The sequence below is a fragment of the Schistocerca cancellata genome, chromosome 9 (genome assembly GCF_023864275.1).
Source record: "Schistocerca cancellata isolate TAMUIC-IGC-003103 chromosome 9, iqSchCanc2.1, whole genome shotgun sequence".
Lineage (NCBI taxonomy): Eukaryota > Metazoa > Arthropoda > Insecta > Orthoptera > Acrididae > Schistocerca > Schistocerca cancellata.
Window position 1 is genome coordinate 4,328,215 of NC_064634.1, and position 1,153,433 is coordinate 5,481,647.

General features: G+C 44.1%; 2 protein-coding genes, 2 non-coding genes and 1 pseudogene across 7 annotated transcripts; 2 read left to right on the top strand and 3 right to left on the bottom strand.

Annotated features, from left to right (window-relative positions):
- Positions 1-253,524: 253,524 nt before the first annotated feature.
- Positions 253,525-253,642, bottom strand: LOC126102425 (5S ribosomal RNA; annotated as a pseudogene).
- A 22,199-nt stretch (positions 253,643-275,841) lies between these two features.
- On the bottom strand, positions 275,842-797,250 carry LOC126101629 (myrosinase 1-like). 4 transcript variants are annotated; one of them, XM_049912315.1, is made up of 12 exons: positions 797,105-797,250; positions 522,706-522,889; positions 502,807-502,940; positions 413,685-413,819; positions 370,006-370,128; positions 361,955-362,138; positions 339,962-340,056; positions 334,539-334,686; positions 311,667-311,815; positions 295,220-295,354; positions 282,928-283,034; positions 275,842-276,190 (listed from the first exon to the last, which is right to left on the bottom strand). In XM_049912315.1, exons 2-12 carry the CDS (start codon positions 522,869-522,871, stop codon positions 276,028-276,030), a joined length of 1,539 nt encoding a protein of 512 aa, XP_049768272.1. In that variant the 5' UTR covers positions 522,872-522,889; positions 797,105-797,250; the 3' UTR covers positions 275,842-276,027. The 4 variants fall into 4 exon arrangements, with proteins under 4 accessions (XP_049768272.1, XP_049768270.1, XP_049768269.1 ...); XM_049912313.1 differs by having other exon boundaries at positions 522,706-523,001; XM_049912312.1 differs by having other exon boundaries at positions 522,706-523,014.
- Trnat-ugu (transfer RNA threonine (anticodon UGU)) lies at positions 497,893-497,967 on the top strand. Its single transcript has one exon. It is a non-coding gene; the product is annotated as a tRNA-Thr (tRNA).
- Positions 797,251-935,083: 137,833 nt separating the features above from the next.
- On the bottom strand, positions 935,084-1,060,425 carry LOC126100684 (WSCD family member AAEL009094-like). Its single transcript, XM_049911301.1, has 6 exons — positions 1,060,415-1,060,425; positions 1,054,981-1,055,215; positions 1,031,015-1,031,206; positions 1,022,393-1,022,591; positions 994,934-995,185; positions 935,084-935,499 (listed from the first exon to the last, which is right to left on the bottom strand). Exons 1-6 carry the CDS (start codon positions 1,060,423-1,060,425, stop codon positions 935,084-935,086), a joined length of 1,305 nt encoding a protein of 434 aa, XP_049767258.1.
- Positions 1,015,915-1,015,988, top strand: Trnaa-ugc (transfer RNA alanine (anticodon UGC)). Its single transcript has one exon. It is a non-coding gene; the product is annotated as a tRNA-Ala (tRNA).
- Positions 1,060,426-1,153,433: the final 93,008 nt, after the last annotated feature.

The following is a 1,153,433-nucleotide window of genomic DNA, read 5'->3' on the forward strand; positions in this document are numbered from 1 at the left end:
GGTGCCATTGGTTACACGTCTCGGTCACCTCTTCTTCGCATTGACGGTACTTTGAATAGTACACGTTACATTTCAGATGTGTCACGACCCGTGGCTGTACCCTTCATTCGATCCCTGCGAAACCCTACATTTGAGCAGGGTAATGTACGTCCGCATGCTGCAGATCCTGTACGGACCTTTCTGGATACAGAAAACGTTCGACTGCTGGCCTGGCCAGCACATTCTCCAGATCTCTCACCAATTGAAAACGTCTGGTCAATGGTGGCCGAGCAAACTGGCTCTTCACAATACGCCAGTCACTACTCTTGATGAACTGTGGTATTGTGTTGAAACTGCATGGGCAGCTGTACCTGTACACGCCATCCAAGCTCTGTTTGACTCAATGCCCAGGCGTATCAAGGCCGTTATTACTGCCAGAGATGGTTGTTCTGGGTACTGATTTCTCCGGATCTATGCACCCAAATTGCGTGAAAATCTAATCACATGTCAGTTCTAGTATAATATATTTGTCCACTGAATACCCGTCTATCATCTGCTTTTTTTCTTGGTGTAGCAATTTTAATGGCCAGTAGTGTACTTCCTCAATCGATAATCCAGAGTCATGAGCTACTTCACCCGGCATTGTTGTATTTGTCCTCCTCCTGCCTCGTGGGCCAATGTTAATGTCTATATAACTGCCTTTTTTAGGGGCCTAAGTAACAGCACTCTCTATAATTGTACTTCGTTCCATCATTAAAAATTCATTCAGGGTTTTTAACTTGGCGAGTCCTTAATCCAAAGACATTTTTGGAAACTGTAGATACTACTCGGCCACCAGCGGCCTTGCCGCAGAGGTAACACTTGCTCCCTTCAGGTCACTGACGTAAAGCGCTGTCTGCACTCGCATCATGGATGACCGTCCGGGTCTGCCGATTGATTTTGGCAAGCAGCGTGTACTGACCCATTGTGAGCCAAATTTAGAAGCTGTTCCGGTCACGAAACCTAACAGTCGGTAGAGCGGAGTGCTGATCAGATGTCGCTTCATATCCGCATCCAGTGACACCTGTCGGCGGAGGATGAGACGGCGGTCGGTCGGTAGCTTTGCGCCTTCCGAGGCCTGTGCGGACGGAGGAGGGGAGGGGGAGGTACCGCTGGACTACTCAGTCTATTTGCGTCAGTATCGTGTGCTAAAATTTGCTGTAGGTCAAGAAGGTGAAATCACATAGTTGGAAGGAGTAGCTTGCTGCAGATTTAGCATCAAGGTGTTGCATATCTTTCAAACTCCTTAGTTATATCCACGTTTTCTTTTATGGATAATTGGATTGTAATGAGCACTCCAGACAATCGTTTCAATTTTGTTCCTGTTTGTTCTGCAAGTAATTCCCATCTATATGCAGAAGACGAGAAGAATGGATATAACCTCTCTACAGTTCCAAAACGGATGACGCTAGCGGGGGCACATGACAATCGATTAACTCTACCAAGCTTTATCGAATGATTTGTTCAGGAACTGAGAGGTGTTTCTCGACTGAATTTTCGAATTTTTCGTTGTCCTCCACGCACACCTGACACTGGCGCGTCTTTGCCATTACCTTGAGCCCTACAAAAAGCAATTTCCGGCCAATCTTTTTCCAGCTGCTGTTGAATATCTTTCCACTCATCCTCTGCACCCTTTACCCACATACGAAAAACCCAAGAAAAATTCTAGAACTTCCACAGTGTTATCTTCTATACTGACGTAAGTGGAATTACAGTACACATGCGTAAGGTGTAGGTATCAAATAACGTTTTGTGTAGGGTAACTGCCTCTAGCTGTAAATTAATTATGTACGGCTACATCTAAATATATACTCCGCAAGCCACCGTATAGTGTACGACAGAGGATATCTTGTATCACTGCTAGTCACTTCCTTTACTGTTCCACTTGTAAACAGAACGAGGGAAAAATGGCATCTATATACCTTCTTATGAGCCCTGGTTTCTCTCATCTTGGTGGCCCGTACGCGAAATGTACTTTGACGGCAGTAGAATCGTTCCCCAGGCAGCTTCAAAGAATTATCATTATACAGACTTTAAGTTTCGTCTAACGGTTTTGAAAAATTCTGAACACACACATTGACGAAAGTTTCTGGCAGGCTGAACTCGGTGCAGGAGCGAGGCTCGAACTCGGGACCTTTGCCTTTCGCGGGCAAGTGCTCTACCGCCTTTTTTTGTTGATCTCATTTTTGTTCTATATTGTTTGCTGAATTTGTTCTTGGCGGAAGTCCGATGCCACCCGTTCAGGTTGTTTGTTCATCCGTTCACTCAGTTTTTTTATGACATACGATAGCTAAACCCTTTGACCGAACACGCTACCGTGCCGGCAGAGTGAGCTACCCCAACGTCCTCAAGGTTTTACTACCGCCAGCATCTCATCTCCTACCTACCAAACTTCACAGATTCGCAGGAGAGCTTCTGTGAAGTTTGGAAGGTAGGAAATGATGTACTGGCTGCAGTAAAACTGTTTGGAGGAATGGTGAGTCGTACTTAGGTATCTCAGTCGGTAGAGCACAAAGACAATGGTCCCGAGGTCAAGTCTCGGTCACGCAGACTGTATTAATCTGCCCAGAAATTTCGTATCAGCTCACACCCAGCTGCAGACTGAAAACTTCGTTTTGGACACACATTCACAATTGCCATGACGTGATAACGGGGCCTCTTAACTCCGAACTGAAACGGTCTGGAACTGGGGTCCTCCAAATGGAGGCCTCCTCCTCCCCCCCCCCCCCCCCCGAATCACTCATCAAATATTCCGCCACTGGCAATACGTGGGAAGGCAGTAATGTGCTGTATTCCTAGATCCCGGTATCGCGTTAAACTATTCTCGCACGCCCCCCCCCCCCCACACACACACAGATAGAGAGAGAGAGAGAGAGGGGGGGGGGCTTTCCCGCTGTGACGTCAGCTACCGGGCAGCGCTTTCTCCGTTGCCCGCGGCGAGAGCTGCAAGAGAAACACACACAGCGGCACTCGGCTCCTGTTACTACAGTTACTCCTGTTACTCCTCAAGGACACAAGTAGTCATCTCTACTTTTTCCTCGCATACGGGAAGACAACGATTCAAACCCTCCTCCGGCCATCCAGATTCATGTTTTCCGTGATTTCCCTAAATCATTCCAGGCAAATACCGGGATGTTCCTTTGAAAAGGCACGACTGACTTGCTTCCCCAACCCTGGCAAAATCAGAGCTTCTGCTTCGTCTCTAATGACCTTGATGTCGATGGGACGTTTAACAGAATCCTCCTCCTCCTTTTAAAAAAATTCAAATGGCTCTGAGCACTATGGGACTTAACATCTGAGGTCATCAGTCCCTTAGAACTACTTACACCTAGCTAACCTAAGGGCATCACACACATCCATGCCCGAGGCAGGATTCGAACCTGCGATCGTAGCGGTCGCGCGGTTCCAGACTGAAGCGCCTAGAACCGCTCTTCCACACCGGCCGGCCCTTCTTTTAAGTCATGAAACATTTTCTGAAACCATTTCCTTTGAAATGGAGCCTTACGAGATACGTTGTGCACGCTCTGGCTAACAGGAAACAACCTGTAATTCACATTTGTTTGTGTATCGTAAGAGTAAATGCGTGCTTACCATCAAACACTACTTTATACGACTGCAAGCGTTTGCAGTTTATCATCAGTTTCGACTTCTGACAATGAGACACGAACTTTCCATTAGAAAATTGTGCGAAAACCTCAGCTAATAATGGACAGATAAACGTATCTTAGGAGTAATATAACAGAACCACCAAAACAATTGAATGGACCATGGAACAGACCTAATTATGGTGGTCATCATGATCAGCCATTTATCTTCCGTTGAAGGATCTGGTCCTTTTCCAAACTTCTCAAATAGGATCCTTAGGTTTTGCTTTCCTCATTTGATCTGGTTGTTTGTTTTATGTCCTCAGTCCATCTTTCCTCACCTGATTCGTATCAGGAGGAATGCAACGTAAAAATTCGTTAGCCCGTATCTCATCGTTTAGTGTCACTATACGCTCAGCCCACATTCATTTCACATTCGTAACAACCACTATCGTGTCCTCAGCACCTGTCGTTTTTCTCCGCCATTTCTTAGTGTTTTGTTCCTTCTTGTTAGGGCCAACATACGTCTTTCCACTGCTCTTCGGTCAACACTCGTTGTTAACCTGTTTGCGTATACAACGTCCATGTTTGACTCGCATGAGCCAGTACTGGTGGTACAGATTCGTTGTAGACACGCTGGCTGCCGTGTGACAGATGGCGGTCACAGCAGACGGCCCTATTCTGAACACACTCCTGTGTAATTGCTGCCTACTTGACATCGGCTCTGCTCTCGCGAATTCATTTCATCGCGTCCGCTTTGGCTTCACTCCTCTTGTCAAGGAATTCGGGTTGTTGTTGTTGTTGGTGTTGTTGTTGTCTTCAGTCCTGAGACTGGTTTGATGCAGCTCTCCATGCTACTCTATCCTGTGCAAGCTTCTTCATCTCCCAGTACCTACTGCAACCTACATCCTTCTGAATCTGCTTAGTGTATTGATCTCTTGGTCTCCCTCTACGATTTTTACCCTCCACGCTGCCCTCCAATGCTAAATTTGTGATCCCTCGATGCCTCAGAACATGTCCTGCCAACCGATCCCTTCTTTTAGTCAAGTTGTGCCACAAACTTCTCTTCTCCCCAATCCTGTTCAATACCTCCTCATTAGTTACGTGATCTACCCACCTTATCTTCAGCATTCTTCTGTAGCACCACATTTCGAAAGCTTCTATTCTCTTCTTGTCCAAACTAGTTATCGTCCATGTCTCACTTCCATACATGGCTACACTCCATACAAATACTTTCAGAAACGACTTCCTGACACCTAAATCTATATTTGATGTTAACAAATTTCTCTTCTTGAAAAACGCTTTCCTTGCCATTGCCAGTCTACATTTTATATCCTCTCTACTTCGACCATCATCAGTTATTTTGCTCCCCAAATAGCAAAACTCCTTTACTACTTTAAGTGTCTCATTTCCTAATCTAATACCCTCAACATCACCCGACTTAATTTGACTACATTCCATTATCCTCGTTTTGCTTTTGTTGATGTTCATCTTATATCCTCCTTTCAAAACACTGTCCATTCCGTTCAACTGCTCTTCCAAGTCCTTTGCTGTCTCTGACAGAATTACAATGTCATCGGCGAACCTCAAAGTTTTTACTACTTCTCCATGAATTTTAATACCTACTCCGAATTTTTCTTTTGTTTCCTTTACTGCTTGCTCAATATACAGATTGAATAACATCGGGGAGAGGCTACAACCCTGTCTCACTCCTTTCCGAACCACTGCTTCCCTTTCATGCCCCTCGACTCTTATAACTGCATCTGGTTTCTGTACAAATTGTAAATAGCCTTTCGCTCCCTGTATTTTACCCCTGCCAGCTTCAGAATTTGAAATAGAGTATTCCAGTCAACATTGTCAAAAGCTTTCTCTAAGTCTACAAATGCTAGAAATGTAGGTTTGCCTTTTCTTAATCTTTCTTCCAAGATAAGTCGTAAGGTCAGTATTGCCTCATGTGTTCCAACATTTCTACGGAATCCAAACTGATCTTCCCCGATGTCGGCTTCTACCAGTTTTTCCATTCGTCTGTAAAGAACTCGCGTTAGTATTTTGCAGCTGTGACTTATTAAACTGATAGTTCGGTAACTTTCACATCTGTCAACACCTGCTTTCTTTGGGATTGGAATTATTATATTCTTCTTAAAGTCTGAGGGTATTTCGCCTGTCTCATACATCGTTCTCACCAGATGGTAGAGTTTTGTCATGACTGGCTCTCCTGAGGCCATCAGTAGTTCTAATGGAATGTTGTCTACTCCCGGGGCCTTGTTTTGACTCAGGTCTTTCAGTGCTCTGTCAAACTCTTCACGCAGTATCTTATCTCCCATTTCATCTTCATCTACATCCTCTTCCATTTCCATAATATTGTCCTCAAGTACATCGCCCTTGTATAAACCCTCTATATACGCCTTCCACCTTTCTGCTTTCCCTTCTTTGCTTAGAACTGGGTTGCCATCTGAGCTCTTGATATTCATACAAGTGGTTCTCTTCTCTCCCAAGGTCTCTTTAATTTTCCTGTAGGCAGTATCTATCTTACTCCTAGTGAGACAAGGCTCTACATCCTTACATTTGTCCTCTAGCCATCCCTGCTTAGCCATTTTGCACTTCCTGTCGATTTCATTTTTGAGACGTTTGTATTCCTTTTTGCCTGCTTCATTTACTGCATTTTTATATTTTCTCCTTTCATCAATTAAATTCAATATTTCTTCTGTTACCCAAGGATTTCTATTAGCCCGCGTCTTTTTACCTACTTGATCGTCTGCTGCCTTCACCACTTCATCCCTCAGAGCTACCCATTCTTCTTCTACTGTATTTCTTTCCCCCATTCCTGCTCTCCCTGAAACTCTCTACAACCTCTAGTTCTTTCAGTTTATCCAGGTCCCATCTCCTTAAATTCCCACCTTTCTGCAGTTTCTTCAGTTTCAATCTGCAGTTCATAACCAATAGATTGTGGTCAGAATCTACACCTGCCCCAGGAAATGTCTTACAATTTAAAACCTGGTCCCTAAATCTCTGTCTTATCATTATATAATCTATCTGAAACCTGTCAGTATCTCCAGGCTTCTTCCATGTATACAGCCTCCTTTCATGATTCTTGAACCAAGTGTTAGCTATGATTAAGTTATGCTCTGTGCAAAATTCTACAAGGCGGCTTCCTCTTTCATTCCTTCCTCCCAATCCATATTCACCTACTATGTTTCCTTCTCTCCCTTTTCCTACTGACGAATTCCAGTCACCCATCACTATTAAATTTTCGTCTCCCTTCACTACCTGAATAATTTCTTTTATCTCGTCATACATTTCATCTATTTCTTCATCATCTGCAGAGCTAGTTGGCATATAAACTTGTACTACTGTAGTAGGCATGGGCTTTGTGTCTATCTTGGCCACAATAATGCGTTCACTATGCTGTTTGTAGTAGCTAACCCGCACTCCTATTTTTTTATTCATTATTAAACCTACTCCTATTTGATTTTGTATTTATAACCCTGTAATCACCTGACCAAAAGTCTTGTTCCTCCTGCCACCGAACTTCACTAATTCCCACTATATCTAACTTTAACCTATCCATCTCCCTTTTTAAATTTTCTAACCTACCTGCCCGATTAAGTGATCTAACATTCCACGCTCCGATCCGTAGAACGCCAGTTTTCTTTCTCCTGATAACGACGTCCTCTTGAGTAGTCCCCGCCCGGAGATCCGAATGGGGGACTATTTTACCTCCGGAATATTTTACCCAAGAGGACGCCATCATCATTTAATCATACAGCAGAGCTGCATGTCCTCGGGAAAAATTACGGCTGTAGTTTCCCCTTGCTTTCAGCCGTTCGCAGTACCAGCACAGCAAGGCCGTTTTGGTTAATGTTACAAGGCCAGATCAGTCAATCATCCAGACTGTTGCCCCTACAACTACTGAAAAGGCTGCTGCCCCTCTTCAGGAACCACATGTTTGTCTGGCCTCTCAACAGATACCCCTCCGTTGTGGTTGCACCTACGGTACGGCCATCTGTATCGCTGAGGCACGCAAGCCTCCCCACCAACGGCAAGGTCCATGGTTCATGGGGGGGGGGGGGGTACTACTCGATATAAGGCCCCTCTGTTACGCAAAACAACTATACAGTGAGGTGAGGAAAGTCGTCGGACACCACCTAGTATCGTGTCGGACCTCCTTTTGCCCGGTGCAGTGCAACAACTCCACGTGGCGTGGACTCAACAAGTCTTTGGACGTCCCCTGCAGAAATACTGAACCGTGCTGCCTCTATAGTCACCCATAATTGCGAAATAGTTGCCTGTGATTATGTCCCATAGATGTTCGATGGCATTCAAGTCGGGCGATCTCTGTGGCTAAATCATTGGCACGAACTGTCCGGAATGTGCTTCAAACCAATCGGGTACTACTGCGGCCCAGTAACATGTTTGGGAACACGAAGCCCATTAATGACTGCAAATCGTCTCCAAGTAACCAAACATAAGCATTTCGATTCAGTGATCTGTTCATTCGACCAGAAGACCCAGTTCATTCCATGTAAACACAGCCCACAGCATTATGGAGCTTGCACTTGGGTCCATAGCTTCATGGAGTCTACACCACACTCACAAGGGAACCTCCCCATCGCACCCCACTCAGATTTAGTTATAAGTTGGCACGGTGGATAGGCCTTGAAAAACTGAATCCAGATCGATCGAGAAATCAGGAAGAGGTTGTGTGGAACTATGAAAAAATAAGCAAAATATACAAACTGAGTAGACAATGCGCAACATAGCCAACATCAAGGACAATGTGAGCTCTAGAGCGCCGTGGTCCCGTGGTTAGCGTGAGCGGCTGCGGAACGCGAGGTCCTTGGTTCGAGTCGTCCATCGACTGAAAAGTTTAATTTTTTTTATTTTCAGACAATTATTATCTGCCCGTCCGTCCGATGCGAGGTAACTGCGCCGTAGTATGGGGACACCACACCTAAACAAACATCGAAACAGACGACGTCAGTCGACTACAGCTCACGGAAGAGAGAGTATTGCTGCTAACGAGGCTCCCTGGCTGGCAGTTGACTGTTCACTACTTTGGACGAGAGTGCGTTAAATACGTGAGATGTATTCCGTGGACAATATGAATCCAGCAAATACAGCTCGCGACTTCAATAACAATCGCACGGTTTTGCGGTGCGGTCGCAAAACACAGGACCTAAACTTATTACAGCGAATAGAGACGTCAGTGTACGAACGGACAGATCATAACTTTGCGAAAATAAAGAAAGTAAAATTTTCACTCGAGGGAAGACTTGAAGCAAGGACCTCTAGTTCCACAGCGGCTCACGCTAACCACGGCGCTCCTACGCTTACATTGTCTTTCATGTTGCCTATCTGGCACATGGACTACTCAGTTTGTATATTTTGCTTACTTTTTTCATAGTTCCACACAACTTCTTCCTGTTTTCTCTATTGATCTGTGTTCAGTTTTTCAAGGACTATCCACTGTGCCAACTTATAACTAAATCTGAGGGGGGTGCGATGGGGAGGTTCCCTTGTCAGACCCTACCATCACGTCTCACCAATTGAAATCGCGACTCATCTGAACCGGCCAAATTTTTTCGGTCGTCTAGAGTCCAAACAATATGGTAATTATGAAATGCAACTCCGGTGGAACTATGTAACTGATTAAGAATGTTAGCATAATTTTAGTCTTCTAACAACATTTAATTTTTTTTAAACCAGACAAATTTTGCTAAACAACTAACAGGTTGGCAAAACACAGTTTAACTAGGTGGTCAGTGAGTCAAGTACTCGGGCCCTAAAATGTGGATAATGCAAGCTGATATTGATCTGACGCTGAGCAAACTTTCACTGACCAAATCTACTGCAGTTTCTCTACATAGGTGCAGCTGTGAGCAAGTGGCGAATGAGATCTGTACGCTCTGCCAATGCCAGAGTGGTAGTGCGTTACCCTGTCTACTTTGTGCAGCGACGTGACTTGCAGCTGGCGAGATGTGTGCAGCAGAGGTGAGACGTGGAGGCGGCACCTGTGAATCAAATCGTTCCAGACTGTAGCGCCTAGAACCGCACGGCCACACCGGCCGGTACCTGTGAATCGATCGCGGCCGTGAAACAAATGCAAAAATCTCATGGTCTACCGATCAGGCATCGCAATTTACTCCCTACCAGAGCTCTGAAATTACGGTAGATTTCAGTGTGTGACACATCTGTTCTGGCCATACCGAGGACCACTTTGGCTCAGTTATACGACAGAGTGGAGGAGGATACCTAATGTCAAGTCTGGTACACCAAAAACGAATAAGTGTGCCCTCGGCAAACGAGTAGTTTGAGATGTTTGAAGTCACACTGTCGGTCCAGTAAGAACTTCACCACAGGCTCCCCAGTCTAAACTGCTCAGAAGTGAAGTCATACTCAGGACAGGTCCCAAGTATCAACCACACGTGCGAAAGCTTCGACGAGAAGTGCTTACCAGACCAAAGTCCCACACTCGAGTGCTACACACCTCTCCAGAAAAAAAAACCGTTTCCCTGCAAAGTGCATGAATGACACCACCTTCACACCGTCCTCAGCCAATCACAGAGCTCTAGAGGCGCTAAATCTCCCCTCCCACACGCCAGCACGAATTCATGTCGAACCAGGATGTGGATGGATATGGCGTTATGGGCGCTCAACAGTGTAGTCTTTAGCGCCCGTGTCGAACCAGGGCAAGAGTTATGCGACCTGCGTCTCTGAGAAAAAAAAAAGAAAAAAAGAAACCCCCAATTACTCGCTTTTTTAAGTTTTTGCAGAGGGGGAAGGAATGATTTTTTTCTGGAGACATGTCTCTTCCCATGGCAACAAGCAAAGAGATACAGTCTCAAAGATCTATATCTAAATCACCTGTGTCTTGGAGCTTGTTAGTCCTAGCTATGAGGTGTAATAAAGATTGTATCTCTAAACGTTTTTCAGACAACTGAGGCGGCTGATGGAATTGGTTCATTGGCCTATTTGCACTATTGACAAACACGAGATTAGGTGAATTTTTGTTGTGTGTGGCCCTGCACACAATGCCCGGTTTATGACTCCACTGTGTAGACATGTTCCTTCAGTCAATCACCCCATTCCAGGCTTCGGCTGTTGCCAATGCAGGTATCATGGCATTGTTCTGCTGGATACCTGTCTCGATGAGGGGCTGCCCTGTATGTCCTGTACGGCTGTGAGCCTGACTAGCAAGACTTACTAAGGGATGGGCTCGCCGCCAGTTGCTTTCAACTCCCAACAAGCTGTTTCTATGCACTAAGAATCATGGAAATACTTCATGTTTTTAGTGCCCTACCAGGCTCCATCAACGTCTGCTTAGGCCATTCACTTTCTAGAGTCTCGTTCAAGGTTCACCAGGTTGTAATGAAATCTTAAATAATTTTCCGTATGAGAAAAATAGGTGAGAGTAACTTGTCCTCTCTCAACGAACCCAGGAGAGGCGCTATACGCAATGTCGTGCTGCCAGCAAAGGCACTCGCGTCTGTCGCCTGCTGCCCTAGCCCATTACCTCCACATTTCGTCACACTGTCCCAACAGATACATTGGTCGTATGTCCCACATTAATTTCAGATATTTCACAGAGTGTTGCTTCTCTGTTAGCACTGCCAACTCTACGAGGTGCATTCAAGTTCTAAGGCCACCGATTTTTTTTCTAATTAACTACTCACCCAAAATCGATGAAACTGGCGTTACTTCTCGACGTAATCGCCCTACAGACGTATACATTTTTCACAACGCTGACGCCATGATTCCATGGCAACGGCGAAGGCTTCTTTAGGAGTCTGTTTTGACCACTGGAAAATCGCTGAGGCAATAGCAGCACGGCTGGTGAATGTGCGGCCACGGAGAGTGTCTTTCATTGTCGGAAAAAGCCAAAAGTCACTAGGAGCCAGGTCAGGTGAGTAGGGAGCATGAGGAATCACTTCAAAGTTGTTATCACGAAGAAACTGTTGCGTAACGTTAGCTCGATGTGCGGGTGCGTTGTCTCGGTGAAACAGCACACGCGCAGCCCTTCCCGGACGTTTTTGTTGCAGTGCAGGAAGGAATTTGTTCTTCAAAACATTTTCGTAGGATGCACCTGTTACCGTAGTGCCCTTTGGAAAGCAATGGGTAAGGAGTACGCCCTCGCTGTCCCAGAACATGGACACCATCATTTTTTCAGCACTGGCAGCTACCCGAAATTTTTTTGGTGGCGGTGAATCTGTGTGCTTCCATTGAGCTGACTGGCGCTTTGTTTCTGGATCGAAAAATGGCATCCACGTCTCATCCATTGTCACAACCGACGAAAAGAAAGTCCCATTCGTGCTGTCGTTGCGCGTCAACATTGCTCGGCAACATGCCACAGGGGCAGGCGTGTTGTCGTCCGTCAGCATTCGTGGCACCCACCTGGATGACACTTTCCGCATTTTCAGGTCGTCATGCAGGATTGTGTGCACAGAACCCACAGAAATGCCAACTCTGGAGGCGATCTGTTCAACAGTCATTCGGCGATCCCCCAAAACAATTCTCTCCACTTTCTCGATCACGTCGTCAGACCGGCTTGTGCGAGCTCGAGGTTGTTTCGGTTTGTTGTCACACGGTGTTCTGCCTTCATTAAACTGTCGCACCCACGAACGCACTTTCGACACACCCATAACTCCATCACCACATGTCTCCTCCAACTGTCGATGAATTTCAATTGGTTTCACACCACGCAAATTCAGAAAACGAATGGTTGCACGCTGTTCAAGTAAGGAAAACGTCGCCATTTTAAGTATTTAAAACAGTTCTCATCTCGCCACTGGCGGTAAAATTCCATCTGCCGTACGGTGCTGCCATCTCTGGGACGTATTGGCAATGAACACGGCCTCATTTTAAAACAATGCGCGTGTTTCTATCTCTTTCCAGTCCGGAGAAAAAAAAATTGGAGGCCTTAGAACTTGAATGCACCTCGTACGGAAACGCTGCTGGTCTCGGTCGTTAACTGAACGCCGTCGGCCACTGCATTGTCCGTGGTGAGAGTTAATGCCAGAAGTCTGGTACTCTCGACACACTCTTGACACTGTGGATTTCGGTGTATTGAATTCCCTAACGATTTGTCCCATGCGTCTAGCTCCAACTACCATTCGGCATTCGAAGTCTGTTAATTCTCGTCGAGCGGCCATAATCACGCCGGAAAACTATTCACGTGAATCACCGGAGCACAAATGATAGCTCCACCAATGTTCTGCCCTTTCATACTTTGTGTACGCGGCAAGGAAGGAAGGAAGGAAGGAAGGAAGGTTGGGCTTGACGTCCCATCGACATTGAGGACATTACGACAGAGCACAAGATCTGATTGTGTCAACGATTGGGAAGGAAACATCCCGGCATTTGCCTAGAGCGATTTAGGGAAATCAAGGTAAACCTGAATCTGGATGGCCGGACGCGGGTTTAAACCGTGGTCCTCCCGAATGCGAGTCCAGTGTGGTAACCACTGCGCCAGCTCGCACGGGTTGTGAGCTTGATACAACTGCCATCTGTGCAGGTGCGTTTCGCTGTCCCACGACTTTCGTCACGTCACTGTAAATCCGAAACGTAAGACAGCGTCATCGAGAGATCGTCAGTGGGTATTCTTTAGTGAAATGTAGAAAAATTAGGATTTGAATGAAGAGTACCGCGGACGAGGGCGCAAAGGTATGGAAATATGTTTCGATTTATGTGAGAAAACGGTTGTTTGCAGAGGAGACGGATCTTACAGCCGTTAATTTTACCTGTATCTGTAAGCACGGCCTTTGCCCCTGAGCACCAGAGCCAAATTATGAGTAACGCAATTATTTGTTTGTGTGAGTTCATTCTTTTAATGTGACAATAGTATCCTAAACGGCGTTTTCTGATCTGATCTCAGTATGGATATCTGCGTATTGTTTCACTTCCTATTTGCGCGCCTGTGTCGCTGTTTGCCTACAAGTTTCGGGCCTAGATTTTTTTCTTACGATTTTGCGTTCCTTTTTCGCACTGGTTTCAACGTCTGTTTTTCTGTTCGAAACTAGTGATTCCGAAGCATACAGATATTCTGGTTTGATGACTGTATTGTAATGTCTTAGTTTTGTGTGCTTACAAATACCTTTCTTGTTGTAGGTGTTTAGGATAAGTCGGTATGAAGTTCCCATCTTTTGCCGCCTAATTCCGTTTCATTTTGTTTCGATTCCATTTCAGTCAACGGTTTCATCGATATGTTTAAACTGTGTAACTTCTTTGGTTTTGTCATACACTCCTGGAAATTGAAATAAGAACACCGTGAATTCATTGTCCCAGGAAGGGGAAACGTTATTGACACATTCCTGGGGTCAGATACATCACATGATCACACTGACAGAACCACAGGCACATAGACACAGGCAACAGAGCATGCACAATGTCGGCACTAGTACAGTGTATATCCACCTTTCGCAGCAATGCAGGCTGCTATTCTCCCATGGAGACGATCGTAGAGATGCTTGATGTAGTCCTGTGGAACGGCTTGCCATGCCATTTCCACCTGGCGCCTCAGTTGGACCAGCGTTCGTGCTGGACGTGCAGACCGCGTGAGACGACGCTTCATCCAGTCCCAAACATGCTCAATGGGGGACAGATCCGGAGATCTTGCTGGCCAGGGTAGTTGACTTACACCTTCTAGAGCACGTTGGGTGGCACGGGATACATGCGGACGTGCATTGTCCTGTTGGAACAGCAAGTTCCCTTGCCGGTCTAGGAATGGTAGAACGATGGGTTCGATGACGGTTTGGATGTACCGTGCACTATTCAGTGTCCCCTGGACGATCACCAGTGGTGTACGGCCAGTGTAGGAGATCGCTCCCCACACCATGATGCCGGGTGTTGGCCCTGTGTGCCTCGGTCGTATGCAGTCCTGATTGTGGCGCTCACCTGCACGGCGCCAAACACGCATACGACCATCATTGGCACCGAGGCAGAAGCGACTCTCATCGCTGAAGACGACACGTCTCCATTCGTCCCTCCATTCACGCCTGTCGCGACACCACTGGAGGCGGGCTGCACGATGTTGGGGCGTGAGCGGAAGACGGCCTAACGGTGTGCGGGACCGTAGCCCAGCTTCATGGAGACGGTTGCGAATGGTCCTCGCCGATACCCCAGGAGCAACAGTGTCCCTAATTTGCTGGGAAGTGGCGGTGCGGTCCCCTACGGCACTGCGTAGGATCCTACGGTCTTGGCGGGCATCCGTGCGTCGCTGCGGTCCGGTCCCAGGTCGACGGGCACGTGCACCTTCCGCCGACCACTGGCGACAACATCGATGTACTGTGGAGACCTCACGCCCCACGTGTTGAGCAATTCGGCGGTACGTCCACCCGGCCTCCCGCATGCCCACTATACGCCCTCGCTCAAAGTCCGTCAACTGCACATACGGTTCACGTCCACGCTGTCGCGGCATGCTACCAGTGTTAAAGACTGCGATGGAGCTCCGTATGCCACGGCAAACTGGCTGACACTGACGGCGGCGGTGCACAAATGCTGCGCAGCTAGCGCCATTCGACGGCCAACACCGCGGTTCCTGGTGTGTCCGCTGTGCCGTGCGTGTGATCATTGTTTGTACAGCCCTCTCGCAGCGTCCGGAGCAAGTATGGTGGGTCTGACACACCGGTGTCAATGTGTTGTTTTTTCCATTTCCAGGAGTGTATTTCGCCTCCATGAATTTTGCTGTTTCGTTGTTATAGGTTACGTATTCTGTCTTTTCAAAAGGTATCCGACGGCCGATTTTCTCTGGAGTTTCTTTCAAGAGTTCCGTCTCATTTTGGAAAATATTATTATTACTAGTGAAGCCAGCAATGCTCCGCAACTGTTATCTATGTTCTGGACTTATATCTAAGTTCTTATCTCCTTTTCCGCTTTCCCTTTGTCCATCTCCTCCTCCTCCTCCTCCTCCTCCCCCCTTGTGTCTCCTCCTTACCCCTCCCAACGTCCATTTCGTTCCCCCCCCCCCCATCTCTGTCCATGACTCTTTCCACACTATCTCTGATTTTCAGACTTATTTATTGTTCCTGGAAACAAAACATTGCTTTGGAATTGAAGTCTCTTATAATGAGTGGCTAAATCGGTTGGGATCATTGGTATACGGGGTATCAGAACAAGACATGTTCAGCTGCTGGTTCCATGAGGATACTAGCTAAAATGAGAGTATTAGTACGGGGATAGGCAGAATTTGGAACTTTTCGGACCACTGGAGATTCTGTAGCAGTAGTGTCATTATAAGCCGGTAAGCAATAAATGCAAATTGTCTTTTTAACGAAGTGTGAGGAAGAAAATAAAACTGCACATTGTTGCGTATACAATTTTTGTTTAAAATTATATGCAGGGTGACTCAAAAGTCAGGTCTCGTAGGACAAAGTCGTATTCGGGGGTATGAGAGGAACGCTCATTGGAAACATAAAAGTCTAGTAGATATGGGCTCTGAGAGGCACTACTTCATCTTCGATACTGTGAAACAAATGTCTTCCACTGCAACCTCTTTCCGTTCCATATCTAGCGAAGTGGTGGTACGGACCAAAACAAGAGGAAAAAAAAATGGTTCAAATGGCTCTGAGCGCTATGGGACTTAACATCTGAGATCATCAGTCCCCTAGAACTTAGAACTACTTAAACCTAACTAACCTAAGGACATCACACACATCCATGCCCGAGGCAGGATTCGAACCTGCGACCGAAGCGGTCGCGCAGTACCAGACTGAAGTGCCTAGAACCGCTCGGCCACACCGGGCGGCCCAAGAGAAAAAAAGTCCAGTAAACATGGGTTCTAAATTGCGCAGCTTAAAAGGTATAAATACGACTACTGTAGTGAACAAGTGCTCGTAATTCTTTAGGTATGGCTTTCAGCGCACCTGTTTACTGGACATTTTTCCTTCGAAGATGGTTCCCGTCATATCCCCGGAAACGACTTCGTCCTATGCCGCATGACTATTCATCCACCAACTTACAGTTTGTCGTATGGGACATGAGTGCTGAGTGACTCTCTATAAGGAGAAAAATAATCTATGCGTGAAAAAAATTGTCTATTTAAATCGCCTGCTGTCGTAGTTAAAACACTGAGAGGAAGGAAACTAGACCACACATTTTTCACAGCATGGGATAGCGCAGGATTTTCTTTTTTGCGATCTCTTTTAACAAAAGACCTGTACATTGTCATACAGCCAGTGTCGTGTCTAAATGTTTCTTAGAGTGTCGTGTAAAAATCTGAAGTAAATCGGCCAAGAACTTTTCGAGGTTTTTCCTAACAACGTCAAAGAATGTCTTGTCCTGTCTTTACATAGTATTATAGATATTAAAACTTTCATGATTTATAGTTGTACATAGCAGCTGTTGCACAGGGTGACAGTTATTGAGCTATATGAAAGACACGTAAATTAGTTACGAACTACGACGTGCACACACTTTATTCAACATGTAAACGTCACTACAGATATTCGGACTGCACATCTACATCTACATTCAAGTGCCTGGCAGGGGGTTCATCGAACCACCTTCACAAGTATCTACTATTCCAATCTCGTATAGCGCGCGGAAAGAACAAACACCTATATCATTCCGTACGAGCTCTGAGAAAGCTGGTGATTGGAATTTCGTGAGAAGATTCCGTCGCAACGAAAAACGCATTTCTTTTAATGCTTTCCAGCCCAGATCATGTATCATTTCTATGACACTCTCTCATAATTCGCGATAATACAAAACGTGCTGCCCTTCTTTGAACTTTTTGGATGTACTCCGTCAGTCCTATCTGGTAAGGATCCCACACCGCGCAGCAGTATTCTAAAAGAGGGACAAACGTAGTGTAGGTAGTCTCCTTAGTAGGTCTGTTACATTTTCTAAGTGTCCTGCCAATAAAACGCAGTCTTTGGTTAGCCTTCCCCACAACACTTTATATGCGTTCCTTGCAATTTAAGTTGTCGTAATTGTAATTCCTAGGTATTTAGTTGAATTTACGGCCTTTAGATTAGACTGATTGATCGTGTAACCGAAGTTCAACGAGTTCCTTTCAGCACTGATGTGGATGACCTCACACTTTCCGTTATTTAGCGTCAACTTTCACTTCTCGCACCATTCAGATGTCTTTTCTAAATCGTTTGCAGTTTATTTTGATCTTCTGATGACTTTATTAGTCGATAAAGGACAGCGTCGTCTGGGAACAACCGAAGGCAGCTGCTCAGATTGTCTCCCAAATCGTTTGTATAGACAAGAAAGAGCGAAGGGCGTATAACACTACCTTGGGGAACGACAGAAATCACTTCTGTTTTACTCGATGACTTTCCGTCGGTTACTACGAATTGTGACTTCTCAGACAGGAAATCAGGAATCCAGTCACATAACTGAGACGATATTCCATAAGCACGCAATTTCACTACAGGCCGCTTGCGTGGTGCAATGTAAAAAGCGTTCCGGAAATCCAGAAATACGGAATCGATCTGAAATCCCTTGTCAATAACTCTCAACACTTCATGTGAATAAAGACCTAGTTGTGTTTCAGAGGAACGATGTTTTCTAAACCCATGTTGACTGTGTGTCAATAGACCGTTTTCTTCGAGGTGATTCATAATGTTCGAAAACATTGTTCTAAAATGCTGCTCCATATCGACGTTAACGATGTGGGCCAGTAATTTAGTGGATTACTCCTACTACCTTTCTTGAATATTGGTGTGACTCGTGCAAATTTCCAGTCTTTGGGTACGGATCTTTCGTCGAACGAACGGTTGTATATGACTGTTAGGTATGGAGCTAATGCATCAGCATACTGCGAAAGGAAGCTAATTGGTATACAGTCTGGACCAGAAGACTTGCTTTTATTAAGTAATTTAGGTTGTTTTACTACTACAAGGATATTTACTTCTACGTTACTCATGTTGGCAGCTGTTCTCGATTGGAATTCTGGAATATTTACTTCGTCTTCTTTTGTGGAGGCATTTCGGAAGGCTGTGTTTAGTAACTCTGCTTTGTCAGCACTGTCTTCGATAGCATCTCCATTGCTATCGCGCAGAGAAGGCATTGATTGTTTCTTGCCGCTAACATTCTTCACATACGACCAGAATCTCTTTGGATTTTCTGCCAGGTTTCGAGACAGTTTCGTTGTGGAAACTGTTACAGGCATCTCGCATTGAAGTCCGCGCTAAATTTCGAGCTTCTGTAAAAGGTCGCCATCTTGGGGATTTTGCGTGTGTTTAAATTTGGCGTGTTTGTTTCGTTGTTTCCGCAAGTGTATCACGGAGGACCAGCTCCGTCGGTTGTTAATGTATTTGGTATAAATGTCTCAATTGCTGCCGATACTATTCTAAACATTCTGCGTGGTTTCTGTTTGTTCTATATCGTGTCTCCCTACCACTTTCTCGCAACGACGCTCTGAGCGTGTTTTTTTAGGGAATTGACTAGTTTGAACCTGCGACCTGTTGCTGGTAAGGAGACGCCAGACCACACATGACATGTAGAATTCAGAAGAGTTCAGTGAGACTAGCGATGATATAACCAAATACTTAATGATTTCAGCGTCAGCTCCACTGCACTCCCTGTAAAAGAATCTTAATACTAACTAAATTTAGTGGAAGGGGTTCAAGGCTTTCCTATCTTTAGTTAGCTGGTAAAATAACGTCGAAAAAGCAATTAAGTTTACCATTGGAAATTTTATTCTACTCACAAAATATCGTTTATAAATTGCACTATTGATAAAAGGAAATGTTTTAATACAGGATGATAAAAACCAACTGCGTTCAACAAAAATGTGAACGAATATTCCCTGAATGGGTTTCCAAGTTCTACAATGGATCGAAGGATGACCTATGCCATGTCACATCTATAATCTAGGTTTAAATTAAGTTTCACAAAAGAGAAAACTATCAAAATGGTCTACAGTGACCCTTAATTATCTTTAATTACTTATCTAACTTGTCGTAAATTACAGTGGCTGATGTGGCTTCTCAGTAACTATATAACAGAAAAATCATCGCGTTTCAGATTTTTACTTCAAGTGGCGAATGTGAACACCATGAGCTTTAATTGACGATCGACACTAGTATTACGCAAAAAGGGGTTGTAACAGATGAGACTTCTGCAGTTCTGAGTGAAGCCTTAAGCGCTCAAAAATGCGGCATCGCGTGCGTTCATTACATTGTCGGTGTTCGTCAGGGGGCGGTGGACAGCACTGCTCCATCCAGCTCGCCCTCTCGGAAGCAACTCTCACCTCGCTGTCTCTGAAGCAACTCCCTCTTAACTTCTCCTTATTACAATTTACCGAAGTTGGTTTAAAAAAACTATCTGGCTGTGTTTTCATCTGACCAATCAGGGTCTGAATGTTAACCTTAAGCTCTGCCTACAAAAATTCTGTCTGTCCAATGAGAAACGTTATACTTATCGTGGTGGGGCAATGTTTTTAAAGTTTGCAACGTAACAGAGACGCGAAAAAGTCTCACCCTAAAACTTGCAGCTGGTGTGGTCCTTTTAGCGTTATCGTAAGATCTATACTGTTGTTCTGGAGGGCTCTATCTTTTAACATGGGCTGGGGGGTGGTCGTGACGTAACAGAGACGCGAAAAAGGTCTCACGCTAAAACTTGCGGCTGGTGTGGTCCTTTTAGCGTTATCGTAAGATCTATACTGTTGTTCTGGAGGGCTCTATCTTTTAACATGGGCTGGGGGGTGGTCGTGACGTAACAGAGACGCGAAAAAGGTCTCACGCTAAAACTTGCGGCTGGTGTGGTCCTTTTAGCGTTATCGTAAGATCTATACTGTTCTTCTGGAGGGCTCTATCTTTTAACATGGGCTGGGGGGGTGTTCCTAACGTAACAGAGACGCGAAAAAGTCTCACGCTAAAAACTTGCGGATGGTGTGGTCGTAGCGGTTAGGTGACGACTTGGGTGTCCGTCCGTCCCTTATCGTAGGGCCTTCCAGCTTAACACGGTTCCGCTCTCGGCTTCTGTTCTAGTTTCTCCCCTCGGAACTGCGTCTGTCTCACGGTGGGAAGGTATGACATGCATTTAGGCATTCTTGTGTTAGTCTGTGGTATTTCATTTGCTCACTCGTTACTCGTATTACTTTGTTTAATTTAATGTCACGATTTATTCGGAGCTATGTGACATACTACTGGATTTGCTTATCATGTCAGAATTTTCATGGAAGGAGTTGGATTTGCCTGACACCTTACACTATTTCTTTGAATTTAAGCCACATGTGGTCTACACTTATATTATTAATTTTGAATGAGTGGCGATTGTCTCTTATGAAGGCGTCAAGTGAATTTTTATCTGCTTTTCTGAATAGGTATATTTTTCGATTATTTTTCGAGGATTTGGAGATTACAATATTCAACCTTGCTACGACAGCCCTGTGTTCACTAATCACTGAATCAGTTTTGGTGCTTGTTATTAACTCAGGATTATTTGTTGCTAAGAGGTCAAGTGTGTTTTGACAACCGCTTACTATTCACGTGGGCTCGTGAAGTAACTGCTCGAAATAATTTTCAGAGAATGCGTTTAGTACAATTTCGGATGATATTTTATGCGTACCTGCGCAATTAAACATGTATTTTCGCCAACGTATCGGGGGTAGATTAGTCACCACCAACCATTATCGTATGAGTCGGGTACGTGTTTGAAATCAAAGTCAAGTTTTCTTTGAACCTTTTAGCAAATGTGTCATCTGAAACGTCCCTTTAGCAAAATTTGTGAATTACTGTGCTGATAAACCCCTTACGTTATTTCATTTTCAAATAGCTGAGCAGAACTGAAGGTACTCAGACATTTCTCTCTTTACTTATTCAACAACACTGAACTGACACACAATATTTTTAGCGCAACGCAATCCGACTTTCAATAATCCCTACGAAAGAATGGCCCTGACTAACAATAACCTGTACCTTTCATGAATCACTTACCTCACAAAAATCTTCGTTACTCGAACTACTGCAATACAGCGAGCGCCAATACTGCCAGCTAAATAAAAGATTCTAACTACTGAAGTCACTAAGTACTGATAGGCATAGTTAGCAAATGAAAGATTTTGATCAAGAGCAAACAATGTATTTACCTTAATAGTGTTCAAAAGTCATAATACATGTATCAGTTCATGACATCCAGTCTTACAAATTTACTGTCTCTGCTGGACACACGTACAGATCATCCGCTCTCAAAACTCCGCCATCTCTCTCCCCACATCCAGCACTGCTGGCGGCTCACCTGCAACTGCGCAACGCTACGCGCTGTTAACACTACAATAGCGAATATTCCAACAATTCTCACCAGCCACAGACTGCACACAGCACAGCCAGTGATTTTCATACAGAGCGCTATGTGGCGTTACCAACATAAGAACCTGAACACAGCCTACACAACACTTTACAACCCGCCAGGGCAGCCGAGAGCGCTGACGCGTTGCTTCCTGGACAATGGCAGGTGCGCCAGCCCCGGATCGAATCCGCCCGGAGGATTAACGACGAGGGCCGGTGTGCCGGCCAGCCTGGATGTGGTTTTTAGGCGGTTTTCCACATCCCGCTAGGTGAATACCGGGCTAGTCCTCATGTACCGCCTCAGTTAGACGCGTCGCACACATTTGAAACACGTCCGCACTATTTCATGCTTTACACTAGACGCAGACAGTTGGGTTCAAAATGGTTCAAATGGCTGTGAGCACTATGGGACTTAACATCTGAGGTCATCAGTCCCCCAGAACTTAGAACTACTTAAACCTAACATCACACACATCCATGCCTGAGGCAGGATTCGAACCTGTGACCGTAGCAGTCTCGCGGTTGTGGACTGTAGCGCCTAGCACCATACATCCACCGCGGCCGGTCAGACCGTTGGGGTACACTGATTCTGTCCTGTGGGGTACGGGGTGGCGGCAGGAAAGGCATCCGACCATCCCTCACAGTAACACTGCCAAATCCATTGTAACCACGCCGACTCTACGATTGCTGCGGGACTATGGCGTAAGCGAAAGAAAGAAAGATAGAAAGAATGAATCATGTTACACTTTACGGGGGTCAACAGCGCAAGGAACTCCAACTCAAAGGAAGCTTTGATCCGCTTCTGCGTCCCAAGGAGTTAAGTTTTTAACTATATATGACGGTAGTATCTGTTCCCGAAAGAACAGTTACCGTGGATGACCATGCAGCTTTGCTAGAAATGAAATGATAATTAAATGGACACCCTAGCTGCAAACAGGCGTTGATGTACTTCATTGGGGACATGTTGAAAATGTGTGCCCCGACCGGTACTCGAACCCGGGGTCTCCTGCTTACACGGCAGACGCTCTATCCATCTGAGCCACCGCGGGCACAATGAAGTACATCAACGCCTGTTTGCAGCTAGGGTGTCCATTTAATTATCATTTCGTTAAGTCTTTACGTCGACTCACGCTGCTGATTGCTGTGCACCTTTGTCCAAATGAGCAGTGGGAGTGTCTTGCCACGGTCTGTGGTGGAGAGCAGTGGTACTGTTAGCAGCAGCAGTAGTAGCGGACACTTGCGGAGACGCGTGGAGCGTCGCCAGCCCGCCGGCGGCCAGAATAAGAAGCGCCAGGGTCCAGGGAGCGGCCGCGGCGCGCCTTGACCGTGACTCGCCACTGTGCCGGGCGCCACGTGCTGCCCGGTTCTGCTCTGGATGGCGGCGCGACCAGCCGGCTATCTGTGACGTGGGCCGGCGGGCGATAAGGGCCAAGTTCAGAGGCGGGCGGGCGGGCAGCCGGCGCCGCTCTGGCCTCGGCCGACCCATCCAGCCAGCCAAGTCAAGTCAATCTACTGTCTGAATGGAGGCGCGCCTGAGGGACCGGCCACACACCACACAGTGGCAGGCGGGCGGGCGGCCGCCTCCCAGCCACGCCACGCGGCGTGCGCCGCCTGTCCGGGCCTTTGGACTCCAGCGGCCGGATCCACACTGCGTGGACTCAAAGGACTGGAGAGGAGAGGGAAAGGCCAAGGCGAGCCCACGCGCTCGCCGGCCTTCGTCTGGCCGTAAATGTCTGCTGTGGGCCGCAGACCACGCGATGACGCGCGGACGGCGGCTGAGGCCGAGCCGTCTACTGCGTTCTTAGTTACGTGTGTGTGTGTGTGTGTGTGTGTGTGTGTGTGTGGTTTGAGGTTTTCGGGCGCTAAACAGCGTGGTCATCAGCGCCCAAACGCGTAGAAACAGTAACACATGCGGTGAAGGGACGAAGACGGACAGCGAACAAGGAGAACGGCTAAAAGACACAGACCTGACGCAGTTCCAAATCCTCACATACAGAGGCAAAACAAGAGGAGAAGAAACGCACTAAAAAAGGAAAGGAAACACAAGGAAAAGAGAACAGAAATCGAAGTGAAACAAGTAGGTAATCGTGACTGGCGGACCTCTTACCTAAAACCTGGGTGAGCCAGTCACCCAGCACCACATTAAATTCCTCTCCCTAAAATCCGAGGCAACAAATTGGACAGGACACAAAACCTTAAGACCTTAACCACAGTCGTTGCGTCGTCTTGCAAAATAGAGGGCAAATCCGGTGGCAAGGAAACCACCGCCCTCTCGTCAGAGAATAAAAGACAGTCAAGTGAAATGTGGCGGACAGTAATCTGGACGCCACAAGCACTGCAGATTGGGGGATCCTCCCGCCGGAGTAAAAAAAAACCGTGCGTTAAGCGACTGTGCCCGATGCGGAGGCGAGTGAGGAGAACCTCATCCCGCCTGCACGACTGGTAGGACGTACGCCATGGCCGCGGGGTGGCCTTGACCAGACCCAGCTTATTCTCACTGACTGCCCGCCACTCCTCTTCCCGTTGACGCATAACACGAAAACGCAAAAGGCAAGTTACAGCATGGAGGGGGATGGCACATTTAACAACGTGAGGGAGGGAACATGCATCTTTGGCAGCCACATCTGCCAGGTCGTTTACCCTAATACCCACGTGCCCCGGCACCCAGCAGAAAGAAACCTCCTTCCCCTGCCGTTGCAGGTGGAGTAGGGCATCGTGGATGTTCTGGACGACCGTATCCGCTGGGTACAAGTGTTGCACGGTCTGTAGGGCACTCAGGGAGTCAAAAAAATGGTTCAAATGGTTCTGAACACTATGGGACTCAACTTCTGAGGTCATTAGTCCCCTAGAACTTAGAAATAGTTAAACCTAACAAACCTAAGGACATCACACACATCCATGCCTGAGGCAGGATTCGAACCTGCGACCGTAGCGGTCTCGCGGTTCCAGACTGCAGCACCTAGAACCGCACGGCCACTTCGGCCGGCACTCAGGGAGTCAGAACAGATAAGAAACTTAAGACTGGGAACACATCTCATCTGCTCCAAGGCCCGAAAGATCGCAAACAAACAATTAGGCATCAAAGATGGTAAACGCCGCAGGAAGCCGTAACTTGACGACTCGACCAGGGAAAACAACAGCACAACCAACAGAGTCCCCCTGTTTAGAGCCATCCGTAAATACTGGTACATGGTCGGGATGCTGGTTTAAAATATCGTAAAATAAGGAGGTAAAAACAAACGCAGGAGTGCAGCTCCTCCGGAACTCTGACAAGTCTAAAAGGACGCTGGGCCTCTGGAACAACCAGGGAGGCAGGCGGGTAAAACGCTGGACTTGGGCTACCACACGCTCCACACCAAGGGACTCAAGCAAATGCTTGGCACGAATCCCAAATGGTCTCGTTGCCCTGGGACGACTGGAAAAGAGACGTTCCATAGGCGGTCTTTCAACGGTAGGGTACGCAGGGGAGGTAGGACAGGCAAGGAATTGACACACCCGTCGCACCATGAGGAGTTTCAGCCGGGTGGTGAGTGACGGTTTCCCTGCCTCAGTTCCGAAACCGAGGGGTTGCCACTGCTTGTTTCAGACGGTCGACGTCGTGGATATCAGCGCCCGTACAGCTATTACATGCGATGAATGTACCGCACCGTTAGAACTGAAGTGATTCTGATTTGATTATCACAGCGCAAGGAAGAGCCTTCGAGGAAGTAGAGGTAAAGTTGGAGAATACCCTAGAAGCTACGTTAACGTTCTACGATGACAACTCACTCAAACCAAAACAAATGAAACGAAGGTTTGCGCTTTTCAGATGCACACACGCCCAGCAAACATATAGCTGCACGTTAACTGGAATGGGTCTACCCTTGAGTACACAGACCAGCAGGATACCTCTGAGTGGTGCTTGACAGCTCCCTCAGAGACAAACACCAATGCAAGGAAGCCCGAAATAAGGTTGCTGCAAGGAACAAAACCCTCAAAACCCTGGCAGTAAGTGGGACGGCAAACCTACTGTGATCAGGACCACAGCTTTAGCACTTTGCTTTTCCACAGCTGAGTACGCGTACCGTGTCTGCTTGGTTGGTTGAATGATTACGGAGGGGGGGGGGAGGGGGTACCAAACAGCGAGGTCATCAGTTCCATTGGCTTAGGGATGGATGCAGAACGAAGTCGGCCGTGCCCTTTCAGAGGAACCATCCCGGCACTTGCCTGAAGCGATTCGGGAAATCTCGGAAATCAGTCTTGAGTATTAATAACCGCTTCAGCTGTAATTACTATTCTATTATTGCATCACTACCGGTTTAGTGGCACTAAAAGCCGCTTCTTCAGGTGGCCATATGACTGAGACATTGAGTGGAAAAGCTCGAAACCTTTTTACCCAACATTCGTTGTCCGTCAAAACAAAACACCAGTAAAAGACGGTATGTCGTAGAATTAAAACAGCCAGATTCCAATATGGTGAACGGGTCCGCTTCTTTTAGTGGCACGAAACCGTTAGTAATCCAATGATAAAGGATAGAAGAGAGCTGAAGCGATTATTAATGCCCAAGACGAATACTCGTAACTGTGGTTGTCCCGCCTACAAGAGTGTCTGCAAATCACGGAAAACCTTTATCAGGATGGCTGGACGCGGGTTTGAACCATTGTCCTCCCAAATGGGAGTCCAGTGTGCTAACAACTGCGGCACATCGCTCGGTACCCTGTCTGGGCTAGATCGGCGCATGCATAGGAGGTAGACGTAAGCCTTTACGGAACCTGTAGGCTAGTCACAGGATGAACTGCACTCTACTCTAAAAGCTCTACCAAGCTGCAGGTTTCAGCAGTCCGAAGTCTCGTAGAGTAGCTCATGAAGAGTTCGGAAATACATGTGATGAGCTCCATCCTCTATATGGCAGCCATTATGGATCAAAAAAACTAAAATAAAGACATGGACTCCTCTATTACACTTTGAATGAACCCAATGTCGACTACCTTACTTTAGAACATCCACCAACTGCTGTTGATGTAAACTACAAGTCATGCACAATGCTAAAACGTATCAGAACTGGTGCAGCCCTTGCCAAAACCAGTCTGGTAAAACGAAGCCTATTAGAACCTGCTGGCAATAAGTGAGACTGTGGAGAAATACTGAACGTGGAACATCTTCTAACATGCCGAAATTGTCCTGCACCGCCAGACGACCTCTAGCTAAGCAAGCCTGAAGCTTTTAGGCCCAAAAATTGATAGCTCTGGACACGAAAAAGAAAGAAAGTATTGAAGACTTGAAATTAAAAAAATACTCTAAGTGCCAAAATCATAAATTTCAGGAAAATGTGTTTTAAGCACACTACTATATTCATGCGTTTCTCTTAAGAGTTAAGCATAGTATGGATCTAATTTTCAAAGAAAACAGCAAACTTTATACTGCAGTGGTATAGAAAAGCTAGTGAAAGTGGAAATAATATGAAAAGCTTTAAGTACCATGCTTTGGTTGAACGACGGCGTACACTTTCGCTTCGATGGTTTCGTCAATAACCAAAACTGGAGCATTTCGGGAACTGAGAATCCGCATTTCGCTATGGAGAAGTCTCTTCAGCCTTAACGGCTGACTGTGGTGTGCAATGCCCAGTTAACGGAATACTCTGCGCCATATTCCTTGGTGATTACCGAACGGTACGTGAAGGTTTCATCCCCAGCCGGCCGTGTGGCCGAGCGGTTCCAGGCGCTTCAGTCTGGAACCGCGCCACCGCTACGGTCACAGATTCGAATCCTGCCTCGGGCATGGATGTGTGTAATGTCCTTAGGTTAGTTAGGTTTTAGTTGTTCTAAGTTCTAGGGGACTGATGACCTCAGATGTTAAGTCCCATATATTTCATCCCCATTATCCAAAGTGACCCTGTATTCGACAACATGTGGTTTGAAACTTCCTGGCAAATTAAAACTGTGTGCCCGACCGAGACTCGAACTCGGGACCTTCGCCTTTCGCGGGCAAGTGCTCTACCATCTGAGCTACCGAAGCACGACTCACGCCCGGTACTCACAGCTTTACTTCTGCCAGTATCTCGTCTCCTACCTTCCAAACTTTACAGAAGCTCTCCTGCGAAGTTTGGAAGGTAGGAGACGAGATACTGGCAGAAGTAAAGCTGTGAGTGCCGGGCGTGAGTCGTGCTTCGGTAGCTCACCGGGCGTGAGTCGTGCTTCGGTAGCTGAGATGGTAGAGCACTTGCCCGCGAAAGGCAAAGGTCCCAAGTTCGTGTCTCGGTCGGGCACACAGTTTTATTCTGCCAGGAAGTTTCATATCAGCGCACACTCCACTGCAGAGTGAAAATCTCATTCTGGAAACATGTGGTTTATTCAAGACGGAGCTCGACCCCATCGAAGCAGGAGTGTGTTTGATGTTCTGGAGGAGCACTTTAGGGACCGTTTTGTGGCTCTGGGTATCCTGAGGCAACTGGCGAGATCCATTATTGGCCGCCATATTCTCCGGATCTGGACACACGCGACTCCTTTTTGTGGAGCTATATTAAAGACAACGTATGCAGCAATAACCCCAAAACCTCTTCTGATCTGAAAACAGCCATTCAGGAGACCATCCACGGCATCAATGTTCCGACACTTCAGCGCGAATTTCGCTATTCGTCTGCTCCGCATCATCATCATCAATGGTGACAGGAGTATCGAACATGTCATAACCTGAAGTGCGTGCACCTCGTAGTTTGTAACTAATTTACATTTCTTCATACAGTTCAATAATTGTCACTGGTAAGTTAACAGCAGTGGCTGTTACACCGCTGGAAGAAGCATTGCACTTTCTATATGTTACTCTGTGGTGTTGATACAAGAGCACTCATCTCTCGGTTCGATCCTCTTTCAAGAGAATACATCCACAGAACGAGTCAAGTATACCGTGACGTCTGCACATTATCGGGACCTCCTTGTACAGCATATGATTCGTGCTTTGAAAGAGCGGAGCTATGTGGAAACCAGTATCCTCAAGCAAGATGGGGGAAGACTCATGCAAGACAGGGCAAGACATGCAAGACCATGCAAGACAGGGCAAGACCATGCAAGACAGGGCAAGACCATGCAAGACAGGGCAAGACCATGCAAGACAGGGCAAGACCATGCAAGACAGGGCAAGACCATGCAAGACAGGGCAAGACATGCAAGACAGGGCAAGACATGCAAGACAGGGCAAGACATGCAAGACAGGGCAAGACATGCAAGACAGGGCAAGACATGCAAGACAGGGCAAGACAGGGCAAGACAGGGCAAGACAGGGCAAGACAGGGCAAGACAGGGCAAGACAGGGCAAGACATGCAAGACAGGGCAAGACTCACGTCGCTCGCCCAGTGGAAGATGTGCTTAATGCAACCTTCCAAGAACGTGATGCAGTCGATAACACCAACAACTGCTGCTGGCCTGCACCACAATGTACTGTACTGCATGTATGCTGATATATGAGTATGGGGGGAGGGTCCCTCTCGAAGGTACGGTCCGCTTAACTGTGCTAGAGGACCGGGGATCGACTGCTGACGAATGGCCGTTCAGCCTGCACTTCAGGTCACCCTCGTTCCTACTTTCACCTCCACTTTTCTTTGTTCAGCTGTAGTTCCTTTCGTTCATTGCATTCGCCTATTCTTGTTCAGTTACAAGCCGTTCTCTGAATCTCTACTTCTAGCTCTTTGTACAATCCATTCACTGTTCACGACAGGTAATTGACAATAAATCCATATATAGCGGACCCAGCAATACTTCGTAGCTGCTAAATACGTACGGGAATTGGATCTACATCCTTAACTACTCGACCCCCCTCCCCTCCTCTCTGACCATTTTTTCCTCTCCCTTCTTTTCGTCAATCTCCTCTTCCCCCATCTCTCCGTCCATCTCCTCTGCCATCTCTATGTCCATTTACTCCTCCCCCATTTAACCCCCATCTGACGTCGAGCGTTGCTTACTGTTACTGCACACATAACCTTCACTCGGACTTCAACTCGCTTAAAACGAATGGGTAAATCGATGGGATCATTGGAACACGAGGTTTGATGGGAGACCTCTGCAGATGCTGGATCTGTGAGTGTAGTAGGATACTTTTAATCTGTGAATGCGTAGGATTACAAAGTTTTGAACTATTCAGGTTCTGTAGTACAATTGTAATCAGCACTCCGTAAGTCACAAACACAGGTTTCCTGCTTACTTGCTACTCGCTCTTCAGAAGAGATCTGCACCACTCGTACGCTTACGGTATTATGGACAGCCCTGCAGGATTCATGGTGTCAGTTCCCTCCAGCACTACTTCAGACATTAGTCGAGTCCATGGCACGTCGTGTTGCGGCACTTCTGCGTGCTCACGTGGTCCCTACACGATATTAGGCAGGTGTACCACTTTCTTTGGCTCTTCAGTGTTTATTGCATTTATATAGTCCATGTCTATCTAAATGCTCGTTATAGTACCGCGTAAAAATCTGAAATAGGTTGATCAAGAACTTTCTCGGTTTTTCGTAACCATGTTTTCTGTTTACACAGCCTAAAAAAATGGTTCAAATGGCTCTGAGCACTATGGGACTTAACTTCTGAGGTCATCGGTCCCCTAGAGGACATCACACACATCCATGGCCGAGGCAGGATTCGAACCTGCCTATAACCGCTCGGCCACTCCGGCCGGCTACACAGCCTACATCCGTCCTAATGTGAACGTTTCTAAAATATTAGTCCCTATTAGAGCATAGTGAAAAAGCGTAATTCAGTGAAGAATTTTTCAAGATTTATGGTAACAATATGTCTGGATTATATGATAACTATTAATATATTACATATATTAAAAGCAATGTTTGGCAATGTTATCATATTTCATCCGTAACACAGATCTTTTTACAATGATATGCAATTACTGTACGGGAAGTTGGCGATTTAACAGTAGGATGGATGAATAAGAAAGAGAAAAATTAATAGAAACTATACATGCTTCAAGTTTTCGTGCTCTTTCTTTTCTATTCTCCTTCCTTCTTATTCTGTGTGAGTCTTTAGTTCAGTAGCAACCTCCATTGTTTCGCAGTATCATTTTGTTTCATAAATAAGTATGTAGCGAAGGACGTTTTAAATCATTACACACTGTGGTGCATAATGAATGATTAACTGTGGAAATGTGTCCTAGTTTGGAATAAATGTAACGGTAATTAGCTAAAGCGTAACAATTCCAACACAAAGATGTCTGAAGTTTTCTGCAGTCCACTTAGCTGATCAGATGGAGAGTTTCACAAAAAAGGAATAAATTTAAAAAAAAATGGTGTTATCAGTCACGTTTCAGAGGTTTAAACCCTCATGATCAGGTGGATTTACGTATTTACGTGTACACAAATATGGCATCTGAAAACTATTAGGTATTTATTTTTACACAATATGGCAGTAAATGTGTGATCTATTACGACAATGAAAGGAACCTATGATCATTGGAGACAGTGCCGTAACTTCCTTAAAAAAAACACGTCATACTAACAAACGTAAACCCACTTGATGCTGGAGGATTATACATTTGAAACGAGTCGTGGAGAAAACAGTGGTTGGTAAGAGTAAACTTGTCTCACTTGATTTTTGGAAATTTGTCGTAAGTTCCTATGGGACCAATCTGCTGAGGTCATCGGTCCCTAGGCTTACACACTACCCAATCTAACTTAAACTAACCTGCGATAAGGACAACACATACACCCATGCCCGAGGGAGCACTCGAACCTCCGACGGGGGGAGTCTGCGCGAACCGTGACAAGGCGCCTGAGACTGTGCGGCTACCCCGCGCGACTTTCATTTGATGTCAATAACAGTCACGGTGAAGCCTAACCTACACCATTCGCATTTAAAATGGTAACCAATTCCATAGTGAGTTTCTCAAGGTTTAGATACAGGTTCGTGAGTGATTGACTGACTGACATTCGCATCTGTACTGTGAGAATCGGCACAGAGTGTGTGGTGGATGTCGGTTCCTGCACAGAGTCCAGTGCAAAGTGAACAAACAGCAGACTGGCTCACGCCAGGGAGCTCCGCGCCCCGGCGTTGTATTGGTGGCGGCCTACAGCCAGCGGAGGAGCAGCCCTGTACTGTGCTGTAGTGTAGTGTAGTGGGCACCCCACTTGTTCGAGAGGTCCGCTGCGCTGATCAGAGGCAGGGTGGACGCTTTCACTGGCTCACTCACGACGGAACGGCGGCAGCAGCAGCAGCAGCAGCAGCAGCAGATGCCAGCGAAAGCCGGGGAAACCCGCGGCTGCTGGCAGGGACACTCCGCGGCCACACGCTGGTGAGCTGAGGTGAGGTGAGGTGAGGGCAGACGTCTTGCTTTTCCAAAGAGACTGACTCCGGCGTTCAGCGTCCCGTCGAGACGAGGTCATTACATCCGGGGCACAAGTCGGAACTGATGCACTATGTGACGCGGCTGCTTCAAGATTTGACGGTACTATATCCAAAGAATCCCCCCATGAACCATGGACCTTGCCGTTGGTGGGGAGGCTTGCGTGCCTCAGCGACACAGATGGCCGTACCGTAGGTGCAACCACAACGGAGGGGTATCTGTTGAGAGGCCAGACAAACATGTGGTTCCTTAAGAGGGGCAGCAGCCTTTTCAGTAGTTGCAAGGGCAACAGTCTGGATGATTGACTGATCTGGCCTTGCTGTGCTGGTACTGCGAACGGCTGAAAGCAAGGGGAAACTACGGCCGTAATTTTTCCCGAGGACATGCAGCTCTGCTGTATGATTAAATGATGATGGCGTCCTCTTGGGTAAAATATTCCGGAGGTAAAATAGTCCCCCATTCGGATCTCCGGGCGGGGACTACTCAGGAGAACGTCGTTATCAGGAAAAAGAAAACTGGCGTTCTACGGATCGGAGCGTGGAATGTCAGATCCCTTAATCGGGCAGGTAGGTTAGAAAATTTAAAAAGGGAAATGGATAGGTTAAAGTTAGATATAGTGGGAATTAGTGAAGTTCGGTGGCAGGAGGAACAAGACTTTTGGTCAGGTGATTACAGGGTTATAAATACAAAATCAAATAGGGGTAATGCAGGAGTAGGTTTAATAATGAATAAAAAAATAGGAGTGCGGGTTAGCTACTGCAAACAGCATAGTGAACGCATTATTGTGGCCAAGATAGACACAAAGCCCATGCCTACTACAGTAGTACAAGTTTATATGCCAACTAGCTCTGCAGATGATGAAGAAATAGATGAAATGTATGACGAGATAAAAGAAATTATTCAGGTAGTGAAGGGAGACGAAAATTTAATAGTCATGGGTGACTGGAATTCGTCAGTAGGAAAAGGGAGAGAAGGAAACATAGTAGGTGAATATGGATTGGGGGGAAGGAATGAAAGAGGAAGCCGCCTTGTAGAATTTTGCACAGAGCATAACTTAATCATAGCCAACACTTGGTTCAAGAATCATAAAATAAGGCTGTATACCTGGAGGAATCCTGGAGATACTAAAAGGTATCAGATAGATTATATAATGGTAAGACAGAGATTTAGGAACCAGGTTTTAAATTGTAAGACATTTCCTGGGACAGATGTGGATTCTGACCACAATCTATTGGTTATGAACTGCAGATTGAAACTGAAGAAACTGCAAAAAGGTGGGAATTTAAGGAGATGGGACCTGGATAAACTGAAAGAACCAGAGGTTGTAGAGAGTTTCAGGGAGAGCATAAGGGAACAATTGACAGGAATGGGGGGAAGAAATACAGTAGAAGAAGAATGGGTAGCTCTGAGGGATGAAGTAGTGAAGGCAGCAGAGGATCAAGTAGGTAAAAAGACGAGGGCTAATAGAAACCCTTGGGTAACAGAAGAAATATTGAATTTAATTGATGAAAGGAGAAAATATAAAAATGCAGTAAGTGAAGCAGGCAAAAAGGAATACAAACGTCTCAAAAATGATATCGACAGGAAGTGCAAAATGGCTAAGCAGGGATGGCTAGAGGACAAATGTAAGGATGTAGAGGCTTGTCTCACTAGGGGTAAGATAGATACTGCCTACAGGAAAATTAAAGAGACCTTTGGAGAGAAGAGAACCACTTGTATGAATATCAAGAGCTCAGATGGCAACCCAGTTCTAAGCAAAGAAGGGAAGGCAGAAAGGTGGAAGGAGTATATAGAGGGTTTGTACAAGGGCGATGTACTTGAGGACAATATTATGGAAATGGAAGAGGATGTAGATGAAGACGAAATGGGAGATAAGATACTGCGTGAAGAGTTTGACAGAGCACTGAAAGACCTGAGTCGAAACAAGGTCCCGGGAGTAGACAACATTCCATTTGAACTACTGATGGCCTCGGGAGAGCCACTCATGACAAAACTCTACCATCTGGTGAGCACGATGTATGAGACAGGCGAAATACCATCAGACTTCAAGAAGAATATAATAATTCCAATCCCAAAGAAAGCAGGTGTTGACAGATGTGAAAATTACCGAACTATCAGTTTAATAAGTCACAGCTGCAAAATACTAACGCGAATTCTTTACAGACGAATGGAAAAACTGGTAGAAGCCGACCTCGGGGAAGATCAGTTTGGATTCCGTAGAAATGTTGGAACACGTGAGGCAATACTGACCTTACGGCTTATCTTAGAAGAAAGATTAAGAAAAGGCAAACCTACGTTTCTAGCATTTGTAGACTTAGAGAAAGCTTTTGACAATGTTAACTGGAATACTCTCTATCAAATTCTGAAGGTGGCAGGGGTAAAATACAGGGAGCGAAAGGCTATTTACAGTTTGTACAGAAACCAGATGGCAGTTATAAAAGTCGAGGGGCGTGAAAGGAAAGCAGTGGTTGGGAAAGGAGTAAGACAGGGTTGTAGCCTCTCCCCGATGTTATTCAATCTGTATATTGAGCAAGCAGTAAAGGAAACAAAAGAAAAATTCGGAGTAGGTATTAAAATTCATGGAGAAGAAGTAAAAACTTTGAGGTTCGCCGATGACATTGTAATTCTGTCAGAGACAGCAAAGGACTTGGAAGAGCAGTTGAACGGAATGGACAGTGTCTTGAAAGGAGGATATAAGATGAACATCAACAAAAGCAAAACGAGGATAATGGAATGTAGTCAAATTAAGTCGGGTGATGCTGAGGTAATTAGATTAGGAAATGAGACACTTAAAGTAGTAAAGGAGTTTTGCTATTTAGGGAGTAAAATAACCGATGATGGTCGAAGTAGAGAGGATATAAAATGTAGACTGGCAATGGCAAGGAAAGCGTTTCTCAAGAAGAGGAATTTGTTAACATCGAGTATAGATTTAAGTGTCAGGAAGTCATTTCTGAAAGTATTTGTATGGAGTGTAGCCATGTATGGAAGTGAAACATGGACGATAACTAGTTTGGACAAGAAGAGAAAAGAAGCTTTCGAAATGTGGTGCTACAGAAGAATGCTGAAGATAAGGTGGGTAGATCACGTAACTAATGAGGAGGTATTGAATAGGGTTGGGGAGAAGAGAAGTTTGTGGCACAAGTTGACTAGAAGAAGGGATCGGTTGGTAGGACATGTTTTGAGGCATCAAGGGATCACAAATTTAGCGTTGGAGGGCAGTGTGGAGGGTAAAAATCGTAGAGGGAGACCAAGAGATGAATACACTAAGCAGATTCAGAAGGGTGTAGGTTGCAGTAGATACTGGGAGATGAAGAAGCTTGCACAGGATAGAGTAGCATGGAGAGCTGCATCAAACCAGTCTCAGGACTGAAGACCACAACAAACAACAACAATATCCAAAGAAAAGTATCTGCGCTAGTGGTAATCTGTCAGACCCTCTCACTTTTAGTGTTCACGTGGATGACTGTCCACTACACGTAACTTGTCCCCCATTCGTTGCGACGCGGTTCATCGTTGTTCTGGCGGCGCGACAAGCGATTTCGGAATTGTCGCTGTCAAATAAATCATGAATATTGAACCTTCAACACTGACGAAGTACCCAACTTCCGTGGCAAGAATTTTAATTACGTCGACAAAATTACTCCAAACTGACGACTTGAAATAGAAAAAGGCTCAATGTGCCACAATAAGGAATTTTGAGGTCTCTGTGTGAAATGGGATCTACATGCCAACCCCAATAACGTGGGAAAAGGCTCAGACTGCTATGAATAAAAATGCAGTACCAAATGCAAGCAACACACGGTACGCGGTTTAACAGCCACTGCTGTTAACATATGAGAGGCTCTACGTTCCAAGCGCTTGCTACTCATATGTCGGATAAATTGCTGGGGGGCAGATGTTTGTAACATTTTCACTGAACAGAAACGACAAATTAAAGGGGAAGGTACTGTGGCAATAATGAGGAAACAGCTGAAACGAAAGTGATAAATGTATCCATCCAATAGCTCGTCGACCACAGCAGTTAACCGTCGTTACTGATGACTACCCTACGACATAACTGGGCAGAATGTCTATTCTCGAGTTGCCAAATCCATTGTTTCAGATGGTGTGAAGGATATAAAACAGCAACCAAAACGAAGAAAACCATTTCTCCAGCATCATGAATATATCTGACTTACTATATGTCGAGAAACCTGTATATTCTAATATAAACACAGCAAATCCAAACATGTCTAAAGTACAGGGGCTATGTTTGGGCAAACATAAGCCTCATGTAGTTAAGACCACGAGAAAGTTAAATGCAATTTAGGTCTTCAGAAGGTACCCCAGCCGGCCGCGGTGGCCGTGCGGTTCTAGGCGATGCAGTCCGGAACCGCGGGACTGCTGCGGTCGCAGGTTCGAATCCTGCCTCGGGCATGGATGTGTGTGATGTCCTTAGGTTAGTTAGGTTTAAGTAGTTCTAAGTTCTAGGGGACTGATGACCTAAGATGTTGAGTCCCATAGCGCTCAGAGCCATTTGAAGGTACCCCTATTTCCAGAAAAAGGTATACGATTATAGGACGTCAAGAAAATGCAACCACCTGCCCTGGATGCCACGTCTGTGAACAAAATAAGAAATATTTGATTGAAATGATGCAGTATCTGAAGAATAATTTTATTTAATAAAATTGCAGCCAAATAGCCATATACAGTTACTTTGCTTAACATTTTACATTTACATTTTACATTTTTGCATATTCATTTATCGATTTCACTCTTTTACTGCACAGTTCTATGTGATATCGTTCACAGGCTTCGTTACACAGTTCACATACACATGTTGCGGTTGGGTCGTGATAAGTTTTGTTTTTGCAGAATCGATAATGAAAGCCGTGAGTAGAAAGTCTAGTTACAACATGTCGCTGTTCGAAGTTTGGTGCTGTCCATGAGCGGTTCGTCATTGCTTCGGTGCCATAAAACTCCGGCCATATTTTTTCTCGTTTGTCCTCCATGATCTTCAGTTGCTTTCCGGAAGCCCTGGTGTGTGGCATCATATATCGAAGTTTGATTTCAATTAGGAATGTCTCTCTCGCTAGCAGTTACACTAGTCTAGATCTTGTTGTCTTTGAGAGACCTAGTGCTCTTTTTAGATAGATCGATTTTACCTTTTCTAGAGTTTCTAGATTTTTTTCTGTCAGGTGGTCCCGTATAACCTCCATCCCATAGGCCAGGATTGGCAAGATTTTTGTGTTGAATAATTTCATGGCCATTTCTAGACTGAGTAGGCGGATGTTTTTGATGTCCTGTATTGCTATTATTGCTTGGGCTGCACGTTCTGTTGTATGTTTTGTGAAGCATTTGGCTGTTGGTTGCAATGTCACTCCTAGGTATTTAAAGTCTGATGAGATTTTTATTTTTTGTCCTCTGATTCTGATTTCCGCCTTCTTGTGTGTTTTGCCTCCTTTTCTGAAAATTACCATTTCTGTCTTTGTTATGTTTATGTGTAGTTTGTGTTCACTGCACCATCTGTCTATTTTCTCAATGATTCTCTGCAGCTTCTGTATATCTGTTGAACCTACGGCTATGTCGTCAGCGTATGCATATACATACACATCTTCTTCATTTTCTCCAATTCGGAGTACTTCTTCAGTGGCAAGAATGTACAGCAAAGGGCTCATTGGGTCACCCTGTAAGACTCCGTTCGATTGCAGAATGGGGTTCGAAAAAGAGAGGTTGTCTGATATTGTAATTAAATTGTATTCGAGGATTGATTTGATTATTCTTGCCCGTACGCTATCTTCTCCCATTGTGTTTTCCAGTTTTCGGACTATGAGCTCTCTTTCCAGCAGGTCAAAGGCTTTGGTAAAGTCTATGAACACTGTGTAGAACATTTGTTTCTTTTGTAGAGCATCATCGATGTTGTTTAGAAGAAGCCTGACTGCCGTAAGTGTTGATCTTCCAGATATAAAACCCATTTGTCGTTCTGGTAGATGACTGTCCACAGAGGCTTGGATTTTTTGTGTTATTATCTTTGAAAACATCTTAAATTGAGTATTTTCCAGGGCTATGCCACTGTACTTGTTTGGGTCCATTGGGTCTCCTCTACCTTTGTAGAGAACTTTTATTGTCGAGTGTCTCCATTGTGCCGGAATTCTTCCAAGTTCCAGGCATTTGTTAAACAGTTTGGTGCATATGTGTTGGAGGGCCTCTTTTGCATCTTTTATATGTTCATTGTATATATTATCAGGTCCTGCTGCTTTCTTGTTCTTCAGCGTTTTTATTACTTCTTTCACATCATCTTCATTTAGGGGTTCCCATGTATTGTCTTTTTCCTTAGTTTGCTGTTGTTTCTCTTTCTTTGGTGGTGTTTTGAGTCCTCGCTTGTTCAGTATCTTACTGAAGTGGTCTTACCATTCCTTCAGGTCTATATTTGGTGTATGAGCCATTTTTCTTGGTCTTGCTGCTATGTACGGGTCTTTCTCTGCTTCATCCGCTTCTCTTTTTGCCTCACTTTCTATGTATTCTTTTTTCTTCTCTTCTATTAGTTTTTTGTAGATATCTGAAGAATAATGACGACATACCGTTTTACAAAGGCACACTGAACTTTTACCGCATTTTTGTCCACTGTTTAACTACTGCACTAACAGCTTTTCGTTACATTTTCACTTTCAGTAAGTTTTCCACACTGTTACAATACAATATTTGTAACCTCCTTTGAAAACTAGATCCATACTATGTTAAACTTTCAACTGAAATGAATTAATAGTGTAATTATTATTAATTAAGTAGCATTTTCAAAAATAATTTTCCTGAAATTGATAATTTTGGCACTTGGAGCATGTAAGTCTTCAGTTAGAAGGACACTATCGGTTCACGGACACCATCAGGACGTCCCTTTCTAGAGGACGCAGACCTAATTGCGTAAAAGAATTTACATCTGCGACAGTCGTGCTCCTGGAACAGTACTATACTGTTTTTGAAAGAGACCCCTTCGCAACAAAAACTCTTGGAGAAGCAAAATTCGTTATTTCCTTCACATAAGAAGCAAAAAGGAAAAAAATCGGGCAAGCAAATGGGTGAAATCGACATGGATCCAAGCAGCCGCAAGACTTCGAGATTCCTTAGTCGCCTAGCCAGATCACCACGCACGGCAGTGTCAAATCAGGTCAAACTGCACATCACCTACTCGAAAATGGAAGGCCCGCAGATAAACGCAACAAAATAAGAAAAACAGCAGAACAGAGCGAGACCTCACCCGAGAGACAAACCAAACTTCTGAACCGTTTACTATGACAAAAATCGTTAAGGCAGTCAGTAAGCGCAAAAGTCGCAAGGCAGCCGGCATGGACGACACTTCAGTACCACTGAAACCTCCCCTTGGAAAAATTAATGAATTAAACCTCTTACGTTATTTGTTTTTCAAATAGCTGAGCAGAACTGAACGTACTCAGACATTTCTCTCTTTACTTATTCTGATCAACACTAAACTGACACACAATATTTTTAGCGGAACGCAATCTGACTTTCAATAATCCCTACAAAAGAATGGCCCTGACTAACAATAACCTATACCTTTCATGAATCACTTACCTCACAAAAATCTTCGTTACTCGAACTACTACAATACAGCGAGCGCCAGTACTGCCAGCTAAATAAAAGATTCTAACTATTGAAGGCACTAACTACTGATAGGCATAGTTAGCAAATGAAAGATTTTGATAGAGAACAAACAATGTATTTACCTTAATAGTGTTCAAAAGTCATAATATATATAGCAGTTCATGACATCCATTCTTACCAATGTACTGTTTCTGATGGACACACGTCCAGATCATCCGCTCTCAAAAATCCGCCATCTCACTTCCCCACATCCACCACTGCTGGCGGCTCACCTCCAACTGCGCAACGCTACGCGCTGTTAACAGCCAACTGCCCAACACTACAATAGCGAATATTCCAACAATGCCCACCAGCCACAGACTGCACACAGCACAGCCAGTGATTTTCAGAGCGCTACGTGGCGTTACTTATATAAAAACCTAAACAACCTACTTACACATGGGGGTGCGCAGCCAAGTACAGTGTGGACTACAGCTCTGCCACTTTGCTACTCAGCTGCTCAATATGCATGGCATGTGGGGTGTAAGTCGAGTCCTGCCAAACAAGTGTACATATCACTCAGAGACTAATGAAGCATCATTACATCCTGTCTGAGACAACACAGCTATACTGCCTAGCAAATTTCCTTCAGACAGGAAAGCATGTGTCCACAAATCAACACTGACTTAGAAAAACATCACTCGTACGGAACTCAGCTTGCCCTTTTGTCTCCTTATACGTGCTGAACCATGGGTGAAGAGCAACAGGCAGATTCCATATTGACAAACTGCCTATTGGCTTCTGTCTCGGGTTCTTCGGCCGACGTTCATCTAATGATTTTTTTGACGTTTCGCCAGCACGAGTGGCTGGCATTGTCAAAGTTTTACCCTCGATTGCCGGTGGTGAACTGGAGCCGAGCTCGCAGCCGCAGACTATATGTACCTGGCGCGCCAACGTCCGAGGGCTTCTCCGCGGTCATTTCCGGTGCGGTTCTCCTCTTGCTACCTGCGACGGTCGTTCGCTGCAGTACGGGAAGCCAGGATCCGTTTACCTTAAGGCTTTCCCCTTTCTTGTTGAAACTGTTCGCGTGTTTTTGTATTTCTACAGCTTCTCTGAACAAGCGCGTGTGATAGTGCTTCTCTACAGCCAGAACTTCCGTGTTGGCGAATTTTATTACGTGGTCGGTCTCATTCAGTGCGTGCTCTGCCACGGCCGATTTCTCCACCTGCCCCAACCTGCAATGTTGCTTATGCTCTTTGATCCTGGTGTTAATTGATCGTTTAATCATTCCGACAAACTTTTCCGCATGTGCATGGTATACGGTATATTCCCGACACTGCAAGTGGGTCTCTTTTCTCCTTCGCCGATCTAAGACACACTTTGATCTTCCTTGTCGGTTTGAAAATCGTCTTTACGCCATGTTTGCGCAATGTACGGCCGATTCTGTCCGTCACTCTGGGAATGTATGGCAGAAAGGCCGTACCCGACATTTCTTTTTCTGGTTCCTTACTTCGCCGAGTGTTTGGCTCTGTTACACTTCTAGTGTAACTTGTGGAGTACCCATTGCTCCTCAGAACAGTTTCCAGGTGCTGCATTTCTCGTTTGAGGTGTTGCGGCTCACATATTCGTCCTGCTCTCGTTACGAGCGTACTGATCATGCCTCTTTTCTGGCTCGGGTGGTGGTTTGACAGTTTGTGCAGGTATCGGTCCGTGTGTGTCGGTTTTCGATACACGCTGCGTCCCAGGTTTTCGCCGTCCCTTGTGACCAGCACATCTAGAAATGGCAGTTTCTTGTCCTTTTCTACTTCCATGGTGAATGTTATGTTGGCATGGAGGCTGTTCAAGTGTCTTAGGAAGTCACCGAGCTGTTCTTCACCATGGCTCCACACCACGAAAGTGTCATCGACGTACCTATACCACACCTTAGGTTTGCAAGTCGCCGAGTCCAGTGCCTATGCTTCGAATTGTTGCATGAAGAAGTTGGTCACCACTGGACTAAGAGGACTACTCATGGCGACGCCTTCCAGCTGTTCATAGAAATCGCCATTCCAAGTGAAATAGCTCGTGGTGAGACATACATTGAAGAGCTTTCTGATGTCTTGCGGGAAAATGGAACCGATGTGCTCCAGAGCGTCACTGAGTGGCACTTTCGTAAATAACGAAACAACATCAAAGCTGACCAGGATGTCGTTTGGTGCAAGTTTCAGTTTCTTCAGCTTCTCAGCGAAATGTCCTGAGTCCTTAATGTATGTGTCGGTCTTCCCCACGTGTGGCTGGAGCAGAGAGGCCAAGTGTTTCGCCAGTTTCCGGAAAGCTTTGGACACAGTGCCCCACTGTAGACTGTTAACGCAGGACCGAACGTAGGGAATGGGGTCCAGATATGTCATTTGCTGAAAGACGTTTTAGCTAGTAGAAGCCAGTACGTTGGCGTCGACGGCGAGTGTTCACTGTCAGGGGCGCCACAGGGATGTGTGATAGGAGTGTTCTTGTTCTCTGTGTAACCTATGACTGCTTGCTGATGACGCTGTAGCGTAGGGGAAGGTGCCGTCGTTGACTGGCGGTAGCGGCATAAGAGATGATTTGGATAGAATTTCCTTTCGGTGTGATGAATGGCAGCTCCCTCCAAATGTAGAAAAATGTAAGTTAATGCAGATGAGTACATAAGACGATATTGTACTGCTCGAATACCGTATGAGATATTTAATCTCTTAGTCAGCTATCGACTATTGAAGCAAAGTTGATCAGGACCACAACAACAGACCCTTTGACCCTAACCTTAACTCATTAGGTGTCGTGCGGGGTAGCCGCCCGGTCTTAGGCGTCCTGTTACGGTCCGTGCGGCTCCCGCCGTCGGAGGTTCGGGTCCTCCCTCGGTCGTGTGTGTGTGTGTGTGTGTGTGTGTTCCTTAGCGTAAGTTAGTTTGAGTTAGATTATGTAGTGTGTAGGCTTAGGGACCGATGACCTCAGCAGTTTGGTCCCATAAGACCTTACCACAAACTTCCTAAATTTTTTTCATATTACGTAAATTCTATTTTTTATATGTTAAGAAACGTTTCTAACAACACAACAACAATGGCGATGTATTGCTGATTCCATAGACACCACACAAATCTTCTGAAACCGTGCTTTAGAATTCTTGTAATAAGACAATATTTCGAATGTTGGAACCGGCTATGTTTATCGCCTCATTATTTGCTGCCATGAATTGGGGACCTCTAACGACTAAAGATCATAATAGGATAATATCTTCCACTGATATCTATTTATTTACCTGAATCCAAAATTATGTCAAGTATCAACGAGAGAATTAATGATGCAATACTGAAATGCGGTTAAGCGACTGTTTTCAAAAGTAACCTTCCTTCAACTGATACTACAGGACAAACACACACAACTGTAGCACAAATTCATCAGGGTGTCTTAATATTAATAAAATATTAATCATAATATTAAACCTTCCATAACTTCGGAAGCATTACAGTCTCTCAGAATCTAAGACTAGTTTAGGAATCAGCAGAAATTTTCGTTTAAGATGAGATGTTTTACACATCATTTTACAGTTTCTTCAAATTTCGTAAAAACTTCGTTTATTTTATTTTGCCAAGATGGTAGAACGAGTTGTGGGAAGAATAATTGACTCAAATATTGTTGCTACAACATTAATAGACATTACGATTAATTTAATATATAAAGGAAACAACTATTATAAATTAAAACAGCACTAGCCGTCAGACAGGATAATTCTACAACGAAGAAAATACTTCGGTTTTGTGACCTCACATCCCCTCAACTTGGGGGGGGGGGGGGGGGAAGAGGAGCCATGACAATATCCACATGACGTTCAACAGTTCATGTTACACACTTCTGCAGGTTGCAGAGGGGACGTAATAGATCACGTTTTACGCAGGAACCCATGTCCGGAAACTTCCTCCAACGGACGTTACAGAGAGTCAACGTTTCTTCACGGGGTGCTCCACTGAAGAGAAGCATTGACGTCGGTCGGTGAGGCCTGCCACGAAGTCGGCGTTCCAAAACACCCCAAAGGTGTTCTGTAGGATTCATGTCAGGTCTCTGTGCAGGCCAGTCCACTACAGGGATGTTATTGTCGTCTAACCACTCTGCCACAGGCCGTGCATTATGAACGGGTGATCGATCGTGTTGAAAGATGGAATCGCCATCCCCGAATTGCTCTTCAACAGTGGGAAGCAAGAAGGTACTTGAAACATCAATGTAGGCCTGTGCTGTAACAGTGCCAGGCAAAACAACATCGGTGCAAGCCCCCTCCACGAAAAACACGACCACACCATAACATCACCGCTTCTGAATTTTACTGTAGGGACTACACAGGCTGGCAGATGACGTCCGCCGGGCATTTGCCATACCCACACCCTGCCATCGGATCGCTACATTGTGTACCGTGATTCGTCACTCGAGAAACGTTTTTCCGCTGTTAAAACTGCAATATTTACGCTCCTTACATCAAGCGAAGCGTCGTTTGGCATTTACTGGCGTGATGTGTGGCTTATGAGCAGCCGCTCGACCGTGGAATCCAAGTTTTCTCACCTCCCGCCTAACTGTCATAGTTGTTGCAGTGGATCCTGATGTAGTTTAGAATTCTTGTGTGATGGTCTGCAAAGATGTCTGCCTATTACACATTAAGACCCTCTTCAGCCGTCGGCTGTCTCTGCCAGTCAACAGACGAGGTCGGCCTGTACGCTTTTGTGTTGTACGCGTCCCTTCACGTTTCCACTTCACTGTCACTTCGGAAACAGTGGACCTAGGGATGTTTCGGAATGTGGAAATCTCGCGCACAGATGTATGACGCAAGTGACACCCAATCAGCTGACCACGTTCGAAGTCCGTTTTTGAGTTCTGCGGAGCGCCCTATTCTGCTCTCTCAAGATGTCTGATGACCACTGTGGTCGCTGCTACCGAGTACCTGGCAGTAGGTGGCAGCACAATGCAGCTAATACGAAAAACGTATGTCTATGGGGGTTTCCGAATACTTTTGATCACATAGTGTATGTATACAGGGTGACTGCGTGAGACGTTACAAACTTTCTAGGATCACGGAGAGGAATAAACGTGCCAATCTGAGGTAACGTGCCCTGTACCGGAAGCAAACTAGTCGAAATATAAAAGCGAAAACAGTCCTGATACCTCTCACAGTGGAATACATGTACTGGTACTGTTCTTGGTGAGATTGTAGGGTGGGAAACTCTCAGAGGCGATAGTGCGGATCAAATCAAGGAAAAAAGTTCGATAAAAATGGCCTCTATAATGCATACCTTAAGGACTACGAGCACTTCTTCATCTTATTTACTGTGAAAAACTTTCTCGTTTCCGGTACAGGACCCGTTACCTCAAAATGATACATTTATGCTTTTCCATCATCCATGAAAGTTTGTATCACCACGGAATCACACAGTATACACATACATTTACAGGCGCCAGCGCCTACTACTCAAACGATGTTTCCGGAAACGGGTTTCTATGTAAAACTCGATCCACCAAGTCCCCTCTACAATCTCTTAGAAGTGTGTAACATGCGTTGTGAAACGCCCTGTATATTTTTACGAGACGCCACAGTCACGGCGACTGACAATACCCTGTTTTCTGTGAAAGAATTCTAGCCAGTTAAATTAATTCAACATTAAATGTCGATCAAATCAAAAACTTGATTTGTGATGTCGTAGAAGGTGGCTCAGAGTTTGTCTATTAGCCTTGACACAGTCATGTAGATTAGCTATCTGGGCGTAACTTTGCAAAGCCATAAGAAAAGGAACGAACACGTAATGTCGGCAGTAGGAAAGGCGAATGGTCGACGTCGGTTTATCAGGAAAATTCTAGGAAAGCGTAGCCTATCCATAAAACAGACAGCGTATAGAACATTTATTTATTTATTTATTGCCAAATTATAGACCTGTTACCTGATGTTTAAAACAGGTCGTGCATCTTACAATTTTCGTTTTTCATCTTTTTACAGTTTTCTTTCCTTTTGTTTTATCTACAACATTTACAAAGGACGATACTTTTCAAAATAACAATAATTTGAGGTTGAAATATAAATAATATTTTGTTGTTTTTAAAGAAGAATATAAAAAGAAAATAGGATAGATGAGAGATTTCTTAGTACCATCACCGAGTTTGACTGACGGTGGATACCTCGGAATGGTTTCTTCGAGCCGTTGGCCGCGAGTCACACACACACACACACACACACACACACACACACACATACACACACAAATGGTTATTAGTAGAGAAATAATCTTGCTTATCCTAGTTATTACTAATCCTATGTATTAACTACTTTAGGTGCCCATCCATGTACAGCATTTGGTGACTTTTCTTGGCTATATTGCCAGCACTTTTGCTTATTTACTGTCACATCTCAGCTTCCTCCTCCTGTTCCTCCTCATTGTCACTATTTTCGTTGTCACTGTGGGTATCGCTGTCCATCCTCTGGAGATTTCTGTTACGCTGCACATAGGCATGTCTGTGATGTCGTGTCCGCATATACTCTTCATGTGTTGTTTTTGAAATACTGTTTGTCAATGCGTTTAATTGTGTCCATTGTTCTTCGTCTGTTATTGCTGTGTATATATCTATGTCTGTATCTGTGTAATCTAAGTGTAGTGTATGTCTCTTGTTCGCGTATTGCCCGCAGAAAAGGACAGTGTGTTCTGGGGAACCTTCTTCCCCGCATGTGCATGTAGGTGTCTGCCTCAGACTCACGCGGTTTAAGTGCGTGGGATAAGGTCCGTGTCCGGTTAAGAAATGTACCATACCGCGGCTGGGATCGATATGTCTCATTCTCAACCGCTCCCTTATGTCAGGGAGGAAGTCGTGCAGTCTACGTCCCTTATCACTTACATCCCACTCACCTTGCCATGTATCCAAACGGCAACTTTTAAGGTGACGTATCGTCTCTATGGGCACACCGATTATTGTGTGTACCTTATCTAGTCTCCCCACCTTTAACCAGTACCTTGCAACTCTGTATTTGATCGTGATATCTATGGGGCATATTCCGAGCACCACACACAGTGCATCCGCTGAGGTGGTACCGAAGGCTCCAGATAGCCTAAGTAGGACACTTCTCTGCCCTCTGCCGCGTATAGAACACCGGTACGACGCATTCTTGAGTGCTGATCCAGTGCTTGGGATGCCCACTAGGTCGTATTAAAGAAAGATGTCGAAACAGTTCAGAGGCTGGCTGACAGGTTTGTTACCGGTTGATACGATCAAGAAGCGAGTATAGCGCGGGTACTCAGTGAGCTATCCCTGCAGTGAAGGCGACATTCTGTTTGAGAAACGCTATTGAGAATATGTAGAGAAACGGCATTTGCGACTGACTTCGTGACGGTTCTACTGCCGCTAACGTACAGTGCGCGTAAGGACCACGAAGATAAGATGACGTACGTAAGGGTTCATACGGAGGCAGACAGACTGTCGTTTCCAGAATGAGATTTTCACTCTGCAGCGGAGTGTGCGCTGATGTGAAACTTCCTGGCAGATTAAAACTGTGTGCCGGACCGAGACTCGAACTCGGGACCTTTGCCTTTCGCGGGCAGGTGCTCTAGCAACTGAGCTACCCAAGCACGACTCACGCCCCGTCCTCACAGCTTCACTTCTGCCAGTACCCGAGTTCGAGTCTCGGTCCGGCACACAGTTTTAATCTGCCAGGAAGTTTCAGACTGTCGTTTTTCCCTCGCTCTTTTTGCGAGTGAAACAGCAAAAGGGAACGACTAGTAGTGGTACTAAATACCCTCCGCCATGCACTTACTCTGGCTTGCGGAGTATGCATGTACTAGTCCGTACAGATAGCTTCTGCGGCAGCGACCATCTGAGCTACCTACGCCGTGCGAAAAAAAAAATGGTTCAAATGGTTCTGAGCACTATGGGACTTAACATCTATGGTCATCAGTCTCCTAGAACTTAGAACTAGTTAAACCTAACTAACGTAAGGACATCACACACATCCATGCCCGAGGCAGGATTCGAACCTGCGACCGTAGTGGTCACGCGGTTCCAGACTGAAGCGCCTAGAACCGCACGGCCACACCGGCCGGCCTTACGCCGTGCGAATACTACCGCTAGTCACGTGAACGCGTTACTCGTGCAACGCCAGGTAGATAAGTGAATCACCGGCTCATCTAATTACTGAGCTGTCAGAGGGGCGGGGCGGCAGAGGCTTATCTGCTACTACGCTACTGCGCATCAGGCTGACACACTGCATTAAGGGCAGCGTGCGAAGTCGTCAACTCGGACCGAACCAATACCGAAGTCTACGAATAACGGTCAGGGGAAGCGAAAAATGGATGCAACTTCGTAGGACGATGATCAGGAAAAAAGAAAAAGAACGTTTGTTTAAAAATATAATATACACTACTGGCCATTAAAATTGCTACACCAAGAAGAAATGCAGATGATAAACGGGTATTCATTGCACAAATATATTATACTGCAACTAACATGTCTTTACGTTTTCACGCAATTTGGGTACATAGATCCTGAGAAATCAGTACCCAGAACAACCACCTCAGGCCGTAATAACGGCCTAGATACGACTGGGCATTGAGTCAAACGGAGCCTGGATGGCGTGTACAGGTACAGCTGCCCATGTAGCTTCAACACAATACCACAGTTCACCAAAAGTAGTGACTGGCGTATTGTGGCGAGCCAGTTGCTCGGCCACCATTGACCACACGTTTTCAATTGGTGAGAGATCTGGAGAATGTGCTGGCCAGGGCAGCAGTCGAACATTTTCTGTATCCAGAAAGGCCCGTACAGGACCTGCAACATGCGGTCGTGCATTATCCTGCTGAAATGTAGGGTTTCGCAGGGTCGATTGAAGGGTAGTGCCACGGGTCGTAACACATCTGAAATATAACATCCACTGTTCAAAGTGCCGTCAGTGCGAACAAGAGGTGACCGAGAAGTGTAACCAACGGCACCCCATACCATCACGCAGGGTGATACGTCAGTATGGCGATGACGAATACAAGCTTCCAATGTGCGTTCACCGCGATGTCGCCAGACACGGATGCGACCATCATGATGCTGTACACAGAACCTGGATTCATCTGAAAAAATTCGTGCACCCAGGTTCGTCGTTGAGTACACCATCGCAGGCGCTCCTGTCTATGATGCAGCGTCAAGGGAAACCGCAGCCATGGTCTCCAAGCTGATAGTCCATGCTGCTGCAAAAGTCGTCGAATTGTTCGTGCAGATGGTGGTTGTCTTGCAAACGTCCCCATCTGTTGACTCAGGGATCGAGACGTGGCTGCACGATCCGTTACAGCCATGCGGATAAGTTGTCTGTCATCTCGACTGCTTGTGATACGAGGCCGTTGGGATCCAGCACGGCGTTCCGTATTACCCTCCTGAACCCACCGATTCCATATTCTGCTAACAGTCATTGGATCTCGACCAACGCGAGCAGCAATGTCGCGATACGATAAACCGGAATCGCGATAGGCTACAATCCGACCTTTATCAAAGTCGGAAACGTGATGGTACGCATTTCTCCTCCTCACACGAGGCATGACAATAACGTTTCACCAGGCAACGCCGGCCAGCTGCTGTTTTTGTATGAGAAATCGGTCGGAAACTTTGCTCCTGTCAGCACGTTGTAGGTGTCGCCACCGGCGCCAACCTTGTGTGAATGCCCTGAAAAGCTAATCATTTGCATATCACAGCATCTTCTTACCGTCGGTTAAATTTCGGGTCTGTAGGACGTCATCATCGTCGTGGTGTAGCAATTTTAATGGCCAGTAGTGTAAATGATGCAGAAGCCGACAACAATAATGATAATTTTAGAAAAGTCGTTCCTATCTTTGCCAGTGAGGAACGAACGCATAAAAAGACTGCTAGTTAAAAGTTAGCTTTTGTTGTGGAGAAAGGATAAAAAGTGGGCTCACCACTGAAGTAGCAGGAGAAGCAGACTGTTACAGAGGTCAGCGAGAGTCGCGAAGAGTATAACAGCCGGCAGCGAAATGCTGATTACACCGGTTACAAAACTGTTACGGATCGTGCAGTGATACGTTATTCTGAAGATCAACCGCGATAGTACGTCCCGCGGATGGAAACTTAATCCCTGTCAGAGCGCCGGAAACAGCCGGCGTCAAGTACTGTGTGTCTCGCCTCAGAACAGGTGTCAGGAGGCTGCGAGACACCGATAACAGAGAATGTGGGCGGCGTATTCAGCAGCAGCTGGCCACGTGGTCGTTTGCCGGAGCCGTGGCTCAGGTTGTCAAAATTCTGATACCTACTGTGTCCCACAGCGAAGCTCGCGTGATGTTCAGCGATTTTTCAGCTGACGAGCGGTGGCTGATTAGGAAGCCTTGCATCATCCGTCTATTGGCCAAATATGGAGCATTCAGTCGTACTATCAGACAATACTGTAGCCTATCAATGCTACGTGAGGTACTAAACGTGTGCAGACCTATTCGCGTTATTGCTTGATTGCTTCTCATGTTGTCTACGATGAAATTACTAACTTAAAATGAAATGTCCACACGACCGATTTACACCCTTCCTGTTTCGTAAATTACTACCTTATACTATTTTGTTTTATTCGTGAGATTATAATTTAGAAAGAAAAAAAAGGATGAATGTGTTACGGGTACTGTTCTACAGTTACGGCTGTTAGAACATTAAATAACAGCAAACAACAAAACCACAGCCGAGTGAATATATTAAAAAACAGGGCGTATCAGTTAGGCTAGCTTAGTGGAGCTCCGAAGATCGTCCTGAATGGGTGGCTTTCGGATGTACGTTCATCCCATTAGCTTTGAGAGCATTCAATGATAACATACTGCATTACTTCCCTAGAATTTTGCGAGTGCATTTTCATTTGCAAGCTGTCATGTAAATCTCACACAAATGTCTATAGCTTATAGAAACTCTCAGCACAGTAGCAGAATGTGCGGAGATATTAAGAATGTAATAATCGCAGTCCCATAGAAGGCAGGTGCTGACAGAATCAACAGTTTAGTAAGTCCTTTTCAGAAGATTGGAAAAACTGGTAGAAGCCGACCCCGTGGGGAAATCAGTCGGGATTCCAGAGATATGTGCACTACAGACCCTAAGACTTATTTCAGGAGATATGTTGAACAAACGAAATTTACGTTTGTAGCGTTTGTACTTTAAGAGAAGGCTGTTGACAGTGTTGACCGGAATACATTCTTAGAAATTCTGAAGATAGCATGGATAAAATACAGGGAGCGTAAGGTTATCTACAGTTTGTACAGAAAGTATGCTGCAGCTACAAGAATAGAACAAAATGAAAGGGAACCAAAAGTTATGAAGGGAGTGACTCACGATTGTAGCCTATCACTAATGTTATTCAATCTGCGCATTAAGCAAGCTGTGAAGGAAACCAAGGAGAGAAGTGGAAAGGGAATAAAAGTTTAGGGAGGAAAAATAAAAATTCTAGGGTTCGGCGATGACACTGCAATTCTGTCAGAGACGGCAAAGGACTTGGAAGAGCAATTCAATGGAATGAATAGTGTCACGAAAATACGTTGTAAGGTAAACATCAATAGAAGTAAAATAAGAGTGATCAAATTTAGATAAACAAAATTAGGCGATTCTGAGACAGTTAGATTAGGAAACGAGACACTAAAAATATGGCCGAAGCAGAGAAGGTATGAAATGCAGAATAGTAACAGCAAGTAAAGTATTTCCGAAAAAGAGGAATTTGCTAAAATCTAGTATAAATTTCAATGTTAGGAAATCTTTTCTAGAGGTATTTATCTGGAGTGTACCTTGCGCGGAAGTGAAACGTGGACGATGAATAGTTCAGACAGCAAGACAATAGAAGCTTTTGAAATGTGGTGCTACAGAAGAATGCTGAAGATTAGATAGGTAGATGCAGTGACTAATGAGGAGGTACTGAAGGATGGAAACGAATTATCGCACAACTTGACTAAAAGAAGGGATCGGTTGATAGGGCACATCCTAAGGTAGGGAGGAGCCACCCATTTGGTAATGGAGGAGGTGTGTGTCTGTGTGTGTGTGTGTGTGTGTGTGTGTGTGTGTGTGTGTGTGTGTGTGTGTGTGCGCAAGGAGGGGGGGGGGGACCGGGGGAATTATATATGAAGACTAAGGTATGGATACAGCAAGCAGGTTGAGTCGATGTAGGCTGCAGTAGTTACACGTAAATCCAGAGACTTGCACAGGATGAAATGGTGTGAAAAGCTGTATCAAACCAGTCTTCAGACTGAAGATCATTACAAGTAAATATTATTTTATTTTATTTTATTTTTTATTTTTTTTTTATTTTTTTTTTTTTTTTGCAGTTACTAGAGATCAGAGAGATGGTTTCTTTGTGTAATGGGGACTGGCAAATGAGAGAAAATTGTGGCGGGTCACATTAAACCAGTCACGAGGCTAAGCGTCGAAAGAAAACTGCCTCCCTTTAAATCACGAACGTTGCCGAACGCAGTCCATCGTAAGCAGTCATAACCTCAAGAAGGTGGAATACAGTGAAATGTTGGCATGTAATTTTGATTTTGTCTGAAACATGTGGCAACAATTAGGGAGAGGGTAAACTGATACAGAAGGTGGATCAGAGTGGATGCCACTCACAAAACGATTTGGAGGCAGTGGACAAAGGGGTGGGGATCCGTGCGACTTTTGCAAAGGTGATGACGCGACGTATGAGGCTCTTGCAGGTGGTAGTCGAGAGTTCCAGTCCCCATGTTTCGCTGCTTAGTATTTTTCGGTTGCTGTGGGTTTCCATTCAGATGGGTAATGCATAGGGACTAAACTTTTTTTTTTTTTGACAGAATATTAGTCCAAGATACTTAGATGGATGGTCGTACATTGTCAGGTAAAAGTATCCAGGGGGAAAGATGGCGTAGATTTTCGTATAACTTTTGCCTGGATTTTCTCAAGCTTCGTGGAGAAGAACCACTGGTTACAGTAGGGTTCGGATATTATTGAGGTGGAATTGAGGGAACAGCTGGGTCTAATGAAACGTGGGTTGGACAGGAAGAAGAGTAGGGCCGTCAGCGTGTAACGCCGGAAATGCATATCCTCCTATTTCCATCTGCTGCACTATAAATTTTTTTCCTTATTTTGTTACCTGAAGATACGACATTTCTGTGTCTTTATATATTGTAATTGTTTTACTGTTTGTATATATATATATATATATATATATATATATATATATATATATATATATATATATATATATATATATGCATTTATGTTGGTTTGTTTTGTGAATATTATTTGTATTTATACGCTGGGTCTGCCCGAGGGAAAACTATGCTATCGAACGAATACATCGATAGGTCGTGTGGAGAACCAAAGTGTGTAGGATCTTTGGTAGTGTTAACTCTGCCGCGTGGAGCGCGGGCTGAGCAGGGGGAGTCTGGCTGGAGTAGCGAGTGTAGCAGGTGTGTTGTGTGAAGCTCCCGCGAGTTGCCGCGCTTTCGGGGTTTGGCAGCATGTAATTGCGCTCTACTTGCCATGATAGTTTCTGACACGGTGTCGCGGACGGGAAGCATTACCTGGCGCACATCAAGAGCCCGTTTCGCCTGATGGCCGTGTCGAGAAGAAGGCGCGCCAACATCCAGCTTCTGCTACAGCCACGGCCGACAATGAGTGACTGTCACCACCTCCTCGATCGACGACTGCAAACCTTCAATCAACCAACAAGGAAGACTGGAAGCACGTAAAGTTTTAGAACTGTATGGCAGACCTCAGCTTTTAAAATTGTAGCATCACAAAATTACAGCAATTTAGCATGAACCTTTGTTGCTCATTGTCCCAATTGCATTACCAAGCAGGGTCCCTTCCTTTTCCGACATGAACCCGAGTGTCGCTGAAATTCAAACGCCAGCATTAAAGTATTATCATTCGATTTCACTGCTTTAATTTCAAAGTTCAGTTAAGGTATTCATAGCTGGCTATAATATTTAGATTACACAAGCACAAATTAAGAGTGCGAGTTTTGTTACCGTATTTTAGCTTACCTGTGACTGCAGCTCAGCTTGGTACATACTAAATTTTACTATTGTTAATTATTCAGAATCATTTAATTCAAGTTCAAAGTTAAATCTCTTATTTCTAAATTGCATAGATTCAAGTAGCTTTTGAAATGATTGTTGAGGTAGCCCAAGACTAACCGTGATTTACTGAATTTCGATGTGCTTCAGAAAGAAAGCTCACTATTAACTTCACTAACTAAATTAACTTTCGATTTTCCGGTTTTATTAATTCTTTTGCTAAATTAAGTAGCGAAATTTATTACTTCTGACAAACTTTCAGTTTTCACACTACACGTGTCAACCTTCAGTTGCTACGCTTCTAGTGCTAATTATATGTGTAATAACCTTTCTTTTTCAGTTACTATAGTAATTGTCCTTAGGACTGGCGACCATAATTTCCCCCAAATCTCAAATATCTAATTACCGCTAGTTAATTGTTAACGTAACGGCCGCACATTTACTTTCTTTATTATCTGTACCCCTTTTCAAAATTAATTTCCACCAGTTTCATTTGCATTTTTCCTTTCATTTAGATGTAACCCTTTCCTCCCTCTTTACCGACAAATTAACTTCGGTGACGATTGATTTTTCCGAAATTTCCATTAGGTACACGCGGTTTAATTTTTCACTGTCATTAAGGTCGATAAGGGAGGGGGAGGTTACAAGCGTACTGAGGTAGGGACACAAGAGGGAGTGAGTCAGGAGTCTCGGTTCTGCACAGAAGATAAGCGTTAGGACAGATTCATCAGGTACACTAGCAGTCCAATGGAAAATACGGGGGTGGGTGTTGTTCATTGTAACATGGGATCAACGGTTAGCTAGAATGGACGTAGTTAGGCTGATGCAATTGACTGGAAGCGGTACTAGTAGAGTTTGGAGAAGTAGCCATGCATCTTACTTAGTTTTAGGCTTTGTCAGTGTCTAGAGACAAGAGGAAGGGAAGTCGGTGTAGGAGATGGACTAGGCGTACGTGTCGATGATCAGCTGAAACGTAGAGACGGAAGCCGCGCAGTGATGCAGAGAGGGAGGGACGGAATTTGTGGATGCGTTTGGCGAGGGTGGGTTCAAGGACACTGATGAAAACTAACTTGAGGCTGACGTGTCGGTACGGAGAGGTTTCGCTGGGAGGCTTTGCTGCGAGACCTGTGTTATTTAGGCTTGCTACGGTCTCGGAATTACGAGGGACTTTCTTTAGGCTCATCGTAAATGAACTCATGACCGGGGGCGATGTTCTTGAGGACAATATTATGGAAATGGAAGAGGAGGTAGATGAAGATGAAATGGGAGATATGATACTGCGTGAAGAGTTTGACAGAGCACTGAAAGACCTAACTCGAAACAAGGCCCCGGGAGTAGACAACATTCCATTAGAACTACTGACGGCCTTGGGAGAGCCAGTCCTGACAAACTCTACCATCTGGTGAGCAAGATGTATGAGACGAGCGAAATACCCTCAGACTTCAAGAAGAATATAATAAATCCAAGCCCAATGAAAGCAGGTGCTGACAGATGTGAAAATTACCGAACTATCAGTTTAATAAGTCACAGCTGCAAAATACTAACGCGAATTATTTACAGACGAATGGAAAAACTGGTAGAAGCCGACCTCGGGGAAGAACAGTTTGGATTCCGTAAAAATGTTGGAACACGTGAGGCAATACTGACCTTACGACTCATCTTAGAAGAAAGATTAAGGAAAGGCAAACCTACGTTTCTAGCATTTGTAGACTTAGAGAAAACTTTTGACAATGTTGACTGGAATACTCTCTTTCAAATTCTAAAGCTGGCAAGGGTAAAATACAGGGAGCGAAAGGCTATTTACAATTTGTACAGAAAGCAGATGGCAGAAGAGTCGAGGAGTATGAAAGGCAATGGAGTGAGATAGGGTTGTAGCCCATCACCGATGTCATTCAATCTGTATATTGAGCAAGCAGTAAAGGAAACGAAAGAAAAGTTCGGAGTTGGTATTAGAATCCATGGAGAAGAAATAAAAACTTTGAGGTTCGCCGATGACATTGTAATTCTGTCAGAGACAACAAAGGACTTGGAAGAGCAGTTGAACGGGATGGACAGTCTCTTGAAAGGAGGGTATAAAATGAACATCAACAAAAGCAAAACGAGGATAATGGAATGTAGTCGAATTAAGTCTGGTGATGCTGCGGGAATTAGATCAGGAAATGAGACACTTAAAGTAGTAAAGGAGTTTTGCTATTTGGGGAGCAAAATAACTGATGATGGTCGAACTAGAGAGGATATAAAATGTAGACTGGCAACGGGAAGGAAAGCGTTTCTGAGGAAGTCATTTCTGGAAGTATTTGTATGGAATGTAGCCATGTATGAAAGAGAAAAGTGGACGATAAATAGTTTAGACAAGAAGAGAATTGAAGCTTTCGAAGTGTAGTGCTACAGAAGAATGCTGAAGATTAGGCGGGTAGATCACATAACTAATGAGGAGGTATTGAATAGAATTGGGGAGAAGAGGAGTTTGTTGCACAACTTTACTAGAAGAAGGGATCGGTTGCTTGGACATGTTGTGAGGCATCAAGGGATCACCAATTTAGTATTGGAGGGCAGCGTGGAGGGTAAAAATCGTAGAGGGAGACCAAGAGATGAATACACTAAGCAGATTCAGAAGGATGTAGGCTGCAGTAGGTACTGGGAGATGAAGAGGCTTGCACAGGACAGAGTAGCATGGAGAGCTGCATCAAACCAGTCTCAGGACTGAAGACCACAACAACAACAACAACATGACCAGGGGACGCATTGTTTTTCTTTGCAATGCCGGCTTTTACGTCGTCTGCTGTGACTAGTGTATTTACATATGTTCGTGGTGTGGCATTTCACTCCTGCAAACTAGGATTAGATGTGTGTACACGCTCACGTACGTATGGGGCCATGGCGTGGCGAAAGTTTTGGATTATTAGGAATGGTGAAAGTGTCTTTGGTGTAGGATAGGAAAAGGTTGGTTCGGATTAGGTTGTCAGGGAGGACGTTTCTACCACAGAGGCGCGAGGAGTGTTGAACGAAGCAGCAGCGAGGGCAGCAGCTGCTCGAGTTTATGCAAAGTGTCATCAGTCACGTCGTCTTTTAGGAATTCATGAAAAATGCGTCCACTGACATTTGCGCCCAACCAGAAATCTCTAAAATCTACTCCCAATACCTGCTGCCATTGTGTCACGGCAGTCGTAACTACTCTGAACTACTTACTCCGATAGATTGTTCAAATGGCTCTGAGCACTATGGGACTTAACATCTGCGGTCATCAGTCCCCTAGACTTAGAGCGACTTAAACCTAACTAACCTAAGGACATCACACACATCCATGCCCGAGGCAGGATTCGAACCTGCGACCGTAGCGGTCGTGCGGTTCCGGACTGAGCGCCTAGAACCGCGAGACCAGCTCCGATAGACCTCCTCTGTCACAGTAGCTGACTTTATTGAATAACTGATGAATTAGACAGCCGTGCTTGACTCATAGTGGACGTAAGGTAATTCTTAATTAATTTGACTTTTGGAAAAAAGAGTTCTCTTACGCAAAGCTATCGAAAAACCCAAAGTTAAGAAAAATCTTAGCGCCAAAATAAAGTTGGAAATGGATTCGGAAACAATTGTCAACTGATTTTTGTGTAATCGAAGGGAAGTTTCGTTCCTGAAGATTTAATCTAATGACTAGGATCTGAAACAACATCTGATATACGTTCCAGCATTGTATTCTGCCTGTTTACATATCTGTGTTTTTGAATACCCATGCTTATACCAGTTTCCTTGGCGCTTCAGTGTATATCGTTGTACAATCACATTAATCTTTTAAAAATAGAAACTTTCTAGTCTTATGCGGAAGTTAAAATTGATCTGAAGTTTCTGTCATACAGAAGGGATGGTGGTGTGGAATCCGAGGGAGCTTTCTGAAATACTTTTTATTTGAAGAGCTCGTCGGGGGAGAAGACACCGACTGGGGCAGATTGGGCGAGTCTGTACGGGCAACAGCACCTTCACCCAGGGTTTGCTGCAGCACAGAATCAGGAGGTAGGGATATCCTCTGGATCTCAGAACGTAACAGAGTGGCCATTAATGATCGATATCGTGTTTCGTAAGCGAGTATCAAAGAATGCTTTCTGTACTGACAGAGGCTAGCTGAACAGGTATTACAGACAGGGGCAATGGCGCAAAACTCGACCGATAATTCGCAGCGAACTCGAGCGGGGCGAGCGCATGAGTCACGGCGCACGTGGCCTCCACGTGGGCCGGCCGCCTCACTGCGCTGCGACACGTGAAACCCTGTGACGCAGGTCCCCGTGGCGGGCGAATCATTCGCCAAACTGACGCTTCCCGCGAAACCGCTCCCGCGTAGTAATATTGCCGACGTAGACTGCACGCTCATCTGCCACTGCCACAGTCATCACCTCCGGTGTGTTAACGCGTGACGTGTCGGGCCGTCTGCACACGGAGCGACTGGAGAGCAACGCAACGCGCCGGCAATCTGAGTCAGTGACTGAGTGCCGACTCACTGGCAACGCAGGTCCGCACGCGGTGCAACTCCGAGATGAGAGGGAGAGGGGAGAGAGAGAGAGAGAGAGAGAGAGAGAGAGAGAGAGAGAGAGAGAGAGAGAGACAGAGCAACTGTCTAGGAGGAGGAGTGAGGGAAGCGGGACTGTTTGTTGCACCAGTGCGCCTTTTTGTTACGCTCGGCGTACAGAGTATTCTGTTGTTATCGCATGCGAATAAGTAAACGAGCGATATTAGGGTTTTATCCGCTCAGCTAAAGAAACAAAGTGTAGGCGGTTTGTAGCAGCCAAGGAGCTGCAATAGAGCGAATCTAAGCTTATTGCTTTTAATAGAATGATTTGCATGTGAGCACCGCTGGGTTTACACTTATCGGAGTTTAGTGATTTCTCTGTTGCTTGCCCACCATTCCCACTGTTCGACTGCACACAATAATGTAGTTTTACAGAATGAGGCGGCCGGCTCTAGTCACACAAAAGAATACTCACAGTACGATTTACTTTCTCTTGTCATTGGCGTATCCAATTTTCTTCAAAGGAATAGAAATACAGTGTACCAAATACGCGTCATTTAAACTCCTTTTCACCCTTAACAACACGATTTCTCAGACAAATCTATCTACCACTAGCTGAGGACGTAAAGTCGTTTAAAATGGGATATTTTCTAGTTCCCGTGCAAATCTAATGTTCAAAACCTGCTCGTCCATTTTCAAAATAGAGTACCACAGTGCTGCGCTGAAGGAGAAGACGTATCTCGGTTCGCTTCACAACGCGGATGCAGACTAACATTTATTTATTTATTTGGCGTACAGCACGCTACGTGAAACACAGTCAAGAATACATAAGAAAGACATAAATAAAAGTAGTCCGTTAAAAACTGGTGCTGACCTCTAATACCCAGTATCTTTATCCGATCAAGGCTTGATGCTGTGGCCACGAAAAGTCTTTTGAACATGTGCCAGCTCAGTATAGAAGGCAGACCAACACGTTCTGCGAACGAAGTGCTGCCGAGTCGTGCTACAGTCGCGCCACCTGCAAAGCCCAGTTCCGCTGCACGGGAATGATTCGCAAGCGACCAGTTGTCACCTCGCGTCGCCCACGATGTTGATTTGAGTTGTGCTGTTTGAGACTTTCCCGACCTGGTAGCTGCTTCGTCGGTTCACGGGCGTCCCGTCGGACAACGTTGTGGAAGCTGCCCAGTATTCCAACGAGACAGCTGCTCGTCATGTTCAGTCAGCACCTCAAGATGACGAGCAGCTGCCTCGTTGGAATACTGGGCAGCTTCCACAACGTTATCCGACGGGACGCCCGTGAACCGACGAAGTCGGTTTGAGTTGCCCGTGTGCGGCCTAAGATCTGATCAAAGCGCACTTGTTGACCGATAACACTACTGGATAGTTCCCAGCAACCGCATGTGCACTGCAGTACTCTAAGACATGCTTATGAAAGTGTTACAGAGGCTTCCATTCACAAGTTCGACACGAGCAGTTCTCACACGTTACTGGGGACTTTCTAAAGATCTGCGTGCTCGCATTCAGTCGAGGATACTATGTTCCGCATTTCCGCTTAATGTATTCTTAGGGTTATGATGTGGATTTATGAAGTACCACATAGCATGTAGAATTCCGTAAGCAATGAAGAATATATTGATACACAGGTCAACGATGGAAAAACGTTTTTGCTGAAAATACCTTATTCCTATTTTTTTTAGGGCGGGAAATCCAAATATGGTACTTAAAAAACTATCACCCACCATTTCTTCACACTTCACAGTAAAATTTATTAAATTAAGCGATTTTTTTTAAAGAATTTAACATCTTTTATATAATAAAAATAATTTAAAAAGGAGGTGTAATGAATGTAGATGACGTTGGTAGCACTGCTGAAAAACATTTGCTGGCAAAAAAGGTCGATTCCATTTTTGTGTTAACAGATGGTGTTTTGTTTACTGTCAACCTAACCTCACTTTCCCGTTTCCTGTACATGTCCTCAGTACAATGTCTAATCGTGGTTGTAAAAACTCTGCTGACAGTTTCTGTTATATTTGTAGTGAATTTGTGATCAAAAACACCACAGAAACATTACAGACTTTGTGAAAAAGGTTTATCTATCATACTTTGCATCTAAACTTGGTGATCAAGATAAATCTTGGGCGACACATAATGTATGTTACGTGTGAGAAAATGGTCCAAAAAAGGAGATTGGATTGAATTGTTTGAGGGAAGAGACCAAACAGCGAGGTCATCGGTCTCATCGGATTACGGAAGGACGGGGAAGGAAGTCGGCCGTGCCCTTTCAAAGGAACCATCCCGGCATTTACCTGGAGCGATTTAGGGAAATCACAGAAAACCTAAATCTGGATGGCCGGACGCCGGGATTGAACCGTCGTCCTCCCGAATGCGAGTCCAGTGTGCTAACCACAGCGCAACCTCGCTCGCACTAAAAAAAAAAAAAAATGGAGAAAAAATCCTTTAGATAGCTGTTGCTATGATATGGAGGGAGTCAAGAAATCATTATGATGATTGCTACTTTTGTTGTGTTGATATTACTGGTCATAATTCGAAAAACAAAAAGGTAATAAGCCACCCAAACCTTCCGTCCGCCATCTGACATCATGGTGTAGATTTTCGGTTCCTGAATCACCAGATGATTTAGATTCTGTTCCAACAGAAGTATTTTATGATGTACAGTGTGATTTAGATGAACCAGATGATGATGAATTCCATTGTAATACAGAAAGTCTAGAGTCCATATTGTTTACTCAGACCGACCTTAACGATTTGGTTCCGGATTTGAGTTTAACAAATGAAAAATCTGAATTGATTGGCTCTAGATAAAAAGAAAAGAATTTATTGGCAGTTGGAACCAGTATATACATGTATAGAAAGAGAGCAGCACGTTTCCAAGTTTTTTCAACAAGAAGGTGATTTAATGTACTGCTCAGACATTCTCGGTCTGATGAATGAGTTTGGTATTGAATACAAAAAGGAAGACTGGAGGCTGTTTATTGATTCACCCAAAACCTGTTGGACATTCTGTACATGTGAAAGAAAGCTATGAAAACCTAGAAATAGTTCTAGATAAAATTGGCTATTCTGCTCATGATTGAATGATATATGCCGATCTGAAAGTAACAGACATGCTCCTTGGTCAGGAAGGTGGTTTTACCAAATTTCCATGTTGCTTGTGTGAATGGGACAGTAGGGCTAGGGATCAACACTGGTGCAGAAAGAACTGGCCTGTGAGGGGGTCTTTAAAACCTGGCGAGAAGAACATTCTACGCAAGAACCTTGTAGATCCAACAGACGAACTCCTACCACCTCTACGTATAAAGTTAGACCTAACGAAACAGTTTGTAAAGGCCTTGCCTAAGGATGAACCATGTTTTAAGTATCTCTGCCAAAAGTTTCACACCTTTCAGAAGCTAAACTAAAAGAAGGCGTCTTTGTCGTACCTGGCATTAAAAAATTGATGTTTGATGTTAATTTTGAATCCAAAATGACCTTAAATGAGAAAGAAGCAAGTGTCTCATTCAAGCAAGTCGTTACAAAGTTCTTAGGACATGAAAAAGACCCAGAATATGTTTCTGTTATAGCTACAATGTTGAAGTTTAAAACTTTAGGATGTTTAATGAGCCTGAAAGTTCACTTTTTGAACAGTCACCTTGACTACTTCCCGGACAATATGGGAGATATTTTCACCGGGACATTAAATTGATGGAAAAACGCTACCAAGGCCGCTGAAAATACCAACATGATGGGGGACTACTGTTGGTCACTTCCCCGAGAAGTTCAGCAAGCGACTCATCGTAGAAAAAGCTACACAAGAAGTTTCAATGAAAAAAGAGAAAGAAAATACAAACCTATTCCAGCTGACAAGTGAAACCTCTATTAACACATATCATTGTTTTAAGTAGCTTACTGTAAATACAAACCATGCTTATGTTGTAACAAAGCGTTTCATTAATTTCCCCGTTTACCGTATAGCATAGGATTTTCATACTATATAATAAAAAGCATATTGCTCGAAAACTATGGGTGATACAAAAAAAACTAAAGCTAGATTTGGATTCAGCTCATAAAAATCTATAAAGATCAGCTATCAAAGCAAAAAAAAAGGTTTGAAAAAAATTTTTTTTCGTTGGCCTGTGTTATCGACCGGTGACCGACTTCAACTTTTAGAAAGTTTCTTGCGTACTTTGTTAGAAACTGGATTTGGCTAAAAGTTGAGTAACGCCTGCAATAAACCCACGGCCACCGAAATTAGACAGTAGCATAAAGATACACATACGTGATTATAATCTACATGATAGTAGATGTATTTCTTAGGCGTATTGTTACTTCATACACATGTATTAATTTGATATTTTGTCAGCGTTGAAGCACATGTCTCCTCTCCTCAGTGAAGTATTTCGGAACAATTTCGCTATCGACAGTTCTCTCTGTTTCCCCAGAGAAGCAATGCTGATGATGTTCTATACTCTGTCAGTATAGTGAAGAGCGAGCAAACGGGTTCCCACTCTCTCTCCCTACCCAACTACTTCAGAAGCAGCAACTATAGGCTGTTCCACAATGTTATAACTGTTCATTCTGTAGCACGCCTCTTGAAATGAGTGGCAACACAATATTCCGGCACACCTGCCAATGTATGTTTTCCACAAAATTTTTTCACAATACGCAGAAGACAGGAAATTAGTAGCTAATACAATTAACACAAGAACGCACACGGAGGGAATCGACACAAATCAAAACATGCGTCACTACCCCACTAGAAGGGAAACTGATTGATGGTGTTCCAATACAGAAATTGTAGAGTTCTGCCGTAAAAGACCACTTCCCCCTCCAGAAGCGCTCTCGCTGTTCAGTTTATCCGCACAGTATACGCCAGGTGACCCACTAACACGATGTCGGACCTCCTATCCCCCGGCACAGTTCAGAAACACGACGTGGCGTGGACTCCACAAGTCTTTGGAAGTCCTCTGCAGAAATACTGGGGCCTGCTGTCTCTACAGCCGTCCATAACTGCGGAAGTGTGTAACTAACCTGTTTCTACGGGTTATTACGTTATTATTGGGAATGTAAATACTTATTGCTTGGGAAGTTAACGTGAGAAGATTACGGTCGCCACCGACTCTAACCATACAACTAATCGAAGATTTGGTCGAGTCGGAAAATAAATTAATTTGGTCACAGACCAAAAACTCACAAAAATACAAACGTTGTGATGTCGCTCATAGCGGATACAATGTAATTAATAGTATTGCCCGCGCACTGTTCACGACAATCAAACATTTAAAATAAAGTAGAAAATGCATGAATACTGCATAAGATCAGCTCCCAGAACACACCTGAAAATAAGACTTAATCTAAAGCACTTGTTTTAAAATAAAAAAGGAAACTGATCACTGGACCTGTGCGTAAGGAAACGCGTTGGATGTGCTAACGGGAAAGCTGTGAGGTGAGTGGCTTAGGTGCAAAAACTTTACCTCGGAACACAAGAGAAAATTGTGGATAAAATCATTTATTCCTAAGACATTAAGGAAAAGCATCGATACATTCACCGTTATAATCTTCTACTAAAATCACTGGTGTGAATCATTCATACCACTGCTGTTGCCTGATCGCAATAACTCGTAAAGCGGTACACGTTTCGCAGTACACCCGCGTGCCCACGTTATTTGTGGAGACGCACTTCGTAGGTATTGTGTCCAAGTTGCAACAATATCACATCACACAATCATGAGCGGTTAAATTTCTTTAAAACAAGCATGAGATCGGACAGTTAGTGATGACGGTAGCCCAACAAACTGTAATGTTCAACCACGTGGTCGGCTCCCCACGGACGAAAGATACATAAAGCAAGGAAAATGTATGAGAAGGCAAAGCTATTAATATTTAGAAAAATGAAAGCTTATACAGGCACAGCTGAAGGCAAACAGAGATTCATACAGGAGTGAGTGCTCACTTCTTATCGCGACCTTTGTGTGGCGCTCTTCCGGTGGATCCAAGTCTGCTATAGAAATTTACTAAGTGAAACATCTGACAAAGTTTTGCATTCCTTGCTGCGACAAGACAAAGCAATCTTTCAGATTTGAAAAGCGAGACCAAAAGCTAACAGCTCTCCCATCGCCAAGTAACAACGCGCCACGCGGTCAGTCTAACTCAGCCTTCTTCGACTGGAGCACAGCTGTGCACGCTTCCCGTACCGGCGGCAGACTGCCTCTCTCTTTCATCTCCAGCCTCTTCCACGCTCCGCGTGGCCCGGAAAACCCAAAGATGCCATTTCCGCCACCAACCTAACGCAGGTGGATTTCTCACAAGTAGCGATAACCTCTTTGCCGACTTGACCACTACGAGAGTTGGCTATTCTGTACCAGTGCTGCTGAATCTGTAAGACTATGGCAGACTTTCTGCAGCAGACTACGCCACCGTCTAGCAACGTGACACACAACCACATTCATTCAATCACACCACTATGATAATTATAGGAAAAGAGAAACAAGGAAGGAAAGAGAAACAAGGAAGTGAAAATGGGCTACCGGACTAATGAAAGCTGGCTACAGCACTGTTTCAAGCGTCCCATAAATATTCGAGGGCATTCGTGTCGGGCGATCTGTGTGGCCAGCATGTTCTTCAAATCCATAGCGAACAATTATGGCCCATTGAAATGCCTCACTGTCACACACAAAAATGACATTGTTGCTTCGGAACATGAAGTCGATGAATGACTACAAATTGTCTCCAAATAAACTAACATAGCCACTTCCAGTTATTGATCGGTTGAATGGGACAATAGGGGACAGTTCGTTCGATGTGAAGACAGCGCACACCATTATGGAGCCCCCATCGGCTTGCACAGAAGATTGTTGACAACTTAGGTCCATGTCTTAGTGGGGTCTGCGCCACGCTCGGACCCTACTTTCAGGTTTTACCAAAGTAGGGACTCATCTGACCAGGGGACGGTTTTCCAGGCGTCTAGGGTCTTTCGATATGGTCGCGAGCCCAGGAAATTCTATGCAGGCGATGTCGTGCTGTCAGCAAACGCACTCGCGTCTGTCGCCTGCTGCCGTAGACCACAAACTCCAAATTGCGCCGCACTGTCCTAACGGATACTTTTGTTCTTCGTCCCATATTGATTTCTGTGGTTATTTCATGCCCTGTTGCTTGTCTGTTAGCACTGACAACTATACGCAAATGCCGCTGCTCCCGGTCATGAAGAAGGCTGTCGGCCACTGAATTGTCCGTGGTGGGAGGTTACGCTAGAAAGCTGGTATTCTCAGCAGACTCTTGACACTATAGATCTCTGAATATTGAATTCCCTAACGATTTCCGAAATGTAAGGTCCCATGCGTATAGCTCCAACTACCATTTCGAATTCAAAGTCTGTCAATTCCCGTCGTGCAGCTTTAATCACACCGGAAGCCTTTTGACATGAATCAGCTGACTGCAAATGACGGCAGCGCCGCTGTACTGTCCTCTTACACCTTGTGTACACGGTACTACCGCCATCTGTATATGTGCATATCGTTATCCTATGACTTTTGCGTCCTCGGCGTACTGAAATAAGAAGCAAGAAGAACTCACGGTGGAAGGTACGCAGCGAATTAGTGTAAGCGTTTTTGGTACTGACGAATGTTACGGATAAGTCCTGTCATTTGTGGTGTGAGGTGTTTTTCGCTAAATTAAATGTTAAGTCGTGTATGTTTCATCCAGCCGACTGAGAAAAGTGTCCGACGTGTTGTCTGTGGTGAAAGTGCTGCGCAGCAGATGGTCCACTTATCTGTATACTAAACAAGCAGGTGTTCCATTAAACAGTGGTCAGAATGAACCTACAGACGTGTAAGGCAGTTCGTACGTCAGTCGGGTAACGTGCCAGTTACATGACGGGATAAGTCATCACGTTGTGAGTTGCTGAGGGGTGATCTTAGACTCAGGTAAAAGGACACGTTCAGAGTGGAAACTAGAATTAACTGCTTACGCAGCACTGGATGGCCATCTTACCAGTTTTTTCTTGTAACGTAGCACCTTTCCAGGTGAGTACGCCAGCGAATACAGCCGCAGTAGCCGTTTGTGCCACTGGTGCTTCAGCAGTGCGGACGCAGATCTGGAATGCGAAGAAAACATCCTTGAGTAACGCTCCTAGGAAGTCCCAGTCCATGAAATAACCACGACACATAAACTTGTCTCAGTGACAGAGAGAGAGAGAGAGAGAGAGAGAGAGAGAGAGACAGACATTACTTCTGCACTGTACAGCAAGAAAACATGTAAACATAACCAGGTTGAATAGTTGGATTAACAGAAGAAATAGGTATGGTCCCACGAAGAGCGGCACGTTTCGTCACTGTGTCACGGGATCGATAAGCGTGCGTGAGAGACTTTCGGAGGTGCTCCACATATCGTAGTGCCAGGTGCTACAAGAGGGGCCAGTATCAAGGAGATTTCTCTGTTTAAATTCTGAGGGCACACGTTCCTAGAAGAGCCTGGAAATTTATCACGTTTTCCAAAAGGCTCGTAAAACAACCACGACAAGAAAATCAGAAAAATTACTGGGGATGGCCGAATGTCGTTCTCCCAACCGCACGAACACCGCCAGTGGGCGCTTTGAGCGTGGGATAAACGCTACCTGGAATCATGAGTCACAGTATACAAGGTGCACCATAATTAATGGTGTTAACGCGTACAGTTCAAAGTACACGAGAAAAGCCTCGTTATTGGTCGGAATCCATATAACTAGTGTATGCACTTGTGTTGTTCTGTATTGTCTGCTAGCCCACGTATTGTACAAGTTTCTGAGTGGGAACTTTTCAATATACGATATCTCGTAAGCGAGAATCCTGCAACGAACAGCACTGACATTGTATTTCACCCTACTTTTAGTTTATTACTGTGAAAAAGCACTTTTCCATTTAAAAAGTTGTATATATGCACAAAAATACACTTTCCAAGACTTAAAACAATTTGTTGATTGGCTAACAACACGGTAACAATACGAGCCCTTGACTAGCCCCTGACTATCAGTCCATTCTGTGGAAACCGTACATCAACACTTTCAGTTTCCGCAGTATCTGCGGTGCAAGTTTTAAGTGATCGACCCTGTATACGCGCAGCAGACAGGGTCATTTCATTGTCTCGCACAGATGGAGCTTGTGAGGCAGAGCGCGTGTTTCTGCACTGCTTGTGTGGGCAGTGTCTTTTTTTTTCCTTTCTCACGAAACTGTCGCCCTCGAGTACTTCATGCATCGCAGCCAATGCATGAATCGTTTCAGTACGGTACCGAGGACGTGCTTCCTGCGCACGTTTTCAGGTGGAGTTTTGTACTGCCTCGAGCACCCGTAGGTTCGTGTGCTTCCCCGTGCAGCAGCAGTATTTGCAACACCGTAGTTTCATGTAGGCTTATCCGAGGAAGAGAACATATAGGTTTCAGAAGGAGTTAAGATTCTCCAGTCTTCCGACCTGAAGAGTGTTTTGGTATCATATCAGTGTGTTGTGAAACATTCGCCAAGGTGTGCGGCTGTAGGGGACGATTCGACAGGTTCGTCCCGCTCCATCGCTTCTTGTGAGCCTCCGAGCACCACCTTCTGGGAGACTACGACACTCCTGTGTTTTTGAGGCGTTGCACGAGCGCCGCCATTTCCTCGCCCACCCTGCGAGATCGCCGATTGCCCGGTGCAGTGGCCTGCCCATCAAGTCGGCGTTCGTGCTGCGCGTCAACACAGCGGCGTGTCCGCACTCGAGACGAGCTGCACCCGTCCGGTCTGATGTCGCAGGTCCGCAGTGCTGAGCACAACAGCGGGCCGAGCACACAGCCCTGCGGGACACCTGCCTGAGTGAGCGAGGCGACGGCGCCAGCAGGCGGCCACGCCTCGCAGTTCAACGGGGAGTCGGTGCGCCTTGCAGCCGGCACTGTACGCGTCCCGCTCTCTGGCAGAGAGCGTCGCTAATGCAGCCGCCTCCTTGCGCCACCTCGAGGTACGGCCATCGACCCCAGGCCGCTGTACCTCCCAGACAGTGTCGGTATCGTCTGCGTCGCGCCTAAGATACGAGAGTAGTAGTTGGTTGGTTGGTTGTTTCGGGGAAGGAGACCAGACAGCGAGGTCATCGGTCTCATTGGATTAGGGAAGGACGGGGAAGGAAGTCGGCCGTGCCCTTTGAAGGGAACCATCCCGGCATTTGCGTGTAGCGATTTACGGAAATCACGGAAAACCTAAATCAGGATGGCCGGACGCGGGATTGAACCATCGTCCTCCCGAATGCGAAGAGTATTAGTGCTATATACACAACTGCCTCACAGAGTTTCCTACCTTATCCGTAAGATCGTTGATACAAATAGTGAGCAGTAATGATCATGTTACTCTCTGCTGACTTTCATAATTTCGCTCTACTAGGAACAACGTTATCTATAAAATAACTAGCTCACCTGGCGAACTCAGTTCCGACTTAAAGCCAATAAATAATCAGATTTTTAGATGTTAAGTTCAATTTTTATTACGAAATACAAATAAAAATTTTAGTTTTTTAATGATTATTTTTTATGTTTTTTGTGCATAGCTTCCACTCTTCAATTAAGTACCTTGTGATACACGACATTTTGTGTTTTATTATCACGCGCAAGAACAAACAACGCAAATGGTCTTCCGACCCGTGAACATGCCGCATATAACTGACCACGTGAAAAACATGGATATTCCAGATTTAAACCACAAACTTTCAAGGATTGGCCTGTCATTTGTTCATGGTCTTGGCGAATGCAAGACGGATAGGAAACTGAAGTCTTAAATTCAAACGGCATATCGGTTTGGGTGTAAGTAGGCTGTTTATGTTTTTTATTGGCAACGTTACATAGCACTCTGTATGAAAATCACTGGCTGTGCTGTGTGCAGTATGTCGCTAGTTTGCATTGTTGCCTGCCATTGTTGTCATGAACTGCTGCTATAGCTGGATGTGAACAGCAGATAGCGTTGGGCAGTTGGAGGTGAGCCGCCAGCAGTGGTGGACGTGGGGAGAGAGATGGCGGAGTTTTGATAATCTGTAAGACTGAATGTCAATTATGAATATTAAGGTAAATACATTGTTTGTTCTCTATTAATATCTTTCATTTGCTAACTATCCCTATCAGTAGTTAGTACCTTCAGTAGTTTGAATCTTTTATTTAGCTGGCAGTAGTGGCGCTCGCTGTTTTGCAGTAGCTTGAGTAGCGAAGATTTTTGTGAGGTAAGTGATTTGTAAAAGGTATAGGTTAAAGTTAGTCAGGGCCATTGTTTTGTAGGGGTTATTGAAAGTCAGATTGCGTTGCGCTAAATAATATTGTGTGCCAGGTTAAGCATAGTCTTGTATAAATTGTTCTAAGGGGACGTTTCACATCTAAAATTGTTCAAAGGGGACGTTTCATGGGTCATCGCGCTCCTCGGAATGAGAACTTCCTCACCTTCGAATTTTCCTTTGAGTACAGTCGCGTAAATAACATTGTCCATCGATTTACTTACCACCAACCGCGTACCGTTGCACAGTTTTGGTCGGTTTATGTTTCGAAGCATGATTACTACGGAGCCAACTTTTAGGCGTAAATTGTGCGATGGTAAGCCAGACACATCCAAGGAGTTTAAAAATTCAGTTGGATAGTTGGTGGCTTCATCTTTATTTGTTATACAGTCAATACATTTCAATGAATGCATTTTACCAATGATCTCATTCTGAAGTCATCTACATCTTTATTCTTAGCCGCTTAAATTTCTCGCTCACTCAACCATTCATTACTTTTGTAGTTAGGAATGATGTTTGGGAATACTTTGTTGATAATTTCTTCTTTCGATGAGACAAAATTACAAAAATTATGAGGAAATGAAATCAATCCACTCGATTCTTGCCGGCCACGTTGGTCGTGCGGTTCTAGGTGCTCCAGTCCGGAGCCGCGCTGCTGCTACGGTCGCAAGTTCGAATCCTGCCTCGGGCATGGATGTGTGTGATGTCCTTAGGTTAGTCAGGTTTAAGTAGTTCTAAGTTTAGGGGACTGATGACCTTAGCTGTTAAGTCCCATAGTGCTTAGAGCCATTTGAACCACTCGATTCTTCTACAGGTACTCCACCATTACCGATAGTCAGCAATTGCTCAGAGAAATCTTCAGCAGATGTATCACTAAGCAATGTTTGTTGTCAGCTGAAGTTTCTTCACATTGCGCCATAGATCCGATGATTTGAGGCAAGCATTTATTTCGTCTGCAGCCGTTGATCTTGGAAGTATTGGCAGTGTTTGGCGGAAATCGCCAGACAGTAAAATCATTGCTCCTCCTAAACATCTCGAGTCATTGCGTAGATCATTCAATGTTCGGTAAAGTGCGTCTAATGCACGTTTATGCGCCATTGTGCATTCGTCCCAGATGATGATCTCGGATGCTGATAAAACGTTGGCCATTGCTGAGTTTTTTTGTAATATTACATGTTGGTTCTTCAATAGCTTGAAGATTTAACGGTAATTTTAATGCTGAATCAGCCGCACGGCATCCTTCTAACAATGTGGCTGCTATTCCAGAAGAAGCAACTGCAACCGCAACGTTGGACCTCGCACTAACAGTGGCTAAAACTACTGACACGAGGAATGTCTTGCCAGTTGCACCAGGGGCATCCAGGAAATATAAACCACCATTTCCATCATCTGTTGCCTTCATTAATGTATCATAAACTTCCTTTTGTTGGGGGTTCAACAGGGGTACATTCGTTTGAACTATCTATCTATCTACCTATATCCGAATCCCGCTCCAGCTACTGCCGGGTCTGGGTGCTGATGAGTCCTCTCTATTTGGCTCGGTCCTCCCACCACTTTTCTTTCTCCACTTGCTTTCAGGTCACACCTCTCCTTTCTACAGATATTCTCACTCCCATTTTCCACCGTGTTCTTGGACGCCCTCTAGGTCTTTTCCCATCCATCTTTAGCTCTTCCATAATTTTGGGGAGTCTCTGCCCATGCATCCTCTTAACATGCCCATAACATCTTAATCTCTTTCTTTCAATTTCTTCTCTCGTACTTTCTTGTTTAAGGTCCTTTCTAATCTCTACATTCCTTACTCTGTCCATTCTTGTTTTTCCCTTAACTGCTCTCAGAAATTTCATTTCGCCTGCTTGCAGTCTGCTCCAGTCCCTTTCTGTCATTGTCCATGTTTCTCCACCATAGGTAACAATAGGAATGTAATAATTCTTATACATAAGGAGTCTTGCTCTTTCTGAAACTTCATTATTCCAAATCCAAAGGCTAAGGGAGACAACCCCAACAGAAAATCCTTCCTTGCGTTAGGCCCAGCAAGCCAGTAGGGAAGTCTTCATGTATTGCTTTCAAAACACAGACGAGCCTCGGAACGAACCACTCGTTTGAGCTACTAAATCTAATTCCCGACGATCATATTCACATTCCCGTTCCAATTCTCGGCTAAATGCGTCATTCATTTCACGGTTTGGCGCTGGCATTCCTAACCTGACTAATAAACTTCCGCACATGAGGTAACGTAGGTCTTCGATCAAGAGTAAAGCCCGATTATGTTGAGAGGCACCCACATTCCTTGCTCATACTGTGGCATCAAGCAGTCAGGCCTGCAAAATGAGTGGTCTGCCAAGCGAGAGGATTCATTCTTATTTATCAAGTAACATGAGCTCTAGTACTCACATTTAAGTTACAAATTACCCTCCTGTATGAATATTACGCAACGGAACCGCACATCTGACTATCAGTAGTTTACAGAACTCTGTGGTATTGCCAGTGCGTAGTGAACAGTCATTTTCTTTCTTATTTAACGGCTTTGATCAACACGTGGCCATCGCACTGAATATGAATGGCGCACACATTATAAATTCTGGATATGATGACAACATACAATTCGAAGGAAAAGGCCACCAATCTTTTTATTTTCACTATCTTATTTATTCCGATAAATTCTATAACCTAAACACACAAATTCCATAACCTACAACAATAACACATTAGAAATTCCGCCGAGTGGGCATGGCTTTACATTGGTGATTCTCTATCTTATGGTCTCATAATTATTTAATGCTACAGTGCACTTTCTGGATAGGATGGTGGATCTTTTGATATATCTCACACTTCGACTCTCACAACCATCATCACGAAACTTTCCTCCAGACCGAGCGGTACAAAAGGAACATGCATAACCCACTACCTCTGAAACTACCTTGCTACTCTCCCATGCAAACCACACATACTTAAATTACATGACATACACCACACTGCAACATGGAATACAACATAAGGAATAGTCACAACATTATAATCACATCGCTTTCAGCTTTCCCACTGCAACTAGTATTCATCCCAGTTTCACACGACACTGCCCCACTTCGTAACTTTTCTTTCCTACTACGAACTCTGGACGATATATGCACGTCTTCCTGTGCAATGCAAGCCAAGTGGCGTTGCTGGATAGGCGGCTGACTCACCTTGCTTCTCTCTCAGAGTATTATAGTTTGAATCAAGCGTCACACGGAAACACAACACGCAAAGTAATATTAAGAACATATTCATCACACACGCGAGTCCTCAACTGATACCATGGACGAGTACTTCTCTTTATCCTTTGTCTCATACACAGATTGAGACTCACACAGTACTCACCACGTGGAAGTACTCGTCTCTAATTTCAAGTCCTGCACACGCCATTTCTTAAATATTTCCAACTTATAGTACACACGCTAGTAATTCAGCGTAACTTAAGCACTCGGAAGTATTTCAACTTATTGCTACACGTGGTTTCATTGTGACCGTTGGTCACTTCCGAAGATTACTACGATCCCCTTAATATTACCTGCCTGACATTTAATTCTCCCCACACAAGTTCCTGAAATAGAGAAATTACTGTTCTAAACTACTCTTAAGTATTTCACATGCATACCATGTCTCCACTCTTTTGTCCTTACGGAGCACACCTAAGACAGGTCTTACCAACACTAGATCCAGCGGCAGAGTGCTGAAACATGGCCGTTCTTCAGCTCCTCTCGCACCTCTGCCGAAGTGGGGGAAGACCATGCTACCGTATTGGTCAACCACATTTCAGGCGCTCTAAGCTCAGGTAAATTTCATCTCTTTGGTCCCACCAAAGGTGGCCAAAGGATCGTCTCAAAGATGATCATATATTCACATTCACTATCTGCGGTTAGCAGACGACCATACATTCATTCATTTCACAGATCTCACCAAACTGGATGTAGGGATTTATTTTGTGGGAGTGCACATGTGATCAATTAAATAAATAAATTGTCATTCTTTCCCACACTGGTATCCGGCTTCGCTGTATTAATTGAAATTGAGTTATTATTAGAAAAAATATGTTGTTCTGACAAGAATAATGAAGTATGTTGTACCTATTTTCAATGTCGGGCGGTACTGTACCCTTTCAATGTATCTCCTCATTCATTTCAAGATCGTGATTTCTGGAACTGACACGAATTTGATGTAAAATATTTGTTATACCACGTTTTGTAGTGACGTTTAGCTGACATTTGCGTTTTGTTATTCCATGCCAGATGCGTTTTTGTTATACCACGTTTTATAGCGGTCGAACGGGATAAAAAGTATCCTATGTCTGTCTCCTGGTTCCAAGCTACCTCTCCACCAATTTTCAGCCAAATCGGTCCAGCCGTTCTTGAGTTGTAAATAGTGTAACTAACACGACTTTCTTTTATATATAGATATGTATAGATTTCCACTGCTTACGTAGCTTTTTACTAACATTCATCGAACGAGGTGGCGCAGTGATTACTACGCTGGACTCCCATTCGGAAGGAAGACGGTTCAAACCCGCGTCCGGCCATTCTGATTCAGGTTCTCTGTGTTTTACCTAAACCGCTTCAGGCAAATACCGGAATCGTTCCTTTGAAAGGCCACGGCCGATTTACTTCCCCAGCCTCTCTAATCCGATGGGACCGTTGACCTCACCATTTGGTCCCCCAAATCGATCAACCAACCAACTACTATTCAATTAGCACGGCGCCTTTCGGCAGCGTGGTTCCATCATCAGACGCATTCCAGTTACATGTACATTACATTAACGACAAGTGTGATTAGGTTCATTTGTTGTTTATGGCAGTGAAGTTACGAATCGAAATATAATTCCCTTCATGTACTTCCATGTATGTGTATATTAAGCGATTTGCATGTTTAGATCATTTCATCAGTGCGCGAAACTTAGTTATCTGGTACAGACAGTACAGTGACAAACACATCACAACTTAACACTTTCATATACATACGTTTTCATCATCGAAAGAGTCTTAACAACTAAGATAAACTAGTTTCAATTGCTACGATAGTAATATATTTTGAAAATGAAACTGTTTCTGTCTAGATGCATTTATCTCATGACACAAAGTAGATAATGGGATTACTTTATAAAGAAATTTTTTTTGTTAACGGGAATATTTTCAGTAAATAATCATTAACCATTCGAAAAGTTTTTGAAAAATCAATAATGTTTCTTTCTAGCTCATCATTCAGTAACATGTTACCATGTACTGTGCACTAATTAAAATTTCTTTTTCTTCATATAAGTCCATTTGGTGTCCCTTGTCTAGTACACGTAACGAAAATTATTTCATAAACTTACAATACAGGAGCATTTCTCGAAACATTCCATATCATATGGATAAATTTAAGTTGAACAACGTTATTTTCTGAGAAGCCCTGTACCCAATCACAAAGCTAGTGGGAAAGCCCCTAAGCACGTATTTTGTTCGCTCATGGAAAGTGCAGAACCGTATCGAATGCTTCTGAAAGTCGTTCTGACCGCGTGGGGTAGGTGCGTGGTCTGGGCGCCTTGCCACGGTTCGCGCGGCTACCCCCCGTCGGAGATTCGAGTCCTCTGTCGGCCATGGGAGTGTGTGTGTGTCCTTGGCGTTGTTGTTGTTGTTGTCTTCAGTCCTGAGACTGGTTTGATGCAGCTCTCCATGCTACTCTATCCTGTGCAAGCTTCTTCATCTCCCAGTACCTACTGCAACCTACATCCTTCTGAATCTGCTTAGTGTATTCATCTCTTGGTCTCCCCCTACGATTTTTACCCTCCACACTGCCTTCCAATAATAAATTGGTGATCCCTTGATGCCTCAAAACATGTCCTACCAACCGATGCATTCTTCAAGTCAAGTTGTGCCACAAACTTCTCTTCTCCAAAATCCTATTCAATACCTCCTCACTAGTTACGTGATCTACCCACCTTATCTTCAGCATTCTTCTGTAGCACCACATTTCGAAAGCTTCTATTCTCTTCTTGTCCAAACTAGTTATCGTCCATGTTTCACTTCCATAGATGGCTACACTCCATACAAATACTTTCAGAAACGACTTCCTGACACTTAAATCTATACTCGATGTTAACAAATTTCTCTTCTTCAGAAACGCTTTCCTTGCCATTGCCAGTCTACATTTTATGTCCTCTCTACTTCGACCATCATCAGTTATTTTGCTCCCCAAATAGCAGAACTCCTTTACTACTTTAAGTGTCTCATTTCCTAATCTAATACCCTCAGCATCACCCGACTTAATTCGACTACATTCCATTATCCTCGTTTTGCTTTTGTTGATGTTCATCTTATATCCTCCCTTCAAGACACCATCCATTCCGTTCAACTGCTCTTCCAAGTCCTTTGCTGTCTCTGACAGAATTACAATGTCATCGGCGAACCTCAAAGTTTTTATTTCTTCTCCATGGATTTTAATACCTACTCCAAATTTTTCTTTTGTTTCCTTTACTGCTTTCTCGATATACAGATTGAATAACATTGGGGAGAGGTTGCAACCCTGTCTCACTCCCTTCCCAACCGCTGCTTCCCTCTCATGCCCCTCGACTCTTATAACTGCCATCTGGTTTCTGTACAAATTGTAAATAGCCTTTCGCTCCCTGTATTTTACCCCTGCCACCTTTAGAATTTGAAATAGAGTATTCCAGTCATCATTGTCAAAAGCTTCCTCTAAGTCTACAAATGCTAGAAACGTAGGTTTGCCTTTCCTTAATCTTTCTTCTAAGATAAGTCGTAAGGTCAGTATTGCCTCACGTGTTCCAGTATTTCTATGGAATCCAAACTGATCTTCCCCGAGATCGGCTTCTACCAGTTTTTCCATTCGTCCTTGGCGTAAGTTAGCTTAAGTTAGATTATGTAGTGAGTAAGCTTAGGGACCAACGACCTCCGCAGTTTGGTCCCTTAGGAACTTACCAGAAATTTCCAATTTTCCATAAGTTTACAACAGAATGAGGCCAGGAACACAGACATGCAACTGAGTGCGACGACCCTTCTTGATAACGGGAACGACCTGTGCCTTTTTCCCAACGGCTTCGAGCCCTTCGCTCTTCCACGAATCTGTAATCGACTGTTGTTGGACAGCCCACCATCAAATTCCTTCCAAATCCCTGTCCCCAATGAATTGCGGTGACCACTAATCTTTTGTTTCAGCTGCAAGCAGTAGATACACTTGAACTGCCTGCGGAATATTACAGTGTCTGTGCGTGATGTTGCACGTTTATACAAGTCTGATCAGCGTGTTCACTACCCCTTATGCAGACAACGTCCCTCAGAATCTGCAGATTCTTAATTCCGGTTTTACTGTCGCAACTGACAGATTAACTACGAACAAAAGGAATCACGTATCTCCGCGACTGCTGTGCAGCTGAAGATAATATCCAGAGTAAAATATGAAGCAAAATGGTTCAAATGGCTCTGAGCACTATGCGACTCAACTGCTGAGGTCATCAGTCGCCTAGAACTTAAAATTAATTAAACCTAACTAACGTAAGGACATCACACACGTCCATGCCCGAGGCAGGATTCGAACCTGCGACCGTAGCGGTCGCTCGGTTCCAGACTGTAGCGCCTTTAACCACACGGCCACTCCGGCCGGCTATAAAGCAAAGGGTGAAGAAACTACACGAAGAACTTTATTACTTATCACTAAGATTAGTGATAAAAGGTATCAGATAGATTATATAATGGTAAGACAGAGATTTAGGAACCAGGTTTTAAATTGTAAGACATTTCCAGGGGCAGATGTGGACTCTGACCACAATTTATTGGTTATGACCTGTAGATTAAAACAAGAAACTGCAAAAAGGTGGGAATTTAAGGAGATGGGACCTGGATAAACTGAAAGAACCAGAGGTTGTAGAGAGTTTCAGAGAGAGCATAAGGGAACAATTGACAGGAATGGGGGAAAGAAATACAGTAGAAGAAGAATGGGTAGCTTTGAGGGATGAAGTAGTGAAGGCAGCAGACGATCAAGTAAGTAAAAAGAAGAGGGCTAGTAGAAATCCTTGGGTAACAGAAGAAATATTGAATTTAATTGATGAAAGGAGAAAATATAAAAATGCAGTAAGTGAAGCAGGCAAAAAGGAATACAAACGTCTCAAAAATGAGATCGACAGGAAGTGCAAAATGGCTAAGCAGGCATGGCTAGAGGACAAATGTAAGGATGTGGAGGCTTATCTCACTAGGGGTTAGATAGATACTGTCTACAGGAAAATTAAAGAGACCTTTGGAGATAAGAGAACCACTTGCATGAATATCAAGAGCTCAGATGGAAACCCAGTGCTAAGCAGAGAAGGGAAAGCAGAAAGGTGGAAGGAGTATATAGAGGGTCTATACAAGGGCGATGTACTTGAGGACACTATTATGGAAATGGAAGAGAATGTAGATGAAGATGAAATGGGAGATACGATACTGCGTGAAGAGTTTGACAGAGCACTGAAAGACCTGAGTCGAAACAAGGCCCCCGGAGTAGACAACATTCCATTGGAACTACTGACGGCCTTGGGAGAGCTAGTCCTGACAAAACTCTACCATCTGGTGAGCAAGATGTATGAAACAGGCGAAATACCCTCAGACTTCAAGAAGAATATAATAATTCCAATCCCAAAGAAAGCAGGTGTGGACAGATGTGAAAATTACCGAACAATCAGTTTAATAAGCCACAGCTGCAAAATACTAACACGAATTCTTTACAGACGAATGGAAAAACTAGTAGAAGCCGACCTCGGGGAAGATCAGTTTGGATTCCGTAGAGTCGTTGGAACACGTGAGGCAATACCGGCTGTACGACTTATCTTAGAAGAAAGATTAAGGAAAGGCAAACCTACGTTCCTAGCATTTGTAGACTTAGAGAAATCTTTTGACAATGTTGACTGGAATACTCTCTTTCAAATTCTAAAGGTGGCAGGGGTAAAATACAGGGAGCGAAAGGCTATTTACAATTTGTATAGAAACCAGATGGCAGTTATAAGAGTCGAGGGGCATGAAAGAGAAGCAGTGGTTGGGAAGGGAGTAAGACAGGGTTGTAGCCTCTCCCCGATGCTATTCAATCTGTATATTGAGCAAGCAGTGAAGGAAACAAAAGAAAAATTCGGAGTAGGTATTAAAATCCATGGAGAAGAAATAAAAACTTTGAGGTTCGCCGATGACATTGTAATTCTGTCAGAGACAGCAAAGGACTTGGAAGAGCAGTTGAACCGAATGGATAGTGTCTTGAAGGGAGGATATAAGATGAAGCTCAACAAAAGCAAAACGAAAATAATGGAATGTAGTCAAGCAAGATGTATGAAACAGGCGAAATACCCTCAGACTTCAAGAAGAATATAATAATTCCAATCCCAAAGAAAGCAGGTGTGGACAGATGTGAAAATTACCGAACAATCAGTTTAATAAGCCACAGCTGCAAAATACTAACAGGAATTCTTTACAGACGAATGGAAAATCTAGTAGAAGCCGACCTCGGGGAAGATCAGTTTGGATTCCGTAGAGTCGTTGGAACACGGGTGATGTTGAGGGTATTAGATTAGGAAATGAGACACTTAAAGTAGTAAAGGAGTTTTGCTATTTGGGGAGCAAAATAACTGATGATGGTCGAAGTAGAGAGGATATAAAATGTAGACTGGCAATGGCAAGGAAAGCGTTTCTGAAGAAGAGAAATTTGTTAACGTCGAGTATAGATTTAAGTGTCAGGAAGTCATTTCTGAAAGTATTTGTATGGAGTGTAGCCATGTAGGGAAGTGAAACATGGACGGTAAATAGTTTGGACAAGAAGAGAATAGAAGCTTTCGAAATGTGGTGCTACAGAAGAATGCTGAAGATTAGATGAGTAGATCACATAACTAATGAGAAAGTATTGAATAGGATTGGGGAGTAGAGAAGTTTGTGGCACAACTTGACCAGAAGAAGGGATCGGTTGGTAGGACATGTTCTGAGGCATCAAGGGATCACCAATTTAGTATTGGAGGGCAGCGTGGAGGGTAAAAATCGTAGGGGGAGACCAAGAGATGAATACACTAAGCAGATTCAGAAAGATGTAGGTTGCAGTAGGTACTGGGAGATGAAGAAGCTTGCACAGGATAGACTAGCATGGAGAGCTGCATCAAACCAGTCTCAGGACTGAAGACCACAACAACAACAACAACAAGATTAGTTCTAATTTCTGTCACCTATCATCCCGTAAATGAATTTATAAGCTCGTTACACTTTGTAATAGGGATTTTTAATAATAGTTTGAATAACACAGTGTTCAGTGTCTTTATTTACGTCTTAACAAAGTGTACAGATAATGTTGTGTATTTCTATAAGCTCACGTCCTACGTGTAAGTAATTACCGTTTAAGTTTGTCTCGTATTTCTGAATTTCTTACCTAGTTGAGTAGGCCATTGCTCGAAGCCATTTCAACTAAGATTAATAAATAAGATTAGATTAAGTTCCTTCGCATAGTATGTACAGAACGGTACAGGTGTGTGATCAGCCCCAGATGCCTTCCCGTCTCTTGGGCCGTTCTGGTAAGCTGACTATTCCGCGCCCGCTTACCTCAGTATTTGCCAGGACAGCGTTCACGCGATGGTCGACATTCGCGACTGTATTCATTGTTACCTGCCGCTGTTGAACAACTGACAACCCGTCTGGCCAGGGAACACGTGGACGGCAGGAGTGTGTGTGAGACAAGCGGTAAGTGTCGCTACTTCTCTGACGGCTGTGACGTTCTGGAGGGACAGGGTCACCGGTAACCACCGGCGAACTCTCTCAGCGACGTGAGCAGGCTAACCTCGCCTGTCAGCGGAGGGGAACACCCACTTCCTGTGCCTGAAAGCCGGACTCTGCGTCTTATGAGAAACTCCGCGTCTCTCTACTACGACAGATGACAGCCAGAAGCACAGAAATCATTCACGACCGGGAGTCGCTTACATCAGATGAGGCGGACAGATCGAGGTAAAGGAGTCTGGAAATCAGCGCTGAAATTTTCAACTCCGGCTTTTGACGTATACAGGCGGCACGAAAGCGACGTTATTATTGCAGTCCAAAGTCTAAGCTACAAACAAGAAAGAAGAAAAAAAAAAACGTGCTGAGGTCGTGGAACATTCCACCTCGTCGACTACGGAAATGAAATGCAGCAACGAATGCCTAGGAGAACCAGTATTGTACGCCAATCAAGCGGGTTAGTAATCAAGTTTTTACCGTCATATGGAAAAAGTAAAGTTACGTAATTTTTTTGTTTGTTGTGCAGGTACACGCCTGTAGTGAAACTGTGACGCCGTAGCACCGCGGCACGCCGCCAGGGCAGCCAGAACAGAACGACGCCGACCACTGTGGTACCGTGCAGTACCGTGCGATGGTTCGCTTTCTCCTTCTGAAGGGGAACAACGCCACCACAGTAAACCGCTCCTGAGATGTTGCTGGGCCTGTTTGAGTACGATTCACCGTCCTGTAGCCCAGTGGCCACGAGGCGCAGACGTTTCCAGTGCTCCCAAACGAGTCTGCATGACGGAGGACGAAGCGGAAGGCCACCTCTCGATAAGAACTGGCAAACACAAGGGAAGGGGTGGCGTTGGTGGTTGAATACTGACCTGTTACATCCAAGCGTTAATCGACAAAACGAAAACTAGTGCTGGATGGGGTTCAGGGCTACAATATTGAGTGTGACCTGGCAAAAACAGCATCGGCAACGAACCATACAAATGTTGGCTTGGTTCCTGCTTCCATGCGGTATGATCGGCCCCAACTGAACAGCTCAATCAGGAGGATCAATATGGAGCTAGATCAGCTGCTTCGGGCGGCTACTTTGTCGGGCATAGGTTTGGTTCTTGTTGATGGTATTGGTAGGTGGGACTTCACAAGACATGGCCTGCATCTCAGTAGGAAAGGGTAGGGTAAACTGGCTGGGATGATAGCAAAATCTGTAAGAGGGGGGGGTGGACACTGAAACTCATGGGAGTACTTTTTTAGGCTAGGATCAGTGTCCAGTCACCCTACATCGATTGAGATTAAGCTTAATGAGAAGTTCAGACAGGCAGGTACTAGAGATGTGAAAATATCACAAGATTCTCATAACAGTACAGTGAAAAATAATGTTAGAATGTCACAAGATGCACATAAAAGCACAGTGAAAAATAATGTTAACCTGTTGCATCAGAATGTCAGGGGATTAACAAACAAAGTAGATGAGCTTCTTGTTTGTTTAGAAGATTTAGAAACTGAGTGTGGAATAGATGTACTATGTCTGTCTGAACATCATATAGTGACAGGTATGGAAATGGTAAATGTAAGTGGATATAAGCTTTCAGCACATGTAAGTAGAGACACTATGGAAAGAGGAAGAATTTGCCGTTTATGTTTAAATCTGTCATAGTGTGAAAAATTTGGAAACTAAAAAATTTTGCGTAGAGCAACATATAGAAGCATGTGCATGTCAGCTTAAACTAAATAATGGCACTTTTATAATTGTAGCCACGTACAGGTCCCCATTGGGAAATTTTCAACTATTTTTGAAAAACTTCAATTCTTTGTTATGCTGTCTGTTAGACAGAGGGAAGGGAATTATTGTTTGTGGAGATTTCAATGTAGATTTTCTGAAAGAGTCCGATAGAAAGCTTTATCTTGAAGCATTACTTGGTTCTTTCAATTTGACATCAATGATTATTTTCCTACTCAGGTGGTACAGGAAAGCAGCACACTGATAGATAATGTTTTTATAGATCATGATGCATTTAACCAAATAAAACCTTTTCCTGTTAAGAATGGTCTGTCTGATCATGATGCACAGCTAGTTACAGTATTGATGTAGCTCCACACAGTAATGCGAAACAGTCGTCCAAAATAGTGCATTCAACAATTTAACAATTCCAAATTTTAGGGAAACCTTGCAACAGTTAGACTGGGATGAGGTGCACGGGAAACATGACGCTAATTTAAAATTTAACCTATTTCATGATACCTTTGTGAGTATATTTGAAAACAGTTTCCCTAAGAAAACAGTGAAATATAATTATGAGACACCATGTAAAAAGTCATGACTTACTAAAGCGATAAAAATATCTCTTAAACAGAAAAGGGCGATGTATCTTATAGCTAGGAGGAGTAATGATCCCCAAACAGTGAAACATTATAAAAACTACTGCACTGTATTAAGAGAAGTTGTTAAAAAGTCCAGAAGCATGTCCATTATGTCAGATTAGCACATCTGGTAATAAAATTAAAACAATTTGGAATATTGTTAAAAGGGAAACAGGGCAACTGAGAGCACAGGAAGACTGTATTTCTATCAAATTACAATGAAAAATTTGTTAACAACAAATCAGAAGTAGAAAACATTTTTAATAATCACTTTTCAAGTGTTGTAGAGAAAATAGAAGGCAGAAAACGGAAGGCAGTATATGGAAGAGACAGTACCTATGCAATTTGATAAAATTGAAATTCAACCCCCACCTCTGTCTGAAATTAGGAAAATAATAAATTCACTCAAAAGTATAAGCTCACATGGAATTGATGCCATTTCCAACAGAGTACTAAAAGTTTGTTCCCAACAAATAAGTAGGATTCTCAGCTACATATATAGTAGCTCACTAAAACAGGGCATTTTTGCATATAGACTGAAATATGCTATTGTTAAACCATTGCATAAAAAAGGGGATAGGTCTGATGCTAACAACTACCATCCAACCTCACTTCTGACAGCTCTATCCAAAATTCTTGAAAAAGTAATGTATTCAAGAGTAGCATCACATATTTGTAAAAATGAAGTACTAACAAAATATCAATTTGATTTTCAGAAAGGCTTTTCAACAGAAAATGCTACTGATCAAATATTAAATGCATTGAATAACCGACCATCACCCATTGGGATATTTTGTGATCTCTCAAATGCTTTTGATTGTGTGAATCATGAAATTCTTCTAGATAAGCTTAAGTATCATGGGATGGATGAATGCAGAAGGTTGAAATGAATACTACAGATAGTCTGAAAAAACCAGCAGAGTCCTCTAACTGGGGAGGTAAAAAGAATGGCATCCCACAGGGTTCAGTCTTTGGTCCCTTATTGTTCTTAACGTATATTAACGACTTGCCACTCTATATTCACGAAGACGCAAAGGTAGTTATTTTTGCTGATGTTACAAGTATAGTAATCGCACCCAACAAGCAAGAATCAGCTGAGGTAATTGCAAATAATATCTTTCAGAAAATTGTTAAGTAGTTCTCTGCGAAAGGACTCACTAAATTTCGAGAAAACACAGTTTATACAATTCTGTACAGTAAATGGCATAACATCATTGATAAACATAGACTATGAACAGAAGTCTGTTGCTAAGGTAGAATACTCAAAATTTCTGGGTGTGTGCATTGACGAGAAATTGAATTGGAAGAAACACATTGATGATCTGCTGAAACCGTTAGGTTCAGCTTCTTATGCTATTAGAGTTATTGCAAATTTTGGTGATAAACATATCACTAAATTATCCTACTATGCCTGTTTTCATTCACTGCTTTCATATGGCATCATATTTTGGGGCAATTCGTCATTAAGAGAGAAAGTATTCATTGCACAAAAACGTTTAATCAGAATAATAACTGAAGCCCACACAATATCACCTTGCAGACATTTATTTAAGGAACTCGGGATATTCACAGTACCTTCGCAATACATATATTCACTTATGAAATTTGTCATTAATAACCCATCCCAATACAAAAATAACAGCGATGTCCATAGCTACAACACTAGAAGAAAGGATGATCTTCACTTTTCTGGATCAAATCTCACTTTGGCACAGAAAAGGGTGAATTATGCTGCCACAAGGATCTTTGGTGATTTGCCAAATAGTATTAAAAGTCTGACAGATAGCCAACCAACATTTGAAAGCAATTTAAAAGAATTCCTTCTAGTCAATAGATTTCTTCTTAGAAGTGAAGTAGTAACTGTAAAAAAATTAAATTTAATTATTTTGTGCAAAGAAAACTTATATTAATGTGACACATTCCACATCATTATGAAAGGTCGTTTTCATGATCTATGGAACAAGGATTAATGTATGTATGTATTTATGTACGACATTGTGAACTAGACAAAGGTGACTATCCGCTGCGTTCCGCAATTGGTCACACTCAAACCTTACTGTTCCGTCTTTAAATACACATCCTAACCAAAAGTATTCCTGCCGAGTATCTAACAAGTTCAAAATAGCTTCTAGTGGTGTAGAGGTGCCATCAGAGCTGTATCTAAAGATTATTCTACCCTTTTATTCAAATGAACTGAGATTATAAAAATTGCGACATAGCGACATGAACTTATACAGATGGCGACACTATCGCGTACATGAGGTATAAAAGAGCAGTGGATTGGCGGAGCTATCATTTGTATTCAGGTGATTTGTATGTCTTTTAATGCACATGCAACCCACACACGAAAATGAGACATCAAATCATGCAGCTCAGCAACAGAAGAAATGATCCAAATCAACAGACATCAATCCAAGCGATCTAGATTGAAGCAATCCAGAGAGAGGGACTTTCTTTACGTTGGTACAAGTGAAGAGATAATGGCTGTACGACAGGTATTAACAGACTCTGAACGCAAAATGGTAGTAGGAGCTAGACGCATGGCACATTTCATTTCGGGAATCGTTAGGGAATTCAATATTCCGAGATCAAAATTGTCAAAAGCATGTCAAGAATACATAATTTGAGGCGTTACGTCTCACTATAAACAACGCTGCGGCCGGCGGCCTTCAGTTAACGGCCGAAAGCAGCGGCATTTGGGTGCAGCTGTCAGTGCTAACAGACAAGCAACAGTGCGTGAAATAACCGCAGAAATAAATGTGGGACCAACGACGGACGTATCCGTTGGGGCAGTGCGGCGAAATGTGGAGTCAATAGGCAGACAGACGAGCGACGAAAGCGCCTCTGCTAAAAGCACGACATCGCCTGCAGCGCCTTTTCTGGGCTCCTGACCATATCGGCTGGATCCTACACGACTGGAAGACCGTGGCCTGTCAGATGAGTACCGACTGGAGTTAGTAAGAGCTGGTGGTAGGATTCGAGTGTGGCGCACGCCCCACGAAGCCATGGTCCCAAGTTGTCAGCAAGGCACTGTGCAAGCTGATGGTGGCTCCACAGACTAATGGTGTCAGCTGTGTTCATGTGGCAAGGACTGGGTGCTCTGGTCCAACTGAACCGATCATTGACTTGAAACGGTTATGTTCGGCTACTTGGAGACCAAACAACGATGGAATTTTAAGGGTTAACATTGCGCCATGTCACCACACCTCAGTTGTTCGCAGTTGGTCTGAAGAGCTTTCTGGGCAATTCGAGATATTTATTTGGCCACCTATATCGCTCCACACGAATGCTGTCGAACACTTATGAGATATAATCGAGAGGTTAGTTCTTGCAGAAAATCCTGAACCGGGAACACTTTGGCAATGATGGACTGCTATAGAGGTAGCATAGCTCAGTATTTCTGTGGAGGTCTTTCGGTGACTTTTTGAGTCTGTGCCACGTCGACTTTCTGTGCCACGTCGACTTACTGCACTACGCCGGGCGAAAAGAGGTCGAACATGATACTAGGACGTATTCCATGATACGCAATGAAAAAAAAAATAATAATTTACTGTCAATTTGTCATCTGTGAAATGTAGCCATATATGAACTTTGTAAGCATTATCGTTTTTAAAAAGCAAAGTAGTTACTGTCAATCAGTTAATTATAAATAATGTGTACGAATGTAAGGAAGGTCACTCTCTCTAGACTGCTTGGATTTAGATCGCTTGGACTGATGTGTCTTCATTTGGATCATTTCTTCTGTTGCTGACCTGCATAATCTTGTGGGACGTGGGACTGGCCAGTGATGCGTGCTTTGTTTACTCTACGGAAGTGCAGCGAACGTTAGATTTAAGTTTTTACTCTTTGACAGGTACTTCAGTTTTCTTTTCCGAATCGAAAAAATTAAGTATTTTTTGAAAAGCTGTATGTGAGTTTAAATTGGTGCCTACAATTTAATGGCTTCTTTTCTTGTGTCGATAGAATGTGCATTAAAAGTGTAAAAAATATTTGTTGCATCACGTCTATGTCCGCCTCTGTAACGCAGCGGTAGCTTTACCGCATACCACACAAGGCGGCTCGGGTTCGATTCCCGGGAGGGGACTGGGTGTTGTGTGTCCATCATTGACACGAAAGTCGCCGAAGTGGCGTCAACTAGAAAGACTTGCGATACGGCGGCCGAACCCCGAAGACGATATCCCGGCCAATACATCATCACGACTATGTGATTTAGAGAGCCTTTTCGTTTCAAATCAGGATGAAAGTTAACTTTGTGTAATAAAACTGAAACAGTTAAAAGTGGAAGATATTCGTTGGTTAAACTCCGTTTTGTATGTAATTGCTATTTGATTGTTACATTCAACAGATCCTGCATGCATTTATTTTTCACGAAGTCAGTTCACAATTGTGAGTACAATTCTTTAGGAAGATATCTTCCAGTCTTTTGACGGTCACGGAAAATACTAAATCACTTGTTTCCAACCTAACTGTGAGCCGGGATATTTTTCAGTTTTGAAGTAAATCAAAGTTAAAAGTATTATCGTAATTCTTGACTTTTTACGAAAGCAGTTGGGAATTAAATGATGGATATTATTTCGCGCCAGTTTTCTTATAAAGTTGCCGCAAAATCAGAGTTTCTATAAATAATTTTACTTGATAATTGATGCTTCTAATTGTCATATTCTGAGTATAAAGTCAATTTCACGAAAGTACAGTGGGAATGTCGTACGGGCTAAATGGAATATTAAATTTCTGCATGCAACCTCCGACCTAGTGATCATCAATTGTCGCGCAACGGAAACAAATTCTAGAGCTTACGTGGTGATAAGCTATTTGTTTTGACGTCACAAATTCTCTTAATTTCTAAGACATCAACAGAACCAAGACAACATCACTAACAATGAATGATTACAAAATCGTTACACAACAGGGCATTGTCTTCCTAACACAATAACGCTGTAAAGACATCGGGAATACAGTAATGTGGGGAGGAGAATACGGAAATAGTTGCGTATGAGGAGGGTAAATTATTATTCTCTCTCACATTTCTTGCAGATACAGCTATGAAACGTGTTTCTCTGCTAGCTACGGGCTACTATTCCAAGCACTTGCAGCTCAGTGAGGGAAATTACGACCTACCGCGGAACGGACTACCGTTTATACTTTGGTTCCATCGAAAGCGTTGCAGTAGGCTTTCGGAGCATACACTGTATTCAAACATTATGAATCACCTCGAAGGTAACGATCTATTGATACGTAATCAGCATGGTTTCAGAAAACATCGTTCTTGTGCAACGCAGCTAGCTCTTTATTCGCACGAAGTAATGGCCGCTATCGACAGGGGATCTCAAGTTGATTCCGTATTTCTAGATTTCCGGAAAGCTTTTGACACCGTTCCTCACAAGCGACTTCTAATGAAGCTACGGGCCTGTGGGGTATCGTCTCAGTTGTGCGACTAGATTCGTGATTTCCTGTCAGGAAGGTCGCAGTTCGTAGTAATAGACGGCAAATCATCGAGTGTTTCCCAGGGAAGCGTCCTGGGACCTCTGCTGTTCCTGATCTATATACATGACCTAGATGACAATCTGAGCAGTTCTCTTAGGTTGTTCGCAGATGATGCTGTAATTTACCGTCTAGTAAGGTCATCCGAAGACCAGTATCAGTTGCAAAGCGATTTAGAAAAGATTGCTGTATGGTGTGGCAGGTGGCAGTTGACGCTAAATAACGAAAAGTGTGAGGTGATCCACACGAGTTCCAGAATAAATCCGTTGGAATTCGATTACTCGATAAATAGTACAATTCTCGAGGCTGTCAATTCAACTAAGTACCTGGGTGTTAAAGTTACGAACAACTTCAGTTGGAAAGACCACATAGATAATATTGTGGGGAAGGCGAGCCAAAGGTTGCGTTTCATTGGTAGGACACTTAGAAGATGCAACAAGTCCACTAAAGAGACAGCTTACACTACACTCGTTCGTCCTCTGTTACAATATTGCTGCGCCATGTGGGATCCTTACCAGGTGCGATTGACGGAGGACATCGAAAGGGTGCAAAAAAGGGCAGCTCATTTTGTATTATCACGTAATAGGGGAGAGAGTGTGGCAGATATGATACGCGAGTTGGGATGTAAGTCATTAAAGCAAAGACGTTTTTCGTCGCGGCGAGATCTAATTACGAAATTTCAGTCACCGACTTTCTCTTCCGAATGCGAAAATATTTTGTTGAGCCCAACCTACATAGGTAGGAATGATCATCAAAATAAAATAAGAGAAATCAGAGCTCGAACAGAAAGGTTTAGGTGTTCGTTTCTCCCGCGCGCTGCTCGGGAGTGGAATGGTAGAGAGATAGTATGATTGTGGTTCGATGAACCCTCTGCCAAGCGCTTAAATGTGAATTTCAGAGTAATCATGTAGATGTAGATGAGTGAACTGTGCCAAACGTCAACCTGACTTGACTGAACCAAATCAGCATAAACGGAAACGACGCGAAAGCGTCCTATCGTGGCCTACAGTAGACCTGGTCTTCTCGGGGACAACGGGAGACGTTCGGCGGACTTCGACACCGGACGCCGCCCTTGCGTTCATCACGTCCCGACGTTCGCCAGGACTGCTCACTGATTCGGAAGACCTCACGGAAATGAGGTCGTGCCTCTGTCCTTAGGAGCGGGAGAAAGCTGCGGGCGTTACATCTGAAAGTGACCAGTCACGCCCTCTCCTTACTGTCCTCGAAGTGAGACTACGTCTTAACTCTGCCGTCTGCCTCCGCTAGTCTCTCGTGAGAGATACTTTCGCATCCAAAGCGAGAGGGTAAAAGCTCGCCAGATTTTAAAAGCTCCACTCATCCCAAACGTCACATTTCTGTCTCGCCTTTGGCCGCCTCCACCGGTTCCAAGACGGCTCTGTGGCAGCCAGAGCTGGGCAGCTGACTGGTACAGTTGAAAAAATCCAGTCAGGGGCCACCGGTTTTTCTGTGACTTTTGCATCCTGCACTTCTGTCATATCCAAAACTGGCTCTCTCTATCGTGTGACAGGGAGAAGTTGAACATGCTTTAAATTTTTTCATTATTAATCCTGACGGGTTCGTGCATGGATAAACGCTAGGCAGAGAGCCATACTTACTCTTATTAAAATAATTCAGTAATTTCTTTATTAAATAATGTTTGTTACTGCATTACTCTTGTTTGGTGCGCTTGACATTGGCTTTGTGTGTAAGGTGCGTTTTCTGATTCTTTTACTCGACAGTGGATCTCTCTTCAAATGGTAAATCGTTTTATCGGACTTCGAAAACATTTAAACCGAAGAAATGTCTCGTACTGGACTATTTATGTGTATTTAATGAACAAGGAACCTTTCGCCATGTCAGGACGCAGTAAGTACGATGACTTAACATAAAAAGAAACAAATATTAAGTAATATCACTATATTCAATTATCACACGTAAACAACAAATTTACAGCGACACATAAATTAAATCAGGTTCTGTACGCAACAATATGCGAGTGAGCCTCTACAAAATATAAATGATAATGGCTGTGTGCCGTATAAATTTGCCGTAATCGCAGAAAAGCGTCCATCTTGCCTCGCTTCTAAAACAAAAAAGAGGTGCCGTCCGCTTCACAAAAACAACTGAGGGACGTAATTCAACATTTGTTTCTGCGGTTGTATCCTACAGTCGATACGACCATTCATGGTACTCAATTTTTAACTGATACTTTATTTATTACGTTTCAGACATTTTGTACATAAAATTCGCTCTTCCCGTAGATGTACCTTTACCGTGCCAAAGATTCTTTCGTTTGCTGCTCAGAATGACTTCTTTGCCACGTACGAAGCAACATTCTCTTACATCCCTGGGTAGTTTCCGGTAACGTCTGAGAAACGAAACAAGCTTTCTCGCCTACACTATACAGGGTGAAAAGTATTTAAACCGACAAACTCTGGGAGGTTGTTGGGAACATAAAAACAAATATTTTTCTCTAATGCCATTTTTTCCTACGACGATTATGTAAACCGGTGGAGGCCGTATTACGCTCTTCAGTTGTTAGAGGCCGTATTACGATCTTCAATTGTTAGAGGGCGTATTAATCTCTTCAATTGTAGGCAACTGCTGTCCACCAGTATAGCAGTGCATTGTCTCTGTTTACCACTGGAGCGATACACTTGGAGTGAGTACACTGATACGGCTGGTGCGTACTACGTAGCGCACCACAACGGACGAGCTGCACAGCGGGTTTATCAACAACAATATCCTAATCGCCTATCCCGCAACATACGACCTTTGCTGCTGTGTACCAACGTCTGCGTCAGACCGGGTCATTCAGCAGTTTACCTGGACAGGGACGTCGTCTGACGGTAAGAATGCTGCAATTTGAGAAAGCTGTCTTGCAGCATGTGGAGCGGGATCCTTCAATCGGCACTCGTGCAATTCCATGTAACATGCGACGAATCAGACGAATGTAAGAACAGTCCTTCGACAGCAATTGTTACGTCCATTTATCTTACAGCGTGTCCACAACCTGGAACCAGTTGATTATCCACCCAGAGCACAGTTTTCGCAGTGGTACGTGGGAAAATGTGAAATGCATCCTACATTTTCATCCTCTGTGTTGTTTACCACTGAAGCAACGTTCGGGCGTGATGAAGTCTTCAACATGCACAGTTCGCATGTTTGGAGTGAGGATAACCCACATGCTACAGTTACTAGCGTTAATCATGTGCGGTCTTCGTTAATGTGTGCTTTGGTGTTGTTGGAGACTGTTTAATTGGGCCGTCATCTGCTACCTAGGCCATTAAATGGCAGGCACTATTACAATTTTCTCGCCAGAATTGCTGGAAGATGTCCCGCTCCCTACAAGGCAATGCATGTGGCTCCAACATGACGGGGCGCCGGCACATTTCAGTCGTCATGTGCGTCGATTCCTGGACCGACGGTTCCCAGAAACGTGGATTGGCAGAGGTGGTCTTGTGCCATGGCCTGCTCGATCCCCAGATATGTCCCCTCTGTAGTTTTTTCTGTGAGGAGAAATGCGCGACCTTGTTTACGCAACTCCTCTTGCATCAGATGATGATCTGGTTTCCCGGATAGTAGCAGCAACAGCAGGAACAACTCAGGATAGTCCTGGGCTTGTTGCCCGTCTCAGACAGCACATGATCCGACTGTGTAACCTTTGTTTACGTGTCAATGGAGGAATTTTTGAAAATCTACTGTAACTGAAATTGGGTTGTGTTAATGTGTTGTCTCTTGGTCATAAAAAAATAGGGAAGTTTTTTTTTGTTTAATTAATATGCCACCAGAGAAATCTTCCTCTACCGGTTTAAATACTTCTCATAGGAAAAAATGACATTAGGGAAAAATATTTGTTTTGATGTCCCCTACAACCTCCCAGAGTTTGTCGGTTTAAATACTTTTCACCCTGTATATCTTTCCTTTCTGATTCACGATGATTAATTTCCGACGAGCCACACAATCACCCACCCGCGGTTGCACAAGTAATAACGAATGCAGTAACTTAAATAACATTAAATACTTAATGTGTCTCATCTTCCTTCCAACAGGCTTTAGAGCAGTCTCGCCAATGGAAAATTAGCACGGCGTAAATTATTCGGCGCCCCCAACATGACGCACAGATGACACATTTCGTCAATCTATGCGCTCCAATTACATCAGTGTTACGAGCGCTTATGTTCGACGTCAGCGTGCAATAACCACTCAGACAGCATGTGGCAGGACTAGCAGTGGAGGGTACAGAAAGCGTATAGGGGTGAACGTGGAAGACAGTGCAGCCGTAGTCTTACTGTGGCGAGATTTACCTGACGTCGAAAAGGGCATCCGTTTTCGGAACAAGGGTGGAAGCATTTTCGAAACGGCCAAGTTTGTAAACAGTTGGCGTGCCGCCGTGGTTAAAGCGTACCGTGCGTGGCAAAATGGCGCTACCCGAAACCGGCGCCGGGCCATAGGTGACAGCAGTGAACGACTCCGCTCGAGAATAGTCGTCCAACTGTTGACCAGCTGAAACTTCCTGGCAGATTAAAACTGTGTGCCGGACCGAGACTCGAACTCGGGACCTTTGCCTTTTGCGGGCAAGTGGTCTACCAACTGAGCTACCAAAGCACGACTCACGCCCCGTACTCACAGCTGTACTTCTGCCAGTACCTCGTCTCCTACCTTCCAAACTTTACAGAAGCTCTCCTGCGAACCTTGCAGAACTAGCACTCCTGAAAGAAAGGATACTGCGGAGACATGGCTTAGCCACAGCCTGGGGGATGTTTCCAGAATGAGATTTTCACTCTGCAGCGAGGTGGTAGAGCACTTGCCCGCGAAAGGCAAAGGTCCCGAGTTCGAGTCTCAGTACGGCACACAGTTTTAATCTGCCAGGAAGTTTCATATCAGCGCACACTCCGCTACAGAGTGAAAATCTCATTCTGTTGAGCAGCTGAGTACAGAGATGCGCCAAGGTGCTCCTCAACGAGTGTTCATCGAACGCCTTGCTTACGCACCCACGCTCACTGCTGCCCATCGGCGAAGAAGGCTGGAGTCTGCTCACCAATGGCGCAACCAGACGTCCGCTGAGAGGCGACAAGTGGGCTTTTCAGATGAACCACACTTTACGCTCCGTAAGACAGATGGAAACGTCTGAAAGCGAACACCTTGCGACAAGTGTCGGAAGGATAAAAGCCGAAGGGCATTGTCTCTCTGCGTTTGAAGGGCGCCGGGATGAGCTTACCTCACTCTGCTGACCGCATTAAGCTCAATAGAGAATCTCTAGCACCGCCTTACTCGGGCCGTTCGAGCCATGTATGCTCAACCGAGAAACCTGACACAGCTGGGCACGGCACATCCCTGTCGACACCTTCCAGAGAGTTCCTGCGCGTCTCACAGCGGCCCATGCTGGAAACCGTGATTACTCAGGCGTTTGACAGGCGGTCACCTTAACGTGACTGGACCGTGTACATCAAAGGCACCAAGTCACCTTTCAGTACCCATTCAGGAAACCTGCTGAACCGGGCCGGCAGCGGAAATGTTTCAGCTGAGTTAGGCCAGACCAAATAACGTCCCTAACCGCCACATCACTAGGACACCGAGACAAGAGAGCACAGCAGGCAGGCGAAACATGTGCATCACCAACCAACCATAGTCGAGAAAGGTGGTGATGAGTGTTTTGTGCGACCTCACGCCGTGCCGTTAACAAATTACCCTAGTACGTTGTCCTCGATGGTGAGTGTTCATCGGAGATGAGGGTATCATCTGGAGTGCCCCAGGGAAGTGTGGTAGGTCCGCTGTTGTTTTCTATCTACATAAATGATCTTTTGGATAGGGTGGATAGCAATGTGCGGCTGTTTGCTGATGATGCTGTGGTGTACGGGAAGGTGTCGTCGTTGAGTGACTGTAGGAGGACACAAGATGACTTGGACAGGATTTGTGATTGGTGTAAAGAATGGCAGCTAACTCTAAATATAGATAAATGTAAATTAATGCAGATGAATAGGAAAAAGAATCGCGTAATGTTTAAATACTCCATTAGTAGTGTAGCGCTTGACACAGTCACGTCGATTAAATATTTGGGCGTAACATTGCAGAGCGATATGAAGTGGGACAAGCATGTAATGGCTGTTGTGGGGAAGGCGGATAGTCGTCTTCGGTTCATTGGTAGAATTTTGGGAAGAAGTGGTTCATCTGTAAAGGAGACCGCTTATAAAACACTAATACGACCTATTCTTGAGTACTGCTCGAGCGTTTGTGATCCCTATCAGGTCGCATTGAGGGAGGAGATAGAAGCAATTCAGAGGCGGGCTGCTAGATTTGTTACTGGTGGGTTGGATCATCACGTGAGTGTTACGGAAATGCTTCAGGAACTCGGGTGGGAGTCTCTGGAGGAAAGGAGGTCTTCTTTTCGTGAATCGCTACTGAGGAAATTTAGAGAACCAGCATTTGAGGCTGACTGCAGTACAATTTTACTGCCACCAACTTACATTTCGCGGAAAGACCACAAAGATAAGAGATTAGGGCTCGTACAGAGGCATATAGGCAGTCATTTTTCCCTCGTTCTGTTTGAGAGTGGAAGAGGGAGAGAAGATGCTAGTTGTGGTATGAGGTACCCTCCGCCACGCACCGTATGGTGGATTGCGGAGTATGTATGTAGATGTAGATGTAGTAAGGAACAAACCCTCGAAGAAGCGTACTACCGATGTCTCCTGATGTGGCTCAAATTCACCATGAAGACAAAAGGTAGCAGCAACTTGTCCAGAACGGTGTTTCCACTCCACAACGTCCTAGTTCCTTCCACATGGGACACAGTTCGACATGCTGCATCTTTGGGCTGCCTATTTCGCCTCTCCATCCATATCGTCCTGGCCGTGGTACCAACTGTCTCCTTCCTCTTTGCTCGGACGAAGAAACCGTTGCAGTGGCAGGCATTTACCGAATGACAAGGTGGTCGTTTTCGAGATGGATCGCTTCCTTAACAGCCAACGTGCAGGCTTCTATGCGCAACCTCGCCACTGAATCATCCATCGTCGAGAAAAATGTGTTGCACCGAAGGCTGAAGATGTAAAGAGGATTTATCACAATGGCTAAAGCCGCGTATTATCGAATATACCAAATTACCACAGAATATCTACATCTATTCTCTACAAACCAGTGTAAAGTGCATGGTAGTGGATGCGCCCCATTCTACCAGTTATTAGGGCTTATTTCCCTTTCATTCACCTATGGAGCGCGGGAAGAAATATTATTTGAATGCCTTCTGCGTGCTGCAGTTCATCTAATTTGTCATCGAGATCTCTACGGGAGCGATACCCAGGAGGTTGTAGAATGCTCATAGAGAAATCATGTGAAACCGGTTCTTGGAACTTTGTAAGTAGACTGGTTTAGTCTGTCTTCACCAGCGTCCCAGCTCACTTCTTTCAACAACTCTGTGACACACTTCTACGGGTCAAATAGATCTGTGACCATTCGTGCTGCCCTTCTCTGTATACATTCAGAATCCTCTGCTGGCTCTATTTGGTGCGGGTCCCACACGCTTGAGAAATATTCTGGTACGGTCGCACGAGTGATTTCTAAACAGTCTTCTTCGTTTCTTGATTGCATTTCTCCAGAATCTAAGTCTAAAAATGGTTCAAATGGCTCTGAGCACTATGGGACTTAACATCTATGGTCATCAGTCCCCTAGAACTTAGAACTACTTAAACCTAACTAACCTAAGGACAGCACACAACACCCAGAATCGAAGTCTACCACCTGCTTTATCCACGACTGAACTCATGTGATCGTTGTATTTGAAGGGCTTACTTCAATAGTGGTACAAGTCCATTTTCGTTCATATTGAGATACAGAGTCCTGAAGTTAAATGAGCGCTGAAAAATCTGCAGTTGAGATACCAGAAACATTCAAGCATATGGCTTCTTGCTAGAATGAACCTTTCTTTCTGTTTGTTTGGCTCATTAATTTCAAAAGCATTATAGACAGAAAAGTGGGGGTAATGGACTTGTACCACTATTGAAATAAGCCCTTCATTTCATATCCCAGGTATTTTTATGAGTTTAGCGATGACTCACGTACATTATAGATATAGGATACTACGTTCTTTTTTTTCGTTTTGTGAAGAGCACAATTTACATTTATTATTGTTTAAATCGAGTTGCCAGTCTTTGTACCATTTGAAATATTATCAAGATCTCACTGGATATTTATGCAGCTTCTCTCAGGCAGTAATTCATTATACAAAACTGCATGATCTTCGAAAAGTCTCATGCTACTATCAGTATTGTTTGCGAGATCATTAATACACAACATGAACAGCAAGGGTGCCAACGCACTTCGTTGGTGCATACCCGTAGTTACTTCTACACCTGACTGTGAATCTCCATCCGAGATAACATGCTACGTCCTTTCTACCAAAAAGTTCTCAATCCAGTCACAAATTTCACTTGATAGCACATACGATCGAACGTTTGGTAATGGGCATAAATGTGGCATTAAGCCGAATTCCTTTCGGAAATCCGAGAAATACTGCATCTATCTCACCGCCTTAATCCATAGCTTTCAGCATGACGTGTGAGAAAAGTGTGAGTTGGTTTCACATGAACGGATGTTTCCGAAATCCATGCTGAACGGCATCGATGAGGTTATTCTGTTCGAGATATGTCATTATATTTGATCTCAGAATATGTTCGAAGATTCCACAACAAATCAGTGTCAAGTAGACGGACGATAGTTTTGTGGATCATTTCTGTTATACTTTTTGTAGATCGGTGTGACCTGTGCTTTCTTCCACCTTCTGGACACGATTTTGTTCGAAAGAGCTACGATAGAGTGTAGGTGGCGTAGTGGCTAACTCAGCGGCAAACTAAGTATAGAATCTCATAGGGTTTCCATAGGTCACTGGAGCTTTGTTCAGTTTCAATGATTTCAGATGTTTCTCACCGCTTATGACACTAATACCTATTACACTTATCTTTTGAGTGGTACGAGAATTAAATTACGGCAATTGCCCTGGGTTTTTCCTTGTAAATTAACATTTGAAAACCGATTTCAGCATTTCTGCTTTTGCTTTGCTACCCTCAATTTCAGTTCCTCTCTCATTTGTGACTAGTCACTAACTTTGGTGTAATTAACAGCGTTTACATACGACCAGAATTTCTTTAGCTTTTGTGAAAGATCTTTCGACAATATTCTGCTACAATAGTCACTGAAGGCTTCCTGCATTGCTCTCTGGACAACCAAATGCGCTTCATTCAGCACGTAGCACCTCCTTACCTGTAGGCCTACGCTTTGTCTTGTACCTATTACGCAGTAGTATCTGCGCCTTTAGCAGTTGTGTTACAGTGGCAGTATACGTCGGACGGTCCCTCCCATCATGAACTGTTCTATCCAGTGCATGGTCAACTACTCTTTTGAACGTGACCCACAGTTCCTCTACATTCTCCTGTTCTAAAATGAAAGTTTCAAGTTCCTCATTGAGATACGACACTACCGTTTCTGTGTCTAGTTTTCGAACGTATAAATCCTTCTGCTTGTTTTCTTGCCCTTTGTACTTTGGTATCCACTTTTGATGTAAATGCTTCATCATCATTGATACCAGATTCAATGCGGACGTCCTCAAAGAGGTCAAGCCTATTTGTTGCCATTCGATGTAATATATTTCCATCATGAGTGCGACTACAGACTGTGTGTTCTAGAGAGTTTGTAGAAAAGGCATTTAATAATGTTTCACACGATGTCTTGTCATGCCCACCACTAACAAAACTGTAATTACCGCAACTAATTGCTGGATTACTTAAGTCTCCTCCGATGATTACAGTATGACTGGGGTACTTTTACATGCGCTTAAGGGTATTAACAAGGTTATAATAGATCTTATACCTAGAGATAGCTGTGTGATTTCTCCTGAGATCATCAAATATGGCTGCTACTCCTTTAAATTTTGTAGGTGAATTAAAACTACCAATCTTTAAACATGGGAACAGAAAAGATTGTAACAACTACAGAGTTATCTCTAATCAGTGTTGTGGGTAAAATCTTCTCAGGTATTGTTGAAAGGAAAGTGCGAGTATTAGTTGAGGACCAATTGGATGAAAATCAGTGTGGGTTTAGGCCTCTTAGAGGTTGTCAGGACCAGATCTTTAGCTTACGGCAAATAATGGAGAAGTGTTATGAGTGGAACAGGGAATTGTATCTATGCTTTATAGATCTAGAAAAGACATATGACCGGGTTCCTAGGAGGAAGTTGTTGTCTGTTCTACAAGATTATGGAATAGGAGGCAAACTTTTGCAAGCAATTAAAGATCTTTACATGGATAGTCAGGCAGCAGTTAGAGTTGACGGTAAATTGAGTTCATGGTTCAGAGTAGTTTCAGGGGTAAGACAAGGCTGCAACCTGTCTCCACTGTTGTTCATATTATTTATGGATCATATGTTGAAAACAATAGACTGGTTGGGTGAGATTAAGATATGTGAACACAAAATAAGCAGTCTTGCATATGCGGATGACTTAGTTGTGATGGCAGATTCGATTGAAAGTTTGCAAAGTAATATTTCAGAGCTAGATCAGAAATGTAAGGACTATGGTATGAAGATTAGCATCTCCAAAACGAAAGTAATGTAAGTGGGAAAGAAATATAAACGGATTGAGTGCCAAATAGGAGGAACGAAGTTAGAACAGGTGGACGGTTTCAAGTACTTAGGATGCATATTCTCACAGGATGGCAACATAGTGAAAGAACTGGAAGCGAGGTGTAGCAAAGCTAATGCAGTGAGCGCTCAGCTACGATCTACTCTCTTCTGCAAGAAGGAAGTCAGTACCAAGACTAAGTTATCTGTGCACCGTTCAATCTTTCGACCAACTTTGTTGTATGGGAGCGAAAGCTGGGTGGATTGAAGTTACCTTATCAACAAGGTTGAGGTTACGGATATGAAAGTAGCTAGGATGATTGCAGGTACTAGTAGACGGGAACAATGGCAGGAGGGTGTCCACAGTGAGGAAATCAAAGAAAAACTGGGAATGAACTCTATAGATGTAGCAGTCAGGGCGAACAGGCTTAGATGGTGGGGTCATGTTGCACGCATGGGAGAAGCAAGGTTACCCAAGAGACTCATGGATTCAGCAGTAGAGGGTAGGAGGAGTCGGGGCAGACCAAGGAGAAGGTACCTGGATTCGGTTAAGAATGATTTTGAAGTAAGAGGTTTAACATCAGAAGAGGCACCAATGTTAGCACTGAATAGGGGATCATGGAGGAACTGTATAAGGGGGGCTATGCTCCAGACTGAACGCTGAAAGGCATAATCAGTCTTAAATGATGATGATGATGATGATTAAAATTACTAAATAGAATTATTTCTTGATCTTCCTTTAGATTTTTGGTATTACTCTTTTATCCTTTTTAGAGGTGTTTATACTTTGTGTATGTCTTCCTATCCCCAGCATGGTTATTATGCTGGTGTATGTACTACTTCTCTTGCTTATCGACCTGAATATCATACTCAGGCAAACTGATATTTTCTATTACATCAGAAGGTGAGTGTGGTAGTGGATAGACTGCTCCTATTACAATTTTAAGCCTACCCTTCTTACTGAGTCTTGCCCAAACGCTCTGACGTGTTTCAGTTTCAATCTCGGTGAAATTGAGTTTCTTTACTACTGCTCCCATTAGCCTGTCCTTTCGGTATACCATCAAATTTTCTCTAAAACATCTCACTACTGTCTAGTTAAGGTTTTAACCAGCTTTCTGCGCCCAGTATCTTGTGAGCTTCGCTCGTCTGTAGAAGCGCTTCAAACCCTGGAGCTTTGTTGCAAATGTTTCGGAAGTTAACCACTAGGATTTTAATCTGCGTGGGTTATTTCTTTGGTACTTCCGGGTCCCCTAAAGTTATCGTTATATGAACTGGATGGCGAACTCCCTGATTGGAAAAAAAAAGAGTGTGCACCACACAGACCTGTGGAGCTGTCTTTGATGTGTAGAGGACACTTTATCTGTTTAGGGGGAACTTACAGTTCTCAACCCTATGGCACAAGTCTAGGAAGTGACGGCCTACCTTGTCACAGAGCCTTCGCAGTCTCTGGTTCTGGCAGCCCTCTCCACTCAGAAGCAAAGAGGCCGTGACCCATTCTGGGGACGACGCTGCAGATGGTGAGCTTCGTTATCAGCAAGGCTGGTATTCTCGAGCGTGTCTGCTAGTCACTGGAATGGTCCAAGTATGACCTCTCAGTCCAGACGACAGGCATCGTTTGTTCCTGCATGTGCCACTATCTGCAGCTGGCTGTACGCCGTTCCCCTGACCACTGCCAGAATAGCCTCTTCAGCATGCTAAGTGAGCTCCCCAGGCCTACATACCTAGTGGATCTGGTGTTTCTTCCTGTCCCTTGCTGCCATTTCCCTAAGGAGGTACCATTATTCGCTGTACGTCTGAACTGCCGACGAGTAACAGATTTGCGTTCGCCGCCTCTTCATACAGAACACAGCACATTTCCTAACAGGCGAAGCTAGTTTCAGTTTCGGTTTCAGTGTAAGACTACACTTCGCACCAGTTGATTATGGGGACTGGTGCGACACCAAGAGTTCTCTCCACTCCCCGTGTCCCCTGCAGAGGGTGCCCAGACCTACCACCGAAACGCCACTCGCAGTCAAGTGGACGGGTACTGGTGGGCCATGCATTTCCTGCGGAGGAGAGGACAGGGTAATAGGTTAGGTAACTTTGGTATCTAGATATCTCTCGGTAGCCTTTCACAGTACTCAGGGCGACTTCCATCTGATTTCGAATAGCAACATATTGATTCAAACACAGTGGGACATTTTGCTCGGTACAGTATTTTACAGAAAAGTAAAGAAATAACTATACATTAGGCTTTCTGTTTCTCTTTTGTTCCATGAGTCATGCGCCACGAGTTATCACCAGCACTCTTTCAGATTTAAGATATTTAAGCTCGGTACAAGTTTCACTATTTCTCTGAAAAGTTTTTCAGGTTTAGGTCACTAATCAATTCGACAATAGCGTTAATTTATGATAAAAGCGAAAAGCATATTCATCTTTTAAAAGAGAAAACTAAAATGATATAATTGTTACTTATTTACAGTAACTGTAAATCACAAACGCCGATGTACTACGAAAGAGGTTCTGCCAAACACTCTTAACCTACGAAAGTCTTTGCAAACGTCAAAAAATTCACAAAAATATACCATTGTTTCACGTAAATGTAAAGTGAAATCAAGGAACTATTGGTTTCGAAGCAGTATATTGTGGCTCAAAGTTGCTCGAAGTAACGATGTAAGTCTATAAATGACGATATTAAACTGCACAATATATCACGCCTTGTGATATTCCCCTGCTTTATTTCTTCGTTGATAGTCCTCGGAGCCGACGTACTGAATAATAAACTAGTGAAAAATGGCGGAGGGGGGTGGGGGGGGGGGGAGGAGGAGTTCAACACCGATTACTGTAAATGATGTAGTCGACAGTTGCACAGTTTCGTTCCACAGTTCTTTACTTTTACTGTTCACATCCCCATAATATTAACAATTTTATGGCCTTTTGATAAGCCTCATTAATACGTTTGCACGCAAACGTCAGCATACTGCTACAATAGTTTACCGTTGAACTTCTATGAGCAGTAAAACACTAACCACACAGTTGTACAGAATAATACGATACGTGTGACACTATTGAACATACACTGCCATAAACATGGCCTATTTGCACTCTTAAGTTGATACATCGTGGTTACTTGAAACGGTACATAATTCCCCTCTGAAAATCGGCCGTGGACTGACTGTCTCATGACCAAAAATCCATCCTTTATATATATATATATATATATATATATATATATATATATATATCCTCACAATAATAAGTATTGAACCTATAGATTGTTCGATATTTAAAATATCGAAATTACAATTAAAACATAACTCATTCAATTAACTGAATCTACCGCCGAAGAACTCGTTCTTTGTAACAGTTTCTTTTACCACAAAGGTTAGGCCGAATTATTTGTTTAAATAATACTTTTGACAAACCTGGTAATTAATTTTGAATTAATAGAGGGCTGGCTTTGCTAATATGTTTCCAAATGGAGTCAAATAAAAACTTTAAGAATCCTACTAGTTCTTCTTCCAAATCCTAGTAGTTCTTCTTCCAAACGTTTATAATTAGTGCACAATTTGTATCTGTTTATAAATCAACAATAGAATCTAAGTCCCGAAACAATTACTGACTTCACCATATAACAAAAGTATTAACTAGGAGTGGTCAAAATGAATTAGGAAATTAATTACATGCACAAAACTAAGCACAATATTAGACCCGGTGCTAATTCTTTAAGACTGAGGGCCAACGTTTCTCTTTTATGGAAATGCAGATTATACTCACGTATGTTAATGGTAATTAGTCGAATATGAAAAAAATGAAGGAGGGAGATGGTAAAACAAGAGAGGAAGTAAAGAGATCCCAGCTTGCTTCGTCACAGCTTCTGAAAACCGTAAGTTATGTTTGCAATTGACAATGTAGAGGGTGTCTGGGGAGCAGGGAATTCCCGCGCCGGGGTTCCCGGGTTCGATTCCCGGCGGGGTCAGGGATTTTCTCTGCCTCGTGATGACTGGGTGTTGTGTGATGTCCTTAGGTTAGTTAGGTTTAAGTAGTTCTAAGTTCTAGGGGACTGATGACCATAGATGTTAAGTCCCATAGTGCTCAGAACCATTTGAACCATTTTTGAGCAGGGAATATAATTAAAGTGCTACAGGACAAACAAAATTTATCGAATATGTACCGATTCTTTTTTTACGAACACATTGAGGAACTTCTGCCATTCATGTACGAAAAATTATATCCTCCATACGACCACCCAAGGCCGCGCACCAACGAGCAACGCGTTCACAGAAGTTCTCGATGACGCGTTCTCAAACATCTGGTGGGATGCCGTTAATGAACCTTTTAATTTCATCCTTTAATTGGTGTATTGTTTGTGGTTTCTTCACGTACACATTGATATCATAAATCCCCACAAATACGAGGTGCATTCAAGTTCTAAGGCCTCCGATTTTTTTTCTAATTAACTACTCACCCGAAATCGATGAAACTGGCGTTACTCCTCGACGTAATCGCCCTGCAGACGTACACATTTTTCACAACGCTGACGCCATGATTCCATGGCAGCGGCGAAGGCTTCTTTAGGAGTCTGTTTTGACCACTGGAAAATCGCTGAGGCAATAGCAGCACGGCTGGTGAATGTGCGGCCACGGACAGTGTCTTTCATTGTTGGAAAAAGCCAAAAGTCACTGGGAGCCAGGTCAGGTGAGTAGGGAGCATGAGGAATCACTTCAAACTTGTTATCACGAAGAAACTGTTGCGTAACGTTAGCTCGATGTGCGGGTGCGTTGTCTTGGTGAAACAGCACACGCGCAGCCCTTCCCGGACGTTTTTGTTGCAGTGCAGGAAGGAATTTGTTCTTCAAAACATTTTCGTAGGATGCACCTGTTGCTGTAGTGCCCTTTGGAACGCAATGGGTAAGGATTACGCCCTCGCTGTCCCAGAGCATGGACACCATTTTTTCAGCACTGGCGGTTATCCGAAATTTTTTTGGTGGCGGTGAATCTGTGTGCTTCCATTGAGCTGACTGGCGCTTTCTTTCTGGATTGCAAAATGGCATCCACGTCTCTTCCATTGTCACAACCGACGAAAAGAAAGCCCCATTCTTGCTGTCGATGCGCGTCAACATTGCTTGGCAACATGCCACACAGGCAGCCGTGTGGTCGTCCGTCAGCATTCGTGGCACCCACCTGGATGACACTTTTCGCATTTTCAGGTCGTCATGCAGGATTGTGTGCACAGAACACACAGAAATGCCAACTCTGGAGGCGATCTGTTCAACAGTCATTCGGCGATCCCCAAAACAATTCTCTCCACTTTCTCGATCATGTCGTCAGACCAGCTTGTGCCAGCCCGAGGTTTTTTCGGTTTGTTGTCACACAATGTTCTGCCTTCATTAAACTGTCGCACCCACGAACGCACTTTCGACACATCCGTAACTCCATCACCACATGTCTCCAACTGTCGATGAATTTCAATTGGTTTCACAGCAGACAAATTCAGAAAACGAATGATTGCACGCTGTTCAAGTAAGGAAAACGTCGCCATTTTAAGTATTTAAAACAGTTCTCATTCTCGCCGCTGGCAGTAAGATACCATCTGATGTACGGTGCTGCCATCTCTGGGGCGTATTGACAATGAACGCGGCCTCATTTCGAAACAATGCGCATGTTTCTATCTCTTTCCAGTCCGGAGAAAAAAAAAATCGGCGGCCTTAGAACTTGAATGCACCTCGTAAAAGTCACAAGTCGTATGATCGCATGATCTGGCTGGCCATTCCTGGTTGCCACACAGAGAGGTAATTCTTGGAGGTATGTACTGTCGATGCAACCAATTGAAGACAGTTAGTTTGTCATATTGTATGGGAACAAACAAACTGCCTTCAATTGGCTGCATGGACGGTACATACCTCCAAGAACTTAAAGCAACTAAGGGAAAGACGGAAAACAGAAAAAATGACGAGAGTGAGATTTTTTTGAGGAAACTTTTCATTCAGCAGAACAATCGTTTCATGGGATGTGTTACATGTGGCACCATGTTGTTGAATCCAAAAATCGTCAACCAGAAAGCATGTTTCGGTTACGGTCCCCGTTCACAGTGACGACAGCTTCCTCAACATGTTCAAAAAAGTACAGGCCGATCACTCCTCGTGCCCAGAACCCACTGAAACGTAACAGCCCATTAAGACCCCACTTAAAACGAACATTTTCCAGTCTAATTCAGGATCGCACATGTAAATAAAATATGTAACTCGTCTAGAAAAAAATATGACTGATAAAATAACTGTTTAATCTCTTTCACTTCAAAGTGTAGAAGCTCTGCAAGTGAAGGGAACAATTCCCATGAAGGGAGCCTGTAGTAATTCACAAAAATGTAAATGTGTTATTGTAATATCTTATTTGAGAATTTATTCTCGTATAAAATAACAGACATCTACTAATATCGTAGTGTACTAGCTGTTCTGGAGTAAATATACAATCAGGTATGTATTTTCAATTTTTTTGTATCAATTTTAATTGTTAATTAATCAAATATTCATTTTAAACAATGCCGAGGATTGTTCGAAATGGTTAAGTAAGTATAGTTAGTTGCAGCCATGTTGGCAGTTTGGGTCAGTACTTTGAGTGCATTTAGACAGAAAGCATGTAGCTTGTTGACCTTAATTTATTTCATTATTGTAAGTATGTTACAACTTGTTTCAGATTTATCAAGATTCTTTTAATTTGAGATTATAATAAATGTTCAGTGGAAACAAAAAACAGGATTAATTATTTAAAAAATAACTTTATAGTTTTTTTTCAGTAACTGTCTCTAGGACTTCTACTGCGACAGTTTGACAGAAACGATGAGCAAAACAACCCCTAAGAAACTTCCTGGCAGATTAAAACTGTGTGCCCGACCGAGACTCGAACTCAGGACCTTTGCCTTTCGCGGGCAAGTGCTCTACCATCTGAGCTACCGAAGCACGACTCACGCCCGGTCTCACAGCTTTACATCTGCCAATATCTCGTCTCCTACCTTCCAAACTTTACAGAAGCTCTCCTGCGAACCTTGCAGAACTAGCGCTCCTGAAAGAAAGGATATTTGTGAGGACGGGGCGGAAGTCGTGCTTGGGTAGCTCAGTCGGTAGAGCACTTGCCCGCGAAAGGCGAAGGTCGCGAGTTCGAGTCTCGGTCGGGCACACAGTTTTAATCTGCCAGGAAGTTTCATATCAGCGCACACTCCGCTGCAGAGTGAAAATCTCATTCTGGAACCCCTAAGAATGTTATACCACACCACACAGTCGTGCGTTGTGGATGCATCTCGTCTTCAACTGTGGGTTTTCGTTACTTCAAATTCTGCAGATCTGCTTACTGAAGTGCCCACAGAGGTGGAAGTGCGCCTCATCTCGGAAAATCATTCTTTTTGTGAAGTTCTCGTTCTCTTCTTGTCGAGCCAAGACCTACTGAGAAAATCGATGTCTCTTTCCATGATCTGCAGGCTTCGACTCTTACGTAAGCTGAATCTTGTACGCATGCATTTTCAGATCTTTTGAAAGGATTTCATGCAGTGAACTTGGTGACAAATTCAACTGTTGAGCTCCTCGGCGAACCGATTTCCAGGCGCTGACAGTCACACCGTCGCACACGACAGCAATGTTGCCAACAGAGCGCGGTAGTCCTGTTTCCTTAACGTTTGAAACGGATGCCGTGCTCTCAAACTTCCGGATCAACTTCCGAACTGATCATTTGGTTGGAATAGCATTACATCCGAGTGTCACACGCAATTCACAAACGGTTGCCATGGGAGTTTCACTGCTTTTGTAATAACTTTTTATCACTTGGATATGTTGTTCAGTTGTCATCTACCGCATAACGAAAAACTACAAATAACAATGCTCACCACACAAAAGCTATCAGGCTACTAATGGGAAGGTTCACAGGTAACAAACACGAACAAATAACGGCTGTCAATTGTCATGTCACAAAATGGCGCAGAATTCAAATTCATCCTTACTTCCCGGACACACGTCATCACTATACAACATATCAAGACACAAATGCTACACTCTTGCTAATAAATTAAGGATAATTGAAGAATGTGGTGCCACACAACGTGGCACTACACAAAACTGACGCTAATAGCATAGGCACATAGGGAACACACACGACACAGATCTGTAAGTCCACGGTATTGGTGATAAGTTGAGAAAACTGTCCCGAAACACATGTGCTACAAAACGCCACTGTTTCCTGTGGATGCACCCCGACATCAATATGGGATATGGTCACCATGCACACGTACACAGGCCGCACAACGGGTTGGCGTGCTCTTGATCAGGTGGTCGAGCAGCTGCTGGGGTACAGCCTCCCATTCTTGCACTAGTGACAGTCGGAGTTCCGGAAGTGTCGTGGGGGTCTGAAGATGTGCAGCGATACGTCGACTGAGAGCATCCCAGACGTGCTCGACGGGGTTTAGGTCTGGAGAACAGGTACTGTTCTGTTTAAAGGTACTCCTCCACAATGGCAGCTCGGTGGGGCCGTCCGTTATCATCCATCAGGAGAAAGGTGGGACCCGCTGCACCCCTGAAAAGGCGAACATACTGGTGCAAATTGACGTCCCGATACACCTGACCTGTTACACTTCCTCTGTCAAAGACACGCAGGGGGGTAGGTGCACCAATCATAATCCCACCCCACACCATCAAACAACGACCTCCACACAGGTTCCTTTTTAAGGACATTAAGGGGTCGATATCTGATTCCTAGTTCACGCCAGACGAAAACCCGGCGAGACTCACTGTTCAGACTATACCTGGACTCGACTGTGAACATATCATGGGACCATTGTTCCAATGACCATGTACTGTGTTCTTGACACCAGGCTTTACGGGCTCTCCTGTGACCAGGGGTCAGTGGAATGCACCTTGCAGGTCTCTGGGCAAATAAACCATGTCTGTTCAGTCGTCTGTAGACTTTGCAGTTAGCAATAAAAGTCATTGAAAAACATGGAAGGGAAAATGTCAGAAAAATCGTAGGACGAGAATGTCAAAACGGAATTTAGATGAAAAAGAAATCACAGGAGATGTATCAACTTAAAGGAACAAAACCAGAGATACTGTCACGAAATTGCGATCATAGAACAGGAGGTTGTGAAGCAAAATTCTAAACTTAATCTTATCGATGCAACCCCACAACTGGCTAACAGAAGTTAATGAAGACCGAAAAAAATTGCCGTTTTTGAAGATACGATTCAAGATAGGTCGATACTCAGAAGCCTAATTTACAAACAGAAATTTACTGAGAATCGTACCACACAAAATTCACGGTTGGCATCAGAACGCAAAAAGAAATCAGAAACAAACTAAGAGATACGAGGAGGAAAAAAAGTGCTAAATAAGTTCAAACGCGCTACCAGTATGGGCACAACTAATAAAAAAAAATAATAATGAACCTCCAGATGTGACCAAGTAAGGGAGTGAGGGAGTGACGGATAGGGGACTGACCGGCAAGAAACAGCAAAATATAGGCTAGGAAGATAAACACAGGAAGAGGGTAACTGTGTGTGTATGTAGTTTGTTGTTGGGATCGTCAGTCTTGAGACTGGTTAGATGCAGTTCTCCACGCTACTCTATCCTGTGCAAGCTTCTTCATCTCCCAGTACCTACTGCAGCCTACATCCTTCTGAATCTGCTTAGTGTATTCATCTCTTGGATCCCTCAACGATTTTTACCATCCACGCTGCCCTCCAGTACTAAATTGGTGATCCCTTGATGCCTCAGAACATGTCCTACCAAACCGATCCCTTCTTCTAGTCAAGTTGTGCCACAAACTTCTCTTCTCCCCAATTCTATTCAGTACCTCCTCATTAGTTATGTGATCTACCCATCAAATCTTCAGCATTCTTCTGTAGCACCACATTTCGAAAGCTTCTATTCTCTCCTTGTCCAAACTATTTATCGTCCATGTTTCACTTCCATACATGGCTACACTCCATACAAATACTTTCAGAAACGACTTCCTGACACTTAAATCTATACCCGATGTTAAATTTCTCTTCTTCAGAAACGCTTTCCTTGTAATTGCCAGTCTACAGTCTATATCCTCTCTGCTTCCACCACCATCAGTAATTTGGTCCCCGAATAGCAAAACTCCTTTACTACTTTAAGTGTCTAATTTCCTAATCTAATTCCCTCAGCATCACCAGACTTAATTCGACTACATTCCATTATCCTCGTTTTGCTTTTGTTGATGTTCATCTTATACCCTCCTTTCAAGACACTAACTATTCCGTTCAACTGCTCTTCCAAGTCCTTTGCTGTCTCTGACAGAATTACAATGATATCGGCGAACCTCAAAGTTTTTATTTCTTCTCCGTGGAATTTAATAGCTACTCCTAACTTTTCTTTTGTTTCCTTTACTGCTTGCTCAATATACAGATTAAATAACATCGTGGCGAGGCTACACTCCTGTGTCACTCCCTTCCCAACCACTGCTTCCCTTTCATGTCCCTCGACTCTTATAACTGCCATCTGCTTTCTGTACAAATTGTAAATAGCCTTTCTCTCCCTGTATTTTATCCCTGCCACCTTTAGAATTTGAAATAGAGTATTCCAGTCATCATTGTCAAAAGCTTCCTCTAAGTCTACAAATGCTAGAAACGTAGGTTTGCCTCTCCTTAATCTTTCTTCTAAGATAAGTCGTAGGGTCAGTATTGCCTCACGTGTTCCAACATTTCTACGGAATCCAAACTGATCTTCCACGAGGTCGGCTTCTACCAGTTTTTCCATTCGTCTGTAAGGAATTCGCATTAGTATTTTGCAACTGTGACTTATTAAACTGATAGTTCGGTAATTTTCACATCTGTCAACACCTGCTTTCTTTGGAATTGGAATGATTATATTCTTCTTGAAGTCTGAGGGAGCTTCACTTGTCTCATACATCTTGCTCACCAGATAGTAGAGTTTTGTCAGGACTGGCCCTCCCAAGGCTGTCAGTAGTTCTAATGGAATGTTGTCTACTCCTGGGGCCTAGTTTCTATTTAGGTCTTTCAGTGTTCTGTCAAACTCTTCACGCAGTATCATATCTCCCATTTCATCTTCATCTTCTTCCATTTCCATAATATTGTCCTCAAGAAGATCGCCCTTGTATATACCCTCTATATACTCCTTCCACCTTCCTGGTTTCCCTTCTTTGCTGAGCTCTTGATATTCATACAAGTGGTTCTCTTTTCTCCAAAGGTCTCTTTAATTTTCCTGTAGGCAGTATCTATCTTACCCCTCGTGAGATGTATGTAGAACAAGCAAAAAGCGAAACCAAACTAGGCGAAGGAATCTGATCGACAAGACTTGGAACATAAGAAAGACGAGGAGCATGGCGTCTCTGTCTGATTAGAACAACAAACACGCTGCGGTAATCGGGAAGTCTACAGGAAGGCGCAACCGGCCACCTGCAAACTTCCCGCCGCCGCAGTTTCACAGAAGTGATGACGCGTTCTGTTTACACGCTGCGTCAACTTGGACCGCAGCTACCCGCGGGTTGTGTGAATGAAGGGAGAAAGGAATGCCTCGCAGTCGGCGGTTCTCTGCTGTGGAGTGCGCTCGGCGGCCACTAGAAGGCTTATTTGTACACTGGTGTCCAAAATTAAAGCAACAAACTGCTATTCCCCAGTCCTGCGTCTGAGTCATACTGTCAGCAGATGTCCGTACGATCGTGTTTTGCACGAAAGACGGCATTCCGGTCAACGCACAACCACGCCAACAATGACGTCATGGCACCTACCAAATGGGGATAGTTTTGGCCAGGTAGTCTGCATGCACAATCACAGACGGTGCAGTGTGGCACAGAGAAGATGTTCTGCTGTGGATGACTGTAGGAAGAATGGACCAGGAGACGCAAACTGATGTGACCCGATGGCTTAGTGTGACCCATTCTGTCGTTTCTCGGATGTGACGACAGCTTAGAGAGACCGAAACTGCATCCCGGAGGCCAGTACAAGGCCGTCCACGTGTCAAATCAAAAAAAGTGGCCCATTATTTGCCTGTAAGGACACGCCAGTACCGCCTTACTACTGCACTGCAATTGGCATCTGACCTGGTAGCATCCACTGGACGTGTTGTATCGAGGCAAACTGTGTAGGGAATGCTTCCACAGAGTGGCCTTTACTGTCGGGGACCTGCTGTGTGTGTGTGTGCGCCTCTGATGCGTCTTCACAGAAGGTAACGTGCACAGCAGAGTCGTCAGCATCCCACCTGGGCGGTCGGACAGTGGGGCGCTGTTCTTTGGGCTGGAGAGCGATTCTCGGCGGACTCACATCTGGAGGGAACACTATTTCCAGACCCAAACATTGTGGAAAGAGACCGAGATCGAGGAGGATCGCTAATGATATGGGCAGGGATTATGTTTCATCACTCTAACATCTCTTCATGAAATTGCGCGGGTAAATCGGAATGATTTAACTGCTGTCAAGTATCGTAACGAAGTCTTGGGTCCTCATGTACGGCTGTTGCGAGATGCTGTGGGCAAGAGCTTCGTACTGATTGTAAGCAGGCTGTTTAGGTTTTCTTATTGGTAACGCCACGTAGCGCTGTGTATCAAAATCACTGGCTGTGCTGTGTGCAGTCTGTGGCTAGTTTGCATTGTTGTCTGCCATTGTAGTGTTGGACACCTGGACGTGAACAGCGCGTAGCGTTGCGCAGTTGGAAGTGAGCCGCCAGCAGTGGTGGATGTGGGGAAGTGAGATGGCGCATTTTTGAGAGCGGATGATCTGGACGTGTGTCCATCAGAAACAGTACATTTGTAAGAATGAGTGTCATGAACTGCTATATATATTATCATTTTTGAACACTATTAGGGTAAATACATTGTTTGTTCTCTATCAAAATCTTTCATTTGCTAACTATGCCTATCAGTAGTTAGTGCATTCAGTAGTTTGAATCTTTTATTTAGCTGGCAGTAGTGGCGCTCGCTGTATTGCAGCAGTTCGAGTGACGAAGATTTTTGTGAGGTAAGTGATTTGTGAAACGTATAGGTTAATGTTAGTCAGGGCTGTTCTTTTGTAGGGATTACTGAAAGGCAGATTGCGTTGCGCCAAAAATATTGTGTGTCATTTTAGTGTTGATCAGAATAGGTAAAGAGTGAAATGTCTGAGTATGGTCAGTTCTGCTCAGCTGTTTGAAAATGAAATAACGTAGGGGCTTACCAGCACAGTAATTCAATAATTTTTCTAAGCGGACGTTTCATGATGGACGATAATGCTCGACCGAATAGAGCACAGGTGGTTGATGTTTTCTTGGAAATGGAAGGTACTGCACGCATGGTATGGCCTGCCTGTTCTACCGTTTTGAATCCCATAGAGCACGCCTGGGATGCACCAGGGAACGGGTTGCATCACGCCAGCATCCACCAACTAGTCTCCAAGACATGCGAGCATCTCCGCAGGAACAATGGGCGTTATTGCCTCAACATGACACTTATGACCTTATTCACAGCATGCTCCGTCGCTGTCAGCACTTTATTGCTGCCAGAGGTGGTCAGACCCCATAGTGAGCACACTGACCAGTTGTCGGAATGTTTGCGGAAATCTGTTGTGTTGGGAAAAAAAAAAAAAAAAGAAAAGAACGAACATTTTCGACTACTGTTATGCACGTTGCAGTTGTGTACGTTATGTATTCTTTACATTGTTTCTAATTTGCTATCACTTATTTATACTGATCTGTGACGAAACAAACGCAACCTTGCAAAATTTCAGTTCGTTGCTTTAATTTCGAACATCAGTGTATTTTCACGTCCCAAAGGTCCGCCAGTTCACCAATGATACAAACGCCAAAATCGTAAGTGGACAACTGTCAACTGAAAACGTATACTCGCGATTTTAGCCCGATAAAAATTGATGCATAACTATCTGCATCCCACACAGGCGGTCGTGTCAATCACAATGAACAACGAGAGGAAACCCCACACCCGCAGAAGACGTGACTGGACATCAGTTTCTGGCCAACCACTGTCCCGCCTCCCTCCAAATACCCCAACGGCAACACGAGCAACGAGCAACTAACAAAGATTCCTACGTTACTTTAGTTTAAGACCCTTCATGTTTAAGTACCAATTTTCTCTACGTATAATCGCCTGAATATCAGCAGAACATGCTTGTAAGTCATTGACCCGCCAGGTTAGTCCAGAGCGCTAACGCACTGCTTCCTGGCCTCGGGTAGGCGCGCCGACCCCGGTTCGAATCCGCCCGGCAGACTAACGACGAGGACCGGTGTGGCGGCCAGCCTGGATGTGGTTTTTAGGCGGTTTTCCACATCCCACTAGGTGAATACCGTGCTGGTCCCCTCGCCCCGCTTCAGTTACACAACTCCCAAACATTTGAAACATGTTTGCACTATTTCATGGATTACACTACACGCTGACAGCTGCTGTACACTGATTCCATCCTGGGGGGTATGGGCTGGCGGCAGGAAGGGCATCCAGGCACCCCTTACCATTAACCATACCACACCCGATCATAACCATGCTGACCCTGTGAAAAATGTGGGATAAGGCGCAAGCGAAAGAAGAAGATGAAGATGCTCGTAGGGCATTGCAACATCTTAAATTAGACATAAAACAAATGAAAGTGACCGATAGCAGAAAATAAAAATAAGTAATTACTCCACGAATTCTTTACAGACGAATGGAAAAACTAGTAGAAACCGACCTCGGGGAAGATCAGTTTGGATTCCGTAGAAATACTGAAACACGTGAGGCAATACTGACCTTACGACTTATCTTAGAAGAAAGATTAAGGAAAGGCAAACCTACGTTACTAGCATTTGTAGACTTAGAGAAACCTTTTGACAATGTTGACTGGAATACTCTCTTTCAAATTCTAAAGGTGGCAGGGGTAAAATACAGGGAGCGAAAGGATATTTACAATTTGTACAGAAACCATATGGTAATTATAAGAGTCGAGGGACACGTAAGGGAAGCAGTGGTTGGGAAGGGAGTAAGACAGGGTTGTAGCCTCTCCCCGATGTTATTCAATCTGTATATTGAGCAAGCAGTAAAGGAAACAAAAGAAAAATTCGGAGTAGGTATTAAAATCCATGGAGAAGAAATAAAAACTTTGAGGTTCGCCGATGACATTGTAATTCTGTCAGACAGAGCAAAGGACTTGGAAGAGCAGTTGAACGGAATGGAAACTGTCTTGAAAGGAGGGTATAAGATGAACAACAAAAGCAAAACGAGGATAATGGAATGTAGTCGAATTAAGTCGGGTGATGCTGAGGGAATTAGATTAGGAAATGAGACACTTAAAGTAGTAAAGGAGTTTTCCTATTCGGGGAGCAAAATAACTGATGATGGTCGAAGTAGAGAGGATATAAAATGTAGACTGGCAATGGCAAGGAAAGCGTTACTGAAGAAGAGAAATTTGTTAACATCGAGTATAGATTTAAGTGTCAGGAAGTCGTTTCTGAAAGTATTTGTATGGAGTGTAGCCATGTATGGAAGTGAAACATGGAGAATAAATAGTTTGGACAAGAAGAGAATAGAAGCTTTCGAAATGTGGTGCTACAGAAGAATGCTGAAGATTAGATGGGTAGATCACATAACTAATGAGGTAGTATTGAATAGGATTGGGGAGAAGAGAAGTTTGTGGCACAACGTGACCAGAAGAAGGGATCGGTTGGTAGGACATGTTCTGAGGCATCAAGGGATCACCAATTTAGTATTGGAGGGCAGCGTGGAGGGTAAAAATCGTAGAGGGAGACCAAGAGATGAGTACACTAAGCAGATTCAGAAGGATGTAGGCTGCAGTAGGTACTGGGAGATGAATAGGCTTGCACAGGATAGAGTAGCATGGAGAGCTACATCAAACCAGTCTCAGGACTGAAGACCACAACAACAACAACAACAACAACAACAACAACAACAATTACTCCACATAGTCACGGTTCCCAAACATAGCCCGTGAGCCCATAAGTAAAAATAGAGCATCCATGTCAGAGACACGGCTCCAGATGTGCTGGACGTTCTGTTCAAATGTCACACTATTGGGACACCTGTGGCTGCGCTGTCAGCACATATTTCGTATCACCCTGAACTGGCATCGGGCTGAAGACCAGTTTCAACAGTCGTGGTCATAATTTCGAGGTGTGAGAACCTACATCGTTTCGGTTATCTCATCTCACAGATACGTACATGTAACGCTATACTAGTAAGATGAGCATCCATATTAAACTGTGTAATTTAACAATCAAACAGGACAAGTTATTTCGAACATAATAACGTACTCTACGCTATCAAGACAGAGACCGAAACCGAACATTTATTTTGTTTTCTCTCGGGCATGCGGTGTGGTAGATGGTTTGAGGTGACGTTGTACTAATAGTACTGAACCGGAATGCTGCTATATCGTATGTCATTTTATTGCAATAAAACAACATCAATTATTGCAGCATTGTGGCTCAACAAGATACCGAAAACATTGTCAATGCTAAAAATCAACTCACACTTTTCTCACATGACGTTCAGAAAGCCATGGCTCGGCTAGACGTATTTTCTGACTTTCGAAAAGCATTTGATTCAGTGCCAAATCCAAGCTTGTTAGCGATACGGGGTATGAAGCGAAATCTGTGACTGAAGTCAGGATTTCTTGGTAGGGAGGTCGTAGCGTTTTATCTTGGATAGAGTGTCCTCGTCAAATGTAGATGTGAACTTCTGGTGTACCCCAGGAAAATGTTTTGGTAGAGCACTTGCCCGCGAAAGGCAAAGGTCCCGAGTTCGAGTCTCAGTGGGGCACACAGTTTTAATCTGCCAGGAAGTTTCATATCAGCGCACACTCCGCTTCAGAGTGAAAATCTCATTCTGGAAACCTTCCCCAGGCTGTGGCTAAGCCATGTCTCCGCAGTATCCTTTCTTTCAGGAGTGCTAGTTCTGCTAGGTTCGCAGGAGAGCTTCTGTAAGGTTTGGAAGGTAGGAGACGAGATACTGGCATAAGTAAAGCTGCGAGGACCCGGCGTGAGTCGTGCTTCGGTAGCTCAGTTGGTAGAGCACTTGCCCGCGAAAGGCAAAGGTCCCGAGTTCGAGTCTCAGTCGGGCACACAGTTTTAATCTGCCAGGAAGTTTCTTACTGTTCATGTTGTATAGTAACGACTTGCCAGGCAATATGAACAGAAGCTTCACACTTTTCGGAAGTGATGCGGCTACCTATAACGAAATACTCCCTGATATAAGCTGCATGAATATTCAGTCAGATGTCGATAAGATTTCGAAGTGGTGTAAAGATTGGTAACTTTCTTTACATGTAAAACTGTGCACCACACAAAACACAGGAAAGTACTATTCTATGAGTACAATATCAGTGAGTCACAACTGGAAGCAGTCAACCCATACCTGTATGGAACAATTTGTAGGAGTGTCAAATGGAATGCTCAGTCGAAGGCAATGCGGGTCGTCGACTTCAGTTCAGTGGCAGGATATGCATGGGGGCTTAATTATAAAAAAGAATGCAAATACTTTTAATTTTTAGTAGCTGACAGTCCGGTTACGCTGTCTCGTAAACGGTTGGCCCTGACTAGTTTTAGTACGCAATCTGACTGCTTAGAGTAACAACAAAGAATGAACTGAAACTTCTGTTAACATAATTAATTAATTAAGTCCCCAGCAACTATAAAACCTACGAAACCAAAACACAAGTATAACTGTTCTGTGTGTGGACGTGTGACTCAACGTACACATCTGGCACGGTTCTTCTTCAATAACACAAGAAATTTTAAATCCCATTTATACTGAAGTAATTAAAAGAAAATAGAAATACTATAATTACGCAAGAAAACCAGAATTACACTCTAACCCAAGAACACAAGCCAGATGCTTTGTTGACTGAACCTGTAATGGTTCAAAAATGGCTCTGAGCACTATGGGACTCAACTGCTGAGGTCATTAGTCCCCTAGAACTTAGAACTAGTTAAACCTAACTAACCTAAGGACGTCACAAACATCCATGCCCGAGGCAGGATTCGAACCTGCGACCGCAGCGGTCTTGCGGTTCCAGACTGCAGCGCTTTTAACCGCACGGCCACTTCGGCCGGCGAACCTGTAATGACGCAGTATTCAAGACACTGAAATAATGGAAAAAAAACGAGTTTTGTTACCTTCATATATATTGACGAAATGCACTCTAATCATTACAATATCTCCATTAGAACAACATCTGCTGTCTCTCCCATCAAACAACTGCATAAAACATGGAACAGGCACTCACTACTACCACATCTCAACAACTCTCCACTCCGACTTTACGACAACCACTCTCCACTACATCTGAACAAGAACTGCCCACTACAACGTCTCGGCCATAACTGCCCACCACGACTTCTCAAGAATCACTGCCAGTGGAGGCGGCGGAACAAAACTCTCTGGCGCGATCTCTGGCGCTGTGGCTCAGTGTGGCCACCTTTCAGATACTAGGAACATATAATCATTCTGCTACTTAGAAACCACACATGCGTCCAGTCTTAGAATACTGGTGAAGTGTGTGGTCCAATACCAAATGGGACTACCGGGGCTTACTGAACACATATCGGGAAGGGCAGGTCTGTTTGACTCAAGGGAGACACACGGTAGTGCCGAAAAAACCTCAGTTGAGTGACGCTTAGAGAAAGACGACTGTTGTCCCGCGAAAGTGTGCTCACAAAGATTCAAGGACCAGTATTAAGTGGAGAACGCAGACACACTCTTCGGCTCTGTGTGTCGCTCTCGAAAGACATAAAACGAAGATGAGACCAGACTACTTGCAGCGGGCACCCAGACAATTAGGCAGCCGTTCTTCCTGCCGTATACACGCGGTTGTAACGTGAAGAAAGTCCAGTTAACTGCCGGGTATCCATCGCCATGCACTTCACACGAATTTGTAAACCGTGTATGTAGATGTGCAAAAACTAACGATTCTTTTACAAACTGACGGAAGTCACATTGGAAGTTCTGAACTGTTTGCACGATGTGGGGCATTTATCGTTATTCTCACATTCTGATCTTGGCTGCTGTCCCTTCTTCCTTATCCGTATGACATTGTGAGTACACAGTCTCTCCTTACTATGATGTCCGGCCGCTGTGGCCGAGCGGCTCCAGGCGCTACAGTCTGAAACCGCGCGACCGCTACGGTCGCAGGTTCGAATCCTGCCTCGGGCATGGATGTGCGTGATGTCCTTAGGTTAGTGAGGTTTAAGTAGTTCTAAGTTCCAGGGGACTGATGACCTCAACTGTTAAGTCCCATAGTGCTCAGAGCCATTTGATTTTTTTTTTACTATGAGGCTGTCAAACGCACGCACTTGAGAATGAGGTCACCACGTGACGTATTTTCTCATGCGTTTATTTTATCGAGTCGAGTGTTGAATGCTTGACCCGAAATATGTTCAATGGGAGAAAAAATTTCTGTACCTCTTTTTCTCATATTGGAGGAATGCATTGCACATCACTACTCTTATATTTTACTTTAGTGAGACACAGTTGTCCTCTGTAGGTGATGCGGTTTCCCATTACAATACACTGTACCCATGGTACAGTCCTAGCTGAAGGGGTCTGCGTTATGTTTTTCTTGTTGTTTGTGTTGGGCCGAACAGCAGTATGCTCATTAGACATAAATAAAATCTCAACTAAATAAACTCATATGGGAAAATATTATACCCAAAGCACAAAGTACAGAAATGTTAAAAGCAGTAATTTGCAGTAGAGAACATTGCACACAGATAAGTGCACAAATAATTGTATATTCTAGTGATGTCTCAGATCAACTCTAATACTGTTTGATGTCCAACGTAAATCTTTCTGCCCAACACTTTTGATAAAATCTCAGCAGATAAATTACACATTCTTGATGTCCACACAAACAGACAGCAAGTCCACGACGAAACTGCATTACGCACGCATGAGTAAAGTGGTGTCACTGTTCCGAAATGTGAGCTGCTGATGTGTCGGCTGTACACCACAGTCACCACAACGTGGTGAGTCCTCTGGTCGGGGTAGGAATCCAAGTGTAGTGACCATCCAGGACACAGCAAGGAGCACTTCGTTTCACCGTATTAGCTGAGCGGATCAACACCACAGGCACCAGCGGAGTAGTGCGCGCTGATCAAGATGGAGTCAGGAAGAAGTCCAAGTAAGAGTAGAAGTTAAAAACTTGTACTTTCCTTTCGACAGCAAACTCATTTCCTTACCGAGGAGAGCGGAAAGTGACAGTTGGAATTGATATTAAAGAAAAGTTCTTTTTTACCTACGATACTTAGTTATTTTTTATTTATTTTACATTTCAAATTAAAGGCACAAAAAAATTTCGGAAAATACAGAAGAAAATATAAATATCATTAATTTCTCCATGCTGAACGAACTGTCATCAACACTTGCGTTTCCTCTACACATCATTTTAGAAACAAAGTCGTCTTTTTATTTCGTGAGCCACAGTCATTAGCGGCGAACCCTTCAGTGCCCACACAGTAGCACAACTGTGTTTTGTCTTCTACACTCACTCATTAAGCCGTTTCTACTCGTGTCGTCACAGCTCCCTCCACATATTTCTTTTCGGAAGTAGTTATTATTACCTTCGTGCTTCAGAATTTTCGACAACGTCCCATCACGGTGTCCCGAAACTTTTCGCTACATTCTTTCTTCTTTCTTTCTTTCTACTCCAGAGTCCGCGGCCTCAGTTATCCGCTTCTTTTCTGCGAAAGTCAAACAGCCGTGCTTTTTGGAAGTCATTGTTACAGCTAATTGATTTGTATGTTCTGTAGTAAGTGACCCATCGCTGAGAAATCGAAAAAAGTGTTTCGCAGAACCGACTGGAAAACAGTTACTTGAAGAACTGCTCTAACAATTCGAATTACCAATTACTGCGTCGTCACTGATTAGATATTACTGGTTGTTTGCGAGGTTGTGTGTCATGACAATCGTTTCAAATTATCGTGTGTAAGAAAAAGAAACGAAATTTCTCCGATTTAACGAGGTTCTTTTCAAGGTAACTTCATAATGAGTTCGACATATTGACAGATTCCATTTATCGACGTTCGAGAAAACAATAATCGCTAGTAATACCACCCATGAGCAGGGCGATGTACACATTTGTCTTCATGTGCGTATCTGATCTTACATTCTAAACTAAGTACCGCATGAAACGATGTGCCGGACCAGTATTCGGAAAAGGTCATTAAGCTACAGAGGAAATACCAAGGACTATAACATGGCAGCTTGTGAGAAACCACAAGTACTTAGTTCCCAGTAGGAAGATGGCTGAGGCTTAACAGGACTCGTTATTGGTACCCATTCCTTTTTGTCCACGGGATACTACTGAGAAGTACTTTTGCGACATTTCCTGTTGTTATTATCGTCAGTACAGAGACTGGTTTGATGCAGCTCTCCATGCTGCTCTATCCTGTGCAAGCTTCTCCAAGTACCTACTGCAACCTACATCCTTCTGAATCTGCTTTGTGTATTCATCTCTTGGTCTCCCTCTACGATTTTTACCCTCCACGCTGACCTCCAGTAGTAAGTTGGTGATCCCTTGATTTCCTGTCACACCATAATATTCTTTCTTACTAAACAGTATTTCCTACGTTACGCAGCCAAACGCCTTTGACAGATCACAGAATATCTCAGTAGCCCATTACACAGGGAAAAAGTGCAGCAACTAGATCCCGGATACGTGGACGGGAATCTGAATCGTGTTCTCCGAAATACGACCGTCGTGCCTCTAGGTTCAGCAGTGATTGCAAAAGTGTTACTGGAGAAACTCGTGTGCCGATAACAAATTTCAGCTACATGGTTGTAATGGCATCATTTTTAATGCAGACTTGCTTGTAAGGATGCCACTCGTTTCAGAATGTGAATACTGATAACGGGAAGCACACATCTGAAGAATAACTAATACTGATTCAAAATGCAACACAAATCTAACATCAAAAGTCATCTTACTCCACACAAACAGGAAGGTCACAGACACTGGAAAAGACCTTTTATATAAAAGCATTTCTTCATTTTTTTATGAAGATATGTTCTGTCTTTGCAGCTAGGTGAGAGGGAGTTTGTTTTTTGCCATTAGTGTTGCGCTTCTTTTATTTATGAAGCATCTTCAGTGGCATGTAATACATGTCTGTCCGCACGTCTATAATAAATGAATTATGTAGTTGCTACAAGTATGTATGTTTTACTACGTTATTCTGTTGTTTTTCATATTAGAGGAAAAAAGTTGTTTCTAACCTGAAAAACAACAATTTGCTTCAAACTTGAAAAACAAGAGAATAAACTGAGGAAACGTAATGTATAATGCATTTGTTGTACACAAGGTGATTCAGGTGCCCCTACTTACGGGTTTTATGCAACCCGCAATGCCTTTAGAAATACGTGTGAGATTTTCATACTCTCTCGCTCGCTACACGCAAACTGTCAGTCCTACATTTCAAACCATCAGGACGTTTTTGTAGCATTCTTAATGGAGTTGAATTTTGTACTAGGATAGGGTTTTGCTAGATGCTGTAAAATTATTCAAGAAAACGTGCAAAACTGATCTTGGAACGCACTTTTCTTTAATATCTGAAAATCCATGGTCGCCTGCGAAAACGTAGTCCAGAAGAAAATTTAAGTACATTAAATTTGCGTCGAAAGGTCATGTTCAGTTTTTCAGTAGCAAGCGAGAAAATATGAAAATGTCGCCTGTGGTTTTTGAAGATGCTGCAGGTTGCATAAGATCTACAGGCTGAATCACCATATATATAAAAACAAAGATATATTACGGGCCGTCACTGAACACGTTCCATAAACAAAAGACAGCGAAATGCGTACCACAAAAAACAATGTGCCTTTTATTTAGCTGCAAAGACGAAACATACACATCTCCATGAATTTTGAAGAAACTAAGGAACGGCGGAAAACCGGAAAAGATGACGATACTTCATTTCATTTAAGGTAGTGGCGAAGGAAATAAATAATTCTGCGGTTAAACGGTTAAATATTTTCCAGGTGACACAAAGTACGTTGGAATCACCTATACAGTCTTTCCCAACTTTCCCCCTCGTAAATACGGCACGAGTAGAGAAACAAAGGGAACTGCGTTCGACTTTCTTCTCTGAGCACATAAACACAAACTTGGTGCGTTGCCCAACAGCGCAGAGACGAAAACAATGTCGGAACATATGTCAGCCCTATCGCCCACTTTACGCAACTTCTGTCGCAAGCGCGATGCAGCAAAGCACAGTATATAACCTTCGAAAGTAAAATTATAACCACGTATATTCAGGGGACAACTGTGAATCGACGGTTTTATCACACGCCAGCGAAAAACTTTAACTAGCTTTGACTTGCCGGGCGGATGCAACGGCATAACGTGAACGGAAGGCATCGTTTTGCGCGTCGGTGACGTGCTCTCTAGAAACCGTAAAACATTTAACGTTTCACACAAGAGCGTCCGTCTACAGCAGCACAAGCTCTGACGACAATGGAGCCGTCACCAGAAGAGCTCTTTCCCGGAGGAGGCGCCAGCTTACACGTCATCTCACACAACGTCAACGCACGCCACTCGACACCGCGTTGCACACTGCTTTCACAGTCCTGTGCAAGATTACTGGCGCCAGCTGCGGCCGGTGGTGGGGGGGAGGCGGGCTGCCAGCTGCCACCAGACAGCACGCGGAGCCATCTAGCGAGCTGCGTCAGAAACATCGACGCGGAGGCCGACAAGAATGCGACTGCGAGCGCGACGGGAAGTCTGCAAACTGCAGGCTCGTTTCCTTAGGATTCCGCGAGAGCGAAACGTCAGGTTTCAGGCAGCGCGCGGCCCGCAGCGGACTGTAAACTCGGACGAAGAGAGTTTAATGTCCCGTCGACGTCGAGGTCATGAGTGACGGGTCACGAGATAGGACTGTTTCAAGGATGGGTAAGGAAGTCGGCCGTCTCTTTTTCGACGGAACCTTCCCGTGAATTGTCCGGAGCAATGTAGGGAAATCACCGAAAACGTAAATCTGTGTGGCCGAAATGTTAGTAATCTCGAATACATGCCGGCCGCGGTGGCCGAGCGGTTCTAGGCGCTTCAGTCCGGAACCGCGTGATTGCTACGGTCGCAGGGTCGAATCCTGCCTCGGGCATGGATGTGTGTGACGTCCTTAGGTTAGCTAGGTTTAAGTAGTTCTAAGTTCTAGGGGACTGGTGACCTCAGACGTCAAGTCCCATAGTGCTCAGAGCCATTTGAACCGAGCCAACCTGAATACATGTCCAGTGTGTAATGTAACCACTGCCCTAGACCGTTCGCTCTGCCTATAAACCGGCGAGGAGCGGATAGGACTGGGGCTGTTACCAGCCATGTGTACTGCGTAATTTCTTGGCACATCATTTTGCTTTCAGACAACGTTTGTTTGTTTATATTGCTTGCAGGTACTCATCAAGCTGATGACTTTTGCAAACATCAAACACAGGACAAAAGAAAAGTTTCACTGTAATAAATACGAGGTTTGGTACTTTAATAGTGGCAACTATTTATTTACAGCTCGTACAAAATAGATACGCGTTTCCAAGTTTTACTGACCTTCGAATTATAACCCGTTGCCAGCGATGTGGAAGTCGCAGGATACTCTTAGCAGTGCTAGTTGTGTTGACAGTTCGAGCGGCGCGGTCTATAGCCTGACGAATTTGTAGCAATTGTGAAGCGAATGTCGTTAAGTGTTTCCCTCAATTTAGAAATCGAGTTGAACTCAAGAGGGCTTAAGTTAGGAGAGTACAGTAGGTGGTATAGCACTTAGCAGCCCCATCAGTCAGACAAATCAGTAACAAGCTTGCACTGTACGTGCTTGAGCATTGTCCTGCAAAATGATGGTCAGGTCCTGCAGAAAGTGTCATCCCTTCTGTCTCTAAGCTGGTCGTAGGTTGTGTTCCAAAAATGGACAGCGTAGAGACAGAAGTGATGACACTTTCTGCAGGACCTGACCATCATTTTGCAGGACAATGCTCAAGCACGTACAGTGCAAGCTGTTACTGATTTGTTTGACTGATGGGGCTGCTAAGTGCTATACCACCTACTGCACACGGCTGACTTAAGCCCTCGTGAGTTCAACTCGATTTCTAAACTGAAGGAAACACTTCACGGCATTCGCTTCAGAACTGCTACGAATTCGTCGGGCAATAGACCGCGCCGCTCAAACTGTCAACACAACTTGCACTGCTAAGAGTATCCTGCGACTTCCACATCGCTGGCAACGGGTTATACACAATGCTGATGACTACTTTGAAGGTCAGTAAAATAAAAGGAGCACTCAAATCAAAGCGAGAGAGGCGAAAAAGAAGTAAGTAAACTGTTTATTTTAAAAGCAATCGTCATAGCTGTTAATACGTTTATCCCACTGGGAGACACTACGGTCATTGTCTTCATGGCAAAATGTTTGCGGATGTCAACGGAAGCATGATTGTACCCAGGTCAGCACCTCTTTGTCCGAAACAAATCTGAGGCCACTAATTTCTTTCTTCAGGGCTCCAAAAGTATGGAAATCGCATGGGGGAGAGTTCGTGACTTTGATGAGGATGTGTAAGGGATTCCCAGAGAAACTTCTGCAGCGTAGACGAAACAACAGGCACGCCAGCTCCGGGAAAGTCACGATGACCTTTTCTCTTTGACTGCAGAGGACCGCTGCTCGTTGACCTTCTGGAACACGGTGCCACAGTTAACGTCCAGGGGCGCGTGGGCACTGTGCCAAAATGGAAGGGTGGCATCAAGTCCAAACGCCCTACAACGTTCACAGACGGCATCGTTCTGTTGCCGGATACTGCCCGCCCACATGTTGCCAGCGTTGTTTTGACTACACTGCAGAAGCTTCACTGGAACCCCTCACGCGTCTCCCGCACAGCCCCGATCTCTTTCAATGGAAATTCCACATTTTTGGAGCCCTGAAGAAAGACATTCGTGAACGTCAAGTAGCTTCGGACGAAGAGATGCACGCCTGGATAGAATCATGACTCCGTAGGCAAGAGGAAATATATTTCCATCAACCCACTGTCTCCCTTGCATCCCAGGGCGATAAATGTACACTACTGGCCATTAAAATTGCTATACCAAGAAGATATGCAGATGATAAACGGTTATTCATGACATGTGATTACATTTTCAGACAACTCGGGTGCATAGATCCTGAGAAATCAGTACCCAGAACAACCACCTCTGGCCATAATAACGGCCTTGATACGCCTGGGTATTGAGTCAAACAGAGCTTGGATGGCGTGTACAGGTACAGCTGCCCATGCAGCTTCAACACGATACCACAGTTCATAAAGAGTAGTGGCTGGCGTATTGTGACGAGCCAGTTGCTCGGCCACCATCGACCAGACGTTTGCAGTTGGTGAGAGATCTGGAGAATGTGCTGGCCGGGGCAGCAGTTGAACATTTTCTGTATACAGAAAGGTCCGTACAGGATCTGCAGCATGCGGTCGCAGATTATCCTGCAGAAATGTAGGGTCTCGCAGAGATCGAATGAGGGGTAGAGCCACGGGTCGTAACACATCTGAAATGTAACATCCACTGTTCAAAGTACCGTCAGTGCGAACAAGAGGTGACCGAGACGTGTAACCGATGGCACCCCGTACCATCACGCCGGGTGATACGCCAGTATGGCGATGACGAATACATGCTCCCAATGTGCGTTCACTGCGATGTCGCCAAATACGGATGCGACCATCATAATTCTGTAAACAGAACCTGGATTCATCCGAAAAAATGACGTTTTTCCATTCGTGCACCCAGGTTCGTCGTTGAGTACACAATCGCAGGCGCTCCAGTCTGTTATGCAGAGTCAAGGGTTACCGCAGCCATGGTCTCCGAGCTGATAGTACATGCTGTTGCAAACGTCGTCGAACTGTTCGTGCAGATGGTTGTTGTCTTGCAAACATCCACATCTGTTGACTCAGGGATCGAGACGTGGCTGCGCGATCCGTTACAGCCATGCGGGTATGTTGCCTGTCATCTCGACTGCTAGTGATACGAGGCCGTTGGGATCCAGCACGGCGTTCCGTATTACCCTCCTGAACCCACCGCTTCCATATTCTGCTAACAGTCATTGGATCTCGACCAACGCGAGCAGCAATGTCGCGATACGATAAACCGCAATCGCGATAGGTTGCAATCCGACCTTTATGAAAGTCGGAAACGTGATTGTACGCATTTCTCCTCCTTACACGAGTCATCACAACAACGTTTCACCAGGCAACGCCGGTCAACTGCTGTTTGTGTATGAGAAATCGGTTGGAAACTTTCCTCGTGTCAGCATGTCGTAGGTGTGTCCACCGGCGCCAACCCTGTGTGAATGCTCTAAAATGGTAATCATTTGCATATCAGAGCATCTTCTTCCTGTCGGTTAAATTTCGCGTCTGTAGCACGTCATCTTCGTGGTGTAGCCATTTTAATGGCCAGTAGTGTATTAACAGTTATGGCGATTACCTTCGAAATAATAAACGGTTTACTTACTTTTTGTAGATCTGTTTAGTTTTGATTTGACTGGCCTATGCATACAGGGCGGTCGAAAACAGTCTGAAAATTTTTGTAACGCTGTTGAAGGGTAGGTTGTGCTGACAAACAGTTGTTAAGAAAAAAAATTCGGTACGTTGCACTGTGTCCGAGTTAATTAACATTGAAGTTAGCCAATCAGACCGTTGCGCGCTCTCAAATTCAGAAACTCCGCCTGAGACGGCGACGCCGAACGTGTTCCGCGTCTGGTTTGCTGAAACCGAACAAGAGAGCGATAGAAAAACTGCAGCAAGGATCGAACCCGAGCCAAGGGCTGAGCAGTCTCGTGCGCTGTCGTCTACACTGTGAGAACAGCTGACACTAATTGTATCTGGCGGGCCGCTACAATTTGCCCGCATAACGTCCTGATTGGCTAGCTTTAGTACTGATTAATTCGGGAAAGGTGCAACGTACCGATTTTCTGTCAACAATTATTTCTCAGCACAATCTGCCCTGCAACACCGGTAGAAGTTTTCACGCTTCTTCCGATCATCCTGTAGACAGGGTGACTCAGCTGCCCCTGCCGGTAAGTTTCATGCAACCAGTAACGCCTTCACCCCGTATATTTCAGCACCAGTTTGTTTATAGCTTAGAGGTTTTAACCACTATCTGTATAGCTGTATAAATATGTTGAGGTCAGTCAAACATTTGGGTTTGTGAATTTATAATTATATCTTTGAAGTCTAAAATATTCAGTACATCATTACATATCATTTCTTGCTCTACAACCATGTCAGATTGAAACCAATTTTGTGCTTTGCGCTTTTCGTAAATATGCAAAATGTTTAATGCTATACAGTTATGGAAGTAGTACTCTTTGCAGAAGTTCTCTCTGACGCTATGTGGACTGTCTATTCGGTGTTAAACTGTCCGAATGCCAGTTCACAACAAAATATAAAATAAATATTACGTCGAACACCAGTAGTGTGCATTTCAGATTTTTGTATAAAAATAAGTTGCAAATATTACTCTCTTATAGGCCTCAAAAGAGAAAGTTATTGGATGACGCAGCCGGCCGCTGTGGCCGAGCGGTTCTAGGCGCTTCAGTCCCGAACCACGCTGCTGCTGCTGCTGCTGCTGTCACAGGTTCGAATCCTGCCTCGGGCATGGATGTGTGTGATGTCCTCACGTTAGTTAGGTTTAAGTAGTTCTAAGCTCTAGGGGACTGATGACCTCAGACGTTAAGTTCCACAGTGTTTAGAGCCATTTGTACCCCTTTTTTATTGCATGATGCGATGGTTTTCCCTTTCTCCCACACAAGAATACGAGTATTCGCCACTGTTGTTCTGCGCGCACGGAGTGGTCTGGGTGCTTGCTTTAAAACACGCCTTCAGCGCCGATGTTTTCGGTCGGACTGACTCAAGGAAACGCGAGAAAACAATGATTCGCTACGGTCAGGCAGAGATCTGAATCCAGCTGACTCAGCCAGCTGGTTTTTCCGTCGTTGCTGCTCCGTGGAGAAGGTGGCGATCTCACGACCTTGGTCGCTGCCACTCCACGGGCTATTACGCCCACCCATTCTCCGTCACAAGAAACAGAGGAGGAGGTTCAGGAAAGGAAACACTTCACTGGATTCCTGTTTAAAATGCTGCGTGCTTCCATGTATCCCTAGGAGTAGCGATTCAGAGACACAGACCTCATAATGCACTCCAAAGAAGCGTTTCGTACTGGCTTCAATTAGCTGAAGCTGCTCGAAATATTCTGACTCTTGTTTTCGGTCCAGTGCAGGCATTGGATATCTAAGAGAACGCGACACTTATCTCAGGCGAGGGTAATCACCTCGACACAATAGAATTTTGAATCATTTGTTCTATAAAGAAAACTGCGTCATGACTATTGTTGGCAGATACGCAAAAATCGTTGTTAATCTATTCGTGTTTACACTGAGAACACAACAAATGGTTCAAATGGCTCTGAGCACTATGGGACTTGACTTCTGAGCTCATCAGTCTCCTAGAACTTAGAACCACTTAAACCTAACTAACCTAAGGACATCACACACATGCATGCCCGAGGCAGGATTCGAACCTGCGACCGTAGCGGTCGCGTGGTTCCAGACTGAAGCACCTAGAACCGCTAGGCCACTCAGCCGGCCAGGTAGCGGTAACGCCATCTACATTCTGTATATAGAACGTTATGGGTATAAGTGCAGATACTTTTATTGGTGACTGAGGACAGTGTACTGAACACTGTATCACTGTTTACTTCATTTGCAGAGTGTAAGTAGGCTATTTAGGTTTTTCTGTTGGTAACGCTACGTAGCACTCTACATGAAAATCACTAACTGTGCTGTGTGCAGTCTGTGGCTGGTTGGCATTGTTGAAATATTCGCTATTGTCGTGTTAGGCAGTTGGATGTGAACAGCGCGTAGCGTTGCGCAGTTGGAGGTGAGCCGCCAGCAGTGGTGGATGTGGGGGGAGAGGTGGCAGAATTTTAAGAGTGGACGATCTGGACGTGCGTCCGGCAGAAAGAGTGAGTTTGTAATACTGGATATCATGAACTGATTTTATATATATATATATATATATATATATATATATATATATATATATATATATATATAAAAAATGACTTTTGAACACTATTAAGGTAAATACATTGTTTGTTCTCTATTGCAGTAGTTCGAGTAACGAAGATTTTTTTGAGGTAAGTGATTCATGAAAGGTATAGGTTATTGTTAGTCAGGGCCATTATTTTGTAGGAATTATTGAAAGTCAGACTGCGTTGCGTTAAAAATATTGTGTGTCAATTTGGTGGTGATCTTCTTTCTTAAAAAAAGGGAGCACAAATAGACATTTCCCTTCACAGGAATTGCATACATAATTTTCTTTTCAAGTACTTGGTAATTTTTTTGTAGAATAAGTTGTTGTGGTGCACCACTTAAATGACAGACATTAAGATGTGAATAGACATTTCCCTTATCTGCATTGTTGTCTTTAGTGTACTATTTTTTCTGCTTGTGGGTTTGTCATGTTTAGATATAAGTTATTGCATTTGCTGCTGCTGTTTGCCAGGCATAGTGCTACTGAATTTCACTTTGTGTTACTCTGTCAAGTCAGTTTTACTACTGATTTATTTTACTTGTTTGCTGCACATTGCCTTATATTAGTTGTAATGTTGCATTTGCTCTGATAATTTAGATGTACTGCTGCTTGTTTTGCCAATTTCCATTTTTTTGTCATTGCTGTTTGTGTTAATTGTTTTGTGCTGCTGCCTTGCCTCATCCCTTAGTTTATGGATCTGAGCTCAGTAGATTTACGTTCGCTTAGGAAGGGGTAGACTATGTAAGAGAATGAGTTGCGATGAATTGCGACAAATGCATTGAGAAGTTACATGAAAAAAATTTGTAAAAAAAGGGTACTGTATAATGAACAATAATTATTTTGAAAGAGGATATGAATAGAATACAGAAAGCATATATAGATAGGACTTTTTGGGAATAATGATGAACGAAGGGAGATCTCCAAGAAGTAAAGAAAGTTTTGTTTACAAATGAAATACTATAAATACTGCAGTAAAACAAACCCTGTCCATTCCTTTTGTGTTATTCCGCTATGTGTTTGTGTACCCTTGTGTATTTGTGTTCTTCCTGTCTTTATGTGTTTATCTGATAAGAGTTATGTCGTAGAATTTTTCTAATGATATGTTATTTACTTTGTAAAGATGTTTAGACATTATTTATTTTGTTTTGTTTTAATGCTCATGTGTGAAGTTGATGTTTCGAAAGTTATTCTGATCTTTTATTTATTTACTTATGTCGTAATTCCTGTAACATTGATGTACATGTTTATTGCTATTCTTTTGTAAATCCTGTATTACTACAAATGTTATCTGTATTATTGTGTTTTTAATGATGTTTTCTGTATCTTTGTAATTGTATTCTCATTTTATAAAATTGTAATTGGCACCAGTTCATCAAATTAAGTAACTTGTAAACATTTCAGTGCACACATTTCTGTTGATCATAGTATATTCACAAAATGTGCGAAGTTGGAACTGTTAGTGTTTGCATGTGTGTTAATAATTCAGCAAGGGACTGGTTAACAGCATTGCTGGTTCTAAGGACAATTTCAAAAACTTTGTGAGTGCAGAAGTGGTGGTTTATGGACTTGCTATATTATCCACAAGACTCTTCCGTGGTGATTGTGCACCTGCACAGTCGCAATGGATGGCTGCTAGCCATCTCTACAAGGACTACAGTGGGTCTACACCTTTGATGGCCCACCAATACCATTATTTCTACAAGGACTACAGTGGGTTTACGCCTTTGATGGCCCACCAATACCATTATTTCTACAAGGACTACAGTGGGTCTACACCTTTGATGGCGCACCGATACCATTATTTCTACTAGGACTGCAGTGGGTCTGCACCTCTGGTGACCCACCAATACCATAATCTCCACCAGGACTACAGTGGGTCTACTCTGTGATGACCTACCTACCAATATTCTTCAAAACTTCGACTGACTCTGCTGTGGATTTGCTCTGTTGTGGCCCATTACCTGTCTGCATGTCAAGAGTCAGCACTGTCTTCCCGTTGGAAGGACAACACTACTTCTTCAAGACTGCATGGAAATCCACTAATTCCATGTGCATTTTCTTTTTCTGACCAGATTTTGTGCAATGCAATTACTACTGTGATGAATGATAAGGACCGTCTTTATGAGGACAATTTTTGCTTTTGACCAACAGTGTATCAATAAGTGTGTGCATTTGATATGTTTGTTATTGTAATTATGAAAAATTTTATCAAATCATTATTGGCCACTGCCCAAAACAATTTGTAAAATTTTTTGTGGGGTCATGGGGGCTGTGTAAGTAGGCTGTTTAGGTTTTTATGTTGGTAACGCCACGTAGCGCTCTATATGAAAATCACTGACTGTGCTGTGTGCAGTCAGTGACTGGTTTGCATTGTTGGAATATTCGCTATTGTAGTGTTGGGCAGTTGGATGTGAACAGCACGTAGCGTTGCGCAGTTGGAGGTGAGCCGCCAGCAGTGGTGGATGTGGGGAGAGAGATGGCGGAGTTTTGAGAGCGGACGATCTGGACGTGTGTCTGGCAGAAAGAGTGAGTTTGTAATACTGGATATCGTGAACTGACGTATATATTATGACTTTTGAACATTATTAAGGTAAATTCGTTGTTTGTTCTCGATAAAAGTCTTTCATTTGGTAACTCTGCCTATCAGTAGTTTGAATCTTTTATTTAGCTGGCAGTAGTGGCGCTCCCTATATTGCAGCAGTTCGAGTAACGAAGATTTTTGTGAGGTAAGTGATTCATGAAAGGTATAGGCTATTGTTAGTCAGGGCCATTCTTTTGTAGGGATTATTGAAAGTCCGATTGCCTTGCGCTAAGAATATTGAGTGTCAGTTTAGTGTTGATCAGAATAAGTAAAGAGAGAAATGTCTGAGTACGTTCAGTTCTGCTCAGCTGTTTGAAAATCAAATAACCTAGAGGTTTATCAGCACAGTAATTCATTAATTTTTCTAAGGGGATGTTTCGAGAGTAATCATTATAGCTATAACGAGTCATATGTTTTTAGGTTAGGTAGTAGCTCCAAGTACATATGGCAAGAACAAGCTATTACTGTTTATTTTACCGTGGGTATCAGGTCTGGCACTGAAGCGTGGATGCCAATCTTTTAGCCTACACTGACAGGCGTAGTCCACTAAGTGGTGCTGTTATCACTGTTTAGAAAACATCAGGTCGTAAAAACTGTGACATGTTTGTGGGAAGGCTGTTCCACGCAGAGAATAAACAAGCATCACACGGATGCCTGAACACGTTAAGGTACCATGTATAAAAATATCTGCAGTTACTCCTGTTACTCTCTGTACAAGGAAAGATTGCGCAGCCGGTATCTTACTCAGAAATCGCGTATGAATGTTAGTTGTTTCTATATTTACATCTCTAGTCTGCAGACCACAGTGAAGTACACGGCAGAGGATATGTCCTCTCATGCCAGCCGTTATGGATTTTTCCCCGTTTCATTCAGCTACGGAGTGCAGGAAGAAGACGGTGTTGCTGTTCGTGTAAGAATGACGCACACTGTCAGCACCCGTTTGGATCCATCATTGGCTGCAATGGTTGCCCATCAAGACTGTTGTTTATTCTTGTGTGATATTGTTGTTCACCTTGACTGGGATCCCATCACACGAATGTAGAATCTACGGGATCAGTTAGGCCATAAGAACGCCGTGCGGCTGGCGTCCAAGACGACATACATTTTGTTCCTTCGGACGTCCTAATCCCACAGTTCAGTATAGCTGTGTCTAACTATTAACCATGATAATCACATGATTGGCAGTGCGCCACTGGTTTACGAACAATTATAGAGGCGTATGATATTGTAACACGCGTTCTGTGCGCTGCTTATTCTTTGATGTTAACCATTGCGAAGTACCCACGGATGGAAGTGAGTTTTTGGTTTTATATCTACTCAGTACAGACGAGTTGTGAAGGAAGCTGTTAACAAGTGAGGAAACGTATTTTGTCACGACATTTTAATACAAATGGTTCAAATGGCTCTGAGCACTATGGGACTTATCATCTGAGGTCATCAGGCCCCTAGAACTTAGTACTACTTAAACCTAACTAACCTAAGGACATCACACACATCCATGCCCGAGGCAGGATTCGAACCTGCGACCGTAGCGACAGCGCGGTTCCGGACTGAAGCGTCTAGATCCGCTCGGCCACAACGGCCGGCATTTTAATACAGTGGACCTGAATCGTCAAGAGAAAGTAGTTAAATAGCTGAGAGATCGCTGTTGGTACTCGAAGCAAATTATATCGACTACTTATTAATCTGTCATCAAGGTTTAATTTACGACGGTACGGGCTTAATAGTAACGTTGGACGCTACGGAGGAACCTGCGAGAGCTTCCAGCTTAACTATTCGAGTTCGCATTGCACACTGCAGAGTGCTTCTGGCCGCCGACTAACCTTTGTTCACAGGAGCTGCTGCCTCACCTGGACTTTCTGTATGGACTTGCTTACTAAATCAAACACTAACTCCGAAAATCTAACATCTAATCCCATTAATAATAACAGTAACAAAAGTATAATAAGAGGTATATAATACAATGTCGTGTGACGAGGGCCTCCCGTCGGGTAGACCATTCGCCTGGTGCAAGTGTTTCGATTTGACGCCACTTCGGCGGCTTGCGCTTCGATGGGGGTGAAGTGATGATGATTAGGACAACACAACACCCAGTCCCTGAGCGGAGGAAATCTCCGACCCAGCCGGGAATCGAACCCGGGCCCTTAGGATTCACATTCCGTCGCGCTGACCACTCAGCTACTGGGGGCGGACATAAAAGGTAGGAGACGAGGTACTGGCAGAAGTAAAGCTGTGAGTAACGGGCGTGAGTCTTACTTCGTTCGGTAGCTCAGATGGTAAAGCACTTGCCCGCGAAAGGCAAAGGTCCCGAGCTCGAGTCTCGGTCGGGCACACTGTTTTAATCTGCCAGGAAGTTTCATAATAAAAGGTAATTCACCGCGTCTCGTCTCACGGGTTACGAATCGGTCTTATTGGCAGCAAAAGAAGTAGCCACAGGGGCAGTACGGTGACGCCTGCAGCGTCAAGGGATGCGACCACGACACCCGCTGTTGCGGATTCCCTTAGAGAGAGGTGCATCGTGAATGTCTTCTGAGACGAATCCCATCACGATTGATGTATTCAGGCATAATTAACTTTGTCAGACTGCGTTCACAACCGCAACAGGGGGCCAGCGTCTCATGTTATCATATCGGTCACCATTTTACACGCAACACGACCATCACTTGTTCGCATAGCTGGTAATTTGGAGAGGAGGAGTTACATTAATGACATATTTGGAGAAAAGGAGTTACATTATTGACATATTAAGTCCGGTGGCAATGCCCTACGATTGATGCATCTGTGACATCTTCCAACAAGGTAACGCAAGACCGCAGGTTGCCCATATTTCATGTTCAAGAAATCGTTCACGCAGGAGAATCGTACAAACGTACCATCATTTTGGACGACATACTAATAAGCATTCCTGGCGTAGCAAAACAGCTCAAAGAAATTAAAACAAATAAGTCAGCAGGTCCCTCGCCGCCTACACCTCTAGCACATGTCGTTCCCACACCATCGGTGTTGCCGGAGATGCCTAGTCGAGGCAAGGACCGACAGCCACAGGTTGCAGTGTGAAGAGAAGTGTGGTCCTCTTCGCTGCCAGAAGAAAAAATGGGAAATTCTTCACAGAAATCGAAGTCCCACAAGGATGAGAAGAAAGAAACAAACTATTTTCTGAGGCTCCCATGCCCATGCACAGTGACGACTGGTAACACAATTAGATGCACTACGACCTGGTAAGCACTACCCATATTTTCCACTCACCACCTTCCCAGACGTGACTCCTACGCTCCTTCAATGGAACTACAATCGCCATCTGATCAAACGCCGTCATTTAATGGCTACTTACTCCGTAACTGGCACAGAACTCGAGGAAACACGGTTTATGGCCTCTCTGCCTGAAAAACTACAAACCCCACTGAACGAGTCGCGATAGTGTCGAGAGAGCGTCCGGTGGCTTCTGTACCTCAATACGCTCTGATACTTCCGGTGAGCTGGTGGTGATGATGTTTGGTTGGTGGGGCGTTCAACTGTGCGGTCATCAGTGCCCACTCAAAGTTCCGATTTTTAGACCAGGGGTCTCCAAACTTTTTGGTCTGCGGGCCACATTGACTCCTCCACGAAGCCATAAGGGCCAAGATGTACCTAGTGGGATTAAAGCACCCTAGCACTCCACGATCACCGTAATGTAAGGCTAAAGGAAAGAGGAAATCGCAAAAATGTAAGGTTGTGGGAATAGCTAGCACTGAAACGAGCTACGATTTTTATTTAATTACATTATTTTGATTGGTGGACGTACCTGACCGAAATTCTAGCGAATTTCACCGACAAAGTATGTCACTGCACATTTTTCACGAAAGCGTCCTGCAAAGTAAACGAAATCCTAAAATCATTGTTAGCAACACTATTATTGAAAGACGTAACAGAGGTAGAGTGTGTCAAAGCATTGTTATTTCAAGCGGCGCAACAATAAGTTTAGTTATGTAGTCTTGTAGCCAGTAGCAGAGCCAGAGCATATATTTGATATTTCTCTTGCGTGATTGTGTCCGACAATGTCGCGGTGTATTGGTCGCGATAGGCCTCGAAACTCAGTTGTTGGCAGTATAGGTACCACCTCAAATATTTGGCGGGCCGGATACCGGGGATGTCCGGCCAGCTAACGCGGGCCGGTTTCGGCCCGCGGGCCGTAGTTTGGAGACCCCTGTTTTAGACAGTCCATTTTCTTTTTACAATGCAATATAGTCACTCTCACAAATGATGATGAAATGATGAGGATAACACAAACACCCAGTCCCAGGGCAGAGAAACTCCCCAACCCGGCCGGGAATCGAACCTGGGATCCCGTGATTCAGAGGCAGCAACGCTAGCCACTAGACCATGAGCTGCAGACTGAGCAGGTGGCCGTTAGTGTCCGCCTGTCAGGTCGGGTGACAATATGTAATGTTTATCTACCCGCAGACGGACCTTTCCAATATCACAAGCTGTCAGAGTTAGTGGAACAGCTACCTCCTCCCTTCCCCTTATTGGGTGACATTAATGCCCATAATCCTCTGTGGGGCGTTGATACAATGTACCGCAGACGTCCAATACTAGAACCTTTCGCAATTGGAAGTCTGCCTAATCAACACTGCAGCTGCAACACGTTTCAGTGCGGCTCACGAAACATACTCAGCTACTAGTCTCACAGTTTGTAGCCCGAGTATCACACCCATGATTCAGTGGCGCGTCCACGGCGATCTTTGTGACAGCGACCATTTTTCTATGGTTCCCTCCTTCTCCACTCACAGGCATCTGGAACATGCTCCACGTTGGGCGCTCCGGCAAGCTGACTGGCAGGCTCCCTCCTCTACAGCCACTTTTGCAGCCAGTAGTGCGACGGATATCGACAAAGTGGTACAGGATACTATTGTTCACGCTGTAGCAGCAACTAAAGCCTACTCCTCCAGCTCATCCCGCTCTGGTGGTCTGAGGATATAGCCGCAGCTATCATGGAACGCTGCAGGACGCTTCAACGGCCCAAGCGCCATCCCTGTATGGATAATTTAATAGCATTCAAGAAACTCCGGGCGATAGCGAAGTTTCTAATAAAGAAGAGGAAGCAGGAGTTCTGGGAGCAATATGTGTCATCTATGCAATCCCACGCCCCATCGTCACAAGTATAAACTGAACTGCGCCGTATTTGCGGGCATCCTCGTCAATGGTAATACCCGTGCTGATCCCGTGGTATTTGCCGAATGTTTTGGGCCACAGTTCGCTGAAGCGTCCGCTGTCATCCTCATGTCCTGAGCCAGAAACACCTTACTGAGCGCTGCCTGCTGTCCATCCATGGACGCGGTGTAGGGAAGCAGCCTACTCACGCTGTAGTAAATTCACATCAGTTTCCATTGTGTGCCAGCCAGTCTGCTGTAACTAGCTCTGACGTCATAAATGTTGCGCAATACCTTAAAAATCAAGTAAATGACCTAAAACTTTTCTAGCATGTCAGGAATAATACTAAATTAATGTGTGTTAAATATCAGTTCGATAACTTCAGCCATTTTCGAAATTTGGACGTTTTTCTGAAAAAAATCATTGGCGCAACAGAAAAGAGCTAGAGACTTCAAAATTTATATTTAGATTCATCTTTCATAATGATTTAATAAAAACAGTACTTTGGATTTCACAGATTAAGACTTTAGTGGAAATTCATGATTTTCTGGTTTTCGTCTCAAAACTGAAGGAAGCAAGCTAGATTAAGTAGGCTAATAAATAAGGCTAGGATGTTTAGATTTAAATAGGTTGGAGGTCCGCTATGACTATGAAGATGTGAAAAGTTTCTTTTGAATACCTATAAAATTATAGCGATAGCGGATCTCAAAAGGGCTAGTTCAGAGCTCATCTGCTGCGTGCAGTGTAATTTAATTAATTCTCTCGCCCAAAATATTTAACTTAGCCACGTCAAAATTTTATTATCAATACTTATCTGCATGCTGAATGCACGTTTAAATTAAGAGCTTCATCGGCCATCAGCAAAAGAAGCTATAAATTATTATGTAACTTGAAGTGGTGCGTTACTAGCCCAGCGGCTAGTCGGGAGAGCCGATTTGATCAGGCGTTCCCTTAGCCGTCCGCACCGCGGCTATATATATAAGAACGCTGCGCGAGGAAGGAAGGCCCCAGTTCTCTCCAGACGCTGAATAGCACGTCAGCTGTGTCGGGAGTCGCGTCGCTTCGGTAGCACTGCTACAAACAGCCTCGGGTGCCGTATTAAGTTACTAGATATACGCAGAACCATGAAATCATTTCAAGTGAAGGATTAATTCTGGGATGATTTTCATTATCTAGCTTCAGTTTGCGTATTGTCGTATTTTCACGTGCCGTCGCCGGACAGACATTCTACCAATTATTTAGCGTGGCGTTTGATGAAATATTCTCATCAAATTATGGCGAGCATTCTTTTTAACATTTAATTCGGACATTTATAGTTGCATCAGCGCATTAGACTCTGAACTGCTCTGTTAGTTAGGTTGTAGGGATACTTGTGTTTTTTATCAGTGAATTTCAGAATATACTCAACTATTTTGGAAAATCGTTTTTGATTAGAAATCCCGGACAATCTCCTAATTCCTCAGAGCTATAAGCTGCAGCTATAATGGTATTCCCAGATGAAGTGGGCACTAGGATCTCTAATTACCGGCTTCATGTTTGGTTAAATCACTTTCTGGGAGCTAAAAAAGTAAATAGAGAGCCAGTGTTGAGAAGGGCGAAAGACAGCATTAACAACATTCTAAAAGCCTGAAACTGATTCAACATTCAAACATATGTATTGCAAGCAACTATACAGCAATTATTGTAATTGTCACGAGTTAACCGCCGCCCCACATATGGTGCATCGGCCGGGAAATGCAGTGTTTTTCCAATATTTATACAGCAAAGTTAATTTTACAACTAACTCGCCGCCCCACATATGGTGCATCAGCCGGGAAATCAACTAAGTGAAAGTGATTTTTAACTATTCGGATTCGCGAGTGGAATGCGACACGCAGCTGAGTAATAGAACAGTGAAAGTGTTACGTGGTCATGTGGACAACGCAGTTGGATTAACAACGCATCTGGATTGACGGAGCTGGCACTGAGTCTAGCGGTGCTGCCGGCATCGCGAGAAGCCAGTTTCGCCGCACCGCAGTCGTCCGCCGCAGCAGCCGGAGCCACGCCTGCAGTTGCGGGCCACGCAAACACACAACAGCCGTCGGAGTGCCGTCTGCAGTTCAACACGCCGCGTCGCATCAGTAATCCTGGTACGCCGCGCCGGCAACGCCATACGTCGTGCAGAAGGAACTAAGTTAAGTGAAAAGCTGTTAAAAATTTTACTAACCTGCACTAAAAGACTGTCTGCGATGGAACCGCCAAAAGAAACTGAGGTTAAACTTAAATCAGAACCTATGTCTGTTGAAGGAACTGTAAATCCAGACAACGGTTCAAGTGTAAATATGCACGAAAGTAGTAATGTTAAAGTGAAATATGAAGTATTGTCTCCTGACAGTAGTGTGCGAAGGGGCAATGATTCAATAATAGAGACCCCTGTAGTAAAGCAGAAAGTAGAAATTGTAAATTTATTGGATGATAGTTTCTCTGATGAATTAAAAATGAAACAGTCATCAGAGATGGTAGAGTTTAAGAAGGAGAAGTTAGATATGACTCATCAATCAGAAGTTTCATTTAGTTTTGATGATTCTGGTGTTGGAGCTAGTTTTTCGTCACCAGAGTGTGATAAAAAGCCAGCTAGTGAGCAACCCAAAGATACTGGGGCTATTGATTTAAATGTTATATTACAAGCAATAGCTGCCGGTAATGCAAAAATAGCTGCCAGTAATGCTGAATTAAAATCTGATATAATTGAGGTAAATAACAGGATTGTGGCCAGTCAAACTAATTTTAATAAACGGTTTGAGGCAATGGATAATAAATTAGAATCCAATAAAGCTGAATTAGAAAATTCTTTCAAGGCTAGTTGCAATAAGTTGAAAAACGATCTGGACAGTTTGAACTATAAAATTGATTACAACCATGAGGATATTAAGAAAAAGGTTGCTCAACAGTTTTCTGAAATGTATAAAACAGTTAAATCCGAAGTTGTTGAGGTTCGCAAAGACTTCCAAATGGAAGATGCGAAGCTGGAGCACAATTTAACAGAAAAGATCGAGGCGGAATCTGAACTGTGCTCAGATAGATTTAAAGATGTTAATATTAAAGTAAACATATGTCAAGCAGACGTAGATGCAATTAAAACTGATACTACTCATATTGTACAAAGAGTAGATAATGTTGAATTGAGAGTAGAAAATATCAGTACTAACATTGCTAACATTGAGAGTAAAGTAGCTTCAGTAACTTCTGGTAATGGTAATATACAACAAGTTGTAGCTGCAAACGCCGCTTTTATCGGGTGTCGGCAGTTCTTGCGATTCGATCCAGATAAAAATATCCACCCGCTAGATTTCTGGAACGATTTTGAAGATGTGATTCCACCAACTTGGTCTGAACGAGAGAAAATCTCACTTATTAGAAGTCATTTAGCAGGTGACGCCATGCGTTGGTCAGCTGTTGTTATGTTGAAGTGTAAAACATTAGCGGAGTTTAAAACAGCTTTCATTAATGAGTATTGGTCTAGCAATAAGCAAAATGAAGTGTTAAGAGAATTTTGGAGTGGAAAACGCTTCAATGCAGGCAAGGAATCAATTAAAGAGTTTGCTAGGTCATGGATTTCACGTTTGTCACATTTGGCGGAAAAGCTAAAGCCAGAAATGATTATACTAGGTCTTGAAGCCAAACTGCCATGGTATTGGCAAACTAGAATTATATCTGCCCCTAGAGACAATCTGGATCGTTTCATTGAGTATCTGGAACGTGTAGGACGTGTTGCTGCCAATGAGGAGCAAGCACGTAATAACAGAAATGCTAATAATAATAGTAGTAATTTTAGGAACGAGCAAAATGGCAATGTAAACATCAGAACAGTAGGTATTCGCCATCCTAAGAGAGGTAGGAATGGGGGAAATAATTATCAGAACCAACAATGGCTTCCAAGGGATAATAATTTTGTTCCAAACAGAAATATGCATGTAAACAACAGTACGGAAAGTAATGCTGTGCCAGTCAACTATAATGAAACTAAAGGAAACAGCAGTAGGCCGAGGCCGGAAAACTAGTTCCCGTCTATGAGGACACTGGCGCTCACCAGGCGGTTACTTTTCCTAAGCCAGTAGTTAAGGGAATTGGTAAGACAGATCAGAATACTCAGACTGAACACGTGGATGAAGAGTCGGTAGCATCTAAGGATACAACAGAAATATTAGATCACTCACAGTATTTGATAGATACCGTGTTAGAGACGCTTTCTAAGTGGGAAGAGAAAGAGAAGGCGCAGCAGTGTAACGATAGGGCGGAGCTACAAAATACTGAATTGACAGGTGAAGAAGCAGAAGAAATTCATGCTTATATTTACGATGAGGATGATGTGCTCTTATCTAAAGTGCCTGTGCAGGATGTTGATAATGTACTAATAGATTTAGGACGGGAGATAAGTGAGAATGTAGAGGGTAGGCTGTTGAGGATCGATGAACCCAGTAGCTGTGACCAGTTGTCACTTGAGAAGGAAACCGACGATAATAGTAAAAGTGGTTTAGCTGTAACTAGTGTTATGCCCGGTCTGGAGACGCAGAATCGCTCAGACTACAGTAATTTGGGTTATGTTCAGCAAACTAAATGTAATGAAGTCGTGCGGTGTTTCGATTTAAAATTAATAGACCGACTGGAAAAGGCAGCTGAAAATGTAATTCAGGAAACCCCTACACACTGTGACCTAAATGTAATGAAGACAGATGTCAATCACTTTAGTTGGAGACAAATCCAAAAGGAACTACTAGATGAATTTGAGGAACCACCTGTACAACCTAGAATAAGCCACCCTATAATAATAGTGAATATGTTGGGTATCAATGTACGTTGTCTCTTAGACAGTGGAAGTGAGGTGAGTGCTATATCTCAGTCCTTCTTTGATGCATTACCTGGTAAAGACAAGCTTACAGTAATGAGGGTATCAGGACTAAGAATAATTGGTGCTACTGGCAAGGTGTCAAAAACGGTAAAGCAAGAAGCTTTACTACCCTTTAACATTAATGGTAATTTAATTGATCATCCATGTTTAATTGTAAACAATCTCAGTATTGAGGTTTTAATTGGCATAGATTTCTTGTCAAAATATCAGTGTGTTGTTGACTTTGAAAGAAGCCAGTTAAAAATGGTCTTACCAATAACCGGAGTAATTATAGTACCTTTTAGTGATAAACATGTAGTAACTGATCATGAAACTTGGGAGCTGCCTATACGAGTTCTGAAAAATAGGAGTTATTGGGACGAAGGTGTTAATCTTAGTAACAATAAGCTGAACACAGAAGAAGAAGAAGCAATTATTTTAGACAAAATAGAAGCTAAATTGCAGGAAATCGATAAAATTTCCGCCAATCAGAAGGAAGAACTGAGACAGGTTCTAAAAAGGCATCATAAGGTATTTTCGGATCGACCTGGCATAGTCAAAGGTTATGAATGTCAATTAAAGGTGAAACCCGGCCAAGTGTTTTTCAGGAAGCCATACCAAATACATGTAGCTAGGAAGGAGGCGGTTCGACAGGAGATACAGAGAATGCTGGAGTGGGGTGTGATTGAGAAAGCGGTCAGTGAGTACAATAATCCTCTTGTTGTTGTACCAAAAAGAGACGGGAGTGTCAGATTGCTCTTGGACGCTCGTTGGTTGAATGAAATAGTGGTTAGGGAAAGTGATAGACCGCAGAACATGGACGAGTTATTGCAAAAATTCCGGGGAGTAAAATTCTTAACTTCTATGGACATCACGTGTGGATATTGGAATTTGCCACTGGCGGAAAGTTCGAGGAAGTACACAGCTTTCTTGTACGAAGGAGTTTGTTACCAATACCGTGTGGTACCTTTCGGACTTAATATCTCTGTTTGTGCCTTCGTACGTGTGATGTGCCATGTTTTAGGACCAGCTTTAAGTAATAAAATAACAGTCTACGTAGATGATCTGTTAATAGCAACTCTTACCTGGGAAGAACATATAGCTTTATTAGAGGAAGTGTTAGAGGCTATTGAGAGAGGTGGCATGAAACTAAAGATTGAACAGACAGAGTGCGTTAAAGAGGAAATAGGTTTCTTGGGATATAGGATAAGTGGAAAAGGTATTCTGCCTGACCCAGGCAAGCTAGCAGTCATTGAAAAATTTGAGGCTCCCAGAAACAAGAAGCAGTTGAGATCAATGTTCGGTCTGTTCGGCTTCTATAGGCGTTTTGTTAGTGATCAGGCTTTTAATGCTCCCTGTCTTCACCTCCTGCTGAAAAAGAATACCCCTTGGGTTTGGACAGCAGAATGTCAACAGGCGTTTGAGGTGCTTAAACAATCTTTAATTAATAGTCCAATTTTACATCATCCTGATTTTGAAAAACCATTCTGTATGTCTGTTGATGCTAGTGGCTATGGTATAGCTGTGGAAATATTCCAGGTAGAAATAGAGAACGAACAAGAAGTGCACAAGACTATAGCTTTCGCAAGTCGATCTTTACAGGCAGCAGAGAGAAATTATGGCATCTCAGAACTAGAAGCATTGGCAATTGTATTTGGGGTACAGAAGTTTGAGCAGTAATTATTAGGGCACAAGATAATTGTTTACAGTGACCATAAGGCGTTGACCTTTTTAAAGACCTGTAAATTGAGGAATTCTCGTTTGGTAAGATGGTCATTGTATCTCCAGCAGTTTGACCTTGAGGTTAGATATATTCAAGGGAAAGACAATCTGGTAGCTGATGGGTTATCTAGAAGTGCGGAGCTCTGTGATGACGCGGGAATTACAGCAACAGACCTAAATGAAGTTCGAATGTTTGCATTGCACGAAGTAAAGGAAGAAAGTGCATTAAAGAGAGTGATTAAGAACTTGAGACGCGAGCAGAATGCAGATGACCAACTGAAATTAGTAAAGAGCTATTTAGGAAATGCGAACTATCCTAAGGTTTCGCAATACTATTGTTTGCATAAAGGTATTCTGTTTAGGAGGAAAAAGATAGGTGTTTCTGAGTGGAAGCTGTGCTTTCCCTCACAACATGTAGACTTACTAATCGACTATGTACACCTGAGGTATGGGCACTACGGTGCAAAGAAGTGCATTGCAAAATTAAAAGAGAAGGTTGTGTTTGACAACATGTACCGCCGTGTGGCCAAGCGTCTAGCATCTTGTGTAGTGTGCCAGAAAGTCCGTGTTGCTAACACCAGAATACAAGGGGATATGCATTCAGTAGAGCCAACTGAAACCCTAGAATTACTGGCTTGTGATTTGTTTGGCCCTCTTCCTGTTTCGAGAGGTGGTTGTACCCATGTTTTTGTTGTTGTGGATGGATTCAGTAAATATGTTAAGCTATACCCAATTAATAGAGCAAATGCAAAAACATTGGTTGAAAAATTGGAAAAAGATTTCTTCGTGAACGTTGGCGTTCCGAAGAATTTGCTGTCAGACAATGGGCCTCAATTTACTTCTGATAGATTTAAGGAATGTCTAGATAAGGCCGGCGTGAAACATCTGAAAATATCTGCGTATTTCCCTCAAGGAAATATGAGTGAACGTATTATGAGGGAATTGAATAGGCTTTGCAGAACTTATTGTGCTCGAAAACACTCAAGTTGGGCAGAGCACATTAAGTATTTTGAGAATGTAATTAACAACTTAAGACATGATGCAACTGGTTTTGCACCTTGCGAATTGATGTTTGGCCAAGAACCGCACAATGTGATTGCAGGTATGGTAGAATTCCCTATTCTAACGCAAATATCCACAGACGAGAAGAAACTAAAGGCTAGGGCTAATATGAGAAAAAGAGCGTTGGAAAGGAAGAAGCGTCATGACGCAAAAGCTGTACCTACTAGCTTTGAAATAGGTCAATTAGTCCTTGTTAAAACCAAAGAAAAATCAAAGAAAGTAAATGCAGAAACAAAGAAATTCATGTTCGTATACCAAGCACCTTTCAGGATCATAGGAAAACCACATGCGAATGCATATAGGCTAGAGTACCCTAAAAGTAAGAAGCTATTAGGTCTCAGGAATGTGATCGACCTAAAGAGATTCATAGTAAGCCAATGAATGCTGTAGGGAGGAGGTTGTTCTGTAACCTCTACACAGTGTGGCAGCTGTGTAGTCCCAGCTGTGTGAGATCTTCTTTCCCTTTCAGGTCTCACTCATTCTTCCTCTTTCCTGTCCTCAAAAATTTCGACCTCTTCTTTCATACATTAAATTTTCCGGCATGGTTATCAATACAGCATTAAACTAATGAATGCTGTAGGGAGGAGGTTGTTCTGTAACCTCTACACAGTGTGGCAGCTGTGCAGTCCCAGCTGTGTGAGATCTTTTTTCCTTTTCAGGTCTCACTCATTCTTCATCTTTCCTATCCACAAAAATTTCGACCTTTTCTTTTCAAATACTAAAATTTTCCGTCATGACTATCAAGTCAGCATTCAGCCAATGAATGCTGTAGGGAGGAGGTTGTTCTGTAACCTCTACACAGTGTGGCAGCTGTGCAGTCCCAGCTGTGTGAGATCTTTTTTCCATTTCAGGTCTCACTCATTCTTTATCTTTCCTATCCACAAAAATTTCGACCTCTTCTTTCCAGACATGAAATTTTTCTGTCATGGCTATCAAGCCATGAGTTATGTAACCATTCTATCTACCGATTAGTGAAGAAAAATACCTAATGTGACAAACCTAATAGTGACAAACAATAGAGAAGTATGACGTAATTAAGATACAAATGTATTTGAGTAACAATTATGTATAGTACCCTGGTAATATAGTAAGTACAAAGTGTTGTTTTATTGGAAATGGTCCACCAACAGTAATTTAAAAAAAATATATGAATTCATATACAAGCAGGATCTGAAGTGGTAGTGAAACCTAGTGTATGCATTAGAGCTAACTAAGAAATAGTAAAAGAGATTGCTTAGTGTTAGGAAAAATATGCAGATAAGTTGTAAGATTAAACTCACCTGATGTAGCAAGGAAAGGCAGTGTAATAGAATTAGGCAGTGTTTGTGGTTGAGACGTGAAGGACACGTCCCTGAAGTATTTATAAGGTTGGAGCTGGCCATTATTTTAGTGTAGTGTGTGACAGGATACACCTACACGTATTGAGGTTAAGAGTTGGAGGCGTGAATGCGACCATAGGTACCCTTATGTTAGATGAGACAGAGCAGCTCATGGTGTCCTATAGGTTTAAGGAATTTAGCATTACGCTCGTCCATAATTACTTGATGCACTTTAGTGGTAGGTCTGAGAGAGACTACCTGAGGTTTCAGCGTCCGATCGAGTGGAAATGGATTGCCACGTGAGCAATCTAATCAGCTGCAATACACTATGAGTATGAAATAAATGTGCTATCCTATGCTTTAAATATTAATAGAGTGAGTGTTAAATAAATACATACACTAGCAAAATAAATAAGTAATATAATGGCAGACGTGAAACATTAATTTTAGCTCAGCATAAATACACTTCAAAGTAAGTAAGTACCTAATTGCAGATGTGGAACTAAAACAACAGCAGAGGACCAATAAGTGGATTTTGTAGTCAACTAAACATAGTGTGTTTTGAACACTCACAACTGTACTATTACCAAAAGTTACTCACATGTACAAAGAAGCTGAGAAAACAACCACTAATCATACTCATACTATCTCTAAGAATAAGGTAATTGAAGATGAGTCAGTTAAGTGCTTAAAATACAAATGTGTCAGGAATGTACCGAGCATTGGTTCAGTGTTCCGGCCCAGAAATAATAAATTGATGTTAAATAGGATTCATGATTGTATGCCTTGAGCATAGATTTTCTCTAGTACGTGACTAACGGCGTTTTGAACCATTTGTTTACCGATTTTATGACATTTAAGTAACCGCAGAGTAAAATTGAAAAAGTTCTGTTAACTTTGTTGCAGCAAAATATTGAAGGATAAAATGTATATATACCCATTTCATTGTGACTCACCCTTAGATATTAAGTGAACAGAGTCTGAGGCACTCTTTTTGTTTCTTCTACAGGACAAACCAGATAATGGCAGCCTGGTAGCTGCGTGAAAGCGTGGAGTGACTTGGACACAACTCACAGTGACCCCTCCCCTTTCCCCCATGTAATTTAGAGAGAACGTGAAGGACGCACACCATAGCAACTTCCCCTCCTTTACCCTTGTGAATGGAAGTGTAGGACGCCAGCCAAAGCGGCTACAACCACGTGTAAAAAAAAAATAAATAAAAATAAAAAAATTATTTGTGAACTTTTCTTTCAGGTTTAGAAAAGACTGCTAATAGATAACCATCTGTTTATGTATCATGTTATTTTCTTTGAATTTGTGTTTGTAAAAATGTATTTAATGTATTTAATGGATCTAAGATTTTCATAATTTTTGAATTTGTATGTGTTTGTTTGTCTAAGGCAATATGTATGCCAAAATATTTCATTGACTTTGCGTAAAATTTTGAGTAATGACATTGTTCAAAAGGCGGTGAACATGCCCACAACTTAAATAATTAATGTAGGTAATCAGTTTTCTTTAATGTTTCTACATGTTTATATCTCAATATTGATTTTTTTGTAGGAAGTTAAACTGTACTCTTGCTTCCCTTTTTGTAATTAATTTTTTTTTCGTTCATTAACATTCATAAACAAAAAAAATTTAAGTAGAGGGTGATGTAGGGAAGCAGCCTATTCACGCTGTAGTAAATTCACATCAGTTTCCATTGTGTGCCAGCCAGTCTGCTGTAACTAGCTCTGACGTCATAAATGTTGCGCAATACCTTAAAAATCAAGCAAATGACCTAAAACTTTTCTAGCATGTCAGGAATAATACTAAATTAATGTGTGTTAAATATCAGTTCGATAACTTCAGCCATTTTCGCAATTTGGACGTTTTTCTGAAAAAATCATTGGCGCAACAGAAAAGAGCTAGAGACTTCAAAATTTATATTTAGATTCATCTTTCATAATGATTTAATAAAAACAGTACTTTGGATTTCACAGATTAAGACTTTAGTGGAAATTCATGATTTTCTGGTTTTCGTCTCAAAACTGAAGGAAGCAAGCTAGATTAAGTAGGCTAATAAATAAGGCTAGGATGTTTAGATTTAAATAGGTTGGAGGTCCGCTATGACTATGAAGATGTGAAAAGTTTCTTTTGAATACCTATAAAATTATAGCGATAGCGGATCTCAAAAGGGCTAGTTCAGAGCTCATCTGCTGCGTGCAGTGTAATTTAATTAATTCTCTCGCCCAAAATATTTAACTTAGCCACGTCAAAATTTTATTATCAATACTTATCTGCGTGCTGAATGCACGTTTAAATTAAGAGCTTCACCGGCCATCAGCAAAAGAAGCTATAAATTATTATGTAACTTGAAGTGGTGCGTTACTAGCCCAGCGGCTAGTAGGGAGAGCCGATGTGATCAGGCGTTCCCTTAGCCGTCCGCACCGCGGCTATATATATAAGAACGCTGCGCGAGGAAGAAAGGCCCCAGTTCTCTCCAGACGCTGAATAGCACGACATCTGTGTCGGGAGTCGCGTCGCTTCGGTAGCACTGCTACAAACAGCCTCGGGTGCCGTATTAAGTTACTAGATATACGCGGAACCATGAAATCATTTCAAGTGAAGGATTAATTCTGGGATGATTTTCATTATCTAGCTTCAGTTTGCGTATTGTCGTATTTTCACGTGCCGTCGCGGGGCAGACATTCTACCAATTATTTAGTGTGGCGTTTGATGAAATATTTTCATCAAATTATGGCGAGCATTCTTTTTAACATTTAATTCGGACATTTATAGTTGCATCAGCGCATTAGACTCTGAACTGCTCTGTTAGTTAGGTTGTAGGGATACTTGTGTTTTTTATCAGTGAATTTCAGAATATACTCAACTATTTTGGAAAATCGTTTTTGATTAGAAATCCCGGACAATCTCCTATTTCCTCAGAGCTATAAGCTGCAGCTATAATGGTATTCTCAGATGAAGTGGGCACTAGGATCTCTAATTACCGGCTTCATGTTTGGTTAAATCACTTTCTGGGAGCTAAAAAAGTAAATAGAGAGCCAGTGTTGAGAAGGGCGAAAGACAGCATTAACAACATTCTAAAAGCCTGAAACTGATTCAACATTCAAACATATGTATTGCAAGCAACTATACAGCAATTATTTTAATTGTCACGAGTTAACCGCCGCCCCACATATGGTGCATCGGCCGGGAAATGCAGTGTTTTTCCAACATTTATACAGCAAAGTTAATTTTACAACTAACTCGCCGCCCCACAGCGGCTGTGCCGTAACTGTACAAGGCCTCTTTTAGTGAATGTGAGCTTCGCAGCGCTTTGGCCGAGTGTCGAGATACGGCCCTTGGACCCCGACAAAATTCACAACCAAGTGCTCAAACATCTCCGTGCCGACAGAATGAAATATATCCTAAGCTTTTTTAATCGTATTTGGCGGAAAGGAGAATTTCCCTCTCAATGGCGAGAAGGCGATATTATTCCCGTCCTGAAACTGGGAAACAATCTAGATATTTTAACTGACTACCGCCCCATCTCTCTGACGAATGGTCCGTGTAAACTATTCGAACGTGTGGTCAACTGCCGTCTTTGTTGGCGCCTAGAAGCTGGAGGGCATATATCACGATTACAGAGAGGCTTTTGGGCTTTCCAGTCCACCGCAGATCATCTGGTTCGTGTGGAATCTGCAGTACGCAGTGCTTTATCACGTCGCCAACATATGACTTCTGCGTTCTTTAACCTACCGAAAGCAGACGATACCATCTGGCGACATCCACCTTTTTGCGTAATACTAGTGTCGATCGTCAATTAAAGCTCATGGTGTTCACATTTGCCACTTGAAGTAAAAATCTGAAACGCGATGATTTTTCTGTTATATAGTTATTGAGAAGCCACATAAGCCACTGTAATTTACGACAAGTTAGATAAGTAATTAAAGATAATTGAGGGTCACCGTAGACCATTTTGATAGTTTTCTCTCTTGTGAAACTTAATTTAAACCTAGATTATAGATGTGATATGTCATAGGTCATCCTTCGATCCATTGTAGAACTTGGAAACCCACTCAGGGAATATTCGCTCACATTTTTGTTGAACGCAGTTGGTTTTTACCATCCTGTATTAAAACATTTCCTTTTATCAATAGTGCAATTTATAAACAATGTTTTGTGAGTAGAATAAAATTTCCAGTGGTAAACTTAACTGCTTTTTTCACGTTATTTTACCAGCTAACTAAAAATAGGAAAGCCTTGAACCCCTTCCAGTAAATTTAGTTAGTATTAAGATTCTTTTACAGGGAGTGCAGTGGAGCTGACGCTGAAATCATTAAGTATTTGGTTATATCATCGCTAGTCTCACTGAACTCTTCTGAATTCTACATGTCATGTGTGGTCTGGCGTCTCCTTACCAGCAGCAGGTCCCAGGTTCAAACTAGTCAATTCCCTAAAAAACACGCTCAGAGCGTCGTTGTGCGAAAGTGGTAGGGAGACACGATATAGAACAAACAGACACCACGCAGAATGTTAGAGCACTAAACAGTAGAACAAATATTCTATTACCTAATGATTCATGCTGTCATCGTTCAATGTGTTTTGTGTGGAGGACTGATGATCTGATGCTTAAGTGAAAATACTGATCGCCGGCCGGAGTGGCTGAGCGGTTAAAGGCGCTACAGTCTGGAACCGCGCGACCGCTACGGCCGCAGGTTCGAATCCTGCCTCGGGCGTGGATGTGTGTGATGTCCTTAGGTTAGTTAGGTTTAAGTAGTTCTAAGTTCTAGGGGATTTATGACCACAGTAGTTGAGTCCCATAGTGCTCAGAGCCATTTGAACCATTTGAATTTTTGAAAATACTGATAATTTAAATTTACTATATCTTTAAAACAAAGAAAGTTACAGGATTGGTATTTACAACATTTCTCATTTTAATGGTGCGCTTCTATATGAAATGTCTATCGCTAATATCGACCAAAGCGTTCAGATTTTAGTATTCACGTCATTGTTACAAAGTTTGTTAGTTTCACTTTAACAGTAAATCCTGCACTATTATATATATGATCAATATTCAAGTTTTATTGGGATCACCATGAAGCTTTATGAAGGATGGTAGATTAAAATAACTGTGGCTTAATTCCCTGCATTCCTACAGAATTGAATGGTTTCCATAAATGTTTCCCTTTTTAGCCGATCTTAGTTCCGTTATATTTAACACTGCTACGTCTCCTCGGCCACAAAAGCCTTCTACGGTGTTTCGTTATGACGTAGGTTGTCGTCTGTCTCACTCGCACACTACAGGGCTTAGGCCTCAATAGACAATAGACGCCTGTGAGTTTCCCCATCTAGTGGTGAATCTGCGCCCTTTGTGCCACACGGTCCTGAACGACAGGGTTCGTTTCACAGTTCCTGAAGGCTGAATCTTTCGGCCATATATTTAAATGAGAGCGCAATGCTCGTTAACCCACAAACGGAACCATCAGTTCAACGTAAACTATACAGCGGGCTGCTCTAGAGATCAGGCTGTCAAAAATGCTTCAAATGGCTCTGAGCACTATGCGACTTAACTACTGTGGTCATTAGTCCCCTAGAACTTAGAACTACTTAAACCTAACTAACCTAAGGACATCACACACATCCATGCCCGAGGCAGGATTAGAACCTGCGACCGTAGCGGTCGCGCGGTTCCAGACTGTAGCGCCTAGAACCGCTCGGCCACTCCGGCCGGCGATCAGGCTGTCGCCACATGTAAATTTCGACAACGATGACACCTTAGGAAATATACACTCCTGGAAATTGAAATAAGAACACCGTGAATTCATTGTCCCAGGAAGGGGAAACTTTATTGACACATTCCTGGGGTCAGATACATCACATGATCACACTGACAGAACCACAGGCACATAGACACAGGCAACAGAGCATGCACAATGTTGGCACTAGTACAGTGTATATCCACCTTTCGCAGCAATGCAGGCTGCTATTCTCCCATGGAGACGATCGTAGAGATGCTGGATGTAGTCCTGTGGAACGGCTTGCCATGCCATTTCCACCTGGCGCCTCAGTTGGACCAGCGTTCGTGCTGGACGTGCAGACCGCGTGAGACGACGCTTCATCCAGTCCCAAACATGCTCAATGGGGGACAGATACGGAGATCTTGCTGGCCAGGGTAGTTGACTTACACCTTCTAGAGCACGTTGGGTGGCACGGGATACATGCGGACGTGCATTGTCCTGTTGGAACAGCAAGTTCCCTTGCCGGTCTAGGAATGGTAGAACGATGGGTTCGATGACGGTTTGGATGTACAGTGCACTATTCAGTGTCCCCTCGACGATCACCAGTGGTGTACGGCCAGTGTAGGAGATCGCTCCCCACACCATGATGCCGGGTGTTGGCCCTGTGTGCCTCGGTCGTATGCAGTCCTGATTGTGGCGCTCACCTGCACGGCGCCAAACACGCATACGACCATCATTGGCACCAAGGCAGAAGCGACTCTCATCGCTGAAGACGACACGTCTCCATTCGTCCCTCCATTCACGCCTATCGCGACACCACTGGAGGCGGGCTGCACGATGTTGGGGCGTGAGCGGAAGACGGCCTAACGGTGAGCGGGACCGTAGCCCAGCTTCATGGAGACGGTTGCGAATGGTCCTCGCCGATACCCCAGGAGCAACAGTGTCCCTAATTTGCTGGGAAGTGGCGGTGCGGTCCCCTACGGCACTGCGTACGATCCTACGGTCTTGGCGTGCATCCGTGCGTCGCTGCGGTCCGGTCCCAGGTCGACGGGCACGTGCACCTTCCGTCGACCACTGGCGACAACATCGATGTACTGTGGAGACCTCACGCCCCACGTGTTGAGCAATTCGGCGGTACGTCTACCCGGCCTCCCGCATGCCCACTATACGCCCTCGCTCAAAGTCTGTCAACTGCACATACGGTTCACGTCCACGCTGTCGCGGCATGCTACCAGTGTTAAAGACTGCGATGGAGCTCCGTATGCCACGGCAAACTGGCTGACACTGACGGCGGCGGTGCACAAATGCTGCGCAGCTAGCGCCATTCGACGGCCAACACCGCGGTTCCTGGTGTGTCCGCTGTGCCGTGCGTGTGATCATTGCTTGTACAGCCCTCTCGCAGTGTCCGGAGCAAGTATGGTGGGTCTGACACACCGGTGTCAATGTGTTCTTTTTTCCATTTCCAGGAGTGTATGTTGCAAGTGTCGTTTTCCAGGTGTTTCTCTCCTCGTACAAATCTGACAGCTTCAAATATGAAACATGATCACGAACAACGGTATACCTGCCACACGACAACACTCTATGCTCATGTTCTACCCATGACTCTGTAGAAACGTGGTTCCACGAGCTTAATCGCAGCTAAAGCCATATTTCACGAACATCTTGTGTCCTAGTCGCGCGTGTTATCCGAGTTATTCAAGCCATCTACGTAAAAAGGAACCTAATCACGATCCGTACTGCCTTTAAGAGGTGCAAACTTACAAGCCTGCCTGACTCTTCGCTTGACCTGCAGGCGTAGGACGGTAGCGAGGCTGATTCTTGTAGGCTCTCTCTAGTCGTGCCTGTTATTTCGTTTTTAAGTTCTCCTTTGTAGGTTCTGAGTGTCTAGTCACAAATAAAAATGTTGTGACTGCGTCTACCAGAAAATGATACGTAAAAAAAGAAATTGTCAGTACTTCTTTCATCTTTATCATTAAGTCAGATAAGGGAACTGGACTCTTCTACTTGCTGGGTAAGTTGAGGAGTTCGGGCAGGGGAGATGGAGGGGACCTTTCCTCGACCTTTTCTGGACGCAGATTTCACTGGGCGCAGCTTACACGACAGCACATTGACCGTCAGGTACGGACGACGCAGTCGCCTTACAACATGCCCCACACACCCCGCAGCGAGCATTGTTCCTCCAAAGTCGCGTACTCTGGGAGGCGCCTCCGCAGCAGGGGCGTGACGTGTCCCACGTGACGCGCACGTGCTCCACTGCCCCTGCACCCAGAGGCAGCAGCCCGCAGGCGGCTGGGCGCCGCGTGGCACGAGCGTCTTCAGCTGTTCGCTAGCTGCACGCCTCCCTCCCCCCATCCGTCCATCCTACTAATGAAATTTGATAGAAGACATATGAAAGTACATATAACACGACCTGTGTAGTGATTTAGGAAAAAATTTGCACTACCGAGCTCACTGAAAACACAAGTGCAGGCTAGTTGAAAGCACTGAGCATGTCGTCGACGCTGGTCCACTGCACGCTGGCAGACAAGCAAAGTCATCTCCCCCGAGGTCGGCTTCCACGAGCTTTTCAATTCTGCTGTAAACAATTCATGTCAGCATTTTCTAACCGTGACTTACCAGACTGATAATTTGGTAAATTGAGACCTATCAGCAACTTCCTCCTTTGAAATATAAATTATTACATTCGCCTTGATTTTAAAGTGTACAATGTTAATTAACCAGGAACAACATAAGGCAGTCATTAAGGGAGTGACAATTCAGTGATTTGCTGTTCCAGCTGGTCGCAGTTCTCTAGAGACGTTCCGTGCACTTACTTGTACTTGCAGCTGAGTTCGGCAAGTCGATTCCAACAGCCCCCTTGCTCCTCTGTGATCGTTCCTAGCTAGGCTTAGAGGGAGAAAGTTCCCAAAGAAGACGAATCTATGCTGGTAGCAGTGACAGGCAGTTATGATTTCTTAACTGAACCGTAAATCCATTTTGTGTAAGGTGTTTACTATTCTTCAGAAAGTACTAATATGGAAGCATGAACTGCTGCTATAAGCTTGTGACATGTAAAAGTGCACTGCCGGAGAGTTACTCGGGCAGTTCTTCCGAGTGGTGGTGGCAGACAAGCTTTGTGTAGACGGCAGTCACTCTTATCCTCGACACTAACAACTGTCTCATACTCACCTGGGTAGACGTGCGTGTTAAAGCGCCGTGGCCGGGACGGGGAGGTGCGCCGGCTCCGTGTCGAATCCGCCTGGCAGATTAACAACGACGATAGGTCTGCCTAGCCAGCCAGGATGTGGATTTTAGGCGGTTTCCCCACAGTCGACAACACCGAATACTGGGCTCGTACCCAAGTCTGGCCTCAGTTACACGATTCCCAAACATTTAGAAAACTTTCGCCCACTTTCAAGTGAATAACACTGCACGCGGACACTTGGGGTGCATATAAGAGCACTATTAGGAAAATAAGGTCCGATCCTTCGTGTAATGGGAACCACAGTGAAAATCCGATGAAAATTTGCACAGATTCGTTGTGCAGTGTCTCTAGGATGCCCATCAATGGCGTAACGTCGCTCTGTTCAGTTCTGAGTGCACAGTGAAGACATCGGATGCCTACAACAGTAGTGTCTCCCACCAAGTACGGGTGCCCGCCGCTAGGTTTCGCCTGATTTCACGCAACCCCGCATAACGTACCTGCATGCATTTACTTATTCATGACAATTCTCGGCCGTCCACTGCAGGGGCGATGAGGGGACACCTGCAGCGTTTTCAATGGGAAGTATTTGATAATCCGTGATATGGCCTGGAATTGGCTTCCCCTGATCTGCATCTGTGCTCACATGAACCGCTCCCTCTGAAGACAACATTTTGGCCCAGACAACGAGCTGCATATCGGCGTAAAAAATTGGCAGAAACCACAGGCGACTGCATTCTATGACGAGGGTATTAGAAAGTTGATACAACGCCACGACCAATATATCAGTCGGAGTGGCGACTATGAAGAGAAGTAGCTGAAAGGTTGAAAGTTTACCGTCTTACCTCCTTGCCTAGGGACGTCAGATGAAAGTTGATGTCGTCGAGCCCTGAATCAAAAATTGCGCAACGGATAACTGGGGAGGGGAGCTTGAGAGCGCTACCTAGAGAGCGTGCCCTTTCTGTACGATACTAGGCGAGGGGCTGGAGGGCTCACACGCTGATGTGTGGGTCCCTGCATTCTATATCTTCTATTTTAAATAAATTCCTTTAACTTGACTTCTTTATGATTTTTAAGGTATGTTAAAGATTGATGACAGTTAATATTTTTTTGTGGTATTCAAAAAATTTAAAAACCTCTCTCACACCGGCCTGATTTAGCTTCACTGATCAGATTAGTAAAAACATACGTATGTTAAGGGAATTTTCATTCACAAAGCAGGCTTATCATATTTACACAGTTCAATACTGTTCTATCCTGATTAAATTGAGCTTAACTTAAATTCCATAAGGCAGTGAAGCAATTTCGAAGTCTCGGTGCGACGAAAATTGACAGTCGGTCTCCTCAAAACATTTGTAATAATTATTAACTTTCGGTGATCACACGGGGAAGACCGGAGATGTGGTGGTAAGACCGTGTTAGCCTATTTTTTTGAAGTAATGAACTGGATATCTTGAGCATACAAAACGGCAGGTTCGTCCAGTGTAAATCAGACGTTCCCCACTGATCCCGTGCAACACAGCGTAGTAAGCAGACACTGTCAATAATAATCAGTTAAATAATACGCGAACACACTTACTTTAGTTTAGTTCATGTATTAAATTCCTTCTCATACAGAATCTCATCAAGATGGCGACTAGCTCAACAATACATACATATACATCCTCCTCCTTTCACGGCTAATCGGCAAGCATTGCCTCATTCTTTTCATAAGAGAAAACAGATAGCAGAGAAGCTATTCCATGGAGTAAATGGACGCTCCAAGGAATAATAGGGCTTGAAACTACTTTGCATTGATAATCACCGTATATTAAAGTTTAGGAATCGGTTAGATAAGAAGAGATATTTCGAGATATGTACTGAGTTATATAATTTATAAAATTTCTGAAAGTATCGCGGAGAGACCGCTGCAAGACACATTACAAGTTGATTACCTATTTATTTTACACATCATCACTCGAATTTACAGCGATTGCAGCAATTGTTTCAGTTTACGGGTATTACAATTTTACAACTTATAGCTCGGGTATACTATATACTAATCTGCACGCACATTTCTACGGGTAAGACGGAATTGCGTTGGCCAAATGTATACCACCAAAGCGTCCCAATATTTTACATAGGACATCCACTACGTGAGGAGGATAACAGGCAAACTGGGGACCAGATGCATTAACACAGGGGGTCAAATTTCCTAAGTTAACGAGATCATTCATTTCCTTACACAATCCGAAGCTGGAAATAAAAGAATTAGCACAAATATTCAAATACCTCTCTTCCATGCGTGAACATTGAGACAGACGCACTGAGGGCACGTCTGCTCACTTACCCGTCTTCTGTAACCCTCCAAGAATATGGCGGGCACCCGGAGGTCTTCCTGGGCCCCGGTGGAGGGGGTGGTCGAACCACTTGGTCGTGACCAAACTCTCCACCCCAAATCTTGTGACACTGGAAAGTCTTTGACTTTTACCTGCCTGTGCTGTCTCTCTGATCCCCTATCCAGGAGTAAGTTTGGCACTACTACACTACAGAACCACTTCCCAGCAAAGATTTGGCCACGCTTTACGGAAAGGTGTGAGGAGGATTAGGAAAGTTGATGTGCAGATTCACATTCACGTACAAGAAATGCGTAATACACGACACATATAAATACGTATTATGAAGCCTGACACATTTCTCTCCACCCGTCCACATGGGTTCTGTTGCACCCCCGGCCGGCCGCGTCGTGCAATAAAATTGGCTGCGGAGCCGCCTCTGTTTCTATTTCCCGGTGCGAGCGAGCAGCGATACCTGCTGCTTTTAGAGCGGAAACTACTGTACCGTTTCAAGGTGTAGCAAACTATTGTAAATGAAACATTTTTGATTTTCACTGTGGCTTCCATTTCGTGACCGATCGGACTTTACATTCCGAATAGGCCTCTTATACCGCCTCGGCGGTGTGGGTGGTGGTGGCGGTGGCGGTGGCGGTCAGGGGACAAGTGACAATGTGGAGGGGATACCGGCCACCCTTTACACTAACTTTGCCACTCCGTTGACAACCATGCCGACCCTGCCCCGAAGTGGGACAAGAAGAACATTAACACCCATTTCACTATTGTAGCCCCAAGTGTTACGAGCTGAAATAACCGTGAGTTTTTGTCGATGTCTCAGCGAAGACAGTTTGGCGCGTCGGTTTCTGCAAGAAGCGGAGCAGTGTAACAAAAGCACTGTACAGCAGTAACGGAACAGCGGTACAGCACTACCGGCTGTTGTCCTCGGCTGCTGTAGCAGGCCGCTGTCTTTGGACATCTGCTGGCTTTTCACAAAGACTCCTTCTGTTGGACCCCTCTACATCCCTCTGAGAACCTTTCTGACTGGTGGCTCTTCACACTGCTGTTGTCCCTCAATACCTTTATCTCTCGTGTGGTCCATGTTCCTCCCAAAATTTAGTTTAATACTCCTTTAATAACGTGAATTATTATAGTATTATTTATTTATAATGACCAGTACTGTACAGGTTTAATACTTGGCAGAAGACACTATTGTTCTAGGCATCTTTATGTGCTCACTGTGCGCCCAGATAGGTTCATAGTTTCTGTTGGTCTCCTAGAGTTTCCACCAGTGTCAGGTTTCTAATCGGTTTGACTGAAGCTCATCCCGCTATTTCTCTGTGTGTTGCGCGAAAGACTGGAACACGTCCATCTTGCTATCCTTTAGCGGTGTTGCACAATATTATTCAAGAAGAAATTTCGAGGATTTTAACACATCCATCATAGCAAAACAGTTAGGATCGTTCCAGACTCGGTATTTTATAAAAAGAGTGTTTCTAAGTACATTTCTCAAGACAAAGCTGTACTTATTTCACAACTGTTTAAGAAACATGGTAACACCTCTTGGCAACTTCCCCAACAATATATTCATGCAGTGACTGGTTTTTTTATTTCCAAGTGAGTGCGTAACAGTAACCTGTGTCGTAGCTCTTGAGAATCTGAATGTTACGTCACAGCATCACTGCAAGTAGTCGTTCAGCCGTACAGGAAAGATCCAACCTAAGCAGCACGCTCGCTTCAGAGCTAGCGCGTTCAGCCTGCGACGTATGAAACCCGCTCTACACCACTCTTGTTTGGCTTGCATAAACTGCAGCGTCAATATATCTGAAACACCTTCGGGCTGTCATCAAATCGACGCCAAAGTACTTCTTCTGTCTGTCTGACGGGGAAGGAATCGAGCTCGCTTTGTTTTTTCCTACGGCTGGGGGAGGGGACCTCCCCCTCCTCTCGCTGGGGACGCCAATGTTGAGCTCCGTCTCACGCGTGCTGGTGGCAGCGAATAGAACACAGCACGTCACTGTTAGCGGAAACAAGCACCTTCAAACACCCCGAAAAAGGAGCACTATAGGAACATCACTTTTCATCACATACATGGTGACCTCGTCGATAACATCGAAGTTCCATGAGGCTTTTCGCGGATGGTAGTGCTGCATACAGAAAAGTCGCAACGCTGGAAAGTTCTAGCGAAATGCAGAAAGAGCTGCAGAGCAGAATGACCAAGTTAACGCAGGGCCGGCCAGAAATTCTGCACGCGTGCGGTGCTCCTGCACATGTGCAACTTCCGGGTCACAGCGTGCACGCCGCAGCCGCCACCGATCATGTAGTGCATGTTTCTACGCACAGATGTCGCTCCTCTGTTACACAAAGTGCGTTATCGACACCTCGTATGTGTATCACAACCTGGGCTGTATCTGTAAGATCTGCTGCTTCATCGAGCGCAACAGAGAAAGCAACGAAGTATTTAGCCTTATTTATTAGCTGCCTGTGCAGATCGCCGGCTATAGCACTGATACGTCTTGTCACTGTTTGTTTGGATAGACTGATTTCTTGAAACCTGCTAACGTTCGTGGGGCACACAAGTTCTGCAGCATCAATCAGACACCGTTTCACAAGCTCCCCTTCGGAAAAGGGTCTCCCAGATTGTGCAATTCTTAATGCGATTTTAAAACTTGCTCTCAGTGAAGATTTAGTGTGGTTGTCATTCTGGAAAATTTAAAACAGTAAATTGTACAGCGTACAGTAAAATAGACATAAATGTAACACAAGAAACTAAGAGTTCAAGATGTATCAGTTACTTCGACGTACAGTAAAATCGAGTTGTGTCCCATCCATTTTCTTAAGGACATTTAATTTTGCTTGCCGTTCTTCACTCTTGAATTCACTACACTCGTCTTTGTGATATGTATTGTAGTGTCTTTCAATTGAAAACTTACGCTAGCCGCCTATTATTCGGCGGCATAGCAAACACTGAGTTTTCACCAACGGCTACAAAAGAGAATTGCAGTTACCAGTCATTTTTAAACGACTGAGAACACAGATGTCCCGTCCTTTGCTTTTTCACAGTACCTGCCATTTCTCAGTACTTCTCTGTTAAGGTTACGGTTACCAGGGGTAAACGAGACTGAGTATGTTGCGCTCTTGCTTGTACCACATAGACAGGGAAGTGGAGCCGCCGCCGTTCATTTAGGACACATGTCTTACAACAGGTGTCGCTGTCGCACGCGTGCGCACATGTGCAGCACTTCCGCACGTCTGCACACTGTGCAGCGTTTGGCCGGCCCTAAGTTAACGTATTTTGCGCAATTAGGTATAAATACCCGCCATTGAATGATTCGACTGCAGCGTAATCACTGGAAGTAGCCACGTGCATTAAATATATGGGAGTATGCGTATTGTCAGATTTGAAGTGAAATGACCACATTAAACTAATCACAGGAAAGGTAGGTCCCAGGCTGATGTTCATTGGAAGAATTTTCAGGAACTGTAGTCCACCCATGAAGGAGCCAGCTTACAGAACCCTCGTTCGACCAAAACTGTTTCTCTACTGGCGTTCATACGTCTTTTCCGTTTATGTAAAAACATCGGTCAAGTGCGAGTGTTGGACCACACCAGCAAGGTAAGCCCCAAGTTAATCTGGAAAAAATCTAAATATAGATAGTCGACAGACCTAAATTCATTAAGTATACTTAAAGGTTTTTGATCATTTGCATAGTTAATGTATTCAATAACAGTGTGGGCCACGAAGTAACAACCCGAGCAATGATAGGAAATGACGAGATGTTACTGTCGGTACACACTGTAGTAGGTTAAGGAAGAGATGATTACATCTGTAGGTGATTTGAGGGTGCACTGGACGAGAACTTTACCACGCAGACGTGCCAGCAGCAACAACGGACACTACCCAGCTGGGCATAGGGTCGAACTGAGCTTGGATGATAGCTGATACGGGTACGGCATTCCGTGTTACTTCAGTTCTGTGCCAGAGTTCATCAACAGCAGTGGGCGGCAAGGTGTGGAGTGGAAATCTGTCGGGAACCAAGGACCGGATGTTATCCAGGGGTGAGAGATGAGCAGAACCTACTGGTCAGGCCAACAATGTAGCATTCTTTGTATCGAGACGAAACTAGACAGCACGGCGTGTCGGTCGCGAAGGTGAGGCAGTTGCACTGGACTTGGCGCGATGGAAATACGAGGTGAGTCAGGAGGAAAGCTACACGCTCTGAGGAGTGATAGTATCGGTGTTTCTGAACAAAAAACTGCAATGAACACATGCCATCTCCTTAGCAGTATCCGACAAACAGCTGTTTGAATCTATGGGCGTCAGTCGCATTTCCTCCTCCATCATCACTCACGTACGAATGCAAGCAAAGCGACATTAGGCTACGTACTGTTGTATTTACAAACGTTAAACGCGCTCTTCACTTGCGCATGGTGGAGCGAGGAGTCCTCTTAGTCTGCACGTTGTTTACCTCACATCTCAGGACAACAACAGTTGCACCAGCCTACAACTGTGATGTTACCTGTACAGTCGAAGCAGTACGGGGCAGAGCAGCGAAAATACCACAGGGCAACTGCTCGCGAATACGAAAGACGATTTCCTAAATGCAGAGTGCCGGATACCGAGGTATTTGGCAGGACGTTAGACTCAATGAGCGCGGTACGCTTCCCAGCGTGCATGTTGTGCCTGGACGTTCCGTCCAACGAGATCTTAGTGAAGGCGAGAACATTCTTGAAATGCTATAACGCAGCTCAACAACCACCTATAGAAGAATTGCTGCACAGCTTGGTGTTCCACAAACACGAATGATGCGCACAGTACATTAGCAGAATCTGTATCCGTATCATCGGCACAGTGTGGAACATCTGCATGTATGAGATGATGCCAAGCGACAGTAAGTCTGCCAATGTATCATTGCCAATGAATGCTGTATTCCACGTATTCTGTTCAACACGTGTCGGCAGATGAAACTCTGCACACTACTGCCGAAACAAATTTTCAGCCATATTTCTCAGTGAACGTGTCATGCGGCATTAATGATGACCATCTCATCGGTCCAGCTCTTTTCGATAACCGTCTCAATGGAAAATAGTATCTCGATTTCCTTCAAAATGTCTTACCACAATATTTGGAGGATATTCCTTCCGCAACACGACGTCGTATGTACTTCCAGCACGGCGGAGCTCCTGCAACTTTCTGTACGGTCAGTGACACAGTACAGCAGGCCGGCCGAAGTGGCCGAGCGGTTCTACGCGCTACAATCTGGAACCGAGCGACCGCTACGGTCACAGGTTCGAATCCTGCCTCGGGCATGGATGTGTGTGATGTCCTTAGGTTAGTTAGATTTAAGTAGTTCTAAGTTCTAGGGGACTCACGACCACACAAGTTCCATAGTGCTGAGAGTCATTTGAACCATTTGAACGGTACAGCACTGAAACGTACTCTTGCCGTTTGACTGGTCGCCCTGGAGTCATTTCTTGGCCACCGAGTTCGACCAATCTTATTCTATCAGATTGCTGTTTGTGGGATTCACGTAAGAGTGAAAGCTACAGGCACAGAGCGGACACAAAGGACACGAAGTTCTCACTCTAAGTGCTGATGTTAAGGACCGTATGGATGAGATCGTATTACAGCAGATGTCTACAATAGCTTCAAAAACCGTTTGAGTTTACAGTGCACATTCTGAACATCTTTCGTGACGGAATGTACACAATTAAATAAAACACTGGATCAACTTCATTTGTTCTGTTCCCCACTGTTTTCCTTAGTTTCCTTGGAAACCTTTTAGAATATGAGACAATGTGACGGGAAAAAATCGCAACACCAAGAAGGAAAAAATTGTTCAAATGGCTCTCAGCGCTATGGGACTTAACTGCTGTGGTCGTGAGTCCCCTAGAACTTAGAACTACTTAAACCTAACTAACCTAAGGACATCACTTACATCCATGCCCGAAGCAGGATTCGAACCTGGGACCATAGCGGTCGCGCGGTGCCACACTGTAGCGCCTACAACCGCTCGGCCACTTCGGCCGGCCACCAAGAAGAAGTTGTGCGACAAAAGAAAGTTAGTAGGGGTAGGCGTGTTTCTTCATCTCGAAGTTCATGCCTATTCAAATTTCGCGTCAGTCGCGTAAGAGTGACGCTGATAGCTTCGCTTCAAATACACACTGTAACGGGCGTGAGCGTTAGTCACCTTTGACACTGTACGTGGTGAGTTAATGTTAGTCAAGAATGCCTCTAAGGCGACAAAGACCGCATTACCAACACGTCACTGAGTTTGAACGGGATCGTGTAATAGGGCTACAAGATGCTGGACGTTACTTCTGCGATACTGCAGAAACACTTGGCAGGACTGTAGCCACTGTACGTGACTGCTGGCAGAGATGGTCACTAGAGCCTACGGTCGCAAGAAGACCAGACTCCGGACGGCCACGTGGCACTACCGATAGTGAAGGCTATCGTGTTTCACGTACGGATTTGGCGCATCGCACAGCACCTGCAGCAGCAATCTGAGCAGTTGTTGGCACCACAGTGACACAACGAAATGTTACAAATCGGATACTTCAAACATAACTCCGAGGCAGACTTCCTGTAGAGTGCATTCCCCTGACCCCAAACCACCGCCATTTGTGACTTTAGAGGTGCCAAGTGAGAGCTCATTGCAGGGCAGGGTGGAAGGCTGTAGTCTTTTCTGATGAAAGCCGGTTCTGCCTCTGTGCCAGTGATGGCCGTGTGTCGGTTATGAGGAGGCAAGTAGACGGCCTGTAACTAACCCGTCTGTGTGCCAGACACGCTGCACCTTCACCTGCAGCTACGGTGAGGGCTGACATTTGGTATGACAGTGGGAACACCTTCGTGGTCATCTCACGCACACTGACTGCAAATCTGTACGTCAGTTTTTATAGACCACCAGTATCAGCAACAAACGTCGCAGAACGTTTCAGGGAAAGTCTCGAGTACATTGGAAATAAATATCCAAACTATCCATTAGTTATAGGTGAAGACTTTAATCTGGCATCCATTGACTGGGAAAATTTCACGATTATCAGAAGAGGCAGAAGCAAAGACTCGTGTGAAGTTATTTCAGGAGCGCACTCAACATACAACTTTGAGCAATTGGTTGGAAAACCAACTCGAGATGGGAACATATTAGATATCTTGGCGACAAACAGACCTGATCTTTTAGAGGAAGTTAATCTAGAAGAAGGTATTGTTGTTGTTGTTGTTGTTGTCTTCAGTCCTGAGACTGGTTTGATGCAGCTCTCCATGCTACTCTATCCTGTGCAAGCTTCATCATCTCCCAGTACCTACTGCAGCCTACATCCTTCTGAATCTGCTTAGTGTATTCATCTCTTGGTCTCCCTCTTCGAATTTTTCGCTCCACGCTGCCCTCCAATGCTAAATTTGTGATCCCTTGATACCTCAGAACATTTCCTACCAACCGATCCCTTCTTCTAGTCAAGTTGTGCCACAAGCTCCTCTACTCCCCAAATCTATTCAATACCTCCTCATTAGTTATGTGATCTACCCATCTAATCTTCAGCATTCTTCTGTAGCACCAAATTTCGAAAGCTTCTATTGTCTTCTTGTCTAAACTATTTATCGTCCACGTTTCACTTCCATTCATGGCTACACTCCATACAAATACTTTCAGAAACGACTTCCTGATATTTAAATCTATACTCGATGTTAACAAATTTTTCTTCTTCGGAAACGCTTTCCTTGCCATTGCCAGTCTACATTTTATATCCTCTTTACTACTTTAAGTGTCTCATTTCCTAATCTAATTCGCTCAGCATCACCCGACTTAATTCGACTACATTCCAATGTCCTCGTTTTGCTTTTGTTGATGTTCATCTTATACCCTCCTTTCAAGACACTGTCCATTCCGTTCAACTGCTCTTCCAAGTCCTTTGCTATCTGACAGAATTACAATGTCATCGGCGAATCTCAAAGTTTTTATTTCTTCTCCAAGGATTTTAATACCTACTCCGAATTTTTCTTTTGTTTCCTTTACTGCTTGCTCAATATACAGATTGAATAACATCGGGGATAGGCTACAACTCTGTCTCACTCCCTTCCCAACCACTGCTTCTCTTTCATGTCGCCGGCCGGAGTGGCCGAGTGGTTAAAGGCGCTACAGTCTGGAACCGCACGACCGCTACGGTCGCAGGTTCGAATCCTGCCTCGGGCATGGATGTGTGTGATGTCCTTAGGTTAGTTAGGTTTAAGTAGTTCTAAGTTCTAGGGGACTTATGGCCACAGCAGTTTAGTCCCATAGTGCTCAGAGCCATTTGAACCATTTGAACCTTTCATGTCCCTCGACTCTTATAACTGCCATCTGCTTTCTGTACAAATTGTAAATAGCCTTTCGCTCCGTGTATTTTACCCCTGCCACCTTCAGAATTTGAAAGAGAGTATTCCACTCAACATTGTCAAAAGCTTTCTCTAAGTCTACAAATGCTAGAGACATAGGTTTGCCTTTCCTTAATCTTTCTTCTAAGATAAGTAGGTATTAGCGACTATAATGTCGCTGTGGCTTCTTTGTCAGTGGAAGTTGCAAAAAAACCAAAGAAACAGCGTAGAGGTTTCTTGTTTGGGAAAGCAAATAAAAGTGTCATTAATGAATATCTTCATAATCAGCTCCAAGCATTCACCGCAGGACACGAAGATACTGAGCATATTTGGTGGGAATTTAAAGGTACTGCCCACCACGTGCTAGAGGAGTATTTGCCTAGCAAAAATATAGGGGAGAGGAAGGATCCACCTTGGTACAACGAATATATAAGGAAGTTGCTGAGAAAGCAGAGAATTTTGCACAGTCGTTTTAAGCGTACTCACTGCCCCGTTGACAAACAGAAATTATGCGAAATGATAGGACAATGAGAAACTCTTTTAATGAATTTGAAAGCGATATTTTATCTGCAGATTCTAAAAATAATCCCAAAAATTTAGGTCGTACGTAACATTTTCGTCGTACGTAAAATCTATGAACGCTACAAATAATTCAAAACCTTCTCTTGCTGACAGTACGGGTAATGTAACGGATGATGGTAAACAAAAGGCCGACATTCTAAACCTAGCTTTCAAAAACTCGTTTACGATAGAGGACTGCAGCACCGTTCCCCCTTTCCATTATAGAACAAACACAAGGATTGCTGACATAGTGGTTAGTGTATCTGGGATTGTAAAACAGTTAAGATCCTTAGACGCCACGAAGACATCTGGCCCAGACGGCATCCCCGTAAGATTATATGTTGACTATGCTACAAATATAGTTCCATTCTTAGCCATCATCTATTAGAGATCATTGGAACAGCGGAAAGTTCCACGGGACTGGAAGAAGGCCCAGGTCATGGCAATCTATAAAAAGTGTAGAAAAGCGGATGCACATAATTACCGGCCAATTTCACTGACATCGATTTGTTGTAGAATCATGGAACATATTTTGTGTTCAGACATAATGACCTTTCTAGACTTTGAGAAGCTCATCTGCAGAAACCAGCACGGTTTTACGAAGCAGCGGTCATGCGAGACACAACTGGCCCTCTTTGTGCATGATATACAACAGGCTCTAGATACCGGCTCCCAGGTTGATGCCATATTTCTCGACTTTCGAAAGGCGTTCGACTAAGTTGCTCCAAATATTGTGCGCTTACGGTCTATCCGATGACATATGCGGTTGGATAGAAAGTTTCTAACAGACAGAGAGCAGTATGTCGTCCTGAATGGGATGACTTCAACAGAACAAGCGTAACTTCAGGTGTGCCCCAGGGCAGCGTAACAGGTCCGCTGCTTTTTACGATTTACATAAATGATCTGATTGATGGTATTGACAGCGGCATTAAACTGCCGATGATGCTGTAGTCTACAGGAAAGTAGCACCACACGAAAGTTGTGAACAAATCAATCAGGATTTGCAGAAAATATATGCGTGGTGTAATGACTGGCAGTTATCTCTCAATATTAGTAAGTGTAACCTACTGCGTATAACACGGCGAAAATCCCCATTGATGTACGAGTAAAAAATAAATGCCCAGTCTTTGGAAGCGGTAACATCCATCAAGCATATGGGTGTGACTACTCGAAATGATCTCAAATGGAATGATCAGATTACACAAGTAACGGGCAAGGCAAACTCTACATTGCGGTTTATTGGTAGAATCCTGAAGCGATGCAGTCCTTCAACAAAGGAAATTGCTTACAATACGTTAGTTAGTCCAGTCTTATTTTTCGTCTGTATGGGACCATTACCAGTTGGGTCTGATTCAAGACATTGAGAATGTCCAAAGAAGAGCGGCAAGATTGGTGACTGGTACATTTAGCCATCGCGAGAGCGTTACAAATCTCATTGAAAGTTTGAAGTGGAACACACTTGCAGATAGACGACGCCCCAAACGGAATGGGCTGCTGACTAAATTCTGAAATCCGATCTTCGCCGAGGATGTAGAGCATATATTATTACCACCAACTTTCAAATCGCGCAATGATCACCATTAAAAGATTCAAAGATAAGAGAAATTAGAGCTCGTACTGAGGAATTCGGACAGTCGTTTTTTCCTCGCGCGATCCGCGAGTGGAACGGGGGGGTGGGGGTGGGGGGGGGGGGAATGTGACTTTGGTGCGAATTGTGCCCTCCGCCACAACACAGCTCCGTGGTTAGCGGAGTATATATGTATATATGTAGATGTAGTCTGGTGATTCAACCTGTTGTGCTGCCATCCAAGAACACCAATTGCAGGGGGTGTTTTTCCAACAGGATAACGCTCACTCCATGTACCGTTATCGTAACTCAACAAACTCTACAGACTGTCGACATGTTGCCTTGGCCTGCTCGATCAACTGTTTCCAATGGAGCACGTATGTGACATGATCGGCCGACAACTCCAGCGTCATCCACGACCAGTATTATTCATCCCTGTCTTGACCGACCAGGTGCAACACGCATCGAACTCCATCCCACAAACTGACGTATGACAGCTGTACAACATAATGCAAGCACGTTTCCATGCTTTCATGTAACATTCTCGCACTTACAGCAGTTTTTAACGTACCAGCATGTAACCTCCCCCTCACTTATCGACCTTAATGACAGTGAAAAATGAAACCGCGTGTACCTAATGGGAATTTTGGAAAATCAATCGTCACCGAAGTTAATTTGTCGGTAAAGAGGGAGGAAAGCGTTACATCTAAATGAAAGGAAAAATGCTAATGAAACTGGTGGAAATTAACTTTGAAAAGGGGTAAAGTTAATAAAGAAAGTAAATGTGCGGCCGTTACGTTAACAGTTAACTAGCGGTAATTAGATATTTGAGATTTGGGGGAAATTACGGTCGCCAGTCCTAAGGACAATTACTATAGTAACTGAAAAAGAAAGATTATTACACATATAATTAGCACTAGAAGCGTGGCAACTGAAGGTTGACAAGTGTAGTGTGAAAACTGAAAGTTTGTCAGAAGTAATAAATTTCGCTACACTCTGACTTAATTTAGCAAAAGAATTAATAAAACCGGAAAATCGAAAGTTAATTTAGTGACTGAAGTTAATAGTGAGCTTTCTTTCTGAAGCACATCGAAATTCAGTAAAATACGGTTAGTCTTGGACTACCTCAACAATCATTTCAAAAGCTACTTGAATCTACGCAATTTAGAAATAAGAGATTTAACTTTGAACTTGAATTAAATGATTCTGAACAATTAACAATAGTAAAATTTAGTACGTACCAAGCTGAGCTGCTGTCACAGGTAAGCTAAAATACGGTAACAAAACTCGCACTCTTAATTTGTGCTTGTGTAATCTGAATATTGTAGCCAGCTATGAATACTTTAACTGAACTTTGAAATTAAAGTAGTGAAGTGGAATGATGCTGGCGTTTGAATTTCAACGACACTCGGGTTCATTCCGGAAAAGGAAGGGACCCTGCTTGGTAATGCAATTGGGACAATGAGCAACAAACGTTCATGCTAAGTTGCTGTAATTTTGTGATGCAACAATTTTAAAAGTTTGAAAAGCTGAGGTCTGCCATACAGTTCTAAAACTTTACGTGCTTCCAGTCTTCCTTGTTGGTTGATTGAAGGTTTGAAGCCGTCGATCGAGGAGGTGGCGACAGTCACTCATTGTCGGCCGTCGCTGTTGCAGAAGCTGGATGTTGGCGCGCCTTCTTCTCGACACGGTCACCAGACGAACGGGCTCTTGATGTGCGCCAGCTAATGCTTCCCGTCCGCGACACCATGTCAGAAACTATCATCGCAAGTCGAGCGCAATTACATGCCGCCAAACCCCGAAAGCGCGGCAACTCGCGGGAGCGTCACACCACACACCTGCTCCACTCGCTACTCCAGCCAGACTCTCTCTGCCCGCGCTCCACGCGGCAGAGTTAACCCTACCAAAGATCCTACACACTTTGATTCTTCACACGAGCTATCGATGTAATCGTTCGATAGCAGTTTTCCCTAGACAAGACCCAGCATAAAAATACAAATAATATTTACGAAACAAACCAATTATACATCGACATAAATGCATAAACATATATATACAAATAGTAAAACAATTACAATATGTAAAGACACAGAAATGTCATATATTCAGGCAACAAAAATAAGGAAAACAAATTTATAGTACAATAGATCGAAATAGGAGGATATGCATTTCCGGCGTTACAAGCATTCCACAATTGCAATGGATTATCTCACACTTACATTAAACTTATCTTTCAATGTCAATGACTTAAAATGTTTTGCCTGCACAGATGTATTCCCGGAAGTCCATTTCTGTAATAATACTATCAGCCCTGTAACTACACTCCTGGAAATTGAAATAAGAACACCGTGAATTCATTGTCCCAGGAAGGGGAAACTTTATTGACACATTCCTGGGGTCAGATACATCACATGATCACACTGACAGAACCACAGGCACATAGACACAGGCAACAGAGCATGCACAATGTCGGCACTAGTACAGTGTATATCCACCTTTCGCAGCAATGCAGGCTGCTATTCTCCCATGGAGACGATCGTAGAGATGCTGGATGTAGTCCTGTGGAACGGCTTGCCATGCCATTTCCACCTGGCGCCTCAGTTGGACCAGCGTTCGTGCTGGACGTGCAGACCGCGTGAGACGACGCTTCATCCAGTCCCAAACATGCTCAATCGGGGACAGATCCGGAGATCTTGCTGGATAGGGCAGTTGACTTAGACCTTCTAGAGCACGTTGGGTGGCACGGGATACATGCGGACGTGCATTGTCCTGTTGGAACAGCAAGTTCCCTTGCCGGTCTAGGAATGGTAGAACGATGGGTTCGATGACGGTTTGGATGTACCGTGCACTATTCAGTGTCCCCTCGACGATCACCAGTGGTGTACGGCCAGTGTAGGAGATCGCTCCCCACACCATGATGCCGGGTGTTGGCCCTGTGTGCCTCGGTCGTATGCAGTCCTGATTGTGGCGCTCACCTGCACGGCGCCAAACACGCATACGACCATCATTGGCACTAAGGCAGAAGCGACTCTCATCGCTGAAGACGACACGTCTCCATTCGTCCCTCCATTCACGCCTGTCGCGACACCACTGGAGGCGGGCTGCACGATGTTGGGGCGTGAGCGGAAGACGGCCTAACGGTGTGCGGGACCGTAGCCCAGCTTCATGGAGACGGTTGCGAATGGTCCTCGCCGATACCCCAGGAGCAACAGTGTCCCTAATTTGCTGGGAAGCGGCGGTGCGGTCCCCTACGGCACTGCGTAGGATCCTACGGTCTTGGCGTGCATCCGTGCGTCGCTGCGGTCCGGTCCCAGGTCGACGGGCACGTGCACCTTCCGCCGACCACTGGCGACAACATCGATGTACTGTGGAGACCTCACGCCCCACGTGTTGAGCAATTCGGCGGTACGTCCACCCGGCCTCCCGCATGCCCACTATACGCCCTCGCTCAAAGTCCGTCAACTGCACATACGGTTCACGTCCACGCTGTCGCGGCATGCTACCAGTGTTAAAGACTGCGGTGGAGCTCCGTATGCCACGGCAAACTGGCTGACACTGACGGCGGCAGTGCACAAATGCTGCGCAGCTAGCGCCATTCGACGGCCAACACCGCGGTTCCTGGTGTGTCCGCTGTGCCGTGCGTGTGATCATTGCTTGTACAGCCCTCTCGCAGTGTCCGGAGCAAGTGTGGTGGGTCTGACACACCGGTGTCAATGTGTTCTTTTTTCCATTTCCAGGAGTGTATGTACGTCTCCTCTTGACTCACTCTGTATAATACCTGCTGTCCACATTGGCGGCTGCGCTAACCACCGATGATCGTGTTATGTGCGCAGTGACACACAATCGCGACAGGTGCTGGATCCCAATGACGACAATGAATGCTCCACACCCAGATACGTCGGTCGTGACCGTGTACACAGAAGCAGGGCACGCTTGGTAAGACGACGCGATGCCACTCTTGTGACCGTCGTTGTCGTCGGCGGCGGCGCCACTGTGGGCTCCCACCATCCCTCTGCTGCCACGTCAAGCGGGGCCGCAACAATGGTCGCCTTGGAGACAGTCCGTGAGGCTCCACACCTAGTCAGACTGTCCTTGCGACAGTGCCGCGAACAAGCCCATTTCGAGGCTCAAGGTACGCGACGTCTCTGCACGGCTGAGTAAAAAATATGTCTATCCTCTCGGGCGCTAGTAGCGTGGCGCTGTTGAGAACCTTCAGGGCGTTCAATGCTACCCTCCGCGTCCCATCGATTCCAAGTCGCGAGATCCCCACCAGTGCCAGCAGCAGCACCGCAGAACGATGGACCACAGCCACGGTAGGACACGGTGGTCAGCCGCTGTCGTGCTGGCAGACTTTTCTCATCCAGACAGGGGGCGTAGTTCTACCTTCTCACATATAAACTACGTTCTAAAGAGATTTCTGAGTGCTACACCGCCTGCATAACCTTTCCTTGTCTAAATAATGCAGATGGCTCTACTCCCAGTGCTTAATTTGTGGCGGTACGCGCCAGTGCTCCGTATCAGTACTTCCGACAAAGAAAAATTAGGACCGCGGAGTATCAGATATGAAACTTCACCTTGTAAGACGTCATGGTCTCCTTCATTGCTTAGATATTCCGCCCTCACAATCATATTCCGCACATCAAGACGCTTCATTCAAACCCAAACTCGATAAGATAAAGTCAATGTTGTATGAATTCATGTAAACGATATGCAATTAACAAGTAAGCGCACCGTGGTTGAAATACTCGAGGCTGGCATACACACACACATTCCAGACACAACGGTCACAGAAGCCTTTAGTTCGCGAGAGAAACTGCACAACGGGACGCCGGTCCCTTCACAGGACGATCCAGCCTATGTCGGCCGGTGACTGCCTGTGTAGCGGACAGCGTGGGCCCGAGTGAAAAGGGGAACGACCCTCTGTTCAGCTTAAAAGCAAATTCCGCTACATTGTGTGGGAGCGGCCAGCCTACGCATTCTTTACACATAGCACGCAGTTTCAGAGATTTTCACAGGGAGACAGCAAACGCCAAACGCCAATGCTACAGGTTTCCGGATTGGTCGCCTTAAACGAAACGTCATTCTCCCGTTTTAGAAGAGCAATGCTGATTGGCAGACGATATTTCTGACGCCTTGAGCTGAAGGAGTAATGGAAGAGACCGAAAGATATACCCCTTCACTCTGGCGTGGAGAGGCGCCGTCCCGTTGTCGCTCTTGGAGCGAGGAACAAGTCTCTCCTCAGTACTTCACTGGGAGAGCACCTCTGTTGAGAGCAAATCGAAGTGCGACTCTGTACTGAGTCCTTGCGATTAAGCGTTGTTCACTGTGTTGGCCGACACACTTATTGTGTGGTGTGAACGGACAGAGTTATAGTTAAACGCCTGCGAGCGAATTTTTCAGTGGCATTGCGGTGGACTGTTTATCTGACCGATCTACCACGCCAATAGTTAGACTACGGGTGAATAGGAATCCTTGATTTCATCAAGGCGTAGGGAGAGTGATTGGCGAAGGTCAATCCAGATAGAACGAGAGTTATCTTACTTGTCAGCAGCGAGCGGCGCAGACAGCAGTCATCGCAGCTTACGGTATTGTGTGCTACAGCTATTGCGAGCCCCATATTTCCTCCACAACAGTACACTTCACTGAATTTCACACACGACAGCCTCGACCGTACCTGGCAACATTCTAAAGGATAATTATTCAAGTTGAGTAGGCACGCCTCTCAGCCATTCTGCCAAGTCAACAACCATCTTAAGCTTTGTATAGAAATTTCATTAGTGAATCTTATCCTTGAGAGGTAACTTCACATTCTGAAAAGAACCAGGATATAACTTGTTCAATTCATAACTAAACGTGCCATTGTGATTTCTCAGAATTTTTGCAAAATAAATAATAACTTTCGTTAGTTTCATGTTTTTCTTACACTAACTAGCACTACTCCAGTACCCAAGTATCCCACTAGTTACGTAAGAAATTTTGTGAATTTTTATATCATTTTCTTACACCGGACGACTCCAGAAGATATTTATTGCTGAAAGTTTTTCAGGCATTTCTCTTTAGAACGTTAGGAGCGTCTGTCTGACTTCTGTAGTAGTGGGGGGAGGGGGGGGGTGGAAATTGCATCTTGCAGGAGCCACTGGGTAAAGGGTACATCTCAGATTAATCCGTTGCGCAGTATTACAGAATAACAGATCAATCATACACCTCAGAACCTTCTATTATTGAGGATGTCAAACGAGGTGATAAACATTGGCCAGACTTTTGGACTTCTGAACAAATGAACGAGCTTATATATATATAGTTCGCTTATTGTACACAACCGAAAATTTGGCTGTGAGGTTGTTTGCTGAACAGTTGAACCTCTGGGCGTTGAAAAAAACTGCTTGCTATGAAAATGTGTAAGTAATGGACTGGATGTGATATCACTAGTTTTGGGGAAACTCGAACCCGGCAACAAACAGCCTTGAGAAAATAGATGTTTCACTACAAAGACAGTGCCGCACCGGAGCAGTTATAAAGTTTTAACCGAGTCCCAAAAACAAACAGTACAAAACATTTGTTTGAAAACAATATCAAAAGAGAAAGAAGCTACAGCGAGAATCTTTCGCACTGCCTGTAAAGTTGCAAAAGAAAACCAATCTTTCAACACGTCTGAATCAGAAATCTATATTCAAGAGCTCAGTACAGCATTTGTCGAAACCATTAACCGTATCAGCACAGAAATGAGAAAACATAACAATAATTTTGCAATCTTCATAGACGAATCAGCAACTTTAAGCAAAGAAATAACTCATTTCGCACAGTACAGTTTGCCTTACGAACCTCAGTGTCGAACCCTCTCTAAGTTTATCAAGACAATTACAGCATCATCTGCTGAATGTGGGTGAGGGCTTTTCCAAATGAATCTGTTCACTACTGACGCTAGAGCCTCTCTGTTAACACAAACTATTTCTGCACTACTTTTTCTGACGGTGAATGGGCGACAAGTAACTGGTATTGATTCTTCAAAGTACAGCACGTGCAGTCTCGGCTGATTCGTGGAAGGCAGTCCGCTATGTAAACCGATAGCAAGGAAAGAGAGATGAGGGACGCTGAACCAAAACCTTTAAAGCCTTGGACAATTTTATTGGCTGGCTCTGAGCACTATGGGACTCAACAGCTTAGGTCATAAGTCCCCTAGAACTTAGAACTACTTAAACCTAACTAACCTAAGGACTACTCACACACACCCATGCCCGAGGCAGGATTCGAACCTGCGACCGTAGCAGTCCCGCGGTTCCGGACTGCAGCGCCAGAACCGCTAGACCACCGCGGCCGGCGACAATTTTATTACCTGTATCTAAAAAACATTTATGTTTTCTTCCCTTTCTTAATATCTTATAGTTCAAATTTAGGTGTGCTCACCTTACTGTAACTCCTTGTTGTAACTAATCGTAAATTCAAAAATTATATTTAACTTAATTAATAAATCATGTTATGAAAGGTAGATGGTGCACATGGAAGTTATTTTTACGAGTACGAATTTTGATTCCACATTTTTAAAAAACGCTGTAAAAGCGTTAATAAACGTTTCAAAAACACCGTCCGGGAGTTCACAATACCGGAATCTCCTTTTTAACAAATCAAGACCAGTTCACTGCCATACAGTCGTACTTCGTGTAGTTGCGCTGCCATTTGCCGTCTCGGGCGTGTAGCAAACGCCATGCCCATTTCACGTCTAATGTAACCCGCTTTCATGGTATTGCAATCTTATTGCGCAACTGGGTTCATTTCCAGTGTTGTGGTACAGTTTATAGGCGTTTCGATAATTTAAGTAAATGTGCTTTGCTAACTGAAAAGAGTCAATTTACATAAAAAGCAAACTCGTTAAAAAAAAAAGAAAACAGTTCGCTTTGATCTTTGGAGGAGACCTGTCTTGAAATCTAAACTGTAGAAATCACCGTCTCTGTCACATTTTACTTCATTTGAACAGTTCAACGGTTTCTGCTTCACAGCCACCATCAAATCTGTAAGAGGAAAACAGAAACAGAGGTATTCCAGACTTAACCTATTATATACTAACGGGGTTACTTTAATGTAAAGTGAGGCGGCCTTCCCTAATACAGAAGACATGGACAGGGCCAAACACTGAAGACTGGGTTCTGTGCCTGATGTGGAACTGATTTTCGAGAATGAGTACGACGCGGGAAACAGTAAGTGCGACACGACCTATTTTTCATAGCTAACTCATATCAAAAGTATTAAAAGCTGCGATTCTTGAAATTTTCCCGGTCTAAAGATCATTTCATGAAGTTTCGGGATTGCAGGCGGGACAAGTCGACTTCTTGTCACGGTATTTCGGCTGACAGTCATTCAGCCATCTTCAGGTGAGTGCTTGCAGTGCAAAACACTCACTTGATGATCGGAAAATGCTAACGCTTGTATCAACAGAATTCTTAATTGTCCACTATTCTTTGCTTTCATACTAAACACACATAATGAGCAAAATAGTTTACTTTCAGAGCAGGTGTGACACTCCCTTGTCCGCAGCTCGTGGTCGTGCGGTAGCGTTCTCGCTTCCCGCGCCCGGGTTCCCGGGTTCGATTCCCGGCGGGGTCAGGGATTTTCTCTGCCTCGTGATGACTGGGTGTTGTGTGATGTCCTTAGGTTAGTTAGGTTTAAGTAGTTCTAAGTTATAGGGGACTGATGACCATAGATGTTAAGTCCCATAGTGCTCAGACGCATTTTTTGACACTCCCTCAAATGTTGCCAGCAGTGGCTTGTAGAGAAGGCTGACTTGTATGTACATCATTCGCAGTAGTCGGTATTTGCTCACTAAACATTCCATTAGCGGTCCCTTACTGATTGCCACCGTATCTGTGGACACAGCTATGAGCACTGAATTTCAAGAACTCAGAAAATGTCTCGAGGTTTGGGATGACATCCGCAGAATTCTTTGTCAGCTGGCGTAAGCAGCCGCACCGCTGCCGCGGCAGAGCCTGGACGTATAGTGGTCATACGTATGTTTTTGGATTAGGTCCGCCTTTAGCAAAACACAATTTTGTTTTTTTTTAACCCTAGCATGTTTCACTGCAGTTGCAGAATCTTCAGTGCGCTTTTATTTTATGGCTGTTAGGCCCTAAAGATAAAGAATGTTCTTTACTGTTTGCATACATGTAAATATTGGTTTTTAAATCGTAATTACAGATATTTGAAAAAACACATAAAATTATGAATTCATACTTTTTTACCACATGGTATGGTTTTTCTCGGGTGTTATGTTTCTACAGTGACTTGTTTCATAGTTTGGTCGTCTGCTACCACTTACACCTTTAAGTAGACAAATTATTTAAGCCAAAATTACGATTTGAAAATTGTTATGGCTATGCCTGAAATTAATTAATTCTCTCTCTCTCTCTCTCTCTCTCTCTCTCTCTCTCTCTCAGTGTGTGTGTGTGTGTGTGTGTGTGTGTGTTTATTTACATTATGTTTCACTCTGAAATATTCAATGATATCATGAATACAGTCAAACAAAACACAGAAAGACAAATAAAATCAAAATGGAATAAATACAAAAACTAAACACTCTTTTAAAACAAAATAAAGTTTTTACACATAAAACTACAAAGCAAGCAAACCAAACATTCCACAAACGTCTGCTCGACCTTACTGATATACAACTGACCAAGAAATAAATTATCTAGAAAAAGGCCCAAAACACAATCTCAACACACACATTACACGCAAGACAGTGGAGAATCTTATCACAAAGTCAGTACATCATAAAACAACAAGAAAGAAACAGTAACCCAAACTCCAATGCAGGTCTAACAAGAGAATTAGTCGCAGAAGAAGTAAGATGCATAATAAAGAAAAACAAAAACAACATATTGACAGGAACAAAAACTGAAGAAGAAGAAAACCTCCAGAAAAATAAAGGACAAACTCAAAGACAATGAGGCACTCATTACGAGATCAGATAAGGGCAGCGCCATGATAATAAAACAGGACGACTACAAACAAAAAAACCTTCAAATTTCTGGAGGACTACAAAAGGTAACCAATGACCAATGACACACTAACACTCCTAAAAATAGCTCACACATATTCACAAATCAGAAAGCGAAGTGGCTGAAACTTAAGAACCCCCAAGCACTCACACTGAACAGCCTACTACAGCTCCACAAGGAGAGCATTCCGACATGCCTCGCTGTCAATTTCAGAAGTGCACCCACATACCACTTAGCCAGAGAAATGCACACATCCTTACAGAAACATTCCATATAACAAATAACATAAGCATACGTAACACTGAAAAGCTGATACAACAAATCAAAGACATCAACATACCCACAACAGCCACACTCACATCATTGGACATCACATCCATGTACACCAAAATCTCCACCACAGAAACCATCAACATCATCGAACAACAATTAGAAGAACAAGCCAAAATTCCCAAACCCCACATAAAAGAAACATCTAGCATTCTAAAACTAATCACAAAGCAAGACTATTACTTATTTGAAAATCAATTCTACTCACAAGAAGACGGGCTTCCAATGGGGTCAGCAGTCAGTGGACTCCTAGCCAACATTTTTCTCAGTCACTTTGAAAATAAAATATTTGAAACAATAGTAAGACCCAAACAATCCCGGATAATATATTGGTATCGTTATATAGATGATATCATACGCTTTCTAGGTGAAACACTAGGTCACATACAACAACTCCACAGTGACCCAAAAATAAAATACACTATAGAAACAGACAAAAGGTTAAACTTCCTTGACCTCACAATATACAGACACATCAACCAACAACAATTCTCCATATTCAGAAAAGTAACCACCACCAGTACAGCCATTCACAAACATTCCAATCAAATGATCATCCAGATTAGATTAGATTAGAACTAGCCAGCTTCTAATATATGCTACACAGACTGAGCAAACCCCCACTCACTGAAAACAACTACAAGAATGAATTATAGAAAATCAAACAAATAGCTGAAGAGAATGGATATGGCACAAAGACTATAGATAAACTGAACCACAAAATTAAAACAGAATTAAAAAGGACACCCAACACAAAAACGAAACTTCCTCATCAACTTACAAACACACAGAACACACATATGAGCACACATGCACGAGAAACACCCCACAATGACAAACAAGTGGTTCACTCTCACCCACAACAACGAATCAGTTCACAGACCAGGCAACATATTCAAAAAAACAAGGGGTAAAAATAGCCTACAGGACAGACAACTCAACACAGAGAAAACTAAGGTCAAGCAACACAAGCGCCAACAAACACAACACATCTGGTATTTACACACAAAGATGTCAGGACTGAAAATCAGTTTATATAGGGCAGACAAGAAACATAATCCAACAGACATCAATACTGATTTGAAAATTATCAAATGCAGCAACAGCCCCTCACAAAAACTAATAATTGAAGAAAATTATCAGATACAAAAAGCCATAGTGGGAGGAAAACAAGTGATAAATGAATACACAGCTCTCTGCAATGGAAATCTGTTCTCTGTCCTCAAAGAATTATTAGACAAGACCAACCTATATAGCTGCCCCCCCCCCCCCCTCCCCAACGAAATGGACAGACACCTCTGGAAGATTTAGAACAGTCTCCAGGAACACCTTCAACTGTTCCACAGACAGCCGTTTTGTTTTTACACCTTCAACTGTTCCACTGTCTGCCATGTTTGTTTTTACAGCTGGTAAACAGTGAAACGGTGACATTGACAGCTCAATATATAGTGTTTGACAGTCATGAAGATGAGGAAAAGGAAAACGTAAGTTAAACATAATGTAAATAGACACACATAGCTATAACAATTTTCAAATCGTTATTTTGGCTTAAGTAACTTGTCTACTTTAAGGTGTAAGTGGCTGCAGATGACAAACTGTGAAACAAAAGTCACTTTAGAAACATAATACACCAGGAAAACCATACCATGTGGTAAAAATGTATGAATTCATAATTTCATGTGTTTTTTAGTTATCTGTAATTACGATTTAAAAACCAATATTTACATGTATACAAACAGTAAAGAACATTCATTATCTTTAACAGCCATAAAATAAAAGCCCACTGAATATGCTGCAACTGCAGTGAAACGTAATTGGGCTACAAAAAAAACAAAATTGTGTTTTGCTAAAGGCGGACCCTATCCAGAAACATATTTATTGTTAAAGCAAACACGGAAGAAAAGAGCTTCAACCCCAAGATGACTGCAGTTGTCGTAGTGTATGGGGTTGGCATGAGGTGTTCCACATAGTTGTCAGCAGACACGTACCAGTGAGGTGAGGACCAGAACTGTACGAGCACCGCTGTGTTTGAGGCGCAGTATTTTCGATCCACGGGTTGCCGTTATCATGTGCGCTAATGACGTCACGTGCCTCAAATCTCACTGCGGTGACAAGGTGAACCGGGCGATTTATGACCGCCTGCGAGAAAGCAGCCGTTTCCGTCCAACATCTGTGTAGGTCAACGCCTTTTCAAGCTCTCGACTGCACCGATCTAAGAAATTCGTGATGCGGAACAGGAAACCAAGTTAATGTACCACACCTTTTGGTTCAAAAGTAGTAGCGTAAGAAACTTGGTAGAGCTGTCGGCGGACTTTTTTCTCATCTTCCTCCATGCCCTCCATCTCTTTGTTCAGAAGCCTCGTATACTAACAAGGCAATGGTCCAATCCAACATGTCGAAACGTACCCTGAAATTTTTCGGAGAGGGAGAATGCACGGAAAGAAATTCACTGTCAAACTTTTAGCTGTTAAGGCGCACTGCAAGTACTTTTCAAAAAAAAAATTGAAGTTACTCCTTTCCGCTGCACTGTTAGCCGCTTACAATGGCGGACTGTGCAGCCCTTACTGCCTATCGTGCGAATCGGAGGGTAAGCAGACGTATCCGCAACAAGAGAACGCATCGCTGTGTAGCGCAAATTAGAAAGTGCACGCACGCGAATTTTAAGCACTTAAGCCGTACCAAAAATGCCGCAAATCATTTTTCTTTGAATAGCTTACAGTTTATGTCAGCAGATAAACTACTCCAGGTTTAACTGTTACACAAGTGATCATCAGACGAAAGAAAATCAAGGCAGCGTATGCATCACAGACCACTTCCGTCAATATCGATATCAATTTGTTGACTTGAAATATTTTATAACAAATCGTGTACCACAGTTCCTAGGATAATTTTTCAATAATGCACACTGAAGCACCAATGAAACTGATATAGGCATGCGTATTCAAATATCGAGATATGTAAACAGGCAGAACACGGCGCTGCGGTCGGCAACGCCTATATAAGACAACAAGTGTCTGGCGCAGTTCTAAGGTCGGCTACTGCTGCTACAACGGCAGGTTATCAAGATGTAAGGGAGTTTGAACGTGGTGTTATAGCCGGCGCATGAGCGTTGGGACATAGCATCTCCGAGGTAGCGATGAAGTGTGCGTTTTCCCGTACGATCATCTCACGACTGTACCGTGAATATGAAAGATCCTGCAAGAACGGGACCAACGACGGCTGAACAGAATCGTTGAACGTGACAGATGTGCAACCCTTCCGCAAATTGCTGCAGATTTCAATGCTGGGCCATCAACAAGTGCGAGCGTGCGAACCATTCAACGAAACATCGTCGATATGGGATTTCTGAGCCAAAGGCCCACTCGTGTACAGTTGATGACTGCACGACACAAAGTTTTACGTCTCTCATTCCAGCAGACTTGGGCAACTAAAGCTGGACAATGTGACACTCCACATGTCCAGAATTGCTACATAGCGGCTCCAGGAACACTCTTCTGAGTGTAAACACTTCCGCTGGCCACCAAAGTCCCCAGACATGAACATTATTGAGCGTATCTTGTCTGCCTTGCAACGTGCTGTTCAGAAGAGATCACCATCCCTTCGTACTCTTACTTATTTACGGACAGCCCTGCAGGATTCATGGTGTCAGTTCCCTCCAGCACTACTTCAGGCATTAGTCGAGTCCATGCGACGTCGTGTTGCGGCACTTCTGCACCCTACACGATATAGAGGCAGGTGTACCAGTTTCTTTGGCTTTTCAGCGTACGTTTACTGACAAACACTTTCTTGTTTGTACCCGGTAGTCGTCACAGAAATTCGAAGTGTCTATTGGGTGATGAACGCGAACATTTTCCTGACATCAAGCACACTTGATAATAGAAAATTATGCATTCAGGCACTTCACAGTAATTATTTGTTTTATTTAGACAGAATAGGGATGGAGGAAGAAATGGCATTGTCCGTTTTTCTCCATATAGTGCTGCGTACCAGGGATACGCAATCACGGTAAAACGTTGTGATGCAAACTGAGAAAGCACAAATGTCTGAAGTTTAACGGTACTGTTCCGCTGATAAACCTGAAATGACAAAGAGCTATCAGAAGTTATATTGTCAGACAATTCTCTGAAAAACGGTACACACTGGCGAAAAATGTCTTTATCGAGAGGCTGAAACATTATGTCGGTTCCCAGGGTGAAATATAAATTATATTAACAGCCTTTTCGTCGTCGTCCTAAATATGGAGGTGATATTATGACCAGGTCAAGAGTCCAACAAAAGCAAAGAATTATTTTCTGCAACTGGTAAAAAAACTCCAGCATCTAGCCACTTCGTTGTGTATTTTTATATAAGCTAACACGCGTTTCGGACTTTCACCTGTCTTCAACTAGCGTAATACATATTTAAGTTTTCAACAGTTACAACATCGACAGCAAACTGGATGCTGCAGATTTCCAGAATGAGTTCCTCAGGAACACATTTAAATTTAAATAGTGATACTCAGTACTGAATAGTTATGAACTAATTAAGTGCAGAAACGACATTCGGTTTCCTGAAAAGGCTGAGTTGGCATCATTCGATATCACTGAACTCTGCACAACGATACCTGTCAACACAACAACAGAAATAATTAAAAATAACTTGCCCAAGCACAAAAACGTTTCCTTACCAGAAATTCGAGTTGACTGATTTGTTGCCATAAGTGCTGTCAAATAACTACTTCTCCTCTAATAACAAAATGTACCAGCAGGAAAATTGCCTAGCTATGGGCAGCTGCCTCGCCTGTTTACGTGCTGCTATTTTCCATCAATAAATTAAATAAATTGTAAATTCTTTTGGCCGAGCGGTTCTAGGCGCTTAAGTCTGTAACCGCGCGACCGCTACGGTCGCAAGTTCGAATCCTGCCTCGGGCATGGATGTGTGGTGTCCTTAGGTTAGTTAGGTTTAAGTAGTTCTAAGTTCTAGGGGACTGATGACCTCAGATGTTAAGACCCATAGTGCTCAGAGCCATTTTGTAAATTCTTTGAAGAAAATACCCAGATAGTGAACAAATTAATAAATTATAAAAGATATGTTGATTTACTGATCTTATTGCATGGTACAACAGAGGACTTCGCAAAAGGAATGAGTAAAATACATCAGAATGTCATCTTCACTGCTGAACACCAAACAGTCAAAGGTTTAAAATCCCTGGATCTCTTCACAAGTAGCTCCACCAACAGACACAAATTTTAAGTGTACAGGAAACCAACGTACATAGATGCCGCAATCATTAAAACCTCATGCCACCGAGAGCAACACGAAGTGTCTTCATCCAGAGCAATGTTAACAGAACGCGCAAAATCCCATTAGGATCAGGTGACTAAACAACTGCTTACAAAAAGGGCTACAATCAAAAACTAATAGATGAGCTAAATAGTATAATAAATACCCACGTAACCAATCACAAAGACAAACCAATACCAAATAACCCTACACCACATAACAGAAAAATATGTGAGCATGCCACTTTTAGCAAAACTATCACACAAAGTAGTAAACGTTTTCTGCAGAACGAATGTCAGAATCAGTTTTCACACAAACAATAAAACGAAGGACAAAGCCATCCATAGTGTTAAAAATAATAGCAAGCCATACACTCGATCAGGAATATACGAAGTTAATAAATGATGTTCAATGACATACATTGGCCAAACAGGAAGAAATTACAGGATACGATTCAGGAAACACAGGGCTGCCTTTGTTATATATAAACAACTTAAGCAAAACAGGCATAGCTCACAACTTACACATACTCCATCTGGCCAACAATGGAAAAAGAATAAACATGCTTGAAGAAATCGAAATTTATTCTCATAAATGTGCATCCTCAAATGACATCCTAATTGACCAAACAGAGCTATGAGACAAAATTTTTGTAAATTTCCTTAATTTGCCCATACAACTATACATCAAGGACAGCGATGAAAAAACATAACGCAATGTGAGCCCATCCAGTGCATAAAATATTTCTAAATAGTGTTAAACTGTGAGAGAAGAAAAAAGAAAAAACACAATATTTCTTATATACCAGACATTCCAGAAACCAAGCTTGGTTTGTGAAGAACTGCGGCACAACTGATGCGATTCATGCTGCAAGACTCTTAGTCGAGGAACATCATGAGAAAGCGAAGGCGCTGCATCTAGCATTCCTGGATCTTGAAAAGGCCTTTGATCGGGTGCCACACAGTCTCATCTGCGTAGCACTTTGACAGCACGATGTGCCAGAGGAACTTATTAACTGGGTGCAGTTACTTTATGCACAGCCAAGAAGTTATGTCCGTACAACCTCAGGACTATCCAAGGACTTCCCCATCACAGTCGGCACCCATCAAGGTTCTGCATGATCACCACGTCTGTTCATTCTCGTAACGGACACCGTGACAGCTGACCTGCACTGGCCATTACCATGGACCCTACTTTATGCTGACGACGTGATGCTGGCAGCAGAAAACAAGCTTGGTCTGCGGAGCCTAATTCTTGAATGGAGTGACCGGTTGGGGCAACACGGTTTGCGCCTTCATTCGAAGAAAACCGAGTATGACATCAGGCGGACATGAAACGGAAGACATCACGATTAATGGTGAAGATCTGAATGGTGTGAGTTAAGTTTAAGTACTGTGACGGTACAAACCCCCGTTACTAGATGAATAGGCCTAGTATGCAAGCATTGCTTTGTAGAGAGCGAATGCGCAACACGGTACGCCATTCGCGGAAGCGCGTGGCGCGCCCGCGCGAGATTTGCAACGGTCGGTGGATGGTTTCCGGCGGCCACGTGGCCCGCAGCTTGGGGCATTGTATGGTTTTTCGCGCGTTACGCCAAAACTATGTAACTTACGGTGGAGATCGATGTGGCAGTGGATTGTAGTCAGCAACATGGACCTTCTGAAAGATCGATCTTTATTTCAAGTCATGAGACGCAAAAGTTTTAGTAACCTCAAAATCGGTTAATATCACGAATACTGAAAGATTAATAAAAATAGTAAATAACAACTTACAGGGATGAGCCAGCACTCATTAAAATCCTTTATGTCATAGCGGATGGAGTGTCATAGTCATATGTTAAGATTCATAAATAATTAAGCCCATAAAAAGAAATAAACAAAGCTTGAGGGCAAATTGTTTATAAAATTCAAAAAACTCAATAGAAAATTCATGACGTAAAGAACGGCAATATATAATACTTTGGGTGGCATCACCCGTATTTTAAAATAGTTAAGTTATACTATACACTTAACTTGCAGTAGTTTTCATTGTTTGCAAATTATTATTAACACTTGTCGCCCATAATTTAATTAATTATTATAGATATGAAGATTTTGAGCAGCGCAATGTGTAGATCGTTATAGATTATGTATAAAAACGGTGCTATAAGCAGTTCTGTTTTAAAACTTTGCAGTACAGATGTAAACAAACAAATTTGCGCTATGTGGCGAAATTTTGCAGAAACCGAAACTTCAATTATGGGCGATAAAGTAATCCTAGAAATTAATGTAACATAGCAAATAAGATGTACTTTTTACCGCTGTTCCGATGGTGTACTTATTTCTGTCGAGGGATGTATGTATCAAAATTGTAACCTTAACTGGTGAGATTGGTACTTGCATAACAATGGGGACTAGACGTCCGAGCCTGTATAAGCGAGCGGCCATCTTGGCCGGGGGTCAATCGTTGGTCAGTCGTTTTGGAGCGTGGGTGGCGAGCGAACTCCACTTGAGGGTGGCCCATGTGGTCGTTTGAGTAAGAATTTCTCGCGCCGATTTATTCCCATATTTCGACAAGGAGTACTGTTTAATAGTGCAAGTGTGGTTCAAATGGCTCTGAGCACTATGGGACTTAACATCTATGGTCATCAGTCCCCTAGAACTTAGAACTACTTAAACCTAACTAACCTAAGGACATCACACAACACCCAGTCATTACGAGGCAGAGAAAATCCCTGACCCCGCCGGAAATCGAACCCGGGAACCCGGGCGTGGGAAGCGAGAACGCTACCGCACGACCACGAGCTACGGACGTGCAAGTGTGCAAGCATATATTTCGTGAACTGGAAGTGCTACGATTATTTGTGTGAGTACGAATTACGAGTTATACATTGGCGTAAGTGAACATGTCGTGATCTGTGATTTCGCGTCAAAACTGTTAGAACAAAGAGGACAGCGGGACATATGGTTCTGTTCGAATTGACTGAACAATTTTCGTTTATAGCAGCCTACATTACTGCTATTGGGGACTCGGAGTCAAATTATTGTTAAAGTAAAACTGTAAACCGTCTCACCAGTGATAATTTCGTTGTGTGAAAGAAAAGGACAACGCCAATAAATAGTGATTGAACTGTGTCGTGAAAAAACTGATTTTGCTATAATAATCGCCTGATTTTTGTTCCCTAGCATAAACTGTACTCATGTCTGAGTGAGTAATTAATTCAAAAACTATAACTAATGCGCGGGTGTGGAAATGTGTACTAATGCACCAAGTGTGAAAATCATCCCCTGAGACTTCCGTGAGAGCCAAAAATCTGCAATAACATTTTTTACCAACATTTTTATATGCACATTCGTGCGAACTCTGCTTCAACCGCACTTCTTGATTTACCTCCCCGTCGCAGTACCTCGGTTCCACGATCACCGTCGACGGCCGACTCACCAAAGACATCAACACCAGTATTCAGGCAGCCTGGATGAAGTGGCGAACAACAACCGGAGTCACTTGCGAACGCAGGATGAAAGATAATTTAAAATCAAAAATCTGTCGCACTGTCATCCGACCAGTCGCCTTGTATGGTAGTGCGTGCTGAGCGACTACAGTTCAGACCGAACGCCGCCTAAGTGCAATGGAAACGAAGATGGTAAGGTGGACAGCAGGCGTCACTAAGTTAGATCACGTTTCTAAAGTGTAATGGTACTTGAATTACGTAAGCATTATGGTACCTCACCTGAACCTCTCGATACCAGTAATATTCTACTGTATTTCTGTTAACTACTTAACATATTTCTGAGACAACATTCAGATTTGATTTCACTTTTGATACATCGATATGTTTATATTGCAATGATATTATTCTTATGTGTATTCTTTCTTTTGCCACTATGATCCTTGACGTACTTGTAACTCTGATTTTTGGGCGCGTAAGCGATTGTTTGTTAGTTGTTAACTTGTTAGACAGTCGGACCCTGAGAAAGTCAAGTCGTGGACGTCATGTTGGAAAGACGAATATCGTCGTCAGCTTATAAAGTGTGAACTTCAACAGTGACTGTGAGGAAGATGTTTTCAAGTATGTTTCGTATTGTGAAGTGATGTTTGTGTGTCACGTGATATTGCAATTAAAAGGAAGTGTAACTTAAATTCGGAGTGCTGATTCTTTTTTTACATCACCATTGTCTAGTAAAAGTGTAATCTTCAACAATGGTTTGTGAAGCGCATCTACAAAACTTTTGAATATAGCAGAATAAAACCTAGGCCTCTTTGCATCCGAGCTTGGAATCATAACCAGCTAGATTTTCAAAGATTGAGCCATGATTTTACGACGAGACCAACGTGGGAAACACAAAAAGATGAGTGCCTAGTTTTTTTATTATCACATGAAATGACTTTGTTAACTGTGCTCTAATGACACCTGCCACATAATATGACTGTTGTTGCCCGAAAATGCAGTATTTAGCAGCGTGAGCAACACCACAATCATTACATTTTGACCTCTGTTGTGGTAGGGTTGTTAGAAAAGACAGCATTAGGAAACAGTTTGGTGTTGCACCGATCCAAGACAAAATGCGTGAGAGTCGTCTTCGATGGTTTGGGCATGTTTTACGGGCCGGTGATGACTCGATTGCCAAGGCGGGTTACACACTTCAAGTCGTCGGCAGTAGACCCAAAGGACGACCTAAGCAACATTGGGCTGATACAATTCATAGAGACCTCAAATGCGTGAAGATCCACCCAGTTGCAGCCCGTGATGGAGCGAAATGGAGACAACGGACCAATGTAGCGAACCCCGCAGGCACGCGGGACAAACGCTGAAGGAAAAAGAAGAAGAGGTTGGTTGGTTGGTTGTTTTGGGGAAGGAGACCAGACAGCGAGGTCATCGGTCTCATCGGATTAGGGAAGGAAGTCGGCCGTGCCCTTTGAAAGGAACCATCCCGGCATTTGCCTGGAGCGATTTAGGGAAATCACGGAAAACCTAAATCAGGATGGCCGGACGCTGGATTGAACCGTCGTCCTCCCGAATGCGAGTCCACTGTCTAACCACTGCGCCACCTCGCTCGGTATGAAGAAGAGGTACCATATTGTTTTTATTTTTTATAATATAAGGTGTTTCAAAATAAATATAGGGGTTTTAAGATTTTGTAGCACATATTACATTCACCTTACAATTATAAATAATGCGCCAAATGAAAGAGAAACAGCCGCACAAGTGGCCGAGCGGTTGTAGGCGCTACAGTCTTGAACCGCGCTGCTGCTACGGTCGCATGTTCGAATCCTGCCTCGGGCATGGATGTGCGTGATGTCCTTACGTTCGTTAGGTTTAAGTAGTTCTAAGTTATAGGGGACTGATGACCTCAGGAGTTAAGTCCCATAGTGCTCAGAGACATTTGAACCATTTTTGAAAGTGAAACACGAACAGATTTTCTTACAATTATTCAGTGTGGACACCGATCACACATCGAGTCGATAGGAGAGTTGTTCCGAAACCGTAATCAATGTGTCAGGAGTAGCTGTTGCAATAACACTGTTTCTAAAGTTGGACAGATCAGCTAGTATCATAGGCACATACACAGGACCGCGTCAGATCGTGCGTGAGCGTGGAGGTCTCGCACAAAATGTTGCGTCAACCGGCCACTAGCGCCCAATCCACTGGTCGGATACAACACCGTACTGGGGCGGCGCACCATCTTGCTCCCAAATAAAGATGTGTTGTGCAGCTTCTTCCCACTGAGTCATGGGCCATAGCTGTACCGCATCAAGATAAGAAACATTAGTTACAGTTGATTCGCCGTTAAAGGAAGGCCCATAAACTTTCCGCGGTGATATTTCTCGGGCTAAGCGTGAAAGACAGGCACTTGTTCAAGACGTTTTTCAGTCACTCTTTGTCATTCCATTGTCTTCCCATTGCGTACACGTAAACAAAACTGAGTTGCTCTTTCATTTGGTGTATTAATTTCAACTGTAATTTAAACGTAATGCATGCTACAACGCCTTAAAACCGGTGTGTTTACTTTGAAACACCCTGTGTTATATTAAACCGTCAATAATGCACTTAATAAGCACACAGAATATTCAGCACATTCTTGTTAAATAATTTCAGTTCTATTTAGTCATACAGAAACTGTAAGCAAAATGCAACCATTGCAGAACTTATAAGTAAGATGTAATCTTTGACAAGAGGTGTATTTTCAGATGTAAACAAATGTCAGTCGGCAACATGGCCGATACTGGGCTGTTTTGTTCAAAACGTAAGTAAAAAAGTGTGTGTGCCACATCCACGTGGACGAAAATCGAAATAACACAACTAGAGTAGAAAGTAAGTACACCTAAAAAGCAGTACATAGTAAACACACGACTCTCGAATGTAGTAGCTAAACATAGTATTTACTTTAAATAGGGCAGTTGCAGCATTCCATTTGCCGTCGATGTTGCAAATGTGTACTGCCTGAAGACTCAAATATGCATTACGGTAATTGCAGATGGGTGAAAGATCGAAAGGCGTATTAGGTTAAACAAAAATACGTGACAGTATGGCTGGTTGCTGTACTTTTTAAAAATATAATCTATAACCACGGAGCTCAACAGCCACTAAAATGGATAAATCATGGAAGAAGACGTTTCGGATATAATACTGAAACTTATTCTGTCCTATTTTTCCAGATTTTTCAGTGTCGATTACAAGATTTTTTCTAACTAAACAGTCGTTCTTTTAAATTTTTTTTATCGTAATTTGCTTCATAGGTTTCTGAAGAAAGAGAGAAAGATGCGGAAAGAGTACCCACTAATACTTATCAGTGGCATTATTGTAAACGAAGGTGTCACAGCATTCTTCGATTACAAAGCGATTCTGTCTTTTTCGCTAGAAATGATAAATTGTGGATTCCACGCAGTTCTTACAAGAAACCTTACTGATTGGCTTTATACACAGCATTTTAGGGGATAACAAGGAGCATCACCTTACGCCAGCTACGAATTTCTCTACAGTATTGCCAATTAATGGCATCTCGTGTACACGTTTACTTCCTTATCCGTAAAATTCCCTGAATCTATTTAACTAGGTTGAAGAAGCCTGGATGGCTGTAATGTTCATCTCACTTGCAATGCAGGAGGCCCAGTCTCGCAAACCTGTCTAAGTAATGGTGCACTGACTGACGTGCGGTTCTAAATCTTTAGAAAAGTGGTGTATACTTCATTGTTCCATTTATACAATTCATAATCATGTTTTATGAAACGAGACTGGCTTTGCACAGTGTTTAATTATAAGCGTTCCCTCCGTCCTCCGTTTAATAAAAATATTTACAGCCACTTTTTATCACTGAAAGTTATTACTCTCCACGTACTGCATTTCTGATCTGGACTTTATGGTAATTACCATAACAATTACTGTTCGAACCACATTTCAATGAATGGTCAGACTTCTGTCCTGTTTCTGTAAATGTTTCCACAATTTCTAACGAAATTACCGCATCATTACCGAATGAATGTCCCAGAATTTAACACATAAATAACATATGTAGGTCTTCAGGACATGTATGTTGTTCCGATTGTGCACAACATTCTACATATTTCATCTTTGTAAGGTTGAAAACATTAACTGGATTCGACATTACTGTGAAACACTGAAACCCGCACAAAGATAGATGCTTTTAGCAAACATATACAAAGAAAACACAAAGAGAATTAACTGAGTTTTATCTCCATTATTAACACTTAGTGATATCTTAATGGCAACTACTAATTGTTATGGATATTAAATGCGTTGAAAATTGGAGTTAGTAATAACTGAACAATTGCGTCACAGAAAATACGGACGGAAACTGAAATTCACTTTACCAGTTACGATCACAGTGTGCCGTGTTATCTGTTAACCGATGCGCCATCTGCCAAGCATGTGCGGCCGCCGTGCTTCGCATGTGCTGACTCCTACAGCTACGTTAGGGTGAGTACGTTTCTCCAGGCGTTTGGCGAGCTACGAATTTAGCATTATTCAACATTTTTAAAATAACATTTGGAATGCGCCTTACCAGCAAAAATTTGAGCATAGTGTTTTTTCCAGAAAGAGATTTTCACAAGATGTGAAAACTATAGGACGCTCAGCCTAGTTACGCACGCCTCTAAAATACTAGCCTCAATTATCCTAAAACGCATAGAACAAAAAGTCGGAGCTACACTCACCGAAGACCAGTTTGGATTCCGGAAAGACAGAGGAACCAGGGAAGCAATATTTCCTCTAAAACTAATAATAGAGAAACGACTAGATAAGAACCTGACAACATACATAGCTTCCGTAGATGTAGAGAAAGCCGTTGATATTGTTAAATGGGATAAGATGTTTGAGGTACTCCAAAAAGTAGAAATAGACTATAAAGATAGAAAAATGATATGGAACCTGTACAAAATCGGGACAGCAGTTATCCGTGGACGGACAAAACAGGAAGAGGTGCAGATACGGAAAGGTGTCCGACAAGGTTGCGCACTATCCCCTGTTATCTTTAACCTATACATTGAAGAGGGGCTGAAAAAAGTATGGGAAAATTCACAGAAAGGAGTAGTTATTCATGGCCAACGAATAGATAAGATACGCCGATGATATAGCTGTCCTGGCTGAAAGAAGATCTTGTAATCCTACTGAATAGAATAGATAAAGTTATGGGGGAAGAATATAATATGAGAATTAATAAAGGAAAAACAAAAGTAATGGCATGCGACAAAATAGATCAAGTGAAAGTCCAAGTTCGTGTAGGCAATGAAATGCTTGAACAAGTTGATAAACTTACTTATCTGGGCAGTAATATTACCAGGTATGGAAGGAGCAAGGCAGAAGTGAGAAGTAGAATTGCTCAAGCAAAGGCTGCTTTGAGCAAGAAGGAAAACATCTTAACATCTGAGAGCATCAGCCTTGAAATCAGGAAAAGATTTTTGAAATCATGTGTGTTGAGTGTGGCATGCTATGGACGTGAAACATGGACTCTCGGGACAGAGGAAGACCAGAAGCTAAAGTCTTTTGAAATGTGGTGCTATAGACGCATGCTCAAAATAAAATGTATCGACGAGGTCACAAACGAAGTGGTTCTGGAAAGAGCAGATGAGAAGAGAAGCTTCTGGAGTATCATTGTTAAAAGAAGAGTGCAACTTACAGGCCATCTATTAAGACATAAAGCACTCCTGAACACAATCATAGAGGGATATGTCGAGGGAAAAAGACCAAGAGGAACACCACGACTGAGGTACATGGATCAAATCGTGAAAGATGTGGGATGTAACACCTATAAAGAAATGAAGAGAAAAGCTGAAAGACGCACAGAATGGAGACAAGCTGCCATTGTAGCTGTTGCAAACCAATCCTTGGATTGACCACTACAGAAGAAGATTTTCACTCTGCAGCGGTGTGTGCGCTGATACGAAACTTCCTGGCAGATTAAAACTGTGTACCGGACGGAGACTCGAACTCGGATTTTATAGTGTTTTTTCACTGTACTCTTCATGTATAAAAAATTTCAGTGCGGGATTCGACGTGGATTTGGATCCTTCTCTTGTGTGTAATATACCGTATAGACATACATCCGCATAAGTATGTATAAGCAGGGCAATATTCACTGCTAACCGATCAGTCGTTGCATTGGTATTAGAATTTTTACGGCGTAAAAGCCAAGCGCCGGCAAGCCAGTCGGGAACGATGGAGAAGAGACGGCTGGGAGAAGACGTCAGGCGATCGCACGCTGACCGGACGTCCCTCCAAGACGACAACGCCACAGCAGCGGCCCCTGTGTGAAGAGGGCGTAAGCGCCGCGACCGACTCGTGACGGCCCACTTGAACAGCAACTTCTTGATTAGGCGCTCGTACAGCAGCGTCAGCGCAAGTCATCACACTTGTTTATACTGATGAAAAATGATCATTTTATATGTCGCCCTTAGCTTGCGACACATCTTTGCAATTGCAAAAGTGAAGTATTGTAATTTTTTTTGTAATAAAACCCGTTAATACGACTGGTTTGATTGATTGTCTAGCGATCCGAGTATGCCAGTCTGCCTGGACAATACAAAAATAACCGTCACGCACAATGGACCACAGGGAGATTTGACATTTTGTGACATTTAAAATTGCTCTTGAGAATGCCTATAAAGCTGAAATCATTCTTTCATGAAGTAAGTAAATACTAATTTACAGTGTAATGGCGGAAGTTTATTTCAGAAAGGTTGCGTATGTAGCGGGAACGTTACGTGCCCGCGGTTATACGAGGCGTGTTTTTTAAGTAAGTACCGTTTTGAAATTTAAAAAAGACGTACTAAGATATCTCAATTTTATTTTTACATGAAAGGCTGTACCTTAATCTACTTTTCTACACAATTACCGTCAATATTGAGGCACTTGTCATAACGTTGTACCCGTTTTTGAATACCCTCCTCCTAGAAGTCTGCCGCCTGACTTGTTAACCACTGCGTCACCACTGTTTTGACTTCGTCATCGTCTTGAACACACTGACCGCCCAGGTGTTTCTTCAAGTGCAGGAACAGATGGTAGTCACTGGGCGCAAGATCGGGGCTGTACGGAGGATGATCTAGAGTTTCCCATCGAAAAGATGTGATGAGATCTTTGGTCTGATTCGCCACATGCGGACGGGCATTGTCTTGCAGCAAAACGATGCCCTTGCTCAACTTCCATGGACTGTTGCTTTGATTCTGGTGTGACGTAGGCCACCCATGTTCCACCGCCCGTAACAATTTGGCTTAAGAAATCATCACCGTCGTTGTGGTACCGCTCAAGGAAAGTCAATGCACTGTCTAAACGTTTGGTTTTGTGCACATCCGTCAACATTTTCGGTACAGAACGTCCGCAAATTTTCGGCAATGCAAGTGCTCGGTCACACTGAAACGTCCCCTTAGAACAATTATACACGACTGTGCTGATAAACCTCTTACACTATTTGCTTTTCAAACAGCTGAGCAAAACTGAACGTACTCAAACATTCACTAAAGTGGCACACAATATTTTTAGCGCAACGCAATCTGACTATCAAAGATCCCTGCAAAAGAATGGCCCTGAGTAACATTAAACTACACCTTTCAGAAATCACTTACCTCACAAAAATCTTCATTACTCGAACTACTGCAATACAGCGAGCACCACTACTGCCAGATAAATAAAAGATTCAAACTACGGAAGGCACTAACTACTGATAGGGATAGTTAGCAAATGAAAGATATTAATAGAGAACAAACAATGTATGTACCTTAATAGTCATAATATATATAGCAGTTCACGACAAATTACAAAACTCCGCCATCTCTCTCCCCACATCCACCACTGCTGGCGGCTCACCTCCAACTGCGCAACGCTACGCGCTGTTCACATCCAGCTGCCGCTGCCCAACACTACAATGGCAGACAACAATGCAAACTAGCCACAGACTGCACACAGCACAGCCAGTGATTTTCGTACAGAGCGCTACGTAACGTTGCCAATAAGAAAACATAAACAGCCTACTTACAACACGAGAAACATTAGGAAAGTCATCCCGCAAGGAGGAAATCGTAAAGCGTCTGTTTTCTCTCACCTTATTGTCCACTTCCCGCACCAAACTTTCATTAACGACTGAAGGACGCCCACTCCGTTGTTCATCATGCACATGTGTGCGGCCATCTTTAAATGCCCTCAGCAGCTTTCTTACCATTCCATCACTGATAATGTTTTCTCCGTAAACTGCACGGATCTCAAGATGAATATCGAACGCTTTTAGGCCTTTAGCACTAAGAAATCTTATAACAGCCCGTACTTCACAGTCGGCGGGACTCACGATTATCGGAAGCATCTTAAACGCTCAGTACACAACGTAACCAAGGAAGAATCAGGCTGTAATGGCGTCAGTGCGTAGATTAAGGTACAAGCATTCCTGTAAAAATAAAATTATTGAGATATCTTAGCAAGTCTTTTTTTAAATTTCAAAACGCTACTTACTTAAAAAACACGCCTCGTACTTGAGAACTCGTGTAGTCGCTCTCCTTTCTTCTTTATTGTTTACCGCCCCGTCGCAATACGCAGCTCATTTCTGATCTGTAATCCCCTGAGGCACGGTAGGTTGCCGTGTTCGACTCGTTTCCAGCAGTAGCGTTATTCTTGCATACCGCTAGCGGGAAACTCAGTAGTATTTGGAAACATAAAAGTCGGGTGATGCTGAGGGAATTAGATTAGGAAATGAGACACTTAAAGTAGTAAAGGAGTTTTGCTATTTAGGGAGTAAAATAACCGATGATGGTCGAAGTAGAGAGGATATAAAATGTAGACTGGCAATGGCAAGGAAAGCGTTTCTCAAGAAGAGAAATTTGTTAACATCGAATATAGATTTAGGTGTCAGGAAGTCGTTTCTGAAAGTATTTGTATGGAGTGTAGCCATGTATGGAAGTGAGATATGGACGATAACTAGTTTGGACAAGAAGAGAATAGAAGCTTTCGAAATGTGGTGCTACAGAAGAATGCTGAAGATAAGGTGGGTAGATCACGTAACTAATGAGGAGGTATTGAATAGGATTGGGGAGAAGAGAAGTTTGTGGCACAACTTGACTAGAAGAAGGGATCGGTTGGTAGGACATGTTCTGAGGCATCGAGGGATCACAAATTTAGCATTGGAGGGCAGCGTGGAGGGTAAAAATCGTAGAGGGAGACCAAGAGATCAATACACTAAGCAGATTCAGAAGGATGTAGGTTGCAGTAGGTACTGGGAGATGAAGAAGCTTGCACAGGATAGAGTAGCAATGAGAGCTGCATCAAACCAGTCTCAGGACTGAAGACCACAACAACAAGAGACAATGAAAGCTTCAGTCGTGCCTGGGGGCACAGCTTAACAGCTAAGGCGACAGTTGGCGATAAGGAGGAAACCCAACTCCCGGCTCGAGGCTGTCTGTCCGCACTGACTACGAACATTGTCTCGTAACTTTATTTGACGGTCACTGCTACCTTGGCTTCTTCACTCTGCACAGTGTGCAGCCATTGCTGCAAATTTGCTGGTGGCCTCCACTCACCTTCCATTACGGCGGCTAAGGAGGGGAAGAAATCCAGTGTGCACTCCGTGTGCATTCCGGGTGGAGTCATTCCTGATGTGGAAAGCGTCCTTCCGGATGCCATGAGCTGCAGGTGGTGGCACATGTCGGTACTAATGACGTCTGTCGCTTTGGATCTGAGGAAATTCATTCTGGATTCCAGCGGCTATCTGATTTGGTGAAGGTGCCGGTCTTGCTTACGAGATGAAGGCAGAGCTCACCATCTCCAGCATCGTTGACAGAACCGACTGCGGACCTTTGGTGCAGAGCCGGGTGGAGGGTCTGAATCAGAGGCTCAGACGGTTTTGCGACCGTGTTGGCTGCAGATTCCTTGATTTGCGCCATAGGGTGGTGAGGTTTCGGGTTCCGCTGAATAGGTTAGGAGTTCGCTACACTCAGCTGGTGGCTACACGGGTAGCGGAGGCTGTGTAGCGTGGACTGGGCGGTTTTTTAGGTTAGAAGGCCTCGGGAAAGTACGGGGTGGGCTGCAATCTCAAAGGGTGCATGGAAAATACAGGACGTGCTTGGATCAAGGAACACTCGGAATTGTAGTTGTAAATTGTTGTAATTGTGCTGGGAAAGTCCCTGATCTTCAAGCGCTAATAGAAAGCACAGAAGCTGAAATCGTTATAGGTACAGAAAGCTGGCTAAAGCCTGAAATAAGTTCTGCAGAAATTTTTACAAAGTGTCAGACGGTGTTCAGGAAAGATAGATTAGGCAGAATTGGTGGTGGAGTGTTTGTGTCTGTCAGTAGTGGTTTATCTTGTAGTGAAGTCGAAGTAGATACTCTGTGCGAATTGGTATGAGTGGAGGTTATACTTAACAGCCGAACTAAGTTAATAATTAGATCCTTCTACCGACCCCCAGACTCCGATGATATAGTTGCTGAACAGTTCAGAGTAAATTTGAGTCTCGTAACAAATAAATACCCCACTCATACGGTTATACTTGGTGGGGACTTCAACCTTCCCTCGATATGTTGGCAAAATTACTTGTTCAAAACCGGTGGTAGGCAGAAAACATCTTCCGAGATTGTCCTAAATGCTTTCTCCGATAATTATTTCGAGCAGTTAGTCCACGAACCCACGCGAATAGTAAATGGTTGCAAAAACACACTTGACCTCTTAGCCACAAACAATCCAGAGCTAATAGAGAGCATCATGACTGATACAGGGATTAGTGATCACAAGGTCGTTATAACTAGGCTCAATACCGTTTCTTCCAAATCCACCAGAAACAAACGCAAAATAATTTTATTTAAAAAAGCGGATAAAGTGTCACTAGAAGCCTTCCTAAGAGACAATCTCCATTCCTTCCGAACTGACTATGCAAATGTAGACGAGATGTGGCTCAAATTCAAAGATATAGTAGCAACAGCAATTGAGAGATTCATACCTCGTAAACTGGTAAGAGATGGAACTGATCCCCCATGGTACACAAAACAGGTCCGAACGCTGTTGCAGAGGCAACGGAAAAAGCATGCGAAGTTCGGAAGAACGCGAAATCCCGAAGATTGGCTAAAATTTACAGACGCGCGAAATTTGGCACGGACTTCAATGCCAGATGCCTTTAATAGGTTCCACAACGAAACATTGTCTCGAAATTTGGTAGAAAATCCGAAGAAATTCTGATCGTATTTAAAGTACACAAGCGGCAAGACGCAGACAATACCTTCGCTGCGCAGTGCCGATGGTACTGTTACCGACGACTGTGCCGCTAAAGCGGAGTTATTGAACGCAGTTTTCCGAAATTCCTACACCAGGGAAGACGAATGGAATATTCCAGAATTTGAAACACGAACAGCTTCTAGCGTGAGTTTCTTAGAAGTAGATACCTTAGGGGTTGCGAAGCAACTCAAATCGCTTGATACGGGCAAGTCTTCAGGTCCAGATTGTATACCGATTAGGTTCCTTTCAGATTGCGCTGATACAATAGCTCCCTACTTAGCAATCATATACAACCACTCGCTCACTGATAGATCTCTACCTGCAGATTGGAAAATTGCGCAGGTCGCACCAGTGTTTAAGAAGGGTAGTAGGAGTAATCCATCGAACTACAGACCTATATCATTGACGTCGGTTTGCAGTAGGATTTTGGAGCATATACTGTATTCAAACATTATGAATCACCTCGAAGGGAACGATTGATACGTAATCAGCATGGCTTCAGAAAACATCGTTCTTGTGCAACGCAGCTAGCTCTTTATTCGCACGAAGCAATGGCCGCTATCGACAGGGGATCTCAAGTTGATTCCGTATTTCTAGATTTCCGGAAAGCTTTTGACACCGTTCCTCACAAGCGACTTCTGATTAAGCTGCGGGCCTATGGGGTATCGTCTCAGTTGTGCGACTGGATTCGTGATTTCCTGTCAGGAAGGTCGCAGTTCGTAGTAACAGACGTCAAATCATCGAGTAAAACTGGAGTGATATCAGGTGTTCCCCAGGGAAGCGTCCTGGAACCTCTGGTGTTCCTGATCTATATAAATGACCTGGGTGACAATCTGAGCAGTTCTCTTAGGTTGTTCGCAGATGATGCTGTAATTTACCGTCTAGTAAGGTCATCCGAAGACCAGTATCAGTTGCAAAGCGATTTAGAAAAGATTGCTGCATGGTGTGGCAGGTGGCAGTTGACGCTAAATAACGAAAAGTGTGAGGTGATCCACACGATTTCCAAAAGAAATCCGTTGGAATTCGATTACTCGATAAATAGTACAATTGTCAAGGCTGTCAATTCAACTAAGTACCTGGGTGTTAAAATTACGAACAACTTCAGTTGGAAAGACCACATAGATAATATTGTGGGGAAGGCGAGCCAAAGGTTGCGTTTCATTGGCAGGACACTTAGAAGATGCAACAAGTCCACTAAAGAGACAGATTACACTACACTCGTTCGTCCACTGTTAGAATATTGCTGCGCGGTGTGGGATCCTTACCAGGTGGGATTGACGGAGGACATCGAAAGGGTGCAAAAAAAGGGCAGCTCGTTTTGTATTATCACGTAATAGGGGAGAGAGTGTGACCGATATGATACGGAAGTTGGGATGGAAGTCATTACAGCAAAGACATTTTTCGTCGCGGTGAGATCTATTTACGAAATTTCAGTCACCAACTTTCTCTTCCGAATGCGAAAATATTTTGTTGAGCCCAACCTACATAGGTAGGAATGATCATCAAAATAAAATAAGAGAAATCAGAGCTCGAACAGAAAGGTTTAGGTGTTCGTGGAATGGTAGGGAGATAGTATGATTGTGGTTCGATGAACCCTCTGCCAATCACTTAAATGTGAATTGGAGAGTAATCATGTAGATGTAAACATAGTACCTGGCTCATTTCTAGTCTCTTGAAATGCAAGGATATGTTTCCTTCATCAGCCTTCCACTTCTCGCCTGAATACACGAATCGCGTTACACAGCTGTGAATGGTACACCATTCCACGCAGACACGCCAGGCTGTCCGCTTCAATACACCAACAAACGTCCCCCAGCCCACTGTAAGGCGGTGAGTCCACACAGCCGACCGACGCATACACCTTACTGCGCTGCCAAGGTTCCCGTAAGGGGTCGAGAGTCGCTCCAGCACCCCGCACGAGTTGTACGTCGTCTGCATCGCCCCAAAGCGATCAGTGTGCTCTTTGAAAACTGTGAGAAATGTTTTATCCGACGAGCTTATTATCTCATTGTAAATAAAATCCTGAAATACCTTTCTACATTAAGTCTAATAATTCTTACACAGTTAATAAAAATCTCGAATATGCATTTTGGTTGTCGTAATTATTTTACTGGAAACCAAACCTTCCCCCAACACCAAGACATAAACAGTGATGCACACGCATAATTCATTCTTACTACTACGTATTTAATTATGTATCCCTTGAAAAATTTAGAGCTAAACAATTACAGTAAACGTGACAAATAACGCGCGTCAGGTTCATATATTCGAGTCTTTCACTGACGCACGCAGTCAGTAGGACTCTGGTGCCAGTGTCGTGTTTCCTGATTTCAATAATAAAACGCGGATACCTCGTGTACTTTACTGTGTGGACATAGTCTTCGTCCTCCTCTGGAAGTAGTTTCTGCTACCTAATACAAATTCGGAAATTTGTGGTAAGCACTATGGCAGCAAACTGCTGAGGTCATCGGTCCCTAGGCTTACACACTACTTAATCTAACTTAGACTAACTTACACTAAGGACAACACACACACACACACACACACACACACACACACACACACACACACACACAGAGAGAGAGAGAGAGAGAGAGAGAGAGAGAGAGAGAGGACTCTAACCTCAGACAGGGGGAATCGCGCGAACCGTGGCATGGTGCCTAAGACCTAATACAGCCATTCAGCAGATAAACCAAGACTGGTATCTTGGGAGGGAGTAGTGCAGCTTCCAGGCGACGAAATTCGCAGCACTGAGCGGAGGCGAGACTATATGGACTGGTTTCAGACAGGCACTGTCAGGTTAATAAATACGGAGTAACACAAAAAATTAATGTTTAATATTTATGAAATAGCTTTTTGCGCTACACCTCTTGCGTGGTCTTCAGCATATAGAACGGAAATTCGACTCAAAGTCCCTCCGGATAGTGTGTCCGCAGCTCTCTGGCTAAGAACTGAAAACTGTGGGCTTCGTAAAGCTGGAACGCGGACAGCCTCGTTCGTATGTGGATAATAGTCTCTCTGTCTATCTGTTGTTTGCGGAGGACCCTGTATACTCTGAGTATGTAAGCAGCGTTTCTGATCGCCCGTTTCCATGACAGTGTAACTGAAATAAGTATCTAAATTTGCTCCGAGTGTCATCCAAACATTTATCGAAAGAAGTTTATACGCACGAAGATTATTAAAGTTCAGTGTAGCAGACCAGTATATTAGAGCGACAAGGTTTATTAGACTTTGGTTAGGGATACCTAAATGGGGGGTCTTTTGATTGAGTGTTTCTCCAATCACTGGCATTCAAGGTTCATCTAAACTGGCAGCGCTAACAATTACGACTGATGTAGCTGTACTTCCTGGGATGGCAGCTGCCACAAGGGTGCAAGATTGATGCTGTCCGAGGAGGTAACGGGTACGACAACCAGACCCCAGGTGACACACCTCTATTGTGGGCGAAACAATCATCCAGTGGCACATGACATCATGAACCTGCCACCTGTCACGTGTTGGTAAAAGGTGTCTGTGGCGCTGCGTGAAGTAAAACAGCGGACAAGGCTTTACGACGGAGGAAGAGAGAAAAACAAAACGTGTGCACAGTTGCAAATCTTGTAAAAAGTGACGTACTAGCAATGAGAGAGGAGTGAAACACTCAAAGGTAAGAGTCATCCGAATGCAAACGCACAGGTTACGCCAAAGTTGTCACCTGCCGCTAGTGACCAAGCTATGGCACCAAATACATCAGAGTACCAGAAGATTTAACACACTTCAGACAGCCAAGGATGCTGCAGTAAACAAGTACATCGCATTAACCTGGTGGCATCCTCATTATACGACTGCCGTGAATAAGCGGCTGCCAGCCACATCTTCTCTGGTATCCGCAACAGATAGGATACTACAAGTCATCTGTCGTATGGTCAACATGGCTTATCCTCTGCCCACTTCTGTAACCCTGTTGCTATACCTGAAAGGGTTCAGTGTATATCTTGTGCTTTATTCCTCTCATTCAAGTGCACGTCAAGTTTTAAAATGTTGTACAGTGTGAACCAGAATTTCACCTCTGATCTTCCAAAGGTGGTAGTATGCACTAAAACAAGGAAAAGAGTGTCCAGTAAACACTGACTCAAAAATGCATTCGTTAAGAGCTATGACCACTTGTTCAGTAGAAGAGCTGTGTTTCACAGTAGCGAAGTTTAATAATGTCTCTTACCTCTTAAGATATGCATTTTAGAGCCAATAATTACTGTTCATTTTTTTCTTGCTTTGGTCCAAGTTACCCCCTTCGAAAGTTTGTTGAAGCTCTGGTTCACTCTGTAGGGGAGTATGTATATATGTATGTACGTACTCGTACGTATGCAAGCATGTTGCTGATTCTATGAAATTTCAAACTGCAAATAAAAAATTCATTGTTTTTATGGTGACAGCGCATTCTTACCGTTTGTGACCAGTGATATTAATGTACTTCTGTATAATACGTGAGTAAACGATTTGTTTAAAATTTATGTTGTGTAATACGTAAATATTTCTCTTTGTAGAAGTCAAATATTCATGCAGTTTGTCATCTTTGAAACTTGTACTGCTGTCATTGAAATACATGCGTATTGAGCCTGTGGAACCTATTTCATTATGATGTCATACAAAAAATTTAAAAACCGAATGTACGGTGTAAGTTTTAATAAAAACCTACATGTATTCATTTGTAATTCTCTATATACGAGGCGACTTCGAAAACTAAGTTAGGCCTACACATTATTACGACAGGCCGAGCAGCTTTTATTGAACGGGGCACACCAAAGTGACACAGACGGATGATACATGACCCTGTTTTTGGACAGTCACAAAGTCTCCGAAACAACAGTTGTAACAGACGACGAGTAACTCGGTTCCTCGACGATGAAAATCCGTTCCTCAGTGACGAAGGCATTCGAGAACCGCGGTGTCTTCGTCGTCCTCATTGTTGGCACAGGGATCGACGCCAGGTGCAGGCAGCGCTTAGCGCAGGGCCAACGAGAAAGCGGCCCTGCGGGACCCTATTGGTGTTGTTGCCATACAGCAATGGCTTACCGAATCCCCCCCTCCCGCTCTCTCTGCCTTTTTTACTTTTATATTTTGAAGGTAGATACGAACGGGGGACTAGCCCGGAATCTTCGGCACTAGAGAAATCATCACGACACTCTTTCAATTACAGGCCACGTGTCCTGTAGATACACATTACGTGTCTCTAATGCAGCGGTTTCCACCACCTTCTGCATCCTCATGCCTTTGATCATTGCTGATTCTTCCGCCTTTTAGGGCCAGTTTGCCACCCCAAGAGCAAGAGAGTGCTCTGAAACTGGCCTCAACTCCGCCCTTTTTGACATGGCCGTTGGCAGAACAAGAATGACTTCTTATGCTGGAAGTCATTGGCCACCATTCCTGGTGTTTTTCATTCAAAATTTAAGCTGTAGCGAGCTTCTAACCAGGGATCGAAGACGTCTCCATTACTAGTCGAATACGCTACTCTTTTTTTTTCCCTTCCTCTCGACCGTAATTGGGCTCGATATTTGATCGAGGCAGACGTCACATGACACTTGTTCAAGTTTATCGTGGAATTACGTCACCCAAAGACTTATTTTAGGGAGGAGCCAGCCCTCTGACCGAACACGCCCAGCTACCCGCCCCCCCCCCCCCTCTCTCTCTCGTACGCACACACACACACACACACACACACACACACACACACTTTCTGTGAGAGACCTAGTATTTCACAACAGTTCCGAAAATTGCAATTAAAAATGCACTAAAATTGCCACTGACTAGTGTTTCTAGCGTGTTGACATCGCAATGAAGGTGTTTTCAGAAGAAACGAAGCCCCGACGGTAAAGCTGTAACTTCCAAACATTCGTTAGCCTAGTAAGAACAAAATTAACAACGCAGGAAACGGTTTTTACTGTTACGTTCTGCTTTCCAATGGCTCCGACGGAACCTTTCAGGTCTGTGAAAACGCATGACCTTCCTGTCCAATGCCTTGAGTCTAGGACGGCCGCTTCAGAGGGTCGTAACCGCTCACCGGAAAATATAACACTGTGAATGTGTTAGAAAGTCAAAACCGTTCTTGCCGTGTACCTTTCTTCTTTCGTCAGTATTTCAGCAGTGTTGACGTCATTCGAGAGCAGTAGGCCACTTATCAAAATGGAGTTTGGTCCCTCTGCTTTTTCTCCCACAAATAACACTACAAACACTTCACACCCACTCTTCAAAACCACGTACACTGAAACCGTTCCAGTTAACGAGTAAGCCGGCCGGTGTTGTATAGCGGTTCCAGGCGCTTCAGTCTGAAACCGCGCGATCGCCACGGTCGCAGGTTCGAATCCTGCCTCGGGCATGGATGTGTGTGATGTCCTTAGGTTACTTAGGTTTAAGTAGTTTGAAACCTTCCCATCTCCTCTATATCTCTTTTGTTACGCAATCTTCTCTTCTACAATAACCTATGAAAACTTCCCTTAGGATTTCTATCTCTTGCTTAATAATAAGAAATGAAATCTTCCCTTTGAAAGTAATCCTCTTTCTCAATAGTAATAATAATAATAATAAGTGCAATCTTCGCATACAAATTGAAATGCTGCTTATTAAAAGCGATTTCCTGATTATTTCGACGAAACATAGAATGTGTCGTCGTCGTGGCTCTCAGTCGTTACCTGCAATAACCCAAAACTGTTCCTTACCTTTGTTACTGTTACTGGATGGCCATCTGACTGCTACATCGAACTGCGACATAAATATACTTACTCTAGTTTACTATACTCTATTAGCTGCTGGTTGGCTGTCATAAGTGGCTGTATTTATTACCAAAGCTGACATTCTTTAATAGGAAAGCTGACGTTATTGTTTAATTAATTTGACTAAAGTTACGTAATTCATAGTTAACCTTTTTCTTGACAACAATAAAATTTTGCAAAGTTTTACGTTGATTTTTTTGGGATGGAGTATAATCAGTAATGCAATATTGCAAGCAAAAATTAATTTTATTCTGAAAACGATTCTTCAAATATTTACTGTTGGTAATGAAATGATTTTAGAAACATTCAAATGGGACTTACTTTTTACAATAATCTTACAACTAGCATTGGGCAAACATACCTTCAGTAGTCTTGAGTTCCTCAAAAAAAATAATTCAATAATATTAGTTCCTCTTACGATAATAGTTAGCTGATGTCTCTGTACATCCGTTTATAGTGTGTTGTAAATCATAGCTGGTGGCTGGCAGGCACACTGCTCCTCTCAACCTCTCGCTTCCGACCTGCTACGGTCTTGTTTCACATCTCGCTTACTACTGACTTCCTACGGACGCTAAAGTGCGGTGTCTCCCGCCAACAACGCTTTCTGGTGCAGACAATCCCTGCTACCAGTACAAAATGTACCAATGCGCGATCGTTCCCGCTCTTTTCTTAAAATGTATCCGTATGCGGTCTCTCCCTCCCTTTTTGAAATTATATCAATCTGTGGTCTCTCCCGCCAACAATACTTTGGTGCACACATTCCCTGCTACCAAATATTAATTATTCCTACTTAATCCTATTATTAAAATATAAACACCTTTCATAAATTGTGATTTGACAATAGACAATAGAAATATACACGTCTTACAAGTTCTAAGTTCTAGGGAACTGATCACCTCAGATGTTAAGTCCCATAGTGCTCAGAGCCATTTGAACCATCTAGTTACGGAGTAACACTTCAGCCGTCGTACTAGTAAGGAAGGAGAAAGGTTCGTCTCAATAGAATGGTATTTTAGCTTCTGCCACAATCAGAGTGTTGTGTTATCGGATGAGTGGTTTCGACCCTCTCAGATGGGCCATCTTCAGATCAAGGGACAGCACACGAGGGCCCCACGCTGTCCTTGACTTAAAACATTCCACAACAACCATGTCTGTCCTTAGCAAACACTCATCCGACGGCCAAATCACCACCATCGGCGTCACACGCCCACAGTCATTCATTCAGACATTGCGGACACATTCGAGATTGAACCCTGGACGTTGGCGCAAACTCTACTGATCAGAAAACTGACCTCACTACCTCTCCTTCCACTACCGACCAGCTTCTGGCTACGGAAACGCCTTCCACCTGCAGGATTCCGACCGGCTGCCTGCGACCCCAGCACCAGCGCAGCACAGCGTCCTCCAGCAGACTCGGCTAGGAGGACACCAGAGGAACACGGACAGCCTAGCGACGAGCGCCCTCCAGCTGCGGCCCACATCCCGCAGCCCTGCCGCCTTGGCGTGTGCCTCCTGGGACACACAGTGGGAGGCGGGGCTTACGTAACGCCGCTCCATTCACCCATAAAGCCGTCACGCCGCGAACAATGGCGCACAGCCACAGCCAGCCACACGGCTCTCTCAGGCTCCTGAGGCCGTTCCACTGGCCGGCAGGCGCCGGATCCGTTCGCCACTGAACAGTCTTCCACCGCTCCACAGCTACTGTACTGTCCGAGACGGAACCTGTGGTTACTGACGCCGCGCGCCGATTTACAGGACGTAAAGGAAAACAGATTTGTTTACGCAGAAGACACAATTCACATGTTAAGCGCTGGTGGACCGCTGAGTCCAAGTAGTGTAAATTTTACCTCTTGTCCCTTTTCTCTCTTCATAATAAAAAAAATAGGAGTGCGGGTAAGCTACTACAAAGAGCATAGTGAACGTATTATTGTGGCCAAGATAGACACGAAGCCCACGCCTACTACAGTAGTACAAGTTTATATGCCAACTAGCTCTGCAGAGAATGAAGAAATTGATTAAATTTATGATGAGATAAAAGAAATAATTCAGGTAGTGAAGGGAGACGAAAATTTAATAGTCATGGGTGACTGTAATTCGAGACTGGGAAACATAGTAGGTGAATATGGATTGGGGGTAAGAAATGAAAAATGAAGCCGTTTGGTAGAATTTTCCAAAGAGCATAAATTAATCATAGCTAACACTTGGTTCAAGAACCATGAAAGAAGGTTGTATACACGGAAGAACCCTGGAGATACTAAAAGGTATCAGTTAAATTATATAACGGTAAGATGGAGATTTAGGAACCAGGTTTTAAGTTGTAAGGCATTTCCAGGGGCAGATGTGGACTCTGACCACAATCTATTGGTTATGAAGTATAAATTAAAACTGAAGAAACTGAAAAAGGTGGGAATTTAAGGAGATGGGACCTTGATAAACTCACTAAACCAGAGGTTGTAGAGACTTACCGAACTATCACTTTAATAAGTCACAGCTGCAAAATACTAACACGAATTCTTTACAGACGAATGGAAAAACTGGTAGAAGTCGACCTCGGGGAAGATCAGTTTGATTCCGTAGAAATGTTGGAACACGCGAGCCAATACTGACCTTACGCTTTATCTTAGAAGAAACATTAAGCAAAGGCAAACTAACGTTTCTAGCATTTGTACACTTAGATAAAGCTTTTGACAATGTTGACTGGAATACTCTCTTTCAAATTCTAAAGGTGGCAGGGGTAAAATACAGGAAGCGAAAGGCTATTTACAATTTGTACAGAAACCAGATGGCAGTTATAAGAGTCGAGGGGCACGAAAGGGAAGCAGTGATTGGGAAGGGAGTGAGACAGGGTTGTAGTCTCTCCCCGATGTTATTCAATCTGTATATTGAGCAAGCAGTAAAGGAAACAAAAGAAAAGTTCGGAGTAGGTATTAAAATCCAGGGGGAAGAAATAAAAACGTTGAGGTTCGCCAGTGACATTGTAATTCTGTCAGAGACAGCAAAGGACCTGGAAGAGCAGTTGAACGGAACGGACAGTGTCTTGAAAGGAGGATATAAGATGAACATCAACAAAAGCAAAACGAGGATAATGGAATGTACTCGAATTAAGCCGGGTGATGCTGAGGGAATTAGATTAGGAAATGAGATGCTTAAAGTAGTAAATGAGTTTTGCTGTTTGTGGAGCAAAATAACTGATGATGGTCGAAGTAGAGAGGATATAAAATGTAGACTAGCAATGGCAAGGAAAGCGTTTCTGAAGAAGAATAATTTGTTAACATCGAGTATTGATTTAAGTGTCAGGAAGTCATTTCTGAAAGTATTTGTATGGAGTGTAGCTATGTATGGAAGTGAAACATGGATGATAAATAGTTTGGACAAGAAAATAGAAGCTTTAGAAATGTGGTGCTACAGAAGAATGCTGAAGATTAGATGGGTAGATCACATAACTAATGAGGAGGTATTGAATAGAATAGGGGAGAAGAGGAGTTTGTGGCACAACTTGACAAGAAGAAGGAACCCGTTGGTAGGGCAAGTTCTGAGGCATCAAGGGATCACGAATTTAGCATTGGAGGGCAGCGTGGAGGGTAAAAATCGTATAGGGAGACCAAGAGATGAATACATTAAGCAGATTCAGAAGGATGTAGGTTACAGTAAGTACTGGGAGATGAAGAATCTTGCACAGGATAGAGTAGCATGGAGAGCTGCGTCAAACCAGTCTCAGGACTGAAAATCACACCAACAACAACAATTTCAAACACACATTGAGGAGAGCTCGAACTCCATCGACAACATTTCGCAGGTTCTTCAGCAGTATCTCACAGTGTTTTCGCATGAGGGAGCCTTGGTCCCCGATGGATCGTTACAGAGTAAATGCTTCTCGTTGGGTTTCTTGACCCCCACTTATATCTTTGGAAATTGGAAATTTGTGATAAGTTCCTATGGGACCAAACTACTGAGGTCATCGGTCCCTAGGCTTACATAATACTTAATCTTACTTAAACTAACTTAACGCGAAGGACAACACACACACACACACACACACACACACACACACACACACCCATGCCCGAGGGAGGACTCGAACCTCCGACGGTGCTTATATCTTTGTATCTTTAACTGCACTGAAAACATCTGCACATTGTAGCTACTAATAATGAATATGCCGTTCCAAAATCAGAAGACGAGGAGGTATACTGGGGAAGGGCCTGGAGGCAAGGGAAGATTCCAGCTGAATTCTGTAGATCAAAGGTAAACAAAGGTTTTGAAATCAGATAGCGGATAGTAACACGTACCCGGGAGCACATGCAGATTCAGATCGCAATTCATTAATGATGAAGAGCAGACTGAAGCTCAAGACAATCGCTCGGAAGAAACAGTGTGGAAAGGAGTGCCGTACTAAACTACTGACCAATGATGAAAAGTGTCTGAAGTCCCTAAGGCTGTACATACTGCGATTATGAACAGTGCACTACGCAGGTCAGTTGAAAATGAACGGACATCTCTTTCAACGGTAATCACCAAAGCTGGATATGCAAATAGAGGAACAAGGAAGTAACTGAAGAAATCTTTGGTCACAGAAGAAATACTTCAATTCATTGACGAACGACTGAAGAACAAAAACGCTCACGAAGAGACAGGAATGCAGCAAGATAAATCACTTAGGAATGAAATAAATATGAACTGCAGGGAACACGAATCGAAAAAGTTGCAAGAAAAATGTGAAGAAACCGAAAAAGAAATGGCAGTCGCATGGACAGCTTCAGAATATAGAACTAGAAAAAATAACATAAAAATCGGTCAAATTAAAATCAAATTTGTGAACATTAACAGTGCAATGGGAATTCTACTGTTAAATGCAAAGAATAGAGTGAATATGTGGAGAGAGTATCCTGAAGGCCTCTACAAGGGGGTGGACTTTGATGACGTGATGGAAGAAGAAATAAGAATCGATATAGAAGCTGTAGGTTGTAGAATATTGGAGTCAAGAGTTTAGTAGAGCTTTGGAAGACTGGTGAACAAATAAGGCGGAAGGCATAGATAACATTCTTTTGGGATTTCTGAAATCATTGATGTGTGTGGCAACCAAACAACTATTCAAGTTGGTGTGTGGAATCTATGGGTCTGCAGGCATATCATCAGATGTTCGGTAAAACATCATACACACAATTATGAAGACAACAAGGGCAGGTAAGTATGAAAATTATCGTGCAATCAGCTTAACACTACATGAATCAAAATTGCTGACAGGAATAATATTCAGAAAAATGGTGCATGGGGGCGTAATTAAAATAAAATACTGCAGATATTTTTTTTAGTAGCTGTAAGTCCGATTACGCTGTTTCGTAAACGGCTGGCCCTGACTAGTATTAGTACGCAATCTGACTGCATAGAACAACAACAAAGAATGAAATGAAAATTTTCATTAACACAATTAATTAATTAAGTCCCCAGCAACTATAAAACCAACGCCACAACAAGCACAAGTGTAGCTGTTCTGTATGTGGTAGTATCACTCAACGCACATCTGGCACGGTTCTTCTTCAACAAGACAAGAATTTTTAAATATTGACGTGATAAAAGAAAATTAGAAATACTATAATTGTGCAAGAAAACCAAAATTACACTCTAATACAAGAACACAAGCCAGATGCTTTGTTGACTGAACCTGTAATGATGCATTATTTGAGACACACAAATAATAAAAGAACATAGCGTTTTATTACCTTCATATATATTGACGAAATGCACTCTGATCATTACAATATCTCCATTAGAATAACATCTGCTATCTCTCCCATCAAATAACTGCATAAAACATGGAACAACACTCTCCACTATCACATCTCACTCCGACTTCACGACAAGCAGTGTCCACCACAACTTCTCGGCAAGAACTGCCTGCCGCTACGTCTCAATAATCACTGCCAGTGGAGGCGGCGGAACAATACTCTTTGGCGCGATCTCTGGCGCTGTGGCTCAGTGTAGCCGCCTTTCAATGGAAAAGAAAGTAAGGCTATGTTACATGACAATCAATTTGGCTTTAGGAAAGTGCATGGCATCAGAGAGAGAATTCTTACGCTGCGCTTGGTAATGGTAGCAAGACTTAAGAAAAATCAAGACATCCTCATTTTTATGTTTAAGCTTGTGTCTGTGTTTGCTTTAAGAATACATACGTTTTTGTGTGGGGTCCGCCTTTAGCAAGCAAAATTGTGTTTTGCTCAAGGCGGACCCCACACAAAAACAAGACATCTTCATTACCTCATTTGATTGGTGCACCCAGAAAAAGTGATTTACGGTGTAAAAGGATTCAAGGCGTCTCAAATTCCGAGGAAAATAGGGATAAGCTGCAGGGAAAGACGGGTAAACTGCAGTATACACAAAATTTAAGAGGGAACGGTAAGAGTGGAATACCAACCACAAAGTGCTTGGATTAAAACGGATGTAAGACAGGGACGCAGTTTTCGCTCCTACTGTTCAAGCTATACATCGAATAAGCAATGACAGGAATACAAGAAAGATTGAAGGTCGGAATTAAAAATCAGTGTGACAGGATGTCAGTGATAAGACTAGTTGAAAACATTGCTATCATCAGTGAAAGTGAAGAACAATTACAGGCATGTTGAATGGAATGATGACTCTAATGTGTACCATATATGGAATGAGGGCAAACCGAAGAAGAAGACGATAGTAACGAGATGTGGCAGAAATGAGATTAGCGTTAAATTTAACATCAAAGTAGAAGTTCACGAAGTAGATGAAATGAAAGAATTATTTTCTCTTGGAAGCAAAATGACGCGACGGTTGAAGTGAAGAGCACAGAAAAAGCAGAGTAGGACAGGCAAGGGGGCATTTCTGACCAAAAGATGTCTACTACTATCAAACATCGGCGTTAATTTGAGGGAGAAATTTCTGAGAATGTACATTTGGAATACAGAGTTGTAAGGATGTGAAACATGGGCTGTGGGAAAACCAGGAAAAAGAGATTCGAAGTGTTTGAGACGTGAAGTTGCAGGAGGTTGGTGGGTATTTGGTGGAGTTACAAGGCATGAGGAGGTTCTTCGTCGAATCGACGAAGACAGGAACATTTATAAAACATTGACAAGAAGAAGGGACAGTATGATTTGACACAGAGTGAGCTGTGTAGGGTGAAAATTCTATGGGAAGACAGAAATCGGAATACATTCAACAATAGCTGAGGCTGTAGGACCCAAGTGCTACTGTGAAATGAAGAGATTGGCACAAGAGAGGATGAACTCGTAGCAGTCCTCATCCAACCCTGATGAAAAAAAAATTGTTGAGTGAAACTGACAGCAATAGCAGTCCTCGATCGCAAAAAAAAGGAGTCTTGACCTACGTTTCAGCACTGCTACGAGTGACTTCAGAAATAAAACCTTCAAATTGGCACGACAAGTATTAAACTAAAAATCAAGCGATAAAGCTTTAGTCACAAAATTTGTACACCAGAAAACATAAAAGACTAGCCACTATGGGCTATTCACATGCGTCGAGCTACAGTAGCATCAGAATCCTGGCTCCTAGTGCTGTTAATTTTACTTGTAAACGGTCGCTGACCATGCAGCCATGTTGAAAAATTTAAAAATTGTAAAGTCCTAACTTTTGAGAAGTCATGAAGCCAATTACGAATCCGTTCAGATACTCGGTAAGCTCGTATTCTCTTCACTAACCGGGGGCCTTCCCGCAGTCACGGTGGGCGGCTGCTGCACCAGGCAGGTCTTCCCTGCCCTCACAACGCTGCTCGGCGCAGACCATTCTAAGGCACAGCGTACAATGTCTTGAAAGTAATCCATTTGCGTTCCACATCTTCATCACTAGAGCTGGATACTTGATCTTGACTATTCAAATAATCTGCGACTTGTTTCGTATTGCTATCCAAAAATACTTTCCTACCTTTCTTATCGCTCCTTGTTATCACCTGTAGTCATCAATGCTAAAACTGTCTTACGATCACCGTCTACCGCTATAAACCCCCGTGCTGTTTGTAACATATAGCGTTTGTGATTCGGACTACCTAACATTGTCTCCACAGTGGAATTCTCAGCCTACAAATGACTAAAACGACTCTGTCATTGTCCACCTACACCCAGCGATTTCCATAAAACAAGGTACTGTGTTGTGGTTTTACTTTACCTCAGTGTAGCAAATCAAACCAGTTATTCCTGTCGGGATGCTACCAGAATGCATCATAAATAGGTTACCGTAAACTATTTACTGTTGAAGAAAATGCAGAGTGCATAAAATTATAAATATGAAGCACAGAATGTCGGCTTGTATCCATAATGTAATTTCGAGACAGGTATATCACGTTTGACTTCGTTTAGATCACGCCCCCTTTTATTAGACGGACTGGCTGATACTGGTTAGCGGTAAGGAACGGAACATCTACACACTGGCTGGTACTTTCAGAAAAGTCTCAGTGTAGAAGCAAATGGAACTCAGTACATTTACTGTGAGTGTTTCCCTGTCAGCCGAACCAGAGTGCGCCTATCACATATAGAAATACGGGCAGCAGCTGCAGTGCGCCAATGATCTGCTCGTAGGGGTTCTGGCCGCTGTGCAGATGGCGTACGTGGCGTATCTGTAATTCTCTGCCTACATAGTGGAAACAATAAACCTTCTGTAAACACCTAAGGCTGGAATTACCTCGGTACAAGACAGAACACGAGTCAAGATTTCTGTTTGCTCATTAGCTAGGAACAGAAACTCGACTGAAGTTTTCCTCTGCAAAGAAGAATTTCAATGTGTGTCAGACTCCGCAGAGAGCTAAAGATAGTCACCACAGTAAACAGAATAGCAGCTCTGTCTACTTCGCGTGCTCCTTGTGTCCCAAGCAACTCTTCTCAAAATCTAAGCGCCAGATTCTGCGCTGTGGATCTCGCCAGCGAAGTCTCTAGCTCGATACCCAGAGGGAAGTGTCTCCGATCAATCCCGACAGGGAACTTTCTCCACTCCATACTCCCGCTCCCTCCTGGACATGCGGGCGCCTACGGTTGCACTCGGGCGGTAAATCCCAACAGCCAGTACAAAAACATTACCTCCCACTGTACGGGTCATAAATCTGCCAGACAATTGCCTCAAGCTCATATTCATTTTAGATGATTTTCTGGAACTTTCCAATATCCCTCCTACGTCCTTAGCACTCTGCCAGTCAAATACGGATCTCTCCTTTTCAGCGGCAAACATCGCCAGGAACATCCAGTGAGGCGATCCCTCGGAGCTCAGTTCGCGACCATCGTTTGTGACCCAGCGCATTCCTTCGGACTGAAAGATCTTTTCGCTTTGTTCTGACCCCTACACTCTTCGCCTGGTACGTTATCCTGAATTATTTTCTGTTCCTCCAGAATGCCATCTCCCACCCACATTGGCCGTGCTACAGGTGTTCTGGAGCCTCCAGCATTGTAAACCGCCGCCCCGTCGTTCTGCTCTCTCTCAGGGCAGTAAATGTCCGCCCCTGCAGAACACGACAACTCTCTTGCCAGCTCCTCTTTGGCCCGTAGCGGCTTCTGAGGGCAGACGTCGCTCTTCCTCTCAGTGATCAGCTCTATTTGACTCCCAGACATGCTGTTCAACAGAAACTGCTAATGTGTGGAGCTAGCCAGGATGAGCCAATGAAACGATTCATAATCCGATTCTGCACTGTAAACAGTGGTCTAATACAAATGTAAATCAAAAGTAATTCGCACGATATTAAATGCATGGTGGCTAAACCTGGCAGCCTTGCACCGCCTCTACGTTAACTATTTCAAGAAGTTTTTTTCCGTTACTTGGGGGTAGCTCTGAGGCGCTGGCTTTAGGAGCTGGTCCTCTAACTAACTGGTCGAAGTATTTTTCAGGTTACAATAATTCACATGGTACCTGGTACCTGATTTAATCGCATGATTCTCCCATTCTAACAAAGATACTGGCGTCTTCCCTATTACAATAGCATGAAGTTACTCACAATATTATCTAATTTTTTGTCTGAAAAGCCCTGCCGCTACATCTGCTGAGGCAGGGAGTCTAAAAAAAACGACGAGATTACCGTGTTTGACCAAACTTTGACGCCGGGCCCCTGTGGCCGAGCGGTTCTAGCCGCTTCAGTCCGGAACCGCGCTGCTGCTACGGTCGCAAGTTCGAATCCTGCTTCGGCCATGGATGTGTGCGATGTCCTTAGGTTAGTTAGGTTTAAGTAGTTCTAAGTCTAGGGGACTGATGACCTCAGATGGTAAGTCTCATAGTGCTTAGAGACATTTGAACCAAACTTTGACGTTTGTGCTTACACAGATTTTTTCACCTTCATAACTTGCTAGCATCCCACCAGATATTATCGAAACATCGGAGTCCAGACTGACCTTGCAAGATATTTTCAAATTCAAATTCAGAATTTCGTTGCTAGTCACTTAAGGTACCAACAAGTTTTCTGTAGCAGTTAGTCAAGACCTTGAACTTGGCTCCACATCAGAAAGCCGAAGTCAGTTGTGGGTACAATGCTGCAAGTAGTGAGGCGTGCTTCCACATCAGGTGTGACGTTATGAGTCTTGACCATGTAAGTAGGCTGTTTAGGTTTTTATGTTGGTAACGCCACGTTGCGCTCTATATGAAAATCACTGGCTGTGCTGTGTGAAGGCTGCGGTTCGTTTGCATTGTTGGAGTATATGCTATTGTAGTGTTGGGCAGTTGGCTGTTAACAGCGTGTAGCGTTGCGCAGTTGGAGGTGAGCCGCCAGCAGTGGTGGATGTGGGGAGAGAGATGGCGGAGTTTTGAGAGCGGATGATCTGGACGTGTGTCCATCAGAGACAGTAAATTTGTAACACTGGATGTCATGAACTGCTATATATATTATGACTTTTGAACACTATTAAGGTAAATACATTGTTTGTTCTCTATCAAAATCTTTCATTTGCTAACTATGCCTATCAGTAGTTTGTGCCTTCAGTAGTTTGAATCTTTTATTTAGCTGGCAGTAGTGGCGCTCGCTGTATTACAGTAGTTCGAGTAACCAAGATTTTTGTGAGGTAAGTGATTTGTGAAAGGTATCGGTTAATGTTAGTCAGGGCCATTCTTTTGTAGGGATTATTGAAAGTCAAATTGCGTTGCGCTAAAAATATTGTGTGTCAGTTTAGTGTTGATCAGAATAGGTAAAGAGCGAAATGTCTGAGTACGTTCAGTTTTGCTCAGCTGTTTGAAAATCAAATAGCGTAAGAGTTTTATCAGCACAGTAATTCGTAAATTTTTCTAAGGGGACGTTTCAACCATTTCAGAGAAAGGAACTGAGGACGGGCTCAGAACTCAGGCAGTGCGTCTCGTTCCAGCCAGCATGAACTACGATTTGCAACCGCCTGTACCCACGGCGTTCAGCAGCCACTGGCAGCGTGTCACCCACGTCTAGGTCGAGACCACCTGGCAAACATACCGAGTGCACGCTGGACTCCTTTCCTAACCTGCGCATTATTTTCCTGGGGGGCTCCTTTACCCACCTAGCGTTGCAGTTACTAGTGACTAGCATACTCGCCCGCTACACTTCTCTGGACTGCGCAGGAAAATTGGCCGCTGGCCCAAAAGGCGAGGCATCCCGTGCTGGCTCTGATACGCTACCAACGCTGAGCAACGTCTCTGTCCTGTTGCCAAGATGTAAGGCTGGATCCCACGATCACCTTCCAGTCAAAAATACGCAGCCCACCTTCGAGTCAGGGCTAAGCGATCTGAGGTTGCGCAGCGGAAGACGCAGTGGCATCGGGGTTCCCAGGGAGTTCCTGCCGCAGCAGAGGCGTCGCGGCTCTTTTGGCACCTTGCCTCAGCCTCGCACCAGCTGAAGCCAGCAGCCTGAAGGGCGTCAGCTGTGGCCAACGCAGCGTCTACATGTTTCCACGCAGTGGCCAATCCCTCTTGCATCAGCATACGGCAAGCATAGTTCCTCTTAATCTTCTACTACGGAGAACTATTAAAACATCACGAAAAAATGCACTAAGTAAAGTAATTCTTCATTAGTTGGTGATATATTTACCTGTAAAATATCTTCTAGGTACTTCTTTACGGTAGCTTCGTTATCTAATTATTAAGCCCATTACCAGACCACGAATCAGCATCTGAGGATGGTAGACTTAGAGATGGAACAGCTCAGTCTTCAACTTGCGTTTCGAAGGAATATTTAACAGTTCACTTTTCAAATCACTTTCATTATCCGAATTAGTAAAATGTATCTAGCAGACACGAGGATTCTCAGTGAAAATGAACCTGTACTTTTACAAGCATTTACTACAATAAACCGTTACTTTTCGCTTAAAAACTCACTCTAAGCAATCCATAAATCGCCAGTTACAAATAAAAGTTCACACTGCCGTAAGCAGCCTCGTTATCCCTCGTAAACGCGATTACAGCACCATGTGTCACGGCAGTTGCGGGCTACTGAGCTCTGGCTGGGTTCACTCTGACGTCAGCGGTGCGGCTTGCTACTGCGCATACATCTCGTGACCCCACAGGGTATTCTGGTATCTGTGGTTACACCACTGTGTTTCCTATTTGTAACAGATATGAAGATGGCAGTAGCTGAAACCGGTAATTGTGAATTGTAAAATTTATGTGATCAAGATCGACCTTTACAAATTAAGTGCCATAACATGATGGAGGACTCATTTAGAGACAATATGTCTCCAGTTGATAAAGCAGCCGTGACTGTGCCGAAATTGGAACACCAAACCATGTCCTATGGGAATGTCTCCTAATTGAAGACATAACAAAGACTGGTAGACAGGCTTGAATAGGTAAATCTTTTTATGACATGATTAGAGCAATTTTAAATCTTGTGGCTGATGCCATCTCGAGGGAATCAAGACTAATTACAGCCAACAGACACCACAACAGAGACGAGTGAGATTTCTATACGGTCCTATTGAAGGTCGACGAAGCACGATAGCTGTACCATCACATGGCCCTCTAACGGGATGAGTGAAGGCAGGTGGTTACGAGCGTACCCAAGAAAAGATAGAGAAACCACTGAAGTGTAGTTGATAAGCTCCGATCTGTCGTCATGCTGTCTGGAGGCAGCAGAATATCGGTGAACCCGACGGGGTGGCCGATCTGGGCAGGGTACTTAGAAATTAGATACATTTCGATTGTACTAAATTGTATGTGTGTCCATCACATATTATAATAAACACAAATGTGATCATTTGTAGTCACAGTAGAAATATCGAAATTCTAGTATTAGTAGCAGCAATATATTCTTCAGTTGCGTGGCATTAGCTGATAAATCTTGGTGACAGTAATAGTATTAGCAACTTTTCTGTGATTGAAATAGTTACGTTGTTTGTTATTGTAGAAGTAGCATACGTTGCCGTAACAGTAGTAATAGCCGTAAGTATAATGATAACTGCAAATTAGTCAAGATAATATGAAATAACGAAACCCTATGACTCTCTTCCTGTCTCAGTAAAGGTAGAATCGACTGAGAGCGTACAGAGGTGCCATAGGAAAACGAGTGATAGTCATCTAAATGTTAGAGTGATAGTAGTAGAAAAATATAAAGAGAAGGAAAAGTAGTATATAGACAAAGTGAACTAAATTCATGTTCAAAACAAAAAAGAAATAAAAATAAGTAGGCCTAGATTATCATGAAAACCCACCGACAAGTAGTTCTGTTTGTAACAATCCATTGTTGTAATCAAGAAGGTGGACTATGAGAAATAGATAAAACGAACAATTACAGCCGGCCGCAGTGTCCGAGCGGTTCTAGGCGCTACTGTGTGGAACCGCGCGACCGCTACGGTCGCAAGTTCGAATCCTGCCTCGGGCATGGATGTGTGTGATGTCCTTAGGTTAGGTAGGTTTAAGTAGTTTTAAGTTCTAGGGGCCTGATGACCTCCCATAGTGCTCAGAGCCATTTTTTGAACAATTAAAAAAAAAAGAAAACTAGTAAGTGGCAACGCGTCGTCTTTCCAGTCAAATCTCACTACTGTGTACAGCATTGCGATAGATGTATTCGTACGTGTAGACTTCGAGAACGAACATTGCTATTTTGTCGAAAACTGACTATCTGAGCCCTTGGCTGTGTAAAAAAATACAGTTTGATTCTTACAGACAAGACGACAGCAAACAGCCACTTTTTACAATGCTATTCAATTATTTAAATAGCGCCGTTACCGGTTTCCAACCGAAAGGTTCGTCTTCAGACGGCTAGTTCACGTTGCGATACATTTTACGTCAGCTTTCACTTTTTGTTTCCCAAATGATGAAAGCTAATGTAAAATGTATCTAACGTGAACTAGCAGCAACGGCGCTATTTAAATAAATGAACAGCATTGTAAAAAGTGGCTTGGTTGCTGTCGCCTTCTCTGTAAGAGTCAGCCTGCACAACGAACATCGCCAGACTGTATTCGCTGCACCCGTCACCTACCTTGAGGACGAGAACCAACATGTGGTACCCAAGACCACCACCCGAGGTTCGCGCAGCTAGTACTTTGGACAGACGCCGCTACATTTGTGAAGTATTAACGCCGGTGACTGCGCCCTGTCACCGCGGTCTCCGTGATGTACTCTTCCAACCAGATAACGCAGCACCGCACGGTGCCCGTGGTGACGCGAACTACCCTAGTAGAGAGTTTGATCGACTCTCGGCGTGCCCAGCGCGCTGTCCGTGTCTGTCACGCGACGACAACTGCTGGCCGTGGGTTCCCGGGAGCACCCAGCTGAAGCACCCTCACCTGTCACCCAGACTCATTTCAACTACATACCCAGCCAGGCTGGAATTCTTGTAGCTGGCAAAGCTGTTGGGTCTGTGTAATTCGTTTCAAATCTTCTATGCTCTCAAATCACCAACAGCCACAGGGTTATCCGTAAGTACGTCTACGGTTTCACAAGACGAGGGTGCTGAATCTACAAAATAGACACGTTAGTGCGCTCAGCATCTATCTAAATTTTCGCTCGATATTACAGGTGATCATTATGGGAACTGGTTCCTAACGTGGAAAACGTCAGTATGTGTGTGCGATTAATTCAAGTCGATGACAAAATTTCATGGGAAGGCGAAACAGCATCTGTTCATTGGGCTGTTTATTTGGGAACATCAATTAATTCCAAGTGACAATGTGGAGCGTATGTTTTGTCTACATGTTCTGACAAACTTGCCCCTGCTGAAACTACTCCAAGGAGCGTATTACGATTCGAAACTCCTATGGACAGTTTATCCACAAATGTGTCATTTTCTGTATGCCTTGTTTTTGCATAGTCATCTTCCGAAACCCCAGAGGTCCACTCACATTGATGTTGTTCGTTTTGTTTTGCTTTAGGGCGCAAAAAGCAACTGGCGTCATACGCGCCGAGTGAAAACTATAGAACATGAAGACAGAGAGGAGTTAAAAAAGGACTATACATCAGTCCCAAGTGACATTAGAGAAGACAGCTAAAAACAGGGACGTAGAGAAAGGGCTAAAAAAGATACCATACAGAAACGGAGGTCCAAAACTAAAAATTAAATGGCCTTCGCCATATTGCTTTGGCAGATAAAAAGTAAAACGCGGTCGACAGCCCGCGTATCATTTGCTAAAACGGCCTATGACTCTGACGGCAAACCCAAGCGGGAACGTAAACAGTTAAAAACGGACATTTCCTCAGGGAGTTCAAATGGTTCAAATGTCTCTGAGCACTATGGGACTTAACAGATATGGTCATCAGTCCCCTAGAACTTAGAACTACCTAGACCTAACTAACCTAAGGACATCACACAACACCCAGTCATCACGAGGCAGAGAAAATCCCTGACCCCGCCGGGAATCAAACCCGGGAACCCGGGCGCGGGAAGCGAGAACGCTACCGTACGACCACGAGCTGCGGACCCTCAGAAAGTGGCGGACAGTTAAAACTTGGGCACAGTGTGTAGGGGAGCGCCGCTTATCAAATGACGACGGCTAAAAAGGCAGTTCCCAATACGCACGGAGAGGCTTAACAAGCCAGAGCTTAGTCCCGTGAAGGGAGGACCATTGGCGATGCCAAAGGGACACCGCCTCCTGACAGACGGCAACACAGTTTATCATAGGAGGGTGTGTAGGAACTAGCGGGCCGAGGTACGAGGACTGCAGCCTTGGCAGCAGCGTCAGCGGCCTCGTTTCCCGTCGGACCACCGTGACCAGAAACCCACATAGGCCTAAACATCACAGTGGCTCGCCGGCTGGTGTGGCCGAGCGGCTCTAGGCGCTTCAGTCTGGGACCGCGCGACCGCTACGGTCGCAGGTTCGAATCCTGCATGGATGTGTGTTATGTCCTTAGGTTAGTTAGTTTTAGGTAGTTCTAAGTTCTAGAGGACTGGTGACCTCAGATGTTAAGTCCCATAGTGCTCAGAGCCATTTGAACCATTTCACAGTGGCTCCACCAAGACTGAGACAGTGACACTTTTCCTGGACCCGCTGCAGTAAGGGATGGGCGGTGTACTGCGCACATAGACTTTGAAGGGCCCTGAGTGAGTCTGAGCAGATGACGCAACTGAAAAGTCTGTGTCGCCGGACGTACTCCGTGGCCTGATACAGGGCGAACAGCTCGGCTGTAAATACTGGGCAGTGTGCCGCAAGCCGATATCGAAAGACACGGGCGGCAATGACGAAGGTACATCCGACGACACAGCAGTGTACACAAAGGTACTATCGCGAAGTTCCATGCGAAGATCGTGAAACTGCAGGCGATACAGCGACACTGGCGTAGTGTCCTTAAGAAGAGAATGAAGGCCAAGGTTAACATGGGTCGCTTCACTAAGCCAAGGTGGTGGACGATTCACACCCAGCGGGAAAATTGCAGGTAGTGCGAAGTTAAGCCGCCATAGCATGTGCCGAAAGCGGGCTAAAGGAGGCAACAGAGAAGAGGGATGCGCCCCATACTGGCGATCAAAGGAGCCACCAGAGAAGGGGGCATAGGATGGGTGGACACGCACGGCAGACAGACGGCCTGCATACCTGCTGAGGAGGAAGTCACGGCGGTAGGACAGTGGTAGTTCAGCAGCTTCACCATACAGACTCTCAGCCGGGCTGGTGTAAAAGGCACCAGTGGCAAAACGGATGCCACGATGGTGGATAGTGTTGAGACGGCGTAAGACGGATGGACGTGCAGACGCATAAACAAAACACCCATAGTCGAGTTTCGAACGGACAAGGGACCAGTACAAACGGAGAAGAGTGGTTCGATCGACACCCGAAGAAGTACCATTGAGGACACGTAGGATATTGAGGAACCGCATAAAACGGGCTGCCAGGTAAGACACATGGGAGGACCACGAGACTTCCCTATCGAGCATGAGGCCCAGGAATTTTGTAGTTTCAACGAACGGAAGGGCAACAAGGCCAAGACATAAAGATAATGGGGGAAACCGTTTATGCCGCCAGAAATTCATAAAGACTGTTTTGTCAGTGGAAAAGCGAAAGCCATTGTCGATGCTCCATGAGTTAAGACGATCAAGACATCGCTGAAGTCGCCGCTCAGTGAGACAGGTGCGTGGAGAAATGCAATTGATGGCAAAATCGTCAACAAAAAGGGAGCCGGAGGTGCCCGGTGGGAGACAGGACATTATGGGGTTAATGGCGACAGCAAAGAGGAACGACGCTCAGGACGGAACCCTGGGGCACACCGCTTTCCTGGATAAAGGTGTCCGACAAGGCAGAACCCACACGCACCTTGGAAACTCTGTCTTTTAAAAATACCTGGAGGAAACAAGGCAGGCGCTCACAGAAGCCCCACATGTAAAGAGCATGGAGGATACCAGTTCTCCAGAAGGTGTCGTAGGCCTTCTCCAGATCGAAACTGCTAGTCTCAGATTTCCGCAGAAAACCATTCATAACATGGCTGGACAAAGTAACGAGATGGTCAACTGCAGAACGCCGCGCTCGAAATCCACACTGTGCATTCGTTAGTATACTGCGCGACTCGAACCCCCATACCAGTGGGGCATGAATCACACGTTCCATCATCATGCAAACGCAGCTGGTGAGAGAGATGGGGCAATAGCTATAAGGAAGGATTGTGTCCTTACCGGGCTTAGGTATGGGTATGACGGTGGCTTCTCGCCAAACTCGGGAAATGTGCCCTCTGCCCAGATGCGGTTCTATGTGCTAAGCACGAGGAGCTTGCCCTCAAGGGAAAGGTTCTGCAACGTCTGAATGTGGACAGCGTCTGGCCCTGGGGTGGAGCATCAGGATGAACTGAGGGCATGATGTCGCTCCCTCATAGTAAAGGCGGCACTGTAGCACTCACGATGCTGACAAGAGAACGGTATCGCCCGATCCTCCTCTGCTCGTTGCCGGTGGAGGAAGGGCTCTTTGTGGGACCGAAGAGCTCGAAACTTCCGCAAAATGGCGGCCCAAGGTGTTGGAGATAGCAATAGGGTCCGCGATAACATCCTCTGCTACTGCCAGGCCTGAAACTGGCGAATGGATCTTGGTCCCAGAGAGCCGTCGGAAGTTGGCCCACATGACAGAGGAAGGTGTGGAACTGTTAAAAGAACTGGTGAATGAAATCCAGCTAGCTTTCTTGCTATCCCAAAGAACGTGACGACACCTTGTACGCATCTGTTTATAATGAATGCAATTTGCCATCGTAGGACGACGCTTAAAAACGCGGAGAGCGCGTCTCCGTGCGCGAATTGCGTCGCGGCACGCCTCAGTCCACCTAGACACTGGGACACGGCGTGGTAAAGAGGAAGTGCGAGGAATGGAACGTTCCGCAGCAGTAAGGGTAACGTTTCTGAGATATTCCACCTGAACATCACAACTGAGGAAATCCTGTTCTTGAAGGTCGCCACGCAGGAGTAAAGCTGCCAGTCAGCCTTAGGAAGCTGCCATTTGGGAGGGCGCGCAGGTGGGTAGGAGTCAGCAAACGGATAGCACACGGGAAATGGTCGCTCGAGTAGGCGTCAGAAAGATCGGACCACTCACGACGGGCAAGCTGGGCAGTGCAGAAGGATAGGTCCAAATGGGACTAGGTGTGCAAGGAGAGAAAGGAATGTGGGTGCTCCAGTGTTAAGGCAGAAGACGTTGAGTTGATTACGAAGATCAGCCAAGAGGGCACCTCTCTGACAGGTTCAGGGAGAACCCCAAAGGGGATGATGCGCATTAAAGTCACCGAGTAGTAGAAATGGGGGACGTAGCTGCTCAACAAGCTGAAGGAAGTCTGGCCTGATGACATCGAATGACGGAGGGACGAAAATGGTACAGAGAGAAATAGTCAGGTGGGGAAGGAAGAGGTGAACTTGGTTCAAATAGTTCGAATGGCTCTGAGCACTATGGGACTTAACATCTGTGGTCATCAGTCCACCAGAACTTAGAACTACTTAAACCTAACTAACCTAAGGACATCACACACATCCATGTCCGAGGCAGGATTCGAACCTGCGACTGTAGCGGTCACGCGGTTCCAGACTGAAGCGCCTAGAACCGCACGGCCACACCGGCCGGCGACAAGGTGAACTGCAACGGCTTTAAGATGGGTAGTCACGGAGATGAGTTGACTATGAATGTCATGATACTCCCATGAGATGGGATACCAACCTCAGAGGGAAGGTCAAAACGAATCGGGAAGAAATGTGAAAGCTCAAAGCAGTCGTGAGGGCGCAATTTCGTTTCCTGGGGACAGAGTACAAGGGCACGCTGTGACGCTAAAAGCAGCTGTAAATACTCTTTCCGGGACCGAAGGCCGAGAACGTTCCATTGGAGGAGAGTCATGATGAGGAAGAGGTGTAGGGGTGACACCGCACTGGCTGCCGAGAGACAGCTGGTGAAGAGGCGCTACTACAGGGCACAGAGACAGGAGGATCCTGCTCCATGGGGTCCACAGAAGCATCAGCTTGCTTGTGCTGTCTGTCCGTCGTGTCCAGCACTGAAAAACGGTTGGCGGTGCGCACTGCCGACACCGAGGTCGGCCGGCTAAGGTATCACATGGCGACACTGTCCAAGAGGATCTTCAAGTCGGCGAAGGAGAAGACCATTTCCCTTTGGTGGACTTCTTCGAGCCTTTCTGGTTAGAGGCAGACTAGGGTGTTGGTTGGTTGGAGGGATGTAGAAAGTCTTCACAGGAGTACTCCTCCTTTCTGGCCTACCGGTTGTGTAGCTGGTGGCTTCACCCCTTGAGGCGAGAGTTTGATGGTGTGTTGTACAACTGCACAGGGGGACGGTGATGCAACCTTGACACTTGGCGATTTCACAACTTGAGCTGAATTGGAGGTCCATGTCAGCATGGCCATGTCCTTCATGGAGCGAGGGATAACAAGAACAGAACTATAGGCGCCACACAGGAGAACGCAGGATTTACTACTAGCCAATAACTTGCGGGCGACTGGTTAAGGCACTTTCTCCGAACCTGGATCTCTTGGACAGCCCGCTCATCAAGATACATGGGACAATCCCGAGAGGAGGCAGCATGGCCGCCATTGCAGTTGATACAATGGGGGGAAGAAGGCAGACAATCACCCTAGTGTGCATCCCTCCAACAGGTTAGAAATTTGGCCGAGTGTCGACAAGACGTTCCACTTTGACAAACGATGATGCTGGTAGCAGCACATTGGGTTCGGAATGTAAGGCTGCACTGTAATAATTTCATAGCCTGCTTTGGTCTTGGATGGAAGTACCACGCTATCAAAGGCGAGAAACAGTGTGCATGTGGGCACTAATGAGGAATCTTCCTTTTTCATTACCCAGTGGACGGTAATGACACCCTGATCAGAGAGGTAAGATTGCATTTCGGTCTCTGTTAGGCTGTGGAGCACCTTAGTGTAAATAACACCACAGGAAGAATTCAAAGTTCTATGCGCCTCAACACCAATAGGGTAGCCATGGAGAAGTGAAGTGGCAAGCAGTTGTTGTGCTTTAGAATCAGATGTAGTCTCCAAAAGCAAAGTGCCATTTCGTGAACGAGAGCAGGATTTCACAGGGCTGGCAATTGTATCAACACCTTTCTGAATAATAAACGGATTTACCATGGCGAAGGGCTGATCAGTACATGGACACCACGGGGAAACGTGGTGCAGTGGTAAGGGTCATTGAAACGTTAGCCTCCTTACGTTTAAGTTTCGTAGACATTGAGTGGGAAGATGATTGACTCATTGCGAGGAATTCCCCCATGACTGCCAGCGTATCCGATGGCGCGCTCCTAATTCGGGCCCCCTTCACAACGAGGGCCACCCACCTTAGTTAATTGTTTACACCTCACGTCACACCTGCTGAACACCTGATGGAGGGACCAATCGGCAATTTGGGAAGGTTGCAGCTCAGGCAATCAGCCCTCCCTGCGCCTGGCCTTTACCAGGGGTATGTGTGAACCTTACCTGTCGACCCGGGGTGGGAATTAGGCGTTACCCAGTCACCTGTTACGCATCAGACACATGGGCCGGGCTTCAGCAGCGCACAGGGAGGAAGAAGAAAAAGGAACGTCAAACGCCGAGGCGGAAGAACAAGAGGAGAAGGGAAACAAAGAAAAGAAAAGGGAGCGAAAAACAATGGTGACACTGTTTTTACGTCATCGACAGACGATTGAGAACATTCCCAGTAACAACCCAGACATGTTCCCCAAGGGAGGGGAAAAAGAATAGCAAGAGGATAGACATGCAGCACGGAAGGGGAAAAAATGCTGCAAAGGCTGGGGCCCTGTGGTAGCCAATCACGAACGCACCAAAGAGTGGCGAGCCCCCTGGGAGGTCACATTGATGTGATCACCACCTTAATGTTGGATGTCAAGACAGGTGGCAAGTGACAGCACTACCAGTGGACAATACGTAAAGGATGTCCAGGGAATGCGGAAAATTGTGCTCTCGTTGTTGGAATGCAGAAACGGAGTGATTTATCTGATGTCCGAAACGACATGATGATAGGCTTTTGGACCAAAGCTGGAAGCATTTAGGAAACATAACTTTACAACCTGCACCACGGAAGTAACAAGGAGCCCTTAGTGGCTCGCCATCAGTTTTTTTTATCTTAAATTTCTTTGTGACTAATGCCCTTTTGGCATATTTATTATATTATAAATGACATGTAATTACTGCCAGTCTTTCACAATACCGTACTTATAATTTGTATCATTCGTTTTTAGTTATAATTCTGTGACCATGTTATAGACCATTCTTTGGTTTAAATTCTGAGGAACACACTCCTAGCAGTGTCGAAACCCGGTTAATTCGTTAAAAATTAGTTACCGAGGGCTGTTTCCTTTTAATTGTAAGCATGCCGCTGTGGTTATAGCACACCGTGCATGGCAAAATGACGCTATCCAAAACTGGCGCCGTGGCAGGTGTGGTCGCAGAGGACATGGATGAGCGATGCCTGCTGGGATGTGGTCTTGCGAACAGACGTAGAACTGTTGACAACTGAGCGCCCAAATGAACCAAGGAGCTACCAACAGTCTACCCTCAACGACCGTTCAGCAAATGCAAATCTCCGCAACAGGCACCAGTTTTATGCACCCATGTTGCCTGCTGTTCATCCTCAATGAAGGCTGGAATTTACACACCAGTACAGCCACTGAGTGGCGAGAGGTTACCTTTTCCGATCAATCAAATCTGACAGATGGCCATTGCTGTTTACGGACCTGCGACAATCGACGGAAGTGCCCAGGCCGGAGGAGGGAGCATTATGGTCTCGGGAATGTTTTTGTGGCCTTTCCTCTCGTCATCCTGGAAGGCACGAAGGCTCCACACAAATATGCATCTAGCTTTGGGGACCGTGTCCACGCCTACACGCTGTTTATATTGCCTACGCACGATGGCATCTACCGGCAGGACAATGCAAAGTGTCCACAGATCCCGCCGTACGCGGGTGGTTCAATGGGCGCCAGGAATGAGTTTGTCGTTCTCCCCTGGCGGTCAAATTCCCCGAATTTAAATCCAATCGAGAATCTGTGTGGAACTATCTGGATTGTGTTGACCGCGCCGTGGATCCTCAATGGAGAATCTGCTCGCAGCTGGTCAGGGCACTGGATCCTGCGTGGCTCCAGGTCCCCGTCTCTACCTTCCAGAAGCTCACTTCTTGCACGCGTCGCAGCGAGCGGCGCAGCAAAGCTGGTTATGCGTAGACCTTTGACAGGTGTTCGCACTAATGTGACTGAACAGTGGAGGTCTTCGTGATGACAGGAGTGTTCTTCAGAGGGCTGTACACTGACGTTGCTGGTTTGAAGAGCACTCAAGGAGCGTCTGTCACCTCGTCTGGGTCGCTAAATCGACTGATGTCAATCCCCCCCCCCCCCCCCACAAAATATCTGAGACTCTGTGGAAAGGCGCGTGAAACTTTGCAGTCAACATACTCGCAATCTGGTAGCTCTACGAAACCGTCAGGAAGCAGCTTCAGCTGGGTGTGGCACACATGAAGAAGCTTGCGGGTTCTCTCTCTAACAATACTACCACTTGCAAAGTAGGTTAGAAATCATATTAATAATGTTGCTCACGCAGCATATGTTCGCTTTATCGGGCAACAACAAAGTTATTGGCTGTGGATGGTATCGTCACTGTAAAAAAGTCGTCAATTTTGGCACTTACCTTGAATGGATTCCCACGTAGATTTCGTCGAAGTTGTTATGGCTCATCTTGTTGATTCTAGGGTGATTCCACTTTGACTGCTAGAAGGTCCAGATCTGTGTTTTAGCAATATTTGAAGACCTAACAAATGCGTTTTTCAGGAAATTCTTAGTGATCAAACAATCCCAGATCAGAACAATTGTATGGTAGAAATAATTTTTCACTTGGTGTTCACGATCCACATTTTCATTAAACTTCTTGTAAATTCACATATACTTCTTAATTGTCACATCATCAAGAAAACAGTTTTGTATCAATCTCCATATATTTAATTTCCACTTTAACCAAACACAAGACTTGACTGTTCTTTTACAAAGCGAAATAACAACTTAACTTCTGCAAAGTGAAACAAAGACTGCTCTGTGCGCATTCGCGCCAAAACAGTTACAAGTAAGTCAATGATTATGACAGTCTCACAGAAATGAACACACACAAGAACCATATGTATGTAATATATCGATACATCGGACTACCTATACATTAATAAAACCAAATGTGAATATTGGCGCAAAAATATGTCTGTTACTTCGCAGAGAAGTAGTACGATATTACTGGTATCGAGAACTGGGGTTGGAGGGCCGTAATGGTCACGTAAATAGATAACAATTACATCTCTGTCAGCGAAATGAGACCTTTATAAAGGCTGTAGGCGGTATTAGACGCCATTAGCTTGGTGTGTCCTGTGGGTGACTAATTTCTCGTCGGTTGTGTTTGGATGACTCTAAAGGATTCTAATGCGGCTAATTTGCATCAGGTAGTCTGGGGAATCGCCACTGTTGTAAGGTGTCACCTTTTTATTATTTACATCTAATATATGGAACCCACTGAATTTACAATTTATGATACTAAATTTGACGGAAATTATTTTCACATTTAGCAGACTATGGGCTAAGAAATTTACAGATGTCCTGGATTGAGGGTATCGCTGATAAACGGTACATTCTACATATTTTAAGGTGCGGTCTTAAACATTGAAACAATTATTCTAGTTACTCATTTTTCTTTTGATGAATAATGCTTGTAAAGTGAAAATTTATCTCTATTAAGGTCTAGACAAGCAGACGCGTGACCAGACCAATCTCCATTGATATTTACTTCCAAGAAATAAGGTCCCATGCTAAGTTCCGCACTCTCGTGAAAGCTGAAACCCTAGTGTTTCAGCTTTGGTTAACTCACATTCGGAAGGAGCGGTGTAATCCTGTGTGGACATCCGCATTTAGTTTTTCCGTAGCTCTGTTGAGACGATAAAAGCTGAAGCCTTGGCTGGTTCTTTCTAAAAAGACACGGCCTGCTGTTGCGTGCTCCGCCTCGAATGAACTCGACGCGCACGGGAATTTAAGCTGGAATCTCCATTTTGCGCTCAGACGGACTGAAAATGATGATGAACTCCAGTCATGTGAGAATACGGGCGGTTGACTCTCGAGGTAAGCAAATATCCAACCAATCTGGTCGCCCTTCACGAGGCTGTAGTACGTACGTAGTAGTAAGAAACGCTTCTCTAGTTGATACGCCTGCTAAACCCGCTGCGCAGAACAGGTAATAGGACTGTGGAAAGGGCCGAGTTTGAGGTCAGTTTCTGCTTCTAATTGTCGTTTATTGCAATTTAATAACCTTTGCAACCAAAACGGCACATAGCCGAGTCTTTACCGAATGCAACTCTCACGGCTGAAAGCCTCCAACAAGGAATCTTAACAAGATAAAAATCCAATTAAGATAGCAATAAAATAATTCGAAAAACAACATACGCAAAGTGCAATATAAATGGCTGAGGGCCACAATTAAATTCCAAAATTTTACAATATATTACCATAGACCTTTAAAGGCAGAAGGCCAACAAAAAAATCTTAAAACATCAAAAATTCAATTCAAAAAGTGGTTCAAATGGCTCTGAGCACTATGGGACTCAACTTCTGAGGTCATAAGTCCCCTAGAACTTAGAACTAGTTAAACCTAACTAACCTAAGGACATCACACACGTCCATGCCCGAGGCAGGATTCGAGCCTGCGACCGTAGCGGTCGCGCGGTTCCAGACTGTAGCGCCTACAACCACTCGGCAACCCTGGCCGGCAAAAATTCAATTAAGATATCAATAAAATAATTTAAAACCCAAAAGGCAACATATGCAAGGTGCAACACAACTGGCTGAGGGCCACAATTAAATTTCGGAATTTAGAAATATATTACCATAATCCTTGAAGGCAGAAGGCGGCAGTGTTCAAGCTTGAAAGATAATTTAAAAATTAATTTGCAAATTTTTAACAAAACAAACAACCATAAACCTAAAATTTAAAGTAGCTGACAACAGGTGAGTGAACACCGGTGGCACTCAGAAGGACTCCAGGGAGGTCGGTCTGCCCTCGTTCACACAGGTGAGACAGGTGGTGAGCCCAACTACACTTTATCTGTCGGAACCCAACCAGGGGACAGCCACGGACCGACCGACACAAAGACTTGCTTCCCATCAATCAGTACATGAGAACTCAAACCGGCAATGTTAGAAACGTGATAACCCACAATAGAGTACGTATTAGCTGTCAAAATTACACACCATGTTGGATAGCGACAACAGATGAGGAAACGACACTGCCTGAAATTACGTTAGTGGCCAGTGCAGGTAACCGGAACACTAACGACCCGTCGGCAGAAAATTCCGCTGGTACAGTTGAATTTGAAACACGGTAATAGTTAACTTCGCTCAAAAGAACACTATTTGAATTTACATCAGTGCCCATGGCAGGTAACCAGAACGCTAACGACCACAAGACACAAAGTTCCACTGCTGCACTCAAATCGTAGTCAACCAAAATAGTTAATTGCACCGCACGGCGGCTAAATCTCAGCATTAGAACCACTCTGTGTTGCTCACCGGAAAAGCTCCCCAACAGCAAATCACCGATGCGAACCACCACAACCTGAATAGACGTGGCTTGGGTAGTTGAAGCCACTACTCAACTGGGTGGGTGAACCACGAAGCTCGTAGGGACCGGACAGCTCCACACACGCTCCGACACTGCGCAGGGGCTGCCAGCGGACCCAGCCGACTGCACCGCGCGGAGACAACTTCCCCCGTTCGCAACAACCGACCGACTCACTCCAGACCCCCTTGCCGGAAACTATATGCGCCAAACCAAAGATGGCACACGGCGCAAATATCCATACACATCACTGGTGTATGTATCCGCGACAAGGGCGGTAAACCAAACACAGACGGACAGCGATGTTCACGAAAACGCAAAGTTGGGAGAGAGCACGGCTCGCTAGTAATGTGCGTTTCTCAGTCGTTTCCGAGAAATCAAGATTCAAAGTTTTATTAGCCACCTGAATATAAAACCAGAGCGCCAGAAGACGAGTAGAGGTGCTAGCGCAACAGCCAGCTAAAGCGACAGACTAGAACTCTGCCCGTACCCCGTCCCACTCTAGTCTTTCTTTTCCCTAATCTTCCTCTAAACACTCGTACGATGGTTTTTCAATAGCGGCTCAAAGTCCTGGTAACGGATCCATTTCAAGACGCGCAGTAAACTATGTTTCCAGTGCCCGTAGCGAAACAGTTCCCTGAGCTTTTATGAACTGCTGACTGACAGCATGATCAGTTCTGGACTCGAGAAGAGGTGGTCTGGATGACAGCAAGTAGGAAGGCAGACGAAAGCTCCAGGCTGCACGAGTAGCGGCTGGCACGGACGGCTGCTTTCTACTGATCCACCAAAAGCGACACCAAGGCGCAAGGCGTTCGATACAGTTCCCCACAGTCGTTTAATGAACAAAGTAAGAGCATATGGACTATCATACCAAGTGTGTGATTGGATTGAAGAGTTCCCAAATAACAGAACGCAGCACGTCATTCTCAATGGACAGATGTGTTGTGGCGTATCAAGACAGCCACGCCACTCGGAAGTAGCCGAAATGCACGCGTTACGCTCACGCAGATGGGCGTGAGGTCTGAAACAGGATACGTAATGAATGCTATAAAGAAAAGTACGTAGCTGCTGTAATACTTAACTTTAATCCATCATTTGTATACAGCATTCTGGATGATACAAGTGAGACTCTCAGATATGGTTAATGGCTCCTCGTTAGGTCGTAGCCATGGACTTAGCTGAAGGCTATTCTAACTATCTCTCGGCAAATGAGAGAAAGGCTTCGTCAGTGTAGTCGCTAGCAACGTCGTCGTACAACTGGGGCGAGTGCTAGTCCGTCTCTCTAGACGTGCCGTGTGGTGGCCCTCGGTCTGCAATTACTGACAGTGGCGACACGCGGGTCCGACATGTACTAATGGACCGCGGCCGATTTAAAGCTACCACCTAGCAAGGGTGGTGTCTGGCGGTGACACCACAAGAAGTCTTCCGAAGTAAGAGTGATTTCAGGTGTGCCGCAGGGGAGTGTGGTAACACCGTTCCTATTCACAAATGACCTTGTGGATGACATCGGAAGTTCACTCAGGCTTTTTGCGGATGATACTGTGGTACATCGAGAGGTAACAATGGAAAATTGTACTGAAATACAGGAGGATCTGCAGCGAAATGACGCACGGTGCAGGGAATGGCAACTGAATCTCAATTTAGACAAGTGTAATGTGCTGCGAATACATAGAAAGAAAGATCCCCTATCATTTAGCTACAATATAGCGGGTCAGCAACTGGAAGCAGTTAATTCCATAAATTATCTGGGAGTACGCATTAGGTGTGATTTAAAATGGAATGATCATATAAAGTTGATCGTCGGTAAAGCATATGCCAGACAGATTCATTGGAAGAATCCTAAGGAAATGCAATCCGAAAACAATGGAAGTAGGTTACAGTACGCTTGTTCACCCACTGCTTGAATACTGCTCAGCAGTGTGGGATCCGTACCAGATAGGGTTGATAGAAGGGAGAGAGAGAAGATCCAACGGAGCGCAGCGCGCTTCGTTACAGGATCATTTAATAATCGCGAAAGCGTTACGGAGATGATAGATAAACTCCAGTGGAAGACTCTGCAGGAGAGACGCTCATTAGCTCGGTACGGGCTTTTGTTGAAGTTTCGAGAACATACCTTCACCGAAGAGTCAAGCAGTATATTGCTCCCTCCTACGTATATCTCGCTAAGAGACCATGAGGATAAAATCGGAGAGATTAGAACCCACACAGAGGCATACCGACAATCGTCCTTTCCACGAACAATACGAGACTGGAATAGAAGGGAGAACCGATAGAGGTACTCAAGGTACCCTCCGCCACACACCGTCAGGTGGCTTGCGGAGTATGGACGTAGATGTAGAATACGGTGTGGTTTATTCGAAGCAGGTGCAGCTTGGTATGAGTTCACTGCGATACGCGCATGAACGAATCGATAAATAAATGTTCATTTGGTCACGACTTCTTTTGGTACTTCGATTATAGCTCGACTTGAGTGCCGCACTACGGTTATCTTCATTATTATTATTTTTATTCCTTCTAGAAGAAAGATGATTTGTTTTTGGGAAAAGAAACGAAACTGGGAGTCAGCGGCATGAGACAGAATTTTATGCTGGTGCCTCGGCCTGTTGTGATAACGCCCTGGCGCTTTGGTATGGCATTCAGTAGGCTGGGAGAACTTTGAACCTCGAATTCCCGGAAACAGTGCATAATAGTAGCGCAGCACTCGCAGGATGTAACGACGTACGACAGCCGTGCGGAAGGTGAGCAGAATCGTTACGTGTGCGCTTCCAACAAACACCGCCGTACGCTGACAGACTGAACACCGCCGTACGCTGACAGACTGACTGACTGACTGACTGACTGTCCTTGCCCTCAGTGAGGAATGTCACGCAGAAGCCAGAGGTAGGGCCCTCGGGGGTCTGCAGTTTGCCACTCAGCTTCACTTCCCGGATGTAATTTCCTCGAGATCCCGGCGGACTTGTCAGCGCGCTTTCGTAACGTAGCGAATTTGCGGAAGTCTTTTTTTTTTTTTCGTTCAAATTGGAGGCTAGCATGCAAAGGATGCAGGAAGGGTGCGTCTGACGCGGTACTCTGAGTCTACAAGCTTCTTGTCGAAACTCTGGCTCTAAAGCATTAACCTTGTGGTTTCACTGAAGGGCTTCTAGCAAACGAAACACACTACGCATTCTTAACGGAGAGAAGTGTTCAGAAGTAGAAATGACTTCAGTTGTAGCCCCAGGGAGAGTTCTAGGACCACTACTTTTCGCAACAGTGCGTATCTCCTCAGAGTCATCAGCCGCATTTCCTGTGGGAATTTGGCAGATATTTGCAGTTTAGTTCCTGCAGCGTTTAGCTGGAGTCAGCCCAATAAAGTCCGGCTCCTCATGTCTTTTGTGCGACGCCCACTGTCGGCGGAAACCGTCGGTTTGTTTCCCCATTACAAACAAAATTACTTTTAAAGAGGAATTTTACGTGCCTATTCGACAGAGCAGTCCCAAATTAGTCTAGTGCGATCATTGTTTGATCGTCATGTATTAGCAGGGACAGTGAAAAACACAAAGAATAACCAGTACTCCAGGGTGACAGTACCGCCGGCCGGCCGCTGTGACCGAGCGGTTCTAGGCGCTTCAGTCTGGAACCGCGCGACCGCTACCGTCGCAGGTTCGAATCCTGCCTCGGTCATAGATGTGTGTGATGTCCTTAGTTAGGTTTAAGTAGTTCCAAGTTCTACGGGACTGATGACCTCAGACGTTAAGTCCCATAGTGCTCAGAGCCATTTGAACCATTTCAACAGTACCGCCCTAGCCCTCGCTGACTGCTACGGCTATGGAGCAGCGCTGCTCACTCGCCGGTGGAGTACCCGTTATTCTTTTTTGTGCTTCACTGTCCCTGCTAATACATGTCGATAAAGCTATGGTCACACTACACTAATTTGGGACCGCTTAATGGAATAGAGACATAAAATTCCACTTTCCTAGACAGTTCGTAAAGTAAGTTCCGATCAGTCCGCGAAAAATTTGCAACAACCTGCAAACCTTGCAGCTACTCCTCTGCATAGTCGCCGCTCCGTCTTAGACATTCGTCTTATCGTTGTACCAGTGTTCCACTTGTAATGGTTCTTTATTTACGTGACCATTCCGGCATTCCAACCCCAGTTCTGGTTCAAAATGGCTCTGAGCACTATGGGACTCAACTGCTGTGGTCGTAAGTCCCCTAGAACTTAGAACTACTTAAACCTAATTAACCTAAGGACATCACACACATCCATGCCCGACGCAGGACTCGAACCTGCGACCGTAGCGGTCGTGCGGTTCCAGACTGTAGCGCCTTTAACCGCTCGGCCACTCCGGCCGGCCCCCAGTTCTGGATACCAATAATATCGTACTACTTTTCTGCGAAGTAACAGACATATTTTCGTGATAATATTGACATTTGGTTTTATTAATGTATAGGTACTCCGATGTATCGATATATTACAGTGATATGGTTCTTGTGTGTATTCATTTCTGTGACACTGTAATAATCTTTGACTTACTTGTAACCGTTTTGGCGCGAATGCGCACAGAGCAGTCTTTGTTTCACTTTGCAGAAGTTAAGTTCTTACTTCTGCTTTGTAAAAGAACTGTGAAGTCTTGTGTTTGGTTAAACTGGAAATTAAATATATGAAGATTGATGCAAAACTGTTTTCTTGGTGATGTGACAATTAAGAAGAAGTATATGTGAATTTACAAGAAGTTTAATAAAAATGTGGATCGTGAACACCAAGTCAAAAATTATTTCTACCATACCAATGTTCTGATCTGAGATTGTTTGATCATTAAGAATTTCCTGAAAAACGCATTTGTTAGGTCTTCAAATATTTCTAAAATACAGATCTGGACCTTCTAGCAGTCAAAGTTGAATCACCCTGGAATCAACAAGATGAGCCCTAACAACTTCGACGAAATCTACGTGGCAATCCACTCAAGGTAAGTGCCAAAATTGACGACTTTTTTTACAGTGACTTCAATATTTCCATTCTGACGATACCATCCACAGTCAATAACTTTGTTGTTGCCCGATAAAGCGAACATATGCTGCGTGAGCAACATTATTAACCTAATTTCTAAGCTACTTTGCAAGTGGTGCTGATGTTAGACACTACTCTTGCCATAGCAGGCAGCCGCCGGTGCTTCCAGACATTTCTCTACGCTGATCTGCAGTTCCTCGTCCGTACCAAAATGTTGTCTTCGTAGCCAGCGGTTCATGGGAGCAGAGGTGAACATCAATGGGAGCCAAGTCCGGGCCGTACAGTGTCGTCGTAACTGCCGCCTGCTTCACGTCTGCTGTGCAGCGAGCTACCTTAATTTAAGTATTAACTGTATTTTTCTTACTTGTCACTTCTTCTTCCGTGTGTATTTGCTTTTAGGAAGCTTTAATTTTCGAGTGCTCTTAATAGTGTTCCATAGATTTCGTGTTTGTTTTGAATACAGTCAGAGAGAGTCCCTGTAGTCAACCATAGTGCCAGTAGTGCTAGAGTTTGTTTTCAATACAGTCCAGAGACAGGTAGTGCTATTTTCATTGTTTTCTACAAGAAGGGGCTAGCAACCACAGTTTAGTGAATAAGCAGCCGCCTTTAGTGAATTAGCAGTGTAGTTAAAGGTTGATTAACTCCCTTCAGTAAATTGTTTCCTTAGGATGGATAGGATGTGTGACTGCTGTGTACGGACGCAGGAGGAGCTGGCCACTGTTCGCGAACAGCTGAGCGTGTTGATGGCCGCGGTCAGCCGTCTTCAGGCTGCTGCCTCGGAGTGTAGCGGCAGTGGGGAGTCTGGTGCGTCGCAAGGTACACCCCAGGTGTTACATGCTTCACCCACTGTCCCTGCTGTCGAGACATCTTCGCGGGTACCGGGCGCGGTTGGGCCACCCTCTCCCCAAGGGGAGTGGCGGGTTCAGCGGCGTTCGCGGCGCACGAGGCGGAAGGTCAATGTGGAGGCTGGCCGTGTGGCATCGCCCGCTCTGCCTGTGAGGGGACATGTGGCTGCTCCTTCAGCAAGGTCCGAGCAGGCACACGGGGGGAGGGGTTTATTAGTTATTGGGAGCTCCAACGTTAGGCGGGTGATGGAGCCCCTTAGGGAAATAGCGAGAAGGTCGGGGAAGAAGGCCAGTGTTCACTCTGTCTGCTTGCCGGGGGGTCTCATCCGAGATGTGGAGGAGGCCCTACCGGCGGCGATAGAGAGCACTGGGTGCACCCGACTGCAAATTGTTGCTCATGTCGGCACCAATGACTCCTGCCGTCTGGGTTCAGAGGTCATCCTCAGTTCGTACAGGCGGTTGGCGGAATTGGTGAAGGCGGAAAGCCTCGCTCGCGGGGTGGAATCAGAGCTAACTATTTGTAGTATCGTTCCCAGAACCGATCGCGGTCCTCTGGTTTGGAGCCGAGTGGAAGGCTTAAACCAGAGGCTCAGACGATTCTGCGGAGATCTGGGGTGCAAATTTCTCGACCTCCGCTATCGGGTGGAGAAATGTAGGGTCCCCCTGAATAGGTCAGGCGTGCACTACACGCCGGAAGCGGCTACAAGGGTAGCGAAGTACGTGTGGAGTGCACATGGGGGTTTTTTAGGTTAGAGAATCCCCTCCCTAGGCCCGACAAGACGCCTCCTGAGACGCGGCAAGATAGGAGTAGGCAAAATGCAACAGGGAATAACAATATTAATGTGCTAATAGTAAACTGCAGGAGCGTCTATAGGAAGGTCCCAGAACTGCTCTCATTAATAAACGATCACAACGCCCATATAGTACTAGGGACAGAAAGTTGGCTGAAACCAGACGTAAACAGTAACGAAATCCTAAACTCAGATTGGAATGTATACCGCAGAGACAGGCTGAACAGTGAAGGGGGAGGCGTGTTTATAGCGGTAAGAAGTGCAATAGTATCGAAGGACATTGACGGAGATCCGAAATGTGAAATGATTTGGGTGAAGGTCGCGGTTAAAGCAGGCTCAGACATGGTAATTGGATGTCTCTATAGGCCCCCTGGCTCAGCAGCTGTTGTGGCTGAGCACCTGAAGGATAATTTGGAAAATATTTCGAGTAGATTTCCCCACCATGTTATAGTTCTGGGTGGAGATTTTAATTTGCCGGATATAGACTGGGAGACTCAGACGTTCATAACGGGTGGCAGGGACAAAGAATCCAGTGAAATTTTTTTAAGTGCTTTATCTGAAAACTACCTTGAGCAGTTAAACAGAGAACCGACTCGTGGCGATAACATATTAGACCTTCTGGTGACAAACAGACCCGAACTATTTGAAAAAGTTAACGCAGAACAGGGAATCAGTGATCATAAAGCGGTTACGGCATCGATGATTTCAGCCGTAAATAGGAATATTAAAAAATGTAGGAAGATTTTTCTGTTTAGAAAAAGTGATAAAAAGCAGATTTCAGAGTACCTGTTGGCTCAACACAAAAGTTTTGTCTCAAGTACTGATAGTGTTGAGGATCAGTGGACAAAGTTCAAAACCATCGTACAATATGCGTTAGATGAGTATGTGCCAAGCAAGATCGTAAGAGATGGAAAAGAGCCACCGTGGTTCAACAACCGAGTTAGAAAACTGCTGCGGAAGCAAAGGGAACTTCACAGCAAACATAAACATAGCCAAAGCCTTGCAGACAAACAAAAATTACGCGAAGCGAAATGTAGTGTGAAGAGAGCTATGCGAGAGGCGTTCAAGGAATTCGAAAGTAAAGTTCTATGTACTGACTTGGCAGAAAATCCTAAGAAATTTTGGTCTTATGTCAAAGCGGTAGGTGGATCAAAGCAAAATGTCCAGACACTCTGTGACCAAAATGGTACTGAAACAGAGGATGACAGACTAAAGGCCGAGATACTAAATGTCTTTTTCCAAAGTTGTTTCACAGAGGAAGATTGCACTGTAGTTCCTTCTCTAGATTGTCGCACAGATGACAAAATGGTAGATATCGAAATAGACGACAGAGGGATAGAGAAACAATTAAAATCGCTCAAAAGAGGAAAGGCCTCTGGACCTGATGGGATACCAGTTCAATTTTACACAGAGTACACGAAGGAACTTGCCCCCCTTCTTGCAGCGGTGTACCGTAGGTCTCTAGAAGAGCGTAGCGTTCCAAAGGATTGGAAAAGGGCACAGGTCATCCCCGTTTTCAAGAAGGGACGTCGAACAGATGTGCAGAACTATAGACCTATATCTCTAACGTCGATCAGTTGTAGAATTTTGGAACACGTATTGTGTTAGAGTATAATGACTTTTCTGGAGACTAGAAATCTACTCTGTAGGAATCAGCATGGGTTTTGAAAAATATGGTCATGTGAAACCCAGTTCGCGCTATTCGTCCACGAGACTCAGAGGGCCATAGACACGGGTTCACAGGTAGATGCCGTGTTTCTTGACTTCCGCAAGGCGTTCGATACAGTTCCCCACAGTCGTTTATTGAAAAAAGTAAGAGCATATGGGCTATCAGACCAATTGTGTGATTGGATTGAGGAGTTCCTAGATAACAGGACGCAGCATGTTATTCTCAATGGAGAGAAGTCTTCCGAAGTAAGAGTAATTTCAGGTGTGCCGCAGGGGAGTGTCATAGGACCGTTGCTGTTCACAATATACATAAATGACCTGGTGGATGACATCGGAAGTTCACTGAGGCTTTTTGCAGATGATGCTGTGGTGTATCGAGAGGTTGTAACAATGGAAAATTGTACTGAAATGCAGGAGGATCTGCAGCGAATTGACGCATGGTGCAGGGAATGGCAACTGAATCTCAATGTAGACAAGTGTAATGTGCTGCGGATACACAGAAAGATAGATCCTTTATCATTTAGCTACAAAATAGCAGGTCAGCAACTGGAAGCAGTTAATACCATAAATTATCTGGGAGTACGCATTAGGAGTGATTTAAAATGGAATGATCATATAATGTTGATTGTCGGTAAAACAGATGCCAGACAGATTCATTGGAAGAATACTAAGGAAATGCAATCCGAAAACAAAGGAAGTAGGTTACAGTACGCTTGTTCGCCCACTGCTTGAATACTGCTCAGCAGTGTGGGATCCGTACCAGATAGGGTTGATACAAGACATAGAGAAGATCCAACGGAGAGCAGCGCGCTTCGTTACAGGATCATTTAGTAATCGCGAAAGCGTTACGGAGATGATAGATAAACTCCAGTGGAAGACTCTGCAGGAGAGACGCTCAGTAGCTCGGTACGGGCTTTTGTCAAAGTTTCGAGAACATACCTTCACCGAAGAGTCAAGCAGTATATTGCTCCCTCCTACGTATATCTCGCGAAGAGACCATGAGGATAAAATCAGAGAGATTAGAGCCCACACAGAGGCATACCGACAATCCTTCTTTCCACGAACAATACGAGACTGGAATAGAAGGGAGAACCGATAGAGGTACTGAAGGTACCCTCCGCCACACACCGTCAGGTGGCTTGCGGAGTATGGATGTAGATGTAGATGTAGATGGATCATAAAACACCTCCCATCGAAACCGCTGTAAGGGCGTCTTCACTACCCCAGCAGTGGGCGGCCTAGAATTGGCACGAAGAAGGAAATGCTTGACATGGAACTTCCTGACAGATTAGAACAGTGTGCCGGACCGTGACTCGAACTCCGAACCTTTCCCTTTCGCGGACAAGTGCTCTACCGACTGCGCTACCCAAGCACGACACACGACTCGTCCTCACAGCTTTACTTCCGCCAGTACCTCGTCTCCTACCTCCCAAAACTTTCACAGAACCTCTCGTGGGAAACTTGCAGAAACAGCACTCCTGGAAGAAAGGATGCTGCGGAGACATGGCTTAGCCACAGCCTGGGGGATGTTTCTTGGCTTGGCCAGCATCTGCATTTGTGTTCGAGCATGCACTCCTCGCAGTGTTTCCAGTTTTTCTCCAATCCCTGTACTTGTCAACAAAAAATCTAGTGATGCTGCCGCTGAACAGATGACAATTCTGTGGCCTAGTTTTTGTCGAGATTACTCTTAGAGGGACTCGTGAGCTCTCCTACGCGTTGTATTCCTACATTTGTGGTGTCATGGATTATGCGTGAAAAACTAGTGACTTCAGCTGGTACGGTACCAATCAGCTTTTATCAACAACTGAAATCTTTCCCTAGTTAAAAATCATTAAAAACGAGGTGACATCTTCAGTGAGCTAAGAGGTCTTGCCACATGTGAAAGACGCTAACCAGTCAGCCACCACAGCTACGTTTATCCGGGTTTAATTGGAATCACACACTAATACGCAATACTATGGAGGCTTGGAAGAATGTAATAGGTATACCTCGAGACATACTTAAGTACTACTAAACAAGTAATGGCAGTTTTGTGAAACCATAGGGGGCAGAAGATCCTGCGAATTTATGTCACCTGACTGCATTTTGCAGTCTCTTGGAGCACATGGAACATTTCTGTATCCGCAGTTGAAATCGCATTTCAGTGTTGGCAAGGTCTTAATGACACAAACGAGACTAAACACGTTGCAACAGTTACTTCGAGAAGAACTTGCGAGACGCGAACCCAAATGTAACAACTGCGTTTAAGAGTATCTTTGACCGTGCCAGTGTCTGTAGCCCCTGTAGAACGTGGAATGTGTGTTTGGATATAGAAGTACTATTGTCCAGCATCGACTTTTGTTAACAGCAGAAATTATATATATATATATATATATATATATATATATATATATATATATATATATACACTCCTGGAAATGGAAAAAAGAACACATTGACACCGGTGTGTCAGACCCACCATACTTGCTCCGGACAGTGCGAGAGGGCTGTACAAGCAATGATCACACGCACGGCACAGCGGACACACCAGGAACCGCGGTGTTGGCCGTCGAATGGCGCTAGCTGCGCAGCATTTGTGCACCGCCGCCGTCAGTGTCAGCCAGTTTGCCGTGGCATACGGAGCTCCATCGCAGTCTTTAACACTGGTAGCATGCCGCGACAGCGTGGACGTGAACCGTATGTGCAGTTGACGGACTTTGAGCGAGGGCGTATAGTGGGCATGCGGGAGGCCGGGTGGACGTACCGCCGAATTGCTCAACACGTGGGGCGTGAGGTCTCCACAGTACATCGATGTTGTCGCCAGTGGTCGGCGGAAGGTGCACGTGCCCGTCGACCTGGGACCGGACCGCAGCGACGCACGGATGCACGCCAAGACCGTAGGATCCTACGCAGTGCCGTAGGGGACCGCACCGCCACTTCCCAGCAAATTAGGGACACTGTTGCTCCTGGGGTATCGGCAAGGACCATTCGCAACCGTCTCCATGAAGCTGGGCTACGGTCCCGCACACCGTTAGGCCGTCTTCCGCTCACGCCCCAACATCGTGCAGCCCGCCTCCAGTGGTGTCGCGACAGGCGTGAATGGAGGGAGGAATGGAGACGTGTCGTCTTCAGCGATGAGAGTCGCTTCTGCCTTGGTGCCAATGATGGTCGTATGCGTGTTTGGCGCCGTGCAGGTGAGCGCCACAATCAGGACTGCATACGACCGAGGCACACAGGGCCAACACCCGGCATTATGGTGTGGGGAGCGATCTCCTACACTGGCCGTACACCACTGGTGATCGTCGAGGGGACACTGAATAGTGCACGGTACATCCAAACCGTCATCGAACCCATCGTTCTACCATTCCTAGACCGGCAAGGGAACTTGCTGTTCCAACAGGACAATGCACGTCCGCATGTATCCCGTGCCACCCAACGTGCTCTAGAAGGTGTAAGTCAACTACCCTGGCCAGCAAGATCTCCGGATCTGTCCCCCATTGAGCATGTTTGGGACTGGATGAAGCGTCGTCTCACGCGGTCTGCACGTCCAGCACGAACGCTGGTCCAACTGAGGCGCCAGGTGGAAATGGCATGGCAAGCCGTTCCACAGGACTACATCCAGCATCTCTACGATCGTCTCCATGGGAGAATAGCAGCCTGCATTGCTGCGAAAGGTGGATATACACTGTACTAGTGCCGACATTGTGCATGCTCTGTTGCCTGTGTCTATGTGCCTGTGGTTCTGTCAGTGTGATCATGTGATGTATCTGACCCCAGGAATGTGTCAATAAAGTTTCCCCTTCCTGGGACAATGAATTCACGGTGTTCTTATTTCAATTTCCAGGAGTATATATATATATATATATATATATATATATATATGCAGAGGTAGTTGCTGTTAACAAAAATCTGTGCTGAATAATTGTCTTCGACCGAAACTGGCTACATAATAAAGAATAAATTTTACAGCAGCTTGAGGTGTTACGTTACGTCATGTCTACAATTTATCAAAACTGTGAGCAATCCACGACCAGCATTCAATTAACATTAGATGAAAGGGGGAACCCTCGTGAAACGTGTGTGTGTGTGTGTGTGTGTGTGTGTGTGTTGTGTGTTTTTCTCCTACAGCTCGAGAAAGGAATTTCATTCCGAAAGATGGCAAAGCAAAGCTCTGTACCTTTTGTTTGCGTACCTGTTGACGGCGCAGCGCTTATGCGTTTCGGTGAGTAGCCTCTTTATTCCTAAATAATTCTCGCACACAATCTTAAGAATTATGAAATAAATATATGACGACTACCCAGTTTGTCCTCCAGTATGCAATTACAGCTCAGATAACTGCCAGTTATTAGCATGGATGTAAAAAAAAAGGAGGGAGTGATATTACGTGAAAAACTTGAAGCCGATGTCCGCCATCTTAACTAGCCCAAAATAATTAGGTTCACCGCGCCGACACTTCACCGTGACGTCACTCTGACGTGCCCGTGCCCTGTTTCGACCGTGTTAAGTGCTATGATTATATGGAGACGTTGTTGTTTCATTAAAACTGTCAGATTGCGTTGTTTACGGGTGTACTAACTTATCCGATCGTAACCTGAAGTTTAAAGGAATCACATTTCATTCGTAAGTGGAGCAATTCAAGCAATATTTTGTTTTGTATACATGAATTACTGTTCTTGTATTTACTTTTATTGTAGTGGGTTTATTTCTGTCATTTGAGTTTAGATTCGCATTACTTTACTCAGCGTCCGTTCTTTCTCTCCTTCCCTGTGTTTTTCATTGCCTTCCAAATCACAAACGTTCCGACATCCGAGCCACACTTGTCAACGGTCCCGTCCCGCACAACAAACGGCTACGTAACCGCGCTCATTGTTGGGACAGCACCTGATGCCCTGAATTCCTTCCCCTTTAGAAAAGATTCTGGCTGGAACAGCCGGAGACAGCGGTCATGTGTGCGTTGAGTTTCGTGTGTATGATTGTATGAAAGTGTGTGTGTGCTGTGCTTCCTTTCCGAAGAAGGCTTTGGATGAAAATTTATGTGATCACTTTTCGTCTGCCTGCCTTGTGCTCGTCGTGTGAGTGGCGATCTATGCGTTTCACACTATAGTCATTTTCCTCTTTAAGTTTGTTGTAAATAACCCATTGCACTTCAGTAGGAACAATGATGTAAATAATTATAATAACAGTAGAAAAAAATGACATTCACTATGCCACATTAAGGTTGTCTGTAGCACAGACGTGTTCACAATGCGGCAACGAAAATGTTTGATCACTTACTCGTTGGTATAAAATGCCTGACATATAGCAAAGTAAAAATTGAAATTAACTGAAAACGTCTCTCTTTGATAATCTTCCGCAGAATAGGAGTTACCTGTTAGTGTAATGTGTAGATGGTGATGGGAGGAATTACTGACCAACATCTGTCTAATTAAAAAACTTAAAAAAACAAATGATCAGCATGCAGGCATATTTACAAAAAGAAATATTTATGTCAATATATAATGATTTGTTCTATATTATTACGATTTATCTTGGAAATGATACGTGGAAGATTGGTATCTCACAAAGCATGGTACAGACATATACTTTGAAAACTTCAAAATAAAATTCAAAAGTAAAATCAAGCAGATGATCAAAGTAGATGCACGTTCCAATTGTGCTATGTTTGGTTATTCCTGAAAAACTGACAGAGTTACTGGCGAGAAATATTCTGGAAAAAGAAGCAAACAGGCTATTGTTGGAAAGGTAGGCCTACATGTTACACAGGTTAGGCTATCACTACTAAAAAGTTACTCACATACATGTTAAAGCAAAGTGTCAATTTTAAAGGTTCTTAAGCGTTTGAGATCATTCCCTTAGTCACATTTATAGCATTACACAATGCTGGAAGTCATTGGAACGATTATATCTTTTTTTAGCTTGTAAGTTGCTATTACGGCCACGCACTGAATGACGCATCATAGGTTAAGATTTCAAAGTGAGACGATGGGTAAACTATAGTGAGAGTGAAACACTTTTATTAGTGCTATTCTGCATGGAGGTATACCTCTATGCAGTTCTGTTTCCTTGACATTTCTATAATCATTCACTTTGTTGACATGCACAAGATACGATAGCATGCCTTGTTTCATTCCTTATTGCACACGTTTATGGTCTAGCAAAGAACGCGTAGTTAAGTTTTTTGCAAACATGAACACTAAAAATGTTTTGCATTCGAGTAGAAAGCTAAAATGTAACGAACAAGGAACAGTACCGATACCAATATGCAAACAAGCATTGATTTCCGAGTTCAAGTTTCATTTGCTATCGATACAAAGACAGTAAAAGTGGAATTAAATGGATTACGAAAGCATGCTTTTCACATCACTTCCTTCTGTTTCTGATTATCCGAAATATAGCAGCAAAAAAGATGTTACGTTAACGAGGACAAATGTATCTTATTACTAGAGCAAATACACATCCAAGAACAGAAAAACGTTGGAAAATGCCTTCCTGACACTGTGTTATCCGTGTAAGCTCTATGAGTTTTCGTATTTAGAACGGTTTTTGCGTGCACACGACAGAAATAATGAACAAGGAGCAATCGTAAACGGTAGTCTGCTTCTGTTTTGGGCTACCTAAAGTGGCGGCAGGCGTCTCCCACTGTGGCAACGTGTAGCCAAAGTCTGTAGGGCCACCTACCTTCTATTATTACCTGCCTTGTCATCATCCGCTAAAAATCATTGACATCGTAAAATGCAGGTTACTATAACAATTGTTATCGCAGAACACCCGTTTGGCCCATGTTCTTCGCAGCAACAATTCCATACGCCTTGACTTATGCACTGTCGTCAGCAACAACAAAAAATGGTTCAAATGGCTCTGAGCACTATGGGACTTAACTGCTATGGTCATCAGTCCCCTAGAACTTTGAACTACTTAAACCTAACTAACCTAAGGACATCACACACATCCATGCCCGAGGCAGGATTCGAACCTGCGACCGTCGCGGTCGCGCGGTTCCAGAGTGTAGCGCCTAGAACCGCTCGGCCACCCCGGCCGGCCAGCAACAACACAACGGCACAACACAGAGGATAGCATGATCACCGCAAAAGAATTCAGGTACGTCATCGGTTGCGTCATCGAGTAAGAATATCTATGGACTGAGCATAGCGTTCCGATCACGACGCCGACATCAAACTATAACTGTCTTAACTGCAGTATAACACGGTTTGTTTACATTTTGTGGTAACAGCGATATTTTAATACTACGACCTGTCTTGTTTTTATACAGTTATTTATTAGTTATAGTGGTTTACCTGTCACGAATTACTATCCAGTAATTGGCTATGGTTATAATCGCTATGCATCGCATATGCATCGTTATGCAAGGTATCAGATAGATTATATAATGGTAAGACAGATTTAGGAACCAGGTTTTAAACTGCAAGACATTTCCAAGGGCAGATGTGGACTGACCACAATCTATTGGTTATGAACTGTAGATTAGAACTGAAGAAACTGCAAAAAGGTGGGAATTTAAAGAGAATGGACCTGGATAAACTGAAAGAACCAGAGGTTGTACAGAGTTTTAGGGAGAGCATAAGGGAATAATTGACAGGAATGGGGGAACGAAATACAGTAGAAGAATGGGTAACATTGAGGGATGAAATAGTGAAGCCAGCAGAGGATCAAGTACGTAAAAAGATGAGAGCTAGTAGAAACCCTTGGGTAACAGAAGAAATAGTGAATTTAATTGATGAAAGGAGAAAATATAAAAATGCAGTAAATGAAGCAGGCAAAAAGGAATACAAACAACTCAAAAATGATATCGACAGGAAGTGCAAAATGGTTAAGCAGGGATGGCTAGAGGACAAATGTAAGGATGTAGAGGCTTATCTCACTAGGGGTAAGATAGATACTGCGTACAGGAAAATTAATGAGACCTTTGGAGGAAGCAGAACCACTTGCATGAATATCAAGAGCTCAGATGGAAACCCAGTTCTAAGCAAAGAAGGGAAAGCAGAAAGGTGGAAGGAGTATATAGAGGGTCTATACAAGGGCGATGTACTTGAGGACGATATTATGGAAATGGGAGAGGATGTAGATGAAGATGAAATGGGAGATACGATACTGCGTGAAGAGTTTGACAGAGCACTGAAAGACCTGAGTCGAAACAAGGCCCCCGGAGTGGACAACATTCCATTAGAACTACTGACAGCCTTGGGAGAGCCAGTCCTGACAAAACTCTACAATCTGGTGAACAAGATGTATGAGACAGGCGAAATACCCTCAGACTTCAAGAAGAATATAATAATTCCAATCCCAAAGAAAGCAGGTGTTGACAGATGTGAAAATTACCAAACTATCAGTTCAATAAGTCACAGCTGCAAAATACTAACGCGAATTCTTTACAGACGAATGGAAAAACTGATAGAGGCCGACCTCGGGGAAAATCAGTTTGGATTCCGTAGAAATGTTGGAACACGTGAGGCAATACTAACCCTAAGACTTATCTTAGAAAATAGATTAAGGGAAGGCAAACTTACGTTTCTAGCATTTGTAGACTTAGAGGAAGCTTTCGACAATGTTGACTGGAATACTCTCTTTCAAATTCTACAGGTGGCAGGGGTAAAATACAGTGAGCTAAAAGCTATTTACAATTTGTACAGAAACCACATGGCAGTTATAAGAGTCGAGGGACATGAAAGGGAGGCAGTGGTTCGGAAGGGAGTGAGACAGGGGTGTAGCCTATCACCGATGTTATTCAATCTGTGTATTGAGCAAGCAATAAAGGAAACAAAACAAAAGTTCGGAGTAGGTATTAAAGTCCATGGAGAAGAAATGAAAACGTTGAGGTTCGCCGATGACATTGTAGTTCTGTCAGAGACAGCGAAGGACTTTGAAGAGCAGTTGAACGGAATGGACAGTGTCTTGAAAGGAGGGTGTAAGATGAACAACAAAAGCAAAACGAGGATAATGGAATGTAGTCGAATTAAGTCCAGTGATGCTGAGGGAATTAGATTAGGAAATGAGACACTTAAAGTAGTAAAGGAGTTTTGCTATTTGGGGAGCATAATAACTGATGATGGTCGAAGTAGAGAGGATATAAAATGTAGACTGGCAATGGCAAGAAAGCGTTTCTGAAGAGAAATTTGTTAACATCGAGTATTGATTTAGGTGTCAGGAATTCGTTTCTGAAAGTATTTGTATGGAGTGTAGCCATGTATGGAAGTGAAACGTGGACGATAAATTATTTGGACAAAAAGAGAATAGAAGCTTTCGAAATGTGGTGCTACAGAAGAATGCTAAAGATTAGATGGGTACATCACATAACTAATGAGGAGGTATTGAATAGAATTGGAGAGAAGAGAAATTTGTGGCACAACTTGACTAGGAGAAGGGATCGGTTGGTAGGACATTTTCTGAGGCATCAGGGGATCACCAGTGTAGTATTGGAGGGCAGCGTGGAGGGTAAAAATCGTAGAGGGAGACCAAGACATGAATACACAAAGCAGATTCAGAAGGATGTACGTTGCAGTAGGTACTGGGAGATGAAGAAGCTTGCACAGGATAGAGTAGCATGGAGAGCTGCATCAAACCTGTCTCAGGACTGAAGACCACAACAACAACAACAACAAAATGAGAACAACGTATATTTAATTGTATGATGGCAATGAACTTAAATATTTTAAGTGGAACAATAAAATTATTGAAGCAATGATAAATCCCGGCGTGAAATGGCGAAATAGTTAAATTTTCAATTTCATGAATTGCTTCATTCAAATGATTCTTCGTCTCTTTGAGCTAAAGTTTATAATATGCGTGACAAATTTGGGTCAGGTAACATGGTCTGGTTAATTGGGTGATGTGTCATCTCTGTTATCAGCCCCCTCTTTACACTATGACTATAAATTACGAACTAAAAAAAGACAGGAGAGAGGGCTGTTACACACTTCCTACAGCGTCGTGTCTCGCTTCCTGTAATTTGAAGTCCTGCAAGCAAGTTCTGTCGACTTCTCTGTCAGTACTTCAGTATTCTTGGTGTGGGTTTGGATGTTTTGGAAGACATGGAGATGCGAAGGGTTTAAGACGAAGCTGTCTCACTTCAATAGCGTTTAAATGGTGGAGAAATATTTCGACCTCAGTCTTTTCATGGTATCCCGGAAACTTCATAAATGTTGTAGACAGTTTAGGAATGTTCTCGAATGTCCTAGAAATTCGGCGAATATGCTTAAATGTTCTGTAATGGGAAATATGATGTTTTAGACGGATATCAAATGCTCTTGACATAAAAATACTCAATATTACGTTTCAGAAGTTTCAGTGTGTGGGAATGTGTGCAGAAAGTTCGCCTCGATTACATGAATCTCAAAAAACCAAACAAGGATTAAGTTAGTTTCGAATAACAGAACATGGTAGCACGATGAAACGAAACAGAAGAACGTTATGTCGCAGAAGCTTCGATCACAGAGTTCTTAAAGCGTCCCTTGACGGTCAGTGATACTGCAGTTATTGAAGTTTTCACTAGACTGCTCAACAACACTTCACAATAATATTGTGGTTCGGAATGTTGAACTATAACGACGCTCCTGTCGTGATAATTACTCTTACTTCGTTGCAACTGGAAAATAAAGGTGGGTGAAAAATTCGTTCGGAGAGAATTGAGATCGAACAAACAAAAGGTTTGTAACCTCCCCCTCACTTATCGACCTTAATGACAGTGAAAAATTAAACCGCATACACTTAATGGAAATTTGGGAAAAAGCAGTCGTCACCGAAGTTAATTTGTCGGTAAAGAGGGAGGAAAGGGTTACATCTAAATGAAAGGAAAAATGCAAATGAAATTGGTGGAAATTAATTTTGAAGAAAGGGTAAAATTAATAAAGAAAGTAAATGTGCGGTCGTTACGTTAACAATTAATTGGCGTTAATTGATATTCGAGATTTGGTGAAAATTACGGTCGCCAGTCCTATGGACAACTACTCTAATAACTGAAAATGAAAGAGTAATGCACATATAATTAGCATTAAAAGCGTGGCAACTGAAGGTTGACACGTGTTGTGTGAAAACTGAATGTTTGTCAGAAGTAATAAATTTCGCTACACTCTGACTTAATTTAGCAAAAGAATTACTAAAACCGGAAAATTGAAAGTTAATTTAGTGACTGAAACTAATAGTGAGCTTTGTTCCTGAAGCACTACGAAATTCAGTAAAGTAAGGTTAGTCTTGGGCTACCTCAACAATCATTTCAAAAGCTACTTGAATCTACGCAATTTAGAAATAAGAGATTTAACTTTGAACTTGAATTAAATGATTCTGAACAATTAACAATAGTAAAATTTAGTACATACCAAGCTGGGCTGCAGTGACAGGTAAGCTAAAATATGGTAACAAAACTCGCACTCTTAATTTCTGCTTGCGTAATCTAAATATTGTAGCCAGCTGTAAATACTTTAACTGAACTTTGAAATTAAAGCAGTGAAATGGAATGATATTACTCAAATGCTGGCGTCTGAATTTCAATGACACTCGAGTTCATTCCGGAAAAGGAAGGGGCTCTGCTTGGTAATGCAATTGGGACAACGAGCAACAAGGGTTCATGCTAAGTTGCTGTATTTTTGTGATGAAACAGTTTGAAAAGCTGAGGTCTGCCATACAGTTCTAAAACTTTACGTCCTTTGAGTCTTCCTTGCTGGTTGATTGAAGGTTTGAAGTCGTCGGTCGAGGACAGTCACTGATTGTCGGCCGTCGCTGTTGCAGAAGCTGGATGTTGGCGCGCCTTCTTCTCGACACGGTCACCAGGCGAAACGGGCTCTTGATGTGCGCCAGCTAATGCTTCCCGTCCGTGACACAATGTCAGAAACTATCATCGCAAGTCGAGCGCAATTACATGCTGCCCAACCCCGAGATCGCGGCAACTCGCGGGAGCGTCACACAACACACCTGCTCTACCGCAATACTCCAGCCAGACTCCCTTCTGCCCGCGCTCCATGCGGCAGAGTTAACACTACCAAAGATCCTAAACACTTTGTTTCTCCACAAGACCTATCGATGTAATCGTTCGATAGCATAGTTCTCCCCAGGCCAGACCCAGTGTAAAAATACAAATAATATTTACAAAACAAACCAATTATACATCGATATATATATATATATATATATATATATATATATATATATATATATAGACACACACACAATATATATATCGATGTATAATTGGTTTGTTTTGTAAATATTATTTGTATTTATTGTAAATATTATTTGTATTTTTATATATAAGACACAGAAATGTCATATCCTCAGGCAACAAAATAAGGAAAAAAATTTATAGTACAATAGATGGAAATAGGAGGATATGCATTTCCGGCGTTACAGGTTATCATAATTTTTACATGTTGATGGTCGAATATTAGATATATTACTGGAAATGCTTGTCCACATACATAGGCACTCCATCCCCCCCTTTCATTTGGAGTGCAAAGCTTTTTCGGTGATTCTGTTAAACCCCTAGTCTAGCCAAATACACTAGACGCCTGATTACTGTCAAACTATACTAAGGCTTTAGCAATCGCTGCGTAACTTACGTTCGGATAAAAGTTACGTGGGGGGGGGGGGTTTATATTCTGATATACACGTACATAAATATCCATATAAACTTTTATTCTTAACTTTGCAGTAAATAAATCTGGCCGGCGGGCGTGGACGAGCGGTTCTAGGCTCTACAGTCTGGAATCACGCGACCGCTACGCTCGCAGGTTCGAATCCTGCCTCGGGCATGGATGTGTGTGATGTCCTTAGGTTAGTTAGGTTTAAGTAGTTCTAATTTCTAGGGCACTGATGACCTCAGAAGTTAAGTCCCATAGTGCTCAGAGCCATTCGAACCAAATAATCCTGGAGCACTGAAGGGGAGAAAATGTTACATTGCTATTACACCTACGTAAATTTTACTACCCCAAATTTTTATTCAAAGGAAATCATAAATTATTTTATTCATGGCTGTATAACTTTGCCATAAATTATGGTTTATGCAATAGTTAATTACAATTATTAGAGCCCCCAAATGTATGTTACGTACAAAATGTCCTGTTTTATACACTATGACTGTTTTACTGCTCAAAATGTTACATCACAATTTGTGTTACGCTCTAGTTACTAATTGTTATAGCTCGAAGAGTATTTTACACACAAAATGAGCAGTTAGTCTTCTGTTTTAGACGCTATTATTACAGCTTAAGCACGATCGGGCTCGGTCTTCCCCAGTCACCTCGGGATTCTTCTTCCGATTCCTGGTTTTCCTCGTTTGCTTTTTCAAAGTCTGCGCCTGCAGTACTGTCGAGAATATTCTCCATTATCCGTATCTTTCTATCAGCTTCTTGAAGCAAGCCACCGAATATGTTACCGAGACAATCAGACTCAATATCATCCCTATTGCGTTAACTTCAGCGCAAAAGGCGAGATTATCACTTAAGAGGGCTAATGTGAAATAAGCCGACACTTTTCTAACTGTGACTGCTTGATATGTCAATTGACACGCCACACTAAAACTGTAAGCGATAAAACAAATGTGTCGACTGTGAGAAAACAGGCGCGCCGTTGCACAACATTCGTAATATTTACGACAAGAGCGCCAGTGTCATCAACCCGCTAAAGTCAGGCAGTAAATAATTTAGCCATTGTTAACAATGTTTGCCAAGAGGATACTCAAGGGGACGTGTCGCAGATGTTTCCAGATTGGCAGGGACCCCAAAGAGATACCAACTACAATAGCAAAATTAAGAATTTTCTGTTTTCTCACAGTCGACATATTTGTTTTATCGCTTACAGTTTTAGTGTGGCGTCTTAGGATTAAAATTTTTTAAATTATCTCCCTTCGTGGCTGTATGGTGCCGTTCCCGTTATCTTCTGAGCAAAAAATCGTACCGTTCATTCTTAACATTTGTTTCTGTACTCATCTTGTTTTGAACTCATTTTCAACACAACAACGACAGCGAACAACGGTCAGCTAACACACAGATGTCCAACGACTGTAGCACGCGAGAGACAGGCAAGGCTATTGTCAATGCTGCCCAGAGACAACACAACATTTCCGGCCAGCGCAATATATTTCAAGAGTTTTTGATGCTCCCAATATAATTGTGCAACCTCTCAGTCTCACTCCAACTCGTTCAGTATTATCGTGCATCACGAAATATTGCGCAATATTACGGACCGCTTAGTGGTCATTTAGGGCAAGCATTGGCTCAACTACATAGGTCTTCAACAACAAAATGAGTCAGTTTCGCCCAGTGAAGACAGGAAGAAATGGGACAAAAGGACACTATGTTCTGGAAATTTGGTATCTGGGAGCACATAAGAAGTAAAGATCGATTACAGTAATAATTAGTTTAAATGAAGACGCCTGTGAGAATCACGGAAACGTGTCATCTGTAGTTATTTTCAGTGTTCAAGGCCTAAACTTAAGACAGTATTTGCGCTATTTCGGGTGAAAGCACAGAGAGAAACGGGGCAACACGGTAAAACGAAACAGAAAAAGAACGAGGAAGATGACTTGCTTCAAAACTAAACTCCTCCCGAACAGGTCGTGAAAGCCCAACGGTACCGACAGGCCGCCGCGTCGTCCTCAGCCCATAGGCGTCACTGAACGCGGATGTGGAGGGGCGTGTGGTCAGCACACCGCTCTCCCGGCCGCATGTCAGTTTCCGAGACCGGAGCCGCTACTTATCAATCGAGTAGCTCCTCAGTTTGCCTCACAAGGGCTGAGTGCAGCCCGCTTGCCAACAGCGCTCGGCAGACCGGTTGGTCACCCATCCAAGTACTAGCCCAGCCCGACAGCGCTTAACTTCGGCGATCTGACGGGAACCAGTGTTACAACAGCGGCAAGACCGTCGGCAGCTTCAAAACTGGGGTGTTATTAATGTACGAGAATGTGTCCAAATGACATGGGCCTACATGTCGAGATTATTCGTATGGTGTTTGGTGACAGCCATCATATACGTACATCTTGTGATTTTGTTCACATGCGACATTTCAAAAATTGAAATATACGAGGGCGGTTCAGAAAGTAACCTCCGATCGGTCACAGTGCGGGTTGTGGGGGGAGTAGCGACGCCATCTGTGCGTTCACGCACTCAACAGGTCAGTCGGCATCAAGCCGTGGTCGAGTGAACGTCGTACCTGCGCTAGTTTAGTTTTTGTGGCAGTTTGAAATGTGTGCTGCAATAGAAAACCCCGCCAAATGTGAAGTGCGTGCTGTCATAAGGTTTTTTACAGCCAAAGGATATTCTGCAGCAGCTATTCATCGTGAGCTTTGTGCCGTGTACGGACCAAGAGTTATGAGTGAAGGAGTTGTCCGTGAATGGGTACGTTTATTTAAAAGTGGACGAGAAAACGTTCATGATGAAGAGAGGAGTGGTAGACCATCATTGGTGACTGACGAACTCGTTCAGACAGTTGATGCCAAAGTTCGTGAAAATCGACGTTTCTCAATGTCGGAGTTGTCTACTGGTTTTCCACAGATTTCTAAGACTCTCTTGTACGAGATAGTGACAGCAAGATTGGGTTACCGTAAGTTCTGTGCACGATGGGTGCCCAAAATTCTTACCGACCACCACAAAACTCAAAGAATGGCCTCTGCATTAGACTTTCTGCCACGTTATGAGGACGAAGGAGAACCATTGTTAAACAGAATCGTGACCGGTGACGAAACCTGGATTAAGTACGTGAACCCTGAGACAAAAGAACAATCAAAGATGTGGGCACATTCAAATTCGCCTACCAAACCAAGAAAAGCCTCGCAAGATTTTTCTGCCAGAAAACTGATGGCAACGGTGTTTTGGGATGCCAAAGGGGTGTTGTTGGTTGAATTCATGGAACGTGGTACGACCATTAATCAAGACGTGTACTGTGAAACAATAAAAAAGTTACGACGGGCTATACAGAACAAACGCCGTGGTATGCTGACTTCCGGTATCGTTTTTTTGCACGATAACGCCCGTCCTCACTCTGCTCGCAGAACAACGGCCCTTCTTGAGTCCTTCAAGTGGGACGTTATCAACCATCCACCTTACAGCCCAGACCTGGCGCCAAGTGATTATCACCTCTTCATGCATTTGAAGAAATGGCTCGGGTCACAGCGGTTTGATGACGACGAAGAGCTCAAAGATGCGGTCACAGGCTGGCTCCAGGCACAAGCGGGTGATTTTTATGCAGAAGGAATTTCAAAGCTTGTGAAGAGATACGATAAGTGCCTCAATCGCTATGGAGACTATGTAGAAAAATAGTGCAAAGATGTAGTTGTAAGATGTATATATTAAAATATTTTTATTTAACTTGGTGTATTTTTTTAAATCAACCGGAGGTTACTTTCTGAACGGCCCTCGTAGAAACATGTTTGACCTTACATTTTTTAATCTTGAGAAAGAACGGTGTCATCGAAATTATGGTAAATTATGTTGTACGTTACACAGTGTGGAAGAAAACATCCCGGGAATGAGGTGATATAAAACAGAGTAAAAATTTCCAGGTAACTGCAGCACCCTTGTGGAGCTGCGGTGAGCTCGGGGACGTTTGTCTCGTAAGCAAACTTGTGTGAGTGCGTCTATATTAGCTGTGCGCTTTTGTCCGCCTAAGTTGCTGCTGTATCCGTTAGAGGGAAAATTCATTTGCGCTCTCTTGTACATTAGCAAAAATTTAAAACGTGTTTTTAGACTTCATTACGCATTAATAACGCTGCACCTCACTCACAGTGTGACAAGTCCTCTATCCTACTGCTCTGCTCCTTCTAAAGTGCAGTTTATTACCTTAACAAATTAATGGCGTTACCGCAGCATTAGCATAGCTGATTTGTTAGTCAAGAGTTTACACAGTAAATACAAAATATTCGTGTCTAACGTAACAAGCTTTGGAGAGGAATTTGAAGTTTGCCTAGCTGTTCAGTTCGAGTCATTATCTTCAGCTGATTTAATTAGCAACAGCGGGTCGGACGGATGCAGGATGCTGTGGCGCAAGAAGAACGAAGAATTTTAAACACACAACGGTTAAACCGACTGTGGTGTCACCGCCAGACACCACACTTGCTAGGTGGTAGCTTTAAATCGGCCGCAGTCCATTAGTACATGTCGGACCCGCGTGTCGCCACTGTCAGTAATTGCAGACCGAGCGCCACCACACGGCAGACGGACTAGCACTCGCCCCAGTTGTACGACGACTTCGCTAGCGACTACACTGACGAAGCCTTTCTCTCAATTGCCGAGAGACAGTTAGAATAGCCTTCAGCTAAGTCCATGGCTACGACCTAGCAAGGCGCCATTAGCCTTACAGTGCTTGTATTTAAAGACTGTCAATTGTATCGTCAAGAGCGATGTACCACAATGATGGAATCAAGTTAAGTATTCGAGGAGCTACGTACTTTTCTTTATAGCATTCATTAAGTACCCTGTTTCAGACCTCACGCCAGCCGGCGTGTGTGTACTCGTGCCTTTCGGATACCCGTCACTGTGGACTGGCTGTCTTGTCAGTCCACAACACCGACTGTAAGGAATGGAGACGGCAATGTTCTTGTCTGAGTCTGTATATCTATATTTGAACCGCGTGAGTTAGTATTCACCAACAGTATTACGGACAAATATGTTCATATGAACGAATAAGAAACAACTTGAGCAACAGTTCTGAAAAAATGGGGATATCAAACACGTTCACGTTTTAGCAGGACAATGACCGGAAACATAAGGCTCTCATTGTGGAACATTTTTTACAATAGCCCAAAGTCTTATAACCACGACCTCCTTCACCAGACCTCGACCCTACAGAACTAGAGCGACGTATTAGGAAAACACCGACATCTTCCACAGAAACTTTGAAGTGTCAAAAAATGGTTCAAGTGGCTCTGAGCACTATGGGACTTAACTTCTGAGGTCATCAGTCCCCTAGAACTTAGAACTACTTAAACCTAACTAACCTAAGGAAATCACACACATCCATGCCCGAGGCAGGATTCGAACCTGCGACCGTAGCGGTCGCGCGGTTCCAGACTGTAGCGCCTAGAACCGCTCGGCCACAACGTCCGGCTTTAAAGTTCCGTTTGAAAGAAGAATGGGACGGCCTATGAACTGACTATTTAAAAATAAATCGTTGACAGTATGCCACGGAGTTTGAAAAAAGAAGTGATACAACAGAAGGACTACACGACAAGATATTGAAACATATTTTCACAAAAATTTGTCTTTAAATAGTTCTCAAAAGTGTCTGAATATTAAAGTAAGGTGAAAACAGGACCGAGTTTTATTTAAGTTGTACTACCAGGAAGTTTTGTGAGCTATGTTAATAGAGTTTACGCTATTATTTACAGAACATATAACTTCATATATGCTACTTGGTTACGTTTGTTTTTGTTACAAAGTAAAAATCTCAGTGTCCGAATATTAACCTAACTCGCTTGCGCCTAACCCTCGGCAGTTTGTCCTGTAAGAAAACTTGTTGGGTGTGTTTATAGCAGCTGTGCGGTTTTGTCCGCTTAAGCTGGTGCAGTACTTTTTTGGATAGCAATTTATTTTTGCTCTCCGTAAGTCAGCAATTTGTAACATGAGTTCCTCAGATTTCATTACGTGTAAATAGCACTAGACCACACAGAAGTACTTGCCGGCTATTTTCTCCCGCACGGCTGCTTCTGCAGCACAGCTTAAGGTTACCTTAACAACTTCCGGTAGTTTTAGCATAGCTAATTTAATAGTAAAAGTTGACTCAGTAAACCTGACAATGTCACGTCTAATGTAATCAGCCATGGAGAGGAACTTAAAGTTCGCCAGCAAGAGAGAGAGAGGACCTACCTGGGCCCAGGTCTGCTGGAATGGCGAACCTCCTCCGGTGGTTGCTGCGCCTGCCGATCTTCGCGCGTCGCGGACGATGCATGGACGCCTGTGTACTGAGCGCAGAGCTACGCCCGACCTCTAATAAAAGCCCTCAGCGAGACGTGTTTATCTGCACGGCGCGACGCGCGCGCACTATTCCATCGCGGCGGACTTCAAAGTTGTAGGTTGCAAACTCACAACCCGAGCGCGCTGCGCTTCAGCGGTCTGCTTTCGAGTGTTCAGCAGAGCTCTTGGTTCCATTTCATATACACTCCTGGAAATTGAAATAAGAACACCGTGAATTCATTGTCCCAGGAAGGGGAAACTTTATTGACACGTTCCTGGGGTCAGATACATCACATGATCACACTGACAGAACCACAAGCACATACACACAGGCAACAAAGCATGCACAATGTCGGCACTAGTACAGTGTATATCCACCTTTCGCAGCAATGCAGGCTGCTATTCTCCCATGGAGACGATCGTAGAGATGCTGGATGTAGTCCTGTGGAACGGCTTGCCATGCCATTTCCACCTGGCGCCTCAGTTGGACCAGCGTTCGTGCTGGACGTGCAGACCGCGTGAGACGACGCTTCATCCAGTCCCAAACATGCTCAATGGGGGACAGATCCGGAGATCTTGCTGGCCAGGGTAGTTGACTTACACCTTCTAGAGCACGTTGGGTGGCACGGGATACATGCGGACGTGCAGTGTCCTGTTGGAACAGCAAGTTCCCTTGCCGGTCTAGGAATGGTAGAACGATGGGTTCGATGACGGTTTGGATGTACCGTGCACTATTCAGTGTCCCCTCGACGATCACCAGTGGTGTACGGCCAGTGTAGGAGATCGCCCCCCACACCATGATGCCGGGTGTTGGCCCTGTGTGCCTCGGTCGTATGCAGTCCTGATTGTGGCGCTCACCTGCACGGCGCCAAACACGCATACGACCATCATTGGCACCAAGGCAGAAGCGACTCTCATCGCTGAAGACGACACGTCTCCATTCGTCCCTCCATTCACGCCTGTCGCGACACCACTGGAGGCGGGCTGCACGATGTTGGGGCGTGAGCGGAAGACGGCCTAACGGTGTGCGGGACCGTAGCCCAGCTTCACGGAGACGGTTGCGAATGGTCCTCGCCGATACCCCAGGAGCAACAGTGTCCCTAATTTGCTGGGAAGTGGCGGTGCGGTCCCCTACGGCACTGCGTAGGATCCTACGGTCTTGGCGTGCATCCGTGCGTCGCTGCGGTCCGGTCCCAGGTCGACGGGCACGTGCACCTTCCGCCGACCACTGGCGACAACATCGATGTACTGTGGAGACCTCACGCCCCACGTGTTGAGCAATTCGGCTGTACGTCCACCCGGCCTCCCGCATGCCCACTATACGCCCTCGCTCAAAGTCCGTCAACTGCACATACGGTTCACGTCCACGCTGTCGCGGCATGCTACCAGTGTTAAAGACTGCGATGGAGCTCCGTATGCCACGGCAAACTGGCTGACACTGACGGCGGCGGTGCACAAATGCTGCGCAGCTAGCGCCATTCGACGGCCAACACCGCGGTTCCTGGTGTGTCCGCTGTGCCGTGCGTGTGATCATTGCTTGTACAGCCCTCTCGCAGTGTCCGGAGCAAGTATGGTGGGTCTGACACACCGGTGTCAATGTGTTCTTTTTTCCATTTCCAGGAGTGTATAATATTTCACGATCTTCAGGTGTCGCCAGCTGTGTTGTTAGCATGGAGGTAAGAATAGAGGGAGACGCCGTGACGTCACAGCTGCGAAGCCATGTGAAGCCGAGCGTAGCCATCTCAATCCGACCAAAACATTGCTGCTGTAAGCTTGTGTGCATAGGCTTGTCGCTCGCTTTTGGAAGGATTTTGCGCTATTATGGTGACTTGTGTGGTGTTCGGATGTACGAATCGTTCTGATTGTGATGCGAAATCGAAGGGAACAACATTTCATGTGTAAGTTGTCTCGTTAAGTGTGATTTTACAACTTCATTGTGGATGAACGTGTGCTACATCGGTACTTGTACTACAGCGTGTTTTTCTCCTGTATTATTTTAGATTTCCTAAAAATGAAAGTCGGAAAGCTCTGTGGGAGAATGCCGTGAGGAGGAAGAATTGGCGTGCGTCTAAATGGAGCACTATATGTTCTCAGCATTTCCGAGAAGAGGACATAGACCGAACTTCCCTGTCAAAAGTAAGGCTCCGAGAAAATGCTGTACCATCGGTTTTCCCTACACACCCAAAATATTTGCAAAAGGTATGTTAATTCAAAGAATTAAATTCTTAGTTTTCAAGTTCACGTTTCAGTATAATACGTACGTATCGTCGATAATCGAAGTGTTGAGTAACTCACTTTGTCTTCATCATGTACCAAATTAAAAACTAACACTACATTAACTGGCGTAAAGTATAGGCCTAAACAGGACACTGTGTAGATTTGCCATTCTATGTACCGTATTTCACTAAATATTGGTGGTAATGAACAGTGTTTGCCAGTAGTGTAACGTAACTGAAATGTCCCAGTACGTATTACAAGCAAGATGTATTTATGGGGCTTTGGAGGGAGGGTATAGCTAATTTAGTTTTTAGTTTCTATTATTTAGTTTCTGATACACGTTTATTACTGAATTAACAAAATTGTATCGTTTACATTGAAGACTAGCTATTCGTAATATTACATTAAAAACTATTTTTAATCAGAAGAAACGCGGAATTTCGCCTTTACGAGATATTATTTTAAACAAAAACTTCGAAACAACCAATCTGATGACGTTGCATGCGTACATGGTGCAATTAGCAACTGTAATACACGCAGCGCTATAGCACACTGGCAATGTTTTGGTCAGAGTGTCATGGCAGCGAGCCACGGCCCCATGGCTTCAAAACGTAGTACGGCTGGGATACGTAGCGCCATCTCCCCTTATTCTTAACTCCATGGATGTTAGTGTGCATTCACTGCCTGGATTGTGATGAGCTTTTCCTGTCGCGCCGCCTTTTACATTCGAGTTCGACTCTCGACTCGCACTGCGACCTCTGATGCTCATTTGTTTCTCGGATCCCGTAATGTTATGTCGCGAAATGCATATTGTCTCAGCGTTTTACAGATCTGTTGGATGAGGTAGCCGTCGATGTCTTGATAAATTCAGTGCTAGTTCCCAACCCTTGCTAAAACCTAAACCCTCGCCTCGGTTTATAAAGTTTGGTTATCGTTATTTAGATAAACTACGTAACTACGCTGTCCCTGAAACATGTCGCCTAGCACGGCGATAGTGGTGTCGCCGTATTTCATTTCTTAATTACAGTCGAGACAGTGTTCAGCGACAGCTAATTAGCTTGCTTCGCTCTGTAGAAACACGTTGCTTTGAGCTAGGCGAGCCCTAAAGCGTTTGCTTCAAAGTCGTTGCGGCACTCCATTTATTACGATTTCGCCGGGCACCTCATCAACCAGAACTCAAAAACGCTGAGAGAAAGTGCGTTTCGTCGCACAACAGTGCGTATGAAAGACAAATGACCATCGAAGGGCGTAAGCGGCTGCCAGAAGACGAACTCTAACAGCAGCGCGATGCCAACAGACTGTGGTTCACAATCCTGGCAATTACGAGGGCAGTTCAATAAGTAATGCAACACATTTTTTTTCTGAAACAGGGGTTGTTTTATTCAGCATTGAAATACACCAGGTTATTCCCCAACCTATTAGCTACACAACACTATTTTTCAACGTAATCTCCATTCAATGCTACGGCCTTACGCCACCTTGAAATGAGGGCCTGTATGCCTGCACGGTACCATACCACTGGTCGATGTCGGAGCCAACGTCGTACTGCATCAATAACTTCTTCATCATCCGCGTAGTGCCTCCCACGGATTGTGTCCTTCATTGGGCCAAACATATGGAAATCCGACGGTGCGAGATCGGGGCTGTAGGGTGCATGAGGAAGAACAGTCCACTGAAGTTTTGTGAGCTCCTCTCGGGTGCGAAGACTTGTGTGAGGTCTTGCGTTGTCATGAAGAAGGAAAAGTTCGTTCAGATTTTTGTGCCTACGAACACACTGAAGTCGTTTCTTCAATTTCCGAAGAGTAGCACAATACACTTCAGAGTTGATCGTTTGACCATGGGGAAGGACATCGAACAGAATAACCCCTTCAGCATCCCAGAAGACTGTAACCATGAATTTACCGGCTGAGGGTATGGCTTTAAACTTTTTCTTGGTAGGGGAGTGAGTGTGGTGCCACTCCATTGATTGCCGTTTTGTTTCAGGTTCGAAGTGATGAACCCATGTTTCATCGCCTATAACAATCTTTGACAAGAAATTGTCACCCTCAGCCACATGACGAGCAAGCAATTCCACACAGATGGTTCTCCTTTGCTCTTTATGGTGTTCGGTTAGACAATGAGGGACCCAGCGGGAACAAACCTTTGAATATCCCAACTGGTGAATAATTGTGACAGCACTACCAACAGAGATGTCAAGTTGAACACTGAGTTGTTTGGTGATGATCCGTCGATCATCTCGAACGAGTGTGTTCGCACGCTCCGCCATTGCAGGAGTCACAGCTGTGCACGGCCGGCCCGCACGCGGGAGATCAGACAGTCTTGCTTGACCTTGCGGCGATGATGACACACGCTTTGCCCAACGACTCACCGTGCTTTTGTCCACTGCCAGATCACCGTAGACATTCTGCAAGCGCCTATGAATATCGGAGATGCCCTGGTTTTCCGCCAAAAGAAACTCGATCACTGCCCATTGTTTGCAACGCACATCCGTTACAGACGCCATTTTAACAGCTTCGCACAGCGCTGCCACCTGTCGGAAGTCAATGAAACTATACGAGACGAAGCGGGAATGTTTGAAAATATTCCACAAGAAATTTCCGGTTTTTTCAACCAAAATTGGCCGAGAAAAAAAATGTGTTGCATTACTTATTGAACTGCCCTCGTACAACACAGCACGCAGCACCTCAAGAAGGCAATTGCTGTCGGTAGTCGAAATATCGCGCACGGAATGAAACAAACAGCCCGGCCGAACACCGGAAAGCGTACCATTAATAAATTACACCGAAAATAAAAAACCTGAGAGATCACATGCTGCACTTTAGTAGTTGACTTCATTCCTGACGCCTTCAGTCTTCGATACAATTCTACTCAATTCTCTGCTCTTCTCATACCTCAAAGATCGTTTGTTTTAGGTCGAATACCTCTTGTTCGTCAAAATAAAAAGTAATAAAAGTTGATTTTGGTGTAACAGAACAGATATTTTCGGGTACTAAGTAAAACTGCTTGACATTTTCCGTCTCTTTGAATATAGCTCTCTATACGTACACTAAGTTGATCAGATGCTTCAAGTTTTTGTATTTGGTTTCCCTTTTAGAAACTATCTTCAGAGATGCCAACATTTATTGGAAGTCAGCACCACCTACAGTGATGTAATACATTTTGTATAGGATACCTTCCAGGAAATAATCTCATACATCCTGATCTGAGAGCACTGCGTAATATATTTTTCGGCGCTTTCTTCGAAAAGCATTAAGTATTACAGTCGATATACCTCAATACAGGCGGTAACAGTAGCTAGGAGTTGGATTCTGCTATAAATAGCGGCACGACACCCGCAATACTTCACAGTCTAGTTGGAGTACGCGTTAACAACACAGTCCGCAGCAAGCGAAGAAGGCGAGACGGTTTTTGGTCGTCGAAATACCGTTCAGAAAAACTGAATCAATAGCTCGGTTTAACAATAGCTGCGAGCACAGCATTATTCAATAACGACTCATTCCAAAGGTTCGCATCCTCGTTGGTATTCTGTCCACAGGGTAGTTCAGACGTTTAAACCTTCATGACGTCATCCATTGCTCACTACCAAGGTTTTGTTTCCAAACGTACTCATTCCGACTCCCGTCAGCAGAATACTGCAGGCCGTTCCATTCGATTGGTTTCTGCATTCTGGAGAAAGGTCTTCACGAGCTGAGTACAATAACCTCGTGCGTTATTTTCTTGAAATACGAACCGTCGTCGAAATGTTGACCGTAGGGCTGCACTTTAGGTTTTAAAAACCCTGTTCCGATATTTAACAGTCTTCAGATTACCTTCGAAACAGATGCGGGGCGTCCTACTTCCGTGAATACTGTGATACCCGGCGCCAGACAAATTATGCACGCCTCGGTGAAGAAAACCGCCCCTTTGCAACGTTTGCCCAGGGTGCAAATGGCTCTGAGCACAATGGGACTCAACTTCTGAGGTCATCAGTCCCCTAGAACTTAGAACTACTTAAACCTAACTAACCTAAGGACATCATACACATTCATGCCCGAGGCAGGATTCGAACCTGCGACCGTAGCGGTCGTGCTGTTCCAGACTCAAGCACCTAGAACCGCTGGGCCACCAGCGGCCGGCGTCGTAGGAGTAATCTCTGTCTATGAAAATTGGTATTTGAGTTCTCGGTTAGAAATAAAAGAAAATACGTGTTTCAGTATTTTTGGAACTGTTTTATGAAAATATGTCATTGTGAAACCATTTTTAAAGCTAAATCTACGGAAATTGGTACATAGTTTCCCGGTTAGATATGAAAAAAATTCGTGTTTCACTGTTTTGGGATATTCAACCCTTAAGGAGGTGAAATAGGTCCATACTGATTCACAGACTTATCATCGCCCAGCCAAAATCGCTAAGGATAGAAATTTGAAACTTGCAGAGGGTTTGAGTCTTATACTGTGGGCATCATTTGAGAAGGAATTGTTCCAAGTTCCGTTCCTGAGGGGATAAAAGGCCTTTTGAAAACAACTCTCTATCAAGACAGCTTTGGAGCTATAATTACGAAAATAAAAAAAATACGTGTTTCAGCATTTTTGGAAATTCAAGGGGGTAAAATAGTGAGTGGAAGTTTTTTTAATTTAAATCATTATTAAGGAACTAATAAAGCATTCTTAAGTAAAGCTACATCAGTGAAAATTAGTGTTTGACTTTTGGTTGCGAATAAAAAGAATACTTTATGCGTTTTTGGGAATTCAACCCCCTAAGGGAGTGAGAATTCCAGTTTCAAGCTTTTATTTTGCAATTGAATTGTAGAACTGCAGCAGAAAAAGAAAAGTTTCATCATCCAGTATACTATTCATCCCAGAAAAGAATATGATGCCATCCTTTATTGTTTATCACACTAGTAAGTGCTGCTCTCAGGTCTGTATAGTGAAGAATAATGGTTTGTACAGCGCGTGAATGAAAATTCCACCTTGTTTCACAATAGCATGTTCACTTCTGTTACTGAAACGGCTAAAAAATGCACGAAACCCTTATAGATTTGCTACAAAAATTTTTACTAGAGTAATTTTCTTTTACAAGCATACAGGAGGACTATATTCAACTGTTGCGCGTAGCAATGGATAAAGAGAGCATGGAAATATGCTTGTTTCACAACACAATGGACACTATAATTTTTCCCTGCCATTGCACAGCAGCCGTCGTATGTTTACGATACTAATTTATTTTTGTCAATATTCCAACTGCTTAGCACTTGCAACAAAACTGTGTCTATGCCGTGTGCACTCCGGTTTTTGGATACGTCATAAAACCCTGCGAATCCCTCTTGTATTTCCCCTGATTCGTTATTTTCAAAGCGAAAAATTACACTCATTTCTAGTTGAGACATCCGTTCCTTCGTCGGCTTGTACTGATATAAAAGACAATGTCTAACTTAACTTGCAATTTGTTCTTTAACAACATCCACAATAAAGCTATTAATTCATTCCGTGCTTCAGAGGAAGTGCCTTTCAATGCTCCATCGCGTGCCAAACGATCTTTTATGTGTGGTTGTTCTTCTGCTAAGAAATCCAAAAATTCGAAATAATCTCCCTTATTTACTGATAACTCAGATTCGTCATCATCTACAAGAGCTAACTCTTGCCGTGCTAAAAAGCAGATAATCGAAATAAGCCTCTTCATTATACTTCTGTTTCGATCAACCTTCTCGTAATGTTAAAAAGCTTCCAGGCCTGTTGCTTCTGAAAGAGCATACTCAGCTCTTACTGTACCTAGCTGATAGTATTTAACAGCTGCTGTAGTGTGGAAATGTAACATTCATGGTTTTAACGTTCGAAAGGGAATTTTGAAGACTCTCTTCGCCTACTCCCCCCGGATAGAACACAGTAACAACAAAAAAGTTTATTCCTCACAAAGCTGCCACTTTATCATGTTTTTTAATTGTACCATTGTGTTTGGAAACGTCCTATAAATTTTCGTAAGATTTTTAATAGACAGACTTGGCGTCAGCTTTCTTTCAACAGGATTTTATGTTCAAAGAAAGGCGTGAGAAGAATGCAAGATTTACAATTAAAAAATTCATTGGATCTTGTGATGGAATAAACGCATCCATGACAGTTTGAGGTGGTCAGCAATACCATGCATTAAAATTCCTTTCGAGAACATAATGACAAGACAAATTGACGATAACGCCTCACACGTGACAGCGTTCACTGAAATATATTTCATTAATCAGTTACTTACAACCACTACCTACTACATTTAACTACAAAATTTTTGTTCCAGGTTTTACCACGAGCACATCTAGACCTATACTCTGTTCATCAACATAAGGATAATTCTTCTGACCGAGCGATGCGTGATGCGAAAGCGCACTACAAGGATTTCGCCATACTGTTGAATTCAGAAGCCAATGAAGGTATTAATTAGTCAGTCGTCAGGTAATCTCTTAGCTCCTTCCTCATCCGAATCCCAGAAATACGTTTGAGTTCTGGGATTGTCACTTGGTACGTTGATAACGAGTTGATCAACAACAGAATCCACGAAGCCACCCACGCATTTTCTCCTCTTCTTTTGTGACGTGCCCTTCTGTATCCCGCCAGCGCTCGGCAGTCACATGTGGAAAAGCTGCGTGCGTTAGTTTCAGTAGGTCTGGCTGTTTAACAATCATGTCATTTCTCGGTTCAAATCCCTTAACTTGGTTCCAGATCAGTTCTGTTGGGTTCACATTGTAATGGTACAGTGGCAAATGTAAAAATACAGCATTTGTAGTGCTCGATGCTCCGAAAATGATTGTTTTCCATGTTTCTACGACACTTATCTACATCTTTGGTATAAAACAATGGACACAGTCCAGATAAAGAGTATTTGGTTTTTCATTTTTGCCTTGAACGATTAAATTGTTATGTTTTCTTTATTTAAGCAACCTTTACTAACAGTCTTTCATAAAATATCGAAAATTAAGAATTTATGTTTGAAATGAAAACAGGAGTTTCGCGTGCAATATGTATCGACAGGAAGTGCAAAATTGCTAAGCAGGGATGGCTAGAGCACAAATGTAAGAATGTAGAGGCTTATCTCACTAGGGGTAAGATAGATACTGCCTACAGGAAAATTAAAGAGGCCTTTGGTGATAAGAGAACCACTTGTATGAACATCAAGAGCTCAGTTGGAAACCCAGTTCTAAGCAAAGAAGGGAAAGCAGAAAGGTGGAAGGAGTATATAGAGGGTGTATACAAGGGCGATGTACTTGAGGACAATATTATGGAAATGGAAGAGGATGTAGATGAAGATGAAATGGGAGATTCGATACTGCGTGAAGAGTTTGACAGAGCATTGAAAGACCTGAGTTCCATTGGAACTACTGACGGCCTTAGGAGAGCCAGTCCTGACAAAGCTCTACGATCTGGTGAGCAAGATGTATGAAACAGGCGAAATACCCTCAGACTTCAAGAAGAATATAATAATTCCAATCCTAAAGAAAGCAGATGTTGACAGATGTGAAAATTACCGAACAATCAGTTTAATGAGCCACAGCTGCAAAATACTAACACGAATTCTTTACAGACGAATGGAAAAACTAGTAGAAGCCGACCTCGGGGAAGATCAGTTTGGATTCCGTAGAAATACTGGAACACGTGAGGCAATACTGACCTTACGACTTACCTTAGAAGAAAGATTAAGGAAAGGCAAATGTACGTTTCTAGCATTTGTAGCCTTAGAGAAAGCTTTTGACAATGTTGACTGGAATACTCTCTTTCAAATTCTGAAGGTGGCAGGGGTAAAATACAGTGAGCTAAAAGCTATTTACAATTTGTACAGAAAGCAGATGGCAGTTATAAGAGTCGAGGGGTATGAAAGGGAAGCTGTGGTTGGGAAGGGAGTGAGACAGAGGTGTAGCCTCGCCACGATGAAATTTGATCTGTATATTGAGCAAGCAGTAAAGGAAACAAAAGAAAAGTCAGGAGTAGCTATTAAATTCCATGGAGAAGAAATAAAAACTTTGAGGTTCGCCGATGACATTGTAATTCTGTCAGAGACAGCAAAGGACTTGGAAGAGCAGTTGAACGGAATAGATAGTGTCTTGAAAGGAGGGTATAAGATGAACATCAAAAAAAGCAAAGCGAGGATAATGGAATGTACTCGAATTAAGTTGGGTGATGCTGAGGAATTAGATTAGGAAATGAGACACTTAAAGCAGTAAAGGAGTTTTGCTATTTGGGGAGCAAAATAACTGATGATGGTCGAAGTAGACAGGATATAAAATGTAGACTGGCAATGGCAAGGAAAGCGTTTCTGAAGAGAAATTTGTTAACATCGAGTATTGATTTAGGTGTCAGGAAGTCGTTTCTGATAGTATTTGTATGGAGTGTAGCCATGTATGGAAGTGAAACATGGACGATAAATAGTTTGGACAAGAAGAGAATAGAAGCTTTCGAAATGTGGTGCTACAGAAGAATGCTGAAGATTAGATGGGTAGATCACATAACTAATGAGGAAGTATTGAATAGGATTGGGGAGAAGAGGAGCTTGTGGCACAACTTGACCAGAAGAAGGGATCGGTTGGTAGGACATGTTCTGAGGCATCAAGGGATCACCAATTTAGTATTGGAGGGCAGCGTGGTGGGTAAAAATCATAGAGGGAGACCAAGAGATGAATACATTAAACAGATTCAGAAGGATGTAGGTTGCAATAGGTACTGGGAGATGAACAAGCTTGCACAGGATAGAGTAGCATGGAGAGCTGCATCAAACCAGTCTCAGGACTGAAGACCACAACAACAACAACATGTAATTAGAAACAAGAAGACGTGCGTTATTCGTAAAAAAGTGATGATGAATTTTACAATTACGAGATGTAGGTATTCGAAATTGAACAAGGAAAAAAAAGTAACTCAGGCGAGACTTGACACATAGAACCATGAACTTGGTAATTTGCTATGCTACCGATAACGCTATACAAACATTGTCAGTTCATGTGTTAATTGTATCTAACAGAGTCCTTGGAAACCTTCAAAGCCAATTATTTCTGTAAATTTATGAAAAACATTAAGAACTACCTATTTCTCAGCACTTTTTAGCCGTGTTTCATTACGGAGCAGAAAGCAGCCTCAGCCATATTCATACTGCACATTAACAGCGCGACAATCAGAGCACAACACCGCAGAGGATGTGACTGTACACTATTTTTTAAATAAGAACTATGTAGCTAAAGCGTGATTAAGAAATACGTCGATGGTTGTTAATACAGTACTGGCCATTAAAATTGCTACACCAAGAAGAAACGCAGATGATAAACGGGTATTCATTGGACAAATATATTATACTAGAACTGACATGTCATTACATTTTCACGCAATTTGGGTACATAGATGCTGAGAAATCTGTACCCAGAACAACCACCTCTGGCCGTAATAACGGCCTTGATACGCCTGGGCATTGTGTCAAACAGAGCTTGGATGGCGTGTACAGGTACAGCTGACCATGCAGCTTCAACACGATACCACAGTTCATCAAGAGTAGTGACTGGCGAATTGTGACGAGCCAGTTGCTCGGCCACCATTCACCAGACGTTGGTGAGAGATCTGGAGAATGTGCTGGCCAGGGCAGCAGTCAAACATTTTCTGTATCCAGAAAGGCCCGTACAGGATCTGCAACATGCAGTCGTGCATTATCCTGCTGAAATGTAGGTTTTCGCAGGGATCGAATGAAGGGTAGAGCCACAGGTCGTAACACAACTGAAATATAACATCCACTGTTCAAAGTGCCGTCAATGCGAACGAGAGGTGAGCGAGACGTGTAACCAATGGCCCCCCATACCATCACGCCAGGTGCTACGCCAATATGGTGGTGATGAATATACGCTTCCAATGTGCGTTCACCGCGATGTCGCCAAACACGGATGCGACCATCGTTATGCTGTAAACAGCACCTGGATTCATCCGAAAAAATCACGTTTTGCCGTTCGTGCACCCAGGTCCGTCGTTGAGTACACCATCGCAGGCGCTCCTGTCTGTGATGCAGTGTCAAGGGTAACTGCAGCCATGGTCTCCGAGCTGATAGTCCGTGCTGCTGCAAGCATCGTCGAACTGTTCGTGAAGATGGTTGTTGTCTTGCAAACGTCCCCATCTGTTGGCTCAGGGATCGAGACGTGGCTGCACGATCAGTTACAGCCATGCGGATAAGATGCCTGTCATTTTGACTGCTAGTGATACAAGGCCGTTGGGATCCAGCACGGCGTTCCGTATTACCCTTCTGAACCCAATGGTTCCACATTCTGCTAACAGTCATTGGATCTTGACCAAAGCGAGCAGCAATGTCGCAATATGATAAACCGCAATCGTGATAGGTTTCAATCAAAGTCAGAAACGTGATGGTACGCATTTCTCCTCCTTACACGAGGCAACGGCAGTCAACTGCTGTTTGTGTATGAGAAATCGGTTGGAAACTCTCCTTATGTCAGCACGTCGTAGGTGTCGCCCCAGGTGCCAACCTTGTGTGAATGCTCTGAAAAACTAATAATTTGCATATCACAGCATCTTCTTCCTGTCGGTTAAATTTCGTGTTTGTAGCACATCATCTTCGTGGTGTAGCAATTTTAATGGCCAGTAGTATACATTTGAATATCTTACAGTTTCATGTAACGTAACTTAGTAATAATATATCTCATACATAAGTAGGACTTCTTCTAGGAGCGTAACAACACCAGTGCACGTGTGCTACAGCTTCTGCAGAATCATCGTATTTGTGTTTGTTTAAACCAGGTAAAATGAAATGATCGTATGGGGATATCCCCCTCGGGGTTCAGCCGCTGTATTGCAAATCTTTTTAGTTGATGCCACTACTGTTTTCAAGAGCTCAAGAGTAGTTATTGACATTTGAATTCGTGAGTTATATATAACTCACATGGCTCAGTCATATTGGACTTTTCTTCTTTTTATTATTTATTTATTATCTAGTTTGACTTATTACCTACACAGTAGACTGAAAATCACATACCGTTTTATTTACATTCTTCAACTGTAATTGCAACAACAATGAAACTGAAAAATTTGGTTCATTCCACTTAGTTTCTCTAACACCTGTATGCACTGTGCTTTATGAAAAAACACTCTATGGAAAAATATGAGTCACAATTGTTACATTTTCATGCAGTTTGTTTGCATTTCTTGACAGCTTGCTCTCGTCTAAATTCATTCTTCAGATTTTCGTAGCACACTGCACACCTACATCTGGCTGCTCCCATGTTCACAAGTGCACAATCTGCAGGTTCAAAATGGTTCAAATGGCTCCGAGTACTATGGGACTTAACATCTGAGGTCATCAGTCCCCTAGAGCTTAGAACTACTTAAACCTAACTAACCTAAGGACATCACACACATCCATGCCCGAGGCAGGATTCGAACCTGTGACCGTAGCAGTCGCGCGGTTCCAGACTGAAGCGCCTAGAACTGCTCGACCACACCAACCGGCGATCTTCAGGTAAGGCGGTAGCTTTGGTGAGAGATGTCTCAGACTCATCAGCATCTTCTGTATGAAGTAGTTTCAGAGTCACTTCCTCTTTGAATTCTGTGATTGAGATCTTCATCTTGTTGATGTATTGGTAAATCACACGAGCATTTACCAGTGCAGACCCTGTCAACAATTCGATTGCAAGCTTCCTGTGCCATTTCACACCCCGCTTTAGACAATGCAAGTACAGCTTCATTTGGTCAGAAAGATCTATAAAAGACTTTGACTGAGTATAGTCAATTATCATTGCTGGTTTTTTTCTTTATGCTCTTCCTGGTTTGAACTTCTGCTTCTTATTCTTCTCAATGAACAGTACTCAGCATCAGAACATCCCTCTTATCTTTCCATTTCAGTACCACTACACCTGTGGTACTTTCCTTTGCTTTGTGTTCCCCCTTCTTCAGTTTTGCCTGAACAACATCTTGAGGATTCAGTTTTCTGTTTGATCTTATAGCACCATCTAAATGTGTTGATTGTTCAAGAAGCTGGTGTGCTACATGAACACTTGTGTAAAAATTGTCTGTTTATAAGATTCTGCCCTCATTTAGTAATACAATCGTAAGACTCCTAACAACAGAAGTGGCAAGAGGAACACCAGGATTCGCATTCTTCCCACAGTTAAACTTTCATATTCCAGGTGTAGCCACTCTTTAGACAAAGTGTGAACAATTTAATTCTGAATTTATGGCACTTACTCTTTATATACTGAATGAAACTTAATCTTCCTCGAAATGGCACAAGTGTTTCGTCAATGCATGCTTCTTTCTCCAGCACAACTGCACTTTGAAATCTCTGCAGTAGTTTATCAAAAAGAGGTTGAATTTTGAATAAGTGGTTTCCCGGTGGGCACTGGTTGTTATCGGAAATATGCCACATATGTAAAAGCAGTTCAAAACGATTGCGTGACATAACATTTTTTACATTATTGTGATAGAGCATATTTCTTGACCAATAATTTGGAATCCTCAGTTTTACATTTAGTGACATCCACAACAAAAATCCTAAAAATTGTTCAATTTCAGCTTTGCTGACATCAGTCCACTTTTCCAGTCGTGAATTAACAGTTACTGAATGACTTTCTAAGACTTGTTTTACGTACAAATTAGTTTGTTGAGTCACATATTCTAAAATTTCACCAGTTACAGATTTGAAGAAATCGTATGGTGTCTTGCCTTTTGAGAGTTAGTGCAACAGAAGCATTTACACCAGAACTGGAATGAATAAATGTAAAGTTTTTCATATTTTTACCTGTAATGGCTCCCAGACAATCTCGAATATTAGAATTTGTTCTAAGTGTGTCATCTTCATCTTCAGAACTTATTGATGTTACACTTACTGCAATTGAACCTGAATCAACTGTAGTAGTTATGGCACTAACACGGTTAGAGGTGCTTTGTTGCCTGGTTTTTTACAGCTGTGAAGTCTTGTTCTTTGACTAACTCTTCTTCCTACCATCACTGATGTGATTCCATCATCAAAACTTCCGGATTCACTTCCGGTCTCCTCTAGTAAAAATGTGTCTGAGCTATCACCAAATAAAGACACAGAATCTTCATCACTTATGTCCATAACGTCATCTAAAAGCTGCCTTTGTTCATCTTCATACCTTCTATGAGACATTATGTTCTGCCACAATATCACTTTGTTACAAAGCAAACAACAGTGGATAAAGACTGTAGCAACTGTGCAGGAAAGCAACAATTGAACTGTACACAAATAATGCTGTGGAATGAAAAATTGACAGGAGTAAAAACCCAAAATTATTAGTGACATAGCAAATGACACACCTTGTACCTTCACTCTGGGGCCATGTGAATCATATGTAAATCACACAAAAACAATTAAAAAAAGCTACTGAAATGCTATATTTTCACTTTATTTGCACTTAACAAGTTTACTCAGGGCAAACTAAATCAGGATATTGAAAAAAAGTAAATGGCCCCAAGGGGTCAATGTCTTAAAACCAAGGACTAGCAGTTGGAGCACCACTGGCAAATTGTCTGGCCAATATTTTTATGTCTACATTTGAATACTACGTTGTGACATATTTCCAATGTATGTCAATAAAATCATATTGTGGAGTAAATATGTGGATGATATTCTAGTTTTATATGAAGGGACAAAAGATGATTGTCGTTGTTTTGCAGATGAGTTCAGTGGTTTATGTCACAAAATCTGTTTCACTGTGCAACATAGTTAGGGCAGATCACTTACTTACTCGGATCTTTTGATCACAATTCTAACATGGAATTCAGTGAATATAGAAAAGTAACTGCTACCAATCTTATTCACAACACCTCTAATGAGCCCTTAACATACAACATGGCTCGTTTGTGTCATTGCTTTATAGAATGTGTAATATTCCCTGTTTAACACAGCCTCAGAAAGAAAATATGAATTTATTCAGTACATGGCATAGGCTACAGCAATAGCTATGATGCAAATTTTGTGAATAATATTAACAAATGCATTTAAAAAAAGTTAAAGCCAACCATCTTTTGTGGCTATCGGTGAAATGATATAACTGTGGTGAATGTGGACCATGAGACTGGGGAGGAAGTTATGATATGTAGATTTCAATACTTTGGTAGAGAAGATCGGCTCCGACATTCAAGCCCACTATATAGGCTGACTGTTGCAGAGAAGACAATAGCAACCAGCCACTTTTTTACACTACTGTTTATTTATTTAAATACAGGTGTTACCAGTTTCTGACTAAAAGGTTCATCTTCAGACTGCTAGTTCACATTAAGATACTTTTTACATTAGCCTTCACTTTTTGTTTTCCAAACTGACGAAATTCCCTTGTGCTGGTAGTGTCCTACAACCAAAACAAGAAGTGAGACAATGTATTTTTAACTGTGTTGTGCCTCACAAAGATTTTAAATGATGTAAGCAAATTATTCTAGTGGAATTGGTTTGGTTACTTACCTTTCCGCTAGAATAATTTGTAATTTGTTGTGACCTGAAGGAGTAGACAGTTTTTGTGACAACTAGTGCTTGGTGCACTATAGATCACAATTTAACTATCCCAAGCATTAATGAATGTTACTCAATGAAGTGTCTAAAAGCTTATTTCATTTCTCTTATTTTCTCTCATCCTAACTCCTTTGGTTTTTTCATTTTCCTTACAACTGTGTCAGGTGCCACTATTCCTAGTCAGAGAGTACCACTGCAGTAGTCCAGCAAAGACTTTATTAACTGGTTTTTGGCTCCCAAGTTAAAGTCTGAGGATGGCCTTGTAAGCCAAAGATCAGTTAATAAAATAAATTAGAGCTATACAGTGATCACAATTTTGTGCTCTTCATGCTCACCTCACCAATGGGTCTCAGTTGCACTTTTTCTCTTCAAGTTCCTTACTCCCAAAGAATGAATTTTACATCTCTAAACTTATGGGTTCTATGTTGGATGTACCCAGCATGATGGTATAATAGGTACCACACTAGACTCAAGTTCAAAAGACAAAGGATTCAACTACCTATCCAGCGACCCAGATCTAGGTTCTTTCTGGTTTCCATGTCTTCGTTAAGATAACTAGGGGATTGCTTCCTTTCAAACGAATGCAGCCAATTATTGCCCCTCAGCCTTATCCTATCTGTGCTTTCATTCTTTTCTATTTACTGTGTCCAGTTAAAGATTTTCCTAACCATCTTTTTTACTTCACTGAAAGTCTGTCTGCTGTTAAGAGATGTTGTCAAGCAAAATAGTTTCGATGAATGCTGTAACAGCCTTTGATACGAGACATACTTATGGTTAAAACTACTTAAAATGCAGTTAATGGAGTCTGCTTCTGCTGCAAGTAGGTACCTGAACTTCTCTTATTAAAAAACTTCAAAATATTTTATGGGAATGTACCATGTGTAAAATGAATAAAGTTGAATTTAAAATAAATATACATATAATGTACTTCAGAGTAAAAGGGTACTGGAATAGTTACGAAGACACATGTAATATTACATACATCAATACAAAAATATGCTTGTAATTTAGAAAATTTGAGCATTTCACATGTTGTTTTGCCTGTTTGTAAGCTCCATAACATTATATATACTGGACTATTAAATAGATCTGTCTATTGGACTATTAAATAGTATGAACAAAAACAAATCATACAGCTGCTGGGTGTCTTTTTAATAGTGGCACATGAAGACCAGCAGGCCTCACTTGTTTTGATGTGAGTCACTTACAGCTAAGCACAAAATAAATATTTACAAAGTACGATTCAGATTCTTTCAGAACCATTAACAGCAAAATCTCTTGATTTATATTCTATGTCACATACGAACTCACTTTTCAAGTGATTTAGTTGTGCCATTCCTATTATATTTATACTTACTATAAGCATAACAAATGCATTACATCAAAATATTTTCTGTTTTTTTTTTTTTTTTTTTTTTTTTTTTTTTTTTTACAGTGATAAATTTTATCAATGGCAAACATGATCCAGTTGCTCTGTGACTTTGTGACTTCCTTAATCCAGTTGCTCTGTGACTTCCTTAATCCTAGAATTCTTCCCTAGTATGGTACAATATTAAGTCACAATAGATTTTTTATATTGAAGCAATCCATACTATACTGATGAGCAAGGAACTTGTTCTGTATCACTTTACAATTATTGTGCTGTTATACTAATATTAATGCTGTACATTGTTCCATGTGATCACGTAACAAGTACTACTCTTGGCTCAGGCATTTCTCCTTGTAATAAATTGGGTACAAGTGCTCGATGTTTGATGATTTTGCGTAAGGCTTGAGCAGAGTCTTTTGGAATCCTTGCACGATTGGGATCTGTGAAGTTGACTTGGTAAATTCCAAATTTTTCCCTGAAACATACACACAAACATATGTAGTAACTTTTAAAGTAACACAAAATTCTTTACTATCACAATATGTGTACTGTGAGTAAAAAACATCTTGGTGGTATGTTTTTGAATAAAGAACCATGACTTGTTATTTCGTTCAATTTTTGTAATAGCATGTCCACATTACTGAAAAAGCTTACTATCTTAACGTAATCTGTAACTACTGTATTGAGCACACTATTTTATAAATCTTTGTGGAAGTCTTGTTTAAATATTAGATATGTTTCAAACACAAATATCTATTTTCTGTGAGTTAACTCACAATGGCCAATTGAAATTTTTCATATGCTGTCATCTACAACTTGCTGAGTACTATCACCTCATGAAGAAAGGATAAGGTGAAGTCTAATCATCTTTCCAATTACTTATGCACAGATCTATTCAGGGTGTCCTTCCTAAATGTTACCAGGTGCATGTTCTCTTTTGTTTTGGCAGATGTTGGCAATTTCTTTTTCGCATCTTGTAGCTAGAGTCAGCCCAAACAAATCCTGCTCATTCCATTTTTCATATACATGCAGCATCAGCAAAAACCTTTACAAACAAAATTATTTTTGAAGAGAGATTTTATGTGCCCATCTGACAGAGCAGTCCCAAATTAGTCCATTGCCATATTCATTTTATTGAAGAGAGAGAGAGAGAGAGAGAAAGAGAGAGAGAGAGAGAGAGAGAGAGAGAGAGAGAGAGAGAGAGAGAGAAATTTGTTTGATATTTACATCCACGTGACCACTCTGCAATTCATAATTGTGTACTTGGCAGAGGGAGAGTTCACAGAAGCATTTTCATACCATTTCTCGATCATTCCACTCTTGAATAGCATGTAAATTTTACCGTGTGAACTCTGATTCCTCTTATTTTATTACAATGATCATTTCTCTCTATGTAGGTAGGAGTCAACAAAATATATTCATATTTGGAAGAGAAAGTTAGTGTATGAAATTTCAAAAATGAAAAATAGTTTTGTTTTAGTAATTGCTGGCCCCGCTCACTAATCTTATCTGTGACACTCTCTCCCTTATTTGTGAATGCTCTGTAACTGAGATCATTGGTGCAACCTCACCATCCATGCAGTCATCATCAACGAATGGCAGCTCACAAATCACCCATTGTGTCAACAAAGACAAATACAACCAACAGATATTTTGAGACTCTCTGACACCAGCATTGAAATTGCAGCAACTAACCCAGTGCTACCTCAACATCAAACAAGAAACACTTTGCTTACAAGAAGGGTGGCACATATACAATGTGTGGTGACTATTGGGATCTCAACACCTGCACTAACCCGGACAGTTATCAAATTCCAAATACTCAGGATTTCACTCATAATTTAGCAGGCGCCTCCATGTGCAGTGTTCCAGAAACACTTATTTGCAGATCCCCAAAAACCATGAGGATACACTAGAGATGGCTATTCCCGTCCCTTTTGGACTTTATGAATTTCTTTCCATGCCATGCAGACTACAAAAATAGTGCAGACTCAACAAATGTTCATAAATAATGTTCTTTTCCAGTTTCACTTTTGCTATGTCTTCTTAGAGGATATTTTAGCCTCCTCTACTTCTCAACATGAACATGGTGAACATCTCAAACTGGTCATCAATGCCTTACATACACCTGGCATCACAGGCAATGATGAAAAATGTCAATTTTGAAAGTCAGTAGTTACTTTCCATGGGAATTCAGTTACCAGTGGTGGTATATGGCCTACAATACAATGAACTGAGCTCATTAGTCATCTACCCTGGTCACGTAACTTTCAAGAATGACACCAACTCCTTGGCACGATAAATTTTTATTGCAAACATCTACTTCACACAGCTGCCATTCAGGCACCACTAATGAATATGTTAGCAGTCAAACACATTACAGGCAAAAGTGACATTGAGTGGGCTCCACATGTGCAACAGACATTTGGACAATTAAAGAGTGCCTTCCTCAGGCTAAGGTGCTGGCACACCCACTACCCAATGCAAATCTGTTAATGCAGTTGATTCCACAACTGAAGTGGTTCTCCAACACTTAGTAGATGTAACACAACAACCACTAGCTTTATTTCCAAAAGGTTAACTGACTTCCAGCACAAGCAACCAACTTCTGACAGGGCATTGCTGGTGGTGTATGAAGCAGTATGGCACTTTACAGGAGACTGAAGGGCAGACCTTTGACCATCTACACAGTCCATTGGCCTTTAGCAGATTCCATTCACAATACAGCAAAAGACTGTTGCCCACCACATTTTTGTCAATTAATTTATAGTCCACAGTTCACAGCAGGTGTCGGACATCTTCATGGCACTGATTAGCTTTCTAGGATCAATGTGCTCTCAGTAATTACTGGCTATGATAAATTAGCAGAAGCACAACTACAGGACACACAATTATGTGAAATCTTACACAACACCACTGTTGGTTTGTAAGTAGAATGCCAGCCTGTTCATTTCTCCTCAAGAGAGGTGCTTTGTGATGCTTAACGGAATCATCTTTCACTACTGGTATCTCTTGGCATGTGGAGACTCATCTTCAGTAAACTACACAGGCTATCTCATCCAGAGAACCATCCAACAGTGAAACTTGTCACAGACTGCTCTGTGTGCCAAAATGACAAAAAAAGATTGTAAAACTTGGATGTAATCACGTGCTGGCTGCCAATAGTCTAAAATAGGATGGAATGCACAACAACAACATGGCTGTTAGTCCGTTCCTAAGGGCTGCTTTCAGCACATCCATCTAGGCCTCATCAGATCTAACCCCAACTCAGGTGGTTTTTGTCATATCCTTTCTGCAGCTGATAGGGTAACTCAGTGAGTTGAGGCTATACCTATATCTCACATCATGTCAGAAACCATGCCAAAAGCATTTGTCAGTTTATGGATGTCCAGTTTTAGTCATCCTGCCTCAACTGCTACTGATCAAAGCACACAATTTGAATCACCACTTTTTACTGAATTCAGTCATCCGTGCAGTGTTCAATACTTCTGAACCACAGCTTACCATCCTGAATGTAATGGACTAGTAGAGCACTGGCACCTTACGCTACAAAAAGGCATCATGTGTCATGGAGAGGGGTGTTCAGGAGCCCTGCCATGGGCATTTTAGGCATGTGTTCAGCATATAATGAAGACCTCTGTGCATTTCTAGCAAAAATACTTTCCAGGGAACCACTTACTCTACCAGTGGACCACACATGGGTCACATAACATCTCCATCCACCAAGCCCTAAAGGACTGCAACTACATAATGCTGACAGGTGGTACTGTCTGCCTGACATTGCAACCACTGTACTCAGGTCTGCACAGAGTGATTCAATGGGACAGTGACATGTGTGACATCTTATTGAAGTGGAAATTGATGACTGTTACCGTCAATAGACTGAAACCTGAGTGGATCCTTAAGGAAACCTCCAACACGACAGTAAGTAACGTCGACCACATGGACGACATCACTCACATCGATCAGCATGACAGTTTAGTTATAGTACAAATAGACATGCAGCATTTTGAACCTAAAGAGGTCTCCATTAGACTCATCAATGACCTTTTCAGTTTGGAATGACAGCAAGTTGAATGATGGAGCTACAAAGGGACACCTCTGGAAATATAGTCTGGCCATTACAGGCTTCCACAGGATGTCAACTCAGACACAATATCTTCTTTGTTGTTGGCAGATAGAACCCTCATAGTCACAGCTGCTAAGAAAAAAACTACAGCCTCAGAACTTGCAAACAGACCAGGTTACACCACTAGCCACAGTTTCACTGCCCTCACAGCAGTGTCATCCACAACCCCCCCCCCCCCCCCACTTCACTCCTCACCTCAGGCTCCAGACCACTTGACACAGGAGCCCAGGTGAATGTCCACCACAGCATAACACGGCCCCTCCAATCTGCGTCGATGGCACGAAGCATATTTTGAGCAGCCAACTGCCTGGATGACAGCATATGCTGGCATGACCATTTAACAATTAATGTAATTCATATGTCCATGCAGTAGTTTTTGATTGATCACACTCCAACCTCAGTGGTCCTGTGCCCAATGTAATCATAACTGATGATACTGTTGGGTCAGCATTGGAATATGCAGATTCTGTTAATTGCAGAGCCACATGATTAATAATGTGACCTCAATGGTGTGCACCCACACATGCAATGCTGAGACAAAATATACCTGTAGATAAAGGGAAAAGGCTTTATAAATAAGTAGCAAAAAATTATACAGCCAACTCGTAGAAGAAGAGCATTCCTTAGATCACCTCACATTGCGGTACCAGCCCAATCGAGTGCTGCAATCACACTGACCTTACACCGCGCAATGTCCAGCTTTCCATGCCCAAGTGGGAGGCCTCTAGCAGCATACTGTCTCACTTTCATTGATTGTCACCAAGCTGTTAATATGTTACATTACTTTATTGAACTTGTCACAAAGTTTTGCTGTGTAATGAATGTTAAGAATTACCAGGCACATTGTCTCTGGTATTTTAGCAGAGGTTTGAAATTTTATTTATTAACTGTGATGATCACATCACTTCAAATAAATAGACTTATCACCTGCTTCAAGTGATGGCTAGTGCCAATGGAAAATGGTGTTTTTTCCTCAGTCCAAACCAAATGTTTTTGAATTAAATAATTTGTACTCATTCATTGTAACAATAATAAAGTAATCCAGTGTGACACTCAGTTTACTGACATATCTCAACACAGAGAATAATGAGCACTCTAGTAGTGACTGGGTAGTGTTGCAGTTGACAGTAGCAGACACACAGAGCAGCCAGGTCCGTGAAAAAGGTGAGAAGGGCAAGCCAATCCAGAAAGGCATGGTGGATGAACATTTACAGATATGATGAGTGCCATTTCAGTAGATTAATTTGGGGCCATTCTACTGAATGAGAACATAAAATTGCTGTTTTAAAAACCTTTTGTTTGTAACGAGAAACAAACCTACATTTTTCATTAAACATTTGATGAGCAGTATTTATTCAGGATCACTACTTCCATATTTCAGAAACAAATGTCTGTTAAATCAACAGAGAAAATGCCTCAGATAGCTCTTATGAGAGATACCCAGAATCTAATGTGATGTTTCGGTAATTCTATATACATCATAGTGTGGTGTTTATTTTTTTCAGTATTTATGTCTACACCTAAACATATGTGCCACGTCAACATATTAATCCATATCACTTTTGTCATCATATCATCTCTCATAATACACAGTATCACTGTTGACTTGCACTTATGAGGGGCGAGGGGGGTGGGGGGGGGGGGGGGACAAAAATATAGGAAAATCCAAAACAATACACATTACCATGCCTAATACAGTGTAGGAAAACCTTTGGCATTCAAAACAGCTTCTTTTAATCTCAGAATGGATAAATACATGTCCTGTAAGATTTTCAACAAAATCTTATATTATTATTCCTGCAAAATAGTGGCACATTCAGGTAACAACAATGGTGGTTGATAGAGATCACACTCGTCTCTCTCCAAAGACGGCCACAAAGCTTCCATAAGATTGAGATCTAGTGTCTGTGGTGGGCAGTGGAGATGTGACATTCCATCCTCAAAACTAGTCCTGAATGATGTGAGCTGTGTGAACAGTGGCCCTGTCATCTTGGAACTCAGCATTCCCATTGGGGAACAAACACTGTACCATGAGATGGACCTGACCAGCCAGGACAGTCATATAATGCAACCTCGCAGACTGATCACAGCATCCATAGAATACCACAGTATGGCTGCCCAAATCATCACCAAACTCCTGCATGTTTCACTATTGGGACATAAGCTTAGCAAGAAGTTTGGAAGCAGTGTGAAACAAGACTCGCCTGATCAAATTACATTCTTCCATTGTTAAATAGTATAGATTTTATGGCTTTCACAGCACAATTTCTTTTTATGGGCATTTACATCACTAATAAATGCCTTTGGAATTCCAGGCCAGCCTAGAACTTGCTGCTTATGTAGCTCCTTTCATGTTATTCTCATGATGATAGAGTTCGTGAATGCGACATTCAGTCCAGGCAGTGACTTTTGCAGCTATCGTATTGTTATTTTTCATGACAATCCTCTTCAGTGACTATCCATCATGAACATTAGAATCAACACACACCTTTGTCCATGTTGTGATTTAGTGGATGAGGTTTTTCTTCTTTCCCTGTATGTTGCATAGGTATTTGGTACAGTGCCTCTTGAAACACCACATACATCAGCTACCTTGTTTGCAGAAGAACTCGTCATACAAGTGCTAACAATTTGCCCATGTTAAACTTCACTTAACACTGCTTTGACCACATATGGCACTTGCAACATGTTGAGGATGTTGCAAAGGTGCCATTCATGGCCAAATACAACAGGGCAGCCTGCAGGCTTGGCCAGCAACTGCATTTATGTTCAAGCATCCATTTATTGAGGTCTTTCCATATTTTTGTTCAGCCCCTGTATATCATACTTTACCTCTTCCACTGGAAATGATTTATAGACCAATAAAATACAATCAAAAGAAAAAATTGTGATAAAAAGTATGAAACAATCATGTAGATCCTTCAAGCATTTCCAATCATGCAACAGGGTACAAAAGATTTATTTTTTGTAGCAATTATACTTTCAGCATTTTGACAGAAGCAAAACAGTTGCATAAAAAAACTTTTATTTTTATTCCCTTAAAATCTGTCAGTAAGAATGTTTATGTTAATTTTTATACTCACGTATATCCTCTTGCCCATTCAAAATTGTCTACCAGACTCCATGCTGTATATCCAAACACATTGCACTTATCTATATAAATAGCCTTCAGCAGTTCTTGTAAGTAGCTCTGGAAAATTGTAAGAGTAGCATTGGAATCAAAATGCATATCATATGTTCCATATGAAAATCCACAGACATTTTAGTAGTTTATTTCTTTAATTATTTCATGTGTGATTCACTGATCAACAAAGTGACTGAATCACTAGGATACAAGAGTGTCAAGGTTTTCTTTACAAAAATTAAAATTCCAATACTGCTAATGGGAATGTATTGATGTTTATTTGTTTATCCGAGTCCAAAATAACACTAAAACACAGTACAATCTAAAATTATAGTATAATATTAATGACACAGAATTTCACATTTTCTTAGTTTAATGTTCAGCAGGCAGAATGGCACACCATGAACAGCAACTGCTAGATAAACTTACACATAAGGCAACATACTAGCATAAGTAAAGAAGTTAAGTATGTGTGCAGACTGAAGTGATAAATGAAAATTTGGACCAAGGCCATCCAGTACAAATTTTCATTCATTGATTCAGTCTGCATGTATACATCATAGATGTTTCAGACTTGAAAAGGTCTCTCGAACCATAAAGCTTCATTTGATTAAAGAAGTTAAGCAATGAACACATGAAATTGTCAGAGATCCAGTAAAATAGATACACAAAGAAATTATATTAGTATGTCACAACCATTTTACTACAATTTCTAGCTTCAAGTGACAGTACCAGTGTCATGTATATATCTGATCCATAGACCCTGCATCAATGTGAGAGCTGCAGCAATTGATGGACTTTCAGCAGGCACACTGGGGGAAAGGGGAGGGAGACAAAAAAAAACTCGCATTCAGCTGTGCGCATGTTTCATGATGAATTTGCATTTTTTTTTCTTTTTCTAAATTTACTTTATCTCATGAGATACTTGCTTTGCTCATACTATATTTTGTATTACTTTCAATATTTTCTATTAAAGCCTCCAAGGAACTGACTTTTCCAATAACTTCACAATACACAAAATCCCTAATGCAATTTCTTTTAAGTAATGAATCATAATTCAGAAAAAATAATCACATCCATAATTCCATAACAGATTAGAAAGGACCATTACTTTGAACTGAAACTAACTCCATAATGGACGAACGATGCTGAAACAAAAATTCTCTTTATTCCTGCAGTGAAATAAAAATGCCTAGTAAATAGCAGATTTAACGCAAAAATTAACTTAATATGATCCTTTTTGACAGCCCTTTCCATTCTGTTGACAAGAATGTGTTTAGAAATTCATACATTGCAGACTTGTGTTAAAAAAGGGAGGGTTAGGGTTAAGTGTCCAACTACTGATAAGATCCACAGAGGTGGAGTACAATGCTGGAACAGAAAGAAAACTGATCATGTCCTTTTCCACTGGAGCTGTTTTAACTCTGCTTCTTCAACAAAACAGATTTTATTGAGAAGAATCTATTTACAAATAAATCACAAAAAGCAACATCTATGAATATACAAAACAAAAGACTTCTAGAGGGGGGTATCTCATGCTCAATACAGTACCCTGATCATGTGTTAAATAACTCACATGTCAGTGCTGGGAACACTGTTTGTACAAAACAGTTCGATATGATCCACACTCTCAGTTCACCAATATGCCATCAGTTTGTTCGCAGAAAACACAATGGCCAGTGAATGGATAGCAAAGACAGCCCTGCATTAGGCAGATAGGCAAGTCTATGCTCTAGTCAAACATTGTTAGCAGGTAACAACAATGTCCAAATTACAGTCCAAGAGAAAACCATGTGGCATTTGGGTCATTGTTAACAGATGCACTGAACAGATTGCTGTAAACATTGGTGAGATCGTGGCAGTCCGCGTTAGCCCTTGAATCTGGCACAGATGTTTTGTCACATGGCTTGGCACTGGCAGATTTACCCCACTGCACCTCACAGGATGTTTGCATAATTACATCAAGTGATCCACCGATTTGTCTAGTAAGATCACAGAAGGAGCCATCTTAGAATTTGCCTCCAGCAGTTTAGGGAAACAATGGAAAATCTATATCTGAATGGTTGGACAGGGATATGATCCTAGATCTCCAAAGTTGACACAGTCATTAATTTGTAAAACAAAATAAGAATACATGTAAGCAACGGTCCTAAACACGGATTTGGTCAAGCCATTAAATTTTCTTGAACATTTTAATTTGTTCTATCAGTTAATTTTGGCTGGCACTTTTATGAAACCTATACTGTCTTCTTTAATGAAAACATCACTGCTGTTGAGGGTCAACTACAAACCTCAGTACATGTTAGTTTGAATATAAAAATATCAAAAATTGTGAAAAGAATAGATTGCTACTCACCACACAGATTTCAAGATGAGTTGCTGACAGTTATAATGAAAAGACTGCTACACACTGAGCTTTCAGTCAAAGCCTTCCTTAGAAAAGAAAGTAAAACACACAGATTCAGAAAAGCAGGCACCTTACACACACCAGACCACTATCTATGGCCATCTGACCAGACTGCCGGTTGGCTGGAGATAGTGGTTCTGTGTGTGTAAGGTGCCTGCTTGTGTCAATCTGTGTGTTTTCCTTTCTTTTCTAAAGAAGGCTTTGACTGAAAGCTAAATGTGTAGCAGTCTTTTCATTATAACTGTCAGCAAGTCATCGTGTCATCTGTATGGTGAGTAGCAATCTATCCTTTTCACAATTTTTGATATTCCAAACTGGACTTTCCATTGTTTGAATATAAAAATATTTGCACTTTGACAGTTTCAAGCCACTGAATGAATGCAATTCTGTACTATACTCAGGTTTCTGTGCTCAGAATGGATGTCTTCTTTTATTCTGGTATCATGACTGTGATACACATTATTAGTTTTAAAAAGGGACTTGTTCCATTATGAAACAAGTCAGGGATAATATGTACTGTGCAGTGGGTGCAAGGATTTCAAGTTCTGTACAAAGATATCTGCATATGGCTCAACAGTGGACTCCACAAATTATTCTTATGGCTTTTTTCTGTCCATGAAGCACTTTTCTAGTTAGTGGCTAACTTCCCCAAAGCATGATTCCATGTGTCACAATAGCATGAAAATAATCATAATAAATCGATTTAATAGTTGCTATATTCCTATAAGAGCAAAAAATGCATAAAGCATAAGTTGTAGAACACAGATCCAGGATGTGGTTTGACCAATTTAGTTTTCTATCAGAATGTAGGCCCAGTTATTTTTGAAAGGGCCAGCCCTAGTTATCTGCTGGTCACCTACTTCTTTCCTACTGCTTAATCTTTAGAGTTTATGTGAAGCTGAATAAACATTTATTGATGGTATTTGATTCATGTACTGCATTGTATTGTATTGCTTTATTGATCTTCTTTATCATTTTTGTATGTACATACTGCCTGACATGGACATAAGGTCATAGTAAAAGGCATAATTCTCAGGCTAACATTTCATCTTCCATTACTGGAGACTTCATCAAGGGGTTTAACGACTCAGAAAACTGTTATAAGTTGTATAAGTTTGTAAGGCTGAACGGTTTATATACACTCCTGGAAATGGAAAAAAGAACACATTGACACCGGTGTGTCAGACCCACCATACTTGCTCCGGACACTGCGAGAGGGCTGTACAAGCAATGATCACACGCACGGCACAGCGGACACACCAGGAACCGCGGTGTTGGCCGTCAAATGGCGCTAGCTGCGCAGCATTTGTGTACCGCCGCCGTCAGTGTCAGCCAGTTTGCCGTGGCATACGGAGCTCCATCACAGTCTTTAACACTGGTAGCATGCCGCGACAGCGTGGACGTGAACCGTATGTGCAGTTGACGGACTTTGAGCGAGGGCGTATAGTGGGAATGCGGGAGGCCGGGTGGACGTACCGCCGGACCGCAGCGACGCACGGATGCACGCCAAGACCGTAGGATCCTACGCAGTGCCGTAGGGGACCGCACCGCCACTTCCCAGAAAATTAGGGACACTGTTGCTCCTGGGGTATTGGCGAGGACCATTCGCAACCGTCTCCATGAAGCTGGGCTACGGTCCCGCACACCGTTAGGCCGTCTTCCGCTCACGCCCCAACATCGTGCAGCCCGCCTCCAGTGGTGTCGCGACAGGCGTGAATGGAGGGACGAATGGAGACGTGTCGTCTTCAGCGATGAGAGTCGCTTCTGCCTCGGTGCCAATGATGGTCGTATGCGTGTTTGGCGCCGTGCAGGTGAGCGCCACAATCAGGACTGCATACGACCGAGGCACACAGGGCCAAGACCCGGCATCATGGTGTGGGGAGCGATCTCCTACACTGGCTGTACACCACTGGTGATCGTCGAGGGGACACTGAATAGTGCACGGTACATCCAAACCGTCATCGAATCCATCGTTCTACCATTCCTAGACTGGCAAGGGAACTTGCTGTTCCAACAGGACAATGCACGTCCGCATGTATCCCGTGCCACCCAACGTGCTCTAGAAGGTGTAAGTCAACTACCCTTGCCAGCAAGATCTCTGGATCTGTCCCCCATTGAGCAATGTTTGGGACTGGATGAAGCATCGTCTCACGCGGTCTGCATGTCCAGCACGAACGCTGGTCCAACTGAGGCGACAGGTGGAAATGGCATGGCAAGCCATTCCACAGGACTACATCCAGCATCTCTACGATCGTCTCCATGGGAGAATAGCAGCCTGCATTGCTGCGAAAGGTGGATATACACTGTACTAGTGCCGACATTGTGCATGCACTGTTGCCTGTGTCTATGTGCCTGTGGTTCTGTCAGTGTGATCATGTGATGTATCTGACCCCAGGAATGTGTCAATAAAGTTTCCCCTTCCTAGGACAATGAATTCACGGTGTTCTTATTTCAATTTCCAGGAGTGTACATGCACATGATGGTCACCTCACAACATTATCAGACCACTGTCTAAGATCAGGGAGTCGCACCATTATATGCTGTTGGGCTTGTAGTGGGGAAGAGCTGATGCTGTTTATTTTATTTAGTACTAATGACCACAATTTGTTAATTTCAATTCTTCTTTTTTTTGTTCAAATCATTTTTTTTCTGAATGTCTATGGCCTCTCTGTGTACCATAGTGTAGTAATAATTACAGCTTGCTAAAACCAGTGTCAGAGAAGAAACGATTTTGATGTTTTCCCAGTCCTAGTAGATGGTCTGCTACCGCTAATTCTATGTGTCTTCCTCAGGAAACAACTGCTCTTGTTTTTCTTGAGGTATGTACAAAGGAGAATTTTATATACTTCTGCTGTACTAAGTGGCAGGGGTAGGTCCTTTTCAGTGTTCAGACATCATGAACAAACTGACAGTATGACCATGTGTAGTCGTAGAGAAATTTTTTGTACAAAAATTTGAAGAAGCAGCCCTTCAGACAATGAAGATGAAGCTCTCTTGTTCGTTTTGGTATGAGAATGATACTTTTGTTATATGTGCAGCCAATTGGACAACCTTTGGAACCTTAGGGCATATAGTCTACATAAAGCACAGTCACTGATATACACTTTCACAAAAATTCCAATCACCATCCTAAGCAGAAAAGAGGAGTGATCAAAACGTTAGTGAACTGTGCTGGAAGAATCTGTGAACCACAGTAGTTGGAGGACAAGCTTGTTCATTTAAGAACAACCTTCAGAAGAAACATTTGTTGTGACAAAAAAATGAATAGGATGTATTGCCCTAAATGGGCTAGAGTTTGAAATGAAAATGAACCAAATAAAGAGAAAGTTCTCCTTCTACTCCTAAAAACAATCACACAGTGCAACAGCAAAAATATTCTAAAAGCATCTACATCTATACTCTGCTAACCATCCTAGGTGCATAGCAGACATTATGTCCCATTGTACAAGTTATTAGGGTTTCTTCCCGTTCCATTCACATATGAAGCACGGGAAGAATGATTGTTTGAATGCCTCTGCATGCGAAGTTAATATTTTGATCTTATCCTCATGATCCATATGTGAGTTCCAGCGTCAGCATTTAAAGTTGGTTCTTGAACATTATTAACAGAAGTTTTTTGGATACTTTACGTCTATCTTGAAGAGTCTTTCAATTTGTTTCCTTCAGTACCTCTGCAATACACTCCCACAGATCAAGCAAACATGTGACCATTCATGTTCTCTGTATACATTCAGTATCCCCTGTTAATCCTATTTGGTAGAGATACCACTCAAAAGCAATGTTGTAGAACTGGTCACATGATTTGTAGACTGACTGCACTCCTCCAGTATTGTACCAGTAAATTGAAGTCTACCACCTGCTTTTTCCACAGCTGAGCCTATGTAGTCATGCCATTTCACACAGGTATTTGTATGAGATGGATGATTACAACAGTGACATATTGATATTATAGTTTTAGGATACTATATTTATTTTTATTGTTTTCATTTTTGAAGTGCACAATTTTCCATTTCTGAACATTTGAAGCAAGTTGCCAATCTTTGCGCCACTTTGAAATCTTATCAAGATCTGATTGAATATTTATCCAGCTTTTTTCAGACAGTACATCATCATGGATAACTGCATCATCCGCAAAAAACCTGGCAGTTTTACTATTAATATTGTCTGCAAGGTCATTGATACACAACATAAACAGCAAGGGTCCCAGCAATGACAAACGAAAATGTGTACCAGGCTGGGATTCAAACCGGGATCTCCTGCTTACAAGGAAGGTGCAGTAATTAATGTACCATCCAGGATGCAGTGTTATCACAACTGTGTGGACTATCTTGGCAGCCATCACAGCCTATCCACATTCCCATCAAGCACCACTTATCCACAGTCCCTGACCATTATACTCCTGTTCGTTGCTTAGAGATCCCCACTGGACGTCGGACATATTTGTGCTGCTGATTCTGCTTAATGTCCCATTGCAGCTCATAGCAGTGATCCCCCTTCAGTTCACATATAGTGTTTCACAGCTGCTGTATTTGCACGGTGTATGTTCTTTCGAAGGAGCAGACACTGTGCATTAAATAATTGATAAGACTGGCTGGGAAATGGATCCACTTTCTTCAGTGTGAATGGTTACCGCAACTGCCTAATAAGAAGGGGATCTGGGATTCAAATTCCAATCCAGTATGCATTTTCGTTCATTGCCACTGATTCTGCTTAATTTCCTGCTGCAGCTGAGCAGTTGATAGCAGTGATCCCCCTTCTATTTACATATCAAAATTTAAACACTATACTCTTCCTCCAGCCCAGGAAAACTGAGCATATGATTAGTTCTTTAGTGTTAGGTGTGATCTAGGGAGGAGCTAATTTGACTTATCAAAGCACCATATGTTCACTGCTGGTTTTCTTAGAAGACCTCAATAAACCATGATTTTTGGGTACAAAAAGTACCAGTTGTAGGGACAGCAACTTCCGTAATGGAAAACTGTAAATAGTTTTACAATATATTCTTAACATTATGTCCTCAAGGAAGCCTGAAATTTTTTTGATATCATTACTCATTATCAACATCAGAAGTCCAAAGTTAATGTACTTATGCAGATAAAATATGCTTGTAATACCCAGTCTGAGGCATAAATGAGTTTTAGCTTACATAGTGAAATTACACAGTGAACACATTTAGAGTTCTAAGGTCATCACAAAGTTTCAAGCTATGTTTTTAGTCATCATCTTGCCACTAATAAAACTTCATGATGTGTTGTCTCTGTATAATGTGCATTTCATGATTACATAAATATGCTGAAAGTGGTACTGCAGTGACAAAATATTTGCATATATATTTGTTTTATACAAGCAGCACACGCCACTGTAGCTAGGAAAAAAAGGAAACCAGCAGAGAAATGGTCCTGTCATAGAACAGTAAAGGTGAATAGGTTCCTCTTTAAAAGACTATCATACAAAAATAGGGAAGCAGGTGCCGCAGTTCCTCGACAAAAATTTTGGCATGCAAACATATTCTTACTTTTTTGTAGTGAAAGAGAGTAGTAGAGATACAGTGACAGTGGAAGAGAGAGGAGACAGTGCCAGTGGATGAGAGAAAGTGACAGTGAAAGAGAAAGGGAGATGGATGAAGATAATAGCAGTGGGAACCAAAGGGGTAGGAGATATTGATGGTCAGTGAGAGACAGTGACAGTAAAAGAGCAAAGGAAGATGGATGGAGATAAAAACAATGGGAGCAAAAGAGTGAGGAGACAGTGAAAATGAAAAATACAGATGAATGGGGACAATACACACACTTCGGGGTTCTGGGCCCTTCCAGACTGGTGAACTTCTAACATATAGGTATAGGAGAGGGTACCCTTAAGACCAAAATTTTAAATATGCAGGTAAAGGGAAAAAAATAAGTTGGACTCTCCCCTCCCCCCTAGAATTTTTTAGCTGCCAAGGTATGGTGGAGACAGTGTCAGTGGAAAAGAGACAAAAGGGGACAGTGTTAAGTAAGAGAGGGGGCACTGGCAGTGGGATGCACTGTAAATCAATAGGGGAAGAAGGAGACAGTTGGAGAGGGATATGTATACAGGGTAGTCCATTGATAGTGACCGGGCCAAATATCTCACAAAATAAGCATCAAACAAAAAAAAACTACAAAGAATGAAACTTGTCTAGCTTGAAGGGGGAAACCAGATGGTGCTATGGTTGGCCCACTAGATGGCACTGCCATAGGTCAAATGGATATCAACTGCATTTTTTAAAATAGGAACCCCCATTTTTTATTACATATTCGTGTAGTACATAAAGAAATAAAATGTTTTAGTTGGATCAAATTTTTCGCTTTGTGATAGATGGCGCTGTAATAGTCACAAACGTATAAGTACGTGGTATCACGTAACATTCTGCCAGTGCAGACGGTATTTACTTTGTGATACATTACCCTTGTTAAAATGGACCATTTACTAATTGCGGAAAAGGTCGATATTGTGTTGATGTATGGCTATTGTGATAAAAATACCCAACGGGTGTGTGCTATGTGTGCTGCTCGGTATCCTGGACGACATCATCCAAGTGTCCGAACCGTTTGCCGTATTATTTATGTAGACAGGAAGTGTTCAACCACATGTGAAACGTCAACCACGACCTGCAACAAATGATGATGCCCATGTAGGTGTTTTAGCTGCTGTCGCGGCTAATCCACACTTCAGTAGCAGACAAATTGCATGAGAATCGGGAATCTCAAAAACGTCTGTGTTGAGAATGGTACATCAACATCGATTGCACCTATACCATATTTCTATGCACCAGGACTTGAATGGCAACAACTTTGAGTGTTGTGTACAGTTCTGCCACTGGGCACAAGAGAAATTACAAGATGATGACAGATTTTTTGCATGTGTTCTATTTAGCAATGAAGCGTCATTCACCAGCAGCGGTAACGTAAACCGGCATAATATGCACTATTGGTCAAAGGAAAATCCACGATGGCTGCACAAGTGGAACATCAGCGACCTTGGCAGGTTAATGTATGGTGTGGCATTATGGGAGGAAGGATAATTGGCCCCCATTTTATCGATGGCAATCTAAATGGTACAATGTATGCTAATTTCCTACGTAATGTTCTACCGATGTTACTACAAGATGTTTCACTGTATGACAGAATGGTGATGTACTTCCAACATGGTGGATGTGTGGCACATAGCTTGTATGCAGTTGAAGCGGTATTGAATAGCATATTTCATGACAGGTGGATTGGTCGTCGAAGCACCTACCATGGCCCGCACGTTCACCGGATCTGACGTCCCCGGATTTCTTGCTGTGGGGAAAGTTGAAGGATATTTGCAACTGTGATCCACCGACAACACCTGACAACATGTGTCAGCACATTGTCAATGCATGTGCAAACATTACAGAAGGCAAACTACTCGCTGTTGAGAGGAATGTTGTTACACATATTGCCAAATGCATTGAGGTTGACAGATATCATATTGAGCATTTATTGCATTAATGTGGTATTTACAGGTAATCACGCTGTAACAGCATACTTTCTCAGAAATGATAAATTCACAAAGGTACATGTATCACATTGGAACAACCAAAATAAAATGTTCAAACATACCTACGTTCTGTATTTTAATTTAAAAAACCTACCTGTTACCAACTGTTTGTTTAAAATTGTGACCCATATGTTTGTGACTATTACAATACCATCTACCAAAAAGCAAAAAAAGTGGTCCAACTAAAAAAATTTATTTCTTTACGTACTACACGAATATGTAATAAAAAATGGGGATTCCTATTTTAAAAAATGCAGTTGATATCCGTTTGACCTATGGGGGCCATCTAGCAGGCCAACCATAGCGCCATCTGGTTTCCCCCTTCAAGCTAGACAAGTTTCGATCTTTGTAGTTTTTCTGTTTGGCACTTATTTTGTGAGATATTTTGCCCAGTCATGATCAATGGACCACCCTGTATAGACAGTGGCAGTGAGAGGTAGATGCTGAGTATGAAAGATTAACTATAAAGAGAGACTGGGTAAAAGGATTTACAGTGTTCTGTGTTGAAAGGGCATGGACATATTCGAGTGCCAAATTTTTTGATGAGGAAGGTGGAAAGGATTGAGGCAGTTAGTTTCCCACTTTTCTGTCACAGTCTTTTACATGCTCTGACAGGAGCATTTTTCCTCTCATAATCCTATGGCTGTAAGTAAAGAAACTGAAAAATAAGAGAGAGCATTCATTAATAAATACATTTCTCAGAAGTTGTGTCACAGAATAAACTGAGGAGCTACTTAATACCAGCAGAGAAAGGTAACACTTCAAACAAATAGTACAGAGAGGATGCAGGTTGCATGTGACCAAAGAGTAAGATGAGAAAAATATCAGTTAATTACAAAGGTAAAAGAAGGCGTATGACTCCATTGACAGGTAGACTCTCTTTGACACACTAGAAGAATATGGAATAGACAGAAAAACTAGGGAACTGATAGAAGAGGCACTCACAGACACCACATCCAAAATAAAATTTATGGGAGAAACCTCAGAATTATCTGAGGTACATACATGGGTCAGACAAGGAGATGGTCTCTCACCACTTCTATTCAGCATATTGCTGGACAAAATCATCAATCAGTGGGAAGAAAATGTAAAAGGAATTGAGTTACAAAGAATACGTGCAAACAAGACAATAAAAAAATGCCTAGAATTTGCAGATGAGTTGGCAATACTCAGCAGCAACAGAGAAAAGGCACAAGAAGCCCTTGAATATTTACATGAAGTCTCTGCTAAAACAAGGTTACAGATCTCATGCAACAAAGCACAATATATGGAAAGAAAGAACAACAATACACAAGTCATGCACACATGTTATGCATTGGTTAACAGAGTGGAAAAATTCAAGTATCTTGGAGAATACAAAGAAATAGGAGGATCAAACAAGGCATCCAATACAGAATGAACAGAAAAACTTCAGAAAGTGTGCAAACACTCATGGATGCACTACAATAAAAGAAGCATCTCAAGATGGGTGAAACACAGGCACTACAATGCAGTTGTACTACCAGAAGCCTTCTATGCATCAGAAATGACCACAATTGGTACATTGGGCACAACAGAGACAGGAAAGATAGAACATAAAATCCTTCGAAACATTTTTAGGGGAGTACATAGAGATGTTATATGGATGAAAAGGTCAACCAAAGAACTATACAAACATACAGACAGATTCACAAACATAATCAGTAAAGGTTGAGTAACATTCTTTGGGCACATACACAGAATGAACAACATAACTCACAAAGAGGATTCTTGATGTAGTCAACAGCTCAATCAAAAAAAACCAACTGGTCTCATGAAATAGAAGAAGACCTAAAACAAGCAGGAATCAATGAAGAAATAATAGATGAAAGAGACAAATTCAGAAACAAAATTATGGACACAAAATTTGAAGTAAAAGAAATGAAGAGATCAGGAAAAATATGGACAGAACAAAGGAAACACAAACACAGTCAAAGAATGAAGAGATTTTGGGAAGAGAAAAAGAAGAAGAAAAGATAGAAAAGGGGAAAATTGAATAATCATGTAATGTTCAAGTTCAGTCATTGCCTTAGGGGCAACAATGTATAGTCATGATAATAGTAATAATAACAGTAATAATAATAATAATAATAAAAGTAAAAGATACACTTCAGGCTAAGACATGAAGTGAGAAAACTATTTGCAAATTCAGAGAGCACATTTGAATGTTAAAAATGAGGTTCATAATAGTAAAACAAGAGCTTAAGCACAAAAGATATTGTGAATGGTGTCTCATAGGGGCATGCAACATTTTACCCTATGCATATCAAATAACTTTACTTACAACGAAGTAATTGATGCGAGCTTTATCGTGCAGACCACCATGGTCTGAGAACCCATTCTCTGTTATCAGCACTGGAAGATTGCCATATTCTTTCTTAATCCAGTTCAGCATCTTCCTCAGACCCCAGGGCACAACCTGAAAAAAAAAAAATCAAACAATAAAGAACCATATTTAACTGTCAGTAAAAATTGTGGTACTATCCCAACTAATATAAAAACTCAGTTTCTGTTTGGAAATAACTGTTCTCTGCTGTACATTTCTCAGAGTATACAAGTATAATGTACTGTGACAGAGCTCTGTCTGCCCTTTCTTTTTCTTTTTTTCTTTTTAAGTAATTATTGATGTCTTTGCTGAACAGATCACTTAAAGTGACACTGTCTGTTCATTTCTTTCATTGTCTAAGTAACTACACAGAGACAAAATGGTTTTACCTTTTATCTATCAGTATACAATGAGAAGACAGTTCATCAGTTCCAGTGTCTGTTTCATAACAAACAATTCATTTTCAGACTTATAATAAACAAACAAGTTTATTTTTTCGTTGGGATTCTTCATCATCACGCTGTATTAGTAACTGTATTCAAGCAATACAACATCAGTCTTCTAAAGTGTTTGTCAATGTCCTCATTTTGCTCACTGGAAACTAGCCTGATATTTTCCCTCTGGGCTACTCTTGCAAGGTTTAAGACCAGGCATCAGTATATTCCTTGAGGTATTTGTGTACCAAATCATATTTCTTCTTTTCCTTTCTTTTCACCAAGATGGGTCTATACTTTATTTTCATCAGTGCCACACTACTGCAGAAAGGGACAAAAAATACTGCAATAGTCTCCAAAGCAAAGACATCTATGTCCATGAAACTGGTGAAAATTACAAACATGATGTCTAATGGACATGTTTTGCTTTTGAAAATTGATAAAGAGACATGGTAGTTAGTTAATTCGTTTATTTGTTTGTTTGTTTCACATTCCATGGATCATTTTGCATGATAAATCATAATGATGTGGAGCCTCAGGTAGCTGTAGATGTAGGGAACTTGCAGCAGTCCTCAGCAATTAAGAGGCCTAGCTTAGTTGCAAAGTCTAGCAGAAAGAAGGTTCTGCTGCTAGGTGGTTCCCACGGTTGAGGTGTGGGCGAGCAGTTACAGGAAGTGTTGGGGAGTGAGTACCAGGTCATTAGCAATGTGAAGCCTAGTTTAGGGTTGGCTCAGGTGACTGAAAGCATAGGGGAGTTACGTAAGAATTTTACGAAGGAGGATCAGGTTGTGATAGTGGGTGGAACAGGGAACAATCTCGATAGGGACGGGGAATATGATGTCGGTGGTGACTATCACTTAGTAGCGGAAAAGCATCTGGACCAGACGAGATACCCTTAAGATTCTACAGTGATTATGCTAAAGAACTTGCCCCCTTTCTATCAGCAATTTATCGTAGATTGCTGGAAGAACGTAAAGTACCTAGCGACTGGAAGAAAGCGCAAGTCGTTTCCATTTTCGAGAAGGGACATAAATCAGATGCGAATAATTATAGGCCTATTTTGCTTACGTCAATCTGTTGTAGAATAATGGAACATGTTTTGTGTTCTCGTATTATGACGTTCTTAGATAATACAAATCTCCTTCATCATAACCAACATGGATTCCGCAAACAGAGATCATGTGAAACTCAGCTCGCCCTATTTGCCCAAGAAATTCACAGTGCCGTAGACACTGGCGAGCAGATTGATGCCGTATTCCTGGACTTCAGGAAGGCATTTGATACGGTTCCGCACTTACGTTTAGTGAAAAAAATACGAGCTTACGGAATATCGGACCAGGTTTGTGATTGGATTCAGGATTTCCTAGAAGAAAGAACTCAACATGTCATTCTTAACGGTTCAAAATCTGCAGATGTAGAGGTAATTTCGGGAGTACCGCAAGGAAGCGTGATAGGACCTTTATTGTTTACAATATACATAAATGACTTAGTTGACAACATCGGTAGCTCCGTGAGGCTATTTGCAGATGACACGGTTGTCTACAAGAAAGTAGCAACATCAGAAGACTCGTACGTACTCCAGGAAGACCTGCAGAGGATTAATGCATGGTGCGACAGCTGGCAGCTTTCCCTAAACGTAGATAAATGTAATATAATGCGTATACATAGGGGCAAAAATCCATTCCAGTATGATTATGCCATAGGTGGTAAATCATTGGAAGCGGTAACGACCGTAAAATACTTAGGAGTTACTATCCGGAGCGATCTGAAGTGGAATGATCACATAAAACAAATAGTGGGAAAAACAGGCGCCAGGTTGAGATTCATAGGAAGAATTCTAAGAAAATGTGACTCATCGACGAAAGAAGTAGCTTACAAAACGCTTGTTCGTCCGATTCTTGAGTATTGCTCATCAGTATGGGACCCTTACCAGGTTGGATTAATAGAAGAGATAGACATGATCCAGCGAAAAGCAGCGCGATTCGTCATGGGGACATTTAGTCAGCGCGAGAGCGTTACGGAGATGCTGAACAAGCTCCAGTGGCGGACACTTCAAGAAAGGCGTTACGCAATACGGAGAGGTTTATTATCGAAATTACGAGAGAGCACATTCCGGGAAGAGATGGGCAACATATTACTACCGCCCACATATATCTCGCGTAATGATCACAACGAAAAGATCCGAGAAATTAGAGCAAATACGGAGACTTACAAGCAGTCGTTCTTCCCACGCACAATTCGTGAATGGAACAGGGAAGGGGGGATCAGATAGTGGTACAATAAGTACCCTCCGCCACACACCGTAAGGTGGCTCGCGGAGTATAGATGTAGATGTAGATGTAGAAGATAACTACTCAAACTGGTGGCACTAATGTGCATTTCGTGCAACTGTTTCAGTGTCATGATTGGCCTCACCTTAATGCAGCTGTTAGCCACCTTAACATCTACATCCATACACCGCAAGCCACCCGACGGTGTGTGGTGGAGGGTACCTTCAGTACCTCTATCGGTTCTCCCTACTATTCCAGTCTCGTATTGTTCGTGGAAAGAAGGATTGTCGGTATGCCTCTGTGTGGGCTCTAATCTCTCTGATTTTATCCTCATGGTCTCTTCGTGAGATATACGTAGGAGGGAGCAATATACTGCTTGACTCTTCGGTGAAGTTATGTTCTCGAAACTTTGACAAAAGCCCGTACGTTTATCTATCATCTCCGTAACACTTTCGCGTTTACTAAATGATCCTGTAACGAAGCACGCTGCTCTCTGTTGGATCTTCTCTATGTCTTGTATCAACCCCATCTGGTATGGATCCCACACTGCTGAGCAGTATTCAAGCAGTGGGCGAACAAGCGTACTGTAACCTACTTCCTTTGTTTTCGGATTGCATTTCCTTAGGATTCTTCCAATGAATCTCAGTCTGGGATCTGCTTTACCGACGATCAACATTATATGATCATTCCATTTTAAATCACTCCTAATGCGTACTCCCAGATAATTTATGGTATTAACTGCTTCCAGTTGCTGACCTGTTATTTTGTAGCTAAATGATAAAGGATCTATCTTTCTGTGTATTCGCAGCACATTACACTTGTCTACATTGAGATTCAATTGCCATTCCCTGCACCATGCGTCAATTCGCTGCAGATCCTCCTGCATTTCAGTACAATTTTCCATTGTTACAACCTCTCGATACACCAGAGCATCATCTGCAAAAAGCCTCAGTGAACTTCCGATGTCATCCACCAGGTCATTTATGTATATTGTGAATAGCAATGGTCCTATGACACTCCCCTGCGGCACACCTGAAATCACTCTTACTTCGGAAGACTTCTCTCCATTGAGAATAACATGCTGCGTCCTGTTATATAGGAACTCCTCAATCCAATCACACAATTGGTCTGATAGTCCATATGCTCTTACTTTGTTCATTAAACGACTGTGGGGAACTGTATCCAACGCCTTGCGGAAGTCAAGAAACACGGCATCTACCTGTGAACCCGTGTCTTTTGGCCCTCTGAGTCTCGTGGACGAATAGCGCGAGCTGGGTTTCACATGACCGTCTTTTTCTAAACCCATGCTGATTCCTACAGAGTAGATTTCTAGTCTCCAGAAAAGTCATTATACTCGAACACAATACGTGTTCCAAAATTCTACAACTGATCGACGTTAGAGATATAGGTCTATAGTTCTGCACATCTGTTCGACGTCCCTTCTTGAAAACGGGGATGGGGAGGGTACTGATGGCAGAGGGCATGGATCACATCTCAGTGGTGCCAGTTGGGTCTATCAGTAGATTGGGTTTCACTAGGCATGGCCTGCACCTCAATAGGTATGGGAAGGGGAGGCTGGCAAAGCTTATAGGTGACAGTGTAGTGGGTGGTGGTGGTGGTGGTGTCACTCATGGAAAAATTCTTGTAGTAGTTGGTGTTAGAGCTACTCCTTTTTTAGATTGAAGTCAGCTGATAGGTACACCTGCTTAAAGGATGTCACTCTAACTAAGGATCCACCTTAGAGTGTGTAATGTTTCCAAGTAGAGAAGGAATTAGCATATTTCATCAAAATATAAGAGGTAGAGATAAAGTCAGTGAACTGCTAATAGATGTCGACTCTGAAATTATTGGTATATCAGGGCACCACTTAAATAATTTGATAATTCAGAGGCTTCCTTTACCAGGCTACAGATTAGCTGGCTGTTTCTCAAGGAGTTCCTTATGAGATGGGGGAGTGGCTCTGTACATAAAAAACAGTATTCCATTTGAGTCCATAGACATATCACGACACTGCACTGAACAGATATTTGAAAGTTGTGCAGCGTTAGATGAATTTAGTGAAACTAAACTTCTAATTGTTGTTGTTTATCAGTCCCCTAACTCTAACTTCAGAGCATTTCTGCTCAAGCTAGAGAGGGTTCTTGATTCAATTTGTAGGAAGTACCAGAAAGTAGTTATATGTGTTGACTTCAATATTAATTTTGTATATGATTGTCCAAGAAAAAGGATGTTGGTAGATCTCCTAAATTCATATGATCTGATGCAAACTGTGTTTTTTCCAACTAGGGTGCGGGGGAACAGTAGCACAGTCATAGACAATATTTTTATTCATTCTTCATTACTAGATGGGCATTCTGTTAGTAAAAGTTGTAGAATTTTGGAACACGTATTATGTTTGAGTATAATGTCTTTTCTGGAGACTAGAAATCTACTCTGTAGGAATCAGCATGGGTTTCTAAAAAGACGGTCGTGTGAAACCCAGTTCGCGCTATTTGTCCACGAGACTCAGAGGGCCATTGACACGGGTTCACAGGTAGATGCTGTGTTTCTTCACTTCCGCAAGGCATTCGATACAGTTCCCCACAGTCAGGTGGCTTGCAGAGTATGGATATAGATGTAGATGTAGAAAAGTGTGAATGGCCTTTCAGACCATGATGCACAAATTTTATCACTAAAAGACTTTTGTACTCAAACCAATGTCATATTTAATTACAAACTATGTAGGAAAGTTAATCCAACAGCAATAGAGAGTTTTTTAAAACTTGTCAAGGAACAAGAGTGGCAGGATGTTTATAGTGCTGATAATTTAGATGATAAATACAATGCTTTCCATAACACATTTCTCATGCTCTTTAAGAGTTGCTTTCCATTAGAACATTCTAAATGGGGTACTAGCAGTAATGGGCAGTCCAGGTGGCTGACTAGTGGGATAAGGATATCATCTAGAACAAAGCAGGAATTATATAAAAATGTTAGAAGTAGTCACAATCAAGTTCAATAGCCCATTACAAACAGTATTGTAAGGTGCTTAAAATGTTATTAGGAAAGCAAAGAGTATGTGGTATGCAAATAGAATAGCTAATTCACAGGATAAAAATAAAACCAAATGGTCAGTTGTGAAGGAAGTGTCTGGACAGAAGCACAAGGTCGACAATATAAAGTCAGCTCGCAGTAAAAATATCTCTGTTACTGATAAATCAGATATATGTACAGTAATTAACAATCATTTTCTGAGCATTGCTGGTGAATTAAATAAAAATTTAGTTTCTACTGGAAATCATATAAATTTCTTGGCAAATTCCTTTCCGAGATTGACGTCGGAACTACTCCTCTGTGATACAGACAAGAGGGAGATTGAGTCAATAACTAAATCACTGAAGACTAAGGACTCTCATGGTTATGATGGAGTGTCTAGCAGAATATTAAAGTACTGTGCTGCACATGTTAGCCCTGTATTTAGCCATATTTGTAATTTTTCCTTTAGGAATGGTTAGTTTCCTGAGTGATTAAAGCACTCAGTAGTAAAGCCACTTTATAAAAAGGGAGAAAGGGATAATGTAGATAATTTTAGACCTATTTCTATGCCATCAGTGTTTGCAAAAATTATTGAAAAGGCTGCATATGTAAGGATAATTGATCATTTTATATCATACGATTTGCTATTAAATGTACAGTTGAGCTTTAGAAGTCGTTTAACAACTGAAAATGCTATAATCTCTTTTCTCTGTGAGGTACTGGATGCGCTAAACAAAAAGTATTGAACGCTTCACGTATTTTTTGATTTAACTAAGGCATTTGATTGTGTTGATCACAAAATATTGCTCCAGAAGTTGGACCATTACGGAATACGGGGAGTAGCTCACAATTGGTTCACCTCTTACTTTAGCAACAGGCAGCAAAAGGTCATTATTCACAATGTTGAAAACAGCTGTGATGTGGAATATGAGTGGGGTACTGTCAAGTGGGGGGTGCCCCAGGGGTCAGTGTTGGGGCCGCTCCTGTTCCTTATTTATATAAATGATATGCCCTCTAGTATTACGGTAACTCTAAAATATTTCTGTTTGCTGATGACACTAGCTTGGTAGTAAAGGATGTTGTGTGCAACATTGACTCAGTCTCAAATAGTGCAGTACATGATCTCAGGTCATGGCTTGTAGAAAATAAACTAACGTTAAATCACAGTAAGACTCGGTTTTTACAGTTTCTAACACACAATTCAACAAAACCTGACGTTTTGATTTCACAGAATGGACATATGATTAGTGAAACTGAACAGTTCAAATTTCTAGGTGTTCAGATAGATACTAAGCTGTCGTGGAAAGCCCACATTCAGGATCTTGTTCAAAGACTTAATACTGCCATTTTTACTATTCGAACAGTATCAAAAGTGAGTGATACTTCGACACGAATATTAGTCTACTTTTCTTATTTTCATTCACTTATGTCATATGGTATTATATTTTGGGATAACTCTTCCCATTCTACAAGGATATTTTTGGCTCAGAAACGGGAGGTTCGGGCAATAAGTGGTGTGAGTTCACGAACCTCTTGTCAACCTCTGTTCACGAGTCTTGGTATTTTGACATTGGCCTCCCAATATGTATATTTCTTATTGTCATTTCTTGTTACCAGTATTAGTTTATTCCCAAGAATAAGCAGCTTTCACTTGGTTAATACTCGGCAGAAATCAAACCTGCATTTGGATAGGACTTCCTTAACTCTTGTGCAAAAAGATATGCAGTATACTGCTGCATCCATTTTCAATAAGCTGCCACTCAAATTCAAAAATCTTAGCAGTAATCCATGCACTTTCAAATCAAAACAGAAAAGTTTCCTCATGGGTCACTCCTTCTATCCTGTTGAGGAGTTCCTTGAAAAATTAAGCTGATTCTTATTGTATTGCTGATAGCGTTTACTTAAACTTATGGACTGACTTTTTTCTGGTTCATGAACATTTATTTTTATCTGTTATTACTTTTATGTTGTAATTTCATGTACTGACACGTCCAATGACCTTGGAGATTTGCTCCTCAATTTGGTCCTATGGAACTTGACGTGTAAATAAGATAAAATGAATAAAACAATTCTGTAGCAACCTCAGCTGTCAGTGTGTTTGTGCAGTGTGGTTTATGTGTGTTTACAGACTTTGCGCTGTCCTAAAATAGTTCTATCACTAGCCAGAAGGGGCATTGTGTTTCTGTTATATGCTCTATGTTTCTGTTTATTCTTAGAGCTGCTCAGAGAACCCTGCTACACTCCTGGAAATGGAAAAAAGAACACATTGACACCGGTGTGTCAGACCCACCATACTTGCTCCGGACACTGCGAGAGGGCTGTACAAGCAATGATCACACGCACGGCACAGCGGACACACCAGGAACCGCGGTGTTGGCCGTCGAATGGCGCTAGCTGCGCAGCATTTGTGCACCGCCGCCGTCAGTGTCAGCCAGTTTGCCGTGGCATACGGAGCTGCATCGCAGTCTTTAACACTGGTAGCATGCCGCGACAGCGTGGGCGTGAACCGTATGTGCAGTTGACGGACTTTGAGCGAGGGCGTATAGTGGGCATGCGGGAGGCCGGGTGGACGTACCGCCGAATTGCTCAACACGTGGGGCGTGAGGTCTCCACAGTACATCGATGTTGTCGCCAGTGGTCGGCGGAAGGTGCACATGCTCGTCGACCTGGGACCGGACCGCAGTGACGCACGGATGCACGCCAAGACCGTAGGATCCTATGCAGTGCCGTAGGGGACCGCACCGCCACTTCCCAGCAAATTGGGGACACTGTTGCTCCTGGGGTATCGGCGAGGACCATTCGCAACCGTCTCCATGAAGCTGGGCTACGGTCCCGCACACCGTTAGGCCGTCTTCCGCTCACGCCCCAACATCGTGCAGCCTGCCTCCAGTGGTGTCGCGACAGGCATGAATGGAGGGACGAATGGAGACGTGTCATCTTCAGCGATGAGAGTCGCTTCTGCCTTGGTGCCAATGATGGTCGTATGCGTGTTTGGCGCCGTGCAGGTGAGCGCCACAATCAGGACTGCATATGACCGAGGCACACAGGGCCAACACCCGGCATCATGGTGTGGGGAGCGATCTCCTACACTGGCCGTACACCACTGGTGATTGTCGAGGGGACACTGAATAGTGCACGGTACATCCAAACCGTCATCGAACCCATCGTTCTACCATTCCTAGACCGGCAAGGGAACTTGCTGTTCCAACAGGACAATGCACGTCCGCATGTATCCCGTGCCACCCAACGTGCTCTAGAAGGTGTAAGTCAACTACCCTGGCCAGCAAGATCTCCGGATCTGTCCCCCATTGAGCATGTTTGGGACTGGATGAAGCGTCGTCTCACGCGGTCTGCACGTCCAGCACGAACGCTGGTCCAACTGAGGCGCCAGGTGGAAATGGCATGGCAAGCCGTTCCACAGGACTACATCCAGCATCTCTACGATCGTCTCCATGGGAGAATAGCAGCCTGCATTGCTGCGAAAGGTGGATATACACTGTACTAGTGCCGACATTGTGCATGCTCTGTTGCCTGTATCTATGTGCCTGTGGTTCTGTCAGTGTGATCATGTGATGTATCTGACCCCAGGAATGTGTCAATAAAGTTTCCCCTTCCTGGGACAATGAATTCACGGTGTTCTTATTTCAATTTCCAGGAGTGTATATTATCTAATTTTGACTAGTGAATAAAGTTGTTGCTACAGAACCAAGACATTGTTCGTGCAATTTAATTACAATGCTACGTGGGATTAACAGCTGGATGAGCAAGATCACAGCTCAGCAGCCAAAGTAGTGACCCAAACATGATATGCCTGCATAACACTCGAATTTGATGTGATACTACCAAGGAAAATTTGTGAGATGACAGAAAGCCCGACAGCAACCAACCTCACCGTGTCAAGACTTGCAGTGTGACTGCTGCCCTTCTAGCTTCACAATACATTCCTCTGTTTTGTGCAAGACAAAACTGTCTTCACCAACTCAGGCATAAGTGCCAATGCTACAAAGTTTGCATTGGTCATAAATCAGCTTCACCACTAGTATGCTGTCGAGGTGTGGGACATAAAAATGGTTCAAATGGCTCTGAGCACTATGGGACTCAACATCTTAGGTCATAAGTCCCCTAGAACTTAGAACTACTTAAACCTAACTAACCTAAGGACATCACACACACCCATGCCCGAGGCAGGATTCGAACCTGCGACCGTAGCAGTCCCGCGGTTCCGGACTGCAGCGCCAGAACCGTTAGACCACCGCGGCCGGCGGTGTGGGACATAATTATTGGGCTGCCTGAAAGCTATTCATACAACTGGCTCAAGGCAGAGTTAATGAGAAGGGTATTATCTTCACAAGAAGAATGCCTCCATAAGGTTCTAACACATGAGGACACTGAGGACCATGAACCATCTCAGTACTTGCAGCACCTGCATAGTAAGATCAAAACTGGTGCGGTTCTACACAACCACTATGAGCTATTTGGAGTAGCTGTTTTCCACCTCAGATATGTCTTTGGATTCCATTCTGTATTTTTCATTGTTTAAAGATAGTAAAATGTCTATTATTTCATATGAGACTTTCACACTATGGTTTTTCCTTTTTTTTTCTTTTCTGGAAAAATTAACTCTCAGGCCTCTCAGGTTCATTTTGCTGTAGACACTAGCAGTTCATGTACATACCACAACAAGCATGTGAATCGTGTACAAACATGCCTCGGGAACAACTGTGCTCAGTTTCAGCTCTGTAGCTAACCTGTACACTTCTGTTCTGTGATTTCAAGATGTTTAAGACTATCAACTCACCCGCTGCATGGGAGGTTCACTCAGTGATACGGTTTTTGTCAGCAAGGAACCTGTGTGCTGCAGAAATTTTTCAACAGATTTGCGAAGTGTATGGTGATACTGTTATGAGTGAATGCAAAGTGCGTAAGTGGGTATGAGAATTCAGATGGCCTTGACAACGTCCATGATGAGCACCATGGCAGTTCCCCTTCTTTGATTACAGACGATTTGGTGGCATCAGTTGAAGTGAGGACTCATGAGAACAGATGCTCCACAGTAACACATCTCTCAAATGTATTTCTGGACATGTTGAGATCAGTGCTTTACAACACTGTTTCTGAACACCTGAAGTTTAGGAAACTGCGCTCCCATTGGGTTCCAGAACTCCTAACAGAGGACCACAAAAACCAAAGATTTGGGTGTGCAATGAAGTTCTTGACTCGTTATCACAAAAAGGTGACAGCTTCTTCAGTCAGATCATAACTGGAGACAAAACATGGGTTTCGCATATCACGCCAGAATCGAACAGGAATGGAGCATAGAATGGAGACACATACACTCACCTGTAAAGGTGAAGGCCAAACAGACTCTTTCTCAGTGCAAAATCATGGTGTCGGTGTTTTGGGATAGGCATGATGTTTTGTTGGCCGACTTCATGCACTGCGAAACCACTATCAATGCAGAAGCATACTGCCAAACCTTGAGAAATTTATGCAGAGCAGTTCAAAACAAAAGATGCAGCATGCTGACAAAGGGAATTGTCCTTCTCCATCACAATGCAAGACCTCACACTGCACGTCAAACCTGTGATTTATTGGACAGTTTTGACTGGGAAGTTTTAGTCCACCCACCCTACAGTCCTGATCTTGCACTCAGTGATTACCATCTGCTCCTCCACCTCAAACAACACCTCATTGGCAGCTGTTACAGTGATGACGACGACGTGAAAATGGCAGTGAACTCTTGGTTATCAGAGCAGGTGGCAAGTTTTTATGAAGAGGGTACTTTAAAATTGGTTGAGAGGTATGATATGCATTTCAACAAACTTGGCAACTATGTCAAAAAATAGAGTGAAGTATGTACTTTCTGAAAATAAATTCACTTTTCTGAAATAACCTTTCGTTGTGTACTTATGTTCAAATGGAACTTACTTAAAAAACATGCCTCATATAATAGTAATACGTTATCCTCTTTCTGGGTTCAACATCTCAGTTGTTATATAGGGATGCTGACACAGTTCTTCAGTGTAGCAAATGGGAAGTTGTGGTACATAAAATGGAAACCAGACTTCATTACTATGGTCCTAACATCAACACGTAGTGTGTGTAGAGTAACATTATGAAACAATGTGCATATACTGTGTGTAGTATGTGCCATGACTGAGAGTGAGGAATGAATGAACAATGTAGCACTAGCCTTTTACATTATTAAATAACATCTTTCCAAAACAGTACTGTACATTAGAGAGAAACTGAATCAGGTGGCACTGTTTTAAACAGACTGGCCTCATATTTAGGAAGATGCAGGCTCCAGCCTCCATCCAGCCACCATGATTTAGGTTTTCTGTGGTTTTCCTAAATTACTTCAAGCAAACTGGGATGGTTCCTACTACAAGGCCATGGCCATCTACCTGCCCCATCTTTGTCAAACTAGACCTGTAAGTATGTAAACGCTGTATATATGAATTGCGTTATTTTTCTAATTCTTAAATTGTAGCAGCAAGACTTGTCCAATATCACTGAAAAGTGATTTATGGATGAATAAAACAACAACAACAACTACTACTGCTACTATTACTACTATTACTGTTACTACCACCACTAGTACAGGTGTAGTACAGGAACTGAGGCAGGGTCTGCTCTTGTTCTTGTTATGATATTACATTATAGGTTCAAGAAACAGAAATAGTTCACCTTGCTGATGATGCAAGTATTATAATCAAGCCAAATGAATTAACTTCAAAACTTGAAAATGCATTTTTTTTTTCAAAATTACAATTTCTCAAATGAGAATTCAATTTATATGACTACTCATCAAATATTGCAAGCCTTAAACAATAAAATATCACCAGTTGGTATAGTTTGTAATTTTTTCCAATGTTGTTTGAAAGTGTAAATCATATTGGTGGTTTCACAAATAATTGTCTATGTACCTAAAATTCCATAAACAATGCACAAATATAGATAATTAGAATTGGGTGATAAATATCAACATTCAGTCAACAATTAAAAGTAATACATAGGGTGCTACAGAGCTCAATATGAGGACCATTTCTTTTTCTTGTGTGTGTAAATAATATTTTACAACCTGCTGATTCCCATATAATTACTTATACTGATGACACTAATCTGCTGTTTTATGGTGATAATGAGGAGGATACAATGTATTTTCAACATAGGTGACAACAGAAATGGCTAAATGTTTTCATAACCATGGTCTAAAACTCAGTATGACAAAATCACAGTTACTGGAGTTCAAAGCAAGCAACTCATGCCACAGTCATGTAGGAAATATTTGTGGAATTTCATACAGAGACAATGAAGATTGTAAATTTCTTGGTCTGCACTTGTATGCCAGTCTTCAGTAGGAATCCATGTCAACTTTGTATGCAGGAAAATAATCACTGAAGTCTAGTCACTTAGCCAATTGTCCAAAATTGTATGTGATATAAAGCTGAAAATGGTATAGTACAGGACAATGTTCCCATTTATACATTATAATGAAACACACATGACACTGGTTAATACAAGTAAGTTATGGGAGAGAGCTAAGAGGGAGAGAGAGCCACTGCACTTAAACAGAACACTGGTGCTACAAAAGAGCTGTTAGGCCAATGCATGGTCTGGGGTACAGGGAGAACTTTCATGATACTCTTCTCAAAAGCAAATATCTCACTACATACACAACTTTTTTAAGCTTTCAGGCCAGTGCACCCAAATGTTCTGATGAACATAATCACAGCACAAGAAATAAAGAAATAAGTACAATGATTTCAGTCAGAGAACAGAATTAAAAGACTGACATCACAATCCATATGTCAGTGGGACAGTGTCAGAATCTGTAAGTGCACATACTGGGGATCCATATAAACAAAATTTAAATTTCTTGTTGTAAATAAGTGTCTGAGTTCACTGAAGGAATTATAAGCTGTATATATTTTATAGATTAACCTTTGTAGATAAATCTATTATGTATTAAACATCTGTAAACAAATACTGCATGATATATAGTGGAAGATGTCCTACCATAAGGGAAATATTCCACTGTGGGTACATTCTCTGAAGCATAAGTTAACATTAAAACTATTAACTTCACAGTGATCCAGGAAAGAAAACTATGTTACACCTTATATGATTGTTACAATGTAGTATTAGAAAGATTACACAATGTCATTTCATGAAAGTTATTGGGCAAAATGACATACTCTTGTATCTACTACGGATGTTCACTTTTATTTGCAAATACCACATGCAAACACCACAAATAATGCTTTGTCAAATTATAGGTCAGCTATCAAATGTGTGGCGTCTCAACCAGTGAAACCCTCCAACACATCTCTGACTATAGAATGGTACTGAGTAGATACTCTCTGCCAGTGTGGTCTGGACCCAACCTGTGTCACGTTAGGACATTGTGTAAATAAGGTAGTGAACTCTAATGTATGGGTTTGTGTTGTATCTTATCACACCTGTCCATACTCAAGTTCCTACAAAGGTGACTCTTGACTACCTCCTTGTACGATGAAACTTTTTGATAAATTACCAGATGAAATAAAATGTCTGACAGACAGCAGTAATAGTTTCAAAAACAAATTGAAATCATACCTCCTTGACAACTCCTTCTATACCATAGATGAATTCTTGAATATGAGTAAATAAATCTGGAGATATAATATATGCATTTTGTGCCATTTAAGGGAATGGGATAGATAATAGAAATATTTAGGTATAACACTATAATGTAAAAGAAAAAAAAATAAATAAATAAAGAACCCTTGTTTCCTGTGCGCATTTCTTGTGCATTTGACACGTTCCATATCATAATGGTTTTCCGTACTATTGATCAATGGAACACGTAACTAACTAACATGAGGTGCTTCACCTCAGTGACTGCTTCACAACCTGTGCCATCTGGATTCTTCCTACCAACACCAGCTTTATGAATGGTGCAGGTGGGAACTGTCCCTACAATAGATCACTTGTTCCCATAATCCCACAGGCCTCAATCTTCGCTTGTCCCTGCCCTCTTCCTACCTGTCCACCTCCCTGCTCCCACTCCAGCACTACACATGCCTATAACCCTCAGACAAACATACTGGTCTTTTCCCATTCTCTACTTCCCTCCTCTCCCCTCTCGCTCTTCCCTACATCCACAGCACGGCCTCCCGACTCTACTCTAACAGCCCATCCTGTCTCCACCACATCCCTGCACTCTCCCACAGGCAGCACATCATCTTTCCCCACCCCTAAACAGCTATACCTGCCCCTGCCCTCCTCATGCCTCTTCCTTACCCCCTTTCAACCCATCATACACCCACCCCCCTCCCAGCAGACTGCTACTCACGTAACACTCAGTTGCAGTCTGCAGTCAGACCCCAGTGCCTGAAGACACTGATGGTGGTGGTGGTGGTGGTGGTGGTGGTGGTGTGTGTGTGTGTGTGTGTGTGTGTGTGTGTGTGTGTGTGTGTGTGTGTTTTCTGTTTCAGAAGAAGGATGTCTTGGTCCAAAAGCCTGAATGATTAGCAATCTTTTCCACTGTACCTGTCTGCGACTCGGTGCTCCTCTATGTGGAGAGTAGCAACCTATCCTTTTCATGTTGTTGTTATTATATACAACTGAGTGTTGCAAAAAGCCTGATCACAGCCTTCAGATAATGTATGAGGGTGAACCAGTAAAAAAATACAGAATATTCTACAGGCTAGGGTGTTTACATTAATAAGAATCTGAACTGTGTGTCACATGCTACAGATCTTTTTAAACATCTAAGATCTGCAGCTTCTGCATTACAGATAATATCATATGTTGAAGACAAAAATATAAAAAAAAGTTGACTTATTTTTTCGAATTTTTCTACACTTATGTGGCATCATACTCTGAGGAAATTTATCACTGAGGAAAGAAATATTTGTTGCACAGAAGCACGTAATAAGAATTGCATGTGCCATCCACTCTAGAATGTTTGTAGACAGCTCTTTAAACAGTTGGGTGCACCAACAGTAGCCTTGCAATACATTTACTCTCTTATGTGATTTAAGATGGAGAGAGGAGGAGAACATAGCTAAGTATAAATCACTGTATGCATGAAGAAACCTCAATAAATCATTAAATGATCAGCATGTTGCCATATTTCCTGCTGAAAATATATACCATAATAGTAAAAAAACTGACTCACAGTGAGAGGCAGTGCTTGGTTTGTGGCGGTACACCATACTGGTACCTTTGACAAAAAAAAAAAGTGTTACAACAATGTTTTATGATTGGCAATTTATCTGGAAATAAACATGCAACTAGTTGCTTTTTTATGATTTATTCAACCACGTATATGTTTTTCAGCCAGTGCAGTTCATGGTTGAATAAATTGTAAAAAAGCAACTGGTTACATATTTATCACCAGATACATCACTAATTTAAAACATGGTTGCAGTTTGTCATCCACATATGGATTTACTGAAATATTTTAACATGTCTAAATTTCAAAAAGCTCAGCCCTGAAGGAATCCTTTCTTTTACAAATCAAGCACTGGTAAGAGGTAACAGTTATGATCCACAGAACATGCCAATAACTACCTACAAAACTATATCTTTATTGGACACAAAATACGAAAGTAAACATTTTTTTAAAAAATTCGTTAATCACAGTCATTTGAGTAATTCTTCAATTTCAGATATTTTAACAGTAAAACATTTTACCTTAAGCCAGGATGATGCAGATGAAGGCCATTTTGGATCAAAGCTTCTAATAACTCCTGAATCTCGTTGAAGAGATGGAATTTCTCCTTCCGTGCCTGAAGCAGCATATCGTGTTGTGTAATGATTGTATGCAAAGAAATCTGCTGTACCTGAAAACAAGATTAAACTGGAATAAACACTATTGATATTTAAGAGGAACATTTTAAACATGTTTTATATTGGTTAATCCAAAATACAAAGTGCCATAAAAATATAGTTGTTATCCCGCAGATATGTAAACACTTTCTTGAGATCATGTGTGTAATGCACACGCAAACAGAAATTAGATTCTGAGCTGGCTCCTTTATTTGTATTTGTGTAACATCTAGTTTCTGTTGTTAAAGCATAATAACAGTTGTGTAGGTGGTCTGAAACATACTCTTTCCTGATCCACAGAATGAATGCATGTGTGAGTGAATAATCTAATCAGATATTTTTTTTCCCTTTCACTGACAAATAAAACTTAAAGTTCATTTTTCAGCCCAGGTATTATCTTATTATCTCATTTATCCACTTAATCTGGTTTGTACACATCACCTCTAATCACAAGTTGTATAACATTCTACCAAAATTGACATGAAATGTAAATAGCCAAGGGGAAACTAAACTCCAAAGTTACCTTTTATGACTCTATCTTGTACACCTTTGCAAGTAAAATGAACTAAAAGTAATAGAAACTCATGTAAATGTAGTTGGATAAATAACCCATCACTCATTGTTGTTGTGGTCTTCAGTCCTGAGACTGGCTTGATGCAGCTCTCCATGCTACTCTATCCTGCACAAGTTTCTTCATCTCCCAGTACCTACTGCAGCCTACATCCTTCTGAATCTGCTTAGTGTATTCATCTCTTGGCCTCCCTCTATGATTTTTACCCTCCACGCTGCCCTCCAATACTAAATTGGTGATCCCTCAATGTCTCAGAACATGTCCTACCAACCGATCCCTCCTCCTAGTCAGGTTGTGCCACAAGCTCCTCGCTCCTCTTCTTCCCAAGTCTATTCAGTACCTCCTCATTAGTTATGTAATCTACTCATCTAATCTTTAGCATTATTCTGTAGCACCACATATTGAAAGTTTCTATTTTCTTCTTGTCTAAACTATTTACCGTCCACGTTTCACTTCCATACATGGCTACACACCGTACAAATACCTTCAGAAACGACTTCCTGACGTTTAAATCTATACTCGATGTTAAGAAATTTTTCTTCTTCAGAAACACTTTCCTTGCCATTGCCAGTCTACATTTTATATCTTCTCTACTTCAACCATCATCAGTTGTTTTGCTCCCCAAATAGCAAACCCATTCACTACTTTAAGTGTCTCATTTCCTAATCTAATTCCCTCAGCATCACCTGATTTAATTTGACTACATTCCATTATCCTCGTTTTGCTTTTGTTGATGTTCATCTTATATCCTCCTTTCAAGACACTGTCCGGTACGTTCAGCTGATCTTCCAGTTCCTTCGCTGTCTCTGACAGAATTACAGTGTTACTGGCGAACCTCAAAGTTTTTATATCTTCTCCATGGATTTTAATTCCTATTCCAAATTTTCCTTTTGTTTCCTTTACTGCTTGCTCAATATACAGATTGAGTAATATCGGGGATAGGTTACAACCCTGTCTCACTCCCTTCCCAACCACTGCTTCCCTTTCATGCCCCCCCCCCCCCCCCCAACTCTTATAACCGCCATCTGGTTTCTGTACAAATTGTAAATAGCCTTTCGCTCCCTGTATTTTACCCCTGCCACCTTCAAAATTTGAAAGAAAGTATTCCAATCAACATTGTCAAAAGCTTTCTCTAAGTCTACAAATGCTAGAAATGTAGGTTTCCCTTTCCTTAATCTATTTTCTAGGATAAGTTGCAGGGTCAGTATTGCCTCATGATTTCCAACATTTCTACGGAATCCAAACTCATATCCCCTGAGGTCAGCTTGTACCAGTTTTTCCATTCATCTGTAAAGAATTCGCGTTAGTATTTTGTAGCCACTGCTTATTAAACTGATAGTTCGGTAATTTTCACATCTGTCAATATCTGCTTTCTTTGGGACTGGAATTATTATATTCTTCTTGAAGTCTGAGGGTATTTCACCTGTATCATACATCTTGCTCACCAGATGGTAGAGTTTTGTCAGGGATGGCTCTCCCAAGGATATCAGTAGTTCTAATGGAATGTTGTCTACTCCCAGGGCCTTGTTTTGACTTAGGTCTTTCATGCTCTGTCAAACTCTTCACACAGTATCATATCTCCCATTTCATCTTCATCTACCTCCTCTTCCATATCCATAATACTGTCCTCAAGATCATCGCCCTTGTATAGACCCTCTATATACTCCTTCCACCTTTCTGCTTTCCCTTCTTTGCTTAGAACTGGGTTCCCATCTGAGCTCTTGATATTCATGGAAGTGGTTCTCTTTTCTCCAAAGGTCTCTTTAATTTTCCTGTAGGCAGTATCTATCTTACCCCTAGTGAGATAAGCCTCCACGTCCATACACTTGTCCTCTAGCCATCCCTGCTTAGCCATTTTGCACTTCCTGTTAATCTCATTTTTGAGACATTTGTATTCCTTTTTGCCTGCTTCATTGACTGCATTTTATGTTTTTTCCTTTCACCAATTAAATTCAATATTTCTTCTGTTATCCAAGGGTTTCTACTAGCCCTCGTCTTTTTACCTATTTGATCCTCTGCTGCCTTCACTATTTCATCCCTCAAAGCTACCTATTCTGCTTCTACTGTATTTCTTTCCCCCATTCCTGTCAATTGTTCCCTTATGCTCTCCCTGAAACCCTGTACAACCTCTGGTTCTTTCAGTTTATCCAGGTCCCATCTCCTTAAATTCCCACCTTTTTGCAGTTTCTTCGGTTTTAATCTACAGTTCAGAACCAACAGACTGTGGTCAGAGTCCACATCTGCCCCTGGAAATGTCTTGCAATTTGAAACCTGGTTCCTAAATCTCTGTCTTACCATTATATAATCTATCTGATACCTTTTAGTATCTCCAGGGTTCTTCCATGTATACAACCTTCTTTCACGATTCTTGAACCAAGTGTTATCTATGATTAAGTGATGTTCTGTGCAAAATTCTACCAGGTGGCTTCCTCTTTCATTCTTTACCCCCATTCCATATTCGCTTACTATGTTTCCTTCTCTTTCTTTTCTATTTGGTTCCAGTCACCCATCACCATTAAATTTTCATCTCCCTTCACTGTATGAATAATTTCTTTTATCTCATCATACATTTCATTCGATCTCTTCATCATCTGCAGAGCTAGTTGGCAGATAAACTTGTACTACTGTGGTAAGCAAGGGCTTTGTATCTATCTTGGCCACAATAATGCGTTTACTATGCTGTTTGTAGTAGCTTACTTGCAATCCTATTCTTTTATTCATTATTAAACCTACTCCTGCATTACCCCTATTTGATTTTGTATTTATAACCCTGCATTCACCTTGTTCCTCCTGCCACCGAACTTCACTAATTCCCACTATATCTAACTTTAACCTATCCATTTCCCCTTTTTAAATTTTCTTATCTACCTGCCTGAATAAGGAATCTGACATTCCACACCCCAAGCTGTAGAACGACAGTTTTCTTTCTCCTGATAACAACATCCTCCTGAGTAGCCCCCGACCAGAGATCCAAATGGGGGACTATTTTACCTCTGAAATATTTTACCCGAGAGGACACCATCATCATTTAAACAATATATTAAATGCATCCCCTCAGGAAAAATTATGGCTATGGGTAGTTTTCCCTTGCTTTCAGCCGTTCGCAGTACCAGCACGGCAAGGCCGTTTTGATTGGTGTTACAAAACCAGATCAGTCAATCATCCAGACAGTTGCCCCTGCAACTACTGAAAAGACTGCAGCCCCTCTTCAGGAACCACATGTTTGTCTGGCCTCTCAACAGATACCCCTCTGTTGTGGTTGCACCTACGGTATGACTATCTGTGTCGCTGAGGCACACGAGCCTCCCCACCAACGGCAAGGTTCATGGGGGGGTGGGGGAGCATCAGTCATAAAGCCATATAACGTGGAAAAGGGATGTAAAAGTAACTGGATATGTAACCCATACACTCAACAGAATTATATTCACAATGAAAGCCTCTATAAAGATACATATACAAGGTCAGGCATATACAAATGAGGGTGTAATGATTGTGAAGTTCATATACAGTCCAGACTGACAGAATGTTTTGGACTAGGTTCAGTGAGGACAGGCCAACTAAGAAAGACCAGGCTAAACAGAATTCCATGTTTTCTGAGCATCTTAAGCCATGTGGACACGAATCTCCCACACTGGAAACCTTGAGAACATTGCACCTTGCCCAGAAGGAGAAAAAGCTGCAGCTGCTCGAGAAGCTGGAAATTGTTAGGTATCTGTATGCTGATAGGGACAAGTCAATGAACGATCAGCTGATTAGCAGAAATAAAGTATATTATGATACAATGCTACCAGCATCTGGAAGGTTGCTTCATAGATACATTTTATTTTATGTTGACAGCACTGTTATTTAAACTCTTTGTTTTGTTATCAGGCAAGTCAGAGGCATTATATTTCAAGGTGGGCTTTTTAATGGCCTTATTTTATTATAGGTGACTTCACTTTTTTGTATTTCATGTCTCATGTTTCTTTATTTTAATGCCTAAAAATAGCCTTTTGTCTCTAGTTTGCAATATTTATGACTGCCCCTGATCCTGATGTACTGATGTACAGGGTTTCAGGGAGAGCATAAGGGAACAATTGACAGGGATGGGGGAAAGAAATACAGTAGAAGAAGAATGGGTAGCTTTTGAGGGATGAAATAGTGAAGGCAGCAGAGGATCAAATAGGTAAAAAGATGAGGGCTAGTAGAAACCCTTGGATAACAGAAGAAATATTGAATTTAATTGATGAAAGGAGAAACTGCTTACAGGAAAATTAAAGAGACCTTTGGAGAAAAGAGAACTTCTTGCATGAATATCAAGAGCCCAGATGGGAACCCAGTTCTAAGCAAAGAAGGAAAAGCAGAAAGGTGGAAGGAGTATATAGAGGGTCTATACAAGTGTGATGTACTTGAGGACAATATTATGGAAATGGAAGAGGATGTAGATGAAGATGAAATGGGAGATATGATACTGTGTGAAGAGTTTGACAGAGCACTGAAAGATCTAAGTCGAAACAAGGCCCCCAGAGTACACAATATTCCATTAGAACTACTGACAGCCTTGGGAGAGCCATCCCTGACAAAACTCTACATTCTGGTGAGCAAGATGTATGAAACAGGTGAAATACCCTCAGACTTCAAGAAGAATATAATAATTCCAATCCCAAAGAAAGCAGGTGTTGACAGATGTGAAAATTACCAAACTATCAGTTTAATAAGTCACAGCTGCAAAATACTAATGCGAATTCTTTACAGACGAATGGAAAAACTGATAGAAGCCGACCTCAGGGAAGATCAGTTTGGATTCTGTAGAAATGTTGGAACACGTGAGGCAATACTGACCTTACGACTTATCTTAGAAGAAAGATTAAGGAAAGGTAAACCTACGTTTCTAGCATTTGTGGACGTAGAGAAAGCTTTTGACAATGTTGATTGAAATACTCTCTTTCAAATTCTGAAGGTGGCAGGGGTAAAATACAGGGAGCGAAAGGCTATTTACAATTTGTACAGAAAGCAGATGGCAGTTATAAGAGTCGAGGGGTATGAAAGGGAAGCAGTTGTTGGGAAGGGAGTGAGACAGGGTTGTAGCCTATCCCAAATATTACTCAATCTGTATATTGAGCAAGCAGTAAAGGAAACAAAAGAAAAGTTCGTAGCAGGTATTAAAATCCATGGAGAAGAAATAAGAACTTTGAGGTTCACCAATGACATTGTAATTCTGTCAGAGACAACAACGGACTTGGAAGAGCAGTTGAATGGAATGGACAGTGTCTTGAAAGGAGGGTATAAGATGAACATCAAAAAAAGCAAAGCGAGGATAATGGAATGTAGTCAAATTATGTCGGGTGATGCTGAGGGAATTAGATTAGGAAATGAGACACTTAAAGTAGTAAAGGAGTTTTGCTATTTGGGGAGCAAAATAACTGATGATGTTCGAAGTAGAGATGATATAAAATGTAGACTGGCAATGGCAAGGAAAGCGTTTCTGAAGAAGAAAAATTTGTTACCATTGAGTACAGATTTAAATGTCAGGAAGACATTTCTGAAAGTATTTGTATGGAGTGTAGCCATGTATGGAAGTAAAACGTGGACGATAAATAGTTTAGACAAGAAGAGAATAGAAGCTTTCAAAATGTGATGCTACAGAAGAATGCTGAAGATTAAATGGGTAGTTCACATAAATAATGTGGAGGTATTGAAGAGAATTGGGGAGAAGAGGAGCTTGTGGCACAACTTGACTAGAAGGTGGGATCGGTTGGTAGGACATGTTCTGAGACATCGAGGGATCACCAATTTAGTATTGGAGGGCAGCGTGGAGGGTAAAAATCATAGAGGGAGGCCAAGAGATGAATACACTAAGCAGATTCAGAAGGATGTAGGCTGCAGTAGGTACTGGGAGATGAAGAAGCTTGCACAGGATAGAGTAGCATGGAGAGCTGCATCAAGCCAGTCTCAGGACAGAAGACCACAACAACAACTGATCCTGATGTCTTGATGTTTGTGTCTTTTGATCTTGAATGCATGTACCATGCATGTACTTTAAAATTTAGCTATTTTATCCTGTATCACAGAACTTGGATGGCATATTTTGGATCCCTGTTTATCATGTCAACATTTTACATATTTCTTTCTGCTTGGTGTAGGTGTACCTTAATGTAATTTTGGTTGCATGTGATTACAATGTTTTACATATATACATATTAATCTATTTGTTTTATATAGATTTACACTTTGTAGATGTGCCTTACGCCAGTCTTGAATGCAAGCTGGGCACCTTTTTCCACATTGTACATGGTGTTTGCATCCTGGTCTGTCACAGTAATATTTGTGTGCGTGCCAAACAGACATTATCAAGTGTGTATGCAGCTCATACCACATTTATTTTGTAAGTGGGGTCCTATTCTGTGCTGCTGTGGTGGAGTCCACTGGTGTGCTTAAGGTAACATGTGACAGCATCTGAAACTTTTCTGCCCCTTCTTGTACCTTCTTGATGATAAACAGACAGTTTTCTTTTCTTTTAACTAGGTCCACTTTCCATTTTATATGTTTTTATGGTGGTTAGGTTACATACCTAGTTACTTTTGCTTCCATTCTCCATTTTATATGCATGTATTGCATATTCAGCGACTTTAATGAAATTTCTACAGCTTTTAGTTTATTTTATATGCACAGTCACACAAGATAAGTCCATGCCCCTTCCTCTATATGTTTCTAATAGATTGTTTTGTAGTTTTGTAGACAGTCCAATGATGCCTCAAAAGGTCCGAAATGCAGTATTAATATTAAATAATTTTCTCAACCAAGACTGTTTTTATTATGAAATAATTCAAAACTGATTGATATACCACACCATTACAATTTAATGGGAAAAATATTATATTGTTAACAAGATATGTGGAACCAACTCCAGAGAAAGGATTAATACAAAATCCAAAAGTAATTACATATAGGACCATGCACCTATCAAATGAACATAAATAATATACCTCTTCAGTCTGTATATGGAGCTAGAAATAGATGATACATAGAAGAGATGTTTACCATCAAACAACTGATACAACATGGGCCTTAAAGAAGAAACAGATGGTGGTAGCCTTCCTAGGCTTCACAAAAACATATGGCTCTGGTGATGGATGAAAAGAATATGGGGAAACAACAGGGAGGACAAGAAGAAAGACAGGAACCAATTTGGTTGTTGAATTCAGGAAGGATTAGATGGAACTGAAGGAATCAAGGTGGAAGGAAAGGAAAACTGGAGAAAAGTACATACCAACCAACATGCCAGTGACTGATGACAAATTAGGATATGGGAACAGAACAGAGTGTTATCAGTGGAGCTGACACATGAAGATGATACTGAAGATCTTTGAAGAAGAGTGGGACAGCAAAAGAGAAAGTATGAAGAAGTCATGGCAGGAGAAGAGGAAAACACAATCAATAAAGGGGCTGCCTGCCATCTTACAAAGGGCTCAAGAAGAAGAAGGAGAAGGAGAAGAAGGAGAGCTACAGAAAGTAATTCTTGATTTTTTGTTATTTTTAAGAAATATGCTATCCATCTGTCTATCATGAGATCTGATCAGTGCTTAAACTCTACAATAATTGATTTTTTTTACTTTTTTGTTGTTAAATAGTTGGTGCTCTGTCGTCTGAACAAGACACAGCCAGGGCAAAAGCACCATAGGTGCAAAGATGTGAACTGGTGCCAGTGCCATAGAGACTCACCACTTGCATGAGTTCCACCAGCACCATGGGTGGAGCTGAGGATGGAGATATTGACTTTGCCTCTGTCAGTTGCTGGCTGAGTACAATCCACCAATGATCAGATGACAACAGACAGTTATACTACATGCAGTGTTGCAGACTTAATCATTCAGAAAGTCACAAGGATAAGTAAACTTTTCTAACTCATTCTTGTGACTTTTTGTTACTAATTTGTTGGAGTGTTGAAGAACCTTCATTCTCTTATCCTGTTACCTGTTCCTGGGTATAGCTGTGTAATAGTGGCAGGGAAAAATTGTCTTAGTGGTGTACTGCACCAGAAGACATTTGACAAACTTGCAAACTCAGCCTCCACAACAGTAGTGGTGAGGCCTTTACAAAACTGGCAATGAGGATTTACCAAAGTTGGTATCTGTTAGGTATCACATTTTAAATCAGTATAATGTTAATAAATTAAACATTTAACACAAACATGTTCCTCTAGACCAAAATATATAGTAACTCATGGTTAATAATGTTGTTGTAGTAGTTAGTATCAAAAAAGATGTATAGACATATTGGTCATACTAAAGAAATAGTTAACACTACTGACTAGGCAGACACTTATACCAAACTGACTGCCAGTTCAAAATTTACTGTCTTTCAACAGACTACTTGGCTAATGTTTGGGAGTTGCAGCATTGTAAGAAAGCAAAACAGAATATGGCCTGCAGAAGTTCTGAATTTTGCTCCCAATAGGAGCTACCAGGCAACCTAAGAGAAAGAAAACAAAAACAACATGATTTACCACAAAGAGCAAGAAACAGCCCCTGTCAGAGGAAAAGTCTTATAAACACATGTTGTTCCTGTGTCTGATCACACTATGAGGATGAAATGATGGAAGGAACATAATGTTAATGGATGAAGTTCATAATTTCATAAAGGGAAATAACTTTGTTAAACGTGATAAATGAGGCTTCAAAATTATTGAATGGAACAGAGATAATATCAGATTGAAAGATATAATCACATATTGCAATATTTGGGTCACAGTTTACTCAAACTATTATTTTGGCAGTTTTTAACCCTTGAGCTGGTGCACCTATGTATAAAGTGTGCCAAATAACAAATAAAATCAAACAATGGAAAATCCATGATGGAATGTAACAATATTATGAGAAGGAAAGTTGCTGCAGCTTAGCTTGTAGACTGCAACTCACACACACGACTGTAGTCTCACGCAACTGCAACCACTCTGGGAGCAGCAGCACCAGTGCATGATGGGAGTGGCGACTTGGTGGGGGTAAGGAGGTGGCTGTGGCAGGAAGGGGGAGGAATAGCATGGTGGGGGTGGTGGACAGTGAATTACTGCAGTTTAGATGGAGGGTGGGGGAGAGATGGAGGGGGGGGGGGGGGGAGGTAGCGGAAAAGGAGAGAAAAATAAAAAAAACTGGGTGTGGTGGTGGAATGACGGCTGTGTAGTGCTGGAATGGGAACAGAGAAGGGGCTGGATGGGTGAGGACAGTGACTAACGAAGGTTGAGGCCAGGAGGATTATGGGAACATAGAATGTATTTCAGGGAAAGCTCTCACCTGCCCAGTTCAGAAAAGCTAGTGTTGCTGGGAAGGATCCAAATGGCACAGGTTTTGAAGCAGTCATTGAAATGAAGAATGATATGTTTGGCAGTGTATTCCGCAACAGCCACCTCCTTAACCCCACCCAGTCACCATTCCCATCATGCACTGGTGCTGCTGCTCGCAGTTGCCTGAGACTGCAGTTGTGTGTGTGAGTTGAGTTTGTATGAGTGAGTGAGAGTGAGTGAGTGAGAGAGAGACAGAGAGAGAGAGAGAGAGAGAGAGAGAGAGAGAGAGAGAGAGAGAGTCTATTGTTGATGAAGGCCTTAATGGCTGAAAGTTTTAATTATAAGAGTCTTTTTGTTGTGCCTTTCTGTGACTCAGCATCTCATGGTGAAACATAAATAAAATTGTTTTGCACTGTTCCATTGTTGTTTCACAATGACAAGCCCATACCTATTCCTTCATTATTGTTTCAGCTAACACAATGATAAACAGAACAATAGAAAATCCAGGATGGACTGTAACAATATTATGAAAAGGATAGTTGCCACTCACCATATAGCAGAGATGCTGAGTCACAGATAGGCACAACAAAAAGACTGTCAAAAAGTGACAAGACAGTCATCAAAAATAGACAACACACACACAGGTAAGTGTATGCAAGTTGCATTTGTGTGAGTGTATGTGTATATGTAGTCTATTTCTGATGAATTCCTTGTTGTCTGGAAGCTCATTTTCTGACAGTATTTTTGTTTTGCCTATCTGTGACTCAATATCTCTGCTATAAGGTGAGTAGCAACTATCCCTTTCATAATAATGTTACAGTGATAAATTGTGTTCTCATAGGTACAAGTGAGCAGCAGTAACATAAAATAAATGGTAAGCTAGGTCAGAAAAAATTACAGTCCTTGCAAGAAAATCACCCACATAATGAACTAGCAGCAAAATTCTACAATGAGGCTGCTGCCTTTGAGATAATGTGTAACTGTATAAGTGGCTGGTGGGGTTCTGATGCTTCTGCACTGTTTAATGGTTTGAGTGGGTCATTCCTGTGGGGTAACACCTGTCCGTGGCAACAGAGGAATGTGATAAAAGTTTATTTAATCATTGTGTGCTTTACAGAAGCTCACAGGAGAGCTTCTGTAAAGTTTGGAAGGTAGGAGACGAGGTGTTGGCAGAAGTAAAGCTGTGAGGACGGGGCGTGAGTCATGCTTGGGTAGCTCAGTTGGTAGAGCACTTGTCCGCAAAAGGAAAAGGTCCCGAGTTGGAGTCTCGGTCCGGCACACAAGTTTTTACTTCATACTGGTTGATACCAATATGTAAGCGCTGTATTGGGTAGTATACAGTTCTTTGGTGGAGATGTATAATAATGTAGTGACCTGAAGACTGACCGAGAAATCACAAGCAACTATTGACTGTTACAGAGAGATGTGTTTTGTCTTTTGTAAGCTCTTTGTATTCTGTTTGACACATTCTCTTGTGACCTAGCAACACTGCAAGTTGTATGTGCTGTCACTCTGAATCAGCACATCAGTCACAAAATCCTACAGTGGTGCCCCAAGACAGAACATGAAGAAATGACAGACCAACATGAAAGTGGCAACGTTAGACCAGAGGACATGAATGAGGTACAGCAAACACAATACCTCACTGTAGCAGGTACTTCCACTGACCAGCAACCACGGGTTCATCTGTTTCCTGAACAAGATAGGACCACATGCCCAGTCAAACTGCAGGTATTCTGAACATCTAGACCAGAACTCAGATTCATGGAAGCTGAAAGCATTTTCTGCCAATACGGTGTGGTGTTTACGATGACACAGCTCAAGTTCACTATGTTGTCGAACATTTAAATGACTTGCAGACTGTACAGGTAAAGGACGTTTTACTTACATGTAATTACTGGGCATTGAAAAATTGCTTACCTATCAAACAGTCCACACCAAGTCCATAGTTTGGATTACAGAGGTTATTATGTTACAGAAATTAGATGAGGGAAGTGAGCCAACGGAACAACCTTTGCTAGAACTTCATTCACTGGCAGGTTCCTATCTGTTCCATGACACGTCAGTGAGAATGCTTTGGTTATAATTGCTTCCTGATAACAAGAGAATGATACTAGCCATGGACACAGAATAGCCTCTAACAGTGTTGGCAGAAAAGCAGAGGCCATTACTGCTTGTCTACAATTCAATGTTTGCAGCAGCGCTGTGCCGGAACTGACATGGTTGGTGGGGCTGAACCAGGTATTTTAGAGGCAGTTGTGTGTTCTGGCCTGTACTAGACATTCAATTGGATGCTCCGACAAATTCCACAGAGCAAGCTGGCAGAGAGCTTTCAGGCAGTTAGCGCATAAGTTGCGCCACCACAGAGTAGGTAATGTTCAGAGGACACAAAAACTAACACTGATTAAGCAGTATAAATTCAGGACAAATAAGCATAAGGATTATGGGTCTTGGTTTCAGCAATGTTTAGAAGACAGGGCAGGCAAGTGCATGACCTTCTCTTTACGGACTATAAAGAGTGTTACACACGATTGTGTTGTGACAGTGCCACAACATTTAACAGTGCCGCCACGACAGTACGCGCAAACGGCGATAGAGGCGCTCCGCAACTCAGTTGAGCGCGGGAGCACCACCCAGCTACGAACGGCGCCGGCCGCATGTCACGGCACGGCAGTCGAATAAGAGATACTGAGTGGATATCATGTAACCAGCTATTGTTTCTAAGTGAGTGTGTTTGAATATCCACGCAATTATTGCTGATTAAAGGTTATAACACTTTTTGGCGACGAGGATGGGATATTTTCACTGCGTTGTGGATTTGTGTGTTCGTGACGGGGCAGACATGGAACAGCTTATGCAAGTGCTCATTGAACAACAAACACAGCTGACGGGTGCTATTCAGGCGTTGTTGACGTCGCTTACTCATCATCTGTCTTCCTCTTCTCCACATCCATTCCCTCCTTACGACGAGGCCGCTGAAGACTGGGAGGATTATGAGAAGCGTTTGCGGCAACACTTCTCGGCTTTTGGCGTAGTTGACGCTCCTATGTGTAAGTCGTTATTTCTGTCTTGGATTTCCCCACGGATCTATCAGCTGCTATCTCAGTTAGCCTCGCTTCGGGAACCTGCCTCTGTGTCCTTCCAAGAAATGTGTGACTTATTGTCTAACTATTACCGAAAAAACACCCACGTCGTTGCCGCCCGCGTGGCATTCTACCGGTGGCGTAAACAGCCCCATCAATCTTACCGGGCTTGGGCGGCGGAACTACACGGTCTGAGTAGGAAATGTCAGTTTGTCACGGACACTCACTCATCATGAGTCTTATGCTGATTCAATGGTTAGGGATGATATTCTACGGCTTGCTCCTGACAAAGAAGTTCGGCAACGTGTCCTACAACTGCCAAACCTGTCGTTGTCGGGAGTTCTAAGCGTCGCTCAATCCTTCGAAGTGGCTCACACTGCTGGCGTGCAAATAGACGCGTGGTGTGATGTAGGCGCTGTACAGTCAACTTTCGACATGGACAATTTGCCTGTTTCACAGGAGAATGAAGATGTGGCGGCGGTTCACTCGTGTAAACAACGCTCGTAGCGAAAACAGCAACCACAGAAGCAGGTTCGTTCCGCCGCACTTCCTTCTTGTCCACGTTGTTTCGTACAGCATGACACGGCTGCATGTCCAAAATGTTGGGCCATGTGTAATTCATGTTGGAAAAAAGACCACATTGCTTCTGTGTGTCAGTCCCCTAAAGTTCCTGTCGACGAGGATGAGGCATCGGACATGGATGTTCACTGTGTGCTTTCTCAAACAAATAAGTTGTTTGTTACTGTTCGTGTTCTGGATAAAGACATTCGCATGCAAGCGGACACTGGCTCTGCAGTAACTCTCATTAATTCTCGCACGTATTTGGAGTTGGGCTCCCCTCCCTTGTCTCCAGTTACGCAAAATCTGAGAACTTATAATAAACAGAAAATTCCTATCATTGGCCAGTTTGATGCTTCCACTGCCTACAAGTCTGTTGTTAGGCCCCTCACGTTTTATGTGGTGGATCATGCGGGCACTGAAAACCTGTTCGGTTATGATGCTTTCCAGTTGTTCGGGTTCTCCATTGATGATGATGTGCACCTCATAACTGAGGATATTCTGTATCAACAGCTGGATGGATTGTGTTCTGAATTTTCGTCCGTGTTCTCTGCTGGTCTGAGTTGTGCCAAGGATTTTGAAGCCCACATTACTCTTAAACCTACAGCTCGCCCAAAGTTTTTCCGGGCACGCCCTATTCCGGTGGCGTTGCGTGCACCTGTCGAGGCTGAGATAGACAGGTTAACAACTTCAGGGATTCTCCTTCCTGTTACCTCCAGTGAATGGGCATCGCCAATCGTGGTGGTTTCTAAACCAAATGGGAGGCTGCGATTGTGTGGTGATTTTAAAGCCACTGTCAACGCTCAGAGCCTCATTGACACTTATCCTCTTCCCCGTCCTGAGGAGTTATTTACCAAGCTCGTTGGGGGCCAGTTCTTTTCCAAACTTGACTTATCGGAGGCATACCATCAGTTGCCGTTGGATGCTTCTTCCAAGGAATTTCTCGTCATCAACACTCCTTGTGGGTTGTATCAGTACCAGTGGTTACCATTTGGCGTCGCTAGCGTGCCGGCCATTTTTCAGCAGTTGTTGGAACAGCTCACGGCTTCCATTCCCGGCTGCATAAACTATCTGGATGACATTGTTGTCACGGGGGCCTCCACTGAGGAGCGCCTTCGCAATTTGCGTTCACTGTTTCGGGTTTTGCATTCGGCTGGGTTGAGGTGCAATCTGGACAAGTCACAGTTTTCCAACCCTCCATTGTGTATCTTGGTTTCCACTTGTCCCGTGAGGGTATACATCCTCTACGTCAGCACGTTGCGGCCATTAACGCTCTACCCCGGCCGTCTACGCTCAAAGAACTTCATGCGTTTCTAGGCAAGATTGCTTATTATCACAAATTCATTCCATCCTCTGCATCAGCTGTTACGCAAAAATGTACCTTTCTGTTGGTCCGACGAGTGTGAGCAGGCTTTTGTCCACCTGAAGGCTCATTTGCAGTCGGCGCCTTGTCTTGCCACATTCCGTCCGCGTCAGCACTTGGTTCTGGCGACTGACGCATCACAGTATGGCCTAGGGGCTGTTCTCGCCCATCGGTATGAGGATGGGTCGGAACGACCCATCGCCTATGCTTCCAAGACCCTCAACGATGCGCAACGGCGTTACTCTCAAATCGAAAAGGAGGCGCTCGCTATCAATTATGCTCTAAAAAGTTCAGCGTTTTTTTTGTATGGTTCTAAGTTTCACCTCATCACCGACCACAAGCCGCTGGTCTCTCTGTTCAGCCCATCTGCGTCGCTTCCGAGGGCAGCTCACCGCCTGCAACATTGGGCCTTATACTTGTCTCGTTTTCACTATGAGATTCAGTATTGCCCCACGGCCCAGCACGTCTATGCTGACACATCGTCGCGATTGCCGATGGGCCCCGACCCGGTTTTCGATCGTGATGAACTACGCTGTTTCCACATTGATGAGGAAGAACGTCGTGCGGTCGAGGGTTTTCCACAGGTTCGCAGGTCACGTCGGCTACTGCGCAGGACCCGGTCCTGCGTCAGGTGATCAGTTTTGTTCAACGGGGTTGGCCGGACAGGACCCAGGGCCGGGCATCGGATCCCCTTCGCAACTACCACACCTTGTGCCTTTGTCTGTCTGTTTGTGATGGTGTCGTTCTTCTGGCCACGGATGGCGCATCTCCACGGGTCGTGGTGCCAACCTCTCTTCGCAAAGATGTTCTCAAACTGTTGTATGAAGGCCATTGGGGTATTTCTCGGACTAAGTCCCTGGCCCGCAGGCATGTTTATTGGCCCGGTATTGATTCAGACATCACCCACATGGTTGCTGCGTGTGGTCAGTGCGCCCAACAACTGGCTGCACCTCATACAATGCCCTCTCCGTGGCCTGATCCGGTGCAGCCATGGGAACGGGTGCACGCTGACTTTGCTGGCCCCTTCCTCGGTACTTATTGGCTACTGTTGATTGACGCCTTCTCGAAGTTTCCGTTTGTTGTTCGATGTCCATCGCCCACCACTGTGGTGGCAACACTGGCTTTGTCCAAAATCTTTGCACTAGAAGGCCTTCCATCCACGATCGTCACGGACAATTGCCCTCAGTCCTCTTCGCAGGCCTTCCGTGATTTTTGTACTGGACAAGGGAGTCATCGTGTTACAGCACCGCCCTTCCACCTGCAATCAAATGGGGAGGTCGAGCGCCTTGTCCGCACTTTCAAAAGCCAGATGAAAAAATTCCTTAGTGATTTTTCCACAGATGACGCTCTGCTGCAATTTCTGAGTTCTTATCTCTTCACGCCTCTGGGTGATCGCAGCCCTGCTGAACTCTTGCATGGCCGCCAACCGCGCACTCTACTGCACCTGCTTCACCCTGTCGGGCCTTGTGCTGTGTCCCCTAGTGCGGGAAAATAAAAATACTCGTTGGGCGCCGACGTGTGGGCACGAGGGTATGGATCTCACCCTAAATGGATTCCAGGGGTGGTCAAGGCTCCTCGCGGCCGCCGGCTTTGTGAAATACGTACGGACGATGGCATGGTTGTTCGCCATTACGACCAGATGCGCCCATGAGTGGTGGCCATGCTGGTGCCACCACCCCTTCCTTCGCCTCCACCAGCCCGAGAAGCCAGTCCTGTCACTGCTGCCGATCTACAGTACGTGTTGATGCAGCCGACGTCGCTATCGCTTCCAAGTAAGCCGGACCCGGCCCCAGTTGCAACGCCGCCTTCTCCGGGACTCATCTCGCTGGAGCACACCCCCAGGTCCACGACACCTATGGATACTGCTCCGGAGTTTTCACCCATCATCTTGTCCAGGAGGCACATTCCACGCACGAGCTTCCGTCCTGGACATTTTCGACCATACTCTCGTGTCTCTCCGCGAGATCTTCTCGGGGCCTCACAAGAGGCCATGGATGTCTCCGTACTGTCCACGTCTCCAAGGAAGTGAGTCTTTTTTTTTTCAAAGGGAGAAAACTGTTGTGACAGTGCCATGACATTTAACAGTGCCGCCACGACAGTACGCGCAAACGGCGATAGAGGCGCTCCGCAACTCGGCTGAGCGCGGGAGCGCCACCTAGCTACGAACGGCGCCGGTCGCATGTCACGGCACGGCAGTCGAATGAGAGATACTGAGTTGTTATCATGTAACCAGCTATCGTTTCTAAAAGAGTGTGTTTGAATATCCATGCAATTATTGGTGATTAAAGGTTGTAACACATTGTGCTGCATTTTTCCGTAATCCCTCCCTCCTTGCCCTGCTGTGACTACTGTGCTGAGTATTCTGATGGCACCCATAACTGAAAAATTCCACAGTGTGATCTCAGGCACAAAGCACAAGATGATTTCCACAGAGAAACCACTGTGTCATTTTCCTGCACATAGCACTGAACAGGTGAATTGGTCTGACTCTTGGAGGTCGCAGTTTTCTTAGCCCTAGTGCACAGAATAGCAGGACAACAGATTTTTTTTCAGACAGAAAAATATGGGTGCACAGAATCATAAATTTGAATCTGTGCACGGCACACAATCAATCAACATATAGCATTATTAAATCATTTTCGGGTCTGGCTGCAAGAACCTCATCTTTGAGGAGTTACAATTTTATTTTTGTGATACAACCATTAGGCCTAATGTGCCTGATTAGAATCCTCAAAGAATTGGTTTTGTGAGTGCACTGAGTGTATCTTGTTGTTCTTATGGTGGACACGTATTCAGGAACAGAGTTTTAGGTGGACACAGGTTCAGAGCTAGGTGTGACACTGATAAGTCATTTGGAACCGATCAGTATTGGCTTCACTACACCTCACAGAAGCAAACAATTCAGTCATCAGAGCATATGGCAAGAAGATAATGACATTAGACATTGGCTTAAACAAACAATTTGAGAGGGATTTCTTGGTAGGGGGATGTCAGTGACACCATTTTGGGGGTGGATTCTTTACACCATTTCAAACTGGTAATGGAGCTCAACAGAGGAACACTGTGGAGTGTTGCAGAGGTCACAGCTGTAGAATATGCAGGAGATCTGAGTTATATTTAGGATGAGTTTACTGGCATTACATCAATGACAGAGGCAAAGAGTAAGGCCATACACAACACACTGCTGGTGGCAACCAAATCCTGATGGCTCACACCAGGAAAGTTCACAGTAGTAAAGAAAGACACAGATAAGCAAATTCAGGAAGGACTCATGAGGCCATCTAAGAGCCAATGGGCACCACCAATAAATGTGGTACAAAAATGCAACAGCACTTGGTGATTATGTGGTGACTACCATGTGCTAAATTTCAGAACGATACCTGACAGGTATCCAATACCACACAAGCATCATGGATTTCAACAACTCTATGGTGACAGCTTAAATTTTTAGCATCATTGACAGTATCTAAGCTTATTCATAAATTTCTGTGGCACTAACTGACGTTGAAAAGACGGCCCTCACTGTGCAATTTGGATTATTTCAATACCATTATATTGTATAAGGGTTGAAGAAAGGCCACACAAACTTGGCAGCGCACCATCCATCAAGTGTTCAGGGCTTCGAATTCCTCTTTTGTTATGTGGATGACATCCTGGTTTCCTCAGAGTCAATTACTCAACACTAGATCTATCTGTGCCAAGTTTTTTGGCATTTACAGAAACATGGAGTGGTAATCAGTCAAGATAAATGTGCATTTGGAAAGAACTGCATCATGTTCCTAGGTTCTGAAATTCATCAGCAGGTATCACACTCTTGTTGGAATGTATGGGAGCAAACCACCACTGACTGCACTGCTTAAAAGGCCAGAAAATGGAAGATAAAGTGGCAAACAGAGCAACTGACATTTTTTAACAGAGTCAATGATTATGCAGTGCTGGCTGTATTGTTTGCATATCCACACCATAACATGCCTATGACACTCACGGTAGATGCTAGTCAGGTGGCTGTGGGGAAATCTTACAGCAGTTACTATAAAGTGTGTGACAACCTTCAGCATTCTTCTTTCTCTCCTCAGCTTCTCACCAATGCTCTGAAGAATTGGCACACCACTGACAGAGAGTTGTACACCATATATGCTGCCATCGTGAATTTTAGATGCTCACTTGAAGGGAAACATTTTTTCATCTACACCGACTGTGCTCCTTTAACAGCACTATTAACAATCTCTAATGGGTCTACTAGACAATGCAGACATGCAGAGTTCATGTCACAGTTAACGACAGATGGGCACCACATTAGTGGAAGCAGAAATGTGGTCCTGGATTTTCTACCCAGATGCTGCACAGACATAAAGGCTGTACACTTGAGTAGTATTGCTATGGCTGAAAGACTGGACCCAGAGCATTGTTTCCCCCAGGAAAAGGGCAGAATTGGCTATATGTTTGTGGCACGACAAATCTTGTAATATGCTTCGAGTCTTTGTCCTCAAACACTTTCATTGTTTAGTCTTTGATGCATTTCATAACTTGTCTCAGCTGCGAGTGCATGCCATGGTGGCATTACTGAAACAAAAAGCTATTTGGCGTGGGATGAAGAAGGATTGGAGAAGGTGGGATCAATAGTGTCAATGTTGCCTGCAATGTAAAGTAAGCAGGCATGTGTCAACACTTAGAGGTACCATTATTACATCTACAATGTAATTCTTGTATATCCATTTGGTCTCGGTATGGCCACTGTCATAGTCAGGCACTTACTGTTACAGTTGTAGATTGTTTCATAAGATAATCTGAGGTGTGTCCCATTGCAGACATTACTGCAGTTACAGTGGAAAAGACACTGGTTAATGGATGGATTTCACGATTCTGGTCTCTGCAGACGATTACCACTAACTGAGATTGGCAGTTTGAAGAATCATTGTTTCAGGAGTTCCTTCAACGATGCAGTTGCCTAAACATTTACACCACCAGTTACCATTCCACAAGTAAAGGGATGGTGGAATGGCTGCACCAGGCTTTGAAGGCAGTGTTGATGTGCAGAGGTGAAAAGTGAACAGATGCCTTGCTTTTGGTCCTGCTGGGTTTAAAGACGGCTCTGAAAGAAGATGTAGGACACACAGCAGCACAGTTGCCCCATGGCAAAAACTTGAGACTGCCTGCTGAGCTTATTATGGACAAACACACACAGATTCCACTGGTGATGAGTATTTCTGAGTTTGGGAATGTATTTCATGAGAATGTGTCTGTGCTGTAGCTGACTGAGCCTAACTCTCACTATGACAAATTAGTAGTCATTCACAGGGATCTGTTCAGTACTACTCATCTTTGGCTGTGAGACGATGCTGTGCACCCACCTTCAACGCCAATATACTCTGGATCTTACGTGGTGATACGAAGAGGATCACACACTTTTAAAATTTTCTGGAATGGGCACAAGGAGACAGTTTCTGTCATGCACTTAAAGCAGGCTCATGTTGTAGAGGAGATGACTGACACAAATGCAACTTGGGGCCACCCTATGGCTACAGGACCTTACCTCCCACCCATTACCACATTACCCCAGAAAATGAATTTGACCAGCATGAATGTCGAGGAGACAAATGAGCAGCAGTGGCTGCCACAATCCTCTACACCATGGTGTCCACTGATGATGACTAGGGCAGGATAGCAGCTAGAACACAAGTTATTCAACATTCCCAGGGCTAAAAAAAGTGAGTGGTAAGGGGGGCGAGGGCAGGGTGTCACAACCTGAAGATCAATAGGGAAATCACAAGCAACAATTGACTCTTACAGTGAGATATATTTTGTCTTTTGTAAGCTCATTATATTCCTTTTGGTGTATCCTCTTATAACCTAGTGACACTGTATTGTGTTAACTTTGAAGATATTAAAAGTGTTTATTGTCAATCTGTGTGTGCTGCCAGTCACAAAATCCCACATTAGCAATGGCCAAGTCAAGTAAAATAGAAGGACAGCAGGATAATATTACCAGTATATGCTGGGGGAAAATCAAGCTACAAAGCAGCAACATACAAAAGCCTACTGTTGCGATCAGGATAACTGTGGGTATGTTTTACCGCAGTTCCATGTTTAGGATAACTTCAAAGATATTAAATCCAGACAACTTTTGTTCACTAACAGCCACTGACAAGCTGAATCAAAGTAACATAAATTGAAAACTTACAGTGACAGAGAATTAAATGGATTGATCAAACTGTTATATTTTGTAGTAGGTTTAAATTATGGCACACTCCAGAGAAAATGTGACTTAAATAGAAAAATTACGGAAGCATGAGTTGTAAGCTAAGTTAGGATGCATATTGCTAACTGCATCTAATAAATATCAGTGTTAAATTTCATTAATGGTTCTCATTTCAAAATTTCCATTTTAATTTTATTACAACTAAACATTGACAACAGTTTAAATTTAGTAAGAATCATATTTTTGTTTAGGCAACACTATTAGGATCTCTCTCTCTCTCTCTCCCTCTCCCTCTCTCTCTCTCTCTCTCTCTCTCTCTCTCTCTCTCTCTCTCTCTCTCTCTCTCTCTTGCTCCCCCCCACCTCCCCCATGTGTAGTGTGTAGAGTGTGTGTGTGTGTGTGTGTGTGTGTGTGTGTGTGTGTGTGTGTGTGTGTGTGTGTGTGCGTGCGTGCCTGTTGAAAAAGCTTCAACCTGCAGTGAGTTCACTAACAGCCACTGACAAGCTGAATCAAAGTAACATAAATTGAAAACTTACAGTGACAGAGAATTAAATGGATTGATCAAACTGTTATATTTTGTAGTAGGTTTAAATTATGGCACACTCCAGAGAAAATGTGACTTAAATAGAAAAATTACGGAAGCATGAGTTGTAAGCTAAGTTAGGATGCATATTACTAACTGCATCTAATAAATATCAGTGTTAAATTTCATTAATGGTTCTCATTTCAAAATTTCCATTTTAATTTTATTACAACTAAACATTGACAACAGTTTAAATTTAGTAAGAATCATATTTTTGTTTAGGCAACACTATTAGGATCTCTCTCTCTCTCTCTCCCTCTCTCTCTCTCTCTCTCTCTCTCTCTCTCTCTCTCTCTCTCTCTCTTGCTCCCCCCCCCCACCTCCCCCATGTGTAGTGTGTAGAGAGAGTGTGTGTGTGTGTGTGTGTGTGTGTGTGTGTGCGCGCGTGCCTGTTGAAAAAGCTTCAACCTGCAGTGAGCTGTCCCATTCCCTTCAGAACTGTGCAGTGACCCAGTGACCCACTCCTACCCCCCCCCCCCCCCTCCTCCTCCTTTCCCCATCCTATGGTGTGAGAGGCTACCACCACAGTGGTTCATTTTTTGTAGAAAGCTTAAACTGTCTGCCAGACAAGGTGCAATTGGCAGCACACTGCTAGTGAAAAGCAAGACTCTGAGTTTGAACCCTTGTCCAACATGCAACTTTCACTTCTCATGTATATAATCAATGGGACACATATTCTGCATAGAGTATGAGAATGCATTCAGCAACAAACTAAAAAGTGACTGGTAAGCAGAACTTCCCACTGCACCCTTTCTCATGACGGTACTACTAGTCTTTCAGTATCTACTGAGAGGGCTTCTATTTAGTATGAAGCCAGTGACAGGCTCAAGCTTTGAGACATGACGAGATGGTATACTTGGTTGTGGCAGAGATCTGGCTTCAAATTTAGATGTGGCATACAGTTTTATCTCACTACACTAAAAATGAACCAAAGAATTTATGAGACATGTGACAGACAAACTTCAAAGAATATGAACAATATATATGTATACATAACAACATTGAAACATCAATACTTTCACAGTAATCAACATTGTCTAATGTTTCTCTGTAATAGAATGTCACAATTTGTATCCCAAAGGCACAAATGTATGGCTACAACAATTATTTTCCGTTATTACCTCTGATAAATTTGACCCACTGTGGAGAAAATTCTGGTAGACGAGATCTGAACCGGCCCTCTGCCAGGCTGTTTCTCATGATTCTCTCCTTCATTACAGCAGGATAGTCACCAATTTTGCTGTAGATTGGATGGGCCCAGTATCCAAACTTAAATAAGACAGCAAAATTGTCACATTATGTAAGCCATTACTAAATAATATGTAGATAAAGTAATGCATTATGAGTAGCAATTGTAAAGTTTTTACAGGCAACTAAAAATTTATGTTATGCATCTAAATAGTTGTTGGTTTGTTTGAAAGTACATGTCTACAGTCCTGGTATATACTGAAACATAACACCACAGTACATCAACAACACGCTAGAAGTGCCAGAACAGTATGGAAGCCCATCCTCACTTTATCAGTGGGCCGGACCATTTTACTTTGGCTCTTCTAGCATTTTGCTTCACTACTGTTGTGTGAAGTTCCCGTATGTACCAGGACTGCAAACATGCACTTGCAAATAAAAATGAACAATGAAATACATAACTTCCCTTTTTCAGTTAACAGACAAACTTTATCATTACCTCTCAAATTACTGATGTGGTAGGCTGCCATGAAATTATTTCAGTTAAAAAACTTTGTAGTATAATTTTGTTAAATTCTAATCTGTAACTGCAATATTGTACAAAAACAAATAATGAAACAAAAATTACAGTCTTTTTTTATTTGCCCTTTACAGAGCAAAATCCTAGGTTCATATCGTGGTTTAAGCATGAACTTATAACATCACTGTCAAGCAAGCTTTAAAATAAAATCCATTTTCATAACAATGTGTAAAAAAGGGAAAGGCAACTACTCACCTATATCACATCAATGCTTGGGGCACAGCAAGCAGAAAGCAGCATTCACACTAGCTTTCAAGCACTAGCTCATTTTTCAGCAACAGTACACACATTCACACACACAACCGCAATATAATTCACACTCGATTTTTGAAAGCAGTTGTCTGAGGTGATGGAGGGGGGGGGGGGGGGGATAGGAAAGGATGCAAAAATGGGGTAGCAGAAAAGAGGCAGCTCTTTGAACAGATGACTTCACCATGGCCGCTACACAACACGAAAAAAGTACGGAGGGTAAAACAAAAAGAGATGTAGGGAGAGGGCAGGAGTGGGGAACTGAGGGGGGAAAAGGGGGAGGGGTAAAAAGAAGAGAAAGGTGAAGATCAAGAGGAAGAGAGAAGGGAAAGGATGGAAAAGGAGAGGGGAGAGAGGGGGAGGGAGAGGGGGGAGGAAGAGAGAGAGAGAGAGAGAGAGAGAGAGAGAGAGAGAGAGAGAGAGAGAGAGTATGTGGGAATGAGGGACAGGGGAGCAGAAGAGTGGTGGGAGAAAGTAGTCGATTATCTGGATAGAGAAGGAGTGGTACAGGTAGAAGAGAGAAGGTAAAATGCAAGGTGAGGCAGTGGGACCAGTTTGCCTATGCATTAACATCCCCAATGCCCATGGTCTTGTGGTCACGGAACATTACCTTTCCCAATGTGTTCCTGGTACCAAACCACCTCCCCTTTCCTAACCCTCTTAGCCAACCACATCCTGATCCACAATTATTTCACATTCAAAGACCAAATCTACAAACAAATCTGTTGTACTGCCACAGATATTCACATGGCTCCATCCTATGCCAACTTATTTATAGGTCATCTGGAGGGAACCCTCATATCCAATTACCACCTACAACCTCTTGTGTCTTTCAGATTCATTGATGACATTTTCACAATCTGGACTCATGTCAAAGACAACCTTTGCTTTACCCTCCATAACCTACTCCCAAATCTGCTCCACCTGGTCCTTCGTAACTCAATGAACCACATTCCTACACGTCGACCTCCACCTCTCAGATGGCTCCATAAATACATCTGTCCTTATCAAGCACACCAAGCACCGAGAGTACCTCCAGTTTGACAACTGTAAACCATTCTATCAAAAAGTCTCTTTGTTACAGTCTCACCATGTGTGAACACCACATCTGCTGTGGAAAGTAGGAGTTGTCAAAATATTCTGATAGCCTTACAAAAACCTTTACTGAGAGATAATATTTTATCCAGCTCATCCATAAACAAGTCTCCCAGGCCATCAGCTCATCTAACACCAGTAAACCTGTTAAACAGCCATGAACCAGCACTCCTCTGATCACCCAGTATCACTGTGGCCTTGAAAAGGCCAACCATATTCTCCACCAGATCTTCTACTACCTCCTGTTGTGCCATGAGATGATGGATATGCTACCCTAAATGTGACCCAAAGTGGTGTCCTGCTGCCCGCTCAAGCTTCAGAATATCCTGGTCCATCCCTATTCCAAACCTGCACCCCTTGGGTCATTCCCTCACAGTCGACCCAGGTGCGAGATATCCCTTATACACCCACCTACCACCACCTACGGCAGTCCATTCACAGACATGTTCTACCCAATAAAAGGCAGAGTCATGTGTGAAAGCAGCCAAGTTATATGTCAGCTATGCTCCAATTACTGTGCTGCATTCTATGTGGCCATGACAAGTAACCAACTTTCTACCTCCATGAATGGCCACCTTCAAACTGCGGCAAACCACAAACTTGACCATCCACTTGCCAGATATGCTGCACACCACAGCACAAGTGACTTAAACAGCTGCTTCACTGTGGGGGTCATTTGGATACTCTCTTCGAGCACAAGTTTCTCTAAAATAAGCAAATAGGAATTGTCTTTCCAACATATCCTGCATTCTTGCAATCCCACTGGCCTAAATCTCCACTAACCTGTTCCCACTGATTCACCTAGCCTTTTCCCTTCTCTCTTCTCCCTGCTCCCCTCCCTCCCTCCCTCCATCCCTCTCTCCTCTGCCCCTTTTCAGTCTCTCACCTTTCTCTTCCCCTCCCTCTCTCCCTCATCATCTTTACCTCTCTCTTCTTCTTCCTCCTAATTTCTCTGCCCCTCTCCCTCTTCCTACATCTTTTCTTGTTGCACCCTCTGCACTTTTATCATCATGTTGTGCAGTCATCTATCCAAAGACCTGCCTCTTTCCCACTCCCTCTTCTTGGGTTCTTCCCTATCACCTCCCCACCTCCATCAGCTCAGGCAACTGCTTTCAAAAATGGAGTGTCAATGATTAGTCTTGCCATGGCAATGTAATAGTGTGTTTGGGTTTCTGTGTAGTTGCGTGTATGAATGTGTGTATTGTTGCTGAAAATTGAGCTAGTACTGGAAGGCTAGTGTGAATGCTGCTTTCTGTTAACTGTTGCTGTGCTCCATGGATTGATGTGATATAGGTGAGTAGTTGCCTTTCCCTTCTTTTATTTATACACTTACATAAGTACACTTACATGAGTAATTCAGCATGGTTATACAAATATTAAACCATGAATTAAATCATATGGTAAGAAAAGAATGATTATGGATACAATGTAATCCATTCTGGGCATCAGAAAACTGGTTTGAATGGTTTCACACCCAATTCTATAACTGAGGTCACTATCAAAACTAGTAGTGGTGTTAGATTCAGTTTGAGTTTTATGGTGTCTTGACTACTTTCTACAAACTATACCTTTTTGATGCCAGTCTTTTCGGTACTAGTTATCAGGAAGCCATCATCATGAATTAAGTGACCAATTACTTGAATATATCCTTTTCCTGTGAAGTGATGTTACATTCTTTTCTAATTATTTCTCATAAGTCTTTCCTCTTTAGATTTTCTCTCTAAAAGTAAAACTATCTTCAACTCTAAATATTTTGGATTGTATTGCCTTCCTCTGACCTTTGACCTGGCTTAACTGTTCTGTTACAGGAGGGCCTAAAGTTTTATATCAGCTCCAAAGCACAGTGCAACTTCACATCAGTGTGACAATTTGATCCAGACTGCTTCATACTCAATGTTGTGCTCACATTTTTGGAAGTCAGTGATGTCGAGCCATTTCTGTACCTACTTAGTAGTCAAATGGCAATGGACATATCATGCAGCAATATCTCTGTTTTCTTAAATAACTTGTAAGAATTCAGAATGCTGATGATGCTAAAATCTCTCAGAAACTTCTTTGCACATTGTACCACAATCTTCTTCAAAAGCATAGATAAGAAGTTTTATTCATCATAAACCTGTTGATATTTTTGCCCTTCCTGGTCTTGGATCACCATTCTCAGTAGACAGAAAGATGATTAACATTAAAGGAGGAGTGGCATCCAAGTCTGCCTGTCCACTCTGACGTAGGCCATATGGATTTCCTAAATCAATCAGAGTTGCTAAGTTGGTTGCTTTGAAATGGAAATGGCCAATAGCCAATTTCCTTCCTCATCCAGACCCTGTCTGAGCTTGTGCTTTATCACACACACACACACACACACACACACACGCTACATTGCAGAATTTAGCCAATGTAAATTATTCAAAAATTAAGTTATCCAATACAGCACACCAAGGAATTTACAGTAGTTACTTTAATATGAGTAAGATATGGAAACTGCAAATATTTGGAATCTCACATAAATAAAAATGTACTCGTCACTTTGCAAACAGTCTGTAAGTTTTCAAAGCAGTATCAAAAGCTGGATTATAATATAAATTTTTGAGGATTCAGCAACACATGCTTCTACATAAATTTATTCTGAAAGCCAATAAGTTTTGGTTGTGAGTTTGGTTCACTACCAAAAGTGAAAGTTCCTTGTGTTCCCTGAAACATGTTTAATTTCTGTTAACCATCTTAGCTTAATTCATGCATGAACATTTGCTTTTGCACATGCAGTTTTTATGTGAGCTTTCTGATGCTAATATCACATCATGTTTCACCCCCTTCCTAGCACTGTTCTTCTTCTTCTTCTTCTTCTTCTTCTTCTTCTTTTCATACTCTCTTTCTCTTTTTCGTCAATAACTTTTCTCAGCATCTTTTTTTTATGTGCAGCACCCTCTTCATTTTCCTTGTAATTAAAACATTCGTAAGAAATGTTTCTTCCTATTGGAAATTCTTTTTCATGTATTTGTTTATGTTTAGGACACTATTTCTGTGCCTTCCATTCTGCCCCTCCAGTTTATATCTCCACAGAGCTATCATATAAGGGTTCTTCCGACATCTCATTTGTTTGGGCCTTACTCTTTTCTGCCTTCCTGTTGGTATCTGCTGGGCCTACTGTTTGAAATTGCTGTTGGCCCTTTTATTACAGATCAAAACTATGCTTAAACATTTCCTCTCTTTTCTCAGAAGGGCACACACAGACGTTTGACTGAAAACGTAAGACAAATATTTAGTTCCAAATATGTCTACTGGCATTCTACAAGTTCTCACCGCAAGACTTTTTGATACATTGTTACTGATGTAGGGTAAGCTTTTCCCATATAAGTGTCAAATAAGTACCAAATTATCTTCACACCACATGCAACTGAGTGATAAAATAAGTAACAACTGATGTGAAATACTTACATAAAACTGCCTAGCTCTTTCGGCTGCCTGTCTATCTTCTTGAGAATTTGTTCGAGGCTCAAGCCATGCTGAATTCAGTGTAATGCTTACACGACCTTAAATTGAAACAAATTTGTGCTGTTACTAACAATGCTAGAAATCTGGTGGATAGTATAAAACAGGGAAATCAGATGCTTAGATAAGACTACTTGGAATCTCGGTTCACTTCTCACAATAGAAATCAAATGTATAATTCTTAGAATAGCACAAAACAGATAAATTTGGTATAATCTTCCTGCAGTTATGTAATTATGATTGCAAATACTTACTTCTTTGATCAGCTTCATCATTATCAGTGTTATTCCAAAATAATGTTTGAATTTCCCTGTTAAATTATTTGCTAACAATTTTATTTTGTTTAACTGTTAAAGAAGCACTAACTTCTAATGGTGTTGCTATATAAACATTACTCTAGCTTAACTGTCCATGAGAGGTACAGAGATAAATTAACATCTTCTTTGCACTTCACAGGAAATCATTATGAAGTTTGTTAACACTGGTTTTTTGTGGAATTTTGTACTGCAGTCTACAAGAACAGTGATGTCGGTCATTGTCAGTGATGGAGCACTGGGGGCTGCCTGTCATGTTGTGCGCAGGAGGCGGTACCCGGACCTACCTGCGATTGGCGTTCGGGAAGTAGCAAGGTGGTCTGCAGTTCCGTGCCGCCTCACCAAACCGTGTAGGGAAGTAACAGTACGGGTAGTGCGGTTGCATTTCCTGCGGAAGTTTCATCGCCAGTGGCGGTGGCTGAGGTTCGGTGGCCGCAGAAAGTTCGGTTGCAGGAGGGAGCGTGACTGTGGGCAGAGCCGGCGACGTCCCAGTTGCTCGTTTACTGCTTCCTGGAGCAAGCGGAATGGTCGGCACAGTACGGCCCCAGCTGCGTCCAGACACAGGGCGATGAGCCTGAACCTGAGACTTGTCAGGCAGGCAGTGGCTGGCGAAATAGAGCAGTGACGCATTGTGTAGCTTGTCAGCAATTGTCATTCTTTGCTCGACAGGTTCAGGAGACCATTGAGCCAGAACAAAGCGGATGTGAGGGGATAGTTTATCTGACCAGATGGTGAGGAGAGCTGTGTCAGAGTGTAGATTGGCGCTGACCAGGGCACATAGCCGTCTCCAGAGCTGGGAAGGTTTATTGTCGCCTAGTTGCTCGACGTGGAGCACTTGCCGTATTGCTGCCTCATTTGAGCGTGCAAGCCGATGTAGAACTGTCTTTTTGAGTAGGTGTACCGGGTAGATAAGTCCGGGGCGTCGACCAGGTCAGCAATCGAGTCCTCCTGGTCGTGCAGGTGGGTGATGAGGCACAGAAACCTGGTTGACTCGTCGAGTTTGTAATGGTTGAACACTTCGTCCACAATTTTGAACCAGGTTGTTGCTCTGTCGGGATTAAACGGCGGCAGCATCGGTAAGCATTGTAGAATGCTTGGAAGAACAGACTGAGTTTGTAATGGTTGAACACTTCGTCCACAATTTTGAACCAGGTTGTTGCTCTGTCGGGATTAAACGGCGGCAGCATCGGTAAGCATTGTAGAATGCTTGGAAGAACAGACTGAGTTGATTTCATTGGGCACTGCCTGAATTGAGCTATTGTTGCTGTAGTATTCCAGGAGAGTGTGCCTATAGGGATGTGGCAATGACAGTTATTCGGATGGCAGCGTGAAGGTGACACATTGTGGTTGAGCGCGATCCGTCACGACGTGGAAGGCCGACGCGGGTGAGACACTGTAATGTGCCGATTGCGGTTGTGGAATTTCAACAGGTTGCGGGTGTGTTCGGATTGACGCATCGCAGAAGACTGACGTGGATGAGGCACTGAGATGTGCCGAGAACGGTAGCGGAAGATCAACTGGAGCCGGCGTTTAGGCGACAGGTGAGAAAAAGTTCAAAGTTTGAGAACGCGTGTTAGTCCACGGAAAGCTTGAGGTATGATCAGAGCCGGGCCACCTGTGTTGCAGGGAGGCTTTGGAGGTGCGGGCTGTCCAGAAGCACAGTGTGGGAAATGATGTCAAACGTGGGACGGAATGTGTGAATATTCACTGTTCATAGTCACTCCACTCAAAATGGTGTGTGGATAAGGTGAATGTCGTGGCACAAAACACTGATGTGTAGCAGTGGGACAGAGGTGGAGCTCAGACACAGTTAACAAGTTATTGTTCCTGTTGCAGGCCGAGGTATCAAAGTAGGAAGGCATGTACTGATGCTGAACCGAGGCAGGTGCGGGCATGGTCGGATGCTGAAGAGGTAGACCTGTGAATGAAGCAGTTCTGGCCACGTGGCAGCTATCCGCGTGGTACTGCATGGATTGCGGCTTGGAAAATCATTGTCCTGGTGGTAGTAGGTTGTCCGACGAAGCATTTGCAGAAATCGGCATTGGTCCCACACTGCACGGAGATCCGTAAGAGGTAACTGCACAGTCGATGAGGGAGGGCACATGTGGCGGGAACAAAGGCGTTTGATAGCAGGAGTCATGTGCACTCCTAACCTCACTTATTGTTGCAGGCTCGAAAACGTCTGGCGAAATCGGCAGAATCATCGAGTGAGAGGCATCATATAGCAGTCCTGGGCAGGTGTACATCGCCCGCAACATGATGCATGTCGATCACAAAAACTGGCGTTAGGCCCTGGGCTGAAGTCATTGTTCGGATGCTGTGTCGATGTAATGCATGTGAAAATAACCGACGCGGAGGTCGCGGAAACAGTAAAACGGCGAAAACGGAAGACGTTACAACTCGGGGTCACCAGTGAGGAGAATTGCCGGGTTGGTTGCACCAATAATCACACCCTTTTAGCAAAAGTTCATTTATTAACCTTAACACATACAAGGATCACAAAGAATTGAACTGAACATGGCGGAACATCCAAAGATAATGCTTAGAGTCCAAAGATGAATGCATATCGATGTTGGTATCGATTTCATCGGCGCCACAGGGGTATTGATTTCTTCCTTTCCCATGTTTATCTCTCACTTCTAATGGTGTTCCAGGCAGCTTTACATTTTTTAAGACTTTAAAGTATACTCTTCATTTGCTTTCACTTTTGCTGCTTTAATTTCAGATTTTTTTATTTTTCTTTATATATCTATTCTTTTTTTTTTTTTTTTTTTTTTTTTTTTTGCTGCCTTCAATTTTGTCCTTCAGCATGAGTAGAAGGATTCTGATTTTATTGAGGTGCAGGGTGTACCACTTTTTTGTGTGTTGTGGTTTATGCATATTGCTACGGTTACATCTCTTAGTAATAAGAGGCCACTTACTGTCTAATGTATTTTTTTATATTGGATATGAATACAGAAAAGCTTTCATTTATATCTTTGTCAATGGTTAGTATTCTAGCCCATTCTATTCTACTCAGTTCATTTCTCATTACTTCAATATTCTCTTCCTTGAGAGCTTTATATGTAGTTAGCATCCTGGTATCATCAAGTGTCAGATTTCCAATTTAAAGCCATATTTCATCGTAGTCAGATAGTCCTAATTTGATAGTATCCCACTCTACTTGATTCCTGCACACATTGCTAATTATATTGCCAAGGCATGCCTCCATTCTGGTCAGTTTTTCATTTAAGTAGTATTAATTTATTGATCTTAAGATATTTAGTATGTGTACCATAGTTTTTCTCTTTACTCTTACATCTATAGTAATGACTCCTGTGATAAATGTTTTATATTGTTTGTATCTGGCAGTCATTAAGATTAATTCAGAGAGTTTTTCTGTGAATATGTCCTCATCAGAAGCTGGTAGTTGGTAAACTGTTGCAATAATGAGTTTCTGAGTGTGTATAACCAAGGCAGATGCTTCAAAAACTCGTTCAACAGACAGGCTTGTGAGGTCTGTTATTGAATATTTTAGATTCAAATTTTTGTTGATATAAATGGACACTCTACCATGGGCATTGTTTCGTGTGTAGTATGCTTGTTGCCAGTGACTTGCAAAACGGTACAAATAAGTTTACTTCTGCACTTTTAATCCAATGTTCATTTACACAGAGAATGCCAAATTTAATTTCCTCCAACCAGTACTGTAGTTCATGGCTTTGTTTCTTAAGGACTGTTCATTTATATGTAACAAAAGTAATTCATTGTTGTTGCAAGGTGGTACATTGCTTACATTGGGCTTAGTTTGATTATTTACTTTAAGTGCGTTTTTTGTACTGTGTTCTGAGGCTCTTTGTTTTGACGAAGTTTGACACATTTCAGGCTTGGTGAGCCTTATATGTTTCCCTGATCTGGTTCTGAGTTTTGAGACATATGTTCTGGATTACTGATACAAGATAATTTGTTATTTAGCATACTAGGTATTTTTTGAGCCAGCAGTGTCTTTCCTAATCCTCTTAGGCCTTGACCATGTCTTGTATGACAAGTTCTTAAGCAGTTACAATTTTCAGAGGGTTGATGGTTACCACTGATACATTTCTTAATGTTAAAAAGCATTAAACTTTTAAACTGTTTGCAGATTGTTTCAAAATACTTGTTAGTTTTGGTTATTTCTCTGTTTACACATGATGATTCAATTAAATCATAATGATGATGTATTTTAAATAATATATTTGCATATGTTAACTTGCCCAGTGTTGTCTTCAGAGCTGTTGTTGCTATAGCTGTTTCATTATGGTACATATCATTGGAACCACCTATAAGAACTGCAAACTCACTTCTTGACAAATTACTGCAATCTTCAGTGTTGGTGAGGATCTGGTTGAATCTTGCTTCAGGATTCACTATGCCTTCAATTTTAATGTTTTTTTGAGTTGTCAGTGTCTTTGTTTTTGTAGCCATCCCTCTTCCAAAACCATCAGAGTATATTCTGATGTGTGTTGTTTTTTCTCTTGGTGTTTCTTAACTCTGTGTTCCATCTTGTTCTTTATCTGTTGCAATTGATACATTGTTTGTTTTACTCAATTTCAAAAAACAAGCACCATCAAATCTGGGTTGCTGCAAATTTTTTTTTTTTTTTTTTTTTTTTTTTTTTTTTTTTTTTTGCTGTGGTTTTTATTAGATGTGTGGTTATCACGTAGGGATCAGTTGGAGATAACACACACCAAGTATCAATCACTGATATATAACAAACATGCCAGTACAAGTAACACACTGAAAGTGCAGACTAGAACAAAGCAGTCCAAAGAATCAAAGTCACAAAGATAGGACACTCTGTGCCACAGAGCCTGCCCGGGTAGTGTGGAGCATGGTAGAGGCAAGCTTCATTACACGAATTCGTAATCTTGGTGCCAGCATGGCAGCTGTAGGTGGTGGCTGGCGCAGGAAGTAGGGGCATCAGTGTCAGCGGTGCAGGAGTCCCAGGGTTCCAATGGCTGCACAGGCGGAGATGCATCAGCCGAAGGCACGTCGGCTGTGTCGGGAGGTAGATCAGTGAGTGACCACACCAGTTTCAGTTGATTAACAGACACTGTCTGTGGCCATCCATGTAAGTGGATGACGAATGTGTTCATACTGTGATATAGCATGCGGTGAGGGCCCGAATAAGGCAGCTGCAGGGCTGCTCGCACAGTGTCGTCCCACAGCATCACAAAGCCGCATGAAGCGAGGTCCTTGTGGACGAGCACAGGCGGGGAGGTATGGGGGCAGGGAAGGGGGTTGCAGAGGTGTGGAATGTGAGTATGAACGTGCTCAAACAGGGTGGGGACATCCTTCATTGTGGCCGATGGTGAGTCCTTGGTGAATTCGGTGGGAAGAAGAAGGTGTTTACTATATAGAATCTCAGCGAGTGAGGCATTCAAATCTCCTTTATGGGCCAAGTGGACACACAGCAGGACCCACAGGAGGTCCTCATACTATTGGCCAGCACGGCACATTAGCCCAGCCTTGAATGCGTGGTGCCACTGCTCAACCAGGCCGTTTGCTTGTGGGTGGTAAGCTGTGGTGTGAAATCTGGCTACGCCGCAGAGTTTACAGAGTTGTGCCAGGAGGGTGGACTCAAACCGGCATCCCTAGTTGGTCGTCACAGACGGGTACTGCTGAAGCGAGCAACCCATGACAAGACAAAAAAATGGGCGATGGTCATGGCCGTGATGTCAATAAGTGGGACTGCCTTGACCCAGAGGGTCACATGTTTGATGATTAACAAGATGTATCTGTAACCCTTGGAAGGGGGTAGGGGACCAACGATGTCTATATGGACATTCTGAAAATGCCCCTTTGGAATGTCAATCTTGCCCAATGGAGAATGAGCGGGCCTGCCAACCTTGCTGCACAGCTCCAAGTGTGGCAGTCTTGCTTCATGCCAGGCCAGACGAAGCGCTCCGTAACCAGCCGCATAGTGGCTGGCGGCCCAGGGTGGGTTAAGCCGTGCAAGTCACTAAAGACCCTATTACAAAGGGCGGTAGGGACCAGGGGGGGGGGGGGGGGTGAGCCTGTAGAGGTGTCACAAATGACATGGATCATCGACCCAGGTAGTATATGGGGCTGGACAGAACGATGATTCATTGTCTGATATTATTCGCTGTATATCATAAACGTCGGCTTGCAGTTGGGCGAGCTGCTCCAGATTCAGCGGTGCGGTTAGGTGAGGAAGGACAACGTTCTCCATGCCGTGGATATAGCACACATTGAAAGAGTGCTGACAGATGTAGTCCATATGGCGGAAATGCCTTGGCAGAAGGTCCTTAGCCAGATTATGAATACCATCCACGAGTGGCTTGTGATCTGTATAGATTGTTAAAGGTCACCCCTCGAGGTCACTACGGAAATATTTAATCGCCTCGTATACAGCGAGGAGTTCACGGTTGAAAGCCGATCACTTGCATTGGCTTTTAGTCAGTTTCTCAGAAAAGAAGCGGAGGGGTTGGATGCAGTCGGAGGTGTGCTGCTGTAAAATGGTGCTCACAGCTGAGTCACCATCATTAGTTGTGATCGAGACACAGGCCTCAGTATCAAGGTGGGCCAGTGTGACAGCTTTGGTGAGGGCAGTTTTAAGGTTACCAAATGTGTCAAGCATGGGTTTGGTCCACTCAAACTTCCATTTCCACATAGTGTTTTTGCTGGGGAGAGCATTGGTGAGGGCCGTTTGGACAGAGGCAGATTGAGGGATATGGCGGTGTTAAAACTTTGCCATACCATGAAATGACGAAGCTGAACCTAATCCTCAGGGATAGGAAGATCAAGTATAGTTTCGACACAAGAACTCGTCGATCGGAGGCTGTTGGCAGAGACAATATGGCCTAGGAAGGTAACTGATGTGGAACACAGTTGAGATTTATCATGGTTGATCACCATGCCATTGGCAGCAAGGGCTGAATGGGCTGCATCGAGGTGAAGTTGATGCTCCTCAGCGGAGGAGGAAAAGATCAGTATATCATGTAAGTAAGCATAATCAAATGGCACAGGCAGCAAAATGGAATCAATGAACCGTTGCCACGTCTGTGTAGCATTTTTCAATCTATAAGGCACGTAACAGTATTCAGATAGCCTGAAGGGTGTGATGATGGCCACCTTTGGAACATCCGATGGATGCATAGGGATCTGATGATACACCTTGGAACAATCTAAAACAGAAAAAAAGTTAGAACCGTGGAGTAATTGTGTGAAATCCTGCATATGTGGGATGGGGTAGATATCGATAATGGTGAGAGCACTGAGGCACCTGTAGTCTTTGCACATGCGTAAGGCGCCATCCTTTTTGGGAACAAGGTGAACAGGCAAAGACTAGTTGTTATTGGAGGGGCAGAGGACGCCTGAAGGCAACAGATCCTGAACAATCTCCTTCGGGCGCAGAAGTTTGGAAGTGTTAAGGCACCTGGCCTTATAACGAATCCTATGACAAGTGCCTTATAACGAATCCTATGACAAGTGCCATTACTGATGGTTGATACTGGCGTAGGAGGGTTGGCTATATGAGTCAAGAGGCTAGCCTCAGGCAACATCGGTTCACTGACCTTTGTGATCCGTGGCGGCATAGGTGGGGCATCGGCTGAAGTCGGTAATGGAAGACACAATGCAGAGCGCAGCATGCAGTTGCATCTTGTAGATTCACAGGATGTCTAACAATTGCAGAAGCCGCCGCGGTCGACACGAACGGCGTTGCAGAGACGGCATGTGGGGAGCGGGGGCTGCTGTGATGCTATGCATATTAGAATGTGCTACCCAATGCAAAGAAATATTCGATTCACAGTTCTGGAACTTCGTCGGCACGTGAAACTATCCCGAAGGTAATGACATACCACAGTGTCTTTAACTGGAAGGTCGTCTGCGTTGTGATTAGGCAGTGTGCACTGTCCATGTTGTGGCTGGTATTGTGCTGCCACGCTAGGCGGCGCTCATGTCGAACTGGGTAAGGTTAGGTGGCCATCCACGTGGCCATGTGTAAATAATTGCTCACTTTTAACCAAATTCAAAGTAGGTACACTTGTCCACTCGTGGTCGCAAGTGGCATAGTTAATGGGGTCCGTTACACTTGCACGAAAAGATACTGGTAGATCCATTGTGGCGAAAACAATGTGAGCTGGCACACGAAGTTCGTAAATGACGAAAACAAGCACAAAATAACTCGCAGTGAGATGTCGACGGTTTTGGGGTCACCATTGTCGTGTAGGGATCAGTTGGAGATAACACACACTAAATATCGAATACGCATTTATTAATCACTGATACATGATAAACATGGCAGTACAAGTTAAACGCCAAAGGTGCAGATTAGAACAAAGCAGTCCAAAGAATCAATGTCACAATGATAGGGCGCTCTGCACCAGAGACACCACAGATGATTTAAATACATCTGCGCTTTTTGTGCCACAATCCATGTTGTTATGTTTCTTGTGTTTGTCTTCAGATGTAATTGTGTTAATTTCATTATCTTCAAGTCCATTTTAATCGGGTATGTTACATATTTTACGCCTAATAGTTTTCAACCTACATTCATTACAATTCCAGTTTTTGATGGTTATCTCCTGCCCCTTTAGTGCGGGATCTACTTTTCCACATCGAAAATGAAATAATATGTTTCCACATTCCGTGCAATCAACACCACTCCTCACAGTTTTCTGGCAATTTCGACAATGTTTATTGGTCCTGTCTGTCACTTGTATTTTTACTAGTCAAAGTTTCTATTACCACATCACTGTACAATGGAGATTCGCACTGTTGTTTTTGTTGTTTAAGTTCATCATTCTTTAGCTTTAACCCACGAATTTCATCTAATAGAAACGCTATAATATCGTCTTTAGTGCCTTTTCTCTTCACATTTTCGTGCGTTTCGTCTTTCAAGCAATTCACACAGTACCAAGTCTTTCGTTTTGAACTTACGGTTGCACACTTACAGTGGTAAACTGTTTCACATTTTAAACACATTATTCCTTTGTCGGCTCGTTTTGCACAATAGCTGTGGGAAAACGTCCCATTTTCTTGCAAATGTTCAGTGTAGGTCGTTGATGCTGCACGCTCAAGCTCATCTTCGTATTTTTCAGTGTTCGCACTTCTTCTTTCATCAACTTTTTTAATAATATAGCGCACCAGACAAGTATTATCACAATCAATACCGATTTTTCGGACATTATGCACTTTCCAACGTAATTTTTAATTTTAATGGAAAAGCTATTGCACATGTCATTTTAGTTTGGCGCCATCGTGAAACCCATAATGAATAGCAGCATCTATTTCAAAATGACAGGTGTATTTTGTGATATAATGTTAGCTTTGACAGTGTAGTTGTTCCACAATAGGTATCTTTTTGAACAAACTGGACAGAATGGTGTTTTTAAAACTGAGTCATATAACATTCTCTTTCCCCTTGATCAGCCTACAATTTGTGGAAAACATAAGAGTGACATACTACTGCACTTACCACCAACAGCAACAATGGTGAACATATGTATGAACAATGTGTAACGCATTTTGACCTCCTTAGTGATTTCGGTGAGAAGCAAATCTAGCCTCATATCAACAAGGTAGTATTTGGTCAACTAATTCACATCTGCATAACAATATTTTGAGTCTTTATTTTCCTTCAATATCCTACACAGTTGTGACAACAGACATTTCTTTGTAATGACTGGTTTCACACATCATGAGCAATTTTAAATCATGGCCTTGGGCGTAAGTGTAATCATATAGTCCCCACTAATGCACATGTGGGTAACTGAACATTCATTATTCCTAACCAATGATCATTATGTAGATATAAAATGATGAATTGCATGTGAGCATACAATGTGAATTCTTTCCAGTCGAATGCAGCAAAGAATTAACATTTTATGCTCATATGCAATTCATCATTTTTATCTATGTAATAATTACTAGTGAGGAATAATTAATATTTGGTTATTCACATGTATGTTGCAGGGAACTGCATGATTACACTTATATCTAACACAGTGGATTGAAAATTTATACGATGGTCTTAAGCTAGTCACCATAAAGAAATAACTATTATTGCAACTGTGATGGATATTATAGGAAAATAAAGATTTAACAGTCTAGTTACTGGTCCTATCCACCATTAGAATGCTGGAACTTCATGAACGTATTGAGTGATTTTATCAGTCCATAAACGCCAGAAATAATCAAGATGACTCCACTCATAATTCAATGCATGGCCCAGCTAGCTGGCCATGTGACAAGATACTCAAATTTCCTCCCACACTGTATATTGTCTACGGGATCTCGTCTGTCATTAGTGTCCGATTGAACGTTTCAGCTCATCCTCAATAGGACTTCTGTGGAGCACATATATGAACAGGTACTCAACTTAAACTACTGACCTTACAGCCAGAACACCTATGATCATCGAATTCACACAGTCGAGACACCTCCATGAATAGATCAGCCTAATGTTATGGTAGACAGCACATTCTGGATATTCTGGTCAGTTAAATTACTGGCTTGTTTACAGTTGCCGATGATTGCATGAGTATGATATGAGGGAAAATAAATTATTTCTGGCTGACAAACTTTTCGCAATCCCAAAGCAATGACAATATTTGTTCCCGGGTTCGATTCCCGGCGGGGTCAGAGATTTCCTCTGCCTCGTGATGACTGGATGTTGTGTGATGTCCTTAGGTTAGTTAGGTTTAAGTAGTTCTAAGTTCTATGGGACTTATGACCTGAGAAGTTAAGTCCCATAGTGCTCAGAGCCATTTGAACCATTTGACAATATTTGAATATTTGCACATTCTGGAATGACATGCCAACTACAGCCACGAGAAAATGTCGAGACTCGAAGAGTTATGTACAGTCATGAGAGAGATGTCACGAGCGACTGCCCTGGGAATTGTGATCTTCCGCCGGCTGTGAGTGCCACACCTGTGGCTGACAATAACATGCATCGAGGCAGCAATGGGGTGTGGCAGGACCTGTGTTGGTTTCACTCGCATTTCAGTGATGAGGCATGAAGCTGCTCCAGACATTGCAACAATCCAAATGCAAGGCACAGCCTACATCACAGCACACAACAAAGCTGCCTATAGCTCAAGCAAGAGGGCAAATTAGTTTTGCCCCATCTACAACTGGTGGTGGTAGACTATATGTGTTAGTGCAAATCCTTTGCATCACCTGCAGCATAAAAATGTTCCTTTTAAAAGCACTGGAAAATGAGAGCAATCTTTTTACAAAATGAAACATGTGTTGCTTGGTTGCCCATGTCTCACGTATTTCGATCTGCAAAACCTGTAGTGAATATATCTTGGTAAGCTGTCCTGCAGCTACAAGTTGTACAAAATTTATTGTAGAGTATTCCAACAGAGCTGTTTTTTATTTATCATTTTTATTTATTGCTATTGGTTTCGAGCATAGCTTGTTGTCAAACCATACCTAAATATAATCAAGTTATTATTGGTACATATATTTACATATGTACATATAAATTGTAATAATTAATTGTGACATAATTTTTTGCGTACACTATACGACGGTATATGCTGTTTTTAAAACTGGATGTACACTTTTGTATTGATACATTACGTATGTAGTGGCGAAGGAAGCTGGAATATTTTTACTTCCTCTCTTGTTTCGCCATCTGCCTCCTTAAAATTCATTTTTTCATGTCTGACTAATTACCATTAACGTACGTGAGTATAATCTGCATTTTCACAAAAGAGAAAGGTTTGTCCGCAGTATTAAAGAATTTAACACGAGATCTAATTTTGTAATTAGTTATGTAATTGATTTTCTAATTTATTTTGACTATTCCTAGTTAATATCTTTTGTTATAGGATTAAATCGTAACTTAAATTCTACTTTTTACTTATAAACAAATATAAATTCTGAACTAATTATAAACATTTGGAAGACGAAATACTAGTAATCTTAAAGTATCCATTTGGCTCTATTCAAAAACATGTTAGCAAAGCCAGCTCTTAACTAATTCCAAAGCAATTTCCAGTTTCGTCAAAAGTATTGTTCGTGTAACTATATTTGTTAATTTCATGATTTAAACAAATAATTCGGCTTAACTCTTGTAGTAGGAGGAACTGTTAAAAAGAAGGAAGTTTCCGATGTATTCAGTTAATTTAATGAGTTAAGTTTTGGTTGTAATTTCTGTACTTTAAACATCGAACAATGTGTAGTTTCAATGCCGATTATTGTGAGGATATATAAGGACCCGATTTTTGTTCCCGAGACAGTCAGTCGTCCATGGCCGAGTTCAGACGCGGAAGCCATATTGGATAGATCAACAACAAGGCATCAACTTAACTGTGAAATAAGTGTTAGACCAATAGGCCGCATGTTCAAGCAGTGACAGTGTCTGTTCAAATTATTTGAAAGACTGTGAAATGTGTGCTTGGGTTTAGATTGCTCACAGATGTTCAACAGTAAACTGTTGTAGTAGTATGTGGATGTTTACCTGCAACCTACTAATGAGGCTTATCGAAAGTTAATCAGTAGTTAAGTGGCCTTATTAAATGTGTTTATTGCGGGGTTGTGAAGGGTGAAAGTAAAGAACTGTGAAAGTAAAGAACTGTGAAACGCAGATGTGCACCTGTCGGCTATATCATTTAAAGTAGCCAGTGTTGAACTTCCACCCCCTCTCTTTAGCCAGTACAGTAACGCAGTACATCGACACCCAGGGCAATCAACGAGGAAATAAAGTAGGCAATCGTCACAATGTGTCATGTATATCACACACAGCGTGATAATAATTAAAGTTAAACTTTCAAAACGCGTTAGAAATAATACCACTGGTCAGAATGATGTCAAACTGCAACGGCATATTATCAGAAAGAGAGAGAGAGAAGGTGAAAATTGATCAATAGGTGGTGCTGTATGTGTCAAAAAGCGTAAATGAAAACACCTGTCAGGCGCTCAACCCTTTGAAGTTGGTATAAACACGCCAGGTACACGGCTTTTCCCGTTTTTGCGTATGCGACGTTCGATATGACTGTCTCAATACAGGATCGCGCTCTACTTGTAAAGCTGTATTACAAGAATGATGACCGTGCACACGTCGCTCTGCAGAAGTTCCGGACACTGAAGGGTTTGGAAAAAAAAATGCGTTGATCCGGTGACTGCCGTGGGTCGAGAAAATGAATCGGAAATTCGAAAAGACGGGTTCTTTTGGTGTGCAACCTGGTAGAGGGAGGAAACGAATTGATTCGACGTCAGTGGAAGCAGTGGCCACAGCAATGCAGGAGGAGACGAGTGGCGGTGGGGTGCGAACGTGGACATTGGACGTACCCATGAGCACGGTGCGTAAAATCCTACGAAACCTCCTTCTTTGCTATCCATTCAAAATTACCCATGTGCACGAGTTGCTTCCTGTTGACCTGCCGGCAAAAGAGACCTTTGCTTTAGAATTTCTTGCTCACATGAAAGTGGACAATGATTGGCCCTAGAAGATTTTGCGCAACACATTCTGAACGTGACCCCGGAAACACTTCGATCAGCTGTGGAACTGCTCTTTCTCGATTTCAACTTGTTGCAGAAAACGGTGGACAGCATATTCATGTTTTGCGCCAGTCACACGGAAATCAATAATCCTGTTTGATTTTGATTGAGGCATTTTATGCGGTTTTTGGCCTCAGGACAATTAATAACCGATGTGGTTGATGCTTTTCATGTGGTGCTTGGCCTCAGGACAATTAAAAATCGATGATTGATGCTTTTTATGCGGTTTTTGGCCCCTAGACAGTTAAAATCCCATGTAAATGATGCTTTTTACGCCGTTTTTGGCTTCAGGACAATCAAAAACCTATTTTTCCGACCGGGTGTGATATGACCTTGCCGTGGTCTTACGTAACTAAAAGTATCACACCTGTTCAACCACGCACACTGAATTGTAGTGTTTGTTTAGCTTCAAACATACATCTGAGGCATTGTTGTATGATTCATTTGTCATTTGTAGTCGACCACTATTAAATTATAATGCTTACAGCGCCATCTATTGCCACATTTTGTAACTATTTATTTTTCTTCTGCCATATGTTTTCCCCCTTCTCCGATAATCTGTTACAATTTGACGTCATTATGAGCAGTGGTGTTATTTCTACAGCGGTCTGTATATATAATTTAAGCGTTCTTTTTTTTATTTAGGAAGTATATATAATGCCCATATTCCACTTTAAACTGTAAACTGATCCTATCGTAACTTGCCGCTTCAGCGTAGGGGGTAAGGCAGAGGTGTACCACTTGCAACAAGACGACACCATAAAATATTGTGGCTTTCAAGTCAACGTGTGGACTGGCAGTTGATTCACTTGACTGAAGTATTTTTAAAGGTATTTTGTGTAAGAAAAGCTAGGAAACTATGTTGACGACCAGCATAAACGGAAGCAATACATAACACCTGAGTCATGCTGCTGCAGGTGAAGACAGGTTCTTCAAAGGAAAACAGATTAATCATGGAAAGTGGGAAAGTTTAATAGAATGTGCAGAATCATAAGGAAATTTAGATCCGCATCCACATCCAAACTCTGTAAATGATGATCAAATGTACGTGAATTCCTAAGGGACCAAACTGCTTAGGTCATCGGTCCCTAGACTTACACGCTACATAAACTAACTTAACCTAATTTATGCTAAGAAGGTCACACACACCCATGCCTGAGGGAGGACTCGAACCTACGGTGGGAGTGCGTAAATGATGGTGAAGTGCATGGCTGACAATATATCCCAGTTATTAGGGTTTCTTCCACTTTTCTGTGCGTACTGTAATTAGTCTAAACCTGTCGTCACAATAGCTACGGTGATGATAAGTAAGTTACAATATCACATCACTAGATTGCATCTTTCTTCAAATGTCTGCCAGTTCAGTTTCTTTGGCATCTCCATGACAGTCTCGCACAGGTCAAACAAACCCTTGACCATCCATTCTGGCCTTCTATGTGTATGTTCAGTATCCCTTGTTAGCCCTATTTGGCACGAGTTGCACACACTCGAACAGTATTCTAGATTGGATTGCACAAGTGTTTTGTAAGCAGTTTCCTTTTTTAGACTTACTGTGTTTCCCTAGTATTCTGCCATTGAATCGAAGTCTGTCAACTGGTTTACTTATGAGTGAGCCTCTGCGGTCTACATTTCATATCCCAACGACCTCTGTAGTCCAGATCGCTAAAGCCCACACATGCGGTGATGCTTGATTCCGACGTAACACGGTTCAGTCTTTCATGGTACATGTGATTTCCATTACCAGTATTTTGCTGGCAGGGGGAGGAGGGATGGTGGCGTAACGTCGCTGATCATTAGTCTTTGCCCCAACATGCTGGTTTAAATCCCAGACCCCTCTGCAGTGTATAACGAGGAGAGGGCATGTGACATTGTTGATGCTCGTCCATACATCGGAAGGGGGCATTAAACTCGGTGGCCTCCTTGGTGCTATTTGAAAGGAGTGGGCTGTGTGCCAGCACAAGGTTTAACCCTCTCTCCCCTCTCTTCATGATATCATCATCATCATCATCATCATCCATCATCATCATCTTCCAACAGATACGTAACACGATACTGAAGTCTAATCAAGATCCAACTGAATATCTGTGCATCTTTCTACATCTACATTCTACATCTAAATTTACATTTATACTCCGCAAGCCACCCAACGGTGTGTGGCGGAGGGCACTTTACGTGCCACTGTCATTACCTCCCTTTCCTGTTCCAGTCGCGTATGGTTCGCGGGAAGAACGACTGCCGGAAAGCCTCCGTGCGCGCTCGAATCTCTCTAATGTTACATTCGTGACCTCCTCGGGAGGTGTAAGTAGGGGGAAGCAATATATTCGGTACCTAATCCAGAAACGCACCCTCTCGAAACCTGGACAGCAAGCTACACCGCGATGCAGAGCGCCTCTTTTGCAGAGTCTGACGCTTGAGTTTGCTAAACATCTCAGTAACGCTATCACGCTTACCAAATAATCCTGTGACGAAACGCGCCGCTCTTCTTTGGATCTTCTCTATCTCCCCTGTCAACCCGACCTGGTACGGATCCCATACTGATGAGCAATACTCAAGTATAGGTCGAACGAGTGTTTTGTAAGCCACCTCCTTTGTTGATGGACTACATTTTCTAAGGACTCTCCCAATGAATCTCAACCTGGCACCCGCCTTACCAACAATTAATTTTATGATCATTCCACTTCAAATCGTTCCGTACGCATACTCCCAGATATTTTACAGATGTAACTGCTACCAGTGTTTGTTCCGCTATCATATAATCATACAATAAAGGATCCTTCTTTCTATGTATTCGCAATACATTACATTTGTCTATGTTAAGGGTCAGTTGCCACTCCCTGCACCAAGTGCTTACCCGCTGTAAATCTTCCTGCATTTCGCTGCAATTTTCTAATGCTGCAACTTCACTGTATACTACAACATCATCCGCGAAAAGCCGCATGGAACTTCCGACGCTATCTACTAGGTCATATTGTGAAAAGCAATGGTCCCGTAACACTCCCCTGTGGCACGCCAGAGGGTTGGGTTGTTTGGGGGGAGAGACCAAACAGCGAGGTCATCGGTCTCATCGGATTAGGGAAGGACGGGGAAGGAAGTCGGCCGTGCCCTTTCGAAGGAACCATCCCAGCATTTGCCTGGAGCGATGTAGGGAAATCACGGAAAACCTAAATCAGGATGGCCGGACGCGGGATTGAACCGTAGTCCTCCCGAATGCGAGTCCAGTGTGCTATCACTGCACCACCTCGCTCGGTGGCACGCCAGAGGTTACTTTAACGTCTGTAGACGTCTCTCCATTGCGAACAACATGCAGTGTTCTGTTTGCTAAAAACTCTTGAATTCAGCCACACAGCTGGTCTGATATTGTGTAGGCTCCTACTATGTTTATCAGGCGACAGTGCGGAACTGTATCGAACGCCTTCCGGAAGTCAAGGAAAATCGCATCTACCTGGGAGCCTGTATCCAATATTTTCTGGGTCTCATGAACAAGTAAAGGGAGTTGGGTCTCACACGATCGCTGTTTCCGGAATCCATATTGATTCCTACAGAGCAAAAATCAAATGGCTCCGAGCATTATGGGACTAAACTTCTGAGGTCATCAGTCCCCTAGAACTTAGAACTACTTAAACCTAACTAACCTAAGGACATCACACACATCCATGCCCGAGGCAGGATTCGAACCTGCGACCGTAGTGGTCGCGCGGTTCCAGACTGTAGCGCCTAGAACTGCTCGGCCACTCAGGCCGTCCCTACAGATTAGATTCTGGGTTTCCAGAAATGACATGATACGCGAGCAAAAAACATGTTCCAAAATTCTACAACAGATCGATGTCAGGCAGTGTTTAATTATAGATAACGGCAACATCTGGAAAGAATCTTAGGTTGCTATTAATACTGTCTGCAAGATCATTGCCGGCCGGAGTGGCCGAGCAGTTCTAGGCGCTACAGTCTGGAACCGCGCGACCGCTACGGTCGCAGGTTCGAATCCTGCCTCGGGCATTAGGTTAGTTAGATTTAAGTAGTTCTAAGTTCTATGGGACTGATGACCTCAGAGCCGGCCGTGGTGGCCAAGCGGTTAAAGGCGCTACAGTCTGGAACCGCGCGGCCGCTACTGTCGCAGGGCATGGATGTGTGTGATGTCCTTAGGTTAGTTAGGTTTAAGTAGTTCTAAGTTCTAGGGGACTGATGACCTTGGCAGTTAAGTCCCATAGTGCTCAGAGCCATTTGAACCATTTTGATGACCTCAGAAGTCCCATAGTTTTCAGAGCCATTTGAACCATTTTTTGCAAGATCATTAACATACAGCATGAGCAGCAATATTCCCAATAGACTTCGCTGGGGTAAACCTAAAGTTACTTCCGCTTCTGTCGATGACTCTTTATTCGAGATGAGAGGCTGCGTTCTCCCTACCGACAAATCGCCAATCCTGTCACATATTTCGCTTGATATCTCGTAACATTGTGTCTTCGATAATAAGCGTGGGTGGGGTAGTAAGTCAAATGCGTTTCAGACATCAAGAACTCTGAAAGGTTTGAAACTTGCTGGCAGACTGGAACTGTGTGCCGTACTCGGACTTGCGCTTTGGACCTTTCCCTTTCGCGACCAAGTGCTCTACCACTGTACTTTAGTGTACTCTCAAAGGAGGATCAGAGAAAAAAAAAATGGCTCAACATTACGTCGTCAGACTTTGCTCTACAATAATATTGTAGAAGGCGGAGGTTCCAGATTCGATTTCCAGTCAGTTACACAGTTTTAATCTGGCAGCAAATTTCAGATCAGTGCACCATCCACTGCTGAGTGAAACTTCATTCTGAAAGTGCAGATTTGTTCACCAACAGATATGATCAAAGCCGTCGGCACACGGACCGTGCTGTCGAACGTTAACGTTGAGCGTGCCATGTTAAACGTGCTGCTGAACGCTCAGGAAAGAAGCGACTTGTCCACACGGTACGTGGGCCCCAACGTGGTATCTGCGATCGCAACGCACTCCAGCGGCAGTTGAAGGATGTTTCTAGTTCGTAAGTCACACTCTTTATTCAGTGGGCGCGCGTAAAATTCCCACGTTAGCTCTATTAAAACGCAAAATTCCTCCATCGCCCAAGAAAAAGAAAGTCCCATGTCCAATCAATAAGGACACAGGCTTATAAAAGTTCCATTACAAGCAGTGCGTTTCAAATTTGGAATACTTTTCCGCATAAGATAAACATTATTTCATCATTCCCACATTTTAGTAAAACCCCAAGGTCAGTCTTACTTGACCACTGTTGCTACCCAGTAGCAGAATCTTTGCAACATGTGAATTACGAAGCGTAAAAGAAAAGGAAGGAAAATATCTTTATACACATAGCGCAAGCTGTCCTGTAGATTAAGCCAATCGAACAAAGTCACACCTCAATAAAAGGTGAACTTATATTTACATAACATAAAATATTATAGTATATCTACTTCTACATGATTACTTTGCAATTCACATTTAAGTGCTTGGCAAAGGGTTCATTGAACCACAATCATACTATCTCCCTACCATTCCACTCCCGAACAGCGCGTGGGAAAAACGAACACCTAAACCTTTCTGTTCGAGCTCTGATTTCTCTTACTTTATTTTGATGATCATTCCTACCTATGTAGGTTGGGCTCAACGAAATATTTTCGCATTCGGAAGAGGAAGTTGGTGACTGAAATTTCGTAAATAGATCTCGCCGCGACGAAAAACATCTTTGCTTTAATGACTTCCATCCCAACTCGCGTATCATATCTGCCACACTCTCTCCCCTATTACGCGATAATACAAAACAAGCTGCCCTTTTTTGCACCCTTTCGATGTCCTCGGTCAATCCCACCTGGTAAGGATCCCACACCGTGCAGCAATATTCTAACAGAGGACGAACGAGTGTAGTGTAAGCCGTCTCTTTAGTGGACTTGTTGCATCTTCTAAGTGTCCTGCCAATGAAACGCAACCTTTGGCTCGCCTTCCCCACAATATTATCTATGTGGTCTTTCCACCCGAAGTCGTTCGTAATTTTAACACCCAGGCACTTAGTGGAATTGACAGCCTTGAGAATTGTACTATTTATCGAGTAATCGAATTCCAACGGATTTCTTTTGGAACTCGTGTGGATCACCTCACACTTTTCGTTATTTAGCGTCACCTGTCACCTGCCACACCATACAGCAATCTTTTCTAAATCACTTTGCAACTGATACTGTTCTTCGGATGACCTTACTAGACGGTAAATTACAGCATCATCTGCGAACAACCTAAGAGAACTGCTCAGATTGTCACCCAGGTCATTTATACAGATCAGGAACAGCAGAGGTCCCAGGACGCTTCCCTGGGGAACACATGATATCACTTCAGTTTTACTCGATGATTTGCCGTGTACTACTACGAACTGCGACCTTCCTGACAGGAAATCACGAATCCAGTCGCACAACTGAGACGATACCACATAGGCCCGCAGCTTGATTAGAAGTCGCCGGCCGATGTGGCCGTGCGGTTCTAGGTGCTGCAGTCTGGAACCGCGAGACCGGTACGGTCGCAGGTTCGAATCCTGCCGCGGGCATGGATGTGTGTGATGTCCTTAGGTTAGTTAGGTTTAACTAGTTCTAAGTTCTAGGGGACTAATGACCTCAGAAGTTGAGTCCCATAGTGCTCAGAGCCATTTGAACAATTTGATTAGAAGTCGCTTGTGAGGAACGGTGTCAAAAGCTTTCCGGAAATCTAGAAATACGGAATCAACTTGAGATCCCCTGCCGATAGCGACCATTACTTCGTGAGAATAAAGAGCTAGCTGAGTTGCACAAGAACGATGTTTTCTGAAACCATGCTGATTACGTATCAATAGATCGTTCCCTTCGAGGTGATTCATAATGTTTGAATACAGTATATGCTCCAAAACCCTACTGAAAACCGACGTCAACGATATAGGTCTGTAGTTCGATGGATTACTCCTACTACCCTTCTTAAACACTGGTGCGACCTGCGCAATTTTCCAATCTGTAGGTACAGATCTATCGGTGAGCGAGCGATTGTATATGATTGCTAAGTAGGGAGCTATTGTATCAGCGTAATCTGAAAGGAACCTAATCGGTATACAATCTGGACCTGAAGACTTGCCCGTATCAAGCGATTTGAGTTGCTTTGCAACCCCTAAGGTATCTACTTCTAAGAAACTCATGCTAGCAGATGTTCGTGTTTCATACTTACATTAAACTAATAATGAAGTATCAGAACCTAATAAAAACGCGGATGTTATGGGAAAAATTTGGAAGTGTTAAGACGCGAACCACCGCCACAACATACGTTTCAATTAAGGACAGTGGCGCTACTCATTACGCTTATTTTTTTTTTTCTTTAAATCTCATTTCGTTCGTTGTATCTGCTCGGGGCGGACGTCGAAAGACAGCCATGTCAGTTCGTTGTAGATCCATTAACTCAGTTTTTTTTATTACAGAGGGCAGCTAGCCCTCTGACCGATCACACTTAGTTACCGTGCCGGCTAACGCTAAACCAACAGCACATTTTCTTTGCCTAATCATGTTATCTTACCCCTTGCTGAACACCTTAATCGTAGATATGTTGCTAATTGAAATTTAATTATAACAAATTGTACCAAGAACAATGCGTTTTGGGTGGATCTTCCATGTGTCACTGCCTTCAAATAGTCTATTCTCATAATATGTAAGTTACAATAATTCTTTTGCTCCGAATATGATGTTTCTCGTTATTTTCTTGGTACGAATCACACAGTTAACAACGGGTTTTCCAGTGATCCCCAATTTGCTGGTGCTCGGAAACGGCATATATACATACAGGCTTGAAATGTATGCCAATATGGCGCCTCACAACTCTGTACTGAAGGGGGACGGCGTGCGTGTGACGTAGGTGGCGTTGTGCCATCTCATTGGTCAACGCTCAGACGAACGCTCGGAACATCTGACACACCAGATATTGCTCTGCACGTTCGGAAAGACTCCCGAGCGTGCTGTTCCACGCTGTGACGTCAGAAACTCGGCACGCTGAACGTTCGGATGCACGGTCCGTGTGCCGACGGCTTAAGAACTGTACCGTGAGTCTCTTACTCTGGATGGAGTGTGGAGTTGTCGTTGAAATGTTCGAGACGAGAGCGCTCACCTTTCTGCGTCTTGCGGAAGTACTTGTCGTACAGGTGGTAGGCCTTGGCGTGCGCCTTGAGCAGGGTGTGGCTGGCCTGGTAGTCGGCGACGCCGTGCTCGTCCAGCCCGGGCGCCCCCAGCCGGCTGTTGGCGTAGCTCTCGATGATGCTGGCCGGCTCGTTGATGGTTATCCAGTACTTCACCTGAGCATACAGGTACACGTCAGTACAGGAACAAGGTGCGTCGACAGCTACCACCGCTCAAAATATCACGTACAAAGAGAGCCACTGTATCAACATGAGGTGTCGCTTGTTGCAAGCTGCTTGTCGTCCGAACCATTGAGAACAGTCAAGTTGCCAGATACAAATAATGACACATTTTACATGTTTTTAATGTTTCAAAATTGTTAAGGCTTTCGTGGACACTTGCTGACAAACTGCCCTATTGGCTTCTGTCTCGGGTTCTTCGGCCGACGTTCATCTAATGATTTTACTAACGTTTCATTGAGAAGCTTAAGAAACTGAAACTTGCACCAAACGACATCCTGGTCAGCTTCGATGTTGTTCCTTTGTTTACGAAAGCGCCACTCAGTGACGCTCTGGAGCACATCGGTTCCATTTTCCCGCAAGACGTCACAACGCTCTTCCATGCATGTCTCACCACGAGCTATTTCAGGTGGAATGGCGATTTCTACGAACAGCTGGAGGGCGTTGCCATGGGTAGTCATCTTACTCCAGTGGTGGCCAACTTCTTCATGGAACAATTCGAAGCACAGACACTGAACTCGGCGACTTGCAAACCTAAGGTGTGGTACAGGTACGTCGATGATCCTTTCGTTGTGTGGAGCCATGGTGAAGAACAGCTCGGTGACTTCTTAAGACACTTGAACAGCCTCCATGCCAACATAAAATTTACCATGGAAGTAGAAAAGGACAAAAAAAAACTGCCATTTCTAGATATGCTGGTCACAAGGGGTGGTGAAAACCTGCGACACAGCGTGTATCGAAAACCGACACACACGGACCGATACCTGCACAAACTGTCAAACCACCACCCGATCCAGGAAAGAGGCATGATTAGTACGCTCGTAACGAGAGCAGGACGAATATGTGAGCCGCAACACCTCAGACGAGAAATGCAACACCTGGAAACTGTTCTGAGGAGCAATGGGTACTCCACAAACTACATTAGAAGTGCAACAGAGCCAAACACTCGGCAAAGTAAGGAACCAGAAAAAGAAATGTCGGGTACGGCCTTTCTGCCATACATTCCCAGAGTGACGGACAGAATCGGCCGTACATTGCGCAAACATGGCGTAAAGACAATTTTCAAACCGACAAGGAAGATCAAATAGTGTCTTAGATCGGCAAAGAAGAAAACGGACCCACTTGCAATGTCGGGAATAAACCGAATATCATCCACATGCGGAAAAGTTTATGTCGGAATGACTGGACGATCAATCAACACCAGGATCAAAGAGCATAAGCGACATTGCAGGTTGGGGCAGGTGGAGAAATCGGCCGTGGCAGAGCACGCACTGACTGAGACCGACCACGCAATAAAATTCGCCGACACGGAAGTTCTGGCTGTAGAGAAGCACTATCACACGCGCTTGTTCAGGTAAGCTGTAGAAATACAAAAACACGTGAACAATTTCAACAAGAAAGAGGAAAGCCTTAAGGTAAACGGATCCTGGCTTCCCGTACTGCAGCAAACGACCGTCGCAGGTGGCAAGAGGAGAACCGCACCGAAAATGACCGAGGAGAAGCCCTCGGACGTTCGCGCGCCAGGTACATATAGTCTGCGGCCGCGAGCTCGGCTCCAGTTCACCACCGGCAATGGAGGGTGAAGCTTTGACAATGCCAGCCACTCGTGCTAGCGAAACGTCAGTAAAATCATTAGATGAACGTCGGGCGAAGAACCCGAGTCAGAAGCCAATAGGCAGTTTTTAAAGTTTACTTATAATGACAAAAAGCCTCACTAGGTCTCTAGTAGCATACAACAGAGTAAATACTAGTTCATCAAGAGTATCTGGACACTTTCTATTGGTGGATATTGATATGGAGTGTGTGTACCTTCGCCTTTATTATGGCTTGAACTCTGGTGGGGACACTTTAAATGAGGTCTCTGAATGTCCGTGGAGGAATGGTGCCCATTCTTCCTCAAGGAGCAAAACTAAAATAGAAATGACGCTGGTCGCTGGGATCCGGAACGACGCCGACTTCTAAGTAATCATAAAGGTGTTCCATTGGGATCAGGTCGAGACTGGGAAGGCAATATTACTGCCCACTAGCGATTGCTTCACAATCGCTTTGTGACAGGGTGTACTGCCGAACTGAGTCAATCAAGAATCATCTCTGAACTGTTCCTCTGCTGTACACAGTACACAAAGCTTGGAACGTGTTCATATTCTCCCGAATTTAGCGCTTTCTTAAGTGCAATAAAGGACCCACACTCTGACTTAGAAAAACACCCCCGTACTGCAACACCACTTGTTTCATACTTGACTGCTGGCACTACATATAATTAGATGAATGCGTGTCCGAAAGAACAGATACCATGCATTCATAGAATTTAAACGTCCTGGCAGATTAAAACTGTGTGATGGACCGAGACTCGAAGTCGGGACCTTTTCCTTTTCTCGGCCAAGTGCTCTACGAACTGAGCTACCCAAGCACGACTCACGCCCCGTCACTTACCAGCGAAAGGCAAAGGTCCCGAGTTCGAGTCTCGGTCCGGCACACAGTTTTAATCTGCCAGGAAGTTTCATATCAGCGCACACTCCGCTGTAGAGTGAAAATTTCATTCTATATTCATACAATTGATTCGCCTCGTTGTTTTGTTATTTGGTCTTCAGTCCAGAGACTGGTTTGATGCAGCTTTCCATGCTACTCTATTCTGTGCAAGCTTCTTCATCTCCCAGTACCTACTTCAACCTACATCCTTCTGAATCTGTTTAGTGTATTCATCTCTTGGGCTCCCTCTACGATTTTTACCCTCCACGCTGCCCTCCACGCTGGTGATCGCTTGATGCCTCAGAATATGCCCTACCAACCGATCCCTACTTCTAGTCAAGTTGTGCCACAAATTTCTCTTCTCTCCAATTCTGTTCAGTAGCTATGTGATCTACCCATTCGCCTCGATGGGCAATGAATGAACAACGTTCAGTGTGGATGCACATTTCGTTCGACATCCAGCGTCAAACTAAAACTAGCGAGCATCGAGAATACGGACATCGACTGCAGATAGGTGGCGGTAGGCGGGTTTGTGGATCGGCCGGGAACTGTGCCGAGACAATTCGGACACTTGCCATAAGTTCTCTGTGTGTGGATGGCGCATTGGTTAACCCAATAGCCTAGTAAGCAGGACATCTGGGGTTCGAGCTCCAGTCTGGTAAACATTTTCACTCCGCAGATTCCGCGTAATGTCCCGATGAAGCTGGTATCATCAGTTCCCTTGCGTTCCTGTCCTTTGTACCACCTCCGTGCTCCATTACATACTAAACATAAGGGCGTATAACGTTCTCCACGCTTTCGCCAAATCCGAACCCATCCATCCGATAGCCACAGGGTATAGAGTAATTCATTACTCAGAGTCACTTATCAACACTCATCTGCTGTCCTAGTGCATCATTCTTTTTCATTACCTAAAACGTCGCTTAGCATTGGCAACAGAATCATAGACATTTACTCGTTCACGAGTGTAAAATGTCTTTTGGTTGTGTTATCTGTGGATTCTTTGGTGGGTAAATAGTCCTGTTCTGGAGCCACAGATTTTCCTGCAGTAATGGCATACCCAGTTGATGTTGACTGAACGGTGAACAGGTTTGTTCCTCTCAAGAGCTCCTGTTCTCTTCTGCGATCTCTCTTCCTATTTTCCAGCAGTTGTCTCTGCTTTTCAAAGTTAAGTGTTCCTTGGTGAACAATTTGTCGCCATTTGGATCTATCTAGGTCTGCAGCTTCCGAGTCATTTGTGTGTATTTGACATTTTGTCATATTTGACTTGAGGACACCTTTATATCGTTTTGTTTCCCCTCCCTGATTTCGTTGGCCATTCTTCCATTGGGAGAACATGAGTTGCTTCGGGAGACGAAAGTTTGGCATGCGGATGATATGACCAGCTCAGCGAAGTTGATGTTTGACAATTTTTGCTTCAGTGCTGGTGGACTTGGTTTCTTCCGAAATGCTGTTGTTTTTTCGTCGATCCTGTCAATTTACTTTCAATGTTTTCCTTAGGCAGCATTGGTCGTATTTTTCTAACACCTGTAGATGGCCCAGGTTCCACACTCATAAAGAGGTGTAGGCATGATAATGGCATTGTAGACTGTAAGCTTAGTTTTAACACTCAAATCATGGCCATCAAACACTCTAATCAAAAGACGACCATATGCGGTACTTGCACCCTTTAGTTGGTGTTGAATTTCTGCATCTATGTTTGAATTTGCAGAAAGATGGCTTCCCAGGTGAGGAAAATACCCTAAAATCTCTAGAGATGTTCCATCAACTGTGATAACTGGAGGTGCTGTAGTAGAATTTGGGGCTGGCTGATCGAGGACTTTCGTTTTGTCTGTGTTAAGTTCTAGACCAATAGATTTGTATGCCAGACTGAATGCATTTAGAGTAGTTTGTAGATCTTCCTCTATGTATGCCAAGACAACTTTATCATTAGCGCACTGAAGTTCGACGACGGCTGTTGTGGTTATTTCGCTTTTAGCTCGGAGTCTGCTAAGGCTGAATAGCTTACCATCAGTCCTATAAACTATTTCAACACCCAACGTTAGGTTTTCCTTAACAAGGCGAAGTATGATTCACACAAATATCGAGAATAGGCTAGGGGCAATAACACATCCCTGCTTGATTCTTGTGGTAATCTTAAACGTTTCTCCGGATCCAATGCCGGCAAGGGTAGCGGCACTCATATTGCCGTGTAGAAGCCGAAGTATTTTGATGTATTTTCCGGGACATCCATTTGATGCCAGAATTTTCCACGGTGGCTCGACCACTGTTTCCCTTTCTTTCTAATCCATGCACAGTAACTGTGCTAGCTCGGCTGCTGGCAGAACTTTGAAAGTTATGAGTGATTCCGATGATTTCATGCTATTTTTTACAATCACGCTTCGCAACGCTCGATGGTCACTGACCGTCAGCACATGACGTCTGAGTGGCCTTGCTTTAGCCGTGGCAGTTCCCTCGCGTTTCCACTCCACAGTCACCTCACCAACAGTCGGCTTGGGCTGCTTTAGAAGAGCTGAAATGTCCCTGATATGTCTGACACTCAGGTGACATCCAGTGATTCGTGCAAGTTCGAAGTCGCTGAGGCCTCATGAACGACCCATTCTCTCGTTTGCTACTTCGCTGCTGACAGTACAGTACGCCCCGCCTCCTCTAATAGTGGCGGGTCCGCCTCCCGTGGCATCTACTGGTCATTTCCACATTACATAGGGGTGTTCGGGTACTTTTATCACATCGTGTATATTACAACCTTCTATTTTCATTTGATATGAAAAAGGTAAAATAAAATTTAAACTTATTTTATTCATGAGTTAACAGAAGAGTTTCATAATGACGCAAATGCTCACACACTACAACATACAATAATAATGACTAGTCTATTGTAGTCAACAATTATCATAAGAAGGCAGCTTACAGTAGCTTCTTAGGCATATTGCACTGTTGTGATGATACTTAGTTCTGTTAATAAGTTCGCCAACGGAGCAGAACATCGCTAATACACCCTATAAGCTGACATGTGAAGTCTGGCAGCCAGATTTCGAGAAATATATATTTTCTGTCAGCGTTCTTGATAGAAATACTATAGTTACGGAGTTCTCTGTGAAAAAACTGAATAGTTATGAAAAATTTCGCGAAGAAAACCATAGTACTCGAGCAAATTTTAATCTGATAATTAAAATTATTAGCCAAAAATGATCACAATTCTGAACAGCTTCCCAGGGTTTCTAAAAAAAAAACCTAATGACATTTTTTGTACAGATTATAGTTTACGAGAGAATTACGGTAGCGAGGGGCCCATTTTCACTATTGGTGACGTTGGAACTCGACTTTCGAGAAATACACATTTTTTTCAGAGTTATTAATAGATATGCTAGAGTGCTTTTGTAAAATCTGAATAGTTCTGTAGAAATTCGCGAAAAAAATATGATCACAATTTTTTCCAAGTGTCTTGTTTAGTGATTTTATGACAGCACATTTTTCTGCTGACGGTGGAAGATCAAATTGTTTTGTTAAGTCCTTATCGGACGATGAACCAAATACGTGCCACAACTCGTCTCTGCCGTCGGCATCTTTTTCTTTAACGAAACGTTCCAGCATGAAAGTATTTGTAACGAACGTAAGGAGACCATGACGATCTTCCTTAATTGTTGTGCAGAAATGTTTCGATGATATTTTGATTCGATGTCTTCCATCGCATCCGACAGTTTCTGGAAGACAAGATGAGACGTAGTGAAGAGTATGCCTCGATCACAGATCACATTAAATTCTTCCAAGGCGAGAAGACGTTTCAGTTCTGGCAGCTCGTACATTTTAACGTTGTTATTATCGTTCACAAATATCAGACGACAACACAAGAACATTTACTGAACGAGCATAACTATACAGCTCAAACGAGCGTGGGTAGTGTTTTTGCGCATACCACTTACAGTCTTCTTAGTTAACGTGTTCTTCATTGTCTGATTGTTACGTACTCCTTCACGAATAAATCTTAGGGGCATGCCATTCCAATATTCGCCTTTTCTTTTAACAGAATGTCGTGGTAGTCTTCTCTCTAATAAATAATCCGGAGCTGGTATGTCGCCGAGATCGTTTTACAAAATAAGTTATTCCGGCCTCCAGTAAACAAATTAGAAGAGTATCGAGAATTTTTTATCATAGCATCTCCATAGTGCTTCGGATTCTAGAAAACTTCATATTGCACATTAAATGTGCCTTACCACAATAATTAAAAACGCTGCACAATATATCTTTGTCACAATTTTATTTTAAATGACTAACTTAAATTAGACAACGAAACACTGTAACCTTGCACAGACGGCTACCCAGTTGGGGCGGGTTATACTGAGGACGAATTTTTCCAAAAGCTACGATCATAATTTCATTCGCAAATTGTCAATTTTTTTTTCAAGATTAAAATTTTCTGCGACAAGAAACTATGGCACAGCTATCGAAAGCTCTGAAAATATGTGTATTTCTCGAAAGTCGAGTGGCATCTTTACCAGCAGGCCTAGCAGTTAAATTCTGTACTTCAAATTGTTGCAAAAATGTTGTTGCTGAGTACTGTGCTGTAAAGTAATCTCATGAAGCTCACTTTAAATATTGTATGCTATACTGACACCTTCAACTTGAAATAAGTTTCATTTTACTGAAACTGTTGTATTATTGCTCGAATGGAAATTAAAGCTGACTCTCTTCAGCCCAAAGACAGAATTTACAACAGTCGCAACAGTGGTCATCACAGTTATATGCAAACAGCAGAAGTGTTAGCGAAAGCACTACATGAAGTCAGACATTCAGCAACTACTTTAGATCTGAATCTATAATTCTCAAGACACTTTCCGGTAGGTGGCGGAGGGCACTTCTGGTAACACTAGCTTCTTCCGTCCTTCCCCTTTCCATTCGCGAATGGTGCGCGGAAGGGCGACTTTCGGAAACGCTCCTCATATTCAGTAACTTCCCTGATTTTCTCTTTACGGGAGGAACTAATATGGTTGTTCGAGACACTTTGGAACATACGCTATCAGAATATCACCAACAGCGACGGACAATGTGTCGTTTGTAATGTTTGCCACAGTATTTTGTTGATCGTCTCCGCAATACTCTCGCGCCGACTAAATGATCTCGTGACGAAACGCGCCGCTCTTCGTTGGATGTTCTTTACATTGTATGTCAGTCCAATTTTATAAGGGTTACAGATTCATAAAAAAATGTGTGATCGTTCCTCCTTGGGTTGCACCAGATGGCTGGCTACTCCTTGGTATTTTACAGCAGTTACTGTTTCGAGTAATTTATCATTCAGTAGTGCAGTCGAACATTAGTCAGTCTCTTCGCCGCTTACCCGGTCCCCAAAATGACGGAACAGGATCCTGGCGTAGTCCTCGAAGTAGTCAGCGATTACAGGATTGGGCCATCCTCCCAGGTCCTGCAGCGGTTGTGGGAGGTCCCAGTGGAACATCGTCACCTGCAGAATAAAAAAAAATTATGTGACCAATCAGTGTTAAAGAGACTACTAACAACACATTGCTTACTGTTTTTAAAATGACATTTTTTCGTCACTTCATTAGAGAAGACTGTTCAAAACGTATTCCATCATTAGATTTGGTACTCAAACGGAGGATGATGGGTATAAAGCGTTAAAGATCTCCAAGTGAATCACCAAGTATACTTGAGGTCAGTCAGAACGAAATGTATCGACCATTCGACTCTCAGTGAGTGTTTATTATATAAATGCGTTGTTGCCACTGAAATCTGGCAACAGTGCCATCATAGTATCAGCGGTATGTTTTCAATGGTGTTGTCTTGTATTTGGGTTTAAAAATCCTTAAAAAATGACTGTCGAAGGCTGTGATCAAAGCCGGCCAGTGTGGCCGAGCGGTTCTAGGCGATTCAGTCTGGAACCGCGCGACCGCTATGGTCGCAGGTTCGAATCCTGCCTCGGGCATGGATGTGTGTGATGTCATTAGGTTAGTTAGGTTTAAGTAGTTCTAAGTTCTAGGGAACTGATGACCTCAGCTGTTAAGTCCCATAGTGCTCAGAGCCATTTGAGCTGTGATCAAATAACGGACAGTTCTCTGCTAACGTCGCTATGGAAAGCATTTGGAAATGGACATTTTATTTTTAGCATGCATGTACCTCGTTCTGTGGTGCGTGAACTGGAGGTGACTGATCCTGAAAAGAGACACAGAAGCAGTACTATCGTATCTGAAATAGGAGCTCGAAACGTTTAGCGCTGGGCAGGAGCATATAGAGGAACTGTGGCCCAAGTTTAGAAAAACAGTTGAGTAACCACTGGATAGATGGCTAGTAGAGTTGTTGATGACGTAATGTAACCTCTATGGTATATGGCCTCTGTAAAGACACGTCTAAGCAAACAGCGTTTACCACGCAACAGGTGTAAAATAAAATCATAATCCTGTAGATAAAGGCGCTAAAGGAGATATATTTGGCTGTCAAACGGGAATTGCTTGAAGCCTTCAATGACTACCGCGGCATAATCTTATCAGAAGAGCTATAAAAAAGCCCAAAAGTTAGAGCCGTATCTATGGCTGTCACCGGAACCAAAGTTTAGTGTTCAGGCATTCACGGAAGCCATACGAACTGAAACTAAGGGTATCAAAGCAAAAGCAGAAAAGCTGAACTCCACTTTCAAATGTTCCTTTACAAAGGAAGAAGGAGCAGTACTGCATAGTTTGCTTATCGCACCATTCCGAAGATGAGCTATCAGATACTAGTGTCAGTAGCGTTGCGAAACAGCTAAAATAGCTGAAGCTGAACAAGACTACGTGTCCCGATAGAATCCCTGACAGAATTTGCTGCTGAGTTAACCATTCTTTTTTGTTAAACCTCAATATACCGTAGTTTCCTATGCACAGTGGTGGCAAGAAAGCACGCCCTCCTACAAGAAGGGTGACAGAAGTGGTCCTCAAGACTGCCATCCCTCATCACTGACATCCATCTACTGCACCAGGGCATATCCTAAGCTCAAACGTGATTAGACATCTCGAACAGGATGACCTTATCCATGTCAAGCAGTACGGATGTTGAGAACATTGGTCGTACCCGTCTCATGATTTTCGCACATATCCTGAAAACCGTGGACAGAGGCAACCAAGCCAATCCAGTACTTCTTCACTCTCGAAAATAATTTGACTCAGTACTATATCAACGCTTGTTCAGGAAACTACGATCGTATAAAAACGAATATACGTTCTTAAAAAATGTATATTTTTTTTAATACCGAAGTCTGTGGTCAGCTTCTTTATAGTTGCGCTGTTAACATTCAGTGAGACTGGGTTCGCACTCCCAGGCATCTCCATAGGGATGTGCGTTATCTTCTATCATTGGTGAGAGTTTTGATTTCTTGATTATGTTCATTAAATTCTCAGTGTTTGTATTCAAGTGTGTCTTTCGGGACTGAAAAATCCATTCGATTTATGTTGGGCATAAATAAACAAATACTGTCTGGATCACTTCTTTTAGTGCTGTCTACCGGTTTCAATGCGGATTATCTTCAGGTCTAGTTGGAGCAGGAAAAAGAGGCAACAACAATAACAATTACAAAAGTGTGACATTAGAAACAATACTATAAGGGATTGCGCTATTAACAACAAAATATTATTAGATTCCACAAGTACCTGGCGCCGCAAAGTGCAGTTTGTCAACTAACGTCAAATACAGGGTGTTTCAAAAAGAATATAAGTGTTACAAAGAATTATGTTGTCAAAGCAATCGATCGCTGCGCCACGGTCGTTCATTGGAGGAAGGAATACATTGCCTGGTTTGTATCCATTGCCGCTACATATCATTTTCTTCTGTTTGCTTAGTTACCGTCACATGTTGCAAAATTACTACTCCGCAGCAGAAATGAAGTGTAATTACGTGATTACAATGATAACACGTTCCAGGATGAGGTACCACACTCATTCTCTCAATGGGTGCAAACTCACATATGTTATGGACAGTGTGTAAACACAGGATGTGTGTGTCACGGAAAGAGTCGTCGCCGCCTTCGTGTGTCTGACGAAAATGTCGCACGAATTCAAACCGCTTTCCAACGCAGTTCCACAAAATCAACTCTTCCTGCCAGTCAGGCGTTACAACTGTCTACAAAAAAAATTTGGCGTGTTTTGAGATGTCGTCTGGTTATGAAGCCGTCCAAGTTACAGCTGATACGAGCTCTATGCCATGACGACAAACACAAACGTGTGGCATTTTCTGGCGACCTTCAGAATGCTATGAGAATGATAACTCTTTCGCACACGGTATCGTGTTCAGTGCTGAAGTGATTTTCCATCTTAGTGGGAACGTAAACAAACACAGCGTTCGAATTTGGGGTCTACAGAAACCACATGCGCACACGGGCGATATCACATTCTTCTATCTCCAGCCTATTCTTCTGTGAAGGAAACACTGTTAACGGTCAGAAGTATCTTGCTATTTTACAAAACAGGTGTTTCCGAGGCTGAACGAGGAATGCCTCATTTTTCAATAAGACGGAGCACCCGTCACTAGAGTCGCCATGTGTGTGAATGTCTGAATGAAACTCTAGCGATCCGCTGGATGGTCATCGAGTAGCCGGTGACTCAGCACTTCTCGGCTGGCCTGCACGCTCACCGCATCTCACTCCCTGTGACTTCTTCCTCTGATGTTTCAGTAAGGACAACGTTTATGCGCCAACACTACCACAGACCCTTGCGGAGTTAAGAACCTTGCTGCTATGACATCAATGACGGTGGACATGCCTACACAAGTATGGGAGGAATTTGAGTATCAGTGTGACATTGTTCGTGTCGCGGGTAGAGAACATATGGAACATATGTAATCTATAAACTTCATAGAGCCGTAAATGTATGTCCCAGATTTCATAGTTATGTGTCTTACGTTCCAAATACGTACATTCGTTTTGAACACACACAGTATAAAGGTTGTGGGCGGTGTAAAAATGTTTGTGTAGTCACGTGACGTGTGCTAATGTCATACGTTACTACATTAAAGGAGCGTCAAAGAGATTCCTCTACCATAAAAAATAAGCAAAGGAAAAAAATTAAAGGAATACAAACGTCACAAAAATGAGATCGACAGGAAGTGCAAAATCGCTAAGTAGGAATGGCTGGAGGATAAATGTAACGATGTAGAAGCATATTTCACTAGGGGTAAAATAGATGCTGCTTGCAGGAAAATTAAAGAGACCTTTGGAGAAAAGAGAATCACCTGTACAAATATCAAGAGCTCAGATGGAAAATCAGTCCTAAGCAAAGAAGGGAAAGCAGAAAGTTGGAAGGATTGTACAGAAGGTCTATACAAGGGTGATGTACTTGAGGGCAATGTTATGGAAATGGAAGAGGACGTAGATGAATATGAAATGTGAGATACGATACTGAGTGAAGAATTTGACGCAGCACTGAAAGACCTAAGTCGAAACAAGGACCCGGGAGTAGACAGCATTTCCTTAGAACTACTGACAGCCTTGGGAGAGCCAGTCCTGAAAAAACTCTACCATCTGGTGAGCAAGATGTATGAGACAGGCGAAATACCCTCAGACTTCGGGGAAGATCAGATTGGATTCCGTAGGAATCTAGAAGCACCCGAGGCAATACTGATTCTGTGACTTATCTTAGAAGACATATCAAGGAAAGGCAAACCTACGTTTCTAGCATTTGCAGACTTAGAGAAAGCTTTTGAAAATGTTGACTGGAATACTCTCTTTGAAATTCTCAAGGTGGCAGGGGTAAAATACAGGGAGCGAAAGGCTATTTACAATTTGTACAATAACCAGTTGAGGGGCATGAAAGGGAAGCAGTGGTTGAGAAGGGAGTGAGAGAGGGCTGTAGCCTATCCCCGATGTTATTCAATCTGTATACCAAACAAGCAGTAAAGGAAACAGAAAAAATTGGAGTAAGAATGAAAATTCAAGGAGAAGAAATAAAAACCTTGAAGTTTGCCGGTGACATTGTAATCCTGTCAGAGACAGCAAAGAATTTGGAAGAACAGTTGAAAGGAATGGACAGTGTCTTGAAAGGGGAATGTAAGATGAACATTATCAAAAGCAAAACGAAGATAATGGAATGTAGTCGAATTAAATGAGGTGATGCTGATGGAATTAGATTAGGAAAGGAGACACTTAAGGTAGTAAAGGAGTTTTGCTATTCGGGGAGCAAAATAACTGATGATGGTCGAAGTAGAGAGGATATAAAATGTAGACTGGCAATGGCAAGAAAAGCGTTTCTGAAGAAGAAAAAATTGTTAACATCCACTATAAATTTAGCTGTCAGGAAGTCGTTTCTGACAGTATTTGTATGGAGTGTAGCCGTGTATGGAAGTGAAACATGGACGGTAAGAAGTTTAGACAGGAAGAGAACAGAAGCTTTTGAAATGTGATGCTACAGAAGAATGCGGAAGATTAGATGGGTCGATCACGTAACTAATGAAGAGGTACTGAATATAAATGAGGAGAAGAGGAATTTGTGACACAACTTGAATAGAAGAAGTGGACGGTTGGTAGGACACGTTCTGAGCCATCAAGGGATGAAGAATTTAGTACTGGAGTGGAGCGTGGAGAGTAAAAATGGAGGATAAAAATCATAGAGGGAGACCAAGAGATGAATACACTTAGCAGATTTAGAAGGACGTAGTTGCAGTAGTTACTCGGAGATGAAGAGGTTTACACAGGATGCACAGGGTAGAGTAGCATGGAGAGCTGCATCAAACCAGTCTCTGGACCGAAGACCACAACAACCACAACCAAAGTTAATAATGAAATCAAGAACTAAAAGACTGTGTGTATGACGCATCATACAAGAGAAAATAAAATACACAGCACAGTGTACATGCTACATTTTCGTTCTTGTTTGCATATTTTAAAAGACAGTTCAGAATTAACGAACATATCTAATCAGCATAGTCTGAGCCTTCCATCTGTTAAAATACATAATAACAATACAAATATACTGAGGACCCTAAGAAGCCGTAGATGAGGGAATCGGTTACAAAAATAGCTGTTGGTTTTTGAGAATACTGTACTATAAATTAGAAAGTCGTTTAATGAGGGTAGTGTGAGGAAAATAATGGAGTGGCCGCCAGAGTGCGCCACCTACCACAACAGTTTGAGTGACGAGGTAAGCAGTAGTATGTTCATTATGCGTGTCACAGGCTGCATCTTGCGGCAGCTACATGTGTCATACGCCGGCCAGATGACAGGCTACACAGACTCATGTTCGTCGAAAGAGGAAGAACACTAGCTATAGCGCACCTGCTGGAAAGAGTCATCGGTAAGCGTTACGTTCTGTTCGTTAAGATTTTTGTCAGATTCTTCTACACTCCTGGAAATTGAAATAAGAACACCGTGAATTCATTGTCCCAGGAAGGGGAAACTTTATTGACACATTCCTGGGGTCAGATACATCACATGATCACACTGACAGAACCAAAGGCACATAGACACAGGCAACAGAGCATGCACAATGTCGGCACTAGTACAGTGTATATCCACCTTTCGCAGCAATGCAGGCTGCTATTCTCCCATGGACACGATCGTAGAGATGCTGGATGTAGTCCTGTGGAACGGCTTGCCATGCCATTTCCACCTGGCGCCTCAGTTGGACCAGCGTTCGTGCTGGACGTGCAGACCGCGTGAGACGACGCTTCATCCAGTCCCAAACATGCTCAATGGGGGACAGATCCGGAGATCTTGCTGGCCAGGGTAGTTGACTTACACCTTCTAGAGCACGTTGGGTGGCACGGGATACATGCGGACGTGCATTGTCCTGTTGGAACAGCAAGTTCCCTTGCCGGTCTAGGAATGGTAGAACGATGGGTTCGATGACGGTTTGGATGTACCGTGCACTATTCAGTGTCCCCTCGACGATCACCAGTGGTGTACGGCCAGTGTAGGAGATCGCTCTCCACACCATGATGCCGGGTGTTGGCCCTGTGTGCCTCGGTCGTATGCAGTCCTGATTGTGGCGCTCACCTGCACGGCACCAAACACGCATACGACCATCATTGGCACCAAGGCAGAAGCGACTCTCATCGCTGAAGACGACACGTCTCCATTCGTCCCTCCATTCACGCCTGTCGCGACACCACTGGAGGCGGGCTGCACGATGTTGGGGCGTGAGCGGAAGACAGCCTAACGGTGTGCGGGACCGTAGCCCAGCTTCATGGAGAATGGTCCTCGCCGATACCCCAGGAGCAACAGTGTCCCTAATTTGCTGGGAAGTGGCGGTGCGGTCCCCTACGGCACTGCGTAGGATCCTACGGTCTTGGCGTGCATCCGTGCGTCGCTGCGGTCCGGTCCCAGGTCGACGGGCACGTGCACCTTCCGTCGACCACTGGCGACAACATCGATGGAGACCTCACGCCCCACGTGTTGAGCATTTCGGCGGTACGTCCACCCGGCCTCCCGCATGCCCACTATACGCTCTCGCTCAAAGTCCGTCAACTGCACATACGGTTCACGTCCACGCTGTCGCGGCATACTATCAGTGTTAAAGACTGCGATGGAGCTCCGTATGCCACGGCAAACTGGCTGACACTGACGGCGGCGGTGCACAAATGCTGCGCAGCTAGCGCCATTCGACGGCCAATACCGCGGTTCCTGGTGTGTCCGCTGTGCCGTGCGTGTGATCATTGCTTGTACAGCCCTCTCGCAGTGTCCGGAGCAAGTATGGTGGGTCTGACGCACCGGTGTCAATGTGTTCTTTTTTCCATTTCCAGGAGTGTATTTTGGTAGTATAAATTTGAAATTCCTGAAGTACGTCGAGGTACCGTCCTTTATTTGCTCTACGCAAGATCTCCCTGTTACTGTCAGTACCAGTGATTTCACGTTTGCGTATGTTGATACAATACAATGCGAAAAATGAGCCCTAGTGCAGTCTCACTTTGTGAAAGCGTACGTCCATCAAAGCGAGTTTTACGTGTTGGATCCTTTGGGCCAGTGCAGTTGTTTGACAGTCATCACACGTTATTTCACAAACACCGGGGTGTTAAGTACTCATTTCAGGGGACAGCTTCAGTCGGTGTGGCGTGTCGTAACGATGAACTGCCCCGTCCGTACGTGTGACGTCAGGCGGCAGCTGTGTACTGCAGTGTTGCCTACAGAGACGGCGCTGTGAGTGTGGGACTGGGTGGTCCAGGCATCTGTAGCGATCTCCATGGCAACAACATGGCGAGCACAAACAACACGGAGCAGACAGTTCTCTGTCTACATGGGCATATATTTTTCTATTTGTGCGGTGCGGTGAAGTTGCAAAGTGTTAAGTATGTAACAAAAAAGTACAGAGTATTAAGAAACCCAATCTATAACGTCATTATTCTGTGTGCCATGCAAATGAATATGAGAAATACAGAGAAGAAGAACATGGGGCAGTAATATCGGAATTAAAGGAACATGCTGATTTGGAGGACTATCAAAGTATTGGAGCGTCTTTCCGTCTGACCTACAGAATAGCTCTTCATATAGTCAAGGAAGTAAGACCGTTTACTGAAGGAGACTTTGGGAAAGAAATGATTGTGGTGGCCGCTGAAGAAATGTTTCCAGATTTGGCAGAAGACTCTGAAAGAGTAAGTTTATCTCCTAAGACTATTATGCAACTTATTCAGGATATGGGTGCAGATGTCCAAGAGGAAGTAGGTGTTGCGGCACTTAAGTTTCTACATTATTCCGTCGCTGTCGTTGAGAGTGGTGACTTATCACATACTGCATAATTAGCTATTTTCATTAGGGCCGACAAGTTGAAAATCACAGGAGAACTGTTGGATTTAGTCCCTTTTAAGGGAAGAGCTGGTGAAACCGCTGGCCTTATATGGAATAAGCTTGTATCTGTCGCAACGGATGGAGCTCCGTCTACAGTAGGAGTCAATGTTGGATTAATAACACGGATGAAAGGAAATACGAAATGTGTTCCTGGTGCAACACGTGATCTCACTGCACTCCACTGCACTCTTAATCAACAGAATCTTCGCGCCAATTACATTAAAGCTATAAATGTTATGGATACCGTGGTACAGGTCACAGATTCCATCCGATCAAGGGGCTCTAAGCGTAGACAGTCTACAGGTTTTCTTGGACGACGTGGCAGTCAGTGTGGTGATCTCCTTTATTGTTGTACTGTGCACTGGTTGAGCAGGGGCAAGGTGTTGAATCGATTCTTTGACCTAAGAGACGAAATAGCATTATTTATAACTAATCAAAATCAGCCTCTTCCTTAGTCGCAAGGAAAAAAAACTAGATTTGTCACTTAGCTTTCTTGCTGATTCAACAGATCACGTGAACGATTTAAATATCTCACTCGAAGACAAGGGCCTCATCGTAACAAGTATGTACAAAGGAATCAAAGGCTTCAATACGGCGTTGGACGTGTGGACTAATCGACTGCTGGCGGGAAACACTGTGCGTTTCCCAGAGTTATCGCACATGCTTAACCCAGATACCAGCCTCTCTGAAGAACATGTGTAAATCGTACAAAATCTTCGTAACCAGTTGGTGTCCAGGTTTCAAGATGTAGACACATTCTCGACTACGTTTCAGATCCTTGCAACTGCGTATTCAGCGGTGATCAACACTATTCATACCAGGTACCAAATGAAAATGTTTACAATACGACGATTTATTGAAGGACAAATATACCCACAAGGACGACTCGGCTGATTCAAACAAGAGTCTTTCCAAAACCATATTTACGAGTTTGTATGCACTTGCTGCACGGATGTTATGTATCTTCGGTTCGAGATACTGTGTACGAGCAATTCTTTTCCGCTATGAAAGTAGCAAATTCCAAATCCCGAAACACCTTGGATCACAACCTAACATGCAGTCTTCTATTGGAAATATCCCAAACATTACGTCCTAACATTGATAAACTAGCTAAAGAAGAACGAAACAGAAATGTCTGAAAATGTTCAAGTGACTGTTCTACAGGGACCCAGCGAGGTTGTGCAGTGGTCAGCACACTGGACGCACATTCGGGAGGTCGATGGTTCATATCCGCGTCCGGCCATGCAGATTCAGGTTTCCCATGCTTTCCGTAAATCGCTCGAATCAAATGGGGGGATGGTTCCTTTGAAAAGGGCACGGCCGATTTTCTTCTTCATCCTTCCGTAATCCGCGCTTCTGCTACGTCTCTGATGACTTCGCTGTCGACGAGACGCTAAACTGTAATCTCCCTCCCTCCCTCCCTCCCTCCCTCCCTCCCTCCCTCCCTCCCTCCCTCCCTCCCTCCCTCCCTCCCTCCCTCCGTTCTATACAGCTCCCTTCTAAATTTTAGCAAAAATGGTGTTACGTTCTGTTCTATTTACGTTATAAGACGGTCCTTCACGCAAAACTATAATTTTTACACAGTGTGATTCAGCTGCCCGTACCAATCTCGTTTTATGCAACCTTTAAATTTATATCTGTCCCGAAAACATCTGTCCGTCTGGTTTGCTCAGCAGACAAAAACAGAAATCTTGATATTTACCGCCTCACCATAATAGGAAGCCGTAATGTCATAAAACAACGAAAATCATGAGTGAGCTCTCTGGAGAATATAAAGCTAAAACGCTGGCGAGACAATAAGTTGATACTCTGGCCGCGTTGAAACCAATAGAAAATACTCTAATCTGAGCCATCTGTGCTATACTGAACTGTAGCGTACTTGAAAGAACTGATCGGGCGTTGTGAAGAGGTCATGCGTTTGAGGTACGTCGTTCGAATCCGAGGCGAGTATTGACTAGAAGAAGGGATCGGTTGGTAGGACATGTTCTGAGGCATCAAGGGATCACCAACTTAGTATTGGAGGGCAGCGTGGAGGGTAAAAATCGTAGAGGGAGACCAAGAGATGAGTACACTAAGCAGATTCAGAAGGATGTAGGTTGCAGTAGGTACTGGGAGATGAAGAAGCTTGCGCAGGATAGAGTTGCATGGAGAGCTGCATCAAACCAGTCTCAGGACTGAAGACCACGCCAACAACAACATACAAATTGTGTGTGGATCCAAGGAGGGCCTATTTGTGAGCAGGTCGGACAAATATTGAACAGAGATAAGGGGGAAAAACTGCACTAATAATATTTTTCTTATCATCAAATGTTCTAAGTGATGACCGTTTTAGTTAATGCACATCTGGGACCGCTGCCGAACCGAATACCTGCTAGGTGTGTTCAGAATCGTTTTCAAGATGAGCTTACTAGTCCTTAGTACAATACAGAAAGCGAGCAAGGGAATATCGACAATATGACGACTTCACACATTTGTTGGACTGCATCATAACAGTTTCGGGACGGGCAACTGAATTTTCTTACAGCATACATCCGAAATGCAATTGTGTGACCATTACGAAATTGAAACAACCAGCATTAAAGTGGCGATATGCAAAACGTCAGTTGTCAATACCAGATCTGTTTGGTGTCTTTCCTAAATTACTGCTTCCCGCACACCTCTGTTCTTGCAGCAGCGGCAGCAGCAGTACAGGGTGTTACAAAAAGGTACGGCCAAACTTTCAGGAAACATTCCTCACACACAAAGAAAGGAAATATGTTATGTGGACCTGTGTCCGGAAACGCTTACTTTCCATGTTAGAGCTCATTTTATTACTTCTCTTCAAATCACATTAATCATGGAATGGAAACACACAGCAACAGAACGTACCAGCGTGACTTCAAACACTTTGTTACAGCAAATGTTCAAAATGTTCTCCGTTAGCGAGGATACATGCATCCACCCTCCATCGCATGGAATCCCTGATGCGGTGATGCAGCCCTGGAGAATGGCGTATTGTATCACAGCCGTCCACAATACGAGCACAGAGAGTCTCTACATTTGGTACCCGGGTTGCGTAGACAAGAGCTTTCAAATGCCCCCATAAATGAAAGTCGAGAGGGTTGAGGTCAGGAGAGCGTGGAGGCCACGGAATTGGTCCGCCTCTACCAATCCATCGGTCACCGAATCTGTTGTTGGGAAGCGTACGAACACTTCGACTGAAATGTGCAGGAGTTCTATCGTGCATGAAGCACATAGTGTCGTACTTGTAAAGGCACATGTTCTAGCAACACAGGTAGAGTATCCCGTATGAAATCATGATAACGTGCTCCATTGAGCGTAGGTGGAAGACCATGGGGCCCAATGAAGACATCACGAACAATACCTGCCCAAACGTTCACAGAAAATCTTTGTTGATGACGTGATTGCACAACTGCGTGCTGATTCTCGTCAGCCCATACATGTTGATTGTGAAAATTTACAATTTGATCACGTTGTACAGTACATAGTGACGAAACTAAAATAAGCTCCAACATGGAAATTAAGCGTTTCCGGACACATGTTCACATATTTTCTTTATTTGTGTGTGAGGAATGTTTCCTGAAAGTTTGGCCGTACCTTTTTGTAACACCCTGTATACAGGGCGGTGACGTCACATGCCTAACTCCTCTTCGTTGGCAGCGTGACGGCTGGGTGTCCTCTCCTGGCTTACTCCTTCCCTGTGAAATGTTATGACGGGCCCTGTATCCCAACGTACGTTCAGTTGTAAATGCAACTTTTACATTAGACTTACGTAGGGACTGAGCCGTAGTTGTGTCCGGCTCTTCGAAAAGCGCGCCAGGCGGAGTGCTTTCGCTTCGCGTCTAGTGTTTGCGGTGGCGCTTTCGGTTTGTCGCGCTGTTTGGATCGCTACCGCCCTCTGGCGGGAGGTGGAGCAAGTGTTCGGCCCTCTGGCGGGAGGTGGAGCAAGTGTTCGGTCGCGAGACGATCGAGAGTACGTATGGGGGCGGTGACCGAGAGAGGTGGTGGCGCGAGCGGGGCCCTGCTGTCGGGGGTCGTCAGCTGCTCGCCACGTGCTTTGGCCGACCTCTCGGCTGTCAGGGGCTGAGTCTGCCTTACCCGCGTGTACGTGGCTGGCTTATGAAGCTTAGCCGTGGTGCAGGAGGTCAGCGCGTGGGACCGTATGTCATCTTATCGGCCGTTGAAACCACTGGCAGCGGTTGGCTGTGACGAGCATTTGGAAGTGCAACGTGTTCCCGGCGCTGTGTTGGAGTGCGAGAAGTTGAGTACTGCTTTTATGTAACAGAGTTGGTTATATATATTTTACAAGTTCTAGTCAAGGTTTTGTTGGGGTCTTCCCACCAGTTTCGTTTGCCTGTCCCCTGTCCGCGGGAATGTGGTAATTGCTTCTCGGTCGAGCCGTTTCATTCACACCTCGACTGGGTAGTTTAGGGTCGGTGTCGCGTGTCTCTGTGGTTCGGAGTCTGTGCAGCCACCGCCCTTGCTACATCTTCTGGTTTTGGGTAACTCGGGGACGTGGTCGCTTGTAATGCAAGTTTTGGGGCTGATCTGCAGTCGCACTGTAGACCACCAATAACTACTCCGCCTATTGTGATTTGGGCCCCTTCACACGTGTCACTCCCTCACCGAGCTGAGGAAAATGTTTTTGGGAAGTGCCTTTAATGTGAAGGTTTGTGTGCTGGCTTTTTCACATTTATCTTGTAACAACTGACAGGCGTAATATAAGTTATTTAACTGGCGAGAGACAATTATTTTAGCTTTAGTACAAACTAGCTACTTAAAGGTGTTTTTTTTTTAAGGAAATGTTCTCTTATGGATATAACAAGTTTAAAATCTTATTTTTGGGAAGTTGTTAACGTCATACCTTGCGATATCCTTTACATCGAGAAAATTTGCCAGCTATTTAAGAGTTTTTTTTAATTGTCGTTATATATATATATATATATATATATATATATATATATATAAAATCAAGTTAAAATCTTACTATTGGGAAGTTGTTAACGTCGTACCTGGCAATCTCCTTTTCATAAAGAAAATTTGTCAGCTATTCGAAATTGTTTTGTTTTAAATGCCAGACTTAAAAATTTATTATTGAGAAAGGCTTTCAAAATAAAAGGATAACCTTAGCAGTGTGTGTTATTTTAGCAGCACCTCCTGGCCCCTACTTACACGATAACGTTTTCGGAATAACACGTGTACTTGAGTTGTTGTTTGTGAACCGCCCTAATTGACGGTTCAGGGACCTTCTGATTTTATCAGACATCGTGCCATGCTACGCGATTCTGACAAAATTACACTGCTTCCCTAGTTCAGGTTCGTGTTGACTACGCTTTAATTTATTGTACATGCACGTAACCACAGCACTGCTGCGTCCAGTTGTTTCCGCAATCTGTTTCAAAGTCTCGATTTCCTTATCTACCTTTTGTCTTGCGCCAAAAACAGTCGTATTACTTCGTACACAACGGTAAGAAGAGGTGGCCTACAAACTGGTGCAACATTTGTCATCATAGGCAAACTGGGCAGGAGCAGAAATGGTTAGCGAACATATAAATAAGGTAAAAAGGAAGTTTTAGTTAATATGTGGTTTTCTCCAAGTGTTGCAAAGAAACTTTCGAAAGAATAAACAGCAATAGGTCCAGCTACTACAAGAAACAAACTTAAGACCATCGTGCAGGGTCGGCCGCCACTACTGATACGCGAGGGAAGTGTCAAGGGCTCAGGCTGAGGACCGCCACTGAGGCCCGGCCGTGCAGCTGCCGCTGGCCACCCATTGTCGCGGGCGCGCGTCACTGGGTCCACAGGGTCCCTGCGCGACCCCTGTCGGAGTCTGCCGCAAATGTGCGCTAACTGCGAGACGCCGGTGGGGTTCGTATCGATCTGTGATACCACATCATTCTACACCACTCTTCCTTAAAACGCTTTGGATGTCATGACTTTGCATGGATTGTAGTCGCTTTTCTAAAGGTGCAGAATTTCTGTTTGCCATCAGATTTGAAAATAATTAAGTCAAGATAATCAAGGATATTATCGTTATCTACATGCACATGTACATGGTTACTCTGCAATTCACACCTAAGTGCCTGGCAAGATATTCGTGTCAATAGTGTGGTGTTCCAACATGTTCTAGAGAGTGGAGGGTCTTCGTGAAACGCAAGCAGGCTGAATGTACGTAAAATATCATTCAGAGCCATATAAGAATACGTTATCAGTTTCATTTTTCAAATTAAAATGTGGCACAGTTTCTCCTTTCATAAAATTATGGAGCGCAATAAGCGCTGTATGTTAAAACGATGAGTAATAAACTCAAAGTTGATTTCACATACAACTTCTCATAACCTAAGTCTGTTTTTCAACATAGTTACGTTACGAATCTGTAGTATTACCACCCTGATGATAATTTGTAATTGAGTATGTGGGTAACCATCTACCGTTATTTTAGTAATATATAAAATAAAAAAATATTGCGAATTTTGCTGTGTTTTAGTAGTCCAAGTGGTTTAAACTTTGCATTGTTTAAACTTCTAAAAAATGTGATGCACAACAGGAAGTCATGAAAATATATGTTCACCGAGACAATGGTTCTACACAGAAAAAATGGAAACATCGTCTTTGAGACCGTTCCATAGTAATTATGTACCTGTTAACGTCCATAGTACTTAAGGGTTTAAGCATTCCGTAAGTCAAACGGGCCCTAAGTCACAATCTAACGACAGTAGTGGCAGACTTCACATCACTTTTGTTCCAGGAAAATTCTGTTTTTACGTATGTATATATCGCCACTCTTAATTTCTTAAAGAACTTCTTTTTGTTTCGAAATAAACGCTTTATTTCATTATTTGTCAATTAGCTAATTTTGGCCCCTTGGGCGTTGTATAGCTCCAAGGTGGTTAAAAATAAAATTTTCCTACTTGAGAGGACATCGCATCAAAAACGAGTGATCGAAGGATAATGAAGCTTTGTGGAAACATTTGTACGGAGATATGGAAGAGAAATAACGAATAAACCATTGAAAAAATAATTTTAATTTCTACGTGAGAGGCTAACACTTGTTAATTGCTTACCAGGTTTACGTTCCAGGTTTCAAACGTAGCTTAATGTGACGACCATATGCGTCCTCGACAGCCTCCTTTATGCTCATCTTCAGCTTACAACGTCTCGTTCATAAAGCCTGTCGGCCAGGTAACCCCACACCTAACAATCACGTGGGTTCTAATCTGGCAATCTGCGTGGCCACGCAGTTTGGAACGATCGGCCAATGAGTCTGTTTTCTCCAGACGTGTTACGGAGTAGCCGAGTGACGTCACCAGCAGTGTCAGGTGGGGCTCCGCCGTGCGTCAGAACAGATGAGTCCACTGCAGCTCGCGGTAGCCGCGCGGTCTGAGCGTCTCGTCACGGAGGTTCGAGTCCTCCCTCGGCCATATGTGTGTGTCTCGTCCTCAGCGTAAGTTAGTTAGATTAAGTAGTAGTGTGTAAGCTTAGGAACCGATGACCTCAGCAGTTTGGTCCCATAAGACTTTACCACACATTTCCAATTTCCTCTCCCTTAGAGCAGGGATCACTTGTTGGCGAAACAGACCACAGTAGCGTGTGTCGTGCACGCTGCATGTACTTGGTCTTTGGGCTCAGAGTTCCTCAAAGAAAAATGGACCAATCGTGAACTGTGCCGTGAAACCACACCACACAGTGGCGCGTCCACTACGGAGGAGAACTTCATGCACGTTCGTTGCCGGCGACGAACTCCAAATGCGACAGTTGTGAGTGTTCGCTACCCCATTACGTGTGCTGTGTGCTTCATCCCTGCACGAAATGTTTCAAGGCCACATGTCGCTAAAATTAAACCCTTGCAAGAAATGTAAGAGCGAAGACTACCCGAACGTCTGCGTCACGTGGCAAAAGTTCTTGAGTAATGTGTAAGACATTTCCAGGGGCAGATCACAATCTGTTGGTTATGACCTGTAGATTAAAACTGAAGAAACTGCAAAAAGATGGGAATTTAAGGAGATGGGACCTGGATAAACTGAAAGAACCAGAGGTTGTACAGAGTTTCAGGGAGAGCAACAGGGAACAATTGACAGGAATGGGGGAAAGAAATACAGTAGAAGAAGAATGGGTTGCTTTGAGGGATGAAGTAGTGAAGGCAGCAGAGGATCAAATAGGTAAAAAGATGAGGGCTAGTAGAAATCCTTGGGTAACAGAAGAAATATTGAATTTAATTGATGAAAGGAGAAAATATAAAAATGCAGTAAATGAAGTAGGCAAAAAGGAATACAAACGTCTCAAAAATGATATCGACAGGAAGTGCAAAATGGCTAAGCAGGGATGGCTAGAGGACAAATGTAAGGATGTGGAGGCCTATCTCACTAGGGGTAAGATAGATACTGCCTACAGGAAAATTAAAGAGACCTTTGGAGAGAAGAGAACCACTTGCATGAACATCAAGAGCTCAGATGGAAACCCAGTTCTAAGCAAAGAAGGGAAAGCAGAAAGGTGGAAGGAGTATATAGAGGGTCTATACAAGGGCGATGTACTTGAGGGCAATATTATGGAAATGGAAGAGGGTGTAGAGGAAGATGAAATGGGAGATAAGATACTGCGTGAAGAGTTTGACAGAGCATTGAAAGACCTGAGTCGAAACAAGACCCCCGGAGTAGACAACATTCCATTGGAACTACTGACGGCCTTGGGAGAGCCAGTCCAGACAAAACTCTACCATCTGGTGAGCAAGATGTATGAAACAGGCGAAATACCCTCAGACTTCAAGAAGAATATAATACTCCCAATCCCAAAGACAGCAGGTGTTGACAGATGTGAGAATTACCGAACAATCAGTTTAATAAGTCACAGCTGCAAAATACTAACGCGAATTCTTTACAGACGAATGGAAAAACTAGTAGAAGCCGACCTCGGGGAAGATCAGTTTGGATTCCGGAGAAATACTGGAACACGAGAGGCAATACTGACCTTACGACTTATCTTAGAAGAAAGATTAAGGAAAGGCAAACCTACGTTTCTAGCATTTGTAGACTTAGAGAAAGCTTTTGACAATGTTGACTGGAATACTCTCTTTCAAATTCTAAAGGTGGCAGGGGTAAAATACAGGGAGCGAAAGGCTATTTACAATTTGTACAGAAACCAGATGGCAGTTATAAGAGTCGAGGGACATGAAAGGGAAGCAGTGGTTGGGAAGGGAGTAAGACAGGGTTGTAGCCTCTCCCCGATGTTATTCAATCTGTATATTGAGCAAGCAGTAAAGGAAACAAAAGAAAAATTCGGAGTAGGTATTAAAATTCATGGCGAAGAAATAAAAACTTTAAGGTTCGCCGATGACATTGTAATTCTGTCGGAGACAGCAAAGGACTTGGAAGAGCAGTTGAACGGAATGGATGGTGTCTTGAAGGGAGGATATAAGATGAATATCACCAAAGCAAAACGAGGATAATGGAATGTAGTCGAATTAAGTCGGGTGATGCTGAGGGAATTAGATTAGGAAATGAGACACTTAAAGTAGTAAAGGGGTTTTGCTATTTGGGGAGCAAAATAACTGATGATGGTCGAAGTAGAGAGGATATAAAATGTAGACTGGCAATGGCAAGGAAAGCGTTTCTGAAGAAGAGAAATTTGTTAACATCGAATATAGATTTAAGTGTCAGGAAGTCATTTCTGAAAGTATTTGTATGGAGTGTAGCTATGTATGGAAGTCAAACATGGACGGTAAATAGTTTGGACAAGAAGAGAATAGAAGCTTTCGAAATGTGGTGCTACAGAAGAATGCTGAAGATTAGATGGGTAGATCACATAACTAATGAGGAGGTACTGAATAGGATTGGGGAGAAGAGGAGTTTGTGGCACAACTTGACCAGAAGAAGGGATCGGTTGGTAGGACATATTCTGAGGCATCAAGGGATCACCAATTTAGTATTGGAGGGCAGCGTGGAGGGTAAAAATCGTAGGGGGAGACCAAGAGATGAATACACTAAGCAGATTCAGAAGGATGTAGGTTGCAGTAAGTACTCGGAGATGAAGAAGCTTGCACAGGATAGAGTAGCATGGAGAGCTGCATCAAACCAGTCTCAGGACTGAAGACCACAACAACAACAATGTGGAGTCTGTACAGATACCATTTCAGAATATTGTTTGCACCACTTTTCGAACGGTGGGCCACGGAATGTTCACGTGTCGCGACACAGTTCGTGCGCTGCTTGAATATCGCACGTTGCGTCCAGAATTCTCAACCACGGCAACAGCAGCACTTTCGAACAGTTTGTGGCGCAGAAGCAATTCGCAAATCGCCAGTTAATTCGAACTTCCGAATCACGTTCTTCAACCCTGCTGCGGAAAGAGCACCTCTCGGTATTGTCTTAATGCAGCAGCGCTATTACTGTTGTTTCGATACAACTGTTATGGAATTGGTGGCTTTACACAAAAATGGTTTGCATCACACTTAACAAACACGATGCGGAAAGTTCTGCTGAATAAATTAGACAATTAAATTAGACAATCTTGGAAAAGTAGAAAATTTTAGTGACTTTGGAGAAATCACAAAGGGTCTCCCACAGCATTCAGTTACGGATCCATTCATTTTCCTTATACAGGGTGTTACAAAAAGGTACGGCCAAACTTTCAGGAAACATTCCTCATACACAAATAAAGAAAAGATGTTATGTGGACATGTGTCCGCAAACGCTTAATTTCCGTGTTAGAGCTCATTTTAGTTTCGTCAGTATGTTCTTCCACCTACGCTCAATGGAGCACGTTATCATGATTTCATACGGGATACTCTACCTGTGTTGCTAGAACATGTGCCTTTACAAGTACGACACAACATGTGGTCCATCCACGATGGAGCTCCTGGACATTTCAGTCGAAGTGTTCGTACGCTTCTCAACAACAGATTCGGTGACTGATGGATTGGCAGAGGCGGACCAATTCCGTGGCCTCCACGCTCTCCTGACCTCAACCCTCTTGACTTTCATTTATGGGGGCATTTCAAAGCTCTTGTCTACGCAACCCCGGTACCAGATGTAGAGACACTTCGTGCTCGTATTGTGGACGGCTGTGATACAATACGCCATTCTCCAGGACTGCATCAGCGCATCAGGGATTCCATGCGACGGAGGGTGGATGCATGTATCCTCGCTAACGGAGAACATTTTGAACATTTCCTGTAACAAAGTGTTTGAAGTCACGCTGGTACGTTCTGTTGCTGTGTGTTTCCATTCCATGATTAATGTGATTTGAAGAGAAGTAATAAAATGAGCTCTAACATGGAAAGTAAGCGTTTCTGGACACACAACCACATAACATATTCCCTTTCTTTGTGTGTGAGGAGTGTTTCCTGAAAGTTTGGCCGTACCTTTTTGTAACACCCTGTATATGTGAATAGTCTTCCACTTAACATTCAACAAGCGAAACTAGCAGTTTTGGCACGTCATTCTATTAATATAGTTAACTCCATGAGAGAGAAAGCAAGAAAAGAGACTGTTAATGACATTTTACAAAGAATTATTCAGTGTTTTTCTGAAAATAAATCATCCCTGTAATTTGAAGAGACACAGCATATTCACTTCTGTCCGTTTCAGTCCGACCAACAATTGATGCAGCACATGAACAAGAGTCAGTAAGTAGAGCGAAATGCGTCAGATTTTTGGGTGTTTGTTTTTATGAAAACCTGAAATGGAAGAAGCATTATTGCTGCGTGTATCAATCAGTTCTGAACTACTTTTGTTCTTCATGTAATTGCTTGTCTTGGTAACAAATGAAGCAACCTCCTGACAAAATGGGTCAGATGGCTCTGAGCATTACGAGACTTCACATCTGAGGTCATTAGTCCCCTAGAACTTAGAACTACTTAAATCTAACTAACCTAAGGACATGACACACATCCATGCCCGAGGCAGGATTCGAACCTGCGACCGTAGCGGTCGCGCGCTTCCAGACTGAAGTGCCTAGAACCGCTCGTCCACAACGGCAGGCCAACCTCCTGACACATTTTGCATATTTCTACTCAGTAAAGACGTAAGGAATATTTTTTGGGGTAACACACAATTTAGAAAGAAAGTATTAATTCCGGAAAAGCGAGCAGTAAGAATAATACGTGGTGATGACGTCCACTTGTCATCTACGTATTTCTTCAAGAAGTTGGAAATCTTAACTGCACCATCAAAATACTTATATTCGCTAATGAAATTCGTCATAAATAATCCATCATAATTTGATAAGCGAAGTGATGTCCAATTCTACGACACTGAAGGAAAATTTCAGTGGTCCAGAAAGGAGCATGACGCAACAAAAATTTGTGATTTTCACAATAGCAGAAGATGTTTGACAGGTAGCACTGCGGTAGCACACTGGACTCGCATTCGGGAGGACGACGGTTCAGTCCCGCGTCCGGCCATCCTGATTTAGGTTTTCCGTGATTTCCCTAAATCGCTCCAGGCAAATGCTGGGATGGTTCCTTTCAAAGGGCACGGCCGACTTCCTTCCCCATCCTTCCCTAATCCGATAAGACCGATTACCTCGTTGTTTCGTCTCTTCCCCCAAAAACAACCCAACCAACCCCAAGATAGCACTGCGCTGCAAGTGTTGAATGTAACACAAAATCGTTTCTCCTGGTCAGCTCCTCCTGTTTTATGGGCGAATTTCTATTTAAAAACTGACAGCCAGCAAAAAAAGAAAAAATAAACATCTAGTTTTTAAGTGTAGAGGCATGAGTAGGAATAAAAAGCAATGCGTTAATAACGTTAACACAAGTCATGTGCACATATCATGTAAACTGACTCATACACGTCATTTCGACAAAAGAATCGTTCAGAAGGCCTATGGAACATGTAACTAACGCATGCTAACTGTCTGCAGCTGTATCGCACACTGATGCTCGCGTTTCAACCCTACGTCACCGTATCCGTACGGGCGCCTGACGGCAAGTCGTGACACTAACAGTATTGACAACGAAAATTCTGCAGCGCAGTGCGAGCATAAGTCGTACAAATTTGGGTACCTACACGGCAAATAGTTTTCCGTCTACACTGGCCTCAGTACCGAAATTATAGCTATCATGTACATCACAATTAATACTCTTAATGCCTACAGCACGTCATACTCCATACGTTAGTGTTGAAGGCAGGAGGAGAGGGGGTTTGGGTGGGGGAGGGTGGAAGCGACCTCTGATGGCGTTCCTAGTAGAGGCTGAGACGCGTGCTGACTTAATGTCAGCCGCCGCCCACGCCATGCGTGTTTTCACTCTGACCTCCTTTAACGTGTCACGTATGCTAGCACTGTGATAAAACAGCTTTACATGTGCACTTCGACGCATCTGTCACAGTTCTGCCGAAACTCTTAATAGGGCGGCCACTGCACCCTCCTTGTCCCCCGACACTGATGTGTGCAATACGACACCCTGTAGGTGACACACCTTGATAATATCCAAGGGGGCGAACTCAGCTATTTGCCAAACAATGAAATAAAGGACAACAAGAATCTGAAGTCCGTGTGTACTTTTTCACCATTGTCCCCAAAAAATACACTACTGGCCACTAAACTGCTACACCACGAAGATGACGTGCTACAGACGCGAAATTTAACCGACAGGAAGATGATGCTGTGATATGCAAATGATTAGCTTTTCAGTGCATTCACACAAGGTTGGCGCCGGTGGCGACACCTACAACGTGCTGACATGAGGAAAGTTTCCAACCGATTTCTCATGCACAAACAGCAGTTGACTCGCGTTGCCTGGTGAAACGTTGTTGTGATACCTCGTGGAAAGAGGAGAAATGCGTACCATGACGTTTCCAACTTTGATAAAGGTCGGATTGTAGCCTATCGCGATTGCGGTTTATCGTATCGCGACATTGCTGCTCGTGTTGGTCGAGATCCGATGACTGTTAGCAGAATATGGAATCGGTGGGTTCAGGAGGGCAATACGGAACGCCGTGCTGGATCCCAACGGCCTCGTATCACTAGCAGTCGAGATGACAGCCATCTTATACGCACAGCTGTAACGGATCGTGCAGTCACGTGTCTATCCCTCAGTCAGCAGATGGGGAAGTTTGCAACAACCATCTGCACGAACAGTTCGACGACGTTTGCAGCAGCATAGACTATCAGCTCGCAGACCGTGGCTGTGGTTACCCTTGACGCTGCATCACAGACAGGAGCACCTTCGATAGTGTACTCAACGACGAACTTGGGTGCACAAATGGCAAAACGTCATTTTTTCGGATAAATCCAGGTTCTGCTTACAGCATCACGATGGTCGCATCCGTGTTTGGACACATCGCGGTGAACGCACATTGGAAGCGTGTATTCGTCATCGCCATACTGGCATATCACCCGGCGTGATGGTATGGGGTGCCATTGGTTACACGTCTCGGTCACCTCTTGTTCGCATTGACGGCACTTTGAACGGTGGACGTTACATTTCAGATGTGTTACGACCCGTGGCTCTACCCTTCATTCGATCCCTGCGAAACCCTACATTTGAGCAGGATAATGCACGACCGTATGTTGCAGGTCCTGTACGGGCCTTTCTGGATACAGAAAATGTTCGACTGCTGCCCTGGCCAGCACATTCTACAGATCTCTCACCAAGTGAAAACGTCTGGTCAATGGTGGCCGAGCAACTGGCTTGTCGCTATACGCCAGTCACTACTCTTGATGAACTGTGGTATCGTGTTGAAGCTGCATGGGCAGCTGTACCTGTACACGCCATCCAAGCTCTGTTTGACTCAATGCCCAGGCGTATCAACGCCGTTATAACGGCCAGAAGTGATTGTTCTGGGTACTGAATTCTCAGGATCTATCCACCCAAACTGCGTGAAAATGTAATCACATGTCAGTTCTAGTATAATATATTTGTCCAATGAATACCGGTTTATCATCTGCATTTCTTCTTGGTGTAGCAATTTTAATGGCCAGTAGTGTATTTTAGAAAGAGATAAAAATAGTGTATCGAGTCGCTAGTTAGGCCTACTGTTCTAATATGGATATGTGTATTTGTAAGCATAAATACTGTATCTGACCAATCGAGGGAGCTTGCGGAGGAGCATAATTCTGAGAAGGTAGGGACGACATGTGGAGGGTGGGAGGGAGGGAGGGAGGGAGAGCTGTCTGGCTGTCTCGCTGCCTGTCTGGCTGGCTCTATCGATTGCATCCCCTGGTCTTCAGGGAATGGCGGGACGCTCGCTTTGTTCTCTGTAATGTAACGTAGGAGCGCACGCGGAAGGGACGGTGCACCGTAGTGGCAGCGAAAACTTGTCAGCGAGTGACTTTATTAACCCAGAGGTGTCAAAAATCAACTGTCGCATGTTGTGCCTTTTCCAGTACCTCTTCAAACACAAAAGTTGTAAAAGAACAAAAACAAAATTAAAAATCCTTAAGAAAAAGATATCATTGTTTTGGCAGTTAAGTGGTTGGGAGCCTCATCCAAGAAAAGATAATACGAAACGGGAAGACCACTTTTAAAACGCATCAGGATTTGTTGAGCGCGCAAAAGAATACGCCTTCTTATGCGAATTAAACAGAAATCAGTAGACCTCTACTGACGAATTTACGGACTGGTGAGAAGGTTTTCTGCGCTGTGGATTCGATAACTCAAGAGTGTGCGCGTTTCCAATACATATGTATGACTGAGTTCCGCCTGTTTTAGAAAACTAACCTTCCCACTTTAGTTTTAGATCATCGCAAACCAAAGACTTATTATTTCAGCGTTTAGCCAGGCATTCGCCAACCAGCCCCACAATAACTCCTGAAGACAAATCTCAATATAAAATTCAAGATAGTTCTTTAACAAAATGCTTACATCTAAAACTCACTCGAAACTCTCATAAAAATGCTTTTATATCTTCAAACAATGGAAAATCCAGGATGGAATGTATCAATATTATGATAGATAGTTGCTAATTCGTTTATATTTTCAGATTTTCAATGAAACAAGGAGGTACTGAAGACGGTCCCAATGTGCTGATGTACGTCTGGGCCACAAAAATGAGGTAAAAGGTATTTATGTTTCCTAAACGGAGGTGGAACACAGCTCTAGAATAAATTCTGAAAGTAACGTTCAAACTGCTTAATGATGTGATGAGTTCTGTCTTAGATATATCGATGTCAGTGTAAGGACTGCGAAAATTATCACCGAACTTGTACCCAGTAGACACATAATTTAATTCGCGTACGAGGGAGGACACGTCCGAAGAAACATTGGCTCGTTCTTTTTAACAGCAGAGGCACTGAAACATGGTATTTATACGCCGATACCAGATATTTTCAATTAAAATGGCCTCTCCTGAACGGAAATCACGTAATGCGTGTCCGAGTACAGGCTGTGTGACGCTGGAACGGCGACATACGGAAGTTCGGGCCTGGCCGTCACTCGTGCACGGACAGTAAAGCGGGAAATGCGGGTTCGAGTCCCGGTCGGCACAAATTTTCACTGTCATTATTTCCTTATACAGATGACGGTTGGTCGTATTCGCAACTGCGAATTCATGTATTCCATAACGACTGTAGCCGCTGCAGTGGCTGCTCCTTTGGCCATGCATGCGTGCCTGCACCATTCTTCTTAACAACACTGGAAATACAATATCATATCCATTCCTAATGTTTCTGTAAATGGTTTTTGAAGTTATGTCAAAGAGGTGACTAATAATTTCCGATACCTCACAGATTTCCGCTGTTGTTGTTGTTGTTGAAGATCCGTTTTACTCCTTGAAGATTCCACGGCGCTTAACAAAACGCAGTTGCTGAACTTTATCATTACTGTGGTGTCACCGCCAGACACCAAACTTGCTAGGTGGTAGCCTTTAAATCGGCCGCGGTCTGTTAGTATAAGTCGGACCCGCGTGTCGCCACTATCAGTGATTGCAGACCGAGCGCCGCCACACGGCAGGTCTAGAGAGACTTCCTAGCACTCGCCCCAGTTGTACAACCGACTTTGCTAGCGATGGTTCACTGACAAAATACGCTCTCATTTGCCGAGACGATAGCTAGCATAGCCTTCAGCTACGTCATTTGCTACGACCTAGCAAGGCGCCATTACCAGTTACTATTGATACTGTAATCATGTACCGTCAAGAGCGACGCTCATCATTAATGGATTAAAGGTAAGTATTCCACCAGCTACGTCCGTTTTTCTAAAGTCTAATTTCCTTGTCCTGTTCCAGACCTCACGCCAGCCCGCGTGAGCTAAAACGCGTGCGTTTCGGCTTCCTCTAGTACCCGGTGTTGGCTCTCCTTCCAACCCACAACAATTAGAACCACTGGCTTCATTATGTTGTAGATCCCGTAGATTTGTCATCTTAGTGTGTGAGGAGTAGAGAAAGTTCTAATTATCAAGAGGAAATAATAAAGTTAAGTAAGCAATTGTTTGTTTATTTGCAGATACGTGTCTCCATCCCTCGTAAACACTGAAATCCCTGCACCACAGTACCGTACCGCGCCGCTAGATGACCAAAAAATGCGATGGCGCAATCCCTTTATAACGTGGAGTACTGTATACAGTAAACCGCTTACTGAGACTGATGGATAGCGACGCTGTGCAACAGACAGTATTGCGTTGGCGGAAGTGGGCAGGACGCGAGTAACGTGGAGTGAGGGAGGGGGGGGGGGGATCCTCGACGTCGACGACTGGCATCTCACAATCGAAGCGGCGGTGCAAAAAGCGAAACCCAGACAGGGGTTGGCTTCCAGCGCGTTTCACGCCGCTCTGACCGTGACAGAGGGCACCGCCAGTTGGGTTCCGCAACTGCCCCCCCCCCGGCCCCTTAAGAAGCTCGCCGAACTTCGGCAGCCGTGTTTGGCCAGTCTAGGTGAATCCTTCAGCCCCTTAGTCACCTTCGACGACCACTAGCTGTACCGTAACTATCTTAAGACAGAGGAGAAAACAAGCATTTGGAATGCTTGGATTCGCAACTGCCCAAAAAGATGAAGACCCAATCATCGTCATGTAGGGTGATGCTGAGATTTCTTGGAATTGCCACAGAGTGGGGCTATCAGATAATACTTGTAACAGGGTAAACCATCATAAGAGCATAGCACCGAAATCTCACGACGAGGTGACAGACAGCTGTCTAGATGAAGCATCGCAGGAAGCTACCCAACAGTTTTTTTTTTTTAATTCCATGAGAACAGATCTGTCCAATCTGCTCAGGACACAGTTACACACGCTGCTTCTTTGGGCTATCAAACTGTTTCTCACTACCTCCCCTACCTCCCCCCCCCCCCCCCAACGCCCTCACATATTCTCCTGGCATTGGACCCAGTGACTCCTTCCTCTTTCCACAAATGGAAATACTGCTGAGTGGCATGCATTTCCAGTTTGACACTGAGATCATACTGCACTATATGGGAACGGTATTGCTCTATAATGTGCTGAACAGGTACAGTATTGCACTATGCTGTACTCTATGAGCATTCCACTGTACTATACTACACTGTATGAGCATTTGTACTATAGTGTCCTGCACAGGCACTATACCATACCGTATTGAACTGCACAGGTACTGTACTTTGACACATTGTGCTGCAAAGGTACTGCACTGCATTATACAGTACAGTACAGGCGCTGTATTTTTTTATACTGTGCTGTACGGACACTGTAGTTCATTCTGCTCAAGCCCTGTACCTCCTTCTACTGTACTGTACGGGCACTGTACTGTACTGTGCTATGCTGCACTGTATTGTGTTGTACTGTACTGCACTGTAATGTAATGTAACGTAATGTATGGACTCCTGACTTAACTACAGTGTAATGTATGGCCACTGCATTGCTCTGTGCTATACTGCACTATATGGACACTGTACTGTACTGTGCTGGCACTGTATTGCAGGATACTCTACTGTGTCAGCACTGTACTTTCTTATAATGTGCTGAACAAGCACAGTAATACACTAAATTGTGCAGTAGGGGCACTACACTGTACTGTACTGTATGGTCACTGTTTGGGCACTTTAACGACTGTACTGTACTGTACTGTACTCTACTGTATGGGCTTTATTTCCCAGTATGCTGTACTGTGCACGCATTTTGGACTATATCGTACTGTGTGGGAACTGTACTGCATTAACTTTTACTGTACAGGTACTGTACTTCCTTCTGATGCACTGTACAGGCACTGTGCTACATTCTACCATACTATACATGCACTGTCTTGTGCTATAGTGTGGTGTATCGTACTAGCACTGTGTTTCACTGTACCGTACAGGCACTTTATTCTGCTATATTGTATTGTGCATGTGTTCTACTGCACTACACTGAACTTTAAGAGCAATGTATTTCATTTAGTTGTTCAAATGGCTCTGAGCACTATGGGACTTAACAGCTGTGGTCATTAGTCCCCTAGAACTTAGAACTACTTAAACCTGACTAACCTAAGGACATCACACATATCCATGCGCGAGGCAGGATTCGAACCTGCGACCGTAGCAGTCGCACGATTCCGGACTGCGTGCCTAGAACCGCGAGACCACCGCGGCCAGCCATTTAGTTGTGCTGCACAGCTGCTGTACATTGCTCTACTGTATGAACACTGTTTTACACCATACCATACTATACTCTACTGTACTGTACAGGCATTGTATTCCACTGTATAGTACTGGACAGACACTGTACTTATCATACTGTACTTATGATCAACGTATCACTCTACACTGTACTGTATCGGCGCTGTACTTAGTTATACTGTATTGTATGCACCCTTATAATGTACAGGCACCCTACTTCTTCGTACTGTACAAGCACAGTACTTCGTCAGTGTGCCACAATACTGCACTGTAAGCTGTCATTCCTTTTTGTAATGTCTTCTCCAGCAACAAATTTTCCGCAGTTCTTTCCATATCGTCCATTCTTTTATTTATTTTGCAATTCCAAGGCGCATGTAAGTAGCTGTGCATACTTCTGATGATGAATTGCGTATCTGATGTAGTAAAGGCACGAACTGCAATTTTTATTCCGAAATTCGCCATCGATTCGATGTTTTGAGCTCAAGTATATTTGTTTTCATAATCGGCACTTTGCAGACATCAGCATCCAGTGCAACAAAGTCATCTAGTGATACCATAGTACAGTTTACAGATTACTTTTTTTGCTGTTGCGCATAAAAAATAAAATATTTTAGGTAGCTGGATTTAAAAACAAACACCATGAAATGACTTTGACACAAAATTCACTTATTTTGACTCTTACTTCATCTACTTTGACAACTGTACAACAAATCCAAAAACTGAATTTATTTTTTTATTTTTAATTTTATTTTACTTTTTTATTTATTTATTTTTTTTAGAGAGAAACGGCGATGTAGCAGGAGCAGCAACCGTTGCTTAGTTACTTCACTTTGGCAAAAAACACTAAGAAAGCAGGGGGCAGTCGCGTCTCCAGAAAGCAGGTGCATGATTTCGTCCGAAAAGCAAAAGCTTTTCGTAGTGAACGATTTTTAATTTTGTTAAAAGAAGAAAAAGGGTATTAAATTACCTAGGATATTTTCGCAACTGCAGTATTATTTCTTGATAATCGGTTTTTCGTGAACGTTTTGCATGGTACGTATACTGAGCTAAAGTAAACAATAATACGATAAACTGCGTCTGTTGACAACAAATAACTGCGCAGTTTGTGGTCTAGTGCAGACGGTGAGACGGAGCTTGTTACATTACGCCACAATACCCGCTCGTGAATTATCGATGACGGCCTGTCGTTACACTACCATAAGTGGGATGACGGCGTATGCGTTTGTTTCCCCTGCCGTAAAGCCGACCTAACTGGCGAGAAATTAACTCAACCCTTCGACAGGCAATTTCGCGTTACACCACTTTTACTGTAAACAAGCGTCAAAAACACGTCCGTACTGTGAAGCATCAAAAATTAACATGACGCGGTGAATATTGCTGGCATTACTAACATTTTTTAGTTATTTTACATCGATTTTATTCCTAACTGGTTGTATTACTAACATTTGTTAAGTTTTATTACACTGATTGTACAATGAATAATTTACGGCTCATAACAGTAGAACTTTCTCTGCAGAGAAGGGCAAAACACAGTTTGTACGTCAGCGCACAGTCTCTTCCAGCCACATATATTTTCAGGAAACTGCCCTCACGAAGAAGTACACCGATTTTTTTTTAAATTTTACATGACATCTTTACGCCCCCACCAAGCCCGTGACAACAATAACATAGCTTTCCGCTGTTGGTGTGTGCTGCTGCCATTTGAAAATCTAGGCTATCGTGTTCGAAGAGGTCATGACGAAATGGTCCAAGCCAGTCACAGGTGACAGCAACATGGAAGTCAGGTAAAATGGGCAAATAAAATGGAAGCTCTCGTATCCGGACTATCTGGAACCGTATCTCATCCGAATATAGAAATCCAGATAATACGGAAAATCGGGAAATATTAGATCGAAGTTGGTTGAAGTGCCATAAACATACACGTTTTATTTATTTTGACGTAAACGAAATAATTACACATTATTTTCAAGTAACTTTTGAGCGTATGTTGAAGAAAGAAACAGTGCTCTACCAACTCAGCTAAGTAAGCACGACTCAAGAGCCGTTCTCACAGCTTTACTTCCGCCAGTAGTAGCTCAGATTGTAAGAGCACTTGCCCACTTACGGCAAAGGTCGCGAGAGTTCGAGTCTCGGTCCGGCACACATTTTTAATCTGCCAGGAAGTTCCACACCAGCGCACACTCCGCTGCAGAGTCAAAATTTCATTCATAATTGTACATAACGTTGTTAGAGAACAGCGATCTTTATTTTTATAAAATTATTTACAAGCAGTGTTGATCGCAGCCGATGTTAACTTCAGACCGGTTTCGGCGGTTTAATTACGGTCCATCATCACAGTTTGCACCTCTGGATGACGGCGATGGCGCCTGAACCGCTGTGGAGGTCTCAAACACTGTAACTGTTCTAAAATAATTTTTATGAAAATTTCATTCTAAAAATGTAATTGTTGGTTTGTCCAAAATCGGGTATCTCAGAAAGTTCTTGACCGAATGCGTTGAAATTTTGCCGTAACGTTGAACTCTAATAGAGCCGTGTTGTTAGGTACGCGTTTTTATTTTTTATTGATATGTGATTTTTATGACTTTTTTCTGACAACGTTTCACTACAATTAAATTTGAAAAAATGTATTACACTTATTAAAACAGGTTTATAAAAACACACGCGTATTCCAATTAAACTTTGTATCATGTTTTAAACATCTGGTCAAAAACTTTTGGAGATTTGCGATTAGGAACATTTACAGTTTCTGCAAAAGTACAAAAGTAGATTCTAGTTTTTTCAGACTCTCAATTCTCCGAAAGTTCTTCACGGATTGCTTTGAAATTTTGACGCAACTTTACATTCGATACTGAAGTGCTTTTAAATAACTACTGGAACGCCATCTGGTTTATACGTAATAAACACGGAAACATTATACAAATGTATCGTGACACAACGTTGAATTCTACAATATGAGTGTGTTTTTAGGTACCAAATTTTTTAATACACACACACACAAAGGGGAAAAATCTCAAAATGTTCGTTTCCGATTTACTTCAAATTTTTATACATTACTGTAATAAAATGGGTTTAGAAAACATCGTTCCTGTGAAACACAACTAGCTCTTTGTTCACATGAGGTGGTGAGTGCTATTTACAAGGGATTTCAGGTCGATTACGTATTTCTGGATTTTGCGGAAGGCTTTGGACACTGTACCACACGAGCGGCTCGTAGTGAAATTGCGTGCTTATGAAATATCGTCTCAGTTATGTGACTGGATTTGTGATTTCCTGTCAGAGAGGTCACAGTTCGTAGTACTTGACGGAAAGTCATCGAGTAAAACAGAAGTGATTTCCGGCGTTCCCCGAGGCAGTGTAAGAGGCCCTTTGCTGTTGCTTATCTATATAAACGATTTGGGAGACAATCTGAACAGCCGTCTTAAGTTGTTTGCAGATGACGCTGTCGGTTATCGACTAATAAACTCATGAGAAGATCAAAACAAACTGCAAAACGATTTAGAAAAGATATCTGAAAGGTGCGAAAAGTGGCAGTTGACCCTAAATAACGAAACGTGTGAGGTGATCCACATGAGTGCTAAAAAGGAACTCGTTAAACTTCGGTTACACGATAAATCAGTCTAATCTAAAAGCCGTAAATTCAAGTAAATACCGAGGAATTACAATTACGAACGACTTAGATTGGAAGGAACACATAGAAAATGTTGTGGGGAAGGCTAACCAAAGACTGCGTTTTATTGGCAGGACACTTAGAAAATGTAACAGACCTACTAAGGAGACTGCCTACACTACTCTTGTCCGTCCTCTTTTAGAATACTGCTGAGCGGTGTGGGATCCTTACCAGATAGGACTGACGGAGTACATCCAAAAAGTTCAAAGAAGGGCAGCACGTTTTGTACTCTCGCGAAATATGGGAGAGAGAGTCACAGAAATGTCCGCAGCTCGTGGTCGTGCGGTAGCGTTCTCGCTTCCCGCGCCCGGGTTCCCGGGTTCGATTCCCGGCGGGGTCAGGGATTTTCCCTTGTAAGTAGGCTGTTTATATTTTCTTTATGTAAGTAGGCTGTTTAGGTTCTTATATTGGTAACGCCGCCGCCACGTAGCGTTCTCTGTATGAAAATGAAATCACTGGCTGTGCTGTGTGCAGTCTGTAGCTAGTTTGCATTGTTGTCTGCCATTGTAGAGGGGCAGCTGGATGTTAACAGCGCGTAGCGTTGCACAGTTGGAGGTGAGCCGCCAGCAGTGGTGGATGTGAGGAGAGAGATGGCGGAGTTTTGAAATTACATATATTATGACTTGTGATGATATTAAGGTAAATACAGTGTTTGTCCTCTATTAAAATCTTTCATTTGCTAACTATCCCTATCAGTAGTTAGTGACTTCCGTAGTTTGAATCTTTTATTTAGCTGGCAATAGTGGCGCTCGCCGTATTGCAGTAGTTCGAGTAACGGAGATTTTTGTGAGGTAAGTGATTTGTGAAAGGTATAGGTTAATGTTAGTCAGGGCCATTCTTTTGCAGGGATCTTTGATAGTCAGATTGCGTTGCGCTAAAAACATTGTGTGTCAGTTCAAGCACAGTCTGGTATAAATTGTTCTAAGGGGACGTTTCATATGTCGACCCTTAGCCTAGGATACCTCACTGGAATCTTCTGATTTTTTCTTGTAGTTTGTGTATTTAGTGTAGCTTTTGTTTATTGCTAGCGCATAATTGTAGAGAGAATCTCCTTTGTAGTTGCAGTCTTTCATTGTTGTACTGTAAAACAGTTGTGGCATGCATGTAGATTTGCACCAAGTATTTCGCAGCTGCAATTAACTAGATATTATTTTCAGTGCTATATTAATGTGTTCTCTTATTTTTGCTATTCAAATTGTGCTTTTCTGTGTTATCGTGTGAAATATTGTGACAATAATGGCGTGTGAAAAACGTAACACTCGGCTCCAAAGTAAACTAAGAAATGACAGTGAAGACGAAAGCAGTGTGTTGGCCCCACCATGTAATGAGTTAACTAATGTTCAAAGTAGTAATTTGGTAACTGCATAGGGAAATGGAGCGGGCGTCAAACAATGGCGTAGACAGTCACAGGTAGTGAACAGGGAAGCATTATCGATCGATCGGTCGGCAACAGCTCGCCTCAGGAATCCGAAATGATAGGACACAATTTTGCAAATACTGTAGATTCAGGTTTTGCGTCCTCACCGTTTTCTCAAATAAGTCAAGACACATTTTCAGCTTGTCAAAATGTGAATGTTGCCGGTGCAAATGCACTGCCGAAAAGAGTAGAGGAACAGATTCCAGACACTAATACATTGTTATTACAACTAATGCAACAAATGGAACAAAATCAGAGACAAACACAGCAAAAGCTGCAAAAGTTAGACACAATGGAACAAAATCAGAGACAAACACAGCAAAAGCTTCAAAAGTTAGACACCACACTTGAACAAACACGTGAAGATTTAACTACTGAGTTACATAACATTGAATCGAAATGTCAAAAAGTCTGTAATGACGTAAAAACACAAATTTGTGAACATTTTCAACCTATTTTTTCGCGGCATGAAAATGCATTACAGAATCACGAAGCAGCCATAAAAGAACTGCAAACTATTGTTCATGAAAATCATGAGACCTTGCAAGCTAAAATGGACTCAGTTGCATCTACCGATTCGGTTACGCAACTTGCAAAAACTCAGGAAAACTTAAAGGACACAGTAGAAAGACACATGGAGGAAATTAGTTCATTATCAGAGAAAGTAGCCGAACTTTTGGATCAGGTCACTAACTTATCTACAAAGGTAGATGATGATCTGAATGACACAAGACCCGTAGCCTTCACTGACACAGAAGAGTATGAACAAATAAGAAAATTCAAACAAAATCAGAATCAAATTAATACGCAATACAAAAGAGAAATGCGGGAAGTACAAGATCAGCTGACACAGGTAATACAAGAATTACGTGTTTCAGAGGACACTCGCGCCCCAATAAGGGAAGAGGGACATAGAAATACGGAACAGCCACAAAATAATAACACAGGGCATTTCGGTAATTATGAAAGAAATTGGCAAGGTACACCGAATTTTGAGATGGAACCGCCGACACGACGTAACAATGACCGATATGCTACTCGCCGACACGATGATTTTGACTATAAGCTGTTCATTACTACACGTAAATTCAAAACGTTTAAGAATTCTGCCAACGACATTCATCCACAAGCGTGGCTCCATCAATTCTCTCATTGTTTCCCTCCCAACTGGTCATTGGAGCACAGGTTAGAATTTATGTGTGGCTACTTAGAGAATGAACCAGCTGTAAGAATGCGATCGGTCATTCACGATTGCCACAGTGAAGGAGAATTTTACCATGCCTTCCTCTCAGCATATTCGTCTCAAGCCACACAAGACCGCGTAAAACATAGCATCATAATGATGAAACACTTCGAACAATCTGAATTTTCCAGTCTTGTGAAATATTTTGAAGACATGTTGCACAAGAATCAATACCTGTCAAACCCATACAGCCCCTCAGAACTCATCCGCATTTGCTTAATCAAACTGCCCGAACATTTGAGACATATTATTTTAGCAGGACGTTGCAAAGACGACATTGAAGCTTTTCAGGGACTGTTACAAGAATTAGAAATTGACACACAGTCGCGGGATGCGAAAACAGGAAAACAATCACTACAGGTCACATCCGTCACAATTCCGTGACGACAGAAACGATAACTGGACGCGACAAGGCTATTCTCACCACATAAATCGTGACCAAAATAGACACCACCCATATGACAACCACTGGCAGAGTAATAGTTACAGGGAAAGATCACCTTTCCGCGGTAATGACTATCACAGAGACAATCAGAGAAACAGACAATATGGTAATCAGAACTATTAGTATCAAGGGAGACAGAATAATTTCAGACGCAACAGTTCAGCGCGCAGTTACGATTCCGTGAGAAATTCTCCACCACATGACCGACAAACAAGAAACTATGTAAACTACCGACAAAACGACAGACGTGAATTTCATCAGAACTGGCGGGTTTCTAACAGAGCTGGGCCCTCTGGGCAAGGCGAATTTGTGGAAGTTAGGCCTCCTAATCCCAGTAACGGCGCGCGCCAACAAAGAAACAGACAATGACTCGCACCACAGGCAGCCACCTGCGCCCGCTGGCTCAGGGAAAAATAACATTGACGCTAACCTTGAGCAAAGTTCCAGTATTCTTTACGGACGAATACCGCATGATAATTGCATTCAAGTTGAAATTCTGCGTACTGAGAAGAGTAAAGGTTTACACCACATTTCTCATGTAAAACCATTTATTGACAGATAATCTGCTTTTTAACTTAATCTTTGCAATTTTCACTTCACGCTACTTGTACAATTTGTCACACTGAGAAACTGTTAACATGCAACTATGTTTTAAAGCTAACTAACCATCCAGTCAAGAACATAGGTAACTTAGACAAGTAATTGCGAATGCATTGTTATTGCGAACAGACGACACAGTGTTGTTATTTATACATTCCTCCTTGTTAGTTGCACGATTACGTAACGAATATACGGCTTACATACTTAGAACATATACCAGCACTGCTAATGAAATTTTCATGCAACATTTTGGTTTGCTTGAGAGTGGATTCTGGATTTGAGGTGCTTTCTGTGAAATGCCAGATGACACAGTGGTTAGTTTATGTGACAGCTACACGATTTTATCACGACGCTGCTAATACGTGACAATTTACAATGTTGCTTTTGCGGTGTATCTGTTTTATATCTGCACAGTTTTTTCTGAATCCTTCTATAAAGTGAGACATGTTTTAGTGGTGACTTTTGTGCTATTGCTACAAGGAGACAGCCTTTTCCGTAGGACAACAATACGTTACAGCACAGTACTTTCTTCATCACGGCAATAAGCGTAATAAGTATGATATCTATACGCAAAGCATTTCACTTTGTTTATCATGAGGTAAGTACATTGACTTCTGCAGAACTTAGCTTTCGGAGGACAATAACTACGACACTTCCCAGAGATTATCTTACAGCAAGACGCACATTTAGCGCTACAGGACATGTATTTGAGTGATTAATTTTGTACTTAAAACATTTATTTTTAGAGATTTTTGAATTACAAAGAAAGTTTTTCGTGATACACTTCATTCCATTGCTGTAAGCTGTAATACCTGAGGGTACAATTACAATAATCCTCAGGGGGGTACACGTTTACTTTGTGTACCATGTGTCTGGCAAGCACAAGGAGCCCTAGCTAATATGGTATTTGCTTATCCAATTTAACACATCGGTACCATATTTCTCTAACACATAAATTACACAGCTATCTGATCATTTAACAGAGAAACAAACATCTTTTTTACTACGTCAGTGACACATGTTTACGCAATTACAGAGTTGGATTACTTCACACTTAAGAAATTGTATTTTGTCTGTACTTTTTGCACTGTTCATATTTTTTTGGAACCATTGTGATACTATGAGAGCTTTGAATGATGTATTTGGTATGGGATCATGATTTTTAAAGAACGTTTGAGGTAGATGACACTTTTGACATGAGCAGAGAATTTTTTTAGATTCTGAAATTATGCAGAAAGCTACGACGTTTTTGAGATTTGACTGAGGTGTTATGATGTTACTATTACGATGACGATGTGTATTATGCTGCTGAGGTATGTTTATGATTAATAGGCTGATGCTATATGAGTTATTTGATTATGCTATGTATCTGTCATGATGAAAAATGGAAGAAGTGTTGACGAATAAGGTAAGGAATAATGAATAGAAGTTAGGGACTCTTGACTTGTGAAAAAGGATGTTGGAAACCGAGAATCGTACTTTAAGAGTTATGAAATGTGTGTAAATGCGTGAATGTATCACAATGCCGGCGAAAATTTTTTGGACACTGTTATATTCATAAGATTTTGTTTCTACAGATTTGTAACGCAAATTCTTGACCTGTGAAGACTGTCACTGTAGCGGAAACTGCTGTCGTAAATATTTCCGTAAGAAAGTTAATTGACCACCTGCACGTGCGTCGTCGGGACACAGCTGTGTCAAACACCTGGAGAACAAGCCATTAGGGTGTGCCTTTCATCGCTAATGCGACACCCTCGTTACTTGAAAACATATGATTTTTGTAATGCGTTGTGGGCACACAGCTGTGTCAAACACCTGGAGAACAAGCCATTAGGGTGTGCCTTTCATCGCTAATGCGACACCCTCGTTACTTAAAAACATATGATTACTCGCACTTTGTGCTAATTATTGAAATGCTTATGAATTGATGGGAAATATTCGTACATCTGCACACCTGATTATGACAAGTGTCTTTCTCCGAGAGTTGAGTGCTACTGACTTACGAAATGCCACATGACTATTGAATGATATTTTTATGCTTTGCTTTTCATAGTTGCTTATTTCATTTAATATCTGGTTTCCAGCTGTGTTGCAGCATTAGTTTTATAAAATAAACTTAGATGCATTTGCTAATGTGAACTCTTTCTGTCAACAGATCTATTAAATTATTATTTTATGATCCACATTCTTTAAAAAAGGAGCACTTGGAAAGGAAAGAACAATAAGAAGGAACTAGTAACAGTAACACATAATTTTCTTTTCAAGTACATGGTAATATTTTTTTACAATAAGTTGTTATGGTGCACCACTTTAATTACATAGACATTAAGATGTGAATAGACATTTCCCTTGTCTGCATTGTTGTTTTTACTGTAATATTTTTTCTGCTTGAGCTATGTCATGTCTAGGTATAAGTTGCTGCTGTTTGCCAGGCATAGTGTTATTGAATTTGACTTTTGCTAATTTCTTAATGCTGCTTGCTTCGCAAATCTGCGTTTTTTTTTTATTGCTGTTTATATTAACTGTGTTATGTGATGCTGCATTGCCTCGTCCCTTGGTATATATATCTGAGCTCAGTAGATTTAAGTTAGCTTAAGAGGGGGTAGACTATATAAAAAAAACTGACTATGGAGAATAGGTGAAGAATGCATTGCGAAGTTATATGAAAAAGATTTGGGCCCCAATGAGTATTGTACAATCAGAAATAATTAGTTTGAAGGAAATATGAATAGAATACAGGAAGGAGGTATAAATAGGACTTTTGGGAATAATGATGAACGAAGGGAGATCTCCATGCAAAATACTGCAGTAAAACAAACCCTGTCCTTTCCTTTTGTGTCATCCCTCTATATGTTTGTGTACCCTTGTGTATTTGTGTTTTTCCTGTCTTTATGTGTTGATGTGTTTATGTGCTGATGAGAGCTATGTTGTAGAATTTTTCTAATACTCTGTTATTTTCTTTGTAAAGATGCTTAGACATTATTTATTCTGTGTTGTTTTAATGCTCATGTGTGAAGTTGACGTTTCAAAAGTGATTCTGATCTTTTATTTTTGTACTCATGTCATCATTCCTGTAACACTGATGTATATGTTTATTTCTATTCTTTTGTAAAGCCTGTACTACAAATGTTATCTGTATTGTTATGTTTTTAATTATGTATTTTGTACCTTTGTCATTGTATTCTTATGTTATAAAATTGTAATTGACAGCAGTTCATCAAATTAAGTAACTTGTAAGTTCCATCTCACTGCACACATTTCTGTTGGTCATAGTATATGGACAATATGTGAGAAGTAGGGACTGATAGTGTTTGCACGTGTGTTAATAATTCAGCAAAGGACTGGATAACAGCATTGCTGGTTCTAAGGACAATTCCAAAAACTTTGTGAGTGCACAAGTGGTGGTTATGGACTTGTTATATTAACTGCAAGACTCTTCACTGGTGATTGTGCACCCGCACAGTCGCAACAGATGGCTGCTGGCCGTCTCCACAAGGACTGCAGTGGGTCTGCATCTTTGATGGCCCATCAATACCACAATCTCTACCAGGACTACAGTGGGCCTGTCCACACTTTCTACAAGGACTGCAGTGGGTCTGCACCTCTGATGGCCCACCAATACCACAATCTCTACCAGGACTACAGTAGGTCTACTCTGTGATGACCTATCTACCAATCTTCTTCAAAACGTCGAATGACTCTGCTGTGGGTTTGCTCTGTTGTGGCCCATTACCTGTCTGCATGTCAAGAGTCAGCACTGTCTTTCCGTTGGAAGGACCACACTACTTCTTCAAGACTGCATGGAAATCCACTACTTCTGTGTGCAATTTTTTTTACTAATGAGACAATCTGAAAAAAAACTTTAATTACTATTGTGATGAACGATCAGGACTGTCTTTATGGACTGTGAGAAAATTTTAGCTTTTGACCAACATTGTATCAATAAGTGTGTGCATTTTATATCTTTGTTACTATAATTGTGAAAAATTTTTGTCAAATCTGCATTGGCCAGTGCCCAACACCATTTGTAAAAATTTTTTGTGGGGAGCATGGGGGCTATGTAAGTAGGCTGTTTATGTTTTCTTTATGTAAGTAGGCTGTTTAGGTTCTTATATTGGTAACGCCGCCGCCACGTAGCGTTCTCTGTATGAAAATGAAATCACTGGCTGTGCTGTGTGCAGTCTGTAGCTAGTTTGCATTGTTGTCTGCCATTGTAGAGGGGCAGCTGGATGTTAACAGCGCGTAGCGTTGCACAGTTGGAGGTGAGCCGCCAGCAGTGGTGGATGTGGGGAGAGAGATGGCGGAGTTTTGAAAAATGTCATGAACTGCTGTATATATTATGAATATTGAGGTAAATACAGTGTTTGTTCTCTATTAATATCTTTCATTTGCTAACTATCCCTATCAGTAGTTAGTGCCTTCAGTAGTTTGAATCTTTTATTTAGCTGGCTGTAGTGGCGCTCGCTGTATTGCAGTAGTTCCAGTAACGAAGATTTTTGTGAGGTAAGTGATTTGTGAAAGGTATAGGTTAAAGTTAGTCACGGCCATTGTTTTGTAGGGATTATTGAAAGTCAGATTGCGTTGCGCTAAAAAACATTGTGTGTCAGTTCAAGCACAGTCGTGTATAAGTTGTTCTAAGGGGACGTTTCACCCTGCCTCATGATGACTGGGTGTTGCGTGATGTCCTTAGGTTAGTTAGGTTTAAGTAGTTCTAAGTTCTAGGGGACTGATGACCATAGATGTTAAGTCCCGTGGTGCTCAGAGCCATTTGAACCATTTGAGTCGCAGAAATGATACAGGATTTGGGCTGGACATCATTAAAAGAAAGGAGTTTTTCGTTGCGACGAAATCTTCTCACCAAATTCCAATCACCTACGTTCTCCTCCGAATGCGAAAATATTTTGTTGACACCGACCAAAATAGGAAGGAACGATCACCTAGATAAAATAAGGGAAATCAGAGGTCGTACGGAAAGGTATAGGTGTTCATTCTTTCGGCGCACTATACGAGATTGGAGTAATAGAGAATTGTGAAGGGGGTTCGATGAACCCTCTGTCAGGCACCTAAATGTGATTTGCAGAGTATCCATGTAGATGTAGATAAAAACGTTAATCGACACATAGGTTATATGGCTTATCGGAGTTTATCATTAGAATAGTACGACACAACCTGAATATAAAATAACAATATAACGGGGCTCAAGTTGAGGGGCGGGGGGAGGGGGAAGTGGACGAAGACAGCCTGCGGCCGACTCACCACGGGAGTTATCCTGTGCGCCATCAGCTCGGTGAGGAGGCGGTTGTAATACCAGAGGGGAAGGGGAAGTGGAAGAAGACAGCCTGCGGCCGACTCACCACGGGAGTTATCCTGTGCGCCATCAGCTCGGTGAGGAGGCGGTTGTAGTACCAGAGGGGAAGGGGAAGTGGACGAAGACAGCCTGCGGCCGACTCACCACGGGAGTTATCCTGTGCGCCATCAGCTCGGTGAGGAGGCGGTTGTAGTACCAGAGGGGAAGGGGAAGTGGAAGAAGACAGCCTGCGGCCGACTCACCACGGGAGTTATCCTGTGCGCCATCAGCTCGGTGAGGAGGCGGTTGTAGTACCAGAGGGGAAGGGGAAGTGGAAGAAGACAGCCTGCGGCCGACTCACCACGGGAGTTATCCTGTGCGCCATCAGCTCGGTGAGGAGGCGGTTGTAGTACCAGAGGGGAAGGGGAAGTGGAAGAAGACAGCCTGCGGCCGACTCACCACGGGAGTTATCCTGTGCGCCATCAGCTCGGTGAGGAGGCGGTTGTAGTACCAGAGGGGAAGGGGAAGTGGACGAAGACAGCCTGTGGCCGACTCACCACGGGAGTTATCCTGTGCGCCATCAGCTCGGTGAGGAGGCGGTTGTAGTACCAGAGGGGAAGGGGAAGTGGAAGAAGACAGCCTGCGGCCGACTCACCACGGGAGTTATCCTGTGCGGCATCAGCTCGGTGAGGAGGCGGTTGTAGTACCAGAGGGGAAGGGGAAGTGGACGAAGACAGCCTGCGGCCGACTCACCACGGGAGTTATCCTGTGCGCCATCAGCTCGGTGAGGAGGCGGTTGTAGTACCAGAGGGGAAGGGGAAGTGGACGAAGACAGCCTGCGGCCGACTCACCACGGCAGTTAGCCTGTGCGCCATCAGCTCGGTGAGGAGGCGGTTGTAGTACCAGAAGGGAAGGGGAAGTGGACGAAGACAGCCTGCGGCCGACTCACCACGGGACTTATCCTGTGCGCCATCAGCTCGGTGAGGAGGCGGTTGTAGTACCAGAGGGGAAGGGGAAGTGGACGAAGACAGCCTGCGGCCGACTCACCACGGGAGTTATCCTGTGCGCCATCAGCTCGGTGAGGAGGCGGTTGTAGTACCAGAGGGGAAGGGGAAGTGGACGAAGACAGCCTGCGGCCGACTCACCACGGGAGTTATCCTGTGCGCCATCAGCTCGGTGAGGAGGCGGTTGTAGTACCAGAGGGGAAGGGGAAGTGGACGAAGACAGCCTGCGGCCGACTCACCACGGGAGTTATCCTGTGCGCCATCAGCTCGGTGAGGAGGCGGTTGTAGTACCAGAGGGGAAGGGGAAGTGGACGAAGACAGCCTGCGGCCGACTCACCCCGGCAGTTAGCCTGTGCGCCATCAGCTCGGTGAGGAGGCGGTTGTAGTACCAGAGGGGAAGGGGAAGTGGACGAAGACAGCCTGCGGCCGACTCACCACGGGAGTTATCCTGTGCGCCATCAGCTCGGTGAGGAGGCGGTTGTAGTACCAGAGGGGAGGGGGAAGTGGACGAAGACAGCCTGCGGCCGACTCACCACGGGAGTTATCCTGTGCGCCATCAGCTCGGTGAGGAGGCGGTTGTAGTACCAGAGGGGAGGGGGAAGTGGACGAAGACAGCCTGCGGCCGACTCACCACGGGAGTTATCCTGTGCGCCATCAGCTCGGTGAGGAGGCGGTTGTAGTACCAGAGGGGAGGGGGAAGTGGACGAAGACAGCCTGCGGCCGACTCACCACGGGAGTTATCCTGTGCGCCATCAGCTCGGTGAGGAGGCGGTTGTAGTACCAGAGGGGAAGGTGAAGTGGACGAAGACAGCCTGCGGCCGACTCACCACGGGAGTTATCCTGTGCGCCATCAGCTCGGTGAGGAGGCGGTTGTAGTACCAGAGGGGAGGGGGAAGTGGACGAAGACAGCCTGCGGCCGACTCACCACGGGAGTTATCCTGTGCGCCATCAGCTCGGTGAGGAGGCGGTTGTAGTACCAGAGGGGAGGGGGAAGTGGACGAAGACAGCCTGCGGCCGACTCACCACGGGAGTTATCCTGTGCGCCATCAGCTCGGTGAGGAGGCGGTTGTAGTACCAGAGGGGAAGGTGAAGTGGACGAAGACAGCCTGCGGCCGACTCACCACGGGAGTTATCCTGTGCGCCATGAGCTCGGTGAGGAGGCGGTTGTAGTACCAGACGGGAAGGGGAAGTGGACGAAGACAGCCTGCGGCCGACTCACCACGGGAGTTATCCTGTGCGCCATCAGCTCGGTGAGGAGGCGGTTGTAGTACCAGAGGGGAAGGGGAAGTGGACGAAGACAGCCTGCGGCCGACTCACCACGGGAGTTATCCTGTGCGCCATCAGCTCGGTGAGGAGGCGGTTGTAGTACCAGAGGGGAAGGGGAAGTGGACGAAGACAGCCTGCGGCCGACTCACCACGGGAGTTATCCTGTGCGCCATCAGCTCGGTGAGGAGGCGGTTGTAGTACCAGAGGGGAAGGGGAAGTGGACGAAGACAGCCTGCAGCCGACTCACCACGGGATTTATCCTGTGCGCCATCAGCTCGGTGAGGAGGCGGTTGTAGTACCAGAGGGGAAGGGGAAGTGGACGAAGACAGCCTGCGGCCGACTCACCACGGGAGTTATCCTGTGCGCCATCAGCTCGGTGAGGAGGCGGTTGTAGTACCAGAGGGGAAGGGGAAGCGGACGAAGACAGCCTGCGGCCGACTCACCACGGGAGTTATCCTGTGCGCCATCAGCTCGGTGAGGAGGCGGTTGTAGTACCAGAGGGGAAGGGGAAGTGGACGAAGACAGCCTGCGGCCGACTCACCACGGGAGTTATCCTGTGCGCCATCAGCTCGGTGAGGAGGCGGTTGTAGTACCAGAGGGGAAGGGGAAGTGGACGAAGACAGCCTGCGGCCGACTCACCACGGGAGTTATCCTGTGCGCCATCAGCTCGGTGAGGAGGCGGTTGTAGTACCAGAGGGGAAGGGGAAGTGGACGAAGACAGCCTGCGGCCGACTCACCACGGGAGTTATCCTGTGCGCCATCAGCTCGGTGAGGAGGCGGTTGTAGTACCAGAGGGGAGGGGGAAGTGGACGTAGACAGCCTGCGGCCGACTCACCACGGGAGTTATCCTGTGCGCCATCAGCTCGGTGAGGAGGCGGTTGTAGTACCAGAGGCCCTCCTCGTTGACGTAGTCGACGGTGCCGCGCGGCAGGATTCGCGACCAGGAGATGGAGAAGCGGTAGAAGTCAAACTGAAGCAAAAGGAAAACAAACACAAGCAGTCAGAGCAGTTTCTATTTATCCGTATCTAGTTTATCACACGAGACTCTGTAACCTCCCCCTCTCTCTTATCGACCTTAATGACAGTGAAAAATTAAACCGCGTGCACCTAATGGAAATTTGGGGAAAGCAATCGTCACCGAAGTTAATTTGTCGGTAAAGAGGGAGGAAACGGTTACAACTTGATGAAAGGAAAAATGCAAATGAAACTGGTGGAAATTAATTTTGAAAAGGGGTAGAGTTAATAAAGAAAGTAAATGTGCGGTCGTTACGTTAACAATTAATTGGCGTTAATTAGATATTTGAGATTTGGGGAAAATTACGGTCGCCAGTCCCATTGGCAACTACTATAATAACTGAAAATGAAAGATTAATGCACATATATTTAGCATTAAAAGCGTGGCAACTGAAGGTTGACACGTGTGGTGTGAAAACTGAATGTTTGTCAGAAGTAATAAATTTCGCTACACTCTGACTTAATTTAGCAAAAGAATTAATAAAACCGGAATATCGAAAATTAATTTAATGACTGAGATTAATAGTAAACTTTCTTTCTGAAGCACTACGAAATTCAATAAAATAAGGTTTGTCTTGGGCTACCTCAACAATCATTTCAAAAGCTACTTCAATCTGCGCAATTTAGAAATAAGAGATTTAACTTTGAACTTCAATTCCATGATTCTGAACAATTAACAATAGTAAAATTTAGTACGTACCAAGCCGAGCTGCAGTCAGAGGTAAGCTAAAATATGGTAACAAAACTCGCACTCTTAATTTGTGCTTGTGTAATCTAAATATTGTACCAGCTATGAATACTTTAACTGAACTTTGAAATTAAAGCAGTAAAATCGAATGATATTACTTTAATGCTGGCGTCTGAATTTCAGCGACACTCGAGTTCATTCTGGAAAAGGAAGGGACCCTGCTTGGTAATGCAATTGGGACAATGAGCAACAAAGGTTCATGCTATGTTGCTGTAATTTGGTGACACAAACCGACCAATTTGAAAAGCTGAGGTCTGTCATACTGTTCTAAAACTTTACATGCTTCCAGTCTTCCTTGTTGGTTGATTGCAGGTTTGAAGTCGTCGATCGAGGAGGTGGCGAGAGTCACTCATTGTCGGCCGTCGCTGTTGCAGAAGCTGGAGGTTGGCGCGCCTTCTTCTCGACACAGTCACCAGGCGAAACGGGCTCTTGATGTGCGCCAGCTAATGCTTCCCGTCCGCGACACCGTGTCGGAAACTATCGTAGCAAGTCGACGGTCTGGGCTGCCATTTAATTTCGTCGCAGGAACCCCTCTGGTTGTCACCAGCTGTACCCCCAACAGCACAGCCCTACGTCGAAGAAATTCTACGCCCCGCTCCGTTGCCCTTCATGGTAATCCAACGTGGGCTTACATTTGAACAAGATAACGGCCGCCCGCACACGGCGAGAGTCTCTACTGCTTGTCTCCGTGCTCGCCAAGGGGCCAGCAAGGTCACAGAATCCGTCCCAAACTGAGAAATTTTGGAGCGTTATAGCAGGGCCTTCCAACCAGCTAGGGATTCTAACGATCTATCACGTCAGTTGTACAGAATTTCGCACAATATTCCCCAGGAGGACATTCAAGAAATCTGTCAGTCAGTGCCAAGCCGACTAACCACTGGCATAAGCCCCAAAGGTGGACCAACGCGCTATTAACCTGCTGAATTTGTGAAGCTCTTTCTTTTGAATAAATCATCCAATTTCTTTGGAACTGTTGTAATATGTCTGTGCACGTACATCATGTCCATCGCTTTTCATCCCATTCTGATAATTGCTTCGTGGTGCGTCGGTTTTTTCTCTCTCTGAGACGGTATTTATCCTCGCATCGTAAGTGTCAAGTCTTTCGGTGTCTGTTGCCACGTCTACTTCATAAGGAACTCGAACACTGCAACAGTACTCTACGAGCTGCATTCAAGTTCTAAGGCCTCCGATTTTTTTTCTAATTAACTACTCACCCGAAATCGATGAAACTGGCGTTACTTTTCGACGTAATCGCCGTGCGTCCGCCGCTCGTGGTCTCGCGGTAGCGTTCTCGCTTCCCGAGCACGGGGTCCCGGGTTCGATTCCCGGCGGGGTCAGGGATTTTCACCTGCCTCGAGATGACTGGGTGTTTGTGTTGTCCTCATCATTTCATCATCATCCAGGAAAGTGGCGAAATTGGACTGAGCAAAGGTTGGGAAATTGTACGGGCGCTGATAACCACGCAGTTGAGCGCCCCACAAACCAAACATCATCGTAATCGCCGTGCAGACGTACACATTTTTCACAACGCAGACGCCATGATTCCATGGCAGCGGCGAAGGCTTCTTCAGGAGTCTGTTTTGACCACTGGAAAATCGCTGAGGCAATAGCAGCAGGGCTGGTGAATGTGCGGCCACGGAGAGTGTCTTTCATTGTTGGAAAAAGCCAAAAGTCACTAGGAGCCAGGTCAGGTGAGTAGGGAGCATGAGGAATCACTTCAAAGTTGTTATCACGAAGAAACTGTTGCGTAACGTTAGCTCGATGTGCGGGTGCGTTGTCTTGGTGAAACAGCACACGCGCAGCCCTTCCCGGACGTTTTTGTTGCAGTGCAGGAAGAAATTTGTTCTTCAAAACATTTTCGTAGGATGCACCTGTTACTGTAGTGCCCTTTGGAATGCAATGGGTAAGGATTACGCCCTCGTTGTCCCAGAACATGGACACCATTTTTTCAGCACTGGCGGGTACCCGAAATTTTTTTGGTGGTGGCGAATCTGTGTGCTTCCATTGAGCTGACTGGCGCTCTGTTTCTGGATTGAAAAATGGCATCCACGTCTCATCCATTGTCACAACCGACGAAAAGAAAATCCCATTCATGCTGTCGTTGCGTGTCAACATTGCTTGGCAACATGCCACATGGGCAGCCGTGTGGTCGTCCGTCAGCATTTGTGGCACCCACCTGGATGACACTTTTCGCATTTTCAGGTCGTCATGCAGGATTGTGTGCACAGAACCCACAGAAATGCCAACTCTGGAGGCGATCTGTTCAACAGTCATTCGGCGATCCCCCAAAAAAATTCTCTCCACTTTCTCGATCGTGTCGTCAGACCGGCTTGTGCGAGCCCGAGGTTGTTTCGGTTTGTTGTCACACGATGTTCTGCCTTCATTAAACTGTCGCACCCACGAACGCACTTTCGACACACCCATAACTCCATCACCACATGTCTCCTTCAACTGTCGATGAATTTCAATTGGTTTCACACCCACGCAAATTCAGAAAACGGATGATTGCACGCTGTTCAAGTAAGGAAAACGTCGCCATTTTAAGTATTTAAAACAGTTCTCATTCTCGCCGCTGGCGTAAAATTCCATCTGCCGTACGGTGCTGCCATCTCTGGGACGTATTGACAATGAACGCGGCCTCATTTTAAAACAATGCGCATGTTTCTATCTCTTTCCAGTCCGGAGAAAAAAAAAATCTGAGGCCTTAGAACTTGAATGAACCTCGCAGAACTGGTCGCATTACGATCTTGTATGCGATTCCCTTTCAACGTGCACTGCGCTTTCACAGAAGCCTTCCGACGCGTCCAAGTCGTCGCCTTTTCAGCTACCGATTTTGAGTAAACTTCCCATTTCATATCGCTTCTCAGGAGCTCCCAAACGCTTGTACGTTGTGACGCGGCAGCAGATGCTGGTCGCCCAACCTTGTAGTCGCCTACTGCCGGTGTCTCTCCGCCAGTGGCCACCCACACTTAGGTTTTCTGGGGCCTCCTAAAGAGCTTCAGGCGAGTGATGGGGCGGTGCCTTTGAAAGAGCGCCGTCCTCTTCTTTACCCGCCGCCCCCCCCCCCCCCCCCCAATGCGAGCTTGTGCTCTGTTTCTACTGCTCTTGCCGTCGGCGGCACAATCCTTTTTTTGGGGATAATTCTATGGTTGCACGTACAACAGACCTGGTAGTACGTGGAAACAACATTTCGTGAAGAACGTATCTCCTACGGGCTTCCTGACTTTTGCAGGGTAGAAAATCAATATTTATACATGTCGGGGGAACCTTTCACTACTAGGATTCTTTTGACGACATTTGTTAACTTTAAAATAATAACAGCAACTCTTGCTGTAAACGTGAATCTGTCGATACAACTCTGTCGAAAATAGCAAATGTAGACATGGCGGCAATGTTTCAGAGGCGGCTCAGCAGGTAATGGACTAGTGCATTAGTATGGCTAGAACGGAATACGGGATCAGACATGCCTCACTGGGAATATAGTGCACCAACAACTTGAACTGGAACTCGATTCATCTTGATAAATGGCAATCTTGCAAATATGAAGCGGCTACACAATGGTCATTGCCGAATGTACTGCGAGCGTACAATACTAAGAGTCTGTGCATCAACGGCAACACACCCTGACAGAGAGCCACAAAATAAGTTTATTTATTTTTAATTTTACTTACATTTCCTTTTGCGAGTAGTCGTCAAAGGACGTCTTTTCGAAACAACATGTTGTGCGTAAAGAAATGGTACGTATCATATATGTGTTCAAACATTTAATGTATAACTCATAATCTGCAAGTGGCTAATACGTAATATACACAGCTTACAATTATTTCAGTGAATACAGACGTTTTTAATTTTGGTATAAAAGCATCCCCAGTATGTACTCTTATGGATCGTGGCAATTTGTTTGAGCACATCTACTGATGTATGGTCTGTCGTCTGTTTTTAATTTTGTTCTCTGTCTGTAATAACCATGTTTATTTCTTGTGTTGTGGTTATGTAATCATTACATTTGGATGTGTCGTCCTGATGGCTTACAAACGTGTGGTATATATATGTAAGGACGATTCCTGAGGTAACTACAGGGTGGTCCAAAAGTCCGGAAACACCCTGATAAAATCCAAATGGAGTAGCAAACAAGGAAACAGAGTCCCTACACACAAGTAACGCGAAGGGGAAAACTTTGTAGGCTATGCCACCAACATGGCGGCCATCTTGAAAGCCGCCATCTTGGATTCAACTCCAAAATTTCAAATGGGAATGTGCTCACCTGACATACCAAACAGATAAGAGAATTTCACCAGAAAAACAATGCCGTTGTTATTTTAAACATAGCTTTATTCATTCTCGGGTTATAGCCAATTACTTGCGGCAGCAGTGGGACGCTCGGCAGCGTGAGTATTACGTACTGAGAAGGCTTAAAATGGAGTCTGAAACGGTGCAAAGTGACTATCCCATGCCTGACATGTTACATGTGTTTAACTGTTAGCTATCATTCAGTCATGCTAACGTTTTAATCAACGGTTATCTGAGGTTATTGGATGAAGAAGTGTTTCCCTTGTTGTTAACGGAGGACGGGACATTTCAGGAATTCTTCCATCAAGTTGAGCCCCACCACATTATGGGCACAATGTGAGAGCATACCTGGATGTGCAGTTCCCTCTAAAGTGGATTGGTCATAGGGAGTGGCTTCCACATTCACCAGATTTGACTCCGTTGGATTTTTATCTTTGGGGTCATGTCAAAGCAATGGTCTATTCTGTGAAAATACGGGATTTGCATCGTCTAAAGCAGCGCATTGTTGATGCGTGTGGTCAAATTCAGCCAGATGTGTTGGTCAAAGTTCATCAGGACTGGGTTCGGAAGATAGCATTAACAAGCCAACATAATGGAAAACATATCGAGCCATTCCTATGATTGTTGATGATCTCTTGGGACTGTGTGACTTCGGCGTAATGTCTCTTTGGCACATAACACACATGCTGCAGAGCGTCCCACCGCTGCCACATGTAACGCTATAACCCGAGAATGAATAACGCTATGTCTAAAATAACAACGGCATCGTTTTTCTAGTGAAATTCTCTACCTGTTTGATATGTCACATGACCATATTCCCATTTGAAATTTTGGAGTTGAATCCAAGATGGCCGCCATGTTGGTGACATAGCCTATAAAGTTTCCCACTTCCCGTTCCTCGAGTGTAGGGACTCTGCTTCCTTGTTTGCCACTCCATTTGAATTTTATGAGGGTGTTTCCGGACTTTTGGACCACCCTGTATTTTGAATAAAAGAGGTAATTATTTTGGATAAAAGCATAACGACAAGTTTCTCTGCACCCCAGATCATGTGTCACCAAACAGCTCTCGCTTGCAGTACCAGCATTCAGTCAACTGCATAGCAGCAGCACAAACCCCATAACTTATAAATGGGATAATTGTGTTGCATAGGGGGGCAGGCACTACGGAAGTAGTGTGCGACAAGTTGGCAATATGGGTCTGGCCGTGAGTGGGGCTCGGGTGGGCGATCACGGCGACCGCTGGCGTCAAGCAGGAAATCCGGGTTCGAGTCCCGCTGTAGCAAAAGTTTAAATTGCTTTGAATGCTCTCATGCGAATGACATCGGTAATTCACTTTCATCTTGATTATCATCGAGACACACTGAAATGAAGGCAAAAAATGGTAGGGCAACTTTACGCAACTGTACGGCCATTATTTATGCCAAATGCTGGATAATTTCGGTTATGCTGAAGAGTTATAGCAGCCAATCCGCTGAATGTATACACGTTTAAATCAGTGTGCACCTGCGGGAAAGATCTTCGTATGACAGTCTGAGTCATAACCTCCGGGCTATGCAGATTTCTAAACTTTTGTGTTTATTTTTAGGCACGCACAATAGACAGCAATACGACTACCATCTACGACGCGGGGAATCATTATGTTCGATTAATATTCTAGTTTAATTGTGTGCTTCCGTGTTTTCAGCAGACTGGTTGATTCCATTTTTCTGTTCGATATTTCACCGACCGACCAAGAATGCTGGATTCGTCGTCCAAATATTGCGCACACCATGGAAACAACAGTTCACTTGAACAATTGGAAGCGCACCTTTAACCAATCATACCTGAGATATCAAAATGTTTTAGTTTGATTAACGTTAAACGAAAATTACAAACACGATAGCTGAAAGTAAAAGCGAAAAAATTTGCCCGTAAAAATTTTGAATGTCTAATAGCTAGCCAACTTACTGCATGCCGTAGCTCCAAATTCGGTGTGTTTCGTCATGCTTTGACGTACCACGAAGCTATTTCGCAACGCTACCGTAACATAACGCATTAAAACATAAATTCGGCGATACGACGACATACAACACAATACGTAAAAATAGTGATGGCTTTCCTTTCATTTCCTAAAACAAAACAAAAAAGGGAGTGTGACACTTGGCCACAGACAATGGGAATGCTTTTCAAAGGTTTAAGCAAACTTCAGTCCAGATACTGAATGCAAATTATTAAGATGGATATGGGATGAGTGTACAATATTCACGGTAGTTTTGAACGGTTTCTGGCTGTACTAGCGATGCCATGGCACTGAGTCTGCAGAGCGCTTCTAGACAAGTCTTACGCCGCATCATGGTCGCGTGACGACAAAAATTTCGTTCTGACCATTCGAATGCTCACTCAACAGATATTCCTACTGTATGAGGTGAATCAACGAGCTCAGAGGTCAAAGCGATAATTATGACGACCAAAGTAAAGAATTTGGCGATCTACAATTTTACATTCGTGATGGCACGAATACTTGTCGAATAAACGTCAGACCGATTCCACAGTCAGAAAATTCGAAAGAAGCGAAGAGTGGAAAGATGACATATTGTGTTCCAGTGCCCAGAAACTCTTACGTTTGTCTTCAGTTGTAAGGAAAACCATTGTATTTGATATCAAAATAATGAAAACAGTGGTAATACCACTGTCTAGTAAATACTTTCACGACACTCTCCGATGAGAAAGTTGTTACCATTTGACAGACAGAGCGACACTAGCGCTCAAAGCGGTGAGAAAGCAGAGTGTCGCATGAGTCATAATGTTTGTTTTTAATTAAATTCTACTTAATTAACGGAATAGTTGTTAATTTTGCGTTCAATGCGTTAGTGAGTTACCAAGGGACATGAATTATTGCGAAATGCATGTAAAAATAGCCGAATGACACTGTTTCAGTTACATAAGCTGCAGGTCATTCATGAAGAAATACTTTAGAATATGTTTATATGCGCATCTTATTCCCCGTAAAGCAGAGAATATAAACGCAGTTCACGCGTGAGAAACATATATTTTTGTTGTTATCTGATGTAATTATCGTAGGAGTGCAATGAATCGCCCTTTCTTACTCTTCATTAGACTTTCTAATACACGAATATTTCTGTAAATGTAGTTACTTTTGCTTCAAAAGCGAATGTGTTGAAGATTATTCCAGTTTGTTGCTCAGATTTACCCAGAATTGTGGAAATGCTTTCTCCTGTGTTGGGAAACAGTGTTATTGCTTTTGACGTTTTATTGTCACGTTTGTGTGATTTGCCCTTAAGATACAGTTGTGGTGACTTATTTGTTAAGTTAAATAATGTAGGTATTACATTTCGTCTAGCTTTCATAAGTTCCAGATTCACCGATATGGCAGAAAGTGTAGCAAACAGAACTCTGCTTTGTTGGTTAGATATACGACGTCTTTTTGTAAAAGGTCAGGTCTTCTGGTGTTTACCAGCAATTTTTTTTGTTATTAACGCAAAACGACGACATTTCTAGGGAAATGTCTGCGCATTAAAAGAGAATTGTAAATAAACTGTCCTGTAATGGACCGTTTCGTATCTCGCTGGGTCATTAGGAAAGTAAATAATCACAAATGTGGTGTAACTTTTTAGTTATTGTCGATTTTTATGGCACTACACAAACTATCTATTGTAAAAACTGTGTTACACATCAATATAATTGATAATATTCGCACTCATCCGATATCGTATTCAGAAGTGTCGATTTATGGTCGCTAGGGACGCTGCTATCGCTGGGGTAACAAAAACGAGACGAAGTGTCGCGACTGTTTGTGGGGCTGTGGTGATACTAATATACACTGCCTGACAACGGAAGTGAAGCACCCAGAAGGGGGCAGGAAATGAAATGAAATGAAATGAACCTTCACGGTTTGAGAGGAGTGATTACCAAATCGAGTGACGTTTACAAAGAACTTGGCAGTATGAGCCCGCGTGTCAGTTTGAGTTCGCACCCGATGAGGCCTGGATGCACGCACTGATTCGGTTGGGGACGGTGTCTACTCTACTCTATACTCTACACTCTACTCTACACTCTACTCTACACTCTACTCTACACTCTACTCTACACTCTACTCTACTCTACACTCTACTCTACACTCTACTCTACACTCTACTCTACACTCTACACTCTACTCTACACTCTACACTCTACTCTACACTCTACACTCTACTCTACACTCTACTCTACTTTACTCTACTCTACTCTACTCTCCCGAGGGAAGCTGGCCCACGTCTGTTGCAGCTGGTCTTTCATAACCTCGATACTGGCACTGAGGTGTAGTTTACGTCCGGGCTCGCCCGTAACACGAACGTACCATCGGGTCGGACCTGGGTATCTCGATGCCCACGGGAGCACATCCAGCATCACGGAGACAGCTCACACAGACACGTGCCGTGTGTGGACCGGCATTGCCCAGCTGGGAAATGACACCATGGTACTGTCGCATGAGAGGTAAGACATGAGGACGTGGGATGTCGCTCAGTCTCCGCGAGCCGTGCACTGTCGTTATACCCGAGGGCTGCCCCCGCCATGCCGCCAGTAGTGGCGCTGCTCTGGCTCTCCGAAACGTTGGAAGGATGAGGCCTCTGCCCGGGTCGCCCCACCAGAGTCGCCAGCGGTGGGTCACCCGGGTCAGTGATGAAACCGCGAATTATCGCTGAACACTGACGACGCTCACCAACGGTCAGTGTTTCCCGGTCGCTGCACCAGACGTTTTGTGTCGTGGTGTTGAGGGCAGACTACTCGTGGGACGGTGACTCCCCAGTCTGGGTGCTTCCAGTCTGCAGCCGATGGTGCGGGATGGTGCAGAAATTTTCGAGGAGTCGCATTACTTGTTCTCGGGTGGCAGGCATAGGAGTGTGATGGCTGCGTCGTGCTGCGTGCACAGTAGGCCGGTCCTCTCTCGTGGTGGTCACACGTGGTCGGCCGGGACATTTACGACAAGTTTACCTGCCCCGACACTCCCACGCAGTCCAACGTCGGGCCACTGTCGCACGCGAACGCCACGTAGACCTGGGTACTGCAAGATTCGAACAACTGGGCAAATGGGGACCCACAATGAGGCCCCTTCTAAACTGTGTCAGGCGCTGACAACTTCGTCTCACATTAATACGCGTACCTCCGTGTCCTCCACAGCGGTCACTCAGCGCCTGCCATTTTTCACCGGTGCCGTATACAGGGCGTCCATAATTAAAGTTCCTGTTTCAAAAACACCGTACAAAGAGAACCACTGCTCAGAATCACGTCGAATATGAACAGCATGTTATTGACGTACGGGGAAACGACATGGAACAAAAAAAAATAAGGAAAACTTGCCAATAGATGGTGCTTTGAGCGTCACAAAACGCGCACTGGAAGACGCGCACCACACGGCTCTTCCTCAGTTTGGATCCAAGACGCCAGCATGACTGCCTCCATGAAGGGTCTCGTGCTGCTGCTAGAGCTCTTTTACAAGGTCGGTGACTGTAGGCTAGAAGCCCTGCAGAAATTGCCGAAACTCGAGGGTGTAAAAAAAGGCATTGCTCCAATGTCTCCTAAGCGTCGGAAAAAGTCATTACAAATCTCTGTACGTCCATCTGCATGGATGGTTATGGGACATCGGCTGTTCAATACAAAACGTCGAATCAAAACACCTCCAGCAGTCTTCCAGTTTCACTTTACTTTTGCTACCAGTATCAGTGTTACATTACGCCACTTTCATACCCACCGACCGACGTTCAGGACGAATGCCATCTCTTGGACAGTCAACTTTGCAGCTGATGATTGAATGGACTGCTTAGTGACTCCATTGTGGGCCCCATTTTGACTGTACAAGAGGTGGGATGGGTCCTACACGTCGGTCAGGGCCCAGAAGATGGCGTACTCCAACGCTGAAACTGGTAGCGAAAGTTAAATAAAAATGGAAATTTAGACGGTCGAAGGTGTTCTGATGTGACACTTTATAGTGCCTGCAAAATTCGAAAAGACAGGTTCTTTTGAAGCGCATGGTAATATCCGGAGTACCACAGGGAAGTGTGATAGGACCGTTGCTGTTCACAATATATGTGAATGATGTAGTAGAAAGCGTCGGATGCTCTTTAAGGTTGTTCGCAGATGATGCAATTGTTTATACGAATGTAACAACGCCAGAAGATAGTAAGAATTTGCAGAACGACCTGCAGACAACTGATAAATAGTGCAGACTCTGGCAGTTAACCCTGAACGTAAATAAATGTAACATTTGCGCATACATAGGAAAAGAAATCCACTACTGAACAGCTACACTATTGATGACAAACAGCTGGACACACCGTCTGCCGTAAAATATCTAGGCGTGACTATCCAGAGCGAGCTTAAGTGGAATGACCATACAAAACAGATAGTGGGAATAGCAGACAGAAGACTCACATTCATCGGAAGAATCTTAAGGAAATGTAACTCATCACGAAAGAAGTGGCTTATAAGGTGCTTGTTCGCCCCATTCTTGAGTATTGTTCATCTATGTGCGATCCCTATCAGTTAGGACTGATATAGAGAAGGTCCAACGAACAGCGGCGCGTTTCGTCACGTGATCGTTTAGCTGGCGAGAGAGCGTTACGGAGATCCTAAACGAACTCCACAGGCAGACGTTACAAGAGAGATGTTGTGCATCACGGAGAGATTTACTACTGAAATTTCGGGACAGCACTTTTCAGGAGGAGCCGGACAGCACATTACTTCCCCCACATACGGGGTGATCAAAAAGTCAGTATAAATTTAAAACTTAATAAACCACGGAATAATGTAGATAGAGAGGTAAAAATTGACACACATGCTTGGAATGACATGGGGTTTTATTAGAACAAAAAAAAAAAAAACAAAGTATTGCTAGACGCGTGAAAGATCTCTTGCGCTCGTCGTTTGGTGATGATCGTGTGCTCAGCCGCCACTTCCGTCATGCTTGGCCTCCCAGGTCCCTAGATCTCAGTCCGTGCGATTATTGGCTTTGGGGTTACCTGAAGTCGCAAGTGTATCGTGATCGACCGACATCTCTAGGGATGCTGAAAGACAACATGCGACGCCAATGCCTCACCATAACTCCGGACATGCTTTACAGTGCTGTTCACAACATTATTCCTCGACTACAGCTATTGTTGAGGAATGATGGTGGACATATTGAGCATTTCCTGCAAAGAACATCATCTTTGCTTTGTCTTACTTTGTTATGCTAATTAGCGGTATCCTGATCAGATGAAGCGCCATCTGTCGGACATTTTTTGAACTTTTATATTTTTTGGTTCTAATAAAACCCCATGTCATTCCAAGCATGTGTGTCGATTTGTACCTCTATCTACATAATTCCGTGACTTATTTAGTTTTCAAATATATACTGACTTTTTGATCACCCTGTACGTCTTGCGTATTGACCACGAGGAGAAAATTGGAGCCAATACATAGGCTTATCGACAATGATTCTTCCCACGCACTATTCGCGAGTGGACCGGGGTTGGAGGGATCAGATAGTGGTACCGAAAGTACCCTCCACCACACACCATTAGATGGCTTGAGGAGTATGATGTAGATGTAGATGCAGTTGAATGTGGCAGAGGGAGGAAAGCAGTTGAGGCCACGTCAGAGGAGACGTCGAGTGGTGGTGTGCAAACATGCAGTGCGTGGGGAACTGCTTCGGGCACGGTGCATGAAATCATACGAGACATCATGCACTGCTATGCGTACAAGGTCATCCATATTTGGAGTTGCATCCTGATGACCTGCCAGCAAGACAAACGTTCGCTCTGGAGTTTCTTGCTCGCATGGAAGTGGCTAATGAATGGCCATGAAACATTCTGTCGACAGACAAAGCGGATTGCCATCTCCAAAAACATATCAATATGCACAACTGCAGAATATTGGCGACGGAAAATCACCTCACACATCAACCGGTACCACTTCATTTTGCAAAGGTTGTAACGCCGGAAATGCATATCCTCCTGTTTCCATCTATTCTACTATAAATTTTTTCCTTATTTTGTCACCTGAAGATATGACATTTCTGTCTCTTTATTGTAATTGTTTTACTATTTGTATATATATTAGTGCATTTATGTCGATGTACAATTGGTTTGTTTTATAAATATTATTTGTATTTTTACGCTGGGTCTTGCCTAGGGAAAACTATGCTATCGAACGATTACATCGATAGGTCGTGTGGAGAACCAAAGTGTGTAGGATTTTTGGTAGTGTGCACTCTGCCACGTGGAGTGCGGGCAGAGCAGAGAGAGTCTGGCTGGGGTGGTGCAGAGGAGCAGGTGTGTTGTGTGACGCTCCCGCGAGTTGCCGCGCTTTCGGGGTTTGGCAGCATGTAATTACGCTCGACTTGCTATGATAGTTTCTGACACGGTGTCACGGACGGGAAGCATTAGCTGGCGCACATCAAGAGCCCGTTTCGCCTGGTGACCGCGTCGAGAAGAAGGCGCGCCAACATCCAGCTTCTGCAACAGCGACGGCCGGCAATGAGTGACTGTCGCCACCTCCTCGATAGACGGCTTCAAACCTTCAATCAACCAACAAGGAAGACTGGAAGCACGTAAAGTTTTAGAACTGTATGGCAGACCTCAGCTTTTCAAACTGTTCAAATTGCATTACCAAGCAGGGTCCCTTCCTTTTCCGGAATGAACCCGAGTGTCGTTGAAATTCAAATGCCAGGATCATTCGACTTCACTGCTTTAATTTCAAAGTTCAGTTAAGGTATTCATAGCTGGCTACAATATTTAGATTACACAAGCACAAATTAAGAGTGCGAGTTTGGTTACCGTATTTTAGCTTACCTGTGACTGCAGCTCAGCTTGGTACGTACTAAATTTTACTATTGTTAATTGTTCAGAATCATTTAATTCAACTTCAAAGTTAAATCTCTTATTTCTAAATTGCGTAGATTCAAGTAACTTTTGAAATGATTGTTGAGGTAGTCCAAGACTAACCGTATCTTACTGAATTTCGATGTCCTTCAGAAAGAAAGCTCACTATTAACTTTAGTCACTAAATTAACTTTCGATTTTCCGGTTTTATTAATTCTTTTGCTAAATTAAGTCAGAGTGTAGCGAAATTTATTACTTCTGACAAACTTTCAGTTTTCACACTGCACGTGTCAACCTTCAGTTGCCACGCTTCTAGTGCTAATTATATGTGTAATAACTTTCTTTTTCAGTTATTATAGTAGTCGCCCATGGGACTGGCGACCGTAATTTCCCTCAAATCTCAAATATCTAATTAGCACCAATTAATTGTTAACGTGACGACCGCACATTTACTTTCTTTATTAACTTTGCCCCTTTTCAAAATTAATTTCCACCAGTTTCATTTGCATTTTTCCTTTCATTTTCCTCTCTCTTTACCGACAGATTAACTTCGGCGACGATTGCTTTTCCCAAATTTCCATTAGGTACACGCGGTTTAACTTTTCACTGTCATTAAGGTCGATAAGTGAGGGGGAGGTTACAAGGTGACTGTGTGGTGTGCGTTGACGGCATCGTTTACCGTAGGGCCATTTTTTTTTTTCGAGGAGGTGAGTCCTACGGGTCCTGTTTACCTGCGCCGTCACTGGTAAACGCTGTGAGAGTCTTTTTCCCACCAACGTCATCCCAACCCTTGTACACCGTCGATGTCTGGTTATCTGGTTAGGATCATTTTTAGGCGCGCCTTTGCACATTGCACAGCCAGTGAAGCAGCTAGTGCAGAGGCATTTCGGAACTGCTAAAATTATCAGCCCTCATTTCCCTACAGCATGGTCGTCCACATCACCTGATCTTAATCCTCGTGACTTGTGGATGGGAGGCTGTCTGAAAGGTCTTGTGTTCAGATCTTGGCGCGATCGATGGACTTACCTAACTAACAGTGCCGCAACTGTTGACTGCCGAACTTGTGCAGTGACGCACATTGAACAGTACGGATAATGCAACGTGCAACTCAGACAATATTGCAGCTGCGTTAGCCTACTTCAGATAACTTTTATAATCTGCTAATCACCACGGACTAGTGCTGAGTGTATCATTACGTCACCGACAGAAAGGAGCAAAGCAGCTTAAATCACTTAATAAATGCAAGGCTTCCGGTGCAGATGGTATACCAGTGAGGTTCCTCTCAGAGTATGCTGATAAAATAGCTCCATATTTAGCTATTATATACAATCACTCGCTCACAGAAAGATCCGTACCTAAAGACTGGAAACTTGCTCAAGTCACACCAATACCCCAAAAGGGAAGTAGCAGTAATCCGCTGAATTACAGACCTATATCACTAACGTCGATTTCCAGTACGGTTTTGGCACATGTACTGTTCAAAATGGCACTGAGCACTATGGGACTCAACTGCTGTGGTCATCAGTCCCCTAGAACTTAGAACTACTGTACTTAAACCTAACAAACCTGAGGACATCACACACACCCATGCCCGAGGCAGGATTCGAACCTGCGACCGTAGTAGCAGCGCGGTTCCGGACTGGAGCGCCTAGAACCGCGCGGCCACCGCGGCCGGCGAACATGTACTGCATTCGAACATAATGAAGTACCTCGAAAAAAAGGATTTATTGACACGTAGTCAGCACGGATTCAGAAAATATCGTTCTTGCAGAACACAACTAGCTCTTTACACGCATGAAGTAATGAGTGCTATCGACAGGGGATGTCAAATTGCCTCCATATTTTTAGATTTTCAGTAGGTTTTCGACACCGTTCTTCACAAGCGTCTTCTAACCAAACTGCGTGCCTACGGAGTATCGCCTCAGTTGTGCGACTGGATTCGTGATTTCCTGTCAGAAAGGTCACAGTTCGTAGTAACAGACGGAAAGTCATCGAGTAAAACAGAAGTAATATTCGGCGTTCTCCAAGGAAATGTTATAGGCCATTTAGTGTTCCTGATCTATATTAACGACATAGGAGACAATCCGGGTATTCCTGTTCGATTATTTGCCGATGATGCTGCCATTTACCGCCTTCTAAAGTTATCAGATGACCAAAATATATTGCAAAATGATTTACATAAGATATCTATGTGGTGCGAAAAGTGGCAATTGACCCTGAACAAAGAAAAGTGTGAAGTTATTCACATGAGTACTAAAAGAAATCCGCTACATTTCCATTATGCGATAATTCACACAAGTCTGAAGACTGTAAATTCAACTAAATACTTAGGGATTACAATTACAAATAAGCTAAGTTGGAACGATGACATAGGTAATGTTGTAGGTAGAGCAAACCAAAGACTCCGATTCATTGACAGAACACTTAGAAGGTGCAACAGGTCTGCTAAAGAGACTGCTTACACTACACTTGTCGGTCCTGTTCTGGAGTACTGCTGTGCAGTGTGGGATCCGCATCAGGTGAGAGTGACGGATGACATCGAAAAAGTACAAAGAAGGGCGGCTCCTTTTGTATTATCACGAAGTAGGGGCGATAGTGCCACAGACATGATACGTGAATTGGAGAGGTAATGATTAAAACAAAGGCGTTTTTCGTTGCGACGGGATCTTCTCATGAAATTTCCATCAGCAGTTTTCTGCTCCGATTGCGAAAACATTATGTTGGCACCCACCTACATAGGGAGTAGTGATCATCACGAGAAAGTAAGAGAAATCAGGGTTCGCACAGAAAAATTTAAGTGCTCGTTTTTCCCGCGCGCCGTTCGAGAGTGGAACGGTAGAGAGACAGCTTGAAGGTGATTCATCGAACCCTCTGCAAGGCACTTGATTGTGAATAGAAGAGTAATCACGTAGATGTAGACCCAATAATCATACAGGAAGGAGATGCTGAGTGTGTTTGACATTGTCATGGTGTGGCGCTAACAGATTCTGCTCTTAACGGGCAAACCGTCACAGGAGAATACGACCGAAATCTGCTGACGAGACTGCAGAAGGCTTTCCAAGGGAGTGTCCGTTCTCGACAACACCATTTTCACGTCATAGTTTCGGCTGCCAAGTTTTACCTCACTCCTGCCTCCCGGTATTCTCCTGACACGCTAGCCAATGACTTTTTCCTCTTGCCCTCGGGTGAAGAACGCATTGCCTGGAAGACGTTTCCAGAATGATGATGAGTTGATTTTCGAGGTGGAATTTTTTCGATGTGACAGTTAAAACTCCACGAGCAGCCATCGTGCTAACTAATCTAGACGATTCGAGAACTAACAGGGAACATACTCGATCAAGTTGGAGGGCGACCCCGGCCACCATCGGTGTAAACGGGAGAAACTGACTGCAACCACAATTCTGACAGCCTGTCTTCCCTTCATTAAGCGTGAGCTGCTTCAGAGTGTAGCCTCTTTTCGGTAAGAATTCTTGTTTTAGCTCACATATTAGGTTGATGAATAAGTTACTAGCGCTTTTGTTCTGCATGTCGGTATTCCGGTTGCTACGGGTTTATTTATCGATTGTCATTTCTTATTTGTATTTCACTGTTGCTATTTGAGTTTAAATATTGTCGTTTTGTGATTTACAGATAGTGGGTGGAACTGTGGACGCTAAAAATTATGGTGCCAAGTGGAGAAATCGGAACATTTCCGAGCACGGCAAGAAAATAGCTTTCTCGTTGTCTTGTCTTGTCTTGTCTTGTGACAGCCAGAGCGAGAGCACCAGCAGCAGCGAGTACTGTTTGTATAAAGCGTTTATTTTGCATTTTGTTTACGACCTTCTACTAAGGAAGGGATTCTATTTGTGTTTATCTGCTCTGCATAGTAACTAACAGTTCTTGATAAAACTTTACGTAGTTTTCGTGTTAGATTTCTTAGTGTTTTCTTGATCGTTTAGAACAGAAAGCGCCCTAAAACCGTCTTTTGTTTGTTTCGCGGCCGTTAGCCACTAGTCACTTGAATCAGCAGTTGTCTTGTGACAGCCAGAGCGAGAGCACCAGCAGCAGCGAGTACTGTTTGTATAAAGCGTTTATTTTGCATTTTGTTTACGACCTTCCACTAAGGAAGGGATTCTATTTGTGTTTATCTGCTCTGCATAGTAACTAACAGTTCTTGATAAAACTTTACGTAGTTTTCGTGTTAGATTTCTTAGTGTTTTCTTGATCGTTTAGAACAGAAAGCGTCCTAAAACCGTCTTTGTTTGTTTCGCGGCCGTTAGCCACTAGTCACTTGAATCAGCAGTTGTCTTGTGACAGCCAGAGCGAGAGCACCAGCAGCAGCGAGTACTGTTTGTATAAAGCGTTTATTTTGCATTTTGTTTACGACCTTCCACTAAGGAAGGGATTCTATTTGTGTTTATCTGCTCTGCATAGTAACTAACAGTTCTTGATAAAACTTTACGTAGTTTTCGTGTTAGATTTCTTAGTGTTTTCTTGATCGTTTAGAACAGAAAGCGTCCTAAAACCGTCTTTGTTTGTTTCGCGGCCGTTAGCCACTAGTCACTTGAATCAGCAGTTGTCTTGTGACAGCCAGAGCGAGAGCACCAGCAGCAGCGAGTACTGTTTGTATAAAGCGTTTATTTTGCATTTTGTTTACGACCTTCCACTAAGGAAGGGATTCTATTTGTGTTTATCTGCTCTGCATAGTAACTAACAGTTCTTGATAAAACTTTACGTAGTTTTCGTGTTAGATTTCTTAGTGTTTTCTTGATCGTTTAGAACAGAAAGCGTCCTAAAACCGTCTTTGTTTGTTTCGCGGCCGTTAGCCACTAGTCACTTGAATCAGCAGTTGTCTTGTGACAGCCAGAGCGAGAGCACCAGCAGCAGCGAGTACTGTTTGTATAAAGCGTTTTTGTACTTATTTGCTGCGCTTAGCTTTTAAATAGTTTTTCTGGGAAAACCTAGCGTAGTTTTCGCGTCTCGTATTTCAGTGAGTGTTTCTTGATTATCAGAGTAGCTCATCAGAAGATTATCTTGGGAATTTGTCACCGTATAGGGTAGGGTAAACATAGTCATGTGTAGGGACTGTGGTTGTTGTGAGCGGACGCAAGGAGAATTGGCCACTCTTCGGGGGCAGGTGGAGGCTTTGTCTGTTAGGCTCATCGAGCTCGAGGCGCAGGCGTCGGCTCGTAGTGGCGTTGGGGCAACTGTGGTGAGACCTATGCCTACTTCGGTGGCAGCTGCCTTACCCCTTTCCAACAGGTACGGGGTGCTTCCTAGTGGTGATAACATCGTTTCCGAGCCACCACAGGATGCCTCGCCTGTTGGGCCAGTGGCCGATTCTCCGGCAAGGTCCCGACAGTCACAGAGGGCGGGCCTATTAGTTATAGGGAGCTCCAACGTTAGGCGGATTATGGAGCCCCTCAGGAAAATAGCGGGTAGGTCGGGGAAGAATGCCAGTGTGCACTCGGTGTGCTTGCCGTGGGGTCTCGTCCGTAATGTGGAGGAGGCCCTTCCGGCAGCTATTGAACGCACTGGGTGTGACCGGCTGCAGATAGTAGCACATGTCGGAACGAATGACGCCTGCCGCTTGGGTTCTGAGGCCATCCTTGGTTCCTTCCGGCGGCTGGCTGATTTGGTGAAGACAACCAGCATCGCACGCGGAGTGCAAGCTGAGCTTAATATCTGCAGCATAGTGCCCAGAGTCGATCGCGGTCCTCTGGTTTGGAGCCGTGTGGAGGGTCTAAACCAGAGGCTCAGACGACTCTGCGACTATAATGGTTGCAAATTCATCGACCTCCGTTATTGGGTGGAGAACTGTAGGGCCCCCCTAGACAGGTCAGGCGTGCACTACACACCGGAAGCAGCTACTAGGGTAGCAGAGTACGTGTGGCGTGCACACGGGGGTTTTTTAGGTTAGAGGGACCCCCCCCCCCCTTGGGCGAAACGATAAAATACCTGACGGCTTACCAGAGAGGACATTATCATCGTTGATAAAGAACGTCCGTCCTCAGAGACCAAAAACAGGAAAAGTTAACGTAATATTGGTAAACTGCAGGAGTATCCAGGGCAAGGTTCCTGAATTAGTATCTCTTATTGAAGGAAATAGTGCGCATATAGTATTAGGAACGGAAAGTTGGTTAAAACCGGAAGTGAACAGTAACGAAATCCTAGACACAGAATGGAATATATACCGCAAGGATAGGATAAACGCCAATGGTGGAGGAGTATTTATAGCAGTAAAGAATTCAATAATATCCAGTGAAGTTATTAGCGAATGCGAATGTGAAATAATCTGGGTTAAGCTAAGTATCAAAGGTGGGTCAGATATGATAGTCGGATGCTTCTATAGACCACCTGCATCAGCAACCGTAGTAGTTGAGCGCCTCAGAGAGAACCTGCAGAACGTCGTGAAGAAGTTTCGTGATCATACTATTGTAATAGGGGGAGACTTCAATCTACCAGGTATAGAATGGGATAGTCACACAATCAGAACTGGAGCCAGGGACAGAGACTCTTGTGACATTATCCTGACTGCCTTGTCCGAGAATTACTTCGAGCAGATAGTTAGAGAACCAACTCGTGAAGCTAACGTTTTAGACCTCATAGCAACAAATAGACCGGAACTTTTCGACTCCGTGAATGTAGAAGAGGGTATCAGTGATCATAAGTCAGTGGTTGCATCAATGACTACAAGTGTAATAAGAAATGCCAAGAAAGGAAGGAAAATATATTTGCTTAACAAGAGTGATAGGGCACAAATCGCAGAATATCTGAGTGACCACCATCAAACGTTCATTTCTGAGGAAGAGGATGTGGAACAAAAATGGAAAAAATTCAGAAACATCGTCCAGTACGCCTTAGATAAGTTCGTACCGACTAAGGTCCAAAGCGAGGGGAAAGATCCACCGTGGTATAACAATCATGTACGAAAGGTACTACGGAAACAAAGAAAGCTTCATCATGGGTTTAAGAGTAGTCGAATCATAGCTGATAAGGAAAAGCTGAACGAAGCGAAAAAGAGCGTAAAGAGAGCAATGAGAGAAGCATTCAACGAATTCGAACATAAAACATTGGCAAACAATCTAAACAAGAACCCTAAAAAGTTTTGGTCATATGTAAAATCGGTAAGCGGATCTAAATCCCCTATTCAGTCACTCGTTGACCACGATGGCACCGAAACAGAGGACGACCGAAGAAAGGCAGAAATACTGAATTCAGTGTTCCGAAACTGTTTCACTGCGGAAAATCGTAACACGGTCCCTGACTTCAGCCGTCGCACGCACGCCAAAATGGAAAATATTGAAATAAACGATATCGGAATTGAAAAACAACTGCTATCACTTAGTAGCGGAAAAGCATCCGGACCAGACGAGATACCCTTAAGATTCTACAGAGATTATGCTAAAGAACTTGCCCCCTTTCTATCAGCAATTTATTGTAGATCGCTGGAAGAACGTAAAGTACCTAGCGACTGGAAGAAAGCGCAGGTCGTTCCCATTTTCAAGAAGGGTCATAAATCAGATGCGAATAATTATAGGCCTATTTCGCTTACGTCAATCTGTTGTAGAATAATGGAACATGTTTTGTGTTCTCGTATTATGACGTTCTTAGATAATACAAATCTCCTTCATCATAACCAACATGGAATCCGCAAACAGAGATTATGTGAAACTCAGCTCGCCCTATTTGCCCAAGAAATTCACAGTGCCGTAGACACTGGCGAGCAGATTGATGCCGTATTCCTGGACTTCAGGAAGGCATTTGATACGGTTCCGCACTTACGTTTAGTGAAAAAAATACGAGCTTACGGAATATCGGACCAGGTTTGTGATTGGATTCAGGATTTCCTAGAAGAAAGAACACAACATGCCATTCTTAACGGTTCAAAATCTGCAGATGTAGAGGTAATTTCGGGAGTACCGCAAGGAAGCGTGATAGGACCTTTATTGTTTACAATATACATAAATGACTTAGTTGACAACATCGGTAGCTCCGTGAGGCTATTTGCAGATGACACGGTTGTCTACAAGAAAGTAGCAACATCAGAAGACTCGTACGTACTCCAGGAAGACCTGCAGAGGATTAATGCATGGTGCGACAGCTGGCAGCTTTCCCTAAACGTAGATAAATGTAATATAATGCGCATACATAGGGGCAGAAATCCATTCCAGTACGATTATGCCATAGATGGTAAATCATTGGAAGCGGTAACGACCGTAAAATACTTAGGAGTTACTATCCGGAGCGATCTGAAGTGGAATGATCACATAAAACAAATAGTGGGAAAAGCAGGCGCCAGGTTGAGATTCATAGGAAGAATTCTAAGAAAATGTGACTCATCGACGAAAGAAGTAGCTTACAAAACGCTTGTTCGTCCGATTCTTGAGTATTGCTCATCAGTATGGGACCCTTACCAGGTTGGATTAATAGAAGAGATAGACATGATCCAGCGAAAAGCAGCGCGATTCGTCATGGGGACATTTAATCAGCGCGAGAGCGTTACGGAGATGCTGAACAAGCTCCAGTGGCGGACACTTCAAGAAAGGCGTTACGCAATACGGAGAGGTTTATTATCGAAATTACGAGAGAGCACATTCCGGGAAGAGATGGGCAACATATTACTACCGCCCACATATATCTCGCGTAATGATCACAACGAAAAGATCCGAGAAATTAGAGCAAATACGGAGACTTACAAGCAGTCGTTCTTCCCACGCACAATTCGTGAATGGAACAGGGAAGGGGGGATCAGATAGTGGTACAATAAGTACCCTCCGCCACACACCGTAAGGTGGCTCGCGGAGTATAGATGTAGATGTAGATGTAGAAGGTGGATCGTTTTGACATTAGTCACTTTGGGATTTGATGAAAATGGTTTAAACTCATTAACCCATAGTGATACACGTCAGTGTGTTCGAGAACTGGAGAATGTGATGAACTGTGATCGCTCCACCATGGTGTGGCATTTGCGTGCAATGGCGAAGGTTCAAAAATCGGGTGTATGCTCTGACCCAAACACACAAAAATCAGTGGGTGGTCATATGTGCATCTCTGCTTGCTTTTAATCAATTGGATTGTGAACAACACCGATCATTCCCATCCTGCATCGTTACTGGTGACGACAAATGGTGTCTTTATGCTAACATAAGCAAAATAAATGACTGGTTGAGCCCAAACCAAGGAGCAACTGCTAATATAAAGACCTCCGTGCACCCGCAAAAGATAAAGGTATTCATCAGGTGGCTCAGCGACGCTATGGCGTACTACGAATTGCTTCCCCTAGGTGTAACTACCACTGCTGACATTCACTGTTAACAGCTGACAAGTCTTGCAGACGCTATCCAAGAACAGCGACCAGGAAGACTGCGTGAAGTGATGCTACTCTAAGACAACGCCCGCCCGCATTCTGCTAAGTTGACAAAAAATGCTAAACAGGAGTTGGCCTGGGAAGAGGTCGTTCCGGCCTTAATGACCAGATCTTGCGCCCTTAGATTTTCACCTTTACCGCTCCGCTCCCTATCGACCAACCGTCAAGGAACTTCCTTTCTGGATGAAAATTAGCTCAGAATATGGCTCGAAGAGTTCTTCGCCTCAAAACCACCGTCATGTCGACAATTCCGGATTCGAAAAGTTACCTCAGCGTTGGTAGACTACTGTTAACAGTGAAGGAAAATGTGCTGTCTATGACTAAAGTCTCTGTTAAGTGTGCTGAAAAACGCTACGAACGTTTGCGCCAACCCAATAATTTTCGCGATTCATCGTTCCAGACCCGTTGTTTATATCACGTGCAACATGCATAACTGCAAATTGTGTGTAAGCTTTCATCATTGTAACTGCCAGCAGTAAACTACTTTTTTTTTGCATATAATCAACTACACTACTGGCCATTAAAATTGCTGCACCAAGAAGAAATGCAGATGATAAACGGGTATTCATTGGACAAATGTATTATACAAGAACTGACATGTGATTACATTTTCACGCAATTTGGGTGCATAGATTCGAGGAATCAGTACCCAGAACAACCACCTCTGGCCGTAATAACGGCCTTGATACGCCTCGGCATTGAGCCAAAGAGAGCTTGGATGGCGTGTACAGGTACAGCTGCCCATGAAGCATCAACACGATACCACAGTTCATAACGAGTAGTGACTGGCGTATTGTGACGAGCCAGTTGCTCGGCCACCATTGACCAGACGTTTTCAATTGGTGAGAGATCATGAGAATGTGCTGGCCAGGGCAGCAGTCGTACATTTTCTGGATCCAGAAAGGCCCGTACAGGACCTGCAACATGCGGTCGTGCATTATCCTGCTGAAATGTAGGGTTCCTCAGGGATCGAATGAAGGGTAGAGCCACGGGTCGTAACACATCTGAAATGTAACGTCCATTGTTCAAAGTGCCGTCTATGCGAACAAGAGGTGACCGAGACGTTTAACCTATGGCACCCCACACCATCACGCCGGGTGATACACCAGTACGCCGATGACGAATACACGCTTCCAATGTGCGATCACCGCGGTGTCGCCAAACACGGATGGGACCATCATGATGCTGTAAACAGAACCTGGATTCATCCGAAAAAATGACGTTTTGCCATTCGTGCACCCAGGTTCGTCGTTGAGCACACCATCGCTCGCGTTCCTGTCTCTGATGCAGCGTCAAGGGTAACCACGGCCGTGGTCTCTGAGCTGAAAGTCCATGGTGCTGCAAACGTCGTCGAACTGTTCGTGCAGATGGTTGTTCTCTTGCAAAAGTCCCCATCTGTTGACTCAGGGATCGAGTCGTGGCTGCACGATACGTTACAACCATGCGGATAAGATGCCTGTCAAGTGCTAGTGATACGAGGCCGTTGGGATCCAGCACGGCGTTCCGTATTACCCTCCTGAACCAACCGATTCCATATTCTGCTAACAGTCATTGGATCTCGACCAACGCGAGCAGCAATGTCGCGACACGATAAACCGGAATCGCGATAGGCTACAATCCGATCTTTATCAAGGTCGGAAACGTGATGGTACGCATTTCTCTTCCTTACATGAGGCATCACAACAACGTTTCACCACGCAACGCCGGTCAACTACTGTTTGTGTATGAGAAATCGGTTGGAACCTATCCTCTTGTCAGCACGTTGTAGGTGTCGCCACCGGCGCCAACCTTGTGTGAATGCTCTGAAAAGCTTCTCATTTGCATATCACAGCATCATCTTCCTGTCGGTTAAATTTCGCTTCTGCAGCACGTCATCTTCGTTGTTGTTGTTGTTGTGGTCTTCAGTCCTGAGACTGGTTTGATGCAGCTGTTCATGCTAATCTATCCTGTGCAAGCTCCTTCATCTCCCAGTACCTACTGCAACCTACATCCTTCTGAATCTGCTTAGTGTATTCATCTCTTGGTCTCCCTCTATGATTTTTACCCTCCGCGCTGCCCTTCAATACTAAATTGGTGATCCCTTGATACCTCAGAACATGTCCTACCAACCGATCCATTCTTCTAGTCAAGTTGTGCCACAAACTTCTCTTCTCCCCAATCCTATTCAATACCTCCTCATTACTTACGTGATCTACCCACCAAATATTCAACATTCTTCTGTAGCACCACATTTCGAAAGCTTCCATTCTCTTCTTGTCCAAACTGTTTATCGTCCATGTTTCACTTCCATACATGGCTACAGTCCATACAAATACTTTCAGAAACTACTTCCTGACACTTAAATCTATACTCGATGTTAACAAATTTCTCTTCTTCAGAAACGCTTTCCTTGCCATTGCCAGTCTAGATTTTATCTCTTCTCTACTTCGACCATCATCAGTTATTTTGCTCCCCGAATAGCAAAACTCCTTTACTACTATAAGTGTCTCATTTCCTAATCTAATTCCCTCAGCATCACCCGACTTAATTTGACTACATTCCATTATCCTCGTTTTGCTTTTGTTGATGTTCATCTTATACCCTCCTTTCATGACACTGTCCATTCCGTTCAACTGCTCTTCCAAGTCCTTTTCTGTCTGTGACAGAATTACAATGTCATCGGCGAACCTCAAAGTTTTTATTTCTTCCCCATGGATTTTAATACCTACTCCGAACTTTTCTTTTGTTTCCTTTTATTGATTGCTCAGTATACAGATTGAATAACATCGGGGATAGGCTACAACCCTTCCCAACCACTGCTTCCCTTTCATGTCCCTCGACTCTTATAACTGCCATCTGCTTTCTGTACAAATTGTAAATAGCCTTTCGCTCCCTGTATTTTACCCCTGCCACCTTCAGAATTTGAAAGAGAGTATTCCAGTCAACATTGTCAAAAGCTTTCTCTAAGTCTACAAATGCTAGAAACGTAGGTTTGCCTTTCCTTAATCTTTCTTCTAAGATAAGTCGTAAGGTCAGTAATGCCTCACGTGTTCCAACATTTCTACGGAATCCAAACTGATCTTCCCCGAGGTCGGCTTCTATCAGTGGTGGTGGTGGTGGTTAGTGTTGAACATCCCGTCGACAACGAGGTCATTAGAGACGGAGCGCAAGCTCGGGTTAGGGAAGGATTGGGAAGGAAATCGGCCGTGCCCTTTCGAAGGAACCATCCCGGCATTTGCCTTAAACGATTTAGGGAAATCACGGAAAACCTAAATCAGGATGGCCGGAGACTGGATTGAACCGTCGTCCTCCCGAATGCGGCTTCTATCAGTTTTTCCATTCGTATGTAAATAATTCGCGTTAGTATTTTGCCGCTGTGACTTATTAAATTGATAGTTCGGTAATTTTCACATCTGTCAACACCTGCTTTCTTTGGGATTGGAATTATTATATTCTTCTTGAACTGTGAGGGTATTTCGCCTGTCTCGTACATCTTGCTCACCAGATGGTTGCGTTTTGTCAGGCCTGGCTCTCCCAAGGCCGTCAGTAGTTCTAATGGAATGTTGTCTATTCCCAGGGCCTCGTTTCGACTTAGGTCTTTCAGTGCTCTGTCAAACTCTTCACGCAGTATCGTATCTCCCATTTCATCTTCATCTATATCCTTTTCCATTTCCATAATATTGTCCTCAAGTACATCGCCCTTGTATAGACCCTCCATATATTCCTTCCACCTTTCAGCTTTCCCCTCTTTACTTAGAACTGGGTTTCCATCTGAGCTCTTGATATTCATACAAATGGCTCTCTTTTCTCCAAAGGTCTCTTTAATTTTCCTGTAGGCTGTATCTATCTTACCCCTAGTGAGATAAGCCTCTACATCCTTACATTTGCCCTCTAGCCATGCCTGCTTAGCCATTTTGCACTTCCTGTCAATCTCATTTTTGAGACGTTTGTATTACTTTTTGCCTGCTTCATTTACGGCATTTTTATATTTTCTCCTTTCATCAATTAAATTCAATATTTCTTGTGTTACCCAAGGATTTCTACTAGCCCTTGTCTTTTTACCTACTTGATCCTCTGCTGCCTTCACTACTTCGTCTCTTAGAGCTACCCATTCTTCTTCTACTGTATTTCTTTCCCACATTCTTGTCAATTGTTCCCTCATGCTGTCCCTGAAACTCTGTACAACCTCTGGTTTACTCAGTTTATCCAGGTCCCATCTCCTTAAATTCCCACATTTTTGCAATTTCTTCAGTTTTAATCTACAGTTCATAACCAACAGATTGTGGTCAGAGTCCACATCTGCCCCTGGAAATGTCCTACAATGTAAAACCTGGTTCCTAAATCTCTGTCTTACCATTATATAATCTATCTGATACCTTTTAGTATCTACAGCATTCTTCCATGTATACAACCTTCTTTTATGATTCTTGAACCAAGTGTTAGCTATGATAAAGTTATGCTCTGTGCAAAATTCTACCAGACGGCTTCCTCTTTCATTTCTTAGCCCCAATCCATATTTACCTACTATGTTTCCTTCTCTCCCTTTTCCTGCTCTCGAATTCCAGTCACTCATGACTATTAAATTTTCGTCTCGCTTCACTACGTGAATAATTTCTTTTATCGCATCATACATTTCTTCAATTTCTTCGTCATCTGCAGAGCTAGTTGGCATATAAACTTGTACTACTGTAGTAGGCATGGACTTCGTGTCTATCTTGGCCACTATAATACGTTCACTATGCTGTTTGTAGTAGCTTACCCGCACTCCTATTTTTTTATTCATTATTAAACCTACTCCTGCATTACCCCTATTTAATTTTGTATTTATAACCCTGATAACCCTGTATTCACCTGACCAGAAGTCTTGTTCCTCCTGCCACCGAACTTCACTAATTTCCACTATATCTAATTTTAACCTATCCATTTCCCTTTTTAAATTTTCTAACCTACCTGCCCGATTAAGGGATCTGACATTCCACGCTCCGATCCGTAGAATGCCAGTTTTCATTCTGCTGATCATCTTCGTGGTGTAGCGATTTTAATGGCCAGTAGTGTATTAATTCGCTACACTGCACAACTGTATTTGATTAATTCCTTTAAACTGGCCGTCTACTGTATAGTCAGATCGACTCCCAGTCCAGGTATGTTGCTACACCTACACCAGCACACTCTCCACATGCTGCCCCCACGCTGCGGCAGGCCGTCCACGGCAGTCCATGCTGCGCGCCCCGACATCTGGCGCTGGTAACAGCTTCTGCCCCTCGCTTCCCCTCCTGATCCACATTAGGACTCCCCTGCCCACTCTCTCCCATCCTGTCCTCTCCATATTGCCACACACACACACGCTTCTCCCATGTCTTCCTACAATTCTTCCCTCACTGTATCACTAGTTCTCGCAATAACATCTTTTTCTTTTGTCGTTTTCTGTGCGTCTGTCTCTCTCTCCGAGACGCCTTCTTCTTAAGAACTGGGAGGGGTATCAAGTTGTAATTTGTGTCAAATACTAACGTCTACGGTCCCTTGGCGGCATACATAATTTAAACTTCTAAGTCCATGCAATGAAACGATACGGCCATTTACGTCACATATTTTGATAGTCACAAACTCTCTCTTCAAAAACAATATATAAAGTTTTCACATACATGTCGGGTATAGGTGGTCTGGCGGCAAAGCACGTGCCTGGAAGCCGAGATGTCGCGGCACCCAGTCTTGGTCGGACCACGAATTTTGCCGTCTTCCATTTAATGCAGGCTTAACTGTCAACGGCGTGAGACACAACACGTGGTTAGGATTCCACGTCATCCTGTTGCTCCCCTCTCCACGTCTGAATAACTGCGGCAGGTATGGGGCACGCAAGTCGCCGAAGTGGCGTCCAATAGGAAGACCTGCGCCATGCCGACGAACCAGACGAAATTAAGTAATAATAACAAGTATTGTTATTACTATTTTCTATACGCAATTTGCACGGAACCCTCATCGTCCGAGTCTTACCGGTTTTTAAATTACCCATTACCTTCAATGTTGTGTACTACAACAAAGCGGAAGTAACGTCATTCATTAACTACTGGACGTGTTTTTTGCGATTAACGGTTATCATCGGCCTATAGCCCCAAAAACTTATCGCTTTTTACGTCTTCTATTTTTTCTTTTGAATAAGCTGTTTTAAAGACGTGAAATTCAATAAGAGGTACTGAATTGCATGTTCTGATTTTCGCCGGAATTTAATGCTAACCCATCTAGCTTGAACCACATGTCGATGTTTTCAAACATTTCATTACGTCCTTTTCCAGCGAGTGGACCAACACCACTTTCATGCCTGTGCTTATATCATCTGCAAAGAGATCAGCGTAAGTGGATCATCAATTATGTACATCAGAGACAACAAGGTACCAAAAATTGAACATTGTGGTACAAATGCGAAGTGTATACTTGTGGTGTCACCGCCAGACACCACACTTGCTAGGTGGTAGCCTTTAAATCGGCCGCGGTCCGCTAGTATACGTCGGACCCGCGTGTCGCCACTGTCAGTGATTGGAGACCGAGCGTCGCCACACGGCAGGTCTAGAGAGACTTCCTAACACTCGCCCCAGTTGTACAGCCGACTTTGCTAGAGATGGAACTGACAAATTACGCTGTCATTTGCCGAGACGATAGTTAGCATAGCCTTCAGCTACGTCATTTGCTACGACCTAGCAAGGCGCCATTTATCCTTTGCTATGTATCTTGTGAAGCATGTACCATCAGACCGATGTGCACCAATTATGGATTAAAGTTAAGTATTACATCAACTACGTACTTTATTTATTAGACTCAACTCCTTTAATTGTTCCAGACCTCACGCCAGTCTGCGTGAGCTTAAACGCGTGCATTTCGGCTTCCTCCAAACTCCGTGAATTGGCTCCTGCCAATTCACAACACTACTGATAAGTTAGTTTGTCTGTCTGTTATTCTGTAATACGAGGGTCATTTCAAAAGTAGTGCACGGTGTGCATGCGCGACTGTTACGGTGGCGTGATCAAGTCGAAATGCGTGTCACTCGTGAGCGCGACTTTACGCGTGACGGTCGTATATGTTGTTTTTTTTCCTGGTTCGCGTGACTGTGTCGTGAGTAATTCTATTTTAAAATGGAAGTTGAAACCGACTCAGGTCGCACTACACGTAGTGACTAGCGTTCCTAGGTCAGAATCGAATGCCTATATGGAAGGAACCCAAAGGAAATTTACAGCGCTCTGAGAGAGGTGGCTCAAATGGCTCTGAGCACTATGGGACTCAACTTCTGAGGTCATTAGTCCCCTAGAACTTAGAACTAGTTAAACCTAACTAACCTAAGGACATCACAAACATCCATGCCCGAGGCAGGATTCGAACCTGCGACCGTAGCGGTCTTGCGGTTCCAGACTGCAGCGCCTTTAACCGCACGGCCACTTCGGCCGGCTCTGAGAGAGGTGCGTGGGAATAGTGTAGTGTGGGTCGCAGCACCGTATCACCGGGGTCTGCTCGTTTCCGTGAAGGTCGGGTAAGCACTGAGGACAACCCAAGAATTGCAAGCGCACCTCTCAACTTATTGCTAACGACATTTTGAGAGAGGATGGACGAAAATCTTGTGAGGAAATTGCATACGAGGCCAGAATGTCCGTTACTTTTGTTTACGGAACCATAACCGAAAAGTTAAAGACGAGAAAAGTTGCTGCCAGATGGGTTCTGCATCATCTGAGTGAAGAGCAGAAATCAAGTGGCAAAAGAATGGCAGAAGAACGACATCAACTTTATCGAGTAGAAGGAGAACGGTTTCTGTAAAAGACTGTTGCACTCGATGAAATCTGTATACGAGATTTTGAACCAGAAATGTAGTCTCAGTCGCCACAATGGAAAAGTTCCAACTCTCCACGCTCGAAAATATCCTCCCGTCTACAATCAAAGGTGAAACTCATGATGGGCTTTGCGTATGACATGAATGGAGTCATAGCTACAAACAGAGTGCCCCAAGGGACGTCTGTAACAGTTGTGCACTACAAGCTGCTCCTGCAGAATGTTTTGAACCAGGAAATTAATCAAAGAAAGCCTGGCATGCTTGCACCTGGTATCTTAGTCTTGCACGTTAACGCAAGACCCATATTTCTCTAACCGTGAGAGAAACTCTCAACAGATATGGATGGGAAATATTTCTCCGCCCACCAGCGCGTCCCACCACACTTTGATTTGTTTCCCAAATTCAAGTAACAACTCCGTGGAAAACGTTTTGATACAACTAGTGTATCTTCCAGTGACGTGACCAAATAAACAGACAGCTCAACAGTAAAGCTGTCGTATCCGGAATACATAAGTTCCCGAAACGTAGGGAAGCTGTCATAAGTAAGAAATTAAATCATATTGAAGGCCTCTAAAGGTATTTTGTAAAACAAATTATTTTCTTCAGTTCTTTTGAAAGACCGTCGTAGTTTACCTTTTGCGTGAGGCTATCTTCATAAACATTAGCTAAGTCACAAAATACTTCCCATAGCAGCAATTTATGATGTATTGATTGTAGGACACCCCTCTCTTAAGATAAAAATAACGTGTTCAGCTGAACATCCTTTTTGAAATCAATGTTCGTCCTCTACTGGTAATTCGTTACCTTAATAAGCGTTTAAAAATTTATTTTATATGAAAATACTAGAAAATGAGACGAATTAATAATTCTTTGCTGCTGTTTTATCCCCCTTCTTTCGAAATGGCTGATAATAGCATATTTAATATTCTTCAGGAACTGCTCTCTAAACGCCTGTATTAACAAGATCCAGGATAGGAGGGTTAGCAGCACCGGTCGTAAATTTTTAAACTGTTTAGTGCAATTTCAGCTACTATGCAGCCACCTGCAGTGCAGTTACAACCACATTTTAACTGTCTGTTATCTGTAATGGCAACGTGGTACAACGTGCTATTTTATTTACGATCAATCATCATGGCATGGATATAATTTCACTGAAGATAGCAACACAGTAGCTGAAATCGATGTTCATGAAACTGCTTTCGTATCTGCCGTACTGAACAGCACTTTTTGCATGGTTTCTTACGCTTTCGGAAGAGAGTGAAAGCTGTTGCTTAGTTCCAATGTTGTAATTTTAAATAAGATAATTTCTGTTGTTAGCAAGGACAAGCTGATCAGCGTAGGGACTTACGATTTTCGACGATTCGTGTTTCGTACTCGGTGTAGACTGCCAGTTTTCTTTTATTGTCAATATACACTGAAGCGCCAGGCAAACTGGTATAGGCATGCGTATTCACATACAGAGGTATGTAAGCAGGAAGAATACAGCGCTGCGGTCGGCAACGCCTATGTAAGACAACAAGTGTCTGGGGCACTTTGTTTGATCGGTTACTGCTGCGACAGCGACCGATTATCAAGAGTTAAGTGAATTTGTAACGTGGTGTTGTAGTCGGCGCACGAGCGATGAGACACAGCATCTCCGAGGTAGCGATGAAGTGGGGATTTTCCATTTCGACCATTTTACGAGTGTACCGTGAACGTCAGGAATCCGGTAAGACATCAAGTCTCCGAGATCGCTGCTGACGGATGAAGATCCAGCAAAGGGACGAACGACGACTGGAGAGAATCCTTCACCGTGCCGGAAGTGCAACTCTTTCGCAAACTGCTGCAGACTTCAATGCTGGGCCGTCACCAAGTGTCAGCGTGCGAACCATTGAACGAAACATCGTCGATGTGGGCTTTCGGAGCTGGAGTCCCACACGTGTACCCTTGATGACTGCACGACACAAAGCTTTACGCCTCGCCTGGGCGCCAACACCGACATTGGACCGTTGGCGACTGCAGACAACCTCATGAATCCACGGACCCTGCATGTCAGCAGGGGACAGTTCAAGCTGGTGGAGGCTCTGTAATGGAGTGGGGCGCGTGCAGTTGGAGTTATATGGGAGACCTGATACTTCTAGATAAGACTCTGACAGGTGACACGGACGTATGCATCCTGTCTTATCACCTGCATCCATTCACGTCCATTATGCATTCCGACAGATTTGTGCATTTCCAGCAGGACAATGCGACACCCCACACGTCTAGAATTGCTACAAAGCGGCTTCAGGAGCACGCTTATGAGTTTAAACACTCTAGCTGGCCACCAGACACTGCAGACATGAACATTATTGAGCATATCTGGGATGCCTTGCAACGTGCTGTTCAGGAGAGATCTCCACCGCCTAGTACTCTTAAGGATTTGTGGATACCCGTGCAGGATTCGTGGTGTCAGTTCCCTTCAGCACTACTTCAGACAGTAGTCGAGTCCATGCCACGTCGTGTTGCGGCACTTCTGCGTGCTCGCGTGGGCCCCACACGATATCAGGCAGGTGAACCAGTTTCTCTGGTTCTTGAGGGTATATGATTCTTCTTTAGCAAATGTTGAAAGGTCCCTGTTGGATTCCTTTCATGTTAATTTCTTAAATCTGTTGTCATTTACAGCATAAATTCCTCTTCTAAATTTACTGTGGCGTTTGTGACTATCTGGGAGGAGACTGAGTAGTGGAACGTGTTACTTTTACACATAAACAAGAACGATCTATCACACTACTACACTTTAAAACACAGTTTATATGTAATTCATGTCACACAGTCTCATGCGGAACCTACATCCGCTTTCTTTTATGTACTGTATATGATAAGATACTGTCATCCCCCTTCCCTTCTGTGTGAGAGGATGAATGAGCAAATGTATTTCTAGTTGCATGCTTGAGGGTAGCAGACAAGCCTGTCTGCTACAGAACAGTAGGACCAACGTCGGAACAGGTAGCTACGCTTTCTAAAAGCAAAGAGGTTTCTATCCTTAGTATGGTCCTGTCCGTCCCTTGTCATGTTGGTATAGGAAGCTGCCCCGCTGGCCACTTCCGTTTGTATTTGTGAAGCACCCTCGGTAGGGTCCCAGGTCAGTCCGGCCGCGGCGAGCGTCTGAAGTGGTAAGATCTCCGGCTAAGCGCGTGTCTGCTAAGTCCGTAGGACAATGGATTTCTTAAGTTCAGCCTAACTGAAAATTTAATCTCCTTTATTTCAGGTATAGCTCTAAAATATCTAATCTTATCTTAAATTGCAGCGCAGTGTAATTCTCGTGTGAAGTTCAGAATATATTCCGGTAGTTGCTTTGTCACTACTTTGTGAGTAAAGTGGAACTCGTGTTGATCAGTAACTCTGAGTTCATCAATCTTAGATGCGAGTGTGCGTGAGATTATAACGTCTCGTCTTGACAATATTTTTCAATATAGCAACTTTTCCTTATGTTCAACCCACGTGGGGTGTACTTTGTGAAACCAGTACCACGTGCTTATACAATTGTTTGACCCATCAGGTTGATAGTAAGACGATAGTAACCAGTTCGAGGTTTTTCTTTTGTAAATTGCTTTTCGATCTAATTTATTTAAATTATCAAAATTATTGTAGAGTTACACTCTTTGTGTAAACCAAGTTGACCACGTGAAGCATGTGGTGTAATCATCAAAGTAGCCCTCAGCTATTCTTTTCGCGAAGATTTCACAAAGAGTTAATATGAATTTAGTATTCCAGTGTGTGTTAATTACATGACGGACAGGATTGTGCTACGAACGTAACTTCTTTGGGTGAAAATTGAATCGGTTGGTAGTGGTTAATTTTCCCTTGCATATGTTTCAACGTTCTTTGTGTGTTGTTTTATGAATGCAGTGTTGTATGCAGTCTCCCAATCTTGGCTCCATATTTGATGTGTTCCTTAAGATTACAATCTCACATTTTCATAATCCTAAATAAGGCACCAGTTTAGTTAGGAATCAAGTTTAATATGCTGAAATTTCAATGTTCAATGTTAAAATAAATTTCCAAATATAAACTGATTTATTCCTATTTATTTAAATTATCTTTTATATATATATCACCGGTTGTCGTATGACTATTAAAAGATTATAATTAATGTTAGTCTGGTTGGGAATTTGGTAAGCTAGACTGGATACCTGGTGAAACAGTTGCTCAGTAATGCAAGGTTAACTTCCCCAGACAGCTGACAGCTTTTAACCCGCTTTTATTGTCTATCAGTACCGCTTACACCACAAAATAAAGCAACAACGTTATAATGTAAAGAGGAAATGATGACCACACGTACGAGATCCAGTCACATGTCGCCGCCGCCTATGTTCACGTAATGTGCAGTACCCTCTCACAGTAGCACTAGCTATATTAATCGTGTTGGGGGAACGTGGGAAAACTGCAGTCGCTGTCGTAATGCAGAACCGGAGCGATTTATCGGACGTCCAAAAGGACATTACCAATGGCTTTCGAGCCAAGGGTGGAAGCGTTTTGGAAACTGCTAAGTTCGTAGACTGTTTGCGTGCCGCCGTGGTTAAAAATTGACTGTGGGTAGAAAAATGGAGCTACCCAAACTGCGGTGCGCCACAGGCCATAGATCAAGGGATGAACGACGGCTGTGGAGACGTGTTCGGGGCGAATAGACGTGCAATTGTTGAGCAGCTGACCGCCCAGATGAACCGAGGGGCTACCACCAGTGTGTCCTCAACGAACGTTCAGCGAACTTTGCCGCGTGTGGGGCTCCGCAGCAGGCGCGTGATTCGTGCATGCATGCTCACTGCGGTTCATGGGTGACGAAGGCTGCGACGTGAGTGCCAACACATGAACTGCGCCTTCGGTGAGTGGCGGCAGGTGGCCATTTGAGATGAATCATATTTTATGCTTCATTGGACACATGGCCGTTGACGTGAAACGTCTGAAAGCCAACACCCTGCAACAATCGTCGGAAGGGTCCAGGACGAAGGGCATTCCCCGGGTGATCTAGTTGTTCTCGAAGGCACAAAAAATCAACACAAGAATGCATCTATAATTGGTGACCATGTCCGCCGCTACATGCGGTTTGTTTTTCCTCAGCACGATGGCGTCTACCAGGAGGACAACACAACGTGTGGCACAGCTCGCAGCGTATGTGCGTGGTTCAAAGAGCACCAGGATGTGCTTCATATACATCTACTTCTACATTACTACTCTGCAATTCACATTTAAGTGCTTGGCAGAGGGTTCGTCGAACCACAATCATACTAACTCCCTACCATTCCACTCCCGAACAGCGCGCGGGAAAAACGAACACCTAAACCTTTCTGTTCGAGCTCTGATTTCTCTTATTTTATTTTGATGATCATTCCTGCCTATGTATGTTGGGCTCAACAAAATATTTTCGCATTCGAAAGAGAAAGTTGGTGACTGAAATTTCGTAAATAGATCTCGCCGCGACGAAAAACGTCTTTGCTTTAATGACTTCCATCCCAACTCGCGTATCATATCTGCCACACTCTCTCACCTACTACGTGATAATACAAAACGAGCTGGCCTTTTTTGCACCCTTTCGATGTCCTCCGTCAATCCCACCTGGTAAGAATCCAAAAAAAATGGTTCAAATGGCTCTGAGCACTATGCGACTTAACTTCTGAGGTCATCAGTCGCCTATAACTTAGAACTAATTGAACCTAACTAACCTAAGGACGTCACACACATCCATGCCCGAGGCAGGATTCGAACCTGCGACCGTAGCGGTCACGCGGTTCCAGAATGAAGCGCCTTTAACCGCACGGCCACACCGGCCGGCGGTAAGGATCCCACACCGCGCAGCAATATTCTAACAGAGGACGAACGAGTGTAGTGTAAGCTGTCTCTTTAGTGGACTTGTTGCATCTTCTAAGTGTCCTGCCAATGAAACGCAACCTTTGGCTCGCCTTCCCCACAATATTATCTATGTGGTCTTTCCAACTAAAGTTGTTCGTAATTTTAACACCCAGGTATGTAGTTGAATTGACAGCCTTGAAAATTGTACTATTTATCGAGTAATCAAATTCCAACGGATTTGTTTTGGAATTCGTGTGGATCACCTCACACTTTTCGCTATTTAGCGTCAACTGCCACCTGTCACACCATACAGCAATCGTTTCTAAATCGCTTTGCAACTGATACTGGTCTTCGGATGACCTTACTAGACGGTAAATTACAGCATCATCTGCGAACAACCTAAGAGAACTGCTCAGATTGTCACCCAGGTCATTTATATAGATCAGGAACAGCAGAGGTCCCAGGACGCTTCCCTGGGGAACACCTGATATCCCTTCAGTTTTACTCGATGATTTGCCGTCTGTTACTACGAACTGCGACCTTCCTGACAGGAAATCACGAATCCAGTCGCACAACTGAGACGATACCCCATAGGCCCGCAGCTTGATTAGAAGTCGCTTGTGAGGAACGGTGTCAAAAGCTTTCCGGAAATCTAGAAATACGGAATCAACTTGAGATCCCCTGTCGATAGCGGCCATTACTTCGTGCGACTAACGAGCTAGCTGCGTTGCACAAGAACGATGTTTTCTGAAACCGTGCTGATTACGTATCAATAGATCGTTCCCTTCGAGGTGATTCATAATGTTTGAATACAGTATATGCTCCAAAACCCTACTGCAAACCGACGTCAATGATATAGGTCTGTAGTTCGATGGATTACTCCTACTACCCTTCTTAAACACTGGTGCGACCTGCGCAATTTTCCAATCTGTAGGTACAGATCTATTGGCGAGCGAGCGGTTGTATATGAGTGCTAAGTAGGGAGCTATTGTATCAGCGTAATCTGAAAGGAACCTAATCGGTATACAATCTGGACCTGAAGACTTGCCCGTATCAAGCGATTTGAGTTGCTTCGCAACCCCTAAGGTATCTACTTCTAAGAAACTCATGCTAGCAGCTGTTCGTGTTTCGAATTCTGGAATATTCCATTCATCTTCCCTGGTGAAGGAATTTCGGAAAACTGCGTTCAATAACTCCGCTTTAGCGGCACAGTCGTCGGTAACAGTACCATCGGCACCGCGCAGCGAAGGTATTGACTGCGTCTTGCCGCTTGTGTACTTTACATACGACCATAATTTCTTCGGAGTTTCTACCAAATTTCGAGACAATGTTTCGTTGTGGAACTTACTGTAAAACTGGCCGCCAAAGTCTCTGGGCTTAAATTACACAATCGAGAATCTGTGGGACCGCCTCTATCAGGCTGTTTGCGCAATCGATCCTCAGCCGAGAAACCTAGCGCAGCTGCTCGCGGCCCTGGAGTCAGCATGGCTCGACATCCCTGGCGGCGTCTTCCAGAGGCTCGCTCACTCTCTTCCTGCACGTTTCGCAGCTGTCCGCGCTGCAAAATGTGGTCACTCGCGCTTCTGACAGGCGGTCACAATAATGTGACCGGACTCAGTATTATTTAATTACTGCTGTAACACCGATCTGTTTGACTCTTTGTGCGTGGCAAGTCTTCACGATGCGTCGGATGCTATTCGTCTTACACTGGATGGGGATGGAAAATGTTACACCAGGAACACCTTGACAGAACGCTACCGAACTGACACTCCAGCATTTATTTGTCCGTCGGGTATATCGATCACATTTTCACGCTTATTCGAGCCTATCTCTACACATTCCTATCCATTCCTACAGATGAACCAGGTGGCGGCTATTGTGTTTTCAAGCACAGGTAGCAACACAAGACGCCAGCAGACGCGCGTATGTAGCTCCTCGCCGTCTTTGGGACATTGAAATCATTGGCATGTGGGACATCGGTGCATCGAACCTATACATCACACAGATGGTTGCCTGTAGCGCAATGCCTGCACAACGCTTGGCGACTAGACGGAGAACAGTGTGGCAAGCAGTTCCACAAAGACCACAGCACGCGGAGGTCGTAGGGCTTGTCCACAGTGTTCCCACCGATTCCCCATCACTTACGACATCACTACACACGCCGCCCCCCCCCCCCCCCCCCATACGGAGGTGTCACTACTGAGTGGTCTATACAAGCTGTTCGAGTGGCCCTGAGAAACAGCCGAATGGCAACAGTTGAAATCGGGCAGAGGCTGCAGGCAGGGAGATTGTTACTACGAATGTCGGGAAGCTCGCCTGGGATGTCGAGTCGGCACTCGTCGCTGACCGCTGACGAGACATGACATTTGCGTGGGGTAGAGCAACAGTTAACTGGGACGCCGAGTGGCATTCTGTGCGAGTTCAGCCAAAGTCTCGTTCTTGTTTCTGATCGTCAGCTCCACGCCAACGCATCCACAGACGGCCTCGTCGAAGGCCACAGGAAGCACGCTAGCATCGAGACGGATAGGTCTCCATCACCTGGAATCAGGGTATACGGAGTTATGGTTTCCAGAATGTTGGAAGGAGGCTGAATGATCATCAGCAAGTGGCAAAAATGGTAAACGCGGTGCTGAAATCCTTCATGACCAAGGTATCAGATGGGATAGTCTATCAGAATAATATTACAGTCTTCATATTTATACTTAAAATTTCGCTATGGGCAAGTATTCTAATGACGTCAGCTGGTCCAGTACGGATCGTAAGTGGTGACTTTCTGTTGTGTCGTCCGAAGAACGAGGTGCCTAAGCAACCCCTAAACGCAACCAAGAGGTAAGACAGACAGTGCAAGCTGCACCGACGAATGAGCGACACCGGCGTAGCCACACCCACAAGAGTTATTACCGACTAAGACGATTGCACCGTGTTGTAATACACCAGTTGGGTCATCATTGTATTACACAGGAGTATGCTTGAAAATTATTGTCAAATGTACTCTGAGTGACACTCTTGTGTTTTGTCTCTATCAAATGACACTTTAATGTTCAGAGACAGTTGTCCATACTCATGACATTCCTGTGGAAATGAATTGTACACAGTTGGGTAATTATTTTCATCTATGTTTCCCAAAGTGAACTAATACACTCCTGGAAATGGAAAAAAGAACACATTGACACCGGTGTGTCAGACCCACCATACTTGCTCCGGACACTGCGAGAGGGCTGTACAAGCAATGATCACACGCACGGCACAGCGGACACACCAGGAACCGCGGTGTTGGCCGTCGAATGGCGCTAGCTGCGCAGCATTTGTGCACCGCCGCCGTCAGTGTCAGCCAGTTTGCCGTGGCATACGGAGCTCCATCGCAGTCTTTAACACTGGTAGCATGCCGCGACAGCGTGGACGTGAACCGTATGTGCAGTTGACGGACTTTGAGCGAGGGCGTATAGTGGGCATGCGGGAGGCCGGGTGGACGTACCGCCGAATTGCTCAACACGTGGGGCGTGAGGTCTCCACAGTACATCGATGTTGTCGCCAGTGGTCGGCGGAAGGTGCACGTGCCCGTCGACCTGGGACCGGACCGCAGCGACGCACGGATGCACGCCAAGACCGTAGGATCCTACGCAGTGCCGTAGGGGACCGCACCGCCACTTCCCAGCAAATTAGGGACACTGTTGCTCCTGGGGTATCGGCGAGGACCATTCGCAACCGTCTCCATGAAGCTGGGCTACGGTCCCGCACACCGTTAGGCCGTCTTCCGCTCACGCCCCAACATCGTGCAGCCCGCCTGCAGTGGTGTCGCGACAGGCGTGAATGGAGGGACGAATGGAGACGTGTCGTCTTCAGCGATGAGAGTCGCTTCTGCCTCGGTGCCAATGATGGTCGTATGCGTGTTTGGCGCCGTGCAGGTGAGCGCCACAATCAGGACTGCATACGACCGAGGCACACAGGGCCAACACCCGGCATCATGGTGTGGGGAGCGATCTCCTACACTGGCCGTACACCACTGGTGATCGTCGAGGGGTCACTGAATAGTGCACGGTACATCCAAACGGTCATCGAACCCATCGTTCTACCATTCCTAGACCGGCAAGGGAACTTGCTGTTCCAACAGGACAATGCACGTCCGCATGTATCCCGTGCCACCCAACGTGCTCTAGTAGGTGTAAGTCAACCACCCTGGCCAGCAAGATCTCCGGATCTGTCCCCCAGTGAGCATGTTTGAGACTGGATGAAGCGTCGTCTCACGCGGTCTGCACGTCCAGCACGAACGCTGGTCCAACTGAGGCGCCAGGTGGAAATGGCATGGCAAGCCGTTCCACAGGACTACATCCAGCATCTCTACGATCGTCTCCGTGGGAGAATAGCAGCCTGCATTGCTGCGAAAGGTGGATATACACTGTACTAGTGCCGACATTGTGCATGCTCTGTTGCCTGTGTCTATGTGCCTGTGGTTCTGTCAGTGTGATCATGTGATGTATCTGACCCCAGGAATGTGTCAATAAAGTTTCCCCTTCCTGGGACAATGAATTCACGGTGTTCTTATTTCAATTTCCAGGAGTGTATTTTGTGTATTACTGTGTGTTTCAGCGCCAGCAGCGCCACAGCAGTAACACCAGTTCCCATCAGTTCAGTTCAGTTCCGTTAAGTGCTGTCGGACTTGGCTAGCACTTTGGATAGGTGACCATTCTGGTTTGCCGAGCGCTGTTAACAACCGGGGTGCACTCAGCTCTTGTGTGACCAGTTGAGGAGCTACTTGATTCAGGAGTAGCGACTCCGGTCGCGAAAGCTGACAACAACGGGGAGAGCTTTGTACTGACTACACGCCCCTCCATGTTTGGATCCAGTGACGCCTATCGTCTGAGGATGACACGGCGGTCGGTCGGTACGGTTGGAACTTCTGAGGCCTATTGGGACGCAGTTTAGTCATGTGTGTTATGGTGTCCAGTCAGTCTCCTCCCGAAGCAAACCAAAGAACCCAAAGAACCCCGACGAGTGTATTTTCGTCTGGGACAACACTTTCGACCTCAAGTTTTGCGAAAATGGAAGTGTTGTGTGCTAAATGCTTCGGCTGGAGATACTTTCGCTTGGCCCCCGACTAATGTGCAGAAAGTCACTGAAATCGATGGGTCCCAGGGCATGGTCCCAAACTGAAAGTGGCAAGTGTCTCGCGCCTAAATGGTCCAGCGTCTCTTTTTGGAGTGCAGCACTGTGGAGTGAGCCCGCCCGGCTAGCCGCGCGGTCTAACGCACTCCTTCCCGAGCGAGAAGGCGTGCCAATTCCTGGCGCGAATGGATTCAAATGGCTCTGACATGCAAACCTCCCCATCGCATCCCCATCAGATTTAGTTATAAGTTGGCACAGAGGATAGGCCTTGAAGAACTGAACACGGATCAATCGAGAAAACAGGAAGAAGTTGAGTGGAACTATGAAAAAAATAAGCAAAATATACAAACTGAGTAGTCCATGCGCAACTTAGGCAACAACAAGGATAGTGTGAGCTCAGGAACGCCGTGGTCCCGTGGTTAGCGGGAGCAGCTACGGAACGGGAAGTCCTGGGTTCAAGTCTTCCTTCGAGCGAAAAGTTTAATTTTTATTTTCAGACAATTATCAAAGTTCAGGCACTCACACATAATCAACTTCGCTCTCCAAAATTCCAGAACATGTTAAGATTTGCTTGGACATATGCAGGATTTGACGGTCTACACACGGAAAAATTTGAAAACGTTAAAAACATATGTTTTGACAGAGCACAGGGAAAAGTGTGCGACTGTGAAACTGTTGGGTTCATTTGTTGCAGTTTATGTGACAAACTCTTATGTTTTCATCACTTTTTTGGGAGTAATTATTACATCCATAAGAAAACCTAAATTGGGCAACACAGAAGAATCTTTTTACCCATTCGCCAAGTGTACACGTTAGGTGGGTCGACAACATATTCCTGTCATGTGACGCACATGCCGTCACCAGTGTCGTATAGAATATATCAGACGTGTTTTCTTGTGGAGGAATCGGTTGACCTATGACCTTGCGATCAAATGTTTTCGGTTCCCATTGGAGAGGCACGTCCTTTCGTGTACTAATCGCACGGTTTTGCGATGCGGTCGCAGAACACAGACAGTAAACTTATTACAGTGAACAGAGACGTCAATGAACGAATGGACAGATCATAACTTTGCGAAAATAAAGAAAAACTTTTCGCTCAAGGGGAGACTTGAACCAAGGACCTCTCGTTCCGCAGCTGCTCACGCTAACCACTGGACCACAGCGCTCCTGAGCTCAAATTATCCTTCATGTTGCCTATCTTTGTTGCCTATCTTCGCATGGACTACTCAGTTTGTATATTTTGCTTATTTTTTCAAAGTTCCACTCAACTTCTTCCTGTTTTCTCGATTGGTCTGTGTTCAGTTTTTCAAGTCCTATCCACTGTGCCAACTTATAACTACATCTGAGAGGGGTGCGATGGGGAGGTTCCCTTGTGAGCACTATGGGACTTAACGTCTGAGGTCATCAGTCCCCTAGAACTTAGAACTACTTAAACCTAACTAACCAAAGCAGATCAGACAAATCCATGCCCCAGGCAGGATCCGAACCTGCGACCGTAGCGGTCGCGCAGTTCCAGACTGAAGCGTCTAGAACCGCTCGGCCACATCGGCCGGCTCCCTGGCACGAATTCGCCTGGTGGATTAGTGTCGAGATCCGGTGTGCCGGCCAGGTTGTGGATGGTTTTTAAGGCGGTTTTCCATCTGCCTCGGCGAATGCTGGCTGGTTCCCCTTATTCTGCCTTAGTTACACTATGTCGGCGATTGCAGCGCGGACACCATAATTACTCTACCACGCAAACATTTGGGTGGAGTTGTAAGGGATCCGTGACCCCACGAACATAGACGCTAGTAGCCGACACGCAGGTCGATAGCAGAGAGGAGTCGATTGTCGAGCGCTGCAGGAGGCAGTGAGACGAGTGTCGAGTGAACAGTGTGGTACTGGAGAGACGGGCAAGAATGATGATCGAGTGAGTAGTGAACGGTAAATTCATCGGAATATGACGAATGAGCGCGTCCCCATAATCTTCGCGGGGTTGACCCTCATCGATACCGATTCGCGAGTGATACGAAACGAAAAGTCACAAGTGCTGAATTACGTGCTTCGCGTCTCGGCCAGCAACAACCATGGATTGCAGTGAGGATATTTGTGAATGTTAACCATCATCATTGCGTGTGACGAAGTATTTAATATCAGCAACCAATAAAAGATATAACCGTAATTAGGCGTGTAAGGCGAAGGTGGCAACTGCCTCAGAATTTGTGTGTTACTAGAAAATACGTATCAATTTGTATATCGCAACAAATGGTTCAAATGGCTCTGAGCACTATGGGACTCAACTGCTGAGGTCATTAGTCCCCTAGAACGTAGAACTAGTTAAACCTAACTAACCTAAGGACATCACAAACATCCATGCCCGAGGCAGGATTCGAACCTGCGACCGTAGCGGTCTTGCGGTTCCAGACTGCAGCGCCTTTAACCGCACGGCCACTTCGGCCGGCTATATCGCAACCTTCATGGTTTTTAATAATAGACAAACTTTCAATCATTAAGTATTACGTCTCAGAACAGCCGCACTCGGTTGAAATACCCCCGAAACCACAGCAGGAAAACCGATAGCCTTCATCCATTAAGCACACGGTCATATAGTAATTAATTGTTTGGCGGCTTCGGTAAATCACACAAACTCAATAAAGGACAAAACGGGGGTGTTTCATACTGCAGTGGCCTGTTGTGGGGTTGTGAACCACTGAGGGCTACGGCACGACGAAGCCTTTCCCTCGTTTCTAGGTCCCCGGTTCAATACACAATACAAAACACACACACTGGGGAGCCAGGAATATACTGCGTACAGCCACAACGTACCGGAATAAAGTTGGCGAGGAGGCTGAGCCGAGCCGCTGGGAGGCTGTCGCTTTAGTTGCGGCCGGACTCGTGCCCGCTCGCCTCGCCCTGCCCTGGGACCGGCGCGTGGCGACCGCGTCGGCAGCGGACGCTGGCGTGACGTCACTGTGGGGCTGTCAGCAGCGCCAGCTGCCGCGCGATATTAAATTCCGCGCAGGCTGCCGGCGCGGAAACCCAGCGGGGCGGCAGGGGGCGTGGCGACGTGCGTTTTAATCACCCCCCTGCCACGTGCGCTGCACGCCCCCGCCGAAACTCCGACAGTGCAGCTCTGCCAAATATTTGTTTTTTGTCTTTTTTCCCCTACCTGTCGAACGCTCCGTACACTAATTACGTGTGCGTATACGGCATGAAGATTAAATTTGTTTTTTCGAGACTGCAGTAAACTTTAACACAAAATGCTACGCTTGTCGATGTTGAAATTGCAGCACCACGAACGCGGCGGGGAACAAGCGTGTTGCTCTCACGAAGCGCGCTGCGTGGTTCCATGTGAAAGTGGGCAGTGTTCCAGCGCAACACCGCAAAAGAAGGCAGGCGTTTTAACATGCGTTCCAGAGAACGCAGTAGCACCAGTTTGTCCTGTACGATTTTTCTATAGCACAAACTGGTAGAAGCTTCAACATTTCTATTCGTGAACATAGCAACAGCAGCTACAATTGTACCTCATCTTTTGGGAACCATCTTCGGATGAGCAAACTACGAAGCGTGTTTTTTTAAGTAAGTACCGTTCTGAAATTATAAAAGACATGCTAAGATATCTCAGTAATTTCATTTTTACATGAAAGCCTGTACCTTAATCTACGCACTGACCCCATTACAGTCTTATTCTTCCTTGTTTACGTTTTGTACTGAGTGTTTAAGATGCCTCCGATAATCGTGAGTTCCGCCGACTGTGAAGTACGGGCTGTTATAAGATTTCTTAGTGCTAAACGCCTAAAAGCGTTCGATATCCATCGTGAGATCTGTGCAGTTTACGGAGAAAACATTATGACTGATGGAATGGTAAGAAAGTGGGTGAGAGCATTTAAAGATAGCCGCACAAATGTGCATGATGAACAACGGAGTGGGCGTCCTTCGGTCGTTAATGAAAGTTTGGTGCAGGAAGTGGACAATAAGGTGAGAACAGACGCTTTACGATTTCCTTCTTGAGGGATGACTTTCCTAATGTTTCTCGTAGTGTTTTGTATGACATTGTGACTGAGCACTTGAATTACCGAAAATTGTGCGCACGTTGGGTACCGAAAATGTTGACGGATGTGCACAAAACCAAACGTTTAGACAGTGCATTGACTTTCCTTGAGCGGTACCACTACGACGGTGATGATTTCTTAAGCCAAACTGTTACGGGCGATGAAACGTGGGTGGCCTACGTCACACCAGAGTCAAAGTAACAGTCCATGGAAGTCGAGCAGGGGCATCGTTTTGGTGCAAATCAATGCCCGTCCGCATGTGGCGAATCAGACCAAAGATCTCGTCACATCTTTTCGATGGGAAACTCTAGATCATCCTCCGTACAGCCCCGATCTTGCGCTTGAAGAAACACCTGGGCGGTCCGCGTCTTCAAGACGATGACGAAACCAAAACAGTGGTGATGCAGTGGTTTACAAGTCAGGCGGCAGACTTCTATGAGGAGGGTATTCAAAAACTGGTACAACGTTATGACAAGTGCCTCAATATTGACGGAAATTATGTAGAAAAGTGGATTAAGATACAGGCTTTCATGTAAAAATAAAATTATTGAGATTTATTAGCATGTCTTTTTTAAATTTAAAAACGGTTCTTACTTGAAAAACACGCCTCGCAAATAAGATGCCAGCGAAAACTCCTTAGAAATTCTCCACAGAATCGGAAGAGACAAACAGCTTAATGATTTAGAACAAACCACAAATTATATGGTGTTTAGATATCAGTCAGAACACATCTTGAATGAACAGACTGACTTTAAAAATAGAAGATTCTTAGACTGCTCCAGGAACATATTATAATCTGGTGTTTTCTGAGATAGTCTGTTTTAGCCGTGTTAGTCTTGGCATGTATTCTAGACCATGCTACACTTCTTAGTAATTAGTATGTACTTCTTTCCGAGCTATGATTACACTCGTGTATCACTTGCAACGCATCACACTCTTGGCCAAGTGTGTGCGCTTGTTTTGCTTGTGTCGACCGCTGCTTTTGTCTATACCTGGGATTTCTCACTCTTTTATACTCATATTTTACAGGTGCTGTCTTAATGTGACTAGGTAGTCAGTTCAGTTTTTGCAACGGCTTATCCACTTTGATTAGATGTACGTGTACTTATTCAGCAAGTTATCACTCACCGTAAACGAGAACACTCACATTTGTCATCACGTCCTTCGCTTGACACAGCATGTTTTTCTGTACGCGCACACTTGAGTACACCTTACATCTGAATATTTACATTTAGGATTCCGGACTGTGTTACATTCTTGTTTCAGTAAGCTGTTTCCTGTGACGGGGGAACTAACTTCAGTATTACCATTTGGCATATCGGTAAGGAGTAGATGTAACTGCACTTGTTCATTTACACATTACCTACTTTTAATTTACAAAAATGGCTCTGAGCACTATGGAACTTAAAATCTGAGGTCATCAGTCCCCTAGAACTTACAACTGCTTAAACCTAAGTAACCTAAGGACATCACACACATCCATGGCCGGGGCAGGATTCGAACCTGCGACCGTAGCGGCCGCGCGGTTCCAGACTGAAGCGCTTAGAACCGGTCGGCCACACCGTCCGACTTTAATTTACATTTTCAGTTTTATTTGATGGTTCCATTTTCATTCAAATTCACTTCTGTTGCTTTTGTTCCTTCTAAGAACACTTTCTAGAAACCAAATGATATCGATTCCATACAGCGAGATTCAGTTGCCCCTCCAGATGGTGTTTTATACAACCCGCAATGTTATACCTGGCCATCAAAAACCACAAGCGAGATTTTCATATTCTTTCGCTTGCTACGCGACGAGTATTAGCCCTATAGAAAAAATTAACAGGATCCTTTTGTAGGAAATTCAATGCAGTTAAAGTTTGTTCTGCGCTACGTTTTCTTAGACGCCTTAGTTTTCGAGAAATTCAAGATAAACTTACAAAAGTGACGTTCACGAAAGAAGCCCCATTTCCACACTCATCCCCCTGCGGTCAGGATTTGTAGTATGTTGTTCACGGCACTCCCCCCTACCATTGTACAAAAGTTGCGTCTGTACGAATTATTTTCCACATTCGACCCGTTTTGGTATTCATTGACTGGCCGTGTTACGCCACGGGCTTAGTCAACCACTCAAAAATTGTAAAATTGACATCTGTGTAAATTTCACCTAACAGTTTTGTGAATTTTAACAGAGTAACATAAACAATTACATCGCTGTATTTGTCAGGTCTTCTGACTACGAAACTATTTTGCTTGTAAAGTTTGAGTTTGAATCGAATTTTCAACGTAATTACACTAGTGTGCAAAATTAAAGCAACAAACGAAAATCTTGCAAGGCTGCGTTTATTTTGCCATAAAATAGTATGCACAGCTGATGGTAAGGTAGAAACAATGTAAAGAATACAGACCATTAACAACTGCAACATACATAATGGCAAACAAAATCTTCGTTTTCTCCAATTTAACGGATTTACACATACATTCTGAAAACTGGTTAATGTGATCGGTATGGGGTGTGACCGTCTCTGGCAGCAGTACAGGTCTGACAACGGCGGGTCATGCAGCAAATGATGTCGTAAGTCTCATGTTGAGGCAGTAACGCCCGTTCCCCTTGCAGAGCTGCCAGCAGTCTTGCAAAGTGGTTGGTGTATGCTGGCGTGATGCAGCAGGCAACGCCGTTGAGTGCAGTATCTTCCGTTTCGGAGAAAACATCAACCACTCGTTCTCTGTGAGGTCGAGCACTATCGTCCATCTGTAGGGAAGCAGCCTACTCACGCCGTAATAAACTCGCATCATTCTTTCCATTGTGTGCCAGCCAGTCCGCTGTAACTAGCTCTGACGTCATAAATGTTGCGTAATACTTTAAAAATCAAGTAAATAAACTAAAATGGTTCTAGCATGTCAGCAGTAATACCAAATCAATGTGTGTTGAATATCAGTTCGATAACTTTAACCATTTTCGAAATTTGGACGTTTTTCTGTAAAAATCATTGGCGCAACAGAAAAGAGCTAGAGATTTAAAAATTTGTAGTTAGATTCCGTTTTCATAATGATTTAATAGAAACAGTCTTCTGGATCTCACAAATTAAGAGTTTAGTTGAAATTCAATATTTTCTGGTTTTTGTCTTAAAAATTAAGGAAGCAAGATAGATTAAGTAGGCTAATAAATAAGGATAGGATGTTTATATTTAAGTAGTATGGAGATCCGTTATAATAATAATAAAGAGGTGAGAAGTTTCATTTGAATACCTATAAAACTATAGCGATAGCGTATCTCCAAAGGGCCAGTTCAGAGCTCGTCTACTGCGTGCAGTGTAATTAAATTAATTCTCTCACCCAAAATATTTTTCTTAGCCACGTCAAATTTTTATTATAATTACTTACCTGTGTGTTGAATGCACATTTAAATTGAGAGCTTCATCGGCCATCAGCAAAAGAAGCTATGATTTATTCAATGACTTAAAGTGGTGCGTTACTAGCCCAGCGGCTAGTCGGGAGAGCCGATTTGATCAGGCGTTCTCTTAGCCGTCCGCACCGCGGCTTTATATATAAGAACGCTGCGCGAGAAAGGAAGGCCCCAGTTCTCTCCAGACGCTGAATAGCACACCATCTGTGTCGGGAGTCGCGTCGCGTCGGTATCATTGCTATAAACAGCCTCGGATGCCGTATTAAGTTACTCGGGATACGCGTAACCATGAAATCATTTTCGAGTGAAGTGTTAATTCTGGGATGACTTCAGTAATCTATCTTCAGTTTGTGTATGTCGTATTTTCACGTGCCGTCGCGGGACAGACATTCTACCATTATTTAGCGTGGCGTTTGATGAGCATATCATCAAATTACGGCGAGCATTCATTTAAATCTTTAATTTGGACAGTTATAGTTGCATCAGCGCATTAGACTCTGAACTGCTCTGTTAGTTAGATTGTGTGGATTCTTTTGTTTTCATCTGTGACTTTCAGAATATACTCAACTGTTTTAGAAAATCGTTTTTTGATTATGAATCCCAGTCAATCTCCTAATTTCTCAGAGCTATAAGCTGTAACTATAAATGTATTCTCAGATGAAGTGGGCACTAGGAATTCTAATTACAGGCTTCACGTTTTGCTAATCACTTTCTGGTTGCCAATATTGTAGTTAGAGAGCCAGTGTTGAGAACAGCAAAAGACAGCATAATTAATAGGAACATTCAAATAACAATTAAGTTTCCTACCCGCCGCCCCACACATCAATACAAAGTTTGGGCGCACAGCACCAGGAAAAAATCGTACATGAGGTCTCAAGACCTCGTCGGCACCACGCAACAATCGTACATGGGGTCTCAAGACCTCGTCGGCACCACGCAACAATCGTACATGGGGTCTCAAGACCTCGTCGGCACCACGCAACAATCGTACATGGGGTCTCAAGACCTCGTCGGCACCACGCAACAATCGTACATGGGGTCTCAAGATCTCGTCGGCACCACGCAACAATCGTACATGAGGTCTCAAGACCTCATCGGCACCACGCAACAATCGTACATGGGCTCTCAAGACCTCGTCGGCACCACGCAACAATCGTACATGGGGTCTCAAGACCTCGTCGGCACCACGCAACAATCGTACATGAGGTCTTATGACCTCGTCACGATACCGGACGCAGTTAAACGTTTCCGATTCACCGGTACAATTTCATGAGCAGGTATTCGAGTAGTCAACATAATCTCTGCCCACACCATAAAGGATCCTCCTCGCTGTCGGTCTCTTTCCACAGTGTTTGGGTTCCAAAATTGAGTTCCACGTTCCTTCCAGATGCGAATCCGTCGAGAATCACTCTCCAGACAAAATCGGGACACATCTGTGAAAGGAACATTAGCCCACTTTTCGACCATCCAGGTGGTATGTTGACGACTCCACTCTAGACGTTCCCTTTTGTGAAGACACGCCAGAGGTGCACAGGCAGCAGGCCTCCGACAGTAAAGGCCACTCTGCCGAGGCCTTCTGTACACCGTTTGCCTCGATACAGCACAAATTCTGCTAGGTCAGATGGCAGTTGCAGCACTGTACTAAGGCGATATCGTCGTGCCCCTACAACCTAATAACGGTCTTCTCTTTCTGATGTCACATATGATCAGCCCCTCCCTGGTCTACATCTACATCTACATCCATACTCCGCAAGCCACCTGACGGTGTGTGGCGGAGGGTACCTTGAGTACCTCTATCGGTTCTCCCTTCTATTCCAGTCTCGTATTGTTCGTGGAAAGAAGGATTGTCGGTATGCCTCTGTGTGGGCTCTGATCTCTCTGATTTTATCCTCATGGTCTCTTCGCGAGATATACGTAGGAGGGAGCAATATACTGCTTGACTCTTCGGTGAAGGTATGTTCTCGAAACTTTGTTAAAAGCCCGTACCAAGCTACTGAGCGTCTCTCCTGCAGAGTCTTCCACTGGAGTTTATCTATCATCTCCGTAACGCTTTCGCGATTACTAAATGATCCTGTAACGAAGCGCGCTGCTCTCCGTTGGATCTTCTCTATGTCTTGTATCAACCCTATCTGGTACGGATCCCACACTGCTGAGCAGTATTCAAGCAGTGGGCGAACAAGCGTACTGTAACCTACTTCCTTTGTTTTCGGATTGCATTTCCTTAGGATTCTTCCAATGAATCTCAGTCTGGCATCTGCTTTACCGACAATCAACATTATATGATCATTCCATTTTAAATCACTCCTAATGCGTACTCCCAGATAATTTATGGTATTAACTGCTTCCAGTTGCTGACCTGCTATTTTGTAGCTAAATGATAAAGGATCTATCTCTCTGTGTATTCGCAGCACATTACACTTGTCTACATTGAGATTCAGTTGCCATTCCCTGCACCATGCGTCAATTCGCTGCAGATCCTCCTGCATTTCAGTACAATTTTCCATTGTTACAACCTCTCGATACACCACAGCATCATCTGCAAAAAGCCTCAGTGAACTTCCGATGTCATCCACCAGGTCATTTATGTATATTGTGAATAGCAACGGTCCTATGACACTCCCCTGCGGCACACCTGAAATTACTCTTACTTCGGAAGACTTCTCTCCATTGAGAATAACATGCTGCGTCCTGTTATCTAGGAACTCCTCAATCCAATCACACAATCTTCGGGATACAGTTTCGGTCTCTATAAGCTGTCGCCACATCCGAGGAAGAACAGAACGATTCACACTAAGCCTTCGGGCCACATCAGTTTGCGACTGTCCTGCTTCCATTCTTCCCATGGCTCTCCATCGCAGGGAGTCTGCTAGGCGCCTGCCGTACTGCCCCATCTGTGACTGTGTATACAGCGATTGTAGACATGGAGCTACCCAGCAAACACTACCCCGTTTGATAGATGCCCTGATGTCATTGTTCGCGTGGTTATCCGTTGACCGGAGTGGTTCAAATGGTTCAAATGGCTCTAAGCACTATGGGACTTATCCTCTGAGGTCATCAGTCCCCTAGAACTTAGAACTACTTAAACCTAACTAACATCACACACATCCATGTCCGAGACAGGATTCGAACCTACGACCGTAGCAGCAGCGCGGTTCCGGATTGAAGCGCCTAGAACCGCTCGGCCTCAGCGGCTGGCTACCGGAATGCCACCTTTCGTGAAGAACACGTTCATACGGACTTGTGTTGACCGTGTGTATGATTACATCGTGATTTAGACACAGAAAGGGGAAATAGGTTTTTTTTAAATTTTGAACATAAGTGTACTTTTAGAGTATTGTTTACAAAAGTCGTTTTTCTCTCATTATCCCCACGGACACGATTAAATTAACAATGACAAGGAAATAACAGACCGTGCGATATAACAGCCCAATCAATAGAGACCAAAAAAGGTCGAATAACTGGAGCGGTTCATGTAGTCGAACATTTTTGTGCAGTGTTAGGAGGGAGTGTTACGAAAACTGACTAATGAGGGACGAGTGTTGGGGTGGAGATGCGTTTTAAGGTCACTTTTGTACGTTTTTCACGAATAACTCGAAAATCGTGTCCTACCAGTACAAAATTTAACTACGTTAAATGTCCTGAAAAAAGATCCCGTTGATTTTTTTCTGTGGGATGAACACTGTAGTTGCGCGTAACGAGTGAGAGAATTTGAAAATTTCGCGCGTGGTTTTTGATGGCCAGATGCAGCGTTGTGGGTTGCATAAAACTACGTCGGTAGGGGTAGACGAATCATCCTGGTATACAGTACTAGGGTGGTCGCGCTCTCAACCTCCAGTCCAGCTCTTTCTGTGTCTGCATCCACGTCATTCTGCCGCCGTTGCGATCGATCTAGCACGTCCGCTGGACGAGATTTTGACTTCAGTGTTGATAGTGGAGGTTGTTTTCACTATCGGTTCAGCTGTTTGCTGTTACTTTATCAGCCTTTTCATGTGTGCTCACATGGTGTACTGAACAGCGGATAGATTTATTGCACCACACGTGTTTGGTGCTACACTGCTGGGTACTATGTTACAGCACGTCGCAATTTTATGGGTCTCACTATCCTTCGTCAGTAGCTTTGAATCTTCAGTTTCAAAGGTTCTTTAATTTTGTACCCATAGTGTATCTCGTTTGGTGAGCGACTTGCTTCCAGAATGTTTGGTAATGAGCATGTATCGAAACTGCAAGCGCAATAAATAATACTTGAGCGGCCTATAGCGGAATAACTCCGCTCAAACATACTCCAGAATGTTGTGACGAAGACAAAAAGAGTGTACAAAGTTTGTCCGGGAAACCTCGACAGCGGAACAAACGCAACGACACGTGGTCGCTTGTCGCGCCTGTACTGAAATGATTGATTCTGTCGGAAAAATGATCTAGAGTGGTGATACTTGGATGTTGACAGTGGAAACCTACCACAAAACACCACACAGAAATTCGAAGACCTCACGCTTTCACGACATGACAGACATTCGCGACATGTGTGCGTCGAACGATATCCATAGAGGGACTCTTCTGACAGTTTCACATGGCTGTATGAATCTTGTCGGCTGTGCTCAAGTGGTGGAAGACTAAGTAGAGCACCCGAAGCACTGCAAAAACCATTTTAACTCTTCTCTACTTTTCTTACTATCGAATCCAGCAGTGCTTCGCAACTGCTAAATATGCCCCCTTTCTCTGGCCATCCCCTAAGTCCCTTCTTATATCCTCCTCCACTCCCTCTCTTTAACCATCTGGACTTTCCCCTCTCTCTGATCTGGAGCCTTGCGTACTGTCACTGCAAACTCAAATTCCGCAGTACTATCGTAATCGTAAGCCGACAAGTTATAAATACAACTTTCCTGTTTTCTGTGAATACCGACTGCAAGGAGAAAAACAAAACATCGCGCTGTTGCGTATACCATTTTTGTATAAGATTTTTTATACATAGTGAGAAAGAATGTACCTAAATGGGAGAAACAGCATCTAATTGCCCTTCCATTGCACAAAAAACTGACTGCAAGAAGGAGAAGAAAACCACACATTTTCACAGCAGAGCATTTTCCTTCTCGAAGTTTTGACAAGATACCTGTATACATAGTTGTTTAAAATATGTATGTTTGAATGGTTAGTTAGAGTGATGTATCAAACTTGAATAAATCAATACTTCTCCGAGATTTTTTTCAACTTTTCTGTATTGAATGCTAAAAACTCGTATCCATTTATATATTATCTATATCAAAAATTTGTAGTCTAACATTTATTGCAGTATGGAAATGCGTAAAAATTTCAAGTAACGCGGTGAAGAAGTTTTCGAGATTTATTGTAACAACATTTCCCTTTATATATCTATCCCCAGATTTTTCGTAAGAACGTTAAACAACGACTTGTCTTTGTATAGTAGTACAGATTATTCCAGTTCGAAACTTTTGGAGTGACGAAATAGGCTCCGGGAGGAACAAAAGTAGACAGTTCGTATTCTTCACTATCATCATCATAGAGGCCCAGTGTCTGGTGACGCACTGTGGGCTGCCACTGCGAACACCATCATCTACGGTTCCCGCAGCCGGTAATTTGGACAGCAGGCGTCACGTTTCGACGCGGCAGCGCCCTGTCTTTGAGTTCAGAGTTACGTTATATTTCGACAAGATAACGCAAGACCGCATGTTGCCCTTGGTACCCCGACCTACCGCGCTCGATACAGGAGGTGTTCGTCGGTTTTCCTGATCAGCACTCTGTCCCTTCAGGCCACTCAGCCACTGGAAACTTCTGGTGACGCGTTGCCAACAGACTGGCACGCCAACCTCTATGGTTCATGAACTCGCAGCGCGGACTGAAGTAGGCAACGTGCATCTCACATTCCAGCTCAGTTCGAATGGATGCCCACCTGGGTTAGCGACAGGGGGCACCTCCGTACACTGACCTTTGCGCCTTGTACACCGTCGAATGACATACAAATCCAGTCATATGTTCTTCGTACTATACTGTATACGATGAGTATCTAAAATTTCATTCTTTCTTATCATTCGTGGTGATGCAATTTGAATGGCAAGTAGCGTATTTGGCGAAGGAAAAGAGAGAATATTTGTTGATGTTTGAACAGACAGCTGTTTCACCTGGCACTACATAATCTTTGTAATTGTACCTCTTTTAGTCAGATGTTAGAATGCTCGTGTTATGAGATGTCTTAGACATGTCGGCCATTCTAAGCGAATGTAAATATGGCCGATATCATTGTACAGGGTCCATCAAACGCGCGTCACTTTTCATACTGAAATTATGAACTTTATTTTTTCTAAACTCGTTAACAAAATACATAAACAGGTTCATCTCAACTGCCCATTTCAGGCACTGAAAATGACGCCTGACATATGACTCCTTCTACTGTTCTGGCAGCGAAGAACTCTGTCTGTAAAATCCGCTGTGACTGTCTGACCCACTTGCATTTTGCCAACAGTCCTTCGAATTTCCTTGCTGAACTCACGGATGTTTCAAGGTTTACTGACGTACTCCAATGATTTTACATAACCGCAAAGAAAAAAAAATCGCGAGGAGTTAAGTCACATGACCTTGGTGGGTGCCGGCCGATGTCGCCGAGTGGTTCTAGGCGCTTCAGTCCGGAACCGCGCTGCTGCTACGGTCGCAGGTTCGAATCCTGCCTCGGGCATAGATATGCGTGATGTCCTTACGTTAGTTAGGTTTACGTAGTTCTAAGTCTAGGGGACTGATGACCTCAGATGTTAGTGCTTAGTTCCATTTTTTGAACCTTGATGGGCATTGTTGGCCACCATTACGCGGGATGAGGCCGTCCGGGAACTCAAATGTTTCCCGGGCAGTGTAGCGTGGCAGCTGAAGCCACTACTCTTCAGCGTCCCTCCCATGACAGGAAGCCACAAAAAAAAAAAAAAAAATTTTCTCCTACCAGCGCACGGTATCGTTTTCCATTAACAGCCACAGCTCATCCTGCCTCTCCTTCAATAAATTGGGGGCGATGATGCCGTCCACTCAAAAGTCATACCCAATTGTGACTCGCTGTGACTGCATTTCGCTCTCTTGAGCGACGCCAGGACTTACTGACCCCGAGATACGGTAGTTCAGTATATTCACAAATCCATTTATGTGGAGTGCGCTTCTTCACTAAAAATGATATTCCTCACAAAACCATCGCCTTTCTGTCGTCTTCTCAGAAACCAGTGACCAAACATCGCCCTTTCTCACGGTCGGTTTCTTTTAGCTGCTGCTTGAGCTAAGTTCTGTAAAATTTGCAGTGAGGGAGGTCGTACTGGAGAATTCGCGGTACTGGATAATATCCTATGCCTAATTCTTGAGAACGGTGAAGAAGCGACATCACTGGACTAACACTCGCGAACCACCACGAGGTTTCGCATAGATCGGCTGGAATGAGACCGTCCAGGACTCCTAATCTTCTCTGTTATCACTGCACCTTCCATTCGCTGTTATCACTGCACCTTCCAATAAGTCTGCGAATTCTTGATTCATTCGATGCTTCACTACGCACTAGAATCACGCGAAAACGTCTCACAGTTGATGCATAACTTTCTCCGTTCTGAAAAAAATGTCGTTATTAACGCATGATGTGTAGTGGTAAACTCCTCTCTGGTTAACATACAACGAAGATCTCCGAGAAATTCACGCTGAAGCAACAATCATAGTGTTTAAGGAAAGCGAAATGATGGAGAACGACGTGATCAACGTGAAAGTTTCCTTCCGAAGGCTGTAAAGTCCAGAATCGGAATGCCTAAGGAAGCCATCCCCCTGACGCACCAAGTTGAAACATACCCGTGCCGTAAAACCGTGTCATACTGCGTGAAGCACCGTAACTGCCTGCTACACATCCCCGTCCGGCATGAATCGTCGACCCTTCAAAGTTTTCTTAAGGGACTGAAGGCGTGATAAACGTACGAGGAGAAATCAGGACTATAGAGCGGGTGCTCCCGCTTCAGCTGACGTTAATTTCTGCGTTACGACGTTTGCGATATGGCGAAGTGTGCTATCATCAAGCAGTAGATCCCCTTGTCATAATTTTTCCGGGCGTTCCTCCTTACAGCTGGTTGTACGGGGTGCATTCAAGTTCTAAGGCCGATTTTTTTTTCTAATTAACTACTCACCCGAAATCGATGAAACTGGCGTTACTTCTCGACGTAATCGCCCTGCAGACGTACACATTTTTCACAATGCTGACGCCATGATTCCATGGCAGCGGCGAAGGCTTCTTTAGGAGTCTGTTTTGACCACTGGAAAATTCGTGGCACCCACCTGGATGACACTTTTCGCATTTTCAGGTCGTCATGCAGGATTGTTTGCACAGAACCCACAGAAATGCCAACTCTGGAGGCGATCTGTTCAACAGTCATTCGGCGATCCCCCAAAACAATTCTCTCCACTTTCTCGATCATGTCGTCAGACCGGCTTGTGCGAGCCCAAGGTTGTTTCGGTTTGTTGTCACACGATGTTCTGCCTTCATTGAACTGTCGCACCGACTAACGCACTTTCAACACATCCATAACTCCATCACCACATGTCTCCTTCAACTGTCGATGAATTTCAATTGGTTTCGCACCACGCAAATTCAGAAAACGAACGATTGCACGCTGTTCAAGTAAGGAAAACGTCGCCATTTTAAGTATTTAAAACAATTCTCATTCTCGCCGCTGGCGGTAAAATTCCATCTGCCGTACGGTGCTGCCATCTCTGGGACGTATTGACAATGAACGCAGCCTCATTTTAAAACAATGCGCATGTTTCTATCTCTTTCCAGTCCGGAGAAAAAAAATCGGAGGCCTTAGAACGTGAATGCACCTCGTATAGCCGAATCGCAGGTGCGCTGGATATTAAAGACGCTGCAACATAGCACGCAAACGGAAACTATCTGATAGCCCCGGTGAAAGCCTAGAATAGGGCCAGTGTGTTTCGCGCAGGAAAGTTGTCAGCGCATGTCGTGACGCATGACGGGAACAAAAGAAGGTGTGTCAGCTGTTCGTGTTACGCAGGCCATGAGAGAACAACAGGCAAACACGTGCTTCCAGGCAACACATTCGGAAGGACAGGTGAAACATTGGTGTAAACGAGGATTGTAAATATACTTACCCTTCGTTCGAGTTGTAGCTCTTTAAAATGTGCTATTACCCGCAAGCCAAGGACAGAGTCGCAGCGGACGAGATATTCGGAGAATCAGTGAAATATTCCTCAGCTCTGTGTTCCTACGCAGGTCATCTGCGTATGTGGATCGATGTTTTTAAATTAAATCATGGGAGAAGGTAGGTGGATCAATGTTAATCAATATATCGAACGTGCGACTCTTTTATGAATGAACACTGATGCACCTGCCTTCTCCCATGATTTAATTGAATAACATTGACCCACTCAGTCAGCGTGCTCACGCACATCGACTGCGTAGTCATTTCACCACCAAATGTGATACATTTTCATGTTTCTGCAATTAATTCAGGAGACATGCACCAACGGATGACGTCGCACTGCGGAACAAAACCAGTTAAGTCAGTCCACTTTACAGCGCTCACTGCCACAATCACAAAATATTTTCCTCGGAGCCGGCCGCTGTGACCGAGCGGTTCTAGGCGCTTCAGTGTGGAACCGCGCGACCGCCACGGTCGCAGGTTCGAACCCTGCCTCCGGCATGGATGTGTCTGATGTCCTTAGGTTAGTTAGGTTTAATTAGTTCTAAGCTCTAGGGGACTGATGACCTCAGATGTTAATCCCCATAGTGCTCAGAGCCATTTGAACCAAGCCATTTCTCTCTAAACTCACTACTACATTGAAAAACAGCAAACAAGATAACGATTTCAATTTACGCGCTACAAACACACTGCCTCTGTCCTTGCCTCTCACTGGTTACATGAGGGAATTATCCCATCTGCTACGCGAAATTGCCGCGTTTCCAGCCACCAACACGATTGCCACTGGCGTTGATCTGGACTTTAGCCTAGAGCCCCTTGTAGTACGCGATTCAAACCCACCTCGGTTTTTGGATGACTTTTTGGATCTGTAACAACTACAAGCTGTCCTTAACCCGAAGGCTGATATGAATACTCGGTGCTTTATTACGCACGGTCACATTGGAGGACCTACTCCCTCGCCTTCCTCCGATCTTCCAACTCAGCCTGTCAGTTACAGAGCAACAACTTGAACGCGGACCCCGATCTACTGTGCAACTCGCCATTTTTAAAATCAAAGAGTAAGTGTCAAAGGTAAAAAGAAGGGACAAGTGACGTAGAAAACTCGTGGGACCAGCTGAGGGTCGAACCCGTATCGTTTTGGATGACTGTCCGGCTCTCACCCACTAAGCCACCTTCTTTCACTGTCTGAAAATTATTTTAATTTTTATCTCTGTTAACCGCAACAATGTGAAGTAATAAGCTGAACGTATTTCCACTTAGAAAAGCTTGTATTCACACACATCTGCCGGCCGCGGTGGTCTCGCGGTTCTAGGCGCGCAGTCCGGAACCGCGCGACTGCTACGGTCGCAGGTTCGAATCCTGCCCCGGGCATGGATGTGTGTGATGTCCTTAGGTTAGTTAGGTTTAAGTAGTTCTAAGTTCTAGGGGACTGATGACCACAGCTGTTAAGTCCCATAGTGCTCAGAGCCATTTGAACCATTTCACACACATCTTTAACATATTCTTTCTTCTTTACGTCCCTTTTCTCTGTCTCCTTCCTTTTCATTTTCGTCTCTAATGTAGCACTGTCATTTCCTGCACTGGTCTGAGAAGCCTTTATACTCGCAGAACCCTACCCTGCACCATGAAGTTCACTAGTTTGAGTTGTTTCACAATCAGGTGATAATTTTACGTTCTTTGAGTGTTGAACTACTGAGAAATTTTTAAGCCTTCCATTCCTGGAAGTTAACCACGCCGTCCCATGCCAAGGCGAGCGACTTCACGTCCAGTGCGGCCCCCACACATCCTGAACAGCGTCTGTGAAGGACACGTCATGGTTCAGTGACATCTGTTTCTTCATTTATTTTTAGAACATCATTTGCAGAGTACGGTACTGCTCATGTCTTAAAAATTTTCGACGTAGAAGATCATGCTCGCACTTCTTCCAATCGGAGGATCACTTGTTCGCCTCTTCAAGGTCCTTATAACACGCTGGTGCAAAAACTCCACTCTTGTTTCCATCCACATTTATACGCTTGGCAAACTTCACTGGTGGTATGTTAAATCTTCTAGATCTGTGTCAGCTTACGTTTACGTGCGGGGAGAGCGCTCTACATCTTCTTCCGCACAGCCGGAATTTCGCAACCACCACAGCTTACGCACGCGACACCAAACTTTCGAAAACTCAGCAACCAAAGGTGTTGAACGAAGGTCGTAATGTTTACTGAGACCTCTTCTCAGTCACGCAACTTGTTTCGATTAGTGCAGCCGTTTTCGAATGTTCATTCGATGCGCCACCGTTCGCGAACTAAAGTAGAAATGTTATCGTAATTGTGTAACCCATCGTCACCAACGGTAGCACATCGTGCAAACACTCGAAATATGTGTACAATCCGAAACCAGTAGCGCGGCTAAGAGCAGGTCTTAATAAATATTACAGCCTACATGGAAAAACGTAGCCTATATTCGACAAATTTGTGCATGCGGTACCCATTATGAAGATATGTGTGTGTGTGTGTGTGTGTGTGTGTGTGTGTGTGTGTGTGTGTTATGTGAATGAGATAAACGTCTTTCTTTCTGTCTTCATAATAGGTATCTCACAAACAAACTTTTTTATTTATTACTATTATTATTATTTTAGTTACGTTCGTACATAGCGCATTTAGACTAAACTTCATGTCCATTTCCCTGTTGTTTTCTCTTTACGTTCTGCCCAAACATCCCTTATTCGTGTGCTGTATTTCTGCTTCCGTTCTTCGGTCCACTTTAAGTCCTGTGTTCTCTTCGGCTTCTATTTTTTCCTGTTCGTCCAATGTTCCTTCTTACTCTGGCTGTGTCCTTGTCGTCTCTGTTCGGTCTATTGTGTTCGTTTGTCATGTGGTGTTTCTTGTAGTTTGTTTCTTCTCATCAGGTTCCTAAGGAATGCTTTGTTTTGTATTGTTTCCTATGTGATGATGAGTTGTTCCGTGTCATTTCTTACTTCATTCATCCATTTGTTGTTTTTCCTTGTGCTAACCCAGTCCAAGATCTGTCTCGTTATCCTGCGTAGTGCCATTCTGCTGAGGTGTCCGTAAAACTGTAGTCTCAGTTTCCTGATTTGGTCTGTTATTTTCTCTGTGTGTTCGTATAGTTCTTCAGCTGGCCTCTTTATCCATACCCTGTAGCTTTGCGTCACCCCGAATATTTTCCTGAGTATGTTTCGTTCCGTCTTCTCTATCTGTTTGATTCGTGTCTGTCCTTGTACTACTGCGGTCTCGTCTGCGTGCAGTGCTTCTGGTAGCACCACCGTCTCGTAGTGTCGTAGCTCGGCCTTTCGTGAGGTAGCTTTCTTATTGTAGCGATTCCAAGTCAGTTTGTAGACCTTCTCTAGTTTCGCTCTCCTCTCTTCATTGGATACCTTATTTCTTCCTGCAATCTGTATTGTTTCTCCTAGGTGCTTGAAATTTTCTGTTCTGTGTATTGTCCCATATTTTGTGTGTAGTGATGGGTGTTTTCGGGTGCTCATGAACTGTGTTTTCTCGTATGATATCTGTAGTCCAGTCTTGGCTACGATTTCGTGCAGTTCCTCTAGGGCTCTTATTGTTTCTGTTTCTCGTACCGTTACGATGGCTAAATCGTCTGCGAACGCTAGGCACTTGACTCTTACTTTTCCTAACAGGACTCCTTTCTGTGTATTTTCCCATTCCTTCACTATTTTGTCCAGTACTGTGGTGAACAGCAATGGCGAGAGGCCGTCGCCCTGACTGGCTCCAGATTTCGACTTGTTCTGAGAGATCTCCACACAACTTCACTTTAGATGTCGCGTTTGTTAGTGTTTGCTAAATTGTGGTTACAGTCTTCCCATCTACTCTGTCCTCTTTCAGGATTTTAAAGAGGGTTTCTCTGTCTACTGAGTCGTACGCTTTCTTGAAGTCGACGAAAGTGAAGGTTACGTTCTGTTTGTGTTGCAGTATCATCTTAAGGTTCCATATCTGTTCAGCACACGACCTGTGTTTACGAAACCCAGCCTGGTATTCACCAATCAGGTGGTCTGTTTGCTTCTCTAATCTATTTAGCAGTGCTTTCGAAAGTATCTTATATGTGACAGGTAACATTGAGTTGTTTGGGTCCGATTCATTCCCTTTCTTGTGTAGAAGGTGTATCAGTGCTGTGCGCCCTTCTTTAGGTATCTTCTCTGTTTCCCATATCATGTTGTTGTGTATGTATTCTATGACATCCGGGTCTTGTAGCTTCCAGAATTCCGCGATGACTCCATCCTCTCCTGGTGCTCTGTTGTTCTTGAAGTTCTTGATGATTTCTCTTACTTCTTGCATGAATGGCGGTTCGCTATCTGGGTTTGACGTCGGTTCCTCTGCGTCCAATTTGCCTGTTGATGATTCTGCGTTTAGGAGTTTCTCGAAGTTACGTCGCTAGGAGGTTACAGTTGTTCTCGGTATTGGTCTCTAGTGTGCCGTCCGGTCTCCTAAAGCAGAGGTTCGGTGCTTGGTACTTCGTCATGTTTCCTCTGAACGTCCTGTAGAAATTCCCCGTGTTGCTCCTTGTGAAGTCTGCTTCTATCTCTTCTAGTTTCTGTTTGTTGTAGTTTCGTTTTCCTTTACTGATAATTTTACTTGTCTGTTTCTGTGTTTTGAGAAATTCTTGCCAATTTTCTGGTATCTTGTTGCTACTGTACATCTTCCATGTGTTGATTCGTCTTTCGATTGCTGCGACACATGTGTGGTTCCACCAGTGTCATTTCCATGTCATCGGTTGTACTGCTGATTTCATGGCTTTCTGCATCTTTCCTGATAGCTGTTTCCAGTTTTGCGTTGTTCCTATCTTAATTTTCTCCAGTATTTTCTCTTCGTTGAATGTTAGATGTTCTGGTCTAATGATCTTAGTTTTCTGTTGTTTCCTCTTACGGATTAGGCTTGTCTTTATCTGTAGTAGATGTTGATCCGAGTCAAAGAAGCCCTTTCGTGTGTTGATGTTCAGTATTTTCTTCTGTGCTTCTCTTTGTGTTATGACATGGTCGATCTGTAATTCTCTCTTGCCATTAAGAGTTTCCATGTGGTTAATTTTTGTATTGGTTTCTTGAAGTTCGTTGTCGTGACTTTGAGGTCATGGGTTTCGCAGAATTCTATCAGGTGTCTCCCGTTTAGGTTTGTGTCACGGTGTGGTGTATATCTTTCTGTAATGTGCCTATATTTTCGTTGATTTCCTATTTTTGTACGTTGAAGTCTCCTTGAATAACTTTAGTTCGGTGTGTAGGTATTTTCTTGATTGTCTCCTCCACTACTGTCCAAAAGTCCTCAGTGGTAGCTGGGTCCTTCCCGTTGTGGTCATTTGTTGGAGCGTGTGCCTTTATGATCGTGTATGCCCTGTTTGCCGACTTGATTGTCAGTGCGCTGTGACTTTCGTTAGGTGATGTGAAGTCCATTACTGCGTCCGAGATGCTCCTGTGTGCTGCTAACCCTGTGCCACAGAGCCTGAGCTTCTTCCTGTGTATCGATGCTTTTCCTCTGTATATTCTGTAGTTCCCACCTAGGAATCTTGTTTCTTGTAGTGCGCAAATTTTGATCTTGAACCTGTCTAAAGTATCTGTGATCTGTTCCATCTTGCCCGTCATGAATAGTGTGTTCATGTTGAGTGTTGCGACGTAGTGTTTCTGTTTTGTCTTGAGGGGGTTTGAGAAGCCCCGATTCTTCTCATGATGTCAGTGAGCCCCCGTAATCCGATGCTCACGATTGTTCCAGTCTATTGACTGGGGCCCGGGTTAGTGAGATTTTCCTCGTTGTCACATCATGATGTTAAGTGGTTGGATTTGTGGCGTGTTGCCGAGGACAACCTAATTTTCCAGATCAGGAGGTTGGTTGAGACCGCCACTAACATGTGATACAGACGCCTTTTGTAGCCGCCCATTGTGGGAACCGACGATACATATCTATGAAACCGCGATAGACCCACCTCAGAATAAATTGGAGAGCCTATATGGCACACATTATCAGTCCAAAAACCAAGTCAGATCGTAGGTCGCACAGGGAAAGCTATATAAAAAAACAAGGTGCGTCTAAAAAGCACTGGCCACGAAACATTTTTGCAGCGTTAAAAATGCTGTTGGAATCCGTCTTATTGGCATTACTTGTAGGTGCGAGTTGAAATGTGACGCACTGCAACCATGATGGTTGTGGATCCAGCTCTCGATCGGACTGGTACGGCTAAGTCCATGGAATGCTCAGTTTTCACAGTGCTGCCAACCCCTTACACAGCAGCAGGTCTATATCGCAGGCATTTTAAGCACCTTAATGGATGGACGTATGTAAGGTTGCACCTTCCGGTCAATGAGTCGTACTTTGGTTAAAGTCAGCAGGATAGCGGTCATCTTCTCCAGCTTCCCTCTGACACTCTTCATTGTATTTTGACATCAAAGGGAATCTCCCACTCTTCCCTAAGACGATGTGTATGCAAGCTCATAATATTTTGGGATGAAACAACACCTTTGCTTTAATTAAATGTGGTGCAGATCGGTAACAAACGGACAACTGAAGATGTTCAGCATTCAGCAACATTCTAATCTGAGGGGAAGTGGCGATGGATATTGGTACCCATTTGGGAGGCTTATTACTGTTTTCAAACTTACATCGGTTTCGCACAAAATGATAAAAAACATGAAAGCTCTTCGAGAGTTCCTTGTTCACTCTCTACAAGCAGAAACACGATGTCACATTCCGTTACATTTTTACGTCGTGTCTAATCTATCCTCGCGAGTGTTCAGTTGGACTGAACTCACGGGATGTCTTGTTTGTCCGCAGCTCGTGGTCGTGCGGTAGCGTTCTCGCTTCCCACGCCCGGGTTCCCGGGTTCGATTCCCGGCGGGGTCATGGATTTTCTCTACCTCGTGATGACTGGGTGTTGTGTGCTGTCCTTAGGTTAGTTAGGTTTAAGTAGTTCTAAGTTCTAGGGGACTGATGACCATAGATGTTAAGTCCCATAGTGCTCAGAGCCATTTGGGATGTCTTGTTTTGTGCGTTACTACCAGACTGTCCGGTCGAACCGTAGTGAATGTTTGTGTGCAGTTACTGGGATCCATAGACGTTCCACGAGCATCTACCGAAATAAAGTTATCACCAACGACTCCTTCTCCTCAACAGCGATCCAGTTTATAGGCTCTTAACACTCAGAGTTCGAGAATATATATACATATATATATATATATATATACGAGGCTGCTTTCTAAGTAAGTACCGTTCTGAAATAAAAATAAAACATTAGACACTTCTTACCAATTTTATTTTTACATTGTCTCCCGTACTTTACTTACCTAGATTATACCACCAGTTTATGGCGTGTTTACGTTTATTTGTGCGTGTTTGAAATATCTCTGTGAAACAATGGCCGTATTCGCTATCTCAGTATCGAAGGCGTGAAAGCGACTGAAATTCATCGTGAGATCATGAAGTGTAAGGAGAAAACATTATGAGCGGTGGGATGGGTACGGAAACGGGTAGAGTTTTTAAAGATGGCCGTATGAATGCGCACGATGAGGAACGAAGTGGACGACCTTCAGTCATTACCGGCGATTTGGTACGTGAAGTTGATGAAAACATGAGAGAGAATAGGCGATTAACGATTTCGACGTTATGTGGTGAGTTTCGATAATCAGGCGGCAGATTGCTTCATGGATGGTACACAGGGGCTGTTTGTACGATACGATAAGTGCCTTAATGTTGGTGGGAGTTATGCAGGAAAGTAAAGTACAGTACAGGCTTTCATGTAAAAATAAAATTGCTAAGGAAAGTCTACTAGTTTTATTTATAATTCCAAACGATACTTACTTAGAAAATACGCTTCATAGATGTATCAAGGCTTCTACCAATCTCGCGGTACAGGAAGTTAAGCCAAGATTAAAGGTGGACCGGCAACAGGAGTGGAACCGTGGGTAAGGCACACGTCAGACTAAGATTCATTCGAAGAATTCATGCATGAGAGAGGCCGCGTGCAGAACTTCGATCGTACCGATTCTGCGTTTTGTTCGTTACCGTCGCAGCTTTTTGATGTTGGACCAGTGAGAGAGAGAAAGAGAGAGAGAGAGAGAGAGAGAGAGAGAGAGAGAGAGAGAGAGAAAGAGACAGAGAGAATTTAGGAAAAAAGAGCTCCATGATTGGTAAAGTGGTTGTTTGATTGGGAAGTTTTTAAATTCAAGACGAGTCAACAAACATGCGTTTTCTTCCTACGTAACTTAAATCTCTTGCGATGAACCTACTGGTAAGTTGTGCCAGTTCGCTATTACATATCTGCATACCAGTAGCAGGTCTTCCATCAGATCATGTGTGAACGAATATCTCTATTTTTATAAAATCACCATAGTTTCACAGGTCTGAACTTTCGGAAATGGTTCAAATGGCTCTAAGCACTATGGGACTTAACATCTGAGGTCATCAGTCCCGTAGACTTAGAACTACTTAAACCTAAGTGACGTAAGGACATGAGACACATCCATGACCGAGGCAGGATTCGAACCTGCGATCGTAGCAGTCGCGTGGTTCCGGACTGAAGCGCCTAGAACCTGTCGGTCACAGCGGCCGGCGAACTTTTGGAAAGCAAATGTTGCTGCAGTCAGTATTTTTGTAACGGCATTTTAAACATTGCTTGTTTTCGCGTTTGTGGTGGGAAAAGTGGTCGGAGTGCAGTGCAATTTTCAGCGTGGATAGCTAAAGGCGTAATCTGTCACGTTACGTTTTAAAGTCTAGTTTGGAGACCGTAGTTTGACCGTGAGAGGTCTTTCTTTTCTGTGATAGTGAATGTATTCTTGCGTGCCGTGTGGCAAGTTTCGTCGGCGGAACGGAAGGCCATTGTCTTCTCTGTGGGCAGCGACGCGCTGCCCTTTGTGCTGACGCCGTGGTGTTCAGCGGGTTGCAGTGACGTCGGGCGCTGGCAAGCGCGGATTGCGGCGGGCTGACTGCGCGGGCCACAGCTGTTCGTTGCGCCAGGCAGCACAGCAGCGGCCGAGTCAGCGGACGCCGCCTACGGAAAGCCGGCAGCAGGTACTAAGTGAAATGATCGTACGGCATTGTTGGCCGTGAGGCCCCATGCGGGGAAGTTCGGGGGCCGAATTGCAAGTCCTTTTTTAGCTGACGCCACTTCGGCGACTTGCGAGTCAATGATAACGAAACGATGGTGAAAAACACACAACACCCAGTCATCACGAGGCAGAGAAAATCCCTAACCCCGCCGGGAATCGAACCCGGGACCCCGTGCGTTGGAAGCGAGAACGCTACCGCAAGACCACGAGCTGCGGACGGCTGCGTCTGGCTCTTATTCCTTCCTGGCGTTGCCGAGTTTTTTTTTTTTTTTTTTTTTTTTTTTTTTTTTTTTTTTTTTTTTTTTTGGTCATCAGTCTACTGACTGGTTTGATGCGGCCCGCCACGAATTCCTTTCCTGTGCTAACCTCTTCATCTCAGAGTAGCACTTGCAACCTACGTCCTCAATTATTTGCCTGACGTATTCCAATCTCTGTCTTCCTCTACAGTTTTTGCCCTCTGCAGCTCCCTCTAGTACCATGGAAGTCATTCCCTCACGTCTTAGCAGATGTCCTATCATTCTGTCCCGTCTCCTTATCAGTGTTTTCCACATATTCCTTTGCTCTCCGATTCTGCGTAGAACCTCCTCATTCCTTACCTTATCAGTCCACCTAATTTTCAACATTCGTCTATAGCACCACATCTCAAATGCTTCGATTCTCTTCTCTTCCGGTTTTCCCACAGTCCATGTTGCACTACCATACAATGCTGTACTCCAGACGTACATCCTCAGAAATTTCTTCCTCAAGTTAAGGCCGGTATTTGGCCAGAAATGCCTTTTTTGCCATAGCGAGTCTGCTTTTGATGTCCTCCTTGCTCCGTCCGTCATTGGTTATTTTACTGCCTAGGTGGCAGAATTCCGTAACTTCATTGACTTCGTGACCATCAATCCTGATGTTAAGTTTCTCGCTGTTCTCATTTCTACTACTTCTCATTACCTTCGTCTTTCTCCGATTTACTCTCAAACCATACTGTGTACTCATTAGACTGTTCATTCCGTTCAGCAGATCATTTAATTCTTCTTCACTTTCACTCAGGATAGCAATGTCATCAGTGAATCGTATCATTGATATCCTTTCACCTTGTATTTTAATTCCACTCCTGAACCTTTCTTTTATTTCCATCGTTGCTTCCTCGATGTACAGATTGAAGAGTAGGGGCGAAAGGCTACAGCCTTGTCTTACACCCTTCTTAATACGAGCACTTCTATCTTGATCGTCCACTCTTATTATTCCCTCTTGGTTGTTGTACATGTTGTATATGACCCGTCTCTCCCTATAGCTTACCCCTACTTTTTTCAGAATCTTGAACAGCTTGCACCATTTTATATTGTCGAACGCTTTTTCCAGGTCGACAAACCCTATGAAAGTGTCTTGATTTTTCTTTAGCCTTGCTTCCATTATCAGCCGTAACGTCAGAATTGCCTCTCTCGTCCCTTTACTCTTCCTAAAGCCAAACTGATCGTCACCTAGCGCATTCTCAATCTTCTTTTCCATTCTTCCGTATATTATTCTTGTAAGCAGCTTCGATGCATGAGCTGTTAAGCTGATTGTGCAATAATTCTCGCACTTGTCAGCTCTTGCCGCCTTCGGAATTGTGTGGATGATGCTTTTCCGAAAGTCAGATGGTATATCGCCAGACTCATATATTCTACACACCAACGTGAATAGTCGTTTTGTTGCCACTTCCCCCAATGATTTTAGAAATTCTGATGGAATGTTATCTATCCCTTCTGCCTTATTTGACCGTAAGTCCTCCAAAGCTCTTTTAAATTCCGATTCTAATACTGGATCCCCCATCTCTTCTACATCGACTCCTGTTTCTTCTTCTATCACATCAGACAAATCTTCACCCTCATAGAGGCTTTCAATGTATTCTTTCCACCTATCTGCTCTCTCCTCTGCATTTAACAGTGGAATTCCCGTTGCACTCTTAATGTTACCACCGTTGCTTTTAATGTCACCAAAGGTTGCTTTGACTTTCCTGTATGCTGAGTCTGTCCTTCCGACAATCATATTTTTTTCGATGTCTCCACATTTTCCCTGCAGCCATTTCGTCTTAGCTTCCCTGCACCTCCTATTTACTTCATTCCTCAGCGACTTGTATTTCTGTATTCCTGATTTTCCTGGAACATGTTTGTACTTCCTCCTTTCATCAATCAACTGAAGTATTTCTTCTGTTACCCATGGTTTCTTCGCAGCTACCTTCTTTGTACCTATGTTTTCCTTCCCAACTTCTATGATGGCCCTTTTTATAGATGTCCATTCCTCTTCAACTGTACTGCCTACTGCGCTATTCCTTATTGCTGTATCTATAGCGTTAGAGAACTCAATGCGAACAAGAGGTGACCGAGACGTGTAACCAATGGCACCCCATACCATCACGCCGGGTGATACGCCAGTGTGGCGATGACGAATACACGTTTGCAATGTGCGTTCACCACGGTGTCGCCAAACACGGATGCGACCATCATGATGCTGTAAACAGAACCTGTATGCATCCGAAAAAATGACGTTTTGCCATTCGTGCACCCAGGTTTCGTCGTTGAGTACACCATCGCAGGCGCTCCTGTCTGTGATGCAGCGTAAAGGGTAACCGCAGCCATGGTCTCCGAACTGACAGTCCATGCTGCTGCAAAGGTCGTCGAACTGTTCGTGCAGATGGTTGTTGTCTTGCAAACGTCCGCATTTGTTGACTCAGGGATCGAAACGTGGCTGCACGATCCGTTACAGCCATGCGGATAAGATGCCTGTCATCTCGACTGCTAGTGATACGAGGCCGTTGGGATCCAGCACGGCGTTCCGTATTACCCTCCTGAACCCACCGATTCGATATTCTGCTAACAGTAATTGCATCTAGACCAACGCGAGCAGCAATGGCGCGGTACGATAAACCGCAATCGCGATAGGCTACAATCCGACCTTTATCAAAGTCTGAAACGCAATGGTACGCATTTCTCCTCTTTATACGAGGCATCGCAAGAACGTTTCACCAGGCAACGCCGGTCGACTGCTGTTTGTGTATGAGAAATCGGTTGGAAACTTTCCTCATGTCAGCAGATTGTAGGTGTCGCCACCGGCGCCAACCTTGTGTGAATGCTCTGAAAAGCTAATCATTTGCATATCACACCATCTTCTTCCTGTCGGTTTAATTCGCGTCTGTAGCACGTCATCTTCGTGGTGTAGCAATTTTAATGGCCAGTAGTGTACATTCTCATCAACTATGTAGTAACAAACTATATGGAACCATTTTAACAATTGTTAAGCATTCAATTCGCTGTAATCTCAGAGAAGTCTTAATATATTATGTTCTTTATATTATTTAAAAAAGAAGCATTAACAACTGTATACCAATAAGACGGTAACAATGAGAAGTCTTTGCTGTTTAGATTCAGAAGCATACGACTCACCTTACATTTCAAGGTGACGGGTTACTCTGTACTGATAATGAAATAAATGAAGTAAATTGCAACCAATAATAAAAAAACAGTCAAATTTTGGAAAGGAACATTTTTAGTTTTTAAACTGGCGAACTACTGCAAACCGGACAGGAAGTACTAAAATGATTAGAATATACAAAAAAGAAAAGACACTCGCATATCAGACCGTGGAGGACGGCACGACGCTCGCCAGCACCCGCGCCATACTCTGCCATAATTGTGGCGTCCTGCGGATGCGGTACGGAATAATTATATCCAAAAATAAATAATTGTGTTCGCGTGTAACTTAATTTTGCTGTCAGCACAGAGTTTTGTTTTGGGCTTGTGGACACTGGAACGATGAAAGGACTCGCCTCGCTCATTTCCAGCGCGCAAAAGAAAGCGCCTGTTAGGAGAATCGCCGGGTTTCAAACTCCCCTGACCGAAGCGGACGCAGCGGTGCAGAGGCACAGTGTACGCGGGAGCACGGCAGCACGGTGCAGGTAAACAGTCTAGCAGGCGGCCCCAACTCCAGGCGTCCGCTTGGGAGTTTTATTGCTGAATTGTTTGGCAGTAGCACGTTATGCCGCCCCGGGAAACATCTGCTACCCGGTACGAGGTCATAAATTGAGTCCGCCACAGCAGTAAACGTATGGCGTTTGTCCGCGCTCCTGCGCAACAATAAACACCTGCTGCTCCTCAGTTTACAGCGCACGGGGCGTCCGTTTGCTCATCAGTTACCGTCCGTGTGTTAGTTTGTGAAGCTCGTACTTTGTGCGTCGCATGTCCGCACACTGTACTGCCGAGTTTCCGCGCTGCGTGTAAACTGCATTCCGCTGACGTCACCGATCGCAAAGCGTGCGCTTGCACTGTTGATAACAACGATCAGAAGTTGTGCGCTCTCCCTTAGAAAATCCAGTCAAAGTTATCGTGTTACTGAGAATTTGGGTAACGGAAGCAAAAAAAGTCTGATATACTTACCTTAAGAGTTACGAGCACTTGTTCAATTGTGGCCGGGAGTGGCCGAGCGGTTCTACGCGCTACAGTCTGGGACCGCGCGACCGCTACGGTCGCAGGTTCGAATCCTGCCTCGGGCATGGATGCGTGTGATGTTCTTAGGTTAGTTAGGTTGAAGTAGTTCTAAGTTCTAGGGGACTGATGACCTCAGAAGTTAAGTCCCATCTTGCTCAAAGCCATTTGAACCATTTGAACTTGTTGAATAGAAGAGACGTGTTTCACTTCAGCGAATATCAACAAGTGCCCTATAGATCTTAAGCTATGCACTTTAGAGAGCATGTTTACTTCATATTTTTCTTTCAAATGTTCGTTTCTGTCAGGTCCCTGAATATTGAGCATTCATTCTGGGAAATGTTGTAGAGAAGAAACGTGGGCGAAGTATGCATCATTCGACTCGCATTCGGGAGGACGACGCGAAACTTGCGTGCACGGTATCCCTATTTACGTTCTCCGAGCTTTCCTTAAATCGCTCCGGGCAAATACCGGGATTATTCCTTCGAAAGGACGCGGCCGATTTCCTTCCCCATCCTTTATACAATCACAGTTTGTGCTCCGTCTCTAATGAGCTCGATGTCGATGAGACGTCAAGTCCAATATTGCTTGTTTTGCTTGAAGTATCCATGGCGTTTCTGTAATATATTGTCTGGCAGACAATATTAGTCATCAATGGTGATGACGGTTTTCTGAAATAAAAGATGGTGTCCGTCTACTTAATTTACTGGACTTCTGACAACAGAAGACTTCTTCACGTTGATGGAGTTCACAATGCAGATGTATTATCTCTAAGAAGCCACAGTACTTTCCACATTTCTGTATGAACTGAATACGAGCCTCAGCGCAAGTACTAAACGCCTCGCCGGCCCGAGTGGCCGAGCGGTTCTAGGCGCTACAGTCTGGAACCACGTGACCGCTACGGTCGCAGGTTCGAATGCTGCCTCTGGCATGGATGTGTGTGGTGTCCTTAGGTTAGTTAGGTTTAAGTAGTTCTAAGTTCTAGGGCCTGATGACCTCAGAAGTTAAGTCCCATAGTGCTCAGAGCCATTTGAACTAAAGGCCCCCCGCTTCAATCTTGCATACTGCTGCTCCCCGACTTTTTCATCATCCACTTCCAACCCACTACTGAGCTCGCGCGCTTGCTAAAGCAACGTTTTCCTAAGTGCGGAAATGTACCGCAGCGTGCTGTGGAATAAGCTAGAGTCTTTGGGTATCCGATGCCGGCCGCAGGACGCTGCGCGCAACGTTTTGTTTGGGGCGGAGGGGTGCGAGTCAAAAAGTGAAATATTTAAGTGGTGTTTTCTTATTATTACATCTACATCTACATTTATACTCCGTAAGCCACCCAACGGTGTGTGGCGGAGGGCACTTTACGTGCCACTGTCATTACCTCCTTTTCCTGTTCCAGTCGCGTATGGTTCGCGGGAAGAACGACTGCCGGAAAGCCTCCGTTCGCGCTCGAATCTCTCTAATTTTGCTTTCGTGATTTCCTCGGGAGGTATAAGTAGGGGGAAGCAATACATTCGATACCTCATCCAGAAACGCACCCTCTCGAAACCTGGACAGCAAGCTACACCGCGATGCAGAGCGCCTGTCTTGAAGAGTCTGCCACTCGAGTTTGCTAAACATCTCCGTAACGCTATCACGCTTACCAAATAACCCTGTGACGAAACGCGCCGCTCTTCTTTGGATCTTCTCTATCTCCTCTGTCAACCCTACCTGGTACGGATCCCCCAATGATGAGCAATGCTCAAGTATAGGCCGAAAGAGTGTTTTGTGAACCACCTTCTTTGTTGGTGGACTACATTTTCTAAGGACTCTCCGAATGAATCCGAACCTGGCACCCGCCTTACCAACAATTAATTTTATATGTTCATTCCACTTCAAATCGTTCTGCATGCATACTCCCAGATATTTTACAGAAGTAACTGCTACCAGTTTTTGTTCCGCTAACATATAATCATACAATAAAGGAGCCTTCTTTCTATGTATTCGTAATACATTACATTTGTCTGTGTTAAGGGTCAGTTGCCACTCCATGCACCGAGTGCCTATCCGCTGCAGATCTTCCTGCATTTCGCTGCAATTTTCTAATGCTGCAACTTCTCTGTATACTACAGCATCATCCGCGAAAAGCCGCATGGAACTTCCGACACTGTCTACTATGTCATTTATATATATTGTGAAAAGCAGTGGTCCCATAACACTCCCCTGTGGTACGCCAGAGGTTACTTTAATGTCTGTAGACGTCTCTCCATTGAGAACAACATGCTGTGTTCTGTTAGATAAGTGCACATGATAGACTCATACGAGAACTAACTTCTGATACCTTTTTCTTAATTCAATGAAAATTTCGTGCTGCTGAAATAGAGAAATATTTATGTTTGTAAGAAAAATTGGTTTTTCGCTTTACTCAGTATTTATCACGTCCTATCTCCTAAACTACATATGAGTCGTACAACAACAGGAGTTTATGTACATGAAATGTATTGGGAGTTGCGAATACGGAGAACAATCTGGTGTATAACGGAATGACGACAATGAAAATTTGTGCCGGAGCGGGACTCGAACTTGGATTTCCCGCTTGTGGCCAGCGGCCGCCTTACCATTTAGCTACCCGAGCACGACTCACAGCCACATACGAACTTCCATATGTCGTCAACATGTGTCTACGACCTGTACTCGTACGTCCATTATGTGTTACTACGGTACAGGGGTGACGTTCTACTTCAGATAAGCTCGCCCGGTATCGGCTCATAAATACGAAGAAACACTGAATCGTAATTCGGAATAACACAGGCACTGCAGTATCGTACACAATTTTACAATTGGCTCCTGTTGTACATGTACACTACTAGGCATTTCAAATGCAGATGATAAACGGGTATTCATTGGACAAATATATTATACTAGAACTGACATGTGATTACATTTACACACAATTTGGGTGTTAGATCCTGAGAAATCAGTACCCAGAACAACCACCAATGGCCGTAATAACGGCCTCGATACGCCTGGGCATTGAGTCAAACAGAGCTTGCATGGCGTGTACAGGTACACCTGCCCATGCACCTTCAACACGATACCACAGTTCATCGACAATAGTGACTGGCGTATTGTGACGTGCCACCATTGACCAGACCTTTTCAATTGGTGAGAGATCTGGAGAATGTGCTGACAAGGGCAGCAGTCGAACATTTTCTGTATCCAGAAAGGCCCGTACTGGACCTTCAACACGCGGTCGTGCATTATCCTGCTGAAATGTAGGGTTTCGCAGGCATCGAATGAAGGTTAGAGCTACGGGTCGTAAAACATCTGAAGTGTAACGTCCACTGTTCAAAGTGCCGTCAATGCGAACAAGAGGTGACCGAGACGTGTAACCAGTGGCACCCCATACCATCACGCCGGGTGATACGCCAGTGTGACGATGACGAATACACGCTTCCAATGTGCGTTCACCGCGATGTCGCCAAACAAAGCAGCGTCAAGGGTAACCGCAGCCATGGTCTCCGAGCTGATAGTCCGTACTGCTGGAAAGGTCGTCGAACTGTTCGTGCAGATGGTTGTTGCAAACGTCCGCATCTGTTGACTCAGGGATCGAGACGTGGCTGCACGATCCGTTACAGCCGTGCGGATAAGATGCCTGTCATCTCGAGTGCTAGTGATACGAGGCCGTTGGGATCCAGCACGGCGTTCCATACTACCCTCCCGAACCCACCGATTCGATATTCTGCTAACACTCATTGCATCTCGACCAACGCGAGCAGCAATGGCGCGGTACGATAAACCGCAATCGCGATAGGCTACAATCTGACCATCTGACCTTTATCGAAGTAGGAAACGGGATGGTACGCATTTCTCCTCCTTACACGAGGCATCACAACAACGTTTCATCAGGCAACGCCGGTCAACTGCTGTTTGTGTATGAGAAATCGGTTGGAAACTTTCCTCATGTCAGCACGTTGTAGGTGTAGCCACCGACGCCAACCTTATGTGAATGCTCTGAAACGTTAATCATTTGCATATCACAGCATCTTCTTCCTGTCGGTTAAATTTCGCGTCTGTAGCACGTCATCTTCGTGCTGTAGCAATTTTAATGGCCAGTAGTGTATTTACGAATGTATTACATTGGACATAATGAAAGACATTTTTTCTTACATGTTTCATTCATTTTCCTTCCGATTTCCGCTCAAATTAACTCCTTTTGCATTTAGTTTTTCAACGCGGCATCATTAATGTTTCACAAACCACGCTACTCGGATACCAACTGGATACGCTGCTTATCCTATGAGGCAGAGAAGCGGTCAGCTGACATTTCCGGTGAATGTTTGAATAATAATTAGATCGTAAAAACTGGCTTCTCCGCTGCTGTCCGTGTGCACGAAACAAATATATTGCCCCCAAGCTCCTCCCTTTTCCTCCATCATCTGAGCAAATTGCTGCGACATGGGAGCTAGACTCCTCCCGAAGTACGCGAGCATAGAGCCCTCAGCGGCGCTGCGGCGCCCGCACCCTAGCAAAACGGTCTGCTAGAATGTCTGCACTGCACGGATGGGGGGCGCGGTCTCGCAGCAGCGTCAATGCAGGCAAGTTGCGAGAGATTGCCGCAGCCAGGAGAATCTAGCTTCACGTCCAGCACTGTCGGCAAAAAAAAGCGGTTCCAGACTGAAGCGCCTAGAACCGCTCCGCCACCAGTGGCCGTCTCCACGGTTCTGTCACTCATGGGATGCGATGGGAACACATGTACTTTCATGTCAGCCTGCGACCAGCAGTCTTCGTCAAATGGCACAGCCCAACCCTAGAACCAAACCACGTAACTTGTCGAGAACAGCGTTCGATGTCGTTCACGATATCAAGAGGTGTACGTACTGCTACGTGGAGAGCAGACAATGTTGCCATCAGACTGAAGGTTCGACTAAAAACCACTGGGCATTTTCCTGCTGGACGTGGGATGCACTGGCCTTTTGCCAACATTCGAACTGACTTAGCCAGCTAGTTATAGAGGATCCTGTCATTTACCATGGATCCCAACCGCAGCGGAACTTAGGCGATTTCCACATCCACTAACACTTCCAGACGTGAAAAGAGTGGTGAGCGACATGCAAAAATTCTAGTACTGATGGGGAGGTGGCGCAGTAGTCAGCACATTGGCCCAGCATCTGGGAGGATGACGGTTCAAACCCGTGTCCTGCCCTCGTGATTTACGTTTTCCGTGATTTTCCTAAAGTCGATTAAGGGAAATGCCGGGATGGTTTTTTTCGAAAGGGCACGGCCTGCTTCTTTCCACATCCTTTCCTAATCCGAGCTTGTGCTCTGCCTCTAATGAAATCGTTGTCGACGACACGTCGAATACTAATCTTCTCCTCCTCCTCTGAGTACTGGTTAGAGGTAGAACCAGATACCTCTGAATTCGTAGTCTGGCAATTAACCACAGAGCTAGAATGAGATTTCCACTCTGCAGCGGAATGTGCGCTGATATGAAACTTTCTGGCAGATTAAAACTGTGTGCAGGACCGAGACTCGAACTCGGAACCTTTGCCTTTCGCGGGCAAGTGCTCTACGAACTGAGCTATCGAAGCACGACTCACGCCCCGTCCGCACAGCTTTACTTCTGCCAGTACCTCGTCTCCTACCTTCCAAAGAGCACTTGCCCGCGAAAGGCAAAGGTCCCGAGTTCGAGTCTCAGTTCGGCACACAGTTTTAATCTGTCAGGAAGTTTCAACCACAGAGCTGTCCAGCCTTACTTGGGTGACACCAGTGTGTGTGTGTGTGTGTGTGTGTGTATGTGTGTGTGTGTGTGTGTGTGTGTGTGTGTAACAGTACTAGCGCAGACCTGCATGACACAAATGCCCGACTAACCGCTTTATCTCGAGACCTGCATTCGCGCACCGATAAAGACATGACGTTACCTGCTTACGTAGCGCTCTCACGCAACCGTTTCCTAATGTCAACACGCGACCAGTTGCGCCGAGCATGATGCCCGTGCACGCCACCCATTTAGGAACAGTCTCTCCACACGTATATCACACACAAGATAAACTCCAGACAGCCGTGTGTGGGCGAGTGAGGCATTCCACATAGTACAGCTTACGTAGTGGTAGCGCTGCGTACGAATCCTGACCCGGCACACGCTTTCCATTTGTTACACGGACTGATGAGGGCGTAAAATCCGCGAGTGAGTGGTGGAATAATTACATGTCTCACACGTCTGACAGCCAATGCTGGGTGTACCTTCTCATCTCATAACGCATTTTGTTACGAATAGTCAGTATAGCAAATACACTCCTGGAAATGGAAAAAAGAACACATTGACACCGGTGTGGCAGACCCACCATACTTGCTCCGGACACTGCGAGAGGGCTGTACAAGCAATGATCACACGCACGGCACAGCGGACACACCAGGAACCGCGGTGTTGGCCGTCGAATGGCGCTAGCTGCGCAGCATTTGTGCACCGCCGCCGTCAGTGTCAGCCAGTTTGCCGTGGCATACGGAGCTCCATCGCAGTCTTTAACACTGGTAGCATGCCGCGACAGCGTGGACGTGAACCGTATTTGCAGTTGACGGACTTTGAGCGAGGGCGTATAGTGGGCATGCGGGAGGCCGGGTGGACGTACCGCCGAATTGCTCAACACGTGGGGCGTGAGGTCTCCACAGTACATCGATGTTGTCGCCAGTGGTCGGCGGAAGGTGCACGTGCCCGTCGACCTGGGACCGGACCGCAGCGACGCACGGGTGCACGCCAAGACCGTAGGATCCTACGCAGTGCCGTAGGGGACCGCACCGCCACTTCCCAGCAAATTAGGGACACTGTTGCTCCTGGGGTATCGGCGACGACCATTCGCAACCGTCTGCATGAAGCTGGGCTACGGTCCCGCACACCGTTAGGCCGTCTTCCGCTCACGCCCCAACATCGTGCAGCCCGCCTCCAGTGGTGTCGCGACAGGCGTGAATGGAGGGACGAATGGAGACGTGTCGTCTTCAGCGATGAGAGTCGCTTCTGCCTTGGTGCCAATGATGGTCGTATGCGTGTTTGGCGCCGTGCAGGTGAGCGCCACAATCAGGACCGCATACGACCGAGGCACACAGGGCCAACACCCGGCATCATGGTGTGGGGGGCGATCTCCTACACTGGCCGTACACCACTGGTGATCGTCGAGGGGACACTGAATAGTGCACGGTACATCCAAACCATCATCGAACCCATCGTTCTACCGTTCCTAGACCGGCAAGGGAACTTGCTGTTCCAACAGGACAATGCACGTCCGCATGTATCCCGTGCCACCCAACGTGCTCTAGAAGGTGTAAGTCAACTACCCTGGCCAGCAAGATCTCCGGATCTGTCCCCCATTGAGCATGTTTGGGACTGGATGAAGCGTCGTCTCACGCGATCTGCACGTCCAGCACGAACGCTGGTCCAACTGAGGCGCCAGGTGGAAATGGCATGGCAAGCCGTTCCACAGGACTACATCCAGCATCTCTACGATCGTCTCCATGGGAGAATAGCAGCCTGCATTGCTGCGAAAGGTGGATATACACTGTACTAGTGCCGACATTGTGCATGCTCTGTTGCCTGTGTCTATGTGCCTGTGGTTCTGTCAGTGTGATCATGTGATGTATCTGACCCCAGGAATGTGTCAATAAAGTTTCCCCTTCCTGGGACAATGAATTCACGGTGTTCTTATTTCAATTTCCAGGAGTGTAAATTCACTATTATTATTACGAGGGTAAAATTACTATAGGAAAAATAGTGGGGGTTTTAAATAAAGTATGTAAGCAAGGCAGTAATGGAGAAAACAATATGTGGTATCGAAGCCATCCTAGGCGAGGATGAGTTATTTCATTGGGGAGGGGGGGGGGTTAATCAGTATGATAAGAGGAGAGCTTATACAAAAAGTTCTAACAGAAAACTCAGGAATCAAGAGGTGGGAATTAGTGTGGGGGGTTTGTGTAATGAGAGGCATCACAATGTGGTAGATAGTAAAATAAACAGTGTTGGATTCACAGCTTTGTTAAGTAATGAAAATGCATCAGCTGTGCAACTGGATAAAATGAATGTGTGCCGTGAGGAGGAGACTGAGTGTGTGAAGACACGGAAAACATTGAACTGGGTGAAGTTGGTACTACTCCAGTGGAAGGCGGTGTTAATGGTGTGAAGGCGCTGATGCCTGTTTTTAGTGTCATTATGGGTGGAGATGTGGACGAAGGTGCAGTGGAAGTGATGACAGTGACGAGCAGGTTGGAGGACGTTCCTCCTTAAACAATGTTTGTTAAGTGAAAAATTTAAATTTGGCGCTGTTCCGCAAGGCTGCTTCTCAAATCCATTGCAGTAGTAACTTTGTGCGTCAACACATGCCAGTACTGCGGTCGCTTGCAAAATTGCCGACATCGATGGTCGTATTACACAGCATTGTGTGGTAGAGCTCTTGAATGCAGAAGATGAAGCGCCCATATGCACTCATACAAGACGGAAGAATGTGTAGAAGTGATGCAACGGTGGATAGGAGTACTGTTAGACGATGGGTTCGTCGCTGTAACGAAGCAGAGGGATGAACGCCTTTGGCTAACGAATCGCGGTGCGGTAGGCCTGTGACTGCAGTGGGTCCAGACAACACTCAGCGAGTCGATGACATCATTCGTGGCCATCGCGGGGTGACTGCAGATAATTTGTGTCGCGTTACCTCCCTCAGTAAACGCAGTGTGGTGATTATTCAACAGTTGGGGTACTCAGTGGTTTGTGCAACTTTGGTACCAAGAATCTTAACCGATCAGAATAAAGATACATAAAAAAATGCCTCCAAGCACTTGCAGCTGTTGCGTTTGGAGGATGAAGAGTTTCTGGAAAACTTTGTGATCGGAGACGAAACATGGGTTGCATTTTTTTGAACCAGAATCAAATACTCAGGCAGTCGGATGGCATCACAGAAACTCACCAAATAAAAAAAGTTCAAAACTGTGCGATCGGATGGGAAAGTTATGGCCACAGTATTTTGGAATGCAGAAAGCTGCGATTATGGTTGATTTTTTGTAGCAGATATGCACAATAAATTCTGTTCGATACGTCAGAACCCTCAAAAAAATGGTTCAAATGGCTCTGAGCACAATGGGACTTAACATCTGAGGTCATCAGTCCCCTAGAACTTAGAACTACTTAAACCTAACTAACCTAAGGACATCACACACATCCGTGCCCGAGGTAGGATTCGAACCTGCGACCGTAGCAGTCGCGCGGTTCCGGACTGAAGCGCCTAGAACCGCTCGGCCACGGCGGCCGGCGTCAGAGCCCTCAAACAGATTCAAGCTCGTCTTCAGGGAGCTCACCCAGCAAAAGCTGCGGCAGGTGACAGTGCACGACCAAACATCAGTCGAGTCGTCACGTGACTGAAGGGACTGTGAGAACTGGAGTCTCGCCTCATCCCCCGCACAGCCATGGCCTGCCACCATCACAACTCCACCTGTTCGAGCCGCTAAAAGCAGCTCATTGCGGGATCCACTTTGCCGATGAAGAGGCCATCAATGGCTTCGGAAGCAGGACCGTGCGTTTTACCACAGTGGAATACACGCCCTTGTTTTTAACTGGGGAAATGGACGGCGATTATACTGGTATGTCATAAAATAACCGTCGATATTTTGATTTCCAAAGCTATTTAGTTCGATTTTAAATTCTTGACTAATAAAAAAAGGAAAAGAAACGAGGCCTTACTTTTTGACTGTCCCCTGTATTATTATTATTAACTGTAGCCAGGGTGGACAAGTTTAGGAACTGTGACTGTGTGGAATAATTATTTGTATTTTCTGCTGCCCGTCACATTCACTTATTTTACGTTATAAGAGTCGAGGGACATGAAAGGGAAGCAGTGGTTGGGAAGGGAGGGAGACAGGGTTGTAGCCTCTCTCAGATATTATTCAATCTGTATATTGAGCAAGCAGTGAAGGAAACAAAAGGAAAGTTCGGAGTAGGTATTAAAATCCACGGAGAAGAAATAAAAACTTTGAGGTTCGCCGATGACATTGTAATTCTGTCAGAAACAGTAGTGGACTTGGAAGAGCAGTTCAACGGAATGGACAGTGTCTTGAAAGGAGGATATAAGATGAACATCAACAAAAGCAAAACGAGGATAATGGAATGTAGTCGAATTAAGTCGGGTCATGCTGAGGGAATTAGATTAGGAAATGAGACACTTAAAGTAGTAAAGGAGTTTTGCCGTTTGGGGAGCAAAATAACTGATGATGGCCGAAGTAGAGAGGATATAAAATGTAGACTGGCAATGGCAAGGAAAGCGTTTCTGAAGAAGAGAAATTTGTTAACATCGAGTATTGATTTAAGTGTCAGGAAGTCGTTTCTGAAAGTATTTGTATGGAGTGTAGCCATGTATGGAAGTGAAACATGGACGATAAACAGTTTGGACAAGAAGAGAATAGAAGCTTTCGAAATGTGGTGCTACAGAAGAATGCTGAAGATTAGATGGGTAGATCACATAACTAATGAGGAGGTATTGAATAGGATTGGGAGAAGAGGAGTTTGTGGCACAAATTGACTAGAAGAAGGGATCGGTTGGTAAGACATGTTCTGAGGCATCAAGGGATCACAAATTTAGCATTGGACGGCAGCGTGGAGGGTAAAAATCGTAGAGGGAGACCAAGAGATGAGTACACTAAGCAGAATCAGAAGGATGTAGGCTGCAGTAGGTACTAGGAGATGAAGAAGCTCGTACAGGATAGAGTAGCATGGAGAGCTGCATCAAACCAGTCTCTGGACCGAAGACCACAACAACATGTTTAATTTATCACACTACCATGCGTATGGAGCATGATTCGCTCGTCATCAGGCGTTATTCACACAGATGTTATTTAAAGACCAAATAGAAATAGTTAATTAATAAATAAGTGCACATTATGTTATCAGATAGGCTTCGACACGAAATATGGTGAAGAGATGCTTGCCGTATGGCTATTTCAGTGAGCCATTTACTTAAGACACTGGGTTTTGTTGGAGGAACTTTCTTGCTCGTGCTCCGCCGCCTGGGCGGGACTTGAAAGGAACGCCGCGACCAGTCAGCGTCATCCTCGACAGCCATTTACCACCCGTCCCACACTGACCGCCGAAGCAGAGAACAGTTGCCGGAACAGACACGACACGAATCACGCACTGCGCAAGTATTATCTTCTTCCACGGCTCTAGGCGTTGGTTCTAAGTTGTCCTCTCACCAAAACTGTCTTCCTGTGTTTCTTGTAAATTTTCTCCCATTACTGACAAAGAGCATGTGTCTCTTCGAAATATGGTTCCTCAGATATAGTGGACAAGTGTAGCGATATTTCAAGTCTCTCTTCAGAATTTGCGATCATCGTTTATTTTCTCTCCCTTTTGATAATTTCATCCCTCTCGTCCCGTATTTCAAGAGTGAAATTTTCACTTATGTCTTCCTCACATATTCACCCTTCAATCGAAAGATTTTTTGCCAACAATGGATGGTTCTTCGCAGACCTTGTCCGTCAGTGACTGTTTTCAGGCTTTGTAGGAAACGTACCCCCGACGAAACTCACGTCTTCATCATTCTGGAATGGCTGTCAGACCTTGGTTTCATCATCTAAAGGAAGAGGAAATAGTGACTGGAGCCGTATCAGAAAAACAAGGGACGGGGTGCAGGGAAGGGAAGGGTTGGATAAAATTTGTTAGTCGAAAGAACCTGCAGGACTGAGAGCATCCGTTCAGCGTGAACCGGGCCGTTGTCGTGGAGCAAGAAACCCGCTCGGACAGGTTGCCGCAGAAAGCTCCATCTTGATAGCCCGCTGTCAGTTCGTCACGTGATTTCAAAAGTAGGGTCCTATGGCAGTTTGCCCCACGTAGGACCATAACCCGTTAGCACCATATCAACGCAGTCCCAAAAAAACATTCTACATGGGAATCGCCAAAGCGTGCGCGAGTAATGAGTGAATGGGCAAATGTCTATAAGGTACATTACATATGTAGAATTGTGGACAGTTGGGAATGTGAGTCTCACGGGAGGCATGTAAGGGATAAGTCCCTGCAGCCGCGCTATTCACCTGTGTCCTCGGTGGCTCAGATGGATAGAGCGTCTGCCATGTAAGCAGGAGATCCCGGGTTCAAGTCCCGGTCAGGGCACACATTTTCAGCTATCAACAACACCAGTCGGCAGCTGAGGGTTTCAGTTATTAATAATTTATTCCAGGGAAAAGCTGCACGGTCATCAACAGTATTCTGTTCTTTCGAGAACAGTTACTGTCGTCATATATTCTACATCCTCTTGCTCGACTCTGGTAGGGTCTTCACCGTTTCCTGTGGTGGTGAATCCGGTTGTCCCCACTGCTCGCTCTGCCCCTCTGTATTGCGGTTCTAGTTAAACACCACCGACTCGCTCAAGGCGATTAGGCGACTGAAGAAGTGATGTGGATTGGCCTGACATTGCCGCCAAATTTACCGCTGCTGCCTCGGTCTGGCGTGCTTTTACGAGGTGCATTCAAGTTCTAAGGCCTCCGATTTTTTTTCTAATTATCTACTCACCCGAAATCGATAAAACTGGCGTTACTTCTCGACGTAATCGCCCTGCAGACGTACACATTTTTCACAACGCTGACGCCATGATTCCATGGCAGCGGCGAAGGCTTCTTTAGGAGTCTGTTTTGACCACTGGAAAATCGCTGAGGCAATAGCAGCACGGCTGGTGAATGTGCAGGCACGGAGAGTGTCTTTCATTGTTGGAAAAAGCCAAAAGTCACTAGGAGCCAGGTCAGGTGAGTAGGGAGCATGAGGAATCACTTCAAAGTTGTTATCATGAAGAAACTGTTGCGTAACGTTAGCTCGATGTGCGGGTGCGTTGTCTTGGTGAAACAGCACACGCGCAGCCCTTCCCGGACGTTTTTGTTGCAGTGCAGGAAGGAATTTGTTCTTCAAAACATTTTCGTGGAATGCACCTGTTACCGTAGTGCCCTTTGGAACGCAATGGATAAGGATTACGCCCTCGCTGTCCCACAACATGGACACCATCATTTTTTCAGCACTGGCGGTTACCCGAAATTTTTTTGGTGATGGTGAATCTGTGTGCTTGCATTGAGCTGACTGGCGCTTTGTTTCTGGATTGAAAAATGGCATCGACGTCTCATCCATTGTCACAACCGACGAAAAGAAAGTCCTATTCATGCTGTCGTTGCGCGTCAACATTGCTTGGCAACATGCCACACGGGCAGCCGTGTGGTCGTCCGTCAGCATTCGTGGCACCCACCTGGATGACACTTTTCGCATTTTCAGGTCGTCATGCAGGATTGTGTGCACAGAACCCACAGAAATGCCAACTCTGGAGGCGATCTGTTCAACAGTCATTCGGTGATCCCCCAAAACAATTCTCTCCACTTTCTCGATCGTGTCGTCAGACTGGCTTGTGCGAGCCCGAGGTTGTTTCGGTTTGTTGTCACACGAAGTTCTGCCTTCATTAAACTGTCGCACCCACGAACGCACTTTCGACACATCTATAACTCTGCCACCACATGTCTCCTTCAACTGTCAATGAATTTCAATTGGTTTCACACCACGCAAATTCAGAAAACGAATGATTGCACGCTGTTCAAGTAAGGAAAACGTCGCCATTTTAAGTATTTAAAACGGTTCTCATTCTCGCCGCTGGCGGTAAAATTCCGTCTGCCGTACGGTGCTGCCATCTCTGGGACGTATTGACAATGAACGCGGCCTCATTTTAAAACAATGCGCATGTTTCTATCTCTTTCCAGTCCGGCGAAAAAAATCGGAGGCCTTATAACTTGAATGCACCTCATAGAATGGCTGTGAGCTGCCGCGCAAACCAGCAAAACAATGTCGCTCACACTAGTCTGTATGGGCTGGGGGTGTGGAGTATTAAAAACTTCGGAAGACGAATGGCAACGTGTAAGCAGCCATAAAAAAGCTTCAGTTCCGATCCTGTTAAGAACTTGGATAAAACTGAATTTTAAAAACATTTTCTTGAACTAAATTTTTTCTTCTTTTCTTTTCCCTGAGAGCTAAGAGGGATCGGGGGTGGTGGTGGCAGCCCCCCCGCCCTTGCCTCCAGGTATGGGCGCCCTTGGAACCCAGCACGTGGCTAGCTCTGACATGTTCTAAATACACAAGACGCTGAAGCTGATGCGTGACTGGTTTCCCCCTTTTCCAACGTCGCTTGGTGCTCAGTCTTTGAGCACCAGGGCTTCCTTCACTGCCTTTGCGATTTCCGGTTCTTCACGGAGAGATGGATCGCCACTTGGTTCTCCGTCATTCAGACTAGTATGACAGCAATGGAAACGTGTGCACCACCTGCCATCCGTACCATACGATGGTGCACTGTTGCCGAACAGTGGTGTCACTTCAGCATGGACCGTTGCAGTGCCGTTCCCCTTAAAACGCAGAAATCTAACCATTTCACGACACTCCATTTCATCAGGTGAGGCTGAGGGAGTTCGAGCAGGAAATGAGACGTTTCGCTTTTTGGGCAGTAAACTAACTGACGATGGCCAAAGTAGAGAGGATATAAAGTTGATATTCGCAACGGCAAGAAAAGCGTTTCTCAGGAAGAGAAATTTGTTATCATGGAATGTAGATTTAAGTATTAGGAAGTCTTCTATGAAGGTATTTGTCTGCAATTCAGGTATGTAGATTATTATTACGAACACCATAAATTGGAAAGAAGACACAGAAAATGTCGTGGTGAAGGCTACCCAAATACTTCGTTCTATTCGCAGGTCGCTTAGAAAATGTAACATGTCTACTAAAGAGACAGGGTACACTACGCTTGTACTTCCTCTTTTAGAATACTGTTGGGTGGTGTGCGGTCCATACCAGATAGGATTGACGGAGTACATCGAGAAAGTTCACAGAAGGGCAGCACGTTTTGTATTATCGCGAAACAAGGAAGAGAGTCACTGAAATACAGGATTTGTGGTGGACATCGTCGAAACAAAAGCGTTTTTCGTTGCGACGGAATCTTCTCACGAAATTTCAGTCAGCAACTTTCTCCTCCGAAGAGAAAATATTTTGTTGACACCGACCTACATAGGGAGAAACGATCACTATAATAAAATAAGGAAAATGAGAGCTCGCGCGGAAAGATATAGGTGTTCGTTTTCTCTGCGCGCTATGCGAGATTGGAATAATAGATAATTGCGAAGGTGGTTCGATGATGCCTGCCAGGCACTTAAATGTGATTTGCAGAGTATCCATGTAGATGTACAAGTATGGAAGTGGAAGATGGACGATTTATTTACTTAATAGTATGGCTAGGGGCCCTCGTCGGGCATACCGTTCGCCGGGTGCAAGTGTTTCAAGCTGACGCCACTTCGGCGACCTGCAGACGATGAAGATGACAGGATGATGATGATGAAGACAGCACAACACCCAGTCCCTGGGCGAAGAAAAGTCCCCGACCGAGCCAGGAATCGAACGCGGGACCAGAGGATTGACAGTCCGTCACGCTGACCATTCAGCTACGGGGGGCGGACAGATGGACGATAAACAGTTTGGACAAGAGCAGAACAGAGGTTTTTGTAATGTAGTGGTACGGAAGAATGGTGAATATTAAATGATTAGATCGCAAAACTAGCGAGGAGATACTGAACACAACTGATGAAACAACAAGAAGTTTGTGGAACAACCACGAATTTAGTATTGGAGAGGAGTGGTGGAGCGGGGGTTAGGGGGTAGGGTTGGGAGTGGAAATGGTAGAATGGTCGAGGAAGAGGAAGACGAAGACAAGAATAGAATAAAGTGAGCAGATTCAGGAAGATGTTCTTTGCGGTAGTTATTCGGGGATTAAGAGGCTTTTGCGGGACGGAACAGCATGCACGGCTGCACCAAACCAGTCTTCGGACTGAAGACCGCAACACAAGAATTTCATTTCACTAATGGGGCTCTTCTAGCCGCGTGCTACGGTACCGCGCCGCCGCGATTTCGATGTTCTGTGACTGAGTGTCGTAGTACCGTGTGCCTGAATGGACTTCGAAGTCGGTTCTTCACCTCAGGACTCTGGTGCTCTTACCGAGATTTCACTGCTTTTGGAAAGCTCTCTCCCCAGCGCATCTGTCCCCCAGTTCCACCTTCCCACCCCCCGAACGTCCCTGACGTCCTGTCACTACTTCATCCAACTACGAATCACATTCCTGAGGTGGCCCGGACTGTAGTGGCGGTGCACACCTGTGCTGCGGCGCTTTGCTCGCGTTAAGCCAGTTCTGAACCTGGCAGTGGAGGAAATTCTCTCCATCGGGGTCTCCCCGACAGGGGGAGGAGAGGCAGCGGCCTAAACTTCCTGACCAGCAGCGTATGCGCCGACGTCCTGGGTTAAATCCCAAACCTTGGCAGTGTCTCGAGTAGTGAAACCATGCAGCACTATTCACAGTGTTACGACCCTCAGGTGGATGTTAAACCCTGTGGTCCACCTGGTGCTATTCGAGTGGAACAGGCTGCGCAACGTCACAGGAATTCACCTTTTACCTGCGCTCATGGGCATCATGCAACATAAACACCACATTCTACAAGCACAGCCAGCCCTCACACAACGCGAGGACAGGGGTCACTGTCGACGGAGGAATAAGTCCATTTACGAAAAGGCGACTCAACAGCCACTTATCCAGCGAACAGTGCTATACAAATTTTTATATTAAAATATAGTAAGTTTTAAATAAGCTGAACAAAGTTTCGCCATAGAGGCTACATATTTACACTGTGTGTGTGTCGGGAGGGGGGGGGGGGTGGGGTGTCCGTGTGTATGAGGGAGATGGCAATACTCGAGCCACAAATTTTAACAGGTGAAGGAAGAACATAAATCAGGATTAATGGATTCATTTCAGCTTCGTCCATTGTTAGCAATCTGAATCAACTGACGGATGGATAAGGGACATTCCTAGTAGCCGGTGTACGCTGCAGCAGGCACGGGCAGTGTGGGCCGCTGTGTGCTGAGAGTGGAGAGTTGTCCTCTGACCGACTCACCCCCGTGTCGACGAGCGCCTGGACGTCTGCCTTGAAGCGGTGGAAGGAGTCGCAGGCGACGTCTGCGTTGCTGCCGTCGGCCACCCAGTCGGGGTGCTGGTGCGTCCACCGGTCCCAGATGTTCTCGCCCTTGCCTGGACACACGACCACACGGACAAGGTCAGCACCCAGGCACTGCGCCAGTTACAGGGAATGGTAGAGGTCAGAAGGCCACGACAGAAATTCGAACATGAAACTAACACTGGGGAAAAATACCACAGAAGGGAGAAAGTCTGATGGAGCCGACGAACCACCAAACTGGAGAGATTAAGAACAATATGTCAATACTGTTGTAGTCATTTATTTATATTTTTTGCCCTCTTCCATTTTGTAAGTAGGCTGTTTAGGTTTTTATATTGGTAACGCCACGTAGCGCTCTGTATGAAAATCACTAGCTGTGCTGTGTGCAGTCTGTGGCTGGTTTGCATTGTTGTTGGCTATTGTAGTGTTGGGCAGCTGGATGTTAACAGCGCGTAGCGTTGCGCAGTTGGAGGTGAGCCGCCAGCAGTGGTGGATGTGTGGAGAGAAATGGCGGAGTTTTGAAATTTGTAAAAATGGATGTCATGAACTGCTGTATATATTATGACTTTTGATGACTATTAAGGTAAATACATTCTTTGTTCTCTATTAAAATCTTTCATTTGCTAACTATGCCTACTAGTATTTAGTGCCTTCAGTAGTTTGAATCTTTTATTTAGCTGGCAGTAGTGGCGCTAGCTGTATTGCAGTAGTTCGAGTAACCAAGATTTTTGTGAGGTAAGTGATTTGTGAAACGTATAGGTTAATGTTAGTCAGGGCCATTCTTTTGTAAGGATTTTTGAAATTCAGATTGCGTTGCGCTAAAAATATTGTGTGTCAGTTTAAGCACAGTCATGTACAATTTTTCTAAGGGGACGTTTCAATTTTTAAAAGGGGATTTCCAATTTCGTGTTGGACCAGTAGTCCTTCCCCCAGATCGTAAGTTTCTTTCTCCATCATAAACCACCCTTCACATTGTATGTTTGTTTAGCATGCTTCTACTCTGCAGTCTTTATCTCTGATTTTCATCATTTTCTCTGTTTTACAATTCAAATCTTTTAGTGTGAATTGTAGTTTCCTAATACCTTGCTTGACTTCTCGAATTCATCTACTGTTGCTCTTACCCTCTCGTTACTTCGCTACTGTTCTATTGGTGACTGTGTTTTTGGCGTTCTGATTTGATATCCAAAGCATGAACTATGTTTCTTATTGAATGTCTTCATTATCACTTCGCTTTCCTTGCAGATTAGTCTACAAGTTATACAGGGGTATATATTGGGGTTCCTTCCACAATTTTCACAAAATCATCAAATCTGTCAAGTTTCACTAAATTTCACAAAAAGTAGTAACAAATCATTAAAATATCACCAAAAAACACGTTTTTACCAAAAAGTCAGATTGTAATTAAAAAATGTCAAATATCTACATTACAAACAACAAGAGTCGTCTTTTTTGGCATTTGAACCGTTTTTTGGAACATTTTGTGACACGACAGCCTACTATAACGAGGAGAGACACTTTATTCAGTCACAAACTTGCGACCGCGGACGCACAGGGGGTGGCTAAGACCGAGTCAGATTCGCGTTGACAGCTGAAATATCGTGCGAAGTATTGAACGAAGACCGGCTGCAACCCCGAAATCTGTTTGAACAGCTGAAACCACCTCGACAGGAGCACGTGGATGGCCAGTTTCACACTGTGCTCCACAGATGGGGTTGTCTTCGGAATTCCACAGCCGCTAAGGTGAGTGGGAGAAACCTGTGAGGTGGGCAGGCTAATGGATGCTCGTTTCTCACGGCTGCTTTTCAAGTCCAGTGCAAAATTAAAGCTGTGAGTTAACGAGCATTGCGCTCTCACTTAAATATATGGCCGAAAGAGTCAGCCTTTAGGAATTGTGAAATGAACCCTGTCGTCCAGAACCGGGTGATACAAAGGGCGCAGATTCACCCCGAGATGGGGAACTCACATGCGGCTATAGTCTATTGAGGCCTAAGCGTTGTAGTGTGCGAGTGAAACAGACGAGAACCTATGTCATAGGGAAACCCAGTAAAAGGCCTTTGTGGCTATGGAGACGTAGCACTGTTAAATATGGCGGACCTAAGATCCACCATAAAGGGAAACAGTTATGAACACTATTTAATTCTGTAGTAGTGCAGGGAATCAAACCACAGTAATTTTAATCTGCCATCCTCCATAAATATTCATGGTGCTCCCAGTAAAACTTGAATATTGATCATATCTATAATAGCTTAGGATTTACCATTGAAGTGGAACTAATAAGTTTTCTAACAGACCTGAATGCTAAAATCTGAACCCTTAGGTCGATCCTAACGATCGAAATTCCATATAAAAGCGCGTCATTACAATGACAAATGTCGTAAATATCAACTCTGTAACTTTATTTGTTTAAAAAATAAAGTAAATTTAAATTATCAGTATTTACAGTTAACCATCAGATCATCATTTCCTCCACACAAATCACATTGAACGATGACAGCGCCTTATTGAATAATTAGGTAATAGAATATTTGCTGTAAAGTTAAGTGCATAATAGCAACTTTTGTTCTTTATTTATTTATCAGAAAGCACATTGGTGTAAGGCTATTGGCCTTCAAAGTTTAGAAGGAAATTGTATTGGTTTTATGTAAAAGAATTTAACAAAAATGGCTCTGAGCACAATGGGACTTGACTGCTGAGGTCATCAGTCCCGTAGAACTTAGAATAACTTAAGCCTAACTAACCTCAGGACATCACACACATTCATGCCCGAAGCAGGATTCGAACCTGCGACCGTAGCGGTCGCGCGGTTCCAGACTGTAGCGCCTAGAACCGCCCGGCCACTCCGGCCGATAAAGAATTTAACGTACTGGATATTATTGTTATTTTATTTAGAACGAGAAAGTGGTCAAGCTTTGATTATTTAAATACGTTAAAATGTAAAATAATGTAGAATAATCTGTAGCCAATCAGATGGACGGCTTCAGGAAAGGAAACTGCACGAAACGCGGTCAAAGACAGGCACAGAGCAGTTCTGGTCGAGACAGCAAAGAGGACAGTTCGGCTGGAGACACCAAAGAGTACAGGGCAGATTGAGACGCAAAAGCGGACAGTGGGTCTTTAGGCAGCTAGGAAGTGAAAAGACAGAAAATTTCGCGTAGTGTGATATTGCGGGACTTTGTCTCTGAGCGGTGAGCAGTCGCGCGCCTGGAGTGAACTTGGATATACGCTCGAGTGTAACAGTAACTCTAAATACGATCACTTTCGCTCTTAGTTTTCTTTCTGAATAAAAATTACTCTAACCAAATCGCAACGGTGTGACCTACATCATTTATGGGTCGTTAATTTAGTTCCCAGAATTATTATTACTGTTATTATATATGATATTAACTGTGTATTTCGCAAACTTGCCATCAGCCAGACAATTTAACCAAAGGGTCGCAAATGTCTAATTTAGGGCGTGTAATGCGACATGTGCATTTCAACCTCTAGAAGAGTTTGAGCCAGGACATTTAGACGAAGAGAAACCACATGTGAGCCGGAACATCTATGGGATGTTAGCTCACAAAGCTTATCATAATATTAATAAATAATGAATCATATGTGTTACTGAAGGGCCAGCAGCCTCATTTGAAGCGGAACAGATGGACAGTTACGCTTGTGAAGACGTACCTTCGATATTTGCATTAGTTTCTAAGCTATTGTAAGTTACAAGTAATAAGTAATTCCTGAACTGTAAAAGTGAATATGTCGGTAACGCATTAGGCGATTGCAACAAACGAGATGTCTATGGATACACCTCATAAAACTGTGTCGGATTGTGACAGCATATTTACTGAAATTATTCACGTATTTAAATGAGAGGCTGAAAAGTGTACTTCGGTCAATGAAAAATAGCTTTTCTTACCGAATACATAGAAAACCATTAAAAGTATCGGCAGTACCATAAACTTTAGATAGATGTGAAGTTGTGTAATGTATAATTGAAACTGTTTGTTGATATTTACACTTACAAACTCAGAAATGGAGGAAATCATAGAAATTATTGTTTATAAATAACCAATGACAGGTGAAAGAAACTGATAACAGGTTAATATTTCTTGGAACATTTTCATGTCAATTGATGTAAGGTTAAAATTAAGAATATTAACAATTTTCATGTTCAGTAGTTTAAAATGATTTCAGTGGTGGGCGACTGAGGCTTTCAGGGTGAACAGCAGGTATTCTATGTTTGGATGCTGTTGGAGGAGGTCAGGCTGTTTTAGTCTGTGTTTCGAGAAAGTTTTATCTGATGAATGGAAAATAGCCCCTAGTTCACATGTGTGAACTATTTGGAGTTCCTACTTTTGGCTATAGAAGTTCTTTGGCACCTGGGAGATGTGTGTTTTCTTTTGCAGAGGTGGGGGCGGTTGTATGTCATACAATCCACACTTAGATGGTTTCAGTGTGCAGCCATTGTGGAATTTATAGTTTGAGATAATGTGGAGCTCGAACAGTTTTGTAAATATAGATCACATAATTAACTGTGGTTTATTCAACCAACTCCAAGATCTTAAGAAACTCGGGCAGACTCTGAAATTAATTTATTGTGAACTGTGACTTTCGACTTTTCTATGCTCTTATTGGAAATAAACTCGAATTAGTGAAACTTTAAACAATACATGTGTGTGTATGTCATTTTTCCATATAAAATCATGCCTGCATTTATATTACATAATTTCATGGAACACCAGGTGCATTGCAACAAATGTCAATTGGCACCCCATTGATGAAATGTACCCAAACTTGTATGTCCAATGCCATTTACAGGGACTCATTGAACTGTTTGGGCTTTGTCATGTGTGGGTAAATCTTTTCATGCAGTAGTACTTGGTGGCTTGAAACTGATATGGAACTTGTGAACAGTTTAGAACTCTGATGAGAGAGACTGTATTTTATATCATCATCCACACCACAGGACCATTCCCATATAACAGATAGTCACACTTTTCACTGTTTTTACAAACAAGTTCATCATTTTTTCAAGTATTATTACTATTTCTTGAGCAATTTCATTATTAACTTAGAATGTTTGTTTCATTTTTCTAAACATTTTTCAAAGCTGTTCCAAAGATGTCAAGGAAAAAATGTAAAAATTCAAGAAAAAACAAAAATGTATAAACATTTTAAATTTTAAAATCAGCTCCTCATAATCACTTTTTTGACTTGGAAATATGGATAAAAAATGGAAAAAGGCACTAAAACATGAAACATTTACACTCTAGAATAAAATTTTCACTCTGCAGCGGAGTGTGCACTGATATGAAACTTCCTGGCATATTAAAACTGTGTGTCGGATGGAGACTCGAATTCAGGACCTTCACCTTTCATGGGCAAGAGCTCTACCATCTGAGCTACCTAAGCACATCTCACAACCTGTCCTCACAGCTTCAATTCTGCCAGTACCTGTGCTGCCCGTACCTGAAGCTTAGAGGACAGGTTGTTAGTCATACTTGGGTAGCTCAGATGGTAGGGCACTTGCCTGCAAAAGGCACAGGTCCTGAGTTTGAGTCTCGGTCTGGCACAGAATTTTGATCTGAGAAGAAAATATCAATGTGTCTTTTCCAAAGTTTTGAGGAGTTACACAACTTTAACAATAACTATATCTTATAGGGAATATCAAAAGTGTCATTTGATAGTTCTATAAAAATGTTAAATATCACTTGCATATTCTATATTGAAATTAAGACAACAGATTTTTCAAATTTTTGTTTGGAGTTTAAAACATGATTATGATATTTGTGAATATTGTTTAACAATCAAAGCCCATATAAATGATTTTTTCTTGGGGGAAGACAAATATATCAAATGTGAATTTTATAATAATTAAAGCTATACGAAATCTAAAAACTATATATCAATTATTTAATTAGATTATTCGATTTCGTCATATATGAATTTTATTTTCAAATATGTATCTTTTGTCATCTTGAGGTCCACACGTTTTTTTAATAATCTCAACAGATAAAATAATATATTTATTACATAGAAAACATAGTCCTTTATTGTTCAGTATTATTAACAATATTTATAATCTTGTAAGCTTATTTTATTTTTCATCATATATATGAACTCCTTTTGGCTTTACTCAACACCACAAATTTTATAACTGTATATTTTTGATCTTAAACTGCAAAATTCCACATTAATTTTCCATTACATTTATCTTTCATTTCAACAAATACTTATTATTTCTTGAGGGTTGTTGTAAACATTATCTTTTGCATAATCACCTGTATCATATTTACCACAAATTTTCTTCATATCTTCCAAAAAATATTGTTTCTATATTACAAATGTAACTGTCAATAACTTGGTAACAACGCTAAATTTTTGCTCCATATTTTGGTTTCATAACTCCATAGTGAAAATTATACATTATTTCTTTTGACAGATCAAGTATGCTCATTCCAATTTAAATTAGTTTACTCAATACAATTTTCGATTTTCGTCTTATTTGTGTGAACTGCAGCAAGATTTTTATTAAATATTGTTCATGATTTGAAAATTGGTTATACTGCAAGATTTCCACTCTTACTTGTATCTGAAACTAATTTTGTGTCCACTATGTTTCTAATATTTTCTATCTACTATATTAACTAGTGGAAAATTTTTCCAATTTTTTTTGCTTTACCCTTCATTTCTGTATTTAAATCTACATACTTTTTCAATCAATGATATTAAAACATAATGTACTTTTGTTAGCTTCGTTCCAAGAGACAATACTGAGATTTGTGTAGTGGATTAGATAATCATGTTTGTTATTCAAACTTGTTAATAACATTTTTCTTTTGTCCCAGAAACAATTTTTTTCAGGAGCTAATGGTAAACCCTTTGTTCATGATTTAATTTTTTTGGAATACTCTAAGTCTGCTTGAAAAATTTACTGAAACTAAGAAGTATCACATATTTCAGTTATTTTTTTAGAATCAAAATAATCTCGACTATCCCATTCAAATTCCTCACATGAAAAGTAGTGACTCATAGCCCAGTATATAAATCAGTTTCATCTAAGTATGTTAAATAATTTGATTTTTTATTTGAATCATTATTTTTCATATATTTATTATTTTCCTTGACTATATTTAACAACACTGAGATATACAGCCTGTAATTCCTTTTTTAGTCAGTAGTATCATGTGATAATTATGCAATAACTTTAATTTAACTCCATTTATACACTCCTGGAAATTGAAATAAGAACACCGTGAATTCATTGTCCCAGGAAGGGGAAACTTTATTGACACATTCCTGGGGTCAGATACATCACATGATCACACTGACAGAACCACAGGCACATAGACACAGGCAACAGAGCATGCACAATGTCGGCACTAGTACAGTGTATATCCACCTTTCGCAGCAATGCAGGCTGCTATTCTCCCATGGAGACGATCATAGAGATGCTGGATGTAGTCCTGTGGAACGGCTTGCCATGCCATTTCCACCTGGCGCCTCAGTTGGACCAGCGTTCATGCTAGACGTGCAGACCGTGTGAGATGACACTTCATCCAGTCCCAAACATGCTCAATGGGGGACAGATCCGGAGATCTTGCTGGCCAGGGTAGTTGACTTACACCTTCTAGAGCACGTTGGGTGGCATGGGATACATGCAGACGTGCATTGTCCTGTTGGAACAGCAAGTTCCCTTGCCGGTCTAGGAATGGTAGAACGATGGGTTCGATGACGGTTTGGATGTACCGTGCACTATTCAGTGTCCCCTCGACGATCACCAGTGGTGTACGGCCAGTGTAGGAGATCGCCCCCCACACCATGATGCCGGGTGTTGGCCCTGTGTGCCTCGGTCGTATGCAGTCCTGATTGTGGCGCTCACCTGCACAGCGCCAAACATGCATACGACCATCATTGGCACCAAGGCAGAAGCGACTCTCATCGCTGAAGACGACACGTCTCCATTCGTCCCTCCATTCACGCCTGTCGCGACACCACTGGAGGTGGGCTGCACGATGTTGGGGCGTGAGCGGAAGACGGCCTAACGGTGTGCGGGACCGTAGCCCAGCTTCATGGACACAGTTGCGAATGGTCCTCGCCGATACCCCAGGAGCAACAGTATCCCTAATTTGCTGGGAAGTGGCGGTGCGGTCCCCTACAGCACTGCGTAGGATCCTACGGTCTTGGCGTGCGTCCGTGCGTCGCTGCGGTCCGGTCCCAGGTCGACGGGCACGTGCACCTTCCGCCGACCACTGGCGACAACATCGATGTACTGTAGAGACCTCACGCCCCATGTGTTGAGCAATTCGGCGGTACGTCCACCCGGCCTCCCGCATGCCCACTATACGCCCTCACTCAAAGTCCGTCAACTGCACATACGGTTCACGTCCACCCTGTCGCGGCATGCTACCAGTGTTAAAGACTGCGATGGAGCTCCGTATGCCACGGCAAACTGGCTGACACTGACGGCGGCGGTGCACAAATGCTGCGCAGCTAGCGCCATTCGACGGCCAACACCGCGGTTCCTGGTGTGTCCGCTGTGCCGTGCGTGTGATCATTGCTTGTACAGCCCTCTCGCAGTGTCCGGAGCAAGTATGGTGGGTCTGACACACCGGTGTCAATGTGTTCTTTTTTCCATTTCCAGGAGTGTATTTAATGTCTAATCAAACGCTAAATCAGGGACTGTAAAATACCAAGATCGATGTAAATCATAAGCTTTTATACAAACTTTTGTAAAATTTTCAGAAATATTTGATAGTAACAAAACATAAATTCTGAGATATAAATCATAATTATACCAAGATTTTTTGTACTAAAATTTGCTCGAACTAATTTCACATTCTTTTAACTTACTACAGAAATGATGTTTTTACAGAAGGCCTGTTTCTTCAAAATTTTCCGACTGTCTGTGTAATCCTAAGGATAAATTACTTTTAACTACAAAATTTACTACATTTTCCTGGAAAAAAATTTAATGTTGTCATTTGATCATGTCTTAAATTCGATAAATGTTTGTTGAGACCTGATTAATTTTAAACATATCGGTATATCTCGTTTTCAGATTTTCTATTTTTTACCAAAAGTAATATACCTAATTATGTGGTATGAAATGTATTTCTTTTTTCTCTCTAAGGCCCATTGATATATTTAATGTAATAACAAAAAACCACTTGGTTCATGTTTATGGTATTTCAAATAGATGTAGAAGAAGGGCTGCTAGCTACTTTCTAGTTACTTTTAAATTTCAAAAATTAATGAATATTAAGGAAATTAATAAATTTTCTAAAATTATTAAATAAAGTATCAAAATGTATTTAATACAAATATTTTTATATCAAAAAGTATCAGCTACTTCACAATTTTTACAAAATTACCAAAAATTCTGTTAAAATACTTAATTTCTTAAATGCAAAAGATTCTAAATCATCGATTTGCTCATCCAACAAAATAAAATTATAAAGAATTAACGTGTAGCTAACTCATACGCTTACAGCCAGATAGAAATAATATTAATGAACCAGGTTTATATTCTAAACTGTCACAAAAACAGAAACTACTAAAATACAGTCAACATATTTATTATTATTAACAAATCCCAAAATTTATTCATTATTTAATTAATAAACTATTTTATAGATAAAAATAATACATTTTATTAAAAATATATAAGAATAAAATCGTAATTAAATTTCTATGGAAGTTGAAAACAAAAACGGTGGTTTTAATACATATTCCCTAACAGAATTATTAGGAAGTAAAATTAAATCCACAATGAGAGATTTGGATTAAAGTTACTTACAGAAAATGTATTTAACCACATTTTAATGACAAGTATTGGAGAGATAAATTATCCAAAAGATGAACAAAAATTAGGCAAATTTGAGTGAATAACAGGGCCTTCTTGCGATAATATTACGATTGTTAAAATGACAAATTCTGCAGATTTAGAAGAACAATTATTGAACGATGTATGTGGATCACTTAACAGTTATTTAAGAAGCGAATTTTCTAACATATCATTAGCAATACAATGTATTTAGCTTAATTACCACAAGTTTTTAATAGAAAAACTAGTGGAGTTGAAGAAATAACACACAAAGGCAGCAAAATAATATATAATACATAGTAAAAATTTAAAACTAATTCCATGTAAAAAAAGATTTTGCACATGAAAATTATTGGTATTATTAGAAGCAATACCAGAAATATTAATCAGCTACTGAACGTTATTGTTTGCTCCCTTCAGATATAACACAAGATTTTTCAGGAATTTTTAATGAAACATAAATGACTAATTGTTTCTTAAACAATTTCAATTTTTGTAAAGATGATGAAATAGAACAAGGTTGTATAATTATTGTAGATAATGATAAAAGTGTTCATAAATATTGTTTAGCATGGTTTAATCATGATACTGGAATAAAAAATCAAACAAATTTGTCAAATAACAAGTGCTGGAGTAAATATAAATTTAGGTAATCACTATAAAAATATAACAAAATGTCTAGATAAAGTATTAAACGGAACATTTAGTTCTGATTCAGTCAAAAACAATGGAATACAAGACCAGAAGTAACTTTTTGTAGTTATACTAATACAGACTTTAAAAGTAGTATAGAACTTGATTGTACAGATCGTTGCATAAGTTTATTAAAACATAAAAAGTACTTTAAAATTTTGACAAATAATTTATGACTTCTTTTTATTCTAAAATTATGATTAATCCATGTTAAATATTCTTTATCAACAGTTTTACTATTATTTACAATAATTTTGCAACCTCCTCCTATTCGACGGTCCTTACAAAAATTAAAGTTGTTTAAGAAATCGCCATTCCTGACTTACCTTTATTCGTCTTTTGTACAATTTATCTGTCCAATATATGTCATTAAATTGTTGTCAAACACATTTTCTGTAAATAATCACAATCCAAATTATCCTCTGTAGGTTTGATTTTATTTGCTATTAATTCTTTTAAGGAATATGTATTAATGACACAAATTTTATTCTCAGCTTCCTCTTACACAGAAAATTTTTTAATTACAATTTTATTTTTAAGCATCTGGAATTAATTTTAATAGTTTTGGTTTTTTAATGTTTACAATATAAACTTCACTCATTAATATAGTTCGTATTTGGATGTATATGTAACAGTTAATTGCACTTTAATTGTTTGTAATATTCAATAGTCTAGTTGGGTAAGTGAATCACTCAAGCAGAATTTTTTCCATTTAAGGAATCAAGTATTTTAACAAAATTTTTGGTAATTATAAGGTACCTGATATTTTCCAATTTTTTAAAAGATATTGTTTTAAGAATATTTTGGTATTTCATATAATACCTCTAGAAAAATTGAATAATTTTCTTAAAATTAACTGAAATTTTATAATTTTTAAAGTCACTGAAAAACATCATAGCAACCCCCCTTTCTTACCTACTTGAGGAGATGATTGGAAAATCTGAAATCTTTATACTTTTTTAATTTTTTGTTTGAAATTTACGATCTTTCCTTGAAATCTTTGGAACATATTTGAAAACCATTTGGACAAATGAAACAAACGCATGAAGTTGATAGTGAAAATGCTCAAAAAATAGTACAAAATACTTGGACAATATTGAAAATGTTTGAAAAAGAGCAGCAATATTCGAAAGAGCAGTCAAAATGCTTACATAACAGATCGTTATTCGTTCATATCAATTTGATATTTTTGCTAATAAAAATTTAACGTTTGGTACAAATGTGTTTTTTGGTGACATTTTGCTGATTTTTTGGCTAGTTTTGCGAAATTTGGCCAATTTGTTGATTTTGAGAAATTTGGGATGGTATATTTTTCTACTGTATGTGAATGTGAAATTTTTTTAAAGCACATTCTGATGTTTCCCTTTTCTGTCATGAGTATTCTCCCACTGAACTACAGACAGTTTAAATTTATGTTGTGAGTCATGATTACTGAGGAGGACTCAACTTTTGTACAAATTGTATACTGAAATGCTGCATATGGTATTACAAGCCATTTGACATTTACGCATTTTTCAGTCAATGGCATTTTTATATTTGTAGCTAATGTCAAATTGGCAATAATCAAAATCTTATTGTAGCCAGCATAGACTCCTAAGTTGGATTGTACTGAATGTTTTCCTTTACAGGATATGATGTTTCTTTCACTTTCAGGAATTTTTAAATTATGTTCAGTCTGAGTTTAACTGAAGTACTCAATTCCAAAAAAATAGTAAAAACTTTTTAGAATAATACATTACAGTAATCCTTGTTACATCTCGAAGTAGTCCCTATATATATCAATGTTTAAAACGATGAAGATGTATTTTAATTTAGAATTGTGCTGAAACATGTGCATACTTCATTAAGGAGTAAGAGTTTTGTAATCCCAAATCTGCATGGAGTGTTTCCTTCTCTCAAATGTGGAAAAATACCTCATTAGCAGATAATGCATTGAAAGAGGTTTGAACATCAACTTGATGTGTTCCCTGTGTCCTACTGACGATATTTTATGTTATGGATAAAATATTTTCATGTTCTGTTTCTTTCCATTACCTCTTTATCGGCAATGTGCCTCTTTATGTGGGAGTAATAATATTCTGCTGGAATTAGCCTTACCCAACGACATCCATTTCCAAACTGCTGTCAACAGGTACGTAACACCAGCCGCTGGATACAGGCCTGTTCTAGACTTCTCCATACATTACAGCCTTCAGATGTCCACATCCACGTTTGTCCTGCTTCTTGTTTCTTTGTTGTGAATGCATCTTCCATTAGATCACCCTCTATGGGAATTCAGTAAGGAATCTACTTCACCCACCTTCCTTCATCTCGTCTCACTGTATCCTCTGCCATTCTCCACATGAATTTCATATTGAACATTATCATATCCTCAAATATTGTCTTGTTTTGTCACCACTGTGTTTTCTGCACCTTCTCATTATGCCCAGCATAAATCTCTCCATTGCTCATTGGACAACAATCAGTTTCTGAACTGTCTTGCTCATACAATTCCCATGGGTCACTTTTGTGACTGAGTACTAGCAACGTGTGGTGGCTGCCGACGTGCCCTTTAATGTGCATTGGCAATTCATATTCAACACAGTAACTCCACACCATTTTTACCCTTCCATTTACATCTTTAAGTATGCACCTCCATCTTGCTTTCATTCCACCTAAACATATATATTCGGGAACCATTTCAATAACTTTATCATTAATGCTATCATTTTCATATCAGCATACTTAGTGTATTACCGTCATCTTAGTTTACCTAATCTTCAGGCGTACTGTACACATACACAGTTTAGTAACTATCTATGGTTGAAGTTCTTTGACATAACATTATTATTTGCAAATCATATATGATCCATTTATGTGAATTTCTTCTTCATGCCAGTTCAATGATCTGAAGGCCTCTTCCTAGGCTGTTTGAAATAGGCGATTTATAAAGATATGATGTGCAACCAGTTACCTTTTAGGAGTTTTAAAACAATGCATTCTACGATTAAGTAGTTTTATGACATTGGAGGCTCGTTATCAGATGATGGCATTGCGGGAACATTATTCTCTGCACCATGTGTAGCAATATGTGTTTCCGTAACAAACACCACCATCTGATTGTGAGCCTACTGTGGGTCGAAAACTAGCTGATGGAGTAATAAACCGTACTAAATTCATAAAGCAATTTGTTGCACATCAAACCCACATAAGCCGCCAATTTAAAGAACATTTGAAGTTCATCTGTAGTGGATGTGATGTATAAAATAGTTTTGGTTAACTGGAGTCACATGTCTAATTCCTTTCACAGTTCCTAACTTTTCACTTTCTTGATGAAATTGAATGGAAGCTATAGCCAATCCGCATACATGCTTCAAAAAACTGCTGATGCACTCATACATATTCTTTTACTTTTTGTGCTTTTGTAATGCTTCAGTGTAATTCTTTAACGACTAGTATCATATGCCAGGCATAATCTGAACGTTCCATAATGTTTCATATACTATTCCAGCTAAAGCCATTCAAAGGTATTTGGGAATAATAAACAGAACATGACTTTTGTATATTTTGTCGTCCTTATCTAAACAGGGGCTTGCGAGATATTTTACCAAATTTTGGAGTAAGGTATTCATACCAAATCAAAACTAACTGGATATGATCTCAGAAGCTCCTTAGTTCTTGAATAATAGCGAAGTTCTCAAGTCACCATCTGATTTAAGTTTGTAAAACGTTCACCATGTAATCCAATACACAAATGCACTACCAAAATATTTATAGCTAAATGAAATTCCTCAAGCCACCTGTAGACACCAGCAGCAACATAATCAGGATTGATGTGTGGGTTGTACTTCAGGTGACTGACCACTAGGTCCACATGTCCTTCCTGCACGTCTTTGTGGTGTTTTTGCAACAGTTTTATTAAGAAAACTCCTCCTTTGCCCTGAAAATGAAACGAAGCATACTGATCGTACATGTTGTAGCTACAGCTCATCGTTCGAAATGCGCTGGATAATGTGTGCCGCAGCTGAAAGGTAGATACAGGAAGACCACATCAGCAAGCTTGGTGTATGGCGCAGAATGTATTGTAAAACTACTAGTCATTTCCTTTCCCATTCACCTCACAGTTAAAACGAGGGGAAAACGACTGTGTATGGCCACCATATGAGCCCTAACTTCTGTTATCTTGTCTTCGTGGTCCTTATGCGAAATGTAAATTGATGGCAATAGAAATGTTCTGCAGTCAGACGGCAAATTTCGGTTCTGTAAATTTGCTCAGTAGTGTTCCGTGAAGTGAATGTCGTCTTGCCTCTGTGGTTTCCCATTTTAGTTCACGAAGCGTCTCCGAGATACTCACATGCAGATCGAAACTTCCAGTGACAAATCAAGCTCGTCTTTGAACTGCATCGGTGCCTTCCTTAATCTGATCCGGTGTGTATCGCAGACACTCTAGTAGTAGTGAGGAACGGGGGGCAGCAGTGTCCAGAAGGTGGTCTGCTCTGTAGATAAGCTACACTTTCCTATAATACTCCCAATAAGCCGAAGTCGATTATTCGTCTTCCTTATTAGCGATCTTAAGTGCTCGTTCCATTTCATACCGCTCTGCAAAGTTACGCCTAGTTATTTAATCGAACTCAAATGTGTCAAGCAGCAAACCACTAATACACTGTTGGAACAATTCCGGGATTTCTTTCCTACTCAGCTGTGTAAACTTATAATTTTCTACATTTATTGCAACATGACATTCATCACGCTATACAGGAAGTCTGTCCAAATCATCCTGTGTCCTTCTACAGTCGTTCAACGACGATGCTTCCCAGGGCATTATGTGATAATCAGAAGACTAGAAAATGGCTACTTAGCCTATCCTTCAGATAATTTTTGTCTGTCGAGGACTAGTCCAGTCCTGTCACAGTTCCATGGGGTACGCCTAACGATAGACCTTTCTCTGGTGAACACTCGCCGTCGAGGACAACGTACTGTGTTGTATTATTAAGAAGTCTTCGAGTGACTCACATATCTGGGATCCTAATCCGCACTCTAGGACGTGCTTTGGCAGTCTGCAGTGGATCACCGACTCAAACGCTTTACAGAAATATAGGAATATGGAATCTATCTGTTGCCCTTTATCTGTAGTTCGCAGGATATCGTGTGAGAAAAGGGCCAAGCAACCTACACGTCTCCCACCTAAAACAGTTAGTATTGCAGAGTCAGTTTCTCACAAGGGCTGCGAGACGAACTGGGTTAATCTGAAAGTACGCTGGGGTGCGAGACCCGTGGAATGCGTGGATAAACTGTGTTATGAAAACTATGTGGACACCCGTAAGTAGTGCGGAACTGACCACTAGATGGTGACGAGTGGCGGACCAGCCGCAGAGGGGGAGGTGGGGGAGTAATGTGCTGTCATCAGGGGAGCAAAGACAGCAGGTCCGTTCGGGCAGGGAGCTGGTGACTTTTCTGTGGATATCACCTGAGTAACTGGGCGATCAGCAACATTTCAATCCTTGTAAAGCTGCACAAGTCGACTGTCAGGAACGTCACTGTGAGTTGGGAACGCGAGGCAACAACCACTGGTAAACCACGACTTGGCAGACCTCAAGTACTCGTGGACAGGGGCAGTCGAGCGTTGCAGAGTGTCGTTGCAAAAGAAATCGCATGAAATCAGCAGAAGGAGTGGCTCAAATGTTCCAAGGTGCTACCAGGAGTTTAGGTAGCGCTAGGCTAGTGGCTAGTTTGCATTGTTGTCTGCCATTGTAGTGTTGGGCAGCTGGACGTGAACAGCGTGTAGCGTTGAGCAGTTGGAGGTGAGCCGCCAGCAGTGGTGGATGTGGGGAGAGAGATGGCGGATTTTTGAGTACAGAATGGATGTCATGAACTGCTATTTACATTATGACTTTTGAACACTATTGAGGTAAATACATTGTTTGTTCTCTATCAAAATCTTTCATTTGCTAACTATGCCTATCAGTAGTTAGTGCCTTCCGTAGTTTGAATCTTTAATTTAGCTGGCAGTAGTGGCGCTCGCTGTATTGCAGTAGTTCGAGTAACGAAGATTTTTGTGAGGTAAGTGATTTGTGAAGGGTATAGGTTAATGTTAGTCAGGCTCATTCTTTTGTAGGGATTTTTGAAAGTCAGATTGCGTTGCGCTAAAAATATTGTGTGTCAGTTTAAGGACAGTCATGTATAATTGTTCTAAGGGGACTTTCAATTTTAACATGTTTAAATAATGAAAGCTTGACGACTTTCACGTTCTAAATAAAGTGACAATAACATCCATTACATAATAAACGTTAAATTCTTTTACATAAAACCAATACAATTTCCTTCTTAACTTTGAATGCCCAGGTCAGTAGCCTTGCACCAGTGTGCTTTCTGATAAACACATAAAGAACAAAAGTAACTATTATGCACTGAACTTTACAGCAAGTATTCTATTATCTAATGATTCAATAAGGTGTCATGCTGCCATCGTTCAATGTGTTTTGTGTGGATCAATCGATGACCTGATGCTTAACTGTAAATACTGATGATTTAAATTTACTTTATCTTTCAAACAAATAAAGTTACAGAGTTGATATTTACGACATTTGTCATTTTAATGAAGCGCTTTTATGTGAAATGACGATCATTAAGACCGACCTAAGCGTTCAGCTTTCAGCATTCAGGTCTTTGTTACAAAACTCGTTAATTCCACATTAATAGTAAATCCTAAGCTATTGTAGATATGATGAGTATTCAAGTTTTATTGGGATCACCATGCAGATTTATGAAGGATGGTAGATGAAAATTACTGTGGCTTCATTCTCTGAATTACCACAGAATTAAATAGTTTTCATAAACGTTTCCCTTTACAGCCAATCTTACGTTTGCCATATTTAACGCTGCTACGTCTCCCTGGCCACAAACAGGTTCTACAGGAAACTTTCTGGCAGATTAAAACTGTGTGCAGGACCGAGACTCGAACTCGGGACCTTTGCCTTTCGCGGGCAAGCGTTTTACCAACTGAGCCACCCAAGAACGACTCACGCTCCGTCCTCACAGCTTTACTTCCGCAGTACCTCGTCTCCTACCTTCCAAACCTTACAGAAGCTCTCCTGCGAACCATGCAGGACTAGCACTGCTGAAAGAAAGGATATTGCAGAGACATGGCTTAGCCACAGGCTGGGGGATGTTTCCAGACTGAGATATTCACTCTGCAGCGGAGTGTGCGCTGATATGAAACTTCCTGGCAGATTAAAACTGGCGGAAGTAAAGCTGTGAGGACGGGGCGTGAGTCGTGCTTGGGTAGCTCAGCTGGTATAGCGCTTGCCCGTGTAAGGCAAAGATCCCGAGTTCGAGTCTCGGTTGGCCGCACAGTTTTAATCTGCCAGGAAGTTTCATATCAGCGCACACTCCACTGCACAGTGAAAATCTCATTCTGGAAGCTTCTACTGGGTTTCCCTATGACGTAGGTTCTCGTCTGTCTCATTCGCACTCTACAGTGCTTAGGCCTCATTCTGCACAATAGACGTCTGTGAATTTCTCCATCTCGTGGCGAATCTGCACTCTTTGTGGGACATGGTCCTGGACGACAGGGTTCGTTTCGCAATTCCTGAAGGCTGAATCTTTCGGCCATATATTTAAAGGAAAGCGAAGTGTTCGTTAACTCACATGGGGTGTAGTTGGCAGCTGTTCTGAAACTTCCAGACCAGAACTGGGACCTGGAATCTCGTTTTTGGATGGCAGTTATGTTAGTGGCTGAGCTATGCGCGCACGACTGTGGTCACAGCTTGGATTCCGCTGACACAACTCTCGTTTCCAGAATGAACCACCCTTGTATGTATGTGCCATTTTAGAAACCATCGCCCAGGCTGAGACTGAGCCATTCCTGTGCAGTATCCTGTCTGCTAGTTGTAATGGTCGCCTAGTCGTAGATATTGCTATACTCGCACTATTTCACTCCCATTTACGGAGCTTGTTAGCACTTGATGTTAGGCTGCGCCATTAAAATGCATTGTGGTAATCGCTGGTGCTTGCTGGATCGCTGCTGTGTCTCGATGTTGATGCTGGCTCTAAATCTGGTTTTCAAGGGGTAAAAAGGTGAGGTCCCGTGTTTTTTATGTGCTTTTGATGATAAATAACGAGCGAAACGAACAAATATTTAAACTTCAAATATTTATTACTCTGGTGGCCATCTTAATTCCACTGTCCACAAAAGACAATGACACAACACAAAGTAGTACTTCTTTTACATGTTCTTTCCATTGTTTTCCACCTTGAACAATAACACACATACACACTTTACCAAAGTGACATTCCGACTGCACTCCCGACCCTTCTTGCTGCTTGTATTTATAACCTTGTCAAAGAACTACTAAAAAGAGATATAGTTTATAAGTCACATGTACATCTGTTATCATAATTTGTGCAGAAAACTTATTAATTTATATCGAGTGACATAATTTAACAGGTTATTAAAATGACAGACAGATTTGTTGACTTGGCAGAATAATTCCTTCTTACAAAAAGGCCGTTTTTTAGAAGTTTGTCAATTGACTTCTCTAATTTGTATAAATAAGTAAATAACATGAATTATTAAGAATTACATTGGTTTTCGTCTAAAATAGGAGAGTTTACGTGAATACTGAGTGAAAAAGGTCCTAGTGAACAAATAGGTTTCACTGGGTGATATTTATTTAAGGAGATCCAAAATACGTAAGTTGGACACTATTTTTCGTACTTCATATTAATTATTTAAGATGAACTTAGTGTTTTCACATGATGACATTTGCTGTATGTGATCAAGTGTTATAAACTTTTGTGTGGGTCAGTTATTCAGTATAATTCAATGGGTTGACTGTTTATGGAGACATGTTATGCAATCATTGTTAACATGCACAATAACTTTTCTATAATCATAAATACTCGTTAAACTGGTTGAATTTGGAGGGTATCGCATACTTCTGTAAAGTAAAGCCTTTAATAGGTTCTGTTACATAGTCCTGTAAGGCATGCAGGAGAGCTTCTACGTAATTTGGAAGGTAGATTATGAGGTACTGGCTGACGTAAGGCTGTGAGGGCGGGTGGTCAGTCACACCTGGATGGGCTCAGCTGGTAAGAGCACAGTCTGTGAAAGGCAAGGTTCTGGATTCGAGCCGCCACCGAGCAAACACTTTTAACCTGTCAGAAAATTTCGACATTTTGAATACTTGTTGCGAGATAGTCATCGCCCAACTGTGTAAAATGTCCTTTGATCTGTACTCAATAACTATTGTTGTACATGTGTTAATTCTGACCTCTGCTGCGCTTCTGTGAGTAGCTGTGACAGAGCCTGTATACAAGAAGGAACATGAAGGGTGCTGCGAGTGAGTACGACCTACCGCTGAGGTTCCAGGCGCCCTCTATCTGGAAGGCGGCGGTGGCCGCCCCGAACATGAAGCCCGGCGGGAAGTCCCGGCTGGGGAGGCCGCCCTGGGGGGAGCCCCGGCAGAAGCCGGCGAAGGCGAGGAGCGCCGCTGCCAGCGCCAGCGCCGCGGTGGCGGCCATCGCACGAACTACTCACTGCTGCAGGCAGGCGGGCAGGCAGGCGGGCGGGAAGAGAGAGAGAGACAGTCAGCGTTACTCGGGGCTCGCCCACCACCAGCAGAGGTAGGGAACACGTCACGTCAGTGGCCCACTGCGAAACAAACCTGAAAATGAAATTTAGCTCTGGTTTAGGGAAACATAAGAGTTTATTGACGATGTATGTATAACAACTGCTACAAATGACAAGAATGAAACAATACAATAAAAATATTATTCGATATTCAGACCATGTCAGTTCAGTATGTCGCCTCTAATACACTACTGGCCATTAAAATTGCTACACCACGAAGATGACGTGCTACAGACGCGAAATTTAACTGACAGGAAGAAGATGCTGTGATAGGCAAATGATTAGCTTTTCAGAGCAGTCACAGAAGGTTGGCGACGGTGGCGACACGTACAACGTGCTGACATGAGGAAAGTTTCCAACCGATTTCTCATACACAAACAGCAGTTGACCGGCGTTGCCTGGTGAAACGTTGTTGTGATGCCTCGTGTAAGGAGGAGAAATGTGTACCATCACGTTTCCGACTGATAAAGGTCTGATTGTAGCCTATCGCGAGTGCGGTTTATCGTATCGCGACGTTGCTGCTCGCGTTCGTCGAGATCCAATGGTTGTTAGCAGAATATGAAATCGGTGGGTTCAGGAGGGTAATACGCAACACCGTGCTCGATCCCAACGGCCTCGTATCACTAGCAGTCGAGATGACAGGCATCTTATCCGCATGGCTGTAACGGATCGTGCAGCCACGTCTCGATCCCTAAGTCAACAGATGAGGATGTTTGCAAGACAACAACCATCTGCACGAACAGTTCGACGACTTTCAGCTCGGAGATCATGGCTTCGGTTACCCTTGACGCTGCATCACAGACAGGAGCGCCTGCGATGCTGTACTCGACGACGAAACTGGGTGCACGAATGGCAAAACGTCATTTTTTTCGGATAAATCCAGGTTCTGTTTACTTCATCGTGATGGTCGCATCCGTGTTTGGTGACATCGCGGTGAACGCACATTGGAAGCGTCTATTCGTCATCGCCATACTGGCGTATCACCCGGCGTGATGGTATGGGGTGCCATTGGTTACACGTCTCGGTCACCTCTTGTTCGCATTGACGGCACTTTGAACAGTGGACGTTACATTTCAGATGTGTTACGACCCGTGGCTCTTCCCTTCATTCGATCCCTGCGAAACTCTACATTTCAGCAGGATAATGCACGACTGCATGTTGCAGGTCCTGCAACAGGCCTTTCTGGATACAGAAAATGTTCGACTGCTGACCTGGCCAGCACATTCTCCAGATCTCTCACCAATTGAAAACGTCTGGTCAATAGTGGCCTAGCAACTGGCTCGTCACAATGCGCCAGTCACCACTCTTGATGAACTGTGGTATCGTGTTGAAGCTGCATGGGCAGCTGTACCTGTACACGCCATCCAACCTCTGTTTGACTCGATGCCCAGGCGTATCAAGGACGTTATTACGGCCAGAGGTGGTTGTTCTGGGTACGATTTCTCAGGGTCTATCCACCGAAATTGCGTGAAAGTGTAATCACATGTCAGCTGTAGCATAACATATCTGTCCAATGAATACCCGTTTATGATCTGCATTTCTTCTTGGTGTAGCAATGTTAATGGCCAGTAGTGTATAATAATTGCTACAGATGACAAGAATCAATAATACAGTAAAAACATTATTCGATATTCAGACCATGTCAGTTCAGTATGTTGCTTTTAATAGTAATATAGGTCCCAGTAATTGTACTTTGTCTTTATGTTTTCTTCTAAACTGATTTTTATGCATCTTTTCTAAAGAACATGAATCACGACTGTGAGGACTGTAATCACGTCAGGGAAAGTACGAGGCGTGTTTTTTAAGTAAGTACCGTTTTGAAATTAAAAAAGGACGTGCTAAGATATCTCAATAATTTTATTTTTACAGGAATTCTTGTACCTTAATCTACGCGCTGACGCCATTACAGTCTGATTCTTCCTTGCTTACGTTGTGTACTGAGTGTTTAAGATGCCTCCGATAATCGTGAGTCCCGCCGACTGTGAAGTGCGGGCTGTTATAAGATTTCTTAGTGATAAGGGCCTAAAAGCGATCGATATTCATCGTGAGGTCTGTGCAGTTTACAGAGAAAACATTATCAGTGATGGAATAGTAAGAGAGTGGGTGAGAGCATTTAAAGATGGCCGCACAAATGTGCGTGATGAAAGCGGAGTGGGCGTCCTTCGGTCGTTAATGAAAGTTTGGTGCAGGAAGTGGACAATAAGGTGAGAGAAAACAGATGCGTAACGATTTCCTCCTTTTTCTAATGTTTCTCGTAGTGTTTTGTATGGCATTGTGACCGAGCAATTGAATTACCGAAAATTGTGCGCACGTTGGCTACCAAAAATGTTGACAGATGTGCACAAAACCAAACGTTTAGACAGTGCATTGACATTCCTTGAGCGGTACCACAACGACGGTGGTGATTTCTTAAGCCAAATAGTTATGGTCGATGAAACATGGGTGGCCTACGTCACACCAGAATCAAAGCAACAGTCCATGGAAGTTGAGCAAGGGCATCGTTTTGGTGCAAGTCAATGCCTGTCCGTATGTGGCGAATCAGACCAAAGATCTCATCACATCTTTTCGATGGGAAACTCTAGATCATCCTCCGTACAGCCCCGATCTTGCGCCCAGTGACTACCATCTGTTCCTGCGCTTGAAGAAACACCTGGGCGGTCAGCGTCTTCAAGACGATGACGAAGTCAAAACAGTGCTGATGCAGTGCTTAACAAGTCAGGCGGTAGACTTCTATGAGGAGGGTATTCAGAAACTGGTACAACGCTATGACAACTGCCTCAATATTGACGGAAATTATGTAGAAAAGTAGATTAAGGTACAGGCTTTCATGTAAAAATAAAATTATTGAGATATCTTACCACGTCTTTTTTTTTATTTCAAAACGGTACTTACTTAAAAAACACGCCTCGTATAATAATGAATCCTATATTCTCTAGTACCACCTGCTGTTGTTTTCTTCATTATTTATAAATAAAAGAAATCTTTGCGTATATATGGTAATGTCTACAACAAACTGTAAAAAAACATCTGTTTCTTTTCACTCAATTTAAAAATTTTGTGAGTTCACGTTTTTTGAAATTTATTAGGGCATGTTTCATATTATACCAGTGATTCTTCACCTGAGGGTTCACAATTATTAACGAATTTCCTATACAAAACACATCCAGCATATACAGTTAATAGTTCAAATGGCTCTGAGCACTATGGGACTTAGCCGGTCGGAGTGGTCGAGCGGTTCTAGGTTTAAGTAGTTCTAAGTTCTAGGCGACTGATGACCTCAGAAGTTAAGTCGCATAGTGCTCAGAGCCATTTGAACCATTTGAACTATGGGACTTAACTTCTGAGGTCATCAATCCCCTAGAACTTAGAACTACTTAAACCTAACTAACCTAAGGACATCACACACATCCATGCCCGAGGAAGGATTCGAACCTGCGACCGCAGTGGTCACGCGGCTCCAGGCTGTAGCGCCTAGAACCGCTCGGCGACTCTGGCCGACATATACAGTTATTTAAACAAATACGTATATATCTGGTACAGAGTAATACACGTATATCTGAGCTGGAGCTGGCAAGGAAATCGCATGGCAATCAGATTCTTGTATTTTTTTCTTTTATATTGATCGGACGTGAAGGCCAGAACTCAAATATTACTTGCAGCGTCCCTCTTTCATTACAATCTGTACTCTTAAATAGTGATTTTCGTGGGAGTTCTGACAACATTTCTGCATTCATAATGAGAGGAACGTCGAGAGCAGTTGCCCTGTTTCTCACAAACGTATGTATCGGAGATGTCTGACCGCTCAGGCACCATATTATTCTCCCAAAGGAGTACCATGCAACTCTCAAAAAGTCTCAACAAAATTGATTTTCAAGTTTTTCCACTGTCTTTCATACCCTAAAACAAGCTCTCCGTTTCGAAGGGGCAGCGTGGCACTGAGGTAGATCGTTTGCAAGCCAAGTGGACGCCATGGATTCAATTCCTGGCTAACGTAAACTTTTAAACGAAAGTCCAAGTCCTAAGAGCATTCCCGTGAAGCGTAAAATGCATCAAGATGGAAAAGATTAATTTATGATATTTTCTTAATTTAAACATTCTTCATTAACTATCTTTTATAAAAGATACTTAATTAGAAATTTATATTTGTAATGAAAACAAGATTTTCTGTGCGATATGCAATTAGAAATAGGAAGATGCACATTTCTCATAAAAAGGACAATTAGTTATGTGTTAATCAACATATATCTGATTAATTTCACATTTAAATGACGTAGATATTCCAACTGAACAGGAGAAAACGGAAAAAATAGTGGTCGAACTGAGACACGAACCAGAAACTACCAGACACGACAGCTATCGATTTATTTTTCATCTTTACGTATTTTACGCTTAACGGAAATGCTCGTAGAAAACGCACCAGTGTTTAAGAATTTGCCTCGACCAGGAATCGAAGCCAGGCCGCTCACATGGCTGGCGAGCATTCTGTTCTACCAAAGATCCGCGTTGCGCTGCTTGTCGATAACTGGGCCTAAGCTTAGGTTGTGGAAGACTCTCGGAAAAATTCAAAGTCGATTTTCTCGCGAATTTTTAAGAGTTGCAGGGAAATGTACTGGGATAGTGACATTTGAGAACTAAACTTCACGTACCATAAATATAAAAAAAAATTACAAAAATCCAAATGCTGTGTGGTGTCCTCCTTGTAAGACGTTCTCTGAACGGCTATGTTTATCATATACGTCTAAATGCAGGAATCCGAAATATAACCAATACACCAGCCACTTCTTTAATCAGGCTTTTGACATGTTTAGCCGCCTAACAGATCATTAACTTTTACATCTACACCAATACTATGTACAACACTGTTAATTGCATGGCAGAGGACACGTCCCACTGTACCGGTTATTGGGGTTTCTTCTCGGGATGACTGACTACTTGGACGCCCCTTGTGTGCCCCGCTGAACAGACCTGCGCAGTCCCTGCGGGACTGCTACATACTGGCTGGAGTGGACTACATCCCTAGATTCATCAGTTAAGACTGGTTGTTAATTATTTGTAAGTGGTGTCTTATGGGAAAGTTTGCGTCTATATCCGAGCATCTAGCTTTTCAGTGCTTTCAGCTTCTCCGTGACACTTTCCTACGGATCAGACAAACTTGAAATCGTCCACGCTGCTCTTCGCTGTATACGTTCAGTAGCCCCTGTTAGTCCTATTTGGTGTGGGCCCTTCATACTTGAGCAGTATTCTAGGACATGTCGCAAGAGTGATTTGTAAACAATCTCCTTTGTACACTGATTCCATTTCCCTAATATTCTACTAATAAACCGATCTCCCCCACAAGCAAGTATTTGTATGAGGCAAGAGTGATTTGTAAGCAATCTCCTTTGTACACTGATTCCATTTCCCTAATATTCTACTAATAAACCGATCTCCCCCCACACGCAAGTATTTGTATGAGATTACCGATTCCAACTTTAGGTCACTGAAATTTTAGTAATAGGATATTAAGCTTTTTCTCATTCTACAATTGTAAACAATTAGAGCAAATTGCCAACTTCGAAATCTTATCAAGATCTAAGTGAATATTTGTGCAGCTATTTTCAAACTACCTCATTATACAGGGTGCGGCAGCGTTCATAGTAGGATATTAAAAACACACCATCGGGTAGTAACTGTAATTTATTTATTACCTCTTATGTCAATTAAGTTAAAGGTATGCCATTTACTAATGTGTAAGTCAAATACAAAATATGCCTGACCATAACTCGGCGTAACGTATTCCCTGGGACACTGCCGACTGCAGTTCTGATGCGATCCTTCAACTCCTAAGGAGTGGTGGCACAACGTGTTCGGAACACTTCTTGCTTCAAAGGAAAAGCATCAAAGGAAAAAGCCTGCACATGAAAGGTCAGGTGAGCGAGGCGGCCAGGAAACGTCACCAAAACGGAAAATTACTCTACCGGGAAATGTCTGTCGCAAGAAATCCATGCAAATTCTGGCCACCGTTCCTGAGTTGAAGGATCGCGTAAGAACTGCCGTCGGCAATGTCCCAGGGAATACGTTACGCCGAGTTATGGAAAGCTTCCAAAGCCGCGTAGGTGAATGTGTTTGCGTGCAGAGGGGGCATCATTTGACAGGAATCATATTCAAAATGGAATCCACCAATGGACAATGAATTACACATTAGTAAATGGCATACCATTAACTTAATTGACATAAGAGGTAATAAATAAGTTACAGTTACTGCCCGATGGTATGTTTTTAATATCCTGCTACGAACGCTGCCGCACCCCTGTATCTAATCGCATTATACGCGAAAAGTCTGAGGCCCTATTTATGTTGCCTGAAAGGTCATTAATACACAACATGAACAACACGTGTCCCAATACACTTTCCTGGGCCACAACTGACGTTATTTCTGCATCTCTCGTAAACTCACCACAAATGATAACATGGCACGTCCTCCCTGTCAAGGGATACTCAACTCAACCACAAATCGGAAGTCAAGAATATTGCGTCTATCTCACAGTCTAGATCCATAATCTGACTGCCTACATTCATAATGTGACAACCTAGACAAATGATGTCGCAAGGGGAAAGCGTAATTTGGATTTCGCAGGATACACTCTTTATATATATATATATATATATATATATATATATATATATATATATATATAACGCGTAAAAGGAGAATCTTCTGCAGCGGTCTGGACAGAGAACTCAGAAAGAGACTCATAAAATGTCTTGTATGGAGTGTTCTTCTATATGGCGCTGAAACAGGGACTATGAGGGAAAAAGACAGAGAAAGGCTGGAGGCTTTTGAGATCTGGACATGGCGGAAGATGGAAAGAATAAGTTGGATGGACAGAGTAAAAAATGAAGAGGTACTGAGAAGAGTGGGAGAGAAAAGACAGTTACTAGATGTAATAAAGAGGAGAAAAAGAAATTGGATTGGGCATATATTAAGAAAGAATGACGGACTGACAAAAACAGTTTTAGAAGGTTATGTAGAAGGGAAAAGGAAGCGAGGAAGGAAGAGATTCCAGATACTGGATGACATGATGGACGGTACAACATACAGCAGCCTTAAGAAGGGAGCAATGGATCACAGAAAATGGAGAGGCAAAGGACCTGCTAATATAGCAGATAACTGATGATGATTATATATAACGCGGTGGCTGCCATGGCGGTCTCTCTGCCCCAGATACCTCATTATGTTTTAAGATTCTACAACAACTGGATGCCAAGGATATTGGCCAGTAGGCTTGTGGATCACTTCTGCTACCCTTCTTGTACACAAGCGTGACCTGTGTTTTCTTCTAAGCAATGTGGACCGTTTTTTCTTCGGGGGGATCTACGACACATTCATCTTGGAAAAGAGGGGCTAACTCTGCCGCGAATTCGGTTTAGAATCTCATAGGGATCCCATTGTACCATGGATCTTTACTTATTTTTAGCGAGTTCGCCTGTTTCTCAGTACCACTGACAGTAAAATCTGTTTCACTCATCTTTGCAGTGGTGCGAGAATTGAATTGCGACAATACTGCTGTATTTACTTTTATAACGGAACGTTTGAAAGCTGAGTTCAATGCATTTAAATTGGTGTCCTCGTGGAGGAAGGCACATTTGTGTGGGGAGGTTGAGCCTGTTCATGAGTTTACCTATCGATGACCTTTCGTTTTCCAGCATGTCAAGACGGGCCGAGCCAACAACAAGCCGAGGCGGCTTTTTGAAGGTGAGTCTGGAAATCCCTGGAGCGCTCCTGGAGCACCGAGCGAGGTGCCGCAGTGGTTAGCACACTGGACTCGCATTCGGGAGGACGACAGTTCAATCCCGCGTCCGGCCATCCTGATTTAGGTTTTTGGTGATTCCCCTAAATCGCTCCAGGCCAATGCCGGAATGGTCCCTTTGAAAGGGCAGGGCCGACTTCCTTCGCCGTCCTTCCCTAATCCGATGAGACCGATGACCTCGCTGTCTGGTCTCCTCCCCCACAACAACCCAAACTTTCCTGGTGCTCGCATGCGTTGGGATACACGCTGGAGAGGGACGTACTACTACGCTACTGCCTCGTCGCTGAGCGGCCAGAAATAATGCCACCTGTTTCGCTTTGTGATTGTCCTGGGAAATGAAATACAGCTTGCGATGCAAAAGACTACCTCCACCAGAAGCAGACCCCGGACAGGCACAGGGTGTGCAACAGTTTTTAATTCTTTTTGCTGGCTCTCTCACCCCATCACCCGTTTTACAGACGCATATAACGGATGACTGATATTTACATATGTATTTGCCCATCCAATGGCAAGGAAAGCGTTTCTGGAGAAGAGAAATTTGTTAACATCGAGTATAGATTCAAGTGTTAGGAAGTCGTTTCTGAAAGTATTTGTATGAAGTGTACCCATGTATGGAAGTGAAACGCGGACGATAATTAGTTTGGACAAGAAGAGAATAGAAGCTTTCTAAGTGTGGTACTACAGAAGAATGCTGAAGATCAGATGGGTCTATCACATAAGTAATGAGGAGGTATTGAATAGAATTGGAGAGAAGAGAAATATGTGGCACAACTTGACTAGAAGAAGGGATCGGTTGGTAGGGCATATGCTGAGGTTTCAAGGGACCAAGCATTTAGTATTGGAGGGCAGCGTGGAGGGTAAAAATCGTAGAGGGAGACCAAGAGATGAATACTGTGGTGTCACCGCCAGACACCAAACTTGCTAGGTGGTAGCCTTTAAATCGGCCGCGGTCCGTTAGTATACGTCGGACACGCGTGTCGCCACTGTCAGTACTTGCAGACCGAGCGCCGCCACACGGCAGGTCTAGAGAGACTTCCTAGCACTCGCCCCAGTTGTACAACCGACTTTGCTAGCGATGGTTCACTGACAAAATACGCTCTCACTTGCCGAGACGATAGTTAGCATAGCCTTCAGCTATGTCATTTGCTACGACCTAGCAAGGCGCCAATACCAGTTACTATTGATACTGTAAAACATGTACCGTCAAGAGCGACGTTCACCATTAATGGATTTAAGTATTCCACCAGCTACGTCCGTTTTTCTAAATTCTAATTTCCTTGTCCTGTTCCAGACCTCACGCCAGCCTGCGTGAGCTAAAACGCGTGCATTTCGGCCTCCTCTAGTAACACGGTGTTGGCTCTCCTGCCAACCACAACAAATACACTAAACAGATTCAGAAGGATGTAGGTTGCAGTAGCTACTATGAGACGAAGAGGCTTGCACAGGATAGAGTAGCATGGAGAGCTGCATCAAACCAGTCTCTGGACTGAAGACAATAACAACAACAATTGTTCCTCCCCTTCTATTTAATTGGCCGGCCGGGGTGGCCGAGCGATTCTAGGCGCTATAGTCTGGAACCGCGCGACCGCTAAGGCCGCAGGTTCGCATCCTGCCTCGGGCATGGATGCGTGTGATGTCCTTAGGTTTAAATAGTTCTAAGTCCTAGGGGACTGATGACCTTAGAAGTTAAGTCCCATAGTGCTCAGAGCCATTTGAACCATTTTTTTTTCTTTTTCATTTCCTGCGCCTCGCAAGGTGAAGTGTTACGACCTGGTTCGCCCCTGAATATGTTTTTAACATCACTGTTGTCTTAGCCTTGTCGTTTCTGCTTAAATACAAATGCTTGTTCAGGGCATACTCACCTACATTTACGATCTGAACAATATGACGATCGTTGTTATACACAACTGATATTCTTAATTAGGTTTTAAATGTCTAATGTAAGTTGCGGCAAGGTAGTACAACCTTTTGGAATAAATACTTTTTTAATTTGAATAAATTAAGTAATACCGCTGTCTCCTTTCATGGTCGTGTCAGGCTTCATAAAGAAATTAATATTAATCATTTACAGCAATATTTGTACGTTGATGACAAATAATCCTAAAAACCCCCAAGATTCGCGAAGTTTTACAGACACGCGAAATTTAGCGCGAACTGCAGTACGAGATGCTTTTAATAGTTTCACAACGAAATTCGGTCTCGAAATCCGTCAGAAAACACAAAGAGATTCTGGTCGCACGTAAAGTACACCAGTGGTAAGACACAGTCGATATCCTAACCGTGCGATAGCGATGGTGATGTTACTGATGAGGACAGTGCCACTAAAGCAGAGTTTGTAAAGACGGTCCTCCGAAATACCTTCACCAAAAAAATGGTTCAAATGGATCTAAACACTGTGGAAGTTAACATCTGAGATCATCAGTCCCCTAGACTTAGAACTACTTAAACCTAACCAACCTAAGGACATCACACACATCCATGCCCGAGGCAGGATTCGAACCTGGGACCGTAGTAGCAGCGCGGTTCCGGGCTGAAGCGCCTAGAGCCGCTCGGTCACAGCGGCTGGCCCTGCACCGAAGAAGACGAAGTACATATTCCAGAATTCAAACCAAGAACAGTTGCCAACATGAGCAACTTGGAACTAGAAATCAGCTTATAGCACTTAAGAAAGGCAGGGCTTCCGGTCAGATTGTATACGAGTCAGATTCCTTTAACAGTACGTTGATACAATAGCTCCGTACTTAGCGATTATATACAACCACTCGCTAGTCGAAAGATACGTACCTAAAGAACTGGAAAGTTGCACAACTCATACAAATACGGAAGAAAGGGAATAGGACTAATCCGCTGAAATACAGACCCACATCACTAACGTCGATTTGCAGTAGTACTTCCAAACAGGCAACACTGATGCAGAAAATACAGTTCTTGTGAAACATAACTAGCTTTTTATTCTCAGGAATTAATGAGTGCTATCGACAGAGGATGACAGATTGCTTCCATATTCGTAGATATTCAGATGGTGTTTGACACCGTGCGTCAGAAGCGACTTCTAATCAAACTGCGTGCCAGTGGAGTTTCCTCTCAGTTGTGTGGCGGAATTCGTCATTTCTTGTCAGAAAGGTCAAAGTTCGTAATAACAGACGGAATTCCATCGAGTAAAACAGAAGTAATATCTGGCGTTCCAGAAGGAAATGTTATAGGCGCTCTGCTGTTCCTTATCTATACAAACGATTTAGGAGACAATCTGAGCAGCCGTCTTAGGTTGTTTACAGATGATGCTGTCATTTATCGTGTTATAAAGTGATCAGATGATTATAATAAATTGCATAACGATTTACACAAGACATCTGTATGGTGCGAAAATTGGTAATTGACTGTAAATAATGGAAAGTGTGAAATCATCTACATGAGAACTAAAAGGATCCACTAAATTTTGGGTACACGATAGCTCACACAAATCTAAAGGCTGTAAATCCAAGTAAATTCTTGTTGTTGTTGTGGTCTTCAGTCCAGAGACTGGTTTGATGCATCTCTCCATGCTACTCTATCCTGTGCAAGCCTCTTCATCTCACACTACGTACTGCAACCTACATCCTTCTCAATCTGTTTGTGTATTCATCTCTTGGTCTCCCTCTACGAGTTTTACCCTCCACGTTGCCCTCCAATACTATATTGGTGATCCCTTGATGCCTCAGAACATGTCCTACCAACCGATCCCTTCTTCTAGTCTAGTTGTGCCACAAACTCCTCTTCTCCCCAATTCTATGCAATACCTCCTCATTAGTTATGTGATCTACCCATCTAATCTTCAGCATTCTTCTGTAGCACCACATTTCGAAAGCTTCTATTCTCTTCTTGTCTAAACTCTTTATCGTCCACGTTACACTTCCATACGTGGCTACATTCCATACAAATACTTTCAGAAACGACTTCCTGACACTTAAATCTATACTCGATGTTAACAAATTCCTCCTCTTGAGAAACGCTTTCCTTGCCATTGCCAATCTACGTTTTATATCCTCTCTACTTTGACCAGCATCAGTTATTTTGCTCCGCAAATAGCAAAACTCCTTTACTACTTTAAGCGTCTCATTTCCTAATCTAATTCCCTCAGCATCACCCAATTTAATTAGACTACTTTCCATTATCCTCGTTTTGCTTTTGTTGATGTTCATTTTATATCCTCCTTTCAAGACACTGTCCATTCCCTTCAGTTGCTCTTCCAGGTCCTTTGCTGTCTCTTACAGAATTACAATGTCATCGGCAAACCTCAAAGTTTTTATTTCTTCTCCATGGATTTTAATTCCTACTTCTAATTTTTCTTTTGTTTCCTTTGCTGCTTGCTCAATATACGGATTGAATAAGATCCGGGATAGGCTACAACCCTGTCTCACTCCCTTCCCATCCACTGCTTCCCTTTCATGCCCCTCGACTCTTATGACTGTCATCTGGTTTCTGTACAAATTGTAATCCCTAAATTTTGAGGGATTACAATAGCGAAGAAGTTAAAATGGAGCGGTCACTTAGATAATGTTGTGGAGAAAGCACACCAAAGACTGCTATTTATTGGTAGAACACTTTAAAAAATACAACAGGTCTACCAATGAGGCTGCCTGCACTATGCTTGTCCGCCTTCTTCTGGAGTACTGCTGTGCGGTGTGGGATCCGCATCAGACGGGACTGACGAAGGGCGTCGATAAAGTTCAAAGACGGGCAGCTCGTTTTCTACCGTCGCCAAATAGGGGAGAGGGCGCCACGAATATGATACGCGAGTTTCGGTAGCACTCATTAAAAAAAGCCGTTTTTTGCTGGGACCCTATCTTCTCATGATATTTCAACCACTGACTTTCTCCTCAGAGCGTGAAAATATTTTTTTGGCGTCCACTTACGTAGGGAAGAATGATCTTCAAAATGAAATAAGAGAAATGAGAGTTTGTGTGTTTGTTTTTCCCGCGCGCCGTTCGAGAGTGGAAAGGTAAAGAAACAGCTAGCAGGAGGTTCGGTGAATACCCTGTCAGTCGCTTAACTGTGAACTGCAGAGTAATCACGCAGAGGTAGATGCAGAACTGTCAGTACCTCCAGACAGCCCACTTAGCGGCTACATAGTGGTGACGTCACGCGACAAACTGGCAGCTGTCTCCGCCGTTAGACACGAAGCGGCCCGGCGTCGCGTAATGCGGCGTGCCGAGCTACCTGGGGCGATTCTGTACTCAAACGTTAAATGGTTTCAGGCATCGTCCCAAGACGTCGGAAACAAAATTAATGAATAAAATGACATTATTAAACACACGCTACTTTGTATCTAAGACACACAACCTACTGAAAAGCTTAAACCTGATAGTAGCGAGTCTACTTATCATATACCTAAACAAAGTCGAAATTTCGTGCTTAGACATTAAAACTGTGTGCAGGGCCGGGATGCGAACCTAGGACCACTGTCCGGTCCATCAGATACTTTCAATATGCCAGGAAGTTTCTAATCGGCGCACACTCCGCCGCACAGTGAAAATTCGTTCTGATACAGAAACTTAAATTCGTGCGACTCCAAGTTAAGCCGTCAGCCACAAATTTACCAAATGAGTGGACAAAACAGACATGCTGTGGAAAAATGAACTTAAATCTACGTTTTATAATATCTAATGAATTTTCTAATACTTGTACTGGCTTGGTTTTTCAACAAACTTCGAACCAAGCTGAATCAGAAATAATCAAGAACTTTCAGAACTCAGTATAATACTTGTTTGTTCGTTGTACCTTACAGATTCCACTAAAATGGAAGGTATTCTGCCACTAACTACAATTCTGAGAGCGTCCTATCTTCTACAGGAACTCTTTTTTGTTGGTGGCCATGTGATCTCCTCCCAACGTATTAATTATGACCTGCTCTTTCCACCTGAGACGATAATTAAGAAACTAATTGAGTGGACCTGCAGGTAGTAAAACTTCCCCTGGAGCTAATCTCCTCATTCCTTGAGTTAACCATTCTGCCTGAAGACCAAGTAGATGGCAGTAGCTACAGTACAGAATGGATATTACAGTGAAGTAAGACGACCGCACGTTTCTCGCAAACCTTTCAGAGTTTTCTAATGACATCTTACGATTTCCTGCGTTGCTGGGTTTACAGTTTTCCCTAAAACTGTCTTCGTAACAGGCAAGAGGACACTCGGGGAACCGGTTGGAGTCGGTCGAATTGTAGAACTGTTATTTTTACGTCGTAACAATAGGAATGCATTACACAATTCTCTTTCACGTCCATTTAATTATTGGTCTCTCTCCCGTGTCATAACACAGACATTAACTTAAAATCGTCAGCGGTCCATTCGCGGTCAAGCAAATAACGAGTAGTTAAGGTATGCCACTCACTTCTAATATTTATCGAACAGTTTAAAATATTGTACATCTGCTTTCACTCGTATGAATTGTACTGAAGTCTAGACAAAATTACGTACATTCTGTAGCCATTGTTACATTAATTATCGAGATGTGACTGTCAAGTTTCAAAAGGAACTACACTAATTTCTACTAGTCGAACTGCAATTATCAAAGAGACAAATCCGACAGCATTTCACCATACTAAACCCGTTAAGTTGGTTTGGAGAAATTGCAAAGAATTTACTGCTCCTGAACATAAATCAGTTAGTTTTCTTAGGTGCAGTTGTCGGGTCCAGCTAATGCACTACTACAGCTTGAGGAATCCTGGAAAGTCTAATTATTAATTAAGAATAGTTGAGAATACCACATTTGGCGACATGCGGTTGGACTAACACACCAAACATAAGGCAAAGGACGCGGCCTCTAATTAGTGTGATAAACCTGCTATTCTGTCTTGCTTTGAAAGAAGGGCGAATGTCACGAACAGAATACATCTATATAACAGGCAACTGTGGTATTTTTTTTTTTCTTTATTGTGATTTCATTCCGCTGTCCCACGGGCAGAGGGGGTCTGGCAGCAGCACAGTCCACCACTCTTCAGCCAAACGGTTTTACAACACACATGAAAGGGGAACACTTACAAAACTAGGGGGTGATAAAAGGGGGACATAAAAAAACACAGTAAATGGAGATGATGGGAGTTAATATATGCACTATTACGGGACATGCACAGGGGGGACAGTTAAAAAGTCGACATACAGTTAAAAGAACACAGCTGGCATTTCGTTGCGCACTTAAAATCACAGGAATCAAACACAAGTTGAAAGTCGGCCACAGTATAAAAATCACACAGAGCGAGACATTTAAAAAAACAAAACTATTGAAAACGAGGGAACACTCACAAAGAATAAAAACCGCTGGTAGGGATCTGCCAAGGGACTGGAGGTCGGGGGGCAACTGAGGTATTAAGATTATTATAATACCTTAATACACACAAGAAAAATTAATATGAGTTTCGTTTCAAGATATATATCCTCTGACATCGTTGCACACGACGCAAGAATGGTATGTTTTAAGTCTTCTTCGGTCGTCGAAACTTCTGCATAATCTTTGAGTTTACACCAATAAAAAATGTCCAGTGGCGTCGAACCATGCGGACGCGTGAGCCCACTCATATGACCATCACTGAGGGGTGGGAAGGGGCCGCTCGTACTCGTTTCGTGCTGAATGTCGTTTTGAGTTTTCACGACAGACTGCTCTAGCTACACTTGCAACTACACAATGTTGTTGTTGCTTTCAGTCCGAAGACTGATTTGATGCAGCATTCCATGGTACTCTATCCTGTGCAAGCCGCTTCATCTCTCCGAGTAAATACCGCAACCTACATTCATCTGAAAATGCTTCCTGTATTTATCCTTTGCTCTTCCTCAACAAGTTTTATCCCAGACACTAATCCTCCATTAGCAAATTTTCGATTCCAGACCGTCCTCTCGCGCCATATTCACCGCCACCTCAACCAGTACCACCTCCTTCCCCTTACACAGTGTGGCTTCCAGTCTTCCTTCTCAGCCGACGACCAGCTCCTTAAATTTACCCACCTTCTTTCCCTCTAACTCCCGTCGCTCCACTACCTTTGTTCCCCTTGACCTCCAAAACGCTTATGACCATGTATGGCATCGCAGGCTCCTCTTCAAACTCCAGACCTATTCTCTCCCTATCAATGACATCTGTCTCGTTGTTTCCTTCCTCTCCTGTCGTCCCTCCTATGTCAATGTCCACAATTCCAATTCCCGTACCTTCTGTCCCTCTGCCAACGTGCCCCAAGTCTCCGTCCTTCCTCCTCTCCTCTATCTCTTGTACACTGCTGATGCGCCCAAACAACCCCCATCTGTTCATCTCCTCCAATTTGCTGATGACACCGCCTTCCTGGCCCTTTATCCTACCCTTCAACGGTCCCAATGCATCCTCCAAAACCACCCTGACCAGTTCACCACTTGGTGCAACCAGTGGTTCCTTTGTATCAACCCCGCCAAGACCCAGGCAATCATCCTAGGCCGCATCACCCACTCCTTCCATCTCCCTGATTTCTACCTAACCATTTATTGCCGTCCTATTCATCTCACTACTACCCTCACATACCTTGGCCCACCCTCGACCGCCACCTCACCTGGACCCCCCATCTCCTTACAACCCAACACAAAGCCCACAACCGACTCCGCCTCCTGAAACTCCTGTCTGGCCGGACATGGGGACTGCATCGTTCCACCATCTTTAACACCTACAAATCCTTGATCTGCCCCATCCTTTGTTTTGCCACCGTTACTTGGATTTCTGCCTCTCCCAGAATACCACGCACTCCGCCTCGCCTTCCATATCCATCCACCACACATATCCTCTATGACCTCATCCCCCCCACCTTCTCCTTTTCCTCGAACACACCCACACCCTGTATATTCTCTGCCCAGCACCTACCCCTCCTGGGTGACGAGCTTCACCTTGATGTCTCCCCCTCCTACCACCTCTAACCCCACCTTCCTCCTGCCTCCTCCTCAGGGCACCCTCTCCTCCCCCTCCCTACTCCTGAGTGGCTTTCCCCTCCTACACCCACTCCCCCTCCCATACTCTCCTTCAGTGTCTCTGCACTCCCTCCTGCCTTGTCTTCCCTCTTCATCTCCTGCCCTGCCCGTCAGCTGCCACTTGGTGCGCCTCCGGCCCCCTTTTTTTCCTCTTCCTCCCACCCCCCTAGCCCCCCCCCCACCGCACCTTAATCCCCTCTCTTTCCCTCCTCTCCAGCCTCCAGTCCCTCAGCAGGTCCTTACCACCGGTTTTTTATTCTGCATGTGTGCTCCATAGTTTTCCAGTGTTTTCAAAATGGTTCAAATGGCTCTGAGCACTATGTGACAACATCTGAGGTCATCAGTCCCCTAGACTTAGAACTACTTAAACCTAACTATCCTAAGGACATCACACACATCCATGGCCAAGGGAGGATTTTAACCTGCGACAGCAGTAGAAGCGCTGTTCCGGACTGAAGCGCCTAGAATCGCTCGGCCACAGCGGCCGGCTCCAGTGTTTTCCTAAGTGTCTTGCTCTGTGTGATTTTTTTATCCTATGTCCGACTTTTAACTTGTGTTTGCCTCCAGTGTTTTAACTGTACTTTGTTTTGCCAGCAGTGGTCTTTTATGTCGACCTTTAACTGTCCCCCAGTGCATGTCCCCATCTTAGAGTATATTTTAACTCCCATCATCTCCATTTACTGCTTTTTGTATGTCCCGCTTTTTATCCTCCCTTTTTATGTAATGATAATGACCCTTGTGTATTTTTGTAAAGCGAATCGGCTGAAGAGCGGTGGACTGTGCTGCTGTGAGCCCCATATGGGCAGGGGAATGAAATTACAATAAAGGAAAAAATTACTTTTCCGTGATTCCCCAGGGTCTATACTATCAACCGATCAATTTTCTTAGTCAAGCTGTGCCAAAAATTTCTTGCCCCTCATTATGATTCAGTACCCCCACATTAATTACATGATTTTCCCATCTCATCTTCAGCATTCTCTTGTAGCATCATATTTCAAGAGTTTCTATTGTCTTCTTGTCACAAGTGATTAGCGTTCACGTTTCAGTTCCGTACAAGGCTACACTCCAAATACCTACAGAAAAGACTTCGCCGCGCGGCCTGAGGCGCCTTGCCACGGTTCGCGCGGCTGCCCCTGTCGGAGGTTCGAGTCCTCCCTCGGGCATGGGTGGGTGTTGTCCTTAGTGTAAGTTAGTTTGACTTGGATTAATTATGGAGTAAGACTAGGGACCGATGACCTCCGTAGTTTGGTCCTATAAGACCTTACTACAAATTTCCGAAATTTCAGAAGAGACTTCCTAACGCTTAAAATTATATTACATGATTAGATTAGATTAGATTAGATTTGCTTTCATTCCAATTGATCCGTAGTGAGGAGGTCCTCCAGGATGTGGAACACGTCAGAAAAACAACAATACATGACAAATATTTACAACTAAAACAAATAAGCTAATGTACCATTCCACAGGTCCCAAGTGGAATGATCGTCATTTTTTAATGAACACTAAGAGTCATTTTACAAATACTAATGCACTGAATTTAAAATAAAAAAGTTTTTTATTTATTTATAAGGTAATAAACGTGTAATACAACTACTGTAATACTTATTTACAATGAACACATTACTGCACTGAAATGGTTCAGAAGTTAGATTATACTTACACACACACACACACACACACACAAATTTTCAGTGAACACATTACTGCACTGAAATTGTGCAGAAGTTATGTTGTACTTATATACAAATCAGTTGGTTTTACTAAGAAATTCATCAATGGAGTAGAAGGAGTTGGCCACCAATAAATCCTTTAGGCTTCTCATAAACTGAATTTCATTGGTTATTAAGCTTTTTATGGCTGCTGGCAAGTTATTGAAAATGTGTGTTCCTGAATAATGCACACCTTTTTGTACAAGACTAAGTGATTTTAAATCCTTGTGAAGATTATTCTTATTTCTAGTATTGATTCCATGAATTGAGCTGTTGGTTTGAAAAAGTGATATATTTTTAATGACAAATTTCATTAAGGAATAAATATATTGGGAAGCAGTAGTTAGTATCCCTAGTTCCCTAAACAGGCTTCTGCAGGATGTTCTTGAGTTCACACCACATATAATTCTTACTGCACGTTTTTGTGCCCGGAAAACTTTAGCTTGGCTTGATGAATTACCCCAAAAAATAATCCCATATGACATTATGGAATGAAAGTAAGCATAGTATGCCAGCTTTTTCATTTTTATATCCCCCATGTCTGACAAAATTCGCATTGCAAACAGAGATTTGTTAAGACGCTTCAGCAGTTCTGTGGTGTGCTCCTCCCAGTTGAATTTATTATCAAGCTGTAATCCCAAGAATTTAACACTGTCCACTTCCTCTATCTTCTTGTCATCGTATGTTAGACATATACTCTTGGGACACCCCTTACAAGTTCTGAACTGCATGTTGTAAGCGTATTGTCATATCGCTAGTTTTGGCTGCATTTGCAGAGTCGAGCACGGGAAACGGAGCTGTTATGTTGTGCTGTCGGTAGCTCTACACGTGAAAGGCATTATTATGGAAGTTCAAGTGTGGCTACAAGCGCTTTTACAGTGAAGTAACGAGATGTGGAACTGGAGTCAGAGAAAAGTGCGTAAACAAGTAATTAAACAAGAGCAGTGCCGCCGATAATGTAACTGTGTCTCCGCTCGTTGCGTGTCGTACCGTACAACATCAAGCATCTGCGTCGTGTTCGGCCTCCCAGAATGAACTGATGTGAATCAGTAGTATAGTTTACCACGAAAGCGAGCAGTCAAGTGCCAGTGTCGTGTAGCGAGCGTGAGGACGTGCGTTCGGTCATCGCGTTTCCGCATCATCAACAATCAGTCGCGACGCGACTATTACGCACACGCTCGTACGAGTGAGAACTGTGAACGGTGAATTAACTTTTATGGACAGCGTTATATTATTACAAGTCTCGAGAAGGGCTGGTGCCAGATATCTGTGTGTACGTGACGAGCGTATGAACCTTCGTTGGACCATTCGGCTTCCGCATGTTCAACAATCACCCGCGTCGCGTCGGTTACGTGTGCGGTCGTCCAAGTGATAACTGTGGACAGATAATCATCAAGAATGTTAATTGGCATCAACACTTACGACTTAGAATGTAAACAGTGCGATCTGCGATATTTTTGTCGTCTCAAAATATATTCATACTAGACGTAAGGCAGTGTTGTGTTTAATGTTGAATGGCTGCCCTAAAACCGCTTGCATATTTAGATACATAATTTCAGGGAAGCCAGCAGCAGTGTGGAGCAGAACAATACGACCGCCGCGGGATTGTCAGATCCGCGGCGTGTACAGGGCGCACGGTCAAAGCGGGAGTCCAGTTTAAGGCACCCACACCATTTGTATCCCCGGGCGTGTTACAACGTCAAGAAATTCTCTTCTTCAGAAGTGCTTTTCATGCTCTGCGTTTTATATCCTCACTGCTTCGGATATCATCACTTGTGCTGTCTAAATAACAAAACTCATCTACTACTTTTAGTGTGTCATTTACAAGCCTACGTACTTCAGAATCGCCTGATTTAATTCGACTAAATTCCATTAACTTTATTCTACTTTTGTTGATGATCATCTCATAGGCTCTTCTCAAGACGCTATGCACTGCATTTATTCAACTTCCAAGTTCTTTGGTGCCTCTGACATAGTGGCAATGTCATCAACAGACTTCAAAAGTCTTATATATTCTCCTGGATATCTCTTTGGTTTGCCTCACACCTTGTGGAATGTACAGAATGCCTATCGTCGGGGATATGCTACAACTCAGTCTCTCTCTCCATTCTCAACCACTTCTTTCCTTTTGTGTGTGTGCGTGGACTCATACAATTTCACTCAGTTTCATGTACAAGTAGTAAATAACCTCTCACTCTCTATAATTTATTCCCGTTTCCATCAGAATTTAAAAAAGGAGTGTACTCCAGTCAACACTGGCAAAAGCTTTCTCTAAAACGCCAGATGATATAAATGTATGTTACCTTTCTTCAACTTATTCCCTAAGGTAAGTCGTATGGTCAGTATTACGCGTTCTCACATTTCTCCTGAGTCCAAACTGATCTTCCCCGAGGTAGACTACTACCAGTTCTTCCATTCTTCTGTCGACAATTCGTCTCAATATTTTGCAAAGATGACATGGTTCGGTAATATTCACACATGTGATCATCTGGTTTCTTTGGAATTTGGTTTATTACGTTCCTCTTGAAGCCTGAGGGTATTTCGCTTGTCTCATATATCTTGCTCACCAGATGGATCAGTTTTGTCATGGCTGGCTCTCCCACGGAGCTCAATATCTTTTTGGGCATGTCATCCAATCCAGCGGCGTTGTTTCGCCATAGATCTTTAAGCACTATGTCAATTTCTTCTGTCAGTACCCTACGTCCCATCTCATCTTCATCTACTTCCGCTTCCCCTCCTATAATATTGTTTGCAAGTTGAGTTCCCTTGCATAGCCGTTCTATATATATCTTCCACCTTCCAGGATTTCCTTCTTTGCTTTGTACCGGCTTGACTTCTGACCTCTTGATACTTTTCCAGCTGCTTCTCTCTTTCTCACGGGTGTCTCTTATTTTCCTGAAGGTGGCAACTGTCTTTCTCATAGTTATGCATGCTTCTACGTCCTTGGATTTCTCGCCTGACCATTCCCACTTTATCATTTTCCATTTCCTGTCAAACGCAGTTTTAGACCGGTATATACCACTTTGCCTTCATTTGCTGTGCTTTTGTATTTTCTTTTTTCGTCAGTTACATTAAATTTCTACACTAAAAATTATCCGTAATATATTCCGGCATTCGTTAAACGGATTTTGAACTAATACGTCTCACCCAGGACATTATGCGGCTAAAGGTTACAAACACTTTAATTTTTTTTTAGTTGTTAGGGGAAAGGCGGGATGGGACAAGGGCCTTCCCCTGAATATCCCCCTGTCTTCGCGTAGTGTAACTGGACCTATACAGCGATCGGAAGAGAGCTAGGTGAGTGCTCTCCCAGATTGATCCGGGGTACACAGTGCTGGTACCACAGTACATACATGTTTGGACCGGCGCAGCTCCAGTAAGAGACTGTGAAAATCAGTTGCTGTTTGGAATTCTCCAGTTAAGTAAGCAGCAATCACTTAGTGTCCAATAATCGTGCAAGAACCTCCGCCTTTGATGTTTAGTCTTCAGCCAGTGCGAATCTCAATGGCTCCGTAATGCATATTTCTTACAGTCAGCTTTAGCGATTTATAAAGGTTACTTCATCGGTAGTGCATCTTTGTTTAAGTGCACATGTTTCACCTATTCATATTACACGTCATCACCAGACCGTGAAATAGAAGAGAAAATAGTTAACTATAAATAGTGTATTGTGACACATGTAGTGTTTCCGGGCAGCAGTTCCAGGTTGTATTACTATTTGCAGTAAGTACAGAGTTATGATTTCCCACTTAGTTTTGTGTTTCCTGTTCTTTTCGTGTCTCCCTTGATTGTAGCGTATGCACTAGATGAAGGCAGTTCATCTCTCCAATTGATAAGACGCCAGAATTATGCATGACGTTGCAAAAGACTGATGATATTTGTCCTTATTTACACGGAAAACATAAATGAAGCAGCACCCGAGGAAGAACCGCAGGAAATATTAACAAGTGGTCATCACTTTCTAAAAGCAGCCGTTTATTTCTGATTCCTACAAACGATTGTCTTTGCTTTTGCAAAAGAGTCACCATTAGTAAACACAAGGAAAGCAACACAAAAAGCGTTCTTCCCTACCGGCATTTGCCCCACGAAATGCCTGCGTGAGAAAAAGTTTAGACCAAATGGAGAGTACCGTCTGGTGCCATAAGCTTTAAACGACGGCGTGCCAATACCGAACCAAGCTGCCTGTAACTCATCACAGCCGCTATCTAAACGCCACGTGGTCCTGACGACGGACGTACCCACCGAAGCTGCTCAGAAACAGTGGGCCATTGGCGGATACACCCGTCACCGCTGAACACCAAGCGACTGACCCGGCACACGGTTCGTGGAGCAAGATTCCAGCTGCAAGCTGCCCATCTACTGGCTTTCAGGGGCCACAGAAATTTGATTTTCAGTATTCCGTATGATTACTGGCCCAATTTCAGAATTTAAAATGCTGTCATAATCTATTATTAAGACGTACAATCGTATGTTAAAGATTTATCGCAGTAATAAGAGTGCTACAGTTGCAAACTCTTTGTATGTCGTGAGGCGGCACGGTATGACTCACGGCGTCACATTAGCCAGACTTCATTCAACAAGTGTTTGAGCATGAGAGCGCTAAGCGACTTTCAACGAACTTTAAACACAATTTTAAACCTTTACAAATCTTTTCCTTGCTGACACCCCAAAAAAATGATGAGAGGAAAAAATCTTATTTCTTAGTACATTCTCTCTGTACATGCATTAAAAATCCAGAATCAGGCATGTCATTTTGCTTTATAATATCATTATTACTAACTCAATTCGCAACTCATTTTGCAGGCAGTATCGACAAGAACGAAGGTTTGCAATGTTCTCAACTACTTTTCACTGTCAGCCATCTACCCACTTCTGACTACCGTTCATCGAAAAGACGCAGGCACATCACTGAGAATAGAACACAAGATTTTTGGTAGGTTAGTGAGTAAGAAAGAAAATATACTTCCACAATTTTTTTTTAAATTTTTGCGTACACATCTATACACAGAAAACAGTCCTTTCTTTAACTCTGTTTGATGTAGTTTCCATAGTACCTGGCTTAAATTTTAACTTAAATTTATGTCCAAATCATCTAGTTCTTTTTCCAATTAGTAATTCAACGAATACAAAGAGTATTTTCTTAAATTCTAATTAGTTTCCTGAAAAATAACTCTTTTATGGCTTTAATAATCAGCTCGGTTCCTTCTTGCAATTCTTGTAACTGAGAGCATTCGGGGTTCTAATTTTGTCTATTATTTCCTGCAATTGTTAAAGTATTCCATATCTTCTTGGATGCATGTTGGGAAAGCATCTACTAACATTCTTGTGGAATTTCTATGTAGAACTTAAAGTTTGCATCATGTGCAAAGAATTTCGATTAAATGTAGTTATTCCATCAGTTTTAAACTCTTCAAATAGCTCTTCTTTTGCTAGATGCACAATTTCCACCTTTAGATGCAATGTAACCGTCTTTTCTAAGCACCTACAAATGGGGGTGGAAGGTTACATGAAGTCTTTTCGCGTATGCTTTGACATAGTAAACACCTCAAATCCATCTTTTCTGCAAGTGCTCAAATGTATGACCACATTCCATTAGTATTTACTGTGAATCCCGATATCTTGTATTCTCCAGTTGTATCCAGTTTTTGCATACAGTGTGTTTAAAGTATTTTGTAAACCTTTCTTGAACATTTGCAATGGCCCATTCATTTTGCCACAGCAGTTTATATTCCTCAATTATGGCTATCGTTTTTGCCAAATATTCCAGGTTTTGGCTTTTACGTCGAAACCTTTCATTTCCAGTTTTCATTTCCATGCAAGTAACAAATTAACTGCACGCAAGTTAGAAATCTCTTTAACATGGCCTGTCTTAAGTCTGTTTGATACATTAGTCCTTTTTCTTTGTTGAAGTTTGCGTTAATAGTCTGCATATAGTTTGTAGGTAAATAATTAAGAGGTACAACGTAGTTTATAATTTTTACTCAGCCTTAATTGTCTGGAAGGTTTATTTGTACACCAGTCAACTTTCAGGTATTCTTATTGCCACACTAGACAAAATTTTAAAACACTTTCAATCAGAACACAGCAGCTGTTTTGTAAATTGTTCTTACTTCATAGCAGATAGAAGCTATTTGTAATGGAGTACATTGTAAACACTGTTTATTGGCGTCATAACACTTAGACCTTTCAACTGTCATTACACACCATCCTTTCTGTTGTTATCAATCATAGCTTTAAGTCTGGTAATACAATGTTCCTTAGGCAAGGAAGATGTAAAAGTTTCTCGTAGGCATGTATCAGGTCACTTTATAAAATCTCCAAGATGGTATTTCTAATTTTTTGACTCTTGGGCTTTTGATTTGACATCTAAATTTGTTGTATGGTTTTATTACACAATTGGAACTCATACGCATTAAACACACTATTGCATCTGTCTTATCGTTGTTCACAGTAATATCGCCATTTTGTTGGTAGTCCCCTTGCACATAGAAGATCCAGTTTTATGTTAGATAGTCTCACATCTCCATTTAGTTGAAAACCCAAGCAGAATCTTCCATTATATCCAGATCCGTAAGGTAATAATCGTCTACATAAAGTGGCTGAAATATCCTGGGCAGATGCTCTATTAGAACATCCATTTTGGCGTCATCCAGTTCATATAGTGTAGCCATAGGATTTTTATATTTTCCTTAAATGATTTCCAGCCCTCCCTTACTAATTTTTTCTGGTACTCCTCTTGCTGTCACGTTGCAATCCATGTAGCAGAAATGGTAGTTTCACCTTGACCATGTCTGACAGGGACGAAATTGGAGAATTTACTACTTATATAATAGTTAACTGATCCACACATCTCTTTTAGCATTCCAGGCTATCCCTCCTCTAACTGCTTTTGGTAGTCCATCACCTATTTTAATCACCATAATGTTGTCACAAAATGGTTCTATAATGGATGCAAGTCAATTTAATTGTTTATTGTTAAGGAGCCTACCATTTTATATTTACATTTATATTACCAACGACAGTAACAAGATCGTTCAGTTTCGCCAATAATAACTACAATCCAATGTCCTTCCCTAATAGCTGAGGGATGTTTAGCATTTTGGGGGAAGTCATGCTGAAATTCTTTGGTACCACAAAAGACTGATCAGCTGTGGCTACCAAGCCTCCTTATACACTCTAGAGACAGCAGCACTTCCAGTCACATGATTATGTCATCACTTTTGGTCACACCATCTAATTTTGATTGTAGTGGCAGTCCAATAATAAGCTCCTACACTTGTTGCACTATTCCATCACATTTCTGTACATTAAGAGGTAGTTTGTTACTAATATCAAACTGTGGCTTCTGTGTGCAGAGAGACTAGCAAGGAATCAACAATGTGATTTTGGAGAATGATAACACAGCTCGAATAAATTGTTTAATGTTGATGAGTTCCAATTGTGAAATAAAGATATGTAACAAATTTCTATGTCAAATCACAAGAATGAAAGCGAACCAAGATACCAGTACCCATCTCATCGATTTTCTAAAGTGTCCTGATATGCATTTACAAGAAACTTTTACATCATTCTTGACTATATTACCTGACATGAATCTACGATTTATAACTACAAAATGTATGGTGTGTTTGACACTGTGGAAGAGTGTCTAAGGCTATGAAACGCCGATAAACAGTATTTACGATGTGTTTCACTGTACTACGTAGCAGTCGCTTCTATGTAGTATAAATTAAGAACAATTTAGTTTTTCTTTGATTTATGTAGCGGAGCAATAAGAATGTTTACAGGTTGACAAGTAAACCTACCAGACAGTCAAGACCAAGAAAAGATTATAAACTATAGTCTATTAGCCCACAGTTTTAATTATTTACCAGTAACCTATAAGGGGATTGTTAACACAGACTCTAGCGAAAATGGCATAAATGTTACACATAAGTGTTATATTAAAGCTGGAGAAACGCAGTTTTGTCAGTCTAGGACACTGTTATCCGTAATACCATCAAATACAGATATTGCTGAATTAGAATTGGTTCACACAAATACTGTTATTCCCCATGTCTTAAGAAAAAAAAAGATGTATCAAACAAACTGAAGACACTCCATGTTAAAGAAATTACTCCCTAAGTGCAATTAATGTGTTATGTGTATGAAAAAGAAAACTGAAATGGAAGAGTTTACAGTAAAACTGCAGATATGTAAGCAAGGCTTACAAATTACTTTAAATACAATATATGCAAGGATCTGGATACGACTGGAGAGTATAAGACATCGGTATTTACTGTAAATACTAATGGAATTTTGTCATACATTAGAGTGCTTGCGGAGAATGATGGATTCAAGGATGTTTACTATATTACACCACAAAGGAAATGACTTTTTATAAACTTGCACTGCCATTTGGGTGTTCTTAGAAAGGATGGTTACGTTGTATCTAACTGGGGTAGGCTGGAAACTGTACATCTAGCAAGAGAAGAGCTGTTTGCAGAGTTTAAAGTTGATGGAATAACTACACTGAACAGGAATTCATTTGCACAAATTGCAAACTTTATGTTCTGTAAAGAAATTCCACAAGAATGTGTGAGCTGCAAAAGTACAGCCAAGAAGATATGAAATGCTTTAACAGTGTTGTTATGTAGGAAATGATGTACAAAATAAAAATTCCGAAACGCTTTCAGCTAAGACAATAACAAGAAGGAACAGAGCTAATTATTGAAGCTCTAGAAGAGATTTTCACAGGAAAAAGAATTTGACCATGTACCTTCTTTGTATTTGCCGAGCTACTGGTTGGGAAAAGAATTACATGATTCAGACATAAATTTAAATTTTAAGTTAAAAATTAAGCTGGGTTATTGTGGTGTCACAGCCAGACACCACACTTGCTAGGTGGTAGCCTTTAAATCGGCCGCGGTCCGCTAGTATACGTCGGACCCGCGTGTCGCTACTGTCAGTGATTGCAGACCGAGCGCCGCCACACGGCAGGTCTAGAGACACTTCCTAGCACTCGCCCCAGTTGTACAGCCGACTTTGCTAGCGAAGCTACACTGACAAATACGCTCTCATTTGCCGAGACGATAGTTAGCATAGCCTTCAGCTACGTCATTTGCTACGACCTAGCAAGGCGCCTTTACCAGTTTATTGAGATTGCACTTATGTATCATCAAGACCGATGTTCTCCAATTATGGAATAAAGTTAAGTATTACATCAACTACGTACTTAATTTACTACTATACATTCCCTTAACTGTTCCAGACCTCACGCCAGTCTGCGTGAGCTTTATGCGTGCATTTCGGCCTCCTCTAGGTACACGGTGTTGGCTCTTCTGCCAACACATCACATGGCGACGAGTCTACAAACGGTCTTCTTTATACTTGCTTAATTTACTTGTGTCATGGCTTCGCCACAATCTCCAGATGTACTGTCCGAATTTTATCGCTTGCAGAATCAGCAGACGCAGGCCTTATTGGATGCCCTTGGACAGCTCGTCCAGGGTCAACGTGCAATGCAACACGATGCGGCCACCTCCGCTCCACCGCTACAGCAGCCACAACACGCAGTTGCACCACCTTTTCGTCCGTTTGATGCGGCGTTGGAAAGCTGGACGGAGTGGTCACGCCAATTTGGATTCCATCTCGCCGCCTACAGAATTTAAGGTAACGAGCGGCAGCCTCACTTATTGGCGTGCGTAGGCGTCCAGACGTACCGAGTGATAGTGAAATTATTTCCCCGACGCGACGTAGCAACTCTGTCCTACGAAGAAATTTTGTCTGCTTTAGATGCCTATTTCAAAGAATCAGTCAATGTAGTTGCAAAAAGGTATACGTTCTTTCGTACACTATGTACGGCCGGTCAGACTAATCGGGAGTGGGTTGCAACTTTGCAAGGCCTTACAAGGGATTGTGCTTTTGAGTGTGAATGTGGACTCCCTTATTCAGATACTATGGTACGTGATGCAATTGCCCAGAACGTTGCTGATGTTCGTATAAGGGAACAGATTTTGAAACTAGTCAATCCCTCCCTTCAACAAGTGCTGGACATATTGGATAAGCAAGACACACTTGACTTTGCTCAGGAATCATTTGAAACTTCGCCAGCCGTGTGTCACATTAACCGACCCGCCGGGCGAGCTGCACGGAACTGTAAACAGCCCTCGCGCCCATCCGCGCAGCCACGTGTGCCGCGTAAGCAAGCAAATGCAGTGCTAAAATCATGCCCGCGGTGTGCAACTAGCCATTCGCGTGAGAATTGCCCGTCACGCCAAGCTATTTGCTTTTTCTGTAACAAGAAAGGTCATGTTCAAAGTATTTGCCAGAAAAAGCTCAGAACGGACGCTCACAACCATTCCAGGCCCTTTGCTTCGCGCCGGAATCGACCTAAGAATACTCGGGCTCGTGAACCTTTGCCCATGGACATTCATGTAGTAAATTCCACTCCGCCCAGTGCCACTCTCTCTAACAGTGAGTGTGTTCGTCCCACAAAAAGTGTGCGTCGACATCGACGGAAATCCCGTCAAGTCGCAAGTGATTCTGTACCAGTGTCAGTTCACGTTGCAAGAGACAGTCGCTCTTGTCGTCAGCAGGACAATGAACTTTTTGTAGATTTGGTCATAAATGGCAATGTGATCCCATTCCAGCTCGATACCGGAGCTGCGGTTTCACTAATCAATCACGACACGTACAAACAGCTGGGCAAACCTCCGTTGCGTGCCGCAAATGTTAAGCTCACTAGTTATTCAGGACAGCATATCCCTGTGTTAGGACAGTGCAGCCTTCTTGCAACATACAAGGGACAAACAAAACTTGTGTCAATTTACGTACTTCGTTCTTCTTCTGCAGTGAACTTGTTTGGTTTAGGTTTATTTCAGTTGTTTAACTTGTCTATAGTCAATCAGGTCCTATCAGTGAACCAGACTGTGCCTTCAGCCAGTGTTTCTCGTCTCTGTGAAGAATTTGCAGACATTTTTGCACCGGGCCTTGGTTGCGCTAAGAACTATCAAGCACATTTGGAACTGACAGTAAACGCGCAACCGAAATTTTTCAGAGCACTCAATGTTCCCCACGCATTGCGTGATGAGGTCGCAAGAACATTAAACGATTTAGAATCACAAGGTGTAATTGAACGTGTGCAGGATTCTCTCTGGGCATCACCCTTAGTCATTATGCAAAAACCTTCGGGAAAATTGAAACTTTGTGTGGACGAAGCATCCCAGCGTGTGTTGGTGGTTAACACGCATCTTGGTTTGTACCGATTCAAAAGACTGCCATTCGGGTGTGCATCCGCCGCTGCATTGTTTCAGCAATATTTACACACTGTTTGTGCGTCGGTCCCTACTGCAGCAAACTATCTGGACGATATCGTGATCTCCGGACAGACGGAACAAGAACATTTAGCCAATCTCAGAACATTATTTCAGGTCTTGCGACAAAATGGTCTTCGCTTGTGGAAGGACAAATGTGTGTTTTTTGCTCGTGATTTGCCATATCTGGGACATGTCCTTAATGCCCAAGGCATACATCCCAGTCCAGAGCACCTTCGTGCCATACAATACTTGCCTTCGCCGCAGAATTTGACGCAGCTTCAGAGTGTGCTGGGAAAAATTAATTACTATCATCGCTATGTGCGCCACGCCTCTTCCATTTCAGCTCCGCTTCATCGCTTACGCCGTAAAGGTGTTCCGTTCGTCTGGACGACGGAATGCGAACGCGCCTTTCGTCAGTTGAAATCGGCGTTGCTTTTCAATACGCCATTCGATCCCCGGAAACCCCTTTTGTTGATGGTGGATGCATCGGATTTCGGGATCGGTGCTGTGCTTGCGCACAAAGATGGCTCGCATGATCGCCCTATTGCCTTTGCGTCCAAATTGCTTTCGTCTGCGCAAAGAAATTATTCACAGATCGAGAAAGAAACTTTGGCTCTCGTATTTGGTGTTACAAAGTTTCATGATTTCTTGTATGGTCGTCACTTTACCATCATCACAGACCACAAACCTTTGACATCGCTTTTTCATCCGAACAAGCCTGTACCTCCACGTACAGCGCAGAAATTCATTCGCTGGTCTATTTTTCTCTCGCAGTACCGCTACGATATCTTGTCTCGGTCCACTGCTAAGCACGGAAACGCCGATGCGTTGTCCCGTTTGCCTGTTGCTGAGGATAGAGCATTCGATTCCTTCGAACTTGCTTGCATGTTCATTGACTCGGAAACCGATGACGTGGTCGAATCGTTTCCGATTGATTTTCGTCGTGTAGCTACAGCCACAGCAGCTGACCCTGTCCTTGCTACCGTTTTGCGTTTTGTTGCTACGCAATGGCCCTTGTCAAAGTCACGGATCGAGGATCCGTTGGTTCGCCGATTTTTTGCTCACAAGGAGAGACTTTTTGTACGACGTGGTGTTTTGCTGTTGCGTTCTGATAATGATCAGTCCAGGGTCGTGGTCCCACGTTCGTTACACTCCTCTGTCTTAAAGCTTCTCCACCGAGGACATTGGGGTATAGTGAGAATGAAACAACTTGCTCGTCAGCACTGTACCTGGTTCGGAATCGATGCTGCGATGACGCATATGTGCTCTTCTTGCATGGCGTGTGCCGAACAACAATCTGCACCACCGCGAAAATTCTTTGCATGGCCAAAAGCCTCTTCCCCTTGGCAACGCTTACACATCGATTTTGCTGGTCCATTCTGGAATGCTCGATGGTTGGTTCTGGTCGATTCATTCAGTAATTTTCCTTTTGTTGTCCGGATATCTTCCACGACGTCATCTGCCACCATCCAAGCGTTATCCGCTATATTTTGCATTGAAGGTCTTCCACAGACTATTGTTTCCGACAATGGCCCACAATTCATGTCCGCAGAATTTCAGTCCTTCTGCAAGGCCAATGGTATTCAACATCTGCCGTCCGCGCCGTTTTCGCCACAGTCAAACGGTGCCGCTGAACGTTTTGTCAGGACTTTCAAGTCACAGATATTGAAATTGAAGGAGTCGCGTTCGCGGGAGGACGCGTTATTGCTCTTTTTGTCCTCGTATCGCTCTCAGCCCCGAGATGGTCGCTCGCCGGCTGAGTTGCTTCACAGTCGCCCTCATCGAACCTTGATGTCTTTGCTACATCCGCCGCATCAGGTTCCTGTGCCGCGGCAGCCACCTGCTTTTGCTCCAGGCGACGTTGTCTGCTATCGCAACTATCGAGGTTCACGGCGTTGGCTCGCAGGGCGCATTCTTCGCTGCCTCGGCCGCGCGATGTATTTGGTTTTGGGGGCCTCTGGTGAGGTGCGTCGGCATCTCAATCAGCTGCGCCTCTGTCGTCGCACGGGATCTGCCGCTCCCCGTCTGCTTTCAGCGACGGTGCCGTCCGGTCAGCGCCCTGGGGACCCATCTCCTGGCTCGCCTCATCCCCAGGTGTTACCGACGCTGCCTTCCATTTTGCCCCATGGCGATGCGCCGCCGCCGCCGCCGCCGCCTGTTCTCCCGCCGGTGCCGCCCGCAGTGGTCGCGTCGCTGCAACCGCCGGACGCCTCCCTGGGCCACGCGCCGCCGATCGCTTCCCGTGACCAGCTGTCCTCCGCCATGGAACTCTTGCCCGCTCCGGACCACATGGCGTCTTCGCCCGTCGGGTGCCCCGACTCGACCCTTCGGCCCCTCCTGACTATCTACGGGCGCATACACCGCATGTTGGCGTGCACCCTGGACTAGGTTTTCAGGCGTTTCCTAGCTCCCCTCGGACCGAATGGCCGGGTGCGGGTGGCACAGCCTCGCCTGTTGTTAGGCTCCCGACCTCATTGCATACGTCAACATGGGGCCCTCCCCACGGCGGGCGGAAGCCTTATAACACAACCGTTCGCCGATTTGCGGGGGAGGAATGTGGTGTCACCACCAGACACCACACTTGCTAGGTGGTAGCCTTTAAATCGGCCGCGGTCCGCTAGTATACGTCGTGTCGCCACTGTCAGTGATTGCAGACCGAGCGTCGCCACACGGCAGGTCTAGAGACACTTCCTAGCACTCGCCCCAGTGGTACAGCCGACTTTGCTAGCGATGGTTCACTGACAAAATACGCTCTCATTTGCCGAGACGACAGTTAGCATAGCCTTCAGCTGCGTCATTTGCTACGACCTAGCAAGGCGCCATTACCAGTATACTGAGATTGCACTTATGTATCATCAAGACCGATGTTCTCCAATTATGGAATAAAGTTAAGTATTACATCAACTACGTACTTAATTTACTACTATACATTCCCTTAACTGTTCCAGACCTCACGCCAGTCTGCGTGAGCTTTACGTGTGCATTTCGGCCTCCTCTAGCTACACGGTGTTGGCTCTTCTGCCAACACATCAGTTATACCGAAACAACACCAAATAAAAATTAAGAAAGTGTTGTTACCTGTGTGTAAATGTATATGCAAGAACAGACAGTACTCTATTTGCAGTTATCTACTTGTGCCTTTTGGATGAAAACTAGGCAAATGTGGGTAGCTAGGTGATGGTAAAAAATAGTTGGAAGTTGGTAACTGAAAGGATAATAACACTAGTGTTTTACCTATATGAACAATAGTTGAAATTGGTAGCTGAAAGCATCATGAACCTCGGTTTTACCTATATGAGGGTAGTCTAGTAAGACACTACACATCTGATACGTTGGTGACCCTTTGACATACAGACTTACATATTTGATTGTGGCACCCATATTGGGTCATAAATTATAGTGATAACTGCAATACGATGGGTAATAAATTAGAGCTTAAATAAAGATCCAATAAGAACAAAGGTGGCCTAGAGCGGTGGAGGGAGGTGCACAGGTGACTTTGGAAGTAAAAGTGGGGGAAGAAGCTATAAATCATTATGCCCAACACCCACAGCCCCATTACTGAGATGAGTGAAAAATTAGCTTCTGTTGGAAACAGAGCGCAAGTTACGCAGACTACATTATTCGGTCAGCGTTCGATAATAGAGCACTTAGCGACTTCAAACACAATTACAAGCCTTTTCTAAACGTTATCTCATCTGTACGCTGAACATCAAATATTTAACACCTTAACGCATTTTTAAAATAATCATAAGTTTAAAGTTGTTTTGTACATTGGACTTCGATTTTTTTGAAGAAATGGAAGTTTGCTGGTACCCACTGGATTGGTTGATTCTGATAAGGTACCATTTGCAGTGTCTGTGTTTAACGGGCTACAGTGCAATATCTGTCAGACATGCACGCACGTCTGAAGAAAGAGACACTGCTGCTGTGATCTACAACTGTAAGAAATACAAGAAATGTATTGACATCTGAGAATATGATGAGAATGCAGCTGAACCTCCATATGTCACCGTGTGTCCACGTCTTGCACGCACAACCACTGCGATTCCCGCACAGGAAGAGACTTAACATCGTTGTGACTTTTGCCTAGGCGTGTAACTAGTAGTTGCAGTGTCTGTGTTTAACAGTCTACTATGCAATGTCTTTTAGATATGCATGCATGTTTGGAAGGACGCCATATGTACACTGCATAAACATATACAGTGTGTAAATCACTCTTCTGAGTACTGTGACATTATCAACATTTATCTTTTCTCTAAGAATAATTTAAACCATGGATGTAATGCAGCGTAAAAGACGTTCAGTGCAAGAATTCGTAGAACAGAAAACAGTCAGATACTGTAATTGTATGTCAGTAGATCTACGCGTGAAGGTACTCAAAAGCCTGTATCTCCAGCACCAGCTAATTGCTGCGCTCTATTGCGTAAGGAAGGACTTTTTGGAGATTTTTCCACCCATTATTTGCGTCAGAGATAACGTACGAGGGTTGATTCGGAAAGTAATATCCAGTGAAAATCGGATGAAGCTTTGCGCAGATGGGTTGGGCAGTGTCTCCAGAACACACGTCGACAGTGTCACGTCGCTCTTTTCAGTTCTGAGCACACAGTGGGCACGTAAACACGACTAGGCCAGTAGTCTCTCCCCTCAAGTATGGAGTACCCACTGGGGCGTTGCGCCTGATTTCATGCAACCGCGCACAGCATACCTGTCGAGCATCTCCTCCGACGTGACAGTTCTGGCCGCACTCTGCAGGGGCAATGGGGATATTCCTCTAGCGTTTACGGTGGGAAGTGTTCGATCTGCCACCGTAAAGCCATTAACTGGCTTCCTCTGATGTTCGCCTCTGCTCTCGTGAACCGCTGGCTGTGAAGACAACATTCTGGCACAGACAAGGAGCTGCAGACCAGCGTAGGGAAGTGGCGGGAAGCGAGGGCGTCGGCCTTCTGTGACGAGGACACTGGAAAGTTGATACCACGCTACGACGAATGTCCAAGTCGGAGCAGCGACTATGTTGATAAAGGTGGAATGTGTAACTAGCAGTTGCGCAAATAAAACGTTTCTGATTTTCACTATGGTTTTCATTCCGCAGCCGATCGGACTTTATTTTCCTAACATTGCTCGTACATTCTGCTCCTTGCACGTACTGCAATGCCATTCTACCCAAATTCAGTTTGGTCTTCGTGCCATGTATTCGATTCGAACAAAGAATGTTCCTACGCCATATATGATCCAGGTTCTTAGTTACATATCCTGTACAGGCCCACTCCATTCACATTTACAGTCATAATTAGGTGTTACACGCCGTTCTTTTCCCTGACCCATCTCCCTGTTTTTCGTGCAATTTCCAACACGCGTACCTCCAGAGAACACAGAGCACACCCCTCTGTTTTTAAATGGGTTTCGCATTAAAAGTGGGTATCTGACTTAAGTTAGTTAAAAAGTTAGTTAAAACTATGATACACAATGACTGGAAGCTCTCCTTTTTTACACATCAGGAGCTTCGTTTTGAAAGTCCTGTTTAATTTACAGAAAGCACTGCAGATTAGTTTCACCCTTCTGTTTAATTATTTTGCTGCTGATCAGGTAATTATGTGCAAGTGCCCTAAATACAACAGTCTATCCGCTGGTTGTATCTCTTCACTGTGACATTTGAATTATTTTCTTTTCGACATGTCGGTTGTGCGCTATTTTGGTTTTCTTGTAATTGATTTGCAGTCCTACTTTCAAACATACTCGTTTCGTTCTTTCGTCATCTACTGGAGTTTATCTGCACGATGGGGAAACATTGAACTTCGCATACACATCAAGGGTGATGTAATTCCTTCCTTTACAACAAGCGGGAACAACTGTGATGATATGGAATCTTCTGGGCCATCACCCCTTTCACTCAGACTCTTGTTGAAATCTAATATAAGCTGTAGCAATGGCGCGTATGTATTGTCCGGTGTACTCATAAAAACTTGTTTTCCAATGGTTGTTTGTACAGAGTTTGGTCGAAATTAACTATAAACCTTTTCAAAACATATAAAGAGTTATTCGTACGTGAGCAGGTTAGAACGGAAGCGGGTTGCGAAAGTTAATCGGAGACAAAGAGGCTGCAGGCTGCACGGGGTACAGTAGCTGCTAGAGCTGCAGCAAACCTGTCACTCAACTGGAGACCACAACAACAAAACAACAACAACGACAGCTGTAGTACCTCTGGAATTTCAGACGTCGGCTACAGAAAATAGACACTTATCAGTGGATAGAGCATCTCTTAAAATTTTAGGTGGTCGGTATGCTCATCGTTTGTGATGCGGTGACTGTCGACACGATAATCAAACTCTTGCTGTACACGTCCCAACATACCACGGTTGATATCAGAGACCGCATTGAGTATCCTTCCTCAGAACTCTTCTAGTTTAAGTGGAAGTGTAGGCGGAAACACGGTGCTTTTGGCGTAACCTGTTAAGAAGAAATCGCACAGAGTTAAGTCTGGTGAACGTGGGAACCATGGAAGAGCAGGAGGGTCATAATGGGAAACACGTCCCATCCAACACTGATATTGTGGCAAAAGCTACTGCTGCGGCATGTCCAGGTACACAAAACCAGTCGCGTTTTTATCCGCAAAGAAAAACGGTCCATAAACGCTTGATGAGTATTTCCTACAAAAAAAAGCCTTGTTTTTTTCGCTGGGACTAATAGTTTCCGCATTGGATGGGATGGAAAAATCGCAGATCATTAAAAATAGTGTTTTAATAGCATAAAATTGATGTTTATTGTTAAACGAAGTCGATTAGGAACAAATACTAAATTTATGTGCAACATGTAAGTGCCGTAGAACCTTATTAGAGGATGTATTGTATTGTGGGACAGACTGTAACATGGTGTAGGTGGTGGGGGTGGAGGGTAGAGGCTAGAGGTGGCTGCATTGTGGCCACGCAGTTCCTCCTTCGTAGGTCTGCAAACTGGAGAGCGAGCAGGTGATTCCGCACTGTCTGCTCCAGTGTGTCACGCGGGACAACTACAGGGTGTTCCACAAAGTTATACTGGCCCTAACTGGTGACGCAGTGTGCATACATGCCCGTGGAGAGGGTTGTTTATTTTCCAGAAAGTGCGCTAACAATACACGGAATAAAGACGGGAGTTGCTAATAAATACTGAGGCAGGAAACGCACACGGTACAAAACCTACGTAAATCTCTGCACCGTGTTCAGCACTGCTAGAGTGCAAATTGATTCTTAGTGATCCTGTATGACTACTGTAGCGTACTTCCGGGAGAGGCGACTTTCCCCACGAAGATCAGTGCTCGTATTTCAGTTTATAGACAGACTCTACCTCCCCACCGTTTCTTGTCCAATTGTCTTATGTGAGTAGACAGAACAACTTCACTGAACACACATTTCTACAGTGGAGCTATTTTCAGTTTATTAAATGAGTATATATTTGCAGCTGTTTACTGAGCTATGTAAGAAGCTCAACTGCTGGAGTTGTGAAGTGTCTGCCACACTGACTGGTCTGCCCCAAGTGTAACAAACAATCAATATGTATTCGACAATGGCAATTGCAATTTCATTGTCTCCGCTGTCACTGTCTGGAATACTTTCTACATCTACATCTACATGACTACTCTACAATTCACATTTAAGTGCTTGGCAGAGGGTTCGTCGAACCACAATCATACTATCTCTCTACTATTCCACTCCCGAACAGCGCGCGGGAAAAACGAACACCTAAACCTTTCTGTTCGAGCTCTGATTTCTCTTATTTTATTTTGATGATCATTCCTACCTATGTAGGTTGGGCTCAACAAAATATTTTCGCATTCGGAAGAGAAAGTTGGTGACTGAAATTTCGTAAATAGATCTCGCCGCGACGAAAAACGTCTTTGCTGTAATGACTTCCATCCCAATTCGCGTATCATATCTGCCACACTCTCTCCCCTACTACGTGATAATACAAAACGAGCTGCCCTTTTCTGCACCCTTTCGATGTCCTCCGTCAATCCCACCTGGTAACTGATACTGGTCTTCGGATGACCTACTGGACGGTAAATTCCAGCATCATCTGCGAACAACCTAAGAGAACTGCTCAGATTGTCGCCCAGGTCATTTATACAGATCAGGAACAGCAGAGGTCCCAGGACGCTTCCGTGGGGAACACCTGACATCACTTCAGTTTTAATCGATGACTTGCCGTCTATTACTTTCCACGGCATGAGGAGTGTCACATTCGTCAGCCAAGCTTCAGCTCTCCCAACGTCTGGAGAGGCTTAAACTGTCTCCCTCTGCAACGGAAGTACTGTAGGTCACCCCGGTGATGTGGGACTTCGGATACTTCAGCATAAGACGGGCAGCGCCCTACAGAAGATTACTGATATAGACCTGAACGAGACCAGACCCATTCCGTCAGGCATATCCACACCCGCCCTGGAAGATGTGCCGTGGATGCCTCGTAAGAGGCTCCAGTCAGTGCAGCCCACTCAAAAAGCGCCAGCAGCTCCCGAATGAAAGAGATTTATGAAATGTGATCGGAGGCTTTCCCGGCGTATGTGTTGTTTCCTAGGCTCTCGGGTGTCCATCCGGATGCGATCGTCGAAGTCCCACGGTATTTCGGCGAATAACCACCTGATGATGGCGGAAAGGTTATTCGCCGAAATATCGTGGGACTTCGACGATCGCATCCGGCTGTACACCCGAGAGCCGACGAGATTTACGAAAACTACAATTAATGGTAAGAGAAGTGGAGTAACTTTCAGGTCATTCGTTAATTCACCATTAAGGGGCTCCGGAAAGGCTCAAAATCATGAAAAGTTCAATTTTTACTTTTTTGCGTTTTCTGAATCTGCAGACTATTACCTTTTAATAGATATATAATTTATTCAATTCCGAAGACTACAACTATTTTTAAATTTTTTTTTTTGAAATGTGTTCTACATGGGCGTGACCCACTGTGGCGCTGTTAAACTGCTGTCAAATGGTGTTATTATTAACGTCCGTGTTCATCAGGTACATTTTAGTGATGTGAGATAAAGTATGTGTTGTGGCTAACCTGTGATGGTTCAATATATATCGCTGGCGTGATTGTCGATTGTTTCATGTTTATTTACTCTGTCGTTATCTCGAAAATATTCGTAATTAATTCTGTTTCTTGAGTCTCTGTTTTGTTGAAGTATAATAATGAGTAAAAGTAAAGTTATTAGAAATCCTCTGAAGGCTTTTAAGAAAAGGAGAAATGTTGGAAAGCCAGAGGTATGTGTTATTACTGTAAATAATAACATTCGAACATGGTACGAGCGATGCTTGCTTTAGACAAGGAACGCCTTCGGGCTGCAGACAGGGCTGTAAAGAGTCTAGAAATACAAGCAAGAGTAAACAGGAGGAGGAACAAGAGGAAGCTGGAGGAGGAGTTTGCAAAGGATGAAGATAATCCATCCTATGGACCTGGAATGCACTAAAAAGTTAATCCAATCTTTGTCGCTCGATTCCCAAAACTTTTATTTTCTCATACTAATTACAAGTTTTCTAAGGATCTTCCAAACATATTTGTTTCAAACTTTCAGTAAATGTTACACAATACCTTCTGCATAATTTAACACAGCCTTTTTCCAAAAAAACCGTATATTTTTGAATATATAAATAAAAAATTGCAAAAAATGTTGTGAATTTTCATTACAATTGAAAAAAAATCATCTTTAATAACTGAACTAAAATTTTGTAAAATCCCTGTGTTAAGTTGTAGCCCGCATTCCAATAAATAATCTGTAAAAAGTTCAACTTCCTACCTCAAATACTTTGTGAGGAAAGATGTAATTTATAAGCGTTATTTTAACATTGGAAGTATAGGGCGTTCCGGAGCCCCTTAAGTGATTACAACACAGTTATATTGTTTCACAGTACTCTGTCAATGTTAGACGGTACCAAGGAGTCATATTTACCCATACAATACAATACAATCCCTTTCCAACCATCACTGCACACGTCACTGGCGGTCCACTTCCAGACTGCACATTTTCCGCTATTTTTAAACACCGTATTTAACGTAAAAGCTCCCTTAGCAAAAGGAATTAAATAATTACTTGGATTAACGGAAAATAGCTCTACCACATAAACATGAAATTGGTGAAGTTATTTTGTCTACTCACGTAAGAGAATTGGACAGAAGTGATGGGGAAGTATAGTCTGTATCTAAACTGAAAAGCGAACAGCGATCGTGGGGGGGGGGGGGGGGGAGGGGAGGGGGAAGTTCTCTTTCGCACAAGAAGGATGACTAAGAATCAACGTACCCTGTACCAGTGTAGAACAGTTTGCAGAGATTTACGTAGATCCTGTACATATGCGCATCTCGTGTCAGTAATATTAATAACCCATATCTACATTGAAGAGCCAAAGAAACTGGTATACCTGCGTTATATCGTTTAGGACCCCCGCGAATATACGCAGAAGTGCTGCAACACGACGTGGCATCGACTCGAATAATGTCTGGAATAAAGCTGGAGGGAACTGATACCAAGAATCCTGCAGGGCTGTCCATAAATCCGAAAGAGTACGAGGGGCTGGAGACCTCTTCTGAACAGCACGTTGCAAGGCATCCCAGATATGCTGAATAATGTTAATGCCTGGGGAGTGTTTAAACTCAGAAGAGTGTCGCTGGAGCCACTCTGTAGCAATTTTCGACGTGTGGGGTGTCGCATTGTCCTGCTGGAATTGGCCAAGTCCGTCGGAATGCACAATGGACATGTATGGATGCAGGTGGTCAGACAGGATGCTTACGTACGTGTCACCTGTCAGAGTCGTATCTAGACGTATCAGGGGTCCTATATCACTCCAACTGCAGATGCGCCACGCCATTACAGGGCGTCCAACAGGTTGAACAGTCTCCTGCTGTCATGCAAGGTCCATGGATTCATTAGATTGTCTCCATACCCGCACGCGTGGGCCGTCCGGTCGAAAACATTTTGAAACGAGACTCGTCCGACCAGACATGTTTCCAGTCATCAACAGTCGAATTTCGGTGTTTACTGCCCCAGTCGAGGTGTAAAGCTTTGTATCGTGCGGTGATCAATGGTAGACGAGTGGGCCTTCCGCTCCGAAAGCCCACATCTATGATGGTTCGTCCAACGGTCCGCACACTGACACTTGCTGATGGCCCAGCACTGACATCTGCAGCAATTTGCGGAAGGGTTGCACCTCTGTCACTTCGAACGATTCTCTTCAGTCGTCGTTGGTCCAGTTCTTGCAGGATCTTTTTCCGGCCGCAGCAATGTCGGAGATTTGATGATTTACCGCATTCCAGATATTCACGGTACAATCGTGAAATGGTCCTACAGGAAAATTCCCACTTCATCGCTACCTCGGAGATGCTGTGTCCCGTCGCTCGTGCGCCGGATACAACATCACGTTGAAACTCACTCAAATCTTGACAACCTGCCATTGTAGCAGCAGCAACCGATCTAACAACTGCGCCAGACGCTTGTTGTTTTATGTAAGCGTTTCCAACCGCAGTGCCGTATTCTGCCTGTTTACATATCTCTGCATTTGAATACGCATACCTATACCAGTTTCTTTGGTGCTTCATGGAAATTCCGTGTGGTAGTTAGATTACTGTGTGGAAAATCCACCCTCCGCTGGCATATATGTGTGTACTGCGTCACACTGGAGTTGCCTCTTGTGACACAGAGGGGCAGACAGAATGGCGAATCACCTGCTCGTGCTTCAGTTTGCAGACCTATGAAGGAAGGAAGGAAGGAAGCGGACGACCACAAGCTGGCGACCCACTTCCCCTCGCACTTCTACCGTTCATCTCCCTTCCCCCTCGCCCCCTCCCCCTCCATCCTCTCAGACAATTTATCCATTTACCTCTCAACATGACTCTACTGCACTTGGACCTGTTTCACACATTCAACATTCGTCCTTTAACAAGAAACATTAATTTTATATAATTAAAACACTATTTTTAACGGTCTACTATTTTTTCACCTCCTGTAACACAGATACTATTAGTGATAGAGGAAACAACTGCATAAGACCTTTTTCTGCAGGAAATTCAATGTAGTTTAATGTTGTACTGGGAAAATTTTCGCTAGAAACCTCTGTTTTCATGTTATTCAAGAAAAACATAAGAAAGTTACTTCAAAAGCTTCTTCCATCCCACCAGTGTAGGCCTTTAGTATGTTGTTCATGGCGCTCCCCTGTACCACTGTACAAACATTTGCGACTACTCGACTTTTTTGCCCTCCTATTCGATCTTCTTGGGCACTCGCTGGCTCGGCTACTTGCAGAGTACTTCTCCAGGCTGCTGACTCCCCCTTTCGCCCCGCCCCCACCGCTGACGGTCTGTCTACCTCACATCACGTCGGCAGACGCCCTCACGGAATGTGTTGTGCCAGCCTTGAATTGTTTTGTGAGTTGGAGCTTTTCACTGGCATCTGGTACAAAATCGCCGCTGAACCTTCACAGATGACTCACACTTAGCGAATTCATGGACACAAAACACACGCGCAGCCCAATTGTACGCCATGTTCTGACACGCTTGTTCCACAGCGGTGTGCTTTGCATCGAAGCCGTGGTGCGCACTGCGGATCGATTCCTGGAGAGGTGCCCCAGCCACTGACATCTTATGAGGTACCCGTGAACAGCCCAGCTCACTCCAGACAAGGTGTTCACTCACGGATACCCATCATTCCGTTGAACACTTTCGTTCACGTATTGCACATGCTCTAGTTTACAATATTCCCTTCTACAGCCAGATTTTTCCTTTATCTGATAGAAATCGGACGTTTTCTCCGTGCAGTGAACATCTTGTACATTACAGAGGAGGAAACTCAGTATATATTTGCATCTTTTCTTGTGAAGTGCAATAATGATAGCATTCTTCCACGCCTATCGCACTGTCTTCCTCCCCAGATATTCTATAAATATTTTTGAAAATCTTTCTAGAACTTCTCTACAACTAGGCCTCCTAACCATTTCTACTGCATCATCATCCTTTTCAGACTGGACGTTCTTCATACTTTGAATAACTTCATCCATTTTCTCTGAAACTAATTCTGAAGTACGTTATTTTCATTGTTAATTACTTGTATTTTTTATTCATCTCTTAAATTATATTAACCTCTACAGAAATTTTGGTATCGTTGTTCGATTTTCTCTTCGTGTCAAAAATATTCGTTTTATAACTTGAAACACCTTTCTTTTGCTGCAAATAATGTTTACTTACCTTCTAAATGGATTTCCCCTTTTGTATTAAAAGCATCTGCAGTGAACTTGTTCTGGAATAATTTTGATTTGTTTTTCGAAAAACATCACACCAATTTTCTACATGGATATAATATTATTTACAGCTACTCATCCGTCCCGCCAAACTTTACGTTTTCGCTCTTCTGGTCACACGTTAGAGAGCACACTTCCACTACAGTCACGAAAAATCGTTATATATACACGTCGAAATCTGTACGTCTCGTAGTTTTCATACTTCGTTATGCGAAATCAATTTTGTTCATACTCTTACTGCTTACAATTGTTTCAGTTTATAAATTTCCACTGCATAGTCTCGCATGTTTCCAAATGCCACAGTTTCGTTTAATTCAGCATGGTCTATCAAGTTTCTCCCACTGTTAGCATGAAACTCTCATCTTTTCTTTGATAGCTGCCTTGCTCTGTTTCAGGCGTTCTTTTCTTTTCCTTTTTGCGCGTGCACAACATTTTTGCTGTTGGAATAAGTAACTTTGTTAAATAAATGCTGCTCTCGTCAATATCTCTACGATCGTCATTTTTCATGATGCTGAACTTCTTGCTTGATTTGATGTGGTATGCTCCCGACTCTCAAAGAAATTCACATGATCAGCATTTCTGACTTCCTGCCTCAGAGTTTTTCCAAGCTCATTGATGTGATTAGAAAATAATAAGAATGGGACCGAAACCGGAAGTCAAAATGAAATTAAGTGGAGCTGTGTACTGAATGACGCAGTTCCTGCCGAACACAATACTATCTGCTGAGTCGTAGTTTTATGTCTGTTCATTCGAAAACACCTGCTTACGCGATGTTTTTAGCCATTGATAACCACAGCTGATCAGTTGTACGTCGATATTTGCTGCTAATGAAAAAAAAACACTCTATTTAATCGTTCCCGTAACTTTTCGTCTTTCTTGTTCCGCGACTTAAGAGACTTAATTCCGCCTACCTACAGGCTATAAACTTGTTGCTGACTCATTTTAAGACTTAACCGTCATGTTGCTCAAGATTTCTGTGTTTTATTACCAGGCCGTAAAACTGAAGGAACATTCACGAAAAGATTGTTCTGTTGTTCTGTTTGCACCACAACGTCGTGTTCTCCACTTAAAGCATCGACAGCTCCCATGTCATTGGGACTTTTCCAGCGGAAACTGGAGGAGAAATGAAATGTTTTAAGACTTTATAACTCTGTACAGTATTAATTAGTTTGACTCAATTAGTAGTTTCATGTAGACGAAAAACGTCAGTACTTTGCTGAATGTACTTTACGAACTTGTCTCAGCGCAAAATAAACTGGCCACAAGGAAGTACACTACGCTTTATGGAAGTGCTGATATTAAGCGACCAGCAGATTTAAAACCGTGGAATTTTAATGGCTAGGTTTTTGATTCTTTTGCGTCTAATGTTTGTTAAAATTGCAGAAGTTTCTGAACATTACATTTAACAATCGCTACAGCAGTGTAAGCTAAGGAAGACTGTCTATACTATTAGTTCGCAATTTCCTTAAGCCCTTCCAAAAGGCATTTGGGGAGCGAAAGTCTCAGGAAGCGGACAGGGAACGGATAAATAGAAGCTGCTTTTTATCTTTGTTTGCGTGGATGTACAACTGGCCAGCCGTGTTTACCAACGCTTAAAAACACCGCTGTTGTGGTCTTCAGTCCTGAGACTGTTTGTGCAGCTCTCCATGCTACTCTATCCTGTGCAAGCTTCTTCTTCTCCCAGTACCTACTGCAACCTACATCCTTCTGAATCTGCTTAGTGAATTCGTCTCTTGGTCTCCCTCTACGATTTTTACCCCCCCACGCTGCCCTCCAATACTAAATTGGTGATCCCTTGATGCCTCAGAACATGTCCTACCAACCGATCCCTTCTTCTTGTCAAGTTGTGCCACAAGCTCCTCTTCTCCTCAATCCTATTCAATACCTCCTCATTAGATATGTGATCTACTCATCTAATCTTCAGCATTCTTCTGTAGCACCACATTTCGAAAGCTTCTATTCTCTTCTTCTCTAAACTATTTATCGTCCATGTTTCACTTCCATACATGGCTACACTCCATACAAATACTTTCAAAAACGACTTCCAGACACTTAAATCTATACTCGATATTAACAAATTTTTCTTCTTCAGAAACGCTTTCCTTGCCACTGCCAGTCTACATTTTATATCCTCTCTGCTTCGACCATCATCAGTTATTTTGCTCCCCAAATAGCAAAACTCCTTTACTACTTTAGGTGTCTCATTTCCTAATCTAATTCCCTCAGCATCACCCGAGTTAACTCGACTACATTCCATTATGCTTGTTTTGCTTTTGTTGATGTTCATCTTATACCCTCCTTTCAAGAAATTTCCATTCCGTCCAACTGCTCTTCCAAGTCCTTTGCTGTCTCTCACAGGATTACAATGTCATCGGTGAACCTCAAAGTTTTTATTTCTTCCCCATGGATTTTAATACCTACTCCGAATTTTTCTTTTGTTTTCTTTACTGCTTGCTCAATATACAGATTGAATAGCATCGGGGAGAGGCCACAACCCTGTCTCACTCCCTTCCCAACCACTGCTTTCCTTTCATGTCCCTCGACTCTTATAACTGCCATCTGCTTTCTGTACAAACTGTAAGTAGCCTTTCGCTCCCTGTATTTTATCCTTGCCTCCTTCAGAATTTGAAAGAGAGAAATCCAGCCAACATTGTCAAAAGTTTTCTCTAAGTCTACAAATGCTAGAAACGTAGGTTTGCCTTTCCTTAATCTTTCTTCTAAGATAAGTCGTAGGGTCAGTATTGCCTCACGTGTTCCAACATTTCTACGGAATCCAAACTGATCTTCCCCCAAGTCGGCTTCTACCAGTTTTTCCATTCGTCTGTGAAGAATTCGCGTTAGTATTTTGCAGCTGTGACTTATTAAACTGATAGTTCGGTAATTTTCACATCTGTCAACACCTGCTTTCTTTGGGATTGGAATTATTATATTCTTCTTGAAGTCTGAGGGTATTTCGCCTGTCTCATACATCTTGCTCACCAGATGGTAGAGTTTTGTCAGGACTGGCTCTCCCAAGGCTGTCTGTAGTTGCAATGGAATGTTGTCTACTCCTGGGGCCTTGTTTCTTTCAGTGCTGTGTCAAACTCTTGACGCAGTATCATTTCTCCCATTTCATCTTCATCTACCTCCTCTTCCATTTCTATAATACTGTCCTCAAGAACATCACCCCTGTGTAGAACCTCTATATACTCCTTCCACCTTTCTGCTTTCCCTTCTTTGCTTAGAACTGGGTTTCCACCGCGTAAGCAGAAATTTCAGAACGGACAAACGTAAAACAACGACTCAGCAGACAATGCTATGGTGGTCACGAATGCATGATGCCGCACACAGCGCTACTTATTTTCATTTTGATCACCGATTTCAATGCCATTCTTACTATCCTTGTGCCATAAAAGAGGCATTTAATTGTGAACTCCATAAATGCAACAACATGTGACATTACAACAAAGGTGTACTGTCTTGAAATGCAAACATTAATGAGCCTGGAACAACCCTTGTGTACTGCTGCCCAACTCCACTGGTTGCTGCTGCTGCTCTTGTGATGATAACACTTGACACTGCGGCTGTGTCGTAAATTTAGCTTTGCTGTTGTAAGCTAGAGAAGCAGCCAGACTAAATGTTTAAAATCACACGTTATATTTTAAAGACATACATTAACTACCGACTGTTAAGTAAATGTTCTCTGTACACTATGCCAACTCTTTTTCAAGTAATACGTATATTGGGAAAAATAATTTGTAATAGAAGAATTCGTGGGTAAGCGGGCAACAACAGCTTGTTGCCAACGATCTTTATCTACAACAGTTGTCATCGAAGTAAAATTTTGTCTGATGAACTGAACATCGATTTCGTGAGCTCTCTTTATATGGTGAATATTATTACTTCTTTACACTCCTTACAATTTCAGCGACAGTGAACACATTCCAGCCTTGGATAAAAGACGAAATGCTAATGGGAAAGCGAGAGTATATGTGAAATAAATTCTAATCTGGAAGCCTATAATAGCTGCTTGAGAGACAGTACACTGATTAAAGACTTACTCTTGAAACATTAAATCGCACACGTTTTTCTGTGCCTTTTCTAAAGAACATAAATCATATCTTGCGCTTACAAGTGGTATTTTTTGCTCCATCAATAGCGCACCTGTGCCGTGACAAGCACTGGTCGACGTCACTGCCGACATTAATTATAGTTTTATTTGATTTAAGGAGGCACGTAATCTTACAGTCTTTTGAAGTGTCAGACCTTATTATTGTGAAATGTACGCTGTATTTTTCAGCAGTTTTCTCAGTGTAGATTTGTTGTTGTCTTTTAATATCGTTATTTGGACGATAAATAGTTTGGACAAGAAGAGAATAGAAGCTTTCGAAATGTTGTGCTACAGAAGAATGCTGAAGATTAGATGGGTAGATCACATAACTAATGAGGAGGTATTGAATAGAATTGGGGAGAAGAGGCGTTTATGGCACAACTTGACAAGAAGAAGGGACCGATTGGTAGGACATGTTCTGAGGCATCAAAGGATCACAAATTTAGCACTGGAGGGCAGCGTGGAGGGTAAAAATCGTAGAGGGAGACCAAGAGATGAATACACTAAGCAGATTCAGAAGGATGTAGGTTGCAGTAGGTACTGGGAGATGAAGAAGCTTGCACAGGATAGAGTAGCATGGAAAGCTGCATCAAACCAGTCTCAGGACTGAAGACCACAACAACAACATTTGTGTAAGGTTTGCAGTGTGTTCCTTGTTCACAGACAGGCACTAGATTCGCTGTTAGTGAATGTGCAGATCGGATCACGTTCCTGTCCGCCCCAGCAATCGTTTTATCAGCAACGTCCGCGTATTTATGTTTGAGGGGTTCCTAATGTAGAGCTATTTGGGTAACGTTCAACTACGATAGAACTCGTGTTATTGCTGGCTGTCCCTCCTCTACATTTGCATGTTCACAGCGGATACAAAGCGTCTACAACCCTTTGCTAAATGCTCTCGACTTAAGCCGCTTCACATAAGGGAGCTCAGAGCTAGGGATGCAGACAACAAATGGTAGAAAAGGGTGTAAAAGTAGAGTAGTTGGTGAATAACACAAAACGTGTGCTGTATTCGAAAAGACTGTTTCTGTGCATTGTAGACGGAGTGATGGGCGTCATTTACAGTAACTTGCAGGCTATGAAACATTCTAGAATAAAGGCGGTAGCGTTGTCGCTACAAGGGCCAGTCGAATGAAAACGAGACAGGTGGGAAAAAGTACGAAAACTGTTTATTATTTCAGAAGTGATCGCCACAGCTGTTAACTCGTTTATTTCACTGTGACACAAGAAGATCAACGCCAACTTAATGGAAAAAGGTTTGTGGGTTCCTACGGAACTGTGATTGTGAACAGGCGTCCACCTCGTAGTCCGAAGGAAATCGAAGGTCACGAATCTCTTTCTTCGAGACTTCAAAAATAGCGAAATCGCGTGGGGAGAGACTGGGATTTATGGAGTACGTGTAAGGGCTTCCCAGCGAAACTTTCGCAGCGTACTGGACACAACTTTGGCAATATTTGGGTGGACCCCCGCAATTTCCATATTTTTGGAGCCCTGAAGAAACAGGTTAGTGGCCATCGATTTGCCTCGGATGCACAGCTGCACGCGTGGATACAACTATGGTTCTGCAGGCAACCGCTAACATTTTCCCATTAACGCACAGACCGTCTTGTCTCACACTGGGATAAATATATTAACTGGTGTGGTGATTATTCCTGATATAATAAACAATTTACTTATATTTTTCCTTCTGTCTCATTTTCGTTTGAATGTCCCTTACAGTTTATCGAAATATACCTGTCAAATGACACATGTGCGGCTAAGTAGGGTTTTTCACGGCTTTTTAAAAATACTGGACCTCACGTCACGAATGTAAAAAAGTACTGCCTGTTCCCTATGCATTTATTTCCTAATTAAAACTTCATCAGCCGGCCGCTGTCGCCGAACGGTTCTAAGCGTTTCAGTCTGGAACCGCGCTGCTGCTGTAGTCGCAGATTCGAATCCTGCCTCGGGCATGAATGTATGTGATGTCCTTAGGTTAGTTAGGTTTAAGTAGTTTTAAGTTCCAGCGGACTGATGACCTCAGATGTTAAGTCTAATGGTGCTTGGAGCCCTTTGAACCATTTTTGAAACTTCATCCTTTTATCACAAGCTAACATGCCCACTATTTTGCCACCCAAAAGTATTATGAAAATCCGTTAGTAAGAAACACATTTGTCACAAAACCTGATCAGCAACTGCCACTTGTGTCTCAAGCAGTTCTGTTTACAGATGCTTTAATTCATATGCGCAGAGTATCATTGTTTATTGAAATAGTGTAGCATTACACGGGTCATCGTCCGTGTAGCCCTCGAAATCTTTACGAAATAATCTTGTGGGGATGTCCATTACACTCGGATATACTTTGTGTCACGTAAGAGTAGGAGGATCAAAACAGGTAGTAACCCATGACGTCATCTCAAGCCGAGATTTTTTTGTTGTGAAATCTTTGCTGAGTGATTGACACAGCATACATGTAAATCCTTTCTAAATTTTATTAGTTATTTATGGAGTAAACAATTTAATTAAGTACAATATGTTTTAGGATCAATAGGTGATGAGTCTTTATGAGCTGGATATAAATGTGTTTTGACACAGCAGATCACAATGCTGCGTTATGCGTGACATTTTTTCTCTTTGACAAGGATGATACTTTCTGAGTTGCTCGAGTGCGCAGACAAGTCGTAATCGAGTGCGGGTCCGCGGTAATTTTTATGAAAGGACATAGAACTGATAATTCACAACCCGGAGTTGGTTTAAAAAATATTCTAGGGAACCGCGGCCAAACTCTGCTACAAACAAATCGCACGCGGACTTTGGAATATCGGCGCGAAGTTTCAGATACGCGGTAGGCTGTCGCGCGTTATGGCCGCGTGAAGGATTAAGTGACACTGACCGTGATTTATTGACATTAACTTAATAATTATCAAAAAATTATCGGAAAGGATAGTAAGTGTTCTTGATGCTTAAAGCAAGTGTGAGTTGATTTACTGTTTGAATGCGACAGATATTAATCACAGAACACCCAAGTAGTTGATACGTTGCTTAGCAACCCGTAAACAGATTGTGATATAATTACCGGAACGATCATATCAATCATTTGTGGCCACTACAGACACACCAGAAAACTAACTACTCTCCTTGTGAATGACATTTGCAACAGATGAGTTTTGTTTCAGCTCCTTGGGATCAATAAACTTCATCCGAAGTGAAAACTTTACAAACTTTGTCGTGTTCCTTCAGTTTGGTAGAACGATAGACATTATAGTCTACACTACTATTGCGAGGTGCCGGGGCTAGCAGTGTATTTAACACTAAATTCTTCTAGAATCTTCATATGAAGATTCTGAGCGTGTCGCTCCCGCTCTTATGACAATGTCGGCGTCTGGAAAGCATCCACTCGACTCCCTCACACCCGTCGGCTTAATCCTTTCAAGCTCAGCAGAGCCCGCCTGTCACCGGACCACCCGGGTGCGTGGGAAGTCCGCGTGTGAAGGAATAGCGACTTTTCACTGCATGCAATTAGAGAGGAAAATCGTAAGATAGAAATATGAGAGGGGGCTGATGCCACCTCTCACTATTTACCTTTTTTTCAAAAAGAGAGCACTTACCTTTTTCTTTTAGAGGAATGTTTCTGCTTGAATCTTCTCAAAACGGAGATAAGAGTGACGCTCACACATTGCAGTAGGTCATCGTGATCAACCACACACAAGTGCCCCCTTTCTCCCTCCGTTTTTGTGCTGAAAATCCTGAGATACAGCCGCGGTACGACGAAGGAAGAAGCAAGAGGAGAAGAGAGAGAAGAAAAGGAAGAGAGGGTCAGAAAGTGGAGGTCACAATAGGTTTGAAAATTGTGAAAATAAACTACGGATGCGTGCGATTCACTTTTAATTTGGGCATATACGTCATCTCTTACTGTATTCTTATGAAGTAATTCATGAATTAATATGGACACATTAATTAATTAGTTGGTAATTAACATTAGTTGCAACTGGATTGCCTTCACTAAGCACTCTGATAACTTTTGTCGTCTGCACTGGAACAGTTGTTATATGTGATGTATTAGAGAGGATACAAGATGACCTGATCAAAACAAACCAACCTTCTAAGAAGTCTACTCTGTCATTATGAACTGTGTGCCATCATGTACTGCCTGCTGTGTGCACGAAACGGATATCTGGACCGTAAATATACCCAAATAGAGCCACTACATACACTCCGAAATTAAGTAAACTTACTGCAATGTGGGGTGAACGTTGTGTATAACCGAAATCTAACTCAAACACTTCGTAAATTTATTTTCTTGACCCAGAGACTTATTTATCAGTCTTGTACGCTGACGTGATGTTTTATGCACGAGGACAGCAAATAACTGTAATTTTATCAGATGGATCGGAGTTAGAAAGGTCGCACGAATGGCCTATGGCCTGTCAGTTTCGGAAAGGCAGAAAGAAGCGGGCGAGAGTGGTGGCAGGGGGGGGGGGGGTTGTATGGGGCTCTGATTACGAGCAGACTACATATCGCCTGGAGATTGTCGCCCTCGGTCGCGAAGTCGCTGGCCTTCGTTCGCGCTTCGCGGCCACGGTCACTACGCCTGGACACGGCATTGCATCTACGTAGCACGTGCACAGCCCGAGTTCCACGGTGAATCAGTGAGCAGCTTTGGCGATTCACCACAGAGAATCGTACTGTCCCGCGTACTTCAACCTCAGACTACGTTTCCGGTTGCCGCGCCATTTCACAAGGGGGCTGTGACGCGTCTGTCACCTGTACCACGGCAGAACTGTGTCTGCAGGAGACCTGGAGCATACACTCTCTTCTGACGATGCGACACTCTTGCTGCGTAATGGCCTTAGCGTGCAACTACACGAGTGACTTACTGTTTGAAGTACCCTCATACATAACGTTGTATCCTGCATGCCGGTCCTTAGTGCCGAAAAACAACAGCACAGCGTTCATGTTGTCTTCCGTTCCCTCTAGAATAAACGCTCGTTCATAGACAGTAGCGAACGCCTACGTGCATTGGCCTGTGTAGAAACGTACTGTAATAAAAACCATATAGCATTCTCATCGCTATCCAAAAACGAGGCGTATACAGAAAGCTCGCTTTTGAATCGGTGAATCCTCCTTTTATAGCTTCAACTGCGGAGTATATTATTTGCTTAATAGGTGCGACTCTGTGACGTGTTGTTTTAATAGTCATGTCAAACATGTCAGTCCGTGGTGTAAGGATACTGTGATCGATAACTCTGCCAGCAAGCCACCTAGCAGAGAGCTGCAGCTGGCGAGCCTTAGCTTCTAGAACTTTCAGTGACCTCCCGTCTTTTCCAGTTGATAGGGCACCGACATCGAGAATGTGGGTTAGTACAGTCTGCGCAGAATACCTTGGCCGGTAGATGCGCTTACGGCAGGGCACACATGAAGTGAACTGTAGTGGTGGGGGTTGCGGGCAGTGGCTGTAGGGGAAATGCCGAGCGCTGGAGGGGGAAGTGCATTTTTTGTAAATATTACGTGGGGCCCAGCCAGGCCCACGCTTGCATGGCGACCATTCAAAAGCAACTGTCGCCCCTGCTTTGGTTAGAATCTAAAAAGAATTCCGCCGCAGCGATTCATTTTCTCCTAATTTGTGAATGATTTGCAACTTTCAAAGGAGCATCATGAGTGGCGAATTCTGAGTAAAATCCGCGCATTTCTCTTGTTGCCATGCTGCACATTTTTCTTGTTGCCATGTTGAAATTTGCTTCTTTTGTCGAAACACAGTGGGGATTACAGTTTCTCACCTCACTAACCTGTTGTACAGACACAGTTGCGAGAGATTTCTGAAACACTGGATTATTAAGTTTATTAAATGAGGAACAGACGAAAACTAAGGTCAGTACATTATGAAGAAACATGTCTTCAGTAGAAAATAAGTGTGTAATGTCTTCACACGTGTTGTTACAGAACCCATATCATTTCTCATTTCACCAGAAAAATGGCCCTTAAAAATTACATCCCTCTATCGGGTAAGTCTGTAGTTAGTGAAATAACATGGTAGACAATGAACCTTTGCATAATAATGATACGACAAAATACTTTCCTCTTTATGTTCTGTCTTTTCCCATAATCTCATTTCAGTATCTCAAATATGATGAAAGTCGTAGATATTTCAGTCTGGCCTTATGGCTGGGGTGGTGCGATCGCCAATGAGTGTAGAACATTAGATCACTTTTTTCGATATTGTAGACAGATACAGACCTCCACGCAAACCTAAAGAAAAATTCAGTAATCTAAATTTCGTTCATGGCAATATATTATATATTACCGGGTGATCAAAAAGTCAGTATAAATTTGAAAATTTAATAAACCACGGAGTAATGTACATAGAGAGGTAAAAATTGACACACATGCTTGGAATGACATGGGGTTTTATTAGAACAAAAAAAATGACACCCCATATTGCTAGACGCGTGAAAGATCTCTTGCGCGCGTCGTTTGGTGATGATCGTGTGCTCAGCAACCACTTTCGTCATGCTTGGCCTCCCAGGTCCCCAGACCTCAGTCCGTGCGATTATTGGCTTTGGGGTTACCTAAAGTCGCAAGTGTATCCTGATCGACCGACATCTCTAGGGATGCTGAAAGATAACATCCGACGACAATGCCTCACCATAACTCCGGACATGCTTTACAGTGCTGTTCACAACATTATTCCTCAACTACAGCTGTTGTTGAGGAATGATAGTGGGCGTATTGAGCATTTCCTGCAAAGAGCATCATCTTTGCTTTGTCTTACTTTGTGACGCTAATTATTGCTATTCTGATCAGATGAAGTGCCATCTGTCGGAAATTTTTTGAACGTTTGTATTTTTTTGGTTATAATAAAACCCAACGTCATTCCAAGCATGTGTGTCAACTTGTACCTCTCTATCTACATTATTCCGTGATTTATTCAGTTTTCAAATTTATACTGACTTTTTGGTCACCCGGTATATACTAGATACAAAATCACAGTGACGCCTATTTTTCATTGAAAACTCTTTTTAATTTCGTGTAGTGTCTTAATTCCACGTAAATGTAGCAACAAATATGACCATTAAAGAAATGATGGGAACATCATGAACCTGACATATAAATCTACAAGCAAAGCAAAAACGAAATTTACCCATTAACCATGGACCTTGCCGTTGGTGGGGAGGCTTGCGTGCCTCAACGATACAGATAGCCGTACCGTAGGTGCGACCACAACGGAGGGGTATCTGTCGAGAGGCCAGACAAACGTGTGGTTCCTGATGAGGGGCAGCAGCCTTTTCAATAGTTGCAAGGGCAACAGTCTGGCTGATTGACTGATCTGGCCCTGTAACAATAACCAAAACGGCCTTGCTGTTGTGGTACTGCGAACGGCTGACAGCAAGGGGAAACTACAGCCGTAATTTTTCCCGAGGGCATGCAGCTTTACTGTAGCAATGTATGGAAGTGAAACATGGACGATAAATAGTTTAGACAAGAAGAGAATAGAAGCTTTCTAAATGTGGTGCTACAGAAGAATGTTGAAAATTAGATGGGTAGATCATGTAACTAATGAGGAGGTACTGAATAGAATAGGGGAGAATAGGAGTTTGTGGCACAACGTTGACTAGAAGAAGGGATCGGTTGGTAGGACATGTTCTGAGGCATCAAGGGATCACTAATTTAGTACTGGAGGGCAGCGTGGAGGGTAAAAATCGTAGTGGGAGACCAAGAGATGAATACACTAAGCAGATTCAGAAGGATGTAGCCTGCAGTACGTACTGGGAGATGAAGAAGCTGGCACAGGATAGAGTAGCATGGATGGCTGCCTCAAACCAGTCTCAGGACTGAAGACCACAACAACAACAAACCGATTAGTTTCTGTAAACTCGTTTGAGAAAGACTGCAGGGAGCGCGCCTCTATTCTGTTATGGCCGACCGGCCGAAAGACGGCAGACACTGTCGGTGTTCCCTTCCGAACAAACGAATGAAGTCGCTCAGCGCTCTGGACGAGAACTCCTCTCTGCGCACCGCCCATCGTATCCTGCGTGGACTGTGGCGAGCGCGCGAGGCAGCAGTGCGGCGGAGTCGATCGAGTGGACATGCGATGAATCAGACGTGAGTCACAAACTCGCTGAGTTGAATTACAAAGTGTTCAGTAGTGCATCGAGAGAAATATTTCCTTGGAACAGAAACGCTGAATCGTCCGCATTTAGAATGAATAAACTGTGGAAATAGTTTCATCAAAGTCAATAAGTTCGATACAGTTAAGCGTGTTTTCTACTGTCTGGAAGGTGAATGAACTAAGTTAAAGAACATTATCTTCTATATCATAAGATTGGATTGTTTGGAGGAAGAGACCAAACATCGTGGTCATCGGTCTCATCGGATTAGGGAAGGACGGGGAAGGAAGTCGGCCGTGCCCTTTCAGAGGAATCATCCCGGCATTTGCCTGGAGCGATTTAGGGAAATCACGGAAAACCTAAATCAGGATGGCCGGACGCGGGATTGAACCGTCGTCCTCCCGAATGCGCGTCCAGTGTGCTAACCACTGCGCCACCTCGCTCGGTATATCAGAAGAACCGTTGCCAATATTTACGATAAATATTGCAGTAAATATACGTCACATCAAATACAGTTAGGCTTCTGTTTGGTTTTTTGTGCTATCACGGCTGAAGAAAGTCTCTCTTCCTACAGTGTGATAGCCAACCATGACAGTCAGATCGCTTGAAACTATGGGACTGAGAGCCTACACAAGGTCCTCTAATCATCATACAGACCAAACCACCTTCCACACACCTCAGCATTCTGAATATAAAAGCAATATAAACCCGTACTCCTCGATGCACTGTTAAATGAAACATGTCGTACTGGGTGCATGGCTCCTAATTATTGCCTTTTATTAAGCAACCACTGTAACTCTGAGTCGTTAAAGAATAGAGCTCTCACGTATGAAACATCTTCAAACTTCAGTTACTTCACAAATGAGCTAATGTGTTAAATATTTGACGTTGAGCATGTAACAGAGAAAAACTTTAGGAACAGTTTGAAGTCCGCTGCTCGTGGTCGTGCGGTAGCGTTCTCGCTTCCCGTGCCCGGGTTCCCGGGTTCGATTCCCGGCGGGGTCAGGGATTTTCTCTGCCTCGTGATGACTGGGTGTTGTGTCCTGTCCTTAGGTTTAAGTAGTTCTAAGTTCTAGGGGACTGATGACCATAGATGTTAAGTCCCACCCCAGATCACGTAAGAAACAGATTGACCGTCCTTGCGGCGAAACAGGCAACCGTAAAAATAGTTTTCCCGTCGGTCAACAGATGTCGCAGGCGACGCTACAATGCCAACTGACCTGTCCATGTCGCGAAATTGGCAACGCTGTATCTTCGGTGACGTGAGTGACGCTGATTTGTGTTCGGCTAGAGCGTTGCGCGCGAAATGCATTCGTCACATAGCTGACTGTAGACCATGATCGGCTATGGTTTTTCCCGAGTTTTCAATCGAAGAATGTAGATTACCTCCTGTAATTCTACAAACCAAGTTCATTTCTACTATAGGGATACTTCTCACAATCATATGCGAAATTAAATAAATGAAAAGTAACACACAAATATTTGTCGTGAGTTACTGTTTAAATGCAGACTGTATTGCAGTCGCATAGGTTTTACACTCGCCTTCCATGCCGTCTATTTCCTCTTTGTTATAGAGCTCTTCTGATATGGATTATGGTGGTAAAAAAGATCTCCACGGACAGGTTAACACTAGAAAGTTTTCAAAACCTCAACGTCTTTGAAATATAATCCGTTAATTTACTGACAAATATAGCACTGAACAGTGGGTTTCGCGTCCTGACATTACCGACATAATTATTTATTTTGCATAAAGTATAAAGTATGTATAGGGATTAGGTGAGTTATAACTACAAGATATTTTTCACATTGAGACTGTAAATAAGTTTAAGAAACAGATTTTGCTTCCTTTCTAAATATTTCTGTAAGCGTTCGTAAGTATAACCACATTTTGCATTCGCTTACTGTTAGTTGTAAACAAATATAATTTCATGTACGCACTTAACAACGATATCTTCGAAAAAAATAAATATTGTGAAACTTTAAATATAGTGAGTAAAAAAAAAATAAAAAAATTTCTGTGATGGTAAACATCTTAACTTTGCGGTCAGCACATCTACTATTGTCACAAGCAGTACTGTTTTGCTCAGATTTAACACATTACTTTTTTCTAGTTAAACGTGGTAGAGTGAACAAGGAAAGGCAACGAAACTTATTTGTGCAGCCTAACGGAGAATCTTTATTTGGTACTCAAATACAACATGAATGAACTATATATTTTTTATAATTTTCAGATTTTAAGACAGTTCTACTACGCTTGTCTTTGAACATTTAAATAAGTCCAAATCGCAGCAAAGATTTCATTTAAAAATTATATGATATGATTCTTGTACAGGAAGGGCTGCCACGTTATATCAGAATATATGATCGACAAAATGTAGATAGGATCGAATGCTTAGGGCTCTTCATTAATTCTTACTCGTAACTAATTTATTGATTTACCTGAATTTAAAATCCACTCGCGTAACCTTTCTTTATCTTTGACGGGAAATCTGAACATTTTTAATTCAGGATTTGTTCGTCTACTCCTTCCACAGTTATTTTATATACTCGCAGGCCCTCGGCATGACGACTCGATCCACTACCACTGGTATGTCAGAAACAGCTGTACTTCACAGACGCCAAATAGTGGAAAGGTGCACGCGTTAAGCCGATGATGCCACATATTTCACAGAACGGGGTGCCATCTAGTGGTTGATTCCACAAGTAAGGGTGCGACGCTGTTGCCGCCTGGTGGCCGTTCCCTGACAAGGGTTGCCTGCTGGACCAAGCGATCGGTCAATCTGTTTCTTACGTGATCTGGGGTCCCACAGTGCTCAGAGCCATTTTAACCATTTGAACAGTTTGAAATTATGTTTATAATTTGTTGGAAGTAGCTAAGTTCTGTCACGATAAAACACTGTCTGAGTACAGCGTGGGTAGTTTGCTCTCCGTTTTAAGCAGAAGCTAGTTTTCCGCGTATGTCAATATTTATGGCATCACATCTCCTTAACGTGCTGGTACATGCAGCGATAAATGTAGGTATTGCCTGTAAAATATGTTCCAAATAAATTTAATAGTGAAGAAGTAATAAATTAAAATATCGATCTCATTCCGAAGTTTGACTACAATAAACAGAGAAAATGTAGTAAGCGATAAACTTCTTTTCCTTTCGTCATTTTGTTGCGCTGTCAGTGAGAAAAAATAACTTGAAAGTTTGGAACTATGTGAACAGTTTGTTGGAAGGCGCTAAGTGCTCTCCAATACTGGCTGAATATAGTCTGGGCAATTTGCGCGCCACGAGTTACACCGCCTCATGATACACAGTTCCTACCTGTAATACCTATCTCACTGTGTCAAGCCTTTAACGTAAGATTATACCTCGTAAGGAGTAATTTATGACAGCGTTTTAAATTTCTAAATTCACATTATCGAGGCGATTTTCCAGTATGGAACCGACTGTCTGTTTCTGTATTTCTTTTAATATAACAAACGTGTTTTCAAGAACCTACCTTGAGCAAACTCACTCTCTCTCTCTCTCTCTCTCTCTCTCTCTCTCTCTCTCTCTCTCTCTAACATTTATCACTTCATACACTGTAAGATATTTTTAACAGTTTGGTATTTATTTTTCCATGTTTGATGCTGCTTGGAGATAGACGCAAATTATACCGCGAAACCTTACTTTCAAATTTTCAGTAATCACTATAAAGAACGGAGAGAATCATTTCAGCCGTCTATAGATGAGCGTACCCTAGAAAAAAAAAAGCCGAGCTGGAGTCCTGCCGCACCACGCACACATACGTATCATTCGAGTATGAGTGTGAAGCAAGGCGGAACGTGTAACGAGTACTGACTAACTGGTAGCAAGACTGCCCGGAACCATTTCTCTTGGAATCTCAAAACTACTTCACCATTCAAAGCGAAATTTCTACGAGTTTCCGTCGCCGCCCCACCACTACAGCTAAATACATGAGTGCCCTCTTGCCCTCACGTACCGTGACGACAATACTGGAGTAACTGCAGCAAACACAGAAGCATTAAAGCACTCCCCCTTTCAGCGCTCCGTACCAGGTTGGAAGTAGACGATACCTTAAAGTGTGACATAGTGCTAAGTACCTTTTGCCATGCACTTCACAGTGGTTTATAGAGTATTTACACACATGAGCCAAAACACTGTGACCACTGCTCATCACGAGACTGAATGCCGGACAGAGTTGCCGAGCGGTTCTAGGCGCTACAGTCTGGAACCGCGCGACCGCTACGGTCGCAGGTTCGAATCCTGCCTCGGGCATAGATGTGTCTGTTGTCTTTAGGTTAGTTAGGTTTAAGTAGTTCTAAGTTCTAGGGGACTGATGCCCTCAGAAGTTAAGTCCCATAGTGCTCAGAGCCGTTTCAACCAATTTTGAGACTGAATGCTGACTTGTGTCTTTGCGAGGACGTGACGCGGTAAGGAAGTAAGGAAGCGGAGTAGACACGAATGGTGAGTCAGTCTAGTACCGATAGGGACTGCACGTGTGAAAACCCACTTTTAGCGCGTTCGAGACAGGGCAGACTGTCATGGTTCCGTCACGTGAACGAACATCTCAGAAACGGCGATGGCGGTCTGCGGTTCGCGAGCCACTGTCGTGAGCAGCCGTGGAAAGTGACCTGAAGGACGGCGATACCACCGCAGGGCGTTGGGACGTCGACAACAGACCACGGAACGTGTAGGTTGGAGCCTTCCCCACTCTGTGACGTGGGACGGGAGAGACCTCTGGCAGAGGTGAAGACAGGGTGCATGGTGGTCCATACGTGTGGAAGCACCTCTCCAAAACAAAACCAAAGGAGTAGACCGATATTTAAAGCCAGGGAATAAGAGGTGGAGAAAAGGAGAAAACTTGTCATGCTATGTCACAACAACATAGCGGCCGTTTCGGAAGCCGCCATATTGCATGCAATCCATAATTTTCGAATGGAAAGAGGACAGTTGATAAATCAAACATAGAGAATTACTCGACGAAAACAATGGTGCCTTTTATTTGAGCATAGTTTCGTTGATTCACGAGCTACGACAGATGTTTGTTCTTACGGGTGATGTGAAAACTGACGACGTCAACACAAGTTGAACGCAGATAACCTCAGTTCCCTATCAGGAGAGGAGCACCCGGGCTATCGCAGAGTACTTCAACCGACTCCACCGAGGTAGACCGTCAATCACCCACAGCACAACAGTGAAACTTCTCGTGAAAGTGCACCAAACTGGTTCTGGCAGCAAAAAAGACCGAAAGCTGGGCGACCGAAAACGCCGACTGCTGGAGCAAAATCCGCCGCTGTTCTAGCACCGTGCGGCGGTCCAGCGCGCAGTAGATGCCGCATCTCGCAGGAAACTGGGGTCGACCTCACATTAAAAATGAGTATTTTCGCCACGCACGTATGGCCCTTACGAGATGCATATGGTATGATATCTGACCGGCAACGATCCAGATCTTTGAGTTCTGTTTGAGAGTGGATGGCATGCAAAGTGCAGGAAAACTGTTGTTTTCCCCATGGCATATTATTCACGAATGAATATAATTTATTTGTGAAGTGAGAGGTAAATAAACTGACTCGAAAATACTGGTGAGGTGCCATTCCTCACTGCACACATCCGCCGGAGGTAGGTGCCCCGCTGCAAGTGATAGTTTCGTGTGAAATGTGGGATCCTCGTATTGTTTTCTTCATTCAAGCCACACCAACACCAGGGCGTTATCTCCAGTGTTTGGACGCAGACGTGCTGCCTTCGCTGCTGTCTGAATAAGGCACGAGGGTGCCCCACCTCATTATGGGCTAACTGTCCGTGCGTGCCTGGATATGCAGTTTCCCCGAAGGTGGACAAGTCGTAGGGATCACGTGGCATGGCCTCCACCTTCCCAAAATTTACATCCATAGGATTTCTATCTGCGAGGACTTGTCGAGACAATTGTGTATGTCGTGTAGTTCAGAAACCTCCTACACCTCAGGGAGCGAACTGTTGATGCTTGTACCCGCATTCCGGTAGGTCTACATATGTTCGTTAAAGACCACGAGGAATGTGTAACGCCGGAAATGCATATCCTCCTATTTCCATCTATTGTACTATAAATTTGTTTTCCTTATTTTTGTTACCTGAATATATGACATTTCTGTGTCTTTACATATTGTAATTGTTTTACTATTTGTATATATGTTTAAGCATTTACGTCGTTGTATAATTGGTTTGTTTCGTAAATATTATTTGTATTTTTACGCTGGGTCTTGCCTAGGGAAAACTATGCTATCGAACGAATACATCGATAGGTCGTGTGGACAACCAAAGTGTTTAGGATCTTTGGTAGTGTTAACTCGGCCGCGTGGAGCGCGGGCAGAGGGAGTCTGGCTGGAGTAGCGAGTGGAGCAGGTGTGTTGTGTGAAGCTCCCGCGAGTTGCCGCGCTTTCGGGGTTTGGCAGCATGTAATGGCGCTCGACTTGCGATGATAGTTTCTGACACGGTGTCGCGGACGGGAAGCATTAGCTGGCGCACATCAAGAGCCCGTTTCGCCTGGTGACCGTGTCGAGAGGAAGGCGCGCCAACATCCAGCTTCTGCAACAGCGACGGCCGACAATGAGTGACTGTCGCCACCTCCTCGATCGACGGCTTCAAACCTTCAATCAACCAACAAGGAAGACTGGAAGCACGTAAAGTTTTAGAACTGTATGGCAGACCTCAGCTTTTCAAACTGTACCATTTTCGTAACTATAATTACGGCAACTTAGCATGAACCTTTGTTGCTCATTGTCCAAATTGCATTGCCAAGCAGGGTCCCTACCTTTTCCGAAATGAACCCGAGTGTCGTTGAAATTCAAATATAATTCGATTTCACTGCTTTAATTTCAAAGTTCAGTTAAGGCATTCATAGCTGGCTACAATATTTAGATTACACAAGCACGAATTAAGAGTGCGAGTTTTGTTACCATATTTTAGCTTACATGTGACTGCAGCTCAGCTTGGTACGTACTAAATTTTACTATTGTTAATTGTTCAGAATCATTTAATTCAAGTTCAAAGTTAAATCCCTTATTTCTAAATTGCGTAGATTCAAGTAGCTTTTGAAATGATTGTTGAGGTAGTCCAAGACTAACCGTATTTTACTGAATTTCGATGTGCTTCAGAAAGAAAGCTCACTTTTAACTTCAGTCACTAAATTAACTTTCGATTTTCCTGTTTTAGTAATTCTTTTGCTAAATTAAGTCAGAGTGTATCGAAATTTATTACTTCTGACAAACTTTCAGTTTTCACACTACACGTGTCAACCTTCAGTTGCCACGCCTCTAGTGCTAATTATATGTGTAATAACCTTTCTTTTTCAGTTACTATAGTAATTGTCCTTAGGACTGGCGACCGTAATTTCCCCCAAATCTCAAATACCTAATTACCGCTAGTTAATTGTTAACGTAACGGCTGCACATTTACTTTCTTTATTAACTTTACCCCTTTTCAAATTTAATTTCCACCAGTTTCATCAGCACTTTTTCTTTCATTTAGATGTAACCCTTTCCTCCCTCTTTACCGACAGATTAACTTCGGTGACGATTGCTTTTCCCAAATATCCATTAGGTACACGAGGTTTAATTTTTCACTGTCATTAAGGTCGATAAGTGAGGGGGAGGTTACAAATGGGTGAAGCGGATAACAAAAATACTGCAATTTGCTGGATAACACGTCGAGCTGATCCTGTAGGCTTCACGTGTTGTCAGCAGTATTTGGCTTGTTCTAAACAAAATACGACGTAAGTCGAGAATGAATAGAGCTATGCTCAAATGAAAGACACCATCGTTGACCTCGTCTAATTCTCTACTTTTGATGTATCACATGACACGTATACCATTTATTATCACCAGTTGCTTCTAAAATGATCGCCACCTTGCTAGTGCAGCCTCGTGCTGTAATCAAAACAGTTCTCTGCGCCAGTCACTCGTTAATTTTCCCCATTTCTCAAACCCATGAGCCACCCGTAACAATAACGGTGCAGGCGAAACTTTTTCGGGACGCATTATTGAACATAGGCCTCTGCCGCCACAGGTGATCATACGTGCTCCTCCGTTGGCACAACGACGGCATCCATTACGATCGCAGTGGCAACGAGATCATCGACAGTGGACTGCGGATCAGTGGAAATGTGTCGCCTGGTCGGATGATTCAGATTTCTTGTTATACCACACCCATCGTGGGGTGCAGTTATGCCATCAATCAGACAATCGGCACGCATTCATTCATGTCATTGGGGACAGCATTAAGCTACAGGGAGATTTACATGGGTTTCTAGGGCAGCCGTGGTAGTAATCAAAGGCACCATCATGACAGGGATGGGCTACCTGAACTTTACTACACACCACCTGCATCCCCTCCCACTTGGTGTCTTCCCCGACGGTGTTTGGCATCTTCCAGCAGGATAACTGTTTGTGTTACATGGCCTGGTTCGTGTTACTGTCATCTGAGAAACGTGACATACAACTCACGTTGATCTCTTTGCTACCAGTTTCGTGCGATATGAACCGGACGGAACGCATTTGGGACGCTACTGGATGCCACGATCGCACACGCAAACAACTCGCCCTTAGTTTACGGCAATTGGGTGACGTGTGTGTGCACGTTTGGTTCCACGCACCTCCGTAAACATGCCCAGGGACTTTTCGAATGTACACCACGCAGAATCGCTGCTGCGTTGGGCTAATACGATATTAAGCGAGTTTGCATAATACACTCCTGGAAATTGAAATAAGAACACCGTGAATTCATTGTCCCAGGAAGGGGAAACTTTATTGACACATTCCCTGGGTTCAGATACATCACATGATCACACTGACAGAACCACAGGCACATAGACACAGGCAACAGAGCATGCACAATGTCGGCACTAGTACAGTGTATATCCACCTTTCGCAGCAATGCAGGCTGCTATTCTCCCATGGAGACGATCGTAGAGATGCTGGATGTAGTCCTGTGGAACGGCTTGCCATGCCATTTCCACCTGGCGCCTCAGTTGGACCAGCGTTCGTGCTGGACGTGCAGACCGCGTGAGGCGACGCTTCATCCAGTCCCAAACATGCTCAATGGGGGACAGATCCGGAGATCTTGCTGGCCAGGGTAGTTGACTTACACCTTCTAGAACACGTTGGGTGGCACGGGATACATGCGGACGTGCATTGTCCTGTTGGAACAGCAAGTTCCCTTGCCGGTCTAGGAATGGTAGAACGATGGGTTCGATGACGGTTTGGATGTACCGTGCACTATTCAGTGTCCCCTCGACGATCACCAGTGGTGTACGGCCAGTGTAGGAGATCGCTCCCCACGCCATGATGCCGGGTGTTGGCCCTGTGTGCCTCGGTCGTATGCAGTCCTGATTGTGGCACTCACCTGCACGGCGCCAAACACGCATACGACCATCATTGGCACCAAGGCAGAAGCGACTCTCATCGCTGAAGACGACACGTTTCCATTCGTCCCTCCATTCACGCCTGTCGCGACACCACTGGAGGCGGGCTGCACGATGTTGGGGCGTGAGCGGAAGACGGCCTAACGGTGTGCGGGACCGTAGCCCAGCTTCATGGAGACGGTTGCGAATGGTCCTCGCCGATACCCCAGGAGCAACAGTGTCCCTAATTTGCTGGGAAGTGGCGGTGCGGTCCCCTACAGCACTGCGTAGGATCCTACGGTCTTGGCGTGCATCCGTGCGTCGCTGCGGTCCAGTCCCAGGTCGACGGGCACGTGCACCTTCCGCCGACCACTGGCGACAACATCGATGTACTGTGGAGACCTCACGCCCCACGTGTTGAGCAATTCGGCGGTACGTCCACCCGGCCTCCCGCATGCCCACTATACGCCCTCGCTCAAAGTCCGTCAACTGCACATACGGTTCACGTCCACGCTGTCGCGGCATGCTACCAGTGTTAAAGACTGCGATGGAGCTCCGTATGCCACGGCAAACTGGCTGACACTGACGGCGGCGGTGCAGAAATGCTGCGCAGCTAGCGCCATTCGACGGCCAACACCGCGGTTCCTGGTGTGTCCGCTGTGCCGTGCGTGTGATCATTGCTTGTACAGCCCTCTCGCAGTGTCTGGAGCAAGTATGGTGGGTCTGACACACCGGTGTCAATGTGTTCTTTTTTCCATTTCCAGGAGTGTATTTTGGACAGGCCGTGTCGCGCGGTCTGTGGCGTCGTGTGACGGTTCGCGTGGCTCCCCCCGTCGGAGGTTCGACACCTCCCTCAGGCATAGGTGCCTGTGTTGCCCTTAGCGTAAGTTAGTTTAAGTTAGATTAAGTAGACTGTAAGCTTAGGGACCGATGACCTCAGCAGTTTGGTCCCATAAGACCTTACCACAAATTTCCAAATTTTACAGCCTGTCTATCATAATACTGGAGAACATAGTATTGCTTGGGCTGTAACAAAGCTGATGTCTTTGAACTCAAGATGGAACGTGACTTTGTAACTTAGCTTGCGTCATGGTCACTATTTCTAAGTTGTGGAAAAAAATGGTGTTATCTGTAAGTTGCGCGAATCTCACTTTGAATAAGAAAATGCTATCTGACATAGAAATCAACGTAAAAGATTGTGTCGCCACCGACTCTAGCCAGACGACAAATAAAGGGTTCGACTGAATCGGAAAATTAATTAATTTAATCCTAAGAAAAAAAAACTCATAAAAAGAACATTTATTGTACTATCACTCATAAAGAATGGGATGTAATTACTAGAGATGGGTAAAACTGTTCTTTTCAGAGATTGGATCAGAACTGTTCACTCCCTGAAATGAATTAGCTCTTTTTCATGACTCACCACTCATTTACAATAGAAAATAAATGGAAGGCACATTGCCCTTTAAACTTGGTTTATTCCAGTACTATACCTGTATTTTGATCTTATTTGATCCTATTTTGAAGTAACACAGATAATGAGTAAGAATTTTGTATTGTTTATTGAAATTTCCATGATATGACAAAGTTTTGGATTATTGATTTATTTTGCACTATCGTGGTTTTTTGGGTGATCGGAAAATGTTGTAACTTGAGATTTACATTAACAATATATTTGGCTATAATGTATTAAAATTTCATTAACCTCATACAAATACATCGCAAGCCATATATTTTTAAAGTGAACGTTTCCTTCCGAAGACGCCTAAAATCGCAAAATCCGTACCAGAATAAGAAAAAAAAATATAAATTTGACTGTAAAACGAAAGTGCTGCATATAGCCTTATGCAGAATAAAACAAGGAAAATATTGGTGTATCACATTTTGCGATACGTTTATCGGTTCGCTCGTAATTAAAGCGTAAATTCGAGTGTCCATAATAAAAATCCTATAGTAAGAGGAGTCGTCAGGAACCTAATCTAATCAGTTTAAACAAAGAAAAATAAAATAAAAACAATTGATGTATACATAACATAATAATGTAATATACATAGTGGTATTACTACGAAGAACAATATCCAGTGGGGACGAACTCCGATGCAGAGGCGCTGAGTCGAGCAGGTCGAACCGCGAGCTGTATTACTGCGTGAGCTGAGACCGCAGAGACCAGAGTGACACCTGAGTCGCTTTTCTCAACACTCTGGCTAGAGTCGAGACGGTGGGGCGAGCGTTGAGCGGGCGAGTTCCGAGGGTGGGGGGGAGCGGTGAACTCACCCGCTCTGAGACAAATCGTCCGTTCCCTTGCGAGCAGGTTGTTGCAAGTAGTTCCTATGTTATCCGCTAGGTGGCTCTCTGTCCTGTTGCTCGCATCAACTGCCCAGAGGGCAGGACGTGCGACTGAAACGATCGCCGACAGAGTGCGATGCGAAGTTACGCTGCGCCAGACACTGCAGGCAGCAGACGACGCACAGAGACGGCACGGCATATGTGAAACACAAAATCCAATGGGGCACTGCACAATGCAGGCAGCCAAGGTAGAAGCAGGGCAGAGGCCGGCGCTGGCTGTGTTGTGTGGCGTGCACTGTGCTCCGACCAGCAGAGGCGCTGCTGATATGCTCCGTCTCTCTCTCTCTCTCTCTCTCTCTCTCTCTCTCTCTCTCTGCTGTGGGAAACGTTTGGAGCTACCGTTCTTTTTTTCTGAATCACTGATTGTTCACTCCTTTGAAAGATGCAACTCTATGCATTAGTTCAAGAGCGGATCCCCCATCTCTAGTAATTACTAGTTTGGTCCAGGCATTGCTCACGTGAATCAAATATTAAAATAAAGTAAATAATGCGTGAACACTGTGAATAAGAGCGGCTTGCAGCAGCACTCTTGAAAACAACATCTGTTCTAAAGAATTTAAATAAAAAGGTAACACTACTTATGGGGCTTGTGCGCATGGAAACGCTGTGGATGGGCTAACAAGGAAACTACAAGGTAAATGGCGTAGGTAATAGAAACGTAACGTCGGGACACAGGATAACATTGGTGGCAAAATTATTTATTCCTTAAAACATTGATGTAATGCATCTACACAACTGCAGTTGCCTGGTAACTAAGTACAATTTCTTGTGAAACGGTACACGATTCACCGTATGCCCACATGGTTTGCGGAAACACAATTTCTACATACCGTGACCGAGTTTTAACCACATTAAACCACGCAGCCACGAAAAATTAACATTTTTCGGAAGGCACATTTGAATGGACAAAGGGTGATGGCAGTGGCCCAACAAACTCTAATAGTAAACCACGCGGATGGCTTCCAACGGACATGATGCCCTCCTTGCCGTGTCCGGCGACAGCGACTCCATCAGTCTTCTCTGTCCTTGTTGTGGTAGGCTCGGATGTGGCTCGCGAATCCGAATTTCGCTTTGAATATCCTGTTGCATGAAGCACAGTGAAGTTGACCAGCAGAGTTGTAAGTATACGTGTAGACAGGCTTGAGCTGAGATTTTCGGAGCTCTCTTTTAGCATCCAGGTTCATTAGACGCTTTTGCTCGAATTGTTCGATGTTCTTATGTACAGCTGATCGCCACTCCGATCGGCGCAATGCTAGCTCCTCGCAACGGTTGCTTGGAATGCCACAGGCTGCAAGGTGGCGTTTGATGGTGTCTTTATATCGCAGGTGTTGACCACCTTTCCTCGTCTTCCCGCACGAGAGCTGCGAGTAGAACACCGCTTTACGTAGCCTACTGTCATCCATGCGTACTATGTGACCACTCCATCTCAGTTGATGTTTCATTATTAAAGCTTCAATACCAGCCAGTTTCACGCGGCGCAAAATCTCCGTGTTTGGGACACGGTCTTCCCATTTGATGCGCAGAATTGATCTCAGACATCGAAGATGAAATTTATCTAGCTTCTTAATGTCAGCTTTGTAACAGCACCAGGTTTCCGAGGCATAGAGTAAGGTGGATAATACTACTGCTTTGTAGACTGCAATTTTTGTTTGTAGTTTGAGATCATGTGATTTCCATACTCGGTCATTAGGCTTACCGAAGGCTGAGGCTGCACTGGCTATACGCGCTGCGATTTCCGTTGTCAGGCTGTTGTCACTTCTAATTTGGCTTCCCAGGTATTTGAAGTTTGACACATTTTGCAAGGGTTTGTTATTTATCTCAATGCTGGAGTCATCTGCATTAAGACCTCTAAGTGGCTGTTTGAGAACTTGCGTCTTAGTGGTGCTCATGGCTAAGCCAAATCTTGTGCAGGAGGCATTTAGCAGATTTATGTAAGTCTGAAGAGTTTCGCAAGAATTAGCCATCACGCATACATCATCCGCGTAGAGAATCTCTAAGATGGATAGTTTGGTTACGCGACTTTTTGTTCTGAGGCGAGAGATGTTGAAGACACTTTTGTCTGTCCTTGTGTCGAGACTAATTTGATTACTACAGGCTTTGGTCGCGTCTCTCATAACAACTGCGAAGTAAAGTGATAAGAGTGTGGGAGCCAGAACACAGCCTTGTTTTACACCACATGTCACAGGAAACTGTTCTGAGAGCTTGTACTCATGGCGGATTTTTGCCATCATGTTTTCATGAAACTGCCGAATCAAACTGACAATTTTGTCAGGGCACCCAGTTTTCTTTAGTATGATCCAGAGAGCTTCCCGTGGGACACGATCAAAAGCTTTTTGCGGGTCATAAGGTAAGTGAAACAAACAAAATTCACGAAAAGGCAAAATTATTAAGGTGCACGAAAGATTAGAACGTATACAGACGCAGTTGCAGGCAGACAAACATTCCCACTGAACCGAGGCCGCATTTCTTACAAATGCAACACATTTGTGTTACGTTCTTCTTACGGATCAAAGTCTGCATCAGGAATTAAACTGAAAGTCTGCAGAGGCCTTGCATTGCTTACTGCGACAAGGTTGAACAATCTTCATAAGACGAGACGCGAGACCAGAAGCTACAAGCTCCCCTCTCGCTGCGAGACAACGCGCCACACGGTTAAACCAACTCAGCGTCCTTCGAAGAGAGCTCGGCTGCAGACCCTCGGCTCGCTGGAAGCAGACTGACCGTCCCACACACTCCGACGTCTCCCATGCGACCCCGTGGCCAGGAAAACCCAGAGATGGGGCTTCCGCCACCAACCGTATGCTCGGTTTACACTAGCGAGTTATTGCAGCAATTTACTTGCGCGGAGGAACTTGCCGCGCGATTTGCGAGTGTAAACATATCGCCAAGTCGACTTGCGACTGTAGCAATTTATTGCGGAAGTGACTTGTTGCACGTTTTCCGCTTCCAGTGTGAACACCACGCAAGAAGTATCTGCAAGTAACTTGCAGCTTTTAGGATTTATTTCTATTTCCTGCAAGTAGGAAGCGCAAGTTATAGTAAGTATGTTGTCTGCATAACATTCATATTTAACATTTTACTTAATGTGGTGACTTAATTTTATGCAACCATCTTACGTATTATATGCAAACAAATTTCAGAAATGGAGGAGAAACGGGAATGGATGAAGCAGGATACAGAACATTTTATTGAAGCCGTGGAGAGTTACCCCGAAATACGGAACGTGCATAACCGAGACTTTAAGGATGGAGTGAAGAAGATGAGCGCATTAAATGAAATCTCGTCGATATTCGACACATCTATAAAAGAAGTACATTGGAAGTAGCATAACTTGAAGACACAACCCCTTTGCGACCTGCATCCACTCGCTTGTTGTTTTAGGAGTCTAAGACGATGTGTAATTATTACATGTTCTATTTACTTAGCTTTTCACTTTCCATTTTATGAGCATTAGAAAAAAAAACATTTTTATAAGCATATCATTCTGTAAAATGCAGTTTATTTCAATAAAAATTTTATTTCATTGCTGTGTTTTCACATACCTTCAAATAATTTTCCCTTTTCAAGACGTTAAAAAAGGCTCTACATACATCGGGTACGATCAGAGAAATCGTGCAGACGGGAATATGAAACAAGTACATTAGGGACTTGTATGAGTCTTCTACAAAGAAAAGATTTCAAAATTCAAACTTTTTTGGTTGTATGTTTCACATAAATAAATGAAATGCCTATTTTATTCGTAGCTCACCGGTAGCTATAAATCATAGAGTGACTAGCAAACGTTCCTTTGCTAAAATAGCAGTACCGAAGTTTGTGTCTCGTTTTGATATGACGAGCGCTATTAACATCAACAAATACTGAGGATCATTTGAGGACATTCTGCAAAAGTATCCATGCTCTCTATACTAAGTTCTTGCAAAAGGTTATTACAGGCACCATTTTGCGATCTTCTCATTATCTACTCTCTAACCAAAATACTTCTCTTTTTCTTTTTCACGTTTTGCATTACAATTACAAGAGCTGCAGCATATCTCACACGCCCAATTGTCATTTTACAGTTCGGCTGACACTCGTAGTGGTACTGAAAACATACGTAAACAGTATCAGCAAGTTGTTGACGCAAGTTTCTTGCCAAAGAACTTGCGGAAGAATCTTGCTTAATTCTTGCGCTGCTGTGTAAACACAGCTGCAAGCGGCTAGCAATAACTTCCAGCAATAACTTCTGCAAGCGACTTGCTAGTGTAAACCCAGCTTTACACCGGTAACTTCCACGCAAGGAGAGCAAACCTCATTGCCTACCTGAAAACTACAGGGGGTTCGCCATTCTGTACGACTACCGCTGATTCTCTGCAGCAGACTAAACCACCGTATATCAACGTGAAACACACCACATTCATTCACTCACGCCTCCCAGTGAGTTTTGTATCACTGGCAAGTAAATAAAATGATAACGAAAGGGGACTACAGGACCCTTTCAGCTTCTCATGCACATTTCCAGAACATTTAAGCGTTTATGTGGGAACGATCATCAATTACGGAAGCGAAAATCTGTCAGCTGGAACCGCATCATCAAAATCTATATTGGCTACCTCACGGAACCAACCAGAAGTATTATTGGGAAATCGGTTAACGAAAAGAGGGTTTGGGAGCCTCATGTGAACGGATTACTTCAAAAACCTATGAGAGATCTCCGTTGTAAAAAAGGAAACCTGGTTAATAGGCTTAATAGTGATTATCTTGTGCGTGAAATTTCTAGCATGAGATATCTATTCATGGCTTGTGATGGTGTGCGTTTTGGGATTTAATGTAATGAAACCTTACCATCCGTCTCTTAGCAGACCTTAGTGCCAACATTTGTAATAATGACGTAATTAAGTAATTTGCCAATCATGTCGACAATTCGTAGGCGACGGTTCGGTAACTGGTTGCAGACTTCGGCTTTATCACTAAAGATAACGAAGTGGCACGGAAATGCACCGTTTTCTTAAAGCGCTCGTTCCGTTAAAATTCCGAACTTCAGACTTCTCCAGAGCAGCGTAGCTGAATGCAGAGTGGTGGATATCAACAGTACGCAGTCGTTTCAAAAAAATGGTTCAAATGGCTCTGAGCACTCGACATGTCGGAAAGAAAATAATACAAATGGAACTGTGAAGAGATACAACCAGCGGATAGACTGTTGTATTTATGGTACTTGCACATAATTACCCGATGAGCAGCAAAATACACTCCTGGAAATTGAAATAAGAACACCGTGCATTCATTGTCCCAGGAGGGGGAAACTTTATTGACACATTCCTGGGGTCAGATACATCACATGATCACACTGACAGAACCACAGGCACATAGACACAGGCAACAGAGCATGCACAATGTCGGCACTAGTACAGTGTATATCCACCTCTCGCAGCAATGCAGGCTGCTATTCTCCCATGGAGACGATCGTAGAGATGCTGGATGTAGTCCTGTGGAACGGCTTGCCATGCCATTTCCACCTGGCGCCTCAGTTGGACCAGCGTTTGTGCTGGACGTGCAGACCGCGTGAGACGACGCTTCATCCAGTCCCAAACATGCTCAATGGGGGACAGATCCGGAGATCTTGCTGGCCAGGGTAGTTGACTTACACCTTCTAGAGCACGTTGGGTGGCACGGGATACATGCGGACGTGCATTGTCCTGTTGGAACAGCAAGTTCCCTTGCCGGTCTAGGAATGGTAGAACGATGGGTTCGATGACGGTTTGGATGTACCGTGCACTATTCAGTGTCCCCTCGACGATCACCAGTGGTGTACGGCCAGTGTAGGAGATCGCTCCCCACACCATGATGCCGGGTGTTGGCCCTGTGTGCCTCGGTCGTATGCAGTCCTGATTGTGGCGCTCACCTGCACGGCGCCAAACACGCATACGACCATCATTGGCACCAAGGCAGAAGCGACTCTCATCGCTGAAGACGACACGTCTCCATTCGTCCCTCCATTCACGCCTGTCGCGACACCACTGGAGGCGGGCTGCACGATGTTGGGGCGTGAGCGGAAGACGGCCTAACGGTGTGCGGGACCGTAGCCCAGCTTCATGGAGACGGTTGCGAATGGTCCTCGCCGATACCCCAGGAGCAACAGTGTCCCTAATTTGCTGGGAAGTGGCGGTGCGGTCCCCTACGGCACTGCGTAGGATCCTACGGTCTTGGCGTGCATCCGTGCGTCGCTGCGGTCCGTTCCCAGGTCGACGGGCCCGTGCACCTTCCGCCGACCACTGGCGACAACATCGATGTACTGTGGAGACCTCACGCCCCACGTGTTGAGCAATTCGGCGGTACGTCCACCCGGCCTCCCGCATGCCCACTATACGCCCTCGCTCAAAGTCCGTCAACTGCACATACGGTTCACGTCCACGCTGTCGCGGCATGCTACCAGTGTTAAAGACTGCGATGGAGCTCCGTATGCCACGGCAAACTGGCTGACACTGACGGCGGCGGTGCAGAAATGCTGCGCAGCTAGCGCCATTCGACGGCCAACACCGCGGTTCCTGGTGTGTCCGCTGTGCCGTGCGTGTGATCATTGCTTGTACAGCCCTCTCGCAGTGTCCGGAGCAAGTATGGTGGGTCTGACACACCGGTGTCAATGTGTTCTTTTTTCCATTTCCAGGAGTGTAATTAAACGGAAAGGTGAAACTAATCTGCAGTGCTTTCTTTAAATTAAACAGGCCTTTCAAAACGAAGCTCCTGATGTGTAAAAAAGGAGAGCTTCCATTTAGTGTGTATCATAGTTTTAATCAACTTTTTAACTAACTTAAGTCAGACAACCACTTTCAATGCAAAACCCGTTTAAAAACAGAGGGGTCTGCTCAGTGTTCTGTGGAGATACGCGTGTTGGAAGTTACAGGAGTAACAGACAGATGCGCCAGGTAATAGACCGGTGTGTAAGACCAAATTATGATTGTAAATGTGAGTGGAGTGGGCTTATACAGGATATGTAACGAAGAACCGGGATCATATATGGCGTAGGAACCAACTGAAGGTGGGTGGAATGGCATTGCAATACGTTCAAGAAGCATAATGTTCGAGGGTTGTTCGGAAAATGAAGTCTGATCGGATGCGAAATGGAAACCACTATGAAAATCAGAAACGTTTTATTTGCGCAACTGCTAGTTACAAAATAGTTCTGAGCAGTATGGGACTTAACATCTGAGGTCATCAGTCCCCTAGAACTTAGAATTACTAAAAACCTAACTAACCTAAAGACATCACACACATCCATGCCTGAGGCAGGATTCGAACCTGCGACCGTAGCAGTCGAGCGATTCCTTACTGTAGCGCTTAGAATCGCTCGGCCACTCCGGCCGGCCAGTCGTTTCAGATTACCGATAAATCTATTGTGCGTACAGTACTACTTTATTTATCTGGGCCAACCTTCTGGAGTTTTTCAATTTATACCTTCTGGAGTACCGCTGAACTTTGTCTCACGAGCTTGTTATCTGCCATTACATTAAGGTAAAGATAATTGTGTATGCCGTCACTTACCAACTGCATAGACAATACTGGCTAATACCATGGTAAACGAAGTCGAAACAACTTAAGATAACCAGCTAACTGCAGAAAGGCTGGCCCTTTGTAAGCCGTGCTTTTATTTTGAAATCAATAAATCCTCAGAATGTGTACACGGAAGAAATAGTGGTTTTCTTTGTTATTTTAAGAGAGATTTTGTCTCAGCAGATAAATATAAAAGTATTAGAAAATTACGAGTAAAATTACGAGCGAATTTCTAAGAAATCAAAGTAAAATTTTGACGAGAAATACGTCGATCATTTAAAATGCAAGGTAATATAAGGCATGGTGATGGCTTATCATCTTTATTGCTTGACTGCTGGAAACAGTATGAGAAATAGTAGAAGAGTTACAAAGTTAAATCCGCCATTCTGGAAAGAAAACGGCGAGTTAAAGATGTTTTCAGTGATTCTATGAATGAAACCACCCAACAAAATCTCTTCATTAGAAATAAATAAATGTACCGAAATGTATAGACGTACAAATACTTGAGACACAAATGTTCAGGGAATTTAAATACGTAGTACCTTGCAGAAACAACGGAAGGAAATACCGTATCTGGAAATATCTGCAATAGTTGAAAGTAAAAGTACAATGGGAAGCAGGATGTGATTTAAATAGACCAACTATAATACTCCATGTATATCATAATAGTTCGTCGAGTGTGGATGTAGACATGCAACTCAGAAGGTAAGAAAACCAAGAAAACAGTAACGGCATGGACGGAAAATTGAAAGCGACAAAATCCAGGGAATACGGCAGAATACTGCAAGAAAAGAAAATTTTAGCTTATTACTAACGAAAGGAGGAGTAAGAGGCTACTGCGTTTTGTTAGAAACCGTCCGGCGATTCGCCTGAAAAGATTTGGGAAAACCAGGAAAAATCTAAAGCAAAATGCTGGGGCAGACAGATATACTGAGTCTGCTTTGCAAACCATTTACGTGACCTTCCAATGACTTTAATGATAATCACAGTTTAGTGTGAGTTAGTTATTAATCATTGGTGAAATATGATGCTGAGCCAAGGAAGAAACGAGATAATCTTGATCACTATACAGGAAAGATCAGACGTAATGCTGAAAACGAAGATTAATATTTTGTGGACGTGCCTGTGCAGTTAACAAGAATAAACAAACGAAAGGAATGCCGCTGCACTCCTGCAAACAGAAGTAAACACTTGTCTGGATCACGGAAATGAGAGAGACACAGGTATCAGAGAGACGAAACAAAAAGAAACTCTCTTAAAATCAAATATTTCATCTACAGAGCTGTTAAGGCACTCAGTATACGAAGTCAAGGACAATGTTGTTGTGGGGAGGCGATAAAGTAAAAGGAGAACACGGAAATGAGGAGAACTGAAGTTATTATGTGAGCACAGAAAGGTAGTACGACGAAAAAAAGAGAGGTTGTGTGATTGAGGTATAATCTCTGCCGCTAATAAACCAACCGCTCCGTAGAGCGTGCATACAGATTTTACAGATAACACTAGTACGTTCTAGGCACGCCAAGGTCTCGAGTGTTACACAGAGAGCGAGTGAAGGTGCCATTTCTCGAGTGGAACGCGAGGTTGGACGTTACAGGAACCGTTCGGTAATAGATAACAGGAGTAAGTCGGCCAAGGACAGAGTCGGCTGCGGTTCAGTGGACCAGGTTGCCGGCCACCCAGCAGCAGAGAAACCCGCTGTACAGATGCCGGTGAGGATCTTGGATCTTCCAGGGCGCGACTTTTTTACCCAGTAAGGGCGACGGTCGATATGCTTTTGCAAAATACGCAAGGCTGCACTCGCGGAGATGCCTATGGATTGCGCATTGTTGCAGAAGAGTCAGCGTGCGCTGGGTGAGTGCGTCGAGGCGTTGCGAGTACCCTAAGACGGTGTGACGGCGGGGAAGCGACTGCTGGCAGTTTCCAGCAGCTTCACAACCGATGCCGATTACTTTGAAAGCCAGTTAAGATGTTTGGTTTATAGATCTAGTTTCCTTCACTTCTTGAGCCCACTGACCAAACCTCTAACAAGGGGAAGGCCTCAGACACGGCCAACCGATTCGGCTCAAATTTGTCAGGTCGCTTGTGTACAACCTAAAACGAAGGAATCTAAGATATTTTAGGTCAACACCGCCGCAAATTTGAGAAAATCGCCCCTAAAGGTTATGAGTAGGAATCGACTCAAAATTGGCGGGATCGATAGATAATTGTATATAGAGCATTTTTCATCATCTGGTATAGGGTCCGAAAATGCATACTTCTCCAGAAATCGGAGTAAGAAATTTTTACAACTGCCGCTTCTGTACCCATACGGTAAACACCTTTCGCCGACAGCGCAATGGCCAAGGTAATTGGCTGGGAATCGGAAAACTCGGGTTCGAATCTCGAAGAATCGTAGCGGATGTTATTCTTTTCGTTTGTATTTTTCCATATCTCAATTGATAGGGATAGGAGGGTTAATAAGGTAAGTATTATTATCATTCCTTATTGATTTACTTACCTTATTAACCCTCCTATCCCTATCAATTGATATATGGAAACATACAAACGAAAAGAATAACATCCGCTACGATTCTTCGAGATTCGAACCCGAGTTTTCCGATTCCCAGCCAATTACCTTGGCCATTGTGCTGTCGGCGAAAGGCGTTTACCGTGTTCGTACAGAAGCAGCAGTTGCAAAAGCTTCTTTCCTCGATTTCTGGAAAATTTTGCGTTTGTGGACCCCATACCTGATGATGAAAAATTCTCTATTTACAATTATCTATCGATCCCTCCAATTTTGAGTCGATTGCTCGTCATAATCTTTAGGGGCGATTTTCTCAAAATTGCGGGGGTGTTGACCCAAAATATCTTAGAGTCCTTCGTTTTAGGTTGTACACAAGCGACCTGCCAAATTTGAGCCGAATCGGTTGGCCGTGTCTGAGGCCTTCCCCTTGTAAGACGCCTCTTTTATTATGAATCTGTGGAGAACGTAATTAGAAGGGCAACTGCGCAATGCAGAGTCCAAACAAGTGAGTACGCTAACATTGTGCGCTTGTGCCTTTGGCCGCTTCGTCTCTCCTTATCGGCGTTTGTTTTTATCGCTGCCGAGGCAAACATCGCGATACAGTGCGCTTACTGAATCCCTACCGTAGTATTCTCCTTACGCTGTTGTCGAGGTGTGCAGTGAAACACGCAGTGGCGGGTGTAGCGCTCTGACTGACAGACTGTTACGACTACAAGCAAGAATAAGCTCGCATTATCTGTAAGGATAAAGTTTCCACGTGTTCCACAAGTTCATGCTGTTTGCGCAGAGGGGTATATTCTGAGTTATGATTTCCCTTGAGCGTTCATTGCGCACTGTTCCAGACATAGGCTATATCAGTGCGTCGATATCATATGTCCACCAGGACGTTTGGAGGCCACCAAATCCTCCATAGTAAATGCTCGACAGCAACATTTGGTACTGTTCTTGCCTGCAGGTTAATACTCCCTTTCCCTGGCCTAAATTCATTTTAGCGTTTGGACGTAAGGCAACTGCAACAAGGAGCGCACCGGATTATCTGGGAGCATTCCTGTAATAACACAGAGTCTCGGCTGTGAAGTTAAGGCTGGTCGCCGCGAAACCTAAGAACTTTCCTAAACCTAACCGCAGGCGAGCAGATGTCCAGCAGTGACAATTTATGTCACAGCGAAGCTCAAATGGTTCAAATGCCTCTGACCACTATGGGACTTAACATTTGAGGTCATCAGGACCCTAGAAATTAGAACTACTTAAACCTAACTAATCTAAGGACACCACACACATCCATGCCCGAGGCAGGATTCGAACCTGCGACCGTAGCCGTCGCGTGGTTCCGGACTGAAGCGCTTACAACATTTTGTTATGTGTTGTGTGTGTCATTAATTTCTGTGTAATGACTGAAGTTAAAATTATATATTGTTGGTAGACATGTTATGGGGCGATATTTAGCTGGGTTTGCTGTGTCTGCTTGATCTTTAGGTTTCAGATAAGTTATTCCTTGTGTACGTGTATCAGGGATTGTGTATGGGTCTTCAATGTAACTGTTAAATAATATAGTTAGGTGTGAATTTGTTGAGGTGAAATTCTTTAGGCAGAAATTTGCTATTTTATCTTTTCCAGGGGCTTTCCAATTGTGCGTAGAATTAATTGCTCGGGTGACTTCATGTTGCAAAATTATCACTTCAGGCATTTGCGGTATCATCTTGTATGTGTCTGTTTCTGCTTGTATCCACCGCGCATGCCTGTTATGTTGTATTGGGTTTGATCATATGCTGCTCCAGAAGCGTTCCATGTCTGTTATCTTTGGTGGATTTTAATGTGTATGTTATCTATTGTCTGGTAAAATTTCTTTTGCTTTGTGTTGAGTTTGGTCTTGTTTCCTTCTATTTTCACTTTTTTTGTATCTTCTAAGTCGTTTGGCCCGTGCTTGTAATTTCTGCTTCTTTTCATCTAATTGCTCTATCGCTTCTTGTTGTGAGATTTTACCTAACCTTTTTCGTTTTTTGTCTGATATTTCATTTCTTATAAATTGTGTTAGCTGTCCGAGGTCTTTTCTCAGTTTTTCTATTCTGATTTGTAGCCTGCTACCATGCTGGTTTTGTGGGTTTCTTCTGTGTATTGGTTGGTTCTGATCTCTGCCTGGTGTGTATATTTAGTGTAGTGAGTGCTCCTATATAATCCAGTAGTTGTAACTCTTCCATAATTGTATTTTCATTTATTTTGTTGTGTATGATGGTGTTGACAGGTGTTGTTGTTGTTTCGACTTGTGGGTTATTTGGTGGTCTATGCAACAATGGTCTAATGTCTGTATTTGTGTCTTTGTATTCTATATATGTCAGCTGAAATTTTTCTTCTATATCTAACATGTTGTGTCACTTCGTGTTCTATTTGTGCTTGTTCTGGTGGCTGTCTTAAGATTTCGTTTTCCTCTGATTGTTTAATTGATGCGTGTTGTTCTCTGTTTGTTTGCTCTGGGATGTTTGAGTCCATTACTGTATTTTCTTCTTCTTCTTCTGATTGCACATTATTTTGTTCTAGTATTTGTTGTACTTGTTGTTTGATGTTTTCTTATTCTGACTGGGGTATCCTGTTATTTTTTATTATTACACGGATCTGATCAGCTAGTCGTTGTTCTGTTAAAAATTTTAATTCTGGGTATCTGGTAATAAATGTTGTGTATACTTGTGATCTGTATCCAGTTGTGTTAGATCCTAAGTTTGTTGCTTGGTAATAACAGAACATGAGGTGTCGATTAACTTCATCTGACCATCTCATCCTCTGTCTTTGTTTTCCTTCTAGAGTGGTTGGAGGAAGCATATCCTGCAAAACACCTCTATTTGGATTTAAATCACTTTCCGTGTGGCTAGCAGTGTCGTTACCATTGTGGACGGGCATAGGGTTAAAGCGTCGTCCCCGACCATGACGGCGCTTGTCCGAGGCTTCATTAGTTCTGTCCTAACCAACTAATCGCACTAAAAGGGGGTTTAGCTCTATTAGTGGTTTGTTCTTTTCGTCGCCTTTTACGATTGGCAGAACATACCGGAGGCCTATTCCTTTCTCGGGCCTCTACGGGTTTATTATTATTATTATTATTTTGCCATCCATTTTATAATTACAGCTCCCGAGCCGCGGCGAAGTACCCCAGGAGTCGCCAAACCGAACCAACCTGTGATTCCTGAATGGGAGCGGCAGGAGGCGTTTTCAGTAGTTGCGGAGGCGGCAGCCCGTATCTGCCCTTGCAGCATGTGACAACACGGCCTCGCTGTGCTGGAGCTGCGAACTGCTGACACAGAAGGAAAATTGTAGCAGTTTTACTTCCCGAGGCCGTGCAGCTCTACTGTGGGGCTTAATGAAGACGTTATTCTCTTGGGTTAAATATTCCAAACGCGGAACAGACCACCAACCGGACTATGCAGGAGGATGTCCTCATCAGGAACAACAAAACTGGTTATGTGCAGTTTGCAGCGTGGAATGTTAGATCGCTTTACAGAACTTGAAAAGAAAATGAATTCGTTGAAGTTAAAGATGGAGTTCGTGAAGTGCGGAGACAGAAGAAGAGAACGTCTGGTCAGACCAGTACAGGTTTAGCAACACAAAATCAAACAGGGGTAGTGCATGAGTAAGTCTAGTAACGAATTAGAAAACAACAATACGGGTAAACTATTATAAACAGCGCGGTGAACGCGTTGTCGTACTGAAGACGAAGTCCACACCCACCACAGTATTTCAAGTTTATATGCCTATTAGCTCCGCAGATGATGAGACCGAAAGAATGTATGACGAGATGAAAGGCGTTAGTCTCTTAAAACTTCCGGGCTGATAGGCCGTGGTCGATGTGTAAAACTCTTTCCTGACGTTACGTCTCCGTCTACTGGAGGCATCCTTCGAGGTAAAGTGCTGAAGCAGTCAGACACGACACGTCAGGAGAGAGTTTTATACGAGAGCTATTCGGAAAGTAAGGAACGATCGGTCGCGAAATGGAAACCACAGTGAAAATCAACAGTGTTTTATTTGCAACGGTTAGCTACAGCTTCCAGCTACTTGTCAACACCATCGCCGCTCAGACTTAGACATCTGTCGTAGCGTTTTACCAACTTTTCAATTCCCTCATTATAGAGGACAGCCGCCAGTGCTTTTCGACTATTTTCTACTCTGAACTGCAGCTAGTTGTCTGTGTCAAAATATTGTCTTCATAGCCAGCGGTTCATTTGAGCAGAGATCAACCTAAGAGGTAGCCAACTGCGGGCTGCATTGTGGGTGATCAAACATTTCCCATCGAAAACGCTGCAGGAGTATTTTCATTGACCCTGCCGTGTGCGACAGAGAATTGTCATGTACAACAGACCGCATGACACTTATGTTATGTGGATTGCATAGCTTTAGGCGATATCTTTCACCAGGGCCTCATACTCGGCGTGAGACGCTACTTTCTAGCCATCTTTAAGTTCTCACTCTGAGCTCAGAACTGAAAAGAGCGACATGATGCTATCGACAGGTGTACTAGACATAGTGCCCAATGCATCTGCGCAAAGCTTCATCAGATTTTCACTGTATTTTCCATTTCGCGACCCATCGTTCCTTACTTTCCGAATAACCCTCGCACATCAGCCCGGAAGTTTTACGTGAAGACAGTACCGGCCGTGGAAGCCTGCATTGTATGATCAGACATTACTTGGTTCTTTAAAGGAAACAAACGTTTTTTGTGATGGGAGACTGGAGGTGGATACAAATAGAACTAAAAACAATATCAGAACGTGGGCTAGAGGGAAGGAACGAACGGGGACGCCAACTGGTAGATTTTTGCGAAGAGCGCAACTTGATCATCGCAGACACTTGGTTTAACAACCACGTAAGAAGTTTCTATAACTGAAACAGGCCTGGGGACACTTCAAAGGCTTCAGACTGAAAGTATAGCGGTAACACAGAGACTTTAAACTGCTAAAAGTTGCCTGAGTCAGATGTGGACTCTGGCCACAATTTACTGGTTGCGAACTATACCTTAAAACTTAAGAAATTACATAAACGAAGAAATTTAAGGAGATAGGACCTGGTGATGTATCCGTGGTCTAGGGGTAGCGTCTTTGATTCATAATCAAACGTCTTCGGTCCCGGGTTCGATCCCCGCCACTACCTAAATTTTGATAATTAATCAGCATTGGCGGCCGAAGACTTCCGGCATAAGAGGTCAGCCTCATTCTGCCAACGGCCTTGTCAAAGAGGGCGGAGGATCGGATAGAGGTTCAGGGCACTCTCTTGTCCTAGGGGTGGGAAATTGCCCCTAAAGGCGGAAGAATCAGCAATGATCAACGACATGAGGATGCAGAAGGCAATGGAAACCACTGCATTAAAGACACGTAACGTGTATCCACAGGACATGTGGCCTGTAATTGAAGAAGTGTCATGATGATCTCTCCATTGGCAAAAGATTCCGGAATAGTCCCCCATTCGGATCTCCGGGAGGGGACTGCCAAGGGGGAGGTTACGATGAGAAAAAGATTGAATAATCAACGAAAGGATAACGTTCTACGAGTCGGGGCGTGGAATGTCAGAAACTTGAACGTGGTAGGGAAACTAGAAAATCTCAAAAGGGAAATGCAAAGGCTCAATCTAGATATAGTAGGGGTCAGTGAAGTGAAGTGGAAGGAAGACAAGGATTTCTGGTGAGATTAGTATCGGGTAATATCAACAGCAGCAGAAAATGGTATAACAGGTGTAGGATTCGTTATGAATAGGAAGGTAGAGCAGAGGGTGTGTTACTGTGAACAGTTCAGTGACCGGGTTGTTCTAATCAGAATCGACAGCAGACCAACATCGACAACGATAGTTCAGGTATACATGCCGACGTCGCAAGCTGAAGATGAACAGATAGAGAAAGTGTATGAGGATACTGAAAGGGTAATGCAGTATGTAAAGGGGGACGAAAATCTAATAGTCATGGGCGAGTGGAATGCAGTTGTAGGGGAAGGAGTAGAAGAACAGGTTACAGGAGAATATGGGCTTGGGACAAGGAATGAAAGAGGAGAAAGACTAATTGAGTTCTGTAACAAGTTTCAGCTAGTAATAGCGAATACCCTGTTCAAGAATCACAAGAGGAGGAGGTATACTTGGAAAAGGCCGGAAGATACGGGAAGATTTCAATTAGATTACATCATGGTCAGACAGAGATTCCGAAATCAGATACTGGATTGTAAGGCGTACCCAGGAGCAGGTATAGACTCTGATCACAATATAGTAGTGATGAAGAGTAGGCTGAAGTTTAAGACATTAGTCAGAAAGAATCAATACGCAAAGAAGTGGGATACGGAAGTACTAAGGAATGACGAGATACGTTTGAAGTTCTCTAACGCTATAGATACAGCAATAAGGAATAGCGCAGTAGGCAGTACAGTTGAAGAGGAATGGACATCTCTAAAAAGGGCCATCACAGAAGTTGGGAAGGAAAACATAGGTACAAAGAAGGTAGCTGCGAAGAAACCATGGGTAATAGAAGAAATACTTCAATTGATTGATGAAAGGAGGAAGTACAAACATGTTCCGGGAAAATCAGGAATACAGAAATACAAGTCGCTGAGGAATGAAGTAAATAGGAAGTGAAGGGAAGCTAAGACGAAAGGGCTGCAGGAAAAATGTGAAGACATCGAAAAAGATATGATTGTCGGAAGGACAGACTCAGCGTACAGGAAAGTCTACATCTACATCTACATCTATACTCCGCGAGCCACCTTACGGTGTGTGGCGGAGGGTACTTATTGTACCACTATCTGATCCCCCCTTCCCTGTTCCATTCACGAATTGTGCGTGGGAAGAACGACTGCTTGTAAGTCTCCGTATTTGCTCTAATTTCTCGGATCTTTTCGTTGTGATCATTACGCGAGATATATGTGGGCGGTAGTAATATGTTGCCCATCTCTTCCCGGAATGTGCTCTCTCGTAATTTCGATAATAAACCTCTCCGTATTGCGTAACGCCTTTCTTGAAGTGTCCGCCACTGGAGCTTGTTCAGCATCTCCGTAACGCTCTCGCGCTGACTAAATGTCCCCATGACGAATCGCGCTGCTTTTCGCTGGATCATGTCTATCTCTTCTATTAATCCAACCTGGTAAGGGTCCCATACTGATGAGCAATACTCAAGAATCGGACGAACAAGCGTTTTGTAAGCTACTTCTTTCGTCGATGAGTCACATTTTCTTAGAATTCTTCCTATGAATCTCAACCTGGCGCCTGCTTTTCCCACTATTTGTTTTATGTGATCATTCCACTTCAGATCGCTCCGGATAGTAACTCCTAAGTATTTTACGGTCGTTACCGCTTCCAATGATTTACCACCTATGGCATAATCGTACTGGAATGGATTTCTGCCCCTATGTATGCGCATTATATTACATTTATCTACGTTTAGGGAAAGCTGCCAGCTGTCGCACCATGCATTAATCCTCTGCAGGTCTTCCTGGAGTACGTACGAGTCTTCTGATGTTGCTACTTTCTTGTAGACAACCGTGTCATCTGCAAATAGCCTCACGGAGCTACCGATGTTGTCAACTAAGTCATTTATGTATATTGTAAACAATAAAGGTCCTATCACGCTTCCTTGCGGTACTCCCGAAATTACCTCTACATCTGCAGATTTTGAACCGTTAAGAATGACATGTTGTGTTCTTTCTTCTAGGAAATCCTGAATCCAATCACAAACCTGGTCCGATATTCCGTAAGCTCGTATTTTTTTCATTAAACGTAAGTGCGGAACCGTATCAAATGCCTTCCTGAAGTCCAGGAATACGGCATCAATCTGCTCGCCAGTGTCTACGGCACTGTGAATTTCTTGGGCAAATAGGGCGAGCTGAGTTTCACATGATCTCTGTTTGCGGAATCCATGTTGGTTATGATGAAGGAGATTTGTATTATCTAAGAACGTCATAATACGAGAACACAAAACATGTTCCATTATTCTACAACAGATTGACGTAAGCGAAATAGGCCTATAATTATTCGCATCTGATTTATGACCCTTCTTGAAAATGGGAACGACCTGCGCTTTCTTCCAGTCGCTAGGTACTTTACGTTCTTCCAGCGATCTACGATAAATTGCTGATAGAAAGGGGGCAAGTTCTTTAGCATAATCACTGTAGAATCTTAAGGGTATCTCGTCTGGTCCGGATGCTTTTCCGCTACTAAGTGATAGCAGTTGTTTTTCAATTCCGATATCGTTTATTTCAATATTTTCCATTTTGGCGTCCGTGCGACGGCTGAAGTCAGGGACCGTGTTACGATTTTCCGCAGTGAAACAGTTTCGGAACACTGAATTCAGTATTTCTGCCTTTCTTCGGTCGTCCTCTGTTTCGGTGCCATCGTGGTCAACGAGTGACTGAATAGGGGATTTAGATCCGCTTACCGATTTTACATATGACCAAAACTTTTTAGGGTTCTTGTTTAGATTGTTTGCCAATGTTTTATGTTCGAATTCGTTGAATGCTTCTCTCATTGCTCTCTTTACGCTCTTTTTCGCTTCGTTCAGCTTTTCCTTATCAGCTATGATTCGACTACTCTTAAACCTATGATGAAGCTTTCTTTGTTTCCGTAGTACCTTTCGTACATGATTGTTATACCACGGTGGATCTTTCCCCTCGCTTTGGACCTTAGTCGGTACGAACTTATCTAAGGCGTACTGGACGATGTTTCTGAATTTTTTCCATTTTTGTTCCACATCCTCTTCCTCAGAAATGAACGTTTGATGGTGGTCACTCAGATATTCTGCGATTTGTGCCCTATCACTCTTGTTAAGCAAATATATTTTCCTTCCTTTCTTGGCATTTCTTATTACACTTGTAGTCATTGATGCAACCACTGACTTATGATCACTGATACCCTCTTCTACATTCACGGAGTCGAGAAGTTCCGGTCTATTTGTTGCTATGAGGTCTAAAACGTTAGCTTCACGAGTTGGTTCTCTAACTATCTGCTCGAAGTAATTCTCGGACAAGGCAGTCAGGATAATGTCACAAGAGTCTCTGTCCCTGGCTCCAGTTCTGATTGTGTGACTATCCCATTCTATACCTGGTAGATTGAAGTCTCCCCCTATTACAATAGTATGATCACGAAACTTCTTCACGACGTTCTGCAGGTTCTCTCTGAGGCGCTCAACTACTACGGTTGCTGATGCAGGTGGTCTATAGAAGCATCCGACTATCATATCTGACCCACCTTTGATACTTAGCTTAACCCAGATTATTTCACATTCGCATTCGCTAATAACTTCACTGGATATTATTGAATTCTTTACTGCTATAAATACTCCTCCACCATTGGCGTTTATCCTATCCTTGCGGTATATATTCCATTCTGTGTCTAGGATTTCGTTACTGTTCACTTCCGGTTTTTACCAACTTTCCGTTCCTAATACTATATGCGCACTATTTCCTTCAATAAGAGATACTAATTCAGGAACCTTGCCCTGGATACTCCTGCAGTTTACCAATATTACGTTAACTTTTCCTGTTTTTGGTCTCTGAGGACGGACGTTCTTTATCAACGATGATAATGTCCTCTCTGGTAAGCCGTCAGGTATTTTATCGTTTCGCCCAAGGGGGGGTCCCTCTAACCTAAAAAACCCCCGTGTGCACGCCACACGTACTCTGCTACCCTAGTAGCTGCTTCCGGTGTGTAGTGCAAAGTCAAAACAACCTTTGGTGACATTAAAAGCAATGGTGGTAACATTAAGAGTGTTCCACTGTTAAATGCAGAGGAGAGAGCAGATAGGTGGAAAGAATACATTGAAAGCCTCTATGAGGGTGAAGATTTGTCTGATGTGATAGAAGAAGAAACAGGAGTCGATTTAGAAGAGATAGGGGATCCAGTATTAGAATCGGAATTTAAAAGAGTTTTGGAGGACTTACGGTCAAATAAGGCAGAAGGGATAGATAACATTCCATCAGAATTTCTAAAATCATTGGGGGAAGTGGCAACAAAACGACTGTTCACGTTGGTGTGTAGAATATATGAGTCTGGCGATATACCATCTGACTTTCGGAAAAGCATCATCCACACAATTCCGAAGACGGCAAGAGCTGACAAGTGCGAGAATTATCGCACAATCAGCTTAACAGCTCATGCATCGAAGCTGCTTACAAGAATAATATGCAGAAGAATGGAAAAGAAAATTGAGAATGCGCTAGGTGACGATCAGTTTGGCTTTAGGAAAAGTAAAGGAACGAGAGAGGCAATTCTGACGTTACGGCTAATAATGGAAGCAAGGCTAAAGAAAAATCAAGACACTTTCATAGGATTTGTCGACCTGGAAAAAGCGTTCGACAATATAAAATGGTGCAAGCTGTTCGAGATTCTGAAAAAAGTTGGGGTAAGCTATAGGGAGAGACGGGTCATATACAATATTTACAACAACCAAGAGGGAATAATAAGAGTGGACGATCAAGAACGAAGTGCTCGTATTAAGAAGGGTGTAAGACAAGGCTGTAGCCTTTCGCCCCTACTCTTCAATCTGTACATCGAGGAAGCAATGATGGAAATAAAAGAGAGGTTCAGGAGTGGAATTAAAATACAAGGTGAAAGGATATCAATGATACGATTTGCTGATGACATTGCTATCCTGAGTGAAAGTGAAGAAGAATTAAATGATCTGCTGAACGGAATGAACAGTCTAATGAGTACACAGTATGGTTTGAGAGTAAATCGGAGAAAGACGAAGGTAATGAGAAGTAGTAGAAATGAGAACAGCGAGAAACTTAACGTCAGGATTGATGGTCACGAAGTCAATGAAGTTAAGGAATTCTGCTACCTAGGCAGTAGAATAACCAATGACGGACGGAGCAAGGAGGATATCAAAAGCAGACTCGCTATGGCAAAAAAGGCATTTCTGGCCAAGAGAAGTCTACTAATATCAAATACCGGCCTTAATTTGAGGAAGAAATTTCTGAGGATGTACGTCTGGAGTACAGAATTGTATGGTAGTGAAACATGGACTGTGGGAAAACCGGAACAGAAGAGAATCGAAGCATTTGAGATGTGGTGCTATAGACGAATGTTGAAAATTAGGTGGACTGATAAGGTAAGGAATGAGGAGGTTCTACGCAGAATCGGAGAGGAAAGGAATATGTGGAAAACACTGATAAGGAGAAGGGACAGGATGATAGGACATCTGCTAAGACACGAGGGAATGACTTCCATGGTACTAGAGGGAGCTGTAGTAGGCAAAAACTGTAGAGGAAGTCAGAGATTGGAATACGTCAAGCAAATAATTGAGGACGTAGGTTGCAAGTGCTACTCTGAGATGAAGAGGTTAGCACAGGAAAGGAATTCGTGGCGGGCCGCATCAAACCAGTCAGTAGACTGATGACCAAAAAAAAAAAAAAAAAAAAAAAAAGGACCTGGTGCCAGTGAAAGAATCGCCGGTTTTGGAGAGCTTCAAAAGGAACATAGGGCTAGGACTGACAAACAGACTAACTATGACAGTTGTCTCCAAACTGCGGTGGGCGGCCCGCATTAAGTGTTGGTGCGACCCGCGGTCCATACCCGCGTATTTTATAACAACATGCGTCTAGCAGTTAACACCACAATCCAAAAACGTCAGCTAACGTTAATAGCTTCTTATGAGTATATTTCTCTTGCTCGGTAACAAACAAAAATACTTACAGAGAGAGTAACATTTTAAGATGTGCGTGATTTTAATTGACGGTGAATTCGACAGCGAGCTCAGTAAAGTTTGCTACTTACGTCAGGGGCGGAGTGGTATGTGGTGTGACCATTGCGGAGTTATTATAAAAGAACTGAGGCAGGGAATACTTTACTGCGTCCGTCTTCCACTGCTGACTGCTCACGGCGCTTGCGCAACTGGCGCACCGACCAGCTGCTGTGGCGCGAGTGCCAAACGGACGTAGTGTTGACTCGTGAACGCGCATTGGAGAGACTGCGTCTTCAGCTACATGTTTGCAGCAAGTAATGTGAAATCAAATGAAAGTTTTTGTAGTGCAATGCAGTGAGTAAAAGCAAAAACGGCATTCAAAACATTTAAAAAACATTTGTGATCGAGTCTGGTATTTCCATTAACGATATTAATTAATTAATATGACCTACTAATTTATGTAGGTTACTAATTAATAGTGAGATCGGTAGAGGAACGTGGGGACGGGAAAGTGGCCGCATATTTTCTCACCTGAACAGCGCCGCGAAAAGTGGTCAGACCAGCTCTAATATACAGCGCCGCTGTTATAAGCGAGAATGATAGAGAAAGCGTGCTTGTTACTTTTTTGGAAGAAACTTTCTTGTTTTTTAGTCATATGATGAAAGATAAATCATTTACATTATTCTTGTATCCAGAGTAATAATTTTTAACAATATCAATGTTCAAACAAAGTCTTTTTTTTGCGTACAAACGCAGTTCCTTGTATTTTTTTTAAAAAAAAGAATGGCTCTGAGCACTATGGGACTCAACTGCTGTGGTCATCAGTCCCCTAGAACTTAGAACTACTTAAACCTAACTAACCTAAGGACATCACACACATCCATGCCCGAGGCAGGATTCGAACCTGCGACCGTAGCAGTCGCACGGTTCCGGACTGCGCGCCTAGAACCGCGAGACCACCGCGGCCGGCTGTACTTTTTCAGTTTGATAGTTTCTTCTGGGGCTCACTAATGCCGACATGGCGTGCGATCGGGAAAAGTGGCCACACTACTCGTCGGAAAAGTGGTCGACGTGTTCACACCAGGAAGAGTCAGTCGCTTCCAAGAAACACGCACAATACACCACATACAATTCATTTAGAAACTCTTTTATACACATAGCTGTCATACACCATCTTATCTCTACGTGACAATTTTGAATTATTTTTATTTATTTATTTATTTAACCTGGCAAGGTTAGGGCCCTCCGGCCCTCTCTTAGATCTAACCAGGCATTCTACTTATTTTATTACATTCATATGTTTTAGTTGGTACGTTAAACTACATCTAGTACAAAAAGTGAAATAAACAATTACAGAGGCACACCTGGAAAAATACGTACATATAGAGTTTATATTCGTAAATCATAAGTACTGTTATAATTACACATTATTGAAGAGAGAGATTTTAGATAGGAGTGCTAGCAGCAGGGAGTATGAGGGAGACTGATGGTGAAGGGAGGAGGAGAATAGAGAGACATGATGAAACATAATTAAGGAAATATAAAGGAAAAGAAGATTGCGTGGCTAATAGAGATAGATGAAGAGGAAGGCATCTCAGGAGCAAGATAGGAGACGGTAGCTTTGCTATTTGACAGATGAGAGGATTGGCCTTGTACATTAATTTTGTGGAGAACGTTATGAGGATGATAGTAGGAAATGCTTCAACTTCTTCTTAAAAGCAGCAGGAGATTGAATTTTGCGCAATGTAAGGGGCACTTTGTTCCAGAGGCGGACAGCGGCAACTGAGAAGGAGTTTGCAAAAGTTTTTGTTTTGTGAGTGGGCAGAGTTAGGATACCAAATAAGAGTGACCTCGTGTTTCGATTATGATGGCATGACAGGTTTTTAATCTGTGAAGCAAGGTACTGGGGTTCTTGCGCGACGAGGGGTCGGTGAAGTAGACATAGCATGTGGAAGTCACGCAATTTGTCCGGCCGCAGCCACCCTAGCTGGGAGTATGAAGCACTAACATGATCATATCGGCGAATGTTGCATGTGTAACGCACACAGGCATTCATGGTTAGTTCTAGCCGTCTACTGTTTTCACTACTCGTGCCTTGTTGAATCACATCACAATAGTGGAGGTTCGGTAGATCGAGTGCTTGCACGAGCTGGCGTTTCAAGTCCTGTGGAAATATGTTCCGAAACTTTTTGAGAGCATAGAGACAAGCACACGTCTTCCGACACACTGCGACTGTGTTCTCCGCCCAGTTGAGATGCTCATCCAAAGCTACACCCAAGTTTTTAACTGTTTTCTGATATGGTATTGGAGTACCGTCGAGCAGAATAGGAGGCAGCCGTTCGCGGAAATCTGAACTTATTAATTTCTGATGCGCTATCAAGATTACTTGCGTCTTTTCTGCATTTCGTCAAAGCCCCAGGTTTTTCGCCCATGTCACTACTGATGACAGATCATCATTCATCTGAGCAGTGTTTATATCTTCAGGTCTGACGCTTACGTAGAACTGGAGGTCGTCGGCATAGAAATTATATTTACAGGACAGAACCGACGAAATATCGTTGACACATAAAGAAAACAAAAGTGGTCCTAAGACTGATCCTTGTGGCACTCCCGAGGAAACATGTTTCCAGGAAGATTTTTCATTTACGCAGACAACACATTGCTGTCTGTCTTTTAAGTAGCTTTCAAACCATCTCATCGCACTATCTGAGAAATTAAGCTGTTGCATTTTTCTGAGCAATATGTCAAAGATAACAGTGTCAAAAGCTTTGCTGAAGTCCAGTAGCGTCAATATTGTTGCCTTTCGGTTGTCGATGGCATATTTCAGGTCATCAGTTACTTTAATTAGAGCAGTGTTTGTGCTGTGATGTTTACGGAAACCGGATTGAAAGCCGGCCGCGGTGGTCTAGTGGTTCTAGGCGCGCAGTCCGGAACCGCGGGACTGCTACGGTCGCAGGTTCGAATCCTGCCTCGGACATGGATGTGTGTGGTGTCCTTAGGTTAGTTAGGTTTAAGTAGTTCTAAGTTCTAGGGGACTGATGACCACAGAAGTTAAGTCCCATAGTGCTCAGAGCCATTTGAACCGGATTGAAATTTGTCATATAGGCTGAATTCATGCAGGTGTTCAGTGATTTGATCATGAACAATATATTCAAGTGCTTTGAAAACAGCAGGCAGTATGCTAATTGGTCGGTAATGACTCGGCAGTTGCGGGTTTTCGACCATAGGGATGGGTCAAATTATACTTCTTTTCCATGCAGTGCGGTGTATCCCGTTCACGAGGGAAAAATTAAATATGTCAGTTAAGACAGGTACTAAGATGGTGGTGGTTAGTGTTCAACGTCCCGTCGACAACGAGGTCATTAGAGACGGAGCGCAAGCTCGGGGTAGGGAAGGATTGGGAAGGAAATCGGCCGTGCCCTTTCAAAGGAACCATCCCGGCATTTGCCTGAAACGATTTAGGGAAATCACGGAAAACCTAAATCAGGATGGCTGGAGACGGGATTGAACCGTTGTCCTCCCGAATGCGAGTCCAGTGTGCTAACCACTGCGCCACCTCGCTCGGTAGGTACTAAGATATCGGCAACGTTCTTAATCATGGTTATACTGATACTGTCATTGCCTATTGCATCAGAAGAGATTGTCATTATTGCTTGCCGTATTTATTGTTACATGCTTTAGATGGAACGTATCGTTGTTAGCTATCACATTATATTATTTAAAACCGTGTCTGTTCTGTTATATTTGCGCCAATACAAAAGTCAGATTGAAAACGGTCTGCTGTAGCTGGTTGGTACTGCCTTGGATAACAGGGCGTGAAAATTTCTACAAAATTCGCCAGGAAATCAGGAAAACAAACGTGCGAGTTTATGGCAAGGGCACTGGCCACAGTACCCGCTTCAGCACGGGAAACTCATCGCCAGGTAAGCCTTCAGAAACGTGCATGTAGTTTCAATACACACTAAAGCGCCAAAGAAACTGGTATAGACATGCGTATTCAAGTACACATATATGTAAACAGGCAGAGTACGGCGCTGCGTTCGGAAACGCCTGTCTAAGAAAACAAGTGTCTGACGCAGTTCTTAGGTCGGTTACTGCTGCTACAATGACTGTCAAGATGTAAGCGAGTTTCAACGTGGTGTTACAGTCGGCGCACAAGCGCCGGGACACAGCATCTCCGGGGTAGCGATGAAGTGGGGATTTTCCCGTACGACCATTTCACGATTGTACCGTGAATATCAGGAATCCGGTAAAACATCAAATCTCCGACATCGCTGCGACCGGAAAAAGATCCTGCAAGAACGGGACCAAGAGAATCGTTCAACGTGACAGAAGTGCCACCCTTCCGAAAATTGCTGCAGATGTCTATGCTGGACCGTCAACAACAGTCAGCGTGCGAACCATTCAACGAAACATCTCCGTTATGGGCTTTCGGAGCCGAAGGTCCACCCGTGTGCTCCTGATGACCGCACGACACAAAGCGTTTCCCCTCGCCTGGGCCAATAGACACCGACATTGGACTGTTGGTGACTGGAAACATGTTGCCTGGTCGGACGAGTCTCGTTTCAAAATGTTTCGAGCGGATGGCCCACGTGTTTGGCAATCTAATGAATGCACGGACCCTGCATATCAGCAGGGGATATTTCAAGTTGGTGGAGACTCTTTAATGGTACCGGGCAGTTGGGGTGATAGGTCTACATACGACTCTGGCAGGTGACATGTACTTACAAGCATCCTGTCTGATCACCTGCATCTACTCATGTCCATTATACATTCCGACGGAGTTGGGCAATTCCAGCAGGACAATGCGACAATGCGACAATTCACACGTCCAGAACTGCTACAGAGTGGATCGTCTGAGTTTAAACGCTTCCGCTGGCCACCAAACTCCCCAGACAATCTTACTGAACATATCCTGGATGCCTTGCCTTGCAAGGTGCTGTTCAGAAGAGATCTTCACCCCCTCGTAGTCTGACGGGTTTATGAACAGTCATCCAGAATTCATGGTGTCAATTACCTCCACCACTACTTGAAACATTAGTCGAGTACATGCCACGCCGTCTTCCGAGGGGGGGGGGGGGGCGGCTTACGCGATATTATATTAGGCAGGTGTACCACTTTCTTTGGCTCTTCAGTATATTACTTTCTTTTTCACTTTGAAGTATTTTGTGTGGTTCATTACAATATGTAGATTCAAAATGCGTGAGTGGTAAGCTTGTGTCCATAACCATGGTTTGGTTGAATTTCTGTTTGAGTGGCCACTTTACCAACCCCCTCTCCCTATTTCATACGCGGCCAGAAGTCACGGTCGATAGTGTCAATGTTGGTTCTTAAGCAAAAAACTCTGACTATAACTGGGCTAATGGAACAGAACAGAAGACGAATGGGTAGCTCTGGGAGATGACATAATGAAGGGCAAGATCAAGTAGGCAACAAGATAAAGCTCGGAAGAAATTCTTGGATAACACGGGATACTGAATGCGTTCGGCGTAAGTGCAAAGTAAAAAAAAAAAAAATGCAGAGAATGGAGCATGCAGAAGGGTACACAAACGCTTCAGAAATTAAATTGGTCGGTAGTGCAAAATGGCAAAACAGCAACGACTATACGAGAAATCCCAAGCTCTAGCAGCCTGCATGACTAGGGGATACATAGATGCCGCACGCAGGACTAGAGGGAAGATAGGCGCCACCTGTAGGAAAATTAAAGACGCCTTTGGAGAAAATAAAAAGCACCTGCAACAGTGTTAAAACCTGCGATGGTACGTCCGTACCAAGCAAAGAAGGGAAGTCTGGAATGTGGAAGGAATATATAGTGTACATACGGGAAACAGACTTGAAGACAGCATTATAAAAGGGAAGAGGAAGCACATCAAGATGATATGCAACATATGATACTGCGAGAAGAATCTGACAGAGCACTGAAAGATCTAAGTAGAAACAAGGCCCCTGGAGTAGACGACGTACCCTCAGAACTACTGATAGGCTTGGGAAAGCCAGCCATGACAAAACTCTTGCATCTGGTATGCGAGATATATGAGGCAGGCCCAGTACATAATCATTCCAGTTCTTACTGTGTTACTGCGAATTCTAAGGCTGTATCTACAGCTACACGCGTACTCTGATAAACACCGCGAAATGCGTAGCAGAGGGTAAGTCCTATTGTAACAATTATTAAGAGTTTCTTCCCGCTCCATTAACGTTTGGAGCGCGGAACGAATGACTGAACGTCTCTGTTCGCGCAGTGAGGGCGCTCTGAGCACTATGGGACTTAACATCTGTGGTCATCAGTCCCCTAGAACTTAGAACTACTTAAACCTAACTAACCTAAGGACAGCACACACATCCACGCCCGAGGCAGGATTCGAACCTGCGACCGTAGCAGTCGCGCGGTTCCGGACTGAGCGCCTAGAACCGCTAGACCACCGCGGCCGGCAGCAGTTATTCTAATCTTATCCTCACGATCCCTATGTGAGCTATACGTAGGAGGTTGTAAGATATTCCTAGTCATCATTTAAAGCCGGATCTTGAAAGTTTGTTAGTAGACTTTCTCGGATAGTCTGTCTTCAATAGTCTGACAGTTCATTTTCTTCCGAATGTCTGTGACACTTTTCCGCGGATCAAACAAACCTGTGACCATTCGTGCTGCCATTCTCCGAATACGTCTAGTGTCCCCGTTAGTCCTATTTGGTATGTGTCTCACATACTCGGGTTATATTGTGAATGGGTCACATGAATGATTTCTAAGCACTCTCTTTTGTAGACTGGTTGCAGCAATAAATCGACGTGTACCACCTGCTTTGCCAGCCGGGGTGCCGAGCGGTTCTAGGCGCTACAGTCTGGACCTGCGCGACCACTGCGGTCGCAGGTTCGAATCCTGCCTCGGGCATGGGTGTGTGTGATGTCAGATGGTTCTGAGCACTATGGAACTTATCATCTGTGGTCATCAGTCCCCTAGAACTTAGAACTACTGAAACCTAACTAACCTAAGGACATCACACACATCCATGCCCCAGGCAGATTCGAACCTGCGACCGTAGCAGTCGCGCGGTTCCGGACTGAGCGCCTAGAACCGCTAGACCACCGCGGCCGGCAGCAGTTATTCTAATCTTATCCTCACGATCCCTATGTGAGCTATACGTAGGAGGTTGTAAGATATTCCTAGTCATCATTTAAAGCCGGATCTTGAAAGTTTGTTAGTAGACTTTCTCGGATAGTCTGTCTTCAATAGTCTGACAGTTCATTTTCTTCCGAATGTCTGTGACACTTTTCCGCGGATCAAACAAACCTGTGACCATTCGTGCTGCCATTCTCCGAATACGTCTAGTGTCCCCGTTAGTCCTATTTGGTATGTGTCTCACATACTCGGGTTATATTGTGAATGGGTCACATGAATGATTTCTAAGCACTCTCTTTTGTAGACTGGTTGCAGCAATAAATCGACGTGTACCACCTGCTTTGCCAGCCGGGGTGCCGAGCGGTTCTAGGCGCTACAGTCTGGACCTGCGCGACCACTGCGGTCGCAGGTTCGAATCCTGCCTCGGGCATGGGTGTGTGTGATGTCAGATGGTTCTGAGCACTATGGAACTTATCATCTGTGGTCATCAGTCCCCTAGAACTTAGAACTACTGAAACCTAACTAACCTAAGGACATCACACACATCCATGCCCCAGGCAGATTCGAACCTGCGACCGTAGCAGTCGCGCGGTTCCGGATTGCGCGCCTAGAACAGCTAGACCACCGCGGCCGGCTGTGTGATGTCCTCAGGTTAGTTAGGTTTAAGTAGTTCTAAGTTCTAGGGACTGATGACCTCAGCAGTTAAGTCCCATAGTGCTCAGAGCCATTCGAACAATTTTGAACCACCTGCTTTACCCCCGACTGAGTCTACGTGATGATTCCATTTCATATCCCTACAAAGTGTTACACCCAGGTGTTTGTATGAGTTGGTCGATTCCATCAGGGCCTCATTGATTTTATAGTCATAGGATATTTCGTTTTATCGTTTGTGAAATGCACACTTTTATATTTGTAGACATTTAAAGCAAATTACCAATCTTTGCACCACTTTGAAAACTTATCAAGATCTTACACGCAGCTTCTTTCAGATGGTACATCATAGATAACTGCATCATCTGCAAAAAGTCTGAGCTTACTATTAACGCTGTCCGCAGGCTCACTCATATGCAACACGTACGGCAAGAGTCCCAGCACACCCCGATGTTACTTCTACATCTGACGATTACTGTCGATCGAAAATAACATGCTATTTCCTTCCTTACAAAAAGTCCTTAATCGAGTCACAAATTTCACTTGATACACCATATGATCGTACTTTTGGCAGTAAGCATGGATGCGATGCTGAGTCAAATGCTTTTCGGAAATAAAGAAATACTGCATCTACCTAACTGCCTTGATCCACAGCTTTCAGTTTGTCATGTGAGAAAAGTGTGAATTGGGTTTCACATAATCGATGTTTTCGGAATGCTTGGTGGTTGGCATGGGTGAGGTCATTTTGTTGAAGATACGTCGTTGTGTTTGAGCTCGGAATACGTTCTAGGATTCTACAACAAATTGATCTCAAAGTAATTGGACGGCAGTTTCGTGGATCACCTCTGCTACCCTTCTTGCCGGCGAGTGTTACCTATGGACGACCCCAGCACCAACACACGATCCATAGCCAAGGAAAGAAATGCGCCGACGGCACTGTGTGGAACATCCTGCACGACCTGGGCAGGCATCTGTTCGAGAATCAGAAAGTACACCACCTGTCAGCTGATGACTTTCCCCAGCACGTGGAATTCTGTCAATGGTATCTACACCAAACGGTAAACATCCCTGACTTCCAAACGCGTCTTTTCTTTACTGACGAATTTGCCTTTGCAGGGGAAGGAACACTGAAAAGTCACAATAGCTACGTCTGGGAGTTGCAAAATCCTAAAGCAATCCGTGTGTTTCACCATCAAGAGAGATTTATCGGAAATGTTGGAGAAAGTCCCGTTAGCGACAAGGCAGTGATTGTGGTTCCAACATGACAGGAGCCCACCTCAGTATGCCTTTGATGTCTGGGAACTTTTAGACAGGGAGGGCTGGGCCACCAAACTCACCCGACCTCCCTCCTGTGCATTTCTTTCCGTGATGCGGCAAGCACTGCGGAAGAGTTGGTTCCCCGTTCGGTGAGGCTGCAGCCGTTATTCGGGAAACACCTGCTCGTTCTGAATGCTCAAAATGTGCTCTGGAGCTCTGCGAGGGCTCCGGTAAAATGAAAAAGAACAAAACACACCAAGTCTTGTCACACACTGAGACAAACAACAGGTTCTTTCTCTCAGTGCCTAACAACCTAAACTGAGGCGCCAGGGAGCGTAATAAATCTACATCAATGCTACGATCAGAAGGTAGAAACAAAAGAAATTGTACGCGTAGATACGTAGCGATTCGATACAGTAAAAATTAATCAGTTATGTCAAATCACGCCCTCTTCAGCGCCGATTGTTTCCAGTACTGTGTGAAGGTTACGACAGCAGACATAAAACACTACCGCTCCACACACAGGTTAGATGGTTATCTTCAGGTAAGACGTTAACAGGGTTATTCGAACCAAGAGGTGAGCTACAAGCGTTTATGACTGACTTAATCTGAAATTAAATTAGCGTCTCAGCGATGCAGCTTGCTTGTTCATACTAGCTTTCTTGACAGATACGTTAGGAAAAACTAATGAATTAAGCCTATGTTTGCAAGGGAAACAAAGGTTTTAAATATAAAGAACAAAATAACCACCTTAAAAATTAGATTTTTGCATTGTTTGTGTTGCGAAGAGAGAACTAGAAAGCTATTTGACACTGAATGTGTTCGTTGGCGAGGCAGCAGAAATACTAAATGATATAGGTGGAGAATTTGGCCGATGACTCCATGATATGGTTCAAATGGCTATGGGCACTATGAGACGTAACTTCTGAGGTCATCAGTCCCCTAGAACTTAGAACTACTTAAACCTAACCAAACTAAGGACATCACACACATCCATGCCCGAGGCAGGATTCGAACCTGCGACCGTAGCGATCGCACGGTTCCAGAGAGTAGCGCCTAGAAACGCTCGGCCACCCCGGCCGGCTCCGTGATATGCGCGTCTTTTGAGAAGTACTGTATTTTCCTGAAGAGCAGAATACAAAACTGATAATAAATGCATGGGTTCAGAATACTTTTATACGGAATTTGCCGATCCCAGAAAATATGTCAAACGAAACCTGTGAATCATTTTATAAATGATATCAGATTCAAACACGGAATCATTGTTCAAGACGATGTCATTTGATGATTCCTGGTGCAGGTTTCTCGACAAATATCCACAACTTACTACACTGTTCTTCTACCGTCCCCAACAACGTACTTCTGTGGAACGGCATTCTCAGAGTCTGTAGCTACAAAAACAAAATATCGCATGAGACTGCATGCTGAAACTAACAAGCTTTTTCCGCTCTCTTCTGTCAACAGTGAGTCACACATAAAGAGAAACTATCGGCCGCCCATTAAAAGGAAACAATTTCCAATACGGAATGTTGCAACAGTGCTCTGATTGCTCACACGGTCAAGGCCGCCTTGCCTTCAGCGTGTGCCTGTATGTCCGTGTCGCCCCATGCTGTTGTAGCAACGTTGTTTTCTGTTACGTAATTGACAGGACAGAAGAACAAATTCTAGAGGTAAGCGAACTGTGATGCATCACTGCCACAGTTAAAAAATACGACCTACCAAATTAATGTGTGCCATCGACAATAACGTGAAATTTCAGACTCTTATCGTTACTTGTGTAAGAGCACTTGTTATGGTGTGTGTATCAGCAAATGTTGCTGGCTTCTTCCACAAAGGTCTGATCTGCCGCGTCTTTCGAAATGTCTTCACATGGTGCTATTTTTCCCCGTACACGCTGGGCTATTTCCGCTCAGGCAGATTCTAGAGAACACGTTTTCTTGATTTCTTTTCGGACAAAAGCCCAGTGCTTCATGGTCCGAGGAAGGTGTGAAGCAAGCATTAACAAGTGTTATGGGCAGCTTCTCTGGATAAAGTGCCTGCAATGTGGTTTCGTGACGTGCGTGTCAATGTTATACGACCAAAAACGTTGACTTGTGGTAAATACTTGTGATTTTGACACTGAAATACACTGGAAGGAATAGATTCTTGACTGGGGGAATAGCCCCATCATTTTTATATATTGTGATTTGTGCCTTCTTCAGATGTTTGTTTAATAATTTTTCATGTAAAAGAATTTCGATCCGTTATATATTGCAATGTATTCACAATTAAAATACCATAATTGTATCGCATTGACAGATTTTTTTAGAAAGTTTCATATCATATTATACAGGGTGAAGTGAAATTCGCGCACTCGGGCTTCGCAGCGCGACTCCTCTTATGCTAGCGATAAAAAAATGAGTCTCCCAAAATTTCGTGTACATCCGGCAGAAAAAGAACGTTAAAGAGTGACAATCTGGCAACACTGTAACCATATGTATGGTGACTACCTCTGTCTGCACCCATTGTTTGTACCGTGCAGTTGGTGCAGTGTATAAAGTGTTGCGTTACTATGCAAGAGGTCGAGGGTTCGATCCTAGGCTGAGGCATACGTTTTTCATTTGGTAGATGTAGTCCAGGTGGTACGGTATCCGGCACCTTAATCGTCAACAGCGATTGCAGCGGCCCTCTAGAAAACATTTTCGCTTACACACTCCAATCGTAGAAATGGAAGACTGGTCAGTTTTGGAAGAAGCGTGAATTTATTCGCAACACTTCTGTTTTCTTTGTACCTTTCTCCAATGGTCCCATATGTAAATGCCGTGTGGCTAGGGCCTCCCGTCGGGTAGACCGTTCGCCTGGTGCAAGTATTTCGAGTTGACGCCACTTCGGCGACTTGCGTCTCGATGGGGATGAAATGATGATACGGACATCACAACACCCAGTCCATGAGCGCAGAAAATCTCCGGCCCAGCTGGGGAACGAACTCGGGCCGTTAGGTATGAAATTCCGTTGCGCTGACCACTCAGCTACTAGGGTCGGACATGATCCAATGCGATTAGTACGAACTGTTGTTCTTGCCTCGTTCAGGTCCATTACATTTAGTTAGGACCTTACGTTACCAACAGGACTAGCAACGTGCTGTATGAATAATGTCCAAACTCGGTTACTATTTGTATGTGTTATCACCATGGTCGCTCTAATTATACCTTTCAACGTTGAGTCTGGTAACCGCATGCTGTTTAGTACGTATTTCAAAGCATTATTATTATTATTATTATTATTATTCTTTCCTTTCTCAGACGTTATGTCTGGTTAAAAGTGGAAAGTGATGTGGACCTTGATCAAGTGTGACTTCCTTTTAACTGTACGGTATATGTTATATTGCATTTAGGAATTTTCGGGTAACTGAACATGTATCAATAATTACAGATTTCTGTAGTTGTATATATATGTTTGGATGTAGCTGTATTGCGTTGATGTACTGGTGGATATTGTGTGGTATGGCGCCTGTAGTTGATAGTATAATTGGTATAATGTCAACTTTATCCTGATGCTACATGTCCTTGACTTCCTCAGCCAGTTGGAGGTATTTTTCAATTTTTTCGCCTGTTTTCTTCTGTATATTTGTTATATTGGGTATGGATATTTCGATTAGTTGTGTTAACTTCTTGTTTTTATTGGTGAGTATGATGTCAGGTTTGTTATGTGGTGTTGTTTTATCTGTTATAATGGTTCTGTTCCAGTATAATTTGTATTCATCATTTTCCAGTACATTTTGTGGTGCATACTTGTATGTGGGAACGTGTTGTTTCATTGTTTTATGTTGTACGGCAAGTTGTTGATGTATTACTTTTGCTACATTGTCGTGTCTTCTGGGGTATTCTGTATTTGCTAGTATTGTACATCCGCTTGTGATGTGATCTACTGTTTCTATTTGTTTGCAAAGTCTGCATTTATCTGTTGTGGTATTGGGATCTATAATAATATGCCTGTTGTAATATCTGGTGTTTATGTTTGATCCTGTATTGCAATCATGAATCCTTCCGTTTCACTGTATATATTGCCTTTTCTTAGCCATGTGTTGGATGCGTCTTGATCGATGTGTGGCTGTGTTAGATGATACGGGTGCTTGCCATGTAGTGTTTTCTTTTTCCAACTTACTTTCTTCGTATCTGTTGATGTTATGTGATATAAAGGGTTGTAGAAGTGGTTATGAAATTGCAGTGGTGTAGCCGATGTGTTTATATGAGTGATTGCTTTGTGTATTTTGCTAGTTTCTGCTCGTTCTATAAAGAATTTTCTTAAATTGTCTACCTGTCCATAATGTAGGTTTTTTATGTCGGTAAATCCCCTTCCTCCTTCCTTTCTGCTTAATGTGAATCTTTCTGTTGCTGAATGTATGTGATGTATTCTATATTTGTGGCATTGTGATCGTGTAAGTGTATTGAGTGCTTCTAGGTCTGTGTTACTCCATTTCACTACTCCAAATGAGTAGGTCAATATTGGTATAGCACAGGTATTTATAGCTTTTGTCTTGTTTCTTCCTGTCAATTCCGTTTTCAGTATTTTTGTTAGTCTTTGTCTATATTTTTCTTTAAGTTCTTCTTTAATATTTGTATTATCTATTCCTATTTTTGTCTGCATCCTAGATATTTATAGGCATCTGTTTTCCCATCGCTTCTATGCAGTCGCTGTGGTTATCCAATATGTAATCTTCTTGTTTAGTGTGTTTTCCCTTGACTATGCTATTTTTCTTACATTTGTCTGTCCCAAAAGCCATATTTATATCATTGCTGAATATTTCTGTTATATTTAGTAATTGATTGAGTTATTGATTTGTTGCTGCCAGTAGTTTCAGATCATCCATGTATAGCAAATGTGTGATTTTGTGTGGGTATTTTCCAGTAATATTGTATCCATAATTTGTATTATTTTGCATGTTGGATAGTGGGTTCAGAGCAAGACAGAACCAGAAAGGGCTTAATGAGTCTCCTTGATATATTCCATGCTTAATCTGTATTGGCTGTGATGTGATATTATTTGAATGTGTTTGGATATTAAGTGTGGTTTTCCAATTTTTCATTAGTATGTTTAGGAACTGTATCAATTTAGGATCTACTTTGTATATTTCCAATATTTGCAGTAACCATGAGTGGCGTACACCTTCAAAAGCTTGTTGGTAATCAATGTATGCGTAGTGAAGCGACCTTTGCTTAGTTTTAGCTTGATATGTCACCTCTGCATCTATTATCAGTTGCTCTTTACATCCTCGTGCTCCTTTGCAACAGCCTTTTTGTTCTTCATTTATAATTTTGTTCTGTGTTGTATGTGTCATTAATTTCTGTGCAGTGACTGAAGTTAATACTTTGTATATTGTTGGTAGGCATGTTATGGGGCGATATTTAGCTGGGTTTGCTGTGTGTGCTTGATCTTTAGGTTTCAGATAAGTTATTCCATGTCTAAGTGTATCTGGGAATGTGTATGGGTCTGCAATGTAACTGTTAAATAATTTAGTTAGATGTGAATGTGTTGAGGTGAGCTTCTTTAGCCAGAAATTTGCTATTTTATCTTTTCCAGGGGCTTTCCAATTGTGAGTAGAATCAATTGCTTGGGTGACTTCATGTTGCAAAATTATCACTTCAGGCATTTGTGGTATCATCTTGTATGCGTCTGTTTTATTATTATTATTATTATTATTATTATTCTATCGATAGGACTGTGGAGACATCACGTCTTTTACCGTTAGGGAAACAGTGTAATTCGAAACCGAACACATCTACATCTACATCTACATCTATACTCCGCGAGCCACCTTACGGTGTGTGGCGGAGGGTACTTATTGTACCACTATCTGATCCCCCCTTCCCTGTTCCATTCACGAATTGTGCGTGGGAAGAACGACTGCTTGTAAGTCTCCGTATTTGCTCTAATTTCTCGGATCTTTTCGTTGTGATCATTACGCGAGATATATGTGGGCGGTAGTAATATGTTGCCCATCTCTTCCCGGAATGTGCTCTCTCGCAATTTCGATAATAAACCTCTCCGTATTGCGTAACGCCTTTCTTGAAGTGTCCGCCACTGGAGCTTGTTCAGCATCTCCGTAACGCTCTCGCGCTGACTAAATGTCCCCATGACGAATCGCGCTGCTTTTCGCTGGATCATGTCTATCTCTTCTATTAATCCAACCTGGTAAGGGTCCCATACTGATGAGCAATACTCAAGAATCGGACGAACAAGCGTTTTGTAAGCTACTTCTTTCGTCGATGAGTCACATTTTCTTAGAATTCTTCCTATGAATCTCAACCTGGCGCCTGCTTTTCCCACTATTTGTTTTATGTGATCATTCCACTTCAGATCGCTCCGGATAGTAACTCCTAAGTATTTTACGGTCGTTACCGCTTCCAATGATTTACCACCTATGGCATAATCGTACTGGAATGGATTTCTGCCCCTATGTATGCGCATTATATTACATTTATCTACGTTTAGGGAAAGCTGCCAGCTGTCGCACCATGCATTAATCCTCTGCAGGTCTTCCTGGAGTACGTACGAGTCTTCTGATGTTGCTACTTTCTTGTAGACAACCGTGTCATCTGCAAATAGCCTCACGGAGCTACCGATGTTGTCAACTAAGTCATTTATGTATATTGTAAACAATAAAGGTCCTATCACGCTTCCTTGCGGTACTCCCGAGATTACCTCTACATCTGCAGATTTTGAACCGTTAAGAATGACATGTTGTGTTCTTTCTTCTAGGAAATCCTGAATCCAATCACAAACCTGGTCCGATATTCCGTAAGCTCGTATTTTTTTCACTAAACGTAAGTGCGGAACCGTATCAAATGCCTTCCTGAAGTCCAGGAATACGGCATCAATCTGCTCGCCAGTGTCTACGGCACTGTGAATTTCTTGGGCAAATAGGGCGAGCTGAGTTTCACATGATCTCTGTTTGCGGAATCCATGTTGGTTATGATGAAGGAGATTTGTACACTCCTGGAAATTGAAATAAGAACACCGTGAATTCATTGTCCCAGGAAGGGGAAACTTTATTGACACATTCCTGGGGTCAGATACATCACATGATCACACTGACAGAACCACAGGCACATAGGCACAGGCAACAGAGCATGCACAATGTCGGCACTAGTACAGTGTATATCCACCTTTCGCAGCAATGCAGGCTGCTATTCTCCCATGGAGACGATCGTAGAGATGCTGGATGTAGTCCTGTGGAACGGCTTGCCATGCCATTTCCACCTGGCGCCTCAGTTGGACCAGCATTCGTGCTGGACGTGCAGACCGCGTGAGACGACGCTTCATCCAGTCCCAAACGTTCTCAATGGGGGACAGATCCGGCGATCTTGCTGGCCAGGGTAGTTGACTTACACCTTCTAGAGCACGTTGGGTGGCACGGGATACATGCGGACGTGCATTGTCCTGTTGGAACAGCAAGTTCCCTTGCCGGTCTAGGAATGGTAGAACGATGGGTTCAATGACGGTTTGGATGTACCGTGCACTATTCAGTGTCCCCTCGACGATCACAAGTGGTGTACGGCCAGTGTAGGAGATCGCTCCCCACACCATGATGCCGGGTGTTGGCCCTGTGTGCCTCCGTCGTATGCAGTCCTGATTGTGGCGCTCACCTGCACGGCGCAAAACACACGCATACGACCATCATTGGCACCAAGGCAGAAGCGACTCTCATCGCTGAAGACGACACATCTCCATTCGTCCCTCCATTCACGCCTGTCGCGACACCACTGGAGGCGGGCTGCACGATGTTGGGGCGTGAGCGGAAGACGGCCTAACGGTGTGCGGGACCGTAGCCCAGCTTCATGGAGACGGTTGCGAATGGTCCTCGCCGATACCCCAGGAGCAACAGTGTCCCTAATTTGCTGGGAAGTGGCGGTGCGGTCCCCTACGGCACTGCGTAGGATCCTACGGTCTTGGTGTGCATCCGTGCGTCGCTGCGGTCCGGTCCCAGGTCGACGGGCACGTGCACTTTCCGCCGACCACTGGCGACAACATCGATGTACTGTGGAGACCTCACGCCCCACGTGTTGAGCAATTCGGCGGTACGTCCACCCGGCCTCCCGCATGCCCACTATACGCCCTCGCTCAAAGTCCGTCAACTGCACATACGGTTCACGTCCACGCTGTCGCGGCATGCTACCAGTGTTAAAGACTGCGATGGAGCTCCGTATGCCACGGCAAACTGGCTGACACTGACGGCGGCGGTGCACAAATGCTGCGCAGCTAGCGCCATTCGACGGCCAACACCGCGGTTCCTGGTGTGTTCGCTGTGCCGTGCGTGTGATCATTGCTTGTACAGCCCTCTCGCAGTGTCCGGAGCAAGTATGGTGGGTCTGACACACCGGTGTCAATGTGTTCTTTTTTCCATTTCCAGGAGTGTATTATCTAAGAACGTCATAATACGAGAACACAAAACATGTTCCATTATTCTACAACAGATTGACGTAAGCGAAATAGGCCTATAATTATTCGCATCTGATTTATGACCCTTCTTGAAAATGGGAACGACCTGCGCTTTCTTCCAGTCGCTAGGTACTTTACGTTCTTCCAGCGATCTACGATAAATTGCTGATAGAAAGGGGGCAAGTTCTTTAGCATAATCACTGTAGAATCTTAAGGGTATCTCGTCTGGTCCGGATGCTTTTCCGCTACTAAGTGATAGCAGTTGTTTTTCAATTCCGATATCGTTTATTTCAATATTTTCCATTTTGGCGTCCGTGCGACGGCTGAAGTCAGGGACCGTGTTACGATTTTCCGCAGTGAAACAGTTTCGGAACACTGAATTCAGTATTTCTGCCTTTCTTCGGTCGTCCTCTGTTTCGGTGCCATCGTGGTCAACGAGTGACTGAATAGGGGATTTAGATCCGCTTACCGATTTTACATATGACCAAAACTTTTTAGGGTTCTTGTTTAGATTGTTTGCCAATGTTTTATGTTCGAATTCGTTGAATGCTTCTCTCATTGCTCTCTTTACGCTCTTTTTCGCTTCGTTCAGCTTTTCCTTATCAGCTATGATTCGACTACTCTTAAACCTATGATGAAGCTTTCTTTGTTTCCGTAGTACCTTTCGTACATGATTGTTATACCACGGTGGATCTTTCCCCTCGCTTTGGACCTTAGTCGGTACGAACTTATCTAAGGCGTACTGGACGATGTTTCTGAATTTTTTCCATTTTTGTTCCACATCCTCTTCCTCAGAAATGAACGTTTGATGGTGGTCACTCAGATATTCTGCGATTTGTGCCCTATCACTCTTGTTAAGCAAATATATTTTCCTTCCTTTCTTGGCATTTCTTATTACGCTTGTAGTCATTGATGCAACCACTGACTTATGATCACTGATACCCTCTTCTACATTCACGGAGTCGAAAAGTTCCGGTCTATTTGTTGCTATGAGGTCTAAAACGTTAGCTTCACGAGTTGGTTCTCTAACTATCTGCTCGAAGTAATTCTCGGACAAGGCAGTCAGGATAATGTCACAAGAGTCTCTGTCCCTGGCTCCAGTTCTGATTGTGTGACTATCCCATTCTATACCTGGTAGATTGAAGTCTCCCCCTATTACAATAGTATGATCACGAAACTTCTTCACGACGTTCTGCAGGTTCTCTCTGAGGCGCTCAACTACTACGGTTGCTGATGCAGGTGGTCTATAGAAGCATCCGACTATCATATCTGACCCACCTTTGATACTTAGCTTAACCCAGATTATTTCACATTCGCATTCGGTAATAACTTCACTGGATATTATTGAATTCTTTACTGCTATAAATACTCCTCCACCATTGGCGTTTATCCTATCCTTGCGGTATATATTCCATTCTGTGTCTAGGATTTCGTTACTGTTCACTTCCGGTTTTAACCAACTTTCCGTTCCTAATACTATATGCGCACTATTTCCTTCAATAAGAGATACTAATTCAGGAACCTTGCCCTGGATACTCCTGCAGTTTACCAATATTACGTTAACTTTTCCTGTTTTTGGTCTCTGAGGACGGACGTTCTTTATCAACGATGATAATGTCCTCTCTGGTAAGCCGTCAGGTATTTTATCGTTTCGCCCAAGGGGGGGGTCCCTCTAACCTAAAAAACCCCCGTGTGCACGCCACACGTACTCTGCTACCCTAGTAGCTGCTTCCGGTGTGTAGTGCACGCCTGACCTGTCTAGGGGGGCCCTACAGTTCTCCACCCAATAACGGAGGTCGATGAATTTGCAACCATTATAGTCGCAGAGTCGTCTGAGCCTCTGGTTTAGACCCTCCACACGGCTCCAAACCAGAGGACCGCGATCGACTCTGGGCACTATGCTGCAGATATTAAGCTCAGCTTGCACTCCGCGTGCGATGCTGGTTGTCTTCACCAAATCAGCCAGCCGCCGGAAGGAACCAAGGATGGCCTCAGAACCCAAGCGGCAGGCGTCATTCGTTCCGACATGTGCTACTATCTGCAGCCGGTCACACCCAGTGCGTTCAATAGCTGCCGGAAGGGCCTCCTCCACATTACGGACGAGACCCCCCGGCAAGCACACCGAGTGCACACTGGCATTCTTCCCCGACCTACCCGCTATTTTCCTGAGGGGCTCCATAACCCGCCTAACGTTGGAGCTCCCTATAACTAATAGGCCCGCCCTCTGTGACTGTCGGGACCTTGCCGGAGAATCGGCCACTGGCCCAACAGGCGAGGCATCCTGTGGTGGCTCGGAAACGATGTCATCACCACTAGGAAGCACCCCGTACCTGTTGGAAAGGGGTAAGGCAGCTGCCACGCGGCCAGATCCCACCTTCGCCTTTCGGCCAGGCACGCGAGAGCCCACCACTGTCCGCCATTCACCCTGGAGTGATGGCTGACCGGTAAGATGCTCACTGCCGGAAGACGCAGCGACATCAGGGGTTCCATGTGATTCCAAGGCCACCGGAGTAGGCATAGGTCTCACCACAGTTGCCCCAACGCCACTACGAGCCGACGCCTGCGCCTCGAGCTCGATGAGCCTAACAGACAAAGCCTCCACCTGCCCCCGAAGAGTGGCCAATTCTCCTTGCGTCCGCTCACAACAACCACAGTCCCTACACATGACTATGTTTACCCTACCCTATACGGTGACAAATTCCCAAGATAATCTTCTGATGAGCTACTCTGATAATCAAGAAACACTCACTGAAATACGAGACGCGAAAACTACGCTAGGTTTTCCCAGAAAAACTATTTAAAAGCTAAGCGCAGCAAATAAGTACAAAAACGCTTTATACAAACAGTACTGTGCTGCTGCTGGTGCTCTCGCTCTCGCTGTCACAAGACAACTGCTGATTCAAGTGACTAGTGGCTAACGGCCGCGAAACAAACAAATGACGGTTTTAGGGCGCTTTCTGTTCTAAACGATCAAGAAAACACTAAGAAATCTAACACGAAAACTACGTAAAGTTTTATCAAGAACTGTTAGTTACTATGCAGAGCAGATAAACACAAATAGAATCCCTTCCTTAGTGGAAGGTCGTAAACAAAATGCAAAATAAACGCTTTATACAAACAGTACTGTGCTGCTGCTGGTGCTCTCGCTCTCGCTGTCACAAGACAACTGCTGATTCAAGTGACTAGTGGCTAACGGCCGCGAAACAAACAAATGACGGTTTTAGGGCGCTTTCTGTTCTAAACGATCAAGAAAACACTAAGAAATCTAACACGAAAACTACGTAAAGTTTTATCAAGAACTGTTAGTTACTATGCAGAGCAGATAAACACAAATAGAATCCCTTCCTTAGTGGAAGGTCGTAAACAAAATGCAAAATAAACGCTTTATACAAACAGTGCTGTGCTGCTGCTGGTGCTCTCGCTCTCGCTGTCACAAGACTTCACAATTAGCGGTGTGGGGACGAATCATGCAGAATAAAATCTGTCAGAAGGGTAATGCGCATTAGGTGGAACAGCGCACAGGACTGACGGCGTGTTTATACTGTATGCGCTGTCCACCAGACAGCCACTAGTTGCGAGCGGAGTAACGCGCAAATGACAGACTCCACTGTACTTGCGTACACGTATCGAATTTTCTCATTGTAAATCTGTAAATCAGTGTGGGAGACGTATGGCATCACAAACGATGAATATGTGGGTATGCTTCTGGTACATGGTGCATCTGATAATCGGGCCGGTGTTGCCGCTCGTGAATATGCTGCTAGATATCCTCGTCAACGCCATCCAGAAAAAAAAATGTGTTTTGTTATCTGGAGCTGCACCTTCGGGAGCCAGGTTGTCTCCTTCCACCATCGCATGACAGAGGTCATCCACGGACTCGCTGTACTCCAGCTACTGAGGAAGCTGTTCTGGAGGTCATATACCAAGAACCTCAGCGAAGTACACATAGCGTAGCAAGAGCAGCTGCGTGTCTTGTAAAGCACGGTCGTTAACATGCTGGACGAGCACGGGCTGCACCCCTATCATCATGCTTCCAAGCAACTCCTGCAACCTGCAGATCACCATCAGCGGATGCAATTCTGTGAATGGTTCCAACAACAACAGCAACAACAACAGGAAGCCAAGGATGACTTTGTGAACACCGTTCTATGGTCAGATGAACCAGAATCCACTAGTGAGGGTGTCTTCAACAATCACAATGCCCACCATTGGTGCGAGGTTAACCCACACATCACCCACGACCGTGGATACAGAGTTCGCTTTGGTGTCAACGTCTGGGCCGGAATATTGGGCGACAGGTGTTTGGGGCTTTACATGTTGCCTGACCGGTTGACTGCACGAAGGTATCATGCATTCCTCTCGAACTGTCTGCCCGATGCGCTGGAAGGTTTTCCACTACATGTTCGGCAGAGGATATGGTTCGAACGTGATTGTGCACCTCCACACTGTGGAATTAATGTGCGACAGTGTTTGGACAGAACATTTCCAGGGAAATGGCTCGGACGTGGAGGTCCAGTTGTGTGGCCACCGCTTTCACCTGACCTAAATCCCCTGGATTTGTTCCTGTAGAGACACCTGAGGGAGCACGTCTACTCCACTCTGCCGACGAATGCGAAAGAATTGGTAGCGCGTGTTCATGCTGCTCTTGTTACTGCGGATGCACTTTTGACGCGAAGGGACCCGAACTGTATGATCCGGCGAGTTGCCGCAATGTTTGGACGTGCAGGGAGGTCGCTTTGAGCATCTGTTGTTCTGAGGACAACGTATTCTTTTGTGAAGCTCATGCGGTCATTAATATGGACATTGTTATCGTCACTGGTTTCTAATGTGCGACGTCTGAGAGCTCATATTACATGTAGTATAAATGTCAAGTAGATGCTGTGTTATTGTACTGTGCTGTCATCTTTAGCATATCGAAACTGATATTGTTTTTGTAGTTATTCTGTCCTATGGACAGGTCATTTGTTTCAACTGTCTATTTCTGATTTGTCTAACCACGTATTTGTTATGTTTACCGTTACAAAATGTTGTAAAGTTAGGATATGCGTGACCCAAGAAATGGTGTATATTACAGAATAAAGTGTCAGAATGAAATCAGCAAATACAATAATGCGCCCCAACCCACGATCGAACCCTCGACCACTTGCATGCTAATCCAAAACTTTGTACACTGCACCAAGTGCACAATACAATGTGTGCTGACAGAGGTAGTTACCATACATGTGGTTACAGTGTTGCCACATTGCCACTCTTTAAAGCTCTTTTTCAGTCGGATGTACTCGCCAGACGAAATTTTGGGATAAACAGTTTTATCGCTAACGTGTGAGGAGTTGAGCTGCGGAGGCGGAGTGCGCGAATTTCGCTTCACCCTGTATAGGGCTTAACAGATGAAATGATCGGAATAGCTCCACGGTACCCTAGTCCTATTTTGTGTTTTGTATTATTGTGTGTTGTTTTGTATAGTGTTATAGAAGTCACTAGTGAGTAATGTGCCTATTTTTGTATTATTTTCATTAAGTGATTGAACTGTAATTATAGAATAAACATAAAACCAGGTTTTGCTTATTTTAGGGCTCGGTTAAATACTTGGAATTTCAAAATGGTTCCGTCGCCAAAGAAGTGTGAGAACCGCTGTGCTAGACAATCATTAGCACACAGACACCGGCTGTGCATTAACGTAATCGTACGACATTTTCAGCAAAATGTAAAAAACATTAGTCTTCATCGCACGGAAGTCTCGACGCCGCCTCTGAACACCCCTAGCGTCAAAACCTTCAAGGACCAACAGTGGGGAACCGGTACACGTGTAACGTGCTTGTCAGATAAAAAAGTTTTCGTGTCGTCTCCTCTAAACAATCCAAAATTTTGTATGCGTATTTTTTAACGCCCTATATATGCGAATGGAACAAGCCGAAAGGGGAAAGAGGATCAATACTGTTTCTTTTACTTAAGATATGCGTAGGAAATATATTTACATGATTGGCCGCCGGGATTAACCGAGCGGTCTGCGGCGCTGCAGTCATGGACTGTGTCACTGGTTCGAGTCCTCCCTCGGACGTGTGTGTGTGTGTGTGTGTGTGTGTGTGTGTGTGTGTGTGTGTGTGTGTGTGTTTGTCCTTAGGATAACTTAGGTTAAGTGGTGTGTAAGCTTAGGAACTGATGAGCTTAGGAGTTAAGTCCCATAAGATTTCACACACATTTGAACATTTTTCATTTACATGATTGTAACATTTAAGTTACCTTCTTTCACCTACTCCAACAGAAAATGAAAATGTTAGCTAAATACAACTCTCACAAACCCGCCTTATTCAGCGCTGTTCCGTATAGGCATTAAGTTGTGATGCATGTTCGACAAATTTACAAGACAGATGCTGGAAATACACACTTCATTTTCTGAAACTTCCTGGCAGATTAAAACTGTGTGCCCGACCGACACTCGAACTCGGCACCTTTGCCTTTCGCGGGCAAGTGCTCTACCATCTGAGCTACCGAAGCACGACTCACGCCCGGTACTCACAGCTTTACTTCTGCCAGTATCTCGTTTCCTACCTTCCAAACTTTACAGAAGCTCTCCTGCGAACCTTTCAGAACTAGCACTCCTGAAAGAAAGGATATAGCGGAGACATGGCTTAGCCACAGTCTGGGGGATGGTTCCAGAATGAGATTTTCACTCTGCAGCGGAGTGTGCGCTGATATGAAACTTCCTGGCAGATTAAAACTGTGTGCCCGACCGAGACTCGAACTCGGGACCTTTGCCTTTCGCGGGCAGGTGCTCTACCAACTGAGCTACCGAAGCACGACTCACGCCCGGTACTCACAGCTTTACTTCTGCCAGTATCTGGTCTCCTACCTTCCAAACTTCAGGAGTGCTAGTTCTGCAAGGTTCGCAGGAGAGCTTCTTTAAAGTTTGGAAGGTAGGAGACGAGATACTGGCAGAAGTACAGCTGTGAGTACCGGGCGTGAGTTGTGCTTCGGTAGCTCAGATGGTAGAGCACTTGCCCGCGAAAGGCAAAGGTCGCGAGTTCGAGTCTCGGTCGGGCACACAGTTTTAATCTGCCAGGAAGTTTCATATCAGCGCACACTCCGCTGCAGAGTGAAAATCTCATTCTCGACTTCATTTTCTTTCAGACACAATCACAGAACTATGGTTAGAATCATTGCCAGTTTCGGCCGTACTCTGCTTCTCTTGCCGACACTGAGTACGCTGCATACATCCTGTCTACATCCTCGATCGGTTCACAGAATATGTTGCTCGTAACTTTCTCCGCCAAGTTGAAGTACCATTTGGATTTGGGGCTTCGTTTCTATGTCTCTATGTCGGAGGACCCATCACAACAGACAGCATGTATCGGCATTGTTGCTTCAGAGAAAGGTAGCTTTATTCTTTGAAGTGGCTGCAGTATGACAAATTTCACAAGTGTTAGAGTTGATGATTGCAGTATATCTAAATGTAAGAAGAAAAAGGAATTTATAGAAATGGAACAAACTGGAGAACGAAATTTTGTGCAACCCCGGAAAGGCGTGTACTTCCCACCTCTAGAAAAGTGATTGCCGTGATGCTCTGCAACAGTGACCATTGTTGTGAGATGAGAGGCCAAAGTCACACAGTTCCAGCAGTGGGGCTTGCCTTCAGGTGGTCGACTGCGGATGGTGTGAGGAAATGCAAGATGAGATTATTCTGCCAGAACGTACGTTGTTGCTACGTCGTGCACATTTCGCTGTAAGAGAAGTGTTAAAACGGAGAACGCAAGTAGTTGACTCACCTGGACAATGGGCTGAAACCGTAGAGAAAAGCAGAGTAAGGAATCTGTAGCTAGTCTCGGAAATGACGAACTTAATCTAAAGTAAGTAGTAGCAAAAAGGTAACTGTCGGTAGAATGGGGAAGCGACAAACGTTCAGTGTTACAGACTGTGCACTGTAACAGCAGTTTTCCTTCCGTGACTTCCAGAAGAAAAAAATAGTCTACAAAAGGGGATAGGAAAAGGCATTGTGCTACACAATATTTTCACGACGAAATAGGGTCGTGCCAGATAAATTAAAAAGTCAATATACGATGGTACTGCGTCCATCATTAAAATTTACAATATAGTGTCCTTCATTAAAATTTACATCTCCTGTGTGTCAACGTGCTACAGAAATCACCAGTCAGAATCTGAAGGTACTTCTGAAATCGAGGAGTTTAATTGCGGCGTGTATCTGGAGAAAAATTTGCAAAAGAAACACGTTTTGCAGTTTGCTTAATTCAAACTTCGTTTATTTCGTTACTGTTCTTTGTGTAATGGAATGAAGCTCGAGAAAAATTTCAGTGAAAAAATCTTCAACTGACACAATATTTACGTGCGAGAAATTTGAAAGGCGAGAAGAAACAATAAATAATTTTGCAGTTAAGTCACACAGCATCTTGCGCAATTTGACGTAAAAGGCTTGTTTAGCGTTGCTATACCCCTTAGATGTAAATCTGCAGACGTTGTGCGTCTGCTGATAACTGAAATGTAGAAAAACTTAATTTTAAATGCGAACATTTTTAGGTTAGAATTTACCGTGACTGTTACTGACAATAACTGAAAAAAGAAGTTTTACTGTTACCAGTCACTGTTTATTTACAGGATGTAGAAATGTTTCACCTACCAGTCACAATGAAAGGTTATTTATTTGTCACACGAGCGGTTTAGGGCTTGCGCCCATCCTCAGGTGTTTATACATTTATGTGCAAAATGGTTGAAATGGCTGTGAGCACTATGCGACTTAACTTCTGAGGTCATCAGTCGGCTAGAACTTAGAAGTAATTAAACCTAACTAACCTAAGGATATCACACACAACCATGCCCGAAGCAGGATTCGAACCTGACACCGTAGCGGTCGCTCGGTTCCAGACTGTAGCGCCTAGAACCGCACGGCCACTCCGACCGGCATTTATGTACATGTTTATATTGTTGGAGATCAATAAAAATGAAGCATCATTATTATAGTTACGCTGTGGTGACAGTTTTTTCCATTTCGTTGCACACTTATTATCATTTTCACGTCCATATTTCAGCTTTACAAATTTTAGCTGCATACTTCGCTATTACGATGTGCACTCGTGAAATACACTGTGTTTACATACAAACATGTGGGATGTGGCCTTGACTGGTAGCGGTAATTTTTTCTACACGCTATGAAGGAACAGTCAGGAGTTCAACAGCATGCACTGTGGATAAAATTCATTTACTGTTTATTACCTCCACGACGCGTTTCAAAGGTTTGAACCTCCATCATCAGGTGGATTTACATTTGTGAGTATGACGTATGTGTGTGTGTGTGTGTGTGTTGCGTTACGATTTTTGGAGGAACTTGTGGCACTGCATAGTGCAGACAGTTCCTCGAAAAAATGTTAACCCAGCACACACATACACGTCATACTAACAAATGTAAATCCACCTGATGATGGAGGTTCAGACCTTTGAAACGCGTCGTAGAGATGAAGAAACAGTGCCTGGTAACAGTAAACTTGTTGTTTCATTTAAAACCGAATTTTCTCGCCACGAACTTCAGTTAGGATTTCTCGTTTCAGTGAGCCAATCAGTTCTTGATACTGACGCGTTCGCTAGTATGAAAAGCTGACGGAAGCGTTGATCAAGTACAGTATGTGATTGGCGCAAATAGGACGCGCCTGAGTACTGGTGTTTGGACGCGGACTAGACGGACCGGCCGTGTGCTCGGGTTGCAGGGTTGCAGGGTGGAGGCGCTCCTGCTCCCTGCGGCAGGTGAGCGACCTACCTGTGTGCTGCGGCAGCAGCCCTGGAGAGCTGGCAGAGGCAGAGGCAGGGCCAGGGGCAGCGGAGGTGCAGCGCCGGCGGCCGGTGGGTCGCGACTGGAGCTGGAGCTGGAGCGGCGCGGCTGTCCAGGGTGCGGCAGGCGGCCGTGTGGGGACGTGCTGACGGGGCACGCCGCCGTCACTAAACGGCCGGCGGCAGTCGCTCACGTGCCGCCCACTCACCCACTCACCCACCCACTCACTCACTCAGCCAGCCAGTCGGTCACATTGAGAGGTCGGAGCGTCGCAGACAGGAGGTGGCCGCCAGTGTGTGCGCCCGACACTCCCCACTCGCGCGCAAGTGCCGCGGCTTCATCCACATCACTACCCTGCGGATCGCTTCAGAGTGACTGACGGAGAGTAACTTTAAGCGTTGCACTTATCAAGGCTGCCTCCCGTTCCAGTCTACATCTGCACATACAGGGTAGAAGTAACTTTACGCACTTCGTGGGTGTAATTTATGCACCGAAATAAGCGTGAAATGTTTAGTAAACATTTTTAAACTGCTTGACTCCTGACTTATGTAGCAGTGTAGGGATGACAAGAGCGACACAAAACAACACAAAATTAATTCTTCTCCGAAAGCGACGACACGAAGGGACCCGAGGTTGAACACAACTACGTCCTGCACATTGACCCCGGACATCTTCAAAATTGTGTCCGTGTAGACGAAGACGGTGACGTCCACGACGCCTTACCACTCTCTGAATGTTGCAGCCTCTGTTCACCTCATTCTGCACACCTGCACAACCATTTTTCAGTTCGCTGCTGTGGTTGTGTTGCATTCTCAGTTGCAACGCCATACACGAGCTCCTTAAGATGGCCCCAAAGGTACAAGTCCAGGGGTTGAAGGGACCACACCCTGCCTATGTAACCCGTGTTAATTTCGGCAAGTATTTGACCGATTTATGAAAAACCTGTTTGATGCAGGACCTTAATATTTTTACTGTATGTTACACGATGCGAATGGAGTCAACTGTACTTAAATCTACTTTATCCATTTCATAGTTTTTAAGAAATACTTTTTAAATTTATTAACAAAAAATATAAAGTTTTTTCTGCAGAAAATATTTTTGTGAACTTTCTAATGGGGGAATATTAATTAATGTAGTACCAGAGGTGACCTTTTATGTTATGCAGAGTCTCTTTAAATTTCAGTCATTTTCCTATGATAGTTTCTGATATAATGGGGCATATGTACTGAAAATTTTATTTTGCGGGAAACTGACTTTAAAGAAAAAACTTTTGAAATTTGTTTCTTACAGTTAATTAAAACTGTCCTGCTGCATATGACGGCCCTTCTTTGGCCTCTATCAGGTCTTTCAGCTTCTTTTTCACCTTGCTGGATGTTTGTCTTGCTTTCTTGGCCATATTAGATGCATACCTGTCTGCATCGGCTATCGTCATTTTATCGCAATGTTGCAGCTCAGTGATCGTATTTTCACCACGATTAATTCCCAGCTTTTTCAGTACCCATCACTTTCCAATATTACCGCAATTCAATGTAATAACAGCATCATGAACTCCTAGTTTCATTGTATCCGTGCCTACAAGTACAGTTTTAAGGAAGGCGGTTCCAAATTATGCTGTTGAAACATTCATTTGGGTTCTGTGTCTGCCCATGCAGACATTTCCTTACGAGCTCAGGATGAGCCAAGTGTCTGAAAATAGGTTCAATTGCTGTAATAACAGCAACAGGAAGAGACTGTTGGTGAGAATAAGATTCTCCAGTTGCCTGAGCCCTATTGTATTTGCACCACGAATTTTCTCCTGATGGACACAATCCATGACATGGATTATCATCAGTAGAGGACTTATGGAAGAATAAGGCGCAAACATCTCTCTTCATTGCCTCCCGAGTTCCTTTATTTCACCTAATTTCCTACCCATAGTATACCTGCAAGTTTTATATTTCAGTTTTAGTTAACCGACCCTGTCTGTTCAACAATTTTCCATCTTCTAGTTTTTTTTCCCCTCTCATATCAGCAGTTAGTTTTCTCAGCTTTGTTCCGAAACGTTTTTGAACACGGCCTACACATTCTATTTTGCTAATAATGGTATCTCCATATGGCTTAGAGTTGACAGTGGGTGACAGAAAAGTAGGCGTGGCACATAAACACACATGGTAGGAAAATGCTCTTTAAATGCTCGAAAAAGTTCTTTTTCAGCAAAATCCTTTTCAGAGTACTTAAATAAAACCTTAATCTATCAAAATATGATGAAAACCGAAAATCGGTTTTTTTCGACCTGAATCACGGTGTGGTCCCCTTAAAATCCGGCGATCTGGCGGGCCAAGCAACTGGAGCAGCACCACCTGCCCACTCATCGAGATCAGCAGTACTGGGATACCCTTTTGCCTGCACATTTAAACGTGCAGGGTCGCCTCCGTGTGTAAACCATGAGCTGGTTCGTGTAGCGAGTGCGACACCATGAAGCAGGTCGCCCAGTTCACATTACAAAAGCTACCGATACACCCCACCAGTCAGGTACCGTGGCATAACATGCGCTCCGAGTAACTGACTGTCCACTGTACCACACCAACTGCTCAGTGCAAAACGATGTTGGTATCCTCATACTGTAGTTACGTAGTTACGCGAGAATTCTCACACAGACAGACACACACACACACACACTTGCATATTATGTGGTCGTTCACGGTACCCGCACTGGTAGCGAAGCTTTCATCCGTTAACAGTACCCGACGACCCAACAGTGGATCAGCAGCATAGCGCTCGAGTAGCCACTGGCGGAAATTCTGACGCCTAGGGCAGGTGTCATCTCCTATGGCTTCTTCAGGTGAAAGGGGTTGAATTTCTGTCCCCGAAGAAGCCGCCATAGAGCTGATTGAGGAACCCCTACAGTGGCACTTATACGGCGGGTACTTACGGGCGCATCTCCATCTACCACCTCTAGGATGTTCTCAACACCGACTCCATCCAGTTGAGGCCGACCTACCCGTGGTGCACTACGAACGCCGTATTTCGTTCAACGCCTGTCCACAGTAGTCAAAGTCTGATGGTTTGGTACTCTTCTGTTTTAGAAACATTTCCATACATCGTCGTCTGGCTGTTAGCGCATAGCCTTCTGCTTCATCGTGGAGGACCGGCATATCCGCGTGTTCACCGTCTGAAAGCGCCGTCGTAGCGTACACGGCGACTTCAGTCCACGAACTACCGACAGAAAGAGTGTACGTAATACGTGTGCTCCCGCTACGCTGCAACAGCATCGTAGAGTACAACGGACCACACAGAACTAAACACAAGCGTTTCGTGCCAGAATCAAACGAGCAGTGTAGTGGGGTGTACAAAGCAACACCAGTCGATATGCAGGCAAACACGACACGTCAAAAGCCACTGCTGGCCTATGATGTAATCCCGATCACAAATGACGTTACGCGCCACAACTCGGAAATAACGCAGTTTCAGACAAAACTTTATTCACAATTTTACTCTTATTTTTGTGCATACATTACACCCACGAAGTGTGTACAGCTACTTCTGAATCACCCCGCATACTGCTAAAAAAAATGGTTCAAATGGCTCTGAGCACTATGGGACTCAACATCTTAGGTCATAAGTCCCCTAGAACTTAGAACTACTTAAACCTAACTAACCTAAGGACATCACACACACCCATGCCCGAGGCAGGATTCGAACCCCTGCGACCGTAGCAGTCCCGCGGTTCTGGACTGCAGCGCCAGAACCGCTAGACCACCGCGGCCGGCCCATACTGCTAAAGCCAGTGACATTAGCGATTTTGTGCCCTCGCCCAGTCTGGTATCGACGAAGGCGATAACCGCTGCGCTCCTCCAACTACAACGGACTGGCGCTTCGACACGGCCGTCGTTGACCGCAGTCCGGGTCCGCAGCTCGTGGTCTAGTGGCCAGCGTTGCTGCCTCTGGATCACGGGGTCCCGGGTTCGATTCCGGGCCGGGTTCATCTACATCTGCATTTATACTCCGCAAGCCACCCAACGGTGTGTGGCGGAGGGCACCTTCCGTGCCACTGTCATTACCTCCCTTTGCGTATGGTTCGCGGGAAGAACGACTGCCGGAAAGCCTCCGTGCGCGCTCGAATCTCTCTAATTTTACATTCGTGATCTCCTCGGGAGGTATAAGTAGGGGGAAGCAATATATTCGATACCTCATCCAGAAACGCACCCTCTCGGAACCTGGACAGCAAGCTACACCGCGATGCAGAGCGCCTCCCTTGCAGAGTCTGCCACTTGAGTTTCCTAAACATCTCCGTAACGCTATCACGCTTACCAAATAACCCTGTGACGAAACGCGTCGCTCTTCTTTGGATCTTCTCTGTCTCCTCCGTCAACCCGGCCTGGTACGGATCCCACACTGATGAGCAATACTCAAGTATAGGTCGAACGAGTATTTTATAAGCCACCTCCTTTGTTGATGGGCTACATTTTCCAAGGAGTCTCCCAATGAATCTCAACCTGGCACCCGCCTTACCAACAATTAATTTTATACGATCATTCCACTTCAAATCGTTCCGTACGCATAGTCCCAGATATTTTACAGAAGTAACTGCTACCAGTGTTTATTCTGCTATCGTATAATCATAGAATAAAGGATCCTTCTTCCTATGTATTCGTAATACATTACATTTGTCTACGTTAAGGGTCAGTTGCCACTCCCTGCTGGGGATTTTTCTCTGCCCGGGAGCTGGGTGTTTGTGTTGGCCTCATCATTTCGTCATCATCATCATCATCATCATTTGGGACAGTGGCTAGATTGGATTCCGAAAAAATTGGACTGCGTATAAATTGGGACTTTGTACGGGCGCTGATAACCCCGCAGTTGAGCGCCCCACGAACCAAACATCGTCATCATTATCGCAGTCCGGTCTACTGTCGAAATCCCGAGACCGTACATTCCTGGAACACTCTTGCGCCGCATCAGGCCAGAGGATGAAATGCCGGGTGACCGCCGCAGACACGGGAACCGGTCGCTGCGGAGTGCCGCAGATCAGGTGCCGGCCGGCCGGTCCTGTAGCGCCCCGCCGGTGACGTAAGACGCGGCTGTCTGCAGCCAGGCCGGTAACTCTAGCCGACGTGACATAATGGCAGAAAGGAGTTATGTCAGGTTTTGTTTATTTTTGGCACAGTCACTTTTTGTGAGACAGCCATAACCGCTTTCGGTCCACAATGGCCATATTCAGATTTTATTTATTTAATCGTGTCCAAGCCATAGACAACCCACATATTACATATACACACAAATACAAATACAATACACTTGTCTCCACTCCTCTTCAACCTTGTCTTAGACAAAGTCATCCGAGAATGGGAAAAAGAACTGAAGAATCAAAATTACTGGAAGCCTATACAATTAGGAAGATCGAAAGATGGTATTAAAATTTCATGCTTGGCATTTGCAGATGACGTGGCCATTCTAGCAGAAAACGAGACCACAGCAATTAAACAGATAGACATTCTCAAAGAATGCGCCGAAAAAGTTGGGCTACAAATTTCCTTTCAAAAAACCAAATTCATCTGCTCAAAATTTGAAACTCAAAAACTGACTACAAAATATGGACAAATTGAGAGAGTTCCAGTCTTTAAACACTTAGGCGAGGTCCTAGAATCCACAGGGGGAGAGAAAACTGCACAAAAAGTTCGACTGCAAAAACTGAAAAGAGCATACTGGAAAACCCACAACATCTACAATAAAAAATGTCTCTCCATTCACTCAAAAATACGACACTAGAATACAGTAATCAAGCCCGAAGCACTATATGCCAGCGAAACACTCACACTCCATAGGAAAGGCGACCTGGAAGGCATCCTGAAAGAGGAACGCAAAATTATCAGAAAGATTCTTGGCCCAAAAAGAACTGAAGATGGATACAGGTTACAGTCTCGGAAAACTACAGAAAAATTATCTAACCTCGCCGCAGACACGCGGAAAAGAAGACTAAAATTTTACGGTCATATCCACAGACACCCAACACCCACTCTCTCCCACAAAATTTTAATATACATTGAAAAATTGAAAACCATACCCTGGATAAAAGAAACCAAAACAGATCTAGCAAATGCACAAATAAATTCTTCAGAAGTTATAAACAGAAATGTATACAGGCAAAAAATCAATAGTTGGAAAGTACAACCCGAGAATGAAGTTTGCAAGAGACAGGGGACAAAATGGACAGAGGAAAGAAAGAGAATTCATGGGGAAAGAATGAGAGAAGTTTGGAGACTTAAAAAATTGAATCGGAAAAGCTTTGCGTGATCCGCATGGGTCCAATCGCACATAATAATAATAATACAATACACATATGTATAAATAAAACAACCCCAAAATGGGGAGTCACATTACAATATAAAGACAAACATAGTATATATATCATATCACGTCCCGCCAAAATTCAGCGCATTTAACTGCCACTGCTGTAGCTCTTGCCAGATCTTCTTTCCTGCACACTTCCCCCCATGTTGCTGCATTCCAGGAGGTGGTCCATTGCTTGGGTCTGTCCGCACTGGCACGTGTCCGCCCCGCCTACACGTGTTTACGTTGCATCTGCCCACCCCAGTTCGTAGGCGGTTGAGGGTTCTCCATAATGGCCACTTCGTTTCCACAGGCCAGTTGTTCGCTGGGTGAGATTAGAGGTGCCTGGTCTACCGTAGGCAGTGTTGCTTGCCATTTTGACACTCTGGCCTTTTGTTTTGAGGTTTCGAGCGGTTGAACTGAGGTGAGGAAACTCCGTCTTGATTTTAGACGTGTGTATGGAGGGTTTTGTTCAAATGGTTCAAATGGCTCTGAGCACTATGGGACTCAACTGCTGAGGTCATTAGTCCCCTAGAACTTAGAACTAGTTAAACCTAACTAACCTAAGGACATCACAAACATCCATGCCCGAGGCAGGATTCGAACCTGCGACCGTAGCGGTCTTGCGGTTCCAGACTGCAGCGCCTTTAACCGCACGGCCACTTCGGCCGGCGGAGGGTTTTGTCCGAAGAGAGGATGGCGCTGGTCGCGCAGCTGCCTGAGGCGCTCTGCTTCGCTTGCTATAGCTCGTCTGATGTTGGGCGGAGCTGTGTCACTAAGCAAATACAGTTGGCTAACCGGGGTGGGTCTTAGGCTTCCTGTGATTAGGCGACAGGCATCGTTCAGCAGAGGATCCACTCGTTTCGCATGCGCTGATCTTTCCCAAACTGGGGCAGCGTATTCAGCAACCGAGTAGCAGAGTGCAGGTGCCGACGTACGTAAAGTATGTGGGTCGGCACCCCATTTTGTGGAGGTGAGCTTACTCAGGAGGTTGTTTCTTGTTGATAGTTTGCCCCTGACCCTGTGTACATGATGTCTGTAGGTAAGTGTGCGATCAAGGGTAACGCCTAAATAACAAGGAGTGCTGCTGAACGCGATCCGTTGGTTGTTCCACGTGATGTTTAGGGTATGTTGGGCGTCTCGGTTTCGAAGATGGAATAGGCAGGGTAATGTTTTTTGCTTCGTTCGGGCGTAGGCACTTGGCTTCGTAGTATGGCGTTAGACCGTTGAGGGCATTCGTAAGGCTAATTTCTATGTCGTTAAAGTTCCGACCCTGCACGGCTATATTCAGATGCTACAACACGAACAAATAAAAACCTTATACTAAGACCCGAAAAAAAATAACAATGTTTTTAGTATCTCTGAAACTTCCTGCCAGATTAAAACTGTGTGCCGGCCCGCTGCTCTAACTTGGGAAGTACTGCGACTGTTCGTGGGTCAAAATAAACGTGAATCGTACCTCTGTGGTGAAAAAGCGTTCACACGATGTCAAACTAAACATAATAACGAAAATCCGATTTCCCTACTCTTTCCGTTTCATGCGCACGTCCTCTATCTGACAGATCTTTACTTGCTGTCTGCAAACAACCACTATGGGGATAACAACCACCCATCTGTCAAAGGTGTGGGGGTAGGCTTGAAAAAGCACTGTAGCTCACGACGCGGGACTACCCATACCTCAGTCATACAGTATTTCACAATGACAGTGTGGTATGCGTACTGTAAGACCTTCGGTACACACACCATCAGATTATTTGACTTGTCGCTCTAACGAAGTAGGCGAGTGTCAGCAATATGTCTCGTGGTCTTATCGTGGCGTGTTTATCTCCTGCCGTTAGGTCAGACGATAGAAATGCCACTTGCACGCTTAGAGTAGCAGACTGACGGTGACCCATTTTAAACAGAACTTGATTAATTTTCACACACATTTATTAAAATAATAACAACCATAAAAACTACTAATCTTTGTTCTGGATGCTATTTACAATTGACAATCTGAAGTTCCTTTGGTATTGGTACGTTAATCTTATTCTCACATTTGTCTCTGATACTGGACAAAAGAGTGTATACATTTATCTTCATGGCTATGTACAGGAATATGGTAATCTTATTAGGCGCAGACTGAAACTTGACTATAGACTGGTACAGACTGGTGCAGACAAATGCAGACTGTTACAGAGTAATGCAGACTGCTGCAGACAAATGCACACTCACTAATCGGAGGTCTGTACACTCGTTATAATACCTCGCGGGTTCAGGTATCACTGCGCGAGTGTGATCCGCGAGGAGAAAAGGTTCTACGTTAGCAGCAATCTCGTTGGCTGCGTTACATGTTAATACGTGGATCGGCGGAAGCAGAATTTGGTCCGTCTCTAAGGCAGCGCCATCTCGTAGTGCGGAGACGGACGAGCGATGCGCCTGCGCTGTTGTGCTTAGCGGAGCGCGCTCTAGTGGGAAAGTTGTGTACGCGCTGACTACGCGGAACTATGTACACAAAAGACAGGCCTAGAGACTTGCAACAAACTGTAAACATAATTTCAAACCTTTACGAAACTTTTCTGTCACTGACGACTCCCACAAAATTAAGAAAGGAGATAAGTTCGTTTTTCATGCCTTAAAACTGTCACACGAGGCATCACGTTTTAATTTATTACTACTTTACTAGTAACTATATTCGCGACACATTTTTCAGACAGTATTCACGCATTCCACTGAATGTACAAGAAAAATTACGTCACTGTACGACACTTAGTTTAGGGTATATCACGCAAACACTGAGATGCGTAATAAACTACCTCATCATGCAAGACATTTAAATTTATTACTTCTTTGATACTAATTTTATTCGCACCCCATTTCACAGACAGTACGCAGATACACCACTAGATGTACCTCCAAAATTATATCATTGTGCAGCATATAGTTGAGGAGATATATCATAACGATTGAGCTGACTGAAAATGAAACTGCAGGGCGAAATTTGCTAAATATACAGGTGAAATATGTGTACAAATAGGCGCGAGAGATGTTAAATAGGTGTGAAATATTGTTTCACATGTGCGTATGCGGGCAAAGTGACGGATAAGAAAGTGATACACACACCTGGAACGCTTGTGGCGAAAGAAATAGTTTAGGGGCAAGAACCACCCGCCTCCTATTGGAGTATATGCAATGACGTCGACAGAGAGGGGAGGACAAGGAGTAGATAGAGCTGATGGACAGAGACAGGGGGAGAAAGAGGTAGTCAGAGAGACGGAGGAGGAGCAGATGCACACAGAAAGGAAAGGGCAGGAGATCGGCAGGGAGAGGGGAGGAAAAGGTGGACACAGGGAGGGCCAGGAGGAGATAGAATCATAGGGAGGGGAGGAGATGAACAGATAGAGAAAGGGAAGAGGAGGAGACGGACAGAGATAGGCGAGGAGGAGACTGACAGAGTGAGGGAGAAAGAGGGCACGCACTAATAGAACACTGGAATAAATACATACCAGGGCACGCCGCGTGGTTAGCTAGTTTACAATAATAGTTACGTCAGTTATTTATAAAATATAAAAATACTTTACAGGTCTTTGAAGCAGTGAAATCATACTTCAAAGAGAGTAAGGACAAGACGACAAAAACAACAAAGGCATTACGTGATATAAATCACGAGTGCGCCATAGCTCGCCACATAACAAAAGTCATGGGAAATCAGGTGTCTATAAAATACCGTGCTGTGAGTCGCAAAAAAGCTGTGTCGGCCAGAGAGCAGGTCCTTTGATCTGTGATTTACAGAGCACACCTATGGCTGCAACAAAACAGTATTGGGGTAATATATTCTAAAAGAGGGAGATGATATTGGCGACACTGTCGAACAACTACAAATGTTACAGAAAGATGAAAAAAGTAAACGGTTAGTTATTTTAGAAGAACTGTAGATACATTATTAGGAAACAGAAATAAACGGGACAAATCCTCGATGAGCAGAACGAGTTCACAGCAGACGCGCATTTCGATATTTGCGGCGACCTGTTCAGCTGAGCCAGTGCAGCCGCTGCGTCGTGCATGTCGGCGCCAGCAGCCGGCGACGGGGAGGGGACTCCCCGTGGCGCAGCAAAGCACTGTGCCTCCCTGTGCGGCGTGTGCGCAGCTCACGTAAACACCTCGCAGTAGAGATGGGTCTAACTCGTTCATTCCAGTGAACTACTTCATTAATTTCACTCTTTGCCGTGATGCGTTCAAATGAGGTAGTTCATTCGTGAAGTACGGAAGCCTGTCGAAGTTGCCCAGTTCGCCGCTCAGCCGCGGCTACGCTAGCTTCGCCTCGCTCGTACAATGAAGCTTCGTAATACTTCATAATTTTACCAACAGATGGCCGAACTATGCAGTAACGTGCACGCAACGTTTTACGCTCTTACAGCGTCTGAGTTAACTTAAATAGAGCATGGTCGAAGGGGACAAAGGAAAGATAAACAGAGAAGCCTGTCACATATAAAGAAGGTATTACATTTAATCTTGCTCGAAATTTTCTCATGAAGCGTCCAAAAAAGTCTTTATCTGCCAAATGAACTATTATTTGCTGTATTCATGAACTGAAAAATAGGGCTACCAACGAAATGCGGTCCAATTTTATGTTCTTTGTAAAATTTAATCCAAAATACGTAGAATGAGTATGCTTACCACTGTCACAGTCTATATACCTACGTTAAGTAATTATTCAGAAGTTTTCCTGTAGATTTTATTTTTGTTGAGAATAATAACCCTACAGATTCAAAACGTAAACTGTCACCTGTAGTCATTGGTACGATTTCAGGTAAAATCCCTCTTTCAGTGTTACTAACAAACCTTTTATTTTCATGTTGGCTGTGCGTGCTCACACAGCCAGCCCCTTCGTTTATATCTTTAATATTCATTTGTCTGCAAGCGCTGCCAACAGTAGGCTACCCGTAGACGCGAAGTATAACTGCACGAATAGTCACGAGTAATGTCAGCACTGCACGTAGCACCTGACGCTGCCTTCCCCTCGCCCCTCACCTCCCCAACCCCTCGTAAACCTATCGTTCACCACAAACCCCGCGCGATTCGTCGACAGGCAGCAGAGGGAGGACTGAAGTGAAGGGAGAATGAGTGACGTAGCGCCGATGTAGTGGGAGAGGGAGAGGGGAAGAGAGTGAGTGAACTAGAAAAAAGTGTGGAGTGTGCTATCTGTTAAGAGTTTGAAGTACCAGTTCATTGAAATTGAGTGATTAGTTCACACTTCACTGAAGTGAAGCGTTGATTTGAACGACTCATTCACGAGCTCCCCATCACCACCTCGCAGTCGGAGCAGGAGTGACAGCCAGCTGCAGGGGAGTGAATTCCGTTCATTGAAGTCTCTGTTCCATTGAAGGGTAACCGTGGGTAAACATGAAGTCATTAAAAATCCTCTGAAAGATTTTAAGGAAATGAGTAATGTCGGAAAGCTAAAGCTATGATAACCAACTGTGTGAACCTAACCTTGCTGGTACACTTGCCCATTCCAATGAAAGTGAGAAAGGAAACTTGATTCAGTTAGTGAAAAGTATGAATGTTCTATGGGCGAATCGGATGTGAATGAAATATTTGATACGCCAGTTCTCATCAGAATTGTTGCAAAGTGTGTTAGATGTATTCAGTGTAGTGAAGTTGGTATAGAACTCTCCATTAAAAAAATCACTTACGACTTGCCAGTGAAACGGAACTGACGTGTGGTAAGTGTTCATACATGGCCACCTTTTACAACAGTGTTGCAGTAACTCCAAATGAAGAAAATGGTAGCAAAATCCATCAACACAACATTTGATTTGTTTATGCCTTGCGTACAATTGCTAAGGGTGCTACTGCAGGTGGAGTTTTCTGTGGCATGATGAATCTTCCAAATCACCGAACCAAGTTTACGGACTATAATAGATTTATAGGGTCGAAAGTAGAAGATGTCTGCGTAGAATCTGTGAAAAAAGCTGTGGAAGAGGCAGTAAGAGAAAACAGTGGTAACAGAGACCTGGCTGCGGCATTCGATGGTAATTGGCATAAACAGGGACAGACGTTTCTTCGTGATCAAGTATCTGCCAGCAGCACGCATACAGGGAAAGTTTTAGATGTAGCAGTACTATATAAATATTGCAGGTGTCCACAGAAAGATAAAGCTACGCCTGAAAATAATTGCACAGCTAACTATAGTGGCATTAGAGGAGTAATGGAAGTGGCTGGTGTTGCTAGTTTATTTCAACGTTCTGTCGCATGTGATAAAGTGCGATATGTGAATTACCTTGGTGACGGCGATTCTAAAAGATTCAAACATATTCAAGAACTGAAGCCCTACGGTGATGATTTCCTAGCGCAGAAATTTGAATGTGTTGGACAGGTACAGAAACGAATGGGGTAAACACTTTGGCGACTGAAAGCTTTGTATAAAAGACAAAAACTCAGTGATGGCGTACGGTTCGATGGGAAGGGAAGGTTAACTGACAGTGTAATTGACAAAATACAGAACTATTAGGCAATGGCCATTCGGCAAAACACACACAGTGCCCGTGAAATAAAAAGGCTGTTTCAGCTCTTTTCTTCCATACTTTTTCAACCGATGAAAGTCCTTATCACTACTTGTGTCCCAAAGGAGAACACAGTAGGCGTAATTGCAACAAGGGATTGCTGACTGGTGAAGTGTACACTCACAAACATATTCTGCTGATGCGGTTGTCGAGGTGATACAACCTGTTTTCAGAGACTTAGCAGCAACTGAACTGTTGAAAAAGTGGGTTCATGGAAAAACTCAAAACCCCAATAAAAACGTAAATAGTGTTAAATGGTGAAGAATCCCCAAGACTGTGTTTGTTGGAGTAGAAACACATCACTTTGGTGTGTTTGATGCTGTTGCTACCTTCAGCGATGGCAACGTTGTAAGCTGCAAAGTATTTCGAAATAAGGGAATGAAGACAGGTTTCTACATGGTACGAACGATGCTTGCTTTATACAAGGAACGTCTTCGGGCTGCTGACAGGGCTGTAAACAGCATAGAAATACAAGCCAGAGTAAACAGGAGGAGGACAAAGAGGAAATTGGAGGTGGAGTTTACACAAGACGTAGATAATTCGTCTTATGGACCTGGAATGCACTAAAAAGATAATCCAAATTTGTCGCCAGATTCCCAAATGTTTTATGTTTTCATACAAATTACATGTTTTCTCAGGATGTACGAAACCAATTTGCTTAAAATTTTCAGGCAAGGTTACACAGTCCTTTCTGCGTAACGTAACACAAACTTACTAACCACGTGTGTATTGTTGAATTTATAAAGAAAAATGGCACAAAAAGGTAGTGAATTTTCATTACAATATAAAACATTAATATCTAACAACTGAATTCAAATGTTTAACACTCTCTGTACCAGGCCTATTTTATGCACCCGTCCCTAGAAACCGGGCAATTTTACCAATATTAAAAAAATTACTGCATCAAATCTACTGTTTGGATTGTGGCAAATTTGGTACCATCTTGAAGCTGCACATTTCTACTTTAATTCTGAGTGAAAGAAACTACTTTACAATGCACAGCTTTAAGGTACAGTTATAGAAATCACTTAGATGTTTTAAGAATTTAGAAAAAGTCATACGAATAAGGGAATACAATTGTGATTTATTTTTAACCAAAATTGTGGCACTACATTACATGTTTCTGATAGTATACAGTATTACATATAAATTTCACACAGAATCATATTGTTTTTTAGTGTGGAAAATTTTAAAGCAAGGTTCCAGGCAGAGTGCAACGCCACACTGTTCACATTCGTATCGTGTCTCTTTGCGAGAAGCCTTGCCACTCTGTTTCTTGCTCCTGGAACTGCACACGTGACACACACGAGCAGCATACTTCTTAGTAGTTGCAGGTATGTGCTGCAAAAAATGTCTCTTTGTTAGCCGACCTACAGTTCCTTCATTTCTTGGAATGAATTCAAGTGTGTCGTCTTCAACAAGCTGAACTGCAAGCACTGTTATAAAGTCTGTTATTGTAATTTTCTTCCTGTGCACTGCATTGTACAGCCAAAATGCATTTGATACTCCCATAAGCAGCAAATGGAAATATAATTTTCGCCACCATTTCACAGTTCTGTGCTGGAACGGATTGTACTGCAGGCGTTGGTCTCCAATATCCACTCCAATTTTATTGAGGTTGTAATCAAGTACCTGAAGTGGTTTCAATACTACAGACCCATTTCTCTTAGTATGCGTACCAAATGTTGCTTGATGCCTTGTAGACAATGTATACACATCTCTCTTATCTTTCCACTTCATTGCCAATACATTATCTTTACGCCGAAAAGACATTTCGCCCTTTTTCAGCTTAGCAGATACTAAATCTTTAGGCAATCCTTTCCTGGATTTGTTCACAGTACCAACAGCTCCAGTGCCTTTCTCTGCCAGTTGCTGAAATAGCTCTGGACTGGAATAAAATCGATCTAAATACACAGTGTGGCCTTTGTTCAGCAAGCTGCTGTCAGACAACAATCGCAAAATAACCGCAGACGAAGAATTGTCAACAATATGCTTACCAGCATAAACTTCAAAATTTACAACATAGCCACTACTGGCTTCAGCAACAGCATATACTTTCAGTCCATACTTATGAGGCTTATTTTGCATGTAAACACGGAAACTCACACGACCTCGAAATGGGCAAATTCCTTCATCAATTGTCACTTTTTCTGAGGGACGATATGCCTGGATACATCGCTCCTTCAAATTATTATAATATGGCAAAACTTTGTAAAGTGGATGAAATCCATCTTCGCCTGGTTTTTTCTGATTTGAATTGTCAACAAGATGCAAGCATGACAGTATCTGAGTGAAACGCAAACGGCTCATGACATGGGGACAAAAGTTACAACTAAGAACAGGATTAGTGCTCCAATGGTCCGCAATTTTGGGCTTTTTCGAAACACACATGTGGAAAATAATACCCAAGAAACGCCTCATCTCACTTATAGTCACTGGCTTCCACGAACTCAAAACTGAATGGGGCTTCAGATTATTTCCTCTTCTTTTCTTCTGTATTGTCTGTGATGCATACAAATTTGTCTGTCTCTTGAGTTCATTTACGTCACTGTCAGTAAGGAACACTTTACTGCAATCCAGTACAGAACTCGACTCATCAATATCCACTAGTATCTGCCTGGGTGTCGTGTTGACAGGCAGAGGTCGGTAGGTGTCAACTGCAGTCCACTCACTGTCTTTCGGATACGGCACAGCTGCTGGATTTGAAGCAACACCTTCAACATCATTCTCGTCTTCATCTGAAGACAAACTGTCATCAATCTCGTCTTCTAAAAAGAATATCACATTATGTGTAACTACATACATCGTTTACACATGTTCAACAGATATGTGCGTACTGCACAATTACGTGGAAAATTCGGAAATACGTACCTTCAAACACACCATTGCATTCAGAATCGTCTGAATCACTCTCTACATTATCCAGAGTGTCGCTATGATTGATCAAATCCGCAATTTCTGCGTCTGATAAACCGCGCCGAAACATGATGACAAACAACTGAATGATATACAGACTGAGAACGCAAAGATAAGTTTTAACATGAATTACAGCGCTGCCGTGACATCTATGGACGCATTTTGTTAATAAACATCTGAAAAACGTATAGCGCTGGCCAAACCCGTAGAAATAACGTTGCAGTGTTTTGAATGAAATTAAATGTAGCGGCCCGTAAATTTTACGGGCTTGGTGATTTTCGCGCGATCCCAGGCCCGTAAATTTTACGGGCTTGGCGCTTAGAGTGTTAAAAACCCCTGTGTTAGTTGTAGCCAATACTCCAATAAATAACCTGTAAAAATTTCAACTTCCTAGCTCAAATACTTTCTGAGAAAACATGTAATTTGTAAGCGTGTTTTAACATTGAGAAGATAGAGCTTTCCAGAGCCTCTTAAGTATGGTTTTACTGCTTCAATCACCTGCACTCTGTTTTTACATTTTTCGAATAACTGATTTAACTATTATTTGAAATTATATTGTAACAAATAAGCCCACGGTCACAAATATTAAGTAAAAATTGACCTGGTTTCGACGCTACTATGAGCGTCGTCTTCAGAATTAGACTAACTGTACTATAACATTAGGTATATAGTACATTAATAAAATTAAAGTTTGTACTGACTCGAAAGTACTTGTAAGTACTGCATCTTTTCGAGTCAGTACAAACTTTAATTTTATTAATGCACTATATACCTAATGTTTTAGTACAGTTAGTCTAATTCTGAAGACGACGCTCATAGTAGCGTCGAAACCTGGTCAATTTTGACTTAATATTTGTGACCGAGGGCTTATTTGTTACAATATAATTCTGAAACGGTCACTGAACCTTAGCAGCTATGTTCAAAGTTTTATATTATTTGAAATTTGACATATTGTTTGGTTTTCACAAGTCTTATAGGGGGCACGAACATCTAAGGCAAAGGTAGGGCAGGAAAAATACAAGTAGTTAAGTCTAAGTATAATTCAATGATTTTTGATATTATGTTTAGTTTGTTCCGCCCAAAGTACAAGTCACGTGTATTTTAACTGCACAGTACTTAATTCGCAAGTAGGCCCAGTAGGTCGCACGTTCGAGTCCCGGTCGGGTACACAGTCTTAATCTGTCAGGATGTTTCGGACGTACTAAAAATAATTTTACTTTTTCCGAGGTCTTACTATAAGCTTTCTATTAGTTCCTAGTGTAGTGTCTAAAGGTGAGTATTATGGCCGAAACCAGTGACGATTGTCATAAAGCCAATATGGAGGCAGGTAGTATGAGGAGTTCCCCAGGGTTCGGTATTAGGTCCGACACTCCTGTCATTGTGCGTAAATGATGTGTCATCAGCGTTGTCCTGTTGCAAACACCACATGTACGCTGATGACCTCCAACTGTAAGTACAACACGTATAAACCTGAACACAGCTATCCAGAATCTCAACACGGACGTGTGTGGAGTATCAAAATGGGGGCAGGATACAGGGTTAAAGCTCAAGCCATCCAAAACACAAGCGGTACTGATTGGTCAATCTAGGCTGAGTAGCCCGAAATTTCGGGAATATCTACCATCTTGAATCCTAAATGAGAGAAATATCAACTTGAACAGAGAGTCTAGGAGTAATAACAGATGAAAATGTAAATTGGACTGAGCATGTAACGGTAATGTGCAGGAAGGAACCATCATCTCTCCATAGCCAAAAAAATACAAAAACTTTTCCCTCCAGCCAAGCGAGGTAGCCCCGTCGGAGGTTCGAGTCCTCCCTCGAACATGGGTGTGTGTGTGTGTGTGTGTGTGTGTGTGTGTGTGTGTGTGTGTTGTCCCTAGCGTAAGCTAGATTAAGTAGTCTATAAGCCTAGGGATCGATGCCCTTAGCAGTTTGTTTCGACAGGAACTTACCACCTACCTATTCCCTCTTGACCCGAGAATGAAACTTGTAGAAACACTTCCAACTATTAGTCACAGCGATGTTAACGTGCAACGCCTCTCTCAGGAAACCTCACGGCGCCTGGAACTGGTTATGAATCCCTGTCTTCGTCACGTCTGTGATGTTTGACTCTTCCCCATCACATGGACGGCTATCCTGGCTGCGCACAGAAAAGCGCAGAGATTTCCGCACTCTCTGTCTTACCAATGAACACTGTCCGTCATATCCCTCACTTTTGTTTGAACAACACGGCAGGAACAGTCGTTCCCATTAGAAAAAAAATGGTTCAAATGGCTCTGAGCGCTATGGGACTTAACATCTATGGTCATCAGTCCCCTATAACTTAGAACTACTTAAACCTAACTAACCTAAGGACATTACACAACACCTAGTCATCACGAGGCAGAGCAAATCCCTGACCCCGCCGGAAATCGAACCCGGGAACCCGGGCGTGGGAAGCGAGAACGCTACCGCACGACTACAAGCTGCGGACTTCCCATTAGAACAAAATCCTTTTTTGTCGCACCCCATCGTACAGGCACGTTCTCGAAGTCCTTCTAAGTATCAGGAAACCGGCTACGGAGCAACCTTACGCATTATATTAGAGAACTAAGTAACATCTCCAACTTCGGAAGACAGGTAATGACGTAACAATAAGGATTATCACTGTCCCGGTGCGCAATCGTTACCCTTGTACATTCCTCTCTCCAACCTGACCTCCCTCATTTCCCAGTATTGTTAACCTATTTATTCTCTTTACATTTCTCTTTCCGAGACCTCTTTATATCAGAAAACATCTATTTTGTACATCTACAAATTATTCTTTTATCTGATACCATCAGTGTTATCAATGTCACTATTATTATTATTATTATTTCTTTACTTTCTCAGACGTTAAGTCAGGTTAAAAATGGAAAGTGACGCGGACCTTGATCAAGCGTCACTTCCTTTTAACTGTACGGTATATGTTACATTGCATTTAGGAACTTTCGGGTAATTGAACATCTATCAATACTTACGGATTTCTGTAATTGTATATATAAGTTTGGATGTAGCTGTATTGCATTGATGTACTGGTGGGTATTGTGTGGTATGACTCCTGTAGTTGATAGTATAATTGGTATAATGTCAACTTTATCCTGATGCCACATGTCCTTGACTTCCTCAGCCAGTTGGATGTATTTTTCAATTTTTTCTCCTGTTTTCTTTTGTATATTTGTTGTATTGGGTATGGATATTTCGATTAGTTGTGTTAACTTCTTGTTTTTATTGGTGAGTATGATGTCAGGTTTGTTATATGGTGTTGTTTTATCTGTTATAATGGTTCTGTTCCAGTATAATTTGTATCCATCATTCTCCAGTACATTTTGTGGTGCATACTTGTACGTGGGAACGTGTTGTTTTATTAGTTCATGTTGTAAGGCAAGTTGTTGATGTATTATTTTTGCTACATTGTCGTATCTTCTGGGGTATTCTGTATTTGCTAGTATTGTACATCCGCTTGTGATGTGATCTACTGTTTCTATTTGTTTGCAAAATCTGCATTTATCTGTTGTGGTATTGGGATCTTTAATAATATGCTTGCTGTAATATCTGGTGTTTATTGTTTGATCCTGTATTGCAATCATGAATCCTTCCATCTGACTGTATATATTGCCTTTTCTTAGCCATGTGTTGGATGCGTCTTGATCGATGTGTGGCTGTGTTAGATGATACGGGTGCTTGCCATGTAGTGTTTTCTTTTTCCAATTTACTTTCTTTGTATCTCTTGATGTTATGTGATCTAAAGGGTTGTAGAAGTGGTTATGAAATTGCAGTGGTGTAGCCGATGTATTGATATGAGTCATTGCTTTGTGTATTTTGCTAGTTTCTGCTCGTTCTAGAAAGAATTTTCTTAAATTGTCTACCTGTCCATAATGTAGGTTTTTTATGTCGATAAATCCCCTTCCTCCATCCTTTCTGCTTAATGTGAATCTTTCTGTTGCTGAATGTATGTGATGTATTCTATATTTGTGGAATTGTGATTGTGTAAGTGTATTGAGTGCTTCTAGGTCTGTGTTACTCCATTTCACTACTCCAAATGAGTAGGTCAATATTGGTATAGCGTAAGTATTTATAGCTTTTGTCTTATTCCTTGCTGTCAATTCTGTTTTCAGTTTTTTTGTTAGTCTTTGTCTATATTTTTCTTTTAGTTGTTCTTTAATATTTGTATTATCTATTCCTATTTTTTGTCTGTATCCTAGATAGTTATACGCATCTGTTTTTTCCATCGCTTCTATGCAGTCGCTGTGGTTATCCAATATGTAATCTTCCTGTTTAGTGTGTTTTCCCTTGACTATGCTATTTTTCTTACATTTGTCTGTTCCAAAAGCCATATTTATATCATTGCTGAATACTTTTGTTATCTTTAGTAATTGGTTGCGTTGTTGATTTGTTGCTGCCAGTAGTTTTAGATCATCCATGTATAGCAAATGTGTGATTTTGTGTGGGTATGTTCCAGTAATATTGTATCCATAATTTGTATTATTTTGCATGTTGGATAGTGGGTTCTGAGCAAGGCAGAACCAAAAAGGGCTTAATGAGTCTCCTTGGTATATTCCACGCTTAATCTGTATTGGCTGTGATGTGATATTATTTGAATGTGTTTGGATATTAAGTGTGGTTTTCCAATTTTTCATTAGTATGTTTAGGAACTCTATCAATTTAGGATCTACTTTGCATATTTCCAATATTTGTAGTAACCATGAGTGGGTTACACTACCAAAAGCTTTTTGGTAATCAATGTATGCGTAGTGTAGCGACCTTTGTTTAGTTTTAGCTTGATATGTCACCTCTGCATCTATTATCAGTTGCTCTTTACATCCTCGTGCTCCTTTGCAACAGCCTTTTTGTTCTTCATTTATAATTTTGTTCTGTGTTGTATGTGTTATTAATTTCTGTGTAATGACTGAAGTTAATATTTTGTATATTGTTGCTAGGCATCTTATGGGGCGATATTTAGCTGGGTTTGCTGTGTCTGCTTGATCTTTAGGTTTCAGATAAGTTATTCCATGTCTAAGTGTATCAGGGAATGTGTATGGGTCTGCAATGTAACTGTTAAATAATTTAATTATATGTGAATGTGTTGAGGTGAACTTCTTTAGCCAGAAATTTGCGATTTTATCTTTTCCAGGGGTTTACAATTGTGAGTAGAATTAATTGCTTGGGTGACTTCATGTTGCAAAATTATCACTTCAGGAATCTGCGGTATCATCTTGAATGTGTCTGTTTCTGCTTGTATCCACCGTGCATGCCTGTTATGATGTGTCGGGTTTGACCATATGTTGCTCCAGAAGTGTTCCATGTCTGTTATGCTTGGAGGATTGTCTATTTTAATGTGTGTGTTATTTATTGTCTGGTAAAATTTCTTTTGGTTTGTGTTGAATGTTTGGTTTTGTTTCCTTCTATTTTCACTTTTTTGTATCTTCTAAGTCGTTTGGCCAATGCTTGTAATTTCTGCTTCTTTTCATCTAATTGCTCTATCGCTTCTTGTTGTGAGATTTTACCTAACCTTTTTCGTTTTTTGTCTGATATTTCATTTCTTATAAATTGTGTTAGCTGTCCGATGTCTTTTCTCAGTTTTTCTATTCTGATCTGTGGTGTGTGTTGCCATGCTGGTTTTGTGGGTTTCTTCTGTGTGTTGGTTGGTTCTGATCTCTGCCTAGTGTGTATATTTAGTGTAGTGAGTGCTCCTATGTAAACCAGTAGTTGTAACTCTTCCATAGTTGTGTTTTCATTTATTTTGTTGTGTATGATTGTGTTGATAGTTGTTATTGTTGTTTCGACTTGTGGGTTATTTGGTGGTCTATGCAAGAATGGTCTAATGTCTGTGTTTGTGTCTTTGTATTCTGTATATGTCAGCTGAAATTTCTCTTCTATATCTAACATGTGTGTCACTTCGTGTTCTATTTGTGCTCGTTCTGGTGGCTGTCTTAAGATTTCGTTTTCCTCTGATTGTTTAGTTGATGCGTGTTGGTCTTTGTTTGTTTGCTCTGGGATGTTTGAGTCCATTACTGTATTTTCTTCTTCTTCTGATTGCACAATATTTTGTTCCAGTATTTGCTGTACTTGTTGTTTGATGTTTTCTAATTCTGACTGGGGTATGCTGCTATTTTTTATTACTACACGGATCTGATCAGCTAGTCGTTGTTCTGTTAAAAATTTTAATTCTGAGTATCTGGTAATACATTTTGTTTACACTTGTGATCTGTATCCAGTTGTGTTGGTTCCTAAGTTCGTTGCTTGGTAATAACAGAACATGAGGTGTCGGTTAACTTCATCTGACCATCTCATCCTCTGTCTTTGCTTTCCTTCTAGGGTGGTTGCAGGAAGCATATCCTGCAAAACACCTCTATTTGGATTTAAATCATTTCCCAGTTGGCTAGCAGTGTCGTTAACATTGTGGGCAGGCATAGGGTTCAAGCGTCGTCCCCGACCATGACGGCGCTTGTCCGAGGCTTCTTTAGTTCTGTCCTGAACCAAGTAATCACACTAAAAGAGGGGTTAGCCCAATTAGTGGTTTGTTCTTTTCGTCGCCTTTTACGACTGGCAGAACATACCGGAGGCCTATTCTTTATTATTATTATTATTATTATTATTATTATTATTATTTCTGTTATCACTATTAGTAGTTGCATCTGCAATAGCACAAAATAATGCCAGTATTAACTTTGTTAGTGCATAGTCAGTATAATTCATTCACTGCGCCACTGCAGACACTCAAATGACTTTTAACACCAGTGCGATACTAAAATCGATATTTTATGAGGTAACCATGATGTACTATATACTGTATGTGTGAAACCCTGGTCAGATGCAAGAGAGTCCCAATGGTCCTAATCAGATCGGGTTAAATAAATAATTAAAATAAATAAATTTAAATAGCGGTCTCAAACCCAGAAGGAACTGCCGCTGTCAGGGAATTAAAAGTCGGACTCGTTTCCGACACGGACTGTGACGCGAAGTGCAGGCAGTGGACAACTGGAGCTGGGTGCATCGCATGAGGCCGTCGCTCGCCACGGCACAAAGCTGCACTCCTCCTCACGGGAACTAGACAGCGGCTGACTGCTGGCGGGTAGTGTAGTGTAGTGTAGTGTAGTGTAGTGGCGACTTCAGCTCTTTCTGAAAGCAAGGCGTGGAGCGAACCGACGCCACAGTGAGGCGCTTAACGCGTAGTGTGTGGAGGGTTCGGTTCAGTGCCGGAGGTGGTTCTGTGATGTTTTGAAGGCGTTATTGGTAACAAGCAGTGACCCACTGCCTCGAGGTTGCTATTTGTCGTACATCTCCATGATGACAATGCCGTGGAAACACTCGCGTCTTTCAACAAGAGAACGTCCATGTTCACGGCGCTGCTCCCGTACGATCCCGGTTTCACAAAGTCTCGAGGACCCCAATGACTCCTCGACTGGTCCACTAAATCACCTGACCGTAGTCCCACAGTGCTTGGAACAGTGGTCGAAACCTCGAAATAAACAACTTCTCAGTCTGGTAGCCCTACACGGCTTAGTAATCAGAGGAGTCAGCTGGGTGTGGCGTATCCGCAGAGACGCGTGGACTATCTTCGCCGCCAAACTGGGTCCCCTTATCAAGACTAGAGGCTGCGCTATTAGCGTCATGTCTCCTCGACGTGACTGTCCTTCTGTCCGCTGTGCTTCTATCACGCGAAAATACCACGAAGGTGAAGTTAGAGGGTTTACAAATCACACTGAGGCTTAGAGACAATAGTTCTTCCTGGAAGCCACTCACGACTGGAACGCGAAAGGGGGGGGGGGGGAGGGACAGTGCTCCCTGCCACATACCGTAAGGTGCCCCGTAGAGGGTAGACGTACGAGGTGCATTCAAGTTCTAAGACCTCCGATTTTTTTTACTACTCACCCGAAATCGATGAGACTGACGTTACTTCTCGACGTAATCGCCCTGCAGACGTACACATTTTTCACAACGCTGACGCCATGATTCCATGGCAGCGGTGAAGGCTTCTTTAGGAGTCTGTTTTGACCACTGGAAAATCGCTGAGGCAATAGCAGCACGGCTGGTGAATGTGCGGCCACGGAGAGTGTCTTTCATTGCTGGAAAAAGCGAAAAGTCACTAGGAGCCAGGCCAGGTTAGTAGGGAGCATGAGGAATCACTTCAAAGTTGTTATCACGAAGAAACTGTTGCGTAACGTCAGCTCGATGTGCGGGTGCGTTGTCTTGGTGAAACAGCACACGCACAGCCCTTCCTGGACGTTTTTGTTGCAGTGCAGGAAGGAATTTGTTCTTCAAAACGTTTTCGTAGGATTCACCTGTTACCGTAGTGCCCTTTGGAACGCAATGGTTAAGGATTACGCCCTCGCTGTCCCAGAACATGGACACCATCATTTTTTCAGCACTGGTGGTTACCCGAGATTTTTTTGGTGGCGGTGAACCTGTGTGCTTCCACTGAGCTGACTGACGCTTTGTTTCTGGATTGAAAAATGGCATCCACGTCTCATCCATTGTCACAACCGACGAAAAGAAAGTCCCATTCATGCTGTCGTTGCGCGTCAACATTGCTTGGCAACATGCCACACGGGCAGCCGTGTGGTCGTCCGTCAGCATTCGTGGCACCCACCTGGATGACACTTTTCGCATTTTCAGGTCGTCATGCAGGATTGTGTGCACAGAACCCACAGAAATGACAACTCTGGAGGCGATCTGATCAACAGTCATTCGGCGATCCCCCAAAACAATTCTCTCCACTTTCTCGATCATGTCGTCAGACCGGCTTGTGCAAGCCCGAGGTTGTTTCGGTTTGTTGTTACACGACGTTCTGCCTTCATTAAACTGTCGCACCCACGAACGCACTTTCGACACATCCATAACTCCATTACCACATGTCTCCTTCAACTGTCGATGAATTTCAATTGGTTTCACACCACGCAAATTCAGAAAACGAATGATTTCACGCTGTTCAAGTAAGGAAAACGTCGCCATTTTAAGTATTTAAAACAGTTCTCATTTTCGCCGCTGGCGGTAAAATTCCATCTGCCGTACGGTGCTGCCATCTCTGGGACGTATTGACAATGAAAGCGGCCTCATTTTAAAACAATGCGCATGTTTCTATCTCTTTCCAGTCCGGAGAAAAAAAATCGGAGGCCTTAGAACTTGAATGCACATCATAGAAGTCGATGTACGCTCCTCTCATCTTTCTGTCTGTACGTCTGATATATGCTAGTGGGGGGGGAGAATGGTCGTACTCTTTCCTCCTCGAATACAGTTTCTCTGTCTTGCCATTAGGTAAACTATTAGAAACTTTTCTGTGTCTCAAGGTCTCTTACATTAATTCTCCTCTCTTAATTTTATATGAAACATTTCTGACTGTAACACGACCGGGAGTACAGCCGGGGGTGGGGGACCCTTAAACTGTTTGTCGTTTCGTGACTGTTGCGTTTCTTGACCGTGCGCCCTGTCCACACCACGTACCTGGTAATCCCGCGGCAGTCGTACTGTTCTGCTCCACACTGCTGCTGGTTTGCTTGAAATTATCTATCGAACTATGCAAGCGGGTTTAGGGGAACCACTCAACGTTAAAACACAACACTGTTCTACGTCTGGTATGAACAACTATATTCTGAGACGATTAAAGGAAAATCGCAGGTTGCTCTGTTTACATTCTAATTCAGAAGTGTTATCCAAATTAATGGATGGTTAACAGTCCACAAAATATCATTTAGACGAGCGTACGCGTAACCGACGCGACGCGGGTGATTGTTGATGATGCGGAAGCCGAATGATCGCACGAAAGTTCTTATGCTCGTCACGCATACACAGATATTTGGTACTAGTCCTCCTTGACGCTAGTAATGATATAACACTGTTCGTAAAGTTAATTTTTCAGTTCTCAGTTCTCACTTGTACGAGCGTGCGCGTAACCGTCGCGGCGCGGCTGATTGTTGATGATGCGGAAACGCGATGATCGAACGCACGTCCTCACGCTCGCTACAAGACACTGGCACTTGCTTCACTATATTATGGGAACTAATTTCTACTGATTCACATCGGTTCGTCTAGGAGACCGAACACGGCGCGGATGGTCGATGCCGTGCGACACGCAACGAGATGATACACAAATACGTTATCGACGGCACTGCTCATTTTTTCATTACTTCTCGACACACTTTCCTCTGAATCACTTCCATATTTCATCACTTTACTGTAATAGCACTTGTAGCAACACTTCAATCTGAATACTAACAATGCCTCTCACATGCAGAGTTACCCACAACACAACAGTTCCGTGTCCCGTGCTCGACTCTATACAGACGCGGCTGCCCGCAAAGATACTCCACAACTAAACCAGCGATATGACAATACGCTTACATGACGATTAAATTAAACTCCGTACAAAATTCTACCAGGCAAGATTATCTCTCGTTCCTTTCCCCTAGTACACGTTCCGCTGTTTCTCCTTCGCTCTTTTGCTGCTAGCGGATTCTACTCTCAAATCACAAAATTTTGTCCCTCGTGACCATACGAGTAATTTCTGTTTCCTCATCACACATTCTTCCAGTCTCTACATCATATGCAGCAAATAAACGTGTAATATTCATGCGGGTGTTTGGTTTGTCTCCATCTCGGCTACGATAATGCGTTCGACGAACGCGTCACTTACCAGTAATGTTTCTTATTCAATACTGTACGCAGTCGTAAATTCTATAGTAAATCATAAACGGTTAATATTTTGGTGCCATCAGCTGCCAAACCTACCTCTGTTGCCGTCCTGGAAGAATTTTCTTCGCATTCCCTGGTAAAGAAAACGTCGCTGTTCTTAATAGTTGCTGCAGATATCTTTTGTTTATTAAGAGACGGACGAAAAAAATGGCAACATTAGGAAGGAGTTCTCCGACATAAACGAAAGTTCGAAGGCGTGTTTCTAACTGAAAGATGATGTCTGTTCAAATGCGTAAGACTAGCGCTAGTAGCGCCACTATGAGGACGAAAATCAGCTTTGCTTTAAATATAAGCTGTAACGGTGTAAGCGTATTGTCATATCGCTGGTTTAGTTGTGGAGTATCTTTGCGGGCAGCCGCGTCTGTAGAGAGTCGAGCGCGGGACACGGAACTGGTATGTTGTGTTGAGGGTAACTCTGCATGTGAGAGGCATTGTTAGTATGGAAGTTGAAGTGTTGCTCCATGTGCTATTACAGTAAAGTGATGAAATATAGAAATGATTCAGAGGAAAGTGCGTCAAGAAGTAAATAAAAAAAAAAAAATCAGCAGTGCCGCCGATAACGTATTTGTGTATCCAGTCGTTGCGTGTCGCACCGTACAGTATCAATCACCTGCGCCGTGTTCGGTCTCTCAGAATGAACTCATGCGAATCAGCAAAAATTAGCTACCATAAAAAATGTGCAGTCAAGTGCCAGTGTCTTGTAGCGAGCGTGAGGACGTGCGTTCGATCATCGCGTTCCCGCATCATCAACAATCAGCCACTCCGCGACGGTTACGCGCACGCTCGTACAAGTGAGAACTGAAAAATTAACTTTACTAACAGTGTTATATCCTTACCAGTGTCAAGGAGGACTGGTATCAAAAGAAATCTTTGTATGCGTGCTGAGCGTAAGAACTTTCGTTCGATTATTCCGCTTTCGCATCATCAACAATCATCTGCGCCGTGTTCGGTACGCGTACGCTCGTCCAAGTGATATTGTGGTCAGATAATCATCAAGATTGTTAATTGGGGTAAACATTTACGACTTAGAGTGTAAACAGTGCAGCCCGCGACTTTCTTTAATCGTCTGAGAATATAGTTGTTCATACCAGACGTAGATCAGTGTTGTGCTTAGCGTCGAGTGGCTCCCCTAAACCCGCTTGCATATTTCGATAGATAATTTCAGGCAAGCCAGCAGCAGTGTGGAGTGGAACAGTACGACCGCCGCGGGAGTTTCAGATCCGTGGTGCGGACAGGGCGCACGGTCCGAAACGACATACAGTTTAAGCGACCCCGCCATTTGTACCCCCGGGCGTGTTACAACGGTCGTCAGCGTTAGTTACCTCCCCGGTTGGACGTGGTAACTCGATGTTAGTGAAGAATGCCTTTCAAGTGACAATGACGCCATTACCAACACCTCACTGAGTTTGAAGGGGATGGTGTAATACGGCTGTGCCTCCGACAATATTGGGGAAAGATCTGGCAGGAGTGTAGCCGCTGTACTTGACTGCTGGCAGCGGTGGTCACAAGAATGTACGGTGGCAAGAAGGCCGGACTCGGGACGGCCACGTGGCAACACCGAGAGGGAAGACCACCGCGTTCGGCTTATGGCTCTTGCGCACAGTACAGCATCTGCACCAGCAATTTCAGCAGCAGCTGGCGCCACTGTGACACGACGAACTTTTACAGGTCGGTTACTTCAAGCCAGACGCCCTGTAGCGTGCATCCCACCGAGACCGAACCACCGCCATCTGCCACTTCACCGATGTCAAGCGAGAGGGCAAGGTGGAGGCCTGCCGTGTGGTCTGATGACAGCTGGTTCTGTCTATGTCAGTGACGGCCGTCTGTTGGTCGGAGGAGGCCAGTTAAGGGGCTCCGGAAAGGCTCAAAATCACGAAAAGTTCAATTTTTACTTTTTTGCGTTTTCTGAATCTGCAGACTATTACCTTTTAATAGATATATAATTTATTCAATTCCGAAGACTACAACTATTTTTAAATTTTGTTTGAATTGTGTTCTACATGGCCGTGACCCACTGTGGCGCTGTTAAACTGCTGTCAAATGGTGTTATTATTAACGTCCGTATTCATCAGGTACATTTTAGTGATGTGAGATAAAGTATGTGTTGTGGCTAACCTATTTTCAGAGACTTAGCAGCACCTGAACTGCTGAAAAAGTCTATTCACGGAAAAACTCAAAACCCCAATGAAAGTGTAAATAGTGTTATATGGTCGAGAATCCCCAAGACTGTATTTGTTGGAATAGAAACACTTCACTTTCGTGTGTATGATGCTGTTGCGACTTTCAATGATGGCAACATTGTAAGGTGCAAGGTATTTAGAAATATGGGAATGAAGATAGGTTCTAACATGGTACGAGCGATGCTTGCTTTAGACAAGGAACGCCTTCGGGCTGCAGACAGGGCTGTAAAGAGTCCAGAAATACAATACAGGAGGAGGAACAAGAGGAAGCTGGAGGAGGAGTTTGCAGAGGATGGAGATAATCCATCCTATGGACGTGGAATGCACTAAAAAGTTAATCCAATCTTTGTCGCTCGATTCCCAAAACTTTTATTTTCTCATACTAATTACATGTTTTCTAAGGATCTTCCAAACATATTTGTTTCAAACTTTCAGTAAATGTTACACACTACCTTCTGCATAATTTAACACAGCCTTTTTCCAAAAAAACTGTATATTTTTGAATATATAAATAAAAAATTGCAAAAAAATGTTGTGAATTTTCATTACAATTGAAAAAAAATCATCTTTAATAACTGAACTAAAATTTTGTAAAATTCCTGTGTTAAGTTGTAGCCCATATTCCAATAAATAATCTGTAAAAAGTTCAAATTCCTACCTCAAATACTTTGTGAGGAAAGATGTAATTTATAAGCGTTATTTTAACATTGCAAGTATAGGGCGTTCCGGAGCCCCTTCAGGGCCTGCAACCAGCCCATCTGCGCGCCAGACACACTGCATCTGCAGTTGCAGCTGTGTGGCCTGGGGTGCGGTTTCGTTTAACAGCACGAGCGCTCTCTTTGTTATCCCAGGCGCCCTGACCGCAAACGTGTGCGTCAGTCTGGTGATTCCACACAGCGTGCGGCGATTCGTGGACAGCATTCCAGGAGGTTTCTTCCAACAGGATAACGCTTGCCCACATATCGCTGTTGTAATCGAACGTGCTCTACAGCCGGCGCGAGTGGCCGAGCGGTTCTAGGCGTTACAGTCTGGAACCGCGCGACCGCTACGGTCGCAGGTTCGAATACTGCCTCGGGCATGGATGTGTGTGATGTCCTTAGGTTAGTTAGGTTTAAGTAGTTCTAACTTATAGGGGACTGATGACCTTAGAAGTTAAGTCACATAGTGCTGAGAGCCAGTTGGACCATGCTCTACAGAGTGTCGACCTTGTGCCCAGTCGAGTACATATCGTCAGACGACAACTCCAGCGTCATCCAAAAACAGCATTAACCGCTCCTGTATTGACCGAACAAGTGCAACAGCCATGAACCTCCACCCCACAAACTGACGTCTGGCACTTGTACAAGACAATGTATGCACGCTTGCTTGCTTTCAAAATGCTGGTGGTCACAGCGGTTAAGGATTTCACATATGCAATGCCTACCTCGCGATTACATTGACCTGTGAACTTGAAATATTGTCTCTTAAATATGTTACCGAGACACGTGTATTCCGGAATTTTCATTAGCCTTGAGGCGTAGCGCCGTATAACGATCCTGCCTTGGAGGCGGTTAAGTGGGAGATATGTCTCAGAGCTGGATAGTGACAGATGGTGACGCGAGACTGGACGCCCACGTAGTTTATGTATCAGCCGATAGAGGACAATATTGGATACGGGGACTGTGATTTTAGTTTCGATTGTGCCCAGTAGACTGCACTAAAGTAACAGAATGTTTTTTATAAGCTGTTCTAGTATTTTCATAAAGTGTTATTATGTCTTTTTGTGTATGTAAAATGTTATAAATGTATTTTTAGCAGTATGAATGATGCGTGAGTGTGGATTAATGTTAATATGAAGATAACTGTTTAACGAGTTATGTAGTAGGGTTTAGCGTCGCAACATTTCGAAGCAGTATGGATATGAACAAAGGGGATTTTTGTAGAATAGATTTGTAAAGTACGTTTATGGTAAAAGGGAAAGTTATTTGAGGAATAAACAACAATAGTAAATAACTTTATGAATAAGTAAAACTTCAGCATATTATATAATTACGTCGGTAAAAAGTGCAGTCGTGAGATTTATTATTTTGCAATTGGTTATGGATGAAAAGCGCGGACCGACGCGGGAGAATGTTGTTTTGCTATTGGCTGTTGAGTAAACTGACCAATGGTAAAGCAATATTCTTCGCGCGCCTTTCTCTGCTGGTAGAGAAGACTCAGAGTATTCTAGAGAGGAGTGGGAGCCTAGCCATGAAAGAGATCGGACGTGTGCAGTACTAGTTCCGATGGAAACGATAAGTTGCCGGCTCTAGCAGTGTTTCATACATCAAAAGTGTTGGAAAGTGAAGGCATAATTATTCCGATGTGTGTGTAGAAATTTCGGAATTTTTAAGTGAATTTTGTGACGACACAAGACATATATTCCGCGTGGCGTGTTGACCAGGTCGGTGGCTAAAAACTGTGTCTCCATTTGGTACCGACAGACTTAATATTTGGCGAGCATTATCGATCTAAAACAACCCGTATTCTTGTAGCTATTACATTTTCGGGTAGCATTAACAATCTAAAAAACCCGTATTCTTGTAGCTATTACATTTTCGGGAAATGCAACACCATAAACTTGCTAACGTGAGTGAAGGGGATTGTGAGTGACTGTGTTAAGACTAGCACGGGCTGGGCAGTGATACTTGTTCACCTAAGTTTCAGAATATATTAATTGAGGACAAAATTTCCAAACTTTCCTTTCGTGTTTCCCCCTAATCGTAGATTAGTGACTTAAATTGCAGCCTGGTTCACGTCAGAGTACAGTAGGTTTCACTCGGTTTTTCCTACTGATGATCTGCTGAGACAACATTCACAGGTAGGTGCAGGTTCGTCGTAAAGGGACGGAAAGAACCGCGCCGCCGCAGCCTGAATTAATTATTTTTGGGTCTTAGGATTTTTTTCTCTGCTATGTATTTCAAATAAGTTCGACAGCATGTAGGTAGGGAGATAAGCTCAGAAAAGTTCTTTATTTGAACAGGCTGTTCTTTCGATAAACGGGGTTACGATTATTTACTTTAGATATACAATGTAGCAACAAGAATGCGTGATTAGATTTGTAGTGGATTTCCGGGTGACATCGTCCAAAGTCTGGTCACAGATCTGTCACCGCGTCGGGTGCTAACAACAGTTCTAATCCGGGTAGGCAGGAGCGTCATCCCCTGCGGTTTCAACTCCGTGCCAGAGTTCAGCAACCGCGCTGGTGGCCGGCGGCGGCGCGCCAGACCCTCGCCGTCCCACTGCCAGGTGCTTCCAGTCTGCACAGCGAGCTGGACAGGGTGACAGTGGAACAGCGTCTGCGTCGAGGTAGGTCAGGGGAGCACGGCCGAGACGCGGCCCCGCCGTGTCTCGACCAAGGACAACCTGTCTGGGACCTGGGAGGCGGGGCGCGGCCGCCGGCCTCAACACGCCGTCCAAATTATCGGCTACGCCATTGGTTCTCAAACTGTTTTCCTTCTGCGCCACCTTTCACGAGGAGAACATTGTATCGCCCCCCCCATCTCAGGCCAATCTCATCAATATTCGTTTATTAATATCTTCTTTGCTATATTCTATGTTCTAACAAATTCGACTCAGAAGGATTTTGCGCAACTGAAACCAAAACTACATTAATTATTAAAATGAAGATACGAAACAAATAGTTTACCTTCATCACATTGTCATTAAGGGGCTCTGGAAAGGCTCAAAATCATGAAAAGTTCAATTTTTACTTTTTTGCGTTTTCTGAATCTGCAGACTATTACCTTTTAATAGATATATAATTTATTCAATTCCGAAGACTACAACTATTTTTAAATTTTTTTTGAAATGTGTGCTACATGGGCGTGACCCACTGTGGCGCTGTTAAACTGCTGTCAAATGGTGTTATTATTAACCAATTATTAATAATTATTAATAATAATAATTATTATTATTAATAATAACAATAATAATAACTGAACTGTTGAAAAAGTGTATTCACGGAAAAACTCAAAACCCCAATGAAAGTGTAAATAGTGTTATATGGTCGAGAATCCCCAAGACTGTATTTGTTGGAATAGAAACACTTCACTTTGGTGTGTATGATGCTGTTGCGACTTTCAATGATGGCAACATTGTAAGGTGCAAGGTATTTAGGAATATGGGAATGAAGATAGGTTCTAACATGGTACGAGCGATGCTTGCTTTAGACAAGGAACGCCTTCGAGCTGCAGACAGGGCTGTAAAGAGTCTAGAAATACAAGCAAGAGTAAACAGGAGGAGGAAGAAGAGGAAGCTGGAGGAGGAGTTTGCAGAGGATTAAGATAATCCATCCTATGGACCTGGAATGCACTAAAAAGTTAATCCAATCTTTGTCGCTCGATTCCCAAAACTTTTATTTCCTCATACTAATTACATGTTTTCTAAGGATGTTCCAAACATATTTGTTTCAAACTTTCAGTAAATGTTACACAGTACCTTCTGCATAATTTAACACAGCCTTTTTCCAAAAAACCGTATATTTTTGAATATATAAATAAAAAATTGCAAAAAAATGTTGTGAATTTTCATTACAATTGAAAAAAAATCATCTTTAATAACTGAACTAAAATTTTGTAAAATCCCTGTGTTAAGTTGTAGCCCATATTCCAATAAATAATCTGTAAAAAGTTCAACTTCCTACCTCAAATACTTTGTGAGGAAAGATGTAATTTATAAGCGTTATTTTAACATTGCAAGTATAGGGAGTTCCGGAGCCCCTTAATTCAAAAACTATGAAATGAAGAATATTTACTGTTCAGCAAAAAAAAATGGTTCAAATGGCTCTGAGCACTATGGGACTCAACTTCTGAGGTCATCAGTCCCCTAGAACTTAGATAGCCGCCTAAGGACATCACACACATCCATGCCCGAGGCGGGATTCGAACCTGCGACAGTATCAGTCGCGCGGTTCCGTACTGAAGCGCCTAGAACTGCTCGGCCACAGCGGCAGGCACTATTCAGCAAACAAAGATTACAGGAGCATTAAAACTTTAATTTACAATGTTCATTCTGATGGATGAGCTTGCTTCCAAGAAGAAAGCTTCTCAAGACTTGATACAATAGCACAAACAGCCACTCCAAGTTCTTTGCTTGCATTTAAACGGTAGTTAGACTTCATAGCCGCCAAAGCTCAATAGCCAGTCTCGCACAAGTTATGAATTACATCGAAGAGAATGGTCTATTGCCGCTCAGTCAACAGAGATTTAGGAAACATTGTTCTTTAGAAACGTAACTAGCTCTTTACACACACACGACTGTTGAGTGCTATTGACAAATAATTTCGAATTGATTCTATGTTTATAGATTTCGGGAAGGCTTTTGACACTGTACCACACAAGCGGCTTGCAGTGAAATAACGTGCTTATGGAATATCGTCTCAGTTAAGTGACTGGATTCGTGATATACTGTCAGAGAGGTCGTAGTATGTAGTAACTGACGAAAAGTCGTCGAGTGAAACAGAAGTAATTTCTGGCTTTCCCCAAGATAGTGTTATAGCCCTCTGCTGTCCATTGTCTATATAAAGTATTTAGGAGACTTTCTGAGCAGCCGTCTTAGGTTTCTTGCAGATGACGCTGTCGTTTATCGACTAGTAATCATCAGAACCTCAAAACAAATTGCAAAACGATTTAGAAAATATGTCTATGTGGTGCAAAAACTGGCAATTGACCCTAAATAATGAAATGTCTGAGTTCATCCACAGGAGCACTAAAAGGAATGCTTTAAATATCGGTTACACGATGAATCAGTCAAATCTAAAGGCCGTAAGTTGAACTAAATATCTAGGAATTACAATTACGAACAACTTAAATTGAAAGGAACACACAGAAAATGTTGTCGGGAACCCTAACCAAAGACTGCGTTTTATTGGCAGGACACTTAGAAAATGTAACAGACCTACTAAGGAGACTGCCTACACTACTCTTGTCCGTCCTCTTTTAGAATACTGCTGAGCGGTGTGGGATCCTTACCAGATAGGATTAACAGAGTGTATCGACAAAGTTCAAAGAAGAGCAGGACGTTTTATATTATCCCGAAATATGGGAGAGAGTGTCACTGAAATGATACAGGATTTGAGATGGACATCATTGAAACAAATGTGCTTTTCGTTGCGGCGGAATCTTCTCACAAAATTTCAGCCACCAACTTTATGCTCCGAATGCGAAAATATTTTGTTGACGCAGACCTACATAGGGAGAAACGATCATCATAATGAAATAAGGGAAATCAGAGTTCGCACGGAAAGAAAAAGGTGTTCGTTTCTCGCACGCACTGTTCAAGAGTGGAATAATAGAGAATTAATGTGAAGATGGTTCAAAATGGCTCTGAGCACTATGGGACTTAACATCTATGGTCATCAGTCCCCTAGAACTTAGAACTACTTAAACCTAACTAACCTAAGGACAGCACACAACACCCAGTCATCACGAGGCAGAGAAAATCCCTGACCCCGCCGGGAATCGAACCCGGGAACCCGGGCGTGGGAAGCGAGAACGCTACCGCACGACCACGAGATGCGGACAAGATGGTTCGACGAACCCTCTGCCAGGCATGTAAGTGTGATTTGCAGAGTATCCATGCAGATGTAGATGTACATGAGATATGTTGTTGCAAAAGGAACCAGGATCTTCATTCCATTTTGGCTCAGAATTGGTAATTCCTTGCTAATAGGTATACAAAACTCCAAGAAAGACACCTCATCAAATTTAGACGTTAGTAAAGAATCATAAGGGAGCTCAATATGTTATTCTTGCTCTCTTATATTTAGACATGATGCTCTGGGAGCACTTCTGAATGGATTTTTAAACCAAGTAGATTTATCAAAACCGTCGTTAAATTAGCTGTCGAAATGAACTTCTAGTGTAGCAGAACTATGAGAGAAGCAGACTTTTATCACCATTGTAAGTATCGGTTCATCTGTATCCTCTAACAGTGACACAAGAGCAGGGATACATATCTAGCATGCCACTTTCCTTTAGGTTTTGCCACACATCTAATTTCTAATCAACGCCCTCACTTTTTTGTCCCAAAGTCTTTGAAGCATACACTCCTGGAAATTGAAATAAGAACACCGTGAATTCATTGTCCCAGGAAGGGGAAACTTTATTGACACATTCCTGGGGTCAGATACATCACATGATCACACTGACAGAACCACAGGCACATAGACACAGGCAACAGAGCATGCACAATGTCGGCACTAGTACAGTGTATATCCACCTTTCGCAGCAATGCAGGCTGCTATTCTCCCATGGAGACGATCGTAGAGATGCTGGATGTAGTCCTGTGGAACGGCTTGCCATGCCATTTCCACCTCGCGCCTCAGTTGGACCAGCGTTCGTGCTGGACGTGCAGACCGCGTGAGACGACGCTTCATCCAGTCCCAAACATGCTCAATGGGGGACAGATCCGGAGATCTTGCTGGCCAGGGTAGTTGACTTAGACCTTCTAGAGCACGTTGGGTGGCACGGGATACATGCGGACGTGCACTGTCCTGTTGGAACAGCAGGTTCCCTTGCCGGTCTAGGAATGGTAGAACGATGGGTTCGATGACGGTTTGGATGTACCGTGCACTATTCAGTGTCCCCTCGACGATCACCAGTGGTGTACGGCCAGTGTAGGAGATCGCTCGCCACACCATGATGCCGGGTGTTGGCCCTGTGTGCCTCGGTCGTATGCAGTCCTGATTGTGGCGCTCACCTGCACGGCGCCAAACACCCATACGACCACCATTGGCACCAAGGCAGAAGCGACTCTCATCGCTGAAGACGACACGTCTCCATTCGTCCCTCCATTCACGCCTGTCGCGACACCACTGGAGGCGGGCTGCACGATGTTGGGGCGTGAGCGGAAGACGGCCTAACGGTGTGCGGGACCGTAGCCCAGCTTCATGGAGACGGTTGCGAATGGTCCTCGCCGATACCCCAGGAGCAACAGTGTCCCTAATTTGCTGGGAAGTGGCGGTGCGGTCCCCTACGGCACTGCGTAGGATCCTACGGTCTTGGCGTGCATCCGTGCGTCGCTGCGGTCCGGTCCCAGGTCGACGGGCACGTGCACCTTCCGCCGACCACTGGCGACAACATCGATGTACTGTGGAGACCTCACGCCCCACGTGTTGAGCAATTCGGCGGTACATCCACCCGGCCTCCCGCATGCCCACTATGCGCCCTCGCTCAAAGTCCGTCAACTGCACATACGGTTCACGTTCACGCTGTCGCGGCATGCTACCAGTGTTACAGACTGCGATGGAGCTCCGTATGCCACGGCAAACTGGCTGACACTGACGGCGGCGGTGCACAAATGCTGCGCAGCTAGCGCCATTCGACGGCCAACACCGCGGTTCCTGGTGTGTCCGCTGTGCCGTGCGTGTGATCATTTCTTGTACAGCCCTCTCGCAGTGTCCGGAGCAAGTATGGTGGGTCTGACACACCGGTGTCAATGTGTTCTTTTTTCCATTTCCAGGAGTGTATTTAGTTTCTCAGAAATGTCAGTGAAGTGAGCCATTTGCAAAAGAAAAGCCCGGTTGCTGAAACAGTCTGCCAAAGAGTGGCTTTTCTCCTTTAAGAAACAGAATACCTCATTCCTCAATCCAAACATTCTTTGTAGTACCTCATCGCTTCAAAGCCATCGAGCGCTACTAAAACGAGGAACTGAGTGTGTTCAGCTCCCATCTACTCACGTGCTACTTTAAAAAGCCTTGAATTTGTACATTTTGCCTTAAGAATGTTAACTGCTACTGTAACTGTTAGCAGCACTTCATCAAGGGGCGCAATGAGTCTCTTTTATTTTAATTTATTGGCTTTCGGAACATGCCCGTACAGCAGTCTCGACACAGGAAATGTTATGTTACAACTTGTTTTGACTATTTACGGTAGACGTTAGCTAAAGTCATACTTTGGTACGAAGTTACATATGCTTAACAAAGGACTGATTCGACACATAACATGTTTTACAATCAGACTATACTAAAACGAGTGAATAAGTGGAAAGTGTAACACAGGACACACAATAGTGGTACGCTGTCAAATCTTACTGGTAACACAATAAGAAATCGTAAATCGCCTGTGGTACACAATTGGGGTACTTCCAGTTCTGTCCATATTAATGAATACATATCTAAATTAACAATACAATGTTCTTTGTGTGTGCTGCAAGAATTTTTTCAAAAGCTGCCGACAGAGAGTTGAAGATCTGAGTTGGTCTGTAAGTACCATCTAGACAGAACAGGAGAACAGGTTACAAGAACCTGATTTGTATATTACAGCCACACACGTAGGTACACCAGTAATCAGACACATACATATAGGAGATACATAGTGACATACCGTTAGAAGCTGGGCGTTCCATATTACGCTGAGTAGCATGTGAGAACATAAAATTGAGCTTTTGGACAGCAGTGACGTTGTAAGTGTCAACACAGTTAGATTAGCAGCGCAGAGACCTATATGTCGATGCTGGCACTGTTGACGACCTCGCACTGTATGTTTTACGTTGATGTGTCCTTGGATGTTCACAACGTTGCAGGCTGATTCGGAACTGATGACCAAGACCCCAAAGATTACTTGAAGGTTTCTATCTGTGATACGTGTTCCGTCGACATTGTAGGAACACACGGTTTGGATTGTCTTCCTGTCCGCAATATACAGAGGGGAGGTGCTTAGGTTGAGCCGACAGAGGTGTGTGATGAACTTCCAATGATTGAATTTCAGCCGTGCTACAACTGTCATGAAGCCCCTTGATGTTTTTGCCTTGTTACATCACGGTACTATTTCAATCGTGGGATGAGTTAGTGCTTAGTAACTGCCTTCGATTTTAGATGTCCTCGACTATTCCTCTTGTCAGTACGAGGATAACCGATTTCTGAACATTGGTACCATATCTGTCAGAGAGAGAGACTTCATCATATTTCATAGCTCCATTCGGAAAGGCTAGCTATGCTACGGCATGTACTTCTTCATTTGTAGGTATCCCAGAGTGGCCTTTCGTCCATAACATCAATATGTTGCGACAGTTTGTAACATTACATGAGTATGCCCAATATAGTCGGATCTACTTTGCGTCACGTGAGTGTAGGGGAGTCGAAAACAGTAGTGACCCATGACGTCATATCAACTTGAGAATTTTTATACATATAATTCATTTCTAAATTTTATTGATTACTTGCAGAGTAAAAAATTATGTACAATATTTAATAGGTAATGAGTTTTAATGAGATAGATATAAATAGATTTTGAGATAGCAAATTACCTTGTTGCATTATGCACGATATATTTACTGTTTGTAAGAACCAAAACTTCCGTGTTGCTCGAGTGCGCGATCAAGTAGTCGTCGAGTGCGGATGTGCAGTAACTTTCATTGATGGGCATGGAATTATTAATTTACAACCCGGAGTTGATTTAAAAATTATTCTAGGAAATCACGGCCTGACTTTGGTGCCAACAAATCGCGCGCGATTTCTCAAATATCGGCGCGGAATGTGGTTCAGTAACATTAACCGCAATTTACGGACATTAGCTTGATAATAACTATCAAAGACTTTCATGAGCGCCATAGTAATCGTCTTTACGCTTAAAGCAAGCGAGAAGCGATTTACTGTCGGGATACAACAAATATTAATCATTGCATAACCAGCTTGTTGATACGTTGCTTAGCAACTCAAAAACGGACAGTGATAGAATTACTGAAACGATCTGTCAAGTATCAATGACCACCGCACATACAGATCAGAAACTAATTGCTCTAACTACGAGTGACTTCTGGATTGGATGAGGATTTTTTTTTTATTTCAGCTAATTGGTATTAATAAACTTCTTTCGAGGTTGAAACTTTATCAATGGGATGGCGCTCATTCAGTTTAGCAGAACGATAGATAATACTAGCTACGCTACTATTTATAGTTTTAAAAGAAGAGAGAGCACACACCTGTTTTTTTATTTTAGAAATGGTCTTACTTGCCGGCGGTTCTAGGCACTTCAGTCTGGAACCGCGCGACCGCTACGGCGGCAGATTCGAATCCTGCCTCGGACATGGATGTGTGTGATGTCTTTAGGTTAGTCAGGTTTAAGCAGTTGTAAGTTCTATGGGACTGATGACCTCAGATATTAAGTCCCATAGTGCTCAGAGCCATTTTGTCAGTCTTCTAGACCAGAGGCACGAGTGACGCTAACTCACAGCACTACGATATCGTGAATCACCACACACATGTGCCCCCTTCTCACTACATTCCTGCATTGAAAAGCATGAGATATAGCCGCGGTACGAAGAAGGAAGAATGAAGAGGAAAGATCAGCGAAAGAAACGGAGCAAAGAGAGAAGAGGAGGTGACAAGTTCTTCTGCACCGCAAATACAACATCGACACTTGCTGCAATTATGGGAATGTAACAACTGTTTTGATGGTTTCTAATCAGTTGTAGGGCTGACATTGTATCACAGGTTATGACTACTGTGTGTGCTGTGGTCGTCGGTGCGTATATCAGGACTTCCAAAATGGCAGTCAGTTTGGCTATCATAATAGTGGAGTGTGCGTCCGGCTCGTATAGGTCTTGTTTGTTTGTTTCGGTGTACTCAGTGAACACTACCAGCGCCTTCACTGGAATTTGACCCATCTGCATACACCAACCACGCGTCGTGACAGTGAGACAGGAATGACATTGCAGTTGTGTTATTTGGGTTCTGGTTTTGAAGCGTTAAGCTCGTCGTAGTACCCACCCGCAAAGTCGACGTTTCGTACGGCCTAATGTAAAGCGGTACAAGAGGACTTTTGCACACCTTGTCCCTCACTGCTTGCATCTCCAAATATTCAGTAGTGGAAGTTGTTTCTTTATCCAAAGTATCTTCCGCATACACAGTAAGATGTTAATCCCCAAATGTATTCGTCAATGGACCCATATCCGTCGAAACAGAGCCGCAGGACGAATTTCTCGCAGAGGAATATTCGTCGCAGCTTTAACTGTGATGCATTCGCTTCGGCAGGTAATGCGTTGTTTGGGGTTGACATGAATGCGCTATACGCAAGGCTTTGTACTGCGTAGGGTCAAGATTTTGGAGCTTGCTGTCTGACACTGATCCGTAGCATTGCGGCGGTAATCAAAGTGTGTCTTCAGAAGGGACCGGTACGTAGTAGCCCTGATGAGGTTGTAGGCTTTTTCACATCTAGTAAAGCGATGTCGGATATGATGAGCCGCTCGTAGTTTATCGGCGATAATCGGCCCAAGATATTAAGTTGTTTTCGCAGTAACGAAAGTGTGTTGTCCCGGTTGTATTGTTTGAGGAAGTGGAACCCTGTGGCGAGTATAGATCGTTACAGTAGACTTGCTACTGCAGATTTCGAGGCTACTTTCAGTGCATCACTCATGCAGAAGTAAGAGAGCGAGGTCATTTTCAGATGACAGGGCTGAGGAGTACTGTATTCGGAATATATGCATACGTAGTCTGCGTATTTCAATAGTCGATTGGCACTAGCAAAGATGTCGTGAAGGTTTCCAGTAAAGAGACAATAGAAAGGGACCCAAGACTAATCCTTGCGGGAGTCCTCTGCTAGTTTCTCAGGGTCCCCGTGTAGTTCCGTGTTGTGAAATGACTGTCTTTCCATTGCTCAGAAAGCCGACAAAGTTACGCACGAGTGGTTTTGGAATCTGAAGCTGTCCAGGTTTCCCCATAACGCTGACAAGACGACGTTGTGGTATGCTGTCGTGAAGTCGATGAACGTAACCATCATATAATTCTTCCGAGATAAATATGGCGTATGTTAGTGGATAACCGTAGTAGGATTTCAGTTGTCCCTTTTTGTTTACCAGACCCAAACTGTTTTCCCAGTAATATTTCCTTGTTTTCACAACACCATTCTAAGCACCGCTTAATAATCCCTTCCATTACCTTCGCCGAACATCGTAGCAAGGCGATGGGTCTATGCGTCTCGGGTATATCACATCTGTTTCCCGATTTGTGGATGGGGACGACACGACACGTTTTCAGCGAGCCGATTTTCATCTTTTGTGTCTAGACGCTATTGTAAATTTTGAGCAGCAGCAGTTCCCCTTTGTGTCGGATGTGACATAGCACTGGATGGTCAATGTAGTCCAGTCTGAAGTTCTTCTAGCGAAAAGGGTTGTGTAGTGACACTGTCGTCTTCTTCATATTCCGCCTGGTCTTTCTTGTCCATTGCGTCGTATCATACACAAGAGGGATTCTAAAAGTTCGTCTAATGGTGGAGGCATGCGCGTGTCTGCTGTCGGACACGTTATTATGTTCCGTGTTACATTCTAGATCCTGGTGTTTCTTTGAAAACCGCAACGCAGAAATTTTGCCACTATTTTCTTTTTTTTGTATCTGAAATTTGTGTTGGCTGCAGCTTGTCACGAAAGTTCGTGCCATTAGAGAGATGTTTGTATCTTCTTAATGGCTCCCTTCGTTCCTTGAGGAACTGTCTGAATCCTAGCAACAGCGTGATGACCGATGAGTAGTCCACTTAAGTCCTGTTTGAGGTATTGAGACTTCCGCTGCTTCAATGATTTGCGATATGACGACCCTAGAAGTCTCTTTCAAGATTCCCAATCTCCATGACCGTTTCCAGTTTGTCTTCCCGTAGTGTGTCGTATAAATTCCAGCTGGCATTGTTTGTGTCCCCTTACCGACTGATTGGGTGTTTGACAGTCTACCTAGATTGTGCGTTTAGTATGATTTGGATCGGCAAGTGATTCAAACCTAAAGTAACAGGTACCACTTCCCATATTGTTCCGGTAGACAGGGCAAGGGATGCCATGCTCAAGTCCACTGCCGTCAGTGCTTCGTTTGGTCGGACTGTTTGTGGGGGTGAGCCATCATTTAGAACTGTAAGGTTTACCGAATCTAGCACATCCACTGTGTTGGCATTTCTGCAGCCCCACAGTGCATGGTGAGTCACCTAGTAGCAGAAGGGATTTCCTGAGGGAGGCAAGGATTGACGTCAACTGTTGTTTAGAAACACTGTCAGTAGGCGATTTGTATGCTGAGATCAGTTTCAGATGGAGGTCCTTGATCCGTAGGCGGATACCCATTATTTGCAACGGATCATGCTGAGTGCCAGTACTGACAACGGAAAATTGGATATCTTGTGTTACTAAAATTGCTGCACCACTGTGGCCGTCATCTCTGTCTTCTATAACGACGGAATAGCCCGGAAGTGCGAACGGTTCGTTCGATATTAACCGTCTTTCGGTGATGGCACAAATGTCTACTTGAGTTTCGAGCAGAAAATGTCGAAGGCTGTCTTTGTTTGCCTTGAGAGCAATCTTGCGACGCATTGGATGATCTTATAGGCTATTTTGGGGTGGAAGGAGTGTGGTCAGCATATTTTGGATTGAAACGCGGGTCGAATGGGTTCCCAACATAACTCTGTTGCCAGAATGATATTTTCACTCTGCAGCGGAATGTGCGCTGATATGAAACTTCCTGGCAGATTAAAACTGTGTGCCGGACCGAGACTCGAACTCGGGACCTTTGCCTTTCGCGGGCAAGTGCTCTACCAACTGAGCTACCCAAGCACGACTCACGCCCCGTCCTCACAGCTTTACTTCTGCCAGTACCTCGTCTCCTACCTTCCAAACTCCGCTGCAGAGTGAAAATCTCATTCTGGAAACATCCCCCAGTCTGTGGCTAAGCAATATCCTTTCTTTCAGGAGTGCTAGTTCTGCAAGGTTCGCAGGAGAGCTTCTGTAAAGTTTGGAAGGTAGGAGACGAGGTACCGGCAGAAGTAAAGCTGTGAGGACGGGGCGTGAGTCGTGCTTGGATAGCTCAGTTGGTAGAGCTAAGGCAAAGGTCCCGAGTTCGAGACTCGGTCCGGCACACAGTTTTAATCTGCCAGGAAGTTTCATAACTCTGTTGGCTGAATGTGTGAAATTGTGGTGGGTAGGAGTTGGGAGCCAATGGAGCTAGAGGAAGGCACAGTTGTGGTTGTTATAACTGGTTCCGCGTGACCACGCTTTGGTGGGGTCCTGCATGTTCGGCAGAATTTGCGCGTTGCTGATGGGGTAGTTGGGTGTGCTGTACTAGAGGAAAGCGCGGTGGTATTGGCGGTGAATCCTCTGGAGCCGCAGTTCCTGACATCTGTGTCACGACGTGGGTTGCTGGCTGCTGATTGTGGGTGGCGGCGCTCACAGTTGCACTGAGCCGCTGAGCTGATGAACTGGGAGGGGCGGGAATTCTGTACCCTGTCTCGTAATGCTGGGGGGAGAAGCAAGTGCATTCGCATAAGACCTGGTTTCAAATACAACTGCTGCTTTTGGAAAGATTTCGTTATTGGAAGACATGCTTTTCTCAATTTCCTTGTGTTTGAGATACATTGTGCAGGTTCAAGACACATCACTCTGACCACTGGTACGGTGAACACAGTTTGGCTGACTGGTCCTCCTACAGGCGTCGTATGTCTGTGGCCCTGCGCAGTGCGCACGTCTTGGTTGCTTCTGCACTGTTTGCAGCCGTGTCCGTATCGCAAACAATTACAGAACTGTAAGACTGAGGGTACATGTTTACTGGGCAGGAACTCCACGAATATAGGCAAACTGTGGGTAACGCGGTTATCTAAATGTCGCAATACATACCGGAGACGGCTTTATTACCTTTTGCCCGTTCAGAATTACAATTTTATTACATCTCCTGATGGCAATAATTTCGCAGCAACACGTAATTTCCGTCAGTCATTCGTCCTACGTAAGGAATGTTGGAGCAGAATCGATGACGCCTTTTTTTTTTGTAGTGAAGAATGTAGGTCTCTGGTTTTGCTTTGTCTAAGAGTGTTGAGCTAAGGTACTGGCAGTTAATCCCGAGAGTCTCAGTTTTTACACGGTTTTTCCCCACCGCCATAATATTGCTTGTTGTTGTTGTGGTCTTCAGTCCAGAGACTGGTTTTATGCAGCTCTCCAGGCTACTCTATCCTGTGCAAGCTTCTTCATCTCCCAGTACCTACTGCAACCTACATCCTTCTGAATCTGTTTAGTGTATTCACGCCTTGGTCTCCCTCAACGATTTTTACCCTCTGCGCTTCCTCCAGTACTAAATTTCTGATCACTTGATGCCTCAAAACTAACTCATCTCTTCTTCTAGTCAAGTTGTGCCACAAATTCCACTTCTTCCCAGTTTTATTCAGTACCTCCTGATCAGTTACGTGATCTACCTATCTAATCTTCAGCATTCTTCTGTAGCACTACATTTCAAACGCTTCTATACTTCTCTCGTCTAAACTATTTATCGTCCATGTTTCACACCCATACATGGTTACACTCCAGACAAATATTTTCAGAAAAGACTTCATGACAATTAAATCTATACTCGATGTTAAAAAATTTCTTTGCTTTCCTTGCCATTGCCAGTCTACATTTTATATCCTCTCTACTTCGACGATCCTCCGTTATTTTGCTGCCCAAGCAGCGAAAGTAATCTACTACTTTAAGTGTCTCGTTTCCTAATCTAATTCTCTCAGCGTCAGCGGATTCATTTCGTCTACATTCCATTATCCTCGTTTTGCTTATGTTGGTGTTCATCTTATATCCTCCTTTCAATACATTGTCCATTCCGTTCAACTGTTCTTCCATGTCCTTTGCTGCGTCAGACAGAATTACAACGTCATTGGCAAACTTCGATGTTTTTATTTGTTATCCTGGATTTCAATACGTACTCCATATTTTTCTCTGGTTTCCTTTATTACTTGTTCAATGTGCAGATTAAATAACATCGGGCATAGGCTACAACAGAGTAGTACGTTTCACCAGTATGTCAGAGGCTTGGTGTGGGGAAGAGAAGTGCCAATAAGGTGCAAGCTGGTGCTTAAAAGACTTACTTGACGCCCATAGTAATTTACCGTTCAGAGACGTGGAGTGTGACTGAAAGAGAGGAGAGTAGGATACAGCTCAGTGAAATGAAGTTTCTGAGAAGTATGCTAGGGAAGACGAGGACAGGCAGAGTGAGAAATGAAGATTTTAGGAAGGAAAGTGGAGTGGGGAAGTTGACTGAGAAAATTGAAAAGAATAGATTAAACTGGTTTGGCATATGAAGAGGATGGGAGAGGGAAGAATACCAAGAAGAATGATGGAGTTCGAGATAGAGGCCAAGAGGAAGACCGAGAACAAGATGGATAGATAAAATAGAGATGAGTTTAAAGAGGAGAAACCTGCTACGGAACCAAATTGTGCAAGAAGAATGGTAGAAAGACCGAGTAAAGTGGCGAAGTACCATTGATACCCCAACCCGACCAGATATTGTATAGAGGGGAAACGAAGATGATGATTTTGATGATGACATGCTACAACCCTGTCTCACTCTCTTCTCAACCATTGCTTCCCTTTCGTGCCCCTCGAATCTTATAGTTGCCTTCTGGTTTCTGTACTAACTGTAAATAGCCTTGCGCTCCCTGTATTTTACCACTGCCACCTGCGGAATTTTAAAGAGTGTGTTCCAGTCAACATTGTCAAAAGCTTTCTCTAAGTCTGCAGATGCTAGAAACGTAACCTAGCTTCTAAGGTATCTCGTGGGGTCAGTATTGCCTCACGTGTTCCAACATTTGTACGGAATCCGAACTGATTTTCCCGAGGTCGGCTTCTACCAGTTTTCCCAATCACCTCTATAGATTTAGTGTTAGTATGTTGCAACAGTGATTTATTAAACTGATAATTTGGCAATTTTCACACCTGTCGGCGCCTGCTTTCTTTGGGATTGGAATTATTATATCCTTCTTGAGGTCTGAGGGTATTTCGCCTGTCTCATTCATCTTGCCCACCAGGTGGAAGAGTTTTGTCATGGCTGACTCTCCCAAGGCTGCCAGTAGTTCTAATGGAATGTTGTCTACTCCCGGGGCACTGTTACGTCGTGTTCCATTTCCATAATATTTCCCTTAAGTACATTGGCTAGAGCACAAATGTAAGGACGTAGAAGTGTACATCACTAGGGGTAAAATAGATGCCGCTTACAGCAAAATTAAAGAGATCTTTGGAGAAAAGAGAAGCACCTGTTTGAGTATCAAGATCTCAGATGGAAAACCAGTCCTGAGCAAAGAAGTGAAGACGGAAAGGTAGGAGGAGTATACAGAGGGTTTATACAAGGACGATGTACTCGAGGACAATATTGCCTATGTGCTTGAATTATGAGTCGTAGTCCGCTTAATGAGTTTGCCTAGTGCCACAGGATGGAGCCTGCCTATGTTTCTGTCGCTGTTTTCATCAGATAAGATGGAAGGCCCTTTATCGATAGTCGTAAGTTAGCACTGCAATTTACACGTTGGTGGGTGATGGCTCCTTCTCGGGTGGGGTCGAGGCGTGGCATTTTCTCGACTTCATCCTGTTGGTGGTCTTGTCCTTCTTCCTCTGTGCGGTCGCATTGGTGTTTCTGCAAGGGCTGTACGTCTCTTGCTGTAGCTGCATCGACAGATGGAAAGTGCTGGTGTGTGTGTGTGTGTGTGTGTGTGTGTGTGTGTGTGTGTGTGTGTGTGTGAGAGAGTGTCTGCACTGCGGGATACGACGAGTGCGTCGTAAATCACTTCACTGACAGCTGCATGATGTGCTTCCATTGCGACACTGTGCGGCTGTGTTTGAAAAGTTCGTGGAGCTGCAATCGCCATCCTCCACGGTGGTGATCGCAGTGGAGAGAAAGTTTTAACGATTCGACACAGCCTATAGAAGTAGGACAAATACCGGAAGGAACTAGCACTTTACACACTGGCCGGATTTAAAGTGATTGTCCTGTAGGGTGGTGTGCCCATGTTCTCTCTTCCGCTTTTCGGAATTAACTCAACCGGGGAAGGGGGTGGGGAGTCTAAATGCTTTAGCAGTCAGAGCCCTACTAGCATCAGGAGCTACTGCTTTAACTTTCGCTCGAAGTCCATCACGAATACTCCTGCGCACCTATTCCACAATATGCCGTGCGTCTCGATTTAAAAAAATATATAAATAAAAAATATTTATGATGTCAAAATGGCTTTTTTCAGTATCTGCTTAAAAAAAAGCAATTCCATGAAGAATAAAATGGTCGTCCGTTGTGGCCGAGCGGTTCTAGGCGCTTCAGTCTGGATCCGCACGACCACTACGGTCGCAGGTTCGAATCCTGCCTCGGGCATGGATGTGTGTGATGTCCTTAGGTTAGTCACGTTTAAGTAGTTCTAAGTTCTAGGGGACTGATGACCTCAGAAGTTAAAGTCTCATAGTGCTCAGAGATATTTGAACCATTTTTTGAACAATAAAATGAAGATGTTTATGAACATCAGTCGCTTTGTTCACTTTAAGTGCTTAACAGTTGTTACGTAACTTTTGGATTAACTGCTCCAGTAAAACGTCAGAAATGTCTGGAATTATACGCAATGTGTCATTAGCGACAGGAATACTTTTCAACGGTCGCCGAACGTTCTTCATGCTACGCCGTGCAGTCGCATTAACGTGGCCACCTGCCAACAGCCTCAACAACCACCTCCTGCAGCGGGGACTGCTGCGACACGTGAAGGAAGGGAGACAACCAGGTTCTGGAAGGCGTCGACTGCGAGATGGAGGTGGGGCCGTACCAAACCCAGCGCCGCGTCCAGCTGAGCCCTGGCTGTCTCGGTTGAGGATTTCCGGTGCGAACAGCCCGATAGAGGTAGTTCCACAAATTCTCAGTCGGGCTGAAATCTGGAGAGTGTGCTGGCCAGGCGAGTGCGGTACACTCAGACTGGTGCTCTTAGAACCACGCGTGTACACCGCAAGCTCTGTGACGCGTTGCATTGTTCTGGTTGTAGATGCCATCGCACTGAGGAAAACCGAACAGCATGCAGGGGTTGGACATGGTCCCCCACGGATAGATTCATACTTGGGTTGACCCGCTGTGCCTCCCAGAACGACGAGATCACCCAGGGAATGCCACGAAGACATTCCCCAGACCGTAACGCTCCCTCCTCCAGCCTGCACCATTCCGACAATTGCTGCAGACTGACTGCTGCCAGAACTTATCACGCCGTACACGCAAACAACTACCTGTCGTCTGAGAAGGCCTCCAGCCTTCGTCGCCGGTGAACGGCAGTCGGCACGCGTGCATAAAGCAAGCGCCTGAGCCGGAGACCCATAGGGAGCAACGTTCACTGAACGGTCGTTGAGCAAACACTGCCGCTAGCCCCTTCTTTCATCTGGACGGACAGTTCCTCAGCATCTGCACGTCTCTCCGCCGGTACACATCCCTGCAGCCGTCACTGGCCCCTGGAATCAGAGGTCCTTGGTGCACCACAGTTACCTCGGCTCCTGTTTCGGACACTGGCAGTTTTCCACGCAGGGTATACTCCCGCTACAGCGGCACACCCGAACAGTTTATAAACTTAGACGTTTTGGTGATGTTTCACCCCTTGGCCCGGAGGCCAACGATCAGAATTCAAAAATGTTCAGATTCAATCAAGCTTCTAATCAAGCTGCGGGCCTATGGGGTATCGTCTCAGTTGTGCGACTGATTTCGTGATTTCCTGTCAGGAAGGTCGCAGTTCGTAGTAATAGACGGCAAATCATTGCGTAAAACTGGAGTGATATCAGGTGTTCCCCAGGCAAGAGTCCTGGGACCTCTGCTGTTCCTGATCTATATAAATGACCTGGGTGACAATCTGAGCAGTTCTTTTAGGTTGTTCGCGAATGATGCTGTAATTTACCGTCTGGTAAGGTCATCCGAAGACCAGTATCAGTTGCAAAGCAATTTACAAAAGATTCCTGTATGGTGTGGTATGTGGCAGTTGACGCTAAACAACGAAAAGTGTGAGGTGATCCACACGAGTTCCAAAAGAAATCCGTTGGAATTCGATTACTCGATAAATAGTACAATTCTCAAGGCTGTCAATTCAACTAAGTACCTGAGTGTAAAAATTACGAACAACTTCAGTTGGAAAGACCACATAGGTAATATTGTGGGGAAGGCGAGCCAAAGGTTGCGTTTCATTGGCAGGACACTTAGAAGATGCAACAAGTCCACTAAAGAGACGGCTTACACTACACTCGTTCGTCGTCTGTTAGAATATTGCTGCGCGGTGTGGGATCCCTACCAGGTGGGATTGACGGAGGACATCGAAAGTGTGCAAAAAGGGCAGCTCGTTTTGTATTATCACGTAATAGGGGAGAGACTGTGGCAGATACGATACGCGAGTTGGGGTGGAAGTCATTACAGCAAAGACGTTTTTCGTCGCGGCGAGATCTGTTTACGAAATTTCAGTCACCAACTTTCTCTTCCGAATGTAAAAATATTTTGTTGAGCCCAGCCTACATAGGTAGGAATGATCATCAAAATAAAATAAGAGAAATCAGAGCTCGAACAGAAAGGTTTAGGTGTTCGTTTTTCCCAGGCGCTGTTCGGGAGTGGAATGGTAGGGAGATAGTATGATTGTGGTTCGATGACCTCTCTGCCAAGCACTTAAATGTGAATTGCAGAGTAATCATGTAAATGTAGATGTAGATGTGTGAGATCTTATGGGACTTTACTGCTAAGGTCATCAGTCCCTAAGCTTACGCACTACTTAACCTAAATTATCCTGAGGACAAACACACACACCCATGCCCGAGGGAGGACTCGAACCTCCACCGGGACCAGCCGGAGTGCAGTCCCAATGATCACGCGCATTTGGACGTCAGATAAACAGCTCCATTTTCGCATAGCGACAATGGTTGCACTGCATTACGCACACCCCCGACACGATTTACCGTTTACCCTCCACTGCTAGTGGTACCACCTGCCATCTATGAGTCGTTCTCGCACTTTGACGTCCAACATAGGCAGTGGTCGCGTTAACGTGACTGGACCGTGTACACCAATAGCCACTACACCAGATGTTTCCAGTTTGAGATCGGCTGGACAGGGGGACGGCCGAACAGCTTCTGTATGGAGGTAGGTCAGGAGAGCACGGGCGAAATGCGGTCTCGCGATATCTCGATGAAGGACAACTTGTCTGGGCGCTCAGAGGCGGCCCGCAGCCGCCGGCCTTAATACGTCATAAATGTCAACGGCCCCTGTCCGCATTATCGGCTGCGCCACTGGCTCTCAGACTTTTTCCCTCTGGGCCAACTTTCACGTGCAAAAATAGCGTCAGCGCCGCCCTGCGCTCGGGCCTATTTCGTTCATAAAAATACTTTCTTTTGTATTTTATTTGCCTTATTCTCTGTTCCACCACGTTCCATTTAGAAGCACTGAACGCAACAGAAACCGAAATCAAGATGTGGTGTAATAGCACGAACAGCAACTCGAAGTTCTTTGCTCACATTTACAGGGCTATTACAAATGATTGAAGCGATTTCATAAATTCACTGAAGCTCCATTCATTGACATATGGTCACGACACACTACAGATACGCAGAAAAACTCATAAAGTTTTGTTCGGCTGAAGCCGCACTTCAGGTTTCTGCCGTCAGAGCGCTCGAGAGCGCAGTGAGACAAAATGGCGACAGGAGCCAAGAAAGCGTATGTCGTGCTTGAAATGCACTCACATCAGTCAGTCATAACAGTGCAACGACACTTCAGGACGAAGTTCAACAAAGATCCACGAACTGCTAACTCCATTCCGCGATGGTATGCGCAATTTAAAGCTTTTGGATGCCTCTGTAAGGGGAAATCAACGGGTCGGCCTGCAGTGAGCGAAGAAACGGTTGAACGCGTGCGGGCAAGTTTCACGCGTAGCCCGCGGAAAATTGGCTCATGCCACAACTGGAGACCGACAGCGCCGACTTCATCTTTCAACATGATGGTGCTCCACCGCACTTCCATCATGATGTTCGGCATTTCTTAAACAGGAGATTGGAAAACCGATGGATCGGTCGTGGTGGAGATCATGATCAGCAGTTCATGTCATGGCCTCCACGCTCTCCCGACTTAACCCCATGCGATTTCTTCCTGTGGGGTTATGTGAAAGACTCAGTGTTTAAACCTCCTCTACCAAGAAACGTGCCAGAACTGCGAGCTCGCATCAACGATGCTTTCGAACTCATTGATGGGGACATGCTGCGCCGAGTGTGGGAGGAACTTGATTATCGGCTTGATGTCTGTTGAATCACTAAAGGGGCACATATCGAACACTTGTGAATGCCTAAAAAAACTTTTTGAGTTTTTGTATGTGTGTGCAAAGCATTTTGAAAATATCTCAAATAATAAAGTTATTGTAGAGCTGTGAAATCGCTTCAATCATTTGTAATAACCCTGTAGCTTTGAACGATAGTTCGACTTCATAGCCGCCAAAACTCGAAAGTCCGACTCGCACAAGTATGTTGTCGCAAAAGGAATCGGGATCTTCCCTGTTTTTTGGGACTTACTTGCTAATATGTATCCAAAACTCCAACAAACACTCTTTACTAAATTTACTTTTCAGTCAAGGATCACAAGTGAGATCAACTAGTTGTTTCTGCTCTCAACAGAAGGACTGTTGAATGTATTTTTAAACCAATCAAATTTATCAAAATCGTCGCTCAAATACCTTTCGAGGTAACTTTTAGTGTTGCAAGATGATGAACAAGGCAGGCTTTTATCGCCATTGGTCATACCGAATTATCAGTATTCTCTTAGCAGTGACACTGGAGTAGGGAACATATCCAGCATGGCAGTTTCCATTCGGCTTTGTCATGGCTCTAATTTATTCATCAACGCCTTCACTTTTTCGCTCCAATGTAGTATACTTGCCCCATTAGTTTGAAGTGAAGTGTTAAGAATATTTAGTTTCTCAAAAGTGTCAGTGAGGCTGAAACAGTGCGTCAGAGAGTAACTTTTCTCCTTTATGAAATAGAATACCTCATTCCTCAGTTCAAACATTCTTTTTAGTATTCGCGCGGCTCCCCCCCGTCGGAGGTTCGAGTCCTCCCTCGGGCTTGGGTGTGTTTGCTGTCCTTACCGTAGGTTATCTTAAGTTACATTAAGTAGTGTGTAAGCCTTGGGACCGATGACCTCAGCAGTTTGGTCCCACAGGAACTTACCATAAACTTGCAATATCCAATTTTCCTTAAAAATATTAACTGTTTCTACAGCGATTTTCAGCACCTCATGAAACTGTGGACTAATTTCTTCAGCAGCCAGAGACTTCCGATGTATCATACTACGACGCCCTGCTGCATCAGCAGTACAGATTTAACTTTCGCTCGCAATCCACAATGAATTCCAGACATTGCGCGAGTTCCATCTGCGCATGCTCCGATGCACCTATTTCGTGATATCCCCTTTTGATTAAACAAGTGTTGATCATATCAAAAAGGCTTTGAGCCGTAGCTGTTTTTAGTATCAGTGTCTCTCGAATGTGGAACTCATCAACGAAGCCCGCATCTCGTGGTTGTGCGGTAGCGTTCTCGCTTCCCACGCCCGGGTTCCCGGGTTCGATTCCCGGCGGGGTCAGGGATTTTCTCTGCCTCGTGATGGCTGGGTGTTGTGTGCTGTCCTTACGTTCCTTAGGTTTAAGTAGTTCTAAGTTCTAGGGGACTGATGACCATAGATGTTAAGTCCCATAGTGCTCAGAGCCATTTTTTTTCATCAACGAAATAAGCAATGAAATGAGCATCTTTATGAATGTCAGTCGCTTTGTCCACTTTAAGTGAAAAACAATTGTTAGAAATTTATCAATTAAATGCTCGAGTAAACAGTTACAAACGCATAAAATTCTTCCACACACTGGGTCAATACAGACACGAATTCTTTTCGACTGTTGAGCTATAAATAAATGGTTCACATCATACCTTCTCGTTTTCACGTTCGGCTTGTCTCTCACTCTTATAACAGATGATGGACCATTGGTGTCTTCAGGTTTGTCACTAACCGCTTCATGTTACAGTCAAGTGTTCCACGCGAAATCTTAACAGACTGTCTGGAGGCGTCGGCATACGCGAGCTAAAGCAGCCTGCCCGCACACGGGCTAGTTGAGGCTGCATTGCAGTAGCGAGACCGAATTGTTTATTGCATCACCAGTTATTACGTCAGCATTTTGTCCTTGGCGGCAGTTTGCTTCTGTTTATACCAGTTCACTGTTGTTAAACCGTCGGTTAAATATTCTTGCCATTGTTGTTTCACTTCGTATCACATCTTTTTTCCAACAATATCCAAACCCTTCTTGCCACTATTGTCATCTACGCTGAAGCAGTGTCCTCATAGTCGTTTGGTGTTGACACACTGAAGTGGAAAGATTGGCAGGTCAGTGCAATCAACGCCAAAGAAGAAAGCTGCTATAATCACTTATGCGTCAGTCGGTCTCAGCACGAGACCAGAGATATTCTTTGAGACAGGTTTTAATGAGTCTACTGTTTTTATATTACTGAAAAAGCACGGGGAGAAAGGGAATGTTGGTCGTGAGAGAGGAAGACGTAGAAAAAGGACGTCTACTGTCAAACAACATAAGATACTGAAAAGACTTTCCCTCATGAATCGTTGCCTGTCTTCAGCGCAACTAAAGTGAGACTGGGAAGAAATCTGTGACCTCTCGGTAACCAGCAGAACTGTCAGAAACAGACCCCTGGATGCCCATTGACCCAGAAAGAAGCCTTCATTGACAAAAATAATGCGACAGCATCGGCTAAAATGGTCAGACGTACGCACACATTACATGGACGCCGGAGATGTGGAACAGAGTAATCGCCTCAAATGAGTCTAAATTTAATTTGCGTGGCTTCGATGCCGAAGTGTCCATGCGTCGAAAACTAGATGAATAATTTTTGCCTTCGTGTATAACACAAAGAGTCAAACATGCATCTCCACTGCCGGACTACGTCGTCTGGACTTCATAAATGGCACTGTCGAAGCAGATGCAAACACCAACATCCCTGAAAGGAAGCTTCTGACAGCAGTAAGTGACCGGCTTTTAAGATGAGTCCTGCATCAAGCAAGGAGCGGATGATGTCCCTACATTTCTACATATCAGATAAAAAATTTCCGTAAACAAAATGTTCAAACATTACAATGACCTGGAAATAGTCCTGATATCAATTCTATTGAGAACAGATGTGTGGCTACGAGAAATGCTGTCCCAAAAACGATGCCACGTAATACACAGCAGCTGTTAGACAGTTATGCGTATGTGCTTGCATCAAAGCGGCGATTAAGACACGTGGTAACCGACCAAGTATTACATGGGAACAGCTGGTTCAGATGACGTAACTGCGTACGTACAAACAATAAAAATTATCAGCGTTATGTCGTAAAATTGATACTCAGTATTTCTTCTAGATTAATGCTCATAGTTCAGAAGAAACATAGATCAGATGACATACGCACATCCACCATGTTCCTTAAGGAACTGTTGAAATGTAAATAAGAACTGATTTCACAGAAATACACTACTGGCCATTAAAATTGCTACACCACGAAGATGACGTGCTACAGACACGAAATTTAACCGACAGGAAGACGATGCAAATGATATGCAAATGATTAGCTTTTCAGAGCATTCACACAAGGTTGACGCCCGTGGCGACACCTACAACGTGCTGACATGAGAAAAGTTTCCAACCCATTTCTCATACACAAACAGTAGTTGACCGGCGTTGCCTGGTGAAATGTTGTTGTGATGCCTCGTGTGAGGAGGAGAAATGCATACCATGACGTTTCTGACTTTGATAAAGGTCGGATTGTAGCCTATCGCAATTGCGGTTTATCGTATCGCGACATTGCTGCTCGCGTTGGTCGAGACCCAATGACCGTTAGCAGAATATGGAATCGGTGGGTTCAGGAGGGTAATACGGAACACCGTGCTGGATCCCAACGGCCCCGTATCACTAGCAGTCGAGATGACAGGCATCTTATCCGCACGGCTGTAACGGATCGTGCAGCCACGTCTCGATCCCTGAGCCAAGAGATGGGGACGTTTGCAAGACAACAACCATCTGCACGAACAGTTCGACGACGTTTGCAGCAGCATGGACTATCAGCTCGGAGACCATGGCTGCAGTTGCCCTTGACTCTGCATCACAGACAGGAGCGCCTGCGGTGGTGTACTCAACGACAAAGCTGGGTGCACGAATGGCAAAACGTCATTTTTTCGGATGAATCGAGGTTCTGTTTACAGCATCATGACGATCGCATCCGCGTTTGGCGACATCGCGCTGAACGCACACTGGAAGCGTGTATTCGTCATCGCCATACTGGCGTATCAGCCGGCCTTATGGTATGGGTTGCCATTGGTTACACGTCTCGGTCACCTCTTGTTCGCATCGACGACACTCTGAACAGTGCACGTTACATTTCAGATGAGTTACGACCCGTGGCTCCACCCTTCATTCGATCCCTGCGAAACCCTACATTTCAGCAGGATAATGCACGTCTGCATGTTGCAGGTCCTGTGCGGGCCTTTCTGGACACAGATAATGTTAGACTGCTGCCCTGGCCAGCACATTCTCCAGATCTCTCACCAATTGAAAACGTCAGCTCAATGGTGGCCGAGCGACTGGCTCGTCACTACTCTTGATGAACTGTGGTATCGTGTTGAAGCTGCATGGGCAGCTGTACCTGTACACGCCATCCAAGCTGTTTGACTAAATGCCCAGGCGTATCAAGGCCGTTATTATGGCCAGAGGTGGTTGTTCTGGGTACTGATGTCTCAGGATCTATGCACCCAAACTGCGTGAAAATGTAATCACATGTCAGTTCTTGTATAATACACTCCTGGAAATTGAAATAAGAACACCGTGAATTCATTGTCCCAGGAAGGGGAAACTTTATTGACACATTCCTGGGGTCAGATACATCACATTATCACACTGACTGAACCACAGGCACATAGACACAGGCAACAGAGCATGCACAATGTCGGCACTAGTACAGTGTATATCCACCTTTCGCAGCAATGCAGGCTGCTATTCTCCCATGGAGACGATCGTAGAGATGCTGGACGTAGTCCTGTGGAACGGCTTGCCATGCCATTTCCACCTGGCGCCTCAGTTGGACCAGCGTTCGTGCTGGACGTGCAGACCGCGTGAGACGACGCTTCATCCAGTCCCAAACATGCTCAATGGGGGACAGATCCGGAGGTCTTGCTGGCCAGGGTAGTTGACTTACACCTTCTAGAGCACGTTGGGTGGCACGGGATACATGCGGACGTGCATTGTCCTGTTGGAACAGCAAGTTCCCTTGCCGGTCTAGGAATGGTAGAACGATGGGTTCGATGACGGTTTGGATGTACCGTGCACTGTTCAGTGTCCCCTCGACGATCACCAGTGGTGTACGGCCAGTGTAGGACATCGCCCCCCACACCATGATGCCGGGTGTTGGCCCTGTGTGCCTCGTTCGTATGCAGTCCTGATTGTGGCGCTCACCTGCACGGCGCCAAACACGCATACGACCATCATTGGCACCAAGGCAGAAGCGACTCTCATCGCTGAAGACGACACGTCTCCATTCGTCCCTCCATTCACGCCTGTCGCGACACCACTGGAGGCGGGCTGCACGATGTTGGGGCGTGAGCGGAAGACGGCCTAACGGTGTGCGGGACCGTAGCCCAGCTTCATGGAGACGGTTGCGAATGGTCCTCGCCGATACCCCAGGAGCAACAGTGTCCCTAATTTGCTGGGAAGTGGCGGTGCGGTCCCCTACGGCACTGCGTAGGATCCTACGGTCTTGGCGTGCATCCATGCGTCGCTGCGGTCCGGTCCCAGGTCGACGGGCACGTGCACCTTCCGCCGACCACCGGCGGCAACATCGATGTACTGTGGAGACCTCACGCCCCACGTGTTGAGCAATTCGGCGGTACGTCCACCCGGCCTCCCGCATGCCCACTATACGCCCTCGCTCAAAGTCCGTCAACTGCACATACGGTTCACGTCCACGCTGTCGCGGCATGCTACCAGTGTTAAAGACTGCGATGGAGCTCCGTATGCCACGGCAAACTGGCTGACACTGACGGCGGCGGTGCACAAATGCTGCGCAGCTAGCGCCATTCGACGGCCAACACCGCGGTTCCTGGTGTGTCAGCTGTGCCGTGCGTGTGATCATTGCTTGTACAGCCCTCTCGCAGTGTCCGGAGCAAGTATGGTGGGTCTGACACACCGGTGTCAATGTGTTCTTTTTTCCATTTCCAGGAGTGTATTACGAAAGTATCCGGTTTTTTGTCTTTGTGTTCCCTTCCGTTACTAATCACAAGATCAGTATTGCTTTTTTGGTAACTTTCTGAAGCCAAACTGATGTTTGTTCAGTATCAACTCTCGATCTTTTGCAAATAATTCGAATCACTGCCAACAATTCGTATACATCGATATCGCCTTAAAACAAAGCACATATCCCAAACGCAATGGGCACATACAGCTGAGTCGGATCCAATTTTCGTTTAGCACAGCGACCATACGTTCTCTATCGAAAACATGCAATATGCAATAACAGCACGTAAGAGATGACGCGTGGAAACAGGTTTCCTCCGCTTGAAGTGCCAAGCATAAGAGTCGCCATGATTATTGTCTACCTAAAGAACGGGATCTGCCGAAACATGGTAGCGCACTGGTGCCCGACATAGCGCTAGCAGTCTGTCTGCAATACAAGTTAAACAAACGTATCAATGGATTCAGTAGCCGGGACATGTGCAGGAACACTGCCTGTTCTGAAACACCACATTTCGATCGTATACGACATATTACGCCTCCATCTCCATCTACATCTACATTTATACTCCGCAAGCCACCCAGCGGTGGGTGGCGGAGGGCACTTTACGCGCAACTGTCATTACCTCCCTTTCCTGTTCCAGTCGCGTATGGTTCGCGGGAAGAACGACTGCCAGAAAGCCTCCGTGCGCGCTCGAATCTCTCTAATGTTACATTCGTGATCTCCTCGGGAGGTATAAGTAGGGGGAAGCAATATATTCGATACCTCATCCAGAAATGCACCCTCTCTAAAGCTGGACAGCAAGCTACACTGCGGTGCATAGCACCTCTCTTGCAGAGTCTGCCGCTTGAGTTTGCTAAACATCTCCGTAACCCTATCACGCTTACCAAATAACCCTGTGACGAAACGCGCCGCTCGTCTTTGGATCTTCTCTGTCTCCTCCGTCAACCCGACCTGGTACGGATCCCACGCTGATGAGCAATACTCAAGAATAGGTCGAACGAGTGTTTTGTAAGCCACCTCCTTTGTTGATGGACTACATTTTCTAAGGACTCTCCCAAAGAATCTCAACCTGGCACCCGCCTTACCAGCAATTACTTTTATATGATCATTCCACTTCAAATCATTCCGCACGCATACTCACAGATATTTTATAGAAGTAACTGCTACCCGTGTTCATTCCGGTATCATATAATCATACAATAAACGATCCTTGCTTCTATGTATTCGCAATACATTACATTTTTCTATGTTAAGGGTCAGTTGCCACTCCCTGCACCAAGTGCCTATCCGCTGCAGATCTTCCTGCATTTCGCTGCAATTTTCTAATGCTGCAGCTTCTCTGTATACTACAGCATCATCCGCGAAAAGTCGCATGGAACTTCCGACACTATCTACTAGGTCATTTATATATATTGTGAAAAGCAATGGTCCCATAACACTCCCCTGTGCCACGCCAGAGGTTACTTTAACGTCTGTAGACGTCTCTCCATTGATAACAGCATGCTGTGTTCTGTTTGCTAAAAACTCTTCAATCCAGCCACACAGCTGGTCTGATATTCCGTAGGCTCTTACTTTGTTTATCAGGCGACAGTGCGGAACTGTATCGAACGCCTTCCGGAAGTCAAAGAAAATGGCATCTACCTGGGAGCCTGTATCTAATATTTTCTGGGTCTCATGAACAAATAAAGTGAGTTGGGTCTCACACGATCGCTGTTTCCGGAATTCACGCTGATTCCTACGGAGTAGATTCTGCGTTTCCAGAAATGACATGATACTCGAGCAAAAAACATGTTCTAAAATTCTACAACAGATCGACGTCAGAGATATAGGCCTATAGTTTTGCGCATCCGCTCGACGACCCTTCTAGAAAACTGGGACTACCTGTGCTCTTCTCCGATCATTTGCAACCTTCCGTTCCTCTAGAGACTTGCGGTACACGACTGTTAGAAGGGGGGCAAGTTCTTTCGCGTACTCTGTGTAGAATCGAATTGGTATCCCGTCAGGTCCAGTGGACTCTCCTCTGTTGAGTGATTCCAGTTGCTTTTCTATTCTTTGAACACTTATTTCGATGTCAGCCATTTTTTCGTTCGTGCGACGATTTAGAGAAGGAACTGCAGTGCGGTCTTCCTCTGTGAAACAGCTTTGGAAAAAGGTGTTTAGTATTTCAGCTTTACACGTGTCATCCTCTGTTTCAATGCCTTCATCATCCCGGAGTGTCTGGATATGCTGTTTACTGATGCTTACTGATTTAACGTAAGACCAGAACTTCCTAGGATTTTATGTCAAGTCGGTACATAGCATTTTACTTTCGAATTCACTGAACGCTTCACGCATAGCCTTCCTTACGTTAACTTTGACACATTTTAGCTTCTGTTTGTCTGAGAGGGTTTGGCTGCGTTTAAATTTGCAGTGAAGCTCTCTTTGCTTTCGCAGTAGTTTCCTAACTTTGTTGTTGAACCACGGTGCGTTTTTCCCGTCCCTCACGGTTTTACTCGGCACGTACCTGTCTAAAACGCATTTTACGATTGCCTTGAACTACCTGTAATTAAAATGCTATGTGTAATTTGCGTTAACTGATTTTCAGTACCATGAGAAATTTGGAATATTGGACGTTGTTCATTGACTTTCTCGTATGTATCGCCGATGTTACTGACCTTTTTCTGCAAAGCTGGATATACTTGGGTAGAGACGGTGGAGCATGTATGTACAAGTAAATGGTCGTCAAATGAAAACGAGGAAGATGTAAAAGAAGTAAGTAAACTGTTTATTATTTCAAAAGTAGTCACATAGCTTTTAACATGCACTGAGGTGACTAAACTCGTGGGATAACGATATGTATACACAGATAGCAGCAGTATCGCGCATGCAGGATGTACGAGGGCAGTGAATTAGCAGGGCTGTCGTCTGTACTGAGATGACTCATGGGAAAAGGTTTCCGACGCGGTTGTGTCCGCACGTTGGGAATTAACATATTTTGAAAGCGGAATGGTATTCGGAGCTAGACGCATAGGACATTCCATTTCCGAAATTGCTAGTCAATTCAGTTTCCGAGATCCACTGTGTCAAGAGTGTGACGATAATACCAAATTTCAGGCATTACTTCTCACGACGGACAATGCAGTGGACGATGGCCTTCACTTAACGACCGAGAGCGGCGGCGTTTGCGTAGAATTGTCAGTGCTAACAGACAAGCAACATTCCGTGAAGTCAATGTGGGACGTGCAACGAACGTGGAGCGAAATCTGACGACGCGAATGCCTTTGCTAACAGCACGACATCGCCTTTAGAGCCTCTCCTCGGCTCGTCACCATATCGACTGGACCCTAGACGACTGGGAAACCGTCGTCTCTTCAGATGAGTTCCGATTTCAGTCGGTAAGAGGCGGTGGCAGAATTCGGGGTTGGTGCAGATGCCACGAAGTCACGGACCCAGGTTGTCGTCAACAAGGCAGGCTGGTAGTGGCTCCATAATGATGTGAGCGATGTTTACAAGGAATGGACTGGATCATCTAGTCCAAATGAAACAACTGAGGCTCTCTGCAGCCGTTCAAGGACTTCCAGTTCCCAAATACCGATCGAATTTTTATGGATGACAATGCGCCATGTGCCAAGGCCACAAGTGTTCGCAATTGGTTTGGAGAACATTTGATGATGGTGATGACGATGTTTGGTCTGTAGGACGCCTGTACAAATCCCAATATTGTCGCAGTCCAGTCGCGCTATTTTCCCGTACGACGATTAAATGATGAGGACAAGACAAACAACCAGTCCTCGAGCGGAGAAAATCTCCGACCCACCCGGAACCCAGTGATCCTGAGGCAGCAACGCCAACCGCTAGACTGTGAGCTGTGGACAGGACGAATCGAGTGAACGGTTTGCCCACCCAGATGGCCCGATATGAATCGTATCCAACATTTATGCGACATAGTCGAGAGGTGAGTTAGTGCACAAAATGCAACACCAGCAACACTCTCGTGATCATGAACGACGGCTAAAAGACAGGACGGCTCAATATTTCTGCGGGGGACTTCCAACGACTTGAGTCCATGCCACGTCGAGATGCTTCACTGCGTCAGGCAAAAGGAGGTCCGACACGATATCAGGAGGTGTCCCAGGACTTCTGTCACCCCAGTTTATGTATCCCACTGTGAGAGCATGTAACCTCCCCCTCACTTATCGACCTTAATGACAGTGAAAAATTAAACCGCGTGTACCTAATGGAAATTTGGGAAAAAGCAATCGTCACCGAAGTTAATCTGTCGGTAAAGAGGGAGGAAAGGGTTACATCTAAATGAAAGGAAAAATGCTAATGAAAAGGGGTAAAGTTAATAAAGAAAGTAAATGTGCGGCCGTTACGTTAACAATTAACTAGCGGTAATTAGATATTCGAGATTTGGGGAAATTACGGTCGCCAGTCCTAAGGACAATTACTTGAAAAAGAAAGGTTATTACACATATAATTAGCACTAGAAGCGTGGCAACTGAAGGTTGACACGTGCAGTGTGAAAACTGAAGGTTTGTCAGAAGTAATAAATTTCGCTACACTCTGACTTAATATAGCAAAAGAATTAATAAAACAGGAAAATCTAAAGTTAATTTAGTGACTGAAGTTAATAGTGAGCTTTCTTTCTGAAGCACATCGAAATTTAGTAAAATACGGTTAGTCTTGGACTACCTCAACAATCATTTCTAAAGCTACTTGAATCTACGCAATTTAGAAATAAGAGATTTAACTGTGAACTTGAATTAAATGATTCTGAACAATAGTAAAATTTAGTACGTACCAAGCTGAGCTGCAGTCACAGGCAAGCTAAAATACGGTAACAAAACACGCACTCTTAATTTGTGCTTGTGTAATCTAAATATTGTAGCCAGCTATGAATAATTTAACTGAACTTTGAAATTAAAGCAGTGAAATGCTATGATATTACTTTAATGCTGGCGTTTGAATTTCAACGACACTCGGGTTCATTCCGGAAAAGGAAGGGACCCTGCTTGGTAATGCAATTGGGACAATGAGCAACAAATGTTCACGCTAAGTTGCTGTAATTATAGTTACGAAAATGGTACAGTTTGAAAAGCTGAGGTCTGCCATACAGTTCTAAAACTTTACGTGCTTCCAGTCTTCCTTGTTGGTTGATTGAAGGTTTGAAGCCGTCGATCGAGGAGGTGGCGACAGTCACTCATTGTCGGCCGTCGCTGTTGCAGAAGCTGGATGTTGGCGCGCCTTCTTCTCGACACGGTCACCAGGCGAAACGGGCTCTTGATGTGCGCCAGCTAATGCTTCCCGTCCGCGACACCATGTCAGAAACTATCATCGCGAGTCGAGCGCAATTACATGCTGCCAAACCCCGAAAGCGCGGCAACTCGCGGGAGCTTCACACAACACACCTGCTCCACCGCTATACTCCAGCCAGACTCCCTCTGCCCGCGCTCCATGCGGCAGAGTTACCATTACCAAAGATCCTAAACACTTTGGTTCTCCACAAGACGTATCGCTGTAATCGTTCGATAGCATAGTTTTCCCTAGGCCAGACCCAGCGTAAAAATACAAATAATATTTCCGAAACAAACCAATTATACATCGACATAAATGCATAAATATATATATATACAAATAGTAAAACAATTACAATATACGAAGACACAGAAATGTTATATATTCAGGTAACAAAAATAAGGAAAACAAATTTATAGTACAATACATGGAAATAGGAGGATATGCATTTCCGGCGTTACAAGCAGACGGTGAGTTCCTTCAGTGACAAATGTTTGTTGTTCCCCACGGAACCATGATTGTAATCAGGTGCGCACCTCTTCATCTGAAGCAAAACGACGGCGACGAATGTCTTTGTTTAGGGCTCCAAAACATATGGAAATCGCATGGGAAGAGATCTGTTCTGTATGGAGGACGTTTAAGGACTTCCCATCGGCAGTTAGTCGGAACAAACTTGGCCAAAGGTGGACCCTTACACATTCTCCCTACGGTCCTGATCCCTCCCGATGCAATTTCCATTGTTTTAGAACCCTTAAGAATGACATTCGCAGCCGACAATTTGAGTCGGATGAAGAGATGTGCGCCTGGGTACGTTCACGTTACCGTAAGCAACTGCAAGTTTTTGTCCATTAAGGCACTGACCGTCTTGTCTCACAGAGGAGTAAATGTAAGAAGAGTTACCGTAATTACTTTCGAAGCAATGACCAGTTTACTTACTTTTTTTCGTCTGTCTCGGCTTCACTTGTCTGACCCTTTTACGCGCTGGTGAAAGTGGGCGTAACCTTGTGAAATCGGGCGGTGAGCTGCATTCGGCCAGCCCAGCGCAATGCGGGAGCAGGAACCGGTCGGCGGCACAGCTGAAGGCGTGCGCGATACACTTCTCTCCTCTGCGCTGCCTTGCCAGTAGCCGGTGTCGGCTGGCGACAGCTAACGATTCGTCAGGTACGCAGACTGCTGGATCGTCGACCTGTCTGGACGGGATTGCCGTTCTGCTCCTGCCTTTGTTTGGCAACCAGGTTGCTGCACTCTGCATGTACAATCAACTCAGAAATGACAGCGCAAGAAACGGCTCTCAGCCCTGCATCAAGAATGTACTCCCGTTACAGCGATAACAAGCAGAATACCGCTGTGTCTCGAAGTCGAAAGTAAAATAATTTACATCGATGGGTAGATAGGCTTAAACACAGAGAGGGTGCTGGATAGTAAAGACACGGTTTTCCATAGATCAATAACGAGGAAATCCTCAAGGACGCTTAACATCTAATAAAACAGAAATATCGAATAAATATTCAGATCCTACATCAACCGATCCTCGAGGGTGTGAAATACGCTGAAACACATCTTTTCCAACGACCAAGTGCTCTTAGCTCTTAACGTAGGCATTTTACAGCCTGTGTTTACTTTTTCTCTTCAAACGATTGTTCCTCTCATATACCTGAAGACTGATCATTCCTCCTAGGACACCCTGTATACAGGGTGGTCCATTGATCGTGACCGGGCCAAATATCTCACGAAATCAGCGTCAAACGAAAAAACTACAAAGAACGAAACTCGTCTAGCTCGAAGGGGGAAACCAGATGGCGTGGCGCTATGGATGGCCCGCTAGATGGCGCTGCCATAGGTCAAACGGATATCAACTGCGTTTTTTTAAATAGGAACCCCCTTTTTTCTTACATATTCGTGTAGTACGTAAAGGAATATGAATGTTTTAGTTGGACCACTTTTTTGCTTTGTGATAGATGGCGCTGTAATAGTCACAAACGTGTAAGTACGTGGTATCACGTAACATTCCGCCAGTGCGGACGGTATTTGCGTCGTGATACATTACCCGTGTTAAAATGGACCGTTTACCAATTGCGGAAAAGGTCGATATCGTGCTGATGTATGGCTGTTGTGATCAAAATGCCCAACGGGCGTGTACTAAGTATGCTGCTCGGTATCCTGGACGACATCATCCAAGTGTCCGGACCGTTCGCCGGGTAGTTACGTTATTTAAGGAAACAGGAAGTGTTCAGCCGCATGTGAAACGTCGACCACGACCTGCAACAAATGATGAAGCCCAAGTAGGCGTTTTAGCTGCTCTCATGGCTAATCCGCACATCAGTAGCAGACAAATTGCGCGAGAATCGGGAATCTCAAAAACATCGGTGTTGAGAATGCTACATCAACATCGATTGAACCCGTACCATATTTCTATGCATCAGGAATTGCATGGCGACGACTTTGAACGTCGTGTACAGTTCTGCCACTAGGAACAAGAGAAATTACTGGACGATGACAGATTTTTTGCACGCGTTCTATTTAGCGACGAAGCGTCATTCACCAACAGTGGTAACGTAAACCAGCATAATATGCACTATTGGGCAACGGAAAATCCACGATGGCTGCGACAAGTGGAACATCAGCGACCTTGGCGGGCTAATGTATGGTGCGGCATTATGGAAGGAAGGATAATTGGCCCCCATTTCACGATGGCAATCTAAATGGTGCAATGTATGCTGATTTCCTACGTAATGTTCTATCGATGTTACTACAGGATGTTTCACTGCATGACAGAATGGCAATGTACTTCCAACATGATGGATGTCGCGTGCGGTTGAAGCGGTATTGAATAGCATATTTCGTGACAGGTGGATTGGTCGTCGAAGCACCATACCATGGCCCGCACGTTCATCGGATCTGACGTCCCCGGATTTCTTTCTGTGGGGAAAGTTGAAGGATATTTGCTATCGTGATCCACCGACAACGCCTGACAACATGCGTCAGCACATTGTCAATGCATGTGCAAACATTACAGAAGGCGAACTACTCGCTGTTGAGAGGAATGTCGTTACACGTATTGCCAAATACATTGAGGTTGACGGACGTCATTTTGAGCATTTGTTGCATTAATGTGGTATTTACAGGTAATCACGCTGTAACAGCTTGCGTTCTGAGGAATGATAAGTTCACAAAGGTACATGTATCACATTGGAACAACCGAAATAAAATGTTCAAACGTAGCTACGTTCTGTATTTTAATTTAAAAAACCTATCTGTTACCAACTGGTCGTCTAAAATTGTGAGCCATATGTTTGTGACTATTACAGCGGCATCTATCACAAAGCGAAAAAAAGTGGTCCAACTAAAACATTCATATCTCTTTACTTACTACACGAATAAGTAATAAAAAATGGGGGTTCCTATTTTAAAAAACACAGTTGATATCTGTTTGACCTATGGCAGCGCCATCTAGCGGGCCAACCATAGCGAAATCTGGTTTCCCCCTTCAAGATAGACAAGTTTCGTTCTTTGTAGGTTTTTCGTTTGACGCTTATTTCGTGAGATATTTGATCCGGTCACGATCAATGGACCACCCTGTATACACCAAAAGTGCATAAGATAATTCTTAGACCACTGTAGCCAGATATTATATAAAAAAAATCATTTTGCAGTACCTATTTACGCTGATCACATTGGATGTGCAGGAGTGAGATTTTTCGTAACATTCACTTTATTTGATGATGTTAATAATCTATACATCAACTGGTTCTACTACAAAACATCACCAGTGGAGCAGACGGGGTTGGCCCACAATTCATTCTTTCGGGTCCTCTTAACTCGTACGTTGTTAGTAGTTAAACTCTTGATGCCTTCTAGCAAGTTGTTCAGAACGTGTGCTCCGCGTTAAGGAATATCTTTACGTACCAAGAAAGTCACTTTAAATCTTTGTGTAGATTATTGTTTTTCTAGTATCGAGCTGTCGGTCTGAAAAAAGAGATATACTACTCAGGAATAAACATATGGGGAAACAGCAGTCGCTATCACCAATTCACTTAACAGGCCTTTTTAGAAAGTTCTTCAATTGACACCGCAGGTAACTGTTATTACTCGCTTTTGGACTTGGAAAACTTTGGCTTGGCCTAATGACTCTCTCCGTTTGACCTCACAAACCGAAAGTATGAGAATTTTGCTAGCGGTGACACACACGCATTGCAAATAAGTATCTGTTTCTGACGCTTACGCAGTTCTGCAATATGCTCCTCCCAACTCAAATTCATTATCAACCTGTAACCACAAGAGTTTAGCACTGTCGACGACTTTTGTCCGGTTGATATCATATTTTGAGAAAAAACTTCAGAATTTCATATAGTTTGTCTTTTAGTAGTGCTGAATGTGCAACACGCCCAATGTGAAAGTTAATAACACCTTAACTGAAGACAGTACAGATCGAAACTGGTTTCAACAACTTGCTTTTTGACGGTTTACAAGATACTCAGTGCTAATGTACACGTACCTCACGTACCAAGTGCCATGTCAACAAATGGATGTGAAGCATTAAGATGCCGAAAGCGCTGCAGAGCAAGTGGCTGGTTGCACTTTCAGCCAGTTTAAAGAACGAAATTTCTCAATCTAGATTGGGACTAGTTGTCTATGACTCACGAGGCGCTAGGGTTAGCGGGAAACGGACTGAATTCACCCACTGTACTGACAACACGTGCAGTGGTACAGCGTATGTATGGCCTGGCAGCGATTCGATGCGATTTTCCACACTTGTCTAGCGAAATGTCGGGCTATTTCCTCACCTCTCCCTCACAATCAAAATACGCTGCCAGTCAAAACATGAAACACACGTAACTAAATTTTGCAGTGTTTATAGGAGTATCTCCCATTAATAAGTATGCTGATAGCAAGCGGCTCCAGTCATAGAATTAAAAGAAAACACGATGTCGATGAGAAGCAATTCCTGTATGCCAGTAAAAGGTGTTTTTATATCACTATCGGAGGTGGCTGGCAGTTTACGACTTTCACATGGGTACGTGTTTTACATAACGTAATTCTGTTTTCAAATATTTGAATTTCAAATATTTGAATAATGACAGCCTAAATTTCAATTGCTGGTATCAAGCGATGTTTCTCAAATAAGTAGTAGCTAATCATCCTACAGTGTGCTGCTGGAAAACTGCACGTCACATCTTTTGTTGCAATTCATGACTATCTGTGAGGGATAGTCGTGCAATGTAAACCTTTTATGCGAAGAACTGTTTGGTTTACGCAACAGTACTCCTGGATAGCAGCGTAAGAACATTCTCACCTGAGTGTCTATTTCTTGACATTATGATCATTATAATGCATGTTATTGGATGTCTCTTTAGCATACAAATAAAAAGAAATCCCAACCAGGTTAATAGAAGTCAGTGGAAGAGAAAAATGTACACTAACGTTCACGTTCGGCGAATTTGTGATTTTTAGCTCTTATTTGAAAAAGGATGATTTATGTTGTACATACTCATTGACTACAGGGACAAAACCTTGATTTATGAAGCAATTTTACAAAATTTTGGACATTACTGGAATAATTCTTTCACTGTAGTCAGTAGATCACGGAATATAATGAAGAAGAAAATAAAAGACTGCAGGAAATATATAAATAACAATCACTGAGAAACTGTAACATGTAACGCCGTTGTCTCATTGATGACCTAGACCAAGTGTTAAATGAAAAACACGAAATATTGGTTTAGAAAGTAAGTGGCTTGGTTAATTATTCTGCGAGGTTCGAGTGCTCCCTCGGCCATGGGTGTGTGTGTTGTCCTTAGCGTAAGTTAGTTTCAATTACATTAAGTAGTGTGTAAGCTTAGGGACGCCTCAGCAGTTTGGTCCCATAAGATCTTAAGTTACCGCAAATTTCCAATTTTCCAGTAATAATCTCAATGACATAGCCGTAATGCCGGCTGAACAGATCACGTCCATAGGGACTAATTTTGCTCATAAAACAACCACACCGACACTTGCAAGGTATGGGCTGTTGAAAATACAAATATTTCATTAGTGTCAGGAAGAGAATAAGTACATTGCAATGCGTCTACTTGATCGAACTAGTTATTGTTCAAAATACTACCTTATCTATTTATATAAACCATGCAGATAACGGCTAGGAGAAGAACAGATAGCGAACGAAGTAACAAGAGAATGTAGCAGGACAAAAAAGGACGATATTTCCAGAGTTATCAACATTCTAAGCTTACACACTACACAAGTCTCTATTAATCATAAAAGAAAATATTAATTGTCCCCATAAAAATAAGTTACAAAAGAAAACTGGTTCTTTAAACTGCCTCCTTGACTGAGGCACGAAAATGGAAACATTTGCGTTGTTAAATCGACCACAGAATCTTTATACTGTTCAAGTGTCCATGGATCACAAATATTTAGCAGGATATATGATTCACAAAGGCTTGTTCACTGCAAATGTCAAATTATTTTACATAAATGTGAGGATCAATATATTACGCTCAGGCACTTGACTGATTATTCTCCCCCCTCCCCGCCCCCCAACCATCCCCCACCCTGACGCCCATCCAGGCAAAGGCCAACATGAAAACCCTGAGAATAAAAACTGCGGACGACTCTTCAGTTCATAAAATGTGCCAACTGTGCACTAAATCATTTCATGCAAATGTTCAATCGAGGGCTAAAGCCAAGTCTTTTACAATGTCCTTCATTAACACACACACACACACACAGACACACACACACACGCACACACTAACTATACATATATTTACGTACACTGTGAAGAAAATAGTTCTCAGAGGTCTACTTTGCGTAATTTTGACCGTGAATTTCGATTATTTAAACTCAAAAGAAATCCATTTTACTTGTCAAACTTAACAAAAGTAATCACATCAGTGTCTGGCAACAAACATCAAGAGAACCTACAACACGAAAACTCCCGTAAATAATTTCATGAATAATTACGGAAACGATTATAATTTTGTTTAATTATAATTGAAAGAGCTAAATAAACTCGCATTTGGTAATGAGAATGCCGTAATACGAAGTCTTATTGAATCTAATGGCCGACGCCGCAGCTTACATGGACTGTTATATACCACAGAAAAACACGTAAACACGCCGGATAAAACAAAGTCGACATACATGAAAACACACCCTCGAAAATAATACGTAAAGACACACGCAATAACAGCTGCAGTAAAATAAATTAATAAGACAGAGAAAATAAACAGTAGTAACTACTGTTAAGGGTGGGCTCAATAATGCCAACACTGATTTATAAACACACTTTACAAACATTACCTTCATTTTTAGGGAAAGTAAATACTGAAAGAGTTAGTTACAAAAGCAAAAGAAATTACAATTGAATGAGTTTGAAATGCTTTGAGTCTTTATATAGAGAGAAAGAGCGCATTGGCGTTGCAGCTTATCTGTTTGTACATGATGCTTCGTGACGTCAGCGGCAGTTTTTTGGTGATGGAAAATGTCATGGAATTACAATGGAAACATCCTTTTGCTAGGAATGAGTTCCTCCAACTTATTCCAGTCTTCTTTGCATTCTCTGTGTCCCAGTCCGGTAGGACATAGTTGTTTACGTATAATTCCACGTTCTTATATATGCGATTACGACGTCTCATACACACACGTTTCTGTTTTCTAACGTTCCGTACAGCATAGTATTCAATTCCATCAGCTGATAGCGATATTACAGTCCGTGCTCTTCTAGCAGTCACCACCGCACATTACAGTCCGTGCACTTTTAGCAGTCACCATCGCACATTTACAGTTCCGGCGACAACAGTGCCACAGGTCACAATCAGTTTGCAAGTCTCCAAGGCGTCAGTTAACGTTTCAGCTCGCGCGACTGCTCATTAAATTGCAAAAGAGATAATATATTTGAAGTACATTAGTTCGTTTATCTGTAAATGTATAGTTCATTTCTCACAACGACAACCACACAGTCAGTGCCGCAGCTGTTTGTTGCTCTCCATGAAACTCACAGCACTCACACAGTCCAACACTTTGTTCCATAACGTACACGTCGAAGTTCAGCTTAGGCCGTGACCGAAAAACTGAAACGCGGCCATGAATTTCCGTGTGATTCTGTCCAGCACGATTACACAACATAAAACGCACATATGCCACGACACTGCACACCTTCTGAGTGTCTTCGCTGTCAGATTACAACTATCGATATCGTACAACAATGCTGCGTATTACACATGAAGGTAAGAGAAGAAGAGAGATTGCACTACGGACCATAGCGGTAAAGAAAGAGGGGAGGTGGCATTACGTCACAGACTTGGACGTAGATAACAGACTGCGCATGACGTCATTTTACTGGAACCAACATCTAAGTCACGTGACTCGGGGCACGAAGCCGAGTATGTCATTATGCATTTATTGTGACATTTTTGTTACAGATCAAATGTCGTGCTTCTTACTAGAACCGGAAGCAAAGACCTTCATGTATGCTCAGATAAGTCTCGTTTTGCATCCTGCAGATTAGGTAAAGTGATGAAAACCTCAGTTATGAGTGTGAACTACTATATAATACTTGACAGATATTTCCATGAGTTGAAAGTTAGAAAATATGTCGGCCCATAGATGTAAAACCCGATGAAAGACTAACGTTTTAAATGGCGGAATATTAATATCTAATTGACTTCAGGAATTTTCTACAGTACTTTCTAACATGTCTTATGTCCATTGTTACGGTGTCTGTACTGGATGAAGCAGAAGTCATAAAATATAAACGCTTATTACGGAAAAACGGGACGTTATGGATATAAACGGATTACATTTCTCATAAAAGGGTAATGAAATTTGTTACACATGTTGTTGACGAATCGTCAGAAAACTAATACTGCCTGCGAAACCGACAGTTCGTCTTCTACTCCTGTGGAAAAGGTGAATTAAGACTGACAGTGCAACAAAACCTGGCATTCACCAAGTAACTGTAATTCTTTCGTTTGTGAGAAGAACTGTCAAAAGTTTTCAAATGACCATTTGTAATAACGATAACCACCGCATTAATATAAGGAATTTAGGGAACATTAAGTTAATTGTACTAGTACATATTGTATAATAGCATTTTTCTATTAAAATCAATGCTTGATTTCAGGTATAAACTATAAAAACTGTCAGTTCCACTTTGCACAGCGTATAATGACAGAGTTTAGCTACGTCAAAACGGCAGAGATTGGTGCGTGCGCGGTCTATGTTTTCTATGGTCTATGCTATAGACCTGCGCTGTATGTTTTGAAGCCAAAGTGGGCGGTGACTGCCGCCATTTAAAGTAGCCCAGAACTTTGGCGGACTACTGTTTACGACTGCTTCTTGCTCATTATTTCTGTTGTGTGCATGCAACAGCTGTTTTAAATACTAAAAATTGCAGTGCTTACGTGAATAACAATATAGTTGTTGTGGTCTTCAGTCCTGCGACTGGTTTGATGCAGCTCTCCATGCTACTCTATCCTGCGCAAGCTTCTTCATCTCCCAGTATCTACTGCAACCTACATCCTTCTGAATCTGCTTAGTGTATTCATCTCTTGGTCTCCCTCTACGATTTTTACCCTCCAAACTGCCCTCCAATGCTAGATTTGTGATCCCTTGATGCCTCAAAACATGTCCTACCAACCGATCCCTTCTTCTAGTCAAGTTGTGCCACAAACTTCTCTTCTCCCCAATCCTATTCAATACCTCCTCATTAGTTACGTGATCTACCCACCTTATCTTCAGCATTCTTCTGTAGCACCACATTTCGAAAGCTTCTATTCTCTTCTTGTCCAAACTAGTTATCGTCCATGTTTCACTTCCATACATGGCTACACTCCATACAAATACTTTCAGAAACGACTTCCTGACACTTAAATCTATACTCGATGTTAACAAATTCCTCTTCTTGAGAAACGCTTTCCTTGCCACTGCCAGTCTACATTTTATATCCTCTCTACTTCGACCATCATCGGTTATTTTACTCCCTAAATAGCAAAACTCCTTTACTACTTTAAGTGTCTCATTTCCTAATCTAATTCCCTCAGCATCACCCGACTTAATTTGACTACCTTCCATTATCCTCGTTTTGCTTTTGTTGATGTTCATCTTATATCCTCCTTTCAAGACACTGTCCATTCCGTTCAACTGCTCTTCCAAGTCCTTTGCTGTCTCTGACAGAATTACAATGTCATCGGCGAACCTCAAAGTTTTTACTTCTTCTCCATGAATATTAATACCTACTCCGAATTTTTCTTTTGTTTCCTTTACTTCTTGCTCAATATACAGATTGAATAACATCGGGGAGAGGCTACAACCCTGTCTTACTCCTTTCCCAACCACTGCTTCCCTTTCATGCCCCTCGACTCTTATAACTGCCATCTGGTTTCTGTACAAACTGTAAATAGCCTTTCGCTCCCTATATTTTACCCCTGCCACCTTCAGAATTTGAAAGAGAGTATTCCAGTTAACATTGTCAAAAGCTTTCTCTAAGTCTACAAATGCAAGAAACGTAGGTTTGCCTTTTCTTAATCTTTCTTCTAAGATAAGTCGTAAGGTCAGTATTGCCTCACGTGTTCCAACATTTCTACGGAATCCAAACTGATCTTCCCCGAGGTCGGCTTCTACCAGTTTTTCCATTCCTCTGTAAAGAATTCGTGTTAGTATTTTGCAGCTGTGACTTATTAAACTAATAGTTCGGTAATTTTCACATCTGTCAACACCTTCATTCTTTGAGATTGGAATTAATATATTCTTCTTGAAGTCTGAGGGTATTTCACCTGTCTCATACATCGTGCTCACCAGATGGTAGAGTTTTGTCATGACTGGCTCTCCCGAGGCCATCAGTAGTTCAAATGGAATGTTGTCTACTCCGGGGGCCTTGTTTCGACTCAGGTCTTTCAGTGCTCTGTCAAACTCTTCACGCAGTATCGTATCTCCCATTTCGTCTTCATCTACATCCTCATCCATTTCCATAATATTGTCCTCAAGTACATCGCCCTTGTATAAACCCTCTATATACTCCTTCCACCTTTCTGCCTTCCCTTCTTTGCTTAGAACTGGGTTGCCATCTGAGCTCTTGATATTCATACAAGTGGTTCTCTTCTCTCCAAAGGTCTCTTTAATTTACCTGTAGGCAGTACCTATCTTACCCCTAGTGAGATAAGCCTCTACATCCTTACATTTGTCCTCTAGCCATCCCTGCTTAGCCATTTTGCACTTCCTGTCGATTTCATTTTTGAGACGTTTGTATTCCTTTTTGCCTGTTTCCTTTACTGCATTTTTATATTTTCTCCTTTCATCAATTAAATTCAATATTTCTTCTGTTACCCAAGGATTTCTGTTAGCCCTCGTCTTTTTACCTACTTGATCCTCTGCTGCCTTCACTACTTCATCCCTCAGAGCTACCCATTCTTCTTCTACTGTATTCTTTCCCCCATTCCTGTCAATTGTTCCCTTATGCTCTCCCTGAAACTCTCTACAACCTCTGGTTCTTTCAGTTTATCCAGGTCCCATCTCCTTAAATTACCACCTTTTTGCAGTTTCTTCAGTTTCAATCTGCAGTTCATAACCAATAGATTGTGGTCGGAATCCACATCTGCCCCTGGAAATGTCTTACAATTTAAAACCTGGTTCCTAAACCTCTGTCTTACCATTATATAATCTATCTGATACCTTTTAGTATCTCCAGGATTCTTCCAGGTATACAACCTTCTTTTATGATTCTTGAACCAAGTGTTGGCTATGATTAAGTTATGCTCTGTGCAAAATTCTACAAGGCGGCTTCCTCTTTCATTCCTTCCCCCCAATCCATATTCACCTACTATGTTTCGAATAACAATATGAGGAAGGTAATTTCGAACGTTTTTATGTTCTTGAATGCGTGTTTGCTCTAGTAATATGACGCATTTGGCCTCGTTAATGTAACTTGTTTTTTGTTTTTATATTAAGAAAAACAAAGAAGAGAAGAGCGTGATGTGAAAAACATGCTTTCGTAATCTGTTCAATTCCACTTATATTCTATTTGTGTCCACAGTAAATGAAACTGGAGTTCCGCAACCAATGCATGTTTGCTTACTGGTACTGCTTCTTGTTCATTACATTTTCAGCTTTCAACTCGTACGCACAACATTTTTAATGTTCACATTTGCAAGAAACGTACCTACGTGTGTTTTGCTAGCCTATACACGTGTGCAATGACGAAAGAGACATATCTTGTGCATGTGAACGAAGTGAACGTCTATCGAAATGTCGAAGAAACAGGACCGCATAGAGGTATGCATCCATGCAGAATAGAGTTCTCGTTTTATTAGGTTGCCTGTGCATCTGTCTCACTGTATTTTACACATCTCCTCACTTTGAAATCTTACCTATGACGTGTCATTCAGTGTGTGATTAATAATGGCAGTTTACAGGGTAAAAAACGACTTAATTTTTTAGACATGTTCCACCACTGCGCAATACTACGAGCAGTTCTAGGCGCTTCAGGCTGGAACCGCGCGACCGCTACGGTCACAGGTTCGAACGCTGCCTCGGGCATGGATATGTGTGATGTCCTTAGGTTAGTTAGGTTTAAGGGGCTCCGGAAAGCCTCAAAATCATGAAAAGTTCAATTTTTACTTTTTTGCGTTTTCTGAATCTGCAGACTATTACCTTTTAATAGATATATAATTTATTCAATTCCGAAGACTACAACTATTTTTAAATTTTTTTTTAAATGTGTGCTACATGGGCGTGACCCACTGTGGCGCTGTTAAACTGCTGTCAAATGGTGTTATTATTAACCAATTATTAATAATTATTATTAATAATAATAATTATTATTAATAATAACAATAATAATAACTGAACTGTTGAAAAAGTGTATTCACGGAAAAACTCAAAACCCCAATGAAAGTGTAAATAGTGTTATATGGTCGAGAATCCCCAAGACTGTATTTGTTGGAATAGAAACACTTCACTTTGGTGTGTATGATGCTGTTGCGACTTTCAATGATGGCAACATTGTAAGGTGCAAGGTACTTAGAAATATGGGAATGAAGATAGGTTCTAACATGGTACGAGCGATGCTTGCTTTGGACAAGGAACGCCTTCGGGCTGCAGACAGGGCTGTAAAGAGTCTAGAAATACAAGCAAGAGTAAACAGGAGGAGGAACAAGAGGAAGCTGGAGGAGGAGTTTGCGGAGGATGAAGATAATCCATGCTATGGACCTGGAATGCACTAAAAAGTTAATCCAATCTTTGTCGCTCGATTCCCAAAACTTTTATTTTCTCATACTAATTATATGTTTTCTTCCAAACATATTTGTTTCAAACTTTCAGTAAATGTTACACAGTACCTTCTGCATAATTTAACACAGCCTTTTTCCAAAAAACTGTATATTTTTGAATATATAAATAAAAAATTGCAAAAAAATGTTGTGAATTTTCATTACAATTGAAAAAAATCATCTTTAATAACAGAACTAAAATTTTGTAAAATCCCTGTGTTAAGTTGTAGCCCATATTCCAATAAATAATCTGTAAAAAGTTCAACTTCCTACCTCAAATACTTTGTGAGGAAAGATGTAATTTATAAGCGTTATTTTAACATTGCAAGTATAGGGCGTTCCGGAGCCCCTTAAGTAGTTCTAAGTTCTAGGCGACTGACGACCTCAGACGTTAAGTCCCATAGCGCTCAGAGCCATTTGAACCATTTTTGTGCAATGCTATAAAATGATTTAGGAATGATCTCAAATGCTTAGACATCGTAGAACTGATGTTTTGCTTCTTCATGCATGTAAATCATTTTTAGTACTGCTAGTCTGACCTATGTAACATGTAGGCGTACCTTTTAGAAGCAGCCTGTTTGCTTCTTTTCCCAGATTATTTATCGCCAGTAACTCTGCCAGTTTTTTTTTAGGAATAACCAGACATAGTACAACTGGAATGTACATTTACTTGGATCGTGTGATTGATTTTAGCTTTGAATTTCATGGACAGGTTTTCAAAGTATATAAGCCTATACCATGCTTTTTGTATAGCAGTAGTTAGTTAGTTAGTTAGACAGACAGTTTCATGTTCCACGTATCATTTACAAGATAAATCGTAGTGCTGTGGAACGACTCATTATATAATGACCTTTTTTTTACATAAACATTAATTAAAGACAGACAGATGTCAGTAATTCCTACTCGTCACTATTTACACATTACAGTAATAGATAATCATCTGTGGAATAAAAGAAGTTGTCAAAGAGAAACGTTATCAGTTTAGTTTAAGATTTTACATTGCTGTCTGTCTAGAATTTTATATCACTGGTAAGTGATCAAAACTTCTGGTTGTAGCATTGTGAACCCCTGTTTGTGCTACAGTCAATCTTAATGTGGCGTAATGAATGTCGCTTTTTTCCGTTATTGCAGTGATGTACTTCATTGTTCCTGTTGAAATGTAGTGGACCATTTCCAACAAACTTCATGAGGGATTAACTATACTGTGAAACAGATAGACAGCTTCTCGTATGTCGAGCAGCAGGCAGGCGCGACGAAAAGAGTGTTCGCGTGTTTTCAGCCAAAGCCTTCTTCAGAGAGGAAGCAAAGCAAACACATGCAAGTTCACACAGTCATACACCCGGGACTCATACACACATTCCCGCCGTCTCCGGCTGTTCTAGCCAGAATCTTATTTAAAGGGGGAGGAAATGTGAACAGTGAGTACAGGGCTATTACAAATGATTGAAGCGATTTCATAATTTCACTGTAGCTCCATTCATTGACATATGGTCACGACACACTACAGACACGTAGAAAAACTCATAAAGTTTTGTCCGGCTGAAGCCGCACTTCAGGTTTCTGCCGCCAGAGCGCTCGAGAGCGCAGTGAGACAAAATGGCGACAGGAGGCGAGAAAGCGTATGTCGTGCTTGAAATGCACTCACATCAGTCAGTCATAACAGTGCAACGACACTTCAGGACGAAGTTCAACAAAGATCCACCAACTGCTAACTCCATTCGGCGATGGTATGCGCAGTTTAAAGCCTCTGGATGCCTCTGTAAGGGGAAATCAGCAGTGAGCGAAGAAACGGTTGAAGGCGTCCGGGCATGTTTCACGCGTAGCCCGCGGAAGTCGACGAATAAAGCAAGCAGGGAGCTAAACGTACCACAGCCGACGGTTTGGAAAATCTTACGGAAAAGGCTAAAACAGAAGCCTTACCGTTTACAATTGCTACAAGCCCTGACACCCGATGACAAAGTCAAACGCTTTGAATTTTCGGCGCGGTTGCAACAGCTCATGGAAGGGGATGCGTTCAGTGCAAAACTTGTTTTCAGTGATGAAGCAACATTTTTTCTTAATGGTGAAGTGAACAGACACAATGTGCGAATCTGGGCGGTAGAGAATCCTCACACATTCGTGCAGCAAATTCGCAATTCACCAAAAGTTAATGTGTTTTGTGCAATCTCACGGTTTAAAGTTTACGGCCCTTTTTTCTTGTGCGAAAAAAACGTTACAGGACACGTGTATCTGGACATGCTGGAAAATTGGCTCATGCCACAACTGGAGACCGACAGCGCCGACTTCATCTTTCAACAGGATGGTGTTCCATCGCACTTCCATCATGATGTTCGGCATTTCTTAAACAGGAGATTGGAAAACCGATGGATCGGTCGTGGTGGAGATCACGATCAGCAATTCATGTCATGGCCTCCACGCTCTCTCGACTTAACCCCATGCGATTTCTTTCTGTGGGGTTATGTGAAAGATTCAGTGTTTAAACCTCCTCTACCAAGAAACGTGCCAGAACTGCGAGCTCGCATCAACGATGCTTTCGAACTCACTGATGGGGACATGCTGCGCCGAGTGTGGGAGGAACTTGATTATCGGCTTGATGTCTGCCGAATCACTAAAGGGGCACATATCGAACATTTGTGAATGCCTAAAAAAACTTTTTGAGTTTTTGTATGTGTGTGAAAATCATTGTGAAAATATCTCAAATAATAAAGTTATTGTAGAGCTGTGAAATCGCTTCAATCATTTGTAATAACTCTGTATTTATCGGCGGGAGGAATTTGGGGCATCAGATTCTGCCGCAACAACCAGCGCGGTTACGTGGCCGTGTGTTGGGTAGGGACGAGTTCTCTGATACAGCGTGGCTCGGATGTTGGAGCGTTTGCTATTTGGAAGGCAACGAAAAACACAGGGAGGAAGAGAATGGACAGAAACTGAGTGAAGTAAGGCAAATCTAATATCAAATGACAGAATGAAACCATTAAAATAAAAGTAAAGATTGCAGTCACGCATACAAATAAAATGTTGCTTGAACGGTTTCATTTACGAATGAAAAGTTATTCCTTTAGACTTTATATTATGATCGGATCGATTAGTGCTTCCGTAAACAACGCAGGCTGGCGTTTTTTGACGAGACAGCTACGTCTACACACGTTGAAAGGACCCAACACGGTCGGAACTGGCCACGGGCGAGTCAGAGTGACGTCACAGGGGCGTATCACTGCGGCGAACCTAATGTTTTGGGCAACTTGAGATGGCGGACGTCGACTTCAAGTTGGTGACGTAATGACAACTTTCTTCTTGTTTTGCCTCCAAGGCGTTACGCATGGAGGTAAGAAAAGGAAAGGAGTTTTCATTACGTCACCAACTTGAAGTCGGCGTCCGCCATCTTATGTGGCCCAAAACCATTAGGTTCGCCGCATTTGTACCTGCAGGGTCCACTGCGGTGACACTCCCCCGTGCCGTCACTCTGACGTGCCCATGGCCAGTTTCGACCGGTGGGAATAACTATGGACCTTCGTGGCCATATTCCAAATAGCATCTGGTACTTTGAGTGTGTGGAGATGTAGTTGTTTCATAAAAATCTCTATTCTGCATGCAGTTCTCTTTCTTTGACATTTCAATAATCCTTCAGTTTCTTGACGTGCACAAGATACAATAGCATGTCTCGCTTATTTCCTCATTGCACGCGTTTATGGACTAACAAAGTAAAATTAAAATTAAAAATGTTGCGCATACAAACTGAAATATGAAAATGTAACGAACAAGAAGCTGTAACAGTAAACAAACATGCATTGGTTTCGGAGACCCAACTTCATTTGCTGTCGATACAAATACGGTGAAGATGGAATTACATGGATCACGAAAGCATACTTTTCACGTAACAACTTTCTCAACTTGGTTATTCGAAATGTATCAAGAAAAACCAGTTACATTAACGAGGCCAAATGTACGTCATTACTAAAGCAAATACGATTTCAAGAACAGAAAAACGTTTGAAATTGCCTTCCTGACACTATGTTATTCATGTAAGCACTGTATTTTTAGTATTTAAAACAGCTGTTGTGTCCATACGTCAGAAATAATAAACAAGAAACAATCGTAGACAGTAGTTTAAGATGGCAGCAGGCCCCACCCACTCTACCTTCAAAACAATGTACAGCGTTAAGTCTGTAGCGCCATCTCCTTTCTTTTTTTTTTTTTTTTAACTCCATCGCATTACATTTGACTTTACACATATCGTACAAAAATGCTGCGTATTACATTCATCTATACACAGCGCACTAAACAGAAAATGAAACTAGCATTGAAGTTTTACGTACCGGTATTGAGTTAAAAGGTTATTCATGCAGCAGTACAAATTAATCAAAACTTGGTAACATTTTCTATTGCAGAATATAACAAAAAAGTATTCTAGACCAGTGTTTCCCAAACTGTGTTCCGCAGAACACTGATGCTTGCGGAATAAGTGCTCCACAAAAAACTATTAATTCCATGGCCGGTGATTTTCACAATCTTTCTCAATAAAAAAAAATTGTATTACGATTTCTGCGTTATTAGATATGATTTAAAATCAAATAATGACTGAAAAACACAAGTTTTGCTTATTTTTAAAAATTGTAATAGTTTTATTAACTTTCAAAATAAACAAGGTGTTCCAACAAAGTATCAGGATTTTCAAAGTGTTCTATGGAAAGAAAACCTTAGGAAACCCTGTTTTAGACCATCAAAGGTATATATAGTAAAAAGGAAAGAAAGAAGGAAAAATATTTCTCGTAACTTGCAATATATTCATAATACACAGATAAAAATAAAGTTATCACTACATTTAGTTTTCCAAATTCACTAAAAATGTTTAAATTTTCAAAACTGCCGTCAGTCGTATAACCATCACTAAGAAAAAATTTCTATCCTCTCAGTTTCTGTGATCGCTCATTACACGACACAAAGATACAAATTTATTACATGACACAAAAATACAAATTATTTCATATTTACGATAGTGTCTTTCTCTAAAAGAATTTGAGATAAAACGGTAAATTTATTTGTGTCAGTTTTAATGGAAATTTCAATTGGAAGGAACTGGTGATAACTGCACTGCAGACAGGAGACAGAAGACTCCAGACTCAGTTGAATGACTACGCATCATCGCATTGCAGGGACATCCAGGGAAGGTTTTCCGTTTCAGTGGACAGGACACCTCGAGGCCGTTCAAGATAGGATTTCAGGTGGCCATGGTGACGTTCACGTTAGGCAGATTACATGAAAGGATACATAGACAGTAACTAGAACAGTTGCACACACGAGATAGATTCTTGCGCAGAAAGGAACGTTCACCTTGGGACACATTTAATTTGTTTTCTGTAGTTGAGGCAAGCCAATATCATTTTACGTCAAAATTCATTGGGCATTCTCATGAATTTAACTAGAAGTCGGAGTATCATTTCAGGACTATGACAGATGTAACTTTAGCACAATTTATTTACTGGGAACCCATAGACAGTTTCAAATAGTCTTTATTAGCTAATGACAAGTCTAGAGATAACCAATCACACTGTCTCTGCGTGTGATATTGTCAATTTTTATACTCATTTATTTGTTCATTAAACGTTAATACGTTTGCACTGGACCACAGACAGTAAATTTAAAAAACCGCAGAAAGCGGCTCACAGTCCAGGTTGCGCTACGCTGCCACGACGACTGCCTCGTAAGTACCCATATTCAGTGTTGATCTGCTTAACATTCAGGGCTGCTGTCGGCGACTTCGCAACATTTGTTGCTACTCACAGGAAGAAACTGAGACCTTTTACGTGTTCAATCACTGTCCGACACCGCAACCTTCCAGCACTGGTAGGTAATGCATTCTGTCACTGTCAACCAGCTTTTCCAGTAGGCGATACAGTTATTTCGCATCGCTATGTATCACCGTTTCACGTTTTGTTCACTTTCACTAAGAGTACTGTACGTACATAGCACAGTTAATTATTTACGCTGGGTCAATTCAATTCTTTCTCCCCTTCACTTTACTTATAGAGCACTTTATACATGGTCGGCCTCACTCACGAATACTCTAATTGTGAATTAACTAGAAATCTATGTTCTGTTTTTACATCAATTTAAAATATTTAAAAATTTATTATTTTTTTCCTTGAGCGGTGAGAACATGCAATTAGCTACGTGATAATATTTCGTGCTTTTATGATATTCGAACGGAGAACAAAAACGGATCAAATGGCTCTAAGCACTACGGGACTTAACATCTGAGGTCATCAGGCCCCTAGAACTTAGAACTACTTAAACCTAACTAACCTAAGGACATCACACACATCCACGCCCGAGGCAGGATTCGAACCTGCGACCGTAGCAGCAGCGTGGTTCCGGACTGAAGGGCCTAGAACCGCTCGGCCACAGCGGCCGGCGAACGGAGAAAACAGTTCAGCGTATATCGTGCTCACGTCAAATATATCTACATCTACATCTACATTTATACTCCGCAAGCCACCCAACGGTGTGTGGCGGAGGGCACTTTACGTGTCACTGTCATTACCTCCCTTTCCTGTTCCAGTCGCGTATGGTTCGCGGGAAGAACGACTGTCTGAAAGCCTCTGTGAGCGCTCTAATCTCTCTAATTTTACATTCGTGATCTCCTCGGGAGGTATAAGTAGGGGGAAGCAATATATTCGATACCTCATCCAGAAACGCACTCTCTCGAAACCTGGCGAGCAAGCTACACCGCGATGCAGAGCGCCTCTCTTGCAGAGTCTGCCACTTGAGTTTGTTAAACATCTCCGTAACGCTATCACGGTTTCCAAATAACCCTGTGACGAAACGCGCCGCTCTTCTTTGGATCTTCTCTATCTCCTCCGTCAACCCGATCTGGTGCGGATCCCACACTGATGAGCAATACTCAAGTATAGGTCGAACGAGTGTTTTGTAAGCCACCTCCTTTGTTGATGGACTACATTTTCTAAGGACTCTCCCAATGAATCTCAACCTGGTACCCGCCTTACCAACAATTAATTTTATATGATCATTCCACTTCAAATCGTTCCGCACGCATACTCCCAGATATTTTACAGAAGTAACTGCTACCAGTGTTTGTTCCGCTATCATATAATCATACAATAATGGATCCTTCTTTCTATGTATTCTCAATACATTACATTTTTCTATGTTAAGGGTCAGTTGCCACTCCCTGCACCAAGTGCCTATCCGCTGCAGATCTTCCTGCATTTCGCTACAATTTTCTAATGTTGCAACTTCTCTGTATACTACAGCATCATCCGCGAAAAGCCGCATGGAACTTCCGACACTATCTACTAGGTCATTTATATATATTGTGAAAAGCAATGGTCCCATAACACTCCCCTGTGGCACGCCAGAGGTTACTTTAACGTCTGTAGACGTCTCTCCGTTGATAACAACATGCTGTGTTCTGTTTGCTAAAAACTCTTCAATCCAGCCACACAGCTGGTCTGATATTCCGTAGGCTCTTACTTTGTTTATCAGGCGACAGTGCGGAACTGTATCGAACGCCTTCCGGAAGTCAAGAAAAATAGCATCTACCTGGGAGCCTGTATCTAATATTTTCTGGGTCTCATGAACAAATAGAGCGAGTTGGGTCTCACACGATCGCTGTTTCCGGAATCCATGTTGATTCCTACATAGTAGATTCTGGGTTTCCAAAAACGACATGATACTCGAGCAAAAAACATGTTCTAAAATTCTACAACAGATCGACGTCAGAGATATAGGTCTATAGTTTTGCGCATCTGCTCGACGACCCTTCTTGAAGACTGGGACTACCTGTGCTCTTTTCCAATCATTTGGAACCTTCCGTTCCTCTAGAGACTTGCGGTACACGGCTGTTAGAAGGGGGGCAAGTTCTTTCGCGTACTCTGTGTAGAATCGAATTGGTATCCCGTCAGGTCCAGTGGACTTTCCACTGTTGAGTGATTCCAGTTGCTTTTCTATTCCTTGGACACTTATTTCGATGTCAGCCATTTTTTCGTTTGTGCGAGGATTTAGAGAAGGAACTGCAGTGCGGTCTTCCTCTGTGAAACAGCTTTGGAAAAAGGTGTTTAGTATTTCAGCTTTACGCGTGTCATTCTCTGTTTCAATGCCATTATCATCCCGGAGTGTCTGGATATGCTGTTTCGATCCACTTACTGATTTAACGTAAGACCAGAACTTCCTAGGATTTTCTGTCAAGTCGGTACCTAGTATTTTACTTTCGAATTCACTAAACACTTCACGCATAGCCCTCCTTACGCTAACTTTGACATCGTTTAGCTTCTGTTTGTCTGAGAGGTTTTGGCTGCGTTTAAATTTGGAGTGAAGCTCTCTTTGCTTTCGCAGTAGTTTCCTAACTTTGTTGTTGTACCACGGTGGGTTTTTCCCGTCCCTCACAGTTTTACTCGGCACGTACCTGTCTAAAACGCATTTTACGATTGCCTTGAACTTTTTCCATAAACACTCAACATTGTTAGTGTCGGAACAGAAATTTTCGTTTTGATCTGTAAGGTAGCCTGAAATCTGCCTTCTATTACTCTTGCTAAACAGATAAACCTTCCTCCCTTTTTTATATTCCTATTAACTTCCATATTCAGGGATGCTGCAACGGCCTTATGATCACTGATTCCCTGTTCTGCGCTTACAGAGTCGAAAAGTTCGGGTCTGTTTGTTATCAGTAGGTCCAAGATGTTATCTCCACGAGTCGGTTCTCTGTTTAATCGCTCGAGGTAATTTTCGGATAGTGCACTCAGTATAATGTCACTCGATGCTCTGTCCCTACCACCCGTCCTAAACATCTGAGTGTCCCAGTCTATATCTGGTAAATTGAAATCTCCACCTAAGACTATAACATGCTGAGAAAATTTATGTGAAATGTATTCCAAATTTTCTCTCAGCTGTTCTGCCACTAATGCTGCTGAGTCGGGGGGTCGGTAAAAGGAGCCAATTATTAACCTAGCTCGGTTGTTGAGTGTAACCTCTACCCATAATAATTCACAGGAACTATCCACTTCTACTTCACTACAGGATAAACTACTACTAACAGCAACGAACACTCCACCACCGGTTGCATGCAATCTATCCTTTCTAAACACCGTCTGTACGTTTGTAAAAATTTCGGCAGAATTTATCTCTGGCTTCAGCCAGCTTTCTGTACCTATAACGATTTCAGCTTCGGTGCTTTCTATCAGCGTTTGAAGTTCCGGTACTTTACCAACGCAGCTTCGACAGTTCACAATTACAATACCGATTGCTGCTTGGTCCCCGCATGTCCTGACTTTGTCCCGCACCCGTTGAGGCTGTTGCCCTTTCTGTACTTGCCCGAGGCCATCTAACCTAAAAAACCGCCCAGCCCACGCCACACAACCCCTGCTATCCGTGTAGCCGCTTGTTGCGTGTAGTGGACTCCTGACCTATCCAGCGGAACCCGAAACCCCACCACCCTATGGCGCAAGTCGAGGAATCTGCAGCCCACACGGTCGCAGAACCGTCTCAGCCTCTGATTCAGACCCTCCACTCGGCTCTGTACCAAAGGTCCGCAGTCAGTCCTGTCGACGATGCTGCAGATGGTGAGCTCCGCTTTCATCCCGCTAGCGAGACTGGCAGTCTTCACCAAATCAGATAGCCGCCGGAAGCCAGAGAGGATTTCCTCCGATCCATAGCGACACACATCATTGGTGCCGACATGAGCGACCACCTGCAGATGGGTGCACCCTGTACCCTTCATGGCATCTGGAAGGACCCTTTCCACATCTGGAATGACTCCCCCCGGTATGCACACGAAGTGCACTTTGGTTTTCTTCCCCTCCCTTGCTGCCATATCCCTAAGGGGCCCCATTACGCGCCTGACGTTGGAGCTCCCAACTACCAGTAAGCCCACCCTCTGCGACCGCCCGGATCTTGCAGACTGAGGGGCAACCTCTGGAACAGGACAAGCAGCCATGTCAGGCCGAAGATCAGTATCAGCCTGAGACAGAGCCTGAAACCGGTTCGTCAGACAAACTGGAGAGGCCTTCCGCTCAGCCCTCCGGAATGTCTTTCGCCCCCTGCCACACCTTGAGACGACCTCCCACTCTACCACAGGTGAGGGATCAGCCTCAATGCGGGCAGTATCCCGGGCAACCACAGTCGTAGTCCGATCGGGGGATGCGTGGGACGAGCTGGCCGTCCCCGACAAACCCCCATCCGGACCCCCACAGTGATGCCCATTGGCAACAGCCCCAAGCTGTGTGACCGAAGCCAACACTGCCTGAAGCTGGGAGCGAAGGGATGCCAACTCAGCCTGCATCCGAACACAGCAGTTGCAGTCCCTATCCATGCTAAAAACTGTTGTGCAATGAACGTCTGAACTAATCTACAGAGAGCGCAAACAAATCGACACAAAATTTAAACGGTTATTAAAATACAAGATTGCCTAGTAAATGCAGTAATGCAGCCACTTGTGCACTACTGACACACTGCTCGGCGGCGGAAGGGGACTACGCGATTTTACACTATTCAGGTACTAAAACGCGATGCTACAACTCTCAAATACTATAATACGCCCGAAATTTATGAATTAAACAATGCAAGTACCAAAAACACGCAAAGAAATTAAGAATTAAACTATGTAACAAATGAGTGAGCTAGGAGTATACGACTTGCTGCTGCAGCTGCTTATCCAACGGCGGCAGGGAGCACACTCTTTCATTTACTAATAGAGTAATTCAGCAGCTTTCAGTATGCGAATCAGCATATAAGAAGCAAGCAACAACATGTGCAGATACAAGTTTCAACCAAAGGAGACAAAAAATATATTCATCACGAAATGAACCGAGTAAACTCTATTCATTTGGGACCCGTACAAAATTCTACACTCTTCCCTGTTCAGTTACTTTTTGATAGAAAATATGTATATAACATTACCTAAAATTACTTTAACAGGCAATTACCACCAGGTGTTTTAAAGCCATATCTCTTTTCTTTTACTCACTAAAATAGCAAATGATAAATCATTTATTGTTCAAATGTGATACTGTTCATTTACTATCTAAGAAGTATATATGTATACATATTTACAAATTTATAGATAGAAGAAATCTAAGTTTCCTGTACTTCTCTAATTATGTACTTCTATCTAAATTTGTGGATCAGTATTGTTCGGATTTAGTTCAGCACGTAAGTTCCCAAAATTTCAGCTACTGGAATGTCTTCAGCACATCGAGAATAATGTTGTCATTTACTTATTAACAGTGCTATTACACTGAAGAGCCAAAGAAACTGATACACCTACGTAACATCGTTTAAGGCCCCCGCGAGCACGCAGAAGTGCCGCAACATGACTTGGCATGGACTCGGCTAATGTCTGAATTAGTGCTCGAGGGAATTGACACCATGAATCCTACAGGACTGTCCATAAATCCGTAGGAGTACGAGGGGGTGTAGATCTCTTCTGAACAGCAGGTTGTAAGGCGTCCCAGAAATGTTGAATAGTTTTCATGCCTGGGGAGTTTGGTGGGCAGCAGAAGTGTTTAAACTCAGAAGAGTGTTCCTGAAGCCACTCTGTAGCAGTTCTAGACGTCTGGGGTGTCGCATTGTCCTGCTGTAATTGCCCAAGCCCGTCGGAGTGCACAATGGACACAAATGGATGCCGGTGACCAGACAGGGTGCTTACGTACGTGTCACCTGTCAGAGTCTTATCTAGACGTATCAGGGGTCCCATATCACTCCAACTGCACACGCTGCACACCATTACAGAGCCTCCATCATCTTGTACAGTCCCCTGCTGACACGCACTTTCCATGGATCCATGAGGTTGTCTCCATACCCGTACACGTCCATCCGCTCGATACAATTTGAAACGAGACTCGTCGGACCACGTAACGTGTTTCCAGTCACCAACAGTCCAAAGTCGGTGTTGATGGCCGCAGGCTAAGTGTAAAGCTTTGTGTCGTGCAGTCATAAAGGGTACACGAGTGGGTATTCGGTTCCGAAACCCCATATCGACGATGTTTCGTTGAATGGTTCGCACGCTCACACTTCTTGATGGCCCAGCACTGAAATCTGCAGCATTTTGCGGAACGGTTGCACTTCTGCCACTTCGAACTCTTATCCTCAGTCGTCATTGGTGCCTTTTTGCAGGATCTTTTCCACGGCTGCAGCGATGTCGGAGATTTGATGTTTTACCGGATTCTTCGCTCGTGCATTGGTCGTACTGGAAAATCCCCACTTAATCGCTACCCCGGAGACGCTGTGTCCCATCGCTCGTGCGCCGACTATAAACACCACGTTCAAACTCACTTAAATCTTGATAACCTGCCACTGTAGCAGCAGTAACCGATGTTACAACCGTTGCCAGACAATTGTCGTCTTACATAGGCATTGCCGACCGAAGCGCCGTGTTCTGCCTATTTACATATCTCTGTATTTTAATACGCATGCCTCTACCAGTTTCTTTGGCGCTTCAGTGTATTTACAATATTACGTGCTAGATGACTCAGTCAGTGAAAATGCAGCTCTATCAGTTAATTACAAAACCGTGACTTTCCATTACTATATCGTCAGTTCAGTTTCCTCACACCTCCTCCGGGCCTCCTCTACTGATCAGAGAATAGCTCACTTTCGGTGAGCGTAGTAACTAAGGTCCTTCTCACATCCTCATCTCACTACTCTCTCTATTAAAAGTTTATATACAGCCACCATAGCTAATACATGGTAGCAGTAGGGTAATAATAAGGTATAACATTAGTCATTGCTCATTACAAATAATTCCACAGTCTACATCACTTCGTATCAGACGAGATGCTCACCTCAAGAAATAATAAAATAAATAAACTTAAACAAAAAATTAAAAAATTCCCGAGTGATTTACCACATTGTAGTTCAATACTTACATCACGCCCATTAGACATCGTTCATTAACTTTGCAGCTAGATGATGGGAAAAATACTTTCCGTCTTACCAAATACCAAGAATGCTTTCATATTAAACCTATGAATGAACAGTACCTGAGGTTCCACACTCAAGAGTTCACGCCAAAATGTATATATTTATTCCAGTTTTCAGCACAGTTAAACTTCTGCTTCCATGAGTGTCTGCCGTAACATTACTTTTCTATCCAGTTCTCTGGGAGTGCTATTATGCAGTCTTAAGTTCATGTTGCCCACCTACATATTTTACAAAAAAAAAGAACCCTGTTACTTATCGATCATTTAAATTCCGGACCTGATGGAAAGTCAACTCATTCGCCCCTGCCAGTATTTCAATGTGGCAACCATAGTTATTTAATTACCTATTTGGGCCGTGCCAATCGACTCGGGTTTCCTTTAATAACCCTAACCTAATATTACAGCGGACGCAACACTTTTCATCACTCACTATAACAAGTTCACTCTGTTGATGTGCAGCAACTTGTTACTTGCGTATCCTAGTTACCAATTAATAATAATATTCTCACCGGAAAAAACTGAACCATTTCATACACAGCAATAGAACTTACTTAGTCCATGAAAACAGAGTCATCGCTGCTTGCTTTTATTTCACTACAATTAAGTTATGATCTGAATGTAGTCAGTGGTACCTAAGTCTCTAAGTAATGCTGCAATGCTACATAAAGATTTATGGTTCCTGAGCCTTAAATCTTTATGTAACACTGTAGTTATTACTTAGACAGATCCTGAGCCTTCGGTGGATCTTCCACCTCCATTAATTACTTGCAAGCCATAGTGAAAGTATTTCTTTACCACCATGTGGAAATATAATTTCTTAATTTTCTTACTAGATGGAAAAGCTAAAAGTATCTGCCCTCCTGGTGAATTCTTACTATTTGGAATTAAACTGCGCCCGCCCACTCTGGTTGACCTAATAGGTGTAACACGCCATATATTAAGATTAGTGTACCGTCTTAAACAGGGACAGCGAAAACCGACTGTTTTTCCGCCACACAACTCATTTTATTAACACAAGGGGAGCCGTGCAGGGCGTGCGGGTCGCAGTGCAGCGGCTTCTCCATCGGTTGTGTCACGAAATACAGAGACCACAAAACCTGCGAGAAATGACTCGTGCCGTAACTGCTGTTACAGTTTTTGTCATTCATATTATTTATCTTGGATGTGAACACCTGAATCTGCTTGTGTTTTGCTAGAGTTTCGTCTAACAAAATGGAAGAAAGAGCGGGCCCTGCCCCCATACTACTGGGTATAAGGCATTGTCGTAACTGATTACTACTCTGTACTTCCCCAGTATTCATATTTCAGGAGACGATAGTCGTTATTACCTGGGCTGCACAATTCCTTCCACGTTCCTTAACTGCATTCAGTTCACTGTCTGTGTTACGTGTTTGGGTACTAAACTGAACTTCTGTGCTGTTCTTCCACTCAGGCAACTCTTCTATCGGTGCCCCTCATTGTTGCCTGCACTGACATGCTTTGCTCTTTCTATACTTCAGTGATGGCTTGCTGTACCGCTCCTTTTAACTCTGACTCTAGTCTTTCTGTGATCTGACCATCCTTCTCTCTTAAAAACTCCTCTAACTTTCCTTCATGTTTGGTAGAAGGATCCTCTACCTGTTTTACTATCTGCTGAAGAGTTTACTTTAAAGTACTTTTTCTAATCGTAGGGCATTTAATTTCTCAATCAATTGCTTTTCCTATTCAGCGGTACCTTTTAAACACACCTCAAAAAAAGTTTTGCGTCATCCAGTTCCCAGAACTCCTGAAGACAGACGTTGACTGTGGATATTGTATCACAGACACAGTCCCTTTGACTGTTCAGAGATGTCACTAAACCCGCCCAAAGAAGTAAACAACCATGCAAGAGCACCGCCTATTAGACGGAGGGGGCCGAGAGCCGGTCAGTTCCAGTCATTCCACCAGGAAGGAGGTACACGGCTCGTGCTGTCTGTAGTTCAACCATGCCAAGACGGTGAATGCCGCCGTTCGATCGCGTCCGCATTGTTACTTTGTGCCAGGAAGGGCTCTCAACAAGGGAAGGGTCCACACATCTCGGAGTGAACCAAAGTGATGTTGTTCGGACATTGAGGAGATATAGAGAGGCAGGAACTTCGATTACATGCCTCGCTTGGGCCGCCCAAGGGCTACTACTGCAGTGGATAACCGCTACCTGCGGATTATGGCTCGGAGGAACCCTGACAGCAACGCCACCATGTTGAATAATGCTTTTCGTGCAGCCACAGGACGTCGTGTCACGACTCAAACTGTGCGCAACAGGCTGCATGGTGCGCAACTTCACTCCTGACGTCCATGGCGAGATCGATCTTTGCAACCACGACACCATGCAGCGCGGTACAGATGGACCCAACAACATGCCGAATGGACAGCTCAGGATTGGCATCACGTTCTCTTCACCGACGAGTGTCGCATATGCCTTCGACCAGAAATTCGTCGGAGACGTGTTTGGAGGCAACCCGGTCAGGCTGAACGCCTTAGACACACTGTCCAGCGAGTGCAGCAAGGTGGGGGTTCCCTGCTGTTTTGGGGTGGCATAATGTGGGGCCGAAGTATGCCGCTGGTGGTCGTGGAAGGTGCCGTAACGGCTGTACGATACTTGAATGCCATTCTCCGACCATTAGTGCAACGATATCGGCAGCTTATTGGCGAGGCATTCGTCTTCATGGATGCGCCTCCATCGTGTACGTCCTGTGAATAACTCCCTTCAGGATAACGACATCGCTCGACTAGAGTGGTAAGCGTGTTCTCCAGACTTGAACACTACCAAACACACCTGGTATAGATTGAAAGCGGCTGTTTGTGGACGACGTGGCTCACCAACCACTTTGAGGGATCTACACTGAATAGCCATTGAGGAGTGGGATAATCCTGACCAACAGTGCCTTGATGAACCTGTGTATAGCATGCCACAACGAATACAGGCATGCATCAATACAAGAGGACGTGCTACTGGGTATTAGAGGTACCGGTGTGTATAGCAATCTGGACCACCACCTCCGAAGGTCTCGCTGTATGTTGGTACAAATGCAAAATGTGGTTTCCATGAGCAATGAGCAGGGCGCAAATGATGTTTATGTTGATCTCTATTCCAATTTTCTGTACAGGTTCCGGAACTCTCGGAACAGAGGTGATGCAAAACTTTTTTGATGTGTGTAACTTTTTGCAATCCTGAAATTCATTATGCCCTCTTGGTCGGTCCATGACAGTGCAGTTACGTGACAGGAAACTTCAGTTTTTAATTACTCAGATCGATTTTTGACCTGTTGACCGATTTGTGCGACGAGACTAGTCAAATTGTGTTGTTCGTAGCAGTAAAATGAGTAGCCACACTCTCTTGCTTTTGATTCACAGAAGTAACCTCATTAGTCATCTTACTGGTGTTATTACCAATAGTACTGGTACCTGTCCTAGCCTCTAATTTTTGTAACATTTGCATAATATTATCGGCTGTCGTTACAACAGTCTCAGCAATAGCTTCGAGTGCAGTGAGTGACATTCCCTCACTTTCTGAAGCAGAAAAGACATCTGCATTTTCACTGGCGAATTCGCCCTCGGATTCTTGATCTGATATATTTTGTGCATTTAACGAAGCTACCATAGTATGTTAACTTGTCGTTATAACCACGTTACTGTACAAGAACAATTTGTGGAACCTTATGCCGATCTGACTTCAAGAAGAATACAGTAATCCCAATCCCAAAGAAAGCAAGTGTTCGCACGAAAGCACAATTGCGTTTACGGTAATGGAAGTATTGAAAATCCTACGCGTAAGTTCTTCCACATTATTTATTTGCTGGGCATTAATAAGTTCCTTCATACGGCCCCAAAAGCAGAAATCCAGTGGATTTAAATCAGGACTGCGTGCTAGCCATCGACGAGGACCAAACCGTCCTATCCATAGTCTTGGAAATCTTCTATTCAAAAATCTGCGTACTCTGTCACGAATGTGGGGTGGAGCACCACCGTGGAGGAACCACATGTTATGACGTACGGCAAACCGAATATTTTGTAATAAAGTTGGTAGCAATCTTTGCTCTAGTCAGTCGTGCAGGTAAAACTTAAGGCTCAATACTGTAATCATCGATTATACTCGGCCGTACATTTACGGAAATGTGGCGCTGTGAATGTGTTGCCACTGCTTGGCGTGGACTGTGTAGGCTCCACGTCTGCGTGTTATGGAAATTGGTTATTCCTTCGCGAGTGAAATACGCTTCATTGGTGGAGAGTAAAACAACCACTGTAACAATTCTCGCCACGGAGGGAAATCTTGCGCTAACAACGCTTGTAGGCGTCGAATGTGGCAAGGCTGCAGACGCCCCTGTTCCAAAGTGCGATGAAGTACAGTGTGCGGTCCACCCACTTGGCGAACGACGCTTCTAGTACTCCGAACAGGATGTCCGTGGATGCGGTCCGGAACTTGTTCCTCGGCTTCCAACGTACGTCCTTGGCGTTGGGGGCCTCTGCCTTCTGCGCGGCGTAGTAAAGCGCGAGTATCTCCCAATCTATGCAAATTAAATACGTGCTCTTAAGTTGTATCCTGTCGAAATTTATTTAATAATAAAATGAAAGCATATCAAAACAGACAATGCGTTTCGAATACAGAATTAAAGGTAAAGGTAACTACTGTTCTTTGTTACGAATGAATCGCAGAGTAATCGAGTAAAATTAGAGAACTAAGACGATAGAAACCTTTGGTGAACAGCAGCAAATGTCGATCGTGCTGGAAGTTTTCGTTGTGCGAAGCGTTCTCGATAAATTTGTACAAGTGCCCACGCAACACCTCTTGCCTCCCCATAAATTAAACGAATATCGCACAGTTCAGTGATAGTAAATGTCCCTTCCATCCTAACATTTAACGCAGTTGCAACAACGTCTGCACAGGTATTGCGTGTTGTGTGTGTACTGTTTATTAAACCGGGGACCTAGAAACGACGGAGAGGCGCGGTACTGACCGTCTACGCCTGATTGAACTACGGACAACAGGAGCCGTGTACCTCCTTCCTGGTGGAATGACTGGAACTGATCGGCTGTCGGACCCCTCCCCCTAATAGGCGATGCTCATGCATGGTTGTTTACATCTTTGGGAGGAAAATCGATTTTCGATCACATAATGATCATCTTCAGTGCTTTAGCGTACAAATTAAAGCTCGTAGCCACTGGTGTGCATTTATTAGCAGTAACAGAAGCTATGAAACGATCACAATAACTTGTCATCGTTTCATAGCTACTGTTACTGCTAATAATTACACAACAGTGCCTACGAGCTTTAATTTGTACGCTAAAGCACTGAAGATGATCATTATGTTATCGTTGGGTTGGGTTGTTTGGGGGAAGAGACCAAACAGCGAGGTCATCGGTCTCATCGGATTAGGGAAGGAAGGGGAAGGAAGTCGACCATGCCCTTTCAAAGGAACCATCCTGGCATTTGCCTGGAGTGAGTTAGGATAATCACGGAAAACTTACATCAGGATGGCCGGACGCGGAATTGAACCGTCGTCCTCCCGAATGCGAGTCCAGTGTGCTAACCACCGCGCCACCTCGCTCGGTGATCGAAAATCGATTTTGCTATTAATAAATCATCAAAATTATGGCCAATGCTGACCTTCCTTCTAATTTTATTTATCATATGATCGCTGTGCACACAGCAGTCTATGAAGTCGCCAATCAATCTTTTGGAGTGTTTAGTGACATCTCTGAACAGTCAAAGGGACTGTGTCTGTGATACAATATCCACAGTCAACGTCTGTCTTCAGGAGTTCTGGGTAACAGGGTGATGTGTGTATTTTCGTGACTGGGTAACTTAATTCCCTGCCAGTCTCCATTTTCTTCTACATAATTAATGTGATGAAAACCATCCATCAAATGTTGTCTATAACGACCTCATCGGCTTCCTTCGCTTCACATAGGCGTAATGAAACTTACAAGTAATTTAGAACAGTTACACTTCGAAACAGATAAGTGGGAAAAAAAGTAAGCTGCATAACACTTTGAAAACAAAGGATGAAATTTCATTCGTGTAGCTACGTTGGCTCGGTATGACGTTCCATCTCATGAAAAATGGCCACGAAATTCTAGCACCCCTATGCCTTGTACTAGCCCATTGTCGTAACAATTGAAACAAGACTATATGCTGATGGTACCAGCCGCGGAATGTTGTGAGCAGGCAGTTCGCCGAACGGACGTAGCAGTACCACAAAAAAATTAAAAAAAATGCTTATCTGAATATATATTGCACTTAAACTGTTATTTGTTTTTAATTTTTTAAAATCTATGTAGTGGGTTGGTGCATAAGTTCCGACGTATTCTTCTGTTTGACTTCACTGGAGGGGTGATAGCAGCGGAGGCAGCCAAAACCATTTGCGCCCTGTATGGGGAAAATGTCACTGGACACAGCACCGCAAGAAAATGGTTTTCTCGTTTTAAGGAGGATGATTTTGACTCTCCACTTTCAGTAAGGCCTTCTGGGTTTGATGAAGATCGTTTAAACGCATTAATCGACAATGATACACGTCAGCGTACTCGAGAACTGCCGAATGTGATGAACTGTGAGCATTCCACCATCTTGCGACATTTGCATGCAGTGGGGAAATTGCATCTCTACTTGTTTATCACCTGTTGGCTGAACAACAACGACCATTTCTATCCTGATGTCCTTAGGTTAGTTAGGTTTAAGTAGTTCTAAGTTCTCGGGGACTGATGACCTCAGAAGTTAAGTCCCATAGTGCTCAGAGCCATTTCAACCATTTCAGAGAAATCGGAACATTTCGACATATTCTTCTGTCTGGGTTCAACAAAGGGGTGACAGCAACAGAGGCAGCCAGGAACATTGGGGCCGTGTACGGGGCTAACGCCATTGGACAGAGCACGGCAAGAAAATGGTTTTCTCGCTTTAAGGAGGATCGTATTGACGTTAGTGATTCTGTACGTTCAGGAACACCTTCGGCGTTTGATGAAGATACTTGGGGCCGTGTACGGGGCTAACGCCATTGGACAGAGCACGGCAAGAAAATGGTTTTCTCGCTTTAAGGAGGATCGTATTGACGTTAGTGATTCTGTACGTTCAGGAACACCTTCGGCGTTTGATGAAGATACTTTAAACGCATTAATACATAATGATCTACGTCACTGAGCTGGAGAAATGGCAAATGTGTTGAACTGCAATCAGTCCACCATCTTGCGACATTTCCGTACAACGGGGATGGTTCAAAAATCGGGTGTTTGGGGACCGCATGCTCTATGCCAAAATCACAAAAACCAGCGGATGGTCATATGTGAACAACACTGGCCAATTCTATCCTGTATTGGTACTGGTGACGAGAAATGGTGTCTTTATAGGGAAAAAAGAGAATGGATGAACCCAAACAAAGCATCAACTCCCTGTACAAAGATCTTGTTTCGGCTCTTTAGACAGAATGGGCTGCCATCCTTCCAGAGACATTCAGAAACACAGTTGATAGTGTCCACAGCAGAATTCAAACCGCCATAAAGGCTAACGCTGGACACACTCCATGTTACGGTAGTGTCCACAGCAGGTGTCCAGGTACTGCTGATCAGGGTGCGTACTGCGAGCATGTATTGTCAGGGCTCTTCACCCAGTAGATCAGAAACACATACATTTGCTTATGAAAGGTGGTACTGCGTCATTTAATCCTAATAGTAACTAGGCATAATTTTTCGCCTATAATTTTTTTCATGTTTACGTGAACTACCATAAGCAGATTCGGCTCCAAAGTATTGGTCGACTAGGCAGGTACCAAGAGCGTGGAAATGCATGGGGCAACATATATTTGGAGGAAATTTAGAAAATGTCAACGCTTACGTTGTTTCGACAAAGAGTCAGCATTTGTGGCCATGCAAGCAGCAGCAATGCGTGAGGTAGTGTTCGAGGTCTGGTGTGGTGTCTTAGATGAGCTGGTGAAATCCAGCTACGTGCAGGGGCAGTGGAGAATCGCCGATGAAGAGGAAGGAGGAAAACTTGGGATTTAGTGTCCCGTCCTACCGTCGAGACGTGGTGATCAGAGGCGGAGCACGTATTCAGATTGGAGAATGATGAGAAGGAAGTCGGCCGTCTCCTTTTCGAAAGAATCATTCCGAGATCTGCCTTAAGCGATTTACAGAAACTACGGAATACAGAAATCTGAACGGTTGGGGACGGGGATGTGAAGCATCGTCCTCCCGAATGCGAGTCCACCGCCCGTAACACCGCCTGAGCCAACGCGCTAGCTTATCGCCTGTAAGCAAGGTGCAGTGCGGGGCTCGATGGAACCGTAACAGCCCCCACCATCAGCTGAACATAGCGTCACTGCTGTCTAATGGCACGCACCTAATGTGAACCGGTGCCCAAGGAGGTACAGAAGGGCGGAGATCCAATAGTGTTGCTCACCATTGGTCGCGAAAGTCGTCTGTGATGTCTGGATTCATCTCCGTCAACTGCATACAGAGGCTTACATGCAATGGCTAATATGCAGTAAACGCCAAGAAACTTTGAGATATGCCGGATAAATGATAAATTTCCTGTATTTCTGGAGGAAGACAGAAACTGGGGCACAGGTGGGAGGCAGATGTATTTGAATTCCGGAGAACAGTAGGAACGCGTGAGGCAGTACTGTCTCTGCGACTTACATTTGAAAAGATTGTCGAAAGACAAAGCTACATATTATAAATGGAATATACGTTTTTAATTTCTAAAGTTACGCTGGGTAACATACGAGAAAGCAAAAGTTTATCTATAACTTGTACATAGACCAGACTGCGGCGGCCGGAGTGGCCGAGCGGTTCTAGGCGCTACAGTCTCGAACCGCGCGACCGCTATTGTCGCAGGTTCGAATCCTGCCTCGGGCATGGATGTGTGTGATGTCTTTAGGTTAGTTAGGTTGAAGTAGTTCTAAGTTCTATGGGACTGATGACCTCAGATGTTAAAGTCCCATAGTGCTCAAAGCCATTTGAACCATTAACACTAGACTGCAATTATATGCTATGAATGGGAGGCAGCGCGAAGCGGAATTAAATTTCACGGAGAGGAAATAAAAACTTTCGGGTTTCCCGATGACCTTGTCGTTATTTGATAAACGGCAAAGAACTTCTAAGTGTCTCGGAAAGATGTTATAAGATGAACATCATTATGAGTAATTCAAGTGTAATGGTGTATATTCGGATTAAGTGAGAGGAGTCAAACCATGGAAAACACCAAAAGTAGGAGACAAGTTTTGCTAATTGAGCAGCAAAATAATTGCCGATGTACGAAGTAAAGAGAATTCAAAATTCAGACCTGCAATAGCAAGAAAAATCTGAAGAAGAGAAAGCTGTTAACATCGAATATGAATGTATCACGGAGACTTTTTAAAAAAAATATGTCTGAACTGTGGCCTAATACCAAAGAGAATTGTAGATGATGAGCAGCAGAGATAAAAAATGGGAAGAAGCTTCAGGAATGTGTCGTTTTATAAGAATGTTCAGGAGTAGTGGGGTAGATTAGATGCATAACGAGGGCAGCTACTGAGTGAGATCGGCGTGAGTGGGGGAGGTGAGAGAGGAACGCTGTATTGTGGCACGACTTGACCGAGAGGAGACATATGACGGTGGGACACATCTTGAGACATCAAGGTGACGCCAATTTCTTAATGGTGGGGGTTCCTATTTTTAAAATAACGCAGTTGATATCCGTGTGACCTATGGCAGCGCCATCTATCGGGCCAACCATAGCGCCATCTGGTTTCCCCCTTGAAGCTAGACGAGTTTCGTTGTTTGTAGTTTTTTCGTTTGATGCTTATTTCGTTAGATATTTGACCCGGTGACTATCAATGGACCACCCTGTATGATGCGAAACACAGTGCGCAGGGAGTTGTCACCAGCTCTGGATGTAATAATGGCTGTAAGACAGCTGAGTGTCGAGTGGAACTCAGCTCGGAAGACGTGTACGGTTACGTCACTGCGTGCTGCTCTGCTGCAAGAGCTCATCGGTCACGGTGGCTGGCGCCAGTCGCTCGGCGTGCCACGATGAGATGTGAGAGGCCTGCTGGACGATGCACTGGCCAGCATAGCGGCTCAGCGCTCTCTGTACGGGGCAGGCCACGAGGACGCAGACAGTATGCGGTCTTGCGCTATCTTGTTGAAAGATGTCACAAAGACCTCGGCGATAGGTGGTAACATTGTGTAACCGATGGCACCTCATACCATCGAGTCAATAGCTGAATCCTTACAATGATCACGATTAAAATCTCCTCTCAGCCTCCACACAAGGACACATCCACCACAGTGTCGTACGCAGACTCAGAACTGGTCAGCTCCCAGCCTCCATTGGTGAGGCACTAGAGTAAAAAGTCACACATTTAGCTTTTTCTGTTTGTTTTATAGTTGGCGGTAGATGATGTATAGCGTCTGTGCATGCTGTGTGCAGACGCAGTAGGACCTGGCCGCAGTTTGGGAACAGCTGGAGACGCTTATGACTGGTGATCCACCTGCAGGGCTGCACTGGTGACGGAGCGTGTGATGCGTCGTGAGTGCTCACCACCACAGGTGTCGCTCATTCCTCCCACGGACTCCACTGCCGAAGCACCAACCAGTGTATCCGAGGCTGCGGATCCATTCTCACAGAGGGTGAGCGATGCACGGTGACTCGTTCGCATCGCTTGAGGCGGAGAGTCAATGTGGAGGCTGCTGGTTGTCTAGCCTCACGCATCCACGCTGTGAGTGAATAAGTAGCCGGTCCTTCAGCACGGTCCGAGCACACACACGTCGGGGGGATGGGGGGGGGAAGAGGGGGGGAGGGTGGAATGGTTTACTAGTTGTCGGCACCTCCAGTGTTAGGCAAGTTATGGAGCCCCTTAGCGAGATAGCGTCCAGGGCTGCAAAGTATTCCAAAGTGAACTCAGCGTCTCTGCCGGAAGCCTCATCTGAGATGTCAAGGAGGCCCTGCCAGTGGCTATTCAGCGTGCAGGATGCTGTCATCTGCAAGTTCTGGCTCATGTCAGCACCAGTGATGTCTGCCGCTTCCGTTTTGAGGCCATCTTCAGTTCGTATGCGCGACTGACAGAAATGGAGAAGACCGCTGCACTTGCTCACAGGGTGCAAGCAGATCTCACAATTTGCAGCATCATTCCCAGCATTGGTCTGGGTCCTTTGGTTTGCAGCCGCGTGGAGAGTCTCAGCCAAAGGCTCCGTCTATTCTGTGGCGGTCTTGGCTACCGATTATTGGACCTTCATTATGGAGTCGTGAATTGTAGAATTCCCCTTGACAGGTCAAGGGTGCACTACACAAAAGAAGCAGCTAGTCGGGTAGCACAGTACTTGCAGAATGTACACGGTTCTTTTTTTTAGACTAGAATGTAGTTAAAGTTCTCTGGCGAGCACAGGCCAGTCAATAAGCAGGCAGCGAAATGAGACCGTGTAAAGAGTAAAGACATATCAAGTGTCAAAATTTTAAAAGCGCATTGCCACAGTATTGGCAACAAAGTTCCTGAATTTACTGCCCTACAGGAAAGGTGTCATCCTCATACTATCGCAACAGAAAGCTAGTTCAAACCTGAAGCAGAGAGCTCCGAAATACTTAGCGAGGCCTGGAACGGTTATCGAAACAACAGACTGGGTGCCATGGGACAGTGAGTGCTCAAAGTTGTCCATAAAATTTTTGCGCCTATCGAGGTCGAAATCGCATCTAACTATGAAGCTATCTGGACGCAAATAGCAGGCCAAGTACAGTTAATTATCGAATGATTCTACCGGCCACCCGATTCTGGCATAACAGTTGTAGAAACTTTAAAAGAAAGTCTACACTCAGGTAATGCAGCATTACCTGGACGCAACTTTAAGCTATCGAGTGACGACTGGGGCGTCTGTGGATTCACTGCTGGTACAACGGCAGACACTTTGTGAAGTCCTGTTGACCACGATTCCGTATACCGTCTTCAACAGCTAGTTGGGCAACTCACACACAATTTACCGTTTGACGGACGCACAGACTCCAGCACTGAGGACACGGTAATAGGCAAATCCGTGCAGTAGAGAAGCAGCGAAAAGAGATGAAAACAAACAAGTCGCCGGCTCCATAAGGAATACCAGTTCGGTTTCACAATAAGAACGCTGAGACATCGGTCCCTCACTTAGCTTGCACTTATAGCGACTCTCTCGTCCGGCGCAAAGTCCGAAGCGCCTGCAGAAAAGAGCAGACGCCGCCTGCATATAAGGAGGACAAAAGAACGGACCGACATAATTACAGATCAACATTCTTAACATACGTTTCCTGCAGAATTGTTGAACACTTTCTCAGTTCGAATGTGATAAATTTTCTTGGAACAGAAAAGCTTCTGTCCACGAATAGGCACGGATTTAGAAAGCGCTGCTAATACTACACTCTGCTTGCCCTTTTCTCGCTTCATATTCAGCGAATCGTGGATGAAGGGCAACAGGCAGATTCCAAATTCCTGAATTTCCAGAAGGCATCTGATACGGTGCCTAAATGCTGACTGTGACAGAACTTACGAGCATACGGATTAGGTTCCCATATTTATGTGAGTGGCTCGAAAGCTTCTTAAGTAATAGAACCCACTACGTTGTTCTCAACGGCCAGCGTTAACGAGAGAGAAGCGTATTGTCAGGGAGTGCCCCAGGGAATTCTGACAGGAGCGCGTTTATTCTCTGTACACATAAGTGATGCGATGGACAGTGTGAGGAGCAATCTGCAGCTGTTTGCTGGTGAGGCTGTTGTGTACGGGAAGTAGGGTCACCAACCGTTCGGATTTTCCCGGGCATGTCCTGTTTTTCTTTTTATAACGTCCGGTCGGAAGTTTTATTTTTTAGAAAGTGTCCGGCTTTTTGGTAATAAAGTTGCATTTCATCCTCCGACGAATTTCGGTGTAGCGTAATTGCCTACACATTTTTTCACGAGGTCCGCTGTCAATGGCTACCAGTTATCGGAGAAACGTTCCATTCGTAGTCGACGTGTACGATATATCGATTCGAGCTATTGTGCTTTGTGTAGCATTGCTTCGATATTTTCACGGTCGACTCCTATATCTCGGGTGGAGATATTGTAATTCGTCTAGCAAAAAACTGATGTTTCCACGCTCTGAAACAAAAGCTTGTTAGTTAAAATCTGATTTGAAGTACGTCATCTTCTAAATTTCAGACATAGCAGAAAAAGGCAGATGAAATAAAAACAAAATACCAGTGCTTTGTATTTGAACGAAACGAAAGTGAAGCTAAACGCGCAGTGTGTGATTGTTACGCTAATATGAGAAACAAGCCTGCTATGGACTTGGGAAGAAACTTAGCACAGGAAAAAATAAAATGATAATACAAACCAGATCCACGTGTGGCTCACTGCTCGATTTTCTAAGTAAAAATCACCCGCTTGCAGTCAGAAACGTTCAAGTCGCAGAAGCCACGCTGGCCTACCACACTGTTTCCCACCGCCATTTGTGCAAATCGGAAATTACATACAAAACTACTTCGAAAATATGAGGTTGCACAAAATATATCTTGTGGAAGAACAAAAGCAGAAGACATAATTAATTATGTCATTGCACCATACACTGTAGATGTTTTTGTCAAAACTTTGAATGACCAAGTTCCATGTCTTGGCCTGAGGAAAGATGTAAGTAATAAGAATACACTGAAAATATTGCCAGCTGTAATCCAAAATTTTGATTACTATAACACTGGAATTCAACGAAAGGTTGTTGACCAGCAAAGTTGTCCAAACGAAACTTCAGAAAGTATTGCCAAATACATCACAATACTTCGAGAAAGAATAACCTTACCACTTCTCAAGGTACTGCTTATGTTGGTCATAGTACAAATGTTAACTTCGTTGGTCTTACAACCAGGGGAGAAAAAAATGTGTATTCTGTTCTCAAACAACAGTTAAAGGAGAGCATAATAGGTGTTGGCTACCCTGCGTATACCAGAAAATAATTTGCAACACGGAACTGATTCTCTTCCTGAAGCTACAGATTCCCTCGTTATGAAAGTGTTCAAATTTTTTCACCTGTATACAGTTCGCACAGAGTAACTGAAAGATTCCTGCTAATCTGTGGACATAAATTACCAGTAGCCTCTAATCCAGTCCGGGAGCAGATGGCAGTCATCGTATCCAGCAACAGAAAGGGTTCTACAATTGTAGCCAGCAGTTAAATGTTACTTCATCTCTCAGGATGGCAAATCTGTGCATAATAAAATTAGAAATTCTCTACAGAACGACTTTTGGGAGCAATATCATGTGCTTCTCTCCCAGAGCATGCATATTTTCCATTGCAACGTGAAGTCCGTTGAAAATAAAAACACTTTATTATGGAAGTTCTTGACTTTTAATTTATCTGAAAAACAGACTTGAGAATAAGTTAATTACTCTGACAAGCTCTGAATTCCTTTCCCGAAGCTGGCTTGGAAAACGAGTGCCAGGTGCACGTGGAAAATGTATCTAGTTTCAAAGAAACTTGCGCTGAATACACAAAAAATGGATGCAAACAATAGAAGAATACAACCGCACTAATGGCTTAAACTCAAAGACTTAAATGACTTTCTCTTGGAGGAGATTCTTGCGTGTCTTCAGTCCGTACAAACGATGAGCCTGAAAAATAGATGATTCGAAATGGTTTGATCAGTTCTGCAACATCAAGAATTGTGCCAAATCCACAGCGCTGAATGAAAACTCTAAAAATATACCAGCAGTGGTGCTCTTTATTTAAAAAGTGTCACAATGTCGTATCAGTTTCTGAAATTTTGAAAATGTACCGATTTTTCTTTCCGGTTCCTACTAACAATGCGCCTACTGAATGTGTCAAGTCAACAAATCCATGTATGACGCACTAACAGTATAATGCATTACACCTTCACCACAACCCAACTTTGGCAATTAGCTTTATGCGTTTACAGAAGGTTTCGTGTCTAAACTTTAGAAGAAGTAAGAGCAGAAGTAGTAGTCCTGAAACCGCTTTGTAGATACTCTGACTAGGTGGGGAATCTATGTAACCGTTGTATGCTAAAGAAACCAATCCACACCTGGTAGGGTAGTCAATAACAACGATATCCTTGTACAAAATCTTTATTAATTTACACACACGTTTATACCCAGACTACTGAATGTATCTAAATACACTGATGAGCGAAAATATTACACTACCGACCGTTAAAATTGCTACACCCAGAAGAAATGTAGATGATAAACGGGTATTCATTGGACAAATATATTATAGTAGAACTGACATATGATTACATTTTCACGCATTTTGGGTGCATAAATCCTGAGAAATCAGTACCCAGAACAACCACCTCTGGCCGTAATAACGGCCTTCATACGCCTGGGCATTCAGTCAAACAGAGCTTCGATGGCGTGTACAGGTACAGCTGCCCATGCAGCTTCAACACGATACCACAGTTCATCAAGAGTAGCGACTGGCGTATTGTGACGAGACAGTTGCTCGGCCACCACTGACCAGACGTTTTCAGTTGGTGAGAGATATGGAGAATGTGCTGGCCAGGGCAGCAGTCGAACATTTTCTGTATCCAGCAAGGCCCGTACAGGACCTGCAACATACGGTCGTGCATTATCCTGCTGAAATGTGGGGTTTCGCAGGGATCGAATGAAGGGTAGAGCCACGGGTCGTAACACATCTGAAATGTAACGTCCTCTGTTCAAAGTGCCGTCAACGCGAACAAGAGGTGACCGAGACGTGTAACCAGTGGGACCCTATACCATCATGCCGGGTGATACGCCAGTATGGCGACGACGAATACACGCTTCCAATGTGCGTTCATCGCGATGTCGCCAAACACGGATGCGGCCATCATGATGCTGTAAGCAGAACCTGTATTCATCCGAAAAAATGACGTTTTGCCATTTGTGCAGCCATGTTCGTCGTTGAGTCCTGTCTGTGATACACCGCCAAGGGTAACCGCGGCCATGGTCTCCGAGCTGGCAGTTCGTGCTGCTGTAACGTCGTCGTACTGCTCGTGCAGACGGTTGTTGCCTTGTGAAACGTCCCCATCTGTTGACTCAGGAATCGAGACGTGGCTGCACGATGCGTTACAGCCATGCGGATAAGATGCCTGTCATCTCGACTGCTAGTGATACGAGGCCGTTGGGATCCAGCACGGCGTTCCGTATTACCCTACTGAACCCACCGATTCCATATTCTGCTAATAGTGATTGGATCTCGACCAACTCGAGCAGAATGTCGCGATCAGAGAGATTAGAGCCCACACAGAGGCATACCGACAATCCTTCTTTCCACGAACAATACGAGACTGGAATAGAAGGGAGAACCGATAGAGGTACTCAAGGTACCCTCCGCCACACACCGTCAGGTGGCTTGCGGAGTATGGATGTAGATGTAGATGTAGATGTACGATAAACCGCAATCGCGACAGGCTACAATCCGACCTTTATCAAAGTCGGAAACGTGATGGTAAGCATTTTTCGTCCTTACACGAGGCATCACAACAACGTTTCAGCAGGCAACACTTCCGGGCTGAGATGTGTGGTCCGTACATAAGACTCTCCCCTGACGTTTCGCCTTCGACTGCGGAAGGCATCCTCCGAGGACATTCGGCGACCTGCAACGAGAGGGCGAGTGGGCGCCGTATATATAAGCCATCCAGAGGGCGCCGCTGTCAGTCACGTGACGTCGGCTGTGCTATGATCTCTGATACTGTCAACTTTCCCTACTGAAATTAATAGATTGTACGCTGATGCGTGGACGCCTTCCTGTTACATCTGAATAGTATTAATCCAAGAATTGAATTCACTATGGAAAAGGAAATTGATTGTCACCTGAGCTTCTTAGACGTGACTGTAATCAAACGAGACGACGGATCATTGGGTCATAAGGTTTTCAGAAAACACACACACACACACACAGATCGTTATCTGCAGAAAGGTTTTAGCCACCACCGAAGATATGAAAGAGCGGTGATTAAATGGCTCTGAGCACTATGGGACTTAACATCTGTGGTCATGAGTCTCCTAGAACTTAGAACTACTTAAACCTAACTAACCTAAGGACATCACACGCATCCATGCCCGAGGCAGGATTCGAACGTACGACCGTAGCGGTCACGCGGTTCCAGACTGTAGCGCCTAGAACCGCTCGGCCACCCCAGCAGGCAGCGGTGATTAAAACATTAATAGACAGGGCGCACAGAATATGTGAACCAGCTCACTTAGACGATGAGACTGAACACCTTAGAGCGACCTTCAAGAAGAATGGGTATTCCACCGGAGAGATAGATCGCGCACTACGCCCTAGACTGACAACCAGGACGGACGAGGAATGACACCAACCCAAGGGGAAAGTGCTCTTACCATTCATCAGTAAGGTCACTGATGGCATTGGAAAAATTTTAAGCAAGTACGATGTGGAAACTGTATTCAGACCCACCACGAAAATAAAAGAATGTTTAAGATCCGCAAAAGATAAACGACATCCTCTAGCTACATGAAGTGTCTATAAAATTCCGTGCAGTTGTGGAAAGGTCTATGTAGACACAACAAAAAGAAGCGTCAACACCCGTCTGGGTGAACATAAAAGAAACTGCCGCCTCGGGCATATCGATAAATCGGCTGTAGCGGAACGTGTGTTTCAGGAAGGTGATCACGAAATAAAGTTTAGTGAGGCGACCGTCGTAGCAAACACGTCGCATTACTATGCGCGAATGTAGAGAGAGGCCATTGAGATTGCCAAACACTGCAATAATTTTAATAGAAAAGATGAAGGCATTAAGCTGGATAAGATATGGATGTCAACACTGCAGCAACAGCGTGACAATACAGTAATTTCAGTTGGGAAAGTTGCAATATCAGAGATCATAGCACAGCCGACGTCACGTGACTGACAGCGGCGCCCTCTGGATGGCTTACATATACGGCGCTCACTCGCGGTCTCGTTGCTGTTGGCCGATTGTCCTCGCAGGACGCCTTCCGCAGTCGAAGACGAAACGTCAGGGGATAGTCTTACGTATTGTGTTAAGTGATGACAACACCTGCCGTGAAAGCCTTCATTGTATGAGGAAAGGAAATGACTTTTAGTGGTGCCGAGTACCCGCCGTCGTGCACAGTGGAGTACGGATGTAGACGTAGATGGAGCACGTGTGGCATGGAGTGGCACTGTGTGTACTTTCACAGTGATCCGCACGCAGCAGTCTTCGCGGACTGACGCAGGCAGGACAACAAAGTCCTGAATCTGATATTCAGAGGCAGTTTGCTTTCGTGCTGCGGGGAATACAACGGTGCATTCGTGACCGTGGGGGGTCAGATCTCACAGTGATACTGGTGATGCATAGTAGTTCGAAAGTAATGGAAGCGTAATCAGCTAATCCCTGGTATGTGACGAAGACCTGTAAAAAGCGTGCTGAATGTGGTACCGGTGCAGCCGTTAGCCCCGTCTTCAGCGTAAGCAGAGGAGAGGGGTGGGCGGCAGTGTGTGTGTGTGCACGGCCTCCTCTCGGCAGTGCGTCCGGCTGCCTTACTCCCCCCCCCCTCCCTTCCCTCTCTTATCGTCCAGGAAACACGCTGCAGGCGGCAGCAGCAGCAGCAGCAGCAGTCTGGCACGCTTCCAGCGCGTGCCTGCGCGGTCTCCCAACGCCGCGGCGGCGTCCGCTGTTTACTGCCGCCGCCGACTCGCGTGCACCACCTCGCTGCCATCCACAGAATCGGCGGCCCCGCCTCCCACTCCCCTGACGCCTCGCAAGGCTTTGGCAGCGCCGACGTCCTGTCCTGGCCACGATTTCGACATGCCTACGACGCACACGTGTCCCTGTGGAGAAGTGCTGGCTGCAGCACTCGCTCACCCGCTGCCGAGTCGGCACTCGGCTCTGAGGCGGCCCCTCTCAGTCCTAGAGAGGGAAGAGATCCCTGCCAGCGGTGGTGTCTGGTCAGCGAGGAGACGAGAGGACTCTGTCCCGTTGTCGGTCAACCTCTCCTCGGTGCCCCGCACAGTGTAGGTATCTACATCTACGTGGATACTCCGCAGTCCACAATTAACCCTAGGACGCCCAAGCCTTTTTTTCTAACTTGGACGCCTAAGGGGGGGGGGGGGGGGGGTTCGGCGAGCCCACAGGTATTAAATAAGTTTACTGACGAAAACTTACAACTTTCAAAATGGTTTATGTATTTTAACAAAGGCATCGGTTTATAAATGTTGTTAATTGTTATAAATATTGGATTGAGTGAATAAAAAATTGACATATTACAATATAAAATACAGGGTTATTACAAATGATTGAAGCGATTTCACAGCTCAACAATAACTTTATTATTTGAGATATTTTCACAATGCTTTGCACACACAGACAAAAACTCAAAGTTTTTTTAGGCATTCACAAATGTTCGATATTGCCCCTTTAGTGATTCGGCAGACATCAAGCCGATGATCAAGTTCCTCCCACACTCGGCGCAGCATGTCCCCATCAATGAGTTCGAAAGCATCGGTGATGCGAGCTCGCAGTTCTGGCACGTTTCTTGGTAGAGGAGGTTTAAACACTGAATCTTTCACATAACCCCACAGAAAGAAATCGCATGGGGTTAAGTCGGGAGAGCGTGGAGGCCATGACATGAATTGCTGATCGTGATCTCCACCACGACCGATCAATCGGTTTTCCAATCTCCTGTTTAAGAAATGCCGAACATCGTGATGGAAGTGCGGTGGAGCACCATCCTGTTGAAAGATGAAGTCGGCGCTGTCGGTCTCCAGTTGTGGCATGAGCCAATTTTCCAGCATGTCCAGACACACGTGTCCTGTAACATTTTTTTCGCAGAAGAAAAAGGGGCCGTAAACTTTAAACCGTGAGATCGCATAAAACACGTAAACTTTTGGTGAATTGTGAATTTGCTGCACGAATGCGTGAGGATTTTCTACCGCCCAGATTCGCACATTGTGTCTGTTCACTTCACCATTAAGAAGAAATGTTGCTTCATCACTGAAAACAAGTTTCGCATTGAACGCATCCTCTTCCATGAGCTGTTGCAACCGCGCCGAAAATTCAAAGCGTTTGACTTTGTCATCGGGTGTCAGGGCTTGTAGCAATTGTAAACGGTAAGGCGTCTACTTTAGCCTTTTCCGTAAGATTTTCCAAACTGTCGGCTGTGGTACGTTTAGCTCCCTGCTTGCTTTATTCGTCGACTTCCGCGGGCTACGCGTGAAACATGCCCGCACGCCTTCAACCGTTTCTTCGCTCACTGCTGATTTCCCCTTACAGAGGCATCCAGATGCTTTAAACTGCGCATACCATCGCCGAATGGAGTTAGCAGTTGGTGGATCTTTGTTGAACTTCGTCCTGAAGTGTCGTTGCACTGTTATGACTGACTGATGTGAGTGCATTTCAAGCACGACATACGCTTTCTCGCCTCCTGTCGCCATTTTGTCTCACTGCGCTCTCGAGCGCTCTGGCGGCAGAAACCTGAAGTGCGGCTTCAGCGGAACAAAACTTTATGAGTTTTTCTACGTATCTGTAGTGTGTCGTGACCATACGTCAATGAATGGAACTACAGTGAATTTATGAAATCGCTTCAATCATTTGTAATAGCCCTGTACAGATGTGTTCGTATACAATAGACTACTCTGAGTCGTCAACTTCAAGGCAAGAGACACACTTCACAATTCTTTCTGAATGTGTGTTACACACATGTTTATGACACTGTCCACAATACTGTTTTGGTTTACTTACATTGTTGTCTGTATATTGAGCAAGCACTAAAGGAAACAAAAGAAAAGTTCGGAGCAGATATTAAAATCCATGGACAAGAAATAAAAATGTTGAGGTTCGCCGATGACATTGTAATTCTGTCAGAGACAGCAAAGGACTTGGAAGAGCAGTTGAACGGAATGGACAGTGTCTTGAAAGGAGGATATAAGATGAACATCAACAAAAGCAACACGAGGATAATGGAATGTAGTCGAAGTAAGTCGGGTGATGCTGATGGAATTAGATTAGGAAATGAGACACTTTAAGGAGTTTTGCTATTTGGGGAGCAAAATAACTGATGATGGTCGAAGTAGAGAGGATATGAAATGTAGACTGGCAATGGCAAGGAAGGCGTTTCTGAAGAAGAGAAATTTGTTAACATCGACTATAGATTTAAGTGTCAGGAAGTCGTTCCTGAAAGTATTTGTATGGAGTGTAGCCATGTATGGAAGTGAAACATGGACGATAAATAGTTTGGACAAGAAGAGAATAGAAGCTTTCGAAATGTGGTGCTACAGAAGAATGCTGAAGATTAGATGGGTAGATCACATAACTAATGAGGAGGTATTGAATAGAATTGGGGAGAAGAGGAGTTTGTGGCACAACTTGACAAGAAAAAGGGACCGGTTGGCAGGACATGTTCTGAGGTATGAAGGGATCACAAATTTAGCATTGGATGGCAGCGTGGAGGGTAAAATCGTAGAGGGGGACCAAGAGAAGAATACACTAAGCAGATTCAGAAGGATGTAGGTTGCAGTAGGTATTGGGAGATGAAGAAGCTTGCACAGGATAGAGTAGCATGGAGGGCTGCATCAAACCAGTCTCAGGACTGAAGACAACAACAACAACAAAACAACAACATAGATTGTTGTACTTCTGCTTCTTTGTTTTAGCTTCTCTTACACAAATATGGCACCGACTTTTCCCTGCAGCAGGCTGACGTGTTTCTGTTGTCACTTCTTTGGTTTTCTTTTGTAGAATAGTCTCCATTGATTGAACAATTTAGTTAGATAACCCACTTGCATTGGCACTTCTTTCTTCTACCTGCAATTTCACTAGTTCCATCCCAGCTTGCAGAAGATAAAGCTGCCATTTGTTGTGTTTCTTTTCATTCCATCTTGGATGTTGCTGGATGAATATGGTGGTTGCATTGATAGCACAAATGTTGATGAGAGAGTAAAATACAGATAGAGGCCATCTCTTTGTTCCCCTCTTGCAGGTGTACATACGTGCCATTTGATCTATGGTATCAATTCCACCTTTAGTGGAACTATAATATGCATTTATCTCGGTTTTATTCTTCTCTCCTTCAGCAGTGCCTTTATCTTGGTGCATTGTTGAAAACATCAGTAAGTTTTTACTTGGTTTCGTTTTTGCTGTGTAGGACACCGAAGTCACTGGAGGCCTACGTGTTGGGATCTGCACTAACTGACTGCAGGTTTACAAGATAAATAACAGCTGACTGACATCAACAATCACTTGCTCTGAAAGTAAACCGATTGTTGTGAATATCAAGAATACCAACCAACAAGAAACTAACTTGCATTGTTGTAAAGATGAGAAATACGAAATCCTACTAAGGGAAATTTTCTATAGCATGGAAGCTTAAGGGGGGGGGGGGGGGGTTGTTGGACCCATAATAAGTTTATTTTTTTTCAAAGCAGCAATTTTCTATAAAACATATTGACACTAACGTTTCATAAAATAGCCAACAAACAATAACTCAAAGGGAATACGTAGTATGAAAGTTACTTGCGCAAAAGCAGGGAACATAAAAAAATTGTGGGTTCAACGAACCCCCCCCCCCCCCCTCTTTAGGTTTCCTAGGGTTAAGTACCTGGCAGAGGGTTCATCGAACCATTTTCATACTACTTCTCTACTGTTCCACTCTCGAATGGCGCGGGGGGAAAAGGAGCACCTACATCTTTCCATTCGAGATCTGATTTCTCTTATTTTATTATGATGGTCATTTCTCCCTACGTAGGTGGGTGTCAACAAAATATTTTCGCATTGTGAAGAGAAACTTGGCGATTGAAATTTCGTAAACAGATCTCGCCGCAAAGAAAACCGCCTTTGTTTCAGTGACTGCCACCCCAACTCGCGTATCATATCAGTGACAGTCTCACCCCTATCACGCGATAACACGAAACGAGCTGCCCTTCTTTGCACTTTTTCGATGTCCTCCGTCAATCCTACCTGGTAAGGATCCCATACCGCGCAGCAACATTCTAGCAGAGGAGGGCGTTAAGCCCTACTGCCGCTCCACCTGCTCGTGCAGGGCACTGTACCCACCGCCCCCGTCCCGTACACACCTAACAACACAACTACGACGCTGCTCCGCCACTGTGTTGTAGTGGGACGCGAAATTGAAGCGTCACCCATCCACCAGTGTCAGCCCAGTTTGCAGGTGAATATAAGTTTAATTTAGTTTTGTTTATGTATTTTTTTTAATATTTGCAATGGTTGTGAATTGTCTAAAGTTTTTGTATTTTTTTTATGTTTCATGTACGGAGAGGGCGGCGCAACGAACGGAGACAGCATCTTCGCTGCCGGGACCAGAGAGAAAATTGCTGGCCACTATACGTCGCGGGTCGACCGCCAAAGAGCAACAGAAGATCCTGGAACCGAGTTGTTGCGTCGTGCGTCTAAAAATTGATAAATGAGAATTTGTAATGTTTTGTACAACGATGATATCATAGGAAGTTTAATCTTATTGAAAATGTCAGTTTTGTCTCGTCAAGGCTCAGGTTCACGTCTGTATGTAGGAAGATAATAAACTAGTGGATGCTACTAAAGTTGAAATACGTGTTCTGAGGATTTATGTATGAAGAATTGTGTGAATGAATTAATAATATATTTAACACGATTATTGAATTTTGACAGGTTTCATCGCGACTTTGAATCTCAAAAGTTTATTCAATGTGGTTCTAATAATTAAATCAGATAACGTGTATCAATATAATTTCTGAGGAGAAACAAACGAAATCTAAAATTGAAAAAGTTTACGAAAACCAATTGGCCCGAGTGACGTAATTCTGTGCAAACGATGTTTTACAGTTTCGTTCAAGAACCATTCTGAGACAAATTAAGAAGAATATAAATAATTTTGAAGTGCGTTGTAACTGACGTAGGGGACGAAGTCTACACATGGTCATATGTCGAAAGAAAATCATTTATAAAGAACTTACGTCGTTACACTACAACGTCCGCACAAGACAGTCACAGAAGTGGCACTTCGCTTCACACCAGGTCGGCGACTGCCAGCGGCAGCTCACCACCACTCGGACCTACTGGTCCACAGCGGCACTCTAGGTTTCCCCCACACACGTCTCCGACGCCCATTTCTAGAGCGCGAAACGCACGTTGCCGTAAAGGTAGCGGTGTCTGCGCTTTTTGTCTGTTCACAGAGAAAGGTCCTAAAAGGAGGATCGTTACCGTTTACCATCTCGTCATTCAGACCATTTGAAATGGAGCTCTGGCTCAAGGAAAACATCGCCTCGCCCGCCCACCTGGAACAACTCTTCTGCGTCTACAAGGTGACAGGTGGCACACAGCGCTGCACTTTCCTTCTGACTCGTGCGGGCCCTTCAGTATTCCAGTCAGTGAAACAACTACACCCTGAAGCAGAGCCCTAAGCCCTGTGATGCCCTCAAAGCTAGCCTCTCAGACTATTGTGATTCGCAGATTCGCATGGCAACCATGACGCGTATTTTTCTAAGCTGTCACAAGATAGCATCTGATTCATACCGCAAGTGGATCACCCAGTTACAGGGACTGTCAAGAGAGTGTAGATTCGAGAGTACTAATGGACAGTGTCGCCACTCTTATGCTTCCTCGCCAGTTAGAGACACGGTTTTAGGCCACACTCCCGACATAACATTGCAACATGATCTCCTTAAACACAAGGATCAGTCACTTGATGCGTGTCACCCAGTTATTCACAAATATAAACAATTGCTCCACTCTTCAGCAGCCCTGAAGGTCCCACCAAAGTGTTCACGTCCAAGTCGGCCAAGCCCACCTGTGGGCCCCAATGGCCATTCCATTCCAGAAGCAGGATGGAGTACCCCTGACAGGCGATGATAGCAGCCCCTCCCACCTTGCACACAATGTTTCATACGGCACCCGCCCCAGCACTGTCGTTTTCGGTGCATGAAATGTACATCTTTGACCAAAATGGGACAAAGTGGAGGTCTGCCACTCTTCCTCACAAATGATTGCAGATTATAGTGAAACTGAACAATGTGCGCATTCCAGGCCCAGACAGAGTCTGAGGATCCCAGCCAGCCGGAGTGGCCGAGCGGTTCTAGGCGCTACAGTCTTGAACCGCGCGACCGCTATGGTCGCAGGTTCGAATCCTGCCTCGGGCATGGATGTGTGTGATGTCCTTAGGTTAGGTTAGGTTAGGTTTAACTAGTTCTAAGTTGTAGGGGGCTGATGACCTCAGACGTTAAGTCCCATGGTGCTCAGAGTCATTTGGACCATTTTCTGAGGATCTCAACATAGCATACATCCAGTCTGTTCTACCGCTTTGGCCACAGACATAAAACTGCAGGTTCAGATTTATGCGGTGACAATGTCCTTCAGGTCCAGATAATTATTTCTTGTCATTGCGACCAAAGGTCCCACTTCAATACGAGCACTACAGAGATGCTGACACTCGTTCAGCAGTCAAAATAATTGACTGGAACATGTACAAAAAGGTGGGGGCACCATATTTTCATAATTTTTCCACTCCATTGAAGAGTTGCAGAAATGATGTGATATCGGTAACAGGTATCTTCCATTGGTCATGGACAAAGCTGTTACGACTCACATCCTAGTTGTTGCTACCATGGGTGCCTATAACTTGCTGGGTATGGATCTCTTTCACGCCGTGGCCTTAGAGATATATGACATCTCACCAACAGTGCTATCAGTCGATAGACTGCTGTAGGTGTGACATTTCATTCAACAGTTCCTCACGACTTCTTCATGAAATAAAACAGAGATACACAACTGTGAGGCACACATTACCATATTTTTAAAGCCGATAATGTTCCATTCCCTCTGTGGTGGAGGCTTCACAGAAACTTGAACACCTGCAGGAGGATGAGGTTCTGTCACCAGTGCCCAAAAGTAGATAGGCAACCCCACTGTCTTAATCAATAAACCCAATGGAGGGTCTCGCATTTTTGGGAACTTTAAAGCCACCATCAATGTACAGGAGGTCATCGATTCATATCCAATGCCCAAAGTTGAAGATGACATGACTCGTCTCATTGGGGATAGAGTCTTTGCCAAGAATGATTTAAAGCTCTCCCATGACAATGAGTCTAAGAGCTTACTTGTGTTCAATACGTCATTTGGACTTTTCTAGTATAAACGATTGACTTTCAGTGCACTGGTCATATTCCAAGGATATTTAGAACAGTTAATTGGACAAGTTCCTAGGACATCCAACTATATGGACGATATTTTGGTGGTGGGAAAAACTACAGAGGACTTCCACATAATTCAGAAGCATTATTTACTATACGTATTTTTCAAAAAGTTAATTTACATTGGAGCTTATACAAGCGTGAATGCTTCGTAAAGCAGGTGGAGTATTTGGGACACACATTCAGTGCTTTGGGTATCTGTCCCACCTCAACTCATGTGAGTCCAAACGCTGCCTAACCACAACTGAAGTCGGTCTTAGGTAAAATCAGTTACTACCACTGCTTCATTCTCCAGGTGGCATCCATAGTGGAACTGTTACTTTAACTCTTATGAAAAAAGTACCGTAGAAATGGATGGACCAATGTGATTGAGCTTTTGCACAGGTTGAAGCAGGTTCTTCCGAAACCTACCTCCCTAATAGCGTATGATTCAGCAAAGCCATTGGTCGTTTTGGCTCTACACATCTGATTATGGGTTAGGTGCGATCCTCTCACAAATAGTGAATGGGATGGAATGCCCTATAGCCTTTTTTCCAAAAAATTGAATGATGCACAGAAGAATTACAGCCAAATCCAGAATGAGGCTCTTGCTACCACATTTGACATACAGCAATTCGACGACTACATCTATGGCCATCAGTTCGCACTTCCCACATACTATGGGTCCTTCCACACCTGCACTCTTCCCACCAAGACCGCTAATGCTTGCACTGCTGGGCCCTCTTTCTATCAAGTTACTCATACGATACCCAGTTTAGTTCGACAAAGCACCATTCTAATGCAGATCATCTCTCCTGTTTACATTGAGGGTTGGATCGTGCTTTCAGCAAGGACCACAAGGCCTGGCTCCCCCTGGATATTGCAGCAGAGGAAGACATCAACAACCTCCCTCTCAACACTATTGAAGCACCACACACAACAGGACTGAGTACTAGGCAAGGCTGGCAGATGCACGCAATTTAGGTGACCAGCCAACAGAAAGCAAATACAGAAAAACCAGAACTTCAAGCCTTCTGGGATCACCGCCACGATCTCTCTACACTATTGGGGGGTCATACTTCTCCGTGGGAAAAAGGGCGAACACACATCATAATCCCCATCTCACTTTAACAGAGGAACTAGAACTCTGCTACCAGGGTCACTGGGAGGTGGTTCTCAGAAAGCAGCTGGCCAGACATCACATGCACTCCTGGGGAATGGACACACCCATCACAAACATGGTTTCCAGTTGTACGACTTGCCAATCCAAGGAAGAGGCCACAGGCTGCAGATATTTCCCATGGCCATCCACCTCAACCCATTGGTTACGATTCACATGGATTTTCTGGCCCCTTTCTGGGAACATTTGGCTCATTGTTGTGGTGCAGGCCATGGATACCTAATCGTCTCACAGATGACTTCCACCACTTCCGGTGCCACCATCCAGACCTCAGCCAAGATATTTTCCTTAGAGGGTCTCCAAGAAACCATAGTAACAGTTAATGGTTCCCCATCTACATCCACAGAGTTCCACGAAATTTTCAAAGTTTACACAGTCACATTAGTCCATATGGACCCATTCCATCCAACTTCAGACTGCCTGGTGGAACATTCGTAAGAACTTTCAAAAGTCAAAATGTCTAAACTCTACAAGCATCACTCAGTTATCATACACTCTCCCTTCTTCTATCCTCCTACCGGGGAGATGCTCACAAGGGAGTATGTCACCTACTGAGAAGCTACACAGATACCTGTTATGTACTCAACTATCCATCACCACCTGATACTTCCATTGTATCAGCCCTCCTGCCCGTAGCATCACAGGTATACTCAATGAGACCTGGTCTGAGCAAATCTATGTACCATGGGTATGTAGATTTGGATCCCAGCCAACATTCAGCCCCTCCTAGGAACGTCCACGGTAGGAATTTCATTTGTTGGTAGGTACAGACACAGGCACAAAATTTACCCACAGCAAGAAACCTGACAAGCAACAGAAAATGTGATGCCACTGTTTGTTCCAAAAACCATGGCGCCAACAGCTAACAATGACCAGGCACCATCCTAGGAGGACACCACCCAACCACCACCAGCTCAGCAGCACCTCCCGATGGATGTTGATCCATCACCTGGAGCTTCCCCCTAGTATCGGAGGACTCTGATGTCAGCGAGGCCGCACCAGCATGCCTCCACGTCGACGCCTCCATCCTAGTGGGGGAGGGATGCTATAGCAAGCCTCCTGCAGAGTGTCAATGGCCGTATATCCACTGAAGGCCAAACCGCACAGTGGGTTCGGCGTCGGGCGGCGGTGGGGTGAGTGGACTGCTGTAGCCTGCTGTGGTGGGGTTGTGAACCACTGAGGGCTATGACGGGGACAAAGCCTCTCCGTCGTTTACTGGGTTCCATACAATACAACACAATACCTCGTACGTTTGGTCGAGAGTGTTATACAGAATTTGTATCAAGGTTGTGTCTGCAGAGCGAGATGGAGAGCTGCTCACCCATCCTGTTTCCCATGAAGCAACCTGTCAATGTTGTTACATCATGCCCACTGACAGCTGCACGACGTGAACGTCCCGATTACACAATAAGATGTACTCTGTTCCTCTTAATTCCAACTAAGGCGTAATTAAAGTCTGTCTCTGTAGTTCTTAGCAGAGTCACCTTTTGCGGTTAATGAAGCCCAATGAAAGGCGATTTTGTTTCCGGTACTGTGGGCACAGTTGCAGCGAGTGTTCAAATTGTGCGTGAGAAGACAGCCGGACAGTGCACAGCACAGGAAGACGGTGAGGCTACGACGAGGACGCCCACACGACAGCTTCCACGGCGCGCGGCTGTGACGTCACATCGCGACGATTCGCGGTTAGCCGGTCGGCATCCTTGACTGCGTTGTGCACGACGGGTCGCTGTTCTGGATCACTGGCTGGCTGCTCGGAGGGTGATACAAGCCACCGACACAACACCGCCCACAGGCAGATGTCTGCGATAGACCTCTGTCCTCTGCGGTCACGCTTGCGGCAGGAGGAAGAAGCAGACAATGGGTAATCGCTCAATAAAAGCTTTCGTGTTTATCATTTTCTGTTCGCAGTGCCTATTTCACAGCAGCTAGCCTTGAGACTCGTTCCGTCTCTAAACCATAGTCGCACACAGTTCTGCTGTAACTCTTGAAAGAAAACAATACGAAAGAAACATGTCTTGCTTGTGGTGTCTCGAATCGTCAAACAGTCCTACTAGATACCGCCTATGTTGCTAGAAGCAGTGACAGACGGTTCCTTGCTCAAGCGAAATTCTCCACATATAGTATAAACGAGAACAAATTGCAGCAACGAAAGAAGACGATTCTTTGTACCTTTCAGAGCTGGTATGAAACTATCTCAGCATTACCTCTTGTGCATGTTGCGAACAGAACATCTTCACGTCTGCGATTTTCACAAGATCACCACCTCCCGATCTGCGTCAGTCGGTTTGTTACGTATTAATTCAGGAGGGAAGGGAAGGGCTTAAGCTCCCTACGACGACAAGGGCATTGCAGACGGAACACTAGGTCGGACTTGGGAGAGAGAGAACAGCATTTGGCTATGTTCCTTTCAAAGGAACCATGGAGTTAGGAACTTTACGGAAAACCTAAATCGAGATGGCTGAACTGGGATTTGAACCCTAGTGCCAGCCTTCCCGCTACGCTCGGTTTGTCCGTAATACTGACACAACACTTAACGACATCTGCCGTATTGCTGGCCACGCCGTTTACTTCTTGCAAATGTAAGGCGGAACAAAAAAAAAAAAAACCCAGTGCACCTTGCTGTAGATAAACTGCCAGTACTTTTCATTAAGAACAGTTATGTAAAAGAGGCGTTCGAGGTCTAAACACGCTGTAGATAAGACGAAAAAGTATGGCGACACCTATATCGTATTTTTTCATTCTCTGATTTCGTTTCACGAAAAACATTCAAGTTTATCCACGTTTAACTGTAGGTTTCTCCTGTAATGAAGTGAATAAAATGATTTGCCTCCGGTGGAAAGGCCAGGCCGAGGCATCCCTAATAAAAGAACTATTTCTCAAGTGAACGTCCCTTTTTCTCAGTACATACTAATCGAACAGGGATGAATGAAATACTGTCCGCAGTTTGTGGTCTAGTGGGTAGCATGCTGCCTCTGGATCATGAGGCCCCGGGTTCGATTCCTGGCCGGGGTGGCATTTTCTCTGTCCGGGAAAAGATTGCTTCTGTTGTCGTCATAACTTCATCATTATCATTCGTGACAGTGGCTAGATTGGGCAGTGAAACCAAACATCATCATCATGACTGAAGTATCGTTAGAAAGATTTTCTAAGCAGCTTCTGACATTGCAAACCGATTTTCGCTAAAACTTATTATTCGTGGGAGATGTTAACGTAAAAGAGACACTTAACTATGTTAGGCAAAAGGGCATCACGGTTGCCCAGCTTCATACCTGTATCTTACGAAGCTAACTTATTGATCACGAATAAGAGACTTCCTTTTCATATTATCTTATTACAAATACCATTTCATTTGTTCTAAAGTACTTACACTACTGGCCATTAAAATTGCTACACCAAGAAGAAATGCAGATGGTAAACGGGTATTCATTGGACAGATATATTATACTAGAACTGACATGAGATTGAATTTTCACGCAATTTGGGTGCACAGATCCTGACAAATCAGTACCCAGAACAACCACCTCTGGCCGTAATAACGACCTTGATACGCCTGGGCATTGAGTCAAACAGAGCTTGGATGGCGTGTACAGGTTCAGCTGCCCGTGCAGCTTCAACACGATACCACAGTTCATCAAGAGTAGAGACTGGCGTATTGTGACGAGCCAGTTGCTCGGCCACCACTGACCAGACATTTCCAATCGGAGAAAGATCTGGAGAATGTGCTGGCCAGGGCAGCAGTCGAACATTTTCTGTATCCAGAAAGGCCCGTACAGGACCTGCAACATGCGGTCGTCCATTATCCTGCTAAAATGTACGGGTCCGCAGGGTCCGAATGAAGGGTAGAGCCACGGGTCGTAACACATCTCAAATGTAACGTCCTCTGTTCAAAGAGCCGTCAATGCGAACAAGAGGTGACCGAGACGTGTAACCAATGGCACCGCATACCATCACGTCGGGTGATACGACAGTATCACAGTGACGAATACACGCTTCCAATGTGCGATCACCGCGATGTCACCAAACACGGATGCGACCATCATGATGCTGTAAACAGAACCTGGACTCATCCGAAAAAATGACGTTTTGCCATTCGTGCACCCAGGTTCGTCGTTGAGTCCTGTCTGTGATACACCGTCAAGGGCAACCGCGGCCATGATCTGCGAGCTGATAGCCCATGCTGCTGCAAACGTCGTCGAACTGTTCGTGCAGCTGGTTGTTCTCTTGCAAACGTCCCCATCTGTTGACTCAGGGATCGAGACGTGGCTGCACGATCCGTTACAGCCATCCGTATAAGATGCGTGTCATCTCGACTGCTAGTGATACGAGGCCGTTGGGATCCAGCACGGCGTTCGGTATTACCCTCCTGAACCCACTGATTCCATATTCTGCTAACAGTCATTGGATCTCGACCAACACGAGCAGCAATGTCGCGATACGATAAATCGCAATCGCGATACGCTACAATCCGACCTTTATCAAAGTCGGAAACGTGATGGTACGCATTTCTGCTCCTTACACGAGGCATCACAACAACGTTTCACAAGGCGACGTTGGTCAACTGCTGTTTGTGTATGAGAAATCGGTTGGAAACTTTCCTCATGTCAGCACGTTGTAGGCGTCGTCACCGGCGCCAACCTTGTGTGAAAGCACTGAAAAGCTAATCATTTGCATATCACAGCATCTTCTTCCTGTCGGTTAAATTTCGCTTCTGTAGCACTTCATCTTCGTGGTGTAGGAATTTTAATGGCAAGTAGTGTATTAACTGTATAATTTGTATGCAGCTTTCTCACAGATAATAACCAAGAGCACTGAGCTATTGCGTGCTTTCTCCTCCGTCGTACAGGTTGACTTTTCTAAACGAGTACACTTTCGGAAACGACAAACATACTCGTCGTTGTCACCTCGAATTGTGTTTTACCTGTTGCTACAGCGGCGTAGCGTGCTACTTCTAACTGAAAATGTGTGTCGCATTAAAGTAATAAGCCATGTGGCCCTACTGGCAGTCCCTGATCTCTAGCCGTCACAAGAACCGGGAAATTTTTGGACAGATGTTAGTGTGTATACAAGAATGAGTAGACAATAGATACATATCGCGCGTTTTCTCGTGTTTGCAAATCGTCCCATGCTTCACCCGTAAAACAGACGAATCAACATTTGTTTTCTAACGATACTGATTTCAATACCGAAAAGTGAGGTCGCATTAGCTGGTGTGTCGCGTTGTGCACAAGCCCCTAATGTTTCATCTGAACGACCTGCCTCTGTCAGCTGTGGACATGAACCGGTACAGTGTGCAACAGGCTTTAGCAGGCCATTGTTGAATGCCCCTGACAGCTCATGCGTAGCCTGCAGCGCGAGCTTTCTCACCGTGTCAACGAGGCGCGTTCAAATTCATTTGTGTGAAGTATTTGGGCGTTCATTCCTTACTGTGTGACTTCCTTTTCTGTGGAATCTTTCGCTCGGTCTGAAGCACTGTGCACAGATTCTGGACGCCACGTTGGGTGGCGGAGGCGAAGCGCTCTCCCTGTGCGACGACCACCAGCCTCCAGTAGCCTCCAGCAGCCTGTGTCCAGGGCAGACCTGGTTTCCTCCCCTCCTCTCACCACTTTGTACTAGCGTTCTGGAGAAAGCTCAAAAATGTTGTAATCTATTGACTGGGACGCTCCTGAACGTACCGCTACCTTAGTGGATGTTATTACTGTAACCGGTAGTGAAGGAAGGAACACTGGGTTTAACGTCCCGCCGAAATCTATCTACATCTACATCCATACTCCGCAAGCCACATGAAGGTGTGTGGCGGAGGGTACCTTGAGTACCTCTACCGGTTCTCCCTTCTATTCCAGTCTCGTATTCTTCGTGGAATGAAGGATTGTCGGTATGCTTCTGTGCGGGCTCTAATCTCTCTGATTTTATCCTCATGGTCTCTTCGCGAGATATACGCAAGAGGGATCAATATACTGCTTGACTCTTCGGTAAAGGTATGTTCTCGAAACTTTAACAAAGCCCGTACCGAGCTACTGAGCGTCTCTCCTCCAGAGTCTTCCACTGGAGTTTATCTATCATCTCCGTAACACTTTCGCGATTACTAAATGATCCTGTAACGAAGCGCGCTGCTCTCCGTTGGATCTTCTCTATGTCTTGTATCAACCCTATCTGGTACGGATCCCACACTGCTGAGCAGTATTCAAGCAGTGGGCGAACAAGCGTACTGTAACCTACTTCCTTTGTTTTCGGACTGCATTTCCTTAGGATTCTTCCAATGAATCTCAGTCTGGCATCTGCTTTACCGACGATCAACATTATATGATCATTCCATTTTAAATCACTCCTAATGCGTACTCCCAGATAATTTATGTAATTAACTGCTTCCAGTTGCTGACCTGCTATTTTGTAGTTAAATGATAAAGGATCTATCTTTCTGTGTATTCGCAGCACATTACACTTGTCTACATTGAGAATCAATTGCCATTTCCTGCACCATGCGTCAATTCGCTGCAGATCCTCCTGCATTTCAGTACAATTTTCCATTGTTACAACCTCTCGATACACCACCGCAGCATCTGCAAAAAGCCTCAGTGAACTTCCGATGTCATCCACAAGGTCATTTATGTATATTGTGAATAGCGACGGTCCTATGACACTCCCCTGCGGCACACCCGAAATCACTCTTACTTCGGAAGACTTCTCTCCATTGAGAATGACATGCTGCGTTCTGTTATCTAGGAACTCTTCAATCCAAACACACAATTGGTCTGATAGTCCATATGCCCTTACTTTGTTCATTAAACGACTGTGGGGGACTGTATCGAACGCCTTGCGGAAGTCAAGAAACACGGCATCTACCTGTCAACCCGTGTCATCGAGGTCGTTAGAGAGGGCTGCCCAGTCGGGGGTGGATACGTGTACGGAATGAATGTCTAGTTGTCCATCCTCCTATGTTAAATTCGTCAGTGATGTTTCCGTAAACTTAACGATGTACATGTACGGATTAGAGAAAGGCGCGTCTCTTTACACGCACTGCTGAAGCACAGTGTGCTCTCTGGCGAGTGTATCCGAGTCTCACTGCAAACTCATTACAGCGGTAGTACGAAGCCCATACCTTGTCTGCGGATATCTCGTGTATTTTTTATTTATTTACTTATTTGTTTTCATTTTGGAACACTGTACATGCTATTGATGTCGCCGTAGTTTGTACAGATCTCACAATTTTATTTACACTGTGTGGAAAACATATCTGCGTAATAAAGCATCTATGTTAACAGCGTACTAATACAAGTGAGTGGTGCGCGCAGTACGGTAAACTGCTGGCTAAGACGCACATTAAGAATCGTGTGGTACAGCGCAGTAATAGACAGTCAACAAAAAGACAACTTTTCAGTGGTAATAACAATTGGCGTTACAGCAGCTTCAAAAGAACGTATTTTTTATCACGAATCTTAAATTCTTCTGTAGTGTGAAACGCGTGTTGCTTGAGCCATCTTTGTGTAGTGTTCCCGAAAAAATTCACACCGTCTTCCTGCGTCGGCAGAGTGTTAAACAAATGTACCTCTATAAAACTGTTTTGTGTCCTTGTAAGTCGTGTAACTGCGATGTCAGTCATGATCGTGTAAAGACTGTCGCTACCTGCTTTCTGCACGTTTTCCTTGGTGTGCACCAAACAAAGAAGTGAAGGGATGCATTTCCATACGGTCAGCAGGATTTGTGGTTTCACAAGCACTTGTCCACCTTCAGTACAACTGTCTAACTGGACGTAAGTTCAGAATAACTGTGCTGCGGGCACGCCGCCGGATCTGTGATATGACGACACTGTAGTTATCGATGATGGCAGCTGACCGCTGATTACACACACATACACACACACACAGAGAGAGAGAGAGAGAGAGAGAGAGAGAGAGAGAGGGCTAATTACGTGGAGACTGGGGCTGGTCAGCTCTGCGCTCGGACGCAAATGACTCCTCAGCTGTGGAGGCGTAAGGGAGGCAGCCGTGGACGCGCGCGCGCCGAAGTCTCCGATCCGTTGCCACTTCTGGCACCGACTGCCAGTACTTGAGGTGCCAACTTTTGCGTGGGACCTCGTTCCGCCCACAGCACAACGGCTTTCACTCATCACCTTCTCTTCACAAGCGTACACGACATTAAAGCAATCGCGAACACTGTCCACTGCCGCTACAAGTTGCTTCAACTTCGTTCACATTGATTAGCAGAGTCAAGATGAGCCACACATCCACCAGACCTACCAATACATCTGTGATCGTGACCACTAACGACCAGAGAAGTCACTTAACAGTCGAAATCGGTAGGTTTCGTTTGCAAAGTCAAAACTTTCACGCGTACTGTAAGTAAGTATCGCCAGAACATTTTGTGGTGTCGTCCAGAGATCACCAAAGTCGCCAACGCGAATGGATACCGCAGACGTTAGTGACCTGTCCCAAATCTGGAACAACCAGTGGGAGAAACTGCAGCACACAAGACACCCTCCCCCCCCCCCCCGCCCTCTCTCAGTACAGCAGCGCACTCACTCTGAGGTCAATGTAGTGTCGAGGTAGCAAAGGCTGAGCCCCAGTTCCTTACCTCAGCTGAAGCAGTCAACATCACCGCCAAGTGGGACACTGACAGTTGTTAAAGTTTCTGACGAAGTGTTCTGTGGTGAATGTTGCAATTTGTACTGCAAGAGAACACTTTGTTAATCGGCGCATCAAATGATTCTTTCATGTTGTTGTTGTTGTGGTCTTCAGTCCTGAGACTGGTTTGATGCAGCTCTCCATGCTACTCTATCCTGTGCAAGCTTCTTCATCTCCCAGTACCTACTGCAACCTACATCCTTCTGACTCTACTTAGTGTATTCATCTCTTGGTCTCCCTCTACGATTTTTACCCTCCACGCTGCCCTCCAATACTAAATTGGCGAGCCTTTGATGCCTCAGAACATGTCCTACCAACCGGTCCCTTCTTCTAGTCAACTTGAGCCACAAACTCCTCTTTTCCCCAATTCTATTCAATACCTCCTCATTAGTTATGTGATCTACCCATCTAATCTTCAGCATTCTTCTGTAGCACCACATTTCAAAAGCTTCTATTCTCTTCTTGTCCAAATTATTTATCGTCCATGTTTCACTTCCATACATGGCTACACTCCATACAAATACTTTCAGAAATGGCTTACTGACACTTAAATCTATACTCGATGTTAACAAATTTCTCTTCTTCAGAAACGCTTTCCTTGCCATTGCCAGTCTACATTTTATATCCTGTCTACTTCGACCATCATCAGTTATTTTGCTCCCCAAATAGCAAAACTCCTTTACTACTTTAAGTGTCTCATTTCCTAATCTAATTCCCTCAGCACCACCAGACTTAATTCGACTACATTCCATTATCCTCGTTTTGCTTTTGTTGATGTTCATCTTATACCCTCCTTTCAAGATACTGTCCATTCCGTTCAACTGCTCTTCCAAGTCCTTTGTTGTCTCTGACAGAATTACAATGTCATCGGTGAACCTCAAACTTTTTATTTCTTCTCCATGGATTTTAATACCTACTGCCAATTTTTCTTCTTTCATAGTCAGCTGTAAATTATCAAGCAATCCTGTGGCAAAGGACTGTATCGAAGTCAAGAGAATCCTTTATTCGTTTATGTAATAAAGTGAACTAGTACTACATGTGTTCTAGTTTGGTGAGACTTCTCCCAGAGCAATAAAAAAAAAAACCACAGTTACGGCCGGACAAAAGTGGTTTCGTATGGCCACAACACAATCACCAGCCACATCTCGTATGTAAGCGCATAGCAGCGGCCTGAATTCTCCACACTTCTACTATCCCAGAACAAGGAAGATCAGCCTCACGACAATGTTTTACAGGCTGTTCAGTTATCCGAGAACTAGGCAGAAGCTTTCAGCATGTGACTCAACACACCCACTCAAAAGTGTTTATAACTGTATGCCTGAGAACTCTAAAAATAAATATTTGCACATCGTTGCTTTTTATTTTTCACCGAGGTACCCGATCCCCAAGTATTACTTAGTAATTCCAGTATCCTTCATATACGGACGACAGCTCCACATTGTACTATACACCATATTATTACCTTCAGTTTCACAGCCGTTTGCGCAGAATACGCCCTACAGTGTTAGTATACGCATTACCTCTCCTTCTACTCGCTTCCAGCAGCGACGCATTAGGTTTTATCCTCATGTGGGAATGTTAGCAACGTAATCGGCTGAAAAACTCAGCACGGCCGCCGCTACAGCACCGCCGCCTCTGTCGGCACATTCTTCTTTGTCATCAGCAGCGAACTCAGGCCGTTATCACAACGCATTGTTCACCAGCAGCAGTTCTAAGCCACACCACAATACGCTGCCACCATTGTTCCGCTGGCGCGTATCGTCTGTAAAAGGAACGAAGGCGGACTAAAGATTGCCGACGCCAATAACGGAAAGAGGGCACAATGGTACGTATTGGCCATTTACAAGCAAACAATAGGCTTCTAGACTGTAAGTATCTGTTCAGCACTAAGGTTTCCTTCCCACCGCTGCGTTGGCATATGTTCCACTCTCTAGCTTGTTAGTACGCGAACCACAATTGGAATTACATGCAAATTTCTGAGTTAAATGTGCTTTTCGACATAACACGGCAGATATTACTCGGAGGAGGCGAATGAACAGTTATCCTATATGTTCCTGATCTGCATTTCTCATACGGGTTTCCTCAACCACACAAGGATGGTGCATTTCGAAAAACAGGATTGGGCCTGAAACCTTTAAACCTACGCTGTGGTACTAGATCGTCGCCGACAGCTCCGTCGTGTTCAGCCATGCTGAACAACAGTTCCCTGACTTCCTAAGACACCTCAACAGATTCCATGACAGCATTAAATGTACCACGGAGGTAGAAAATGATCAACAGTTACATTTCCGAAATTTACTGGTTGCGAGGAATGATGAGAATCTAGTACACAGCGTGCAACTAAAACCGACACACACGAACTGACACATGCTCAGACTGTCAAATCATCGCCGGAGGTAGAATGATTAATACGCTCCTAACTCACGCAGGGCAAGCGTGTGAGGCGCAACACATCGGACGCGAGAAAGAGTGCGTTCTTGCTCTCCCATTTGCATAGAAAACTCGAAACTCAGTATCATCATCATCATCATCATCATCATCATCATCATTTAAGACTGATTATGCCTTTCAGCGTTCAGTTTGGAGCATAGTCCCCCTTATAAAATTCCTCCATGATCCCCTATTCAGTGCTATCATTGGTACCTCTTCTAATGTTAAGCCTATTACTTCAAAATCATTCTTAACCGAATCCAGGTACCTTCTCCTCGGTCTGCCCCGACTCCTCCTACCCTCTACTGCTGAATCCACGAGTCTCTTGGGTAACCTTGCTTCTCCCATGCGTGTAACATGACCCCCACCATCTAAGCCTGTTCGCCCTGACTGCTACATCTATAGAGTTCATTCCCAGTTTTTCTTTGATTTCCTCATTGTGGACACCCTCCTGCCATTGTTCCCATCTACTAGTACCTGCAGTCATCCTAGCTACTTTCATATCCGTAACCTCAACCTTGTTGATAAGGTAACCTGAATCCACCCAGCTTTTGCTCCCATACAACAAAGTTGGACGAAAGATTGAACGGTGCACAGATAACTTAGTCTTGGTACTGACTTCCTTCTTGCAGGAGAGAGTAGATCGTAGCTGAGCGCTCACTGCATTAGCTTCGCTACACTTCGCTTCCAGTTCTTTCACTATGTTGCCGTCCTGTGAGAATATGCATCCTAAGTACTTGAAACCGTCCACCTGTTCTAACTTTGCTCCTCCTATTAGGCACTCAATCCGTTTATATCTCTTTCTCACTGACATTACTTTCGTGTTGGAGATGCCAATCTTCATACCATAGTCCTTACATTTCTGATCTAGCTCTGAAATATTACTTAGCAAACTTTCAACCGCAAAGTAATATTTCAGAGCTAGATCAAAAATGTAAGGGCTATGGTATGAAGATTAGCATCTCCAAACGAAACTCAGTATAAGGAGAAGAAATGTCGGCCACCATCTACATCTACATCCATACTCCGCAAGCCACCTGACGGTGTGTGGCAGAGGGTACATTGAGTACCTCTATCGGTTCTCCCTTCTATTCCAGTCTCGTATTGCTCGTGGAAAGAAGGATTGTCGGTATGCCTCTGTGTGGGCTCTAATCTCTCTGATTTTATCCTCATGGTCTCTTTGCGAGATATACGTAGGAGGGAGCAATATACTGCTTGACTCCTCGGTGAAGGTATGTTCTCGAAACTTTGACAAAAGCCCGTACCGAGCTACTGAGCGTCTCTCCTGTAGAGTCTTCCACTGGAGTTTATCTATCATCTCCGTAATGCTTTCGCGAATACTAAATGATCCTGTAACGAAGCGCGCTGCTCTCCGTTGGATCTTCTCTATCTCTTCTATCAACCCTATCTGGTACGGATCCCACACTGCTGAGCAGTATTCAAGCAGTGGACGAACAAGCGTACTGTAACCTACTTCCTTTGTTTTCGGATTGCATTTCCTTAGGATTCTTCCAATGAATCTCAGTCTGACATCTGATTTATCGACGATGAACGGTATATGATCATTACATTTTAAATCACTCCTAATGCGTACTCCCAGATAATTTATGGGATTAACTGCTTCCAGTTGCTGACCTGCTATATTGTAGCTGAATGATAAGGGATCTTTCTTTCTATGTATTCGCAGCACATTACACTTGTCTACATTGAGATTCAATTGCCATTCCCTGCACCATGCGTCCATTCGCTGCAGATCCTCCTGCATTTCAGTACAATTTTCCATTGTTGCAACCTCTCGATACACCACAGCACCATCCGCAAAAAGCCTCAGTGAACTTCCGATGTCATCCACGAGGTCATTTATGTGTATTGTGAATAGCAACGGTCCTACGACACTCCCCTGCGGCACACCTGAAATCACTCTTACTTCGGAAGACTTTTCATTGAGAATGACATACTGCGTTCTGTTATTTAGGAACTCTTCAATCCAATCACACAATTGGTCTGATAGTCCATATGCCCTTACTTTGTTCATTGAACGACTGTGGGGAATTGTATCAAACGCCTTGAGGAAGTCAAGAAACACGGCGTCTACCTGGGAACCCGTGTCTTTGGCCCTCTGAGTCTCGTGAACGAACAGCGCGAACTGGGTTTCACACGATCCTCTTTTACGAAACCCATGCTGAATCCTACAGAGTAGATTTCTAGTCTCCAGAAAAGTCATTATACTCCAGCTTAACACGTGTTCCAAAATTCTACAACTGATCGACATTAGAGAAATAGGTCTATAGTTCTGCACATCTGTTCGACGTCCTTTCTTGAAAACGGGGATGACCTGCGCCCTTTTCCAATCCTTTGGAACGCTACGCTCTTCTAGAGACCTACGGTACACCGCTGCAGGAAGGGGGGCAAGTTCATTCGCGTACTCTGTGTAAAATCGAACTGGTATCCCATCAGGTCCAGCGGCCTTTCCTCTTTTGAGCGGTTTTAATTGTTTCTCTATCCCTCTGTCGTCTGTCTGCATGGGCAGTCAAATGGATACGAGACAGATGGAAAAAACAAAGTAAACTGTTTATTACTTGAAAAGTATCTGGAATAACTATTAACGCGTTTATTCCACTGTGAGACAAGACGACCAACGCCTCCACGGAAAAATATTTGCGGCTGCCTGCGGAGCCGTGATTTGACACAGGCCAGCACCTCTTCGCCTGAAGCAGATCGACGGTCACGAATGTCTTCCTTCACGGCTCCAAAAGTATCGAAGTCACAAACGGAGAGGTCGGGGGTATAGAGAGGACGCGTTAGAGTCTTCCAGCGAAACTTCCGCAGCGCAGTCGAGACAGCCTTGACGACATGTGGCTCTGCACACCGCAAACATTTTCCCACGAAATCACAGACTGTCTTGCCACACAGCGGCATAAATGTATTAACAGTTGTGGCGATTACTTTTGAACTAACAAGCATATTAGCTACTTTTTTTCCGTCCGTGTCTTTTCTTGCCCGTTACACACGTGTAACGGGACGCCTCGGGCCCGACTCCAGTCCAGCCACGGAGGCAGGTGGTGTAGTAGCTCTGCAGTTTTCAAACCGGGTGAACCACCGAATGCTCACGAAAATGACTGTAATGAAGACATATGTACTCAACGGGTTAGACGTTTTACTTTAAAGTGGCTACACAACCGAAATTATCTAGTCCGCAAAATAAAATAAAATCTGAATAGCCGTGCGGGATTAGCCGAGCGGTCTGAGGCGCTGCAGTCATGGACTGTGCGGCTGGTCCCGGCGGAGGTTCGAGACCTCCCTCGGGCATGGGTGTGTGTGTTTGTCCTTAGGATGATTTAGGTTCAGTAGTGTGTAAGCTTAGGGACTGATGACATTACCAGTTAAGTCCCATAAGATTTCACACACATTTGAACAACAAAATTTGAATAACTTATTTAGTAAGCACAGTCGTGGTCACATATAAGTTGTTACATTTTATTTTTAGATGAACAGTTTCGACTTTATACCGAGATCACCATCAGGTCTACATTCCTTGGTGATGGCAGCAATCGCTGATACGGAGCAGGCCCATCCGTCGCGGCGTGTACGGGCCTTCTCCACGTCAGACATTGCTACTGCCACGCATGTAGACGCTTCCTGCGTGTAGTGGTCTCCTGACCTGTTCAGCGGAACCTGGAAACCCACCACCATATGGCGCAACTCGTGGAATCTGCAACCTAGACGGTTTGAGCCTCTTATTCATACCCTGCACTCTGCTCCGTGCCAGATGGCCACAGTCGGCTCTGTCAGCGATAGTACCGATGGCGAGCTCCGCCTTTACCTCGCAAGCCCGACTGGGCAGTCTTTATTCCTTCAGCTAGCTGCGCCTAAACCAGATAGAATCGCCTCTGATCCAAAGCGATACACATCATTAGTACCGACATCAGCCACTACCTGCAGTTGGCTGCACCCCGTGCTCATCGTGGCATCCAGAAGCATCCACTCCACATTTCGAATGACTCCTCCCAGTATGCACTCAGAGTGATTGTTGGATTCGTTCCCCTCCTTCACAGCCATATCCCTAAGGGGCCCTATAATGCACATAACGTTGGAGCTCCCAGCCAGTAATCCAACCCTTTGTGAATGCCCACACCTTACAGGCCGAGAGGATTCCTCTGGAACAGAGCGAGTGACTTCATCTGACTGAGGGACTTCGTCAGCCACAGGTAGTGCCCGAAACTTGTTCAACCCTCTCATCAGCCTATCGGAAAGTATTTCGGTTCCAGCCACACGTTGAAACAACCGCCCATTGGGCCACAGGTAAGGGAACGACCTGAGTGTGGGCAGTACCCAGGGTGGCCACAGTAGTGGACCAATCGTGGGACGCGTGCGTCGTGTTGGACGCCCCTCGGATCGCCCAGTCTGGTCCCTCACAGTGATGCCAATTGGCAACAGCCTCGAGCTGCATGACCAAAGCCAGCACCGCCTGCAGCTGTGAGCGAAGGGTCACCAACTTGGCTCCAATCTGTACAAAACAATCACAGTCCCTGTCCATGCTAAAGACAGTCTGATACATACAGAGACACGCACAAAATACACTTACGAAATTTAAAGTAATTCGCTTCTTATTTCGATTCACGGTACTCCGATGCTTCGCTGCTGCTTCTAGCAGAGCTGTCACTCGACTGGCGGATGTGATTACTCTTGAAACACTAAAACAAGTGCGTGGTACGATGCAAACACCGGTTCTCCGGTCTATACATGATGATGATGATGATGTTTGGATTGTGGGGTTCTCAACTGCGCGGTTATCAGCGCCCATAAGAATTCCTAACCTTTTCACAGTCCAATATTGCCACTTGCATGAATGATGATGAAATGATGAGGACAAACATCCCGTCATCTTGAGGTAGGTGGAAATCCCTGACCCCGCCGCGAATCGAACCTGGGACCCCGTGCTCGGGAAGCGAGAACGCGACCGCGAGACCATGAGCTGCGGACTCCGCACTATGCAGTTAATAAACATGTTGTTGTTGTGGTGGTGGTCTTCAGTCCTGAGACTGGTTTGATGCAGCTCTCCATGCTACTCTATCCTGTACAAACCTCTTCATCTCCCAGTACCTACTGCAACCTACATCCTTCTGAATCTGCTTAGTGTATTCATCTCTTGGTCTCCCTCTACGATTTTTACCCTCCACACTGTCCTGCAATACTAAACTGGTGATCCCTTGATGCCTCAGAACGTGTCCTACCAACCGATGTCCGCCCCGGTAGCTGAGTGGTCAGCGTGACAGACTGTCAATCCTAAGGGCCCGGGTTCGATTCCCGGCTGGGTCGGAAATTTTCTCCGCTCAGGGACTGGGTGTCGTGTTGTCCTAATCATCATCATTTCATCCCCCTCGACGCGCAGGTCACCGAAGTGGCGTCAAATTGAAAGACCTGCACCAGGCGAACGGTCTACCCGACGGGAGGCCCTAGCCACACGACATTTCCATTTTTTTACCAACCGATCCCTTCTTGTAGTCAAGTTGTGCCACAAACTCCTCTTCCCCCCAATTCTATTCAATACCTCCTCATTAGTTATGTGATCTACCCATATAATCTTCAGCAATCTTCTGTAGCACCACATTTCGAAAGCTTCTATTCTCTTCTTGTCTAAACTACTTATCGTCCACGTTTCACTTCCATACATGACTACACTCCATAGAAATACTTTCAGAAATGACTTCCTGACACTTAAATCTATACTCGATGTTAACAAATTTCTCTTCTTCAGAAACGCTTTCCTTGCCATTGCCAGTATACATTTTATATCCTCTCTACTTCGACCATCATCAGTTATTTTTATCCCCAAATAGCAAAACTCCTTTTACTACTTTAAGTGTCTCATTTCCTAATCTAATTCCCGCTGCATCACCAGACTTAATTCGACTACATTCCATTATCCTCGTTTTGCTTTTGTTGATGTTCATCTTATACCCTCCTTTCAAGACACTGTCCATTCCGTTCAACTGCTCTTCCAAGTCCTTTGCAGTCTCTGACAGAATTACAATGTCATCGGCGAACCTCAAAGTTTTTATTTTTTCTCCATGGATTTTAATACCTATTCCGAACTTTTCTTTTGTTTCCTTTACTGCTTGCTCTATAATAAACATAACAATATAAAATCATTTCGAGACAAACCACCAAATAGGAGGCCCGAATGGATAATTTCTGAGCAGGAGAGAAAGAAAATAGGCGAAAGAATAAAAAGGTTGTAGGAGGAGAGGAGAAAAGGCAAGAAGTCTTCTTTGCCGTCCATAGTTGGCCACATTCAGTACTTGAAAAAAAAAAAACATGTTCACTGTGGAACCATTCGGCGGTTAGAAGATTTTAGCAGCAACAGAGACACAAGACTGGTCTGTAAGTACGGAACGTTGGCTGCCCCTGCTCTACACGTTCACACCGGAATGAGGCTCACGGCCTTGATAGTCGCTCGTAACACTAGAGCCGCCGACAGGACATTTTTGTTCCATAGCAAAATTTTAATCCCTGGTTTCTGGGCGGTAGATCAGTCTTCACGACTTCCAATATATCCTAGCGTAGTTCATTTAGAAATAAGAGTCAGTGTCGTGGATTGCAGAGTTTGTAGAAAAAAATAATAATTATCTAAAATTTCGGACGTGAAGTTTTTGTTCCACTGGATAAATCGAGTACTGCCGATTGCTGCACATGGTTAATAGCCTTTACTGTTGTGTGCTGGTACAAGCAGACGCAAAACTGCAGTGCGGCATCTTTGACAGAGTACAAATTTGTGTAAGTAGAATAACAGGCCGTGTGAAATGGTGTACTAAGGTTCGTCTGCACCATCTCTCGGGTGAGCAGCTGGTATTGATATATCGTATTCAAGAAATTCTACCTGAAGCAGAATATGCAGATTGTATTTAAAGTAATTCAGATGACTATTCAAAACGAAGTACAGCAGGGATCAATGAGAAGGCAGCGATGAAGATTCTGATAAATCTCCGTGTGTGCATAGAAACGGAAAATATGAGAAACAAAATGTTTGTGAGATCATATATTTTTCTTTCCCAATTTTCATTGCAACTGCAGTCGTTCCACAAAAAGACTCCTTTCGAGACCTGCGTTTCTTCCGGCGTATACAATGTTCAAATTTACGGAAATGCAGTTGGATGACGTCGTCGACAAGCGCCCACATTTCGACAGGAACACACGCCGCCATTTTCAAGGCAAAACTGTAGCAGGGAAGCCCTGTGCAAGCGAATTTAATATCTCGGTTTTCAGAGAAGCCACGGAAAGATAAAACACTCTACTGAAGAACTGGATGACTTCTACGACTAGTTAAAAAGCTAATAGGAAAAGCTCGATTAAAAGATAACGCGAAATTTTAATTCAGAATTATGACAGAAACTAAGATCTATTCAGCAGTGGAAAACTTTGGATACGATAGAGATATGAGCATACCTTAGTAGGGTGTTGGAGAAGAACATATTTTCTCTCTTCAACAGAGAAAAAAAGTAGAAATTGCTCTTGTCATCTTTCAAATGGAACTACATATCAGATACATTTTATCAATCAAATAAGGAAGGCATTTTCGAATAAGGTCATAAACCGCTTTGGAATATCAAGTAGTCGGAGATGAGTAAGATCTACAGTAAAAATGAACATAAAGTTATTGCTCATCAGAGAGACAATCGGAAACACAAATCACGCAGATTTAATTTGAAACAAGAGGGTAAACCAGACCCTATAAAGCGACACATTCATTATCTTACAAAGTAAGTATTACGGCAATGTGGATGATAGGAACAGTTCAGACGTTGTCGACAACTGCTGATATTTCGGCAGAAGCGCACCCTGACGTTTTCAAGGCAAGTCTGCGGCAAGTAAGCGCTGTGCAGGGTGTGTTGCTGTCCAAGTATCCGCCTTTGTCGATGTCGTCACCCGGCTGCATTCCAGTAACTTATCTGAACAGTCGTTTCGCTTGTCTCTCGGTGTCACCTCATTCAGAGGCCAACAGTGCTAGAAAAGGTAGCCGAGCCGGCTCCGCCGCAATCATTTGCCGTACTGCTGCCTGAGCTGCTACTGCTGGACTTTTGCAAGCTCACATTGTCGAACAGAGGGCACAGCTAGAGGCGATGGCGATTCTCACTTAAATGGCGCAGAACTGAACCACGCGCTTCCTGCAAGGCAACGTAGTGTACTTAAAAGACACTGTCTCAGTGATTTGACTGTCGGTACAGAGGCTTAGGTTCAACAAAGTGGGATGTAGGTAGAACGTGGACAGCAAAATGTTCCTCTGGAGAATTCTGGTCGTTCCCCATATCCGAAAAGCCTGGGGTTCATCAGACATCTACCCTCGACCGACTGGCATTTGTTATTGGCGAATATATTCTCAAACACACTACTACATCTGATACCGTTAAAGGGCTTGATTCGTTTCTTGCTATCCTCTATGTTAGGGCTACCACTGCATCCAATGGAACTACACTATCGAAGCGACTAAAAAAGAAAGGAATGCTCTCATGTCATACGTCTACATCTACATCTACATGATTACTCTGCAATTCACATTTAAGTGCTTGGCAGAGGGTTCATCGAACCACAATCGTACTATCTCCCTACCATTCCACTGCCGAACAGCGCGCGGGAAAAACGAACACCTAAACCTTTCTGTTCGAGCTCTGATTTCTCTTATTTCATTTTGATGATCATTCCTACCTATGTAGGTTGGGCTCAACAAAATATTTTCGCATTCGGAAGAGAAAGTTGGTGACTGAAATTTCGTAAATAGATCTCGCCGCGACGAAACCATCTTTGCTTTAATGACTTCCATCCCAACTCGCGTATCATATCTGCCACACTCTCTCCCCTATTACGTGATAATACAAAACGAGCTGCCCTTTTTTGCACACTTTCGATGTCCTCCGTCAATGCCACCTGGTAAGGATCCCACACCGCGCAGCAATATTCTAACAGAGGACGAACGAGTGTAGTGTAAGCCGTCTCTTTAGTGGACTTGTTGCATCTTCCAAGTATCCTGCCAATGAAACGCAACCTTTGGCTCGCCTTCCCCACAATATTATCTATGTGGTCTTTCCAACTGAAGTTGTTCGTAATTTTAACACCCAGGTACTTAGTTGAATTGACAGCCTTGAGAATTGTACTATTTATCGAGTAATCGAATTGCAACGGATTTCTGTTGGAACTCATGTGGATCACCTCATACTTTTCGTTATTTAGCGTCAACTGCCACCTGCCACACCATACAGCAATCTTCTCTAAATCGCTTTGCAACTGATACTGGTCTTCGGATGACCTTACTAGACGGTAAATTACAGCATCATCTGCGAACAACCAAAGAGAACTGCTCAGATTGTCAACCAGGTCATTTATATAGACCAGGAACAGCAGAGGTCCCAGGACGCTTCCCTGGGGAACACCTGATATCACTTCAGTTTTACTCGATGATTTGCCGTCTATTACTACGAACTGCGACCTTCCTGACAGGAAATCACGAATCCAGTCGCACAACTGAGACGATACCCCATAGGCCCGCAGCTTCATTAGAAGTCGGTTGTGAGGAACGGTGTCAAAAGCTTTCCGGAAACCTAGAAATACGGAATCAACTTGAGATCCCCTGTCGATAGCGGCCATTACTTCGTGCGAATAAAGAGCTAGCTGCGTTGCACAAGAACGATGTTTTCTGAAATCATGCTGATTACGTATCAATAGATCGTTCCCTTCGAGGTGATTCATAATGTTTGAATACAGTATGCTGTGTCGGCAGATTAGCCAACACAACGCACTAATTTAGAGAGGAGGCCGAAATGCACGCGTCAACCCACGCAGGCTTGCTTAGGTCTGAAATAGGATACGTAATGAATGCTATAAAGAAAAGTACGTAGCTGCTGGAATACTTAACTTTAATCCATCATTTGTATACAGCATTCTTGATGATACAAGTGAGACTCTCTCTAGAAATGGTTAATGGCGCCTTGCTAGGTCGTAGCCATGGACTTAGCTGAAGGCTATTCTAACTATCTCTCGGCAAATGAGAGAAAGGCTTCGTCAGTGTAGTCGCTAGCAAAGTCGTCCTTACAACTGGGGAGAGTGCTAGTACGTCTCTCTAGACCTGCCGTGTGGTGGCGCTCGGTCTGCAATTACTGACAGTGGCGACACGCGGGTCCGACATGTACTAATGGACCGCGGCCGATTTAAAGCTACCACCTAGCAAGTGTGGTGTCTGGCGGTGACACCACACAGTATATGCTTCAAAACCCTACTGCAAACCGACGTCAATGATATACGTCTGTAGTTCGATGGATTACTCCTACTAACCTTCTTAAACACTGGTGCGACCTGCGCAATTTTCCAATCTGGAGGTACAGATCTATTGGTGAGCGAGCGGTTGTATATGATTGCTAAGTAGGGAGCTATTGTATCAGAGTAATCTGAAAGGATCCTAATCGGTATACAATCTGGACCTGAAGACTTGCCCGTATCAAGCGATTTGAGTTGCTTCGCAACCCCTAAGATATCTACATATTTGTGTCGATGAGCTGTTGTTCCTATCCAAGTCCACATCTCTGTTCACTCAGTCTGGCTTCAAAACCTGACAGGTATGGGTAGAAATGCCAAGTGGCTGTCGACAGCGATTCCATGCTAAATGCTTTCCCATAACGTGGTGAAGGTGAAATCGGTCCTGCTGGGGAACGCCTCTAATGAAGACAATTGTGGGTCCATACAGAAATACTTGGATTTAGCGTGTGACTACTTCTTCACACAACTCTCACAAACACAAAACAAATCAATCAAACTTTCTTTGTACGACACTCAAAATTAGAAAAAGAAAGTGCCTGGATCTCCGAAGAAAGTTTGTGGGGTCACATATAAGAATCTCATTTTCACGGTAAGATCCTGACAGTGTCTCAGGGAAGGCCGAGAAAGAACATAACAATTACTGTTTCTTGCATCCAGATGTACAAATGTGAACTGACACACGATCATGGTACGGAGAAAATGCTGTTGACCAACTGCCCGCAAGTAATCAGTGAAAGCTGGTGTGAGAAGGTGGCCAGTCCATACACTTCACAGTATTCGAGATTTTGCAGACACCAGTGCTTGGGTAACCTTGGGTATACCCCCGCCCCCGACATGCTGTGTCGCTTACAGCTGCGGTCTCGCTCCTGAACGACTACTGCCGCGTCCTTGATTCTATTGTTTCTTTTACTGTTCCCCTGTTTTGCACCGCCCGCACGCAACCTTGAACTTCACGGGCACACGTGTTGTACAGCGGAGGTAAACCGCAGTCGCTCCACACCCTTCAACCAACCTCCCACCACGTGCGACATCTCTTCTTGGCCTTTGCGTAGATGCTCCTTTCGACATTTCTGTAAACTTATCAGACTGTTGATACTCAGAGAGTCTTAAATGCCTGTATGGTAGCCAGAGAGTTGTCTGGTGCAGTTAACAGGCACTGGCGGGATCCACTTTCAGTTGGACGACGCTTCAAATCCCCGACCAGCAATCCTGATGCAGAGTTTCCGTGGTTTCTCTAAACCACTAGCGGCAGAAAACAGGGCTGGTTCCTCCGAGATGGAGACAGCGGATTTCCTTTGCCAGTCACAGCTTGTGCTGCGCCGTCGAAGGGACTAACTCTGATGTTTCATCTCTTTTTTCCAGCGTCCTGCACAACGATTTCCTGTTCAGCAGGACACGGTAGATCTTACAAAAAAGATGTGCAATCCGGGGCTAGTCCCCCACCCAACTGTGACAGTTCGACCTGATACTACTTCTTCTTCTTCCTGCAGATTATCTACGGCTGACACCTATCCGCCACCCCCAATCGTCATCTTCTTCTGTCTTTACTTTCCTCAATGTTCATATTCCACAAGATAAGTTGCGCCTCTTTTCTTCCGCTGGGATGGTATTCAGCGTTGTATCCTATTTGGTATCCCTTCTTCATTAATCCTATTCACATGGCCAAACCACGCCAGCTGATTTTGTTGGATGTCGTCACAGATATCCCTATCCATTTTCACCATTTGTCACATTACGTAACTTCTTATCCTAGCCATCCTAGTACAGTTTGAGCTTCGTCTTAAGTAATGAATATCAGTGGCAAGCAGTTTGTTCTTATCTCTTTTGCCGACGTCCGAGGCCACTGCTTCGTACAAAACTACACTCTGGAGTATAGTCCTATAAATTCTCTTCCGTTGTTCTTATATGTTTGTTCCACAGAACAGAGTCCTGTGCTCTTGCTACAGCTCATCTTTTATTCATCCTACTAGTGATTTCATCATTGCCTATAGCCTGTTTACTCATTAATATTGTTGTTGTGGTTTTCAGTCCAGAGATTGGTTTGATGCAGCTCTCCATACTGCCCTATTCCGTGCAAGTTCCATCATCTCGAAGTACCTACTGTAACCTACATCTTTCTGAATCCGCTTACTGCATTCATCTCTTGGCCCCCCTCTACGATTTTTACCCTCCGCGCTGCCCTCCAATACTAAATTGGTGATCCCTTGATGCTTCAGAACATGTCCTACCGATCGATCCCTTCTTCTAGTCAAGTTGTGCCACAAACTTCTCTTCTCCCCAATCCTATTCAATGCCTCCTCATTAGTTATGTGATCTACCCATCTAATCTTCAGCATTCTTCTGTAGCACCACATTTCGAAGTTGTCTATTCTCTTGTTGTCTAAACTATTTATCGTCCATGTTTCACTTCCATACATGGCTACACTCCATACAAATACTTTCAGAAACTACTTCCAGACACTTAAATCTATACTCGATGTTAACAAATTTCTCTTCTTCAGAAACGCTTTCCTTGCCATTGCCAGTCTACATTTTATATCCTCTCTACTTCGATCATCATCAGTTATTTTGCTCCCCAAATAGCAAAACTCCTTTACTACTTTAAGTGTCTCATTTCCTAATCTAATTCCCTGAGCATCACCCGACTTAATTCGACGATATTCCCTTATCCACGTTTTGCTTTTCTTGATGTTCATCTTATATCCTCCATTTCGTTCTACTGCTCTTCCAGGTCCTTTGCTGTCTCTGACAGAATTACAATGTCATCGGCGAACCTCAAAGTTTTTATTTCTTCTGCATGGATTTTAATACCTACTCCGAATTTTTCTTTTCTTTCCTTTACTGCTTGCTCAATACACAGAATGAATAACATCGGGGAGAGGCTACAACCCTGTCTCACTCCCTTCTGGTTTCTGTACAAATTGTAAATAGCCTTTCGCTCCCTGTATTTTACTCCTGCCACCTTCAGAACTTGAAAGAGAGTATTCCAGTCAACATTGTCAAAAGCTTTCTCTAAGTCTACAAATGCTAGAAACGTAGGTTTGCCTTTCCTTAATCTGTCTTCTGAGATAAGTCGTAGGGTCAGTATTGCCTCATGTGTTCCAACGTTTCTACGGAATCCAAACTGATTTTCCCCAAGGTCGGCTTCTACCAGTTTTTCCACAATTATCAATAATACGCGAAGATATTCTGCCTTTTCCACATCTACAATTACCTCTTCAATTACCTCACCACCAAATTGTTTACTTTTTCCGTTCCAGCAGCCAAGCACTGACACTTGTTCAAGTTTATCTTCAGATCAGCCTTATTTTATTCGTCTTTGAGCTTTCTTATCACTTAGCTCAAATCATCTTCATCTTCTGCTAGTACAATTTGGTCACCTGCAAAAGGCAAGCTAAATATCTTGCTGCCCTCTACTGTGACTCCCGTAACCTGGCATTCCCTGTGCCAAGTCTGCAGGATAGCTCCTACATACAGCTTAAAAATGCTGTCCAACTATTATTACCTATTCTTACTGTCGCCGTGTTATTTTCATATAATTTCATAACAACCTTTAGGAACTCTGTCACTTTCAATTTTTCCCACAGTTTATTGGTGGGTATATTAGGATACGTTTTCTCAAGGTCAGTCAAAGCTATATGCGTCTACAATGCAACCTTTCCGGGTTTTTCACTTATTAGTTCCATCCTGAAAATGTTGTCCGGTACCGATCTTCCTGCTCAGAATCGTACTTGCTCTTCTTGCTGCTTGTAACAAGGTTCTTTCTCTACCAGATCTCTCAGTACCTTCGAGTACAGTCTTCCAGCGAAACGGATCACTGCCAATCCCCTATAATTACGTGACTATTTCTTATGCACTGGTCCTGTGTGATATGTTTTCCATTCCAAAGGAACATCTTCCCATTTAATACTCATTCAAACAGCCTCCTTAAGATATCATACTATTTCGGTGGAGCAAATTCCACCAGCTCTGGATATGAAACTTCCTGGCAGATTAAAACTGTGTGACGGACCGAGACTCGAACTCGGGACCTTTGCCTTTCGCGGGCAAGTGCTCTACCAGCACACAGTTTTAATCTACCAGGAAGTTTCATATGAGCGCACACTCCGCTGCAGAATGAAAATCTCATTCTGGAAACACCCCCAGGCTGTGGCTAAGCCATGTCTCCGCATATCCTTTCTTCCAGGAGTGCAAGTTCTGCAAGGATCGCAGGAAAGCTTCAGTGAAGTTTGGAAAGTAGGAGACGAGGTACTGACGGAAGTAAAGCTGTGAGGAGTGAGTGTGAGTCGTGCTTGGGAAGCTCAGTTGGAAGAGCACTTGCCCGCGAAAGGCAAAGGTCCCAAGTTCAAGTTTCGTTCCGGCACAGTTTTAATCTGCCACGAAGTTTCATATCAACGGACACTCTGCTGCAGAGTGAAAATCTCATTCCAGCTCTGGATATGTTGATCCAGATCCTGGTGCCTTCTTCATCTTACGGCTCCTAACCTCACAGCATACGCCATAACTCCTAACCTCACATCCATGTGAAAATTCAGACCGATATTCCTGCAATAAATCCTTAAAATACGTTTTCCATTGATGATGACTAATATCATTATCATGTAACTTGTCACTAGTTGATTCACAGACTTGATTGTTCTCCGTGCCTGAGCGCTGCCAGCCCCAGCAATTATCCTGCCTAGACATTCGCGTCTTTCTTCCGACGCCTTGTCTTTCCTAATACTGTAAGTAGGCTGTTTAGGTTTTTATGTTGGTAACGCCACGTAGCGCTCTGTGCGAAAATCACTGGCTGTGCTGTGTGCAGTCTGTGGCTAGTCAGCATTGTTGGAATATTCGCTGTTGTGGTGTTGGGCAGTTGAATGTGAACAGCGCATAGCGTTGCGCAGTTGGAGGTGAGCCGCCAGAAGTGGTGGATGTGGAGAGAGAGATGCCAGAGTTTTGAGAGGTTACTATGTGAGCACGATCTGGACGTGTGTCCGTCAGAAAAAGGAAATTTGTTTAATTGGATATCACAAAATTATATATATGATGACTTTCGAACATTATTAATACATTGTTTGTTCTCTATCAAAATCTTCCATTTGCTAACTATGCCTATCAGTAGTTAGTGCCTTCAGTAGTTAGAATCTTTTATTTAGCTGGCAGTATTGGCGCTCGCTGTATTGCAGTAGTTCGAGTAACGAAGATTTTTGTGAGGTGAGTGATTCATGAAAGGTTATTGTTAGTCAGGGTCATTCTTTTGCAGGGATTATTGAAAGTCAGACTGCGTTGCGCTAAAAAAATATTGTGTGTCAGTTTATTGACGATCAGAGTAAGTAAAGAGAGAAATGTCTGAGTACGCTCAGTTTTACTCAGCTGTGTCTGTATCAAATAACGTAAGAGGTTTACCAGCACAGTAATTCATAATTTTTCTAAGGGGGCGTTCCAATACCTACATTCAACACTAAGAACGAAAAATGGTTTTATTATTTAAAGAGGCGAAATGAGCAACCTGCGTTTAGTTGTTCCGCCGGACTTCCAGTACTTTCCATTTGAAGTTATCCTGAGAAAGCTTCGAAGGATTCATTGTAAACTATCGGGGAAAACACGCAATCTTTCGTTTTCGTTTTTTCATCTAAAACAACATACTGTATTGCGCTATGATGTGTATCGGTGGCGTACTTTGAACACTCAGCCAGCACCCGGAGGGGTAGCGGCTGAACGCCGGAACTCACTGAAGGCGCTGTGACGGGAAGTACGCAGCAGCGGCGACAGTTTAGTTCAGTAGAAACGGCCTCTCAGCGGCCTTGACAAACTCCCCGGACTGGAAGAACGTTCTCGCTCTGACAGCGTGACATTAATTTCCGGGCAGCGTTGGTAATGGCGCACTCGACACGTGTGTAGGCGGGAACCGGACACAAGACGGAGAGAGGAGTAATGCGACAATTAAGTTCCTCGTTCCCACATAAAAGAATTTCATTACATATGTAAAAGAATTCAGCTGACTGACAGCAATTACTCCACTAGAGAGAGAGAGAGAGAGAAAGAGAGAGAGAGAGGAAATGAGATTTACAAAGCCGAACAAGTTGACTGCGTATACAGCAAAGGGAGCTTGGTGGGTAGCTAAGGCAAAAAAAGAAGTGCGACCTGGAGATCTATTGTTAACGCTGAAAAATTTTTACGTTCTTTCATCGTTTCTTTTGTGGTTCTCTTAAATCCCTAGAGAAGTGCGTTAGTAAATGCCGCCTTTATTAAACTGTAGTACTAGCTGCTACTACACCTGATACTGTTGTTGGTTACGAACTGCCCACAGCAATGAGCGTTGGTGGAGTCGTAGCGCCTGCTCCGTTAACAGCCACCGTCTACCATCTTGGTGTCTGAAGATGGTCTACAACAGGCCGAAACCGATAAAGAAGTTTCTTGCGGTTGCTACTGTTCAAGTTCATTTTTACCGTTGTAAATCCTCGGCACATTCCTGTGCCTATGGACTGTATAAAATTAAATAAATCTTTTCATCATTTTATAATAAAATGAAGTAATATTTCACCTGCTGTAATTCTGATCAGCCATCTCCCAGAGCAATCAAAGAACCCACAGTTATGACCGGATGACTGTAGTTTCGATGAGGATAAAAGATGACATAATGAAATGAAATTTGTGCAAAGGGCAGGACCTGAACCCAGGTCCCCTCCTAAGTAGGCAAATGTGCTGTCCACTGCACCACCCCTGGCTAACACAGGTGACCTTCAACTCGCGCCTCACCCCATCTCCATTTTCCTTTTCTTACACTACTGGCCATTAAAATTGCTACACCGCGAAGATGACGTGCTACAGGCGCGAAATTTAACCGACACGAAGAAGATGCTATGATAAGCAAATGATTAGCTTTTCAGAGCATTCACAAAAGGCTGGCGCCGGTGGCGACACCTAGAACGTGCTGACATGAGGAATGTTTCCAACCGATTTCTCATACACAAACAGCAGTTGAACAGTGGACGTCACATTTCAGATGTGCTACGACCCGTGGTTCTACCCTTCATTCGATCCCTGCGAAACCGTACATTTCAGCAGGATAATGCACGACCGCATGTTGCAGGTCCTGTACGGGCCTTTCTGGATACAGAAAATGTTCGACTTCTGCCCTGGCCAGCACATTCTCCACATCTCTCACCAAATGAAGACCTCTGGTCAATGGTGGACGAGGAACTGGGTCGTCACAATACGCCAGTCACTACTCTCGATGAACTGTGGTATCTTGTTGAAGCTGCATGGGCAGCTGTACCTGTACAAGCTCTGTTTGACTCAATGCTCAGGCGTATCAAGGCCTTCATTAAGGACAGAGGTGGTTGTTCTGGGTACTGATTTCTCAGGATCTATGCACCCAAATTGCGTGAAAATGTAATCAAATGGTTCAAATGGCTCTGAGCAGTATGGGACTCAACTTCTGAGGTCATTAGTCTCCTAGAACTTAGATATAGTTAAACCTAACTAACCTAAGGACTTCACACACATCCATGCTGGAGGCAGGATTCGAACCTGCGACCGTAGGGGTCTTGCAGTTCCAGACTGCAGCGCCTTAGAACCGCACGGCCACTTCAGCCGGCAAAAATGTAATCACATGTCAGTTCTAGTATAATAAATCTGTCCAATCAACACCCGTTTATCATCTACATTTCTCCTTGGTGTAGCAATTTTAATGGCCAGTAGTGTATATCATCGGTACTGCTGAGGCTCTTCAACACTGAACTAGCACCCCAGCTTCGTGTGTAACGGGGAAATACTACTTGAACCTCAGGTGTAGGAGATCTATTGATCTGATGGAATAACATGTTCCTGGAGACATACTGAGTCTCAATTTGATCTTCGATAAGGGCAGAAGCTGAAGTAATAAGGGGTGTATAGGCGGGATTTCCGCCTTGTATACGAGGTGCATTCAAGTTCTAAGGCCTCCGATTTTTTTTCTCCAGACTGGAAAGAGCTAGAAACATGCGCAGTGTTTTAAAATGAGGCCGCGTTCATTGTCAATACGTGCCAGAGATGGCAGCACTGTACGGCAGATGGAATTTTACCGCCAGTGGCTAGAATGAGAACTGTTTTAAATACTTAAAATGGTGACGTTTTCCTTACTTGAACAGCATGCAATCATTCGTTTTCTGAATTTGCGTGGTGTGAAAGCAATTGAAATTCATCGACAGTTGAAGGAGACATGTGGTGATGGAGTTATGGATGTGTCGAAAGTGCGTTCGTGGGTGCGACAGTTTAATGAAGGCAGAACATCGTGTGACGACAAACCGAAACAACCTCGGGCTCGCAGAAGCCGGTCTGACGACACAATCGAGAACGTGGAGAGAATTGTTTTGGGGGATCGCCGAATGACTGTTGAACAGATCGCCTCCAGAGTTGGCATTTCTGTGGGTTCGGTGCACACAATCCTGCATGACGACCTGAAAATGCGAAAAGTGTCATCCAGGTGGGTGCCACGAATGCTGACGGACGACCACACAGCTGCCCGCAGAGGATGTTGCTGAGCAATGTTGACGCGCAACGACAGCACGAATGGGACCTTCTTTTCGTCGGTTGTGACAATGGATGAGACGTGGATGCCATTTTTCAATCCAGAAACAAAGCGCCAGTCAGCTCAATGGAAGCACACAGTTTCACCGCCACCAAAAAAATTTCGGTTAACCGCCAGTGCTGAAAAAATGATGGTGTCCATGTTCTGGGACAGCGAGGGCGTAATCCTTACCCATTGCGTTCCAAAGGGCACTACGGTAACAGGTGCATCCTACGAAAATGTTTTGAAGAACAAATTCCTTCCCGCACTGCAACAAAAACGTCCAGGAAGGGCTGCGCGTGTGCTGTTTCACCACGACAACGCACCCGCACGTCGAGCTACCGTTACGCAACAGTTTCTTCGTGATAACAACTTTGAAGTGATTCCTCATGCTCCCTACTCACCTGACCTGGTTCCTACTGACTTTTGGCTTTTTCCAACAATGAAAGATACTCTCCGTGGCCGCACATTCACCAGCCGTGCTGCTATTGCCTCAGCGATTTTCCAGTGGTCAAAACAGACTCCTAAAGAAGCCTTCGCCGCTGCCATGGAATCGTGGCGTCAGCGTTGTGAAAAATGTGTACGTCTGCAGGACGATTACGTCGAGAAGTAACGCCAGTTTCATCGATTTCGGGTGAGTAGTTAATTAGAAAAAAAGTCGGAGGCCTTAGAACTTGAATGCACCTCGTACAAAGCTGTGGTGCTATTCTAATACCGGAAAGCCTCGGCAATGCTGACGATTTAAGAAGCGGATGGGCTGAGGTTTGTACCAGGGCAGGGCAGGGCAGGGCAGTCCGTGCAGCTCTGCCAGCCACAACCCCCAGGGCGGTGCCGTGGGCAGCACGCCTGCCCAGTTAGCAGGGGACCCGGCTTCGAGTCCCGGTCTTTGCACGAATTTTAATCCATTACGTCAGCTTTTATGCTCCTCAAAGATAAAGTTGAGACTGAATATGTCTCCAGGAAAGTAAAATTCCATCAGGTCAAAACAAAAGATGCGACTGAGAATGGACGTGTGGGGATAGACGGGACGCAGGACACCCTACTGTCGGAGTCACTCGCCTACAGTGGGCGAGGAGAAATGGTACCAGAAAACTGATATCGTGTTATTGAGTTATATGAACCACATTTGTGCCTCCGTATGGGTGTCTTGCTGAACATCGTGTTAATAGTAGTCTTCATACAGCCTTCTGGGAGGTGTGTGGGCCAGCTGTAGCCTTGAGATACACAGACAGTCTCGCTAAGGGGGCGCCTGCAGTTTAAATTCTAATTCTGAGAACAGTTCCATTAGATGTTTTACATGTAAACTGTTTACTGCCAGAGTAGACTCAGCTTAGCTGTGAGAAAGGAAAATTCCGAATCAGAGACGTTTGCAACCCTTCCTCTCAGTAAACCTTCACCCCAACAAGGCGGTCTGTCATATAACGCTGCTCTTTATTTGCAGGAGAAAAACCACCCGTATGCACCGCCCTGGCTGACCCAGTACATGCACTATTTTCCTATTTAAGCGAGTTTATCTTTAGGAAGACTTGTTCATTACTACCAAGAGTAACGATACATAATCAGTACTGAGACGTTAGGTATGGTTCAAATGGCTCTGAGCACTATGGGACTCAACTGCTGTGGTCATAAGTCCCCTAGAACTTAGAACTACTTAAACCTAACTAACCTAAGGTCATCACACACATCCATGCCCGAGGCAGGATTCGAACCTGCGACCGTAGTGGTCGTGCGGTTCCAGACTGTAGCGCCTTTAACCGCTCGGCCACTTTGGCCGGCGTTAGGTATGGCTTGTAGACTAACTGGCTCAGGTATGGCTTGTAGACTAACTGGCTGTGTGTCAAGGAGTAGGTCCAGAGCCGGTCGAGTCCTCAATCACTCCTCCAGCAGACTGCGCCACTAACCGCCTCCTTCACTGCCGGCGATAACCGAACTAACGTGTCGAGTGGCGAGTTGTTCCGCGTTTCGCAACCGACTGCGTCATTCACACAGGACGTCCCAGAACGGCGGAGGTGTGGCGCTCGCCGTGGGACCACATCTAGCACCACTCTGAGCTGTGGAAACTATCCTCGGCCCATGGAGAGCTTTTCCTTTTCAGATCGTTCAAAATAAAAGACCAGTCTCTTCGAATGTTTTATATATTTTTTCACTTGTGACACGGCTGAAGTTGTGTTATGTGAACACGTTTTGAGGACAGCATACAAAGCGCTAGCCGCTCAATAATAAATACATGTTGTTGTTGTTGTCGTCTTCAGTCCTGAAACTGGTTTGATGCAGCTCTCCACACTACCCTATCCTGTGCAAGCTTCTTCATCTCCCAGTACCTACTGCAACCTACATCCTTCTGAATCTGCTTAGTGTATTCATTTCTTGGTCTCGCTCTACAATTTTTACCCTCCACGCTGCCCTTCAATGCTAAATTTGTGATCCCTTGATGCCTCAGTACATGTCCTACCAACCGGTCCCTTCTTCTTGTCAAGTTGTGTCACACACTCCTCTTCTCCCCAATTCTATTCAATACGTCCTCATTAGTTATGTGATCTACCCATCTATCTTCAGCATTCTTCTGTAGCACCACATTTCGAAAGCTTCTATTCTCTTCTTGCTCAAACTATTTATCGTCCACGTTTCACTTCCATACAATTACTTTCAGAAACGACTTGCTGACACTTAAATCTATACTCGATGTTAACAAATTTCTCTTCTTCAGAAACGCTTTCTTTGCCATTGCCATTCTACATTTTATATCCTTTCTACTTCGAGCATCATCAGTTATATTGCTCCCCAGATAGCAAAACTCCTGTACTACTTTAAGTGTTTCATTTCCTAATCTTATTCCCTCAGCATCGCCCGACTTAATTCGACTACATTCCATTATCCTCGTTTTGCTTTTGTTGATGTTCATCTTATATCCTCCTTTCATGACACTGTCCATTCCGTTCACCTGCTCTTCCAAGTCCTTTGCAGTCTCTGACAGAATTACAATGATATCGGTGAACCTCAAAGTTTTTATTTCTTATCCATGGATTTTAATACCTACTAACAATTTTTATTTTGTATCCTTCACTGCTTGCTCAATATACAGATTGAATAACATCGGAGAGAGGTTACAAACCTGTCTAACTCCCTTCCCAACCACTGTTTCCCTTTCATGCCCCTCGAGACTTCTAACTGCCATCTGATTTCTGTACAAACTATAAATAGCCTTTCGCTCCCTGTATTTTACCCCTGCCACCTTTAGAATTTGAAAGAGAGTATTTCAGTTAACATTGTCAAAAGCTTTCTCTAAGTCTACAAATGCTAGAAATGTAGGTTTGCCTTTTCTTAATCTTTCTTCTAAGATAAGTCGTAGGGTCAGTATTGCCTCACGTGTTCCAATATTTTTACGGAATCCAAACTGATCTTCCCCGAGGTCGGCTTCTACAAGTTTTTCCATTCGTCTGTAAGGAATTCGCGTTAGTATTTTGCAGCTGTGACTTATTAAACTGATAGTTCGGTAATTTTCACATCTATCAACACCTGCTTCCTTTGGGATTGGAATTATTACATTCTTCTTGAAGTCTGAGGGTATTTCACCTGTCTCATACATCCTGCTCACCATATGGTAAAGTTTTGTCAGGATTGGCTCTCCCAATGCTGTCAGTAGTTCTAATGGAATGTTGTCTACTCCCGGGGCCTTGTTTCGACTCAGGTCTTTCAGGGCTCTGTCAAACTCTTCACGCAGTATCGTATCTCCCATTTCATCTTCATTTACATCCTCTTCCATTTGGATAATATTGTCCTCAAGTGCATCGCCCTTGTATAGACCCTCTATATACTCCTACACCTTTCTGCTTTGCCTTCTTTGCTTAGAACTGGGTTTCCATCTGAGCGCTTGATATTCATACAAGTGGCTCTCTTATCTCCAAAGGTCTCTTTAATTTTCCTGTAGGCAGTATCTATCTTACCCCTAGTGAGACAAGCCTCTACATCCTTACATTTGTCCTCTAGCCATGTCTACTTAGCCATTTTGCACTTCCTGTCGATCTCATTTTTGAGACGTTTGTATCCCTTTTTGCCTGCTTCATTTACTGCCTTTTTATATTTTCTCCTTTCATCAATTAAAGTCAATATTTCTTCTGTTACCCAAGGATTTCTACTAGCCCTCGTGTTTTTGCCTACTTGATCCTCTGCTGCCTTCACTACTTCCTCCCTCAAAGCTACCCATTCTTCTTCTACTGTATTTCTTTCCCCATTCCTGTCAATTGTTCCCTTATGCTCTCCCTGAAACTCTGTACAACCTCTGATTCTTTCAGTTTATCCAGGTCCCATCTCCTTAAATTCCCATCTTTTTGCAGTCTCTTAAGTTTTAATCTACCGTTCATAACCAATAGATTGTGGTCAGAGTACACCTCTGCCCCTGGAAATGTCTTACAATTTAAAACCTGGTTCCTAAATCTCTGTCTTACCATTATATAATCTATTTGATACTTTCTAGTATCTCCAGGATTCTTTTGTAATTCTTGAACCAAGTGTTAGCTATGATTAAGTTATGCTCTGTGCAAAATTCTACAAGGCGGCTTCCTCTTTCATTCCTTCCCCCCAATCCATATTCACCTACTATGTTTCCTTTTCTCCCTTTTCCTACTGACGAATTCCAGTCACCCATGACTATTAAATTTTCGTCTCCCTTCACTACCTGAATAATTTCTTTTATCTCGTCATACATTTCATCTATTTCTTCATCATCTGCAGAGCTAGTTGGCATATAAACTTGTACTACTGTAGTAGGCGTGGGCTTCGTGTCTATCTTGGCCACAATAATTCGTTCACTATGCTGTTTGTAGTAGCTTACGCGCACTCCTATTTTTTTTAATTCATTATTAAACCAACTCTTGCATTACCCCTATTTGATTTTGTATTTATAGCCCTGTGTTCACCTGACCATAAGTCTAGTTCCTCCCGCCACCGAACTTCACTAATTCCCACTATATCTAACATTAATCTATCCATTGCCCTTTTTAAATTTTCTAACCTACCTGCCCGATTAAGGGATCTGACATTCCACACTCCGATCCGTAGAACGCCAGTTTTCTTTCTCCTGCTAACGACGTTCTCTTGAATAGTCCCCGCCCGGAGATCCGAATGGGGGTCTATTTTACCTCCGGAATATTTTACCCAGTAGGACGCCATCATCATTTAACCATACAGTAAAGCTGCATGCCCTCGGGAAAAATTACGGCTGTAGTTTTCCCTTGCTTTCAGCCGTTCGCAGTACCAGCACAGCAAGGCCGTTTTGGTTGATGTTACAAGGCCAGATCAGTCAATCATCCAGACTGTTGCCTTTGCAACTACTGAAAAGGCTGCTGCCCCTCTTCAGGAACCACACGTTTGTCTGGCCTCTCAACAGATACCCCTCCGTTGTGGTTGCACCTACGGTACGGCTGTCTGTATCGCTGAGGCAAGCAAGCCTCCCCACCAACGGCAAGGTCCATGGTTCATGGGTGGGGGGGGGGGGTGTCATCTATCTAGCTCGCTGACGCTGGGTACAACAATAATGTACTAAACGTAATTATTTCTTGAAATTGTTAGAGAGGTACACAGAAAATTGTGCTGAAATACACAGGGGAGATAAATACATAGGGCGTTTAAAAAGAAAGTCTCATATCCTCGTAGGGGATAGTATCGTTCAAATAGTAAAAAAGTGTCTATATAGATACGTATGGAATTAAATAGTTTTGGGGTATGGTCTGTTTTACCCTGGTCCAGAATGTTCACCACTGGACGCTGAGGATCAGCAGGTCAGAACCTGCATTTCAGTCACGGATGGAGCGGTATTCAAACAGAACGCGGCAATAACTTACCACGCAAAAGCACGGCCGGGCAAGTGCGAATCACCCAGCGCCCATCGAATAGAGGCGTCACGTTAGCTACCGCGTACTGCGACCGGATGAGGGGAAACAACGCGTTGTGCACTCATGGGCCGCTGCACTTTCGCGGACGACTTGACGGCTCCTGCTTATCAGAACCTGCGGCGTCACGAGTCACACGCGCTGTTGACGACTGTCGCCCTTGGGCACGAAGGCAGACGCGGTTTACACGCGACCGGAGACCAACCTGGATTCGAAGACTGACGCAGACTTTTATTTCATTAACTTGTACGACGTTTGCTCTGAGGGCCCCACGGAAGAGCGACTGGCCTACGGCGATATCGGCTGCAGTCGCTGGCTCATTCCCACCCCACCATACGCGAGCCATCTGTCAGGTAATATCAACGAGTATGACGAAAGCCTTGTACTGGACTGCTATGTTTACTAGCAGTGGAAGTAGACCTTCGTCGGTCCACTAATACTTGAAAAAATCAGGAAAATTAAAAAAAACGGGAATTTACAATTTATTATAATTGTTTTGAAACGTTTTTCTTCGGTCCCGTGGGCTAGATTACACAACGTTACAAGTGTGTTCAGTACATCTTTCCTATCTGGACCTCTCAAATAAGTCTTAAAATCGACAGTTCCTTTTCCATTTGTTAGTCATTTAGCTTAACTGCAAGTATCTACAGAGTGCTTTTGAAGTCTCGTGCGTATATAGAACTGTTATCAGATTCAGCGCTGCTACTTTACATAATTCTTCTTGTAAATTGATTGAGCGTGATTTAAATGATATGAATGACTCAAAATCACGAGAAGGAGATCTCTGTATGGTGACTACAGCTGTCAACTTCCCACGGGTTACCACTTCTACAACGCCAGCCTCAGGACGCTCATTACTGCAAAATGTGAGCCCGTCGTTGTCTTTATATCTGTTTTCCTTTTTAATTGGATCAACTGTGGGTTCTTGAAGAAACATTGTAAATTAACTAATGAAACACAGTTTTTCCCTTGTTTCACAAATTTTATTATGGTTACTGTACGACCTAAGTTTCGGGTTGTAAGCCCATTTTCAAGTACATTACTAATTACAAAGATGATAATGCAAGGTAAACATGATGATAAGCCAAAGATAGTCACCTCAACTCCTAAATGTATCGATCCTTGGCGTAACGTAAAAGTACTTCAATGACCTTTCTTTGACAAATTACATATGGAATTATACAATTCAGCAATTACACTAATATGACTTGGCATACCTAGGAATAAAATTATGCATCAGCCTAGAACTTTTTATCTACGGATGGATTGACGCGTAAACTTTTACTTCCATTCCGGAGTTGTAATATCATCTAAAAGAGGTGAATACCTGAACTGCGTTTGTTCGTTTACTAATAGATGTGGGATGTACACATCTGTTTTTTTTTTATTTCTAGAATTTCTAACCGGCTGAGTGTACCCCTTCTTCTCTGTGTGTAAGACTTGTACATAAAAAATGGTAATTGAAGTAACTTTACATTAAGCCAAGGATCGGTACATTAAGAAGTTGAGGTGACTATCTTTCGCAAACGGGGCAGTACATCCTTGTAAAATTCGGCATTTACAGTTGCTTTGTTTTTCAGGGCGAGGAGATTTACCAGTTGTCCATTGGCAACTCTGAAGTTTTGTCTCATCGTCATACCCACATATCCTAATTTAATCTACGGTTACAATTTTGGACTTGAAGTCCGGATCTGAATGAAGAAAATCCTTCAACTCCGTGCAAACAGACATACGGTGACAAAAAGTCTCGGAACAAATTTTGCACATTCTCGTCTCATATGCAAATTATAGATTAAATCACTTTTCATGGACTCATACGAAATCCTAAGGCTTTTTTGGTAAGATCTGGAAGAGTTAGTTATACGCCTATCTGAACAAACCATTTTTTCCACTTTTTGTGTTTTTTCCTCTGTTTTTTACGTTAATGGGCATCCCGAATGTTGCTCTTCTTGTACCGACTCATTTCCGCTTTCGTGTCCGGTGAGACAGGTGTGTCCCATACACAAATTTATTTCTCTGATTTCACAGCGATGTGAATGTCCCACATCTATGTGGTGCTGCAATCTACACTTGAATGAGACAATAGATTCATTGTTTGAGCCCCAAAAGCGGTATATCGCTTAATTTTTTCAGTTGTACATTGTGCCCCTTGTTTTTTTCAGTTTCATGTAATTTTTTCCTGTCTGCAGCAGATGAGCTCCGCAAACTTATTTGTTGTCTCTTTTACATTGATTTCTAGAAAGATGCAGATCTGTGCACATATTTATTGATAAACCACTTTTAAATTCTTTTAGTAGTTATACCTTGCAGCTAGAGTGTATGTAGAGAACTTATATTTGGGCCCTTCGTCGCCACTTGTGTCCAAATATTTACATTTCTGTGTTATATCCGGTGCTGTAACCTTATTATTTTATTTTTGTTGAATTGATATAAAGTGGAAAACTCCACTGACTCGTGGTTTGTTGTTTTGCAATCAGTACTTGCCTTCCCTTTTTCTTTATGTTTCTCCCAGTTGAGGCTTGCCTTACCCTTCTCTTCATATATCTCCCAGTTGATGATTGCCTTCCCTTTGTCTTTATATTTCTCCCAGTCGAAAGCTGCTTACAAAATCAAGGTGAAAAGAATGGTTGTCACATTTTCCTTCGTTGTTATAGTTCCACATGATGAAACTGTTGATTATTGACACGTCCAAAAGAAAATAAGGAGGACAATGTCACCATTTGAGTAACGTACTGCCTGTAACAGGCCTTTCCGCTGGTCGAACCGGTCCACATCTCCCATTACAGCCGCGCAATCTGCTGTGGATGCAGGGCAGGGTAGGGCTCAGTTTATACCATCTATATTTCTCTTGTGACGAATCACGTGATCAGCAGTTGACAAAACTGTAACTGGCTGATTATCTTGGAATTTGTCTGACATAATAATGGTGCTTTCCTTTTTTTTAAAAAAAACATGATCCCTATTAAAAAAATTATTTTAAGTGAATTGTATATGTCTTGCTGGACTCCAGCAGGAATAAATTTTAGGGAACCATTTAATCCTTCTCGGCTCCAACGGGACATACACGTCCCATAGAAAATAATTATAAAAATGTGAACAATAATCGAAATTTAGGAACATGGCCGCACTCAGCATCCATCCCAAAAGCAAAAAACCAATTTTTACGGTAATGTGCGAAATTTTAATGAATTTCATCAAGAAATGGTTACATCGAAAATACCTCTCGTAAACAGTCTTCAGAATTACAGCATTATCGTCACACACCAATTTTAACATTCCATGACTTTCTCTGGCACTTGTTTGCAACTTGAAGCAGAACTTAATCTTCACGCGTTGTTTGTAATCCATGATGCGTGAGAGACACGGTAAACACAACCTCAGTCTGATATCAGTTTATCTGTAAAATATAGTAAGGGCCATCTTTTTATTGCAGGCAGCGACAAAACACTCGGTGTAGAGGTGGCGTCATTTCAGTTATCGGGCTAGCGCCGCGACAGATAACGAAATCACTGAACACTGGTGGAACAGGAAGCTGTTCTGTGATACGCGAAACTTCGACTCGCTACTGTGTACATAGATCGGTTAAAAACTGAGCTGTTGGCAAGCAGAGCATATCGATATTTGTATTAGTGCATGTACTGAACGGGGTGTTAGACTCAAGCAAAGCGGATCTTTTGAAAGATAAGTCTAATGAATACAGTAATTTGTCGAAGTGTTTCTTGTTCTCAACATTTGCAACAGTTTCGTCGAATGGGCCGTTTAATTTTTTTTTTTCTTTCGAATAACTCATTTGGAGGGTACGATGAATCAACTTTGGCTACTCTTCATTGTATTAGATTTCTTCAGTTTCCAAATTTCCTTCATCCTTTTAGAGTGTTGTTCCCTTTCTTCTTGGGTCCACTTTCGTCTAGTTATTTTCTTTCTCTCCTGAAATTCTGCCTTTTGAACTGCCTTTCTGAAATGTGTTCTGTTTTCTATTGTGTCTATTGTAACTCCAGCATTTTCAATGTCCTTTTCAGTCTCTATGAACCATGCTGGCTTGGATTTGTAGCTATTGAGTAATGTGAATATCCGCTTGGTTAGTCTGTTGTTATCCATTCTGAATATATGTCCAAAAAACTGTAGTCTCCTCTTCCTCATTACATCAGTTAGTTTCTCCGTTTTCAGATATAGCTCTCTGTTTGGTCTTATCCCGTATTCAGCATTATCGTTTCTTTTAGCTCCCAGTATTTTCCTTAAAATTCTTCTTTCGACCTTCTCTAGTTTCTCAAGATCTCCACTTCTTGTTAGTTTAAGTGTTTCTGCCGCATAGAGAGCTTCAGGTCTGGCCACTGTTTGGTAGTGTCTTAATTTCGTGTTCCAGAACAAGGATTTTTTATTATAAACGTTTTTGGTCATATGAAGCACTCTTTCATTTTGTGCACTCTAGTTTCTATAGCTATCTTTTCTTTGGCATTGTATGTAATCCACTCTCCTAGGTATTTAAAGGAATCTGTTTTGTGTATTGTGTTGTTGTCAACTGCAATATTTTGAGGAGCATCACAGATGTTTGTCATAAACTTTGTTTTTTCATAGGATATTTGTAGTCCTATTTTGGCTGCTTGTTTTTGTAGTTCTCTTATTTGTTCTTGGACATTGTCTAGTGAATCTGTAATCAATGCCATGTCATCTGCGAAGGCTAAACAGTCGACAGTGATCTTGTTTGGATTTTTCCCTAGTTGAATTCCTTTAGTATTGATGGCCTTCCTCCATTCTCGAACTACCTTCTCCAAGACACAATTGAAAAGCAGAGGTGACAGACCATCTCCCTGTCGAACACCTGACTTTATTTCAAACGATTTTGAGAGCTCTCCCCTAAATTTTACTTTCGATTTTGTATTTGTTAAAGTACCTTTAATTATTGCAGTTGTTTTAGCATCGAGTCCCAATTCTTTTAAGATAATTTGCTTTATTAACCATTCTAAGGGATTTGTCATGTTAAGTCCTCATGAAAAGAAATACTTTCACTCACTGAGAAGATTTAATGTAGTAAGTGTGCCACAAAACACTCCATGGTTAACCTATTCACCTAAAACCAGGATTAGTCCTGCATTATTTTTAAATGGCCGGGGTACATTTTCGTTTAAAGAAGGTACTACATTCATGCAGAGGATGGCTACTTTTTCTCATATTCTACAGAGTGATTTCAGTGCCTTCATCAGTTTCTAAGGTCAAATAGGTGCAGAGAAAACCGTTTTTGACTGAGTTTGCAAAATTCTCTTTTTGAGCATGATAAATAATGCGAAATTTGAGCGGGAAATGTACGCTGCTGACTGAAGACGCTCATAGGTTCGAAAATAGTTACTGCTAGGTAAGTCGTGTATTAGACGAAAGTAAGATTGATTCTCTTCTTTATTACACAATCTACCATCATGGACCAACAGTGATTTATATGTTGAATTCGATTCACTTTAGTTTGTGGATTACAAGTACAAACTCTTCGTGTAGGAACATCAGAGTCGAAACAGATGCCCACGGGAATGAGTGTACTGTGAACTACCCATGAACAGATTTAGGTGCGTTTTAATAATGGGTTACATGCGGAAATCAAGCAAATTCGAATATATTTCCGTGATTAAATAAACTTTGTTGGCAGTTTCTTGGTCGGTGTTGAGCAATTTAGATACGCCGAGAATCCTTGATACTTTTGCTGTTCAGAAAAAATGTCACAAATTGGTAACGCCGATCGGCTAATGGAAATATATGTACCGGTAATTTACAGATATGTGAAAGAAAGAAACGTTATGAAGACAAAAATTTAGTCACCACACTTCACACGGTAAACAGATATACTAGAATGTTTTGGTAGAGATATTCTAGAATGTTTTGGTAGAGACAGTGGGAAAAATACGCAACGCAGTTAAATACCAGTGAAACAAATTACACGATTTATAGCTGTAACGTGATGTTTTACGTGTAAACCCTGATGGAACATTAATACAATGTCACACAATTTTTGAACGAGTTGCTTGTGTTTTTATATGCGGTGTGCACCCACAGATTTTCAATTTCTTCGCCTCAGTGTGCTGTAGCCACGTTAGCTTATCGCTCCTCGCTTGTTCTTTTAGATAAGCGTGATCCCTGCGTCACTGCACAATAGGACACAGCTTGTTAAGGCTTACGCTCACCGGAAAGAGGCGCCGACCGCGTCCGCCCACGCCGTGGCGCTGCTACGAAGTCGTGCCGGCCGACTGGCTTCTGCGACGGCACGCAATTCCGTCCCGAGCCGGCGGAATCCTCTGTTTGCAAACAACTTCACTCACAGCACAGCTGGCTAACCTCGACTGCAGCAGAGATATCAGCTGACGCTCGCTGCCAGAGATAACGCAGCTGTTACCCAACCCGTTCTGCCAACATTGCAGACCGAAAAAGCGGCGAGGCGTGTGAAGGCGTGCAGTATACCCGATGCCGTGAATGCAGTTGTTTGTCACTGTATCACGGGGTGCTTCGCGTTAGGCCTGTTTCACATGTGTGGGGTCCCATCCGGTTCGTTTCGTTTTCGGTTGCAATGAAAAACGAATGCAACCCTTTCACCCATACACGATTCTCACACGGTTCATATTACGTTTTGTTTTCCTTCTGCACGCAGGTTGAGTAGTGATCATGGAGAGAAGTCAAATCGTTCTCTACAAAAGATTAAAAATGGTGTACCGTATTATAATTTGATATGTATTTTAAATTGGTTATTTTCTTAATTTTCAAATCATTTCCTTTTATGTTTCCTCAAAATCACGGTGAGTTTACTATTTGTCCTTATGGACTACGTCTCTTATTAGACAAGAACGAACTTTTCAGTGCTTACCCAACTAAAATTATTAGTGACGTCGAATTAATCAAAACGTCGAAAATTTCAACACATACGTCTTTCCATGCTTCCTGAGCGTTTAATTTATCCTTATATTTTTCACAAGTTTTGTCTTATGGTACTAGCTTGGCTTGTACTGCAAAAATCAGCCGATCCACATCAACATCCGGTAAACCGTTCAGTTTATCAGAAAAACTGCGACAACAACTTTTAAAAAAGTTGACCACGTGTGAGTAGGACTCGGTCACTGAGACTTCCGTACAAACTTAATATATGTATGTACCGTCCATCCTGGGAATTGACGGTCTCACCTATTTGTGCCTGTTTTCGATGCAGATACTGGAAAGATATCGGTCCTGGGGATTCCGAGACTGTATAAAACCTCTACAGTATTTCCCCAGACTGCCACACACATACGAAAAGAGGCTAGCAGGGGACTCCAGTTTACGTATGTAGAGAGAGAAAGTTTAATAATATTTTTATTTACTTACTAAAATATACTACAACTTACATTTATGTTTACATGCAGTAAGTTCAAAATGGTTCAAATGGCTCTGAGCACTATGCGACTTAACTTCCGAGGTCATCAGTCGCCTAGAACTTAGAACTAATTAAACCTAACTAACGTAAGGACATCACACACATCCATGCCAGAGGCAGGATTCGAACCTGCGACCGTAGCGGTCGCTCGGCTCCAGACTGTAACGCCTAGACCCGGACGGCCACTCCAGCCGGCCATGCAGTGAGGTTCATGTATTATGCTTTTGACGGATGATGAATGCAATGTATGTTCTAATGACAAAAAGATAGTTTTTTGTGTGATGTAATCACAATTTAACAGTTTTCAGATTTTTGTTACTTACTTGTATTGCGAAGCCTTGCTTTTTGCCAAATGTTATGACTCTACCTCAACGAGAAGTAGCCTATAGGTTGTAATGAGTGAGTTTTCGAGTATCAAAATTAATGATACAACTATTCGTATCATTTTCTTCAATTGACGCAGAAGCTTAAAGTTTTAACACTGCCAAGGGACCATAGACCTTAAAAAGTGAAATAAATTTGAATTTGATTCGTCTACCCGTTCCAGAGAAAAAGTATTGTTAACAGTCGGACAGACAGACAAACGAGCAACAAAGCATCCTACAACGGTTCCGTTTCCACTGATTCTGCCATGGAAATCTTAAACATAATAATAATAATAATAATAATAATAGATCTTTTTTTAAAAGATATCCACTCGCTATCAGGTTAAAACAGAAACAGAACTGCGCGTGTGTGAACGCCTCGATTGCTTTCTGTTCCCTGGAAACAAGCTCGCACGTTATAGAAACCTGATGAAACCTGTTCGTGTCGAGGGGGTATTCGGAGCTCTACTGTTTCCTAGGTCACACTTGTCGGCAGCGGCCAAGAAAGAACCGAGAACGAACCGAACGGAATGGAATAGCATACATGTGAAACAGACATTACCGTGAAACTTCCTGGCAGATTAAAACTGTGTGCCCAACCGAGACTCGAACTCGGGACCTTTGGCTTTCGCGGGCAAGTTTGGAAGGTAGGAGACAGGATACTGGCAGAAGTAAAGCTGTGAGTACCGGGCATGAGTCATGCTTCGGTAGCTCACATGGTAGAGCACTTGCCCGCGAAAGGCAAAGGTCCCGAGTTCGAGTCTCGGTCGGGCACACAGTTTTAATCTGCCAGGAAGTTTCATATCAGCGCACACTCCGCTGCAGGGTGAAAATCTCATTCTGGAGACATTACCGTGTCTCTTGCCGCCTTCTAGCAACGATAGGTGATTCATTTGCCAAAGCGGAAACTATTAGACGATGCACGGTAGGATATGTAAGACGTAACGTCCCTTTTAGTTTGTGAGGTGTTCGAGATATCGAAACGGTGTTTTCGGCAAATAACAGCTCGCTGATGGGGACGCAGTTCCGTTACACGGTTAGAACCCCAAGTCTCGTAATGAAGTATTGGAGTAGACGTGATCTTTTGAAGAGGTAAGGTATATTCTTTTTATGGAAATTCGAAAGTGCTTGAAAAGACGAGGTCTGTCTCCTGTGGGCCAGTGGTTCACACTCTGAGGACAGTTGTCTGTGGGATAGCATTAAAGGGCTAAAGTATCGTCCATTCGCACAAGTAATACGAGTACACCTTGAAACTTTCACCTCTACTGTCACTATTTCTGCAGACTCTAATATTACATACGTAAGCAATAATTTCCTGAAGTCTGCCTCCATAGCCGAGTGGTCTGCGCGCCGACTACCACTCAGTGCCCTCGGATTGCGATTATTTCATTTGCTGCAATATTCAGCTACGCTAACTAGCGGGGAAATGCTGTCGCGGACGCCAGAATTTGAGAAAATAACACACGGACGACGACATTTGCAGTTGGCAGAGAGTAGGCAACAGTCGCAGCCGACCACTTCCGGCCGCTGCGTGGCGCGTGCAGCGACCCGACCCGCCCGGGCTACCGCCGAGTCGGCTGTTCGCTTACCGACGGAGTCACGAGTCGCTGGAATGAGAACGGCGCAGTCAGCGTCCGGCAGAGACCGGCAGACTCGATTGCGGAGACAGACTGATCTGTAGAGCATCTCGAATTCTAGGTTAGGTTAGAAGGTGATGATTTGGTTGAATGTTGGCGAAGCCAACTAATGCGAATGCCAAATAAAGGTTGTGGTAACATATTGACCTGTAGCGTAGCCTAATGTTGACGTTCGCGCCATATTTAATCGCTCTCATTTAGCCCAACGTCAGTTGTACCGTACTCATTTAGTTGGTCGTGACAGAGTTGATGGACACTTGGTGCAAAGTGGCTGGGATTTGTTCACCTTCTAAGCTCAGTAAGGGATGTTTCAGGAGAAGAAGTTTGTACGTCAAACGCAATTTCTTGTTACATGCCAAGTGCTTCAAATCGGCAGTTTACAGCGCTACCTTTCGTTCACAGTGGAACGTAAGCAGCTGAATTGGTAAGTTTATTTATAAGCGTATTTTTAATTGCTTGACAGAGTGACGGAGGGCACTTTGGATTAGCAACAAAGGAATCGATTCTCCACCTGGTCAATAAAAGTGTCAAATTCCAAAGATATGGCGAAAGAACCGAGTAATTCCTATACTGAATCCTCGTAGAGAAGGAAACAGTCCAAAGAATTTTAGAACAATCGCATGGCTGTGTCACCTTTACAAACTGCTAGACAGAATGGTTTTAAGCCGTCTCTCACATGTTACTGATCCCTCGCTTATACCTCAGCAAGCTGGATTCCGCCCTGGTAAAAGCTGCACAGGACAATTACCCAGTCACACACAGCTCATAGAAGATGGCTTTGAGGCATGTTGTAAGGTGTCAGGCAAATCCAACACCTTCCATGGAAACCCTGACATGATAGCAAATCCGGCAGTATGTCACATAGCTCCAAATAAATCCTGACATTAAATTAACCAAAGTAATACGATTAACGAGTCAGCAAATGGAATACCACAGACTAACACAAGAACGCCTAAATGCATGTCATACCTTCCCACCGTGAAACAGACGCAGTTCCGAGGGGAGAAACGAGAACAGAAGCCGAGAGCGGAACCGTGTTAAGCTAGAAGGCCCTACGATCAGGGACGGACAGCCACATCTCCAGTCAACCGCCAGGACCACCCCCCCAGCCAATGTTAAAAGATAGAGCCCTCCAGAAGAACAGTATAGATCTTACGATGACACTAAAAGGGCCACACCAGCTGCAAGTTTTAGCGTGAGACTTTTTCGCGTCTCTGTTACGTTGCAAACGTTAAAAACATTGCCCCACCACGAAAAGTATAACGTTTCTCATTGGATAGACAGAATTTTGTAGGCGGAGCTTAAGGTTAACATTGAGACCCTGATTGGTCAGTTGAAAACACAGCCAGATAGCTGTTTTTAAACCAAATTCGGTAAATTGTAGTGAGGAGAAGTTAGGAGAGAGTTGCTTCCGAGACAGCGAGGTGTGTGGAGCTGCGCCACCCGCCGCCCCCTGACACTGCCTAACCAACGACAAGGTAATGAACGCACGCGATGCCGCATAACAGCGCATAAAGCTTCACTCAGAACTGCAGAAGTCTCATCTGTTACACCCCCTTTTTACGTAATACTAGTGTCGATCGTCAATTAAATCTGATGGTGTTCACATTTGCTACTTGAAGTAAAAATCTGAAACGCAATGATTTTTCTGTTATATAATTATTGAGAAGCCACATCAGCCACTGTAATTTACGACAAGTTAGATAAGTAATTAAAGATAATTGAGGGTCACTGTAGACCATTTTGATAGTGTTCTCTTTTGTGAAACTTAATTTAAACCTAGATTATAGATATGATGGCATAGGTCATCCTTTGATCCATTCTAGAACTTGGAAACCCATTCAGGGAATATTCGTTCACATTTTTGTTGAACGCAGTTGGTTTTTATCATCCTGTATTAAAACATTTCCCTTTATCAATAGTGCAATTTATAAACAATGTTTTGTGAGTAGAATAAAATTTCCAATGGTAAACTTAACAGCTTCTTCGACGTTATTTTACCAGCTAACTAAAAATAGGAAAGCCTTGAACCCCTTCCACTAAATTTAGTTAGTATTAAGATTCTTTTACAGGGAGTGCAGTGGAGCTGACGCTGAAATAATTAAGTATTTGGTTGTATCATCGCTAGTCTAACTGAACTCTTCTGAACTCTACATGTCATGTGTGGTCTGGCGTCTCCTTACCAGCAACAGGTCCCAGGTTCAAACTAGTCAATTCCCTAAAAAACACGCTCAGAGCGTCGTTGCGCGAAAGTGGTAGGGAGACAGGACTTAGAACAAACAGACACCACGCAGAATGTTAGAATGTAAGGTGACAGGAGTGGTATTCGTGGACTTGACAGCAGCGTACGACATCACCAAGCTCATCGTCAATCTTCTGCAGAACCGAAAATTCTTCGTTGACCTCCAAGGGCAGCGCAGCCGACGGAGGGTACAGAAAAACGGCCTTCCCCGGAGAAGTGTGTTGGCTCCAGTTTTGTTCTGTAGATACTAACGACTAACCCATAGTTCCCAACAGCAGGAGCTTCTTGTCCGCCGATGATCTCGCCCTGGCAACCCAAAACACAAACTTCGATTGAATAGAAATCACCCTTAAGAGTGCCCTTGAAGAGCTGTCAAAATACTACAGAATAAACCAGCTTAAACCAAAACCCATCAAAGACACAAGTGTGTGCTTTCCGTCTGAGAAACAGGGAATCCACCCGTAAGTTAAAGATACAATGGTCAGGGGTTAAACTGGAACACTCTCACACTCCAAAATACCTAGGAAAAACTCTCGACAGATCTCCAATGTTAAAAGAACACTGTATGAATTTCAAATCAGAAGTCTCTACCAGGAACAGCCTACTGAGAAAACTCGCCAGATCACAGTGAGGCAGCCAAGCTGAAACCATCCGAACTTGTGCAAAGGCATTATGCTACTCCGGTGCAGAGTATGCCTGTCCTGTATGGTATAAGTCAACACATGCCAAGCAGGTGGATACTGCCCTAAACGACACATTCAGAATTATAACGGACTGCCTCAAGTCAACTCCAGTCGAATGGCTCTACCACTATGCGGGAAATTCACCACTTCCTGTTGGACGACAAATAGCAGCAAACAGGGAAAGAATGAAACTGGAACAGGAAGAAAACGCATCCCGTGCATGGGCAACAACCCTACTAACAACGACTAAGGTCAAGGAAAAGTTTGCTCAGAACATCGGAAAACCTAACAACCACTGATGAAGAACCAGGCTGCAACAATGGAGACCTGAGACGTCCCACCCTCCTGGTTGGAAAAGACTGTCAGAGTCTTTATCCCCCGCTCATGAGAAGAATTGATCAGTCTGGAAGTCCTCGAATAGGCTGAGGTCAGGAGTGGGCAGACCACGGGCTGACCTGGCAAAAAGGGGATACACTGAAGCAAACAAAACCAAATGTGACTGCGGGGAAGAACTGACTGTTCAACATACGCTTGAGTGTCGACTGTGTTGAGCCACCTGCACAGAAGATGACCTTCACCAGGCAACGAAAAATGCACTGGAAGCGGACAGTTTTTGCTTAAAAAATATGTAAACTGTGTTGAGCTGTCAAAAATTGTATAAAGCTGTGTTTATGTATGTTTATGACACGAGAATAATAATAATAATAATAATAATTATCCATTGACCCTTGCCTTTCAGCTCATATTCTGGTCACGTCGCATGAAGAACATCGATGCGTTATACTTTGCCAGAGTAGTGGAAATGTCTACTTTTATTTGGTGTATTAATATTACATTTTAATTGAAAATTCGGCGACATACGTGTCGATATTTAAGAGAAAGCGTTGTTTTTGGTGATTCTTTTGCAGTCATGTCAAATCTGAGGAGTCATAAAAGTCAGACCGCAATTAGGAGAAAAACTTCCTTAGCACAGTTCAAAGACACGACCGTACTCAACTTCCAGACGAATGATTCTTGCATTACAGCTACTGGTTTTGTCCTAATAATGGTAGAAGTAGGTAGCTCCAATTCGCCGAATGGTGATACATATTAAACAGACAACTGTAAATGCAAGCTCTGTTGCTGCGCCGGCCGTGTGGCCGAGCGGTTCTAGGCGCTTCAGCCTGGAACTGCGCGACCACTACGGTCGCAGGTTCGAATCCTGCCTCGGGCATAGATGTGTGTGGTGTCCTTATGTTAGTTGGGTTTAAGTGGTTCTAAGTTCTAGGGGACTGATGACCTCAGTTGTTAAGTCCAATAGTGCTCAGAGCCATTTTTTTTCTCTGTTTATGCCTTTCGCAGCTGTCATGTTTTTTATGCAAGTACATTTACATAAAGCGCTAATATCACATCTTCAATTAATTCGCATTTGCGTTTCTATGCACCGCGTGGGCTCTCGTGTGCTATGTTGCCGGGCCTCTGAACAGTAGCTCCACTTCATTGTCCATTGCTGCAGTGTTTACATCTCGGCTTGCCTTCAGATAGGAAACAATCGTGCTCCCATTCGCTGTCGCGTATTCTTGTGAGGCAGTGCTCGTAACATAATTAGTTGCCTTGTAGTTGTATGGAACCGTGCATCATTTACCGAGCTGTGAAAGTCTATGGTGCTGAGTCCGCGTGCTTACTTTGAGCCCGAAAAAGAACAGGTCGCTAGCAGTTCCGTTTCACAGCCAGTAAACGGAACTTCTGAATGTCTCGGTACTAGTGAAAGTACAGTGAAGCGAGTTTCGAGAGAATATAGAAAACTTCACGTCTTGTAAGACCAAGAAGTAGTTCTGGCGGGCGACAGAAGTTTGTGTTGGGCGACTTTACATAGGGAGTCATAAGAAGAAAAATGCATGACTTCTACGTGGAAAAGCAATTTCCAACAGTGGCAGCCGTGTTGGAAAAGTTGAAGACTGAAGTGGAAGATTTTCCTGATGTGAGTGAAACAACCCTCCGGTGTGCTATTCGAAAATTGGGCTCCAGATACAAAACGTTCAACAAAGAAACTGTTCTGATAGAAAATAACCAAGCAACAGGATAAAGAGGCGAGTTCTCGCGGGAAATAAGACGCTTTCGCAACACTGGATGGACTACTTACTGCACTGATGAGAGTTGGTGTGGTTCAAATCATTCCAGAAAGTTTGGTTGGCAGGATCAAAGACTGCCTTATGCATCAGAATATGTATACGATTATCAAAGAGGAAGTGTTCAAGAGCTGAATGGCTGGAACGGAGCAACTTAAACACCTTCCGGTTGTGGAAAAAGGATTATAATATGTCACAATGGGATCGAAGATGGATTTGTGCAAAATGCTGGCTTTTGTTTTATTGGGCAAAAAGGAAGTGCAGATTATCATTCTGAAATGAATGCAAGACACTACGAAGTGTTTAGGAGCGTTGTCGGAAACTTGCCGCACAGAAACGCGATTGTTTTCGCTCAGGTTCCATATCACACGATGATCAATTCAGTATCATGAAATCCATCTATGAAATGGAGAAACGATACTGAGTGGATGGAAAGCAATAATGTAGAGCTTCCATCTAATGCCATATCATATGAGGAATGTACTAAAACTGACCTACTGGAACAGTGCAACCGCACTTCAGGGCACAGGAATATCTTTTGGAAGGTATATTGCGATCAGTGGACAGTAAAATTAAACTTCATTGATTGTCTGTTGCATACTGCGAATTGAACGCCATTGGACTTATCTGTACGTTTGTCAAGAACAAGGTTGCAAAGGAGAACAAGAATTTTAAATTAAATGATATTTCACAGTTCTGTCGCTCCGCTCTGAAAAGTTTTCCCCAAAGTGTCTGGAGGAATTCAGTGAGTCATGTGCACAAAATTAAAAACAGTCATGCACAAAGGGCCCACTGTCTTGACACAGCAACAGAACCGTTGCTGATCAACAGACGACTGCAGTAGTAGCATCGAGATCTCATTCAGCAGCGAAAGCGATTAAGGTAGGTCTTATTTCAGTTGTCATTCTTTACTGCAAAATTTATTGGAGCTAATCGTCTTTTCCATTTACTGTTGAAATGTGCTATACAAATATTCATTTCTTGTGAGCTGTTTGCATATCGAGCATTAATTTGCAATTTCCTACATTATTTCCCTCTACTCGCAACAAAAACTGAACGCCCAAAACTGTACTGGAATGCGACTACGAAGTTGCTGTTCTTCGCTGAAGAACAGGCGTTTGGTTCAAATGGCTCTGAGCACTATGGGACTTAATATCTGAGGTCAGCAGTCCGCTAGAAGTTAGAACCACTTAAACCTAACTAACCTAAGGACATCACACACATCCATGCCCGAGGCAGGATTCGAACCTGCGACCGCCGTAGCGGTCGCGCGTTTCCAGACTGAAGCGCTCAGCCACTCTGGCCGGCGAACAGGCTTTTATGGCTTATTCCAACACGGGCGGCGCGCTCGAGTGACAACTATCCTCCACCACAGTTTCGCGTATATTGCAGCTACTAACACGATTGCTTTACAAGCTTAATTAACCAACACGAGGATTATTTACTAGTAAAGACATATGACGTAAGCAACAAAAAGACATATGATGTAACCAACAAAAGTTAAAGTTTCTCCGCCGGCCGCGGTGGCCGTGCGGTTCTAGGCGCTACAGTCCGGAACCACGCGACTGCTACGGTCCCACGTGTGGTTCTAGGCGCTACAGTCTGGAACCGAGCGACCGTCCCGGTCGCAGGTTCGAATCCCGCCTCGGGCATGGATGTGTGTGATGCCCTTAGGTTAGTTAGGTTTAAGTAGTTCTAAGTTCTAGGGGACTGATGACCTCAGATGTTAAATCCCGTAGTGCTCAGAGCCATTTGAACCATTTTTTAAAGTTTCTCCGTCACAGCTACACCGCAGCGTCTTGCGTTTCACAATACACCGATGAAACGAGTAATCAGAAACTAACGAAAATCCGCCTGAAAAGAGAACAAGGTTGTATCTTAAGAACTATGCAACGGAAATTTTTCTCCATATTACGCTCTGATTTTTATGCGTCCGTAAAGTTGTCACTCGCCTGGGAATACTAGAAAAAGCACAGTTTCTCTTAACTATCTCCGCGTATGTCGCCACGATTTCAACTAAGATGTAGTATTTACACACTAAATAAAAGTAGACAGTTCGACGACTTCGGAAAGGTTGTAAGAGGTATGCGATGTATGCGCTGCCGGCAACAGGCAAGACTTGGGAGAGTCTCTGACCAGAGAACAGTATGTAGTTAGTTGTTGCTTGTCACTAGTCTGCAGCAGTCGACAGTAGTCGGCAGGAGTCGGCGCGTGTCTGCGCTTGTGTGCAGTCTGCTCTGGTCGGGACTCTGGAGGATGAGTATTATTGTAGAAGGTAAAGAAGCAGCCTTGCGCATATCTAGTAATTTATGTTAACTGTCATACAATTTCTTTTAAAAAATGCCCCAATAATCATTTTTATAATATAAAGTATTTTTTTAAAAAAAGCACTCATTTCAATTTAAGGAATATATCCAATGCATGATCATTCCTTTCAAGAATCACAAAAAATATGGGGCCAGCATTGCACGAAGCTGTGCCGAAAATTTTTTAGGTAAGAGCAGATATATTCGCAGTTTTTATTGAGGTAGGAATTTTTTTTTATTTTTTTATTCAGAGTACAGGGCCGTGGCGCAGCGCTGCTGTCGTCATAAAATTTACCAGGTTACTGAATTTTTTTTATTATTTTGATGTTTAGGAATTTTTCTGTTTCGAACTTAACATTAAATGAGAAAAGAATTTTTTGGGTACATTAAATGTGAATGCATTTCTGCACGGAGATTATAAATGGGAACCAATTTTGTTCAGAGGTTACAATATTTAAAATTCCTGGAAATTGAAATAAGAACACCGTGAATTCATTGTCCCAGGAAGGGGAAACTATATTGACACATTCCTGGGGTCAGATACATCACATGATCACACTGACAGAACCACAGGCACATAGACACAGGCAACAGAGCATGCACAATGTCGGCACTAGTACAGTGTATATCCACCTTTCGCAGCAATGCAGGCTGCTATTTTTCCATGGAGACGATCGTAGAGATGCTGGATGTAGTCCTGTGGAACGGCTTGCCATGCCATTTCCACCTGGCGCCTCAGTTGGACCAGCGTTCGTGCTGGACGTGCAGACCGCGTGAGACGACGCTTCATCCAGTCCCAAACATGCTCAATGGGGGACAGATCCGGAGATCTTGCTGGCCAGGGTAGTTGACTTACACCTTCTAGAGCACGTTGGGTGGCACGGGACACATGCGGACGTGCATTGTCCTGTTGCAACAGCAAGTTCCCTTGCCGGTCTAGGAATGGTAGAACGATGGGTTCGATGACGGTTTGGATGTACCGTGCACTATTCAGTGTCCCCTCGACGATCACCAGTGGTGTACGGCCAGTGTAGGAGATCGCTCCCCACACCATGATGCCGGGGTGTTGGCCCTGTGTGCCTCGGTCGTATGCAGTCCTGATTGTGGCGCTCACCTGCACGGCGCCAAACACGCATACGACCATCATTGGCACCAAGGCAGAAGCGACTCTCATCGCTGAAGACGACACGTCTCCATTCGTCCCTCCATTCACGCCTGTCGCGACACCACTGGAGGCGGGCTGCACGATGTTGGGGCGTGAGCGGAAGACGGCCTAACGGTGTGCGGGACCGTAGCCCAGCTTCATGGAGACGGTTGCGAATGGTCCTCGCCGATACCCCAGGAGCAACAGTGTCCCTAATTTGCTGGGAAGTGGCGGTGCGGTCCCCTACGGCACTGCGTAGGATCCTACGGTCTTGGCGTGCATCCGTGCGTCGCTGCGGTCCGGTCCCAGGTCGACGGGCACGTGCACCTTCCGCCGACCACTGGCGACAACATCGATGTACTGTGGAGACCTCACGCCCCACGTGTTGAGCAATTCGGCGGTACGTCCACCCGGCCTCCCGCATGCCCACTATACGCCCTCGCTCAAAGTCCGTCAACTGCACATACGGTTCACGTCCACGCTGTCGCGGCATGCTACCAGTGTTAAAGACTGCGATGGAGCTCCGTATGCCACGGCAAACTGGCTGACACTGACGGCGGCGGTGCACAAATGCTGCGCAGCTAGCGCCATTCGACGGCCAACACCGCGGTTCCTGGTGTGTCCTCTGTGCCGTGCGTGTGTTCATTGCTTGTACAGCCCTCTCGCAGTGTCCGGAGCAAGTATGGTGGGTCTGACACACCGGTGTCAATGTGTTCTTTTTTCCATTTCCAGGAGTGTAGATGTTCATAATGCAATGTGACCAGAATATGAATTCAAAGTCAGGGGTCAATCATTATGAAATGGATAATAGAAGCGTGCAGGAGTGTAAGGCTAGCCGTGGCGTAATACAGAAGTTGGGTACACGATCTTGCTTCATTGTGTTGCACTGACAGAGAACAAATGAGCGACTCTGACGAAGGTGTGGTTCCTGAGGCTGTAGGGAATGTAGAACGAAAACTGCGTGACTGGAGTGTACATAATTTCAAATTTGCTCCAAAAGAGGAAGTGTGGCGTCTGGGAGAACTTCTGCGCTGTTTTGCCCACTGCAGACGTAAAAGATAAAAATTTTGCACAGTTGAAACAAAATGGTTGCACTCTTGTTTATTCTGCTTTCACCGCGAGGAAACATACGTGTTGCATCAATAGAAAACAGGACGCATCTCATCGCCATTCTTATGTCCCTGCAACCAAAATGTGCGCTGTCTGTGATTCAGTGCCAGTCGTGTGCTACGGGGATACTACACCATTCAGTACGGGTCACGGCTCCGGTTTCAGAAACCTAACCCAATCACTCGCATCTGTACGAGCTGCAGTGGGTTGTGACGTACACGTGGAGTCTGTACTACCTCATCCGACTACGGTTATGAACACAGTAATTTCAGTTGCAGACGCTATTAAAAAGGTACTGGTTCCGTGGGTTATTGCTGCATTACCTTTAAAAGAGCCGCTTTCCAAACTGATGTATGGATGGAGGATAGATGTAAAATAACATACACTACATTATTAGTGAACATCACTACTTTATTAGTGAAACGTGGCATATGAAGAACAGAGTACTGTTTATCGACCCATTTGCTGATGAGGAAAAACCAGCAGTTAACGTTTTATCGGAGCTTGTTGGCTGTTTCGAGTCCTTGACAGTTTCTTATTACTTAATGAAGTCACCACCTTTCGTAACAGGTCAAGGGTGTAACATAGTGTCAGGTGAGAAACACGTAACAAGACTTCCCAGCTCTTGTCACGGTCTTAGCACTTTACTCTGACACACTTTCAGCTCGGAGTTTTTCACGTCGCAGCCGGAACTAAGTCGTGTAGAAGAGATAATAAACTTGTGTAAAGGACTAATGGTATATTGTAAGAGAGTTGGTTTTTCGAAGAGACTCACAGAATCACTGAAACAAGAGATAGAAGTCCTATGGAACTGTTTGTTAGACATGCTGATTGCAGTACGTGATACTTTGGTCAAGGTTAAGGAATTGATCCTGAAAAAAGAGTTAAGTAGAGTTTAGCATATAGACGAGCATAGCCTAAATCACTTTGTCATTTTCCTCAAGTTATTCAAAGAAGCTAGTAACGATGTACAACGCGACAACTATCCAACTCTTCGTGTAACACTACTTTGGTGATGTAAACTTCTGGATGAGCACTTTTGAGTCTTAACGTATTAGAAAGGGACGCCATGGCAATACTTAAATTAAAATGCAGAAGTTACATGGAAGTAACGATAAGATGAAACTGCACTTGTAACCAAAGATCGCAATAGTTTTGTGTCCCCCATATCGTGATAGTTTGATGATGAGCTGAAGATAGAGATAACGTTTTCAAAGAGGTTGTTGTGTGAAAACATTTCAGGACAGTGGACAGCTATATACGCCTAAAATTCTTTGCTCGTGGAACTTGATTACGAGTGAATGAATGTTACTACAAATTGTGACAGCGGATGTTTCTAGTCACTCGTAGTTCACGTGAAAGTGCACCGGGGCCATGGACGCTGCCTCAGCCGTTGAAGTTACAGAGGTACGCGAGAAGTCTGGACCACACGGACAAACATTGCGGATTATTGCTGTACCTCTCAATCACGGTTAGCGGAGTCCGCCCCGATAGCTGAATGGTCAGCGTGACGGACTGCCGTCCTAAGGGGCCCGGGTTCGGTTCCCGGCTGGGTCGGGGATTTTCTCCTCATCATTTCATCCCCATCCGGCGCGCAGGTCGGCCAATGTGGCGTCGAATGTAATGAGACCTGCACCGAGGCGGCCGGACCTGCCCCGTAAGGGGCCTCCCGGCCAATGACGTCAGACGCTCGTTTCCATTACTGCTGCCGGAAGAGATCTGGAGACGGACAAACGTGGAACGATACTGCCGCCTCTGGCACTTGTAGCTCAGAGCATGCCGTGTACGCCACTCTCAAGTGGATCCAGTGAGAGGAAGTTCAGTGCGGCAGGTCTGGTTGTTGTTCAACGTCGTAGTCGTCCGGACCTTAACGTTGCGGATGACATATAATTGGTTCACAGTAACTATTCAGTAACTATGATCTGTTACACACATCTGATATACAGGGTGATTAAAAAAGAATACCACAACTTTAGGAATTTAAAGCTCTGCAACGACAAAAGGCAGAGCTAAGCACTATCTGTCGGCGAATTAAGGGAGCTATAAAGTTTCATTTAGTTGTACATTTGTTCGCTTGAGGCGCTGTTGACTAGGCGTCAGCGTCAGTTGATGCTAAGATGGCGACCGCTCAACAGAAAGCTTTTTGTGTTATTGAGTATGGCAGAAGTGAATCGACGACAGTTGTTCAGCGTGCATTTCGATCGAAGTATGGTGTTAAACCTCCTGATAGGTGGTGTATTAAACGTTGGTAGAAACAGTTTACAGAGAATGGGTGTTTGTGCAAAGGGAAAAGTTCTGGACGGCCGAGAACGAGTGATGAAAATGTAGCACGCATCCAGCAAGCATTTGTTTGCAGCCCAGGAAAATCGACTCGCAGAGCTAGCAGAGAGCTGCAAATTCCACAATCAACTGTATGGAGCGCCACCACATTGGCACTTTCTGTCCGTAACTACCTGAACGTCAACTACCCGAGGCGATGGATCGGCCGCCAGGCAGCCCGTGACAGAGCACTTCATCACTGGCCTCCAAGAAGCCCTGATCTTACCCCCTGCGATTTTTTCTTATGGGGGTATGTTAAGGATATGGTGTTTCGGCCACCTCTCCCAGCCACCATTGATGATTTTAAACGAGAAATAACAGCCGCTATCCAAACTGTTACGCCTGATATGCTACAGACAGTGTGGAACGAGTTGGAGTATCGGGTTGATATTGCTCGAGTGTCTGGAGGGGGCCATATTGAACATCTCTGAACTTGTTTTTGAGTGAAAAAAAACCTTTTTAAATACTCTTTGTAATGATGTATAACAGAAGGTTATGTTATGTTTCTTTCATTAAATACACATTTTTAAAGTTGTGGTATTCTTTTTGAATCACCCTGTATATTAATTACTGTCGATACTATTCAGATATTAAAGCAAAATTGTGACATTATGTTATTTAAATTCAATGATCCTTTTCAACGCTTTCCTAGAAACGCATAGGTCATTTCTGTAAGTTTTTGACGATTACTGTAAATTTATTTTGATACTGTAGGTAACCATTATTCAGATTAACGAAGCCATACTCGTATACTGTTTTCTTGTACTGTTGTGTCAGACTCTCCAAAAAGTTTGAATTGTTTGTGTGTGTGTGTGTGTGTGTGTGTGTGTGTGTGTGTGTGTGTGTCTGAGAGAGAGAGAGAGAGAGACAGGGGGAGGGGGGGAGAGGGAGAGAGAGAGTGTTCACTGTTAACGCCCCAGATTCGCACGCGAGACCGGACGACTTGGCTATCGTAGCGGTAATGCACAGTGTACGCAAATCGTCGAGAACGCCGAGGAGGCCACGCCAGTCCGGTGAGTGGTCTGCAGCTACCCTCTCTATCCGCAACCTACATTACCCGCGCTCGGGTTGGATCCGACCCCACCTTACTGTTTACGTCACACTTATTAGTTTCTTTTGTGGGGAGGATTCAGCCCCATATTGATGTTTATATTACGTCTAAGTTTTGTTTTCTCTTCTAGTATCTCACTAGAATGGCGCATCAACTCCTTAGAACTCCTGAGGAGATATACAACGAGTTTCTCCGACAGAAGGCTGAGTCAGAGGATGGCGACAATATCGATTCAGAAAACTGTTCAGAAACCGAGGACGATGTATTATCAAATACTGATGACGAGGATGATGTATTTCATTGTGCGGCAGCAGCAGTCGAGTTTGATAATTCTCAGTCAGATGTAGATGATGAGAGAAATTTTGAGCTAGGTAAAGAATTAGAGACAATATGGACCAACAAACCCATCCATTCAAAATTTTCTAGGACAAATGGCTCTGAGCACTGTGGGACTCAACTGCTGTGGTCGTAAGTCCCCTAGAACTTAGAACTACTTAAACCTAACTAGCCTAAGGACATCACACACATCCATCCCCGAGGCAGGATTCGAACCTGCGACCGTAGCGGTCGTGCGGTTCCAGACTGTAGCGCCTTTAACCGCTCGGCCACTCCGGCCGGCTTTTCTAGGACACCAGCGTGAAATACAGGGTTATTACAAATGATTGAAGCGATTTCACAGCTCTACAATAACTTTATTATTTGAGATATTTTCACAATGCTTTGCACACACATACGAAAACTCAAAAAGTTTTTAGGCATTCACAAATGTTCGATATGTGCCCCTTTAGTGATTCGGCAGACATCAAGCCCATAATCAAGTTCCTCCCACACTCGGCGCAGCATGTCCCCATCAATGAGTTCGAAAGCATCGTTGATGCGAGCTCGCAGTTCTGGCACGTTTCTTGGTAGAGCAGGTTTAAACACTGAATCTTTCACATAACTCCACAGAAAGAAATCGCATGGGGTTAAGTCGGGAGAGCGTGGAGGCCATGACATGAATTGCTGATCATGATCTCCACCACGACCGATCCATCGGTTTTCCAATCTCCTGTTTAAGAAATGCCGAACATCATGATGGAAGTGCGGTGGAGCACCATCCTGTTGAAAGATGAAGTCGGCGCTGTCGGTCTCCAGTTCTGGCATGAGCCAATTTTCCGCGGGCTACGCGTGAAACTTGCCCGCACGCGTTCAACCGTTTCTTCGCTCACTGCAGGCCGACCCGTTGATTTCCCCTTACAGAGGCATCCAGAAGCTTTAAACTGCGCATACCATCGCCGAATGGAGTTGGCAGTTGGTGGATCTTTGTTGAACTTCGTCCTGAAGTGTCGTTGCACTGTTATGACTGACCGATGTCAGTGCATTTCAAGAACGACATACGCTTTCTCGGCTCCTGTCGCCATTTTGTCTCACTGCGCTCTCGAGCGCTCTGGTGGCAGAAACCTGAAGTGCGGCTTCAGCCGAACAATACTTTATGAGTTTTTCTACGTATCTGTAGTGTGTCGTGACCATATGTCAATGAATGGAGCTACAGTCAATTTATGAAATCGCTTCAATCATTTGTAATAGCCCTGTATTATTACTTATCTCCCTGGTCCACGTGGGGAAGCAAGGGGGTCACTAGTGAATTGGAAATATTTTTATTATTTATAGATTCGAAAATTATAGAAAAAATTGTTTTCTACACAAATCTTGAAATCGAGAAATCTAGGCCAAAGTACAATCGGTCCACAGGTTTCATTCACCAACAGAGAGCGTTGAAATGAAAGGGTTGATGGGGCTTCTCTGCATGAGTGGTGTCCTAAAAAGTTCTATGCTCAGTCTAGATGAGATGTTCTCAGCAACCTATGGACCTCCGGTATTCCGTTGCACGATGTGCAAGAAAAGGTTTGCATTTTTTCTAGATGATAAAGCCACCAGAGAGGCCAGAAAAATCAACGACAAATTTGCGGCTTTCAGAGAAGTGTGAGACATGTTTGAATCGAACAGTGAAAAAAATTATAGTCCATCTGGATATGTCACAGTAGATGAGACTCTAGTGAGTTTTCGGGGTGCCTGTCCATTCAAAACGCATATCCCATCGAAACCCGACAAATATGGGTTGAAAATAATGTCACTGTGCGACGCGAGGACATTCTATTTTTTGTGTGGCATTCCATACACTGGCAAGGACAACAGAACAAAGAAGAGACCTGGGAGATTTGCCTCTACCTGCCCGGTATATTTTGCGCCTGACGGAATCTATCAGGGGTTCTAATAGAAAGAGTACAGCGGACAGTTGGTTATTCTCACTGGAGGTGATTGACGCCCTCCTCCAAAAGAAACTCACATTTGTAGGTACATTGAGGAGGAACAAACCGCAAATATCACCATCAATGCTGCTTTCCATTCCAGTAGGCTCTTCAACATTTATGTATCAGGACGACAAAACTTTGGTGTCATTTACCCCAAAGAAAAAGAAAAAAGTTTTACTGACATAGTCTACGCACTTCTCTGGAGAGATAAATGAAAAATCAAACAAGCCTGAAATCGTGGAGTTCTACAAGCTTAACTAAAGGAGGGGTCGACGTATTAGATATGCTTTGCGACAGCAGGACCACAAAAAGAAAATCGAGAAGATGGTCCATGCGGTACTTTTATGCTATTTTAGACATCGCCGCTATAAATAGTTTTATCATTTACAAAAGCAATAGCAAAATGTAAATATTTTAAAATGATGTGAGAATATCATTTCGCAAAAATCTTACGCTCTCTCTGACAAAACCTCTTATGGAAAAGAGGTTGAATAACACACATCTTCCCCGTGAGCTCCGTTCGTCCACTGGAAAACTTTTAGAAAAAGAACCAATCGAATTAGACAAGCCTACCCAAGCACAGCCACTAAAGAAAAGGAGATGTGATTTTTGTGACAGATCAAAAGATAGGAAGGGGAATGCTTTTTGTAGTAAGTGTAATTATTCTATATGTGGGGAGCATAAAGTTATTGTATGCCCTGGCTGTAAAGAAACTGAGATGTGACAAATTGTGCCAAATATGTATTTTCAGGGCTGTATGTCATCGTTTCCAGGATAACATTATACATTTATTATTTGTTCCTATTACATTATGTGTACCAAGGCATTTATTATTGCCCGCATCTCGTGGTCGTGCGGTAGCGTTCTCGCTTCCCACGCCCGGCTTCCCGGGTTCGATTCCCGGCGGGGTCAGGGATTTTCTCTGCCTGGTGATGGCTGGGTGTTGTGTGATGTCCTTAGGTTAGTTAGGTTTAATTAGTTCTAAGTTCTAGGGGACTGATGACCATAGATGTTAAGTCCCATAGTGCTCAGAGCCATTTGAACATTTATTATTGACAACTTTATATTTGAAACTGCTGACACTATAATTATTTTCTACAATTAGTAAGAGATGTTTCTCATTTAGTTCCTATTTTTAGAATTTCTAAAGCACTCAAGTTCCTAGTTGATGACTGAATCTATTGATTTTTACTATGGTTCCAATAATTTTATAGATAATATTTCTATTAAGGTATTTTTTGTAATCAAGTTCCTATTTTTTCCGAATTATTTTATATTCTTACTTATTGACTATAAAAATAAAAAAAACTTGTTGTTATAACAAATATTATATGTGTTTAATTGCTAATAAAACTTTTTCTCATTATTCATTTTTTATTTTACCCCGAAAAATCGATATTTGGAGGGTTGGGTCTGATCCAACCCCACCTTACCGTTTATGCCAGGAAACTTCACCTTACCGTTAGAGGGTTAATTAACTATGTACAGCCCGCATCTCGTGGTCGTGCGGTAGCGTTCTCGCTTCCCACGCCCGGGTTCCCGGGTTCGATTCCCGGCGGGGTCAGGGATTTTCTATGCCTCGTGATGGCTGGGTGTTGTGTGCTGTCCTTAGGTTAGTTAGGTTTAAGTAGTTCTAAGTTCTAGGGGACTGATGACCATAGATGTTAAGTCCCATAGTGCTCAGAGCCATTTGAACTATGTACAGACAGACAGTCGTCACCCCCGAATCTGTGCGTGTATCGGCCATGCTGCGCGAGTCCTCGCCCCTACTCGCCAACTCGTGTAGCCGCCCTCCTTTCGGCGCCGTCGTGGTACAGCACAGTGCAGCACAGTGCAGTACAGAAAACTTGTTCGCGACAACAACCGGTTCACGTGGCGGCGGGTTGTCGGTTACAGCAGCGGCGGCGGAGACACATGGAGACTGCGCGTTCGGAGATGACGTCAGAGAAGCCGCCGGCGAGTTTACAGCGAGTATCTCTGCCCCCCATGAACCATGGACCTTGCCGTTGGTGGGGAGGCTTGCGTGCCTCAGCGATACAGACGGCCGTACCATAGGTGCAACCACAACGGAGGGGTATCTGTTGAGAGGCCAGACAAACACGTGGTTCCTGAAGAGGGGCAGCAGCCTTTTAGGTAGTTGCAGGGGCAACAGTCTGGATGATTGACTGATCTGGCCTTGTAACATTAACCAAAACGGGCTTGCCGTGCTGGTACTGCGAACGGCTGAAAGCAAGGGGAAACTACCGCCGTAATTTTTCCCGAGGGCATGGAGCTCTACTGTATGATTAAATGATGATGGCGTCCTCTTGGGTAAAATATTCCGGAGGTAAAATAGTCCCCCATTCGGATCTCCGGGCGGGGACTACTCAGGAGGACGTCGTTATCAGGAGAAAGAAAACTGGCGTTCTACGCATCGGAGCGTGGAATGTCAGATCCCTTAATCGGGCAGGTAGGTTAGAAAATTTAAAAAGGGAAATGGATAGGTTAAAGTTAGATATAGTGGGAATTAGTGAAGTTCGGTGGCAGGAGGAACAAGACTTTTGGTCAGGTGATTACAGGGTTATAAATACAAAACCAAATAGGGGTAATGCAGGAGTAGGTTTAATAATGAATAAAAAAATAGGAGTGCGGGTTAGCTACTACAAACAGCATAGTGACGCATTATTGTGGCCAAGATAGACACAAAGCCCATGCCTACTACAGTAGTACAAGTTTATATGCCAACTACCTCTGCAGATGATGAAGAAATAGATGAAATGTATGACGAGATAAAATAAATTATTCAGGTAGTGAAGGGAGACGAAAACTTAATAGTCATGGGTGACTGGAAGTCGTCAGTAGGAAAAGGGAGAGAAGGAAACATAGTAGGTGAATATGGATTGGGGGGAAGGAATGAAAGAGGGAGCCGCCTTGTAGAATTTTACACAGTGCATAACTTAATCATAGTCAACACTTGGTTCAAGAATCATAAAAGAAGGTTGTATACCTGGAAGAATCCTGGAGATACTAAAAGGTATCAGATAGATTATATAATGGTAAGACAGAGATTTAGGAACCAGGTTTTAAATTGCAAGACATTTCCTGGGGCAGATGTGGATTCTGACCACAATCTATTGGTTATGAACTGCAGATTGAAACTAAAGAAACTGCAAAAAGGTGGGAATTTAAGGAGATGGGACCTGGATAAACTGAAAGAACCAGAGGTTCTACAGAGTTTCAGGGAGAGCATAAGGGAACAATTGACAGGAATGGGGGACAGAAATACAGTAGAAGAAGAATGGGTAGCTTTGAGGGATGAAGTAGTGAAGGCAGCAGAGGATCAAGTAGGTAAAAAGACGAGGGCTAATAGAAATCCTTGGGTAACAGAAGAAATATTGAATTTAATTGATGAAAGGAGAAAATATAAAAATCCAGTAAATGAAGCAGGCAAAAAGGAATACAAGCGTCTCAAAAATGATATCGACAGGAAGTGCAAAATGGCTAAGCAGGGATGGCTAGAGGACAAATGTAAGGATGTAGAGGCTTGTCTCACTAGGGGTAAGATAGATACTGCCTACAGGAAAATTAAAGAGACCTTTGGAGAGAAGAGAACCACTTGTATGAATATCAAGAGCTCAGATGGCAACCCAGTTCTAAGCAAAGAAGGGAAGGCAGAAAGGTGGAAGGAGTATATAGAGGGTTTATACAAGGGCGATGTACTTGAGGACAATATTATGGAAATGGAAGAGGATGTAGATGAAGACGAAATGGAAGATACGATACTGCGTGAAGAATTTGACAGAGCACTGAAAGATCTGAGTCGAAACAAGGCCCCGGGAGTAGACAACATTCCCTTAGAACTACTGATATCCTTGGGAGAGCCAGTCATGACAAAACTCTACCATCTGGTGAGCATGATGTATGAGACAGGCGAAATACCCTCAGACTTCAAGAAGAATATAATAATTCCAATCCCAAAGAAAGCAGGTGTTGACAGATGTGAAAATTACCGAACTATCAGTTTAATAAGTCACAGCTGCAAAATACTAACGCGAATTCTTTACAGACGAATGAAAAAACTGGTAGAAGCCGACCTCGGGGAAGATCAGTTTGGATTCTGTAGAAATGTTGGAACACGTGAGGCAATACTGACCTTACGACTTACCTTAGAAGAAAGATTAAGAAAAGGCAAACCTACATTTCTAGCATTTGTAGACTTAGAGAAAGCTTTTGCCAATGTTAACTGGAATACTCTCTTTCAAATTCTGAAGGTGGCAGGGGTAAAATACAGGGAGTGAAAGGCTATTTACAGTTTGTACAGAAACCAGATGGCAGTTATAAGAGTCGAGGGGCATGAAAGGGAAGCAGTGGTTGGGAAAGGAGTAAGACAGGGTTGTAGCCTCTCCCCGATGTTATTCAATCTGTATATTGAGCAAGCAGTAAAGGAAACAAAAGAAAACTTCGGAGTAGGTATTAAAATTCATGGAGAAGAAGTAAAAACTTTGAGGTTCGCCGATGACATTGTAATTCTGTCAGAGACAGCAAAGGACTTGGAAGAGCAGTTGAACGGAATGGACAGTGTCTTGAAAGGAGGATATAAGATGAACATCAACAAAAGCAAAACGAGGATAATGGAATGTAGTCAAATTAAGTCGGGTGATGCTGAGGGAATTAGATTAGGAAATGAGACACTTAAAGTAGTAAAGGAGTTTTGTTATTTAGGGAGTAAAATAAGCGATGATGGTCGAAGTAGAGAGGATATAAAATGTAGACTGGCAATGGCAAGGAAAGCGTTTCTCAAGAAGAGGAATTTGTTAACGTCGAGTATAAATTTAAGTGTCAGGAAGTCGTTCTGAAAGTATTTGTATGGAGTGTAGCCATGTATGGAAGTGAAACATGGACGATAACTAGTTTGGACAAGAAGAGAATAGAAGCTTTCGAAATGTGGTGCTACAGAAGAATGCTGAAGATAAGGTGGGTAGATCACGTAACTAATGAGGAGGTATTGAATAGGATTGGGGAGAAGAGAAGTTTGTGGCACAACTTGACTAGAAGAATGCATCGGTTGGTAGGACATGTTTTGAGGCATCAAGGGATCACAAATTTAGCATTGGAGGGCAGTGTGGAGGGTAAAAATCGTAGAGGGAGACCAAGAGATGAATACACTAAGCAGATTCAGAAGGATGTAGGTTGCAGTAGATACTGGGAGATGAAGAAGCTTGCACAGGATAGAGTAGCATGGAGAGCTGCATCAAACCAGTCTCAGGACTGAAGACCACAACAACAACAACATCTCTGGTGCACGGCGGGTCGCTCCACGAGCGCTTCGTGTAACGCGGAGCAGTGCTGGAAGCGGCGGTCTTGCGGTATGGCGGGAACGCGAGACTCCTGTAGACAGAGCTGATTTTAAGAGACCAGAGACACAACCGTGACAGACGACACGTTTTGTATACCTGAACTGAAAAGTTCCCGCAGGGAGGAAGCCACGCACTATGCATGACACAGGAATATTCTATAGACCAGATTTACTAGTATGATAGAGGAATCTTAGGGAAACACAATGTCTTGCCACTTATATGACCAAGAAGTTCTATGAATAAAAATAGTTTGTCGACTCTGTTTACTGTTATGTAACGAGTTTCTGTAATGTATCGAATTGGTGTTGTTGTTGTGGTCTTCAGTCCTGAGACTGGTTTGATGCAGCTCTCCATGGTACTCTATCCCGTGCAAGCTTCTTCATCTCCCAGTACCTACTGCAACCTACATCCTTCTGAATCTGCTTAGTGTATTCATCTCATGGTCTCCCTCTATGATTTTTACCCTCCACGCTGCCCTCCAATACTAAATTGGCGATCCTTTTGTAAGTAGGCTGTTTATGTTTTCTTATCGGCAACGTTACGTAGCGCTCGGTATGAAAATCACTGGCTGTGCTGTGTGCAGTCTGTAGCTAGTTTGCATTGTTGTCTGCCATTGTAGTGTTGGGCAGCGGCAGCTGGATGTGAACAGCGCGTAGCGTTGCGCAGTGGGAGGTGAGCCGCCAGCAGTGGTGGATGTGGGGAGAGAAATGGCGGAGACTTGAAATTTGTAAGACTGGATGGCATATATATTATGATTATTAAGGTAAATACATTGTTTGTTCTCTATTAAAATCTTTCATTTGCTAACTATGCCTATCAGTAGTTAGTGCCTTCAGTAGTTTGAATCTTTTATTTAGCTAGCAGTAGTGGCGCTCGCTGTATTGCAGTAGTTCGAGTAACGAAGATTTTTGGTGAGGTAAGTGATTTGTGAAAGGTACAGATTAATGTTAGTCAGGGCCATTCCTTTGTAGGGATTTCTGAAAGTCAGATTGCGTTGCGCTAAAAAATATTGTGTGTCAGTTTAAGCACAGTCGTGTACAATTCTTCTAAGGGGACGTTTCACTTTGATGCCTCAGAACATGTCCTACCAAACGATCCCTTCTTCTAGTCAAGTTGTGCCATAAATTTCTCTTCTCCCTAATTCTATTCAATATCTCCTCATTAGTTATCTACCCATCTAATCTTCAGCATTCTTCTGTAGCACCACATTTCGAAAGCTTCTATTGTCTTCTTGTCCAAACTATTTATCGTCCACGTTTCACTTCCATACATGGCTACACTCCATACAAATACTTTCAGAAACGACTACCTGACGCTTAAATCTATACTCGATGTTAACAAATTTCTCTTCTTCAGAAACGCTTTCCTTGCCATTGCCAGTCTATATTTTATATCCTGTCCACTTCGTCCATCATCAGTTATTTTGCTCCCCAAATAGCAAAACACCTTTACTACTTTAAGTGTTTCATTTCCTAATCTAATTCCCTCAGCATCACCCGACTTAATTCGACTACATTCCATTATCCTCGTTTTGCTTTTGTTGATGTTCATCTTATATCCTCAAGACATTGTCCATTCCGTTCAGCTGTTCTTCCAGGTCCTTTGCTGTCTCTGACAGAATTACAATGTCATCGGCGTACCTCAAAGTTTTTATTTCTTCTCCATAAATCCTACTCCGAATGTTTCTTTTGTTTCCTTTACTTCTTGCTCAATATATTGACTGAATAACATTGGGGATTGGCTACAACCCTGTCTTATTCCCTTCCCAACCATTTCTTCCCTTTCATGGCACTCCACTCTTGTAACTGCCATTCGGTTTCTGTACAAATTGTAAATAGCCTTTCGCTCCCTGTATTTTACCCCTGCCATCTTCAGAATTTGAAAGAGAGTATTCCAGTCAACATCGTCAAAAGCTTTCTCTAAGTCTAGAAATGCCAGAAACTGTGACATATTCCTGTAGCACCAGTGTATCAGTCATTTGTGTAAGAGATCAACTGCAAAGACTTTGTCTCTGATAGACACATTTGTAAAGCTTGGACACATCAAAGGACACATTGTCTTTGAGTATTAAGAGAAACCGCCGTATCGTAGAATAGCGCGCGGCAGGCAGGACAGAAGTAGCAGCAACGGGAAGAGCGAGGCGCAGACAGGCTTGCGTTGGGCGAGATGCGACGGTGATCGGCTGGCCTGGCTGGGGACATCTCGGTCAGAGCAAGTGCTTCCCTTTCGAAGATGAGGGATTTTGAGAAGTGGAGAATAGGTAAGAAATGAATATTACTGGAGGAAAGGCTTGTGGAATTTGATTTTTACACAGAAACGATTCAACAACCGAAAGGTATGCGTCGCATTGCTCTGTGTTCATGTGGTCCGCCCCCGGTAGCTGAGTGGTCAGCACGACAGAATGTCAATCCTAAGGGACCGGGTTCGATTCCCGGCTGGGTGTTGCGTTGTTCATCATTTTATCCCCATTGACGCGCAATTCCCTGAAGTGGCGTCAAATCAAAAGACTTGCACCCGGCGTACAGTCTACCCGACGGGAGGCCCTAGTTACACGACCCTTACAATTTAGTAGTTTGTTAATTTTCAGTGTTAAGTGATTTCGAATGTTAGGCAAAGGAGACAATTTATCAGTCATACGTCCAAGGTGTTAGCAAGTTGCATCCACTTCTGTTGATTAAAGGGGGGTGTTCATTTAATAATTTAATAGCAATTTTATACCTCAATAATACTCGGTGTCTGTGATAGGATTAAAAATAATGAGTAATTTTATTAGAAGGAGTTTAAAAGTTACATTTGCAATTTTGAGAAAATTAAATAGATCCTGATTTCATTTTATTTTTCATTTATAATCATCCTCTTCTTTTCTTGAATGACATACGTTCTGAATGCAGTTGACTAGTAAGACCAGTGGTAGCAAATGAATAGAACAATGAGTGTATAGGTTGTTTTCTTTCTTGACAGGCGGTGAATTACAGCACACTGTTCAGCGCTTTTCTCTTTAAGCTTGTTATGTCGCAACGGCGTTACCTTTGGCAGCAGACCGAGCGCCTGTTGCGGGTAAGAGTTTACAGAACTCATTTGCAAGGTGGTTTCCTTGCGTACAGTATAATAAATTAGACATGAACGCATTCTCGGCGCGTAATGTATAGCCACTGTGAGTTAGCATTTCCGTGGCAAGGTTAGTTTCACTTCATCTACATCTACATACATACTCCGCAATCCACCATACGGTGCGTGGCGGAGGGTACCTCGTATCACAACTAGCATCTTCTCTCCCTGTTCCACTCCCAAACAGAACGAGGGAAAAATGACTGCCTATATGTCTCTGTACGAGCCCTAATTTCTGTTATCTCATCTTTGTGGTCTTTCCGCGAAATATAAGTTGGCGGCAGTAAAACTGTACCGCAGTCAACCTCAAATGCTGGTTCTCTACATTTCCTCAGTAGCGATTCACGAAAAGAACGCCTCCTTTCCTTCAGAGACTTCTACCCGAATTCCTGAAGCATTTCCGTAACACTCGCGTGGTGATCAAACCTACCAGTAACAAATCTAGCAGCCCGCCTCTGAATTGCTTCTATGTCGTCCCTCAATCCAACCTGATAGGGATACCAAACGCTCGAGCAGTACTCAAGAATAGGTCGTATTTGTGTTTTATAAGCGGTCTCCTTTACAGATGAACCACATCTTCCCAAAATTCTACCAATGAACCGAAGACGACTATCCGCGTTCCCCACAACTGTCATTACATACTTGTCCCATTGTGACGTGACTATATCAAGCGAGTATTCAAACTTTACGGGATTCTTTTTCCTATTCATCTGCATTAATTTACATTAATCTATATTTAGAGTTAGCTGCACATTCTTTACACCAATCTCAAATTCTGTCCAAGTCATCTTGTATCCTCCTACAGTCACTCAACGACGCCGCCTTCCCGTACACCACAGCATCATCAGCAAACAGACGCACATTGCTACCCACCCTATCCAAAAGATCATTTATGTAGATAGAAAATTACAGCGGACCTACCACACTTCCCTGGGGCACTCCAGATGATACCTTCACCTCCGATGAACACTCACCATCCAGGACAACGTACTGGGTTCTATTACTTAAGAAGTTTTCGAGACACTCACATGTTTGGGAATCAATCCCACATGCTTCTACCTTAGTTAGGAGTCTGCAGTGGGGCACCGAGTCAAACGCTTTCCGGAAGTCAAGGAATATGGCATCCGTCTGATACCCTTCATCCATGGCTCGCAAGATATCATGTGAAAAAAGGGCGAGTTACGTTTCGCAGGAGCGATGCTTTCTAAAGCCGTGCTGATGCATGGGTAGCAACTTTTCTGTCTCAAGGAAGTTCATTATATCCGAACTGAGAATATGTTCGAGAATCCTGCAACAAACCGATGTTAAGGATATTGGTCTGTAATTTTGAGGATCCGTCCTTCTACCCTTCTTATATACAGGCGTCACCTGCGCTTTTTTCCAGTCGCTCGGGACTTTACGTTGGGCAAGAGATTCGCGATAAATGCAAGCTAAGTAAGGAGACAATGCAGTAGAGTACTCCCTGTAAAACCGAATTGGAATCCCATCAGCACCTGGTGATTTATTTATTTTCAACCCATTCAGCTGCTTCACAACCCCAGGGATGTCTATCACCATGTCCTCCATACGGGAATCTGTACGAGACTCGAACGGCGGTATGTTTGTACTATCCTCCTGCGTGAAAGATTTTTCAAATGCTAAATTTAAAATTTCAGCTTTCGTTTTGCTGTCTTCCGTTGACAGGCCAAATTGATCAGTGAGTGACTGGATGGAAGCCTTCGACCCGCTTATCGATTTTACGTAAGATCAGAATTTTCTTGGGTTTTCAGCAAGATCTTTTGCTAAGGTATGACGGTGATAGTGGTTGAATACTTCGCGCATCGCTGTTTTTACAGCAGCACGAATCTCTACTAACTTTTGCCTGTCCTCATTCTCCCGATCTTTCTTGTACCGCGAGTGCAACTGCCTTTGCTTCCTGAGCATTCTCCGAATTTTGCTGTTAAGCCACGGTGGGTCTTTTCCGTCCGTGACCCACTTTTTCGGCACATACTTCTCCAATGCGTGATTTACAATGTGTTTAAAATTTGGCCATGATTCTTCCACGTCCATCGTACCGGAAGTAAATGAAGTCGATTCATTTACTTAGTGGGATGCTAACAGCTGCTTATCTGCTCTCTCTAGTAAGAATAATCTCCTAGCCTTCTTGACCGACTTTTTAACTTTCGTAATGACAACATCATGAACACTTAATACTGTCAAGATCGTTCATTAAAAGTTTTTCCGAATTATATGATTCTCATTGAATTGGACACTTTCTGTAATTTCGGATGATTATATTTTTTTCATTAGATGCTTTCAGAATTTAGGCTCATGTCATAAGATAACCACAACCGCGTGATGCGCAGTGTATACGAAAAAAAATGGCGGTCAACAATCTGCGGCACAAACATTAATCACGCTCGCTTTTTCTAGCCATTAAAGCTAATCTCTAGGAGCAAACAGAAGACGGAAAAATTTGAGTTTGAACGCTAAAAGAAAACTGTAATTCGTCGCTTTCATTGATTACCTAAAAGTATCGTCATTGTGGGTACATGAGCTGCCGCACTGCCGACCGCTGATCAGCCCTGGTTACAGGTTATAGGCAACAAATGCATGTGCCAAACGAAAAAAGAGTGATCTAAGAAAAAATGAGAGCACACAAATAATTCAATACAACAATGAACATGACTAGGCAAGGTATTTGAAATAAAAAATTGCATTTAATGCAGTCTATCGAATAAAAATAATAACCTAGGGCATTTTGAAAAGATTTAGAAATACAAATTTCAAAGCACGTGACAAAATTCACATCCAGGAATGTATGTTAACCACTGCGCTACACCATCATTCCGCATTCCGTTGTTATATTTCTGACTTTCCAGAACCTGTTACAACGATGATGATTTGCTGCCTCCTTTTAGTTCGGCCTCACTTACGAAGCGTATCTAATGCAGCCCGTCTCTTTGTGACGATGGTAGCCATGTACAGCGTGTTCCGGTAAGAGTGTGCAAAAATGCAACAGGATATAGAGACTGCTCCACTGAAAAATTTGAGGTAGAGAGCCTGGGGTCACAGAAGCCAGCTCAAGGAGACATGGAAGCAAAGTTGTCTACCGCTTTGTCTAGCATTACTATTTTCCAGCTCCTTTACTACCAACGTGCGTACAAGTTTACACGTACTGTACTGTACATTCTTTATTTCCTGCGAGGAAACAAGGAGGGCGAGTCATGATGCAGGTCTTGTTTTATTTGACTTGTCCATAAGATGGCTCTGTTGTATCGTATTTACATTGTCCCATGACAGAGCCTGCTGTGAAGCAACGACATACTCATTCGTTACTCAGTGCTGTTCAGAGACGTACAGTACAATACTATGGAGGAATACCGGTACAGTATTTCCTTGTCGCTGGATTGTAAGGGGAGGTTCTACTCCATGACCAGAGAGGTCACCTGACCTGAATCCAGTTGATTATTTCGAATGGGGATATCTAAAGCCACTTGTGTACGAGACTCGAGTGGTTACGGAGATGGAATTAGTTGCCAGAATTGGAGCTGCCTGTGATGTGATTCGAAACACGCCAGGGATATTTGTGAGGGTCCGTCAGAATCTTGTTCGCCCGTGTCATGCTCGCATTGAGGTTGATGGCCGTCAGTTTCTGCACATTTGTAAGATACAGTAAAAGTGGTACGTTCATTGTGTCACTGATGGTATTTGCAGTTAACTGTAACTAATCTAAATAAGAAAGTACACGGTAATGTGATTTTATTGCTATTATCTCCTTAAACTGGCTTCTCCGACCCCAGGTTCCTACATCAAATTGTTCAGTGGTACATCCTTTATGTCCTGTTGTGTTTTTGCACGCTCTTACGGGAACATCATATATGTAAGGCTGAATCGCGTCTTGTGCGAAAGGATCCAGTAGTGTCTGGTTTAGGGCTGTGTACGAAATATGAGTACGTCGTTAGCATCGTTGTGTGTGTGTGTGTGTGTGTTTATGGGTGTGTTTGAGTCTTGCCATGTCTGATGAAATGCTAAATAAAAGGGGGCAGGCCCAAGAATGGGGATCCAAAATTCCAAAGTGAACTGTCGAATTGTTGTGGCAGCTTGCAACGGCGAATAGTTCGGTAGTGACGTTGAGACACTCTGGTTGGAAGAAACCACCTCCAACGCGTGAGGTGTCAACCAACGAGCAATTTTAATCACGCGTGCGCCCGTGCAGCCCTCGCCGACGCAGACCCACGCAGGTCGGCGGAGTAATGGCTGCAGTGGCCAACCGCATTGTGAGACGTATATAAACTACCCCTGCGTTCGCATTACCAAACTCTGAATTTGCGGTCAAATTATTCACGTGCTACACGTTCTCAGCTGGCTACTTTGCGTTAATGAGATATTACTTATTCTCACGAAGAGCGAACATTTTATAGCGGTAAGTTAGCTAAGTCCACGGCAGCTGTGCAGACTGTAACCTCCCCCTCACTTATCGACCTTAATGACAGTGAAAAATTAAACCGCGTGTACTTAATGGAAATTTGGGAAAAGCAATCGTCACCGAAGTTAATTTGTCGGTAAAGAGGGAGGAAAGGGTTACACCTAAATAAAAGGAAAAATGCTAATGAAACAGGTGGAAATTAATTTTGAAAAGGGGTAAAGTTAATAAAGAAAGTAAATGTGCGGCCGTTACGTTAACAATTAACCAGCGGTAATTAGATATTTGAGGTTTGGGGGAAATTACGGTAGCCAGTCCTAAGGACAATTACTATAGTAACTGAAAAAGAAAGGTTATTACACATATAATTAGCACTAGAAGCGTGGCAACTGAAGGTTGACACGTGTAGTGTGAAAACTGAAAGTTTGTCAGAAGTAATAAATTTCGCTACACTCTGACTTAATTTAGCAAAAGAATTAACAAAACCGGAAAATTGAAAGTTAATTTAGTGACTGAAGTTAATAGTGAGCTTTCTTTCTGAAGCACATCGAAATTCAGTAAAATACAGTTAGTCTTGGACTAATTCAACAATCATTTCAAAAGCTACTTGAATCTACGCAATTTAGAAATAAGAGATTTAACTTTGAACTTGAATTAAATGATTCTGAACAATTAACAATAGTAAAATTTAGTACGTATCAAGCTGAGCTGCAGTCACAGGTAAGCTAAAATACGGTAACAAAACTCGCACTCTGAATTTGTGCTTGTGTAATCTAAATATTGTAGCCAGCTATGAATACTTTAACTGAACTTTGAAATTAAAGCAGCGAAATTGAATTATATTACTTTAATGCTGGCGTTTGAATTTCAACGACACTCGGGTTCATTTCGGAAAAGGAAGGGACCCTGCTTGCAATGCAATTGGGACAATGAGCAACAAAGGTTCATGCTAAGTTGCTGTAATTTTGTGATGCAACAATTTTAAAAGTTTGAAAAGCTGAGGTCTGCCATACAGTTCTAAAACTTTACGTGCTTCCAGTCTTCCTTGTTGGTTGATTGAAGGTTTGAAGCCGTAGATCGAGGAGGTGGCGACAGTCACTCATTGTCGGCCGTCGCTGTTGCAGAAGCTGGATGTTGGCGCGCCTTCTTCTCGACACGGTCACCACACGAAACGGGCTCTTGATGTGCGCCAGCTAATGCTTCCCGTCTGCGACACCATGTCAGAAACTATCATCGCAAGTCGAGCGCAATTACATGCTGCCAAACCCCGAAAGCGCGGCAACTCGCGGGAGCTTCACACAACACACCTGCTCCACCGCACCACCCCAGCCAGACTCTCTCTGCTCAGCCCGCGCTCCACGCGGCAGAGTTAACACTACCAAAGATCCTACACACTTTGATTCTTCACACGACCTATCGATGTAATCGTTCGATAGCAGTTTTCCCTAGGCAAGACCCAGCGTAAAAATACAAATAATATTTACGAAACAAACCAATTATACATCGACATAAATGCATATATATATATATATATATATATATATATATACACTCCTGGAAATGGAAAAAAGAACACATTGACACCGGTGTGTCAGACCCACCATACTTGCTCCGGACACTGCGAGAGGGCTGTACAAGCAATGATCACACGCACGGCACAGCGGACACACCAGGAACCGCGGTGTTGGCCGTCGAATGGCGCTAGCTGCGCAGCATTTGTGCACCGCCGCCGTCAGTATCAGCCAGTTTGCCGTGGCGTACGGAGCTCCATCGCAGCCTTTAACACTGGTAGCATGCCGCGACAGCGTGGACGTGAACCGTATGTGCAGTTGACGGACTTTGAGCGAGGGCGTATAGTGGGCATGTGGGAGGCCGGGTGGACGTACCGCCGAATTGCTCAACACGTGGGGCGTGAGGTCTCCACAGTACATCGATGTTGTCGCCAGTGGTCGGCGAAAGGTGCACGTGCCCGTCGACCTGGGACCGGACCGCAGCGACGCACGGATGCACGCCAAGACCGTAGGATCCTACGCAGTGCCGTAGGGGACCGCACCGCCACTTCCCAGCAAATTAGGGACACTGTTGCTCCTGGGGTATCGGCGAGGACCATTCGCAACCGTCTCCATGAAGCTCGGCTACGGTCCCGCACACCGTTAGGCCGTCTTCCGCTCACGCCCCAACATCGTGCAGCCCGCCTCCAGTGGTGTCGCGACAGGCGTGAATGGAGGGACGAATGGAGACGTGTCGTCTTCAGCGATGAGAGTCGCTTCTGCCTTGGTGCCAATGATGGTCGTATGCGTGTTTGGCGCCGTGCAGGTGAGCGCCACAATCAGGACTGCATACGACCGAGGCACACAGGGCCAACACCCGGCATCATGGTGTGGGGAGCGATCTCCTACACTGGCCGTACACCACTGGTGATCGTCGAGGGGACACTGAATAGTGCACGGTACATCCAAACCGTCATCGAACCCATCGTTCTACCATTCCTAGACCGGCAAGGGAACTTGCTGTTCCAACAGGACAATGCACGTCCGCATGTATCCCGTGCCACCCAACGTGCTCTAGAAGGTGTAAGTCAACTACCCTGGCCAGCAAGATCTCCGGATCTGTCCCCCATTGAGCATGTTTGGGACTGGATGAAGCGTCGTCTCACGCGGTCTGCACGTCCAGCACGAACGCTGGTCCAACTGAGGCGCCAGGTGGAAATGGCATGGCAAGCCGTTCCACAGGACTACATCCAGCATCTCTACGATCGTCTCCATGGGAGAATAGCAGCCTGCATTGCTGCGAAAGGTGGATATACACTGTACTAGTGCCGACATTGTGCATGCTCTGTTGCCTGTGTCTATGTGCCTGTGGTTCTGTCAGTGTGATCATGTGATGTATCTGACTCCAGGAATGTGTCAATAAAGTTTCCCCTTCCTGGGACAATGAATTCACGGTGTTCTTATTTCAATTTCCAGGAGTGTATATATATATATATATATATATATATATATATATACAAATAGTAAAACAATTACAATATGTAAAGACACAAAAATGTCATATCTTCAGGTAACAAAAATAAGGAAAACAAATTTATAGTACAATAGATGGAAATAGGAAGATATGCATTTCCGGCGTTACAAGACTCGCAAGCGCCAACCGTGAGTGCAGAGTTCCGCCACACTCGGTCACACGCTCCTCTCGCCTGTTGGCAGACGGACGAGGCAGCCAGTCAGCACGGCTGCTGTCCAGATGCTGCCGACGGCTCACCCCGGCGACCCCGTGTAGCGCCGTCCTGGCAGTCCTCTGCAACTGGATCTGGCGACAGAGCGGGGTCTCTTCCCTTTCAGTCCAGGTGGTTGGCTCAATCTCGGATTGGGACATAGGCGAGGCAGGAAATCGGTCACCTTCTTTTGAAACGAATCAGCCCTGCTCTCGGTTTTGCGAGTTAGGGAAACTACTAACAACGGAAATCAGCACTGCCTGATGGGGACCTACATCTATGCCCATACGAGGGGCTTCTGAGAAGTCCGTGCAAAAATAAAAACTTATTACGTGTTTGGGGTAAACCTTTTTTAATTTTCGACGTAGTCTCCTTTTAGACTTATACACTTCGTCCAACGCTGTTCTAATTTGTTGATCCCTTCCGCATAAAAGGAATTGTCCAAGTCTGCAAAATAGCTGCTAACTGCTGCAATCACTTCCTCTTTTGAGTAAAATCTTCGTCCCGCCAGCCATTTATTCAAATTGGGGAACAAATAGTAGTCCGAGTGAGCCAAGTCTCGAGAATAGGGGGGGATGTGAAACGAGTTGGAATCCTATTACATTAATTTTGGAACCACAACTGCTGAGGTGTGTGCTGGTGCACTGTATGATGGAAAAGGACTTTATTGCGGCCCAATCTCCGGCGTTTTTCTTGCACCTCGGTTTTCAAACGGTCCAGTAACGATGAATAATATGCACCTGTAATGGTTTTACCATTTTCCAGATAGTCGATGAGGATTATCACTTGCAAATCCGAAAAGACAGTCGCCATAACCTTCCCGGCAGAAGGAATGGTCTTCGCCTTTTTTGGTGCAGATTCTCCCTTGGTAACCCATTGTTAAGATTGTTCTTTGGTCTCAGGAGTATATTTAATTTATCCATGTTTCATCGACAGTGACGAAACGACGCTTAAAGTCCTGCGGATTCTTCCTGAACAGCTGCAAACCATCCTTGCAACGCTTCACACGATTCCGTTTTTAGTCAAGCGTGAGCAATCGCGGAACCCATCTTGGGGATAGCTATCTCATGTCCAAATGTTTGTGCAAAACATTATGTATCCGTTCATTCGAGATGCTCACAGCACTAGAAATCTCACTCACCTTAACTCTTCTGTCATCCATCACCGTATCAGGGATTTTATCAATGATTTCTGGAGTCGCAACCTCCACAGGTCGTCCAGAACGTTCAGCATCACTTGTGCCCATATGGCCACTCCGAAAAGTTTGGAACCACTTATAAACTGTTCTAATCTAAGGTGCAGAGTCACCCTAATGTTTCTCAAGCTTCTCTTTAATCTCCTGAGGCGTTTTGCCTTTAATAAGGTAATGTTTAATCACCACACGAAATTCTGTTTCGTCCATTTTTTTGACAATCACTCGACTTCCTTGATTCACACGAATGCCAAACACAAAGAAACAGACCAATATGGCTGAAACTTGGTGTGCGTGCTTTCCAAAGATGCTACTAAGTAAACATGACCTCGATACGCGCCGGTGGTGCCATCTCTCGGACTTTGCACGGACTTTTCAAACTCCCCTCGTATTCCGTAAGCTACCGTACGGTGCGAGGCCGGTTGCTGGGGGGTGGTGGTGGTGGGGGGGAACTGTGTGCCGCTACTGGTCGTCTCCTTCCTTGTTCCAAAGGCAAACACAGAGAGGGGAAAACGCCTGTCTATATGCATCCGCACGAGCCCTAATTTTTCGTATCTTATCTTCGTGATCCTTACTAGAAATGTACACCAGCGGAAGTAGAATACTTCTACGGTCGGTCTCAAATGCCGGTTCTTTAAATTTTCCCAGTAGTTTTCCTCGAAAAAAATGTCGCCTCCCCTCTACGGATTCGCTTTTGAATTCCCGAAGCACCTCCGTAACACTTGCGTGCCCTTCGAACCTACCGGTAACAAATCCAGCAGCCCGACTCTGAACCTCTTCCGTGTCTTCGTTCAATCGTACCTGTTGTGGATCCCGGAGTACTCGAGCAGTACTCAGGAATACGCCGCGCCAGCGTCCTATAGGCGGTCTCCTTTGCAGGTGAACTACACTTCCCTAAAATTCTCGCAATAAATCGAAGTCTACCATTCGCCTTTCGTGCCACAGTCCTCACCAGCTCCTCTCACTTCACGCTGCTTTGGAACGTTACGCACAGATATTAAGACGACGCGAATGTGTCAAGCAGAACACTACTACTGCTGTAACCTACCATTACGAGTTTTTTTCTCCTACTCGTCCGCATTAACTTACATTTTTCTGGTTCCATAGTCAGCTGTCATTCATCACACCAACTGGAAATTTTGTCTAATTCGTCTCGTACCTTCCTACAGTCACCCAACTTCGACAGCTTACCTTACGCCAAAGCGTCATCAGAAAGGAACAGGAGAGTGCTGCCAAACCTGTCCGCCAAATCGTTTATGTACGTAGACAACCACAGGGATCCTGTCACATTTCCCTGCGGCACTGCTGACGATACCTGCATCTCGGATGAACGCTCGCCATCGAGGACAACGCACTGGGTTCAGTTGCTTCAGAAGTCTTCGTGCCACTCACATATCTGGGGACCTACACCACATGCTGCTATCTTCGTTAAGTCTGCAATGGGGCACCGTGTGAAATGCTTTTCGGAGGTCTAGAAGTATAGAATCCGCTTCTTGTCCTCCATCCATACTTCGCAGTATAGCGTGTGAGAAAAGAGCACGCTCAGTTACACACGAACGATTCTTTCTAAAACCGTGTTGATAGGTGTATATGAGCTTTTCCATCTCTGTGATATTTATTATATTCGAATTCGGAGTATGTTCTACAATTCTGCAGCAAACCGATGTTAAGATATTGGTCTGTAATTGTGAGGGTCAGTTCTTTTATCCTTCTTGTATACAAAAATCACCTGCGCTTTTTTCAAGTCTCTTGGGACTTTGCACTGAGCGAGAGATTCCCAATAAATGCGACCTAAGTAAGGCGACAACGCTTTAGACTACTCTTTGTAAAACCGAAATCGGAGTAGATCCGGACCTGGTGACTTATTTTCATTACTTAACAAAAAATGGCTCTGAGCGCTATGGGACTCAACATCTTAGGTCATCAGTCCCCTAGAACTTAGAACTACTTAAGCCTAACTAACCTAAGGACATCACACACATCCATGCCCGAGGCAGGATTAGAACCTGCGACTGCAGCAGTCCCGCGGTTCCAGACTGCATCGCCTAGAACCGCACGGCCACCGAGGCCGGCCATTACTTAACACTTCCGGGCTGAGATGCCGTGGTCCGTACATAAAACTCTCCCCTGACGTTTCGCCTTCGACTGCGGAAGGCATCCTCCGAGGACAAGCGGCGAACTGCCATCATTCTATGATCTGGCGGCTGAGTTGTTTTCAACTCTTTCAGTCGTTTCTCTACGCCAAGGATGCTTACTACTACGGGACTCAGGGCGGTATGTCTATACAATTCTCCTGCATGAACGATTTCTTAAATGCGGATTTTAGAATTTCGGTTTCGCTATTTTCAGCTGCCGCACCAGAGTGACTGGAGAAAGATCCGCTTGGCATAAGACCGCAATTTCCCAGGGTGCTCGGCCAGATCTTTCGCTGAGGTATGACGGTGGTGGTCGTTGTATGCTTGCTGCATCGGTCTGAACGGACGCCCTCCACAATACAAGCCTAGTGCGCGCTACCCTTCACTTCCAGCGGTTGTAATATGTGGGGTATGCTCAGGGAATCAGCCAGAGGGAACTTTTTAAACGTATCATGGGAGTGCGGTCTGGCTGCACGTGCCTTCCGGATGGCCCACGTGCCACGCTGACAAACGACCAGCCATAAGCGGACAACAATAGCACGGTTCTGCCCCATTAGTAGGCCTCCGCCCCTGACTACGTAACGTGTCCGGTACTGTGGCGGCGTTTGCTACAGTATGAAAGATGGTCATATTGAAATACACTACCGGCCATTAAAATTACTACACCAAGTCTAAATTCAGATGATAAACGGGTATTCATTGGACAAATATATTACACTAGAACTGACGTGTGATTACATTTGCACGCCATTTGGGTGCATAGATCCTGAGAAATCAGTATCCAGAACAACCACCTCTGGCCGTAATAACGGCCTTGATACGCCTGGGCACTGAGTCAAACAGAGCTTGGATGGCGTGTACAGATACAGCTGCCCGTGCAGCTTCAACACGATACCACAGTTCATCAAGAGTAGCGACTGGCGTATTGTGACGAGCCAGTTCCTCGGCCAGTATTGACCAGACATTTTCAATTGATGAGAGATATGGAGAATGTGCTGGCCAGGGCAGCAGTCGAACATTTTCTGTATCCAGAAAGGCCCGTACAGGACCTGCAACATACGGTCGTGCATTATCCTGCTGAAATATAGGGTTTCACAAGGATCGAATGAAGGGTGGAGCCACAGGTCGTAACACATCTGAAATGTAGCGTCCACTGTTCAAAGTGGCTTCAATGAGAACCAGAGGTGACCGAGACGTGTAACCAGTGGCACGCCATACCATCACGCCGTGTGATACGCCAGTCTGGCGATGACGAATAAACGCTTCCAATGTGCGTTCACCGCGATACCGCCAAACACGGATGCGACCATCATGCTGTAAACGGAACCTGGATTAATCCGAAAAAATGAGTTTTTGCCATTCTTGCACCCAGGTTCGTCGTTGTGTACACCATCGCAGGCGCTCCTGTCTGTGACACAGCGTCAAGGGTAACCGCAGCCATGGTCTCCGAGCTGATGATCCATACTGAAGCAAACGTCGTCGAACTGTTCGTGCACATGGTTCTTGTCTTGCAAACATCCCCATCTGTTGACTCAGGGATGGAGACGTGGCTGCACGATCCGCTACAGCCATGCGGATAAGATGCCTGTCACCTCGACTGCTAGTGATACGAGGCCGTTGGGATCCAGCACGGCGTTCCGTATTACCCTATTGAACCCACCGATTCCATATTCTAACAGTCATTGGATCTCGACCAACGCGAGCAGCAATGTCGCGATACGATAACAGCAATCACGATAGGCTACAATCCGACCTTTATCAAAGTCGAAAACGTGATGGTACGCATTTCTCCTCCTTACACGAGGCATCGCAACGTTCCACCAGGCAACGCCTGTCAACTGCTGTTTGTGTATGAGAAATCGGTTGGAAACGTTCCTCTTGTGAGCACGTTGTAGGTGTCACCACCGGCGCCAACCTTGTGTGAATGCTCTGAAAAGCTAATCATTTACATATCACAGCATCTTCTTCCTGTCGGTTAAATTTCACGTCTGTAGCACGTCATCTTCGTGGTGTAGCAATTTTAATGGCCAGTAGTGTACTTCATAACTCGATAGTAATTCGATGTTTTACAGTACGACTAATCCAAATATATCAAGCACGCTTGCTGCAATCATGCCCATTTATTAAGGCCTTCATACGAGGTGCGACAATAAAGTAATGAGACTGATTTTTTTTTTTTTGCAAGATGTGTCATCCCTGCAGGCTTGCGTAGACACAATATCTTTGACCTTGGTCTATAAGCTGCTTCTAGTCCAAGCAACATATAGATGCAACTTCTCAGTCGTGAGTTGTGCTGTAAGAAGTTAACATATGTTTGTGTCTCTCGTCACGGAAATGGAACTGCATAATATTGCGCAACGGTATGTCATTTCTTTTTGCGTTAAATTGGGTGAAAACGTAACAACTTACGGTCAGCTTCAGAAGGTTTTTGGAGAGGAGGTTATCTCAAGAGCTCAAGTTTTTCGTTGGCATAAAATGTTTAGTGAAGGCAGAACGAATGTTGAAAATGAAGATCGCAGTAGACGACCATCAACCTCACGGACGGATGTCAACTTGGCCAGGTGCGTGAACTCGTACGATCTGATCGAAGATTATCCGTGAGAATGATTGCAGGAAAACTGAACATCAATCGAGAAACGGTTCGTCTAATAATAACTGAAGATCTTGATATGAGAAAGATTTGGATTCTGCATCACGATAATGCGCCATCCCATACTGCTCTGTCAGTACAGGAATTTTTAGCCACAAAACAAATTTCAGTACTACCACAGCCACCTTATTCAAAAGATATCGCTCCGTGCGACATTTTTCTATTTGCAAGAGTCAAAACAGCGGCCAAGGAACACCATTTTCAAACAACACAAGATGTCCAAAAGGCTGTCACGAGGGTCTTGGAGGATATTGCAGAAGATGAGTTCCAGAAATGTTACCGTCAATGGCAGAAGCGCTGGAAAAAGTGTGTGCAATCAGAAGGGAACAGCTTTGAAGGAGAGAACACTAAACTTGACTAAAACGGTAAGCAACATTTTTTTCACATCAGTCTCATTACTTTATTGTCCCACCTAGTTTTACACATATCATAAAAACTGTAGAAGTTAAAGCTGAACACATTTAACAAATGTACTTACAATAGTCACTACAAATTAATAACAGCTTCATGTGATATTAAAGATCGAGGTATCAGATGATAGCTCAGCACTCTACCTTCTATCCCTATCTACACTGATACATATTTTATTTATTGAATTACTGTGTTTTATATCTTTTTTATTACGTAGATGTGTTAGATCACAGTATACTCTATGGATACATAGCAAACAGTATGGCAATTCTCAGGTCTAGCCATACGTGGCCATGTTACATTTATCTCAGTTATTAACTGTTCCTGAATTATTTACAAAATTTATGTTGGGAAATATTAAAACCTCTGTAATTTAACGAAAAAAGATTTGTAAGATTTTATACCATAAATAGATTGAGCATGACAAGACCCATCAGCTGAGCTGGCCAAAGTTACATTTCAATTATTTTGATGTGTGATTTTTGCTCTTTGGTATAAGTTCATAAGTGTGAGATTGTATTTAATTAGTCACATCTATGATTTTATGTGTACAATATCGTGTCTGCTGTCTACTGAAGCTGGAAAAAATTTTCTTTAATTTAAACCATACATGTAACCTGTAGCTTTATTATCACGCGAATGGTGCTCCGTATTACACATTTTAGTAATTCATGCTGTTTGATAGGGGAGCGAATGTTTCTTATTGGCGCGAGCCGTGGGGTTCTCGGACATTCTGGAGTGGCTCTTCAGAGCAAGGTGGAAATCCTGGAAGAGACAGAGTTTAAATACTTTGTGTCAAGGTGTCATAGGGAAGAGGTGGTATAGAGATGTCACAGCGAATACTTTGTGTCAAGGTATGAAAGGGAAGATGTGATATACAGATGTGATAGCGAACACTTTGTGTTGAGATGTGATACAGAGACGTGATATAGAGATGTGGTGGCGAACACTTTGTGTCGAGTGTGATAGGGAACACTTGGTGTGGAAATGTGATACAGTAAACTTTGTGTCGAGACAGGATAGAGGGGACACTTGTTGTCGAGATGGAAGAAGAGAAAGACTTCATGTGGCAGAGCAGGTAGCACGGTAAAGTGTGGCTAGTGGGATTTTGACTCAGTGAGTTAGTATGAATTTTAATTTTTAGCGATCATCATCCTTCATGGAACTTTCACGTGATTTATTTATTTTTCTGGGATTACTTACGCCTAGCTCGAAGCATGGGACTTAGCTATTTTGAGGAATTAGTGGTGATTTATTGAGTTTTGGTGAGTCTACTACCATTCTGATTACGCAGATTTACACAATCTTAACTGCAATTGAATATTACCAATTTGCATCTTTTAAACTGAATTATTATAGGACCACCACTTCCAGATATTCTTTCATATGTTTGATTTCCCCCCCCCCCCCCCCCCCATGAACCATGGACCTTGCCGTTGGTGGGGAGGCTTGCGTGCCTCAGCAATACAGATAGCCGTACCGTAGGTGCAACCACAACGGAGAGGTATCTGTTGAGAGGCCAGACAAACGTGTGGTTCCTGAAGAGGGGCAGCAGCCTTTTCAGTAGTTGCAAGGGCAACAGTCTGGATGATTAACTGATCTGGCCTTGTAACATTAATCAAAACGGCCTTGCTCTGCTGGTACTGCGAACGGCTGAAAGCAAGGGGAAACTACAGCTGTAATTTTTCCCGAGGGCATGCAGCTTTACTGTATGGTTAAATGATGATGGCGTCCTCTTGGGTAAAATATTCCGGAGGTAAAATAGTCCCCCATTCGGATTTCCAGGCGGGGACTACTCAAGAGGACGTCGTTATCAAGAGAAAGAAAACTGGCGTTCTACGGATCGGAGCGTGGAGTGTCAGATCCCTTAATCGGGCAGGTAGGTTAGAAAATTTAGAAAGGGAAATGGATAGGTTAAAGTTAGATATAGTGGGAATTAGTGAAGTTCGGTGGCTGGAGGAACAAGACTTCTGGTCAGGTGAATACAGGGTTATAAATACAAAATCAAATAGGGGTAAAGCAGGAGTAGTTTTAATAATGATTAAAAAAACAGGAATGCGGGTAAGCTACTACAAACAGCATAGTGAACGCATTATTGTGGCCACGATTGATACGAAGCCCACGTCTACCACAATAGTACAAGTTTATATGCCAAATAGCTCCGCAGAAGACGAAGTGATTGATAAAATGTATGATGAGATAAAAGAAATTTTTCAGATAGTGAAGGGAGACGAAGTTTTAATAATCATGGGTGACTGGAATTCGATAGTAGGGAAAGGAAGAAAGGAAAAGTAGTAGGTGGATATGGAATGGGGGTAAGGTATGAAAGAGGAAGCCGCCTGGTAGAATTTTGCACAGAGCATAGCTAACACTAGGTTTGAATATCATGAAAGAATGTTGTATACGTGGAAGAGGCCTGGTGACACTGGAAGGTTTCAGATAGATTATATAATGGTAAGACAGAGATTTAGGAACGAGTTTTTAAATTGTAAGACATTTCCAGGGGCAGATGTGAACTCTGACCACAATCTATTTGTTATGAACTGTAGATTAAAACTGAAGAAACTGCGAAAAGGTGGGAATTTAAGGAGATGGGACCAGGATAAACTGACTAAACCAGACATTGTAGAGAGTTTCAGGGACAGTACAAGGGAACGATTGACAGGAATGGGGGAAAGAAATACGGTAGAAAAAGAATGGGTAGCTCTGAGGGATGAAATAGTGAAGGCAGCAGAGGATCAAGTTGGCAAAAAGTCGAGGGCTACTAGAAATCCTTGGGTAACAGAAGAAATATTGAACTTAACTGATGAAAGGAGAAAATATAAAAGTCCAGTAAATGAAGCAGGCAAAAATGAATACAATCGTCTCAAAAATGAGATCGATAGGAATTGCCAAATGGCTAAGCAGGGATGGTTAGAGGACAAATGTAAGGATGTAGAGGCTTATCTCACCAGGGGTAAGATAGATACTGCCTACAGGAAAAGACCTTTGGAGAAAAGAGCTCAGATAGAAACCTGGTTCTAAGCAAAAAAGGGAAGGCAGAAAGGTGTAAGGAGTATACAGAGGGTCTATACAAGAGCGATGTACTTGAGGACAATATTATGGAAATGGAAGAGGATGTAGATGAAGATGAAATGGGAGATAAGATACTGCGTGAAGAGTTTGGCAGAGCACTGAAAGATCTGAGTCGAAACAAGGCCTCGGGAGTTCACAACATTCCATTAGAACTACTGATGGCCTCGGGAGAGCCAGTCCTGACAAACCCCTACCATCTGGTGAACAAGATATATGAGATAGGCGAAATACCCTCAGACATCAAGAAGAATATAATAATTCCAATCCCAAAGAAAGCAGGTGTTGAAAGATGTGAAAATCTCCGAACTATCAGTTTAATAAATCGCAGCTGCAAAATACTAACGCGAATTCTTTACAGACGAATGGAAAAACCAGTAGAAACCAAACACGGGGAAGATCAGTTTGGATTCCACAGAAATATCGGAACACGTGAGTCAATACCGACCCTACGACTTATCTTAGAAGAAAGATTAGGAAAGGTAAACCTACGTTTCTAGCATTTGTAGACTTAGAAAAAGCTTTTGACAATGTTGACTGGAATACGCTCTTTCAAATTCTGAAGGTGGCAGGGGTAAAATACAGGGAGGGAAAGGCTATTTACAATTTGTAGAGAAACCAGATGGTATTATAAGAGTCGAGGGACACGAAAGGGAAGCAGTGGTTGGGAAGGAAGTGAGACAGGGTTGTAGCCTCTCCCAGACATTATTCAATCTGTATATTGAGCAAGCAGTGAAGGAAACAAAAGAAAAATTCGGGATAGGTATTAAAATCCATGGCGAAGAAATAAAAACTTTGAGGTTCACCGATGACATTGTAATTCTGTCACAGACAGCAAAGGACTTGGAAGAACAGTTGAACGGAATGGATAGTGTCTTGAAAGGAGGATATAAGATGAACATCAACAAAAGCAAAACGAGGATAATGGAATGTAGTCGAGTTGCCTCTGGTGATGCTGAGGGAATTAGATTAGGAAATGAGACACTTAAAGTAGTAAAGTAGTTTTCTATTTGGGGAGCGAAATAACTGATGTTGGTCGATGTAGAGAGGATATAAAATGTAAACTGGCAATGGGAAGAAAAGCGTTTCTGAAGAAGAGAAATTTGTTAACATCGAGTATAGATTTATGTGTCAGGAAGTCGTTTCTGAAAGTATTTGTATGGAGTGTAGCCATGTATGGAAGTGAAACGTGGACGATAAATAGTTTGGACAAGAAGAGAACAGAAGCTTTTGAAATGTGGTGCAACAGAAGAATGCTGGAGATTAGATGGGTAGATCACATAACTAATGAGGAGGTATTGAAAGGACTGGGGAGAAGAGAAGTTTGTGGCACAACTTGACTAGAAGAAGGGATCGGTTGGTAGGACATGTTCTGAGGCATCAAGGGATCACCAATTTAGTACTGGAGGGCAGCGTGGAGGGTAAAAATCGCAGAGGGAGACCAAGACATGAATACACTAAACAGATTCAGAAGGATGTAGGTTGCAGTAGTTACTGGGAGATGAAGAAGCTTGCACAGGATAGAGTAGCATGGAAAGCTGCATCAAACCAGTCTCAGGACTGAAGACCACAACAATAACAACAACATGTTTGATTCAATAAATTACCACTTGCTTCAGCATAGATCTGTTGTGTCGTCTACATTAATTTATTATCAGCACATAATAACCTCTTATTGCCACTTACTATTATTAATTTAATTGCAGTTTGTGTTTATTTGAAATCTCGCTTAACTTGCCAGTGCTTTAGCTATTTGACTGGAGGATTACAATCTGTGATTGCAGTTTCAGCTGTCTTAGCTAATGGGTATGAAAGCAGACGTGTACGCCTGTCTCGAACCTAGACTATGACAACGTCGAACCACATTTTCTGAACAGAGCTGTGCGTAGCTCAGATACCACCTAACCAACAGTCCCATTATAATGCTACGTCACAAATATGGTTTCCCATTAAGAAATCCGAGCAGAAAATCGACTGGTACGCCTTAGGAGTTGGTATGGCGTACGTTGAAGGTCTCTGTTGTCCCGATATTCACGGACGTAGTATTGAAGTGGAATGGTGCGTTATTGTATTGGATCCCCAAACTCCCGCGAACGATAAGAGGTATAGTTTGCGACAATTGCGGCTATCACAAAAGGAGATCAGGTATGACGCGTCATTCAAACGATTTTACGCTAAAGAGGGTCCTAATAGATGATCTCAATCTCAGTGCTGATTCAATAGCTGTACCGTCAGATGTTTTTATTCTAAGCATTCGATCGTTATATTTAAGTATTATTTGAGAGCTGTCTACAGTCTGCATAATTTAGATGTTAATTTTTTGCGATATGAATATAATTCAGCCATAATGCGATAAATATATTCTCTCCTGTCGTCTTCCTATATGAGAGACAGAAACATGGGACGTAATCCCGCTATCTCTTCTTCCATTATTACATAATTTACTACTGAATCAAAGTGAATAACGCGAATATTCTCTGACAGATCTATCTTCGTGACGACGCACTACGAAGTTTTTTTGTCCACATTCGTCTACTATTTGCTCTGTGGCACAAAACCAATGTCTAATTTAGAAAGAGTCAAGTACTTGTGTGCCGGCAGTGTCACAGTAGCTACACTTAAACATCTCTAGTTGTCCAAATAAAGCTCCTTGTGACAGTGCCAGAAATTTAAAAAAAAGCTTTAATACTTAATTTAAATGGGTATACATAAAAGTTTGAGCAAAGAGCACGAGAGAAAATTAGCCCCTTTCCTTAAAACTCCGGTCTCTTGTGATTTCGTGCTGTTCCCTCTACCACCTAAGGAGTGAAGCCGTGCGGTATTAGCCGAGCAGTCTAGGGCGCTGCAGTCGTGGACTGTGCTGCTGGTTCCGGCGGAGGTTCGAGTCCTCCCTGGGGCATGGATGTATGTGTTTGTCCATAGGATAATTTAGGTTAAATAGTGTGTAAGCTTAGGGAGTGATAACCTTAGCAGTTGAGTCGCATAAGATTTCACACACATTTGAACATTTTTTTGAACGAGTGAAAAATCAGCCAGAACACAGAGTGTGATGGTAATGATTCAGAGAGTGAAGAAACGGCCTTCACTTGCCAGCAAAACGCAGCCTCCCTGCCAGCCAAATGGAAGGCAAGGGATTGGAGGGGTGGGCTGGGACTGTTAAGCAAGCCCTCAGCCTCACACCTCTGGAGCAAAGCTCGGGAACAAACAGTTGTCAGGTAGGCGAAACTGGTAGTACCGAACGTGCACGCATTCCGCATTTAACACCATCGGCCATGCTGGATCAACAAAAACTATTGTGGACTTGTAACGCCGGAAATGCATATCCTCCTATTTCTATCTATTGTACTATAAATACTTTCCTTATTTTGTTACCTGAAGATATGACATTTCTGTGTCTTTGTGTATGTATTGTTGAGTGGTACTTAAGTAAATAAATTAGTGAAATCAAAGTGAAGTAGAAATTAGAATATAAATCAAAAACTTGGTTTAGTTTAGAGAGTTACATACTGGCAAACAGCGGGCAGAACAGCAGAGCAGTAGAGACAATGACCGTGAAGTCAGCAAGTTCCACGTAAGCGGGCACTGTCGATTCAGCCGTCAGGGCATCGCCTGACCGGCTCACGTGTTTCTCAGTTGTCACATGTGAGCAAAGGCCCTCGCCTACATTCCAAGAGCCAATGACCGACGTTAAGAAGATTCTTCGAGAAGCTTTTCAACATGACAGAAGAGGCAATGACCGGCTCACGTGTTTCTCAGTCATCACATGTGAGCAAAGGCCCTCGCCTACATTCCAAGAGCCAATGACCGACGTTAAGAAGATTCTTCAAGAAGCTTTTCAACGTGACAGAAGGGGCAATGACCGTGAAGTCGTTCACCTCCAGTAAACTGAAGTGAATAAATATGCGAGACCCAGCGGGCCCGACAGGATGAAGGAAGAAGAGAAGAGTAGCAGTAGTTTTCAGTCAGTTTCTGTGCTGAAGACCGTCATGCAAGAAGAGACTACATCATGCACAGACGCACCAAGTCCCCCACTGTAATGGAGTAGCAAGCAGCAGCCGCGGCGCCAGAAGACAGAAGATAAAAGGTATTTGAAGTCTGATTTTTATGTACCTGGGTGACTCGTGAGGACGGGAAGGAGACGGCCTCACATCAGCAGTTACCTGTGAGCTGGGATGAAGATCTGACAGCCGAAGAATGGCAAGTGGGAGTCCGTGGTTCGAGTCCGGGACACTGGCCTTCCCCTGCCGCGCCGCTCCGCTGGCCGACGCACAACACACGCAGCCGCTTAGAGACGAGAAACACTGGGACGCCACATCCAAGGTATCACCATCCGATGCACGACTTCGCTCGCAATAATTAAACGGGCCACCTCGCGCTGTGCGTCTCCAGTCAGCTGGGCGAGACGGCGACATGAGATACACATTGCCACCCGTAATCAGACGCCGCCGCTGCCGCAGCAGAAGGCTACGCAAATAACACAGCTGCCATTCTCCAAGCCAGAACATCCAGTAAGAAACAGTTGTACAAAAAATTTCAAGAAAAGTTATCTTATGTAAAAATGCTGTTTCATTCTACCTCATACCCGAGCCAAGGAAGAACCCACCCTGTCCACATGTTGTTGAAAAATTGATTAATTTAGTATTTTCACGCTGACAGAATGCTTTAGAATGCTCATCCTGACAATTGACTAGCGTCAAAAGAGAAAACCCCGTTACAGTTCGTGACAGAACTGTTACAGTATAATTTGTTTGTTTTGTAAATATTATTTGTATTTTTATTCCGGGTCTGGCCTAGGGAAAACTATGCTATCAAACGATTACATCGATAGGTCGTGTGGAGAACCAAAGTGTTTAGGATCTTTGGTAGTGTTAACTCTGCCGCATGGAGTGCGGGCAGAGGGAGTCTGGCTCGAGTAGGGCGGTGGAGCAGGTGTATTGTGTGATGCTCCCGCGAGTAGCCGCTCTTTCGGGGTTGGGCAGCATGTAATTGCGCTCGACTTGCTATGATAGTTTCTGACACGGTGTCGCGGACGGGAAGCTTTAGCTAGTGCACATCAAGAGCCCGTTTCGCCTCATGACCGTGTCGAGAAGAAGCCGCGCCAACATCCAGCTTCTGCAACAGCGACGGGTGACAATGAGTGACTGTCGTCACCTCCCAATCGACGACTGCAAACCTTCAATCAACCAACAAGGAAGACTAATGAAACGTCCCCTTAGAAAAATTGTACACGACTGTGCTTAAACTGACACACAATATTTTTTTAGCGCAACGCAATCTGACTTTCAAAAATCCCTACAAAAGAATGGCCCTAACTAACATTAACCTATACCTTTCACAAATCACTTACTCACAAAAATCTTCATTACTCGAACTACTGCAATACAGCGAGCGCCACTACTGCCAGCTAAATGAAAGATTCAAACTACAGAAGGCCCTAACTACTGGTAGGGATAGTTAGCAAATGAAAGATTTTAATAGAGAACAAACAATGTATTTACCTTAATATCATCAAAAGTCATAATATATGTAATTTCAAAACTCCGCCATCTCTCTCCTCACATCCACCACTGCTGGCGGCTCACCTCTAACTGTGCAACGCTACGCGCTGTTCACATCCAGCTGCCGCTGCCCAACACTACAATGGCAGACAACAATGCAAACTAGCCACAGACTGCACACAGCACAGCCAGTGATTTTCATACAGAGCGCTATGTAACGTTGCCAATAAGAAAACATAAACAGCCTACTTACATAGCCCCCATGCTCCCCACAAAAAATTTTACAAATTGTTTTGGGCAGTGGCCAATAATGATTTGAAAAAATTTTTGATAATTACAATAACAAAGATATTAAATGCACACACTTATTTATACAATGTTGGTCAAAAGCTGAAATTTTCTCACGGTCCATAAAGACAGTCCTGATCATTCATCATAATAGTAATTACAGTTTTTTTTTCACAAAGTCACAGAAGTAGTGGATTTCCATGCAGTCTTGAAGAACTAGTGTTGTCCTTCCAACGGAAAGACAGTGCTGACTCTTGACATGCTGACAGGTAATGGGCCACAACAGAGCAAACCCACAGCAGAGTCATTCGACGTTTTGAAGAGGATTGGTAGGTAGGTCATCACAGAGCAGACCCACTGTAGTCCTGGTAGAGAGTATGGTATTGGTGTTGGTGGGCCACCAGAGGTGCAGACCCACTGTAGTCCATGTAGAGACGGCCAGTAGCCATCTGCTGTGACTGCGCAGGTGCACAATCACCATCGAAGAGTCTTGCAGAGAAGATAGCAAGTCCATAAACCACCACTTGTGCACGCACAAAGTATTTGGAATTGTCCTTAGAAGTCTTGCAGACAATATAGCAAATCCATAAACCACCACTTGTACACTCAAGAAATTTTTGGAATTGTCCTTAGAACCAGCAATGCTGTTATCCAGTCCCTTGCTGAATTATTAACACACGTGCAAACACTAACAGTCCCTACTTCTCACATATTGTCCATATACTATGACCAACAGAAACGTGTGCAGTGAAATGGAACTTACAAGTTACTTAATTTGATGAACTGGTGTCAATTACAATATTATAACATGAGAATACAATTACAAAGGTACAAAATACATCATTAAAGAACATAACAATACAGATAACATTTGCAGTACAAGCTTTACAAAATAATCGAAATAACATATACATCAGTGAATTATAACATAAGTTCATACATAAAAGATCAGAATAACTTTTGAAACATCAACTTTACACATGAGCATTAAAATAAAACAGAATAAATAATGTCTAAGCATCTTTACAAGGTAAATAACATATTATTAATGCCAATTATATTTGAGGAGAACAGTATTCCTCATCATAGTGAATGTAGCTTAATATTAAAAGAAGAAAAAATTCTATGAAACTACACACAGACAGGAAGAAAACAAATATACAAGGGTACACAAACACATAGTGGGATAACACAAAAGGAAAGGACAGGGTTCGTTTTCAGTGTAACATTTGGTACTGCAGTCCAACCCAAAACTTCATTCCATAGATTGTTCGTCTTATTTCAACCTTTGCTTCCATCAAAAAAATCCTATTCAAACATGCTTTCTGTATTTTTCTCGTATAACCTCTCAGTGCATTTCTTCAAATTCATCGCAACTCATTCTCTTATAGGCTACCCCCTCTTAAGCTAACTTAAATCTACTGAGCTCAGATACTAAACTAAGGGACGAGGCAATGCAGCAGCATAAAACAATTAACACAAACAGCAATGACAAAAAATTCAAATTTGCAAAGCAAGCAGCATTATTACAACTAATATGCAATGAGCAGCAAACAAGAAAAATAAATCAGTAATAAACTGGCTTAGCAGAGTAACACAAAGTCAAATTCAGTAACACTATGCCTGGCAAACAGCAGCAGAAATAACTTATATCTAAACATGACATAGCTCAAGCAGAAAAAATAGTACACTGAAGACAACAATGCAGATAAGGGAAATGTCTGTTCACATCTTAATGTCTATGTAATTAAAGTGGTGTGCCACAAAAACTAATTCTACAAAAAATTACCAAGTACTTGAAAAGAAAATTATATATGCAGTTATTGTTATCAGTCCCTTCTTATTGTTCTTTCCATTCCAAGAGCTCCTTTTTCGAAGAATGTGGATCATAAAATAATTATTTAATAGATCTGTTGACAGAAAGTGTTCACATTAGCAAATGTATCTAAGTTTATTTTATAAAACTAATGCTGCAACACAGCTGGAAACCAGATATTAAACAAAATGAGCAATCTCTCAACTACAAAGACAATAGATGTAAAATGTTTCTAATCATTTTATTAGGCATTTTAGTAAATATCATAAATTACGAGCTCCACAGTATGCTTTCAACAAGGAAATGTCAATAGCGAGGACAATGGCCTCCCCTTTCTTTTTTTCTACCTGTGCCTCTTACGAGGCACTGACTAATGACTTGTTCTCCCGGCATCTGACACAGCTGGGTGCCCATGACGCATTACGTGCAGGTGGTCACTTAACTTTCTTATGGAAATATTTACGACAGCAGTTTCCGCTACAGTGACAGTCTCATATACAAAATTTCATGGGTCGAGAATTTGCATTGCAAATGTGTAGAAACAAAATCTTATGAATATAACAGTGTCCAAAAAATTTTCGCCTCCATTGTGATACATTCACGCATTTACACACATTTCATAACTCTTAAAGTACGATTCTTGGTTTCCAACAACCTTCTTCACAAACCAGAGTCCCTAACCACTGCTCATTATTCCTTACCTTATTCGTCAACACTTCTTCAATATTTCATCATAATAGATACGTAGCATAATCAAATAACTCATACAGCATCAGCTTATTAATCATAAACATAACGCAACAGCATAATACACATAGTCATCGTAATAATAACATCATAACACCTCAGTCAACTCTCAAAAACGTTGTAGCTTTCTGCAATAATTCCAAAACCCCAAAAAAATTCTCTGCTCATGTCAAAAGTGTCATCTGCCTCAAATGTACTTTAAAAATCGTGATCCCATACCAAATATATCATTCAAAGCTCTCATATTATCACAATGGGTCCGAAAAAATATGAACAGTTCACAAAGTACAAACAAAATACAAATTCATAAGTGTGAAGTTATCCAACTGTGTAATTGCGTAAACATCTGTCACTGACGTAGTAAAAAAGTTTGTCTTTCTCAGTTAAATGATCAGATAGCTATGTAATTCATGTGTTAGAGGAATATGGTACCGATGTGTAAAGTTGTATAAGCAAATACCATATTAGCTAGGGCTCCTTATGCTTGCCAAACACATGGTACACAAAGTAAGCGTGTACCCCCCTGAGGATTAATGTAATTATACCTTCAGGTGTTACAGGTTACAGCAATGGAATGAAATGTATCACGGAAAAAATTTGTACCATTGTACTTCAAATATCTTTAAAAATAAATGTTTTAAGTACAAAATTAATCACTCAAATACGTGTACTGTAGCGCTAAACTGTGTGTCTTGTTGTAAGATAATCTCTGTGGAAGTGTCGTAGTTATCGTCCTCCGAAATTTAAGTTCTGCAGAAGTCAATGTACTTACCTCATGATACACAAAAGTGAAATGCTTTGCGTATAGATATCTTAGTTATTATGCTTATTGTTGTGATGAAGAAATTACTGTGCTGTAATGTATTGTTGTGCTACGGAAAAGGCTGTCTCATTGTAGCTATACCACAAAAGTTACTATTAAACATGTTTTACTTTCCAGAAGAATTCAGAAAAACTGTGCAGATATAAAACAGATACACCGCAAAAGCAACATTGTAAATTGTCACTCATTAGTAACGTCGTGATATAATCGTGTAGCTGTCACATAAACTAACCACTGTCTCATCTGGTATCTCACAGAAAGTACTTTAAATCCAGAATGTATTTTCAAGTAAACCAAAATGTTGCATTAAAATCTCATTGCCAGTATATGTTCTAAGTATGTAAGCCTGATAGTCGTTACGTAATCGTGCAACTAACAAGCACACAATAACACTGTGACGTCTGTTCACTATAACAATGCATTCGTAATTTCTGTTTAAGTAAGTTCTCTTGGTTCTTGATTTGATATTTAACTTCCAACATTGTTGCATGTTAACATATTCTAAGTCTGACAAAGCATACTAGCAATGTAAATGAAAAGTTATATGGCAAAGACAAAGTTAAAAGACAGATTATCTTTCAATAAACGGTTTCACATGTGAAATGTGGTGTAAACCTTTACTCTTCCTAGTACGTAGTGTTTCAACTTCGACGCAATTATCATGGTGTATACGTCGGATTCTGTAAGGTCCATTGTAAACTAGAAAGAATTTGTGACTCATGTGTTTCTTCTTATGTGACAATGAATGAGCTTTAATGAGAACTTTTTGACCAATACATAATTTCTTTGCCTTTGCTTTACCGTGTAGTTTTCTCCTTTTGTCTGCTGCAGATTTTATATTTTTAAGAGCCAAATCAATTATGTCTTTGTGTCGAAGTTTACGTGTATTCGGGAAAGGTACAAACTCTCTGATTCTGTTCGGTGGTTATACATTCTTCAGTACAAGAGTAGGTGGTAAAGAAGTGGAGTCATGAGGCATTTCATTCAGGACGTTTTGAAATAAGTGTAAATATCTGTCCCAATGCTGATGCTTTCTGTGACAATAAAGTCTGCAAAGCTTATTGATTTCTTTCATAATCCGTTCAGACGGGTTACAATGTGGTGAGTTCAATGGATTAAAAACAGGTTTGATTTTATGATTCCGAAGCATGCGTGACCAAACAGCAGATCTGAATTGCGGTCCGTTATCTGAAATGACTTTAGCAACGTGGCCTACTTCACGTAAGAAATTTTTTAACAAAGGCGTTGGATACAGACCGTCCAGTGGCTTTACGTAACGGAGTGAAAGAAACAAATTTTGAAGTAAGTTCAACAGCGACTAGAACGTACGAAAATCCATTAGATGTTCTGACAAGCCGTCCCAAGAGATCAACAGCAGCAAATTCTTTTAATTTAGAAGGAATGATAGGAAACAGTGGAGCACGATGGGAGATAGTAGATGGTTTCGCCTTTTGACAAAGTTTACAAATAGACAAGACTCTTCGAACTCTCTTTTCCATATTGTTAAAATAACAAGTCGTCCGAAGAATATGATAACATTTTCGTGGACCAAAATGTGCGTAGCTGAAATGAATGTACCAAATGAGCTTATTAACAAAATCGTCTGGAATGCAAAGTACCCATAGCTTGTCATCAACAGTGCAGCGTTTGAACAGTATGTTGTTTCTCACCAGGTAATAATGCCGAATCTGTGTGTGTGTCTTTTCAAGGCATTTGCTCTTGATGTCTTTCCAAATCGGATCTTTATCTTGTTCATGAGCAATGTCCTTTAAAGATGTGGTGATGAAGTTTTCAAAGTTGACTTTCTGAATGTAAAGAATACTGAAATTTTTTCCGAGGTTGCCTTCTGTGTTACTTTTCTCAAGCCCAGCTGGTGCGCGTGACAGCGCGTCCGCAACAATGTTCTCCTTGCCGGGAATGTAGACTATTGTGAAGCGGAATTCTTGCAGAAACAATGCCCAACGTTTTAACCTGTCATGATTTAATTTTGAAGACATAAGAAATTGTAATGCACGATGATCACTGTATAGTTTTACGTGCTTACCAGAAAGAAAGAAACGCAATTTGTTAAATGCCCAAACGATAGCTAAAGCTTCTAATTCAGTAACGGAATAATTTTTTTTTCAGATTTTGTTAGCACTCGGCTAGCAAAAGCAATGGTTTTCTGAACAGTAGTGTCATTTTCTGTGGCTTCTTGAAATAAATGAGCACCAAGACCGACTTTAGAAGAATCCGTGCTAAGGCAGAAATCTTGTGACAGATCTGGATGAGCTAGTATTGGCGCGTTAAGTAGCGATTCTTTCAAAGAATTGAATTCCAACTGTGCTTGTTCGTCCCAGTTCCAAATAGTATTTTTTCCAGTGAAAGAACAAAGTTTTGGTGTAACTAGAATTTGCATATTCAGAAAACGACGGTAAAAATTTACGAGACCTAGAAAACTGCGGACTTGTCTTTTTGTGGATGGAACTGGAATGGCTCTGATTGCTTCTAACTTTTCAGGATCCGGCTGAATGCCTTCAGAAGAAATAATATGTCCCAAAAACCTCACCTTTGACCTACCGAATTCAGACTTTTCCAAGTTAACTGTAATTCCAGATTCTGCAAAAATACGTAACAAACTGTTGAGGATGCGATTATGTTGTTCCCATGAAGCTTCTGCTATTAGAATATCGTCCACATATAAGGTGATGTGACGTTTTAAGAACTCAGGTAGTATGGAATTTAGCCCGCGAATGTATGCTGACGAAGAAATGTTCAAACCAAAAGGAAGTTTCCGAAACTGATAACAAACGCCGAAACAAAGGAAAGCTGTGGTTTTTCTACATTCTGGATGAAGTTCGATCTGATAGAAGCTGGATCTGAGATCAATGGAAGACAACACTTTTACACCATTAAAATTTTGAAGAAGTTCTTCCAACGTTTGCGGCCTGTCTGTTTCAGGAATAATGATAGTATTGATTTGTCTCGAATCTAAGACAAGCCTGATCGATCCATTTTTCTTCTCAACAACATGTAATGGATTGTTGTATGAGCTTACTGCAGGCTCAATAATGCTCTCATCAAGCATAGATTGTATTTCTGTTCTAACACGGTCCCTATAATGTGCTGGAATTACGTATGGTCTAACACAAAATTTAGTATGCTCACGAACACGAAATTGGTATTGAAATCCCTTGATTGTTCCTGTTTTGTGAGTAAAAACTGTGGAATGTGCTTGTAAAATCTCAAAAAGGTCCTGCCTATCAATGTCATTACAATTCTCAATTGTTTGAATTTTATTCTGAATTAACTTATTAATTTCAAATATGCCGTCAATATCATCCCTGTCAGTACTTGCAGAGTGATTGTTAGTGTCTAGTTCCGTAGAAAATTCCGAACTGTTGTCTAACAGAAGGTAAAGCCGATTAATTTCCTCATCATGGTTTGAGAGCCAATCTTCAAATTTCAAAGCTATTGACTTACCTTCCTTCTCTAAACTTATTTCAGCATCGTGAAAGTTTAAGATTGCTTTGTATTCATTCAAAAAGTCTACTACCAATATGATTTCCGTCGACAATAATGGAACAATAAGAAAGTTCATAGAGAAGCTGTGGCTTTGGCAAAAGAATTCTAAATTGGTTTGTTGGCGTACATCTACACTTTTTCCAAAGATTGCACCTTGTAATTTAATCTTACGTAACGGAAGTGTGGGGCAATCGTTCGATTTGTTGCATTTGCTAAAAGCTGTTTCACTAATTACTGAAATGGGACTGCCAGAGTCAAGTACTGCCGTAAATTTTACGTCATTTACAGTAATGTGAATCACAGGATACGCAATATTGTTATGTTTTACGTCGTGTTCCTGGAGTAAGATGTCCCTAATGTCTTCAATTTTTACGTAATTACTAGCTACGGCAGCTGCGTCGTCAGTTTCATAAGTAGGTTTTGTGGCTGCCAGCGGTATGAGTCATTGCCTATTGTTGCCTTTGTTGGTGCGCGTCGTTATTGGGATTTGGAGACCTAACTTCTACAAATTCACCGTGTCGAGAGGGCTCTGCTCTGTTTGAATCCCGCCAGTTCTGATGCAATTCAGGTCTGTCAATACGATCATATCGTCTGTCATCATGTCGGTAGATTCCATAGTTTCTTTCTTGTCGGTCACGTGGTGGAGAATTTCTCCCTGAATCGTAACTGCGTGCTGGACCGTTGCGTCTAAAGTTATTCTGTCTCCCTTGATAATAATTATTTTGGTTCCCATATTGTCTGTTTCTCTGATTGTCTCTGTGATAGTCATTACCACGGAGAGGTGATCTTTCCCTGTAATTATTACTACTCTGCCAACGGTTGTCATACGGGTGGTGTCTGTTTCAGTCACGATTTACATTGAAAGAATAACCTTGTCGTATATTATTTCTGTCATCGCGGAATTGTGACGGATATGATCTGTAATTGTTTTGCTCCTGTTTTCGCGTTTCGCAATTGTCAGTGTCAATTTCCAGTTCTTGTAACAGTACCTGAAAAGCTTCAATGTCGTCTTTGCAACGTCCTGCTAAAATAATATGTCTCAAATGTTCAGGCAGTTTGATTAAGCAAATGCGGATGAGTTCTGAGGGGCTGTATGGGTTTGACAGGTACTGATTCTTGTGCAACATGTCTTCAAAATATTTCACAAGACTGGAAAATTCAGATTGTTCGAAATGTTTCATCATTATGATGCTATGCTTTACTCGGTCTCGTGTATCTTGAGACCAATATGCTGAGAGGAAGACATGATGAAATTCTCCTTCACTGTGACAATCGTGAATGACCGATCGCATTCTTACAGCTGGTTCATTCTCCAAGTAGCCACACATAAATTCTAACCTGTGCTTCAATGATCTGTTGGGAGGAAAACAATGAGAAAATTGATGAAGCCATGCTTGTGGATGAATGTCGTTGTCAGAATTCTTAAATGTTTTGAATTTACGTGTAGTAATGAACAGCTTATAGTCGAAATCATCATGTAGGCGAGTCGCACATCGCTCATTGTTACTTCGTTTCGGCGGTTCCATCTCAAAATCCAATGCGCCTTGCCAATTTCTTTCATAACTTCCGAAGTGTCCTGTGTTATTATTTTGTGGTTGTTCCGTATTTCTATGTCCCTCTTCTCATACTGGAGCGCGAGTGTCCTCTGAAATATGTAATTCTTGTATTACCTGCGTCAACTGATCTTGTACTTCCCGGATTTCTCTTTTGTACTGTGTATTGATTTGATTTTGATTTTGTTTGAATTTTCTAATTTGTTCATACACTTCTGTGTCAGTAAAGACTACCGGTTTTGTGTCATTCAGATTATCATCTACCTTCGTAGATAAATTATTTAGCTGATCCGAAAGTTCAACTACTTTCTCTGATAATGAACTAATTTCCTCCATGTGTCTTTCTGAACCAATTTTCAGAGTATCTACTGTGTCCTTTAAGTTTTCTTGAGTTTTTGCAAGTTGCGTAACCGAATCGGTAGATGCAACTGAGTCAATTTTAGCCCACAATGTCTCATGATTTTCATGAACAATGGTTTGCAGTTCTTTTATGGCTGCTTCGTGATTCTGTAATGCATTTTCATGGCGCGAAAAAATAGGTTGAAAATGCTCACAGATTTGTGTTTTTACGTCATTACAGACTTTTTGACATTTCGATTCAATGTTATGTAACTCAGTAGTTAAATCTTCACGTGTTTGTTCAAGTGCGGTGTCTAACTTTTGAAGCTTTTGCTGTGTTTGTCTCTGATTTTGTTCCATTGTGTCTAACTGTTGCTGTGTTTGTCTCTGATTTTGTTCCATTGTGTTTAACTTTTGAAGATTTTGTTCTACTGTGTCTAACTTTTGAAGATTTTGTCCCATTTGTTGCATTAATTGTAATAACAATGCATTAGTGTCTGGAATCTGTTCCTCTACGCTTTTCGGCAGTGCATTTGCACCAGCAACATTCACATTTTGACAAGCAGAAAATGTATCTTGACTTATTTGAGAAAACGGTGAGGACGCAAAACCTGAATCTACAGTATTTGCAGAATTGTGTCCTATCATTTCGGATTCCTGAGGCGAGCTGTTGCCGAGCGATCGATCGATAATGCTTCCCTGTTCACTAATTGTTTCACTGCCTACGCCATTGTTTGCCGCCCGCTCCATTTCCCTATGCACAGTTACCAAATTACTATGTTGAACATTAGTTAATTCATTACATGGTGGCGCTAACACACTACTTTCGTCCTCACTGTCATTTCTCAGTTTACTTTGGAGCCTAGTATTACATTTTTCACACGCCATTATTGTCACAATATTTCACACAACAACACAGAAAAACACAATTTGAAGAGCAAAAATAGGGGAATACATTAACATAGCACTGAAAATAATATCTAGTTAATTGTAAGCGCAGCTGCGAAATACTTGGTGCAAATCTACATGCATGCCACAACTGTTTTACTGTACAACAATGAAAGACTGCAACTACAAAGGAGATTCTCAATACAATTACGCACTAACAATAAACAAAATCTACACTAATTACACAAACTACAAGAAAAAATCAGAAGATTCCAGTGAGGTATCCTCGGCTAAGGGTCGACATATGAAACGTCCCCTTAGAAAAATTGTACACGACTGTGCTTAAACTGACACACAATATTTTTTTAGCGCAACGCAATCTGACTTTCAAAAATCCCTACAAAAGAATGGCCCTGACTAACATTAACCTATACCTTTCACAAATCACTTACCTCACAAAAATCTTCATTACTCGAACTACTGCAATACAGCGAGCGCCGCTATTGCCAGCTAAATGAAAGATTCAAACTACAGAAGGCACTAACTACTGATAGGGATAGTTAGCAAATGAAAGATTTTAATAGAGAACAAACAATGTATTTACTTTAATATCATCAAAAGTCATAATATATGTAATTTCAAAACTCCGCCATCTCTCTCCTCACATCCACCACTGCTGGCGGCTCACCTCTAACTGTGCAACGCTACGCGCTGTTCACATCCAGCTGCCGCTGCCCAACACTACAATGGCAGACAACAATGCAAACTAGCCACAGACTGCACACAGCACAGCCAGTGATTTTCATACAGAGCGCTATGTAACGTTGCCAATAAGAAAACATAAACAGCCTACTTATACTAAAAGCACGTAAAGTTTTAGAACTGTATGGCAGACCTCAGCTTTTCAAACTGTTACATCACAAAAATACAGCAACTTAGCATGAACCTTTGTTACTCATTGTCCCAATTGCATTACCAAGCAGTGTCCGTTCCTTTTCTGGAATGAACCCAAGTGTAGTTGAAATTCATACGCCAGCATTAAAGTAATATCATTCCATTTCACTGCTTTAATTTCAAAGTTCAGTTAAAGTATTCATAGCTGGCTACAATATTTAGGTTACACGAGCAGAAATTAAGAGTGCGAGGTTTTTTACCATATTTTAGCTTACCTGTGACTGCAGCTCAGCTTGGTACGTACTAAATTTTACTATTGTTAATTGTTCAGAATCATTTAATTCAAGTTCAAAGTTAAATCTCTTATTTATTAATTGCGTATATTCAAGTAGCTTTTGAAATGATTGTTGAGGTAGCACATGACTAACCTTACTTTATTGAATTTCGTAGTGCTTCAGAAACAAAGTTCACTATTATTTTCAGTCACTAAATTAACTTTCAATTTTCTGGTTTTATTAATTCTTTTGCTAAATTAAGTGAGAGTGTAGCGATATTTATTACTTCTGACAAACATTCAGTTTTCACACAGCACGTGTCAACCTTCAGTTGCTACGCTTTTAGTGCTAATTATATGTGCATTAATCTTTCATTTTCAGTTATTATAGTAGTTGTCCATAGGACTGGCGACCGTAATTTTCTCCGAATCTCGAATATCTAATTAACGCCAATTAATTGTTAATGTAACGACCGCACATTTACTTTCTTTATTAATTTTACCCTTTTCTCAAAATTAATTTCCACCAATTTCATTTGCATTTTGTCTTTCATTTAGATGTAACCCTTTCCTCCATCTTTACCGACAAATGAACTTCGGTGACGATTGCTTTTCCCAAATTTCCATTAGGTGCACACGGTTTAATTTTTCACTGCCATTAAGGTCGATAAGAGAGGGGGAGGTTACAGACTCTCCAGCTACGAGTATATAATAGCTATCGTAAATTTGACTGAAAGTTTTGGCAGAGGTTTGGGACCATCATAATCACAAAATCTGTATGGAATCGTCCAGCATTTTTAAAATACCTATAGTTTTTATACAATAGCTGCTGTGTACCAAAATTCAGGAGTGGTGAAATCAGCTGAACCGCCGTAGCTGTTTCTGGTATTTACACCAATGCATCCCAACAAACACAGGTAAATTGCAACAGAAGAAATATTCTACTGTGACTTACGGTTTGTAATTCTCAGCTAAATTTTCAGCAGATTGGAACGTATGAAGGAAGATAAATTATGACATTAATCAAGTTTTGCCACATCGCTGTGTACCAAACTATAGTACAAAATCCATAGACAAGTAACATACACGATATAAAATCATTATACGACTTTGCGATCATTACGTCACCGGTTAAAGTAAATTTCCATTCTGACTGCAGTTTTTGTTTCGGCTTAAGCCATCATCATTGTCACATTGTAATAATGTGGTTAGAACCACATAGCATGTCATCAGATTTCCGTGTACAGCCATACCAGGGACTAGTAAAGTCGAATAGTTTAAAAAAAAATAAAAAAGCCATCAAGACGGAAAATTACATTAAATAATATACTAGCTGCTGTCAGCTCTTTCTCGGATGCAACTGAACTGTTTACAGAATTTTGTCAACTAACGCTGTACCCCAATATATTTTGACCTGAATCGGCTTTCCTTTTTTACGTTCAAAATACGCCATTAGTCCACGCCGATACACTGAGGCGACGAAAGTCACAGCATAGCGATACACACAGATACAGATGGCGGTATTATCGGGTACGCAAAGTATGAAAGGGCAGTGCACTGGTGTAGCTATCATTTCTACTCAGATGATCCACGAGAAAAAGTTTCTGCTGTGATTATGGCTGCACGACGGGAATTAACAGACTCTGAACGCGGAATGGTGGTTGGAACTAGACCAGGGCTTCACAACATACATGCTCGCGGAGCAAGCTGTGAGCAGCAAGGCGCGAGCACGGAGCAGCGCGAGCACGCTACCCCCACTACCGGACCAGACCGGAGAGTGGGGAGAGTCACGTGTGGGACACAACAGCTGCTGCGAGTCAATGTAAATCTGCGGCCACCTGCAGGGATATCACTCACGAATTATTACTGCGACAGATGAAACAAATAAAGGAGAATGTACACGTGCCACATAATTTTATTAGCTTAGTGTATGCCTCTACCATCTGTAGACACTGAAACTAAAGAATTCCACGACAATCCTATATTTTCAACACTTTCTTCAACACTGCTTAAAATATCACCTCCGGTTGTAGTGTTCTTCATGGATACTACATCGAGGAGCTCCTCCCTCACCTGAAGATCTCTATTAACACCTCTAATAAATATGGCAAGCTGCGCTGTTCCAGTGATATCGACACTTTCGTCCAGAGCTAGAGAACACGCCATAGAATCTTTACAGATATTTGCAAGCTGCCTCTGGACGTCATCTTCCATGCCCTGTATGCGACGCATAATGGTCATGTCAGATAATGGCACAATCCGAAACTGTTCAACAGCTGCAACTACCAAACATTCTTTTATTAAATCGCCATCAGCTGAGGGGCGCAGGGATTTTGCTAAAAGCAAAGCAATTTTGTAACCCACTCTGAGAGCTGCCTCAGTTGATTTTTCTTCGTCGTCCACATCTTCTTCGGATAGCTTCCTTTTAAGTTTAATAACTTCCTGCGCACGATCTGGTCCATCACATTTTCCACTTCCGTAGTCTTTCGCGTGGTACGACATATAATGTCGCTGCAAATTAAATTTCCTAAAAGAATTCAGCGTTTTGTGACATACTAAACATTTTGCAACACCATCTTTCTCAGTAAACAGATACAAATCCTCCCATTGGGGGTTGAACTGCGAAAGCATGGTTGGGGTTACACAACGGCGACTTGACATGATTCTTAACCAGCGAAGTCACTGTTAAGAGCTGATCGTAGTATTTAAAACATTACACAGTCGGCGCGAATTCAATAGGCACGGTGCGGCCTTATTCAAACGTGCGCGCGCATTTCCCCTCCCTCCCCTCCCGCCCTGCTCCGCGACCTTCCAGCTGCTCGCGAGCACGTGCCTGAGCAGACGCGAGTACTCGCGCTCAAAACCGGCCAGTTGTTAAGCCCTGATGTAGACGCATGCTACATTCCATTTCGGAAATCGTTAGGGAATTCAGTATTTCGAGATCCATAGTGTTAAGGGTGTGCCGAGAACACAAAATATCAGGCACTGCCTCTCACCACGGACAAAGCAGTGGCTGACGGTCTTCATTTAACGAGCGAGTGCAGCGCTGTTTGCGCAGAGTTGTCAGTGCAAAAAGACAGGGAACACTGCACGAAATAACCGCAGAAATCAATGTGGGACGTACGACGAACTTGTCCTTTAGGACAGTGCGGCGAAATTTGATGTGGATGGGCTATGGCAGCAGACGAGCGACGCGAGTGCATTTGCTAACAGAATGGAATCGCCTGCAGCGCCTCTCCTCGGCACGCGAGCATGTCGTTTAGACCGTAGACGACTGGAAAACCGTCGTGAGGTCACACGAGTCCCTGCACCAGTTGGTTATTTATTTAATCGTATGGCTAGGGCCCCCTGTCGGGCAGACCGTTCGCCGGCTGCCGGTCTTTCAATATGACGCCACTTCGGCGACCTGCAGTCGATGAGGATGATAGGACGATGATGAGGACAGCACAATACCCAGTCCCAGGGTGGAGAAAATTCCCCGACCCAGCCGGGAATCGAACCTGGGCCCAGAGGATTGACAATCTTGTCACGCTGACCATTCAGCGCACCGGGGCCGGACGTATCAGTTGGTAAGAGCTGATGATAGGGCTCGACCCAACGACCCAAGTTGTCAACAATTCACTGTGCAAGCTGGTGGTGGCTCCATAATGCTGCGGGCTGTGTTTACATGGCATGGACTGGACTGGGTCCTCTGGTCCAACTGAACCGATCACTGACTGGATATGGTTGTGTTCAGCTACTTGGAGACCATTTGCAGTGCCGGCCGGAGTGGCCGAGCGGTTCTAGGGCCGCTACAGTCTGGAACCGCGTGACCGCTACGGTCGCAGGTTCGAATCCTGCCTCGGGCATGGATGTGTGTGATGTCCTTAGGTTAGTTAGGTTTAAGTAGTTCTAAGTTCTAGGGGACTGATGACCTCAGAAGTTAAGTCCCATAGTGCTCAGAGCCATTTGATCCATTTTGAACCATTTGCAGCCATTCATGGACTTCAGATTCCCAAGCGAGGATGCAATTTTTATGGATGACAATGGAGGAAATGGTGGAGGAGGTGGAGGAGGAGAACAGTGTTTCACGTCCCGTCGACAGCGAGATCATTAGAGATTGGGGAGGGGGGTGGGGGGCACGCAGAACGAAAGCGACTGTGCCCTTTCGAAGGAACCATCCCCGCATTTGCCTTAAGCGATAAAGGGAAATCACGGGAAACCTAAGTCAGGATGGCCGGACGCGGGTTCGAACCGTCGTCCTGTCTAATGCGAGTCCAGTGCGCGAACCACTGCGCCACCTCGCTCGGTGTGGATGACAATGCGCCATGTCACCGGTTTCAAAAGCTTTCTGGACAATTCGGTCGAATGATCTGACCGTCCAGATCTCCAGGCATGAATCCCATCGAACATTTATGGGACATAACCGAGAGGACAGCTCGTGCACAAAGTTCTGCTTCCGCAGTTGTGGACGGGCACGCAGGCAGAACGGCCCCGTACCTCTGCAGGGAGCTTCCAACGGCGCTGAGTCCATACCGCGTCGAGTTGCTGGACTGCGCTGCACATGGGAGGTCGGCCACGATATTGGGCGGTATCCCGTGACCTTTGGCACGTCGTTACAGGTATCACAGACAAACAGGCACTAATCATTCTTATCTTCACAGCTGACGTAATTCTCTCAAAGGCCTAAAAATTAGTTTTCTCTTTCCTTTCTTACCAGATTAATAATTTCCCTTTCTTTTCGTAAGCCTTACGAGCAAAGATAAATTTCCCATTTTTAAAAGGGAATAACATACCCAGTTCTAATCACGTTCATTATCACAATTTGTCTATTAAAATTTTTTGAACGTAATAAAAAGGGAACATAGTAATAAATGCCTAATTTCAATGATAATTTTACGTTTACTATAAAATGAAACGATAAACTATGTCTCCGTAAGTCAGCAAGCAATCGTACCCTCTACTGGTAAACTAGCAAAATCTTCCTTTTCCTAAGATTATCCATCGTACTCCAGACAGAAAAATCTTACCGATGTACATGTAACAGACCTTCACTACTAAGCACTCTCTTACAGAGAGCACTATTATATCACCTTAAGCCTGTCTTACAATAAGTAATAAGGGAAGTGTTAGTTACATTTCACATTTCACTGTCGGCGTCTTGAAGACAGTAATAATACAGAGTCTTTTGATGTGGCTTGATTCTACTCTTACGCTGTTCTGTCCTGTGCAAACCTCTTCGTCTCCGCATAGCTACCGCACCTTACATCCGTGTAAACCTGCTCCACGTATTCAAGGCTCGATCCGTCTTCACAGTACTAATCCCTCACATATACTGTATCTCTATCACCAAATTGACGATTCCTTCATACCTCGTCATGTGTCTTACCAACCAATCCCTTCTTTTAGTCAAATTGTGCCACAAACTTCGTTTTTACCCAATTCGACTCAGTATCGCCTCGTTGGTTACTCGATCTACGCATCTGACGTTCAACATTCCTCCGTAGCACCACGTTTCAAAAGCCCCTGTTCTCTCTTCTTGTCTGAACTGCTTGCCGTACAAGGTTGCACTCCAGACAGATCAGACAAATACCTTCCTTACATTCAATGTTAACATATTTCGGTTTTTTACAAATGCCTTCGTATTTTGCTATTATCACACAGCATTTTATTTTCTCTCTATATCGACCATCGTCAGTTAATTTTCGATCAAATACCAAAAACCGTAGACTATTTCTAGTGTTTCATTTCCTTATTTAATAGCACAAGCATCACTGGAGTTAATTCCACTGCTTTCAATTACCTTCGTTTTACTGTTGTTCACGTGTATCGTAGAACCTCTTTTCAAGACCCTATCCATTCTATTCATCGGACTTTCCAACTTCTCTTTCGTCTCTGACAGCGTTACAATGTCGTCTGCCTACCTCCAAGGTTCTATTTCTTTGTCAATGAATTAAAATTCCCTTTCCAAAAACCTTCTTCGATTTTTATAGCTAGAGTCTGGTTTCTGTACATGTTGTAGATAGCTGTTCAGCCTCTGTATTTTATCCATGCTATCTTCATAGGGCTGTTTTCTGGGCAACAATGTCAACAACTTTATATAAGTCTGCTAATGTTATAAAAGTTAGTTCTCCATTCTTCAGTCTTCAGTCTTTTTCTTGTACCTCTGTCCCGCAGCCATGCAGGGTCGCCATAATTACTAACGGATTTTAGTTTAAAGGGAGACCGGATTCCCTGGTAGGTATCCTCTGTGTAGCCACCCTGTTACCCATAGAGAGGGAACATGTGTAACCCAGCTTTCTGCCCATAGTGTCATTCATGTCAAAGTGAGCGAACGTTTTCTGGACGTCTGTGATTCGTCTGAGGTGGGATTGGGAACCAGCCCAGTGTCACTTAGTGGGATGTGGGGAAAACCGCGTAAAATCCACAGCCAGGCTGGCTGGCCAGCACAGCAAACCACCTCGGCCTCGACCTGGGGCTGCCACAGCTCCCCGTCCCTCAAGCAAAGCTTTAACACGCACGGCAACTGGGTAATTGTTTGCCTTTTTTCATTCAAATTTCTCAAACAAATCTTGATCGAATACTTGCTCAATGTTCCCCTACATTTCTCCGGAACGCAAACTTATCTCTCCCGAGGTCGGACTCCATCAGCTTTTCTTTTGTTCTTTAAATGACTCGTGTCGGTATTTTGCAACTATGACTTATTGAACTGATAGTTGTGCAATATCCACACACGTCAGCACCCTCCTTTCTCAGAAATAGACTTACATTCGTCTTGAAGCCTGTTTTACATACTAGGTGGAATAGTTTTGCCATAGCTGGCTCTCTCAACGTTCCTTATAATTCAAAGAGAATGTCATCTAGTCTAGGGACCTTGTTTATACTTGACTGTTTCAATGTTCTGTCAAATACATCTCATTCTCTATTGTTATCTTCAAGTTTGTTTCTTTTGTACAAGCCCACCATAGATTCTTTCAACTGTTCACTTATCCCTTCTTTGCTCAGTACATTCTCTCATTTGACCTCTTCTTTCTTTAATTTTCCTACAGGAAGCATATATCTTCTCCCTATTCGTGATATGCTGCTAATGGGTTTCATTTGTCCTGTAGCCGTTGCTGCTTTGCCACTCTGCATTTTCTGTCACTCTCATTCCTTATACGTCTGTATTCCCCTTTGCTTGCTTCATTTGCTGAATTTTTAATATTTTCTGCTTTCGTCAATTAGATTCGAAAACTCGTTCATTAACCAAGAATTTCTCCTGGTCCTTTTGTCTTTGGCAATGTCATACTTTGCTGCCTCCACTATTTTATTTCTGAAAGCTATCCATTCTTCGTCTGTTGCATTCCTTTCTCGTGTTGCAGACCAATATTGAGTAATGCTCCGTTCGTAACCCTCAACAACCTCTCGTCGTTCCAACGAACTTATCTCCCACCCCCTTTATTACCTACTCTATTTTGCAGTTTTTTCAGTTTCAATCTGCAGTTAATAACCGACAGAACACGATATCTCCACGTTGTGCATAAAATGGAAACCACAGCTCGTCATAACTCTCGGAAACACACCATTTACCAACACGTTGGTCTGGCCTCTGAACAGGTACCCCTTCGTTGTGCTTGCACGTACGGTTCGACCACCTGTACCGTAAGATACGCAGGAGATCCGACATGGGCAAGTTACACGTTTTGTAACACTTAAAATATATGGCCTTCCCCCGATATGAAATAGTTTTCAAGTTTTTTATATTACTTACATCTTTGTTTTTGTATGAATGCGAGCGGTTGCTTTAACACTTAGACGTGTCCCGCGACGCTGGAGCCCTCTGTTGCTACCTATACAGAATTAACGTGGCTTCGCGGGACAAGTTCTCAGTGCGCCGTATCTCCAGTACCAGTTTTGAGAGTGTCCATTCCCTGACACGTAAAACGAAACGTAAAAAAATGTGGTTTGGACACAGTGTCGTCTCACATATTTTTCTGCACTTGGAACGTTAAATAAAGGGATTAGTTTTTTTTGGAGTGTTACGTTTGTACATTATTCATGGGATCTCTACACGGTCTACAGAGAGATCATCTAGAGACAAACCGCGTCACTCGTATTGTAGTGTGTTCTAAGCTTTTCGCCTGTAACAAATGGATGCAAATACTACCTCGAGTTTTGCAGTCTTGAGGTTTCCGATACTCAGAACTAGTCAGCTCAGCGCTCAAGTAAATAGTTTACAGGCCGCACACAACTCTGTTTCGTTGGAATCCAGTACAACAAAACAGAGAATAAAAATAGTGTAAAAGTAAAAACGGTCGCAGTTGGTGTGTTCTAGGAGAGAGGCAAAAGGAAGGTAATTATGGTGACTCTGAGACTGCGAACAGTTACCAGCGTCGGCTTTGATACGCTGTGGTCAGCGGTTTTTTTTTTTATTATGACTCTAAAAACTAACCGCTGCAACTCCATCTAGAGTAAGGGGCGCTACAGAAAGATACAGAGCAAAAAGAGTCCCAGCGAAACTCGTGCCTGGCACAAAGCAAAATAAATTGTTAGGTCGCTTAGTGGTTTCTTTCCCGACAGCGCTACGGTGATGTTATACCAAAGCTAAACTTAAATCTGCCAACTCGGCATTTCCAATGAAAGCCGAGAAGAACACGAAAACCAGTGCACCGGTGCGCTTCTGAGGGTAGGCGGTCAGCGGTCGCAGAGAGACGAAAGACTGTTGAAGTTAACGCCCCGAATGAACTGCAGCTCTTCTGGGAACATTCGCCGTGCCCTGTGGGCGGAGGACAACGTTTCAGAGTGCAGGGAACACGTCGCTGTGTTGTGAGGCGTAATGCCGCTCGCAGCAGGATCTGCGCGACCAACACAGAAACGAAGACGGGGTGAGGCGCGATTAATATTCCATCGAAACAGCTGAACTGTGGAACAGTCACAGCGTTCAGTAGACGTCAAACCGAAGCGCCGCGACGTTTCCGCAAGCGCCGACGCCAAGATAAACAGTTCGTGTGGCGTCCATTGGTCCCAAGACACAGAACTGCAGAAGCGTATGGCGACTAGAGATGGGCAAACTGAAACACGTAACTGTTTCGAAAAAATTAAACAGTACAATGTAATGTTTCGATACGATGTTTCGAAACAGTGAAACAATTTGTGTTTAGTAATCTAATAAACCTACACATTTTATCATCTTGAATGTCTACTGTATAAGTATGTCCATATGAACATAAATGAGGTGCGAGAGCGATAATCATATCGCAGAAAGTATGAAACTATCACTTAGGCGTCTTGGCAGTTTCGTATTTCCTGAAGCAAACGCGCTGCTTTCGTGTCGTGTCACTTTCATACTTTTCAATTGGCTGAGGACAGCCATAGCTGAAGACAGAAGAACCACCACGAACGGAACTGGAGATGGGAGCAAACTGCAGAAACAACGGATATGCTACTGGGATTCCCACATTCCGTTAGTATGGGTAATATACCCATCTTGCTAATTTCCATGCACACAAAGGGAATCATTGTGGATAATAGGCACCATGACTATAGACTCACAAATAATTCGAATAACTAACAAAATATAACAGAAAAAATTGTCTTTTAAGGTGTTTCGAATCGTTACTATAAATTCACTATGCTTCCCAGCCCTTCCCGTTCACCATTACACTATAAGAGATACGTCAAACAGATTGCTTGCAATTATACTTACATCAAATTTAAGTATATGTCTAATAACTGTCACGCTTTTTTTATTCAAAATGTTGTAGGCCTACTTGTGTTTCTTAATATGATTACTGTACATGACCAGAGAAACGTATGTTGTAAAAAAAAAAAGTGAATGATTTTCACATATTTATTATTTTGAATGTGAATAGTATGCGTTGTTTTATTGTTTGGTTAGTGCTTATAAAGCAGATGTTACGCCATTTCAGAATAGGACAGTCAGATAGAAACGAAGCTTTATTTTCGGATATCTTAAGCTTCATGCTATTGCTTGTCAAAAAGATTTCGACACTCTTGAAAGTGGTATGTTGTGTTTCAGTACCTATGCAGAGCCCGAATCTCGTCCGACACAGCGCGGAATGAAACATCCCTGTTTCGATACAATTAGTCCGTTCCAAGCAGAGGTGGACTGAAACAGCCTTATTTTGAAACAACGATACAGTTTCTCTGTCTGGCTCGAGATCGAATTTGGTCCGGTTGCCCGAGACAGGAGCGGAATGAAACACCACTGTTTCGAAACAGTGAACCACAGCCGTTCCGAAACACTGAAACAGTTCCACGTATCGGTACACTGTATCGAAACATAGAAACAGTGGCCAAGTCTAATAGCGACTGCGGAAAATAAACGTCTTAACGAATCAGAAGAGAAAGAATACCGGATAATTCATTAGCTCCACTGCTGTTTCAGAACAAGTTTGCGCAACTACTAGTACAAGAGACGCTGCTTTCAGGCGACATCATCTGATCAGCAGAAGTACACCAGGCACGTGGTAGCTGCTTCATTTCTGCGTCTTCCATCCGAGAGCCAGGAACTGATCCGCTGCGACATCCTAACGTCACCCCGCGCCAATGGTCGGGCACTGCCGGCAGCTGGTCTGGTGAAATGGCTCTGAGCACTATGGGACTCAACTGCTGTGGTCATACGTCCCCTAGAACGTAGAACTACTTAAACCTAACTAACCTAAGGACATCACACACACCCATGCCCGAGGCAGGATTCGAACCTGCGACCGTAGCGGTCGTGCGGTTCCAGACTGCAGCGCCTTTAACCGCTCGGCCACTCCGGCCGGCTTGGTCTGGTGAGTTACCGTCCCGTGCGTGCGCCGCTGGTAACACCACACAGCGAACGGCTGCCAAACTTCACTGTACGGGGGTTGCCCAGAAACTAATGGACCGAATTTGTCTTCTTCAACAACTCTTCATTGAACATAATGAGAATTACACAGGGAAGACGAATGGAATATTCCAGAATTTGAAACACGAACAGCTGCTAGCATGAGTTTCTTAGAAGTAGATACCTTAGGGGTTGCGAAGCAACTGAAATCGCTTGATACGGGCAAGTCTTCAGGTCGAGATTGTATACCGATTAGTTTCCTTTCAGATTGCGCTGATACAATAGCTCCCTACTTAGCAATCACATACAACCGCTCCCTCACCGATCGATCTGTACCTACAGATTGGAAAATTGCGCAGGTCGCACCAGCGTTTAAGAAGTGCAGTAGGAGTAATCCATCGAACTACAGACCTATATCACTGACGTCGGTTTGCAGTAGGGTTTTGAAGCATATATTGTATTCAAACATTATGAATCACCTCGAAGGGAACGATCTCTTGATACGTAATCAGCATGGTTTCAGAAAACATCGTTCTTGTGCAACGCAGCTAGCTCTTCATTCGCACGAAGTAATGTCCGCTATCGACAGGGGATCTCAAGTTGATTCCGTATTTCCAGATTTCCGAAAAGCTTTTGACACTGTTCCTCACAAGCGACTTCTAATCAAGCTGCGGGCCTATGGGGTATCGTCTCAGTTGTGCGACTGGATTCGTGATTTCCTGTCAGGAAGGTCGCAGTTCGTAGTAATAGACGGCAAATCATCGAGCAAAACTGAAGTGATATCAGGTGTTCCCCAGGGAAGCGTCCTGGGACCTCTGCTGTTCCTGATCTATATAAATGACCTGGGTGACAATCTGAGCAGTTCTCTTTGGTTGTTCGCAGATGATGCTGTAATTTACCGTCTAGTAAGGTCATCCGAAGACCAGTATCAGTTGCAAAGCGATTTAGAGAAGATTGCTGTATGGTGTGGCAGGTGGCAGTTGACGCTAAATAACGAAAAGTGTGAGGTGATCCACACGAGTTCCAAAAGAAATCCGTTGGAATTCGATTACTCGATAAATAGTACAATTCTCAAGGCTGTCAATTCAACTAAGTACCTCGGTGTTAAAATTACGAACAACTTCAGTTGGAAAGACCACATAGATAATATTGTGGGGAAGGCGAGCCAAAGGTTGCGTTTCATTGGCAGGACACTTAGAAGATGCAACAAGTCCACTAAAGAGACAGCTTACACTACACTCGTTCGTCCTCTGTTAGGATATTGCTGCACGGTGCGGGATCCTTACCAGGTGGGATTGACAGAGGACGTCAAAAGGGTATAAAACAGGGCAGCTCGTTTTGTATTATCACGTAATAGGGGAGAGAATGTGGCAGATATGATACGCGAGTTGGGATGGAAGTCATTAAAGTAAAGATCAAAGTCGCGGCGTGATCTATTTACGAAATTTCAGTCACCAACTTTCTCTTCCGAATGCGAAAATATTTTGTTGAGCCCAACCTACATAGGTAGGAGTGATCATCAAAATAAAATAAGAGAAATCAGAGCTCGAACAGAAAGGTTTAGGTGTTCGTTTTTCCGGCGCGCTGTTCGGGAGTGGAATGGTAGGGAGATAGTATGATTGTGGTTCGATGAACCCTCTGCCAAGCACTTAAATGTGAATTGCAGAGTAATCATATAGATGTAGATGTAGGTGTAGACACACCAGAAAGAATGGTGTTTTATCTTCACAGCCTATGTTTCTTCGTAATCTGCATCCCGTTCTACGGTCTTCCTCCAGCGCGAAACAAGGGCGTGTATGCGCTGTCGGTACCAGTCCTCGTCCTGGTGGCGGAGCCAGTGCTTCACCGTGTGATTCACCTCATCATCGTCCTCAAAATGTCTTTCACGCTTGGCATCCTTTAGTGGCCCAAACAAGTCGAAGTCCGAGTGGGCTAGGTCAGGACTGTGGTACGGATGGGGTAACACTGTCCAGTCCTGTTTTTCTATGTCTTCAGCAGTCCTCAGACTTGTGTGGGGCTGAGCGCTATCGTCTTGCAGCTAAATATACCCTGGGTTGCTGTGGCGCCGACGCCGCCGGAAGAGCGTCTTGAGTTTTGTTAATGTGTTGACACATGCTCCTGAACTAATGCTACCACCTCTTGGCATCACATCAATGAGAATCACACCTTCACCGTCCCAGGAAACGGTGGAAATGCAATCTGAAAACAAGGGAAGTAGGTTACAGTACACTTGTTCGCCCACTGCTTGAATACTGCTCAGCAGTGTGGGATTCGTACCAGATAGGGTTGACAGAAGAGATAGAGAACATCCAACGGAGAGCAGCGCGCTTCGTTACAGGATCATTTAGTAATCGCGAAAGCGTCACGGAGATGATAGATAAACTCCAGTGGAAGACTCTGGAGGAGAGACGCTCAGTAACTCGGTACAGGCTTTTGTTGAAGTTTCGAGAACATACCTTCAACGAAGAGTAAAGCAGTATATTGCTCCCTCCTACGTATATCTCGCGAAAAGACCATGAGGATAAAATCAGAGAGATTAGAGCCCACACAGAGGCATACCGGCAATCCTTCTTTCCACGAACAATACGAGACTGGAATAGAAGGGAGAACCGATAGAGGTACTCAAGGTACCCGCCGCCACACACCGTCAGGTGGCTTGCGGAGTATGGATGTAGATGTAGATATAGATGTAGATCATGACCTTACCGGCGGAAGCAGTTGCTTTGCATTTTTTCTTCTGTGGGGAGTGGGAATGGCGCCATTCTATCGACTGTCGTTTTGTTTCGGGCTCAAAATGGTAAACCCAGGTTTCAGCACCTGTCACAATCCGGGACAAGAAGGCCTCCACCTCAGCTTCAAAACGATGCAACAAATCGAGACGAATGTTTTTTTCTGTGCGATTTATGATCCACCGTTAGAAACCGCGGGACCCATCTTGCAGACACTTTCGAATATCCAAGAGTGCGGATAATTCCATCCACACTTCCTTTGCTGACTGACAGATGCAGCACCAACTGACGAGTCGTAATGCGTCTGCCCTCGCGAATGACATCAGCTCGGTGCAACATGTCAGGTGTGACAGCCGTGGACGGTCTCCCCGACCGCTGCAAATCGTGGAGCTCCGTCGAACCGCCTTCTGATGTCCTCACCCTCCGTGCCCAGCGACTGACTGTACTTCTGTCCACGGCAGATGTTCCACAGACTTTGCAGAAGCATCTGTGTGTATTCCCCACAGTTTCTTTCTCTGCAGTGAGAAATTCAATGACGGCACGTTGCTTGTAACGAGCACCACACACAGACGCCAGTTTGAAACAGTCCTGCAGCCACGCTATCTGTCGGCAGTGACGGAAACGTGGCGCACTCACACAGGAGACAACAAATAAAACATGCTTAACGTTTCGCATTTGTAGCATTATTTTCGGTTGAGAAAAAAAAATGCGATGCATTACTTTCTGGCCAACCATCGTACATCACAATCAGCTGTTCATTTCTATGTTCAGTGCTAGCGGCTTCCACCAGTAGACCATTGTCAATCCGAAGCCTAACGGACAGACAAAACCCTTACAGTGCACACGTCAAAATACAATGAAAAAAATTACCGCCTTAAATAACGTAGAAATGACTTAGAAAACGCAACCAGCTTGTCACAACAACATTTGAAGTCAACAACTGCGATCTAAGTGATCTAAGTACAAAAAAAAAAAAGACATTGCTTCTGTCACAATAGATAATCTCCAAATGACACAGACATGCAGGAGACACCAGCAAGACGATCATACATCTCAAACTGAAGAAAATTTTAATGGACTTGTAGTAACAAAAATTTTTTACGTGAAAGATTAAAGGTAAGTTGCTAGAAACCCTTGACAAAGATCTCAAGAGAGTGTCCCTAGCTGTAACATCCATAATGTATACGTACAGGGTGTTTCAAAAATGACCGGTATATTTGAAACGGCAATACAAACTAAACGAGCAGCGATAGAAATACACCGTTTGTTGCAATATGCTTGGGACAACAGTACATTTTCAGGCGGACAAACTTTCGAAATTACAGTAGTTACAATTTTCAACAACAGATGGCGCTGCGGTCTGGGAAACTCTATAGTACGATATTTTCCACATATCCACCATGCGTAGCAATAATATGGCGTAGTCTCTGAATGAAATTACCCGAAACCTTTGGCAACGTGTCTGGCGGAATGGCTTCACATGCAAATGAGATGTACTGCTTCAGCTGTTCAATTGTTTCTGGATTCTGGCGGTACACCTGGTCTTTCAAGTGTCCCCACAGAAAGAAGTCACAGGGGTTCATGTCTGGCGAATAGGGAGGCCAATCCACGCCGCCTCCTGTATGTTTCGGATAGCCCAAAGCAATCACACGATCATCGAAATATTCATTCAGGAAATTAAAGACGTCGGCCGTGCGATGTGGCCGGGCACCATCTTGCATAAACCACGAGGTGTTCGCAGTGTCGTCTAAGGCAGTTTGTACCGCCACAAATTTACGAAGAATGTCCAGATAGCGTGATGCAGTAATCGTTTCGGATCTGAAAAATGGGCCAATGATTCCTTTGGAAGAAATGGCGGCCCAGACCAGTACTTTTTGAGGATGCAGGGACGATGGGACTGCAACATGGGGCTTTTCGGTTCCCAATATGCGCCAGTTCTGTTCATCGACGAAGCCGTCCAGGTAAAAATAAGCTTCGTCAGTAAACCAAATGCTGCCCACATGCATATCGCCGTCATCAATCCTGTGCACTATATCGTTGGCGAATGTCTCTCGTGCAGCAATGGTAGCGGCGCTGAGGGGTTGCCGCGTTTGAATTTTGTACGGATAGAGGTGTAAACTCTGGCGCACGAGACGATACGTGGACGTTGGCGTCATTTGGACCGCAGCTGCAACACGGCGAACGGAAACCCGAGGCCGCTGTCGGATCACCTGCTGCACTAGCTGCGCGTTGCCCTCTGTGGTTGCCGTACGCGGTCGCCCTACCTTTCCGGCACGTTCATCCGTCACATTCCCAGTCCGTTGAAATTTTTCAAACAGATCCTTTATTGTATCGCTTTTCGGTCCTTTGGTTACATTAAGCCTCCGTTGAAAACTTCGTCTTGTTGCAACAACACTGTGTTCTAGGCGGTGGAATTCCAACACCAGAAAAATCCTCTGTTCTAAGGAATAAACCATGTTGTCTACAGCACACTTACACGTTGTGAACAGCACACGCTTACAGCAGAAAGACGACGTACAGAATGGCGCACCCACAGACTGCGTTGTCTTCTATATCTTTCACATCACTTGCAGCGCCATCTGTTGTTGAAAATTGTAACTACTGTAATTTCGAAAGTTTGTCCGCCTGAAAATGTACTGTTGTCCCAAGCATATTGCAACAAACGGTGTATTTCTATCGCTGCTCGTTTAGTTTTTATTGCCGTTTCAAATATACTGGTCATTTTTGAAACACCCTGTATGAGAGGCACATGCGAAATCTTTGGAGTATTTTGAAGTATATCGATTTAACAACGATGTAGACGGTGAAGTGGGTTAACCCTTTCGGACCCTCTGGCTACAATTGTGTACATTAAGTTTTACCGTGCCTTAGCTGCAAGAGAAGTATTTCTTCGCTCTGGAAACCTGAGGTACACATTTGTGAATGTTCAACCTTTTCGTCGTGCACAAGTCCTGCCAACTGTTGGGCATCACTAAGAGAATATCAGCAAGTAGGGTAGCAGTGCGCAGCAGCTAGTGACCACCAGAATACAAAGTACGTTTTCAAAATGGGTACATATTTTTGTTTAAAGCTTGCATCTAAAACCATTAAAAATTATCTAAGACCAGTACTAGACAAAGAAAAATTTTTCTTCCTCCAGAAAAAAATCATGTGTTGAAGGGCTTACAAAAAAAATGTATTTAACAAATGATTTCACCAAAGCATAATCATTAAAAACGCATACAGTGAAGTGACATTTGTGGTGAAGGAAAGCTCTACAAAACGTTTAATGTCAAGTTAATAAAAAGTAAACAACAAAACATCGAATTAACCTGCTGTAAGGTTATGTGTCGTACATAAGTGAATTTGAGGAAACTATGTTTTTTATTAATCTTATCAATCAAACGAGCATGTAAACAGTGGCGTCTCAAGCAGTGTCATCATAACAAAGCTAGAACGGCACACACAATGAAAGGATTTTTAACCACGTCGTTCATATAACAATGTAAACAGTCAAGCAGATATTGAAAAACATGTTGTTGATGTTGTGGTCTTCAGTCTTGAGACCGATTTGATGCAGCTCTCCATGCTACTCTACCTGTGCAAGCTTCTTCATCTCCCAGTACCTACTGCAGCCTACATCCTTCTGAATCTGCTTAGTGTATTCATCTCTTGGTCTTCCTCTACGATTTTTACCCTCCACACTGCCCTGCAATACTGAATTGGTGATCCCTCGATGCCTCAGAACATGTCCTGCCAACCGATCCCTTCTTCTAGTCAAGTTGTGCCACAAACTCCTCTTCTCCCCAATCCTATTCAATAAATAGGTGGATTAAAACTGTGTGCCGGACCGAGACTCGAACTCGGGCCCTTAGCTTTTCACGGGTAAGTGTTCTACCATCATGTTAACATTGTCAAAATAGGACCCTTATAAAGTGATGCCTTATATAAACAAATGTCACAAATATGTATGCTAAAACATCGTATAATGACCTATAAAGTCATGTCTTTTAAATAAAATGTGAATATAAGATCTAGCGGATATGGGAGGTGGGACATATTTAATGGTTAGGAATATGTATCATGGAAACAAAGAGGAGCTTATCAAGGAATATGAAATGTGAAACTTACTGGCAGATTAAAACTGTGTGCCGGACCGAGACTCGAACACGGGTCCTTTGCCTTTCACGGGTAAGTGTTCTACCATCTGAGCTACCCAAGCACAACTCACAACCCGTCCCCACAGCTTCAATTCTGCCAGTACCTCGCCTCCTACCTTCCAAGCTTCACAGAAGCTCTTCTGCGAACCTTGCAGAACTAGCACTCCTGGAAGAAAGGATATTGCGGAGACATGGCTTAGCGACAGCCTGGGGGATGTTTCCAGAATGACATGTGCAGTGTGTAGCGGAGTGTGCGCTGATATGAAACGTCTTGGCAGATTAAAACTGTGTGCCGGACCGAGACTCGAACTCGGAAACCTCAAATGGTAGAGCACTTGCCCGCGAAAGGCAAAGGTCGCGAGTTCGAGTCTCGGTCCGGCACACAGTTTTAATCTGCCAGGAAGTTTCATATCAGCGCAGACTCCGCTGCAGAGTGCAAATCTCATTCTGGAATATGGACTGTGTTGAATAATAAGAGAATGTGGGCTTTGTGGCCGGGGACGGGGGGGGGGGGGGGGGAGAGAGGCGAGTAAGGAGCACGTGTAGGGGGGAAGAACGCAACATCGTGCAGGAGACATCTATTAAGTTCCTATAAAATAAGATCATTAATTGCTCTTTAACAATGTAGCAAAGCGATAATGCAATAAATAAGAAAAGGTTGCACACATACGGCAGTATTAAGTCAAGAAATTTCTTGCCTACATCGAAGTTGTTCACTTCAAATGTTGTTGTGACAAGCTGGTTACGCTTTGTGACTGATTTCTACGTTATTTAACGCCATAATTGTCGTTTTGTCACTACTCTGTGACCTGTGAACGGAGAACGCTCGTCCAGACGCGGCACGTGTCTCTACGAACCGCCTGCGTGTTGCTGAGGTGGTCTCGCGGCCTGCGAGATCCCCAGACCTGCCCGGACCGCCAGGGCGTCGGCTCTGCCGCAGCGCCGGCGTCGAGGGCTCGAGGCCCAGTGACGTCAGCTGCCGAGCAGCTCGACCCAGGAGGCGATACAGCGGCCTTCGGAAGCCCTGCTTGCCTCCACACCAAACCGGCTGCCACGCCGCAGTGGCGAGTGGGCTCATACCGCCAAGTACTTTTGCAAATGGTACCCAATTTTGTAATCAGAGCCGGCCGGGGTGGCCGAGCGGTTCTAGGCGCTACCATCTGGAACCGCGCGACCGCTACAGTCGCAGGTTCGAATCCTCCCTCGTGCAAGGATGTGTGTGATGTCCTCAGGTTAGTTAGGTTTAAGTAGTTGTAAGTTCTAGGGGACTGATGACCTCAGAAGTTAAGTCCCGTAATGCTCAGGGCCATTTGAACCATTTTTGTAATCAGAGCAATAACATCGTGTAGGGCTATCGTTTCAAACTGTGAAGCTTCATTTCGTTTCCTCCTCCCATTCTGCGTGTGTCACTTTTTTTTCCGGGCACTGTGCTCGGCGTCCACGAATGAACGGAAGTATAGCTACTGCTTTTGCTATACTGGCGCTAAAGCCGGTGGCACACGGACCATGCATCCGAATGATGAGCGTTGAGCGAGCCGAGTTTCTGATGTCATAGCGTGGAATAGTGTGGTGTGCCATCAGATTACTTGACTTGTCGCTCTAACGAAGTAGGCGAGTGTCAGCAATATGTCTCGTGGTCTTATCGTGGCGTGTTTATCTTCTGCCGTTAGGTCAGACGATAGAAATGCCACTTGCACGCTTAGAGTAGCAGATTGATGGTGACCAACTTTAAACAGAACTTGATTAATTTTCACACACATTTATTAAAATAATAAAAAAACATAGATATTACGTAACTTTATTCTGGATGCTGTTTACAATTGACAATCTGAAGTTCCTTTGGTCTTGGTACGTTAATCTTATTCTTGCATATCTCTGATACTTGACAAAGTGTCTATTCATTTCTCTTCATGGCTATGTACAGGAATATGATAATCTTATTAGGCGCAGACTGAAACTTGACTATAGACTGGTGCAGACTAATGCAGAATGATTAATCGGAGGTCTGTACACTCGTTATAATACCTCGAGCGTTCAGGTATCACTGCGCGGGTGTGATCCGCGAGGAGAAAAGGTTCTACGTTAGCAGCAATCTCATTGGCTGCGTTGCATATTAAAACGCGAATCGGCGGAAGCAGAATTTGGTCCGTCTCTAAGGCAGCGCCATCTCGTAGTGCGGAGACGGACGAGCGCTGCGCCTGCGCTGTTGTGTTTGGCGGGGCGCGCTCTAGTGGGAAAGTTGTGTACGTGCTGACTACGCGAAGCTATGTACACAACAAATAGCATGCTCCGGAGTCTTTCCGAACGTGTAGAGCAATATCTGGCATGTCAGATATTCTGAGCGTGCGCCTGAGCGTTGACCAATGACATGACACAACGCCACCTCCGTCACAGGCACGCTGTCTCCCTTCAGTACAGAGTTGTGAGGCGCCATATTGGCATTCATTTCAAGCCTACATGTATATATGCTGCTTCTGAGCACCAGAAAATTGAGACTCACTGAAAAACCCGTCGCTAACTGTGTGATTCGTTCCAATAAAATAATGAGAAATATCATATACGTGGCAAAAGAATTATTCTAACTTGCGTATTATGAGAGTAGGCTATCTGAGGGCAGCGACACACTGAAGATCCACCCAAAACGCAATGTTCTTGGTACAATTTGTTATAATTAAATCTCAAGTAGTAACATATCTACGATTAACGTTTTAAGCAAACGGTAAGATAGTATGATTAGGTGCGACAGGTGTGATGTTGATTTAGCGTAATGACGCCGGCACGGTTTCTCAGCGTGTTCCGTCAGAGGGCTAGCTCCCCTCTGTAATAAAAAAACTGAGTTAATGGATCAACAAGGAACTGAAACGGGTGTCTTTCGACGTCCGCCCCGAGCAGATGCAACGAACAAAAGCGAACAAAATGAGATTAAAAAAAAAAAGTAGCCTTACTGTCCAGTATTGAGTTGTTTGTTGGGGGCAGTGGTTCGCGTCTTGAAACTTCCAAGTTTTTTTCCTAATATTCGCGTTTTTATTAGGTTCTGATACTTCATTATTTGTTTACTATAAGTATATACTATAATATCTGATGTTATGTAAATATAAGTTCACCTTTTTTTTTAGGGGTGACTTTGTTCGATTGGCTTAATCTACAGGACAGCTTGCGCTACTTGTATAAAGATATTTTCGTCCTTTTTCTTTTGCGCTCCGTAATTCACATGTTGCAAAGATTCTGCTACTGGGTAGGAACGGTGATCATGTAAGTCTGATCTTGGGGTTTTTCTAAAATGTGGGAATGATGAAATAACGTTTATCTTAAGCGGAGAAGTATTCCAAATTTGTAACACACTGTTTGTAATGGAACTTTTATAAGCCTGTGTCCTTATTGATCGGACATGGTACTTTCCTTTCCGTGGACGATGGAGGAAATGTGCGTTCTAATAGAGCTAACGTGCGAATTTTACGCGCGCCCGTTGAGTAAACAGTGTGATTTACGAACTAGAAACATCCGTCAACTGCCGCTGGAGTGCGTTGCGATCGCGTATAGCACGTTGGGGCCCACGTACCGTACGCACAAGTCGCATCGTTCCTGAGCGTTCAGCAGCACGTGGAACTCGGCACGCTCCACGTTCGACAGCACGGTCCGTGTGCCGACGGCTTGAGAGTAGCAGCGTAGGAGGCGACTTAGCGGCTGCAGTTGGTCGGGGAGGATGCTAAGTTCACCGGACTTGGATACGATGTGACGTCATTATGACGTATACACGCTACATCGAAAACGATAGAAACCGTATATCGACTATTCGACTTTTGTGAACTTTCGAGAGGTTGTGACAGGGTAGCGCTGTGCTCTGCGCCATTCGTTTAAATGTGTTTTGCGTTCCTTGCGTTTAAATCGTGTATTGTACTGTGTTTGTGTCCTGTGCGTTGTTTTTGGTTTGCTCGTCTCTAATTATGTGTTCGGCATTCGAGAGACTAATGAGAGAAAATCTGAAAGTGTTCAGCATCGATGACGACGGGCAATTGCGTGGTTATTGTGAGTCTCAAGCAGAAATTGATGTACTTCTGTCCCAGCTGAAGTGCGTCGGTTATTCGTACTCGGTGAGAAGAAGCACTCGGCAGCCAAAATGTTCAGATGCGTCAAGACACTAACCTTTGGTTAAGATTACATTGAGAAATCCACTTCCCCTCGTATTTCATATCCGGTCGACGATTTTTCGTCAACAATGCCTCATATTTTTCTTTTTAAGTTCGAAATTCAATCATTCTACGCACCAGTCATTACTGGACACTAAGGTACCTGTCTCTGCGGTCCGAGTGTAAAATTAGTTGGAATTATGGTTGATAATAGACTAATTTGCGATGGACGTATAAATTACTTAGCTAACAAACTTGCACGAGTTCTCTTTCAGCTATATAAATTAAGAAAAAAAAGTCAGCAAGAGTATGCTGCTACAATCTAATATGTACTACAAAACCAATTGTATGAAACCATACTAAAATATTGATAATAAATAAATATTATATTCGGCGTAAGCGTTCAATACGACAATCACACAATCTAATCTGGTCGGGACATAAGAAGACTTCACTTTTTTACGAAACGCGTTGTCCGTGGTGTTTTCAAGGCCACGGTCAGGAATATTTCTATTAATATCCAGCTCTTTTATTTTGCCGAAATACATATACGCTGCCACACTGAGCTGTTATCAGAATCGCACGTGTCAAAACAAACCGCTAGCTGACGACAGTTTAGAATCTCGAACGTTCGTAAAAGTCGATAGGTGTGTTAATCGACCAAAGCGTATATACGTCATAATGACGTCACATCACATCCAGGTTGGGTGAACTTGGCATCCTCCTTCGGTCGGCGGTGAGGGCTGCTGCTGGAGGCACGTCGGCCTTTCCAGACTACGGCACGCTGACTACCCCCCGCTGGAGCCGTGGCGGAGCTCCAAGCCCGCCCTGCCGGCCCCCCCCCCCCCCCCACCCGGTCTATTTGCGTGTCCTCTGGCCAGGCGCTGCGCTCCACTTCCGGTCCGGCCCCGCTATTTCCGTCTGCTTCCCCCAGGCCGACGAGCCGTCATCCGGAGTCGACGTCCGTCTGTCTCGCGTAGCTCGTCGGTACAGGTCGACCGTTCGCAAACGGCCCCGTTCTGTAGCCTGTACCTCGCGTTACGCCTGATAGACTTCGACAACAAAACTCAGGTACGCGAGAGACCACCGTAGTTGCAGGGGCGATCGGCGGCACCTCACTGGCGTCGGTCTACCTGTAGAAAGTTGCGTGCCAGTTATTCCAGCCAAGTTGGTATTTACAGACATGATCAGGAAAACGTTCCACAAAACTTCGTGTGTACAGCCGCATAAATTTCAGTTCTTCTTCTGAAATTTCGGCTGTATACCGTGCAACCATCTTCAGAGAGAGTCGAGGTGACGGACGCTCCAGCAGCTGTTCCGTCCTTTTACACCTGCGGAACGCACCGCTACGCATGTGGCCACAGATACACAAGATACCAGAGACGTTGACAGACGGCAAAAAGGTATGACATATGCATGAAATTAGACCTGTGGCTGCGCGGTCGACTCACGCGGTGATATCGATGTATCACTGCGAGCTGCAACGCCGCGACGTGTCTGTGAGTTTATTACAGAAAGTGCCGAGTTCCATTATTTCTCCAAGCTGAAGCCGCTACATCGAATAATTAAATTCGTCACCAACCGAATTTCAGTTGCTTCTTTCACTACCGAGTCCCAGAAAGATAAAATCGAGGCTAAAATTATCGTACACCATAGAGTGCCCAGTGTCAACACAGTGCTCTGTCCCCGCTGATACACTGCTGGCCATTAAAATTGCTACACCAAGAAGAATTGGACAAATATATTATACTAGAACCGACATGTGATTACATTGTCACGCAATTTGGGTGTATACATCCTCAGAAATCAGTACCCAGAACAACCATCTCAGGCCGTAATAACGGCCTTGATACGCCTGGGCATTGAGTCAAACAGAGCTTGGATGGCGTGTATAGCTACAGCTGTCCATGCAGCTTCAAAACGATACCTCAGTTGATCAAGAGTAGTGACTGGCGTATTGTGACGAGCCAGTTGCTAGCCCACCATTGACCAGACGTTTTCAGTTGGTGAGAGATCTAGAGAATGTGCTGGCCAGGGCAGCAGTCGAACAATTTCTGTATCCAGAAAGGACCGTACAGGACCTGCAACATGCGGTCGTGCATTATCCTGCTGAAATGTAGGGTTTCGCTGGGATCGAATGGAGGGCAGAGCCACGGGTCTAACACATGTGAAATCTAACGTCCACTGTTCAAAGTGCCGTCAATGCGAACAAGAGGTGACCGAGACTTGTAACCAATGGCACCCCATACCATCACGCCGGGTGATACGCCAGTATGGCGATGACGAATACACGCTGCCAATGTGCGTTCACCGCGATGTCGCCAAACACGGATGCGACCATCATGATGCTGTAAACAGAACCTGGATTCATCCGAAAAAACGACGTTTTGCCATTCGTGCATCCATGTTCGTCGTTGAGTACACCATCGCCGGCGCTCCTGTCTGTGACGCAGCGTCTCCGAGCTGATAGTCCATGCTGCTGCAAACGTCGTCGAACTGTTGTGCAGATGGTTGTTCTCTTGCAAACGTCCCAATCTGTTGACTCAGGGATCGAGACGTTGCTTCACGATCCGTTACAGCCATGCCATGCGGCGGCGGAAATGACCGAACGGTTCTAGGCGCTACAGTCTGGAACCGCGCGACCGCTACGTCGCAGGTTCGAATCCTGCCTCGGGCATGGAAGTGTGTGATGTCCTTAGGTTAGTTAGGTTTAAGTAGTTCCAAGTTCCAGGGAACTGATGACCTCAGAAGGTAAGTCCCATAGTACTCAGAGCCATTTTTGAACAGCCGTGCGGATAACATGCCTGTCATCTCGACTGCTAGTGATACGAGGCCGTTGGGATCCAGCACGGCGTTCCGTATTACCCTCCGGAACCCACCGATTCCATATTCAAACAGTCATTGGATCTCGACCAACGCGAGCAGCAATGTCGCGATACGATAAACAGCAATCGCGATAGGCTACAATCCGACCTTTATCAAAGTCGGAAACGTGATGGTACGCATTTCTCCTCCTTACACGATCGCTTCAGTTTGGAACCGCGTGACCGCTACGGTCGCAGGTTCGAATCCTGCCTCGGGCATGGATGTGTGTCATGTCCTTAGGTTAGTTATGTTTAAGTAGTTCTAAGTTCTAGGGGACTGACGACCTTAGAAGTTAAGTCCCATAGTGCTCAGAGCCATTTGAACCATTTGAACCTCATCACAACACCGTTTCACCAGGCAACGCCGGTCAGCTGGTGTTTGTGTGTGAGAAATGGGTTGGAAACTTTCCTCGTGTCAGCACGTTGTAGGTGTCGCCTCCGGCGCCAACCTTGTGTGAATGCTCTGCAAAGCTAATCATTTGCATATCACACCATCTTCTTCCTGTCAGTTAAATTTCGCGCCTGTAGCACGTCATCTTCGTGGTGTAGGAATTTTAAAGGCCAATAGTGTATATTAGTTTGTAAGAAGCGAGTGTACCTGCGGTGCTCTGTGCATCTGTCACGGACTGTACGCGTCGCCTGTCTGATGAATGAACGGCCACGCTCACAGGGGTTCTTGTAAGCCACAGGCTTCCGAAGCACCAAATCATCTTAGCGGATCCCAGGACTGCTGCTGTCTTTGGTGGATGGCGGGAAATCAGTTTCACTTTGTATTTGCTGAGGATCCGGCCTACTTTTGATGATAGCCTTCCCATGTACAGCAGAAAAGCCATCGACTTGAGCCTTTCGGTGTCTTCTTGTGTATTCCTTATGACCACTCTTGCTTTCATTCGTAGTGCCTTACGTATCTCCTGGGGAGAGTATCCGGTGGCTTCAAAACTCTTGTCAAGTTTAGAAGCTCGTCCTTGTGACTGCTGTCGTCAGCAATGACGTGCGCTCCGTGTACCAGAAATCTGAGAACACTCATCTTCTGTGAACGATGGCAGCAGCTATTTGTACGAAAATATACACTCCTGGAAATGGAAAAAAGAACACATTGACACCGGTGTGTCAGACCCACCATACTTGCTCAGGACACTGCGAGAGGGCTGTACAAGCAATGATCACACGCACGGCACAGCGGACACGCCAGGAACCGCGGTGTTGGCCGTCGAATGGCGCTAGCTGCGCAGCATTTGTGCACCGCCGCCGTCAGTGTCAGCCAGTTTGCCGTGGCATACGGAGCTCCATCGCAGTCTTTAACACTGGTAGCATGCCGCGACAGCGTGGACGTGAACCGTATGTGCAGTTGACGGACTTTGAGCGAGGGCGTATAGTGGGCATGCGGGAGGCCGGGTGGACGTACCGCCGAATTGCTCAACACGTGGGGCGTCAGGTCTCCACAGTACATCGATGTTGTCGCCAGTGGTCGGCGGAAGGTGCACGTGCCCTTCGACCTGGGACCGGACCGCAGCGACGCACAGATGCACGCCAAGACCGTAGGATCCTACGCAGTGCCGTAGGGGACCGCACCGCCACTTCCCAGCAAATTAGGGACACTGTTGCTCTCGGGGTATCGGCGAGGACCATTCGCAACCGTCTCCATGAAGCTGGGCTACGGTCCCGCACACCGTTAGGCCGTCTTCCGCTCACGCCCCAACATCGTGCAGCCCGCCTCCAGCGGTGTCGCGACAGGCGTGAACGGAGGGACGAATGGAGACGTGTCGTCTTCAGCGATGAGAGTCGCTTCTGCCTTGGTGCCAATGATGGTCGTATGCGTGTTTGGCGCCGTGCAGGTGAGCGCCTCAATCAGGACTGCATACGACCGAGGCACACAGGGCCAACACCCGGAATCATGGTGTGGGGAGCGATCTCCTACACTGGCCGTACACCACTGGTGATCGTCGAGGGGACACTGAATAGTGCACGGTACATCCAAACCGTCATCGAACCCATCGTTCTACCAATCCTAGACCGGCAAGGGAACTTGCTGTTCCAACAGGACAATGCACGTCCGCATGTATCCCGTGCCACCCAACGTGCTCTAGGAGGTGTAAGTCAACTACCCTGGCTAGCAAGATCTCCGGATCTGTCCCCCATTGAGCATGTTTGGGACTGGATGAAGCGTCGTCTCACGCGGTCTGCACGTCCAGCACGAACGCTGGTCCAACTGAGGCGCCAGGTGGAAATGGCATGGCAAGCCGTTCCACAGGACTACATCCAGCATCTCTACGATCGTCTCCATGGGAGAATAGCAGCCTGCATTGCTGCGAAAGGTGGATATACACTGTACTAGTGCCGACATTGTGCATGCTCTGTTGCCTGTGTCTATGTGCCTGTGGTTCTGTCAGTGTGATCATGTGATGTATCTGACCCCAGGAATGTGTCAATAAAGTTTCCCCTTCCCGGGACAATGAATTCACGGTGTTCTTATTTCAATTTCCAGGAGTGTATATCCGTATGCGTCGGTTTCCGGTTTACTGCATATCCCGAGGTTTCATCATCTTTGCATCGTACCAAAACATCCAAAAATAGAAGGCACCAATCTTTTTCGATTTCCGTGGTGAACTGAATGTGTCTATGGATGGAATTCAGACTATTGAAACATTACATTAGAACAAATAATCCCTCGGTCACAAATATTAAGCCAAAATTGACCAGGTTTCGACGCTACTATCAGCGTCGTCTTCAGAATTAAACTAACTGTTCTAAAACATAATAGGTATGTAAGACAATAAACTAAAGTGTGGACCGACTGGAAAGGGATGCAATACTTACAAGTCACATTCTAAAAATAAAAAAAAAGATCTAAGCCGGAAAGGCGGCGTCATGAAAAGTTGTAAATAAGATAAGAGGGCGAGCCGCATTCTTTTAACTTATCTTCACCACGGGGCCTCACTGCAGACGTGTCATCAACATACCTCCAAAATACTGTGGGCTTCAAGCTAGCACATTCCAGCGCCTTCTCCTCGAAGTTCTCCATAAAAAAGTTGGCCTCCAAGTTTTAATGTACTGCCACAGAGGCGCTACAACAGGTTGAAAAAAAACAGGCATTTCGAGTAAAAGACATTCATAACGGAATCTGACGTACGCTGACCTCTATCACTTATGAACCCAGCTACAGCTGAGGCTACTGTGATCACAACAGTACATTTGAACAATAGCCTACACGTTTTCTCAGCTACGCCTCACCTCGTCGAATGTCGGACGCCAATCACCGCAGCCGAGAACAATTTGAACAGAGTCTTCCCACCTACCATCCAGTCTAAAACTGACGGATTCGTCATTCTAGACAACGCACGAGCGCGCCGCGTGGAAGCCTCCCGCCGGGAGAGACGTGAGTGATCTGAAGCACGCATACCCCCCCCCCCTCCCCCACAATCAGACCCGAGAACGGCACGCACAGGCGGCGCTGAGTTCAGTAATCGACACACATGCGTGGATGACTCTTCTGCTCTCAGCTGGCTGGCCAATCACGTGACGCGACACAGCACCACGGCGCGGGTGGGAGGGGGGGGGGGGGGCGCCATGCCTGTAACCGGCATATCGGCCGCAGCAAATGGGGGCGTCCTGCCAGGGGGGACGGAGAGATCCGAGTCCAGCACGAGCGGCCCGAACGCTACTAATGAAACTGACGGAGAGCCCGAAACGGCTTTCTTTACCCCTACCGATTTGGTAAATTGCCTCAGATTTGCTGTTGTTTTTGTTTTGGTCTTCAGCCCAGAGACTGGTTTGATGCAGCTCTCCATGCTACTCTATCCTGTGCAAGCTTCTTCGTCTCCCAGTACCTACTGCAACCTACATCCTTCTGAATCTGCTTAGTGTATTCATCTCTTGGTCTCCCTGTACGATTTTTACTCTCCCCGCTGCCCTCCAATACCAAACTGGTGATCCCTTGATGCCTCAGAACATGCCCTACCAACCGATCCCTTCTTCTAGTCAAGTTGTGCCACAAATTTCTCCCCGATTCTATTCAATACCTCCTCATTAGCTATGTGATCTACCCATCTAATCTTCACCATCCTTCTGTAGCACCACATTTCGAAAGCTATTGTCTTTTTGTCTACACTATTTATCCTCCGCGTTTCACTTCCATACGTGGCTACACTGCATACAAATACCTTCAGAAAAGACATCCTAAATCTATACTCGATGTTAACAAAATTCTCTTTTTCAGAAACGCTTTCCTTGTCATTCCCAGTCTACATTTTATATCCTCTCTACTTCGACCATCATCAGTTATTTTGCTCCCCAAATAGCAAAACTCATCTACTACTTTACGTGTCTCATTTCTTAATCTAATTCCCTCAGCATCACCCGATTTAATTCGACTACATTCCATTACCCTCGTTTTGCTTTTGTTGATTTCATCTTATATCCTTGTTTCAAGACACTGTCCATTCAGTTCAGTTGGTCTTTGCCGTGCGGGATTAGCCGAGCAGTCCGCCGGCACGGTAGCTCAGCTTATTCGGTCAGAGGGCCGCTCGCCCTCTGTAATAAAAAAAAACTGAGTTAAGGAATCAACGATCAACTTGAACGGATGTCTTGTGACGTCTACTCAGACCATACGCAACGAACAATGCCGCACAAAATGAGAGTAAAAAAAAAAAAAAAAAAAAGTCTAAGGACTGTGCGACTGGTCCCGGCGGAGGTTCGTGACCTACTTCGCACATGGGTGTGTTTGTTTGTCCTTACGAAAATTTAGGTTAAATAGTGTGTAAGCTTAAGGACTGATGACCTTAGCAGTTAAGTCCCATAAGAGTTCACACACATCTGAACATTTGAGCTGCTCTTCCAGGTTCTTTGCTGTCTCTGACAGAATTACAATGTCATCGGCAAACCTGGAAGTTTTTACTTCTACTCCGTGGATTTTAATTCCTACTCCGAATTTTTCTTTTGTTTCCTTTACTGCTTGCTCAGTATAGAGATTGAATAACATCGGGGAGAGGCTACAACCCTGTCTGACTCCCTTCCCAACCTGTGCTTCCCTTTGCTAACACCTGAATTACTTCGTCATCAACCACACAGGCTCATAAGTATGTATTCTGATTGCTCACAAATTTTTATATTCAGATAAATATGAGAAAGCGAAATTAATAGTATCTGTTGTACAACAGTCATGTTTATCAACGTGTTTATACAATTTCATGCGCTATCAATAATAATGATAGTAATAACAATAATAATAATAGTAATAGTACGCATAACTCTTTTGAAAAAGCAAGAATTTTTTCGTGGAATTTTGTTGTTTTGTACATAATTACAGTTTATGGCAAGAGCGAAATAATGTATAAGTTTTCACTACCCTCCGTTTAGCGTTTATGTGGAAATTGGAGATTTCGTGCTCTTTTATTTTTTCGTGGAAATGTACAAGATCCTTAACACATGTATATGTTAACGACTTAACTTCCGGGCAGAATAACAGACATTCCTACTTTCCACTCACACAACAACTCGCGCACTATATACTTCTTTGTTAAATATTCGGCTGTAGTCACGCTTATTTGATTTCGTCGGACAGCGGATCTGGTCCTGGAGGCCCCACTTCCTCTGCCGCCGACTTTTCCTGGTACTTTCCTTTTCTCTTAGAGCTCAATTCAATGCAAGTTCGCGAGAGTTCGTGTTGACACTGCACGGGAAAGCCGATTCCTGCACAGAAAACGGCCAACTCCAAACACAAACTGCCGTTTGCGGAAATTATTAAATTCAGGTAGTACTATCTGCCATCAAGGTCCCTTGACCAGAATACAAAACAGGCACTGAGAGCCGAAAGGGCCAAAAGCACACCGTCTTAGAGCCCCCATTTTAAGTGAATATCAGCCGAACGAGTGCGACAGATTCTAGTGAATGTCCAGTTTACGTACAGTGTGGGCCTACAGTACAGACAAACCTGACCCACCATAAGATCAACAGATGTCGAAAGCATGAACAAATGCTACAGTCTCACAGACGACGACGATGTGCTTAATGGTTCCCAGTGCCTCAAATGGATTACTGTATGATAAAATCCAAAACTTGATATGCTGTATCTCATTCAGAATCCCACAAAACAGGTTTTCTATGAGTATAGCTATAAAATATACTGAAATCCAATCTAATTTTATTATATAGTGGGTGAATTGGCATATCTGTGAAGTGTGCTATCATCTAGTAGGATTTATGCCGACCAAATGTGGATGAGTCTGTCGCAGTTCGCTGCCACATTGTGGCATTGACGTAAACTTGCAGTTGAGTAGTAAGGGCTAGCAGAGCACGTTGTATGTGGTCCCGGCGGAGGTTCGAGTCCTCCCTCGCGCATGGGTGTGTGTGTGTGTCCTTAGGATAATTTAGGTTAAGCAGTGTGTAAGCTTAGGGACTGATGGCCTTAGCAGTTAAGTCGCATAAGATTTGACACACATTTGAACATTTTCTTATGTATGTGGCCCGTAAGGCAAGTACTTCACGTCAGTTGCGCATGCGCAGAAGCTCCTTAAAACATGCACAACTGAGGGTGTGCTCACGACAAGTCTAGAGTAGCAGAAGCGCGAGGTAGATCTAAGTGCCATGTATTTCAGATTACCGCTTCTACACTACATTTAACAGCAAAAACAAAAATAATCAGTATATCTGCTACTTTTCAAAAGTTACGGTGTTCACGTGCTCTTGTGCTCTTACACAGCCAGTCCGGATCCGCGCTGCTGCTACAGTCGCAGGTTCGAATCCTGCCTCGGGCATGGATGTGTGTGCTGTCCTTAGGTTAGTCAGGTTTAAGTAGTTCTAAGTCCAGGGGACTGATGACCTCAGATGTTAAGCCCCACTGTGCTCTTACACAACAACTGCCACGGGACTTATTTTCAGTTGAAGAAAATGCTTCCAGGAAGCAACTTGGCGGAAGAACTGAAGCAAGTGCCATAGATTCACAACTGGAATGTGATCGAGCACTAAAAATAAGACAGCAACTTCGCAAAATAACCTACATTTGCACACGGCTAACGGAAGGTGGTAAGAAGCGACTACTGCTCTACACCCACAGTAGGAACCCAGCAGTCCGGAATTGAAGAACGCTGCCCTCTTCTGAGGTGTGTGAAAAGTTTTAGAGTCGTCACTTCTGTCGCAAATAACACTGGCTGTCAAATATGAGCAATAATTTGGTTTCTGTGGACGAACAAGGGAAAAAAAATTCCAGATGTTAAAGGTGACATTTGTGCATTTTGCGGCGGCACGTTTACGAATGTCTTATGAACGGCGTAAGCGTTCGCTGATATTTATCCACGAGGGGGAAAGATTTTAAAACTGCCAGTTTTCGTGTAACTTATTCAGTATGAGAGTATGTCGTGCCAAAAGATTTAAATTTCACGCAAAGGACTGACAGTCGGGGACTCAGTGTTTGGGTTGCTGCATAAGTTCGCTGCTTTTTTCCATACGTTCATTACGACAGTCTGACAACACTGGGGTAACTTTTCCATTCCGCGAATGTAGAAATCGCGTGGTTTTGAGGCGAAGAACTCGTCGAGGCACGTTCGGGGCGCATTTTCATCCGGAAAGACAGTTTCTGGAAGGATATTCGATAGAGAGCAAAAATAAAATAAAATAAAATAAAATAAAATAAAATTTAAAAAAATAAATAAAAATAAAAATGTAAATCTGAGGGCGCAAGACCAGGTGAATAAGGCGGGTGCGGAATGACTTCCCAACCGAAATACTTAGTAATTACTTGTTTACATAAAACATCGCGACGTGAACTGTTTGATAATCTAAAAATAACAAAACTGCATCGTTATAGATCCGAGTGATGTTGCCTCAAAGCAGGAAAAAGGCGAAACGCGTCCGGGAAAAACAAAGTTGCAGCAAGAAAAGGCGCCTTTATTTACAAAGCAAGTATTTCTGTGCTTTCTGCCGGCCGCTGTGGCCGAGCGGTTCTAGGCTCTTCAGTCTGGAACCTCGCAGCCGCTACGGTCGCAGGTGCGAATCCTGCCTCGGGCATGGATGTGTGTGATGTCCTTAGGTTAGTTAGGTTCAAGTAGATCTAAGTTCTAGGGGACTGATGACCTCAGCAGTTAAGTCCCATAGTGCTCAGAGCCACTTTTTTTGTGCTTGCTACGCAGGATAGCCACGCAAACTAACATGTTATTCACGCCATGCCAGCCATTTCCATGTGGTCTATACCAGAAATTAGAAGACTCGACGTCCATAAAACCATACAACCCATTAAATTCGCTAAAATATGCAAACGTAACGATCTTGTATCTGTATATCAATCCAAAGTTTAAAAACAGTTCCCCAGCGCCCAAAAAGCAATGCATGCTGCTCGGAAAATGTGGTTAAAATACGAAATCAAATCCCTATACTCTAAAAAACAAGAGCTAAATTACGGGTAATATAAGACATTTACAACTTGCACACACCATTAATAATATGACAGTTTTCGCTCATCTAGTCAACAAGTTCGAAAAGCACACAAAAATCTGTACAAAGAATGGAAACAGTTTATAGAAGAAAGATAAACCAACCCCAAAACACTCCAGTCACAACACAATACCTTTACACTCAAGAAAGAAAAACACACACACAAATTCTATCCATAATTAGTGAACCTTATAGACACACAATTAAACAGTAAAGAAAGACAGCTGTTGGAGAAAAGTTTAAAATACAAAGTGTATTCAAAAATAGGTGACGAGTGCATAGAATATCTAATTATAGAGGCAGAGTGTGTTTTGATAAGTTAGATAGGAAAGCAAACAGCAGTGCCAACATTGGACTAACTAGAGAACCAGTAAAAAAATAAATCCATAATATAATAACCAATATAAAAACACAACAACACAAAAACACAGGATCTGCAACACTCAGAAAACTTAGGAGAAAACTTCAAAGTGCAAATGTTATCATTTGAAAACCAGACAAGTGGAACGCAGTAGTTCTGATAGACGAAGAACAATACAGTGAAAAAACACAATAATTCATCTCACAAAATAACATTACAAAATTAAAATCAGAGCCAACAAACAGATTCCAGACAAAAGCAAAAAACACTCTGAAAAGTATAGACATCGTACAGTATAACGTGGAAAAAAGAAAGTTGGAACATGTTAATCCCACTGCGCCTGTCCTCCGAAGCCAACCAAAGAGCCACAAACCAACTCTTCCTCTGAGACCAATACTTGATTTCAGAAAATACCCCACTTACAAGCTTGCAGGATACATGTGAAAATAACTGTCTGAAAATTTCAATTTACAAGAAGACAGAACCATTAAAAACATTATACAGCTAATACAACAAATAAAACATATAAAAACCCTAGACACAGCAACACTCCTCTCATGTGATATAGAAAGCATGTACTCCAACATACCAGTACCAGAAACAATAGAAATCATCGATAAGAACATGTAAACCTAAAGTCAACTGATGAACAGACTAAGGAAATATGCATCTTAATAAAGCTCATAACAGAATAAAATTATTTTCAATTCAATAATGAATTTTATTTACAAGAACATGGATTACCAATGGCGTCCCCAGTTTGCCTTAGCAAATATTTTTGTAAACCTCATTGAATATATCATTTTCACAAAAATAGTAGAAAAAGATTCCAACATATTATATTGGTTGAGGTATATGGATGACATACTTTGCTAAATAGATGAACCCCAAATAAAATTTGAAAAACTACATACTGACATCAATACGGTACATGAAAATATAAATTTCACAATCTAAAGAGAAAAGAATAACCAAATTAACTTTCTGGATATAACAATCAAAAAACAAAACAGTAGGCATATGTTCGAAATTTACCGTAAATCCACAGCAACGGACATTATCATTCCCCAATCCTCGAACCACCCACAATTACAAAAGCAAGCAGCACTTCGACACATGGTCCATAGACTCAACACAGTGCCACTCACCAAAGAAAATTACCAAAAGGAACTGGACATAATAAAGCAGACAGCGCAAAACAATGGTTACAAAGGTAACATAGTCACAAAGCTAAACACCAAAATTAAAAGTAAAATAAAAGCTGGAAGCACCAAACGACAGAAGACAACACAACAGAACCAAACACAAACACGCATGCCCATAACAACTTCACTGAATAATCAGAAAAACACGAAAGGAAACACAAGATGGTACACAATGACGTACAAACACAATCTCACACATAAAATCACCAACATTGTCAAAAGACAGAGAATAAACATAGCATGCAAAACAGACAATTTTATTCAAAAGTACACCCCAAAAATGACGAAAAGCAGAGACATATACCAGAAAGCATGTATATATGAACTACAGAGTAACATTTTTGAATGCATATACATAGGACAAACAGATAGAACATTTGATGTCAGATACACGTGAGAGCCTGGAAATATGGGACAGACCACTCCACATCCGCAAAACACCTGAGAGAAAATGATCACAAAGTAACCACTAGAGAAGAAGACGTGGAAATAATTAGAATCGACAATAAAGAAACACCTTCTAATCCTGCAAGAAAATTACCAGATACAGAAAAATCAAAGCAGAAAGGAAAACCCCAAAGCTTTTAACCACTCGCTAACAGCTAGTACACACATATTCAACACTCCACAACTCAACCACCAATCCCCCCTCTGCCCCCACCCCCACACACATACTCTACAAAAAAAGCATATACACACTCTACAGCTCTCTCTCTCTCTCTCTCTCTCTCTCTCTCTCTCTCTGTCCCCATCTCACTCTCACACACACACACACACACACACACACACACACGCACACACGCACCCACACCCACCCACCCACCCACCCACCCACACACACACACACACACACACACACACACACACACACACACCAATCCCCCCTCTGCGCCCCCCCCCCACACACACACATACTCTACAAAAAAAGCATGTACACACTCTACAGCTCTCTCTCTCCTCTCTCTCTCTCTCTCTGTCCCCATCTCACTCACTCACTCACTCACACACACACACACACACACACACACACACACACGCACGCACGCACGCACGCACACACACACACACATACACACACACAGACACACACACACACGATATAAACATCATGAATAGAAGTTGGTTTTGAACGAATACTTCGTTAGGTTGGTAGCATGAAAGTACATCTACATCTACATCTACATTTATACTCCGCAAGCCACCCAACGGTGTGTGGCGGAGGGCACTTTACGTGCCACTGTCATTACCTCCCTTTCCTGTTCCAGTCGCGTATGGTTCGCGGGAAGAACGACTGTCTGAAAGCCTCTGTGCGCGCTCTAATCTCTCTAATTTTACATTCGTGATCTCCTCTGGAGGTATAAGTAGGGAGAAGCAATACCTCATCCAGAAACGCACCCTCTCGAAACCTGGCGAGCAAGCTACACCGCGATGCAGAGCGCCTCTCTTGCAGAGTCTGCCACTTGAGTTTGTTAAACATCTCCGTAACGCTATCACGGTTACCAAATAACCCTGTGACGAAACGCGCCGCTCTTCTTTGGATCTTCTCTATCTCCTCCGTCAACCCGATCTGGTACGGATCCCACACTGATGAGCAATACTCAAGTATAGGTGGAACGAGTGTTTTGTAAGCCACCTCCTTTGTTGATGGACTACATTTTCTAAGGACTCTCCCAATGAATCTCAACCTGGTACCCGCCTTACCAACAATTAATTTTATATGATCATTCCACTTCAAATCGTTCCGTACGCATACTCCCAGATATTTTACAGAAGTAACTGCTACCAGTGTTTGTTCCGCTATCATATAACCATACAATAAAGGATCCTTCTTTCTATGTATTCGCAATACATTACATTTGTCTATGTTAAGGGTCGGTTGCCACTCCCTGCACCAAGTGCCTATCCGCTGCAGATCTTCCTGCATTTCGCTGCAATTTTCTAATGCTGCATTTCTCTGTATACTACAGCATCATCCGCGAAAAGCCGCATGGAACTTCCGACACAAAGCAAAGAGAAGAAAACACGTAATGTAAGTGTGAAAAAGTCCGGACTACAAAATTGTGCTTATACGTCGGTAATGAGGTGGTAGTACGACGTCCAGACGAGATGAGAGGAAACCAATTACTGCCGACCTCCAGACCAGATGAGAGGGAACGCAGATCACAGCAAACCGTAAGTTAATTACTTATTTATATAAAAAAAAAAAGTGACGTGAACTGTTTGATAATCTAAAAATAACAAAACTGTATCGTTATAGATCCCCCTGATGATGCCTTAGAGCGAGAAAAAGGAGAAACGCGAGTGGGAAAAATAAATTAAGTTGCAGCAAGAAAAGGCGGTTTTATATACAAAATAAGTAAGTATCCCTGTGCTTGCTGCGGCAAACAAACTTCTCCTAACAATCTTTTTTGTCAGCCTAGCGGAGTGCGGACGGGCGTCGCCGTGGATTGGCACCACTTCACGCAGTCCTCCTGGTCACTGTTCTCGGACTGCGTCTGCAAAATGTCTCAGCTGTTGACACTAAATGTCGGCAGTGATGGTTACACCTCGGGGAAGCAGTTCGTAGTACACCGCACCGCCGCTGCTCCACCAGATGCTTTACGTTATCTCTTGTGCGTGCCTGCAGGTCTTTGAATGGGGAATTGCTGCCTTGTGCGGGGTCACGCGTTCCTTTCTTTTCCTTACGTTAGCAGAAAGACACCATTTCTCATCACCAGCAACGATACAGCATAGGAATGGTCAGTGTTGTTCACATATGGCCAATCGCTGGTTTTTGTGATTTTGGCATAGAGCATGCGGTCCCCAGACACCGGATTTTTGAACATTCCCCGTTGTACGGAAATGTCGCAAGATGGTGGACTGATCGCAGTTCAACACTTTTGCTAGTTCTCGAGCTCAGTGACGTAGATCATTGTTTATCAATGCTTTCATCAAACGCCGAAGGTGTTCCTGAACGTGGAGAATCACTAATGTCAAAACGATCCTCCTTAAAGCGAGAAAACCATTTTCTTGCCGTGCTCTGTCCAATGGCGTTATCCCCATACACGGTGTAAATGTTTTTGGCTGCCTTCATTGCTGTCACCCCTGTATTGAACCCAGACAGAAGAAAATGTGGGAAATGTTCCGATTTCTCTACTTGGCACTCCGTTTTCTAGCGTCTACTATCTCCAAATGACAAAATAACAATATTAAACAGAAATAACAACAGCGAACTACATATAAAAAAAAATCGATAAATAAACCCACACCAACCGAAATAAGAACATGCAACACAAAAACTCTACGAACTTGCGCACCAACCTAACACTCTTTTCTGAGTTTCGTTAAGTGTGAGAAGTTTGTATTTTACACATCACAGTTCACAAAGCTAAATAGCGTGTTCGCAACACGACAATAACAGTGTTGTCGCAGCGTTTACTCCGTGTTGAGAGCTTAATAACTTTCACTGATAGCTTAAAAAGAAAAGCAAAGTTATTGGAAGCAAATAGAGTCTTTAATGGCGGATGGGTGCATTTAAACGTTTTTAGTGGTTGTAAAGGAAAACCCCTGTGCTTAATATTTCAAAAAAATTATTGCTGTTCAAAAAGAACAATCTAAAACGCCTTAACGGTAGCGGGCATAAAGCAAAATTTAAATGTCTTTTGGGCGATTCACGGAATTTAAAATACAGGCATTCAAATCGTCAGTGAAGAACTAACAAAATGTTTTTAAGGCTGTTGTTCAAAGTAACGAGTCGGGTGTACAGGCGAGATGGAAGTCAGCCGAAATACTTGCGATTCTGGCCCACCATTTCCACATAGCGAATTGGTGAAACAGCATGCTAAAGTAAACAAAAAAAGAAAAAAACAAAAAAAACTGCATGTGTTTCTCTGTCTGGCACAACGTACTCCTTGGGTACTGAAGATCTGGGCCACAATTTATGCTAACGAGTTCAGGAGAAGGCGCGATTATTGTAATGGTTGTCTTTACTTATTGATGAAAGTGATGGTGTTTTCAGATACTGCGCAGCTAATAGTATTTGTTCGTGGAATCGATGACCACCTTCATGCTTTTGAGGAGCTTTCACAGTTACTCACTTCGAAAAGAATGACTAGACGGGGAGATTTATTTCGTCACTTAGGACAAGCGTTACTATCAATCAAATTACCGCGATAGAAATTTTTTTTTAATTTAATAACCATTAAAAACTTCAAAAAACTTTTGGTAGCCGCATTAGCTGTTAGTAGTTCCTTTATTACAGGGTCATACACAACCAGTTTCGCGGTTATTTAATGGTATCTTCAGGCGTTCACAGCTATGAAAAAATATATGAATTAGAAGGCAAAATAATGGTAAAAATAAGGCAAAGGATCGGAAATACAAGGTAACAAATATTCACACACTTAATTTAACATTGGTTCGTTAAAAATTCACAGCCTCCCAACGTTCGGATGACCTTCGAACTGCCAGAACCGCCTAAATTGGATGGTTACAATATGCATCACCTAAAATACCAGCGGTTAGGAGGTGCAGGCAGGCAAACCATGGTTAAAACTGGACAGCTTTATAACTGAGGGGGGCAGAAACATGAGAGGACTAAACAATAGTCAGCTGGATAAAACTAAAACTATAGTGACAGAAATAACATGTTCTATCCCATTAGTTTTCCATTCTGTTGTCCACAAAGCGTTATGCTCCAAAGGTCTTGCATCGAAATAAGTAAATGACATCGTGATATCCACTGTAAACTTCATTAGAAAAAATGGGTTTATACATCACTATTTTCAACAGTTTCTCGCAGAGATTTCCATATCACCAAACTGTGTTATACTGAATTTAGGTGGTTAAGCAGAGTCACAGTACAGAAAAGATTTTCTCAAATTACCACATTTATGATAGAAGATGGCTAATGTGTTACAAAATTAACAGTTTCTCACTGGCTAATAGACCTAGGATTTTTCATAGATTTAAATAACCAAAAAATATGATGAATATGAGGCTTCAAGAAGAAAACAAATTAATATCTGATATGCACAAAGACGGATATGGCGCAGAAATCCGTATTACTGCTTTTCGAAATACTAGGGTAGTGCGGCAAAGAGAGTTCAGATGCATTTTTTAGTGCAGGTTGCACACATTCAGAGGAAAGCATACATTCAGGGGTAAATTATCCCCCTCCCCTTAACATATTGTTATGCTAATTGATTAATGACCCCTGGGGATAATCTATCCCACTGAGAAACCCCTCCCCCTCCTCCTCCCCACCCCTCTGGGAAAGATTTGCCTATCTTGGGACACTGTTTATTTTCACCCTCACCACCACCTTATGATGGTTCTTCTTCGTAATAAAACATATTTCCAACGTTTGAGAATCGTGCACACACATTTTGCAAACCAAATAACTAAGTATCTGCCACAAATGTTTGTAGCACAATATATACACTACCGATCATTAAAATTGCTACACCACGAAGATGACGTGCTACAGACGCGAAATTTAACCGACAGGAAGAAGATGCTGTGATATGCAAATGATTAGCTTTTCAGAGCATTCACACAAGGTTGGCGCCGGTGGCGACACCTACAACGTGCTAACATGAGGAAAGTTTCCAAACGATTTCTCATGGTTCAAATGGCTCTGAGCACTATGCGACTTAACTTCTGAGGTCATCAGTCGCCTAGAACTTAGAACTAATTAAACCTAACTAACCTAAGGACATCACACACATCCATGCCAGAGGCAGGATTCGAAGCTGGGACCGTAGCGGTCGCTCGGTTCCAGACTGTAGCGCCTAGAACCGCACGGCCACTGCGGCCGGCGATTTCTCATACAGAAACAGCAGTTGACCAGCGTTGCCTGGTGAAACGTTGTTGTGATGCCTCGTGTAAGAAGGAGAAATGTGTACCATCACGTTTCCGACTTTGCTAAAGGTCCGATTGTAGCCTATCGCGATTGCGGTTTATCGTATCGCGACATTGCTGCTCGCTTTGGTCAAGATCCAATGACGTTAGCACAATATGGAATCGGTGGGTTCAGGAGGGTAATACGGAACGCCGTGCTGGATCTCGATGGGCTCGTATCACTAGCAGTCGAGATGACAGGCATATTATCCGCATGGATGTAACGGATCGTGCAGCCACGTCTCGATCCCTGAGTCAACAGATTGGTACGTTTGCAAGACAACAACTATCTGCACGAACAGTTCGACGACGTTTGCAGCAGCATGGTCTATCAGTTCAGAGACCATGGCTGTGGTTACCCTTGACACCGCATCAGAGACAGGAGCACCTGTGATGGTGTACTCAACGACGAACATGGATGCACGAATGGCAAAACGTCATTTTTTCGGATGAATCCAGGTTCTGTTTACAGCATCGTGATGGTCGCATCCGTGTTTGGCGACATCGCGGTGAACGCACATTGGAAGCGTGTATTCGTAATCGCCATCTGGCGTATCACCCGGCGTGATGGTATGGGGTGCCATTGGTTACACGTCTCGGTCACCTCTTGTTCGCATCGACGGCACTTTGAATAGTGGACGTTACATTTCAGATGTGTTACGACACGTGGCTCTACCCTTCATTCGATCCTTGCAAAACCCTACATTTCAGCAGGATAATGCACGACCGCATGTTGCAGGTCCTGTACGGACATTTCTGGATACAGAAAATGTTCGACTGCTGCCCTGGCCAGCACATTCTCCAGATCTCTCACCAATTGAAAACGTCTGGCCAATGGTGGCCGAGCAACTGGCTCGTCACAATACGCCAGTCACTACTCTTGACGAACTGTGGTATCGTGTTGAAGCTGCATGGGCAGCTGTACCTGTACACGCCATCAAAGCTCTGTTTGACTCAATGTCCAGGCGTACCAAGGCCGTTATTACGGCCAGAGGTGGTTGTTCTGGGTACTCATTTCTCAGGATGTATGCACCCAAATTGCGTGAAAATGTAATCAAATGTCAGTTCTAGTATAATATATTTTTCCAATGAATACCCGTTTATCATCTCCATTTCTTCTTGGTGTAACAATTTTAATGGCCAGTAGTGTATATCCGAGGTGTTGTATGCCCCAACGTTTGTGAACATAAGCCTGCTCCTCCATGCACTGCCCATAACACACGCAGCATACGCGATCGCGAAGGCAGCCCAATGCCAACTGAGTATCAGTTCGCAATACAGAGGACACCGCGACAGCAGTCGCAAGCTAAATTTTTTGTGACCTCCCAACCGGTCAGCCCAGGACTGAACCCCCTGAGGAGTGCATGAAACTTGATGTCAGCTTCCTGTGACCTCGGGCCCTGAACAATGCATAGGATGGTGGCATCCCTTTGAAATTTGATACATGGGAAATTCTGGTTTGTGTCTCATCTCAGAACAAGTGCGCTATCTCAAGTGGTCACTACCTCAAGTGGTCACTTGCTGTCAGGCGCCTCGAGATGACTGGGTGTTTGTGTTGTCCTCATCATTACATCGTCATTTACGAAAGTGGCGAAATTGGACTGAGCAAAGGTTGGGAATCTGTACGGGTGCTGATAACCACGCAGTTGAGGGCCCCACAAACCAAACATCATCATAGTCATCATCATCATCATCATCATCATCATCATCATCATCATCCTGTAAGGCAAAGCAGAGGATGGCTGCAGCACTTTGATGTTCGATACCCAAGAAATTCTCACCAAGCCGACTCCGCTCTCTCGCCAAGTGGTTACCTCCTGTTGTAACACATGCAGCTCAAACCTGTAGACGAAACGTTCTGCCCCCTCCTCTCCCCTACTTCCCTTACCCTTCCCTACTTGTGAACTGGAAGGAGAAAGAGTCTGTGATGAGCTGTGCTCTACCTCTCCTCTGTCACAGGATACCTTCTCACATAAGAACTCACTTAAGTTAGTTAAATGCCTCGTCACCTACCAGGTCTCTTGAGGTAGTCAAATAGCTACACAGGGGAGTTGTAAATTTCAGCTTAATAGTACAAATCACTTTATACATTCGTTAATATAGCTGATTTGGTTTCGATGGCCACCTCTCACTGTGTAGGTGGGAGATTGAAATTTCATGAAAAGATATTGCAGCAATGAAAAAACTCCTGATTACTGCTCCAACTCACGAATGATATTTGTAGCACTCTCGGACTGGCTTGTACCCTCTCCCCCCACCCCTCTGGTGGCACGTCACTACGTCACTGACATAAATTTGATTGAGTAATTAATTAAATTGGTCACGAGAGCCCTTTGGCATGGCGAGTAATTTTTTCTTCCTGCAGTCGGATTACACTCGCCAGGTAACTCAAATGGGAACCCTGGAGGGAAGGAAATGTTCATTTCAAGGAACACTAGTGAGAATCGACATTTGAAGCTGACTGCAGAAGGATTCTACTGCCACCAACACACATTTTGCGTGAGGACTACTAAAATAAGATGCGAGAAATTAGCTGTTATACGGAGGCACATAGATAGTATTTTTTCTGTCTATTTGTCAGTGGAATAGGAAAGGAAATGACTAGTGTGGTAGAGAGTACCGTCTGCTACGCACCGTACGATGTCTAGCCAAATATGCGTATAGATGTAGATGTAAATTTACTCTACCTATTAAGATGTCTGACCATCCATTTATAGGCGTACAAAACTCACGGAAGAATTGTGTCTCCTATTTATCGAGAACACATAAGATGGAATTTCTGCCGCTGTTTGTCTCTCAGGATAAAAATCTTTGAATTGGCCTCTAATTTTCTCACTGCACTTATTTCCCAAGACGTATGCGTCAGGCCGTTATACGTTTTCCCACAGCAACAGGAACGGTGTAGAGCTCACCTCTGGAGTCAGAGGTATTCTCACGAATCTTCCAATCTTTGATACATAGTAGCATTTGAATCGACTAGATTGTGACAAGTAAGAATCATCCCCAGCCAGGTTACAGATCTTTTGGAATTCTCTTGAAATACCATCACGTTCCGACAGCACTGTTCCATTAGTTACAATGCTGTCTAGTCCCCCATCTGGCTCTGACCAGATAGGGAACCATCACAATGCGAAAAATAGCACATCATATTTTTTTCCCCTCAGCCATATCACCGCGGCTGCCCTACACATCCTATTTATCACGTTCCTAAAGTATTTATATGCCCATATTAACTTATTTCCGTGAACATTCTCATACTTCCTCGATCAGTTTAGGTATAACCACTAATTTTCTAATTGCAGTCACTTCATGAGGCGTATGTGGAAGGGAGTAATATGTTTGCTCACAACGATTAGAAGAAGCAGTGTAGAGATCGCCGGCCGGTGTGGCCGTGCGGTTCTAGGCGCTTCAGTCTGGAACCGCGTGACCGCTACGGTCACAGGTTCGAATCCTGCCTCGGGCATGGATGTGTGCGACGTCCTTAGGTTAGTTAGGTTTAAGTAGTTCTAAGTTCTAGGCGACTGATGACCTCAGATGTTCAGTCCCATAGTGCTCAGAGCCATTTGAACCAAGTGTAGAGATCACCTCTCAGCCTGTCTTTTGTCAGAGTATTACTTACCTTCCATATTCACGGGAATAATTCAGTCTTCGATTTGTAGTGATGTACATCCACAGACAAGTCGCTGATCCGTGGTAATTGTCTCGAAATACCTTCACGTTGCAACAGTCGTGTTTCACTAGTTTAGAGGGCTGTGTAGCCCTCTACCTGTCACTGACTGTGTAGAGAGCTATTACAATGAGAAAAGACAGCACACTGACGTTCGGGGAGAAATTCACCACCATGCCCGCGTCCAGGTTTTTTTTTTTTTACGACTGGTACATTTTGAATCCGCCATGAAGCTCCAAATCAGAGCACACTGCTCTCCATAGTACAAATCAGTTCTGGAAAACCTACAGGTTTGCTGTTGACCTTGTAATTCTGTCAGAGACGGCAAAGGAGTTGGCCAATCAGTTGAACGGAATGGATAGTGTCTAGAAAAGAGGTTATACGGTGAACATCAACAATAGAATAAGGGTAATAGAATGTACCCGAATTAAATCGAATAATGTTAACAGAATTAGATGAGGAAACGAAGCACCAGAAGTAGTAGTCGTGTTTGGTATTTAGGCTCACAATTAGCTGACGATGGTTGAAGCAGACAGGATATAAAATGTAGACCGGTAATAGCAAGAAAAACGCCTAGAAAGAGAAAATTGGTAGCACATAATATAAATTTAAATGTTAGGAAGTCTGTTCCTTAGGTATTTACCTGGATCGCACACAAGTGAAATGCAAATGCTCAGCAGTTATAGCAAAGGAGCTTTTGAAAGTCGATGCAACAGAGAAATCTTGAAGATAGGATAGGTAGATCGTATAAGTAATGAGGAGGTATGGAAGCAAGTTAGGGAGAAAAGGAATTTATGGGAAACAGTGATGAAAATAAGAATAGGATACGTCCTGTGTCATCGTAGAATCGTCAGTTAGGTAATGGAGGGAGAGGGAAATTGTAGTGGGAGGCCGAAGCTCGTTCAGGTTCAGATGGTTCTAGGACGCAGTGTTTTTGCAGAAGTCGTGAGTTCAGAACAGGATAACAAGTCTGGAGAGCTGCATCAGATCAGCCTTAGAACTGTAGGTCACAACGAAAAGAAAGTTCAAACCATCCCCCCCACTACGGCTGCCGTGTGTCGGGCTATTCGTCGATATTGAGATTAGACACTCTTTGTCGGGTTTGAAGTAGTGCTGCGATCCCGGCCAGACCTTCTTCGTCGGTCGGTAGAGTACCAGGAATTGCAGATGTCAACACGAGAGCGGCGTGTGTGCGACGCGGGCAGGATGCAGGCCGCCGTTGTCCGGCCAGGGAGCGTTAATTGGGAGAGAGATACAGAGCGGGCGGCAGACTGCGCGGGCCCCGGTATTGAACCGCGTGGGACGGCGCTGTGCCCCGCTCTGCGCCGGCCGCCGCTCAGATCAATGCGATCGGCCGGCGGTCCCCGGCTTGCTCTCGCTCTCAGCTGCTCTGCTCGAGCGTCGTCTCCCATTGTGACGGCCGTAGTGGAGTTGGGGACACGCAGAGACTCGTCACCGTCAGCGGCTTCCCGCTAGTTAGCGGGTCCCGTGCGCCTCCACCTCTGGTGGTCCCTCGCTTCCTTCTTAGTACGGCCGCTGCTTATCTTGCTGCCCAGCTCGTGGTCCACGATCTGAAATGTCTCCTCCCGCAGCCCCCCTTCCCTTTCTCTTATCAATTTGCAGCCGCTTCTATTAACCCATCCTTCTGTCTCAGTAGACGGCAGTCCACATAAACTTGAACTACTTCAGTGGCTCATAATTTCACTACGAAACCTCGTAGACATGGGGATGTTGTTTCAATGATCCCAGCAGCTGTGGGAGAATCAGGAGTACTGCCCGCTGTTGGACAGTTGACTGTTGGTTCTAAGCGTGAGGTCCTCTGTCCGGTACAGTGCCACGCTCGATCGGCTCGTGTTAGTATGTTCGTAGCGTAGTCGGTCGCTGTTTGTGAAGTCTGGTAGTGTTTTGTTCAGGCCGCGTGACAATGATGAGCAAATTAGTGATTCGCTCGCAGTCATAAGCGGGCAGAAACGTGCACTACACCCTTCGAGTGTGGGTTTCTATTGTGAAAACATATTGGAAAACAGACTCATTGGGTACAACAATTGGACATTCTGGATAAAATTCACTGTGCTCGGGGTTCCAACAAAAGCAAAAATTTTATCGATTGCAAGGAAGCTGGAGACAACTGGTGTACTAAGCAGTGGCAGTGGCAAACACAGACCATAATTAGCTGCAGACTTCATTGATGACGTTCGAAGACGCTTGGAGAACTATGTAAGTGAATCGTTGCGTCGATTGAGCTAGGAGACAGGCATTTCATACGGCACGTTTCAGAGAGCCAATGCGGCAATGCGACCAAGCAGACTGCACGTGGTACAAGTATTGCAAGGAGCACATGGTGAGAAAAGAATCCTTTGCTGCCGATCGTTTCAGGGTTTTTTTTTATTCATGGTCCAGACAGTCTCTCTGTAACTTGGGTTACAGATGAGCCATGTTTCCATCTGTCAGGTTATTTCAACACAGAAGACAGCAGATACTAACCGAGTGTAAATCTCCGCATCATCCATCAAACACCACTGCGTGAAGAAAAGGATGGAGTGTGGCCCACGGTGTAACGTTCCAGGATAGTTGGCCCTATTTTCATTAATACGACCGTAGACACTGCAGTTTGTACGGGCGTCTTCAATACATTTGTGAAGTAGCAGGATGACGTCGAACTTAAAGAGGATCGTTTCCAACAAGACGGACCGGCGTGTCACACATCTAACGCTTCCACGCAACTTGTAACCATCTCCTCTGGTAACCGAATAGTCTCACGAAATTTGTGCCCTCATTAGATGGCCTAACCCCCCACCCCCGATTGTTTTCTTATGATGGTATCTTAAAAGCGGAGTGCACAAGAATAGGCCGCAAACAACTGCAGAACACCGTGACGTCATTACACAAAAAATAAACAACATTGGAGAGGATACACTTAACAGAACGCTGTGGAATATGATCAGAGAAGTAAGATGTGCATCGATAATGGTGGAGGGCACTTCCAACATTTGCTGTGAGCACTTTTGTGCATGTATTTAATCTCCCAGTTGTGTATTACCATCTCCCAAAGTTGCAAATGTGTCTCACTGTTGGTTAAATGTTAGGACTCATTAAAGTAGTTCACGTCTATATGGATCGCACAGTATACTCCGTATACAGCCCCCTTTTCCTTCTTTGCAGTGCTCTCAGTAACTGTCTCTGTTCTGCCTTTCTTCTCACCATCTTCTCGTTTCTCACTCTATCCGTCCTACAATTGTTTTCGTCCTCCACCACATCCACGTCTCAAAAGTTCCCATTTTCGGTCCAACTTTCTTTCTCATTGTCCATGTTTCGTCACACTTCATCAGTATTTTACTCAAATCTTTGTGAATATCTACGAGGGCTGACTGAAAAGTAATGTGTGGTGTCACCACCAGACACCACACTTGCTAGGTGGTAGCCTTTAAATCGGCCGCGGTCCGTTAGTATACGTCGGACCCGCGTGTCGCCACTATCAGTGATTGCAGACCGAGCGCCGCCACACGGCAGGTCTAGAGAGACTTCCTAGCACTCGCACCAGTTGTACAACCGACTTTGCTAGCGATGGTTCACTGACAAAATACGCTCTCATTTGCCGAGACGATAGTTAGCATAGCCTTCAGCTACGTCATTTGCTACGACCTAGCAAGGCGCCAGTACCAGTTACTATTGATACTGTAATCATGTACCGTCAAGAGCGGCGCTCATCATTAATGGATTAAAGTTAAGTATTCCACTAGCTACGTCCGTTTTTCTAAATTCTAATTTCCTTGTCCTATTCCAAACCTCACGCCAGCCTGCGTGAGCTAAAACGCGTGCCTTTCGGCTTCCTCTAGTAACCCGGTGTTGGCTCTCCTGCCGACCCACAACACAATGCCTCCAACGTCGTAACTTTTCAACAGTTGGCAGCATTGGTATGCGGCAGATACTGGCTTGTTTCGTAGCCTCGTCTCTACCGCTCCAGTTTGCGGGAAGCGTTAGTATTGAACCGTTGTATTGTTACGGTGTAAAGTATGGAACCCTGCGCAGACGGTCGGTCAATGCGATCTAAGCAACGTACGGTCACTGGATTCTTGACAGCAGAAGGTGTCACCCCAAAGGAGAGTCATCAGAGAATGAAAGCAGTTTGTGGTGATTGTGTTGATGTGGATACTGTGCGTCGTTGGCCGAGTAAGTTTAAAAATGTTGAGGCGGTAACATCTGACCTGCGTGACAAACAAAGAGTTGGACGTCCTGTGACAGCAACCACCGAGTTTCACAATCAAAGTATTGACAAACTGATTCAGGACGTTCGTCGTATAACTCAAGGAGCAATTGCAAGCACAATCGGCAGTTCACAAGGACGTGTGGGTCACATTATTGATTTGCTCGGCTACCGGAAGATCTGTGCACGATGGGTACCCCGGATGCTGACTGCTGAAATGAAAGCGCACAGACTTGAAATTTGCGAGGAACTCTTCTCGCGTTACGAGAACGAAGGTGACGCCTATCTCCATTCAATTGTGACAGGAGACGAAAAGTGGGTACACCATTACGACCCAAAGACGAAACGCCAGTCTATGGAATACCTACACAAAGACTCGCCCCAGAAAAAGAAATTCAGCTGGAAAAATCATGGCCACAGTGTTCTGGGACGTGATGGTGTTATCCATGTTAATTTCCTTGATCGTGGAAGAACAATAAATTCAGAGCGTTACATCAAAACGATGCGAACTCGGCTTAGAAAGGTCCGAAAGGAAAAGGGAAATGTTTTCCTTCGGCATGACAATGCCAAACCGCACACATCACGTGCCATGCCACCACAACAGAACTTCAGAGACTAAATCCCACCACCATACGGCATCCTCCTTACAGTCCAGATTAAGCACCGCCTGACTTCCATCTGTCCCAGATAATGAAAGACGATCTGCGGGGACATCATTATGCTTCTGATGAAGACGTTGAGAGGACTGTGAGACTGTGCTTGCGGAAACAGAGTGTCGACTTCTTCCGTGACGGCTAGAGTAAACGTGTTCATCGTTGGCAGAAATGAATCCAATTGGCTGGTGATTATGTGGAAAAGTGAATATTGGTAATTCAAGATAACATACTAAGGATTATTTCTGCGTCTGATTCATTAAAATATTCCCATCCAAACCCAATTAACGAAGATGGAGGCATTAGTTTTCATTTAACCCCCGTACTTTTCTTACAATGTGCCCGTTTTCTCATCTGTATTAGTAGACGACTAAACCGATGCGCGCTGCACAGTCAGCTCGTGGTCGTGCTGTAGCGTTCTCGCTTCCCACGCCCGAGTTCCCGGGTTCGATTCCCGGCGGGGTCAGGGATTTTCTCTGCCTCGTGATGACTGGGTGTTGTGTGCTGTCCTTAGGTTAGTTAGGTTTAAGTAGTTCTAAGTTCTAGGGGACTGATGACCATAGATGTTAAGTCCCATAGTGCTCAGAGCCATTTGAACCATTTTTTGCTGCACAGTCATAGTTGTAGGTGGCCTATTTAAATGTTTCCAGGATCAACACATAGTTGATTTTTGAGTATGTCATATAATAATTGATCCAATTAAAAAATTTAAAATGCCCTCATTAAGAGAAGTAATCTTATGTTATCGGTTTAACGTAGCAAGACAAGTAGTGCACTTAGAAACCGTGTACATGTAACGAGACAGCCAGACTGCCTTCATCCAGTACTTGCGAATGAGAGCACTTGGCGAATTACAACAAATTTTACACATGATCTCAAACCTTTACGAAGCTTTCTCTCGTTGACGCTCCCTCCCTCTCCACCCCAACACAAAATCATGAAAGGAAAAAAGATCACTGCTTCACACACATACGCTATTCACGCACTACAACTTCTGCGTGGGGCACGACATTTTAATGAATTGCTTCTTTACCGCTATATCTATTCGCAACATATTTTGCAGACAGTAACCACATCCGCCACAGAAAGTATCTTCAAAATTATGCCATTGCACGGAGAACACGTTGTTCAGCTTATATGCCGTTGTAAACGTTGAGATGGGTGAAAAACCAGCTTTTGGAGTGCAAATCACCCAGAATATACTAAACTAGTGTTTCACAAAACGAGCACATAGCGACTTCCAAGAAGCTATAACACAATTTTAAACCATTTCTAGCCATTTCCCGCCTGCGTGCTTGATGCCAAATATTTAACATTGTAACACATTTGCAAAGTAATTAGACGTTTGAAGCTACTCTGCTGGCCATTAAAATTGCTACACCACAAAGATTACGTGCTACAGACGGTAAATTTAACCGACAGGAAGAAGATGCTGTGATATGCAAATAATTAGCTTTTCAGAGCATTCACACTAGGTTGGCGCCGGTGGCGACACCTACAACGTGCTGACATGAGGAAAGTTTCCAACCGATTTCTCATACACAAACAGCAGTTGACCGGTGTTGCCTGGTGAAACGTTGGTGTAATGCCTCGTGTAAGGAGGAGAAATGCGTACCATCACGTTTACGACTTCGATAAAGGTCGGATTGCAGCCTATCGCGATTGCGATTTATCGTTTCGCGACATTGCTGCTCGCGTTGGTCGAGATCCAATGACTGTTAGCAGAATATGGAATCGGTGGGTTCAGGAGGGTAATACGGAACGCCGTGCTGGATCCCAACGGCCTCGTTATCACTAGCAGTCGAGATGACAGGCATCTTATCCGCATGGCTGTAACGGATCATGCAGCCACGTCTCGATCCCTGAGTCAACAGATTGGGACGTTTGCAAGACAACAACCATCTGCACGAACAGTTGGACGACGTTTGCGGCAGCATGGACTATCAGCTCGGAGATCGTGGCTGCGTTTACCCTTGACGCTGCATCACAGACAGGAGCGCCTGCGATTGTGTACTCAACGACGAACCTAGGATCACGAATGGCATAACGTCATTTTTTCTGATGAATCCACGTTCTGTTTACAGCATCATGACAGTCGCATCCGTGTTTGGCGACATCGCGGTGAACGCACATTGGAAGCGTGTATTCGTCATTGCCATACTGGCGTATCATCCGGCGTGATGGTATGGGGTGCCATTCGTTACACGTCTCGGTCACCTCTTGTTCGCATCGACGGCAGTTTGAACAGTGGGCGTTACATTTCAGATGTGCTAAGACACGTGGCTCTACCCTTTATTCGATCTCTGCGAAACCCTACATTTCAGCAGGATAATGCACGACCGCATGTTGCAGGCCCTGTACGGGCCTTTCTGGATACAGAAAATGTTCGACTGCTGCCCTGGCCAGCACATCCTCCAGATCTCTCACCAATTGAAAACGTCTGGTCAATGGTGGCCGAGCAACTGGCTCGTCACAATACACCGGTCACTACTGTTGATGAACTGTGGTATCGTGTTGAAGCTGCATGGGCAGCTGTACCTGTACACGCCATCCAAGCTCTGTCTGTCTCAATGCCCAGGCGTATCAAGGCCGTTATTATTGCCAGAGGTGGTTTTTCTGGGTACTGATTTCTCAGGATCTGTACACCCAAATCGCTTGAAAATGTAATCACCTGTCAGTTCTAGTATGATATGTTTGTCCAATGAATACCCGTTTATCATCTGCATTTCTTCTTGGTGTAGCAATTTTAATGGCCAGTAGTGTATTTTAAGCGCGTAACTTCCATTCCTTAAGCGTCGGGTATAGGGCTTTACTGGTTGCTATATAATTTTCAGTTTCTTTGCTACGCTTGAAAATGCTGTCTTTGTAACGCCGGAAATGCATATCCTCCTATTTCCATCTATTGTACTATTTTTTTTCCTTGCTTTGTTACCTCAAGATATGACATTTCTGTCTCTTTGTATATTGTAATTGTTTTACTATTTGTATATTTATGCATTTATGTCGATGTATAATTGGTTTGTTTCGTAAATATTATTTGTATTTTTACGCTGGGTCTTGCCTAGGGAAAACTGCTATCGAACGATTACGTCGATAGGTCGTGTGAAGAATCAAAGTGTATAGGATCTTTGGTAGTGTTAACTCTGCCGCGTGGAGCGCGGGCTGAGGGAAGGGGTCTGGCGGGAGTAGCGAGTGGAGCAGGTGTGTTGTGTGACGCTCCCCCGAGTTGCCGCGCTTTCGGGGTTTGGCAGCATGTAATTGCGCTCGACTTGCGATGATAGTTTCTGACATGGTGTCGCGGACGGGAAACATTAACTAGCGCACATCAAGAGCCCGTTTCGTCTGGTGACCGTGTCGAGAAGAAGGCGCGCCAACATCCAGCTTCTGCAACAGCGACGGCCGACAATGAGTGACTGTCGCCACCTCCTCGATCGACGGCTTCAAACCTTCAATCAACCAACAAGACTGGAAGCAAGTAAAGTTTTAGAACTGTATGGCAGACCTCAGCTTTTCAAACTGTTCCATTTTCGTCAATATAATTACAGCAACTTAGCATGAACTTTGTTGCTCATTGTCCCAATTGCATTACCAAGTAGAGTCCCTTCCTTTTCCGGAATGAACCCGAGTGTCATTGAAATTCGAACGCCAGCATTAAAGTAATATAGCTAATTCTATTTCACTGCTTTAATTTCAAAGTTCAATTACCTGGCTACAATATTCAGATTACACAAGCACAAATTAAGAGTGCGAGTTTTGTTATCGTATTTTAGCTTACCTGTGACTGCAGCTCAGCTTGGTACGTACTAAATTTTACTATTGTTAATTGTTCAGAATCATTTAATTCAAGTTCAAAGTTAAATCTCTTATTTCCAAATTGCGTAGATTCAAGTAGTTTTTTGAAATGATTGTTGAGGTAGTCCAAGACTAACCGTATTTTACTGAATTTCGATGTGCTTCAGAAAGAAAGCTCACTATTAACTTCAGTCACTAAATTAACTTTCGATTTTCCGGTTTTATTAATTCTTTTGCTAAATTAAGTCAGGGTGTAGCGAAATTTATTACTTCTGACAAACTTTCAGTTTTCACACTACACGTGTCAACCTTCAGTTGCCACGCTTCTAGTGCTAATCATATGTGTAATAACCTTTCTTTTTCAGTTACTATAGTAATTGTCCTTAGGACTGGCGACCGTGATTTCCCCCAAATCTCAAATACCTAATTACCGCTAGTTAATCGCTAACGTAACGGCTGCACATTTACTTTCTTTATTAACTTTACCCCTTTTTAAAATTAATTTCCACCAGTTTCATTAGCACATTTCCTTTCATTTAGATGTAACCCTTTCCTCCCTCTTTACCGACAGCTTAACTTCGGTGACGATTGCTTTTCCAAAACTCCCATTAGGTACACGCGATTTCATCTTTCACTGTCATTAAGGTCGGTAAGTGAGGGGGAGGTTACATCTTTCTGTTTGCTAAGTATTTAACGATTTACAGCTGTTCTAATGTTTATCCATTCAGCTTCATCTTCCTCATTTTATTTCCTTCTAGAGCCATTACTTCAGTTTTCTTTGTTGTGATATTCTTTTCACAGCTCTTTCCTGTAGCTACGATGACTTCTATTATTTGGAGCAACTCTTTTTCGTCCATTACATGAAAGATCATGTCATCTGCAAATCTCAGACACCGTATTCCTCTTCCTGAAATTCTACCACCTTTGTCAGTTTATGGTATGTGCCTAGCCACACTCCCAAGTACAAACGGAAATGGGCAGGATGCAGGCACCGGCCTTGTCCTACTGCCTTACCTAATTCAGCCCGGTCGGTACTTTCTCCTCTAATTCTCGCTGACGCTTTTTGACTTTATACGTTTCACAGCTTCTCCAGACCACTCTCTTTTCCCTCATTGTAGTTCCGACAAGCCATATTATCAAATAACTTTTTCTATTAAGCATATATAGAAGTCGCTTACCTTTTCAATAAACCTCTCTCCCGAAATTCGCAAGAGCTCTGTGACATATCTTGTGCCTGGATTTCTTCTAAAACCAAACAGCTTCTCAGCGAAATTCTCGTCCTGTACTTTTTCAGTCTTTTGTCCGTGATTCTTAACATCACTTTGGCTCCGTGTCAAATGAGGCTAACAGTGATGCGTTGACGTCTTTACTGGGATTCTTGTGTCTCTCGTATTGCAATCGTAACTATTGTCAACAACTCCACTGCATATTCGCCTCTGCCATATATTTCCTTGTATAACCTCAGAATTTCTCTCATTCCTTCTTGCTTCGAACACTGCAAGATTTCTCCTGGTATAGTACATGTACCACTGTTTCCCCATTTTTCATTGCAGTTTGCATTCTTTACGTCTTTCTACATGATTGCTGGCCCTGGTGTCTTGTTAATGGAACTGCCAGTGACCCCTCAACCCGAAAATAAATGTAACATAATGCGCATAAATGTGCGGTAACATCCATTATACTATCGGCGATAAAACACTGGAAGCAGTAACAACTCTAAAATTCTGGAAATAGCCGCCCGGAGCAACTTAAAGTCGAAGTGTAACGCCGGAAATGCATATCCTCCTATTTCCATCTGCTGCACTATAAATTTTTTTTCCTTATTATGTTACCTGAAGATATGACATTTCTGTGTCTTTATATATTGTAATTGTTTTACTGTTTGTATATACACTCCTGGAAATTGAAATAAGAACACCGTGAATTCATTGTCCCAGGAAGGGGAAACTTTATTGACACATTCCTGGGGTCAGATACATCACATGATCACACTGACAGAACCACAGGCACATAGACACAGGCAACAGAGCATGCACAATGTCGGCACTAGTACAGTGTATATCCACCTTTCGCAGCAATGCAGGCTGCTATTCTCCCATGGAGACGATCGTAGAGATGCTGTATGTAGTCCTGTGGAACGGCTTGCCATGCCATTTCCACCTGGCGCCTCAGTTGGACCAGCGTTCGTGCTGGACGTGCAGACCGCGTGAGACGACGCTTCATCCAGTCCCAAACATGCTCAATGGGGGACAGATACGGAGATCTTGCTGGCCAGGGTAGTTGACTTACACCTTCTAGAGCACGTTGGGTGGCACGGGATACATGCGGACGTGCATTGTCCTGTTGGAACAGCAAGTTCCCTTGCCGTTCTAGGAATGGTAGAACGATGGGTTCGATGACGGTTTGGATGTACCGTGCACTATTCAGTGTCCCCTCGACGATCACCAGTGGTGTACGGCCAGTGTAGGAGATCGCTCCCCACACCATGATGCCGGGTGTTGGCCCTGTGTGCCTCGGTCGTATGCAGTCCTGATTGTGGCGCTCACCTGCACGGCGCCAAACACGCATACTACCATCATTGGCACCAAGGCAGAAGCGACTCTCATCGCTGAAGACGACATGTCTCCATTCGTCCCTCCATTCACGCCTGTCGTGACACCACTGGAGGCGGGCTGCACGATGTTGGGGCGTGAGCGGAAGACGGCCTAACGGTGTGCGGGACCGTGGCCCAGCTTCATGGAGACGGTTGCGAATGGTCCTCGCCGATACCCCAGGAGCAACAGTGTCCCTAATTTGCTGGGAAGTGGCGGTGTGGTCCCCTACGGCACTGCGTAGGATCCTACGGTCTTGGCGTGCATCCGTGCGTCGCTGCGGTCCGGTCCCAGGTCGACGGGCACGTGCACCTTCCGCCGACCACTGGCGACAACATCGATGTACTGTGGAGATCTCACGCCCCACGTGTTGAGCAATTCGGCGGTACGTCCACCCGGCCTCCCGCATGCCCACTATACGCCCTCGCTCAAAGTCCGTCAACTGCACATACGGTTCACGTCCACGCTGTCGCGGCATGCTACCAGTGTTAAAGACTGCGATGGAGCTCCGTATGCCACGGCAAACTGGCTGACACTAACGGCGGCGGTGCACAAATGCTGCGCAGCTAGCGCCATTCGACGGCCAACACCGCGGTTCCTGGTGTGTCCGCTGTGCCGTGCGTGTGATCATTGCTTGTACAGCCCTCTCGCAGTGTCCGGAGCAAGTATGGTGGGTCTGACACACCGGTGTCAATGTGTTCTTTTTTCCATTTCCAGGAGTGAATATATATATATTTATGCATTTATGTTGGTTTGTTTTGTGAATATTATTTGTATTTATACGCTGGGTCTGGCCTAGGGAAAACAATGCTATCGAACGAATACATCGATAGATCGTGTGGAGAACAAAAGTGTTTAGGATCTTTGGTAGTGTTAACTCTGTCGCGTGGAGCGCGGGAAGAGGGAGTCTGGCTGGGGTGGTGCAGTGGAGCAGGTGTGTTGTGTGAAGCTCCCGCGAGTTGCCGCGCTTTCGGGGTTTGGCAGCATGTAATTGCGCTCGACTTGCGATGATAGTTTCTGACATGGTGTCGCGGACGGGAAGCATTAGCTGGCGCACATCAAGAGCCCGTTTCGTCTGCTGGCCGTGTCGAGAAGAAGGCGCGCCAACATCCAGCTTCTGCAACAGCGACGGCCGACAATGAGTGACTGTCGCCACCTCCTCGATCGACGGCTTCAAACCTTCAATCAACCAACAAGGAAGACTGGAAGCACGTAAAGTTTTAGAACTGTATGGCAGACCTCAGCTTTTCAAACTTTTGCCCGCATCTCGTGGTCGTGCGGAAGCGTTCTCGCTTCCCACGCCCGGGTTCCCGGGTTCGATTCCCGGCAGGGTCAGGGATTTTCTCTGCCTCGTGATGGCTGGGTGTTGTGTGCTGTCCTTAGGTTAGTTAGGTTTAAGTAGTTCTAAGTTCTAGGGGACTGATGACCATAGCTGTTAAGTCCCATAGTGCTCAGAGCCATTTGAACCATTTTTTTTTCAAGCTTTTAAAATTGTTGCATCACAAAATTACAGCAACTTAGCATGAACGTTTGTTGCTCATTGTCCCAATTGCATTACCAAGCAGGGTCCCTTCGTTTTGCGGAATGAACCCGAGTGTCGTTGAAATTCAAACGCCAGCATCATTCGATTTCACTGCTTTAATTTCAAAGTTCAGTTAAGGTATTCATAGCTGGCTACAATATTTAGATTACACAAGCACAAATTAAGAGTGCGAGTTTTGTTACCGTATTTTAGCTTACCTGTGACTGCAGCTCAGCTTGGTACGTACTAAATTTTACTATTGTTAATTGTTCAGAATCATTTAATTGAATTTCAAAGTTAAATCTCTTATTTCTAAATAGCGTAGATTCAAGTAGCTTTTGAAATGCTTTTTGAGGTAGTCCAAGACTAACCATATTTTACTGAATTTCGATGTGCTTCAGAAAGAAAGCTCACTATTAACTTCAGTCACTAAATTAACTTTCGATTTTCCGGTTTTATTAATTCTTTTGCTAAATTAAGTCAGAGTGTAGCGAAATTTATTACTTCTGACAAACTTTCAGTTTTCACACTACACGTGTCAACCTTCAGTTGCCACGCTTCTAGTGCTAATTATATGTGTAATAACCTTTCTTTTTCAGTTACTATAGTAATTGTCCTTAGGACTGGCGACCGTAATTTCCCCCCAAATCTCAAATATCTAATTACCGCTAGTTAATTGTTAACGTAACGGCCGCACATTTACTTTCTTTATTAACTTTACCCCTTTTCAAAATGAATTTCCACCAGTTTCATTAGCATTTTTCCTTTCATTTAGATGTAACCCTTTCCTCCCTCTTTACCGACAAATTAACTTCGGTGACGATTGCTTTTCCCAAATTTCCATTAGGTACACGCGGTTTAATTTTTCACTGTCATTAAGGTCGATAAGTGAGGGGGAGGTTACAGAAGGATGATACAGGACTATTAGTAGGGCAATTAGATGAGATTCATTGAAAGAGTCCCTACAAAATGTGACTCATCCATAAAAGAAACGGCTCACAAAACAATAACTCGACAGATCCTCGTCAGCCTCGGGTACTTACCGGGTACTCATCAGATAGAGAAAGTCCAAAGAAAAGCGGCGTGTTTCGTCAAGGGCTCATACGGCAAGTGCGAGTCAGCTATAATCCCATGCGTGACGCTACAAGGGTGCCGTTGTAGATCACGTATAGGATTACTGTTGAAATTCCGAGATCGTATGTTCCAAGAAGGGTCAGGCAGCACATTGCTTCGTCCCACACACATAAGACAAAATGACCACTACGGAAAAATGAGAGAAGTTACAGTTTGTATGGAGCAGATCCAGTGTTTTTCTCTGGCTGTGTTTGTGAATGCAACACAAAAGGGAACAAATGGTAGTGGTAGTGAAACACTCCCTGTCACGCACCGTGAGGGATTGCGGATCAGATAAGTAGACACAGATGTAGAGCTTGTTCGACTGTAACTGCCATGTTAAAATAACTTAAGTACACATACTGAAAGGACAAATTAGGCTTGGTAAGAAACTATTTACGAAAATAAATATTCATCCATTCCCTACCTTTGAATCCTGTAGCGATAGTGCAAATAACGGCTCGCACGGAGGTGTCCAAGCAGTCATTCGTACCTCACTCCATTCCTGAGTGGAATGAGAAGAAAGCCTAATGTATGTCTCTGCCACACACCTAACTGTGATTGCTAGAGTGCAGATATAGGTGCAAAGTGTAAACGCGACACTTATAATATGAAAACGTTAAATAAGTATGCTGAATGAGTAGCGGGAGTGAGAATTCCGAGTCACAAAAAGAAGAAAATAAAAAAAAATTAAGATAAACGAAGAAGTCGCTGTCATCATTCAGCAGTCACTCTATTAGGCAAAGTAGGGTTTGTTTATTTGCGTACAAGAGATATACGATGCGGGCAGTAGAATTAATGCACCGGGATACCTGCTGTTTAAACTTATGCTAGGGTTTTGAGTCTGACCGGTACACCTTAACATCAGAAACGCTGTACCAGAAATTCAGTAAATGATTTTATTTGAGAAAGCACACCTTTTGCTCACTGTATCTCGCTTCTTTGTATGAAATTGAAGAAATATGAGATGTAGAATGTGTTCTGGAAAAACTTGTGTAATAATTTTTTAAATGTATTACATGTACAGTCCAAAATCCGATAAAGAGAATTAGTGACGGGTAGGTTAATATCTGCGATAAACAAAAGACTGCGGCAGACAGCGGACGATCGAATGATGGCAGAGCAGCTGGCTTCATGGAGTGACGAAAAGGTACGTGAAAATATAATGTGCAAACATGCCATGGCAGTCTACGTAAAATGCACGGTGAAGGTAACCAAAATGATGAACTGCTAGAAGGACGACTTGTCAAAATAAGTGACAGGATGTTTGCAGATTTGAATGACGACAATCCGTTTGAAGCCCGCATCCGAAATCTCAACAATACGAACTGAAATGTACGACGTAATTAAACGGTGAGCTGTTGCGATAGACAGCAGCTCTTCTCCCCTTATTAGTTTATAAGTTTTCGTTTAGTAAATTGATAGTGCCGGGTTGACAAAATGCATAGGCGCATTATAGGAAGCGGTACGTTTTGTAGGCCTATATTCGTTTAAGGTACAAAGCGACATACTGCGTAAAAAGTCGGAGTCGCATGCGGGAGTCTCTATACCACCTATAGAGGAAGAACACTGGTCTTGGCGTAGGCATATAGAAGGCCTGCGTGCTTGCAGAATTGTCTGTACTTGATTAAAGACATCTCTGGTCATAATCCTTACGCCATTGCATCAGTATTGTAAGGAGCGACCTATCACATCAGCACGATACTGCAGTACGTCACAAGATGTCCCTCATTTACCAGAATAGTTCCTTTCTTCACGTAAGTTATTTTTAAGTCTCTCTATTGATTTTATTCCGCAAATATCAACACACAATTATAACTAAATTGTTAAATGAAAATTGTGAAGTCGCATTTACTACTTACTTGCAACAAAGTTTCAACACTCTTCCGGAAGTCCACTAACTGTCTTGTTGTACGTGTATCTCTGTTGTCAAACTAGACCACATGTAGTACCAAGAAGCGCAGGACGCTCACCTAAAAACTCGACGTTTAATGCCCTATTGAGAGAAATACATTGTCACTTTCGCGGTGTGTTTGTTCGCATTCCATCAATTGAAATACCACGTACGTAAAAACGTATATCACTTTAGAATGAGAATACCGTTTCATATGATATTTCAGTTTCCCCTTAAAGTACTTGCATAGTTGATTCGTGTTCTTAAGAGTATTATTTGCGTATAAGTAAACTACGTGATCTTAGAACAACATGTTTCTGCATTGTTTGGCACACTTATTTATCGAATTACAAATACCTAATGATTAAACTAATATAGTATCTAACTCATCTATATGTACTAGATCTCATGGCGTTATTCTGGAGTGGAAAGAACCAGCAAATTACAAGCAAAAGTAAAGTAGAATCAGTTTCCCGATTAGGCTGACAATTTAAAGTGCAGCGGAACTGCCATCGCTTCCTGTAATAGTTGTGAAACAGTTCGTTTTATTCTCTTCTACTAATCTGGAACATCAGATGTAACAGAGTCGCGTATGTGCATGCTCTGAAGGTATTTCTTTTGCATTCTATTGACACTTCATTTCTTGATACGGTATGGCATCCACGAAATACGATGGTGTTTGACCTTAGGCAGACAGCTGCACTTGATCGTCTTGTTCAGGTGGACGTCACTAGCGAACAGTAGCCATCAAAAAGATAGGCACGTCTGTTGACTTTTAACATTTCGTCCAGCAAAATCACGAACCTGGATCTCTGTAAATGGACTGTGAATGGCGGTATGTGCGATTTAGGGAAAAATTTTAAATCGATAGTGCAAGCGACGTTGCTTAATTAACTGTAACCATCACACTCCACGATTAAAAACAGCTGGATACAAAACTCTTGTTCACACTTCGATTTCCGTCGGCGAGCTTTATTTACAGTTTCTGAAAGTGATTCCGGATGGCGCAAGCAGATTTATTACAAACAGTCGAATATAATTTGCTAAACTGATGTACCATGACACTCTGAATTACCTTTCCCGCTAGTCGCAAACAAATTTGGCAGTCTTAATAGGTAGACACAGAGCGTTCACTGACCATAATTCTGTGACTTATTCGTATTTTACATGTAAATTTAACAGAAATTGCACTCAGTCATCGTAACAGTAATTTCTGTTGATGCTATAGAGATGTTCTGTTTATTTATGTACATGCGATGTGTCATTAGACTGTGTGATGTGAAAGCAGCATTGATCAAAATAGTGTTCCATAACCCCTTCTAAAGTTTTTTTTTTTTGTCTTATAGTCAGTGCAGTTTAACAGAGCGTGTCGAGAAATAACAGTGAGTCGTTTAATAAGCATCTGAACAATTACGAGCATTAAGTGAAGCGGTATTTTATGTGAGGTTTACCACAGGAGGATCTAGTACGACAATGTGCAGGATGATGGGAACAGATGTCACTGACCAACAATGATTTGAAATTGCCGCCGGTTCTTAGTTTAAAGTTTAGTATGTTCTCCTCATAACTACAATTCGCTGTACTGTTATGGGGTAGGTGAGATGAACGGTGGTGGCGGCAGACATCGGATGGTCTTTAGGTTGGGGCACATAGTGGAATACTGCAAACCTTTATGCTCGGCAACATACACTTAACCATGTTCATTATATAATCTTTCTTTGAATATTTTAGCATCAGTCAAAATACCGGCAATAATTAACCTTCCTAGAGACAGCAAATACCGAAGATCACACTTAAATGTCCATGCGAAATTGTTTGTACTGCAGTACACCCAATGAATGAGATTAGTGTGGGTCGTTGAAAATGTCACGAGTATTCGAGGAAAATCTGTAAAATCTTTTTATCTCACAGAACCAGTGGATTCTTCTGTATTGTTATTGCAAGGCATCCAGGCGTTTAATCTGACGCTGATACGAATTTTGGGTTTCACAATCACGTTTAGTATTAGAAGATGGATGATTTTGGTTTTTTAATTGCCTCTTGGCATACTAGCTCCATTTTTTTAAAATTTAGAAGCATTCAGTCATTTAGAGATCATTGTAACTTTTTCCAGGAAATAAGGAAAATAATAAAATCTCTTAAATGTAAACATTCTCATATGGTAGACAACATTTCAAGCAAAAATTAAAAGCATGTTCTTCTGATATAGTTACTGTATGTAGCCATAAATTTAATGCGTCACTTTTCGAGACACGCTGAAGTTTGCCAATAGAATGAAGTATGCGATTGTTACCCCTCTTCGTAGACAGATATTAATGACTAAGAGTATCTATCTACAGTTTCGTTATTGACTTTGTTCTTAAAAGTTTTGGAATATGGTTGAGCATGTCTGTAACTACAGGTTTCTGAGTCAGTTACTATTTAGATTCCAGAGTGTATCTGCACTGAAAATACCTTCTGCCATTTCACTGACCCAATATTCAAATATCTGAATGGTAAGAAGTCACCTTGTGGTTTCCTGAACCTATCTACGGTATTTAAGTGTGCATTTAGCAACATTATTTGGAGAAACTTGAAAATTATGGGTTTTGGGATACAATTAGTAAGCGGTTCATTTCATATTTAACTGACAGGAAGCAGGGGGCCATATTAGATAGCTCATGCAGCTGTCAAGACCACTCTTTCTCTGAGTGTGGACAAATCACTACTAGCGTTCTTTCACAAGGTTAAATTTTGAGACCGCCGGTATTCTTGTTATGCACAAAACCCCTTTCATCTTGTAGTGATAATGCGAAAATAGTGCCCTTTGCTACAGACGCAAGCATCATAATCAGGCCAAAGAGAACAAAAATGTAAGGAGCCATAAATGACATTCATGAACCACAATACAGCACTGGGGAAAGGAAATACGTAACACTGATGGTAGGAGGTTATTGGGTGTGCATATTGAAGAAATCCAGTTGAAAATCGCATGTTGTAGATTTTCTCAAACACCAGACTGCAGCAACAATTACGCTACATGTAACTGCTGATTTTGATCATGAAAACATTAAAAGATTAACTTACCTTACGTATTTCCATTCACTGATGCCGTATGGGTTAATTTTCTGGTGCATTACACAAATAGACACAAATGTTCATTGCTAAGGAACGTACTAACAGCACAAATACGTATGATGTCCATCCTCGAACTTCGTGTAGGTCACTGCATAAAGCGTTAGACGTACTACCAGCAGCCTCACATTGAGTTTACTTTCTTACGAAGATTGTTGTGAAGAATGAGGCGAATTGTAAAACTAATAGCGACTATAGGAACAAAGATAGCCTCCACTATACCCAACTCAACCTTATTCTGGCACAGAAAGAAGCGAAGTATGTAGCCATAAAAATATCTGCCCACCTCCAGTATGAATGAAAGGTCTGTCAGAAAAAGAGTTTTAAAATCAAACTGAAGTCTTTTCTTTTTTACAACTCCATCTGCTCAATAGATGAATTTCTGAGTACATAGCGTCGTTGGTTTGCATTTAACAAATATTGTTGTAAATTAAGATAAAAATCAGTTACGTAGATGGCCAGCATTAAGTCATGTCTTAACAGAGAAAATGTATGTTGTTTGTAAAGCTACTGATATCGGGTGTTCAATATGACGGACGCTGGAGAAATGCGGACACGGAGACATGCTGACGGCGGGGTTTGCTGGACATTTGCAGACACCACCTCTATCATGTAGTGGCCGTATTCGACAATGGCAGGCAATTTAAACCAGGTCATTTTGTTTCTGTCGAATCCTGTATAAACGAATTGGGATAAAAATGTTGAATATAGACACATTGAGCTTTTGACCAGCACGTAAATAAAAAGGAACTCCTTGAGTGCGAGGTCGCAAAAGGCCAATGATGTTTACGGCATTCAACGATCCACACATTGTCTGCCATGCAACAACAATATTGGCTGCTAATAGCATCGTCCGCAGCTCGTGGTCGTGCGGTAGCGTTCTCGCTTCCCACGCCCGGGTTCCCCGGTTCGATTCCCGGCGGGGTCAGGGATTTTCTCTGCCTCGTGATGACTGGGTGTTGTGGATGTCCTTAGATTAGTTAGGTTTAAGTAGTTCTAAGTTCTAGGGGACTGTTGACCATAGATGTTAAGTCCCATAGTGCTCAGAGCCATTTGAACCATTTTGCTAATAGCATCAGGGGGCTGTACCAGAGGAACCCAATTGTGAGAATAGCATGAGGCTCGGAGCGTAGTTGAATCGCTTAGTCGACGAGTAACTCGCAACAGTCCTGCAGTGCTCGTGATGCTGATGCAAGGAAGAGCAACGGCAACGATAAACAAAATGATTCAAATGGCTCTGAGCACTATGGGACTTAACATCTGTGGTCATCAGTCCCCTAGAACTTAGAACTACTTAAACCTAACTAACTTAAGGATATCACACACATCCATGCCCGAGGCAGGATTCGAACCTGCGACCGTAGCGGTCACGTGGTTCCAGACCGAAGCGCCTAGAACCGCACGGCCACACTGGCCGGCCAACGATAAACAAAGCAAATATTGCGTTATATGTACAACAGCAGCTGCCGAAGTTGACAAGGAGCGGATAATAAATATAATTACATAAATAGAAGATTATCCGCGGCATAGTAAAAAACAAATACGAACAGATTTCGAATAAGTCCGCAGAAAAATGACCGTGAACTGCATGAGAAAAATTTCCAACATTCAAGGGAGGACAAGGCGCACTTGTTACAAAACTGATGTTTGCGCGTTTCAAGGACGCTCGATACAATTTACAGGGCGTGCATGACAGTGAACTACTACGTTATGCCCATCAAATTGAGAGCGACATAGATTGAACTTGCGACCTGCTTGTAAATATTCATATTGCTACGCTGGATGTCCAGATTCCTTAATCGTCTGTGATAATTTCGTGAGACTGACGTGCATTTCACGGAGTACCAGTCGTTGTTTAAACGCTATGTGTTGCTCGAAGTGGAGCAGTTTTCGGCAGCTGCAATGTGTAATACAGCTGTGATTTAATTGGACAAGCTAAAATTGTGTTTATATATTTAAAATGATGGCAATGTCCCAGAGAATAATTTATTACTCACATGCCGGAATGTGAAATACAATTATTATTGGACAGACTTACGCTGTCTTAAGGATTTCGTATTGAAATACTATTGAGAACTACTAATCGGTGTCATTAGTAACCATATCCAATTGTGAATGGGCTCCATTCTCGAAACTGATGAAAAGATTCCTTTCAGACCAGTAACACGATAATTATTAAATATACAATCGTGCAACACTTGACCAGTACACACGTAGGTACCCGTTTTAGTCACATGAAACCGAGCTCACAAGTTAGTGCGTTGTGTAGCTTGAACAAAGCCGTTTACAGCCGCTACAGCCCTGCACACTGCAACATCCACAAATCTTGGGTGTCCGCAAGTCTCTGTCTCCGCATGTTTCCGGACACTGAATAATACGCATGAAAAATGAAGACCTTGACTAAACTTTGATTGCTTCCTCAGTTTTTTGTACATCCACATTAGTCAAACCGAATCAGTAAACACTGCCCACCAGAATCTGTTGTTTTTCTTAGTGTACCATCTGCCTCAGATTTCTCATAAATTTGGGACATTCAGTATTCCTTTTAGGTCTCAATTATCACTTCTAATACAAATTATGTTGCATTTTGTGTAGGTATGATGTTATAAACCTACGAGAAGAAATGTCAGAAATATTTGCAGATATTTAGTACTGCTAATATAAGCTGAGTAGAGGATAACAAAATTCGAGTGGTGCAGTTAAAGCAAGGAAAGGATATAAAGCGTAATAAGGATACTGTTTCTGTACACTCCTCGTAAAAAGGAGCTGTTACTACACAGCAGAGGCAAACATTTCGGGACAATGAAAACAAAGTTAATGAGAAAGTCACAACAGATTTATTGCACACAACTGTATAAACTCTATAAACACAAAAAACAGACAAAATAAGTAATATTTAGAGGCCTTCGACAGTTTGGTGCACATATCACCTCGTATAAAGGAATTTCAGTTCTGTCATCTTGTTCCTGTTGGAATAAATGCTTTCGTGATAAATTCGCAGTTTCCAGTGTTGGAAGAACTTTTGTGAAGAAAACCATCTGTTCGTGTGTATCATGACACAAATGACAACGAGTGTTTAAGTAGCTACGATTATAGATAAAACGCCTTAATCAAACAGCTACAAATCAAAATAATTTCTTTGGAAATCAAGAATTTTAACAGATTCGGTACCCTGTGTCGTTTACCTCAATACAGATGTTCCCGTTAAAGAAAGTCTATTAAACGCGCAAACAAAGTTGACACTTGGCGTGGCGTCTGATATGGGAAACGCCTTTGCGGTCGCTCCCATCAGTCACCGCGCTGAGTGTCAACTATGTTTGCGCGTATGCTACACAACATTTAACAACAATGGAGGCCGTAAACAATACTGTTTCCGTATCACATCATTCGTCAGAATAAGACGTTTGTTTCGCCCATTTCGAGATTTGGATCCAACCATAATAATTGTAAACAGGCTGAAATAGCGTGCATGTTATTTCACAGTAACATCAGACACAGTGTGAAATGACAGTACCGTGCAGTTGTCTACGCCAGTCATTGACTTTGAGCTTGCGAAACGGCCTTTCTCACGAATACTTCGGCTATAGCAATATTAGGAAATGTAACAGCTCGGAGTGAAGGCAAAGGGATTTCTGCATGCCTGCTCAAAATAATCACACATTGCAAATTTGTCGAGTTTGCATTAGATGTGTGGCCACCTGTACCGATGGAAGGAGTCGAAATCTGATTGGTTGTCAGTGGTTTGTGAAGGCGGAAGGTGACTGCGCAAAACGGTTCGAAACTATGTAAGGTACAGCTGTTGGGTGGCACACATTTCGACAGAAATCTTTGTCGTACATTGTAGTTAAAGATGTACGTTGGAAGACAAAAAAGTTACTGGGGGCTAACAGACAAGCAAAAAATGATCTACTTTAGGAATATTCGTTGATAGAAGATCACATAGAAAACTTGATTAGCTCACATTTCAGTTCACAGAAAAAGAAGCTTTCATCAAATGGGATACTAAGAGTGGGAACCGGATGTCTTACAGAGAATGACTGTGCGCTATGAAGTTAGCCCTTGTGTCTTAGATTAAAATACCCATGGTCTAATCTCAAATGTACGTGTTAAGTTAGATGTAGTTTGGTCTTCATATTTTAATGCTTCATTTGTGGAAGTCAGATGAGAAACATGTGATAGTCATCACAATGGCCCTCCAGGAAGTGGGTTTTCGGCACCAGTACTTGACTGAAGCCATTTCTTTATAGCGCTCCTTGAAAGGGTCAACATGCCTTTAACTGCCATCTTTCAAGCTCTCTCGGGCGGAAATGATAATCTTGACATTTACGACTTTGCAACCGTCTTAATTTGGTAATTTTTTGTGAGATTTCGTCATTTTCCCCAGCTGTCTTGCTCGCGTGCACCTATTTCAGCTCTCGTTCGCTTCATATTCGGCCTCAACTAAACTAAACTAACTCACCGAGAGAGCTATGTGAGGCGTTCGAGACCCTCTAACCGCGTTTCAAAGGTAGGCGACGTCACAAGTCTCATTTCGCTTGTTACGCGGAATGCACGACACCTTCTTTTCGAAGCCGAGATCATTTTCACTTTTGTTAAGGGACCGACTTGCAAATGGAAGCCTTTTTGGAAAAAATTCCGAAGTATCAGTGCAAGTACTCTTTTCCAGTTTCCAGTTAACAGTTTCGCTTGAGTCCAGGCAGAGGATTTCTTGCGCTTGAAGGAGACCGGCAACGAATGTAGGCCAGTCAAATAAACTCCAAATAGGAGGTTGCCTTCCAAACATTTGTGGAATTCTGGAAAGAGTTTTAATCACTCAAGTAGGCCTCTGATACGATATGAATACTCTGAGCTTACCCCGATTTCTGAGAGGAGCTTCAGCCGCAATGAAAAGAATGCCACCAAAATTTGGGACTTTTCCTGTTTCTTTTTTTCCAAATTCCTACTAAACTAGGCGATAATCGAAAAAACGTCGGGCATTAAATTCTGCATAGACTAAGTGCCGAAACTTCGCTGTTTGATTAAAACTTCGTTTAGAAAAATTACGCCATGAAACGGTAATTTTTACACTTTTCAAAAAACCCTCGTTTCGTCGCTATAAAACATGAAGCATCTCAGACTTGGCCAATTTTACGCAAAGTTTCATGTGGGAAAAGTTGTAGTGCATCGAAGTGTGTTTTCAAAGAGTCAAAGGAAGTGGCAAAAAACCTGTCTGGTAAGTAAATAACGTCACTAATCAGTTACATATAAATCACGTGGTTGACAACTGAATCAGCTTTCTAGTTTCAGCTGAATAGTTTCTTCCACTGTTCCCTCTTGTTCGTTTACTTTTCAGTGCCCTCATTCTCTTCCTACGTTGTCATGCGGAAAACACAAAAAGCTATGTTTCCCAGGTTGTTTGATGCCTTTAAACAAGCAACTGGCTTCGAAAAGGCGGAGTTCGTCGTAGATGGAGCATTTCTGTTGTACCGAGTGGCATGGGAAGCATAAGAACTATTTTCTTCCACAACAACAACGTATGTATATTACATCAAGCGTTGGTATGGCAGGAAGGTCACAATTGTGTCTGATAGCTTTCCTGATGTGACAGGTGACAGGAGCATCAAATCAACTGAACGGCTGCACAGAGATACCAAAAGAACTGCACCAACTGTCACCTTCAGTGGAACAACGTGAGTGACGACGGCAAAAGATTTGTTTATGTCGAACGAGCAAACTAGACAGCGCTTCATTTCTTTATTGATCACACATCTTGAGGCTGAGCACTTCAGTCTTAATCAAACTGCTGAGTACGTCGAAACTGTAACTGCAGCTGCTGCTGCTGAGGCTGCTGGTGACCCTGCGTCGTCGTCGCTGGGGAGGCCAGCGACATTCGTGTCATTCCGATTGTTTCAGCCACATCGTTCCCCGACAGCTTTCTACTGAAGCCGGGCAAATGTAGACAAGGCTACGTAGTCTGATGTCCCCTAATTTTCAAAATAAATGTGAAAACGACATTCTGTACCTACACGCTTTCAACAGCTGCGATAAGACTTCGTCGTTTTGTGGCAAGGGGGACAAACCTTTCAAGGCACTGGAGACGAAAACAACCTACAGGAAGCAGCAGAGATATTCGGCAATTGCAGTGCTGTTTCTGATTAGTTAATGAAGCTGGACAGAAGTTCATAGCAGCCCGGAAGGCTTCAAAATCCGGTCTCTTACCAGTTCCCATTCCTAAAGAAGCAGCACACAAGGAACTGTCCAAAACCATTTACTGCACATATTGTACATGGTGCCTGCGGGAAAACAGCATTAACGGTACCGCCGTTTGCAAACTATGCAAAACTGACATCCCCATTATTGACACTGATGATTTTGACGTAGATAATGAGATTTTGGAAGAAGGTGAATGGATCCCACCACGGATATGAATACAGAAGAACTGGAAGAATTAGATCTAATGTTATTTGAACCCTCATCCTCCAAGCATTTAAAAAATATAATACTGTAAAATTAGGAAAAACGCATTGTAGACAGCTATAGATTAATCTTTTACTCTAAGATATTTTCTTTTATTGTATTACCTAAAAGCAATTTCATATAACCATACATAACTCAATTTAGTATTAGGTGAACTATGTTTTATTTCCTCTTAAAACAATAATAAACCTAACGTATTTGTTTTCACTAAGATAATTACAAATATTTCGTCCTCTATGTAACGTTATACATTAATATTATACTGTTAATTTCATGGTTTTCGAAACTATTTTCTCGATAACGTGTTGGTAAATGATTATGTACCAATAACAAAATTAAGAAAGCGAATACCGGAAAAAAACTCATTGAATGGAAAGTAGAAAGTTGATGTTGGTGATTAACCATGTGACTTACTTATAATTGAATAATGGCAATATTTACTTAGCATCTAGGTTTTTTGTCACTTTCTTTGACTCTTTGAAAACACAACTGGATGCTGTACAACTGTTCTCCTGTGAAATTTCGCGTCAAGCAAATGCTAAAGTTTTGGTACTTAGCCGATGTAGAATTTAATGCTCAACGTTTCCGGTAATTTGATTTTTTCCATTAACTGCATAGTTTCGTGGGGATTTGAAGACCAGAAAAAGTCCGAAATTTTGATAGTTTTCTTTCCATCAAGGCTGAAGTTCCACTCACAAATCGGAGAAAACTCAGGTTATCAGAGGCCTATTCGAGTGATTAAAACAGTTTCCAGAATTCCACTAATTTTTGGCAGGGGAAAACTCCAGAGTATTGTGAAAAATAGAAACAATGAATCGGTTACAAATTCGTTAACCAGAAGATCATTCTTATTTCCTCATATTACATTTTCTTCACGAAAAATTAAACCCGGAAAACAAATTAAGGCAAAACTTCATTTCCTCGTAAGAAAAAGTTTTACCAAATTATTTGAGAGCTTCTAACTAACCGATGTTTTGAATAATATAAAAGATTCCTCACATAACGGTGGCTAAATTTTTAGAAATGCGCTAGTAAGTATAAAGCATTGTTTCATTTGGAACACCTCACTGCAGATTTAACCGAAATCATTTAGTATCTCAAAAACAACATCAAATATACTCTATTGAAGCGTAATAGCTGACTCATACCAAGTTTTAATCATTCCGATTTCCTACATGCTCCTTTGATTTCCTCAAGTAGCTTTCCGCAGTCAGCATAACGACCGCAATCCGAAAATTGTGCCAGAATGGTCTCACCCTCCCTCTCACGGTACAGACAGGAGAGATTCTCCTGCAGCGACCAGCGTGTTTCCAAGCACAATATTTGCCGGACGGATACTTCCAAACGTGCTGGAAATTTTCGAGAGCCCATCAAGACACGATGCCTTGCTTATTATATGTCGTTGTAAACAGGTATAAATTTCAATGAAACCGTTACCTAATTCCCAGAAAGGAGATTTCTTTCTGTTAATTACCTCTTTGTAACAGTTTCCTGTCAAATTACGTATGGATTTTAATTTTTGTATCGTAGTCATCGGTAGACAATGACATTGTTTTTTAATATGTCTATTTTTTCATTGAGTGTGTGAGTGATTGGACAGTCCTTCAATTCTGAAACAGACTGAAAGTCCTTCTAGAGGCATGCAATCATTATGAACATAATTACGCATTGAAATAATTTGAAAAGGCTGTGTTATGTTTAAAAAGAGTAGCTGGTTTTTTTCTGAGTTTGCTAATTAACTGTCATGACGCGTTTCGACTTCAATCCATCATCTGACGACCATTTTAGATACAAATACATGAGACTTGGATGTAGAAGTCAAATAGTCTCAATACTGATGTGTAGAATAACAGGAAACGCCATTAGTTGCACAGTTCGAACCTAACTGGAAGTATCATACAAGCAATGAATGGCCAGCGCCACTGTGTGTGCCTGGGATACCATTTAAGGGAACAGAATGATCATTTAGCTTCCACTGAATTATTGTTGATTAGTATTGCACACTGACAATTAGGATGATAATTTGGATATGCTCGAAGAAATGGTAATTTACGTCAATAAAAGGTCGAACCCAATCATTTTGATTAACAAGCAGACCACAAGTAACCGTAATTAGTTTTTTTAGCCTTTTCGACGAAATGTTCATCAGTCGAAATAAAATAAAATAATATCCCATTCCTGTCTATCACGTTATCTGAGCTAATGACGACCTTTCATTTATGAAATTTAAACTTCATCTAATGTTACACCTATTTTGCAATAAGTCGAGTGGGTGTTGATCCGTGAGTCTTTGTTCTGTTGTGGACTGAAATTGTAAATTTATTTGTGAAGTTTTAACTCTCTCTAATGTTGCACGTATTCACACTTGGTCGAATGAGCAACGGCCAAGAACGTTTCTTTAAAATAAAAATGAAAATCCATTTTTATGCTAAGTTACATAGCCAATTTTCACTGTAACAGATTTCAGATGGTCATTTCTTGACTATTTTATGTATGTATACAAACAAAAAGTCTTGTAAAGATTTTATGAAATATGTCACTTGAATCTTTATGAGTAAGATAGGACTTTTGCCCGCCGGTGGTCAAACAAGTTTTCGATGTTTTAAATACTGACACACACTTTAGGCAGTTGTGCCTTAAACATTTAAATGTAATACTTGCATTGGCCGCGAATCTGTGTGGCGCTCTTTAAACGAGCGTCGCTCCCATCACACACGGTGGCGCTGGCCATTGCTTGTACGGTGTTTCAGCAGTTACGTTTACTGTGTTTCCAAAACCAGGCACGATCCACTAACGCGACGAAGAAGGGAAATATTCTGTTAACGTGCGTGTTTCCAGGAAATGTTACCGCGTTGTGTTGTATAACACTATCAGTGATGACACCAACGTTTCGCCTACAGTCATATGACCTCGAAAGTTTTCCAGTTTCCCCGTTGTTTCTCTAGCTTGTCTCGCTTCCACTTACACGACACCCTCTCTTGCTAAACGTTTACAGAACGCGTCGGTTACTTCAGTATTCTGTGTTATCTTAATGTACAAGTTTCACTGGTCTTGTTTAAAGCCGCATCTTTATACTCCGTTTCTTGTCTCTCTCACTGTGACTTGCGTAGTTTGTTCACCGAGGTTAAAAAAAAAAGCCTTTTAAATACTTCAGCATGGACATAGTAACAAAGGACTTACAGCAGATTCTCTCAAGGCCCCGTAAACTTCTTGTGTGTACACTTTTTTTCTTCTTGTCTTTATGGGAAAAATACGTTTTACTTAAATAGTAACTAATGATTTGAATAAACAGGAAATCGTGCAGGATTTACGTCTTACGTGGTGTTGTGATGATAGTGTGGATATATCAACAAAGATGACATCACAGCCGCTGATATTTTATGCAGGGAATTCCTGCCGTCATTTGTGTTGTGAAATCTGATAGTATCGCCGACATTCACTGTATCAGATAATAATGCACTTAGAAGGAAGACTTTTTCACGTTCGGTTAAGAAGTAGCCTTTTCAGAAAGAACTTCAAGTTCCAAAACCTGTTTCGATAATTCGAAACGTGAGAATAAATTTCACCTCATTGTCTTTTGTTTAGTTATTTACTTTCAATAGGTTGTGGAGAACTCGCTATATAAACATTGTAAGTGGGAACCGATAAAATATCCTGGTATGCAGTTGTGTAAGCGTTTCAGTTTGTTGCACGATGTTTTTATGACTCAGAGTACTGGTAGATAAGCGTAATGAGTTATGTGTCTACATGGCCGACAATTTATCTACTAGTAGTCACGACCAGAAATCCTAAAAATACGTGTGGATTTAGCCTTTTGTTATCAAACAGTTCTGTCATGCGATTGTTTCTTAGAGATTCCTGATAACTATATAAGGATAAAACAAATTTGTTGCCTAAATTTATTACTTATAGAAATGTAATTTAAATACTGGGATGCTATAGATGAATCATCCTTTTCAAAGTTCTATAGTTTCCAATATCTTTATAAATATCAGACAATGGGAAGTTCAGGCTGGAATATCAACAATGTAAGGAAAAGAGAGATTGCTACCTGCCGTAAAAGTGACCCGCTAAGTTGCAGGCAGGCACAATTAAAAGACACTTACGCATTAGCTTTCAGCCACAGTCTTCGTCAGAAAAAGAAAGAGGAACATGTATACATTCATTCACACAAGCAATGTGTATGTGTTTCTTCTTCCGACGAAGACTGTAGAAGAAATCTAACGTGTAAGTCTACTTTAATTGTGCCTGCCTGCAACTTAACATGCAGGTAGTAATCTAGCTTTTCCTTAGATTGTACATGTTTGTACAAACGTGACTGATGGATGAATGGGACCGTAAACTCACCGAATTTGCGTTTTGTCTACCAATTGGCGTTTCGAGCACATAGCCTCGACGAAATGGCCACAAAGCAAGACAAGAGTTCTTGTGTGATGTTTATCTGTTACAACAGTGCGGCGAGCATTCAGAAGGAACTCTGGGAAAAGAACAGTCATGCAAACGGGACATTGTGTGTTGCTTTCGTCAATTCGAGGACACATGTTTGTCTCTGCAATTGTGCCAGATGCTACCGTGGAGAGGGTGAGAGAAAGTTTGGTACCCAGTCCAAAAAAATCAGTAATCCTCTCGTGTCGGGAATAGGAATACTGCAGGAAACTGTGCGGAAGCTTTTGCGACAGCGGTTACAATTCAAACCGTACCGTCTGCACCTCGTGCAACGATTATAGCCGGAACGTTACAGCCGGCGCCTTCAATTTTACATCACAGTGCAGGAAGCATTTGAGAATGAACATTTCGCCTCCAGGCTGATATTCAGCGCCGAAACAATCGTCCATTTACCTGGAAATAACATAAGAGTGTGGGCCACTGAAAATTCTCGTGGAATTGTGGTGCGCGAATGAGATTTGACGAAGCTTAATGCTTTCTGTTCAGTGTCACAGCCAAAGCTGTGTTTGTGTGAGAAGACTGCGACGGGTAGCCCTTACCTTAATATATTGCAGCCATCTTCCAAAAAGACGGGGCACCCCTTCATTGGCGCCCCGATGTTCGTCGATACAGAATTTCCGCGTCGCTGGCTTTGGTGTAGTGGCGAAGAGGATGTGGCTCTGTTCCCTTGGTCCCCCTCCCCCCCCCCCCCCAGGTCTCTTGATGTTACACCTCGTGGCTCTTGCCTCTGGAGAGGCCAGGAAGGACCATGTTTACATATTTAGAGTTGCAGGAGCACTGTAACAGCTCAGAGAACGCATCCATGCTGCTATGATTACCACTGACAGGATGTTGCTACTTAAATTACGAAACGAACCTGACTACCGCTTGGACGTGTGACCAGAAGAGCACTCACAAAACAACTGTAGAGGGCAAAATACAAAGTTGGTGAGCTTATAGTTATGTTCGGGCATCAGTCATATTTGTACATGTAATACTTCGAAAATACAGAGCTATGAAAACGAATGAATGGTTTATAGTAGCCCAGTTATAGCTTGTGTAAAGTTTTTCAAATTTCAGGACAATCTCTACGATTGCAGCAACGCATCTTACATCCCCGCATGTGAAGACTGGCCATATTCTTTATACAGAAGCTACTCCTGCACAATAATGTCAGCTCACAGTGGGTAGCTGCATGCAGTGAAACAATCACATGATTTGTTTGCCCGTCGTGATTTGCGCAAGAACTGTCGTAACAAATATTAACGTGCAGATATTTTGTTTGAAACGGAAAAGCGTAAAGATCATATAGACCATCGCGCGGTGTATGAACTGTAATCAGATGACTGAAAGACTGTAAGAGAGCCGACAAAACAGATTTATCCCCTCTGGAATGTTTGCCGGTAGCGACAGATCCTCTTCCGTGGACTTCAACATGTTCGTGGTACACCAGAAAGAATGTACAGGTAGCTTCGATCATTTACACCTTACACGTAGATAGCTGCCACTGGAAGGTTATCCAGCCGTATGCAACTGGATGCTGAGTTTCTACTGGAAGCGCTCGTAAGTTCCCTCAGATTGTAGTTACGTTTGTGGAAAATTGATTTTTACAGTCGTTAGTAACAAAAGCTACTCGAATCGACGGCAGTGTTGATTGAAGACATAATGAAAAGTTACAATATATGTAACTGGTTCCCGAAAGTGAAAGAATTATCCAGTAATTGTAGAATTATAAAAGCAGTTATATTAAGAAATTATTTCGAAAATTTCTTATGAAAAGAAAAGATGTAAATCGTATAAAAACCTTTTTAAACTAATAAATCGTAAGTAATTTGTCGCAAATTTTGCTCTATTACTTCACTTGCCGATTAATATTTCGAAAATTAATTTTATTTAACTGTGAATTTCTTTCTGAAAACGTAGCAGACGGCACAGGGTCGTATTTTATAACTGACGGGAGATATTATGAAGGACCGTGGTTCTGCAACCACGAGCGACACAGCTTTGAAACCGTCGTGTAGGTCACAGAAGTCGTATATCTGCTATAAGAACAGAATACCTATGGGCTCAGACTTGAGGAATGAAGGCAGTAACTGTGAGCCTGTGTGATGTAAGACTGTAGGCCGTTTTATGTCTGCTAACCAGGCAGGTCTGCAGGTCGCGAATGCAGTACGAGTAGCGTCGGTCGTTTGCAGTGAAGGAAAATCCAGTGCGTCCGCCGCTACACCCGTCATACGAAGACTTACATATGTCGACGTTACTACACCAACTGACGATATGATTGTGAATTTTGTATCGGATAAACTGTTGTTCACTCGTGTGTAACACGAGTAGCGGTATTCTCAACGACGTAACATTGTAGGCATCGAGTACACGACAGTTGAGCGTCAAGGAGCGGCGCATACAAAACTAGTTGTTCTCCCTGCGCTGCAAGAGGGACAAGAGAACGCGGCGAGTAGCACGCCAACACTTAAGACGGCGAAACGTGAAGCTGTCGAGCGAGTACGGTGGTAACAGAGAAACACTACAGGGCGGGTCGGAAGACTGGGCAATGCCGTGCAGTCAGCGACATTCGGGCAGCTGTCGGGTGTAGACCAACAGCACGGCTGGGGGTGTGCGGGAGAGCGGTGGCGCAACTGGAACGCGCGTTTCATTTGTCCCGGGATAACTCTCATATTCTGTTTCTGCTGGCCGAGTATTTGCAAACTAGCGATCAAAACAGTCCACAGACTGCAGAGGAAGAGCAGAATGACCGAGCTGTCTGACAACCACGGGAACGGTGAACACATCGTAGCAATAGGACGGATCGCCACGCGTGTGATTGAACTTTTTGGGTGGACAGCCAATCTCACCAAAGACATTCTTCCCGTGCCCGTAGAGCCGTTTTTCAGAGCCGGAAATTGGTGGCCCATTGAGAGTAGAGGTGTCACGGTGTAAAGAACAGAGTGCAGAATCGGACAGAAGCGCGATTACGTGGGGGAAATTTGGGTTGTGCCACGTCAGCCTTCTCGGCTAGCATCAGTGGTTTTGGTAACGTCGTAGGCACGGCAGTATAGGGCTCGAGACAGTGGGAAACAGACTGCCCGGATAACAGTAAAACCGACGGTAAAATTTGTCAAAGTAAAAGAATCTGATGCTGCAAACGAGATGTCTCGTCGCGTGTTTGAGATTCTGAACGGACGCCAGGCACCACCGTGGTGCCAAAGTTGCACTCTACACGAAGTCGTTTCCACGCTAGGAAATCAAAGTAGACAGGTCACCGAGTGATGGCGGCGGATGGAAGAGCATCTTTTCGGGGAAAAGAATACCACGTCCGGTCGCAGCCTCAGTTGGGACCGGTGTCCGGCTGTCACGTACAGAGGGGCGCAGGGACTCTGGGAGCAGAGGAAGCGGAGGACGGCGGGCCATCAGCTGCCCGGCGGCTGCGCCGTGGGCCCGGGGTCGGCGCCGGCGCCGGCGCCCAGGAGGCGCTGCTGGCGCAGCTGGAAGTCGCGGATGGCGGCGAAGACCTCGTCCTCGGCGGCGCGCAGGTCGCGCTTCATGTCCTCGGAGAAGGGGTCGAAGGCGTCGGCGGCGGCGCGCCGGCGGCGCCGGTAGATGCCCTCGCGGCGCACCACGGTGCAGGCGAGCTGCTGCGCCGAGACGGCGGCGTCGGCGCGCAGGAAGCGCAGCAGGCGCAGCAGGTGGGCGCGCAGCGCGGGCGCGTCGGCCGCCGCCAGGGCCTCGTAGCGCGCCACCAGCAGCTCGCCCGGGAAGTTGCGCAGCCAGTCCAGGTTCAGCGCCCGCCACTTGGCCACCATCGACCGCACGAACGACTCCCAGTCTGTGCGGACAACGAAAGAGTGTGGTGTGCAGTCGGGCGAACGAAACAGCTGCAGCGGAGAAGAGAACTAGTTACGAAATTTTACTTATTGTGCGTATACAGTAAATTGGTAGGTGATTTAGGGTATACAGGGTGCGATTTCCTGTCGGGAAGGTCGCAGTTCGTAGTAATAGACGGCAAATCGTCGAGTAAAACTGAAGTGATATCAAGTGTTCCCCAGGAAAGCGCCCTGGGACCTCTGCCGTTCCTGATCTATACAGGGTGGAAACATTCCTCACACACAAAGAAAGAAAATATGTTATGTAGACATGTGTCCGGAAACGCTTACTTTCCATGTTAGAGCTCATTTTATTACTTCTCTTCAAATCACATTAATCGTGGAATGGAAACACACAGCAACAGAACGTACCAGCGTGACTTCAAACACTTTGTTACAGGAAATGTTCAAAATGTCGTCCGTTAGCGAGGATACATGCATCCACCCTCCGTCGTATGGAATCCTGATCGCTGATGCAGCCCTGAAGAATGGCGTATTGTATCACATCCGTCCACGATACGAGCACGAAGAGTCTCTTCATTTGGTACCGGGGTTGCGTAGACAAGAGCTTTCAAATGCCCCCATAAATGAAAGTCAAGAGGGTTGAGGTCAGGAGAGCGTGGAGACCATGCAATTGGTCCGCCGCTACCAATCCATCGGTCACCGAATCTGTTGTTGAGAATCGTACGAACACTTCGACTGAAATGTGCAGGAGCTCCATCGTGCATGAACCACATGTTGTGTCGTACTTGTAAAGGCATATGTTCTAGCAGCACAGGTAGAGTATCCCGTATGAAATCGTGATAACGTGCTCCATTCGGCGTAGGTGGAAGAACATGGGGCCGAATCAAGACATCACCAACAATGTCTGCCCAAACGTTCACAGAAAATTTGTGTTAATGACGTGATTGCACAATTGCGTGCGGATTCTCGTCTGCCCACACATGTTGATTGTGAAAATTTGCAATTTGATCACGTTGGAATGAAGCCTCATCCGTAAAGAGAACATTTGCACTGAAATGAGGATTGACACGTTGTTGGATGAACCATTCGCAGAAGTGTACCCGTGGAGGCCAATCAGCTGCTGATAGTGCCTGCACACGCTGTACATGGTACGTAAACAACTGGTTCTCCCGTAGCACTCTACATACAGTGACGTGGTCAACGTTACCTTGTACAGCAGCAACTTATCTGACGCTGACATTAGGGTTATCGTCAAGTGCACGAAGAATTTCCTCGTCCATTGCAGGTGTCCTCGTCGTTCTAGGTCTTCCCCAGTCGCGAGTCATAGGCTGGAATGTTCCGTGCTCCCTAAGACGCCGATCAATTGCTTCTAACGTCTTCCTGTCGGGACACCTTCGTTCTGGAAATCTGTCTCGATACAAACGTACCGCGCCACGGCTATTGCCCCGTGCTAATCCATACATCAAATGGGCATCTGCCAACTCCGCATCTGTAAACATTGCACTGACTGCAAAACCACGTTTGTGATGAACACTAACCTGTTGATGCTACGTACTGATGTGCTTGATGCTAGTACTGTAGAGCAATGAGTCGCATGTCAACACAAGCACCGAAGTCAACATTACCTTCCTTCAATCGGGCCAACTGGCTTTGAATCGAGGAAGTACAGTATATACTGACGAAACTAAAAAGAGCTCTAACGTGGAAATTAAGTGTTTCCGGACACATGTCCACATGACATCTTTTCTTTATTAGTGTGTGAGGAATGTTTCCTGAAAGTTTGGCCGTACCTTTTTGCAACAACCTGTATAAATGACCTGGGTGACAATCTTAGCAGTTCTCTTAGGTTGTTCGCAGATGATGCTGTAATTTACCGTCTAGTAAGGTCATCCGAAGACCAGTATTAGTTGCAAAGCGATTTAGAAAAGATTGCTGTACGGTGTGGCAGGTGCAGTTGACGCTAAATAACGAAAAGTGTGAGGTGATCCACACAAGTTCCAAAAGAAATCCGTTGGAATTCGATTACTCGATAAGTAGTACAATTCTCGAGGCTGTCAATTCAACTAAATACCTGGGTGTTAAAGTTACGTACAACTTAAGTAGGAAAGACCACATAGATAATATTGTGGGGAAGGCGAGCCAAAGGTTGCGTTTCATTGGCAGGACACTTGGAAGATGCAACAAGTCCGCTAAAGACACAGCTTACACTACACTCGTTCGTCCTCTGTTAGAATATTGCTGCGCAGTGTGGGATCCTTACCAGGTGGGATTGACGGAGGACATCGAAAGGGTGCAAAAAAAGGACAGCTCGTTTTGTATTATCACGTAACAGGGGAGAGAGTGTGGCAAATATGATACGCGAGTTGGGATGGAAGTAGTTAAAGCAAAGACGTTTTTTGTCGCGGCGAGATCTATTTACGAAATTTCAGTCACCAAATTTCTCTTTCGAATGCGAAAATATTTTGTTAACCCAACCTACATAGATAGGAATGATCATCGAAATAAAATAAGAGAAATCAGAGCTCGAACAGAAAAGTTTAGGTATTCGTTTTTCCCGCGCGCTGTTCGGGAGTGGAATGGTGGAGAGATAGTATGATTGTGGTTCGATGAACCCTCTGCCAAGCACTTAAATGTGAATTGCAGAGTAATCATGTAGATGTAGATGTAGATGTAGAAATGCAGGGCACGAGTTGCCGACCCTGACTGCAACAGCTGCTTTTAACACCGGTGGGCACACAATCGTACTGAGCCAACAATCACCACCCAACCACAATAGAAACAGACTTAAGAATGCTAAAACCCAGCCACAGCCTATACAGCAAAATGACCAGTGAGGAAAACTTCCATATGCAGAAGGCAATAGCAGAAGGAAAACAGGTCTCAAACGAATACACTACACTCTGCAAGGGCACACTATTTAACACATTAAAGGAACTTTACTAACAAAAACAGCAAAAACAGGTAAAGTCTACACACACGCACACGCACGTATGCAACACACACACGCGCACATACAGATACACACACACACACACACACACACACACACACACACACACACACACACACACGAAAAATAGATACAGTAAAATCTGCAAAGACGCACTATTTACATATAAAAGACAACACACACAGCTAAGAAGCACACAGAAAACACACACACACACACACACACAAAGATAAACTCTAAATAAAATTCAAATTTGGCGCCGAACTCTCTGGTGAACAAATGAACACTGACTGGACTGGGACACATAACAAACGACAATCACACTGTGTTCTGGTGTAGTGAAAAGTGTTTTCCTACGTTATTTGTGGGAAATACTTGTTATAGTTACATATGCATCACAGCATCTCAGCATGATGCGGAGAATGGAACTGCTTGCCACACGAAAACGTAAGTAAATACGAAAATAGCCGCGAAAACATCGCGAAAAACTAAATTACATTCTAGAAGATAGGTTAACTCCCAACAAGAACTTTTTCTCGACAACATCGTTTGGTTGCAGATGGCAAGCTACCTGTAATAATTAACACAAAAGTGATCCAGAAAATTCATGCTCACCAAATGTAAAGGTATTTACAAAAAGAAACGATCTGTTGTTTGAACTAAAAATTCACATAATTTTATAATCATTTAACAAAAATGCTCACATTACAGAATAAATAAAAACGAAAACCCACTGATGGTGGCACAGTGGTGCCTAAACATGATTGGGTACTGAGAAAAGCGGTGTTTTGCGTGACTGGCGGACCTCATATCCAAAAATTTTAACTGCAAACACGCCCAATACAAGGAGCTGCAAATCAAAAAGATGGGTACTGAGCTCGACTGACACATGTCGATCGGTACGTCATCACGCACTGCTGCGGCTCTGTGCCGACTGGCGGTGTTGCAGCCAGTCTCCCACCTCAGTTTGCCAACGCCTCACCCGACGTTTCCAGACATTTGAAAAAACTGCTGCCCAGGGCAACAGGCGGGCACCCTCCGTATCGGTCTCGCCTCATCGTGTTCCGTGGTAAAGTGACGCAGGTCTCGAACGTACGTCACAGCCACCAGCCTTAACACGTCAGAGGCGTGACGGCTGCGGTCCATGTTAGCGGTTACGCTAACCTCGGGTAACCAGTGACGTCGCGTCAGGGGCTGAGCCCATATGACGATGACGAAAGCAGTCCTCGTAATATGTAATTAATATGTGTTCTGTATCCTTGAAGGTAACATAAAATTAATATGTCAGCATTGTTTTATGGAAGTATACAATGTATAAAAGTATAATACTGCATATACACGAAATCAGTCTAAGGACTAGGACATGTGATAAACTATCGTGAAACAGAAAGTAGAACTTTGCTGTGGTATACAATACAGAGCCAAGTAGTAGGAAATGATGTAATTATTGGAAGAATGTACTATATGTGTCTATCAGCAGATATCACCATTGTAAATACTTTACTAAATGTGTGTGTCAATAATATGCTAAAAACATAATAATAGAGCGCAGCACATTTGCAGGGCACACACATAGTACTATATAAACTTTCCTGCACATCGCATGAACACATGAGTACGATACGCTCACACCTTTCGTGCTATCGTACCTTTTATGGGGAAAGGAAACCCGTTACTTTCTATATTCCTCTATATAGCTCTGGATCTCTAACTCTCTCTTTCCCGTAACCACTAGATATCTACCTCGATATTTCAATCCTCACTTTATATCGAAAGAATTTTTGTCTTTACTCTTCTTTGCACGACTTCTATCCATCTATCGGTATATACACTCCTGGAAATGGAAAAAAGAACACATTGACACCGGTGTGTCAGACCCACCATACTTGCTCCGGACACTGCGAGAGGGCTGTACAAGCAATGAACACACGCACGGCACAGCGGACACACCAGGAACCGCGGTGTTGGCCGTCGAATGGCGCTAGCTGCGCAGCATTTGTGCACCGCAGCCGTCAGTGTCAGCCAGTTTGCCGTGGCATACGGATCTCCATCGCAGTCTTTAACACTGGTAGCATGCCCCGACAGCGTGGACGTGAACCGTATGTGCAGTTGACGGACTTTGAGCGAGGGCGTATAGTGGGCATGCGGGAGGCCGGGTGGACGTACCGCCGAACTGCTCAACACGTGGGGCGTGAGGTCTCCACAGTACATCGATGTTGTCGCCAGTGGTCGGCGGAAGGTGCACCTGCCCGTCGACCTGGGACCGGACCGCAGCGACGCACGGATGCACGCCAAGACCGTAGGATCCTACGCAGTGCCGTAGGGGACCGCACCGCCACTTCCCAGCAAATTAGGGACACTGTTGCTCCTGGGGTATCGGCGAGGACCATTCGCAACCGTCTCCATGAAGCTGGGCTACGGTCCCGCACACCGTTAGGCCGTCTTCCGCTCACGACCCAACATCGTGCAGCCCGCCTCCAGTGGTGTCGCGACAGGCGTGAATGGAGGGACGAATGGAGACGTGTCGTCTTCAGCGATGAGAGTCGCTTCTGCCTTGGTGCCAATGATGGTCGTATGCGTGTTTGGCGCCGTGCAGGTGAGCGCCACAATCAGGACTGCATACGACCGAGGCACACAGGGCCAACACCCGGCATCATGGTGTGGGGAGCGATCTCCTACACTGGCCGTACACCACTGGTGATCGTCGAGGGGACACTGAATAGTGCAGGTACATCCAAATCGTCATCGAACCCATCGTTCTACCATTCCTAGACCGGCAAGGGAACTTGCTGTTCCAACAGGACAATGCACGTCCGCATGTATCCCGTGCCATCCAACGTGCTCTAGAAGGTGTAAGTCAACTATCCTGGCCAGCAAGATCTCCGGATCTGTCCCCCATTGAGCATGTTTGGGACTGGATGAAGCGTCGTCTCACGCGGTCTGCACGTCCAGCACGAACGCTGGTCCAACTGAGGCGCCAGGTGGAAATGGCATGGCAAGCCGTTCCACAGGACTACATCCAGCATCTCTACGATCGTCTCCATGGGAGAATAGCAGCCTGCATTGCTGCGAAAGGTGGATATACACTGTACTAGTGCCGACATTGTGCATGCTCTGTTGCCTGTGTCTATGTGCCTGTGGTTCTGTCAGTGTGATCATGTGATGTATCTGACCCCAGGAATGTGTCAATAAAGTTTCCCCTTCCTGGGACAATGAATTCACGGTGTTCTTATTTCAATTTCCAGGAGTGTATCTTCCTCCTCCTTCAAAATTTACAATTTTTTTACAATTTTTTTTATTTTTAATGCAATATCGATTTTAATTCAATATGTTCTTTTTTTCTTGTTTTCATACATTTGTTAAAAGTTTATTAACTTCGTAATACTTTTGCAAAGTAACACTAAACCACGTATGCAGCATGTGATAACGAAGATCTGGTGCGCCTCCTCGTGGCTAGCGACGGGAAACGGTGCAGTCACTCGCAAACAAAATATTTGTGAGCGGCTGCAACGGCTAAGAGACCATGACTTGCTGCATGTATACTGAATTCAGTAACCTAACAACTCACCTTAGTTGTCAAGGCGATGGGTTTCACATGTGATTAAATGAAAAAAAAAGTCTGGCAACGTTCGTTATCCTCGGAGCCTCCAAACGCGGGCACGTCCACCGTGACGCTGTAGGGACTGGAGTAAAATGACTAACATTGTCACGGGTTTTAAGGTCAGAACTTAATTTTTTCGCCGTTATACCTTAAATCTTATCACCACCCCTTGTATACTGGCAGCTGGTGGCTAAAGGCACTGCTCTTCCGTGCATAATTCTTCTGACTCTCGCATTCTGATGCCTGTATGTAGAGATCGGTAGTAGATCGTATGATTACGTTTCGGTGCGAAAATTAACTGACGACAGCCAGTGATGAGACGAAAATAGTTCAGACTCCTCTCAGGATATTCAAGGCTCAGGATTTCAGTAAATTCCGTAAATTCCTCCAGGCGCTTGTTCGAATGGTTCTTTACAAGACCGCAGCTGATTTGCTGCATGTATGTTGCCTGTGGCAAGGGGGTGGGGGGGGGGGGCAGACTTCTGGTACCACTCTCTTCGCTCTGCCCCAGTCTCCCCCTCCCTCCTTTATCCATTTGGTGCGCGAAGTCACGCCTGTCAATAACAATTCGTATTTCTCTGAGACTTCTTGGAACCTATACTCTTTGAATTGCAACGGTAAACCTCTCCGTGTTGCACAGCTCCTCACCTCTTTTAAACATCTCTCGAGATTTTAACTACGACATGTGAGTACATTTACCAATCAGCTGTACACGCCAAGAAAACGCTGATGGTTACTGCACAAACAGCTCTATCTGTGACCATGAAACACGATCCAGACTGGACTTCATTTACAAAGAGAGACTAGATTTACATAAAACTCAAAACATGATTTTTTTACCCAGCAATAAAACTACAATAAATTGCGAAGGATATTAAAGAGTTTACTGAAACGAACTTATTTAAAAGGACAGTTAAAAAGTACCTGATAAGTAGGACGAGGAGGAAATTAGTGTTTAACGTCCCGTCGACAACGAGGTCATTAGAGACGGAGCAAAAGCTCGGATAAGGGAATGATGGGGAACGAAATATGCCGTCCCTTTTGGAAGGAACCATCCCGACATCCGCCTGAAGAGATTTAGGGAAATCACGGGAAACCTAAATCAGGATGGCCGAACGCAGGATTGAACCGTCGTCTCCCGAATGCGAGTCCAGGGTGCTAACCACTGCGCCACGCCACTCGGCACTTGTTAAGTGATACAGTTCAACCACTAAAGGTTTACTTAGATAACGCACAGTATTTTTTGCTGAAAAACGTAAAAAGTAAATGATAATAAAGATAATATTAGTAACATTTCATGCAACAGACTAATATTATGTATTTTTTCTGAAAAACCTTACTCCAAAAGCTGTGTAATGTGTAGTATTGTCCGCAGCTCAGGGTCTTGTGGTTAGCAGCACCATCTCAGTCTCCCGGGTTCGATTCCTGACCAAGCCCAATATTTTCTTCTCTCGGTGACTAGCTGCCTGTGTTCTCCACCGACACCGTCATTTCATTTACTGACACCTGACTCTCTTTCACAGCCCAACATCTCACTCACTCTGAAGGGACGCAGACACTGTTTTTCATGTTAGTAAAGGGGAACACAAACTGGAAACCATACATCGTCGCCGTGCTCCAGATGTACGCCGATACTGCGTGTAATATTACAATATTAAATAATGCGTGTATAATTTGCGTTGTGTGTGTGTGTGTGTGTGTGTGTGTGTGTGTGTGTGTGCAGAGACTGGAAGTGAGAAAAGAATTAAGAATGTACCAATAGCCTTTTCCTTTATTAAATAACTTCTTTCCAAAACAGTATGATATAATAGGGATGAACCGAACGATGTGGTACTGTTTTAAACACACTGGCCTTGTATTCGGGAGCGTGGAGGCTCCAGTCTTCATTCACCCACCCTGATTTAGGTTTTACGTCGTTTCCCTAATTTACTACAGGCAAATACTAGGATGTTTTCTATTATGACGCCACGAATGAAACCACGGATGAACAAAGCTTCGACTGCCTCTACGTCTACTATTAGGATCAGCCACTACAGTTTGACATGGGAGTCTCAGTTACACGAGGCACCCCTCTTTGGTCGCCCCCCCCCCCCAAAGCGTTGCCGTCATTCTTACATTGTCAGCCGTCCTAGACTGACAAGCACTACTCAAGAATCGGTCGAAAGAGTGTTTTGCAAGCCACTCTTTCCGCGAATGAACTACATTTTGCTCAGGACGTTTGCAATGAAAGTCAATCTGGCATCTGTTATTCTTACATAAAGATTTATATGATTATTCCATATTTGTCCCACAGGACGGACTCTCATGGAATTCTTCACTGAGGTGACAATACTCGTGGGACAGCGATATACGCATACACAGATGGTGGTAGTATCGTGTACACAAGATAGAAAATGGCAGCGCATTGGCGAACCTGTCATTCGTACTCAGGTGATTCATGTGAAAAGGTTTCTACTTGATTGCGGCTGCACGACGGGAGCTGACAGACACTTAACGCGGAATGGTAGTTCCAGCCAGAGGAATGGGACACTCCATTTCGGAAATCGTTAGGGAATTCAATATTCCGCGATCCACAGTACCTAGAGTGTGCCGAGGGAACCAAATTTCGGGAATTACCTCTCACTACTGACAACGCAGTGGCCAACGGCCTTCGCTTAACGGCGGAGAGCAGCGGCGTTTCCGTAGAGTTGTCACTGCTAATAGACAAGCAACACTGTGTGAATATCCGCAGAAATCAATGTGGGATGTACGAGCAACGTATCCGTTAGGACAATGCAGCGAAATTTGGCGTCAATGGGTTACAGAAACAGACGACCGATGCGAGTGCCTTTGCTGACAGCACGAGATCGCCTGCAGCGCATCTGCTGGGCTCGCAACCATATCGGTGGGACTCTGGACGACTGGAAAACCGTGGTCCGGTCAGGTGAGTCCCAGTTCCATTTGGTATGAGGTAATGGTAGAGTTCGCGTGTGGTGCGAACGCCACGGAGCAAGGACCGAAGTTATCAACAAGGCCATGTGCGAGCTTGTGGTGACTCAGCAACGGCGTGGGCTGACTTCACGTGAAGCTTGTGGTGACTCAGCAACGGTGTGGGCTGACTTCACGTGAAGCTTGTGGTGACTCAGCAACGGTGTGGGCTGACTTCACGTGAAGCTTGTGGTGACTCAGCAACGGTGTGGGCTGACTTCACGTGAAGCTTGTGGTGACTCAGCAACGGTGTGGGCTGACTTCACGTGAAGCTTGTGGTGACTCAGCAACGGTGTGGGCTGACTTCACGTGAAGCTTGTGGTGACTCAGCAACGGTGTGGGCTGACTTCACGTGAAGCTTGTGGTGACTCAGCAACGGTGTGGGCTGACTTCACGTGAAGCTTGTGGTGACTCAGCAACGGTGTGGGCTGACTTCACATGAAGCTTGTGGTGACTCAGCAACGGTGTGGGCTGACTTCACGTGAAGCTTGTGGTGACTCAGCAACGGTGTGGGCTGACTTCACGTGAAGCTTGTGGTGACTCAGCAACGGTGTGGGCTGACTTCACGTGGAATGGATCCCGTCCTCTCCATGTTCGGTTCCTTGGAGACCATTTGAAGCCATTCATGGGCTTCATGTTCCCAAACAACGATGGGATTTTTATGGATGACAACGTGCCATGTCACCAGGCCACAAGTGTCCGGGATTAGTTTGAAAGCCGGCCACTGTAGCCGAGAGGTTATAGGTGCTTCGTCCGGAACCGCACTACTGCTACGGTCGCAGGTTCGAATCTTGCCTCGGGCATTGATGTGTGTGATGTCAAATGGTTCAAATGTCTCTGAGCACTATGGGACTTAACTTCTGAGGTCATCAGTCCCCTAGAACTTGGAACTACTTAAACCTAACTAAACTAAGGACATCACACACATCCATGTCCGAGGCAGGATTCGAACCTGCGACCGTAGCAGCAGCGCGGTTCCAGACTGAAATGCCTAGAACCGCTCGGCCACTCCAGCCGTCTGTGTGATGTCCTTAGGTTAGTTAGGTGTACGTAGTTCTAAATCTAGGGGACTGGTGACCTCAGACGTTAAGTCCCATACTGCTTAGAGCCATTTGAACTATTTTTGTTAGTTTGAAGAACATTCTGGAGAGTTCGAGCGAATAATTTGGCTACCCAGATTACCCGACGCGAATGAAATTTATGGGGGCATAATCTAGAGGTGAGCTCGTGCACAAAATTTTGCACTGGGAACACTTTCGCATTTATGGACGGCTATAGAGGTAGCATGGGTGAGTATTTCTCCAGGAGACTTCCAGCGGCTTATTGAGTCCATGCCACGTCGAGTCGCTGCACTGGGCCGTGCAGCACGATGTCAGGAGGTCTCCCACGACGTCTGACAACACAGTGTTCGATTGCTATTGTTTGTAGCGATTTTCCGCCAGCACTGTAAGCTAGCTTATTCTGGCTTTGCACAGTTCCTGTCCGTAAGAGCATGTTCATCAACGCACACTCTGAAGACGACTGGAAGTTACACACTGGATTATTTGCTGTACGTGGTGAAGACTAGAGCCCTCGTAGCACTTCTTCGGCATAACCCAAGGCTGTTTTTGCATCCTTAGCTTCGCTTCCATAAGAAGGACGTGTGGATTTTCATGTATTAAGGACTTAAGAATCCTGAAGACAGCATTTTGTCCACTGAGCGACAGTGCAGGGCTGCATCTAATGCCTTCCGAAAGTCAAAGGAGGTGGCATCGACCAGGAAAGCGTTATCTGAGTCCTTCGGCCTCGTGGAGAAACAGAGCACGCCGAATCTTACGAGATCATTGTTGATCGGAATCTACGTCAATTCGTATAAAACAGACTTTTTTCTCAAAAGCACCGTAATATGTGAGAATATACGACGTTCCCTAATTCCACAAGAGATTGACGCCAGTGATATAAGCCTATAGCTGCGTGCATCTGTTAGACTACCCATCCTGAAAATTGTAGTGACCTGCGACTTTTCCCAGATGCTCGGAAGTCTGCAATGCACCAGCGACTTCCAGTAAACTTCTGCTTAAGGGAGAACGATTCCTTTCGCGTAGCTTTTACACAATGTGGCAGACATTTGCTAAGATCGAGTTGGGTTCCACCTAGCGTAGTCGCTTTGCTACTCCGCGATGAGGTAGGTGAGTGTCTGACGGCGCGGCGGAGGCGGGTGAGCAGTGGGCGTGACAGAGCAGACTGGCCGAAGCAGTGGCAGCGCCGGCACAAGAGCACGTCACGTGGGGGTCGGCGTTTCGAATCCCCCCTCCTGTCATCTAGGGTCAGCTCCCTCGTCGCTTCCCTAAACCAGTTAAGGCATATGTCGGGACGGTTCCTTTCAAAAGGATAATTCCTCACACATCGATCCCCATTACCAGTTCGTCCCTGGTGACCTGGATACAGACGGTAATCTTCCTCCCTCCTTGCTTCCCTGTAGTGACCGCGACGTACGCGGGACGCTGCTACGTCTGACCTCGGCGCTGCCCTGCATTGTAACAGCGCGCCGCCTGTGTGCAGAGGCCCGGGGAATCTCGGGCCACGGTCGACTTGCACGGCGGCCGGTCGCAGCCGCCTTTCACCAATGCTGGACTCGAATGCTGTTGACCTTTTGGTTTGGCTTATATGCGTAGCCTCTTATTTCAATATATTCAAGGCAGTCCGCCGTAATGATTAAGGTAACTCGTGACAATGCAACCATTAAGGCGTTTCGAGATGTGCCCCACTAGCTTGCACACCCACGCCCATACCTTCTTAAACTCCTCATACGGGCGTTAAACCAAACAATGTGATAGCCTGCTACACATCCCTAACTTCTGCCACTTGCTTTCTAGCTTGTGTGTAGCACACTGGCAGTGTCCTCTGATCTCCCTCCTGTCATCTCTTGTCAAACAGAACTAGCTCTTTATTCTCTCAGTGATGAGTGCTACCGACATAGGATCTCAAATTAATTTCATATTTCTAGATTTCCAAGAGGGAAGAGGCTTCATACAACATTTCGTGCCTATGGAATATTGTCTCAGTGGTGTGACTGCGTTCGGGATTTCCCGTCACAAAGATTACATTTCGCAGTGACTGACGGCGAGTCATTGAGTAAAACACAAGTGATATTTGTCGTTCCCACAGGGAGTTGTTGGAGGCCCTCTACTGTTTGTAATCTAGTGCTGAAAGGAATCCGTTGAAATTCAGTTACACGATAAATCACCCTGCTCTCATACTCTTATGACCAGGGCATATTCCAGGAGGTTAATGCAAAACTCACACTACAGACGCCTATTGGAATGCTCACCAGAGCCGGTCAGGGTGGCCGAGCGGTTCTAGGCGCTACAGTCTGGAACCGCGCGACCGCTACGGTCGCAGGTTCGAATCCTGCCTCGGGCATGGATGTGTGTGATGTCCTTAGGTTAGGTAGGTTCAATTAGTTCTAAGTTCTAGGGCACTGGTGACCTCAGAAGTTAAGTCCCATACTCCTCAGAGCCATTTGAACCATTTGAACTGCTCACCAGTCCGCTGATCTATCACTAACGCAACACGTCCGGGGTGCGAAGAGAAGACGAATGCCACCTCCAGACATCAGTCTTCACGAAGCGCGTGTAAGATTCTCCAACGTGCTGTTCGGAGGATGTTTGTTTCCCTGCCATAACTAATATAAGACTTTAATTACGTCTGTGAGGAGCCACACTCATACTGATGTTAGTAACGGTCATCTGTTTCGAATGCAATAAAAGTTTAAAAATTCAACACCCGATATTTGGCTAATATCTCCGCAACTTCGATAAGTATGGGCCTCATGCTTCATTTTGTAACACTTTTCTGTTTCCGTCAGGGTGCACAGTGTCCATAAAATTCTGCTATCATTTCAAAAAATCATTGCTTGCAAACTATTACAGACAGAGCATCGTGGTTTGTTGTAATGTGCACAACAGCTTACAAACTTTCCTGTTTACCTGTTGTGCTAGTACACACATCAAAAAAAGTTTTACATCACCTCGGTTCCGATAGTTCCGGAAACTGTACAGAAAATTGGAAAAGATATCAACATAAACATCATTTCCGCCCTTTTTATTCCTAGGCCTAATGAAAAACACACATTGCATGTTGTAATACCATATACCGAGACCTTCACAGGTGGTGGCCCAGATTGCTGTACATACCGGTACCTCTAATACCCAGTAGCACGTCCTCTTGCATTGATGCATGCCTGTATTTGTCGTGACATACTATCCGCAATTTCATCAAGGCACTGTTGGTCCAGATTGTCCCACTCCTCGACGGCGATTTGGCGTTGATCCCTCAGAGTGACTGGTGGGTCATGTCGTCCATAAAGAGCCCTTTTTAATCTATCCCAGATATGTTCCATAGGGTTCATGTCTGGAGAACATGCTGGCCACTCCAGTCGAGCGATGTCGTTATCCTGAAGGAAGTTATTCACAAGATGTGCACGATTGCGGCGCGAATTGTCGTCCATGAAGACGAATGCCTCGCCAATATGCTGCCGAATGGTTGCGCTATCGGTCGGAGGATGGCATTCGCGTAACGTACAACCATTACGGCGCCTTCCGTGACCACCAGCGTCGTACGTCGGCCTCATATAATGCCACCTCAAAACAGCAGGAAACCTCATCCTTGCTGCACTCACTGGGCAGTGTGTCTACGGCGTTCAGCCTGACCAGGTTGCCTCCAAACACGTCTCCGACGATTATCCGGTTGAAGGCATATGCGACACTCGTCGGTGAAGAGAACGTGATGCCAATCCGGAGCTGTCAAATCGGCATGTTGTTGGGCCCATCTGTACCGCCCTGCATGGTGTCGTGGTTACAAAGATGGACCTCACCATGGACGTCGGGAGTGAAGTTGCGCATCATGCAGCCTATTGCGCACATTTGAGTCGTAACATGATGTCCTGTGGCTGCACGAAAAGCATTATTCAACATGGTGGCGTTGCTGTCATGGTTGCTCCGAGCCATAATCCGTAGGTAGCAGTCATCCACTGCATTAGTAACCCTTGGGCGACCTGAGCGAGGCATGTCATCGACAGTTCCTGTCTCTCTGTATCTCCTCCACGTCAGAACAACATCCATTTGGTTCACTCCGAGATTCCTCGACACTTCCCTTGTTGAACTGCTCATGCATGGTTGTTTACATCCTGGGCGGCCGGAGTGGCCGTGCGGTCCTAGGCGCTGCAGTCTGGAGCCGAGCGACCGCTGCGGTCGCAGGTTCGAATCCTGCCTCGGGCATGGATGTGTGTGATGTCCTTAGGTTAGTTAGGTTTAATTAGTTCTAAGTTCTAGGCGACTGATGACCTCAGAAGTTAAGTCGCATAGTGCTCAGAGCCATTTGAACCATTTGTTTACTTCCTGGGTGGGTTTAGTGACATCTCTGAACAGTCGAAGGGACTGTGTCTGTGATACAATATCCACAGTCAACGTCTATCTTCAGGAGCTCTGGAAACCAGGGTGATGTAAAACTTTTTTCATGTGTGTATTTCAATGAGTCCCCCGTTCGTCACTCCTAGAACATAAGGGGCGTTACTCGAGTTCTGCCCGCAGCATCCAGATAACGATACCCAGGAGTTTCAGTGTAAGATTGAAAGAAATGCCTCTCGGAGGTGGGAATATCGCAGTCCTATTGGTTATCTGCCGAAGCATTTACAACAGAGTGCCAGAGTTGGAAACGCTCATGAAAAGCAGTGAAGCTCACATAATACTAGCCACAGAAAGCTGGTCGAAACCTGAAATTAACAGCAGTGAGATTTTTGGTCAAAATTTAACTGTATATTGAAAGGATAGGCTAATGGGAAAAGAAAGTCAAACCCACCGAGATATAAATTGAAGCTGCATGTGAAATTCTTTGGGCAAGACTCAGAATCAGGGGTGGGCATAAATTCGTTCTATTGTCCACTAGACTCATCTCCTGATGTAATGAAAAACTTTAGACAAAATTGCAGTTCCCTTGTCGTAAGTTTCCCAGTCATAGAATAATCATCGGTGGAGACTCGCTGCTTAAAAAACTATAGAAAGTGAAGAATCACATCAGTGGAGAGTTTTATCATCCGACGATTAATTGGGAAAATTACAGTTTTGTTTGCGGTGGGCATGAGAAGACATCCTATGAAATTTTACTAAATGCCTTCTCTGAAAAGTACCTAGAACACATGGTAGGGAACCCCGCTCATGATGGAAATATATTGGATCTAATAACAACAAACAGACCTGACCTCTTTGAGAATGTAGACATCGAAACGGGTATCAGCGACCACGGCAAAAACGATTACCGATGTACAGATGGCAACTAAAACAAGCAGAAAGATATATACGTTCAGTAAACTAGATAAAAAATCAGTAGCGTCATATCTCAATGATGAACTTAAAACTTTCAGCACATTGCAGGAGCGTGTAGAAGAATTCTGGCTCAAATTCAAAAGAATAGTTGACTGTTCGCTGGACAGATATATACCCAGTAGAACAGTTCATGATGGGAGGAAACCTCCGTAGTACGCAATCACTGAAAAGAAACTTCTAAGGAAACAGAGACTACTTATCTTGGATGGAGAGTCATCGTCAGATGCGGAACTAACTTCTAGTATGTCCCACGGAAGGGTGTTGGGACTCTTTCTGTTCATGTTGTACATTAATGACCTTTCGGACAATATTAACAGTAACTTCAGATTTTTTGCAAACGATGCAGTTATCTGTAATGAAGTAATGTCTGAAAGTAACTGCATAAATGTTCAGTCAGATCTTGATAAGATTTTAAAGTGTTCCAAAGATTGACAACTCGCTTTAAATGTTCAGAAAAGCAACATTGTGCATTTCACAAGACCAAAAAGCGTAGTGTCCTATGACTATAACATCAATGAGTCACTGTTGGAATCGGCCAACCCACAGAAATACCCACGTGTAGCATTTCGTAGGGATATGAAATGTAACAGTCACATAGGCTCTGTTGTGGGTAATGCAGGTGGTAGACTTTTGGTTTATTGGTAGAATACTGGGGAAGTGGAATCAGTGTACGAAGGAGAATGCTCACAAATCACTCGTTCGATCCGTTCTAGAATATTGCTCACGTATGTGGGATCCATACTGAATAGGCCTAAGGGGGCATATTGAACGTATACAGAGAAGGGTAACACGAATAGTCGTGTTACATTGATGATGAAGAGACTAAATTGGACGACTCTTGAAGTTAGACGTAAACTATCCCAAAAAATCTACTAACAAACTTTCAAGAAGCGGCTTTAAATGATGAGTCTACGAATATACTACAACACGCCATGTATCACTCGCATAGGAACCGTGAGGACAAGTTTAGAATAATTACAGCGTGCACAGAGGCACTCAAACAATCATTTTTCCAGCTCTCCATACGTGAATGAAACGGGAAGAAACCCTAATAACTGGTACAATGAATGGGACGAACCGTCTGCCATGCACTTTGCTGTGGTTTTGCAGAGTATGTACCGTTCCAACTGCTTCATCGATTCCTGCATGAAGGACAGCAGTGTCGCTGAGTAGTGTTGTGTAACGTCGGAAGAGCGCGGAGGCGATGCGGTGGGACCGTCCGCCTGTCAGGAAATGTGTGGTTCGGCACATCCCACACGTAGAAACTCCAATGTGGGGAGGGTGGGGGTGGGGGCGTGGGGGGTGCACCACCGTGAAGCAGCTATTCGATCTGCGGTGGCAGAGCATATCCAGGTAAACATTTTCCGTAATAGTCCTCTCTACGAAGAAAAATGGTTCAAAATGGCTCTGAGCACTATGGGACTTAACTTCTGAGGTCATCAGTCCCCTAGAACTTAGAACTAATTAAACCCAACTAACCTAAGGACATCACACACATCCATGCCCGAGGCAGGATTCGAACCTGCGACCGCAGCGGTCGCGCGACTCTAGACTGTAGCGCCTAGAACCGCTCGGCGACTCCGGCCGGCAAGAAAAATGGTCCTATCACTCTGTCGAGCATAAGGTGCCCTTCCATATGGCATCGGTAATTTTGCAGTAGCATTTTTACAGACCTGGATTCTGGATACCAGATGACACATTGTGCCTTCTCCTAGAGATCCACAAAGGAAAAAAAAAAAACTCGGAGAGCTTCTGAGCGTTTCTATCGATATGGTTTTTTCAAACGATAGCGGGACTTTATGGACACCCTGTATAATATGACTGGGGCAGTTAATTATTGTTATTATCACTGTTGTTGTTATTATTGTATTCCGGGCCACGTAGCAACTAGCGAGCTTTCCGCCTTACAGTCATTTCAGTGCTGCCTGACACGGGTGCTACGGGTGTTCCTGGGTGCACTTCACTCCAGTTTCCGGACGCACCATCTACTACTGGTGGACGTGGTAAGAGAGATTAAGATGTTCTGAAAGACATTTTGTACTGATCTCTAGCAGAGTTCAAGACTTTTCTCAGAATCTTTCTGTCCTTTAGTCGTTGTTTCTTGGGTTGTCACTTTCTGACCACGTTCAGTTATTCTGAGATACACAGCACTACAATTCTCAGTCCGGTGTTGGAGTGTCGGAGTTTTAGGCTGACGGAAAGGGATTTAGACTTGTAAATGTTCTTACAGAGGTGGCAGGCTGCCTCCAGTGGGTGCACCTGTTGTTTGTGGGCGAGACCCCCCATGCTATGAGAGACGCAGTCTGCTCTTCCAGTCGGCTCCCTGGAGCAAGGCTGCGTGTGGAACGTGATCGTGTTTCTTTGTCGCATAGTTCGCTTCTCTCTTCGCCATCACGTCGGCAACTTCATTCCTCTCACGCCGATAATGGTCGCCTTACTATGGCGATTCTGCCACTTGTTCTGCCATGTTGTATACTACGTAGTTGTAGATTATGTTGACTACATGGTTTTTTAGCAGAATTGTTGCAGAAATGCAAGTCTAGCAGTATAGTAACCGTGTCGTCAGCTGTGCTATTTACGTCCTTTAGACATCCTCTTCGGTAGCTCTGAATCGTCTGGTTACAGCAGAGACGCCTTCAGTTGTACGCGACGTATCTGTATAGAGGTGCCGTATATTTTCCCACTCTATTGAACACATTCCCTCAAAAATTTGGTATTTATATTAGAATCAGCACCAGGTGCATGTCCGCGTGAGGCTAGAGGAGTTCCGAGCAAGCAATACGTTTGTGGATCTCTGGTGTTGTTTTACGGAACTAACTTTCAAGAGGGCACTAGCCGTGCCCCCATAGTCGGCGGCCTCGTGACGATCTGCTGCAAATCTACTGGAGCTGACTGAACACGGTACTGCATGCATCATCGTGGCCGCGTTCGGCGCTTAACGGCGGAATAGAGCATGGGATACAGTTGCTGAAAGAGGCAGCAGGAGATTAAAGACTTCTAATCATAACGCCAACTCCGCGAAAACTGCAGCTGAGCTCAGTACGTGTCCAGAGAACAGGGTGTGATTGGAACTAGCTGTCGCAAACTGTGTAAACAAAGATTCGTGGTGAAACGGCTGCCAGAAAATCTGTGGTGCAATAAAACCCGGCGTGGCTGGGCCGCCTCGACTGGTATACAGACTGTTTCAGGTTGACATTTCAAACACTTGGGGGACTGGTTCCTTAGGCCAAAACAAGAAAAGAAATGTCCAATAAACATGGGCTCTAAAGAGGATACCGTGAGAGGTATGAGCACTTGTTCAGTAGAGGAGACGTGTTTCACAGTAGAGAAGATGAGCAAGTGTTGATAGCTCTTAAGGTATGCATTTTCTACCCGAAGTTTACTGGACATTTTTTGCTGTTTTGATGTAAGGAACTTCTACCCAAATAATTAAAATGTTATTCTGAAACACCCGATACGAGTAATGTATTATGTGAGAACTTAATTTTCAAAATAAAGTTTCAACACAGAATAACATTTTTTTTCGTGAAACTTGGAAAGGCCACCAGGTAGGCCTGGACTACGCAATCAGCCATCACCTATGCAGTCAGCGAGTGTCTGATAGTCTCTGTCCGAAGCGCCCAAGTCCAGCCGCAGTGGGCAAGACAGGCGCTGGACTAGCATTTTGTCCAAGTATCGTAACTGACAAGGGAACCTCCCCATCGCAGCCCCCCTCAGATTTTGTTATAAGTTGGCACAGTGGATAGGCCTTGAAAAACTGAACACAGATTAATCGAGAAAACAGGAAGAAGTTGTATGGAACTATGAAAAAAATAAACTAAATATACAAACTGAGTAGTTCATGCGGAAGATACGCAACAACAAGGAGAGTGTGAGCACAAGAACGCCGTGGTCCCGTGGTTAGCGTGAGCAGCTGCGGAACGAGAGGTCGTTGGTTCAAGTCTTCCCACGAGTGAAAAGTTTAATTTTTTTTCAGATAATTATTTGTCCGTCCGTCCGTCCGTCCGTCCGATGCGAGGTAACTGCGTCGTAGTATGGGGACGCTACAGCTAAACAACATATTCCTGTCATGTGACGCACATGCCGTCACCAGTGTCGTACAGAATATATCAGACGTGTTTTCCTGTGGAGGAATCGGTTGACCTTTGACCTTGCGATCAAATGTTTTCGGTTCCTATTGGAGAGGCACGTCAGTTCGTCTACTAACCGTACGGTTTTGCGGTGCGGTCCCAAAACACAAACACTAAACTTATTACAGTGAACAGAGACGTCAATGAACGAACGGACAGACCATAACTTTGCGAAAATAAAGAAAGTAAACTTCTCACGCGAGGGAAGACTTGAACCAAGGACCACTAGTTCCATAGCTGCTCACGCTAACCACGGGACCACGGCGCTCCTGAGCTCACGTTCTCGTGGATGCTGCGTCTCTTGCGCATGGACTACTCAGTTTGTATATTTTGCTTATTTTTTTATAGTTCCACACAACTTCTTCCTGTTTTCTCGATTGATCTGTGTTCAGTTTTTCAAGGCCTATCCACTGTGCAGCTCATAACTAAATCTGAGGGGGGAGGGGTGCGATGGGGAGGTTCCGTTGTGAGGAAGCGCGGTTCAGGCACGAAACAGATCGCTTGTAACACCCTCGCTTGTCCCATTTCTGGGTAATGTACGAGGGCGTGCTGGAAAGTAATACCTCCGAATTTTTATGTGAAAACCCTTTAACCGTTTTAAATGAAACAAACTTTATTAACATTCCACTTCCATACTTTTCACGCCTACATATATATTTCTCAGCGTAGTCACCATGGCGGCGGAAACATTTCTCCGAACTAGAGTCCAGTTTGTTGACGGCATCAGTGTAGAATGATTGACTTTCTTGACCGAGCCACATCCTCACCTCTGTTTACACTGTAAGTAGGCTGTTTAGGTTCTTATATGTAGGCTGTTTAGGTTCTTATACTGGTAACGCCGCCGACACGTAGCGCTCTCTGTATGAAAATCACTGGCTGTGCTGTGTGCAGTCTGTGGCTAGTTTGCATTGTTGTCTGCCATTGTAGTGTTGGGCAGATGGATGTGAACAGCGCGTAGCGTTGCGCAGTTGGAGGTGAGCCGCCAGCAGTGGTGGATGTGGGGAGAGAAATGGCGGAGATTTGAAATTTGTAAGACTGGTTGGCATGAACTGCTATATATATTATGATTATTAGGGTAAATACATTGTTTGTTCTCTATTAAAATCTTTCATTTGCTAACTATGCCTATCAGTAGTTAGTGCCTTCCGTAGTTTGAACTTTTATTTAGCTGGCAGTAGTGGCGCTCGCTGTATTGCAGTAGTTCGACTAACCAAGATTTTTGTGAGGTAAGCGATTTGTGAAACGCATAGGTTAATGTTAGTCAGGGCCATTCTTTTGTAGGGATTTCTGAAAGTCAGATTGCGTTGCGCTAAAAGTATTGTGTGTCACTTTAGTGAATGTTTGAGTACGTTCAGTTTTGCTCAGCTGTTTGAAAAGCAAATGATGTAAGAGGTTTATCAGCACAGTAATTCATAAATTTTTCTAAGGGGACGTTTCAACACTGTTTCATCAAGTGAAGTCCTCGAAGGTGTTCTTTAGGTTCTGGAACAGATGAAAATCGGATGGGGCCAAGTCGGGACTGTACGGAGGACAATCACTACCTGAATAATTTCTTTTATCTCATCACACATTTCATCAATTTCTTCATCATCTGGAGAGATAGTTGGCATATAAACTTGTACTAATGTAGAAGGCATGGGCTTCGTGTCTATCTTGGCCACAATAATGCGTTTACTATTCTGTTTGTAGTAACTCACCCGCATTGCTATTTTTTTATTCATTATTAAACCTACTCCTGAATTACTCCTGTTTGATTTTGTATTTATAACCCTGTATTCACCTGGCCAAAACTCTTGTTCCTCCTGCCACCGAACTTCACTAATTCCCAGTATATCTAACTTTAACTTAACCACTTCCCTTTTTAAATTTTCTAACCTACCTGCACGATTAAGGGATGTGACATTCCACGCTGGTGCCTTAGATTATGTGTATACGTATGTTTAAAGAAAGTGCTTCATACAGTTTTCGCTGCTGCTTGAACACAAGCAGTCCGCACCGGAACGTAATAGCGGAGATTTTTCAACTGAAGTAACCAAAACAGCTTCACTTTAATAATTTGTTTACGTCGTTTAAAATCGTTGTGAGGCACAATTACAGTTAAATAGACACTGTCTCACATCTTGCTTTGGTAGTAGGGTACCACCACCCCAAGGAAATATCGTAATTTGGGAGAACAAAAAGTGAAAGCTAATGTAAAATGTATCTTGTTGTTAACAAAGCATCTGATGATGAACCTGTCGGTTTTAAACCTATAACGGCGCTGTTTAAATAAACAAACAGCATTATAAAAAGTGTCTGGTTGCTGTTTTTTTCTCTGTAAGGGTCTGCCTGTATTCCGTACGCAGACACGGGCTCAGAATGTCGGTTTTCGACGAAACAACGTTGACGATTCCGTATTCCCACGTCGGTCGTGCGATCCTGACCGACGCGCGCAGCAGCGTCGCGCTACGGTGAACCGCATTCTGGACAGGGCGCGAGTTTCTCGATGTCGCACACCGACGCATGCTGCTAGGCGTTCCTCCTTGTTACACGAGGCACAACGCTGTCTCCTCACGAACAAACGACATTTTCAGTGATCTTGTCATACAAGCATATTGTAGATGGCGTTACTCCTATGTACATCGTGCGGTCACCCTGAAACGCTTCCCATTTGCATATCCCTTGGTGATGTCCATTTCGTGTCAGTTTGACGTTTGTTGCACGGTGCCTCAGTGCTGTAGCAGTTTCAGTGGGCATCAGTTCATTAATGCAGATCAACGAGCGCAGTAGAATACGGAGATAATACATAAACTGAAACTCGTGCAGCAAAGTAAGTAAAAGTGTATGGAGTAAACTGTTCAACACGCTGTCAAGACCTCTGTAGTCGAGAAGCAGCTACGCCGACACTGCACAACGTAAGTTTGGTTTGCCTGTGCGCAGACTGTTAGCGAGGCAGGTGGGGCGCGGCGAGACCCGTCGTCAGGCCCGCCCCCCTGGACGCGACCGCCTTGCGGCACATCCGGTGCTGGGACTGACCGCGCGCAGAGCCGGTGCAGGCGCCCCCGTGTGGCCGAGGCGCCCGCAGCCCGCCCTGGAGGTTCTGCAGCGCTGCTGGTGGAACCAGAGGCGTACAAATTCCCCTTGCAGCCTGCTTGCCCCTAGCTCCTCTGCAACCTTTCATGCAGGTCAGCCTGCCGCGACGTAAACACAAGAGTGCGCGTGTACTGAGGCGTAGTGGGTAATGCGGCCGACTTGGGCTCCCGCAAGCCCGGGCTACCTGGGTTCCCGCAGGCCTGCCAAGCTTCACGGGACCCGCTCAGCTTGCTGCGCCTGACAACAGGTTGCGATGTCAAGCTACCGTGACTACAGTAGCCAGGTAGTTAGCCCGCAGTCCATTTATCGCAACGGTGGAGACAGCACAATGAATAGGTCGAACTTTTGTGAGATTGAAAAAAAATTGACAACTGGCGAATACATGCTGGTAACGAAACAGAGCACAAGTGCCGCATAGGAAACGTTTTCGTGTGTTTATGAGGCCGCTTCAAATAAATCGGTAGGTGTGTCTCAATGCAGACTATGTGAAAAGCTCTTAAGTACTTATTCGGGAACCTCGAGTATCTTACGACATGTGAGCAAATTTGACAAGCAGTTCCCTCACTCCGTAAATATCTTGAAAGAGGACAAAGATTTAGTGGCCGAAAAGTGTGCGAAGTGTGCGAAGGACCTGAGACCATTTAGCACTATAGAGGGAGAAGGATTTCTTAATTTATGGCAGACACTGATCGACATAGGTAAAAAATATGGCTCAGATGATATTAAAAATATTATGCCTTCCCGAGTGACAGTAGCTAGGAAAGTTCAAACCTTAGCTGATAAAGAGCGCAGCAAAATGCTGCCAGATACAGTGCATGCGATTCGTTCTGGTATATGTGCCAGTACAATTGATCTATGGACAGACAATTACAAAGGGGTGCATTAAAATCCGTGACAATGCATTACATAAATTCAGACTGGCGTTTGAATAATTATGTACTGATGTGCTCTGCGTTTCCTGACTGCTCAAAAACTGGCTCGAATATTCTAAACGCAAGCCAGGTGGCATTACAAACACGTGGCTGGTTTACCTTTCGCAACATAATGATTGCCGATCCGACTTAATTGCAGATTGGGAGGCGGTAATCCGGGCAAATCCAGCCAATTTAAAAATTCCGTAGGATAGTTGATTACATCATCTTGGTTAGTAACGAAATAAACCGACTTGTATGACATCAGTTCGCCAGGTATCATATTTTGAATCTGAAAATTAATTTCGTTAACATGAAGGTTTTTTGTCGCCAATATAACACGTTCGCTCAACCAAAATTGGTTTGGAATTGTTACACGACATTAGCTGTGCGCGAATTGTCAAACACAATGACTGTGAATGTGGCCTGCCGGGGTGGTCGAGCGGTTCTAGACTCTACAGCGTGGAACCGCGCGACCGCTACGTTCGCAGGTTCGAATCCTGCCTCGAGCATGGATGTGTCTGATGTCCTTAGGTTAGTTAGGTTTAAGATGCTCATGGAAATATTCAAAAACCTTCTCCATGGAAACATGCGTAAATGAGACAACTTTCATGGTAACCCGCAAATGATTTCAAAATCTTTTGTAAGGTACTCAATTACATGCACTGTCCGAAATATTATGTAGACAGTGATGTTCCTCTTGAAGGTCAAGTGTGCAAAATTTCTTCTATATCGGAATAAAACTATAGTTGGTGTAGAAGTGTGTAAGTAAAGTACCCTCTGCCATGCAATGTTCAGAATTTTAAGCAGACAGCGCCCTTCATCCTGCTTTGAATATCAAGTGTGTCAAATTTCATCAAAATCGGAACAAAAACGTACAATTTGTCGATTTCCGTTAGACAAAGTAACCTCTGCCATGCACCCTACGAAATTTTATGTAGTCTGTGACCTTCCTCTTGATTTCAAAGTATAGTGTGCAAAACTTCATCAAGATTGTATGCAATACAAACACACGGGCACAATGATAACGCACTTTCAGTTTTCCTCAAATTTTCCAATTTTTCGGTCGATTTTCCAAAAATTTTATTTCTTAAAAACCTTGTCCTGAGAATTACGAACACAGCAAAAAAAAAAAAAAAATAGCCGAATTGGTCCAGCCGTTCTCGAGTTTTACGCTTATCAACACATTTGGCAATTCGTTTTTATTAATATGGATAGTAAGCCCGAAATATACGCGTAAAGGAAGAATGTACAAATAAAACCCAATATTTTTTGACCTGAAATATATAACGTTGGGGTTTGTCTTTTGGTGCTCAGGTAAAATAAAAACTTTTAATTAACGTTCATAATACGACAATGACGCGCGCAGACTAAACGGCTGCATAGCGCACTCAGCAGTAATATAGGCAGGCAAGCAAGTTTCCCGCAGCCTGCCCGGGTTGGGTTCTGCTTGGCTTGGCTGGGAGTGAAGCAGCCTGCCCGTTCTGTTGACAACGCGCGGCGGCTTGCCCGCCTGGCCACCGGGCAAGCATGGGCGGGTTAAAAGCGGAACGTGTACACCACTGGGCGGAACACACTGAGGTGGTGCGGCACGCGTGCCAGAATGCGGGCGGGACACCGCAGCCCGGCGCACGCAGCTCCAACCGATGACCCCGGCCGCAGCTGCCATCGAGGTTTATGCGGGTGATGATGATGTTTGGTTTGTGGGGCGCTCAACTGCGTGGTTATCAGCGCCTGTACAATTACCCAATCTTTGCTCAGTCCAATTTCGCCACTTTCCTGGATGATGATGAAATGATGAGGACAACACAAACACCCAGTCATCTCGAGGCAGGTGAAAATCCCTGACCCCGCCGGGAATCGAACCCGGGACCCCGCGCTCGGGAAGCGAGAACGCTACCGCGAGACCACGAGCGGCGGACGGTTTACGCGGGTGTACCACTGTGTGCTGTGAGACGCTACACAAGCGGACGAGTAGTTCAGACGAGAACAGCCTTCCCCCTCTGCCTTTGACTGTAATCACAGCGGACACCATGCGGCCAAAATTTTCCCTACGCCTCAGCAGACCCAGTAGGAGTGACTTCAGGCTCTGTACTGTGTCAGCCTCTGTCGCTGACGATATGTGAACACACCATGTGGCAACACCATAGATAGGGACCTCTCGTAATAAGCAAGATAGTCTCTGCACCCGCATGCCCCAGAAATCACGTAGGTCTTATCTGTAGTCGCAGATATTAGGGTTATGTATCAGTATTCACAAAACTACTGACAGATTGCCTGTTGAGTTTTGTTGGTTGTTTTGGGGGAAGAGACCAGACAGCGAGGTCATCGGTCTCATCGGGTTAGGGAAGGACGGGGAAGGAAGTTGGCCGTGCCCTTTCAAAGGATCCATCCCGGCATTTGCCTGGAGCGATTTAGGGAAATCACGGAAAACCTAAATCAGGATGGCCGGACGCGCAATTGAACCGTCGTCCTCCCGAATGCGAGTCCAGTGTGCTTGAGTTTTGTCTCCGGTTCTTCGGCCGACGTCTGTTTGATTATTTTCCTGACGTTCCGGCAGCACGAGTGGCTGTCGTTGTCAAAGCTTCACGCTCGATTGCTGGTGGTGGACTGGAGTCCCCCTCTCGACCGCAGATTGTGTGTACCTGGCACGCCAACGTCCGAGGGCTTTTCGGTGGTCATTTCCGGTGCGGTTCTCCTCTTGCTACCTGCAACGGTCGTACTCTCAGCACGGGAATCCGAGATCCGTTGGGGTGGCGGATTTCACTGTATGGTCGGTCTCACACAGCGCGTCCTCCGCCACTGCCGATTTCTCTGACTGCCCGAAACTGCAATGCCATTTATGTTCGCTGATCCTGGTGTTGATTGATCATCCAGTCATTCCAACATAGACTTTCCCCGTGTACGTGGTATTCGGTATGTTCCCGACATTGCAAGTTGGTCCCTTTTCTCCTTTGCCGAGCTGAGACACTCTTTGATCTCCTTCGTCGGTTTATAAATAGTCATTAGGCCGTATCTGCGCAATATACGGCCCATTCTTCCCGTCTGTCTCGGAATGTATGGCAGAAAGGCCGTACCCGCATTCCTTTTTCCGATGTGACACCTCGCCGAGTGTTTGATTCTGTGACAATTCTTATATAACTGGTGGAGTACTCATTGCTCCTCAGAACTATTTCCAGGTGTTGCATCTCGTGTCTGGGGTGCTGCGGCTATCCTTTCGTCTTGCTCACATTAAGAGCGTCTTAATTATGCTTCTTTTCTGGATAGAGCAATGATTTGATAGTTCGTGCAGGTATCGTTTCGGGTGTGTCGGTTTTCGATACACGCTGTGTCCCACGCTTTTATCATACCTCTTGACCATTGCATCTAGAAAGGATAGCTGTTACTCTTTTTCTACCTCGACGATAAATTTAATGTTGCCTTGGAGACTGTCGAGGTGTCTCAGAAGTCACCGAGCTGTTCCTCAACATGGCTCCAGAGAAGAAAACTATCCCCTACGTATCTGTACCACATCTTAGGTTCACAAGGTGCTACATCCAGTGCCTGTGCTCCGACATTTTCCACGAAGAAGTTGGTCACCACTGGACTAAGTGAACTACCGATGGCGACGCCTTCCAGTTGTTCGTAGAAGCTGCGATTGCACATGAAATGGCTCTTGCTGAGGCATGCATGAAAGAGCTTGGTGATGTCTTGCGGGTAAATCAAACCGATAAACTCCAGAGAATCAACGAGTGGGCCGGCCTGTGTGGCCACGCGGTTAAAGGGCTTCAGTCTGGAACCGCGCGACCGCTACGGTCGCAGGTTCGAATCCTGCCTCGGGCATGCATGTGTGTGATGTCCTTAGGTTAAGTTAGGTTTAAGTAGTTATAAGTTCTAGGGGACTGATGACCTCAGATGTTAAGTCCCATAGTGCTCAGAGCCAATCAACGAGTGGCAGTTTGGTAAACAAACAAACGACATGAAAGCTGACCAGGATACCGTTTGCTCCAAGTTTTAGTTTCTTCAGCTTCTCAGTGAAATGTCCTCAGTCATTTCTGTATGTGTCAGACTTTTCCACTTGAGGCTGGAGCAGAGAGGCCAGATGTTTCGCCATTCTGTACGTCGGTGAGCCACGAACGCTGTCATTAGGTATTAGAGGAACGTTATTCTTCTGGATGTTTGGTAATCCACACAGGCGAGATGGCAGGGCTCCTGTGTTGCGCAGGTTCCTCTGCATGTCCGCCGAGGGAGAAGACGCCTCGATTAATCAATTCGCACTCGTTTCGTCCGCTGCGTCGGATCTGCGCTTAGTTTACGGCCTGAAGACTATTTATAAACCGACAAAGAAGATCAAAGAGTGTCTCAGAGCGGCAGACGAGAAAAAAGACCGATTTGCAACGTCAGGAAGATACCGAATACCATGTACATCTGGAATAGCCTATGTTGCAATGACTAGAGCCGGTCGCGGTGGTCTCGCGGTTAAGGCGCTCAGTCCGGAACCGCGCGACTGCTACGGTCGCAGGTTCGAATCCTGCCTCGGGCATGGATGTGTGTGATGTCCTTAGGTTAGTTAGGTTTAAGTAGTTCTAAGTTCTAGGGGACTGATGACCACAGCAGTTAAGTCCCATAGTGCTCAGAGCCATTTGAACCATTTTTTGAATGACTAGACGAGAAATTAAACAGCAGGATCGTCGAACATAAGGGGCATTGCAGGTTGGGGCAGGTGGAGAAATCGGCCATGGCGGAGCAAGCGCTGTGACACCGACCACGTAGGAAAATTCGCCGACACCGAAGTTCTTGCTGTAGGGAAAAACTAACACACCTGATTGCTCAGAGAAGTTACAGAAACACACAAACATGAGAATAGCTGCAACATGAAAGAAGAAAGCCTCAAAGTGAACGGATCCTCAGTTACCGTGCTGCAGCGAACGACCGTTGCAGGTAGCAAGAGGAAAACCGCAGCGGAAATGATCACGGAAAATCCTTTGGACGTTGGCGCGTCAGGTACACACAGTCTGCGGCCGCTAGCTCGACTCCAGTCCACCACCAGCACCAACAGTGAAGCTTTGACAATGCCAGCTACTCGCCCGAAGAACCAGAGATAGTAGCCAACAGGCAATTTGCCAACAAGTGGCCACGGACGCCTTAACAGTTTTGTGCTGCGAACTGGATGGCAGAGGGTGCTTCACATCGTAACACCTATTAGGCTTCCTTCCTTTCAATTAGCGTATGGAGCGCGAGATGAATGCATCTGTGCACACTCCAGTGTCTTCGCGGTCGCTAGAGAGCCTCACGTATGTTTTCCTACACCGTGCACTTAATACTGGCTTTCGAGACTTCGTAAGCAGCCTTCCTTGGGATGACTGGATTCGCGGTTTTCAGCATCTCACAGCTGCCTTGTCAGGGCTCAAACTATTCCTGCGGGTCTTCTTTGTAAATATTCAGTATTACCAGTTAGGTCTATGTGGTAGGCGTCCCACACATTTATGCCAATATATAGGTCGCACGACTGTTTGGTAAGCAGACTGCTTTGTTTTACTGCCCTAATACCAAAACTCAACTACTACTTCAAGTGTTTCGTTTCCCATTCTAATTCCTTCAGCATCACCTGATTTAATTTGACTACATTCCATAACCCTTTTATATGTTCATCTTATATACTCCTTTGAAGACACTGTGCAGTCGATTCAAGTGCTCTTACAGGTCCCTAGTCATCTCTCACAGAATTAGAATGTTATCGGCACATCGGCACACCTTAAAGTTCAGTTCCCATTTCCTTGATTTTATTTACTGCTTCGCCAAAGAATTTTCCCAACGTTCTCCCAGTGAAGCGAAATCCCGCCACTTCTGCAGCTGCACGTAATCCAGTCATCAATGAGTGTCTTCAAGTGGATATGACGCACCGGGGGACACTGGAGGACTCCCTTCCTAGCCAAAATACGGAGGATAACAGGGCTAGGGGCACGCTAGCGTGCTGCGTCCTGGAGGTGACGAACATTGTGTACCCTTTGCTTACGTGGCAACAGCTTTTGTTGTTGCAGGTTATGGCAGTGGTCGTGATGGAATGATAAAGACAAAATGTATCGTAGCGGGAGAATACAGATCGAGGCGTATCCTGCGGCGGGACTGGAGGGGACCCGGGCGACGCGAATGACGGACGGGCGAGTGGGCAGCAGATCGATCTCCGGCCCTGCGCCGCCCTGACAAGGGCCGACCGGCAACCTGTGGCCGCCCAGGGGGGTCAATATTGACGGCGCGGCGCGGCGTCCGACGGCGCACACGTCGCGTCAATCACGTGTCGCCTAACGACGTGTATCGCCGCCTAGGGAGTGACGTCACACATATGTTCTGGCAGACGCCTCGAGTAGCGCCGCCGGATTCAAAGGACAATGTCGCCGGTTCGAGATCGCGCCCCATCACGGAGTGTTTCAGTGTCCTTCCTTACATGCACTGCACTACAAAAGTTAGCGTATTTAAAAATGGTACTCTCATCCAAATGGAAATCGAATCATATACACCACTGGCCATTAAAATTGCTACACCAAGAAGAAATGCACATGATAAACGGGTATTCATTGAAAAAATATATTGTAGTAGAACTGACATGTGATTACGTTTTAACGCAATTTGGGTGCATAGATCCTGAGAAATCAGTACCCAGAATAACCACCTCTGGCCGTAATAACGGCCTTGATACGGCTGGGCATTGAGTCAAACAGAACTTGGATGGCGTCTACAGGTACAGCTGCCCATGCAGCTCCAGCACGATATCACACTTTATAAAGAGTAGTGGCTGGCGAATTGTGACGAGCCAGTTGCTCGGCCACCACTGACCAGACGTTTTCAGTTGGTGAGAGATCTGGAGAATGTGCTGGCCAGGGCAGCAGTCGAACATTTTCTGTATACAGAAAGCCCCGTACAGGACCTGCAACATGCGGTCGTGCATTATCCTGCTGAAATGTAGGGTTTCGCAGGGATCGAATGAAGGGTAGAGCCACGGGTTGTAACACATCTGAAATGTAACGTCCACTGTTCAAAGTGCCGTCTGAGCGAACAACAGGTGACCGAGACGTGTAACCAATGGCACCCCATACCATCACGCCGGGTGATACGCCAGTTTGGCGATGACGAATACACGCTTCCAATGTGCGTTCACCACGATGTCGCCAAACACGGATGCGACCATCATCATGCTGTAAACAGAACCTGGATTCATCCGAAAAAATGACGTTTTACCATTCGTGCACCCAGGTTCGTCGTTGAGTACACCATCGCAGGCACTCCTGTAGCCGGCCGGAGTGCCCAAGGGGTTCTAGGCGCTCCAGTCTGGAACCGCGCGACCGCTACGGTCGCAGGTTCGAATCCTGCCTCGGGCATGGATGTGTGTGATGTCCTTAGGTTAGTTAGGTTTAAGTAGTTCTAAGTTCTAGGGCACTTATGACCTCAGCAGTTGAGTCCCATAGTGCTCAGAGCCATTTGAACCATTTTTTTAGCACTCCTGTATGTGATGCAGCGTCAAGGGTAATCACAGCCATGGTGTCCGAGCTGATAGTCCATGCTGCTGCAAACGTCGTCCAACTGTTCGTGCAGATGGTTGTTGTCTTGCAAACGTCCCGATCTGTTGACTCAGGGATCGAGGCGTGGCTGCACGATCCGTTACAGCCGTGCGGATAAGATGCCTGTCATCTCGACTGCTAGTGATACGAGGCGGTTGGGATCCAGCACGGCGTTCCGTATTACCCTCCTGAACCCACCGATTCCACATTCTGCTAACAGTCATTGGATCTCGACCAGCGCGAGCAGAAATGCCGCGATACGATAAACCGCAATCCCGATAGGCTACAATCCGGCCTTTATCAAAGTCGGAAACGTGATGGTAAGCATTTCTCCTTCTTACACGAGGAATCACAACAACGTTTCACCAGTCAACGCCGGTCAACTGCTGTTTGTGTATTCGAAATCGGTTGGAAAGTTTGCTCATGCCAGCACGTTGTAGGTGTGGCCACCGGCGCCAACCTTGTGTGAATGCTCTGAAAAGCTAATCATTTGCATATCACAGCATCTTCTTCCTGTCGGTTAAATTTCGCGTCTGTAGCACGTCATCTTCGTGATGTAGCAATTTTAATGGCCAGTAGTGCATCTATAATATGAGTAGAAGTTTATATAAACCAAACTGTGACTATAACAGTCCAAGGATATGAAAACGAAACCGTAGCAGACAAAGGACTGATCTGTGGTTGTAGCTCATCCTCAGTTTTATTCATTGGCCAAGCGGTAAATAAAATCAAGAAAAAAATTTGCAATGCAAATTGAACGTTAAGGTGTGCCGATAACATTCTGATTCTGTGGCAGATGACTAAGGAGCTGTAAAAGCACTTGAACGGACTGGACAGTGTCTTGAAAGAAGTATATAATATGAACATAAAAAATGGTTATGGAATGTTGTCTAATTAAATCAGGCGATGCTGAAGGAATTAGACTGGGAAACGAGACACTTGAAGCAGTAGTTGAGTTTTGCTATTAGTGCAGTAAAACAACTAATGATGGCTGAAGTAGAGAAGATAAAAAACGTTTCTGAGAAAGAGAAATTTGGTAACGCCAAACATGGATTTATGTGTTAAGACGTATTTTCTGGAGGTATTTGCCTGGAGGGGAGCATCGCAGGAAAGCGAAACGTGCACCATAAGCAGTTCAGAGAAGAAGGTAATAGCTTTTGAAATGAGGTACTACAGAAGAATGCTGAGCATTAGGTCGCTGAATCGAATAGCTACACTGATTGACAGTTGTTAAGGAACAACTGACACTTGCCAAACAACAACCGACTATTGGTACGGAGGACCCGACCAATGTCAATGAAAGAGAGGGTGAGACGTGGCAACTGCAGCGAAATCTGTGCACGATAGCTCTGTGTGCATTCGCCAATTCATGCAGCACGGCCGGCCGCTGTGGCCGAGCGGTTCTAGGCACTGCAGTCCGGAACCGCGCGACCGCTACGGTCGCAGGTTCGAATCATGCCTGGGGCATGGATGTGTGTGCTGTGCTTAGGTTAGTCAGGTTTAAGTCGTTCTAAAGTCTAGGAGACTGATGACCTCAGATGTTAAGTCCCATAATAAGTAGAGCCATTTGAACCATTTTTGAACCACGCAACACGGTGTTTGTCGAAGGTTGTTGTGGAACCGAGTAGTGCGACAGTCCAGTCCGTGGAGTGAAGCTGGGGGGGGGGGGGGGGGGGAGGGCTAAAATTCGTAGAGGGAGACCAAGGGTTGAATACTGTAAGCAGATTCAGAAGAAGGATGTAGGTTGCAGCAGTTGCTCGGAGATGAAGAGGCTTGCACAGGATAGAGTAGTATGGAGAGCTGCATCAAACCAGTCTCTGGATTGAAGACCACAAGAACAAAAACCCCTTTTCATATTACCTAGTTCTCAGTCCCCATGTAATCATAGTCGGTAGTATAAATTGGAAAGGTGCAAATTTCACTTAAAGATCAAGTTTTCCTCTCCATAAGGCTGTACCGAGCTAATGCAGGGCTAAATTGAGAATATTCTCTCTTAATTTCAGGCCTACTTCGATTCATAATTTGGTTAGAACCCTTATGGCCACTGCACTTATAGCTGATGAGCCGTTAAAAACAATAAAAGATTATATATCTGGCGGGAGAAGTTTCTAACGTGTTCTGATAGGACAGACCCTATTAGCTGCTACAAGTTCACTAATCTTTGTCAAGTATAAGACCCAGATACCTCCAAAGACTTACGCTACCAGTAATCAGATGATGTCAACAAACGCCTTTTATTGTTACTAGGAGCAGAAGTTCCAAACACTGTATGCAACTTTTTAAGTCTGTTCGCCGAAAGCAGAGCTGCGTACAAGAAAAAATGCTGGAAGACGTTTCCTTCCTCTTTCGGTTCCGTGCGTCAGTAGGATCACTCCATGTTGGTAATGGAGATCGAAACAGCTGACTGTGTGGGGCATGCACAGGGTGGTTGTTTCCACCGTGTACAGATCGATGTGGGGACGCAGAACAGAAAAGGTCTAATGAACTTAGTCGGAAATGCATGTTTTCCATGCTGGAGACCATTTATTCAGTCACACATTGTTACAGACACCGCGGTGTAATACGCGCTCTACCATGCAGTCACAGTTACAGTATGCATGGTTTCCCCTTAGAGGGTGGTACTGTTCCTCATACGTCATGCCCTAACACTGTCTCCAGCCATAGTAATTGGCAATGTTGTGTCCGAGTCATTTCTCTTGCTGACTCACCTTGTAGTGGATGTGATACAGCGTTGTACACAATGGTTCCGTATTCAAATCGAGCGCTTGCCGACATGCAACGGCGAGTGCCAACGGGCGACGGACAGCAAGGTTGTATCACGAGGCCTATCTTCGGTGACAACAATCACAGCATTGCAGGAAATCATGAAGGACCTACCAGAAATTTTCGGACACCAGATCTGGAGGAAAATGTGACTAACACTGTGGAAGGCTACCGCCGTGTCAGTGTCGGGCAGTTGGGCCGCCAGTGCAGCTGACCGCGTGGAACATCTCTCCACGTCAGTGCAGGGCGTGTGCAGGGCTTACTGGCGACAGATTTTCCACATCTGGAGCAGTTTTGTCACCGGTTTCTTCACCGGACAACCACGATTCCGAGGTTTGTGTCATCCATCTTATTCACATATGAGACCACCTTTATGTGGACTGCTATCTTCAACTTTCGTATTAGTCCCTGTGGGACGGTATGCAGAACCCCCGTGGTACGGTGACAGCGAGTCACCAGAATCTGTGCAGGCGGAATGTGTGGGGTTGGATAATTGGCGATCGTATTTTCGGAGCAGTCTTCCTCCGACGTCGCCTGACAGGCCGGAGCTATCGGCATTTCTTGCAGGTGACTTTGCTTACGCTGCTAGAAGAAGTGCCGCTGATGATTCGAAGGGTTACGTGACCGCTACATGACGGTGCTACAGCCCACTTCGCCGTTAACGTCCGGACGCAACTCAGTCGTCTCTTCCCTGGTCGATGGATCGGACGAGGAGATCCAGTTGGATGGCCTGCTCCTTCACCGCGTCTCAAACCGCGCGATTTCTGGTATGGCGCCATCTCAAAGGTATCGGTGTATGCAGAGCCCATTCCAGATGTGCAGACACTGGAGCAGAGCGTTCATGCTGACTCTGATACTGTTCGGATGCAGTCTGGCCGATGTGAAGTGCGAGACAGAAGATGCTGCGCATGCGTTGAGGCACAAGGAAACCATTTTCAACACATACTGTAACTATGGCTGCACGGTCCAGCGCGTATTAGACAGCAGTCTCTGTAACAGTGTGTCATCGAGTAAACGGCCTGTAGGGTGGAAAGCATGTATTTCCGGACGTAAGTTCATTAGACCTTTTTTGTTCCGTATCCTCTCATCGATCAATCCCTACAGTTTGTAGACGGCGGAAAAGATCACCCTGTAGAATTTTAGGTAATAGTTATAGCCCAAAACAAGAAAAAATGACGTCATTTCCAAATTTTATACAGACTGTTAAGGAGACTGTTAAGAACAGATTGTGGGGTAGCGCCAGCGATGACCGTCGGCGAGCGTGTCCCTGCGTCACAGCGTGGCCAGCCGAAGCCCACACGACACCACTAAATCTGGTGTTTGGTGAGGTAAGACTGAACAGTTTGGCGCACTTCCGTAACATCGCCCGAGGTATTCTCTTTCTCTTCTTTGAGTATCAGGGAAAAGTCCTCTTCCAGGAATATGACACGCTCTTACATTGGCGAAAAAGGCACAGACACATTTTCAGGGAGGGCTGTCGGTTAGTTGGTTCAGAACAACACTTTGAAGCAAACAGTGATAGAAACTGTCATTATCCACATGCCCCTGCAGAAATGCCGTTGCAGTTACTTTTGTGTTCGTCATTGTAGTGGGCACTTGCTGTCTCCTCTTTTTTCAAGTCCTTGTTGCTGGCACTTCCTAGCTGCAATTATATACGCCACGATAGTGGCTGAGTCGTATCATGAATTTTGCAGTACCGGCAGTGTCGTGTAAAAACATTTCTATAAACTTTCACCGCTTTTCATTAGAGCATTGTATCGGCATATGCATAACACGAGTGTTAAAAACAAGCTCAAAAAAACCTGAAAAATAATGAAGTGCGAGTATCTGCATGCTTGGTGAGTTATAACCATCTGTTTCCCTATCGTTTATTAAATTCAGATTGCCTTTATATGTTTTGCAAAACAATACATTGTGCGTGAATGCGATGTCCGTAAAAACATTTGAAACGAATGGAATCAGGTCATTGTAAATCACGCCACATTTAATTTTTTTTTAAATCTAGTTCGGCAGTATTCGACACCAACATCGCTTCTAACTGCAGCGCCATACATCTGCCGCGGACAGCAGGAAGGTTTGCCAGTATCAGATAATTGGTGAATCGTTTTAAAGCCTTGCAGTAGGAAATACAACAGCCGGACGTAGAATACTCGTGTAAAGGACGTATAAAAACCTGCAGCTGTTATTAACACCATTTCCGTGAACACAAGACTACCGATCAGTGTTTATCTATTGGTGTACTTGTCCACTTTTCATAAAAATTTACTCAAAAATTAACTGAATATATGTATGAATAGTGCAGTTTTCAGTAAACCGTGTGTTCCGGGAACTAAGCCAGTAGCCAAAAGTCATATGGCTTTGTGAAATACTGAACGGCGTTATTATGGGAAGTGTATTCCCTCGATACACTTGTAACATTTTTCAAATGGCTCTGAGTACTATGGGACTTAACATCTGAGGTCATCAATCCCCTAGAACTTAGAACTAATTTAACCTAACTAACATAAGGACAACATACACATCCGTGCCCGAGGCAGGATTCGAACCTGCGACAGTAGCAGCAGGCGCGGTTCCGAACTGAAGTGCCTAGAACAGCTCGGCCATAGCCAGCAGCTGTAACATTTTTCAGGATACTTTCTGAAAGCAGTGCCACCAGATTCTAGAAATGCTGAAGCAAAATGAATTGTGTTATATAGTAGTGTGAACGTAAATAAGCGAAATACAAGCATAAATTAAAATGCTGCTGGCTACTGAGCATGCAGTAAACGCCAAGGGTTAGCTTTTCACCACAGCAGCACAAATTAGGTAGCAGTATGGACATCTACCTTCCCCGTCTAGGGAAAGATTTCCGAGGAGGTCTGTCATTGAGAAATTGCAATTGAATGTCTGTTGCCTGTGTTGCGCCCCGTTGTAATGGTACTTGAATTACGTAACCATTAGGGCACCTCACCTGAACCTCTGGATACCAGTAATATTCTACTGTGTTTCTGTAAAGTAGTTGAAATATTTCTGAGACAACATTCAGATTTGATTTCATTAATGTAGAGGTACTTTGATACATCGATATGTTTATGATGCAATGATATTATTCTTATGTATATTCTTTCTTTTATCACTCTTTTGTAACTCTTGATTTTTGGGCGCGTAAGCAGTTAGTTGTTAGAGAGTCGGACCTTTAGAAAGTCAAGTCTTGGACGTCATGTTGGAAAGACGTATATTGTCGTCAGCTTATAAAATGAGAACTTTAACAGTGAGGAAGATGTTTTCAATGTAATCTTCAAGAATGGTTTGTGAAGCGCATCTACAAAACTTTTGAATATCGCAGAATAAAACCTAGGCCTGTTTGCATCCGAGCTTGGAATCATAACCACCTAGATTTTCGACGATTGAGCCATGATTTTACAACGAGACCAGCGTGGGAAACACGAAAAGATGAGTGCCTAGTTTATTCATTATTACATGAAACGACTTTATTAACTGTGCTCTAATGACACCTGCCACATAATAACTTTGTTGTTGTCCGAAAATGCAGTATTTATCAGCGGGAGCAACACCACAATCATTATTAAATTTTGACCTTTGTTGTGGTAGGGTTGTTAGACCGTGTAACAGGGAGAAGCATCAAGCGGCGAGTGTCACGTGATGGACAGCGCTAGGGTCCTCGCCCGCGCAGATTGCGGTTCGAGAGCGCGGACCGCTTAAGCCGTCGGCACACGGACCGTGCATCCGATCGTTGAGCGTGCCGAGTTTCTGATGTCACAGCGTGGAATAGCATGTTCGGGAGTCTTTCTGAACGTGCAGAGCAATGTCTGGCGTGACAGATATTCTGAGCGTGCGTCTGAGCGTTGATCAATGAGAAGGCACAACGTCACACGGACGGCGTCTCCCTTCAGTACAGAGTTGTGAGGCGCCATATTGGCATTCATTTCAAGCCTATATGTATACATGCAGTTTCTGAGCACCCACAAATTGAGAATCACTGGAAAACCCGTTGTTAGTTGCGTGATTCGTAGCAATAAAATAATGAGAAACATCATATTCGTGGCAAAAGAATTATTATAACTTGCATATTACGAGAATAGGCTACTTGAAGACAGCAACACACTGAAGATCCACCCAAAACGCATTGTCCGTGGTACAATTTGTTATAATTAAATTCCAATTCCTAACATAATTATGTACGATTAACGTTTATACGAAGGGGTAACACAATACGATTAAATATAGAAAACGGGTTGTTGGTTTAGCTGCCGGCACGGTAGCTCAGCGTGTTCGGTCAGAGAGCTGTTTGGCCTCTGTAATAAAAAAAAAACTGAGTCCAAGGATCAAGAAACGAACTTGACTGGACGTCATGTGACATCGGCAACGACCAAACACAACGATCAAAAACGAACAAAATGAAAAAAAAAGCTTAATGAGTAGCGTCTCTGAACAAATATGAGTTTTTGTTGGGGGCGGTGGTTAGCGTCTTGACACTTCCAAATTTTTGTTTCCTAACATTCGCGTTTTTATTAGGTTCTGATACTTTATTATTAGTTTAATATAAGAATATGCTATAATATTTGATGTTATGTAAATATAAATTCACCTTTTCTGAGAGGTGACTTTGTTCGATTGGCCTTATCCACAGGACAGCTTTGCTCCTTTTTCTTTTACACTTCGTAATTCACATGTTGCAAAGATTCTGCTACTGGATAGGAACAGTGACCAAGTAAGGCTGACCTTGGTATTTTACTAAAATGTGGGAATGATGAAATAATGTTTATCTTATGCGTAGAAATATTCCAAATTTGTACCGCACTGTTTGTAATGGTACTTTTATAAGTCTGTGTCGTTATTGATTGGACACGGTACTTTCGTTTCCGTGGACGATGGAGGATACGTGCGTTTTAATAGAGGTAACGTGGGAATTTTACGCGCGCCCGTTGAGTAAACAGTGTGATTTACGAACTATAAACATCCCACAACTGCCGCTGGAGCGCGTTACCATCGCGTATACCACGTCGGGACCCACGTACCGTGTGAACGAGTCGCGTCGTTCCTGAGCCTTCAGCAGCACGTTGAACTCGGCACGCTCAGCGTTAACGCTCGACAGCACGGTCCGTGTGCCGACGGCGTCAGTGAGGGCCCGCCAGCCGGCAGAGCGCAGCACTGCAGCGGCCGCCGCGGCGCCCCCTGCACGCTTCGAGAAGCAGCGGTCGCGAGCTATCCACATCAGCTAAATACAGTAACAGTGGCCACACTTCAGACCGGAAGGACCAGGACCTCCGCTGTATTCGTTGTTTTATTGACACATACGGCCTTGCCCTGCCGAAGAGTGACAACGCGCAAAGCGGCAGTAGCGGGGCGGCGGTCGTACGGTTTCAACGACGTTCTGCCACGTTCGGTGTCTCCGAAAGAAAGCAGAGCTGTGGATAACGGTAATACACTGTCCGTATGGGACACAGGAGGGTAACGTGAGGCTATTACTTCAGCAGTCTACGCAACGAGAGATAACTTGCGGGTGCGACATAATGACTGGCATTGCAGCCCAAACGCACAGAGTAGCTGGGACTAACGCCATTAACATTGCGTCTGTGGGCGTAGGTCGTGCAGCAGGTTTCTCGTTCAGAAGTCGGTCGTTCACGTTACGTCCCGCGACGTGTGGCGACACGTGTCGGTATTCCGCACCAACCGGCTCCTACTCTACTGACGAGGGGAGCGCCAGGGTTGGGAAATGAAGTTCGGAGTGGGACGGCGCGTGTTTGCAGCGCTGCCCCACAGAGTTACAATACCCCAGCCGTATGGCCAGATGGCCAGCCATTCACGAGAAAAACGCTCCGAAACTGTCAGCCCTACAGTACATAGTACCCACGCGTCCGCTCACTGAACCGAATGGCGCGGTGGCCGATGTAATATTCGTGACAATTCGCGCTTCGTATTTTCAAAGTATCGATTTACTTTTCCTTATTAAAAAAAAGATACAATGACGTTCAAAATGAAAACTTTCGTTCTTTCAACATTTTCAACTTTTCCAACCAAATTATTCCCTTCAAACATTCGTTCGTATCGTGTATTGAAAACGGTGTGCATGGGAGAACAATATTCATATTGTGAAGACTGTGAATAATGATATGTTCATTCACTGGATTCCGAAATGACACAAGAGCCAGAACCATATTTGTCATAAAAACACTCCAAACAAAAGACGTTTGAACAATTTGCGCATCGAATAAATGGAGATCTCTTACACGAGCAGCGAGTTTTGAGGATATCTGTCGAAAAGCAGACCTCGTTAACATTTCTAAAGATGTGTCTTTCTGCGGTTAGTTTCGACGCGAACCATGACTATTACATCATATTGTGAAAAACAGGAGATCATAACTGATGGTGAACGATCGAGTGAATTTTAATACAACCTTCTCGTGAATTAATCTCTCGTTCCTGTTCAATTAACGTGCCGCAATTTTGCTGGCATGTAATGAAATTTTTCACCTGTCTGTAAAAATAAACGTCACAGGGCTGCACTAGTGGTGTACACTTCGGTGGAACAACTTTGAGGGTACAGGTGCGACGTCGTGCGCCGTCCTGGAAAACCTCGTCGTACAGTTGTGGTTGTGTTTGCACTTTCCAGGAGTCGACGATGAGGAGAAACCTTTTGTTCCCAACATAGGCCTTCAAAGATGTTTTAAGAAACTCGTTGTACGTGTTTGTAGTGAGACTGCAGTTCATCGTTCCGCCACACTGCCGCTCGCTTTAGTCTGGCCGCCAAATACCGAGCATTTGTCACGCGAGTGTGAAATCTACGGGTTCAGCAAAGCCACACTCAAGAGTCATGCAGTATACCAGAGGCTAATTCAAATGATTCAAATGGCTCTGAGCACTATGGAACTTAACATCGGAGGTCATCAGTCCCCTACACATAGAACTACTTAAACCTAACTAACCTAAGGACACCACACACATCCATGCCCGAAGCAGGACTCGAACCTGCGACCGTAGCGGTCGCGCGGTTCCAGACTGAAGCGCCTAGAACCGCTCGGTCACGCCGGCCGCCTATCCCAGGGGCCCCAGGCGGCTAACTGCCGACACGACACAGACATCGTTCCTTCAACCCATTTTACACGACAAACTTTCCCGTCGAAATCGATTACTCGAAGTGAGTGCACCTTTCGTGCCGTCGTGTAAATCTGCAACCAACCAGGACGCGAGTCTTTCTATGACGTCAGTGATCTATGGACTATGCCGAGCGTCAACTTCAAAATTTCCGACTGTGCTGCAGGCTGTGCATGCCCGCAGACTGGGCACTTTGCCAGCGTCTTATAATATCGAAGTTATAGCCTGTTCTGGTCCAGTTGGCTTCTATTATAGAAATGGATTTTGTGCTTTCGTGCCTTCCTAATCTGTATTATGCTGTTTGCTTTGTTTTGGTGGAACGTTGAGATGTTACACGTGCTCGTGGTATTTTTATTACTAGTATTCTCCTACAAGAGACACGAAATACGTGAAACCAAAAAGTATTTACCATGCATAAATAAGAAGGTAAATAGATGGAAGTGTTTTAACGAAAATTATTTCACAAGCGAAAAACTCAGATTTGTTGGACGAGAAAAATAATTTTCGTTGTTGTTCTAATAATTTTCGGATGTGCAGCCGGATCCCGTCGACATTCTGCCACAATATTTCGGCCCACAGACGTCCGGCCATCTTCAGGAGAGTAGAGCAGCGCTGGTTGCCCCACGGTCTAGGGCAGGGGCAGGCAGGACTCCTGCATATGTGCCGTGCACTTGCACGCGTGCAGTTAACAGGTGTTCCGCGTGCACACAGGGGCAAGCTGGCCACCCGCTTATCTCCCATCCCCACCATACCTTCTGTCCGCTCCTTCCTCTGTAATGCGTTTTGTTTCCTAGCTTGCTTTATTGAGTGAATGAATAAGGTTAGTAGGAGTGCTTGAAAGAAATCATGGTTTGAAAGAGTACCTATTACCTACGATACGTTTTATTTAATTATCACAGGTGGAGTTTGCAATACGTTTAATATCTGGAACAAAATTTCTGCATACAGACAAACACAAACAGTTACGTAAATTTCCATCACTGATGTTTGCTCTTAACCGAGACTTATTAATTCAGCAAATGGTTTTCCAGCTCTCGCTATATTAAGCGCAGTCTTATAACGTGCACATACCGCTAGGCTATTATTGTTGTCCTCCTGAAAACTTGAAAACAGTGCTCCATAAAATGTTAAATCAGTTAGATGAGAGACATGACGAGAGAAAGTCGCAGATCTCTCGTCACAACAGCAACTACGACAAATTCAAATGGCTCTGAGCACTATGGGACTTAACTGCTGCGGTCATCAGTCCCCTAGAACTTAGAACTACTTAAACCTAAATAACCGAAGGACATCACACACATCCATGCCCGAGGCAGGATTCGAACCTGCGACGGTAGCGGTCGCGCCGTTCCAGACTGTAGTGCCTAGAACCGCTCGGCCACTCCGGCCGGCCAACTACGACAGATTCATCTGGTATCGTCAGATCGCTCTTCTTAAGCTCAGTCAATTCCCCATCCGCTGAGAATCCGACAATAAATTGTACTCGTCCTTGTGAAATTTATTATAATGGCCTTCAATACCAAACTTCCGTTGACCAGCGAGAATACTGCCACATATTAAACACTTCGAATTTCCACGTTTTTGCACAAAGAAAAAATGATTCTCCCATTACTTTTTAAAAGATAGCAAATCTCCACTTCTCCGTTTCTTGAAATACAACGTTCACTACATAGTGCTCGCTTCGCATCAACGTCCGCGGCTTGGCCTGGCACTACACTGCTGCAACCTGCCGGCTGTCGCCACAGCCCCGGTCGACGCCTGCACGCGTGCAGCGCTGTGCGCTCACGAGCCGCGTGCAGCGTTTGCCCGCCCCTGCTCTAGGGCGTCTCGTCACAGCCCGGGCGGCTCCCCGCTTCGGAGGTTCAAGTCGTCCCTCGGGCGTGGGTGCGTGAGTGTTTTTCTTAGCGTAAGTCAGTTTAAGTTAGATTAAGTAGTGCGTAAGCTTAGGGACCGATGACCTCAGCAGTTTGGTCCCATAAGACCTTACCACGAATTTCCAAAAAATTTGCAGGAGAGTAGACAACTACTGAAGACCGCGGGACGCCTCTGGGCCGAAATCTCGTGGCAGAATGTCGACGGGATCCGGCTGCACATCCGAAAATTGTTAGAAGAAGAAATGGCAGGAAAAATTTCAGAAGTTACAACTTTCGTTATTGTTTGTCTCTTCTCAGGAAAACAAGATACAATGGATAAAGGGAAAATGGCACTATTTACTGCGTTGTACAGATTGCTTGGTGTGTTTGCAAGAATATATTTGCTCGAGCAAATAAATGTACATGTTTTGAAATGTTTGGATGATGGTTTTCCCATTCTTTCAGTTCTCACGACTGTGAACTTCCACAATGATTACTGCTCCTTTCGTTAATGAACTCTACTCGCATTGCTTGTTCCTACATTTAGGTACTGTATTTAGATTCCAATCCCAAAGAAAGCAGGTGTTGACAGATGTGAAAATTACCGAACTGTCAGTTTAAGAAGTCACAGCTGCAAAATACTAACACGAATTCTTTACAGACGAATGGAAACACTGGTAGAAGCCGACCTCGGGGAAGATCAGTTTGGATTCCGTACACATGTTGCAACACGTGTGGCAATACTGACCCTACGACTTATCTTAGAAGAAAGATTAAGAAAAGGCAAACCTACATTTCTACCATTTGTAGACTTAGAGAAAGCTTTTGACAATGTTGACTGGAATACTCTCTTTCAAATTCTGACGGTGGCAGGGGAAAATACAGGGAGCGAAAGGCTATTTACAATTTGTACAGAAACCAGATGGCAGTTATAAGAGTCGAGGGGCATCAAAGAGGAGCAGTGGTTGGGAAGGGAGTGAGACAGGGTTGTAGCCTGTCCCCGATGTTATTCAATCTGTATATTGAGCAAGCAGTAAAGGAAACAAAAGAAAAATTCGGAGTAGGTATTAAAATCCAGAGAGAAGAAATAAAAACTTTCAGGTTCGCTGATGACGTTAATTCTGTCAGAGACAGCAAAGGACTTGGAAGAACAATTTAACAGAATGGACAGTGTCTTGAAAGGAAGATATAAGATGAACATCAACAAAAGCAAAACGAGGATAATGGAATGTAGTCGAATTAAGTCGGGTTATGCTGAGGGAATTAGATTAGGAAATAAGACACTTAAAGTAGTAAAGGAGTTTTGCTATTTGGGGAGCAAAATAACTGATGATGGTCGAAGTAGAGAGGATATAAAATGTAGACTGGCAATGGCAAGGAAGGCGTTTCTGAAGAAGATAAATTTTTTAACATCGAGTATAGATGTAAGCGTCAGGAAGTTGTTTCTGAAAGTATTTGTATGGCGTGTAGCCATGAATGGAACTGAAAGATGGACGATAAATAACTTGGACAAGAAGAGAATAGAAGCTTTCGAAATGTGGTGCTACTGAAGAGTGTTGAAGATTAGATGGGTAGATCACATAACTAATGAGGAGGTATTGAATAGAATTGGGGAGAAGAGGAGTTTGTTGCACAACTTGACTAGAAGAAGGGATCGGTTGGTAGGACATGTTCTGAGGCATCAAGGGATCACAAATGTAGTACCGGAGGGCAGCGTGGAGAGTAAAAATGGTAGAGGGAGACCAAGAGATGAATACAGTAAGCATATTCAGAAGGATGTAGGTTGCAGTAGGTACTGGGAGATGAAGAAGCTTGCACAGGATACGGTAGCATGCAGAGCTGCATCAAACCAGTCTCAGGACTAAAGACCACAACAACAACAACAACATTTAGATTTTGCCATAAAAACGACAGTCCTCCGTAACCTGACTTTCAAGTTTCAGATGCCAAACTGCACAGCAGGTAGCTCTCACAAGGCCGGCATTTGAGGCGGCGGCGTGTGAACGGAAACGACCACTCAGGGCAGACGAGCCTCGGTGCGGGAATGGAACACTAGGGGGCGCTGCAGCACTCTAGCACTGGTCTCCAGTAACCAGCTGAGACGGGGAAGCCGATCGTGTACAAGGAAGGGCCTTCCGGCCGTGGTGCTGGTCCGCACAGCCACGTCACGTGACCTGGCTGAGAAACTGGGGTTCACTGCACCGCGACAAGTGTCAGAGTAGTTATTTATTTATTTATTGCAGTCGACTTTCACCAGCAATGCACCAGTAGGTGTAGCGTCATATTAACGGGAATATACTGCTTTTTCTTTTACTGTGTTCTGAATGTTGAACTACGTTCACGATGCGTACGGTGCTATTTTTCGTTACCTTCACTTGTTTCTAGTAGTGTCGCTCTAACACGGAGGCTGTTACACGCGGACAGTGCGTCCGCCGTCGCCTCTGCAGCAGAGAGAGAGAGAGTTGGGCTGCGGGGCAGCCAGCCACCCAGCCACCCAGCCACACGGCCGCAGCACTGGACACATCGTCTCGCCGGCCCTGCGCCCAGGCGGCATCGCACGCAGCTGCAAGACTGCAACACTGCACCGGCTCAGCACCTGCTGCGAGAGCACGGCCCGGCCGCCACTGGGCACACGACGGGCTCACCTCTGTCTGGTCCGTACAGCCGGTAAGTTCGGCAGCAGCCGCCCGATTTCAGACGTGTTATCCCCGGTGGCTTTGGCCCTTCTACAGGTCTCTCAACAAACCGGTGCAAGACGCGCTGTGCGGACCTGCCTAAACACAGGGGGCGTTCCAGTACCTCACCGCTCAGCACGTCCTCCCACTGAAACATCCGCTCACACTATGGCACGCCACCGCTCACCAGCCACCACGAATACTGAATCACACACAGCTGAATCGACACGGACTCCAGTCTCGCACCACCTCCACTTGATGTCCAGTCGGGTCAGTGCCAAACGTAGCAACTCTGTGTATTAAATTTCCCGCCACTGCTCTCGCTGTCGCACACACTGTGAGACGCCAGTGTTTCAGCACCTGCGCCTCAGTTCGCCTTCTGCTCTCCGCTTCCCCACTGAGACGCCGCCTACCACCTCGCCGTTCGTCGTTCAGGTTCCCGCGGCCGCACAGCAGGTGCGTGCGCCAGCTGACCACACTCCCAGCAGCTCACCGGCGATTCGTGAAGCCCGAATCACTGTAATAACACTTGAAAGGGTCCCGTAGCCACCTTTCATTAGTCCGGTAGCCCATTTTCACTAGCATTTCTCTTTCTTTTCCTTGTTTCTCTTTTCTCATAACTCTCGTAGTGGTGTGATTGAATGAATGTGATTGTGTGTCACGTCGCTAGACGGCGGCGTAGCCTGCTGCAGAAAGTCTGCGATAGTCACACAGATCCAGCAGCAGTTGTACAGAATAGCCAACTCTCGTAGTGGTCAAGTAGGCAAAGAGGTTTGCGCTGCTTGTGAGAAATCCACCTGCGTTAGGTTGGTGGCGGAATTGGAACCTTTGGGTTTTCCGGTCCACGAGGAGCGTGGAAGAGGCTGGAGAAGTAAAAGGGAGGGAGTCAGCCGCCGGTACGGGAAGCGTCCACAGCTGTGCTCCAGTCGAAGAAGGCTGAGTTAGACTGACCGCGTGGCGCGCTGTTACTTGGCGATGGGAGAGCTGTTAGCTTTTGGTCTCGCTTTTCAAATCTGGAAGATTGCTTTGCCTTGTTGCAGCAAGGAATGCAAAATTTGGCAGATTTTTCTTTTTGTAAATTTCTGTAGCAGACTTGGATCCGCCGGAAGAGCGCCACACAAAGGTGTCGATAAGAAGTGAGCACTCACTCCTGTATGAATGTCTGTCTGCCTTCAGCTGTGCCTGTATAAGCTTTCATTTTTCTAAATATTAATAGCTTTGCCTTCCCGTAAATTTTCCTTGCTTTATGTATCTTTCGTCCGTGGGGAGCCGACCACGTGGTTGAACATTGGAGTTTGTTGGGCTACCGTCATCACTAACTGTCCGGTCTCATGTTTGTTTTAAAGAATGTTAACTGTTCATGATTGTGTGATGTGATATTGTTGCAACTTGGCCACGATACCTAGAAATTGCGTCTCCACAAACCACGTGGGCACGCGGGTGTACTGCGAAACGTGTACCGTTTCACGAGTTATTGCGATCAGTTATCAGGCAACAGCAGTTGCATGAATGATTCAAACCAATGATTTTAGGTGTAGATTATAACGGTGGATGTAATGATGCTTTTCTTTAACGTTTTAGGAATTAATGTTATCAGGAATTGTGTACATGCCGCACATCCATATCTTAGGAATAAATGATTTTATAAACAATTTTCTCTTGCGTTCCGAGGTTTTACACCTAAGCCACTCACCTCATAGCTTTCCTGTTAGCACATCCAAAGAGTTTCCCTATGCACAGGTCCAGTGATTAGTTTCCCCTTTTATTTTAAAACAAATGCTTTAGATTAAGTCTTATTAACAGGTGTGCTGCTGGGAGCTGATCTTCTGCACAGTGTTCATGCACGTGCTATTTTATTTTAAATGGTTGATTCTCGTGGACAGTGCACGGAAAATACTATTAATTACATCGCATCACCTATGACCGATATCACGACGTACGTATTTTTATGAGCTTTTGGTCTGTGATGAAATTAATTTATTTTCCGACTCGGCCAAACCTTTGATTAGTTGTATGGTTAGAGTCGGTGGCGACCCTAATATTCTCACGTTAATTCCAAAATCAGTAAGCATTTCCATTCCCACTCTTAACGTAATAACCCGTAGAATCAGGTTAGTTACACAGTCTCCGCTTTACCAGTCGGCTGCGCCAGTTTGTTTTCGCAGCTGTAGTGGGCTGCTCTGGCAGTGTGGCGAGCTTATTTCAATACCTGCCAGGATTGCAGACGTCTAACTGCAAATAAACAAAACTTCGTTTCGTACAGGTGATAATTACCCGCGAGAAGGTTTTAGACAGAATAAGTGACATAGTTGCAGAGGTGTTTCTATATAACGTGTGGGCGATTTAGGAAAGGGTCGAAATCACTTCTCGCGCTGTCGACGTACTGTGGATGAGCCTCGGGGTCTTCAGTTTCACGTGAGAAACAATACAGCGATCCAAGCATAGGTTAGAAGGTGGGGGAGGCTCTCAGCCGAGAGAACAGAGAGACGACTGCATCTGGCGCGAAAGGTTAGGTAGGTATGTACGAGGTTCTTTGGAACAGAAAACGGGATTCTTTTTACGTATTACTTTATAGAGGCAATATGCGTCTTGTGAAGACACATTCAAATTATTTTTCTTTCGCCCATATAAGGTGCATCATTTTACAGGCCGTCTTCAGTGAGCTTCTTTATTAGTCGGAATACTATTTGCTATAGAAATTTGCTCTGTGGCAAGTGCGAGGTAAAGGGAACAACATGACAGACTCCAGGGTGCACACTGATTGGCTGTTTCGCTATAATGACTGCTAAAATAGTGGTTCTAGTGGAGAGATGTAAATGTGTGTGTGTGTGTGTGTGTGTGTGTGTGTGTGTGTGTGTGTGTGTGTGTGGTGCTTTATACGTTTTCTTGTTGACGTTTTTTGAAGGAAATGGCGTTGATTAAGAAGGAGCCAAGTGCGTTCTGTATTGCAGTACAGCAAATCTTTAAGTATTTTGATAAATGCTACAGGCAGTTTTAAGTGGTATTTTACTTTGCCACAAAGAACCAACCACAGGCGGCTTTCCGCGATAGATGTGTAGTGTCGCGGAATAGTAAGGAGTTGGAAACGTGGAAAGTTGTCAAAGTTTCGTTGCCTGTGCCGAGAGCCAGAGGCAGTAGGTTAGCCAAGAGGTAGGAGGATTGCACGGAATGTGTCGTCACGCAGGGGCAACGGCCTGGTTACACACAACAGGCGAGAGAGAACTGCTCAGCACGCGGGTTTGTGTTGGACGGAGACTTTCGTAGAGTGCTAGACAGAGGTATGGCGTCAGCTGTACGGCATTTCAGAACTACGCGTAAGTCTGCCGTAACAACACGTAACTCTGTCGCAAGAACACCTAAGGGGCGAGTACGACAGATGAATCAGCAGTATAAGTGGAGCGAATGCGGTCATTACAAACGAGCATGACGTCAGGACGTCGCTCGTGCTCCCTTTAAATACGCCAGCTTTGACAGCGACGAGGCACTCGCAGTTAGACTTGCAGTCAGATGTGTACTGGGTCGCTGCGTAGCGCTCAGCTCGGTGATCGACATGTTAATCTTTATTAAGGAGATGTTGCAGTAAGGGCGGCCCATCCAGCAGCAGACGTGAGGGGACAGTACCAGCTCTGGTCCTCTCTGCTGCCGCTGTCAATCGTCGACCCAGCATTAGCAGACATCGCGGCAGACTCGCTCGCCGCCAATGCTGACCACATCGGTGAGCCGTCGTCGAGATCGTGCGGGGCCTAGGCCCTGTGGATCTGCCGTCACAACCGGGTGAGCCGATGACGCTGGGGGACTGCAGCCCGTTCCGAGCCACCAGGAGGAGCAGGGAAGAAGACGGGGTGGGACAGAGTACACTCCGCACTACGAGACCGCTTTTCGTGCCGACAGTGCCGGGACTCCAACCCGGAGCCTCCTACATGCAGCGGCCTGCTATCCGCCGCTCAGCCGGCCGGCCAACCGGGCGCCGCCAGCCACGCGTGGCCGAAGTAGGGGCGTTCCACCGCTATGTCACGGCACGCGGCGCTGCGCTAGCAAGACTGGTGCGGCCCAGAGCTGGTGTCATCGCTCCGAGTCAGCGAGGACTCGGGGAAGGTCGTTGATATCACCGAGCTCAGCCAGCCTGTGTTATGCGGGCCACATTGTACTCGCCAGGATTAAAGGTGTCACGAATTAATAATGTTTCTTTGGCGTTCCTGACGCGTCCAGAGTCATTTCCTAGCATCCTGACAACTGGAGAGTTCACCGCTCGGCCATCCAGTCCACCGTAGGCGACCGAGACCACCGGGGCGCCTACAGATGGTATGCACAGAACAAGATGGCACCTCTCTGATACATACTGATTGCCTGTTTTGTTTTACAAGGTGATACAATACTGGGCTGTGATTGGAGAAGAGCAGAGGGAGGGGAAGAGGGGGAGGCTGCGAGGCGAAGAGGAGGAGGCGAGGGAGGAGAGGGGGAGGCGTGATGATGACGCGATAAAGATGTCGCTTCGAGGTCACCGACTTGCCCCCGCGCTAAGGAACCTCGACGGAATGAGTGAAGGTCATTGTTACGTAATGCGTTCGAGGACAATCGTCCAGGGGAACGGCTGATCAGGTGCGCTGTCTGCCGCATGTGCCTGTGGGCACAGTATTGCGCTACGTGGAACATTCAGTGGCACTTTCGAGGGAGCAGCGGCAGTAATAGAAGGCGCCATCACAGCTGTGGGCTGCGTAGCCCAGGATAACCGCCCGTATGACAAGCCTAGGACTGTGGGACAGGGACTGAGGAACATGAGAGTGGACCTGTGTCGATGTCTTGTCCACCAGACTGGGCTTATCTGAAGGAACATAACTCACATTATCGTGCGCCATCTCCTCCCCGACAAACTACTGGCGCGAATTCGTGGGAATTCCGCCACCTGTGCGTAAACACCTGGCGTGGAAGCCTACGGAGGACTCGTCGAATCCCTGCTGCACACAACCACTCCAAAGGTGGACCGACGCGCAGTTAAGCACGAGGACGTAATGTTTCGTCTCGTCGGCGTATGTTTAAGCGACAAAGGTCAATTGTCCCTGGACGATGAAATACAAAACAGACCGTGCCAGATTTTTTTTTATTTGCTTAGCGAGCGCAGGCACTGTCTGCAGAGGACTAGAAGCCTTCAGAAATTAAAACAAACTGTAGAGCAGCCACAAGGCGTACGTAACTTTATTTTGACGTGTTTCGCTCGACTAACGCGAGCATCTTCAGAAACGGCTTAGCCGAGGATCAGACTTTACAAGTATCGGCCTGTGTGTTGCGCCGCCGTCACACATATTCAGTCGCGGGAACATGTCACTAGAATCACTTCCAATGCTCAAATATTTAAAAATTAGCGTCTGGAGGGACATAAAACTGAACGCGCTCATGTGCAACAGTTACACCACAAACGAGCCACGCCTCATACGTGGTAACCCACGTTTCATATCCACGACAGCCTGAAACACGTCGACACTGGCAGTCAGCGGTATTTGGTCGTATGGGTAGTGGACCACATAACCTGTTCCGTCCAAATTTGCAGAGGGGCGCTGGAGGAGGGTTCAGGGGCACGACTCGTTTTCTACGATGGCTCCGCAGTCTTCGGACACGAAGATTATAAAGGTTAGGGGATGGGACAGGGGACGGGAGGGTCTGACACCCTATCGTCGGACGGAGCGTGAGCTCACACGAGGGGAGGCCGCGTGGCTTCCACAGGAACCATCACAGCATCTGCGTTTAACAGTGCAGGAAATCCGAAATGTCGACGGAGGGACGTAGGCTGGGACTGCCGCCCAGACTCAGCCCCTCACCCCTGGCTCAGCCACCACGCCCTGCCCCGGCAAGCTACTGTCTGCTGCTGGCTGCGCAACGCCACGCCCACAGCCCGCTGTCCGCGACGTCTGCCTCATCAAGTGCACCGGCGCCACGCCCCGCTAGTTGCCTTGCGTGTAGGCGTCTCTCCTTCCCCCCTCCCCTGCCCTCTCTCTCCCTCCCTCCCTGTTTCGTTGTAGTTGGCCATCGCTGCACATATACAGGGTGTTACAAAAAGGTACGGCCAAACTTTCAGGAAACATTCCTCACACACAAAGAAAGAAAATATGTTATGTGGACATGTGTCCGGAAACGCTTACTTTGCATGTTAGAGCTCATTTCATTACTTCTCTTCAAATCACATTAATCATGGAATGGAAACACACAGCAACAGAACGTACCAGCGTGACTTCAAACACTTTGTTACGGGAAATGTTCAAAATGTCCTCCGTTAGCGAGGATACATGCATCCACCCTCCGTCGCATGGAATCCCTGATGCTCTGATGCAGCCCTGGAGAATGGCGTATTGTATCACAGCCGTCCACAATACGAGCACGAAGCGTCTCTACATTTGGTGCCGGGGATGCGTAGACAAGAGCTTTCAAATGCCCCCATAAATGAAAGTCAAGAGGTTTGAGGTCAGGAGAGCGTGGAGGCCACGGAATTGGTCCGCCTCTACCAATCCATCGGTCACTGAATCTGTTGTTGAGAAGCGTACGAACACTTCGACTGAAATGTGCAGGAGCTCCATCGTGCATGAACCACATGTTGTGTCGTACTTGTAAAGGCACATGTTCTAGCACCACAGGTGGAGTATCCCGTATGAAATCATGATAACGTGCTGCATTGAGCGTAGGTGGACGAAACTAAAATGAGCTCTAACATGGAAATTCAGCGTTTCTGGAAACATGTCCACATAACATCTTTTCTTTATTTGTGTGTGAGGAATGTTTCCCGAAAGTTTGGCCGTACCTTTTTGTAACACCCTGTATAGAGATCTGTTTCTGTGGATAACTCATACGCCCTCCTTAGCGAAGGTCCCTGTGTCCTCGGTCAGAGCAAAAGGAAGGTTAATACCACCGTACACGTGGGTAAAATATCTTTGCTACGCTACGACTCACATGACATCACGTCAGGAAATTTCTGATCCGGCGTCACGATCGAACAGAAGTTCACACGAATTCATTACGTCATCTGGCCTAGAATAGATTCGCCAGAGGTTTTCTGGAGTGGATCTGCAGCGGCGTGCAGTCGGCGCGACCTGGTCGTGGGACCGGTAATCGTTCGCGATCATCTCAAGTCACGTACTCGTTGTTAACGTGGTTCCAGCCGTGTTGCGCTTGACCCACACTGAATCCACTTCCAGAAATTTTATTGCTGTTTCAGATTTCGAAACCCTCTGAATTTTGTTTCGCGTGTAGCTGCGTTCTGTTCGTGTTTCTAGCAATCTATTTCTGGTGACGCTTTTCGTGAAATTAGTCAAGAGGAGGGAGGAGGAGGAGGTTAGTGCTTAACGTCCCGTCGACAACGAGGTCATTAGGGACGGAGCGCAAGCACGGGTGAGGGAAGGATGGGGAAGGAAATCGGCCGTGCCCTATCAAAGGAACCATCCCGGCATTTGCCTGAAGCGATTTAGGGAAATCACGGAAGACCTAAATCAGGATGGCCGGAGACGGGATTGAACCGTCGTCCTCCCGAATGCTAGTCCAATGTGCTAACCACTGCGCCACCTCGCTCGGTTTCAAATTACTCAAGTTTGATACTGAAGCGCCACCTGTACTGACGTGCAAGTTTCGCAACTACATCACGATGTTGTGAACTGCATAAGCGTGCTGTGTGTCTGGCCAGCACCACACGGCCTCGACTACACTTCGGACACGTCCGTGTCTGATTAACGTCAGCAGCGCTGAAGAGTTCCGTCATGTGCATGGTACTTGCCAATTCCACTACCACCACCCTTTTTATGAATGTACGCTTATGAAAAGTAAGTATAATTTTGGCCGTCAACCGCTCTCTTTCCAGATTTGAATCGCTCCTATTTCCACTCCTTCGTCGTCTGCCTTTAACATAGTGCCACATTTTTAACGTACGTACAGATATGTTTCAGCCAACAGAGAGGTACGGCAGCTGTGGTAGAGCAGAGCCGTAGGTAAACCCGTTGTGCAAGGTTTTGGTTTAAATTCATCTAGGTGACATCTCAGTCTTAGGAATTTTTCCTATCAGGGCGTTAAGTAGCATAGACATTGGTGTCGCTGAGAAATGTGCTGGATCCGCTTGCAGGCTTACACGAATACAGTTGTCCACGCTACTTATGGGCCGGAGGGGGCGGGGAGGGGGTGAATACCAGCTCCGATCAGTGTATTTTATTGTAATATCTGCATGTCAGACATAGTACGAACTTGACCATTAAGTCACGGCTGCGTACTTGGTGTGACTGCCTGGTCCTGGTGAAGCACTGCTGTTGACTAAGCGGCCACAGGCACGCTTCACGTGATGGTGACCAGATACCTGAATGGAGAATGCACACAGCCATTCAGTAGTGTAGTAATCGTAGAGGAGAAAGAAAACGCAGCCAGCTTTAACGTTCATACTGTACGCATTAGATATGTCTTTGACATTTTCACTTCAGTGAACCAGATAATTTTCCTTGAAGATGGAACCATTGATGGAAACAGTACGAGGGACGTTCAGTGGACGTGGATAACTAAAACGTTCTCGTAGACCGTGTGGTGTCGACAGTTCGGATGCCGCAGCGCAGGCGCACGCTCGCAGGTTGGCACTACGAGAGGAGGGCGGACGAACTGTGCCGACCACGGAGGCCCCCAGCCGGCGCTGTGGAGCTCTGCTTTCTGCCCATTCCATCAAGAGCAGGCGGCCTGCAAACATCGCATCTGCTATCGGAGTGCGCTAACGTGCTACTGAGACTACGGCTTCACACCTACGTGCCCATCAAGCCTAAATTATGTGTGATTCAGTTGTTATTGACTACTATTCTCTACTAAATTTTCTTTTACGTTTCATGCAGTAGCGAGGTGCTTTACCTCTCCCGCTCCTACTCGCTTCCTTCATTCGGACTATTCTGCAGGCTACAGTAGCAGACCCAACCGCCGCCTTCCAGGCGAGATACAAAAGACAGTAATCAGTTACCTGTCCATACAGCGCTTCTTGGAAAGCCGCATATGGTCGCCCATATCACTAATGATCGTGGAACATGCTTCGTGGTTCACAGAACATCAGCTCAACTGTACCCTTCCCGTGCTGTTTTCGCTACGTAAACGGGTTATCCAGACTTCCGTCGATCGGTAGCGTGGGTTTTCTGCACCTTGCGGTCCAACTCATCTCTTCAGCTTCGCCTTATCATACATTTAGCAATTTTAGCTTTATGCTGAGTGTTTCGTTTACGCACTTTCGTTGCTCTAATTTGGTTGACACTTTGTCCCCTTTCGTTTTTTTTTCTATCATGTCTTCTGTGGTGTCACCGCTAGACACCACACTTGCTAGGTGGTAGCCTTTAAATCGGCCGCGGTCCGTTAGTATACGTCGGACCCGCGTGTCGCCACTATCAGTGATTGCAGACCGAGCGCCGCCACAGGGCAGGTCTAGAGAGACTTCCTAGCACTCGCCCCAGTTGTACAACCGACTTTGCTAGCGATGGTTCACTGACAAAATACGCTCTCATTTGCCGAGACGACAGTTTAGCATAGCCTTCAGCTACGTCATTTGCTACGACCTAGCAAGGCGCCATTACCAGTTACTATTGAGATTATGAATAATGTACCGTCAAGAGCGATGTTCAGCATTTATCGATTAAAGATAAGTATTCCAGCAGCTACGTACGTTTTTTGCTAAAGTCTAATTTCCTTGATCTGTTCCAGACCTCACGCCAGCCTGCGTGAGCTAAAACGCGTGCCTTTCGGCTTCCTCTAGTAACACGGTGTTGGCTGTCCTGCCAACCCACAACATCTTCTGACTGGTCTCATATGACCCACACGAACTCCACTTCTGTGCCAACCTTTTCACCTCAGAGTAGCACTTGTAACCTATGTCCTCAATTATTTGCTGGATGTAGTCCAATCTCTGTCTTCCTCTACAGTTTTTACTCTGCACAGCTCTCTCTATTAGCACTGAAGTTATTTCGAGATGCCTTAACAGGTGTCCAGTCCGTTCTTCTTGTTAGTGTTTTGAATACATTCCTGCCGGTCGGTGTGGCCGAGCGGTTCTAGGCGCTTCAGTCTGGAACCGCGCGACCGCTACGGTCGCAGTTTCGAATCCTGCCTCGGGCATGGATGTGTGTGATGTCCTTAGGTTAGTTAGGTTTAGTAGTTCTACGTCTAGGGGACTGATGATCTGAGGAGTTAAGTCCCATAGTGCTCAGAGCCATCTGAACAAGCCATTAGAATCTAGGGGATACAGAAAGTTGAAAAGAAAAATAGCTCAGTCAGAAAAAGCTTCATTTAGTCAAAACAAAAGTGTCACATACAAAGCAAAGGTGTTGTGCACTATCAAAATCATCACTCTTGAAGTTTCGAGAACTGACGCTCTGATATTCTTTTACGTAGAGCGTACGGCCTGTGTTAGACGAGATTCATAGCCAGGCGGTCGCCCTACTTTGGTGACGCCTTATCAACGCCTCCACTCCAAGCTTGAGTCTGCCACCAGGTGAGCAGGTGAGCAGTGTTGTCGAAACCGATAGTCGAACTCTGTCGGCTCAGCTGGCACAACTTTCCGGCAGAAGGCGAGGGTGCGGGTTCCAGTAGAGTTCTGTGCACAGCTGAAACTCGTAAGGAGGAGGTTCCACGTCCGCTGGTCAGGCATCTGCGAGGGGGGATTCCTACCCCGTCTCGGCTGTAACTACTGAGCAGAACGAGTGGAGATTATGTAGACAGACAGACCCACAGAATTACTGCTACTGTTACGTCTTATAACCTGTGTGACATCCTTTCCGATTACACTGATTATTCTCACGCCAGTACCTACTGCGTGCTGCACAGCTGGGTGTTCCCACCGTACGTCACGGCGAGTGCTGCCAGCCTTACCCCACACATCGGCGCTCCTGCTGCAGACTCTCACCTACTCCACGACGAAGCTACGGGCAGACGTGAAACGCACCACTACTGGTCACCTGGGGTCGTCGTGTCACTTCCTACAGTGCACTCACGGTTGTTTTGTTCATGTTTATTAACAATGGCACAGGAATAGCCATCTAACGCAGACTGCCTCAGGCGAACTTCAGTAATTTTATCCAAACCATTTCTGTGATGTACACATTAGCTTCTGCGTCGTTGCAAGGAGACGTATGTCGTCGTATTTTGGTAACTCTATAGTCACAGTAGCCGGTAGTCAGTAGTTTTTGTTCTCATGTTGTGTAAATTATTATCGGTTACAGTAACTGCAGTGAACTCATTTACTTTCATTCCATCTGGAGTGAGAGAATACAGATTCTGTTATTCCATTATTGTTCACTTTAAATTGTGTGACGCACCTGGCATCAAAAATCTTTGTTCGCAAAGCATAGTCATACAATGCCGCAGTGGGAACACCTGTTCCCTGCAGATCACTGAAGTTAAGCGCTGTTGGGCTGGGCTACCACTTGGATGGGTGATCGTCCGGGTCGGCCGAGCGTATCAAAAGCTGGAACGTTTTTAATTCTCAATTTTTGAATTGAGCACGACTCAATTAAACTTTGACTACTGCCTTCTCGCAATGTAATTTTACGACTTTTAAAAATTTAATTCTGGTGAAGACATGTGGTGGGGGGATTCGAAACCTAGGTCAATGTATTAAATAATTATTTGCAACCTTTTGGTTGTGTTATTTGTCCGGATAAGAGATTTTTTAGCTTGTTTTTCACATCCCCCTGGCAAATGGACGATGGAGTTTGTTAGGGCGGGTGGGTGCTCCGAATGGACTGACGGCTACTCCGAGAGTTGCGTGCGAGCTCTATCCCCTGATACACCTGTTCTGCTTCGCCTTTAGACATCGTCTGAGCTACATAACGAGCTAGGCACTGTAAACATCTCACCTAGGAAATAATATGGGCGCCTGCGTAGTAACGAAAACTGTTGTGCATTCCCGCCCTATGTTACTGATGCGTGCCACGTAGCTGGCGCGAAGGAGCACACATCCGTCTATCACTGACAGAGATGGCGAGCAATGTCCAGTATTAAAACATTCACTCCGGTTTTATCCCAGACTGCAAAAGAGGCCTGATAGTTTCTCCCCTTCCTGCCCCTTCCTGACTTTCGGAAAAGCAACATCCACACAATTTCGAAGACGACAAGAGCTGACAAGTGCGAGAATTATCGTACAATCAGCTTAACAGCTCATGCACCGAAGCTGCTTACAAGAATAATATACAGAAGAATGGAAAAGAAAATTGAGAATGCGCTAGGTGACGATCAGTTTGGCTTTAGGAAAAGTAAAGGGTCAAGAGAGGCAATTCTGACGTTACGGCTAATAATGGAAGCAAGGCTAAAGAAAAATCAAGACACTTTCATAGGATTTGTCGACCTGGAAAAAGCGTTCGACAATACAAAATGGTGCAAGCTGTTCGAGATTCTGAAAAAAGTAGGGGTAAGCCATAGGGAGAGACGGGTCATATACAACATGTACAACAACCAAGAGGGAATAATAAGAGTGGACGATCAAGAACAAAGTGCTCGTATTAAGAAGGGTGTAAGACAAGGCTGTAGCCTTTCACCCCTACTCTTCAATCTGTACATCGAGGAAGCAATGATGGAAATAAAAGAAAGGTTCAGGAGTGGAATTAAAATACAAGGTGAAAGGATATCAACGATACGATTCGCTGATGACATTGCTATCCTGAGTGAAAGTGAAGAAGAATTAAATGATCTGCTGAACGGAATGAACAGTCTAATGAGTACACAGTATGGTTTGAGAGTAAATCGGAGAAAGACGAAGGTAATGAGAAGTAGTAGAAATGAGAACAGCGAGAAACTTAACATCAGCATTGATGGTCACGAAGTCAATGAAGTTAAGGAATTCTGCTAGGCAGTAAAATAACCAATGACGGACGGAGCAAGGAGGACATCAAAAGCAGACTCGCTATGGCAAAAAAGGCATTTCTGGCCAAGAGAAGTCTACTAATATCAAATACCGGCCTTAATTTGAGGAAGAAATTTCTGAGGATGTACGTCTGGAGTACAGCATTGTATGGTAGTGAAACATGGACTGTGGGAAAACCGGAACAGAAGAGAATCGAAGCATTTGAGATGTGGTGCTATAGACGAATGTTGAAAATTAGGTGGACTGATAAGGTAAGGAATGAGGAGGTTCTACGCAGAATCGGAGAGGAAAGGAATATGTGGAAAACACTGATAAGGAGAAGGGACAGGATGATAGGACATCTGCTAAGACATGAGGGAATGATTTCCATGGTACTAGAGGGAGCTGTAGAGGGCAAAACCTGTAGAGGAAGACAGAGATTGGAATACGTCAAGCAAATAATTGAGGACGTAGGTTGCAAGTGCCACTCTGAGATGAAGAGGTTAGCACAGGAAAGGAATTCGTGGCGGGCCGCATCAAACCAGTCAGTAGACAGATGACCAAAAAAAAAAAAAAATCGTGTACCCTTGCTGCTGTATCGTATCCGCACGACAAGTGTTACTGTGTCATCTGGACGCGGCGCGGCGGTGCGGCGGAGTGCAGCGCAGGCAGGTCAGGTGGGCGGCGCGGCGTACTCACACTTGCCCCTGTTGCGGTGGTAGCGGTCCGGCGAGGCGAAGCCGACGTGCCCGCCGCTCTGGCGGTTGAACTCGGCGAGGATGGCGGGGGCGGGGGCGCGCACGAGCAGCACGGCGCGGCTGAAGGGGGCGCGCGCCTCGGCCCCGCTCTCGTGCGTCTTCACCACCAGCACCGACCCGTTGCACACCGACTCCGCCGGGAAGCCGTTCTTCAGCAGCCCGAAGTCCTTGTACACCGAGCCCGTATACACGCCTGCAACACGCAACACGCAACAACGCGTCGATACGTCTATACCCGGGCCGCTGAGACACTGCACTTGACGTTTGCGTATGAAGTTGGCGGCGTAACAGAGTAACAAGTGAAGAACGATAGGCGCTAGGCGTTCAGCGTGGGGCGCCAGCGAAGACCTTGTAAAAAAATAACTAGACTCACTGGTGGCGCTGCAGTCGCGGCATAATTTGAACTAGAGATGGGCAAACTGAAACACGTAACTGTTTCGAAACAAATGAAACAGTACAATGTAATGTTTCGATACGCTGTTTCGAAACAGTGAAACAGTTTGTGTTTAGTAATCTAATAAACCTACACATTTTATCATCTTGAATGTCTACTGTATAAGTATGTCCATATAAACACAAATGAGGAGCGAGAGCGCTAATCATATCGCAGAAAGTATGAAACTATCACTTAGGCGTCTTGGCAGTTTCGTATTTCCTGAAGCAAACGCGCTGCTTTCGTGTCGTGTGACTTTCATACTTTTCAGTTGGTTGAGGACAGCCATAGCTGAAGACAGAAGAACCACCACGAACGGAACTGGAGGTGGGAGCAAACTGCAGAAACAACGGATATGCTACTGGGATTCCCACATTCCGTTAGTATGGGTAATATACCCATCCTGCTAATTTCCATGCACACAAAGGGAATCATTGTGGATAATAGGCACATTGACTATAGACTCACAGATAATTCGAATAAATAACAAAATATAACAGAACAAATTTTTGTCTTTCAAGGTGTTTCGAACCGTTACTATAAATTCACTATGCTCCCCAGCCCTCCCCGTTCACCATTACACTATAAGTGATATGTCAAACAGATTGCTTGCAATTATACCTACGTCAGATTTATGTATGTGTCTAATAACTGTCACTCTACGCCTTCTTTATTCAAAATGTTGTACGCTCCCTTGCGTGGCTTAATATGATTACTGTACATGAACAGAGAAGCGTATGTTATAGAAAAAAGTGTAATTTAACTGAATGATTTTCACATATTTATTATTTTGAATGTGAATGGTATGCGTTGTTTTATTGTTCGGTTAGTGTTTATAAAGCAGATGTTACGCCATATCGGAATAGGACAGTCAGCTAGAAACACAGCTTTATTTTCGGATATCTTAAGCTTCATGCTATTGCCTGTCAAAAAAATTTCGACACTCTTGAAAGTGTTTCATGAACTGGTATGTTGGGTTTCAGTACCTGTGCCGGCCCGAATCTCGTCCGACACAGAGCGGAATGAAACATCACTGTTTCGATACAATTAGTCCGTTCCAGGCACAGGTGGACTGAAACAGCCTTATTTTGAAACAACGATACAGTTTCTGTGTCTGGCTCGAGATCGAATCTGGTCCGGTTATCCGAGACAGGGGCGGAATGAAACACCACTGTTTCGAAATAGTGACCCACAGCCGTTCCGAAACACTGAAACAGTTCCACGTATCGGTACACTGTATCGAAACATGGAAACAGGGGCCATGTCTAATTTGAACCTTCGGCTGGACGCCATTATAGTGGTTGTAGTCTGATGTGTTGTGTATTGTTGTTTATGAAGACCCTGATTCAACGTTGTATATTTGTTGGGGCGTACATACAGTATTCGTTACTCGTAATTCTACTGTCTGTACGTTCCAATCAAAAGAAGTACAATGGTGAAGAGTTGTGCAGCGATTAATTGTACAAATAAATTCGAGAAAGGAACGAATATTACATTTCACAGGTATGTGAATATTTTAAGTTGTTTTGTATGTCAGTGCACTTGCTTAATAAATGTTTTCGTAACGCGGTATTAGCATAATGTCTGTCCATCTATTTGCAGGTTTCATTTCTGAAAACCACAGCTGTTACAAAAACGGTTACACGCTGTCAGGAGGCAAGATTTCCGACCGACAGAATACCATTTTATATGTTCTGATCATTTTGAAGAAAGTTGGCTGATCGGTAGTGTTTTCGTGGTCTAGGTTAGGTTGAAACTTGATAATTTGGTCTTGAGTTGCCAAAGCACTATACCATATATAACGCACTTCTCGTCATAAAATCTAAAGCAAGGTAGAGTCAGAAAATATCTATTAATATAGTGGGTAAATGTTCGAGTATTTTGATGCATTTTGCGTACATCTATCGCAAATGAACTACGAAAAATGCTAGGGGTCCAGTACATAACTTTTAGCTACGGCAGATTCCATGTAGTACGTAAGATAAGTTCATAAACTGTGACTAGTTGCTGTTTGTTCATAAATTAAAAAGTATATTGCAGTAACGTATTTAAATGAGCCATTATGTTTGCGACCTAACTCGAAGGAAGGCATTTTATAACCAAAAGCGATGTAAAAACATTCGAACTCCGCGCGTCAGTTTACCACTCTAATGGCCGCCGGCCAGCCACTCAGTTTGTCCGCTCTTCACAGTCGACCACTCGTGCGGTTGTGGGGGCCTGGGCGCCAGCCAATCACAGCGCGGTGAGCACTGCTGTTACTCACGTGCTGTGACGTCTGAGTTCCCGCGTTGCCGGCTTCGTTTAGTGAATGTTTATACAACGTGAATTGTATGTTGTTTACCGCGTGTTTTCGTTGTACTGTGTGCTATATCGTTGTGACTTTTGTTACGTTGTGAGTTTACATACTCGGAAAATGCCACCGAAAAGACTTCGTTAACCTAGTGACAATCCTTTGCGTCGAGGGGTGACGCTAAACAGCCAGGCACTGGAGTTACTACGCAGAACTCGTGAGTTTTACGAGCAGGAGAAAAACTACGTTAGCATTCATGGACAGCCATCAATTCCTGCCGACAAAGTGGTGGAACGTACGTCGAAAACTCTTGGAATTAGTGCAAGAACCGCAGTAAGTAAGGGAGTATTGCTGCAAAACTTGGAAGATGCTGAAGTGAGCCTAATGATTCCGAGCTGTCTGGATCAAATAATACATTTTTAACAACCCCGGGAAAGAAGAAAAAGCAGCCTAGTCCTATCACAGATTTAGATTCTTTCCAGACTGATGCAATTCGTAGGCATGTTTATGCTTACTACAGCAGAAAAGAGTATCCGACTGTAGCCAAGTTATTAGTCTCTTTAAAAGAAAGTGAACTCTTCAGGGGTGGTAAAACATCACTAAAAATTGTGCTAAAAATATGGGTTTCCGTTAGAAAACGCTAGACGGACGCAAAGTACTGTTAGAGAGGGCACATATTGTTACCGCTCGTAGCATTTTCTTGCACAAAATTGTGGGCAGAGACATTAATTCCATAATTTGGCTAGACGAAACTTGGGTTAATGCCGGGGAAGCTGTCAGTAAATGCTGGACGGATGACGCACCCAGCAGTAGCGGCCATCAGCCGACGGGAAGAGGAGCTACATTAATTGTGGTCCATGCAGGCTCCTCCAGTGGTTTTGTCCCTGACGCACTTTTAGTTTTTAGATCAAAAAAGACTGGTGATTACCATGAAGATATGGATCACACACGATTTGTTGAGTGGTTCAGGAACCTTTTAATACAATTTCCTGTCCCTCCAACAATTGTAATGGACAATGCTCCATATCATTCGGTGATACAGAACAAAGCCCCATCCACAAATGATCGGAAAGAAGTTACGGTGCAGTGGTTATAGGCTCGAAATATTGCAGCGGATATGAGTATGACAAAGGTTCTATTATATTCTCTTGTTAAAGAAAATAAGCCTACGACACCTACATATGTAGTAGACGGAATTGCCAAGGAGCAGGGTCATACTGTAATAAGGCTGCCACCATATCACTGCCATTTCAACCCTATTGAGCTAATATGGAGTGATGTAAAAATGTATGTAAGGAACAACAACAAGTGCTTTACAATAACAGAGGTGGAAAAGCTGTTGCGTGAAGCTCTTGTGACTGTGGATGCAGCCTCATGGAGAAAAAAAGTAGAGCATGTCGAGAAGCTTATACGAGCTGCACAGACGATAGAAGGCATTATCAGTGGCCATGAACAATTAATGATTTGTCTTGCTGATGATGACGATGAAGACGGTTTTGGCGACGAATCGGACAACAGTGAAGATGGCGAGCTGGATGGAATTTCGCCATTATTGCTGTAAACTGGTGAGTGAAAAATTACTAATATTGGTTATTTATTGCAATTTCGGTTATTATTTATTTTGTAAACTATCTACATTATTGATTTTAAAGTACCAGTCGTCAGATGCTTGTTTTTTTGTATTTCTTTGCTCCTTTATCGAAAGGGTGTGCATTATTATGCTTCATGTATTATTATACGGTTGTTTACTTCCTGTCATTGTAGTACAACTAAAAACGAGTTTTTATATACACTGTAATTGCTCAATCGCTTGCATTAACGAGACGGGACGGAAAACTGTATCGTCTGCTGTGTGTATAGACGCTGCTGTTGCAACATCGCTATTACAGTATAGCCAACCTAACTAGACAAAAAGCGAACTGTCAAATGCAATGTTTCGCCGGCGCGGGTTTAGGCGGTGCAGAGCCGAGGGGGAGCAGGGGACGAAAGAGTAACTGAAACAAAACGAGGACCACAACACAGAGACTGCGCGATGCAGAAGTGCGACTGCCTGCTACTGGGCACTTTGCGGCAGCACTGCGTCGCTGCTCAGAGGCCACTGCACCGTGCAGGGGGCCGTCCTCGGCGGTCCACAACTGGCTGCTCGAGCCCGGCCCACTCTGCGAGGCTGTCTCTCATGACGTCATCCAGTGTACGAGGAGGCCTCCTGCGACGAATCCTAAGGAAACGCAATCCGGTAACAAAGGAAGTAGGTTACAGTACGCTTGTTCGCCCACTGCTCGAGTACTGCTCAGCAGTGTGGGATCCGTACCAGATAGGGTTGATAGAAGAGATAGAGAAGATCCAACGGAGAGCAGGTCGCTTCGTTAGAGGATCATTTAGTAATCGCGAAAGCGTTACGGAGATGATAGATAAACTCCAGTGGAAGACTCTGCAGGAGAGACGCTCAGTAGCTCGGTACGGGCTTTTGTTAAAGTTTCGAGAACATACCTTCACCGAAGAGTCAAGCAGTATATTGCTCCCTCCTACGTGTATATCGCGAAGAGACCATGAGGATAAAATGAGAGAGATTAGAGCCCACACAGAAGCATACCGACAATCCTTCTTTCCACGAACAGTACGAGACTGGGATAGAAGGGAGAACCGATAGAGGTACTCAAGGTACCCTCCGCCACACACCGTCAGGTGGCTTGTCGAGTATGGATGTAGATGACGCTCTGCAGGTTTCACCTGCCTCCAGTGTACACTCAGTCGGTTTCCTACCACAGGATACCCCAACCCATTCCATTCTATCATTCCTTCTTCCTCGATGGATCTATTCACAAAGTTGGCGTGGTTCGCTAGTGCTAGATTCACAGGTTCGAATCCTGCCTCGGGCATGGATGTGTGTGCTGTCCTTAGGTTAGTTAGGTTTAAGTAGTTCTAAGTTCTAGGGGACTGATGACCTCAGATGTCAAGTCCCGTAGTGCTCAGAGCCATTTGAACCGACCATTTACATTCTTATCTTCGTGATTAACATAACTGAAGTAGCAAATGAGTAAGAATTGTTGGAAATATTAACGATAGTATCATCATTCTTTGTATCCGTTTTAAATGGTTCAAGTGGCTCTAAGCACTATGGGACTCAACATCTGAGGTAATCAGTCCCGTTATTTAGAACTACTTAAACCTAACTAACCTAAGCGCATGACACACAGCCATGCCCGAGGCAGGATTAGAACCTGTGACCGTAGTGGTCACGCGGTTCCAGACTGAAGCGCCTAGAAACGCTCTTCCACACCGGCCGGCTCGTTTTAAATAATTAAAATGTAATTCGTTGCTTTCATTAAAAATGTCAATGCCGTGTGAGTAGGGCCTGCCGTCGGGTAGACCGTTCGCCGGGTGCAAGTCTTTCCATTTGACGCCACTTCGGCGACCTGCGCGTCGATGGGGATGAAATGATGGTGATAATGACAACACAACACCCAGTCCCTGAGCGGAGAAAATCCCCGACCCAGCCGGGAATCGAACCCGGGCCCTTAGGATTGACATTCTGTCGCGCTGACCACTCACCTACCGGGGGCGGACGTTGCTTTCATTGTTGCATTGCTACACTGAATGTTCCTAACAACCAGAAATATTTTGCGCATGTCCACATCTCGTATTAAAATTCCAGCCCCAGAGAGGACAGCAAATAAAGAAATTTTAATTATTGTATGTGTAGAGGATACTAGGAAGAACATCCGATTAAACCTTTAGATACTCTGGGAACGTACTAGGGGCGAAACTTGGTGGACAGAGCTGCCGCTTCCGACAGTAACAGCGCCCTTACCCGGCTGAGCATCTACCAGAATTGACGCTGGATGACGGATACTGTACGTGAAACGTGGACCCGTCACCAAAATGTTCAATTCGAAGTTAGGCAGTAGGTGCGAGGATCCTGTCCTCATACTGCACAAGACACTGGTGAGAGGCGACCGGGAGCTCGTCCCCTGAGCCCTGACACGCCTGCTACCTGGCCACCTCTGCGCTCTTCTGCGACCACCGTCACGCCTCAGACAGACCCTGCACTCGTCAGGAGGAGAACACGACGCCACGGTCCACGTGCCACTGCAGGTACCCGCACGTCCTGCGCGCGCCACGGTGCTCGAGGATTCTTAATGCTGTTCATAATGGACGCCTACATGCCAAGTCGATCCAGAGGGGATGATGTCAAACTGTGTGTCTCGAGAGAGCTTTCGCAGTTGCCTGTTACTTACAAGATTCGTGAGTGAGGTATTATTTCCTGAACCAGAAGCTGCCATATTGAGGCACGTTCTGCCCTTTTTCGTCATCGAAGTGTAAGGTTGGAGTTTCAGTAAAGCGATTGACAAACAACGGAACAGTATACATACTTTTACCAGGGCGACGCATTGGCGTGCTGCGTCACTGTCGACGTATCGCGACTGAAGCAGCCCAGTACTGAATCCTTCATCGCTAACAGTGTACGTATGTATCTCTGCGACGAGCTGTTTCGTTCCAGTGTGTTTGAACGACTCTCTTGTAGCTCCACATTTGCACTTCGATGACGGGCAACGGCGACACAGCAGCTTCTAATTTGGGAAATATCACACTCTAGGTAGCCTATGTGCTAATACATATTCTTTCAAGCAAATTTTGAGCTTCTTGCTGCTAGTACCCCGCTTATGACTATCTTGAATCTGCTCGTCATAGCTGGCCGGTGTGGCCGAGTGCTTCTAGGCGCTTCAGTCCGGGACCGCGCTGCTGCTACGGTCGCAGGTTCGATTCCTGCCTCGGGCATGGATGTGTGTGATGTTCTTAGGTTAGTTAGGTTTGAGTAGTTCTAAGTTCTAGGAGACTGCTGACCTCAGCTGTTAAGTCCCATAGTGCTCAGAGCCATTTGAACCATTTGCTGGCGATAACTATCTCGAGGACGTCGTTATCAGGAGAAATAAAACTGGCGTTCTACGGAGCGGGGCGTGGAATGTCAGACAAGAAGAGAATAGAGGAGGTATTGAATACGATTGCTGAGAAGAGCAGTTTGTGGCACAACTTGACTAGGAGGAGGGATCGGTTGGTAGGACATGTTCTGAGACACCGAGGCATCACCAATTTAGTATTGGAGGGCAGCGTGGAGGGTAAAAATCATAGACGGATGCACAAACTGTCAAACCACCACCCGAGCCAGAAAAGAGGCATGATTAGTACGCTCGTAAAGAGAGCAGGACGAATATGTGAGCCTCAACACCTCAAACGAGAAATGCAACACCTGGAAACTGTTCTGAGGAGCAATGGGTACTCCACAAATTACATTAGAAGTGTAACAGAGCCAAACACTCGGCGAAGTAAGGAACCAGAAAAAGAAATGTCGGGTACGGCCTTTCTGCCATACATTCCCAGAGTGACGGACAGAATCGGCCGTATATTGCGCAAACACGGCGTAAAGACGATTTTCAAACCGACAAGGAAGATCAAAGAGCGTCTTAGATCGGCGAAGGAGAAAAACAGACCCACTTGCAATGTCGGGAATATACCGTATACCTTGCACATGCGGAAAAGTTTATGTCGGAATGACTGGACGATCCATTAACACCAGGATCAAAGAGCATAAGCGACATTGCAGGTTGGGGCAGGTGGAGAAATCGGCCGTGGCAGAGCACGCACTGAATGGGACCGACCACGTAATAAAATTCGCCGACACGGAAGTTCTGGCTTAGAGAAGCACTATCACACCCGCTTGTTCAGAGAAGCTGTAGAAATCCAAAAATACGCGAACAGTTTCAACAAGAAAGAGGAAAGCCTTAAGGTAAACGGATCCTGGCTTCCCGTACTGCAGCGAACGACCGTCGCAGGTAGCAAGAGGAGAAACGCATCGGAAATGACCGCGGAGAAGCCCTCGGACGTTGGCGCGCCAGGTACATATAGTCTGCGGCCGTGAGCTCGCCTCCAGTTCACCACCGGCAATGGAGGGTGAAGCTTTGACAATGCCAGCCACTCGTGCCGGCGAAACGTCAGAAAAATGATTAGATGAACGTCGGCCGAAGAACCCGAGACAGAAGCCAATAGCCAGTTTGTCAACAAGTGGCCACGAAAGCCTTAACAATTTTATATTTAGGTAACTTTCACTCGGTTTCAGAAAGTCCAGCAATTGGCTGGCCATCGGGGCCCAGTTCGACGCGGGACCGTCACTGAAGACAATTCTACTCCAGTCCATGAGATTCCACGGCGAAGGTGTGTCTGGAGACGTGCTGGACAGCGGGAGGACGCCAACCTCACTGTCATCCACTGTACGGCCCGACAACCAGGAGTGAACGCTTTGGGGTGGCATTTGTTTTGTTACAGCACAGCAGTTCGTCGACGATATTCTACGCCCCGGTTTGTTGCCCTTCACGGTAAGCCGTGCTGGGTTTATGTTTCAGCAAGATAACGGCTGGCCGCACACGGCGAGAGTCTACTGCTACTTGTGTTCGTGATGACGAAACCCTACCTTGGCCAGCGACGTCGCCGGATGTCTCCTCATTGGACCATTTGGGCCATTATGGGCAGGGCCCTACAACCAGACGATCTGGCGCGCCAGTTGGACAGAATTTGGCACGATATGCCTCAGCAGGACATCCAACAAGTCTCGCAATGAATGCCAGGCGCAATAACTGGTTGCGTAAGGATCAGACAGGGATCAACGCGTTGTTGTCTTACTGTGTCTGTGAGGCCCTTTCTCTTCAATAAACCATTCAATTTTTCTGAAAGTCATTCAGTTTTTTTCTGAAATTGTAATCATTTGTTTGCCTGTATAAGTACGTCACATTTACCGATATCCGTAGCATTCGGATGGTCCAGGCGTCGTCGTCTTGCCCCACCCCCCACCCCCTCCCCTCCCCCCGCTTAGAGTTGAGTTTCACACGGCTACCTACTGACACTTTACACAGGTGGATTGCTAGTTTGATGTAAATGTAAAAGGAAAGTAAGTAAATGAAAATAGACTGATGTACATTAAAACTGCAACAACATGAAACCGGCATTTAACAAACGGCATATTGGCACGAAGTGTACAACATAGTCGAATGAAAATGATTCGCCTTACAGCGATACCGCACAAATTAAGCTGCAGCACTGCCACTTAATTTCTGCATGTAAGGAAAAACTGCGAATAGGTTCCCGATTCAGGACTCGCATTTGAAGCCTGTTTGTCTGCGCCGCAGCCTGCCCACACTGCGGCTTGTCGTTCCAACGTACTGCCGCTCGCCTTGTCCCGGGGCGTGGACTCGCACTTCATACTACTCCCGTGCACCGCCTGAACGCGTCCGTGTGACTAGCGCCAGAGAGGACACACACATTGACGGCTCGGCTTTCCAGGATCCGACGACCACGTCACGTCTCGCATCCCGGGTGGAGTGTGGGCTTCTTTCCAACAAGACAAGTATGCAGACGGACAGATCGGCGACATGTGGAGTGTCAAGGTGAGCTCTGCTGCGGCTTCCCTCGACGCGGCGTCACAGAGAGGGGCGTCGACGGCGGAGCGCGCGACGAGGTTTGGCGCAGGGGTGACGGCGGGCCGTCTCGTCAGACGAGTGCCTGTTCTGCGCATGCGCGTGTGGGGGTCCGGAGGACAGTGTGTGGCGCTACAGCGCAGTCTCTGCTATGAATTTTTTCGCTTACTTAACACATGAAACTGTTCGAATGCGATGTATTGTCTAGTGTAAATATGTATTGTAAACACTATGTTTAAATTATGTAATATTTAACACTGGCAAGTCAGGGCATATTTAGTTAACGTTGAAGTCAGAGAGAGGGGGGGGGGGAAGGAGGAAAATCCGCTCTGGGAGAAGGAGGGAAGAGGAAAAAAGGGAGCCCTGGGGAGGGGGTGGGGAACAGGCCAGGTTATAGTTGGAAGGAAGGGTAGATGTCACGGCGAAGTTCGTCATCCGGGAGGGGGAGGCGTTAGAAATTGCCCTGATGAAGGAGATGGAGGGTGTGGAGGTGGAGAGAGGGAGGGATACAGCGATAGAGGCGCGGCAACGGGCATAGGGTGGAGAGGAAGGAGGAAACCAGGGGGTGGGGGGGATCAAGCCTGCGGACAGTGTAATGGATGCGGAGATGTTGGAGGAACAGGAGGAGGTGGGGGAAGGGGATCAGTTCATACAGGAGCCGTGTGGAGGAACGAAGGCGGATACGGAAGGCAACGCGGAGCACATGGCGTTCAAGGATTTGGAGGGCCTTGTAAAAGCGGGTGGGGGCGGAGATCCAGGCAACGCTGGCATAACAGAGGATAGGACGGATGAGGGATTTGTAGGTGTGGAGAATGGTAGAAGGATGCAATCCCCATGCTCGGCCAGACAGGAGTTTCAGAAGGCGGAGGCGGGAATGGGCTTTCTGCTGGATGGTCTGGAGATGAGGGGTCCAGGTGAGGTGTCGGGCTGGACTAGGTTTTTTTTTTTCTTTATTGTTATTTTCAAACCTGGGTACAGGCAGGCTAGCAGCAGCGTGCTACGCCGCTCTTTGGCCTCAGAGATACACACAAGATAGAAAGGAAGACATCGAGAGAAAAAACATGGTGGACATAGAAACGGAGAAAATCACTATTTAAAACACATGGAGCCGTTCACGGGCGTAGAGTCCAAGATAAAATTGGTTCAGACACTTGGACAGAGACGAATCTTGTCACACGTGAACAGAGGTGCACAAAACGAATAATACAGAACCACTAAAGCACAAAACGACGATACACACAGAACACGAGGCGTAGATCTCCGGCGCGCGAATGTTCACTAACCATGTACGAGTCCGGGGACCTGCCAAGAAAGGAGGAGGGGGGGTGGGAGAGGGAGAGGGAGAGGGGAGAGCAGATGCCAAGGGCAGGGTAGACGGGTGGAAGGGAGGGAGGGGAAGCCCGGGGGAAAAGGGGAGGAGGGAGGAGACAGGGAAAAAGGAAAGAGAAGGGAAGGGAAGAGAAGGGAGGGAGGGTGCCGAAAGGAAGGGACACAGGAAGTGAGGGGGAGGATCAAAGTTGGTAGGAGGGGTAGATGGAGGGGAGGAGGACATCATCAGGGAGGGGGAGCTGGCGGAAACCACCTCGGGAGAGGGTAAGGAGGGTGGAGAGATGGAGACCGGGTGGGACGTCGGAATACAGGCGCGGCAGCGGGCGGGGGTGGGAGAGGATCGGGGAGACTAGCGGGTGAGGAGGATCAAGTTTACGGGAGGTGTACAGGATCCGTATCCTTTCAAGGAAAAGGAGGAGGTGGGGGAAGGGGATGAGATCGTACAGGATCCGCGTGTGGGAGGGGAGACGGATGCGATAGGCAAGGCGGAGAGCATGGCGTTCAAGGATTTGGAGGGATATGAAAAAGGTAGGGGGGGCAGAGATCCAAGCCGGATGGGCATAACAAAGGATAGGGCGGATGAGGGACTTATAGGTGTGGAGGATGGTGGAGGGGTCCAGACCCCACGTACGGCCGGAGAGGAGCTTGAGGAGACTGAGTCGGGCGCGTGCCTTGGCCTGGATTGTCCGGAGGTGGGGAGTCCAGGAGAGGCGACGGTCGAGGGTGACGCCAAGGTACTTAAGGGTGGGAGTGAGGGCGAGAGGACGGCCATAGATGGTGAGATAGAAATCAAGGAGGCGGAAGGAAGGGATGGTTTTGCCTACAATGATCGCCTGGGTTTTGGAGGGATTGACCTTGAGCAACCACTGGTTGCACCAAGCGGTGAACCGGTCAAGATGGGATTGGAGAAGGTGTTGGGAGCGCTGCAGGGTTGGGGCAAGGGCAAGGAAGGCAGTGTCATCGGCAAACTGGAGAAGGTGGATGGGGGGTGTCGGCTGCGGCATGTCCGCCGTGTACAAAAGGTACAGAAGGGGGGAGAGGACGGAGCCTTGGGGCACACCGGCGGAGGGGAAAAAGGTGGAGGAATCTGCGTTATGGATGGTGACATAGGAATGACGGCGGGAGAGAAAGGAGCCGATCAGACGGACGTAGTTGATGGGAAGGGCGAAGGTTTGGAGCTTGAAGAGGAGACCGGAATGCCATATGCGGTCATAAGCTCGTTCGAGGTCCAGGGAGAGGAAGATTGCGGAGCGACGGGAATTAAGCTGGTCGGAAAGGAGATGAGTGAGGTGAAGGAGAAGGTCGTCGGAAGAGAAGGACGGCCGAAAGCCACACTGGGTAACGGGAAGGAGGCGGTGCTGGCGGAGATGCTGGTGGATGCGTCGGGTGAGTATAGATTCCAGGACCTTGCTGAAGACCGAGGTAAGGCTGATGGGACGGTAGGAGGAGACGGCGGACGGCGGCGTGCCAGGTTTGAGGAACATGAGGATACGGGAGGTTTTCCACAGGTCGGGGTAGTAACCGGTGGACAGGACTACATTGTAGAGCCTGGCCAGGGTGGAGAGGAAAGAGACAGGAGCTTCACGAAGGTGACGGTAGGTGACACGATCGTGACCAGGAGGCTGGACTAGGGCAGAGCGGGTCCCTATATGGGAAACCGGAGGGTGCGGCTATTGGCCGCTGTCTGCACGTGGCGTAGCGGTGGCGCCCTCGCTGCGCGGAATAGCCGCCGCGGAGGCGGAGCCCTCTGTGGGCTGACCACGTCCATTTGTTCTGCCGCGTGTTCGACTTCCGCGGCGGAAGGTACTAGAGTCGCCTATACTCTCCTTTCCTACCTCGGTGCAACGGGTGTTGGGCTGTTGCGTTGGCCGGCACTTTCTCCAGATTTCCTGCCTCACTCAAGTCTGGTCGTGGGTTGCCGACAGTCTGGCGCGCGAACACACAGCGCGACGAATTCTGGCACCCAGCGAAGTACACGTACAGTATCCGTCGTCATCCAGCGTGAATTCTGGTAGATGCTCAGCCGGGTAAGGGGCGCTGTTACTGTCGGAAGCGGCAGCTCTGTCCACCAAGTTTCGCCCCTAGTACTTTGCCAGAGTATCTAAAGGTTTAATCGGGTGTTCTTCCTAGTATACTCTACACGTACAATAATTAAAATTTCTGTATTTGCTATCCTCTCTGGTGCTGGGATTTTAATACGAGCTGTGGACATGCACAAAATATTTCTCGTTGTTAGGAACATTCAGAGTAGCAATGCAATAATGAAAGCAACGTCCACCCCCGGAAGGTGAGTGGTCAGCGCGACAGAATGTCAATCCTAAGGGTCCGGGTTCGATTCCCGGCTGGGTCGGGGATTTTCTCCGCTCAGGGACTGGGTGTTGTGTTGTCGTAATCATCATCACCATTTCATCCCCATCGACGCGCAAGTCGCCGAAGTGGCGTCAAATGGAAAGACCAGCACCCGGCGAACGGTCTACCAGACGGGAGGGCCTCGTCACACGGCATTGACATTTTTAATGAAAGCAACGAATTACATTTTAATTATTTAAAACGAGCCGGCCGTTGTGGCTGAGCGGCTCTAGGCGTTTCAGTCCGGAACTGCGCTGCTGCTGCAACGGTCGCAGGTTCTAATCCTGCCTCGGACATGGCTGTGTGTCATGCTCTTAGGTTAGTTAGGTTTAAGTAGTTCCAAGTAACGGGACTGATTACCTCAGATGTTGAGTCCCAATATTGCTTAGAGCCACTTGAACCATTTAAAACGTATACACAGAATGATGATAGTATCGTTAATATTTGTAACAATTCTTACTCATTTGCTACTTCAATTATGTTAATCACGAAGATAAGAATGTAAATGGTTGGTTCAAATGGTTCTGAGCACTATGGGACTTAACATCTGTGGTCATCAGTCCCCTAGAACTCAGAACTACTTAAACCTAACTAACCTAAGGACAGCACACACATCCATGCCCGAGGCAGGATTCGAACCTGTGACCGTAGCAGTCGCGCGGTTCCGGACTGAAGCGCCTAGAACCGCTCGACCACTGCGGCCGGCTAAGAATGTAAATCATCTCTCTTTTACAACCAAATCTCATTTCCAGAGATGGGTAACACTTCTTAACTATACGATAAACATAAGTGATTACAGAAAGTTTGCGAGCACCTACATCCGAGCGTTTCGTTAGACACCTCGACAATCGAGCACCAAATGACGGGCAATCTGGGGGACTTGAACAACGACCCACCAGGGCAGCAGGGAAGCGCGGCAGAGCAGAACAGAACGGAGCGGAACCCCGCGCTGCGCCCTGTAACGGCAGGGAACATAGCCGGCCCAGCCAGCTGACGCCACAGCGTTTTATTCCCAGCTACGGTCGACAGACAACAAGGCGGAAGTGCTACAAGAAAACGAAACGGCATTGACGAGAACAGAAATTAACCACAACTTTTCTTTTCGATCTCTTAGTTACTCTTTGCTGTAGAAATAAAAGTCTGATCTCATTACGTATACGTGCACTTCTGCGCACGAACATTTATTTATTTATTTATTGCCAAATTATAGACCTGTTACCTGATGTTTAAAACAGGTCGTACATCTTACAATTGTCATTTTTCATCTGTTTACAGTTTTCTTTCCTTTTGTTTTATCGACAACATTTACACAGAATGATACTTTTCAAAATAACAATAATTCAAGGTTGAAATGTAAATAATATTTTGTTGTTTTTAAAGAAGAATATAAAAAGAAGATAGGATAGATGAGAGATTTGTTAGTACCATCACAGAGTGTGACTGACGGTGAATACCTCGGAATGGTGTCTTCGAGCCGTTGACCGCCAGTCACACACACACACACACACACACACACACACACACACACAAGCATTATTAGTTATTAGTAGAGAAATTATGTTGCCTATCCTATTTATTACTAATCCTATGTATTAACTACTTTAGGTGCCCATCCATGTACAGCATTTCGTGTTTTCTTGGCTATATTGCCAGCACTTTTACTTATTTACTGTCACATCTCAGCTTCCTCCTCCTGTTCCTCCTCATTGTCACTATTTTCGTTGTCACTGTGGGTATCGCTGTCCATCCTCTGGAGATTTCTGTTACGCTGCACATAGGCATGTCTGTGATGTCGTGTCCGCATATACTCTTCATGTCTTGTTTTTGAAATACTGTTTGTCAGTGCGTTTAATTGTGTCCATTGTTCTTCGTCTGTTATTGCTGTGTATATATCTATGTCTGTATGTCTGTAATCTAAGTGTAGTGTATGTCTATTGTTCGCGTATTGCCCGCAGAAAATGACAGTGTGTTCTGGGGAGCCTTCTTCCCCGCATGTGCATGTAGGTGTCTGCCACAGACTCACGCAGTTTAAGTGCGTGGGATAAGGTCCGTGTACCATACCGCGGCTGGGATCGATATGTCTCATTCTGAACCACTCCCTTATGTCAGGGAGGAAGTCGTGCAGTCTACGTCCCTTATCACTTACATCCCACTCACCTTGCCATGTATCTAAACGCCAACTTTTAAGGTGACGTATCGTCTCTGTGGGCACACCGGTTATTGTGTGTACCTTATCTAGTCTCCCCACCTTTAACCAGTACCTTTCAACTCTGTGTTTGATCGTGATATCTATGGCGCATATTCCGAGCACCACACACAGTGCATCCGCTGAGGTGGTACCGAAGGCTCCAGATAGCCTAAGCAGGACACTTCTTTGCCCTCGTCTGACGGATGCTTTGTTGGTGACCACGTTCAGTCTATGTGCCCACGTGCTAGCTGCAAAGCTGAGTACTGATTCGAAGAGCGCACAGTGGTATGTACGTATGACTGGTAGAGGTAGTCTGTACTGTTTTGAATTAAGCCTCACCGGTTTGTGTAGTATTTTTTCTGCTTTGTCTGTTGTTAGCCTTATGTGTTCGTGGAAATTCAATTTTTCATCTATGTGTACCCCAAGATAGCGCGTAATGCGTGCTCGTTTGATGCTTGTGTCCCCAATTTTAACCGAAGGATTCCTTTGGAGTGATCCTTTCAGTAAACTGTATTTTGTTTTGTTTTCGGCTATCCTGAGTTTGTTGTTGTGACACCACTGAGTAATTGTTTGTAGTATTCCACTGACTTTCTCTTCTAACTGGGCTCTGTTGTTTGCAGTGACTACAACTAATAGGTCATCTGCGTAGGCGACAATTCCGTCTGACCTGTCATCCCCGTCCAGAAGTTGTAGGAGGCGTTCGATTGTTGTGTCCCTGAGCAGCCCTCGGTAGGCCCAACGCTACCGACCGACCGCCGTGCCAGCCTCAACTGATAGGCGTCGCTGGATGCGGACGTGACTGGGCACGCGACCAGCACACCGCTCTCCCAGTCGCATAGGGGGAAGCGAATCAGTAGCGCTAATTTGTTGACATTATTAAATGGTTACCGACTGGGGATTTGCAAACCGAATCTGCACGTAATTCACACCAGCATATGAGACAATTGCCATAAAAAGTACCGCCAGCCCGGGTTGCTTGTCTGAAAAGCCGCGCTCTTTCTCGCGCAATCCAGGACAAGAGGTGGAGTGACACAGCAGCAGGCCCGCACCAACTGGAGGGGGGAAAGGCGGCAGTTTCAGGGGGCGCCAGATTCACGTTCTCGAAGAAAAAAGACCCTGTTTCACAAAGCGCTTAGCGTCCAGTGCACGTTGCTCTATCGATTATTCACACGATTGTGAAACGCATCCCTGTTGCTTTTGAACGTTTTTGAATACATTCCAAGTTGATATCTGAACGAATCATAAACTGATTATCGAATGCTTGCATAGTGTACGTAATGTCTCTGCCAGGGGAATCGCCCTCGCATCTAGAAGTAAAAAGCTTTCCCACAGACAAAAGGAGACGAGGCTATACGAGCTGCGCCGAGTACAACCGAACGCGTGAATACCAGTCGCCGTTTGTTTCCGTGGTTGACCGGATGCGAATGATCACCGGCGTTATAACTATTTGCGAAATCCATAGATGCAGACTACCCGAGTGGAAATACACGACTAACAGGAATAACACGTAAGAAAGATCACACGTTAACTTTCTCGGTGTACCCAAGAAAATAAAATTTTGACAGAAAATTTTTACCACATCGCTACACTATTAAGGGCCTATTACACAGTGCCCGGTTAGAAGCCGCTTACGTTCTGTCCTCGGAATAGCGCGAAAAACGTGTTTCAGCAGCACGCAGTATACGCACAACCGGAAAATGAACGCCGGATAACTGAACTGGTGATTCTGGCAGGGTTACTGAAGTTAACTGGAGAATAGGTTTTGAGAACGACAAGAGTAGTTACAAATTAGTTATGGGCAGATTATTTGTTGGAAAGAGGAAGAAGAAGAAACGGGGACATCACACAAATTATATGGAACAATATGATGATTCGAAGTTTACATAAAAATTTTGTACTGCTGCTTTTCGATCTCATGCTTCAGATACTGGAACGTATGAATGAAATGTGGAACTATTCCCTAACATAAAGCTTTTGCTTGTAGTAGGCTTCATAGGCATTTGATATTGGTACTTCGTGAATTATATTCCGTCGTGTTATTTATGTAAACGAGGTAGATAATAAAGACCATTTGTCCCAAAACACTCTCCTTTATTTGGCGTGTGTTGCAACTAGTGCACTATTAGAAAGCCCTAATCCGTTTTATCTGGCAGACAGTGACAAAATAGGCGTAATCAAATCGAGGATCCAGACCAGTCTTGGATACTAGTCACATTAACAAAAAATGATTCAAATGGCTCTGAGCACTATGGGACTTAACTGCTGTGGTCATCAGTCCCCTAGAACTTAGAACTACTTAAACATAACTAACCAAAGGGCATCACACACATCCATGCCCGAGGCAGGATTCGAACCGGCGACCGTAGCGGTCGCGCGGTTCCAGACTGTAGCGCCTAGAGCCGCTCGGCCACCCCGGGTGCCATTCACATTAACAGCTTTTGCAGTATTAAACAACGACATTTTCATTTTTCATGTAACAAAACGTTTGACGGACTTGGATGAGGTAATATAAACTTTAGCAAAAAGGAAAGCACGCCGTGTAATGCTGTAGCAAGATTAGAGAGGAAAAAAACGCTGGGACTTAAGGATTGAAGAAATGTCTACTGTCTTGTTTTTCTCTCGTCTGACTGGTGTTATATTTTGTACATTAAATGTTATGTCACACAAAAAAGGAAGTTATTAGCTAATAGACAATAAAAACTAAAAATTTTCTGAAGAATTGTTATTCTCCCGGTACTAATTGTGAGTTTTTTGAAGGGGGCAGGATGTCACAGTGGCCGACTGGGAGCAGGAGAGGCACCACAGGGTATTTTAATTTCCGTGGTGCTGAATATAGGTTTCATGGTTTCCATTACAAAATATAGACGTTTGAGTTCCACAGAGCGAAATACAACGACGTGCGATAGAAGAAGGCCGTGTCAAGAGGCGTGGCACCGCACTGCACCTTCGGGGTTGCAGAGCGTAAGTGTGACGGGTGTCGCTCCAGGTGCCCCGCCCCAGCTGGTGGTACCCTGCAAGTGTCCCTGGCCACAGTTACGGTGAAGACCTCAACGGCAGCTCGTTGGAGAACAAACCCCCTCTCCTCTCTGACTGAAGCAAAGAGAGAAAACTACCATCTTATATAAACAATGAACTGGAAATAATTATCATTTCAAAAGAAAATTAAACACGTACATCATTACCCCTCGTACAAGTTACCCATATATCTAACTTCAAGGATTAAAAAATTCTGTAACCTTAAACGGCAAGCATTAGAGCACGACAGCTACTAGTGGTGTAGCGTGGTGAAAACTAACGCTAAAAAGTAGGTACCAGTTTTCTTTGGCAATTATCAATGTAATAAAGTAAGTATTGTACTACCGACGAAGAAACAACAGCTGTTTAGCGTAACTGAGAGAGCAGAAACCTTCTTCAGAGTAGCGCCCTTGCTTGTAAAAACATACTGTGTTCCGGAGAAAGGTAGGAAGAGGCACATTGACTCTAAGACCTATCTTAGAAGATAGCTTGAAGAAAGGTAATCTTACGTTTATGTCATTTCCACGCGTAGACAAAGCTTTTGGCAATGTTGATTTGAATACACGCTTCGAAACTCTGAAGGTACTAGTAGTAGTTACACGGAGCGGAAAGAAACCGGACTGCAGTCACAGTCCAAGGGCGTGAAATGGAAGCAGTACTTGAGAAGGTACTGAGAGGGAGGTTGGGGGGGGGGGATGTATAGCTTCTCCATGACGTTATTGAGTCTGTACGCTGAACAACCAGTGAGGTAAACAGATGAGGAAACTGAAAACGAAATTAAAGTTCGTGGAGAAGAAATAAATACCTTGCGGTTTGTCGATGACTTGTAATTCTGTCAAACGGGAAAGGAGTGCCAAGCACCATACTCTGAGGACTGAGTACTCGGGCATAAATACGACCAACTAGACGTGAGAGTCCGCAGGACGACAGCACGCACCACTGAGTACTGGCCGTTTTTCACGCACAAGTAATAACTCAGCCCGCTCAGTGTCTGCACAGTTCGATGCAGGAGGCCTTCAGACACGGATGCGTGCCGAAAATGCTGACCACCTACAGTCGTTTTAAGTAGTGAAGTGTACTCACAAATTCCGAGAACGATGTTACATCAGCTCTGTGGTGTACTATAGAGACACGAAAATCTGTACCGGGCTGGGACTCGAACCCGGATTTCCCACTTGTCGCTAGACGTCGTCTTAACCACTTCGGCTATTCGCGCATGCCTCACGTCTCGATCCAAACTTATGTACGTCACAGACTATATCACTATGGGATGTAGACAAAGACATACAGAAGTTTCGATCGGTCCGTGAGGCGTGAACGGATTGCCCAAGTCGTTAAGCCGACGCGGTACAAATTTTCGTGTCTCTATGTACACAACAGAGCTGGTATAATAGCGTATTCGCAGTTTGGGAATACATTTCGGAACCAACAATTATCAAATAATTTTTTTTAATATATTACGTTTTTAAATCGTATATCCCAACAGCAAAAACTAGGATCATGGTATTTCGAAAGAACGCTTCTATTCAATCAGAACTCAGTACCTGTACTGTGTACAGCAGGTTTCATATTGCAGGTACCTGAGATCTAATATCACGTACAGATATGGCCGACACATTTAAGATAATATATGAAGATGGGTATAATAAGGCTTACCGGCCAATGATCTTCTTCAGTGCGAATGCACTAGCATTGCTCAAACTCTTTCGGGAATCGGTAGATTGACTGCAGCAAGTAATGAGTATAGTGGGCAGGGGCACTACAAGTGTAGTGTGTGGACAGTGAGTTGGAAGTGTGGGTCTCATGGGGAGCGTGCCACAGATAAGTCCCCGCAGTCACACTGTGCCCTGTGTCCTCGATGGCTCAGTCGGCTAGAGCGTCTGCCATGCAAGCAGAAGATCCCGGGTTCGAGTCCCACTCGGGGCACACATTTTCAACTGTCCCCGTTGATATTTATCAACGCCTTTAAGCAGCTAATGGTCAGGATTTCATTGTTATTTCATTTAAGATAATGTCACGAGCTTGTCGACAACACGTGACACAAATCGTAGTGGGCTGGCAAAGTAATGCAGAAGAGAAACGGAAACACACACTCCTGCCACACAATCACTGTGCTGTACGGGAGCGGAGCACGGGTGATGTGGATCCCAGACCCCAGATTCTGCGTGCAGTCAACGCTGCTCCAAGAAAAGGAGGGGGAGGAGGAGGAGGAGAAAAGGAATATCGTGAAATGACGATGTTGACTTTTTTACTTTATCACTTTGTAACAACAACAACGCTGTACTATTGTACATATAATAATTTTTTTCTGATTTTTCGATAAATTAGTGTAATCGATGTACTGATTTCATTTCCTTTTTGTTTCATGTCATTGTGTTAAGAAAACTGTAAACAAATTTCAATGTGAATATTAATGTTTATGGCAAATGTCAAGCAATATTGTAATAGAATTGAAAGGTAACAAATGTTGAAACTGTTGTAACACGTTTAAAATTATAACTGTGCGTCTGGTCCATACGTAGGCAATGTATTAGGATATGTAGAATGCAAAACTTCGGGTGAATACCCTGTCTGTAAGGGAGCGGTAAAAGGTGGATGGCAGGCGAGCGCGGGAAAATGCACACGGAGGCTGCACGGCATAACGGGCTCAGCAGTAGTAGTCGTCGGAGGTGGGCGTTGGTCTGAGCAACACGTTCTGGATCGAGGAGGCTCTCCTGGAAGACGTGGTTTCATTGAGCCTCGGGTATGCCGCTCCAACTCCTATACAGCATGGCAAAATTCCATGGGCACTAAATGGAAAAGTATTGCGACGCTAAGAAGAAGTAAAGTGCCGATACGTCACGAGCCATTGCTGGGGTTGTATGTTTGCTCTGTGCCTCGTCATCTCGCCGCCTGCCAACCGCCGCATCGATACGAACAGGTTGAAACTTTTAGTACTGTATCCGTGTGGACCAGTGTTACTTTTGTTCCATACTTTTCAATAACAACTTAAATTTTACCAGAACTGTCCTATCATTTAATTATCCTCACAACTAACCTAGACAGGGTCCTTTCCAAATGTTGTGCAATCCGAATGTCCCAAAAGGAAGAAGTAAAGTTTGTGTTAATAATAATTACCTGCATTCTATGATAGAATGATGTTTAAAGAACTGTTTTGTTAATGAACTTATAGATGAATAATGAAGGTCTGACAGAGTTGGAAGATAATTTTGATATCGATTTAGTAATGAAGTTTAATTATTTCGAGACAGATATAATGGTATTTAAATGAGCAGGAAATAAGATGAAAAGAGTAGTAACTCATATATTGGAAATCTTGAGCACATAATGATTTCAGTAATCAAATTTTTTAGTACAGTGATCATAACAGTTTCAGGGTCCCCCCCCTTTTTTTTATTCATTTGAATTCTGAAGTGTTCTAAACTGATTTGACCAGCAAAGTTAAAGTCAATATTAAAAACCAAAATTTATCAGTGTTTTATCTTTATCAAAATTGACATTGTGTGTCTGTTTCGAAAGTGCTATTTCTAGGGTAACCTACGCCCGATTTTAATCAGATCAATAGACAGTACGAAATTTTGTGGTAAACATTATGGTGTAGTGTTATGTACTTATAGTTTATCAATATCAGTCCAGAAAGTGACATTATCAGTTGAATAGATTTTTCTGGTTCTAAAATTCACTATATTATGCAGTGTTACTACGTGTTGTTTTGCTTGAACGTACATCAACTTGTACAGGGAAGAAACTCAGTTAATGCCTAATTAGGCTGGCGACCGTATTATTAACAAATTGGTAGCATATTCTGTGTTGCTTTTTGTCCGTTCTGACGTGTAGTTGCATTTTGAACTTGCTTGGCGTATCATTGTTATTACAGAGTGGGTGTAAGTCTGATTTGCCTCCATTCAGGTACACGCGGTCAACATATATACGAAAATCCTTTCTCATAAGGAGAAGCCCGTCAACTTACCATAGTAGAGGCTTTAAAGGGTATCGTGGTCCGCGCACACGTTACAACTTTTTTCAAAATTTTTAGAAAGAATGAACTACTGATACTGTAGAGTAGTGTGTGTGTGTGTGTGTGTGTGTGTGTGTGTGTGTGTGTGTGCATGCTGTTTAGAGAACTGCCCACTTGTTTACAGAACTGTCACATTTTAATACTTGTGGGAATATTTATTATTTCATATCTTTCTGCAGCATTCGTCAAGACCAAAGCGTCATCAACAACGTCGTCATCTATCAGACGCTGACACTCGCGTGGCCGGGTAGCCGTACAACGCTGTCTGGGACCGTCTTCGATCCACTGGCTGCAAGGCGTTTCGCAGTTACGGCAGATATCCTCATAAACGTGGGAACGTTCGCCTGTGACAAACTAATTCCTCACGAGGTCGCAAGGTCAATCTTTAGTAAGACTGATTTGAAAGTATTGTGTTAGTAATTACGACAGGAAAAATGTTAGTTGCTAATGACTCACCAGGTGCATCAGGAGGGCGACAGAAAATGAGAGATCGGGAGGTGCAGAGATCAGTCTTTACTTCACAAAATGGATGTCGTCGATATTCAAGAAATGTTCCAAACAAACAATTAACTTGCACCATAAACATCGAATGAAAAATGACGAGCCAGAGTGACCACAAAGGTTCACGGCATAAAGATCGAAGGCGAACTCGTTGGGAGTTACAAACCGAACAACACGTTCAGGTAGCTATCCACTCATCAACAATGCAAATTTCCGCCCCTGGTAACTGAGTGATTAGCGCGACGGAATGTCATACTTAACGGCCCGGGTTCGATTCCCGGCTGGGTCGGAGATTTTCTCCGCTCAGGGACTGGATGTTGTGTTGTCCTGATCATAATCTCTTCATCCCCATCGACGCGCAAGTCGTCGAAGTGGCGTCAACTCGAAAGACGTGCACCAGGCGAACGGTCTACCCCACGAGGACCTAACCACACGGTATTTCCAACAATGCAAATGAAATCATATTGATGTAACGGAGTGATGAGAACTAATGAGATGTGATGGAATGCAACCGAATGCGAAACATTCTGTCGTGGACCTTACAGTGAAACTGGCTATCCTTTAAGGTGAAGTTTCAGATAATGCGATAATACGTTTTATAGGCACGTAAAAAACAAACATCCAGAGGCTACATTCGTTCAGTGGTTCCAGATGGTATCAACTGCGATATCACGCACTCTTCAGGAGGGATAGCTTGCTCGAAAGTCATATGATTTTTATACGCAGACCAGGACTCAAGAAAAAAGCAAGTTATTTCGACCAGCTATTGGCTAAAAGCGGTGCTCATACCACAGTCGTAGTTCTGTAACATCCCATTTTCCCAGTCTTGCTTGCTGTGACGTAAATATGCCCTACTGCCCTTGCAAGAATCGCAGGGGGCAGAGCACCCTCAACTTCTCGCAGCATAATAACTTTTCAGCCAATTTACCATCCAGATTAACAAAAAATGGTTCAAATGACTCTGAGCACTATGGGACTCAACATCTTAGGTCATAAGTCCCCTAGAACTTAGAACTACTTAAACCTAACTAACCTAAGGACATCACACACACCCATGCCCGAGGCAGGATTCGAACCTGCGACCGTAGCAGTCCCGCGGTTCCAGACTGCAGCGCCAGAACCGCTAGACCACCGCGGCCGGCTCCAGATTAACAGTTGACACAATTGTGTACGAATGCTTTAGGGCATTCTTGTTAGTTGATCTTGATACAACTCTCTTGGTTCCTCTAATTTCCAGGATTTCTTTGATACGTATTTTCTCTTCAAATCCTGATTGGTCGCCGGCCGCAGTGGCCGAGCTGTTCCAGGCGCTATAGTCTGGAACCGCGCGACCGCTGCGGTCGCAGGTTCGAATCCTGCCTCGGGCATGGATGTGTGTGATGTCCTTAGGTTAGTTAGGTTTAAGTAGTTCTAAGTTCTAGGGGACTGATGACCTCAGAAGTTAAGTCCCATAGTGCTCAGAGCCATTTGAACCATTTTGAACCTGTTTTGGTCGGAGTTGCAAACAAATACCTTACTGAACGATGGAATAAGTTTGTTTATCTCAGCTACAAATTTTCGGGCCGATTCCGCACTTTGCTGTGCATCGCCAACTTGACGCTTTGTTTGAAAACTGCGTTAGCTTAGGTCTTCGAATTCTGTAGGACTGTTTGAAGATATGCAACCATCTACTGCTTCCCTTGAAATCGCTGTAATCTATGTCTCGCGCAATTTGATATGTCTAACATGGTAGGTGACAATCATGCACGTATCGTCATCATTGTAGTGCTGATGTACATTGTCCGCACAGTCGAGCGCACACATTCCACTGTCTCATCGTGCACAAACGCTAACATTTCCTCTGCCACTTCTTTCCCTCTGCGAAATTCCTTGGGTTCCTTTCTGACGAAATCTCAACTTCGGCAGCTGTTTATCGTCGCCATTGCTCTGCTTTGTGTCAACACCACTAGCACTGTAACCCTGCTGTGAGTCATTCGCCGACTAAGCAGCTCAACTACGCTACGTAGCCTCAGGATGCCCTCACCATTTGACATCTCCACTCGCGTCCTCGGTTGCCATTAGCAGCCAGTGTTGTGGTTGCATGGCGGACGATATGTGGGGCGCCGAATGTCGTAAACATCAACGGCATGTAGCGAGCTCGCACTCAAGGGGTTCGTCGTCATTGACGGTGGAGACGTTCGGCCCTTTGTCGTCGATTGGGGACACATGTGTCCCCTCCGTTCGAGGGTTTTTCACACGGCGAGTCTGGTACGAGACTAGCTTTGGTAGTCATATGAACCTTGTAATGGCACTTGAATTACGTAACCATTGCGGCACCTCACCTCAGCCTCTCGATACGAGCAACATTCTACTGTGTTTCTCTAAAATAATTAAGATATTTCTGTGACAACATTCAGATTTGATTTCATTAATGTAGAGGTACTTTGATACGTCGATATGTTTATACTGCAATGATATTATTCGTATGTGTATTCTTTCTTTTGTCACTATTATCTTTGACGTACTTCTAACTCTGATTTTTGGGCGCGTGAGCAGTTATTAGAGAGTCAAGTCTTGGTCGCCATGTTGAAAGGACGCAAATTGTAGCCAGTTTATGAAATGCGAACTTTAACAGTGAGGAATATATTTTCAAGTATGTTTTATATTGTGAAGTGATGTTGCAACAAAAGTAATAAAAAAGAAGTGTAACTTAAATTCGGAGTGCTGATTACTTTTTTACATCACCATTGTCTTAACTTGCAAAAGTTTAATCTTCAAGAATGGTTTATGAAACACATCTATAAAACTTTTGAATATCGCAGAATAACACCTAGGCCTCTATGCATCCGAGCTTGGAATCATCACTACCTAGATTTTCGACGATTGAGCCATCAGTTCACAACGAGACCAGCGTGGGGAACACGAAAAGATGAGTGCCTAGTTTATCCATTATTTCATGAAATGACTTTATTAACTGTGCTCTAATTACACCTGCCACATAATATAACTCTGTTGTTGCCCGAAAATGCAATATTTAGCAGCGTGAGCAACACTACAATCATAATTAATTTTTGACCTTTGTTGTGGTAGGGTTGTTAGAACCTCCACCTAACTGTTCTTTCTGTTTTTTATTTATGTGTTGTTCACATACCCTCAGACTGCACTGCAGCCTTTGGGGAAAACAATAATACATTTAAAACAATAATACACTTACAAATACATTACCGAGCGAGGTGGCGCAGTGGTTAGCACACTGGACTCGCATTCGGGAAGACGACGGTTCAACCCCGTCTCCAGCGATCCTGATTTAGGTTTTCCGTGATTTCCCTAAATCGTTTCAGGCAAATGCCGGGATGGTTCCTTTTGAAAGGGCACGGCCGATTTCCTTCCCAATCCTTCCCTAACCCGAGCTTGCGCTCCGTCTCTAATGACCTCGTTGTCGACGGGACGTTAAGCACTAACCACCACCACTACCTACAAATACATTAGAAGGAACAAAAAAGACTGTCTGAAGCTTGGTGAGATATTTGTAATGTGTGTAATGTCGAATACCACGGGCGTGTTGGTTCTAAGAGCTCCTGGCAGCATTTTCTAATAAGACACTGTGATGCAGATGTGATAGGAGAGCAACTAATATGCGGGGAAGATACTGTATTGTGGAGGGTAAGAGACTGTATCACGACGCTATAATTGCAGTTATGCGGGGAAGGGACTGTCTGCAGCCGTTGTTTCGAGTGGAAGAGGTAGGGCGGGTAGAGCTCTGGAATGATTTGCAGGCCTCGGCAGTCGACGTTACGCAGCGCGTGAAGGTGGCTGCCCTGCGCTCGCTCACCTGTGGCCTGCTGCAGCAGGTAACGAAGCCAGGTGTTGCCGCTGCCGGGGAACGACACGAGCGCCACGACGGGCCCCGGGGGGCTGAGGAAGTGCAGGGGGCGGCACCAGTGGAGGCGGCTGCGCGCCCGCCGCCCCGCGCCGCCCACGCCGCCGCCCCCGGCCTGCCCCCTGGCGCCCGCCCCCACGCCCGACGGCATCTCGATGCTGCCCAGGTGCCGCACGCCGACGCCTCCTCGCAGGCTGTGTGCGAAGCCCTGCAAAAGGCGGCGCGGCTGAACGTCGGGCACGGCGTCTGCCGGGGGCGTCGCAGCTGCGCACGTGCGGTTCACTAGGCGGTACTGCCAGCAGCGTGTAACGCCGGAAATGCGTATCCTCCTATTTCCATCTATTGCACTGCAAATTTTTTCCATATTTTGTTACCTGAAGATATAACATTTCTGTGTCTTTGTATATTGTAATTGTTTTACTATTTGTATATATATGCATTTATGTAGATGTATAATTGCTTTGTTTTGTGAATATTATTCGTATTTATTCGCTGGGTCTGGCCTAGGGAAAACTATGCTATCGAACGAATACATCGATAGGGCGTGTGGAGAACCAAGGTGTTTAGGATCTTTGGTAGTGTTAACTCTGCCGCGTGGAGCGCGGGCAGAGCAGAGAGGGGGAGTCTGCCTGGGGTGGTGCAGTGGAGCAGGTGTGTTGTGTGACGCTCCCGCGAGTTGCCGCGTTTTCGGGGTTTGGCAGCATCTAATTGCGCTCGACTTGCGATGATAGTTTCTGACACGGTGTCGCGGACGGGAAGCATTAGCTGGCGCACATCAAGAGCCCGTTTCGTCTGGTGACCGCGTCGAGAAGAAGGCGCGCCAACATCCAGCTTCTGCAACAGCGACGGCCGAGAATGAGTGACTGTCGCCACCGCCTCGGTCGACGGCTTCAAACCTTCAATCAACCAACAAGGAAGACTGGAAGCACGTAAAGTTTTAGAACTGTATGGCAGACCTCAGCTTTTCAAACTTTTAAAATTGTTGCATCACAAAATTACAGCAACTTAGCATGAACGTTTGTTGCTCATTGTCCCAATTGCGTTACCAAGCAGGGTCCCTTCCTTTTCCGGAATGAACCCGAGTGTCATTGAAATTCAAACCCCAGCATCATTCGATTTCACTGCTTTAATTTCAAAGTTCAGTTACGGTATTCATAGCTGGCTACAATATTTAGATTACACAAGCACAAATTAAGAGTGCGAGTTTTGTTACCGTATTTTAGCTTACCTGTGACTGCAAGCTCAGCTTGGTACGTACTAGATTTTACTATTGTTAATTGTTCAGAATCATTTAATTCAAATTCAAAGTTAAATCTATTTTTTCTAAATTGCGTAGATTCAAGTAGCTTTTGAAATGATTGTTGAGATAGCCCAAGACTAACCGTATTATACTGAATTTCGATGTGCTTCAGCAACAAAGCTGACTATTAACTTCAGTCACTAAATTAACTTTCGATTTTCCGGTTTTGTTAATTCTTTTGCTAAATTAAGTCAGAGTGTAGCGAAATTTATTACTTCTGACAAACTTTCAGTTTTCACACTACATGTGTCAACCTTCAGTTGCCACGCTTCTAGTGCTAATTATATATGCAATAACCTTTCTTTTTCAGTTACTATAGTAATTGTCTATAGGACTGCCGACCGTAATTTTCCCCAAATCTCAAATATCTAATTACCGCTAGTTAATTGTTAACGTAACGGCCGCACATTTGCTTTCTTTATTAACTGTACCCCTTTCCAAAATTAATTTCCACCAGTTTCATTTGCATTTTTCTTTTCATTTAGAAGTAACCCTTTCCTCCCTCTTTACTGACAGATTAACTTCGGTGACGATTGCTTTTCCCAAATTTCCATTAGGTACACGCGGTTTAATTTTTCACTGTCATTAAGGTCGATAAGTGAGGAGGAGGTTACAAGCGCACCCTCCAAATACACACTTGCAATTATGATAGACATCTCAGGTGCCTACGACAACCTCTGGTGGCCGGCCTTGTTCAAGAGGCTCAGACACCTGCAGGTACCGGAGTCTCTGTATAATAGTTTCATGGACTACTGCAGAGACAGAACGGTCGTTTGGGAAATGGACAACCAGAAAGTGATAAAACGAATTACAAAAGACTGTCCACAAAGGTCGATCTGCGGCCCCTTCTTCTGGGACATAGTTATAGAACCGCTCCTACAGTTACTAGAGGAGCACATCCTGACAGATGGTGCTGTCGCTTATGCTGATGATCTACTCGTCGTAGTTTCAGCAAACAACCGTGCCCAGCTAGAAGAAAGAGCCAATGGAACACTTCCGACAATAACCCAATGGTGCACAGATAATAAATGAAAGATAGCAGGAAACAAAACAACTTATACATTGCTAAAGGGTATCCTGCGCGGGAACCCAATAGTCAAAATCGGGGACACAAACATAAAAAGACTAGCAGTCACACGCTATCTAGGAGTACACATTGATGAACGAGTGAACTTCCACGAACACATGCGTATATGCACACACACAAAGCAGAAAAGATACTACACAAACTGGCCATGCTAAATTCGGAATTATTCAGACTACCCCTGTCAGTGACACGAACATACCATTGCGCTCTCTTCGAGTCAGTACTATGCTTTGCTGCCAGTACGTGGGCCCACAGGTTAAATCTCTCAACCAACAGAACCATTGTACGTCGAGGGCAAAGAAGTGTTCTACTTCGACTAGCAGGGGCATTCAGCACAACATCAAATGACGTACTATGTGTCGTCATGGGAATCTTCCCCATAGATATCATCATCAGGTATCGCGCAGCAATGTACTGGCTTAGGATGGGGAGAATAGACCAGGTTCGGCAGATCACTGGTGTACCGACTGAGACAACACGCCAACTCAGGGCATGGCGAGTGGATACCTGGCAGAGCGAGTGGGCCAACAGCGATAAGGGCCGCCGTGTGTACAACTTCTTCCCTGACATCCGGGAAAGACTAAAACTAAAACATATCGGTCCCAGCCGCGGTATGGTACATTCCATCACAGGGCATGGCCCTTATCCCACGCACCTGTACCGCGTGAGTCTGCAGCAGACTAATAGATGCACACATGCGGGGAAGAAGGTTCCCCTAAACATACTGTCTTCTTCTGCGGACAACGCACGAACACAAGACACACAGTATACATAAATAGCCAGAACACACAGAACGAACTACATGCCATAATACGCGACTCGGGAAGGTGGACTGAACTCAACGAACTAAGTGAGGAAATCTCGAAGATCCAACAAATAGAATACTAGCGCAACAGACCCTACCGAAGGCAAGTCGGTCCAAACAGACGTCACGATGCCCAGGGGGACACAGATATGATTAGCACCACGAGTGATGAAGAAGAAACAGATACAGACCAGGGCACCAACAGAGACATTGAAGCGTCCAGCTCGAATGATCCATAGTGTCAGCCAAGTCTACTTCAAAGAACAGTGTGGAACAACCAACAAGAGGTGCACAAGTCACACACAATCCTAAAAACAGACTGCACCTTATATGTAAATAGTTAACAGCACCTCCATGTCTATAAGAGCTTAAAGCTAGGTACCTCTTCAAGGGAGCTACGCCTTCCGTTAAGAGGCAGCGCACAGTCTGGATGGAAGGATCTTAATTGTGGTCCCTCTCTTTTGAGCCCAACCCGACGGGTACCTATGGTAGATCGGGGAAAACCACCGTTCAGGTCGTGTTGCCGGCGGGGCCGGGAGGTGCTTGCGCCTGCTGTACTCTACTAGGAGCCCTGTAGGCTCAACACAAACCGTTAGCGTCAGTACCTTTATTACTTTTAGCACAAGTACCCTTTCATTAGCAACTTTGAGCCAAGCACAAAATCAGTTACCTCTCAATTGTTTAGCAGGCTGGACATGGAGGTCTTAGTCTTAGTTTCTAGCTTTAACGTACCCTAATCTCTTCTGGTTAAGTTAGTTTTTAGGATGGTAGATGTTAAAGGCGTGGTGAGCGACGGCCAGCGTCTTGAGGGTCATTCCAAGACCCGGGCCGCCGCCCACAACCAGGTGACGGGCAATATTATACCTGTCTCTTCTCTATTCAATTCTCTTCCTAGCTTCTTTCTAAATATTTAATTCCGTTTTGTTTATTAATATCTCACTTGATTTTGTATTAGTTATAAGTTTTTCTAATGCTGCATAAAAAAAGACATCAAATGGATGTAAACAAATAGAGCCCGCCTCCACGTGGCGGGACACGGGCAACGGTGTGAGTGGGGGCGGGAGCCGGTGTGGTGTCACTCTCAGTCACTCCGGACCCCGGACCCAGTCACAGCGGCCGAGTGGCAACATACGACCCACCATAAGAGATTAGACGGTGGGTCATAAAAAATAAGCAGGTAGGGGGAAAAAAAGTCGTCAGAGACGCAGTCGGAGCCCCGAACTCACCACTGTCGTCGATCCCACGGCCAGCTGGTGCCTCAGTGGCCCACAGGGAGGGCGCTGAGGTCGCGGATACCACTCACCTCTGTGCGCCAACTGGCCAGTGCGCAGTGGTGTGGGCCAACTTCGGCCTGGAATCTCAGTGAATCACGGAGAACTCAGTCAAGAACCTTATCCTAGTCACAACATATTCTCAGTGGGCATACCTGCAATTTACTAATTGCAATGTGTCAATTTTCAACGTGAATGTAGCTACGTAAGTTGACAGACCAAAATGAATTGCTACGGAGTGCACGAACTGTTTATAATTTCAGTTATGCTTGATCACTTTAAATTATTCTCGTATTACTTCGAGCTTGCACCCATACTTCTACGTTAATTTTGATCTTCATGTACAACAGAATTTATAAATGCTTAATAAACTCAGTAGCAAGGAGCACAAACCTGTACCATTGCTATAGATAATATTCAGTAAAGTGAACTGATGCTTTATCTGTCATCGACTGTAAGTAAAGATCCTAATGAAACTGACTTAAAATGTTTCTCGAAATCTACAAATCTCAAAGCAATTAGTAGTTCATAGTCATTGCCCCGATTTTGTTGAAATGGTCGACTTACACAGTCAGCTCGTTCCTTTGTTTCATTAATACACAATGGTTTTGTTTGTGTTGTTCATTATTAACAACCATTTCTGCTCAGTTATTACTTCCATTATGCTTTCATACAGACAGGAAAAATTCTGCCTTTAACAATTGAATTTATTTGTGTATATCTTGAGTATTGTATAATAAGAAGAAAATTATTTAATTATACATGTTTTAATATGAGAGTTATACTGCTTCTTGACAGCTCATTTGAATCTAGCTATTTCTATTTAGAAATACACACATCAAAATAAGTTTTGCATCACCTCGGTTCCGAGCGTTCCGGAACCTGTACAGAAAATTGGAATACAGCTCAACATAAACATCATTTCCGCCCTTTTTATTGCTCATGAAAACTATACATTGCATGCTGTAGCAGCATACAGCGAGACCTTCAGAGGTGGATGAGGTCCAGAATGCTGAACACACTGCTACCTGTAACACCCAGTAGCACGTCCTCTTGCTCTGATGCGTGCCTGTATCCGTCGTGGCATCCACAAATTCATCAACCCACTGATTGTCCCACTCCTCAACGGCGATTCGGCGTAGATTCCTCAGAGTTGTTGGTGGGTCACGTCGTCCATAAACAGCCCTTTTCAATCCATCACAGGCATTTTAGATAGGATTCATGTCTGGAGAACATGCTGGCCACTCTAGTCGAGCGATGTCGTTATCCTCAAGGAAGTCATTCACAAGATGTGCACGATGGGGTCGCGAATTGTCGTCCATGAAGACGAATGTCTCGCTGCTGATATGGTTGCACTGTCGGTCGGAGGATGGCATTCACGTATCGTACAGCCGTTATGGCGCCTTCCATGACCACCAGCGGCGTACGTCGCCCCCACATAATGCCACCCCAAAACAGCAGGGAACCTCCACCTTGCTGCACTAACTGGGCAGTGCGTCTAAGGCGTTCAGCTTGACCGGGTTGCCTCCAAACACGTCTCCGACGATTGTCTGGTTGAAGGCATATGCAACACTCATCGGTGAAGAGAACGTGATGCCAAACCTGAGCGGTCCATTCGGCATGTTTTTGGATCAATTTCTACCGCGCTGCATGGTGTCGTGGTTGCAAATATGGACCTCGCCATGGACGTCTGTGGCTGCACGAAAAGCATTATTCAACATGTTGGCATTGCTGTCAGGGTTCCTCCTAGCCTTAATCCGTTGGTAGCGGTAGTAGCAGTAGCAGCACGTGGGCGGGCTGAGCGAGGCATGTCATCGACAGTTGCTGTCTCTTTGTATCTTCTCCATGTTCGAACAGCATTGCTTTGTTTCACTCCAAGGCGCCTGGACACTTCCCTCGTTGAGACCCTTCCCGGCACAAAGTAACAATGCGGAACCGATCGTACAGCGGTATTGACCGTCTAGGCTTGACTGAACTACAGACAACACGAGTCGGGTACCTCCTTCCTGGTGGAATGACTGTGTAAGCGTACTTTTATATCGCTGGCTTAGTTGTGGAGTATCTTTGCGGGCAGCCGCGTCTGTAGTGCGTCCAGTGCAGGACACGGTACTGTTATGTTGTGTAGTGTGTAGCTCTCCATGTAAGAAGCATTGTTAGTATTCAGGTTAAAGTGTTGCTACAATCGTTGTTACAGTAAAGTGATGAAATATGGAAGTGATTCAGAGGAAAGTGTGTCGAGAAGTAATGAAAAAATGAATAACGTATTTATGTATCACCTCGTTGCGTGTCCCACAACCGCGGGATTACTAGGTACGTGGTGTGGACAGGGCGCACGGTCAAGAAAAGCAGGAACACTAACAGTTTAGGGTCCCCCACCCCCATTAGCACTCCCGGGGGTGTTACAACTGGAACTGATAGGCTGTTGGACCCGGTCCCTCTAATAGGCGTTGCTCACTCATGGGCGCTTACATCATTGGGCGGGTTTAGTGACATCTCTGAACAGTCAAAAGGACTGTGTCTGTGATACAATATCCACAGTCAATACCTCTCTACAGGAATTCTGGGAACCGGGGTGATGCAAAACTTTTTTGGTGTGTGTATATGGCTGTGATTGTTACTTTCATTTTGTGTCTTGATCATACATCGATTTGTTGTACATGTATACATGTGCTAAATGCACATAGCAGAGGTTTCTTGCAGTTGGTATGTCACATTTAAACATTGCTTTTCATATAACCTGTACTACAACACACTGCACATATTATTTGTCAGAATTTTTGGGGCTGAGTGAGGGATCGTGGGGTCTGTAGTGGGTGAGATTGGTGTGTGGTGTTGGGGTGCAGATGAAGGGAGGGTGGCTGGTAGGGCACTGGTTGTGTGTGTCTTTTTCTATGGTAAACTGTGAATTAGTTTGAATATTGTTCTTGTATTACTGCTCTTTTGCCCACTGAGCATCTTTTTCATTTTTATTTATGTAAAGTATTCTTACTGTAGAGAGACGATTCTCTTTCTTTTGTTCCGGTATAAGACTGACGTATCTGTTTTGCTCCAAGTTCTTGGCTATTTTTTTTTTTACATTAAATTTTCAGCTATATCGAGTTGGTACATTCAGACTTCAGTGACCTTCTATGTTCTTTGTACCTGCAATTAAACATTTCTTGCAGTGATGCCAATATATTTAGAGTTGGAGGTATTAAATGTTAACTCATATATAGCTCAACTGACGTTTTTATATTTCTCTTCTGTCACAGTTTTTTGTTTCTTTTGTACTGTGGTATTTGTTTTATGCTGTGTGAATTTAGTACAAACAGAAAGATAAATGGACGCATGAACACAGCATAAAATGAGTGCAAGTAAAAAACACAAGTGACCTTCTTAGAGACCTCATATCCAAATTTGTATACTTAAATATTTTTCTGTGTATTATCAACCACTGAAGGAAAGAAGGATTATTAGAAAAATAATGGGTGCAATGAAAACTGCAGATGGTTGGAAAATAAGAAGTAATGAGGAGATCTACAAAAATATAGAGAAAATATTTGAAGTAATGGCCAAACGAAGATTAACCTTTCTTTGGACATTTCTACCGAATGGATGGAAACAGACTAACAAAACAAATACTCCTATATTTCTGGAAGAAGAAATCGACAATAGCATGGATTACAGAAGTAAGAAAAGATCTTAAAAGAAACAACATCAAAGAATCAGAAATAGCAGAAAGAAACCGTTTTAAAAAGAAAATACTGAATTTGGAAGGCTTTCAAAGCAGAAGAAATAAAAAATCGGGAACAACATGGACAGAAGAAAGGAAGATACTTCATGGGGAGAAAATGAGGGAATACTGGAAAAATAGGAAACAACGACAAAGGAAGAAGGGGAAGTGAAGTTGTTAACATGTAAGACTGTTGCCGCTTATGGATTAGGATGGTCGTTTTAGAGCTGCATGAGGGCAGGAACTACCTTGGCATTCGCCTGGAGTGATTCAGGGAAACCAGTGACAATGCAGAACACGATGACGACCGTCGAGGTATACGAAGCTCGCCCTCGGAGTTGCTAATAGTCTGAGAGGCTGCCCTACACCACCCAGAGTAATGAGCAGCAACGTACTCACGTTGGAGTAGTAGTGGGGGTCGATGGAGACGGAGGAGAGCAGCAGCACGCCGGCCAGGTAGACGCAGACGAGCGACACCACGGCGCACAGCCGGCCGCGCCGCAGGCGCAGCTTCTGCAGGGGGCCGCCGCCCCCGCCGCCGCCCCCGCCGCCGCCGCCGCCGCCGCAGGTGCCGCCATACCGGCCGACCGCCTGCGGGCAGGAGGCGCCAATTAGCACGAGGCTGCCACACTCACAAAGGCGACGGAGGATCTCGCTGCAAAATTAGAAGGTTTACCAATATTCGGCGCGACAAGTATAACGAAAATGTTTTTAGTTTTGTTTATAAATAAATCTTGTGCTAGTAGTCACGATTTTTTCTTTATTTCACTTTTCGCACGACGCGTTTCGGGAAAGGATTCCCATTTTCAACAGAGGTTTTTTTTTTTTAAGCCATTTCTATTGATGTTATCAATGTATGAGAGTCTGCTTTATTTCGTTGACTTTTACTGCAATATATAAGAAACGCGCGATTTTTTACTTGGGTATAGATTCTTTTGGTGAAGTTAGTGGCGAAATTTAGAAGAATTTGTACTTACAGTTTTCTAATGGCCACTAGCTTCACCAAAAGAATCGATACACGACTAAAAAATCGCGAGTTTCTTATATATTGCACTAAAAGTCAACGAAATGAAGCAGACTCTCATGCATTGATAACATCAATAGAATGATGTGTGGTGTCACCGCCAGACACCACACTTGCTAGGTGGTAGCTTAAATCGGCCGCGGTCCATTAGTACATGTCGGACCCGTGTGTCGCCACTGTCAGTACTTGCAGACCTAGCGCCACCACATGGCAGGTCTAGAAAGACGGACTAGCTAGCACTTGGCCCAATTGTACTACGACTTTGCTAGCGACTACACTGACGAAGCCTTGCTCTCAGTTGCCGAGAGACAGTTAGAATAGCCTTCAGCTAAGTCCATGGCTACGACCTAGCAAGGTGCCATTAGCCTTACAGTGATTGTAATTAACCGTATCTGGAGATAGTCTCACTTGTATCGTCAAGAGCGATGTACCACAAGGATGAATTAAAGTTAAGTATTCAAGGAGCTGCATACTTTTCTTATAGCATTAATTAAGTATCCTGTTCCAGAACTCACGCCAGCCGGCGTGTGTGTACGCGTGCCTTTCGGCTACCTCAGAGTGGCTTGGCAGTTTTGCTACGCCACAACATGATGAATAACTGAAACCCTCAGCTTCCGCCAGGTGTTGTTGATATACCTCGATGGGGACAGCTGAAAATGTGTGCCCCGACCAGGACTGGAACCCGGGATCTCCTGTTTACATGGCAGACGCTGTATCCATCTGAGCCACCGAGGACACAGGTGAATAGCGCGGCTGCAGGGACTTATCCCTTGCACGCCTCCCGTGAGACTCACATTGCCAACTGTCCACAATTCTACATATGTAACGTACCTTATAGACATTTGACCATTGGCACCATTGTTCCGAATGGTAAATGTCAAAACCTTTCTCGAAACTTCGATTTGTAGCGCCAGTGGAACATAACCTGAACTATCCATAAAAAGAAAAGTAACAAAAACCTATATTAGCCAATTATATTTTTTTGCTAGTGTAGTAGATGATGCATTTTCTTGTTCTCTTCTGAAATGCCGCTTGGTGAGGTGAAGTATTTATGAAAGTAAATCTAAAAAGGTTTCTTGACACCAATAACATAGCGTGAAACAGGCCTAAAACCGAAATGCCAATATGTTTACTTATCTGATAAATACTATAGACAATTTAGAAATGGAAATAACATTGTAATATTTGAGGGCGCCTTGTGTCTTTTACCAAATGGAGTTCAAATATAGAACATTAGTCATCACGAAGAGGAGTACAGAGAATAAGTTGGCTGCGTCTGGGATACATACTGATTTGCGTTATGTTTTAATCGCCAGTAAACTACTGTTCTGTGACTGAGAGCTGTGAATGTGTGTGTGTGCGCGCTGGCTCAGAAGCTCCCTGTCTGGTTAGCCACAGCACAGCGGTCTGGCCTAAGATGGTGGAGGGCACAGCCGTTGGGCACGATGACGTCATCCCGCCGCCTCTGCCTCAGCCGCCGCCAAGGCCGGGACTAACCGACGGTTCAGGTTCGAATTTTGGCCAGAATCCCCATTGCAATGCTACTCACAAAATTAGACGTTGCGTTTTATGTAAAATTACGGTGGGAGGGGAAGAAAGGAAAGGGAAGGGAAGAAGTTATTCGTGTCAATGGCATCAGAACTTGAGGAATCAACGGCGACGAGGGAAAATGTGTGCCAGACTGACATTCTAAACGGGGACCTCCTGCTCACCAGGCAGCTGCGTTTGCCACTGCGCCATCCGGACACACAGTGTTTCGTCACAGCTGCACGGACTATCCCAGCACGCGTCTCAGCCGACCCACAGTCCCGCCTGGCGCCATGTGTACACAGTCCCCGGCCGTGGCCTCCGTTGAGACTGTCGCAGGATGTCGAATGTGGTTGCGCGTCTGCACTAAAGATGGTGGAATCATTGCCCATCGAGGCGAATCAGTTATACGAATTCGTGGTACCTCTTCTTTCAGACATATCCGAAAAAACAGACCCCACGCATTCATATAATCAAACATTGGGCGGCACTTCCTTTTCACAACACTCCTCGCACATTGTCTTTTAGTACATATTTATTCATACGCAATCTTGTAAAAATCCAGGTTTTTGTTGTATACAGGGTGTTACAAAAAGGTACGGCCATACGTTCAGGAAACATTCCTCACACACAAAGAAAGAAAATATGTTATGTGGACATGTGTCCGGAAACGCTTACTTTCCATGTTAGAGCTCATTTTATTACTTCTCTTCAAATCGCGTTAATCATGGAATGGAAACACACAGCAACAGAACGTACCAGCGTGGCTTCAAACACTTTGTTACAGGAAATGTTCAAAACGTCCTCCGTTAGCGAGGATACATGCATCCACCCTCCGTCGCAGGCAATCCCTGATGCGCTGATGCAGCCCTGGAGAATGGCGTATTGTATCACAGCCGTCCACAATACGAGCACGAAGAGTCTATACATTTGGTACCGGGGTTCCGTAGACAAGAGCTTTCAAATGCCCCCATAAATGAAAGTCAAGAGGGTTGAGGTCAGGAGAGCGTGGAGGCCACGGAATTGGTCCGCCTCTACCAATCCCATCGGTCACCGAATCTGTTGTTGAGAAGCGTACGAATACTTCGACTGAAATGTGCAGGAGCTCCATCGTGCATGAACCATATGTTGTGTCGTACTTGAAAGGCGCATGTTCTAGCAGCACAGGTAGAGTATCCCGTATGAAATCATGATAACGTGCTCCATTGGGCGTAGGTGGAAGCGTAGGTGACGAAACTAAAATGAGCTCTAACATGGAAAGTAAGCGTTTCCGGACACATGTCCACATAATATCTTTTCTTTATTTGTGTGTGAGGAATGTTTCCTGAAAGTTTGGCCGTACCTTTTTGTAACACCCTGTATAAAACACTGGTCGCCTTAATTCGGATTGTTCATTTTTTCCCCCTAAAAACGTAATGTCGCCCATTTGCACACTATGGTTCGTCTATTCTGGCGCTACATGAAATCTAAACGCCACAGACAGAACAAATTTTCTCCTGAGTTTCCTTTATCGCTTTGAACCACGCTTCAGTGTGACAAAAACCGCGAGTATTAGTATTTCCTTGTACTGTTCACGTTATCCCAGAAATTTTGCGTAGCAACACATTTACCCATATCGTGAATGAAATACTTACTGTGAGGCCTTACGCTTCTTTTTATTTCAGGCAAATACTGCTCCGCCACTCTTCTCCCCTTCCTGTTCCTCCTTACGTAATTCACTCACCACAGAATGACTCAACTCTTCCTTTCGCTATCACGTTGCGTATGTAGCCTTCCCTGACGGCGCGGTCACTCCCGTCTCCTCCTTATCGCCAATAAAAGTGACGACGTCAGCAGTAAGGTGTCCGTGCGCCTACCGAGCCGCGAGGCACACCACTCTGCTCCGCCACTCCGTTCTCCCTGCTGCGTGACTGAGTCACCAGCGCTGCGTCCGGGCCTAATCTGTGTGTGTGTGTGTGTGTGTGTGTCACAATGGGACACAGCTATGATAGGCATTCTTGTGAATTTGGCCGAGGTTGAGGGAGTGACTGGCCACTCGCGTACATGTCTACTCCGCAGGTCACCTTAAGGGGCTCCAGAACGCCCTACACTTGCAATGTTAAAATAACGCTTATAAATTACATATTTCCTCACAAAGTATTTGAGGTAGGAAGTTGAACATTTTACAGATTATTTATTGGAATATGGGCTAGAACTTAACACAGGGATTTTACAAAATTTTAGTTCAGTTATTAAAGAAGATTTTTTTTCAATTGTAATGAAAATTCACAACATTTTTTTGCAGTTTTTTATTTATATATTCAAAAATATACAGTTTTTTGGAAAAAGGCTGTGTTAAATTATGCAGAAGGTACTGTGTAACATTTACTGAAAGTTTGAAACAAATATGTTTGGAAGATCCTTAGAAAACATGTAATTAGTATGAGAAAATAAAAGTTTTGGGAATCGAGCGACAAAGATTGGATTAACTTTTTAGTGCATTCCAGGTCCATAGGATGGATTATCTTCATCCTCTGCAAACTCCTCCTCCAGCTTCCTCTTGTTCCTCCTCCTGTTTACTCTTGCTTGTATTTCTAGACTCTTTACAGCCCTGTCTGCAGCCCGAAGGTGTTCCTTGTCTAAAGCAAGCATCGCTCGTACCATGTCAGAACCTATCTTCATTTCCATATTTCTAAATACCTTTGGCTTTCCAACATTTCTCCTTTTCTTAAAAGCCTTCAGAGGATTTCTAATAACTTTACTTTTACTCATTATTATACTTCAACAAAACAGAGACTCAAGAAACAGAATTAATTACGAACATTTTCGAGATAACGACAGAGTAAATAAACATGAAACAATCGACAATCACACCAGCGATATATATTGAACCATCACAGTTTAGCCACAACACATACTTTATCTCACATCACTAAAATGTACCTGATGAACACGGACGTTAGTAATAACACCATTTGACAGCAGTTTAACATCGCCACAGTGGGTCACGCCCATGTAGAACACATTTCAAAAGATATCTAAAAATAGTTGTAGTCTTCGGAATTCAATAAATTATATATCTATTAAAAGGCAATAGTCTGCAGATTCAGAAAACGCAAAAAAGTAAAAATTGAACTTTTCATGATTTTGAGCCTTTCCGGAGCCCCTTAAGGTGTGTGCCTCAGGGTGTTTATGTTAACATAATCATTTCCCCCATTTCCTGTTCGAGTTCAGAAAAGTGTTTGCGTTGCACGAATATAGTTCAAATGGCTCTGAGCACTATGGGACTTAACTTCTGAGGTCATCAGTCCCCTAGAACTTAGAACTACTTAAACCTTGTAAGAGGTATGTGCTGCCTGCGATATGTAAGCTATAAGAGAATCTGAGACCAAAGAGCAGTGTTGACTGCAGTACGAACTGTGTAGCAGTAGCAGTTATGTTGTTGCTAGCGAGCAGTCGCATGTCTGCGCTTGTCAGTCCCGTCTGGTGTATCATGTTGGCTGGGCCGGTCGCGGTGCAGCGTGCCGGAGCCTGAGTATTATTGTATAAGGTAAAAATGCAGCCTCGCCCATATCTAGTAACATTATGTATACTCACATGTAAATCTTCTAAAAATGTCCTAATAATAATCTTTGTCTAATTTCTAACAATCATTCATTTCAATTTAAAGAATTTAATATTTTTTTTAATGCATGATCATTCCGATTGTTGCAAAAGAAAAATCATTTGCTTCCTTTCATACATTACAAATGTATAGGCCAGCATTGCGCAGAGCTGTGCCGGAAAAGAGCTATTGTAAGAGCAGATAGTTGCCGACTTTATCGAGGTGAGAATTTTTGCTTTTTATTCAGATTGATCTTACAGGGCCATGACGCAGCACTGCTGTCGTCCAAATTTTACCAGGTTACTGAATTTATTTTTTATTACGAGGTTTAGGAATTTTTCTGTTTCGAGCTTATATTAAATGAGAAAAGAATTTTGTGGGTACATTAAATGGGAACCAATTTTGTTCAGAGGTTATACAAAAACTACAATCATATTATTATTATTATTAATTAAGTTTTTTTGTGAGGTTACACAAAAATTAGAATCATTAACCAAATAATATTTAATTATTTCGTATGGGGAGGTTACACTAAATAAGAATCACAATAATTATTCATTAATTTTTCTGTGGGGAGGTTACACTCTAAGTAATCTAAGGACATCACACACATCCATGCCCGAGGCAGGATTCGAACCTGCGACCGTAGCGGTCACGGGCTTCCAGACTGAAGCGCCTAGAACCGTACGGCCACACCGGCCGTATCCGAAACCCCTCGTATTAGCCGTAATTTCTGTGATTTTCCCGTGATGGTCACTTCGCTCTCATACGTGGCAGGAAGCCGGCAAGCCGCAAGCTCGTAAGTCCAACAGTAAACGGCTAAGTGCTTCACTAGGACTTACTTTCAACGTCTGCCACTGACATTAGACGGCCATCTCCATTATGACGTCACTGTTAATAAACCAACCCCTAATGAGATACACCGCTCTACTTCGCATCTTCTCTCTCTCTCTCAGCTACAACCGTACTGACCAAGGATCAGAGACTGACGGCTAATGCGTACTTAACGAATGGTCAAACAGTGTTTTCTGCAAGCCACTTCTCTGTTTGATGAAGTGCATTTATTCAGATTCTTCCAGTGATTCTCAGCTCGGTTTCTGCCTTCCCTACAACTATATTCATATGACTTGTTTCGCTTTACTGTTCCTCTTTCAGTCAGTCTTGACAGATAGTCTTCAATAATACGCGGTTGTTATTGCTTCTAGTTATGCATCGCCAGTCGAAAAATAACTCTTTCGTTTATTTATGCGCAAAACGTTACATTTGGGGCGAAGGACGACTGTCGAGCATACACACCCACGACTGATTTAGACACTTCACTGACGGTCACAAGGGGGCAACTCAATTTTGTGACCCTACCCTTGTTATTGGTATCACCAAAGTTCAGCGGATCACAGACACTGTGAAGAGAGAGAGTGCACTATACTATAGCGAACTCAGAATTTCTGTGTGCATCACTGATAAAATCGGGACCAAACATATATTGTTCCGAGAAAGTTATCTACTGTTCGCATTCCATGATAAGTACTCAAGCCATACACTTCTACAGGGTGGTCCATTCATCGTGGCCAGGCCAAATATCTCGTCAAACGAAAAAACTACAAAGAACGAAACTTGTCTAGCTTGAAGGCGGAATCCAGATGCCGCTGTGGTTGGCCCGCTAGATGGCGCTGCCATAGGTCAAACGGATATCAACTGCGTTTTTAAAAATAGGAACCCCCATTTTTTATTACATATTCGTATAGTACGTAAATAAATATGAATGTACTAGTTGGACCACTTTTTTCGCTTTGTGATAGATGGCGCTGTAATAGTCACGAACATATGGCTCACAATTTTAGACGAACAGTTGGTAACAGGTAGGTTTTTTAAATTAAAATAGAGAACGTAGGTACGTTTGAACATTTTATTTCGGTTGTTCCAATGTGATACATGTACCATTGTGAACTTATCATTTCTGAGAACGCTTGCTGTTACAGCGTGATTACCTGTAATACCACATTACTGCAATAAATGCTCAAAATTATGTCAGCCAACCTGAATGCATTTGGCAATACATGTAACGACATTCCTCTCCACAGCGAGTAGTTTGCCTTCCGTAATGTTCGCACATGCATTGACAATACGCTGACGCATGTTGTCAGGCGTTGTCGGTGAACTACGATAGCAAATATCCTTCAACTGTGGCCGAGCGGTTCTAGGCGCTTCAGTCTGGAACCGCGCGAACGCTACGGTCGCAGGTTCGAATACTGCCTCGGGCATGGATGTGTCTGATGTCCTTAGGTTAGTTAGGTTTAAGTAGTTCTAAGTTCTAGGGGACTGATGACCTAAGATGTTAAGTCCCATAGTGCTCAGAGCCATTTGAACCATTTGATCCGTCAACTTTCCCCACAGAAAGAAATCCGGGGACGTCAGATCCGGTGAACGTGAGGGCCATGGCATGGTTCTTCGACGACCAATCCACCTGCCATGAAATATGCTATTCAATACCGCTTCAACCGCACGCGAGTTATATGCCGGACATCCATGGTGTTGGAAGTACATCGCCATTCTGTCATCCAGTGAAACATCTTGTAATAACATCGGTTGAACATTAGGTAGGAAATGAACATACATTGCAGCTTTTAGATTCTCATCGATAAAATGGGGGCCAATTATCGTTCCTCCCATAATGCGGCACCATACATTAACCCGGCAAGGTCGCTGATGTTCCACTTGTCGCAGCCATCGTGGATTTTCCGTTGCCCTATAGTGCATATAACGCCAGTTTACGTTACCGCTGTTGGTGAATGACACTTCGTCGCTAAATAGAACGCGTGCAAAAAATCTGTCATCGTCCCGTAATTTCTCTTGTGTCCAGCGACAGAACTGTACACGACGTTCAAAGTCGTCGCCATGCAATTGCTGGTGCATAGAAATATGGTAAGGGTGCAATCGATGGTGATGTATCATTCTCAACACCCACGTTTTTAAGATTCCCTATTCTCGCGCAATTTGTCTGCTACTGATGTGCGGATTAGCCACGACAGCAGCTAAAACGCCTACTTGGGCATCATCATTTGTTGCAGCTCGTGGTTGACGTTTCACATGATGATGAACACTTCCTGTTTGCTTAAATAACGTAACTATCCGGCGAACGGTCCGGACACTTGGATGATGTCGCCCAGGATACCGAGCAGCATACATAGTACACGCCCGTTGGGCATTTTGATCACAACAGCCATACATCAACACGATATCGACCTTTTCCGCAATTGGCAAACGGTCCATTTTAACACGGGTAATGTATCGCGAAGCAAATACTGTCCGCACTGGCGGAATGTTACGTGAAACCACGTACTTATACGTTTGTGACTATTGCAGTGCCATCTATCACAAAGCGAAAAAAGTGGTCCAACTAAAACATTCATATTTCTTTACGTACTACATGATTATGTAGTAAAAAATGGGGGTTTCTATTTTTAAAAAAAACGCAGTTGATATCCGTTTGACCTACGGCAGCGCCATCTAGAGGGCCAACCTTAGCGCCATCTGGTTTCCTCGTTCAAGCTAGAGGTGTTTCGTTCTTTGTAGTTTTTTCGTTTGATGCTTATTTCGTGAGATATTTGGCCCGGTCACTATCAATGGACCACCCTGTATATTGGTTCTGAACAGATTTCAAGTAAGAGGTCATGTCCCATAGCGTTGAACTGTCAATTGTGAAGAAAAACTGATGCTTTTTTAAACAGTTCAGTGGTGTCGATGATACAACACCGTAGAGCGGCTCACTAACAGTTCTCTCGCAGCTCAGTCACAGCTCTGTGCTGGACCTGCTGCGACGCTCTGCGTACCACTGGTGACCTGCGTCACCGCCGCCGGGACTACGGCAGTCTGGCCTTCTGTAGCTGCCAGACAAACAAATTATTCCAAGTTCAAGAACTCTTATTTATTGTAACTCACAAAATATATTTGAATGAACTCTGGTACACAAGTGTTCGATACAAAGGAAGTCTTACAAGGGGAGGCCGCCAGTTGTGAAATTCAGATTCGATTCATACTGCGCATAATAAAAGCTCATGACCAGAGGTGTAATGTGGCAAAGCACCAGGATGCACTTCTCAGCCGTTGTCGAGAAAATCGACAGTTAAAAGAAACCGTTGCGGTGAAATATTGAAATATTCTCTACGATTTATGATATCCTACAGCCTTGTGGCGCAGCGGTAAGCGCTCGCGTTCGTAATCCGAAGGTCGGCGGATCGAATCTCGCGCCATGCAACCTTTCTTTTTTTTTAGTATTTGTTTTTTGTAATTCAAGTCTCTACTCTAATTCGAACGTTTGACTTACACTATACGTATTCGTTTCGGAATATCGTTTCTACGTCTTCCGTTAACTACTCGTGTAAAGATTATGAAGACAATTAATAACATTTGTGAAATACAACTTTGTTTGCGGAAAACATAATCATGTTCGAAGTCGCCAGTTTTTCCACGACAAACGACTTTCAACAACTTATTATATGCATAATTGTTGCAACTGATTGCCGGGAATTGTATATATATATATATATATATATATATATATATATATATATATATATATATATATTTGAATTACAAAAAAAAAAAAAGGTTGCATGGCGCGAGATTCGATCCGCCGACCTTCGGATTACGAACGCGAGCGCTTACCGCTGCGCCACAAGGCTGTAGGATATCATAAATCGTAGAGAATATTTCAATATTTCACCGCAACGGTTTCTTTTAACTGTCGATTTTCTCGACAACGGCTGAGAAGTGCATCCTGGTGCTTTGCCACATTACACCTCTGGTCATGAGCTTTTATTATGCGCAGTATGAATCGAATCTGAACTTCACAATTGGCGACCTCCCCTTGTTAGTCCGTGAGAAGTTGTCACTTTATGTTCGTGATAGCGTTAATACTCAGTTCGATCTCGCAACAGTGTTTCGGACTTCAGTCTTTGCCTTGGGTGTTAATTAAGTCTGGTGCAGAATTGTACGGTTTCTAGTTTATATTTGGTGTTCAAGGAAAGTGACGTCAGTTTTATATTTATATTGAATGTCTCATACCGCATATTTGTACGCTACACACTTTTCAAACAGTAGTTTTCGATAGGCGAAATGTTACGGCAGAGATGTTCTGAGTTTCTGATAGCATTATTGTGGCAATAAGGGTTCTTAGTTAAGCTAATGAGGGATTCGAGTGTTGGCTGCGCTAGTGAGGGAATGGAAATGGCTTGCGGAACACTGTCGATGTAAAGGGTCGCTGCATTACTTGTTTGGGCGTCATTCTCATGTGTTTCAAAAGAAAAAAAAAGATTCAAATAGCTCTGAGCACTATAGGACATAACATCTGAGGTCATCAGTCCCCTAGAACTTAGAACTACTTAAACCTAACTAACCTAAGGACAACACACACATCCATGCTGTACGACCGTAGCGGTCGGGTGGTTCCAGACTGAAGCGCCTAGAACCGCTCGGTCACAGCGACCGGCTGTTTTTCAAAGACAGAAAGTTTTATTGAAATTTTTCATTATTTGTTTGGGTGATTTAGTTCATTGTTCAGACGAGGATAAGTAAATGACTTGCACTCAGAGGCTATAGATTTTTACCACTCCTTTACAATTTCTAGTAATAAATTTAATGGCAGACAAATATTTCTTATACAATACAATTCTTGTAATGACGACTGCAATGGTCACACAATGACTTTCAGTGTTTTAAAGATCAGTCATTGTAATTCATTTACAATGTCAAATTCCACGATCGTCTGCGCACGGAAGAATTTCAGTTTCTGATTACGTGTGTCGCAACGTTGCACGGAGCGGAAAACAGCTGCACAGAGTACAAGGAAAGCATGATCTGTTTAGGATAGCTGCGCGTCCTTGCAGTTCGTTGCCCAAGTCTCTCCCTCCTGTTTAGCTACTAGGTTGCTGCTGAGCTGTGTATCTTAGGCCAATCATTTCGAGCAGTGCCTAGTTTCCGTTGCCACGCGTAAGGCAGATGAAAAAATTTTTAAGGCCTGTTACATTACAGTCAAGAGAATAAGATCATTTACAGGTAGCCTTATTTTTCAAAGTTCATTATCGGGGTCAGTCTTGGTAAAGTTTATTTCAGATTTGATTACAGATTTGATTACTAGGCAGTTATTCTCACGGTGTAGCGTTACATTCGTCTCTGTGTCATTCAGAATTGTGATTTTATTCAGCCGGACTGCGTACCTAAATTGTCACAGCATTTTCGTAGAAACATTTTGAGTATTTATTCTTTCAAAACTGGTCAGTAGTGTAATAGAGCATTTTTTGCCGTTAGCTTCGTGTGTTGGAATTGTGAAGTCACACATTGTAGCACTGCTCACTGTACTAAATCTACATCTACATCTACATCTACGTCATTACTCCGCTATTCACAATAAAGTGCCTAGCAGAGGGTTCAGCTGTCTCTCTACCGATCCACTCTCGAACGGCGCGTGGAAAAACGAGCACTTGAATTTTTCTGTGCGAGCCCTGACTTCTCTTATTTTATCGTGATGATCATTTCTCCCTATGTAGGTGGGTGTCAACAGAATATTTTTGCAATCGGAGGAGAGAACTGGTGATTGAAATTTCATGAGAAGATCCCATCGCACCGCCCTTCTTTGTACTTTTTCGATGGCAGCCGTTAGTTCCACCTGATGCGGATCCCACATGGCACAGCAATACTCCAGAATAGGACGGACAAGTGTAGTATAAGCAGTATCTTTAGTAGATCTGTTGCACCTTCTAAATGTTCTGCCAATGAATCGCAGTCTTTGGTTTGCTCTACCCACAACGTTATCTATGTGATCGTTCCAGTTTAGGTTATTAGTAATTGTAATCCCAAAGTATTTAATTGAAAATACAACCTTCAGATTTGTGTGACTTATCGCGTAATCGGAAGTTAACTGATTTCTGTTAGTACTCATCTGAATAACTTCATACTTTTCTTTATTCAGGGTCAATTGCCACTTTTCGCACCATACAGATATCTTATCTAAATCATTTTGCAATTCGTTTTGATCGTCTGATGACTTTACAAGACGGTAAATGACAGCATCATCTGCAAACAATCTAAGACGGCTACTCAGATTGTCTCCTATGTCGTTAATATGGATCAGGAACAATAGAGGGCCTATAGCACTTCCTTGGGGAACGCCGGATATTACTTCTGTTTTACTCGATGACTTTCCGTCTACTACTGCGAACTGTGACCTTTCCGACAGGAAATCACGAATCCAGTCGCACAACTGAGGCGATATCCCTTAGGCACACAGTTTGGTTAGAAGACGCTTGTGAGTAACGGTGTCAAAAGCCTTCTGGAAATCTAAAAATATGGAATCAATTTGACATCCCCTGTCGATAGCACTTATTACTTCATGAGTATAAAGAGCTAATTGCGTTTCACAAGAACGATATTTTCTGAAACTGTGCTGACTGTGTGTTAATAAATCGTTTTGTTCGAGGTACTTCATAATGTTCGAACACAATATATGTTCCAAAACCCCTGCTGCACATCACTGTTTCAAGGGATAGCTTGTTTAGTTTAGAGTTCAGGTTTTCTAATTACTTTGGCAAAGTTAATAAATAGTACAGTTAAATAATTTCAGTTTTGACGATTCATTTATCAGTTACCTTTTCTATAATTACACCACTCGTATTATTCATGACAACAAGACGGATACTCGACTTGGAAAGAACAGCAGTTCAGTTTCAAATACGTATTTTTATTTAGAATATTTACAAGGTTCGACATTTTCAGCACGAGAAGAAGGAAAACTCTTTAGCGAACATCCAGGGAGGGCGCCAGGACAAACGAAAACTTCTTAATAAAATCAGCGGTCAGTTTCTCCACCTACAGAAGTGCCACGTTGGCACGGAGAATACACATAAAATATAGAAACTCCAAAAATAGCCATAAACTTCTTCGACGTAGTTTTCTTCTTATTGCACTTAATAAAGACAACTACAGTCACTCTTTTCTCAAAAGAATCACCTCGACCACTTTCAGTCTGCGTTACAAAGGAGAGCGTATCAACAACGTTCCTGAGTGGCTTGAGAACAAGTCACTTTGAGTGACTCTAATGTTGCACCATACTGCAGTCAGAATACGGCGTCTATGTTCCGCAAAACTATTTATTTTTCATGTGATGTCTTTCGAATAAAGGGCTGACAAAGAATAACTGATTCATTTATTATTTGACGAAATCACTTTCCCGTAACGGTCCGCCCATAACGGCTTCTCTAAGTCGTTGGGAGAGCGGCGGCCACGCCCCCCACTGTCGCGGTGGCCCTCGACACGCCGACATCGACGGCCAGAGGGACGAAGCCCTGCCCGTGCGAGCGACGCTCCGAGTGGCCGCGCGGATAGAGGCGCCATGTCACGGATTGCACGACCCCTCCCCCCCCCCCCCGGAGATTCGAGTCCTCCCTCGGTCAGGGGTGTGTGCACTTGTGTGTGTGTGTGGTGTGTGTTGTTCTTAGCATAAGTTTGTTTAAGTAGTGTGTAAGTGTACGGATCGATGACCTCAGCAGTAACGTAAGTAAAAGCCCCGTACTCACAGCTAACCGCATAAACTCAAATGCAAACGCAAACACAAATTACAAGTACCTTATCCCATTAAACCATGCTGTAAACCAAATTACACATTAAGCGTGCTGCAACACTGAATTGCTGTGCCAACATTTTGGGACACCAGAACTTCCAGTGGTAAGTAGTCTCCAGAGGCTAAAAGGCCGGATCTGTGATGGAGCACTACGGCTCTGGTGGTCCTAATAAGAAGTCTGTTTACTCACACAGCGTGTTCATGCGTAGCATCTTTCAGTGGTCTACTGGGCATGCTGGTACCTTCCAACTCGATCCAACCGCCTGTGCAGTGCTCGGACACCGCGTGGATTGCTGCACTGGGCTGCCATTGTCAGAGATGACGAGTGTCGCCAGTTGGGTCTCCTGGTCGGACGTTGTCATCCTAGTGTCTGGTCGTGGTGCGTGGTGGGTGTCGCAAAGTATCTGCGTGGGTGACACAGACACCCAGGCTTGCGCAATTCGCGGCTTCGCCTGTACGGCATGCAACCCGGAATACAAAAGTGACGGGAGGGATCTGTGTCCGGTAGGGGTAGCCGCACGGCACAAGAGAATGAGTCTACATCTACGTCTATATCCACACAGTTACTGTGCAGTTCACAATTAAATGCGTGACAGAGGTTTCATCGAACTACCATCTAACTATTTCTGTGCCATCTCACTCTCGAACAGTGTGTTGGGCAAACGAACACTAAATTTGATTTCTCGCATTTTGTGATGATGATCATTTTTTCTTACGTAGATCGTCGTCAAGAAAATATTTTCGCAGCTGCACATGAGGACTATAATTTCATGAGAATATCCTGCCGTAATGAAAAACACTTTTTCTTTGAATGACTGCCGTTTCAGTTCTCGTACCATATCTGTGGCACTCTCTCCTCTATTTCGCGATCGGACAAAACGAGCTGCCCTTCTTCTAACGTTTTGGATGGCGTCTGTCAATCCTATCTGATGCGGGTCCCACAGATCGGAGCAATACTCCAGAATAGGACGAACTAGCGTAGTGTGTGCAGTGTCTTTAGTAGGAGCCTTGGATCTTGTAAGTTTTCTGCCAAGAAAACGCAGTAGTCGGTTTGCTTCCCGTCAACGTTGTCTGTGTGATCGCTCCAATTTAAGTTGTTCCTAACCGTAATTCCTAGCCATTTCGCCGAATTCACAGCTTTTAGATTTGTGTGATATATAGTATAACGGAAAGTTAACGGATTGGATTTAGTATACATGTGGATGAGCTCACACTTTTGATTGCTTAAAGCCAGTTGCCACTTTTTGCGCCCGCCGGAGTGGCCGAGCGGTTCTAGGCGCTACATTCTGGAGCCGCGCGACTGCTACGGTCGCAGGTTCGAATCCTGCCTCGGGCATGGATGTGTCTGATGTCCTTAGGTTAGTTAGGTTTAAGTAGTTCTAAGATTTAGGGGACTGATGGCCTCAGAAGGTAAGTCCCATAGTGCTCAGAGCCATTTGAACCAATTTTAACCACTTCTTGCGCCATACATATATCTTGTCTAAATGGTTTTGCAGACGGTTTTGGTCATCCGTTGACTTGACGAGACGCTAAACAAGATAATATCATCTGCAAATGACTCTTCAGAATGTCTCGTAAATGGATTATATAGAGGGCGTATGACACTTGGTTCGGTGACGCGAGATACCACTACCATATCGGTCGATGACTTTTCGTCAGTTACTACGAACTCTCACCTTCCTGACAGGAAATCACGAATGTAGTTGCACCACTGAGGCGGTACTCCACGGGCACGCAGCTTGATTAGAAGTCACCTGTGAGAAACTGCACTGCTGTTGAGGTTTACGGTATGTATCTTCGACTCGGGTCGGAGTGTGTGCTTCGTCGAAAAACCCTAATACGTTAGTGAACCGTGAATCTATTTTTAAAATCTTTTCTTAAGAAGTTACTTTATTTCCTAGCGATTCATCAAAAACATTAACACATTTAATCACACTGTATGAGTGTGGAAGTAGTCGCCAGTGGGTCACTGATGAAAACAAATTAAATTTCTTACAACAAATGAAAATTTTATTCGTAAAAGCCCTTAAAAAAAACCAGTTTTAAAATTATAATCAGAAAGCACCCTCAAAATATGAAGTTACAATTTTATTCAGAGGCAGAAAGACAAATATTGACAGTATGTGCTTTCAGGTAGAGAACCTTGCCGCTCCCTTTTGACACGGCCGTAGTTACGACCGCTCACAACAGCCTCTGAAAGACTACACTGGTGCAAATCTGCAACACACCAGATTACTTTAAACTAAAAATTTTAACAAGTCACACAAGCTCATAAACTATGCACCGCCGTAGGAGGGATGGAAATTGTACAAAACACTAACATAAAAAAAAATTTACTTGCCACTGGAGGTGCAACATGATTTAAAAAAAACTCTTACGGTGGAAGGGGGTCAACTTTATATACTAAAATGAGCATTTAAATAAAAACCCATGAAATGCAGTCTTACATAAAATATACAAACATGCTCTACATCACACGTATACAGCTTCTCGAGATGATAGGCAAGATAAAAACATATTTCAGGAATTCGGCCGTTACACTCCAAGCAATAAATTCGTTAACACCGAATGCGACAAACATAACAGAGGCAGCTATTAACGTACGGCACACAGACAGACAGACACTAACTGCCTAACAAATGCGGAAGAGAGACAAACTAGCAAGCTGGGGACGAGGGACTGACCGAGAAAACAAGTAGAATTTAACAAGTAAATGAAACAACATATTACGAATCACTTAACTTCTAATAACTGCGATTTCTGGCGAAGACCTGGCGCAGCACCCCCAAAACGCTCTCCCGAACCGTCCGCTGCCAGCCGCTTCAACGGACTCAGGAAGGCGCGCCGATCTCCCGTCCCCCGGCGTCGCAGCCCGCACCGGCCAGACCGACGTCGTGGGTTGACTCCTGTTGCTCTCGTGTCGGCCGCGAAGCCAATACCCCTCGCTATACGGCCCACTGGACTGACGTGGCGACCTCACATGCGCCGACGCTCAAGACGGACAAGTCATCTTGTGTCCCAGTGCGCGACCGATCAACCGATCGATCCAACCGCCAGTGACCATTGCCTGAACAAACTCGAGCATACTAGCATTCCGGACGACAAACATACACTGACGGACCCACACTGACCCGGCTGACCAACTGACAAGGCTCCTCGCCTAGCGAGCTCATAGGGCCCCTTAAATGGACGTGAGCCGGCTACCTTTCCCCTTTCCCGCCAGAGGGTGACACCAGAGCTGGAATTTAGAGAGCCTGTATACAGAGAGAGTGGCCATAGGTGAAGTTGCCCGTGATTGGTTGACTAGCTTTGGCAGAAAAATGGCGCCAAACGTCTCCCGCGCTTCCTATGTTCGCCGTGCTTTTGAGTTGAATTGAAGTTCAGAGGACTTCTGGAAACGATTAAAAGGCATATGAATTATTGAGAAACTTGTTATGCGTTGTGCATGCACGTTCATTCCATTGTATATTGTGGTGTCACCGCCAGACACCACACTTGCTAGGTGGTAGCCTTTAAATCGGCCGCGGTCCGTTAGTATACGTCGGACCAGCGTGTCGCCACTATCAGTGATTGCAGACCGAGCGCCGCCACACGGCAGGTCTAGTGTAGAGAGATTCCCTAGCACTCACCCAGTTGTACAGCCGACTTTGCTAGCGATGGTTCACTGCCTACATACGCTCTCATTTGCAGAGACGATAGTTTAACATAGCCTTCAGTTACGTCATTTGCTACGACCGAGCAAGGCGCCATATTCAGTAATTAGAATGAATTCTGAACAGACAATATTGTGAATCATGTACCGTCAAGAGCGACGTTCATCATTAATGGATTAACGTTAAGTATCAAACTAATTACGTCCACTTTCTGAATTCTAATTCCTTGTCATGTTCCAGACTTCACGTCAGTAGAGTCCTTCCCTCCTCACGCCAGCCTGCGTGAGCTAAAACGGGCGCATTTCGGCCTCCTCTGGTAACACGGTGTTGGCTCTTCTGCCAACACTACATACGAGAGCTGTCCAGAAAGTAAGTTACGATTGATCGCGAAATGAAAATCACAGTGAAAATCAGAAATGTTTCATTTGTAACAGTTAGCTACACCTTTCAGCTACTTGTCTACGTAGTCGCCGTTCTGACTCAGACATTAGTCGTAGCGTTGTACCAACTTTCCAATACCCTCATCATAGAGGGCAGCCGCCAGTGCTTTCCGCCAATTCTCTACGCTGGCCTAAAGCTCGTTTTCTGTGCCAAAATGTTGTCTTCATAGCCAGCGGTTCGTTTGAGCAGAGATGAAACTCAGTGGGAGACAATTACGGGCTGTATTGTGGGTAACCAAACATTTCCAATTGAAACGATGCAGGAACATCTTGATTGCACCTGCAGAATGAGGCTGAGAATTGTCTTGAAGAAGAAACCGCACGACAGTTATGTAATGTTGGTTGCATAGCTTCAGGGGAAAATTCTCACCAGGCCCTCGTACTTGGCGGGAGACACTATTTTCTGTAACTTCTTTACCCACTCAGTAAGAGCTCAGGAATGAAAAGAGCGAAATAATTCTACCTACAGTCATACTAGAGACACTGCCCAACACATCTTTGCAAAGCTTTATCGGATTTTCATAGTCCTCTCCATTTCGCGACCGATCGTAACTTACTTTCTGGACAGCCCTGGTATATCGTTTTTAGTACGTAATTAGCGTTTGTGATCTTAAATACGAGTTGAAATAATGAAGCGTTTTGTGATGAAGTGGGTAGGCCTACATGTTTGAAGTAAGCACGTTAGTAATTGTACAGTATTGTTTTTGACATCTGTAATTCTTTCTGCAGACGTTCGTAAACGATGCCAGCTTGTGCTACTTTTTGTTTTCCAATAGAGACGAAGGTGCATTTCACATGTTAGCATTTCCACCCAATGAAGAAAGACGAAAGCAGTGGGCAGTCGCAGTCAACAGGGCTGACATAAATCAAACGGGAGCCTTGTGGAAATCAACCAAGTTCTCTTATCTAGATCCAAAGGAAGTCGTTTTTGCTTTTTACTACATATAAAACAACTTGCAATATACATAGTTAAATTTGAAAACAGACCTGTAAATTGGCTGTGTGAAAATTATTATAACACATTATTCTTATAAAAAAAGGCATTTAACGAATGATTTCGCCATATTGTCTTGTGCTTTTGATTCGGTGAGTGTGTACTCCACTACTGGTGAGTGAGTACTCCACTACTAGTGAGTGTGTACTCCACTACTGGTGAGTGTGTATTCTACTACTGGTGAGTATGTACTCCACTACTGGTGAGTGTGTACTCCACTACTGGTGAGTATGTACTCCACTACTGGTGAGTGTGTACTCCACTACTGGTGAGTGTGTACTCCACTACTGGTGAGTGTGTACTCCACTACTGGTGAGAGTCTATTCTACTACTGGTGAGTGTGTACTCCACTACTGGTGAGTGTGTACTCCACTACTGGTGAGTGTGTACTCCACTACTGGTGAGTGTGTACTCCACTACTGGTGAGTGTGTACTCCACTACTGGTGAGTGTGTATTCTACTACTGGTGAGTATGTACTCCACTACTGGTGAGTGTGTACTCCACTACTGGTGAGTATGTACTCCACTACTGGTGAGTGTGTACTCCACTACTGGTGAGTATGTACTCCACTACTAGTGAGTGTGTCCTCCACTACTGGTGAGTGTGTACTCCACTACTGGTGAGTGTGTATTCTACCACTGGAAGTATGTGCTCCACTACTGGTGAGTGTGTACTCCATTACTGGTGAGTGTGTACTCCATTACTGGTGAGTGTGTACTCCACTACTGGTGAGTGTGTACTCCACTACTGGTGAGTGTGTACTCCACTACTGGTGAGTGTGTACTCCACTACTGGTGAGTGTGTATTCTACTACTGGTGAGTGTGTATTCTACTACTGGTGAGTGTGTACTCCACTACTGGTGAGTATGTACTCCACTACTGATGAGTATGTACTCCACTACTGGTGACTGTGTACCCCACTACTGGTGAGTGTGTACTCCACTACTGGTGAGTATGTACTCCACTACTGGTGAATATGTACTCCACTACTGGTGAGTGTGTACTCCACTACTGGTGAGTGTGTACTCCACTACTGGTGAGTGTGTACTCCACTACTGGTGAGTGTGTACTCCACTACTGGTGAGTGCGTATTCTACTGCTGGTGAGTATGTACTCCACTACTGGTGAGTGTGTACTCCACTACTGGTGAGTATGTACTCCACTACTGGTGAGTGTGTACTCCACTACTGGTGAGTGTGTACTCCACTACTGGTGAGTGTGTACTCCACTACTGGTGAGTGTGTACTCCACTACTGGTGAGTGTGTACTCCACTACTGGTGAGTGTGTACTCCACTACTGGTGAGTGTGTACTCCACTACTGGTGAGTGTGTACTCCACTACTGGTGAGTGTGTACTCCACTACTGGTGAGTGTGTACTCCAGTACTGGTGAGTATGTACTCCACTACTGGTGAGTGTGTACTCCACTGCTGGTGAGTGTGTATTCTACTACTGGTGAGTGTGTACTCCACTACTGGTGAGTATGTACTCCACTACTGGTGAGTGTGTACTCCACTACTGGTGAGTGTGTACTCCACTACTGGTGAGTGTGTACTCCACTACTGGTGAGTGTGTACTCCACTACTGGTGAGTGTGTACTCCACTACTGGTCAATATGTACTCCACTACTGGTGACTGTGTACTCCACTCCTGGTTAGAGTTTATTCTACTACTGGTGAGTATGTACTCCACTACTGGTGAGTGTGTACTCCACTACTGGTGAGTATGTACTCCACTACTGGTGAGTGTGTACTCCACTACTGGTGAGTGTGTACTCCACTATTGGTGAGTGTGTACTCCACTACTGGTGAGTGTGTACTCCACTACTGGTGAGTGTCTACTCCACTACTGGTGAGTGTGTACTCCACTGCTGGTGAGTGTGTATTCTACTACTGGTGAGTGTGTACTCCACTACTGGTGAGTATGTACTCCACTACTGGTGAGTGTGTACTCCACTACTGGTGAGTGTGTACTCCACTACTGGTGAGTGTGTACTCCACTACTGGTGAGTGTTTACTCCACTACTGGTCAATATGTACTCCACTACTGGTGACTGTGTACTCCACTCCTGGTTAGTGTTTATTCCACTACTGGTGAGTATGTACTCCACTACTGGTGAGTGTGTACTCCACTACTGGTGAGTGTGTACTCCACTACTGGTGAGTGTGTACTCCACTACTGGTCAATATGTACTCCACTACTGGTGACTGTGTACTCCACTACTGGTGAGTGTGTGCTCCACTACTGGTGAGTGTGTATTCTACTACTGGTGAGTATGTACTCCACTACTGGTGAGTGTGTACTCCACTACTGGTGAGTGTGTACTCCACTACTGGTGAGTGTGTACTCCACTACTGGTGAGTGTGTACTCCACTACTGGTGAGTGTGTATTCTACTACTGGTGAGTGTGTACTCCACTACTGGTGAGTGTGTACTCCACTACTGGTGAGTGTGTACTCCACTACTGGTGAGTGTGTACTCCACTACTGGTGAGTGTGTACTCCACTACTGTTGAGTGTGTACTCCACTACTGGTGAGTGTGTACTCCACTACTGGTGAGTATGTACTCCACTACTGGTGAGTGTGTACTCCACTACTGGTGAAGGTGTACTCCACTACTCCACTACTGGCCATTCAAGAGTCCCGCCCGCAGTTTGGCAAAAAAATGGCGGCCGAATCGTCCGGTTGGCCACTCTCTCGCTATACAGGCTCTCTACTGGAATTGCCGCAGCGGCGCCACCGCCAGAAACGGAGAGCGACTGCCTCACAATACGCGCTGTGGCGCGCTTTTCAAAACAGCAAATTTTACCACGGCTCGGTTCAGTTGGAAACTTGTGCAATGCCCGGAGGAGGGACCAGCACCTCGACTTGGGCGTGCACCGAGGCGAGGCGTCCAGCGTCCAGCCAGCCCTCAGAGCTCCACCTCTGCTAGTCTCTGTCTCCCGCTGTCCAGACTCCACAGAAGCCAGGAATCGTTAGCGCCAGGATTTCACCCGGAACAAGTCCCGCTCACTCACCCCCGGTTTTCCCGGTCTTTGTGCGGCGCCTGGGCATCGTTTCGGTTGACCCACGTGGTCTACCGCGTTCGGCTGCACTTGGAGTGAATGTTAAATTAATACCTTGCCAGGTCTTAAATTTCGCCAGATAGTTAAAAGACACGTTACAAGAAACGTGCACAGTTGGCCTCAGCTGTGCCAGGTACTTCCACAGCAAACGTAAGAGAAAAGAATTGTGCACTGAATTCTTTAAATACGAGAACTCAGTATTTAGATGAATAGCCTATGAAAAACATACTTCTGTGTCTCAAAAAGCACCCAAAGCTAAAACAGGATGAACCTACCCACAAATAATAATTTTCTCGGAGAAATATGAACCAGGGTATACTTGACACTCGAGTTTCAGAAATCAGGCAGTATATGTAAAACAAACACCAATGTTCACTATACTTCCAGAGGGCATCCAAATTACTTTGTTCTTTCTAGATCGATCCAAGCTGTTTTTGCGTGTTATTCACTGAATAGTTTTGCTGAAAAATTTTAGGGGTGGAAGAATAACTAGCACAGCAAGAATGACGTTTTACAGCCGTGGAACACTGCAGCATTTATTTCCTCCATAACTCCTCTGTGACAAACATACATATCATCATTATTTTTTTTAAATGGTATGAATGACATTTACGAAATTAATAAATCTTTTGGTTAAAAACAGACAGGACAAAGAATAACGACAGCTTATTTTCCTGAGACGTTTGCAATAGCATATAGGGCACTAATCACACAGAAACAGCCACAATTCTTTATAACGTCGTTTATAATGCGCAGGTATGGCATTGGAAGAATTTACAAGTTAAAATTCACCCATTATCCATGCAAATACTAACGAAATATGGCATATAAGCAAATATTTTACTGCTTTCATTACGTATTTCTACTTTATGGCGTTCTTACATTCTTTAATTTTCGTGAGCTACTGTGAGGGCCTACATAAGCAAAACGACTTTCACTTACTTCTATACAACGTTGATTTTGGACAACAGAGTTAGTCGACTGCATCCGTGGCTTTACTACCGACATGACAGATTCGAGACCATTGTTTTCGCATTGTATGTTTGCTCTGCTGTTTCCCTCAAATAAACGTATTATAATAAGTGAATTAGTTAATGAAAATTTGTCCTTATTGCCCTTAAATAACATCACGTTATTTTTTGTTTTCTGTTACTGGGGATGCTTTCAATTCTCTATAAATACTTATATTTTTTTAATAATGCACATTCATATTATATTACTATCAAGAAAAACTTAAATTTGTTATCATTACTGAATCTCATCACAGTGTAACATGTTGGACTGTGACGATAACAACTTTGATGTAGCTTCCAGTTTGTAGAACCGGCGGCTGTTTAGGGGAGGGCCTTACACTATGGATAGGCGTGGAGGGGGGTGAATGGGCGGGACTTGTTCCGGGAGAAATCCTAGCGCTAAGGGCACGTACAGGAGCCCCTCTGCACGGAGCTGCCGGACCAGCACTTACGCGGCTGCTGTTATCGTGGTGATCCGTGTTTGTCACGGTCGGTGGGCTGCTCCCAGGACGACCCTGTAGCAGAGTACGCAGTGTCTGCCACAGGCCCAGACCTGTGCGGGGGCTCCAGGCGGGGCGCACGCTGCGCCCCACGCCGGCTGCGCTGCCACATACAGCCTGCCACACCTGCGCCTCCGTGGCGGTCGATAGCGGCCCGGTCCACGGCAGACCACGGCACAGCAGGCCACTGTGCAGGGCCGCAGCCGCGGCACGCCGGCACCGCCCACGCCTCCTGCTCCTCACTCACCCCCCTGTCTGACCGCCGGGAGACTGTGGTGCCGTACGTCACACTTGGGTTCGACGTCAGCTGCCACTACCTTCTGCGCGTACTGCTAGCGCGCAGTCCTCTTTGTGTACTTTGTAGCGAGTCAGTGCCGCTGTCGCCTCCCTCTACGCAACAGCCTCATCTGGCCAGACTCGCAAACTTCCAGCTCATCTACGTGATCGTGAAAAGAGGTCTCCAAACCTGCAAAAGCTGCTATATCACTGATTTCGACCTACAACGAAACAAGTCGATATAAGACTCAGAACACATCCCCACTCACCAATCTTGTTCTAAGTAGGCTGTTTACGTTTTTATGTTGATTACGCCACGACTTATCTTACAAGCTAGATTAAGAAAAGACAAACCTACGTTTATAGCATTTGTAAACTTAGAGAAAGCTTTTGACAATGTTGACAGGAATACTCTCTCTCAAATTCTGAAGGTGGCAGGGGTAAAATACAGGGGGCGAAAGGCTATTTACAATTTGTACAGGAATCAGATGGCAGTTATAAGAGTCGAGGGGCATGAAAGGGAAGCAGTGGTTGGGAAGGGAGTGAGACAGGGTTGTAGCCTCTCCCCAATGTTATTCAATCTGTATATTGAGCAAGCAGTACAGGAAACAAAAGAAAAATTCGGAGTACGTATTAAAATCCATGGACAAGAAACAAAAACTTTGAGGTTCACCGATGACATTGTAATTCTGTCAGAGACAGCAGAGGACTTGGAAGAGCAGTTGAACGGAATGGACAGTGTCATGAAAGAAGGGTATAAGATGAACATCAACAAAAGCAAAACGAGGATAATCGAATGTAGTCGAATTAAATCGGGTGATGCTGAGGGAATTAGATTAGGAAATGAGACACTTAAAGTAGTAAAGGACTTTTGTTATTTGGGGAGCAAAATGACTGATGATGGTCGAAGTAGAGAGGATATAAAATGTAGACTGGCAATGGCAAGGAAAGCGTTTCTGAAGAAGAGAAATTTGTTAACATCGAATATAGATTTAGGTGTCAGGAAGTCGTTTCTGAAAGTATTTGTATGGAGTGTAGCCATGTATGGAAGTGAAACATGGACGATAACTAGTTTGGACAAGAAGAGAATAGAAGCTTTCGAAATCTGGTGCTACAGAAGAATGCTGAAGATTAGATGGGTAGATCACATAACTAATGAGCAGGTATTCAACAGAATTGGGGAGAAGAGCAGTTTGACTAGAAGAAGGGACCGGTTGGTAGGACATGTTCTGAGGCATCAAGGGATCACCAATTTATTATTGGAGGGCAGCGTGGAGGTTAAAAATCGTAGAGGGAGACCAAGAGATGAATGCACTAAGCAGATTCAGAAGGATGTAGGCTGCAGTACGTACTGGTAGATGAAGCAGCTTGCACAGGATAGAGTAGCATGGAGAGCTGCATCAAACCAGTCTCAGGATTGAAGACCACAACAACAACGACAACGCCACGTAGCGCTCTATATCAAAATCACTGACTGTGCTGTGAGCAGCCTGTCGCTCGTTGGCATTGTTGCAATATTCGCTATTGTAGTGTTGGGCAGTTCGATGTGAACAGCGCGTAGCGTTGCGCAGTTGGAGGTGAGCCGCCAGCAGTAGTGGATGTGGGGATAGAGATGGCAGAATTTTGAGAGCGGACGGTCTGGACGTGTGTCCATCATAAAGAGTAAATTTGTAATACTGCATATCATGAACTGATATTTATGTTGACTTTTGAATACTATTAAGGTAAATACATTGTTTGTTCTCCATTAAAATATTTCATTTGCTAACTATGCCTATCAGTAGTTAGTGGCTTCAGTTGTTTGAATCTTTTATTTAGCTGGCAGTATTGGCGCTCGCTGTGTTGCAGTAGTCCGAGTTACGAAGATTTTGTGAGGTAAGTGATTCATGAAAGGTATAGGTTATTGTTAGTCAGGGCCATTCTTTTGTAGGGATTATTGAAAGTCAGATTGCGTTGCGCTAAAAAATATTGTGTGTCAGTTTATTGATGATGAGAATAAGTAAAGAGAGAGGTGTCTGAGTACGTTCAGTTTTGCTGAGCTGTTTGAAAATCAAATAACGTAAGAGGTTTATCAGCACAGTGATTCATAAATTTTTCTAAGGGGATGTTTCATTGTCAACATAACGTGGAAGGCCGATTCGTTGACTTCGAAACTATAGTCAGAACAGATGAGTCTCCTGCATCTCGGTTTCACCCTGTACTCCAGTTTGTTGACAGCAGACGATCGAGTTACGAACGCCCATTCAGCAGCGCAAAAATAGCTCCAAAATAAAAAGCAGTACTAAAGTAAAAGGCTACGTCTTCGCAAACGATATAACCATAATGTAGGGCAACCACTGTAACTCGTTACCTGGGCAAATGTCGAAAACCCGTAGTGCCCTCAAAAGCCGTAAACTTGTTTACACAGCAAAGCAGAGGCGGAATTTGTTTGTGACTACTTATTACAGGCTTTACCCGCGTCAGTCGTCTACGCCAGCAGACTATAGCACGCCAGTCGACCCCCTCAGACACTGCCGACGGGGCTCTGCTACTGTTTGTCTGCCCTCACTTGTGTCCACACACACACACACACAATATAGTTAATCAATATAGTTAATGATTGCTATCATCGATACGCCCCCATGAACCATGGACCTTGCCGTTGGTGGGGAGGCTTGCGTGCCTCAGCGATACAGATGGCCGTACCGTAGGTGCAACCACAACGGAGGGGTATCTGTTGAGAGGCCAGACAAACATGTGGTTCCTGAAGAGGGGCAGCAGCCTTTTCAGTAGTTGCAGGGGCAACAGTCTGGATGATTGACTGATCTGGCCTTGTAACATTAACCAAAACGGCCTTGCTGTGCTGGTACTGCGAACGGCTGAAAGCAAGGGGAAACTACAGCCGTAATTTTTCCCGAGGACATGCAGTTCTACTGTATGATTAAATGATGATGGCGTCCTCTTGGGTAAAATATTCCGGAGGTAAAATAGTCCCCCATTCGGATCTCCGGGCGGGGACTACTCAGGAGGACGTCATTATCAGGAGAAAGAAAACTGGCGTTCTACGGATCGGAGCGTGGAATGTCAGATCCCTTAATCGGGCAGGTAGGTTAGAAAATTTAAAAAGGGAAATGGATAGGTTAAAGTTAGATATAGTGGGAATTAGTGAAGTTCGGTGGCAGGAGGAACAAGACTTTTGGTCAGGTGATTACAGGGTTATAAATACAAAATCAAATAGGGGTAATGCAGGAGTAGGTTTAATAATGAATAAAAAAATAGGAGTGCGGGTTAGATACTACAAACAGCATAGTGAACGCATTATTGTGGCCAAGATAGACACAAAGGCCATGCCTACTACAGTAGTACAATTTTATATGCCAACTACCTCTGCAGCACATACTTCCCCCGCAAAGCAGTGCATAAAGTAACCTGGATATCCCCAGATGGAAGTACGATGAACCAGATCGATCACGTTCTTGTTGACCGAAGACATCATTGTAGTGTCGAGCATGTAAGATCCTTTCGCGGGGCAGATATGAATTCAGACCATTTCTTAGTGGTAGTCAAACTACGTCTGAAACTTTCAACCATGTGGAGAAGAAATTCTGAAATGATGGTCCGCTTCGACAAGAATAAGTTGAAAGATGTAGAAGTGAGACAGCGCTATCAAGAAAAAATTGCAGAACATCTCACAATAACAGAGAACCCTACCAGTGTGGAGAACGCATGGATGCTGCTGAGGAATGCAGTGTTAGAAAGTGCAAATGAAGAACTAGTTTGCGATGCAAAACGAAGAAGTAAACCTTGGTTCGATGAACAATGTCGAGAATCTGTTGAGATTAGATCAGCGAAGAGGATAAAATGGCTACAGCAACTCTCGGAAGAAGCAAGGGTAGCTTACTACGAAGCGAGGCGTAACACGGACCAACTCATGAGAAAGAAGAAACGGGACCACCACAAAAGTCTGTTGATTGCAGTCGAAGAAGCAAAGTCGTCACGCTCGTTTTTCCAGGCCTCAAGATTCGCCAGAGGCGCATACAGACAACGTACATTGGTCCTAACGAATGAGACGGGTGAAGTTGTACCGCCAGAAGAGCAAGCAACCCTATTTAAAAAACATTTTGAAAACCTATTGAATCCCGACAACCCACCAGTAGGGACAACACGGACGGATGCCCGTTTTGACAGAGTTGAAGTCCCTGAACCATCTGAGGAAGAAATCAGTGTTGCCCTAAAAGCACTCAAGAACAACAAGGCTCCAGGAGGTAGTGGTATCACAGCTGAGATGCTTCGCTTGGGAGGGGAAACACTGGTGGGTGCTTTGAAACGATTAATTTCTACCATCTGGGAAGCAGAAGTTATTCCTGAGGAATGGAAGGGAGCAATCATATGTCCCATATTCAAGAAGGGAGATGCTACTCATGTATCCAACTACCGAGGGATTTCGTTACTTGAAATTGGCTACAAAGTTTTTACAACACTGCTACTAAACCGCATGAAACCACTGGCTGAAGGAATTGTAGGGACCTATCAATGTGGGTTCGTTGCTGGACGATCGACAATTGATCACATATTTACTCTGAGGCAGTTGATAGAAAAATTCTACGAATTCAATAAGGATCTACACCTCATCTTCATCGATTTTCGACAAGCTTATGACAGCATTGACCGCGCCACGTTATGGGAAACGTTAGAGGAACTTGGCATCCCATCAAAATACATCCGCTTAATTGCTGCTTGCTACTCTCAGTCTACGGCCCAAGTGCGGTTTGGTAATCAACTATCACCATCATTCAGTATACAAAATGGATTGAGACAAGGAGATCCATTGGCGCCAATATTATTCAATTTGGCCCTGGAAAAAGTAAGCCGTGACACTTGTCGAACCAGAGAGATGGAGATGGTGGGAGCAGACACAATCTTGGCATTTGCTGATGATGTTGTGATCCTTGGCGACACTCTAGAGCAAGTACGCAGGGATACTTCCCGATTCCTCCACAATGCAGAGAAAATTGGGCTGGTGGTGAACGAGGAAAAAACTAAATATCTTGTTGTATCACGCCGCCGAGATCTCCCTCCTTCCATTGATGTCGACAGGCATACCTTCGAACGAGTTGAAGAGTTCAAGTACCTGGGCTCCATACTAACAAATAGAAGTGAAGTAACGAAAGAAGTACAGCAACGTATAACAAATGCTAATCGCATGTTCTTTAGCCTGAACAATCTTTTCAGATCTCGGCTGATATCGCAGAAGAACAAGATCCACCTATACACGACACTGGTGAGACCAGTACTTTTATACGGCTGTGAAACTTGGGCAACATCAGCAACAGCAGAAGAAGCAATATGTGCATTTGAAAGGAAGGTACTTCGGAAGATATATGGACCCATCTACAATGCCATGGAAGGTAAATGGGAACGAAGAAAAAAAGAAGATTTATACCAGCGGTATGGAAAGCCACACATTGGACGAATATTGGCGCAGAAGAGACTCCAATGGTTTGGCCACATCCTACGGGCAGACGGATCCCTTCCAAACAGAGTCCTCCACTCTCAACCCACAGGAAAACGCCCTAGAGGACGCCCAAGAACTCGATGGAAGGATAGGATAACAACGATCCTGAAAGAAGTGGAACCAGCAGCCGTGGAGGAGGACGCCAACGACCGGATGAGATGGACTGCCATCTGCAACAGCTCCCTCCTCTCGTGTAATTGACAGACACTGCGTGTGTGTTTTTTTTTGTTTTTTGTTTCTGTAATGTATCCCTCTTGCCTTTAAACCTTTGATTGAATGCCCTGTTTATTTTTTCGTTTCTTCTTTAAGCTGTAATGTACATATGTAACTTTTACTACTGTATAGAGTACTTTTGTAAGTCTTTTTGTCTTTACTTTTCCTTTTGTTCTTCTTGCTGTAGGCCTTAAAGGCCCGATAAGGCAATAAATGATGATGATGAACTACCTCTGCAGATGATGAAGAAATAGATGAAATGTATGACGAGATAAAAGAAATTATTCAGGTAGTGAAGGGAGACGAAAATTTAATAGTCATGGGTGACTGGAATTCGTCAGTAGGAAAAGGGAGGGAAGGAAACATAGTAGGTGAATATGGATTGGGGGGAAGGAATGAAAGAGGAAGCCGCCTTGTAGAATTTTGCACAGAGCATAACTTAATCATAGCTAACACTTGGTTCAAGAATCATGATAGAAGGTTGTATACATGGAAGAACCCTGGAGATACTAAAAGGTATCAGATAGATTATATAATGGTAAGACAGAGATTTAGGAACCAGGTTTTAAATTGTAAGACATTTCCTGGGGCAGATGTGGATTCTGACCACAATCTATTGGTTATGAACTGCAGATTGAAACTGAAGAAACTGCAAAAAGGTGGGAATTTAAGGAGATGGGACCTGGATAAACTGAAAGAACCAGAGGTTGTACAGAGTTTCAGGGAGAGCATAAGGGAACAATTGACAGGAACGGGGGAAAGAAATACAGTAGAAGAAGAATGTGTAACTTTGGGAGATGAAGTAGTGAAAGCAGCAGAGGACCAAGTATGTAAAAAGACGAGGGCTAGTAGAAATCCTTGGGTAACAGAATAATATTTAATTTAATTGATGAAAGGAGAAAATATAAAAATGCAGTAAACGAAGCAGGCAAAAAGGAATACAAACGTCTCAAAAATGAGATCGACAGGAAGTGCAAAATGGCTAAGCAGGGATGACTAGAGGACAAATGTAAGGATGTAGAGGCTTATCTCCGTAGGGGTACGATAGATACTGCCTACAGGAAAATTAAAGAGACCTTTGGAGAAAAGAGAACCACTTGTATGTATGAATATCAAGAGCTCAGATGGAAACCCAGTTCTAAGCAAAGAAGGGAAAGCAGAAAGGTGGAAGGAGTATATAGAGGGTCTATACAAGGGCGATGTACTTGAGGACAATATTATGGAAATGGAAGAGGATGTAGATGAAGATGAAATGGGAGATATGATACTGCGTGAAGAGTTTGATAGAGCACTGGAAGACCTGATCGAAACAAGGCCCCCGGACTAAACAACATTCCATTAGAACTACTGACAGCCTTGGGAGAGCCAGTCCTGACAAAACTCTACCATCTGGTGAGCAAGATGTATGAGACAGGCGAAATACCCTCAGACTTCAAGAAGAATATAATAATTCCAATCCCAAAGAAAGCAGGTGTAGACAGATGTGAAAATTACCGAACTATCAGTTTAATAAGTCACAGCTGCAAAATACTAACGCGAATTCTTTACAGACGAATGGAAAAACTGGTAGAAGCCGACCTCGGGGAAGATCAGTTTGGATTCCGTAGAAATGTTGGAACACGTGAGGCAATACTGACCTTACGACTTATCTTAGAAGAAAGATTAAGAAAAGGCAAACCTACGTTTCTAGCATTTGTAGACTTAGAGAAAGCTTTTGACAATGTTAACTGGAATACTCTCTTTCAAATTCTGAAGGTGGCAGGGGTAAAATACAGGGAGCGAAAGGCTATTTACAGTTTGTACAGAAACCAGATGGCAGTTATAAGAGTCGAGGGGCATGAAAGGGAAGCAGTGGTTGGGAAAGGAGTAAGACAGGGTTGTAGCCTCTCCCCGATGTTATTCAATCTGTATATTGAGCAAGCAGTAAAGGAAACAAAAGAAAAATTCGGAGTAGGTATTAAAATCCATGGAGAAGAAATAAAAACTTTGAGGTTCGCCGATGACATTGTAATTCTGTCAGAGACAGCAAAGGACTTGGAAGAGCAGTTGAACGGAATGGACAGTGTCTTGAAAGGAGGATATAAGATGAACATCAACAAAAGCAAAACGAGGATAATGGAATGTAGTCAAATTAAGTCGGGTGATGCTGAGGGAATTAGATTAGGAAATGAGACACTTAAAGTAGTAAAGGAGTTTTGCTATTTAGGGAGTAAAATAACCGATGATGGTCGAAGTAGAGAGGATATAAAATGTAGACTGGCAATGGCAAGGAAAGCGTTTCTCAAGAAGAGGAATTTGTTAACATCGAGTATAGATTTAAGTGTCAGGAAGTCGTTTCTGAAAGTATTTGTCTGGAGTGTAGCCATGTATGGAAGTGAAACATGGACGATAACTAGTTTGGACAAGAAGAGAATAGAAGCTTTCGAAATGTGGTGCTACAGAAGAATGCTGAAGATAAGGTGGGTAGATCACGTAACTAATGAGGAGGTATTGAATAGGATTGGGGAGAAGAGACGTTTGTGGCACAACTTGACTAGAAGAAAGGATCGGTTGGTAGGACATGTTTTGAGGCATCAAGGGATCACAAATTTAGCATTGGAGGGCAGTGTGGAGGGTAAAAATCGTAGAGGGAGACCAAGAGATGACTACACTAAGCAGATTCAGAAGGATGTAGGTTGCAGTAGATACTGGTAGATGAAGAAGCTTGCACAGGATAGAGTAGCATGGAGAGCTGCATCAAACCAGTCTCAGGACTGAAGACCACAACAACAACATCATCGATACCCTACATCCAAATATCGATAAATAGTAGCGTTTTGCAGAAGATGCTAACACGTCAGTAGACAAAGCCATCATTTTTACAGTAATCCACCTCTCATCTATGACCGTTACTCAGTACATAGTGCTGTCTATACTTAGCTCAACTGCCGCCCGTGGTGGCCGTGCGATTCTAGGCGCTTCAGTCCGGAACCGTGAGACTGCTACGGTCGCAGGTTCGAATCCTGCCTCCTGCATGGATGTGTGTGCTGTCCTTAGGTTAGTTAGGTTTAAGTAGTTCTACGTTCTACGGGACTGATGACCTCAGATGTTAAGTCCCATAGTGCTCAGAGCCATTTGAACCCTTTGAACTTAGCTCAACTACCTGGAGCCTCCAATGAATTCATGCAAACAGGTTCGGTCTCTATTTAGCTATGCGAAGATTTTTATGTCTAAAGGCTGTACGGTTTTCCGAAATTTGTGCAACTAACTGGGTACAGTTGTTGCTCTGTTTTACCGCTTTGTCTTCAGTGACGATGTAAGCTTTTATTTTGTTATTGTCGCTTATTTTAGACGGGAATTTGCGCTACAGAATGGACACTTGTAAATTGTTCCTCTGCTCTCAACAAATTAAATTATACAGCAAAATCAGGATCCTTCGTGCATGGGACTCATCTCTTGTGGCAGTACTTTTGATGCTACCCAACCTTCCTCCCACCTCATGTTGACGACATTTCTCACTATTTACATATTCTGTGTTACAGGCGTATTCACAACCTCATGTTGTCATCGTCACGGCTGGAACTCACGCACTTCCTCTTTTTTCGTTGTAGGTCGCCATGGTGATGATTTCAGGTCAAAAATAATAGAAATAATAAAAATAATTAAGAACATTTGCCGATTTTCAGGTGTGTAGCTGCTTTCACTCCAAACAAATATCAGTCGCTCGCCACACCTTTGCCGGCCGCTGTGGCCGAGCGGTTCTAGGCGCTTCTTATCGGAACCACGCTGCTGCTGCTACGGTCGCAGGTTCGAATCCTGCCTCGGGAATGGATGTGTCTGATGTCCTTAGGTTATTTAGGTTTAAGTAGTTCTAAGTGTAGGGAACTGATGACCTCAGATGTTAAGTCCCATAGTACTTAGAGCCATTTGAACCATTCACCACACCTTCAATGCGACGCCCGGAGTCGGTTTGTATCCCGTTAGAAAACAGAATTTCACGTCAACATTGGATACACCGGTCCCAAATTACTCTAGGAGGATATTCGTTTCATCGGTATGCACAGGGTGTTTCAAAAACAATACATCTGTTACAGAGAATTATGTTGTCAAAACAATCGATCGCTGCGGCTCGGTCGTTTATTCGATGAAGGAACACACTGTTTGATTTACACTCATTGCCGCTAGATATCAGTTTTCTTCTGTTTGCTTGGTTACCGCCACAAGTTGCACAATTGCTGCTCCGCAGCAGCAATTAGTTTTAGTTCTCGAGTTTGCGAAGTGTAATTCCGTGATTACAGTGCAAAGACGTTCCAGCTTGAGGTATCAAAGTGGTCCCCCGAACGGATGGAACAGTCGCAGATGTTATCGAGAGCGTGCGAACACAAGACGTGTGTGACAGCGAAAAAGGCCTCGCCACCTTCGTGTGAACGACGAAAATGTCGCACAAATCCAAACCGCCTTCCAACGCAATCCAAAAAATCAGATCTTCGGGCCTGTAAGGAGTGACAACTGCCTAGGACAACCATTTGGCGTGTTTTGAGATGTCGGTTGGTTATAAAGCCGCACAAGTTACAGCTGTTACAGGCTCTACGCCATGACAACAAACGCAAACGTGTGGCATTTTTTGGCGAGCTTCCGAATGCTATTGAGAATGATACTCTTTCGCGTAACGTATCGTGTTCAGTGCTGAAGCCATCTTCCACCTTAGCTGGAAAGTAAACAAACACAACGTTCGAATTTGGGGCCTACAGAAACTGAACACGTACGAGATTCATTCAAAGTCAAGGTGTTTTGGACGATATCACATTCATCTGTCTACAGGCCGTTCTTCTTTGAAGGAAACATGATTAACGGCTGGCAGTATATTGCCATGTTACAAATCTGGTTGTTTCCGAGGATGAGCGAGGACAACCTCATTTTTCAACAAGAGGGGGCACCCCCTGAGTGGAATCAACAAGTGCGTGAATATGTGGATGAAACTATTCTGTAGAAATCAGCATGGGTTTCGAAAAAGACGATCGTGTGAAACCCAGGTCGCGCTATTCGTCCACGAGACTCAGAGGGCCATAGACACGGGTTCACAGGTAGATGCCGTGTTTCTTGACTTCCGCAAGGCGTTTGAAACAGTTCTCCACAGTCGTTTAATGAACAAAGTAAGAGCATATGGACCGTCAGACCAATTGTGTGATTGGATTGAAGAGTTCCTGGGTGACAATCTGAGCAGTTCTCTTAGGTTGTTCGCAGATGATGCTGTAATTTACCGTCTAGTAAGGTCATCCGAAGACCAGTATCAGTTGCAAAGCGATTTATAAAAGATTGCTGTACGGTGTGGCAGGTGGCAGTTGACGCTAAATAACGAAAAGTATGAGGTGATCCACATGAGTTCCAACAGAAATCCGTTGGAATTCGATTACTCGATAAATAGTACAATTCTCGAGGCTGTCAATTCAACTAAGTACCTGGGTGTTAAAATTACGAACAACTTCAGTTGGAAAGAACACATAGATAATATTGTGGGGAAGGCGAGCCTAAGGTTGCGTTTCATTGGCAGGACACTTGGAAGATGCAACAAGTCCACTAAAGAGACAGCTTACACTACACTCGTTCGTCCTCTGCTAGAATATTGCTGCGTGGTGTGGGATCCTTACCAGGTGGGACTGACGGAGGACATCGAAAGGGTATAAAACAGGGCAGCTCGTTTTGTATTATCACGTAATAGGGGAGAGAATGTGGCAGATATGATACGCGAGTTTGGATGGAAGTCATTAAAGCAAAGATCAAAGTCGCGGCGAGATCTATTTACGAAATTTCAGTCGCCAACTTTCTCCTCCGATTGCGAAAATATTTTGTTGAGCCCAACCTACATAGGTAGGAATGATCATAGAAATAAAATAAGAGAAATCAGAGCTCGAACAGAAAGGTTTAGGTGTTCGTTTTTCCCGCGCGCTGTCCGGGAGTGGAATGGCAGGGAGATAGTATGATTGTGGTTCGATGAACCCTCTGCCAAGCACTAAAATGTGAATTGCAGAGTAATCATGTAGGTGTAGATGTAAATCGTAGTAAATACACCAGCCGACAGGCCGATAGACACTGGATCAGAAGGATCGATGTTGTTCACCTGATTCGCGCTCGACTCTCCGATTAGTGTTAGGTAGTACATCGTGCAAGATCGCTCCAGTTCTGCGGTACACGGCTGCCACACTGTCGGCGAGGATGGCTGCATCTCCGTGAGTTCCCAGGAGCCACCTTCGAGACCGGAACGACGGGTGCCGGCGATGAGCCACTCAGGGCGGAAGACTGCCAACACGACGCCGAGCTGCGTCGCGGACTGCTCCAGCGTCGCAGCCTCCGATCCGCCAGCGGCTTGCTGAGGGCGCGTCGGACTCGGCGAAGAGGGTGATAGCGCGGCAACGCGGTCCCCTGGTGGGCCGTCACGGCACCCGACACATCTCCAGGACGCAGTGGGGGCGGGGGGGGGGGGGGGGAGGGAGGGACCGAGCACTCCCGCTTCCCCTCAGAGGCCCAGCCAGGGGAACGGCGTGAGGGTCCGCCCCCGGGGCGTTGCAGAGGACGGGAGGCGCCGTCTGGGCGGTAGAGTTTGTAGGGAAGCAGCCTACTCACGCTGTAGTAAATTCACATCAGTTTCCATTGTGTGCCAGCCAGTCTGCTGTAACCAGCTCTGATGTCATAAATGTTGCGCAATACCTTAAAAATCAAGCAAATGACCTAAAACTTTTCTAGCATGTCAGGAATAATACTAAATTAATGTGTGTTAAATGTCAGTTCGATAACTTCAGCCATTTTCGAAATTTGGACGTTTTTCTAAAAAAAAATCATTGGCGCAACAGAAAAGAGCTAGAGACTTCAAAATTTATATTTAGATTCATCTTTCATAATGATTTCATAAAAACAGTACTTTGGATTTCACAGATTAAGACTTTAGTGGAAATTCATGATTTTCTGGTTTTCGTCTCAAAACTGAAGGAAGCAAGATAGATTAAGTAGGCTAATAAATAAGGCTAGGATGTTTAGATTTAAATAGGTTAGAGGTCCGCTATGATTGTGAAGATGTGAAAAGTTTCTTTTGAATACCTATAAAATTATAGCGATAGCGGATCTCAAAAGGGCCAGTTCAGAGCTCATCTACTGCGTGCAGTGTAATTTAATTAATTCTCTCGCCCAAAATATTTAACTTAGCCACGTCAAAATTGTATTATCAATACTTACCTGCGTGCTGAATGCACGTTTAAATTAAGAGCTTCATCGGCCATCAGCAAAAGAAGCTATAAATTATTATGTAACTTGAAGTGGTGCGTTACTAGCCCAGCGGCTAGTCGGGAGAGCCGATTTGATCAGGCGTTCCCTTAGCCGTCCGCACCGCGGCTATATATATAAGAGCGCTGCGCGAGGAAGGAAGGCCCCAGTTCTCTCCAGACGCTGAATAACACGCCATCTGTGTCGGGAGTCGCGTCGCTTCGGTAGCACTGCTACAAACAGCCTCGGGTGCCGTATTAAGTTACTAGAGATACGCGGGACCATGAATCATTTCAAGTGAAGGATTAATTCTGGGATGTTTTTCATTATCTAGCTTCAGTTTGCGTATTGTCGTATTTTCACGTGCCGTCGCGGGACAGACATTCTACCAATTATTTTAGCGTGGCGTTTGATGAAATATTCTCATCAAATTTTGGCGAGCATTCTAGTTAACATTTAATTCGGACATTTATAGTTGCATCAGCGCATTAGACTCTGAACTGCTATGTTAGTTAGGTTGTAGGGATACTTGTGTTTTTTATCAGTGAATTTCAGAATATACTCAACTATTTTGGAAAATCGTTTTTGATTAGAAATCCCGGACAATCTCCTAATTCCTCAGAGCTATAAGCTGCAGCTATAATGGTATTCTCAGATGAAGTGGGCACTAGGATCTCTAATTACCGGTTTCACGTTTGGTTAAATCACTTTCTGGGAGCTAAAAAAGTAAATAGAGAGCCAGTGTTGAGAACGGCGAAAGACAGCATTAACAACATTCTAAAAGCCTGAAACTGATTCAACATTCAAACATTTTGAATTGCAAGCATGTATACAGGAAAATTTTAATTTTTATCAAGTTACTAACCGCCGCCCCACATATGGTGCATCGGCCGGGAAATGCAGTGTTTTTCCAACATTTAAATAACAATTTATTTTTACAAGTTACTCGCCGCCCCACAAGTTACTGAGTGAACGTTGCTGCGTCTGCCGACACGTCCGGGAACCCACCACGGGCCTTCTGGGTGCAGTAGGGGCGGGCACCAGCCGGGTCAGTGTGGGTCAGGGCGGAGCTGCCGCTGGTGGGCCACTGGTTCGACTTCGTGCTGTACACACCGGCAAAACAAATGTCGCACTCGACTGATTTGGGACCGCTCTATCGAGCAGGCACATGATATATCTGCCGTACTCATACATATTCATAAATTTCGTGATGGACCACACCGTTCGATTTATGTACCATACTGTGTTTCTTCTTTTATGAGGCTTCATACAGCACTTAAGAAAACTTTAGAGCAATGTATTTATTTCTGGGCGGTCAAAGTTTCGTTGTGTTTTTCAACTACTGACAGCAAATCGAATGCTAGTTGATAGTTGAGGTGAAAGAGCAGGCCAGGCAATGTACCCCCATATGCTTGCTAACTCTGGCCACCTACATTTCTTTTCCATTACTTCCTCTGTAATGTACTAACTAGTATGTAACGCTTTCGTACAAAAGCCTATGTTCACTGAGCTGTGCTAAAAATTGCTGTTTTGAAGAGCGCGCCGCAGCGCGTAGTGTGAAGCAGTCGCCCCCCGTTTCTGGCGGTGGCGCCGCTGTGGCAATCGCTGCTTTGGTGTCTCCCTCTGGTGGGAAAGGGCAAAGCTTGCCTGTTCACGTGCATTTAAGGGGCGCTGTGAGCTCGCCAGTGGGTCAGTCTGGGTCTGTCTCTCGTCCGCATTTGTTAGGCAGTTAGTGTCTGTCTGTCGCTCGGTTTAAAACCGGCTAAATGAGAGTCTTCCCAATCCGCCAGTAAGACAACTCAGCGAGTGGTCACCTGGGCGGGGCTTAGTTCCTGCATCTGAGTCTGCGTGTTAGGCCGCCAGTCTGCTCGACTTTGCTCAGCCAATGGTTATTGGCGGTTGAATCGATCGGTTGGTCGGTCGCGCACTGGGACACAAGATGACTTGTCCGTCTTGAGCGTCGGCGCATGTGAGGTCGCCATGTGAGTCCAGTGGGCCGCGCCGTATAGCGAGGGGTAGTGGCTTCGCGGTCGACACGAGAGCAACAGGAGTCAACCCACGACATCGGTCTGGCCGGTGCGAGCTGCGATGCCGTGAGACGGGAGATCGGCGCGCCTTCCTGCGTCCGTTGAAGCGGCTGGCAGCGGACGGTTCGGGAGACCGATTTGGGGGTGCTGCGCCAGGTCTTCTCGAGAAATGGCAGTTCATTAGAGGTTAAGTGATTGGTGACATGTTGTGTGATTTACTGTTGTTAAATTCTACTTGTTTTCTTGGTCTGTCTCTCATCCCCAGCTTGCTCGTCTGCCTCTCGTCCGCATTGGTTAGGCAGTTAGTGTCTGTCTGTCGTTCGGAGCTGCCTCTGTCATGTTTGTCGGATTTGGTGCGTTAACGAATTTATTGCTTGCAGTGTAACGGCCCAATACCTGAAATATGTTTTGACCTTGCCTATGATCTTGAGAGGCTGTATCCGTGTACTGTAGAGCATCTTAACTTGTTTGGCCAACCGTCTACAATATTATATCAGATTGCATTTCATGGCCTTTTATTTAAATGATCATTTTAGTATATAAAGTTGCCACCCTTTCACCGTAAGACTTATCTTACAACTTAAAATCAAGTTGCAGCTTCGCTGGCATAGTTAATATTTTAGCTGTTAGTGTTTTGTAACATTTCCATCTCTCCTAAGGGGGTGCATAGTTTGTGTGCTTCTGTAAATTGTTAAAGCTTTTAGTTTAAAGTAATCTGGTGTGTTGCAGATTTGCACCAGTGTATTCTTTCAGAGGCTGTTGTGAGCGGTCGTAACTACGGCCGTGTCAAAAGGGAGCAGCAAGGTTCTCTGCCCGAAAGCTCATACAGTGAAAACTTGTTTCTTTCTCCCTCTGAATAAATTGTAACTTGATATTAAGAGGGTGCTTTCTGATTATAATTTTAAATCCGTTTCTTTTTAAAAAACGCTTTTAGGCGCTATTGAAGTGAGTAAAATTCTCATTTGTTTAAAGCAATTTGGATATGATTTCATCAGTTACTCCCTGGCAACTACTTCCACGGTCACATAATGTGATTAAATGTGTTAATGTATTGATGAATCGCTAGTAAATAAAATAAGTTCTTAAGAATATTCTTTGAAAATAAATTCACGGTACACATACGACATCACGGAAGTTGAAAAACGTTCACGACGGCCCTACTTTTTTGGGTGTTATGTCAAAGCGGTAGATGGATCAAAACAAAATGTCCAGACACTCTATGACCAAAATGGTACTGAAACAGAGGATGACAGACTAAAGGTCGAAATACTAAATGTCTTTTTCCAAAGCTGTTTCACAGAGGAAGACTGCACTGTAGTTCCTTCTCTAGAATGTCGCACAGATGACAAAGTGGTAGATATCGAAATAGACAACAGAGGAATAGAGAAACAATTAAAATCGCTCTAAAGACGGAAGGCCGCTTGCCCTGATGGAATACCAGTTCGATTTTACGCAGAGTACGCGAAGGAACTTGCCCCCCTTCTTGCAGCGGTGTACCGTAGGTCTCTAGAAGAGCGTAGCGTTCCAGAGGATTGGAAAAGGGCACAGGTCATCCCCGTTTTCAAGAAGGGACGTCGAACAGATGTGCAGAACTATAGACCTATATCTCTAACGTCGATCAGTTGTACAATTTTGGAACACGTGTTAAGTTGGAGTATAATGACTTTTCTGGAGACTAGAAATCTACTCTGTAGGAATCAGCATGGATTTCGAAAAAGACGATCGTGTGAAACCCAGCTCGCGCTATTCGTCCACGAGACTCAGAGGGCCATAGACACGGGTTCCCAGGTAGATGCCGTGTTTCTTGATTTCCGCAAGGCGTTTGATACAGTTCCCCACAGTCGTTTAATGAGCAAAGTAAGAGCATATGGACTATCAGACCAATTGCGTGATTGGATTGAAGAGTCCCCAGATAACAGAACGCAGCATGTCATTCTCAATGGAGAGAAGTCTTCCGAAGTAAGAGTGATTTCAGGTATGCCGCAGGGGAGTGTCGTAGGACCGTTGCTATTCACAATATACATAAATGACGTTGTGGATGACATCGGAAGTTCACTGAGGCTTTTTGCGGGTGATGCTGTGGTATATCGACAGGTTGTAACAATGGAAAATTGTACTGAAATGCAGGAGGATCTGCAGCAAATTGGTGCAGGGAATGGCAATTGAATCTCGATGTAGACAAGTGTAATGTGCTGCGAATACATAGAAAGAAAGATCCCGTATCATTTAGCTACAATATAGCAGGTCAGCAACTGGAAGCAGTTAATTACATAAATTATCTGGGAGTACGGATTAGGAGTGATTTAAAATGGAATGATCAAAAAAAGTTGATCGTCGGTAAAGCAGATGCCAGACTGTGATTCATTGGAAGGATCCTAAGGAAATGCAATCCGAAAACAAAGGAAGTACGTTACAGTACACTTGTTCGCTCACTGCTCGAATACTGCTGAGCAGTGCGGGATCCGTACCAGATAGGGTTGATAGAAGAGATAGAGAAGATCCAACGGAGAGCAGCGCGCTTCGTTACAGGATCATTTAGTAATCGCGAAAGCGTTACGGAGATGATAGGTAAACTCCAGTGCAAGACTCTGCAGGAGAGACGCTCAGTAACTCGTTAGGAGCTTTTGTTGAAGTTTCGAGAACACACCTCCACCCAAGAGTCAAGCAGTATACTGCTCCCTCCTACGTACATCTCGCGAAGAGACCATGAGGATTAAATCCGAGAGATTATAGAGCCCACACAGAAGCATACCGACAATCCTTCTTTCCGCGAACAATACGAGACTGGAATAGAAGGGAGAACCGATAGAGGTACTCAAAGTACCCTCCGCCACACACCGTCAGGTGGCTTGCGGAGTATGGGTGTAGATGTAGATGCAGCTGAACCCGGTGGTCGGCCGCAGCCCCGCCCCGCCGCCTGCTGGCGCCAGACACGCGTCCGCCGTGGCGCGCGTCCAGATGGCGCCAGTGCGCCCCCCCGCCCCGGCTGGCGCGCTGCCCACCCGGTTTACCGGTTCGCTGGCCGCAGCCGGAGCCGCTCCTCCGCGGCTAATAGCGACGCCAATCGCGGTCGCTATTTTCGGATCGTTCGCGAGCCGCGGCCTTTACGCCGCGACGCAATGAGAACGCCGCCTGCTTCACTCACACCCTTCGTCTCGGCCTACAGTACGGGCACAGTCCACAGGCAGAGCGAAGGGTTCTCTGTGCCGCCAACTGTCGCCCGCTGTCCTGAGTGGCTCCGGGCGCACCGTCACCCAGATCCTGCCAGGAGTGCCGAGCTGCTGCGCTCGGATAACAGACCATCCCAGACTGAGTAATTGCAGATAGACGCCTGACCGTTGGAAAAAAGTCTCCCGCTTCTTGCGACGGTAAACACCTCACACTGACTTCTCAAACTGAACACGGGCAGTCTCAGTGTGGTGTCACCGCCAGACACCACACTTGCTAGGTGGTAGCTTTTAAATCGGCCGCGGTCCGCTAGTATACGACGGACCCGCGTGTCGCCACTATCAGTAATTGCAGAACGAGCGCCACCACACGGCAGGTCTAGAGAGACGTACTAGCAATCGTCCCAGTTGTACAGCCGACGTTGCTAGCCATGGTTCACTGCGAATTACGCTATCATTTGCTGAGACGACAGTTAGCATAGGCTTCAGCTACATTTGCTACGACCTAGCAAGGCGCCGTATTCATTAATATTGAGATTCTATTAATGTATCATCAAGAGCGATGTTCTACAAATGTGGATTAAAGTTAAGTATTCCAGAAGCTACGTACTTTTCTTTATAGCATTCATTACGTATCCTGTTTCAGACCTCACGCCAGCCTGCGTGAGTTTAAGCGCGTGCCTTTCGGCTTCCTCGCATTGTGTCTAGGCTGTCTTGTCTAGACACAACACTCAGTACTTGCATTAAACCTCTAAATACAGCGCGGTGGCAGAGGACGTCGCAAACAGAGTGTTCGCCGAAGTACGTGTCAGTCCTCACACCGCTCGCTTTCTGTTTACAGGAATTCCCAGGTCCACCCTCCCCCCTTGCAAGCAGTAAAGGAAACAAAAGAAAAGTTCGGAGTAGGTATTAAAATCCATGGAGAAGAAATAAAAACTTTGAGATTGGCCGATGACATTGTAATTCTGTCAGAGACAGCAAAGAACTTGCAAGAGCAGTTGAACGGAATGGACAGTTGTCTTGAAAGGAGGATATGAGATGAACATCAACAAAAGCAAAACGAGGATAATGGAATGTAGTCGAATTAAGTCCAGTGATGCTGAGGGAATTAGATTAGGAAATGAGACACTTAAAGTAGTAAAGGAGTTTTGCTATTTGGGGAGCATAATAACTGATGATGGTCGAAGTAGAGAGGATATAAAATGTAGACTGGCAATGGCAAGGAAAGCGTTTGTGAAGAAGAGAAATTTGTTAACATCGGGTATAGATTTAAGTGTCAGGAAGTCGTTTCTGAAAATATTTGTATGGTGTGTAGCCATGTATGGAAGTGAAACGTGGACGATAAATAGTTCCGAGAGGAAGAGAATAGAAGCTTTCGAAATGTGGTGCTACAGAAGAATGCTGAAGATTAGATGGGTAGACGACATAACTAATAAGGAGATATTGAAGAGGATTGGCGAGAAGAGGAGTTTGTGGCACAACTTGACTAGAAGAAGGGATCGGTTGGTAGGACATATTCTGAGGCGTCGAGGGATCACCAATTCAGTATTGCAGGGCAGCGTGGAGGGTAAAAATCGTAGAGGGAGACCGAGAGATGAATACACTAAGCAGATTCAGAAGGATGTAGGTTGCAGTAGGTACTGGGAGATGAAGAAGCTTGCACAGGATAGAGTAGCATGGAGAGCTGCATCAAACCAGTCTCAGGACTGAAGACAACAACAACAACCCTTCCCCCCGAGTATTGCACGTCTGTATCTCCTGTTTTCTTGTGCAGGGAGTCATAAACTACACGTTGAACTGAAAACATCACACCGGCGACACTCCGTACTGCGTGTGGTCGATCACGCACGTATATACTTTGATACTTTGTCGTGTCTCCCTCTGCTTTTGCCGCTGTTCGTGCTAACCGTCGCTGCATACCGCGATAAGTGCCACGCACGTAGTTACGTGTCTGCTTTTCTAGGAATAGGGACAACATACGCATGACGAGGTTATATACCTCAAACACTTCGTGGGCTGTCTGTCGGCGAAGGTGAAGGGGTAGAGCGTCCGTGCGGTATCACCGACTGAAGTGAAGGGGAGGGGAGGAAGGAAGTGTGAACGTGGACTGTCACAGCAGTGTCTCAGAACAGTCCGGCAACGAACGTTCTGATCCCTTGGACGATATTCAATGCAATGATTAACGTTTTTACGTGGGAAAAGACGGAAAAACACTTTGGATAAGGAATTGCATATCTCTTGCGAATAAAACGAAATCAAAAGACATTATAAAAGTATTTCCAGGGCCGACCAGCGCGGGCAGAAATATTTTCTCGGAACTGGACGCGTTTATGAAATTGTTTCATATGAGTATGAGTGACAAAATTATCGCCTACACAAACCTTTTTATTTCAGAACGGACGTGCGCAATTGAATATGCGATGGAAAGAGATTCTAGATTTCCTTCTTCTTAGGAAATGAAAGCTCTTTGCGGAGTTCTCTTCTCGGTCGCTCTCAACAAAAGTAGCCGCGCCATTGCCCGAAAAGCTTGGAAACGTAACGGTACGGGGATGACGGCTTGCCGAGCTGCGTATCCCTACAACAGATTTATGTCCCTACTGAAAGCATCGGATTAGATGAGAGGGCGTCCAGGGCAACACGAGAAAAGTATGATAAATTAGCAAGTATTAGGTAGTTATACAGGGGCTCCGAAAGTAGCACTAAAAACAATTACTGCCTATCAGAATTTGTAACCATTCCCTTTCGAGGTCGGTGTAGTTTCACTCAGTACCCGCCTGCCTAGCCGGCAAAGTACAGTCTGAAATTGTGTGCCATGTCTGGCACTACAACATTTTATGTGAACAGCTTTGAGATATACCGTGGCACCCAAAGGGAAGGTCTTTACTTTACATCCAACAAACAGCTCCACGTAGTCAAGTGAGTCGTTCAGACCCTCTTAGGTTCTCAGAGAAATGCGACCACCGACAGCTACTACAGCAGCTATTCACAGGAGCAGTTCCTTCTGGAGAGTGGTGTAACATTACTTGGTGCACTGAAAAAGAATAAAAACGAAATCTCCTCAGATTTTCTGTATCTGAAATCCTGGGAAATGGGCTCTTCGCCAATTGGACTTCAGAAAGATTGCACCCGCGTATCCTACATGCGAATGAAGAAACAATGTCTCCTGTTATTTCCAATGCACGACTGCGAGGAAATAGACAAAGAAACTGGAAAACCTATCGCAGTGACGGACTATAATCATACCAATGGGGGTGTGGATAGAGTTGACCAAAAGTATTCGCTTTATTCGGCTTCATGAAAAACAGAGAGGTGACAGCTAACAATAATCTTCAGATTTTTTGGTTATGGCAGGAATAAATGCACACAGACTGTGGATGTGGCAGTATACAGAATAAGTACGTAGTAGAGAGGACTTCCTGGAAAATGTGGCTTTCGAGCTTCAATAAGCTTGAAACCTAAGTATATATATCAGACTACCGAATCGAGGAGACAATTGAATGACAAAAGAGTGCGTCCGTGCCAGAAATGTAGCCCACACACGAACAGCAAGAGTACTGTACGTTGTTCGACATGCAAACGTTTTGTATGTGAGACTCACTCAAGACGCCAAGTAGTCTGCGATTGCTATCGTCGGAGAGAAGATGGGGAAATGGAACTGCAGAGCGATTCTCATTTAGTGACTTCATATTTATCTATGTTGTAATTTGTAATACAATTAGTTTCAGTTAATATGAGAAATGCCGGTATATGATTTATACTGCAATTATTCAGTACTGTGCATTATTGAAAGCAAAACTATTGCAATTATAATATAAAGTATAATTACGTATTCATTTATCTTTATCTGCTAAATTGGTACCCAAGTTACAATAAATATTGTTTTTGTGTGGCGTTTAATGTCCTTATGTTGTAGTGACATTACACAAGTGATAATACTTCCAAAAATGTACGGATGGTAGTGTTTTGGAAAGGCGGCACCCAGGTCCGCGCGCCGTACCTCATGAGACCGTGACAGCAGACGATCAAGTTACGAACGCCCACTCTGCAGCGAAAAAATAGCTCCAAAATAAAAGGCAGTACTAAAGTAAAAGGCTGCGTCGTCGCAAACGATATAACCGTAATGTAGGACAACCACTGTAACTCGTTACCTGGGCAAATGTCGAAAACCCGTAGTGCCCTTAAAAGCCGTAAACTTGTTCACACAGCAAAGCAGAGGCGGAATTTGTTTGTGACTACTTATTACAGGCTTTACCCGCTTCAGTCTTCTACGCTAGCAGACTACAGCACACCAGACTACCCCCTCAGACACTGCCGACGGGGCTCTGCTACTGTTTGTCTGCTCACACTTGTGTCCACACACACACACACAATATAGTTAATCAATATAGTTAATCATTGCTATCATCGATACCCTATATCCAAATATCGATAAATAGTAGCGTTTTGCAGAAGGTCCTAACATCTCAGTAGACAAAAAAAAATGGTTCAACGTAACTAACCTAAGGACATCAAGACTGAGATTCATTGGAAGAATCGTAAGGAAATGCAATCCGACAACAAAGGAAGTAGGTTACAGTGCACTTGTTCGCCCACTGCTTGAATACTGCTCACCAGTGTGGGATCCGTACCAGATAGGGTTGATAGAAGATATAGAGAAGATCCAACGGAGAGCAGCGCGCTTCGTTACAGGATCATTTAGTAATCGTGAAAGCGTTGCGGAGATGATAGATAAACTCCAGTGGAAGACTCTGCAGGAGAGACGCTCAGTAGCTCGGTACGGGCTTTTGTTGGTGTTTCGAGGACATACCTTCACTGAGGAGTCAAGCAGTATATTGCTCCCTCCTACGTATATCTCGCGAAGAGACCACGAGGATAAAATCAGACAGATTAGAGCCCACACAGAAGCATACCGACAATCCTTCTTTCCACGAACAATACGAGACTGGAATAGAAGGGAGAACCGATAGAGGTACTCGAGGTACCCTCCGCCACCCGATAGAGGTACTCAAGGCACCCTCCGCCACACACCGTCAGGTGGCTTACGTAGTGAGGATGTAGATGTAGATGTACGTCGTAAAAAGACAGACACTGCAATGCACTGTGACGTAAAGAAAGGCAACACCAAAACATAATTAATGTAGACCGACGAAATTTCAGCAATACATTTCTCTAGGTAACACACGTAAATGATTAATATTGCGAATCACAGGTTATGTAAGCACGAGGTAACCCGCTGCAGATGTCAAATGATGGTACATTAATAACCAGTGTAACCACCAGAATGTTGAATGTAAACATGTACGCATTGTGTTTTACAAATTAAGTACCGGATGTCAATTTGTGGGGTGGAGTTCCGTGGCTGTTGCGCTTGGACGGGTAATAACGGGGTGGTAGAAGGGAGAGCCGATGGCAGTACTCAAAGTACCCTCCGCCACACACCGTCAGGTGGCTTGCTGAAGATGGATGCAGATGTAGATGTAGATCACACACAATCGTGGCCGAGGCAGGATTCGAACCAGCGACCGTAGCAGCAGCGCGGTTCCAGACTGAAGCGCCCAGAACCGCTCGGTCACAGCAGCCGGCTAAGTAATGCTTCCTAAACGGTACTGGTCCCATCACACTCGAAAATACTTATACATTTTTCGAATTGGTCCCGTTAAGAAGTGCGCACAGAGTTCTGTCTGCAAGAAAGTCGTGATAATCTGAAACGGGAGTCGCGCATTATGCTTTCCCTCACTCCCGATACGGCACACGTGTCCATTTCTCAGACGCACGTCAAGGACCACATATCCGTCTGAAATGTACCGCTATGTAACAGCGTTCCGTGTTATGCTGCAAGTTCAGAGACAGGGCGTTCTGTTACCCGCAGCGTCCGTTGCGCCACGCTTGCTGTCGTATAGCGTGTGTGCTTGCGCAGTAGCCCGCCCCCAGAGAGTGTTGCAGTTCCTCCACCTGAACGAATGAGCGGTGTTCAATAACTCATGCAAGACGATTATTTTTTTCTGACAGCACGTTGGTTTTATTCCTGATTCCGCTACACCATACGAGGTGCATTCAAGTTCTAAGGCCTCCGATTTCTATTCTGATTAACTACTCACCCGAAATCGATGAAACTGGCGTTACTTCTCGACGTAATCGCCCTGCAGACGTACACATTTTTCACAACGCTGACGCCATGATTCCATGGCAGCGGCGAAGGCTTCTTTAGGAGTCTGTTTTGACCACTGGAAAATCGCTGAGGCAATAGCAGCACGGCTGGTGAATGTGCGGCGACGGAGAGTGTATTTCATTGTTGGAAAAAGCCAAAAGTCACTAGCAGCCAGGTCAGGTGAGTAGGGAGCATGAGGAATCACTTGAAAGTTGTTATCACGAAGAAACTATTGCGTAACGTTAGCTCGATGTGCGGGTGCGTTGTCTCGGTGAAACAGCACACGCGCAGCCCTTCCCGGACGTTTTTGTTGCAGTGCTGGAAGGAATTTGGTCTTCAAAACATTTTCGTAGGATGCACCTGTTACCGTAGTGCCCTTTCGAACGCAATGGGTAAGGATTACGCCCTCGCTGTCCCAGAACATGGACACCATTATTTTTTCAGCACTGGCGTTTACCCGAAATTTTTTTGGTGGCGGTGAATCTGTGTGCTTCCATTGAGCTGACTGGCGCTTTGTTTCTGGATTGAAAAATGGCATCCACGTCTCATCCATTGTCACAACCGCTCGGCAACATGCCCCACGGGCAGCCGTGTGGTCGTCCGTCAGCATTCGTGGCACCCACCTGGATGACACTTTTCGCATTTTCAGGTCGTCATGCAGGACTGTGCGCACAGAACCCACAGAAATGCCAACTCTGGAGGCGATCTGTTCGACAGTCATTCGGCGATCCCCCAAAACAATTCTCTCCACTTTCTCGATCATGTCGTCAGACCGGCTTGTGCGAGCCCGAGGTTCTTTCGGTTTGTTGTCACACGATGTTCTGCCTTCATTAAAATGTCGCACCCACGAACGCACTTTCGACACATCCATAACTCCATCACCACATGTCTCCTTCAACTGTCGATGAATTTCAATTGGTTTCACACCATGCAAATTCAGAAAACGAATGATTGCACGCTGTTCAAGTAAGGAAAACGTCGCCATTTTAAGTATTTAAACCAGTTCTCATTCTCGCCGCTGGCGGTAAAATTCCATCTGCCGTACGGTGCTGCCATCTCTGGGATGTATTGACAATGAACGCGGCCTCATTTTAAAACAATGCGCATGTTTATATCTCTTTACAGTCCGGAGAAAAAAAATCTGTGGCCACAAAACCCGATTTTTCAACGTAATCTCCGCGCAATGCGACGGCCTCACGCCGCCTTGCTGCGGGCGCCTGTATGCCCGAACGGTGCCACTCTACTGGTCGACGTCGCAGCGTCAGTAACCTCGCCAGCGTGCACGGACTGTTTCCCGCCGAGTGCGTCGTTCATTGGGCCAAACAGATGGAGTGAGATCCGGGCTGTAGGCTGGAGACGGAGAACCTTCCAACTAAGTTTCGTGAGCTCCTCTCGAGCGCACACACTTGAGCGAGGACTCGCGCTGCCGTGGGGAAGCAGAAGCTAGTTTGCATTTCTGTGGTGACGAACACGCAAGTTCTATCACTGAGGGAGTCGCAAGGATGAGCGGCCTTCCGACACGCGGGAGGTCGGACAAGTTCGTGCGATCTTGCTGCAATGACGACACACGGCTAGCCCGCCGACTCACTACCAGGTCTCCACAGATACTCTGCAGGCACCTGTACACATCTCCGATGCTCTGGTTTTCCACCAAAAGGAAACTCAGTGACAGCTGTCTGCATTAACGCACCTTCGTTACGGACACCATTTTGAAGTCAATGTATAGCGCCGCCACTAAACGGAAGTTCCAGAAACTATAGGTGCTGAAGCAGAAACGTTCGACTATGTCCCACAGCAAATACTGCATTTTTACACCGAAACTGGCCGAGAAAAAATGTGTCACATTACTTATTGAACTCCCCTCGTACAACCAGTTGTCTGTGAATTTACGACACACGCCGTTACACATCAGTATATACTTTCAACATATTTTCATTAAAAAGTAACTAACTCCGACATGTATCTTGTTACTTTTTGTTCTTTGCTTGTTAAGAAATGTAATCATATGATTTTGCTCTGAACCTCTGTTACTGTTTTTTACCGGCAGGTTGCTTAATAATTGTCAGGGGGCTGAAATTACGCTACTGGCTATTAAAATTGTTACACCAAGGAGAAATGCAGATGATAAACGGGTATTCATTGGACAAATATATTATACTAGAACCGACATGTGATTACATTTTCACGCAATTTTGGTGCATTGATCCTGAGAAATCAGCACCCAGAACAACCACCTCTGGCTGTAATAACGGCCTTGAAACGCCTGGGCATTGAGTCAAACAGAGCTTGGATGGCGTGTGCAGGTACAATTGCCCATGCAGCTTCAACACGATACCACAGTTCATCGAGAGTAGTGACTGGCGTATTGTGACGAGCCAGTTGCTCGGCCACCATTGATCAGACGTTTTCAGTTGGTGAGAGATCTGGAGAATGTGCTGGCCAGGGCAGCAGTCGAACATTTTCTGTATCCAGAAAGGCCCGTACAGGACCTGCAACATGCGGTCGTGCATTATCCTGCTGAAATGTAGGGTTTCGCAGGGATCGAGTGAAGGGTAGAGCCACGGGTCTTAACACATCTGAAATGTAACGTCCACTGTTCAAAGTGCTGTCAATGCGAACAAGAGGTGATCGAGACATGTTACCAATGGCACCCCATCCCATCACGCCGGGTGATACATCAGTATGGCGATGACGAATACACGCTTCCAATGTGCGTTCACTGCGATGTCGGCAAAGACATACGCGACCATCATGATGCTGTAAACAGAACCTGGGTTCACCCGAAAAAACGACGTTTTGCCATTCGTGCACCCAGGTTCGTCGTTGAGTACAGCATCGCAGGCGCTCCTGTCTGTGATGCAGTGTCAAGGGTAACCGCAGCCATGGTCTCCGAGCTGATAGTCCGTGCTGCTGCAAACGTCGTCGAACTGTTCGCGCAGATGGTTATTGTCTTGCAAACGTCCCCACCTGTTGACTCGGGGATCGAGACGTGGCTGCACGATCCGTTACAGCCATGCGGATAAGATGCCTGTCATGTCGACTGCTAGTGATACGAGGCCGTTGGGATGCAGCACGGTGTTCCGTATTACCCTCCTGAACCCACCGATTCCATATTCTGCTAACAGTCATTCGATCTCGACCAACGCGACCATTTCTCCTCTTTACACGAGGCATCACAACAACGTTTCACCAGGCAACGCCGGTCAACTGCTGTTTGTGTACGAGAAATCGGTTGGAAACTTTGCTCATGTCAGCACGTTGTAGGTGTCGCCACCGGTGCCAACCTTGTGTGAATGCTCTGAAACGCTAATCATCTGCATATCGCAGCATCTTCTTCCTGTCGGTTAAATTTCGCGTCTGTAGCACGTCATATTCGTGGTGTAGATATTTTAATGGCCAGTAGTGTAGTTGTTGCTATTGAAATAACGTGTTTGTTTGAAGCAAATACACAACTTAATGCAGGAAAATTGAATTTGTCGTAATACATCGTCAGTCACAAAGCCAATGATCTGAGAAGAAATCCCTTGAAGCCATGGCATCTCAAAGATCTTTCCTTTGCCTTTCACGCCAAAAGAAAATACTCCACCATCATCCGGATCCATTACGCCAGCACTGATTAAACAGAGAGAAGTTCTTAATCACTGACTTTCTGACGCCGCCGACTCGGTGCAGAGACGCTCTGAATGGAAAAGTCTCTAACAAAAGGGAATGTCGAAGGCATCTACACTCGCTCCGACAAATTCTCGGTAAGACTTACAGACCTACATCACGACAGCACGTCAACTCATCCGTCATTCACATCTGCAAGTGACGAACTTCAGAATTCCAACATGGGAACACTCTTGTCGTCCATACGTACAAGCATGTCGGGGTGAAGCAGAACATGATGATGATCATCATCGTTATGATTATTATTAAACATGCCCCATTATATTATTAATACTACATCTGCTAGTTTACTTAAACGCGACTTTTGTTGTAGACACGAAAAAGATATTTTAAATATTGCAAAATTTCTATTACGGAGGTTATTGTCATTAAAGTAGAACAGAGTTCGTTTCGCAGTTGGTGACTCAAATTCATACATTTCCAAACTCTGTTGAGTTACATTATTTATAGTAGTCTTTGGAAAAAGTTGTACCAGTTCACACTTGCTAATTTCCGCCTTTCACTATTGCACTCTTTAGTAGCACGTTTCTCTGCATGTCCAAGTTGCCACCTTCCAGTTACATTGGGTCGACAGACTGGATGTCTCCACTGTGGGGGCAGACGCGTCGCCGCTCATTCTGAACCGATGGTAGCCGGCCTCCAGACCTCGGTGCTCCGCTGGCATCGCACTGGAGCAGCGAGAGATCGGTAATGCGATGGCCAGTCTTCGACGCACCGTCGCAAAGCTATTCTTTTGTAATGATTCATTTTGTTGTCTGTTGCCATTCTTTCCCCCATTCCTCCAAATGGTTCACATGGCTCTGAGCACTATGGGACTTAACATCTGTGGTCATCAGTCCCCTAGAACTTAGAACTACTTAAACCTAACTAACCTAAGGACAGCACACACATCCGTGCCCGAGGCAGGATTCGAACCTGCGACCGTAGCGGTCGCGCGGTTCCGGACTGAGCGCCTAGACCCGCGAGACCACCGCGGCCGGCCCATTCCTCCAGATCTGCTTTCCGTCACAATTTGTTTCACGAGCGTTTCGAGACCTTTTATACGGCAGCCAAATTTCTCTTGTGGCCTGGATCTTTCTCTTGACAACCGAGCGAGGTGGCCCAGTGGTTAGCACACTGGACTCGCATTCGAGAGTGGACGACACGCGTCCCGCCATCCTGATTTTGGTTTTCCGTGATTTCCCTGAATCGCTTCAGGCAAATTCCGGGATGGTTCCTTCGAAAGGGCGCGGTCGCTTTCCTTTGATGTCCCTCCCCATCCCACCTTGTGCTCCGTGTCTAATGAACTCGTTCTTGAAGGGACGTGAAACACAAATCTCCCCCTCTTGTGTCAGGTTGCCTGGAAGTTCATTTCCGAGTACGCCTGTTAGAGCTTTCAGTATCGCAGTTCTTATTGTGCATCGTTCTCACCTTATTGTAAGTCCCTGTTGCGTATCTTGTGGTGAAGTTAGCGCACATCTGAGCAGTAGTGATTTGCACATGAATGACACTGATTACCGACTGGATCACTGCGGACAGGAAGACACAGAAATCTGTCTGGAGGGACCGTGACCGGTCACGTAATGTGACGGCGCTGCCAACACTTGCCAAAGAAGCCGCTTCAAAGCCGACGTGGCCGTCCAGTTCAGGTTTTCCGTGGTTTTCCTTAATCCATAACGGCTAACGACAGTGAGATGCAAATGATAAGAGCCGCTGTCCATTTCTTCTTGCGCACTTGTCCAATCCGAGTTTGTGATTCGTCTAGTCAGTCGTGTGCAATTCCTTTCTCTCAGTATGGCTAAAGCAACTTTCGTCCATCAATGTGAACCGAGTTGACTCGACAATCTACCTCCCCCCTTCCCCTCAGTCTCCTCCACTGGCAGTATGGATCGTTCACGGCGGCTCAGGTTGTGTCCTGTCAACTTTCCCTTCCACAGCTACATCTACATCTACATCAACAAGGATACTCTGCAAATCACATATAAGTGCCTGGCAGAGGGTTCGTCGAACGACCTTCACAATAATTCCCTATTATTCCAATCTCGTATAGCGCGCGGAAAAAACGAACACCTACATCTTCCCGTGCAAGCAATGATTTCCCTTTTTTTTTATTACGATGATCGCTTCTCCCTGTATAGGTCGGCGTCAAAAATTCGATCCGGAGGAGAAAGTTGTTCAGTCAAATTTCGTGAGAACATCCCGCCGCAACGAGAAATACCTTTGTTTTAATGGTGTCCACCCCAAATCATGTAATATTTCCACGTCACTCTCTCTCTTATTTCTCGATAATACAAAACGTGCTACCCTTCTTTGAACTTTTTCGATGTACTCCGTCAGTCCTATCTGGTAAGGATCGCACACCGCGCAGCAGTATTCTAAAAAGAGGATGGACAAGCATAGTGTAGGCAGTCTCCTTAGTAGATCTGTTACATTTTCTATGCGTCCTGCCAAGTCACATAGTAGTCTTCTATGCGTCCTGCCAATAAAACGCACAGTCTTTGGTTAGCCTTTCCCACAACATTTTCTATGCGTTCCTTCAATTTAAGTGTTCGTTATTGTAATTCCCAGGTATTTACTTGAATTTACGGCCTTTACATTTGACTGATTTACCCTGTAACCGAAGTTTAACGGATTCCTTTTAGCACTCATCTGAATGACCTCACACTTACGTTATTTAGGGTCAACTGCCAATTTTCGCACCATTCAGATGTCAAACTGCCTATTGGCTTCTGTCTCGGGTTCTTCGGCCGACGTTCATCTAATGATTCTTCTGACGTTTCGCCAGCACGAGTGGCTGGCATTGTCAAAGCTTCACCCTCCATTGCCGGTGGTGAACTGGAGCCGAGCTCGCGGCCGCAGACTATATGTACCTGGCGCGCCAACGTCCGAGGGCTTCTCCGCGGTCATTTCCGGTGCGGTTCTCCTCTCGCTACCTGCGACGGTCGTTCGTTGCAGTACGGGAAGCCAGGATCCGTTTACCCTAAGGATTTCCTCTTTCTTGTTCAAACTGTTCGCCTGTTTTTGTATTTCTGCAGCTTCTCTGAACAAGCGCGTGTGATAGGCCTCAACAATTTTGCATTCAGATGTCTTCGTCATATGAAAACAACCTAAGACGACTGCTCAGATTGTCTCCAAAATCGTTTATATAGATAAGGAACAGCAAAGGGCCTATAACACCATCTTGGGGACAGCCAGAAATCACTTCTGTTTTACTCGATGACTCTCCGTCAGTTACTACGAACTGTTACCTCTCTGACAGGAAATCACTAATCCAGTCACATAACTGAAACAATATTCCACAAGCAGGCAATTTTACTACGAACCGCTTCTGTGGTACAGCGTCAACAGCCTTCCGGAAATCCAGGAATACGGAATCGATCTGAAATCCCTTGTTAATAGCACTCGACACTTCATGCGAAGAAAGAGCTAGTTGTGTTTCAGAAGAACGATGTTTTGTAAACCCATGTTGACTGTGTGTCAATAGACCGTTTCCTTCGAGGTATTTCATAATGTTCGAACACCATATATGTTCCAAAATCCTGCTGCATATCCATGTTAATGTTATGGGCCTGTAATTTAGTAGATTACTCCTACTACCTTTCTTAACCCCCCCATGAATCATGGACCCTGCCGTTGGTGGGGAGGCTTGCGTGCCTCAACGATACAGATAGCCGTACCGTAGGTACAACCACAACGGAGGGGTATCTGTTGAGAGGCCAGACAAACGTGTGGTTCCTGAAGAGGGGCAGCAGCCTTTTCAGTAGTTGCAGGGGCAACAGTCTGGATGATTGACTGATCTGGCCTTGTAACAATAACCAAAACGGCCTTGCTGTGCTGGTACTGCGAACGGCTGAAAGCAAGGGGAAACTACAGCCGTATTTTTTTCCGAGGGCATGCAGGTTTACTGTATGATCAAATGATGATGGCGTCCTCTTGGGTAAAATATTCCGGAGGTAAAATAGTCCTCCATTCGGATCTCCGGGCGGGGACTACTCAAGAGGATGTCGTTATCACGAGAAAGAAAACTGGCATTCTACGGATCGGAGCGTGGAATGTCAGATCCCTTAATCGGGCAGGCAGGTTAGAAAATTTAAAAAAGGAAATGGATAGGTTAAAGTTAGATATAGTGGGAATTAGTGAAGTTCGGTGGCAGGAGGAACAAGACTTCTGGTCAGGTGACTACAGGGTTATAAACACAAAATCAAATAGGGGTAATGCAGGAGTAGGTTTAATAATGAATAGGAAAATAGGAATGCGGGTAAGCTACTACAAACAGCACAGCGAACGCATTGTTGTGGCCAAGATAGATACGAAGCCCACGCCTACCACAGTAGTACAAGTTTATATGCCAACTAGCTCTGCAGATGACGAAGAAATTGAAGAAATGTATGATGAAATAAAAGAAATTATTCAGATAGTGAAGGGAGACGAAAATTTAATAGTCATGGGTGACTGGAATTCGAGTGTAGGAAAAGGGAGAGAAGGAAACGTAGTAGGTGAATATGGATTGGGGCTAAGAAATGAAAGAGGAAGCCGCCTGGTAGAATTTTGCACAGAGCACAACATAATCATAGCTAACACTTGGTTTAAGAATCATGAAAGAAGGTTGTTTACATGGAAGAACCCTGGAGATACTAAAAGGTATCAGATAGATTATATAATGGTAAGACAGAGATTTAGGAACCAAGTTTTAAATTGTAAGACATTTCCAGGGGCAGATGTGGACTCTGACCACAATCTATTTCCTATAAACTGTAGATTAAAACTGAAGAAATTGCAAAAAGGTGGGAATTTAGGTAAATGGGACCTGGATAAACTGAAAGAACCAGAGCTTGTACAGAGTTTCAGGGAGAGCATAAGGGAACAATTGACAGGAATGGGGGAAAGAAATACAGTAGAAGAAGAATGGGTAGCTTTGAGGGATGAAGTAGTGAAGGCAGCAGAGGATCAAGTAGGTAAAAAGACGAGGGCTAGTAGAAATCCTTGGGTAACAGAAGAAATATTGAATTTAATTGATGAAAGGAGAAAATATAAAAATGCAGTAAATGAAGCAGGCAAAAAGAAATACAAACTTCTCAAAAATGAGATCGACAGGAAGTGCAAAATGGCTAAGCAGGCATGGCTAGAGCACAAATGTAAGGATGTAGAGGCTTATCTCACTACGGGTAAGATAGATACTGCCTACAGGAAAATTAAAGAGACCTTTGGAGAGAAGAGAACCACTTGTATGAATATCAAGAGCTCAGATGGAAACCCAGTTCTAAGCAAAGAAGGGAAAGCAGAAAGGTGGAAGGAGTATATAGAGGGTCTATACAAGGGCAATGTACTTGAGGACAATATTATGGAAATGTAATAGGATGTAGATGAAGACGAAATGGGAGATACGATACTGCGTGAAGAGTTTGACAGAGCACTGAAAGACCTGAGTCGAAACAAGGCCCCGGGAGTAGACAACATTCCATTAGAACTACTGATGGCCTTGGGGGAGCCAGTCCTGACAAAACTCTACTGCCTGGTGAGCAGGATGTATGAGACAGGTGAAATACCCTCAGACTTCAAGAAGAATGTAATAATTCCAATCCCAAAGAAAGCAGGTGTTGACAGATGTGAAAATTAGCAAACTATCAGTTTAATAAGCCACAGCTGCAAAATACTAACACGAATTCTTTACAGACGAATGGAAAAACTAGTAGAAGCCGACCTCGGGGAAGATCAGTTTGGATTCCGTAGAAACACTGGAACACGTGAGGCAATACTGACCTTGCGACTTATCTTAGAAGAAAGATTAAGGAAAGGCAAACCTACGTTTCTAGCATTTGTAGACTTAGAGAAAGCTTTTGACAATGTTGACTGGAATACTCTCTTTCAAATTCTAAAGGTGGCATGGGTAAAACACAGGGAGCGAAAGGCAATTTACAATTTGTACAGAAACCAGATGGCAGTTATAAGAGTCGAGGGACATGAAAGGGAAGCAGTGGTTGGGAAGGGAGTGAGATAGGCTTGTAGCCTCTCCCCGATGTTATTCAATCTGTATATTGAGCAAGCAGTAAAGGAAACAAAAGAAAATTTCGGAGTAGGTATTAAAATCCATGGAGAAGAAATAAAAACTTTGAGGTTCGCCGATGACATTGTAATTCTGTCAGAGACAGCAAAGGACTTGGAAGAGGAGTTGAACGGAATGGACGGTGTCTTGAAAGGAGGATATAAGATGAACAGCAACAAAAGAAAACGAGGATAATGGAATGTAGTCGAATTAAGTCGGGTGATGCTGAGGGAATTAGATTAGGAAATGAGACGCTTAAAGTAGTAAAGGAGTTTTGCTATTTTCGGAGCAAAATAACTGATGCTGGTCAAAGTAGAGAGGATATAAAATGTAGACTGACAATGGCAAGGAAAGCGTTTCTGAAGAAGAGAAATTTGTTAACATCGAGTATAGATTTAAGTGTCAGGAAGTGGTTTCTGAAAGTATTTGTCTGGCGTGTAGCCATGTATGGAAGTGAAACATGGACGATAAATAGTTTGGACAAGAAGAGAATAGAAGCTTTCGAAATGTGGTGCTACAGAAGAATGCTGAAGATTAGATGGGTAGATCACATAACTAATGAGGAGATATTGAATAGCATTGGCGAGAAGAGGAGTTTGTGGCACAACTTGACTAGAAGAAGGGATCGGTTGGTAGGGGCATCAAGGGATCACCAATTTAGTATTGGAGGGAAGCGTGGAGGGTAAAAATCGTAGAGGGAGACCAAGAGATGAATACACTAAGCAGATTCAGAAGGATGTAGGTTGCAGTAGGTACTGGGAGATGAAGAAGCTTGCACAGGATAGAGTAGCGTGGAGAGCTGCATCAAACCAGTCTTTGGACTGAAGACCACAGCAGCAGCAGTCTCGTAAGGCCGCATTCAGTGCTTCATCTGCCCATACACGAAACCTGATCTCCTAATTCTCTCAGGAACGCGTTGTTTAATTCTACTACTACATTCATGGCAAGGACTTCTGGAGAGACTGAAGTAATGTAATCGACATAATTACAAAAATGAGATGTTTTAGATGCTCTTGCTTCGTCGGAAACTGTTCGTAGACCTCACCCTCCAGTTTATCCCGGAGAAAAACTCTAGTGGCGGCGTATGGGGCGCTTCGAGCACAGCGCAGAACCACGCTCGCCCCTCTGGGAGGGCCAGTCCCTGTGCGCCAGCCGGCCGCCTCCTTACAGACGCAGCTGGGCACACAGAAGCCGCGGCGAGAAGGGCCTGGCTGCGCTGGTGCTGTGCCGCCTCTCGCCACGCCTGCTGGCGAGTGTGGGAGGGGTCGCCGGCCTCCAAGTGCCTAGGCCTTCTTCGCGGGTTCCGTTTGTGCAGGTTCATGTTTAAAATGTTCAGTAAATACGGATGGATGCCATCGAGGGTTCTGAGGAAATGAGTGGCCTTGGAAAGACACTTTGCATTTTTATTCACGCACGTGTCAATGTCGCATTCCCCCGTGATGACGCCACAGGAAGACAGAAATCAGGAGCGCTCAAAAAGCATGAACACCATTAGCTGCTTCAGATCACGTTCAAATTTCCCTAATGCGGTCACGTTCGCTGGGGGTGCAGCGCCACAGGGTCCTCATAGAGGAGCTGAGATACTGTAACGCCGGAAATGCATATCCTCCTATTTCCATCTACTGTGCTATAAATTTTTTCCTTATTTTCTTACCTGAAGATATCACATTTCTGTGTCTTTATATATTGTAATTGTTTTACTATATATATATATATATATATATATATATATATATATATATATATATATATATATACGCTTCTATGTCGATGTATAATTGGTTTGTTTTGTAAATATTATTTGTATTTTTACGCCGGGTCTTGCCTAGGGAAAACTATGCTATCGAACGATTACATCGATAGGTCGTGTGGAGAACCAAAGTGTTTAGGATCTTTGGTAGTGTTAACTCTGCCGCATGGAGCGCGGGCAGAGAGAGTCTGGCTGGAGTAGGGCGGTGGAGCAGGTGTGTTGTGTGACGCTCCCGCGAGTTCCCGCGCTTTCGGGGTTTGGCGGCATGTAATTGCGCTCGACTTGCTATGATAGTTTCTGACATGGTGTCGCGGACAGGAAGCATTAGCTGGCGGACATCAAGAGCCCGTTTCGCCTGGTGACCGTGTCGAGAAGAAGGCGTGCCAACATCCAGCTTCTGCAACAGCGACGGCCGACAATGAGTGACTGTCGCCACCTCCTCGATCGACGGCTTCAAACCTTCAATCAACCAACAAGGAAGACTGGAAGCACGTAAAGTTTTAGAACTGTATGGCAGACCTCAGTTTTTCAAACTGTTCAAATCACAAAATTACAGCAACGTAGCATGAACCTTTGTTGCTCATTGTCCCAATTGCATTACCAAGCAGGGTCCCTTCCTTTTCCGGAATGAACCCGAGCGTCGTTGAAATTCAAACGCCAGCATTAAAGTAATATAATTCGATTTCACTGCTTCAATTTCAAAGTTCAGTTAAGGTATTCGTAGCTGGCTACAGTATTTAGATTACACAAGCACAAATTAAAGAGTGCGAGTTTTGTTACCATAATTTAGCTTACCTGTGACTGCAGCTCAGCTTGGTACGTACTAAATTTTACTATTGTTAATTGTTCAGAATCATTTAATTCAAGTTCAAAGTTAAACCTCTTATTTCTAAATTGTGTAGATTCAAGTAGCTTTTGAAATGATTGTTGAGGTAGTCCAAGACTAACCGTATTTTACTGAATTTCGATGTGCTTCAGAAAGAAAGCTCACTATTAACTTCAGTCACTAAATTAACTTTCAATTTTCCGGTTTCATTAATTCTTTTGCTAAATTAAGTCAGAGTGTAGCGAAATTTATTACTTCTGACAAACTTTCAGTTTTCACACTACACGTGTCAACCTTCAGTTGCCACGCTTCTAGTGCTAATTATATGTGCCATAACCTTCCTTTTACAGTTATTATAGTAGTTGTGCATAGGACTGGCGACCGTAATTTTCCCCAAATCTCAAATATCTAATTAACGCCACCTAATTGTTAACGTAACGACCGCACATTTACTTTCTTTATTAATTTTACCCTTTTCTCAAAATTAATTTCCACCAATTTCATTTGCATTTTTCCTTTCATTTAGATGTAGCCCTTTCCTCCCTCTTTATCGACAGATTAACTTCGGTGACGATTGCTTCTCCCAAATTTCCATTAGGTGCACGCGGTTTACTTTTTCACTGTCATTAAGGTCGATAAGTGAGGGGCGAGGTTACAATACCCGGGAGCCGGTAGCGTCAGAGGGTGTCAAGAACGTGCTCGTGTTGCTCCTCGCACTGCGACCTGTCGTCTTCGACAGCGAAATTTGCGGGAATCGACTTGAGAAGGAAAAGCGTGGTTCACCAACGCCCTTACGCCACCACATGGGGCCGTTCCGTTTCGATCCTGAGTGGCGGTGTGTCCAGAATGTTTCCCTCCACTACCCACAGCGAAACCGAGCGATTTCATCGCTGAATGTCGCGGTTCTGACGTCCATCGCAGAGGCGGCAAAAGAAAGAGTGAAGTGTGGGTCAGAGGGGCTGTGGCGACCTGCCCACCGTGTGACACGCCTTCCGCGGTGGGACTGGCCAGCACTGTGGTGGTGCGACATCATTAACCCACCTCACACGTCGCGTGGACTTCTGAGCTGTGGCCGTCATTCCGCAGGTGTCCACGCCTCGCTGCTCGATGCGTTGTCGAGCACGACAGGACAGCGATGCCGCAGTGCGCCACACCACGATTCTGCGCCGTTACGGAGGTAGAGTGAAGGCACCTTTCAGTCAAATTTCAAACATAAGCGTCCTAACATGTGGGAATTACAGAGTTTTGAAAATATGACCTTTAAATCTGTTCCGCGGTGATCAGGATTTAGAAATTGTTGTAGATTAAGGAAATTAATAACGTTTAATGTATCAGCTGCAAAGAGTTCAGGGCTGAATGAGATTTTCACTCTGCAGCGGAGTGTGCGCTGATATGAAACTTCCTGGCAGATTAAAACTGTGTGCCGGACCGAGACTCGAACTCGGGACATTTGCCTCTCGCGGGTAAGTGCTCTTCCAACTGAGCTACCCAAGCACCACTCACGCCCCGTCCTCACAGCTTTACTTCTGCCAGTACCTCGTCTCCTACTTTCCAAACTTTACAGAAGCTCCCCTGCAAACCTTGCAGAACTAGCACTCCTGAAAGAAAGGATACTGCGGAGAATGAGATTTTCACTCTGCAGCGGAGTGTGCGCTGATATGAAACTTCCTGGCAGATTAAAACTGTGTGCCGGACCGAGACTCGAACTCGGGACATTTGCCTCTCGCGGGTAAGTGCTCTTCCAACTGAGCTACCCAAGCACCACTCACGCCCCGTCCTCACAGCTTTACTTCTGCCAGTACCTCGTTTCATACCTTCCAAACTTTACAGAAGCTCTCCTGTGAACATTGCAGAACTAGCACTCCTGAAAGAAAGGACATTGTGGAGACATGCCTTAGCCACAGCCTGGTAGAGCACTTGCCCGCGAAAGGCAAAGGTCCCGAGTTCGAGTCTCGGTCCGGCACACAGTTTTAATCTGCCAGGAAGTTTCAAAAAAATGGTTCAAATGGCTCTGAGCACTATGGGACTCAACATCTGTGGTCATCAGTCCCCTAGAACTTAGAACTACTTAAACCTAACTAACCTAAGGACATCATACACATCCATGCCCGAGGCAGGATTCGAACCTGCGACCGGAGCGGTCACACGGTTCCAGACTGAAGCGCCTAGAACCGCACGGCCACACCGGCCGGCCAGGAAGTTTCAGTTCAGGGCTGTTTCAAAATAAGGTAATTCAATGTAGGATACTGATCTAGTGCCAAATATTACGAATAAATAATTATTTTGATATTATAAGACCTTTTTCAATATTTCGTGAGCAAATATAAATTAATAGTAAGAAACTCGACGGAGAATGAGAAAGCAGATGTAAAAACGAGTCGATTGTTATGCCGCAACCTATGCCACATCTCACACTGACTGTAAAAAGTCGGCATTGAGCCTTATCAAAAAACGTAGTTGCAATCGCTTTCTCTCACAAAAGCACCTTCGTATAGCACCTACCACGTAAAAGCTTGTGATTTGTCCTCCATCAACACGTGAGAATGTAGTGACTTTATAATAATTTTACACCATCTGCCTTTGTGTAAAGACTCACCCTGCAATGAACGGTTTCAATATTTTAAATGATATTTGAAAACTCACAGTTACAGAGAATTTATTAACACTGCAGGTGTCACTCGCGGCTGCCGTAGCATGCTGGTAGTTTTGTTACGACGAGTGGTGGCGAGCAACCAAACACTGGAATCGCAGTGGCGCGGATACATCCGAAAACACTTCCATTCGCCGATCTCTCTACAAACTTTGTCTGCACCTGCACACTTATAGCGTATTTAAAAATATTAATAATACTCAAAAAGGTACTACAACTATTCAAAACCTTCTAGAAATTCAAAAAGAATGTTGTTACAGGAACAAAGAAACAACGAAATGCTGAATAACTACTCAAATTAACAGGACTTTTGCAAAATTATAAGAAAAACAACTTTGCTTTCATACTTAACTTATTTACGATAACTTATAAAAATTATTAAAATGTCCATAGTGAAAGGGATCACGAAGAAAACAGTATAACCTGCTAAACAACTGTTTAACTTGGGATTTTCTTTTCAAAACTGAGTTAAATATAAAACTGAAAAATCTAAAATATGTATTATGTACTACAAAATAGATGCCTGTTTAAAAAAAAATGGCTCTGAGCACTATGGGACTCAACTTATGAGGTCATTAGTCTCCTAGAACTTAGAACTAGTTAAACCTAACTAAACTAAGGACATTACACACATCCATGCCCGAGGCAGGATTCGAACCTGCGATCGTAGCGGTCTCGCGGTTCCAGACTACAGCGCCTAGAACCGCACGGCCACTTCGGCCGGCGATGCCTGTTTCAAAGAATCAAACTGGAGACTAAAATAAAACGTCGACTTTCTAAAATTATTGAAGAACATTAAACTGACGGAGAAACAAAGTATGTAAATTGAAGGGGGAGATCGGAGAATGGAAAAGAAGAGGAAGGAACTAATGATGTCATCTGCATGGAGAGTTTGTGCGGAATCAGCGCACACGAGTGAAAACCTGTGCCAGATGGGGACTCGAACCCACGATCTCCTGGATCCTACGTAGTTGGTTTAACCGCTGCGCCATCGCGACACAGTGTTTACGGCAGACGTGTGGGAGTATTGGGCACGCTGCGCGGGCCACTCACCTTCCCACCTCTGGCCACCAATCTGCAGTTCCTGTCTACGCCCCCCTAGCTCGCTCATTTCAGGTTCCCAACGGAGGTCCAACCTAAATGTGCATCGGCACTAGAGGTTATGGAATCACTGCCCATCAAGTTCAATCAGTTATATCAATGCGTAGTGTCTGTTCTTTCGGACATATCCGAATTACAGTGCAGTAGTGTTCGAATGTACGAGGGTTGGACCTTAAATAGTGGCAACTATTTATTTACAACCGATAAAAAAGAGTTACATGTTTGCACCTGTTACTGTCCTTAAAAGTAGTCACCATCGTTGTGTACAACCCGTTGCCAGCGATGTGAAAGGCGTAGTATACCGTTAACAGAGCCTGTTGTGTTGATGGTGCGAATGGACCGGTATACTGCCTGTCGAATCTCTGGAGCAGTTCTGAAGCGAATGCCACGAAGTGGTTCCTTCATCTTCGGAATCAAATCAGTCACAAGGACTTACGTCTGGGGAGTATGGTGGATGGTACAGTACTTCCAAGTCCCATCGACCGAACAGAGCAGCCACAGCTTGCGCTGTATGCGCCCGCGCATTGTCGTGCAAAATGATGGGTGGGTTGCGCAGAAAGTGTCGCCGCTTCTTAGCAAAGCTGTTCGCAGGTGGTGCCCCAAAAACATACAGTAGTACTGTGCATTGACGGTCTGCCGTGGAGGAACGTAATGCGTCAGGATAACACCATCACAGTCGTACACGAGAATCACCATAATTTTAGACCGCTCCATTCGCACCATCAACAGAACAGGCTGTGCTAACGGTACACTACGCCTTCCACATCGCTGGCAGCGGGTTCTACACAACGCTGGTGACTACTTTGAAGCACAGCGACAGGTGCAAAAATGTAACTCTTATGTATCGTTTGTGAATAAATAGTTGCCAGTATTTAAGTTCCGACCCTCGTAGTATCAGTGGCGTCTGACTCAGTCACATCGGTAATGTCCGGCCGTGGTGTTGCTTAATGCCACGAAACGAAACGAGCAGGTACGTAAAGTAGCGGGGAAGGCGAATAGTCGACTTTGGTTTTTTGAGAGAGTTTTAGGAATGTCTGGTTCATTCATAAAGGAGACAACATACAGGACTGTATTTCGACATGTTCTAGAGTAATGTTCTCGTGTTTAGGATCACTGTCAGCCCAGATTAACGGAAGGCATCGAATCAATTCAGAGGCGGAATGCTACATTTGTTACTGGCAGATTTCGACTACACGGGCATGCTTCAGGAACTCAAATGGGAATCCTTGGGGGGAACACGACGTTCTTATCAAGTAACACAACTCAGAAAATATAGAAAACCAACATTTGAAAAAAAAATGGTGCAAATGGCTCTGAGCACTATGGGACTTAACATCTGTGGTCATCAGGCCCATAGAACGTAGAACTACTTAAACCTAACTAGCCTAAGGACATCACACACATCCATGCCCGAGGCAGGATTCGGACCTGCGACCGTAGCAGTCGCGCGGTTCCCGACTGCGCGCCTAGAACCGCTAGACCACCGCGGCCGGCCCAACATTTGAGGCTAACTGCGGAACCATCTTGCTGCCACCAACGTACATTTTGCCCAAGAAGACAAGAAAAAGAGGAAAACAGACTCGCACGGAAGCTAACGTATAGTCGTTTTTCCGTTTTCTCCATTGGCGACTGCAACAGGGAAGGCAACCACTTGCGCCCCGCAGCGTGTGGCGGCTTGTGGAGTACGTATGCACTTGTATTTGCAACGATTATATTTTGGAGAACAGTAGGCTCTGGAGAACTGTTGGGAACGCCTTTGGGAAGTGAAGGAACTCGTTAAGAAGCGACCGGCGCCTGAAGAGGAGCTCTGAGAGTCACGTTGCGAGGAGAGCCCGGGGACGCGCGACCGCGCTGGTTGACGCTGCTCGCTGCTACTCGCCGCTCAGGCGGGCGACACCACAGCTCAAGCGGCCGTCACGCGAAACACGAAACCCGGAGCGAGTACGGTCAAGCGAACGACGGTGTCGTCTGTATTCGACGTGTTGTGTGTTTAACTCTTTGTAATTTCTTATTTCAAAAAGTGTAGCGTATAGAGGGAAATGGTTCTCTTCCTCGAGCCGCAGCACATACACTGGTGTCCAAAATTACAGCAACAAACTCCTACTTCCCCTTTCTGTGTATAATTCACGATGTAATCATACTGACTGTCGACAAATGTCGTTACGATCCTATTCTGCACGGAAGACGGCAAGCCGATCAACGGAGAAACACGCGAGCAATGGCGTCACGGCACCTATAAAGCAGCGCAGCGTTTGCCGAGTGCCCAGTCACGGACGGTGCAGTGTGGCGCAGGCAAGACGCCCGCCAGGCTCTCTGCGGTGGAGGGCCGTAGGAAGACTGGAAGCAGGACATTCGCAAACTCACATGGCCCGATGGCTTAGTGTGAATCGTTCTGTTGTTTCTCGCATGTGGTGGCATTTTATAGAGACCGAAACTGTATCCCGGAGCCCAGTACAGGGCCTACCACGTGAGACATCAGAATGAGAGGACCGTTATTTGTCTGTAAGGGCGCGACGGTACCGCCTTAGAATTGCACGGCAACTGACGTCTGGCCTCGTATCCCCTGAACGTGTTGTACCGAGGCAAATGTGGTGTCACCGCCAGACACCACACTTGCTAGGTGGTAGCCTTTAAATCGGCCGCGGTCCGTTAGTATACGTCGGACCCGCGTGTCGCCACTATCAGTGATTGCAGACCGAGCGCCGCCACATGGCAGGTCTAAAGAGACTTCCTAGTGTAAGTAGGCTGTTTCTGTTTTCATATTGGTAACGCCACGTAGCACTCTATATGAAAATCACTGACTGTGCTGTGTGCAGTCTGTGGCTGGTTTGCATTGTTGTTTGCTATTGTAGTGTTGGGCAGCTGGATGTCAACAGTGCGTAGCGTTGCGCAGTTGGAGGTGAGCCGCCAGCAGTGGTGCATGTGGGGAAGTGAGATGGCGGAGTTTAGAGAGTGGATGATCTGGACGTGTGTCCATCAGAGACAGTAAATTTGTAAGACTGGATGTCATGAACTGCTATATATATTATGACTTTTGAACACTATTAAGGTAAATACATTGTTTGACCTCTATCAAAATCTTTCATTTGCTAACTATGCCTGTCAGTAGTTAGTCCCTTCCGTAGTTTGAATCTTTTATTTAGCTGGCAGTAGTGGCGCTCTCTGTATTGCAGTAGTTCGAGTAACGAAGATTTTTGTGAGGTAAGCGCTTTGTGAAAGGTATAAGTTAATGTTAGTCAGGGCCATTCTTTTGTACGGATTTTTCAAAGTCAGATTGCGTTCCGCCAAAAATATTGTGTGTCAGTTTAGTGTTGATCAGATTAAGTAAAGAGAGAAATGTCTGTGTACGTTCAGTTTTGCTCAGCTGTTTGAAAATCAAATAATGTAAGAGGTTTATCTGCATAGTAATTCATTAAGTTTTCTAAGTGGACGTTTCACTAGCACTCGCCCCAGTTGTACAACCGACTTTGCTAGCGATGGTTCACTGACAAAATACGCTCACATTTGCCGAGACGAGAGTTAGCATAGCCTTCAGCTACGTCATTTGCTGCGACCTAGCAAGGGGCCATTACCAATTACTATTGATACTGAATCATGTACCGTCAAGAGCGACGTTCAACATTAATTGATTAAAGTTAAGTATGCCACCAGCTACGTCCGTTTTTTTCTAAATTCTAATTTCCTTGTCATGTTCCAGACCTCACGCCAGCCTGTGTGAGCTACAACGCGTGCCTTTCGGCTTCCTCTAGTAAAACGGTGTTGGCTCTCCTGCCAAGCACAACAGAAAACGGAATACAGAAGGCTTCGACGCCGCGTGGAATGGCCGCGCGGTTTGAGGCGTCCTGTTACGGATTGCGCAGTCCCTCCCGGCGGAGGTTCGAGTCCTCCCTCGGGCACGGGTGTGTGTGTGTGTGTGTGTGTTGTTCTGAGCATACGTTAGTTTAAGTAGTTTGTAAGTCTACGGGGTGATGACCTCAGCAGTTTCCTCCCTTAGGAATTGACACACATTTGAACATTTGAAGGCTTCAGCAGAGTGGCCTTTACAGTTGGAGACCTGGTGGTGTGTACCTCTAGCGTGTCTTCATAGAAGGGAACGTAGAACTCGATTTCGAGCTGCAAACATTGCGGGAAGGGAGTGATATCGAGGGGGATCCGTAATGGTGTGGGCGCGGATTGTGTTCAGCACTCGGACACCTCTTCATGAAACTGTACGGCAGAATCGGTAGGATTTGACTGCCGTCACGTAATGTGCGGAGATCTTGGGAACTCGTGTGCGCTTGTGGCTGCAAGATGCTGTGGGCCCAGACTTCGTACTGCTGGACGGTAATGCTCGACCTCATACAGCACGCGTGACTGATGCTTTTTGGAAACGTAAAATATTGCACGCGTGGCGCGTCCTGCTCGCTCTCCCGATCTGAATCGCATAGAGTACGCCTGCTATGCAGCAGCAAGACGGCTTGCATGACGTCAGCATCCACCGACCACTCTCCAAGACTGCGAGCCACTGTACAGGAAGAATGGGCGTCATTGCCTCAACTTGAGATTAATGACATCATTCACAGCATGTCCCCTCGATCTGAGGCCTTTATTGGTCCCCGAGGTCGTCACACCCCACACTGAGCACATTAACCAGTCGTCAGAATGAGTGTACAAATCCATTAAGTTCGAAAAAAAGGAGAACTTTTTGTCTACCATTATGTACATTGCAGTTGATTACATTCTTTATTCTTTGCACTGTTTCTACTTTACCATCACGTGTTCATATTGGTTTGTGCCAAAATAAAGGCAATCTTGCTAAATTTCCTCTTTGTTGCTTTAATTTTGGACACCAGTGTATTCCACGCCCAGCACGGTTTCCTTCGTCCTTTGCAAGTAAGAAGGCTTCCCGTGGATAATATTGCGAAGTTACGAGGAAAAGCCGTAGCGGCAACGAGGTACAAACTGGGGCGGCTGTTGTCCGCAGTACTGACATTTTGAAAGAGCGGGTGGCTGTAAATCAGACTATTTTGTGTCAAGAAGACGTCGCGGATAAAAGAATTAAGCAAGTGAGCTGTACTCACCCTGGATGCTAACGTAAAAGCCGCTGCTGCAAGCACGCTACGGCAGTCACTGTCTACTTGGGAAGGTAGGATTGCAGTGCTCATACTTAATTTCTTCACCCTCAGTGTGGGTTCACGGCAAGTTTAAGTGATACTTCTTAAACAGTGTTGCAGGAACGACCAGTCGGACATAGGAATCCTGGCACATACCGACACTGAATAAGTGCGGCAGAAACTGAAACACTGTACCGTGAGATGGTGCGACACAGCTCCTGTCACTCAATTTCGTCACTTCTCGACAACTGCGCGTCAGTGACGAAACGGCTCAAAGCTATAACAGGCTTTCCCTCCAGGATCGTTCACAGTCAGGTTCAAAAATGGCTCTGAGCACTATGGGACTTAACATCTGAGGTCATCAGTCCCCTAGAGGTTAGAACTACTTAAACCTAACTAACCTAAGGACATCAGACACATCCATGCCCGAGGCAGGATTCGAACATGCGACCGTGGCGTTCGCGCGGTTCCGGACTAAAGCGCCTAGAATCGCTCGGCCACAGCGGCCGGCTCCACAGTCATGGGTAGCAATATTTTTGAGTGGAGTGAGAAAGCCAAGACTGTTTGTCCAGTGTTACAGGTGAGACCAGCGCCCAGAAATATTAATTTTTATAAGAATGTTGTAAATAACCCTCATCATCTCATCACAAAAACTGACCAGCTAAGCCAGGAGCTCCTGACTAGGTGGGCTCCTGCTGAGAAGCGGTACTGTCCCAACAACACCTTGGCGACTGCGAGTGAGCGCCAGCAGATACTCTCGGGCAACCAACGGCAAGATAATGATATATGGGATGAGACTCGGTTTGGAAGGGTAAATGGTGTTCTTCCTTATGAAATGTGCCCCTGTCATATTAATAACAACCATGATTTGGAGAACAATTCAGTCCTGTTTATAACACAGACTTCCAAAATAGCGCCACCATTGCGTGCAGTTACGTTCCTCGTGTTTCCATTTCGGCCTCTGCCGTACAGAACGGTCACGCCTGCCTGAGCAAATTTAGCCAAGTTTTGACGCCTTGGTGGACGCTTTGCGTCACGCCTCAGTCACTGTCAACAGCTCGCGAGCTGTCAGTGCCCCGGAGCTCGTAGTACCCGAAGTGGTCGCCATCTCAAACGCGAACAGAGAGACGCCGGTGAGGTAGGCAGCCCGCGCCACACGTCAGAGCTTCTAGCTGCCTGCCTGCCTGCTGTGCTCAACAGGCCGTGCCAAACTTTTAGAGTCTGAATTACAACACTGGCAGCAGGATCTTAAACTGAGTGGTTTTGGGTGAGCAGCCGACCACGCCAAGTGGGAGTTTCAGATGTTAGGACACCCTCAGCGTGCAGTGCCTGCCAGGTAGGTGTCTGCACTATGCTTGCACTTCTGCTTCGACGTCGATAGCGCTACGTTAAAAAATAACACACACTCGTCGGTGGATCTCTTGCTACAGGGTTACACGAAGCAGTTGACGTCTGAAATTCCGGTACAAAGAGACAAGGAACTGGCTTCCGCCCGCCGCTGTAGTGCACACACTGAGGCAGCCGGTCATCGCTTTCAAAGTGCGACTTACTCATCTGGATAAAAAAAGAAAACTTTCACTTCAGACAGTTAGGTACTCATCTCAGAGTGATCAGTTTCTGATCATCTAGCAGCTCTATATTGCTCATTGCAAAGATTCAGAACGTCCTATACCACTATTATACATACACACCGAAGAGCCAAAGAAACTGGTATAGGCATGGGTATTCAAATACAGAGATATGTAAACAGGCAGAATACGGTGCTGCGGTCGGAAACGCCTATATAACACGACTAGCGTCTGGCGCAGCTATTAGATCGGTTACTGCTGCTACAATGGTACGTTATCAAGATTTAAGTGAATTTGAACGTGGTGTGGGCTACTCTGGGAAGAAGGTAGAGCTGGTAGAGGCTGCAAGTAAGATGGGGCTGGACGTTTTAGCTGTTAGTGACATTCGGGTAAGGGGTGAGAAAGAAGAGGAAGTGGGAGAATACAAGGTCTACCTGTCAGGAGTCAAAGCAGGAATAGCACAATGGGGTGTAGGGCTTTACATCAGGAAAGAAATGGAACCCAGCGTAGTTGCAATAAGGTATGTAAACGAACGACTGATGTGGATAGATTTGACAGTGTCTAGCAAGAAAATTAGGATTGTGTCAGTATATTCGCATTGTGAAGGGACAGATCAAGATAAGATGGATAGTTTTTATGAGGCACTCAGTGATGTAATTGTTAGAGTAAAGGACAAGGACGGTGTTCTGCTCAAGGGTGATTTTAACGCCAGGATTGTAAATCGAACAGAAGGGTATGAAAAGGTTATGGGTAAATTTGGAGAGGATATGGAGGCCAACAGGAACGGGAAACAACTCTTGGATTTCTGTGCCAGTATGGGCTTAGTAATCACAAACTCCTTTTTTAAACATAGAACAGTCATCGGTATACGTGGGAAGGCAGGGGAACCAGATCTGTCATTGACTATATAATAACACATCAGGAATTCAGGAAGGCTGTGAGGGACACACGTGTATTCAGGGGATTCTTTGATGACACTGATCATTATTTAATCTGCAGTGAAATTGGGATTGTGAGGCCGAAAGTGCAGGAGGTCAGATCCATATGTAGGAGGATAAGAGTGGAGAAACTTCAGGATAAGGAAATCAGGCACAAGTACATAACAGCGATCTCAGAAAGGTACCAGTTAGTTGAATGTAGTCAATTACAGTCATTGGAAAAGGAATGGACAAGGTACAGGGACACAGTACTAGAAGTGGCTAAAGAATGTCTTGGAACAGTAGTGTGTAAAAGTAGAATGAAGCAAACAGCTTGGTGGAATGATACAGTCAAGGCAGCCTGTAAAAGGAAAAAGAAGGCGTATCAAAAATGGCTACATACCAGAACCCAGGTAGACAGAGAAAGTTATGTTGAAGAAAGAAACAAAGCCAAACAGATAATTGCAGCATCCAAGAAGAAATCGTGGGAAGACTTTGGAAACAGGTTGGAGACTATGGGTCAAGCTGCTGGAAAATCATTCTGGAGTGTAATTAGCAGTCTTCGAAAGGGAGGTAAGAAGGAAATGACAAGTATTTTGGACAAGTCAGGAAAACTGCTGGTGAATCCTGTGGATGCCTTGGGCAGATGGAGGGAATATTTTGAAGAGTTGCTCAATGTAGGTGAAAATGCGATCAGTAATGTTTCAGATGTCGAGGTAGAATGGGATAGGAATGATGATGGAAATAGGATCACATTTGAGGAAGTGGAAAAAATGGTCAATAGACTGCAGTGCAATAAAGCGGCTGGGGTGGATGAAATTAAGTCGGAACTCATCAAATACAGTGGAATGTCAGGTCTTAAATGGCTACACAGGATAATTGAAATGGCCTGGGAGTCGGGACAGGTTCCATCAGACTGGACAAAAGCAGTAATCACACCAATCTTTAAACATGGAAACAGAAAAGATTGTAACAACTACAGAGGTTTCTCTTTAAACAGCGTTGTGGGTAAAATCTTCTCAGGTATTGTTGAAAGGAAAGTGCTAGTATTAGTTGAGGACCAATTGGATGAAAATCAGTGTGGGTTTAGGCCTCTTAGAGGTTGTCAGGACCAGATCTTTAGCTTTCGGCAAATAATGGAGAAGTGTTATGAGTGGAACAGGGAATTGTATCTATGCTTTATAGATCTAGAAAAGGCATATGACCGGGTTCCTAGGAGGAAGTTATTGTCTGTTGTACAAGATTATGGAATAGGAGGCAAACTCTTGCAAGCAATTAAAGGTCTTTACATGGATAGTCAGGCAGCAGTTAGAGTTGACGATAAATTGAGTTCATGGTTCAGGGGTAAGACAAGGCTGCAACCTGTCTCCACTGTTGTTCATATTATTTATGGATCATATGTTAAAAACAATACACTGGCTGGGTCAGATTAAGATATGTGAACACAAAATAAGCAGTCTTGCATATGCGGATGACTTAGTTGTGATGGCAGATTCGATTGAAAGTTTGCAAAGTAACATTTCAGAGCTAGATCAGAAATGTAAGGACTATGGTATGAAGATTAGCATCTCCAAAACGAAAGTAATGTCAGTGGGAAAGAAATATAAACGGATTGAGTGCCAAATAGGAGGAACAAAGTTAGAACAGGTGGACGGTTTCAAGTACTTAGGATGCATATTCTCACAGGATGGCAACATAGTGAAAAAACTGGAAGCGAGGTGGAGCAAAGCTAATGCAGTGAGCGCTCAGCTACGATCTACTCTCTTCTGCAAGAAGGAAGTCAGTACCAAGACTAAGTTATCTGTGCACCGTTCAATATTTCGACCAACTTTGTTGTATGGGAGCTAAAGCTGGGTGGATTCAGGTTACCTTATCAACAAGGTTGAGGTTACGAATATGAAAGTAGATAGGATGATTGCAGGTACTAGTAGATGGGAACAATGGCAGGAGGGTGTCCACAGTGAGGAAATCAAAGAAAAACTGGGAATGAACTCTATAGATGTAGCAGTCAGGGCGAACAGGCTTAGATGGTGGGGTCATGTTACACGCATGGGAGAAGCAAAGTTACCCAAGAGACTCATGGATTCAGCAGTAGAGGGTAGGAGGAGTCCGGGCAGACCGAGGAGAAGGTACCTGGATTCAGTTAAGAATGATTTTGAAGTAATAGGTTTAACATCAGAAGAGGCACCAATGTTAGCACTGAATAGGGGATCATGGAGGAACTGTATAAGGGGGGCTATGCTCCAGACTGAACGCTGAAAGGCATAATCAGTCTTAAATGATGATTATGATGATGATGATGAACGTGGTGTTGCAGTCGGCGCACGAGCGACGGGACGCAGCGTCTCCGAGGCGGCAATGAAGTGGGGATTTTCCCGTACGGCCACTTCGCGAATGTACTGTAAATATCAGGAACCCGGTAAAACATCAAGTCTTCGACATGGCTGCTGCCGGAAAAGGATCCTTCAAGGACGGGACCAACGACGACTGAAGAGAATCGTTCAACGTGACAGAAGTGCAACCCTTCCGCAAATTGCTGCAGATCTCAATGCTGGGCCATCAACAAGTGTCAGCGTGCGAACCATTCCACGAAACATCATCAATATGGGCTTTCTGAGCCGACACAAATGTTTAAGCCTCACCTTGCTCCGCCAAGACCGACATTGGACTGTTGATTAGTGGGAACTTGTTGCCTGGTCGGACGAGTCTCGTTTCAAATTCTATCGATCAGATGGACGTGTACGGGTATGGAGATGAGCTCACGAATCCATGGGCAGTGAATTTCAGCAGGGGACTTTTCGAGCTGGTGGAGGATCTGCAGTGGTGCGGAGCGCGTGGAGTTGGAGTGATATGGGACCCCTGACACGCCTAGATACGAATCTGACAAGTGACACGTACGTACGCATCCTGTCTGATCACCTGCATCCATTCATATGCATTGTGCATTCCGACAGACTTGGGCAATTCAAGGAGGACAATGCCACACCCCACACGTCCAAAATTGCTACAGAATGGTTCCAGGAACACTCTTTTCAGCTTAAACACTTTCGCAGCTCACCAAACTACCCAGACATGAATATTATTGAGCATATCTGGGATGCCTTGCAACGTGCTGTTCAGAAGAGATGTCCACCCCCTCGTACTCTTACGGATTTATGGACAGCCCTGCGGGATTCACGGTGTCCGTTCCCTCCAGCGCTACTTCAGACATCAGTCGAGTCCACGCCACGTCGTGTTGCGGCTCGCGGGGGCTCTTCATGATATTAGGCAGGTGTACCACTTTCTTTGGCTCTTCAGTGTATATGGTGGTAAAGTTGAAGTAATTCTGACTCAGGGATTTAAAGACAACCCTTTGTTGATCGTCACTGTCCTCTGCAAAAGTATTTCCCTTTTCATGGACCTAAACTTAGGAAGTAAGCTAAAGTTAGTCGGTGCCAAGTCCGGAGCGTATGATGAATGCCCCGAAGCTTGCCACATGAGCGCTCGGACAGTTTCACTTAGACCAATGGCTGCTGTGCAGCTCCCTCGTGACATATTTCCCCGATAGTTGTTTTCAATAGTCAGGTGAAGTTCTTTACACGTCTCACAGTGCTAGACTGACGGATAAAAAATCGTAACACCAAGGAGGCACTGTGCGACATAAATGAAAGTTGGTAGGCATCTTTGTACATCTGGAACATGATGTCTATTCCAATTTCGCGCCAGTCGCTCAAGAGTAACACTAGCAGCAGCAGTGTGAGGATGAAAATCAAGTTTGCTTTAAATGGAGGCTGCAACGACCATGAGCGTTAGTTATGTCTGAAATTGGACGTGGTGAGTTGCTGTTAGTCAAGAACGCCTTCAAGCCAACAATGACGCCATTATCAACACCTGACTGAGTTCGAACGATGTCCTGTAATAGGGCTACGAGAAGTTGGAGGTTGCTTCTGCGATCTCACAGAAAGACTTGGCAGGAGTGTAGCCGCTATGCATCACTGCTGGCAGCGTCCTCGCGAGAAGACGTGGCTCCGAACGGCCACGTGGCTCTACCGAGAGGGCAGACCATCGTGTTTGGCGTATGAGTGTCGCACCATGCTGCATCTTCAGGAGCAATTTGAGCAACAGTTGGGACCACAATGACACGGCGAACTGTTACATACCGGTTACTTCAAAGACAGCTCCTAGGCGGTCTCCCTGTAGTGTGCATTCCACTGACTGATGCCCATGTGTTGGCTAGAAAGATGGTTTTGGAGATCCTGGAACCAACCTGTCTACCGTGCTACACACACCTTTTCCAAATCTGTTTCACAGAGGAAGACTGCACTGTAGTTCCTTCTCTAGATTCTCGCACAGATGACAAAATGGTAGATATCGAAATAGACGACAGAGGGATAGAGAAACAATTAAAATCGCTCAAAAGAGGAAGGCCGTTGGACCTGATGGGATACCAGTTCAATTTTACTCAGAGTACGCGAAGTAACTTGCCCCCTTCTTGCAGCGGTGTACCGTAAGTTTCTAGAAGAGCGTTGCATTCCAAAGGATTGGAAAAGGGCACAGGTCATCCCCGTTTTCAAGAAGGGACGTCGAACAGATGTGCAGAACTATAGACCTATATCTCTACGTCGATCAGTTGTAGAATTTTGGAACACGTATTATGTTCGAGTGTAATGACTTTTCTGGAGACTAGAAATCTACTCTGTAAGAATCAGCATGGGTTTCGAAAAAGACGATCGTGTGAAACCCAGCTCGTGCTATTCGTCCACGAGACTCAGAGGCCATAGACACGGGTTCACAGGTAGATGCCGTGTTTCTTGAGTTTAGCAAGGCGTTCGATACAGTTCCCCACAGTCGTTTAATCAACAAAGTAAGAGCATATGGACTATCAGACCAATTGTGTGGTTGGATTGAAGAGTTTCTAGATAACAGAACGCAGCATGTCATTCTCAATGGAGAGAAGTCTTCCGAAGTAAGAGTGATTTCAGGTGTGCCGCAGGGGAGTGTCATAGGACCGTTGCTATTCACAATATACATAAATGACCTCGTGGATGACATCGGAAGTTCACTGAGGCTTTTTGTAGATGATGCTGTGGTGTATCGGGAGGTTGTAACAATGGAAAATTGTACTGAAATGCAGGAGGATCTGCAGCGAATTGACGCATGGTGCAGGAAATCGCAATTGAATCTAAATATAGACGTGTGTAATGTGCTGCGAATACATAGAAAGAAAGATCCCTGATCATTTGGCTACAATATACCAGGTCAGCAACTGGAAGCAGTTAATTCCATAAAGCTGATACCAGACTGAGATTCATTGCAAGAATCCTGAGGAAATGCAATCCGAAAACAAAGGAAGTTGGTTACAGTACGCTTTTTCGCCCACTGCTTGAATACTGCTCAGCAGTGTGGGAACCGTACCAGATAAGGTTGATAGAAGAGATAGAGAACATCCAACGGAGAGCAGCGCGCTTCGTTACAGGATCATTTAGCAATCGCGAAAGCGTTACGGAGATGATAGATAAACTCCAGTGGAAAACTCTGCAGGAGAGACGCTCAGTAGCTCGGTACGGGCTTTTGTTGAAGTTTCGAGAACATACCTTCACCGAAGAGTCAAGCAGTATATTGCTCCCTCATACGTATATCTCGCGAAGAGACCATGAGGATAAAATCAGAGAGATCAGAGCCCACACAGAGGCACACCGACAATCTTTCTTTCCACGAACAATACGAGACTGGAATAGAAGGGAGAACCGATAGAGGTACTGAAGGTACCCTCCGCTACACACCGTCAGGTGGCTTCTGGAGTATGGATGTAGATGTAGATGTAGATGTAGACCTACAACAGGAGTTGTGGTCTAAGATGTGATTCTGTATGACTGCAGGAGCACTCTCTTAGGTATCCCACACACCATGACAACCTCGTGATTCAACCTGTTGTGCTGCCATTCATGAACAGCATTCCAAGGTGTGTTTTCCAAAAGGACAATGCTCGCCCACATACCACTGATGTAACCCATCATGCTCCACTGAGTGTCTACGGGTTTTCTTTGGTTTGCTCGATCAACAGATCAGTCTCCTATAGAGCACATATGGGGCGTCATCAGACGACAACTCCACCGTCGTGCACGACCACCAGTACCACCCCATTATTACCCGTCCAAGCGCAACAGCCACGGAACTCCACCCCACAAATTGACATCCGGTACTTAATTTGTAAAACACAATGCGTACATGTTTACATGCTTACATTCAACATTCTGGTGGTTACACTGGTTATTAATGTACCATCATTTGACATCTGCAGCAGGGTACCTCCTGCTTACATAACCTGTGATTCGCAATGTTAATCATTTACGTGTGTTACCTAGAGAAATGTATTCCTGAAATTTCATCAGTCTACATTAATTATGTTTTGGTGTTGCCTTTCTTTACGAACAGTACATTGCAGTGCCTGTCTTTTTACGATGTACTCTGCAATCTCCTTCAGACAGACGCTCCGCAATACGACGTGCATTCAAGTTCTAAGGTCTTTTTTCTCCAGACTGGAAAGAGAAAGAAACATGCGCATTGTTTTAAAATGAGGCCGCGTTCATTGTCAATACGTCCCAGAGATGGCAGCACCGTACGGCAGATGGAATTTTACCGCCAGCGGCGAGAATGAGAACTGTTTTAAATACTTAAAATGGCGACGTTTTCCTTACTTGAACAGCGTGCAATCATTCGTTTTCTGATTTTGCGTGTGTGAAACCAATTGAAATTCATCGACAGTTGAAGGAGACATGTGGTGATGGAGTTATGGATGTGCCGAAAGTGCTTTCGTGGGTGCGACAGTTTAATGAAGGCAGAACATCGTGTGACAACAAACCGAAACAATCTCAGGCTCGCACAAGCCGGTCTGACGACATGATCGAGAAAGTGGAGAGAATTGTTTTGGGGGATCGCCGAATGACTGTTGAACAGATCGCCTCCAGAGTTGGCATTTCTGTGGGTTCTGTGCACACAATCCTGCATGACGACCTGACAAAAAGTGTCATCCAGGTGGGTGCCACGAATGCTGACAGACGACCACACGGCTGCCCGTGTGGCATGTTGCCAAGCAATGTTGACGCGCAACGACAGCACGAGTGGGACTTTCTTTTCGTCGGTTGTGACAATGGATGAGACGTGGATGCCATTTCTCAATCCAGAAACAAAGCGCCAGTCACCTCAATGGAAGCACACAGATTCACCGCCACCAAAAAAATTTCTGGTAACCGCCAGTGCTGAAAAAATAATGGTGTCCATGTTCTGGGACAGCGAGGGCGTAATCCTTATCCATTGCGTTCCAAAGGGCACTACGATAACAGGTGCATCCTACGAAACTGTTTTGAAGAACAAATTCCTTCCTGCACTGCAACAAAAACGTCCGGGAAGGGCTGCGCGTGTGTTTATTTATTATTGTTTATAATTCATTGAAGACGTCAGATTACTTATGAGTTTCAAAGAAGCTACGGTAATTTGAAATAGTACAATGAACACGTACTCGTGTGCTTCATTTAGTGATATGCAAAGAGTTTAAACACTGCATTTATTTATATTTTTGTATAAAAACTGTAAATATAGAGCTTTTTCGTACAAATGGAACAGGTCGGACAAATTTGGCCTATGATCTATTTAAAAAATTAAGATTTTTGTGAAATTGAAGTGTGGAGTTTGCACTGTAGATGGATATCTTCCACACCTATATAAATAAAAATATTATGGGTCGCTAGGTTAAAAAACGAGTAAGAAATTCATGATTTCGTTTAAGGAGTCCAAGACATTTATATATTGGCGAATAGAGCTCGTTCAAGTTGGAAAGAGGCAGCGAGAGACAGAGAGACAGAGAGAGAGAGAGGGAGGGAGAGAGAGAGAGAGACAGAAGGAGACGCGATTGGTTGGCTTCAACTGACAACCTCGATAGTCGAATGGCTTATTACGCGCCGTCCTTGGCAAATGTCAAGTAACAGTCTGGGGTGGAGTGGCATATGTATCGACAAATTGGACCACACTGATTCACAGTTCCAGCGCATAGAAGTGCTGAAGTAATTGATGAACAATAGTGAGACTGCAGGGCTCTATTATGTCTGGAATAATAATGAAACAACATCAGCGAATTTTCTTGTTTCACTCTAGTGCGTAGTCGACCGAATACTTTTCAGTAATTTCCATGCAGCACGGGCGACATTCATATACAACTAACAACGCTGTAGAATCGCAACTCAGAGCCGAATGACGTAAGCGTCCTTCATGGATGGTAGAAACAACCTAAATAAGGTACTATTTACTGAAACGTAGCTCGTGCGGTTCAGTTTTGCTGTGGGGGAAGTTCAATCGGCAGAGCGTGTGGAAATACAAACAAACAACTACGAACTAAAATCCTCCCCTCCGCAGATCGGGTGCGACGTTAGAAGCAAAGTTACTGGCTTGTATCGGGACACAAATAGCCGAGTTACGACACGGGAAGCGAGCGACTTAGCGATCGATTGCACAAGAGCTCTGAACAAAGGGAGACGCACCGAGCATTGAAAGGTGCCCTCTTTGTGAAGGTCAGTTGTGCAACAGTAATGATCCCGGCTCAGCTGTGTTGTGAAGACAGCGACCATTCTCGCACGATACGCACCGCGCTGACAGAAACACTATGTATCACACCAGCAACACGAACAGGTACAGTGCGAACACTACAGCCCATTTATGCGGCTGAGAGTACGCTAGCGATAATACAAGATTCAGCAAATTGTGTTACCGAGAGAGTCACTCCGAGCCCACTGTGGATCGTACGGTATACGACGCACGACGTGTTTTCCACTACAGTACGGAGTGGAAGAGTTGTAGAAAAGTACCGACCATTTTCGGCCCTGCAGGTAGGTGTCTCCACTGGGTAACTGTTACTACACTAGCGGCAGTAGCTCAGCAGCTGCCCTTAGTGTAAGGGCCTACTGATAGACGATAGCGGTAGAGGCCACAGTGTGTCAGTGAAACCTTCCGTGCGTGCTTGTCTTATTGTCCTCGTCAGTCAGTTATGGAGGACAGAACACTTCCCGACCTTGCGCTAACTCCATCCTTTGAGAATGACGATGCTAGCGCTACTGCTCCTGGTCACGGTCTCAGGAAGTGTTGCCCATTGTGAGCCAAAGTCTGCTACACTTCTTCGGCGTTCCTTATGGCTACTGTCTGTCACAGTCAAGCCCAAAGCGCCGCCTCAGCACTTTCCTTTGTTTGCCTTCTTAGCTTTCCTTAAAGCGTTTTACACTAGACTGCGTGTCGTGCTATAGCCGTATGGAGCCTCCTCAGCGGAAATATAGACTATGCTGGAAAGACAGCAAAATCCAGGACCAGGAAGTGACGATTTGTGCCCTTCACTCACATTTGGAAAAAGAAAATTTGAATTATAACGGATGAAGGAAGAAAAAGAGAAAGGGGTGCTGGGAAAATGTGACAAAGGAGGGTCGGGTGAACATTTTTGTAAGCAAATCAGAAATTCAGTTAAGCAACAGATTCGGTTTGCTACCAAAGTTAGAGAAAAAAAGAGCCTGATTTAAACGTAGAGGAATGCAGAACGCAGCAAAACGATCGCTGGAAACTTACAGATATGTTGGGTAGCAAACAGAGCTTTGGGTCAAATGGCTCTCAGCACTATGGGACTTAACTGCTATGGTCATCAGTCCCCTAGAACTTAGAACTACTTAAACCTAACTAACCTAAGGACATCACACATATCCATGCCCGAGGCAGGATTCGAACCTGCGACCGTAGCGGTCGCGCGGTTCCAGACCGTAGCGCCTAGAACCGCTCGGCCACTCCGGCCGTTCTGCTTGGGGGACAGGTGTAGCCCAGCGGTTGCAGGAAAAATTACGTGCCGTGTACCAGGTCAGGTTTTAAGAAACCAAGTGCTGGTCTCAACCACGTAACGGAAAACATAGCACAGACATACAAGGATTTCAACAAAGACGATCAGGTGCTGACAGATGGGACGGGGACAGGAGGAGGGGAAGGGGGGGGGGTGGAAACAGTGAAAAATAAAGCATCAGCGATCACCTCCTGAACAAAGTGGGAGCAGCTACTAAGAACACAAAGGTGGGTTTTGTGGAGGTTCTGTGTCTCCATGACCAGCCCTGTGTCCACTCTGCTACAACGCGTGTAAACGAGGAACTGAGGCAGCTCCGTCATGTGGACGCAAAACCTCCTACTGACGCAGTTCCAGTAATCCCTGCAGGAAGGTGGAGATAGTTGTACTTCTCGTGACCTACGCCTGACTAGTACAGGCAAGGGCAACTTAGCAGATCTATAAGTACAACACATATCTGGGACCACCGGCACATAAAATAGTTATTAGGACGACGTGAAACACCGACTTAAGGTCAAATTTAAAATTCATACACACAATATTAGGTAATATTACACTGACAAATATTTCCAGTTCATTTTATAAAAATAGAGCAAATATGAAATCGACTTGCTTCATCAGAGTGCTAGGGGTGTAAAAAATAAAGTAAATGAATTGTTAGTTTGTTTACAAGGCCTTACACCTGATCTCATTTGTCTGTTTAAATACGACGCAATCACTGGAACCTAGCGAGGCGGCGCAGTGGTCACTTCACTGGACTCGCATCCGGGAGGGCGACGGTTCAGACCCGCGTCAGGCCATCGTGAACAACGTTTAACGTGATTTCCCAAAATTGCTTCATGTAAATGCTGGGATGGTTCCTGCGAAAGGAACCTTCCCTAATCCGAAGGGGCCGATGATCCCGATGTTTGGCCTCTTCCCCCAAATCAACCAACCAGTCGAATCACAGGGATATAAAACCTTAATATCAGTGGTTGTAAATTACCTGCATATTCATGTAGATCCAGTATGGATAAAGGTGGGTTCTCACGTTCACAAAAAAGGAACATAAATTAAAAATGTAAAATATCTCAATTCTGTACAGGTCAGTATAGAGAATATTGTGGCTGTGAGCTAATACTGGGAAAAGTAGAACTTGTTTTAAACATTTTGTTAAGCCGATTTTCGCACTGTAAATACTTTATAAAATGCATGACACACTAATGCTGACTTTATGTATATTTTATTCCGACCGCTTGCGGTCATAAAGCGTGTTCACAGTCTCGTACGAAATACAGAATGCGAAAAGGAAATGGCCTGCTAGGTCACAAGATTATTTCTAATGTAACAACAACAAAATTACATACGTCGAAAAATTAATCTGCAGTCAACATTACGTACCAAAACTAAAAGTATCGCTCATTTTGGACATTACAGGTATGATATCAGTGTAAGGAGCAACTAACTGAAGAGAACCAACACGACACATTCACTGGCATTACAGTGACAGAGCTCACAGTAGACGATTCAGAGATCAATGAGTACGAAGATATTACATTCGTAGGTAACACTGATCACACATCTCGTTATATAATTGTATTCCAACCAAATATTTTCAACATGACAAAGTAATAAACATTTAAACTTACAATACAGAAGGTCTTTTACATACTTAGTTACTCTACGATAACAACAACCTTTGTCGTCATGAAGACTAAAGAGTAATATCTTTACAATAAAATACAACAAAATTATCAAAATGGGGTAAATACCATACCGCAAATATCCAGTTCATGAAACTTCCTGGCAGATTAAAACTGTGTGCCTGACCGAGACTCGAACTCGGGACCTTTGCCTTTCGCGGGCAAGTGCTCTACCTCTGAGCTACCGAAGCACGACTCACGCCTGGCACTCACAGCTTTACTTCTGCCAGTACCTCGTCTCCTACCTTCCAAACTTTACAGAAGCTCTCCTGCGAAACTTGCAGAACTAGCACTCCTGAAAGAAAGGATATTGCGGAGACATGGCTTAGCCACAGCCTGGGGGATGTTTCCAGAATGAGATTTTCACTCTGCAGCGGAGTGTGCGCTGACATGCTAACACATGTAACTAACTCCATTTACATGCCTTTTCCTTTTTTTATGGGACTTAACTGCTTAGGTCATCAGTCCCTAAGCTTACACACTACTTAACCTAAATTATCCTAAGGGCGAACACACATACCCATGCCCGAGGGAGGACTCGAATCTCCGCCGGGACCAGCCGCACAGTCCATGACTACAGCGCCCAAGACCTCTCGGCTAATCACGCGCGGCTTACATGCCTTTTAGCTATGTATGTTAACATGAACTGGATATTTGCAGTATGGTATTTACTCCATTCTAATAACTTTGTTTTATAGTAAAGACGATGGTCTTTAGTCGTTATGACGACAACGGTTGTTGTTATCATAGAGTAATGAAGTATTAAAAAAAAGAAAGAAACAAACCTTACGTAATGTAATTTTACATGTTTATATGTTTATTACTTTCTCTCCTAGAAAATGTTTGTTTGAAATACAATTTTCTTACGAGATGTATGATTAGTGTTATCTTTATCCTGGCTGCGAATGTAATACCTCCGTAGTCCTTGATCTCTGAATCATTTACTATGAACTCTGGCTCTGTAACGCCAGAGAGTGTCTCGTGTTGGTACTCTTCAGTTAGTTGTTCTTCACACTGATATCATACCTGTAATGTCCAAAATGAGCGATACTTTTAGTTTTGGTACGTAATGTTGGCTGCAGATTAATTTTTCGACGTAAGTCATTTTTATGTAGGTCATTTCTTTTCCGCGTTTTGTCTGTCGTACGGGATCGTGAAAATGGTTTATGACCGAAAGCGGTCGGATGAAATATAAATGAAGTTAGCATTTCTGTGTCATGCATTTTATAAGGTAATACTTGTGATTGTTACTGTATCCCGATCTCCACTGCGTAATTAAGAAATTTTCATGATAAATTTTGACGGTTTATTGTGCTGTCTTTCAGACAAAAAGACGGAATTTATTTATGGTGATTCTAATGTAAATATATCGCAGGAACGTGACATGAAAAGTTACCTAAAGCGTTGTTAGTCACTAACAATTTCATATCAGTCATAAAGTTTCCCTCCAGCGTTGCTCAAAATACTTATACCCTCGCAGGCTATGTACTCATTCAACATGCAGAAGTTACAGAAACTCATTCCTGCCTTCTAGCAAACAGATTGTCAGATCACGACGCACAGTTAGTCGCATTACATAACTGAGCCCTATGTACAGGTCAGAAACACTCAAATAAGACAGTAGGCCGATTGACGACAAAACAATTCAAGATTTTAAAGAAAGCTCGACAAATGTTCACCGTGGTGAGGTTTACAATGAGCCAGATGCTAGTTGTAAAGTCAACATATTTTCAATGAGTTTGTATACATTTTTCAAAACAGTTTTCGTAAAAATACAATAACATGCAAATTTGGATAGTCATTAAAGAAACGTGGATCTCACTACAGGTATCAAAGTGATTTTACAACGAAATATGGACATGTGCAAAATAGCCAGAACAAATAATTATCCAGAAATACTTTCATACTACAAACACTACTGGATCATATTAAGAAAAGATGTAGGAAAATTCAAGAGCATGCACAGCTTGTCTGAAATTGACAGATCAGATCAGAAAATGACATCTGTGTGGAATAATTAGTGAATTAGAAAATAATCTTGCATCCTCACCTGAAGTAAGGAAGATCACAATGACTCTAAAAAGTAAAACTACATATGGAGCGGGTAACATCACCAATAAGACACAAAAAAGTTGTGGCCTTGCAGTATGTAATATTCTTAGTCACTTACGTATTGCATCATTCAATCAGGATGTTTTTCCAGGCAGTATGAAATACGCCGTTGTCAGGCCCATCGATATGAAGGGCGATGCGGCGGATGCACAGATGTCAAATAACCACCACCTCATTGCTACTCGTTACCATAAAAGGCGGCCGTTTGACTACGAGCACCTTCCAGTGCGTCGTAGTTTTGCAACACGCAGTGTGTTGGTCGCTTGCTGGTAGCAGAAAGTCTGTCCGCCGACTGACTTGCCGGCGCACTCGATTTAGCTTTGCCAAATGCAGAGACATAGGAATCTCTTACGGCGACGCTTAAGACTTTGTCCAGAGTGGGTCAAAGGGAATTCAAGCATCGTACAAGTTAGATCGTTTCCAGCACGCACCACAAAGTTCTCGTCACGGCTCGTCCCGTCTTCTGCATTGAAACCACACTGGTAACAATCGGTGATTCAAAAATTTGTTTTATGTGTAAGGCGGGACACTTCAATGCACGTGGTGACATCCGTACAGCTGCGTGCACTGTTGTTGTTTTCGCACGAATGAGCTCCATAACACTACAAGTTTTGACAAACTCGTCCTTATTTCGCACTGCTATTCACGTGGAAATTTCGCGTGCTTAATACGAGTCTTTGCTCACACTCGCATTTCCATTGTAACGCGTTGTGATCGGAATCCGTTTCAATGACTGCCGCCTGTAACGTCAAGTCGTTTATAGGCAGCTCTTTCAGCTATAAATGATCTATCTAATGAGTAGCGTTAATTTTGTGGCGTGGTTCTAAGATCCCGCACTGAGGGGATTCAAAGGTAGTCCTTTTGAAATGTGTATTTACAGCAGCAGCACCAGCGCTGAACTGTAAATTTAACTTCTTTGTCAGTTACATGGGGTCTGGATTTAATTTGTCTATGGAAATTTATTCCCTTACGTCACTTTTCCTGGTTTACGAATTCCACCATGTCTAATTCCATCGATGGTGGCATATCCCAAACTTGGTTCCGTGGGACAATATACAAATTTAATATACGCTTTACTTTGCTTGCTAGTCACATTTCACATGCGTGTTCCCTGGGAATTTATTTCCTGTAAATGGCCTCCAGCAGTTATGGTAAGTTTGATGCTGACGCAGCACTCCAAGATCGTCTCATACTGGAGACAATAAATTTATAATTAATAACTTTCTGGAGCACGAATGATGCTCTCAGTTTGGGTTGGGGTTGGGTTATTTGGGGAAGGAGACCAGACAGCGAGGTCATCGGTCTCATCGGATTAGGGAAGGACGGGGAAGGAAGTAGGCCGTGCCCTTTCAAAGGAAGCATCCCGGCATTTGCCTGGAGCGATTTAGGGAAATTACGGAAAACCTAAATCAGGATGGCCGGACGCGGGATTGAACCGTCGTCCTCCCGAATGCGAGTCCAGTGTCTAACCACTGCGCCACCTCGCTCGGTCGCTCTCTGTATATTACACGGCACTGCACTGATTCTGCAGCCTGACGCCACGAGGAGGGATAACTAGGTCCGTGGCGCAAGAGCGCTTCTTCAGTGTGCAAGAACATGTACTCAGCACGCTGAGGATGCGGAAGGCGCCAGCCGCCGTCTCTGTGTGACACCTCACAACTCCGGCAGGACTTCTGGAGGACATGACCGGACAACGAATCCACGGCAAATGAAGTCACAGTTTGGCAACTTTTATGGCGGCGAGCGCCAGCCTGTTGTGCTTACAGCCAAGGAGTGCTGCTGTTTGAGAAACGCCGGCCAGCCCAGATCAGACACACGAACCGCCTGATTCAGACCCTCAGCCACAGCAGTGTTCAGTTGTGCACGGTACGCTCAGTTCCACGGTCGACACCGGCTGCTAGCCACGAGAAGGAGTCCGCTCGCAGTCCGAGCCGGCCACTGCTGTCAGACTTTGCTGCCGACAGCTGAGTCTCTACGCGGACTGCTCGACACCTTTTCACCGTCGTGCGACCGTCTCGGTGTTGTGGTACATTCTTTTATGCGTTTGTCTCTTTTTTGTTTGTCTGTTGTCGATGTATTGTGCTCGCAGTAAAATGTCGTAACAACGTGATAAAATTGTCTCTGATAGTGCTGTTAAAAGAATTACTGTTTGTTGCGCGTATGAAGAGTCTTGGGAGAGACGGCTGGATATTTTTAGCAACTATTCATACATGAGGTTGCAGGTTCGAGTGCTGTTGTCCACGTCTCTTCCCGTACACGTCGCATTCAATCTGAAACAATTCTGCTATTTCAGTACTTCCAAAAATACTAACAAAGGTCGTGACGCTCACCTTTGTTCTCATGAAATAATAACGGTTTATTGTGTCTCTTGTACAATTCTCCACATAACATCAAAAGAAGCGAACAGAAAACTCTAGTTACCCTTAGTTACGAGTAAACCACAGAGAGAGTAATATTCCGAGTCAACGATATAATAATCATAGAGTCTCTGAGATAACGTCTTTGCCACTTAGCTTTCTCACAGTCTATTCAGTACATTACATATTTATTACACTACAGTGTCCACCAGTTGTCGACGGCCTCCTCCGTGGCGGGCCGTGGCCCTCAGCTTGCTCAGACCGCTACATCCAGCCGCCCACCCACCGCCACCCATTGGGAACATACGAGGCGCCCGTAGCACAGAGCAAGCAGCTATCAACCGTACAGGAGGCCGTGGTTTAACTACAGCTACTCTGGTGTGCTTCCGGCCGAGTTACGAGAGCGGGCAAGAAGTGGAACCTTTCGCCAGTAGCCGGTGCGCTCCGATTCCATCAAGGTAGGTGTTACAAGTAAAATATTTTATCAACGAGGGATATTTACGTCGGGGACCAGCATTCGACACCTGCTGCCGGCACCATTGCCGACACCCCGGGGTGGGGGAACGGCACTGCACCCTGACGTGTCAGCGCCACAACCCACCCGCCACCGCAGGGGCCACACTCCCGACGCCCACAGCGGTGACGGGTGACTGCCAGCAAGGCACACTACTTGAGCAAGCCTAACCTGTCAGGTGCACAGCATCACACTTCGAATTTCTGCAGCGTGGCGTTTACAGTTTCTATTACATCTGCAGTGATTAAATGATATTTCGAGCGAGCAAATTTCCCCCTTCGTTGCGTGTTACAGAACCTTAGCCAGTTCGCACACTCACGAGCAACTGTTTAGACGTGCTTCGATATCACTCTTCTGTGTCACGCATAGGCTTGCTTGCAATGTGTGAATATTGGCTATACGTTTGGAACAGTTGCCTGAGACAAACTGTAACATTTGTCTTTCCCTTCGGTGACTACGTATTGCAAAACGTGTGGCGAAGGGAGTGGTGATTTCGACATCGACAAAAACCGGCTGCCTGCAGGCTTCGTCGAGACGCAGTTCCCTTCCTGGGTCGTCCAGTAACTTCGCTGCACAATACAATGAGTGCTATCAGCCATTCGTTAGCGTTCTTTCAGGGTGAATGTCAAATACTCCCTAAAGAGGAGAAGCAGCTGTCGGAACAGGATTTCTCCAGCTTTTCCAGCACGAGAAACAGATCACAATGCGAGCTTAGTCCGGAATTATGGAATTCAAAATCCTTCATTGCAGAAGCTAACCAAGTTTCGTCTGCTACTGATGTTTCAAATCAAACTGATCCCCTTGTCACAGCAGTACCTCGTTCCGCTCCCAACCAACAAGACGTCACCACCACTCCTTCTGGGGAAACTGTAACTATTCAGCGGTCTCCTGAACTTCTACAAACGCACGGACAGTGGTCCGAAAGTAGTTTATATGGAAACTTTGGATACAAACATAAGCCGTCTCCACACTATGGCTCTCAGGAAAATCCTGCATCATTGCTTACAAGAATTTAAGAATGCTATAAACAATACATCTTCTATGCAAAAAACCAAAGTGAAAGTCGAATTGAAAATTCGAGACGAAACAACTTAAGAAAGTAGTATTAAAATCTAAAAATACAGAAACCTACATTCCTTCTTTCGTAGTGCACAAACCGGGAGTAACACAAAAGTGTTTCGACAGAGCTTGGAGAAGCGTAGATTTTGGAAGTCGTGGAATCTATCTTCTCCAATAGATAGGTTACAAGGTTTACTAGGCGATACGTGCACGGTGGTGAAGAACAAACTGTCAAACTGGAGACTTAACTTGAAGCTGTCTCTATTCGTGGCGCCAGATCTCCTGCAGATCTCGACGGCTTCATGTGCCAACTGCCGGACAGTGCTTTAATTACCTTCGTCACGGACACATCAGTAGACAATGACGGTCCCAGGTGAGATGCGACAGATGTAGTGTCATACTCACACCGCTGAACCCTGAGCCTCGGCTATTTCCACCTTTGCTCACTGTGGGCGACACACGACACCCATGCATGGGTCGCTCTCGCCATGAGTATCACACACGGCGACGACCCCAGAAACGACCTACGTTGCGTACCACTGACTTCAGGAATGTTCTGAACATCACCTTTGTGCCAATCTGCGCGGCCGTCACTGGGGAACAACAATACGTCTCGACTGCGCCGATCACTGCTGTTTCGACAGACTTCCGCGCTGTGGATTTCCCAGACACACAAGTTTTCCCGCCGTTGCCCGCCACAAGCATGGAGGGGAAACACCGTGGATGTGCGGACGAAACTCAACGTGGGTGACGTGCCTCACCAGGCAAACGCCGTTCACGGACCTTACAGGCGACAGGCGGAAGTAAGCAAACTCGGCAATGTACGTGACTAGTCTCCACAACCCATGCATCATGCATACGCCCCTATAAGCCAAAATCACTATCAGCTGGTGCCCAGATCCAAACCTCACGAATACCAAATAAACTACGGCCTCCAGTTCATGCTGAACTGAACGATAGGATAAGAAATGTTACTGACGCTGTCATTCAAAACATGTGAAAAACTGGTGTTGTGAACGATTCCGCTATCGGGCACCCCGTAATAGGCACATTTCATTCTCTTTCCTCCTACGTTATGAAGCCCATAAAAGTATTGAGTGAACAGGACATCGGCCAACTCCAACACAGAAAGCTTGGAAAGAGAACTGTTCACAACTCAGTCTGATATAGTCCTGTTATGCAGAATATGGTCCACATTTCAGCTGATGGTTCGCTTTAAAAAATTATTTCGTAGTAAGGGAGGACCGTCCCGATGGGAAAGGTGGTGTGGCTATATTGGTAAAAAGTCCGCTGCAGCGTTAACCATAAGCTTTGAAACGAAGAAACAACGACACCAAATTGCTTGCTGTGCAGAAGCAACCTGCTCTCAAAATCTTTACAGTGCTCTCGGTGTATGGAGATCTCCACCACAGTATCGTGCAAGATTTCTGCAGACCCTTAGTAAACCAGCTTCGAGGTCCCTTTGTAATAGTTGGAGTCATGAATTCCCGTCATGTAGCACTGAGAGAAGACATGACGGAGAGGAAAGGTAATCGAAGACAATAACCAAGTGATACTCAGCCATGGAGCCCCTACTTTCAATATACGTTCAGCATTAGATGTAACACATGCCGTCTTTTGATAAACTTTGTAATTGGTAACTTAAAACAGGTTCAGTGGGATCATATTATTTGACAGTAGAGTTCTTCATTAACATCAACGTCTATACTAAACAAACACACTCCTGGAAATGGAAAAAAGAACACATTGACACCGGTGTGTCAGACCCACCATACTTGCTCCGGACACTGCGAGAGGGCTGTACAAGCAATGATCACACGCACGGCACAGCGGACACACCAGGAACCGCGGTGTTGGCCGTCGAATGGCGCTAGCTGCGCAGCATTTGTGCACCGCCGCCGTCAGTGTCAGCCAGTTTGCCGTGGCATACGGAGCTCCATCGCAGTGTTTAACACTGGTAGCATGCCGCGACAGCGTGGACGTGAACCGTATGTGCAGTTGACGGACTTTGAGCGAGGGCGTATAGTGAGCATGCGGGAGGCCGGGTGGACGTACCGCCGAATTGCTCAACAGGTGGGGCGTGAGGTCTCCACAGTACATCGATGTTGTCGCCAGTGGTCGGCGGAAGGTGCACGTGCCCGTCGACCTGGGACCGGACCGCAGCGACGCACGGATGCACGCCAAGACCGTAGGATCCTACGCAGTGCCGTAGGGGACCGCACCGCCACTTCCCAGCAAATTAGGGACACTGTTGCTCCTGGGGTATCGGCGAGGACCATTCGCAACCGTCTCCATGAAGCTGGGCTACGGTCCCGCACACCGTTAGGCCGTCTTCCGCTCACGCCCCAACATCGTGCAGCCCGCCTCCAGTGGTGTCGCGACAGGCGTGAATGGAGGGACGAACGGCGTCTTCAGCGATGAGAGTCGCTTCTGCCTTGGTGCCAATGATGGTCGTATGCGTGTTTGGCGCCGTGCAGGTGAGCGCCACAATCAGGACTGCATACGACCGAGGCACACAGGGCCAACACCCGGCATCATGGTGTGGGGAGCGATCTCCTACACTGGCCGTACACCACTGGTGATCGTCGAGGGGACACTGAATAGTGCACGGTACATCCAAACCGTCATCGAACCCATCGTTCTACCATTCCTAGACCGGCAAGGGAACTTGCTGTTCCAACAGGACAATGCACGTCCGCATGTATCCCGTGCCACCCAACGTGCTCTAGAAGGTGTAAGTCAACTACCCTGGCCAGCAAGATCTCCGGATCTGTCCCCCATTGAGCATGTTTGGGACTGATGAAGCGTCGTCTCACGCGGTCTGCACGTCCAGCACGAACGCTGGTCCAACTGAGGCGCCAGGTGGAAATGGCATGGCAAGCCGTTCCACAGGAGTACATCCAGCATCTCTACGATCGTCTCCATGGGAGAATGGCAGCCTGCATTGCTGCGAAAGGTGGATATACACTGTACTAGTGCCGACATTGTGCATGCTCTGTTGCCTGTGTCTATGTGCCTGTGATTCTGTCAGTGTGATCATGTGATGTATCTGACCCCAGGAATGTGTCAATAAAGTTTCCCCTTCCTGGGACAATGAATTCACGGTGTTCTTATTTCAATTTCCAGGAGTGTATATTGCGCTAATAGAAGGGAAATCTCTGGAAGCCAACTGGGACAGATATATGGACACAATTCCAACTCCACATCATTCGGCATGACTTACCGAAACGTCCGCCCCCCGTATCTGAGTGGTCAGCGTGACAGAATGTCAATCCTCAGGGCCCGGGTTCCATTCCCGGCTGGGTCGGAGATTTTCTCCGCTCAGGGACTGGGCGTTATGTTGTCGTAATCATCATCATTTCATCCCCATCGACGCGAAAGTCGCCGAAGTGGCGTCAAATCGAAATGCTTGCACCCGGCGAACGGCGAACGAACTTACCGAAACAAGACGCGTGCTAAGCTTTAATCAAACGCACGGAAATCGCTGCAGATGTCACAGTTCCAAAGAAACAAAAGAGTTTATTATTATCAAGCAACGCTCCCCCTCTTGATGAAATGCCGAGTGCTATGGAGAAGTTGCAGGACGGAGGCAAGCTTTGAAAATCTTGCTCCACAATTCCAACCTGGAGAGCTTCTCAGAAGTGAGAAAACTAAATACACGAGATAACAAACTCCTCAGAAAAAATATATTAAACATTGCCCTCCACTCAGTAAAGCAGACAGTGTGACAAGGATCTGGTACAAAACAAAGGCTGTCAGAAACAGCCGGCAGCCTTCCGCTCTGCCTGCTACCGCTGTCTGGTTACGGGAATTTTAAGCTCGGCCTTCCCACGAGCCTAGTCCTAAGTCATCCGCCTCCTGTTGGAGATGACTATCGTCATATACTGCTATGTCCTTTGTTTAAAGAAGGATTCAATGACGCTGTTACATAATGGAGCGACAGCTGCCGTGGTGTTGATTTCATTCATTATTCCATTCTTCCGAAACTGCCCGTAGGAGTGAATGATTTGCTCTTGTTCAGGACGGCTTGGAATCGCGGAAGACGCAAGTTATAATTGCACTTCTGGAAAAAATGGTTCAAATGGCTCTCAGCACCACGGGACTTAGCATCTGAGGTCATCAGTGCCCTAGAACTTAGAACTACTAAAACCTAACCAACCTAAGGACATCACACACATCCATGCCCGAGGCAGGAGCAGTCGGGCGGTTCCGGAGTGAAGCGCCTAGAACCACTCGGTCACCGCGGCCGGCGTGCACTTCTGAAAAGTAGGAAAGATCCTAATATGGCCTCTATCACCCGATCGCGTTGTTGTGATATATAGCAAAACGCTGAACCGAATAAAAAAACGAGACCGGAATGGTGGTTTTAAAATATTAATTTGATGCCTCGGTGTCAATTGAATGCCCAAAACACGTAGGGGCTACGGACAACCTGTATTCGCATGCTATGGATATCGCCTCAGAAAATAGAGGACGCCGCCTCTTCTCGTGACGTTAAGAGAGCTCGTGGTGAAGCTGAGATAGCGAATCTCTTGCAAAAGCTGCCAGAACTCGGAATTCCTTCGAGGATGGTTTACGTTCTCAGTACCCTGGCCGCTCAAAGAACAACCAAAGCAAAGATACTCGCACCTTTCCCAGTCTGACACAGCTCGCCGTATTGCGCTCTTTTAAGCCCATTTTCGTATACTCATTATTTAGAATTTACACTGACTCTCCCCCAGTATGATACTGGAGAATCAAGACAATGTACTGGCTCATTCAGCTGGAGACTCGCACATTCAGGCCAAAACAACACTAGTCACTAATATACACTGACGACAAATATCGTAACACCAAGAAATTATTAATGTAGAGTAATGAAATTTCACGAATCACTTGTCTAGGTAACATATTTAAGTGTTTAACATTACAAAATCGTAGTCTCATGTAAATTCGAGATAAGTAATCGCAAAAATGAAATTCTGTTACATTAATAACCGGTGTAACTGTCTCTGGTATTACGAGTCGCTAAAACGAATATCTCACTAGATTACTCTGGGAAAGCGCTATCGAATCGGCACGAAACATTTGGCTTCAAGAATCATTTAGTTTTTGTAACGCAAAGCAAACCGACGCCTTCCGTCTATACTGGGCGTCGTACGACCATCGTCTGAAACTTTAAGGACACACAGAGGGCGTGCCTCCGCGACGTTTCGGAAAGTTCGCTGTTGTCCTCCCCACACGTGCAGCTCTCTTTCATGTCCAGACTTTGGACACAAGGCTACATACCTCCACAATAAAAGCTCTTTTCCAAAAAAAAAAAAAATCGTAAGTAAGGAAAAGGTCATAAGACAATACATTTCAACAAGGAATGTATGGAAAGTCTCCCACCTATGAGTGGAAAGACAGAACTGAAAAGCTGACTTTCCGACGCCATTTCAACTAGTGGAGAGAGGGAACGTGCTCACACTCTTACTCTTTCTGTTCCTAGGAAACCTCGTAAGGGGGTAAATGTGCTGCGACGCCATTATCAGCATGCCCACATGTTCCACGAGGTGTCTACGGGTCACACTGTCCTTATTACAAGCCTCTGTGCAACAAACAATGAAAATTGTTTTCAGGATATCGTGCTACAAGATATTAAGAAGCGAAAGTAGGAAAAGTACGTCAATTTTTTGACCTTTTCACTAGCGCCGTGCGGAGTGGCCGCTCGATTAGAGGCTTCCGCCGGAGTTTCGAATCCTCTCTCGGGCATGGGAGTGAGTGTTGTCCTTAGCGTTAACTTAGTTTAAGTAGTGTGTAAGCTTAGGGAGGATATAAGATGAACACCGACAAAAGCAAAACGAAGATAATGGAATGTAGTCGAATTAAGTCGGGTGATGTTGAGGGTATTAGATTAGGAAATGAGACACTTAAAGTAGTAAAGGAGTTTTGCTATTTGGGGAGCAAAATAACTGATGATGGTCGAAGTAGAGAGGATATAAAATGTAGACTGGCAATGGCAAGGAAAGCGTTTCTCAAGAAGAGGAATTTGTTAACATCGAGTATAGATTTAAGTGTCAGGAAGTCGTTTCTGAAACTATTTGTATGGAGTGTAGCCATGTATGGAAGTGAAACATGGACGGTAAATAGTTTGGACAAGAAGAGAATAGAAGCTTTCCAAATGTGGTGCTACAGAAGAATGCTGAAAATTAGATGGGTAGATCATATAACTAATGAGGAGGTATTGAATAAGATTGGGGAGAAGAGAAGTTTGTGGCACAACTTGACAAGAAGAAGGGATCGGTTGGTAGGACATGTTCTGAGGCATCAAGGGATCACCAATTTAGTATTGGAGGGCAGCGTGTAGGGTAAAAATCGTAGAGGGAGACCAAGAGATGAATACACTAAGCATATTCAGAAGGATGTTGGTTGCAGTAGGTACTGGGAGATGAAGAAGCTTGCGCAGGATAGAGTAGCATGGAGAGCTGCATCAAACCAATCTCAAGACTGAAGACCACAACGACAACAACAACAACAAACAAGCTTACGGACAGATGACCTCATCACTTTGTTCCCTTACTAATTCACATACATTTGAACATTCTTGTTGTTGTGGTGGTGTTCAGTCCTGAGACGGTTTGATGCAGCTCTCCATGATACTCTATCCTGTGCAAGCTTCTTCATCTCCCAATATGTACTGCAGCGTACATCCTTCTGAATCTGTTTAGTGTATTCATCTCTTGGTCTCCCTATACGATTTTTACCCTCCACGCTGCCCTCCAATGCTAAATTTGTTATGCCTTGATGCCTCAGAACATGTCCTACCAACCGGTCTCTTCTTCTGAACATTTGAACTTGCAGAAACGGCAGAGGTGGTCGTCTCGAAAAGTCTAACAAGCTGGATACCAGTTTTTTGGGTTTCTTGAGATTTTCTGAGTATTTTGGGTATAAGCGCCCTGGGGTCTACAGTGCTTCGTTGTAGAATAATAACGTAGAGAAGATTTATTCGGTTTGTTACCCCAGTTATTTTTTCTGTGAAAACGTATTCATGATAGCGATAAAGTCCCTAATATGCAATAAGTGAAACATATCACACAAAAGAGAGACTAATGTGCAGGCGAGGAAGTTCTGTGACGTGGCTGCCGCGCCCGCATCGACACCTCACCACAGCATCGTCGCGCTGCTGTTCGACCGCGTCCAGTGAACCCACAGACACGAGCTGCGTATCGGCCGAGTCTCCACCAATAAACCCGTCCACAGTAGTGCCCTGTCAACGCCCATTGTCAACGCACAACTGACACTGGCGCAAACACAAAAGCGAGCAGAGCCTAATGCAAGCTTGAGGATGAAGAGTACAGTGGGGTTTCACTGTTGTCAGTCAACAAGTACCGTGACGTAGTGGAAAAATTTTACTTCACAATAAGACATAAAGCGGACACAATCGACATTTAAATCGTTGTGCAGGTATTCTAAGTGAAATTCAAACATAAATCACGGAAAGGAACGAAGCGAAATTGAAGTCCTGTGTAACGCGTCACCGGACAATAAGGTGACTTACATGCTAATACTCAGAATCCCGTAACAACCTCAGGAATTGTGACGGTGTAATGCGTGACTTGCTGTTCAGGTTGTTGTGAACGCAAGCACCAGAGGATTGTCTCGTCTGGTGGGGAACGCTCCAGCTGGGACTCGCCTTACAGTGAGTACGTGAAGCTACGGCGGGTGCCGGCGAGCTGTCCGCAGGGAATGCAGCGAGCAGTAGTACCACTGGGAAAAGTGGCGTACCTCCTTCACGGGGTTTGGTTTTCTTTTCAAATCCGACTTATGCCGAAACACTATTTATTTCTTTTTACTCACCCAGACATCTTTCGTTACGTATATCACACCTTCTGCTTGTCAAATTTATTTCTGTGAAGAATTGCGCAAAGTTTATGATGGGTTATCTATTGTAGGCCTAAAAATTATAGCATATGCATTCTTTTTGATTTGTTCCCCTTGCTCACTTCAATATAACATTGCTCACAACAATGCATTTTTAGAGATAGGTTTCTTTGTGCAGTTTATCGTCGTTTTGACATCATGTCCTCTGAAAAGTAATCATTAAGAAAATTTGTCCATTTCGAAGTACTTTTCATGGGTAATGGTTATGTATGTTACTGTACTTCCACTTTCCGACCTGTTGTATATCGCTGGTGGGTATCTCTTCCTACTGCCGTTTTGTACACTGATTTCACATCGTTCTTTCTATATAATTTCACTCTCACCTTTAGTTTACACGTATTTTTTAGCACGCTTTCAACGGAACATGGAAATATAATTGTCTGCTCAAATCACATTTTGCGGAAAATAGTGGCCGGCCGAAGTAGACGAAAGGTTCTAGGCGCTTCAGCCTGCAAGCGCGCGACTGCTACGGTCGCAGGTTCGAATCCTGCCTCCGGCATGGATGAGTGTGCTGTCCTTAGGTTAGTTAGGTTTAAGTAGTTCTAAGTTCTAGGGGACTGATGACCTCAGAAGTTAAGTCCCATAGTGCTCAGAGCCGTTTGAACCATTTTTTGGAAAATAGTGTAAACAAAAGGAGACAGTGAAATTATAGAGACAAACGATGAGAAAACAGTGTACACAACAGCAGTAGAAAGAGATATCCACTACCCTCGAAAAAGTACTTTGAAATGGACAAATTTTCTTAATGACTTCTTTGCAGATGACATCCTGTCAAAATAGCAATAAAAAGCGCAAAAAAAACTATATCCAAAATGCATTGTTGCGAGCAATCCCATTTTCATGTGAGAAAACGAAAAAAAAAAAAACAAGGAGGATGCATATTCTACAATTTTAGGACTGCAATAAATTAGCCACCATAAACTTCGTGATACACTTTCAAAACTGGCTCTGAGCAGTATGGGACTTAACATCTGAGGTCATCAGTCCCCTAGACTTAGAGCTACTTAAACCTAACACACAGCCGGCCGGAGTGGCCGTGCGGCCCTAGGCCCAGTCTGGAGCCGAGCGACCGCTCCGGTCGCAGGTTCGAATCCTCCCTCGGGCGTGGATGTGTGTGATGTCCTTAGGTTGGTTAGGTTTAATTACTTCTAAGTCCTAGGCGACTGATGACCTCAGAAGTTAAGTCGCATAGCGCTCAGAGCCGTTTGAACCACTTTGAACCTAACACACACATCAATGCCCAAGGCAGGATTCGAACCTACGACCGTAGCAGCAGCGCCGTTCCGGACTGAAGCGCCTAGAACCGCTCGGCCACAAAGGCCGGCTGTTACACTTTACTGAAATACATTTCACTCGCTGAAGATGAGACAAACGTGTCGAAACATATCCCGATAAATAAGAAATAAATAAATAGCGTTTTGGCATAAGATGTGTTAAAAAAATAAATAATTAAATCGCAAACATGGAAAAAAATCAAGAGGAGCTTCCAACCTGAGCAAGGTGACTCCCTTCTCTGAGCACAGCAGGGGGCGCGAAGTGCAGTAACGCCTGCCTCGCGCAGCGGCCGCAGCCAGACTGAGTGAGGTGGGGAGAGGTGGGAAGGGAAGGGGGGGGGCCACCCCCACCCCCCACTACCGGCCGCCGCTCAGCTGGCAGACACAGCGCGGGGAATCCCGCGCGCGGCTGCCCGCCTCAAGGACCTGTAGGCCGGCCGAAGAGCGGCCGTATCTCAAGCCAACTGATACCTTAGCCACCGTCAAGTTGGGAAGTACTAGTCGTCTGCTAGCGCAGTACCGTACGTTTTAGCATTTGCTGCTGCCAGTCACAGAAACCACTCGTTTTGGGAAATACCGGGTGATCAAAAAGTTAGTATAAATTTGAAAAATTAATAAACCACGGAAAAATGTAGATAGAGAGGTAAAAATTGACACACATGCTTGGAATGACATGGGGTTTTATTAGAACAAAAAAAAAAAGACCATGTTGCTAGACGAGTGCAAGATCTCTTGCGCGCGTCGTTTGGTGATGATCGTGTGCTCAGCCGCCACTTTCGCCATGCTTGGCCTCCCAGGTCCCCAGACCTCAGTCCGTGCGATTATTGGCTTTGGGGTTACCTGAAGTCGCAAGTGTATCGTGATCGACCAACATCTCTAGGGATGCTGAAAGACAACATCCGACGCCGATGCCTCACCATAGCTCCGGACATGCTTTACAGTGCTGTTCACAACATTATTCCTCGACTACAGCTATTGTTGAGGAATGATGGTGGACGTGTTGAGCATTTCCTGTAAAGAACATCATCTTTGCTTTGTCTTAATTTGTTACGCTAATTATTGTTATTCTGATCAGATGAAGCGCCATCTGTCGGACATTTTTTGAACGTTTGTATTTTTTGGTTCTAATAAAACCCCATGTCATTCCAAGCATGTGTGTCAATTTGTACCGCTCTATCTACATTATTCCGTGATTTATTCAGTTTTCAAGTTTATACTGACTTTTTGATCACCTGGTATATAAACAAGCGTATTTTTGTAATTGTAGATACAGAAGCATTCGTTTATGGCTCTTACATTCGATTATTCTACTTCTGACTAGAATAAGATGCTACGCTTGCTGGTAGGTGTACTGGCTTTCATATTTATCAGATGTACAATCAACAAGTTGTTAGCACCGGTATTTCTAGTCAAAGCAAATGATGAGTAAACAAACATTTAAAAGTATAGTTCGAATACTTAACTATCGTTGCTGTTGTGCACCTCGCATATGTTGTCTAGGATATTAATTCCCTAATCATCACTGGTCATGTGAATGCAGGGTTATAAATACATCAAATAGAGTAACGCAGGACTTGGTTTAACAATGAATAAGAAAATAGGAATGCAGGTAGCCTACTATGAACAGCATAGTGAATGCATATTCATAGCCAAGACAGACAATGAGTCCACACTCACCACAGTAGTATAAGTTGAAATGGTAACCAGCTCTACAAATGGTGAAGAGACTGAAGAAATGTATGAAGAGGTAGAATAAATTATTCTGATACTTGAGGGAGACGAAAATGTAATTGTGATGGCGGCTGCGATTCGATAGTAGAAAAAGAAAAACAAGGAAAAATTGTAGGTAAATATGGACTCGAGGAAAGGCAGGAAAGAAGAAACTGCCCGGTAGAATTTTGCACAGAGCATAGTCTAATCATCGCTAACACTGGCTTTAAGAATCATGAAATAAGTTTGTATACATGGGAGAGACGTGGAGACACTGGAAAGGTTTCATATTGATAATGGTAAGACAGGAATTCTTGACCCAGGTTTTAAATTTTAAGACTTTCCAATGGCTCTGATAACTCTGACCACAACTGTAGATTAAAACTAAAGAAATTACGCAAACGTAGGAAAATAAGGGGGAGGGACCTGGATAAGTTGAAAGAAGTTGTTCTGAATGTCAGAGAGATCAATAGACAACGATAGACTATAACGGTGGAAAGGAACACAGTAGAAGACGAATGGGTAGCGTTGAAAGATGAAATAGTGAAGCCAGCAGAGGATAAAATTAGCAAAAAGAAAAAGCCTCTTACAAATCCTTGGGAAACACAGGAGATGAGAACGCAGTCTTCTGCGATATCACTATTGTACAAAACATTCTCGGACTTCTTGCCACGTCACCTCAGGGCAAAACATCGACCGTTCGACGAATATACCCATCGTCTTCGTTAGGGGCAACTGACACTCAAAAACAAAACAAAAAGAGACGATATAAGAGCAGTGTACACTGAAACATCCAGTTCACTATCGAGAAAGAGAAAGAAGGAAGGGTGCCATTTTTTGATGCCTTGGTACAGTGAAAGTCGGCTGACGTCTCGTCCAATCAGTGCATTGCCACCCAACGCACCCTGAATTAAATCATACTGCCCTAAGTTTTCACCATCCATTTCAAATACACTAATACACTGAACAAAATCTGTTTCTGGCGTGGCCCGCTTGTATTCCGAAAGTACTTGTTACGAAAGAACAGCTATGGCTTATGTGATATGAAGTCAGTGTTCTCCAAGAACAAGAAACGTGACAATGTTGAGTACTCAAGTGACGGGCCACCAATTGCATTCCTTCCTTTCCGCGACGCTACATCCAGAAAAATAGGCAGAGTCCTGGGAGGACCAGGTATAAGATCTATTTTCCGACCTCCTAAGAAGATAAAGCAGATGCTACGCCCCCTTAAGGACAGTCTCGGGCTCAGGATCCCCAGTATTTACAACATCCCTTGTGAATGCAGAAAAAATAATACAGGTCAGTCTATCTGTATTGTATCTGAACACTGTGCAGAACATCAACGACATGTTAAAAATCGAGAACTGGAGAAATATGCAGTTGCTGAGCACAGCCACACAAACAAACACAAAATGTAGTTTGACAAAACAAAAGTTTTGTCCCAGGCTCCTACATACGAGGATTCTGTAGTTAAAGAGGCTGCACAAATAAGAATGTGCGAGAGGAATTTCAATCATGACAGCAGGTATAATCTTAGCGGTGCATGAAAGCGAGCTCTCGACGCAGAGAAGAGCCAGAGATATTCTTTGCAATGTTTACGCTACGACAGGAGCAGCGGCGCCACCAGCGCAGACGTGACAACATCTGCGACAGCATGACGTAACTACCAACCAATCACGAGCCGTCTACGATTTGTATAAGGCCACCAGAGCAGCAATTTTGATAGTCAGTTGCTGCTGAAGAAGACGATGGAGGAAATCGTCGAAAGCTCGAGGTTTTACCCCGAACCGACAGGCAACAAATCCAAGAATAAAACATCGGAGATATTGAATTTAAATGATGAAAGGGGAAAATGTAAAAATGCAGCAATAATAGCAGGCGAGAAAAATGAGTTGGCAGGAAGTGCAAAGTGGCAAAGCAGGAATGACTAGATGACAAATGTAAGAATTTAGAAGAATATTTTCCAAGTGGGAAGATAGATATCATGTACAACGAAAATTGAAGAGGTCTTTGGAGAAATGAGAAGCAGTAGTATAAATATCAAGAGCTCAGATGGAAAACCAGTCCTAAGTAAAGAAGATGTAGCTGAAAGGTGGAAGTAGTATACATAGAGGCTCTATACAAGGGAGATGAACTAGAGGGCAATATTACGGAGTTGAAACAAGACGCCGCGATTAAACGACATTCCATCTGAACTGCTGATAGCCTTGATAGAGCCAACCATGCGAAAACTCTGCCATGTGGCGTACAAGATGTATGAGACAGGCGTAGTACCCTCAGACCTCAAGTAGTGCGTAATAATTCCAATTCCAAAGAAAGCAGGTGCTGACAGGTGTGAACATTAACGAGCTATCAGTTTAATAAGCCATGGTAGCAAACTAGCAATACAAATTCCTTGCAGAAGAATGGTAAAACTGGTAGAACCGGACCTTGAAGAGATCATTTCGGACAATGAAGAAAGTAGGAAAATGTGAGGCAGTACTGACCATATGACTTATCTCCGAAGAAAGGCAAACCTACATTTACAGCATTTGTAGAGTTAGAGAAAGCTTTTGATAATGTTTACTGGAATACTCTCTGTCAAATTCCGATGGTGGTAGGAGTAAAAGACAGGGAGCGACAGGCTATTTACAATTTGCACAGAAACGATATGGGAGTTATAAGAGTCAAAAGGGGACGAAAGGGAAGCAGTGGTTGGGAAGGCAGTGAGACAGGGTTGTAGTCTATCCCTGATGTTATTCAATCTGTATATTGAGCAAGCAGTAAAGGAAACAACAGAAAAATTTGGAGTACGAATCAAAATCCTAGGAGAAGAAATAAAAACTTTGATATTTGCTGATGACATTGTAGTTCTGTCATAGACAGCAAAGGACTTGGAAGATCAGTTGAAAGGAATGGACAGTGTCTTGAAAGGGGAATGTACGATGAAAATCATCAAAGTCAAAACTAGGATAATGGAATGTAGACGAATTAAATCGGGTGATGCTGAGGGAATTAGATTAGGACACGAGTAAATGAGTTTTGCTATTTGGGGTGCAAAATAACTGATGATGGTGTAAGTATAGGGGGTATAAAATGTAGACTGGTAATGGCAAGGAAAGCGTTTCTAAAGAAAAGAAATTTGTTAACATCCACTATAGATTTAAATGTCAGGAAGTCTTTTCTGAAAGTATTTTTATGGAGTGTAGCCATGTATAGAAGTGAAACATGGACGGTAAACAGTTTAGAAAGGAAGAGAACAGCAGCTTTTCAAATGTGGTGCTATAAAGGAATGCGGAAAATTTGGATGGGTCGATCACATAACTAATGAGGAGGTATTGAATAGAATTGGGGAGAAGAGGAATTTGTGGCACAACTTGACTAGAGGAAGGGAATGGTTTGTAGGAAACATTCTGAGGCATCAAGAGATCACCAATTTAGTATTGAAGGCAGCGTGGAGGGTGAAAATCGTAGAGGGAGACCAAGAGATGAATACACTAAACAGATTCAGAAGGATGTAGGTTGCAGTAGGTTCTGGGAGATGAACAAGCTCGCACAGGATAGAGTAGCCTGGAGAGCAGCATCAAACCAGTCTCTGGACTGAACACCACAACGACAGTGGGGAATTCTGAATAAACCGCCGCAGCGGCGGGCAGTCTGGCAGAGAAGTCCACTTATTGGCAAACGGACCGTCAGGTTCCAACAGAGGAGAGACAGAGAGGTGCTACCGTGTGGAGAAGGGAGTAACACCTTGCGGACTTAGCACATAATGCCACAGATTAAAATGCACTGGCTGTTTGGTTGAAATCGCTTAAACTACGAGCTGTGTAAGTTATTTAGATCCTGATAAACATACTTTCTGACGTGAATGTCTAGAACGAATACAGCAAACGAGAGCATACGTCTAGGCTTGATGTTGATACGAACTGCTACAATGGCTAGCCAGTGCGTGTCTTGCCAATTGCCGACAATATTGAAAAACGTAAAATGTGTACTCTTAGCTGATGCATACTCTTTATCGGACTCCCGTTACATAAAAAAGGAGATTGGAGGTGTAGACGGAATCAAGAACTGGAACACTAGAATGGAAAGCTAGGAAGGGTGGTAGACGTTAAAAAGAAAAGTAAGAATTAGGGGGACAGGGCAAGTGTAAACAATGCCAGAAGCAAGGGTAGCGATGGAGGTATACCGGGAAAGAGGACAAGGAAAAGGGAAATGGCAAGGCCGACAAAACGAGGAGCAGACGATGTAGAAGAAGATTGGAAGTGAATGGAGATGAGAAGACGAGGACTGGTGGCTGGGACTGGAGGAAGCTGGAGGCGAGGAACAGGAACCTGGAGACCGGAACCCCTGAAAGGCTGCAGCGGGCGGTAACAGCCTGCCGCACGTGCGTGAATCCACTTCGGTCGTCTGAGCTATCACCTCCCATCGCAGCTGTGATGAAGACGTTGCCACGACTCACCTTCTTGTTCCTGAGTGTCTGCATTTCCAGCCGCTGGATTCATGAACGCCTTGCCGGCTCTTCTCACCCATTCGACACGCCTTGACCAGGAAGCTGATACGGTGAACGCGATAACAACGTCGCAAGCGTTAGTCGTAATCCGCGTCATATCAGACGGATGCCTTCAGCGCTGATAACTTCGCAAGCTAGCGAAATATTTCCCGCTCTGAATCGTAATGATAACTGAATGATCAGACGAAAATCCTCTACGATGATATCCTGTCAATCAGCGTCCGTAGACAGAAAACAGACGTTGTCTTCCAAGTACCCGTAAACTGCTGCCTTCTCCAGAATTGCTATATCGCTACAACACTTTGAGAAACGTTCCACTAGTCAACATCAGGGCTGGTACGCGTCTGTATCCAGATGAAGACCTCTTCTACAGGCTGGAGCAGAAATAACTACTTTTTCTATTTCGGTAGCCCCTACTCATACACGACGGAATAAATTATCGACAATGTTTACCAGTGCAAATCATACGAGCATTTGCATATAGATTCAGCTCGTAACTGGAATGTTTGAACCGCACTCTCGTTGCGAGACCCTTCTCCGGAATCAATACGGCTGGTCCCGGCGGAGGTTCGAGTCCTCCCTCGAGTGTGGGTGTGTGTGTTTGTCCTTAGGATAATTTAGGTTACGTAGTGTGTAAACTTAGAGACTGATGACCTTAGCAGTCAAGTCCCATAAGATTTCACACACATTTGAACATTTTGAAATCAATTCTGTCAGCAGGTAATACTTGTACTCTCAGACTCAGCTGCTTGATAACAGCAGTACAGAGCACGATCTCCGGTCTGTGTCTGAAACAAGTGAAGAACAGGAGCGACGACGACGTGCACCATCTGATCAGATGTACCAGGACGCCTACCAGTGGGCATCAACGTCGGGTGTGCACGTGCTTCACCTTTATGAACGCTCGAACACCACTGGGTTTGCTTTCACTGAAGTGTCTGAATGTCTGTACAGGAATGGCAGCCCGTTCTTCCTCAAGAACGGAAATCTCAGAAGACAGTGAAGTTTGACTCTGGGGTCTGGGGCGAAGCAGACGTCCTGACTCATCCCAAAAGTGATGGACTCGGGGTAGACCGGCCCTCGGGACAGTCCGGTCCACTTGAGGCACGTTACCGTCCGCACACCATTGCCTCAGAATGTTCAAATGTGTGTGAAATCTTATGGGACTTAACTGCTAAGGTCATCAGTCCCTAAGGCCGCACAGTCCGTGACTGCAGCGCCCTAGACCGCTCGGCTAATCCCGCGCGGCACCACTGCCTCACAGATGCTACTTTGTGACACGGTAAACTGTCATGTCGACACAATCATCGTCTCTGAACACTTCCGCTACTGTACGTAGTATAGAAGGCTCTAAAATGTATTCATATCCTTTCGCATTTACTGCTTTCTTAACGGAAACAGGACCACACCACAACCACGAAAAACACCCCCAACACCGTAACACCACCCCCACCACACTTCACTGTCGGCAGTACACGCGGTGGCAGGCGGCGTCCTCCAGACATTCGCCAAACCCACACCCTTCCATCGCACTGCCACAGGGTGCAGCGCTATTCATCTCTCAAAGTCCAGACATCCACTGTCCAGTGGCGTCATTTTGCACTGACTACGGAAATGCCTGGCTTATGAGGAGCTGCTCAGCCATCCTGCCGCGTTGTTTTTAACTCCCTGCGCACAGCCGTTGCGCTCCCTGGGACAGCTGGTACCACTCTGGAACTCACGAGTTGATTTCAGGCTACTTTTTACGACCACCCTGTGCCATTACGAGGGGTCCTTGTCAATCGGTCCACGAGACGTGCCTGTGGTCTCGGTTTAGCTACGGTCGTTCATTCGCGTTGCCGTTTCACAGTCACACTAATGTGCAAGTAGGCAGCTTTACAAGGGTCGGAATGAGTCTGATGGATTTGTTACTCAGGTGCCGTCTAATGACTAGTCCACGGCGGAAGTCACTGATTTCTCCTGGCCGACCCATTCTGCTGTCATTGCTCCTCCACAGACAACACGACACCCCCGATCTCCTTTTATACTGGCGGGCCCACTTCTCGTAAAATCTTGTGGTCAACTCCATATTCCTTAAGCCGTCGGCACACGGACCGTGCTGTCGAACGTTAACGTTGAGCCTGCCAAGTTCAACGTGCTGCTGAACGCTCAGAAACGATGCGACTTGTGCATACGGTACGTGGGCCCCAACAGGGTATACGCGATCGCAACGCACTCCAGCGGTATTTGAGGGATGCTTCTAGTTCGTAATCACATTGTTTACTCAACGGGCGCGCTTACAATTCCCATGCTAGCTCTATTAAAACGCACATTTCCACCATCGTCCACGAAAAGGAAAGTAACATGTGCAATTATTAAGGACACAGACTTATAAAAGCTCTATTCCAAACAGTGCATTACAAATTTGGAATATTTCTCCGCATAGGATAAACATTATTTCGTCATTCCCACAATTTAATAAAACTCCAAGGTCAGTCTTACTTGATCACTGTTCCTACGCAGCAGCAGAATCTTTGCAACATGTGAATTACGAGGCGTAAAAGAAAAAGGAGCAAAATATCTTTATACAAGTAGCGCAAGCTGTCCAGCAGCTTAAGCCAATCCAACAAAGTCACCCCTAAAAAAAAAGGTGAACTTATATTTACATAACATCAAATATTATAGTATATGCTTATATTAAATTAATAATAAAGTATCAGAACCTAATACAAACGCGAATGTTAGGAAAAAAAATTTGGAAGTGTTACGTTGCGAACCACCGCCCCCTCTTAAACTCATGACTGGACAGAGACACTACTCACTACGCTTTTTTTTTTTTTTTTTTTTTTTTTAGATGTAACGACCGTAGCGGTCACGCGGTTCCAGACTGTAGCGCCTTTAACCGCTTTTTTTTTTCTTTTTTATTTTTATCAGCCGCACAGTCCATGAGTGCAACGCCTTAGACCTTTTTTTTTTTTTTACAGCGCCAGAACCGTTTTTTTTTTCAAGAGAATAATTGTCTGAAAAAAAAATAAATAAATAAATAAACTCCTCACTCGAGGTTAGACTTGAACCAAGGACCTCTTTTTTTAATTCAGTTATTTAATTTTAATTTTTTTTTTAATTTTAATTTTTTTTTATTTTTTTTATATTTTTTTATTTATTTTTTTTTTATTTTATTGTTTAACAGTAAGGAACTGAAAACTAGTAAGTGCACTCGTTGGGCCGAGTTGGGGACGCACATAACTAAAACCATGCTAATAGTTGTAGAAAAAGGCATAAAGAAAGAGAGCAAAGTGCGGGGCGAAGGAAACCATGAAACAAAACTGAAGGGTGGAATCCTTACCACCATTAACCAGTGCTACATCTTGCACTGGATGGAAAAACAAAAACTGCGAAGACCTTTTCGCACTGGGGACAAAAAGAGGAAATGGGGCAAATACTGCTACAGAGTGTGAGGGTTCACAACGAACCTCTCCATCTGCTGTATCATCCAGGTATGACTTCTCGTAATGATGAAAGTAGATCCCACGTTGTACCGTGTAGTGTTCTATCATCGTCTTGTAATCTTAACTTCTCTTACCCGTGATGTTCCAGCTACGTGGAGGGTCGTGGAACGCACTCCACAATAAATTGGAAAAATATTGTCGATACTTTGGGTTACGGAGGATCTTGCAATGTCGTTCCTGCAAATAGTTCCAAAAGTCTAAAGTGTCCTTAGTGCCGTCTTGAAACAAATAATGCACTGCATATCCACGAAGCCACGTCATAGCATTAGTTTTAGTGCGTGGGTAATACATGTCATCCGGGAATAGGATAGTCTTGGGGTCGATATGATTCGGCGTTACCCGAAGGAAGTATGCTGACATTTGCCTCACTAAGTGCCACACTGCCGTAGACTCGCCACAGCTAAGACGGTGTTCATCGTTGTCTTGAACGCCGCAGCTCGTGCACGTGGGTGAGTCGACCATGTGGATCGCATGTAGCCTTGATTTGGTCACCTGCTTACCGTTGACAGTAATATACCACATCGCCGTGACGTCAGTGTCCAGTGTTACGTGGTGAATTGTCTTCCACACTACTCGCCAGTTGACGTTCGGGTGTTTCCTCTCCACGACGTTATCAGGTCGTCCACGTTGCAGGACCCTATAAACCACCTTTGCCGTCGCCAGGTGAGTCGCTGGTAAGGCAAGCCGAACGTAACTGAGTTCGAGGTAAAAGACACCGATGTAGAAGAGCGAGGAGGGGACGTGGTGTATCGGCACAGGCGGCAACAGTGAGGGCGGTGATAGTTCTTCTATTAACAAACTGGTCAAACTGTCCGGACGGCGGTGCCATAGTTTGACTAATGTGCTCACAAATAGGGCGACCGCTCTGTCATGAACGTGATAAAGGCCAAGCCCTCCCCGATCCGGGGGAAGGGTGAGAGTCTCATATTTGATCTTGAAAAGCATTCCTGAACTCACGAAGGACCCAAATGCCGCAAGTATACGGCGAGCTAACATCACCGGTATAGGTAATATCTGGGCGACGTGCGGAATGCGTGACGCTAAATGTGTGTTAACATACTGGGTCCTTTGGACGATGTCCAGGGCTCGTAGGCGGTTGTTGGCAATTCCATTCCGAACATTTCGTAAAAGCCGTCGATAGTTGTGAGCAGCGGTCCGTCGTATATCGTCTGTAAAATCAATGCCGAGACATTTCAAACTATCTCTGAGCTGGAAAGGGGTGACACTGTTCTCAGACAATCCGGCCCCGATGTTCATCGCCACCGATTTTGCGACGTTGATACGACTACCAGTGGCCATGCCATATTTCTCTATCCAATTCAGTGCGCTAGCGGTGTCGTCACCGTTGCGGATGACAATCACCAGGTCGTCAGCGTACGCTTTACATCGGAAAGTGTGGCCTCGTAACGTCATACCCGTTAGTCGTTGGCGCAGGCCGCAGAGGAGAGGTTCCATGGCCACAGCGTAAAGTAAAGTGGAGAGAGGGCAGCCTTGGCGTATCGATCGAGAAATGGTGAGGGGCTGCGAAGGTCGGCCGTTGACGATCACCTTGGATGTCGCGCCACGGAGTAGTCGCATGACGACAGTGACGAATGGCTGTGGGTACCGCATATGTTGGAGGACCGCTTCCAAATAGTCGTGGTCCACTCGGTCGAAAGCTTGACTAAAATCGATTGCCGCCAGTGCACCCTTCAGACGACATGCCCTCGCCAGTGAGATCAAGTCACGATATTCACTGAGTGCTGTTTGAATATTATTGTCGCCTCCTAATGACGTTTGATCGGGTTAGATAACATTTCGTAAGGTCTGGCGTATCCGCGCCGCCAACAGTCGAGAAAAGATCTTAAAGTCGCAGTTCAATAGCGTCAACGGGCGGTAGTCCTGCAGACGTGAGCCACCGGACGGTTTGTGAATAGGAATTATCATCCCTTCCACAAGGGCCGCAGGGAGCGGCACGTCCGGGGATAGTAGTTCGCGACAGATGTCCGTCCATCGGGAGGCTAATAAATATTGAAAAGTCCGGTAAAATTCCAAGGGGAGGCCATCAGGACCCGGTGACTTGTTGACAGCTCCTTTTCTAATGGCGTCGATCACTTCTTCTTCTGTAATTTCGTCCATCAAGGCCTCTTCCATTACCGGGGTGACGGTGCCGTAAATCGTCTGAGAGACGTCCTCCAGTGCTGTCAGATCAGGGGTCTGAGCGGAATAGAGTTGGGAATAATGATTGTAGAACGCTGTGTTTATGTCTTGTTGCGTGGTGAGGCGACGACCGTCCTCCGTGTCGATAAAGCGTATCAGCGCTCGTTGGCGTCGTTTACGTTCACGAAGGACGTGGAACATTGACGGGCGTTCGCTCGGTATCCGATCCTGCGTCCTCGAGCGGATGACTACCCCCTCTAGGTGGCGTCGCATATGAGCGAGGATCTGAGCCTTAGCACGGTGGACCGCCGTTTGTCGTTCCGGAGACGGCGCCATAGCATCGCAGTCGCGCAGGACCCGGAAGTAAAAGTCGAGTGTATGTCTTCGCCAAGTAGCGTGGTCGCGACCGTAGGTTATCAACGTTCGCCTCAGTGCCGGTTTGGCGCAGTCCAACCACCAGCGGATCGTTGTGGGATATGCACGGAGGCGATTTTCACACGAATGCCACGTATCCTCAACGGCTTGGCGGCAATCCGGGTACGACAGGTGAGCGATGTTTAATTTCCACGGGCTGCGGCTTCTCCACACTTGTTGCCGCCGCAGGGTGACTGCACAAATGTAAGCTGTGTGGTCCGAGAATGCTGCAGGCCACAGTTCCGCATCCTGTGTTCCAGCGGCGAGAGAGCGTGAGACATAAATCCGATCGATACGACTGGAAGAGTGACTCGTGAAGTGCGTGAATCCCGGTCGATGGCCGTGAAGATGTTCCCAAGTGTCCACCATCTGCAGTTCTCGAATTAGCGTCTCGAGTTCCGGGCACGGATTATGTCGTGGGAGTTGGTCTCTGGGCGCCAGTACGCAATTGTAGTCACCTCCAAACACCAGATGGTCGTGGCGGCCTTGGAAGAGCGGGGCGACGTCTTCCGCAAAGAATCGTGAACGTTCGCGACGTTTGTCCGTCCCGGAAGGTGCGTAGATGTTGATAAGGCGGACACCCAGTACTGTGAGTGCCATTCCTCTTGCCCCAGGCAGAAACAGGATATCGTCCGCCACTATCCCTTCCCGAAGAAGTACAGCGACACCGCTGCCTGTTGGGGAAGCTGGAGAGACGCAAGCATCGTAACCGTACATGCCTGGGAAGTCGTCGACGTACACTTCCTGGAGAAGGGCTATGTCGATGGAAGCAGAGTTCAACATATCCTGAAGCAAGGATAACTTAGCGCGCGTCCGTATAGTGTTGATGTTTATAGTTGCAACGCGATAAGTTTGAGGTCTATCCATAGCATCCGTGTTGGCCATCAATACCCTTGTAAGGCTGTCTCGTCACTGTAACTGATGGCGGGAAAGGATCAACACTGGTGGGGTAAAGTTCCCCCCGTGTCGTCCGACACGATGGGCAAGGAGTGTTCCTCACAGTCGTCCGCCCAGTCGCCATGAAATACCATCGGCTGCTGGTGGCTGTTAGTGGCTGCTGCGGCACTCGGCGCTGAATCCATCGGCTCTGCTGGCTGGGAATCGGCAGCGGCTGTCTGCTTGTGATCCTGTTGTTCTGTGGGGTCGGAGGGGCTGGAGCCATCACCACGGCGATCTGTTGAGTTTGATGTTACAGCGGCCTCTGTACCGTCGGTACCGTCGTCGGAATTTCCACAGTCCATGTCAGACGATCGCTGCAAACAATCGTCCGATGGAGCACGCCGCCGTCTCTTGTGTTTTCGCGGGGAACGCTGTTTACGGACGTGTGTTTCAGAATCTGAATGTGGGTGATTTTCTGCAGCTGCTCCGGTGTCTGGAAGAAAAGCCGCTGTCGGCACAACCCGTGGGTCAATGTCCATCCTAGCATCCACGCCTTCTTGCAAGGTCGGTCGGTGAGTATCTTCAGGTGGGGGCGCCGTTGTAGAGGCCGGATCCTGTACTGCAGAAGCCATCACGGTCTCGCTATCGGGGGCGGCTATCGGACTAACGTGGGCAGCATCAGAAAGGGTTGCTGCCCGTGTAACTTCTGCGTAATTGAGAGGAAGTGTCGTCACCATAGAAGGAGTCATAGATTCACCTGTCGGGATTTGAGTAAGCCGTCGTCGGAGACAATCCGACCGGACGTGCCCTTCTTGGCCACAACCGGAGCAAGTGCGTGGCTGACCGTCATACATAATGATCGCCCTACATCCGCCGATGACAAGATATGACGGAACATGTTTGGTCAGTTCAATTTTTATCTGTCGCACCCCGTTAAGAACGGGGTACGTTGTAAAGGTGGTCCATTTTTCGGCCATATGGCTGATCACTCTGCCGTAGGGCTGGAAAGCCGCGGTGACTACGTCCGGTGGTACTTCGAAAGGGAGTTCGAAGATGCGTATCGTACGGAGGCCAAGCCCCGCGTGATCGATAGAGACCGCCCCAATATGGCCATCAGAGTGTTTGAATTTAAGATCGTTCGCATGTGCGCGCACGATTCTGTTGCACACCTCGTCACTTACTAGCTTGACGTAGACAACACTGCTCATGATAGAGAGATGGATACCAATTATGTCTCGCGGTTCAATTTTAACGTCGTCACGTAGAAAACGTTCCACTTCAAAAGCTCGCGGTCGTGCATGATCGGGTTGAAAACTGATCTTGATGGTGGTTTGTCTGTATGAATGTGCCATGTTGCGTCGGTAGTGATGGACTCTAAACTAGCGACAACGCAGTAGTAAACAACGACGGGCACTCGTGACCGCGCGGACCGGACGTAAACAAGACGTCCTCGCCGCAGCGCTGCGGAAAGCAGACTGGCGCTAAACCAACAATGCACCTGTCTATAATCGTATTATCTTAGACATTGGTAAAAACGTTAATCGTAGGTAATTATGTTTCTAATTGAAATTTAATTACAACAAATTGTACCAAGAACAATGCGCTTTGGGTGGATCTTCTGTGTGTCGCTGACTTCAAGTAGCCTACTCTCATAATACGCAAGTTACAATAATTCTTTTGCTACGAATACGATGTTTCTCATTATTTTATTGGAACAAATCACACAGTTAACAACGGGTTTTCCAGTGATTCTCAATTTGCTGGTGGTCAGAAACGGCATATATAAATATAGGCTTGAAATGAATGCCAACATGGCGGCTCACAACTCTGTACTAAAGGGAGACGGCGTGCGTGTGACGTAGGTGGCGTTGTTCCATCTAATTGGTCAACGCTCAGACGCACGCTCGGAATATCTGACATGTCAGATATTGCTCTGCACGTTCGGAGATACTGTCGAGCGTGCTATTCCACGCTATGACGTCAGAAACTCGGCACGCTCAACGCTCAACGTTCGGATGCACGGTCCGTGTGCCGACGGGTTTAGGGGATCCGGAGACTTTAGACGAGAGAGTGGATTTCAAGCCAGGGGTGGTCCTGTGTTGTACTGGGGAGTTTTCCGTACCACGACCTGGACGCACTCATGTTGAACCACGATGTTTATTTCCGTATTCTCGCTTACGAAGCGTTGTCCTCTCTCCTAGACCAACTCGACAAACATGCAGTTGACATTCCCCTCTTCCGAGCTGACAACAGGTGCAGTCGTAGCGAGCACGCGCACGCTTCTGGTTTGACAAACGCTGAGGCACTCTACAGCAACTCCAGTGGCCCGCTCAATCACCTGTTCTTAAACCCATAGAAAATGTCTGTTACTGTTTGGAAGGGCTATCAACATCCCTGAAATCTGGTGCGGCTACGAGATCTGGTCATCGACGACTGCCTTGCGCTGGATGTGGCGCATCCGATGGAGCTCGTGGTGTCTCATCATCGTCGAATTGCGGACATTACTCGGAATTACTGTCACATCTACTGGAGGTGGATTTTTTTTCTCTATGTTTATCGTAACGTGAGGCGCAAAGCTTTGTCTGTGGGTCGAAATGTCACATAACTTCTGAAACAATCTTGCGAACAGACACTCTTGGCGAAACGAAGAGAATGCACGAGTAACGAGACAGAACACACCTATTAGAAGAACCGATTCCAGTAAACGAGGTAGCCCAGGCGAAAGGTAACAAAAAGGGCATATTACACCAAAACCCATCTCCAAATAGGCCATCAATTGTGGCATCTGCAGAGGCGAATTTAAAAGTAACTAGGTAGACAGGAGACAGCAGAAACGATGTCGTATCACAGTCGACGAAACGAGACTATGCACGGTAGGGAAAACAACTCGACAATGAGGTCTGGGAAGTGCAGGGGTGTCGAAACGAGCAAAACGTTTCAATCACAGCCTGGAGAAATGCACCGTTGAGGATCTACTACTTCTACACGACAGCAACTACACACAAATTTACAGTAAATTAGTCTCGGCGCTTGTGGCAGTGCGGTTTTGTGTGACTGAAGTACTTAGTTCACACTTCTACAGGGTGCTTCAGTAAGTCACTACTCAAACGCTTATTTACCATATCCTTCGTCAATATCATTTAATACTTGTATATTCCCTTGTAAAAGATGCTGAAATTTTCCTCCATTTCCCAGTAGACATATATCGATTCGACGTTCCGTGTTTGAACGTACTGTACTTCCGCTACAGTAGCCATAATCCTTCACTGTCCAAGATAGCAATCCAATAACATTACAATCCACTAGATGCAAGCAATTACGGATCGCGTGTCTCCAGTTTGGCCACGTCAAGTAATAACGGTAATTCAGAGTACACAACATCTACACCTACGTCTACATCCATACTCTCCAAATCACATTTAAGTGCCTGGCAGAGGGTTCATCGAACCACCTTCACAATAATTCTCTATTATTCCACTCTCCAACAGGGCGCGCAGAAAACAAACACCTGTATCTTTCCCTACGAGCTCTGATTTCCCACATTTTATTATGATGATCGTTTACCCCTATGTAGATCGGCGTCAATAAAATATTTTCGCACTCGGAGGAGAAATTTGGTGCTTGAAATTTCATGAAAAGATTCCGCCGCAACGAAAAACACCATTGCTTTAATGATTTCCATCCCAAATCCTGTATCATTTCAGTGACTCTCTCTCCCCTATTTCGCGATAATACAAAAAGTGCCGCCCTTCTTTGAGCTTTTTCGATGTCCTCCGTCAGTCCTATCGTGTAAGGATGCCACACCGCGCTGCAGTACTCCAAAAGAGGGCGGACGAGTGTAGTGTAGTCAGACTCTTTAGTAGATCTGTTAGATTTTCTAAGTGTCCTGCCAATAAAACGCAATATTTGGTTAGCCTTCCCCACAACATTTTCTGTGTCCTTCCAATTTAAGATGTTCGTAATTGTAGCTCCTAGGTGTTTAGTTGAATTTACGGCCTTTAGATTTGACTGATTTATCGCGTAACCGAAGTTTGACAGATTCCTTTTAGCAGTCACGTGGATGACCTCACACTTTTCGTTATTTAGGGTCGATTGCCAATTTTCGCACCATTCAGATATCTTTTCTAAATCGTTTTGCAAATTTGTTTTGATCTTCTGATGACTTTATTAGTTGATAAACGAGAGCGTCATCTGCTAACAACCTAAGACGGCTGCTCAGATTGTCTCCCAAATCGTTTATACAGATAAGGAACAGCGAAGGGCGTATAACACTACCTTGGGGAACGCCATAAATCACTTCTGTTTTACTCGATGACTTTCCGTCAATTACTACGAACTGTGACCTCTCTGACACGAAATCACGAATCCAGTCACGTAACTGAGACGATATTCCATAAGCATACAATTTCACTACAAGCCGCTTGTGAGGTACGGTGTAAAAACCCTTCTGGAAATCGGGAAATGAATCAATGTAAAATCCCTTTTCCATAGGATTTAACTGTTCGTGCGAGTAAAGAGCTAGTTGGGTTACGCAAGAACTGTGTTTTCTAAATCCTGTGTGTCAACAGACCGTTCCCTTCGAGATAATACATAATGTTCGAATACATTATATGTTCCAAAATCTTGCTTCATATCGACGTTAATGATATGGGTCTGTAATTTAGTGGATTTCTCATATTGCCTTTCTTTAATATTAGTGTGAGCTATGCAACTTTCCAGTTTTTGGGTAAGGACCTTTCATTGGGTGAGCGGTTGTGTATGATTGTTAAGTATGAAGCTCTTGTATCAGCTTACTCTGAAAGGAACGTAACTGATATAAAACCTGGTCCGAAAGACTTGCTTTTATTACGTGATTTAAGTTGCTTCACTTCTCCGAAGATATATGCTTCCAGTTGCTCGTATTAGAAGCTGTCGCATTGTCTGGTGAAGGAATTTCGGAAGGCTATGTTTAGTTTTAGTTTTAGTAATTCTGTTTTAACAGCACTGTCTTCGATACTATTTCCATTGCTATCGCGCAGAGAAGGCATTGATTGTGTTTTGCCGTTAGCGTACTATACATGCGACCAAAGTCTCTTTTGTTTTTCTGCCAGGTTTCGGGACAAAGTTTCGTTGTGAAACTATAATCAACCGTAAGCAACTATTAAACTCTAAACATAAATTAAAACCAGGTCACAAACACGCCAGCTTGTAACCCATAAACTTATATACCAGTTATATCCAAGTCACGATGACCTAGAGAAGGCATTGATTGTGTTTTGCCGTTAGCGTACTTTACATGCGACCAAAGTCTCTTTTGTTTTTCTGCCAGGTTTCGGGACAAAGTTTCGTTGTGAAACTATAATCAACCGTAAGCAACTATTATACTCTAAACATAAATTAAAACCAGGTCACAAACACGCCAGCTTGTAACCCATAAACTTATATACCAGTTATATCCAAGTCACGATGACCGGTCGTAATGGCACCACTGGACATTAATTGACAACAGACACTTAAACTGCGATTGCTGCTTACATTTCTCTGCAGCTAACCTCGGAAAGTAAAGTCAATGGTAACTAGCGGCCGCTTTATCGCTGTCGTTTGTGTTCTACTTTAAAAAAAAAAATTATTTAAAGAAGAAAATGTAACAGCGTTACATAAAATTACAATGTCATCGTTAAATACTAAAATGCGTTCAGTAATTATGTTATACAGAGAAGGAAGTATCCACACGTAGATGGCGAAAATTGAAATACTTATAACATCAGCCGGCCGCTGTGGCCGAGCGGTTCTAGGCGCTTCAGTCCAGAACCGCGCTGCTGCTACGGTCGCAGGTTAAAATCCTGCCTCGGGCATGGGTGTGTGTGATGTCCTTAGGTTAGTTAGGTTTAAGTAGTTCTAAGTCTAGGGGACTGATGACCTCAGATGTTAAGTCCCATAGTCCTTAGAGCCACTAATAAAATATGTTTTCCTATAAAAACTAAAACCAGTATCAACATTTAAAAAAAACTAGTTGTACGTTACGGATAGATTCGAGCGTTGAGAGCATAATTATCTCTTCCATCTTGGCTTACGTTACGAAATGCAACTTACGTGGTTGTCGAGTATGAGGCAGTGTTACTATTCAAAGGAAGTGAAACATAGTTACTGAACGTATTTTAGTATCTAAAGATGGCATCACAATTTTATGTAAGGCTATTACATTTCATTTTTTAAATACTTTCCGAAAAACATGTAGTACACAAACGAGAGTACAGTAGTGAAGAGGGCGCTCGTTACTATTGACTTCACATACCGAGATTAGCTGAACGGGAATGAAAGCAGCAAGCTCAGTTTAACTGTTTGTTGACGGCAGTGTCATGTGGCACAATGTGCGAGTTAATTTACTACGAGTCATCGCGACATAAATGTAACTGGTGCGTAAATTTATGGTTTAGATACTGACCTATTAGTGACCTGATTTAATTTATATTTTGATACTTGATTTTCATTATGTTGTTTTGTTCGTGTAGCAATGAAGATAGCTGAGCAGCAGCTGAAATCGATCTGCAACAAACAGATTAAAAATTTACGACCGGTGCCGCCCTTCGTCCTATCTTGGATTTCATTTATGCCGTCGTGGAGCACGCTGCTCCTGGTGAAAAAAAGACAGTGACGTTGTTCCTCAGATGATCCTGCGTTCTCGGATTAGTACAGTGCATCTTCTCCTTAAGATTGTCCCACAGAAAGAAATGTGGGGAAGTCGTGAGTAACGAACGCGGAGGCGGCAGATGTTTAGAGATTAGTCAAAATGGCTCTGAGCACTATGGGACTTAACATCTATGGTCACCAGTCCCCTAGAACTTAGAACTACTTAAACCTAACTACCCTAAGGACATCACACAACACCCAGTCATCACGAGGCAGAGAAAATCCCTGACCCCGCCGGGAATCGAACCCGGGAACCCGGGCGAGAGATTAGTCGATCATCGCAGAACTCACTAAGCGACGTCTTCGTTTCACTGGAGTTGACACGTAGCATAGATGACTGAAATAACAGTTGTATTAAAAATATTGGTCCAGCAATTCGCTGCTTAGAGATGGAGCAGAAAACTCGAATATTTTGAGGGCGACGTAGCGTAACGTGCAATGTGTGAGGATTATTGGCAGCCCAGATGCGAATGTTCCGGTTGTTCGGAGATGAACTTAACTGGAACCGTGCTTCAGCAACGAAAAGCGTACGGTTCAGCTTACTATTCACGTCGTTAGCAGCGATGCCCTTCAACCACTGGCAATAGTAAACCCGTTTTTCTGAATCCAAAGGACGCAGTTCTTGAACTACTCGATCTGGGTATGGCTGCAACTTCAGACGGTTAGTGGCCGCGTGGCAGGTCGAATAAGCTGCTCCGAGCCGTTCAGAAAACCGACGGAGTGACCTGCAGAGAGATCGCAGCAGAGGCTACTGAACAGACACGCTTCATCGATTCCGGTGTTAACACAACACGCGAATGGCTTCGAAATCTTTGAGTAATGCTCTCACTCCACGGAAACGTCTCATAGTGTCACAAACTGCTGTTTTTCCTGAAATAAGGACGTAAGGGAACTCTGCGCAATGCTTGTAAGATTTTACAACGAAGTGAGCTTCCAGTAATGCGAACCTCTACTCTCAAGTGAGCATCGTGGAGCGGCAAGTAGTCGCCGCCGTGATTGTTTGTGTGTGTGTGTGTGTGTGTGTGTGTGTGTGTGTGTGTGTGTGGTGTGTGTGACAGCGTCTCCCAGCGTCAACGCTGTGAGCAATGATGTAACAATCACAATCAACAACACAGAGAAGTCATTATTACTCTTAAAACTAACTGCATAAATATTAAGGTTCTGACTTATCTGAATCGCACTTTGCGTCTACATCTATATTCCGCAAGTCACCTGACAGTATTTCGTGGAGGGTGCTTCTCCTATCAGTAACTAATTCCTCCTTCCCTGTTCCACTCGCGAATGGCGCGTGGGAAGAATAATGATTGACGCTAAACCTCTGTATCAGCTCCAGTTTCCCAAATTTCCTCGATCTGGTCATTTCGCGAGCCGTATGTAGGTGGAAGTCATACGTTCTTCGACTCTAAAAAGAAACTACTCTCTCGAAAATTCAGTAGTGAAACTCTACGTGACGTACAAAGCCTCTCTTGTCACGCATGCCAATGCAGTCTGTTGAGCACCTATATAACGCTCTCTCGCCGACGAAACCATCCCGTGACGAAACGCGCCGCTCTCTCTCTCTCTCTCTCTCTCTCTCTCTCTCTCTCTTCCATCAGTCCTACCTGGTAATGGTTCCAAGGTGATGAGCAACACTCAAGAACGCACCGAACTTCCTCATCAGTTCTGCTTATTAGAATAAAGGTTTGATCATGATCTCTGTGCACTAGCAGAGATTAAACATGTGTCTTTTAGATTTCATTATTAATAACGCTCCTCCTTACTGAACCACGTGTTACATTACATTACTATTTGTTCCATAGATCATGAATATGACATTCCGTAATGATGTGGAACGTGCCAGTTTAACCTAAGTTTTGATTACTTTTTTTTTTACAATACTACTACTTCATATGTAAAAATTCATCTATTGAGTACAAGGAATTTTCATTCAGAAATTATTTTAATTCGTTTTTAAATGTTGGTTGGTTATCTGCCAGTTTTTTTACTAAAGATTTTTGTGGCAGCGTGATTCACCCTTTCAGTGCCAAAGTCAGATTTAACCCAGAGTAGGAAGATCACCCTTTCTTCTGGTGTTGTAGTTATGCACTTCGCTATTATTTTAGAATTGCGATCGATTATTAATAACAAATTTCAGAAGTGAATATATATGTTCTGACGGTACTGTGAATATCCCTAGTTCTTTAAATAAGTGTCTGCAAGGTGATCTTGGGTGGGCTCCAATTATTATTCTGGTTACACGCTTCTGTGCAATGAATAGTTTTTCTCTTGATGATGAATTGCCCCAAAATATGATGGAATATGAAAGCAGTGAATGAAAATATGCATAGTAGGCTAATTTACTGATATGTTTATCACCAACATTTGCAATAACCCTAATAGCATATGTAGCTGAACCTAACAATTTCACCATATCATCGTGTTTCTTCCAGTTCAATTTCTCATCAATGCACACACCCAGAAATTTTGAATATTCTGCGTTAGAAACAGACTTCTGGTCAAAGTCTATATTTATCAATGGTTTTATGCCATTTACTCTACAGTATTGCATATATACTATGTTTTCTCAAAATTTAGTGAGAGTCCATTTGCAGAGAACAACTTAATAATTTTCTGAACGACATTATTTACAATTTCCTCAGCTAATTCGTGTTCATTGGGTGTGATTACTATACTTGTATCATCAGAAAAAAGAACTAGCTTTACATCTTCATGAATATAGAATGGCAAGTCATTAATACAAATGAACAACACTACGGGACCCAAGACTGAATCCTGTGGGACACCATTCTTCATACCTCCGTAGTTAGAGGACTCTGCTGAGTTTTGCAGACTATCTGCACTGCTAATTTCAACCGTCTGCATTCTTCCAGTTAAATATGAATTAAACCGTTGTTGCACTGTCCCTCTCATTCCACAATACTTAAGCTTATCTAGAAGAATTTCATGATTCCCACAGTCAAAATCCTCTGAAGAGATCACAAAATATCTCAGTGTGTGATGTTCGGTTATTCAGAGCATTTAATATTTGATCAGTGGAAGCTTATATAGCATTTTGTGTTGAAAAGCCTTTCTGGAAAGCAAATTGACATTTAGTTAGTACTTCATTTTTACAAATATGTGAAGCTACTCTTGAATACATTTTTTTCAGTAATTCTGGATAAAACTAACAGAAGTGAGATTGGGCGGTAGTTGTTAGCAATAGACCTATACCCTTTCTTACGCAATGGTTTAACTGTAGCATATTTTAGCCTACCTGGAAAAATTCACAGTGTCAGTGAGCTACTACATATGTGGGTGAGAATCCTACTTATCTGTACTCTGTTGGAAATGCCATCAATTCCACGCATACTTTTACTTTTGAGTGAATTTATTGTTTTCCTAATTTCAGAAGCGCAGCTGGGTTGAATTTCAATTTTATCAAATTACATAGGTAATGCCTCTTCCATTTACTGCCTTGCATTTTCTAAAGAATAGCTGGATCCTATATTCTCCCCAAGACTTAAACAACATTATTAAATTTTTTTTCTACTTCTGACTTTTTGTTAACAAACTTTTCATTGACTTTGATAGAAATACAGTCTTCCTGTGCTTTTGGTTGCCCTGTTTCCGTTTTAACAATATCATAAATAGTTTTCATTTTGTTATCAGTAGTGCTAATCTCAGACATAATGCACATACTTCTGGACTTTTTAGTAACTTTTATTAATGCAGTTCAGTGG

Coding starts and splice junctions, on each gene's coding strand:
- LOC126101629 (XM_049912315.1), bottom strand. CDS start 522,871: ATGGCCGCCACCGCGGCGCTGGCGCTGGCAGCGGCGCTCCTCGCCTTC. Junction 362,139..370,005: donor TCCGTCATTTTGGGGACCGG/GTAAGCGGCGAA, acceptor CTGTATGCTCAG/GTGAAGTACTGGATAACCAT. Junction 283,035..295,219: donor CTCGCATCAATTACTTCGTT/GTAAGTAAAGTT, acceptor ACAATTTTCCAG/AGCTACTTACAAGAACTGCT.
- LOC126100684 (XM_049911301.1), bottom strand. Junction 995,186..1,022,392: donor CCTGCTGCAGCAGGCCACAG/GTGAGCGAGCGC, acceptor TGCGTGTTGCAG/GCGTGTATACGGGCTCGGTG. Junction 935,500..994,933: donor CCACCGCAACAGGGGCAAGT/GTGAGTACGCCG, acceptor TTGTCCGCACAG/ACTGGGAGTCGTTCGTGCGG.